This window comes from Pogona vitticeps, chromosome 8 (genome assembly GCF_051106095.1).
Source record: "Pogona vitticeps strain Pit_001003342236 chromosome 8, PviZW2.1, whole genome shotgun sequence".
Taxonomy (NCBI): Eukaryota; Metazoa; Chordata; class Lepidosauria; order Squamata; family Agamidae; genus Pogona; species Pogona vitticeps.
The window spans coordinates 24,935,994-26,089,426 of NC_135790.1; the positions used below are offsets into that span (position 1 = coordinate 24,935,994).

The window sequence follows — 1,153,433 nt, forward strand, 5'->3', positions numbered from 1 at the left end:
CTTTTAGGATGTATTGACAGTATTCATGATCTTAAATATAACTGACACCGCTCTACTAACTTGTCAGGATCTGGCCCTTACTGCCCTGGCAGCTGCAGGATTGGGGCCAGCCTGACTCAGGGATGGCCTGGTGTTTGCAGGATCAAGCCCTGGCCTGGGTAGCAGCTGCTGGGCCACTCATGAGGCTCACCTGGAAAGCTGGAGGGAAGGCCTATTTAAGGAGCGGCTCTCCCTCCCAGAACTGGCCTCAGCAACAAAGGTCTTTTGACTGTGTTTACAGTCTTGCTGCTCTTGAGTGTCAGCATCCTGGTGTTCAGTATTCCTGCTCCTGCCTTGGTCCCTGCTTGGCTCCAGCATCTCTGTGTCTTGACTCCAGTGTTCCTGCCCCTGTTCCTGCCCCTGCTGTGATCCCTGCTCTTGCTTCTGCTGGCCTCCTGTATCTCGGTACCTTGTTCTAGCTCCGTCCTCCCAGCCCGGTGCTCCTGCTTGGTCATGACCAACTGCTCAGTGAGTGCCTTTGGACTTGATATTCTGCATGGTAGATGTGGGTCCTGTTGCCTTTGCCCCTGGTGAGAGGCTGCCGGGGATATCTTGGACTGTGACAATACCTAATCAGGTGACAAATTATCCAAGTGACTTCAAAGGCAAGGGTGTGTGAAATGACTGTGAATCTCCATCTACGGAGGGCAGTGTTGTAGAGATCAGTCTGGAAGCCCAGGTGTCCATGGTGGCCGTTCTTCTAAGCCACCCCCTCCAAGGGGGATCCAAAATATGGAGGCAACAAGCATGATGGGTTCATATCAATCAAAACATTCTAGTGGCTCTTGCGTCCACTAGGGGTGCGTCTTTTGTAAACCTATCAGTGCCTAATTGTCTATTGAAGACCAAGCAATTCTCAGACACATTTCATTTACAAGGGTAGCTTACAACATTTTCTCCTAATTTTTTCTTTATTTCTCTCCCAGCTGCTATGAGGATTGTCATTAAGCTCAAAGGAAAGAGCCAAGGAGAGGGAAATATTGGATTATGCTCTTCACGAAGTTCTGGGGCTGTCACTCGGTTCCTCATTTCCCCCAATCTCTCAGTTCATCTGCCCGCTTCTCCAAACAATTTCTTCCTTTTAAAACGATTCTTGCTTTTCCCATCAAGCACTTTCCCCCATGGACACCCTCTACTCTTATACACCTTCCTCCCCTCGCTCTCTTTTGTTTTTACCCGATTTGCAAATCAGTGGGATGGGCCAACCCTCCTCCCCCTCCTCCCGATTCTTCTAGGGTGACTAAATGAATGACAGGTAAAGTATAAATTATAGAAGATGAGGAGGATGCCTTTGTGAATAGACTGCTGCCAAAAGAACTGTCACATCGCCTTAAACAACCATTCATTTGAACAGAAGCTGTTCACACATTCAGCTGCCAGTCATCAAGGGGATAATATCTGTGTAAGCGAAAATAAGTGACGTAAGGCCTTATTAAGCTTTGTTCCTATAAGCAGCAAAGGAGATGGTATCGCTTCATACTCCTGATGGGTGATAGCATGATCTACTTACAGGACCCCCCCCCCTGCTATTAGAAATCTAGGTGTCAAGCAGAAGAGTTCTACGCCAGCATTTTTCCTGGTTCATTAGACCTGCTGAATTATACCAGCCATCTATTGTAGTTTTAGGTGCATCTGTTCCTGAAAGAGTGGGCAAAACCCTGCTATATAAAGTTGAAACCAGTGTCAACTGAATTTGGCTCTGGGAATAATTAGTTTCAATGAATTGAACTTGCTGGCCTTTTTGCTCTCAATAAATTGCTCATGGCAAGTGTCCTCTTCTCCACCTCACAAGGTGTCTCTTTGTGTTGGGGCACCTGTTGTTGTCACGGGCGAGAACCTTTGCAAATATTTGTTCCATTTTTTTAACTTCAACATGCTTTTCGAGGTTCAAGGGTCTTATTTGGAGCCTGTAATATACAACTGTGGCCACAAGGGGTCACTGTTGCACCACACTTCTGATTTGTCCTCCAACCCTCTTTGAATCCAGAACTTTTTTTGTAAGTCCTCTAAACCTTCCCTCTTGGGATTTGTGCATGCTTGTGTGTACCCTTGTCACTTTTATCTAGATAGCCTGTGAATAGAATCTAGGAGGCACGCCTTCCAGAAAATTTGGAGTGAAGTGCTTCCCTGGCTTGTTCCATGAACCAACCTTCAGAGCTACGGCACTGCGGTGTTATGGGACAACATAGTCAGTCAGCTTTGACTTCCTGTTGACATTTCTGAGGGATCTCTCCCCCCTCTTCTTCTCATTTTAAGTGCGGCCAAGAGGGTCCATGCACCACAAGTTGTTCCTACTGCCCTACTAGATGTTTATTAGAAGAAACAGATGTTTAGATGTTTTGATCTCTTTTGAGGGTCTGCGTTAAACTCGTATCAGACCAAGTTAATTTGTCTTAGGATTCAAGTCTGGAGTCTGTTTCCAGTATCGAGACTCGATCTGAGAATTTATGAGACACCTTGTAGGCATCCTTCAGTCTCGAGAGACTAGGGTAACATGCTCTGAATAGAGGTCTTGGAACAGCATCTAGTGTGGCTGAGAAGGCCAATTCGAGAGTGACAATCCCTTCCACAAATCCAATCTGTCCCCTGTCCAGCTCCTTGATTTTGCTGCTTTTGTGACTTCCTCTTTGCCTCGGCCTGCTGGACAAGGGTCTCTTCAAATTGGGAGAGGCTGTGATGCAACGCCTGCCTCCAGGCTGAACGCTCAGATGTCAGGGTTTCCCATCTGTTGAGGTCCATTCCTAAGGCCTTCAGATCCCGCTGGCAGATATCCTTCTATCGCAGCTGTGGTCTCCCTCCGGGGCGCTTTCCCTGCATGAGTTGGAAAAAGAGAGAAGTCTTGCTTAAGGCCACTTATTGAATCGAGTTGTTTAAGTGTTTAAAGTCTCTTATTAAACTGAAAATAAATGCAAATTTAGACCCACATCAGTTGTACATAGTCTTTTGATCCCTCCCCAGTTGTCATTGCTGGGAAAGGTGGAAGGCAGCAGGGAAAGAGGAAGGCCAAATACAAGATGGACTGGTTTCTTAAAGGAAGCCACAGGATTGGGTTTGCAAGGGAAGAGCAGAGCAGTTGAGTACAGGGAATTTTGGAGATTGCTCATTCATAAGGCTGCCATCAGTCAGAGGCAACTTGGTGGACAGAACATTTTTTTTTAAAATTTAAACAAAACTTACATAAACATTTGCAGTTAAAAATTTAAAAAATGGCTTTTCTGTCCATCAGGGTCTGCAAAGGGGTGCATATTTCAAAGAGCAGGGCAACAAAAGGACTCTCAATTACGGAATCAAAGTAGAGATGAAACTTTAAAAAAAAAAGTGGCCACAGCAGCAGCATCCCTATTTATTGAGATTTTGAGGCCAAAACCTGAAAAAGAGAAGGGAGGTCCTTCTGATGTTACAGGCGAGGGGCTTGTCATGTTAAAGAGGGAGCTGTGACATCATATGGATATTTATTACATCTGATATGTCCAACAGCACTAAAGCACGGCACTGGGGCTAGATCCACCTTCAGGATACAGATGTTTTTACTCTTTGGATACGTAGAGTTGCAGAATTCAAAAAGGCTTTTGTCTGATATGCATTTTAACCAACATGAAGCCCAAGGATGGACATTCTCCACATCACCTGGCAGGGATTGAGACTTGAGTTGTGAGACTTGCTGTCAAGTTGGACTTAAGTTACATCGGTGACTCACCTCGGATGCAACTCAGTTCCCCCCCCATGACTTGGACTCAACTCAGAATCCACCCATCACTCCCCTTTTTTACCCCTGGAGGGAAAAAGCTTGTTTTTCATAGGGACTCGGACTTGGGACTTGGTACCAGAGACTTGAACTCAGACTTGGTACCAATGACTCAGACTTGGGACTTGGAACCAAAAACTTGGACTTGGTACAGTGGGGGCTTGACTTGAGAACTTAATCCGTATTGGAAGGTGGTTCTCAAGTCAAAAAGTCTTTAAGTCAAGTCTCCATTGACCTACAGTGCATTGAAAACCGATTAATCCTGTAACAGGCCGTTTTTGTTCCATTTTGGTTTTTTTCTGGTCTGTAAGTCAAATCTCAGTCTGCAAGTCAAACCTAAATTTTGAGGCCAAGAAGTCTGTAACTCAAAAAGTCTGTAAGTCAAGGGTCCACTGTACTTGGTACCAGAGACTTGAACTCAGACTTGGGACTTGGAACCAAAGACTTGGACTTGGGACTTGGAACCAAAGACTTAGACTTGGTACCAGAGACTTGAACTCAGACTTGGGACTTGGAACCAAAGACTTGGACTTGGGACTTGGTACCAGAGACTTGGACTTGGGACTTGGAACCAAAGACTTGGACTTGGGACTTGGAACCAAAGACTTGGACTTGGGACTTGGTACCAGAGACTTGGACTTGGGACTTGGAACCAAAGACTTGGACTTGGGACTTGGAACCAAAGACTTGGACTTGGGACTTGGTACCAGAGACTTGAACTCAGACTTGGGACTTGGAACCAAAGACTTGCCAACACCCTATCACCTAGTGGCTAGGACAAATGTGAGACTTCAGAAGTAACCTGTGGAGGGAACATCTTAATGCACAATTATTACTCCTTCCCGTTGAGTTCTGTAGCAAAAAAAGAAATCAGTTCAGTTTTCTTTTCTTCTTAAAAAAAAAAAAAGGAAGAACGACAACAGAAAAACCTCCTGCCAGATGTTAGAATAAGCGACTCGTTAGTTTCCGGAATATTCTTCCGACTGGTGCACTGAGCCGTTGCTGACGGTTAACATAATTGGGCTCTGCATATTCTGACCTGATAAGGCGCAAGAATCTTGGCAGATTTTTCAAAAGGCTGGGGTTGTGGGCAAGGAGGTGGTACGGGGAACGTTTCCCTGAACAAAGGAGGGGGAAAATCAGTATGCACCAGCTTGCTTCCGACACAGTGTTGAAAGGGAAAGATTCGGCTGCAGAAACCGGGCCTTCAGGAAGAAGGGGAGGCAAAATCTGTGGCACCCCCATCCTCTTCCATCATCCTCTTGAAGAGCATTGTTGCATTCATGGGTGAGATGCTTCCCTCCCTTGCAGAGAAAAAGCTCTCCCTAAATGTTTTAAACTGGAAGAGACGGAAGGGGAAGCAAAACACCCCCCCAGGGCCAATAAGGGTGATGGAGGGCCCCCCTCTCTCATGTGGGTCCACCCCCAAAAAAGGCATAATTCTATTAGAATACAAATAGCTCCCCCTGTTGGGAATGGAGATGGTATAGATTCCACACTTGTGGGTGGTTTTCTTTCTCTCTCTCTCTCTCTCAGCCTCCTTTGTCACATTGATCAAACCCAATGAATTGTATCGCCTCTGTTTTTGCCCTGTCTTTTGGTGCTCCTCGGTGGGACCTCATTAAGCTTGGAGGGATTGCGCTCGGGGAATAACAAGTCTAGGGCTTTCGCTTTGATCTGAAGGAGCTCCAGAAGAAAAGGACGGAAATGGTAGCAGACGGCGTGGAGTGGCTTGATTAGCTGGCCCAAACTGATAAACTTTTCTGCTTGGTTTGGGGGAATCGGCCGTTCGGAAGAGCTCGGAGACAAAACAAAAGAGGAGAGCGGGCTTTGTAACCGTGCTTGTGTGTTCCCATCGCTTCTCATTATTGTCTTGCTTGTGCAGCTGACGTGAACCTTGAACCCTGAACTGTGGCAGAAATATTTCTGAGGTGAAGATAGATGACTGGCTCCAAGACACTAAGCCATTATTTCCTAATTTTCCCCCATTTTTTCTTTTAATACTACCCTTTTAGCTCCAGACATTCCATTGTAGCCTTCTGCTATTTTATCACTTTGATGGAAAAAGCATGGGAAAGACCTTGTTCTAGTTGCCAAGTAGTGGCAGAGTATAGAAATTTAGTGTCCTAAAAACCTCTAACTATGCAGCAGAAATAGTTCAGGGGCATACAGAACAGAGTTAGCTTGAAGTCTCCTTCAAAACAGGTCACCCCTTATTTGATTAATTCTCCTCACCTGGCACTTACTGTCTCAATAATTCACTCAGGCCTCCCTTTTCTGCGCTCCCCCTGCACCTTGTTTTGTGACTACCAGCTTTCCCCAACCTGTACCTTGTTAATGACTACCATCTGCACGATCATTTCTCTTTATGTGGTTTGAAGGCTGTCGTTCCTTTGCAGGTTGCTTTCTACAGAGTGCACTGCAGCAGCTGGAAAGGAAGAGAGAGAGCCACTTTGGGTGGGCATACAGTTCACTCTTTGGATCCCTTTGGATGCAGTTGAGTTTGAATCCAATTACAGTATCCATACACATTTTGACTTAGCATGACCCATCCTGCTGCCTTTTACATCTGCCCGGCTCCTTTTTGGCTCAGTGCTGGGATGCGAAGACCTGTCTGGGGCCCGTCTCATGGGAGACAAAAAGTCAATCCATGTGGAACGGAAGGATCGCTGAAGTGGGATTTGCACCAGAGATAAGAACCTTTTAAGTACAAACTCGAGCACTCTGTCTCCCTCCATCTGGACATGCTCAGGATCAAACTGAATGTTTGTTTTTTGTTTGTTTTTTTTTTGAAAACATGGATCTGTCCTGTCACCCCTGGAGAAAACATGACCATAATCAATGATATGTAGCCATGCAGCCTTAAACTGCACAGCCCTTCTCCACTGAGGCTGTAGAGGGGCGGGGTGCAAATTTTGCGACCACGTTTGCCAGGCTCCACACAAAAGAAAGCTGAATTGAACCAGATTTTGCTCCACTTCGAAGGAAGTGGAGCAGTCAAGGCAGCTATATATAGCAAATGGGGGGAAAAAGCAGGGCATTGTGAAGCTCTGAAAGTAGGCCAGTGGGTGGCTGAAAATCACATTTATTTATTTAAAAAGCAGAGTGTTATGTGATCTAGGCTCCACAAGGAGGATACCCAATCCCACAAACACTCTTCTTTTCATTTCAGAATAGAGCATCCTGACAAAAACGTTAGCCATTGATTCGGTCTCGTTGCTCTGAGAGCAAAGCCATGGAAATGGGTGGCTTGTTACACAGTGCTAGGTAACTGTTCCTTGCACGGCGAGCTTTACTCCAACAACTGGTGCAATAAACAAATTGATGCTTTCGCTGCAGATTGAGAAGCATCACCAACAAATCTGGAAAGCTTTTTGTATGTGTGCTCTGAAAAGACTCCTGAATGTGTGCATCTGATGCTCCACTTCCAGTGTTAGGAACACTTACTCAGGAGGAAGCCCACTCCCACATGCACATATTCACTTATTCTCTGAACTAGACAAAATGCAAAATGTAATGCTGTTCGTCATCGTCTCTTTGCCAATGATATGGTTCAGGCATGGACGAATGCACAAATTTTGGTTTCACCAAATTTTGTATTTTCTCAACTGCAAGTTTGTTCTAGCCCATCTGTTTGGGAGTATGGCAAAATCTGACAAAAAGAAGGTTAACAAAGGAACTGGTACGTGCTTTGTGTACACATTTTCCTAATATACTTTTGTACATGCTTTCTCCCAACATGCACATTTTTATTCACATTCTTTTCGAGTTGCGAACTGGATCACAGATTTCTGAAAAGTGGCAATTTTAGCACACAAAGATGCTCTTGTTTGTTTACAAAACTAGGGAAATGAAATTTGGAAACTGACAGTAAAAAAATGCAAACCCAATAAAATTCTCCTGCACCCGGAATGTAGACATTACATAATGTTAATGCTATGGAATAGACACTGTTTATTTATTGAAAATATTGGACTTTGGAGTGGGAGGGCTGGTTCTGAGCCCCATTGTTTCTTAGTGCCTTTGTTGTTTCATTTAAGAGAGAAGGTGCAGTATAATGACTAACAGCAATTAGGAAATCCTGGGTTCAAATCCCAACCACCTTAGACAGTTAGTGGATCGTCTTGATTTTGTCAGTGTGTCTCACAGAGCAATTAGATGTGAAAATGGAAATGTGTTCATGAGTAAATAGATTTTTGTTTTAAATGCAATGAGTGCCAAATCCTGGATAATGGATTTAATTATGGTTATTGCTCTCTGGGTCTTGTCAAGCAAAAGACTGGGTGTGTATCTAGAAGCAGTGTATTTTAAAGAAGACATTAGTGTACATTTATCCTAGCATGAGCTTGGCCTCAACTTCCATTTGGCTAATTAGCTTGCTTGTATTTTGGAGCTGATTATTTGGGAGATAATATGACTTTGGTTGTATGTTTGATGCCTCTGTCATGTAGCACTGAAAGATGTGTGTGCCTGGAAGGATAACGTTCTCAGAAATGGACATCGGCACTTGGCTTAATGCATTACCTAAACCGCCGTTTCTCATCCACCCCTATGTCAACTCAGATTGTGTCAAATATTCTTTGAGAACTTTTCAGACTTAAATTCAGATGATTATATATATCAGCAGATTACATAAATTCAGCAGGCTGAGGCAAAGAAGCAGTCCCGGAAGCAGCAAAACCAGGGAGCTGGACAGGGGACAGACTGTATTTGTCTTCAGTGTGGAAAGGACGGTCACTCTCGAATTGGCCTTCTCAGCCACACTAGACGCTGTTCCAAGTCCTCCATACTTACCATAGTCTTTCGAGACTGAAGGATGCCTAACATACATATTATACAGTATGTATATTATATATTCTTATAATAGATTCTAATTATTATAAACTGTATACAGTATATAAAATATTTTTATCCCACCATTTTCCTTAAAAAGAATTCAAGAGTACAAATTTTAGAATCTGTAACCTCTTCCCCTTCAGGCAAAATCCAAAGAAAAGAAACAACACAAGGACAAAAAATGTGGCACCTCAAAGACTTTTATATTTCAATGTGAGCTTTTGTGGACACATCCACTTCATCAGACGTATGGAAACAGAATGAAATGTTGAATGAAATACTAGATTCATAACTGAAACATTCTAGATATTCATTGACTGTAGTAGTCTTCGGTGTGTGGTACATTTCACATGCAGTGGTTAGTGGCCCTTCACGTAGGCACGAGATTTCATATGCCTTTTTGTGCACATTGCTGCAAAAACATGTTGTTTGCAAGCAATTTTGCCCACTATACATTGTTTTGCCTTCAGTTTTCTGAATATAATGGATTTTAGAATATTGTTTACAGTAAGAGGTAAATTGTTGTGTGCATTACTTTGTAGGCATTCGTTGGCAGAAATAATTCTGATGCAGAAGACAAGTGTGAATCTTGAAGGCTAACCATGTTTTTGTTTAGATAGATCCATTCAAAAGCACAAAAGGAGGTCAGTTTGCATTAAGATGCAAATTAGAAGAATTTCTGCCTCATCCCTAATTGGGATCATGGTACAGGGAACGAGAGTATCTGCCAAAGTTCATTCAGGATCGAATTAAAGCACTTTTTGTTATTGCATTATTTTCTTTGTGTGCCATTTTTTTAAAAAAAAAATCTAAAGGGATAGGAATTATGCCCATCCCTGGACCTCAGAGGGCCAGAGACCCTCTCACGAACTCTTTCCTCATATGTTCCTTGTAAAAATGAGATTTTATGTACTGAAAGGGCCCCCTTGTACCCTCTAATACCCCCAAATATGTTTTTTAACATTAACATTTTTAAGGATGGGAGCAGGGAGGGCAGGAGATACCATAAACATGTCAAAAGTGCCCCCTGTGCCTTTAAAAAGGCACAAAGGTTGGTTACCACCTTGGTCAGCCACCAAAATAAGGGCTACTGAATTAACACACCTTGGTAATATTGTTGTCTTTTATTATTATTATTTCCCCTGATTTTATTATACTTCAGTGTATATTTTGCTTTCTACCTACAATCACCACATGTAGGCCACTGAGAGGTGCTGAACACACCCATTTCCATTGCTTCTTTCATTTGTCCTAGGTAAAGGTAAAGGTTCCCCTTGACAATTTTTGTCCAGTTGTGTCCAGCTCTAGGGCGCGGTGCTCATCCCTGTTTCTAGGCCATAGAGCCAGCGTTTTGTCCGTAGACAATCTTCCGTGGTCACATGGCCAGCACAACTAGACACAGAACGCCATGACCTTCCCACTGTGATGGTACCTATTTATCTACTCGCATTTTTACATGCTTTCGAACGGCTAGGTTGGCAGGAACTGGGACAAGCCACGGGAGCTCACTCCGTCGCGTGGATTCAATCTTACGACGGCTGGTCTTCTGACCTTGCAGCACAGAGGCTTCTGCGGTTTAACCTGCAGCACCACCTCATCCCTTCATTTGTCCTACTTGTTGAATTAGTTTCACTGATGAGCCAATCGTTAGTAGTAGTAGTAGTAACTGGGACTCTTGGAACAATGTCAAGAAATTTCACACAGTACTATAAGCAATTGGAGATTTCAAAAATAGCACCATCAGAGCTACAAAAAATGGCAATATTAGGGACAGCATACGTACCGCGTCGATATTTAACAGATACTTAGGTTTTGGGTATAAACTTGTATCTGTTATATAATATGTCAATGTTTTAATAATTTTGACTGTGCCTGATATTTTTTACTACTACTCCTACTATTACTGTGGCGTTGTCAATTCTGATTTATGGCAACTCTGGTTTACAGAGTTTTCCAGGTAGAGGATGTTCAGAAGTGGTTCCCCATTCCCTTCTTCCGTGCCTGTCTTGGGATTGCACAGCTTTTGCCCAAGGCCCTCCGGGCTGTGTCTACTTCACAGGACGCCCAGCGGGGAGCTGAACACCCAGCCTCCGGCTCTGCAGACAAGATCTCAATATTGAAATTCATGCCTCCTGTTTATCTCCCTGCCACCTCTTCCTGCTGTCCCTAGTGAGAAGGTTACTAGATCTTTATATAATATATTTGCTTTTGGAAGAGTAAAAAGACTTAATAGATTTGGTTCAGGCTTTAGAACCATTGACTGTTTCCTAAGTTACCTAATTTCTATCTGGACCTGTTTCCGAGGTGACTCACTACGGGGCGTAGCCACCACATGTGGAAGTTTGGACCCTCTTGTCCACAGCCTCTCCAACTCTCAGCCAATGATAGTTTTGTCAACTAGCCTAATATAAGTAAGGCCAGATCCCACAGAAAGATGAAGTGTATGTTTCTCACCACTGAAACTGTTACCACTGGTTTCCTATGCAAAAGTCCAGAACATTTTTAATTAAGTATTGCACCTTCCACATCTTTATCCTGGAGGTATCCGGAGACCATTCTTTTAGGATGTATTGATAGCATTCATGATCTTAAATACAATTAACACCAGTCTACTAACTTGTCAGGATCTGGCCCATACTGCCCTGGAAGCTGCAGGGTCAAAACCAGCCTGACCCAGGAATGGCCTGGTGTTTGCAGGATCAAGCCCTGGCCTGGGTAGCAGCTGCTGGGCCACTCATGAGGCTCACCTGGAAAGCTGGAGGGAAGGGCTATTTAAGGAGCGGCTCTCCCTCCCAGAACTGGCTTCAGCAACAAAGGTCTTTGGTGGTGCTGCTCCTGAGCAATGGAGTCCCTGCATTCCAGCATCTACTTCTGTTCCTGCTTTGGTCTCTGCCATCTTTGCATCCGGACTCCAGTGTTCCTATTCTTGCTCCTGCCTTGCTCTCTGCTTACTTCTGCTGGCCTCCTGTATCTCGGCACCTTGTTCTAGTTCCATCCTCCCAGCCCAGTGCTCCCACCTCTGCTTGCTCATGACAACTGCACAGTGAGTGCTTTTGGACTTGATACTCTGTGTGGTGGATGGGGTCCTGGTGCCCTTGTCCCTGGTGAGGAGGGGCTGTCTGGACTGTGACATAACTTTTCTCACATTGCTTATCACCATATGATTGGGGGAAAGAAAGAAAAAGGTGAACAACTTAACTGCCTGTGGTCTAGAGCAGGGGTTCCCAACCTTGGGTCCCCAGATGTTCTTGGACTATGACTCCCAGAAGCCTTCACCACTACCTATACTGGCCAGGATTTCTGGGAGTTGCAGTCCAAGAACATCTGGAGACTCAAGGTTGGGAACCACTGGTCTAGAGCAGTGGTCCCCAAGATGTTCTTGGACTGCAACTCCCAGCAATCCTGGCCAGCACAGCTAGTGGTGAAGGCTTCTGGGAATTGTAGTCCAGGAACATGTTAGGGACCCAAGTTTAAGAACCACTGGTGTAGTACCATTGTTCATAATTAGTTGTGTGATACTGTTTGGATGGAAAACGGAGGTGTGACTCCATGGATGATACAGGAAAACCTTCCTGAAATTATCACTTTTCCACAAGCTAAATGATGGCATGGGGCTATGTTTAATAGTCCATTCATGTAATAGGAATCAGGTCTATGGTCTGATTTGGAGAAGTACACAATTTAGCTTACTTGTGAATGCTGGGTATTTGGTTTTCTAATCCATTCATGAATAAAAACACACACCCAAGGAATTTCAGCTAGAGATCCCTGGAACTAAAGTTTGTCACTGACTGAAGGAACCTTTGGGCTGTGGTACTATTAAAGCTTCAGTGTTGCACTTGTGGCTAAGATGAGTAGAGATCCACAGTCGTGTTGTATTGCTACTCTAAAACAATGCTATTTTTCATTTGTGCCAATATAGTGATAGGTGGAGGTTCATGGAGGCCCTCACCCTGCTCTGTACCTTAAAAAATGTGCATACAGGTCTGGATTTACCTGCCCTGTATCCTTCAGAAGTTTTTTTTTTTTACTTTTCTGCATCCTCAGGCCCCTGACACTATCTATAGACTTCCAGGTCTTGGGGGGGAAAATCTCACAAGGGGGATCTATGCAAATGGATGTGACCTTGAGATGTGTGTGTGTTACACAGCACCCTTATTGTGTAGCCTATCCTCTCAAAGCCCATGTAATAACTGTCCTTGCACAATCATGCATACACTTGATTTTTAGAGCAAAGTACAATACACTAAGCTAAATGAGAAAACAAAAGTAAAATAAGAGTATTTCTGAACGCAACAAGGATTGCAAAACATGTCTTTCTCTTCGCCCTTGGAAAATGGCCGGCAAAGTGGCTGCCAAGGGACGTATGCATACCGTGTGGTGATGTCAGTCTGAGCCCTCGTAGGACTTGAAGACTTGCAGTGTCTAGGGGAAAACTTAGGCTTCATTGGGAGGTTCAGCTATCAGCCACCACTTCCTCAGGGATCAGCAGGTCGGCGTGCTGTATCACTTTTGATTTCACCAGTTCAAATCCTGAGCCATCTTGTTAACTCTGCGAAGACCAGCTGGGATTCGTTGAGATGTTGCTTCACAATGAGGGCGAACAGTGACACCTCTTCCGCTCTGTAGTTGCTCTGGGATGAAACAGTTGTCTCTGATTTTGGCCTGTTTCTGCATATTCACCCAAAAATGGGTTTAATCTGGCTCACCTATGGGCCACACCCACCCGCCTTGGAGGAGGGGGGAAAGCATGGTGAAAGAAAGACCCCCATCTCTTGCCCTACAAGAATGATTGGTTAGGCCCCGACAGCACAAGAGCCGGAGTAAAGAGAAGAGGGGGCCAGGGCGGTGGGTGGACCTTGGAAGGGACTCAAGAATGACGGATGGTCTTGGCTGGAAGTTGCCCCCACTGGGAGGAGGGAGAAAGAGGAGGGGGCTTGGCTGCTCTAGCGGCATTTGTGCTTTTTATATTTTCCACCCTTGAATACAAAATCGATTGTCGATAGATAATGTAATAAAGCGAATGGAGCGTGCATTGCTTTCTCTCTCTCTCTCTTTCGGGCCCAAACAAAGGTATGTGGGATTTATACAGGAGAACACTGAATGATCCTCCCCACCCCCTAGTTGAAGCATCCATCTTTTATTAGAGAGAGCGAGTGAGCAAGAGAGAGAGAGAGAAATCAGGGCAATGGAAATGAATTAAAATAATGACCTCACACAGGGACTGTTGCCTCCCTTGAGGAGACACCGATTCAAGTTCAGATGATCAGTCTGTAGAGGCGGTTGGGATTCCAGGCTTGCTTTTTGGCTTCTCCTTGGAAAGAATATCACAATTAATCCATCCATTCAGCTTGTCTTCCTCCACCTTCTTCCTTTCCTTCATGGATTCTCTCCAACACCAACCTGCTCCCCAAAGGCCCCCCCTCCCCGCGCCCGTGAGCATCCCACCTCCTCCTCTCAGCAGCTCAGGCTCTTTCACATACTTTAGCCCTTCCTTTCATCTCCGGAATGACCCGAAATGACCTTTTGCCTGGCTTTAGACGTGACTCAACTGATAATGGCGAATACTTAGGGGGCCCAAGTCTTGGCAAGTCTGAGCACGTAGTGGGGGGAGAAGAGAAGCAAAGCTCTCTGTGTGTATGCACACTTCTAAAGTTGCTGGGGGGTTTTTAAAGTCCCAACAACACACCACAAACCATTGGCAAAGGATTTCCTGCAGAGGAGTGGTGTGAACAGCCCATCGCATTGCTTGTATGAAATGCTCCTTAAAGAATTTTGCATTTGAGTTACTTATTAATGGCAGAAATTTATTACGAAGAGAGGGCGGGGAGACAAACTTTTGCATAAACTATTCCCTGGACAAATTCAAGATTTTTACTGGAATAATCAGCTGCTATGGGGGTGGGGAAAGGTGGATTAATTTATGTAACTGTACACGGTACATAGAGATGTCACTTTTTTGGCAATTGCTTTTTAAAACTGTAAGTTAGTAGTTCTAATTAATTAATCTCTTTCATCTCCTATTCTGCTTTCACGAAAGCACCGGGATTTTCAGAGACGGAAATGAAAGTTGGCCCCTCCCAATTTGAGAACAGAAGCAAGGATGGGAAAGTGTAACCCTTCCAATATGGTTGGACCTTGTGCAGCCATTGTCAAAGTTAAACAGGGAAGATGGGAGTTGTGATCCAACAACATCTAGATTCCTCCACTTTTCCCCACCCCAGATTCCTGGCCCATCAGTTTCACCAGTAGATGTTACTTTAGTCCTCTGTGTTATGGATCTTGTCCATTCTAAGGAGACGCATCAGGCACAGCTTATGGATCAAGGGGACCACATCTGGGAGGTACTCTCAATCTTACGTTGGCCATGACGTGTGGATGTGGATAGATGAAGGCTTGGCTAGCAAAACGCCTATCATTCAGTTTGGGACAGTGGAGATGTGGAAACCCTTGGTCTCAGTTTGTTCCTGGTGGGAAACTAGCCTCAAATTCAAGAAGGCAATGGAATACATCATTGAGGATTGTCACATTGGTCCAACATGTTAACCCAGTTCATAGCTTGGACTGCTAGATTTAAAACCTAATTGGTTGATCTTTATCATTGGAAAGGAAGATTGAACCACTGTTGTTCTCACTAGAAGAGGGAATATTTGACTCATCACAATAATCACTAACTAATTCATTAATTAGATGGCTCTTAAAGAAACAATTAAGTTGAAATGCTCTACCTATTTAGTTGCCACTCATGCATTTTGTTACTGGTTTCTTCTAGTGTTCTCTTTTTATAATTTTTATATTACCTTTCCTTGCCTGGCAATTTCCAGGCACAGCAAATCCTACCGTCTTATGGGGATGGTGGAACTTGTTGTCCAGTGCATCTGGAAGCTTCAGAGTTGAGGAAGACTGCCCTAAAGCAGGAGAGCAAACAGTCGGTTCAATTACGTTTGCCCACTCATATGTATCTTTTCATTTATTTTTCAAACATTGCCACTTGTTTGCCAGAACTGGAGAGGGTGAATAAGGAAGGGGGGCTTTCCATCTTGTGTGTATTGCTTGTTTTCTGTTAAGGCCCAGTCAGTCTTTGAGATCCATTTTCTACCTCTTCCATGTTGACTCTCAGTCTTCCCTTCATCAGTGTACTGCAGTATACATTATATTTATCATGACAAACGGTATGTTTGGAATGAGCAGAGAGATGCTTCCAGGAAACTCCGGGCATCTTTATTTTTTTAGAAATGGAAAACTGGGGTGTTCTCCTGGCAAAACCTTGTTTAATGGGCTCAATGAGTTTCTAGTTGGCTAGAACAGTTTGTCGGACTTCCTGATGTCAGTTTTTGAACTGAACCTTCTGTAATTCCTATGTCCCCGAGAAATGATGTTTGTAGACCATTGGCCCAATCCAGATGTTTCAGTGGAGGCCAGTGGCTCAGAGGTCAGTGGACAGTGAATCGGATGGTGTCCAAACTTTATGGGAGCTATCCATGGTGCTGGACCCTTTCTTCACAATAGGCTCAAAGCCTTGCATAGCTCCTTGAAAGTTCAAATTAAAACCCAGAGCAGATCAGCTGTCCCAGTGATATCAAAGCCACTAGCCTTTATGGCACTAGGTCTTGCTTCTTCCAGTAAAAAGGCCACCCCTTCATCCTTCATGTGGCCCCTCTTGAAGATCTAAAGCCTTCCTCTGGAGAGGAGACTCTCTGAAACAATTTTAGCACCATGAGTTGCTGCGGTGGGGGAGAGAAGGAAGCAGAACTTCTTGTGCTGCTAGATAATGAAGTACCCTGGTTAACTCTTAGGCTATGCCACATGGTAGAGTCCCACATCATATTTCTGTAGAAGCACTTTATTACTCAGATGGCTGCTGGTGTGATAGGCTTCAGGGGGCCAGTCCCAAACTGATGGCACAAACATTGGAGCACTATGTACAATTGCTCATGCAGGGAGGGGGACCCCTTCAGTGTGACTCATTCACTTGCACAGGAAGGTGGTGCCATTGATACTAGCTTAAAGTGCCCCCTCTGGTACTTCAGTCTTTCACCCCGCTACAGCTGATAGCCGTATCCTTATCAATTGACAGGCCCCTAGGCTTCAGCCTAGTTAGCCTTATGAATAATATGGCCCACATTTAATTCCTACATTTCACCCACCTTTGTGGTAGTTGAGTTTTCATGTGATTCCAACAGAAGCACATGGACAGTTTTGTTAATTTCAGCTTTCCAGAGAGGCAAGTGCTAAAGCTGAAAGTTTAAAAAAGGAAGTTTAATTTGTAAGTCTGATTGCTGAGGCACATTTTGTTGTTTAGTCGTTAAGTCGTGTCCAACTCTTCGTGACCCCATGGACCAGAGCACGCCAGGCCCTCCTGTCTTCCACTGCCTCCCAGGGTTTGGTCAAAGTCTATGGAGTTTTCTTGGCCAAGATACTGGAGTGACTTGCCAGTTCCTGCTCCAGGTGGATCACGTTTAGTCAGAACTCTCCACCATGACTGGTGTGTCTTGGGTGTCCCTGCATGGCATAGCCCATAGCTTCTCTGGATTACTCAAGCCCCTTAGCCATGACAAGGCAGCAATCCATGAAGGGGGCTGAGGTATATATCTCCCATCAAATCCCACCATTTATTTAAAAACAGGTTAATTCTAGGGAACAGCTCGATATTAAATTACTTGTTCAATCTGGGACCGCAATTCCCATGATCCCTTGGGTCCTGATTCTTTAGTGAAGCAATGTTTTCCACTAAGTGGCTGAAACATATGGGTCTGCCTCCTAAGTGATGTATAATCTGCCTCAGTGGTTCCCAACATTGGGTAATCCAGGTGTTCTTGGACTGCAGTTCCCAGAAGCCTTGACCACCAGCTGTGATGGCCTGGGATTCTGGGAGCTGTAGTCTGAAATATACCTGGATTACCCAAGGTTGGGAACCACTATCTACATGATAAGTAAATTATTTAGCACATTCTTTTAAATATATATACAGTATATATCGCACAGCTCTCTGGATTTTCAACTATTAACATGTCTGAAATGGTAATGTGGGCAAAGCTTTTGCAGGGGTGGCCATCCTATGACCTTCATGATGTAACTGGACTCTAGCCCCCCTCTGCCCCAATTCTGCATGATTAATGGTCAAGGATGATGGGAATGGTAATCCATGAGCATCCGGAGGGATGCAGGTTGCCCCCCTCTCGCAAGAGCCACGATCCTTCTAGACCTGTTTTCAAAACAGTTTTTAACGAATGACAGACATATTTTTATAGGTGCTGCTACTTACCTTTCTGAAGGCATGGGAAGGTCCCTGGATCTTTTCCTCAGCCTTCCTTTCAAAGACGCAAAATGTGGCAACACTATCTCATTCCTTCAGCTCCTCAAATAATATTTAGAGAGAAAATAAAAGGGTTAGGGTCTCAATGTTCCAGCCCACTTGAAATATGTTTCTTTATCCCCCAGGTCATTTCTCATACGTGATTTATATATGGGGGTGAAAAATTCCCCCAAATATGGCTAGTCCTCTGCCATATATCCTTTTCTTGTCCCGTGGGAGAAGCAACTGAAACCAAACTTTGTGTGTGTGTGTGGAACTCTATTAAAATATACATCACACCCCTATTTTTCCTTCTTCTTTTTTTGGACAAAGCGACTCATAGGTGGGAAACATGCACTTATGGGTGATTTTGGGGGCCTTGGTTTTCAAATTTCAGTTGCATTCTTGGCTTCAAATGGAGCAGGGGCCGGGTAGACACCCCCCTAGGACAGGAGCCGCTGAGAAAGAAGCAACATTCAATGAGCATCTCTCTCTCTCTGTGTGTGTGCGCGCTAAATGCAACCCGTTCAGAAACTCAGCCTGGCCACTGGGAAGAGACTATCACAGCTCTGCCTGTCAAAACCCCAGCCTCTGAACCCGTTCCAAATAGTGGATTTACTTTTCAAAGTGGGGAAGAATCGGGGGGGGTGGTGTGCGCTTGCTTTTTCTTCAAGAAGAAACCTGGGACCTATATACAGCCGAACAGATACCGAGAGAGATTTCCTGAGCACTTCTGTGGGGAAATGTGCTGGAAGGCAAATCCGAAACCCATCCCAACGGGTTAGCACCGTCTGAATCAAGACAACGCAGGTTAGTGTTCACAGCGCTTCTGAACTGCAAGCATACCCTGTACAAGTTTTGTCTTCTGTTTTCATTGGGGAAGACTTCCAGGCATGATAACAGAACAGCATCGAAGTTTCTAGCCATTTGCTTCTCAGCTTAAAAGATCGGCACTTATTCCTCAGGTTCCAGTTTTTCTCAATGAGAGAAAGAGCAGAGGCTAGGGGGAAAAAAGCCTTTCTCGTGGTTATCTGATGAGAGAGCTTGTAGGGTTGCGGATTTTATTTTTATTTTTGTGTGTGTGTGGTTTCCAGAGAAAATGTATCCAGAAAGATGTTGCTTGTTTGTCCCACTCCTTCCATCTTTCTTTAGCAAAGAATAAAGATTTTCTTCATTGGACCTAGAAACTTTTGAAAAGTTTTGCTGAGAAATGTAACCCAGGAGTTCCTGCTGTGAATGATGATGGTCTCGGACCTGGCGTCTCAGTAGTTCCCCCATCCCCATATCATTTGTTGTGCTGCCGGGATAAAAGAAAGAGAAAACTCATTTTTGGCCATTCTTTCCAGTTCCGAAGCAGTGAAGGACTAAGTTAGGGGTATATATTTCGAGGCATGTTGTGTAAGTGAAAAAGGGAGCAGTATTGGTGGGGATGTGTGTGTGTGTTGTGAATCGAGTTGTGCAAAGAAACAGTTTAAATAACAGAGGAAAAAAAAGAAGTTCATTTTGCAATTGTTCATTTCGTCATGTTACCCCTGCTGAATTTTTAAGAAGGAAACCCAACCTGCAAAGAATAATGTGCTGAGATAATAAATGTAGTCCTCCTTTATTGTCAAATTGTGTTCGTGGTATATGCTAATACTGGAGTAGTAAGAAGAACCAAACCAATAACATTGATTTTAAAATTTAAATTTAGCTTTGAGGCTGTGAAAGCTAGGCTGTTTTGTAAAAATGTTTTAAGGGGCAGGCATGGTGTGGCGGGGGGGTCCTGCACCATAATTGCCTGTTCTGGAAGCTTTGTTGATCAACAGCTCTTAACAAGTGATAGGATTATTTGGTTTGATTTCTCCCCTGCACTTCTCACAAGAGCCCAGGAAAGCTCATGATGGGTGCTACATCCTTAGTTCTTGCTGATCCTATCACAACCCAGACGGTAACCATTCGCATTAACTTCAGCCTCCGGGCTGTAGTCAAGGGAAGCCCCACACAAAGCACCTTGCAGCAGTCCAGCCAGGAAGTTATCCAGATCCTGTAGATTATCCTGATCCTGAAAGAAGGGCACAGGAAAAACAGGTTAGAGGCTGTATGTAGTTTACAGGCCAGCCGTTGCCATCCTATATCTACTACTCATTGCTCTCAATCCCCCCCATACCCGCAGTGGTGAAACCCAGCCCTGACACATTTCACAGCCTCATTTGTAGCCCATGAAAGCTGGAAGAATTTTGACCATTTCTGGCATGGATTGAGTTGAATTTGGAGGTCCAGCTGAATTTGCAGCCATTGGTCCAGATTTCCGCTGTCTCTCTCCAACATTTTACTTCCCAGAATGCCCTGAAATGAGGCTGCATTGGAACAGAATGTTGATAAGGGCACCCACTCGGGGCTAAGGCGGAACACCCATAAAATTTGCTCAAGACATTTTGCTATCTGAGGTGGAGCAGCGAATGCCGGATACCCTTACATACCCCGGGGAGGTTGTAGAACAGCCAAAGGCTGGTCAGCTTATTTTGACACAGGAGGTAGAAGGTTCTACAACCCCCTCTCTCCCCCCCCCCAAAAAAGCTGGAAGTATAAATGTAATGAAAACAGATTAAATAATTAACAATTTTCTGTCCTTCTTCCAGGTGAGCTAAACGTAGGAGTAAGGTGTATAAATCAGGGAGTGTCCCTAGAATGGGAAATTATGGGATGTGCAGACCAAGAAATCCAAAAATCCCGTGCCTCTTTCCACCTACCCCAGTCCTTATGGTTGCTTGGTCAGCAGTGTCCTACTGTATTCCTTGGGATTTGAGGGTTAAACTGGAGATAAGAGGAAGCCCTTAGTGATATCACCGATTCAGGGCAGGCAAGGATGACATCTTCTTAGTTCCAGGCTCTGCACTTTGCCTACCTGGTCCAATGGAAGAAGAAGGCTCCTGAGTCGTGATGCCGGTGGTCCACTGCTTACTTTTCTCAAAATGACACAGTAGGCCTTATCAAAAACCCGGGAACAGGAGAAGGGGGACAGCCCCACTGTCCCATCTGGACTCACATATGAACAGCTTAGTCCTCAGGAAGTGCCACCTAGGAATGCATAGAAACAGCCCTTAAAGACAACCTCATCTAGAAAAGTTAGATTATCTGCTTCACCAACCCCATTACCCTGAGATTTGTCTCCCATGCCTGGAAACATGGAGGACCATACCAGTGTCCGAATACTTCAGTTGGTGCTCAGAGGCAGGGCAACCCCAAACACTCCTTCCAGGGCTGAACAAGACTTGCACGAGCTTTGCAATTAGAAGGTGAGAAAACCTTTTTCTTCCTTAACGCTGCCATGTTGGACGCAACAAACCTGCAGATGAAGGCCATGCCTACCTCTCAGTGACCCAGCATCACCCAAAGGCAAGCTATATTTGCAAGGCTGAGAAACACTAGGAACAAACAAACACAGGCAACACACTTAATTACCTGCACTTTGAAGGACAGGTGCACAATAACATGTATTTTGATGTCCAGTGTGGTAGAAAGTTTTGACTGGAAAACCTCTGAGTTACGCCATTGGGATAGGGGTTTTCCTGTGACATAAGCCATCTTTGGCTCTGGCTTTGTCTATTGATTCTAGACTGAAAGTTTACAGCCCTCAAAGGTGTGACCTGCACCTCTAGCTAATTTATTTCTGTCATGGCAGTATGGCTGGGAGAGGAGGCCGGCAGTGAGGAGGTGGGGGAGAGGGCATCGAGTTCAAGATGCGGAGAGCAGGTTCTAAATCTTAGTAGGCATTCCAACAATGCCTCTCTCTCTCTCTCTCTCTCTCTGAATCTAAGTCGGACTTCTATTAATATAGAAGTTGCAGCTATCCTTGGACAAATGTTGACTCCAAGGGAGTGTGCAGTCAAAACAGGAAAAGCAATAAATCCTAGCTTGTTGATTGCTCTTAACGCTAAACAAGAGAATATGACCTGTCGCCCAGACTTTTTGGGAGAAAGCATTCTACTGAGTCCATGCCCAGTGGTGGCCCAGACTGGTAGCCCATGCTTAAATAATATAAAATGGTAACAAAACTTTCATAGCAATAATCGTACCAGAGAGACCTTGTCAACCATCTCTGTAGCATATACTGATCATTATACAGTAGTTATGGTACGGCTAATATATAGTTTATGAGAGACCTCAGTCTTTCACGATGAACACTTTGTGTAAACAGCTCACAGGTTTCCAGTTGTGTCAGTCCATGTTTATTGTTAAAATAGCCCAAACTTTTGATGGCAATATCCTGCACCATCTTTGTCAGTGAAAGCGAGGTGTCAACTCAAACAAAACTAACCTTAAATACCCTTATATAATGCTGGCCAATGCAGGAGACCGGATCTTTAATGTTAATCTGCCTGGGTTTCGTATCAATATCCTCCCAGCCGGTTTGGATCGTATCTGGAGGTATTTAAGGTTAGCTTTGGTTGAGTTGATACCTTGCCTTCCCTGATGAAGATGGTGCAGGATATTGCCAATGAAAGCTTGGACTGTTTTCACAACAAACATCAATTGATACAACTGGAAACCCTTGAACTGTGTCTACACATATAGATTATACTTTATACAGGAACCTCAAGCCCTATAACACACCACCATTGCATGGTTTTTTCTGCTTTTATCTAAGTTTTGTTCACAGTACGTTTTCTTGGGCTGTACGTTTTCATAGTGGTCCAAGACGACTCTTCAGATGCCTGTGAAGATAACAAGCGAGCTTCAACTCTGAAGAATCAAGAATCCTCCTGGATCATTCTTGGCTCACCCTTCCTCCCAGTCATTAAGAGAATACTCAAAACTACGTAGGTTGTTCAAAGAGGCATTTAAGGCCTTCCTTTTCCTCTTTTAACGTTTGTCATACTTATGCTCTTGTCCCACCATCGTCTGGATTTTATTTAGTCTTCGGCTTAGATTCATTGATTCTTTTTCTTGTTTAATTTGAATATTGGTTTTTGGTTTTCTTGATTTGTTCAACCTTAACTACTCACTCCTTTTTCCTTTTCCTCCTAAATGTTGAATCTGATGGAAATAGTCTTCTTGGAAAATGAAGGACAAACTCTATCATCAGGTTTGATATTCTCTGCCTTGATTGACAACAGCTCTTCCAATTTCTAGACAATGGTTTTGCAAGCTCTGTTTACAACTGACGCTAGGACCCTCTGCCTAGCTAGCATGTGGTCCACCAAGGAGGTGTGGACACAGTGATCTTGGCAGGTAATGTTCTGCAGGCAGTCCTTTTAAACTGGGGGTTCAGTGAGAAACCAGCTGGATGGACTATGCAGTTGACCAATCAGACAGTGTATCAAAGACACACAATTATAATCACGCGCATACTTTCAGTTCCCATGGCTCTCTCCTATAGAACCCTGAAAGACACCTTTGGGTGAGATTCTTGGAAATTTCAACCAATGAAATGAAGTACCCTGAGCTATCATGCCAGAGTTCTCTAGCAGAGAATTTTGTGGCCAAAATATCATTTTGCAGGAACATAGTGTGGCAGTGCGATCATGTAAGTGTCTCTCCTGCTTTGGTTGACTCTCTGTTGCGTGACTGGTTGTGTGACTGATCTCACAAACCAGTGTAAGAACGGGCTTGCTACCGGGAGCCTGCCAATGCTCAAGGAAGGAAGAAGTGCATGACTGTTCCTCCATTCCGTGTTGAGCAGTAAAATGCTGGCGTGATTCTAGATACAACCAAAAGGTGTTTCCCGCAAATGATGATATATCATCTGACACATGATGGGTTATGTTAATAAGCAGGCGAGTGCAGGTGATGTTCTGGGTAGCCTACTTTTTTTCTAAGATGGTGCCTTTTGGGTGGCAGCTCCCATTATCCACAAGACTACTAGCTATGTTGTCTGGGGCTGATAGGAGTTGTAGTCCAAGACATCTAGTGGGTACAATAAGGTTTTAATGGAAAACTTTTTAGGAAAACCCCCCACCTCTTGGGCTTTTTGAGCTGATAAACATATGTAAGGCATCCCAACCCAGAGACCACTTGTTGTTGTTGTTGTTTAGCCGTGTCTGACTCTTCGTGACCCCATGGACCAGAGCATGCCAGGCCCTCCTGTCTTCCACTGCCTCCAGGAGTTGGGTCAAATTCGTGTTGGTTGCTTCGATGACACTGTCCAACCATCTCGCCCTCTGTCATCCCCTTCTCCTCTTTCCTTCACACTTTCCCAACATCAGCATCTTTTCCAGGGAGTCTTGTCTTCTCATGAGATGGCCAAAGTAGGGTTGATTTCCTTCAAAGAGACAACTTGTACAGAGTAGTCAAACAGAGGAACTCTGGTGATTAACTTGTGGAAATGCAGATGGCAATTGCTTAATATTTTATCAACCTTGAAATTTTGATTTCAGCAGATGTATTTGTCTAGAAAGCATCATGATAGACGTTCCTTGCTGCCTTGCACAGCTTTCCAGCTTGGCCCAGGAGATGCTGCGTGACAGCACTTCTTTTCTAGGAGAAAATATTCCTCACATGCTTCACAGATGTATAATTTCAAGTCTGGATGGAGGGTGTGTGTAAAGAAACTAAAGGCATGGAAAACATTGCCCTGTTCTTCAACTGGAAAATGGGGAAGCCACCATTCAAGTTTCTGCTTTTTTCTTGCCACTGCTTTAATTTTTTTTTTAAGTATCTAACAGCTGGAACATAAAATTCAAGTTCTCAAGTTTGAAGGTTACCATTCATCACACATGACTCATGATCTATTCAGTTCCTAAATGCTAGGAACTTACAGGGCTCGCCCTACTATTAGGCGGAGTGAGGTCACTACCATGAGCTACGGGGTCTTGGGTATCACGCATGTGCAGCAAATTGTTATTTAATTTATAATCGTTATTATTTTTAACACTGAGGGAGGTGGAAATCTGTGAGTGAGATTTTCTGCCTACATTGCCAAGATAAATCAACAGAACTCACACTCACACCTCATAATGTAGGGTGGAGCTGAGCACCATCCCTGGTGATGTTCTCCATACAACATAATGTTAGGATGCTTTTAGCGACAGGTCAGCATGTCCCATTTGGGCTATGATTTGTGAGAATTGTACGTCATTTCCTCATTTTTCCTTCTTATTGGTTTCTTTGTGGTGGCCTCTGCCAGGGATTCCAGATCGTTGGTTCTCTACATGTTTTTGGACTTCAAGGAACCCCCACAAGCACACACAACACTCTGGAATTCTGGGATATGATATCTAAAAGATCTGTTTCCTTGTTGGCCTAAGCAATAAATAAGGCATAGAAGGGAAAAAGAGACAAGGGGGTGGGGCCAGAGATTTAAGCAGAAAGTCAGTTTGGTTGAATTACCAAATTTTCTAGCTGGGACTCAGGATCTGGCTTCTAAGTAGGGACAGCTCTATTTAGAACGAAATCTACAAATGTTCCAGTTCATTTCTTGGAGAACATCAATGTGAGCCTGTAACAGCCTTGTACTGTAATCTGCTCGGGATTACACAGGGAAGATTTAGGTTTCTCCAACCGACTGGAGCTTTTATTTTCAAATAACGTTTATTTATTTATTTTATTTTATAAACCCCAGCCATATTTCTCAGTTCACCCTCCTGGTTTCTTTAAACCACTCAATCAAAGGCGACTAATTTTCCTGGCAGAAAAAACATGATGAAGTTAAATACGCGGTAAATGAAAGAGGAGTGTAGTTCAAACACTGGGCTTGCCAATTACGCAGATATTTTAAAACAAGCCGTAAAAATTAACTTTGCTTTCATTCAGAGTTTGAAGCAAGCTGGTGTCCTGGACTGGCCGGTCAGACACTGCCGACGTTCATGTCTGATGGCAGAAAAGTGCATGTAAAGAGCCAGTGTGATGGCCTGGGAAACTCTCCGTTCAATGCAGACGAGTCATTTAATGTGTTATATAAAATACCGGTAGCCACCCTGAGGGTCCTCAGCAGGACTGGGACCACAGTGGGCCATGAGTAGGAGTTTTAACCTTTTCCTTCTCTGCCTCAGTCCTTCCCCCCCTTCCCCCCTTTTAAAAAAATATATCTTTTCCCTTGTTTGGGGCCAAGGGGGACCTTCCTTGCCAGTGGAAAGGAAGGGAGATTTTAGTCAGTCTTTGCAATGCTAATTGATGTCCAGTGGAGATGGCCATGAGGTTTTTGCCGGTTTGTATGCACGGCACCACAGGTTCGTGTATTCATTTCCCTGGCTGGATCCCCCACTCGCCAGCCAGGGTGTGCTCCTTTCCTTTTCGGCTGTTTGACCAGTCTCCAGCAGGATCAGGGGCTTCCCTGCCCCACTTCCTTGGCTGATGGCCCACTCAGACAAGGAGACGGGGACAGGCAAACCCCATGCTCCTGCCGGGGACTGGTTGGACAGCCAAGGAGGAGAAGGAGAGGAGCATGCACTGCCTGGGGAGTGGAGCATTGGCTGGGGAGATGGGGGAAGGGAACATTTGGTGCCACAGGTACGAACTTGGACGAACCTCCGAACTGAGGTTCGTGCCCACCTCTCATGACCAGCTTCTAGTCATGGGCTATTTGCAAGATATTGTTTGTCCATCTGATCTCCATCTTCAGGGAGAATCTCCAAACTTCTTGAGGATTGTTTGTTGGGTCTGATGTTGAACTCTGTATCATAATGCCACCTCATTTATTGAGAGTGGAATGTGACACAACTAGTGATGATTTAGTCTTGATAAAATGCACTGAGGGTGCAACTCCTTGTTGTGCTGGTGAGCCTTCCATAACTGCCAGGGACCTCGTGGTGCAGTGGTAAAACTGCAGTACTGCAGGTAAAGACTCTGCTTACAACCTGAGTTTGATCCCAATGGGACTGAGGTCAGCTCAACCCTCCATCCTTCCAAGGTTGGTAAACTGAACACCCAGGTTGCTGGAGGATGGCATTATGTTCTTTGGTCAAACAAACATCACATGGTTCATAAAATTCCAGAAATCTGCAAAGCTTATTTGATCAACATGGAAGAAAAGGAGAAGTGGTAACCTCCCTTTGCCTCATTGACTCAATGCTGTGATCCAAGTGAATCTAATGGCAATGATGTTTGGTGCACCCACCTATTGAGCAACCATTTGCTAACTTAGATGATGGTGCCAGTTGGAAAGTTGAACATAAATACATTCTTGGGGGAGGGACAGAGATATGACCTAGTATTGTCTTTCTCTTCAGCCACTTTTAGTTCCAAACATAAGCGTCTGATGAGGAATATCTGGGAAATGCATAGTGATTATTTAAAACCTGATTTGTGTCTTTCAGCTTTTGAAAGCTTCAGCTCGCATCTTAAGGGAACGAGTTAAAACATTTGAAGTTTTTCTTTATATACAATTTGCCCTATAGCAGCCAGACTGTACAGATCAAACAAGCAGTAAGCAGATTTATTCACCAAAAAAAATGTGTTCAAATTATCCCGATAGACGAGGCATGCATATTTAATTCATGGCCTTGTATGTGACTCTAAAATGTTCCTGAGAAATGAAGGTGTCAAATCTTAAAAATGAAGCGTTCTGCTTGAAAGATTCTGACCTTTTTCTCCCTTTGGTGGCATACAGCGTATACAAGAACACTCAAGGGAGTTCTGCTAGAAAGCCACAAAAATCATTTAAGAGGATAGATGAACTGACAGACACAAAAAGATTAAAAGTGCTACAAATCTGGGGTTTGATTAAATGACAACTTACGTGAAATCAGTGAAAGATTTGCCAGAATAAGGAATTTAAGACTTGCATCCTCAGCCCAGTTTTGCATTCAAACGGTGTCAACGAGACGTCAATCTTCATGCAATATTTGCATGGGATGTTCCCTTTTTATTAGAATATTTGTCTCAAGGAATCACTGAGCCCAAACGTGCCCGTTTTCTCACATCTTGAAGAAGTTACTTTTTTGGGATTTCAGAAAGTTTTTGGAATCCCCGAAGGGAACTTTTCCAAGGTGGGGGTTATCTTGGGTTGATTTTCACACATATATGTTGTCATCTAAGAGGGCAGCCTCAGGTGTCATGGAACGGATGGCCTGTCCTTTCACACATTATAGCTGGAGAGGTATATTTTGAACTGCTGGAACAATGACCTCTTGTAGGACAATGTCTACTTTTCTAGTGTGGTTTCACCCAAGGGACAAACACCACCTGGCTCATTCAAGCACCAGAAGGACAGAGTTTCCTTCATCTATATGATCAACTCCCCAGGACTGGGGAAGAGGTTCCATGGAGCCACCCCTTTGCCTTTAGTCTGTTTGGCTAGGGGAGGAGCTGGGGGACCCCTGGACCCATTGTCACTGTTTGGTGTGAGTTCTGCACCACCTCAGCCTTTCAGTCCACCATGTGTGATGGGAGTTGCTGCACCCACCTTGAGCTAACTGCAGTGCTGGAGGCATAAGGCACCAGTGGGAACAGTGGAAGAAACCCCAGGAGGAGCAGCTCGGCAGTCCCTGGTCCCTCTCACCTAACTCTGCCCACCAGAGTCTGGGACTTGTAGGGACACCAGTAGAGTCAACAGGGGCCACACTGGACATTCAGCACCCAAGAGGTTAGTGCCAGAAACACAACCTCCCGGGGAAGCCAGGCTAGGGAGAATGGACAGTGGATGCCAATAACTGTTGAATAGTGATACAGAAATGAAATCTGTTGTGGTCCAGATGTCCATGCCAGAACCCGTGGAGTTGTTTTCTGGGGATCCACTGGCCACTAGGTTCTCAGGAGATGAGGCCAGCGGCACTCAAACATATGTACAGGCTGTATATTGCCTTCAGAAATGAGGGCAAAACGTCTCTCAGAACTCGTTCCTGAAGAACACAGATAGGAGAGTGTACGGTTTTATTCCAGTGCAATTTGCGGACTTGGTGCAGACATCTGTTTGAACACAGTGGAAAGCGAACACTAAACTAGATAGATCCTTGGTCCTGGTTCTCCCCAACCTTCTTAGAACGTTGTGGGAAGAGCTGCACAAAGCCAGGAATTCAACAAACCTGGGCTTCTTTCGGTAAACAAAATACAAACTCCTGAGTCAGTAGATGAAAACAGAAACCACTCTTTCCTTCAAACCCGGCAATTACGGGATGAGAGGAGCAGCATGTGTGAGTCGCTCTTGGCCCAGAGCATCCCAGTTTGGGAACAGACATATACCTTTCCTTTCTGACATCGTCAGTCTGGCACCTTTTCCTTGCCCTAATTAATGATGATTAATTAAATATGCTGGTTCTGAATGTAAAATGGAAACCTTCTAGAAGGTCTATTCAAGGGAGGATTTGAAAGGAGGGGATTTCTGTCTCTCAGGGTGTATGTGGCATGTGAGGAGCAGACAGAGTGTAAGACAGAATGTGTGTCTGAGGGTATCTAGGATGGATTTGTCATGGGAACAAAAAGACCAGAGGTTGTGGGTGGGGGGGCTCCTCAGACCCGATATTGTCCACCGAAACAGCAAATGTAATGGGAAGGAAGGAGAGGAAGAAAATGGAGGGTGTGAGTGGCTAGGTAGAGCAACCTGTGCTGGGGAATGCATGCCTTGATCATTCTAGATATTTTCATTTACTTTAACATTTAAGCATTTCTGACCTTCGGTAATGTTCTGTCAGTCAATAAAAGCCATTAACAGAACAAATGGGGTTCAGCAGCAGAAACACAGCTGACACAGCATAAGAATCAAAACAAAACAAAATAGGAGTGAAGCCAGCTGCACCTAATGCTGGTAAAAGCTGAAGAAAATGGAAGGTCTCTCCCCCCCCCCAAATTCAAAGAGGACATATAGGTAGGTGGCAAGGAAGCCATATTGGAAAGAGCCAACCAGACACCTAAATGTGGCTCGCCTGAAACAGGAAGTCTTGGGGGTTTAGCTAGGCCTTGCTCCACCTAAGCTTCCTGTTCCTGCCCCGAAGTTAACTTGGAGCTTCCTTTCTAAACAGGAAGCTAGATGGAGCTAGACCTTTCTCCCAGGCGAGCCACATTTAGGTGTCTGTAAGTTGTTGGTCTGTCAGGCTGAAATCTCAGAATGGAGATTTATGGGATTTGTAGTCTTCAAAATCTAAAAGTAAACTGCATTATGTCAGGTCGAGATACTACTCTATCTAGACCACTATGGTCTGGTTTGGACTCTGTAATTCTTCAGGGTCTGAGACTCTCTGATCATCTCTTGCTTAACCCTTTTAATTGTGTTGGAACAAAGCACAAGTGTATGGAGCAAATTATCTGAACTATTGGAGGAAGTGATAGGGAGATAGGGTGAGGTTCTCCCTCTCTTTTCTAAGTCTACATGCTAACTGGTACTCTTTGGCTTCCTTTCTTCGTGGCAACTTCCTGCTTCTTCCTCTTTTCAGCCAGAGAAAGCTAGGGTTTCACGCACTCCTCCAGAATTTCTGAGCAGCCCTACATATATGGAAAGCTACCTCTAAGATTTTCTGCATTTAAGTTTGAGGTCTTTTTCTTCTCTCTTCCACAACCCAAATGAGTTTTCTGAAACAATATGGATTTAGGGGGTTTTTGAAACTAAGTTTAGGCTTCTTTCTCCTACACTATCCAAATGAATCTCCTGGATCCGTAAGCAAGTCTAGTCTACACTGGGCAGGAAGTTACAAGTTCATGAACTACTGGAGCCAGGTTATGCGCATTTGATGCCCTCTTATGTAGAAGACCTCCTGGGAATAGAAAACCAGCATTTTGCTCACTGAGCTGATTCTCCATTTATAGGATATTTTTAGTGTAGAGGAATTTTGAATCCCCGTGTGTGTCCCCCCCCAGTCTAAAATGGTGCAGCTCGTTCTGCTGAATGTTTACACTCAGTTTTAGCTCCTCTGTTCATCAGCAAAGTACAATAGTACTAACTTTGCATAATAGTAAGATAGCGTTCAAAACCTGTTTTTCATGCATTAGATGCAGCTATAACCTGATTTTTTTAAAAAAAAATCACCTGAAGATTCTGCCTTACTTACTCAGCTGTCTCCGCTTAATGTCAGCAAATCTAATTGACAAATTCCCACTTTTCTGACTAATTTCCAAATCCATTTCATTTGCCTGTGTTGATGTTCTTGCTCTCTCTTTCCTCATCTCTCTCCCTTTTATTTTATTATTAATTATCTCTAGATTCCACCCCCCCTCCTCTTGGATCCACTGATAATGCTTTATTTAAACCAATTTGCCTGCTCTCTGGTGGCTCTAATTCTAGACAGTACATCTGTAAAGTTTTAAAACTGTGCATTAGATATCACATGCTGGATCAGCGAAGCGAGGAATCATTGACAATTCATTTCTGCCTTGGCTTTGACCTGAGATATTTGCAATATAAGCCCCTAGCATGCCTTTTAAGAACCTATAAATATTTTTTTTATCCTGCATTTAAATGTTGCTTTGGAATGAAAATACATATAAACAAAACTGTCTTTCAAGCTCCCCTCTGCCAGAAAAGATTGGAGAGATAGTTTCCATATTGCTCTGAGGTGTGTTGTTTCACTTTGCTTCGTTTCCAAAGCTGTTTCAGGACAGTGTGCATGGTGTATACCTTTGTGTCTGTGTTTGGTGTGAAAAGCAATCTGTTGAATGCTGCATTTAAACCAAAACTTTGAGAAGTGAATTGGACGGCAGTGGCTACGCCGGTTGAGTAATTTTGTAAATTACAATCCCCAAAAAGGGATTCATTGAGATTAATGTTAGCTGGGTAGATAGCTTGGTGAGTCAGAAAGAGCTGGACGTTTCGAGTTTGATTCTCTACTGTGAGGATCTTTACCTGGGAGTAAAGTCAGCCTGTGTAGCCTTGAGCAAGCTGCACAGTCCTAGGATGCCCCCAGAAGCAGGGAAGAGTACTGTAAACCACTTCTGATTATTTCCTACATGGAAAACACCGAAAAGGGTTGCCATAAGTCAGAAATGACTCTTCTTCATCTTTGTCTTCTTCTTCTTCATCATCTTCTTCTTCATCATCATCTTCTTCTTCTTCATCATCATCATCATCATCATCATCTTCTTCTTCTTCATCATCATCATCATCATTATCATCATCATCATCATCATCATCATCATCTTCTTCTTCTTCTTCTTCATCTTCTTCTTCTTCTTCTTCTTTTTCTTCTTCTTCTTCTGTTACTTTTAAAACATTATTTAAAGTAATTTGCCCAGTGCTCTTGTTTAGTGGAGAAATAACCATTTTAGCATAGATGAGTTAAACTTTGTGCGTCATTTCCAAGCTCTGTCTGGACGAGCTGTCAATGGGGTAACAAGGCCGAGGCTTCACCCACCAGGAGGACCCAGTGGGACCCTTCTTCTGCCTGTGAAGGTTCCAGTCTGACTGTCATAACGAACAGCCATTGACCAAAAACAGACCCACTCATTTTGCTGCCTGAAGCATATTGATTGTTCTTTCGCACTGAAAGTTTAAAATTGGGGGGGGGAAGGGGCTATTTTGTTAGTTTCATTCTATCACTGTACAAACTCCTTTAGGGAATATTGAACAGTAGCTTCCTATAAAGTGAGTGTAGCTGTTGGACCCTACTGTTGCTCATTCAAGGAGGGGGGAGCAAACATTTGCATGTTTCATGCATCCAGTACTTCCTTGATGAGAAGCAAGGTCCATTTTTCACTTCATTTACAGTTTCAACGTTTTCAGATTTCTTCCTGTTTCGAATTGCAAAACTTTGAAAAACATTTGAACAATGTGCTGAAATTCGCAACCACAGTTTTTGCACAGAGAAATCCCTTAGGTTCAAATAAACCATTCTAATGGACGAGGAAGCCGAACAGATGGGCTTCTCACCCCATTAGGGGGAAAAAATCTTAGAGAAGCTACAGTGGCATAAGACTAACGTTAGGAGTAAGATGGTGCGACAAGAGTATGCTTCTGAATTTTTTAAAAGTTTTTTTCAAAGGCTTTGTGGAAACAAGTCCAAAAAAGGAATTTTTATAGTTTTCCAGCTATCCAGTCACTGATGACAATAAGGTATATCTCTGTTATAATGTTGTGCATCCCTCCAGTCTATGAAGCATGCTACCTTTTGTATACTGTTCATTACAATGCCATCTCATGCCTCTTTCTCTGAAAGTGAGCCATATTGCTTTCAAGGGGGCTTCCCTTTTGCCCGTATGCACACGCTTCCAACCTGCTGGACATACAAAATTCCCAGAGGGACTTAGCGCTATAAAGTAAAGGAACCCAGGTCCCCAAGTGGCTGAACCGTTTGGGTTTTCCCTTCAAACGGCATTTCTCTACTGAAATACTTTCTGTCTCCTCCTTTCTCTCTGTGATTTCCAGCCCCCCTCCATCTGTGTTCCCAGAAGATTCTTCTCCTCCTTTTGAGTTCTGAATTTTATCAGCAATTCTTATGCTAACAGGGGTCAGGAGATGAGAAGTTTCTCACGTTATACGCGAAGCTCCTCATGCATAATGGCCCATATCACCTCCATTGTCTGCCCCCCCCCAAACATAAGCAGCTAGACATAAGGGCCAGAGGAGATGTTTAAAAGCCCTGAATGCACCCGAAGGGTTCAGGAAAAAGTCCAGCGGGGAAACAAATGCAAGGTGCAGCAGATGGTAACTCGGGGAAGAAAGGGGTGACGGGCTGAGCAGATTAAACTGTTGAGCGGCTAGAGAATGAAATGCATTATCTACTTTAAAAGTACCTTGAAGTCTTCAGAGAAGGATTAAAAAGTCGCAAAAGACGATCACTGTAGCCAAAATGAGCTACAGAATCTTATTCCCCTGAGATTTCTGTTTCTCCCCCTCTCCCCTGCTAATAATTAAGTAGATCACATTGGACTTTTAATGGAACTGTGATGAGAACAGGTGCCTGTGTAAGACAATGCGTTGCAAGATTACTTATTGTGCCACAAAAATTTGCCTGTTTAAAGTAGGATTGATGCAGACAGAAGTACCTGCTGGAATTTGTCGGCGTTGAAAAACGCTTTCTTCAACCGATTTTTCAACCGTATGTGGAAATTGCAAAAGTATTTGTCTAGACATGACCCTCTCTCTGTCTCTGTCTCTCTCTTGGTTCCAAATGGCTTTGGTTGTTTTCGGTGAGGTCCTCCTGCAACCAGGTCCCACGGGCTCCGCCTTTATCAGCACTTGATCCTTGATTGCTTAGGACTGCCCATATGTCCAAATCGCAAGAAACGGAATGAACTCCTAGATAGCGCAGGGGTTTAGATCTCTGGCTGTGGAGTTAGAGGTTAGGAGTTGGATTCCACGCTGTGCCTCCTTGACCAGGGCTGGACTTGTTGATCTAAAGGGTCCCTTCCAGCTTCTGCAGTTCTAAGATTATTATAATAAAATGTTATGAAGTTTTCAACTGCCTCTCTGTTCTCTGTCATCACTGTTGAAATCCTATGTAAATTGTGTTGCCTCCCTTTGCTTTCTTGGAAATCTTCCTCTCTCCTTAATGTTCCAGATGTGGTGGACATAGCTTGTTCTAGAGGCACCCATTAAGGGGAGACCGTCCAGCATCAAACAATCATGTGCATCTACACTGGCTTTTGCGGACCCGCTTTCTGATGCAAGGGTCGTACTCTAGAGGGGCAATATTATGAGATTTCGGGTACATCCAGTCCTATTCAGAATCTGGCTGTCAGAGGACCTCAGGTTCCTGTTGCTTTCCCCAAGAAAAGAGTTAAGATTTCATTATAGAAATACTTCCCACCAGTATTCATAACATGCAAACCCCAGGGATGGTATTAATATTCTGTAAGGAAGCAGAGCAAATGTATTGACAGTTTTAGCTCAGCAAATGTAGCTATCTTATAGAGACCATCCCATTCACAACTTTCAACTAGTCTCCGTTTTAAAGAAAAATTGCCCAAATATTCACTTTCTGGACCAAAGAATCCACACAAACAGAGTTATCATTTGGATTGTGGGTTTCTCCAAAATTTGCAAGGCAATTCTTAACCAAAACAAAACAAAAAGTGTGTAAAAATGTTTGTATTTTGTGGGAGAATCATACAAAGATGGCAAATAGTATTCCCAGACAACTCAGGAGTGTGGAACGTGCGACTCAAAAGCTGTTTTGAGGTACTCTGGCCTTACTCAGCTCTTAAATTGCCTTCTTTAGAAACAGAAGTAGCTGGAACATTATTTCCGGTTGCTAAAAAGTGTTATTTCAGACCTAAAATAAGTTGGAGGCCATGAACTTTTATATGGCAGTTGGGGGGTACTGCCTGCTATTGTTGCAGCAAGGGGCCTAACTAAGTCTCCTGATTTAGAAGATGTTTAGATAGTGGACAGTAAGCCAGTGCAAGATTTCTCATGGAAGACCCACACTTGCTCATCAGTTGTAGCACTAGCAAAAAACGTAGGGCAAAAGATTGCATTTTTCAGAAAGAAAAGCTTTGACTTACGGTGTCATAAAAAAGGGTTGTTTTGTATGATTAACCCCATGTTCTGCACAAAATACAAGCAGTTTGGCACAAATCTCAAGTTTTCTTGTACAAAATATGCTTGTGCGAATTTTTTTTAAGAAAATGACCCAGAATACAAAAAATGCAAAAAACAAACACTGATATTCATGCCCTGTAGGGAGAAACAAATTTTTGTTGTTGTTGTTGTCACCAGTGAGAATAAAATCAACAAAGATTTCCATTCCAAACTGACTGAGCCTCTTTCCAGTCATTGATTCTGTGTCTTGCTCTTGTGTTCTTCAAATGAAACGACAATTTGTTTTCCCATTCCTACCCCTAAGATGCCAATCCTTGGGAGAAATTCGGGAATGTGCATATACACCAACTCGTAAGAGAAGGGATGATATGCCAGAGAATTTTGCAGGTACCGCAGACCACCAGGTGGGCAAACAAGTGAGTTGTAGATCAAATCAAGCCTGAACTCCCTTCCGGAAGCAAAAAAATTAAGAAACTAGGGCTCTTTTACTTTTGGGACACTATGAGAAGACAAGACTTCTTCTGGAAAGACAATAACGCTAGGAAAAATTGAAAGCAGCAGGAAAAGAGGAAGAACAGGCACAATGTGGATTGACTCCATAAAGGAAGTCAGTATCTTGGCTAATAATGATGGACATTTTAGAGGTTGCTGATTTGAAGAATCACCATAAATCAGAGGAGATTTAATGACACATAACAACAACATATGTGAGTGCAAATATGTGTCATCTCCCACCCAACCTCAGTTACCTGTTTCTGGGTGCTCTGTGAAATGCAACACTATTGAGATGCTTTTTGGCTAATGATGTGATTCCTCCTCCTGGTTTTATCCCAGAGCATCCTGCCCTCTCAGCTATTGCTCAAACTGCTGCATGTCCCCAACTACCTGTGTCTTTGGGGTGTGTGTGTATGTGTCTGACAAATCCAAGGAGAAAGAAATGCCATATTCTAAGTCTGCAGACCTTATGCAAATAGGGCAGATTTTTCATAACTTATAGGCCTTCCTCCTGGGAACCACATATTGTATGAGGAATCTTAATCTGCTCCTCCTTCTCATTTTGGGTATTTTGCCCTGTAGAACATTGCTTGCACTTGAGGAAGCCCTTCTTTGCAATAATCGGGGGCCGGAAACATTTTTGTTGTCGTCGTTAAGGGAGAAAGCCAAGCCCCTTTTTACATGTTGTGTTTTTGCAAAATGCCAGCCTATACAAGGTGGTGGGTTTGCGATTCCCCCCCCCTTCCACATACAGAAAATCTGGACATAGATGAGTTGGAGATTAAGGCGGAGCTGATGCTGCTCCAAATAACGCCCCCTCCCCTCCACCAAGTCTCCTTCACCCCCTTTCCCAACAATTAATGGGCTGATATCTCCCGTTATCTCTTTTCTAGTCACGTTTTGCCATTGGAGCTACTCAGCGAATTAATAGGTACCGAAATGCAAAGCTCTGTTCTTATTACACGCTATCGATCTGATTGCAGTGTCATTAATTGAAAGACTGGGATAGGTGATGGATGGTGCAGATCTGAGTTTCTGCGTTCTCGTCCTGGTGAAGCCCTGCAGGAGGAAAGCGGCATGAAACAGATTGAAACACCCCCCCTTCCCTTTTTTTTTTGGGTCTCCAACATAAATTATTTGTTCATTGTCAGACCTTGTAGCTGCCTTCAAAAAACAGGGAGATTTAACCATGTGAGATCTTAAATAACTGTCTGTCTAAAATATTCTGTGCATTTAATATATATATAAATACAAATATATGTACGGGGTTGGGACATTGATATCAGCTAGCTGAAACACACAAATAAGCTTATTTCTAAATGTCAACACTTTTAAAAAAGCAAAACAAAGCTTGTTCTATGCGCTGATTTTCTTTCTTTTTCTATCTCACTTGACTTAGTCGGCTTCAGTGGAAGCTGAGATAAAAATTGGTTGCTCTGATCAAGAAATATTTGTTATCATTTTAAAAATACCTAGATTCTCTCCCTCCCTCCCTCCTTCCTCTCTCTGACCCACCCACCACATGAATGTGGCAAGGCTATTTAATAGTACCATCCTCCCATAATTTTTCTTTGCCATTTCTATAACGATGTCCCTAGCAAATCCACGTATATAGGTTTGCTTTTGCTTTTAACATAAGGAAAGCAAGTGCCTCCAGAAGCATCTTTTCTAAAGCATGGTTCTTATTTCCTTTTAATTGTTGCAGTTTGCTTTAAGAATCTCCTTATAGATTGTGTATTTGAGGACAGGATATAACTTTAAAAAAATTGTCATTCATGATCATTGGGGTTTGCATTCAAATGGAATCTCATTTCTCAAATATGTTCAATGTTTCCCACCTGATGCCCAAAATAAAAGGTGATGATAGAGAATTCTAAGGCCAAGTTTGTTCTGGCTTTGTTGTCATTTGAAATGACAACAAAGCAGGGTAGTTAGAGCGCATTGAGCGGCATCTTGTGACTGGAACAGGGAGCTCCGTGATTCCGACCGGGATTTGTTCCTCCATTGGGGTGAATCTGTATTGTGGCATGGATGTTAACTGTCCCACAATGCTTCAGATGCAAAACTAGCATCCGGCTGTGTTGTGGGGGAGAATAATTTGAATAAACAACATCCCCAAATGGCAAGTAACCTGTCGGGGGGGGGTGTTACTCCCAGGATATTGTGTAATAAGATTACAGTCTAAAATAGTAAAACATATTATTCACATTGTCAAGATTAGGTTGTGATCTGCCATAGCCTATTTTGCTTTGAAACCTAAAAATAGAAGAGGAGTGTTGTGGAGTTTGTTTGATTGGAGTCTAAAATGTGCACAAATAAGATTGGTGGTCAAAGGGAGAGAAAAATAGTTATAAGCCTAAGCTCTTTGATGTGTATTTTTGTTCCAGTCCAGATAACTCTAACATACCTGTTTTAGAGATGCATGTACGGCAGGGCTGTTTCCACATACTTTCCACCTTAAAAAGCTGTGTCTTAAGGGCTGGTTTTTAAACCTTCCCATTGGAATGAGAAAGAGTTTCCTTCTTGAAAGCCCAGTTTCTTATAGGCTTCCGTCCAACTTTAAATATCGAATTGATTTTTTTTTGAGACAAAGGGTCAAATGGGGAACAATGGCCACCTTTTAAATCCACCCTTCTTTTGCAAGACACGGGCATGGCTTTCAAAGAAGACTCTTGAAAAGCCCAAGGTTTCAGCCTTGCATCAGAGCAACTTCTGTCTATGACGAGAAAGATGGTTGGGTTTTGCCACTGGGTTCTGCCTCTCCCTCTTCCTTCAGGGGCAAACTCACCTCCTCCTGCATGGATATTTTAACATGTCTTTGTTTAGCAAAGGGCTAGAGGGTTTTGTGGTTTCGGCAGTGTTTTGTTGGCGGTGCTGTTAGGTGGCAGAAGGTTTTTGGCATGATGGGGTTGGTCGCCAAGCACACGTGTGTGTGTGTGTGTGTGTGTGTGTGTGTCTATGCACCAATTTATTTATTTTTTTTGCCCAGAAGGATAGAAAGCTCTGCCCCTCGTGCATGGTCTTTCTCTCCTCCCTCTGCATTTTGACATAGATGTAAAAAAAATTATGAGCAGGGAAAAAACCAAACAATAACAATGCAAAATGGAATGCTTTCTACATTGTCAGAAATTTGTAGATGCAAATTTGAACCAGTATGGCTGCGCAAATCCTAGAAATACTTATTGGGGAGAAAGTGTGATTGGATGCAAAAGATGTTCTTCTAAGCAGACCTGAGTATAATTTTAGCCCTGTTAGATTATAGCGGTTGGGTCCTTTCACATAGAGAAACTTAACTGTTTCTTTCTTTCTTTCTTTCTTTCTTTCTTTCTTTCTTTCTTTCTTTCTTTCTTTCTTTCTTTCTTTCTTTCTTTCTTTCTTTCTTTCTTTCTTTCTTTCTTTCTTTCTGACAAAGAGCCTCCTTCTCACATCACCCTCAGACAATTTCCTTACAGTCTCCCCTCTGCTCGGAGACCCAAGATGACATTCACCAGCCTTCCTGTATTTTGTTAATGCCATTTTACAGTTTGCCGTAATTTCTCGGGATTGTAAAACCTCTGAGACGAGGAGAGAATGGAGTAGGTATCGGGGTGACGGGAGGCGAGAGGAAAAGCTTCCGTTTATTTTCACTGCTCAGCCGTTCAGTGGATGAGCTGGAAAGACGCCAACGTAAGCCCTTATGCTATCATAAAGCACACTGTCTATACGTTACATCTATCCCTAAAGCTGGCATTTGGTAGGAATAAAATCATTTGTCTCCAAATTTCACAAAACATTTGAATGCATCTGGGGGAAAAAAGCTCTCAATGCTGGGCATGAATGCTCCTTGGATAGAAAATCAGAAGTGAGATGTGGCATGCACAAAAAAATAAGGCGAGCTAATGTTTGTCTCCCCCATCACTTAACTGCTTCAGTTTTAGTCTCAAGATTTTTGCCTTTTTTTGCCGTTTCACCATGAGAGGACCAAGATTCTGGTTGAGTTTTGCGTTTGGAGGCTGTTGGTGTTAGGCTTGTGTTTGTGCTCTGAGAATGCACACATACAGACTCACATGTATGTGTTTGCATGTGTTTTCATTTAAGGGTACCTATTCAAGCTAAAGTACATCAAAAAAATAAAACAGACAACATTACTCAAAGCGAATGTGGAGAAGTTCTCTCCACACCTCCTTAAAGTAATGTTAATGCAACTAATGCCTTTCAATGAAAGAAAACATGATTTTTTTGCTATTAAAAAGTAGTAAACTCATGGAATAAATTCTCCCCTCTATGGCACAGCCACCCCCTTGTCTTCAGTCCTGTTTTCAGATTATTATATTTCACTTCTTCCTTCTCCCTTTCAACAATATATGTTTAGTAAATTATGAAAACTTCTGTGCCTTCGGAATCTATGTTACCCTCCCTTGGGGGAGGAAGAAAAAGCTTTTAAAAATAAGAGTGGATCACCTTCTAAGGCTTGAGAAAGTTATTTCCAGTTTACCCCAAAAAAGTGAGATTATAATATAATATAATATAATATAATATAATATAATATAATATAATATAATATAATATAATATAATATAATATAATATAATATAATATAAAGAAGAACATCGCTGCTGCTGGGAGTCAGATATGAAATTGAATGAAAATGCTATTATTTGTACTGAAAAAAAGAGACAGAGCAGAGAACAGAAAAGGTAGAAAGGAAGCATTATTTATTGGAAGCCAAGTTACTGTACGTGACCCAGGTGTTACAGCTTATTTGCATATTTCCCACCTTTGGTACACCCCAGCGCATGGGGATCTCATGCAATTGCTGACTAATTGATAGTTGAAGAAACTGCTATAGGGCTACCCTTTGCTTACAAATGCATGCAGATGTGTTATCTTGAATCAAACATTTAAGGGACATACACACTCTCACTTACTTACATGGACAGAAAGTCTTCATACTAATAGAGGTGTGTGATGCAGATAGAAGGACATAAAACAGGAGAGAGAGGGAGACACACACACACACACATGCACGCACGCATACACACTTCCACACACAGATGGCATCCAGAGTGTATCTACCCCTAGAAAGAGTTCTAAAATTGCATTCTGAAGTGCCGAAGTCTTCCGGATTGTCCACCTGTTCCGAATATCCGCGCGACCTCCTCTCGGCGGGACGGCTCCATCCAGATTGTCCGAAAAAGGAGAGCGGAAAAGGTGAGAACTCTGCCATCTTAGCTCTGAATTCGTCTGATTTCCTCCCACTCCCCCCTTCCTTTCCACCCGGGGTCTCCTCGTATTCCTTGAGCCATTGTGCTTTCTTACGATGGCAGTTTGGTTTGCCGTTGAATGGAAGTGTCACAGCAGGAGGAAGGGGGAAAAAGGGGTGGGTGGGGGTGGGGGGCCGCATTGTCAATGCCACGGTTGCTCAGCCTTTCTCTTTGCCGCTTTCCTGAACCTCTTTCCCTGTCTGTGGCCCCTGTTAAGGGGTGGCGGTGGAGTATCTCTGAGCAAGTTAGTTCTTTCTCTTCCCCCCCTCCACCTTCCTTCCCATTTTCTGCCCTCTTCTGATCAACGGCTCTGCCACCCATTCTGCAAAATTAGGAATTATAACAACGGGATGGGTGGCAGTGGGCGCTTCGTACCTTTGCTGGTTTCATAGCTTGCTTCCCATATGTCAAATAACGTGGTTTCTGGAGAGACTTTTTGTGTCGGTGGTTTTGGAGAGAGAGGATGTGTCTTGCTTGTTGTTTTTTTTTTGGGGGGGGGGAAATGATCCCAAAGAACTAAAAATTTAAAAAAAAATGCAGCTTTCACTGTTCAGTGGTGAGGTTAACCACACACACATACACACAGAGAGAGATCTGTACTGTTTTAGGTCTGGTGCTCTCAAGTTTGGAGTGTCAGAAAAGGCAAAACAGGAGATATTGCTTTTATTGTCCATCCTTATGCCTGTATTTTTCACCTGATTATCATGCAGCGGTGATATGTAAAGAAGCCGAAGCCGAAGGTAACTTCCACTTTGCTTGAACAATAGCTAGATGCAAAGATTAGTCTGTGCGTGTTTTTCAGGCAGTTAGATTTTATACTGACAAATTACTAGAATTCGGTTGCACAAAAATCCGGGATTTGTTGGGACATCTGCGAATAAAACCCATCTCATTTTGGGCTTCCTTCTGCCTGCGAAGAACATGCCAGATTCTTCCATTATTTCTTATAGGGGACTCCCTGTCATCTACACTTTGCTCACAAACAGGCCAGTGTCCACAATTTTACAGGGCTTCTAACTCTGGGCCTTATAGCTTTCTACATAACAGCACTCAGGTATTCTCAATGTTCTTTCTAAAATCATAGCTACTATAAATGTTTGGGAGTTTCCAATATACAGACCCAGTAGTTTTGATTGTTATTGTCGTAATTGTCCTCCTCTTCATTATTTAAAATCTAAGGAAAGTCTGAAGAATAGGAGACGGGACAGACTGTCTTTACACTTTTTTAAAATACTTCAAGAAAAAAAACACAACAGCATTGTTCCAGTCTCCTCTCACTTGGAGGCATGCGCTTAAGATTAAAAATACACCCTTTGTCAGCCCCTATTTTTAGAAGTCTCTCTGGTTACGTGAACACTGACAAAAGTATTTTGATCTCTATAATTATCCGGTGGAACGTTTCGAATCATTCTGAGTATTTACTCCTCGAGCTTTTGAGTGTCTAAAGTGGTGAGGAGTGTCTAACCATGGATTTAAACAATTTTATTGGCCTAGTGTATTCCTTGAAATAAATGTGGTATAAAGGATATGGCTAAGGGGTGTACCCCTCCCCTAGGAAAGAAACACACCCTTGCCTTCAGGAGTGGCATCGTTATATGTTACGAAAGTTTCGCACAAATCTTTGGAAAGAATGCTTAGATTATTTTCCAAATAAGCATTTGAGATGTTTATGGAAGAAAGCTGGTTTGCTCACATCTTGTGTCATCATCAGCTCCCAAAATTACAGATTTGTTGATCCAGGAACTGTGCAGATTGCATGAAGTAATATGGCATTGTAAATACCTCATAGCAGTTGTTTGCAGTGTTAAGCTGCCGGAAAAAGTATTCCTTGTTTTTCTCCCCTCTTTTTTTTTAATAAATTGTTGGCTGGCGGTGGGGTCTATGTCTGGCCTTCTCTGGAGGGAAGATGAAATAGATTCAAAGTCAGACTGTGATTTCAGTAGACCGGTTCCTTTGCTGACCTCCATTATTCTATTCATCATCTCAGCCCTTCTGGTCCTTGCTGAGAGATGATAAAACTGAATGCTTCCTCTTCTTCTTTTTTTAAAAATTTTATTCCAACCAACGGCTTGCATGCTTGCTCAACTGAGCAAAGCTAGATTTTAATAAAATAAATAAATTAAATTAAATTGGCTGAGGTGACCAGGGTGTAGGCAAACCCCTGGCTGGTGTTCCTCAAGTAAAAAAACAGATATATTGCAGGGAGTAGGATTCTGCTGTACAGAAAAAGGCTACACAGAGTGATTACGATCTTCACGTAAATAGGATTATTGCAGGAATTTCTGTTTCAACGCCATCACTTTCATGACCAAGGAAAGTTCTTTTTTACATTTATTTATTGGATTTTAGTGTTTTGGTTCTTGCCACTGGGAACTGTGGCTGAAATATTTCTCTTCTGCCCACATCGTTGGGAGCATGTGGTTCAGCCACTTTGGTTGACCTAAGTGTGAAGCCCTGGTTTGTGTAGAGTTGTTCCACTTGTGCAGAGGAAGAGGAAGTTTGGGATGCCTCATGTTGACTAGAAACTTGGCCAGTATCGGGACACATTTGAATTTGTCCTATGAATTAATAAGCGGAATTTATATTTCCAGAATATTGCCCTTATCTTCTGAAGGGCGAGATTGAAACTTTGAGTGCTGCTTTGGTACAAAAAGGGGTGCAGGATTTAATAAGAGACACAATGACATTATGGATGGGGCCACCGCCTTAGTAAATGCAAAGATTGTGTTAATACAAGTGGCTTAAGAGGCAAGAGAAATTGGAGACAGCCCTAACATAAGGCTGACTAGGGTAACAGATAAAAAGGTATCATTCAAGGGATAGCAAATGTATCAATAATTTAATTTATTATTATCATTAAAAAAAAGCAGGGCAGGAAGAAGCTACTCGGACACATCAGAATGTTTTGTTAAATGAATTTGTTTATCAAAGTTTGACTTTTGCCATCAGATAGACCCATGGTGGCTTGCAGTACTAAGACACAGAAATTCAAAATCGCGGACGGCCAGAATAGAGAATGTGGCTAAAGAAGAAAGGACTGATTATCAGAATAAGAACTTCCCTCAGTCTGCATCTGGCATGTTAGCCTGACTTTGTTTTGCAGTTGGTCATTTGGTAGATAACACAGCTGTGTTTGCCAGTCTGATATCTCAGGCATGTAGCAGTGAAAGATTTATGTGCCTGGAGGGATAAAGCTGTAAGTGGAGGAAATAAGCCTTTGTTTTCACCTGTGGTCAGACCTGTAGTTACCCACAACTAGTCACTTTTGGGGGTAAAAAGGATGTAACAAGTCTTTCAAAAGTAAGACAAGCAGTAACAGAATTCCTTTATTGGTGCAACATGTAATATTACATTTATTTATTTCTAGTTACTTTTGGTTTCCTGGGTTACTTTTTGAAAACATTCCTAATGCATTTGGACATGATTTTCCCCTCCCCCCCCCATTTGATGGTATTCTCTAACTAATCCTGAATTTCATTTTCAAATCAAAGTAACAGAAAGGAATTAAAAATCAGCCAGCGGCATAACGTGTAATATAACAAGTTAAATTTTTGTAATAAGTAATGATAGCAGATCACTTTTTGATTCCATCATGTCTAATGAGAACAAATTGTGGTGGTGTTGGTTTTTGTTAATTTCCTAAACTCTGCAAACTTAGTAAACACTTTAAGAGTAGTATAGGTAAAGATAAAGGTTCCCCTTGACATTTAGTCCAGTCGTGTCCAACTCTAGGGGGCGGTGCTCATTCCCGTCTCCAAGCCATAGAGCCAGCATTTGTCCGAAGACAGTTTTCATGGTCATGTGGCCACCGTGACTAGACGTGGAATGCTGCTACCTTCCCATCATGGTGGTACTTATTTATCTACTCGCATTTACATGCTTTCAAACTGCTAGGTTGGCAGGAGCTGGGACAAGCGAGGGGAGCTCCCTCCATTGCGTGGATTCGATCTTCCGATTGCCGGTCTTCTGACCTTGCACAGAGGCTTCTGCGGTTTAACCCGCAGTGCCACCATGTCCCTAAGAGTAGTATAGCACCAGGTAAAAAGATCTAAATGGAGTTTCATACTTGGGGTTCAAGCCTAGGAGAATTTTTCCTCCTCAGCATTCTGAATTCCGAAGGAGAGGCCATCTAGAAGGACTTTTGAGGAACCTCTGAAGAATTGGTGGGTCGATCTTTGTGAAGGAATGTCAAAGAGTAGCTTGAATAGCATGAATATTATTCTCAGGAGGTCAACTATCCTGTACCTAGGCAACCCTAAGCTCCTATCAGAGTTTCTCCACCAGTTAGGAAGAAGAACAGAGCAGCTGATAGTCTTGTCTATCCATGGTTTCCATTGATGAAGGAGTTCAGAAAGTATGCTTGGCTGAACATGAGTAGAGGAATTTTTCATGCTTTTCCTTGGTAAGACAGGGAGGTCAGAGGGGCAATGAGTGGAGGGGTGGGGCACGCATCCTCCTCATTTACAGAAATTAATATCTGAATATAGTCATGCCTTGCGCTGTAGCTGCTGAAGGCTTGGGATCCGGGTGACCCCTGTTCCTTCTTGTACAAAGCAGTGTCCTCTTCCTGAAGGTCTAGCAGAGTACAGCCTTTCGGGCAGAAGAGAACTTTAAATCCTCTCCTTCTGTGAAGGGACAGTCCTCTGTTTAAAGTCATCTTGTATCTCAACAGTGACCCGAGACTATTCCAATTCTGGTTTGAAGGGAGAAAACTTTCCATGAACTTTAACACCAGGAAAGTAAGTTGAGCAGTGGGGGCACAAACTGGGTTGCCATTCAATCTTAGATGTCCTTTACACCCCCCCCCCCAATAGATTCTTAGTCATAAGCAGGAGTGTATATTCCAAATTGCCTCATGGAGAAGACCTAATAAATTTGTATTTAATGCTCCTGAATTTGTATGGTTGCTTCAAAACCCCCAAATAATCTTTCTGGATCAAGTCTGTCCTTCCACACCCAACGTTATCTGCAAATATCAGAACTAGAGATGGCCATGAACCCCTGGTTCAGGATTTGTGCTGGTTTGGTGAATGGCCAAATGGGTGTTCCGTGGTTCAGTGACCTGCCTCCTCCAGCAGCTGCCCACTCAGAAGCAGCAATCTGCCCAAGCTCCTCTGGGTGTGATCTCTAAGTAGAGGCATCCCACAGGGGGCAGAGTACCGAACCATGGGACACCTGCTCAGCCGTCTGCCAAACTGGCGGTTTGTGCCCATCTCTAACCAGAACGCTCAAGAATTGCTTCTTGGTCCTCCAGGAACTGACCAGTGATCCATTAATGAACCTCCATGTACACCCTGTCCCCCCCGATGCCTCTAGACATGTCTCCTGGGCAGAATATATTGAGCCTCCAGGATGCAGACAAATAATGCTTTCCCAATGTGTGGAATTTGGGTTTTCCCCAAACCAAACTCCTGGTGTACAAGTCAAACACATACTTCTGTTTCCAGTAGAGTTCCAGCTTGTTCCAAAGAAGGTAAGGGGAGCCACCCTCATGCAGTTCCATAGTATATGTGCGTCTTCTTAATGCAGGATATTAAGACAAGAACCGGGGGTAGGGGTGGAACACGGGACCAACATACACAGGAGACTTGTATTCCTAATTTCTGCAGAGGTATGTGTGTTCCCAAGGTCCAGGCTCAGCCGGGAGTTTCAGTGTCAGCTGCTCTTTCTTTTCGATGCCTTTCTTTATAAGAGTCAATTTAAAAACCAAACATTCGTAAGATGATCTTGTGGGCCATCTGGTTCTTGCTTGTTTGGAAAGCGACATTCATCCGGGTGGAAGGCTTGAGAACATCGGCTACAGACCTTCATTGTGACCATGTTTAAAATAAACTTAGCGTGCAGTGTTGGTTTTCCATAATACCTGGTGTTGTCTGTACTTTGTTAGTCAGTCTGTGATTAGCTGTAGCAGAGGGAAGGAAGGCAAGGTTAATTTTCAGGCTGGTCCTACCATTAGAGCAGAGTTTGGAAAGTTAATGAGTCTCAGTTCCTTTTGGGCGAGAGGTCTAAAAAGAGATGTTAGCTCTTATCAAGAAACTTGACACTGAGATTGTTATGAAAAGCATGCGCCTGATAATTGTTGGGACAAAAAAAAAAGTCCAAATTATTGCAAAATGCTTTTCTGCCTGTGGTACCTAGTTGGTTACTGTTAGGGATAAAGTAACAGCAGTCACAAAACTGAGTGTTGGTTCTGTCCGACAACTCATATTTTTTTCTTACAGAAATTACAGGTTCCATAAGGACCACTTTTATGTACACTGCTACCCTGTTTCCCCGAAAATAAGACCTAACCTGAAAATAATCCCTAGTAGGATTTTTCAGGATGCTTGTAATATAAGCTCTACCCTAAAAATAAGCCCTAGCTAAGTGAAACCCTGCCCTCCACCATTGTGCAGCAACCAGAAGAAGATGACATGATGGTATTTGAATAAATGTAGATTTTTTTTTTAAAAAAAAATTAAAACATCCCCTGAAAATATGCCCTAAAGTGTGTTTTTTTGGAGCAAAAATTAATATAAGACCCTGCCTTATTTTCGGGGAAACACAGTATTTATGGGATGCTTTTGAATCATCCATCACATTTATTACTCCAGTTACAATATTCCTATAAAGTAGGTTGATATCTGCTACTATTATGGGCTGTTGAGTCACTTCCAAAGTGCCCCAGTAGGTGGTTTTTTTTTTTTTAGGCAGTGATTTTCCACTGCTGCCCTCTACTGAACTTCCATGGTTACGCAGGGAAATGGACCCCAGTCTCTTGAGTCCTTGTCTGGCAATCTGTTCTCCACACTGCACTGTTTCTCAGATGGTATTCTTTCCTCAGCCTGCAAATGTAGAGATAAATCTGAGGAGAAAAGGCCTTGCCTACCCCCTGGTCACGCTGGGGTTGGTCTTCAGGAGCTACTCCTGGACTTTGTTTGCAAGTTTGATTTCTCAGACCCAAGGATTTGCCTGAATATTGTGATTGGAATGCCAATGTGATTTCTACTCTAACAACGGGTTATCTCTGATGTCATCATTTGGCTCTCGGTTTCATCTCTGTGATCCTCTGTCTGAAATTAGGGAATAATAAATCTGATCTACCCGGAAGGGCTGTTGTAGTTAATTTTTTACCTAGTACACCTGGAACTATGTCCATGTTTAATATTATGGATTGTATTACAATTCCTGAATAATTAACAATCTTAGATCGCACAACATAGCACTTGTTCTCTATTGATTTTGGCCTTGATTTAGGGATGGGAATATGCCCGATTACAAACCCCGATCTTTGCATATATTCGGTCAAAGGTAGATGAAAGAAAAAAAAAGGGACTAGTTTCCTCCATTTAGATATGTCTCATGCTTTAGATTGCAGCACATTACAGGCCTGGTGGAATGGTGCTTCAATATTATGGCACAGAAATGGAAAAACACAAAACACCCTGTGAACGTATTATAGTCTAATGGGATAAGTGTGCAAAAATGAGGGAAACAGCAGGCTCTAATGGATGCTTAGTCTCTCCAGTAATATGTACAGGTAAGCTCACACATAAACCGTTATATGGGGTGGAGGGGAGACAGGGAAAAGGCGGGGTTAATCATCAATGCCAGAGCTTGGGAACCAAGGTATAATTACAAAAGATCTTTTTGTACCAGGATGGGCAGTAATGTACCTAAGAAGCTCTGTGAACTTCAAAGAGAAATGGTATGCTTTGATTCCACCCCCTTACTCTCTTTGAGGTCAATTTTCTACCTCCTCCTCCTCGCCTTTCTCCTGATTTCTGCAACACGTGGTTTGGCTCACTGGCTTGAGTCACCTGACATGTTCTGCTTGATCCAAACCTCTTTGCCGTCTACTGGGGATCTCCAGGCTTCAGGAGGCAGCTGGATGATGGGGCACGTCACATGGCAAAGCATTCAACAGCTGCATGGAGCACAAGCTAGTGCAGAAAGTCAGAGCCATGAAGGTAGTGGGCAATGTGAGGATGCTGGCGGGGGGGGGAGGATGGAGGCTGACTTCAGAGCTTTGGAAAATGCTTTTGACCTTTCCTCCTATTTGCTGAGACAACAGGTCCAGTTTTTGCAGCTTTTTGCAAGCGCCTCTCTCTCCCAAAGAAAGCAGTCCAGGTTGGATGGACAGACAAAGCTCCCGATGGGTTGGAGAATATTGGAAAAGACAGTGGTGTCCACACTTGGAAACCTATCACCTGTTTCTCCCTGGGAGGTGCTCCGGTCACTGTAATACCTTAAGAACTGGAGTCCTCCCTGCCTCCAGGTCCCCTGCCTCTTCATGGGTGAGCCTGTGTTTTGGTCGTCTAATGCCTTTCATCTCTCTTGCTCCCTTGGGTCACAAAAGCAATAGCTCAGCCAGTTTTCCTGAACACGATGATGAGTCATGCCTTTGTCCGTCCCCATAGAAGGGTGTGTGTGTCATTTTTTGTCTTCGTCACAGATAGTTAGGAATGGAGCGTAACAGTGTGATGAGTCGGATGGGCAGAAGAGGTTGTTGCAATGTCATCAGTGGTTTCTTGTCATCAGTGGCTACCTCGTGTTTCCAACTGACAGCAGGAATTCCTGGTTTTCTATAGTTTGTTGGCAACATTTGTTGTTGCTGTTGTTGTCAGTACCACGTCTGGAATGGACCCTCTTTTAGGGACTGAGTTCAGCTCTTGAAGAGCTCCTGTAGAGTTCAGAGCGAAATCTGGAACGGACTCACCCCCCCCCCACTATCCTTGGAGCCCCCAGCATGCTCAGGTTCTAACCCCAGTCAAGACTCTAACCCCATCTCCTCGCTCCATGGAAGCAGCAAGAAAGCCCATTGGCAGCTTGCTTTATTAGAAGCCCATTTCTCCTCTTCATCTGTTGTCTCTTCTTTCCGCTGGGCTTCTACAGATGGGTTCACCCGCTAGTTAAGAGGGTTCTCTCAGATTCAAATCCCAGCATTTCCAAGTACTGCCGGGAAAATATTCTACCTGGTATCTTGAAAAAATCACTGCCAGTCTATGCAGGATAGACTGAGGTAAATCAGTGATGAGGAACAAAGTAAGGCATATTATAATGTTTGCACATGCACACAAGCGCCCATGCTCCCACATAAGCGTGGCACCGCCATTCGCGCATGTGCACGAACACACATGCAGGTGCAAACATCCTTTGCGGGGGTGAGTGCTTGAAGGGGGTGGTCGTACCAGGTACAAACAAGACCTAAACTTGCTTATCTTCTGCAATCAGAGGACATGAACATGTTCAAGATGCCATGGTGGCTTTCAAGCTGTGGTCTAAGGACCCCTGGTGGTCCATGTGGGTACTGCGGTTTGTCTGTAGAGGATTGCCTTGGTGTAAGTCGACAAAGCCCTAAACTGAAGTGGAAGTGAAATTAGTGGATCAACTTTAGGGACAGAGAGCAGGGAAAAGGTCACAGTGGGTCTCCTACCCTGCACTCCCCACAAGGTATTGTGTATTAAATGTCAGGTGCAACCTCTATCACAAAACATCTTCTCAATGGTAATAGGCACCATGGAATGTGATGGAGCCAGCCAAGTATCCCTGGTGGAATAAAGTAGTGGGACTAGGGTTTGCAGGATTGAAGGCGCAGCTCATTCTTATTAGCAAGGACTAAGGCACCATCTGCCACTCCCTCACATATCACTCTGATCTTGGTTGCAAAGCTCACAGTAGACAAGAGAGCAGTGCGTGTCCTCAAGAACATTATCTTCTTCCAAGTGATCATGGCTGTAAAGCAAAATATTTGAGATGTCTTTGGGTTTTCAATGCACAATTAAGAGCCATTAACTCTGCAAAAGACCTATTCCTCATTTCTGAGTGGGGCTGACCCAGCTTCTTGCATTTTTGGATTCTCCTTTGAGGGGGAACGCTGGCTATGGGAGAATCATGATGAGCACCGGTATTTCCAAATCAACTCCTCTGCCACTGCCTCAGTACCCTCTATGCCCTACTGCATGTACTCAAAAAGTTCAAAATGAGTACACAGGAGTACACCTGGGAACACATCTAGAAGAACAAGATGGTTTAAGAGCCTGACTTACTATAAGGCAACACCCTATATTTCCAGTTTAATCACCTAATAGTCCAGTCTGTGGCATTTCTACACAGAAGAAAACCCTGTTGTATTCAATGAAGCATCATTTCAGGAAGAGTGTTCATGGATTGAGTTTGGTCAATCTACCAGACTCAGTTAAAAAAAATCTTAAGGTTTTTTAAAGTCTTGTTGAAGAAATTCGCGAATTTGCTGAAATATTGTATAAAAGATTAAATCGAATAAAATAAGTCACCCAAGCTTAATTCGGCTTGGGTGAATTAATCACAAGCTTAATTCAGTATTATCAGCAGAGAGAGAACTGTATCAAGACAGCTGCCAACCACAAGGGTAATAAAGATCAGGAGCCTGTCAGAGAAAAAAGGATGGCAACTGGATTCGCTCCAGAATAAAAAAAACATTGAGAGTCAGATCTTTTTTTCAGATCTAAGCATTCACGTCTGAATCAGTATGTTCTGATTTTATTACCCCTGTTTAAAAAAAAAATGAAACTTTTTCCATCCTGTTTTTCCTGAAAAGTCTGAATTTTGGCCAATTCTAATCAAACAATGAAGCGAGCAAAAATGTCCGCTTGTTCCAATTCCTAGCCTTTCAGAAACCTCAGTTATTATTATTATTTTAAACAGACCTCACGGAAGCAGGCCTACATGTCAAAATGCGCTTGGGCTTTTTAAAAAGAGTGTGTGCTCCGCGTTTCAAAGCTTTTTCTACTCTGGCTTGTCCTCAGGAGAAATCAAAACGTCCCGAATGCTGTGTTGAAAATGGAAGAGAAATTCTAGACTGGTGTACCTTAATTCCATTCAGAGAGGAAATGGGAGCTTATTAAGACTCATACATTGCGGTGGGTAGTTTAAATCTGTTGTGTGGCAGATATCACACACACACACACACACACACACACACACACACACACACACACACACACACACACACACACACACACACACACACACACACACACACACACACACACAGAGCCTGGGGAAATATAGAGGGAGCCTGCATTAGTCAGAGTGGGAGCATCACCTGCCAGCCAGACTTCAATAAGGATTTATAGCCACAGAGAAGCCGAGCTGGTTTCCAACTGCATTTGCGCTGATTTGCTTTCCCGGAGACAGGCCTTGTTTAGCATTATTGATTCCTTTTGACTTATCTGGTCCAGCCGGTGGTGTTGACCCTGGCACGTTGTCGGTACAGCCGGGCTTTTCTCCTGCAGTGTCCTTGGGCGAAGTCGTGGGCTGTCCCTCCCCGATAGACATCTTTTGTTCTTCCCAGTGATCATTCATCCGGTGCCTTGAAGAATTGGCCGGTGTGTCCCATCAATCGGGCTTGCATTCTTGGTCTCGTGGTTTTCTTTAAGAAGGTGGTGCTTGAAAGACAATCTCCAGCTCCCTCTTCCATACAAACCTCAACAAACGGACCTCCACTTTCCTAACCCTCTCCTGCCCCCCTGAGGGAGGTTGCTTTATCCAAATGGGGGGCGGCTCAATGTGCTTTCTCAACTCCCCCATTGCACGGGTTGGGAATTAAGCTGGTGAAGAGCAAACGGTGTGCTGGTGGTTCTTTTTATATGGGAGGACCATTCTCAGAGGTAGCATGAGAGAAATGCTGGGCTGCAAGGTGAGCGGCAGCACAGTGGTAGACAATGGCTTCCACCTTGAGGGAGCAGAAAGCAGTGATGACAGTCTTTTGGGCTGAAATTTTTTTGCCTTGGGCAGAAACCAAATGAGAAATGAGGATTTGCAAGAGAAATCTGTTTGTCGGCGAACTCCAAGGAGATTCGCATGGTGGCTTTTGCAGCAGCAAAATTCACCCTCGGTAGAATTTCTTCTGTAAACTCAGCAAGGAGAAAGTCTGGTGAACTCTGGACTGACCGCATTCTGGACACTGGTGGTAGTGATCATGGGGAGTAACGGGCATTGAGTGACCATCACCACCTCTGTGCCACGGAGAGCTGTTTCTGTGTGATTAAGACCTTTCACGAATAGGGGTTTAGCTTGGCTTAGCTTGGCAAAGGAGACAATGGGAATAAACAAAAAACAAGAGGGGGGATCTTGAGGGAGGTTGTTTCTCCTCCACCCCATGTTTGGTATAGCCCGTTGCTGAAGAGACAGTCCATTTCCAAACCACTCTATGAAGTAATTCATTCGCTTCAAGTCATTCTAGCTCAGCCTCAGTCATTGTGTCCTTCATCTGAAAAATGGGGGTAATCAAATGACCGCCTCACAAGGCTGTTGTAAAGAGGGGATGGTTTGGGATCTCCATCATCCCCGGCCATAGGAATTGCAGTGTATCATATCTGAACAGCAGCTGGTGGGGGAGATCTGTCCTCAATAGACATTGTTGTTGGGAGAGGGGTGTGTGCGAGAGAGACAGATATATACTGTTGGGTATATTTTGGATGCCAGATCCCTGAATTCTCTGTCCTTGGAGGTCCACCTGCCAGACCCACCTTGAAACACCGAGCAATCACCAGAGGAACCTTCTTATCCAACCAGCGGCTAGGCCAGAGCTTGACCACACAATCTTACAGTTCATCCTTTCCCCAGGAAAGTGCAGTTTAGATGTGGGTCTGGCAGATGGAACCCTGCAATGGAGAATTCTAGGATTTTCTAGTCTTCCCTGGTGAGACAAGTGGCAAGTCCAGTATCACTGTTTTACCTTTTATAACTTTCCACTTTGCATCCTCTGTTTTCAATGTTCACTAGGGAAAATGGGTGAGGGAGGCCCCCTCGAAACAGCAGACAGGGTTTATTTTCGATCTGATGGGCTTAATTTTTTTTTTTCTGGAGAAAATGCTCAATCTTCTAATTCATAGAAGATACTCACCATTAACACAGGCTGTGATAACTTTTCCGTTTTATGCCATGTTATTGCATCTGCTCAGCAAAATAACTTTCCTTTAATCTCGTTTAAGCCAACATTGGTTCTGTTAAATGAAACGGAAAAAAAGCTGGCAAGAAATTGTTCTTGTGAGTGGAGGTTGAAAAATAAACATTTGGAGGGGAACACAAAATTTGCGAAAGTGTGTGTGAGAGAGATCGAAAGGAGGGGTGGCAATGACTGTCTTCTTCATGGCATAGCTAGGGTCCCCCTACTTGTAGTATGCAGACATGGTCACAATTGAAAAGTTTCAGTTCCAGCACAAATGCAAGAATATTCGGGTGAAATGTTTGCTGGATTGTCTCACTTTAGATGGGAAGGGGAGTCTTGCTTTCTTTAAACACATTTCCTTAAAAAAGAAAATTCAGATGCTTTCCATCTCAAAATCTAGGGCCTGTTTTGCTGCAAAAACTCAACAGATTTAACCCCCTTCTCCCAATAAAGTTGACTAAACTTTATATAATTCCAATCTTCAGGAGAAGGTTGCTTATGCAATCAGAACCCGTCCCACCCATGGTGTGCCCACTAGTTTGCATAAGTAGGAAAATAAATCAAAAGGGAATGGGTTGCGGGGGAGGCTTCTTTGGGGGAGAGTGAGCAAGCTCTGGGCCCACAGAATGCTAAGTAACTGTTGGGGGAAGATGTGGGTGGAAACGGAGCGACAGACCCTTGAGCAACAGACATGCCAAGCTGCAACATTTTGTTGAAGGCCTCAAGTGGTTGGTGCCTAGTGTATAATTATCGCTTATGAATACTGAGCATCAAGACTTGAAGAGTGAAAATTGGTTTTGAACAAGGTGTGGTCTTCTAATTTTTGCATCCGCTAGATTTCCTAAATCTAGGACCAAGCTCTTTTTCCGTGGGTTGTTTCACTGTCGAAGGGAGAGGCGGAGAATGGCTTTTGGGGGGCGGCCACACTTCCCTGTTCATTCAACCTTGTACCCCATCAAAAGGATTCTGTCAAAGCCACCAGTCAAAGGTTTCAAAGCCCCCCGGAACCTGCTGGAGTCCCTGAAGGATCAATCGATGCTCGGCGCATCTCCTTAATGCTTGTCTGGTCCCCTCCGAAGGACAGACAGTCCCGCCCTCTTGCGCCACGGGGGTGTGTGCATGCAGAAAGGACCATGCCTGGTCAGTGAAAGGAAAAGGCCTCCGTCTGGTACCATGGCAATGAAACAAGGATTACATGGCAGTGGAAAATAGGTCCCTTTTGATGATTATTCCGGGATGTTCTTTGCAGGCAATAACGAAGAGATGCGGCCACTGATTCTGATGAGAGGCCCCCGTATGGTAGTGGGGGGAGGGGGGAGGGAAGTGACTCGGAGAAGGGTGGGGAGTCACCGTTTGCCCAGCGGTTGCCTGTGGTGTCCAAACTGCTCTGGACGTGTTTTGTGGGGGGCAGCATTTCTGTGTTTAATTATCAAAATGAGTTGGGAGGGGGGGGGAAGTAGCTGATTTTTGGAAGAAGGAGTGTTAATTTTTACAGGTGCTTAGGACAGGTGATTTGTGGATTACAGGGGTTTCCTGCTTCAGTTGCAACCTACCTATGGTGTGTAGCTTCCATAGGAATAAGTGGTAGGTGTACGTTTTCTCATGGAGGGACAGAGGAAGACTTCTGTATGGTCTTCTATATAGGGTGAGGGAGCTTGGTGGTATTTAATGATGCAACACACAGCCTCAGGTGAACTCTTTTTCCTTTACTCTAGTTAGGCTGGTCACCCCTTTGATGGATGGTATGGCTTTCTTGGAAGGAGGCTCTTTTTCCGTTCCAGCCAGCCATTTACACCCTGGCCCTTTCGTTCCATTCCTCCCTGTGTAAATATGTGTCCCACTGCAGTCTTCAGGAATGCAGCCTCATGAAGAGTTCTCAGGCAGGCCTACGGTCCAGCATAGTCAACCATGGTGAGCAATGGCTTGGCAGGCTTTTCTGGTTCGATTCTTTCCCATCTTCATCTGAAGATCTTTGGCAAGGCATCTGGGTACCTTGGCATCTGGGCTACACCTTCACCAGCTCTGGGGCGCTCCCACATTTACCGATGGGCCAAGCCAACTGGAGGAGAGCCGTGCAGAAGAACCCCTACAAAGACTGCCCAAATACTAAGTACACTTGAGCCATTTGTTTGGCACAGGTGCCAGCCTGCCCTCCCTGGTTAGCATCCTTTTCTCATTGAGGAAACAGACTTTTGGAAACAGCCTTTGCCAAGTCCGATCCAGATTGACAAAAGAACAGTGCATGGCGTTAAGACATGCAGCCGGCTCAGCTGTTGTTCTCGAGCAGAGCAGGTATGACCGGGGCATAGACGTAAAACCACAGGTGAAGTGTGCACAATCTTAAAACAGTGTCCGCACCCTTGAATCTAAAACACCCCCATCCACGTGACTGCTGTTTGGCTTTCCAAGGGCATGTCTGTTGAGGAAGAACCGGGCCTCATGTCAGCCCCATACGAGACAACCTGTTGACTCACGAGTTTACTTATTGTTGACTTTACAGAACGATAATGACAGAACGAAGGGGACTGCTAACTCACCTAACAGCTGGTTTGATTCACTGCATACTCGGTATACATGCAGACTATAGACATTTCGGATGATGAGGTCACTGTAACCGAATTTAGACCGGCTATAGAGCTCCCTGTCAACGAACCTTTGGTAAGGAAGAGAGATGCCCTTGCTTCGGATCTCGGAGGCATGACTTGGATTTCAGCAGTTCCATCAGGGAGTAATGCTGTATGTTGGAGAAGTAATTAACCCTCTTAAACTCCGTCCTTATTCCAAGCAAAGGTTATTGGGACAACCTGCCATTCTCTGGAGCATCAGCCCTGCTTCTTGGTTGAGGAGGAAATCCTGAAACATGTATGGATGAAAAGGCAGGGTGCCGATCTGGGTTTTTAAGAGTCAATGCCAGTACACGTTCTTCTACTACCGCCCTCCTTCCCAGCATTTTGTTTTTCTTATGGACTTGGGCAATTTGGAATGACAGTGCTGGATCAGACCTTATGGGTGTGTGTGTGTGTGTAATATTTTGGGGATTATACCTCATGGTATTCCTGAACCAGAGATGAAGCTGCTCCAGCAATTTCGTGAGTTGTAGCTCCCTCAAATGCCTTCTTCCTGCCAGCTCTGGGGATTGTGAACTATGTTGTATAATTGGTCTCATCCAGCAAAGTCTTTCTTCAGTTCTTATGCTCAAAAGTCACCCATTTCTTAAACATGCAAGCCAAATGTTTATGAGGTTCCTTTATTGAACCCTTAGCTGCTATTTTTGGGAATGATGGTGGTGGTTTCTCCCTCAAGCTACCTTCCTGAAGGAGAGCACATTGGCTGAAATCCTCTCGCACAGTTACGCAAAGGGCATAACTTTCAGAGGTGAATTGTCCCATGTTAAGAAAACTCCGTAGGCATTATCTGTTGCATGCCGAATGATGTGGCTCATGTGACTCTGTGGGCGATAGATACTGTCTATGGAAATGTCTTAACCCGAAGCAATTCATCTCTAATAGTTACGCCTTTTGTGCAGCAGCACAATAGGACTTCGGCATCCCTGTCTGATCCTGGTCTATTGTCCTTCCTTGCCTGAACAATCAATGTCCTTTGCCCCACTTTTTAGGAGGGAAGGGAAGCACCACATTTGTAAGAAGCTGAACCTTGTTTTAAGGGCAGCCCTGTTAGACTGTTTGAGTCAAGAAGGGAATGGGAGGTGTCGTGACTCAGGACACACAAAGCTACATTTCAGGTGGCCCAAGCTGTGAAAGCAAATGCACAGATGCTCCGATTTTCATCCAAGGAATGATTTTTGGTTGCCATGGCAACTGCACAGCAGCTGTGCATTTTTGGATTTCCATTTTGACTGACTTTTAATGTGTTTTTATCAATTTGCAAAGAAGAAGAAAGCAGGAATTCAATGAATTCGTATTAGGGCAACACAGCCCTGTGGAATGCAACTGAAGTTGTGAACAGGAGAAGGGAGCGGTGTGCTCACTTTGCCATGATCCTGCTCCGTTTTATAAGTGCATAAGTTAACGAGAGAAGAGCTGGATTTAAACACTTTGCAGGGAAGAAATCTCCCAGTAACTAGTGGAGACAAACTGGTCAAAGTTATAATGGGCCCTCTTTGGTTCTTGTGGTTTCCATTTTTCAATCAAAATGTGCTCCCCTTTTAGAAAAGTCTCCAATGTTTGTTTTTGTTTTAATGAGGGCTACTAATTTTCTGCAGGAAGGAATCCATCTGCATGCCTTTCTTGGTCACTCAAGGGCCATTCCTGAGTCCTTTCAGAGTGAGGCATCAGGTCAACACCCATTCTAGAAAGGTGGCAGCTGCGGTAAAGGAGCAACTCAGAAGGAGAAGAAATAGGTGGCCTTCCTTGTGGCCGTGCTGGGAGATAACAATGATTATTGGTTGCATGATCGTCCCACCTTTCTTCCGATGAGGTGAAGGTGGTGTCCGTGGCACTCCTTCACCTCCTTTGTCCTCAGAGCTGTCTCCTCGGGCGGGTCAGCCTTAAGAGAGGATGCGTGTTTCATGGATGAGCGGTGGTTTTGAACCTCGCTTCCTGACGTTCTAGTCTGCTGCTGTCATCACTAGACCATGCCAAGCTTTCATTTGCTGCTCCTTCTCACCTGCCACCCGAGGCAAGGGGTTCACCCTACCTCATGTAACAGCCAGCCCTGTTGGCAATATTAGCTATGCTGGACACATCCTGTGCTCCCTCTTTTAGTATTTACATTTTGTTTTTCACTTCAAGAGGAGAGCTGACCATTATAAAGACAACAGCATTGAAAGGAGATACACAAATTTTTGCTTTTTTTTTTTCATTCCCTCCGATCAGAATGAAAATTTTCAAACATATTCTCCCCAGTGGGTATAATGCCGGGGTTTTCTGCATTATTTGCTCTCTCATTCACTTACTTCTATTTTCACACATTTTGATCTTTTGGAGGAGCAAAAATGTGCTGAAGCAGGTTTTATGCTCTATGCACATTTTTTTTTTGGTGGGGGAAAATATAAAGCTTTTCTTTGCTAACATGGCTGACGACAAATGCAAAACAAACACAAAGGAAAACACGTGTTTTTGAGGCCTAAATGCCTCACAGCAGTTGACAAGCTTTTTTCAACAGGCATCTTCATCAAGAATGAGGAACTCTGTAGGTGTTGCTTGCAATTTTAGTGATAAGAGGTTCACCTCAAAATGGAGGGGGGAAACTGTATGTGTATTTTTTTTTCAGCTGGGCAAATTAATAGGTTCGTGTCCGCGATTAATATTAGGAAAGTATGATGTTGGACTTTTGGCACGTTTTTCGTTGGGCACCTATGATCTGACTGTTTCCTTCAAACCTGTTAAATATACAAACATTTGGCCATAAAATTGCATCTACTGTATTACCATGTTTGTTCCAGAAGATGCAGTTCTCACAAACCCATTAAGCGAACAAACAGATGGCTCATACTTCCCTAGCTCAGTGCACCTAGTCAGTGGAAGCACTGGATTATATGGCCAATAATGTGTTGAACCCTACCATGTCGTGTTGATACTTGTGAAAAGAGAATGGTGCAGAAAAATAGTGAAGTAAGTGAGCTACTGCCCTCTGCTGGATGGAAGTAGTGTTGGATGTGAAATTAAATGCACTGCACAGATTTCAGGATTTGGCTTCCAAATGACCCTATGATATTTTATTTTTTTATTTACTTCTTTATGTACTGACTCCAGATAGTAGTCCATCTTTACCTTTTAAATTTTCAAGCAAGCTTACCAGCCATATTAAAAACAATGCAAACCAAGACATTAGATAGAGGACCAAATGAGTCATCATGAACATTCCTGCACATTGTTTCCATCCAAACGTTTAAGCAAACTTCACTAACCTTAAAGATCACCTTGATCTGATAACTCAAAAGCAGCAAAATGAGAAGAAAATGAGGTTTCCTCAGGGGACTTTTAACAGTTTTGGTGCCACTACATCTTTTGGGATACATAACTAACTGCAGAGTAGTGACGGGCCTGGAAGAGGAAGAGGACAGTTTGTGATGATTCGTGGTTCATCATTATTCGCGAACCACGAACTTTCACAAATAGAGATGAGCACAAAGCATTTTGTTCTCTCCCCCCCCCCAAGCCAGTTGCCCTACTCACAACTCTCACTGTGTTCCCCAGGTCATTCTCTGTTCCTGGCTTCCAGTCCAGGCAGGAGCCCGAGCTTCCTTTCCCCACCTCCTCCGGCAGTGGACCATTCAGATGAGGAGGCAGGATGGGGATTCTCACTGTTCATCCAGTGATTGGTTGGCTGCCAGAGGAGGCAGGGAAGAGAAGCCCAGGCTTCTGCCTGGACTAGAAGCCAGCAACAGAGGACAACCAGGTGATACACTAAGGCTTGTGAGTGGGGAGCTTGCCAGGGTGGAGGGGGGAAGAGAACATGTGGCACCTGTGGTGAAATTGGGGTGAAGCACTACGAAGCCCATCTCTATTTGCAAATTTTCCAATGAAACAAACCATTTCGTGGGTTGTGTGATTTGGGAATTCCAGGAGTGATAGAATAGCCTCTGGCCATGTTGGAGATGCCAACATTGCAGCAAGTCTTCACCCGACTCTTCTCCCATGCCCTCCAAGATCGGATATGGGACATCTGAGTTATAGCCCCTCAGAGCAGGTCTCCCCAGGAGAGGACTCTTTAGCAGCTGGCTTAAGAACACATTCCTAGGGGGACCAGCTGTGAGGGGGCAAAGGCTCAGATGCCTCAAACCCAATATTCGCCAGCTGAAGATTCACTGTGAGTTTAGTAACTCTTACCAATGTGGGGTTTGTTCTAGCACTCCTGGAAGTCCCAGATGGCAAAAACCCACAAACTGTACAAATTGCGAACACCTATAATAGTTTGGTGTTTCATTCTGGGAAGGCAGATTTCAAAAGCACCCCAAAATGAACTGTGAAATGGCCCGATTCATGGGTTGGTTTGGTTGCTTGCTTGCTTGCTTTTGTGCCCATCTCTCCTGCCGAGTTGTCTTTCTCGTCTCTCTCAAGACACTTTTGCTCTGTCTCGCATGCGACAGACACCCAAGCAGTGGTAGCCGTGGCAGACAGAAACGGGCTGATCTCTCCCATTTGTTCATTTAAAGCCCCTATAATTAGCAAGGACCTTGGCTACCACGGCAAGCAGAGTGACAATGATTCAGCCCAATCTGTCTTGGCAACGCACAGATCAGAACGTTCGGTGTGCCAGGAAGTGTGTTTTTAAACACATGTGCAATGCTCCTGGTTCTCATTATTCAGTTATGACAGACTTCTCTCTCTCTCTCTCTCTCTCTCTCAACATTTTAATTAGCATCCATTTACTAAGCATCACTTTAAAATAAAATTAAACAAAAAGATCAACTTTGGGAGCATCTAGTCCAAGAGATAATTGCATCTTTTAGTTCTGGTGCCATTCCAACTGGTGTGATAGCGCGAGTGCAGTCAGTGTGAACCAATGCACAAAGCTTAAATGACCTTCTAAAATCTTTCAGCTATATAATGGTTGGCCTGCAAGCTCTAATATATACAGCAGATCCCCATGAATATCTACTGTGACAGGGTTAGATTCACTTGCATGCTAGCGGTACTGCCATGTGGATTCTGAATTAATTCAAATGATTGATGTTGTCATGGGTTATCGAGTTTCTTCGGACTTGTGGTGACCTATCAATTAACAACCCAAGGTCCTAATGTTAACATCCTTTCCTCTGAGATGCACATCTCCAAGTGGTGAAGCGGGCTTAGTGGTTCGGGAAGCTGAGAACAATCAGGAGGCTAGGGTCCATTATGAGTCTGGTCTCCAAGAAGATTACCCAAGGCAGACAGACTCAAGACTAGACATGGGGGCAAACTGCTGAACCAACAGTTCATGCCAGTTCATTTCTTGGCTGAACAGGTGTTTGACGGTTTCCAATCCTGCCTCCTCTGGCAGCCGCCCATTCAGAGGCAAGTTTCCTTGCTCCTCCTCTGAGTGCTGCCTCTGAGTGGGTACCTTCTGGAAGAGGTGGGCCTGGGAACCATCAGACACCTGTTTGTCTGATAAATGAACCCGTACAAACTCCCAGTGTTGCAAGCTCCCAGGGTATCTTCACTACACGATACTAAGATGTACCTGCCTCCTTCAGGAATTTGTGTTTTGCATGGACAGAATTGATGGTTATGGAGGTGGAAGAACTCCTGAAAGGCAGATACTGGATAGCATTAGCAGTGCAAAGAAACACTGGTGCACAATATTTGACAGATGACAGACCTACAGGATAACTCTGATGAAGTGGATTGTCCACAAAAGCCCACATTAAAATATAGCAGTTAGTCTTTAAGGTTCCACAATGTTTTTGTCTGCTTTGATTTTTTAGTATTTTGTTGTTGTTGTTTTCGCCTGACAGGCTAACTCTTGGTGTGGCACAAAAGAAGGCAAAGCTAAACCTTTTTTTGGGGGGGGGGGAATTTTATACCTCAGAAACTTTATGATGAGACAATCCAAAATGAACTGGAGCTTATGCACAATCCCGAAGCTGAATAAATTATGAATCAGAACCTGAAGGTTCCATGGGTGTTTAAAGGCATCATTGAATTATGTCAATTAGGAAAATGTGAGCTATTCAGAGAGAGAGAGAAAAAATTCATTTTCAGGATGTGGTTTGAACATGCAGAATGTTGTAGAGGTCACTGGACAGAAATTATCTAAGATTTTCTTTTAGCTCCAACAAAATAAAATTTAATTGCTGCTCTCCACATGAGGAGAGTGAGTTAAAATGCTCCGAATGTCAGTTTTTGAAGAGAATCTTTCAGTGCTTAGGAAAGGTATCTGAAAAAAATCATTACCCGAACCTCATATGTTTAGTCATAAATAGCATTGCTACAGAATGTGGTTTATTAAGGAACGTGTCTCGAAATGTATAATTAGTTAAAGTGGAACAAAGGCAGATTGATCAGTATCTTAATTTCTCCTCAAGAATCCACAGTGCTCCAATATTCATGGTCCAGCAGTTAGTTTTCTGTTGTGTCTGATATTTTTATTCTTATTTAACTGTTTCCTCCCATGTCTAAGAATGTCACACATCTAGCAGCAGGTCCCAAAGACCACAAAATCCATAACGCAGTGCAACTGTTGTTGAAAGTACATTTTCCAACCAGCCGTAACAGGACACAGATTAGAGCAGTGCTCCCCAGCCTTGAGTCTTGGGTTTGCCTTTTGGTTGTAGAGGTTGAACCTTTGGTTCAGAGGCAGCACCCTGGCTTCTCTGCCTTGCCTCTACCAGGTACTGCTTCTAAGTGGGAAACAAAGAACAGCTGCTCAGCCAAAAAACGAACTGGAAGAAACCACCAGTTTGTGCCCATCTTGGTCCCCAGATGTTCTTGGACTACAATTCCCAGAAATCCTGGCCAGGACAGCTAATGGTGAAGGCTTCCGGGAGTTTTATTCAAAGAACATCTGTGGATCCAAGACTAGGAACCATTGGACTAGAGATACACGGAAGGAACGGTTGTGCAAATAGAATCACATAGAACCTGACTTTATAGAGGGCTTACCATAGATATTTAGAGAGCAAGGTCATAAAAATAAAGACAGGCTCCTAGTCTCAACAACAGTGTGCACGCTATGTGTTTAGATTCTGCTTTTCCAATTTTGGGCAATAAGCACAGCCCTGATCATAACCTTCGGTGATTGTCTTCTGGATGCCTGCCGTCTGTTTTTCTGGGCAAGTGAGTAGCCAAGGTTGTCCTTTACGGCTCATTATCCTCCATCAGCCTAGCCAGAGGAGAAGTCTACATGCATATACAAGAGTTATCCCTGTTTTCTATTACTTTGTGCAACAAAATGGCCCTTTGGGAGACTGACAACATGCCTGCTGCCATACTATAATGTTTTGGCAGGCTCCAGAACTGGCAAGTGCCAATCTTCCCTTGGATTTGGGAAGTTTTTGCCATTTCTTTCTGGCACATTTGCCAGTGTTACGGAGAACAGAAGTGAGAGGTCATGCCAAGGTTTCATGCAGAGTGGATAATGTCCCTGTTGTTACCCACTTGATCTTGACATGACATTCACATGCCCCAGGCAAGTTTTCTTAGGCATTGGGCCCTCGGAAGGGAGTGAGCATATTTAAGGCACAGTATGGGCATGGAGTCAGGGGCGTTGAAATAATAATCTGCTTCTGCCCCACCTTGAGGGAAGCAGACCTAAAAGCTGTTGCATCCGGATGTCTAATGCCCGTGGCTGAAATGAATGCTGCCACCATGAAGAAGGATCTGGTCTGACTTGGATTAGATTCGCAAACTCTGAGAAACTGAATCATTCATGCCAACTAATCCATGGTCCAGTGCATGTGGAAAAGTGTGGACTGTGTAGACATAAAGTACACCTTGTGGGATGGGCTGAAAAGGACACAAGCGGTGCCTTCAGGGGCCAAGCGGATCGAGCCATGCCAACACTTTCAATGAGTCACAGTCTGGGAAAGCTCCTTTCCTGGACTACATCCTACAAAATCCCCCAGTCAGGAGGACTGGTGATCATGCTGGCTGGAGAGGGTTCCAGGATTTTAGGGGTCGGTAAAATCAGGACTAGTGCACACTGCCAAGTTCTTCACTGAGTCCACGCAGATAGGACCATGTGCATATCTCTGGTAGAGGTTTGACTTCATTTGGGAACAAAGGAGCCACTGAACTAAAATTAGAGATGACAAGCAAATGCATGAAACATCCTAACTGGTTCATGGCAAGAAGGCTGGGAATAACACAGCTCTAATGATAACCTAAGCCTCAAGCTCATCCTGATCCTTAGACTCATCCAGACCCATCTCAAGACATTTTGCTTCCCGAGGTAAAAGATCCAGGTGGTGTCGCATTTCTAGTCCAGCTGGGCTGGTAGTTGAATCCTACAACTCCATTGCACATGGGACTTGGTCTGCTATCAAACCTGACAGCAGTGGGCTGGTTTAGAGGGTTCAAGACAAGCCATGTACCCAGTGGTTAATAGTGGCTTTGATATTTGAGGTTAATAAGGCAGTGCCTTCACTCTGGAGTCTGGACTTTAATACACAGCTGTCCATGGTGCTGAACCCACAGGGCCGGACCTCAGGCTCCACACTTCCGAGACTTCCTGCAAAATTCGGATTAAAACCCAGAGTGGCTTTACTACCTCACTGACATGGAAGCTGCCAATCTCTTGTAGCTCTGCCCTCCAACAGAAGCGGGGTGGCTAAAGAATCTGGGAAGGAGCATCTGCTGGAGGGGGTGACTGCTACTGCTTCCATCATTTGCTGCTAAAGGCAATTGCTTCACTCGGCCCAGTAGCAGAGCTGGTCTTTTCTTTCTCTTATGTCAGGCAGACGTAAAGCAAAGTGTGCTGCATATATACCACCCCATAGGGCTTAAAGCACTCCTGGTTTACAATTTGATTATGCAGACTACACATTGCCACCCCGTACCCACCCCAGTTTCCCAGGTAGCTGGGAACTCAGTTTACTGACTTCAGGAGGATGGAAGACTGAGTCAGCACTGAGCCAGCTACCTCCAACCACTCAGGATTGAACTGAAATCATGAGCGGAGTCTGGACTGCAGTAATGCAGTTTAATCACTGCACCATAAGATGTAGTGAGGTTGGTGGATAATGCTCTATGTGTTAGCAGTTCTTGGGGTAAGATAACAGGGACATAGTTATACTAACAACATAGCAGGAAAAAGATGGTCTATAAGTGAGAAAAATAAATAAGACAAACTAACTAACTAATAATCTAGACAAATGATGACTTCTTCCTCTTCCTCCTCACCCTCCTATTCCTTGTATTTTTTTAAAAAAATAAACCCAGCAGTTGAGCTGTGGTTCTCCACAGTCTCCTGGTCACATTTCCCAAGTAACAAAGTTCATAGGAACAGTACAAGGTGATGCTGTAGCCTATTTTCCTCAGTGGAGCATTAGGATTCAGATACCATGCCTTGGTTAACAGCTTGGTTAAAACCTTCTGTAATTTACCTGAAGACTTAAGAGTTAGTGGTAATAGATAATGCTTCCAGATTTTCCCCTCCCCGCCAATAGATGGACCCTCAGAGAGCATATTGGAGTAGTCCAAATATGTTGGCAGATAGCAGAGATGGGCATGAACCGCTGATTCAGCAGTTTTGGGTGAGTTTGTTTAGTTGGGTGCAAGCGCCCACTAGTAGGATCCTGCCTCTAAGCGGGCACCTACTGGAGGAGACAGGGCGGGAAAGCACCTGACACCCATTCATCAGAGAAACGAACCAGCACGAACTGCCGAACAGTAGTTTGTGCCCATCCCCAGTGGAAAGCATGCTAGCTGTGCCCACTTACCCAGGTTACCGCATTTGGGGACATCACAGATCCTTTCCTCGAAAGAGTAATCTCCACAACTTACATGAAGAGACATTATGTTATGCAGTCCCCCACCTCTGCCCAGACCACAGGCCATTTGAAGCCAGACTTTAAGTAGAGTCTTGTTTTCTTCTTCTTCCTTTTAAAGAAAGGAACCACCTTCCCCCCCCCACTTCCTTGCTTCCTACGTGAGCTTCTTCATCTACCCAGCCAGTCCAGAGAGAGTTTGTACAGAGCCTAAAGGAATCCCATTCCACTCTCTTACAAAATGGTTTCCTTTGGTAAGGCTTAGATAGAGCCACAGTTGTTTAGCGCGGCACCGTGGCTGGCCCAATCGCTTATTTTGGTTGGGGAGTTATGAAAAGTCTGTGTTTTGTCAGCCTTTCGCTCTGGAGAAACAAGTCTAGAAACGGGTGAACTGGGCTTATTTTTGTTTGGTTTCATTGAAGAGCCCACATTCATCCCAGCCCAGGCATCGCAGCCTTAGCCGTAAAATCATGCCTGTCACAGTTTATTTAGACGTGTCTGGCCCATTAATTGCCAAAAAAAGAGAGGCACGTTTGAGTTTGTGGAGTGGGGGACATTGATCTGTGTCAATGCGGGATCCAGGTTTGGAAAAGTAGAAATGAGGAATACATGGGAAAGGAAACACAAATTATGAACAGGTAACAAGGCAGCCCGGAAAGGGGCCTGTCTGGATGAAATATGTGAGCAAGCAAAGGTGTTTCTAACCCAAGAACAACTTAACACTAGGACTGTACAGAGAGCTGTTTAATTTGAGTTTTCACTTTAAAAGTAGTGCATTTGGCTATTAACGTGCCATCTCCTTGCAGACAGACTATCTGCTTTCTTTCAGACGTATTTGCTGCCCTCTGGTTCACCTGCTTGTTGCTTTCTCCTGGTGCTGTTTTCTTCCTTATTTCCCTTGCCTTCGTTCTCCTCACCTTCATTCTCTTCACCTTCCTTTACCCAAACTGCTTCCCGTTTGCTTTGGTTTATAAGCACCTAACAGTGATCCCCAACCTTGGGTCCCCCAGATGCTCCTGGTCTACAAATCCCAGCAATGTTGCCCAGTGGTGGTGCTGTGGGTTAAACCACAGAAGCCTCTGTGCTGCAAGGTCAGAAGACCAGCCGTCGTAAGATCGAATCCACGTGACGGAGTGAGCTCCCATCGCTTGACCCAGCTCCCGCCAACCTAGCAGTTCGAAAGCATGCAAAATGCAAAATGCGAGTAGATAAATAGGTACCACTACAGTGGGAAGGTAACGGCGTTCCGTGTCTAGTCACTTCATGCAGCACAGTATCTAAGGTCCTCTTAGGTGAAAACTAGATATTGTATGGAATCTGAGGCTAACATGTCATTTTCAGTAACTCATTTCCTCTGCAGCGTAGCAAAATGCATTGAGTGTTCCAATTCAAGTTCATTGGGTGTCCCTCTTAGAGAAGTGGAGAATACTCACATGTCTTATTCATGGCAATTTTCTGAGTTGTACTATGTTGAGGCTGCTTGCCAGGACTTCCCACTGCATCAGCAAACTTGTCTTAGTTTCTCAGAAAAAAACAAAACAAAAAACAAGAACCTGATCTCATCTCCCCCTCCCCATTGTTCTTTACAGCAAACTGCCAAGGTTTGCCCAGTCTAATACCCTGTCCTACTCAGGAGAGATGTCATTCTGTGCAGTAGTTGGTACCCTCCTGTGCAGGTCACGGAATCCTGTGCAGGAAAGATGCCATTCTGTGCAGGAATGACAATAATCAGGCAGAGCATCTCATTTCTTCCAAGGGGATGAAAAATATCACAACCGGAAAATGTTTGAGCAATTCTTTTCAGAGGGAGATCCTGAGCAGAGGAATCTTGCTGCAAGGGGAAAAAAAAAGTCTGATTCCCCCCCTCTGATTTTTATCCATGAATCTGTGCTATTTCCATTCCTAGTCCTTCCATTTCTACTCCATATCTTTGACTGGTTCTGGAAACAGTGCCACAATTACATAATGACAGGGTGTACGTTTTGCTACCCACTATGGGTGTGTACGGAATACAACACACTGCATTCCCTCTCCAATTGGGTGTCATGTTTCTTTTAAAGTGTGCCCCTGTCTAGAGTGTTGCTGTGGCCATACTATCCTTTGGGGGGGGGTCATTTTCCTAAGGGGTCCAGGGACAGACTCTTCCAAAGACATTGCAGCAAAGTGTATGGTGACCTCTACTGGCTATGAAATATACTACACCAAGCCTACACCATGGCAGGCTTTAATTTTGTCAAATAAAGCAAGATGCTCATTGCCAGTAAAAGTCCAACAAGCTTTCTCCAAATTCCTCTCCTTAATCTTTTTCTGTGGAGAGAAAGAAGTTCTCTGCATGACATCCTGGTCTCTTGATATATCATGTCACTGTCTACCTATTTGATCTCATTGGGTCTTGGAAGTTAGCAGGGTTTGGCTTGCTTAGTAGAGCATAATGGGAGAGCATGAAGGGTCTGCAGGTAAGGCTTAGGAGAGGATGCTGCCTGAATCTCAGTACAGCCAGTCAATGTTGACAATGCTGAGCAAGATGGGCCAGTGATCTGACTCACTATAGGGCAGCTTCCCAGGCTCTTATGCCATCTACCGTACCTTGGAAGCACACTTTTGCAGTAGGAAGAGGGTGCTCTGGATGGGTCAAATGCCAACCATTCAATTCTTTTCTTCTTCAAACAGGCCACTGCAGCTGAAAATTGACTGTGAAAAAGAAGACGCCTCTTTACTGTGCTGGAAAGACCAAGGACACCTGCACCAGGTAGGACTCAAGCTTCTTCCCCATTTGGGTAGGAACAGAGCTTGATGTCTGAAATTATGTGGGAACATAATTGATATAGCATATCCAACTTGTTGAATTCTCATAACAGTTGCTAAAAGGGTTCTCTCTCTCCCCTACCCACCCACCCTCTCTCGCACACACAGATTATGAGAACTAGGAGATGTAGTGGCACTCTAAATGAAGCATGGAAAAGTTGGAAAATATGCCCCACAATGTTACTGACCTAAAGATATCTTGAGTTCCTCCAAAGCAGTATCCAGAAATTGTGAAATTTGTGGCGGGGGGGAGTGAATACCCAGGGACTTAGGTCTAACTCTCAACAGCTAGGACAAATGAGTTTGTGATTTGACTCTTTTGGAAAATTTAATTCAAGAAGTGGGGAGAGTCAATGGTGAAAGTATCTCAGATGCCTCTGACATGGTCTGTTTGCCATATACTGCATTTATTCAACTGGAGGGAGGGAGCCTCATGGTCAATGTGCACATATGCTTGGGACAGTGTGTCGGGATAACATTGGCCGATATTTGTGGGTCCATTTAGGGAGAAGTTTGTAGAATTGTGATTTGTTTGCCTCTATTGTATGGTAAGGCAGGCGGAGGTTCCTTTTTTATCATATTCCCTTGGGTGCATAAGATTAGGAGGCAGGATAGTTGACTCTCGGGGTTGTTTGCTCATTTGTTTTTGTTTGTTTGTTTGTTGCATTAAATGTAATTCTTAAAATTGGGGAAAAACAGTGACAATGATAACAGCATTTTCTGTAGTTGGATTGGGTTAAGAGTGAGGTTCAAGTTAAATCTATGTTGGAGATGGGGAATTGTGGAATTTGCTGTCAAGATAGACTTAAGTTGCACCAGTGACTTAATTCGGACTCAACTCAGTTGTTGTTGCTGTTGTTGCTGTTGCTGTTGCTGTTGCTGTTGCTGTTGCTGTTGTTGTTGTTGTTGTTGTTGTTGTTGTTGTTGTTGTTGTTTTACAATGACTCCCGAATTGGAACCCATCCACTCCCTCCCTTTCTTCTGGGAAAAGTAGATTGTTTTCGATCGGGACTTGGGATTCGGGACTTGGTTACAAAGATTTGGGATTTGGGACTCAGTCCCAAACACTTGCCAATCTCCCTGATCTACATCCACAGCTCAGCGGTAGTGGACATGCCTTCCACACAGAAGGTCCCAGATTCAATTCCTTTCAGAGAAGCAGCCCTGTTGATTTTGGATTGCATAGACAAACAATCAGATTCCTTGTGTATCTGCTTCCTTTGTGTTGGTTCAATATCAGGGTTGAGTAATAGCTACATTGGATCATTAAAATATCATTGAAAAGGGAAGCTTTTGAGTCTTCTGCAACACTTCATTTAGCTGGATGTTACAGAGCTTAAGAGGAGGAAGATGCTCAGAAGTCCAAAACTGATCCTTTTCCAAATGTTAAATCCATAGCACATGTAGCTAGGCTAAAGGTCTAAGATGGAGATGGCAATATTGGGTTGGTTTTTTGATGTTCCAATGAGTTTTTGAATTGTCTCTGCCGTGGTCCCAAGCCTAGATTTTGTAACTCCTAACCTCATGAAGAATCTTGGAGAACTAGGAAGGCCACCTTTTAGGTTATTTTGCAATGGCGCTCAAAAGGCATCACCTCCTCCAAGATGCCTTCCGAATGAAAACCAGTGATTCATCAAAGGTATCATCCAACCCTGGGCCCTTGGACTGCGTGGCTGAGTCAATTATCATTGTTGCCGGGCTATTGTCCTTTTTGTGGTCTGGTAGCTCTAATGGTAGAGAAACACCAGCTTTTGATTAAAGTAGTGACATTTCCTAAGACGGTGCATCACACATTGCAATATTGCTATGAAAGTCTGCCTAAAGGAAGGCAGCTGGTTGGCTCCTTTGATCGCCACTCCTTTCTCATTCTCCCATTGCTATGTCAGAACTAGATGGCATGTCCCTCCCTCTACAGCTGGAACGGCATCCAGGAGGTGCTCTATCTTGTCACAGACAAATGCAATACTTGTCTTGAATGCAGATGCCCAGACAGTGTGAGGTTTAATGCAAATGTAGCAGCCCTCAGCCGTTGCCAACTATTGATTAGGTGTCTGATTTGCTTCCCCTGATAATAGGCCATAAGTCTTGGCCAATACGATAGGAGGAACCAAGCCCTGTCATGATCATTCGACAACGGTGGAGCCAATGGATGGGCTGCATGGTGAAGTGAGCAGAATAGATGGAGGGGGCAATTTCTGTCTTAGCAACAGCAGAAAACTACCTTGTCCGTTCTCAAACATTGTCACCTCGTTGTGTCTCCAACCCAGCATCGCTGGAAGATCCCTTGTCTGGAGTTCGGAACATTTTGAGCTGGCCAGGAGCTGAAATGGAAAGTGTGTGTTTGTGATTGTGTGTGTGTGATTGTGTGATTGTGTGTGTGTGTGTGTGTGTGTGTGTAGGGGAAGATAAATGAAGGCTGTCTTACCTGTGCAACTCTTTGATGAAGGTTGTGTTTGTGCAATTCAAGATTCCTTTTCCCCACCCCTACTTTTCAAGTCATTTGATCTTTGGTCTGGTAGTCCAGATAGGTGGGGTATAAATCAAATAAATAAATAAGTAAGTAAATAAGTAAATAAGTAAATAAATAAATAAATTAACTAATTAATTAATTAATTAATTAATTAATTTCAAGTAGAAACAATGGCTATTGTCTTGGGTTTTCTAATCACTCTCCATAGGCAAGACTGACTGCAAATTTATATCAGCCTCCTTTAGTTCTGCCTTTAATAAGTTCCCGGTGCTGATAAAAGACGTGGCTTAAATCCTGTTGTTTAGCATAGAAATTGGCAACTAAAGTAGGCCCATGTTGAATGAATGGAACTTACAGAGATGAGTCCCCCAATTCTTATCGATTCACTGAATCTACTGTAGTTGAGACTTCCTCTGCTGAGCAACAGGATTTCAGCCGTTGCATGAAACACAACTGATTTCTTTTTCTTTTTTTCAAATAGTGGTATTTATTTCCCTCCTGGACATGGTCATGAAAAGGTCAACATGGTAGGAAAGGGTGAACATTTTTGGCATCTTTCTTTGGCATTGTTCCACCTCTCTTTATGTGTATCCACGCTACCTAGTTAGGGCAGATTTATACCCCTTTACCTGTCATGGTTCCATCCTATGGATTTCTGGGATTAGTAGTTTGTTGACGTAGCTGGATTTCTCATTGGCAGTTCAGGGGAATTCCCCAGAACTCTCTGTTCTATGCTCCATATTCACACTCCAAAATGCATGCATCTCCAAATTTTGCAAGAGAAACCTCCAGTCAAAGGATGCACAAAAACATATATTTTAGGGGAAAGTATGCACAAGAATGCATGTATTAGTGTGAATAGCATTCAATAACACATGCATAATATAAGATATAGGCAGCAAAACTATATTGTGACTTTACTGTGGTGGTTTATAGTGTGTCTACCATTTTTGTTCTGTTTGCGTTATGATTTTTGTTTGCAAATTCAATTCAATTTTGTTTTTTTTATGTTAAATCTGAAAAATTTTAAAAGTGCAAAAATATACACATGGTGTTAGGAAAATTCCCTGTTAAATGGGTGTATATGAAATTACTCAGTGTTGAAGAAAAAATTGAATACAACACTGGGAAAATAAAAAACTAAAATAGTATTTTCTATATCTACTTGGACTTTGTGCATATTAAATTATAGTTTTCCGAGTGATATGGGTTCTTATGTATCTATTCTAGGATATTCATTCTGCTTGCTGTCTGGATAAAAATATACACAGATGTCCCATTGTTATGTCCTCCCATTCAACACAGCTTCTCAGAATACAGTCAGTTTCAGCTTTGGGAATGATACAGAAGTTATCTGGCCATATTGACGTCTCTGACTCAGCTGGTTGGCAAATCCCAAATATTGCTAAACAATAAACAATAATTCTCTTATATACACCTTATATTCATCTTGTCTTCCTTGCCCTCTTTGGCTCCTTCCTCTTTTGGAACGATCAGGGCTAGTTTTATTGGTATGGAGAGGACAGACGACAAATAGGCTTAGCTGCAGCCATTGAACGCAAGTGAATCTCTGCTATTTTTAATTAAGAAGTGATGACAGCTGACTTAATTCTATGAGTTTGCAGTTAAAGGCTTCTTGACCTAGACATTATTGGCCATGGCCCTAACACCAATAGATATTCATACCGGTGCTGCTGTTGTTGCAATCTCTGTCTAGACAGATGCAGAGTGGATGAAATCTATGCCGGTGATCAGTATGCAAACCAGGAGGGAAATGTAAAATGTTTCTGAGTTCAGGAACTAGAAAGAGGGAGGGAGAGGAGATTTCCAGCAAAGCTGCAGAAAGTCACTGTGGCAGCTTTGCATTGTTGGATCTTATTGAAAGATGGTTTAAAACCTGTTCTTTGGAATTCCTTGGCTTTATTAACAATTTTCGGCTTGATAGGATGTTGTATGCACTGTGGATGGGTTAAGGTCTTTTCTTTTCCAGGATGAATTGAGGGCTCACAGGACAGCCAGGATTATGTCAGGACGGAGAGAATTCAGCCAGACAAATTCACCGGTTGGTCTTGGACAACCCAATCACTCGGAAAACTATAATTTAATATGCATAACGAGTCCACCATTTAATGACGAATCCTCATAGCGACACGTTTTTTGCGATCACTAATGCGATCACATTGCGATGTTTTAGGTGGCAAAACATTGCATTGTGATGATCGGTAAGCATTTCGCTTACCAATCTTCGCATTGCGATGTTCTAAAAACAGCTGATCGGTGGTTCCAAAATGGCCGCCGGGTGCAGAAAATGGCCATCCACAGCATTTTCGCGCCCTGCCCTCGCTTACCGAGGTGACAAAAATGGCGGCCGGATGGGGAATCTTCGCTTACTGGTGAGTTTGGGCCCCATAGGAACACATTAAACGGAGTTTAATGTGTTCCTATGGGGTTTTTCTTTCTGTTTAGCAATGTTTCCGGATAGCGATGTTAATCCTGGAACGGATTAATGTCGCTATGCGGGGCACCACTGTATGTAGAGTTGAGAGCAGTTCATAATGAAGAAATGGCATGCTTTCTCCCCTCAGCATATTAGAGTGAGGCAACCTCTAGTCCTGGCCCATGAACCATCCCAGCTTAGACTCTCATATTTATTAGGAAGGGGGAGGTCTAAATTAAACAAAGTTTACTACATTTCAAGTTGTACACATTTTAGATCAATGCATGCAAGCAAGGAGCCTAAGAAATACAGTGAAATATTGTAGATGACACCAAGCAGTGTCCTTAAGAAGAGTGGAAAAGGCAACTGAAATTTAAAATTGGCTTTAAGGATTTTCATTGTACTGTTCTGTGTATTCTTGGTTCTACTCCCCAGCGTGGAATGTTGGACTTCAACACAGGCAATTATAAAATAGATAGAAGCATTTTATTGTAGGGTGCTAAGAATGTCTTGAATCAAAAGGGTAAATAAAAGGAGTGAGTCGTAAGAAAAGCAAAGAAAGACCAGGAAATCACAATACACTCTAGAAAACTAGAAAACTTTGGTCGTGTTGTGAGAAAGGAGAAAAACAGATTGTTAGAGCTGATTATTCAAGTCAGATAAAGGAGAAAAGAAGTGCATAAACAAAGAAGAACGTATTGGCTGAAGAAACCACTTTCAATATAACACAGTTTCATTGTTTAGGAGGTACTGCATTGGGAGTCAAAGTGGCTGTGAAGACACCCAACATCTGGTCAAGGAAGAACAACAGGGAGGAAAGCACACATCTTTTGGGAATCCTATGGGCTTCCTGGTTGTCTGGATGCCACAGTGGTTTAGTTATCTGGTTGTGAAACTGGAAGTTGAGAGTTCGATTCCCCACTGGGCCTCTTGTGAATAGAGCCAGTCTGTATGGCTGCGGGCAAGCTGCAAGATCTCAGACTTGCCTCCGGAAGAAAGGAACAATAAACAATTTCTGAGTATTCTCTACCTTGAAAACCCTGAAAAAGGTCGCCGGAAGTCAGAATGGACTTGACAGCACATCATCATCATCATCATCATCATCATCATCATCATCATCATCATCATCATCATCATCATCATCATTATTATTATTATTATTATTATTATTATTATTATTATTATTATTATTATTATTATTATTATTATTATTATTATTATTATGGACTTCCTAAACTTGTTGTAGCTTAAGGGCACAGTGCGTTTTAGCATGGCCCCCTCTTAGATGAATCTCTGCCATCCTCTCTTTATCTAGTCATTGAGAAGATATGTGGAACAGGTTTGTGTATTATAATCTCCATGGCTATTGAAATCTCTAGAAAGAAAGGGGAAACCCGTGAAATCGAGGCAGAATGCAAAATTCATAGATAGACAGAGAGACAGACAAAACAAATAGGCTCATTTGTCCATATTTTTCAAAACTGATATTCTCACAATTCTTCTCTCTTTGTTTTTGGCTAAAGATTCATAGGAAAGTTGAGATAGGATTCAGAACGCGCGCAGTGCATATGGCTGCAACTTTCGTAGGGTTCGCTGTGTTAGTCTGTTGGGACTTCACCTCCATCCGCCGGCAAAGAGTCTTGTGGCCACCCAGATACTAACACATTGATTACGGCACACGCCTTCGTGTGCCAGGATTCCTTTTGGCAGATGCAGAAGTGTTATCTCAGTTGTCACACAGACGCAGGCACACATACACAGACGCACGTGGGTGGGTGTTATGGCAAACAGAGGCCAAAAGAATCAGCTGTGTGTGCGAGAGAGGTGTGTCCTCATTGTTAGGATGAAGATCAAAACAAATGAGACCTAGTCAGAAGAGTAGGGGTTCCACTCAGTCTGGGCGTGACCCACTTCCAGATGATTATCAATTGGCAAAGCAGATGTATATCATTGTGTATAATAAATAGTAGCTGGTTGGATGGCTCAGCAAGGTAGGTATCTTAGGAGTCAGAGGTTGGGAGTCTGATTCCTCACTGTGCCTTCTGGAGCAAGAGCCAGTCTGCGTAGCCTTGGGCAAGCTACACCATCCCAGTTCCCACAGAAAAAAAGGGAATGGGAAATCATTTATCAATATTCCATACGTGGAAACCCCTGGAAAGCATTGTCATAAATCAAAATGGACTTGATGATGATGATGATGACACGAAATTGTGAACTCAGATGCTGAGTTGTGATGGTTGCGTAGCCAGAATAGTGTTAATGAGAAAGAATTAACTCGAGGAAGTAAGGATACAATGAAAGTTCATCAATTTTCCCCATCCTAAAAGACAAGAGTGTCTCCACACACTTTGAGATCCATTTTTTTTAGAAAAGGAAAGTCAACTACTGTGAGAATTTTTGTTCCCATGTGAGACTGAAAAGACCAGCAAAAGCCCGTGGTTGGTATTTTGTGCAAAATTCCTGGCGTTTTCTGCAAAACGTGGAGTTCCTGCACAAAATATATGGATTTCTGAGCAGAAGATTTTTCTGAGGAAGTGGACTTATCTACGAAGGCTCACCTTACAATCCAGCAGTTAGTCTTTAAGATGCCACAACGTTTTTGTCTTCTTTATTTTTTTTATTTTGACATGATTTTTGCCCGACAAGCCAGCAGAGACACCGCTACCTCTTCTAAAATGAGCAAAAGATAAGTATTTGGGGTGGGGGGTGGGGAACACTTGTGCAAATGAATTGTCAAAAAAGGGAGAGAAATGATGAAAAAAAGGACACAAAAATTCTAGCCATCTCCCCCAGTGGAGAGAACAATTTTGAGATTTACCACTTGGACCTGTAAGAATGAAGGGAGCAAAGCTGTTGAAGGGGGGGGGGGAATCACATCTAGAAATTTTTCACCTCTAGTAGGCGCTGTTGAGAAGCCAGGGACGGAGCCATTAATATGCAAATTATACAGCGGTGCACTCTTCCTGAAACAGAGACACAAAAGCTACCAAATAGCAGTCACACTGAGTGGAGGGTTCTGGGAATTGTAGTCCCCACAGTTATATTTCTGAAGTCTACTACTAAGTGGTGACCCCAGCTGCTCTCTCATCCAAAAGCGGTATTAAAATGTAAATACAATGAGAAATGTGAGTTTCCCCCCCCATAACTTCAGTTCTGCACAGCCAGACAAATCAAATTTAAAATACACACACACACACCATCCTCTGCAGTTCATCATGCTGAATTTTTTGTTGCTACTCTACAGTAAAAACACTGCGGGCTTTTCACCTCTGTGTCAGTGGAGTGTTTAGAGCTTGGAGAAAACTTTGTTTTCTAGCCTAATTAAGCTTTGATGACTTCAGCTATATTTGCCACCCCTGGTTAAGGCCATGGTATACCTCAAATTCATGGATGATTGAAAATGCAAATTGTTAGGTCTCTGTTCTGCAGCAGGTCTTCGCAATCATGCTTCAGGATGGGAGAAGGAATATTTGGTAGTGTTGCCTGTGGGAATGAGAGTCCTTTTTCTTTAAAAACATGTTTGCATTCCCTTCCTCTTTCTTTGCTGTGCGATGAGGATGGCAGCATTTGTGAGCAGATTGTGTCTCATCTCCTGCAGTTAGAAAGTTGAATTTAATTAAAAGAAGTATGTGTATGGGTATGTTTATCTGGGTGTGAGTGTTATCTCCTTGGGAATGACTATGAGTATATGGTGTGTATCTATTTAGAACAAGGAATCCGGTAAGTTTCTTCCAGTGTTATTCTACTTGTTTGAAAAACCACGTCATGACAAAATGAATGAACAAGTCATTATTGAATACACCAGTTGCTCAGATCAGGGCTAGAATGACTGTAGACCAGAAGGTACATTTTCCAAACCAGAACACAGAGTATGTTCTTGGTATCAAGGAATCCACAGATTTCTTCATTATGATCTGCCAGGTTTCAGCACTCTGGACAGCTCTTGTAAAATTCAGGCTGAAACCCAGGGCACAATCTTAGCAGCCTTCATTCATTCATTCAAAATATTTTTACATCAACTTTCTTTTTAAAAAGACAGTTTACATCATTAAAAGATAATATTAGAAGCTAAAAACAGTAACTATACAAATACTAAAAAGGATCAGGGTAAAGTAACGGTAAAGGTTCCCCTTGACATTTAGTCTAGTCGTGTCTGACTCTAGGGGGCAGTGCTCATCCCCGTCTCCAAGCTGTAGAGCCAGCATTTGTCCGTAGACAGCTTCCGTGGTCACGTGGCCAGCGCGACTAGACATGGAATGCCGTTACCTTCGCACCAAGGTGGTACCTATTTATCTACTTGCATTTTTACATGCTTTAGAACTGCTAGGTTGGCAGGAGCTGGGACAAGCGACCAGAGCTCACGCTGCCACGTGGATTCAATCTTACGACTGCTGGTCTTCTGACCTTACAGCACAGAGGCTTCTGCGGTTTAATCCACAGTGCCACCATGTCCCAAAAAGGATCAAACACCACACTAAAGAATGGTGAACAAAAGCTACACTGAAACACATTCAAAGCAGCAAAGTAAAACCATCCATTGAAAAAACCCGCTCAGGCAGCCAGTCACTCAGGGAAGGCTTGCCTGAAGAGAAAGGTCATTGTCTGCTTGCGGAAGGATAGCAGAGATGGGGCCAGTCTGGCTTCTAGTGGGGAGGAGTTCCATAGTCTGGGAGCAGCAACAGAGAAGGTCCTCTCCTGTGTTCCCATCAGATGCACCTGTGAAGGTGGTGGGACCAAGAGAAAGGCCTCTCCTGATGGTATTACCACCGAAGCAGGCTCATAAAGGGAGACACAGTCCATGAGATAGCTTGGACTCAAGCTGCTGAGAACTTCATAGGCTGGAACCAGCACTTTGAATTGGGCTGGAAACAGGTTGGCAGCCAGTGGAGCTGGTCACGGGGAGTGGGAGTTTATGTGACCCCTGTAACCAGCCCCAGTCAGCAATCTGGCTGCTGCATTTGGGACCCACTGAAGTTTCCATACATTATTCAGAGGCAGCCCCATGTAGAGGACATTACAGTAATCTATCGGGGACGTAACTAAGGCATATGTCTCCACGGCCAGATCTGGCCGGTATAATGATTATGCTAGCAGCACCTCCAACCAGCATTGGGTAGTTTTTTCTGTTCTTAGTTCTTAGCTAATATCCTTCATTTAAACTCATTCAGTCCCAAAGAAATTTCTGAAAAGCACTGTGGAAGGACTGCACTTTTTGCATGTCTGCTCTTACTTAGCATCTTACTATGTCTGTTGGCCAATCAATATTGTTGGAGACAGGACTCGAAACGGGAGCTTGAACTGCAGCAGGCAGAATGTTTTGCTGTAGTAAAGGAGCAAAGGAGGAAGGTAACATGGCTGGTATTCAGTGATACCAGGTGTGCTTTGCTGTGTAAAAGGTTTGCATTGTCTACCGATGGAGGAGAACAATGTTACACAACCATACTCCCTTCTAAACTTGAAGACAACTGTAAAGTCACATGTTTTTTACACCAAAGTGCATGCTAGATGCCATAAGACTCTGAGTTCAAACTGTTATCTCCCTTGTGTAATATTATATGCTCAGAAAGAAGAATAGTTACAGTGACCAGCATGGATATTTTAGTGTCCAGTAAAGAGACTTGGAGAAAGGCAATTTATTCTACATCCTCAAGAGGGGAAAACTGATCTCTCTACACCTGAAGCTGGTTGTTTGCATTTGTTAGTTGCCCATTTCAGAATTTTAACTACAGATCCTGTAACTCTGACGTTTAGTGAGGGTGATTTTTTGACTTTTCCATTCCTTCCCCTTCAACCCAAGCTTTGGCAGTACTCAGCCTGACAATGACTCCCTTGGGACTCAATAGCTGCTGTTCTCCTGATGTTTTAGTGGCCCAAGAATGGGATAATTCAACGCTAGTTTGGGATTCTGCAGGAGTCTACATGGCAACAATTCCTGTTTTGAAGGAGCCATAGATACCCAGACAAAGAGATAGGAAGACAGGAAGACAGAGTATTTAACAGCCGCCATAATTGCGACCGGCTGATATGAGGCCCTTCCCCCTTCTAAGCCAAAGAATCACAAATGGCCACACAATCATGGCGGCTCATGGACTCCTGCCAGATCTGGCTCACTGTGTGTCTTTCGCCTGATTGGCTGGCGGTTGTGGGCCAACTGTGCTCCATTGTCCTACCTCTGTGTTTAAAATGTAACAAAAGACGAAACAGGGACTCATTGTCCTGACCGGCGGCAGCGTTGCCTTCCCCTCCTTCCCCTGTCCTCCCCTTCTCACACTCGCACAAAGAGCTGCAGGTGTTTCCACTGGCGACACAAAAGTTAACAAGGGTAGAGGTGTTGGCCAGTAGCCAGGAGGATAAAATTGCCCAGAAGAGAAAGATGAGAAATGACAAGAGTTGTCCCATGCTGAGTTTTTGTATCTTTGTGGCTCCTGAAGCCAACGCATAGGTCAATAATCAAAGGTTTCGAAAGTCATTTGGCTCCTACCGCTTGGCCTCCGAATCAGAAAGCAAAGGCCATCTGCTGTGATGGAGTTGTCTTTTGAGGGCTATCAACCATATCCCGATCTCAGTTACGCCGCCATCAGCCCATCAACTCTCTGCCCTGGAGAAAGTTAAAAGGAGTTACTTTTGGCCGTGCATCAATGCAATTGACCGGCAATAATCTGATTTTCCCCCTCCCCCTTCCCAGCCTTCCCGTGTGTTTCTTTCGGCAAGGATAATATTTGCGCCCTGGCCTCCTTTTTAACTATGTTGTCATGGCGATGGGCTTCTCTTCTCCGGAGATGGTGTGGAATCTCTGGATTAAGGTCTCCCAACATTTATCTACCCACCTCAATCAAAGGAGGAGTTCAATGAAAGTCGAAAAGCTCAAAGGAGAAGCGGCCTCGGTTGCTGTTCCACAGCCTCCTGGTTTCATCTCCTTTGGAGGTCAAGGTTCTTAGTTGCCAAGCTTATCCCCAGATGTCCCATTAAAGCCCATGTTTTGTCTAACACTTGAAATATTAATGACGATTGTGGTGGGAAGAAGTGTTTGCCAAGTGGGCAATGCAATGTTTGGATAGTTTTACAGATGATTTCCAAGTGGGGTCTGTTTTGTTTGCAAGGGTTGAGGAGGACCTGTGTTGTCAACAATAAAGGCAGCAGATGCACAGAAGGCAAGCTGGAGCTTTTGTGATGGTCCGGATGCCCAAGGAGCAAAACACACTCCTTGCAGCTGCCCCTCTGAGGGTCATCCGACCTGTCCAACTGAAGCAGAGGCTCAATGCTGATGAAAGCTAAGTGAAGCTTGCATACGAGTAGACCTCTTTCATCCCTTATCCAGCCTGGCGTCTAACAGCAAGGATTCCTAGGTGCTGCCCCTTAGCATGTTTCCTTTGAGATCTTCAAGGTTATTATTCTGAGTTAGAATAAATGGACAGTGATTCCTTCTAGTTGATGAATTCAATAGATCAGTGGTCCCCAAGCTTGGGCCTCCAGATGTTCTTAGACTACAACTCCCAGAAGCCTTCACCACCACCTGTGCTGGCCAGGATTTCTGGGAGTTGAAGTCCAAGAACATCTGGAGGCCCACGCTTGGGGACCACTGCAATAGATCACTCATTGTTGTGGGTCACTCATCTCGGCTGAACCTGAGCCTGCTACTGTTTTGTGCTGTTTGCTGAAAAATACCAGGTTAGAGTTAGGGTTAACCGGCAGCCCATAAATCCTCTGCTTTCAAAGCCCAGAAGCCAAGTGGTACAGCAGACACCTAGCATGGAGAGGTTCTCCTGTTCACTCCCCAGTATCACTAAGCATCATCTCTGAATCCCCGGAGCCTGCTGTTAGTCCATCTAGATCTAGGAACTCAAAGTAGCCTCCTGCCATACGCCTTGGCTTTTTTACTTAAAAGTCTCCTGTCATTCTTGGTCACTTCCCATTTTCAACATGGCATTCTGTTGCCCTTCAACAGGTTGGAAGGTGGTGAAATTAGATAGCGTCACCCGCCGTCTGAGTGAGTGTAAGAAAGCCAAATAATATAAAGCTTAAAAAGAAAGAGAAGAAAAAGAGGTAAGCTTGAAACAGGTATGGAAAGAACAATATGCATTGGATGTCAATAGAAGGCTGGAAACGCTTAAATGTATTTTGGCTGAGGCCAAGAATTCAATCAGGTAGGAGATTTCCAGAAAGGATGTGAAGCCTATCTCTACTTCTCAAAGTCCCTGAGGATTTTGGTGTTGGGTCACTCTGACGGGGTGCATGTGTTTCTGGTTGAATTTCTTCCTGGGTCTCAGAAAATGTGGCATTTTTCTGTTCATTGCTCCAAGAAATCTTCCTTTGGAGGATTTCACTCCTCTGAGTTGCCTAACAGGAATGGGAAGGGTATTCGCCCACAACATCTATTCCACCTTAAAAAGCCAGAAAGGTTTCGCCCTCTGCTGTGTTTGTGTCTCTGTGACAGGGAGGGAGAAGGGCCTCTCAGTTCTTTCCAACAACAGAAATGTAAGCTAATCTTGGCCCAAAGTGCTTTGCTCAGCAATTTTGGGCTTGTTTTCGTTGGCCAGCCTTGAAAGTGTTCTGGAAGCGGTGCCTTTGCCAACAAAAACGCTGGGCTGAAGCTCACCAAGTCTTGAATCTGAGAGTGGGTGCAGGACATCAAAGCCGGGACATACAATTGGGAGATGAGGAAAGCTGGGTTCAACTATTGTTAAAACCATTCATTGGAGCTTGGATGTGGGAGGAATACTGTAGTCTTTTGGACAGTCTCTAACATTGCAAACACTTAGCTGTTGATTTTGCAGGGGCTTGAGTCATTCAGAGAAGCTATGGGCTATGCCGTGCAGGGACACCCAAGACGGACAGGTCATAGTGGAGAGATCTGACAAAACACGATCCACCTGGAGCAGGAACTGGAGTTTTCTTTGCCAAGAAAACTCCACGGACTTTGACCAAACTCCGGGAGGCAATGGAAGACAGGAGGGCCTGGCATGCTCTGGTCCATGGGGTCACGAAGAGTCGGACATGACTTAACAACTAAACAACAATAACAACTATTTGCCATGCTATATCTCCTTCTCTTATGTCTGATGAAGTGGTCTTGTCCACGAAAACTCACATTAAAAAAATATATAAATGTTAGTCTTTAAGGTACCACCATGTCTATGTATTTTTTTCTTTTTCTTTTGTTTTCACCTAAAAGATATTTTGGAGCACTCTCCACAAGAGAAGAAAAAGAACAAAAAAGTTTTCTCCCCTTATGTATTATGCAACAAATAATGCTTAAATGCAAACGATACCTTAGTAGTGCAACTTGTGCCAAATAATAAGGGCTGCTGCTTTGTTGCATGGACTTTAATTATTATAAACATCTGATCGGGTGTTTGTGTCTTTTTCACTAATAAGACACTCATTCTGTGCTCTCTCTCTCTCTCTCTCTGCTTTGCTTCTCAAAGGGAAAGGATGCTGTTTTTGCAAAGATGGTTTCTGCAAGTCTGGGATACTCCAATGGGCGATGATGGGGGGGGAAATAGTGCTCCTTGTTTCACACTTCCTGGAGGAATCTCATGCGGTTTCAAAATTCTGCATAGAGATGCCTCTATGTCGCTTCTGCTGAAGTCTGTGAGAATGAAGAATTTGGTGAGTATTCTTTATATCCCAGGTTGAAATAGCTTAAATCAATACATTTAGAGAATATTCTTTACCTCCATATACACCATGGTGGAGGAAGTCAACTGGCCTTGTAGACCAGCCTCATGTGAATGTGGTCATAGTTTCTTGCTGTTACGTTCAGCTCCAAGGAGGTGTCTCCTGGTCCTGCCAAAGTTCATTGAACACATGGTGGGCTTATGAGTCTGTCTACCTAGTGGAATAAATCCATCTGATAGGCAACCAATTGGAAGTGAGTTATGTTTATTTGCTGGTTTGATAGCTGGAGCATGACTCAGAAATCCACTTAGCCTTTTTGGAGAAGAACAAATTTGGTGCAGCCCTGGGAAAGTTCCACAGACCCAGGAACGTCCTCAGAAGAAGGGAATGTAGACCCACTTCTGAAGATCCTCTACCTAGAAAACCCTGGAAGGGGTTGTTACAGGTCATGATAGAATCAGCTTGGTGGCACATAATTAATTTGCACTCATTTCGTCTAGAACCTACAGATAGAAAAATGCTCACTTTCACACTTTCATTATAACAGCATATAATCTTCAAAACAAAACAAAAAACACACACCAAACAACAATATGAGATAAAACTCTAAAGCCACCATGATCTTTTGTGGCTAATGAATCATATTACTGAAGTAAACCTAAGTAATGACTTTGGTAAAGAAAACAACCGCCCCCCCCCCCCAAAAAAAATCTCACATATAATAAATTCCTGATGATAAGCTTTTCTGTCTTTTGAACCAGCAAAACTGTAACAAACATCCATGCGGTGCATTCTCTAAATATAACTCCAGGTTTACCCAGGGCATTTAAGCTTAGATTTGTATACAAGCTTTTTGAAGTTTGTAATGATTCTGGAGCCTCGTCTGAAGCTATTAAAAAAGGAACTTTGACATTTTATATATTATTCTCCTCCATCATTAAACAATTATAAATAATAGCAATAATTAACAAATTTGTGCTATTTATTTGCCGCTGAAGTGAACCTTTCAGGTTAATAATTGGACTTATTAACATTCACCTTTTAATCAAAGAATTGCCTCTTTCAAAGAAAACTAGACCAACCTTTTCTGCCCAAGGACAATTGATAATCACTAAAGTCTGGACCGACCCAAAGACAAATGGACCGTCAAAAGGATTTAGATGTTAGGCAGGGTGAACTTTTTCCCATAGCCTGTAATGTTTTTCTTTCATCAACCTAGATGTCCAGATTGCCACATGTGACTTCGTTTTTTAGTGCAGAATATAGATGGTCCAACTCCAGGCATTGGCTCCTTTCCAAAAAAAATTTGGCTGCCCTAAGCGCCTATTGAAATCAGTGTGACTTAAATGAGTTGTGATTAATATGCCCCATTCATTTGGGAGGATTAACTTTTGTCTAAAGCTCTACCTTTGTTTGCTTGCTTGTTCTTTAACTCTCAGGTTTCTAGTCCTTAGGGTTCGGGGACTCTTCCACATCCACGCCACCCAAGATGTTTTCTCCAGGAAGTGAAATTAGTTAGGGGATGGGGTTGAATTTTCAAGGAAATGAGGACTGGGGGCTGGAAGCATTCACAATACATTGCTTATAACTAGGGCAGAGGAGAGACTTCACCCCCAAATATGGAGCTAATGAGCCTCCCATCAGATTATGAGCGACCGTGGTCTTTTGCTTCTTTGGAATGTGCATTCACGCTGTATGCATCGCAGTTAATCAACAAAAAGATGTGTGTGGAATTACCACAATTTCATTAGATTGCTCTTGTTTGATTACAGTGAGGTATGCTTATATCCTTCTCGCAATGTAATCAAGCTGTGTTAGTGAACTTTGATTGTTCTTAGTTACTATTATTACTGCCCTCCCTTATTTCTGTTGTTGCCTTCAAAAGCAAGGGTCCTACTGGTGTTTGTGTCAGGTTTGTGTAACTTGTTGTGGCTAATCAACAAGGCATTGGCAAGCATCTCCGTCACATCCCTGGTCAAGCACCAGACTGCACAAACTAGACATGCTTCAGGTCCTTGTGAATTAGCCACAACAAGTTACACAATCTTGACATGGACACCGGTAGGAGTTTGCCAGCCCATTTGAAAAGTACCAGCCTGAGCAAAATGGAATGATTGGTTTCTTTGCATCACCAGCTCGATTCCTTTCCGAGCATGTCGACAAGAGATGGGCACGGACTGCCAGTTCGGCAGTTCTGTGGAGTTCGTTTACCGGCCAAACGGTTCAGAGCCTCGCCCCCTCTGTAGGCACCCACTCAGTGGCAGTGCTGCACCCCGCCTCCTCCAGCTGCTGTTCCTGAGTGGGTAGCTGCCAGAGGGGGCGGGTTGCTAAATCACAGATCAGATGTTCAGCCAGTGAATGAAATGCACTAAACCACCAAACCAGCGGTTTATGCCTGTCTCTAATCACAACTAATCATATTTGGTATTAACCAGAAAGTTCCTAAAAAAAGTCTAACTAAGTTATTCATTCTGGTGAGCTCCTGTGTTTGATGGACCAGAACATTTCTCAGTGTGTCCTGGCAGGGCAGAGCAGGTCAGGGTGGGTGGGTGGTGGATTCTTATTCTCACGTGACAGAACAAAACAAAACAAAAGGATATATTCCATGTGATTGAAGCTAAATTTCAACTTCAATTCTAGGAAATACACCACTGAAATTAGGGTTTCTCTCTCCATATAGAAAATAGCAACATGCATCCAGAGTTTGAAAGCAAACAAAGAGGTAACACGACCAGTTTTGGTTTTATCTAATGTTCATGCCTGTGTTTTCAGAGAAGGAAATTCAGCAATTAATGGTTTGGAATAAGCTGCTAACGATGCAAGAGGAGAAAAATGTCAGTCCTCTGAATGCACCCATATTCTGTTGTTTCTTTCTCCTTGTTTTCTTTTCAACCTTGTTTGTCCGTGATTTCAAGACACTAACCAGCGCAGTGTTTTACATCAGGAAGAAATGTTCTCAGGGTTGAATGAATATAATAGGTTTTCTGGCGGAGGTGCTGTCGTGTTTCAGACCAACCAAGAGTTCTCTTGGGAACAAAGTTTCTCAGGAAATGGAGCTATTTCCGGCCTGAGCTGAAAATCGGGAAAGGAGGGAAAGAGTCATAAAAATATAAGAGCTCACCAGATCATTCCTTCTCTCTGCACTGTACCCTTGTGACGATCCACAACCATTTCACAGTTTGCTTTGTAAAGCATCTACCGTTGAACCAATGACTCCATGAGGATTTGTTTCATTTGTTAAATTTAGGGCTTATTTGTTCCAGGGCCCCAATGTGTGCTTGGTCAGGTTGGAAGAACCATATTTGTGGAAATTAAGAAGGGATTTTCTGAGCTCTGTCATCAGAACTTCTCTGAGATGCAGCTGGGCATTGACATGGGAATACTAGCTTCTATGATTGGACAACAGGATGCAGGCTCTGGATTGGCCGGATCTTGTATAAATTCAAGGAACTTGACCAAGGCTTACTCCAGCTTGTAGAATACTTGGCATGATCCAGAAGGCATTGGAGGTCCTTTTCTCCGATCCTGGATGGGAGCAAAGTTCTCCATCTTATGGAGGAAGAGAGGTGATGATGATGGCTGTTTTTCTCCTTAGTTGTGGTGGGTCAGTGAGGGTGAAAATTTATTTTATTTTGTTATTTAAACGTTTACAGCCCACCATATATATCACAGAATCTCAGGACTGGTTGCAATGCTTTATGAAAACATTTTAAAACATAAAACTTGTAAACCGCCCAGAGAGTGCTTGAAGCGCTATGGGGCGGTATATGAGCAGCATGCTTTGCTTTTTGCTTTTGCTTTGCTTTAAACAATTTAAAACCAAACAGCAAAAATGCTTCTTTATTTTCTCTGAAAGGATCCTCATATTTAATTCCTGTACTGTGCTGGGAATAGCTGTTTTGTTAAATCTGGCTATGTAGATGGGTGAAATGTTTGTTTTGGCTCATTTTTGCCAAATTTGCAAATTTTTGCAAGAGACGTAGTTGGCACAACAAAAACTTGAAATTAAAACACATTGAATGCAAGAGAAAGTGAGACTGAGAGAGATCCCCATTTTGATCAAAACATAAAGCTTTCTGTGGCAAGGAGATCCATGTTACAATCAGTTGATGCCTGCAGATTGAGCTGTTATTAAACGTGTAACTTCGGTGGCCAGGTGAAATTTGGCAATCCTGTGCTTAACTAGGCCCTCCACTTGCCTCCCACATCATTAATTGCGCCTTCACTTGATCCAGTTCCATTTCTGAATGTGATGTCTATCACAGATTCTGCTTTTCCAATATTTTGATTCTTGCAGTCTTAGTTGATTGTGGGAATTCTGGCCAGTCACCCCCCTCCATTTCAATGCATCCCCTCTTTTCACCACTAGGTGGCAGTGTGATGGCACTGACTTGCACTCTCCCTAGCATTGAAAGGCTGCACACAACCACACCTTTGTGCAGAAAATGGGAATGAGATGTCCACTCGTTCGGATTCTGTTTCCTTTCTCCTGCCACCCACTCTTCCTGCAGTGTCTCATCTCCTCACATGACGGTTATGGCCGTGCCCATTTCCGATGATACACTAAAAAACTATTTATGGGTGAGGATTTGCATAGTCTCAGATCTGGGATACGCAAGGTCTGAACAATACTTTAGAACACTGCATGCAAATAATGTGCATCTGGGCAAACATCAAGAGAAAAGATTTTGTCAACAATCCAAAAGCAACCCGTGAGTTATTAAAAGTTCTGGAGACTGGGGAAGCGGAAAGAAGGATTTTTTCCCCCTTCCCACTTATTTTGCTCCTTCACCTTAAAGAAGAACCCGGACCATATTAGATGTCTTTCCAAATATTGATGAACTATAACTCCCATCAGCCTTAGCCATCAGAATTGATACTGGGGCATGCTGCAGTCCAGCAGCTTTTCTACAGCTGCATAGTCCTTAATAGACGACCACCCATTTTAGCACTTTTCCACTGTGACTTTTTGTGGTGCTGGCCGAAACCCTGTCGTTTGGCAGACTGACCCACAACTAGCATAGTCAACTGCCTCAATGAAACTGCTGGAGTTTACTCACTGGATCCCCGCTGATTCCAGAAACCTAACTCTAGTTCTTACTTACTTCATTAAGAAACAGATTTTCAGGCCCCGTCTTTCAAGAACCGGTCAGTACATTGTGTAATATGCAATGTATATATGCAGTGATAGATGAGGAACAATGACAGATGAAGGATTAAGGAATGCCTCAGGTTAGTGTCTGTAGCGCATGCTTTATGGCTGAAAAATACATTTGAGCCTGAAATTTCATTTTCTACCCTAACTTTGTAGTCCAGGGATCCATATTGGCCGCAAGTAGACACGAATAAGAGGCCCATGGGCCAAAAGGCCTTTCTGCATTCTGTGGTGCGTTGAGTGGATACCTGTTTATATCCTGCCCTCCTTTAAGAATGCTTGAGAAGTTGACTCAAAGTTCTCTAACCACCTCCCGTCTGGGCACTGCCCAGGTTTAGACCTGCTTTAGTTTGAACTGAAAAAAAAATGTCATCTGTCTTCTGGTTTATTCTTTGGATTTAGTAAGCATCTCCCAGTGTATTTTAGGATGTATTTCATTCCAGGTGTGTTTCAGGGCAATGTTAGGATGGTTTGCGTGACACTTGAGCTGAAGCGGTTTGCAGGGTGAAGTGGAAGAATTTCGGTTGTGCCAGCAGACCCCTCTGTGGGACAGGGTAGTCCTAGAAAAGCACAGGAATATTTGTGTGTATTTGTGTGTCTGTCTGTCTGTGTGTTTTATATAGGATGGATTAGCTTCCATTATTTGCAAAGAAGATTATAACAAGGTGAGGAAATGTCACAATGCAAATGAATGGACATGTCAATATTTGGTAGCCAGAATGGAAAGAGTAGAAAAGTGAGTTTTTTTGAGGAAATGGAGGTTGGCTCTTTTTTTGCAAATCTCAGATGCTGCCATTGAGAATAATTTAAGTTCTGGAGAGGGAACAAGGTTGCTAAGCCCCCTCTCCCCCGGATAGTGAATTTTGCCTTCTATTTTAAAACCAATCAGGTTACTCCTAGATAAGGTCCACTTCAAGCAAATGAAGGAAAGCCCATCTGAGCTCATTTGGCTTGAATCGGAGGCCCTCAATAAATACTTAAGGTACACATGGCAGATGTTGGCTTTTGAGCCTTAATATGCTTCCTATTTGAGCCTCCATGACTGCGATATTACGCTACCTTTGGGACGAGTTATTAACTTTGTAGTAGTTTGCAGTCCTTTCACACACTCCGTAGTTTTGTAAGAGAGTGGGGATGTAAAACAAGGAACCTTTGATTGACCGGATGACTATCGCGGGATGATGGGCAGGGTGGCACGTTTGCCGAAACAGCACAAACCCTTCGAATATTTTGCAAATTTATTCATGGTCTTCTTGTTTGTCTGTTTGTCCAGGAATCTTAAAGATTATTGTCTTATAACTCTTTCAAAGGACATTTTAGGGTTGGGGTGAATTATATATAGAGTGTGTTGTTAGAAACAGGAATTCGTTAAATCTGGGAGCCTTAGCACAGGTTTGTCTACCCTTCTGTAGCTTGTAAATAACCTTGCTTTATTTTGAATGGACCAAGGACACTTATGTATATATTTCCTACTCCCCTAGTTTTTCACCACCCAGTACCATTGTACATATGTCTTTCTGGGGGACTCCTGACGAATGCCAGTAGCAGCTACGTAAGGCAGAGGGACGAATCCTACTGTACCCTTCCACTTTAAGGGTGCCAATTCGCCCTTCCTCTTTAACCATCTAAGTAAGTGCTTTGACATTTCCCCCCTTTTATTTTACAAAACAGGGTTACCAATCCCACTGACTGTGTAATCTCATCAGGAGGGAATCATGGAACCAGGATGATGATGTTACTGAACCATCACCTTATCTGCAGAATTTCACTGTGATGATGCAATGAGGTCCTCCATCTGTTCTCACTATTTATGTGAAAATATTTCAATCTCTTTTGCAGTCATCACCCTCTAATCCCCAAATTATTGTCAAAATCAGAATTGTGGGGGGAGTTTCAAAAGATATATTTTTTAAAAAAATACCCCCATTGTTTTGCTCAGAAACTGTCATGGATCTCGCTTAGGGAGGTAAATCTTTGATTATTTTGTTCCTGCAGGTGAGAACAAAAGTTTAAGATTACGAATTTTTGGTGCCCTTTTTTGAATCTTAATCTCAAAAAAAAAAAAAATCATGGAAATGATGGAAGGGGGTGCTCAAAAAAAACTTGTTCTTTGTGTTGCAGGGTTTTTAATTTCTGGTTAAATTCAATTGTGCATCAGAAGCCCACAGATTGACAGAGCAGAATTAGCTTCAGGTTCTCCAGAGTAGTCCACCCCTTTATCTTATCAACTGGCATTTACAGTCTCAGTAACCCACCCACTCTGAGAAACAGCAAAACTGGGAAAGAATGACTGCTTTGAACAACAGACTCAACAGATTCTCAACTTTCAACAGACTGGGGATCTCTCCCAGCCAAACTTATTAAAAGCAGCATGCAAGGTTGCATAAAAAAACATTTCCTGCATAAAAGTTTTTATCTCACACAAAGCACAAGATTCTTGCACACAATGCAAAGTGTGTGTGTGTTAACTTTCCACTCCATGGATTATTGCATTGCATTTTTAAAAATCCTTCCAGACAAGGATTCAAGGATAAAAATTTGCCATGGCATTCTGTTCTTCTGTAGGCGGGGATGAAATATTGGCACCTGCTCACCTCTTCAGGGAGAGAGAGACTGCTAGGAAGGTTTTTGAGAAGAAAATGATTTTTGATGGGATTCCTGGAGTTACCTTAGCACAGGGTAGAACTGATCCAGCCCTTCTGATATCTTCTCCCTACCCTCTGCCAGTCCTGTCTAATCCCCGATCATTCCCTTGAGGTAATTGAACTGGTGAAATAAACGCTGGTCATTTTACCTGGAGGGAAACAATGGCCCCGCTGTCGTCTGTGCCAGAGATGGAGCCGTTCAAAAGTATCCTTGAAAGCCTGCTTTGAGCGCCGTTGCCAGACTGGGGTGGGCCAGGTGCTGTCTCTCTGGGTGGGGGGGGGGGTGCAACCCTGTGGAATGTGACGGATCAGTAATCTGGCTGCCTTAAATCCTCTGTCAGAAGTGCAGAATTTCAGAACAAATGGAGGGCATGGCAGACAAGGGGAAAAAGACATTTGCATGACTTTACTCTGGGTGTCTTGCCCATTTGGGGTGCGGAAAAAACATCTACTTCTTTTTCATTGACTTTGCAAAAACCTTTCACTGTGTGGACCACAACAAACTATGGCAAGTCCTCAAAGAAATGGGAGTGCCTGACCACCTTATCTGTCTCCTGAGAAATCTATATGAGGGACAGGAAGCAACAGTTAGAACTGGATATAGTAGGCGTCCTTCAGTCTCGAGAGACTATGGTAACGTGTTCTGTATGGAAGACCTGGAACAGCATCTAGTGTGGCTGAGAAGGCCAATTCGAGAGTTACAGTCCCTTCCACACTGAAGACAAATACAATCTGTCCGTTGGATATGGAACAACATATTGGTTCAAAATTGGGAAAGGAGCATGACAAGGCTGTGTATTGTCTCCCTGCTCATTTAACTTGTATGCAGAATACATCATGTGAAAGGCAGGACAGGATGAATCCCAAACCGAAATTAAGATTGCTGGAAGAAATCTCAACAACCTCAGATATGTAGATGACACCACTCTGATGGCAGAAAGTGAGACGGAATTAAAGAACCTCGTAATGAGGGTGAAAGAAGAGAGCGCAAAAATGGTCTGAAGATCAACATAAAAAAAAAACTAAGATCATGGCCACTGGTCCGATCACCTCCTGGCAAATAGAAGGGGAAGATATGGAGGCAGTGACAGATTTTACTTTCTTGGGCTCCATGATCACTGCAGATGGTGACAGCAGCCACAAAATTAAAAGACGTCTGCTTCTTGGGAGGAAAGTGATGACAAACCTCGACAGCATCTTAAAAAGCAGAGACATCACCTTGCCAACAAAGGTCCACATAGTCAAAGCTATGGTTTTTCCTGTAATGATGTATGGAAGTGAGAGCTGGACCATAAAGAAGGCTGACCACCGAAGAACTGATGCTTTTGAATTGTGGTGCTGGAGGAGACTCTTGGGAGTCCCCTGGACTGCAAAGAGAACAAACCTATCCATTCTGAAGGAAATCAACCCTGAGTGATCACTAGAAGGACAGATCCTGAAGCTGAGGCGCCAATACTTTGGCCATCTCATGAGAAGAGAAGACTCCTTGGAAAAGACCCTGATGTTGGAAAAGTGTGAGGGCAAGAGGAAAAGGGGATGTCAGAGGACGAGATGGTTGGACAGTGTCACCGAAGCAACCAACATGCATTTGACCCAACTCCGGGAGGCAGTGGAAGACGGGAGGGCCTGGCGTGCTCTGGTCCATGGGGTCACGAAGAGTCAGACACGACTTAACAACTAAACAACAACAACAATGTAACAAATTACTTGCATAATTGGAACATAATGATAATGGCAGCATCAATGCATAGAAATAATGAATAGTGCACCAAGTTCCTTATAAAATGTAATGTTCTGATCTCTCGAAAATAATATAATATATAATAATATAATATAATTTATTGTCATTGTAAGTATATACACAGTATACCATACAACGAAATTCACTTAAATGCCTGTTAAGTCTGCACTGCATTCCTTATGATTCCCAGTGAAAGCAGATGAGTTTCCCTTTTCACTTTCCAGCTGATGCTGGTTCAGGAATCTTCATAATTCTTCTTGATTTGCTTCTTCATCAACCTCTGCCTTTAATCATCTCTACTCATTTAAAAAAAGAAAAGAAAAGCTCCCTGGGCTTTAAAATCCCCTTCTACATATTTGGCAACAGGTTGTTTTTTCTAAATAACTAATTGCATGCTGAATTTTTTTTTTTTTGGCTTAATCACTCGCCTCATTCTTCCAGTATGTGTCAAGCACATCTTCTATATTAATCACTGGGTTGCTATTGTACGCCATTCATCTCTCCAGGAAATGAATCAGAGGAGAGGAACCGGTAAGTCATCTTCCCACCCCCTTTAGCCGGTGAAGATGGCAAGAAAGTTTTGGCTTGATGCCACTGCCACTAGCCAATGCCCTCCTCTTTCTGGCTCTCTAAGCCTCTGCCAATGAACTTGGTTTTACAAATGCGTCTTTTGCGGCTTGAGTCATAAGCCATGATCACTTTGCAAAAATTCCAGACACGACGGGTGAATACCAGCCAGAGGGGGGAGGGAGAGAGAGAGAGTTTTGACCAACAAGTCTGACTGTCAGAATCTGAATTCCTCCAGGATCTGTTCCTCTCTTTCATCATCATTTTTTTTTAAGGAGCAAAGTTAAAGAGAGAAGTTCATTACTTCCCTTCTTTCTAAACCTTGTGTTTTAACCTGGCGTTTCCGACTGTACTGCCCACTTCACAAGCCCGTGTGGTGACCTGTTTAGCATGCTAGATGGAGATTCGAGAGTAGAGATGGGCATGGACCATCGGACCAGCGGTTTGTCCTGGTTCGTTTATTGCCAAAACAGGAGTTTAGCTCTTCAAAATCCTACTTCCTCCACTGGTGCCTGCTCAGAGGCAGCAGTGTGGCTTCCCTGTCCTATGATTGACCAGGAGCATCTCCTCCATCTTGTCTGGATTAAGCTTCAGTCTGTGAGCTCTCATCCACTCATTGGTCTAGGCACAGAACAGGTTGCTTGGAATCAAATGGGAAGGAGGGCCAGGCTTGGGTGACATCAGCATACCAGTGGCACTGAACACCAGAACTCAAGGCAACCTCTCCCAGCAGCTTCATGTGGGCGTTGAGTAATATGGTGGACAGAACTGAATCCTGAGGGACACCAGAGGCCCAAAGGCCAGGGGGTGGAACCAGATTTTCCTGACTCCAACGTCTGAGTTTGTCTGCCTAGGAAGGACTGAAATCACTGTTAGATGCTTTTGCACTAATGGGGTGGTATATTAAACAGACAGACAAACAAATACCTCCCAAGACCCATCCCTGAAAGGCACATTGGGTGTGGAAGTTTGGTAGCGTTCCTGGTAGCCACTCTTCAGGGGAAGGCATGACAGCAATGTGGGGAAAGTACCTCAGCTTCTTGCCTCAAGGGGTAGAAGCACTTGAGCCACTTGTATTTTAATTGCATATTAATTGTTTTATATTTTATTGTATTTTAATTGTATTTTAATTGTTCTAAGCCGCCCAGAGACCTTTGGGTAGAGTGGGCGGCTAGATAGATAGATAGATAGATAGATAGATAGATAGATAGATAGATAGATAGATAGATAGATAGATAGATAGATGGGCGGACAGGCGGACGGGCGGACGGGCGGACGGGCGGACGGGCAGATGATAGATACAGACAGACAGACAGACAGAGAGGACAGACAGACAGACAGAGACAGAGACAGAGACAGAGACAGAGACAGACAGACAGACAGACAGACAGACAGACAGACAGACAGACAGACAGACAGATAGATAGATAGATAGATAGATAGATAGATAGATAGATAGATAGATAGATAGATAGATAGATAGATAGATAGATAGATAGATAGATAGATAGATGGACGGGCGGACGGACGGGCGGACGGACAGATGATAGATACAGACAGACAGACAGACAGACAGACAGACAGACAGACAGACAGAGAGGACAGACAGACAGACAGACAGACAGAGACAGAGACAGAGACAGACAGACAGACAGACAGACAGACAGACAGACAGACAGATAGATAGATAGATAGATAGATAGATAGATAGATAGATAGATAGATAGATAGATAGATAGATAGATAGATAGATAGTAGTTAAGGCTGACGATGAGGTTAAGATGGGGACGTGGTGGCGCTGCGGGTTAAACCGCAGAAGCCTCTGTGCTGCAAGGTCAGAAGACCTCTAGTCGTAAGATCGAATCCACGCGACGGAGTGAGCCCCCGTCGCTTGTCCCAGTTCCCACCAACCTAGCGGTTCGAAGGCATGCAAAATGCAAAAAATGTGAGTAGATAAATAGGTACCACCTTGGTGGGAAGGTAAACGCCGTTCCATGTCTAGTCACACTGGCCACGTGACCACGGAAGATTGTCTTCAGACAAACACTGGCTCTATGGGTTGGAAACGGGGATAAGCATCGTGCCCTAGAGTTGAACACGACTGGACAAAAATTGTCAAGGGGAACCTTTGCCTTTACCTTATGAGGTTAAGACTACCACACCACCCTGTTACTCCATATCATACCATCTTAAACTGGGCAATCTCATCTAAGTTTTTGGAAGCTACACAGCATCAAACCTGGTTTGTGTTGAGACTGGAGCCTAACAAGAAATACACTGTGTCTCCACGTACGCCTAGGAGCGAATCTCACATGAACCCCCGATAGACCCATTTTCAGAGGGAGTTGACAATAGAAAGCTGGATGCATCAAGGGTGTGACTCACAAGGAGATGGCTTTAAGACTTAGAAGCTAAGGGTGTTATTTTTTTTAAGTGTTTCTCTTCCATCCTTCCATCAGAGATTATAAGGAGCTTGACAACATAGTTATAAAAGATGATAACATCAAAAGATTCAAGTGACAAATGCACTGAGATGAGACTGAAATAGCTGGAAAACGGCAGCACGCAAATTCACAAAAGCTATATAAGCAACCAATTAGGAAGAGAGAAGGAAAATGAGAAATACAGAAAGAGAGAGATGCTAGAAAATGGCTTTAAAGGCATCTATGGTGTGGGAGAATAACAGGGTCTTTGCTTGGAGAAGTGAAAATACTGTATCGTATTTTCTTTCTCTGCATCTTACCTGCATTTTCTTCCTATTCTTGAGACTTGGTGAGGTTTCCCACATCAAAATGCATGCAATATTTTTATCTGTCTCCCCTTGTCTGGTCACCTACTTGCCCATTTATTTGACATACATCTCTCTCCATTGACTAACATATGTTTGTGCACTTAAAAAACAAAAGCCTGTACTGTATACTTTGTTGACTGCTGCCTTGTACAACAGGTGTATTCTTTTGTGCATGCTGGATTTCTCTGGAACACCCCATAAGAAAACATGCACCCCTTCTTGTAAAGTTGGTCAGCACATGCAGAAAGGTGGAAGTGGTCAAATCCAGGAAACTCCTTTCCTGTCCTTACCTGGCACTGAAAGCAAGATAGAAGCATCATAAGAGATTTCCCAGAACAGGATTTGACAGAGGGAGAAGCTAAAAAAGGAAGCATTCTGTGTTGGCTGTGCACCTGACAATTCACAACAGGGCGGGTCTGCCTGAGACGTTTTGATGCCTGAGAACAAAGCATCCTCGCCCATCGCTCCATGTGCAGAAACTCTTTGCACTGCTGGTTGAACCAGATTTGAAAAAATAGGGCTTTTGACACCTGCTATGGTAGCAGGCCACGTTAAGGGAACTGGGAGGGTGTGTGACTCCCAGTTTTTGCCACTTTGCAGTATATGCTGCTCAAGGCAGTTGGATCACTCTGACTAATGATGGTGCTGGCATTATCTGCAGGATGCATGGACATCCTTGCTTATGCTCATGTATGAGGATGAGAAGCCCCTCCAGTTTTTCTCCTCTTCTTCAAGGAAGCAAGAACTTTTCCCTCCGTCTCCATTTCTGAGGTGAATTTTTGTATAAATAACGCACATTTCCTGAAGTGTCGAGAGCTGCTGGTTTGTTTTATTTGCACTCAAGAGTTAGCATCTTTGAATGGGCCATTTGTGTCCTCTTGAGTCCCTCAACATCTGCTGTGGATATGTCTGCTTTGCTTCTCGAAGGACAAGGCCCGCCAGTCCCATAATTCTCTCTTATGGGAGTTCCACCTGACATCCAGACCCCTAAATGTAGCTCACTCAAGGAGAAAAGCCTCAACTGGAAAGCTTTAAGGTTGAGCTAGGCCTAGCTCTGGTGAGCTTCCTGTTCAGAATGAAATTTCTCAGCCATCAATGGCACAGGAGCAGGAAGTTTGGGCTGAGCTAGATTTAGCTTGGCCTCAAAGTCTTCCCCTTGAGGCTCTTCTCCTGGGTGACCTCCCAGATGAGCCACTAATGGGGTGGAATATTTAACCAACCAACCAACCAACCAACCAACCAACCAACCAACCAACCAACCAACCAACCAACCAACCAACCAACCAACCAAACAAACAAACAACCAACCAAACAAACAAACAAACAAACAAACAAACAAACAAATACCTCCCAAGACCCATTTCGGTAAGGTGCATCAGGTGTGGCAGTTTGCTAGCTTTCCTGGTGGCCACTCTTCAGGGGAAGGCATGACAGCAATGTGGGGGAAGTACTACAGCTTCTTGCCTCAAGGGGTAGAAGCACTTGAGCTGCTTGCAGTCAAGACTGACTATGGCGAATTATTGTCCAAAGCACCCAAAAATCCCAGCCCTACATGTGATCACCCTGGAACACCAGGGATCTTCCCGGATGAGGACAAAAAAAAATCCTGCTTAAAACCCTGGAGAGCTGCTGCCGATCAGAACCAGAAATATTAAAGGAGATGGTTTAAGGATTTGACCCAATAATGGGTGCTTCCTCTCCTCTTAGGGTGCAGATGAGCAAAAGGACTGAAGCATCTATTGCACTGGCAGACCAAAGGATCCAAAATTCCCCTCTCCAGTCACCGATCCCCGTATTAACCAGGACTGATCCTGCTTAGGAGCAAAAAAATAAAAAATAAAAAAAATGGAGAAGATCAGTCATTTTCAGGATGGGGTGGCGCTCCCTCAACAAAACTTCAGTGACAAACTTTTTCAGGCATAGCCCAGCCTGGTCTTGGCATAGAAACACAACACCTTTCACTTATACCTGTGATCTGCGTTCTTTGCTATGAGAGCTGTGTTGCGGTAGCGTTGCTTTGACAGGTCTCCGGAGGATTTTGAGGAAGTTACACACCCACTTCATTCACGCTAATCGGCTGTTTAATGCCGAAGAGTTCAGTATTATGAATGAGCGAGTGCATGTTTTGGCTTGCCGATCAACTTGCAGCTATAACGCTCGCTTGTCAAATCAGCAGAGGTTTCCCCCCCCTTTTTTTTTTATTAAATCCAGCAATGTGCATGGAAACGGGAATTGATTGAAACAATATTCTTTGAGAGTGAAAGTGTGTTGTGATGGGGAGGGGCAGGGAGGCATCGCGTCTGCTGCTCCTTTAAAGTCCCAGCAAAGTTTTCTCGGCCTTTGCTGTGGATCTCTGAGTCACCGCTGTCGGCGAATGTGGGAGGAAGTGAAACCACAGCCTGTTCTGGAACAAATTTGATGCAGCTGGATTGAGGTCTCCATCGGTCTTTCGGCATGCCATTCTCTTGGGTTTCATTTATAACTGGGGGAAAAGGTTAGGGTGCCATTAGAGAGGCTGTACTAGGATGAATGAGATGTGCATTGCCATTGACAAAGTGCTGCTCCAGGTCGGTTTTCATTAGAACACTCTTTCCAAGAGGGGGACCTCCAAGCACATGATTTACATCCGTACCCCACTGGTTTAACCCCCAGCATCTTCAGGTACAGGTTGGAAAGATCTCTGTCTGAACTCCTGGAGACATTTTTTCTCGTTTGTGTGGATGATATTCAGAGCTGGGTGGATCAATGTTTGGAGTCTTATGTTTCTCCATTGAGAACGTAAATGGTCGGTTTCTCCCATACCCATGTTTCTAGTTCTCATGACTGCCCAGTTAAGGTTGAACCTGTGAAATATAAAAAAACATATCTGGGTTTCAAGAGAGGTAGGAGTGACAGCAGGGTCCTGTCTGTCATTCGCTGAATAGTAGATAATTATCTAGTGGATTCTGCATGGGTATTTTCAGCATCAGGTGATTGAAAACAAACTAGCCCATAGTTATTGTCATTTTTTGCACACAGTGTGCATGGCAAGCTTGCTTCATGACTGTGCTGCCACACTTAAGGTCAGGCTCTGAATTTAGAATTGCTGCCACTAATATCCGCAAGTGACTTCTTCCTGGATGTGCCAGGACCAGAGGGAATGAAAACCCCGTGATAGAGCATTGGAGGGGTGTCCAGAAAATGGACCTCTGATTTAGTGATTTTAATCTTTGCTTCTTTTGTTTACAGAAGCAAGGATGAGAAGCTGCAAGATTGTTCTTCCCACCAGTGAGAGACTAAGGTAAGAATTAGCCAGAAAATTGTATTTGCACAAATTGCACATAAGTGTGGTTTCTGCTTTGTTCTAGGGTTTTTGGAGAAATAGAAGCATCAGATGAGTTGTTTGAGACCAATCATTCAGTTATTTTGTATGTGAGAGTTTTGCTCCTCAGAGGGAAAGGTGGCTAGTTTTGCACAGGGACCTCTTGTGGAAATATCTTGATGAGCTCCTTGTCTTGCTCTTGAGATGGAGGTGAGAAATCATGGACTTTTTGAAAATTCCTGATTTGAGTTGCCTCATCATATAGAGAAAGGATGAATCGGGAATTTAGAGAGTCTCTTCACATCCTTCCTCCGATTTCACAACATTATCCCAAGCTTTAGAAATCTGTGTTTACAAAATAGAACATCTACATCAACATAAGCACTAAGGCTACAAATAGAGAAGTTAAGGCCTTTGCATCTGAATATACACTGAATCCGACATCAGTAAAAGCACTGCAATAAAAACATGCAAAACTGTTAGGGCACCTAAAAAACCCACAAGGTATGTTTGGCCTAAGCTTCTGGAGATTCCAGCCTCCATCTTCGGGTGGAGCTTTATGCCAGAAGAAGCTTGTTCATCTGTAGGACTGCACAATGCTCTGTGCCGTTTTTTTTTAAAAGAAAAAAAAAGACCCCAATCAAGACAAACAAACAAACAAGGTTGGGAGGTTTTGTGGGCTTCCATCTCTGTGTAACATAAATGTTGGAATGTGGGTGCCAAGATTTGCAGGTAGAGTGAGGCTTAATTTAGACCTTTGGGAGCTGCTCCAGAGCCTGCCTTCTGATGCGACAGTCTGTGCCAAGCAGACCCAAATTCTGTGCCAAGAAGCCATGCAATGAATGCAAATTATGTAAATCAAGCCATTGGCATGTATTTTCTTAGCATAATTTATCCTGATCCCAGAGAGGTGAGATGCAAGGCACTGGTGCCCCCCTCCAGTTTTGCAGATTTCTTGAACCCACACTTTCACACCCGTCCTCCTAGGTGTGAGGGTGAGACGCTTGTTTTCTTGTGGTTGTTTATCATTAGTATATTTTAAAGGGGGGAGTCTTTAAAATGCTAACCGTGCAGCTGGTACCACTCTCTGCACCTTTTTTGTGCACTCAGGGAGAAATTAGACCATGTGCCCCGTGCCCTCCTCATTTCCCCCTCGTCTTTCCTTTTAGCAGACAGCAACGAAATCAATACCCCCTCCCTCCTGATTGCCAGTTCAAAGCATAGTCTCTCTGGAGCAATTCTCTGATTGCCAGTAATGGACAACTGGTGCTCCCCATTCTCTCTGCTCCATCTGTAGGCAGCTTGGGAGCTACCTTGCCAGAAGCAGCCAGCCAGCCAGCCAGCCACCTCCCTCCTTGTTCCAGACGCATCTCCTCTGGAAGTGTCTGTGCCAGCCCAACCCCACAGCATACAAGCTTTAGCAAGGCTATTTCTGAGTCATTGCCATCCCAGCGCTGGTGCATGAGGTGCCGGCAGGAGGTCTCATTTAAGAAAACGCAAGCAGGCACACATTCAGGTGACCTAGATTTTATTTTATGCTTTTATTTTTTTGCAAGCGGGGCTGAGACACTGTCTGGTGCAAGAGGACATAGAGCCAAAAGCTACACTGCGGCGAAGCAGTGGCTGCGGCCCCTTGGAGAAGAGAGGGTGGTGGAGGAGGGAAGAGTGAGAGAAACCTTGTGTCTGTCTATTGCTGACTTCTTGACTTGATTCCGGCTGCCTTCCTGGACCTCCTTCTGGAGAAAGGGAGGGGGCGGTTTTAAGGGCATTGATCATTTGCATATCTAAACCCTTTAGATGTGTGCAATTCTGGATTGCTCTCTCCCTGTGAAAAAAAGCTTAAATCCCACTGATTGGCTGTAATCAGTCACACGGGCCATTTTGATTTTTTTTTTCAAAAAAGATTATGACTTCTTTGTAAACACGCTGAGTCTCAAGACAACCTTGCCCGTTTCAGGGGCAAATCAATGTAGGAGAATACACATCGAATAAATTCAGGAGACGGATGGGTTGGGTTTGCCGTTGATTGAATGAAAATTCAGCTAATGGGAAATGAGATGCTGGAAGCGTCTCTTCATGCCCACCAGTTCTGATATTTCCTGGAAATAGACCTCCAAGGATTGGGGGAGAGTCCCAAGCCTTCCCAAGCTGTGTAGAAGGTGGAATGTGCAAGAGGAGCAGATGATCACAAAAATTCAACCCCCCACAAAATTTGCCCACACCGCTCTGGATCCAGGTCTCTTTCACAGACGAAAAGACTGCTTCTGTTTATGAAAGTGCGCCCTCAATCCCAGTCCATCACATAGAGAGCAGACCCTCATGGCTTGCAACTCAGCAGTCCAAAACCAGCTGCTAGCTATTTGTAGTTGTCTATCGGGGGCCTGACTATTTTCCTGTTTGTTCCAGCCTGGAACTGCAAAATCAGTTGGGCAAGCAAGGGGGGGAAAGAGGTACGATTCTCAAATATTCAGCAATCCACAGAGGATGTTCAGCTCTCAAATTTTACAAAATGCTTCTGAAACCTCAGAAGTTTAATATGGGGTTGGTTTCCCCTATCTTCTCATCTTTCTGCTTGGTCCTCCATCACCATGTATAGGCAGAAAGAACTATGAACACTGCCTGTCATTGTACTGCTGCAGTTAATCCTGTTTCCTTCCTAGCTGTCATAAACTTGGCTATTGTTTTGGTCAAGAAGGAGGTGAGATCCTTCAGAAGAACGTCAGGAGAGGCCTGCTGATTCAGACCAGATGTTCATTTGGAGTAGTAGTTCCCAATATTCGGTCCCCAGATGTTCTTGGACTACAACTCCCAGAAATCCTGGCCAGCACAACTAGTGGTGAAGGCTTCTGGAAGTTGTAGTCCAAGAACATCTGGGTTTTCCATGGTTGGGAACCACTGGCATAAGTGGGTCTTGTCCTACTTTTCAAAGCAGCTGAACAGTTGGCTTTCAGATGTCCACAACAGGGCAGAAAGCCTAGAGTGCTCTTTTCATGTTCATCACAGCAACCCATACAAGGGAGAGCTTCAGTGTTGTGTTCCTTTCCTTGCAACTCTTGGACAGCACTGTCCAGGTTAGAAAACAAGCTAGTGCCTTTTGAATGTGGCCCGCCCCTTCCTGGATTTCTTTCGTAGACTTAAATGGTTGTAGGAATTCATTACATGTGTTGTTTTTTACAGGGCGTGGACTCCAAAATCAGATGGCAAAAGAAGGAGTAAGTAGAACACCTTTTATCGCTTGGCAGATCCATCATAGGGATAAATCATAAGTGGAGCACAAGGGAGATTTATTGTGCAGTCAGAGCTGCCATATGCAAAAGAGGTTGAGGTCTCTTCTCCCTTTAAGAGTTATACAGAGGGGAGGAAGTTCACCAGGCGTGGCTTCTCATACAGTTTCTACCTTCTGAAATTCTCCTTTCCATGAAACTATCAAAGCAAGGATGGGCAACTTCTGGAGGACCAGATGTGCATTTGCACCCAGGGGCCCTCAGAAGGCCCTCCAATTAATTCCCTCATGACCCACATTTGGCCAAGGCACCTTACAGTGGCATGATGGCTCCCCCTTCCCTTTGCATACAACCCAGCATTTAAGGGCATTTGTTTCTCTACCAGAGGCAGGGCCTTCTCCATGGTGGCACCAGCCTTATGGAATCATTTTCCAGAGGAGTTATACCTGGCTCCCTCCCTTATGTCATTTAGAAGACAACTCAAAACATTCCTTTTCAGGGAGGCCTTTCATACTGAGCATGTTTGACAGTCTATTTACCTCCTATCCTCCTGTTATTGGGAAATTGGTTTTTATGCTGTTAGTGTTTTTGAACTTTCTGTTTTTTTTTCATGGAATAGATGTTTTAACTTGTTGTCAAACTGCCCAGAAGCATGCTTTTGCTCTAATGGTGTGGTGTATAAATAAAATAAAATAAAATTTAAACCAATCAGCCAATCAGCCAATCAGCCAATCAGCCAGCCAGCCAGCCAGCCAGCCAGCCAGCCAGCCAGCCAGCCAGCCAGCCAGCCAACCAGCCAACCAACCAACCAACCAACCAACCAACCAACCAACCAACCAACCAACCAACCAACCAACCAACCAACCAACCAACCAACCAACCAACCAACCAACCAACCAACCAACCAACCAACCAACCAACCAACCAACCAACCAACCAACCAACCAACCAACCAACCAACCAACCAACCAACCAACCAACCAACCAACAATAGTATGGTGGGCAGGAATGGTGGATTTATGCCTGTAGAGCTCTCTACAAGCCACACAGGGGACTTTGCATTAGATGTGTGCCTTCCAAAACCTCACAACAACTCCCCTGCCAGTGGAGGGGCATGAAGAGCGGATGCATGTCCTCTTTAAGGAGGGACAGTCCTCTGTTTGAAGGGCTGCTGGATGACAGGCCATGCTTCATTTGAATGGCTGTCCTGCTCCAAATCCCCCCCTCCCCTAGTGTGCTTTGGGGTTTAGCTTGAAGTTGGTCAAAATCCCAGAGCCTCAGGAAAGATGCCAACACTGAATGGTTAAGTACAGCAGTCTCTGCTTGTTCATGTCAGTTCATCTGTTTCTCTCCAGTTTCTGTCCACTTTTCCACGAGTATTTCTTTACTGTTTGATTCTCCTTCCTTAAAAATTTTTTTTCCTGAAAATCCATAATGGTAGGAAAACATTGAGGATTAGCCAAAATACTACAAGCAAATTGATACAGTTTGGATACTTGTGGTGAATGTTTAAACCCTCCGGCTGCTTCTCCTTAAGGTCTGGATAACAACACGCCTGAAAGTACATGTGTTATTTCAGCCATACTTCACAGAGGCAATGCATGTACTGCAAACTCTTATATCATTCAATTTTGGGCAGGAGCAGGTCCCTATAAGAATGTGCATGTGGGGAACAATATATGTTTTCCTTGCCTTTCCTCTAAGGTGCCCCAAACAGCCTACATCTGGTCTGCAGGTGGTCCCCCATCTGAAGAACCACCCTGACCTAGACTGGTTAGCATCAAAATTTAGAACAGCCTCCTGCTCCTTCAGTGCATTATCTGGCCATTTCCTCAATCCCGCCATTAAACTTTATGATCGCATGTGTGCAGGATATTTACAGATGTTGGACATCTTCAGATCATTTCCTGATCCTGTTAATACTTGTGATGGCGTAGTAACAGTAGGAGTGGCTCAGTTTCAAGCTGGAGGTCCAAGATGATGAAGGCTGCTGCTAGTTTCATTTCTTTTCCCCTGACTATTTACAGATGTCTCTTTCCATCTAACCTAGATGGGAGCGCTTGGCTTGGTCAAGTGAAAGAACTCCTATATTTTCTATGATCATATGACATTGCTTTGTCTGCCTATCAGGTCAAGGTTATATTTTAAAACCTCTACCCTGACTAGAGATGGGCACAAGCTTCTGGTTTAGCAGTCCTGACATTTAAAGCCCTATGTTCTTCCTGTCCTAATTATTTAGGAGAGTTCGTGGCATGGCATATTCCTCTTAAGAGGACTTGGTTTGCAAATTCTGGACTTTTGTTGGTCCCTTGGACTAAGGTGGCAAATTCCAGGCTTTGGGCATTTTTGAACTTGACTCCAGAGCTGTGGAATTATCTCCTCCAGCACCTCTGCATGGAGCTAAAGTTGGACAGATTTAGACATGACTTGAAAACCTATCTGTTCACTTTGGAGCCATAGGTGTTGGGTGTGTGTCTGGTGTAAAGCACAATATAAATCATTGATGTTGTTGTTTCTGGCACATCAACACCTATTTCTCCAGGAGACAATCATAAGAATGCATCATCATAAAGATGAACAGGCAAACAAACGAAAAAACGACCCTGTGATTGCAACAGGAGGAGGATGCAGGCATGGAAATTTGCCACTGGATAGTGAAGGCCAAAGGTTTGACAAGGATATTGTTTCTGGAAACACCGTGATATTCTTTTGATGTGTTAAGATATTTGGTGGTAAAGCCATTGTGCAAGGCCATAACTGCTTCCTTCTGGAATGATCTGGGGGAACTGTGCTCAACTAAACTTCAGAGGTTATCATGTTATCAAAACATTGCCCTTGAAAGTGGTTTTAATCAAGTGAATTTGAACCCCTAGCATCTTGGAAAAGTATGTAGAGTTGCCTGGAGGGAGATGCTGAGGAGGTAGGAAAAGGAGACATTCACTATATTTTTTTTTTAAAAAGTGAAATCTTTCCTGTGTTGTTACCCCAGGAGCAGACTCATGTCCAGTCCCTATTTGACTGCAATTGAAAGGGAAAAATTAAGAATTCCTGACACATAAGAAAGAGAAAGAGGGGAGGGGAGAGGAAGGCTGGAAGAAAGGAAAGAGAAGCTGGCTGTGACTGTGGGTTGAAAGAAAATGTTAATTTGATCCCGGACGTACTTATTAAAAAAAAGAAAAGAAAGAGAATCCAAGTATTTATCTCCCCCCCCCCCCAAGCATTGATATTCCTATTGCTTGGAGGTGCTTGACAAGGATTGCAAAGGGTTTTCAGAGAAGGCACCCACGGCCTTCCTCCGGAGCGTCCACCCTTCAGTTTTCAGCCTCTGCGCTCTCTGATTATTATTTTTTTTTTACAGTAAATGCTCCCCTGTGTCCCTCTCTTCCCCACACCCCCGGTAAACTTCTCCATCTCAAGGGCCAACGTGGCTGGCTTACGATCGAAAAGGATCAAGATGTTAGAAGTTGGCGGGAGGTGAGGATTGTTCTGGGTTGGATAAACCCAGTTTTACTACACTGGGGGGGGTGGGGGTGGGGGCGGGAAGGAGATGCGTTTTGCAGTTGGGAAAACACTGGCGATAGAAGCTGAGCCGTTCTACATTGTTAGATTTGGCACCGATTCAGATGCTCTCAACATCTGCCACGGAATGTGAGATCTTTTATAAGAAGAGAGAGAAAGAGAGAGAGAGAAATGGAACCTTATGCCCATCTAACATGTTCTTGTTATTCCCTTATTAAGCTTGGCTGCTTAAATAATAATAATAATAATAATTAATAATGATAGTAATAATAATAGTAATAACAAAATAGTAATAACGACGACAACAACGATGATGACGATGATGACAATGACGATAATAATAATAATAATAATAATAATAATAATAATAATAATAATAATAATAATAATAATAATAATAATAATAATAATAATAATAATAATAATATCCAGAATTAAGGCAGTCTTCTCTATTGCTTCCACCTCTTGCCCCTCCTCCCCCCTGCCACTGCAACGGCTTCCGTCTTCCTGCACATGCCTCTCTCTTAACTTGTTAAGTTTGAAAGATGATATATACACACAGTTTGCTTTGCCAGTCAGCACGTTAAAGGCCAAGATTAATGCAATGGATTGGTGCTGTGGTGTCGCAGTGGAGCGTGATCAGAATACAAGATGGAATATAGGGGGGAAAGGGCAGGAGAATATGCTGCTGTTCGGAGTTTGTACAAGTCTCCTTAGCAACTTGTCTGACATCTTTTTTAAAATGTTAGTGGGGAGGTGTGTGTGTGTGTCTCTCTCTCTGTGTGTGTGTGTACATGTGCACACATGGGGGTGTCCGTGGATCTCCCCTGCCCTTACAAACCGCCCTTTAATAAAACATTCCTTTAATTTCAAAACATCACCCTTTTCCAATGAGTCTCCTGTTCTTTGGTTCAATTACTGGATTAAATGAATTGCTTAAGAAGTATGCATCCTTCTCATCTCCTGCCTCCTGGAAAAATGGATGCGGGTGTATTGGGGATCAATACTTTTTCATGATAAGAAATCACAACAGAGTTAATTTTTTTTCCTGGTGGTTTTTCATTTGAAATAGCTGTCTCACCTCCCACCCATCCCCAACCCTGATATGCTACCACATCCGAAGCAGCTTGCCATGTGTTAAATAATTCGGAATATATTTGAGTACAAAGGATTCAAAAACAATTATTATTTTTAGAACAGAGTTTGTAAAATAAAGGAGATTTGCCAAGATCCTCTTTTCATCTCTCTTTTCCCTCTCTACCCAAACCTTCCCATTTTTTACCCTCCCTACCCCTCCTAAATTTTTACAATGTGACAACTGAAGATTAAAATCCCTAGACGAGGGAGTGGCTTGATAGCAGAGAAGGTGTAGGTTTTAGTAGAAGGTATTTGGTGCAAAAAACACAAAAAGTTCCATTTTAACCATGAGGGATAAATTTGCATTTGGCTTAAGCAGTGCTCTGCCCTCGGAAATGTTGTATCTCGAAATGACTGGAGGGAAAACCGTTTACCGCTTCGTGGGAGAGGCTCTCCGAATCTTGCGCTGCGTTGGAAATAATTAAATAAATGAATGAATGAACGAATAAATAAATAAATAAAGCAGAATGCTCTCAGCAGAGAGAGTTTGAGGGAGAAAAATATAAAGAACCCAATCCCTGCCTCCCTCCCTCTCTCTTTTCCTTTCCCTTCCAGGACTAGAGGTTGGCTTCCATACAAACAGATGTTGCTTGTCATTCTGTAGTTAAGAAGGCTCCACATTTTGGAGCAGGAAGCAGTTTAAAAGGAACTGCAGCGGAGTTTAGAAAGGTGGGTGAGGGATTATGCGGGATTATATAAATATATATATATATATGTCTTGAATTGGCATCTGTGCCCTGCGAAAACCATACCTTATTATATTTATTTTTTAAAATTCCTTCTCTTTTTTTTCCCTAAATGACAATATGTCTACCACATTTTGGTTTGCTTTTCTTTTTCTCTTTCTTTCTTTCTTTTGCTTCTTTCTATTAAAAAAGAAAGTTTGCTGAAAATATTTATTAAAAGAGAGAGACAGAGAGGGGGTGCTTTTCGGTTCGAAACACTATTATGATATTCTCGGTAAGTGAATGTTTGCAATGAATTAGATGAAAGTTTATTTCGCTCGCCTTCCCCCCCCTTTTTTTTTGGTCTTATTTTGTTTTCCTGCTGAAAAGCTGCTCCCAATGGGTTGGCCACTGAATGTCTTCTCTTCTCCAGAGGCTAAGACCTTTTGGGCTGCCCCTCCAAGTGACCTGCAAATGTGTTAAGAACAAGAATCACCACCGTTATACAGTAGACGTCCAAATGAAATGTGAATCCTCTGAATTTTCCTGCTCGTTTGTGTCTCTTTTGTGTTCACTGGATTACTCTTCTCCACCCCTCCAGTTGTTTTATTTTTAAGATCTGTTTTATTTTATAAATGGACTTTGTTTGCTGTGTCCACCCTCTCTAAAGTAATACAGCTGTGAAGTTAGAAAAGAATTCAGCTAGTCTTCCCCTACCGAACCCACAAGAGTTAAAAGATTTTTTGGCACAAGAAATATAATGTTTATTTGGTGTCCCAAAGCAGGTAGAAAAATATGAAATTCTCATCAAGGATCGTCCACTGCTATCGTTCTTCTATGGAAGTATCACGAAACATCCAAACGACAACAATAACACCACCAGAATTTGTTCACTTGAGCAAATATACTTCTCCAACTTCAGCCTTTTCGATTTTACTACTGTGTGTTCCTTAAATTGAATTTATTTATTTTTATACATTTTCAGGAAAAAAAAAAAGTATATTGCCTTACTTACAGTCGCCAGTGAGGTTTGGACCACTTTCCATCTCCAATTCGCATTTTAAGAATCCCTTCCCTATTTCAGCTAATTTGGGAGGCGTATCATCGGCAGAGGCAAACTCAGGGGTGGCGGAACGACATAATACTGTAAGCAGCCATTAAAGACAACAGAAAAAGACTTCTTTCTCATCTCCACTTTTGTTTCGGTTTTATACTACATCCTTTTAAGGAAGACGGAAGGAAGGAAGAGAACACACAAAAATGGACATATAAGAAGCCGCCCCCCACCATCATTGCATCCTTACGTAACTATGGTGGCAAACCCATTTGGACATGTTGGGTGCAACATCTCTGGTCATTTTGCAAGGGGGGGGGGGGAAATAAATCCCAGGATCTCCAGTGTGAGAAATCCCATGCCCCAAATGTCTTTTTTTTTAAGGTGCCAATTGATTTCGGTCCCATGGGTGGTCTAAAGAAGCAAAATTCAATTTTTCCCCTTTATTTCCCCCCCCCCCCCCCCCCGTTAGCAGCTGCGTGGTTTTAAGTGCTTGAGAAAGGAACAATAAAATGAAAGGCAAAACCGGCATTTTGAAAACTTGGCAAGAGAAAAGAGGTTGGACTGGCAGCCAAGAATCCTGCTGGGGCGCAGAGAGAGAATAGCGCTCGCAAAAGCACCTCAATGGAAGATTTTTCTCCTTGCACTCGTTGTTTTTTTTGTTTTTTTTTTTAAACCATCTTGGCAGCTGGAGCAATTATTCCTCCATCAGTATTAGGAGTCAAAAACTTGCAGTGGAGAATTGATGAGCCAATATGGAGACAGGTAATGTTCTTTGATTTTATTACCTTTCCTCGAATGTGTCTGTGTCTTAATTCTCCACCATCCTAGTTATAAGAGATGGGGTGGACCGTTACTCCTCCTCTCTAATGTCTATTGATGGCAGCTATGCGCCTCTGGATGCTTAATTGGGTAGTGTTCAAATTTGCATGATTTTCCCAGTCTTGTCAATCCTGTTTTGTTGTGTATTTTAAAAAAGGAAACACCTTATCCTGGAGGCGAACCTTGTCAAGGCTGTACGTTTGTGTTTCCGTGTGGCTGTAGAATGGACTTCAGATCTGAAATGTTATCTGTTCCATTCAGATTGCTTGTTACATGTTTAGACAATGATAATGAGCAACGAATATGCCTTTCCAAAACCTGACCTATCTGTTTAGATAAAACTGACATTTAAAAAAAAAAAAAAAATCAACAGATTTTTGCTGTTTTCCAAATATATTCGTCAAAGGTTTGGGCCTAGCAAGATGGCGGCCTACGTTCAACAAGAATTTTCCTTTATGTTTAATAAAGTCCTCTGTTTCTGGGGTGGTGTTTTTTTTTTTTAAATTGTGCCTCATAGCAATTAAATTTTTCAAGTTTGACTTTTAAAAACAACAGATAGGCATTTTTATGAAATTTGTGTACGGCGGTGTTGTGGAGGATTACGTTTCAAAATCAATTTTCAACTACGTTTCAGAACGAGTATCTTAGGAGGGAAAATGTTGTGACTGCCAAAACACAGAATCGTTGCAGGCAGCTTCCATTTAGATACACAACGCACAACCTATTGTTTGAATTTCTGCAAATAGCACGTGGATCTAAACTTGTGTCACACTTTGAGATGAAGCAAGTGTAGTAAATAAGGGCATCCTTCTCCACAATCTCCTTTCTAAAAAATCAGTCTGTCCTTCCTCATTGTTCCGCGCTTAAATTGGCACCAAAAATGTTAAGACCCTGTTATGGTAATGTTCTCGTTCACAGGGCACATGATTTTTAGCCTTTAGATGGGAGGAAATTGAATGTTAAGCAATCTAATATGCAAACGCTTTTAAAATGGCTACTTTGTGAATGAACGCTACATTTCAAAGTATGATGAACTTAGCTTATTCTTGTTGCTTTTCTCACAATTTTTTAGGCATAGTTTCTTTGTTCTCAAGCTTCAGAGATAATTGGGGTTGTAGAGGTCATCATTTGGAGATAGCAAAGAGACATTTGCAGACTCTTATGACTTCTGTATTTTCACATTTCGATCCAGGAATGAGTGCAACTTAGTGAAAAGCTGAAACTCAACTGCTAATCTGAATCAGAGTGGGTGTGTTGAAGTAGTGGGATTGACATAAGTGTCCAGCAGATAATTTGGTAGCTCTGCTCTAGTTAGGAATAGCTGTTGGGTTGAGCTTGATATTTCCTTCCTCAGCATGCCGGTATGTTTGAGCGTTTTTTCCAAGTATTTTGTGAAATCCTTCAGAAGCGTTATTTGTTCTGGAGAATGAAGATGACACATGTAGACATACTTGAGTTTTCCTGCCCACCCCCCACTCCACCTCAAGCAGGGACATTTTTTTTAAAAAAAATTAAAATCCTGTAGATTAATATACTTCTGATAAAGGCAAGGGAAGATTAGCTTTCTTTGTGATATGCAGACAATGTGATTTGTTTCCATAACATGAGCATCATATCGTTTTACTCCGCCTTCTGCTTTTCACGTCCTTGCCAGATGGCATTAATCTGGTGCTTTCCAGATATGTAGGACTACAATCCCCATCAACTTAAGCCATGATGGTTAGAGATGATGGGACGTTTCCCTCAACAAATATGCAGGCTGCCAGCTTGCAGGGCATAATGCTAAAATTTCAAAAATGCTTTGTAAAAATACATTCTCCAGAGCAAGGACTAGCTACAGCATTTTTTCCCTTGTGAAAATGCTATGAAATAGCAGGTAAAGTTGGTGACAGTATTTATATCCTAACTGTCTCACAATGTTTTCCTGTCATATTATTGGCAGAAATCCTGTTGGGGGTTTTTACACTCATGGAAAAGAAATCGTGTAACTTCACAAATCTTCCCAATGAGGTGCTGGTTATGTGCCTACTCACCCTCCCAGTCACACGCCCATCACAGGCCTAGCGTGTATCCTGCACCATATCAGTTATCCAACATGCTTTGGTGCCATTCATATTAAGCTTCATCCACAAATATAGAAGTCCAACAGGATTCTGGCCCCTGTGTTTCTTTTTTAAAGCAAAAGAATTCCCTAACTTTTGGTGAGCAGGGGCTTTTTTGAAGTGGCCCCTTGTTAAATTATTCTCCATCATTCACTGCATGGAGGGAACAGGCCTGTTACAGATCATAGACTTTTCAAGAAACAATAAAAAAAAAAGTGTGGAAAAAATCATATATTGATCAGCATAGTTTCTAAATTCCCTATAAAATTTTTACCAGTGGCCTACTTTGCAACCTGCAGTCCTCTGTTAAGAAGCATCCTCTGAAGGATGTCTATTCTGTCTCTGATGAAACAAATATAAGAAAACATAAACAGTAGGGACATGGTGTGTGTGTTTGTGCTTGTGATTTGGACTCCAGAGCCAAGAATTCTCCATTCTGGGAGTTCCACCTGCCTGACTGCCACCTAAATTGTGTTCACCTGGAGAAAATCTGAACTGGAAGGCTTCATGGCCACTGGAAAGACTAAGCTCTGGTCTAACGGCTTGTTAAAAAAAGGGAAGTTGCCCCGTGGCATGCTGGAAACCCAACACTGCCCATCAACTAAAGTTGGGTAGTAAGCATCTGGGTAGCAGCTGAAGCAGCCCGTAGATTGCCCATTCATAGTCTTGGTGAGAAGTATCACACTCCTATTTAAGTTACAGTAATTCGTTCTAAATTTGCATCTGGGTGTAAAAATTGCATGGGCACCCCACCTGCCTTCCATTGTTGTCTTCTCTTTGCAGCAAAGTATTTCCTCTTTCTTGGCAGCAGGTTCTAAGCCGACCTGCTGGGTTTCCCGGTTCAGTCCTCCAAGCTGCTCTTCATCCGGCAGGGCAAACCACAACCTTATCTGCCTGCTGTGCCCCCACCCTGATACAAATCCTAGCGCTTGGCCTTTTCTCCCATAGTTTGCTGTGTTCTCCTGTTGCTTGGGAGAAGGCGGAATCACTGTCCAAAAATGCAGTGTGCAGACAGATTCTATTGGTCCTTCGTAAGCTTCCACCAGCAGTTCACAAATGGATTCACAAGGACTGTAGTCTGAGTCCCGCCTCCCACCCCCCCACCCCCGCAAACTCTCAGTTTAACCGGCAAAGGCCAGGGCAATGCAGATCTATCTTGCTTTGTTTGTCTTGGCTGTTCAACTATATCCTTCTTCTTCTGCAATGTGGTGTTGCGTGCCTGCCGTGTCTTACTCTAGAGCATTAGGTCATCGTATCTCAAATCCTAATAGGGCGTGTCTCATTTATGTGGCGAGAGAGGAAGACTTAATGGGGAAACCCCATCGCCTACTCTGATGATACAAGAACTTGTGTAGAGGGCTGGTGGAGAAAAAGGATCCAGGACGGCACCTCAAACTATGTTACAGATAGCATGTTATTAGAAGAAATAATTTGAGTGCCAAACGATGTCTACTTGTCACACCTCCTGTAATTTGCAAATGGTTTGTTTTGTGATTGGTGGGCAGGGGGTAAGCATAGGCTTTGTTAGCAAGTATGATTGCTCAGAATTGAACGTCTATCAGAATCACATCTCTGGAACACATATGTTGATGTCAGCTTTAACGATCAGCTCTCTCTAATGACCCATACCACTCCCACACCAGTTTACAATAGGAAGATAATTTTTCTCCAGTTAGCACTCCCACTGCAATGAGGCAGAGCAGCTGATTCAGGAAGGATCTGTTGGGGAACAGCAGTAAAAGCTTTTCCTAGCCATTTCCTTGGCTAGCGCCACCACCATTTTCCTAGGGCTATATATGAAGCCTTTACAGAGACATGAGGTGTACATAGAGAGGTGTGAATGCCACATGGCCTGGCCAGCATCCCCTTAGATTAAGCTGTAGCTGTCGGGTGCAGTGATGGGCACTATCCGATCATCAAGTACAATTCAATTGCCCGTCCAGTTTTGCTTCTGTAGATGGGAAGATGGGGGATGGAGGTAAGGTGGAGGTAGTACATTATCAGGTAGTACATTATCTCTAGCCAGCCCTGGCTGAAACTTACAGGAGCATTAAAAGGCACACAAACAGCACACATGTGTGGCTGGGGCAAAACTCAGGGCCAGGCTAGCTTGGATGGTGACTTGCCAAACAGAATGTTGTCCATTGGCCCTGCTTTGTGGCTGCAGGTCTACAAGGACTGGAGGTTTGGCCACCTAGCAGGCCACATAATCTTGAGTGCTAGACTATATTTGTCTTTTCTCTGTGTCCCTACCTTGCTGCATGAGAAATGGGGGACCACTCAAGAGAGAGTCCTTCCAATGGTGGCTCTCCATCCTGGTAGCTCCCTGATATCTGGGGTGGTGAATGGCCCTGGACGTGGATCTGAACTTTACAGAAGCTGTCCATGGTACGGAACTCAATCCCTATTATCATTTCAGCACTTTGGAGAGCTCCTGTAAAGTTAAGACTCAAACCTGGAGTAGCCATACCACCTCATTGTCATTGGAAGTTTTCAGCCTCCTGGGACACCATAGAACACAATGCCCTCTCTAAGAAAGCTCACCTGGAACCAACAGGGACCTCACTTTTACAAAAAATGAACTTTCGCTATTCTCATGGGCTTTTAACATTATAGGCACATAACATAAAGCTTTTCCGCACTGGGTTTGCAAACACATTCAGCTATAAGCTATCAAGCAGGGGATAACTGAGCAGAACTATGTGTGTGTGAGAGAGGACCAGGGCAACGTTAGACTTTGCAATTAGATGCTTGTTATATGTAGGCATTGATTTATGTGTTTGGCTACATTTTAGAGTCTTGTTACATCTTCAGGATTTTTCTTGAGTGGAAGCAATCTGTCATTTTCCCCTTATGGAAATCAAAATGAACATCAGTTGGGTACCTTTGTTTCCGACATGCCCTGAAAATGTCACAGGTTTGGTGGGGGGGGGAACCATTTCTAACAGATCTGTATTTTCACTTCCAGAAGTGGGTTATTTCTTTTTATTAGAAAAAGAAGATCTTTCTGCCGGTTGCCACAAACCCGTAGATCCGAACTTGTGCTCCTATCCTACACAAGCTTGTGTCTATAGGTATGTGTCTGCTTGGCCAATGCACAAAATATGGATTTTTTAAAATGCTTTTTAAGAATGGCAAATCTCAGCTTTGCCACTACCATCATGTTGCTGTTCTTCACACGGTTGTATTGAAATAAGTGTGGGGAAATACTGTTGCACAATCAGAATGCTACTTAGATTATGCTTCTTCCAATGTAATGAAACTAGCTTTAATCAAAGAAAGAAGATGCCAGTAACAGAACCCTTTGGGGTCAGCATATCTCAGATCAATATTATTGGTTCATCAAGGTTGATACGATCTATAATCTCCCTCCTGGACCTTTGGAGGACAGCAGCTGCTCCCGTGCCCCACCTCCAAAAATATTTTTCTTCAAAATATTTTTTTAAAAGTATTTTTCTTAAAAACAAATGTTTTAACTGAAAAGTCCCACTTGTGCCATCTAGTGGTTCTGGGGGTTCGCAAACAATATACAAGTGCTCTCATGCCCCTCTAGAAGGCACAAAGGGACTTTAAATATTTTTTATTGTAGTGTGGGTGTGCTGGAGGGCTTGGGTTCTAGAGTTGGGCCCCTGGGGGCCACATGTGCCAAAAAGGCTGAATTTGGACCACTCTTCTGCTCTACGCTGACCATTCTTGAGGCGGGACCTTCACTCACACTTCACAAATTTCATTTGTATGAATGGAAAAAAAATTTAGAAGTAATACCCATTTTGGTTTTCCAATGTGTTTGAGTCATCCAGAAACAGATCAAACAGGGTGGGATTAAAATCACTCTGGAGACCAAACTGGAATACATTCCAAAATCATTGTTATCCATACTGAACCATGTGATCAATGCACAGTAAAGCAAGGATCCTACCACTGAGCTGTGGCTGCTCCCTCTGTCATGTCTGTTTCCCTTGAGACAACAAAGAAAACCAGGTGTTTCTTTCCTAGAAGCAAGCCCATTCTGCTAGGTCTCTGTTGTGTTCGGGTTGTGAGGATCAACTGGGATGTGTTAAAAGAAATCACATAGGAGGATGGATTTTGAGTAGTATGTTGTAATGAGTTGGGGGGAAGCTAGACTCTCAATCTCATACTCTCAATCTCCTTCCCTCTATTATCTTAAGCCTTGATGATTTTTTGCTTTAGTTGTTGTCTATGGATAACAGTGGTAGTGAAGGTCCTGTTTCACTTGGCTTAAGACTGCAACATGAAGACTAGCATCTTCCCACATAATGCAAACTCAAACGTGGCTGCTTTTTGGGAAAATGAGATGATTCCACCTCGTTGCCATGTTGTTCAATGCATGTCACTCCCAGGTGTCTGTAGGTTGGCCCTTGCATGTAGACAGTGGTGGTTTATGACCCTTAGTTAGATTTGAGAGAGCTACTTGGAATCTGGGAGAACTCTGGATGAGAGAAGGATGAACCCTTTAGATGGCATGGCAGGTGGTCTCAGAAGCAAGACAAGAGGTGTACAGGTGATGCTTACAAGAACTGAATGTGTGTATGAGCAATATAGCGAGGACGCTGAGCATTAGGCTGGACACAATTTACACAATGGTCTGCTTTATACTGTGACAGACCATTCGCTCATTTAGTCAGCATGTCTCTTTTGACTGGCAGTAAAGCTGTAAGAGGATTCCTGGTGGATCCAACACAGTATTCCGTTCATACAGTGGCCAATCATTTACATGGCTGAATACAGGGCTGAATACAACTGCTTAATCTTTTAATTTTCTTAAATAGTGTATTCTCTGGTGGTTGTAAAACTATGGTTTTGTAAAACCATCTCAAAAATGGCTCAACAGCCTCAGCAAGGTGTGTATGCTTTGACATACAGGAGGAGAGCAGGTATGATCTCTCTTATCTGGACATCTTTAATAGCTGGGAGCTTGCAAGAAAAGGTTTATAAACTTATGAAAGAACAACCAAGAGAAGCAGAGGTTACACACTGTTTCTTGTTCATGGAGAGGTCTCTCCCATGATCATCATAGAATGGGATATAGGATGTATCTTACATCTGTTGGAGACCATCTGGTAGAGAATAAGAAAGAACAATGATGAATAATTTGTGGATGGAACACATGGATCCGTATTATAGGTCCTGGCCTCTCCCGTGGTTTGCTTGTCAACAGCATCTCTCCCTTCCTGAGTGGCTAGGAACATAGGAAGCTGCTATATAATGGGCCACAACACTGGCCCATCTCAGCCAGTTTTGTCAACTCTGACGGGCAGAGCATCTCCAGTATTTCAGATAGGACATTCTTCCCCGCAGCCATCAATGAGATCCCTGATTTTCCCCTGGTGGTCTCCTACCCAAAAATTAACCAAGCCGACTCAGTTTAGCTTCCCAAAATGAGATGAGATGTGGCATGGTCAGGGGTGGGGTGGTGATCTATGGATCCTAAACCCTCATTCCAATGAGGACTGTGTGTCCTCTTGAAGGCATCCTGCATTGTGAGACCTTTCCTTTCTTGCTTTTTAGACTGCAGATATGCTCGGTGGGGACTTCCAATAGCAGAACTGTGTTACCTATGTCAGCAGAGGCCTTACAGTGAGGATACTTCAGAGTCATTGTGGTGTCATGATACAGAAATGTGAGCTCCAGGCTCATCTCTGTCCTACGTTTCTTGGCTCCGTTTGTGTAGGGTTCCATAGCTGGAACAAACCTTCCTTAGTGGGCACTGGTGGAGTCTCCAAGGTTGCTGTGAGTAGTGTGCCATCTTGGTGCCAGTTATATATTTTACGGTTGTGTGATTTCCACACACACCCATCCTCCAGCTAAGCGTATAGTGGATACGGCTGCAGTTCTGCTTACAGGACAGAATTTTCCTAGCAAAATCTGAATACATGGTTATACCTCTAGTTTACCAGTTCCTAATATGTCAAAATAGTCATTTCTGTTGGGCCGAGAGGCTCTCAGAATGAAGGGAAACCCCTAAATAGGTGAATGGAGTAGTTGCTTCTCACTCTTGATGCCCTTGTACAGCTCTTTTGCTACTCCCATCGTTACTTACGAACGCGTTCTTGATATCATTGTTACATTGTTATTAAATGACTGCACATATTCATTTTAGCTTCGTAATTATCTATAATAGCACTAATTTGGTTAAAATGAACTAAAAGCAGCTTAAAATCAACAAGGGGATCTGCCAAATGAGGGGGTTGAGTACGTTAGGTGAATCTTGTGTGTGTTTAAAAAACAGGTTTCCAAAAGCATAAACATTCATGTGCATTTATAATAAATTCTTAAAGGTATGGGGTGCCCGATTTGCAAACAGGTGGGAAAACATCTGGAGGACCTAATCATGTATGTGAGTTGTGCATTGATCCATGGGTTTTTCAAATAGGCCCTACACTGGAAATATCAGGCAACATGTGGGGGCTTAAATATAGAGTGTGCAACCTCTTGGAAGGCCAACAGTTTCATAGTAAACATCTACAGATGATACATTCCCGCCTATGTAAAATGTTTGCACCATCTAGAAGCTTAGAATCCATTTGTAGGTTGTCAGTTTCCCCACGGATGAAGGAAAGGGTGCCTTACATCATCACACAGGTGTGATACTTCCAACTTATAGTCATTTATTCTAACATTGGAAGTTCAAGATCCACCAAAAGTAGAAATGGCCATGTTAACTAAAGAGAAATAGAATTTCAAAGTCCATAATGCTTTCATTAGTCCAGCTGAATGGATACCAAAAAAAAGTTGTATAAGCAATTGCGATCTCAAGATCTCTCCTCTGTTCTGTCCTGGGATAGCATGCCAAATCTGTGACTTCAGCATCATGTCATGGTTTTCTAACCCTCTTCTTGTCCCATGAAAATCTGGTCTTGTAACATCTTGTCTGGAATCTGGAAACCTGAAAAGCTTATCCTCATTTTGGTGCCCTTCCAGCTTTTTATCCATTCAGGATGTCACAATGGTGTTGTTGTAAATGACGGAGTGCAAGAAATTGTTGTACCCAGCTGTGAGCCTAGGCTGAAATATTGGAACACCCTTCCTAAATTGGGGGCTCCAGATGCCTGACTGTTGTTGATGTTCTGCTTTGCTTTGCTGTTGCACTTGCTTTGTGCAGGTTTGGTGTTCACTCAAGAATTACAGCAGCGACTCTATAATTATTGGCAAGGAATGGACTGAATGTTGTACATTTTGTTATGCTAAGCAATAGGATATCTGCTGTTATGTTTTACTGTTCCCGATATTATTATTTTTTTAAATGAATATGAGATGTCTGCTGAGCTAAATGGGAGAGTAAGGTGGGGTAAAATTAGAACATGCAAACAATTAGATTAATGTCAGGAACTCTACTTTTTGCATTTTAGCTCCCACTGCTAGAACTAGGCTCTGGAGGCATCAAAATCCTGGGTGACAAAACCATTGGGGATCCATCCTGCTGTCCCTGTGACTGAAGTGCTCTCAACTGGCCAGATTCAAGATTCTGAACTGGCCACCACACAATGAAATAAAGCCTGGCCAGCAGAACAAAAGTGATGGTTTTCTCTTGTCTGGGCACCGTATTCCTAATTACTGATTTTTGGCTCTCTTCTCTTTACCACCTGGCTCTTTTCCTCTCTGGATAAATCCTTCATGCATGATTTCAGTTGCCTCCTGCATGCTTTCTGTTGATCTAATATTCGGTGGCATGAGTCCATCTAGTACTTTCCTTCCTTGATCTGTTTCTGGAGGTCAGTCATGTTCCCAGTCCAAACCTGCTGGTCTTGTTGGTTCTGGAAGGGCAGAGTTGTTTCCCCTTCAACATCTTTGACTTCTTGCATGTATCCAGGTTGAGGTAGTAGGTTGTATGGTTTAGAATTACATCACGGGAGATAACTGTACAACCTCCTAGCTTTCCCTGGGTCTTGCACAAAACAGCGAACATGGTGTAAAGTCTGTAAATCCTTCAAGAATGTTTTGCTCTGCAGGCACAGATTGAGCCATGACAGGTAAGGTTCGTTTTGTGAATCTTTTTGTTTTTTAAGCCCAGGTGGGATTTTCTTCCACAAGATCTGCATCCCAGTTCACAAAGACAAATTATAGCATTGTGAGCAGGATCCAACCAAGTGATGACTTGCTGTTAGAGTGCATTGCAGGAAAAATCCTGGAAATTCCACTTCCTCTTTTTAAAAAAAGAATCTAGTTCTTATGATACCACAAAAAGCCACAATATATTCCAGGATATATCACAATGACATCAAATATAATATCCTCCAGCTTTACATTTTTCAAAATCTTGAATCAGGTTTTCACATTTCTCACAGTGACTGAAGAGTTAAAGACCGTTTATGCCACCAGCAGAATTAAGTGGCCCATGACATTTTACCTGGATTGCAGGTTAAGTTGAAAGATCGCAGCTCTAGGTTTGCTCAGTTCCTGCAAGGAGTTAAGGTCATAGAAGTAGTTTTAGAAAGAGAAGAGGAAGTGGGCCATGAAAATAATCCTCAGGAAGGCACAGAAAGTGAGCAGGCAGAATTCTAGAGTAAGTGGCAAGACATGCATCTTCATTTTCTCTTTTCTTTTGCACTGGAAGTAAAAGGTAAAGGATTCATGGCTGCTAAATATAGAGCAGAACATGTGGACAATGGGTAGCTCCCATGCTTGCTAAGACTAACTTTGCGCCAGGAAGGATAGACATACAAGGGTTTGAGGGAGGATGTTTATTGAGGGTATGCTCTAACTTTGAGAAACCTTTTGACTAATGATTGGAATTTATCTTCCATAACTCCAATACTATGTATGTCTAAAAGAAGGTTCTTTATGTTATTACACTGTATAGCTGCTAATAACTCAGAAATCAGTATATATTTTTTCTATCCCCTTTTTGGACTGGGATGTTTTCTGTGTTCAGAGGAAGAAAATTTGTGTGCATGGCAGAGAATGGCACATTCAACTACTGGGGATACTGAGTTACAGTTTAGTTCAGCAACCAACGATGCTATCGCTTTAGGGAAGTGGGGTAGAGTTTGGGAGACATTTTGCAAGGGGGCTGGGAATCCTGATCTTCTCTCTGAGTTCTATGAGTTTCTGGTAGCGACCTGCCAAAGGGGAGACAGGATTAGCTCCTTCAGAAAAAGTTAAACCTGGCATCCCTTGTAGAAGATTGGAAAGGTTACTGCAGTCCTCACTTGCCGCACCCTGAGTGTGAGGTAGAGAAATAGCTTTGAAAATCATTCTGCCAATTACTCTTCTGCAAGAGGAAAACTAGCATGTTGTTCATAAGAATTTAGCCTAGCCTAATTTTCTGATACCAGAAAATTGAAGGAAAGCTTTCTTCATGGTCCACGTGGTCAATCTTCATCCTGTGCCTACAGTGGAACACTCTAAAACAGTTGTTCCCAAGTTAGTTTGGGTCAACCGAGTGTTTTTGAGCTGGAATTCCCAGAAACCTTTACCACTAGCTGTGTTGGCTGTTTCGGTTGGGGCAAGAACACCTGGGTGATCCAAGATCGTGAGCCACTGGTCTAGAAGAAACAGCTTCCCTATCGATTCATGCATTAACAGGCCCTTGGTCTACCAGGTGAGAAAGGACACTTTCTCAGCCTGATGCTGATAAAAGTTCTCAGAACTTCTCGATCTATAATGTGCTGGAACTGAGAATGAATAATCCTTTCGTCACATCACAGTTCAGAGAGACCAATGCATCTACTGCGTGGTAGAGGACATGTTTTGTCCTCATGCTTCCGATCATATCACCTGCAGATAATTCAATAGAACTGAAAATAACCTATTCTTCGCTTTCACAATACCTTCCCAAGGTGTCTCTCTAAGCCAAATGCCCTGTCGCCCTTGTTTAGCAGACTTGGCAGTCCAGTCACGCCCATTTCCCTTCACTTACAGTTTGACCAGCTTAAAAGCTACACAGTCAATAAAGCGGCCACATATTGACCGTTCTAATTACGGCCACAGTCAAGAAATTACCTAGGAGCTCCGATGTCCTGCATTAGCAGGCAGGGATGGAGGGAATGTTTTATTGCTACTGCTTTTGTCCTCTATCTTCTCAAAACCAGAAGGACTCTGAAAATAATTTGTTGAAAAAATCTGGCACAGGAAGGAGGAATTCATTCATTCATTCATTCACTCATTCACTCACTCACTCACTCACTCATTCATTCATTCACTCACTCATTCATTCAATTTGTATCCTGCTCTCATTAGTGCTAAGGTACTACTCAAAGCAGAATTGAGATCAAACTTTTAATACATTGGTCCAGGCACTTCTCACCATTGAAAAAAGTCTGTCTCATTCAGGTAGAGAAGTAGATATTCCAAGCTGGAATTGTTCTTGCTGCTAGTTATCTGTGATGTTTTTAACATGATTCGGCCACATAATCTCAATTCACTGGGATTGTGGAGCTCAGTTCCTGGGGAGCTGCATTGACGGCTTATCCTGAGTGTGCTTTTTTGGACTCTTTAACATTCCAGACAAAGTAAGTAATACACTTCATGCATTCTGTCCCTGAAGGAGCCTCAGGATCTAGTTTGGATCTTGAAGTTCAAGGGTACAACCTGGGGGATAAAGCCCACAGTTCTGACACCTCCAGTTTAGATGTGCCTGATGCTTCCACGTCATTACCCTCTCTTGCCAATGCAAGTGGTATAGTTTGGCAAGGGAATATGTGTCAAGTGTTCATAAACTATGAAGGGGATGCTGATGCCTCCATGCTCCATGAGCAGTTAAGGTGCTCCAGTTTTAGTGCAAATTCTACAGGACATATCCAATGTGCTGAATCTTATCTCAAAAGAGGTTCAGTTCCTTGAATAGCTACTATAAAGTTCAGACTAAGATTGGTATGGATTTACCAGCTCAATGACGTTGGGGCTACAAGCCTTCACTGGTTATGTAGTCATCACCCCATAGCCTTTTTGTACTGAAAACTCACTCTGGAGGGATAAGGAGACATACCTTTTTTTCCCTGCTGGGCATGTGCCATGCAAAGGAAAGCTCTACTCTGGTTTTCCCTTCCTGGTGGCTGGGTCGAATATGTGAGCAGGGAATATCTAGCTGTTCCCTTCTCCATCATTGCTCTCTCCATATGAAGAGCACTTCGTGTGCAGAGTTGCAGTTCTTGCTTGTGTTTAGGCTCTCCGCCTGACGAACAGGTTCTTGCTCAGGCGGAAGAGTTTCACGTGAGCAGGAATGTCTCCCCACATTGTACTCCATGTGAAGAAAGCAACACCTTGCTCATGTGTTGGACAGAACAGAATAAGTCGACTGGATGCCTCTGGAAAGCCCAAGAGAAAGAGAACAGTTGTTTCTGACTCTCTCATCGGCTTGAAACTGGCATTCAGAAGCATGGCGTCTCTGATCGTCTAGACTGTACATTGCCGTCATCACTTGGAGATACTGAGAGCCGTGTCTTCCAAAACTGGTTTAATCAACCTCTTAGGCCATCTGCATTCCAGAAGCATATACCTCATATTTGTTTCAGATGTTTAAATTTTATTTGAAGAACACTGTGACACTGCAAGTGTCTTTTCAGTGGCATCAGTAGCTGGAAACCCCAAAGTGTATGGGGTGAGCTTTGAATCATTTACATCTTGTGATGGAATATAGATATTATAAGAACTGCAACATCACTTGTCGAAAATTTGCTTTTTATCAGAGCTGGGAGTCGGACATATATTTTATTCACATTTGTGTGGCTGATGGACGTTTAAAGGAACTGGACTTAAAAACATGCAAATAGGCTTTCTCCAGGCCAGCCTTAAGATATTTACTGAAAATTAAGAAGCTTTTTTTTTTCAGATAGTTACGTTGGGAGAGCCTTCTCTGTCTGCGCCAGTTACCGGAATGAAAGATATACTTCCCCCCCCCTTTTTCCCCCCAGGTATCTTGATACATTTTCCTACATGCAGGTTAGTTGAAAGCCAATTGAACCTCTTGCTTGTTTTCCTCTTGTGAATGGTGAGCAATTCCTTCATTTACATACCTGAGCAGGTAATGAAAGACACAAAATACTTCTTCTTTTAAAGATGGCTTCGTTATTGCAAAATGGTGTTTGTGGGCATTTCAAGAGTTAAGCTGCCATTCGTAATTCAAGGTGGGCATTTGGCGATTCCGGAAAAGAGCATTCCTGATAAGAATATTAGACTGTTGATTAATTAAGGCGTTCCTAATATGTCCTCATGTGCCCTTGTATCCTATGTCTTCCACATGTCCTTCTGTCGTATGTTCTCCATATGTCTCATTGGTAATTAGGCTTCCATCATATGGCTCCTATCACCATTAATTAGACTTCCTGAAGAATGTGGCAGAGCTACAAGCATGGACCTTTTACAGCGGGCACAGAAACCGGATCAATTCTGTACTTTTCATCCTTCAAGCACAGGAAGAAAAAAAGAGTGGCAGGAAGGTAGTAATGTCCAGCCATCTGTGTACGTCTCCCAGTCTTTCTTATACCTTAGATAAATGCTGGGCTTGAGATGTTTAACATTGGAGTTGAAATTTTCTGCCGGTTCATTTGCCTTTCCAGAACTGCAGGGGCAGTCTTTTGACTCTTTCTCCTTCTTCGGTGGGTGAACATTTTTCCAGGTTTCCTGCCACAAAATGGGAGTTCTTTCTCTCTTTGTGCTCTTTGTTCCTCACTGGGAAACGGCGACTCTTCCTTTGTGTTCTTTAATTTCCTAATTTGTTTTCCGCAGCACTCTTGGCTGCCTTGAGCGGAGAGGTGAGCTACGAATGTCATAAATAATTAAGGAAATCAAATGTTAATGCCTTGTTCGAAAACCATATATATAAAATATTATTTTTTATTTAAAAAAGGGAGGGGAAATTCTGTTAGTGCTACCTTATTATTATTTTTTTTACCCTGTGAAAGAGGGAGCCCAAACCCTTTCAAACCAAGATGAAGCTGCTGTCCGAAGTATGCTCGCTGGAATGTGAACTCGACCAAAATCAATAGGACTTAACTCAAAGAAATGTTTAGTATGGCAGAATAACTGTGAAATACATAGTTCTCCGCCTTCTGTTTCTCTCTCTTGAGAAAGCGAATGCACAGGGAAAAAAATCTATCTTTCTCCCTCACCCCTTTCTCTGCCCCCCTGCCCCAATATATCTTTGGGTGCAGTCACTGAGCATTACAACCTAAATCTTCTTATTCTCCCACCAATTAAACCCATTAAAATTTGCAGCTCTACAAATGACATAGACATGTGCTTCAATGTCCATTGCAAATTTCATATTACTTTTTTTTCCCCAGGCAGATAATTCAAAGCAAAAGCAGTCGTTGGCTTTCTCCCTATTGATTTGTGCTTTTGTTTCCTTCCTTGGATGTCAAGGTCTCAAACTTCTGGAATGGATTTAATTAAAAAACAAAAACAAACAAACACAAACAAAACTATATCTATATATAAAACTATATACTGTATATATACAGTATACAAAGCATTTCCATCAAAGTTATTGACAGGTTTCTCATAAAACACACACCTGCCATGCACTTGAGAAAACAAAGCCTGCCACTTAAACTTCCTTCTAGTGGGTTAATGCATGGTTATTATTATATCATGTTCTTGTACTTTCAGAGCCAGCCCTGCTATTACATTGCATGAGACCATCATCTTAGGCAACAAAAGCTGGGGATAGTGGGAAAGGAAATCTGAAGGTAACTCAGTGGCTAAAATGTCATATTAAATCAGTGTAGACTCTGCCTCAAACCTCAACTTGGCCACTAGGTCATCAGGTTAGCTTTGGCCACCTCTCGTCCAAATCTTACTAATTTGCAAATTTGTTGTGATGGTCAAAGGGTGTCAGTGAAGGCTGGCTGTTTGTGAGCAGTGTTTCCAAATTTGGATGTCACAGGAAACTGTGGTTTAACAGACCAGGATCATTGGCAAAACCTGGGTATGCTGAGGAAAACGGCCAGTAGAATCCTCATCCTTCCTCTGACTCAGATAGAATGATTTTAGACTAAAAACATTCTGATAAAATATAGGTTTTGGTCTAAAATAATTCTATCTGAATCAGACTACGGTGTGTGTAGAGCTTTTTGAATTCTTCATCTCCTTCTCCTTCCTTCTCTTGTCTTTTTCATCATAACAGCCCCCCCCCCAAATCAAGGATGAGAAAGTCATGTGACACTCAATAATCCAATGAAGAGATATCCCAGAAAATTAAATGTCTGCAGGTTTTCCAGGAGCGGACAACTTGTGATCTTCCAGATGTTGCTCAAGTGCAACTCTCATTAGCCCTAGCCAGCTCAGGCCATGAAGGTCAATGAGAGTTCCAGCAACATCTGGAGCACTGCCGTTGGCTCATTTCTGACGTACTTCTCTAGTCTAAAGAGGAGTTAGGGATGCTGTTGTGATCCTTGCCCCTTTCGGTCTTACTGAAGACCGGAAAAATTCTTCCAAGAATACCTACAGCTTCCAGGGTTTCACAATGGCCTCTGTCACATCTTAGCTCCAAGTCACAATGGAACCATTTCTAATTAACAGTAGCTCCTCATCCTAGGTGTCAGATCTAACAATAAATATAATGGACTGTGGACAAAAGGGGATAAATGGCATGGAACTGAACCAGGTTTCTGTCTGGCGAATGAGATTCTTGACTGCTGTTTTTTGGGTCCCACCAACAACTGACAGAATAAAGGCTGCTAAAAATTACTCAGGACGTGATGAGGGTTGTCAGTGTCAGGATGATGGAGAATGAAAGCTAATCTCACTCCTGCTTCCCTGTTTTAAAGGGTCAAATGTTCATATTTTGGGATTCTCTGCATTCACTTAGAGAACTTGCATTCTTTTATTTAAACGTAGCAAAGGAAATATTGAAATAGAAGTTCATTCAGGTCTGGTATATTGTTCTCTCTCTCTCTCACACACACACACACACACACACACACACCTCCTCTGCAAGAGCTTCTTTTAACAGAATCAAGATCTGGAGGATGATCTTACTTTGAGTATGGAAGAGTTAGTCTGGTAGCACTCCTAATTCTCCAGATAACATGGCCGTCACCTGCTGGCAGAGGAGCTGCGGTGCAATAACAGTAACAGCAACATCTTCAAATTCAGGCCAGGTATGACCCCAGTTTACAGGAGCAACCATCCAGGTGTGATTTGCCTCAAATCTGAGCCATTCACGCCTCCCTTCAGAGTTGTCGCAGTCTCCCGTTGATCTTGTAAAAGTACCTGTTTCTGCAGTGGGCATTTTGGAATTTTTCACACCAGGCAGAGAAGGCAAACTTCGATCCCATACATTCAGTCCCTTTTCCCCTGCCTTTTCCCCTGGCTTTTCCATGCACAGGAATGGAAGGCACCACACAACCTGTAAATGTGCCACTCCTTCAGTCCATCTTCAGATTTATTCTCCTTCACCCAAACATCAGGAGGAGTGGGGAAGGGCGATCATTGATGAACACATCAAGGAACAAATTAAGAAAGTTCACTTATTTTGTCTTAGAAATGCATTTTCTCCCAGATTCTCAGAATACGGAATCAATCCTCTTTTTCCTCCGCTTTCCTCTTCTTTCTAGTGTGGCCGTGTGTCTCGGGACAACCCTCTGGTTGAAGATGGTTGGAAGGCAAGCTAATATTAAAAGCACGCTTTGTTGGAAGGACAATCTGCTCCAAATGCAGCTTAGAGCTCAGAAAGCAAACAAGAACAAAGAAGGGCTTGGAATTTGCAACCTGCCAGTTAACATCTGTGCAACAAGTAGGCAATCAGGTAACCTCATCCCAGTCTTTCCCCTTACGCCAAACTGTATTGTATTTCTATTAAAATCTGTTGTTGTTTAGTCGTTTAGTCATGTCAGATTCTTTGTGACCCCATGGATCAGAGCACGCCAGCCCCTCCTGTCCTCCACTGCCTCCCGGAGTTGGGTCAAATTCATGTTGGTCGCTTCGATGACACTGTCCAACCATCTCGTCCTCTGTCGTCCCCTTCTCCTCTTGCCTTCACACTTTCCCAACATCAGGGTCTTTTCCAGGGAGTCTTCTCTTCTCATGAGAATCTAGTATTAAAATCTACTATTTAGTAAAGTTACGCCTGTACATAGAAGTAATCAAGTGCAACTTTCATGCAAATCTGTGCCTTTTTAAAAAAAATCTCTTTTCCAGCAAGATATTTGCCTCCTTTTGCTATGCCATAAAGAAACATTTCTGGGTTTGCAGAGTAGCTTGTTCCTCCCAATTAGCTGTCACTTTAGCCTACATTTAGTTAATGTATTGAGTGCAGTTGGGGTGGGGGGCAAGGAAGGGTTTTATTTCATTTTATATTCGTGCCTTGATTTGGGGAATGTCCACCTTTTTCCTGGGTTTCTGCCCAAAACTAAGATCTCTGCATAGCTGCCATCCATTAAATGGACAAGCATAAACTCCACTCTGGGTAGTTGAGTTCCTTTATAGATTTCAAGAGGCTTGTTGAGACTCCTGAATATAGTTCAAGAGACTACGGTCATTTCAGAAATGATAAAACACAGATGAATGTTAGCAAATATTTGAGGCTGTAATTTCCACAACCATGCCGTTTTGTTTTTTAAAAATGGCCTTAATTCAAACCTTTTCATCTCTAAAGATTTCCGCCCCATAGACTTGGGATTAAAATCTTTTGTATAATTTCATTGACTTCTGTGGAATTGCCCCAAGGCTTATTTATAAAGTGTGTATGCCCGCACATACACACTCACACAAATGTTTTAAGAATTTAGTTAAGACACATTTGGCTGGATTAGATTTTAGTGTCTCTTTCATTGTTCTGACAGGAATAACATCTGTAGTATCGGGAAGCACACATACATTTTTTCCTATAAATGGTTTATGTGGTCTGTTAGACACCCAAGCTTCCCTTTCGATATTTCACTTTCATTTTATTAAAGAAAGTAAGGGAGAATGGTTGAGGTCACCAAAGCCAACATTTGCTAGATTTTCATCCTGATGGGGTGAGTTGATAGCCTAAGTCCATATTACTGCAAATAGAGTGACAGGAATGATGTCCAGTATTTGAGCCTCAGATGTTCTATATCTGATGTAGCAGGTTTCTAAATATTGGGTAGCTTAGAGGTTTAGGCATCTAGTCGGGAGTTTGATTCTCCACTGTGCCTCCTTGACAAGGATTGGTCTTGATGAACTGTTGGGTCCCTTCCAGCTTTGCAGTTCTAAGACTATTAGATGACTGGAAACAACATGTTTTCATCGTAAGCCAGTAAGAAGAATTTTCAAAGGGAACAGCACAAGAGGTCCTAACAATGAGATCAGCCTTGGCAGACAAATTTCCTCTAAAGACCAGAGCATCTACCTTCTTGACCCCATTTGTCTCTATCCCACTACCTTACCAACTCAATTGTCCATCCCGTCTCTTACTTTCTAAGTGACCCTTCAAACACTTCCTGGATATTTCGGGTCGCTCGATCTAGCTCTTCCCCATCTGCAAAATTTGAAGCCTGCTTCTTCCGCAAAGTTTGGATTTTCCCACTTTAACATCTCAGGCCTTATCGTCTGAAGGTTTTCCTCTGTGCCAGGGATGTAATGAACATTCACATATTTTCTTGCCCTCCATGAAAGAGGAGATCTGAGGACATTGAGAGATCCCATTGGAGAAAAAAAAAACCTGTCAAGACTTTTTGCTCCTGCAAAAAAGCAAAGCAAAATAAGATGATGATGATGATGATGATGATGATGATGATGATGATGATGATGATGATGATGATGACGACGACCAATTATTATTCTGACCCCTGAGAGATTGAGAGGGTGAAGTCTTTTGCCGCACTTGGCATGAGAGAGAAAGATGGGAGCAGGAAGGCTTTCTAGCTTGAATTCGGTGAAACTATACAAAAATAACAATTTAATGCAAATCGAGCAACTTACACAAAAAGGTCCATAGCTATTGCCTTGTTTGAGGAAGAAACATTGGTGAGGGTTGCATGGTAGAATGTTCCTCAGAGAGCCAGTGTTGTGTAAGAGACATGAGCACCTGTTGCATAAACTGTTTTGCAGATGGAGGTTCTCATGAATGCAAACGAAGTCCATTGGTGATCCTGGAGAGGAATGGCCAGGGATGTTGTCTTCACCTCTGGCACTCAGGATATGGGCTATCTTCATGCCTTGCATGGAAGCAAGACATGGTCCCTTACCTGTTGAAGAACATTTTCTGAAGAACAGAGGGAGACAGAAGGAGCAGTGACAAGAATCAAACATGTCATTGCTAAACCTGAATGTACAATGGATTTGAGAGTCGAATCTTGCCTTAAGGTAACGGTAAAGGTTCACCTTGACATTTAGTCCAGTCGTGTCCGACTCTAGGGTCCGTCTCCAAGCCATAGAGCCAGCGTTTGTCCAAAGACAATTTCTGTGGTCACGTGGCCAGCGCAACTAGACACGGAATGCCGTGACCTTCCCACCGAGGTGGTACCTATTTATCTACTCACATTTTTATATGCTTTTGAACGACTAGGTTGGCAGGAGCAAGGACAAGTGATGGGAGCTCACTCCGTTGTGTGGATTCGATCTTACGACGGCAGGTCCTCCAACCTTACAGCACAGAGGCTTCTGCGGTTTAACCCATAGCACCACCATGTCCCTATTTTGCCTTAAAGGGATTGCCTATTTCCTTCTTTATCACACCTTCCCTCGAGGTACGCAAGTCCATAGTACATCCAGCTGTACGACATCTCTTGGAAACTACATACAAATCTATTCTGTTTTTCTTTCCCAGTGACCAATCTGAAAAGAAGAGGAAGCTAATTCACAAAATGCAAATTGAGGTAAGCTTATGTTGGGATAAGTAGACATATTTTGTTTGTTAAGGGAGATGTGCTTTACCGATTAGCTCACTTCATTAACTAATTTTGCCCTTTGGTGTTTGTAAATTAATCTATGAATGCCCCCTAACCCAAATGCTCATCCAATTTCTTGGCCTCCTACCCCATGCCTATGCCATGAAATCACGCTGGGTAAATGTTGGGACTTTGCTCTGATGGAGTCCAGAATTTTCCTGCAACAACTAATCAAAAATTGCACGCTGGGACAAGCAGAAGTCAGAACTTGGGAAAGTTGTGGAATAAAACTGCCAGAATCCCTAACCACTAGGTTTTCTCTAAGAGACAGCCACCAATGTCACTGGTGCTAAGATTCTTGCCCTAATTTCCCATTTTGTACCTCCTGGGACCTCAGCTTGAAAATTTGCCCGTTAGTGTGGGTTTCGGTGCATTTCAGAGTCCTGACGCACACACAAAACCAGATGTTTGCTGACAATTTGAGAAAGTGCTGATAAGGTGCACAGTTTTTTAAAAGGCAAATATTTCAGGGTACAACCTCTGGCACTTGCCTCATCATGTAGAATGTTTTGCAACTCATATTGCAACCATACCCTCAAGTGCTACACCTTGCGATCTCTTTTAAACATCCCTAATCATTTATGTTTTAAAGTCGTCTTATTAATAGGAAGTCTGCCATTTTAGGCTGGCTTCTTCATTCATTCCAAGGGGAAAAGAGGATACTTCTAGTCCTGCCGAGATATTTTTTTTAATTATTTTTATTTGCAAAACACACACATCTAGAAGTTGGCAATGACTTTCTGAAACACTTGAAGTCTCATTTTTCTTTCTTCCCCATTTCTTAAGGATATGTCTTCAGTGTGGAAAAGACGTGTCAGAAACAACCATGGGTAGCCTGGCAATCCTCCCTGTTAGCGGATATCATAGTCTAAAGAGGAAGTCTCAACTGGAAGGTCTTTGGTCAAAAAAACCAAATTTTGCCATTAATCTCTTGGCTAGACTTTGACAAACCTCAGTATGTTTTTTTCTCTCTGAGTGAACAGGATGACAGTAGTAGCCTATCCTTTGAATTAGACCAAAGGTGGGGAAAATCGTGGGATTTCTCCAGTTGTCCACATTCTGGAGAATCAGATGATTAGTACTGATGGATTTTAGTGTGCAATGGCACTTAAGAGACAGTGGCGTGGGGGCAAAACGTGGACATTCTCATGACAGTCCTCATAATCAGCCCACCTCTTAAGGAGAATCCAAAACTGCAGGCAGCAGGAGCATTCCATTTAATAAAATGAGGAGCAGCTGTTTTGTAAAGCCAATGTCTCTTGATTGCCCACTCTAGATCAAACACAAAAGATGTTGCATTGCAACCAGGATAGCTTGCAATGGCTTTGTTTTCCTGGGAAAATTCATTTCTCCCTTATCTAGTGTGAGGACTGCAGCTAGAATCCGAGGGAATAGGAAAGCTTGAGGATAGGATGATGGTGGATGGTCTCATATTCCCTTCTACTTGGAGTCACAGGATTTTGTCCCAGTGACCTCTGGCTCCATTGTCAGGAAGACTAAATATATGCCCATACAAAGGGAGAATACATCACAGACTGTCTTTGTTTGTTTGTTTGTTTGTTTGTTTGTTTGTTTGTTTATTGCTTATACTTTTATGCCATCTTTTCTCAGGCAGCTCACAAACCAGGAAAAGCAAACAAACAAGAATTTAAAACAACACACAGAGAAAGCAATTAAAATGATTAAACAAAGTAATATTAAAATCATCAATTACGAGCTACAAAAGCATTTAAAAACACATTTAAAAGGATATGTTGGCAGCAAACCTAGGGCAACTAGTTAGGTCAGCATTACCTTTTGACCCTACCCTTATCTTCTTGGGTTGAAATAAAAAAAAAATATTTTATTACCCAGTGTTCAAGTGATACACTTTGAAATTAAAGCCATGCTCGGCGTGCTGGACTAGTCCGTGATTCTTCAGAGCAAATCTGATGCAAAGAAGTGTGGCATAGGCAGAAGAACTAGGGAATTTTTTGTGTTTTGGATGAACACTCTGAGAATACTCCAGCCAATACAACTCGTTGCCTGTGCTGGCTGAATTCTGATGAGAACTGCAGTCCAACAAAGTAACTTTTCATCCTTCCCAAGATCTTTTCATTTGGGCCTTAAACCAGATTTGGCCTAAAGAGTCTCCCTTTCCCCATTTGACAAGAGCAAAAGCTGACAAGTCCTTTATAATGATAATGCATGTTTAAATATACTCTCCAACAGCTCAGATATAAGTAGACATGGCCCAGTTGTTGTGACAGGCGAAGCCTCCCCCTGAATATTCTCTGAATATTCCATATTTTCCTGGAACTGTCAGGCTCCGTCTGCCAAACAGTTTTGGCAAGATTCCTACATGCCCGGCCAACTTTGAGGCAACTTTAAAGACCCCGCCGGCTTATGTAACCTCTCTTTCCAATCTCATGCTTACATAGAAAGCATATACACTTGCTTAAGTAATCTTGCCACATGGAGGAGTAGAAGATCGTGCTTCGTTTCATTCTCTGTGCTCTACGCAACATGAAATTTTCACAAAGGCTTAGCTTTAGTTTCATGGAATTCTGTCCTTTTTACTCAGAGGGAAAGAGTATGTTAGAAATAATTTGTCATTAAAAGAGGAAAAGCCGTATGTATTGAAAGTGTGGTGGTCACCCTAAGAAGTTTACCTGCCCTACAGAGTTTACAAATTAGCTTGCATGTTTAGCAGTTGGTCTCCAGGAATGAAGAACGTTGTTTTGTTGTCAAATCTGATTTCTCAGAAAATGTCTTAGAACCACTGCCGAAATCATGAATCTCAGAAACAGGCATGATGTCGGCTCTCATGACGACTTACGTGTAATGTGTCCATTTTGGCCTTCAGAGAAGGATGACCCATTGAACTCAAGAGTGCTTTAACGGCCTGGAAAGAGGATTGTAGAGACCTTCCCAGTGCAGTGGGAGAAAGAATGGCTTTTCAAGTTTAATTGGGGTTCAAAATACTCAGAAAAAAAGGTTCTCCGTTTATATGCTGCTAAGCTAGCCAAGGCACCAGGAGGCTAAGAAATGGTTAGCCAAAGGCATCTAGAAAGTTGTGTTTGGGCTTGGAAGAGGCACCTGTGATCCCTTGAGGAGAGCCCACGGATGCTGGGAACTAGGCTGGACCACGACCCCTTTCCTGACAGTCACTAGTGTTGTGACTGAGCTGGGAATATAAATCTCCTTTTGGAAGATGTTGGAAGATTTTTAATGGATGTTTTAGAGATTCTAGTTCAACATCCACTGATGAGCCCTGGTTGGTGTTTCGTTAATGTGGAGCCTATAAAGCAGGTGGAAAGTATGAAAGCGGTGAGATCAAGAGGGCTCTCTGCTATCAGGAATGAAATCTCTTACTGATCTGTGTGTGTGTGTGTGTGTGTGTGTGTGTGTGTGTGTGTGTGTGTGTGTGTGTGAGAGAGAGAGAGAGAGAGAGAGAGAGAGAGAGAGAGAGAGAGAAAGAAAGAAGGTTAATTCTCCATTATAATTTAGAAGAAAGTTCTGTTTGAAATGGGTTCCCTTCCATCACTGGGTGTAACCTGTTCTGGGCTATATTACCATCATGATTCAGAAATCTAGACAGGCTCTAGGCAAACTGGCTGAAGCACTGCGCCCTGTCCTGTTGCTATTTGCAGCTTTACATGGAGCGAAAGCAGACTACATCTAGGGAAGTATGTAATGGGGCCAAAGGCATACTCTGGCTGCTTTCAGCCTTGCTCATTTTATCTTGCCCCCTTGATCTTAATTTGTACCTCGGTGTGACAGAATCAGAGGTGAAGAAATTGTTTTGCTAGGCCCAACTCCCAGAATATCCCAGCCAGCACAAACAGATATAAATAATGAACTGCTGGATGGTTCAGTGGTTTAGGCATCTGATTGCAGACCCAGAAGTTGGGGGTTCAGTTCCTCACTTGACAGGGGCTAGACTCAATGATCCATAGAGTCCCTTCCAGCTCTGCCATTCTAAGATGGATGGATGGATGGATGGATGGATGGATGGATGGATGGATGGATGGATGGATGGATGGATGGATGGATGGATGGATGGATGGATGGATGGATGGGAGGGTGGACGGACGGACGGACGGACGGACGGATGGGAGGACGGACGGACGGACGGACGGGAGGGAGGATGGATGGATGGATGGATGGATGGATGGATGGATGGATGGATGGATGGATGGATGGATGGATGGATGGATGGATGGATGGATGGATGGATGGATGGCTGGGTGGGTGGGTCTGTCCACCCACACATCTATCCATCCACACATCCATACACACACACACATACACACACACACACACACACACACACACACACGTGGACACATACACCCCTTCTGGATAGAAAGAGGCACTTCTGTCAGCTACATGTTAATGAGGACACGTCACAGGACATGTATATTTATTTACCTTGAAAGGGGAAAAGAGGGGAAGGAGGAAAGTGAAAGTAAGGAAATCTAGGTAACAAGAGTTTCATATGTGCTGAAATCAGATGATGACCAACCGGAATGGCTGCCTACAGAAGCAGTTGGAATTAATTGGCCTCGGCTGTCTCGCCTGCCCCTCTGATCCAGCCACATGGGATAGAAGCAGGTGGGACTCGTTCTGGGGACGACCCAGCTGAGTGGCCATGGGAGACAGAGCCGGGGGGTGGTGGTCAATCCAGGCAGCCACTGGGTGTTTATTTGTTTGTTTGTTAAATGTAAGCTTGTATGTACTTTGTTTCAAGCACGGAGACTTTTCCAAGGGCTTTACAACCTTTGAAGCAGTGCAGCCCCTGGAAAGATCCAGAGGAAACAAGAAAGGAGATCCACAGCAGGCAAGTCTTCCTAAAAGCAAGATAAACCTGTCAGGACCTGCTAGAGAAATAAAAGAACCTGGGCATTTTGAGGAGAGGAGAGGAGAAGAGAAGAGAAGCTCCTTGACATGATGTCTGAAAGAGAACTATGATGAGACCAGGTGAGTGTCTTAATTATCTATCTATCTATCTATCTATCTATCTATCTATCTATCTATCTATCTATCTATCTATCTATCTATCTATCTATCTATCTATCTATCTATCTATCTATCTATCCATCCATCCATCCATCCATCCATCCATCCATCCATCCATCCATCCATCCATCCATCCATCCATCCATCCATCCATCCATCCATCCATCCATCCATCCATCCATCCATCCATCCATCCATCCATCCATCCATCCATCCATCCATCCTGGCCTTTCTGCCAATACAAGGAAAACAGGAACACCATCACTATTCCGAGCTGTATGAAAAGAAACACCGTACCTCAGACTTTGGAAAAACACAAAGGGAAGCCCGTTCTGTACCGCACCTCAAACAAACTTTGGAAACCAATAGGAAGGGTGGCACAATGAGAACTATCTAGATGACGCTTCTTAAAATCCTGGTGGTAATGCTTTAGGGAGCGGGCAGGGAGAGATGGTAGATAGACTGTACATATCCCTGTAGAAAAGACTGATAATTTGAATAACCTTTGTTTTGATGCAGGCCTGCCTCCACGATAGGAGGCACAGCAGGGGAATTGAACTCCCAACTTCTGGCTCCACATCCAGAGACCTACTTCACTGAGCTATCTACCCCAGTTAAATTTAGGCAAATGAAATTAGAAGGTTTGGAGCGTATTGGAATTATAGAATTCTCATTGCTTTGAAAGGTTACCAGTTTGGACTGTGTCAGAATTGAAGGGTGGTATTCTGAGAACTGGATTTGTTGGGTTTTTTTTTTTCTTTAATCCCTTTTCCCAAGATCTGGCACTCCTTATTTAAAAGAGACCATTGGACGAGCCTCTTGATTTGCCATCCAAAGACAGCACTTTGTAGGCAAGGAACCCCCTTCCTTTGAGCCTCCCCGCCCCCATTTCGCTAGCCACTTTGGCAACCTTATAGGGATCTGTTTGCTGTTTTCCGTTAAAATGGCAAGACAGCTTCCCAGACTCAGCAGCTGGGAAACCTGCAGGTGAAACTCTGGCCTGGGGGGGAAATGCTGACCTGAGGTGGATCATGAATGATGGGAGACACCAGAAAGCACTTCACCAACCACACTGACATTCTGAGTGGGCCTTGCTGACAAGTCTCAGGAAACTTTGGGAATTTTTTCCCAGGGATTTAATAAGCAACCTCCTCCTCCTCTTCTACATCCTTCTATTTCCATTGGCATCTTTCTTTCCTTTGGTGGCGTACGTGGCTTTCCTCCTTCCCACTTGATCTTCAGAACACCCCTGTTGGGTAGGCCGGGCTGCCTGGGTCAGGGTCAGCCAGTGCATTGCACAGCTGAATGGGAATTTGACTCTTCACCTCCGGAGTCCTAAACCAACGTTGTAACCCCAATACAACATTACGATAATTATGTTGGTGATGCTGTATTGTTGTTGCTGCCGTCACTGAGTTGTTGTCTCTTGTGGTTCAGAGGTTTTTTTAAAATAATCTTCTCGATATGTATTTTACTGCCTCTTCCATTTTTCGTCTGCGTAGTTTGCTAACTGCTACAAGAGTTCTTTCACAAGCTGCGAGGCAGGGTAGAAATTCTAGAATAAATAAATATTACATTTCATGCCCTATGAATCACTTCCTAGATCCAAACGAGACCTTGTTAAGCAAGACTAAGAAATAACCACCAATCTAGAGCAAGGAGGTATTTTTTAGAAGCCATTACCCCTTAAATGGATATTCAGTTGGAAGGCCTGCATCTGGAAGGCAAGAGGCTAACTTACCATGCCCCTGAATTATCACACTGACACTGCAGCCTCCTCAACCAGAATGAAGTCAACAACACGATGCCCACCTAGGATTATTAACATCATGCTATCGACACGTGTTTCTTCCTTCATATCATGGATAGCTAAAAACGCACCCTCCTTGTGCTTTGATGTAGTCCCGGTGTCCCCGAACAGAACCTCAGTGGCAAAGTGAGTTCAAGAAGTTCACCAGAAGTTCGGGACGGACATGTTCTAATTCAGGTAAAGGCAAATTGGCAGTGGCATTCACCAAATGTTTTAGATGGCTTCCATAAATCCCAGCCAACAGAAACAAAGGCCAGGGAATATGGGTGTTGTAGTCTGAAGCAACGGGTTTGCCTTTCTGGGCTAAATCTAACTCTTATTTATCCATATTTTTTGTCAGTTTCCATATATTTATAGAAGATGGATCTGGGGATATCAAAGTGGAGGTTTGTCAATGAGACTTACGTAGGTGTTAACTTAGTGTGCTGTTTTCAGACTTTGGCTGAAATCTTATTGCACCTGGCATAAGAAAAAGGCATGCCTATGGATGGTCACAGGGAGTCACTCCCCACTGTGTGTTTGTGCGGTTGATCGCACCATGGATTGTGCAGCCAGTTGCACAACTGCTCCTGTGCAACAGCTTACTGGATATGACTTCCACTTTGGCATGAAATTCACAGCTGCAGGCATAACTACACAACAGGATGTTGGCCAGTGAGTCTAACTAAACTGGGACCAAAAGCAAAAGAAAACAAAACAAAGTTGGATTTAGCTCTTAAATTGCACTTTCCCAGCAAGATTTTTTAGGAGAAAGGGAATTCATTTGAGTTCAGGTTGATTTTCTCAGACTGCCAAAAAAAGGGTCTGATCATCCTCACTGTGCCATGACAAAAAGAGATGTCTTAAGTATGAGTCACTTTTTTATCACAACCCTTGTCTTCATTTTCCTCAGTTTACTAATGAAAGTGTGGCATTTCCTCCCAATGAACATGTTATCCTGCTTGGGTTCAACAGAGAACATTTGGAAGGTCCATCATCTCACTTTCTGCTTTTTAAATGTGTGCCAAAGAGTTATTTTCAGCCTCTACTCCAGAATGGGATAGAAATTATGCTTCGGTATGCGAGTCACTTCCTGCCAACCTAGCAGTTCCAAAGCATGTAAAAATGTGAGTAGATAAATAGGTACCACCTCGGTGGGAAGGTAACGGTGTTCCGTGTCTAGTTGTGCTGGCCGTATGACCATGGAAACTCTTCAGACAAATGCTGGCTCTACAGCTTGGAAACGGGGATGAGCACTGCACCCTAGAGTCAGACACGACTGGACTAAATGTCAAGGGGAACCTTATGTGACTCATTCACTCACTCATTTCACATGCTAGGCAAGGTTATGCTCAAAATCCTACAAGGCAAGTTTCAACAGTATGTGGATCAACAACTCCCAGAAATACAAGTTAGATTTTGAGGGGGCAGAGGAACTAGAGACCAAATTGCTAACATGCACTGGATTATGGAGAAAGCCAGAGAGTTCCAGAAAAACATCTACTTCTGCTTCATTGACTATGCAAAAGCTTTTGACTGTGTGAACCACAACAAACTATGGTAAGTCCTCAAAGAAATGGGAGTGCCTGACCACCTTATCTGTCTCCTGAGAAATCTATATGTGGGACAGGAAGCAAAAGTTAGAACTGGATATGGAACAACTGCTTGGTTCAAAATTGGGAAAGGAGTACGACAAGACTGTATATTGTCCCCCTGCTTATTTAACTTGTATGCAGAATACATCATGCAAAAGGCTGGACTGGATGAATCCCAAGCCGGAATGAAGATTGCAGAAAGAAATATCAACAGCCTCGGATATGCAGATGATACCACTCTGATGGTAGAAAGTGAGGAGGAATTAAGGAACCTTGTAATGAGGGTGAAAGAGGAGAGTGCAAAAAACTGTCTGAAGCTCAACATAAAAAAACTAAGATCATGGCCCCTGGTCCCATTACCTCCTGGCAAACAGTAGGGGAAGATATGGCAGCAGAGACAGATTTTACTTTCTTGGGCTCTATGATCACTGTAGATGGTGAGATCAGTCATGAAATTAAAAGACGCCTGCTTATTGGGAGGAAAGTGATGACAAACCTAGACAGCATCTTAAAAAGCAGAGACATCACCTTGCCGACAAAGGTCCGCATAGTCAAAGTTATGATCTTTCCAGTAGCGATGTATGGAAGTGAGAGCTGGACCACAAAGAAGGCTGACCGCTGAAGAATTGATGCTTTTGAATTGTGGTGCTGGAGGAGGCTCTTGAGAGTCCCCTGGACTACAAGGAGAACAAACCTATCTATTCTAAAGGAAATCAACCCTGAGTGCTCATTGGAAGGACAGATCCTGAAGCTGAGGCTCCAATACTTTGGCCATCTCATGAGAAGAGAAGACTCCCTGGAACAGACCCTGATGTTGGGAAAGTGTGAAGGAAGGAGGAGAAGGGGACGACAGAGGATGAGATGGTTGGACAGTATCATCAAAGCTACCAACATGAATTTGAACAAACTCCAGGAGGCAGTGGAAGATGGGAGGGCCTGGCGTGCTCTGGTCCATGAGGTCACGAAGAGTCGGACATGACTTAACGACTAGACAACAACAACAATGTGACTCATAAAGGTAGTACACCCCAGACCAATGTAGTGACATGCAAGGTGCAACTTTTCTGCCCTCTGCCCTACACAATATAGTTCATATTGGCTACTGATTGTCAAATTGGGGTTGTAGTGTATATGGAATATGGAACCTTGATTTTCTGTAATTGAATCTGGCACTCAACAGTGTAGGCACTCACCCTGAGAGCTTGGCCTTTCACAGCTGCCATAAAAAGTGGCCAAACCATTTCCAATAGATGAGAAATAATCTCCACAATGGTATCTGTGCTAATCTGTTTGAACAGCAACAAAAACCAAGGCACTATAGCACGGTCTGAGTCTTAACAGTTTTATTTCAGGCTGAGTTTTTATGGCTCTCAATCCACATCATCAGATACAAGAGTGGATTATAGTCTATGAACGCTCACACCAAAGTAGAAGTCTTAAAGGTGCTACAGAGAAGGAATACCTCTCTTCCCCTCCCCGCCACCCCCCATCGCCATCACTTCCTTCCTTGGTCTCAGTTACCTTGCTCTCAGGAAGTCCCTGCAATTTCAGCTTTCCCAAATCCTTAAAATAACCAGCACATAACTCAGAAGAAGACAGATCAAGTCCCACTGATATCAGTTGGACTGAAGCAGGACTGATTCGGTTGTGACATAAAGGCTGATGGTCCTGGCAGATTCAGGAGCAGCCCACGGGCTGTTGCATTTATGTACCTATATGTGTGCGCATGCCACAGAACTTGCAAGCCCACCTGTGGGGCTCGGTGGTGCATCCTGGCGCTTGGTGGTGCATTCCAGTGTTCTGCTGGAACTTGTGCACAACGTTTGAATGTCCAACATTTTCATAGCTTTGGTACGGTTGCCGTCATCCGAACCCAAGAGGCTCTACAAGGTAAGCGTCTTCCCTTCTCTTTTCCCGTCTTGCCTGCTTTCAATGTGTGTGACAGGGGAGTGACAATTGAGCTGATTTATCACACATCATTAGGGGAAAGGGACTGTGTGTGTAACAATGGCCAGCACAAATATTTAATAATTCGGAATGTGTTTTTGTTAACATTGCCAGCCACTACCCATTCGGATGGCACCCTTGGGTACTAAATAATTACCCCCTTTTGTGTGGTTATCTAGTTCACTAATTACCCACAGAAATTGGGGTCAGGTGTTAACTGCTTGAAATAAGTATCCTCTGAAGACTTGTCTGGGCTGTATAAAGAAAGGATGCATTTTTAGCAAAACTCAGAGAGAGAGAAAAAAATCAGTATTTGTCGGTTTCTATTTCTCTGGAGTCTGTTGTGCACAGACACGGAAGATAAGGTCGTGTAACTCCTAATGCTGCAATTGTTTCTGTTCAAGGGGCCCTCCCGTGCAATCTCCGAATCAAATTTGCAAGATAGGTAGCATCTCCTGCAAAATAGCTCTGCTGTATGGTTTATGCGGAGATTGCTTGCAAAACGCTTCATCTACCCAAACCCAGCAAATTCTGTGTTGCATGGAAGCTGCATTATTGCAGGGAGATACATATATATTGACCTTTCTTTAGGCTGTCCAGCTTCCCAATAGATCTCACACTTGATTCTTTCACAGTTCCCTTGGATGGTTAGTAGCCATGTTTTCAGGCGGTTGGTCTTTGCATGTGGCCCCCCATTTGTCCCTTGGCTTTGGTGCCAAGCAGGTGGTTTATTACTATGAATCAAGTGGACCTCTTGCAGCTTTTTGGATTGCTGGACAGGTGGTGTGAGATTGGAGGCCTATCTCAAAAGTGGGGCAAGAAGGCAATCGGGGAGACCTTAATTCTGACCGGGCAAAGACATGCCTGATAATGGGGTAGAAAAAGATGGGACACATTCACCCATCCTTGGGAGCATGTCAAATTTAGCATGCCACTCTCCATTCCGTGTGTACACCAACAGGCTGATTCACACGCAAAGATGAAAAAGCTTGTCTCTCTGATACGTTCAAAGTTTTACAGTCCACAGTCACAGGAGGGTTCTTCAATTTGGGGGCTTAAAGGAATCTGTTAAAAATGCCTTCCCAAGGGAGACACACACACCCCTTGGTGGCAAGGAGGAGCAAAGGAAAACACACCTGGAGCCAAAGAAGGAGGGAAAGGAACTTCGTTTGGGTGCTTTTTGGTGATAATGCTGATAGATTTTATTCTCTTTTGCAAATGTCTTTCTCTGGGACAAAGAACTAGGCTTTTTTGGATGGGGGGAGAATGTGAGGAGAAGCAGAATTGCAGATTTTTCTATGTGCACAAAACTTTGGGTGCTCAGTTGATAAAGTCCTATCTTTTGGGTGAAACAACATGTTACAGAGAACACATCATAAGAAAAGAGAATTCCTTAATTGCTGAAAGCATCTGATTGTCACAAGAGGGAGCTTTCACACTTCCTGTACTTTGCAAACTAGGGGTGTGTGTGTTGTTGTTGTTTGTTTGTTTTTTTGTATTTGGCCTTTGCCTGAGTTTTCTTTCCAAATCTGATTTCTCATAATCACTTCTTTAGAACACTAACATGATTTTAGCTCATGTTAGTTGTAACACAGTTTTGCTCTCTGAATCTTTATGTCTTCAGCTACTTTTCCAAATTTAAGATGCTGCCACTTTTTTCTGGCAGAGTCCTCATCTTTGACAGCTAAATGGCAAACCGGTACTGCAGAGATCGTATCCCTGTTGGAAACAGGTTACCTGTTGGATTTAACCAATGCACATTATGAACATTTTGTCGGGCTCATTTCCCCATAAGAACTTCCGAATATTTGCAAATTTCTTCCTAATTCTGGCGACAAACTTGTGTTTTAAAACCCTGAATGTGGAAGAAAGTGAAATTGACAAATTGGCCTATTCTAAGGTCAGCCTTGCTTTCTTTACTAGTATTAAAAATTATTTAACCTTTCTTTCTTTCTTTCTTTCTTTCTTTCTTTCTTTCTTTCTTTCTTTCTTTCTTTCTTTCTTTCTTTCTTTCTTTCTTTCTTTCTTTCTTTCTTTCTTTCTTTCTTTCTTTCTTTCTTGTTGATTTGTTTCCTGGTTTTATGTTTTGATTCTTATATAAAATTATATAAAATTGTAAAACTGCTGTTTGTTTTTAGATGTTATCTGCAAGGAGTAACTTGTGAGCCAAGACTGATTTCAAAAAGGAAGAAATGAAAATAATATAGCAATTATTATGCTAAATAGTTAAGGACATTCTGCACAACAACCATGAGCGATGCCTGTGACCGTTTGAGTGAGGTTGAATGTGTGGGATGGAAGTTTCCCCTAGAGTTTTCAATTCACAATTAGAACGTGATCTCTGGCTGTGGCATTCCATTCTTGATGCAGCAAAAAGGGCTAATACGATACATGTATCGCTGGCCTGTTCCACTTTGCACGGTTGGTAGAAAAGTGGAATGCTTGAGTGGCTGTGCATATTCAAAAAGAAGAAAGAAGAAGAAGAAGGGGAAGGGGGGAAAAAAGAAAAAACCCAAACATTTCTCTGCAAAGTCAAAAAGGAATAAGTTAGGAAGGAAAAAGGCTTCATACGTCAATCAAACGTTTCAGTGGAATCGCCACGCAACACGTTTATCCCATGGATCTACTCGTCACATACTTTGGCTCAAAGGAACAGGTGATTTGCAAACAGGGCCTGAGTATTTTAAAAGTTGTTCCATCTCAATAGAGTGTGTGGGGCTATTTATAATCAAAGGAGCCGCTGACCTAATCTGACCCTGGCCTCCTAAGAAACCAACCGACCAACCCACAAACATTCACCAGAAATAATGACAAACAGCCCTGTGCCCCCTTCTAGCCCAGCAGTTGCCAGCCTTGCGTCCCCAGATATTCTTGGACTAACGCACACACCCCGAAGCCTTCACCACTAGCTGTGCTGGCCAGGATGTCGTCCAGGGACCTTAGGCTGGGAACCACTGTTCTAGGCTAAGAAATTGATCATGGTGGAAACATCTGTAAACCCAGTCTAGTTCATGAGGTACAAGAATCAGGATTGGCTGTGAGCAAGAATGTTGTCCATGTGGGTTTAGGTGATGCTGCTGTAAAGAGTAAGATGAGAAGAAACTTAAATGCACCAAAAACCAGGCAGTGGTAATTACTTTAGTAATGTCCAATAATGAAACAACTGGTGGGTAGTGGACTACCTTGCCTGAACACGTGGAAGCCAGAATCCTGTGGCACAGTTACGCAAAAGGCATAACTCTTGGGAGGAAAGTGTTGTAAGTTAAAAGAAATCTTCATCAGCTTTATCTGTTGCACTCTGGATTGTGCAACTTAACACGGAAGATAAAATGGTTTACAGACATTTCTTAACTTACGGCAATTTGCTTCCAAAAGTTACGGCATTTGCGTAACTGCCACAGGATTCCAGCCATAGGGTGATAAAACCCTTTGTCCTTATTCAAGCCACAGGAGATCGATCTATGGTGAGATAGTACTCTCTCTCTCTGTGTATTTCCATCACATTGATTTTCTTCTGATTTTCACGGCCCTTTGTGCTGCAGTAGAACCTTTTAACCTTTTCTTCGCCTTCCCTCTCGTGACATGTTTCTGTATTCAGGACAGGGACGAGCAGATTCCAATCTGTGGTTTGTAATGCTTTTGAGTAATCACCACTTCTTGTGTCCAAGGGACACACCCCAGTGACTCAAAAGTCTCTTGAGGGACTCGCCCTCTCTAACCTTTTACTGCAAAGCCTTTGGCTTAACCCCTCTTATCCTCTCCTCTAACACAGGGGAAGCTTCTGTATCATCGGTCCTCCTCTAGCCTTCCTTGACTCGAGCATCCTCCAGAGGGAGGAGATGCCAACTCTCCTCACCCCCCAACCAGGTCAATACATCTGGAAGGCACCCAACTGGGAATAGCAAACTCTGTGTCTTTGTTATTTGTTACATTGGTGTCTTCCGCATACCTTATTGTCAAATACAGAGTACACTGCACGCTGGTTCCATTGATTACGTTGCTCTGTATAGAACACAATGTATGTTGATAGTGAGCTGATTATATTCATTATTGTTTAGGAATGCCTTGTTGAAGTGTTTCTTTGAGTGCATCCCCTCATATAGAGATTATTTTAAAAAAAAAATTGGTGGAGGTAATGAATCAATTTGGTCCCAGAGGGCCTTAATTTATGGTCAGCAGCTTACTCTTGTATGGATCTAAAAAGATAACAACTTCCCTGCCCTGAATTAAATTCTCACCTTCCTCTTACTGTAACAATAGCTTCTTTCTGCAAACATAAAACCCACCTGGAACCTGGCAGACACAAGAAGCTGGCTTTGGAAAAAGCATCCCCTTGTTTTCTACATATATTCATTATGTGACCCTATATGCAAAGAGAGTCTGCCTGTAAGAAGGGCGACCTGCACCCTAGGAACCCCACAGAAGGGGTTAAGCCCCCGAATCATTGTGCATGTATTATGTCTCGGTCTACCTACACACAGACACACCACAGAAGTGTCATCTTCCTGAAAGACAACATGTGTTGCTTGCTCTCTTTTTTTTGCTCTTATTACTGGTTTGTCCTCTAATGTTGTTTACTATTTGGGGAAAGGGGAAGTGATGAGTGAAGAATACATGTGCCGGATGGGCAGAGGAGGCGAGGAAGGCAATGGAAATGGGCAACATGTCTGCACCCAGATGCTCTGTGTGTGTGTGTGTGTGTAAGTGTAAGCATCCCTTCCTAGAAACACTGACGGATGAGTTCATCTTTCAAAGCCAAGGGCATATAGCTGGTAAATTACTACATATTGCAAATATAGTCTGTTCAGTGGTGAGCGAGGCGCTGGGGAAGAGGTGTGTGTGTGTGTGGGGGGAGACACACAGCTCTGCCACTGTGTGGCGGATGGGCTATTTTGAAGGGGAAGGGGAGAGGGAGGGAGGACGAGAGAGCCAGTGCGCGGGCGGGCGGCCGGGCGACTGCGAGCTTTGAAGCCATCCTCACCGTGAGACAGTAGGTCTGCCTTCCTTAATGCCTTCTTAATGTAGTTGTTTCTAACAATATACTGCAATAAAGGAGGGGAGGGGTAGGTGGGTGGGGTTCTTGGAGCAAAAGCGGGGGGTGGGGGGGAAAGGAGGAAACCAAGATCACAAGTGCGGTGTTGTTTCTTGCAATGAGGAGAGGTAGTCTTGGGGAACTACCCTCCTCAATTTTAACGCCCTCCCTTTTTTTGTTTGTTCATGATGGTGTTTGTGTGTGGTTATTTTTTTTGGGGGGGGAAGAGTCCTTTTGTGTTTCATGGGCGATGCTTGATGTGTTTCGCTCTCCGCAAAGGTGGGAGAGAGAGCATCCGTATCCTCACCCTCGTCATCCCATCATCATCATCATCATCATGATCATCATTTGTTGAAGAAGCCAGCGGTGTCTGGTCTCACCCGAGCCCCGCTGGTGTATATTCTGGGTCTCATTAGCAGTCAGGGGGATCGTCTGGATGGCAGGAGCCGGTGTCGGGCTGGCAAATGACAGATGTAGTCGGGAAGCTGGCGGGGCGAGCGAGCGAGCGAGCGAGCCAGCCAGCCAGAGCGAGGAAGGCAGAGAGAGAGAGAGAGAGAGAGAGAAAGAGCGAAGGGAGAGGAAGGGTTCATTGCAGCCAAGCGGAGAGGAAGTCAGACGTGATGGGCAGATGATGGTGACACCGCCGAGATGTGAGCAGTGTGTGTGTGTGTGTGTGGAAAGGCTGGCGGGGTGGGTGAGTGGGAGGGAAGGTAGGAAGGAAGGAAAGGTGGGGGGGCACTGGGAGGAAGGATCGGGGAAAGGATACCCCCGGAGAGGAGAGGCGCGCCTGCGTGCGCGCAGATCCATCAAGAGACGGGCGCGGAGGTGGGGGCGGGGGGCGCGGCGGCGGCGGCAGATCGTAACCAGTATAGGGGCAAGGTATAGGATGACTGGCAGGGAACGTGTGTGTGTGTGTGTGTGTGTGAGTGAGTGAGTGAGTGTGTGTGTGAGAGAGATCTTCTCTTTCTGGCTTCATGTCGGTGCCTGCGTGAGTGCCAGAAGAGTCCAAGACCAGGAAGGAAGGAAGGGGGCAGTGTCGGCCGCCTCGTCCCATTTCATCTGGTCGTTGATTCCAGCCTCTTGCAGGCTGTCCTTCACAAGCCTCCTTTCCCTCTCTCGTGTGTGTGTATATATATGTGTGAATATATATATGTATACACACACAGACGCACGCACGCATATATATGAGATTTATATATGTCTACACGCGCGCGCGCGCACCCCCATCCTTACCGGTCCAGACCCCTCTCTCTCTCCCCCCCCCTCTTGGTCCCTCTGCCTCTTCCCGCTTCCTCCCCCCCCCAGCCGCTTTCTGCGGGAGCCCCTTCGTGCTTCTGGACGTCTCATCATTTCCCTCCCCCTTCTTAAAAAAAAGAGAGGGGGGGAGGACGGCCGGCCGGAGTTGGAGGGGGGGGGGGAGTGACGCGGTGGTGGGAGCTTAGAAAGAAAGAAGACTTGTAGCTCAACCATGCCGGTAACTCGCTGATCGGGGGAGAAAGGTGATTTGGGGGGGGGGGGAAGAAAGAAAGAAAGAAAGAAAGAAAAGTTGAGCAGGCGGATCAGGAAGCGGGGTGGGGTGGTGGTGGAAGAAGGACGGGGTCCCTGGTGGCGACCTGCAAAGGTGAGCAAAAGGCCCACCCAGTCTTCTCCCTCCCCTCCCTCTCTCTTCCCCCCTCTTTTTTTCTCCCCCCCCCCGCTTTGTCGCGGATTAGGAACGCCGCCGGTTCGCGTCCGGGCAGTGAAAGTGAGAGCGCGCGGGAGGCGGGGAGGGGGCTTGCGTCGAGGTGGCTGGGGGGGGGGAGGCGGCGGGGGGGGGGGGGAGAGAGAGAGAGGGAGGGAGGAAGGGCAGGCGAGCGGGTGGAGCGATCCGGATGCAAAGTTAGGGCTCTTGGCAGTTGCTGCTGCTCTTGTCTGCTTGTAAACGAAACCGGGGTGGGAAGGTGGGGGGGGAAGAGAGATTTCCGGGGGTGGGGTGGCCTTGGGGGTGGCGGCCGGGGGGGGGGGAGGGTCAGTGGGGAGAGACCAGGAAAAAAAATCGCAAGCGGGGTGGGGCGAGAAAAAAAAAGGAGGAAGAAAATTTCCCCGTCTCTGAGATTCTGGGGTGTATATTTATTTGGCCCCCCTTTTTTCCCCATCGGATCTCCTCCCGATCTTTTCCGATCCACGTAAAAAACTCGACGGCGGATCTTCTTCTTTTTGCCCCCCCCCCCAGTGCAAGGGGAGAGAGGGGGCGTCTGGACCCGGGGATGGAGGGATCGGGGGACCGCGCGCGTTTCTCTCTCTCTGTGTGTGTGACAGAAAAGGGAAAGGCCTCTATTTTAGGCTGGGGAGGAATTGGGGGTGGGCAGGAAAGAGATGTGAGATCCAAGCAATATCTTGGGGGGGGCGTGCGTGCGTCCCCCTGGATTCTCAACCCCCCCCAGCTGTGCCGAGGAACCCGATGTGGGGAGAAGAGAGTCTGTCTGGAGTGTGATTGCGGGCGACATTTATATCAATTAGGGGCGATCTTCCCGGGGGGAGGGGCATCACCTCCCCCCTCTCTCTCTCCCCCCCCCACCAGCCTGTTGCCAGCGCGGTCCTGCAGACTGTTGCAAGGTGATTATTCCGCTCAGGTTCCCTCCTCTCCCCCTGCCTCCTTTCTCTCTCTCCCCCCACGGAGATTTGCCAGGGGGATGCGACAGCCTTGCTGGAGGGAGTCTTTCGGCTCCATCCCCGTGTTTTCTTTCCCCCCCCCCGCTCCACCCGCCCCCCCTCCCCACCCGTCCGCCCCATCCACTGGCAACCTGGCGCTGGCGGCTCTTAAAACTGGCCTGGATTCCGGGAGCGCCGGGGGCCGCCCCTCGGGTGCCAGCCTGGTGGGTGGGGAAAAAAGAGAGAGAACCATCCCCAATACCTCATTTTAAAGGCCCATAATTTTTTTTTTAAAAAAAATGAAAGCCCCCCCAAAAGGGAGAAAGAAATAGCTAAGTTTGAACTCACAAAAACCCCCATCGCCACCTACTAATAGTGGTGTTTTTGTCTTGACGGAGAGGTAGAGATGGTGGGGTTTGGGGGTTCTTCCCCTTTTCCCTTCTCATTTTTTTAAATATGGGTTGTTTCCCTTCCTGACTTCACTTCCTAACCCTCAAAACCCCACTTCTTCCTTCCCTGCATAAACTCTCTCTTTCTTTCTCTCCCCCCCCCACAACTCTCCCCTCCCCGGCTTTTAAATTTTTATTTTATTTTTTGCTCTCTTTTCCCCCTTTTGTCGGAAGACCGGAGCGCATCGCCACCTCCAGAGGGTGAGTTTCGAACTGCTTTTCCGCCCACTCCTGAGTATTTTATGATGCCTTTAAATTTCCCTCAAGATGCCTTTTCCTCGAGGCGGATGATGGGGGTGGTGGTGGAAATATGATGCTTGCATGTTTTAGTTTCTGTCAGGTGAATAAATTTCTTCCCCCCCCCCTTTTGCTGTAGGATGTCTGTTTAGCTGCTGATATGTGGCTGAAGAAATGCCTCATGTTGATAAATACCTTGTGCAGTTTAGTGTGTGTGTGTGTGTGTTTGTGTGTGTGTGTGTGTGTGTGTGTGTGTGTGTGTGTGTGTGTGTGTGTGTAATGCCATTTATTGTTGGAAATAATCCGGCTTTTTAAAACTCAACTTGAATGCCTACTTTGTCCCTGCCACGCTGGAAATCTTGGTTTTCACCTAGATGTTTTTGGATCAGAGGCTTCTAAATTTCTCAATCCCATTCTTTTTTCCTCTCTGTTCTTTTATTTTTGAATACTGCCTGATGTTTTCCCCTCCACCTCCCTCTCCTCAAATGTTGGATGGATGGAGTTAGGATGCGTGGACGGACATAAATAATATTGACCTTGGTGGCGTGTGAGAAACCGTGGATCGCGCCCCTCTCTGTCCCTGAGACCCTAACTTGTGACGTTTAGTTTTTAAGTCCACAGGTTAGGCTCTCGGGAGCTGTGAGTTGTGCCCCTTCATCTTTCTCGAGCCAATTATGCGTTAGTGAAACTTGGGAATAAGAAAGAAAAACAAAACAGGTTTTTAAGTTCAAGTTAACTCTGGCCATTGTGTTAGGGTGGGCTCTCATTCCCACCCTCCCGCCCTCTCCCCAGGAAAGAATAAATAAATCAGGAGGTTTATGACGTTGTCATAGATAGCTTGCTTTGAAAAAAAGAGAAAAGACAAGAAAAAAATGGGAGAAAAAAAACAACCATAAACATCTACACTTGATCCATCTTTTTTGCTACAGTATCTAGATGGACTTTCATACCAAGAGCGGAGATGGCTCATTCTTTTGTATGTGCGGAAGACAACCAAGAAGTTGACACCTTCTCCAAATTTTAGGGACTTAAGTGCATTTAGAGGCTCCAGACATCTGTAGGAATGTTGGCAAATTTAGAAAACCGGGGAATATTCGCATTTCAGATTTGAAACAAAATTCTGTCCATCCATGCACAACTTAATTAGTTTCTTCTTTATGATGGACACACACACATACACACAGAGAGAGACATTTAGAGAGGAAATGCACCTTATCATAAGACATTAGTCTTTTCTTCTTCTTCTTCCCCATGTTAAGCTGTGCCCGTCTGTGGCTTAAAACCCTGCCCTGACATATTTCAACATCCCACTTGATGACTGAGTAGAAGAACTGTAAATGATGCTCTATGAGCAAAGTGCAGTGAGAAATGTTTCTGATTGTTCAGGGTGATAAAGGTTGCGCTGCTTATGGGCCCGTCAATAAAATCATCTGCTCCCCCCCCTTTACACCCACCCACCCACCCACTTTCTTGAGAGCAGCACACAATACCTCAGAGCGTAATAGAAACAGCTCAGTATCTTGGTGACTGACCTCAGTGTATCTCTCAGCTGAAATCCCAGCATATCACTCCTTTCCAAGTTTAAAACTGGACTGTATCTCTTTAGGTTCCCTGTAGACAGAGATATAGTGACTGTGTATGTGCTCCCCTGCTGTGTTTGTCTGTTTATTTTTGCATTTCAGCATTCCGCATACAGTTGTTGGAGAAGATCTGGCTAGCTTTTCCGCCCTGCATGGGTGTCGTCTTCTCCCACCCTCTCTGCCTTGATACCTAAATCCGTGCAGATCTAATTTTTATTTCCTCTCCCATGAAGAGGTTCACTATATATGAAATCAACAAAATGTATGTTTTATAAACATGAAATTATTCTTCAGGGCGTCTTGCAGGGACTGGCCTCCTGTTCCTAGCTGCGGCATTCCATGATGTTTTCTTTGCTAAGCAATGTATAAAGAGGCTATTACTGTATGGTCTGATGATGTTCCATTTGGGTTTAGCTCGGCGCACCGTGCCACAAATAGAGTAGAGGAGGGTGAGAAACACATTGCAAGCTAGAGAAGTGATCCTGTGCATATGGGTTGTTGAATTCCATGGGTGCTCTTTTTGAGAAGAATTAATGCAGGATCGGGCTGCATGGATGCATGTTTTGCTGGAAGGAAAGGTTCTTAATCTCTGATAATTTCAGGGACTAAGAACTGAGCTAAATAGTAGCAGTTACAGCCATATCACTGGGAGAGGTATTTACAGAATAACAATATCTTTGATTAATTTCACTTCATTAGCTCCTCCCTCAAATTAAAGGCACAGCATTTTATCAGTTATATGGCAAACATTATCTTCAGTCTATTATTCCAGGTTGACCAGATCCCCTTTGGGTGACATCAGAATGCACAGGTCACTCAGGTGATGTGATTTCGGAATTGCCGTTCTGTTATTTTAAACCCAATGCACACAACATATGCTGAGGTCTCCCATATCTTTAATTACACACCTAAGAATAATACGGGATGTATTATGTACAGTATTTGTGTGATGCATCGGTATCTGTCTGTCTGTCTGTCTGTCTGTCTGTCTGTCTGTCTGTCTGTCTATCTATCTATCTATCTATCTATCTATCTATCTATCTATCTATCTATCTATCTATCTATCTATCTATCTATCTGCATGTGTATTGCATGTATATATACAGTTGAGGATAGGTTATGATATTTAAAAAGGAGGATTTAAAATAAAGCGACAGTTGTTCTTTTAATTCAGCAATGCTGCCTCGGTGCTGTTGCACGGTATCTGTAAAGCAAATTGCGCGGAATAATGTGGTCTAGCAATCTGGGTGCTGTGGAAATGGTTGCCTTCCTTACCCTTGGACCCGAGTAACAGTAGATTTGTCGATTGGCTTTGACGACTGCCGGCTAATAGATCCCGTAGGGAAACCAGGTATAGGGCGACAGGGCGTAAGAATGCAGCTTTTCTCCCTCCTCCTGTAGCGCAGACAGTGCTCCCTCCTTCTCGCCCTCCCTCCTTCCAGGAGCACATCACTGAAGTTCAGTGAAATGAATAACATAATTGGGACTTCGTTCAATCACTACCAGTCTAGACTAGTCCAGACACATCAATTAGAGGGGGCTGTCTTTTTTTTTTAAAGAGAAAGCACACTCAAAACAAGGAGGCCCTTATCAATATTGATCCCCTTTTCTTATCCCTCTCTTCTCTCTAAACTGCAACATGGCAGCTTGAACATACATAAGGAGGGGGTGGGCGGCGAAAGAAAGAAGGAGAGGTATTTGGAGTGGTTCAAGAAATGAGAACCTGGAAAGAAAAGAGGGAACGGTAGCAGTGATACGAAGCACTGTCTTCTCTCTTCTGCCCCCTCCTCTTTTCTGCCTGTTACAGTCTCCCCCTTTTTTGACATATGTGCAAACCTATAAGAACAAGGTGGCGATGGGTGGGTGTTTCTCAGCTAGCTTGGCATTTGTGCCATCGGAGAAGTAAAGGTGGCACTGGAATTTTAACTGCGCTATAAATGTATCCAGTTGGAAGAATTTCTGGGTAATCAAATAGGAATCCATCTGAATAATCAGAAGCAGGTTTTCTGTTGCTCCTTGTAACAAATCATTCTGCCTCTCTTCTACAGAGCACCCCCCTCATTCCGTACACCCTCCCTTTTCCCTCTCCTCTCTCCGTAATGCATTAGATTACAAACTTCTGATAGGAACCTCAGCCTTATAAAAATCAAGAACAAGACTGAAGCGGCTTTGTAATTTCTCCGGTCTTTCTCTAACACTGAACCACTGTTTTTAAGAAAATGTCTTAAGGGCGGGACAACTTAATTTACAGAAGCCATGTTTGGTTTCTTCTTCATAATAATAATAATAAAAAATAAAGCTTCTATGTTCATTCTTCTCAGAATGAAACAGGTAGCATGCTGGTTGAGTTCTGGCTTAGTTGGAATTTCAGTTTTTCGGATCTCCCGTGATGAAATGTATCTTCACAGATTCTTCTGTTGACCTGTTTAAAATTGGTCATTCTCTTCCAAACCTTGCATTGTTCTTTTATTTGTGTGTGTGTGTGCATGCGTGCGTGCGCGTGCACACACACACACACACACACACATTCATTTAAGAAAATGTCATGTGCTGCTGAAAATCTGTAGGATTTATTTACTTCTCTTTTAATAGGCGAAGGCTGAGCTGTTTCATATTTTCAGAGTTTTGGCTTCTCCTTCTTAAGACTGTCCAAGGCTATTCTCTCAAAGTTCTTTGTTCCACTTGTATTTCAAGAGCTTTTGAATGCAGGTGGAACAGAGTCCTTGGAAGCTAAAATGGAGTCTCTCTTTCTTTCCTCTGTCTTTTGCTTTCTAATTCCAGGGTGTTTAAAGTGTTTCCTTGTGCCTGTTACCAGTTAGGTGGCTGACGTACAATTAAAGGCCTGGTGCTGATGAGATGATTGATTCGTTCCTAATTGATTTCTAATTTTAAGCGGCGTTCACGTTATAAAACCATGCCAAATGTGAAACCAAACAGCATGCTGCTTGGGTAGAAGGTCTATTTGGGATCGGTATGTTTGTTTTCTACAAGAGGGTCACAAAGTTTCAAGTTTTAGTCCTTGTGGAGATTTAAAATTCATAGTTTGAAGGCAGCCTCTCATCTTGGCTTTTGAGGTTGGTCACGATTGAGTCTTCTAATGGCTCGTGTATAGACGTACTTGACTGTGATATACCACACTGCAAAGGGTTAAGACTTTTTCTTAAATTGCTGTTGTTATCCCTGTGTGGTCTTGATTCATAGATTCTGGCTTCCATCTGCAATGGCTACTATAAAGATAGTAGGTGCAGAAACTAAGATGGAATACAGAGAGCAAGAAGAGGCAGGACTTTTAAATCTATTTATCTTGTATCTTTCCCAAAGTGGCCACAAGGCTTAGAGGCATAGTCTGTCCGTTCTCCTTTCGGGATTCTCCTTTCTGCTGGCCTTTTAACCCATGTCTCACAGAGGAAAAACCAACCTGGGTCTTTTACTCTAGAGAACACACACATTGTTTCAATAATCCAGGCAATAAATGCTAATTAGTAATGCTCAAGGACCCTATCAGTCAGAGTAATTATCATAATTTACCTCTTTCTTGTTAAATGCATTCCTTGCTAATTTACATTTTTAGAGAAACAGTTGGACGGTGGCTTCTTCCTTCGCGAAGGGGCTGACAGGGGTCTCGCCTGCCTGGCACTTCCAAATCTTTAAACCCAGATTTCCGAATGCAGGGGGCTTTTTTTTTCTCTTCCTAATCCCATTTATGTTTTTTTTTTTTTTAAAAAAAGAAGAAGATGGATTTTCTCATTTTGCATGCCCCCCCACCCCACCCCCAGCAAAAGAAATTCTTGCTGAGACGAACAAAGGAAGGTACTCAGTATAAAGGCATCATTAGGAAGGAACAGTAACAACAGATAAAAGTGTGTGATATGACGACATATTTCGCTGCACAAAAGTAGAGATAATTAAATAATTCATTAGTATTCATAGATAATTAGCACACACACACACACACACACACACACACACACACACACACACACACACACACACACATCTCGGTCTTTGGAAGCCATGAGGAGAACAGACCTCATAAACCTGAACACTAGAAGCTCTGAAATGATCTAGTCTTAATACTCTCCAGTTTGTTCCTATGGATATACATCAGGTTGAACTTAATTATGATTTGTGCATCTTTCAGTCTCTTTCTCTTCGCTCTTTCTTCTCCACAAAGAGAAGAACTGTTTGCCAAGAGAGTATGTGTGTGTCTAGATCTGAACAGCATCTCCATTGCGATTTCTCAGGATCCCTGAAAGATGTGATGGATTATGAAAAATATGGAAGGGTCAGCAACCAACAGAAGCTAAAATGATGATGATGATGATGATGATTCAGCTTCTGCTTTCCTTAGTTCCTCTGGTGTATCTGTACCTGGTTCATGTATACAGTGGGCAAGGCCCCTGGTGATAGTCAGGGATGTTGGCAAACAAAGCATAGATGGAAAAAAAATTGGGTCTCGTCTCATTTTTATTAAGAAAAAGGGGGGAAAGAAACAAGAAACCAGAAGAGAAAAAAAGAGATATATTAATTTGCAAGGGATTCACAAATGGGACCACTTTGCTTTATAGTTTGTGCATGCCTTCGGGTGTTTGCTTCCAATCTTCTGTCAAGGTTCAATGGTAAACTGCTCCTTCTCGCCCTCATTTGCTGTCCCCTGCCCCCACTCTCCATTTTTTGATTTTTTTTTAAACAAAAAACCCCACATGTCTGTCAACTTCTAGGCACTGTCTGGGACACCCCCAACCCCCTTTTTTTTCCGGCTTGCGTCTTTAATTTGGAATCCAATTATAGCCATGGATTCCCACCTCATTGTCGGAGATGTAATTCAAGAGGACCTTTGGCATTGGACATCTCTTAAAGTTGCTGGTCATCTTCCAGTGGAGTAAACAAGATCAGAGTGGGGCTCACAGTCATGGGGGATGGAGGGGTAGGGGGCGGAGGTGGGGGGTGAGCTCTCTTTCTCCTTCAAGGGCATGGGTCTTTAAGCAGGCGCCACGGTCTACGCATCACAGACAGGAACACAATAGGGGCAGTCTGCCTTTGGTTGCTCTTGCAAATGAGCAGACACCGCAAAGATGCACCTGGAAAAGGGATGCTGAGACCGGAAAGCGCTCTTTCAAAAGCCACCAGCTATATCAGCCCCCACACTGTTCAGCCGATCTGTAATTCTCCCGCAAGACTCTCAGCATCCAGGCTGCTTTACGTACAGAAGTGTGCATTACCTATGCTGACTCATCCTCAAGAATATACTGATTGTGTTTAAGGTAATTAAAAGTGACTCATTCGGACATGATGCCCGGCAACATTGGAAACGGTGTTCTTACTTGTAGACGGGCCACCTTCTCCTGTTATCCAAAGATGGGTAGACCAAATTTGGCCAGAGACCAAAAGGGAGCCATGGCAACCTTTTGGACAATTAGATTTTGTTTGTCTCAATAATACAGTGGTGCCTCGCTAGACGATGATAATCCGTTCCACTGAAATCGCTGTTTAGCGAAATCATTGTCTAGCGAAAAGCATTTCCCCATTGGAATGCATTGAAACCTCTTTACTGTGTTCCAATGGGGAAGAATCGTTGTTGTCTAGCAAAGATTGGCCATAGGAAAGCCGCTTTGCGAACCGCTGATCAGCTGTTTAAATTGCTGTCTTGCGAAGCTTCGGTCCTGAAAACGCCCATTTTGCGAGTGCGGAGGGAGCCGTCAAAATTGTTGTCTAGCGAAAATCGGTTTGCGAAGCAGGGACCAAACACTGTCCAGCGAAATTCCCCCATAGGAATCACTGTTTTGCGAATCGCTAGCGATCGCAAAAAGTCAATGCCTAGCGAAAAAACTGTCATGCAGGGTAACTGTCTAGCGAGGCACCACTGTAGTTGTTGCCAAAGACTGCCTGACTCCATCTATTGGGTACCTGTCCATGGTACTTTCTGTCAGAGTGCCCCACTCTGTGTTTTACAAGAATGCCCATTTTGTGGCAGTGGTCCTGAGTGTTCAAAACCACCTTTGAACACTGTACAAAGAACACAATGCTGGACACTGTACAAAGAGCCTTTAGAGAAGAAATGTTGAAGAAGTAACACTGAAAAATGGTGGAGAAGGAGTGCCCCAAAGACAGAGGTGAGGTCCACCCATCTGCACCATTTCATGGACTCAGAGAGCAGAGGATTAAAAGAGAGGGGTGCCAAGGTCCATTAGAAAAAAACAACTTGTATGACTGGCATAATCAAGAGGAATGGCTTTGTGTCTGCTCTTTTCTTTCTGCGAAGTGGTGGCCAGCCGGTTTCTCTGTCCTTTGCTCAGATCTGAAAGGTGCTTATCTGAAAGGCTAGTGGGAATACAGAGAATATGCAGATAAATGGGACATCTACCAGTTTTATAGAGAACTCAGTGGCTTTGGAATTGGATGCTGAAAAGAAACAGCAACCACAGGTTTAGAGGGGTGGGGCAGGTTGGAAACTCTCCTCATTTGGCTGGCATAAAAACTTGTAGATGAACAAGTAGGGCCTCTGATGAAGATTGGAGACCCATAACCAGATGTCAGACAAAAGCTTCAACCATTCATAAATGAGCAAAGGAGTATGTGTTCAGTGTAATGTGCCAAAGAAACATTTCGGAAGAACAGGGTGCGTAACTGATTGGCCCTTAAAGTATACTTTCTACACATTCTGTCTTTGTAAAGAACCTCAAGGAGATAAACTGGTCTATCTGCATTTAATCATGGTCAAGAATGGTAGAGTTCTTGGGCAGATATTCAAGCATTGACACCATACTCGTTGAAATGCTTTTTTTCCTTTTCTTTATGTCATTGTGATATTCATGGTGAAATGCCTGTTTCTTGCTATAGGTTGGTACAATTTTATGGTTTTTTAAAATAACCCTTTGTTCTGTAATCTTGCTTCCATGTGAGTGGTGCCCAATGTAAAGAACGTGGATGCAGTCTAGACCTCTCTTCCCTACCTTTGACAAAATGAAACTCCGGTGCAAATTCCAGTCACCTTGCTCATTTTATTTTATTTCATTGCTTTGCTTTGAATGCATGTACTGTACATGGAGGGTCTAATGCAAACACGTCTATGCATTTGGATGCATTTAAGAATGTTGATGGTGAGGATGACTCTTTCCCTCTTGGTTGGTGAATGGAAAAGGGAAAGTAAAGGTTGTCAGAAGCAGTCATAGTCTTTGGGCATGGAAGAATTCAGCAGACCCTTCCCCAAAAAGCAGGGCATTCAATCAGATGAAAGATTGGTGTCTTTGTGAACACCTTAGGAAACAAAGTTGAGCAGAGCTAGTCAACTACAAGGAAGGAAGACATTTCCATACAAAGAGGGTGGCCATAAGGAATATAGAGAATAATACTGAGTTTATCAGAAAGTCTGTTTGCAGATGGACTAATGCTGATGTTGCCAAATCAACTATGCTAGATTTACATAGAGTTTTATGTTCATTTCTTGTTTGCCATGTTTTTGCAGGAAGGTCCCTGTTGATAAACCATCCCTTGCCCCTTTCAAAGAGAGGAGCATTTTCACCTCTACACCTTTGTACCCCAAAAGATTGCAAAGGCAGAAGTGTCTACATTTGTTGAGGATGAAAGGTTTTTGTTTGGGGGGGGAAATGGCTCCCCATGTGCAGAGATGTTGTCTGGAAGTGAACTCTTCACCTATAATTTTATTCATACTGGGCCAAACCTGACTTTTATTGGCTTCGGGATCCAGACCTTGTTGAAAGTCTGTGTAGGCTTGGTTTAAAAATCCAGAAGTGAGAGGAAACTCTGCCATTTTTGTCCTGCTTTAGTTTGTCATTTAAAAACCCATGCAAGTATTTTTAAATATATGGTGACAAAAGAACTGAAACTTGTTTCCCAGACCCATAGTCTCCCATCAGAAGCCAAACCTTCTTAGCTCCGGTGCTGGAATGGCATAGTATACCATCTTAATTCTGCAAGACCCTGGCACTCTGCACACAGAATCAAGAGCTGTTTAGGAGTATAATCTGCTGGGAAATTTTCCGGATCAAGCAAGCACCCATTGGCTCCAAAAAGCATCTCAGAGGACGGTGGCCCTTGGTCTTCCAGAAGAATTGAATTGGGTACCTATTTTGTATGGTTCCCTATGTCAGATTCTCAGAGTGTTTTCCTGTGTGAGAGGCAAATTAAATGAAACCCACAAGGATAAGTCCAGCATTCAAAAAGTGATGCCCCAACCTTGAATCAGATCAAGAGTTTAAAGAAGGGCGTGGAGACAAGATTCTGGATCGAGGGCACACCAACAGAGAGAGGTTCAGGGTTTGATTAGCCAGAAATTCATTCCTTTCTCAAGTGGTTCCTTTCATTGGGGGGGGTTAGGGAAGAAGCAGGTTATGAGTCCCATTGTAAATTTCTGAATCAGGGGACACTCCAATTTGAATGTTTGGAAATAGGATCAACTGAGCCGTAACTACAGACTTGCCTGTTTTACTTCTCTCTCTCCATATTCCAAGGGTAGGTGACAAAACTAGCAGCAGTGGTTACTCTTGGCCAGTCCAGCAGCACCTCTTGGCCTGTTGGAATAACCGAGGGCATTATTTTCCCCCTACCTCTCCCTTGATGAGTGGCCAGTTATGGCTCTGCCTCTTTGCAGACGAAGCCTGAGATGTTCAGCTGTTATGGAAGTCGGTGCCACCAGAGTTTTAAAAAGACAATTAGGAGAAGCCAAGAATTCTTAAGCGATGTTTGTTTTTGGCACAAATCTTGGGTTCCTCTTTAGAAATCACACTTGGAGCACATACTGCTATTGTGCCAAAGCACTTTTCAAAATGTGAGATTTCTTGCACTGTTTTTGAGCACTTCGTGATAGTGTTTGCATGAGAAATTTCAGGTTTTAATGCAGATGTATTTACGGGTCTCAGCTGTTTTTGAAAAGGACCTCTTTATCGTGCCAAGGCCAATTCATCTTTCTTTAAACTGTGGGATTGAACTAAGTTACCTTTTCTTCAGCTTGATTTAAGCAAGCAAGGAAGGAAGGAAAGAGCTAATGATGGGCAGAAGGAAGGAAGGAAAATCCTCAGTTCAGTCCACTCTCACACATGTACAGTTTTGTTTGTAGCAACAAGAGTGGTTTAATCCCTTACTGCAGCTATAACTTCCTGCATCACCAAAACAGCAATTTCTCACCAAATACATGAATGATCATCCTGTTATCACTAGCGAAGGAATTGTGACAAAATCAGAAATGTGGAAAATGTTAGCCACTTAAAGATTAATCACCCCAACACCTGAAGGATGAAACACCATTACCTTCTCTTAGCCTTTTTTGTTAGGCCACTCAAAGAGAAATAAATATCTTCTTAGGTTCTAAAATAATGTTAGGGCCAGTTAGTTCCTTTCCTTCTTTCCTTTAACTCGGCCAGTTTTTTTGGAATGTTTGAGTTCAGTCATAATCTAGCCTTGTCTCAGGACTTATTTTAGGCTGAAGAGGACAGGAAGAACTGAGAATCTAGTTCTTATTCCTGTATTCTAGAAAAGAACCTAGCAATTACACTCTACATTTCTAAGCCATTGTCTGCTACAGGCCAGTTCCGTGTAATTCTTAGAATGCAATAGAATGGAATGCTTAGCCTTGTGGATGGGACTGCTTTAATTTATTTTTTTTGCTTTCTTTGTGTTACATGTAAGATGCTCCTCCTTGTGGAGGAAGGGAATCTTACGTTTAGAGATGTATATGCATGCCTCTGTGTGTGTGTGTGTGTATGTGTATGTGTATGTACAGTATTATGAAAAGCGAAAAAGTGTTTGCAGTTTCATTCTGCTTGTTATAATATGAAGTGTTTGCAAGCTCAGATATAGGAAGGAGCAGATCCTTGATGAAGACCTCCTTAGGATGCCCTGCATACCCTAAATCCATTTGATCTTCCTGTATCTCTTTTCTACTAAATTCCTATATTGAATTCATGGGAAAATGAGTGAGCTTGGCTATTTCTGTGAGTGTCATCCATACACAATCTTCTCCACTCCTTTGACCATAAAGACTGTTGTTAGCTGTTGGCAAGCACAACAGCTTTTGTCAACCACACCTCTTTGCCTCTTCATTGTCTGCTCTATTGTAACTTGGTCTTCCACTGAAACTCCGTTGGATTCAACTAGCAATCTTGCTATCATTGGGTGTTGGATTATAGCTTCTACACCTGATCTTCTCTGTGTCTCTTCAGTTTCTTCTCTTTGCCACATTTGGGTCTAGCTACCTGATTCCCATTCTGTTGACCTGGCCTTCTTTCTTGTTTCCAGTGGATTCCTCTTTGTCAGCCTGCTTTTTTGTGCATCTTTTCATCCTCTGTTGTTGGTTCTTAATTCTCATATTTAAAATCTTGCCTGCTTGGCTGGAGTTCCAGATCTGTTCCTTTGAAGGGCTAAATCCCACTGGAGTAGACCCATTGAATCAGTGTGATTTACATCTGTGCTGACTTCACAAGTCCCATTTAATTAATGGGTTTTGTCTAGTTGGGATACCAAATATATTTAATACAAAGTTCTTCTATGCTTGTTTTGAACTCTCCAGTTTAGGGTTGACTATGAACCTACAGTTTCTTCCAGAGTAGCAGTTCCCAGCCTTGGTTCCCCAAAAGTTTTTGGACTACAACTCCCAGAAAGCCTGGCTAGCACAGCTAGTGGTGAAGGCATGTGGGAGTTTTAGTCCAAGTACATCTGGGTACCAAAGGTTGGGAACCACTGATCTAGAAGCTCTGCTCTCCTCCTCTGGCACATTAAAAAAATCAGTGGATTCTGAATGACCTAGCCAAATTTCATTTGAATTATGTTGCTTTCCTTGTCCCACCCTTCAGGTTTCTTTCTAAGTATTTTTATGTGCCTTGACACAGTACTTGGTTTACCTATTATTGAAAGAGAATGCAAGAGGCATGCGAACACAAGGAGAACCATTCTTGAATAGATCAAAGATCCATCTAGCCCATTGACCTGCTTCCCAGAAGCTCGTTGGCGAAGCGTAAAGGCATCAGACCTGCCCCACCCCATGTTAGCAACTGTTCTTCAATCAAATACAGTGGACCCTCGACTTACAGATGGCTCGACTTACAGACTTTTCGAGTTACAGACTTCTTTGACCGCAAAATTTAGATTCGACTTGCAGACGGAGAATCGACTTACAGACCAGAAAAAAACCAAAATTGAACAAAAATAGAATAAAAACTGCCAGTTATGGGATTAATCAGTTTTCAATGCATTGTAGGTCAATGGAGATTCGACCTACAGACTTTTCGACTTTATTTATTTATTTATTTTATTTATTTAATTTATATGCCGCCCACACTACCCAAAGGTCTCTTGCAGCCACCGTTCCAATACGGATTAATTCTGTACGTAGAGGGTCCACTGTATGACTTCTGAAGGTGAGGTTTATATTCCCCTGCCATGCCCAGACCAAAAAGACAGACCAAAGCATCATTCAGAAAATTCTGGCATCTAGAATTGTTGTATTTGTTAAGACAAACACCAAAGGACGCTTCTCACCTTTTTGCCCTACTTCCAAACATTCTGAGGTCTAGGCTTTCTGTAGAGTACCTAGCAAATAGTGGTTGAGCTGTAGCATCATTCAGGCAATGTTGCTGTGAAATCCATCTATGCAACTAAGCTGCTCATGTGTGTGTGTGCGTGTGCGCATGCATAGAGTCTCTGAACAGTTTCTGACTTCTCTCAAGGAAGCACAGGGGATTATAGAACACTATAAGTGGAAGGAAGCATCCATTCCATGGTGGAATAGCCTGCACTTTCCCTGCAGTTGATGCTTCCCTGTAGAAAAAAATGGACCTTAAACTTTGCATAAAAGATAAAAGAAGGAGCCTGTGAATGGTGGTTTATGCATCCTGACACTACAGGTGGATGGACAGTAGCTCTCCAGTGTCTCAAGGCCTTTACCAGCGCTAGTTTCTGAAATCCTTTAATGGGAGATAGCAGGATTGGAGTTATTTGGCCGCTATGGGAAAACAGGAGACCAGTGGTCTAATCTAGGAAAGCTCTCCTGATATTCTGCCAAACGTCTGGCCCACCTGTGGCATGGGGAGTCCAGGAATGTGCCAGGTGCACCCGCACGCTTTCAAGGAATCTCTCTAGGAACTGCCCACTTTGGCATGCATGCCCTTTGAAAACAGGGTACTCATTCCCAAATAGATATTCTTGGCAATTGGACTTGCCACCCAACCCAATAACTCATTCTGTGTCGGTAGTACTAATAGCCTGCATGTGTGTGCATAGATGTAACTTAGCTCTTCTCATCCTTAAATCCTTCTCCCTTTCTGGTTTTCTCCTTTCTCCCAGCCAGCTCCCTCACCTTCCCTCTCCACCCCTTGCCTGTATGAGTTAATCTGTTGGCCGCACTCTCTGCTTTCTCTCTCTTTCTTTCTCTCTCTCTCTCCCTCCCAACTCCCTTTAGCTTCTGGTTTCATTTCAGATGACAAAATTCAAGGCACACAGCTCGGCTGTCTGGTTGCTATGGAAACCACAGCCCTATTATCGTACCTTGTCATTCATCAAGAGAGAATTGTGTTTGACAGAGACTAAAAAATGCCTGCAGTCTGGAGTGTGTGTATGTGCGTGTGTATATAACTCATATCTGTATCTATACATCTATAAGTTAAATGTTTTCCTGCCAATACATAAAAATGAAGCCTTTGACATGGGCTTTAGTATATGCATAATACTGGCATGTTTGTTCATCAGTACCTCATACTTTCAACTCCACTGTGTAGATTAAGCACGCTTGTTTTCTTCTCATGTGTTTTTTCTCCATCTCCATTCCTGAAATTTAAGATCCATAATCCAGAGGAAGTAGAGAATAATCTTCTCCCACTCATCCCTCCAGCCCTCTGGTATTAAATTCTGAAAGCAACCTCGCGGAATGCTACCTGTATCTCGCATCGTCTTCGACAGCAATTCCTGAGCCCTGGCGGGAGCAATAGTAATTAATTTAAAAAAATTATGAATTTTGGATAGTTAGGGTAGTAAATAAGAATGAGAGCTTTCCGGTGCATTTTATTCTTCCATGCAGATTGTGCCTCTGGACTGCCACAGACAAAGATGTTGGAAATGTGGAGATGAGAAAGAAACGCAGAGTACAAAAAGAATCGACATTATTCAACCAATCTCTCTCTCTCTCTCTCTCTCTCTCTCTCTCTCTCTCACACACACACACACACACACACACACACACACACACACACACACACACACACACACACACACACACACACACACACACACACACACACACACACACTTTGGACCAGACCCAGGTTTATTGTTCCTGAAAGGCAGGAGAGATGTAATTGCTTGTCATTATGCATGTCCCTGTGTGGAAAAAAAAAGTCCACATTAATTCCTGAAATGTGCCGCCTAAAACCATTTGTAATGCTGCACAGACAGATCTTTCAGCCTCACTGTGGCTGATGATCCTTTCCACTGGATGAAGGAACAAAGGCGACTCTGCCTTACTGTACACCGGGTCGCTCGGCATTGTCTAGTCTGGCAAGTAGGAGATTTCCAGACCCTCGGGATTTTCCCATCATTTGGCCACTAGACTTCTTTGGATACTTTGAACCAGTGGACTGAGAAACTTCTATAGGTCATGCATGAGTCATAAGTCCTAAGGTTTCTCCCTCTGTCAGAACTTCACTGATATCAAGGCTGTCGAGACAGACAATCACACCTAAGTTGTTCTAGCTTGCCCTGCAGTGATCTTTCTCTTCACCTGCTAGAAGGGCGGCCACATGTCGTCTCTCTTCCCTTGGATGAGATTCCTGCTTCAGAAGGTGTTGCTGTTTGGATGGTGATCTAGTTTAAGCCTGATTTAAAGATAAAGGGCCATAAGGAGGGAGACGATGAGGAATTTTCCAAGTCAGTCTTGCCTTAGAAGTATCTTTAATTTAAATTTTTGGGCTCTAACCTCTGCGCTCCATGTCCGCGGCCTAAATGTTCTGAACAAAAGCTCTTCTAAAACAAAGCCTCCTTCTCAAAGTGCTGGGGGCAATTGGACCTTGAGGTGGCCCATCATCCACAGGGGAGCCACCCTAGGACTGCAAACTCAGCAGGTGCACAGGTAACTTGATTGTTGCCTGGTCATTCTTTTTGAAACAGAAGTACCTTTTCTCATTTTGCACTCGTACATGTAAATTAGCATATCCAGTTTCACGCAAACCCGTGTTCTCCTTTGTCCTCTTTTTGGTGTATGTGTGTGTGTGATACAGAAACGGCCAGCCTAACTTATCCTATTTCGCTGGGGATGATGGAAACTGCATCTGGAGTTTTCAGCATAAAAAGGCCTAAATCCGACAGCAGAGGCACTGCAGCGCCAATATGACAGAGCTTCCTTCTTTCCCCTCTCCACCCTTTTTTTTTCACTGTCTGAAAACCAGCTCCTGATGGGTTTGGGGTGCAGGGTGAGCTCCAGTGGGGTGGGAAAAAAAATCTCCTTTCTCACTTCCCCTGGACTCAGTAGAAATCCAGCCTTGGATCGCGCCCAAAGCATGTGCCTCGTCTCTGAATAATGATCCTTTCTTTTGTCGTGGTAGACATGCAAATAAGCTGCCTACATTGCAATTTTCTCTGATTTATGTAGTGTCATCAGTATATATGAAAGTATACAGAGGAATACAGGCAAGGAAAAGAGGTTTTGTTTTATAAGAGCTTTTGTTGAGTGCCATGCCCACTGGGCACAAAATTTTAGGTTCACATGGTGTTGGCGCTGCAGCACTCAACTCTAAAACCTTTTCCTTTTTTCCAGAATAGACACATTCCTGTGATAAGTCTAACTTGGTGCAAATGTAATTTGCAGATGTTGTACAATAGCTTGGAACCTCTGGGAAGAGGAGCTTTGGCTAAATGGCAGAGTAAACGGTTTACCTGTGAGATGGTTCTCTGGGAAGGGAGTAGGAAGAACCGTGCAGGGATGTTTGGAGAGCTTTGCCTACTTATTGCAAGCAAGCTAGACTCAATATAACTCAACTTTTTATGCCAGTTGGTTCTCAACCTTGAGCTTCCAGATTTTCTTGGACGACAATACCAGCATGACTAGTGGTGAAGGCTTCTGGGAGTTTTAGTCCAAGAACATCTGGGGCCCTAAGGTTGGGAACCACTGTCTTGTGTCATAATGGAAGGCTGTAGCTCAGCAGATGAACGTGTGCATTTCATGCCTAGGTAAAGGTTCCCCTTGGCATTTAGTCCAGGTGTGTCCAACTCTAGGGCGCAGTGCTCATCCCCGTTTCCAAGTCATAGAGCCAGCGTTTGTCCGAAGACAGTTTCCGTGGTCACGTGGCGAGCACAGCTAGACACGGAACGCTGTTACCTTCCCACCGAGGTGGTCCCTATTTATCTACTCACATTTACATGCTTTCGAACTGCTAGGTTGGCAGGAGCTGGGAAAAGCGATGGGAGCTCATTCCGTCACATGGATTCGATCTTACGACTGCTGGTCTTCTGACCCTGCAGCACAGAGGCTTCTGTGGTTTAACCCGCAGAGCCACCACGTCTCTATTGCATTTCATGCCTAGGTGAGATCTAAGGTCCAATATCATGCACCTCCAGCGAATCCTTAGAAAGAAAGGTAGCATAGAAAGAAGCAATAACACAACCATGGATTCTACCCCACTTTTAATTTAGGGCATGGTGGGGTGATTTGGGTTGTCCTGTTGGACAACAAAATATCTTGCATCGGGTTGCCATGCTATGCAAGGATCACCTCTGTCTGTATCCCACTTTGCTTTCTCCTGCACATGATCGCGTACCATACACTGAGCATCTTCTGGGGCAGAGACCAGTGTCTGTGGTCCATGTCATGTACTCTACGGCATCATGGGTGTCGAGGGCAAACAGTGGAGCCATAGTTGTCCCGGTTGTGGGAGCGGTTAGCTTCCCAGTCTCTGTTGTGGTTGGCAAGAAATAAAACGAAGGCAAAAGAGAGGATGATGTTTCAGCCAGTCATTATGACTCATTCCCACTCTGATTTTAATATTCCTGCAATAGCAAGGTTAATTTCCTGTTTAAAGTCCAGACCTACCTTTCGGTTCCTCTCTTCCCCTTAAAATTCCCTCCAGGCTTGTAGTTTCAGAAATGAACAGGCAGAAACAATTAAAGTAGCAGATACGGTGGAAACCAATACGGTTACCCCTCTGCAGGAATCGTAACATGGGAATGGGTCGTGTGTCATGTATCTATCGGCAGTCGGTTTTTACCTTTGCAAAGTTTTCAGTCCCTCCTGTGGGCCGGAGGCATTTTTTCCCTCCCTAGGGACCTCATAAATACATGCCTGTACTGAAAATATTTTCTCTGCATATTAATATTACATGCGGATCATCTTGGAGAAAGAAAGTGCCACGCCTCCCTTCTCTTCCTCTTTTGCCTGATTCCAGCTCTTGCCTACAAAATGGCTCCTAAGGAGTGTGCACATGTGCGCGCACACACACACACACACACACACACACACACACACAGAGAAAGAGAAAGAGAGAGAGAGAGACCCCTCTTTCGGCGTTCACATCTGTGTAGAATAAAATTGGAATTTTGAGGGCTTTCGGCAGCTCAGCCTGGCTGGAGTGGGATTGTGAGACGTATTGGTGTTTCTGTGCGTTTGCCGAATAGTGCGTTGTGAAAAAGTTGGGGGGGGAGGGGGAAAAAAGCAACCAACACGAGTCACAAGTATTATTATCGCCATTTAGGAAAGCAATCAGATTTCTGCTTGGTGTCATTCCCTGTCTGAGGCTCCATGCCATTAGACAGAACGGCAGCCAGCAAGCTGGTTATAAAAGCACTTTCACGAGGGATGGGTTTATTGAACATTGCAGAAATATTTAACTCCCTCGGAGCCTGCTCGACAACCCCACAGCAGAAAAGTCTGTGAATTTCAGATTATTTTCTTCCATTTGACTTCATATTGGAAGTACAGTGGCCTTAAATCACAGCATGCTGACTTAGAGTAGCAATAGATTGTCTGGAAACTATCCTGTATTGATGATTACCTTATATAAACTAATTTATCTAAATAGTTAAGCTTCTCTTTTCACTCAAGATCTCTCTGCTTGGACATATTTGATATTTCCTGCTTTACAAAGCGTCAGCTCCTTTTTAGCATTCCTATTGTCTACATTTTCTGTGTCTTTTAAGATTTTTTTTTCCTATTGCCATATGATTAAGGATTCTGCAAAATCTTACAAATTTCAAAACCTAAAAGCTATAGGGATTTTCCCAGCCCTAACCCTATGGCATCAAGTAAGCTTGGTGGGGAGGGGGGAGATTAGAGTCTTTTTTCTTTCTCCTGCATTCCAGTTGTTTAAACCTGAAGTTCTTCCTATTTGTAGTTAAAATCTGAAGAAAATAGCTGAAGCAAAATTCGGGGGGGGGGGGGCTCTGCACCAGCCAAATTTCACAGGTAAAATGGTTCCCAACATGGAGAGGATCATGTTATATAGTACTGCAGTCAAGCCTCTGCTCATGGCTGAGTTCAATCCTAACAAGTTCAGGTTCAAGCTTAAGGCTGACACAACCATCCATCATTCCAAGGTTGGTAAAATTAATACTTAGCTTCCGAGGGGCAGGGGGCAAAGTGTTGTTTGCATAATTATGTTATAAAGAACCCAGAGAGTATTCCAAACACTATGGGGTGGTATATAAATAAGTCAAAACAATAAATAAATAAAGCAATGGATGGATGGATGGATGGATGGATGGATGGATGGATGGATGGATGGATGGATGGATGGATGGATGGATGGATGGATGGATGGATGGATGGATGGATGGATGGATGGATGGATGGATGGATGGGTGGGTGGATGGGTGGATGGGTGGATGGGTGGATGGGTGGATGGGTGGATGGATGTTAAAGGTGAGGAGCTTCTGTGGAAAAAAAAAAGAAGTTTGCCATCCTAATACAGGACTAACAGGAATTCAAACCCGAACTGTTAAGCCCTGAGGAGACAAAGCCCAAGGCATGGATTGATCAATCCATCAGGTTTGGTTTCTCCCACATTTGATTAAAAAAAAGATTTCAGATTCTTCCCATTCCCCATAAGAAGAGCTGTCCAGATGTTCTGCTTGGGATATCTGAGAAGCTCAGAAGTTATATATGCATCACTCAGTTTCACTACAATTTACAACTGCACGGGTGATGAACAATCTGTTCCTATGGGTTGGGCACCACTTGATAATACCATCTTCCGTTTGATAATGAGGCATTAGAGGGAGGCAGAAGTGTGGTCCAAAGATGGAACTGTGCAGATCAGAAGATAGAAATCTGCAAAGTTTGGAGATAGGGATATTTGGGGGGGAAAATCATTTTGCACGTTCAGCAGTGAATTGTCAAAGAGCATTGTAAGGTGCAACACACATGAGCTGTGTAGCAAAATGCTTTGCAAAGTGCAACATATCTGAGGAAAGAGTTTTGTTCTGATCCAATATCACACAACCATTATCATTACATACAATTTCCAATTCAATTCCCTATTTAAGACATTATTTAATGCATGTGATCCGGGCTAGGGGGGAAAAGATCATGGGGATGGTCTTCTTTAAATGAGATGCATTGGGTGCGAGACAATTAGCAACTCACACCTTCGTCTGCAGAATCGCCTCAGTTGCAACACCTCCCATTTGGCAAAACCCTCCCTCCAGTACTTGTGAGTAGAACAGTCAGAAAATGAACCTTCCACACAGACTCTCAGAACTGAGTTCTGAAGGGTGGATTACATGGGAATTGGGAGTCATGTAGCAGCGGGAACCCGGCCCCACTTTTACCAAATCCAGCCTTGAGTAAATTTTGCTCATCGAACCAACTCATATTAAGACGATAAACTTGTTTTGAGCATTTCTGTGGTGCAGTTTTTAGCTGCATTGCATGTACTAGCTGCTGCTTTCTCATTTTTTAAAATTCATTTTCATCCACCACTGCAAAGTGAAATCTTCCAGATAGCTGTTAGTACATGTAAAACACTGTCCATAACAACAGCATGTATTTGAGCCTGGATGCTGACAGGTGGCCTGATGGAAGTGTTAGGAAAAGAGCTCCTCATTGCATCAGGACAGGTAATAATTGCAGATGCCGAAAGATTCCAGTGAAAGTTTTCCTCTCTTAATCTCTAACGTGCTCTTTAATCTGGGTCTCCTTCTAACTTTTACCCATCATATTTCCGAGCAATGTGTAGTTAGGGTAGCCTTGTGTCCTCTTTTATAAAGAACAGTCCTCTGTTTGAAAGGCTGTCGAAAGACTGTCCTTCTTTTGAACATTCCTCCCCTACATTGGTAACGGGAAAGGGGGAAATACCGTAACTTGCAATCACTTACAATCAATTAAGTTGCAATCAGAAGTTGATGAAGTCCTGCCTCCATGATAGGGAAAAAGAATTAATAAGAAATACCTCATGCCATTCCTTCTGGATGTTGGATGTTAGAGGAGGGGTGGGATCTGTTCTTGATCATCCCAGAGAGCAATAATGGGCTCAAGTTTCAAGAAGCCAGATTTAGACTGAATATCAGGGGAAATGTCCTAACTGTTAGAGCAGTACAACAACAGAACCCATGACTTCAGGAGGTGCTGAGTGCTCCAACGCTGGAGGCATTCAAAAGAAAATTGGCCATCCATTTGTCAGACATGCTTAGATTTGGATTCCCTCATTGATCAGGGAGTTGGACTCGATGGACTTATAGACCCCTTCCAATTTTATGATTCTGTGATGGTATCATGCTTATTTTGGCCATGGATGTACAAGTCATGATGTCAGATTACTTTCGAACTAGTCTTCTAGGTTCTTCTCTGAATTCAAGAAGTTCTTGACATCCTGTTGTAAATACACATCTGAAATGCTTCCATCTTTTTTTTACAGTTACCTGTGCTGAAGTCCACCATTCCATGCTACACTGATCAGAACCAGATCAGATGGATAGCACGGAGATTATAAATTAAATATATAAGCATTGGGGTAAATTTTTTTTAAAAAAAAAACAAACCTCAGAATTATATCTTATTTAAGGAAGAGAATAAAAATTGCAATAATTGTGTGTGTCTCCATGCATTAGCCTGAGAATTATTACTCTTGTTCACCTGCTTTAAAATGTAGACTAAACAAAATCCATAGCCTTTCCATCTTTCAAGCAGGCACCTACTTTTTCGGATGCTAGATGGGAAAGCGCATGCCAGATTCAAGGACTGGATTCAAGAACATGTGTTTTTAAAGTGAAAGGTATGAATCCTCCTGATTTTGGGATCCTGTAATCAGGATGATGGAGCTGTTTGGGAATCTCTTTGCTCAAGGGGTACCTCCCCAAGCTATTGTGTGCTTAGAAATGGCCATGTGCATCTAAGCTTGAGCTGGATCTGAACAAGCAGAAGACCAAGACGATAAAGGAAAAAAGACTTCTCAGTGGGCAAAGCCATTGTTGGGGATGCATAGGAAGTAACGGCAGTCTAATTCAGGAGAGACGTTTTCCTGCTTCTCTGGCTTGCTGGCCTCAGGTGCAATAGAGAACGTTGTCTCACCTTCCATGGTTTTTGAAGCAAGTCTTAACTTTCTCTCCAGTTGGCACTGTATGAAGCATTGCCAAAGGATGTGGAGACAATATGTCCTTCATCTAAGGTAGCAACATGTCTTGAGGAAAGCTTTGCCTGCAATTGCAAGAGAGACCAGTTCTGTTGAGACGGGCCAGGAAATGGGGGTTGTATTTTGAACCCGAAGCATTGCAAGTTAAAAAACAAATAAATGAGCACAGACAGAAATGAAACCTTTTCTTGGTTGTGTGTCCAGTCGATGGTGTGCACACTTTTCACTATGCCTGAACTTACTGAATGCCAGCTTTGGAGGGTGGCCAAAGTGGTCAGTATTAGAAATGCTTAGCATTCCAAATAACTTTGATCCCTGCTGTGTTCATGACTTTGAACCCCTCTACTTTATTTGCCTTCAGATCTTAACAATCTGATCTAAGCTTGTTTACTGAGAGGCCAATGGGACTTCTTTCTCCTTAAGTTTGCCGTTCATTGCGATTTCTTGTGGAGGGGGAGGAACAGCTTCTCCACAGGAAGGCCACAGAAATTCAATGATTGCAAATCCCTTTACGGGCTTACTCATTGAGAGACCCCAGTAAGTCCATCTTGCCACCCTCAACCCACCTGATCTTGTCTGATTTTGGACACTCCGCCTGGTTAGTACTGGTGTGGGGGACTACAATGGAATTCCAGATATCTTCAAATAGGCTCAGAAAAGGATCCTGCCGAAACCCTGGGAAATTGCCATCAGTCGGAGTTGATTGTACTGGGCTAGGTGGACTGAGGGTTAGAATAAGGCAGCTTCTTATGTCTCCAGCTTTAGAACTATAAACCACTGAGAACTATATCACACTTTCTAGAGGTGCTGAACCTAACAGATAGCCCATTATGATTTTCAGAGAAATATACACTGTTGCATATAATATGGAATTCCCCATGGTACTTTTGCATGCTATTGGTGAACTTATTTGACTAAGGAGGCCACATATGGGATGCTCAATGGATATGTCTTCCCACCAGTTTGTATGGCCATCCTAATGTTAAAGAGGAACAAGGCTTCTGTAATGGAGATGTCTCTGCATTTCCCCCCCCCCTTGAAAAATCTGTCATAGTACAAAAGAGGTGGCTGTTATGTTGAACTTCACCATGGAAATAAGTGGGCACCAATTGTTTTTAATTTATCCTTGTTTGTGTCCTTATTTCAGAATGTACCCCATTAAAATCCATGGAATAAATGCATCATGGATCTTTCTATGTGTTTGCTTAGCATTTTTGGTTTTTAAAAGCCATCATTTGGGGTTCACTCAGGGCCCACTTGCCAGGATTGAACCCAGAAACTTTTAATTCCAGCAAACCTAACAAATTCTCGAGATTCGGCTTGCTTGTCCTAATGTAAATGCAGAGCAACACTGTCAATTTCCCTAGCATTATAGTGATGCAAAGCACCATTTGGAGGTGGCCTCAATAGCAAAGCAGCCTTCAACTATTCAAAGTTTTGTCCAACTGTTCACATCTGTGAATAGACCTAAGATTGCACCTAATTATTGCAGTTCCCTCCCTCCTGAAAAAAGGTTCAGTTCTTTCTTTTCCTTTCCCCCCCGCAGGATACTTATGTATATGTAAGACATTCAAAGAATTCAGAAGGACAAAGCCCTTCCCTATTCGAAATCCCACATGGAAAACCCAATCAGACAAATTATTTGTTTCCTGTATATGGTGCACCACCCTATTATCTGCTTACACCCATCTATTTTCCATTTCCCTGCAAAAATTGCTAAGTAAAGAAGTTGTAGCTGTTGGACTGTGAGACCTAAAAGGGGAGAGCAGGAGAGACCCATTTCAGAAACGCTCTTAAACAGAAGCTTCAGAGATAATGAAAAAACGGCTCGCAGGATAAGCATATATTTATTGGGTTTGTTATGTATCAAATGTAACAAAAGTCGGACGGCTGAAGAACTTCATGTGTGGCTCTTTCACACTCTTTGATCACACAATTCCCCTTTTAATTCAGATGCAGCAGAGCTTAAGTGGATTCATTGATGTGTTAAGTGTGGAATGATTTTTTGTATCAAATAAAAAAGAGAGAGACGAAGTTGGGGGGGGGAGAGAAAGAGAGACCCCATTATGCATCCAAAAAAAAGGCTTGCCATACACTTGTTTATTCAGACAGGAAGTGGGTTTCCCACACGGAACAAATGGCACCAAGATGCCAGAGAATTGTGTAGGGGAAGAAAAGTGAGAAAACTTAATTTTCTACCTGGCATAAAATCTGTCTTCCAAAGGAAGAAGGAGACAATAAGAATGGGCTTAGGCTGAACAATAGCATCTGATTGATTTTACAAAAAGAAAAGAGGGGCGAACCCCCCCCTCGCAGCACCATTTATAGAGGGGAGGGTGTTCATGAACTGCTTTTGTTAGTAAAATGCAAAGCTTGTGCAATAAGTCGGCGTTGTAGGTTTGTTGGTGCTTGAGGGCTCCATCAACTGCTGTGAACCCTAAAACAGAAACAAACAAAGGAAGGAAGAAATATCTAGCAAGATGAATTTCAGGTGGGGATATGCAGGAGACGGTGTTTAAAAATAATGTATTTTGTTACAATGATATCCAGGTTTAAAAAAAAAACACCCGGAAAACTAATAATAATTGGATCAGTTTAGCATACCAAGGGATCAGCAGGAGGCCAGAGCAGACAATGTGACTCGTGACCCGATGGATGTAAATCCTCATAGCACCATTCACTTGAGCCAATGTAGCTACACCCAGCTGCAGCACCAGGACTGTTGCGTGGTTTGGAGAGGTATGTCACAAAAAAGGAAGACAGATATTGTCTGTGATAATTTATTCACAAAAAGACCCACACACACATACAATTGTACAATGAGATTTTTTTGCACCATGAGTTCGGGTTCTAGAACTGTCAACATTCTGGATTGTGGGGAACCGACCCAAGGAAGCCCACCAGATTTCTGTGATACCTTTCTCTCTAGACCTACGTTTACCGTATTTTTCACACCATAAGACGCACTCTTTTCCCTACAAAACAGGGGGGTGGAAAGTCTGTGCGTCTTATGGAGCGAAGAAAACAGATAATATTTTCCTGTTTTCTTCTCCTAAAAAATTGGTGCGTCTTATGGAAAGGTGCGTCTTATGGAGCGAAAAATACGGTAAATCCCAAGAAAGCTTTAGCTGAGCAGACAACCTCTGAAGTTTGTTTTGGAATTTGTTGTTGAAATGGAGGGCAAATGATCAGTATAAGGCCCGCCGTTGCTAAGGAATTGCTTTAGCTTTCTCAAACTACTCCACATTTCTTTGAGTGCTGGACCTGAGCAGAAGCCATCCAAACTCTGCTTTGTGGAACTATATTTTGGATGTGACCACAGAGATGGGCAACTGATGATTAGAACAAAGCAGCATCGATACATTAAGGGCACCTCCAGATTATCAATTTGCGTTATAAGAAATGAGCAATCTAGACCAGTGGTTCCCAGCCTTGGGTCCCCAGGTGCTCTTGGACTACAGCTCCCAGAGATCCTGGCCGGCGGTGAAGGCTTCTGGGAGTTGTAGTCCAAGTGGTCTTGAAATCTTCCCTTAAAGAAACTGTGCTGCTCCATTCTTGTAGTGCTCACACAAATGTAGTTGGAAACCTCAGTGCACGAGGATGAAAAGCACCTATTGGACAGTGCCTGTGCGTCACTAATTGCCAGAGCAGTAGTCTACACATTGAAAAACATACAGCAGGAAGCAAACCTGGAAAAAAACAGTGGTATCACTGAAGTCCAGTCAGAATGCTCCGTTGGAAGGAGGGTGTCAGATGAACAGTAGAGCATATCACACATGTGCAGTTATTCCTCAGAATGAATTTCCAAGAATAGACCTTCAGGAGAGTCTTTCTCAGAGGCTTTAGAGCAAAGACAGAAGATCCATGTGCTTCCAGATGTTGCTGCTCTCATTTCTGCCACCACTGGCTATATTGAGCAGGGTGATGGGATGAGTTCCCAACAAAATCTGGAAGCCCACAGGTTCTCCTTTCCTGCCTTACAGAGAGACTGATGTCTAGAGTACACTACAGTGGACACAATCATGTTGCTTAGTGTAATAAATCACACTAGGAAAAGCCCACTGAATTAAGTTGCACATGATGAGTCAACTGTTGCATGCATTCCATTGATTCAAAGGGTCCCAGTCTTAGTTGTTACTTTCTTTAGCATCGTAAATCACTAAAGATGGCCTTGGATTGCTGGTTTGCCAGTTCGTGCTGGTTTCTTCCTTTCTTTTGGAACAGCTCTATGGCACTTCCTGCCCAGCCTTCTCCAAAGGGTGCCCAGTCAGAGGCAGTGTCTGGAGGAGGCAAGGCAGGGAAGCTGGGTCACTGCCTTTGAGCAGGTGTCCCCTGGAGGAGGTGAGGCTGGGAAACCCCAAACACCTGTTCAGTCAAAAAAACGAACTGGCACAATCCTTGGTTCGTGCCCATCTGTATAAATCACAGTTACAGTAGAGCGATTTGAATCAATGGAACTTATGGAGCAAGTTGACTCACCATGTGCACCTTGATTCAATGGGCTTTTCCTACTGTGATTTAGTACACTCAGCAAAAGGATTTTGACCACTGAGTCAGGTGAACCAGCAGGCCGATTCAGTATAACATAGCTGCATGTGTTTGCTTCTTGATCCAAAGTAAGGAAATAAGAACAAAGGGAAAGTGTTTGCTGAAGAGGGAGAAATCATTTTGGCAAGCCTAGAGTCGAGGAAACAAGGAATAACTTTGGAAGGAACATGACCATTTATACTTGTTTCTGACTTTAAGGGGAGGAACAGATTCTGCATCTCCTGGTTCTTATTCCAATGGATGTTAATCTGAAGTGTCAGTGAATATGGCCAGATCAGGATGACAGGCATTAGTAATTCCATCTCAGTTGGCAAATCCTCAGACCAAGTTTGGGATTTGATGAACATGACCATGTGCTTTCAATTAATTTTAGGAAAAATGGAAGGAGGGAAATGAGGAAATTCAGTGCTGCAAAATAATACTGGAACGTGTCAGGAGGATTCCTCAAGGTGAGCAGCTGTTCAGTTTTGTTTTGTTGGAGGCCATGTTTACAAATATAAACTCTCAAAAACTGACATACCACTCCATAGAGTACTGGACAGTTTACAACATAATTATGCAAACAGCTACTTGCGCCCACCCCCAGGGAGCTGTCATTTTACCAATATGAGAAGGATGGAAGGCTAAGTAAACCTTGAGTTGGCCATTTGAACCTGTCAAGATTGAACTCGGGTCATCAGCAGAGTCCTGACTTCAGTACTGCAGTTTAACTACTTCGCCACGGGCGGCAGAACATATCATACCTTGGAATTGGATTGAACAAACAGTAGAATCACAGCCGTGCAAGTAGACATTAGAACAGAGAGGGCTCAAAGCAGTTTATGTAGGATGAAAAAATGTAGCATGCAACATAAACGTAGAAGCTGCTTCGAGAACATGCATTGCACACTGCTGTGTATTCTTAGTCGTCCTGTATGGTGTGAGATTGAAGACTTCCTTTGAGGCTACTGAAAAAGAAAAGACAAGCATTTGAAATGTAGATTTATTACAGGAGGCTGAGGATTTCTTGGATCAAGGGGGTGGCCAAAAAGAAGTATGAAATCAGATGAATAAAAATGAAGAAACCTTAAAACATATACAATACAGCAGGGGTCTCAAACTCAATTTACCTGGGGGCCGCTGGAGGCAGAGTCTGGGTGAGGCTGGGCTGTATCAGATTTTCCGCCAAGCAGAGCAAGAGCCCAAGGAAGCCGCCCAGGAGTTTCCTTAGCCTGGCTAGGGCTCGGAGGAGGAGGAGGGGCGCATGAGCCCTCGTCACCGGCCACAACCCCCTCCGGCTCCTTCTTCACTACCACCATCACCATCAGCAGCAGGACGAAGAAGCGGAGAAGGGAGGGAGCGCTGGCGACCGCCTAGCCAGGAGGGGACACAACATAAAATTTTAAAACCCCTCACAGAATCGCCTTGCTAAAGGAGAAAAGCCCCCACTGGTACCCACAAAATTAAACAGAACAGGGTGGCCCCCCCACAGATGTGTGCGCATGCACAAAAACATGCATGCACACATGGAAGTCCGGCAACCTTCCTCTGAGGGCCCCCCCTCAAAGAAGGGTGCACTCCACCATGACAGAGGAGCAAACTTTGCAAGGCGAGCCTAGGCAGCCTCCAGAGCTGAGGTGGCTGAAGCAGGATGAAGAGGAGGAGGAGGAGGAGGAGGAGGAAGCACCACCAGGTGTTGAGGCAGCCACTGGCCAGGCTGGTGCTGGGGGTGCCGGGAGAGAAAGAGAGCCAGAGAGCCACTTCCCCGGAAGAGGCTGCTGTGGCTGCTGTTGGCGGGCCGGCTGACAGGCTGTAGTTCCGGATGGAGGGTGCAAGAGGCGCTGTCTTGGGAGAGAGCTGGCGAGCAAGGTGAGGCTTATTTTTGACTCTTGACAGCAGAGGACGCGTCGGTGCTTCAAGGGGGGCAGGCAAGGCGGGGGCCACAAACTATCATTCGGCGGGCTGCTAATGGCCCCCGGGCCGCATGTTTGAGACCCCTGCAATACAGCAAGCTGGAATATTTGGCTTACATAGGCAAAGATTTGCCTTGGCAGTCATGTCCGACTCTAGGGGTCAGTGCTTATCCCCATTTGTAAGCCAAAGAGCTGGCGTTTGTCCGTATAAACTTTCTGTTGTCATGTGGCCAGCCGCTACCTTCCCACCGAGGTGGTACCTATTCGTCTACTCGCATGTACATGCTTTCGAACTGCCAGCTTGGCAGGAGCTGGGACAAGGAATGGGAGCTCACCCCATTGCATGGATCTGAACTGCCAACCTTTTGATCGACAGCCCAGTGCCTTAGTGGTTTAACCCACAGTGCCACCCGCGTTCACATGAGAAGAAACAAAAACGATTACTGAATACTGCCTCAGTCGAAGCTGAGATAGTGGCGCTCATGTCTAGCCTACAACAGAGGAGGAAAAACAAGAAGAACACAAATATTTCCCAGAATTGGCACCTAGGGTTGATGCCCATGGAAAACCCACCAGTAGTAGTGAGTTTCTTCCTTAGCCTATCTATGTACGGCCATCCAGAGGAGACCATGTTGTGCTCAATGGATTAAGTATCCCACTGAAGATAAAGCAACCTCTTCTGCTCACCAGTCATGAATTTCCCACTGCTCATCTTCACCAGTCTCTCTGGGACAGGAAAGTGGGAGAAGATCTTCTTGACTGATCCACTTTCTCTGCGCTGTAGATCATTGTATCTCCCTTGATCATGCTAGCCCTTCATTCCTTCTTTCAGAAGACCTTAAGAAAGGACTTTACTGAGTATGCTTGTTAGTGATCAGACAGTATGTTCTGTGTACGTTTGTGCAAGAGGCTGACAGACAGATATGTTTAGCTAGGGAAACTTTTGCTAGTCCCTCGCCTGATCAGAGTCTGTTGAGGGCTAAATCAATGTGTGCTAAAATAAGCTAGGCTTTCCGTTCCATAGCCTATCCCCAGTGGTATTGTTGATTGTATAGCATCAGTGTCACCTATTTCAGATGGAAGTGTTAGCAACTGTAATGCTGCTGCTGATGTTTCGAAATGATTCTAATCTCATTTCAATAATAGCTTCTGTCTCTTTTAGTGACATGCATACCATAACATTCAGGGCTAAATTGACAGCACTAATAACACATTCTCTTACCTCTTTCTCATTTCTCTCTCTCTCTCAATCTCTCTGTCTCCCCCTTTCTCTCTTTTTTTTTTAAAAAAAGAAAATAATTTGGACCACTCTGCATTATTATTTTGATTTTATTTTATTTTTTTACCGTCCTGTTTATGGCAGAAGTGAAGGGTTTTCAAGCCATCTTCTTTAAAAGCATCAGATAATTGAATGCCACAAGCTGTCATTGACCTACGAAAGCGTTTCTTAGAATAGAATATATACACTTACTTAACCCTCACTCGAGCAGCTGGGACATTTTAGTACCCCAGAGTGACTTTTTAATATATAGAATAGACGCAAAGTTAGACTTAAAAGGTAGGCATTCTATGACATTTCATTTGAAGGTTCTGAACCATGTCCCCAGCCACTGGCCATATACATTTGTGTGTGCATGTCGTTTTGTGTGTGCAAAACTCAGCTTGCACCAAAATTGTCTCAGCAAAACCCCTGCATTGTGCCACTGGGGTACCTTTTTCCAATGTAAGGCGTTGAGGAAGAAGAACGTCCCGTGTTACTGTTAAAGTGTGCACTTATATACCGCTCCATAGCACTTAAAACAGTCTTAGGGTTATTTACACTTTAATTATGTAGGCTATACATTGCCCCCCCCCTTCAGCAAGCTGGGGTCTAGGTTTACCAACCTCAGAAGGATGGAAGGCTGAGTCAAACTTGAACCGATTCCCTGAGTCTGTTGGGATTGAACTCAGGTTTGACCAGAGTCTTGACTGCAGTTATCCCACTGTGTCATGAGTCTGCAGAAGTGGCATGTTCTGGTTGTCGATAGGCTGGCCCCTGTTTGAGAGGCCATGGGGATTCTCAGAGGGCTCACAATTGATCCACTAATCCTAACTCTCACCTTCACGGGAAACCTAACCCTCCTCCCAGTTTTCCATGCATTGGAATTCCTGTGCAGTCAGAAAATACCTCACGAGTCATTTCATGCAAGTTCTTTTTATATATGCTGGAACCACAATTTTTATAGGACTATGAAAGGACAAACCATGAAAAAAATATATATCTGGAGATCACAGAAATTGAGTGGAAACTATTTCTGGAAGAGGTCCTTCACATAATACACAAATCTTTTGGTGGATGGATCTTTTTTTAGCTTGCGTACCTGGGCATCAGTGAACACACTCAGCCAACTTGTACCAATAACTTGGGTGGGGCAGAAGACTTCCAGACCGCAGCTTTAGATGGTAAGCACCTCAGTCTGACCCCAGTTAAAGTGCTGTTCTGCCAGTTCCTCGTCGTATTACAGCCTCACTGATGAGAATGAGATTCTGGGATGTTGTGCTGAGGTTCACACCTGAAATACTAAGGTGCCACCCAATGGAAACAGTCTGGATTGGACACCCTTAGTCTACCTCTTGCAGACTACAGACAGCAACCACTTCTGCCTAAGAAGATAAACCTGGGCCCTACGCAAGCCCTGAGACTTTGGGACTTAAACAAAAGCACATCATTTTGGAACTACCCACAAGAACTTGGTGCACAGTCTGAAGCAGATAAGTTATCATCAAAAGCTTGCTGTTTGTTTTTTTGTTTTATTAATGTTCCGATAGAAGTACCACCTGTTCCTTCATTTGTATTATTCCCTGATTTCAAAATGTTCCAGAAAAACCTATACTATTTCAAAGCTGCTAGGTTCAAGATTGAAATATGTTATTTTGATGGTCTTCAGATGAAGTCTCAGGACCCAGCAACGCTAGCAGATGTACTTCATTGCTCCAAAATGCTTAGATATGGGAGTCTTCCGCATCGTAGTTACATTGGCCCTGTGGGAGAAGGGAAGGCTGTGTGGCATCATAAATATAGATGGCCTCTGTTTTCCCCGTTTGTGGAAATATACAACTTTTCACCAAAACCTTTTCCAATCTTTTTCCACACATAAGGGAGGAGCCCTGTGTAAACAGACTTCCTGCAGCGATCTGTGCATCATGCCGCCATGATTCATCAGGATGTGTGTGTACAGAAACAAAGGTATATTCCATTCCAGCTCGGCTCAAATAATATTGAACTCCCCAAACATCCATCTTCAGGGAAAGACAACAGAACTGGGTGTAACGTAAAGAAATGACCAGGTTTGTTGCGATAAAATTCTGTGGCCCCCATCTCTTTGTAAATCCTATCTCCTCAGCCAAAATTTTCTCCTTCTACATCATCTCCTAGAAAGCTGGTTTCGGTAGTTGAAAGCAATGGGCATCTTCCTCGTGGGTTAAACACCACAGCTAAATCAATGGCCCCTTTCTGGTGCCTGCACTTGCTGCTGTTTTATTAGGAAGAACAGAAGTCAAGAGAGATTCTCTGAGACAACCCGCATGAAGGTCACAGCGTATTTACTATTGTCTGAGCCACGTTGTCTCTAAGAAACCAATTACAATGTGTTGAACTGAAGGTTTAAGAGCACTGGGAATGAATGCTTAATCTAAAATGAAATCCTTTTGTGTTGCATCCAGGGCCAACGCAAGGGCAAGGTGTAACTGAGAGTATACATCAGAGCTCCTAAAGAAAAGGCAGAAAAATCTGGAGTATCCTCAGTCCGCAGGGGAAATTGACTAGATGGGAAGTAGCATAAGAGCCTAGGCATGGCTATCTTCGACCCTCCGGGAATGGTACCAGCCAGATTGCCAGTTGTGTCATTTGGCACAGGTGGTTACCAAGTGGCATGGCCTGATGACCATAGATGTTTTTTCTCTGATTTTCTGTCTTTCCTTAGGCACTGCTCAGGTTCCTGTGCATGCAAGTTGGGTGACCAACTGGATCAGTTTTATTGCACCTGAAATCAGAGAGGAAGAAAATTTATTTTGCAGACAATGACTCACAGAATCTACAGCCAGCATGGCCGCTGTGTGTGTGTGTGTGTGTGTGTTTTGTTTGTTGTTGTTGTTTTACATTTGCAGGCAGGTTTTGCTCTAGGGTCGTTGAAGTGCCCTTTAACTGTATAATTCTTTTAAGTGGTGGTATGATGAATAATTTCCAGTCGATGGGACTCAGGGATAAATAAAGATGTGTTTCTCACTGGTCTGCTTGGACTTGATTGAAGAGTGCCCATGCGACAATCATGTACGGTTTGGACGAGGGGCACTTCTGAGATCGAGTTTATGTGCAAGAAAGAAACACCAGGCACCTGGAATTACATAAATGAGCCTTGGGCTTCAACTGAGCCTTGTATATGTTGACTCAGAAGCAAGCTCTCCCAGGTGGCTAGGGCTGAGCCAGGGATTCAACCTAGAATGTTTTGCTGCAAAACGAAACACACAGGCATTTAATTGTGGGCCTTTCCCGATACTTCATGGAATCCATCAAATGATATACAGTAGTCTGTCAGTCAATTCATGGGCGGTACCAGCTAATACTCTATGTGAAGACATCCACTTTGCATACAAAACTGCCCACTTTTAACCCCCTTTATTGCATCTAGTGTGGCATAGGGCTTGGCAGAATTTGGGAAGCCTAGATTCAAATAGGTCCTTTGCCATGAAGCCCATTAGGTGACAGCGGTTTATGAGCTTTCCAAATGTATGATTTTTCAGGGAGTAAAGGCTATCTATCATACCATGCTCTCCTAAAGACCGCAGCTCACCTGATCCGACAATACGGATTGAGATGGACCGAGGGGGGTAACCAGTTGAAGACAGAAGAACAATGACTCAACACTATACTGCCAATTAGCTGCACCGGTGTCATGAAGCTTCCTAATGCAAGCAAAGGCCATTTATATGAACTCAAAAAACATCTTTGCAAGAAATGGGAAAATACTAGGAGAGGAACAGATTGCTTTACGTTGTCAAAACTGATTGCAGAGAAACGTGTGTTGTTTTGGCTCAGTCTAATCTTGCCCTGTCTTGCTTCTTCTTTTCTCCCTTTGACAAGGAAAATCTCCATTAGATGCCATCCACCCGATACTAAGCATGTTGCATTCAGCAGTGAAAGATTCTGCTTCATTTCTGCTGGAAAGTACCATCTTTGAGATGGGGAGAGGCAGGTTGCTGTCAGAAAAAAAAGCAAGTCTTGTGTTTAGAACGGCGGGAGCTGAAAAGTCTGAAGGTGTGGTGCTTATCTTCTAAAGAGCTTTGAGTCCATCAGTTTTTATGGCAGCTTCCTGAAATAGGTGACCTTAATAGATATAGCTGCATACGGGCTCATTGTACCGTGAAACTAAAATTTTAATCTGAATTGATGAACAAAAGCAATGGATTTTTTTTTCCTGTTAAAACTCTTCTGTTTCTTGCCACAGAAGAGTTTAATAACTGTTTCAGTTCCGGAAGATCATGGGATCATGCTGGCATTGTTGCCCTACAATGGCTGTCGCTGTCAATGAAGTCATTGTGTACTTATGCGTATATTCATAAGCATGATCATGCATTTGTTTTGACTGATTATTTTCACAGGTATAACAAGGATTGGATGACAGCGCAGTTGTGCAAGTAGAGCAAGGGCAGGACAATAGGAATCAAAGTTCACTGTACTGGTGCAGCTAACCCTGTTTCCCCCAAAATAAGACCTAACCTGAAAATAAGCCCTAGTAGGATTTTTCAGGATCCTTGTAATATAAGCCCTACCCCCGAAATAAGTCCCAGTTAAGGGAAACCCTTCCCTCCACCCTTGTGCAGCAACCAGAAGATAACATGACTGTATTTGAATAAATGTAGATTGTTGTACATGAAAAAAAAATAATACATCCCCTGAAAATAAGCCCTAATGAGTTTTTTTGGAGCAAAAATTGATATAAGACCCTGTCTTGCTTTCGGGGAAGTACGGTATTAAATCAGAATGCACCTTTTCTATTGGCTATAATCCTGTTGCACAGCTCTGCATGTGTAATGGGGATGACATCATCACCAGTGGCAAATTGCTGCTGATTAAAGGCAAATCACTGTCAATTAAAGGCAATTTGGGGATATCTGACTCACCTATAATGTGAAACAGTCATGTGCACCCTGAAATTTCCAAAGTAAGCCGTTATTCGGGGGGCAATTTTCCACTGCGGATGACATTATAACCACACACAGAGCTGTGCAACAGGATTCAAGCCGTTGTTTCTTACATTTACAGGTGGGGTTAAATGAGGAAGTAGAATGGTCAAAAATGACAGATTGCAGCTATTGATTGCCTTGGGGGAGCACATCATAGGACATAGGTACTACAGAGTCAGACTACTGATTCATCTAGCCCCCAATATTGTCAACGTTGACTTCCTCTCCACATTTATTAGCTCCCTAGCTGTTCTCCAGAGCTGACCTTGTGAACCTCTTAGCTGCTCATAACCCTCAAGGAGAGATTGAACCCTATCCTCTAAGGCCAATATAACTTTGGTTTTCTTACATCAGTCAGAGGGCTGGCCTGAAAGGTTTCCAAGCCACCCTGTCCTCAGCACTACAATTTTAAAGAAAAAGATATGCTGAAATCTTCCCCCTGAGCTCTTGGTTTGGCATGTACACATTTTTTTTTCTTTTCGAACTAGGAACCATTTAGACCTTCCACTGAATCGTCCTTTTGGAACAGCGCAGACTTACAATACATACATGACATGTTCTAATCCCATTACCGAGCTACCTCCATCCTTGTTTACCATTTATATCTCCTCCTTTCGCGGAGGAAAGATCTGAAGAGCAGTCGGCTTGCTAAAAATATAAACGGCTTTCAAAAATGGCCCCAGTTCTATTTATACGCAGGCGTTGACTTCTAAAAATATCAAGGGGGCTTAGTTCCTGTCTAAATGTCTACAGAAATCCGGTACTTAGAACTCTTCTTTCGTGCTATTCATGTTCGAGCTCGTATCTTTGTGAATCAGACACATTCTGGCAATATAACAGGAGGGGCGCTTGTAATTGAGATGAGAGCTAGCCAAGAAATTCTATGGGAGGCCACCAAGATTTGCTCACTGTCTTAGGCTTTAAGGTGTGTAACTCCTTAGGCTGCATGCGCAGGGTGGACGCCGGTCCTCAAGGGCTAGCAAAAGAAAATCCTCTTTGAGGGTATCCTCCACTGACAGAGGTGCCCAGTCTAAGTCTTAGTGGAAGATAAAGAATCAGAAGGAGGGAGATCAAAGTCCTTGGAACTGACCACTGGACTCAGTAGCTGGTCCACCACCTGGTCACTTCCCTTGAGTGATATGCACAGTGACTCTGTTTAAATTATATATTTTAAACATTGTTTCTAAATTTACATATAACGTAGCATATGCAGCTTCATGGAGCTCAAAGCCCTCTTTTGTCCCGGTGATGCACGTGCACCTTTGGGGGAATGCGTGAGTGGCTCGCCGGGTCAGGCCTGTTGTGGCTGTTCCATTCATGTCTATGAGTCATCCGATAGGAATCTATGACACAGAAGTGGACTTGTCCAGAAAAGCTCACATTAAAATACAGCAGTCTTTAAGGTGCCACAACGTTTTTGTTGCCTCTGTTTTTTTTTAATTTGGGGTGTGTGTTTTTGGTTTTTGCCTGACATCTCTGCGAAGGTGACTGAGCCACCTTCTTCTCCACTCTGCAAAGGTGAAGAGAAACAATCTCAGAGAAAAGGAGCTTGTGTCAGAGCTACCAGAGGCCACCTTACTGGCTGGACTGCCTGAAGGCAAGATGTCTCCAGTTCACCGCCTCCCCCTTGCCAGATACACGGCTGCCTTGGATCAATGCTGTCTGTTTTGACTGGCAGTAGCTTTTCAATGAGGATTAAAAGAATACTCGCTGATTTCCATGGTCTCATTGATTTAGTGTGTCAGTAAGGAATTCCAAAGTCCTGTGAGGTTCTTCACCCCCAGCCAGAAGTAAGAAAAGAGTTATTTCCCTCCTCAAAGCATTTTTGATTTGCATAAAAAATGTTTCGAGAACCGTTTCCTTTTCAGAAGCAAAGCATCTACACATATGTGCACATTAAGCACAGAAGAACTACCTAATTGTTTTTTTAAAAAAGGATAAGAACAACCCATTTAGTGCTTTGTGTTCTTTGAAAAAGGCACTAGATATCCTCTTTTGGGACAATTTGTACAATTCGTGCAATTAAATGAATTGTGCAGCTTCCAAACGAACCGGCAAATTTGTGTTTGTGCAAGAGTTGAAGAATGTTTGTGTGTTTGGGTGTATGTGTGAAAAATACCATTCCTATCAATGAAGAACTTTGCATTGAGAGCACCAGGAAATTCCTTGCCATTGTTGCCAGTGAGGAGAACAACATCACACGCTTGTATCTGCAAGGATGAAAAGTGAAGCTTTACATCCTGAATTTACAGAATTTTAGGCAAAATTCTTTCACATGAGATAAATTCAGTACAGGAATATTCTAAGACTTGATCTATGTAAAGATACTTAGGATGCATAAGAGATGTGTAGGATGATAGTTCATTAAATATTTCAACCCTGGATAGAAAAGAACTACATTGATACTCTTTCACCTTCCTTTTGTTTCCCTGAATTTCTCCTCATGGTTTTCCCCTCCAACTTTTCTTCCTCTTCTCTTTCTCCTCCCTATTCTTTCTGCTTTTCCCCCTTTTCCTGGATATTCTGTGCCTGAAAATTATTCACAGTACAGTTCAATGAAACTAGACTGCATCACAAAGTAACAATTCAAGTTTTGCCTTTTTTATGACAAACTGACAGTCGTACATAAAACAGGACTGTCTGGTAATGTGTGAGCTGAGCAGCCACCCTTAGGATAGAGCTCCCTATTCATTTTTAAAATGGAAAAAATGCTGTATTAGCTGCAAATTCCACCCATTATTAAAAACTCAGCATTTTAATCATTAAACACCAATAAAATTATCTTCTGAAAACCAATTAACATTATGTGTGTTATTTTACTTCACTGCTGGATATTTTTAGTAACTTAAGTGATTTTTTTTAAAAGCCCTTTAACAAAGTAATTTACAAGATGTTATGAAAAGTTCTTTAATATTTTTAATGTCAATGAATCAATATTTTTTCTTTAACAAACTGATCTGGTTTGACGTCTTAGAATCAACAAACACTTCCGTGCCCTGGTTCACCATTTTTAATGAAACATGCCAGAAATTAAAAATTGAAATCAAAATCTGAATTTCAAATGGTATAATGAAATATGGAATATAGCTCTAAATGATAAATTAACTTGTAATATAAAGGAGAGTTGAAAAAGAATAGTTTTCATGAAATATGGGGCAGATTCTTGGAATATGTATTAACAAGAGGAAAGGGGAAAGCTCCAAATGAAGAATCAATGCAGTTCTGGAGAACAGAACAATAAAAGAAGGGGAAGAATATAAATGGAGGAATAAGATTATAGCAAGAGGTCCCGTCTACGGTGGTGGGGAACACAGTTATATTGTATTTTGATTTGTGTATTTTATATTTATGTTTACATTTTAGATAAATAAAAATTTAAACAAAGGAAAAAAAGAAATTAAGCATGAAAATTTCAGTGTGGAACTTTGCCCATGAAATTCCTATGTTCCTATGACTCCATTAAAGCACCTTGTCATTCATGCACACTGTTTTTCTTTATACAGTGGTGCCTCGCTTGGCGATTGCCTCGTTTAACGATGTATTTGCTTAGCGATGAGGTTTTAGGAGCGATCTTCTGCTCTGTTTAGCGATGTTTCCAATGGGGGAATTTTGCATAGCGATGTTCAGGACCTTGCTTCGCTCAGCGATGATAGTTTAGGTCCCCCTGTTTTGCTTAGCGATGTTTTTGACAGCTCCGTTTTCAATATTTTTAAAAGGTGTTAAATTGTTTTAAAAGGGTTTAGAGTGCTTGAAATCGTCAGTGCACTTAATAAACCCTTTGTTATCCAAATCTGGCTTCATTCTGACTCTTTTTGAATTTTTGGTGATTTTTTTCTCCCCCATTGAAATGCATTGAAAAGGTTTCAATGCATTCCAATGGGGGAACCGCGTTTCGCTTAGCGATGTTTCCTAAGGAGATTTTCGCTTAAGGATGGCAATCCATTCCCATTGGAATGGATTATCCGGTTTTCAATGCATCTCTATGGGAAAACGCGTTTTGCTTAGCGATGTTTTCCCATAGTGATGATTTTTTTGGAACCAATTAAAATCATTAAGCGAGGCACCACTGTATATAGATATATGCCGTAACTCTGTCTCCTACCCACAAAGGTCAGGTAATGGATTGTTTTCCTATGGGTTCCTAACTAACTGAACCAGTTAGTTAGGAACCCTGCCTCGTCTGGCAGGCAGCCACTGAGAGGCAGTGCCTGGAGGAGGCGGGGCAGGGAAACCTGGGCACGTGCTCTGAGTGGCCTCCTACCTGAGGAGGTGGGACCAGGAAGTGCTAAACACCTGTTTGGATGAAAAATGAACTGACATGGACTGCTGAAGAGGTCCATCTCTGGTCCTAACTTTAAAGCCTGCCTCAAGAGGAAGGGCTTTGCCTGATGACAGAAGGACAAGAGGAAGGCAGCCATTCCACAGCCTGGGAGCAACCACAGAGAAGGCCCTCATTTTGACCAGGCCAGTGAAATTTTGGCTCATGAGCCATCCTAGATGTAAGGCATTGGTGAGTAAGCTTCAGCAGCTGTTCTTCCTGAAGACCTTGAGTGGGAGGAGGGAAGAAGGGAAGCAGAGGGAAAGGACAAATAGTACAGGAGGAGATTTGAATTATCACTTTGCTATCAAGCGACCACAAAGTGGAGGATGAAGTAAAATGCTCCCAATTAGTAAAGGCAGAAAATGCAAAATTAAGGGGGGAAATGCAGCTATCAACTTAGTATGTTCAGTTAAACAAAAATTAAGTTGTTTTACGTAAGCACACTATAATTTAATAATTACATACAATTATATCAAGAGGAGATAGGAACATGTTGTTTCTCTCTTCAGTGCAGACTCGGGAGCTGTTGGAGAACCATAAATTCTCTTCCATGCTATTGCTATTATTGTTTCAGGATATATAAATGATAGCTATTAGCATAATATCATATCATAGACAAGCTCCTTCCTCTTGGGGAGGGGGTTGTTTAAATGATTAAATCACTGGTTGACATTCTCATGCATGTGCATTGTGGAAAGCTGTCATTCTCCAGCATTCAGCTCCCTCCTCTGGGCGCCCAGAAGTCAACTCTCAGAGAAACAAGGAGACGTCTCTTTGGTTCTGATGTGCATGTGTGCAAATATGAGCAGCAAGATAATCTTATGGCTGGTGGAAGAGGGAGCCCAAAGGCGGTGAAATCACCAGACCTGAAGCCGTACCAGCAAGAAGCAGGCAAGGCAGGTAGCCAGATGAAAGCAAGGATTTCAGTTCCAAGGCCTGTGACCAAAATCTATTATTATATAAAAGAAGGACAGAAAGGCAGAGCGAGGAGGAGAAAGGGCAGAGGTGAGATATGTAGGGCTTTCTGCACTACATCTCCCAGGATTCTTTAGCCAGTATGTGCTCTGGAGTAGTAGATTGAACAACCCCCCCCCCATCTCGTGACAGTGGTGGAGAGAATCAAAGGACATTTTTCCCATCTTCACCCCAAAAAGACAGATATGGCTTCATGAACACAGAGCAAGGAAGGGGAGTGGAGGAGTTCCAGCAGAGCAGAAGCTGGGAGAAATAGATCATATGAGCCTCCAAGAATTTAGGACAGGAGAACGCACAGAAGTCCATTGAACCAGCCATGGAAAAGCTCTCCATATTATTCTGAGCAGGTAAGTTGTGCACCAGGCTACCCGGAAGATGTCAAGCTGTATAGTAATCATCATTATTTCATCTTAGCTGATGCAAGCAAGCTGGTTTCTCCAGCAACAGGCCTCTGATTCATCAGAAAGGAAAGGCAGAAGGCAGGTGATATTTTGCCATAGTTCTTTCTCATTCAAGATCCAGTGGAACTATTCCTGATCAATGGCATTATAATTCTAGCAATAGAGTGAATGAGGTAAGTTTAGTTTTTAAACATGGTATCTAAGTGGGTTTGTTTAGGGATTTCAGGTTAGGACACTGACTTATTCCTTTTATATACCACCAAATTAGTAATACCCTCAAAGCCTTTGCAACTGTAAAACACAAAGCAAAAAAGTCAATAAAGGACAAGCGTTTTTAACAAAAATAAACAATTGGAATGATGGGAAAGCATTTAAAAAAACAGGCTGTTAAAGGCTAGCAATACAGTTTAAATAATAGAGATGAAGATGAAAAGATATGAATCAGGAACTGTATGCTTACTCAAAGAAGATGCTCTTAGTCTGGCATCAAAATGGTACATGCAAGGATGTTGGTTGGGTTTCTCTTGGGAGCTTGTTCTAGAAAAGGGGGGCACCACTGAGGAGGCTTCTTTTCTGCATAACTATGGCTCACAAATTCAGGGGATGAATCCCAGAGAAGGCTTTCTTAAGACAAGCTAAGTAAGTGGGCAGAAATGCAGGGGACCACATAGTCTGGCCTTAGGCAATCAGTCGTTTCATGATTAGTGCTCACTCTGTCTAAATGCCTTTCTGTCATCGCTCATATAGTCTCAGTCTATCAGCTTGAGAAACCAACCATATCAGTAACCAGTGCAATTGATACTGTGATCAAAATAATCTCAGTTAGCATCTCCTTTGCACTACACAAACTTTCGGAACTGTCTTCAGAGCAAACTCCCCTCCCCTTGCGCAACACATTGCAATAATCCAGGTGGGAGATTACTTGTGGATGGATAACTCCAATGAGACTATCTCTGACCAGGTAGGGGAACACCTGGTGTATCAGCTGAAAGCTGATAAAAAAGGCATCCTGTGCTCTGGAGCCATCTGGACAGTTACGGACGAAGTGGAACGGAGGAACAACTCTGCAATATGAACCTGCTCCATCCAGGGAATTGCAACCACATCTAGTACTAACTCAGTGGAAGCTAGTGACTCTGGGGATGCAGACCCATGAATCTGTTCCGGTTTTTAGCTAGAATTTTAAAAGAGCTATTGAACACACTGAAGCTATTATGGACATAAAGTTCAGCACCTTGGATAGATCCATTGAAGGTGAGAATAAAACCTGGAGCAGCTTCACTGCACTCACAACACTGAACTCTCCACCCACCTACACCTACAAACAGCATCTCCAACATTCTCGGTGGTTGTTCAGATGGCTAAGAGTATTGCACCAAATGAGTAGAGGTAGACACAGTTTGCCCGGATGCAGGCCGAGACTTACCAGTATCGGTGTCTGCTCTACACGAAAGGCCAAGCCCTTGAAATTCACTTCCCTAGGTTTTCTGGCTGTGACTGTGTCAAGATAAGTTCCTTCCTTGCTACAGTCTTCTGTCTGGTGACCCATCCCCATTACTGGAGTGAATAAAGAATTACTAAAAGCTTCTTAAATGGGAGTCTCTGACTTGGAAATGAACTTTACACGTGAGGTGCTGTAGCACTAAGTTCCACCACCACCATCATCACAACCCAGTCTAAAATAATACATTCCTTTCAGGGATGGGGGGGGGGAGTCTTTAACCACAGGAAAAGGCACATATCACATCAAATCCACCTTTGCACTGTCTGGTCAGCAAGAACAAATAACAGAAAGGAACAGAGCTGAACCAGGTACTTTGGTCTTCATATGGATGTGGCCTCTGTTCATCAGTTCCTATGCAGGTCAGTGGTGTCATAAGATTCAGGTTCTTCCAGAGCCATTTCCGCTGTACTGAACATGGAAAGGAAAGGTAGCAGTCCAATATCCTGGCATTTCATTTGTGTGAATTGGGAAGAACGTCCTTTTGACAGGAGCTCTTCGATGATGGGGCAGACTGCTTTGGAAGATGATGTACTCTACATCCTGTGGAATTCCTGCATCAATAAGGGATTGGATTAGATGATCCTCGGAGACCCATTCCAATTTAGCTCTGAGACTTCATACTGTTCTGTGGGTAATCTTTTCAAGAAAGCAGCTGTGCTGTTCTGGGTCAAGGTAGTGTACCAGATGACCCCACCACTGGTTTCATTGACTTATGAAGAAATGGAAGGGGATTCTTGGGCAGCTAAGATCTCCATAATCATATTGAAACCTGGTTACTCCACGGGCCTACCTTCACAATAGGGGATCTCAGGATGCCTGTGAAGATATTATTTAAAAGTTATACAATATTGATATCCAGACTACCCATGAATCCTGAGTCCTAGTTCAACACTCTAGCCCCTACACCACACTGGTCTGCGCAGGGCTTGGGCCTTGGATACCTGAAGGACCATCTCCTTCCATATGGCAATTATGATCCAGCCAGGGGGGCCTTCCTGAAAGAGCCATCTCTCAAGGAGGGAAGAGGGATGGCTTGTAGACAAAGGGCCTTTTCGGCAGCTGCCCCCAGACTATGGAACGCCATCCCGAGGGAGATTTGTCTGGTGCTGACGCTGATGACATTTCGGTGCCAGGTCAAAACCTTCCTGTTCCAGGAGGTTTTTAATTGAAATAATATCAACTGTGGGTCCTGATGGCAATTTTTAGAGTATTGTATTTCTAATTGTATTTTGTATTTTAATTGTTTTTATCTTTTTTAATCTTTTTATTGAATTCAAAATGTTGTAAGCCACCCAGAGACCTTTGGGTATTGTGGGCAGCATATAAGTTAAACAAACAAGCAAGCAAGCAAGCAAGCACGCACGCACGCACGCACGCACGCACGCACACATACATCATAGGCATCCTTCAGTCTCGAGAGACTATGGTAATGTGCTCTGTATGGAGAATTTGGAACAGCGTCTAGTGTGGCTGAGAAGGCCAATTCGAGAGTGACAGTCCCTTCCACACTGAAGACAAATCCAATCTGTCCCCTGTCTGGCTCCCTGCTTTTGCTGCTTTTGTGACTTCCTCTTTGCCTCGGCCTGCTGGGCAAGAGTCTCTTCGAATTGGGAGAGGCCGTGATGCAGTGCCTGCCTCCAGGCTGAACGCTCAGATGTCAGGTTTTCCCATCTGTTGAGGTCTATTCCTAAGGCCTTCAGATCTCGCTTGCAGATGTCCTTGTATCGCAGTTGTGGTCTCCCTCTGGGGCGCTTTCCCTGCACTAATTCTCCATACAGGAGATCCTTTGGAATCCGACCATCAGTCATTCTCACGACGTGCCCCAGCCAACGTAGACGTCGCTGCTTCAGTAATGTATTCATGCTGAAAATTCCAGCTCGTTCTAGGACTACACTGTTTGGAACTTTGTCCTGCCAGGTGATACCAAGAATCCGTCGGAGGCAACGCATATGGAAGGTGTTCAGCTTCCTCTCCTGCCGTGCACAAAGGGTCCAGGACTCACTGCAGTACAGGAGTGTGCTTAGGACACATGCTCTATAGACCTGGATCTTCGTACGTGTCGTCAGCTTCTTATTGAGCCATACTCTCTTTGTGAGTCTAGAGAACATGGTGGCTGCTTTGCCAATGCGTTTATCCAACTCGACATCTAGAGAGAGGGTGTCAGAGATGGTTGAGCCGAGGTACACAAAGTCATGAACAACTTCCAATTCTTTTGTGGAGATGGTAATAGAAGGAGGTGAGTCCACCCCCTGGCCCATGACTTGTGTTTTCTTCAGGCTGATTGTTAGTCCAAAGTCTTGGCAGGCCTTGCTGAAACGATTCATGAGTTGTTGGAGGTCTTCGGTAGAGTGGGCAACAATGGCTGCATCATCTGCGAAGAGGAAGTCCCGCATGCATTTCAGTTGTACTTTGGTCTTTGCTCTCAATCTAGAAAGATTAAAGAGCTTTCCGTCTGATCTAGTCCGGAGATAGACGCCCTCGGTTGCAGTTCCAAAGGCATGCTTCAGCATGACAGCAAAAAATATCCCAAAAAGTGTTGGTGCGAGGACACAGCCCTGTTTCACTCCGCTTCGAATGTCAAAGGGGTCTGATGTTGAGCCGTCGAAAACTACAGTGCCTTTCATTCCCTGATGGAAAGATCTGATGATGTTGAGGAGATGAGGTGGACAACCAATCTTGGGAAGTATTTTAAAAAGGCCGTCCCTGCTAACCAGATCAAATGCTTTTGTAAGGTCTATGAAGGCCACAAGGAGTGGCTGTTGTTGTTCCCTGCATTTCTCCTGCAGCTGTCGGAGGGAAAATACCATGTCAGTGGTGGATCTATTGGCTCGAAATCCACACTGTGATTCTGGATAGACTCTGTCTGCAAGCACCTGGAGCCTCTTCAGCACAACGCGGGCAAGCAGCTTCCCTACCACGCTAAGAAGAGAGATGCCACGGTAGTTATTGCAGTCGCCCCTGTCTCCTTTGTTCTTGTACAATGTGACAATGTTTGCATCCTTCATGTCCTGTGGTACTCCACCTTCCCTCCAGCAGAGACGAAAGACTTCATACAGTTCGGTGGTGATGATCTCCTTACAGCATTTCAGCACTTCAACAGGGATGTTGTCCCTTCCAGGTGCCTTGCCGGAGGCGAGGGAATCCAAGGCCGCATTTATTTCTGCTAGGGTTGGTTCGCTGTCTAGCTCTTCCAAGACAGGCAGGCACTCAATGTTATTTAATGCTTCTTCGGTTACTACATTCTCTCTGGAATATAGCTCGGAGTAGTGCTGTACCCAGCGTTCCATCTGCTGTACTCGGTCCTGGATGAGCACACCTGTAGCAGACTTCAAGGGAGCAGATTTCTTCTGTATTGGACCTAAGGCTTGCTTGATACCGTCATACATTCCTTTGATGTTACCTGTGTCCGCTGCTAACTGTATCTGAGAGCAGAGCTGGAGCCAATAATCGTTGGAGCATCTCCTGGCTGCCTGTTGCACTTGGCCGCGAGCAGCTCGAAGAGCTTGCAGGTTGTACTTGCTAGGACAGGCTTTGTATGCTGCTAGAGCTCTTCTCTTATCCTCGATGGCTGGCATTAACTCCTCTGAATGGGCTTCGAACCAGTCAGCCATCTTTTTGGTCTTCTTGCCAAAGGTGGATAAGGCGGTGTTATAGACAGTGTTCTTGAAGTGTTCCCATCGTTCAGGTGCATTTGCATTAGCCGGACCTGGAAGGGCTTCCTCAAGTGCTTGGGCAAAATCCCTCACTTTTCTTTGATCGCAAGTCTTGCTGATGTCAATACGTGGTCTTCCTTCCTTTTTCGTGTGATATACTCTCTTTGTTCGCAGTTTTACTCTACTACCTACCAGGGAATGATCAGTATCACAATCAGCACTCTGGTAACTGCGTGTGATCGTAATACTAGGAAGGCTGGAACGTCTAGTGAGGATTAGATCGAGCTGATGCCAATGCTTTGATCTTGGATGTCTCCAGGAAACTCTGTGTTGCAGCTTCGTGTTAAAGAATGTGTTGCTGACACAAAGACCATAATAGCAGCAAAACTCCAGCAAGCGCTGGCCATTTTCATTCATCTTTCCGATGCCAAAACGGCCTAGACAAGTGGGCCAGGAGTTGTGATCAGCCCCAACTCTAGCGTTAAAGTCTCCAAGAATGAACAGTGCCTCTCTTTCAGGGACTTTTTTGATGGTAGCTGCCAGATCATCATAGAATTTGTCTTTCACTTCTGGAGTGGATGACAGTGTTGGTGCATATGCACTAATGAGGGTTACTGGTCCTGCTGATGAGTGGAGCTGCAGAGACAGGATTCTTTCACTCCCCACAGTAGGTGGAACAATGTATCTCAGAAGAGTATTTCTGACTGCAAAGCCAACACCATATTCCCTGGTCTCATTCGATGGTTTTCCCTGCCAGAAGAATGAGAAGTCTTTTTCCTTGACAGATCCCGAGTCTGGCAGTCTTGTCTCTTGGAGGGCAACAATGTCCATCTGCAGTCTACTCAGTTCCATGTCAATGACAGCTGTCTTGCGCACATCGTCTATTTCTTGCAGGTCGTTAGGAAAGCCGTAGTCATGGAAGCCAGGGGTCATTGTCCGTACATTCCAGGTGCCCAGCTTTAGGGCAGAAGTTTTCTTACGATTGTTGCATGGTGCACGGTTATCGATCTGCTTGTCGGGTTTGACCCTAAACCCCACGCACCCCGTGAAGTTAACAGACCGTGGCGAGGTAGCACCTTACTGGCTGGGGGCTGCCCAGCTTAAGGCGGGCGGTATCTACCTAGTGAGGTGCAATGACCTCTCCCACCGTCAGAAGTAGCCCCTGGCGTCCTGCTCTACGCCAATTGAGCAAAGACTTATAACCGGTAACTGCTACTTCCCGTGTTGTTTCGACGCTGTATGCGAAGCTGGAGTGTCCTCTCCAGAGCACGAAGCCTGGGTAAAATAATATGGAGGATAGGCTGTTACCCAAGCAGAAAATCCCCCCTCTCCACGTCGCTGAAATGGTCCAGTGGAAAGGCAAGAGCCAATACAACTGGCTCCAGCAACGTCGCAGGAGTTGGCAGAATGACACAAAGTGCCTCCGGGACTCCGGCTCCGGATTTTTCCTCGAGGTTATCTCCTGAAGCCCTTTCCATAAGTGGATATAGCCACAAGGCAGTGGAGGTTTAAAGTCGGAGTTTTCCTTCTCCTAGATGGGCTGCCTTCCATGGCTGACGAGCCCCACCTACCCGGCCTGCTCTCTAATAGTGTGGAAGTATGCAATGTTGATTGGCTCTCTAATTTCTCAGGTTAGGGTAAGAAATAGGATTAGAGAGTTTCATGCGCCATTAAACATGCTCTCTTGCTCATACACCATTAAAGGTAAGAACTCTGCCCTCCCTCAGGCCACTCATATTTACCATATTAGGATTTGAGAATTTCGCGCGCCGTTAGGCGCGCGGTCCAGGAAAATCACATGGGCCTAGAGGGGGGGAGCCTGGTGCCTTGATTTTGTGATTTTCCTGGAAACTGTGCCCATTCCTCTTGGAGGCTTCGGGGAAGAAAGCCGGGTAGGCCTCCATGAACATTTTGCTAAGGAATGTGCTGTTTTTGTTTCAATCATCACATGGGCCTAGAGGGGGGGAGCCTGGTGCCTTGATTTTGTGATTTTCCTGGAAACTGTGCCCATTCCTCTTGGAGGCTTCGGGGAAGAAAGCCGGGTAGGCCTCCATGAACATTTTGCTAAGGAATGTGCTGTTTTTGTTTCAATCATCACATGGGCCTAGAGGGGGGGAGCCTGGTGCCTTGATTTTGTGATTTTCCTGGAAACTGTGCCCATTCCTCTTGGAGGCTTCGGGGAAGAAAGCCGGGTAGGCCTCCATGAATATTTTGCTAAGGAATGTGCTGTTTTTGTTTCAATCATCACATGGGCCTAGAGGGGGGGAGCCTGGTGCCTTGATTTTGTGATTTTCCTGGAAACTGTGCCCATTCCTCTTGGAGGCTTCGGGGAAGAAAGCCGGGTAGGCCTCCATGAATATTTTGCTAAGGAATGTGCTGTTTTTGTTTCAATCATCACATGGGCCTAGAGGGGGGGAGCCTGGTGCCTTGATTTTGTGATTTTCCTGGAAACTGTGCCCATTCCTCTTGGAGGCTTCGGGGAAGAAAGCCGGGTAGGCCTCCATGAATATTTTGCTAAGGAATGTGCTGTTTTTGTTTCAATCATCACATGGGCCTAGAGGGGGGGAGCCTGGTGCCTTGATTTTGTGATTTTCCTGGAAACTGTGCCCATTCCTCTTGGAGGCTTCGGGGAAGAAAGCCGGGTAGGCCTCCATGAACATTTTGCTAAGGAATGTGCTGTTTTTGTTTCAATCATCACATGGGCCTAGAGGGGGGGAGCCTGGTGCCTTGATTTTGTGATTTTCCTGGAAACTGTGCCCATTCCTCTTGGAGGCTTCGGGGAAGAAAGCCGGGTAGGCCTCCATGAACATTTTGCTAAGGAATGTGCTGTTTTTGTTTCAATCATCACATGGGCCTAGAGGGGGGGAGCCTGGTGCCTTGATTTTGTGATTTTCCTGGAAACTGTGCCCATTCCTCTTGGAGGCTTCGGGGAAGAAAGCCGGGTAGGCCTCCATGAATATTTTGCTAAGGAATGTGCTGTTTTTGTTTCAATCATCACATGGGCCTAGAGGGGGGGAGCCTGGTGCCTTGATTTTGTGATTTTCCTGGAAACTGTGCCCATTCCTCTTGGAGGCTTCGGGGAAGAAAGCCGGGTAGGCCTCCATGAATATTTTGCTAAGGAATGTGCTGTTTTTGTTTCAATCATCACATGGGCCTAGAGGGGGGGAGCCTGGTGCCTTGATTTTGTGATTTTCCTGGAAACTGTGCCCATTCCTCTTGGAGGCTTCGGGGAAGAAAGCCGGGTAGGCCTCCATGAATATTTTGCTAAGGAATGTGCTGTTTTTGTTTCAATCATCACATGGGCCTAGAGGGGGGGAGCCTGGTGCCTTGATTTTGTGATTTTCCTGGAAACTGTGCCCATTCCTCTTGGAGGCTTCGGGGAAGAAAGCCGGGTAGGCCTCCATGAACATTTTGCTAAGGAATGTGCTGTTTTTGTTTCAATCATCACATGGGCCTAGAGGGGGGGAGCCTGGTGCCTTGATTTTGTGATTTTCCTGGAAACTGTGCCCATTCCTCTTGGAGGCTTCGGGGAAGAAAGCCGGGTAGGCCTCCATGAACATTTTGCTAAGGAATGTGCTGTTTTTGTTTCAATCATCACATGGGCCTAGAGGGGGGGAGCCTGGTGCCTTGATTTTGTGATTTTCCTGGAAACTGTGCCCATTCCTCTTGGAGGCTTCGGGGAAGAAAGCCGGGTAGGCCTCCATGAATATTTTGCTAAGGAATGTGCTGTTTTTGTTTCAATCATCACATGGGCCTAGAGGGGGGGAGCCTGGTGCCTTGATTTTGTGATTTTCCTGGACCGCACACATACATACATACATACATACATACATACATACATACATACATACATACATACATACATACATACATACATACATACATACATACATACATACATACATACATACATACATACAGTGCACTTCACAAGTCTATGATTCTACTGTGGAAGTGGCAGAGAGTTTGAACAATCTATCTGTGATCAATAATAGTATGTTTAGAGGCATGGAAGCTCACTGTGAATATTTATCACTTTTTTCAGGTGTTTCCCCCATTTCCTCCTTTCCTCTCCTGCTTCTCAAGTCATTCTGAAGCATACGGGCAGAATCAAATCAAGACAGAATGCGGCCACTGATGAGAACTCTTGCTGACAGTCGATGATTAACTCTCCATTTTTTGAGGCTCACTTTCATCTTTATTCTTACAAGGAAAAAAGAGAGAGAGAATAATGAGACCAGCATGAGGTGAGGGATTGTCAGAGCAGAGACAAAGGAACAGCTTACGCCATCACAGGTCTAACACATCTCTTTAAAATGGCCACTTCATCTGGAAGGATGGGTACAAACCCAGTTTGTTCTTGCTTGTAAGGACAGGAAACCAGAGGGTGAATCCCCTTGTCTGCAAAAGGGTAGGATATTGATGAGGGAGATAGTTCTCCTCACCTGCAAGGGAATCAGAGATCAATAAGCACTGTCAATGAAAATGGCTGCCTTAGTGAGAATGAGTTTTGTGTCAGTTGTGCAACATGTGCAAAACGATGGTGGCCCTGCCTCATTGCATGGGATTTTAAAAGTTAGAAACTCAGAATGGGTTGCTTGTGTAACTCAAAACAATCAGACCATCCACCTATGCTTGCTCTGTAGGTAACGAGTCTCTTTAATCTACCAAGCCAGGTTGAAAAAGAAAGTGTAAAATCCAGATCACAGAGAAATATTAAGACAAAAATAATGTTTACTTTGGGGGGCTGAAGCCTCCTTCATCAGCTGGGGTTGGATTGCTGTCTACATATACTGTTGCCAAATAAAACTTGTTAAGTCTTCAAGGCGCGTCAAGAATCAATGGGTCAGCATCCCATTGGGATATTATATTGGTTCAACCAGATGTAGTTGTTTGAAGCTTGCACAGGGAAGCACCAGAAAGTTCTTTATGCAAGGAGTTCTCTATTTATCTGCTTGGGAGTGTATCTCAACACACACACACACACACACACACACACACAGAGAGAGAGAGAGAGAGAGAGAGAGAACCAAGATGGCCACCTATTGACCAAGCTTATAGCAGGCTGTGCACATGCCAGAATACAGTGGTGCCTCGCTAGACTATGATAATCCATTCCACTGAAATCTCTGTTTAGCAAAATCATTGTCTAGCGAAAAGCATTTCCCCATTGGAATGAATTGAAACCTGTTTAATGTGTTCCAATGGGGAAGAATCGTCGTTGTCTAGCGAAGATCGGCCATAGGAAAGCTGCTTTGCGAACCACCGATCAGCTGTTTAAATCACTGTCTTGCGAAGCTTAGGTCCCGAAAACACCCGTTTTGCGAGCGCGGAGGAAGCTGTCAAAATCATTGTCTAGAAAAAATCGGTTTGCGAAGCAGGGACCAAACATTGTCCAGTGAAATTCCCCCATAGGAATCACTGTTTTGTGAATCACTATAGCGATCGCAAAAAGCCAATGTCTAGCAAAAAAAAAAAAAAAACTGTCATGCGGGCTAACTGTCTAGTGAGGCACCACTGTAGTCCTCTACTAACCCCCCCTACCCTTTCATGATCCCAGGGTCCCATGGAAGTATGCTGGTGGGACTTTCCATACTACCAGCATTATATGGGATCTCAGCATTCCATACATGTTCTGTTTGAGGATTACTCTATCTGTAGTCACATTGACAGACAGGTGGGAGCCGGCGCTTCTGTGAACGCAACTGCCTGAGCTCCATTCTTTCAAGCGAGTAGCTCTGTCAGTCAGTTTTTCTCATGCACTGGTACACCGAGCATGCATCTCCACAAATCTTTGTCCCCAAGGCCATCCCAGGAACCGTCGGCTGATATCGACTTTGCAGTGTGAAACTAATTAACAAGCCTCCAAAAAGCTTGTCTAATGGTTTGAGGGTGACTTTTAATGAGGGGTAATGATAACAAGCATGGAAGATATCTCCTTAACTTGGGCTAATGATGCAAATGTGGGAGAGGTCAATAAGTATTAGCAGATTCATTGATGACCATTTCATTTCTACCCACTCTCTGTTTTGGCTTTTAAGAGTTCTTTTCTGAGTCTGCTCTAAGGTGAATGCACTTCAAAACCCTACTTGCTGATTTGGAGCAGCTTCTTCTTTCTTTAGAAAGTGAGTCCCAAGCTTTCAAACCATTTACTCTTTCAGAGAAATGTGCAAACTAATCTGGAGATAATTCCCTATAGACATTCAATCTGTGTTGCGAATAGGGATTGTAAAACAGCATATATGATGAGAACCTACAGAAGGGTCTGGAGGTTCTTTTTTAAAGAGGATTCCTTTTACTTATTTATTTCATTGTCAACCTGCAAATTCCTTTTGCCAAATTTAAAAAATGCCATATTTTATTTAGATTTGCCAGTCCAAATCTGTGGGTGTTCTGAATTTTCTCCCTTTGAATTATCCATCCATCCATCCATCCATCCATCCATCCATCCATCCATCCATCCATCCATCCATCCATCCATTCATCCATCCATCCATCCATCCATCCATCCATCCATCCATCCATCCATCCATCCATCCATCCATCCTCCATCCATCCATCCATCCATCCATCCATCCATCCATCCATCCATCCATCTATCTATCTATCTATCTATCTATCTATCTATCTATCTATCTATCTATCTATCTATCTATCTATCTATCTATCTATCTATCTATCTATCTATCTATCTATCTATCTATCTATCTATCTATCTATCTATCTATCTATCTATCTATCTAGTGATTTCCCACTAAAATAGAATGCTCAAGGCAGATTCTAAACCTTTTAAAAGAATAAAAACAAATAAAACCACATTTAGCTAAAAAAAATTAATATAATCACATAAATCTGCTCCACTGTACAACTATCAGAATCAAGAAAAAATTATTGAAAAATATTAAAACCAACAGTTAAAACAATACTGCAGGGCCAGCCAAACATAATATGCCAGTCTGAAAAGGAAAGAATGTGGAGGAACCGAAGGACACTCATGCTTTTCCCATTCCCATGCTTGCCCCAATGGATCTATTCTAAGCATTACTGCGCTTTTCTGTCATGCTCAGTAATGCTTAGAATAGACCCATTGAAATCAGTAGGTCTTGAGTTCGTTCTGGATAATTTTTCTCCACTGAATCAAACTACTGTAAGTATGTGGAAGTCTGGATCCAACAGAAGTGTGTGTGTATCATAAAATATAGTGTGTATATTGATAAAACAAACTCAGTGCAGAATACATTAAGACTGTAGGGCTGAATAATCCTCAGCATTGGACATTACAGTGCAATTCTCTGAATGTTAGCCTTACCCATAAATGTGTTGCTGTTGCTGTTTCAATTTATAAACTGCCCCATCGTGCTAAAGTACTCTTTAGGTGGTTTGTAACATAATTATGGAAGCAACACTTTGCCCCCCAACAAGCTGGGTACGCATTTTGCAAGACCTTGGAAGAAGGGATGGCTGCATCAACCTTGAGCTAGCAACTTGAGCCCATTGGGGTTGTGACCAAAGGCTTTGACTGCATTAGTGTAGTTTAGCCACTGTGCCACAGGGCCCTTTTTCACAATTATAACCATATCTCACATTGAAAACAAAAAGGTTAAATTACTTAAAGCCAATCCATGTCAAGGCTGCTTAATAGGGGCTACTTTATTCTAGATCTGCTCTCCATGTGGCAGAGCAATGAATGCAACATGGTTTGCTTGTGAGTTAACATTCTTGCAATTGCGCTTTTGATTCTTCCATTACAAAGTTACAGCCCTTATTTTTCAGCCTTCTCAATGAAATTTCTGGTCTCAGCTCTGCTGATTTGTCATGTGGACTAGTTGAATTTCTTCTTACCTTGATTCTTTCATCTGTAGCCAACATTTTTCTACCTCTTGGCCATAACCAGGATCGCTGACTATGTACCAGGTAAATAGATGGTTGTTGCGGAAATGCAAATAGATTGATTCAGAAACTGGTTTGTTTTTTTGATTCTTCATATGGAGTTCTACTAACAGGAAGTGACTTTTGTCTACGCTCTAGGACTGTAATGAAAACTATTTTTAGTATATGTAGGTTGAAAACCAATAGGAAATAGCAACTAGAAAAGGCCTGCTTATTCAGTGGTGATTTGGTGAGTCAACACCTATGTCAGTTCCATTTACTCAATGGGTCTGGTATAGCTGTGATTTACTACTGGATTTCAGCCACAGTCAGCGCAAAAGCCTTAGTCTTTATTCAAACTTTTATACACACACTAGAATTTATAGATATTTCAGCTGTCTCATTTTCACCCCTTTCAATTCTTTTTCCACAACAGTCACTTTGAGATCTGTAACAGACTATCCTGGGAACCTGAAGTGTTCTAAAACTGGCTTTTTTCTACCCACTGCTATCTTTAACATTAGTTTTGTGGCCCTTTCTTCTCTTGTGTAGGAATTGTTCCAGCTGCCCTCGGTAGAACGCACTGGCAAAGGATGGCACATATCAACTTGGATTTCTCAGTATACCCATATGAAAGGAAATGGATTACACCCGTCGTTTCTCTCTGCAACCCCATCTCCCACCTTGTATTTTCTAACAAAAGAGCAAATCGCCTCCAACTCTTAGTTCAACGGAATTCATGATCACCCTTTGCTAAATAAACGATTCATATTTTGCAAAGTCTGCAATGAAACAGTGTCTAGATAGGTAGAAAGGAAGAGATTGGTTTGTTATCTTCCTCAATTTATTTTATTTTCACTGCATAAATTTCAGCTTACTATGAAAAAGAGACTAAAAGGCCTCTTTTAGAGCCTTAAAAAAATCTAATAAGATATTCCCAGCAGTAAACTACCTTGTTCCCCCCCCCATTTCACCCATGTTGTGCCCCCACCATGCCTCCCCGTGCTCTCTTTCCCCCACCTCCCCTTTCTTAAGAAGACTTTCCCAGGTCTTCTTCCCCCCCCCTTTTTTTTTTTTTGGCTGCGGTTGAACAGTGTTGGCTTCTAGCCATGTTGCAACAAAGACTTGGCATTCCAGCTGTCTGCTTCTAATCTCCAGTGTCAGCTCTTGTTAATGTTTCAGCGTGAAATCAGAGGGGGCAGAGCTGCATGGAATATATATATATATATATTTTAAAAACCACACCATGATCAGAATTCCAGGGAAACGCTGGTCGTTCTGTGGGTGTGGGGCGAGGAGCCCTCCCCTTCCAGTCAAATCTACCATCTTGAATGAAGCAAAAAAAAATAATCCAGGTTTCCGAACAGCAAAGGGAGAAAAGATTGCTGCCACCAAAGGCCCATCGGAAGTGCAGCAGTGTGCACCCATGGACAAAATTAGCATTTCATTTTTCAATTGAAGATCCAAGTTGATTTCTTGGCCGTACGTGCATTCATGACAATGGGGTGTTCCTCAACCTGTTTGAAGCTCCTAATTTTTTTTTTACTGAAATGACATATTTCCTGGAGCATAAGGAACATCTGCCGCTACATTTTAACTTTATAAAGAGAACACCCACCCTCCTCAATATGTTATACATAGTCAACATTGCTTGCGCGCAATCCTCACTTTTGTTTTCTCTCCCAGGCCCACCCATCGGACCTGTCCCAACTTTGGACACTCTCCCATTAGTGGATTGGGCCCTCCTTGCCGCCACCCCCGCAGTCCCAGGAAGGCCCAAGTTCAGTGGCTATAGGAATCCAACCCTCTACCCTATCAGACTGGGAGGGATTTTTCCACTCTGTACAACAGAAAGTGTAAGGGGAATTAGGGTTGGCCAAGTACCCTGCTCTTTCCCCCTAGTGGAGGAAGAGGAGGAGGAAGAGGAGGAGGAAGAGGAGGAGGAAATCAGGGCTGCTTCCCCACTCTTGGACAGAGATAGGGAGAAAGAGGAGAAGATATTGATGAATGGCACTAGGGGAGCAGATAATGGTGGCCCATGGCATGCACACCCCTGGAGAAGGTTGCATACCACTAATGAACCTTGCTGGAGCCAGCTGTCCTTTCAAATGCCTGTCTCATAGAGTCCTTGCAGCCAAGGCATTATGGGATTCTTCTTCTGCAGGCCACCCCTTCCATTGCAGATTTTAAAAATATAGGGGGCAGCACTTTGCTTCCTTCCTTAGGTAGCAGGAGAGTTCAGGCTACCTTTCTCCATCTGATATTCAAACAATGGAATGCAAGTCTAGGCATTCTTTCCAGAGAGTGAGCCCTGATGAGCGCAGTGGGGCTTACTTTTGAGTAAGCATGTACGGAAAGGTGCCACCCTTTTTGTGCATGCTTATTCCACACGTTTCTCTGGATGTCGGGGTTTGCTCTGAATCCTACAGCTGGAAAGTACAGTTCCTTCAACCAGGATGTTGAGAACATTGCTTTTAGGGACTAAATGTTCCAGAATCCCCCTGTCCTTAGCCAGTAGCTACACAGGTTGGGGGATTGTTGGTATTGTAGTCCAAAATGTAACCTTCCAAAGTTCTGGTATGAATGACATAGTACAAGAAGAGGAGGGCAGGTCACCTCTTTTCAAGATAACCGGGATGGTAGGAAAATGTCCCCGGCTGTATAAGTGGCACGCAAAGCCCCTCATGTTGTCTTGAATGTATGAAGACAACACCAAGTTGGGATTTACATCCTAGGTGGAGCCGCTTCACTTTGGTGGCCAGCACAGTACAAAATGTTTGTGCGTATTCCGTTGCACCCAAACTTTGGAGTGGATTAAATAGGAAACTGTTTTCCCCATCAAATGGGAAAAGATTCAGATGATATGAGGTCTAGTAGTTGTAGGCCTTCTTTGAAAATGGGCTGCAAGAGGAAAGGTGCCAAAGAACACAATGGAGAAAACAGTAGTTTCGGGTTGGCTCTGAATTGTGTCTAAACAAGCTCCAGGTTGAGGCAATGGTATCACTGCAGCATGTCCGGCATTTCCTGCTGCTTGGAACCTTCCTACAAAATTCACACCACAAATCCTGCTCCTGGCGCTTACCCTAAAACTCTCTGACCCTTATAAAACCCTACCCACCCGAGCGACTAAGGGATGGCGCTCCTGCCAGCTGTGGATTGTCTTTGCCTCCGACTTGACAGAAGACCAAGCTTGGCGGAAACCCAGTGATATCCTTCAGGCTTCTCAAATCCCTGATCTGTTCCCCACCTGCTCTGGGCCTGCTACTGCTGCAGTGGGGGTGGGGGGTCACAGACTCAGTTTCCCAGGCTTCACAACAGGGCCATGGGGGGTGGGAAGAGGAGAGAACACATGGGTATCCCTGCCCCAACCTTTGCCATATGACTAGGATTTGCATGAGCGCAGTTTAATGCTGCCAAATACAGTGGTGCCTCGCTTAACGATTGCCTAGCTTAACCAGGAAATCGCTGTACGATGTTTTAAATGGTTTTTTTTCATTTAACGATGATCGGTTCCCTGCTTCGGGAACCGATTTTCACTTTACGACAATCAACAAACTGCTGATTGTCGTAAGGGACACTGTGTGGGACACTACAAACAAGGGTGTGGTGGGTACTGCCCTCTGGGTTGTTACATTAGGATTTCAACCCACCATCCATAAAGAGATCGTTGGCATCATCCCATCCAATAAGGTGGCATAGATCATTGCAACAGCTACTTCTGTGTATTGGAGTTTTGCACATCAGCCAGCTCCATAGGGAAGGAAACAGCCTAGAACCTAAGAATGATGGGAAATCATCCTCCACTACATTGAAGGCAATTGACTAGGTAAGAGGCACAGAGCACGATCTCCTTCAACACTTTTGTTTGCCTCCCAGCATCTGCTACTGCCTGAGGAAACAACTCTTGCTCTGCCTAATGGGAGGGCCAGTTCTGCATTTAATCCTTCACCAAAGTCTAGAGAAGACTGCCATAGGAACACGTCCACAAAGTGCTAACTTGTTGTACTTCTTTGTAGCTTTTAAAGCAGACCTTTAGGAGCCAATCTTTGCTGAAAAGCAGGATATAAAACAAATAAATGCCTCAATATGACCCTTGAAATGCAGGATAACGGAACAAGGACCAAGCACTGCTTTTTAAGCTGTGCCTAGTGAAGGGGCTACTTAAAGAGTTCCGCTGAAATGTGATGGCTCATCCCTGACTTTATTTGACCTCCAAAGCTTCAGGTAAAGTTTCCTCTTAACATCCGTTCATTTGCCTTCCCTCAGAATAACTTCCATGAAGAAAACAAAGAAGCAAACCAGAGAGCCAGTGGCTTAGTCACTTTCTCCTGGTTTGTCGTAGAAGGTGGGTGATGAAGGTCCATCATGTTAGATCTCCAGCAGGCAGGAAGAACCAGCCCACCTCTGATCTTCTCCTCACAGGAGAACAGAGATGCTTCAGAAGTAAACTGACATGCCAGGAACTTTGAAGTCCTCCAAAGTGATCCTACACACATGGGCACATATTCCCTCCTCCCTATGAATGAGGTCCATAAATAACAGCTGATTATTGTGGGGGTCAGGCTAGAACCTCAGACACCTTCAACCGCAAGATCTTTTTAGCATCCTGATCTCTAAGAACAGACTTAAATATGAGGTGAAAGGACATGGCATACCTCTCTCCTCAGAGAAAACTTCATTTGGGAAAAGTCACATATGAATGCCTGAGTATTAAATCCATGCATGTGGAAAGTCAGTGTGTCAAGCTGTGATGAACTCCATCTCTCTGACATACTTGATGTCCGGGTTACGGGGAGGTGTGGGTTTCCCCCAACCACCCACTTTCATATGCAGAATTCCCCCATCTGTAGTCTGAAGTGGTACAGTCTGAAAATCCTGTACAATTTAGGTTTAAATAGGCCTTCCATTTTTTTCTTTCAAAGGTAGGATGTAAGCCAAAGCCCACCCTATAGTTGCGGCTTTGTGGCTTGACATGCAGCCTGGGAAAAGCCTTCACCAATTTGACATTTTTCCAAACGACAATATGCGAACACCCAGCGCCACCACTTGCCTACCAAGTGGAGGTAATATACATTTCCAATTAGCCGTACACATTCTAGACATGTTCTCTTTTACCGCCTAACTATCTTTGTTTGGCTAAAAAGCGAGTCTGTTGTTAACGAAACCCTGCCATTTGGGCTAATCCCGGACACAATGCCCCTTTTCTCTCCCAGGCTATCCCTGACATAACGACTACAGTTTTGCAAAACTCACCACCCCACCGTAAGATCACTTCTCATTGGCTCTTCATGACGTACCCAATGGAGGACTGTCATGGTCAAAGGGAGCCCTTCATCTCCGGAGCAACGCGTCCAATGACGTCTTGCAGGGCTGTTGTACGAGTCTTTCTCACCATCGCCTTTGGTGGCTAAGGCTTATAGTGTTTTGCGTACAGTTTTCAAAGAAATGGTTTTACAACTATATCAGTTGCTTTGTATTGTCCAAACTGGTTCCAATTGTTTTAGATTTCCATTTGTTCTGGTTTGTCCTAGGTCTTATGATATAACTGCGGTATAGCTGTTGCTGCAGCAGCACCTATGAAACAGATGTCATTTCTTCAAAAGCCACCTGTGTCTGTTATTCTGCACACAAGGAGAAGGTGTGTGGCAGCCCTCCTGTCCATCTTCTGCTCCATCACCCTGCTATGTTTCTGCAGGAGGACAAATCCGAAGCCGAGGTTCTCTGCCATCTGAACATGAGTCGGAACTGAGATTTTCCAGCGTTCTAACTTAGATGGAAGGCATCCATGCATCACATGGATTGTCTGCTTCAGACACCTTGTAGGAGGATAGCAGAAGGGATGATGGAAGGGGCAAGTGGGACGAAGGCACTGTTCTCCTCATATCTGAACGTAAGCACCACAGGGCTAGAGACAGTTTAAAAAACCACACAAACTGTTTAAAGTGTAACCAGGGAATATGGTCTAAGACAGCTCAGAGCTTTGGACTACAGTTCCCAGAATCCTTGACCATTGTCAGCTAGGGCTGGTAGAAGGTAAAGTCCAAAACAGTCAGCAGGTGCCAAGTTTGTGGGCATAAAGTTGATCCAATGCATAAGGAGGTCTGTTATGTTTCCTTTCATTCTCTCGAATTTTGAACTTCTTGTCTATTAGATGTTCAGAAGCTGCTCTTCACAAAGGTCATCCCTTGCCTCCAAATGTCAGGTTTCAGCAGCATGGGAATTCTAGGAGAAGCAGTTAATTTCTGAAAATATCTCTTGCCCATATGCCATCCTTCCATCTCTCTTTTGACCCCTCCCTCCCTCTGTCTCTCTCTCTCTCACACACAAACACCAGCTTCTCACTTTGATTCTGACCACAGCCAAATCACATACACAAGGCACCCTCAATCTTGCCAGTCTACATCGCTGCATCTCCTCCTTCACTGTTGCCTCCCTTCCTGGTCACAGAGGACTTAAACACTGGGACTGGAGGCATAGCTGATGCAGGAGCATGTAAAGTGACAGTCATGACTATGCTAGCCCTCTTCACTCATTCAGCAAGTTAACTTTCCAGCCCTCAAGATGTGTCAATGTTTGGTGTATTTTCTGATTACTGCTGCCGTCCATTGCACTGAGGAATCCAGAGGTACCTGAACAGATTTCCAGATCTTATGTTGGACAGTCTTGTGGTAAACATTCAGAGAAACCCAGTCTTGTTTTTCTTCCAGATTACTACCGGATGCTGAAACTGGGGCATTCTTACTCCTCCCTCTCCAAACTTGGGATGCAAAGTCTGATTTAGAAAAGCAGCTGAAGTTGCAGCCTGAATCAAAGCAAAGACAAGAAGCAATGTTTGCCCTGGGGAAGTTCTATGGGCCCTTCTGAGAACTTTGCATGGGGGAAGAGGGAGAAGGAGAGGAAGCATTGTACATGGGTACGGTCATGGATGCAAGGAAGCTTGGGCTAGGAGGGTGAGCAGCAGTTTGTTTGTTCATTCATTTGTTCGTTCATTTGTTTGTTCGTTCATTCGTTGGTTCAATTTTTATCCAGCTCCCATTAGTGCCAAGGCACAACTCTGGGCGGTTACACCCCGTATAATAGAGAACAAAAATAAAGAGAAAAATATTAAAAGCAGCAACAATGGCAGCAAAATAGAAAAGTTGGCCACAGCGGCATTGGCCACATGGTGGGACTTAGTATTTCTCAACTCATGGGCTGGGAGAAGAGAGATTGGCTGTCATGGCAGTCAAAATCATGTATCTCCATGAGCATGATGTACATCATCATTTTAAATATAGTTCACAGTAGGGATGTGCACTGTCTTTGGACAAATGTGCGAACAGAAAAGTTAACCAGGGATATTTCTACAATTCTGATGTGAGTAGCTGGCAGGGCAAACGGTTGTTCTTGGATACCAAGATGGACCCACATTGCAACAGATCCTTTACACCAGTGGTCCCCAGCCTTGGGCCTCCAGATGTTCTTGGACTTCAACTTCCAGAAATCCTGGCCAGCAGAGGTGGTGGTGAAGGCTTCTGGGAGTTGTAGTCCAAGAACATCTGGAGGCCCAAGGTTGGGGACCACTGCTTTACACCTCTTTGAACATTTGTAGGGTTCGAAAGATGATCAGTGAGTCGAGTTGTGGGAAAATTTAAACTAATGTGATAGACTTAGCTGCTCATGTTACTTCTGAAATGTGACTTCACCATATCCTCATTAGCTAAAAAAGTAACGCATGAGAGGCAATCAAATTGGACCAAATTCATTGCTTCTAAGTTCTGGCCTTTTCTAATCAATGCCGCTTTCCATTGAAGATGCTAAGGATCACCACCAATGCCATGCACATGTGTGATATGTACTTATGTGCTCTAGCGCTTCCCCTTTTGCAGCTTATCCTGCTCTTATGGCTGCCCCATCTCCACCCTGATTTTCTGCTCCCCTTGCAACCGGACATTAGTTTGAAAGTGGGAAGGGCCACCTGCTTTACCCATCCAACAATGTTCAGAAAAAGAATTACCCACTCAACGTGTCTCATCCAATATATTTGTTTGTAGCCAGTTGGCAACTGGTGGCCACCCAATAGTGAGTTAGCATGCAGTCCATTTTCCATAGAACTGAAATACAGGGAAGAGAGAGGCAGAAGGAACTGAGTTTGGTGCAACTTGTAATGACCACAGCTGAAGCATCCAGTTGTTTAGGCTTTCTAAGCAAAAGGTTTCTGAGGAAAGAACATACCCCCACATCTCAGTATCAGAACAATGTTGGTTCATTTATCCTCTTCACATGGGTAACTGTTGAAGTGAAGGAATGGGAGCTGGCCCATGAACTAGCTGCAGATTTTTGATATCAACTCATTTCCGTTACACTCACCAAATTTGCCCCTACCCAGTTGAGGAGAGACAGTAGAAACAGAGGACTGGAATTGTATCCTGTTGGTGAACGAGTCCTTCCAACAGTATTTGAGAGTCCAGGTAGAGAAGAAAGCTGTGAACTTGATTAATGTTCTACATTAGGAAATTATCTATTGCTCCTGTAGTCAGCTCTGCCCAACACTGGCTATCCAGGGTTGCAGGTAAATCTCTCCCACTCCCTTCTGCTACCTGATTTCCCAAAGGGAAATGGTCAGGGTCAAACCTGAGCTGTTCTAGATGCAAAAAGAGGTTTTCTCCCATTGAGGTATGGCTCCAGCCATGAGAATATGAAGAGATTTGTCCTATACACTTTTCTGGGCAGAGAGTTTCACAGGCAGGTCCAGCATTATACAGAAACACCTCCTCTTTAGAAGGAAAATCTTGCCGTTTTTGAGGAGCATGAGCTTTGTAAATCCCAACGTCTGAGCTCAGTGAGATCATGTTGAGGCACTTACAAAGCTGTCAGGAGGGCGGGAAAGATGGAGGGAGGGAGGGAGAAGAGAACTCATCTAAAGCTAAAAGGCATTTCTTTCCAAGCAAGGGAGAGATGACACAGCTTGATGGCCCTCAGTTCACACACCCTCTTCCTAGTGCAGACATGCATGGGTTGGGATTTTAAAAACAATTTTCGAAGATAATGACAACATGACGGGGGAGAAAAATCAGCTGTCGAAACAATAACACAGTCATTAACTTTCAGTGCCATTTGCATCAGCTGACAATTGGGCAAAGATCCTTCCATCGCTTGCTCCGATGCCATCAAGGCAACGGGCATCAAACATCCACCCATCATAACATGTTCCAAGTCACTTGTCCTTGGGAAAAAAGAGAGGGGAGAATAACATCTCTTCTTCCATTAGCGTTTTAATTAATCCTTTTTAGTTATGAAATGTAACTTAACATTACATAGGGGGGAAAAAATTACATGCAGCCCCCTTAATCTGCTAATCCTTTCTCCAGACAAACTGGTTCTTTTTAAATCAACTGCCATTTTACCCAACCAATGGAGCAGAGATCCGGACTCAACTTCGCACAACAATGCATTCTTTTCACAAGAGGCTGGCCGAGCTAATATGACACCACAAAGAGGCTGAGGATCTCCAAACACAGCAGCTCTTTGGATTAAAAGCGTAATAATCCCATGCCAGTTTTTGTTCTGCACTGATAAAATGGTTGTCTACTGAGTCACACTTGTTTGAACTTATCAAAGCAACAATATATCAAGGCGAAGGCTTCAGATGATTAGATTCCTTCTCTGGAGTTAAGCTGGTGTCTTTAATTTTCTCTCCCCCCCCCCCATTTTTCCCCTTTCCAGTGTGCATTTCATCTCACATTACCAAATTGCCAGGAAGTCAGAGAATTAACATGTCCAACTAAATATCTGATTGCTTTAATGCCTCCGGGCATTTCCTCCCACCCCACTCCCAGTATGATCAAGCCCCCAGCCCCAGATTTAGCGGGGATATTCTGAAGCTGCATTTAAATGGATACTTCCCCCACCCCTTGGCAGAAATTCTCACAACTGGTTTACTTTCCCCTGTGCCTTGTGGTGTAGGACATTGTTGATAAAACCTCACCTGGATTTTAGTGTTAGGGAAACTTACCTGGTCAGACATCATGGTTTGTTTGTCAAGTTACAAATCTAATATTAAAATCTCAAGAAGTTTTCTGTTTTGAGGCCCCAGACGATCTAGGAATGTTTTCGCATGCGCATTTGCTAATTGTACCTCAAGAACGTAGGTTGTCTAATATAGTGTGAAACTCCTCCATACCCATGGACTCTTCCAATATCTATCCTTCTACCACTTAGAAATCACAAGAAAGACCAATGCCAAGGTAATCCATACTATGATATTCCCAATTGTGTACAGATGTGATAGCTGGTAATGAAGAAAACTGGCGTGTTTGGAAGATAGCGTTCAAAGAGAACTTTGTGTATATTGTGAGCTGTCAGAAAGACAAAGAAGTGGGTGCTAGATCAGACCAAGAAGATTCCACTAGAATTAAGGATTAAATAAAGCTATTGTATTTTGGGCACACCAAGAGAAGACAAGTCTCATTGGAAAAGACAATAATGCTAGCCGCCTAGAGTGACCTTTTAGGCCAGATGGGCGGGGTACAAATCAAATAAATAATAATAATGCTGGGAAAAGTTGAAGGCAGCGGGAAAAGGAAAAGATTAGCTCAATAAAGAAAGTTGGGGCCTTGAGTTTGGATGATTTTGGCAGGGATGTTAATGATTGCAAACATGTCATTAATTTACAGTGTCATCGTAAGTTGGAAGGAACTTGACAGACATGACACCATCACCTACACATTGTCCAAAACTGGCACCATCTCAAAAAAGCCATTTTCCCCTTTTTTGACACATAGGAAAGAAGGCCTCTTTTAAGCTAGGCAATACCATTAACACAAATTTAGCACCTTGTTAGAAGCTAAGTTCCTAGTAAAATACAGTCTGTTTATTCTGCTACCAGCTTGCCTCTATCTGTAGATTTGTTTTGGTTTTGCTACTGTCCATTAGGAGAGAAGCACAGTTTCATTTATATACCTGAATTATCAGGCACCAGCTTTGAAAGATTTGCATGCCTGAAAGGACAACATTGTGAATGGAAAAAGTATCCATTCCCTTTCTTGTATGATCTCCCCTTCAGATCAAGCCTACTATGACGCATATGTACATCATTTAAAAAGAAATCATGCTCTAGAAATAATGGTTTTCTTTGTGCAAACATGTGCAAATTTGACAGATCAATTGATCAACTGAAAAGCATATGTTCCATTGATCAAAATTTGTATAATAGATTCATGGTCCTAATAACATTTACACTCCAGTCCTATGGAATCTAGCCCTGTGAACCTATAGAGGGTTGAGTTAGCATAGATTTCTTGAACTGCCTTCCCCATACAAGGTGGCAAACTTTGTAAAACTGAAGGAAGTTTTGCAACTTGTTTGTGATATGGTGTGTGGATAGGATTTTACTGAAAAGAAGAAAAGTGAAAAGTCTCAGATTACACTTTGGAAAAAAAAAAAAGGCATCTAGGCCTTTCAGATTGTGCTGGGAGCAGTAGGAAACAATTTAATCAGTTATGCTCAGAACTGAAATCTGAGTTTGCTGGCTTATAGAAAACTCCTGCCTAAAAAAATCTTTTGTTCCTTGATAAACCACAGCCTGGGAGACAAGGCAGAAGGAGTGATTCATGAGCTGCAGAAGAACAGTAGAACTTTTGCTTCTTCTTTGCTTGAGGATGGCAATAAACAGCCAGACTTGATTTGTAGTCCTGAGAGATCTCAGACCCTTTTCTCTCTCCAGCAGAAGCACCGGGACATCACCATGACTTGAAAGGATGATTAGACCTTAAAGAACATGTGCTGAGATACACAGTGGGTAAGATCAGCAGTGCTGGCGTTGTGATCTAAAAAATGCTCAGAGTACAGTGGCCGCACTTTGTGTTTTGGAATGTAACCAGACAAGGCGGGCAATGCTGGGTACCAGCAAATGATGCAGACATATCTGAGTGGGAGCAGAGGCCTGGTAGAAGAAAGCAAGACACCTACATGCTGGCAACATGGTTGGGAAAAGACTGATGTTAACAAGCATGTGATGAAGTAAAAAGATAGACTAAGCTAACAGCCATATTTAGCTCCATATTCTGGCATCTATCTCCTGCTGTTCTCCTCTTAATCGTCTAGGTAATATTAACAGGGTAATTCCTGCCTGCAAATGTTCATCATTAGTTGGGCAAAAAGGTGTTTTTCTATGGAAGGCAACAGATGACACTTTTCATTTGCTTGCAGCTTGAAGAAAAGCCAATAATAGTTTTGGAGGGAAGTACAGCTTGAAATCTGCATAACCCATTTTTCCCTCTTCTTAATACTGCTGGATAGCTCAGGAGTTTAGGCATCCGGCTGTGGAGCCAGAGGTTGGGAGTTTGATTTCCCCACTGTCAATGGTCCCTTCCCTCCCCAAGGGTCAGTGATCCATAGGGTCCCTTCCAGCTCTGCAGTTCTAGAATTATTACAGTGGTGCCTCGCTTAACGATTGCTTCGTATAACGAAAAATTCGCTTAACGATTTTTTCGGAGCGATCTTGCACTTCATTTAACGATTTTCCCTATGGGCGATTTTTGCTTAACAATTTTGGGACCATGCTTCGCTTAACGTTTTTGGTTTTAGGCCCCCTTGTTTCGCTTAACGCTTTTTTTTTTGACAGCCGCGTTTTTGCTATTTTTAAAATATTCCAAAATGTTTAAAAATGTTTTAAACGCTTGGAATCATTAGTGCACCTAATAAAACCTTCGTTAACTTAATTTGGCTTTGTTCTGAGTCTTTTTGAATAGAGAGAGAATGAGAGAGAGAGAGAGAGAGAAAGAAAGAAAGAGAGAGAGAGGTTCATTACATCCTTAAAATTCAGAACAGCTTTTCTGGAAAGATCAAGGCCCACTGCAAGCCCAGAGGGGCTGGTTTCCATTTTCTTACTGAGAAGTTTCACATTCTTTCGACATGAAATCAGGTGAAGCTTGGGTGGTTTATGTGGCGTTTTATTCCAGGACCCCCCCTTGAATCTGCCCCATCGTAGCCGAACACCTTTGTCCCACTGCTTATGTTCAAGATTAAAGTTCCAGTTCAACGCATGCCTGCAGCTGGTATGCATCAATGAAGCAACGTGAAGGGCCCAAAAAGTCTTGAATGGTCAAGGGAGAACAGGTCGGTAGTAGAACTGGCACTTCAATATCAATAGGAAATTTTAAAATTAAAAAAGAGAACTTGGAGAAAAAATTTAGATTTTCAAAGGGTAGTCACAGCGAAGATTTGAGTGAAAGACTTCCTCCTTTGGTGAAGAATTTGGGGGGTGTAAATCTTTGCTTATCTTGTTCTTGCATGCAAGCACGGGGGACCATTGCAATATTCTACTCACCTGATGGGAAAAGTGAGGCATTTTGTGGCACCTTTGACATGAGAAAAGTATTTCTGTGTGAAACAAAATTTTGCAAAGGGTCCGAATTGTGCAAAACGACAATGATATGTGCAACCTTGGGTTCTCAGAGGAAAAGACACTGGTTTTGCACACAGAGACCATGAGTGCAAATTATAGAGTCACTGATGAGGGGGAAAATGTGTTACTTACTTTGTTCTTGCCTGAGGCGAGGTATCTCACCGGGGCTGAAACTTCCTTATCGGGACATCTTGAGTCAAGAAGGCCTAAATGGATCAGAATGGAAGTATTTTTAACTTTTCTAGTCAAGATGTACATTGCATAGGCTGGGTGTGACTCTCTGGTGTATTTGAATTATGTGTTGTAGAAAGTTTTACATTTGAGAAAAACACCAGTCCTTATTCATGCTCCCCAAACTCAATGAGACCTCTATCGCTACCACAATCCTAGCCCTAACCCTAACCTAACTATTCTTGAATTTTAGTAGACAATACTGGCTATTGTCTGGTCCATGGGGTCACGAAGAGTCGGACACGACTTAATGACTAAACAACAACAACAACAACAACTGGCTATTGTAGACAATACAGTATCTGACACAGGTCTGTACTTATTCTGTCTGTTTATCTGCCTGCCTGTCTACTTGTCTGTCTGTCTGTCTGTCTATCATCTGTCAGATCTCAACCTTATGCATCATAAGGCATCATCTCAAAGGGCTGCTCTGTGATGGATGTAGCCTTTGGAAGTTTCTTAGAACCAGAGACCAGAAGGTCAGAGAGCCCCTGGACTTTCAGAGTAGAAGGGACAGACAAGCAGACAGACAGATACACACACACACACAGAGAAAGAGAAATACAGACCTGTGTCAGATGCCATATTGTCTACAATATCCAGTACTGACAACTGAAATTCTCAGACTCCTGTTCTCTTTGAGCCTAACTGCTAGATCCTCACAATAGCTGGGAAACAAATGGGTTTTCTCCAGGAACAGTAGGCTGTTGCCAACTTTCCCTATAATTATGCAAAGTATTTGAGGATGAGGTTCCTGAATATGTAAGTAGGAGTCATTACCTTTACCAAAAACTTGTTCGACATTTGTTAAGGACCCACCCAGCTGTCTGCATTGGGTGGCTATGGTAATGACCTTGATGACTTCTCCCACTTTACCATTACAGTATTGGCAAACCTATATGGGGATCTGCCACTTCCAGACAGTCCATATAGTTTGGAAGGAGACAATTCCAATGAATTAGGAAGGGCCTATATCTTGCTGCATTCCACTTCTTTACTGAAAAGGCGACATCCAGATACTTGTTTCCATATTACACTGCTAGAAAATGTGTAAGCTGGCTGGTGCTTCAAAGCCAGGGATGTCTTAGCATTTCTGTTCTTGTTGGATGCTATAAAACTGGGTTTCTGAGAAGCAAATGCTATGAGGCCCCAATGGACCTTCCTAATTGGTTTGGGATTGAGAATTTTCTCTTGGGACTTGGTTCAGAATAGGTGACAGGGAGTTGTTGCAGCCATCCCTCCCCCCACACAAAGCAAATCCAATGTCTGAGCTTGATGCCAATGCCCCCCAATTGCTTCTCATGAATGGGAGGATGATGCATTAACACCAAAACAGTGACGAGACTCATGGTACGTACTTGAGCAGTAGGCAGGAGTCTGGTTGTCATTGTGGAGGGAGGGAGGGAGGAAGACACTGACAGAACTTCCTATAGCTTCAGGTGTACCATACGACTATTCTTTGGAAATTCGGTAGAATTAAACAACGCGGCTACCAACGTGGGAGATTTTGGGTTGGCAAAGTGCTTCCAACCCAAACTCAGACAAGAAGACTGGGAGTTGATTCCAACCTGCTTCTAAGAAGCACTAGGCTTTAGAACATCTGACGTCCTTTGACCAATCTTCCCTGCTAATGGTCCCTCCATTATATTCAAGAGAGGAGAATGAATGCATGACAGGAACCAAGATAAGGGGGAGGAGAAACAAGTGGAAGCCCTCTAGAAGGTGAGCTTCATTCCCCTAGCTTGAGCTTCTACCCCCCCCCTACTTCTTTCAGCCAACACTATTCAAAGGACTTCTTCCAAAGGGCATGGACCTTACCCATACCCTCCCTCTTTTTTTGCCCTTATCCCATATAATCTAATGGTGTACCTTTGCTCCATTAGGCTGGCAGAGTGGTGGTGGTGGTAATGGGCTTGGAAATGCTGCAAAGATGGAAGGATAGTGGTAATCTTCCCAGACTCCCAGGAAAAAAAAAATCAGAAAAAGACACTTAAAAAAATAGTACTTTTTGACTTAATTTAATGGGAGTTTCTTAGACCTTGCTTCCACCTTAATTTTTCTTCTTCTTCAAACTGCTCTTGTGTCTTTAGCTGCAGCCCGGTACAAAGAAATTAAGCAACCGGAGGTTTTCTGTGCAGGAAGATAAAACAAAGGAAGCAGCTTTCTCCTCCTTAATGTATGCAAGGCAAGCTATTATAACACACTGAAGCACAGAACCAGATGAGGAAAATGGTGGCGGACTTGTTTGTATGTGTGATCTTCAAAATTATCAATTTCAAAGCCTTTTGTTCCTCCCCACAATAGTGCTGTACATTAAAAGGCGCTTTCCCTCTGGATTGTCTCAGGAGGTGGTCGAGAGTGAAAACACTTTACAAGACTTTAAAGAGGGCTTTAAATCAACAATTGGTGTAAATGCTCACTGGCTTTATAACCCTTTAAAGAGATTATAGTGTTATATTGGCTAGTAAGCGAGGCTGCAGAGGCCTCCAGGAAGGGCTCCCACCCTGGCTAAGCAAATTCCACAATGTGGTCTAGAGTCATCAGAAGCCCACATGTATACAAGGAAAGGCAGTGATTGTGCCAGCTTTGAGATTGTGACACCCAAGGTTTGCCCCCTGTCTCCAGCTAGCATGGCATGGCTGTCTGGAAGAATCTAGGAGTTTTCATTTTAAAAAAATGATCATCTTTCTGAATTTTGGGTGGACCACTGAATTAAGCAGGCCAGCAGAGCTTTTCTTATGCACTACTATTCGTTGGCTAGTAATAGCCACTAAAGGAGTTGAATTTGTCTAAATCCCCTTTTAACATCATCTAAACCAGTGGTCCCCAACCTTGGGCCTCCAGATGTTCTTGGACTTCAACTCCCAGAAATCCTGGGCAGCAGAGGTGGTGGTGAAGGCTTCTGGGAGGTGTAGTTCAATAACATCTGGAGGCCCAAGGTTGGGGACCACTGATCTAAACCAAGGGCTATTATCATATCTAACAGAATGTGTAATTTATTGACGACTGGAACCCTCCCGGTGATGGCATAAGGTTTCTGGAACTTGCAGTGGCTCATTAAAGGGTACCAGGGAGTGTCTTGGTCACTGCATCAGGCGCATGATACTGTATGTGACCGAGCTTCACCTTGACATCTTGACTACAGGCCACAATGATGGCTTCTCTCAGATCTTGGAAATGAGACTGCGAGAAGAGAGATGACGGGACTCTCTAGCCAGCCCTGAACTGGGGAGTTGCTGTGTAAGAAAAGTAACTTTTTCAAGCGCTGGATATTTTTCTGATTGATGAACTAGAGTCCAAATTTGTTGGGCATTCAAAAATAGCCACAAACCTTCTTGGATCTTGTGCTATGAGAGTTACTTTCTTATTCTGGAGAGCAGCAAAATCTCCTTCCTGGGCTGTTTTCGAGAAGAGCTTGGACAAACATGTAGATGGGGAGCCTGGGGGGTAAATAACAATTTGCAAAACTTCCTTAAGAACCCCTGAAGGGCGTTTGCTTTGCCTCGGTTCCTCTGATGTTTTGCCTGAGGAGGAAACTCTATGTTAACTTGAAGAACCCCAGTTCAGAAGGATGCAGGACTCTCCCGGGAACCATTGCGAGTGTCGCTGAAATTCTCTTTTTCTTTCCATCAAAATTCCTCCGAAATGGTGTCCACGGAAGAGTCACCAAGTTCCTTTAACAGAGGGCATGATTGGATCAGGAAAACCCGTGCCGTTCAGACTGCTTGTGACCAGGGATGGAGACCTATGTGCTACAATTCACTGTCAAGTCCAACTTAAGTTGACTCAACTTGGGGGAGAAAGGGTTTGGAAAAACTCAGACCTGGCTCGTGACTTGGACCCATTTGTCCAAGTTGTGTTGTCAAGTCTCTATTAGGGAGGGACCTCTCTACCTGCTCCTGCCACTACTGCCACCACTGCCACTACCACCATCATCCTCAGAGGCAGCAGGCCCAACTTCCCTTCCAGACACCAGCTGCTGCCTTCACCCATGCACCCAGTGTCCAGCCAAAAGGCTGGCGCATATGCAGAGGCAGGGGCTGGCTCCAAGAAATGAAATCTTCCAAATCCACTGTCTCTGTGCATGCACGGGCCTATCAGCCGGGTGGTGAATGTGCAGTTTGAGTCTTCGGGTCCAGATCCCAAGCCTTGGGGGGCAGGGCAAATGACTCAAAACTCAGTCTCAAGGCTGGGGACTTGGGACTCACACCTCAAGACTTGCCAGCTTCCCCATTTACGGCACAGTTCAACGTGAGCTATTTCCCAGCGATCGCACGACGTATGTGATATTGCGAACTAGCCCAACTTTTATCTGGGCCCAAGCTGGACCGTTTTGGTCTAGCAACAGGGATACTATCTTTGGGGGAGAAGAAGGGCAGAGCGATTCCTGCATGGACCGAAGGAAGATCACTCCCAGGAAGGAGACTCTTTCTGGTGCAATTAGATGCAATAATTTCTTTTCCTTTGATCGCACCACGAGGGAAAACTCTTCTGAATCTGGATTCCCTAGCAGGCTGGAGGTTTGGTCAGCATGATTCATTGGGTACCTACCAGATCTGATTTGGTGAAAAAGAAACTGGCACAAGTGCTGCGATATTTTCTGATAAATTGGATGCGGAGCGCCATCTAATAATACATTATGTATGGCAGAAGGAGGATAAGGGAAGAAGGATGTGAGAGCGCCAGGGCTATGTACGCTATGAATAGATTAGAGTCGTCTGTTATAAGTCCATTAAAAATTGAGTGCATGGTAATGCTGAGCTATTCTGAGTGCAGATAAATTTTAGAAAAGGTTAAGTGCAATACATATGATTGCTGACAACGGAGCTCCTAATTCGAACATGGAATGGAGGCGATGACTTCAATGAGATGTTGCAAGTGATTGGAAATGGGAAGATTGTAATTCTTGGAACTTTTTAAATTATTGATTGGTTAAGTAAATCATCCGTTAAATGGCAATCTAATTTGAAAGGTATACATTGAATCAAACGAATCAGTGAACCTAATTAGGCTCAGGAGTTAAGGTAACTAAACATCCCGTGATTAGCTTATCCATACAGAGATTTGGAGACAGGAGGAGGCGCAAATGGGTTAATCAGGGCAATATTCTGTATTAAAAGAATTGAAATGCTCATGTTAGAAAAGGACTGTCACAAATCACAGAAAATGAGCTAAACCTAATTAATTTGGAAAGGTTGTCAACTTACCATAATCTCTGGTAGTTTGGTGGCAAATGGAGAGCATACATTGACTGGGGCACATGGTATGATCCAGGCTTGGCCATGTTTTCTGTAGAGCAGTGGGTCCCATTCTTGGGTAACCCCAGTGTTCTGGGACTGCAACTCCCAGGATCCTTCAGCACTAGCACTGCTGGCTGGGGTTCCTGGGAGTTACAGTCCAAGGACACTTGGGTTACCGAAAGATGGGAACCACCTGATACTTTTAAATCAAGAAGAAATGTGTGAGTGGGTTTGTGGATGTGGGTAGAGCCCTCCCATTTCAGGGATGGATGTGTATGGCCCCCCTAGATAAGTTTCCCATTGCACTATGGACCTATTGAAACCTGTTGGTTATTATTAGCCTTGTTGATTTCAGTGGGTATGCTCTAAATATGACTGGGATTGCAATCCTAACTCAAAGTTGCACAGCTGTAGTGGGTTTTGGATGGGCAGAAACCCCTTGGAGTGGATGAACTTCCCAGTTTCTGTTGGCAGAAATCTCTTGAGCAGTCTGATCTCATAAATCAAAGGATTTGTTGGTGCAATTGTTAGGCTGGCTAAAATCAGCTGGCCGAAGAGCCAAATGAAGGGCAGAGAAGCAATGGGGTGAGGAAGGAGTTGAGTTCTACCAGATCCATACCTCATCCAGCCCAAAGAAACAGCCACAATGCTACGGTAACAGAACCTAAGCAACTGTGAGCATCTCTAGCCCACAGGAATTTGGGTTCACCGGAACTTCAGCAGGCCTAGAGTCAGCTTCGCTGGCCCCCAACCCTTTTGGCTATAAATCACTGCAATAGATATTTATATCAGGCAAAATCCAAAGAAACAAGACAGTGTGTGTGTGTGTGTGTTTTTTTAAAGAGATAAAAATGGGGCACCTTTAAGACTAACTATTATATTTTAATGTGAGTTTTCGTGGACAAATCCACTTCATCAGACATATCGGGCAGAAATGAATTGCTGGATGAAATATTTAAGGTGCACATGTTTCCGTCTTTCTTTAAAATTTGGTTTTGCTTCTTTGGATTTTGCCTGATATGCTTGCACAGGCGAACATGGCTATCTCTTGTAAAACTACAAGTTAAAACTACTGGTAGGATGATAACAGCCACCGCCACCTTTGTCTTTCCCCGAATTTTGCTACATTGTGCTATAGTAATTTTGTCATATAGTATTTGTTAGATTGCATTAAGATGAAAAATTGTTTCTTTGCGCCTGCATTGGGCTTTTGTATTAGAGGCAGGTGAGGCAGAAGAAAAATAGACAGGGATATTTCTTTTAAACAGAGATACTCACGTATGCTGGGACAGAGAGAAGAAAGAAGTTGCGGGAAGTAGGAAGAGTGAGAAACAGAAAAAAAAACCCACTACCATTTTTTTTTTGGCACAGCAGGAGGAGGCAGGATGAAAGACCCACAAATGAATTCATTGTGACAACCTTTGTGAAGAGTCTTAACATTTGATCTTAAAAGATTTCATAATTCTTTTGATAGATTGAAGATTAACTGTGCAGGGAGGCCACAGAATCTGACTTCTCTTTCTCCCCGGTCCCAGCAAAAATGGTAAATAAAATTAAAGCAAGCAGGAATTTGATCACAACGGACCTCTCCCCGCCCCTCTTAAACTACAAACACACCCAACAGGGTTTCCGTGGCGGCTATTGAGTTACGTTGAGCACAAGAAACAAGCATTAGCTGATAGAGGGGGACCCTTTTGAGAACAAAAGTTTCAGAGTAGCTATCTCGACACGACTTCCCAGTCTGTCCCTTCTCCTCCAGACCAAATCAACTGCCAAACCAAATTCACTTAAGCCTATTGGGACCCTGGGTGTTCATGAACCCAATGTGTTGGCTCTTAGTAGAGCCATGTATTTAGTGGCAGGAAAACTGCCATAAAAACATGGCAAGGATGAGAGCAAAGTAGGTTTTCTTTGCATTTGAATGCCATTTCAACAATAATGGCACACTTCTAAAGCAATATACGAAACAATTAAACTAAGTTGTCCTTCAATGTGTCTGTACTTCTCATTTTGCAATAGAGGTATGGTAATGGAACAGATACAAAAATTTGGAGATGGGGTCACTAAAATACATATTATAGCGAAAATTTAGAGAATATGCCTCTTCTGATATTGGTTGTTTCTTGTTCTGTTTGAGTCAATGAGCTGATTTTAATTATTTTAGATATTTTATTTCTGTACTGTAAACTGCCCAGGTGAAGGAAGGAAGGAAGGAAGGAAGGAAGGAAGGAAGGAAGGAAGGAAGGAAGGAAGGAAGGAAGGAAGGAAGGAAGGAAGGAAGGAAGGAAGGAAGGAAGGAAGGAAAGTACCAAAAGGCATTGCATTATTAATGATGTTTGCAGAAATGTATGTTTTAGGTACAGTTGCAAAAATGAAACAAATTTTCACACACACACACACTTCTAATTTCTTGCATTATATATATAGCTACTAATTTTCATGCAAACCTAATAAATTCTTAAAATTTAATTGAAATCCTTCAAAGTCTGCAGTCACAAAATTTGAGAGGAATGTATAGCTAGAAAAATAAAAAACGAAGGGAAAGAATTGATAGCTTCACCCACCTCTGCAAGGATGTGTTGGAAGCAAGTTTGAGGAAAACTTATTTAAAATATATATTGAAATGCCATAAGACACAGGAAGACGCCAGTGAGATAGCTTTTGCCTTGATGCCTAAACATGTACATGGCAGAAGAAGGCCTTGAGGTCACTGTAGAATTGTGTCTTCTGTGTAGATTTGCTGGAGCCTCCAAATCTCCAGATGTGTTAGCCTTTAAGACACCATGAGTGCTTTGTTGTTTTAAATAACTAGCAGTTCATTATTCTTTCAAGGTGCCCCTAAACAACGGCCTCATCTAGTTCCTTCACTCTACCTAAGGGTAGGGGTGGCCAGACACATGGAAGCTCATGACGTTTTTGTCTCATCTGAGAGCTTAATAGAACCAGAACAATTGTTTGCAACTTTTTGAAACTGGCTCTTCAGAATTTCAAATGTTCTACTTCAGTGTTTAAATGGTGGATTTGTTGTCTTTTGATTGTTGTGCCTCGCATCAGGTGTAAGCTCCTACAAGGGGTAAAATACTAAACACCACTGTGTGCCACCCATCAGTGTTGTCAGAATATGCATATATATGGACATATGTCTGAAATCATGGAGGACTAAGGAAGGCATCCATTTGAGTATCCAGATAACATCTGATAACGGTCATCATCAAAATGCACATTGATAAGGCAACTCAGCCTTAGAAATTAACCGGATAATCCTAAATCGAAGATACGCTGGATGGAGGAGGATTGGGATGGGTAGAAGCCTTGTCAGCTGCCCTGATGCTGGGTGAATTTAGAGATCCTCTAGCAGATAATCTCTCAGCACATCTTCTTTGCTGGTTTAGATCAGATAGGACTGAAAAGGGGGCTGGAGCAAGGGTGGAGCAAAAAGGAGCTAAATTGTGCTAGAGCTGAACCTTCTCCATCATATTGAATCCATTCTGTAGAATTATAGAAGAGTGAAGTTGGAAGGGATCTATAAGGCCATCAAATCTAACCCCCTGCTTGATGCAGGAATACAAATCAAAGGATATTTGCCAGGTCGCTGTCTAAATTTGAATGCCTCCAGTGTTGGAGCTATCAACACTTCTCGAGGTCATGGGTTCCAATTAGTTAACAATTGGGAAGATTTTCCCGATATTCAACCGAAATCTGGCTTCCTGTAATTTGAGCTCATTGTTCTGTGTCCTGCACTCTGGGATGATTGAGAAAAAGACTCTGCCTCTTCTCTGTACGTCTATCTTTGAAGTATTTGAAAAGTGCTGTCCTATCACCCCTCTGTCTTCTTTTCTCAAGGCTAAACATGCCCAGTTCTTTCCGTCTTTCCTCCTAGGGCTTGGTTTTCAGCCCCCTGATCCTCCTTGTTGCCCTCCTTTGAACTTGTCCATTGAACTTCCATAGTCTATGATTCTATGCTGGCACGAAGTTCAGTCCAAGGTGTGAGAATACTCTGAAGCAATTTTAGCACCAACAGACAGGAAGATGTTTGGATTCAGCACAGGTTCAGCTAGCCTCGTGTCAACTTGGCTGGCCTTCATCCCTCTTGGCTAGTTAGAATTGTGCCTCTTGCCATGTGAAGTCTACATCTGAAAGATGCTACGTAGCTCACAATAAGGAAATGGGCAAGTGCTGGGTGAATCAGAATGAGCAGCCATAGAGAAAGAAATGAAGTCATTGGCATTCTTCACGCTGCACACCTCTGTACTTTCACGGTTGTAGGCAATTGTCTTCAGCTAAATCTTCAAAAGATCTTGAAAGTACATTTAAGATGAAGCTGGATACAATGTGCCACGACCTTGAAGGGATGGAAAGATAACCACAGCATGCAATCAACAGCTGGTTTCTTTTCTCATGGGAGTGCAAAGGCTAGAAGGGCTGAGAAGATGCTCTTGGAGAGCAGTTCTAAGCAGGTACATTACATTATCCTTTCTACTCCAAGAGAAACCTGAGAAAAGTGAAAATGAAGCAAAGGGCAGGTGATGAGCACCCGGGAATCATGGAGCAGGCAGCAAGCAGGACCAGTGGGTTAAATGGAGTGTGCCTTTGTGCTTCAAAAATGGTAAGTTTGAACAATCACAATGTAAAACACAACATACTTGGTCAAGGAGGGGAATTCAGAGAGTGCAACGGAGTGAAATACAGTAAGAATCGAAGGCCTGCTTGGAAAGATGGCATATTGGCATGCTCTGAACTGCGGGGAAAAAGAAGCGAAGGAGTCTCATGTAGTATTGCATCCAAAACTCTGCTCGCGATCCAGGTTCAGTCCCAGATAGTTGGTTTGAGGTTCAAGCTGCCTTCCATCCCTCCAGCTTGCTCTGGTGGTGGAGGCTGCAAGGTGTAGCCTACATAATAAAATTGCAAACTGCCCAGAGAGTGCTTTAAGCACTATGGCACACATATAAGTGGCACACTCTGATTTTTTTGCTTTGAAATGTCACTAGGAGAAGACGCCAACACACCCAGAGTTGGAAATGCCTCACCCATTTGTTAATTATATTTAGTTGATTCGATCTTATTGTATCCTATCATTTTTTTTTTTGCCTCGTAGCAAATTGCCCTTCCCGAAACAAGTCGGGAAACTTTTCTGCACACATCTCAAGCTCTGTTATGAAACCAGAAGAGGCTAGGCTAAACCTATGGGGAGCAAAAACAGCACACCCGAATGGTTAAACACTGAAGACTGTTTCCCACCAGGGCAAGACTCTAGCTGGACCATCTGGAAGTCACTTTAAAGACTTCCAAGCAAAGTTGGAAGATCAAAACATAGTCAAGTAAAATGGGCCTACTTGGGTATAGGACAAATTTTCTGCGACCGTGGAGAAAGTCGATCCATGCAGCACTCACGTGCATGCAATTAATGCCCCACCATGTGTACAAAAGAATATCTAGCAAATGGCTGAGATAACACTATAAAAATAGCTTCCTTCTGGTCAAAAGAGTCTAATTATGTTAACATTTTCATTTGTTTTTCATTTTGCCTATATATTATATCTGTCCATATACTCATATTTTTAAATTGTGCAATGTTCTGATAAAGAAAGAAATCCTAGCCCAAGGGTTTTGGATGTGTGCATTAAAAGTCGCTGTTGTTGGAGGAAAACGTCCAGGGGCAGACCAGGAGCAGGTAGCCTTCTAGAGTTACGCTTTGGGGCTGGCGGTGCCCTTCATTTTGTGCCCTTCATCCGCCATCCCAAAGCAAATCAAGGCGGCGAGGATTTTAGGTTTCCCTTTAGCAGGGTGTGAAATGTTTCAGCCCCAGCTTTCTAGGAAGCCATAAATCAAACATGAACAGTATCGAGTAATGTTAATAGATGTTGGCTGCGACCCAATGCCACATAACACCATTAGCAGTGATATTACCTTCTGCAGGGCTCATTTACCGGATAGGGGAGGCAAGTGTGCAATGCAGAGATGTGAAATCATTTCCCCATGCTTGTAAACACAGGGCTGGCAGGTATTTATGAGCACAGGAAGCATTGTGTGGTGCAACATGGCAACCCCCCCCCCCCAAATCAAGGCAGAACCTGATAATGGAAACTTTTTAAAGACTTGGTGTGACAAAACATATGGTAAATTTTATTTGGGTGGAAAATAATCTGGTGTGTTTCTCAAACGCAATCCCGCGTTAAAGGACTATCGACGGGTGAAGCCTTGAGATGAGGGTGTGCTAGTCACTTGAAATAAAAGGTTCAGAGGCTTCGCAGCATCACCTGTGTTCAGTGGTAAAGGTAAAGGTTCCCCTTGACAATTTTTGTCCAGTCGTGTTCGACTCCCTGTTTCCAAGCCATAGAGCCAGCGTTTGTCCGAAGACAATCTTCCGTGGTCACATGGCCAGTGCGACTTAGACATGGAACGCTGTTACCTTCCCACCAAAGTGGTCCCTATTTATCTACTTACATTTGCATGCTTTTGAACCGCTAGGTTGGCGGGAGCTGAGACAAGCGATGGGAGCTCCCTCTGTCACGTGGATTCGATCTTACGACTGCTTGGTCTTCTGACCCTGCAGCACAGGCTTCTGCGGTTTAGCCCACAGCGCCACCACATCCTTTCAATGTTCAATGTGTTCAGTGAGTCAAGCACAAAGTGAGATGTGGCCCTACCATTAGACAGACTGAGGAAGCTACCTCAGGCAACATACACCTGAAGGAATATTTTTGTTGTTGTTGTTTAGTTGTTTAGTCGTGTCTGACTCTGACGTCTTCTGTCTACTAATGCATCAGCAAAGTGGCTTCATGCCCTTTTTGTAACCTGTGACAAGTAATTTTGTTATACCACTGTTGAGAGACAGAGAGAGAGAGGTTAACTAAGTATAGTACTTGCAAATTATTATTTCCAAATGTATAACTCATCACTATGATCAAATTCCTCTCTGAAGCATCCAGTCTTCCTGATTTTTCAAAGTTTTTGTTTTTAATTGCAATTTAGGTTGAGACTTGGGTCCTCCATTTTCCACGTCATATGTATGGTTTCTCGAAGATCATGTCAAAAGCTTAAAATACAAGTAAATCAACCATGAAATCACTCAGACACACATGCGGCCCCATAAAAGTTAATGGAAATAAATCCACATGCTTGAAGTCACACACTTTCTTAAGAGCTTTTCTGGATCTTGGCCATTTCTAAGAAGGGAAATACAAAGCATCTCATCCTAGTTCTTCCTTTCACCTGTGCAATGATTTTAGGTAAGGAAAGGTAAAACATGTGGGGCAGGAAAGAGAGAGGGTTCTCGTTTCTTTAACGGACTACTTTTACACACTATATGAAGCCTTGCTTCTCCCTCTTAGTAGGATCATAGCTAGAATGTTAGGGCCAAACTAGGTTACTTAAGAAGATGGAGTCCCTTAAGTGCTAGAAAAATCTGATTGCCACAGGAGCAGCTTTTCACACTTTCTGTAGTTTGCAAAATTACCTTGCTCTGTTTTGTGATTGGTCACTGGGAGGTAAACACAGGCTTTGTTTGGGGGTACGAACAACTGTCTGAATCATATCTCTAAAATATGAACAGATTTGGGCTGCAATGGTGGGATGTCCATAATGTATAGTCCAACTATAAGCTCTGGAGTTACCTGCAAAGCTTCTGTGTGCCTCGGGTGAGGGTTCGGCTGACTCATGACATGGTACTGTCTGAGGAACAAGAGCAATTCCTTGTCAAGATGCATAAGACTCCTGTCCATCCAAAGTATTTTGCCACTTGAGGCAGAGAAACCTTCAAAAGCACAGTGCTCCCCTCTCATGGGGAGTAAATAAAATATATAAAATCATAATAAATTAAATTACTTACTCATTTTCTACCCTTTCACAATCAGCCTGGGATGGCTACCTCACTCTTCCTAATGGGAGGGTCAGGTCTACATTTCCTTCTTGTTGCTGCTTCACCACCCACCCTCTGAAAGAACAAGGCAAAAAACAAGAACAAGGAGTGACACGCCCCATGCCATTGCGGGGTGGATTGGGCCCAGAGGGACAGGACAAGCAAATGGCAGGAGGAGGAGGAGGAGGAGGAGGGCATGGAACTCAGGGGCACAGGGAGGAAGCCATCCCGCTGAAGAAACCTTGGCCAACTCCACCACCACCATCTCAAGTCCGCTTGAGTAGCTGGGCAACTCAGAAGCCACTGGCAATGGTGCGGCTAAAAAATATTGTAAATAATAAATAAATAAATAAACTGTTAAGGAAAGTTTCAGAGGGAATCCTTGGATGCCACGGATAGCACGGAAGGGATGCCGAAAGGTCTGATGGGTAAATTCTTTTTGCAGCACCGGGTTTGGGCAGTTGCTGGTGCCTTTGTACGCAAGCAAACAAAAATAAACAAAAAAGCAACAGCATTGCCTGGAGTCCTTCATTTGTCTGCCAGTGCATTTATTAGACGACTCAGTTCTCATATCCTAATAATAACCCTGTGTCAATTCTGGCTTATAGGGACCCTTTTCAGGATTTTCCAGGTAGAGAATACTCAGAAATGGTTTACTATCCCCTTCGTCTGGGGATGCCCTGGGACTGTGCAGCTTGCCCAAGGCCACCCAGGCTGGATCTTTTCCCAGGATGCTCAGTGGAGAATTGAACACCCAACCTCGGGCTCTGCTGCTAGATCTCTAAACCGCTGAGCTACTCAGCCAGCGCTCATATCTTGAAAGGAAAGGAAATCATTCACCCTCTTTCCCCTCTCTCTCCCCGCCATGCCACTGACTGCAGTCATTCTGGATTGCACCCCTCTGGCCCTGATAGGCAGAAGGCGGGGCCATATTTAACTATCCCCTATTGATCTTTGTTTTACAAAACCAGGCTACCAATAAAAAGTACATTTTTCTAAACAAGCTTCTTTCTTAGAGACAGAAAGAGAGTTGTGGGGATGGGGGAGGAGAGAAAGTGACACAGTGCTTTTATGGACTGCTTTAAAGAAATCTCTCGAGGTTCCACTTAAAACAATGTGTTAACAGGGGCCAAATGACTTTGTTTTACTAGCAAACAAAATGTTAAACATGCCCTAAGTCAGGTTTCCAGCAAGTTTTGTAGAAAGATGAAAGCAGTGGGCCTCTAAGCACGCAGGACAAATAAATTAATTCCCAGACATAAACCCTTTTGGTGCTGCCTCTTGCTGCATTTAGTGTCCTGCTTGCTTGCTTGTTTGCTTTTTAACTCCTTTCCTCCATTTCACAGTTTGCTTTTTTTCACTTGCTCTTTTCTTGATTCAGTAGACTCAATCATCTCATTCTGGGTTTCTTCAACCCAGTTTCCTAACAGATGAATGGAGGTGTCATGAAGGTAGCAAATGCTTATTATCCAGTTTAACATTTTGATTTTATTAATCTTAGGGCTTTCAATGAATCACTTGGCCAAATACATATAAAATGTATACCTTGCAAAACCTCACTGAAGTTGTCCTCTGGAGAGAGAGAGAGCTTTACAGGAAAATGATACGAGCAAAATCATCAGTTTTTTTTAAAGCTATCAGCAATTGGTTTCCACCAAAGACGGTCATTTGGGCTAGTCTGTACTACTGAATTGCGTTTATGAGTGTTCCAACTAAACAGCCATCCTGATACACCCCATACCGGGGAGAAAAGTCTGAGTTCTTGGAAAAGGCCTATCTAATCTTCTCAAGTGGCTGATTTATTTAAACTGTCTGCTAGACCTGCAGGAGAATTCATATAAGACTTCATAGAAGTGCCCCGGTCTGGTCTAAAAGCGAACAAGTTCAAGATATAGATACTCAGCAATACACAAGAGATGAGTCATCATCGTCTCTTTCACCATGTACTTCAGGTATGCCTAGTTCTTCCAGTCAGAAAGGAAGTTATAAGGCCATGCCTTGTTAGTCTCAGCTGCAGCATTTCACTGAATAAATGGAACTTGTTAATTCAACACTTAGGTATGTTTCACTCCTTCAGTTGATCTACTCTAGTTGGGAATTAACAGCTGGATTTAAGCCTAATTTCTTTCCCTCCAACCAATGTGTATACTAGTTTTTGAAAACAATTCTACTTCCTTTCTCAACAAGTCTGATGAGGAGAGGAGTCAATACGGTAGTAGAGAGGGCAAAATATTTCTGCACTTTTGAGATTCTCACTATGAAATTACTGCTTTTCGAGCTCAGAGTGCCTCTTGTCTCAAAACATTTGTACTTCCATGAGTTTCACAGAACGCTCTGCAAGCCCTAAGCCATGCATGCACAAACATTTGAAAACACGTGTGCAAGTAAAACAGAGATGGTGATCTATCTCTCTGCACCATCACACCCCAAGGTAGCACTCAGTAGGGGAGAGAGAGAATTAGTTGACGAGTCTCCTTAAGTTGTCCTTGGTTACAGTACATGGCAGTTATGGTCTTTTCCTCTGTAGAGTTACTTTCAACCTTGTTATATTTTTCTTCTTTTTCTGCAACCTCCTTGGGAAAAAAAGCCATTTCAAAAATCAGAATTAAAATAAGTTCCCATGATGCCACAAACTGTGGCAAGAATGATCTTTAAGGAAAGGAAGGAAGGAAGGAAGTCCTAAACTATCTTTTGTCAATCAGCAACCAAACCCCATCAGCCACTAAAAAAGCCCCAGGTTTACCTCTGTTCAGCATTACTCCCTGAAAGGTGACAGGTAATCTGAGTTTACTGGGAGACTGGGAGGCCTGTTGTTTGTCGTTACGCAAGCAGAGAACTATTTTGCTAAACAACTACCTTTTTAAATCCGCTAGGCTGTTTGTGCATGCCGGTTATTGGAATAACAGGGCTTTTTTTTAAGTTGAAAACTTCTCTAAGCATGAGTGATGTTTGTGTAAATAAATTATATCTGTGTGTGCACGCACATATGCATATGTACACACAGTTTTTAAAAAGAAAAAGCAAGGGAGAATTCCAGTTTTTTTAATGGAGGCACGATTAATCTGGTAAGCATTTTCCCGCAGTGCCCCTCTAGAGACATGGTTACAGTATATTCAGGGTGAGTCTAATAAATCAAGAGAATTGTTGGAATATTCTGGAGGCTTGCCAGGGCTAAGAGCCCATCAAGGAAAAAAATTCTTTCTTTGTTCAAAAGAAAGAGAGAGAGAGAGAGAGAGAGAGAGAGAGAGAGAGAGAGTTAAAAGGACAGAATGGAACAGACTATGGTTCTCTACTAATTTAGATTTAAGCTTCCTTTTGTTACATGGAGTGTTTGAAGAAGGTGGCCACTGGCTCATACAGAAGCAAAAACTGTACTTTTTCTCCACGGAACAACCCTTTTTGGGCCTCCTTCCATCTGCCTGCCAGATTCTGTTTCAGTACCAGCGCCGCAGCTGTCCACAGCTGTATCCCTTCCAGCTTCACACAACTGGCTTTTTCACACAGAAATAGTGTGTTTTTGGTTTGGTTTGGTTTGCTTGCTTTTTTTTAAAAAAAAGTTTTCTTTCAGAAAGATTGCTCCAGTCCAAGAATGTGTAAAACCTGTTACTTCAGGCAGGATTAACATTTTCTTGCTTGGTCATGGGGCTTTTCCTTCTTTTTAAACCCCCCATATCATTTTTTCCACCCTTTAAAGTAGAAAACTGTCTGAGGCAACTTTTCCCCTCAGTATTTCCCAAAGCTTCCCTTTTCACTTGCCGCTCAGTTTCTCATGAATGTCAAATGAAACTTTTACCTCAGTATTTCCTCGAGAAGAGTTCCTTTACCACACACATGCATCCCAGTATATTTTTCCAAGAAATGCCTTCCTTATGTCTTTCAACTTAAACACACTATCGTCCTGTGTCCTTTATATTTTTGAAATCAAAACATCCTAGCTCCCAGTTTGTTTGAGACAACATTTCTCATCAACCTTTCCCCTCACTTCCCTTGCCTCAGCCAACATATTTTGCTGGTTTTCAAACATATTCTATACACATATTTCTATACAGAAATCCACAAAGTTTTATAAACATATCCCAAGATCTTTCTATCCAGAAAATTGCGAACAAAAGCAGTGATCGTTGTATTGGCAAAACAAAAAGACAAACAAACAAATTATAAATTCCATCTACAAGCTAGCAAAAAAAACAAGAACTGTGCAGACACTAACAAAAATATTCAGAGAATTTGAAATATGTTTATTTGTTTAACTATATCCATTATAGATACTCCACACACTGCCAAAAAAAAAAAAGCTAGTTTAGAAAGAAATCATGGTCTAAAACTTTAATGCCACCAGAGTGAAAATCCCTGCTAGCACAGTTGTCATGCTGTGTAAGCAATTGAACAACTGGTTTGTTAGTTAGAAGTTAGTGTGAGTTGTAACAAGTAAATACATAAGTTGGTTAAATTGCAAATAAGTATACAAAAGATAACATTTCAGTGATTGTGATTCTGAGTGACTAAATAAAGGACATCTGTAACTTTAATAAAAACTTCCAATTGTTGGCAAAAAAACCCCAACTGGTTTTACAATCTCTTGTGCAATCAATTGTACAACTGCTCGTTGAATCTTTTGCACACACACAAAATGTTGGAAATCACCATTAGGCTCCTTCTGAAAACCTCTAGAGCAGCCCTTCTTAACCCTTTGTTTGGTCATAAACGCAATATGAAAGAAATAGAGGCCGTAGCAAGACTGCATAAGTTGTATAACGAACCTCTGAAGGTAATGTGTGAATAATTGTTTCCAGTATTCTGTGACATCACAGAAGCAGGACAGGGTTAGGGTTGGGATGATATAGCTAATTGTGAAAATGAGTACAAAAATGGGTAGATGGGCATAGATTCACACAAAACCTAACTTATTAGGTAATATGAGACTGGCAATGCAGAATTGGGGGGATCAAAACCTTTTTTGGGTGGCCCGCTAGGCAACCCAACGCATACAGTAGTGGCAGCCATAGTTACCAATCCAGCGAGGGCCCCACACTGTGGTCTCTACAGCAGTGGTCCCCAACCTCGGGCCTCCAGATGTTCTTGGACTACAACTCCCAGAAGCCTTCACCACCACCTCTGCTGGCCAGGATTTCTGGGAGTTGAAGCCCAAGAACATCTGGAGGCCCAAGGTTGGGGACCACTGCTCCACAGCACACATGATGTGGGTAGATCTTTTCTAGGCCGTATTCTGCAAACAGGTTTGTGAGGAACTCATCATCATCCCATTGAAGAGATGTTTTTTCCCCCCTTATCACCAGATCTGTGCACGAAGGCAGCTCGGGGGTATGTGAGAGATGCTGTTGCTCCCCTCCTGACTGCAATAAAAGAAATACACCATTTCCCTTTTTCTACTACCCCACCATCTTGTACCTAGCTCAGACTCTGGTGCCTCAGTGTCGTTGGCTTCTTCTCTTATAATACGGGCTACAGCTTGATCACTCTCTGTTCGTCCCAGTGGAGAGTGTGTGTAGGACATTGGCAGGGTGCATGCTTGTCATACAGAACATCAATGCTTTGCATCTGCAGTAAGACGAATAAAGAATCTGGCTTGAAGCCTGGGGTGGATCTGGCAATTTAGTGCCAAGAGCAACAGCAGGGTCAAGCAGTGGGTGAGCATTGCTTACGAGAATCATTTGTTTGAAATTACACCTCTCTTAATCCCCCCCCCCAGCCAACACTGCCATTGCTAGCTGGATATCTCTGGGGGCTGTAGTCCCAAAAATAATTTTTTTCCTCAGTTCTGGGTGTGAATCACTGCAGAGCAGCCTTCTAACACTCTAGAAAAAAACACCCTCTGGTGTTGTTCTAAAATATGCAAAAAGTTAACAGCCATCATTCTAAACACAGTAGTTAGACCAAATATGTAAGAATCTGTATTTTGTAATATTTAAGTTATATACGCCACCATAAAGCCATTATTTAACTGTGTTGTTTTAAAAAAACAACAAAAAAACATCTGCAAGTGCTGGAGGCTCCACAAGGCAACAAATGCATAATTAATACAGCTTCTGTTTCCCTGGATCCAAATAGTTGGGGAACAATTTTTCATGAACAAGGAAGACCAGACGTTGACTCCCGAAATGGTCCACCTGTTACCAATTACGTTTATTCAATTAAGGCTGCTGATATATAACATGCATACCATCCTGAAACATTCCAGAAAATGGCTTTAAAAGGTAGGGGAGTTGAAAGAGAGAGTTCTGAATTTTAGAAGGTCACATTATGACTGAATGGCTCATTTCCTCAACAGACTCGTCTGAAAAGGTTCTTAGTGGTCTAAGAATGCAGGTGGTGGGTTGTTGTTGTTTTTTTGCCCCATACATTTAGACTCCACCTATTCTACTCCCCCACCAACATATTCTCCATCTATTTCACTTCCACACTGAACAGGATTCTTCTCCCGAACCCCGGATGCCCAATGTTAGGCACCCCATATGTTTTTCGTCTCACTCTCCCCTCACTTTTGCTCTGAACACACAAAAAGGGCAGAGTAGAGTGTATGAAAATGCACACAAGGAGGACTGGTGGGAAAATATAGCATGTATGGTCCAATTCCTTATCCTGTTTTGGTGCCCAAACTAAAGGATTTTCCTATTATGAGGTCATGTCACTCAGAAGATTGCGAGTTAGCTCATGTTTGTTCTGTGATTGGCCATTGGGAGGCAAACAGAGGCTTCATCTGCAAATCTAGTGGCGTTTTTCAAGGCGTTGAGTATCTGGAAGGAAAACGTTGTCATAGAAGGAAATAGGCATCTCCCATCACACGCGACTTAACACTTCTGACCTCTAGATTTCTATACATCTTACTTCAAAATTTTAGCATCTCAGTAATTCAATTCAATTAAAAGATATCCAAATCTCATAGTATAAGCATTTCCTTCCAATGACGTAAGAGGATAATAATAATAATAATAATAATAATAATAATAATAATAATAATAATAATAATAATAATAATAATAATAATAATAATAATAATAATAATAATAATAATAATAAATGAAATGAGCATTCTGGTTTTCTCAAAGTGTACTAATAACTTGAATACCATAAGGATCCATAACATTAGTAGTACAGGAAGCCCCACTAACAATTCGGATCATAACACGACATGTAAACACGACACCTTTGTCGTGTTTATAGTAGCTGGGCTGACCTTCAAACTCTTGTATATATCACCAGTGAGATTCAAATGGGTAATAAAACTCTTCACCTTCTTCCTATTTTGTCTACCTTCCAAAATCTAATTAAGTGATTTAGTCATAAACAACGTCTTCCACATTCTTTCAGCCTTGCCATCAATTAAGGGACTATTGTAGGCCTTCCATTTACGTGCAAGTATGGTCAAATTAATAACCAATCCTTGGCAATCCTTCTCTGCTATATCTTTCATATAGCCAAACAAAGTGATTAAAGGATCAAAAGGTGACAAGCATGCTGAGAGAGCTCAAATTATTATTGCCACTTCTCTCCAATATGTATCTGCATGGCGCCACCAATGTGCTTCATTGACCCTCATTCCTCTTCTCTGACAGCTCCACCCTGTCATGTAGGAACAGCATTGGAAAATTAGTGGTCCACTAACCCAGGAGCAAAACATCTTTTTTCCCCCCTCTCAAGCAAAACTCACAAAGAAGGTATAGTTTTCACTAATATAGCAAACACCATAACCATTCATTTGAAAATAATAATTTTAGAACTGCAGAGCTGGAAGGGATCCTATAGATTATTGAGTCCAGCCCCTAGGAGTTCCAGTGGGGAATTGAACTCCCAACTTCTGGCTCCACAGTCAGATGCCAGAGCCACTGAGCTATTCCAGCAGTGTACACAGTGGTGCCTTGCATGACGACGTTAATTTGTTCTGAAAAAATCGCTGTTGAACGAAAACGTCATCATGCGATTTTTAAAAGCCCATAGAAACACATTAAAACCCAATTAATGCGTTCCTAGGGGCTTAAAACTCACCGTCCAGCAAAGATTCTCCATAGCGTGGCCATTTTCGCTGCCCGTGCAGCGAGGAAACCGTGCAAGAAAACAGCGGGTGGCCATGTTTTTCACCTGGTGGCCGTTTTGAAACCGCCAATCAGCTGGCCAAAAATCATCGCTTTGCGATAATCGGTTAGCAAAACGGGACTGATCACCGCAAAGCGAAATTCCCCCATAGGGAACATCATTTTGCGATTGCTTTTGCGATCGCAAAATCTTCATCGTGATGCGATCTTGTCGTCAAACCGAGCGCTTGTAATGCAAGGCGCCACTGTACAGTTTTATTAAATCAGCTGTGACGCAGACAGGTTGGACATGATAAACAGGGAACTGCAAGAGCAGAATATGGCATGTGAAATGTACTGAGATTCGTAAAAGAGAAAAGGAAAATTTATTATGATGTTTCAAAATGGAGGATCCCATGGTTTTCTGATCCATTGACTCTTTGTGGAGGGGGGGAGGACTGAGAGAGAGAGAGAAATGAAAGGCCCATCACATCCTGCTGTTTTAACACTTATTAACACCTGATTAAATTAAAGATTCAGTTTGATCTTTCGCATGATGCACACTCTGTGTTTTTCCTCCCTCTGCATCACAGGAAAAGAAAGCTGTTATCCAGGATTACAGGGCAGACTGTTTAAAGATTAAAGGACATTTCCAGGTAACCAAAGATGAACCAAAGCAAGAAGGAAAACTGGTTCATATTTTTGGGTCAGTTATATTCAGAGCTGGCTCAAGACATTTTACTCAGGAAGAGACTAAAACAGTTCCCTGGCTCACCTCTGGAATTTCCTCTTCAGAAGCTGATCAGTCTGGTAACTGAATTAGATCTTGGGAGCAACTAGTTAAAAAGCAATGAAGTTACATGTAACTAGTTATTTTGAGGTGATGATGGTATAACTAAACTGCATGTCAAATGCAGTATGACAATAGTCATGACGTTTCTGACAAATAAAGTTTCCTACTTTGCACTAAAATTACTTTTAAAGGGCATGTTAAGCAAATTTTAGAAACATTTGATTTATTCCAGGTTCATGGCATTCTCTTATCAGTCTTTAGTAGCAAATGTTGTTTCATTCAATTTTGTATCGCTTGATGCCGTAACAGTAAAGTATGTATGTATGTATCTAAATGTTGTTCCACACTGCATTTTGTGTTTCTGTATTTTCAAGGTGCAGTATCAAAAGTGGCCACTAGAGAGAACCAAAGATCATTTCTCTGTTATGCTGTGAATGATCAAGCAACACACTAACAGCACACAATGCATGTGACTACTGTTGGGGACATTTTAATGTCTTGTGGAAGGATATATTTTTCTCTCATTGGACATTAGGGTATATCAACCTATTAGAAGATGTGTTTCCCAGTTAATGTTTCCCAGATAATGCCTTTTCAGTCAATCAGTTGTTTTCAATCCTGGTTGGTCAACAAAAGGCTTCCAACCTTAGAAAGATGTCCACACCTTGCCTTAATTTCATCTATAACAGCACTCAACCCGCTTACAAGAGCAGTGATAATTTAAGTTGCCCCTCTTAATTTTTTTGCTCTGCTCTTGTTGGCTCTTGTTAAGTAGTTATCTTCCAAAAAAAAAAGAAAGAAAAAGAAAAAAGCTGCCCAGAAGCGTATGTATTAAGGCGACAAATCAAATCTCTCAAAACCATGTTTAAACAACACACTACAGCTCTCGCACTTCCTGTCAGAGAAAATATTTTATATCTCCCTTTTTATTTACACAAGGTAGTAGAGGGAGCTGAAATAAATCTTGTTCCCTTCTCGCCCTTTCGTCACTGTGTGAGAGATGCAGAAACAAGATGAAACGCTGAGCAAATAAACTGTAAATTTAACACACACACACCCTGTCTGACAGAACGCTACAGGGCATGAGGTGAGGGATAAACACATAGGGGAATGCATGCGCTTAAGAAGGAGAGATGGGGAAGATGTCGGATGTAAGCCAAATCTAATTCAAACAATATTCAGAGCTGGGATGAAGGTCTCCAGTTCGTCCAGAAGAGCAGGCACCAAGGCAGGGGATAGAACATGGATGCTGACGCATGGAGCCTGGAGACAATGTCTAAGATTCCGTGGTGGAGCTTGGAAGCAACTGTAGAAGAGAGAAAGCTGTGGCCTGGAGGACAGTGGATGATCATCTGTCAGGAAAAGTGGAATGCTCCACTTCCTGCCTCCTAACCGATTAGAAAAGGTGGTAGGAACCAGATATTTTTCTCCAACAGAGGAATAAAGGATCTGCCCCTGACAAGAAGTTCCAAGGTGATCCTCCAGCATCTTTCACTGAAAGAATCAGATCATTGATAGCTCTTGGAAAAACATTCCCCCCATTCATTTTATTCATATCTTGTTTAAGCACATTTCTTAAAAAGTAGTTGTCATTACTTGATCCAATGATTAAGTAACCCACTGCATGTCTCGTTGTTGCTTTTCTCTTAAGGGTTGGGGAGAACCAGCTTAAGATTTGCTTGAGAATAGCACAGAACTTGGAATAAAAAAAAAAAACACCTTCAAAATCTTTCCGGAAATGCCCCAAAGATAATTTTTGAAAGTAACTAGAAATGGTGATTCATTGAGGCCAACTCAGTAACTTAATACTTTCTTGAAGCATTACTTCTGAAATGTAATTCTTATTGACACAAGAGTAACTCAGTACAAGTAGCTGTTCCTTGTGATTCCTACTTTCCAAGTTCTGATAACAGGTCTTCTCTCTCTGTCTGGAATGATTTTGCTGTGCTACTTTATTCCTCATTCACCCCTTCCAGGATTGTTTTTAGACATTTTAAGAGCAAAGCCCAGTAGCCAGCATCTTCACATCCTAAAGTAGCCAACTGGGCCATCTTTCTCAGCATTTACACAGCCTGATTCACTGCGTGTGTGTGTTTAGTCGTTTAGTCGTGTCCGACTCTTCGTGACCCCATGGACCAGAGCACGCCAGGCCCTCCTGTCTTCTACTGCCTCCCGGAGTTCACTGCAACTTCACATAAAAGTAGTTCACTGCAACTTCACATAAAAGTAGTCCCCACTAAATCCAAGTAAGTGATTAGTTCTTTTGACTTTACTATGTCAGTGTTCCTGAACAGAGATGGGCATGAACCAGGAAAACAGTGGTTTGTGAAGGTTTGTGGTTTGTCACTATTCACAAAACACAAACTTTTAGAAACTTTCCCAATGAAACAAAGCATTTTGTGGTTCGTGGAATTTGGGATTTCCGGGAGGAGAATGGCCATCATGTGAGTTAGAGATGCCAAACTCACAGTGAGTCTTCATCTCAGTCTTCTCCCCACTCCTTTCAAGTTTGGTGATGATTGGATTAGAGATGTCTGAGTTATGACCCCCCCTCCCAACTGCTGGCTGAAGTGGCACAGGTTTGATAGAGCTGCACCATCTCCATGAGAATAATAACCACTGCTGTGCTATTGTTATTACCTTAATGCCCCTGATCATGTCTGACTGTGGAAGCTAAGCAGGGTCAGCCCTGATCTGAACTTGGATGAGAGGTAGTAAGGCAATGCCCAGAATCTCTAGTAGGGCCCAGAGAGAATATAGCCTGAAATGCTGGAGAGGAATTGTTCTTTATAGGGTGATGGCTTGACTCAATAGGAGAAAGCAAACACAGTCCATTTCCAGCTAGAATTTCAGTTTCACAAGCAACCACTGAAACTCTGGATGAATAATCACACACAAAATACTCCATGTGTTCAGTACTCCCACTCTATAGGCAAACAAGCTTTAATTGTATTAGCTATTCTGCTCATTTATTAGTTGAGAGCGGTTGGAAGGGAATCAATGTAAGTGGGTTCATCGAGGTGCAGAATGTAGGCATCAATGGTATTTATTTTGGTTTCATTCTTTTTTTGTTTGATTTTTTTTTTTGTTCTGTGGGACGTTAATTGTGCCGGCAGTTCTCAGTTTGATAAAGGAATACTCTTTGGTCCCAGCTATTAAAGAAATTAACTAAGATGTGTGAGAAGACAGGGAGAGAACAGCCTCATTGCAAAACCAGCGATGGAGTGCAACAGAAAATCCTGATGGAAACTTCTGAGGGTGGAAGGTCCAGGTGCCCCAGAAGAGATCTGACTTCCCTCTGATGATGCACAAAGAAGTGTCTCCCCCTGATGGCAGCTGCAAAATGGCAGCGCCTATGATACAGTATGACCTCCATATCTGCAGGATCAGTACATCTGCTGATCCACTTATCTACAGTCTGAAAGGATCAAAAATATTAAAAGAAAAATCCTAGAAATATGTATTTCTAAAGATGAAGCTACCAGAACTGGCCACTAGGGGGAGACAGAAACCATGCTGTGCATAGCATTCATTCAGTCTCAAGAGACTCGGCAACATGCTCTGAATGGAGGACTTGGAACAGCGTCTAGTGTGGCTGAGAAGGCCAATTCGAGAGAGACAATCCCTTCCACACTGAAGACAAATACAGTCTGTCCCCTGTCCAGCTCCCTAATTTGTCCGGTTTTGCAACTGCCTCTTTGCCTCAGCCTGCTGGACAAGGGTCTCTTCAAATTGGGAGAGGCTGTGATGCACCGCCTGCCTCCAGGCTGAACGTTCAGAGGTCCATTCTTCCTAAGGCCTTCAGATCCCACTTGCAGATATCCTTGTATTGCAGCTGTGGTCTCCCTCTGGGGTGTTTGCTATAATCCATGTTTTTCAGCATCCATGGGGGCTTGGATGCAATCCTCCATGGATATGTGGGTCCTACTGTATTTAGGAGCTTGGGAAGCTGCCTTATACGGGATCAGACTCTTGATCTGTCTAGCCCAATCAACTTTGACTAGCAGCCTGCCCAAGACTAAAGAGATTGATTCTTTTCCAGGGAGGCGTGGTGGAGAATCAAACTCTCCAAACCACTCCAACTCACTGAGCTATCCAACCCAACTTTGCTCTTACCTAGCACTTGCCTACTGTTTGCAGTAGTACATTTTTTTATTTTTATTTTTTTAAAAAACTATATGTGACTTATTTTATTCAGGAAGTCTTCAGTCAGACTGAGCACTTCTTGGTTAACCGACTGCATCCATTTGAAGAAGTTTTGAATCAATCAAGACAGTTAAATCAAAATACTTCAGTTTTACCAACAAAGTGTCACAGAAAACAGTATTATGCCACCCAATGAGTTTAAGCAAAGTGGTTTAAGCGTTTCAAAAACTGCAGAAAAGCCAGAAAAATTGCCAGGAACTGCACTGTGAGTATTTTTCAGTGGTGGATATGGCACCACAGGTTTTCTTTTTCAGTTTGGTGGGTGGGGTGTGTGCTTTTGGGGTGGTGGAAGAGTTTACAGTGCTGGAGCACTGAACTGCCAAGCCAGAACCCAGCAGTCCACATCCCTGCTGTGCCTCCTAGGACCACGCATGTGGGCTCTGCCCCCTGTGCCGCCTTAGCTGAATTGGACAGTCCAAGAGTGCCACCAAAAGGTGGGATTGGGGTACTGCTTCTGAGCACTTTACACCTACAAAATTCTATGGGTTGGAAACTGCTTGACTTAGTGTCTACTGCATTTTTCCATGTATAAGACGCATCCCACCTTTATAACCCAAAATTAAGAAATCTAAGTGAGGCTCAGCAAGTGTAGGGGGAAAGGGATCAAAGCACTGCAGGATCGCTTTGATTCCTGCTTTCCCCTCCACTTGTTTTTTTTCCTCTCCTCAGCTTAATTCCATGTATTAGATGACCCTCAATTTTTAGTCTAAAGATTTTACACAAAAGTATAGTCTTATACATGGAAATATATGTAATTATTTTTTCCAGGGGAAGGTCAGTGGGAGTACAGCCCAAAGCTCGGCCAAATGGCACTTTAGCTCCAGGGCAACCTTTGCCATAGACTGAGGGAAGCCAGGTGGTAGACAGTAGACTCCTGCTGTATCTTTTAGAACAACAGCTTGCCAGTCCCCACAGCCTTGATGCTTCAGACTGTGTTGATGTGTGTGTCCACGGGCCTCCACATGCATATTCTCATGCACCCTCAATATCACAATGAATAGAACAGAAACTGGATTTTTATGGTGAGGGACATGGAGTACAAGACATCAAGATGGTGAAAGGTGATTTTCAGTTCTCCTTCACTGATTGTGAATCGACCCTGGAATTTGAACCCAAGACCCAGTCCTGGGAGACGTACTGCTTTTTGCTTTTGTCCAGCCTGACGGCCATCCTTGGCATGCCATTTGCGTGTCTGATCTCCCTTTGCCACTTTAAGTGGTGCCTCACAACTAATCCATCCCAGTCTTCTCCCCTTTCCCACTAGTTCCAAAATAATGCCCTGAAAGAGATCAGTGGAAGAAGGAATGTTGGTGGGAAAGCACAGGCCGCGGCTCAAATATTTGTATCAAAACACCATCACACCAAGTTCAACATCAGCTCGCGCTCTTAGAAGTTAAGAGGTGATGTTGTGATCATTTCAAATCATTTAATCCTCCTCTCAGGAGACCTTTCACCTCTGCTTCTCTCAAACAAGATGCGAGAAGATGAGGTGAGCACCCTTTATTAGCCTGCCAGAGCATGTGCTGAGTATTATCTCTTATTTCAAAGGATTTTTCTTTCCATTGCTGCTTCTAGTTTGTGGGGCACAGGGGGGAGGGTGTGTGTGGAATAGGAACAGACTCCCAACTGTGTGTTTTGCCAGTGTACGGAAGAAGATGAAAACTGAGTTGGAAGCTGGGGGTCTAGACCAGAAGCCAGTAAGGATGGTCACCTGGATGTTGAAGAACTACAAATCCCATGGCATCCAGCCAGCAGAGGCAGTGGTGACAGATTATGGAAGTATGACATCTGGAGCTTTATAGTGGCCCAATCCATCTCTAGAGATGGAAGGCTTTCCTTTCATGGACAACACCTACTTCACATGCAGAAGTCTCCAATGGCAATCCCTAGCATCTCCACCCCTAAGGATCTTAGGTGACGGGATTGAAAAATACTAGACACTGGTTTGATGGTTTGTTTCTCGGTTGAGCGGGTGTTTGGGGCTTCATGCTGGTTTGTTTTTCAGTTAAATGGGTGCTTGGTGCTTTCCTGCCCTGCCTCCTCTGGTAGATGCCTCTGAGTGGGTACCTGCAGGAGGAGGCAGGGCCAAGAAGTGCCAAACACTTGTTTGACCAAGAAATGAACCAGTATGAACCGCTAAGCTGGTGGTTCCTGCTCATCTCTAGAAAATAGAAAGCTACTGTCTAAAGTCTGCTCCATTTGTATGTGTGTGTGTGTGTGTGTGTATGTGTGTGTACCTACCTACCTACCTACCTACCTACCTACCTACCTACCTACCTACCTACCTACCTACCTACCTACCTACCTACCTACCTACCTACCTACCTACCTACCTATCTATCTATCTATCTATCTATCTATCTATCTATCTATCTATCTATCTATCTATCTATCTATCTATCTGATTTGGGGAAAGACGTACTTCCTAAGGTCTTGACTTGAAAAAAAAAAGAATTGCTGGTACATAGGAAACTCTAGAGCAATGATAAATTTGTCTTTGGAGAGAGGATCATTTATCTCCATGCCAGCTGTTTAGCCTGGTTTCCCATGCTTGAAAATTTAGATTTATTGGATGCCACAAATAGAAACGGACGCCATTTAATCGTCTCATGTTCCATGAAGGGGAGACAGTGGTTAAGCGAGGCAAACCTGAAGGCAGCTCAGAAACAAGGCAACTGGGGAGTCAGAGAAGAGGGTCTAGTTTGTAGCTCCCAGGCTCGGTATGGGACAGGACTGCTTGCGCAAGAGAACCATTGTCGTGTGCTCCACTATGCTTGGGTAACCCATCTCTCTTACCATTTAATTCACAGTAGATACAGAATTGCCACCCTGTCATAACTCCTGTGAGTTTTTCCGAGTGCTAGGTTAGGACCATGGACAGCACCGTCCAACTTCCTACTCAGACAGGAAGTTTGGAAAGCGACGACCAGTCATCACCTCTTGAGTCAGCCTCACGGTTTTGTTGGAAGGGAGCATTAAAAGAGAAGTGTATCATAAAATTATCTGGTTTGAAGATACATTAGAAATCATCTAGAGCAGTAGCTCCCAAACGTGGGTCCCCAGATGGTCTTAGACTACAACTCACAGAAATCCAGGCCAGCACAGCTAGTGGTGAAGGTTTCTGGGAGATTTAGTCCAAAAACTCCGGGGGGCTCAAGGCTGGGACAAAGGTGTGATAAAAACTGAATAAGGTAAAATAAATCTAGTTCAATCTCTGCAGTGTATTCAACACAAGATGGCTATTCCAGCTTCTGCATAGATACCTTGAGCATCCTGGTGAGGAAGAATTAGATACAAATATGATCTATGCCACCTGTACATATTTCAGGAGCTTAAAGGGTAGAAAACCTGATTGATTGACTTACTGGCTGATTACACATCTCTTCATCACAAAAATTCACCTGGTTGAGACTAGAAGTAATGAATCCTCTGTAACATAGTATCTGTAATTATGAGTTAATTGTTATAGTCAAAATGGCATCATTTTGAAGCAACTAGTAATGTAATATACCACGAGACAAAGCATTAAAACACTAATGGCCATGAATCACTTTCATGGAATTAACACTAATGGTAACGAATCACATTCAAGGAATTACTTCTGCAACAGGCTGCATAATATGACTTTAAGAACAAACTCTGAGAAAAAGCTGCTGACAAATATAAAATATAAAATCCTAACAAGTCTTGAAAGTATGAGCCCGTAAAATAGGGTACCAACAGCAATAATATGTTCAAAGCAGAACTGAACATCAGCATCTTTGAATGCTCTCTAAAGGTGGTCAGTGTGACCATGCTGACTTGATGGGGGGTGCAGCTTATATAAGGGGGCACCAAATAAAATGCCTGCCTCTTAATTACTGTGTATATCTCTTCAAAAGCCAGTCTTCTTAGGGTGTTTTGTCCTACTTGGAATAAAGATCTTATGAACAATAAGACTGCCTTATTCTGATTAGGGTTCTGCTTCTGAAGGTCTTGAAGAATCTGCCATGCTTAGGGGTAGATTTCGCACAGACCTGTCTTAACGTTAGATCTGGCCTATGTTCCATCTAGTTCAACTCATATTGTCTGTGCTGGCTGGCAGTGACTCCAATGTTTCAGTCCTATGAGAAGACACCAGAGGCCGAACTACGGAGTGGATGTTACTCCATCCCCTTAAAGAAAATTGTACAAGATTGTGCATCCAGACAAATTTCGATCAGGCTTAGTTTCATTTCTAGGGGTTATGTCTGAGAAGCAATGGCCTCTGGAGATCATAAAGGACATGAGTTCATTTTCCAAAAATGAAGCACAAAGTGGTCATCTTGTTTTTGTAGAAACAGAATGGAGAACACTTCATTTTCACTGAACAGCGATTTTTTTCAGGCTCCATAGAATTCCTGGATATGCAATAAACCACAGGTTGATTACTCAAAGGAAATGCATTGGTCTAATTAACTCCAGCTAATTACAAGCAATAGGTGAGGAATGGATAAGTGCATTGCTCTTTTTTTGCCTTGTTGCTAAACTCATGGAGTTGCTTAACTTGTATATATGTCTTAGGCTATTTTACTTATCATTTTTCTCTAGGGCTGAGATCCTTGGCCTTTGGGGTTGATCCTTTTATTCTATGAGCCCAGTATTTCTCGCACCAAATATGATTATCCTGATTATGCCTTTGGTTCTCTTTGGATAAAGCAAACATACCCAGTTTTCCAGTCAATGAATACAAATCAGTGACCAGATGTCAGCTTAACACCAGCTTTTTTGCTTCTCCTGGAACCTTCTTCTGCATCACAACATAGGATCTTGCACAGGCAAAGCTATCGGTGTTTGAGGTGTGTTTAGGCGGCAGTTGACAATTCCTGGAATCTCTAACCACAAAAAAAAGCAATGTTCTCACACTCCAGTCTTAGCTGAAGGTGAAGAACAGAGCACTATTTGGCTGCCTTTTGACCGTGTTGCTAAAAGAAAGGAAAGCAAAGCCATCCGTAAGGCTGGTGGGTTTCTTGAAACATGAAAACATTACAGCAGAAATCAAGGGAATGTAAATGATTTCATGTCAACTCTTTTGGATTGTGTAGCAAGGTATAAAATAAACACTCCGGCAAATCTTTGAGGTTTTGGAGCTCAATCATGTGAGGCCTGCAAGAAATAATAAACAGCCTATTTGGAAAAAAAGAAGAGAGATAAAAGAAGAGACTAGCTTTTTCAAAAGATCCTTTCAGTGATTCAGTTTGTTTTAACAATATCCTGTTCCAGTGTGATAATTTTATTAGTGTTAGAATGGATGTAGGGCAAAGTCTCACAAAGCATTTGAACCAAAAAATGGAGTTGTTTGTTACAAAAGTGAAAGGGAAAGAACCAGGATAACAACCAATGGCTAGATCTATCTATCTATCTATCTATCTATCTATCTATCTATCTATCTATCTATCTATCTATCTATCTATCTATCTATCTATCTATCTATCTATCTATCTATCTATCTATCTATCTATCTATCTATCTATCTATCTATAACTGGCTTATCAAATTATTTTTAAAAGAAACAGCTAACAGGAAAGTAATTGGCCACATAAAAACACTGTTAAACTAATTATCGCACAACCACTACCAATGAATGAAAACAATTTAAAAGCAAATCAGAAGAACAGAAAAGTTTTTAGAAGTAGAGTATACTCACTCCTCCCTATTTGAAATTTCCTGCTCCAGCAACTTGTTTCTGGGATAAGAGCAGAGAAATATGAGGATTTTCTTTGACTTTTTAAAATAAAAATTTGCCCAAATTTGCTGACAAGGTGAAAAATAGTTCTCGGTGTTGGTTTAGGAAGATTCTATACCACCACACTTAAGAGTGTGGCCGTCTTTCTGATTCACAAGGAGGCAGAGGGCAATGCCTCTCTTGACCTAATGGACTGACCTTTGCTGGTTCGGTTCTCCAGGGTGGCTTTGTGGTATGATTAGGAATTCAGCATTAGAGAGGAGCAAAGTTATTATGGCATGGGTCTATGAGAAACATTAAATTAACAATGTGAGTTATCTCGAACGATGTTCAATAGCTCCACTAAGGTTTACTAACACTTTATCTGTCACTTCTGATATATGTATATATTTTTAATGGTGCTTTTTTTGACCCCAACGTATTTTGCAAAACTTTGCTTGGGAGTGATAATAAAGTGAAATTGTTTGATGTGATCCAGGTTGAGACCATCCGTTAATGTACACCAGACTGTGGGGAAGCTAATGTTCCTTACTAGCTGAACCTTCTCCACCCTAACTTTTGTTATCTCTAGCTCCATTGTTTTCATTCCTGGGATTTCTTCCATCAGCACTTTCTCTTTCTCCAACTAATGTTCTTTTATCAGGCTGTTTGCAAACAAATTTGTCACACTCAATCCCTTTTCTCCAGACAAACCTTTTCTGGGCCACCCTCACCATGGAGCGAGAGAGAGACTGTTTACATTATTCCCCATCTGTAAAGTGAATCTTTTCAGTCATCCCCTGACAGTTGTATCTGTTTTCTCTTACACATTCAGCAGACAGTGGCCAAGTAGAACATAAAGGCAAGCTGTCTCTTTAAATATGTGTGTGTGTGTGTGTGTGTGTATGTGTGTGTGTATTTATGTATTTATGTATTTATGTATTTATGTATTTACTTACTTACTTACTTACTTACTTACTTACTTACTTACTTACTTACTTACTTACTTACTTACTTACTTACTTACTTACTTACTTACTTACTTATTTTGTTGCCAGCTATGCGGGCTCCATCCAATACGATTTATGCCCTGCGTCCAAACTGACCTATAAATTTGCTCCACCTTGCATCAGAAAGACAAAATGGCTTTTTTTTTTTTGAAGTTTTCCAATGATGTACATGAAAAGGTTGAGATGCTGGAGACCCTAAACTGGAAAGGAAGCCTTCTCAATGTCAAACAGCGAAATTCAGGGCTCTGCAAATTAATTACCTTGGTTGTTGTTATGTACACTCAAGTCACCTCCAACTGATGGCTATCCTATAAAACAGTGGTCCCCAACCTTGGGCCTCCAGATGTTCCTGGACTACAACTCCCAGAAGCCTTCACCACCACCTCTGCTGGCCAGGATTTCTGGGAGTAGTAGTCCATGAACATCTGGAGGTCCAAGGTTGGGGACCACTGCTATAAAGGAGTGATCGCCGAAATGCCCTGTCCTCAGCCGCCCTGGCTCAGCTCTTCCAGACTCAAGCCTGTGGCTTCCTTTAAGGAATCGGTCCATGGGGTGGTATATAAGTAGCACGCTTTGCTTTTGCTTCTTGCTTTTAAAATATTCCATTCCAAAACTGAAATGGAATGGAATGCCCTGCCCCAAGAAACCAGGTTTGCCCCCCCCTCCCTCTTTGTCTTCTGTCATCAGGCAAGAACCTGCCTTAGGTCCTCTATAGAGAAAAAGATGACATATAAATAAATAAATAAATAAATAAATAAATAAATAAATAAATAAATAAATAAATAAATAAATAAATAAATAAAACCTCATATTTCATTTTCCTTTAGATTTGCTTTAAAAGCAAACAAAGGTAATAGACTAAAGCAAGGCACTCATCTGATCCTGTTTCTGCTCCAGACGTCAATCGATTTGTAAATTCGTTTCGCTTTGCCTCTCTCTGATGGTAATCTGGCCATTCTACATCATATCATACAAATTGGTCCAGATGGGGATGATTCAGTCTGGAATTTAGCGTGTGTCTGGATCCCCATCACAGCAATTACCATTTTAGCTGTAACTTTTGAAAAGATCTAGATAAGTCATGATTTGGTTGAAATTTGAAGAGATCAGGGCCCAGGATGTGTGGATTTCATGAACAATCCTCCTATGTTTTGCCATCATAGTTGAAAAAGGGTGAGGAGGTTCAAAAGCAGTCCTTCAAGGCTACCCCGGATGGCCATGCTAACCTTTCTGTGGCGCCATTGTTTCCGTGCTTTCACAGCTTTTGAACACATTTCTCCTATTCTAAAAGATGAAACTCATCAGTTACCGGCATAAAAGAATTTTAAGCTAAAAATATTCTGGTATTCTTTCTTTTCTTTCCTTTATTTGGCTCCATCCATAATTGGAATGTGGCATGCAGGAACATCTCTGATACTGAATTTCAGCCTCAGACTGACAGAATTTCCCCACTTTTGTTTTAAACCCTGGTGCGCTCCTTGAGGAGTATTATTGGGGCAGGAAGGTCTCAGAAAAGGACCTCAAAAGTAGATCGTGGTGCCCTGGCAGTTCTGAACGCAGTGAGAGGAAAATAATTATTAGGACTGAACAGTATTTGGGGGCCCAACAAAGAATAAGATACTGCTATTTCTTCTCCCCTACTCTAGTCGCTAGTACTTTCAATAACCAGACCAGACTTTTCCAAAATTAACAGATTTCGGAGGTCCAGGGATGCCTCTACAATTAAAACATAAGACTTTATCTGTTTTGATGCCACAACTGATGGAGAGCCAATGAAATGAACAGACTTCTGAAACTTGCAGAAATTAAACTAAAAAAGGAAACAGGTGAATTGAACTTCATGGAACAACACGGGGCGAAGATACCTCTAGTCCCCACTTCCATGTGTCTCTAGGAAGGCTCTCTCTATCCGAGCTTATGGGCATATCACTCTAGAGAGACTGCCCATTTCTCAGGTTCACAAAAAGCAGGATGGCAGTCTTCCATCAGGTGCTGGCAGCTCAAAGTGACTTTGGCAAGTGAGCCCAGCCAGACTGGCCCGAGGGTGCTTCTCATCCCAGGTCTTGGTTAGCAAGGCACATGGCTCCACCATATAGGCCAGACACACCTTCATAACATGCTCCTCTAATGAGCGGTGGCGACAGCTAATCTTGGCATGTTTATTGCTTGGCTCTGTTCTTAGGTGATAATCCTCTTGTCCTGGCCTTCTCTGTCCAGCATCCCAGAGGAAGAGTCAAGAGACTTGTCTCATTGATCTCCAATCTGACAAATGTCAGCAGCTGCAGATCATATCGGCTCTCCTGCTTTAGGGGAAACCGTCTCCGATGTCCTCCATTCCCATGCTTTAGGGAAAATAGGAACATACAGGAATCTATTTCTCCTTGCCGTCTCTCTCTTCCTACTGAATCCATCTATAGCTCATCATCATCACAGGCATCATTCAGTCTCGAGAGACTATGATAATGTGCTCTGAATGGAGGGCTTGGAAGCAAGCAAACATGCATCTTCTGATCAGGATACGGTCGTTACAGGATCTGAAAAGCACTTGTGGCTAATGCATAACAGCAGACTCCTCCATTCTTCTTGCCAAAATCCAGTAAACATTTTCCCAGCACCATTGCCTTTTCCAGTGAGTTTTGTCTTCTCACGATGTGTCCAAAGTACAACAGCCTCAGTTTCATGCTTGATAGTTCAACGGTTTAGGTTTTTGGCTGTGGAGCCAGAAGTGGGGAGTTTCAATTCCCATCTAAGCTAGACTTGATGGTCCATGGTATCCCTTCTAGCCCCGCTGTTCTAAGATTATTATTGTATCATTATTTTTGCTTTTAGAGAGAGTTTGGTCTTGCCTTGATCTAGAACCCACTTGCTGGTCTTCTGGCAGTCCTTGGGAAGGAGTAGCTCCCAACATTATGTTTATTGCTGCTGCTGTTGTTATGTGCTGTCATGTCACTCTCAATGTATGGCAGCAGTATGAATTAGTGCCTGTTATTAATGGCTCTGCTCAGGTGTCACAAACTTGAGAGTATGGCTTCCTCCATTGACTAAATCCATCTCAACGCTATATTTAACCCATATTAATGGTCAAATATCTAGGAAAGTTGTGGCATCTTCTTTCCCTGAGACTTTTGAGGTCTGATTCACAGGAGATATACTAATTTCCAACAGTCCTTGAATTAAACATTTAAGTTGGAATGCTTATGAACATTCCGTGACACCATAGGAAGCTAGGATTGATGGAATTCAAAGCAGAATATTTTCAGCTAGTGGTGAGATTTGCTTTATTCAGAAGGGAGATTATGTTACAGATGTAGAGATATGCATGAGATGTAGGTATACTTTCATATCTTCTCAAGAAACCGGCAATGCCAGAGTTTCTCTGACAAAAATCTTACTCTGATCCAGTTGATCAAGAACATGTGTGCCGCCTGGATGGTGAAGGAAATCATCTACTGTATAAAGAAAAAGATATTGTTTTTAATAGCTTCTCACCAGGGATTTATCCTTCAAATTCCTGAAGTGGGAGGCAAAGTCCAACCCCCACCACTCCCAAACGGCATGCATCCCAAGGTCAACATAGCACATGACTGGAGATTTGGAAAATGATAACAAAAGACTGTATGAGAATATAGAATCCATTGCCCCAGAACGCTGAGTGTTTCACACAATAAACTGGAATTAAATCCATCTGGGTCAAATATAGAGATTGCCTACTTCTTATGATGCGCTGACATTCTACTATTGTCCAAAATGGCCACTGTAATGATGGGAAGGAAAACAGGATGTCCTTCTACCGGGTTAGCTCACTGACCCACCCAGCTAATTGTTGCCTATACAGGCTGACCAGTTTTCTACAACTTCCAGCTGAAATCTTTCCTGCTCATAACTGAAGGCATAATAGATTCCATGAAGGATCTTCTACATATATCTATAGATAGATGGATAGATAGACCAAGTATATACACATACGTACACTCCGAATAGTGTTAAACAGGTCATAGAAATCAACTGTTTTGAATAGAAGTGTGTTGTTCACAAGGTGGCCATTCTAGATCCAGGAGACCTAGACAGAGTCTTCCAAAGTTGGAGATAGATGCCCGATGTTGCCTTCAAAGTTGAGGCCAGGAGATGCTGTTACTATGTATTGTCAAGTCTGAATCAACACATAGAAACCTTAATAGGACTTCCATAGTGAGAGATCTAAGAAATGCCTTTACTAGTTCCAAACTCCCTATGAGTTTCCATGGCTGGGTGAGGATTCCAACCCAGTCCTCCTGAGTCCATCACTTTGCCCACTACACTACACCAGGTACTACACCAGGTATCCCCATGAGATGCAATGCTGGGCCATGCCTTGGCATTTCTGAGCAATCGCACTTGCTGTGTGCGGCTTACATTTGTTTTGAGTTTCATTCCCTGTGGCACATGTTGAGAGACAGACAAAGCAAGTCAAGGTATGTCTACCCATCAGCAAACTCCACTGAGTTTAGAAAGATTCACTTTCACTTAAATGAGTACAGAGTTGGAAGTCTAAACTTTACATTTTCCCTCATGTTTTGTTTGAAGAAAAACTGCAAAATTCTCTTTCAAATTCCCTTTCACTTATCCATTTGAAAGCCAGGTTTTAGGAAGCTGGAGATACTCTGATTATCATAAACATTGGCTGAAATCCAGTCGTTAGTTGCAACTGCAGGAGGTAGGTAGGTATACTTTATTACGGTCAAAGACCAGTAAAAACTGCAGGAGGCTCATTGAATTAGTGAGGATTTGGCGAATCAAATCTTTGGTAAATTCCATTGATTCAATAGGCCTACTCTAGTGGTGACTTACTACTGGATTTCGGCCATTGTGGAAGACGGTTTTGTACTACTGCATAGATGCAACCATTTTGCAATTTATATTTGCGATACGGTGAATGCTTAGAATCATTATTAGAAAGTAGGAACTTAATCGTTAGGCCTTCTTTCCCTCCCTCCCTCCCTCTTCTTTCATATGGTCTACCAAGAAACATTTCTTTCAAAATCTGCCGGACCTGACCTAGTAATTGCATTGACTTGTCATAAGCAGACTGATCCATCACACACTGCAAGATGACATATCAGCCAGAGAAATTCAAAAAGAAGCAGTTTTCTGTCTGCTCTGATTTGCCAAGAGGAGGAGAGCTATCCTCTTCCTATGGGGCAGTGAAGGGGGGAAATGTCCATAGCGTGAAGTCTTTTGGTAGCATGGAGCCAACCTACTGTATTTGCCTTCTAGAGGAATCAATTGGAGCAGATAAGGATAAGGATGTGTTCTCCTGTCTGAAACTTTGCTCAGAATGAAACTTAAAATTTGGTTCTGCAAATAATTGGTTGGAGTCAGATTAATTATACAACCCTTGGCTGATCTTTCAGAGTGGACCCTTAGAGGCTGTACCCATGGGCACATTAATAATGAATTAATGTGAGGTTGCTTTGAGGGAAACCGCCACCTTCTGCTATCATAGACTGAGTCTAACCAAGCATCCAGATTTTCATTTCCTCTATTGCACTGCATGTTTGTGTGTGCAAACATGTATGTGTGTGTGTGTATGCACCACGGCTCTATCGTTTAAGGCAGAACAGTCTTATGACTACAAAACCAGGAGAAAATTAATCATGAGCAACAGTGACACTGATCTTTAAAATGACTAGTGTTGTTGTTTTACCTACTTGTATGCCACCATGTAAAGGCGCTAGATAGCTTAAATTAATTTAATAATCACTCATTAAATTTTTTAAAAAACTATTAAAATAGTGTCCTCTTTCATCATCTTTCTGGTGAGTTACCCCTCCTTTTCTGGTCACACATAAGGGACCACTCTCATGTTGGGAGGGTCTCCTGATTCTACCATATGTTTTACCCATTGTTGACGTGTCACCCAAGAACCGATGAGAGATATTAGGTCCTAAAACTCTTCATCTTTGCAGATGGAATAGGAGTGTGGGACAGACAGCAAACAAAGGCATGTTTCCTCATCTTACATCATTATCCTTCCAGGCATGCATGTCTTTCAGCACTGCATGCCTAAGGAACTCCGACATGCAAAATAAGCCACACTATCCCCCATTGGATCCATGACAAAACCAAAGCTAGCTAGCATGCCCAATGTCCACTGAGGCAGATTTTTATTAAAATTAACAGTCTTTTCATCTTTGTGCCTAATGAGGAGTTCACTATATTGTCTAGCCTCACCCTGGGAAGGAGATAACACAGGCAAGAACCTGGGGTGGTAGGGTGAGGATTGAGGGTGATATCACCCCCTTTCCTCCCAAGTGTGAAGCCGGAAAGGGTCTTGAGCCATAGAGGAAGTCAGCTAGCCCCTTCCCATTCATTACACATCATAATTTTTGTTTCACCCCAGAGAGGTTTCAATGTCTTGCGCGCATCTTTAATGCCAAGCTGTTGCGGTTAGCAAAATATCCTGGGGAATGAAGAGCGGACATCTTCTTAACAGAAGACAGGAGATAATTTGATTCCCCAGCAGTTCTTCCTCTTGGAAAGCACCATCTCTACATTTGTGAGAAAAGGTTTGCCAGAGTCAACTTCTTAACCACAGCTAACCCTATTGTGTTACCCTGGCCGTGGTTATTCAGCAACACAAACCACCAGAGGTATTTGGGACCGGTCTGCAGGAATGCAAGCTCCCTCCTTACCGTGCTAAGGGACCCACAGATGCCTCCTTTGGATCGAGGAGACATTTCTACCACCAGATTCAAGGATTGTACTTCATTGTGTGCTCTTTTGCTTTGAGCTTTCCTTCAGCTGCACAGAGGGCGGGGGGGGGGGAAGAACAGCCATGTGCCCCTCCTCCACCCCCTAAGCCAGAGCAACCACTCTGAATTTTTATTGGGAAAGTATAAAAGAACTCGGGCATTCTTACCTTCATTTCAAGACCTCCTACGTGAAACAGGAAAGGGTAAACATAAAAGCTTCGCTTCTTTTAAATTAGTTGGAATGGGTGGGCTATTTTTTTCCCTCCTCCTCCCACTTTACTGTAATGAAAGGAAGAAGAAAAAAAACTTTTCCCTCTCTGCTAGAAACCACAAAGACTTTTGAATTTCAATGCACTTGAATAACAGACACATGGTTTTAATTTACAGCTGTGGGTCCCCTTCGCCACCAGCAGCCACCCCTTCCCGCCCCTTCCCCCCCCCCAGCAGGCGAATCCTAAAAGCAAGAGGTGTTGCTAAAACAAATCCTACTGGGAGTGTCTGGACCCAATGAACAGCTGGAGAGCCACAGTCCACGAATGCCAGCTTCTGATACCGATAGGAATTATTAGTTTAGTCTGAGAAATGCTGTGTTGTTTTCTCCCCCAACAGGGAGTCACACACAGCATTGAGCACGCTCACTTCATTGTTAGCTAGGAGTGAAGACTTGTATATATTTCATTCCCCTCTAAGCGCTTCTTTTCTTCTGTTCCCTCTCTCTAATTTCCTCCGGTGAATCCCTGTTTTAATTTCCCTTTGAAAGCAAATATGAGCATCACCACCGGCTTGAAGTGCTTCTCTGTTGCCATCACTCTTTGCTACAAGGATTCCAGGAGAAGCAAGGAGGGGAGAACATTGTTTGATGTACCTGGTGCTCCCACAGCCTGGGAGCACCAGGTACAGCCGGAGTTGCAGCTGACCAATTTTATAATGAGGGCTAAGAAGGCTGTTTACTATCCCTGGGTTCTTCTAAGACAAAAGCTCAGGCCCGGTGTGATCTCTATACTGGAAGCCGCCTAGAGTGGTCCATCGGTCCAGATAGGCGGGGTATATATCAAATCAATAATAATATTTATTTATTTATTTATTTATTTATTGGACTTATATACCGCCCCATAGCGCTACAAGCACTCTCCGGGAGGTTTACAATTTTTAATTATACAGGCTACACATTGCTTGCCCCCCCCCCCCAGCAAGCTGGGTACTCATTTTACCGACCTCGGAAGGATGGAAGGCTGAGTCAACCTTGAGCCGGCTACCTGGGATTTGAACCCCAGGTCGCGAGCACAGTTTTAGCTGCAGTACAGCGTTTTAACCACTGCGCCACGACCTGTTTTAGATTTCCTTGAAGAAGAACTGCTAGGTTCTGAAATGCATTGAGCCAACAATGAAGATACAATACCCTTCTGGCCAAGAAGTAATGGACAGAATGGTATTATTTATGTACACCAGCAAAAGTCAAACGGGATAAACGGCGCGATAAATTGCTGGAAGGGACCCTATGGATCATCGTGCCCAGCCCCTGTCAAGGATGTACAATGGGGAATCGGACACCCAACCTCTGAATCCACAGTCAAGAGACCTAAATCGCTGAGCAATACAGCCCATAGGGTCACATGACCTTCTTCCTAAAGGTGCGTTTGATGCTCTTCGGATGTACATCAACCTTGCATTCATCCCTCTCAGAAGTACAAACAACTGGGAAATTGCATGGGAAGAATTCCATCGCTCGGCGAGAGGGACAAGAGAATTTTGTTTTCCTTCCTCGTTCCATAAAACAGGAAAGGGACATGATCCACCCAAGAGCTTCACAAGGTCCATTTGGTCTTTCCATTTCCATCTACTTCAAGGCTTTCAGAAAATCTGGGACCTGCAGCTTGCTGGTCTGTCTCATTATCTCCTGTTTTGCATTTTAATGTGTCTCACTCTAAAAAGGCCTCATTGATATTCCACACCAGCATGTGTTTGTTTGTATCTCTTGGGGAAATTTGCTACAGTTATTACCAAGTCAAAAGCACACGCTGCTTTCTTAGCTTCTTTGTAATTTCGCTCTCCTATGGAAAACAATCCAATATTTCACACTTTGTGGGGCTGTGTGGGAGCTTTCCTCCGGGCATAGATGGAGCGTTTGCCTCAGGATATCTTATCTATTGATCTTTCATGGCTTCAGGCTCCAATAAAGATTGTCACATTCGAGATGAGCAGAAAGCAGGTAGTCCTATGTAGAAACGGGACCTGTGTGGGGGAAGTCCGTTTAATTCATACGGTTTGGTTTTGGGGACATTCTTGTGATAGGGTTTGGATGGCGCAACAAGCTTTAATCCGTCATGGGATACATTAAAATGAAATGCCATTAGTCATACTATGATTTGAATGTGTGATGTGCTTCTCGTGAGGACCAGCTGTCGGAATACTGGATGGCTAGAGTGGACCTCAAGTTTCAGGAACAACCAAATTTTGGGGCAAATTAAGACATTTCTACATAAAATCAAGACCTGTATGATTTCAAAGGGAGGAGAAAGCAGAAAGTGTTTGGACTGGGGCAGCTGTCCAACTAAAGAAATCTTAACCAGCCATATAATTTTTGGTCCTATGTTTTTGAAGATGACCATCTCTGTCAGATTCATCATCTAAGGGGGAAAGAGAAGTGGTTCAGGTTGAACAGTAGTACATGGATGGACACACAGATGGCTAACTAGCCCAGTACAAGACCAGAAGATAAGGAAGCAGTGGAGGCAGCTTACCTGATTCTGTTGGGATGTTGAAATGTTACATCCACTTCTCTCTTCCATTGTGCACCCTTGATTAATTAGTCATATAGGTTTTACCTGATTGACTGATGAACAGATAGAGCCATGGCAGTCCCAGAGATGGATGAGCATAGAATCTGAGACAGAAGAACTACTGTCTCCTCAATGGAATGGAGCAAGTGATCTGCATTAAGGAAGAAAGCGGCAATTGGCACATTGATAGTTAGGTGGGCCTAAGAGTGCTTGTCCCCCTCTTCACTAGAGACGAATACTAGTCTATAGAAATCTATGTTATCAATGTATCAATGTTAGATTGATATTCTTAGGCTCACTTCTTTCACTCTTCTTCTCCTCCTACTTAGAGAGAGAGAGAGGCAGTCTGAACTGGCTTCTCCATCTCCACTTCCAGTAAATGTGCACCTATGGCAGCTAGATTTAATCTTAGCAATCTTTTGGTCCTGAAAGACTTCTGAATGGGTTACTGTAAAATAAATAAATAAATATATAAATAAAAGTATGTGTGTTGCTTTGGGGGACTATTCTCCACAGTGAGGATTTCTCGATAGTCAGCAGGTCATGGAATTCTGCAGCCCAAATCACCAAATTCTAAGGTTCCTGAGCCAGATGGCTTGATATGGTTTGGGTTGGGGAAAGGGGACCATTTTTCCACCCACTGCATGAAAATATTTTCCCACTTCTTTTCCATTACAACCATTCCATCTCTCCCATCCTTAACAGATTTCCAGTGGTTAAGGAAACAAAATGTGCACATATGGGTGGAAAAACACCAAAGAGTAACAAATGGATGGTATCCGGCCCCCGCCCATGACACTCTGGAACGTCCCATGAAGTTCTGTGAACAAGATCCGGTAATTTCACAATAAAAGCCCCTGGATTTCATAAAAACAGATTCTTGCCAGAGTAGTGTTTGGAAATGACTGAAAATGTAGCCCAAGTTTATTTGGAACAGTGGCTCCCAACCTTAGGTTCCCAGATGTTTTTGTACTACAACTCCCAGAAATCCTGGTTAAATTGAGTACCCAGCTAGCTGGAGGGGAGCAATATGTATTCTGCAGAATTAAATTGTAAACTGTCCAAAGAATATATAAAGAGCTATGGGGTGGTATATGATCAGTAAGCAGTATACTTTTTGCTTTTATTATTATTTCTACTATTCCAGCAGATAATTCTCACCATTACCCCACCCACCACCCCTTTCCTCCCCCTTTGGCTTTGGTATGATAGAGAAACAGAGAAAAAGAAATAGGCAGGCAGCCTTAAAAGCTTTTTCTGCCAGTGATTACCTTGATTGTCTTAAGCAAACTTCAAATCCCTCTGATTACCTGGCTTAAGAAAATGTAAATATATGCCATGCATGCTTAGACATGTTTAAAAAAATTAAATTAGAAACACATTGGAGTTGTGTTTTTTCTGTTTGTAATAGGTAAAGCATTCACTCTATTCTAGAATACTGTACACATTTTGACACTCATATGGATTTCTTATACGTAAGTCTGTTTTGACCTTTACAGAAGTCTGTTTTGTCCTTTAGACCAAGATTTCTTTAGCTTCTTTTTCTCAAAATTTCATTAGGAGAATTTAAGAAAGCAAAACAAACAAACAAAAAAGAAGTGAGTAGAAAATAAAATAAAACTAGACACATACTATTTTCCAAAGGTGGAGAAAAAATATATATGTAAAGTTCTGTTAAAAAACACTTCCAAATGTCTATTTCCATTGTTGTTGATCCTGGTGCATTATCAATGATTTCAACCTTCTCTTTCCCATTTGTTTTCAATAATGTGTAGCACTTCTTCAATCTTCAGGAATCCTTTGGAATGCATGCATTTCTCTCTTTTAAAAAATAATTTCAAGTGCCATAGCGCTACAGTGATGCAAAGTTTTTTAAATATATATATATATATTGAATGGAAAGCAGTGTCCCTGCCATCTGAAACCAACAACTCCCCACAAAGACAATATTTAATATGACAGAGGTGTTAGTATTTAATATGACAGAGGTGTTCACAATTGCCCAAAGCAATTTATGAAGAATCAGTTTCACAAGCATGTTAAATTAAAAAGTTCCTGCTGGTCGTACAAAAATGTGCTACGCGGCAAGAAAAAGAAAGTGGGGTTCACTGTGTGTCATATAGTCAGGATTTTTCAAATCAAATTTAAATAAGCAAAATCTACTTCCAATCCGGTTCTTACTGTTGGTGTAACTTCACCCTTACACACAATCAAATGCATGCATGCTTGTATGGATTTTGGAGTGGGTTTTTTGTTTGTTTGTTTGTTTGTTTGTTTTTACTAACATGGCTGCCTTGCATATACAATAGCGTCCATCCATAATGATCTAATAAGAACAGCTCTGAGGGAGCAGGCCAAAGATTTATGTAGTCCAATCAGTTAGGAAGAGCTACCTGTTGAACTTCAGGGTAAGTATTGTTTATTTATTTCTTTATTTTTACCCCATAATTCCACTTTCTAAAAGCCCTCAAAGTGGCCAACATCACTACCAAAAAACCCCACAACACAATACAAAACATACCCTACAGAACCATTACAATAATCAATTGACATCCATATCAATAAACACACACAGGCCTAGTGTTTCAATCATCCTCTACACCGAAAGAAACTGAAGCCATACAAAGAAGTATGTAATCACATGTAATTGTTCCCAAATTGTTGCTGGTGTTGTCTTCAATCTCATATTGTCCAACACGGGCCTCCTGTACCATATTGTCCAGATTTAATTCTTGGGAGCAAGGAATTATATTCCTCACCTGTGGTACTCTGGAAAGAATCACCAGCCCTGTATAATAATAATCATGTGCCACCAAGTCAATTCTGACTTATGGCAACCCGCTTTCAGGATTTTCCAGGTAGAAAATACCCAGAAGTGGTTTACCTTTCCTTTCTTCCAGAGGCATCCTGGGACTGTGCAAGATTGTAGACCACGGCTACACAGGCTGGCTCTGCTCTCTGGAGGCATAGTGGGGTATAGAAGCCCCCATCTATGGCTCTGCAGCCAGATATCTAAATACCTGAGCTGTCCAGCTCTGTATAAAAGAGAACAGTCCAAATTGTCCTGAAGTGTTGTTTTCCTTCCTTCCTTCCATCATCAGCTCCTTCCTTCCTTCCTTCCTTCCTTCCTTCCTTCCTTCCTTCCTTCCTTCATCAGCTCCTTCCTTCCTTCCTTCCTTCCTTCCTTCCTTCCTCCTTCCTTCCTTCCTTCCTTCCTTCCTTCCTTCCTTCCGTCCTTCCATCCGTCCTTCCTTCCTTCCTTCCTTCCTTCCTTTTCCTTCCTTCCTTTTCCTTCCTTCCTTCCTTCCTTCCTTCCTTCCTTCCTTCCTTCCTTCCTTCCTTCCTTCCTTCCTTCCTTCCTTCCTTCCTTCCTTCCTTCCTTCCTTCCTTCCTTCCTTCCTTCCTTCCTTCCTTCCTGTTGTTTGTTTTCACCTCCACTGAGGAGCACACTCTTTAATCTGCACAGCTTTTCTCACTCTACGTTGATGGCTGGTCAAGAGTGAAAGGAGGGTGGTGGTATCTTCAAGGTCAGGAGAAGAGATCCAGAAGCTTACTCTTCTGGATCCTGTCAAGCTGGCAGGTATTTGCTCTCGAGCAGGCCAGCCAAGCTTTGCAAGAGAGACACCCACCGCCATTAACCCAGTTGCAGAGCCCAAGCTTCAGCCAGCCTGTGACCTCCTGCAACCGTATTCCCCTGGAGCGCTGTTAGAAAAGGGCCATGCCAGGAGAAGGAGCCTGCCTTGCTGCCTTCCTTCCTCCCTTTCTTTTTAACATACCCTGTGGTGCCAAAGTAACACTGCAGCCAGGGTCTATTTTCAGAGGCCTCTCTGAGGGAATGTGTTTTTTATCTGGAGATACAATGAGTCCCGCTCTGTAGCCTCAAGTTCCCAGGCTGGTGCTGCCAGGATCTTATGAATGCAAGCTTTATGAGACCAGCTTGCAGGTGTCTGCAGGAGGGGGCTGTGTGTGTGTGTGTGAGAGTGTGTGTGTGTGAGTGAGTGACAGAGCGAGCATGTAATCAGTAACGAATGGTAGGACAGCAACATCTTGTGCCTGTGAGGAACACTGGTCTTCTCCCTCACCTCACTTCCTCTGCCTATATTGCTTGTAGCTGTGGGTTTGTGCTGGCTAGTTTACCACCTTTGCTAGAATGAGCAGCGTGAACAGAAAGGGAGGTGAAAAAAAAACGCTGAGGCCTGAAAGGATGGCTTCCTTTGGGATTCTGAATTCAGGGCTCTAGAAGATCCCAAGACACTATGGTTTAGGGATGGCTAGGGTTGCTGAACCCCAAGAGAGAGGAAAGCCAATCGACAGTTATCAGCAGCTCTCCTGCTTGTTCTATAGGGGCAACTGACAGCCGATCCTACTTTCAAATAGAAAGGAATAAGTGGACTAGTTTCTACTCTCATTTATTATGGAGCAAAAGATGGCCGGAGCCCTTGATTCAGGGACTGGATTAAGTTCTGGAGAATTGTCCATCAGGAGAAGTAGAAAGAGCACCCCTTAGTGGCAGGTGCAAATTTTAGGTAGTCAGGTGAGGTTCAGTAGGACTTGGCAAGGTTCCTAGGATCTTTGTCTCTCCGAGGAAGAGCAGATGGCTGTCAAAGCCCTCCTCTGAGATAAATATGCATCCTAGCAATAGTATCTCAAAGTATCAGCCATGACTAAGACTCTTTGAGGAACTCCAAACTTGACTAAAGAAAAAAAATGGGTTCAAACCCCTGTTAACCCCTGAAACTCATTTAATCTGGATATCATCCTGACCTGCGTAGTTCAGAGAATTGTTGCGAGGATAATGTTGGAAGGGAAGAGAGAATCTTGAATTCATTGGAGGACCAACATTCACAAATACATCATCTGATGCACCCAAAAACTACAGCAGATTTTGGAACAGCCACACAGAATATGTGCAGGAAAACCATTGAGGACATGAACAAGAAAAAGTGAAGAGAAGATATGTCAAAATAAAGGGCTTAGTTGGTAGGTCTAAGAAATCCTGGCTAGCACAGCTAGTGGTGAAGGTTTCTGGAGTTGCATTCCAAGAGCATCTGAGGACCCAAGGTTGGGAACACCAGATCTAGAAGCACATATCTAGAAGCACAGCTCATAATTATTGAGGAAAAGGGACAATGAAGCAAGAGGAGATAAAATTGTATTCAAAACCAGGTCTTGATGAGCTTTGCCAGCATCCCTGCTTCCAAGGCAAGGGTACAATCCACCTGATCTTGCACAATCCTCCACTGCCTTGGAATTGCACCCCACAGCCCTCATTGATTTTGGAAGTAACCATCTGGCACTCCTCTAAGGTTGCCCATAACTTCCTTCATTGCCCCTCAAAACAGCACCTCTCTCCTAGCAAGTGATACACAATTGGGCAAGTCCAGCATCCAGGGCGTAAGCAATAATTTCCTGTCCGCAATCTTGTTGGCAATCTCTTCTTTTTTTCAATGCCGTTCTTCTGTCAAACAAATAAACTGAGCATCACATCTTTTTATTTAATAATGAACTTTATTGAAGCCAGATGGTGGAAAGAGAAGAATCTCAGTGTATCACTGGGGTAACTTTCACAGAAGTGGTTGAAGGATAATGTATCTTTCTCAGCCTCTTGATTCAAAGATATTTCTTCCCTCACAGCTACCAGGCTATTTGGCTGTGTTCTGTCCATTCCTTTTTCTACACAGAGTCTTCTTATGGAAGAACACACCTCTAGTGTTTAAAACTGCCAACTGGGAAACGCGTCTAGTCTTGTTCAAGGCAAAATCCACAGCTTTAGCACTGTATGGGAAAAGAGAAAATAGGCAGATGATATGTTGATTTTTTTTTAATTTTTATTTTATCCTTGGAGTGTTAGCTCCTTGAGTAGTGCATAGCTGATGCATACAGAAATATCCACAAGGAAACAAAGTGTTTGATCAATCCATTTGGGTAGAGATAAAAATTTACAAGCTGCTTCCAAATCAGGGTACAAACTGCTCTGGGTTTTTATATTTCTTAAACAAAAGGGCAAATATTAAAGGACTCAAAACCCCATCTGAAATCTACAAGATTTACTCCACTCTTGCTCCCAGATTCTATGTGCATCAGTGGAAAAACCCAAAAGTTTCACCAATATTGGATTCCAGTGCCGGTCAACAAGAGGCAGGTGCTGATTCAGATCCAGGCACAAACTAAATTGGGGAAGTCAAAAAGCATATGGAGCAAATTAGGACTCCTTCTGATACCTCAAAGTGGCCTCTAAAGTGATGTAGGGGACGTGTACAGAGCCCTAATGGTAACGAATCAGAGGAGGATGTTCTGCAGTGTTAGGAGTTGTCACTTAATAAGTTCATTTACCTGTAAACAGTTGTACTAGCTTTCCTACTAACTATTTTACAAGCTCAACAAATGTACCTGTTAAAGAAAATGTGTATTTCCTGCCATTACCTTTTCCCCCTTGGCAGGCAGTTCCTTCAAACCTTGTACCTGCGCAATCAGACTGGCAAATGAAGCCCATATTTAGCTCCCATAATGACCAATCACAAAATAAGAACAAGGCAATTTGCAGCATGCTGAGATGTGGAAAATTCAAGGGAACTCTGACTCTAACAATGCATTGCCTACATCATCTCTTTAGGCTTTTAAATCATGTGAAGTAAGCACAACTTGTGGTTCTTTTTCTTAAGGGCCCATCTCCGTGCACCGGACACATGTTCAAAGTCTTTAGGCTGCACAAGTAAACTAAATAATATATTGGATCTTTTTGGTGAAACCTGGAACATAACTGAAAAACCTGGCAATTCATCAATGACTTCTGTGTATAGGATTTTCAGAGTTTTTGTTTGTTTTGAGTTTTCTGCTGTGTTTTGTTTTGTTTTGACTACATATGCCATAATTCTTCATTCTGGGAGTTCCACCTGATAGTCAGATACTTACAGATACCTAAATATGGCTCACCTGGTCGAAAGACCTAAGCTGGAAGGCTCTGTGTCCTAGCTAGGCCAAGCTTCCTGTTCAGAAAGGAAGTCCCAAGTAGTAATGTCAAGAATCTCAACCAGCACGGTGAATAGCCAAGAAGGGCTTTGTAAGTAAGCATCAGTACTACAGCCAAGATACAAGTTCGAAGAAACAAGCACGCCACTTCAGGTGGCCTGGTTATGCAAATCACCCCTTTGGACTTCATGATCATCTTTATTTATCACCTTGGCTAAATGTCCCAACAGTCCAATAGGTTGGACAACGTGGCTCAGTTACACCTTTCCTTTGTCTACGGTTCAGGGTAGAAGCAGGTAAGTGATGTCGCTCAACGTCCCTCTCTCCGGCATGTTCACATTGGTAGCTCTCCTCATCCCACTGCATGTGCCTTACCTCTGCTCTCTTTCCTTCACGACCCATATATAGTAATGGACTGTAATTTATCAAGGTGCAAAAGCAGCTTGCCAGACCTTACCCCCATCTGCCAGGGCCGATTGCAATCAGAAGCTCTAAATGAAGTCAGAACTCAGATACAGAAACACGTCTCTTTCGCTGCATCATGAGATGTGGCTAATGCAAACGAATGAACGAATGAACAAACAAATGAACGAACAAACAAACAAACAAATAAATAAGGGGGCATGGTGGAGACCCTGGTGCATAATCGAGATTCCATGGCGTGGAACTGTAACTCAGTCAACTGCATTAGACAGTCCATAAGGGCAACTTTCTTGATCAAGGGGTGTGGGTGTGCGTGCTTTCCCTCCACCCTTACTTCTCAAGATCAGAGTGATGTTATAGACCCTCCAGAGGTCAAACTGGGTATTCACATCTTTTCCAGTGCAAACCAACAGTCCTTTGTATCATGCCATGCCCACCCCTTTGTCTCTTTTTTTCTTTCCCCTTATTCAGAAAACCCCAGACATCGAATACAATTGAAATTACAAAAAGGGGTTATTTGAGGCTTCTGATTGTGTTGCCATCCCTGAAAAAAAAAACCTGATCCCAATAACTTGCCCTCCTTTCATTGACATCACTGGTCTTTATAATGCACCATGTTTAAAGCTCAACCCATTTTGCTACATGTTCTTTGTCCCACCTCATGCTCCTCTGCAACCCGCTTGCAACCCCTACCTGGCAATAGCTTATTAATTCCACGCTCTGAAAACAGCTCCTGGGACTCCAACCCCGACCCTAACAGCGCCTTCCTTTACTCCGGGAACAAGCTGACCCTTCAAATATGGACCGGCCAACAGAGGGCATATGCAATTATTATTTTTGTTGCTGTGAGCCATGAAATCTTGGGTGATCACCATCCTTTCTTCCCCCTGGCTTGAAGCAACAATGCGAAAAAGGGTGGGAGATGATTCCCCACCATGCTCTCTCTGCCGGCCGGCAGTTCAGCCTTTATTAATGAAACCCAGGAAAGAAAGAGGAATAGTTTGATCTGAGCATTGAGAGAAACAGTATGGAGCCTATGTTGAAACCTGCCAGGGAGTGAGTTAAGACTAGGGTGCAACCATAAGTGTGTGTGTGTGTGTGTGTGTGTGTGTGTGTGTGTGTGTGTGTGTGTGTGTGTGTGTGTGTGTGTGTGTGTGTGTGTGTGTGTGTTCTTCAGAAAGCACTTCAACCATAACTGCTTGGTGTATGTATACACACAAAGAGAGACATGCACCAAATTTTCTCTCTCCTCACTCGCATGCAATGCAGTGTGCTTCAACCTCTCTTCAAATTGTTTAACTCGTTTTATCTCTGATTAGCCAAGCTACCTGCCTGCTCTGCACTCGAGGAATATGTTTACAACCTAAAACAGATTCAGAAGAGACCTTGGATTTTGCCACAGGTAAAGGCTGCCGAGGCCAGCAACCCATTTGGGAGCTATGTAGCTTTAAGAATCTAGACTGAAAACACCTTAAATGAACTCTGCAGCAGACAGATTTTTTTTTTAATGTCTTGGCCCTATGCTATTATTCGTGATGTAATTTTTCAGGTGTCAGTTTGCTGGCGAAGGATTGGAAGAAAGCTTGTTGCTAGGACATGAATGGCAAAGCCTGTCTTCATTGGTTCCCGGGGATTTCTTGCAAGCCAATCGCCAGGCAGACGTTGGAATAGAAATGAGACGAAGAGAAACTCCCCAGATCTTGCAATTAATGCTTTTGCAGTGTCAAAGGAAATCGTAGAGCAAAGTGATGTATATTAATATATTTTTTTTGGTGGGGGAAAAAAAACCCTTTCCCAATGTCAACGGAGAAAAGTAATTAAACGATGTACAGTCATATGTTGAAGTACATGATCTGAGTCAAAGACAAGTGTAGGAAAAGCATATACACTGCAGAGTATTATATAACATTTTTATTACCTCTTTTTTGCCTAGCAGCATGATTTACTTTATGCAAGCAGTCCAATAATTTTATTCCTGTTCTGCTTTTCAGAGACTTTTAAGGCGGCCATTGAGCGGATAATGAAAAAAACAATGGCCAATAAGGTGTCGGAAATTTCCCCCTGCGTTTTGTAAAAGCTGGGTCTACAAAAGCGTTTATTCAACACATGTAGTTTGGTTTTCTGTCCCTTTGTTTCTGGCAGGTTGGAAAAGGGTGTGGGAGAAATGCTGCAGAAGAGACAGAGGACGACGGAGAAGAGAGGAGGGCTGAGAGCAAAACCTTTCTCGGCAAAGATAAAATATTTGACATATAACATGTCACGCTTTATAAAGTGACACTGGGCCAGTTTATGTTATTTCTATCCCAGCTGAGCTATAAAAAGCTTCCTTGCTTAAGCTGTTATAAAAGAAGGGGGAGCTGAGAGAGGAACAGCCGATGAAGCAGTATTGTCTGCTCATCACCTTTAACCGTTTGATATTATGGAGTTTTTCCAACATGCAAAAGAAAATGGTGGGCTTTTGGTGTGTGCAGTTGTTAGGCATCCTTCAGTCTCAAAAGACAAAGGTAATGTGCTCTGTGTGGAGGACTTGGAGCAGTGTCTAATGTGGCTGAGGAGGCCAATTCGAGAGTAACAATCCCTTCCACACTGAAGACAAATACAGTCTGTCCCCTGTCCATCTCCCTGATTTTGCTGCTTTCATGACTTCCTCTTTGCCTCGGCCTGCTGGACAAGGTTCTCTTCAAATTGGGAGAGGCCGTGATGCAATGCCTGCCTCCAGGCTGAACGCTCAGATATCAGGGTTTCCCATCTGTTGAGGTCCATTCCTAAGGCCTTCAGATCCCGCTTGCAGATCTCCTTGTATTGCAGCTCTGGTCTACCTCTGGGGCGATTTCCCTACACTAATTCTCCATACAGGAGATCCTTTGGAATCCAACCATCGGCCGTTCTCATGACATGCCCAAGCCAAAGTAGACGTTGCTGTTTCAGTAATGTATATATACTAAAAATTCCAGCTCATTCTAGTACTACTCGATTTGGAACTTTGTCCTGCCAGGTGATACCAAAAATCCGTCGGAGGCAACGCATATGGAAGGTGTTCAGCTTCCTCTCCTGCCTTGCACAAAGAGTCCAGGGCTCACTGCAGTACAGGAGTGTGCTCAGGACACAGGCTATATAGACCTGGATCTTGGTATATGGCACCAGCTTCTTACTGAGCCATACTCTCTTTGTGAGTCTAGAGAACATGGTAGCTGCTTTGCCAATGCAGTAGACTGAGAACAAATATGGATGGCTGATTAGCACCTGATGCTGTGGACAGCGAGGGGGAGCCAGCCTGGTGTTCTGAGGATGCGTTAGACATGGGTCCAAATGCTCACTCCGCCATGCAGCCCATGGGGTGAAATCAGTCTGCTTGTTTTCTCTCAGCCTGGTTTATTTCATGGGTGTGTGTGTGTGGGAATAATATGGGTTGGGTAGAAAATTGCATTGTACTGTTGCATATGTTTGGGTTACAGCAAAGATCCCATGTGGGCTACTAAACTACTTTGATGGTGGCCATCTCTATCATAATATAATATCATAATACAGTATCATAATATAACATCATAATATCAACCATAAAGAAGGGATAGGATTTTTTTTTTAAAAAAAAATGACCTGTTAATGGTAAACAATTTGTGTGGGGAATTAAGTGTTAAAGTAGCCCCTCACAAACTATTTGTAAGATAGGTCATGTGGTTAAATTAAAAAAAAAAAACTCCTTATATTAGAGATCAGTGACCAAAACCATTTTATTTATGTCGTAAATGTGGTAAAATGGCAGCCGGAGGCCACCTTTTCTGTGACAAACCATATTAAAATGATTATTTTGTTTGTTTGTTTGTTTGTTTTGGGGTGAGAACCATCTTCAGACAAACGTGTGGCTACAAACCGAATCAAGGATATTTGCCCATTTCCAGGATAACCTCAGGGTGTTTTGGCAAAAGAAACAAAATAATGTAACACTTTAAATACATTTTTTATTCCAGTGTGAGCTTTCATGGATGGAAGTCCGCTTCTTGGGCACCCAATTAGAAATACGCAGCCTGTATATTCATATATATCTTCATGACTCACTGAGGGGACAGATAATAGCAAAGTGACAATGGTTCTTAATGCAAGAACTGGTTTCCCGAGCTGTTAATTACTTCAATTAGTAGGTTCCAGCCAGGCCATCACTATAGGCTAGTTGCACTTGGCTGCCATAGGAATGCTAAGTGGTTTTTTCTGGGACAGAGGTCAGAGTTGGTCAAGAGAGGCAGTTGTTTTATATCCGTAAGATATTACAGAAAGCTGAGTTATCAATACGTGTAGTACATTAAGAAGCCGTGATCCCTGTTGAGGCCCTGGAGATCCACCAGAACATATTTATATAGCAAATTCCTCCTGTCTCTCCTTTGACTCTCTCTTTGTAATTCCTCTTATTTCCCTCCAAGAGCCACTTTGAGATCCCTAACAGAATGTCCTGAGATGTTCTTAACCCACTTTCTCTGATGGCATTCCAGAAGTTGGATTTGTTGCCATATATATGTATATATGTAACTGGTGATTCTTTAGAGATGGTAAGACTTTTTCTTGTAGATGGTCCAGTGTGACTTGCGAGTAAGGGAAAGTAACCACCATCATTTTGCTCACTGTTCCATCAGGTCCCACCAGGTGTGAATTCACTCTAGCAGGTAAGCCGCCTGATAAGAGAGCTTGGTAGCTCCCTGTCCCCTGTCTGCTTGCTTCCCAGCGCTGTAAATCTTCTTTATTTTATTAATTTTTTTAAAAAAAACAGCCTCTGCAAATGTTGATTTTGATTTTCTTTGCTTTAAACTGAAACAGTCAATAGTGTCCTTTATCCCACTTATAAAAACCACCCTTTATAGTCGCCGCAGGGGCCCTCCACTTACCCAAATCCAAGATTCGGATTACCTGGTTGGCTGGCGTTGAGCCAAAGGAATTCCTCCCTTCATGTAACCAGAGCCTCTCCTCAAAAGCACAAGCAAGGGAATCATTTTACAAACCACCTGCCCCCCCCCCCGCCACCCTGGCAACACTTTCCCTACTGACAGAAGAGGCATGGCACTGTCAAGGCATTTCGGTAACGATGGATCCCAAATGAACCTGAAGCATTCGGAAAGCATCTTGATCATTTTCTTGGGAACCGAACAGGACGGGCTGTCAATTTTAAGTCCATCTGGATGCTGGATGAGAAGTTGCTGTGATCTTTCTATAATTTCTATAATATGATGGTTCCACCTGCTAGTGCTGGAAGAGAAGCATTAGCCACACAATGCGCTCCAGTGTCATGCAGCTGATTCCACTTGGAGATGCTTTTAAATAAAATTTGGAGATGCTGCAAGAAGGTGAATATGAGAAGGGTCTTTGCATGGGAAGAGCATGCCTCTTCCAGCAGCAGAGATTCTTTGGGACATCTGCAGAGACTTTTGAAGGCATCTGCAGGGACTTTTGAAGGCATTGCCTTCTGCCCATCTAAGCCTATTGTAATCCTAGTTTACAAGACCCGGTAAGGAACATAGACAGTGGCCTTAGACAGAGGCAGACTGTTGCTCTGTGTAGTCCGCTGTTGTTGACTGAATGGCAGCATTGGGTCTCCTAAATTTCAGGCAGGATTATTCCTTTCCCCCTATCTGGAGATGCTGGGGGCTGAGCATGACATTTACTGCGTGTACAACCAGGGCTCTCCCACTAAGCCATAGGCTGCCACTGGCTTCAAAAGCTGCAGCTCAAGAACCATAAATGAAATTCAAACTCAACCAGAGTCATCCCAGATAGCAAAATGTCTTCCTTCTCTGATCAAGCTCCCAGCCCCAATCACTCCTAAACACTGAAGACAGGATGGCTTTTTTAAAAAGTTCATCTGGCCATGTGGAATTTCTGGAAAGCGTTTGTCTACCTGGGCAAATCCCATAATATCCTAACAGTTATCAAGCCACAAGATACCATGACCTCCATCACTCCCACTCAAGAAGATGCTTCCTATGGATGTGTTTTTGCAAACCTTTGGAAAGTTCTGATGATTTGTTGTGCAGAACATACAAGAAGTGGGATGATAGTTACAGCAACCATCTTGGAGGTCTTTGGTGTTTTGGTTTGTTTGTCTAAATAACTAATTAGGTTATCCTGAAATACAAAACGGAATGGGAAACCAACAGCAGAATGACTCCTATATTAGGGACAAATGAAGGCATAGTCACCTTCGCCATACTGCATAAAAGAGGAGACAAGTTTGCACCTTTTGCTTAAAATATGATTTACAGGTGTTTTAAGTGAATGTCACACTTTGGAACTGCTGTTGTAGTAGGTGAGGAAAAAAGGCGAGGGAATATTCCAGCGTTTTCTAAAACACGAAGTGGCCTCATTCACTGTAGCAGCAAACTCAGATTAAGAACCAGTCGTAAGCTGTTGGACAATTAATTCACTGATTTCATCATGGGCAGGATTCAGGCTTGTGATGTCTACCTACTTTTCCCATCCATATCCACTTTTCAGGATCTGGTGTGAAAGACATACGGTGGCCAGAATCCTACTGGTGTTCATAGAAAGTTTCTGAAACTTGCTGTTGCTCATTTTGACTGATGAATTGTCAATTAATGGGGAGAAAGGTGGCTGACGACCTAAATAAATAAGTGAATAAATGAACTGTGCAATGGGTATGCACCTCATACCTCTACCTATTAGCTGCAATTAGCCATGCCGATCCTATGCAGTCACCACTAGGATTCTACTCATTAAGGCTTACATCCAATTGAAACTCTCAACTCAAAACAGACCCATTGAATCAACTGATGATCCATTGTTAAGTCAACAATGGGTAAACATGCATTGATTTGATGAGTCTCACAATTTCATTTCGGCTTTCAAATAAAGGAATGCTAAACCCAGATTTTTTTAAAAAATAATATCAACACTGAACACATGGCTCTTTCACAGAAACACCCACTCATCCTTATCTCAAGTCTGTTCTATTTCAGCCATAGAGCTGGAGTAATGGGGTCATTAGGCTTGACTGCAAATTCAACAAAACTCTACCAGTAGATTCAGAACGATTGTCTGCCCTTAACCAGTGGGAATGACTAGTGGAAAACTTTTTTGATAGAGGAACAAAGTAGCCTTAATTCATTAAGTCAGCACACTGTATAAAAAGGGTCCTGACTTTTAAAAAAGCAAATGCCCCAGATGGTGTCTGCCATTTTGATTTCAAAACAACACAACACCTTCTCCTGTGTAACAGAGGACGAGGAGCATTTAAGATGACATCTGCTGAGACACATCGAAAACTGAAGCACGTTGGTGGACTTCAAGATAACTGCTTTGGTCTTTTTGCCTCATTGTGGAGCAATATTTTCATATCAGGTGACTTAGAGGCTAAAAATAATTTTTGTTTGGTGCAAATGGCTGTGGACTCCAGCCCACTTCTTCAGAAGACCCCTTGGGACTGCGTCGGAAGAAGTGAGCTGCAACCTGTGAAAGCTTCTGCCAGGCAAAGCTGCATACAAATGTGTATCTGTGTTAGGAAAAGTTGCACATCAAAATAAAAGCCATTCCATGTGATTTCTTTGTGCATGTGTGCATGCAACTATGCATGTGTTTGTGTGTTCTGTCTTGTCAGTTCTGACTTACGGCAATTCTTTTTAGGGTTTTCAAGGTAAAGGGTACTCAGAAGTGGTTTACCCTTCTCTTCCTCTAGGGGGAGCCCTGGGACCATGCGGCTGGCCCAAGGCCACCCAGGCTGGTTCTACTCACAGGAGACCCAGTAGGGAATCAAACTCTCCACCTTTGGCTCCACAGCCCTAAACCATGGAGCTATCCAGTCTTTGCAACACAATATTCTCAGAGACATATAGAGACTAGACAAAACAGAGTTTTGACCGAACCCATGTGGAACTGCCATGGTCCCTCACAAGTTACTTCTTGGATTTTAATTGGCTCTGGTCTGTCTATAGACGGATTCATGGAACAGGGTGTCAGCCGCCTTTTCCCCCCTTTAGCAGCTAGGAAAGGAGAGACACCCTTGAGCACACCTGGTTTTGTAACCAAATGCAAAAGTCTAGGCAACCTGGGATTTCTCTTTTCCAGCGTGGCAGATTCCACCTTGTGCCCACCTGGATTTGTCTAGCAAAGGAAGCAGGCAATTAGCAGATCCGTTTGCCAGCCTTTACCCTTAGAGAAAAAATGCCACCAATGCTTGTCTGGGACAAGGCGGTCTCCCACCACAGTGACTGGCAAGAGTTTGCCCTGGGGTGCTGCATGGAAGCCACGCCTGATGGAAACCACACCAACATATTTCCCCAGAGCTCAAAACCTGGATGAGGACGTTCCAGTCGGCTGCGTTTTGCCTGCATGTTGTCAGGGGTAGCCCAAAGGCCATGTTACTCGCTGATAGAAAATCGATGCTGCTGAAAACTTTTGGAACAAAGGCTGTCTCAGAAAACGAGGTGGCAGCACAAGGAAGACGGAGAGATGGAAACCAGAGGCTAAAACCATGTTGGGGGAAAGATGCAGAAAACAAGCACTGTACATATATTGACATCGGCTTCCTTGATTGTCTTCCTAGCATGGATGAAAAGAGGCCTGGCAGAGGATTATGGAGGAAAGAGTAGCAACCGGTTCCTGCAAGCTCGGTGAGGTAAAGGAAGCAGAAGGAGCCACACATATGGAATCTGTTTGTCTGGCTGTAAATGTTGCGCCAAACGACACCTGAGGGTGATGACAAGTGTTCTCCATTTTATTGAAGGGTCTGGAGGTTTTCTTTCAGATACTAGAGTTGCAGGGTGGGGGAAAAATCTGGAGTGCCGAGGGTGCCCCCAACTACATACCTAGTCCTCAGCAAAAGGGCAAAGGACGAGCCTGTAATTTGCATTGCAAATAGGAATAAAAATTAAAATCCTGTTAAAATGATCTTCCGCAGTCTGTGTAGGACCCACAAATTTATGGGTGGAGAGGACAAGCTGCACTCAAAGTTCTTTTGCAATCCTGGTCTTTCCTCACTAGAAGGTTGTTTATTGACCATTTCCCTAACTGTTCTAACCGTTAAAAGGTTCTGAAGTGTCTGGCTTAATAAATATTTGAAAGGGACACCAACAGCCAAACTGGATCCAAGAGACCGCATGGCATGAGATGCTGAAATTGTTATACCAGTCTACCAGCAAGTACCCAGGCTAGGCATCTTAGATAAGACCTTATTCACAGTGCAGGAGGTCAGGGCTGTTCTGTAATCAAGCAATTAGGCCAACCCAAAGAGATAAGTCTTTTTCCCAATAGGGAGCGGGCTGGGGTAAGCTCATTGGATTTCTGTGCATCAAAGGTTCTAGAATTCTGGACAGGCAACACAGAATAGCTGGCAAGAGGTGAAGTTTCATGCTGCCTCCTTCAAAATCTCTGCTGGCAGCACACACAGAATGTATAGCTCCCAACCTGCCTCTCACTGGTATTTAACCTTGAAATGCTGGCTGCACTTTTGCTCTAATCTCTTCAACCTGTACCTCTCCCTGGGACAAGTGAGCCTCACATCTGTTGCACTCTGTCCTCTGATGCGTCTCTGCTGACTGTGCTAGTTCTGGAAGTCTGTAGGACAACCCTGATCACTGGCGCACTAAACCTCCCTTCCACACTGGCCTCCCCTAGCTGCATGAGATCTTCCTCCTCTTCCGATGCTGACTCTGCAAGATGAGGTACGACAGAAATCCATTACTGTGCCAGAGACCTAATAAGAGCCAAGTCATTATACCTGCAAATGAGCTTACTTCCCGATAACTAATAGCAAAGCAAGTTAATTCGCAAATTACAAGATGTGTGGAAGATGTTTACTGTGGCAGTTACATTTTCAACATTTAAGGAATGTCTTCTGCTAAGGGGCTATCTTTAACATAGTTTAGCTCTGTGCCAAGTTCTGGGTAAGGCAGAATCCTGAATCCATATGCCCGCCTGCTTTCCTGCACTCAACAAACGAGTGAGAAAGATGGATTAAAGGCTCTTGTAGCTGGTGGACCACAGATGAGAGAGTGACATGCTGGAGGATTGCTGCTGGCCTCTTTTCTCTTTTCATTGTTGCTTTCTCAAAATTTTGCCTTTGAATCTGTTGCTAACCCCAGAGATGGGGTAAAACCCTAGCTAAAGGGAAGTTCCTTTGTTTTCAGGAAGGGAATACATGTTTCCTTGACAGGGTGGAGATGATTCATGTTGGCTGGAGTCCACGTAGTATTGTAGCAAAGGCAAACATGTGCTCTTCCATGTTCCTGGACCATGGCACCCATCATCCCTTATTAACACAGCTAGTGGTGAAGCATGATAAGAACTGCTGCTTAATAGCACCCTGGAAAGCCACATGTTTCCTGTTGTGCTGTATTAGTTAAAAGATGGTGAAATCTACTGAGTGTAAGAACTGCTGGATAGCTCAGTGGCTTAGGCATCTCGCTGTGGAGCCACAGGTCGAAAGTTTGATTCCCCACTGGCCCTCCTTGACAGGGGCTGGAATCAATGATCTATAGGGTCCCAGTTCTAAGATTATGATGATGGATTCCTCATTTTGGAGAAAGCTGACTTTTTCTCCTCTTTGGACACAGTAGAAAGAAGGCCAGGAAGTACGTCCACGTCCACTCTGGCGATATTCCTTCCACCCAAATGCCATTGTTAGCATCAGTTATGGGTTCTTTAAACCGCAAACCAGCTGCTGAAATAAGAAGCAGGTTTGGTCTATTAAGAACTGCGTTTCTAATGTCTGCTAGTATATGGATTTTTATTTTATTTTTTGCTCTTTTTTTTTTAAAAAAAGATCCTTGTGCAAAGTTCGCTCGGAGCGGGTTGAGTTAAACAAAATATTACAATAGCGAGAACTCATCTGGAACAAATAATGTTTGGAGGCCACCAGAAGTATTAAACCAAAAGGGGAAGAAAGAAAAGACACTCCCCCTGTCTCCGTTTGGTTGGGGGTGATGAAAAGTCTACACTGCCACCTGGTGTACCACGGCAGTGGGCAAGAAACTTCAGTTTAATGGTGCATTTTATTTGGTCTGCCACAAAGGTGTATGTTATACAAAACAAAACCAAAAAAATGAGCAAATGAAAAAATGCCAGGAAAACATTAATAACTGGGTTTGGTTTAATGCAGTACATTGCATCCTGCAGAACCAGATGCAATGTTTCAAGATCCCTCCATCTTGTGTGTTCCAACCCTTTTGTTCACTTAAGGCTAACTTTCCAGCAGAAAAGGTGTTTTAAAAGATTGCATTTTTCTTTCCTCCTGGCTATTTTAAATTTGCAATCGCTACGTATTAGGATCATACTCTTCTTTTGTGTGCTTGGTTGGTTGTGATTTTAACCTGAGTTTCCATTCCCTCAATGTATTGCTTTGTTTTGTTAGATACTAGGCATATACATTTCTGCTTTGTTTTGTTTCCAAAAATTTGCCATGATTCATTTTCTTCCTGTCGGTGGCTCTGTAGTCAGCTGTTGATTTATTGCATATCGGGATTTCTTTTAAGAAAAAAAAGTGTCATATTTCTGTTGATAATTTTCCAGAAATTATTTTGGATCTGGATCTATTTTATTACGTAAGCCGCTTTTGGAGGCAGAGTTGTAACCTTAGCCTGAGTGGGAAGGCAATAAAATAATAACGATATGGCTTGTTTTAGGACTGTGTGTTTAATCAACAGAAATCAGGAGAAGGTGTTTACATTGATCGAAGTGCATTACCAACACATATGGCATTTTGCAGAATAATGCTCCAGAAACTACGTTCCTGCCTTTTTGCTATTTTGCGCATATAATTTCATTTTTGACAAGGACAGACGGTAACGTAGGAAGAAGCAAGGAAACAAACAACAGAGAAAGGAAAAGGAATGAAGGGTAGGCAAATTCATGGAAGTCAGCAAAGAGTTAAGGTGAAGTACATCTGTTTTTTGTCATTCACAGGCGAAGCCGGGTTTTGTTTTTGCTTGCTCCGGAGCGCCGCCTGCTGGAATTGTCTCTCGGTTTCGACAGCCAGTCTATCAGATAATGAACTTGACTTAGAAGGGTTCTTTCTGATCACCCAGTTATTTGTGTGTGTGTGTGACAGAGAGAAAGAGAGAGATAGATGGACAGAGAGTCAGAGAGAGTTTTAGGACCCAACCACTACAAAGCAGATTCCCACAAGCTTTGCATTCAATAGGCTACGCGATACCCACTTTCAGCACATACCACTGCTTTTATTATCCATCCCAATAAAGTGGGTCCTCCCTTTCTGCTTGTTTCAAAACCTTCTTTCTCATATAATGATCACAATTGTGTTATGTACTTCAGAGCTGTCTTTTCATCTCACCAAAGGCCAAAACAGCAGAATTGGGAAGATCAGCACGCATGCCAAAATAAAAATGGGGTCCCTGAGCGTGCTGGGACAGCCGAATTCAGCAGCATCTTTGGTTGCAACAAAGACAATAAAGAGCGTTGTCCCACCTTTGAGACCACCATGTTTCATTTGCTTTTGTCGTCTCCAGCCCACTTCCAGGAGCTGCAGCTGAAGCAATGAGATGGAGTTCTTGACGGCAAATCAAACTTGTTCATCACCAAAGTGCCATAAGACTCTTTGTTGAAGTGATGACCAGTAGACCCAACCTCTTCATTTCAGCTTCTGGCCCAGACATCTACAACCCAATTTTCCATTCCAGACATCCTTCTTCAGAGCTCGGAGACAATGCTGTCGCATGTACAAGTGAAAAACAAGAACATAGGTTTCCTTGGTAGCCATTTAGACCGGTGGTTCTGAACCTTGGGTCCCTAAATGTTCTCAGACTAAAATTTCCAGAAGCTGTGCTGGCCAGGATTTCTGGGTGATGAACTCCAAGAACATCTGGGGGCCCAAGGATGGGAACCACCAATCTTAAGGAAAAGTACATTGGGACTAGTGCAATGTTTGACCCACCACTGTGTGATCCAGAAGACATTTTCACATCTTCAATAGGCCCAAGATCTCCAAACGAACATTTCTGAGCTCTTCTGACTTCAGAAGCTAAGCAGGGTATGACCACGTAAGCACTTGGATGGGAGGCCTCTGAGGAATCTCCAGGAAGGCGTGCTTGAGACCCTAGATTGTCATTGCTGCCAGTCAGAGCTGGCCTTAGCAGGCTAGGTGGAAGAAAGATTCTGGTTCAGGATATGGCTGCTTCCTTTATCTTCTTTCCACCCACCCTTTTCTGAATGGGCTTTCACCGCAATCTTCTGCCTGCGTTCTGCCTCTTCCCTAAGCTGACAACCTTGTTGTCGGTGCTTTGAAATGTAATTTACTACATGCAAATGTTCTGGACACCTACAAGGCTGGGAAGAAGACAAGCAAGGTATTCCCCTGTGGATCAAGATAATGAGAAAGGAGCAAACTCCACAAATGTGTGTTTGCAGCAAATTTAATTGGGAAGGCAAAACCAGAGTTTGGTGCATGCATGCGATTCCGCGGATCAGGCATCTTTTAAGTGCAATGCTGCAGTTCATTAATGTTTTACTCGGGGCTGAAATTTTTAAAGGAGACTTTCAAAAATAAAGAGCCCACACACAATTTTTTCCTGAGCCAAGACTTTATTTGTGCCACCAGGATTGTGAAAACCCTACAACCTCAACAGCAAAAAGAAAAAAAAAACCCATAGCAGGAAACTGTTATCAAGGAGATGTTTCCACCTTGTTATTGTACAATAACAACTGTCTTAACTCTGTGCCATCTTGCATTCATTTGCAGGATGTTTTTGGCCAACGTGTGCGGTTTGACTCCTGGCTAGCTCAATGGTTTGGTTTCTGTGGAGCCAGAGGTTGGGAGTTCAGTTCTCCTCTGTACCTTCTTGACAGGGGCTGGATTTTTGTGCAATTCCACAAAAGTAGAACAATTGTCAAGGTGTTGCAAAGAGGCTCTTTTTGATCAAATCCACTGGTACACGCCAGTCCATTTCTCAGAAACTGGAAACAGTCAAGGAAGCTGTTGGGTCTCTACAGAAAGAGATGCCAAAGACACTGGTAGTGACCCAAAAATACACAAGGAGGCAAAGAACAGAATTTGGGATCAACTGGGCTTTCAGGTAGGGATGAGGAAGAGATGGTCCTTCTGATGTTGGTGGACAAGAACTCCAATCGTCTCTCATCACTGACTATTTTAGTGATGGAGCTGCTGTCCTGAACCATCAGGAGGGCCACCTTTTGACCACTGCAAGGCTGGAAGCCATTGTTGCAACATTCATTCATTTCAAATATTTTCATCCTACTTTTCTTCTTAAAAAGAACCCACATGTTTTCACTTTCTAGATTCAGAAGACTGAAACAAAACCAAGTGCATCGTGCAATGTTTACATAAACATGTTCTCTCTCTTTGTTAAGAATCCCAAACTGCTAATTTTATACGGGATGCACAGACACGCCCCTCGATGGCCCTGATCCAAAGGAAATCCATGAAGGCTGGAAGGGCTAGCTCGTGCGCTCTAGGGTGCAGGTGGAGAGCCCAGTCAGGCTGTCTTGAGCACTTGCTCATTGCCATCTCTTTCCTGCAACAAAGGGTTGAATCCTGCCCTCCCCCCTCTGCTAAATGAATATTCCACAAATATTCGCAACCAGCTGATTGAGCATAATCAAGTATTTTCCAGCAACATCTGTTGATTCCTATCTTTCTGCCTCCTTGGGGTGAGATTTCTCAGTATGAAGTGGGTGGTAAACTAGGTAATGATTTTATTCCTTTTGTTTGTTTGTTTTTCTATTTCCGCAATCTTGCCCCTTCTCTGTCTGCCTTGCTTGGCTCTTTGTTCTCCTCCTTAATCCCTTGGCTCATCTACCACTAATCTTATTAAAGATACACTCCTTTGCTGCTCTCTCTTTAGCAGCCCTTTTCTATAATAATGATCTTAGAGCTGGAAGGGACCCGATAGAGCATCAAGTCCAGTTCGTATTCAAGAAGGCTCAGTGGGGAATCGAACTCCCCACCTCTGGCTCCACAGCCACATACCTAAACCACTGAGCTATCTAGCAGTTCTGCAGTTTTTGTTCCTTTAATTATTTGGTTAATGTTCCCCTTTGTGCAACATACATGCTTAATTTTTGGGGGAGAAAAAACCTAATTTCCTCCTCCTGTATTCTTGATGTATAAAAAGGCTTTCCCGTTCCTTAATTACACTGTGAATTCTTTAATTTTCTTTGACTCTTCCAGATTTTCCTACCTGGTGCAAATTTTCCACTTTGCCCTGGAGACCTCTCTAGTTTGGTCTCAGATATATATATATATATATTTTTGTGAGCTTGTAAAATTGGGGGCATACTCCTTCCATGCCAGCCTGAGTTGGTCCAAAGCAGCTTTCTACTTAAAATAACTGCCTTTTATGAATTATGGAGCCTGGGATCTTAGTTTATTTTAAATCAAGTGCTATAATTCAGTGGTACCGTACATGCTTTGTTGCATAGTATATCCAGGACCAGATGTTTAAAATTCTCGAAAACTGCTACCGGTTGGCACCCATCATTTGGAGTAGGGGCTGGAAGGTTGGACTGGAGTTGGAGAAATCAAAGTTCTAGTCCCCACCCGACCATGATGGCCATGGATTGATCCTGGCACAGTCTGACCTACCTCAGAGGCTCTTGTGAGGACACACCATGCCTTGAGCTCCCTGGAGGAAAGGCAGGAGGTAAGCGATCAAATAAATGAGTAAATAACTAATTTTATCAAACGTTCGCTGAATCTTTCAAATGGAGGTCCCACAATTTTATTGGGAATTACATCTTGTAGAGCCCACTCTGAGATTGCCGTTCTTTCATTTTGCATGGGAAAAAAAGAGAGAATTCCCACAAGAGGTCCTGAAGTTTCTCACCGTGAGGCTCCAGTACTTCCAAGTAAAGTTGTGCGCTCTAATGTGTGATTCATGGGACTCTACACTTCTGTCATTGATGGGACAACAGACAATAACTTCATTTCAGCAGAATTCCTCCCTAAAATATTCATTGAAAATGAAAGTGTGTTCTCCGCATTCTAGTTTTTCCATGGTTTCTTCTAGGCTCAAATTGAATGAAGGTCATCAAAGCAGTCTTTTTTTAAAAAAACACAAAAAACAAACAAACAGCAGCAGCAACAAGCAGTGTCCACTTCTTTTATACTGGAGGAAGAAGCAAGTGATCTGTTTTGGGATTCTTTTCTTCCAATTTGGGAAACAAAGCACGGTATCCAAGAAAGACTTTCAAAATGACCCTCCCTAATGCATCTTTCTGAAACAAAGTTTGGATGTTGAGTTTCATGATGTGCCCCTGGAATAAAATCATGATAACGTGAATCTGTACAGTCCTGAAGCCTTAGCTCTGTGGATCCTAACATTTTGGGGATTGTAAGGTGGGTTGCAAAGTGAAAAGAAGTTCATCTTTTGGACGACAGTTCCCAGAATCCACCATGAAGCTAAGAAAAGGACTGATCTCAATACACAGACTATTTCATCCACAACACACCATACTGGGAAACTGGTTTGGGAGGACTTTCTGTCCCTTTATGCTAATGTTGACATTCATCACTCTGTGTTTGTAAGTGTGTGTGGATGACAGAGAGAGAGAGAGAGAGAGAGAGAGAGAGAGAGAGAGACTATTCCATTGTCAATGAAGCCATCATCAATAACTGGAACTCTGGCTCATGGATGGTCTACATCCTGTTCATGGAAGGTCAGGGAAACCAACCCCTCTCCAGAGCCTTATCTGCTTCCAATTCAGAAGGCAAACAGAGAGAGAACAACCAGGTTATATCCCATTGGTGACCGCAGGTAACACAGGTCTTTCTGCGAGCCCTTGCTTTTACTGCTTAACTGTTTTGCATTGTCGAAGTTCCACTGTTGCTTATGCAAACATAAAGGCAGAGGGTTACCTGACACTGACTTTGGAGCCAAACTCTGCATAGCTGAATTTGCAGCATCAAGAAACCAGGTAACATGGCGCATACAAACACAGAGGTTCCATCAACAGCTGCCACTGAGGAATGTTTGGAATGAATGAGAGCTCTTTCTCAAAAAAACAAACAAAAATCAGCCAAGAATGATCAACCAGGCGAGGGGAAAATGTCACCAGGGCATCAGGAAGGAAAGGTAATGGGAAATCTGCAATTAATCTAATGGCATTTAAAGTAAGCTGAAGGAAGCTGTTATAAACACCTAACAGCTAGCTGCATATTTTATATATGAATTTTGTGTTGACGATAATGAGTCAAAGGCTGGGAGGGGAAAGCCTGAGGCACAATCCAATAGTTGGTGCTTCTGCATCTAAGACTGCATTGCACTCAGGCCCCCCTCCCAAACCTCAGAGCTGAGAACCATTCTGGCGCCGTGGCTAGCAATTCAGTGCTCTACCCCTGCAGCCATCTCCTGATCCACTGTGGGTTTTTTAGTGTCTTTACAAGAGGGAGAACAGACCACCCAATACCCAGTAGAAAGAGACTGAAGGTCAAGCTAGGCTGTTGGGGGTGGCTTCTCTCAAAGTGCCTCCCCAACTCTCCCACAGAGCCCTAAATAGATCATCAGACCAGATCTTCTGTGAGATCACCAAGAGTTCCATTCAACGCCCCAGGCTTCATTCACTGTGTCCTGGCATCCTTTAGCATGCAGCCTCTTGGATCTTCCCAACGACGCACAGCCGTGCTAAACGTATTGAAATCCATTCTCTCCTCCTCCTTAGTTTATAAACATTTTGATGCGTTGTTGTTTACACCATTTTAGACAAAATGAGGGGGAGTTGAATAAGAGATTTTTATGTGCATCGACAAGGTAGACGGGTTTTGAAAGGTTGAGAAATCTCAGTGGAGACAGCAGCGTGTTCACGAACGTTCTGAGCACCGAAACACACATCTTACTCTTATCCAAAAATTCTACCAGAAAAGCAAACAAAAAACCCACAATAAACTTGGTGCGTCATATACCATTGTTTGCTTTCATGAACGCATGCTAAGTGATACGGAGAATATATTTCATTCTCATTTGGTTCTGTCACTCTACTTCCCCCTTTTTTTTTTTGCTTTCTCATAAAGTGTGACAAACTAATCGAAGAAGAAAAAAATAAAATGTGTTTTGGTGCTTTTTTTTTTTTTTTACTATGGCATTAATACCTGATTCAACCACAGGACACAAAATAACGAACGATCTTTGCAAAAGATTAAAGTGGCACATTCTTTCACACAATAAAGTGTGCACATGACTGAGAAATTCTGGAACTCTGACTCAAAGCAGATTTCCTAATAAATTAAGAAAACAAAACAAAACAAAAATATACCCTCATACAAAACAAAATCCAAACCATTGTTTAAAAGTCAATGTAAAACTTTCAGGAATTATTATCTCTCTTCATAGCTATATATAGATATATATTTGTATTTCCTGAATATTTGTCTTAAAATAAAATCTCTTGTAGGAAAAACAAAACAAAAACAAAAAAACAGCTAATTTGAGACTCTGATCCTGAGAGAACTGGTTCTCTTAGTTCATCGGTTCATGAACCAGAAACTAGACTTAGTTAAGGAATTTTAAAAAGTCCTCCAGAAATCTGTGGAGGTTATTTGTAGCAGCATTTGAAGGAATGTATCCTCATGAAGTCCATGGAGAAGCCATCTATATTACACCGCCTTATCTGTTTTCAGAAATGAAGGTCACAAACGGACTGCTCAGAAGGGTGGCCGCATGTCCTCTTAAGACGTAGGAGAGTTCTCCACTTGAAGGATGGCTATCAAGCCATCTTCCTTCTGAAGGTGTCCCCCATTCAACAAGCTGTCCAGGCCGAATCAGATTTAAAGACAAAGAACCCCAGGAAGGGAGATCATGGACCTCAGCCCCCCTGTGAGCAGCACCCAAGCACGTCACTTGGTCACTGAGCATCATCATCATCATTCTGTTTAAAATTTGCAAGTCATCTCGAATTTTTGGAATCGATTCGCACATGGAATGTTATGCAAATCAGGATAAGCTTCTGTCTTCCATTTTACTGATGCTTACTTTGGCATGAAACGGCCATCCTGCTTTTCAGCCCTTCACCTTGTCTCCAATTTAGAGGCAGACAAAGAACAGACAGGCCAACCTCTAAAAACAGGCCCATCCCAATTTCTCTCTCTCTCGTAACGTATTGTAATGGAAGTGGCATGTCACTGTAGCTTTACAGGATTCCCTGCTCTCTGCTCCTTCTGTGGGTCTTGGATATTGAAAAGAGCCAGGTGCTCAGACCATGGGGTAGGGGACTATCTGGTGGATTAGGCCCGAAGCAAGTGTGGGATCCAAGAAGGGATGGGTGGGGAGAGAATGGAGGGAAAGATCCATAATGCCACCTAAGAGTCCAGAAGCAGAAGATAAGGCCAGACACACAAGATACAAGCAGTGCAGGAAAAATATATTTGGGTTTTGGACCACCTCTCCCTGATTTCTGCAGCTAACACAGAAGTCATGCTGGGGGATTTGGGGGGTCTGGTTTAAAATCAAACCCTTTCAATCTCTGGTTTAGAAGGGAGGGTGAGCCTCGAAGCTAAGGATCATCCTTTGCAGATGGGGGTTGTCGCTGAATGAGTGAGCTCTGCCCCCTGTGGCACTGGTAAAAGCAAGAAATCTGGGGTCTCCATTCTTAGACCCCCTTCCATGACCCTCCTCTTTCGCCTTATAGCAGAAGCTGAACAAAGGCTGGGAAATGCCTAATAGGCTCACATGACACCACTTTCCATTAGTATACATTACAACAGGGAGTTCAAGACAGATCGGCTGTTGGCCCTCCATCCTTCATCATGTCTACGTAGCTCCACCCTGTGACATCAAAGACAGAGCGAGCATCAAGGGGTTTCTCCCTGGCCGCAGAAGTTCTCTGAGGATGAGAGTCAGCCAACAGAAAAGAAACAGTCTCTCTCACACACCGACTTTAAAAACATGCCCAGCAAGCACAGCCTCGTAAGACTAAATCAAAAGTATGAAAATTTTGAAAGTTAAAACAACATCAACAGATACTCATTGCTAAATCAACCTGGTTTGGAAGTTCACAGCTGTGTACTACAAAGTGTAATAATTATTTCTTCTTCATCATCATCTTCTTCATTTTTTTTCAGCCCATACAAAAATAACATATTGCAACTCAAAAGTGCATTTTTTTGTTGTAAAATAAACAGTTGACTGTTTTTTGCTTTTTTTATCAAACAAAATATTTACACCATTTTGGTTTCCCCGAGTCCGAAGCACACTTCACGCTATCACCATGGGGACGTCATCTGAAAAGCCCGTGATCATTGGCGCTTCATCGTCCTCATCCCCTGGAACGCAAAGGTACAAAGATACTGAAACATAACAACAGCAGAGCCGATCCTTCTCCGTGTATGCCAGGAACTGTTCCGTAACCAAAGCATTACCATTCATTTCAATGCATGAAAATAAATACACAGGTCATAAAACTGGGGTGGTGGGAGTTAGATAATCTCCTTATTAATGATCCCTCAACTATCCACCATTTGGGAGTGTTCGATGTGGGTCAACCTGTCATTTCCACCCACATAACCTGCCCTCCACAAGACAACACTTCAATGGAAACAAAAAAGACAGATTCCCTAAAAACTGCAAGCCAACTATGGGCTAATCCATACAGACACAGAGAGCATGTCATTAGAAGTGGGAATTCCTTAACTGATGAACGCTGTCTGACTGTCATAGCATGAGCTTTTCATACTTTCTATAGTATGCAAATGAGCTTTGTTTTGCATTTGGGCATTGGCAGGAAAACAAAGGCTCTGTTTGCTGGTGTGACCACTCCGGCACAAAGTCCTGCCAGAATCGTGTCATTACAACACTTAAGGAACTTAAAGACTCTAACGATGTGCCATCTATAATGTCCAATTTGGCCCTACACCAGTGTGGACTTCTGCAGCTGAATGTGGTTCAGACCAGTTTCAGCCGTAGGTGTTCTGTCTAACTGAGACCTCATCGAAAAATGGCGAGGCTTACCTAAATCATCACCCGAAGAGAAGATGGCTGACCCCAGTCGAGAGCTGTAGTGGCTGTTGGCAAAGGCGGTGAAGCTGTTCTGAAGTCTTCGGTGCCGCATGTACAGGATGACGAAACCTACGCCCATGGTCACCAGTAAGAAGAACAATATCGGTACCACAATGGCGGCCACATCTGTAGATCTCCCCATCGTAGAGGCCGCAGGATTTTCGCCTGAAGAGTGGAAGGAAGGTTATTAGAACAACACATAAAGGACTCTCATTTGTTCTGAGAACTCTTTGGTATGCTTTAAAGGACCTCAATCAAATGGGAACTGGAAGGATCGATCAATGCGTTTGGTATCTGGCTGTGGAGGTAGAGGTTGGGAGTTTGAGTCTTCCCCAGGCATCCCAGGAGAAAAGCCAGCCTCTGAAACTCTGGGCTGAGGGCTTACCCGTTGCTAGTTCATTGTAGAGCAGCGTCGCTGGCTCTCCGCACATCTGCCCATTGTAGAGGCACCGCGCTTGCACCGCGAAAGAGTAATTGTGGCCTGGCTTCAAGTTGGACACTTTGAAGACATTCTCTGTGGTATTTCCAAGATAGGACGTGCTATTGGTTGCACTGTCAAACATGTGGATCTCGTAGCCCTGAGAAGAAACATGCACACAACAATGTGAGACAAGTTGAGTTACAGAATAATAGTACACATGATTATACGTGTGTGTGTGTGTGTGTGTGTGTGTGTGTGTGTGTGTGTGTGTGTGTGTGTGTGTGTGTGTGTGTGTGTGTGTGTGTGTGTGTGTGTGTGTGTGTGTTTACAGTATATATAGAGAGATAGGCCAGAATCCTCGTGGAATCGTGCAGCATGAACCAACGATCACATGTGTTGTGTGAGGGATCGACCTAGCTTTCTGCTGGGCACACAGACATTCCTAAGCCACACACTTAGTCCTGCATCCAGGCGCATGAAAGATGACCATAAAAATTACAATTCCTCATACGTGCACTATCTTGAATTGTAGGATTCTGGCCATAAAGGAGAACGATTAACAAAAGCAGACGAATTTGGATATTGTGGCAAATTTTTCCAGCCTCTGCCTTTTGTGGCTGCTCTGAATAAAAGCATATAGCATTCAAAGCACCAGGTTGCATGAACAGGAGCTGTCCAGTGATTTACAAATTGCTTGCTCATAACACACATATATAAAGGGAATGTATACACACTATCTCCCCACCTCCCTCTGTGTGTGAGATAGAGGGAGATAGAGAGAGGGGGGGATTGAGAGGGAAGGAGGGAGAAGATTCAATTTTGGGCCCAGCTAGTCTAAATTCTCCAAAATGAATTTTTTTCGTAGTCAACATATAAGTAATTTTCATCCATGTCGATGGGCCTACTCCTTCTGCAACTTGGTTTTAGCCAATCAGCACAAAACATCCTCAAATAAGTAAAACAATGGGGGCTGGAATGTCACCGTTGTGTGGTTATAACTTACCCGGCTTTCACTGAACTGGCTTTCTTTTAAGGCTAAACTCTTCCAAAACAACAAGATATGGTCATTTTCTGCGATAATCTTTAAGGCCTCAGGGGCAGCGAGAGATACTGTAAAAAAGAAGCAAGAGGAAGTAATGGAAACACTAAGACAACGTTTGATCATTGGCCTTGATCAGTTCTTCAAAATACCAGCACAGTGCATGTACAACTCTGTGCAAATTTACTCTGAAATAAACCCTGCTGAATCCACTGGGACTTTTCTTTAGGATGAGTGTGCCCTGAATTCCAGCCAGGAGCAGGAAGACAAAGATTCCCTGGGACACGTTTCCGAATAAGCCATGGCTCACCTGTGCTAATTTTCAAACTGGCTTCTTTGCTCATGTTTCCCAGTTGAACGACAATATGGTATTTCCCACCAGGCTCCAATTTTCTGATGGTATACTCCACCGTGCTGTTACGAGTCTTCACCTTGTAATTTCTATCCGTCTTTCGAACTAAATCTTTCACAGACACAGCATACAACTGAAGGGAGCAAAGAGGGAGCACAGTGAATGCTGAGAATCCCAGCCTTTGAGAGGTCTTATCCCGTCTCTGAAATGCTAAATATTTGCGGAAGCATCAGTGTTGGAAGGGAAAGGCTCTGCTGGGTGTCAAACAGATCTCTCTGCCTTCAACCGCTTCACCCTTTTACAACTGCAACCTTTGCAGTCAGCAGTGAAATGCTTGTTCCTCAACTCTGTGCAAAGACAGCATTGGGCAACCTCCAACCGCCCAACCATCTTACCATATCCTGATCAGGTGAATCGTACGGCGACTCCCACTTAATGACCGCAAATGTTTTCGCCAGGTGTATGACATGGAGGTGCCGAGGAGGAAGGCGATTGTCCGGGATCATCTTCACCACAATGTAATCGGAAGGTGGTCCTTGGTACGGAGAAACCACACGTACCTTAGGAAGGTCAGTAGTTGTTAGTTATTCACACTGCTAATCTACTGCAGCTTTGCCTCCTGACACAACGCAAGACTCAAGGGAACAACAGTATCATTTAATTAACACCCGTACGCTAGGAACGGACAGTCCAGTCTTCATGAATCACATTTTGTTGCAGAATTCATAGAGAACTCTGGATCTACGATGAAAACATTCTACAACATTTGTACGCAAGCTAAATATTGTCAGGGGAGACGGGCGCTCCACAGCTCAATGAGGGTTCCCCTTAAGGGGCTTCCCAAACCTGGCTGGGACTCCGAGACTGTCGTCTTGAGCATGGATTTGGCAACAATTGTTTGAGCAGCGCTTGTTTTCAGGGTGGGATGGAGTGAGAATAATTCCTTACCAGAAATAAGTATTGCTCATCTCTGTTGACGATGACCGTGATGTTGTGGAGGGCGGTGGTAGCGTTGTTGGGGTTTCGGTACAGCTCCAGGAAAGAGGTGGCATAAAATACACCATATATCTGCCCAACAAGAGAGAGACAGAGAGAAATATGGTACCTCTTTCAACAGCCTTGGCAATTTGCACTTTTTTTCTTGGCCATAGAAATATTTTAGGTTTTCCAACCTGCCTGCATTTATAGTCATCTCCGTGACAAGGTGAACAGAGAGTTCGGAGTTAACAGGACAGCGACTTCTAACAAATGTATAAAACTTTTCTATCTGTTCGCCAGTTATAAGGTCATCACTCAGGCAACCCACTAAAGGGATTTAATGGTGAATAAATAATTCTTGAAAATGTTGCATGATCCAGCCAATTTCTGTGACCAGGATCATTTAGGGCATGGACAGCCCAGGTTCAGAGCTTGTCTCAACTCACTGGGTAGCGCTGAGCACATCATCCACATGGCCCAGCTCACAGGATTGTTATGAGAGCAAAATACAGGTATAATTGTAAAAGAAATCCTTAGAAAAGAATAAATAACTATTTTCTAGATAAGTTGTATTTTAAACAGTTGGAATTAAAGAAGATTATTTTACTGTTCTGCTTTATCTTTTAATGTGTGTGTGTGTGTGTGTGTGTGTGTGTGTGTGTGTGTGTGTGTGTGTGTGTGTGTGTGTGAGCGAGTGAGAGAGAGAGAAAGAGTTTTGTTGGAAGTTGTAAATTGAGACAAATGTTTAGAAGAGGTTCCTTTGCTGACAGACTCTTTTCACTGAAGGAAACCTTCATATTCTCTTTATATTCGAGCCCCAAATAGTATTTGAGTGAATCATTCAGAGGCCACAAAAGGGCAGAAACCCAAAAAATACAGCCCACATCTAAGCAGATGACTCTGGTGACCAACAGCTAGTCTGACCTGACTTCAAGACAGAAGGTTTCCTACCCCAGCCTTACCACGTTCTTTGGGCCAGTCCAGTTACACTCCACGGCAGTCTGGTTGACAGCTTTGGCTTTCAGACTGGGAGGGGATGGTCTCGAGCCAGCGGTCACCACATGGGCAAAGGAGAGAGGGCTGTCACCCAGCTCCGTCTTGGCCCAGGCAGAAATCTCATAGGGGGTCTGTGCCGTCAAATTACCCACTGAGGAAGAAGGGAGATAAGACAAGGGCTAAGCAAAGATGTACGGACATCTCTTCCCCAGAAGGAAGGTTTACAAAGTCTTCAATGAAGCTGAGACAAAAGGACAGCGAATCACCCAAAGCGTACAGTTGCCACCTGCGAAACAAGCTATGAAGCCTGAAAGGATGGAAGAAAATCTAGTGATTTTCCACAGGCGGGGTGCTCCTGCTCTAGCTTCTAGAAGTTCATGTGGAATAATTTCCTGAAGGTTCTATGACCAAGAACCCAGAAATGTTGAAAAAGCCTTCCCCATATTTTTTGGTGCTTCTCTGATTTCACAGCCACAACACATGCAATCAATTTCAGTTTGATCTGGTTCTGAATTGGGGAATCTCTCTTCGATTATTTCAGGGTGAAAAGGTCTTACCGGTCTGTGCCGACTTTCCACCATCGATGAACAAGGATATTTTTTCTTGTCTGTGGGTATCGAAAGCCCAGAAGATTTTCACTACATATCCATTCACCTATTGGCCAACGGTACAGAATGGGTGGGGGGAAGAGGGGGGAAAGAAAAGAAATAAACCAGTGAATTTTCAATTCTTGAGACTCCCCCCATCCCACCCCACAGTTTTTGACCAGCATAGTTAAACATTTACTGAGATAAATCATATTGTAAATTAGATCAGATTCTTCTCCTTGTTGTCGAATTTGAAAGATGGCTGCCAGCAGGATTCAGGGGCTTTAAGAGGGAACTGTAGAGAAAGTCCACTTGTCTAAAGTGTGGGCTGGCCCCACAGTGTGTATAAATCTCTAGCAAACAGGTGCAATATTAAAACTGCAACACAAAAATACATTCTTTTACCCTTGTCACCCCGGTAAAAGACGATCAGAGAAACTAGATTCTAGTACCTGGGATTATTACCTGAATGTTACCTTCCATCTTGAGGGTGAAGCTTATGGAGTTTTCATTGTAACCATCAATATGAATCGTAGGTGCTGGAATAACTGAGACAGGGAGAAAAGGATCAGACAGAAGCAAGGTGAAAACTGAAATTTAATGCATTGAGATTTGCAACCTTTCCAAGGAAAACATTTCTTTCCCCATTTATTCTGCCAGCTGAACACATTAATCCTAATGAACCTATCTTGAACTGATGGTTTGTGACCCACAAATAGGGCTTACCTGCACCTCAAACATCTTTTTAAAAGTGTTCTGCATGTTCTTCTTTAAAAAAACAAAGGCATTATAAATGCACGCCAACTAGTACAAATCTCATGCCCGTTCCTCTCTCATGGATAAATCCAAAGGCAAACCATGGTTAGGAGCACAGAATGCCTCTTCCAAGATTCTACCACAGCCAGTTTTTCTAAACTGGAAGTTGAATCCAGATTCTGAAAGATGGCTGCCTGCAGCATTCAGTGATTTAAGAAGCAGCTGTGGTTCTACCTCATGCACAGGGCACGGGGGTACATAACCTAACCCCAAATCTTACAGGGCAGCTTGACCACAAAACTGAACTTGGCAGTAGAGGACCTAATTTTCCTTTGAAAACAAGGTATGTGGTGAGCGCAGTTCTTGTTTTAAAGGTGAATCACATTTGTAAAAAGGTTGGATTCTGAGATATAAAGTGCTCCTGGCTACTGGATCTAGCTAACTCCTAGGACAAGAAGTCTCAACATTAGTGCTTGGGGAATTTGTGCAGACAAAACTGGTTAAGTGTATTTTTCATCATCTAGTCAATGTGTAGAGCTGGCTTCAAATTACTGGGGCTGGCACTGAAAAAACCACAAAGAGCTCATATACCTTGGAAACCCTATTAGGGTCACTATCAGATGCAACTTGAAGGCACATAACAGCTTCAGTAAGATGCTGAAAGCAATAGTATGCCTAACTGAAATTCCATTTTCTAACGTATTTCCAATACGAGCGCAGAGGCATCAATCGGCAGGAGCAGCAGCTCATGTAAGTTTGGGCAAGGAACCCATAGATGTTTAATGTAGCAAATGATTAATATTTACAATATGCACAGGCCTTTAGCTGTAGATGGCTTCATAATTGGCACATTGAATAGTCGAGGGAGGTGAGCGAGTGGGATATAATGAACCTCCCAAGGCTGCCAGGAATACATTAATATTAAAATAACACAATGTAAGAGGTAAGTGATATTGTTATTAATGCTCAGATTTATTTATGGATGTAGGGTTTGGGCTCCGTCGGTTGTCTGTTGCAGGGAAATAAAAGGAAAAGCAGTAAAAATAATTGCATTGCTGAGCAGTTTACCTTTTCCTTTCACCGTGCGGATGGCTTTGGAATCGCTCCAGTTTCCCACTCCACGGCTAGTTACCGCGGCAACCTTTTCAAACCAGAAGGCTCGTTAATATGCAAGAAGGCACGCTGGCAAAAAAAAATTGCTTTTTAATGAAAACAAAGCAGGTTTACAAGGAGACCGGGCTGACGGGGAAAGGGAGCTCAGAGCAAGACATGGCTTGTTCTGTTGCTCGGCAGGAAAGCAACGTGTGATCAGAGTCAGATTCCTGGTTCCTCCCGGGATCTGTGAACAAGATTCCGAGGGGCAGGAAGCTTCAGGGTGTCTGTGGCAGCCGCTGATTCCAAGGGCTGCTACAGACACCTGTGGAGTCATTGCTTCTAGCCATCACTTGGCACCCGTAGGCTTCCCTCCCCATCTGACAGTGGCTGCCTTTTTCTTCAACTCAGAAGAAAAGAGAAAAAAAACTGAGATTTCAGGGATTCAAAGCAGGGGCTCACTTGTCATGCAGATTTCCATTACCCAGTCACCAGATGTCAAAGAGGATGGGCAAGCAGCACACAGGGAAACCAGGAGACTGGTGAGGAAGAGGCAGAACGTGCCCTCTCTCCCTGCCCCATGGCTGCCCTCAAGGTAATACGTTGCCCAGATGGAAAGAACGGAACAGATATAGGGACAGGCTGCAGCTTGGGTTATGAATCCAAGCTCAACCTCCACAGCATCTCCAGGAAAAGCTTTGGAAAAACCCCTGCCTCAAATTTTAGAACAGCCACTGCCAGACCATGTGAAACACACCAAGCAAGGAAAACCATTTCTGGATTTGCGGCATCAGAGGGTTGGATTCAGTAGTTTATAAGGGTTCCCTCCTCCAAGTCTAGGACTGCTACTAGTCCATCATCACCTTGGACAGCTCTTCCCATCCCCTGATCCATGAATTTGAGGCAGGACCATGGCTTACGTTTTCTATCAGCCAGTAACACCGGATGGGCTCTCTGGTGCCACCCAATTTTCCAAACCAAGAGAAAGAGGGGAGAGGTGTAACGAGTCCTCTTGGGGCTGTCTATGGCCCCTCCTTCTAACCAACAGCCTTACAGGCATTGCAGCCCCATCAAGCCCCCTGGTGTTGAACAGTCATGGCACCTTCTAAGATCAGGAGGCTGTTTCCATGCTCTGTGGGGACCTTCTAGCCATCCAGAGAGTCTCCTTTCAACCAACGTTCAGCTGTAGGCCTGCAAAGGGTTGGAGAAGCCTTCTCTGATTATGTCAAGGGTGGGCAGCTGTGGCTCTCCAAACATTTCAGCACTACAAGACAACCCCCTAGCTAGGATCGCCAATGGTGAAGGACGACAGAACCTCTGGGCCCAAAGCAAGCAGGAAGCAAGCTTACTGGCCCTACATCAGCAGCCTCTCTACAAAGGAACAACAGTTTCATGGAAGAATACACACATAGTCTGCATACAGAAGGCCATCCTTTCCATCGTTAGCCTCTCCAGTTAAAGAATGCAATGATTAGGTGGTGGGAAGAGCTTCTACTGGAGATGATGGACAGTCAGTGGCAGTCACTGAATCAGAGGGGGGTTCCCCCTAAGACACCCCTTTTGATCCTCTCCTTGATGCAGCAAACCCAGAACTGCGAGATCATCAGAAATTCATGTTCTGCAGGAAGACTTCCAAAGAGAGAAACATGCATAACTGTTTCCACTACTGACCAGCCCTTGGCAGCTGAAATCTGCCTGATGATGTTTTACATCTATTAGATCTAGCCTTGCTTTGCAAAGAACAATCCCCTGTCCTCTTCTCTGAGTGGCAGAGAAGACAATATTAGAGTACACAGGTTCATTTCCCCCCCCATTGGAAATCGGTGTAGGGTTATAATCAAACAAATGCAAAATATATACTCACTCGGAATGTGTACAGAGAGTTGACCTGCAGGCTCTCAATTTCTGAGTAATTGCTGGAGGCTCTCACAGACGACCACTCCTTGGAGCCGCTCCTGCTGTACTCTACCTAAGGGGAAAAGAAAACCCCAAACTGGTGGGCCCATCTTATAGGCTAGTGTCAAGCTTCTGAAGATGTGAAGACTCCCTACTGTGCAGAAGGAGTTTTCAGAAATCATAGAATTGGATTGGAAACAATGCCAAAAGTCATCTAGTTGAACCCTACCATGCAGGAAAGCTACAGCTAAAATATCCCTGGCACAGGGCTGCCTAAAAACGTCCAATGGGCCTACCACGGTCCAAGGCAAATGATCCCAGTGTCAAACAGTTCTTACTGTCAGGAAGTTCTATGTTATGTTTGGTCACTATCTCCTTACTTGCAATTTGAATCCACCAGTTCATACTTTCTGGAGCAGGGAAAAACAAGCTTGCCCAATCTAACGTGGTCAACCTTCCAACATCTTGAGGTGGCCATCATAGCACCTCTCAATCTACTCTTCTGCTGGTTAAAGAGGCTCCATTCCTTCAACTGTTCTTCATAAGGCTTGGCTTCCAGATATATTAAACAATTAGGTCACCCTCTTCTGGACATGTTTCAGCTTCTCAATATCCTTCTTAACGTGATGGGGTTCAAAACTGGACACAGTACTCTAGCCCTGCAGTACGATAATTTCCTTTGATCTGTCCAGCTGAGTCTGATATCTATACTTACACCTCATCCACCCACAAAGGTTACCCTAAATCCGTAAAGGATGATGTGCCTTTTCTGGTACTGGCAATGCTACCTACAATTTCATCTGCATTTGTGCAGGTCTCTCACTTTGAAGGACCCTCAGAAAGATGACCCAGCAATACTTACCACGTATTCTCTGATCAAGCCATGGGCGTTGGCTGGTGGCGCCCAATGGCAAATCACAACACCTTCGGCTTCTTTCTTCAGCACCAGTTGAAGATGGCGGGGAGGGTCTGGCACTGGTAAGAAGAGGGTAGAGATGGGAAAGAGACAGGATCACTGGAAAGCCAGCCATAATAATAATAATCATAATGTGCTGTCAAGTCAATTCTGACTTCCGGCAACACCTTTTCAGGGTTTTCCAGGTAGAGCATACTCAGAAGTGGTTTCCTGTTCCCTTCTTCTGGGGGAGACGTGGGATTGTGCAGCTTGCCCAAGGCTACCCAGGCTGGCTCTTCTCCCTGACAGCACAGTGGGGAATCAAACTCCCAAACTCGGGCTTCACAATCAGATACCTAAACCACTGAGCTGTCCAGCCAGCCATAGATTCTCTTTGTGTCAATGGTGAAAAAATGCAAACATCACTAACAGCAAGAATGACATGGCTGCAGCATGCTGTGTTGTGAGTATACACTGAGACAGGAAGCAAGAAAATGTAGGTTGCATAAAAAAAGTTGCACCCAGCTAGAAATTCTGCTGGGTGTCTGCACTGGACGTGACTGGACAATCCACTGCAACCTGTATAGCAAACTGCAAACATGCAGGCAAGATTAAGAACAGCAGATTGTGTCAAATGGGGTGGACCCCTTTGGCAGGCCTACACACCAATTCTCTGTCCCAAATGATCTTCCAGGACAATACAGAACCCACAACAAAAAAGAAATTAGACATGGCCAGAAGTCTAACTTGAAAAACATGTGGCTTATTTTGGTGTTAAATAATGACAAGGGGGCCCTTGAAACTTACTCAAAAGGTGCAATTGCTGCAGCTGACTTTTTTTTTTAGAACCGTAGGACCACCTGTTTTTGATGGGGAAAGACATTCTTTAGGGGCAAGAGAGCCTAATGGGGCCAGAGCACTCAAAAAAAAAAAAAACAGTCTAGGGCCAGGACTGGGGAATTTTTGGTGCTCCATATATTGCGGACACAACTCTCTTAGTCCATCACTGGCAAAACAGGCTGGGGATTCTGGATGTTGTAGTTCTATTGTGATCAACAGTTGTATAGAGACATAGAAAACCATCTTCAGTGTAACATAGAGACATAGTAAGACTGGAAGCTGCTTTATCCTGGGTCAGTTGATAGATCCAGCTAGCTTAGTACTGTCAGCACTGACCGGCAGCAGCTCTCTGAGGCTGCAAGCGAGATTCTTTCCTAGCTTTATCTGGGGGGGGGGGTGGAGATGGATCCTTGGACCTTCTTCACACAATGCAGATGTCCTGCCACTGAGCTTAGCACCTCTGATGCATCTGTCAAGACATCCGACGCCATGCTACCAACCAGTAGCCCAACTTACATCCTTCCGGGGTACGCAAGGTGATGAAGTCATTGGTGTTGTAGGTTTTCGTCAAGCACTGGACCTGAACTTTGATGTGGTACGTGCAGTCGGGCTTCAGCACCTTCAAGACACTGCTGGTTTTATTGCTGTGAGTTTCTAAGGATTTCCACACACTTTCTCCAACCATCCTGGATTTGGGAACACAAAGGAAAGGAGCAACATCACGCTGAAACCCTGGGTAGCTCAGGAGGATGTTTAAGAAGCTCAGAAAATTGGAACTGGCTTGGTGCCTTCTGGATGTATGGGACTACAATGCCTATCATCCTTTGCATCCCATCACAGCTTGCTATCTTTGCCTCCCCCTATCCTGTCCCTTTTCTCCATCGTCTCCATTTAGTGTGTCATTTCCTGGGAACAGGAATTTAGTTTTGTCCTTTAGATCTGTTCTTCCCTGATTTACTGTATACCTTGATTCGACAACAACTATCGTAACAGGGAAAGGATGCAAAAAGGAATTCTAATTTTCAACGGTTGGTATAAACGTGTTTGGAACTTGGCCCTCTCGGGGAAGTTGATGCAAGAAATGCAGAGAGCAAAAGCTCAAATGATCCTGAATGCCTATGACGTGGCGTGGTTGGCAGCTATTCTGCGTATTTGACAAAATAGTGGAGCTTTGGAGCTGATGAGCGCTCATGATGCTGCTTGGAATGGAATGCTGGGTGGACATGGATCAATAAATATGGGCCCTTTTAGGGACAAGTTGGCAGATATTGTGATTGGTTTGGATCCAATTCAAAAGGCCCAGCTTGGCTAGATATTGGAGTCAGGCTGATGTGCAATTCCCCGTACGTTGTGAGATTGCCAGGGAACAGATCGTACCAAACTGCTCCACAAGTAAGACAAACTGCAATCTATTCCCCCACCTGATCACATCTTTGCTACATGTTCTAAAACTGGGTTCCATTTAAAGATGAGCACAAGCTGCCAGTTTGGTGGTTCATAATGGTTCGTTCGTCGGATGCACAGGGGTTCTGCAGGCATCCTGGCTTCCCTCTCCTGCCTCCTCCAGCAGGCGCCCACTGAGAGGCAGCATTCTAGACTTCCTTGCCCCACCTCCTCCTCTGAGTGGGCGCCTGCTGGAGGAGGCAGGGGAGGGAAGCCAGGGTGCCTGTGGAACCCCTGTGCATCCGAACGAAGCATTATGAACCATCGAACTGGCAATTCGTGCTCATCGCTAGTCTCATTACCTGTAATGGATCGTGTAGACACAGGAAGCAAGAGGCATCTTTTTGGGGCGGGCCCAGGTCAGAGTGATGTTGCCTGAAAAATCTGCCGTCCACTGGAGGTTCTGGACTTTATAGACAAGGTTCTCATCTGTGAAAAAGCAATTTAGTGAGGCTTTAGAAGGGACAAGGCAACAAAACAAGAAATCATCCGTCACTACGCTAAAGGAGAACTTGACAGTGGTGGTAGTGAGGACAATTGCCCATCCTCACTGTTTATCTCAGTGGTTCCTAATCTCCAGTCCCCAGATGTTCTTAGACTACGACTCCCAAAAGCCTTTGCCACTAGCTGTGCTGGCCAGGATTGCTGGGAGTTGTAGTCCAAAAAAACATATGGGGACCTGAGATTAGGAATCACTGGCTTATCTTGATAACCTCAAACCCAAGCTACGATGTTCTCCTGCCTTGTCCCTGAGAAAAGTGAGCCAACATTTTAAATCAGTAATACCAAAGGCAGATAAACACACACAAAACATGTGTATCCGTTCCCTGAGCCATCCGGTTTTCCACAAGCAGGGAGATTTTGATACAGAAGAAACACCAAAATGGGCACTCCAGCTTCAAAAAGCTCAGCCCTATATATTCTGCACCAGGGATGGTGTGAACTGATCAGACCAGCCCTCCAGTGAACATTGAAGGACGGTCGCTTCTAGCTCTGCAGTTCTCTAAGATGATGATGAGGAGGAGGGGGCCAAAGCCTCTCACACCCACTAGGATGATGCAAACCTGCTGATGTGCATCTCTTTAGAATTCTGGCCCAGCAGAAATTTTCATGGCTTGGTGGGTGAGCTAAGATCTTGGCAACCCCTTGGAATCAATATTTAATTAAAGAACTAAGGACGGATTGATGCTCAGCGGCCCTCTTCTGCTGTGGGAAGAAAATGGTTGAATCCCGAGGTGGGAGATGGGAAGAAGAAGCACTGGGGAAGAGAGACAGCAATCGACTGCTGTTTGCCTGGCCATCATCTAAACTGTAATGAATTGAGGATCAGGGATTTATTTATTTTTTAATGGAACAGAAATACTGACACATTGGAGACTGGAAAATCAGAAAAACCTGGAAAGGAAGCTAGTCTTTGCACTTTAGTTGATGTATGTTGCTGTTGTTTTTTAGTCGTTTAGTCATGTCCAACTTTTTGTGACCCCATGGAACAGAGCACACCAGGCCCTCCTGTCTTCCACTGCCTCCCGGAGTTGGGTCAAATTCATATTGGTTACTTCGATGACCTTGTCCATCCATCTCATCCTCTGTCATCCCCTTCTCCTCTTCCCTTCACCCTTTCCCAACATCAGCGTCTTTTCCAGGGAGTCTTCTCTTCTCATGAGATGGCCAAAGTATTGGAGCCTCAGCTTCAGGATCTGTCCTTCCAGTGAGCACTCTGGGTTGATTTCCTTCAGAACGGATAGCTTTGTTCTCCTTGCATTGCAGGGGACTCTCAAGAGCCTCCTCCAGCACCACAATTCAAAAGCATCAATTCTTCGGCAGTCAGCCTTCTTTATGGTCCAGCTCTCACTTCCATACATCACTACTGGAAAAACAATAGCTTTGACTATCATATCGCATTCATTTGAATGTGTATTGTTTTACTTTTATTGTGTTTTGATGTTGTGTTGTTTATCTTGTTGTTAGCTGCCCAGTCTGGCCTGGTTGCCAGATGGTGCGGGGTATAAACAAACAAACAAACAAACAAACAACCAGTGCTACCTCATTATACAGGTAATGTTCCAATACTGATTAATTGCCCCCATGAAAGAAGATAACTTTATGTTGGTGGGGAGGGAACAGGCATGTAATGGAGAAAACTGGACTGCAGTCTACCACCTGGATTTGTTAGCTTTCTGCTTGCAAAGGTTTGTGCATGTGAAGGAGCCTTAAACATTGCCATTTCCCTTTCTGTCACTCTGAAGGAAATCAACCAAGGACCATATTTAGAGCTTCTGGGCTACATTCGCTCATCCTCACTTTGTTATAAGCAAGAGATCCGTTTGATGAGGAATAAAGAGGTGGAAAGAGATGGGGCCATAGAGACTCTTTATCAGCTCTACTGAAAGATCAGTTGCTTTTTGGCTTCTCTCTTTGAACTGTTTCCATTCCAGGTGGTCATGACCTGAAGAAGCGTTCCCTGAGCCTGAGATATTCTTTCTCCCTCCGCATTGCTTCTTCCTCTTGTGTTGCATCTTTCAGAGCATATATTCGTAGGAAGAGATAGAGTTTCCTTTCTTTTTCTTTTTAATGATCCCTGTAAACTTCTCTGCTCTCACAGGAAGGACAGAATAAAAATGCTCTTGAAATTTTGTGTGCACAGAAAGAGAAACGAGAAGCTTGCTATCTGTCTATTATGGTCTACTAAGAGTCTAAAGAACTGTGGACCAATTCTTGGTAGCCACAATAGGTGCCTGATGAACTTAAGAAAGCTACTTCACTGAACTACAACGACCAGCACTCCCAAACCAGTTAGCTTGGGGATTCTGGCAGCTGTGATCACAAAAATCAATTCTCCCATGCTGTGTCTGGTGGGCTGCACAGTGCTTAGGATCATCAATCCAGGCAGGGGCGTGCTGTTCTGTGATAGCCTTGGCCGCCCGTAGCACTAGCCATCGGCGTTCTGGAGGTTTGAAAGACAATGCAGAGAACCTGCCCTTTATGGGGACCTTGAGCACGAAAAGGCCATGACAATTTATAGCAGTCCTACTCCATGTGCCAAAACAACCTGGAAAGATCAGTGATGTTCCCTTGGCTGCCCTACAAGATTCCTGGCTCAGCGGATGGAGGGTTGCTTCTCTCTGAACCCAGTTCGAAATGCTTAAGTCAGGTAAAGAGCTGAAAATATTTGCATCCCAGATTTCCATCCACAGCAGTCCATCAGGCAGTGAAAGAGGTCAAACCCTAATGCTAATCCCATGAGTGGCAGGCAATAAACAGTGAGCCACGAAATCACAGAAAAGAAATCCACAACAAGGCCTGGAAAAGGATGAGGAGATCCGGAATGGCTCATTGCTGAGCTGGCACCATGAAAGAGTATCGTCTTCTCTTGGCCCCCAAAGATCGATCAGGAGAAAGGCTTAAGTGGGAATTCCATGGATTGGAGCCATTGCTGAACAGACCCTGTCATCTGGAAACAGCTGCCCCCCTACCCGGCCAGGCCTCGGATGAAAGAATTGAGTGGATCAGGGCGACCTAAGAAGGTCCGTGCAGGGAAAGTTGACATCCAGTGTGGTGCACCGGGACCTACCAGTGCAGTTTCTTTCATCGCTGCTATCAAAACAATCCAGGAACCCATCACATCGCTCGGCCAACATGATGCACACGTCTCCATCTTCACATTTGAACCCACTGGGACACAGTAAGGTACTGTGAGTAGCTGGAGGAGAAAAGGAACACACAAAGCTGCTTTAGGACATCAAACCGAATCCTCTCCTCATTGGCTACTTGTCTGGTTATTTAATTGCTTTGCAACCACACAGTACATCTTTTTCTCCAATAATCAAAGCAGCACACACGGCTCAGCCCCCACCCACCCCCATTAATCTCACAACCACCCAATAAGGTCAACAAGACTGAGACGATCTGATGACGATCTGGCCCTAGATTTTCCCAGTGAGTTTCAATGCTGAGGATTTGAACCAAGCCATAGAAGTTCTCCTGGATATCGTGTTGCAAGGGTAACTCTTCCAGCAACCTGAAAATCCAAGATTGCAACCACAAAGGGAAGGTTTATAGGTTTCTCCACTACACCCTGGGCTCTTCCTTTAAATATTTCAAAGAACAGAATTGACTTAAGGGGTGGGTGGATTTAAATCCTTAATCACATAAGGTTTACATGGACCCATTCAAAGCTGGAGTGTCACGCAAGCCATGCTTTACTGCAGGGATTCTCAGCCTTGGGTCCCCAGATGTTCATGGACTACAACTCCCAGAAATCCTGGCCAGAACAGGTAGTAGTGAAGGCTTCTGGGGGTTTCAGTCCATGAACATCTGGGGAATCCAAGGTTGGGAAGCATGGCTTCACAGGATATAAAGAAAAGAAGCTCAGGGAGCCCAGAAACTCTGTTTTTTTTCCTTTTCAACAGGGAAGGAGCAGTGGCTCTGATTTGTTTAAAAGAAGAATCACTGCCTCTGGAGGTTTCCAGGAGCAGAAGCTGTCCTTTGGAGATGGGAGAAGAGACCATTAGCCACAGGGCGGCTGAATCACAGAATATTCCACAGACACTCACGGCAGTTGAGCTCGTCCGTCCCATCCTGGCAGTCTTTCAAGCCGTCGCAGCGCTTCCAGTTTGGGATGCACTTCTTCACGTGCTGGCATTCGAACTCAAAGCGGCTGCAGCGTCCAGGGGCACCGGCGGACGTCGGCAGGACCCCGACAGCTGGGCCGAAAGAAAAGAGGTTTTCAAAACGGTCCAGATCAGAATCAAAACTGGAGGCACCATCCTCAGGTCTGCACGGGACAGAGCCATAAAAAAAATGGAGCATCCCGTTTCCATAAAGACAGTGCCTCCTGTTTTGAGTTTCATACAGAGTCTACACACTCGCTTGTTTCAATTCAAATCTCGCCAACCCAGAACTACTGTTTCCTCACTTTCCAGGCCACCAGATGGCGGTCTCAGACCAGTTAAGAGATGAGAAAAATTTGACTATTTGGCTCGTAAAAGCATCACACAGAATAGCTGCCTGCTTGACTAGTCCAGCGGAAACTCTGCCTCCACGGCTACCTCACGGTGCCTTCTCCTTCAACGGCTTTTAAGCCTTTTCTTTCCAGCCCATTTTTCTTCCCTTCCCGCTTTCTTTTTAAACCTTTATTGGCATAAAGAGAATAAAACGAAGAGAACCAAACTGGTTCATTAAATGCCCCATGCATACAAAATCCACGAGGTAGGAAAGCAGAAGACCAAACCCTTCAAAGCCATTTAATTGAAGGCGAGGCTTCGCTTCCTCACGATCGAGCTGATGCAATCTGCAACTCTTTCCAGAATGTCAAGGCACTTCCACAGATAACATAAAATGGATTTTGTCCGCATCAGATTTTTCCCTCCAATTTTAACAGGACCGGTGCCACAAATTTGGAACAATCACTTGTGATTGTGATTACCTGAAACTAATTTTTAAATAATCAACTCCACTTCAGAGCATCTTGAGATGAATTGCTCCCACACATGACCTCCATTTGTATAACTCTAGTTTCTGTATGCTTCCCCCCCCCTTACTTTCACATAAACAAAACTGAATAATTTAGTTAAGTGCAATAAATATTTTAACAGCTTCCAAACTAAGTGGGAGCATGAAGTACGTTTTTTATTGGATGCCTCTAGTTATAATTTTAAAATGTGTAAAGTATCTTGTTCAAATGCACAAAACCAAGGATGACCAATGACAGAAAGTCCAAGACCAATAAAACAGCAGCTCAATGAGTTTCCAATTCAACCAAACCTGGATTGCCATACGATGAGTCCCTGCACCACCTTTCTTCATCCTTCCCACCCCTGAACCTTCCGCATGTCCTCTTACATCTTTTCTAACTAATGTAGACCTTGAGTCTGATAACACTTAAACGGTTGCAGCCCTATTCTATGGGATCTGGAATGTATAGTTTGGGTAGGTGCTAGAATTCTCTAGTTCAGTGGATGGTTCTATATCTCTCTGGTACAGAATTCTAAGTCGCTCACCAAACCACAAGCCACAAAAATGCATAAACAGAGCCATGGAAATGAACGAACAAACCACTGTAACTGCACAGCTGGGATCTACTGTAAGTTGGGCGGAGCTGAGGCTTTTAGGATCTAGAATGTAAGATTCCCCTTGTAGAACCTCTTGCAATAGATTCCGTGCTCTGAATTCTCATCCAGAAATGTGTCTGGAGTACCAAAGCCAAGTGGATTGCACAATGCATGGTACTTTCCCACACATAAAAATTACTTCTCATCCACCTAAGCTTTTTTTTTCTCCATTGCAGTGGTGCAGTTCTAAATGTGGACCTCTTCAGGATGAATAAGCCCTCTAAGATCACAAGTGAATACATGGAGCTACATTTAAAAAACAAAGGAGCAACGTCCCCTTGTCTTACGCGAAGTGGGGCAAGCGTCTTCATCAGAGCCATCGGCGCAATCTCGGTATCCGTCACAAACCCAACTGTTCATGATGCAGGCACCACTGTTACACCGGAAGTGGTTGGGGGAACATGTGGTAGGGGCCATCGTCGTCACGGGAACAACAGCCGAACCTGAAATTAAACCAGCCGTTCAGACATTTGAACCGACACAGCACTGCCATTTACCTGTCAGGGCATAGAAGCAAGGGTGGTCAACTTTAGCGGGTCTCTGGGCCACCTTCCCACCCCCAGGACTTACAATGGCCCACACCAGGTCTGGAAAATGTTTTTAAAAGGTAAGACGAAGACAAAGGTGAGTGATTATTTTCTTAGACCACTAAAAATCACCAATGCAAGCCAGCTTTTGACTCTGCCAGGATGTTCATCAAGATGGGCACCGAAGGAAAAAAAACCCACATGGGGTTGAAAGCTAGTATATATTTGTGATTTCGGTTTTTTAGTAATAAAGATATCGCCCATCGTTGCCTCTAGATTGTGTGTAAGTTCTATAAAGCTTTTTAGTCCTCTTTTTTTAAAAAAAGTTATTTCTGGTGCTCAGAATTTTACTTTTTCTGTGGATCATTTTTCCCTGGTGGGCTTTTTTTTGGCAGGAGAAGCAATGCATCTTATTTAACAGCAGAAATCTAACTCCTGGTTGCGGAGTGACCCTGTGGTCTTCAGCTTGTGGGGGATGAGTTGGTCTGGGGGGGGGGAGGGGAGGTCCCAGAAGTCTCAAACATGGCCCGAGAACAGGCTGCCCCTTTGCCATCCTTGTCATAGACCCAGAGCCATCTGCCTCCTTTCCTTCTATTTAACCATTTGTTCACCAGTGCTAGTATTTAGATGGCCCCATCGGCCACTCCCAAAAGATATATGCCATTCTGCCACCCTCTATCTAGATTCACTGCTGAGGTGGCAGAAGAGTTTTGTTAGTGGCCTTCGGCTTAACCTTCATCGGCAGACCCACTGTGTCTTCTTCAAGGCCATCTTGGACAACTTCCTCAACCATCAATTAATCACAATATAAAAATAATCTTAGAACTGCAGAGCTGGGTCATGGAGTCCAGCCGCTGCCAAAGAGGGACAGCGGGGAATCGAACTCCCCACCCAGAGACCTGAACCGCTGAGCGATCCAGCAGTTTGGTGGCCAAGCAGTTTCAGCGGCCTCTCTCCTAGGGTCCAAAACCAAATTGGGCCAAGTTGCCCAACTTGAAGAAAAACAAAACACTCCTTACCTCCACACACCTTCTCGTCTGACCAGTCCCCACAATCGTTCTCCTCATCGCACTTCCACCGGTTGGGGATGCAATGCCCGTTGTCACACTGGAACTGGTAGTACCGAGAGCAATTGGGGGCTTCCGTTGGGTTTTCTAGTGACAGCAAAAGGTTCTGGTCAGCTCTTGGCTACTTGATGCCACAAGAGGTTGGTGGGTTTGAGCTCAATGCCTTTTCCACCCTGCCTTCTTCCCTCCTCAAAAAAGACAGACCTCGAACTGGTTGACAAGAATCACAAAACCAGTTTAAAAGCAAATGAGATCCCAAAACCATCAGCATCGCCATAATGAAAGCCATTAACTCATTCCACCTTCCCTGGACAGAGACTCCCTGAATGGGCTGAATTAAGATTCTCATCATCCTCTGACAAAACCCACTTCTTTTCTCTTTTTTTTTTCTTCCAGTTTGATGAAGTGGGAAACACTCGCTATGTACTCACCACAGTTTGCCTCATCGGAATAGTCCCCACAGTCATCCGTGCCATCGCACTTCCACACCAGGCTGATGCACACGCCATTCTGGCACTGGAAACTGAACTGGTCACAAGTGTGGTGGAACTCTGGGTCTTGGGCTGCAAAGAAGAAAAATGTATTTTTTAAAAAAACAATACCAACAACAACTCAAAATGGAACGACTGAAGTGTTAGTCTTCTTGCTATCACGCAAGGCGCTTCGCGGTGAAGCGGTTAAACTGCAGTATTGCAGTCAAAACTCTACTCAGAGGGACCTGCTGTTACTTTCAGCTTTTTAGACCTGCGCCTTGTCCTGTCCGGCCCTGGTTTCTAAAAAAATCGGATTTTTACAACACTGTTCTCGACCGCTAAGCTTACAGCATCCGGCATACGCAGGGTCTTCATCCGAGCCGTCTTGACAGTGCACGGTGCCGTCACACACCATGGGACGAAGCAAGCACTGTTGTCGGTTTCGGCACACAAAATCCATGTAATGCGTACAGAGGGGCTCTGCAGAACGTTGAACAAAGAAGAGCAAAATGGATCACTCAGTCAATCAATGGCACATGGCATCTCTCTATTTTATACTTTAGATTTCATTGTCCACAATTCCATCTGCCTGCCATCTGGAGTAACAATCCTTGAGCTGCTGCTGGCAGCCTGCGCTGAGCCCCTTCCCAGGTGCCACTCACCACAGTGATGCTCATCCGAGCCGTCAGAACAGTCCCGTGCTCCATTACACCGCTTACTGGATGGGATGCAGGTGCCGTTTGGACACTGGAAGCCATTGCATTTCGTCTCTGCAACACAGCGGGATGAAAAATAAAATGAAACCAAAGGAGGCCAACTTTCAGCACTATGGAAATATGAACAGAGCAAGGTGGGTTGGAGAATGAGGGAGAAGGTTTTTAAGGAAAAGGATGGCTCCGTGGTTTAGGTTTCTGGTTGCATGGGGCGTTCGATTTTCTCACTGTCCCTTCCTTGACAAAGGCTGGACTCAAAGGATCCAGAGGGTCCCTTCCAGCTCTGAAGATCTAAGATAATGGAGACTTAAAGTGTGATCATATGAGAATGAATCGTGTCTGATCGTTTCGGAAAGGATAGCTTTGTAAGGAGCAATCACCCTCAAAGTAACTCTCCTGTCCGGGAATCACTCTAGCCTGGCCCTAAAACATAGTCCGTCCGTCCGTCCGTCCGTCCGTCCGTCCGTCCGTCCGTCCGTCCGTCCGTCCGTCCTTCCTTCCTTCCTTTCCTTCCTTCCTTCCTTCCTTCCTTCCTTCCTTCCTTCCTTCCTTCCCTCCCTCCCTCCCTCCCTCCCTCCCTCCTTCCTTCCTTCCTTCCTTCCTTCCTTCCTTCCTTCCTTCCTTCCTTCCTTCCTTCCTTCCTTCCTTCCTTCCTTCCTCCCTCCCTCACTTACTTACTTACTTACTTAAAATATTTTTATCCTTCCTTTCTCCTTAAAAAAGGACCCGTTGGCTGACATCATCAAAAAAAACACTACAGCTAAAAACAATACAGTATACAAGTATTTTAAAATTTTAAAAGAATTAAATAAACATTCCATTTAAAATATTAGCTAAAGACATTACGAGAACAGGTTTAAAAACACAGCGGCCACCCTTGACTGCTGGATCAAAAAAGGCCACAGCTTGGGCATGGATCGGGGCGGGCTGGTTGCGGTTCTCAAAGAGATCTCCAGGAAAGAGCTCACACAGGACCATGACACAAAGGGTCTGAAGTGTGAGCTCTTCCCCTGTTGAATGCCCCCCTGAGCCAGAAAGGAAGAGTGGGAAGACACAAATACTCCAGGGGACTTCCAGAGAGAGAGAGAGAAAGAAAGAGAGAGAGAGAGAGGACTTGCTTAAGGGAAGAGATATTTTTCGCAGGATTCGTTGGGGTCTCCTCCCCCCCATTCCAACACAAATAAGGAACCACTTTCTTTCCTCACCCAAACGATGAGGTTCTAACAAATTATATAAGGCAGAAGATGAATATGTATAGCTGAAGTTCTCAAGATATATCAGTCCTGTTTCGGCATTCAGCCTGCAGCTATTTAGGGCTCAAAGGCTGGTCGTGATGTTGGGCAGCAGGGAAGTCCCACCTTCCCTATCCCCACCCAGAGGACCTGCAAACCTTCGTGTATTCAATGGGAAGATACACATAGGATCTACACACACATTCCACTGAGCACACGTACAGCCATTCCTCATCAGGACTGCTAATCATAAAAACACTGTTAAGTGATCATGCTGGACCTTCTGGGAAATGTGGGCCTGTGGAAGGCAGGGCTTACCTGCATCACCACATCCACACAACACATTGAGCTGTACATGCTTTCAGGATCAGAAAAGGCCCACATTCCCAGAGAACCTTCCAAAAAACATACTAATATCCATGACAATAGAGGTCATTGTCAGAACCCTAGAAAATTATTATTCTGGATGACAACTCGTTAGAAGACATCCTGACTCGTGGACATGTTGGGGGGTGGTGGTTCTGGGTTCTACAAAAGGAACTTCTTCAAGCCCCAAAAGGAACTTTGTCAAGTTATGGTCAACACACTCTTTTCAACTGTCCACTCAGGTGGAGAGAAGCCCATTTTAACTTCCTCACGCCAGCTGAGAGCCCCTTCCATACATACCACAGTTGGTGGGGTCCTCGTCAGATCCATCTTGGCAGTCAGCATCTCCATCACAGGCCCACCTCTGAGGGATGCAGTGGCCGTTGTGACACTGGAAACTGGAGGCTTCACAGGTATGATAGACAGCTAAAAGCAACCATGGGGCGAAAAAAAGAGAGAGAAAGAAATGAGAAATCACCCAGAGCGATATGTAAATGAAGGTCTAGAAAAGAGCACAAGGAAGCCGTTTTGAGATCTATTGTATATGAAAAGGCTGAGAAAGTAAAGCAAAGTGTGCTGCTCATATACTGTCCTCAGAGCTCTCTCTGGGAGGTTTACAATGAAATTATGCAGGTTACACATTGCTCCCCACAACCCTGGGAACTCATTTTATTGACCCTGGAAGGATGGAAGGTTGAGTTAACCCTGAACCACCTATCTGAGCCTGTGATTAAACTCAGGTTGTGAGCAGAGTCTTCACTGCAGAACTGCAGTTTAACCACTGCACCACAAGGCTCAGGCTGACATTTATCTCTCCCTGCTCCAAAAATTTCTTACTCTAATTCTCAAACCAAGCACCTTCACCCTACTTACTTACTTACTTACTTACTTACTTACTTACCTAACTTACTTACTTACTTTGCTTACTTAACTTACTTAGAGAAACAGAAGGGCCTTTTATTAGGAAGGCAGGACATGCTCCAGTAAATTGAATTCATGCCGTTTCCTGCCAACAAACGGCTGATGTGCTTCCTGATATTTTAAACTCCCGTACTGTGCCAGCTGTATTATTCTATTAAATATTCACTGTGAAATGTAATTACACTTGATAAGAGGTATAATTTCAGCCTGCAGAGCTGCCAGATGAGTGGTTTCTAAATAACTGTTATGCTCAGATAATTTTAAGCCAAGGCTTAACAAAATAAAACTTTTAAAAATCCCCCCCCCCAAAAAAAAACACCCACAAACAGCAGGCTTTTCAGAAGAGGTTTCCTGTCATATAATCATTCACTGCTGGAAAAATCACAGAGAGAGAAGCCACCCTAGTGTGTCCACCCCATAAGAATAACCAGCTGTTTCGTCTTTATAGCTGTTAGGGACCACAAGGTTATGAAGTCAAACCAAATGGAAACAGAAGATGCAGTGGTGGAGAAATGAAGCCGAGACATGGAGAAGGGCTTTGGTAGAAGAGAATCATGGAGTAACGGAGTTGGAAGGGGCCTCTAAGGCTATCAAGTCCAACCCCCTGCTCAAGGCAGGAATCCAAGTCAGAGCAGATCGGACAGAGGGATGTCCCATTTTCTCTTGAAGGCCTCCAGCACTGGAGCGCTCTCCACCTCTTGAGGTTCCATTGTCATGCTGCTCTAATAGTTAAGAAGATTTTTTTCCTGATCATCAGTCTAAACCTGGCTTCCTGTAGCCTGAGCTCATGATGATGTTTCCTGCATTCTAGGATGACCGAGAACAGATCCTGTCCTTTTTCTGTAGTAGAATATATGTGGTTCCTCCAGAAAATTTCCCGGTTTAGTACTAATCCTCTCCATGGACAGCAGAGTGAAGCCAAAATTTGCCTGTTTGTTTATATACCACTCCATTAGTGCACAAATTATTCTGGATGACAAGCTGAAACTTTGAACTCCAATCGGCTTCACATAAATTTCCCCAAAGATATTTTTGCAAATTTCTATATTCTGCCCCTTTTGTGTGTGTGTGTGTGGGGGGCAAACATAGCAGCACCTAAATTGTGCTGCCTACTTTGTGATATTTCTTCTGTGCAATCCCCCTCCCCTGCATAATCATCATCATCTGTCTTTTCATCTAACTCGGCAAAGGAATGAATGATTCCCTTGCTGGTAAAAGGGTGAAACATCCACCTTACTGAACAACAACTCCACTACTAGCATTTATGTTCTTTTCAAAACAGCACAACTCAACATCAAGGACACTACATGCGTTCCCAAGAGGTGGCATTTAATCATCAGAAAATCCCATCATGGGTGGATTGAGCTTGTCGGTTTTTGCAACATTGCTCACTGGTGCAGTTGGCTTCGTCGGACCAGTCCCGGCAGTCGTTGTCTCCATCGCACTTCCACGAGAGACGAATGCACATCCCTGAATTGCAGCTGAACTCATCATTCCGGCATTGGTGGGCTTCTGCAAAAAAGAGTTTTCCAGAGAAGCAAAGCACATAAGTCTGGTTACCATCCACACGGCACTTCCAACGGGTTGTTCCTTTCTATCTGCTTTATCCCCACTCAACGGGGCTTCTCGGTTCTACTTTGGGGTGGCCATCTGCAACCCTCCCGTACACTGATTTTGCAGGCCCCTCCAACTCTTCTGCACCCACCAGTTACTTGTTATACACTAGGAACCCCTTATCCACGGGCTCAGTATCCACTGGTTCACTTGCTTGCTGGCTGAAAGTACTGAATAAAAAAACCCAGAAGAATTTATTTATATGTATTTCCAGGTGTATTTACCAGAACTGGTCACTAGACAGAGACCATGAAATGTATTGTGTTCAATCTAGAAGTTGAATCGTGGCAACTGGACTTCTTTCTTGTTAGACTGAAACCTTTCGCTACTCAAACCAATCCTTCTGCAGATCTCGTGACCCTACTGTACTATAAAGTAATTTGGTTCCTGTTCATTACTCCACTTTTGGAATGGAACTTCACTACATCCTCATTACCCAGAAGGTAACCAGTTCCACAGAGCCATGCTACTTGGAATTCCTTACTTCTAAGCTCTGTTTCTCACTGTACCCAGTTTGCTCACTTCTTCCAGTTGGGAAATGGCTTACGGGCCGTGAAATTACACTGCTGGTGTGCAAGCAGCAAAAGAAGGTATGCATGCGCTGTTCCTTGTGTGATCATGCGCACACGTGTTTGGCAAAGCATTCACAGAGCAAACGAGACCCTCCAAGTAAGCCACACTTACCGCAGTGGCTCTCATCGCTGTTGTCCCCACAATCATCTTCCAGGTCACACTTGTAGGACAGTGGGACACAGGTCCCAGATTCATGGCACCGGAACTGAGTATCAGGATCACACACGGTTGTCGCTGTTGGGCGGGGAGGAAAAAAGGGAAATTTCAGGTCATAAGCAAATGGTCCTGAGATGCTGGCAGCTTTATTTAAACCACCCCACAGAATGAGAACATTGCTCCTCTTGGCTCACTGGGCCTTTTGAAGCTTTGCCAACGGACATCCTGAAAGATGACTCAGTGAAATTAAACCTTGAGTAGGCCGATAATTCAGCGGATCAACCTCTCCCCAATCTTAGGGGATAAGACAAACCCGGCTACCATTTTGGAAGCTCAAATCCAGTTATGAGCATCTGCACTTAAAGGGTCTCTACTGATAGGGTTGAGAAAAACTTTGGCCTGTCTTAAAAGCATGGAAGGGCGCTCCTGATTTCCTAGCATCTCCCCCTTCTCTGCCTCCTATTTTGGGCCCTGTTTTGCATGCGAAACACGGTGCACCCTCCAGATGGGCCATCTCAGCCGGGTCACTTACGGCAGTTCTTCTCATCACTCATGTCGCCACAGTCATTGTCGTTGTCACATTGCCAGATGCTGTTGATGCAGTTCCCGTTGAAGCATCTGTACTGGTTGAAGAGGCAGACGTTTTCTAGGGCCCGGCAACAACGCGCAGGGGAGTAAAGAAGCCAGCACAGGTAAGGACAGAAGGATTAAAGGATGAACGAGGCAGCACCGGTCGGCTATTCATTCCATGGTTGCAAGGCGCTACTCAACCAGGAACCAACATCTCTGAGAAACAGGCTCCCTCCCGCATAGGACAGAATCGGAAGGTTTGAAATGCAGCAAACCTTCCAATGCTGGGCTCATGGGGAGCAGGGGGTGGAGAGCAACCCCCTTCAGCAGAGGTCGCTCCAATATACAGACCCCTCCACTGACCCCGCAAATACACGAACCAAAGGGACATACAAAAAATGCCCCAAAAGGATCAAATGTACCCATCGTGTATAGATTGCTAACCAACTATTGGCAAAGGGAGTGGGGAGAATGGAATCATTAATGGGTTTGTAGATTCTGAAGGAGGGTACAGATGTCTGGATGGGCGCTCTATGCTGCAACATTCTGTTGCAGGCCCCATGAGAGAGACCGTTTGAATCAGGATCGCCAAGTTCGGAGAGTTGAGCCCTTTCTTCTTGTCACCAAACCTAAACATCCACCCACTTGCAGAAGCCATAGCTTGGGACTGTGAAGGCTTTGGACTCAAAGTCCCATAATCCCCCACCCAACGTGGCTCATGGCCATGTGGGTGGGGCATTCTAGCATGATCAGTCCAAAAAGTTAATGTTCCCAAGTTCTGGGAACAAGGAGCTGTTTTAGCTCCCAGCTGAAACGTGTCCTGCTCATGCACTCTTTACATGTAAGATCATGGATATATCTAGGCCTTAACTTTATATATATATATATAAAGGGCACTCCTGATTTCCTGGTATCTCCCCCTTCTTCTCCGCCTCCTATTTTGGGCCCTATTTTGCATGCAACCCTAACTTTATATATATATGAGTTTTTGCTTCATTTTAGGCTCCCTGGCTCCACCTCCAGACAAAGAATCCTGGTTACTTGAGTTTAGTAAGGCTTCCCCCCTCCCCCACAAACTATACTCTCCAGAGAGAATTATTAGGAACCCTGCAAGTGTAGATTGGTCCTTGAGATATGGCATACACAGTGTCTCCAAGCCAACAAACACAGTGCAAAGGTGCGTTTCTTACCTTCCTTCACACAGGTGTTGTTCTTCAGACCATACCTGGCAGGGCAGTTACACCTCACCTCCCCTGAAGGGAGCACATGGCTGGAGACTCCCTCTGGGCACTTGCAGCTCCAGGTGTTGTTAGACTTTGGCAGGCAGAGGAGGCTACAAGGGTTGGCCACGCAGGCGTTCTCCCCTATCCAAAGGAGGAGGGAGAGGAAGGGCACCTTTCAAAACACAGGAGCTGAAAACATCTGGGCTGCCAAACAGGTGTGTTTTGACCTGCCTGTTTAGAGACACACCTGGCACAAGCCTTTGAGGTGCAGCCGGAGAGAATGCCAATTAGTTGAAACTTGCAAGCTGGCATCATTCAAAACGTTCCTCCTCAACTAGAATGACCCGTCGTAGCCATCTCTAAACTATGTTATGCAAGCAACCAAACTGATTGGAATTCATGTAATTTATCCTAGTTCTCAATTTTTAAACATGAATAGTAGAATGATGTCCAGATTATGTTCACCAATGTTCTACTTCTTGTCTCTAAGGACTGAAGTATGTGATGAATAAAACTAAAACAAAACCCTCTTCAGTGTCCCAGAAGTACCTGCCGTCTTCCCACGGTAGAAGATTTTCATATCCATCACCCCGTTAAGATGATCAACCAGAGTTTCCATTCTAGATCCACTGTATTTGGAGGCTCTGAAAATGCTCAGCTGCGACCAATCATTCCAATAGATCTCATTCTACAAAAAGAAAGAAGAGAAATATTTTCTCTTTCAAGATTAGGTGGAGAACTTCAGGTGCAAACAAACGTTGGAATAAAAGCCTGGAAAACATTGAAATCGGCCAAATGGGTATGCTCAATAAGCGATGGTGGCCAAAATCCTGGAAGGAAAAACGGTGCAACTCACGGTGACTGATTGTCACTCACAACCAAGCCACTGCTTTTGTTCCTCACCGTGGCTTGGCATGCAGCCAGGAATCCTAATGGGAGGCTCTAATTTACTGGCAATTTGCCACTGCAAGTTACATTTCCCATCAGCAGTCACACCTACCCACCAGGATTTTGGCCACATCAATAACCTGCTTGCTTATGCATGTCAACTGTTCATTCCTTCTCCAAGGAAAAAGAACAAAGGGTCAGCCATCCAGAAAAATCTTACAGCAAACAAAACTTTTGAGTCTTTAAAGTGCCACAAGTGGCTCTTGTTAGAATATTGAGAGTTTTGCAGGCCTGAACAGGTCAAGACAGTAATGGCAATAAGCTGCCATAATGATCACCTGTGCAAGACTCTGAAGTGCTGAGTCACAGTGACTGTGAAGAAGATGACGCAACATCTGTGTATGATGCAACACCCATGTATGAAGATGATGCAACACCTGTCTTGATTGGACAGAGGCATCTGCTTGAATGTATATAAGTGAACAATGTGTATGTGATGTATCTCCTTCCTCTATATTCTGTTCTACTATACTCTATGCACTACTTTGCCTCTATATTGCTGCCACGCTGAAGGACTGCTGCTTTGTATATTTGTATATTTTTGTAAATACACGTGTCTTGAAGAAGAAGAGCGTGTGTTTTTTTCCTTCATCAAAACTCTGCAAATTACCAGCAAGAAGCTGACAGCTCTTTCCTATTTTTTTACTAAAACACACACACACACACACAAACACACACACACACACCCTCTCCAGATGTTTCAAGGCAAGAATTCATACTTTAGTGTTGCATCCAAACCTGGCTAAGGGCAACAAAATAAGCCAAGATCATAGGCCAAACAAATACAAGATTTTCAATGTGCTTATAAAAACTTTTTTGGCTGCACCTAGCCATAATCCTGAGCTTTGACAGAACACCCATCTATTCGTCTCTAATGCAATCGCTAACTTCCATAGTCTAAATGCCTCGTCGATTTGCAGGTTATTCGTACACATCCTATTTCCTATTTCCGCTTTAGCGTGATGAAATGGGTCACTTTCATTTATTTTTGCATTAGGTCTTTGAGTTCACAGTATGATCCCCAAGTTCCACATACAGGCCACTGCAGCTTGCCTGTGGACCCTTTAATGCACTTGTGGCTGAGATGACCTCTGAAGAACAGGTGCTGTGATCTATTGCTCATAGTTTTACCAGCGACCTCAGCCTTTTCCCCCCATCTGGTGATCTCCAGATCTTTCAGCAACATCACCCAGTATCCCTGATCACTCACCAGGGTGGGATCTGAACTCGAAAACATCTAGAGGACATGTGGTTAAGGAAGGCTGCTTAAAAGACATGCTCCGAAGTCAAAGTGGAGCATATTTGAGCCAACAGCCTTAAGGCATCTTTCTGTTAAGAAGCAAATGGAGAAAGCATTTCCCTTGTTGCCATTACAGAAGCAGAGAGGGGAAGAGGCTTTCCCTCCAGGCAATGGATGAAACTGGACTTAATCTGTACAGCCCTGATCATGCAAAACGCCCTCCCCCATGGATGGGGGAAAATCAAGATTTTGAGGCTTTCAGCAGCCACTAAAAATACAAAACAAAAATCCAGTTTAATAAGAACACTTTGAAGTTCTGAAAAACTAGCCCATCTCTTCCTGGTTATGTTCCCAATCGACCTTCAAGGACATCCTGTCCAGAAGGAGATCTCCTCCATCTTAGGTTGCTAGGGGCAACCCTGTAACCTGGATTTAGATGTAAAATGGCCAGAGGGGGATTGGAAACCGGCTGACTCGGGGGGAAAAAAGGCTTTCTGGCTGACTGACAAAAACACCGAGTTCTCTCCATGTGAAACAAACCACCTCGCCCTGATTTCATCCATCCTGGAAAAGATTTGCAAACAAGTTGGTCCAGGCGAGAAGGACGTGGGATTCATCTGGGAAGGTCAAACTCTGAATTTGGAAAAGGGACTTTCGTGGACAACCCCGGCTAGAATTTCTTTCCAAAGGATTCACCAATATTTCCCTGTCAGGACTAGCCTGGACAAGCAATGCCATTTCCTCTTTCTGCTCAGTAAACAGAAAAAATATCTCATCGCTGCTGGTTTTAGTGTGCACACATGGGAGGGGTTTTGCATTCAAAATCCACCCCAATCTTTCAAGCCCCTCCCCTCATTCTGAAAGGTATGTTCCCTGGGGCGTCTGCAAAATTCGGAGCCCTACGCCAACTCAAGAGGTCATGCAGCCCAGATCCAGAATATTCAAAATAACCCCCAGGAGCAGAAGGCAAAATCAGGGATGACAGAACACTCATGTAAGATTGCAGTATCACCAGGAAGAGGCTGATGGTTGAGAACATCAGAACACACATTGGGGGGGGGGGGGGACAGCTTAACTCTTTCCTCCACAAAGCAGTCTTAACAAAGATTCTGCTTGGGATGGGAGGCGACCCCCTATTAAACATCCGCAGAAGATTTCCAACTATAACTGGCTTACCTTCCAGGGGGAATCAACCTTTCCTCCTTCTAAACCAGAGCTAGAAAAAGTTGTTTAGATCAATGGTTCTCAACCTTGAGTAACCCAGAAGTTCTTGGACTGCATTTCCCAGAAGGCTTCACCACCAGCTGTGCTGGCTGAGGATTTTGGGAGTTGTCGTCCAAGAATGCCTGGCTTACCCAAGGTTGGGGACCATTGCTTTAGAGCAGTGGTCCCCAACCTTGGGCCTCCAGATGTTCTTGGACTACAATTCCCAGAAGCCTTCACCACCACCTCTGCTGGCCAGGATTTCTGGGGGTTGAGGTCCAGGAACATCTGGAGGCCCAAGGTTGGGGACCACTGCTTTAGAGGACAACTACGAGTCAGTGTAATGCTGTATTTTGAATTTGGACCAACACTTCCCCAAGCTGATGCTGCATGCCCTTTTTTAAAAGGCTGGTATGTTACAGGTTAATATACATTTCCAAGCATTTATAGTTTGGCAAAGAAGCAGCAATGAATTTAAACTGACACCCAGGTTACCATAGGGTTTTCCATTGCCAAGTCCCTCTGCAGAAACCACAAAAGGACACAGTTTCTAGGTAAACGGTTGCTTTGAACTTCAGGAAGTGACAGAGCAGGGACAGCTGGACGGGGAGCTATAAAACTGCTCAGCTATTGCACCATGTCCTCCTGCTCAAGTCCTTGATTTAGTGTGCCTTCCTAACCTAGGCGCTGACATACATACATGCGCAAACACAGCTTCTTTGCCAGCCGCACCACATGCTCACTCCGTGACTTGATAAACAGCTCTTAGACCTTGCCAAGGAAGGCAGAGTCCAAGCTCCAGAGCAACAGGCTTGGAAACAAGAAAGGAGGTTCTGTGAAGTGTGTACTGAACATCTGTCCCTGTATTGCAACAGCAAGTACACTGGGACCTTCTTAGTTATTGCCAAGGACATCACTTTGGCAATAAGGTGGAGAAAGACCAATGGGCTTTCTTCAGAGCAGACCCAATGAATCGATAGGATTTACACAAGAGCTGACTCACCACGCAGCAGTTGACTCAGTGGGTCTAGTGTACCTGGGACAAGCCTTTGACTTCAGAGAGAAACATCTCTGGTGGACAGAGACATACTGGTATTATCCCCCAAGTACCTTAAAAACAGCAATGGCGTAGGGGTGGGGCAGACTGTCCAGGATCACCGATCTCTGCAGGCCATTGAAGTCAACGCGCTCAATCCTGTCCATGTAGGCCTCTGTCCAGTAGATCCAGTGATCGTCCACAGAAATGCCATTGGGCCACCTCACCCCCTCAGCGACAATGCATGCTGGGGAAGAGCCATCCATTTCGCTGCGGTAGATCCCAGGCCTGGAATCTCCCCAGTCGGTCCAAAACATTAACCTGGGAAGGGAAAATCCAGAGACAGCCCTTGCATCATGAGCCACCTGTTCATTACACCAGTAACCTCAGTATTGAGTGGGCTACTTGAAAGAGTGAACACAGAGACAGACCAAGAAAGGGCATAAATGTATTGCCTGTCACCCAAAGCATCAGGTATGAGGCAACTCTTAGAAGTCAAGCAATGCTAGTGTCCTTGCTGATGACAAGGCAAGAGAGCCAATGATGTGTTGAAGCAGCCAAGTGGGCAAATATGATTTCCTTGTCTTCCCAGATATCAACAGAATTAGACCTAAAGTTATTAGCATTCCCCACTTACCCTTCTTTGGGGACCAATGTCAAGGCTCGGGGCCGCTCAAGCACAGAAGAATTCAAAACTGTAAGTCGCAAGTCTCCATCTGGGTTGGCAACCTAGTGGGAAGATCACAAAAGGGAGGACTGTGAAGGTATCTCTTGCTATTCTGAGCAGCAAACAGGGCTGCTGAACTCCACATTTTGCAATCGAAGAACTCAGCGCTTACAATTTTTGCAATGGGTACAGGAGGAAGTTTGATGTTGTTCTCCCAAGCAGAAAAGGCACTTAGCGTGTCCGTTGAAAAGTGGGATCTTATTATCACAGACAACACAGTGCTTAAACGGGCCCAAAGGGGCCATGAATAGGAGAAAATAATTGAGGAGAAAAACCGATGATTGGAGGGCGGGGGGTTGCTGTGGCCAGAGGCCGAGCGAGGGGAAAGGAAAAATCTCTGACGATAAAGAGTTTGATCTAGTAGTTTAAAAGAAAAAGATTGATAACAGGAAGGAATTGAGAATAAGCTCTCTTTCTCTTTTACTCACAGAAGCAGAATTATGAGGCTCTCAATGCAGCGGTTGAAAGAAACTGAAAGGGGATGCTAGGCGCCAAGGTACTTATACGGGTGGTGAGGGGCACATTCTAATGTGTTCATTGCTACCACAGAAGCGCTAGAATCTTCCAATGAGGCTCTGAGCAGGTGCGAAGTGCCCAGGGTGTAATTCACAGAGGCCACAAAGAAGAAGTGTTGTGTGTTTGTGAGCTGAAGCTTCCAGAATTCTGCTTGAGGAATTATTGAAGAATTCTGGAAGCTGGAATCCAAAAAAAACCCAAACCTCAAATAGCACACCCTTATTACCTTCCACATTTCCACATCCCCTCATTCTTCTGAATGATACTTACTTCTATGCCCAAATTTCTAGGCACTCCGATTTCTAACGTTTCTTGTCCATACTCATTCTCCAGATCAGTGGCTCCCAACTTTAAGTCCCCAGATGTTCTTGGACTACGATTCCCAGAAATCCAGGCCAACACAGCTAGTGGTGAAGGCTACTGGGAGCTGCAGCCCAAGAACATCTGGGGACCTAAGGTTTGGGAAACCACTGCTCTAGATAATCCCAGTTGCTCTTAATCTACTGGCTCACGTCAGCTCAACCCAACGGCTAGCAGAGAAATGTTTGTGACATCAGGAGAATTCAAGGAGTTGTGTTCAGAGCTTTTGTGCCCTGTAATCCCCTCCATTCACTGCAATGCAAGCAGTTAGAAGCAGCCAAATGTGTACATGTGTGATCCACAAGTGACAAAAGCACCATCTGTTGCTTGGTGTGAGTTTGCCACTTCCTCTGATGAGATTTGCTCATCGGAAGAGGCTCTGCTCTCATATGCCACGAGGAAAACATTGTGTGTGTGTGTGTGTGTGTGTGTGTGTGTGTGTGTGTGTGTGTGCGCGCGCGTGTGTGTGTGTGTGTGTGTGTGTGTGTGTGTGTGTGTGTGTGAGAGAGAGAGAGAGAGAGAGAGAGAGAGAGAGAGAGAGAGAGAGAGAGAAGCTCGACCAGCTATTTCCTGAAGGCAACTCTGATATATCGGTTCCATTTGCCAGTCACCCCCACACCAAATGCTATTAGAGCAAATGGAGTTTTATGGCCAGGATATAGCTGGACTCGGTGGATGCACAGTAAGACCAGCTCATGGAGCAGTACCCAAAATATGCCAAGCCTGACTGACTGCTACAAGGCATAACATGTTTCTGGATTGTTTCTGCTCTGTAATTAAATGAGTTATGCTTTCCATAACTTTCATGCCCTTGTAGGAGGGGGGGAGGAACATCTGGCTCCCATAGTAGATCAACCTGAGACCTATCGGTCCAACCTTCTATTTTTAATGTCTTTGAGCATTCGTAATCTGGGCTCAAAGACTTGCCCAAAGCAGTTAGTATTCAGAGGTAGACTATATTTATCCATCTCCTCGTTATTGTTCTTCTTCCCATCTGTCTTCCACGCTTTCAGTTTTATTGATGCATCTAGCAGATGTCAAGGCAGTTTTATTCTCCAAAAATTGCCTTTTTACACACACAGCAAAGCTCGTGGTAACCCAAGTGCAAACCTCCACTGTGTTCTACTTCCCATTGCCCTCAACTGCCCCAACTCCACCCCTTCTGATATCACTTATAAAACAAATCTTTTTGTGCAAACTTTCAGAATATTTGTATGTGCCTGATTTCTCTTCCTGCACTGCTTGTTTGCATGGCTTGCGTTGCATTTTGGAACACATTTGCTGCTTTAGATAGAGAAGATCTTTGATTTTAACTCTTGTGCTTTTATGCCCATGGTTACCTGTTCCGAGCTCTTATGAGTCAAAACCAGGCACCAACTGACATTCACGGTAAATAATATGAGGGTTCTTTGTCAGCAGGAGCAAATAAATGAATAAAAATCAAAACTGCCTACCACCGGTATCCGATTCCAAATGTTCTCTCACCTTTAGCTGTGTGCAGGAGGGGAAAAACATGAGTAAACATAATGCACCCTGTCTTTCCTGCCCTCCAAATGTGTTGAACCAGAATCAACATTCTCCTGAAGGGGAATGATGGGAGTTATAGTGTAGCTTCTTTGGGGAAGCATTGGGTTATGGAAGGCTATGTATAGAGAACAAGATATAAATCACTTGTTCATGGACAAGTTTGAGTATTTTATTAGTTATTCTCAAGACAGAAGTGTTTAAGCTTGAAAGCATCATCAAAAGGAAAGAAGACAGGTAGGAAATAATTCTTTATTGTGCCTTCTACACTCTTCCCACTGTTGCTGTCCTCTAAGCCACTCTGTGATGACCTGCGCCATCAAACAAAGCTACATGGCTTTCAAAACACTTGAACAGAATGCGCAGAGAGGTGTACCTCAATTTTGGGAATGCCGGCATTCACCCAGTAGAGCAGCTGACTGATGGGTTCAAAGGCCAAGGCCTCTACTGTCTCCAGACCGATGCTGATGATGACTTCCTGTCCAGAGCTCCCGTTTAGACACAGCCGCTGAAAAGAAGCACAAGGCACTAGAAAAAGCCTGAGTGAATTCCATTACTGTAGAATGGAATATAATCAATAAGTCATGAAGAAGGGAACTTATAGGAGGTTCATCCCCTTATGCCCTAAATCAGATGGGAAAAACTTCAATCTTCTAGGTGTCTGAGGATATTACCTATAAAACATGGCCAGTCAGAAAGGATGGTGGGAATTGTGATTAAAACCATCAGGAGCATTGGTTCTCAACTTTGGGTCCCCAGATGGTCTTGGACTAAAACTCCCAGAAGCCTTCACCACTAGCGCTGCTGGCCAGGAATTCTGGGACCTGTAGTCCAAGAACATCTGAGGACCCAAGGTTGGAAAGCCCCGATCTGGAGCCTCAAAGGTTCACCAATAACTATATTAAATATAGTACAAGACAGCACAGGTAAAGAACAGAATAGACACACAGGAGTCTTGATAGAGGGTCATAAGCAGGTCAGATGTAAGAAACAATGGGTCATCTTATTATTTGTTTCATATATTTCCTATCATACTTTTTTTCTGCCACTGAACCAAAGGGGTCAGTCAGGTGACCTCCCTTCCAGACCAAGTTGCCTCTCACCAGACAACTTAGTTTTTGGCTTGGGAAAATCCCTTGATTGACCTTTTTTTAATGAGTGTAAGGGAGAAACCGCTAATTTTTCATACCAATATTTTCCTGCCCTTACATCACTGGATTGAGCTCTGTCTTTGGGGGAATTAGACCCAGAATTTGAGGCCATCTCAGAATAGGAGAAGGGTTTGCCTCTAATACCCCAAATGCCATGGCAGACTAAGAAGAAGATAGACAAAATTCTTCTAGATTACAGTTTCGAAAATAATCTGGCGTATGCCAAGAAAATAAGGTTGCCTATCGCTAAGATGAACTGCAAAAAACACTCTCCAGCATGAGAAAGGGTTCCTGCCACCCACACCCCAAGCAGATCTTTGGCTTGCCCTGTCCATAAGAAGCAAATTACTACAGAAGCAGGTGAGACTTTCTTCAAGAGAAGAGTCTCAATTTCTCAGATATAGAGTCGCCTAATTAAAGCTCTGCTCAAGGCCTAGTCTTGTTGCAGAAGAACAATAGAAGTCTTCAGCATGGGCTTCCAGTGGAGCTGTCCAGGGTGCTACTGGTTTGGCTTTGCATTGTTCTTACTGGAGCCCAGCCTCTCCTCTGTTCAACTAGGTCTTGCATCTCCTGCAGGGACCCACCTATTTCTCATTATCACATGGGATGAGAACTCCATTGACATGAGACCATTACCTTCAACAGAACACTTTCTTTCCTCCATGCATCATTTACTATGATTCTTGATCCTTTAGCTTCCTCTAAGGCGCCCATGGGGTCACGAAGAGTTGGACATGACTTAACAACTAAACAACAGACAACAAAGTTGCCCTAAGACTCTCCTGCTCTCTGCTGAGGTTGCCCTTGCAATATCCTTGCTAAATACCTACATGGGACCACCTACCTCTCTTCTTCCCAAAAAACAGTAGCAAAGGAAGCATCGCCCCACACTGGAGAAGCTCAGAAGGACAGACTCACCTGGATAATGTCGAGTGTCACATCCGCCCAGTACAAGCAGTTGCGGTCGTAATCAAAGTCCAGAGCCACTGCCCCACGCAATCCTGTTACAGGCAACTCTTCGCTGACCCCCGATGACAGGTCATACCGGTGGATGGAGTATCTTGTAGTGTACAGAATGAATTCATTCTCCTCTGAAAGCAGCAAGAAAGGTTTTTGAAGGAATGTTTGAGTCTAGGGCAGCCATTCTCAATGGGGGGCGATGTGGCTCCCTGGGGGGTCCCTGGGCACATTGGAAGGGGGCCACAAGCTGAAAAAATGTGAAATGTTTCCACAAGATTCATGTGGTATTCTTGTTTGACAGGAGCCTCCTGGAACCTGAGAAGAGCACCTGAAAGGGTTGTGCCCCCCCCCCAAAAAAAATTGAGAATGGCTGGTCTAGGGAATCATAATTAAGATAACATAAAAACAAGTAGTGAGTGTGAATTATTTAAAAACAACAACAACAAACAGGAACACCTCACTAAGTGGTGATATGCCCTATTATTCTTTTAAAATGGAGGAATCAAGATATATTTCCATCTATAAATATGGCATAAAGAATGTCATCGTGCAGGGATAATACTTCTCAATTATATAGATATAGTTTGGGAAGATGTATTCTGTTCATCTCATCTTTGTCAAGCAACAAACCTCAGAATGGACTAGGTGTTTCCTAGCATTTCAAGGTGAAAAAAACTCCAAGTATTCTCTGCTCTTGTCTTTTTGCATATTGTTGCTCCGAATGCTAGACAGGTTGGATCACGGCGCTGATCAAGACAGACGTGGAACACAAAAAGCATTTGGCGGATACAATCAAAGCAGAAGTCCAACATCGAATTGGGGCTTTACAAGAGAAAGGATGAGCTTGTTTACCTGCTAAGGGACATGGGACTAATTCTCCTTCCAGCCGAGCTTCAACGTCACCCCCCGAACAAGTGTCTCCAGATATCTTGCGATAACTGAAACAGATTTTGAAGAGAGGGATGTTTTCAAGGAGACTGAGGCTATAACCTTAGTCCAGAAAACCATAGATAGTGGCACTCCGGACAAGAAAATAAGTAGATACTTAAGAATGGTTGTAATTCCAGGCCCAAAGCATTTTTATGTGCTCCTTTTCTCAAGAGTTGAACTAAAATATACAAAATCACATTGTTGTAGCTTTTCAACTAGATGTTACCTCAGGAACTGCACGTTTCCATCAGTACATTAGAGAAGGAACAGGAATGCAGGACACAAGAATTTGTAAGGAAACCTTAGTTGGGGGTGAAAGCAGGGGAAGGCTTCTCTCTCCACCGACCTTCAAGCCTTCCTGGAAACATTCCTATATACAGCCCTGCATCTATAACACTACTCTCCACCTGAACATTAGCACCCTGAGACACATGGTTTGGGAATGTTGTGTTTGCTGTACAGTCTGCAGTGCCACCAAGAACCCCACAAAGGATAAATCAGAGCTTTGGAATGTCTCAATGGAGAGGTCGCCAGGACTGGAGACTTAGGAAGTGGCCCTGCAGAGCCTAAAACAGGCAGCTGCTTCCTCCATTTGGCCATTTTGTGGGTTCATCTCTCCTGGAGGGACAGAATTCTCAGGGAAAATGAGACAAATCTGATGGGGTCCTAGAGGGGAAAGCCTCCGTCAGCCACAGGGGTCAGCATGCCCCAAGCAACTCAGTTCAGGTCCAGTGACTTGTTCCAAAAAAAATGGGGAAGAGGAGGATGTGATGTTGTGTATGAAACTTCAGACATTTATTTATTATTATAAAGGCACATCTCCAAAATCATTTGTATGTGACTGTTTTAGGTCACAGGCCACGGACAGTTACCTACCCTTTAGTCTTCTTGTAAGATGAGCCGACAGGACAAGGCACAGGAGGAGAATATGCCTTGCCAGCAAATTCTGGATCAGGAACACAAACTTCTAATGACAGGTCTTCACTTAGCTTGAAGCCAAAATCACTGAGCAAGACAGAAAGGGAAAGACATGGGAAAAGGTAAAATATTGCCTTCACATGCCATTGTAGGCTTGTGCAAGAAATTGGAAAAGAAGTGTGTGTGTGTTTTACCACAATTTCCAAAATTTCATAGCCATGCTGGCTGAAGGATCCTGCAGTAAAAAAATTATTTATAGTAAAAAAAATAATTAACTTTTCTGATCTCTGCTATGTATATATTAAGTGCAATGTTTCTAACGAGAAATAAAAAGAGAATGGATACCAAGTAGGGATAATTTTATTCCAGAAAGGACTAGGAACTAGAAGTTAACAGGCCAAATGCCAAAGATTTATTTCATCCATGTAGCACTGCTCGGTTTTAATCTGGGTGTCCCAGAAAGCTTGCCCAGTTTCTTTTGTGAGGGGAAAAACTGGCAACACCGTTCAAGTTGAACTCCTCTTCAAACTGGTATTCTGAAATATTGTGTTTATGTGGCACAGCTTAAACCCACCCTTCCTCCACATGGTTTGGGGTCCTTCCCAATCCTCAAGGACCAGGGAGTTTATGATACATGACTGTTCTCTTCCCCCTCTCCTCACATACATCATTTTATCCTCAAAACAACTTTTTAAACTGGAGTTCAGGAAATAGGGTTAGGGTAGGGAGAGGTAAGCCAGCATTTATGGCCGAGTCAGGATTTGAACCTGGGCCTCACTTGTCCCAGTCCAGTCCTCTAACCACTGCCCCTTACTGATCTTCTAGGGTCCTGCAACAGGAAGTCCCTGATGAATTCTGTAATACAACCACAAAGGATAGCTATGGAAGAGTCAGTCTATGACAATAACCACACTCACCGGGCACACAGAGACCAGTGTCAACAGAACTAGACGGATCCAGAAAACACTACAGTTGTCAACCTCCATGTTACAAAAATCCATGGATAGCTCTTTATTAGGCTAACCAAAAAGGCCCAAAAATCTGTGCTAGCTTTCAAGATCTCCAGGTTAACTTCATCAGGCTAAGGTGTTTACAAATGGGGAGTATCTGCCTGCAGAGCCAGAGGTTGGGGGCCTCCTTGAGAGGGGCTGGACTTGATGGTCCAGAGGGTCTCTTCAATTCTAAGGTTATTATTATTATTATTAAGTAAAAATATTTCAGGGACAGATGTGTTTTTAAAGTCAGGGAAGTTTTATCATCTGAAGAGCTTATGGGAGAAAGGAACTGCAGAGTCTCAAACAGGCCGTGCATCTACTTTGGCCAAGCACGCCTAGAATGACCGCAACTTAATCATCCATTTTTGTCTTAACAGCATCCATGCAATGAGAAATTCTGCCAACTCACCACTCATAATCTTCTCGGGTGCAGGAGCAGTTGGAGACCATGACTGGCCGATCAAAATCCTCCCCATTGAAACACGTCGCGTGGGGAGTTCGCCTTTTATAGACGGTCTTATGCCCCAAGAGACACTCGTTGCCTCGCTCATCCGAGGGGGACCACAGCTTGTAATCATTTTCCGTGCAGGGCACCCCTGTCCGATCAACAGAAAACCTGGATCTTAAAGCCGGGAATCAAGGATAACCGAAAACTTGCAAGTTCTGACCTACAGGACACAGGGTTGCCACTGCTGTGTATAAATCCTACTAGGTGCTTTTTTTTTTTTTCAGAATTACTGGCAGGAAATGAAATTGCTTAAATACAGAAGGCTACGGTGGTTATTTGGCCATGTGGTCCCAATGCAAAGAAAGACCGGGAGGAGGGAATTAGGAAGAGAAGGAGAATTTGCTCTTGGCAGAAAATGGCTTGCGCCACCAGGACCCCTTTCTGATCTCAGAGATCTGCCAGCAGAACTCCTCTGCCGGCTAAGATCTGCTGACAGATCATCCAAAAGAAAAGGGGCAGAGAAGGGATGAGGAAAAAGAGAGGCTGAGTTAAGCCAGATCCAAAGCCTCTCCAGTTTCCTTGGCAACATATGTACTCAGTGCTTCCCTGAGCCCTTGTTTCCGTCCATCCTATGCTTCTATTCAGATCCTATTCTCCTACACCAGTGTTCCCCAACATTGGGTAACCCAAGCATTCTTGGACTGCAATTCCCAGAAGCCATTGCCACTAGCTGTGCTGGCCAGGGTTTCTGGGAGTTGCAGTCCAAGAAGACTTGGGTTACCCAAGGTTGGGAGCCAGTGTCCTACACTATGACTATGCAGCTTCTTTCCCTACCTTTTCTTCCTTTGCCTGCCCTCGTGAGATCTGCCCCGGTGCTCCACCCCATCTTTTCTACCAATCCAGCCAGGACTTCTACCTCCTATCCCCTGTGTCATGGATGGCCTGCATCTGAACACCAACCAAAGCCATCCAACTAGGGGTTAACCTGCTAAGGAACCTTACTCCCACTTTTATTAAACATTCAGTGGACAAAATGTTTAGGCACTGATATGACAGCAAAATTATTCTGAAGAGCAGTAACAGCGTTAATCAGAGTGCCCTGCTTATCATTTTAAAAAGCCATTTCTGCCGTCAAGTGGCGTTGCTTATAAAAAAAAAACCTAAAGAAATATCGGTTATACATTCTAGTCAAGTTTACTCTTCTGCTGAGCTTAAACACCTCTTTGATTTGGATGTGTGAGCACAGGACAGCATTTGAATCACTACTATTGCATTTAATCAAGGTCTAAACAACAGGATTCTTTAGAGTTGCCCCTTCTTTAAAGATTGGGTAACCAAGGTGATGTCTGACCTCCAGCAGAAGAGTAACAATAATAATGATAATAATGCATTTTGCAAAAATAAATAAATAAAATTGTTCAGGAATATAAATTTGGCAGCAAGGAGGATGCAGCCCCTCCTTAGTTGGGTGAGCTAAAGCAGTGGTCCCCAACCTTGGGCCTCCAGATGTTCTTGGACTACAACTCCCAGAAGCCTTCACCACCACCTCTGCTGGCCAGGATTTCTGGGAGTTGAAGTCCAAGAACATCTGGAGGCCCAAGGTTGGGGGGCACTGAGCTAAAGTACCTACCCATGCCTGGAAATTGTGTATTCCTGGACTAGATAGGCTAATGGCCTAGGTCGCTGTACAGCAACTTCTTAAGGTCACACATCAACAACAAGAGACTTACTTGATCGGTCCTCCCCTCCCCTCAAGTAACCACAAGAACTATTTTTACAGGAGGCATCTTGCCTCCAAACCCCAGTTTCCAGGATTCTACTGAGATCTAGGTAGGACGTTAGAATTTGTAATACTCAGATGCCGCATCTTGCAGTGGGGCTGCCTCTCTCTATATGCTGAATCCTCCACTCACCAAGTACGTCAGTTGTGTTGATCTGCAGGATAAGCCAACTGTGCCCATTCTCTTTGTAAGACCCAAAGATGGTGAAGATGGTGCTTTTTTCTCCAGGTTCTGTCAAGAGTCCATAGATGAAGACTGGCTTATCTGAGAAGGTGAATGTCTTCCAGGTCTCCCCTTCATTTGTGCTGTACCTAGAGAGATGCAGGCAAAAAGCATGGCAAGGCAGTTTTATCCCAGTGGCTCAACTAGATTATGGAAATAATCTTAGAACTGCAGAGCCAGAAGGGACCTTATGGATCATCAAGTCCAGCGCTTGTCAAAGAAGTGGGGAATCAAAGTCCCAATTGTGAATGAATGAATGAATGAACGAACGAATTAACGAACAAATGAATGAACGAACGGACAAACAAATGTCCATTAAACAAATTAATGGACAGACAGACAGACAGATGGATGGATAGACTTCAGCCTTCCTTCTACATTTGCTTTGTAGTTCAAAATTAATTGCGTGTAGGATGGTGACTAGTCATGTCGTTTTATTGGCCTATTTTACTCACTTGAGCTGGTTTGTCTCTGTGCCCTGGGTCACTGCCATGAGGATCCCTCCATGGTCACCCCAAGAATAATAATGGGGTCCAGACAGGACCTGAAGAAAGAAGGAAACAGGGAACATGATGGACGAATGTTGAGTCAATTCAGGCACTTTGTACATAGGATCTCTGTATCACACAGGAAAAGGCTTGTTTGCTGGACCCACCTTTTCCTCCAGCAGCTGTGGTTGCCCTCTTACCAGCCTGGAAGCTGCCCCACTTTCTAAGGGGCAAAGTAGGCAGGATTCAAACACTTAGCAGATGTCTGAATCACAACCAGAGACCGGAAGCCTACCACAAAACCCTGCTGCAGGTCAGACCACCAAATCAGCCAAAAGCCCTTGCAAAATTGGACCCACAGCCCCCTTGCTTGGATGGAAGGCAGCCAAAAACGGTCTTGGTCTGCTCTTACAGCACCCCAGCTTCCAACCCAAAAGAGGGAGAACTCCTTTGTGCTTTGGCTGTGTTTTTAAAGGCAAACATGGCATGCAAGATTTATACATGAAAGCAAATCTTGTTGGAAAAACAACATCCATTTTGTTGAGATAAGGCAGTGTTCTAAATCTCTGCCCCCCCCAAAAAAATGTGTGAAATGACATCTCCTAAAACCCCCGATGATCAGCTGGTCTGGGTGGGGCTGCTGGGAGTTGAAGTCCAAAGGCCAGAAGGCGTAAAAGAAGAAAGAAGACTGCCTCCTCCTCCTCCTCTCCAGAAACCGTGTTTTTTTATGGACTCCTCAGCCAGAGGAAAACTTGTTTGGAAGCTTAGAAGATATCATTACCTCTTTCCATCGGACACCAGCGCTGCTGGAGACATACACATTCATTTTGCTAGCCATGTTCTTCCCCACAGAGCCTAAGAAATAAAAAACAACAGATATTCATAGTTTGGTTCAGTTTTCGAATGGCTGATTTCTTCAATGAGATGTCAATGATCGCCAGGCAAGAGTGCAATCTTTTGAGAATTCTAATGGTTCACAATTACTAGTTCTTTTATAAATCTAAAGATCCTACACAGACAGATGTAGAGCATGGACACAGTAGAACAAGTGATGAATAACCTCTTCATTTCTTTACATCCATGGCTTCCCACCCCAAGCTTGTACATGAATTCTGACCGGGATGTTACAAAGAAGGTTATTACACCAACATGCCTGTGACAGCGCTGATTTTCCTGATGGTCCTCCAACCTCAATTGAAGTTCCAGGAGATGACCCATGATAATCACCAATCACATGCAGCTGATGGTCCATGGGGTCACCAGCCCTTGACTGTAAATGTTTCAGGTCAAGAAAAGCCAAAGGCCTGCCTACTTCCCCCATTCCATCTTCCAGGTCAAACACACCCATCTCAATGCCAAACCAATTCAGAAAGAACTCATAGAGGAACACTCAAAATTGTATGGAAAAGTCCACAGAGACTCACCAAGGCCTCTGGGTCTTCCGGAACAGGCCTAAAACCATTCAATTCAAACCTTGATTTTGGGAGCCATGGAGGTTTCTTCATTCATATACAGCGGGCTAACCTGGACAGGGGCTGAAAGGAGGTCACAACCTATAAATCAAAGCCAGGATAGAAATTATACCTGTGGCGATGATGAGTCCAGGGGCAGATTCTTTAGACAGGATGGGCATCCTGCGCAACTGGAAGCTGAGAAGCTGACTCAGACGCTGGGCCAGGTGGAGAGAACAGCCGTGAGAAAGCTGGAAGAAAGAACCATAGGAGCATCATCACCTTGTCCTGCAGAAAGCATGTCCTTCTGGGCATAGACTGTGAAGATGCATGCAGGAGTAAGTGAGGAGCTTGGGGGATTTTTCAAGACTCTTTGAGTTGCACCTTGCATCGCTTAAGACTATTGTTGACTCTGCATAATCCTGACAGATGTAGTAAGGAAAAATACATAGGATCCCAGCAAGAATCCTGGGTCATCTTAAGGAGCAACCAGTGTCTTAGAGAATAGCCGTTGTGGGCTAGAGTTGACCAGTCATGTTCGAACACGTCTGTAGGGTTAATGTCAACACTAGAGATCCCTAATGGTGCAGACTTCCAAGAAGTGCAACAAGGAAAGGAAGAAGCTTTCCTCTTTGTTTGGACTATCACTCCCATTGTCCCCTTGGCCAGCATGGCCACTGGTGCTGCAGTGCAGAAAAGTCATTTTTACATGCTTGGAGTGCCCTTTTCTAGCTTCTGTGAACCCAAACCATTAGGCAGGACTGTACAAATGCTCTTGAAAGTCCGGGAAGGGGGCAGAGAGGTTTCTTAGTGGCCTTTCAGTCTCGTTACCTCGCAACGTATCTTCTCCCCATAGCGCGTATACTCCGGAGGCTGGAGGAATTCCCAAGTCCCCCCCTTGTCAAAGGTAATCACTGAGCGCATGTTCTCTTCACTGAAGGAGCCATTGATCAGGGTGGCGATGTAGACCCCGGGCACCCCTTCGACGCGGTGGAAATCAGCAAATGGCTCGTTTGCAAAGTACCTGCCCAGCAAAAAAAAGGAAACGAGAGACCCAACAGAGAAAACATTGATCTGTTTTCAACTCAGGAATGTGGAACGAGTCTCCTTAAGGGGAGAATGGTGGCCTATAGAAGAGGCAAATCAATCAATCAATCAATCAATCAATCAATCAATCAATCAATCAATCAATCAATCAATCAATCAATCAATCATATAAATAATTAAATGTCTTACAGCGCTTAGCTAATAAGACTAGGACATGAACCAGAAAAGAATATTCTGGATTGTGAATAACATCCCAACAAAAAGAGGCTTTGAGTCAGCTGACACCATTTTCTTTCTATATAGCCATTTTTTACATTCTGGGCTTTGTGGCCCTCAGCGCCAACACTTATTTGTTGCTTTTCTGCTCAGCAGGACCCTTGCAGAGATTTAAAAATGAGTTTAAAAGCGAGTTTTAGAAACCAAACCATTCTTTATAGAAAAAGATTGGAACAACTTATTGAAATCTTTCAGCAACTTATATTAATATGCTAAATAATATGCTAAACCATTATTTCTCACAACAAGAGGGAGTCACTATTAGACACGGTGAAAACCCCAAAGGTTTGTAGAAGTACAGAAACATTCTTTAGGAGGGGAAAGCTAAAGATGGTAGCCCATAAATATACTAATAATGATTAAATATCCTCTGTGGGTACAGAACACAACTGAGTGTAGGAGGTGCGACAGAAAATGAGGAGGAAGGAGAGCATGGAATGGTGACAGGTGGCTGGAAGGCACCTTGAGGCCGTCATTCATACTGCAACATTTTATTGCAGTGTCACTCGTAAAGGTGCTGATTGTCCAGCTTTTCACTTTCCAAAGGGCTCTTCATTAGACTCCTTAAGGTCTTTTGGGATAAAACGAACCAAAGTCCATCTTTCCTCCACTGGGCTACTCAATGCTCTTGGGAAGATTATGAGACCATAGGCCATAGCCCTCTTCTGTTGTCATTCCTAGCATCTGGTACTTAAAGATAAACTATTCCTGAACCTGAAGGCTTGAGTCACCACTGGACAGACTTTGTCCAAAAAAAAAAAAAAAAGGACACTAAGCTTTGTTGAAGCCACTTAAGCTGGTGACCAACAACAACCACTTTCTGGGTAATCAGTTCAGTCAATGAATTAACTATTTTGTGCACTATGTTTTTTTATATGTGTCAACTGTCCATCCATGGCAGAAACCAACTCTGGCTTTAACTATTATGAAAAGAGACGGCAGCTTTTTCCCTGGAAGGAAAAAAAAACCCCAAAAACATTGTCCTATGTAAACTGTCCCAAGCTTCCTACTGCCTAACATCTGGAAAAGTTGCTTTTTTTGGACTACATCTCCCAAAATCCCCCCAAGAGCAAGGCCACTGGGATATATTGCCCCCTAAAAGTAATTTGTTTTTTCCAAGCTAGTCTGCCACCACCTGCCAAAAAAAGAAGAAGGTGAAGGTCTATTAGAAAGGTGGTTTGGAAAAGAACCCATTGTTCTCCTATTATTCCAGGTCATCGCAGTTTAAACAGGAATGATGGGTTCCCACTTAAAGGGCTTTGGCAAGACCTCTGGGGCAAAGGGAACTGGGGGGGGGGTGTTTCGGCAGCTTTCCAAGTTAAGGACAGGACATAGAAACTCCCTTCTCCCTTGGAGACTTACCTGACCAAGGTGTCACTCCCAACTCCTCCGGGGCTGTAGTAGAGAATATTCTCCAAAGTCAGCGAAAACCTCAGGCCTTCCGCTTCGGAGATGTAGAGGTTGGTGCTGTTGTTGCTGTGACTAACACACACAAACACCTGGTCTTCAGATGTGTCCGCAATATAATATTCCTTCAAGACAAAGATCAAGACAAGCTTTTTCCTTCTTCTTCTTCCTCGTTAACCCCTTCCGTGCACTGGACAGTTGGCGGCTCAAAACGTGGATTGCGAACTGAGAAATAATCCCACTTCAAATCTCATACTTCTCCTATCTATTCACCTTGTGGCTTTATGCAAGTGGTTCTTTCTTAGGGTCACCTTCCTTTATAGGTAACATGGGGTAAAAGTACTGCCTTTCAGGGCTGTGGCAAGGGTTATGGGGGGATATATGGAGCTTCCTCTTTTGGAAAAAAAAGGATGTTTTCAGTTAGGGGACATGAGGTTGTTTCACAGAACAGCCCTGTGAGAAATGTACATGCACGGTGAGTATGGAAAGGCTACGGAGTGTTAAAATGGAAATCTAAGAGGAAATGGGAGTAGAATGGAGCATCCTCTGAGAAAGCATGGCTGGCTCAAATCCTGAGGTGCACATGCACACCATGTGGAGACAGGTTACTGAATCTATCTGCATTTGCTGAAAAGCAACAAGCGGACCTCCTATTTCCTCAGACCTTCCCTTTGAACTTTCAGCCCTCCCTTACACATGGATCCGTACCTTAATAGGGTGCCGGGTCACAAACTGGGCAGCTTGCATTGGTTTGCGGTTGAAGGACACCCAAAGCTGAACGGACGTCTGCTGCTTGGCCCCCAGAAGAGGCTGTGGAAAGACAAAGGGCCAAGAGAAATGCAATCCTAAATGTGTAGTTGTAATAAGAAGATTTCTGGAGAAGAGCTGAGGTAAGTCACCAGACACACCATTTGGAGCCATGGGTACAAAATGTCTCCCACAGCACTACTATTCAAGTGATTTAATTCTGAATAAGCCTCTAAACAATTCCTGCTGGATGTTTGACAATAGCATAAGGGTGGAGGGTGGTCAGGCTTCTAACCCATAGGTCTTCAATTGGATATTTTTTTTCAAATCCAAGCATTTATTTCTTGCTAAATGCCATTTGCCTACTCACCTATGGTGAGCTAACAGTCATCGTTGGGTGACAGCACAGGGAAACCCATGTACATTGGGAGAGTATTAACCTTTTCCAATCTTTCTCTCTTTCAGACTTTGAGGACTTTACATGGAATTAATACAAGCCCATGATTTCCAGTGTAAAGCAGTGGATACAGTGACAGGATAGGACTCTGGAGAGCAGGGTTTAAATCGCCAGTTGGCCATGGATACTCATTGGGGTGTGTGGAACTGGTCAAACCACTCCTTAAATATCTCACTTACCTTAAAAGCCCTGTATTGACAGCACAGAATATAATGCAAGCACAGCAAGTCAAGTGGAATAATAAGAAATCAGCTCTTTGCTGGGTTGCATCCACCCAAATTACCATTATAGGTATAAATCCACCACAGTTTGGGAAATTGCCTTTGTTTTAAAAAAATCACTCCTTGACAAGTCTGCCAGAAACCACTTAACCTCTCCCAAAGGTGGCCCCGACCCAAAATGAATGCAGCTGTTCCAGTGGGATCGCTTATGTTACAGTGGTTTTGGGTTGGCAGCCCAAACCGGTACTCCTTCATGGGTTGGTAACCATCCAAGCAATTAAGAGATGCTGCAAACGGTATATAACTCCATTGTGGGGCTGCCAATTTTGCTGGCTTTGTAAAAAAAAAAAAAAAGAAACGCTGGGAGAGTTTCACCCCTGAGAATATTACTGCCCATTACACATCATCACAAAATCATAGAATAAACAGGTTGGAAAGGGGCCTATAAGGCATCGAGTCCTACCCCCTTGCTCAAGGCAGGAATCTAAATCAAAGTAAATCTGACAGAGGATGGTCCAGTTTTCTCTTGAAGGCCTCCAGTGTTGGAGCGCTCACCACCTCCTCCTGAGGGTCCATCGCTGTACTGCTCTAACAGTTAAGTTTTTCCTGATATTCAGTCTGGCTTTCTGTAACTTGAGCTCATGAGGATGTGTCCCACGCTCTGAGATGATTGAGAATAGATTCCCGTCCCTTCTCTGTAGGACTACCTTTCAAGTATTTCAAAAGTGCTATCATCATCCTCTTAGAACTGCCAAGCTGGAAGGGACTCTATAGCTCATCACGCGAATCTCAAAATTACCCTGGATTGAAATTAGAAGCCTTCTCGTCCGGTCTGATCAGCCGCAGGTCTCTTGGCGTCCCCCAGCACACCAAGGCCTTTTCCAAACATCCTTTGTCTAATCTTTTTAAATCCACACTGGAGATTCTCGTGCAACTGGGGGAGGGCAGAACTCGGTTTCAAATATGTTTTTAAAGGCCACTTTCCAGCAGCAATAGATGCTTTCAAAGGGCAAGAAAGAAAGATGGGCCCCAAAAGGCCAGAATATTTGAGGTCAAAGCTCTCACTGTCATTAACTAAAAGTTAGGAGGTACCTTTAGGTCTTCTGGAGTGGGAAGAGATCCACAAAACACCAAGCGAGGCTGTTACTGGGAAAGAAGGCATGGCCCATCTGGGAAAACCCACAGCACTGCAACGGGGGCTTCTGTGGGGCCAGCTTTGGTTCCCCATTCCAGCTTTCACTGGAGATGTTAGGGAGCGGAATGGGAACTTACAGGCCAGGTGGTCAGGAAATTAAGCTATAAGCAGCCACTCTCCCAAGGGCAAAACCTAACTTAGATCATGACAGACTACTGGCCCATCTAGTCCTATCCTGTTGTTTCCACCACATCTGGGCATAAAATAGCTCTCACTTCCATGAGATGCTTCTCAAACAACAACAACAGCAACAACAACAACAACAACAGCAACAACAACAACAAGTCCAAACCTACAACCTTGGGTTCACCCCCATCCAGTGTCAGCCCTGAGCAAGAGATGAACCCCACAAATGATCTGGGGTGAAGGCTTGTTCCACTTGGCCAACAACCTTTTGCTTGAAATCCAGAAGATCCTCTCCCTCTCTCTGGACAGCCATCTCTTCCACTTCCCTGCCTCGTCCTACCATCATCTTCAACTGCCTATGACTTACAGGCATCTCAGCTTTCCTGTCAACACTCCCAGCATTTCAGACTGACCTAGATCTGCCTAGAGTACTAAAATCAGACGCACCAAGGATGACATTTTAACTTCGGCTCTCGCAGGCTTGTGCATCATATGCAATTACTTAGGTTCTTTTCCCTATCTATCACATTTTTTCAGACTGCCTTTCTATCAAAGAACCCGGGGCACTGTGCAGCACCCCCTTCTTTGTATCCTCACCACAGCCCTGCGAGGTAGCTTGGAAGCTCATCCAGCAATCTTTGTGGCTAGGATTTCGGCCACGGTCTCAGACCAGCTGTGTCAGTCAAGAAGCCCAATTAACAGAATTTCCTGATTATAAAGTTATAGTCAGAATTATGGCTGTAATGAAACGCAAACATTTCCACAGGCCCACTCTGAAGGCATCAAAGTTGCTATTTGCATATTGTATCCTTGTAAATCTTGTTGAGATGAGAAAGCGATTCCCCGGGGGGGTCATGCCGTTGATTCATTTTTTTGCAGCCAACAATTATTTTTTTCATTCTGGGGACATTTCGTTTGATTCGGAGACCACACTGGCAGCGCCACAACAGCAGCGTAAAAAGGCCCACTGGATTAAATTGGCAAGAACACCCCTAATTTGGCCAGTGAAAATATTGCCGGGCAAATGTCTTGGCCAACAGAATTAAAAGCTCAAGGTTTTGCTTTTCCAGGGTTAAGGAAGGACAATAACTTCCCAAGTAGCTGTGGAGTTCTCAGAATTATAGTTCAAGAAAATTAACTTTCCCCACCATAGCAGCACTGTGATTGGATGCAATGCAGGGCTGGGATCCTAGTGCCAATTTACACTTGTGTAAGAAAAACCGCATAAGCCTTGGTGGCAAATTGCTGCTCATTAAGAAAGTGCTGGTCGTGCTCCTGGCCATGAAACCCACTCACAGGTGTGTCTAGGAGCAGGAGCAGGACCGTGTTAATGATGGCACCTTGGCACAAAGACATAATGCAATTTCCCTTATGCGAGCATGGATTGGGAGAGGATGCTAACCAACAGCATCATGTTTTTGTTGGCTAATATTGCCAAGCAAGCTGCCCATGGGCACACCTGTCAGACTTCTGTGTGATTGCAAATCCCTCCTCTAATTGGAGATGCATTGCACCAATGCCCTCCTGCCTGTCTGCCAGAGCCTTAGAAAGAGATAAAAACAATGCCAGCTCAAGCCACTTCCACTGATCTTTCCTTTGAAACTCACAAAACCTTCCCCTCTTTTTTTCTTTTTTACTTCTATGTCTACAAGAGCAAGCCTGTCAGCTCCTATCCGGTAGGACACTGGACACTCCACAATTCGAATTCATTCCCTTGAAGCCGGGGGTGGGTGGGTCTGTGGACACACTTTCCATCTGTGGAAATGTTTGTGCGTGTCTCTTTAAAGTTGGACCTTTCCCAGCCTGTTCCTTACCACGGCCTTTGTCGCAAACAGATATTTGTCCCTGAGTTGGAAGTCTTCCACCTCCTCCAGGAGAATCTCTTTGTTTTCCCGGGTCTGGAAGAAATCGGTGCTGCGAAGGATCGTAGAGGAGTGCGTTGGTTCGTGCCGTTCTATGTAAACTGTGTTTGGCTTGTCGTACGGCTCGATGCCCCTGATCGGGAAGGGAAAAACAGGAGACTCTTTGAAATCCATAGGTACTAAAAACCTCAAAGTCATCTTATTTCCAAGAAGCCCTTAACAATAATCCTGCAAAGCAGATTGCAATGATCCTTCCAGGATTAACAGGCATGGGTAGATCACAGAAACCAAGGGGGCACTATGAGTTTGCAGCTGCAATGAACATTAGGAGCTTCCCTGCTCAAAACTAAAGTAAGATTTAGATTTTCCCTTCCTGGAAATTACAGGAAACCAAAAAGGAAGGGGGACAGAACACAGATTCCCGAGAGGAGGGCATGGATGACCGAGTGAGACAGCGAACAAAAACTTACAGTGCTGTAAAGAAAATTCAGTACATGTCCCATCTCTATAACCTGTCGCCATCCATCTGGAAAGGCAGATTCAACCGCCTCGTTAGGAATGGGCGTAGCAGGAGGGAAAAGAAGTGAGCGTCTGCCCCAACAGTGAAGAGGCTCTGTCGCTGCTTACCAGGAAAACGATTTCACATGTTCATGGATCATTATCCACGTCTGTCCAAAATCATCAGACTTCCACAGCTGCAAAATTAAGAGCACAGAGAAACAGACTGGGAATGCTGGTAGATCAGTGAACTCGGGAGAAGCTGAGGAATCTGGGCAGGATCCTGAATCCACTGTCCAAGATGCTGCACGGGACTGATCCAAAGAAGGGCCCTACATCAAAGATCATTGCCTTGGGAAGCAAGGGGTTCTTCCTTCATTCCCTGAAACCTACTTTCAAGTAATCCTGTTCCAGGTCAGTCCTCTAAAACAGTGGTCCCCAACCTTGGGCCTCCAGATGTTCTTGGACTACAACTCCCAGAAGCCTTCACCACCACCTCTGCTGGCCAGGATTTCTGGGAGTTGAAGTCCAAGAACATCTGGAGGCCCAAGGTTGGGGACCACTGCTCTAAAAGGTTCCTTTTCTTTCTGATGTTTGAAGGCAGGCATCCTTGCATAGGCTGCTGAAGCACCATCAAACATGACAAAGACACATCAGCACACGCTGAAGGAAAATCTCAAAGACTACAGAAATACTACAAAACAGAGGTATACAGATGTGCATTTCTGGACGACAATCCCCAGCAAGGTCCAAAAAAACGTCTAGAAATAAATAGCAGGAGATGGAACCTATGGAGAACCATAAGGAATCAGCTTATTCAATGTGCCTCAAAATTGCTCACTCACTCCCTGTTCATGCCCTTTCATGGACGCCGAAGGCAAGCCTTTCCAGTGCTAGATCAGAGCAAAGCAACATACATTGAAACAGGGAACTTGTCATCAAACAGACAGAAGAAAACCAGGGAAAGCTTGCAAGAAATTTTTCTTGCAACCACTTGCTCAGAGCAGCTGGATAATTTCTTTATTTCTTGGTTGATTCCAGAGCAGGAAACCGTTCTGGCTAAGGGGAAGGAGGGAAATGGCAGTCTTCAGGGTCTTAGCACCGCCACCGGGAGCAGAAACCACCCATCAATTATGGTGAAGCTGAGATCCAAACACTGGAGCGGACAGAGGGGGTGGTGGAAAACCACACAAACGCTGGTATGCGACCGCCAAAGACAAACAGGGCTCTGTCGGCCAGCTACCAAGGCAGCACAGGAGGCTGGCTGGCTGGCATGGCGCCACCTCCCAGCTCCTGCCCATCCGTCCCAAGCACCAGTGTGAGAACAAGGCGAGCCATCCCAAGAGAGGAACAAAGGCAGGCTTCTTGTTGGGAAAGCAGGCAAAAACGTTGGCCTATTTTTCTCCTTTTCAACCGGCCTCGCTCGCAACGAGGTTGGACAACATCGCCGGAGGCCTTGTTTCCAGAAAGCAGCCAAACAAAGACAACGTCCGGGATGCAAAGGCATCACAGTTGAAGCCCAGACCGTTGGCTTTTCTGGGCCCGGGGTCAGAGGGGCATTGCAAGAGGCTGGGAAGGGGTGTCTGTCCACTGCACATTCCTAGAGGGATCTAAAGGGCACCCAAAATGCACAGGGCCAGTAAAAATGCACCTAAAGGTATCCTCCTCCACTCATAGCTGAGTGAGTGGGGAATCGTGGCCCTTTTTACCCCATGTACCAAAATGCTTAGTTTTAACTCTGCAATCTACTTCAGGCACCAACATCATGAAGTGGTGCATTTTCCAGCCCCTATCTCCCTCCCTCCACATTGTTCAGCCCCTACAGAAGAACACTTTTATTTCATAACAAGAGGATCTTGAACAAAGTGACTTTAAAAGTTTTAGGGAAGGTGAAAAGAACTAGCTATACCCCTGTCTTATTTACAGAGGAGAAGAGAGGGTAGCAATATGGCACTGTGTAGTTCTTTCCACCATATACAGAGTAGAGGAGTTAAGCTATGTATTGTCTGAAGCTTCAGAATTTCCAGCAGAGACTTGTCAATTGCCAGCTAGAAGCAACTGACGGGGGAGTTAATTTTCCGAATTGCAGATCAATGAATAAAGCTATTGGTTACATTCGCTGAGGAATCCTGGGAGATGCAGGGGAAAAAAAACATTCCCAAGCTGAGCTGGAATAAAATAGCCTTTTTTTTGCCAACAGGTGGTGGACACATTTTTCCACAAAAAGACACAGAACAATTTTATAACAGATGATATCCTGTTGGCTTTGTTACACAGAGAACATTCAGTTGCTTCAATTAATGAGTCCCTGCTGAGATTCTGGAGCTCATGCCACGCCGGCAGCACACATATCCCTGAGAATCCCAGCAGCGACTCATTCATCGCCAGCTGGAAACTACCCATTTTTGTACCGTTTGCCCTCCACATGTGACAAAGCTACAAGATTTTAGCCCATGGGCCATAATTGCAGGACACGGGGGGGGGGGAGTAAGCATGGCAGACATGAGTGGAAGGGAAACTCTTCATCGCATTCCTTACTCACCTGTTTGTTGGGATGGGACTTATCAAAACCTAACACGAGGTTTGGTAGCCGGCTGTGCAAAAGCAGGTCTGCAGCTTTGAATGGAATTGAGAAGCCTTGAATGGTCCTGCAAAAATCCATCGTGAGCCAGAGGTACTGACTGAAGGCGTCAACAAAAATATACTGCAGAAGGAAAAAAGAGGAAGATCCAGAAAAAATAAGAGGGAGTTACTCAAAGATGAAATGGTATCATGGGTGAAAGGTGTGGGGAAGGAAGGAAGGAAAAGCTCTAAATATTAGTTTGGAATACATTTTTGTCGTTTTATGGATACATATCTCCTTTTAGTGCAACAAACTCCCCAAGCCAAGCTTCACCAACTGGATGCACTCTGGATATATACAAGACCCATCACCCTCAGCTAGCATAACCTTTGGCCATGCTGGTTGTTGGGTGCTGGAGCCCAGAATATGTGGGAGGTGCCTGGTTGTGAAACACTGCTCCAGTCCATAACTTTGGCTGCCATGGGAACTCTGCAAAAGTCTGCTGGGCCTCATCCTTACTGCACGTTATCCACCATGCCTCCTTCTGGACATCTCTGGACACACAGGAGTCTTTTAAAAGCATGCTCAACCATCCCAGTCCCTCAGATTTAAGTTATATGCAGAGGATACTCAGTTATATGTAGAAAACAAAACCACAGAATGAGGCAGACAAAGGGCAGTCATCCAGATATGATTGGGCTGCAGATCCTAGCCTTCATAACCGTCAGCTCCATCAGCTAGCGTGAGGGTTTATGAGGCAACAACATCCACCCTGTGGCCATCCCAATTTAGCAGTTTAGCAGGTACAGCTCACACACTGGCAGACCCATGTGTCTTATTATACCAAGTGACACAGAGTATTAGAGATAAAGACGGTTGCTTGATTTTTGCAACGGGGCATCTGAGCTTTGCTTGTGCCCCAGCAAATGCCAGCTTGGGAACCCCAGTCGCGTGCTTTACATCTGCCACAGCATATAGTCATCCTGCCCGATTCGTCTTCCTTTTATCTGAGAGAAAATTAACCATCACCAGATGGGAAGCTTTTGTTCTCTATACCGCTCCCCCCACCCTTAGAAATGACTCGTTCATTTTTCCTGAACAAATGTCATTTATGATCCTTAGGAGACACATATTTTCCCACTGGCTGTACGGCTCTTTTAATATTTGTCCCATGCCTGTTTTGTTCCTATGATTTGTTTTGTCTTGCCTGCATGAGCCCATCCCACTGTTTGTTTTTGGATATGTAGCAGAGACCGTTCGCTACAAAGACCAAACGGCCAAGACGGAACAAAGATCTACAAAGAAGAAAAATTTCCGGTAACAGATTAAACAAGAAGCAAAACAAAACAAAAGCCAAAAGAGGAGGAAGAGGAAGAGGAAGAGGAAGAGGAAGAGGAAGGCGAAGAAGAAGAAGAAGAAGAAGAAGAAGAAGAAGAAGAAGAAGAAGAAGAAGAAGAAGAAGAAGAAGAAGAAGAAGAAGAAGAAGAAGAAGAAGAAGAAGAAGAAGAAGAAGAAGAAGAAGAAGAAGACACTGTGTCACCTTAAAGTGTAACTGCTATGGTTTAACTTGAGCTTTCATGGATTGAGTCCACTTCCTCAGACATACCAGTGAGAGAAACATGGCAAACATTTATACATTTACACATGGCTCCAAGGTAGACAGTGGTTGGTTAGTAAATAGAAGCTGCAAAATGTGTGAGTCAATGTAGCAATGGCTTAAGGTGCCGCTTGGATAGCTCAGTGAGTTCGGTGTCCGGCTGCAGCGTTGAAGTTGGTAGTTCGATTCCCCACCACGGCTCCAGAGAGAAAAGCCAGCCTGGGTGGCCTTGGGCAAACTGCACAGTCCCAGGACACCCCTGGAAGATGGGAAGGGGAAGAAGACCCTTCTGAGTTTTCTCTACCCCAAAAACCCTGAAAAGAGTCAGAATTTACTTGACAGCACACGGTTATGTTTAATAATAATGTTCAATAATCTTAGATCTGCAGCACTAGAAGGGACCTTATGGATCACGGAGTCCAGATCCTGTCAAGGAAGCCCAGAGGGGGAATCGAACTCCCCACCTCTGCAGTCAGAGGTCCAAACCCTTCAGCTATCCAGCAACTTTTATTTGTTTTTCATACTGAATTGACAGGACATGATGACAACGATCCACCTGATGGAACATAATTCATAAGTTCTTTGTAAAAGGAAAAAAGAAAAGGTCTTCCATGACAAAGCCGGGCCAATCTGACGATGAGTTTATTCATTTATTTGTGCATATTGGCATTGTATCCTTTCTGTCTTCACTTAAGACAGCTGACAAAACAAACTCAAAAAACAGCTCATTATGTGGGAAAAACCACTAATTAAATTAGTGACTCATAAGCCATTAACAATCCGAAAAAAGAGCCAAAAGCAGCCCAAGACCATTCACTTGCGTTTGGTTGCATCGTTATTGCACTGAATGCTGAGTCATGATGCAAGAGGCTTCACCTCTGTTCATGATGTCATTCCCCAACGGAGCAAATTCGCTGAGTCATACAGCTCGGAAAAGAAGGAGCCACAACAGGCAAGAGGGAGGAAATGGCCCCATGTGGGAAATGGGAAGACCAATATTTACAACATCTAAATCTTCTTTAGGAAAACTCACCCAAGTTTTAATCTTTCCATGGAGCTGGCAAATATTCAGCATTCCCCTTGTTAAAAGTCAGAAATGGGTGCATAAATATTTTATTTGCCCATTCATGGGGTTTCCCCCCCACTCCTTACCCTCTTGTTGTCAGCTGGACTGTGGTAGAACTGGGCAATCACAGCTTGGCTGGCGTTCCCTGGGCCAAAATTGAACTTCCCCGAGATCTTTTTAAAGGTTTTTCCATAGTCATAAGACACGTACACCTAGTAAGGAAAAGACACCACTGTTAGAAGCTGTGAAGGAAGTATGAAGACAGTTAGTGTCTTAAGCTGTCATCATCTTCTTAGAATTAAAAACACACATACAGGAAAGTCAAGAGAATCCTTCTTCTTGAAGGGTCATAAGGCAGGAAAGGATCTGTGTTAGGACTGGACAATGGAAGCCACCTCAGCCTTGTCAGGAGGAACAAAAAGTCTTCCTTGTTGTTATCATTTATTGTTATTGCTGTTATTCGGGGCAATAGTTAATAGAAAGCAGGAAGGAGAAGGAAGAGGTTTTACAGGTCCAGGTAAGCAACTACAACAGCACACTACTAGATTCTGCCTCCTGAGGGACCATTCCAGAGACAATAATAGCAGTACATAGACACAGATATCTATTTGTGGCAGTTTACAGAATAAAGTAAGCAAAAGTCTTAAGAATCTAAAGAAATAGGAGGGAAAACATTGCTCAGAATTCAACCGGGGAGGTTATTTTCTTTCCTCGAAATAAAAGCAAAACAACAAACAAAAAGTGCATGGACTCACATCACTTAATTTGGGACCCATCAGGGCTAAACTATCCCGAGCCAGAGCGATGATCACGTTACTTTTTTCTCCAGCCCAGTGGACCACCATCTGGTTGTGTGAATCGTTCAGGCTAACCTGGAGGAGAAGGAAGGAAGAGGAGAAGGGAGCATGTTTTTAAAGGTGTATATTTAAATATTCAGTATGTCAGCAATGTACTGCTGAGGGGATCCACAGTTGACTTGCTAAATATATGTGACACATCTACAGTGGAGGCAAAGCTTCGATGTCCTTCAAACCCAATACATCCTGCACTATCACTACCATCATCCCCCACTGTGGTCTATGCTGACTAGATCAGATGCGAACTGCAACCTGCCAGCATCTGGAGACCCACAGATTCCCCCTATGTAAATTAATGGCAGCATACCCAGATTCCACCCACCCACCAGACCTTTGGCTACCCAAGCACTGTCATCATCTGTTCTCCATGGAATATCTTGCCTCCCATTGATTTTCCACAGAGCTCAGAGCAGTGTTTTGACCTCACGGCCCTGCCCAGTGAGCCAGGCCAAGAATGAAGAGGCACTGTGTGCCAAAACCACCCATGGAGCGCTAACAACTGAACACAGACTTGGATTTGCAATTCGCACACACAAACGCAGATTTTTTTTTCCTAGCCACTGTCCCGTCTTCTACCATGCTGGCTCTCTTTGAGCGATGGCAGACAGAAACGGCTTAATCAGAGCACAGTTTAAAACAAAACAACAACAAACAGAAGAGGAAGGCCACAGAAGGAAACAAACTGGTAGCTTCAAGGACACATAAAACTAGATGCAATGTTTGGGAACAAAGGAGAGATATTTTGAGAACACAAGGAGGGTGGGACGGCATGCCACCCTTTTGCCGTTCTTAGCGGGGGCTGCTTTCGAAAAGAAAAGTTGAACACAGTTGCTGATACGGCAATTTTGAAACAGAACGCTTGCATGGGAAAAAGAGGCTGCGTTGTAATCGCTCCACTTTCCTATAATGTTTTAAACCTCCTTTCCCAGACAAGAAGATGAATACCTGTCTCTTTTCCCTAACAAAAGGGAACAGGGAGTTAAACAGGATTTGCTGTAATCTTTTTGTGCCCACCTCCACTGCAAAAAAAGGGGGTGGGAGGAAGGAAGGAGCTGAACCTTTTCCAATTGGCAGCCAATATTTGCTTCATTAGAATCATGAGATCCAGCAAAATTGTGTGTTCTGTGCTGTCAAGTTGGAACTGACTTATAGTAACCCCAATAGCGCTTTCAAAGTAAGTGAGTTATTTAAGGTTTTAAAGGTTACACTCCCCCTGTTGAATTTCCATGGCCAAGTAGAGATTCAAACCCTATTCTCCGGAGTCCTAGTCCATCACTCTATCCCACTGCAGCCCTCAAATCTTGGCTCTTACATCAGCATTACAACCACTTGGGAAACATGGCGGCCCCATGCCGACTCTTGCAGAGCAAACCGTCCTCTTGCGAAAGGCTGCCGGGCAGCAGTTCTGTCTCGGAAGGCGCCCCCTGTTAGAAAGGCTGTTTAGTCAAAGTTTGATGGAAAGCAAAAGACTTGGAAGGAGTGAAATCAAGGACCCTGACATTGCCCATCATCCTGGAGGGCAGACTCAGCAGCTGGCACTCAGCTCACTTGGTCACCTGTCTCCACCTCTCCTAACCCAATGAGATACATTTTTAAATTACTAAAATCATTTCTAACTTTGCATCTGTACACACTAATCAGCATATGCCATTTTATGGAGGAGATGTGCCTGGTTTCATCCTCTTCCAGTGATAAGTCCTTGGTTCAACTCCTAGCAGGACGCCTGGTACATGACTCGGCACGAGGCAAGGACTTCGACTGAGGATTTGTTAATTAGAGGCCATTCACCACTCCTGCCTAGGCCATTGCACTTCCATAGGCACAAATATTCTGTCAGATTCTGGTCTGGCCCTAGTTGAACTATGTTCCATGTGAAAATGCATTTCTTTTCAATTGTGTTGATCTTCTCACCAGTTCAGTTTCACTGGATGATCCCACTGGATTTAGGTATTTAGAGATAACGTTTCTTCTCCTTGTTTACCTCCTCCATACTTTGTATAATTATATACATCGCTATCATTTCACCACTTGTGTGATTCCAAAACCATGCACTCTTACAGCCCTGAGGCTCATCTCTACCCAGACTGTGCAAAGATCCCACCATTACAGAAAGCTTGGTTTCTCCTTACACAAACATACACACTCCATCTTTGCTCAGTCTTACACACCATTCAAACCCATTTACTAGACCTCAAAGTACCGACAGGAAGCACTTCTGTTATCCTGGCTCTTGTTAGGGTTGTTAAGAAGAAGCAAACACCCAGCATCACGATGCTTCCATTATTGCAAAGTCTTTGCCCCACTTCAGGTGTCTTCCACTTCAATGATCCTCCCTTCCCCGTGATTTATTTATGAAGAGAAAGCCTCTCCATTAAATAACAAAAGAGTTGACATTCAGAGCACTCTTAACACTGTGTTTGCCTTTCCGCCGTGGAGGGCGAATTGGAATCTGCATGCCTCAGATCCGAGGGCACTCATTCTGCTTGCTGTTTATGTCCATCCACGATCCTTCTGTACCAGCTGCTTGGCTGTTGTCACGTCCGGTCAACACAGAGTTAGAGGCTCAAGGGATTCCTTGCATCCAGACTAAGAAAATGAGAGAACTGACAGGTGAGCAGGCTGCCGTTCAACCAGAAAGAAAAGCTGAAGAGCACTTGACCGGGGAAGGATGATCAGAGTGTTGAAACCATGCAAATTATTAATAACATAGGCCTGCGGAATTTTCTGTCAATGAATTAAACCGTATCTTTTAGAAGGTAAAATATTTGCTTTGGGAAATCAGCCAGTGGGAAAAGTGTAACGAAATCCACTTAAATATCATTGAGTGGACCAGGGTAGGATTAAAGGGCAACACTGGAAATCGGAAGCCCTATACAGATGTTCAGCCTGCACGTAAGTTACATGCAGTCAAGTCTTAGGGTGGCCCTAATATAGCTTTCAAGGTGTCCGATATTAAAGAAGGGCTGTTTAGCAGTTTCACATACAACACCACCCCCCCACTTGAGTATCCATAGCTAAGCAGGAATTTTAACCCAGGTCACTCAAATCTTAATCCCTCATTTTCCCCATGACACCACACTGGGTACCCACATGGGAGGCAAAACCAAGGAAGCTCTAGGGATTTCTTTACTTGCTAGTAAAGGAGGGTTTTCAATGTTGCTTTTCAAGGGTCTTCCCCCCTCCACTCATTTCTACTTGGATCCACATTTATATGTTCTTTCCATACTGAATCATAGAATCCTACAATAATTGAGTTGGAAGGGGCCTATAAGGCCATTAAGTGCAACGCCTTGCTCAGTGCAAGAATCCAAATTGAAGCACATCTGACAGACGGCTGTCCATTTTTCTCTTCAATGCCTCTAGCACTGGAGCGCTCACCACCTCCCAAGGTAATTGGTTCCATTGTTGTACTGTTCTAAGAGTTATTTTCCCTGATCTTCAGCCTAATTCTGACTTGCTGTAGCTTAAGCCCAATATTACGTGTCTTGCACCCTATGACGATCGAGAACAGATCCTGTCCCTCCTCTGTAGGACTACCTTTCAAGGATTTGAAAAGTGTGATCCTATCTCCCCCTTTTCTTCTATTCTCAAGGCTAAACGTGCCAGCATAAGGCTCAAGTCTTTTTTTCCCTACCAGTGTCAACAAATATCTGACTCTCTCATCAAGTTCCTGGCCATGCCCGTCCCTGAGTCACTGCCTTTGGGAAAAAGAAATCTTATGACATGCCTGCATCAAGCCAATAGGACGTGCCAGAAAACAGAGAAGAAACTGAAGTCAGGAAACAGCAGCAGAAAGAAGCAATGTTTGGAAAATGTCTTGCAAAGATGAAAACCAACCAGAGAGCTAATGGGGTCTCGCAGCAAAACACGAAGGAAAGGATTAAGATGGGAAAACCTAGAAGGGTGTTTGTTCCTTTGCTGGTGAGTCAGCTTACTGTGTATGAACTACTGTATTCATTTAGGTCCTCTTCAATTAAAAAGAAAACTTCAAAGGCAGCTTGCATTAATAATAATGATACACCAAAGCAATAATCCCACAAGACAAGAGCAGAACAACAACAAAAGGACAGATGAGCAGAGCAGATAATAAGACTCAAAGAACATCCAATAGATCCAAATCGAGAAATCAACAGAATTCAACATTTATAAAAGGCCATAACAAATAATTCAACACCCTGAAGGTCATTATTCCAATTACTGTACTTTGATTCACTTTCACTAGGACGTTTATAGAGCTCATCTGCACCAAGAGCTCTCAGGGTGGCTTACAAGGAATCAACACACCAAAGTCAAAGCAATAAAGCCTGGACGTATTATTGAACACAGCACAGTGCAGAAGAGGAAAAGACAATACCAGGACAAAGCCACAAGGCCATGCAATGTTCTAAAAGGCATGGGGAAATAGGTCACAACAATCGTTAATGAACAATCATGCAAATGGTTAGGTTTTAGTGAAAAATGAGAATCTCCTAGGACATGTCTCTTAAAAGTGATGAAACTTCAGAAAACGCACATTCCCCAAATACTACACACCTGGCATCTGGAGATAGCCATGATACAACTGCCTAAATCGTCAAGGGGGGTCCATGTGAAATAATTTCAAGCCATGTTTCCCAAGTCCTCTGAGTGATCTTGAAATGGTAGCTTTAAAGAGGATTGGATCAACCTATGCCTATCAGTGGGAACCCTCACAATGGACAGATACTCCATTCCATAGAAGAGGCAGCACAGCTCTGAAGATCAATGACCAAGAACGTAAATGGGAAGATGCTACTGCATGCATGTTCATCGCTACAGTTGGCCAACTGCAACAATGGGCTATTGGGCTAGCTCAGTGGTTGCCCACCTTGAGTCCCCAGATGTTTTTGGACTGCAACTTCCAGATGTCTTCACCACTAGCTGTGCTGGATGGGAGTTTCTGGGAGCAGCAGTCCAAGAACACTTGGGTTACACAAGGTTGGAAACTGTCAGACTAAATGGCCCTCTACAGCGCTTCTAATTTTCTTTTCAGGTCACCTCAACTGTAAATCAAAGCAAACCCCTGAATGGGCAAAATCAGAACGTCAAAGAACTGGCAGTGAAAAGTTCATCAACAGAAAAAACTCTGTTGTTATATTTGAGAAGATAGAAGAGAGATGTGTTGCAGATTGATGTAGGGTTGAAAAGAAGGAGAAATCAGAGAGAATCGCTCTGGATAATTATATGAGTGAACACTCCAAACCAATGTTTCTGATGTTCATCTATGAGACAAACATTCCATGAAAGAGCTCAATTGTCTCTACCAATTGGAAATATCTCAGCTAGGGGACAACATACATCTTCCTTGAGAGAATGATAGACAAGCTTTCATTTCAACAGTTATCTATCTGTGCCTCCTGGGAGAAGAGCCAGCCTATGTAGCCTTGGGCAAGTTGCACACTCCCACGATGCCCCCAAAAGAAAAAGGAATGGTAAATCACTTCAGAGCCTTCTCTACCTGGAAAACCCTGACTATGGTCACCATAAGTCATTGCTGGTTTTTGTAGCTCTGATGGTATTATTTCTGAGACCTGCAACTGCTTATAATATTGTGTGAAATTTCTTGATATGGTTCTCAAAGCCCCAATGATGATGGGGACCACTGAAGTGTGTTTCATCCAGAAACGAGATGTTTGGATTATCAGATCTCCGCATTTTGTTAGTTTTTCCATCATCATTATAGCAAATACGGGCAGTATGGGCTCTTTTTACTTCTTGTACTCACACACACATGAATCTGGTTAGTGTCTTTTCAGAGCAAGGTTAAGAAAAATAAAATAAATTTGACAACTCAACCACTTCTGGTTTGGCACATTGTCAACAGTAAGAGAAACTAAATCAACATAACAGTGAGTACTAAAAATAAATCCATCTGGAGTGCAAATATTGTTACAAGACTAACATCTCTGTAGGCCTTAAACTAGAGACATGGGTAAGAAGAACCTTTTTTAAAAAAAAACACAAAACCCTAGGGAAAGTTCTCTGAAACCATGGATTCTGGCCACTATCCAATAAAAAGCACGTAATTAGGAAGAGAAAAGGGAAACAGCAAAACCGAATTGCCAGCTTTACTCATGTAATATTATCATCTCTGCACAATCCCATTCATGGTTTTTAGTTACCGTGCAGTGTGAAACCTCTTTCCAAATGCAGACAGAATGTCACTGATCTGTGTGCACGCACACAGATGCACAGCACATGTGAATTTGGATGGGAAAAGTCAGAATATTCCTGATTTGGGGGGAATCCAGCATGTTCTCCATCATTACAGCCAACACTCCCCCCTTTTTAACCTTCAGGTTTCCAGTCTGTTGCCATTCTGCTGGGTTATAATCTTGCAAAACACAGATTTTGCTGGACCCTGGAAACTCAATACAATTTACAGAGCAAAAAAACACAAAAAACCCTCATCTCAGCTGCTGGCCGAATGGAGCCCACATAATTGGCATCTTGGTTGGTGATGCAATTTTTTTGAAATGGTTCAGTATCTCTCTATTTAGCCAGATGGGTGTGAGGCGTTGGTCCTCTGTTTCTCAGCACAGAGATTATTAAAAAAAACACAAGCTGCCATCCTGCCCTTTGGAAACATAGCAATATGAGTGTTGGATCACCAGAAGGAATGTCCACCATGCCTAGCAAACCTCCGCCCTGTTCTTCATGAGGTTACACCGGCTGCCGGCTAGGAGCATCACTCTGCATCAGACCATGCCTTGATGCTTCACCTGCAACAAAATGGTGCAGTGAGCAGTGGTGGCCAGTGTTCCTTCCAGCCAGCTATCCAGCCATCTTGAAGGTGATCCATTCTTTCTCCACACTCCCTTCTATTACTCTCTGCTGCTCCTCTCAGCATGCACACAGCCACCCTTCCGAGTTCACTAAACGTCCTCAGTCCTGAATTAGTTGCTTAGACTCTTCCAATTTTTCTCAAGATTCATCTGTACTTTTACAAACCTTGGATTGTCCTAGCTCCACAACCCTTCCCTCTTGTATCCCTTTCAGGCTCCAAACTTGGAAAAATGAGTTTGCTATTTGAATACAAGAGGTCTGTAAATAAATCTTATATGCATGTCTTAAAACTTAATAAACTCCTATTCAGGGACTGGGTTGCTGTCCACTCAAGCTATCCTTGTCTACCGCTGTGATCTCAAATACCCACACGAGCCTCAAACACCAGTGTACTCACAGTTCTCTCTCAACCTCCACTATCATAGCCCGTTGTCTTCATTCTGATTGCTCAGAGGTATACAGGAGCAGCCGTCCTCTTGGTTGGTGCTAATAGACCCCATGGCTTGGTAGATATCCACCTTCTCCTGCACACCTCTGATCAATCAGAATGTCTTTAATCATTGAAAAGCCTTGAATTCCTTCTGCAGTTTCCAGGGTTATGTTATGAGTCATCTTCTGGTACCACGCTGATGCTTACCTGAGCATCACCATATAGAGAGACTGCTGGACAGCTCAGTAGTTTAGGCCGCCGAACCAGAGGCTAGGAGTTCAATTCCCCATTGTGCCTCCTTGATAGAGGCTGGACCCAATCCATAGGGTTCCTTCCACCTCTGCAGTTCTAACAACATAGCCAGTATACAATAGCAAAATCCTTGGTACGATTTCTCAGATGCACTGGTTCCCTTTATCAAAGCAATATCTATCTATGTTCTCCATAAATATGTGTAACATCAAACACAGCAGCTTATTACGAGCCATCTCATGAAGCCCATTCAATCTCATCTGCCACTCTCTCCTCCTCCTTATGTCTTTGTGAGCCACATGGTTTCCATTAATGCTTCAATTTGTTGTCATACATTTTGAGGTACTTCTTAGCATTACTTCTATGCCACTTTTGGTTTGCAAAAATGCCAGAGTAGTTCACAACACAACCAAAATACAGGAAGGAAGGAAGGAAGGAAGGAAGGAAGGAAGGAAGGAAGGAAGGAAGGAAGGAAGGAAGGAAGGAAGGAAGGAAGGAAGGAAGGAAGGAAGGAAGGAAGGAAGGAAGGAAGGAAGGAAGGAAGGAAGGAAGGCAGGCAGGCAGGCAGGCAGGCAGGCAGGCAGGCAGGCAGGCAGGCAGGCAGGCAGGCAGGCAGGCAGGCAGGCAGGCAGGCAGGCAACAGATGAGTAAAGATAAAAGGAAGTGTGTTCAGTAAATGCCTGAAATGCAGTAGGGTTGAGGCTTGATGTACAGCAGAGGGTGCATCATATAGCACGGGTGGGCAGCTGCGCAGCAAAAACCACACTCCTTGTTGCTTGTCAAATGGAAATCCACAGGCAGGAGAATGAACAACAGTGCCTCTCCTAAAGATCATATCAGCTTAAGAGGTTGGTACAAGATAAAGGTGAGGAACCTCTTCGGCCTGTGGAAGGAATTCCATTTCAGAGAAGCTCTTAATGGCCTTGTTCTGGTGATGGGCAGAGGGAAAGGGTAGGATGAAAATCTCCTGCCTATTTTATCTGTCAATAAGAAGACCTCAGGAAAATTATCTGCCTTTCAGAATAATAAGAATACAATCATAATACTGTAAGAGCTAGAAGGGACCCTATGGATCATCAAGTCCAGCCCGTCAAGCAGGCCCAGTGGGGGAATCGAACTGCCAACCTCTGGTTCCAAAGCCAGAGGCCTAAACCACTGAACTATCTGGCAGTTCAGAATCCACACGTATTACATCACTAGGATAGCTCATGTTTGAAACCTTGCCAGGGCTGCATAACTTCAACACTCCCTCCAACATGTCTAGTTTTCTCCCCAAGGAATTCAGCATGAGCGAACAGCCTTCCGGCATTCATCCTGCTGTTAATTAATCACTGGGCATGTGGCTCCAGCAAAGCTGCTGCACTCGGGGTCCCCCGGGGACAACTTTCTTAAAGGCACCGCCCTTGAGAAGCAAATTCAAGTGGGCAGCAGGTGTTTGGCTCCAGGTGATGTCAACAGGGCATTGAACCAAGCAGGGCGAAGAAACTGTTGCTCTGCTCTCACCCGCCCCACCTTTTTCTAAGGAGCATGAAATTTCAGTTATGGAACCCACCTCCTTAGCAGAGTACTTTTTATAGTTTTGCAACACCTCTCCACTGACAGATACACGGGTGGAGTAGGTGAAAAGCAAGGGGTTACATAAGAGACCAAGGATATCCGCAGCCTCGGTTACACCCAGCCATCTGCTCCAGAGCACACCTATAGCTCCTCAAGGAGGCACCTTGCCAGCTTTCTCCTCAATGCTGTCTTCAGTCAAGCAACAAAAATGGATTCTTGCCATCTCAGCGAAGTCTAGCCCAGTAGCAACCCAACTGCCGCTACAGCACAAGCGCTCCCTAGTAATGTGTGCGCCCTATCAGAGCAGCCTCTATCAAAACCCTATAAAGTAGACCAGCCTGGTGATCTTCAGATTATTGGTGGGTTAGGGGTTAAGGTCAAGACAGGGAGGTAAACAGTGAGCTCCAGACAACGACCTGGTTCACAGGTAAATAATACCAATATCATGCTGTAAATTCCAGTTTATGACAATCCTCTCCAGGGTATCCTAGAGAAAGAGTATTCAAACATGGTATACCACTCCCTTCTTCTGGGGGTGTGCTGGGACTATGGAGTTTGCCAAGGATCACCTAGGCTAGTTATTCTTTCACAAGGCATAGTGGGTGATCGAACTTTCAAACTTTGGCTCACTGAGCTATCCAACCAGCACCTTAGCCAAAAACATGACACTCTTTTCAACTTATAACATACATTGAGAATAAAAAAAAACAGTGATCTGCAATGTGTAGGAACCTCAGCTGGCACAGCTAATCATGAAAGCTGCCGTCTAGCTACTTCTTGGGAGCCACATGTCCCCCACACTCAGCAGCTTTGATGCAACAATGCAAACATATCTTACTACCCGCAAAGGGGCACAGCCACCATGCAGCCGTCTTAAAGGGCTAGCAATTATTTCAAGATGCAGACGCTGGAAGATCACGCAGGATGTGGGCAGGGGCTCCTTGCCTATCATAAAACCCAGCAGTGAAGATGCATTGCAACAGAGGAAGAAAATGCAAGTGAGCCAAACTCAGAAATAACAAGCCACCAATTAACTGAGGATCTACTTGCTGTTGCTATGGGCTGTCAAGTCAGAACCAACTTAAAGCAACCCTAATTGCGCTTTCAAGGTAAGTGAGATATTTAAGGGCTGGTTTTACCAGTTCTGCTCCCACAGTGAGTTTCCATGGTCAAGTGGGGATTTGAACCCTGGTCACCGGAGTCCAAGTCCGTCATTCTGTACACTAAACCAGACTAGGGGGATCCACTTACCCAGTCTTAAAACAATGAAAACAATAAAGAGCTTCCCTGGAATTCTCGTCTTCTTCTTGAATGCATCAAGAAAAATCTGGCTTCATTATTTCCCTCTGCCTTCCCTGCTCTGGCAAACTCTGATGGCCAAATTAATGTCTTAATCCTTAGCATGTCAAAGAGATCTGGTTCATCTCTGTAATAAAAAGCTTGTAAATGGCTGTGAGCCTATAACGAAGCAGCTTGTGTCTACCGAGTTGAATGAGGTCACAGAGCCCTGGGATGCTACCTTTTACCACTCTAGGTGTAGGAGCTACTCATCTTTAAGTGCTTTCCTGTGAGATGCTAACGCTTTTCCTTTTATTATTTTTAATGCATGCAACAGAAAGGAGCTGTCTCAAGCTGCTGGTTTCCAATCAGAAATTCCTGGGGAGGCGGCTGCATTAGCCTGCAGTCTGTTGCAGCAATGGCACAACTAATAAGTCCCATTTGGCACAAATCAGCTTTCGTGGACTGTGATTCACTTCCCTGGATGCAAGGAGCACCACAAGCAAGAAATGGGCCCATGCGCATGTGTGGAGAGAAATGTGTACAGCAAGAGAAATGAAAAAGACACCATGTAATAGTGATCTTAATACTGGATTTTAAGGGTCACTTCAGAGGTGACCATTACAGATCTTAATGGTGGTCTGTAAGAATAACCCAAAGGTCAGCAGTGGGTGAAATCCATCATCAGTCACTGTTGGTGACACTGATTTCCAGGGCAGTGAACCTACTCTAGATTGTAGCCTGCGGTTGAGCTATCCAAGGTGCTGAAGCCTAGCCTCAAAATAGCTTAAGCACCTTCAATAGTTCCTGTAAAGTCCAAACTAAAATCTGGAATGGATTCACTGCTCCTATGGAATTGCAGCCACCAGACAGATGGTTCAGAGGAGACCATTAAACAAACTGGCACACTGTGTGTATGTAGTCTGCAACGATGCCGTCTATTCAATCACCTCAGGATTCTGTTTGCTCTGCATGTGCCCCACAACTTGAGGTGACCAAGGACAATTCCCTCTCCCCTGCTGATGGATGGTAATTCGGGCAGACAGCAGCTGCTTCAGGTGAACAGTTCTAGCCCAGTAGGAGGACGCATGCTCGCCAAGCAGCAAGTCCCAGATTTGATTCCAAGTATCACCCACAGAAAAAGCATCAGAGGAGGGGAAAAAAGAGGTGCTTGAGACATTAGAGAACTAGTACCAGTAGATGAGTCAATGGTTTGACTCATGTTGGGAGAAAGCATGGGCTAGATCCACCTGACGTTCCCTAAATTAAGGAGGTAAACATCACAGGACTATCATAGAAACATTCTCTCTTCTTTTTTTGGTCTACAACTTCAAGAATCTGAGGCTGGGGGTTTCTGGGAGTTACAGACCGAAACAAGTCAATTTTCTGCACTCGCCTTCAAAACAATGGGTGTAAGAAAAATGTTTTTGAGCAAGTTTCTTCCAGATTAACAGAAACAGAATTATTCCATACGCTGCTAAATACTGAGACAAATATGTGATTGTGTAGCAAGTCCATCCAGGCTCCTAATGGCCACATTGGAACTACATTCTGCTTATTCCAACCCATGTTGATATGAGTTGAAAATTTCAGGGCTACAGGTTTGCCATTGAAAAGAAAACTAGCTGGAAGACCTCAGAGAATTCCAGGCTGCAATGTGGTTTTTCAGTGTGGAATAGCCACATTTCAACAGAGCAGGAAGTGGATATGAAAAGCTCTCTTGATGAACACCTCAATGGTGATTGCACAGTGCATACCTGTCCATGTCAGGGTGGTGACTGAAAACGGTAAGGGATATGCTACCAAGGGACCCTGTTATGACCTGACCCACTTCGCTAACGCCAGACCAATAGCTAAGTGAAATCCAGGAGGTTTTTTTTTTTTTGGCTGCACCCTGTAAGTAAATAAAAGTTACAGACATTTATTACTCATTCTCGACAAGGCAGGGTGTCTCAGCCTGTCAAGAGTTTGCTAACCCCCTTGAGATTTTTCGCATGCAAGAATGATAACAAGATTTTTTTTAAAAAAAATTCAAATGTTTCCATGCATAGCCAGGGTCTTCTTCCTCTGTCAAGTCCAGCAGACACACAGCAGGCACAGAACAAATGGCTTATCGATCAAAATGGCGCAAACAGCCACCTGGTGCCACAAAATCAGGCAGCTGCTATCATAGTTTTGCAGCCTGTGTACAAATTATTCTCACAAATGCAAAAACTGAAGTCGAGACTGACAGAAAACACCTCGTCCTGTCACAGCTTTATAGCTTCTTGCTCTCATGCACAACACTGAGGCAGGCAAGAATTCCTTCCAGGTCTCTGCTGTTCGAAGATTATTATTCAAGAGTGGGTGATACCTTTTACTGGACCGCAAAAAAAAAAAAAAAAAGCAAATAAATAGCAAACTTTGGAGGAGAAAATCCACTTCTTCAGGCTAAGCAAACCTCCTTGATGGATAGTGGAAAAAGATTGTAAACAGAAGTCCAAAAATGGATGCTACATGTCTGTGAGAGACGATCCAGCACTTCTTAAGGTTGGGCCTGGAGTTTCTCTGCAGCAAAGGCTTGGAATTTTTACACCCCTCCGGGTGGGTTGTTCTTTCAAGATTTTTATGGTCATTGTTAAGAATTACCGTCCTAAATGAAAGCACATTCCCTGAATCCTATCACATTCTCCCCTCACAAGAACAATCGGAATCCAGATATGCAGATGGTTTATTTCTCAAACCTCCCAATGCAACAGCGTACGCATGAACATCGACCATTTAATTTGCTAAATTGTCTTCAACGTCAGACCACACCCAAGCTTTTAATCAATCTACTAACCCTGTTTTTGCTCTAGCCATTCTCTCTGCTGAAGCATGCATTGCTCTTCTCTGCAGTTTCATTTGTCAAATGGTTTTGAACAATTGTTGTTGTTTTAGTTTGTCCTTATTGTCACATTATATCTGCTGTAAGCCATCCGGGCAGTTTGAGGCTCACAAGGCCAAGCAAAGATTTCCCAGTGAAATAGGTTCCCAATTCTGGTTTGGATCCAAAGCAAGATTTCTAAGACTTTAACCCTTAATTAATGTTCACACCAGGCTAAACTGTCAGGCTTGAACAATAGCACAGGAGCTCAGGCAGGTGAAGAACATATGTACTACAGAAAGTAGACCTACAGCAGCTTCTTAAACTACAAAAAACATGTAATCTTACCACAGGAAACATAGTCAGAAAGAGGGTATTCTACTTTTTTGGACTAGAACTCCCTGGCCCAAATCCTGGGGCTCATCAGAGTCAATCACACTAGAGTAGGTCCACTGGATCTATGGGGATTACCGCCTTCACATGCTCCACTCATTCAAATGGGCCAAATGTGACATAGTATGCTAAAGTAAGTGACAACTAGAGTAGGCCTATCTGAACCAAAGGAGCACCTGGAGGAGCTGATTCGCCAAATCCTGACTGATTCCATTAGCTTATTCTAGTGCAATTTTCTACCCTGCGCAACAGGATTTTGGCCCCAGGGTGACACTGCTAGTCACCCAATGCAATTGGATTTGGGTCTTGGCTTTTCAGCTTTGGATTTAGCAATTCTGCTTCTGGTTGAGCTCAAGCGTTATTGGAACTCAACCATTATCTGCTGAATAAAACTGTCATGGGGCAAAGAGGTTGACATGTGTGAGTGAAATCAAAGAGACAGTGACCCCAGCCAGTCACCATGGTGATAGAAGAATCCTGTCTGTCTTAGGCAACTTTTCCCATCTCTGGAACATTATCGCTCTACAAGGCCACAGTTTTAAGCACCTGGAGAAATCAAGTCTAAGGTCTCCTTTGATCAGAGAAGAACCTGCTCTGTATCCAACAGACTCCCCAGATTGTAAGAACATGTTAAGACTGCACCCAAAGCAACCACCCAGACCTCTCTCTCTCTCTCTTACACACACACACACACACACACACAGAGAGAGAGAGAGAGAGAGAGAGAGAGAGAGACTCAAGGACACGCAGGTGGCTGGGCATACACGCTCCAGGTGATCATGGCTAGCTCTTCTCCAGGGAGACACACTGGCATCCAAACATGTGGCCCACCACTCTGCAGACTAATCCACTGAGTTATATCACCTTAGTTACAGGACCAGAGGCGGACACGGAGGTGGCACCTCCGTGGAGAAGAGAGGAAAAAGAACAAGGTGAGATTTTTTTTTCCAGGACAGATGGATTTTCTGCCACTTGAACAAAACCGCATTATCGTTACATTATCCTCCACCTGTTCTGTGGCTGGCAGGAAGGGCTTGGAATGCCAAACTGCTCAGAGAGCTACATACAGAGGGGGAATCAAATGCTTAGCGGTTTTAAAAGTCAGGTGTGCAGATATGAAAGCAAAAGAGGCTTCCGTCCTGCTTCCTGTGGCCAACAGACCAAAACATGGTCTGTCCAGCCTCAGTTTCTCCAAATGGGGTCACTTAATATAACGTTGAACAAATAGCCACCCTATTGTGACCCAATAATTTGCTGATTCTGCGCAATAACTGATTTTTGAAGAGCTGTAAGGCTACATTCTCTGAAGCACCTGAGGCATTAGGTAAAGCAGAACTGGGACACTCTGTGGCCATGCTGACTGGAGGATTCTGGGAAATGTAGTCCAAAAAACCTAATGCATCCTACCTTGAATCTAAACTTAGCAAAGAAAAAAATCTAATGTCTAAAACCTTTCCTCTGAAATCAAGCCATTCATAGGAGATGCAAAATGGAACATGTTGTGCAGAAAATGAAGTTGTAGGAGGGCAAAGCTTGATTGTTTTGGTGTGGAAAACTCTTAGTTGAAAGGCAGAGGAAATTGGATTAAAATGAACTCTGGTCCACTGCAAATACTGAAGTCAATTCTCCAGGAGGAGGAAGCTGGCTTCAGAAACAACCTTTTAGGAAATTGCTCAGCAAATCATTAAATAAAACAGAAGCAACCTGTTTTATTTCATTCAGTCTAAACACAGAATCTCCTTCCATCTCAAACTCTCCAGCCACGTGGTCTACGACGACCCCATGCAAGACAGGTTTATAGAAATAAAGTCACATGCCAAAACAATTAATAAACACAAATACATACGAGAACATCCATACATATATCCATGACAAAATGATTTTCCCCTCCCCCAGGAAGCTTATCCCTACATCCTTCTGGGGGAAAAGCAATGAGGGTAGACCAGTTGTTGGTCACTCTAACCAAGTAACTCACAATAAATTCATTGCTGAGAAGAGAAAATAATAACAAATGCATAAGCGTTCCAAGTTCTTGGAATATATACATCTAACCAAGCTAGAAAGGTGGGCCAGATAAGGTATCCAAAAGAAATCATTTGTCAGATATACTGTGATTTCGAGTCCTGCATTGTGCAGGGGGTTGGACTTGATGGCCTTTTAGAGACCCTCCCAACTCAATTATACTATGATCCTATGATTCTGTGTTAAGAGAAACAATGATGGGTACATGACTTTCACAGGTACGAAGCCCTCCTTGACAACATCATTTTTCTCCATGGATTCTCCGTTAGCATAATCTGAAGGACTGGCTCAAGACACATCCCTCATCTGGGCAAGGAGGGGAATGTGTACGAATCCATCTCCGATGTCTGCTGCTGATCTTGGAAAATGATTTGCATTTCATTGCGACACGAAGTCCCTTCACCCAAACAGCCCGGGGCACAGCCAAACAGATGGATCACCAGACGGGTGATGTAACCGTCCCCCTTGTTGACACAGGATTACAATGACATATCCACAGGCTGATCGTGAACTCAGATAACCAGAAGGTTTCCCGGGGAAAAAAGAGGAGAAAACAAGAGATATCCATCAAGGTGGTATAATAACATGTGCAGTATAGGAAACCGTTGTTGACATTCATTTTTATGCTGCTTCTCGAGGCAGCGCATCCTTATCTCTCTTTTCTGAATTTTGCCTTTATTTTTAAATCCACTTCTGTTCTAAGCAAAAACCTGACTATGAGACATTTTCTGTTTGCAAACACCCCCTGGCTGATACAGAAGTTTTCCCATTCTGCTTCCATCATGGGCATAGAGGTCAGTTCCGGTTCTAAGCAAAACAAACAAAGAAACTGGCTCTCCAAGGCAAAGCCTGTCATTTAAAATGAGATGCATTCGGCAAAGAGAGTGGGAAAGCAGGCGCATTTACCTATTCATTACGCTTATGTGCTGCTTTTCCTCCAGAGAGCTCAGTGCGCACCTCTCCCCTCCTCCCCTCACTATCTTCTCAACAACCTTGTGAGGTAGACAGGGCTGGCTATGATAGCGACCCAGGGTCACCCAGCAGTTTCTCAGCTGAGCCAGCATTTACCCTTCGGTCTCCCGAGTTCTAGTGCAAGATGATGACCGCACAGACCGATCAGATTCCTCAGCAGGATTCAAAAGCTGACCCCAAATTCCCAGCAATGGCGCAGATAAAGACGGACAAAGAAAGTCAGGTGCATGCATAACATATACACACAGGAAGATGAATGAGAGATAGACGAACTGATTTGGGGGCATCTCTAAAGCTTATTCCACTGGTATCTACTCCTTTATTAAGACTTCTCATACAGTTCTGTGTTGTGCAAGGAACTCGGGACCTTTGTGGGATTCATAGCAAAGATACGGAAATAAGGCACGACTCAAGAAGTTGCTCGTCTGTGATCGCAGCCTTAACATTAGTAAGACTTTCCTCCCATCTTCCCCCAGTGCCGGTCCTATCATTAAGCAGGCTGGTGAGGCTGCTTCAAGCAGTGCTCCTTCAGAGCTATGGAAGGGCAACAGATAGTTACGCATTTGTTCCCCTGTTCTCACTTTTCGTGCCTGAGACAGGGAGAGGAACCTGTGGGACTCCCTGCACCATGAGCCAGAATAACAATTGGTCTTAACTTCAAGGCACCAAGACCTGGGTGACTGAGGGGACGACCATCTGTTGTTCTGCCTTACACAACAAGACACTGTGGGTTCTGCATTCCTCAAATAAGTTCCTCTTTGGTCAGCTCCAATAAACAATATCATTGCTTCAGAATTTGTGTTTTTTTTCTAATGTAATCTGTACTTTCCATATTGAAAGCTAAGAAACATGTAACTACATTTCCCAGGGCAGAAGAGAAGAACAAACACTGTTTCACTGTTACACCTTATTCTAAGAAACAGAGTTCTATAACTGGCCAACCAATTCAAGGAAGCAAACTTGATGATAATACAAGTATTCAATCTGTTGTGACCTCAGATTTCCAAACATGTAAGAAGCGAACAATAAAACAGCAACAATGCATGGCCACTTTAAAAATCCTTCATGTCTCATTTCCACCAACAATTAGGATAGTAGGTAAAGAGTTCTAGGACTGCTCAGACAGTGGAACTCCCTGCCTCAGGAAATTTCATTCAGTATTGTCTAAATAGCAAATGAAAATGCAGCTGGTCCGGGAGTCTTCTCTGCCCCACTTGTTTCTCAAAATCCATTGCTGCTTTGTCAATCTGATGCACTCTCTGTGTTCTTCCTGATTTAAGATTTATAAGAGCAATATCAATACAGCCGGGTCTGGTTTTGTGTTTTTTTACATAATTCTTTGCTGCCTCAAGCACTTCAGAAATGAGCCAGAAAGGCAGAGCATAACTATTTCAAATAAAGCCGTGCTGAAGTAGCCGCTCACGCGCTTTGGATACAAGGCTGCCTTTCAAATTTATGTAATGGGATGAAGAGGCAAAGAATCACCATTTGGATTATCCGGCTGGAAATCCTGGAACCCCTTTATAATGAGGCAGAGAGCATGACCATGTTCCAAATGCTCCGTTCTACTAAAAATAGGGGTTGCCATTCTGGAAAGTGGATCTGGCAGCCTGTTAAAGACAGGCAAATAGATCTTTTATTCCCCACGATGCTGTGCCCTCTCTTCATCTCCCGATCGCCTCTACAAGGATAAGTCGACACCCTTTCCTCTTCTCCATCTCGGTTAAAATTAGCTTGGCAGAGGTGAAGAATGGTCAGCCCCAAAATCAAAGATGTAGAGGCAGAGTGGGGGTGGTGGTATTCCTTCCACCCAGAGTGGACCATTTCCTGGATCTCAACTCACAACTCTTGAGAGTGAAAATGTTACATTTTTAGACAACAACCTGCAGATGCCCCTAGCCATGCTGGCCATGCAGATTGAAGGATTTTGTGAGTCGCAACCCCCCACAAAAACTTTTCATGCTTTCCTCAGGGGCAGGGCAGAAGATGAATGTTACTTGACATCGAGTTGCTTCAGACTCGTGGTGACCTTAATAGGCTTTCCAAGGTACGTGAGATTCACTGAGTTTCTAAGAGCTGAGCAGTGATTTGAACCCAGATCTCCTGGGTCTTAGTTTGGCACTCCACCGCACTGGCCCCCAGAAAAATCTCTGGAGAGACTAGATGGGGTTCGCTGGCCTGCAAACTAATTGTCTGCTATTCCCCTGAGTAAAAGAGTGAGCATCCAAAAAAATGAGCTTCTTCATCAAGTGCATAACTGGATGCGCCTGAAAGAGTTAAAAGTTCAGAAGGCGCAAGAAATAACAGCGGTTCTGTCCCTTTCCTGAACGCGCAACCCTTCAGAAACAACCTGATCTCCCCCAAGGGCTCGGACGATGTCCCAAGTTTGCAAACAAACAGAATAGCAACACATCCCAGTGACAAGATCTAGGGTTCTTCTCCTGCTATAGCAAACCCCTGCCTACAGGCAGAAGGAATTCCAGGGTACCGCAGCTACACACAAGTCTTTGTGTGTTCCTCTTTTTTCCTCACAGATTAAAGCCAAAAGCTATGCCCAGATGTAGGACTGGGTGGAAGAGTTCTCCCAATAAATCAGCACTGCGTTTGATGGCCTTAAGAAGCCAGGGACTCGGTGGGACTGAAACATGGCCAGCTGAGAACAGTCTTCCGGATAGCCGCCTCGCCTATGGCGAGGAAGGATCGCCTCTTGGTAAAGGAGCAAATAACGCCCTGGAGAAGTTGGAAGTTCTCTTTCTTTCCACAGGCCAAGACCTCTGTTCCTCAACAAGTAACTTATTTACAAACCACAGATTTCTCACCCTTGTCGCTAAGCAAAACAGAATCAGGCTAGGACTCCCCATGTAAGCACATTCAGAACTTATTTGGAGAAGACTTGAAGCTGAATGACTCTTTGGGATTGACCCTGGTGTATGTGCCAAGGTGGCCCATCCGGACGGATCCTTTCCCAAGTGGTCCCCGGAAAACTATAGGGTTCCCTTGCATGCCCCTTTGGCACTGAGGGATGGCGGAGGAAAGAGTTTTCTCACCCCCTCCCCAGTTCCTAAGACATTTCTGCATCTCAAGTGCCTCCTGCGCCCCGCAACCGAACCCGGGAGTCGCCTCCGCTACTTTTCCTCCCCGTCAAGCAAGGAGGGGCAAATAGGTGGTTTTCAGCACTGGAAAAAAACAGACAGATGTGGTTCTCTGGGGGTGAGTGAGAAGAGGAGGAGGAGGAGGAGGCCGGGCTAACTGAAAAACGCCCACTCCCCAATTTTAAAGGAATCTAAAAGGAGCCGGAAAAGGGGGGGCTCGTACGGGGGGAGGAGGATGGCGAACCGTTCCTCGGGTTGCATTCACACGAGCAGTTGGACGCCGGCCAGCGAGGCCACCACAAAAGCTCCAGCGGGGCGGGGGAGAGGGCTCGAGAAGCCGGCGGTGGCGGCCAGCGCAGCGCGGGCGACGCGGATCGGGGCTCCCCGGAGATGCGCGCCCGCACCCTAGCCGGCGCGCGGGCGAAGGGGTGGGTGGGTTGCGCCCCTTGCCTGCCCAATCCCGATGCCCCGGGGATGCCCCGGGCATGGCCAAGCTCACCTGTCCGTACACCTTGATGGGCTCCGCGCCGGTTGCGCTGCGGCGGCGGCGGCGATGCGGCGGCGGCTGCCCGGGGCCATCATCCTCGGGCCAGCTGCGCCTCGCCTGCAGCACCGCAAAGCCGCGATCCTGAGGCCGGGAGGTCAGCGCGGCGGGCAGCGCCAGGCGGCGGCCAGAGCCTTCGGCCGGCCGGGCGACCGCGACCAGGAGGAGGACGAGGCCGGCCAGCAGGAGCCCTCGGGCGCCCGGCGCGGGGGCAGCAGCGGCGGATGCCGCCCCGGGAGGAGAGCCGGGCTGGCCGGCGCAGCGGCTGCGCCCCGGCGCCATGTTCCCCGCTTGCCTGGCGGCTTGGCCCGGGTGGCGGCGGCGGCGGCGGCGGCGGGGCGAGAGAGGAGCGCGGGGCGCCGCCGCCAGGAAGGAATGCGCAAGGAAGCGCGCCGAGGCCGGCCGAGCCGAGTCCGGGGCCGCGGAGCCAGCCAGCCAGGGATGGAGGGAGGGAGGGAGGGAGGGAAGAAGGAAGGGGGGGGAGAGAGATCCCGGCGCAGCAGCAGCAGCAGCAGCCACGAAAGCCCGGCCAGAGTCAGGCCCGGCTGCGCGCAGCTCTCGCTCGCCTCTCTTGCGCGCGCTGGCCGCGGCCCCCTTGCCCGGCGCGCGGGGGCGGCGCGCTCCCGGCCGGCCTTGGCCCGAAGCGCGCAGGCAAAGCGCGAGGAGGAGGCGGCGGGGAGGGAGGGGGGAGAGAGAGAGGGTGCCAGTCACGTGTGGAGCCCGCACACGCGTCGCTCCTTCATCCGCTTGGCTGCCCGTCCTGGACCTCTGACACCGTGCCTCGGTGCGCGCTTGGCTCTCCCTTCTGCCTCTTCTTGGCGATCCCCAAAAGGGCACCTTGGCTAGGATTTCAGGAAAGGACGGAGATGCCTTCCGGGCTGGGAACGTGGGAACGGCGCCGCGAGGAACCCTGGAAGAGGACACGGATCTGTTCCTTTGATGCGAGATTCCACCCCCCCATCCCCCGGTGTGTTTGTCACCTCGGTAGCTCTGCGGGCGCCCACGCGATAAAGCAAGACCCTCGCGGCGCCTTTCCGAGCTGCAAATTATATTTCCTGGACCGCGTCCCACTTCTGCGGATCCAAGAAGCGGATGGTCCGTTTCTGGTGGATCTGCTCCGACCCGAGAGGAAACAGACCTGCTTCGACCTGAAGAGACACGCGTTGATGCCCTCCGAAGTTCAGCGGGGCTAATTCTGAACAGGGCTTTTAAAAAGGGAGAAGACGGGGGAACCACCGCTATCTCTCCCCTCTCGAAGAAAAACGGTGGGGCATAAATTGACCAATACTGCATAATAAAGGGGAGGTGAGGAGGAGGGCTACAGATTGGGAGTGATCAATATTCTAAATATTAGATGCAGTTTGGACCCCGAAGTTCCCTCTCCTTGGCTCTCTGTTACCCACCTTTGGAATTTAATGGGTTGTCACCAGGAAAGGGGTGGGTGGGCAAAAGAACAATATCACCCACAATCTAGACTTCTGTTCTACCTCCTCAGAACTTCTAGAGCTGGTTCACACCTCATCACACGAGTGCATATGCGAAAGAGCCTCTGGAGATTGTACACTACAGAGCGAAACTTTATTGTGCCACCTTCTTTAGTCACCTTTTCCACAGGCCCCTTATTCCAACCATCCTGCTGTGCCTTGCTGGTCTGCCTGTCTCTGATCCTACTCTGTTTCAGCAGACCTTCAGCTGAAGGGTTCTCCTGCCTAATAGATAAAGCCCATGGATTTCCCTGCATGCTGTGGCTGACAGCTTTCCCTCTGGGCAGCTAGACTATTTGGTGAACATTCCGTGATATCAGTGCAGTTCAGCCAATGAGGAGCCAGGCAAGAAGGGAAGGCAAAAATCAACAGCTTTTGTCATGGCAAAACACTCTTTCTGTAGGAAAAAATGAGAGAGAGAGTTTTGTGACATCTTAACAACTCATATATTGAGCATAAGCTTCATCTATGTCAACTTGGATGCATGAAGCATATGAATCTTTATGGTTCCATGATGTTTCTGTTGCTACAGTGTGACACAGCTACCTCCACCCAGAACTCCTCCTTCTGTAGGTTCCCCCCCTTTTTTTCCAAGGGGGGGTACAACAAAAATCTATCCTGCAAAGAGGCCTGGCTTTCTTTCAGCATCCAGCTTCGTCCAAAGCCCCTGTGAAGCCTCAAAGCCCAACTGAATCTAATGAGGATCTTTGCTCTGATGTCATCAGCCACCGAGTCAGCCCCTCAATGCAAATGACATATAGGATGATGTATGATCCTATCCAGCCCATTCTCTGATGGCAACGAGGAAATGGATAGCTTGCCCTTTGAAGTCTCTCTTTCTATCCTGGCTTTCTGTGATAAATGGATGGGGCAAAGCCCACCTCTTCTCTTAGAGAAGGGGAAGCTGGTTGACCCCCTGCCTGCATGTTAGGATGGCTCACTATAGAATATTAAAGCTATGTTAAATGTTTAGCATAGGCTAATTATTCCAGTCCCCGTTTCTTCCTGTTTCAGGTTGCAGTTTCAGTAATGAATCACACAGGTTGAAGCAGCACAATTGGGGTTGTACCCAGATTTTTGTTCAATGAATAAATAAATATTTAAATCAACCAATCCATATTCTATAACTATTATGCGTCCCCACCATTGTGCGTCTCCGCTATTGTGCGTCTATTTGCCTCCAGGAAATGGCTTGTGAAAGGTGGATCTCAGAGTCACCGAGGCCCCTGGTGCCAGTGGTGTGATAGCCCCCAGTCCGATGGTGGCAGCCCGGCCACCCCCTGCCTCTCCTGGCATGGTAGCGCAAAGGGGCATCTGGGAGGCTGATATAGGTCAGAGGAAGAGTGTGTACGTACATGTATTGATCAACTGTTTATGCTTTGTAGTTATGTCGTGGGGGTGGGTGACACAAGAATTCTACACAGATTTTGAACTACACGGGGGTCCAATGTCCCTAACCATAGCATTAAGAGCCAATTATGTCTAGTAAGTCTTCAATAATATCACTAAGAAGCTAACTCTGTAAAAAGATGGAACTCTGCTACTTGGGAAGGGAGAAAACTCCCTGTGATTTATTTTATTTTATTTTTTTGTAAAAATTGGACTGATATTTGCCACCAGCAGAAGGTGCCTGATTTCTATATACCTTTGTGTCAGCTATTTTAAATTTGGACCAGCCTTGCTCTGGGGCTGATGTTAATCACAGTCATCTCATCAAAATGCTGTTCCCTGGGGTACACGTTACGTTTCCAATTCCTGTTAGTATATTTTAAAAAACACCACCCCTGATTAAATGCAATTATGCCACTTTTGGCTGCCCTAACTCAATCAGTAGAAAACATTTCCTCTTGAGTATTACGCACAAGGGTGTTGAAGAGGGTATGGAATTGCTGCTGCTTATGAGATTTTGTTTGGCACAAGCATCAGTGGGAGGACAAGGGATGGGAGAAAGCAAGAAGTTCTGATTGTGGCAATCATTTTTCATTTGGATAATTTCCTGTGTATAAAGATTCGCCTCCTTGTGCAAATATTCGACCCAAGGCTTTGTGGAAGATATCCAAAGATCTTTTCAGGTGCCTTCTACAGACTGCAGAAAATGAAAAAAGGGGGATTCTGGAGAGTTGCACTCTTGGATTTCCACAAGAGTCGGGAATCACTGTAAATGTATATATCGTACACTTATATATATTCTCTCTCTTTTTTGAGCAATATTCGACATGTTCTTTGTGCATACTAAATACTAAAAAACTTAGCCATCCCATAGATGTGCTAATGTGTTAGGTACAGGGGATTTCTCATCCAGATGAAAATTGATGAATATTCAACCAGCATTGGTTGGATGGTTAGTCCCACCAAAATACTGTAGAGCTGCGGGTGGTGTTATCTGAGGTGACAACCCACTGATGTGTTTGGGAGGTTGTGGCATTGAAAGGAATGACGAAAAAAAGCCCTCCTGTATTTTCATCTACTGTACTGTTTTAATTTTTAAAAATATCTTTTTCTATTGATGCAGCACTATTCTAGATAAACAAGATACATTGATGATAATATGTGTACAATGCTAGATAGATGCATTGCTGTTGCGCTATGTCACTTGCTTTCATTTTTTTTTTGTAAGGAAAGTCACCAGAGCCCACTGAATGGCAGCCGTGGGAAAAAGCAAAGAAAAAGGGTTGGAAGAGGAGTGTCATTAATTGAAAGTGAGACAAATGGAAGTAATCCAAAGATTTGTCTGGATCTTTCTCAGAGGAAAAGAAAAATGTCCGTCAGTGCGAACAGAAGGATCACTCACATGAGAGACAAAATAGATTGCACTAAAAATGCAAACTTTCTAAGCACAAGCCAGTCTGCTCCAACGTCCACCATCTGCATGCGCCTTAACCTCAAATTCGTGCTTTTAATTGCTTTGCTACACCGGCACTGGATAACTGCAACGGGTGATGCTATCAGCAAGCGGAAAGGGAACAGATAAGAGGGTTTTTAATGAGCATTGTTTCCGATTCTGCCTTTAGGTCTGAGCAGCCTAGTAGGCTAATTTTCTTTCTGTGAAAGAAATATGAAATGCGATTCCACCAGCTTCTCCGTCCTATAGAGAAAAGGGCAAGGAGATGCATGCGATAGAGTTTATTTTAAGGCACATCTGGATCTCATCAGCAAGCAACAGAGTGAATGCAGAGGACTTAGGTAAGGAGCCTTTAAAAGGGGGGTGGGAGTAAATCACTGCCTGGTTATTTTAGTTTTTTTTTCCTAAAGAGGGGGTGGGGCTTGGAAGCTTGAGAAGTGTTTAGCTGTGGGATCCAGCTGCTGCACACAAAATTAAAATGCTGTTAGCATCCCTGAACTATGGGATGCATTTCAATTTTGATGTGCAGAAAGAGAAGAACTTACTTTGTTAAAGCTATCTTTTTAAAACCTTATTTAGAGAATAGCCAGTGCTATTTGCCTTGAGGCTTATGCAGGGTCAGCATTTTGTTTAAACAAGATAAAAGGATCAACAGGGCTCACATAGCAAACATGCTAAGAGTTGTTTCCTGCTTTGGCAGAAATAAATCTGAGGAGTGGAAGGAAGGAAGGAAGGAAGGAAGGAAGGAAGGAAGGAGTAGAATGAGAAGACTATCAGGAGAGAAAAAATAGACAAAGATAGCCTAAGAAATTTTGCAAAATTGGGATTGGAGAATTCTTTATTAAGAACCAGGTGTTGTGGGTAGAGTAACAAATCAGGACTCCAAGATCTGGGTTCAAATTCTGGCTCAGCTATAGAAAACTCAGGAGTAACACTGGTAAAACCACTTCTTAAATATCTCACAACATTTGTTTAGGATTGCCACTAGTGATGGACATGCACCTGAAAATGATGGTTTGTGTGGGTTCATGTTTTGAGGTTGGCCACAAACCACCATGAACCAACCAGTAAACCAAACCATGGTTAGTTGGCGGTGGTGGTTTCGTGAATATCCATAGTTTGTGGGGAGCCACGGATCATGAACCATCACAAACCACTGCTTCTCCTATTTGTGTCGTCTCTAACAGTGACCCTTTCCAGGGTTTTCCAGGCGGAGAATACTCGGGAATGGTTGACCATTCCCTTCTTTCTGAGGGTGCCCCGGGACTGTGTAGCTTTTGCCCAAGGCTACACAGGCTGGCTGTATCTGTAGCGGGGAATCGAACTCCCAACTTCTGGCTCCATAGCCAGACACCTAAACCACTGAGACCATGGTTGGAAAAATAACTTATTAATATTAGTTGATGTTACTCTTGGTTTTTAAAATTGCATTTTAAAAACCAAGGATTGACATAAGAAGGCCATGACACTTGAGATCACAATGTCAAAATGCTTTAGAAATGCCTCAAATAATTGCTTTTAAAACTTAACCAGTAGGTATTTGTTACACCGTTAGAATTTCATTTTCAAAAGTAACTTCGTAGGACTCTCCTTGCTCCAATTGGGTGTGTTTGTGTGTGTGTGTGTGTGTGTTTGTGTGTGTGTGTGTGTGTGTGTGACCACATCACCTGTGATTCATGCTTCCGAGCTACGAAAGGAATCAGGCTCCAGCATCCTTCCACCTTTGGATCAGCCCACATGTTCTTAGGGGAGCAATTAGCAGGCCCTTTCTTAAAGTGACAAATCTCATAAAGCGGGCACACAATGAGCCACACAGGTCACCGTTTAATCCCCTCCAATTTCTCCACAGTCTGGCCAAGTTTTCTTGGCTTATAACATGTAGGCAGAATGGCTTCCTACAGGTCTTGGATCTCATTGTCAGGAACACCGCAGAGCGGTGGGAAAGCGGCTTCCAGTGTCAAGCAAGGGGAAGTAATCTTTTAGAGAGAGCAAAGTGCAGGATTACACTATGCAGAATTAAGCAAAGGGCTCGGGCCAGGAAGAGGAGGCAGATCTTAAAGAGTCCTGATAAATGGCTTTCGTTTTGAGCAGAGCATAAAAACTTGCTAGATTCAGATCTAGCAGGAAGAAAGATGTCATTTAAAAACTATTTACGGAGGACTGATCCACTGTCACGTGCTGATGACCTTCTGGTACTGCTTTGGAGAATAAATATTGTTGCTACAGACTCTGTCCATGGGTTGGGTCAATGTTTCCGGGAACAGAAACAAGCACCGAGCAATTGGCAGGCGGTGCCCATTGTGGTGGAAGGGGGGTGGAAGGCAGAGCAATCAGTCATGGCGGGTGGGGCAGGATTGGGCAAATGTTGATGCACTAACAAACTGGACAACCAACACACATAGGGAGGGAGGGAGCCAAGCGCTTCTCAGACCTTGCCTCATTGCCATCAACCTCATTCATTCACTCTACAGTTCAGCTAAGCAGCAGGAAACCACTTCCCCAACCCAAATTCAAAATGTTGCTAGCCTTTTGTTGCACAGTTTTGATTTTTGGTTAAATTCTTCTTGCTGTGCAAGAGAAGTGCAGGGATTTCCAGAGCAGAATAGCTTCCAGTTCCCCTAGATTAGTCCACTCCTTTCCATCAGCCAACACAGACCGTCTCGATAACTTACTTTGAGACGTTAGTACAAGAAATAATAAAAAGGTCTCATTGCTTACAATTGAACAGATCAAACAGCAAACTGACAAACACGACTGCTTAGAGCAACGGGCCTCAACAAATTCACTACTTTCAACAGACAAAAGAGAGAGAGAAAGCACTGAGGAGAGAGGGAGGAAGGAAAAATTGGTTAGTGCTGCATAGATTGACCATCACCCCAGGCCAGAAACGTCCCTCCCAGTCAAACTTACTAAATGCAGCATGCAAGGTTGCAAAACCTCCAACACATTTCTGGTTGATTGTAATGTGAGTCTGAGATGAGGCAGTGTCCCATTTGCCTTAACGGACAATTCCCACCAGCATACGGGTGATTGGAGATTCCCAGGATCTAGATACACTTTCAATTCTCAACATCCAAAATTCAAACTTCCTGTTTCCCGATTCTCTTTGGACTTCAGTGGCCTTTTCCCTGCTCTCTTTCCGCCCCCAAAGTGGAAGGATCTCTGGATTGTCACACCCTGTTTTCTCTGGACATGCATTTGCCTGACTTTTGCTTCTTTTGAGGCATATTTTGAAAATGTCACTCTGGCTGGCGCATTGTGGCAGGAGAGAGTCCAGATTTACTTTCCCGAGGCTCATGCTGCAGAATGCCAGAGGTGGAAAGAAAGAGCTCCTTGCTTGGTTAGCTCTCTGCGGTGTGATTTATGAGAGCTCTCCGGACCGACCAGGGAAGCAGGAAGATATTTCTTGGCCTGCCTCCTGGAATCTCCTCCCACATTTCTCCTGCATGGTTCACAAAAGATAGAGCGAAGGACAGGACACGTCCCCCTTCCAACCTCACGTTTCTGAACGACATTTTGACCTGCGCTGGACATGGCTTAATGCACTGCATCCGCAGGCAGAGTCTTAGGAGCGTGTCCCTTGGACTTTCTGTGAGGCTGGGTGGCTGACATTTGATCCTGTTCCATCAGCACCAAGGGACTAATCCTGGGTAAGGCTGCGGTTTCTGGTCTCTGTGGTCTCTCTGTGGAAGTGCTCGCCTCTAATTGAAGAAAGCATACCTTTTCCAAAAGAGACGCAGAGGAAGCAAATGTATTTCAGAGCCCGGAAGGAACATGTTACTAATGACCCATTACAGACTTGTAATGAATTCCTTTCTTTTTGCAGTTACTGAGATAGAAAAAAAAGTGATAGGATGATTGTAACATAACCATCATCGTAGAACTGCAGTGCCGGAAGGAACCCTATGGATCATCGGGTCCGGCCCCTGTCAAGGAGACACAGTGAGGATTCGAATTCCCAACCAGACCTAAAACAATGAGCCATCCAGCAGCTCACAATGAGACAGAAGACCTTTTCCCAGGTTCTGATGCCCACTGAATGATAAAACTCACAGAGTGATATTTGGCCTGTCATTCCCTCTCAGTGTGACCTACACCACAGGATTGTTGTGTAATGATTGTTGTGTAGAGATGAAAGGAATAGGTTACGCTAGCTTGAACTCCACTGAAGGAAAGACAGAGTAAAAATGTAACTAATAATGAAAGTATTTGGTAGCATAATTGTAATTTTTACTTAATTTTATAGCTACTAGCAGTGAGAAGCTCCACTACTTAGGTACTATTTATATCAGGGGCCGGCACCTTTTAACAGTCTGATGTTTTTAAGAAGCAAGACAACTGAAGAGTAATTATTTAGTTATTTTTGAAAAATCAAAAGTAGCAAGTTATTTTCAAACTGTAACTACTACCATGTTTCCTTGAAAATAAGACAGGGTCTTATATTAATTTTTGCTCAAAAAAAAAGAGTTAGGGCTTATTTTCAGGGAATGTTTTATTTTACAATTATGTCATCTTCTGGTTGCTGCACAAGGGTGCACAAAGGTGGAGGACAGGGTTTCACTTAACTGGGGCTTATTTTTGGGGTAGGGTTTATATGACGAGCATCCTGAAAAATCATACTAGGGCTTATTTTCAGATTAACATCAGCAACGAAGCGAATTGGGAGGCCTGGGACCCAATCAAATTGTTGGCCTCTACAAAGTACTGTAGACTCATTTGATCAATGGAATTTACATACATGTTGACTTAACAGATTTCATGTGCTGAGCGGGCCCACCCTACTGGTGGCAGGCGGTTGGATTTAGACCTGTAACTAGTTACCTACTGAAAACAACTTCTGAAACTTTGATTCTAATGCAGCCCCATCCTTTCCTTTCTCCACAGTATGTGATGGAAACTGCTTGGATTCCATCCTTCTTCAAGGAAACACAGCTTTCCGTCTCACACCGATTTCAGACTTTATTTTTCTATGGCTGATCATAACAAGAGGGCTTTTCCCTGCCTGCTTTCCCTCCTTTTCCATCAGAGGTGAGAAGTTCCAAGGGCAGCCTGACACAGCTTTGACTTTCTCTAGAGCAGTGGTCCCCAACCTTGGGCCTCCAGATGTTCTTAGACTTCAACTCCCAGTAATCCTGGCCAGCAGAGGGGGTGCTGAAGGCTTCTGGGAGTTGTAGTCCAAGAACATCTGGAGGCCCAAGGTTGGGGACCACTGCTCTAGAGGACAGAGCACTGCAGCATTATCACGTGCGTGTTGCTTCATTCGCAAAAAGTCCAAGCCAATGGGGAGTGCATTAGGATTGCCCCACATCAGATATTGAAGGACTGCTTCTCCCATCCATATCCCAATGGGGTTTCCCACCCTCAGCAAGCTCATAATTCTCTTCTTTCTTTCTCTCTGTTTCTCAGACAGTAAAAACACTTTTCCTTCATATATCTGCCTGTCTCTTTCTCTCTCGCTCTCTCACACACACCGTACACCAGACCCTGTCCCCTAAATGCGTAAAGGTGGATTTGGCTTCATTAAACAACATTTGGTTCCCTCAAAATACACAAAATTTTCTCCTACAGGGGTCTCCTAGGAATCTCTCCAGCAAAACACCAGCTAACCATTCTGTGCAATTCACGAAAAATAATATCTCAAGCAAATGGATGGCCAGTCACCTATTATAACAGAAACTTCAGACATTTGGATTGTTCTGCTTGCACTGCCAGCCCAGTCTCCATATACAAAGAGTAACTTTTTATGTGATGCATTAGGCTCAGATTATGCATCAAGAGAACTGGGCATTTCTTGCTGTTATGTTGTTTTCCCTCCGGACACACAGTTCCTTCAGAGCTCTGTGCCATCACTATCAGAGCTAATGTGCAACATGCCGTGAAGCTCCTAGACTGCAAGAGGCTGGTAAGATGTGATTTTCTAAAATTATTCTATATCAAAATCTCTTATAGGCAGTTGTCAACTTGCCCATTCTCTACTTAGAGAAAGGGACATGGTGACACTGTCACCTCTGTGCTGCAGGGTCAGAAAACCAGCCATTGTAAGATTGAATCCATGTGACAGAGTGAGCTCCCGTCACTTGTCCCAGCTCCTGCCAACCTAGCAGTTCGAAAGCATGTAAAAATGCGAGTAGATAAATAGGTACCACCTGGATGGGGAGGTAACAACATTCTGTGTCTAATCGCACCAGCCACATGACCACAGAAACTGTCTACGGACAAACGCTGGCTCTACATCTTGGAAATGGAGACGAGCACCGCGCCCTAAAGTAGGACACAACCGGACTAAATGTCAAGGTGAACCTTTACCTTTACCTGCTTAGAGAATATACTTTGCTCTGTTGTCAGTCTCATGACACATCTGCCACTACCATGTGAGTTCATCCTTTACTGGAACACTCTCTGCCTCTCGGGAGAAGGTGCAGAAAAACACAGCCACCAATTTGCAAAAACACACATAATGACTCCCTACCTTGATTTTCCACTTTAGAGGCAAACCACTTGATTGTAAGACGTCTCAAGAGGCAGAATGAGATCACTTTTTAAAACAGTTAACTCTATTCCCACAGCCCTTTGCCGAAGGGATGAAACAAGTTATTGACAAACGCAATGAAATTTTTGAAAGCTAGAAATCAACAAAATCATTCTTTTAAAAAAATAGGACTCATATTTGGAAATAAAATCCGTCAGTCTCAAATATCTTCTTTGCCCCATCATAAAAGGCAACTAGCAAGAGAGATATCTGGCAACCCTCTCTGGGATGAGCTTTCTACTGGGAGAGTGCCACCTCTGATGCTGCCCTTTGTGTGGCTACATCAAGATTTTATCCCTGATACAACATTTGCAACAAAATAGTATAGATGCCTAAAACATACCCATAGGCATAAGCCCAGCCCTACCATTAGGCAGATTGAGGCGGTCAGCTCCGGCCGCAGATGCTGAGAGATGGCTGGAAAGGTTTGTGCAGAAAGTTTTTGGTCCACTCAGGCCTGCTCAATGCTTGGTGCTGAACGTTCAGTCTCCGGTTCATTCATTCCTGCCCAGAACAGGATGGTCAGGTCCCTCATTCTTTTCCTTAGGTGGTGATGTGACTTGCAAAACTTTCGTCGGGATCCCAAACCCTGGGTTGGGAAGGATAGCAAAGACGGAGCAACCTTGCCTTGGGGTAAACTAGATAATAAATTAAAGCATAATACAGTGGTGCCTCGCATTACGATGTTAATTCGTTCCAGCGAAATCGCTGTAGAACGAAAACATCGTAAAGCGAAATTAAAAAGCCCATAGAAACGCATTAAAACCTGATTAATGCGTTCCTATGGGCTTGAAACTCACCGTCCAGCGAAGATCCTCTATAGTGCGGCCATTTTCGCTGCCTGTGCAGCGAGGAATCCGTCCCAGAAAAGAGTGGGGAGACTTTTTTTTTTAACCCGGCGGCCATTTTGAAACTGCTGATCAGCTGGCCAAAAATCGTTGTTTTGCGAGAATCGGTTCCTGAAGCAGGGAACTGATCATCGCAAAGCAAAATTCCCCCATAGGAAACATCATTTTGCGATCGCAAAAACTTTGTCGTAATGCGATTTTCTCGTAAAACGGGGCACTAGTCTTGCGAGGCACCACTGTAAATAGGTGCCATCAAGTGTATTCTGCCTTTCAGTGTTTTTAGATATTGGGCACTATTTCCTTCTCTTGGAGCCCCCTGGTTTTGTGCACTGTGCTCAAGGCATCATTAAAAGCAGAGCTTCGTTAAGAAGTAAGAAAATGTCTGCATATTCTAGCACAAGCTTTCTTCACTCCATATATTGCCAAATGAGCTTGCTTTTCTTTCATTATTGCTCTTTAGGAGGACTTTGTTTGGAAGTGTAATTGTGCAGGCACTGAGCTTTGAAGGAATTGTGTGCCCAGTGGGAAAAGATGGAATAATGCAGGGAAGACACCTTTCCTTTAACATGTAACTTGACCCTCAGTCTCATAGTCTTTTCAAGGCAGGGCATGGCAGGTTTTGATCCATGGAACACTAAGAGTTCCGAAATTTATCTCTGGTTTTCATATAAAACTCTCCCACGGGACCTCCTGCCAAGATCAGGAAGGAAAAACTGCCCAGGGATGGGACAGACAATGTTTTCAAACCGTGTCCTTGTCCTGTCATTTTCGGAGAAGAATATGCAAGGTGGAATCCGGCGCTTTCTCTTCTCCTTTTGCAGAGAATGAAGTGGCAGCTGCTGACGAGCAGTTGGCATACAGAGAAAAGATATTGGTTTTGCCATAATCACGAACGGTCGTGTCATCCCTCTCCTGCGGAGAGAGGTTGCGCCGGTGTCTCCTGAGTCTTTAAACGGCTTCCATCAATTCTGCTGGCGGGTGATTTGAAGGGCACCGAGCTCCTTGGCGCGCGCTTGAGAGAGAGCGTGACAGAGAAGGTTGGGGCACGCTGGAGAGACAGCTCTGTAAAAGGAAGCAGCAGGGCCCAGCGGGCATCATCATCATGCAAAGTCACACGTCAAGGTCTCTTGCTTCTGCCATCACCGCGCAATCGGCTGTGCTTCATAAACCGTGCGGACCAGATCCACCCCATCAACAGCAGCTGGCTGTCTCTCCTATGGAGCCGCAAGAACCTGTTCCTGCTGAAATATGGGGCGCTTAGAATGGCATATGTGCCCTGAGGAGCAGCACAGGGGAAGAATCCTGATGCCTCTGTGCACCGTCGAGGAGCCACCTCTGGGGACACCAGAAAAGGCCTTGCAGTGAATAAGGTCCGCCTAGCCTGGAATGACTGGCTCTCTTTGCCCAGGGAAACAGGGACGTATTTCTTGGCCTTCCTCCTGGAAGCCCACGAGTAACCCAGGTTTCCTGGAATATTTTTCTAACCCCAAGGCCACTCCGTAGGCACCCAAATTCAGCAAACCCAAAGAAAGGTGCTTGATCTATTTACTTAGGCCCCCAAAAGCATTTCAGTACTTCCTTCTTCTTTTTTCCTTTCTTCTTTTTAAATGGCCAGTTTTGGCCATTTTAAGACCTGCAGGGACCCCCCCCCCCCAGGTTAGCCCCGAGATCTAGCTAACCTGACCCTGACCTGGAGGTTCTGGGAATCAAAGCCGGGACCTTCTGGACAACAAACTGATGTTCAACCTCCGAGCTATGTTCCTGTTTGAAGATGTGACCCTTTCACACCGAATCTAGCAGTGAAGCGGAAATCTGTCACAGGGGAAGTCTACTGTTTTTTGCTGGCTGAAGCAAAGAACAACTGTAGTGTTTTCTCAACCAGATGGAGTCAACCTTGACTTCCATCTTAAGTCCTCCACTACAGCAGACTGCAGTCAGCTAGTTCATGGGTGCAGTCCATATCACATGGACCATGTAGCATTATTCTAATCATTAGTTCCATCCTAGCACTGCCAGCATTTACTTTTTTCCAAATACAGCTCCTATGTTGGTCCGAGAGTTCTGATCGTTGGAGTTCAAAAAGTAACATTTTTCCAAGATGTGTTCTTTCGCCATCCTTCCTCCAAGGTGGCCTCCTCATTCCATTTAACGGTTGAGCTGACCCCAAATCCCACACCGAGCCAAGGTCGCAACAGAAATAATTGCACAAACAGAAATAATTGCAAATCCATTGTAATCATTTCTGTTTGTCCTGAAACCGCATTTCTAGGCTCTGCGTTCTGACAAATACAAATAATGGCTCTGAATTTCACTGAAGGATAAGCAGAAGATGGTACACTAAGATGTTTCCAGTTTGTGCAAACCAGAACTTGAAAAAGCCAGTGGGGTGGAGATGATGATGGCTGGCTAAGGAACTTCTGGGAGTCATTGTTTCCCAGCTCTCGTTTAGACCTCATGAACATACTGACGTCTCCCCGGTTGTTTGTTTCATTGATGCAATCAAGAAAGGATGCTCAGGAGTTCCCCTACAGTCACCCACCTGCTCTCCATACCTACTGGACTTCATCAAGGTGGCTGCACCACCCACTTAAAGTAGACCCTTGGATGACAAAGTGGAAGCCTTTATTCTCACATAGACAGAGTTCCAACTTAAAGTACTGGGATTATCCTATGGGCCTAACTTGCAGGAATGTTGCAGTGACTGCAGAAATTATGTCTCCGACATATTTGAGCTCTTCAAAAAGGACAACATTACCATATGCTTCAGCCTCACAACACCCAGCTCCCTCTGTTTTTCCCTCCCGAATCCCATTTGACAAATCTGAGGAAGAGAACAATATGAATTTATATCCATTGCTGATCAGCTGATAGACTCCTCCTGCTGTCTCCTGACTTCCAGTCTTTAAAGAGCGCACAAGCTGCAAAATATTGCCTCTTCATGTCAGGAGGTCTTGAGGACCAACGAAATATACAACATACCCGCCTTCCTTTTTGCCACTGTCTAAAGATCCACGTCTTTGAGACCATGATGTGTTGGTTGATTTTCTCAGGCAGTGCCGGCCGCTCCGCCGCTTCCAAACCATAATAAACTGGCTTGTTTTTAAGAATTCCATTTTCTCTCTCCAAATAACCCAGGGCACTCGTGTGTGTGAAGCACTGAATTGATTAGCTGCGGTAGTACCTGCCTGGAGAATCAAATGGTGTTGTTTAGTTATTAAGGTTCCACAATATATCACACAGCCCTAGCCACCTAGGTGGTTACGTGGCTTAATGTTGGCAGGAAGTCTTAGGCAAGCCACGGGAAAGGCTTTTGCTGCTGTTGTTTTTGTTTTGTGCCTGCCAGGAGACCCTACCCAGCTAGCAGATCCCGGGAACTGTAGCCCAGAACAAGCAGCTTGGCTCGTGGAGTCACATGCCCAAGCCAGCCTGCCTTGAGTCCTGTTGAGAGAGCATCGAACTGAACAAGCCTGTCCACCCTGGACAGCCTCAAAGGACACCAGGAATTATATATGCTTTGCCATTTCCACACCTGGCCTGCCTTTCCTGGCATCTGCTCGTGTAGGAGATGACTAGATAGCTCAACGTGGCAACTCGTGTAAGAGCGAGTTTTGAAAAAAACAAAACAAAACAAAGGGCACTAAGAGAGAATCCCACAAATTACAGGTTTGGTGGTTTTAACAACTGCTCCCAGGGCATTGGTGGAAAGTATTGTTAATGATAATAGGATGAAGCCTGCAAAGGTGCAAGTCTTGCTAAAGTGGAAGGCAGCAGCTTCCAAAGTTAAGTCTAACCTTTTAGAGTATCTCAGCATGTAGATAGAGTCCATGTAGATAGAGTCCATTTCCTTTTAAATTATTACAGGTACATGATGGCATGCAAAATATCAAACATGAAGCATATGAAACCCAGCTGGGCATTATTCTACTGTAGAGATGGGCATGAACCACCAGTTTGTCCCGGTTCATTTACCGCCCAAGAGGTGTTCTGTGGTTTGGTGCTCTGCCTCCCCTGGTGGGTGCCCACTAAGAAGCCTGTTTCTCTGCCCTGCCTCCTCTGGGCGCTAGCTCTGTGTGGGTGGCTGCCGGAGGACGCGGGGCACCGAACCACAGAACATCTGTTGGGGCGGTTAATGAACTGGGATTTTACACCAAGCATCAGGAACGGTCAGAAATCAGACTTTTTGCCTGGTCTGTGGGGAAAAAAACCTGCAATATGTTAACACGAGGAACTAGTAGCTTCTCTCTCTTTGGTGGTTTGGCTTGAGACAGCCTTACACTGGAAAAATATATTTTGTTTCTGTCTCAACAAGAAACTGGAAAAATAGGGTATTGTTGATAGCCTTAATGGGAAAATTAACTTATCTTATTATTTACACAGAGAAGAATAAAGAATGTGCTGGGACATAATGGTTTTATAAACCTATGGTTTCCATTTATTGATTTTATTCCACAGAATGAATTGACTGTTTCCTGTGTGAGACTCAAATGATTTTATGGCACGATGTTCTATCTTAGCATGGTACATTCTCTTATTACAATTTCTTGGTAGAATTCCTCCTTGAATGAGTTTGCAAATTAAATCTGTTGTGGTAATACTTTGTGATCAATATTGACAGTATGTAAAGGGAGGGGGAATGAAATACTGTTGCTCAATATTCATTGAATAGTAGCTGCCAAACATTAGGCAAGGGAATCAACTGTCAAAAGACATCAGCCCTCCCTATCAAATATTCATGGCACATTTGGCCGTGGGATTTGAAAAGTGTCTGGAGAATCTTCAAGATCAAGTATTCACAGTGGAGAATTCTTGGCTTCATCTTTGGTGACCTACAAGCTTCTGACGGAACATGGTTAATGTTCCAACCTGAGTTGTTTGCATCTCATTTTAAATCTTTCATGTTCAAATCATTGGTTCAAATCTTTTGCTAGACCATCAGGCTCCAGTTGCACAGAGAGTAAGGCTCTTTGCAAAGAAGATCCTACAGGCGATATAAATTTGCACATATCAGTTAGGAGGAACAAGGAGGAAAGGAGATCTCACTATGTGAGCATGCATCTGCTGTAGAGTTTGGAATTTCTGATATAATTCCTTTTGCGATGTACAGAGACTCACAGATGAGAATAGCCTCAAGTTCCCCAGCTAGTCCACCCCTTTCTCATTAACCGACAAGTAAGGTCTCAATAACTCACTCTGAGACTTCTGTAGGAGAAAGAATTTTAAAAAAATGTTTCATGACTTGTAGATCAACATCTAACAGACAAAGTCTGTGTTCAAGAGACCAAAGAGAGAGGGCAAGAGAAACAATCAACAGAGAGGTGGGGCTCTCTTTGAATCCAGAGGTGGGAGGGAATGATTGGTTAATGCTGGATAGATTGACAATCACCAAAATGTCCCCACCCCCAGTCACTCAAACCACAGGCAGCATGCGAGGTTGTAAAAACTCCAACAGCCAGTTCTCTCGCGAGGGGAAAGTGAAGAATAGGGACAGCCTGCATATATACCTGTGTGTACTCAACCACTGGCACAGGGCAAACTTTTAGGAGTTTCACAAATTATTTGTGCTGTTTGGTGCTGTCAATGCACAACTGAAAGGAATTTGCCTTGGCACCCGACAAGTTCTTAACTTGGCTGAAGTATCTATTTGCTTGATCTTGTGCCGCCTGATCCTACCAGAGCTATGAAAAGTTTCTTCTGGGACTACAACTCCCATGACGCCACAGCAGGGGGGAGAAGGAAGGATTCTCGGGAGTTGTGATCTTCACCTTACGATTTCCCGAGGACCAGGAAGCCCTCCTGCACTGGGTTCACACCATGAACACCCATGTCCCTTGAGCTTCGGCGGGCAGCCTTCCTAAAAGAACAGCGCCTGAGTGTCTCTCTGTGGTTTAACTACGCGGCCCATGGGGGGCACAGATGTGACCTGGTCTGTGTGAAGTTGCAGGCAACACGGTGAACGATCAAGCATTTTGCTCCTGCCAGGAGATGGCCTTCCTGTGGCTTCCCTTGTGCTGAACAGGGAAGTGGTTTAATCATTAAATGGGTCTACCGATCTCGCGGCAGCTCCGACGACACACAGACAAGGCCGACTGCCAACAGCAGGCAACGCGGAAAACCTCCTGAGGACTCCCTTAAGGCTCTCAGGTTACCCAGTCAGCTTGGCTCAGATTCTCTCTCTGACTGTCAAGGGAGGTCCTGGATACAGCGATCTTCCCCATGACCAGATCGCCTCTCCTGTTTTTTTTCCCCTCTCCGAAGGGCAGTTGCTCCGGAGTGCCTGCGTGGCGCTGCCATGTACAACCAACTCTGTGTTGGAACTTATGGGGAAATCTCGTTGGAAGAGAAAGATCATTCTGCACATGCTCAGAGGCACACTGCCTCTTCAATTTAAAATCTCCCTGTGTTTTTCCATGGCTGAGTTTGTCCTTTTTCTTACCAGTGATGGTTTTACGGACTATATTTTTTTAAAAGGAATCTTTCAGTTGCCCGTGGTAATTCTGTAAGAAACCGTCTGCAGTTAAATTAGATGTCCTGCCCTCGAAACCTTGTAAGTGTTCACACAACCCTCAAAGAGATACTATGTCGGGGGTGACAGCTCGTAGCCACCAGCCATCAGAGCTGGTCAAGGAAGACATGTTTGGCCCTTAACTTCTGCAAAAGAGTAGCAGCCCAGCTTGGAAACAGAAATTTGGCAAAACTGAGTTTGTGGACTACAAATCCCCATTGCTAGCTGGGGGATTCTGGGAGTTGTATTCCAGAAACAGCAGGTTTCCAAGTTCTGGGTAGCCGTCAAGGCCTTTCCTCCCATTTCATAACTAGACAACAACATTGATTATTTGTTAAGTACCAAAGACCTGCTGGGATTTGATCCAGAGGGTGCGCTGGATATTGAGGTTGCCAGATTCTAGTTTGAATTGCTCTTGTTTATGTCACAGCCAAGGTGGAGACAGAGCGGTTACAATCCTCACCTTTCATGCATTTGCTTTTCGGAATGCCCGCGGCTTCCTTTGTCAACATGGACTGCACTAACCCTCATGGCCACAGTCAGCCAAGGGGGAGGAAAGAGCTTCTCCGTCCTTCCGTGTGTGACTGGGGAGGCCCAAAGGAATATTCTGGTGGACTGGGCTGGATAGAATTAAGAATTCCTTAAGTAGAGCCACTCCATCAATGCTGTGTCCTTTGGCCACCATCTGCACACACTCTGTTTTGCACCATTTCCCAGATGGACGGAAAAGTCCAGTTAGAAACATTCATTGCTGCGGGCAAGTGGAAAGTGGAGAACTGGAGGAGAAGACGCCCTTGGTTTAAAGCTTTCCTCTCCTCTCTGTGGTTCAAGTTGCTCAGACAAGAAAAACAGGGTCTTGTGAAGGAAGGACCCATTTGTGTGGCTTTTCCACACACACCCCATTGGTTGGGACCATGTCATTCTGTTCCTGGGTTTCCAAATATCTTCTTGCAAACATCCCCATCACTGTTTACAGGGGAAACACTGGTCTGATCCCAGGTTTGCTATTGAAAACAAAGGAAACATTGTGAAACATTACATTCTCCTTCTCCCCTCGCCGTCTCACTTGGCCTGCCTGGTGTCAGCCGGAGATGGCCATCCATAACAAGCTGTCTACTCCAATCCCTGCATCAGTCTGGCAGCCTCTTTCCTCACCAACCCCCAGCCCATAAATAAAGAGAGTGCTTGTTTTATTTACTGCCTGAGTTTCTATATTGGTTTTCTGCCTGGGCTCCCCACAGCGGTTCATGCTTTTAAAATCATGGCTGGCAGTTTGCATCAAACGACCCCAGGGATTATGGTTGGCAAGTCTCTCTGGGGGTGTTTCAGGGAATCGCTATGCCATTTTTGATCATCAGGCAGGAGGATAAATCTTAAGAGGCATAGCAGGGGAGGAGGAGACGTTTTGGTTTTTGAGTGTGAGGTGGCTATAAAGCCCAGTCACCTTTCTGCAGCCAGCACCTTTTATCACTTCTTTCTCCACAGGAAATGATGAGCCCAAGGGCAAGCATCCATCATCTCTCTCTCTCTCTCTTTATCCAGTTCTCTCCCTTTGCACCTGTCTTTTTGATATATAAAAACTGGGCCAATGAAAGCAAGACAGGGAATGGAGCACCATCACCGTGACTCATGAGACTTCTTTTAAACAAACTGTAGCACAAGCAGCACAAAACCGGGAGGCAGAAGAGGGATGACCCATTTAAATCCTTGCCTGATCTGCCCATCAGAAGGACTACAAAAGGTCTTGGGTTTCTCTCTGAAATCTCAGGTTATGGGATGCATTTAATCCAGCAAGGGTGACAGAATGCATCTGAGGACACAGACTACTTGGTGGTTCCTGCTCTTGTATGTTTTTGAGATCCTCGTTTTAAAGTTGGAAGTGATTCTTCTTACTGGCAGTGAGACCTTCTGCTAAAATATACTAACATATTTGGTGCTACCATTGTGTACTACTGCTCCACTGTCTTCTCATGTGCTACCACTCTACCACCAGAATGCAGCTCTTGAGGTCTTCTCTGAACTTCAGTTAATGGTCCGTAGATTCAAACAGGTTCCTCTCCTTAGCGGTTTCATTTTATCTTTGATTTTTTAAAAACTGCAATATCAGACCTGGTCACTAGAGGGAACCGAAGAGAATTTCCATTTCTTTTTATTAGAAGCAGATAAGGACAACACAAGCAGTTAAAAAATGCACACTATAACAAGCTCCTTTACAGAAATAGTGTTTGCAGTTCTGGAGTTTGCTTCACTCCCTATTGTGATTTATCAGGTTTATAAGCTGGCAGATGCCATCTGCTTTTACTGGCTAGGCTGCCATCAGCCAAGCTGAGCAAGAATGTTGAGTTAAAAGTTTATTTAACGTTAAATGCGGCTGCAATTTGAAAGCTGTGAGGAAGGATTAGTGCATTTAATACAAGATCCCAAGGCAAAGCTTAGGTCTATGACAGAACGCAGATTAAGCCCACAGGCGGAAGGAAAATGTATCCTTTCCCTATTTTGTATTAACACGTCACAAAATCAAACAATAAGAATATATCCCCAAACCATACTTGGAACCCGGTACGGATTTTCTGCAGCTCCAGAGAAACAATAATTGGAAACGATAATCTTTTGATGCTTGACTCCCCACCCCCACCCCTCCGAATTCAATCCAAGACTTTAATGGATATCAGAGCATGAACAATTCACATGTAACACTGGGGGAAAATAAACCCAGTTAATCACAGCCTTCTTAATCCTCTGCCTTGTGCTAAAACAAGCTAAAATTAGAAATGAGGAACTAAATCCACACCCCCTTGCTTCTTCCAAGACCCCCTCTCCCCTTGGGATACAGAAATGTGACTCCAGCAATAGTATTAGAACATCTGGACTGAGCCATGGAGAAATTTCATTTTTCGGTACGTCTCTGAAAATCCCCACCCCCTTCTCTTCTGTGTGGCCGGTGATCCCACAGGCTGGGAGCTGGAGGGAAGGAGCCTTGGCAATGTGCTCTCTAGAAAAGAGACCTTACTAGGGACAGCTCTGGGCACACTCTTATTTCCTCTGGGGGAAACAAAGTTCCCTTCCTACCTTTCTCAGCCCTGCAAGCATTTATGAGCGAAACGATACACAAGAATCCCTCTACAGTGGTGCCTCGCTTAACGATTGCCACGCATTACGACGAATCCGCTTTACGACGATCTTTTTGCGATCGCAATTGGGATCACAAAACGATGGTCTAAATGGGGGAATTTCGCTTTGCGATGATCAGTTCCCTGCTTCAGGAACCAATTCTTCGCAAAATGATGTTTTTTAAACAGCTGATCGGTGGCTTCAAAATGGCCACCGGCTTTCAAAATGGCCCCCCGCTGTTTTCTAGGGATGGATTCCTTGCTATACAGGCAGCGAAAATGGCCGCCGTATGGAGGATCTTCACTGGACTGTGAGTTTTTACCCCATTGGAATGCATTGAACGGGTTTCAATGCGTTTCAATGTGTTTTTTTTCGCTTTACGATGTTTTCGCTTAACAGCGATTTTCCTGGAATGGATTATCGTTGTTAAGCGAGGCACCACTGTACTTTGTCATCTCTATAGCTCTGTTGTGCAGGATCGGTTCTCCGCATCTTTGGGTACAGCAAGGAAGGCATCCTGGCTGGACTCCTAGATGCCTGCTGGCAAACAGTGTTGACCATACCTGATTAGACCAATGATCGGACTCTGAGGACATGAAGTGTCTGTGTTTCCGATGTCCATGTGCACAAGGCTGCAGGTGCAGGAGTAGATTCCCATAAATCATCATTCAGTTCTTCCCACGTCGCTGGACAATAACAATGGCTACATTCTTTTATGGGGAGTGCACACAGGCTTCTCTGTGCGGTAATGATTGGACACAATGCCTTATGTCTGGATGGAGGCAGATTGGCAAGGAAGGATTGGAAGACTCGGAATATGCCTTCTAGGTAGGGTGGATCCAAAACATTTTGCTGTCTGAGGTAAAGGATAAAACAGTATCCCCTGCAATGCGAGATCCCAAGACAAAGCTTGGATCTATGGCAGAGCACATGCTGAACCCACCAGCAGAAGGAAAACGTAGCATTTCCCTATTTTGTATTAACACACTGGAAAATTAAACACCAATAATAAAGTATTTCCAAACCATATTTAAAACCTTCATTGAAAAGGTGGTGCTGGAGGAGAGCTTTCCAGAATGACAAACAAGTGGGTCCCGGATCAAATCAAGCCCGATCAGTCTCTGCAGGCAAAAATGATGAAACTGAGGCTGTCCTACTTTGGGCACATCATGAAAAGGAAAGATGCTTTGGAAAAGGCAATAATAAAGGTGGATGGCAGTAGGAAAAGAGGAAAACTAAATATGAGGTGGATTAATGCTCTAAAAGAGACCACAGGCATAAAAATCTGAAAAAAAATTATGCAAATAGGCCTTTTAAAAGATCCTTCTTTTGAAAGTAACCAGGTGTCATTTTTTTAAGCCTACCTAACTTATGTGTTACTGGTCACACCCAAACCCGGTATTTATTAGGCACCCCGAAAGTCACAAATTACACGTAAACCGTGTTATTTGTAGCCAGTTACATCCACATTCTGGGAACATGGTAGATTTTTAGCCTCCTGATAGCCAAGAATGGTGAATGGCAAAGGACTGAAGAAGAATGGTTGGGTGGCTGCCCCTGCTGACACCCGGAAACTGCCACCCAAGGCAGGTACTTCACTTTGCCCAACAATACGGCCAATTATGGAGTATTCATAGAAACCTTGAGTTGGTTGGCACCAAAAGGCCATTGAGTCCAACTCTCTGCTTGATGCAAATGAAAGCAGATCTGACAGGTGGTTGTCCAATTTTCTCTTGAATGCCTCCACAGCGTTGTAGCGCTCAACACCTCCTGAGGTCACTGGATCCATTGTCGTACTGCTCTAACAGTTAAGAAATCTTTCCTAATATTCAGCCTAAATCTGGCATCCAATAGCTTGAGCGCATTATGATGTGTCCTGCACTCTGGGATGATTGAGAACGGATCCTGCCCTTCCTCTGTAGGACTACCTTTCAAATGTTTGAAAAGTGATGTATCCTATCTCCCTTCAGTCTTCTTTTCTCAAAGCTGAACAGTTCTCCCAGTCTTTCCTCCTAGGGCTTCGTTTCCAGTCCCTTAATCATCCCTGTTGCCCTCCTCTGAACCCGCTCCAGTTTGTTGGCATCCTTCTTAAAGTGTGGCGTCCACAATTGCTCTCTGCGCCTACACAGTATACTCCAAATTGCTCCAAAATAGTGAACAGTACAAGAAGATCTTTTTCCTTCCCCGACTTCATGCAAACAAAGTCCTTCTTTGCTCAACGATGGTAGACCCATGAATTAAGCCAAAGAGGTCACCCTTTCGGTGAATAAATCAGAAAGCTCTTGATTGATTTGCTCCATGTTGATTATTTATTCTTCCCCGGCCTTTGACTCTGCTATTGATCCTGAGTTAATCTGCAAACAGCCGCCCAAGTTCATGCACGTGCTGAAGAATATGGGGAGTTGGACAAAGAGGCTGTGTCCGTGGAAGCCATGGGTCACCAGCAGGGCACGGGTAAATAAATCGTGTCTGCTGCTTCAGAGAGTCTCCTAGGCAGCAAATCACCCTCTTGCTCCCCCTCCAAAGGTTGTATGTTTTTCTTTCGCTGAAATGGAGAAAATGATAGCCCAAGACACGTCATAAATACCAACAAGGGCTTTGTTATTAGGGATTCTGGTTGCTGGAAAGACCTCACAAAAGGTTGTGCAAAAATATCAATTCCAAACCCCTCTTTTCATGGAGCTACTTCATAAACAAGGTTGCAGATCCAAACTCGAAATATCAGTAACTCTTTAAATACGAGTATGGAGGGAGGAAGAATTCCTTCTTACATGCCCCCCCTTTTTTCAAACAGAAAGAGCCATCTTCTACACCACAGTTTCAGTCTACCCAGCCCAGGGCCGGCTCTGTTGTTTGAGAATCCGTGCTTTCAAATAAATATTTAAAAACCACATTGTGAATATTTTTCTCCCTTGGAAAAAGCTGAAGGTGTTACCAGCCCTAGGAGTCTTTTGAGTCTATTATTTCTGGCTAGACTCACGAGCGACTCCTTGTGGTCATCTCGTGACCATTGTTTTGGCGTTGCATTGAACACCCTACCCATTAAAACCACACCTAGAATGAGTAATTCAGCCTGATTCTAGGCTGTCTGGTGAGAACCAGAACGGATCCCATCCTGCCTGTGGTCATTCTATTTGCCAGCTGCTGGAAGAGACAGATCCTGTCTGTCAGTCTCACTGGAGCCAGACAAACTCAGCTCTAGAAAGAAGTGGCCATCCTAACAAATCATTAAACACAAACGCCTGCAGCCTATATTTATGTTTCTTCGCCTTCCTGCTATCCCTTTCTCTTCTTTTTGGTACGGTCTCCAGGAGACCGGATTTGGAAGCTGTTCTGATAGGAGACAGCCTATGTCTCCCTTTTTATTCTGCTCCCTAGAATTTTAAGCACTTGATACAAACAAACAGGAGTTTGCTTCCAGGAAAGGGGAGCATGGCTCGTGTACTCCTCAACATGCCTTGATATGCTTTGCTGCCATCTCTATAACCACTAGACCCAAGTCCACAGACGGCTTTCACACTGCTGCTGGTGAGAGCAGAAGACCAATCTGTATGAGATCTGGAAGAGGCCATGGGAAAAAAAATCTTTCTACTTCTTCCTTACCAGAACAGACAAAAGCATGGGTATATAGTCCTATTGTCCTACCATGTTTTCCCCAAAACAAGACAGGGTCTGATATCAATTTTTGCTCCAAAAAATGCATTAGGGCTTATTTTCAGGGGATTTCATTTTATAGTCATGTCATCTTCTGGTTGCTGCACAAGGGTGGAGAGTGGGGTTTCACTTAACTGGGGCTTATTTTTCAGGTAGGGGTTATATGATCATCGTGAAAAACCCTACTAGGGCTTATTTGCAGGTTAGGCCTTATTTTTCAGGGAAACCAGGTTATCATATGAAGGTGGGTGCGTTTATTTACAAACAGAATCCTTTGGTTCAGTTTTTCAAGTCCCGGAAGCTGGGAAGGCAGACCCTGTTTCAAACAATCACGGTTTTAAGTTTGAGAAGGGTCTTCTGTTTTGCACATTTAGCATCAAACATGCCATGCTAACGAAGCATTCTTGCTTTTAAATGCAAACGCCGCATTTTGATAGAGAGGAAGGTGATAAAGTCCAAAGCACAACCGTTTACTTCCAACAGGACCACAAATCTCCAAGGCATAGTTCAAGCATAAATTCAACGCCACCTCTGGACTCAAGCCATTGTTTTTACAGTAGCAAAGCTGCAATCCTGCATCTGGTTTCAGAGTAAGCCTGCCTCGGATCCGGCCTTCTGTACAAGCAAGCAATTGTGAACAATTATTGTTCTAAACCTCTTATGCTCCAAGAACAGCCCCACACTGTGCTTTGCCTTCACTCCCTAGTTCTGATACTCCTTGAAAGGACTTCAGAACCGTTGCTATGGGCGATGGAAGCTTCTCCTTAATTAAGCAATACCTGTTTGTGTACTTTTTGACAGACTCTGGAACTAGGGCACTGCTTGTTCCCACCTGCAGCCGATCCCTTGGAGGCCAGCCAAGACATTTTCGGACAGCGACTGGTCAGTGGCAGGTCCTTCTGCTCAAGAGTTTGGGGTGGGGGGAGGCATCATCTGGTTTTCTTCCCCCTCTCATCTTTTGTTAGCTTTTAGGCTGTATTTATAAGGCTTTGAAAGCTACATCCAGAAACAGAGAGGTGGAGTGGCCTCGTTAATAAATTTAGATTTGTTTAAATAGATACATTTATCTCATGTATGCAACTCCCAAGGCAATTTCAGGCTTAATGGCCCACCAATCCGAGTGACAACCGAATGGCTATGTTAGGGGTTTCCTTGTGCCCATAAACACACACACACACACACACTGCAGATAACAGAGCAGGCCGACAATCTACAAATTCCAAGTGATCAAGACAAAAACCTTTATTTCCCGCTGCCTACAGGACTCTTGTGCAAGGTGCAATTTTCCAAAATAAACACCACCCAGCAGTAATTCATTAAGACTCGTGTATGCTTCCCGCATGCCTAGTCTGCAAAAAATTAAGGGCTATGATCTACGGGGAGAAAGGACACCATTTTGTGGGGCTCACAGTAGTGAGCTGCATAGGACTGGAACATCAATAAGTGGTGCAAATTTTCACTATGAATCTAACAAGCAAATCAAGATATATTTTTTTGCTTGTAAAATACTATGCACTCTGGCATCATACATTATTAAAAGTTTTTCGAGGAACACAAAATCTTGCTACAGCAGTCTTTCAAATTGGCCTATTTTGTTACACTGACATACCACTCCTTTCTCCAGTGGGCTTAACAGTCGACATGATTCTCCTCCTCTTTCCATTTTATCTTCCCAGCAACCTTGTGAGGTAGATCAGAATGAGATGGCGCAAGTGACCCAAGATCACCAAGCAAGTTTGGCAGCAAAATGGGAATGTGAAACCATTTAATCCAACACATTTAGTATTGCATTGCCCCTTTCCCTAAAGGATGCTGTGTTTTCTTAAAGGGTCCCTCTTCCATGAGCACATGCACTGAGTTAATTGCGACGGCACCCAGCAGAAGCATCATTCAAATCTCTTCAGAGACAACTCATCGGAAAAGTCACCTTTTATTATCTGTCAGCCAGAAAACATTAGTATAAATGACTGACAAGTAGATTGACAATGTCATTCAACAAGCATTACAAAATTACCTTCATTTTTCATTTACGAGCAACACACAATTTTGTTTTTTCTTTCTGTTTCCAAGTTTAACACAAGAAGCAAATGACTGCACAAATTGCTCAGAGGCTTGGGTGTGGGGAAGTTCCTTCATTATTTTCCTCTTGATTCTTGTCCTGCTAGTTTCCAATCAGGGCTGTCTGACATCCCTATGGCAATAGTTAGCAACAACTGATTTTCAAATAATTACTAAAGGCATGAGCAGCAGCCCTTCTCCAGCAGTCAATTTCAAGGATCCCTACTCTTAGCTACATATTGCACACGTTTAGCTTCAGTTGACGATGAGCACGGGAGCATTTAAAGAGGAAAAGCATTCATGATTCTAGCAACAACCATAATTAAGAGCAGAAGAGCTAGCTTGAAACATTAAAAACCTGAATTCAGGGTTTTTTTGCTGAGTTTTTTTTATAAGGGCTTGGATGGTAGAAGGTAAAGGGATGAATGAAGGAGATATATAACCATGCTGGGGACACTGGCAATGAACATAAAGAAGGCATTTTGCAGGCCTATCCAATCTTTCAACTCATACATTTTCATGACAATGCAGGAAGCCCAGGCTGTGATGAAAAACAACAACAACCTTGTAGTAATAAACAGTGTATTTTACAGATGTTAAATACTTCCCATACAGATTTTTGGGGGGTGGGTGGGGGAATGAGAACAGAAATCTTCTTGGCACAGTTAACCAGTGCTTTGGAGCAGTTGCTAAAACAAGTACCCGAAAACCGTGCAAACATCAAAAATAAATCACGTAATATTCAGAACAATCTTAATCACAAATAAATCACTTAATATTCAGAACTATCTCCAGTAGGAAGTGAGAAAGGAGATACTTTCTGCCTTGCCACTTTCCTTGGGCTCTACACACCAGAGAGGCTTGACCTCAAAACCAAAATTGTATGGATAGTTTGTTTCTTTACCAAGGACTGGTTCTAAAGGAACCAGCTCATGCTCAACTTCACTCCTCCTTTCAAAAAGCACTCAGGTTCATACACACAAAAAGCACAATCTCTTCTCATTGGCTGCAGGTGATTTGGTAAGCCTACGTAACAAAAATAGCAGTCATGCTTTCATCTCCTAAAATTATTTTTCAACAAAAGACAGCTTCTACAGCCTAGTGGGTTGAATAAGAGGAGAAAAAATGCTTTAGAAGATAATTATCAAACAGAACTCCTTTTTGCATTGTCTCTAGGATTCTAGGTAATGCATTTGTCCTTATCAAAGCAATAAAAACACTGTACAGGGAACATCTGCTTGTTTAAAGCAGCTTTCCCGTGTTAAGACTTCAAAGTGATGGGAGAGAATGCAGAGAGCCAAGGAGACAGCTTAGAAAAATCTGCTGAACAAAATAGGCTGGCAGGTTCTCCTACGCAAGCCCTGCTGAAATTAATGTGCTAATAAACTGAACCCAGTAAACAGGGCAGCGCTGTATTAAAAAAGCAGGCACTAGCCATCTGTAAAGGCTGGGTGGATTTTAGGGGAAGGCCAAGCCATCCAGTCCTCCTATACATTCTGAGCCTAAACCACTACATACTGGGCTGCCTACCTGCCCAAACAATGGTGTAGTGCACTCCATGTTCTTGGAAATGGCTAATAATTCCTTGCTTGTTGCTCTAAACTTAAGAGCAATCTAAGGAAAATTAGCAGTATCATCCCCTTTACTCTGCAACATACAGGACACAGTAAATAAGCCTTTTTTCTTCTGAAAGGACAGGGGCTCCCTAAAAATACCTCAGAGCTCCTCGTATACAGCGCTTCTGCTGTAATGCTTCTGGCCAATGGATATTAGGATATCATTCAAGCATCCATTCTACAATGCCACTGACATACAAGCCAGACAAACCATCGTGTTGTAAGCATTTGGACCATTGAGGGGGGAAAAAACCCAGCACATTTCAACTTCATTTCATTCATATGATACTTCATATTAAAATATTCCTTGCATCTTACATCTCAAGAGAGTAAGAAAACAGGTACACCATCTAGTAGACAATTTCTGCGGCATGTTTCGGGTGTATTCCGCAAGAAAGCTACTACCTTATCCCATCTCCAAGCTAAGCCTCCCTTTACATCTTAGTAAATGCAGCTACCGAAGCCATTATAGCCTGTTCACTGCACAACAGGGTCTTGTAGCCTCTTGCTGGAATGACTACTGCAGATGTCATTCAGATTCCTAGCATTAACTTCACACACAGAAGCAGACAGCTTCTGGCTTTGTTTCAATGGCAACAGTGGAATATCAGGATGCAGTTCTTATGGGTTGCACAACAGCAAGTTTCAGCTCCAAATTAACATGCCAGCATGGAAATCAAAAACCACAGACAACCTTGCCATTACTTAACATCAAAGGTATTGTTCTGCAACTGGATCTTCCTTCCTTCTGCTTTTCTATGCATGATCCTCATGACAGAACTTCACGGTTCCACTACCAAGCGATGTTACAGGATAGGGGAGTTCTGTTTAGATTCAGTTCTCAAGGCATACATGGCAGTCCATCCTATGATAGAAAGAGGGGTCTATTTATTTTTAAAACTGTCTCCTTCTTGCACTTTTTCCTTCTTGTGGCCGTTACTCAAACTGCTCAATTTGTTTTCTTTCAGCTTTTTCAAACAATCATGGGGCCCCTTCCCTTCAAAAGAGGAAGGGTTTTTGTAAGAGCCTCCAATCCTATCCCAGAGTGTGAAATATTGTCCGTAATTGTAATCGAAGTATAAATGGTGATCGGTATGATGAGCAGCCCCATTGATAATATCCTTCATTACATTAGGAACGCGGTAGTCCCCGTCGTGGATGGAGATGGTCCAGATATTGACAAACACGTAGAGACCCAAATAGGTCACCTTGTGCAGTGGAAAAAAGAAAGGGTAGATGTGGTAAGGGGTGCTCTGAAGAAATCCATCCACGGGGTGGAAAGCGTGGCTGGCAAATGGAGTTGGAACCTTCCATAAATGATGAGGCTTGTGGAAATGCTGTGGAAGAAATGACAGGAAATAAAACCTTATTCTGAAGCAAGAAACATAACAAAATCATGCTACACTAATGCGTTTTTTTTCCCTGGGCCTCCAGCAGGCATAGGCCAAATCCAATTGCTTAGCATAGTAATTTGCATGAAAGTAGGGCCAATTCATCAAAGGGGAGTGAGTTCCATTGAATGAAATGGGCCTCTCTAATTGCAACTTTCTTTAGCACAGTAAGTCACACCTAGAGTAGGTTCATTTGAATCAATAGAACTGACAGAGGAGTTGACTCTTCAAATATTCAGTGAGCCAACTCTAGAGCAATTTACGACACTAATCAGCAGGAATTTAGCCACAGAAATGCTGACCCGTCTGATCACCTATACTAAGGAAAAAAAACTTCCAAGGTGAACTGCTAGAGCAGGAGTAGACAAACTCCAGGAGTCAATTTCCTACTACTGGCACTCACTGAAACCCAGAAAGACGGTGGGAAAAGACTAATGTATTGGGTTTTTTCCTTCTGGAGTGGGAAGGCAACTATCGTATTTGAAGTGGCAGAAAGAGTGAAGTTATTGTATTAATTACAGGGTAAATGATAAAATGATTTTGCAGGGCTTGATTCCATACCACTTTATTATCATGCAAATATATCTATTGTTTACCTCCAAGCTTTAGTCCTCACTAAAATGCACTGCTTTTTCAACTTTTATTTATGGGGGTGTCCCACCACTCCCACTGCCCTGATTTCTTTAATGTTTTTTTTTTCTTGTCTAGTCATTCCTCTTCTGCAGTACCAGATTCAAATTCTAGCAGAGCTGAAGATGCACCCCTTGAGCAGTTGGACAAATACAACACAACAGGGGTCTCCCTTTGCTGTACCACTCATTGCACCTATGATGCTTGTAGGCATAATCTGACTTGCCAGCTAGCAAGAAGAAAATGCAGAAAGCCCTCAGAGCTCGTAGCCATAAACGTACCACTCCAAAGTATGCAGCACACACTTTAAAAAAACTTTTTACTCTTCTGATTACAATGTATTAACAGAATCTCTGTTGTGTCTTTATGCAAACAACATTACTTTGCAGCCAAGTTAAAACATTTCCATAAATATTATCACACTGAGTTGTGTGATTTGACATGCAAAGATGCCGCCTACAAAGATTTCTTAACTTACAGGAAATAAATAAATGTTACGCTATTTGCATAATCAGGATTTCAACCCGTTAACCAGCCGGCAAGCTTTCTCACCCTCTTTTACAAGCTAATACATACCTTGTACAAAAGTTTATGATGGAGAAATCGATGAATCCAGTAAATACACATATCAGTGAAAAAGAGAAAAGATATCATGCTGAAGAAAACACCAAACCAACCTAGACAGGGCAGAAGGAAAGCAAGTAAGACAGTTCAAAACATTATTAGCAATAAGAATAAGCATTTTTTCAGCCACCTGAACAATTTCTCAACATTCATTTTAAAAAAAGCAGCCTCAGTGAGCTTTCGGCAATAATGAATATGTACACATGACTGACTGAAAAGTAAGCTGGTGGGAGGAGAGGCGGCTCTTAGTCCTTCTTATACTTCAAAGGCTTCTGCACTCACAGAAGGCGGGTGATGTGGTTTTAGTCCTTTTTTTTAACCTTTTGCATCTATTTGCTAATCTTGCATGTTTTCTCCCCACTGTTCCTAATGGGGGAGAAATAAATAAGGTGTGTCAGCTGTACAGCTGCTGTACCTTCCTCCATTCTGGGGCACATTGAGGAATGGGAGTGTTTTTGATCTACAGATTTCATCCCTCCCTTATTTTCTCGTGAAATGCCTCCTCTTTGCCCTTTTCACCAAAATACTGATGGCCACCAAACAAAGGTGTTACACATTCTCACTGCCACAAAGAGGCTTAAGAGTAGCCATTCTTGTCTGTCCATGCACTTTTTTCGTACATGCACAGAGGGGAAGCTCTGCTATGTCCTCAAAAGACTCTCCTAAGGACAGTGGGACTAGACCGTTATATATTTTTAAAAATGGGTAATGTACATCATTCAGGTGGCATCGATAAATGAATTGACCACTATTTTATTTTTTTCTTGCTTTGTCAACTGAGGGAAAACCCTTGGATTCCCTGTGGTTTGGAGACAAGAAATCTGGAGTTTTAAGAAAAATGTGTGAGGTGGAAGAACGAAGCACAGTTGGCTCTTCCTTCATCACTTTTGCACATTCAACCCAGTCTTCTTCTCCAAAACTGGGGGAGGGGGAGAACACCACGGTGCTAAAGTTTTAATATACATATCCCATGTAGTTAGGCCTTAAGAGATAGAAGAAACAGAGGATTGACCTGGTACAATAAATGAAAGCTACACTGAAAAAAGGATACACAACTGTTGAGATAAAGGCAAACACTACAGGTTAAATCCCATACAGTGGACATATTCTGTAGCTTTCTTACCATAAGGAGAGTCTTCAATGTTATCATAGAGCTTGCTGTAGCCTCTAACTTCAGCAAAGAAGATGCCAACAGTGGGGATGCTGATCCATGGCAAGGATTTGAGAGTGTGTGTTATTTCACGCTGCACCTGATTCTGAACACAAAGACAGGCACTCTCTTTAAACAACCCCCCTACTTATTTACATACTAAAAGAGTACAGGTATATGCAAAACACATTATCTCACTAGTTCTTTCAACAGCCCTATAGCTTCCTTCACATTGCAATTGACAAGTCATGGCTGAGAGAGAGCTTATGTAACAAATTACTCCATGAGTTCATGGCAAGGGTGACAGTTCAATTCCAGCCAGTTCACAAAACTATCTTCAATGTGTGTTTATTTCAAAAGCTTATCAGTCTTATCTTTTGCAAGGCAGCAAGAGAAAATGAACTACATTTCTCATCCTGAAGCACTGATAAGCAGGGCTTCTCAAGGACAGATGAAGCTTAGGAGGCCTGAGCTAAAGTTCATGCTAGTTGTAAAGGGGCCGAAATTCAATCCTGGGTATCTTTGGTTTAATCTGTAGTTCAGAAGTAAAATTTATGCTTACATGCTTCAAGTTTCAAGTCGAGTCATTTGGCTCAGACAGGCCAACGGTCTGACTCAGTATGTGGGCTGTTTTGCCTGTTCATATTCTAATAAAAATCAAAAGCAAAGCAAAGTGTGCTGTTTAAAAACCAACCTATAGTGCTTAAAGCACTCTGTACAAGGTTTACAGTTTAATTATGCGAGCTACACACTGCTCCTTCCCCAACATGTTGGGTACTCAGTTTACAAACCTTGGAAGGATGGAAGGCTGAGTTAACCTCCAGTTGGCTACCTGAGCCCAAGATCGAACTTAGGTCATGACCAGAGGCTTGACTGCAGTACTGCAGTTTGACCACGGGCCACAATGCTCTTCTAAATGTTACATAATTTGTTGTCACCTGCAGTTAAATCCACTCAGACCATCAACAGAAGAACCAAACCCAGTATAAATCTGTCCAAAGGCAGAAATTCTAGAGGGAAATGCAACTGAATTCTCCATATCCTGGCAACAGGCCACACACAACTAAAAACTTAATAATAAGTGTTATATTTAATATAAACACCAGATGAGAGCAAATGCTTTTCTTCTTCACGGTATTTCTGTTCTATCTCAGAAAACATACAGGAGCTCTAGCAAACTCCTGGTGTGAGAAATCAGAAGAGGAATGAGTCCTAATGAGCTGCATTACTCACCTCCAGAAACTGGGGGTGCTTTTTTAGAGAGTGATCAAATATGAAATAGTAGCTGAAACTCCCAAACAGCAAATAAATGACAAGGGCCCCCAGGTTTGTGATGACAAAGAGGCTGAGAAGCTGTCGAAAAGGGTCATCTTCTGCCCAGCTTGTGGGATAAATATATGGCGTCAGAACTCCAGCATCTGCGTATTTCAAAACGAGATCCATTGTTTTGCCTGCATGAAATTTCCAAGGAGAAAAGAAACAGGATAAATCAAAAACACAGTGGAAAAAAGTGCAAATGAATTGTTTTCAGACAAATAATAATAATTAAAAACAGTAAGAACAGCTACAGTAAACGTGAGGCTAGGAAGAAACAAAAATTGGGATCCCATATAGTGGGCATACTAAGTTACTATCTTACCAAACGGGTATCAGGCAAAACCAGAAGAAAAATAAAAAAGACAAAAATGTTATGACACCTTGGGTGTGTGTTTGGGTGATCAGCTGTCAAGTCAAAACGACCCTAACAGTGTTTTCATGTTAAGTGAGATATTCAAGGAGTGGTTTTACTAGTTCCACTGCCCCAGCCAGTTTCCATGGCGGAGTGGGGATTCGAACCCTGTCCTCCAGATTCCTAGCCTGTCACTCCACCTATTCCCCACCCCCAACACTGGGAATCCATAAAGGCCGTTGTATCTGAACACAGGCAGCCATGGACCTCCTTCACCCATGGGCCAGCTCCCTCTTCTAAAGCTGCAAGGGGCCAAAAGGAGAGCCTTCAAAGCAAAAAAGATGCAAATGCACCAGAATCAGGAAACCCCCTCAGTTCAAACCCATGAGGATCCCCCACCCCAACCCCCCCCAGGAACTGGCCACCCACAAACTGGGCTACTGTTGCTTCCCCATATCACTTTCCAGTTTCCATACTGGGCGTTTTATTTATTGGCTTGGTTTCTCTACCACCCCGTCGCTCGGGGTGATTCTGGAGGAACCACACGCCCTAAAAACAACACAATCAACGTGCCATGAATTCATTAGTTTAAATTAAATAAATGTTTCTACTGTTTTATGCCCCCTGGGGCCCTCTTGAGGAAAAAAGGTGTGTGTGTGCGGGGGGGGGGGTTACCAACAGTTTATATTATTAAATATTCAATTAAATTAACCATTTACATTAAACTATTTAAATTATTAACTATTAAGCCACCTGGTGAAGACCTCACCCATCCCTTCCATAAATATAACTTGGAATTAAATATATATATATATTTAAATTTAAAAAAGGGGAAGGCCCAGTGGAAGATTGGAGGGGAGGGCTTTCAAGGGTCCCATTTTGCCCCCACACCCACCTATTTTAATTATTTATTCATTTATTTTTGCAGGGAACAAGGAAGGGCAGGAAAAGCAGCCACTGCCTTTAAACCCAGCCACCCCCCACCTCCCGTAGAAGAACCTGGATTGCGGTCCTCAGGCGTCCCCTGTGAAGGGGACGACCCCGGCCAGGTGAGGAGATGGGCCAGGAAGGGCCCTGCCCCGTTGCATCTTGGGAAACTCAGAGAGAACCCCCCCCTCCGCTCCCCTCCCCCGCTCACCTGGGCTCGGGCGGCCTCACTCTCACCTTCGACGCGGCTCCCAAATCCCAGGCCTTTAAAACGGAGAGGTCGCCGGGAGGCAGGTGAGGGCCGGAGGGCGGGGCTTCGCACCACCGCCACCAATGATGTCCCCCGTTCTCTTCCTCCGGGTTGGCCCGCCCCCTCTTCTCTCCGCCAATGGCTGCGCAGGAAACGGCGGTTTCTTTTCTTTTTTGTTTGTTTGCTTTTTTTCCTCCTGCCGCCTGACGGAGCCGCCGCGAGGAGGTGGCGCGACGGTGGGCTGGTCCCCGGAACACCAGCGCCGAGAGACGGGATTGGACGGAGTCCCTTCGTGACGCGAAGAGGCGGGCGTGGTCTCCCGAGGGAGAGCCAGTCAGGGAGGCAGCTTCTTCTGAAGAGCGGGGAGAGGGGGCGGGGCCAAGGGTGGCGCGAGCTGTTCTGAGGGAAAAGGGATTGAGGGCGAATGTGGGCGAAAGGCGCGGCGGGGGGGGGGAGGGGAGGAAGCGGATTCCTGAGGGAAACGTGATTCCTGCGATATAGCCTCTGTTCGTGATATTGAGGGCTTTTAATTATTTTAATTTATTTAAATGGACGACGGCTTCTCCAATGGCTTCAAGGGAAAGGGCTTCCTGACGTTCCTCCTGCCGTTACCTTTACGACAACCCTGTGAGGGAGGCCAGCCGTCGCCCACGGGTCGAGTCGGAGCTGTCTGTCTACGGGCTGTAAAAGGCTACATGCATGTCGTTGAATCTTGGGAGTGAAAAATAGGCCAAAAAAGGGAACACTTCATTGCAGAAAAAAAAAATGAAGAAGCGCAAAGGTGAACACTTGGTGGAAAAAAAATGTGGAAAAAGGAACACTTCATTGCAAAAAAATGCGAAAAGTGAAAAGTTGTTGCAAAAAATGGTGCTAAAAAGAACACTGCATTAAAAAAAGATTTAAAAACACTCCGTTGTAAAAAAAAAGTGGTTCAAAAAAGGAACACCTTGCGACAAGGAGATGATGCAAAAAGTGAATAGTTTGTTGGGGGAAATGGTGTAAATATGAACACTTCATTGCCAAAGAAATGCAAAAAGTGAACATTGGTGCAAAAAAGGAGCACTGAGTTGCAAAATATGTCACAAAAGTGAACACTTCATTACACCTATTTTCCAGGTACTTCAGTTTCATCGTTATCCTTCAGAATACTGGTTTGCTATTGCATGCAAGCCTGACAGATCTTTGTCATCATCTTCTCATTCGTCCCTCTCTTGTATGGAAAGTACTCATGTTTTTTTACCAGAATTCTGAAGTCCAAAGAAGTCTACATTCCCTGCCCCCCCCAAAAAATCCTAAGGTAATGGTACCACCACAATCACCAGCAAGAAAAGAAAGTATTTGTACAGGTTTGAGCTTGCCCTTTAGCCCACAATTAGCTGTTTTCCGGTTCCCCTAATCTCACCCTGCAGAAAGCATTTGGGATCCTGGTGATGAAGAAGTGAAATGCCTTGCTTGGAGGAAATCACCCCCTATGGCCCTGATTACAACGGCAGCGATCTGGTGGCAATTTTTGATAATTAAAGTTCCATCACAAGGGAAGGGGATGGAAAGCTTTCATTTGGGTTAAATTAATTATTTCCAGCACTGGATCAGTTTACTCACATTTTTATGCAACACACACTGTCATAGCTTTATTCAACAGGCTTTTGCCCAGTGATTGCACAATTAGTTAATATGTTGGACTCATCATTAGACAAATTATTTTATTCTAAAAACCTCTGGGATACTTCATGTGTCAGGCATCTTTCAGTCTCAAGAGACTATGGTAACGTGTTCTGTATGGAGGACTTGGAACAGCATCTAGCGTGGCTGAGGAGGCCGATTCAAGAGTGGCGATCCCTTTCCGTGTTGTTTTGACGCTGTATGCGAAGCTGGAGTGTCCTCTCCAGAGCACGAAGCCTGGGTAAAATAATATGGAGGATAGGCTGTTACCCAAGCAGCAAATCCCCCCTCTCCAAGTTGCTGAAATAGTCCAATGGAAAGGCAAGAGCCAATACTGTACAATTGGTACCAGCAACATCACAGGAGTTGGCAAAATGACACGAACTGCCTCCGGGACTCCGGCTCTGAATTTTGCCTCGAGGTTAACTCCTGAAGCCTTTTCCATGAGTGGCTATAGCCACAAGGCAGTGGAGGTTTGAAATCGGAGTTTTCCTTTTCCTAGATGGGCTGCCTTCCAAGGCTGACGAGCCTGTTGGCTCGTCAGCCTACACTATACCTCATGATAGAGTGATGAATCAGAGCTCAGGAGGCCTGAGTTCAGATCCCTGCTCAGCTCATGGAAATTCACTGGAGGTGTGGAAGTGTATAACCACTCCTTAAATATTTCTGTTACCTTGAAGACCCTATTAGGGTTCTTACTTGATGGCACATAATAAGAACAGTTCTAAGGTTCTGAGATAAGGACACCTAGTACCTGGCATTATCAGAATGGAGAAAGTCGTTTATCAGTGCTTTCAAACTCATCCTGTTTTGAGAACACTACAAGCAAAATGATCTGTTACCATATTGCCATACACAAGTGGGTGATGCAGCTTACCTTGAAGAAATGCCTTGTGGTTTTATTTCTAATAAACCTGTGTCTGGGCAAAGCTGCTTCAGTACCATAACGGCAAAACATTGTGCCTAGCAACATAAGGCAGTGCAAACAACCTTACACGTTTTACAACAAACAGCTTACCAGAAAAATATTGCGATCTTTCTGTTTTTCTTGAAAGAAACTGCAGTTGACTTGATCTTCTAATTCCTAATTTGCTTACAGATAAGCTGGTCTTTGAATTCTTGAAGAAGTAATTAGGAGACCTGTCCCTACAGTGCTCATGGAAACCTTCACAACATTTCTCAAGGTATGACATGCATTTATTCTGTTTTCCCATCCCTGTCAACTCCCTCCCCATTGCTAAGTTCTTCTAGTGACAATTAGTTCTATTCATTTTGATGGCACATGTGCCGGAGTTTCTAAATAAGGAGGTGTTTCAGTCTGTCTCAACCTGTTGGCAAAATTAAAGGGAAAGCTATTTTAATTGAGGAAAAAATATTGGTATTGCTGTAAACTAAATACATTTATTTCAGTGTGAGTTTCTGTGGATCAAAATCCACTTCTGCAATCTTAAAAGACCACAAAAGCTTTCACTGAAACAAATTTGTTAGTCATTAAAGTGTCACAATATTTTGTCATAGTTCTTTTCTTGCCCCCCCCCCACCCTTAAGTTTATGCTTCCAGTATCTAACTTCTAATTTGCTACCACAGCAAATTTAGTTTGGCTTCTCAATGCTTTCCTGGAAATGAAGACTCTCTGTCACCTGCCATTTAAGCCTTGCCTTCCCACTGTGGCATTCAAACTCCATATTAATTGCCATCAATAACAATAAAATAATTGCCTGCAATCACTCCCCAGGAGTAGTGTGAGCTTCACTGCCACTTGCTACACTGAATGAGTTTCTCTGTCTTGCCACTTTCTGATGTATCTTTGGCACCATTTCTCTTTTAGATTCATCTTGCTATTAAAGCACATCATTTAGCCAGGGCTGTGTCCTTCATGTTCTTAATTACTTGAAATTAAGACTGACGAAATGCTGTGATAGTCAGGTACAATGCAGAGTCCTACCTTCATCGATGTATATCATACAAGATGAAGTCAGTTCCCCCTCCTTTGTCAAGGTAATCTCTAAAAGCAAGCATCTCAGCATGTACATCACTGAGGACCTACACTAAATCACAACACACTCTTCCTTGTTAGAAACCAAATCCATTACGACGCATGCCAAATTTCTCATGCACAACAGGGTATAATTTATAAATCATACGCCATGAGTATTTACTCTTCTTGTCAATTCTTTTTCCTACTGCCGAAGCAAACCATTTGCCCCCTTTAAACAGAAGGCATTGGAGCAGCATTTAAGGTTTTCTTATGAAAAAGAAAAAACAACTACACACAGCTATGAAGCAAGGCAGACTCTGACCAGCTGGACAGGCTGATGTGGGAAGACTGGACATCTGTTACAACACACAGTCAGCAGGGAGCCTCTTATTCCGTAGGGGTTTTGCTTTTGGTTTTGTTGTTGTTGATTGTTTGGTTTTGTATACAATCACCCAGATTAATGGATTTTCACTAAGAAGGGTGGTACAAATATGCATTAAACAAACAAACATGGGGTGGGCAAAGTGCCATCCATTATAGCAGAACATTTTTTCAACAAAAATATGTATGTCTAGTCCTGGAGGTGCCTACAAGAAGCGGTTTTTGCATTGGGGGAAATCACAGCTGATTCGGAGAAGACCCCAAGCTCACAAAAATTAAAACTGGAAGCAGATTGGGGACTTTTGGTTTTGAGTATTTATCATTTTTTAAAAATTTGTCACCATTTCCTGTTGATTTTGTAGACTAAAATAAACATGACTTAAAACATTTGAAACACACTCAGATGGCCTAGTGAAGCTTTGCTTCAAAAAAGAACAATAAAAATAGTTTCACCAGTTTTTAGGTTTGGTGCTATATAGCATAATCCTTAGCAAGTTAATTTTGAAGCTTGTGATCCAGGTTGCTTTACAGAGTGCTCCTCAGTCTTTTGATCCTTATTGTAAAAAGGAAAGCTCACAACATAACTACCATAAACTCAATGTGGTTATGTTCCAAAATAAACCCTATAAACATCTTTGTTTATGGGATGAGGTTAGAACAGAGATGCTTAATGGTCTCAAGGTGGTATTCTTACACAGAGAAGGCTTGTCACCACACATTGAGTATATACTGGAGAAAACAGTAAAAAAGCTTCCCAACTGTATCCTGGAAAGTACAGTGGTGCCTTGCAAGATGATGTTAATTCGTTCCGCGAAAATCACTGTCTTGCAAAAACATCATCTTGCGAAACGCGGTTCCCCATTGGAATGCATTGAAATCTACTTAATGCGTTCCAATGGAAAAATCATCATCTTGCGAAAATTGTCCATAGAAAACATTGTCTTTAGAAGCGCAACAGCGATCGCAAAAACTAATCGTCCTGCAGATTAATCGTCTTGCCAGGCACCACTGTATATCTTCTTCTAGCTGTTCTCAGCAAATTCACAGAGTTCCCTTCATACTTTATTTCAAAGCTTGTGAACCAGCTGCTTCGCATCAAAGTGAATGGCTTGGCTTTTTTTTTTTTTTTGTACACAAATAGCTATAGCATTAGACACGTAGCAGCTACTGATTCTGGTTTCTTTTTTCTTTAGAAATATAATGGTGGTAGGCAGATATGTCTTTCTATCTCTACTCTCCCAGGTTGCTGAGTTTGCCACTAAACAACTTATTGACATATTTCTCCTGGAGTGTGCAATAGGAAAGATGACCTCGCAGGGTTTGAACTTTTCTGAGGCGGCACATTCAAGCATGGTTTTACAAAGTGAGTATTTAATGGCTGTGAAGGTGTGGTAGGGAGAGGCGGAGTGGGGCAATGGAAGCCTGTATCTTTGGGAAAACTATATCTGATGCTTAGGGGGTCTGAGAACGCTCATGCAAACACTTAAGTGTTGGTGGATAATGTGAGCTTTGATGACATTTCTGAGGAGCTTTATGGAGGCATGAATGTTCCTTCCATGAGCAGAATAGGAAACATACCTCACATAACAGTAAGAGAGACTTCAAGTAGCTTAATAGCTATACGATTGAATACATTTGTCACCAACTGGCTTTAACTTTGCTGTTGCCACTAATCACCATATATCTTAGCAAAAGCAGAATCGTATGATGAGTATTTGCCCCCCCTTTTTTGCATGTGCCAGATGTTCAAACAGGACAGGGAGTAAGCCTCCACTTTCTGGCTCTGAATTTGGAAAGAGAGGAGGGGGAAAAGTTGCTACTATCATTTTTCCTAAAATGAAATGTGAAGAGAATTGGAGTGTTCTTACGTAAAACGTTCTCTGAAATTATTTAGGGGAGCGAAAGTCATTTCAGTAAGGTCAAGAGAAATTCTCAAGGCATTCCTATGTTTTAGATCAAGTAACATTGGGTTCTCAGTGAGAGGCAAGATCCAATGAGAGCTTTGCTCCCTTTTGAATGGTGGGCATGACCAGATGGGATGATGGCAGTTCCAGTTGGAGTCACAGTAGAAGGAAAGGGTAAACGTTCCTTTTGCTATAGTTCTGATCTGCCTCATTGATCACCTTATGTGTCAGCCATTATTAAAGTAAATAAATTAATAAAGCATGTAGAGCAAACAACACAGTAGCCCTCAATTCTTCCTGGGTCCCTTCTTCTTTTTTCAAGGTTTGATATTCGATATTCTGCTCACCCAATTCTTTAGCCTTGAGAAGGAACAGCAAGTTACCTCTGTAAACATTCCCATGGGAGAGTTCCATCTGAAAACTTTTACAGAGGTGGTAAGCAGAGAAATGTTTTTATGACGTGGATACAGACCTGACTGCCTTGTGTCTTCTCTCTTCTGCAATATCAAAAAAAGTTACACTCATACTTTTCTCTATGCTAGGGCAGAGACAGACTTATTTTGGAGAAGGGCGGACACATGAATAAGAAGTTACCTGGCAGGACCATGTTGCAATTATGGGCCATTGATCTTAAACTCATCAGAATCCATAACTCCTTCTGATGCAATAATACACGCCTGTGAATTATTCTGTTTTCTTTCACACTTTGCTTCAATAAGTAATTTGACCTACTGTGAAATTATTCTTCTAGCCTTAGGAATTTTCCCTCAACATTGGGTTTCTCTTTATATTGGTTCCTCCACAGTACTATAGACCAAGAAAAGACGATGGTTCTCATTCGTCCTTGAAGTAACCTTTCAAAAGTTCTCTTTGCAACCTCTTCAGACGGAATTTTTAGTTGAGATATTTTGTTCATTTAAGGCTGAAAAAAGGACTTGTTCCCCCCCCCAGAGGTCCCTGCTGTTTACTTCTGCAGGCTTTCCAGAGCAGGTGGCATGTTGGCATTCAAGGGCTGGATATGATTATGAGAAGGGGGAAGAGTGATGGGAAATTGTTGCATGTGTAATCCAAATCTGCCCGAAGATGGCAGCAGAGTAAGCATTTTTCAGATTTGCTTCCCACTGCCTGGCATATTTAGAAACAGAAAATAGCACATGAATGATTGGCAGGAGACATAGCTTTCAATGTAATCTAATGGGGTATTGTTATGTTTTGGTTTAGTCAGTTAGCTGTCACCGCTTTTTGTTATGCAGATGAGAACGTACTTCATGCTGTATTATATTTCTTTCCATTTTAAAAAAACCACCAAATGTTAAGTGATTTAACTATGTTTGGTAAAAGGCCTCAACTTAAAGAAATACTAAGTTCTTCCCTCAGTTCTCCTTTTTCATCTAAATTTTGGGAGGACTCTTTTATGTGTCTTTCAGACATTAGATGTAATCCTGACGGAACTGAATAAAGTGGTAGAAGAGAACATGGAAGATCTGTTGATATATGAAAGAGCAACTGAGGAAGAAAGGGTATGTGTGCATGCAGCTGGTTTCCATAGAGGCATTTTGAGCGACATACTTTCATTAGTGTTCAGAATGTTATTAACGTGATAAGTATCCACATAGATAAAACCATAGGTCCATCTTGTTCAGCATCAGCCAATTTCCCCATGGAGGTTAGCCAAGTACAGATAGAGGCTCTTGGCCAAGGTGGAGATGCTGACAGCAGCAAGCAAAGTGTTAGAGAAAGTAGTTGTGGGCCAAAAGCACGTTGCTTGATGCTCCCCAAGCTAGCCTGCTGCCTTATTTGTTTTCACTGAAGATATAACACCCTCTGAAGATAATATTTCATATCTGGTCACCAACCACAGGTGCTGGCTTGACGGCTGGATAAAAGGTAAAGGTAAAGGTTCCCCTTGACAATTTTTGTCCAGTCGTGTTCGACTCAAGGGAGCAGTGCTCATCCCCGTTTCCAAGCCGTAGAGCCAGCGTTTTGTCCGAAGACAATCTTCCGTGGTCACATGGCCAGTGCGACTTAGACACGGAACGCTGTTACCTTCCCACTGAGGTGGTCCCTATTTATCTACTCGCATTTGCATGCTTTCGAACCGCTAGGTTGGCGGGAGCTGGGACAAGTAACGGGCGCTCACTCCGTCACTTGGATTACGACTGCTTGGTCTTCTGACCCTGCAGCACAGGCTTCTGATGGCTGGATAGTTGGATAGATATCTGGCTGTGGAGCCAGAGACCGAGAGTTCAATTCCCCACTGTGCCTCCCAGAACAACTGGTCTGCGTGGCCTTGGGCAAGCTGCAGAACCCCAGGATACCCACAATGAATTATCCTCTGTTCCCACAGAAAAGGTTTAACTTTACACAGCTGATGGACTTGAGTTAAAGTCTGACTCATTATCTCTCTGATATGCTTCATTTACAGAAACTGAAGTATGTTAACAGAAGCTCCTAGAAACTGAAAAGGGAATGGTTAATACTGTATAAGGTAATGATCCTTCAGAATGGAATTGTTAATGAAGTGGCTCCCCAGGTTTATCTGTATTGTATTTTTTGAATGTGATGGACTTAATTCATTATATATCTTTCCTGTACTTATTGATGTAAACCTGCACTTAAATTTGTACTATATTATAATGCAATATTTGAAAGAATAGAGCGCAAAAGAGCTACTGATTAATGTATTGTTTTCGCGATGTCTATGCTTCTTCTGTGGATACTTACATATTTGTGTGTGTGATGGATATTATTTTATGTTTATTTCAATTCCCCCTGTGATTCAAGAACAAACAGGATACAAAATGTTTGAACATGACATTTTAATTAAGAATAAACATGTTTAAATTATTTGGCTGCACGTATAATAGAGAGGGATAGACGGCTCATCAAAATTGGATAAAGGCCATGATGACAGAGATGAGGTGGTGAGAAGACAGCCAAGCTATGCAGAGCTCCCTTGCTGAGCTGCTTATTGAGTTCAGGGCTACCAAGTGAGCACAACAAACCCCGAAAGTAGTTCACACTGAAACATATGCTCTAGCTATACTAGAAGCCTATAATCAGTCCCAAACTTCATGGCTTCTTCATAAAGAAATTTGGAGATGGCTAATGGGTGAGATGTTGGCTGTTATTTCCTACAGATCCTCAGGCACATTCCTTTTTCAGGACTACTACTACCAGGATTTCCCAGGAAGAAGAATATATACATTAAACCAATGTCAGTCTATAGTCTGGATAGTCCATAGGACATCAAAGCTTTATGGCATGCAGCACCTGAGGCAGTTCTTTTGATGGGCATACAGTATTTCTGAATATACTAGACTGTGTTTCTCCAAGCCCCTCAACTGGAGCAGAGTCAAAGTGAATTTGCTTATTTTGCTGATCCCTTTAGCTCAGGGCAGGGGAGAGTGGAGGAATCAAAGTATCAGTTGGTCATTCTGTGAAGAAATTGGCCATTGGCACGGCCATCAAGTAAGAAAACAAACAAGGTGCAAGAGCCACAATCAAAAGGATGGGGGTGGGTGGGGAAAAACTTCAGAGAAGTTAATGCAGAAGGATCAGTTCTTACACTTTAGGACACCTGATCCATGATTACTAAGTGCACCTCATCCTTTTACTTTTTTTTCCTTCCTAGAACAAGTTATTAAGCAGGCAAGATTGTTTTCCTCCTTAAGCATCAAGAGCAAATGGAGACTCTGCTAAAACATTAAGACCAAGGAGCATACCCAAAGGGGAAGAAACTTAATTGACTATTTGCTATCTATCCTACTGGTGATATCCCTGATGGTTTAGGAGAGTCTGGTGCCCTGTTAAATTTTTTGCAGCTTTATTAAGACCATTTAACACAGGCTGACAACTCCAGCGCAGCAACAGACATAATTGTTGTCGTCGACGGCGATGATCGACACGTGCAGGTTTGCATGTGTTTATACTATGGGGGTTCAGAAGGACTGGAAGAAATGACTGTACTTAAAAGAGAAGCCATGAATTAATTATGAGGTTGGGTTTGACTTATAGAGAAGACGCCATAATAATAATAGCTGGATGCAAATAAGTGGGAGGTGCCTGGCTTGAAGCCCGTCTGAAGAGCTGGTTGCTAGAGGAGGAGAAGAAAATATGAATGAACACATGAGTCACATTTTAAGGAAGCAAAATCCACTCTTCTGATATCAGCTACTCAGCTTTGTTACATATTGCCCTAAGCTGCCAGTAAGATATCAGTAGGAAAATAAACGTGTGCCATAGCTGTGATATTTAATTAATTAAGGCTGCAATCCTAGACTTTCTGTCTTGGAAGTACTCTCCTCCATTCAGTGGGACTTATATCTTAGCAGATAAATAGATATCGCAGTAGATTTTCTTTTTAACTAAAATACTGATTAAAAATTGCAGTTAGCATACACATCTTAAATGAGGCTCCCCCCTCTTCCACCTTTCTCACATAAGTAGGCTGATCCTACACCTATTAGGACAAGTGTGTAAGTTATCCAATTCAGTCTGAACTTCAGCATTCTTCACCCTAACTGGGAAGCCACTGACAGATCACACAACACTGGGAAGATGTCTGATATGGCCACTTAATATGATCATAAGAACATGTTGAGAAGGAGAGGAGGAGGTATACTGGTAAAATATACTGAAGGGAGAGAACATTTAAAAATATTTATGGACATTTGCTGATAATGATGGTACTAAGAATGCCTTAATGTTCTTAAGGGAATCCATCACCTCTACAACTCCTTCCATCTTCTTGCAAAGTCCCTGTCACACAGCTGCATAGTGGGCCATCCACCTGGCTTGTGCATATCTGCTCACAGCCTCCATTGTCTTCACACCAGTCCAGGTCTAAGATACAAGAATTTGAGGAGGGGGAGTAAAACAAAAACCTGTTGCAATAACGAGGATTTAGCTTTGGATGGAAACAACACAATAAGGAAATAAATGAACAAAGAAGTTTACAAATGCTTCATATTAAGCACTTGGTTGAAAAACAACAGCATGCTGATGTATGACAATAATGCTCGTGTTAATTCTGTCTTGTCACTAAAAAGTTTTTCTTTGCTGCATTAAGGACTAGAGAAAAACTTATTAAAGCAAACAAAGGTGGGACTTTACGTTACATCCTGGATTCCACAGCCATTTTCAGATTTTATGATGTAGCTATGCAGTGAAGTGAACCCAATATCTACAGTAAAGCTGGGATGGGTAGGGGTGGAAATGCACTTACGCTTTCTCCTGATCGGGCCCACAGAGATGATCTGCTCATTTAACTCTTTGGTATAGTCGCCGGCCCTTCGGGTATTCTGAGGACAGTTCTGAGAAAGCCAAAACAGAGAGAGAGGATTAGTCTTGTCGTTTAGTCATTTAGTCGTGTGTGACTCTTCGTGACCCCATGAACCAGAGCGCGCCAGGATTAGTCTAAGTGCCTGTATTTTAGACCTCTGGGTAGTTTGGGCGGCATATAAATTGAATTGAATAAATAAATAAATAAAATCAACTCAAGAATCCTAAAGGTTTCACAAAGCCAAACCTAATGGAGCAAAGCTTTTCAGAGTTTGGGGACTACAACTAAGAAGTCTGTGCCATCTCATCAGGCCTCCTCAGAATACAATTTCTATGTAAACCCTTTAAACCTACAGAGTCTGGAATAGTGTAAAGCTCCATGCTACCTACTATTTTGCATGAGTATCTTTCTGAGTCGCAGAGTGAGACTGCACAGTGAAGGTGAACCTCATCATAATCTCCAATGAACTTGAAAACAGTGACATGGAAGCGGCAAGTCAACGACACCCCGTTCTCTTCGATCCCAATGGTGTTGTCCTTTATATTCTGACAACTGAAACACAGAGGTTCATTAGCACAGCTGACAGACATGTCAAAGTCATCTTTTAGAATTTCAGGGAGAGAAGGCGGAAGAAGAAAGAGGCCACTCACCCTTCTTCTATGATGAAATATCTGAGCTTGTCATTGCTGTCTCTTGAAGGTGTTGCATAACATTTGTTCAACATTAGGATGAGATGAGTTGAATCTGCCCCAAGTACAAAGATACCAACATACAGGATATCACGAGTGGTTAACACCACCTCTCCTTGACGATAGGGATGCTTATAGGATGAGTTTTTATACAACGCCATTTTGGTTGTGAAACTGCCTTCCTGTGTGGGCACTGTCAAATTAATTACACTGGAAGAAGGGGAGAGAGAAAAACATACTTGAGAATAAATAGAAAAGACAGAAGGGTCTTTGTTTTATTTAAAACATTTACAACCCATCCTATATTACAAGATTGAAAAAAAAATAGACACAAACTTGCTGATCTTGAAATGGAAGTCTAAATTTCTCTCAGTTTATTTATTTACTTAAGCTGTGTATGCTTCCCTTCAAATACATTATCAGAATGACATATGCAATGCTAGAACAAAAAGAAAATAAAATGCCACAAAATAACTAGCACATTAAAATGAATTAAAATAACACCTCTGCAGAAGCAGCATTCATGCAAAGCTAGATAAGTTGAAAATCGACTGGTATAAAACTCATTTTGGGGGTTAATTTGGATCTGGCCCATTTTTGTAAATGGGTTGAGATACAAAGATCAAGTTGTTATTGTTACTAATAATAAACAGGGTTTTTCAAACAACTGAATTAAGTTTCTTGAATAAAGAATTTAAAAATACTATAAACCATGTGGATTATATTTCTCAAACAGCGAAGTGACCTGTTCTTCCTTCTTCAAGCAAGTATCATGGGCCAAGTTGCTCTCTGTCACCCCCTTTCCCAATATTATAAAGTTCCCAAATCAGTGAAATTTCTTTTGTATGAACATCAATGATCTTCACATATTTTGCAGGCATGTATGCAAATATATGAGAACTCAGGATACTTTATAGCAGTCGCAATTGGACAGTTATAGGGCTATTACATGTCTGTACTGAGAAAGGATGTGGAAAACACAAGCCGGTGAGATGAGGTTCCTCTAACCAACCCTCCACTGACCGCACAAAGCACACACAGGAACAAGGAGTTACTCTTTACCTGAGCATTGGCCTCACTACAGAATCCAAAGAAATTTTGATGTCAAGTTCATAAGCACATGAGAATTCAACATTGATGGTTCGGTCACGGGTAATTATGTTCCCTGTGTTGTTGGCGCTTTCAATCCAGACAGTGTTTTTATACATTATGTGGGTACTGTTCGACTGAGAGAAAAAACATTGGGAAGAGGTAAATTTGCTAGAAATAAAGACAGAAGCCTTGACAGTGTGTACGTGAAGGATAAGATAATTTGGAAAAAGAAATAGAGCTTCAAGCTTCCATCAGTGGTAAATTAATTAACTGAAACTGTAGTGACTATTCTTTATGCCTGGAACTGCCTCTGGAAAACTCTGATGACAGAATTTCTTACTTCCTCCAAAACTTGTCTTGCCAAGCATCACAGTTATTCCTCCTACCCTGCTCTAACAAAGTTTAAATACACATAACTGAGATATATTATTGCCCATATATATATAGTCCATAACTGTATGGAGGAAACACAACTCTATGATTCTTTCTTAGCAGACACCAAGGAGACTGTGGAACTCCTGAATCACTGTCTGGATGTAAAGGGGGATTAGATGTGGGTGAATAATATAAAACCTCATCCAGACTAGACAGAGGTTCTGTAGGTCAACTAAGAAGCCAACCTGGGTGTGTGTTTACAACCTGTTCTGGATTAGTTACACTGAACCTGAGGATTGTAGTTTGACTTCTTCATTAAACTACTGTAATGCACAGTAGGTGGAAACAACCTTGAAATGTTTTTGGAACTCTCAGCTAGTGCAAAAGGCCAACTGGTAGAGCAACTGGAGCTGTAGTTGACAAATGTTTGGAGAGACACAAGTTACCTAACCTAAATATGGTTAGGTAACACAATTGTTAGGAATACATTGTTTTGACTGCAGTTTATGGTGTTTAATGATGTCAATGAGTCAACCCCAGAAGATTTGATGAACTGAAGAATACCAATGATATTAGAAGTAAACCTGAGGTCCCCAACCATTCTGACCTGCACAATGTTTCCACAGTTGCCTTTGGTATTATTGATCTGGAAGGAGATAAAATCCTCGCCTTCAATGCCAGGACACTGGCGGTCATTGATACGCACTCCCTCTCTTTCAAAGCCCAGCTGGAACAGTTTGCACTTTGAGATTGAAACTTCCATTTGTGCAGCTTTGCAGGTCACTTCAGCATCCAGGATATCATGTGTATCTGCAAAGAACATCATGATTGTTAAGAAGGCAGGCAGGAAGGAAACTACATATAATTGTGTTAGGTGGCTGGGAAAAGTCCTTAGTACTACATTTTCAGAGTGTTAAAAAAACACAATATGGCCAAAAATGGAACACAGAGATGTAAATATTCACAATTCATTTCGATTAAAGCCTCACTTCTGATTGCTCCACTGTTTTTCTGTGATTCAGGAGAGACTAGGATGGTCTGCTTAGCTGTAACTTAATGCATTAAAATGGAAGTGACTGGCACCTGGAAATGGCTGGTTGCATATATTAATGGCTAATCTGCTTTAAAACTGACTTATGTTTAAATCCAAGTACTGGCTGCTATTTTCTCAAACTGCAAAGCGTGCTGTTAACCAGACAAAGGGAACAACTAGTTCAGTTTTCTTTTTTCATCAGCTTCAAGTACAGCACTGAATATTTTAGACGAGCCTCCAGACTATATTTCTGAACACAGGCCATGCCAGTAGGGGTTGATGGTCATTATAGTACCAAAAAAAAAAAAAAAAAAATCTAGAAGGGCACTCGTAGAGAAAGGCTGCTTTAGATAGTACAAACTGATGCTAAAACCTTAATAACGATGTTTTGATGGACCAGAGCCAAATGCAAGGAGATGTAATCTAATGGAAGCAGCAGCTATACAGCTTGGAGGGCTGTCTTCTTGTGTTTGAGGTGATGGCCATCCTGAGCAAAGTTTTCTACCAGCTTAATTAGGGCCAGATGTGGCCCTTCAGATGTTGAAGTGATATCATCTGATCTGTGTGTGGTAATGGCTTTAATATTTGGCAGTAGTGTTTGGTTTGTCACAAAAACAGTCTCTAGCTCATTCTTGGTGATGGTCTGCCACAACTAGATGTCCCAAGCAAGGTTCTCTAATATCCCCTTAATGAAATAAGTTAACTCCCCTTTTCATTCCAGGTTTGTTGGATAGATCCAAGCTTCACTTTCCAGTGCTCTTGGACTGAAGCCACAGTGGGCTGACATTCGCCAAGGAAGAAAGGTGCAAAATTAATTTTTTTAAAAAATATATATTTATCCCCTTAAAAAAAGAGATGTCTATGCCTTTGTATGGTATTAAGATGAAGCCTCAGAGCTAAAAGTAAGCTGAAAATAAGGCTGGATAAAGCAACAGAAATTCCACTACGGGAAACAATCTGGGGTTGAGACCCAGGGGAGAAACACAGATGAATTAATGGGCCTTTTTCAAGTTGCAAGGGACTGATTAACCACTGAGTTAACTGAAGCATAAGCTTCAGTTATTGGAGGTAGACCAAAATGTATCTCAATTGAAGATTTAAAATCTCTATGACTGCATGTAACTTCATCCCCCAACTATTTAAATTAGGAATTTCTGTCATATTGTTGGATCTCATTATAATACCATGATCTAATAATATCAACACTCACTCATAAACAAGAATAAATTTACTATCCCAACATGCCTACAAACTGACATGCCTACGTCTACATTGGCTTGGGAGTGTCATGAGAATGGCTGATGGTTGGATTCCAAAAGATCTCCTATATGGAGAATTAGTGCAGGGACATCACCCCAGAGGGAGACCACAGCTGCGATACAAGGATATCTGCAAGCGGGATCTGAAGGCCTTAGGAATGGACCTCAACAGATGGGAAACCTTGACACCTGAGCGTTCAGCCTGGAGGCAGGCGGTGCATCACGGCCTCTCCCAATTTGAAGAGACCCTTGTCCAGCAGGCCGAGGCAAAGAGGCAGTCACGAAAGCAGCAAAATCAGGGAGCAGGAAAGGGGACAGATTGAATTTGTCTTCAGTGTGGAAGGGATTGTCACTCTCAAATTGGCCTTCTCAGCCACACTAGACGCTATTCCAAGTCTAGCACGTTACCATGGTTTCTTGAAACTGAAGGGTGCCTAATCTAAAAATCTACAAATTGATGCCTGATTATTTGTAAACTAATAGGTGAAAGATATAGAATAAAAAGCTTTCCCTAGCATGTAGAACTGATAGCTCTCGCAAAGAATAAAACTTAAGTTAACACGAAAATCATTTCTGCAATACTTGAAATTAAGAACACTCAAGGGGAGGAATGAGTGTGTTGAGTTCTTGTAGTCCAGCTGGTTTTCTCACAGAACAGTGGTTCCCAACCTTTCGTCCCCAGACGTTCTTGGACAAGAACTCCCAGAAATCATGACCAGAACAGCTAGTGGTGAAGACTTCTTTGAGTTTTAGTCCAGAAACATCTGGGGACCCAAGATTGGGAACCACTGCTCTAGAATAGGAGATGAGAAAGAAAGGAGGGAACAAGCTGTACTTGAGGGCATGATGCCAGTTGCAACACATTAAGGACGTTGTGCCATACACAGTGGACTTGCTGCTGCTTGTGACGTCTTGTACATCCACTGCCATCTTTGCCTCATATCCATGCTGACACAATGGCTGTGTGAAGGTGACAGTGAGCATACATGATGCATTAGGCTGCAAGTTTCTGACAAAGGAGAAAGGCATGGGATTTTATTATTATTTCTTGGGCTGCAGATCCCATACTTTTCCATTCTGGGATTCTACCTAACACGCACATATCTCCAAACACTAAAATGTGGCTCACATGAAGAAAAGGCTTAGCCAGGCTTCATGACTTAGCATCTATCCTAGCTTCCTGTTCGGAAAGGAAACTCCAAGCTAGCAGTGGGGCAGCCTCATTCCTGAACAGGAAGCTAGGGTAGAACTAGGCTATGCTAAGCCACAAAGGCTTCCCAGCTAGGCCTTTTCTCAAGATGAACCACAGTTAGGTGTCTGCAGCTGTGGGCCTGTCAGGTGGAATTCCCAGAATGGATAGTTATGGGTTCTGTAGTACAGGGGACGTAAAAATCCTATACCTAGTACAGAGTGTAATGACTAGTGATACAGCCTGGATCATCTCTGAATGTATACATACTCCTGTATAAAGTAAAATAGGTTAACAAGAAAGCATTAAGGAGTGGCATTCCCCATTACATAGTCACTATAGGATTTTCATAATGAGCACTCACTGTTTCCATAGGGGGGAGGTTCAATACAGCCACATAAGTCTCCACCGTTGTCTACCTCACAAGTTCTGTTGGGACAATCTGCCCCCACACAGGGGTCTTCAACCACTCCTGCTAAAAAGGAAATGGGAGAAAAAACAGCCAAGGACAACCTATTTATTTTAAGACCTGTTGCATGCGCTGCTGTTTGTTACTTTCTGCAGAAGATGCCCACCATAAACACTATCATTATTTTTTTTAAAAAAAAACACACACACATTTGCTGAATTTTTCTACTCCTGGAAGTAATGAAAAGGAAATAGTCACAAATCAGGACTGGTGAGAGGTTTACCTTAGCAGATACTGAGGTTCTTAAGCACTAAGAAGTTCTCGGGAGCTAAAGAAATCACCTGCCGACATTTGCAGTAACCTCTTAAAATTCTGCACAAAGGATGTGCACAACTGGAATAAACTTGAACCAATAGAAATGGCACTGGTTCCTGTGTTTACCAGCCTTTGATTCGTAGGGTTGAATAAATTCATGGGGCAGAATCCTGTTCTGTCCTTGCATAAGTGGTTTGATATTTGAAGAGTCTGAATTAGAAGGTGTCTATTACCATCTCACACAAGTGGAATCCCTGTTGGTTTGAACAGACGTTCCTCTGAATCTCTGCTTGTGCAGCTTAAGATAAGCAGATGTACATTGATGGAGCATTATGCTCTGCTGGCATTCAGCAGGATTTTGTCCATAGAGATCTAGTTGTGTTAGATCTTCATTTTGAGCCCTAGGCAGTCTTTACCTACCTGGTTGTTAGCAACACATGTAGAGAGGAATGAGCCTTTTCCTTCTGTGTTGTTGTTTCCCCCATATGGAGGGTTATGTGTCTGAAGAGGAGAAGCTCCTAATCGTGTTTGACCATACTTGCAAGCAAGAACCTAGAAGACCTGCGAAGCATATATGTGTAAGCAGCAGTTTCCTCTCTCCAGACACATCGGACTCCAAGTGGAGAAAGCAATGGTGGAAAAGGAAAGAACAAGTTGCTCATCTGAAATCTTGTTGATAACAACCAGGCAGGCAATGATTGAACAGGGTTGCTGCCCTCATGGATTAAGAGAATGAAGAACGGCAACCCAAAGTAAGAAACAAAGTGGGTGACTCAAGTGGCTATGATAGACACTGATAAACAGCTATTGATATTGGTTCAGTCAACTAAATTCCAAAATCTTAAAGAGTGGAAAACTGTGCTCAATTTGGATTTTCCCTTCATCCTCTAAATCATGTGCAGGCAATTTTGTTTTGGGAGAATAGCAATCTTGCATGCACTAACACTGGGTAACAATGGAAGGGGGTTCCACAACATTTATTGTGCTTGGGGGTCAGGAATGAATAGTTGGTGAAGTGGTTGGTTGAGAGCAGCTGTGTCTCCTGTTGGTTTAGCAGAATGCTTGAAAAATTATTTTCCTGGCAAAGAAAAACTGATTGACAAAGACTGAGAATCCCTCAGAGGAGGGCAAAACTCAGCTTGGTTCACTTACAGCAGTTTTCCTTCTCAATCCATTCTGTGCTGAGGATCCCAAGGGAACGGCAGGCTTCCCCATAGGCTGCCAGAGAGCCACAGAGCTGGTACTTCCTCTGATTGTAACACCCATCAAGAAAACACGAATCATAGAAGGGCAGTGGGTCCAGCAGTCCATAACAAGGCTGGAAGAAACCTTTCATGTCGGTCAGTTTGAGGCAGTAGCTCTCGCTTTGCAGGCCCTGGATCTGCACGTTGTCACAGGCAGCGGCATACTGCGAGTACTGGAGCTCATTGCAGCTGGAAAGACAAAGACAGAACATTTTAGGACCCACAAGCTGTGCTAGAAACCATGCAAAGGAACACGGTATCAGCAGTTGTTGGGACGAGAACCAGACACTGTGCATGGCTACCATCCGGGAGACCTCCATTTTGGAGTATATTTCTGTTCAGTGAATAATCTCTAAGAACTCGAACAGTTCCAGCAGTTCAATCTAGGGACTGACTCTCTTTTACAGGACAGGCTACAAATACTTCCTGTTTCAGCTGGAACTTTAGTGACATAACCTTAGTTGGGATCCTGCTATTTCCATTTCAATCCCTAGCTTTTTGCAACAGATCCCAGTGGGGGCTCTTTTTCCCCCTTCCCCTTCACTATTACAGGGGTTAGCCATATTTGGTCTTTTAATTATTTTGGAATTCAACTCTCAGAAGCCCCAGACAGCACATCTAAAGATCTGAGATTCTTAGAGGTGAGGTCAAAAACATCCAAAAGGCCACTAACCTGGAAGAACATCTGGAGACCCATTAACCCAGATGAAGAGAGAATAAAATCAACCTCATCTGTTGGATGTGTGAGGATAAGAGGCTTGGGAGCAACTTCAGCCTCCAGCATGAATCCTTCTCTCACCTTTTCTGCATGCCATTGGTTTTCCAGCTCTGTGCAAGGAAGACACTGCTGACAACCGACTTCCCTCTCAGGGTGACATAATCATCTGTACGGTCACCATTGAAATTCCCGCAAAGACCACACACTTTATTCTGCAGGCGTTCACTGATGGCAATTTTGATAATGTTGAAACCATTGTAATGGATCTGGATATCTGGGCTTGTGTCAATCACCAGGAAACCCTCCATGCTGTAGATTTTGGTTGATAAACCGGTCACAAAGGGGACATTCACCTCTGTCCCATTCACCTATTTGTAGAAATAAATTTGGCTAATTGATCAGCTTCTTGGCTCCCTTTTCCCCACCACTAAATTCAAATTATACAATTGAATTATAATGTAACTTTTGGAAAATGTCACTTTTTTACAATCTGTAGTTTAGATCACATGTCATTGGACGCTTATGCTACTCCTATCCCACAACCCAGCTCAGCCTTAGATCAGCTGAGAGATTTAGCGTTTCCCTCAAAATCTGGGAATTACGTAACCTGGATTTTAGAGTTCACTGTTCCAATTTCCGAAGCATTTCATGTGTTCTGTAATTTTCGAATTTGCAAGAGGAATAAGAGCGTTCCATGAGAATCTTGGTCTCCAGTTCACACAGCAGAGACCTATGCTTCTAATTCTACAGGCTACAGATTCAGATCCTAGTTAAGAGTCAAGAGCAACAGCTAGCATTAACTCTAGCATATCATTTCCCTAGAGTTGAGCTTCATATGCTTGAGGAATCAGATTACAGGCTCTGAGCAGAGAAGTGATTCATCTTCACTACAGATGCCAGATGAACCCCACTTTTCTCAGTGCAAAGTAATGCAAGGAACTCCCAGACCGTATCCTTTCATTATGTTTCTAATTGGAGGAGGACACATGGCCACCATCCATAGATTCCAAGAGCTCAACCCCAGAAGTAGCTGTTGATTGTCCATTAGCACTCTCAAAGCCAATGCTTACTGAGTCAAGCAAGTATCTTTTAAATACAGGATGTCTTTATTGGTGAGAATGGAGACAGCAACCTAGACTGAGCTGTAACTGACATAAAACCTCAGTGAACTCCCAGTGTCTGCTGAAACATAATCCATGGACCTCCCCTCAGCAATACTTGAAGCTGTGAAAGACCCTGTTTGTGCCTGATTTCCTGAATAATCCGCACTCGTCTGCTCCCTATCCCAGCTGTGTTTGTCTTCAGGAACACTAGAATCAGCTTCTGGTGGGACCACAAGATGCTAGTAGATTAGATAACTGGTCCTCAACCAAATATTTTGTACTTCAGATCCCTGATCCCCTGGCCATAGACCATGCTGGCTGGGCTTCTGGGAGCTAGCGGGTGTCTAGAACATTTGGAGGACCACAGATTGAGAACCACTGGATTTAGGTCACCTCCTAAAGCCCCGTGAAGGTAGCACCATCAGTCAACACTGTACCTTGACAGTATTGCGATCAGTGATAAGAATCTGCTCCTCATTAATATAGAAGTAAACTGGTGAGATGATCGTCAGGTTGGGAGAAGACCACTTATCAAAGTTTATGATGAGCTGAAAAGAAACATCAGGCAGTTTCTGGCAGATGGTGGAGAGGACAAAGGCGCAGTTGGCTGGGAATCGGAGGAAAGCACCGTCAAATGTGCGGAAGACTCCTCCACCAGCCGCCATGCAGTAGGAACTCTTTCTACTGAAGCAGCCACGGACTCCATTTTGGAGGGCGCATTCCTCGTCTGACTTGCACTGCCGTGGATCGCACTGGATGAGGTTGCGGCGAAAGCAACGGCAGCGTCGGGTGCAGTCACTGTTCCAGAAGAGTTGCTTGGGCTGCAAATGACAAGCAAAAGAGAGGAGGAGAAAAATGTAATTTGAATGGTTTTCCCCCAAGGTTAAAGCCCATGGTGGATCTCAGGCATTGCAGAGCGCTTTCCTGGATATTTAAGGAACTGTTTTCAGATGGCCACATCTTTGCATTTCTGCTCTGTTGGTGATTTTATCTTGGTTTTATAGTATTTGGGTTTTTTAGTCATTCTTTTATTAACATTGTTGAGACATTTTTAACAAACTGCATGTTACCCAGAAAACTCTGGCTAGAGCATAGTATAAAAATTAAACCGCTCACCCTCAAGGAGTTCATTAAGGACTAGAACTAGAATCAAAAGCTTGTGTGCTTTGTTCGGCATTCTAGGTCGTCCTCCATTTATGTGCATTGACAACTATGATAGGTGGCTAACATAAGCAGAGCCATTTTAGTTGTAATACCAAGCTGATGGAATAACTAACCACTGGACCCTGCTTGGCTCCATCCTTTTCAATAATACAATTCTTGGGTAAGGTTTGACCTTTCCAAAAGGTTGTGAGGATCATTGATTGCCAGACTTATTTCCCTTTTCTACTGAAGTTAGTGAGATTTCTGCTTTGGCATTGGTTTCACTACGTTGCTTACTGCTTTGATGATGTTGCCCCTGCTCAGTTCATTCCCTTGGTATTTGCTGCCATTTCATCTTTGTGCACTGTTTTGATGTCTTAAATTATTATCTTGTTGTTATTATATGCTTTTTATTTGAAAGAGAAAGTGAGTGTAGAAATTGTAAAGTAAGGGTACAAACATTGTATCTTAACTGAATAGCTGTAGAAATAAAATAACCCCTTGCATCATCATGCATGTGTTTCAGTGCACACACTTTCCCCAAACCCAGTTTATTGATATACTTGCATCAGAACACAAAATGTAAAAAGATGATTGTAGGAGCAGTGATGCAAAGTTGTTTGTTTGTCTGTTCAAATAGCCTGTGGCCCACTCACAAATTTTGTTTAGTTGCAGAATGATTTGCTGAAGGGCACAGCAAATTAGAATACCAGTTTTCATTTTAACCAGGAGATGGCAGGCATGTGATATCTGTTTAAACTGATACACTGCAGACTGACTATTGGAGTATCTGATAATCCATCTTGCTAGTGGTTTTGGACATTTAATGTGCCAAAATCTGTCATGGCTGGATGTTCATTCTCCCCTCCCTGCTGTTAGCATACAGACATCCATCCTGAACAGTAATTTCCTTGACTGTGGCTGCATTTTCAATGGTGTGTTGCCTGTGCATTTTGCCAAAAGTGGTTAGACAGTCAATACAAATATAGACTTGTACGCATGATTGGGAGCATCATTCGTGCGAAAATTCATATCCTGAATTTTCAGCATGGTATGGGCACATCTGAGGCATCTGTCAGGCTCATTCAATGATGCATATTATACTTGATTGCTGCAGCATATGTGAAAGACCTGTAACAGATTAGAACTTGTATATTACCCCATCTCACACATAAACCAAAGGGTGTATTTGATATTTGATACCAAAGCATCATTTAGAGTGTCTAAATTTATTCCTGAATTCTCCACATACCAGCCTTCTGCTACATCTCATGGTAAACTATTTTGTGCAAACCATAGTTTTCTCTTTAAACTGTCGTATTCCAAGAAAGGCAGGTTCCAGACAGCCCATAACCACAGGCAACAATGTCCAAATAGAAATAAAATGGCAGAACAATGCAAGATAGAGGGTGGAAGGAAAACCAAGATCAAGCATGAAGGGTTCAGCTGGACAGCAAGTAAGGGCTAAATCACATATTAAGGCAAGCACATATTTCCTCTTGCATTTTCCCTTTCTGCAAAGGAAATCTTTTTAGTGTCTGAGACATCAGATAGGCAAGCAAAGTGGTTCTATCCCAGTTTACGAATTACAAAACAAAAGCAAGCAGATTTGCCATGAGCAAACTGAGGGAAGCTCACAGATACATTTTTTTCTCTCTTTGGTGTACTCCTTCCAGACATAGAATAAGCAGCTCATTTAATGAATCTAAAGTCAACCAAAGTTCGAGACCAAGCGTGCAGGGTAGTCCTTTGGAGCAGGAGCCAGGGAGTCAGGAAGGAGCTGACAGGTACAGCAGTTTGTAGATGATTTTAATATTATCTTTCCTTGGCCAGAAGTTTGGCTTAAAAAGCTAGGCACCCAGGGCTTCACACAGGGCTCAAATGTAGACATCTTGGTCAAAAGTCTTACAGAGGAGGAGGCTGACACTCTTGAGGAGTCCATCTTTGCAAAGAGACATTCCTCCACATTTAGCCACAAGTCTTGCTCATGTTATTAAACTACTGGTGCCATCTTGGGCTGGCAGAGAGTACTGCTTTATCTTCTTATTGTTGGGCAAAGCTCTCCACTCTTAGGGTGAGAGTCTAGATCAGTTGGAATTGATGGCTGTCTGATACCCTCTGGCCACAAGTCTTGGGGTCACCTTTGAACATTACCTCCTATGGAGGTGTGGCAAAGAACAGGATCCCGAAGGAGCCCAGGGCTTGGGATCTGTCAAATCATGGCTTATGCAAACCTTAGTTCAATGCCGCAGAGAACTATAACTTACTATGATCCTAGCAGTAGAAAGAGAAATGGTACTATGCAATGGGAAGATGAAGTAGTACCTCATTGCAAATCTTGGTTTGGTGTTGTGTTTGAATGCTGTAAGATGGAGATCATTCACACATTTGTTTGAGCGTCACCCATAACTTAATAATCAAATGACAGTTGTATACATAAATCTAACCTTCATCTAACAGAAGAGAGAAGGAAACAAAGCAAGCAAGAAAGCAAGCAAGCAAGCAAAAACCCCATTAATGCTATTTTTAAAAATGTTGAGACTGGAGACAGAGAATGGGGAAGTCATGAAACAAGACTTTAGATCAGCCTTTCTAAACCTCAGGTACTCCAGTAGGATTGGATTACAATTCTCATCATCTCCAGGGAGCAGCTGGTTGGGATAGATGGGAGTTGTAGTTCAACGTGGTGGGAGAACGTCACACTGGGGAGGGATATTCTAGGTCAGGGGTGTCCAACCTTTCATCTTCCCTGGGCCACATTAGAAGATGAAAATTTGGTTTGGGCCGCACATACATTTGGTTTGGGCCGCATGGGGGGGGGCAGCCCTAGCCATCCTCTGCAGCCCTGCTCCAAGCGCGCTTACCGGCAGCTGCAATCTCAGACAGCAGAGGCTGCCAGTTTTGACTCCGGTGGCTTTATGGGGCCAGGAGGGGGTCCACCTATTGACGGGGATGGCGCAATGCAGTCACACAGCCCCCTTCTCCCCTCCCACTCCTTCCTTTCTTCCCTCTCCCCCCCCCAACCGTTGTGACATTCCCCAGCCGCATTCCGGCTGCAAGCGCCGGCAGTGTAACTTGAAACTTTGGAATTTCTTTAAATGTAAAAATTGCACTGGGCCACATTATGAGCTAACCTGGGCCACATGCGGCCCTCGGGCCGCAGGTTGGACAAGCCTGTTCTAGGTCATCTGCCTCCAAACTAGTCGACAACACAGCAAGGTCATAAAGTTATATATTGCTGCTCTCACTCCAAGGTTTTCTTTATACACATCCAGACTGGGGTTTTTAATTCTGGCAACCCAAAAAGAGTGAAAAATTCAAGATCATTCTGACACCTTCATCACTTACAAAAGCCAAGAAATTCAGAATTCCAGTTTCCACAGCAACCTCTTATCCACTCTTCCTACCAAAGAGAAAACTAACAAACATCTTGTTGACCACCAATGTGTACTTGTGCAGAGGAGCACAAATTACATTCCAGCCTCTTGTTATCAGATTAATAGAATAATTGAGCGTATGAGCTTGTTTCTGTGCTGATAAGGGGCTCTGTGGTGCCACATTTTTTAAAGACCGAAGAAAAGCAAGTACAGGAAAGTGAAAGACAAAGGTGGTAACACAAGCCATTCTTCTTGGCAGCCATCCTGCAGTTTGGACAGGTGGAAATGACCTGCCAAAATGTTTTCTGTTGTAAAACTGAAGTAGGTGCAAAGGCCCCTTTTAAAAATAGCCAACGTGGTGCATCATTTCCAGAGTGTTGATATTCTCCAAACACTGAAAAGTAAAACCAAGAATACATCTGCAGCACCCGTCTGTTTAAAACAGCTAGCAAGCTGCCTTGTTCCAGATGAGATCCTTTGTACATCTGTCCATAATTATTTATTCTGATTGTTGGTGGCTCTCTTCAGTCTCAAGCAGGGGTCCTTCCTATCAGCTTATGCCAGTGAGGTGACTGGAATTTCTGCATACAAAGTTTGTCCCTTCCCAACACGACACATCACAGAAGCATCTACCTCTCTGTCTTTCATACGTTGTAATATTTATGCAGTCATTCCATCCTTGATTTAAGTTGATATTGTGTTTGCTATTTACACTGTGTGGAACAAATATATTATTATAGTGTGAAACATAACCACAATACATTAAGAATCAGGCTGCCTTGCTGTTTTTGCTTACCCATTGATATGCATATGCAATTGCAACATTTATTAAATGGCTGAAATCCAGTAGTAAGCCTCAACTAGAGTAGGCCCACTGAATCACTGGGGATTGAGCAAGCCTCCAATAGGCCTCCATAAGGCCTATTGCTTCAGTGGGTCTACTCTAATTGCCACTTACTACTGGATTTCAGTCATTATTTCCCTATCAGAAAAAAAGAGGTACTTTCCAAAGTTTCACCTTACCCTCCTTCCTTGATGAAATTACTGTTTCTTCCATTTATTATTCTAGCTCAGTGAACTCAACAGCCTGAAATATCTTTTCTCTTGAATTTATGTCTTTCATTGATATACACTGGGAGTAAATCTCTGGGATTCAGCAGGGATGCTGGTGCAACTAACAGGGAAGGATCTTTCTCTCTTTCTCTCTGGGTTCAGGCAAATAATGCCACCAAATTATTAAAATTTAATTTTATCGCCCTTTCCTCTGAAAGCAAGGCTGAAAGCGCGGCCTCATTACTGGAAATCTGTGCCATCTCATTGTGTGGATTAAACTGATTAATATTACATAATGCAGAGAAGTCTACCAGTAAATACATTGCTTTTCTTCATTATTTGGGGATCGTGCTCCAAGGTAACAGCAAAGAAAGCCAAGGCCTGGCAGCAATGTGAACTAGGCAAGGAGAGGGAGGAGGAGGCCACCTGTGGCACCCGCAAATTATCCACAGGAAAATTTCACCCTTTTGAAGAAGCGCCGGCACATTTCCCAAGGGCATTGTGTTTACATCCTCCAAAATCAACCTATTAAGGCAGCAACCTTGTGACAGGCAGATAGAGAGCATTCCATCTCCCTCCACTGGTTTCTTCTTATTTGGAAACTATTTACTATCCAATCCCATAGGCAGCTTAGAGGAGAAAAACACCATAATTTGCACAGTATGCTCTCAAATTCTGGCAATTGTTTTTTTGGTGGCTGTTGCTCTTGCTGCTGCTTAAACAAATGTGGAAGAGCTTTATGGGAATGCAGTGCTTCCTATAGCATATAAGGCATAGGCTGAGAACCTCAACATTGTCTTAAAACAGATGGGCCTTTATTTCTTCTGAGCGAAACATCAAGAACTAGGAAAGCTGCTACCAACCTATACTTTAGATTTGGTGGTGCCGATTGAAATACTCCTCTTTGTTAATATCAAGAAGCTTTAAAATGGGGATTCTTGGCACTTAAAAACAAAACAAAACAAATACACCTTTCGTGTGCTTTCGTTTCCGTCTTTGTGAAAAAGTCACCCACGCCACAGAATATGTGCTTGTTTTTAAGTTAATTAAAAACAGACTTTGAAAATGTAAGCTAAGAAACCCTCAAGTCACCATTCGGATTCCAGTTTACCAGAAGCTCCTAAATGCTTTCAACTTGAATTGAGTTTTGCATTTTTAGACTTCACAACAGACAAAAGCACAAAAATGGGCATTTCTGATGGAAGGGTTCATGTGACATGGATCCCATTATTTCTCTTTCTAAAATTTAACATGAGATGAAGCCTTCCCTCTCTCTGAAATGAACACTGCATCTTATATGCCAGTTTCCTCCTTCCTTGCCTCTTAGTGCTGGCTTTTGAGTCTGCTTGAGCAGTTGGTGGGTACAGGGAAACACTCCATGTTGGACGAAGTCCATCCATGCTGGTTCGTGTAAAGAAGCCTAGAGAAATAAATTCACACAAGCTACCCCCTTTCAGCATAGCACATCCATTCTGGAGGAAAGAGGAGGAGAGTTTCGATTTACCTCTGGCACTAAGCTTTAGTTATCACTGGCTTCTTTCTGCAATTCCTGTCCATGCTCACCACTGGCAGCCTTTTCCCCTGGCCTCCTTACCTCATAATACTTGCCATCGGAGTAGCAGCCGCAGTTTTGAGGCAGGATGCAGTTCTTGCCATTGAGGACGTAGCCTGGGTCACACTGGCATCCTTCCACACAGTAATGGTTGCAGTCACTTTTCAGCCGGATAGCAGCACAACGGGGTTGGCACACACTCACACAGCTCTCATAGTGACTGTTTGGAGGGCAACTGACAGCTAGAAGAGAAAGGACAAAGCTTCACAACATGGCCACACAACCCTACTTGTGGGTCACACTTGTACTTCCTCAAAGTGTAGGTTTCATGTTTTCTAGAGAGAACAGGGATTGAGAACATTCCTTTTTGCTACAATAACTTGGGACTGCTGGAATAGCTCAGTGGTTTAGCTATCTAGTTGCGGAGCCAAAAGCCGGGAGTCCAGTTCTCCACTGGGCTTCCTTGATAAGGGCTGGACTCGGTGATCCATAGGATCCCTTCCAGTTCTGCAGGTGTATGATGATGGGTTGTAATCCAAAAAGGAACTTTTCCAAGTTCTAGCTCTGACCAACCATTTGCAGAGGCAATACAGTATGCCTCTTTCTTGTCCGCAGTCTCATTGCTTGCCTCCAGGGTCTTTATGAGAAGCAAGGCTGTCCTTGAACCAAGCAACTGAGCAGGAATAACAGGACTTACTCCTCCTTGCTCAGCATGGTTGCCACGAACAAGAAAGAACAACTGCCAACATCTTCGGCATGCTTCCTGTAAGCTCCAGTCCTGCTGTTGCCACAAAGGGCAGATCTGAGGCACCCGGAGTGCCCTTGTCTCTGCTCCTTTCCAGCTATTCCCAGGGAGGGAAATCCTGGTGAAAGACTGGTCTCAGCACATTATGGGGACTGCAGTGTTATATAAGGAAGGAGGGAAACATAAACGGTATATTTAAGATCAAATGGTCCTACAGAAATATAAACATGGCCATATAATAGGCTCTAATGGTACTCCAAACAGGAGGGCAAGGGATCAGCTTTGTTGTGGGTGATGCACTAAAGCAGCCTTCCATGGATTAGTACTTTCAAGATATTTCAAACTATACTAGCCAAGCTGGCTGCAGTAATGGCAGTGCACCAGGATTGGGAAAAGATGTGTGAAAGGTACAAGTTCCGGAAAGATGGAAAGAAGAGGCAGGTATCCTAAAGTGTATGTGTGTGAATGAACAGTGTTTGTGGCAATGGGATTTGGAAGCACACTGTTAATCATGTGTGTGTGTTTGTGTGTGAGGGAGGGAGGGAGGGAGGGAGGGAAAGGATATGTGTTGTGCCCTTGACTGTGTCCTCCCTTTTGAAAAAGTCCCTCTAGCAAAACTGGCAGCCTTGTTACCTCTAAACAAATAGATTTTTGTAATGCATTAAAAATAAGCAAACACCAATATAACAAAAGAAAATCTGTGTGCCCATCAAGGTCAAGATGCCTCTTTCAAACTTCTCTTAAGTCCTTGAAAAAGTGTCCACCTGCCCCCAGTCAACGGGAAGGTTCAAGAAGCGCTTCTGCCTCACCACTTACAATCATCCAAAAGTTTAAATAGACACAAACAGATAAAACCCATAAAGCCTTTGCTCCCACCCCCACCCCAAACAGCCCAGTTCCTCCTTCTACGGACTGCCACCAAGTCCTTCAATTTCAGGTTGCATGACAGATTCAAGCCATCAATTTGTGGATAGAAAATGGTCCAAATTTAATTCTCAAATCTTATTAGTGATTAAAATTACTTTTCAATTGATTTGCTAGACGATCAGCCTGCCGGAGAAGCTTTGCATCTTCATTTATAAGGAGAGTAATTGAACGATACATTGTATGCCTATTGACCGCCAAGGCAAGGTTGCTTCGGAGTGGGGGGGGGGGGAGAGAAAGAGAGATGCATACTCTTTCCCTCATGTGTATAAGCTAATAACATTTGCATTTGACAAATGAAGAGTGACCGCCTTAGTGATTGGAGTCATTTTTGCAAAACTGTACTGCAGTGTGTAAGAAAGAGTAACTTTTATTAATTTCATTATTTCTCCCTTTTAAGCAGAGAAGTATTGGACCTCTGGAGTAGAGTACATAGAACAGCTGTTGTTATGAGTGCAACGGATAGGCAAAATCAAATGCGATCTTCCTTACTAATTAAAAAAGAATAATAGAGTTGTAAATTTGGAAGGTTCTCCAAGGATAATTAAATTCTGCCTCCTGATAATGCGGGAAATTCAAAGCAAAAGTGTCCCTGATAGATGACCATCTAACCTCTGTTGGAAAACCTGCCCATGAAGGAGAGTCCGCCCCTTTCCTAATGCTGTTTGTTGCACTGTTCACTCTTACCCTGTTCAGATCAACTGTAGATGACCTCACACCACTCCACATAATGCAAAGATAACTGTGTTCGAGTAAAGGCAGGCAACTCTGACCTTCCAGCAGCCCTTGGTCTGCCTCTCTCATCATTCCCCACCATTGACCATACTGGCTAAGGCTGATGAGAATTGTAGACCGTTCTGCCCACCCCTGTCCTAGATCAGCCAGGCCAAGGGCATCATGCTAAGAAATGTCATGATAGGTTCGGAGCGACAAATTGAAGTCATTGCCTAAGCCAGACTGAGCTTTTGTGCAGAGTGGTTAAATATCTGTCAGGTTTAGGCAGCAACCCATAATTCATTCCCTCGCAGCTCAGTTTCCTTTGTGAAACTGGTGACATGAGAGATAATCTTCCGTGACTCCAATACACGTCTCTTTCATGTTGAGGTATTTGTTGAGCTATTATTTTCTGCTGTCTCCTCTTATCTGTGTCATTTTTATCCAATACTTTCCGTTTTGTCATTAGGTGCCCTGATCTCAGCATCTCTGTCTTGCTCTGGGAATATGTATCGCAGAAGTGCGTACATGCTCCCTCTCTCATTCTTGCGCTCTTATGTCCCCAACCCCAATACTTGGCCTGTCATCTCCTTGAAATGTTCAGCAGGGCAACACTGTTCTCCATCTCTGAAAAAAAGCCGAACTCTTCCTCCACAATCCTCAGAAGGTAAAATGACAACACTATCTTCATTCCAAGGCCAATCATTAAATGACGCAAGCAAAATGAAACAGAAGCCCAACACAGCGAAGGTCAGAGATGCAGAGCTGGATATACTTCTGATGCCTCCCTCAGCTGTTAATTAAATGGAATCTGCCATTGCAGAGTGGACCACAAAGGGACTGGAAATGGGCTGAAGTACTGTTTCCTCAGGCTAGCTATACAAAGCAGCTGATCGTTTGGTAGCCTCTGCAGAGACAACGCCCCAAAGGCAAAAGCCTCACCAGACCCATGGGTTCACCAGCTTTGCACACACAGATCAAGTCAGGGATCAGGGACCACCATGTCTCTGAAAACTAGGACTTAGAAGATATACTATGGTGGTCCAGTAGTGTAGCAGCCCTGGGGCTTGAAGGATTGAAACACCAGGACTTTTTGATTAACAGGGATGATTATGTCATTTGGACACACTCCACCTAAGATTCCTCCCATTCCCTCTCCATTACAATTATCACAGCCAGGATCTCCTCTGTAAACACACCATCGTGAGTTATCCCTCTTGTAATGCAAACTATCTGTATCTTGATTTTGACTCAAGGAAGATAGCTTTATCAAAGACCTGTTCTTGGTGGGGCTGAAACAAGTAGAATGGTTTGTTGATATGGATTCAACTGAGATGCTGCATGTTTCAGCCACCAAAACCTGAGATCCAGAGATCTGGGACTTATTTAGAATGATACCAGGTCAACAAATCCAGGTTTCTTTCAGACACTCATAGGCATACAGAAACCTGTCTTATACCAGGTATGAATGTTTACCCATCTAGCTCCATAACATGTGCTAAAAATAGGAATGGCTCTCTAAAGTCTTAGGCAAAGCTTTCCTTCCACATAACTTAATATTTTGAATTCAAGATGCCAGGAATTGAGTTTGGAGGATTCTGCATGCAAGGAACACAATTTATCATTGCTTTGGCACTCTTCTGTATATTAGCACTAAGCAAAGAGATTCCTTCAAAATAAATGTACTCTCAATTAAAAACAGTGGAGATCCTGCAGATGGATGGAAGGGTTGGATTTCATGCCTAATTACAAAGACTATAATCATCATCATCAAACTTATTTTTCAGCATTGCTGGTGCAAGTGGGCAGACAAAAGGGTTAAGCCAGAAAATTATAAATCAAGTCCTCAAATTTTGCAGGTGAGATTACATGTTTGCAAAATCTCTATTTTTTTTTTAAAAAAAAAATCAGGAATGAAATTAGCAGCTATTGGCCATTTTTAAAATTGGTAATCAAAGATTTAGGAATGACTCTGGTTGTTGAAATTAGTATGGGGAGGAGGAAGAGTTGTGCTGTTATCATTATCATGATTTTTAAAAGTATCTGCTTACAACACAGTGTGAAGTTTCTCCACCCCATGATGGCAATTCCCTGTGTTTGGCAAGTACTGGCATAATTCTGCAGCCAGCTGCATGCAGTTTGCACGGCTCCCCCATCAATGCAGGTGTCAAACAAGCAGTTCTTGTAGAAGAAGGTGGGGTTGACCTTGCTGTGACACCTGGAGAAGACACCGCTCTTGGTAGGGATCAAGCTGCATAGCTGCTGGGGTTTCCAGAAACCTTCCACCTTACGGCAGGCTGGGCACCTGTCTCCACAGCCCACCTGACAAAAGGGGTCCCTCTTGGCCCAGCTATGGCCAAACTCATTAATGCTGGAGGCCAAATGGCCACTGAGGGTCTGGAGGTCATCGCCAGGGTTGCCATTATATTGTCCACAAAGTCCAGAGGTTGCATTCTGGAGGCCCCGCGGAACAGTGACGGAGAGGAAGGTCTTCCAGTCATATACCACTTTCAGGCCAAAGTCGGTCTCCACCACGATGTGGAAACCGAAGGCAAAAATATTCACTTTCCCTTGACCCAGCTTCAAGGGCAGGTAAAGACGTTCATTGTTAATCTGCGAAGAGAGGCAAAGAAGTTTGTTACAGAGCATGACAAATTCTGAAGGTGGACTTCAAAGAAAGAAACCAAGATTCACATCTGCACACAAGCTGTGATGCTAGCAGTGTGGCTTTGGGGCAGTCGTCATCGTGCTGTCTGTCTTGTTCATAGGGCTGTTATCAAGCTGAAACTCTGCTCTGATCTTCTTGGAAGAAAGGGTGGGTTACAAATGTAATTAATGGATCAGTTTTTTAAAAGGGCTTTAATTTTAAGATGAAAGACACACTCCACCAAGTTGTAATTCCAAAACATTGAAATTACAGTCTATCTCAAAGTTTGGTGAATTGAAGCGCAGGGAAATCAGCACGAAACACATCCATCTCAGGCATTCTTGGTCATCTGAAAAATCTGGTGGTTCTGTTGCCCTCTTATAACCCCACCTTATGTAAAAGATTCAGTCTGAATGAGCTCCAACTATCTTTGATTTCAAAACAAGTAATGTATTCTTGTGCAGATGGATGGACTATAGGCCTGTTCTGACCTGTTCTTCCCATGAATTCACAAGGAAAAACACATTGTGAATCAGATTATATGTTGAGGGAAATCCATATTGGCTTCTCTTTCTTGGCCAGTTTCTTAAGACATGCAGATGTTACACTGTTAACTGTCCAAGAGATAGACATGCAGCAATATGCTAGCTCTCAGGGGACAGATTACTCCCACCCACTCAGCAGTTGGAAGAATTGTACAGGAGAGTCAGTAGAAGCTTCTCTATAATTTTAGTGTCTCTGCATACCTAAGAGGAACTTTCCTGGGGAGGGGGTACTCCCTGTTAGTTTATAACTTAGGTGGCCGAAACCCAAATTTCACCAACCTTGAAGGGCTTGTAGAGAAGAATAGGGGAAGGTTTCCTGAAAATCTGGTGTCTCTAGGTGCTTGGGGGCTGTTTTATAGGGTTTTAAAGTCAAAATTGAATTGATGAATCAATCCATCAGAAAAAAATGTAAATTCATAATGTGTGATTTGTTGACCTTGATGAATCACGAATCACCATTTTTCTGATTTATGCCCACCTCTAATCTGGTACAGTGATTCCCAGCCTTGGGTCCCCAGATGTTTTTGGATTAAAACTCCCAGAAACCTTCACCACTAGCTGTGCTAGCCAGGATTCCTGGGAGTTATAGCCCAAGAATATCCGGGAACCCCCGATTAGAAAAGGAGGAGGAGGAAGTTTGTGTCTGTGCAGTTGACTTACTAGCACGGTGTGTTTGTAGGCTCTGTGGATAATAATGTTGTAACTGAAGACTTCTACCTGCACCTGCTTCACCCACAAAGCCAGAGATGGATCCCGATCCTCATTCTTGGCAGTGACTGTGAACTCAGGGAAGAAGTCTGACCTCTCAAAATGCTGCCGAGTGATGGTTGTGCAGAGAATCAGAGGACAGCTGCTTTGAAAGTCAAAAGTAAACCCATCAAAAGTCAAGTAATGGCCATAGCCAGATACGATGCAGGAGGCGTCAGTCCGGACATGGCAGTAACGCAGCCCACTTTCCTCCAGGCAGTACTCATCTTCCTTACAGGGGATGTTTTCACAGTGCACGCTGTTGTCAGAGCCATTGCAGTAGCAAAAATACTGGCAGTCGATATCCATCCAGAAGGTCTGGTTAGTGGAAAGCTGGTGGCCCTCAAAGCTGCACCCGCATTCAGTCCTGGGAATGCAGTGGGCACCCCGGAAAGCAAAACCTTCATCGCATTGGCAGCCCTCCACACAGGTGTCTAGGCATACGGGCCCAGTCAACAAATTTTCACAGGACTCGGAGCAAGTCATGCATTCCTCAAAGTGGCTGTTCTCTGGACAGGTGAGGGCTAGAACACAAGGAGGAAAACACAAGGTCAGCAATATATTGGGTGTTTCCCCTTACACCCTACCAAGCTGGTTCCTCTGTGTTAGTAACACAAATCCTCACTTCTCTAGGATGTGGAACCACAGTTTTCCCCTCCTCACCAATGAGCCAGAAAGATACGTATTTTCTATTGACATCAACAAGGATAAATCTTCTTTTTTTAAAAAATCATGCAAAATTATGATGGCTTCTGCTTTGTTGTATGGACTTCTTGAGAATGAAAAGAACCCTGTGGGTTGTTTGTACCTACCTGAAGAGTCAGGTAGCCTCTCTTTGCTGGTTGTGTGTGTGCCTGCGTGCATGTCTGTGTGCTAGGTTTATGCAGAGATATTTTGTGGAAATGGTGGAAACCCTAATTGGGGAAGCAAGAAGTCTGCCTCACTCTCACACTGGAGATGAGAAATCTCATGCCGCTTGAAAATCCTTGGCTAGTTTACTCGCACTGTGTTGATGCAGCCTGAACTAATGACAATAAGGAGTTCAGCACATATTCTTTACATCTCTAATGTGCACACAACTTCAAAACAATGAAAAAGCAACTCAAGTCAGAATTTCAAATCTTGAATTATTTTTTTCTGCTTCTCCACCTTAATTGGTGGGCAGGTGAGATAAGTCAGTTGGCAATGGAGATACAATACAGTATCACTGGTATGCTTCAGAAGAAAAAGCAAAAGTTACTTTTTTTAGAATATAGCTCCCAGAATCCCAAGTTGACACATACTGGCTGGAACATTCTAGGAGTAAGGGTTTAAAAAAGTAACTTTCTGCATCTCTTTTTTCCTATAATGCGGATCATTTGGGACTGCCATCTTGCTGAGTCCCTTCTCTCTATGTTACTATAATCAGTGTCTCATTGTCATCCATTTATGACATGCTTGTAGTATAAGGGCACCAGAAGCTGTATGCGAGTTTCTTCTCTGTAGCAGACACTGTGGAATCAAATTAGGAAAATAGGTGCATGGAACTTGTCTCTATGCACAGCTTCCCGCACCTGGAGTGAGCAGGAAAGAAGACATTGCTATCAGACTCTTTGAATGAAACAGACTGGCAGGAGATGCAGGAGAGATGAAAGGAAGCCAAGTTCATACAGTACCCAATCAACTTACAGAATTCTCCACCGTGAAAGAGAAGGTGTTGGTTGCTCATCTGTATAGATTTAAAAGGGAGTCGAAACCAATTCGTGGGTCTCTTCCATGCTCATGAAATGCAGAGCTTGAGAAAGAGCTTTTGTGTGCAGTCATTTGGAGACTCTTCTGGCCAACCTGGCCAGGGGTTGGGGAATTCTGGGAAATGTATGCTGAATGGAGCCATCCTGGTCAAAGGCAGGCTACCTCTTACTGAAGTGCATTTTTTCCAAGTTGAGGAAGGAGTTACTGGCTTAAGCAGGTCCGGGAGCCAACACTGAACAATATCCTGTTGCTTAGTATACTAAATTGCACTAAAGTAGGCTCACTCAGTCAGTGGGGATTTGGTGAGTCAACTCTTTTGTAAGTTCTACTGATTCAATGGGCCTGTTCTAGTGCCATTTTGTATTGTAAGTGATCAGCCTACTATAATGTGATTTACTATGCTAAGCAACAGGATTTGGCCATTGTATAGTATCTTGGAGACAAGCGCTATCAGCCCTGTACAATAGGATCCCAGGAAAACCCACAGTTCTTCAGAGAGTTTAAAACTATACACAGAGCCCAGTAAGGACTGATTAGGCTCAGTGAGAACAGACTGCTGAGCATTGGGTGGAAGAAGAGACGGGGTATCCCACACAGAAGCACTGTACAGTGAAAGAGTTGGTTGAGGTTCACCTTGTGATGGACCAAATTGGAATGACATCACTGGGAAATGCCCAGGCTTTGTAAAATTTCTGAAGAAGGCAGAAAAGAAGTAACCCATGGGCCAAAGGAACATTTTGCTGACTGCCATTGTTGGTAACAACACTACTTTGATGAATAACATCAATGGATGTTGGAACCTTAATTAGGCCTGTAGAAGATGATAAGTGAAAGGAAGGGAAACATAGGTGGGACCTTGGATGCTTTCTTCTAGAAAAAAAATGGATGCACATTGGAAACCTCCCTCTCTTCTGGGCCTAGTAAAAATCTGGTTGCAGCTCTGATCACACCTACCCACCCACCCCCCGGCAACTTCTGTCAGCTTAGCTAAGCCTTCTGTGCTGATGCATGCTTCCGCAAGGCAGAGCTTCTGTGTTTTCCTTTAGATTATGATAATCATATCACTGGCAGCAAGACTATTACCATAGCTAAACAAAGCAGAACTCACGCACATTGCAACCATCTCTCTCATTCCAATGAGCCTGTGTTGTTACAACGTAAGCCAGGGCCTCTTCTGCATTCCGTTCCACACACACACAAAACGTCTCCTGATGTTTTTTGGAAAATTCATTCTGTTAAATTACTTAATTAGGAAAGTACATCTGGAGGCAAAATCCAACCTGCTAGGGAAAGAAGGAACACCTCCCCCGCCCCTGAGGCAGACACGTAATGCTTCTGAAATACCTCCTTAAATGTGTATATTATATGAATCCATGAGATGCTCATCGTTCTGATGGGACCGATGATGAAAGGGATAGATTTTGCAGGAGAGATCCCTGAGTCTTTTGGGAAGTACATCAAAAGATGAGATTCCAAGGGTGTTTGCTCATCATTCTTTCTCTGTAATCTCTACCCCATCACTTTTTTTAAAAAAATGCCCTGGAAAATATATAGGTCTCCAAACAATTAGAAGAATTATAGTTCGTAAGCATACACAGAAACTCTTCTTCATCGTCATCATCTTAGAAGTGCAGAGCTGGAAGGGACCCTATGGATCATCAAGTCCAGCCCATCGAGGAAGCATAATGGGGAATTCAACTCCTAACCTCTGGTTCTGTAGCCAGATGCTTATACCACTGTGCTACCCAGCAGTTCTCTTTAGGCTGTTTAGATCATGGCCTGTATAAAAGCAATATTCCATGCGGTCTAGAAACTTAACAATTTTTTTGAAAAAAAGAACAAAAGACTTGAGCTGCTTGGGACCCAAGGACCGCATGATGCTGGGCTCTGCTAGAGTGTATCTATGTCCCTTAAAAACAACAATGCCACTGAAAGGGATGTTTCCCCTCCCTCCCCTGCACAGCCCAACTTACGACAAAAGTTCATGCTTCTCCAGTGGCCAATGTCTATTTCAGCGTTCTTGCAGGCGCTAGCATAGCGAGCCACAGAGTCACAGAGCTCGGACTGGTTTCCTCCGCTCTGGCACAAGCGGAAGAGGCAGGTCCGGTAATAGGCAGACACATTCACCACGGAGTGACATTCCAGGAAAGAGCTGTTGGTGGGATCATTGATAACGCCACATTTGGAACGGCTCCGATACTCCTTCAGAAGCTCTGAATCATTGTTGCAGGCCTTCAGCAGGTCCCCGCACTCTCCGTTACAAATCTCATTAAACGTCGTCCAGCTGTCCAGAAAGACCACCAGGTTGTCTGTACACTTCCTATTTGGGAAGCAGAATTCGTCGCTGCTGTTCCCATTGAAGAAACCACAGAGGCCGCCAGTGCAGTTGAAGTAGATTGTTGACAGACGTATCTCCAACAGACCATAGTCTGAGTACTGGATATGGACGAGCCCTTCTGACTCAACAGCAGTCCCATTTTTGCTCCGGTAGATTTCCAGTTGGCCAGAAGGATGGAAATACGGAAGCTCTGTTTCATATCCGTTGACCTTCAAATGAAAGAAGGGGGAGAGGAGATGAATTAATGAGTAAGTGCAGAAAAAGGTTGATGAGTCAAGCCAAAGAAGCCTCCAACATCCTCTTTTCCTCCTTTTTGCTTGCAAGGGAGACACAGAACAGTCCAATGGTGGGCAGAAAAGGAAGTAACACAGATACAGCTTGTTTGATATACTCTGAGATTCAAGATGCCTGTTGTCCAATGACCAATTCAAAGGCACTTAGGACTTTGCTACATAGAACGCTGGATTAGAAGAGTTGAGGGGAAGATTCCCATTGGGTCTGACAAAAGGCTCATGTGATCTAAAAAACCAGCTACAGCATGGGAAAGTAGCTTTCAATGACTATATCTGGATCTTGTATACAAAACCTAGAGTTCAAGGCAGCCACCTTGCCTTGCAGTCTTTGGGAACTTCTCATTCTAATCCCCAAATACAGGACTCAAGTCTATGAAACAAGAGTCTTTAAGGATGCTCTGTCACAAAGAAGCCACACCACATGCTCATTGATTTTTTCCAACTCTGCTTTGAACTTTGAGAAGCAATTTCTGCAGCTGTTCCAGGTCAACAGCCCTAGACCTTTATGCGTCTGATATTCAAAAACCCTCAAGACTGCCAGAGCAGAAGTGTGACAGGTCACAGGCACTTGACTTGAGAGATTTGTATGTGAAGGAAGAAGAACATTTAGCTAAGTGTATGCAGGAAGGAAGAATCAGAGCTCCCTATTAGGAGTGAGTTTATACAGTCGGTACTTACAATGAAATGTCACCACCAAATGTCACCACAAGACTGAGTACAAGGAAAATCTGATTGTGAAATGTCTCTCCCCTGATGCTCGTCACACATTAGCAATGCTCGTGCACACACAGAAACAGCAGGATAGGGGTTCAAAGGTGCCGTTCAAATTGATATAAACTGTCCTCATTGCTAACTTTTCTTAGAGCATTCCCACCTATCAGACAGCAGTGTTGCCTATGTGAATGAGCCAGAGGGGAAAGGAAAATGTCAACAAGGCAGATCACAGAAGATATAGGAAGGGTTAAGAGCCTTGTGCCACAGAAGAGCCTCGTGGTGCAGTGGTTAAACCACAGTACTGCAGTCAAGACTCTGCTCACAAACGGAATTCAGTCCCAATGGGCTCAGGTAGCTGGCTGAGTCTGAGTTAGCCTTCCACCTTTTCACGGCTGGTAAACTGAGTATCCAGCTCCTTGGAGGATAGCAATGTGTAGCCTGCATATTTAAATTGTAAACTTGCCAGAGAGCGCTTTAAGTGCTATGGGGTGGTATATTAGCATCCGACTTTTTTTTCCTCTTGTCCACGCACACATATGAAGAGTGTGCGATTTACTCTTCTCGCAATGTAAAAGTCTGGCAGGCTTTCAGAGGACTTCAGAAACCTACTGAACCTACTTGATGGAAGCCAGACAAAAAGACATGAACGTGGATCACCATAGATCAGATCTCATGCTAAGAGGAATTCAGATTTCCCCCTCTTACAGTGTTTTCCTCTCAGGCATAAAAATCTTTCACAGCTGTGTGCCAGACAAATCAGATATGCAAACAATGGACAAAATCCAGTAATGAGTCGCAACTAGAGTAGGCCCATTGAATCAATGGAGATTTGATGAGGTAGCTCCACCAGAAGTTTTACTGATTCCGTGGGTCTACTCTAGTTGTGACTTACTTCTGGATTTCAGCCAATGAGTACTTGACTGCTGATTACCAATTATAAAAAAAGGTTCCACATCACCTCTCTTGGTCATATAATGTAAGTGGTTTTAAACTAACAATGAATAAAGGTCAAACATGAGTGCAAGTGCATGTTTTTTGCTTGTTGGGTAGGTTGGGTAGAACTATTGCTACAATTGTAGAACTAACCGCAGAGCTGAAAGGGGCCCTATGGATCATCAAATCCAGCCCCTGTCAAGGAGGCCCAGTGGGGAATTGAACTCCCAACCTCTGGGCTCCATATCCAGAGACCCAAATCACTGTGCTATCCAGCACTGATAAGTAAATCACAGCTGCAAGGAAGCTTGGGTGGTCTTCTGAGAATGGATAGTGGGATGTTAACCATTTTCCCTTTGCTGCAGTCCATACAGATGGACAATCTCTAAAATTCTGTCTCCCTGCCAACATCACTCTGTCCTGTGGTCTTGAGAATTCAGACTCCATCATGGCTACAGTATTTATAATAAGAATAGACTCTAATGGCACCCAGACAACTCAGATCACATCTAATATAGCCTAAGGCTTCACGGGTGGGCAGCAACATTGCCCATATGTAAGTAATGCTGTAGCAGAAGTTCTCTCACTGCTCAAGCATCTGGATATTTTCTTGAAGGCAATCAGCCCTTCTCTCTGAAACAGACAGCTATTTTAACTGCCAGCAACACAAATTCAAAATGAGGTTTGTTTGATCATTCATCTAAACTCTTCCTGTCTCTTCCATCATTAGCATTAATGTTGCCTGTTAAAAATGTGCATTGGGAAAAGAATGTCAGCCATGGGTCTGTAGCTAATGAGATGCTATGCTTTTCCTATCACAGATGATCCCAAGTCTCAACAGGATTAAGAAGAGAACTAAAACTTACTTTCATCCAGCACCGAGGACTTAAAAGATACTTGGTAAACAGACAACACTTCCAGGAAGGGTATGTTTTATTATTAATATGTTGTGCATCATTTTGGTGGGTAAGATGTGTGCTGGAACTACTGATGCAGCAGGCAAGGGAGTTGTGGTTAAGAACTACAGATTGGCCGTAAGCAAATAACATTGGATTTAGTTCCAGCAGAATCGTTCACATCAAGAATCTAAGGGGACACATGCTGTGTCAGAATAAAGATGCATTTAGTCTAGTAGCTTGTTTCCCATTACAGTCAAGCTGCTCCTGGGTGCCACAATGCAGCATGAGCTCTGAAAAGTTACTTTTGGGGAAGACAGCTCCCAACAATCGAAAGGAAGTCATCATCTTGAAAAATCAACTTTATCCAAGTTCTGGCAATACCTCCCTCCCCTGTGCCTCAAAAGGAGGAGACCTAACCTAGCCACAATATGACTAAGTGGGTATTTACTAGCTTTCTTTAACCATTTCTATGCTGTCCTTCAACATTAAGATTGCCCAAGTGGCTCACAACAATAAGCATAATGGTTCCATTTAGGTGGGTAAAGAATTATGTGCAACTCATCTGTGTTTGTGCCACAGTGGCCGTTGTGGGATCCTACATATAGGGTTGGACTATGCATTCCCATCATCCATCATTCTTAACTATGCTGGCTTATAACACAAGACTGATGAGAGCTGTATTCTTACAATATCTTGAAGGCTACACATTGCTTACCTGTGCTCCATACCAAGATGGCTGACCCAATAAAATCTATCAGTCCCTCCTTTTTTTAAAAAAAGTCACTAATAGCAAGAGGTAGCCCTCAAAGCCACCTCCCATTGGGATTCCTACCTTGATTTCAGAGTTGTCTATGCCTCCTATCTTGACCTCTTGGCTGGCAACCAGGACCCTCAAAGTCCGTAGCCAGTCAAGACTGGCTTCCGGTTTCTTCTTGCTGATGTCCACTTCTAAGTAGTTGGGCCTGTCCGGGCAGGTTTTGACTAATGTGTAGGAGTTGTCCGGAGGGTAGTCGAAAACAGCGCCATCAAAAGTCTGCAGCACTTGATCTTGAGACACCAAACATAATGTTTCTCGCTTGGGGTAGCAGCCTTGGTAGCCGTTCTCCACAGCACAAACCTCCCCTTCTTGGCAGGTGGAGTTAAAGCAGGCAACATCTCCTCCATCCTCACACCAGCATTGTATGGTACAGTCCACAGAGGCCCAAAACGATTCCCCGATAGCGTGGTATCGCCCATCCACATCACAGCCACACTGATGGACCGGGACGCAGAGGTCCGTGCTGAGGACATAACCTACATTACATTCACAGCCCTCGGTGCATGGAGAGGTGCAAGCGAAGGGTGCCGTGAGGTCAGAGCAAGTAGCTGGGCAGCTGCTGGTACAGATGGAGTAGTGGCTGAATTCAGGACACTGCACGGCAGTAGCTGAAAAAGGCAACAGCAAGGGGATAAGAGGAGAGGTTTGTCTGCCACAGGACAACCTAGAAAGGGGGTGGGCCATGGTCCTTACATCGGTTGGATCACAATTCCCATCATTCCCCTCCATTGGCTATGCTGGCTAGGGTTGATGGGAGTTCCGGTCCAGCCACTTGGCACTCCCCATTTTATATTAACTTAAAGGCCATACCAGAGGAATTATGTTTCTGTCCACATACTTCATCTCCAGGTGAGGGATGTTGCAGAATTTCATTTGCATTTTAAATGAACCAACCTGATTTGCATTTTCCAGACTTCTCTGCCACTCAGAACAGAACTAGCCTTTGGATTATAGACTTCTCCAAAGGGGGCGATGCAGATTTGATCTCAAAAAGTACATGCATAAAAATATTTATCATGAAGAAGCTACCTACCTAGTCTTCCTTAAGAGAATACAGCATAGATTTTTTTTCCTACGTTAGGGAATTGTATAGAAAAATAGCATGCACATTTTTTGCAGAGGTTTTATGAAATTATTTGCAGGATGATGAAAAAAAAAAGGAGGAGGAGGAGGAAAGGTTGTACACTGGATGTATGCAGAACTAACATGAAGTAGATACAGACTGATCTGCATGGCCCTATTTTAGTAGCAATTAACCTGTATCTGTGGAGGAAGGTAGACTGAATAGATGGTCTTTGCAGCACCTTCCAAATCTGATTCTAAGAATTTATAAAATGATATCTTGCATTCTTAGGAGACGAAACTGCCCTAGGAAGTCTTAACTGCATGAGGAATTGTGGATGCATAATAATATAATACAATAAAAAGATAATGGGAAGTTGTGATGCTCTTAAGATTACTAAGAGTCACCCGAGTCAGGTATCTACAAGGTAACAACACAGAAGGCCTTGTCCTTCAGTTGCTCGGGTGCAAATCAAGGGCTGTGCCATTGTAGTCTGTGTTGGTATGTGATCAGACAGTCGGGTGATGTGGATAAGGAATGAGAAAGCAACAAAAGAGTGGGGGGGAACAGCCTGAATGCACCTGATTTATTGTAGCCCTAAATGTCAGCTGTAAATCATATCGTATCTTGCTTAGATTCAAACAGAGCACTTACATGGCTCTCGCCCAGCAGTGAATTCTATCCAAGAGCAAAAAGCAAGCCAAGGTTTTGCCTCTCCTGGTTAGGTTTTTTTCTGGCTGCCCCATAGGCACTTCAAGTGTCCCTTTGTCCTTCTCAGATTGCCAGCTGCTAGAGAGGTGGAGATCAGGTTTCGCAGCAACAATGCCTATTTGAATACCTGTGCCTTCCAGTGCTTTCGACTAATCTTGTTGAAGGTTTTATTTTTAAAACAAAACCCTGGTAGTGCTCAGGTGGGAGCTTCTTGAAGGCAGCTGAAAATATCTCAGAAAAGATATTGACATTAAAACCAGCCAAAGCCAGCCCTTCAAAGTCCTCACTTTGGGGCTTGTGTGTGTGTAACTGCATTTGTGCACGCCCCTCTCCTTTTCCCGTACGTGCATAATATCCCTGTTGCATAGGAGAGATCAAAGGTCCTGTTTGGCTGGCATCCACTTCCCAACCAGCGAGGTATCTTTGGAAAGCTGACAATGATGGAATGGAAACAACAGTCAGCAGCTTTTAGTAACAGATACCAAAGCCCGTTGGATACTATGGTGATTTCTGGGAGTTTCTCAGATTTAGCCATCAGCAATTTGAGTACCTCTACATAGGCAGTCTTTTAGATATACTTTTAGTTATCCTCTTACAGAACAGAATCAAAACACAGGAAGGTGCAATTACACTGATTTAAGTCCTTGTTCCATCAGCACTAACTGGAAGCTACTGCTCTGCAGGATTTTGAGTAGGAGATATTTCTAGCCTGATGGTCTCCCATCCAAGATCTAACCAGACCCATGCCTGCTTAGCTTCCAAAACCAGATGCAACTGGGTGTATTCAGGCTGGTATGGTTGTTACTGAAAGGCAATGTGGTGTGGTGGATACAGGGATGAACTGGGACTCAAGAGACATGGGTTCAAATCCCTGCTTCACCAGGGGTAGCATTTATAAAACCACTCCTTCAAGTTCTCATGTATCTTGAAAACCCTATAAGGGTGGCTACAAGTCAGATGTGATTTGACGGAACATAACAAACATGGTTATTTTAATGCCCATTTTAATGTACTGTATGTTATCTCCCAAAAGGAGAGTATCTCAGTGATTGTGATATAAACATATATTCTAAAATGAGAACAGATTTAATGATAAGGGGCTGAACAAGAGGCATTCTTTCAGTTTACCCAATATCTGTCATTTCCCTGCCCCTCTTTTAAGCAACAAAATCTTCTTATTGTGTGGTGACTGTTTCTAGCAGTTGTCCTAGTCATACTGGCTGTTTCCTACCTTTTTCTCACATTCTTGAGAGAGGTTGGAGAGCAGGTTGAAAGCTGCCCTGCTAGATCCTGCTTTCGTTTCTCCCCACCCCATAGCATCCTTGAAGGTGGGGGCAGGTGAGAATGGAGTGTGTCTTTTATAAGGTTTCTGGCTCTCCAACCTGAGAGTTGGAGAGTCTCCAGGATTGCAAGGAGATCAAACCTATCCATTTTGAAGGAAATCAACCCTGAGTGCTCCCTGGAAGGACAGATCCTGAAGCTGAGGCTCCAATACTTTGGTCATCTCATGAGAAGAGAAGACTCCCTGGAAAATACCCTGATGTTGGGAAAGTGTGAAGGCAAGAGGAGAAGGGGACGACAGAGGACGAGATCGCTGGACAGTGTCATCGAAGCGGCCAACATGAATTTGACCCAATTCCAGGAGGCCGTGGAAGATAGGAGGGCCTGGTGGCTCTGGTCCATGGGGTCACGAAGAATCGGACATGACTTAACGACTAAACAACAGAAAGCTCTCCAACATCCCAATGGCTGTCCACTTACCACATCCCACTTGCACTCTCCAGTCTCCAATCGAGATCCCAAGAGCTTGGCACACCAAAGCGTACGCCTGGATAGCCTGGCACAGCCCCCCTGTGCCGTTATCTCGGATGCTACACAGGTCATAAACACAGCTGTGGATAAAGGCCACGGGGTCGACGATGGCCCCGCATTCCCACAGAGGGCCTCCAGTTTTATTAATGAAGCCACAGTGCTCGGGGTCAAAGTAAAGAGACTCCATGGCTGCATCGCAAAGGCTGCAGTTGTCCAAACAACCGGGGGAACACTTCCATTCGGGGTGGTAGACTCTCCAGCTGTCCCCCAAATCCAGCACAGAGGTGGCCAGTTTCCCATCCGAGCGAAGGACATCGTCCTCCGGGTTCTTGTTGTAGTTTCCGCAGAGGCCACAGGTGGCATTGATGTAGGAGCCTGGGACTGAAATAGCTGCATAATGGTCTCCATCGTATGTTACCAAAAGCCCAAAATCTGTTTCTATCGCTGTCGACAGTCCACTCTGATAGATCTTTATTGCTCCCAGTTCCAGGAAGACAGGTAGAGACATGACCAGGTCATCAATCTGTAGGATGGATACAAAACGCTGGTTGTTTTAAAAACAAGAAAAAGGCAAAATAGAAGGGTTTATGCATTTACTCTAGTTATATATTAGCCTTTGGCAATCTTACTAGCAGCAACAATAACATTAATTATGCAGGCCCAAAACGGACGTAATGCTAACAGAGTGAAAATCCCTGCAAATGGAATTGTAGTAGATTAAATTTTGAATGAGAAATTGTACAACCACTTGCATGATCTCACACGCAGCTGTCTTGCAATCTTTTGGTCAATTGCCTTACAAAGGTACCGGTAATCTTGGATATCACTCCCATACTGATTTTGAAATGGCAAAACCTCTATCGTAACTGCTTTGTGCTAATGCAATAACAGTGTGGTATACAGGTCTTTAAATTTAGAATAAAAAACAGAAAGATTTTAACAATTCAGCATTCAACCCCAAAGTTGTTTTAATCCCAATATCCAAAATAAACAAGACTATATAATTAGCTATATAATTATCTGATGGTGCCACTGTGTTCTCCAGTTTGTTCTCCTTTACCGGGAGGCTTTTGTTTTATCATCCAGATCAGTGCTTTCCAACCTCAGGTCCCCAAGATGTTCTTGGACTACAACTCCCAGAAATTCTGGCCAGCACAGCTAGTGGTGAAGGGTTCTGGGAGTTTTAGTCCAAGAACATCTGGGGAACCCAAAGATGGGTACCATTGATATATATAGCTGACACCACCTAGCTGCTAGATTCCAGCAGGAAGCTGTGGATTGCATATGGTTCCACATTGTTTTATATATAAATGCACACTTTCCCTTGAATCCAATTGGTCTTCAACTAGAGCAGACCGACTGAATCAGTGGGATTTACATAAATATTGCCTAGTAAGTAGCAAGTCAACAACCAATTCAGTCAGTCCACTCTAACTGGGATTAGCAACTGGATTTAGCCAACTATGTGCAAAAGACGTTAACAATGTTAACAGTGAAGTAGTACTGGATTTGTTTGCCTCACAACTCGAAAACTGTTTTCTGTAAACCCAAGTGGGCAAGGAAAACAGTGTCTGCAATGGACCTATGAGTCTACCAGGTCAGCCTGAAGGGCATATATGACTTGCAGCTGCACATACTCATGGAGATAAGCTGGCTGGATAGTTCAGTGGTTTAGCTAACTGCCTGTGGAGCCAGAGTCTGGCAGTTCGATCCCCCACTGGGCCTTCTGGAAGAAGAACCAGACTGGGTGGCCTTGGGCAAGCTGCACAATCCCAGAATGTCCTCAGAAGAAGGGAATGGTAAGCCACTTCTGACTATTCTCTACTTGGAAAACCTTGATAAGGGCCTCCATAGAATTCACTTAACAGCACATGATTATTATTAAGATTCCTGGCAATGGAAAGATAGCATGAGTTCTGTTTTAAGGTCATTATAATAATCTAGAAAGGATATTCACAGCAACGTATGAGGAATGTTACCAAAAATTCTGCAAATTCTAATACATTATTAAAATATCCTTGTATTCCTGTACCTACATAAAATTTGTATTGCTATTTGCTCCCTTCTTGACTTCTCTTTTAACACTGTTTTTGTTTTTCAAATTTCTCCTTCCATTATATATCCAACCAATGAACTTCCCAGCAGCCATAGGGCAGCTTCCTTTTAAAACAGGAACTTAGGCCTATCCAAGGCCTAAAGGCTGCCAGCTGGGACTTCTCTTCAAGTGAGCATCTTTGAGTGTCTGTAAGGTCTGATTCTGGCAGATGGGACTCCCAGTAAAGAGAATTATGGAATTATAGTCCAAAATAATTCAAGAAGAACATTGCTAGTAACTAACCCCAATGGGATTGACATCTCTGGAACCACTGTTCTCCATTTAAATTTGGAAACATGTTTGACCCCTTTCATTTTCCTTTGACCATGAAAAAAATGTGTACAGAAGTTAGAACTGCTTGCTTTTCACTGCTGTTAAACTTGATTGTCACAGACAAACGTTTCAGCTCAGCACTATTGTTGAAAGAGTGCCCAAAGGCCCCTTAGGATGAATCTGGAAGGCCCTCAAAACAAAGGGAGGAATTGAGTCTCACCATAATTTTCCCAAAGCTGCCTTTAGGGATGATTATCTTGTGTGAATAAACCTCCACAGAGATATCTTTCAGCCAGGAGACAGAAGAACCCCCTCGATTCTCATTCTTAGCTTCCACACTGAAGAAAGGAAGGCTGGACCCTGGCCAGCACTGCCTTGCTAGAAGGTAAGAGCAGGAACCCTGAAAATGGAAGAGGAAGCCGTCGAAAGTGTGGTAATGTGGATCTCCAAACACCACACAAGTGCTGCTTTCCACTGGCACACACTGGTGGAAATTCTCCTTAGGCTCACAGATCTCATATGGTCCACAGGACACCTCCTGGCAGAAGAGTTCATTGTTGAAATCCAGGCAGCGACATTTAGTGGAACAATTTGCATTTTCCCAGAATATCTCCCCTTGACGGAGAAACTGGCCTAAAAATAAAATTTGAAACAAAGCAAAACAAAGCATACCATGTTAACTCACTTTGGGAATGCCAAAGCAAAGTCAAGGCAAAAGCACTACATGCAGAAGGAAGAGAGAAACAGGACCTTGGACAGCACCCAATCGGTTGTGCTTGCTGAAGCTCTTTCCTGCCAAGATAGGAAGGTGCTTTCTCAAAACAGGAGCAAGGCTTATCTGAGCACGAGGAAGGCGGACAAGCCATCTGTCGATGCGCTGCCTCCACCCTCTTCCCCAGCTGCCCATGGAAAGCTAACTGAACATTGCCTTATTTCCGTGGGGACCATCCTTTATTTACCCATCCTCCACCTTGTAAAGTAGACATATTCTCCCATAACCATATTATACATGGATATCATGGTTCACTTAATGTAGTTGAGTGTCTTCTTGTGTGAGCCAAAAGCTCTGTCAGGGGCTTTGTGTTTATAGCGTAGGCTATTAATGGCTCTCTACTACAGCCCTCAGAAGGCAGCCTTGACAGAAGCGCTTTCTCAGAATTTTATTATCTGTTGGCATCTAATGTTTATCACTTCTTTAAACTACTTTCAGACTTCAGGAATAATAATTCTATGAACGAGCAGCCGGGGTCTGTTTTGCTCATGGGATGTCTATGCTAGAAACCTGTGTGTGTCTATGACAATATCAGTAGATACCAGTGGTGATAGCATTATATACATTTGTCAGGTGATCTTAGTAGAATACATTACGTCCTAAAAAATGTCATGCTGCCGCACCATGATCATAATATAGCATTTAGCAAGCCCCATGTCTCTGATAACCATCACAGAAGGTGAAAATGTGAGACATGTTTGTTCAAATCACAGTTCGTTGTCCAAAATTAAGTAAAAGTGGCTGGCACCTGCACATTGCAAAATCTATGCAGTGTGAATTACATCTCAAACATGCCGTCTCTGCTGTAACTAGATTTTAACAGCAGGTGAGTTATGTTTGCAACTTGAGGGACATTAATTCTGCAATTGCTTCGTTAGGCTCATTTTTGTACAGTATGAATTAACAGTAATCAAACATCTGTAGAGCAACAGCAATTTATGATAGCTGCAGAGCTACTGAACGCAACCCATGCTTTATGTTGTGGGTGGGTGGGTTCGTGGATATTATATTTGCTATATGGATATTCAGCTTGAGCAAACCCATAGAGTAGATTTTGTCCACTCTGCAGTTGTATGCCACACTTACATACAAAGGAAGACCATGTGTGTGAGAAGCTCAAGTGTCATGGGTTTTGCACTAAGCTATAGTGCTATGGAATTACTGCCTCATGGATAGTGGAGAAATGTCCTGTTTGTGATGTGAAACCAGCAACATGGGCAGAGATTGTAGGATTCTTGCTTCAGAAGTCCTATTTGCAGGAAAAGGTCTTGGCCAGTTCTGCTGATTCCTTGCTTCCCCAGTTCCGCACTGCCTTGCTTGCAGGTCAAACTGGACATTAAGATATACACCTGGTATAGCCTCCCCAAGTGTGATAAGTCTCAGTAATCAGACTTGTAAATCAAGTCTGTGTTTACCTTCCAGTGACCAAACAGAAAACAAAGGAGGTTGGCATGCAAAATACAGAAGCAAGGAAAGTACATGCTGCGTCAGAAAAGCATTTTTTGTAGTTTGAGGGAGCACCACTTCTAAATACAAGCTGAGTTATCTCATCTAAATCTGAACTTACTCCACCCACACTCACATCCTGCTCATCTAATGGCTTGCTATGCCTCTACCTCCAGACTTACCTTCCCACCTATCATCACACACCCGTGTGCTACTGACAGATTTACCCAGACATACCTAAATAAAGCATGTTCCGACCCCTAATCCTGCATGCATCAAGAAGAGAAAAGGTATTCCCACAAAGCAGGAAAATTCCAGGAGCAGAGATATCTCCTTAAATCTCTTAATGGCTACTGTTCTATTCCTTATGCAACCCTATGAGATCACAGAAATAATTGTCCTGCTGTTACACCCAGGCTCACACCAACATTGTACCAGAATTGGAATGGAGAGGCCCGGAAGATGCTGATATCCATAATTCAGGAGTTGGGAAACTTTGGATAATCTGTAGGGCCTTTATTACTGTGATGGCATTTCCTACAGAGCAGGCAGAGAAAACCTCACCCATTAAATCAGCTAAACGTTGCTTTTGTAAAAATGAAATCTGTGGGTTCCTTATCACTGCTGGTGATTTGGAAGCCTAACCCATGAGGCTCCTAACTTCACAGAAGGACGGCGGTAATTGAAGAAGTGGCCTTGTTTTCTTGCAAAGTGACACAATTAGTTGCACACTCCATGAGCATAGCCTATGTGCTGAAAACCACAAGACCACTTCCAGCTCCCAGGAGGATGTTCTGTGACAGACATTAAAGTCTCCATATTTCAACAAAATGGGTTCCCAAAGAAACTTCTTCCTACTTGGGCAAGAGAGTTAGATTTCATTAGCAAATCTGATAACTGGGGGCCTGGAACCCAAGAGGAAGGACAGTTTTCTTGTTTTAGAAAGCTATTGCCCCACTTCAGGCATAGGGCGTATCTCTTGGAATGCTAACGGATCAGCAGGGACTCTAACTGAGAATTGTGGGGCATTGGTTAATTAGAACTGGTCAGGATAGGGTTCAAATCCCAACACATCCATGATGCATACTAGGTCACATGCAGTCCACCTCACAGGACTGTTGTTAAGGATAAAAAAAGAGATGAATAAAGAAAAAGAACCATGTGCCCTGGACTGAGCACCTTTAAAGGATGCTTCTGTTGGCAGGGACTGACGTTTCCATTTCTTTCTTTGCCCACAACAGAAGCCACAGTATAATGAATAAATAGATCAGGTAATTTTTGCGTAGTAACGGGCAACGTCAAGAGCATTTGAGCCTTTTCATTGAGTCAGATCTTTGTCCACCAGCTGGAGGTTGAGGAAAGATCATATTTCCTCCCCCCCCCCAATTGGGCTTTTAAACACTTTTTGCTTGCTTTCAGTACAACAACTTTGTTGGGCTGTGTTTTTATATTATAACTTCTTATACTTTTAGCTTGTATCTCTTTTCAGTTCATGGTGTGGAGCCTTTTACATCCTGCACTAGCAGACAGGCAGAAATAACTAAGATAATGAATAAGGAAGGCAAGTGATATAGATGTAATAAATATCTATAGATTTATGAATCTTAATGGCCCAAGTCCTTTCCAAGCTATGATAGTTGATCAAGAGTTAGGGTGGGGTCTCATCCACTTCAACTGTATCATGATTTTCTGTATGTTCCACTTAGAAGTGGGGTCACACCTATTATTATCTCTTGCCTTTTGAGAGCATTTTGGCCTTGCTGTATAAATTTCAATTTCCCTCTCGGCACCAGCTTGTGACTTGGAAGTTCAGGCATCTGCTTATCCATGGAGGTTTCTGCCACAATATATTTATTAAGACACCACAGGGCCCTTTGTTGTTCTCGGTTCAGCAGACGATGGCAGTTACCATGTCAGAATCCGTTAATTGCTACTACTACCACCGCAGATAAGAATGGAAGCCTGAGAACAATGTCGCTTACGAGCCTTAAATGAGATCATTTTTTAATGTGAAAAGCTCTTAACTGTCTCCATTACATTTGTTCTTTTTTTATCAGGCAGGTCAAGATAAGGATTGTAAGGTACTTTGCTTTAATTAATTATTCATGTTCCTCGCAATGAATAACATTAACAAGTTATGATAATACACTGAAAACTGCCATGGTTGTTCATCTTTTCCCTCCCTCCCTCTCTCCAGAATTCCCTCCCCAAAAAATACATTTCCCAGAACAACCTCAAAAAAGATGCCTTAGGTACGTCTCGGTAGCTCAGTGGTAAAGGTTTCTGGTTGCAGAGCCAGCGGTTGAGAATTTGATTCCCCACAGTGCCTCCTTAACAAGGGTTAGACTCAATGGATCCATAGGATCTCTCCCAACTCTGCAGTTCTAAGACGATGACAACATCATTCCCCCAAATATATTCACTATATCTTCGAATGGGCCTTGAAATTCTGTCTGGGTTTTGCCTAAGTGTTGTTGCTATGCAGTTCTGATGTATGTTGACCCTAACAAGGGTTTTTGAGATGTGTGAGATGTTCAAGGAGTAGTTTTAGCAGTGTTCCCTCCTCATGCATTCTTATGACCAAGCTGGGATATGAATCTTGGCTGCCTGAATCCTAGATCAGCACTCTCTCCATTACATATGTGAACCACCACATTCACCTTAAGTTTTGGTTTAGGGTGAATGGCGATAACAATTCTTGTAAATTAGGTTCAAAAAACTCTGACACATCTCTTGCAGATGTGGCCCACTCGTGCCATCTACAGCAATAATAAATAAAAAGCATGTATTCATGAAGGCTTTCATGGCTGGGATCTAATGGTTGTTGTGGGTTTTTCGGGCTCTTTGGCCGTGTTCTGAAAGTTGGTCTTCCTAACGTTTCGCCAGACTCTGTGGCCGCCATCTTCAAGACACACTAGTCACCCATCTACAGAAAAAGACAAAAGCCTATCTCACAGCCATAAATACTGCACTCCCAAGCCAACTACACCAGAGCAAAGAGTGCTGTCCTCTGAAGATGCCGGCCACAGAGACTGGCAAAACGTTAGGAAGAATAACCTTCAGAACACGGCCAAAGAGCTGAAAAACCCACAATAACCAATAAAAAGCATGTTGAATAGGATTCATATGTGTATGAAATCTCATTCTTTCCTTGCACAAGGCTCCAGATGAAATCAGCAGCATTACTCAAGGGTAAGGTTGGTAGGACTTCTCCTGTCTGACTCTCTGGAGAGCCATTGACAGTCAATGTCCAAAATACTCAACTACATGGATCAGTAGTTTGACTTGACTGTGTCTGCTTACCTCTAAAACTGCATCCATTGGCTGGGTCAATTTCCCTCCCATCGATTTTGAATACCCAACGTCCTGGTACGTTGACATTAGTTGTGTCTTCAATGTTGACTATGTCTGGGGTTCTGGAACCAGGAATGCTGAAATAGTTGGTGCTATTCCCACCATTGAAACCTGCCTACAAGACAGAAAAAAAGGTGAGATTCATTTGCAAAAAGTGAGGTATGTGTTAGCCTCATGGTGAACACAAGGAAATGAAAGACAGAAGAAAACTCACAGGAAGCTAGATTTAGGCTGAATATCAGGAATCACTTCCTAACTGTTAGAGCAGTATGAAAAGGGAACCAATTACCCCAGGAGGTGGAGAGTGCTCCAACTCTGGAGGCATTCAAGAAAAAAATAGACAACCATCTGTCAGATATATTTTGATTTGGATTCTTGCATTGAGCAGGTTGTATTCAATGGCCCTTTCAAATACTTTGTACTATGATTTTATGATTCTATGAAAGAAAAGCAGGCTTTGGAGTACTAAGAAGACTAAGAAATGTATTGCAGCTTAAGATTTTGGGGGGGGGGTCTGGAATTTTGTGTGTGTCTGATGTACATCTATGTGCACATATGCATATATAAATTGGCATGCACAAACACCCACATAGATACATGTGAAGAATAACAGTTGTAAAATTAAGTGGAAATGAAATGCAGAAAGTGTGATATGTGACAGTTTAATTGCAAATGAATGCAATTCAGGTGCAAATTTGTGCCAAATAAGCATGAAGACTATTCACAAGAGGAGTGATTTGCATCTGACAAAGCAGGCTCTAGTATACTTATGGTTTATAGGATCAGTTTATCGTGCTGGTATTATGAGCTATGAGATTCTGTTTTGCCACAGACTGACATGATTATTTTTCTGGAACATGTGTAAAAAGGAAACTGTGAACTACAGTTCTCTGAACTGTGGGCAACCAATTACAGACAATGAATCTGTAATTCCATCAATCTCATTATTGCCTATTGCTGTCGGCCACAGAACCATCCATTTGATGGACTGTGGATGGATGGAGGGAACCTTTACGTACCTCTCCCTACCTACTTAGCTTGCTTCCCTCTTCCACCACCAAAGCCCGTATCAAGGACCGAGCAAAGGGCAGGACGGTTTTTAAAGAAATGAGCCCTGTGCCAGATTTCCTGAAATGTGCAGCTGTAAGAAAGAAAGAAAGAAAGAAAGAAAGAAAGAAAGAAAGAAAGAAAGAAAGAAAGAAAGAAAGAAAGAAAGAAAGAAAGAAAGAAAGAAAGAAAGAAAGAAAGAAAGAAAGAAAGAAAGAAAGAAAGAAAGAAAGGGATGGATGGATGGAAGGAAGGAAGGAAGGAAGGAAGGAAGGAAGGAAGGAAGGAAGGAAGGAGTTGCAATTGGAAACTGATAAATATGCAGTTAGAGAGGGATAGGGAAAATTATGTATCTTTGTTTATTAAGAACTTAAATGAGATTCAATGCCATGTAACATAGTTTATATAAGAGCTGGGAAGTCCTAGGTTTCTCTGCTTAAATCAAACAACTGAAACCATATTTTAACAACTTCTTCTTGGCTAGGACCTTATCTTCTTCACCTTTATCCATACTGAAAATCTGCTGCTCCAGCTGTTTACAATGTGAAGTGGGCCAGTTTAGGTGACCAACTGAGTGGTGTGATTCATAAGCAAGCTGGAGGAGGTGGGAGCGGGAGCTTCAGCTGTTCTTGACAGCCATGCAAAGCAAACAATTCATCTTGAAGATTTGTGTTTGGCTTTTGCTGGGCAGAATCTGACAAGGCCTAGCCCTGTCCTATGGAGGGTGAGCTAAAGGTCCTACCTGAGCCATGACACCTCCGAGGCCAGTTAGAGGATCTCCTCCACTTGCAGTGCCAGTAGTCCAGTTGATTTCCTCATAGTTGAACATGGCAAAGGAGTTTGTTCCATCTGTGATCAGAAGAGCTTGGAAAGTATTTACCTGTTCAGAGTAGAAATACTTGTTCAGATAGTGGTGGGGGGGAACACTTTCCTTTTGTCTAGCCCTTTCCTTGCATTTCTTTCCAAGACATCTTGAATTGCACAGGTGGAATGATATGATTTCAAAGCTATCATTTGTATTATTTCTTTCTGTTTATTCCATGGATTTTAAAACCATCCTTTCAGGATAGGTTTTCTAAAAATACCTGTGAATTTACATACCAGGTACTATTTAAATTTCATCCTGAACAATCCAGCAGTAATTTCAGCTGATGATGCTGCAAAAATTGATTAAACTCAAGGGATAATCCTGGATTTTTGGATGCAAAACTGAGCAAAGATCAATGGTTTTTTTGTGGTCCCCCCCCCATTGACTTTGTCTCAGAAATGCACACACCAAATCCCACTGCAGTTCTAGAGCCTATCTCTGTAGATGCTACTTCAGTGAAGACATCTCAATTGAGCTCTTTTATACTGTGTAGGTCCTATAGATGGCAGCACTAGAATAAATAGTGGATGGCATCACTGAAACCTCAGGTTCCCCCCCCCCCCCTTACATGGCTTTTATCTGATCAGTTTCCTTATTCAAATTGTGTCATTATACAAAAAAGTGGCCACTGCAGAAGAAATACTGGCATTTTGCACTGAAAATTACACCTCTAGAAACAGCAAATGACATATCCTGCTAGGAATATTTTGGACATTGTTTCACTTTGGACGTTTTCCCTATTTGGACTGCAAATTGTGTATCTAGAAATTCATCTAACAGGAAATGGATCCCCAAATCTCACTGGGGAGATGTAGTGCTGGTAAGCATCTGTCTTTTTTTTCTTTCATCTGAGACACTAAACTGATTATCAGCTCCAAGCAGTGGTCCACATGTTTTTATACATGACTTTGATTGTTCTGCACAATAAACAAACATGCCCAGGAGAGGATGTTCTAAAAGCAGATTTTCTGGAAGAGAAACGAAATGTCTCTTTAAAAGAGTTGAACTGCATTAAAAAGAGCAATTGGCCTCTGAAAGAACTGTATATCTAAACAGCTCGTCTGCTTTCACCCATATAGCTTCTGTGAATACAGCCTTCACCAAAGGCATTTCGAAGATGAGAAACATTAGGGTTGCTACTCACTCATAACATTTATGGTTTGCAAATATTTCAGGATTTCTGTCCATAGTAAAGCAGGACCACATACCCTGGATGCCCATATTTATCATTGTGAGTTATTTCTCAAATTTAAAAAAAGGAAAAGAAAGAAAATGAAAATAAGACCAGAAGATGAAATTTCAACAGGATGTTTCGAATGAACTGTAGATTCCAGATGTTGTGGCAAATCCAGCGTCAAAATGGTACAATTTACATGATCATCATTATCAATACCAGATACAGTATTAACATTTCCTTTGCACATGAAAGCACAAGGGAAAGACTTACAAGATCTCACCTATCAAATCCATCTTTCTGTATACTGTCTGCATTTTTACAGCATCCCATAACTGCTCAGAAAACAAGCTGGCTAAAGTTAACACCATCCCAATTATTAAAAGAATGCTGGTAGGTAACCATCATGATGATGTAATTTTGTTGTTATGTGCTGTTAAGTTGGCGCTGATCTATAGAGACCCTAATAGGCCTTTTAAGGTTAAGTGAGATATTTAAGGAGTTGTTTTACCACTTCCACCACCCCAGTGGCTGAGCAGGGATTCGAACCCAGGCCTCCTGAGTCCCAGTGCGTCACTCCAACCACTAAACCACACTGAATATCCCATAATTGCAGTAAGTCCTCAGTAAGTCCTTTGATATCTAATTTGCTTAGCCCTGCTAATCTACTAAAGACGAGAGCTGCCCATCATTTGGGAGACAGCAACTCAAAGTGGAGCAAATCTGGATCTCTCCCCTTTGAACTCATCTCTGGGATATACAGCATGGTTTAGGCTAATGAATCAATGCCTGTGCTGCTGTTTTAAAGTCCCCTCATGCAACGGGAAGTTCAAAATATGAATCACAGAATATTAAAATCGTCCAGCAGATGATACATCAAACAGCAGCCGCTCGGAGCTGCCGGCTCAGCCAGAGTTTAAATTGCTCAGCTTCAGAGAATTAAAAAGGCAAGAGATTCCAATTTACATCCAGTCAGGATACTGCCCACCGTCTGGGAAAGGCCCAATTCCAAAGCAATTTCAGTGGTATGTAACTTTCTTTTTTTATAGCTTCTCCATGACAGGTGTTTTATAGACACTCCTATTTCAGCCCCTATAAAAACGAGAGGAACATACCCACTCCCTTCTCCCATTGGACAGCTGTGTTAATTCCCCGGGTGCTAATGGACTGATTAAACCAAGGATCAATTGGGCCCAATAAATCTAAAACTCACACTAGTGAAGCACAAGCACATCTTAACATATAAAGCCATTCTCAGAGATTCATAGTTTGGGGAGGTGGAAATAAGAAAACAGGTCAGTGCCTGGTTTTAACAGACTATCCATGTATATGTTTTTATTGTTTTAATCTATTTTGATTTCCAACTCACTGACACTTGCCCACCTTTTTTCCAGGTGGGAGGCACTAAGAAGGGGCAATATTTGTTTGAAAAGGTCACTGTCCAGCAAGATCTATCAGGTGTGTCAAAAACAAGGAGAGATTTGGACCAGGTTTATAGCTTTTTTTAGCCAGAGTTCTACAGAGCCACACAAACTAACTTAATTCCTGCTGGTTTTAAAGGCGCTGGAGCCTAATGGCAGTCATCTTTCCTTTAATAAGACAGTGTGGTACAGTGGGATTAGAGATCCAGACCCAAGCCCCACACCAGCCATAGGACTTAACAAATGAGCTTGGAACCGGTTACTCTCTCTGAACCTGGCCTACCTTACAGGCTCGTGCTAAGATTAAAGTAGAGCAGAGAAACAGTTAGGTTTCTCACCCTGGCCTCTGAGAATAAGCACATTAGCCTTTCCTTTTCATCCATGTTACGATCAATCTTGAACTACACTGTGATGATGTTATGAGCCGTTGCTTTCCTTTTCACCTCTGTACTTTTAAGAATCCAGTAGGAATTGGTGTACATAGGCGTATGTATTTGGGGTGCAGCCACCACCACCCCTTTATGAAACAGCCCGCCTTGCACACCTGCTCGTATTAACATTGCACTGCGCTAATTTCACAGGTTTGCAATTAGTCCTGAAGCCATGCAGTTCGGGGAATCCGATTAGCTGCTTCGGCCAGAACAGTTTCCGTCCTTTTTATTTATTTATTTAAGAAATGAAAAGGCTCCTTATTTTCTGATTTCATAAGCAGGTTTTTAAGTGGCTGGACGGCAGCCAAAGAGGAATTTATTGTGGTAGGAGGTACACTGAAGTTTTTTTTTCTTTTCTTTTTTTTAAAAAAAAGACACCTTCATTTGCATATCAGGAAGATCAGCCTCGAGTCCATTTAGTCTCCACTGGGGATCAGTTTGGTTCAGTTTACTAGGTCAAATACCATTCCCATTAAGCAAGCACCCCTCAAAATAGCAACGGCAAATTCAATCACACACACACACACACACACACACACGGAGCTTTCATCTTATAGGAATCCTCTGTCCAACGGAAACCCCACCAGCAGATCATATGCACTGGGGGGGGGGGGAAATGCTAATGCTGGTAGGACTGAAATCAGCAGAACCAAGACACTGTGGATCACACTGTGGCAGTGCTTGGAATACAGTGCAGGGCAAAGCATGCAAAAATGACCCGGAGGGAAGGAAACACTGCAGATGGTACTGGAGAATTTAGAAGTGATGACCCATTGACGGTCTCCTGCTGAGAGAGCAGGACAAGATGCATTCGCATTTTAGCAGAGGAGTTTATCTCAGAAGGCTTAATTTCAGGTTTGCTGAAGGTACCCGGAGAGGAAACCTGGAAAATCTATACTGAAATTGATGACACTGAGCAGGATACTCCAGAGGGGTGCAGACCTATCATATATGCATTCTTTTCTCCAGTAGGCTGAAAGCATAGAAAGCTCACTGTGTTAAGGGCACAGTGCAGGCTCCAAGTGGTTAAAAACAGAGCTGGCAAGGAAGGCTGGCAGAGCCCACATGGATGTGAGGAGGGGAACAGTTTGAAGAGACCACACGTCCTTCTCAGGCGCAGACGGTGAGGGTAGAAAGCCAAGCTATGGATTTAGTTTGGATCCTGGAATCTCCTGCTCCCATTGAACATGCTTTTCTACATTGCAGTGATTCACTCCTCTATTATTTAGTACAAAATCAATGGGTGAATCATCGCACCTGAGCCTCTGCCACAGGCTTTCATTGTACGTAAATACAACGGACAAGTGCAGAAAAACAAAGTCAATTAATGTTGCTCCCTGCTGCATACTGATGCCACAAACTCGCTCTCCTCGCGTTTACATTTTGCAAACCGAACTTAAGAATGGGAGCCCCACAGACACTACCAAAAAACGAGGGTGTACATCAAAGAGAAAAAACACGCTAGATGGTACAGATGCAAAATTTGAGATGAGCTTTCTAATTCATCGCAGCACATCTCAGTTGGCTGGCTAAGAATGGTGACTTGTGAGCCTGCTTAAATGTCTCTCCGTCTCGGAGAAGTTCAAGGCCCCTATTTTATTCTTTATGGGCCCATGCCGCTAAATAAGATTTGGACTGGACAGTGATAAGCATAAAAGGCATCATCAAAAGGAGCACCATCCTCCCTAAATGACGACATATGGCTATCCAACCAACCGTGGACATGCAGGGACTACCTAAGGTATTGAGCTGCCTGAGGCAGAGGGACAACCAACGCTCCCAGCTACCCAGGGGAAAGCACATAATATCTAAAGCCAGGCAACTCATTCTGTTACAAGTGGAAGAACACCACACAAATATCTCTTCCCTTCCCTGGCAGTAAATACCTCTTCCCTTCCCAGACCTAAGTAACTAATAATTAGCTGCCTTTTCAAGTCATCCATAATCTGACACCTGATGATGGGGCACTATCTTCACATTGGTATATAAAGTTTGTGCACTGACTGATGCTCTAATACAGTTTGTATAATCATCATCATCTTAGAACTGCAGAGCTGGAAGGGACCCGATAGATCATCAAGTCCAGCCCCGATGAAGGAGGCACAGTGGGGATTTGAACTCCTATTCTGTTACCTAAACCACTGAACTATTCCTTGTATACCAGTCTTGTTGCTTGTGATCAGTTCACCTCTGACCTATGGTGACCCTATGAATGAGCCACGTATGAAATATCCTGTCCTTCACAGCCCCACCTAGCTCTTGTAAACTCAAGGCCATGGCTTCCCTTATTGGGTCAATCCATTTCACATGTGGCCTTCCTCTTTTCCTGTTTCTGTCAACATTTCCTAGCATTACTGTCTTTTCCAATGTCTCTTGTTTTATATGCCCAAAGTATGACAGCCTCAGTCTTGTCGACAGCTTGACAATACGCAGTCCAACAACAGGTTTCTCAAAATGCTCACTCTAACTGTAAGAACTGGGGTACATGATGAAAATAGTTCCAGATTTAGGGGTGTGGTTTTACACTGTACACAACAATGTTTTGCCTTACCGGGGTTGTGCTGCTGCCACCATAAAATGTCACTTCTTCCCAGGTAGCAACAAAAACTGACACAGCGGTGAAGGATGGCAGGTTCTTGAAATACTTCCGGATATCTTTGGATATTTTACTCAGGGAAGCTGGATCTGTGGCCTCTCGGTAATAGATCTCACCCCGGATCCCGTTGTGAACATCGGCCCAAAAAGGAGCAATAAAAGCCCGACCATCGGCCGGGGGGAAGGACTCAGGGGTGAACTGGCTGACAAGCACATTAAAAGAAATCACACCGTTGTTGTTGACCTGCAAGGGGAAGAAGAAGGTTTGATTTAAGCCAGCAGAAACCTTGGCAACTAGAGGCAAAACTGTCAGCTTGAAAATTATACTTATGTCAGACAAGTCTGTGGTAAAGGCCAGGCTATTCAATTATGGGTTGTAAATAGGACCATATATCCAGGTTCCTGTGTGTCACTCATCTCATTCCTGAGGCTGAGATGGAATGAAGATTCAAAACTTGACACAGAAACAAAACACAGAGATCAAAGTTGTGGAAGCGACCATATGATGCATTCCCATAGCGGCTCTCTTTCTGTATTAAGGACACTGAAAGAGTCTGGATTCAAGCAGACCTGTGCCAAAGAAGCCAACCAAAGTCTAAATTAATCTCATTAGTCTACTAGAAAAAGGAAGGAAAGCATGCTCCTCTAAGCGACACACATTTCCTTCTCTGTAAGACACTATTTTTCTGTGCGCAAGTGTTTTCCATAAATGAATAAACAGATGCGTAATGTCTGTGATCTCCAGTGAAACTGCTAATCTGACTATGACATGATTCGGCTGAGCCCAGAATATGTCCCCAAGCTATGTGTTTGGAAATAGTAGGGAGTGTAAGCTCTCTTCGAACTGTACCAAATCAGAGGGCAAGTTGGCGGTCTTATTTTTCGATGTTTCCTTATTATAGGAAAACCTTCACATGCACACAGCAACCTAGTATAGCAAGGAGAAACCTAGACTTACCCTTCCCTCTGATGCCACCACCTTTCTTGCCTAAATCTTACAAACACCCAAGGGGGGAGGGGAGAAAATCATGTGCTCTTTTGCAGGTGTAGAACAGCTCTTAGGTTGTACTTATTAAACATGATGCAGAGAATGAACAATCATTACACTGTGTAAGGATATGAAATAGACCCAGTTGCTACAAGTGACTTGATACAAAGAAAACTTCCTGCAAGTATATAGATCTCATTTGGCACTGACAACATTCTTAAGCTCTTGTCGTCGTTGCTGCAGCTTGGCTTTGAGTATAAAGTCACATACAGTTCAAACATGTTGAATTACTCTATGATCTTCTGGTCTGCAACATGTTTTTAAATGCCATGAGTTTGAAGATGTGAGAACGATTTGACTCCACCACATTTTCAACACATATCTGCATCAGAGCATTGGAAAAATTACTGTTTGAGATTACCTAACTCCTGATCCACATGCTTTTTTTCTCGGAGTTGGAAGGAAGGAAGGAAGGAAGGAAGGAAGGAAGGAAGGAAGGAAGGAAGGCTGGCTCTTCCAGGCTCTGAGATAGACCAGTGGTCTACTTTAGAAAAAGGCACATCCTATGTTCCTTGTCCTTTAAAACCAAACCAAACCAAACCATAGACTTCTGCTCTCCTGGTGATCGTGCCCTGACAAAGTAATTCTGTCTTCTCTAGCATGAACGTGGAAGATTAAGTAAATGGGGCAACCCCTCTGAAACAAATTCCTGAAGCAGGAACAAAATAATTCTTTATTTTCTTACAGCTCCCTCCATACCCTTGTTTCTTGTCATGCAACAAGAATAATGTCTGACGTGTCAAGGCGCGAGCATCGCTTTGGTGTTTAATCACCTGCAAAAGGTAATTTATGGGCTTTTATATTCCTGCCCCACGAACATTTAGCCCATTTAATATACCTTTGACTTTCTTAATCATAAAGCCTATCACTTCATGAAATCTAAGAACTTGTCAGGTGGGATTACATAAATCTTCCTCGTCTGTGCAAGGCTGGAAGAGAACTCAGTTTAAAATGCAGGTTCTAATGGCCAGGAAATGAGTAATAGGGTCCAGCTGGTTGCAACAGACCCCAGTCCATTACTTACAAAAATGGTCCTATATGGGATGCCGAAGAAGATGAAAGGAAGGGAGAGCTTGATCTCCGGGGAGCTGCCATCATCCACTTTGGGGGTTTTGGTGTCATTCTGCCAGTACGGATACAAAATCGCCATCGCCTGAGCTGTAATTGGGACATATGCATTATTCACATGCCAACAATATTATGTGCAGGCATCACCAGCATGCAGTCAGAACCATCTCAAATCCGTCATGCTAGAACTAGCTATCTCAAGCATGTCTGCATTTGAAAGGCATCCTTACTGACCATTAGTGACCCTTCGGAGACCATTAGGAACCACCTGTGCATTCGATGATGTGGGGCATTCAATGACATGATTCATTCAATGATGTGGTGAAGTGGAAGGCATTGTTAGAAGGACCACCTTATCAACTTGCATGTACCAGATCTTGTCCAACCCCCAAAACTAAACAGGGTTTGTTTGTTTGTTCATTCATTTGTTCATTATAAAGACATGTATTCCGACCGATTAGTGCAAAGCACTACTCTGGACAGTTTACATCAAAGAGACAATCAATATACCAGACAAGACATTAAATCATCAGATAGAAACGAAATAAAATTGGGAAATTGGACAAAAAAAGTATACAGCCGTGCATAAATAAACCTAAGCAATAACAGGACAGTGGCAAATCTTGAATACCAATTTTCTGATGATGCCCCCAAAGGATTCTTGAAACAGCCTAACTTTTGACATCCTCTTGAAGGCAGGCAGGGAGGAAGCCTGGTGCAGCTCATTCCATAGAAGACCTGGTTTGTCATGGATGTCTTTCTGGCCTCTCTTAGAGTGGCAACCAGAGGAGCATAGCTTGTGCAGATTGGGTGGGAAGGGCTAATGTCCTTAGGGAAAGGCACTCCAACAAGTAGCGTGGTTAGTACTTGGATGGGTAGACCACCAGGACCTGGAGGTAAAGCTAGGGAGGGATCTTGCTGGAGATCCTGGAGAGATGATGCTGCCAATCATAGCTGGCAATGCTGGGACTGATGGACTAATAGCTTGGCTCATCAGAGAGCAGCTTCCTGTGTTACTGAATCATGCCATTCCCAGCATGGAGAGAACCCTATTGCACTTCTGTGCACTTCTGTTTGTGATGGCCATCACAAACTAATATTAAAATATATCAACACATAGGATTTAGATGTAGATCCAGACTTTTGAGAGTAAATCTTTGCATATTCTAAATTATTTCAATCTCCTGGAGATGCAGAATTTAATTCTAAATTCTGAATATGAAGAAATTTGGGTATTTTAACAGATTGTTATAAAAAATAAATTGAAATTCTTATCCATCTGTACTGTAAAGTAAAATCTGGCAGCTAAAGTTTGGTCTGTTTGTTCCAAATTCCCATTGTGGTTGAGTGGGTTGAGTGACAGACTAGGAACGGGGTTTGAGTCCCTACTTGGCCACAGTAACTCAGTGGGAGAGTGGAACTTGTAAAATCATGCCTTAAATATCCCATTTACCTTATAAGCCCTATTAGGGTTGCTATAGGACGGTTCCAACTTGACAGCACAGAACACACAGAGAGAGACTCGAAATAAAATTCACACATCCACTCAGCTGCCTGAATCTAAATGGAAGTCCCAGCTAGAGCAGACCTACTAAATAAGTGGGATTTACCCAAGTGTTGTGGCCTTGCACATTTGATGCCATCTATTTATTGTGCAGTGGCCCGTCTTCTTATCTTCTATCTCCTCTCTACTTTGATACTTATGCAAACAGCCTGAGCAGTACAAGGAACTGAAATGTTCTGCCTTCTTTGTTTTCTAAACTCTGCAGCTCTGTGCTCATCTTTCCTTCACTGCGGGGAAATCCAGGGGCTCTACATCATGGGGTGGCGGCGGCAGCAAATCGGCTCTGACTTTTATTCTGAACTTTATAGGAACTTTCCAATGTGCTGAGACCCAGCTCCAAAACAGGTTGGACAACTTTCACCCTTTTTTCCTGGCCCACAGATTGCCAACACACACACACACACACACACACACACACACACACACACACACACACACACACACACACACACACACACACACACACACACACACACACACACACACACACACACACACACACACCCTCCGCCAACTGTCCGCCAACTGTCCTTTGTGGCTGTTTCAGAATTTCTCCCAGGCTCTTTTCCCTGCATTGGTCTACTCTGGCCAATAAACCAGACAATTTATAGCCAGAAGCTTAAGAGCACTTTGGAGGTATGGGGTGGGGGGTTGGTGTAGAGATCGTATATCAATGTGAAATGGCATATTTGTCTAATATATTTAGAAATACTTATTTCATTCATTCAAAGTGAGTTAGATTTATAGTAAGTCCCAGGTGCCCAAGTATTTATCTAGGTGTCAATTCAACAGAGATGGATTCCACTCAAAACAGGCATCCAAAATAGCAATATATTTTCGTCTCTCTCTCTCTTTTTTGCAGCCCTGTTGTTAAGAGCTGTGAAATCATTTCTGATTTATGATGACCCTATGAATGAGCAATCTCCAAAATGTCCTGTCCTCAACAGCCCTGCTTGTAGGCTCAAGCTTGTGGTTTCCTTTAGGAAATCAATCCATCTCATATTTGGTCTTCCTCTTTTCCTGCTGCCTTAAACTTTTACTGCATGTATATATGTGTGCAGGCCGTGGGATACATGCTATGAATGGCCTATACACAGAAGACTTGCATAAATTTTTTACATTTTCAACATGCATTGAAAACTACGTCTTATGGAAGCATGCCAGATCTCTGAAGAAAGATCATTCCTTTTAAGAGTCTGGTCTTACATCTTTCTTTATTCAGATTCATGAGTACTGAATTAAATTGCTACTCCCCCCTCTCCAAAAGGTTTTTCATCTGTGAGATCTATATAACAGACTATTATGACATGGTCCTCTTCATGCCTGTAAGAGGTGTACCTGAACTTGGCCAGTACTAATGGGGGGATTTTATTTCAGTCTTTAAACACACACACACACACACATACACACACACACACACAATTCACTGAAGCTTGCAAATAGCATATTCAGGAGGAGAAGGACTTGAGGTTTAACTAATTCAAATGCAGGAGAATATGAAACAAGAAAGCTATCCCGTTTCCTGTTCTGTGCATAAAAGCAGAGACAGAAAGAGACAAAAGAACTGGGTGCACTTTCTCATTCAACTGTGGATCAAAACTCTTTAGAGTCCATAAGTTAGTGGATGCAAATAAGATGGGCCATTGTTGCATTGCTAAAAAGCAGTCTCATTCCCTGTATTGCTGAAGGGAAAGTCAACACATCTGCGAATCTGAGTCTCCCAATCTATTTATTCTAGTAGGTATCAAGAACAGGAAACTGGCCACATTGTGCATGGGTGTGCTTAAAAGAAAGCCAGTTATAAAATTAGAAGCAGTCTGGTGGGAGCAGAAAATCCTATTGGCAGCCATTCCAGTAGATCCTTCTCTGGGCCACCGTGGTGTAATTATTACAGACTAAAGCTAGAATTCAGAAGACCACAGTTCAAATTCCGATTTAGCCATGAAACTGGGTGACAACAGACTAGGCGCCTTCCGTCTCAACCCAATGGATTAGCAGAAGTGCCGTAAAGGTAAAATAAAGGGTGGGAGGGGAAGACCTTCAAAGAAGCTTCATAAAAGAAGGCTAGAATAAGAGTGAGGCCTCTGTCCATTCCTTTTCTACTCTGCTTAATGGGACCACAGATGCATCCCTCAGTCTCAGCTGAGGGCCTCCATAGTGCCCAAGTTGTCCATCCTCTCTTCATCCCATACCATTCTAGGCTTCTATCCTACCAGGTTCATGCACTTGCAATGCAAAACATTCATCTCTTTTCCCCTGCAAATGACAGACGGAGTTAAAAGGTTTTGTTGGTGAGTCGGTGTGTGTATGAGTGTTCGGAAAGTACTGTTCTAAATGCACTCACCTAAGGTTTCAGGTCATCAAAAAGAGAGGACACACAATGCAACCACTTGCAAAGTCAACATACTTCCGCACATGGATGCGGATAGTATGAACTGCTGTAAAAATAGATTTTTTTTGCATTCTTCTGTCTATGAGCAAAATCATTTCATAACTGTTCATCTTTTTTTCCCATTCCAAGCATATTGCATATTTTTCAAGGTTTTTAAAAGTATTTAGAAATGCACGATAGAAGATGCAGTCATTCCTAGCATCCCATAGAGTTGCTACAAACAGTTGACCTGTTGATACCAGCTATTTCTCCTTGTCTGACCAAAGTTATGGGATCACTAAAAATCCAGAGAAGTGTGAACCCTGGGGGAAAGCATTACTTTAAAAGCTTTCTGCTAGAATCAGTAACTTGCTGGAGCAGAGGTTTTCAATCATCGCTTCCTGCTCCAAAATGCCAGGGAAAGAAACAGTTTAACTACTATCATATTGTTTCTACCCTGGTTTATTTTTTCCCCAATCTGTACAAGTCTACAAAATTGCTTAGAAAACGCAAAAACAAAGACATTGCAAATGTAACAATGTCAAAGAATAAAACACCAACATAAATTTGAGAAACCTAACAGAAAAAAAAGGTAGTTGAACACAAACATTGAATTTCATGCGTTCTCCCAGAGCTTTGAATCTATCTTGAGCTGTGCCAGTAGACGAAAGGAGAGTGTCTAGATGTAGCAATGGAAAACAAGTCGGGCAGTTTCAAGATTCTTGCCGACGCTACCAGTTTCTCTTTTCTGTAAACAAAAGTGCACCTTGCTACAGAAATGGATGAATTCCCAAGACCTGAGGTGTGTTTCCCTTGCACAAAATTATGGAGACATTTTGGCAATGCTGAAAACTGAAGTTGCATATAATTGAATAGCATGCAAAGACAAACTTGAGCCAACAGGAAAACATTTGCATAAATATATACCCAACGAAGGAAAGGCCATAAATGCATAAATGATAGGAAACATATGTCCAAAGTTCCATATAGAAAATGTGTGTGTGTGGATTTCACAAACTGATACAAATGAAGGACCCAACAAGAATATAGATGGGATTCTGTGACTTACAACAAAATCCTGAGTGTAGATTTTTTTTTTTTTTTTTTTGCATTAGTATGAATTCACAACTCTAGTTGAGAATTCTTTCCTCTGGGAAAGAATTTGTTGTCCTTGAGGAAAGCATTGAGAAGCCTTGTCCTGCATCATTCCACATTACTTCCCAAGGAGAGAGCATGTGGAGCAATGCTGAATCATGTCTGCAGTCTAGCATCGCCAGGTTCCACATTTTGGCCTTGAGGCTCAGGTTTTAGACTTTGGACCTTAAGTCTCAAGGAGTAGGATATGGCTAGATTTTGGGTGTTCATCCTTATGGCTTCAGGACCTCTTCAGAAGCACCCTTGCCCTTTTGATTACCTTGCATGATCTAGCACTGCTGGTGGGAGGATCCACACCTTAGTCTTCAAATTCATCATAGAGTTATCTACAGTTTTACAACTGTTGCTGAAGGGTCTGCTCGTCCCTTATCACAGCCCACAGATCTCAGCTTTTGGCTGTGAAATTCCAAGGGATGGCTGCTGCTCACTTGGCAACCCTAGGCTGCCATCAGATCCCTATGGGAGGTGGTGGTGGTACCCGGACAGCAAATTGGTTTTGTGAGAACCAAGAAAAAAAAATAAAAGCCTCTTCCTGTTGAACCAGGGAACTTGTGACTGCACCTGGAGGCCCCGTTCTGTGCATTTTGGTAGTCTGGGAATGGGCCGTGTGGGATGCAAACCCACAGGACTACAGGAGGCATCAACTACCAGGAAGAAACTCCTAGCATAAACTTTCCCACCTTCTTCCCCAACTGGAAAACCCACACAACTAAACTTTCCCCTGTGGTATGGCTTCAGTTACACATATTTCTCAGCATACCCAAAGCCCTGCTGCAGGAAACAACCTTCCTTTGGCTGAAGTGGCCTTCTCCACTGACTTCTTACTTCCTCCTGATGTTGTCGGTTGCAACTCCCCTTAGCTGTCACTTGTAGTGTCTATGGCAGAACTCCCAAAAGTAATTTTTTGGGGACTCTAACTCCCACTATCCCTTAAGAAACACATCCGGGAGCCACAGACTGCACCTCTGGACTGTAACATCTAAGCGTCCTCCTTGCTCCTTGTTTTTAAAAGCAGAATACTGTAGTGGTATGCACCTGAATCCGATTTACTGGGAACCTAATTCACCTCCAGCCGGTGGCCTGCAGCTCATGATCTAGAAGAAGTGCTTTATAACTGAGGAGGCAGCGCCTAACCCTACCTGATTTTTATGCAGCATAGTTCTGGATGGCAGGTGCCCCTACTAGGGGCTCAGACAGTATCAATATCGGGCTGCTGAAAAGCCGAAATACTAACCTTGCTGCCGTGCAATTATGAAGGAAAAGGCCACCCAGCTTCTCAAGAATGATGGATAATTCATCCTAGAAGAAGAAAAACAGGCAGTGTAACTAGCAGAGCAATCCATGCAGAACTGAGTTTCCTATGTAAATGCCACACAAAAGGTTACATGAAGATCGTTTTCAAATTATTTGCTTAGCCTAGATCATAGGGGAAAAAATTGGAGTGAAAGCTCTTAGTCTGCGTACACAAACCCAAAGCCTCTTAATGAGGGGAGTGATGAACAGTGCCTTTCAGGCTGTTTTGGGTGAGGGAGGGAGACATAAAAGGCTTAGCTGATGTTATTCAGAAGAATACTGGTCTCTGTCTTGGAATGGGGAAAGGCATTTAGAAAGTGGCTCCAGCGTCATTATTAATAAGGCTTAATATGGAACCAGTTGAGAAGGGACATTCAACCATGTAATGACCCCAAACAAACCCTTCATGATCTGCTATTCACAGCTTTTGGCTGAACCTCTTCTCTTTATATCCCAAAACGGGAGTCAATTATTGGCCATTGGCCCTGGAAGACTTTATATGTTGCTTTAACTAATCCTCCTCTTCCTTTCTCTCTCTGGGATAGCTGGGATACCTTAACATTTCTTGACAGTAGGCTGGAAGTATAAACATTAACATAGCTGTCTATCCTTTGCATTACACACCTATCAATTTGGGAAAATAAGTTTGGTGGAGATGGAATGGATGAGGGGTGGGAAAAGGATCAAGAACGGCACAGGATCAATAATATATTCCTCTTGGGAAGACATTTCCATTCCTTACCTGCCCAATGACATGTGACATGCATTGACATTCTGGATTAATCCAGAACAAAATAATTCTCAAGATAAAGCACTCACAATTTCATTACTTTTTAAAAAATTAAATCAAAATGTGCACTTCTGTCTGAGAAACAAGGGCGAAGCACAGGAACATGGATAGATAAATGAAACTCACAAAGTGTTCCCCATTTAGTTTGATGGGAAAAAACAGCCCTATCCGACTAGACGTTAGCTCAAGTGGGCATAAAAAAGGCTGGATTTTTTTTTTTGCACAAGTGCTTATATACAGAAAAAAGTGTGTGTGTGTGATACTGGTTGGGTGCATCCTTTTAACTAGATCTAAATTTAAATCTTGTTGAAAACTGCCATTCCAAAATCCATGACTGGGCAATACTTTCCGTAGGATCAACTCACATGACAAGGGAAAAACATGCAAACCTTCAAATGTACCATTGATTTACTAGAGTTCAGTGGAGACTTGATTAAACCACCCCACTGAACTTGTTGGGGTGGGATCACCCACATATTTGACTTTCACCGGATCTGAACTATGCATGGATAACTGATTTCAGGAAATGCCCTGGTTCCTCGTGTAATGCCCAGCCATCAGTGATTATTTTCAAAAATTCTTTTAACTATAGAAATGTATTTTCCTATAGTGTTCCCTCCAATTTCATATACATATCACAGCCTCTTTAGCATCTACAATCTCATTCTTCTAGAAGCAGAAGGAAAAGTGATACCGCGAATCATAAAATGTAGAATTACAGCATAAAGAAGAGATATATAATTATTTACAGACACTTTGCATGTTTAATGTATGCAGGATAAGTGTATAAGAGATATTAAGCTGAAATTTCACCATTTATCTATATATAACTAGGAGCAGACAGTGATAATAGCAGATGAGACAGACTATTCAGGTATTCAATAAACTCAACATGCCCATTATACTGATCATAATTCTGCCCTGCTGGAGGAATCGGATTAATTCTGGCTCCTCACACTTTCTCTTGACTTTGGGAAGCATCAGACAAAGAGAAATGTAAAGCTACCTACTCAGCTATTCTACCAAACATCCTTGATATACCCTCATAAAAGCAAGCTACCAAAAGCTGCAAAGCAAGAGTTATGGGAGAGGCTTTGGAGGAAGGGAAGCAGACAGGGAGGAAGAAAATCTATAAAAACAGATAGAAAGAGGGGGAAAATGACCAACCTGGTTTGTGGCAATGTGGAGGAAAATTTAATCTGAAATTCCAAACCAAAATGTGATACACCTTGGGAGAAAATTAGATCATAGAAGGCCGCATGTCAATCATTTGTTGCCAAATACGGATGGTAGATGTCTCACCAAAATCTGTTCAATCTTCCAACTTTTAGAAAAATAAATAAAAGAAATATTTTCCCCTTGTGGTTTTGGGTTTCAGTTAAGAATCATAAATTCAGTTTTTCTTTCTTTCTTATGGATCCTGGCACACACCCCAAAGATGTGGGGTTGCGAACCTGGAGCCGTCTCTTGCTTTTGCTGTCTTTCCAAAAAAGTTAAGCCTTTCTAGAGATCCAGGAGGAAAATATCAAAGCTCTAAGGAACTGGGTATGTGGCTGTTTTGATCAGAGTCACTTTTCACTTAGGAGGAGGGGAAAAACCCTACAAAGAGGGGGGGGGGGAAGACAACCCTTCCTCCTTTGTGCTATTGAGGTAGGGTATATATAGGGTTACAGAATTAGCATTAGACAGCATAGGAATTAAATGTGCACACATACAAGAAAAGGCCTTGGGAAGCAAAGTTAGTTTTAATTTGGTTTGTAGAGTGCTCCAACAGAGGCCCAATAGCCATTTTTCCATTTACCAAATTTACATAATTTATTTATTTAAAAAAGGTTATGTGATGGGGAAAGAAGAGAGAAACTCCTGTGATTTTCAAAGTTGCCCGTTTATGAAAACAACCTCATTTTGGATCTTGTTTTTTTTTTTTAACATCTGCCTGTTCTGTGGTTTTTCACAATGCCCCAAGATCAGCTCATGGTTTTGAGCGATGCGACTTCTATGGAGATTCAACGGTTGTTTAAGCATCAGAGCAACAATGGGAGGTTGAGAACCAGCAACCTTGTTCTTACCAATTATTGGCTCTTCATAGCTTTGGGAAAAAAAAGTTTGGAGCGTTTGGCTGTTCAAAACAGGGAGGAAGCAGGAACTTGTGCCCTTGAAGGATTTAGTTGCAAAGTTAAGATTTAAAGACAACTGTCTTAGAGACGTTTAGCAAAATTCTGCTTGAATTTTCCTGGTGGATGGGGGACCATGGATGGGAGTCTTCTATCTGATCGTTTCTTGGAGAAGAGAGTTGCTCCTGTTGATTTTCTGCCTGCTTTCCCACTGTTGAAGACACAAAGCAGCTTTTGACCTACTGCAGCTCTTGGCTCTACTGGCACTGGTCTGTTTTGCATGCACGCTTGTTGATAGTCTGGCGAATCAGAAACAAGGGGTGGAGCTCGATTAACCGATAACCCCCTCCCATTTTCTAGAAACAATAAACCATTTCAGGGGCACAGAGTGGGTAAACCTGTTGCAGTGGGACATGTCTTGGCCCTAGTAGCAGCTTGTTGTTCACTGGGCTCTGCAGTCCTAAAATCTGGGAGTGATGCTCCCTGTTTTGTCTAGCCGAAGTTCTCCAACTGCAGAGATACGACATACCTACCAGCCTCTAGAAGCCTGGAGGAGGATTTTAGGGTCGGTGCATTGATCTTGAAGGCCTGGCTCTGAGATTACATACTCTTTCATTAACTAAAAAAAGTAAATACAAAACCAGATATTGGAAATTTGTCAGCTCCAAGAATCCATCACAGACTTTTTTTTTGGAGGGGTGAGATCTGTGATCTAAAAGTAACTTTTCCAACTTTGCACAAATCCTATGTGTGTTAAGAGATATAGGTATGTGAAAGTGCCACCGCTTATTACAAGTATGTAGATGGTGAAGCTTTGCGCATAAATGGATGTCCCATTTCCAGACTTTCCTTTCTGCATTCTGAGGCCACTTCGGAGGTTCAAAATGGGCATGGATCCCACACAGGTCAACATTGCTGGTGCATCAGATGTTTGTGCTGAACATGCAGGGCACTTGTGAGGAAGACTTTGTATCATGAGTGTCAGAGAGGTGGATAGGCAATGTGGATCATCTCAGTTTCAGCCCCTTACAACCAGCCTCTGTTTGTACATAAATGTTTGTTGCAGATTAGATACAATAGAGATGGGCATGAACCGGTTCATCCCATATGACAGCAGCACAGATGTTGCTGTTCCCCTCCCTCGCCTCCTCCCTCACCAGGCCCATCTTGCTTGCTTTTTCCACCTCTTTGGCTAATCTCCCAGTCACAAGCAAGAGCACAGACTTCTCTGCCCCACCCTTTTGTCTGAGCAGGAGATCAGCCAAGAGGGCCTGGCAGAGAAACCTGAGCTTCTCCATAGAGGCTGATAAAACAATTAGATTTGTCTCTCTGTTCCTTGTGTCGTGTACTATTAATTCATCTCATGATGCAATGTTCAATATGCCACAATTGCCAAAACCATCACCTTTGGTGCTTTTAATCCATCAAGGAGCATTTGCAAGGATGAAATCTTGGCATTTTCAAATCTTCGAAGAAATACCAAAGCAGAAGCAATAGTTCTCCACCTCCAAATATTTTACGATATCATTTTCAGCTTTTGATGCTTGAAGTGCATCTCATGAAGTTAAATGTCGAGAAATTGATCCCCATCCCTTATAAAAAGGACATCCATGGCAGAATACTTAATTCTTATGCACCCCAGCTAAACGATTCCTTACAAGGTGGCCACAGCTCACCCTTTCAAGCCACCAAGCTTCGAGGGAACAGATGGACCAAATCGATTGGAAATGCAATAAATGAAGACGGGTGATGTCAGTTCCTTTTCTCCGCCACTGCCTTTCAGGCATGACACTTTTGGGGGTGTTGGGGGCAGGGAGAAGGGTTTCTCTTTTGTCTGCCCATCTGCCAATAAGCAGAAGTGGGGAGGCTTAGGAGATACTGTATGTTGAGCCACACTTTTGGTGTATCCAGTCCCGTATTGTTAACTTGGAATTGCAGTGATAGCGGTCCAGTTTCAAGCAAGAGTCTTTCTTAGCCATTTTTGGGTTTAATTTGGGATTGAACCTGTGACTTCCTACATGCAGCGTCAAGTTGAAGCTCCCTTTACTCAGAAGCCAGCTCTAGTGAATTTGGTAGGGCTTATTTCTAGCTTAAGAATGGAAAATGTTAGCAAATGATCCATGGTTCCATGGACTGCTATATTCCCCCCTTTTTTTTCTGAAAAAACAAACAACACCCCCTTCTCTTAAAACCCATATTATCTGTATGTGTGCATCTATCTCCAGAACTTACTGGCTTTGAAGTTTTAAGGGCTGTCTCGTAGGGCAGTGCACTTTCCATACCCCGAGTCACTAAACACTCCCAGTGCCCCTGGCTCAAGGTCCACAGAGTTTGGCCCCTTTGGGAAACGTAAGTCTCAAGACAGTGTTTCTAACCATTTTAGAACATGAAGCTCATGGGTGCACTCCGGAGCCTAAGGCAATCATAGCTAACTCTGAAACTGGCATTGTTGAAGCACACTGTTAAATCGACTCAAGGAATTAATCACTGAGATTTAATGATGGATAAACATCCTTTGAAATGGGCTGTAGATTCCTTTAATTTCAGTAGAGTTACTTATGTTTAACCTCAGACTTTCAAAAGCCATGACTTTGACTTGTGGCTCATGTCTCTTCACTTCCCTCAGCAGCAGGTCAACTCCTTTGTATTTTCTTCACCATGCATACAGGCTATCTAATCCCCAATTCCCAGATTTCCTCCCTCTGTCCCTCCCTCCTTTTGGCATGCCATTTCAAGACGGAAATCTGCATATAAAATTCAGAATGCTTTGCCCAGCTTAATGATGGAAGCAGAATTAGATGCAGGTTTGACAATTTGCATAATTTATTCTGAATGCTAAATTTGGGTCTAGCATGCACAGAATTTGCCCCCTTTCCTCCCCATATTGCAAACCAACAGTCTTTCCTAAGCCAGACGTATTACAGCCAACTGCTGGAATCACATATTTCCATACTCCCCCCCCCAATAACATTATTTCATCATATATATTTTTCTATGGCTTAGACCCAGAGACAAACAGTTCCCTGAGTTCTGCATCTTACACATCCAAACACCACAAGTTCAATATGAGCTGAGGGAAAAAGTGCTGCTGAGAATTACACAAGAATCTGAAGAAATCAGCTTGCATGGGTGGACTTGACAAGGGACATGAATACTTTTGAATGTCACTCACTTATGTCGGAAAAGTGCAGATCCTTGGAGAAGCCAAAGGAGATCACAAACGGGAAAGGAATAGCTCTTTCCAGTGCATAGAATACACCAGCTAACGTACAGTGAGCTTTGTACAGGCAGGGAACACCAATGAGAACTAGACACTTAGTTGCTTGGGAAGGAAGGCTATGGTTTCTAAGACGGCATGAAGCCAATTAATGCATCAACTGCCATGTTGGAAGCCAGAGGCCAGGAGTAAGGAGGCAGCTCCAAAGCAAGCCATTATCTCCAACCATATTGGCTAGCCTACTGGGCATAATTGATCAGGCGACCAATGGATTCAGTGGTAAGAATGATTTTGGTCCTTGTGAACCAAGCCTCATCTTAAGGTCAATTCAAGCAACAGCCAACCAAGGAGAAATGTTTTAAATTTTTTTAGCTTGCCTGGAGCCAGCAAACGTGCCTTTGCTAAGCAATAGCCACCCGTGCTGTTCTCTAAAACAGCACCTCTGAAACTGATCTCCACAGAGAACCTTCAGACGCTTCCTTTAAAAGTTGAGCAAAACCAGTTTCTGTCTAGAACTCAAATCAGAAACAACCCAATATAGCATCAGCACAGGTCATAAACATCTTATACAGCTCCACAGCTTGACAAGGATGCACAACGTTCTCCTTTTTTTAAATGCAATTAGAGATATTCCATCAGTGCCACGTGGAGGTAGAGGAGAGACAGGAAAGGCTGATGCTGCTGGCAGGTTGGGATGACTTACTGGCTGCAACAGGCCATTTTAAGTGGAAAGGAGTCACTCATTTGGACAAGGGGTATGAGCGACATTTAGAGATGCCCAAAGTAAAGGTAAGCGACAGGGCATATTGGGGCACTTTAAGAACTAGCACAATTTTGAGGCAGAGCAAAAAGTCTAGGAAAGCAGAGGGTAGCATAAAATGTATCAGAATTTAAAGTGTCAAAAGACTCAGCTTTTTCCTGTTTTTTTTTTTGTTTGTTTCAACCACTACAGACACACTTGCTGCCCCATTGGAAAATTCAACAACAAAATATTTGAAGTCAGAGAGGTGTCCAAATAAAGTTTCCACCAGCCAACGAGGCAGAAGTGGAGTTGCCTCACGTTGTCTCCTTCCCTTTGCATGGGGATAAACAGAATGCAAACATATGCAAGGTAAGAAGATGATCATTTAAGATGCAGGTTTCTAATTTCCGCACAGAGATCACACAGTTCTGTGTTTCCCACATCCTATACAATCCTTAAGAATTCAACAATGCCTTTCTCTGGAGAACAGAAACACACACACATAAATTTTCAAGGGAACTCCTTCATAGACTTTTAATATGTGGGATATTTCATTCAACGATGCAACTCCCTGTGCAGTGAACACAGCCAATCAGCACTTAATAGTATCTCATTAATATGTTATTATTCTATAATATAGGGGATAAAAATTGAGAAATGCTGTATCGTAGCATCAGACAGCATTCCTTCATACTCTCATCCATCTTCTGACACAAACTGGAGAGCTACTGGTCTTTATACAGTAGGTCCACAGGTAAAATAATAGTCTATTATTACACAATTCTATCTCTCAATAAACCTTTGCTTTATAATAAAATATCTTATTAACAGGACTATTTCCCCCTTATGGGTAAATATTTGTACACACACCCGTGCGCGCGCACACATACACATCATTGTACATAAAGCATTGGTTTAGAACTCAAGTGCTAGGTAGCAAAAAGGCATTTTGCTACCAGAACAGAGTGAAAAGAACTTCAGGTGTACCATTGTTTATAAAACCAAGAGTCTTTCCAACGTGTTTTTCTGGAATCTCTTGGACATACACATAGAATGGGCTACTGTTTCCACATGCAAGTCTTTGTCTATTTGCTTATGTTTAAAGGTCTGCAGGAGAAACAACAGCCTTCAACAGGCATTGAGGAGGCAACAGTTTTATCTTGCCTCAAGCTGTCATCTCTCTACACCTAGTATAGGAACTTAGGTGGAATGTTACTGCCCACAAAAAAAAAAAAAAGTGTTGTGAATGTTAGTGAAAAGAGAAAAATGCCCAAGGATTTGGATGCATGAAACAAAGGAGAAAAAGTACCACCTATGAGAATGGAGAAAGATTGCAAGGAAGAAACCTTACATGTCAAGACAGAGAAGTGAAGCAACCAAGGTCAACGGTTCATAAATAACAAGAACCCAGCCACACTGCCTGGGGAAAATACTTCCTTCGCCACAATTTTTGCTTGTAAACTGTACATGTGTAAAACTGAAGGCTATTTCAGTTTTCAGCTTGTCAGATTGACTGATGAGCAAAGGAGGGCAATACTGATGAACAGTCCCGTCTGATTTACAGTGTAAACATGTTTTGTTTTAAAGAATGGAGCTAGCATAAAAAGGATTTAGCTACATAAAATGGCAATGGGGAGTGGGAGGGCAGGGAAGATGGGTGGAGAGAGGTTCTCCAAGAACAGTAGACAGCGTTTTGTATCTCCTTCGTGATGGTTTCCCACGTTTCTGATAAAAAAAAAATACCCATCCCTCTAGCCACATCACTGTTGGGAGGTTTGCTTTTAGAGCACGCAAGAGAAGCCCGCCTGCCACGCTCTGCTCTATGTAATGCACTGTTTCTGGGAGATCTTCAGACTGGAAGAGTTCAACACCTCATACCCACAAATGGTGAACCATCACCGTGGATGACCAACAGCTCTGGTGAACCCTTGTATCAGCATTAAAAAGTGCAAAGTAGAAGCAAACATCTAGAGTGGCACAGGCCTTGGTTTCCACTGTGCTGCAGCAGTCTTAATATGAAGACTGGAACCAGGGAGGAGACTGGCTCAAATACAATGCAGCTCCTTAAAGGCCCATGAACCCATTCCTACTTCTCAACCAACCCTACCTCGCAAGGTTATTGTAAGATTAAAGCAGGAAAGTGAAAGAAACACATGGTTTTTTTGAGGAAGGAGGAGAGGGAGGAGCCAGTTTTAAAAATGCTACCATACAGAACATATAAGGGGCCTTTGGCAAAGAGCCAGGTTGATGGTCAGGACAGGAGCCATTCACAACTTGAGGGGCTGTTTCCAGCAACTAAGAGCGAACCCTCACAAAGAAGATGAGCCGACTAAGTGACGCCAGATATATTGGCCCATGATCCTAAGTGCTATCCGCTGAATGCCCAAGGGCTTCCTGAAAGCTGGTAAGCGAAGCAAAAGTTAATGAAACCATCACAGCTTAGCAGGGCGCTCTGCTTACTGTACCTGGGAAGCTGCAACGTGGGCGTGCCCTATGTGTTTCGTGCCTCTCATTTTTTTCTGAAAAATAGCTTTCAGCTTAGAGACTGGTCCTGCAGACTCAAGTCTTATGGAACACAGCTGATAGGAGATTTTTTTTTCATCCAGCCTAACCTTGGATAACAACCAGATGACAAGACCACCCAGGTGGAGAGACCGCAAAGTGACCGTGTGTAATCCGAGTCCATCCGTGAACAAAAGCCGCACAAAACGTCTTAAACATGTACCTCGTGTAGGTTCTGAACCTTCCGTTCCCTGACTGAGCACCCACAGTCACCCTTTGGCGCTTTGAAAAAAGCCTTCCTTTGTTTCCTTTTCCTTTTTTTTTTTAATATTGAGTTCACAAGTATAGCAGCGCAGCTGAAGAGGAACCAAAGAGGAAACGCACATGTGCTTGAAGTCCACCCCCTGCTGTTTGAAACCATCGTCCTCATCTGTGCTGGACTGTGGCGTCCATCTCATGGATCGGGGCCTGCTAACCTGGGCTAGGGAAGTTACCTGGGGCTTACCTAAAACTGAACCTCAACCAATGGACCAAAATGAAATCCCTCCCCTCCCCCCCGGACTTGCAGAGGGCTCCTCGGCTGCGTGCATGGGGTGGAGCGCCATTGGGAGCAGACAAAGCTACTTGGTTTTGGGCTCTACGTAGATTTTATCTCCGTCCCGAATGCCGTAAGAGTGCAGGGCCCGCGAGTTGTATTTCATCTCCTCAGGGCCAAAGGGAGCTTCGTGATCCAAGTAGGTGACCAGCATACCACTGGTGGGCAACTGGACCAAAGACTTCAACTGTTTCTTTAATTCGGCCACGGTCTGGTCCAGTCGGATGCTCATTTCCTCCACCTGGTCTTTGAAGTGGACTTCAACTTTTGCGCTGCTTTGGGGCCGTAGGTCTACCACGGCCAGTTTTTCCAGCTTGCCATATTTTGTGACTAGTTCATGATACCTAGAATGGGGGAGGGGGGACAAGGGAAGAAGAGAAAGATAAAGACACTGGAGTGAGACCTGCATTTCTGGCATGGCACAGTGCTGTAACTATTCATTCGTTTTATTAAATGCCTTCAGAATAATGTATCATGAGGTGGTATGAGAGAAGGTACTTCAAGACAGGTGATGACAGAAACTGAAACAAAAACTGAAAGATAAAATCAAAGCAAATAGTGACTAGAAGAGCAAAGCAACTGGTGAAAAATACAAATCTCACCCGCTGAAATCCAGCAATTAGTCACAGTTAGAGAAGGCCCACTAAACCAGTGGGACATCTGGAGTTGACCCACCAAATGCTCACTGAGCCAATGGGCCTACTTCAGTTACAGCTTTCTCCAGAATTCCTGCTAGTAAATGCTTTTATCTCACCACCCAGGGCTGGTCCAAAAGTGGCGGCTTTTCCTTTTGGAAAGCCAGATGCCTACACCCAGAAGAAGCACAGAAGGGCTAGGTGACCAAACAAATTGCACAAATAACCCATCCGATGCTTGTTTCTCAGTGTCCAGACAGCAGCTAGCCCCGTTTGGTGCAACTGCACACATGTTGACTCTCATCTGGACCTGCAGGAAATATCTTGTGGTGAGAAAAAGAAGAAGAAAAAAACCGGGGATGTCCTCCCATCAGTAGGCAGAAAAGAAGAAGAGAAAAAAACTAGAGCCTTGGCCAGTGGCCATGAACCCGTTCAACAAGTTTCTCCGTCCTCCTAGAGATGCTACTTTGTTCTGTGTCAAGATGAGCCTCCCGAGGATTCTGCCTCTTCCCCTCAAATCAGGTATCCCTCCAGTTAATAATAAGGAGGCAGCATCGTTTCTGTCAGGGCTGGGAAAGTGGCAAAAAGTCAACCCAAAGTACAAGGTAACTGAAAAGACAAAGAGTGGCCGAGGGAAGGTAACATTTCAGAGTCTCCCAGCAGTGGCCAAGATTGAATGCTCCTTTTGTCCTGTGCTCCACTCAGGGGCTTGAACGTGATCGCTGCTGTGTCACTGCTCCCATCAGGGGATGATGGAGCCTGGCAACGGGAGAGGGCCCCCACCCCTACCCCGCGGGACTCTTGTTAAATGTAGGAATGTCCCCTCAACAGCGGAGCCTCTGTCTGCCTGGAATATGAGGGAACCGACACAGCACACTACAGCATCTTGGACAAAACCAGCCTTCATCGGGGTGGAGCAGTCGAGCGCACTCTACTCCACCGGCTCTCATGATTAATGCCGAGATACGAATCAGCCCGTTTGGGAAAACGGCTATTTGGTAAAAGAAGAAAACACACGTTTTCAGAAACGCTGTTGCCGCCAACGGCGGTTAAACCAGCAGTGGGAAAGCGATCAGGGGAAAAGCCCCAGCTCGCTGGCCACCAAACGCTCCATAACAGCACGCGTGGCTCACACAGCATGGGTCAGAGAAAAGGTTTCCGCTCTTCCTACGTGAACTGTTGCAAACGTTATTTCGGCAGAGGTATGAGTGACATGTTTGTTCCGAGCAAGAAGCAAAAGCCTGCCTCACACAGAACGTTACAGATGGACAAGAGAGTCGAGGAAGTGTTTCTGTTGACAAGAAGTCAATACAATGTTCTCACTGCTGCACTTCTCCCAAAACTCATGGCACGGCTAAATTTTCTGCACAGGTGAAACAAGCACAGGGCACGAAAAGAACAAGATGAAACTCCAGAAATCAATCACACCTTCAAAGAAATGAATGTTTTTTTTTCAGCAGGACTCCAAACACCTGAATGGCTTTTTGGGGTATACCTGAATTGCGAACCAAGAAAGATAGCAATGTGGGGAATATTGCTTCCTTCCTTTTAGACTTTAGTTCTCCCACACTGGCCTGCTTAATGATTTTATGAGCTAGGGAGTATACATTTTGAGCTCGTGTTTCCAACAAACCTCAGACCCTTTAAAAAGGGTCCATCCCCCGAGAATGCAAAAGGAACGCTCAATATATTTGGTTTCATTCAGTCACTACTTTCTGCAGAGATTATATAAAGTGACAAATGTTCAAAGGCAAGAGTAACAAAAGTTTACCCAAGTTATCTAGTCACAATGGTATCAGAACATAAAAAGAAAACAATTCAGCAACCTCCCTCTGCGCTTGAAGTCAAAGGGCAAGACGTGGAGCAGTGCCTCAGGAGAGGAGGGATCAGGGCCAGGTATGCCTTGGAAACACACTTAGGATATAAGGAGCAGCACCTGCCAATCATTCTTAAACCAGAGGACTTTTGTCAGATTTTTGGCTGCCATGCCCAGTTATCTGTTCTCGCCTCTCAGCATCTTAACCTTCAGCATTTTTGGCAACATGCTCTATATGATAACTGAATGGGTGACATTTTAATTTTACACTTAGAGAAACACAGGATGGGCCAGAGAATTTTTGTTGCCCCTCTGATGATGGAATGACCACATGTCAGGGAAGTAAAGGGGATTAGCTTTGGAGGTCCTCCTAATGTTCTCTTTACTGAGAGCAGTTAAGTGGGCAGGCATGAAAGGGCAGGGGCTTCTTGGTTGTGACCCTGTAAAAGTGTCCCATTCTCTTGCAGTACTTAGGGCTGTATAACTTCTAAAGGACTGTTTGTTTTGAGCTGCTTTCTCTGACATGCTGGGCACTGCTGTTTTAAACTGGTCTTACAGTTTCACTGAAAACGCACGTTATTCTTTGATACTACTAATGTTTTCACGGTGTATTTCACAACATGTCAGATTGGTTTATTTATTTATTTTGAATGTCAGGGGATGTGTTTTGTTTCAGGCTAGAAGGCATGCTTGAAAGCATGGAAGCCACTTTTGAGGGCCACCTCAAAGTTGACCCAGGGGGCTCTAAACTTTAGGGTGTCAACACAGGAATGATGTTGCTGATACAATGGGGGCTGGTCTGGGAGAATCTGAAGGCAGAAAAGAGAGGGGAGGTGCTTTGTAATCCGGATTGGAGAAGGAAATGAAGAATAAAAGAAGTGGGGGGGGAACATACATGGCCTGACCCCCCACACGTTGTGCATCAAGCTTAAGTGAAAGGTTCCAGGATGCAAAAGCTGGTCCCTAAAGACACCATCTCAGTCATATGCAACCTGGTCTAAAGAGATTTCTGAAATGGCACACTAGCTCTGTGAAACGGGGGGGGGGGGGACCACCACCTTTAATGGGTTCAAAAGTCTATTAGAGACCCCGCACAGATGAGGGAATTTGGACAAAGGGGCCATTGAGCAGAGAAGGGTGGGAGAGAGACACCGCATTGCTTAAAGGCTACGAACCACGGAGAGTCCAGGGGTAAGTCCCCGCCCTGTCTACACACAACCTGGGAACAGGCGGGAATAGCTCGTTATCCCACCCTCCGATGCCAAAAACACCCTACGAGGAGCCGGCATTAGTGTCAGGGCTGGAAACCTGTTTCCCAGCTCTGTGGGAACAGGAAACCCATTCTTCCTTTTACAGGAAGAGTATTCAACCTTCAAATAGCACCTCTCTCTGGGTCTGGTACTATATATGTGGCAAAGGGAACATCGAATGAGTTCAATGCAGGAAAAGGCGAAGCAATATTATTTTCCAGCCAGCCTTGCTTTCAATGAAAGCCAATCACAGAGGCAAAGAGACCCCCCTGTCCTTAGCTCAAAAGGTCTTCCTCCGTGTGTGTGTGTCTTAAAACACTCCTAGTCCTTCTGCCATGACTCCTCTCAGCTGAGCTCACTTGGAAATCCTTCCCACCAGACCTTCCAGTCCATTCCTGGCTCCTCAGTAGATCTTGGAAAGCTTCGCTGCCTCCTTGAATCACATAAGCTGCTCTAGGCTGTGCTGTCCTTAAGCCCTTGTGGGGGGCTACTCCCAGACTCTCTCTCTCTCTTCTGAGCTCAACAACAACAACAACAACAACGCTGCAGGTTTCCTCTCCATAGCTTAGCATTTCCCCAACACCATTAGTACCCACTGACAGAGAAGATTCCCACCAGGCTACCAAAACTCAGGCTGCAGGGTTTCTTCCTCGAACCTCATCCTCTTGGCCAACAGCCACCACAATCGGCAAACCTCATCCTGCTACACTGGCAAAGGTGCATCAAAGCATGGCGGCTTCCGTAAGGAAGCGAGCGGCTAAGCTGGACTTCACCAAGCCAGTGCCTTTCAGATGTTCTGGACACCCTCCGCGCTCTCCAGCTGCAGACCATCCTGTTCGGGTCTGATGGGCACTGCAAACAGTTGGAGAGCTTTTCTCTGTGAAAAGCTGGACTAAGGGATTCCCGCTGGAAGCTTGGGCGCCAATCAAATGTTCACTCCGTTCTGGAGGAATGAGGAAAACCATTCCATTTTTGGCCACAACACTTGCAACTTGACAAGGTTTTGCAGGAGAGTTTTAAGCCTTCCTCTTATCCTCTCCACCAGCAGATGGCAAGAGGATAAGGCATTTTACACTGGTGCCAGACAGAGGGATTAGAACTTGTTTCCACTGCATGCCTCAGAGGGCTCGGCTGAGTGAGCGAGGAAGAGCAATCACCTGCACATAAACACCAGGCATAAGCGAGCGGCACTAGGGATGAGTCTAGACTTCTGCCCTACAACATGAGATAGAAAGGCTCATTCATTCATTCCTTTTGCCAGTTGCAAGTTCAGCCCTGGGAACAGCTCATAACAATTCTGAGGTCTCTGGGAAAACACAGTTTATCAAAGTCAGACACATTCAGTGCTTCCTAGATAACCGAGAGATGAATCTGGAAACGATGCTAAGTCCCCAAGGAACTCAGCTTTTTGATTCTCTCCAAGTAAATTCCTTTTGTCTTCATTGCTTTAATGCTTGCCCACCTAATACTGACAGATGTCCTCAGCATTTCTGATTCTGAGGGGCTAGCTAGCTAGCTGCTCCTAGCATTCCCCTAAGAGGTCTGTAGTTTTATCTCGCTGGTCCATTTCTTTTTGCTGGCCACTGACAGCCAAATCTTTCCGAGCTAAATGGCTGTAGAGGAATGCCTAGACTTTGCCGCACTCCGGAAAAATCTTTCAAGTGAGTTAACCCAAAAAGATTTTGATGTGTGACATTCCACTCCCAAGACAAAATCACCATGGTGAAATGAATGCAGCAGCCAAACTCGCTTTTCTATGCCACATTTAAAGAAAAAAAGTGACCACACGCCAATAGTTTATTCCTCTATATTTGCAGTAATGTATTTCAAGCAGTGACTTATGTTCCCTGCTTAGGGCATGCACTGGTCATGCAAAATCTGCCACCTTTACGAAGTCACCAAATGCTTCCCAGGCTTCAATTCCACACAGAGATTATTATTATTATTTTCATATATTTATTTCAATGACTTTTGAAAAATGTTACGACACAGGGGACTGCCAAGGAATCAAAAGGTGTGTTCTTCAGAAGAAGGGTCAGGAAAACAACAGTTAAAAGAAGAGGGTAGGCTAATTTCATATATGTGTAAAGGCCAGTCTGGCAGTATACTGAATTCCACTAGTTTGACACTGCTTCTTACGCATTGTAGACTTTGGCTCATCCTTCTCAACTTGTTTCCTGCTGTAACTCTGCCTAACGCCATGTGCCCAAAATGTTCCTTTTCATTCTCTTTGCCTACTGTCTTAGATCAGTGGTTCTCAAACAGTGGCACATACATTAGCAGTGGATTGCAGAAGACATCAAGGCGGGATGTTAAGTTTATCCTAACAATTCCTAAGGACTCCTTCCCTCTCGGTTCCCATGTCCTCTTAAAAGGGTGACCCATGGAGTCCTACCCAACTTACTTCCTGCTGCGTGCCACCCACCTTGGACCTTCTGGACTCGAGACATTTGATTATCTCTCTCCATCTTCTAATCCAGGTGGCTAGCTAGTGTTCTGCACATTATAAATGTAAGAACAGGCTTCCACTTGGACGTATACTATAAATAGCTTTCTTAGAAAAAAAAATGGGATTCAGCTTCTCTCAAAGAATGATGGCTGGGACAGAACAGACACAACGCCGAGAAGCACTGTTACTGATTTTTAGCTCCTTGGGAACAAGGGGCCGTGTGTGGCCATGCAATAGCTGTAAGGTACTGGGTGCACTGATGAGAGGGTACAGTAAGCAAGACAGACAGCATTTAGCATCTGCTTACCACCTTAGACTTTGACATTTACCATCTAACCCCCTTGCATGACAGGGTCAACTACATCCACTCTAAAGGCAGAGATGGCCCACTAAAGCTCTTGTGTTTGCTAAAGGGCATAGCTGGCCCCCAGATAGTCTTTTAAAAAACTTACAATCCCATCATTCCTAGCCTGCATTGCCAATGATGGTGGATAATGGAAGCTGTAGTCCAAAAGACTTGGTGAGCTCCAACTGGCTCTGGTAAAGGTGAGGTTCAAACTGGGGCACTTCATTTTCAGATTTCTTAGACGTTGTGTAAGCCACACACCCATTCCCGGTATCCCAAATTCTGAGTCCAGGTGATCTCACCTGAAAGGGGCTTCCTCCTGGGGAAAGTCCATGTAATAACGAATGAAAAATCTCTCTGAGTCTTCTCGCTCTCCTTCTACAATGACACTCCCATTCAGCTTATTGATGGATGGTAGCCTGTCATGTCCAAAAGAGAGCAAATGTTAATATCTTAACAAGAGAAGAGGGAGAAAAAAACCCTCCAAACTTAAACCTTAGCTGTCATCAGTAAAAACTGATGAGGTTTTATTCCTGAGCATCAGCAGAATCAGACACCCCAAAAAAGGCATCTTTCAAAGGAATAAAATTCTATGCCAGCTTTCTGCAGACAGCATTTGATTTAAAGCCATGTATTGCAATTTGAATATAAATGTATTCAGGAATCCTCCCAGCGCCCATCTTCTCCTTGGCTTTCAGAAGTGCTTCATAAAATATTGGTAGGCTTTGAAAAAAAAATGGCTGTGGATCAGTTCAAGACGCTGCCTCTAAGCTTCCAGTCATCTGGCACATAAAGCCAACTTCTGACAGTCTCTGGATATCACTAGTCCCCAAAGTCTCGAGAGAAAGAGACAAAGAGGAGGAGGAGGAGAGATGGCAACCAAACCAACTACGTTCTACAGAAAGGACACAAGTCCCACATGGTCAAATTGTTTGTAACAGAAAGGATGAGCAACTTGAGCAGGCTGGGGGCCAATTCAAACCCCTGCCCCCAAATCCTCTAGGTGCTGCAGGGGGTGCCAAAAAAAAACTGAGGAGAAGATCCTGCAACCTGATAAATATATGAAGTGCCACTCCTCAAGGCTGTTGGGTAGTAAGTTTCTTGGCAGTGCTGCACAAAGGCAACAACAGTTACAACGGGAGCTACGGAAACAGTCTTAAAAGGCCGCAAAAGAACGGACAGCAAGTATTCAAGGAAAAAATAAAAGACTCAGGACATTTCTGAAATGTGTTGACAATAAAGGGGAGGCTGGCCACCTGGTTTTACCTGTTTTAACACATGTAATTGCATCCTAGTATATGCAATTACGCACAAATGTATGTAATTAATCTTGCAGTTAAAGTTAATCTTCTCTCCTGTGTATATCCTGATTAGTCATCTTAGCAAGATAGTGAAGCATAAACATTTCGGCTTGGGCCGGCCGCCTCCCGACTGCAGCAAAACCACCAGCGTCCGAACAGACAGGAGAGGAACAGTTAGCCTCAAGAGGGACTGCACAAGATTTAGACACTGGCAGGAACGAGAAAGCTCAAAGCACGCACGGCTGTGATCAGAGATGGCAAAAAGCTCGCCAGGTCTTTGGAAATTGGTAGGTTTCCTTTGCTGACTTGAAGAAAGCAAAGAGCAACAACATCCTGTGGACACTGAAAAGCATGCTTTCAGAAGTAGGAACTTAATTTTGATGTTCATACTATAGAATCATTTCCAATTAAGGTTTTTATATCTTGATTTCAGTTATAAACTTTGCAGTATTAAATACCAAAACTTTGATTTTGGTATTTAACACTGCAGTATGACTCCTGATGGCTCAGGATAGCAAAACAGAATTAAATATTCAGGTGAGTGAAGCATTTGTAAGCAGTTTATGCCCTCTTCATCAACCCCACCCAATAAGGTGTCCCGTATAACTCCAACTCTTGCATAGAACTGAAAGAAAGGCCACGGAAACCTATTTTCCTCCTTTTCTATATCAATTTACTTAACAACAGAGGCTCCCTGCTGACGTTCTCATCTCATACTCCTGCCTTCCTAATCTGGATTCTGTAGGAGCTGAAACCATGCTGTGAAAATTAATTATACACAGAGATATTTAATAAGATCTCCTGCATAATCATACTTATGCCACCATTATCCATGCCTTGAAAGTCCCGAGGTCACAAGAATGTGTAAACAGCAGAGAACTCGGCATCTGGTGACTAAGGCAGGTATGGCGGACTGGCAGATCGAAAACTGTTCTGCTAATGGCCAAGTATTTCCAAAGCATTTATTAGAAGAATGACCAAAAACAAAACAAAAAAGTCTGCCTTACTCACCAAGATCCGACACCTGAGTCACAGTAGGCACTGATCTTGAATTTGTTTAAAAAAGGATTCATTCACCTGAACTGTCTTTTGCCCACGTGAACTCATAAAAAGAAGTTAGCTGTGTTAACTTGCATGATCCAGCAGCAGCCGGGCTGAACTATGCAACAAAGGCTTCGGACATTGCAGGAAATTTTTTATGTTGACCAATAGCTTAATTCCAATAGTCCAGGTAGATCTAAGAAGGTGGTAGTCATGCTGGAGAACTGAGAAACCAAAATAAATCTGAGGGCCATTGCTGTCACTGAGAATGTAAAGCTTTTGGAAGGAGCCAGCAGCCGAATTGAACACCACTTTGTAGAAATCACCACCAGCATTTTGAGCTGTGCCTAGGAACCGACCACAGAATCACAGCATAATGAAGTCGGAAGGGGCCTCTAAGGCCATCATGTCCTACCCCCTGCTCAATATAGAAATAGAAATCAAAGGATATCTGCCAGGTGGCTGGCTAAGCTTCTCTTGAAGGCCTCTAGTATTGGAGCACTTACCACCTCTCGAGGCCACTGGTTCCACTGTCGTACTGCTCTAACAGTTAGGAAATTTTCCAGTGGTCAGGCAAGCTCCTTTAAGTAGCCCCAATCAGGGGTGCTACACATGTTTTGCTAAAATGCCCACAATTTTCTAGTACACAGGACCTCTTGCAAGCTCTTTTCCCTTTACCAACACCCTCAGAAGCATACTTGATGGAGATGCAAGGGAAGGCTTTCATTGTCTCTTCTTCCAGGCTGTGAAATTCCCCATCATGCTAGATTAACTGGTACTCTCCACCTGCAACCCTTGATGTTTTTCCAACAGCAAGCAAATCTCTCTTCAGGCAGGTAACCTTTTGGCAACTGAGAAGGAGCTTTTAAGAGATGTGTGCTCCATTTCCTCAATTGCCATGCTTTCAATTTCTTCCATCCCAATTTGGCTTTCATATTATAATTTGCTCACTTGTGCTCTAATACTATCTTCTTCTAAGCGTTTTCAATCTGCACTTTTAAAAGCTAATTTTGTTGCAAAGTGCCTTGAGTTGGGGAGGAAGACAGGATATAAAACAAACAGGCAAACCGTATAATGAGGGGGAACAGAGCAAGATACACACACGAGTGGGACCTAAATACTCAACAGATATTGACACCATGCCCAATCCAGATACAAACCAGGACTTCAAGCTCTTAAGCACTGCGTTTGACTATAGCTGAAGTCCTGGTTTCTACTCAAGAACCTTATTGTTGGGCTAGCCCTCCACGCCCATGTTCTGCTGGTCCATCAGGATGGACTTCAAGATGACACTTTGAGATGATGCTTAAAGAGAGATGGGCTGTCCAGCTATCTTCCTGGTCTGCCACTTTGCTCTCCCTCAAAAACCATGGGGTTTCTCAACCTGTCAGACCACTCTGCCTGAAGAAGTGTGATCCCACCATTCTAGAAGAACAGAAGCCTACTTCTGTAGAGACAGGCATTAACATTTTTGGTTGCTGTGGGTTTTTCGGGCTCTTTGGCCGTGTTCTGAAGGTTAGGAAGAACAATCTTCAGAACATGGCCAAAGAGTCCGAAAAACCCATAACAACCATTAGATCCCGGCCGTGAAAGCCTTCGTGAATACATTAACATTTTTACCGGGCATCTTCTTACTGTATTTTTCACTGATGGAAAGCTTTATCAAGGGCTCCTGTAAGAGGAGAGGTCTTCTCCAGCTGGACATTTCCTCACACCCCTCCAGCCCCCAAATGAACTAAGTTCCTTGAGCTTAAGATGACGCAGGGCTTGCTCCATTAAGCCAGACCAACAACAAAGATCTCCAGACCTTGCTATTACCAGCTTCCTGCGCTCCTCGTTGGTGTAGGGCTGAAGGAGTGGGATGCCCAAGAGCCTCACTTCCTCCAGTTTGGGCAAAGAATTAAGCTTGTCAATGTCTTCCCAGCAATGCAGACCTGCTTTAAAGAAAGGAAGCATTTAGGCCATGAAAACGGTGGAGGAATCGGGCCAGCAGCCTCCTGAGCTTTTGCCAAGCAGAAAAGTCCACCCACCCGAGTCACGCAAGCTCTTGCTGCTTGCTCGTGCACTGAAAAAGTGTTGCTCCCCACAAGATAAACCGTCCCTCTGCTTCCACGGTAGCAATGGTTGCACAACAGCCACACTCAGATGTAAGCACATTGGTAGGGCTTTCTGCCCAGCAGAAGATCAACAGGATACTGGCCCTTAGAAAGCTAGAACAAGCCACCAAACAAGAATACAGGAGAAGTTTTTAAAATGTAGCCTTTATGCACAAACACACATAGAATTTCGAGGTAGAGGGGCTAGGGAATCTAAGTAGACCCACAACCTCATATAAACACATATTCTCACTGTAAATTTCTGCTTCCCTTCAAGGGTAAGACACTTCTATTACTATTAGGCCTTAATATATGTATTTTTTGTTTATGTTAATTTCACTCTGACGTCTGAGCGTTCAGCCTGGAGGCAGGCGGTGCATCACGGCCTCTCCCAATTTGAAGAGACACTTGTACAGCAGGCCGAGGCAAAGAGGCAGTCCCAAAAGCAGCAAAATCAGGGAGCTGGACAGGGGACAGATTGGATTTGGTCTTCAGTGTGGAAGGGATGGTCACTCTCGAACTGGCCTTCTCAGCCACACTAGACGATGTTCCAAGACCTTCATACAGAGCACGTTACCATAGTCTCTCGAGACTAAAGGATGCCTACTAATTTCACTCTCCCTTTTCTTGCTTTCATCATCTGTTTCCTTGTCAATGTTTTAGCGTTGTTCACTTTAGGGTAATTTGTGTCTATGTTTTTAAGAGCAAAAATAATAAAATGGAAAACAGCATCTGTTTACTAGAGAAACTGAAGAAGGCAGAAGCCAAAACATTTTGCATAAGTACTTCCTGCTTGAAAATCACTCTTACTAGTGCCTGTGCATAAAAAGTCACAATAATTACAATTGTGTCATGCTGTCATTGCCCTCCTCAAAACTATTTGCAAATGTCAATCATTGCATTAGAAACAGGGTTGGTTTGGGGTTGCTTGCATGTGAAGAAGCAGCCAGGTGGGACGCTATTCACCACCAGGATGAGGTCCTGCTTCTGAAGAACATACTCTGTTCAGAGCCTCACCTGACTTATGCAGGCTGATGGATCGCAAATTTGGGAACAGCCTTGCCAGAGAATCTTCTGAGTCTTCAATGGTCGTTAGGTAGTTATTGGCCAGGACGAGCGTGTCGAGAGACGGAAACATGATCCCCAACTTTCGGATTTCAGGCCAGTCTTGGAGATTATTGTCAGTGATGTGGAGTAACTTGAGAGAGTGACAGCAAACTGGAGAACAAGACACTGTTTTATAGTCATTAAGGCACAAGAAGAGTTCCTCCAAGCTGCAAGGAGAAAAATAAAATAAAATATTCTTGCACGTCTCAGCTTCCAGCAAAACTGGGGCAAAGAGCCTCATTTTTACCGGCTGCATTGCTACAGCCAGGAGGGAATATGCTGGATTTCCCAGAGAAAATATTCAATAATGTATACGTTTCAAACAGAAAAGAAGTTAATAAAATTGGAGAAGCAACATAATAATAAGCATAATAATAATCTGTCTGTTTTTATCAAAAGCAGTATCCCTCTCAATCAGAACTTGATAAAGTTACTTTTTTATTTTAATTGCCCCTCTCAGTTTCCTCCAGCTGGCAGGCTGGTTGACTGTCATGCCCAGGGAATTCCAGAAGCTGCATTCAGAAAAAAAAATGCAGACAGTCCTGTGACCCTGAAGGCTACCAAGTTTTACAGGGCAGAAGCTTTTGTGGGTCAGTTGTAAAACAACCCAAAAGAAAATGAAACATCTTTCGAATGCATCCGAATGCCAGAGGCTGGGGGAAAAGCTGATCACTCTGCACTCCTGTCTTTGGGTTTCCAGAAGGCATGTGGTTTACATGGTGTCAGAAGAGAAGGATGGGCTAGCCCACCCAGCAGGCTTTTGATTCGGAGAAGTCTACTTGCCAAGTGGAACCCGCTGCAGAATGCTGCGGGGAAAACATCTGTTTTCTTACGAAAAATTCAAGAAGATCCTTAACGGGAAGCTGTCAGGCAGCCTCTCTCCCATTTCCATCTTGTCTCATTCAAAAGCCAACACCTCCATTAGTCAGATAGTTGACCCTCATAATGGAAAATGGCATAACATGTACATTATGGGCATCCCTTACCAACTTGATAGTCAGTTTTCTGCAAATTGAAAAGATGGGCATGAAGCTTTGAACATAACGATAAGTTCAGAGCTAGCAAGTGATATAAAATTACACTGTCCAAATGTGCTCTAAAACAATTGAAATGAAGGTTGGTCTACAAGAGCAGCAAAATGATGTTACGGGAGCATTATCAATTACGGAATTATGAAATTAGAACTGACACTTTCTATACAACAAGCAGAATTACCCAAACTGAGTTCTAGAAGGAACTATGGAAACCCTAGATTATTTCTGCATCTCAATGGTGGCCTATGTACCATTGGCTAGGAACTATTGACCTAGTGAACTTTGGGGTTTTAACCAGATGTGAACCAGGAACGTCTTGCTTTGTGGTTAACACAGTCACTGCACCCGGAGGGCTTCTGCAGTCTGTTATTCAACCTTCTGTTCTGCATGCCCCCTGCATCAGCTCCCTTCCCCTAGGCTTACTCTGGTAGTTCTTGCAGCAGTGTGTGGACCGTCTCCCAGGAAGCTTTACTGTTGTTGAGCACAAGTTTGCGGACCCCGGCAAAGGACCCGGCACATCCCCTCTCCAAAACTGACAGATTCAAAGGGTTGGAACTCAAGTTGAGAAACTCCAAATGAGGGACATTTGACACAATTTTACTGACCTGGGAGGAATAAGAAAAAAAGAGTGGGTGGGAGACAGACAGAGAAGTGTATCAGGCCGTAACAGAATCTCCAACAATATTCTGTCACAAGCAAGCAAGCAAAGAAAAGAAAGAAAGGCCAGCCTCTGGGCTTTCCAGCACAGCTCACTAAGCCAACGAACGATATAGACTCATACAGCATTCAAGATAGTTATCTGTAATTCATACGGCTGCTATTTGCTGATTTGGATTGATTGGCTAATTGCTTGTTCACTTGAATGGTTCATTTAATTACACCTTTAAGAAAGGGCTTGATGGGGGCTGGGGGGAGCAAATACCTAGCAGCCTTCATAAAATCTTCCTGAATGGTAGCTAGAGAAAAAAAAACTCACAAGAGCCAAGTTTGTCAAAGGGCTATTTCACCAGGCGGCATTCAGCTTTACTACAATCTTACATGCACTAAATTCCATTTCTGGCAAAGATTTTTTTATTTGTGAGTCCCCCTGTTTTTATGACCACCCCCTCCAACTTCTAACTTTCCTGTTGTTCCTGATCTTCACTGGGTTTGAAGCTTTATGGGGTGCCCCTTCCTTGGCTGATGCTCAACTTCTGTGCCCTGTCGTGGCTACCAGTTGTAAGGGATCTCAAGTGGATTACAGACAGGAGGCTTGTGCCCTGTTCTGAGCCTCCATTTTTACTTGACCCTAAAGGATGGAGCTCGTACACCCAAAGACTCCAGATGTTTGTGCTCCTAGTGGCAGCAGAGATACCCACTCCGGCTAGCATTCAGAACTCTAAACGGACTTTCGTGGCATCTCCTGTACCTCGTGCCAGTCTTCCAGTTTATTGTCAGAAAGATCCAGCTCAGACACATGAGCGCAGAAGGCGGCAATCTCATTTTCATCCCCTGCACAGGTTATCCCGCAGCTGTTCAACACAAGCACGCTGGGGAGGTTGAGACGATCTGGAAAAAGAAAATGAAGAATCACTGGGAACGGTTTAGCGTGATTGTCTTGTTTCAAGCAGGTGCACCTGCACAGCCTAGCCAAAGGAACCAACCAACTGGTTAGAGTTCACTATAAGAAACACAGCCTACTGCACAGCTGGGTCATAAGTTGAACATGTTCCTAAGACCTGGTGAGTCTTTAAAAGTTTCATAGCTGGTGAATTATAGTGACGATCTGAAGAAGAAAATTTCCAAAAGTGGCCAGAAAAGGAAAAATTGCTTCATAAGCAATAAGATAAGAGAATAAGATAAAATATGCAAGTATTTTTGTAAGCTCTTATCTTCCCAGGTTAAAGGTACTGTATATACTCGAGTATAAGCTGACCCGAATATAAGCCGAGGCACCCAATTTTACCACAAAAAAACTTGGAAAATATATTGACTCAATTATAAGCCGAGGGTGGAAAATGCAGCAGCTACTGGTAAATTTCAAAAACAAGAATAGATACCAATAAAATTACATTAATGGAGGCATCAGTAGGTTAAATGTTTTTGAAAATACTGCCCTTCTGTGCTGCGAGACACACTTCACTGCCTGAGGAGGGGGGACTCACACTGGATGCTGCGCTTATCTACTCTACTGCTGTGTAACAAGATGGAGGGAGACGGAGGATGGAGGAAGAAGGTGGGTACATAGAATACGCAGGAGGAGGAGGATGGGAGTGTCCTGGAAGTGGAAATGCAGTGCACTTAACCCAGGTCATCAGATCACCCACAGAAGCTGCAGGCACTCATAGATGAGCGGGGGAGTCTGGAGAACACCCGCACTGCAGGGAACATGTAATTTTGACACTGACTCGAGTATAAGCCGAGGGTGTGTGTGTACTTTTTCAGCAAAAAAATTGTGCTGAAAAACTAGGCATACTTGAGTACATACAGTATTCCCACGGGGGTCTTACAACAAAACAAGACTGTGAAAGGGATGGCTACAAATTTCACTGCTCCTTGTGGGAAATGTTGAGACGAGTGGGGCCGCTGAGAGCTGCACATCTAAGAAAGGGCAAGTGATGTGCTGATGCATGCACTGTGCTATTTTGGGCGCACACTTTTAAAGATGCAACAAGGTCTGCCATCACAACGTCCTTTCCATCATTTCTGGGCACTCCTACGGAGACATCAGTGGAACAGCCTGAAAGTTTTTGTTAAGGTGACTGCGTTGCAGTTAATTCTGAGTGACATACTCAAAATTATGTCCTTGACCAACTTAACTTATTTCTGCTCTTTTCTGTCAAACGTAGTTACCGTCATTTCCAGCCAAATAACTTCCTTGTTTTTGCCCCTTCGGGGATAGCTGTGATACAAATCAACTTGACAAAAATGTAAAACGACATGATGTATGTACAGGCAGGGTGTCTGGGGGCAGAATGTGCTTTGGATTTGGAAAGAAAATACCTTAGGGTTTACCTGCTCTCTCCTGCCTTTCTCCCCCACCCACCCCCAACCGGGATAAGAATGGAAAAAGGGAACGGCAGTTTTCAGACCCACCTTTCAACCACAACCCTTGGGAGACTGAACAACAGAACAAAATGCCCGCCTAAGGCAAGCAGCAGTCAGAATCGGTACCTTTCATAGGTGAACCCTGAGGTGTAGCTGGAACATGCACGCCCATCCCAGGACCACGACGGTATGGGAAATTTTCTGGACTGTATTTCTCACAAAGTACTTGCATGAAACTTCTGCCTCTGGGCTGCTCCATGGTCCTTCCTCAAATTCTGTGAATCCACAAGGGAAGGAGAAGAGACAAAGATAGTCCTTATACCACCAAAAGTAAAGTTCATATATTTTTTTTTTTTGCTCAAAAAAACTTTTGGGGACACTTATTTCTAAGCCAAGATCAAGAATCCCAGCTCTGCTGGCCATGTTTTTATGGTCATAAAAACATGGTGAGCAAATCCTTCATGACTTGACAAATTGTGAAGGAATCGTGACTTGGACAATGGACAGAGAAGTCAAGTTTTGCTTGCATAGACAGAGAAGATGCGGCTTCTCAGAGACCCCTGACACAGCCTGGGAGAGCTGCTGCTGCTGCTGGCCATCTGTGTCAACATTACTGGGCTAGATCTGACTGTAAGACTGCTTCCGGGAGCTAGACACTCAGCACAGATAAGCCCTTTTTGCAAAGACAAAGGTGCGTTGGTGCTGAGCACATTATTGAACAGATAATGCCACTTGAATCTGTGATGTTGCATGTATTCTAAAATCTGGGGAAAAAAGGGCACCAATCGGCAGGAGAAGTGGCAAACAAAATAGCACCTACAGGGATGAACTAAGCTGTTGGTATCTCCACTTCTTGTATCAAAGGCACGCAGAAAGTATATTGAGATCTACTGGGAGACGTCTGGGTGATTTGCAGTGGATCAAATAAGGATTTCTGACTCCCAGGGGTCTCACCATAGCAGAAGTGACAGCAGCTCTCATCCTGGCTGTCTGAAATTATACTCCTCGTTACGATGAAAGCTTGGCAATATCAAGAAGACCATTTTATTTGTAAGATCTGCAGCTACTTTTTGCTTTTGTTTTGGACCCAAGGCAAATTCCTGGGCTCAGAATTCTTTTATCCTATGCCCCTGTCTTTCATACCAGGCACCAGCTGATGCCCTGTATACTTACAGCCTAAAATCTCCCCACTTCTGCTCCATGCATATTATTTCAGGACTTTCCCCACTCCCACAAAGTGTTTACTTACTGGTTTCAGCATCAGCTCTTCTTAGGTTAAGAGGTACAACTTTCAGTAGAATCCAACCAGCCCCTTCATTGTTACTGGGGGGGGGGGGGGGGAGGGAGTTCTTGTGTCCACTTAATTTCCTGTACTGGGAAAGAGAGAGCTCAATCAAGAAGGGCAGCTTCAAGAGGGAACGAACAACCTGGCTTCTCTTGTTCCGAGAAATGTGAGAATACCTTTACTGAGTCAGACAAAAGCCGGTCCAATCCAGCATACCCTCTTTAAACCACTGGTTTTCAAACTTGGGTCCCAAGATAGAGTAAAACCCCAAGAAGCCTTTACCACTAGCTGTGTTGGACAGGATTTCTGGGAGTTGTAGTCCAAGAACATCTGGACACCCAAGATTTGGAAGCGGCGATTTAAACAAAATCAGGGAGGTGCCTCTCAGAAATATTCATATTTATTTAATGAATTTTTAAACAAACCAATGAGCTGTTGTGCTATCTGTTAACTATACATGCACAAATCCAATTGCTAGTGTAGGTCTACTCTGGTTGGGAGTAGGAACTGGGTTAAATATGCGCGCACACACACAATGAAGCAATACTTAAGAAAGCACAATATGAAACCAAGATAAAAACCATCATCAGAGAACAGAACCACCCATGAAAATGAATTTGTCTGCAGGATAAAATCATAAAGGCAGCAAAATACTAAAATGGCAAATATCCTGAAGGGCTTTCAAATGGGATTAGATAAATCTGAGGAGGAAACAGAGATCAAGGTCTATCAGCCCTGATAGCAATGTGAGACCCTCCATGTTCAGTAACAGTATACCACTGAATAAGAGGTACTTGGGGGCGACTGTAAGAAAGATTAGTCCCTATGAGCCTTGTTCATGGATGGCCACTGTGGGAAGCAGTATGCTGGCCTAGACAGATATATGACCTGTTTTCTCCTCTCTCTTCTCACAACCAGGATACAAAAACAGGGGTATCCTGCCTTGAAAAAAGTATAGCCATTTAGCTTGCCACAGGTTCCTCCACTAGCTGAGAAGTGATTAACAAATGAAATGAAGCCAATAATTTATTGTTCCCTATGCCAAGTGTTGCTCCCAAGACTTCCTGGAAAGGTCCTTGTGCCCCGTAGTCCTGAGATTCAAGGTTCCTCTGGCAGAAGGGAAGGTGGGCCACTGCCTCAAGATCCACCTGCCACAGACAATATGCTTTTTTTTTTACATGTTCCTGAAATCAGAGCCTTCTTTTTGAGGAAATCAGCATGCAGGGGGTGTCTGACTGTTCTTTGCACACAGATTTCCCTTCAGCCCACTCTAGAAATAAAAGCCAAGACGTTTCATGGAAAAACTATTAAACATGGAAGGGATGTGCAGGTCAACCGCCAGCTTCTATTGCCAAATCTGATGAAGGCACATTGCATCACCTGGCTTACTGAAACAATGTTATCTTGAAACCTCAAACGACAATAAATCTATACACAGGAGCGGTGTAGCCTTCTCAGAGTGCTCTTTCCTCTCTAAAGAGCAAAAAACGCAAACCGAACTCAAAGTCACTTGCACTCAGAGAGGCTGGAAAATCAGCTGCTCTCAGTCTGGAAGAGATGATGAACTCAAGCGAAAAAGTCAGTTTCTACCACCAAAGTACAGCCTGCCACCCACTCAGGAGGCTTTTTTGGTGTTCCCTTTCCTCACAGTCAAATATCTGCTAAAAGAAAAAGAAACACCCCTGAAAACCAGCTACATGGAAGGGAGCGAGCTATTCACCATCACCAGCAACACAGAGAGGTTAATTATTTAGAAGCTCTTCAGAGAAGACCCTGCATCCGTGCAGCCTACAATTAGAGCAAAAGCTTGCTCAACTTGATATACAGTATATGTATAAATTATACATGGCAGATGTACATTTCATTTTATTTGAAGTTTTTTTTACCCTGCCTTTCTCCTTAAAAAGTACCAAAGGCAGCTTGCCTCATTAAAAAGACAGTATTTGAAAGCTAAAAACAAAAAGTATACAAACATTTGAAAATAATTAAAAACATATTCTATGAAAAATGGCAAAGGATTTCAATGCTAAAAACACATTTTAAAGCAACAAAGCACAACATTTAAACACTGGTCTCAGATAGCCAGTCACTAAGAGAAAGCCTGAAGAGAAAAATCTTTGCCTTCTTTTGGAAGGACAGCAAAGATGGGGCCCGCCTGGCCTCCAGTGGGAGGGAGTTCCAGAGTCTGGGAGCAACAACAGACACATTTAAAAAAATATCAATTATTTATGGTCATCTGTCCAGAAGTATGTCAGCCCTGTCCACTGGCTCCGAAAAGAAAGAATTACAGAGTCTGTAACTGATTCTAAACACTGGTGATTTCCAGTAACTGTAGGTATACTCGAATTTTTCTACTATCAAATTTGTGATGATGCTTCTGGGAGTCTCCTGCACAGACGCTGATGATAAGTAGGTCTCCACTCACCCCCTTTGACCTCAAGCTGGAAAACAGGAACAGCGCTGGTGAAGGTGAACATGAGGAGGAGGAGTTATCTGCCTTGGTTGACGAATGCTTTTGTCAAGAAGAGCAATCCGTGATGAAATATGCTTCAAAGGCATCGGGATTCTAGAAGAAGAACCTCAGCCAATGCAGCAGAGAAGCACCAACACATCATCCAAAACGTAAGATGGCATCTATCAATAACTGCCAGGGAACTGCTCTGCTCCTTCTGAGGGGTTTAACTTGCTCTATTAAAGGAGAGGGGCAAGAGGGCCACCTTGGCTATCATAACATGAGCTTTGTGGAAATCTGATACATTAAGCCTGCGTTATTATAACCTTTATCTAGTAAGGTGGGCATCACCAACTTACAAGAGGAACAATTTATTTGTGCAGTGCGGATGAAGCAGGCACTATTCGATGTTTCGTGGTTAGATGAGTTATTACACCTTCTTCTTCCTTCTGCACGTCTAACAGCTGTAACGGAACCAGCAGCTAGATCTAACTAGAGAAGTCATATCTACGCTACCTGCCTCTCCAAGCAGTTAGATTTCTTTCCAACCCAATGTCCTTTTTTAATGAGAAGCTTCTTTACATCAGGCCAGGCTGTCTGCCTGCCAGGGCCATCAGGCAGAGGCTCTCCAGAGTCACAGGCAAGGTATTTCCCATTGCCTGCCATTCCAACCCTTTCTAAGTGTAGGCAGCAGTGGCTGAAGCCAGGCTCTTTCCACATGTGAAAGCATGTGCTCTGTTGCTGAACTGCAACTGTTTCAAATGAAGACCTGGAGAACTCATCTCCTACTTCGTCACACACACATAAAGACCTCTCTTTAGCTTAGACCACGTGAAGTACCAAATACAGATGCTGTGGCTTTAAGTACCAGGCAATAAGAATGTGAACAGATGGAGACAGAATACTAAACTAACAGGATGCAGCAAGTTACAACTCGTAGTTACAACTCCCGATAATTGTAAACAAATAAAATGCCCTGAATAAGCCTGGCTAGAGATGAAGATATTCAACTTCTAACTGCACAAGTATCAGAACTTGGAGCAGTTCTTTTTTTTTTGGATTACAAACACCCTATCATTTGACAGGCATGTGACCGCCATGAAGTATACACACAGAGACACTTAAGTCATTATTAATCTTAAGTCATTACTAGTCTTTATTAGGTTTGTTGTGCTCTGAAATTCCAGAACCAATGTTTTATTTCTAAAATATGCTTCACTGCACTTATGAGATTTTGCTTCTGAACAGTCTAGGGCAGATAGGATGTGGCCTTTGACCAATCACTGTAATTCAAAGTAGCTCAGTGGTTTAGGTCTCTGGCTGAGGAGCCATAGGTTGGGAGTTTGATTTCCCACTATGCCTCCTGTGAAGTAGAGCCAGCCTGTGTAGCCTTGGGCAAACGTTGCACAGTACCAGGACACCCGCACAAGAAGGGAATAGTAAACCACTTCTCAGTATTCTCTACCTAGAAAATCCTGAAAGGGGTTTTTGTAAATCAGAATTGACTAGAGGGTACACAATGAAGACAATGATGATGATGATGATCATCTCCCAGCAAAGAAAGGGATACTGGAGGCTTATTTGACAATACTGATATGAAGCAATGAGTTAGCCACACTAGTGTAGCATCTCTCAGACACATGAAGGTGTCTACAAAAGATGAGAAAAGCTAGTGAACAGTACAGAGGCCTTATATCAAGGGTGAGAATTATGGAGACCTCCAGATGCTTTTGAACTGGAACTGCTATAATTCATTATTTCTGGCTACACAGGAATGGTCATCATAGGAGCTGCAGCCCATTTTGGTAAAACAACAACAACAACAACATGATGAATCTGGTTAGGACATGTTTTACTTACTTGTCTGTGACCTAAAAACCCATTTTGACCCAGTTTTCCCATTACTGTCCTAAAAAGGGAGGGGGGGATTGAATGTTGTCCCCAGTCACTACAGTTGCCCATACAGTCAAAAATTTCCTACTTTATCCAAGTGGGAAGAATCCTGCTCAATCTATCCAAACTGTTTAGCTCAGCATCACTCTTCTGGCTTAGTAACTATTAAGATGCACTCACAAAGTCCATAAATGAGGCACAAGGCCTTGTTTTTGTCTTTGGTTTTTTACCAGTCCCTCATCTATATTTGGACGCCGAGATATTGGGCCCAATAACCTAGTCTTAGGAGTCTTGCTTTGCCAGATCGGACCATGCAGCCCTGAGTGCTGTTTCAAACAGGGCAGACCCATAAACTTTCACATGCCAGTTGTGAAGGAAACAGTCACTTTATGGGCCATGCTTCAATTGGAGAAGTACTGCTTGCCATCAAGAAAATCCAAGTCCTTACTATCTCCAGGTAAGGCTACCTAGTAAATGCTTTCCCCAAACTGTCGTCCAGGGTGGTGGCCCTTTGGCACTCCAGATTTGTTTTGGATTTCAACTCCCAGAATCCTCATCCCGTATTACCAATGAGAAAGGACGGTGGAAGCTGTAGTCTAAAACTGTGGTCCCCAACCTTGGGCCTCCAGATGTTGATGGACTTCCAGAAATCCTGGCCAGCAGAGGTGGTGGTGAAGGCTTCTGGGAGTTGTAGTCCAAGAGCATCTGGAGGCCCAAGGTTGGGGACCACTGGTATAGGAGTCTCTCCAAGCAATGTCTTGAGTTCTGAGCACTTCCGAGCTGCTGCTGGGATTTGCTTAGTGTGAGGTGAAACGTCCTGGTTGATTCAGTGGTTACTGCTGGCCAGGATTTCTGGAATCTGAAGTCCAAGAACATCTGGAGGCCCAAGGTTGGGGGGAGCACTGGTCTAAAACACCTGGTGTGCCAAAGGATCACCACTCCTCCACAGTTGCGGTTAGCCCCTACTAACAACAGCTGGCTAGATGGACCAAAGGCCTGACTCAGTATAAGGCATCTTCCTATATTCTTGCTCCATGTGCAAGCTTACCCCGGGGTGCTTACACAGATTCCTATGTTTCCCTAAATCCGGGGAAACCCCAGAAATCTCCCGACCCCACCTCCTGTTCACATCCATTTCAGAGTCTGGCCACAGATCCTAGAATGCCTCTTGACGAGGCGCCTTCAAAGCAGCATCAGCAGCAGTAACCTCAAGTGAGCGAGCAGCCTCTCATCTCCTGAGGGGTCAGCCCGTCAGGCCCAAAGATGAACCCCGCTGTCCAGGCAGGGCAGCCAAAGGCCTCTCTTGACCCCCCCACCCTGCCCCCAAGTGTGACAGGCCAGGCCTTCTTCCCTCGCTGGCTTGCCCCCCTCCCACCAGCACCAAGTTTTGAGGTCGACTGCTATGGCACATGGAGGCTCTACGGAGCCCCTCCCGTCCCACCCCAGAGACCCCTTTCTTTTAACCCCTAGATGGCCGGAGCCAAGCCAGGCCTGAACAGCGCGAGGCCTGGCGGGAAAGCCTGAGACAAATCCTTCTCCCTTCCCCCCCCCCGGCCACTCCAGGAAGAAAGCAGGCCCCTCTCTTTCCCCCCCCCCGCCCCTCTCCCGGCGCTTCCCCATTCCCCGCCGCCGCCGCCGCCTCCCTTCTCACCAGGCCCCGCCGTCCGAGGCTCCCCCGTCCAACCGCCGCCGCGTCCTGCCTTGACCCGGAAACAGCTGGGCTCAGGGAGGGGGGAAGCGGAGCCGGAGAGACCTGCACAGGCAGCAGCCGCCGCCGCTGCCGGAGCCAAACATCACGTGACCTCCCCCCCCAACGCCGGGTCATGTGAAGGCCCCGCCGGCGAGGCGGAAGAGGCCAGCCGTTACCAGGGAGACGGAAGGAGGGGGCGCGCGTTCGGCGGCCTCCGAGCGCCGCAGCGGCTCTGGATTGGTGGGGGAGGGACTAGGCTCGCGCATGGGCGGGAGCGCGCGCGCGCCTGCCTCGACTGGGGCCCGTGTTTTCTTCTTCCCTTGGCTTGTTCTTTCCTTTTCCCGGCGGGCCTTGCGCGCCCAACGGTCCCTTCCCAGGGCGCCGGCCTTTCCCCTCCCCTCCCCCCCCCGGAGGAGTTGGAGGAGGAGGACTCGATTGGGCACGACGTGTCGTCTCTGAGGGGTGGGAAGGAGTTCGTATTTTCTTTCTCTCCCTCCCTCCACTCCGTCCCCGCGTCCCCACCTGGCGCCACAGAAGGGCTTTGTGAGGCCTCCTCAGGCCCTCCGCTTCCCCTCAGGTCAGGCGGGCCTGCCTGCCCCTCCACCCTCCCCAGGTGGAGGCAGGGAAGGTTCTGGAAGGTTCGGGCCCCGGAGAGGCCGGGTCGGCCGAGGGCCCTCAAGAGACCAGGGAGGAAGGGAAGGCCGGCCGCCCGTTTTGGGGCCCGGTTGGGCGAGGAAGGCCCGGAGGAGTCCGAGGGTGACCTGAGTGACTTGTGAGGGAGGCCGTTAAAACACACGCAGATCCCCCCCCCCCGACACACATAACACACCTTCTTTCTCAGGGTAGATTTAGTTTAAATCACGATTTAAGGTTTTTTTTTCAAAATGGGTTTTTCGACGACCTGAATAGAACATACGATTTTATTTTTAAAGAAATGTTATGTCTTGCTTTATTTTTAAAAGGTAATTTTTATTTAAATTGCTTTTTTTTCTTTTAAAAACTTCATTGATTTCTATCCACCTTGAAGATACACAACCCCTAGCAGTTCTCACTCTTTTAAGAGGGATTTGCGTGAGCAAACAGTTTAGGCTTCTGCTTTCTTCAGTTGCTCTGGTAAAGGGGCTGTTTATTTGGGATACTTGTCTACCCATTTGTCTCTGGTAGGTGTCAGCCATTTGTTTACCAGAGTAATTAATGGATGGCGTAAAATGTAAAATAGAGTTTGGCTTCCACCTGGTCAGCTGCTCTTAATTAAAGGGTGGGTGATGAAAGATGTTTCCTTCTCAGTTTAGGCCATGAGGTTCTGAAGTGCCAAGTTTAAACATCAGGGTGGATAAAAATCAATAGTTTTTTTTGAATCAAGTTGATTTAAATCATGGTTTAATTTTAAAAAAAAAATCAAAAATCTAATCTACCCTGCTATAAATTAAAAAGTTCTCCCCTTTTTTCTTTTATTTCTGGATTTAATGGTACAGTATTTTCTGTCTAATTGTAGACAAGCCAGATAGGCTGTGATATCCAGAGGGTTTTTAAAATTTCTTATTAATTACAAAATATGTTTTTTTAAAAGTGATAGGCCTCATCCTCCTGGAATCCAGATTTATGAATCAGTTGCATGTACAGGTATGGGAGTCTTTGTGCATGTGTGTATAAACACACACATATTTATAAGGGTGACTAAGTACTTTAGCAATATGTTCTGTCTTCAGTTGTAACCAGATTTTTTGTTCCCCGTATGAACGTAATTTGTAACAAATACAGGTTTGTAAAAATACTGCACAATGCTTATTCCAAATCGTATCCCAAATTATAATGCTTGTCCCAAAATGAAATTTGATTCATAATCCACGTTATTCTAAGATTTCAGGGAAAGCCTAAATTCTCTGTTCCATAAAGGCTCTCTTCTTAAAAATCAAACACAACATGAAATAGCAGGCAAAGAAATAGTTGCAGAAAATAAATACATGTAATTTGGCAAATTATGTATTTCTTTTCCCCTGGAGATGATTCTTCAGTTCTTCAAAGATTTTGCCTCCTTTCAAAAGTCTCTTGTCCTTTTACTTAGTTTAAACATTCCCCCAATTTCATGATTTAATAATGAGAAATAAAATTGGAGCTTTAATAAGTGTCAGGAGAAGAACTTTTTCACTTTATCTGAGGATTAAGAGAGAAGTCAGTGTTGTGAAAATTACCCATTAACCATGATGCCCTGACATGGCAATCTTCTGCAATCTCAACATCAGTTGAACTACCTCAGGAGAGCAGCTACAGATATTTGTACATTACAGAATTGGATTTATGGGATTGTCAGGTGCTGAGAGCTAACCTATTAATTTGCTTACCTGTTAGCATTGTTTGAATCCTGTGATTTTAGAGTTTAACCAGTTGATCCTGTCATACTACTTTCCTGATATATCACTAATTTAAATTGCCAGTTTTTGCCATGCTGCTTTTGCTCCCTTTGTCCTCAATATATTATTTGCAACCAGAGTAAATTTAGATAAAAGCAGAAGGAAGTTGTCTTACTGAGTAAGGCCAGTATCCCTATTAAGCTTCTGCCAAACAAAAAGTATCAATAAGCGTAGTAACTGTGTACAATTTTATTTGCACAGGTGTTGCTACTGGGGCAGGGAGTGATCTCCATGAACAAAATTTTCTGTTTGCCCGTTCTGCAATGTGAGAACTGCTAGCAAGGCCTTCAGAATTATGAAAAGTAAGTGCAAAACACAGTGCTCTTGTCATTATGCACATTGTCCCGCAGATATATCAGGTTTTTTTTTAGATTGCTTAGTCTACCTCTGTCAGTTTTAGGGTAGATAGAGTGTACATTTATCTCGTGGATTTTCAGTTTCTGTTTAACAAAGTATAGGTTCCTAATTTGTCACTGTGGAAGCCTACACTCTTGCGTATGCATTTTTAAATCCTTCTGTTCTGAACAGAACAAAAGCTAAGCAGGCAGCCCGGGTTTTGATCTTTTATTACCTTGCTTCACACCTTGATATCTGACAGTCGCATTTACAAGAAGTGCAGGAGACTCTTTGCATTCTGAATCTGGCAGTTGAGACCAAAGCTTCGTGTAGTGAACCCTGAGGGAATAAGATGCCAATACGCAAGGTGGAAAGATCTGCGCCTGCTGTTTAGATGCCAGTGGCACATCATCTTTGTGGGAGAAGCTTTCTGACTGTTGTCAGTTTAATATGTTGCTTATTGTGATTGGGTATCATAGTCAAATACTATAATGGGTGCTGCAGCAGCTTTATTGCACATCCTGTTCTTTTTGGAGAGTTTAAAAATTAAACCTGTCACAGTTGGTAAACTCAGAGATCCAACTATGGACTGTGAGACACAGTAGCTATTTTTTTTTTCAATTTGTTCTTTCATTTTTGTTTTGTTTTTGCCTGTGAAGCATCTATTGTGTATGCATAGTTCTCCCAGTTTAATCTTGCAAATGGGAGCAGGATTTTCTTTTCTGAGTATGCTTATAAATGATACAGGGTGATTGTAGAAATAAGAACAATGTGAACAGACACATCAGCCATTTGAACATTCAGCTGGGAATCAAAAAAAATCTTCCTTTGTGTGCACTTGCATTTCCTTTCAACTTTAAAATAAATTACATCTAACCTTGGCTTGCTTAGAGCCAAGTGTAGAAAAGATGAAGTGCTAAAGTCATGTTACCTGGGAGCACAGATAAGTTTTGATGAGAAATGTTCTCTTTCTTGAAGATACAGCTTGAAGAAGCCAATAGGAAGTTAGGAAAATAAGGTCATAGCTCTCTCTGGGTATATATTTATATTTTTAAAAAACACCTTATTTACATCAGCTGGGGAGCTGGTCTACATTAATTTACTGCCATCTTGCCAGTTTGAATAGCATAGTAGATCTATTATAAAAAAGAGTTAATTCCACTGCGGGGGGATGAGACCTACATAAAATATTAGCAGATTGTAGACTTAAGTGTGACAAATTAAGCATAATTTCATGACTTGGAGTTTAGTTGGCAGACAGGTTTGGGGTGCTTCTACTATAACTAGACAAGCTATATGGCTCAACATGAAGCAGTGGGAAAGATTATGAGTGACTGGGAGTAGAGATGGGCACAAATCGCTTTGTGTGGGTTGTCATGTGCTTCCCTGTTCCTCCTCCTGCAGCTGGCTACTCAGAGGCAGTGCTGCAGGAATCCCTGCCCTGCCACCTCATCTGAGGGGATGGCTACTGGAGGAGGTGGAGAAAGGGAATCATGAGCTCCTGCTATGCTCACACGAAGTGCAGGAGAAGAGCAATGTGCACTAGCTGGCAAATGGGGAAGCCTGCTAATGTGGGTGGGAACGTGTGGCACCTATGGTGCCACGTCTGTGACGTGCAGCAACCCGGCATGAAGCAATTGTGCCCATATCTATCTGGGAGCCTTCCATGGAGATAAAGAAAGGCAATAGAATCTGCATTCCATTACTGCTCAAGCTGCTTCTGCATATTTGAAGCCTCCGTGGGGAACTTTACTTTAAACTTCAACACCCTGCCTTTAGTATCTGGGCAGGAAGGGTTATTTCACTTTCTTTACTCACACTTTTTGAGCAGCCAAGATCAGTCAATTTAGAAAAAGAAAGTGCTTTATTTGCAAAGATTCGAACCCTAGTCAGGCATTTGTTTGACTGAATAGGCTATACTTATGGTGGGGATGCAGGCATGCACACAGAAGCCGTGTCCCAGCAGTTTTCCCCCATCCAGATGGTACTCATTTTTTTCATTGTATGTGAAGATCTGAAGAGGAAACTCTAACCATGTTCATAGCTATAGCCCTATTCTCCAGCAAAGTCCTGAATAAGTCTCCTGTACTTTGTGTCTTCATAGTCATCAGAAAGAATGTAGACTGGAACATGGGCCTATACTAACAAGGATGTGTCTGTAAGGGACAAATGAGTTTGCATGGAGACTTTTTGGAGGGCATCCAAGTGAGAGACTCCCTATGTGTCCCTTGGCCTTAGACCTGTTTTCATGTTCCGGTTGCTCACTATCCACACTTTGCTCCACAAAGAATATATTGCTACTGCAAGAACGCTTTGACAATGGAGCCATTTACCTTGGGAGGTGGTGAGCTCTTCAACATTGGAGGCATTCAAGAGTAAGTTAGATAGCCATCTGCCATATATATTTGGATTCCTGCATTGAGCAACTCCTTTATGTTTCCATGATTGCTTCCTTTTCTAGAGGAAATCAAAGGGATTTTTCCTGCCATTCTCAGTTTTTTCAGTGGTTTTCACTGTCCCAGTAGGAATTACTACATGAAATTACTTGAGTATTTGTTGCTGTTCGTAAAATACCGATGCATTGCTTGGTATTTTAAAAATGATGGTGATGCTTCACCCAACTGACAAGTATATATCACAGTTTCCCCACCTAATCTAATTTATCACATAAGTCAGAAGCTTTGATATCATCAACTTTAAAACACATGTTTAGGCAGAACAGAATAACTTTCTTGCTTAGACGATATCGACCTCTTTTTTTGTACTTTCTCTGCACACCAATAAACAAGTAGCCTCTGTGCATCGCTGAATAGATTCCTGGTGATCTCTAGGAATTTGTCTCTGCTGCTCATGCCTCAGAAGGAGTTCCTTCTGTATATTCTGTCACTTTGTACCCATCAGATTTTAATAGGATTTATGGCTCTTTAGGTTCTCTGTACAGTAATTGGTTTGTGTTTATGTGCATTGATCTCTAGCTTTACAAGCACCAATCTACAAGTGCTTCAGCTCCTCCTTTCTTATAAGAACATTGCTCTGTCAAGTTTCTTTTGCAAGAAATTTGTATAAGCATTTTTGCTCTTTCTGCCATTGTGTGTTTCCTCTTCTTGTGGACAGATTTTCTGTCAAGGACCTTTTAGCATATTATTTGGTACGTCTTTTCATCTTATTGTATTTCTTAAATATGAATTCATCATTGCTTAATGTGCAAAGTGTTTTCTAATCTTAATCTGTCATCTTAATAGTCCTAGTGAAGCTGCTTTTGTTGTCATATCACTAGCATAGGATAATGGGCTTAGAACCTCATATGCTTCAAAGTAAATCCTCTTTACAATGATTATTATTTCTCTACCAGTGTACTCATGGTTGAATCCCAATATCCAATGTTCCAGCAGCAAATTGTCTAAAATCAGTTTTAAGAACCATAACTGTATCTGTGACTGTGAGAAGAGGGAGGAAACCAGCAACAGGAATAACAGCCATGTATTTACCGTACTTAAAACCCACTTTTCCCAAGGGTCTCCCATCAAGATTCCACTTAGATCTACATGTGTAGTGCTTCAGTAATACTAAACCTATAGTCATTTTTGGACTGTCATCATAAAGGCATATGCAGCACACTGTCACAAGTAGTTTCATTGGAAGGCTTTATGAACTTGTTGCAGTCATTGGCAGCATGCATGGAGACACACTGGATTTGGTTTGTTGCTGTGAATAATAACCTCAGTTATACCTAGACCACCTTTTGAACTAAGGAGTGAAAGTTTTCTGAGAACTGAGCCTGAGGTATTCTTCTAATATTTTAAAACTCTAGTTTGCTAATATATGAAAGAGTCTAAGGTTCCTGTAGACCAGGGGTCAGGGGACTTTTTTACTTTTTACCCCCCCCCCCAAAAAAAATTATATAAGCCAACATTACCCCCTTGATTTGAAGGGAAGGAGATGGTACAGTATTTGATGAAGCCACCCTTTCCCCGCCTTAATTCAAGCCTTGCCTGACTTATAGTTTTGTGTCAGTCTCTCTCTCACACACAAACACACTTCCTCCCTCCCTTCTCCCTTTTTCCTGCCTTAATTCAAGCCTTGCCTGTTCCTTTTTTCATACAGTAGTTTTGAGTCAGTTTCTCTCTCTCTCACTCACACACAGACACATGTCCACCCACCCACCCTCCATCCATCCATTTTCTCTCTGCTCATTACCCCCAGGATTTTCACTTTTATCCCATTTGGGGTAATTTACCCCTGTTCCCTGACCACTGCTGTAAACACTCCTACACCCCCTTGTTTCTCCCCATGTATGTTCTGCTTTATTTACTTCCCAGGTTGTGCCAGCAAATAATAGTTCATGGCTACATCTAAGTTATGTTTTGTAATTGATTAGATGTACAAACCTGCTTCAAACAGTGGGTTTCAAACCTATAAAGCCCTAAATAGCTTGGGTCCAAGCTCTCTAAAAGACCGCATCTCGCTTTATTATTTAAGATAATCAGAAGAGTCCTTTCTCTTAGTCCCACCATCCTCACAGGCACATTTGGTGGGGACATAGGAGAGGGGTCTTTGAAGCTCCTTTCCATGGGAACTCCGATTGGCCCCATCTTTGCTATCCTTCCACAAGCAGATGAATACCTTTCTCATCAGGCAGGCTTTCCCTTAAAAGAATGGGTGGCCAAGGGGATTTTTTAAAGGGAACATTTTATTTTGTGTTTTACTTGTGTTTTTAATTTTGTCCTTATGAATTTTAATATATTTGCTTAATACTTTTTAATATTGTTAGTTTATTATTTAATTCTAACTTGGTTTCTTTTAATACTATAAGTTAGCTTTGATACTTCAGGAGAAAGATGGCATATAAATATTTTAGAGAGAGAAAGAGTTTGGAATGCAGCTGTCAGGTCACTTGTTTTAAGCACCAGATGAGAAGTAACAAAGGTTGTGATCCTGTACAGTTTCTTGACAGCAGGTTCCATTGTACATGATGATACTTAACTTCTTTATAAATACCATGTATACTCGAGTGTAAGCCTAGTTTTCCAGCATATTTTTGCTGAAAAAACACACCCCTGGCTTATACTTGAGTCAGTGTCAAAATTACATGTTCTCCCCTGCAGTGCGGGTGTTCTCCGGACTCCCTCGCTCATCTATGGGCACCTGCAGCCTCTGTGGGTGGTCCAATGACCTGGGTTAAGTACACTGCATTTTTGAGACTCTGCAGGCAGAGACCGTGCTGGGAGGATAATAGCAGTATATGTCCAAATGAAGGAGTTGTCGAAAACTTTTTCAAAGACCACTCTGAACAGAGGTCACAGTGAGGGCATCTTTGTTTACAAGCCCAGGGAAGCCCATTCACTCCCCTTCTTCCCTGTCAACTATATCTCTTAAAGATCTTTATGGGAGTGTCCACTTCCAGGACACTCCCATCCTTCTCCTATTTTTATTTTTGAAATTTACCAGTAGCTGCTACATTGTCCACCCTCGGCTTATACTTGAGTCAATACGTTTTCCCAGTTTTTTGTAGCAAAATTGGGTGCCTCAACTTATATTTGGGTCAGCTTATACTCAAGTATATACGGTACGTATAGGGTTGTTGCTGTAGGTTTTTCAGGCAGTTTGGCCGTATTCTGGAGGTTTTTCTTCCTAATGTTTCACCAGTCTCTGTGGCCAGCATCTTCAGAGGACAGGAGTTAGAACTCTGTCTGTGACATTGGATCCCAGCTGTGAAAGCCTTTGAGAATAAATGTAGGATTGCTAAGTAAATAGGTGGCTTTAGTTCTGGGATACTTCATGTAGTGCCAAATATGGTTTGGCCTTATACAGTGATGCCTCGCTTAATGATTTTAATTGGTTCCAAAAAATTCATCGCTATGGGAAAACATCGCTAAGCAAAACGCGTTTTCCCATAGAGATGCATTGAAAACCGGATAATCCGTTTCAATGGGAACGGATTGCCATCCTTTAGCGAAAATCGCCATAGGAAACATCGCTAAGCGAAACACGGTTCCCCCATTGGAATGCATTGAAACCTTTTCAATGCATTTCAATGGGGGAGAAAAAAAATCACCAAAAATTCAAAAAGAGTCAGAACGAAGCCAAATTTGGTTAACAAAGGGTTTATTAAGTGCACTAGCGATTTCAAGCACTCGAAACCCTTTTTAAACAATTTAACACCTTTTAAAAATAAGAGCTGTCAAAAACATTGCTAAGCGAATCAGGGACCTAAACTGTCATCGCTAAGCGAAGCAAGGTCCCGAACATCGCTATGCGAAATTTCGCCATTGGAAACATTGCTAAACGGAGCGCAAGATCGCTCCTAAGACCTCATCACCAAGCCAATACATCGTTAAACGAGGCAATCGCTAAGCAAGGCACCACTGTATGTGAATTGATAAATATTTATTTGCAGATGGCTAGCCAATGGTTTTATGCAAGAAGGGATTTGAATCTAGGAGGTAAGAGATGAATTTTCTCTCTTCGTGACAGCAAGTTGAATAGTCTATCTAATGTTTCCAAATTATATTGGTCTAGTTTTAGAATTGTGTTCTAATTACATAGAATCAGATTCCTGTGGTGCTACAGGAACGAAGGCCTGTTCAAATAACTGGAATTGTTACCAGCTGTATCAAAAGAGAACTGAGTCTGTATTTGCTCTCTAAATCCAAGTAGTCAGTTGATAGGAAAAACAAAGGAATGTACTGTAAAAGGCAGCTAAACAAGATGGAAAAGAATAAAAAGGGACTGGCTATTCTTTTACTGTTTGAAAAGGGCATTGTGCTGTTTCTTTAAGAACTTGCCAAAGAAAGGGTTAAGTAGTCATTCTTACAAGAAATGCTGACCTAAATAGGAGGATCAGTCCCATGTCCGTTGTTATCAGTGTGGGCTTTATCTCTTCACTTAGGCTTTGGAACTGCAAAATGATTCTGGAATGATTTCACAGAACCAGAAATCTCAGTAATTGCATCTGCAGAGTACTGAGACACCCCATGACCCTTGTCAATACATTAATGCATCCAGAAGTCAAGTCCCAGCCTGACCCTAAGGGAAAAATAATATCCCTTCAGAGCTGAGTGCAAATTAACTGGCCTGGAAATCAAAACTCATAAAACATTCATTAAAAAAAGTAGTCCCAGTATTTTAGTTATCATATTAGGAGTCTTACTTAGCTTGCTTAGGAGTCAAACTTGGCAAACCTCCGGTATGAATATTCTAATATGGAACATAGAGACTTAGCCGTAGAGGAATTTAAAATCCTTGTTTCATGTGCCTCTGGGGGTTTTGAAGCTGAAGGCTCATAATGGAAAGCAGGTGTGGTGAAACAATTAAAAGGCCTAAAGCAATTATATTTGAATTGATCTAATCTTCTGTTCCCATTGGGATTTAGACAGATACCTTTCTAGAATTACCACATTTTATCAATAGATAGGCATTCTGGGAAAGTGCATTTCAAATGACAAACCATGAACTTCATTTGCATGTGAGTGGGCCTGGTCAAAGGAAAGAGGCCAAAAAAAGTCTTCCACTGGGGACTGCTTCCAGGAGGCTAATTTTATGCCTAGCAGAGAGCAAAGGGGAGAGAGAGTAGTGTGTGTCCTGTCCTGATACCAAAGAATGTATCCTCACCTAAAACACCTTTATTCATTTGCTTACTTTTCAGAATTCGTATTGTATCGCAAAACTCCGATTCAAGCCAAGACGCACAAAAAGGAAAGAATTGTGCACCAAGAGATCTCCAGTGTACCAAATTGGATGTGAAGTGTATACTGGGAAAGGGAATTTAGTGATTTAATAAGAAGAGAAGAAAAATCAGGTCTGACCTATAAAGCATTTAATTTCCTTCATGCATTGTTTTCAACATCTTATTACTAATTCATTGAAAATGTGAAGTTTTTTAATGCCCAGTTTACTAACTCCTTAGATAGCACTGTTGGCTGCTAGAGTTGCTGACTTTTTGCTGGCCTTGTTTCTGTGCCAACCTGTCGAGGGAGGGGAAGAAGCTTGGTCTGTTTAATGTTTGTGTGTGAGAGAGAGAGTGTGAGTGTATGTGTTATTGTGTTAGACTACTGTTAAAGGGCAAGGGTACACACAAAAATAGGATTATCTTAAAGGTTCCTTCTTATGTAAGAGAATGGTCGTTGTTTCTTTTTAGTGGAAATACTCACCTGCATGCTCCACCAGTGCCATGGAAAGTAAGCAAGCTTAATGATACGTCTAATCTAGCAGTCAGTTTTGCACATGGAAAGCCAGCATACACAGCATCAGGGGAGTGTACCTACCTTGTTGCTGATTAGCAGCAGGTAATATTTAAAGTATATTCACCCCATCAAAGGAAGCTCAGAGTCAGTTATTTGAATCTCTCCCCGCCATTACTCTTTGGGTAACCAGTAAATAAATATTGAAAAGCCCATTTTTAAATTGACTGTTCCCTACTGCTTGTGTAACATGCCAGCCTTAAACAGAATGCAGCCAAGCTCAGAAGAGTTTATCTCTTGCTGTCAGGTGGATATGATAGTTAGTGTTTGTATGACTGAACTACAAGTCACAGTGATGTTTCACAAATATTTAGGGGCGTAACTACTTGACCTGTCTCATATATCATGTTTTGCTGAATTATTCAATTGTGCATGCTGTGTATTCTCGTGGCTTCCTTATCAACTAATTATAATTGATTAGCAAGATATTGTCAATTCAGTGTACTGCCACCAAGATTGTTGTTAATTGGTAAAAAAAAAAAAACTGGAAAAGTTTACCTTTGGGACTCTTAATTTCAAAAGTTCCTAGCTAGCATGGCCACCCAAAGTGATATTTTTATATTTAATCTCACAGAGTTAGAGCAGCTGCTGGAATATGCATAGGGAGCAACAGCGGGAGAGTACCTTTGCCCTCAGGCACTACCTGTAGATCTCCCCGGAGGCATTGGGTTGCTGTCACGTAGAGCAAAAGGCTGTGTCAGGAAGACCTTTTGATTCAATCCAGCGGCATTCTTCTCAACAGTCTTCAATAATTTCAGCCGGTTCTTCTTGGCTGGTAGTTATGGAAGTGTTGGGCGAGGACCAGAGTAATGCTGGTTAGAATCTCCCATCATTTCATGAACCTTGCTGAGTGATCATGGGTACTGTCTTTCATCTGGCCACACCTCAGAGGAAATTGTATGAAAGTCAGTGAGAATGGGACAGAACTATTTATACTGCTTTAATATAATAAGAAGTGGGATGTGAAGATATTAACCAAAATCTTGTTGTGCAACTGCACAAACCTACGCCAAAGTAGAAGGGCTATCTATGAAGCACTTCTGCCAGTTGTACAGTATGTGAACGATTGTGCAATTGCATGGCACAGTGTTGTGCATATTTACCCTGGCATAACTTTATGTTGTGCTGGCGTAAGCAAGACTTTGCCCAGTGTTTAATTCATAATTATTAAAATATATTATGAATAATTGTTTTTATATTAACAGAAAAAGTAAAATGGTTCCAGTTATTAAAGCATAAGCAAAAACAACCAAATTAAAATTTTATCTCACTCTTTTCATTTTGGATTTTGATATTAAGTGCCTGAAAATAGGAAAGGGTTTTATTTTCCCAGCATACTTTGTTGTTAATTTTGAAATTTCCACATTGAGAGCTAAAAACAGAAGGCTAAGATTCTGTTTTTCATATTTAAATACCAACAACAACCCACTCTGATGTGTAGAAAGAATGTAAATAAATAAAGTAGCAACTACACATCTTTTCATCTTATGAATTGGGACTTCACTTTTTGTTTCTCAGGAAAATACAGGGGGTTAAACCCCTATATTTATAGAAGGACAGATTTTATTTCGGTATGTTCAAAAATAAAGTATAAAATAAAAATAAAACCCACAAGAACCCAGGAACAAGATATAGTCTTTCACTTGAGTTTGTCACCATCGTGATTTTCCCATCTTATTTTTACAGTGAGAAATTGCATAGAAGTGTCAATCAGGAAATGGAGCTGTCCCATGAAAAAACGCCATCGGTACAAGGATTTCCTGAATGTTGACTGATTATGCTCACCAAGGCCTTCAGAAAACACCATAGATGTTGCTTCATAGTGACCTTCAGTCAAGGAGATTTCGTAGCCAAGAAACTGTCATGTAGGAGAGGTCAACAGTGAGTACTCAGCCTAGTTATAGTGACTTTCTTTAAAAGAACAGCACACATTACAGATATGTATAATTGTGAGGTCCTATCTCTTCTTAACATAAAGTTAAGACATGACTTTAGAAACAGATAACCTGGGATAGTTAAATTCTACCACCCTCTGCTGATGGGAGAAAACTGACACACACACCCCTCTATTCCAAAGAGGTCTCCTATTGGTAAATGTCCCCAGATCCCACACAGGGAAAGAAAGAAGCAGGCCACCTGAAATTCTAGCCATTTCAAGGCCTCTGTGTGGAATGTTGTGTTGGTTAGTTTTTGGTATTATAACTCTTTGAATGCACTTTTCCTAGGAGGGCTGCACTGATATGGGAGGTAACCCTTTGCCCTAACCTCTGAATGCCCCTACTCAGAATGGCTCCCTGAACTCGGGTGTGCTAGACCACGGCGGCCTTAAAGTATCTAAAGGAAAATGACCCTTCCCCCGTCTTCTGAAAGGAGAGATCCTTGGCCCAATGTGACAAAGTCCATACGATAGTCATTTCTCACTAGAATTTGAACCTGCTCTGGCGGCCTCCTTCAAGTGACTTCCTTTTTTCAAACCCCATATCTCAAGTTTGAAAGGCAAGCAGTTGAGAAAAGGGTTCTCCCAGGCTAGATGGAAAGCTTCCTCCCCGTACTCCAGGAAGTAGGTAGGTTAGATACTTGCACAAGACAGATAACAAAAAAAAATCCCATTGGGTTCATCCCCCAGCTGTAAAGCTTTGATTTGCTCTTGAGAAGCTGGGGAACCACTTTATTAATTTAAAAATAGTTCAACACTGTGTACAAGTCTCATGTTCTGTAAAATGGAACATTTGCTGCTGCTGCTGCTGTTTCATCACCTCCCTGCCACTTTACTCAGGCTCACTGCTGTTTGTCACCTTCTCCCATTCCAAACTCTCATCGCTTTGTCCAGGGGAATCCGGTCCCGGCCGGACTCGGAGACCTTGGAATCTCCGGCATTCCGGACACACCCGGATGTGCGTGCAACCTCGAGCAACGAGGGCGGCCTCCTGTGCGAGTCTCTGTGCTAGCTGCTCGGGATCGCCTCCACCACAGAGCTTGCCATTGCTGAGTGTGGTGGTAGTGCGCACTCTTCGTTCTTCCTGTATAATGGGGCGAGTCCGTATAATTCCCCCTCGCCTCCTGCGGGGTTGGAAACTGTCCTTACAGAGAATGATGCTCCGCAACTCGGTCATCATCTCCTGGCAGACGGACACCTGTCACAGGGCAATAAGCAGAAGATGAGTTTTTTGGAAAGTTCGTTTCCGACCGACAAATGTCTCAGCATCATTCTCTCCCATTGGGTGAGAGACATGGGAAAGCTTGCCAGTTCCTGATGTCACAGGACTTTTCTTTTGGGTTTTGTGTCTCTAGGAAGCCTTCTCCACCTGATCCTGAAAGCCTAACTACCTTATCAGAACCAACAGTGAGCAGCTGAATTTTCCATTGAAACTTTAGCAGTACTTGGAGCTGTATTGCTTCACTTAGAGTGCAATCAGACAGTGACATAAATTGAACATCAGAAAGGGTTGCTTCCAGGGGCCTAGACTTGAAAAGGAGTCTTTAAAGTGATCTTTATGTACAGTCCCAATTGCTCCAGCCCACTCGAAAAGAGGAGCAGCCTGCTGCTGGCTCAAAAAAAAGGTCCAGACAGAGGATAAAGCATGGTCAGGCTGGTCTATGATCTAAATAATCTGACTGCAGTGTTGCTGAGCACTTTGCCATTTAAAAAAAGGTCTCACAAACAGAAAACTGGATGTCAGAAAATAAGAATTAAGTTTTGCTTTCTGTACTTGCTTTCTACATGGAGGAATTTTTCTACTCAGTAAAGAGTTCAGCCACAGTCAGTGAAAACTAGACCTACGAGAGGGTGCTGACAAGCATTGAGCCTTACCCAGAAACAATTGAGCTATGAAGCTGTAAATAGCAGAGAGTATTGGCCAATTTGTCTATATTCATTGGTGCAAACATCAACTACCTATGATTTTCTTATCTTTAATTTTCAGGTCCAAAGTGAACATGGCAGCACCTCCAGAAAAGTTCAGTGTGGAAGAGTACAGTATAGGACCATAATCAAGTTCCTGTTTCTCCAAGGAAAAGGTGCAAAGCAGATCCATTATGAAATGTCACAAACTATGGGTGACAGTGGCCCTTCGTATGCAACAGTTAAACATTGGCTTGTCAATTTTTAACTGGCCATTTCAGTGTTGAAAGTGAGAAACCCAGTGGAAGGCCTGTTTCTCTCTCTGTGCCTGCAAATGTGAAAGCCATTCATTATTACATGATCATGGAGGACTGCCGAATATCAGCCAAAAGTATTGCTGCATATCTGGGAATACCACATGAGAGAGTTGGTGCCGTTATCCACAACGACTTAGAAATGAGAAAGCTGGCAACAAAGTGAATCCCCAAACTTTTGACAATTGAACGAAAGAGGAAATGTGTGGAGTCATCGGTGGCTGTCTTAGAACAGTTCGCAAGAAATGAGTCAGATTTCCTGGACCAACTGGTTAACTGGTGATGAGACTGTTACGACACTGAGACAAAGGAACAGCCTAAGGAATGGAGTCACAGTGGTTCCCCCAGGCCAAAGAAGTTCCGAGTGCAAAGGTTGGTGCAGAAGCAAATGGCAACAGTTTTTTGGGATAAGAAGGAAGTTCTGCTGGTGGACTACCTCCAACAGGGTTCAACCATCAATGCAAAATATTACTGTGCTTTATTGACGAAATTGAGGCAAAACATCAAAGAAAAACGTTGAGAAAAGCTCTACAAAGGTGTCATCCAGTTGCATGACAATGCCTCATCACACACTGCAGGTGAAACAGTGGCGAAACTGACTTCCTTAGGCTTTCAAGTGATGCTTCATCCACCTTATTCTCCTGACCTGACTCCTGACTATCATCTGTTCCCCGAACTCGAAAAACATCTAAAGGGATAAAGATTTGGGAGTGTTCTGGAAGCAACTAATGCTGCAAATGAGTGGTCATACCAGCAGTCGGAAGAATTTTATTTGCGGGGACTTCAGAAGCTGCAGGACAGATGTCGCAAGTGTGTTGACTTCCTGGGGGAATATGTAGATTCGTGTGGCAGTTACAGCTTCCTAGCTCATTTTTTTATGGGTAAGGCTCAACACTGGTCATCATCCCCTAGTAAAATAACTATATGCAGTCATGGCCAAAAATATTGGCACTCTTGCAGTTCTGTCAGAAAATGCAACCCTTCTCTCAGAAAATTGTTACAGTTTCAAATGTTTTGGTACTCACATGTTAATTTCTTTGGTTTGCGTTGGAACAAACCAAAGAAATTAACGTGTAAGTACCAAAACATTTGCGTTGGCTTTGCTGGAGAGGACTGGCGAGAATTACTAGAAGTTGACTACCTCTGATTTAAAGAGATAGAGAGATATCCAAGATCACATAGTCAATCAGTTTACTAATGCTACCTGCCACTAAATGGTAGTGGTTTGGAAATTCAAGTCTAATATGGAGTGAGGGATTATGAATTAGTCACCTCAGCTGGAAGCAGATATGTTCAATATTACACTGCCAACCCCTTTTAAAATTGCATTTCTTTGGTCTGGGACACTTCTAATACCAACTATTAGACTGTACGCCTCTAGCAGAGTCTTACCTCAGAGTGTTCAGAGTGTCGGAGACTCCATAAGAACTCCAGCATTGCCATAAAAATCGCTACGATTAAACCACATATCAGAACCACAAAGATTCCACCTATATTCTCCATTCCAAGACCTATGAAAAGAAACCACCAGCAGAAAGAACAACAGTGTGAAAGGAGCCCTTTGCTGTTAAACCTGAACTGTTAAACTTGAATCAGGCCTCACATCCATCCACCTTTCTAAAAGATGGTTTCTGAACTTTATTGTCTTAAGAATATAAAACTAACATTTAAAAGCACATCATTTTATCGTGTGAAGTATTGGACACACAAAGTCTTTCTGTAAAATAATCCTGATAGGTAACAGGGACGTAAATCCTTATGTACGTATCAGGACAAGGAACTGAAAAATTATTCTCCTTGCCCCACAAAGTTGGTTGGGTATTTTGGGATGTTCTCTTGTAGAGAAAGAAGGAAAAAATTGCACAAATAACACAAAATAGTTTCACACAAGTGTTAGAGTGGCGCAAAACTACCATAGCAGCTGCTTTGTTGCGCAGGCTTGTTAAGTAGAGAATGCTGAAAGTCTAGAATTTATCCCCTTCACCTTTATTGTAATTTAATGATTGTGAGAGTAGACCTTTAGCCACATTCCTTTGCATACACCTAAAGTTTGTATGAAAGCCATGACCTTAATAATCAATATATCACATCAGGGATTAGAAAGATGGCTATGTGCTGCTGGTTGCCCGGCAACAGCAAAGGACGAATTGCCAATACAGATTGGTGAGTGGTTAAAAGAACTGTTCCTTTAAACCATCTGGCAAATAATTTTGCAGTAAAGATATACTTGACCAAAGGGGGTATCTAGATGGAGCAGAAACAAAGAAGAGGCACATTGGCAGTCAGATAAATTCTGCTGAAATACCTTGCCTAGGTCATGTTAGAAAGAGCAAAGAGAAGGAATGTAGCAGTATACCCGTTAAAGACCAGGAATATGTCTGTGGGACCACAGTGTTAGGCCAGATTGGTATCAGAAGCAGAGCATCTCTTTAGCCTGTGCTGAAGAAAGCTGACTATGATTATTATTTCAAGCCCTTACAGAGCTTGTGCCTTGATATAAATAAGGATGAAGATCTCCTTCCCTGAGGTGACTTTAACTGAAATAGGCAACACAAGATGCAAAGGGAAACACAAGCAGAGGAAAAGGCAGCGTGACGTGGACCACAGCTTAGGTTCGTGGCCGAGCCCACCAAGAGTCTTCAGGTTCTTGCAAGCCTCTTTCAGTGCTCTGCCAGCTCTTTCGCTGCCCTGAAGGTTCACATAGTTTCTTCCCATTCCTACGCTTGTCACTCCCGGGGAAGAAAAAGTCGCTTGCCTATAAAAGAGCAGAATGACTTCTTGCTGCTGTTAATTACTTTAGGGGCTCTCTTAATGCAACTTGTCCCAAGCACTGGGAGACCATTCAGCGATCTGTAACAGGGATGGAAAATGCGCTCCTTCCAAATGTAAGACTGCAATTCCCCTCATTCTTGACTACACCCACTCTGGCAGGTGCGCCTCACTGGGTGTAGCCAAGCACAGCTGCTTCCCCTTTCAGCCTTTGAATGCTGACTTATTTTCCTTGAAAAGGCACACTGACGGCACGGTCCCTTTTCCTTGTACACTCCTATTTTCACCCACAATTAAATAATAATAGCTGGTTATAGTTAGGTTGGTACCAAGATAAAATCTACAGGTACCTGAGCCCATCACTCTTGATAGAAGCGCCTCAAGAACAATGCTGTCTCTCTGTTGCTTGTTATTTTTGGGTGGAATTGATAACTGCAAATTATTTCTTGGCTTATGCTAGGGTTACGTACAGCTGTTACTCACCAAGATCCCTATACAATCTTATTTCCCCTCTGGAACAATGAATCAGGTGTGAGAATTGACGGTTTATTGGTGGTCTTCACACATCTTTTAGATATAAAGCTTCACCACAACTAGTTGTAAATCACTGACCTGCTGTTTTGTTTTTAAAAGTTGAGAGTTACATCTCTTTGTTCTCTAACATTCTTTCAGCAGAACCTATGGGATACTCCTACTGCTCAGTAAATCACACCCATTATAAGATGTGCTTCCGCTCAGGTGCAATTGCCTGTCTGGAGAGCCAAAGTCAGAATAAGAGGAGCTGGAGGTAGCAAAACAACTCAGCTGAACATTGTCCAGAGCTCAGTATTTATCAGACTTCGGTTGTTTATGTAGCATCTCTAGTCACTTGGCCAGAAAGCAATATTTGGTGTACTTTTCTGGGTTAAGTGACAGCATTCTACTACAGCAGTAGAATTCACTCCAGGCAAATAATTATGGTATTTGCTTCTATGGATAGATGACAGAATTATTTGTGCTCTTGGAAATACCAGTTACCTGATTTAACTGATTTTTTTAAACTTGTCTGAAATCTTCTGTTTTGCTGCTATAAAGACTGCCCTCTAAGCCAGCAAAGAGATCTTTGTGTTCCCTAAAGCAGCAGACAGATATACTGAGGTCACGGTTAGGCTTTCTCTCTGCACAGAGATGAGACTGTGTTTGTTCCACATTGATTCTGCAAACTCCATCTTTCCTCGGTAGCAATCTGCATGCAAAAACAAGCTATATGTTTGACCCAGTTTGGGGGACTCTTTGCTTCTTCCCTAACCCCCCAAATTTTATACTATTTTTGCCTCACTAAGGTGTCTAGACAACTTATAAGTGTGCCTGTTTACAACGGTTTATAAATAATGATCCAGTAACGTAGTTTCTACAGATGAATGGCTGCATTTTTCCACTTGGAATAGTGATTTGAATGTTGACAACAGGGAGCTCCGTATGTTCTCCTGCCCTCTCAAAGTGGGTCAGCAATGGATCTTCCTCATGTCTTGTTCTCCCAGTCAGCAACAACTGAACATAGTTCTGATTTTGCTGGAGCTGCTGCCTTCCTTGCCAAAGGTCGCCAAACACGATCTGCAGCACAAACACCTTCTTGTCTGCACTGGCATCAGCCCACCTGCTGCTTCTGCTGCCTGAGATTTGTAGGCGTCTGCTCTCTTCCTCTGAGTTTCCCACGGAGTGACAGGTCCCTGTGTGTGCACCATCCTCCTACTTGCGCTCTCTCTTGCTTCCTCCTTCTCTCTAGTAACTGCTTCATAATTTAGCAGTTTATTTTTGTCCCTTTGAAGTTCAGTTATATGTTTGGTATGTCAAGATAAAGCAATTAGCGCTCTCACAAGTCCCCAATGCCTGGTACTGGCCAGTGAGGCACTCAGAAATGCTTCTGTGGTGCAATCCTATGTTTGTAAAAACAGCCTGCCTACCATGCCAAATGGCTGGTAATCTCCTAAAGCATAAAAAGCAAAAGGATTTCGAAGTTCATCAATAGAAGACTTGGTATTCTAATGAGAGAATCAAAGAACTTGAGGAAAATGAAGGGGATACCTCTTTCAGTCCTGTTTCCTTTATCTTTCTTTCCAAATGTTTTGGGGCATCCTGAAGGAAAAACCTTTCAGTGCTCCTTTCCCACAGATGTTCTCATCTATATATTTAAAACTAGATTGTAAAGGCCATACGGTGTATAGATAACCCAGTGCGTTATTTTAAAAAATTTGTCTGATTCAAGGTGAGATCAGGTGGCAAGAAAGGTGCACATCTGGTTACACCGGGAAGGGTAACTTTGCAGACAACAATTTCCCTTAAAACACCCTTTCCATCTGCCAGGGAGTTGTCCCAGCCCAGCCGCCCAAAAGAGCAGCCTTACTGCTGGATCAAAAAAGGTCCAGCTTGGATGTGAATTGGCATTGGACTGGAACGCTGTTTCCTCATGTGTTGTGTGATTGCTGGGAAGTAGCTCACAGTAAACCACACGACAAGCGGTCCACATGCAACCTACATGCCTGTGTGATCACACCCTCAGTGGTTCCCAGACTTATGGTATCCTCTTGTTTGTGTTCCTGTTTCCTACTTGATCTTAGAAAACAGCATATTAGAAAGCACACCAACCTCTTGCCTGTTGCTGCCTGATTTTGGAGAGGCAAAGCTCTTTCGTTAGTCTGCAAAGAAAAGAAATCCCTTCTTCTCAAAGTTAGTGAACGCCTGTTTATAAACGAGAACACCACCACGGCCGTAACGTGGACCACGGTGGTTCTTAGTTCTGAGATCTTGACCTCAATCTCTTTTGGTGGTTTGCATAAACTTCTCAGAAGGTCTTGACTGTCAGCTCCAGAAGTCTTTTCAACTTGCCCTCACACATCTAACGTTACTTTAGATTGGACCATGAGGCAGCAACCTCTTCTGACGCACTTCCATTGCCTTTTAAAGGACCTCAGAATTTGGACAACATCCCTTGAGTGATCTATTTTCTGCTACAACGTGGTGGACATTCATTAGAAGCCCATTTGCCCTCCCTATGACTCCAGTATTTGTCATTTGGTTGTTTTCACTCTCTTTGCCCCAGGCAAGAACACGCAGCATGAGGCGCAGCCGCTACTGCCTTTGCTTTCTCCTCACATTATTAAGAAAGATATCTCGTTGGGCAGACTCTAAAACCCTTGAGCTGGAAAGGTGACACCGTCCTTGCTGTTTTCACCAGTTAGAGAGTTCCCCTCGCAGCACATCTTCATTAACAGACAAATATGGAAGGAAATAAGAGAGGATGCTAAGAAAGCAAGAGTTTCACCTTTGGCACGATGGTCTTCTTCTTTCGGGCACTGCCCTCCTTCCCACCACTTGCGCTTCAAGATTTCCAAGCGGTTGTTCTCCTGCAGCTGGAGAATGGCCAAGTCAAACTCGTCACGAAAAACAGATCCTGCCAAATGAAGAAGGGCATTTCAGAGTTGGAGCAAATATTCTACTTGGGTTTTTTTAAAAGCTGAATTTCAAGGTAGGTATGTAAAATGCTTAAGTTATTGTAGAAATTTCCAAGAGATCCTTTAGCTTTCCTGTACATATACTGAAACTACCTTCTTTGTTCACACTTTTGGTGGTTTGGATTTCTTTTTAAAATATTTTTGGATTTCTTTCTTTTATATATGAAATGAATTTAATATATGAATTATTTTATATATGAATTGAGGAACAGGCTTCTCTATGTTTCTGATTCTTTTCCCGTCTGACTTCAGTATGTAAATCTAGCAATCACTTGTACTACAGAAAGGGGCAAATATATTCATTTATTCCTATCCCACTTTGTATGTATGTTCTCATTCTTGACTCCTTCTCAAGTAGGTAGGGAAGTAAATAATAGATAGATTTATCCAGTTTCTCCCCAAAACCATCAGTATGTGATCCCCCCTCCCCTTTTGTTTTAGGAGGCCGAAAGAGAGTTATACCGTGAGCAATGACAAGAGGCCTGCGGATTTTGTACCATGAATATTAGGATAACACGTCTCTTTCGGTTTGTGAAATCCCAGGTGGTCAGGGGCTCCTGTTCCTTTATGGATTTGTGAGATGCTTCACAGTTAACTAAGTATGACAGCAGCCAGCACAGGCTGGACTATGATTTTGCTGCTGAGCAGATAAGAAACAGTTGGATGAAGGCACAATTTCATTATAATGAAATGATAGCCCCAAGGTGCTTTCTAACCTTCATGCAGCCCCCCCCCCACTCTTGTGACTTTCCCCACCTGTTTTTCCCCTGTGTGGGATCTAAAATAGAGGAATGCCAGAAGCTGTCTCATGCCAAGTCAGATCTCTAGTCCATCTACCCAATGTTAGATTTATGTACAAACTAAGTAGGCTAACAGCTTGGGATACGATGGGCTTTTAAATGCAAAACAAACCAAAAGTTTATGATATGTCAAGCTTTACTCTCTTTTTCCTTCCTTCCTTCCTTCCTTCCTTCCTTCCTACCTACCTACCTACCTACCTTTACCTACCTACCTACCTACCTACCTACGCTGTAGGGCTGTATAAAATTAATGTAGCTCTGGGCCTTGATGTGTTTTACTGGCCAGTACTTATCTCCACTAACTGGCAGTGGCTCTACAGAGTTACTGAAAGAGTACCTGAGGATGCTGGATACTGAATTGGTGACTTTTTCTATGCTAAACTGGAGTCATGCAGCTGTTAGAAAATAACATTTTGTGCTCATCTTTCAACACAACCAATGAGGACTTTCCCAAACTCATTGTATCTATCCAAACTTTTCCAGAGCATTTTTAGTAAATGTAGTCTTTTCCATGGCTCATGACTTGCATCATACAGCATCTTTTGGTGTTCAACTACACTTTCCACAACATCTGTGGAGAAGTCCTACTGAGACAAGGATAAGAAGAGAAACTGTTCCGTATCAGACAGCGCAAACAACATTGGAAGAGGAACATCTCCACGCCACCATGTCCCTGTAATTCACATTCAGTATATTCTGTTCAGAGAGAGAACACGACTGGCTACCTACTTTGTGCCATCAATATGAAAAGTAATACTGGAAGAGTTATGATCCACAGCAAGGAGAATTCAAAGGGAGACTAATTATTCTAGCTACATAGCAGTGTCAACTGATTTGCAGTATACCATATACGTTAATGGTGTTAAACAAAATACTGTCAAATCATTTAAGAATGATGTGGAAGTTAAGAGCGAAAAACGTTCATGAAGTGCAAACTGTTGTATTTGCTCATGAGATTTCTGCAGCACTAGCAACCTATAGCATCCCCTCCAGAATGTTAATTGTTTTTTTACTATGCGGCTTTACATCTTCCATATGTTTGGGCGGGAGGCTGGCACTGCATCACTTTTTGGTGAACGGTGCCTCGTGAGATATTTAAGCTCACAGCCTGTGAAATTTATGAAGTTCTTTCAAGCTCTGGACTGATAGGCAGTCCTTAAATTGTGTGTCTTGCTCCTTGTAAATTTAATTGTTTTAAAACATTAGTTAACTCTGGACATCCCTGCCCTTAACGGTTAGCTAATCTTATACCTGCTTCTTTTACTTTTCACCTTGGAGAAACATAGAAGAGCTATCACCAGGTAGCCTTGTAAAATGCCAAGTGTGGTGCACTTTTAAAAAATGGATCAAAATCTCTATCCTTTTACCCGGATGAAATCTAGTCTGAACAGAGTGAATTCTTTTTTTAAAATAAGGATGATCAATGAAATGTTTTTAAACTGTTCTTCTCAGATGCTATCCAACTGAATTCATCAACCTAGTATCCCTCTGAAGCTCAGCAACATATAAGGTGTCAAAAATATTGTCTGGTATCTGTTCTGAAGCCCTTTCAGCCTGTGAATGCCCTGATCTTCTGCAGACAGCTCAGAATAGCTAGAATTGTGCTTCACTGCCTACCGACTGGCATGCCAATCCCGTAGCCCTTGGTGTCCAGAAGGCCTCCGACCTGCGTGAGGTTGCAATTGCGCTGGCGGTAATACTCGTTCATGGTGGACTCCAGCAGGAAGGCATAGTTAGAGTTGAGCACCCGGGCAATCCCTTCCTCTGTGCTCTTGACAAAGACACTGGGCTGCTTTGAGTACATGTAATTCCACATTCGCTGGTATGTCTGGTACCGAGAATTCTGAAAACGCACCAGAGAGCAGACAAGAGGTTAAAGGAGTGCCCTTGGCCTGAGGTGGCATTTGGGGCTGATCTACATAAAGAGCATGAAATCCCTGCTGAAGCTTATGTGATGGAACATCAAAGGCAAGGTGATAACCCGTCCCCCAAAGTTCATTATTAATCTTACTTGCGGAATTATCTCCTTAGTCTCAATTATTTATGTATATGGTTCATGGCATTTATACACAGCATTCCTGCACAAGAACATTCAAAGTAGCATACAGCTAATCACAGTGCCAAACAAACCGCAATATTACAGTGAAAAGCAATTCATATTAAAAAAAAGGAAGCAACAGAACAATAAAGATGAGAAAGGGGGAAATTTTAAACTCAATTAGAAGAGTACAGAATTGGGTCATGCAGCTACAACTTCCAAATTCACCAGGCACGGATCTAACAAATTGCAGTTTTAGAACAGAAATCTTCCACCTCAAAACACTTGTTTAAATGAACAACAATAGCAACAAAATGACTACATAATCTACCTAGAGATTGGAAGAGAAGGAGTCTGCTGAATTCCCTCTGGGAGTCATTTATCCCAAGAGAGTACTATTGGAAATCCTAAATCTGATGTCTGGCAGTCACACGACTAGTAGACGTAAACCCAAGAACAGTGTTTTTGAAACAAAGGCTCAAGACAGATTCATACAAAGGGAGGCAGTCCTTCCACGAATCGGACCTTGAAGGACACGGTGTTTAAATTGGGTTTAGAAATTGATACATAGCCGTTTTAGAGCTAATCCTAAATTATTTAAACCAGTAAGTATCAGGGAGTGAAGCAAAAGCAAAACAGTGCTTAGTTTCTGAATGGAAACTGAAAGGACATGTCTATTTAAAAGTCATAACATCTGACTGAAGGTCTGCTCAATGTGCTTTATTTGTATGAGCAGATCAATCTGCATGCTCAAAGCATTTTTCAGTGTACAATTGTTCAGATGTTCCAGAATGGATTTGTGGCACTAGAAAGATGTTCCAGAATGTTTTCAAGACATAACGTTGTTTGCTTCCACTCTCTCACCTCTTATCTGTTTCACCTTTAGATGTTTCTGGATCACATCTCCCATCATTCCTCAGCATCAAGCCTTCAAAGCCTCTGTAGCAAGTTTTTAGATTCCTTTCTCCCATTATTACTGTAAAATGTGCTGCTCACCAATGCTTGCCAATATCTTTTTATTCTTTTTTGTACTCCTACCGTTCTGCACGCATTGTGCTATACTGGTAAGAAAGCTGGACTACGGCTGAGAGACCTTGGTTCAGATCCCCATTCAGCCATGAAACTTGCCAGATGATTTTATGGAGAAAGGATGGCATTAAAAATGTGTAAATAAAACAATCCTCTCTACTGCTCATTCCTCCTGGGAAGATGCTGCCGAGTGTTTTATTTTCTAAATATTTGAGTCAGCTCTTGGTGAGACAACAGAGGACTTATAAAGAGCATTTGAGACCTTGTTAAATCGAAGTACCTGTGCATGTAGACACTGTCTAAGATAAGAGGTTAGATAAAAGTTCCCATACAAATCAGATAGGGATCTGTTGTGTTAGAAGCAGAGAGTCTGTCTTCCCCTTTAATCACAGAGCAGAAAGTTTACCTGGAAAAATGTCATGCTGGAACCTCCATGGATTGTGCCGTACTCGATCGCTGTCTGGTCAGCCAAGTCATCTACTGATTCAATGGGCACATCCATGCGTTGCACAGTGAGAAAGGCAGCAAGGTTGGCCGTATAGGATGAGATGATAATCAAGGTAAAGGCCCACCTTGAGGGAAAGAAAAGCAGACAAACGGCAATGGTCCACACTATCTATAGAGCCATTTACCATCCCTTTCTCCTGAAAAATGCACCAACAAGATGCTTGCTTCTAAAAGACAGTGAATTCCCTGTGCTTTCCTTAGTAGGGATTCTTTGGAAAATCAAGTATGGCAAGGAATGTTGTTGGCTTGGAAGAAAATTATGCCCAGTTACTCTCTTCCTTGGCAACAATTAAAAATGGGCCTGCTCTAGCACTAATGGAGACCTAGACTGAGTGCTTGGAGGACCCATCAATGTTTTGAAAATGGACAGAACTTCTTGACAGAGATAAACCTTGAAGGAGATATCACAGAAAAATGGATCCAGAGTGCTAGCAGCGTATCCACTGCCATTACTTGGAATATCTTCAGCTCTGTCTGCTGTTACCAAAATGATCCCTAAGAACAATCCATTTTGGAAGCACTGCCATGTACTTTTAACTGCAGGAAAGATGAGCTGAGTGGTTTCTTACCAGACTCCACTGACACAACGGGTGGATAGCGCTCGAGGAGCAATTGTGGAGCCCTGCTGCATGAACCCACCAACAGGAAACCACAAGCTGTTTCCAAGAGAGTACTGGTTGACCAGTAGATTGCATCTCCCTTGAGAGCAGGGGTGGGGGCTGTACCACTCATACGGGGTCAGTCTGCAGGACAAAAACACAACACATTCAATTATTAATGGCTTAAGACAGCAAAATGGAAGCAACGGGAGCAAAAGACACAGCTCTTCTGGGGGCAGAATTTCTCTGTTTTGTTTTGTTTTTTAACAGTTGGTACAGTACTGGAGGTGTTGCAGTAAAAGTGAATTGATGACAAGTCCTACAACGGTGGTTCTTAACCTTGGACAACCCAGGTGTTCTTGGGCTGCAACCTCCAGACAAGGCTCTTCCTTGTCCCCCAAGTACCCAGCTTGCTGGGGGGGCAATGTGTAGCCTGTATAATTAAAATTGTAAACCGCCCGGAGAGTGCTTGTAGCGCTATGGGGCGGTATATAAGTCCAATAAATAAATAAATAAATTAGCACTCTGTTCATTGTTCGCATCAGGTTCTCAGGTTGTTGCTGTCCTGATAGCATCAAATATTACCTTTCTGGGGGAAGCAGATATATGATGAATACCAGTTCCATCAGATATCCCCCTTACCTGTCAAGTATACAGCTGTGGATTCATGCTAAGATCTGAAAATATCTGGGCATGTAACTGCACATGCAGAGAGCTCTTTCTCCATGTTGAGAAGCCTTGGAAAAGCAGACTTCCTGAATGCGCAGAGCATCAGAAGTCACACTGCAGTAGGCTCACTGAATCAGCGGGGACTGGGCAAATCAATTCCATAAGTTCCATTGATTCAAATGGGCCCTCTTTAGTTGTATCTTACTCCAATGTACTAAGTTGCATTAGAGTAAGCCCGTTTGAATCAAAGGAACTTATTAAGAAGTTGACTCACCACACTGTCACTCATTCATTGGGCCTATTATGCAACTTACTACCCTAAGGAACAGGATTTCAGCTCATGACCACATAATACCTGGGGATGAATAATATAGGCTGTCACAATGCTAGGGTTCCTGCCTGTATCCATGCCCACTGTGTGTGGGACAGAAATGTGTGGAGAACCCACAAATGGAAAGAAGGGAATTCTGAGTGAATAAGTAATGCAAGGGGCTAGTATTGCTCATTGGATTAAAAACAGAGGGCATCCAAGCTGGGTGTTACTAGGTTGCTTGAATATAGAAGAAATGTGTATATGCACATAACACTCTTAAAAATAAACACACATCTGGGTCTAAAATCTAATTGGTATTCCCAGCAAGAGTACATCCAGTGGATGATCAGGATTTATGCAAGTATTGATTTACTATTCAGCAATCGATTCACTTGGTCTGCTCTGGTCGGGACTAGCAATTGGATTTAGGTCCAAGCATTCAATTTTAAAAATGCATTAATTCCCCCATTCCCTGTAGGACCCAGCAGTCGTAATGCAGAAATCATGCGTTACAGCTGCCGTGTCCTACTCTTTTTCCCTGGGTACAAAAAGCACATATGATGAGGTTCTGCTTCAAATAAGGAAAACGGAGAACGTTTTTTATACAAATGATTTTAGCCAGCGCCATTGTTTGAAAAATCCATGGGAATTAATCAGATTAGATTTAAGAAAGGCAAAGTGATGAGAATTGTGATCCTTGGATAGCAGTATTCAAAAATAATTCAGGGACGTCGTAAGAAGTTTTCAAAAGTATGGGATTTTATGCGGCTCCTCTTCTTCACCTGCCTTTGTCACTTGGGAATCTTTCTGTTTGGCAGCTGAGCTTTCCGACTACTTGGAAACAAGGGCAACGTGAACCATGAGCTGATTGAAGTGCTCTAACGGAAACCTGGTGTCAGGGCTCTCAGCTAGAAATACCCGACTCACCTGACACTACGAGGTGTTATTCGAAGCCCTTATCTCCTCCCTAAGACAAATCAGTGCCAACCCCTTTAGAAAATGCAACACCATATCTCAGTGTAGATAGGCTGTGTTATCAAAGGGTCTTAAATGCAGTGTGATGTTCCAAGCCCATGAATTTGACAGCTTCAGCCACACTGAGAGAACCCCAAGGGATGGCACGCTTCTATTTTAGTAATAGTCTTGCAGCTTTGAAGCATTATTACCCCACCTGCAAATGGCGTTGAAATCTCTGGTGCCTTTTTTGCGCACTTAAGGGACACCGTTAAGACTGTGTGAGAGCTCCAATGCTTAGACTAAAAGGAGCCGCAATCATGCTCAAACCACAGAAATTTCTTTTCTAACAGGAGGTGGTAACATACTCAAGATCTTGATAACCTTTGGAGCACCTCAGACTCAAGAAAAGTGATTGTACAAAATTTGTAGTAAGATCGCAAAGGGCCTTAAAGGAACGTATGGCTGTGATCAGCAACCTTCTGATCTCTTAGCAGCCTGGTCTTCAATATAGGGGGTAGTGTTTGCACTAATTTAAAGAATTCCTATTGATTTCAGGAGTAGACATCCTTGTTCTAGAAAGCTCAGACTCTCAGTCCATGATCCACAGCTGAAATAAGTGGGCTCATTTGTATTCCCATTGCTGCAATTCAGTTTAAAATCAAGAAAAGGTAAAATACCAGTTGACCTTCAGGTGGTTTATGCTGGTTTTAGAGCAGTGCTTCCCAACCTTGGATGACTCAGGTGTTCTTTGGACTGCTACTGCCAGAAATCCCAGCCAGCATACCTGGCGGTGAAAGCTTCTGGGAATCGCAGCCCATGAAGACCTGGGTTATCCAAGATTGGGAACCCCTGTTTTAGAGAACTCTATTTGGGGTCATCTTCTTTCACTAATAAAGGGTTGTATCTTGGTCCTGTCATCCTCAAAGGCGCCCCTGGTGAGGATACAATAGATGGTCTGAACGTCCTTCCCAAAGGAAACCAGGGAGGCCCCTCCCTGTTGTCCTTCCCCTGGTAAGCAAAAGACATTTGTGTTCAACAAGGCATTCATAGCAACTGACGGATTGCCAAAGAAAGAGATTTCGTGGGAGATGCTGAGTTTTTTCCCCAGCCTTTTAAAATGTGCTTTTTAGGTTTTTTTTATAATTGTTATTATTTTCTTTTACATAATAGTTGTGTTAAATTGGTTTTTATTTATTGCATTTTAAGCTGTATTTGCTTTTTAAACATTTTGTAAGTTGCCTTGAATCCTTTTATTGGAAGAAAAAGGGAGGATATAAATAAAACAAGTGGCTGAATAAGTAAGTGTTCATTGGAGTCTAATCCCAGCCTGTCAACCTTGACATATACCAGTGTGAATGGCTTCAAGCAGGAGGATCTGATCTACTGCTATAAAGGAAAAACGTGCTGCAGCACATCCAGAAGTACCGTATGTGCCCCAACAGCTCAAGTGCCGTCCTATCCCTTCGACCCTCTGGCTACCGGTGAGGTTGAAGGGCTCTTTGTTTCGGCCAGCGAAAGAAATCCTCTTAAACACTAGGGGTGTTACAGAGTGGGATACAGGATTAGGCAGTTAAAACTGCTGGGCACCAAAGTCTTATTTGCTGCTTCCAGAATGCTTTTTTGGAAGTTCCTGTTGGCATCGCTCCCCTTCTCTCCTATCTCTCATATACCTGAGAATGGATAAATACAGAGTTTCCAAACCCTTAGTTTGTTGATAAGGCAAACATAAATATAAGGGAGTAAATTGGGTGAGTGGCTTATTTTGCTTGCACGACATTCCTGGAGAGAAAGCATGCATGATTATGTCATTCCATTGTTTTCAAGGAGCTGTAACACGGTCGCAAACCAAAGTGGAGCCTGTCCCAAAGAGCACCATTTAAGATTCTAGAAAATGCTTAGTTCCTTCCATATCTTTCTCTCTAGATCCTACTCCAATAAATCTCTCTTTTCTGCAGTGGCACTGTACTGTTATGCTGGGTTTCCCAGTGGCCAGTTTAAAGTCCCAACACCAGTTTCCTGAAAGGGATTTATTAGCCAAATAGAGCAGTCTTTTCACATTGTGTGGATGCTAATCTCCAGCTGTCCACTCTCAAGGTTTTAGAGTTCCATCTGTTTGGCCAGTGCCAATCCAGCCCTAATACAAGCCAATTCTATGGATTTTGTTCAGTTTTTTTGTATGCTTTCAATGGGGATATCTGCCTTTTACAGCAAAGGAGAAGGGTTACATCTTGGATAGAACCATGAATTACTCTGGAGATCAGAGAAGAGAAAGATTATTTCACATATGTGAAGCGATACTTAATATTCAGGATCCCTTACCAATTAAACTGTAACCAGTGTGTTCAGTGACTATGCATTAGTGGTCTTGCTTACGAACATACAAATCGCCTTGCTAGAATTAGACCAAATTGTGTTGGCCTGTCAAACTGGAGCCGACTTACAGCAACCCTAAAAGGGCTTTAAAGGTAAGTGAAGTCCGTAAGGAGTGATTTCACCACTTCTACACCCCCAAGTGAATTTCCATGGCTGAGCAGGAATTCAAACCCGGGCCTCCTGAGTCTAGTCCATCATCCTGCCCACTACACCATACTAGGTATCTAGTTCAGCATTATTTGCAAGAACCCTCAGCCACCATCTTCCTCGTCTCCCCCCCGCCCATAATATTATTATTATTATTATTTGCAAAAACACCTTATCTGGAAGAGTCCCATGTTTGTGAAAATTATGCTGTGCTGGTGGGGGGTGCACCAAAATACACACCCCTTGAAATGCAAATGCTTCAAACATGCATGTTAAAAAAACACAAGCACACTTCTGTCAGTGTGGGGAAATGTGCAAGCTAAAATGCATAGATAAAAATGGGTATCGGGAGATATGGACGAAAAAACCTACAAAAATCTTTCAAGCTGATGTGAAACAATGAGGGACAGAAAATGCAGGCAGAATTCAGGAAAAAATGAAACGGAAACTGAAATATTTTCACATCCCTAAATTGAGCCATTCTATCCATCACTACTACTAGAGGGCTGCCTTATGTCAGGACACGCTGCAACATTCACCTGCTGGTCATTTCCCAATTCAACTGCATATTTTAATTCTTTTATACATGAGAGCAATGCTCCTGGCACCATTTTTCCCCCAACACATCAGCATAAGCATCTCTCCCCTCCCCCAAAGCCCTGCATCTATGATCCACATTCAGCACTTAAGATTTTTTTTTTCTATCCAGTTTTTAGCAATTGACAGTAGATGGCGTGTGAGGATAGGGGGAAAAAGGGAACTGAACGGAAAAGTACACCCTACCGGGCCACCAAGAAGAGGACACAGCTCACAGCGAGGTAGGCGAGTAACATGAAGAGCCAGACACCAGGAGAGAAAGGATCCAGGAAAGAGAAGTAGCCAGGCTTGCGCCCCTGAGACACAGAAAAGGAAAACAACACACGAGTGTTTAAAAATCTCCATTCTAAAAGAGTAACCCATGTTCCTGCAAAATAGACTGGGTGGGGTGGGGGTGGTAGAGAAAAATGGTGGTGGTGAACGAATGTCTTTGGGAAAGAATGCAGGAAGGAGGAAAGAGCAGCAGCTTCTTTGTAAAAAAATTTTCCCATCTGGAAGTACCCCAAGTAAAGGTAAAGGTTCCCCTTGACAATTTGTCCAGTCGTGTGTGACTCTAGGTGGTGGTACTCATCTCCATTTCCAACCCATAGAGCCAGCGTTTTGTCCACAGACAATCCTCCATGGTCACATGGCCAGCATGACTAGACACAGAACACTGTTTACCTTCCCACCGTGGTGGTACCTATTTATCAAATCGCATTTTTGCATTTTGCATGCTTTCGAACTGCTAGGTTGGCGGGAGCTGGGACAAGTGACAGGGGCTCACTCCGTCACATGGATTTGATCTTACGACTGCAGGTCTTCTGACCTTGCAGCACAGACGCTTCTGCGATTTAACCTGCAGCGCCACCACGTCCGTCCTGGTGGCACACAAAAACGGAGGGGGGAACCCTCCACATGCTGGTCGTGAGCAGCTCCTATAGAAAGTGATGGGAACAGTCCCAGCCCTTGAGGGAGATGGACATTCATTCTGCCCCGTACTCCTATTATCCACTGCAAATTCTTCCCTCGCCCACTGAACCCTGTGTCTTTACCTGATTTTTCAGCCTTGGATTCTGGAACTGAACTTTAGTAGCAGTAAACGTCAGTGCCTCGTGGGCTTTTGAAAAAGTAAGGAAAGACGTAGCACCCCCTGGAACGAACAAAACCAGAGGGAGCTTGATGGACATAAATGGCACAGAGGGGCAAAATGTGGATGTCGCGACACCCTCGTCCCCTTCCATAATGCCACTTGGCGTCCATTGTTATCTATGAAAGAAGAATCCAGTACAGGATCTGCGGGCAGATGAATGGTCCTGAAAGTCAACCGTTCTCTTATTTCAAAAGAAAAAGAGAATGGCTTCAAGTTAACCGTGCTTGAAAGTTCAAAACAGCAGCAGTTCTGTATGTTTTCTTTTGACCTACATCAGCTGGAGGATGGCTTATGCCCTGAAGCATGCCAGGCTAATGTTTCCATGGATCATTTTCCTCACTGGCCCAAAGTGCTATGGATTTTGTGTCATGTTAGCCACGCAGACTAATTGGTATGTCATTATCGCACAGTGCCATGGCATTTATGAAACCGAGGAACACTGAAAGCCCATCTTTTGTATGGACCCAATCTTTATATCCGTGGCTAATTGTAATGCAAATGGTCTGAATAAAATAAAAAAAGCATTTTAGGACAGAAGGAAATCAAATGAGTGACAGGAAGGATGCAGCATTATCCACGAAGCTTCATGGCCCTACACTTTCTTAATGTAGGGTTGTGTGTGTGTGGGGGGGGTGTCTTTGGAAATAATGCAAAGCAATTTTACATATGCTAAGATGCACACTGCCAGGCATTTACGTCAGAAATCAATTTGAATAACTTTCATTTTAGATTGAGAACACGAACAGCTGCATGAATGTTTGTTTCAGTTATGTGAAAGTGTTCCAGCTGTTCAATCCAGATGGTTTTGTGTGGGGTTTGCATTGTAGCTGGTCTTACAGCCAGAGGGCATGTGGGGTGCAGGGTTGCAGATCCCAGGAGAGAATCTGTAAGTCTGTACCACTTCCTTGGAAGCAAAATAGGCATCTGTTGGAGTGGTATTGCTGGAATAGTTGGTTGTCTGGGGGCTGAGTAGAATATTTTTACTTGTCAACAAGACTGGTGCTGCGTTATGGCTATTTTCATCTGTTCTGCATATTACTCACCTAGAGGAGCAGGGCAGTTAACAGCAGGTCCTAATGAGTACGTAACCTCATTGGTGCTATGTGATAAACTTACAGTTTAGTACAAATGGTGATGAGTACCATAAACACCTTTAAGGTAAGGGTTGGCTGGCTGTTTTGGGAGACTTGGCACTCATCACTGAGAGACCCAGGGGAGAGGGCTCACCTAATTTAGAAGGGCAAGCCTGGAAGAAAAAACTGACTCTGGAGAGTCTCTCTCAACCCCTGAAAGCTGTTGGTAGATGAGAAGGAGGTGGGATCACTTAATCAGTGTATGGCACGGCAAACCCATTCCAACGTATGACAGGTCACAGATAGGAGAAATTATTTTTTGGACTATAATCCCACCACAATGCTTGCGGTTGGATTCTGAGAACTGCAGAAAGTAAAAGTTCAAGTTACTTTCCCAAAATTACTTCCAAGAAGCTGGCTGGTTGATGTCTCCTATGTTTCCAATAGCATAAACTCAACTAAGTTTCAACTGTTATTAACATCATGATGTGTCTCTTTATTCCAGGTAAGGATGGCAAAGGGTTTTTTTTCTTTTGGAATTGTTGTTGTTGTTTACTCACAACCTTCTCACATGTTTAGAAACACTTTTCAAGAAGGAAAATACCTTATCATGAGAATGTGCATATTTTCAAGAGTTGTGCTTTATATTGGACAAATGAAGTTTGAACAGACAGTGGGCATATTTTAAATGCATAAGATTAAATGGATTGGATTGGGAGACAATATACAGAAGCATGCTTTAGTCAATGTGGGAGGACGACGAGGCATCACTTCAAACATATGGTGGTATGGCTACCAATTTTGCATGGTCTACACTGAAAATAGGTTGCCTTCAGGAGGGAAAAGAATGAAGCTCGGGGGAATAATTTAGTCCAGTTCAGTTTTCTTCCTCATATCTCAGTTTTCTATTCAAAGGAACCTTTTTTGTACAATGATGGGTTGTTAGGGTTGGGGTTTTTTGTTTTGTTTTGGGGTTTTTTTTTGTTTCTTTTTTTAAAACGTTGATTTCTTAACTGGCAGTGTAAAAATACTACAGCTGATCAGAGCCCCTTGGAATCCTTCTGTCTCCTTCTCTTCCTATGGCACCAAGCCTTTGGAAAGTTTGTTAAGCTGAAAACCCCCCACAAAATTTTGGGGCACCAACCTTGGAGATGAAGAAGTCACCTATTTTGTACAAGCTTTTGTGGAATGCATTAAAGTTCATAGGAAACCCACCCACCAACTTATTTGTATTCTGCTCTTCCACCACAGGTGCCTGAAGCAGCTAAAAAAACCAATGCAAACAAACAAGTCAAGATTCAAAAACAATAGAAATCATGTAAACATATCAAACAATGCAGAATACTGAATAAAACCAGTTACAGAGGGCCTTCCCAGGGGTTTGTAGGTATAAAACAAACTACCAACCTGCGACCTGGTATTCCAACCCACTGAGCTATCCAGCCAGCTAACACTGGCTAATTTGATCCAATAAATGAAAGAGGAGGCAAAGTGAAGCACAACACAGAAAGAAACATACACTAGAGACATATTAATACGTCATCACTGTATACAGAGGAAATGTGGGGCCTTCCACAATTTGTCTACAAACTTCTGGCAGTTTTCTAGCTGTCACCTGGGTTTCTTCTCTCCATCTTTCCCCATCATTCACTTGGGTAGGTAATGATCCCTGGCCTCCTTCATACCCTGCATTGGCTCAAACATCAGGTTTTTTTTTTGTCCACACGGACCAAAATCCTGTTGTGTAATGTACTAAACTGCACTACAGTAGTCCTGTTGAATCAATACAACTGATAGAAGAGTCAGCTCACCAAATCCCCATTGTTTCAAAAGACACCGAGCAATAGGGTTTTGGCTAATGGATGGGACAAGCCAGATGAAGAAGGCCAATTCTTGTCCTGTCACCCACCAAAAGCTTTTATTAGTTTCTAACGGATTGACCTTTAGGTTTTTTTTATACTTTTGGTTGGTTTGCGGTGGTAGCCTAACACAAGCTAAACTCCCTGGAAGTTTTTGCAGAAGATAGCTGTGTAAACAAACACAGATAAAAGCTTTGAGACTGCAGTGTTTTGGGGCGGGCTGGGTGGGGTTGGGTTACAAAGGCAGAGGACGCTTGCATTTTGCCACGCGAGAAGCAAACCCATTTTCTCTCCCGTCGCTTCTGTGTCACAGGCCAAACACACGAGCCCTAAGTCCAAATCCATTCATTTTCCTCCATAAAGCTCCATTGGCATGGGATGGGGGGGACCAATCTGGGCACGGCACTCTTGCCATACTTCCAAAGCGAGATACCCCATTAGAGTTCCTGTGCCAGAAATCCATAGTTGATTAAATCACAAGAAGTGAAATTGAGAAAAATGACAGACCCATTTAAACCTGTCATATTTGGTTATTTGTGAAAAGACAGATGTGTGTGCAACAGTGAAAGGGTGGGGAGGGTTGCAAAGCGAGTGGCAGGAAAAGAGATGATGGGGAACCACAGTTACACAGAAAATAAAATAAAAATGTCATTAGAGTTGGGAGGGATGGAGGCAGGGAGACAGAGCCAGGGCAGGAAGAAAATTTATTTGTAGTTATTTTTTTTTAGGAAACATCTGATGGAAACTAGAGACTAACACAACGTCAGCTGCAGTTTTCCCATGCTGAAATATAGAGAGGAAAGGCACATACACAAAAGCAGATGGGGCTTTGGCACCTCCTTCATCTGCTGTTCAAACAAGATTCTTAAAGGAAGACTACAGTAATTAGTTATCATGCCTTTCGTTGTTAAACAAATATTTATTAGCTTGATTAGCTCATTGTCACACCGCTGTCGTGCAGTAGATTAACGCTAAGCAAGAGGATCTTTCCCTGAAACCAGGGAGAGACTACATGAGATGGAAAAGCTGGCCATGGGAAGAAGATGCCAGTCAAGACTATTCCACGCCATTGTTGTGTTCCTAAATCTTGGGACCAGTTCATCATCTGGGGGAAAGTCTTTCCACGTTTTAGCTAAGCCATTCCTTCACAAGCAGGTCTGCACTCTTTTGCCAGAGAGGCACAGAAAGCCTCACTAGCTTGGTAGACCCTCCCGAGAGTTTGGGCCTCTTGGCCTCTGAGAGCCTGGTTGGGGGGGGTCACCTCCATGCTGCAGTGATGTTTCAGGGACGTGCTTTGCAGAGACTGGAGCCAGCCTGAAGTTATATCTTAGTCCCATGGCACCTTCATGGGATGCACGGGAACAACCCTTTCTGCTCTCTTTTTCCCCCCAGGAAACAAGCCAGTAGCTTTGAGATCCAACGGAGCATGTGATCAGAGCGGCAGGCTGCATCCTGAACTCATGTCATGGTCCAGCACAAGCTGTTCTCCTCTGACCAGTCAACGTACAGGACATCATGAACCGGCCCAACCCTCCTCCATGGCCAAGCTGGGCCTTTTTGGTCCAGTGGCAGGGCTACTCTTTTGGGGGGGGGGCTGGACTGGAGCGATTCCTGTATGTGTGGAAGGGTCACTTTAATGGACAGTAAAAGATACCTTTCCAGTGCAATCAGATTCAGTCCTGTATCCCTGTCTGTTTGCAAGCTGGCCTGCACTGGGAAGAGTAAAGCATCAGCTCCCTAAACAGTGATAGCATTCACTGCATGGCCTTAGGCTGTGCAGAAATCTCTCAGCCTAACACAAAGGATAATGTGAGGCTGGGATATCTTAAAACCAGTGCTTCTGAATTCTTGGGATAAAAACAGCAGGACTGGGAAACCTTATTCCACAACGGTCATATTCCTCTCGCTTCTGTGAATTTTAGTCAAAAAAAAAAATACTAATACTAATAATAATTTTCCTAGGCTCTTGACAAATGGGATAAATCATTTATAGCATGGGAAAATGCTAGAACCTTCCAGTGGAGCTCTATGTGTTGATCCATGATTCAACACATAGCAGAGGAAACAGAATTTAAAGTAGATTTTAATTACTTGTTTTTTTTTCTTGGCAGAAAGAGAGACACTGTTGAGGAAAAGAGTAACGCGGAAGTTATGTTTGTGAGGAAAGCGCCATCTTTACCAGACTCGGCTATTACAAAGGCAGAAGCTATGAATCTGCTATAATTGTTTCAGTGATTTATTTATACTGCAGTCCAACTGATGGGGAATTAAAGGGGTGTTCTTATTGCTGACAGAACACATGGAGAACATTGAAATACAGAGCAGGTAGAGACAAGGCTTTGTTCAAAAACCTCTTGTAAATGTTCTGGAGTTGATGACTCCGAACTTTAGAGGTTGGTTAAGTCGGAAGTCAAAAGACAACACCAGGATGGAAGCCCTGAAATGCCAAGCCAGTGTTGCTCCCTGAACCTTCTGCCTTAACATGCCCCCAAAGGGTTTGGGCGATCATGATCTTACTTCCCTGTATGAGCAAGAAATGGATTCCTAGCTTAGCGTTTTGCATGCAACCAAGTCTACGATTTCGATCTCCATAGCATCTTGGTTCTGGATGGTAAGGCTGGACCAACCCTCTCTCCCCACAAGACCAGAGCTGGACAGAGTAGATACGACGTGGATAGAAGTTTCCTGCCTCAATACATGTCAGGGATGGGGACTCACCCTTTTTCTTCTTCTTTCCAGTGACTCAGACTCAAAACTTGCAAATTGCAACCCTCCCACTCCCGATTTTCTGGGGAGGAGGGCTTGTTTTTCATAGGGACTCAGACTTGGGACTCAGTATTGGAGACTTGAACTCAGACTTGAGACTTGGTACCAAAGACTCAGACTTGGACTTGAGAGCCAGACCCAAAGACTTGCCAGCATCTCTGGCACAAATCCCTTTTTATATGGATCAACATGTTCTTCTTGGGGCCGAGGCATGTGTTAAACAAAAGCAGGCAACGAGTTCGCTCCTGCCAGATAGAAGTCTACATCATCAGCAAAAGCATGAGAGGCCTCTGGTTATTTAACTGATGGCCAAGCTTCTGCAAAAATGTGCAATGGGGATGTAAAGAATATTTCCAAAACCCTTTATTCTCATCATCCTTTGGCAGTCTCTACATGACATCTCAATGGGGAATTTTTAAGTGGGATTCCTCACCTCCAGGCAAGAATGAGGCAAGTGGTGATGTTTTTTTCCCCATTAATACAGTGGTGCCCCGCATAGCGAGGTTAATCCATTCCAGATTAACCTTCGCTATGGGAAAACATCGTTAAGCGGAATGGGGAAACCCATTGGAACGTATTAATTCGTTTAATGTGTTCCAAATGGGTCCAAAACTCACCGTTCTCCGATGTTTTCCCATGTTCCGGCGGCCATTTTGGGTGTCCCGACGGCCATTTTTGGTGTTCCGGCAGCCATTTTGGGTGTCTCAGTGGCCATTTTGGGTGTCCCGCCAGCCATTTTGGGTGTCCGGCGGCCATTTTGGAACCGCCGAACAGCTGTTCCCCCATTGTAATGCGAGCATGCCCTTGCATTAGCGATGGGGAAATCCGCATCGCAATGCGGATTCATCATTCAACAGTGCGCTCGTTATGCGAGGCACCACTGTATCTCTAATTTGAGTTCATGGTTTCTGTACAAATTAGTGATTTTTCCCTTAGAGCACACGCAGGTCGCAGAGGTGCAGAACAGCTGGTTGACACGACTCCCTCGGATCCTTCTAATCCTTAGGAGCCCACGCAACCAAGCAGGAGCCATCGCCCTTTCCTTCATTTTGCCTCACATGTGTTAAAATATTCTCATTCAAATTCCCATATTGAAAGCACAACGTCCCCCAAACTAACCTCACAGAGTTGTTGTGAGGAGAAATGGATAAACGAATTATGTACACCATCCCGTGGGGAGGTAAAAATCATCATGCGATAAAATAAATTAATAAAACATCCCCCATTTTAAGGGGATAAAAATAAAATCCCCCCTCTCTCCCTCCCCAGGCATGTGAATACCAACGATCTTTATTCCTCACATTAATGCTATAAAAACACTTGACCATGACTTGACCAGATTTGACCATGACTTGATCAAAAAAACAAAACAAAACAAAACAAAAAAACACCCTCCCCTGGTGAAATCCTTCATTCTTGCAGGCACCTGCGTCTTTGTATGTGCATAAACAGAAGGAATGTATTTTTGCAAGCCACTGTTCCTTATCACCCCCCCTTTTCTCATGTAGGTTTATTTCACACTTTGAATAGTTCCAGAAACGCCTCTTACCATGTGAACCCGGTAAAGGATGCTGATCCCCAGAGTCATGAAGGGCTTGGAGAAATCAATCACCTTCTCCCGCTCGGCGGTAATCGTGAGGCCGGCCACTGCCAAGTCAGCTTTCTGAAAGGAAGGAAGACAGAGAAGATCAATATCTCCTCCCCAAGTGGGACTGGGCTGGGGGAGAAAAGGTCGCAGAGAGAGAGGACACAGCTGGTTCTCCCCCAAAGGCTTCCTCACTCAGTGGGTTGGCTTAGCAAGAAGAGGTTCACGGGTGGGGGAGAAGAGATGGTAAGTATATGAGGTACCCAGTGGCATTGTCAAATATATATATATATTTGGCCTCACGGAATCCCTACAAAGCCATTTAGCCAAGAGATAGTGATTCCTTTGTGAGGATGTAACAAATATTCATAAATGTTCTCAACTCTGACAAGAAAGGATATCTCAGTCCTGCCAACCGCGATGAGATTTATCACCTCTGCATGAAAGTGAAAAGACCGACATATTTTTTTTCCCCTTTGCAAACACAAAAATTGTTGAAAGAAGTGCTTTCTACAGAAAAGCCTTGTCTGTTTCCTAGAAAAGCTCGGGTTATGCTCGGAGCGCCATGTTTTCTGCGCAAAATACTACATTTTCATAAAAGGTTTGCAGAAAGCCCCTCAAGGTGGCAGGTGCGCAAAAATGGACAGAATCTCACCCAAAGGAAGAAAGTTTTCGAAATGTTTCATTCTTGCGTGTGAAAAGGAAACAAAGGAAGGTTGACGTCCCTGCCCACTTGTGCCCCATCACATTCTCCTGATGCAGGATCCTGGCCCGACCCCAACCTTGGATGAAGTTAAATACAGTAGGGACCTGGAAGGTCTCCTGGAGCAAGTCTCCAAACACAAGACCCCAGTAATGGTTCCAGAGGAAGAGTCTCCCTCTTGATTAGGGAGTAGCCCAGGGACATTGGAAAGTGCTTGAGACTCAGCAAGACCACTGGTCCATCTGGCAGCAGCTGCTGGGAGCTTCAGGCCAGATTCTTTCCCAGCCTTGCCCAGATAGGGTGAGGATTGAACCTGGCAAAGCCTGCATGCAAAGCTGATGCTCTGTCACTAAGTCATGACTCTTTTCTGGACTGGAATCTGCTTTTTTAAAAAAAAACATGGTGGGACGTGGTGGCGCTGCGGGCTAAACCGCAGAAGCCTGTGCTGCAGGGTCAGAAGAACAAGCAGTCGTAAGATCGAATCCACGCGACGGAGTAAGTGCCCGTCGCTTGTCCCAGCTCCTGCCAACCTAGCGGTTCGAAAGCATGCAAATGCAAGTAGATCAATAGGGACCACTTCGGTGGGAAGGTAACAGCATTACGTGTCTAAGTCGCACCGGCCATGTGACCACAGAAGATTGTCTTCGGACAAACACTGGCTCTATGGCTTGGAAACAGGGATGAGCACCGCCCCCTAGAGTCGAACACAACTGGACAAAAATTGTCAAGGGGAACCTTTACCTTTTCCCAAAAAGCACTGGCAGCAGAAGACTAACAAACTGACAGAACATCCATCAGTAGTAGAACTGATTCCCCCTTTAAGCGCCTAGCGAAGGAGATTCATTTCAGAAGAATAGCACAGCCGTCCCTGTGACTTCAAGCAAACCTCTCTTGGCCAGACGGGCTGGTTTCAATGGGTGGCATAGTCCAAATCACAGAGTTGGCAGCATCACCCGATCACATCCAAAGGTCTGTGATCAAAGTAAAGGCCAGCTTTTTTCTTTTATTGCTGCCCTCTGTTTGCCGTGGGAGAGCTTGTTTTACCCAAGCATAACTTGTCATAGTGGGGAGGATAGGTCGTTGATACCCTTGTCCCGTGCACGTTTTGCAAAAGGAGGCCTCCGCTGCATCCCAGCTTAATGCATACCCCACAGACGCAACCGCGAATAAATGAATACACTTGTCCTCAATTCACCCCCCCCCCCAATGGAGGTGGAGATGTTACAGCCTCGATGAGAAATAAGAGCTGTCAATGGCACAATGCAAATTAATGTGTGCGTGTGTGTGTGTTTGTTTTTAAAAAGATTCCAGTCTAAAAGAATTGTGTGACTCAGGTTGGGATTTTAATTTTGCAAATGTTATTTTTATTAGTCTCTTAATGACTTTGAGTTGCCCTTTCCTTCATTATTTTCAAACAGGAGGGCCTGGATATATCCCCAAACTCTTTCCCTCGCAGATTGGTATTACTTTACTGCTTCTGAAAATGGTCCGTGAATCTTCTAACTTGCACTTTATGGCCTCGGGCTGCAAGGGATCCTGCTGCAGAAAAACAATAAATGGGGGATTTATTGCCCAGCATTCACAACCCAAGTTGTAAACATGGCGTGACGGTGACAGGTATGCCATGTGTGCATCTTGCCAGGCTGGATGCCAGATCTGGTTGTCACCGTTGCAAGATTATTATTTCTTCTTCTTTTAAACCCAAAATAAAGCCTACTGAATCAATCTGCTCGTGACAAAAGACTGCGGAAACCCTTCCCTTCCTGATAAAAAGCTGCTCCGTGCAAGACGCCTATAAAAAAGCAGGTGGAATGAAAACAAAAGTGTCAGCCTGTGGGCACATCTCCTTTATTGTTCCCCTAGGAAGGGAAACAAATGGAAACACAAATTGATGAGAAAAAAGAAACTAGCCACAGACGAGGCCAGCCCGTGAGTCAACAAGGTGCCTGAAGGTCATAACACATGGGGGGGGGGGAACAAAACCAACCAACCAACCAACCAACCAACCTTATTGATTTCTGACATTTGTACCAAAGTCAGAGAGGGGGTAAGAAGTCTATTGCACACCTTGAGTTTTGAAACTCTTTGTGATTTGGAGCTTGCTGACTCATGAAGGCCTGTCTCTTCCCACATAATCCTATTAGTTCCTTTTGGTCTCCAGCCTCACCACCATCTTCCGTGTGGTGGGTGGACAGAATTGAGCTTCTTTCGCTATAGCACTAAGTTTTGGGTATTCTCTGCCTCTGAAGATCTCAGGAGGGTTAAAATAGATTTGGAGAACCTGGTTACAATCCTGCCCCCATCTGCTTTCAGTCAGCAGGCAAATGAGAATTTAATTAAGGTTTAATATTAGTAGAATTTATATCCTACTGCCCCTCCAGTGGACTCAACATATATAGGACCGGTCCCTCTCCATTCCTCCCTTTGTCCTCACAACTACGTATCTTGACAGTGAGTTTCATGGACTCTTTCCAGCACCCTAAGCCTTGCATCTCACTGGATCACGCTTCCTGGAAAGGTCTTAGGGGCGAGAAAGTTTCACCGTTCCAGTTTGTTCTCCATTTGAAGGGAGGATTTTCCCCCATCTCAAAATGAAAGCATTTGTAAATGTTTGTAAATTCTTATTTTAAAAAACCACACACACACCTCATTTGCAAAATAAATCCAAAGCAAGATTCTCATACACCTTTCACACACAAATTTGTCTCGTCTGATTCAGGAAGGTACACAGAATCAGGTATAAGTATTTGTATGTGAGGGGATACAAAGGCTCTCCAGGTAGGAATGAGAAATCATCCTTCCTCCAATCCTGGAGAAACATCACTGTCAGTCAAAGGATCATAGTGGTCCATACAGGCCAAAGGTTTGACTAATTTACCTTATTTACTTCCACTGTCCCTAAATGGCTGATAAAGATGCTGCCAGCCAGAGCAAACAATATAGAGCTAGACTGATGACTCTTCTGATCTCACACAAGATACGGTGGGTCTGTGTCTTTCTGTCTCTACATGGGCACACATCCAGCTATCTATATTGAGAACAAGGGCTGGTACTCTCCCCTTAATCTCATTCCTAGTTCTATGTCCGTTCACCCTATACTTTTTCCTCTGGTGTGCAAACAGTACAAATAACATCAAGTTTTCGGGGGTCTCTTGTCAAGGGAACCAGGCTCCAGAAACCTGGGCCAAGTTCCTCCCCGGGACATGGATGGATCATGGACCAAAACTGGTACAAAGCTATACAGCTAAGCCTGCATTCAAAACGGGGCAAGAATGAAGCTGGGGAAATGATAGCAATGCCTCCACCTGGAATGCTGAAAGGCTTTCTCTCTCAAAGTCTTGGTGTCCCATTTAAATCAGGCTATTGAGAAGGCTTATGTGCATTCCAAAAGGCAGACCTTCCTGTGACGATGCAGATAAAAGAAACTATTATTTTTAAGCATCAGCCTCGGTAACAAAGAAACAAGCATCCACGCACTGGGGCCCAAGCGCACAAAGCACGCACAAGCATCCTCTTTCATCCTCTGTCTAAGCTAAAAGAAGCAGATTTTTCTTCTCCTGGTGAGAAATTATTGTTCCGCAGGGTCAAAAATGTCTGTATAAGCATTAAAGACAAAAGGTCACCTGCTCCACTTGTGTGGCTCAGTAAAGTCCCTAAAAATTGCAGGATTTACTACCATTTGCAGCAGCTGAGTGTCTTGCTCAGCGTGTCTTCGGGAAGGCATGAAATTCATTAGCCAAGCACACAGGTGGAATCCAGACACATGAACTGTGACTGGACGGGTTTGTTCTGACTGATTAAATGCCTGCTGCTAATACAGCAAACATCCTGTCTTGTTAGTCCTGCATCTTTCCGGCTGGTGAGATATTTTAAACCTAAGGAGGGACTCCTTTTGGTGTCATGCAAACAGAGGGACAGCAAGGGTTGTTCCTTAATTAATGCCCTGTTTGGATTCCTGATGCCGGCAGCAATGGTAGCAGCTCTGCTCTCATGCTGCACTCGTATCGCGCTCGCTTGTTTCCTTTGCATGGCATTGGGGGCCAACGTACAGCAGCTACGAAATCTCAACATTGTGTGTTTTTATTCCAGACCATGGCCATAGGCACCAAGTAGCAAATTATGCAATGCCAGCTCAGCCATTTTGTCATTGGGATGCAAATGTCATTGGGACTGATTCACAAAGGCCCTTGATGTTCACAGAAAGGCCCTTAATATTAATAGGAAGCTGCCTGAGAAAAAGTAATGGGCAGGGGTCACTGTGGGTTCAAGATGGCATAAAGCAGCAGCTTGTAACACCTGGAGAGCTCCATTAGAAGCAACCCTTCTTGGGAAACCAATTTGCCAAAGAACACGGCAGCAGAAAGAACCTCACCACAAAGGCCGTATGCAATCAGAAATACTCATTGTGCCACTAGTTTTAGTTGCAAGCCGGGTAGGCAGGAAATTGAATTTTCAGGGACACTGCCTCAGGCTGCTGTTCCCCCTCAACTGACTCTTCAGGCCAAGTCGCGTCTGCAACACTCTAGAAGCTCTTGGCTCCAGAGGTGGCTCTTCAGCCTGCGGGAGGACGTGGGGTAAAGCCATTGACCCCCTCGGATCTCCAGTGTGCCTGCTTTCAATTATGGCCAGTCTCCTGAATCCTCTGTTCCTTGTCTTTTGACCGGGTACTTGATCCCTTAAACCGCTTCTCTTCTCAGATCCCATTTAGACTAAGAGTCAACAAATCCAGAGTGGGATACCTTGGAGCCTCATCTTTGATGGGCTGAAACTCAAGCCCTCACCATTGCATATCTCCATCAGGCTCCTTCCAGAGAGGCGGGGTGACGTCTCCATGTATGTCTCACCACTGGCCATGCAGGAGAGGTGGCAGTTGTTGTCCACATCCCTGGCAGGCACCAGTTTGACGTCTCTCGGTTCTGCATATTTAACTCTGAACCGAGATGGAAAGCTGGGGGTGAGATCCCGGGAGCGGCAGGCCAAAGAATTTACAAATGTTCCCCATCTCTGGCTCCGAAGAGCCACAAGGAAGGGTAGCTGAAGACAGAAAGCTAGCTCTTCTCCTTTCACAAGAGATGGGCTGCTTCTCATGTTTGTATTTTTCTTCCAATTACTAGCATTGCAGTTTCTTGCCACAAACTCCCCCCCCCCCAAAAAAAAATCTGAGAGAAAAAGGAAGTCAGGAAATGGGACACACAAAACATATTAAAGTAGCCACAGTATCTCCAGATGCTTCCCAGGCAGACGAGAGCTCAAATTAGAACAAAACACTTCTTGCAACCGAGGGTCCCCCTGACAGACCGCATTCTGAAATGAAAAGCGTGACCTGACATGCCTGTCATTAGACTTGATGCTGTCTCTGGTTGGGGATGATGCCTCCGTGGTGGCGGCAGGGCTGTGATTAACTGAAGAGGCTGACACTGGATCTCATGGTTTGGCAATTAAACACACTGAATGTTAAAAATGCAAGGACTGTATCCCTCCCCTGTGGAAGATCTTGGTAGGTGGCTGATGAAGTTGGTTCTGACTCTGAAGTTGATGAAAGCGGCTTGTGATGGCACGGCTGCAAAGTGGTAAAAGGAGACCCACCAGCAAGACTCCTTTTTGCACTTAACCCCTTCCCGGGTCTAGTGTCGTCTGCCAACCTTCCCTGCTGTTCAGATAACGCCTGCTAAGCGAGACAGATCAAACTAGCCAATAGCACTTACTAGGACGGAAAAGGCAGTTCTTCCAGAGTCCGAAGCTGGTGAAAGGGAACGTCCAAGTCTTGGAGCGAAACCCAATAATCACGCCCAAACAGAGCAGCACCACTGAATCAATGGGATCTGTGGAAGGGCTGATTTAACAAGTCCCATTAATTCAATAGGTGCACTCTAGTTGGGACTAACCTTTGACTTTGCCATTTATCTTTAATTCCAAAGACTTGGGACGTCCTGTCACAACCATGCTTGAAAAACAACAGAGAAAGAGCTAAGATTATTCCATGATGGCAACCATTCAGAGCTATGTACTACGTAGATGTTTGCCACATAATTTGGGTGGATATTTTATGCCCCAGGCACTTGTGCCTTCAAAAGAGAAGAAAGGCTTCACCCCTTCAGTACAGAGAAAAGCAAGGGCTTCCTCACACAGGGCATCATGCATTGATTACATCCACTGCCACAAGATGACAGTGATGGGTTGTTTAGATAATTTGAAAGGAAAGAAGACAAATGCATGGTAGAGTTGATGTCTACCAACAACCGTTAACTATGATGGCTGCCCCAAACCATCCCCTCTAGAGGCTACGGAATATTATTTGCTGGCAACAACAGTGGAATGAGACTGTCACATTCATTCCTCAGTTGTGGAGTTCCCATAGGAAAATAATCGTTATTTAAAACAGAACAATTTTAAAATCCTATTTTCAAATATTAGTCATTATGGGGGGGGGGAGGGAGATGATTGGATAAAACCAATTGAAGATACTGCAGGAGAGCAAACAGAATCATGTTTTTCCTTCTTGTGTTTATTTCACAGTGGAATAGGTGGCAGCGAAGAAGCAGGAGCATTACTAAAGCCTCAGGTGTGCAGGACAGAAAACCATTAAACCATCTGAAGCTGCAAAATGGGAAACCTTTGATTAAAGATGCAGTAGCCCCTCCAAAGCCCCCTCTAAGTGCTTTCCTTGTCTGCAAAGTTGCCAACAGCGGTGGGGACCAACTAGAGTTTGACAATGATACCATTTTACTGCTCCATAAAGAATGAACAAGGAATGGCAATTCCAGACAATGGAAGAAGGAACCACATTCAGATAACTCTACGCTACCTGATGCTTGGCAGCTGTTCCTTTAAAGTGGTAATTCTTGTACCCATTTCCCATAGTCTGTGGAGTAACTCCACTTATTAGATTCCATAACATGGGTTTTAGATTTTTGAAGTTCCATCAAAGAAACGAAACGGCAGCACAATCCAACATTAGTCTCGAAGCAAATTTATTTGGGTTTTAAAACAGTGCTATTTTATGACAGCAGTCTTTCATGTAGCTCTAATTTCCCACAGGGCCATGCATCTTGCTTTGTGTGGTTTTTTGTTTTTTTAATCCTGTGTCCTGCAACACACTGATTTATCTCATTTTATCAGATGGTTCAGTTCAGCTGCAAATGAATGATCAGGACGGCTTCCAAATGGCAGTGGAGTTTCCCTCCCAAACATGGGCAAATTTACCTGCGGTGGCCAAGGCTGAGAAAATACTTGCCCAAATGCAGGCCACTACTCATAACAAGCAACCTTTTTAGGTTTTCTGAATTTTCTGACCCCAAAGAAATCTGAATTTGATAGCTTAGCAGATGACTATAAAGAGCGCATGACAAGAAACGGTGGCGTCACCATTGGGAAATATATCGATTACCTCGCTTATATCTCATCATTTCTCTGATCAGCCCTAGAGTTTATGCGTCTCTCCCCACCTGATCCTCACAACAAACCGGAGAAAAGTCAGGTGGACGAGGAGTCACTGGCCCAAAGTTACCTGGTGAACTATTCTTGTGAGGCTGGTCAGGGTAAGACGGACTGAGTTTATCTGGTGAGTTTGACACAGTTCAAACGAGACTAGATCTAGGATGCCCCAGGGCCCCTCCCACTATCCTAACTGTTCCAACCCACTGACTTACTTGTCAGCAGGAGGTACATATCAATTAGGAACTGAGCTACAAACGTTCTCACCGCCAAGAGCTTTATCAGCAGCCAGGCGAGCTGCGATTTTTCATGGAGGATCTTTTCCCCATTTAACACGAACCACCGACCTTTTGGAATCAATGTCATTTGCAAAAAGATGTCAACGCAGATGAAAAATGCTTATTATTCTCCAGCAAATATTAGTGTAAAAGGACATTTTGTTGTACAGTAGGGGTGCATGCCAACTTTTTTTTTGGGGGGGGGAAGAGGGATTTAAAAAATCCCCCAGATTTGAACATTGTTTTTGCTGTGGCAAAAGAATGAAGCACTGATGCAGCAGAAATCCCAGTGGAAGACCAAACATCTCCTGGAAACTCCAGTTGCTGAGGCCGGGTTGGGGGGGGGGGAGAGCCTCAGATCGATCTCAGAAGATTCTGATTATTCCTCATCCATCTAACTCTAGCTTTTTTTGGCATTTCCCTGTTTCTTCTTTTTTTTAAGGTGCCTCTATTGAGTTTTCACTACACATTAGGACTGTGTTTGTGCGCATATGAATGTGGGATAGATTCTTTCATGTGGGCTTTGACTGGATAGGGCCAAATACCACTAAGGATGATGTTATGCTCCCCCTCCCACTGCAGTTTTCTCTCACACACTGCATTTCTCTACTTTCTTTTAATTTAATGCCTGCTGTTGCTTGAGGCAAGGCGGATACATGGAAGGGCAGGAGCTGGCCTAGAGAACATAGCTGCTACGGTGGTGCTCCTCATCTGGAAACACGCAAGTATCTACAGAAGCCTGTGAACAAACTGGTTCAGCCCACCTCCAGATCAGCTCAGGTAGGCCAATTCATTTTGTATGGCAAATATCGGACTCTTTGATACAAGAACTGCTGGCTGGCTCAGTGGTTTAGAGCAGTGATCCCCCGCCTTGGGCCTCCAGATGTTCTTGGACTTCAACTCCCAGAAATCCTGGCCAACAGAGGTGGTGGTGAAGGCTTCTGGGAGTTGTAGTCCAAGAACATCTGGAGGGCCAAGGTTGAGGATCACTGGTTTAGGGCAACTGGCTGTGGAGCCAGAGGTTGGGAGTTCAATTCCCCACTTAAGGACCTCCTTGACAAGGTCTGGATCCCATGAGCCATAGGATCCCTTCCAGCTCTGTAGTTCTAAGATGATGATGATGATTTCAAGCATATTTTTAGAATTTTAATTTGCCTGTTCCAACTATTTACGAAAACCCATCATATGTTCTGCAACATTTACCGGCCACTCTATTTTCTGATTCCCGACTAACAGCTACCACCCACACCCAGAAATATCTTGCAAATTCTTGAAGGGATAACACAGAGGTCACCGGTTTCTCAGCCTCAGAAATATTTGCTTTTCATCAAGATTTAACATTCACATTTAGGACTGAATTAAATTGAGGAGGCCAGACAGATGGACCAAAAGCCCGTGGTTCACAAGCCTCAGACTTTTACACACTCCGCACAGAACCCACCAACCCACTCCCATTTTTTCTGATAAAAATAGCTTGTTTCTGATAGGGACTCGCGACTCGGCACCAAAGTCTCGGGCCCAAAGACTTGCCAACATCCCTGTGGCAGAGCTAGCTTGGCACAGCACAGGCCAGACTGGAAGTGCTTGGATGGGCCAAGGAAACCTCTCCAGAAAGCAAAACCGGCACCCCAAGCAGAGGCTGAGTGCGGAAGAGCTTTGCGCTTTGCCTAGAGCGCTGCAGCGCCTACAGCGCTCTTCAGGTCCTGGCCCTTATCCGCTTGGTTTATAAAAATTCATATGGTTTCTATTTTCTGCTTTACTGTGAATTTTAAGCAGATCAGCAGACAGGCGGCACCGGGGGAGGAAGGGTTCGACACGCCGTACCCAGCTGAGGATAATTAGGCAAATGGCAAAGTACACCCTTCACTTACACAAGAACACACTTGCACGGTTTCTACCTTGTCCTCCCCTCATCCCTTCCCTTTCTTGGCTCCTCCTTTGTACCTTTTCATTAGCCGAGATGGCCATTCCTATTGCAAAGATCCTCTCCAAATAGTGTCCGCCACCGCCATAATGTCTCTGTCTCTGTGTGTGTGTGTGTGTGTGTGTGTGTGTGTGTGTGTGGATGCTTTTCGGTTCTCATTTGTAGCCAAAGCAGCAGCTTGTGCTCTGGCTAATTAAGTTACATGGCACTTGACAAAGCGGGTTTCTTAGCCAGGCTTCCTCTTTTTCTTTCTTTCTTTTTTTTTGGGGGGGGGAATGACTAATGGGGGACGGGTAGCAGCTTTCTGATAAATCTCTTCCAAAGTGTGTTTTTGCTTCCTCCAGGGCCGGAGCGGCAAGGAGACCCAACCGCAGCTGACGTCGTCATCGCCTCACAAGGTGATGCGGGAAAAGAGACATTGTCAAGAATGTCTAGAAGCTCAACCTCAAAGGCAGATAATAGGAATAAGAATGAATGGGGGGGGGAGCATGGATCCTGTCACACAACCTTGGACATGCATTGACTGGCAATTTCACTTTGGGAAAAACCCTGAGATTAAAAACATACAGATATCTGTGCGCAACCAAGAACCATTAAGGATTTAATGAAAAATGCATTTCTCTCAAGCTGGACTTATCGTCCCTGAAGGCCGACAAACAAACAAACACCCTGCCTGACACAAAAAAAATTGCCAGTTTTTCCCAGAGATGTAAAAACAGCCCAGTTTGAGAGGGGCAAAGGTTCATTTGAGGAAACACCCTGCTTCCCAGGAACCAAACATAAATCTACTGGGGGAGGGGGCAATGATTTGCAACATAAATCATACAAATGGAAAGGAACCTCAAAGATCATCTAGCCCAACCTCTAGGGAGCATCTGGCCTGGGTTGCATTGGGACAGTTTGGAATGATGGGGCTTGTTTAGATTGTTCCTCTGTAGCTGCGATCTAGTCAAACCCATACTGGTGTTAGATTGCTCTGTTTTCGTCTGTTTAGTTGCACACTGTGCCCCTCCCCTTCTCATTTCCCACCTCCTCCTTTGCAATAGCTGTCAGCTGGTTGGGAAAGAGCATACTTCCATTATCTTGGAAATGGACATAAATGCTGTGATTTTATACTCAGGCAGAGGGGAAGGTAAAGAACACCACGTTTCTGCCCTACATATGTCCACCAAATCGAGTTCCTTAAATCTGTTCTTCACTTCCAGTGTGCATTCATAAGGGATTTGGTTTAGATTTTACCTGACTAGCCCAGTGGTTTTTCCTACTTTCTTCAGTTTAAGCTTGAGTTTTGCTATGAGAAGCGTATGATCAGAGCCACAATCAGCTCCAGGTCTTGTTTCTGCTGACTGCATAGAACTTCTCCATCTTTGACTGCAGAGAATATAATCAATCCGATTTCAGTGTTGCCCATCTGGTGATGTCCATGTGTAGAGTCGCCTCTTGTGTTGTTGGAAAAGAGTGTTTGTGATGACCAGCTTGTTCTCTTCACAAAACTCTATTAGCCTTTGCCCTGCTTCGTTCTGAACTCCAAGGCCAAACTTACCTGTTGTTCCTTTTAGCTCTTGACTCCCTACTTTAGCATTAAAGTAGGGATCTCTATAAAGCTCGTAATGGGGCAAAATTCATTCCTTTGGTTCCTCCCCTCTCCTACTTGCTAGGCTGTGACATCTGGATGTACATGAAATACAGGTAAAGTTGAAAAATAAATTAAAATATTAAGATAATTGGAGTCTATTTTTGTAATTTTTTTTAACCAGAAGCCATCTACTTGAATAGTTTTCATCTCAAACCATTTGTGAGATTTTCTTTTGCACTCGTGGTGGGGCTTAAACTTCAGGCACATCAACTGTGTGCCTCTTCCCTTTAAAGGAGGGTGCCAAGGTCGAAACGAAACCATTGCAATAAATGGGAGAAAGTGTTGCTGATGGTTAGCTGCAAATAGGCACGATGTCATTTGTAATACCCCGCTCCCCAAACATGTAACACTTTTTCTATGGTTTTCTTCATAGTGAGGCACAGAACAGGAACTACTATGGGCTGGGGTGGGGTGGACACGGTCAGTCGCCGTGGTGTCTATTCCCACCTCCCCCCTGTATTTTTGTTATCACCTAACTCAGAGAAGGCGGCCGATGAACTCCGGAAGCCTGCCTCTCCTTTTTGCATTCTAACTGCTCCTAATAAGGAGACCGCCTGCCTGTGGGTTTTAGATTTTATTTTGTCATGTACCGACATGGTTCCTTTTGTTTTTTCAGTTCCCTCCTGGATTGTTATTGAATCGGAGAGCCCTGGGGGGCTGACACATATCAAAGTGGATCTGTTTTGCCTATCATCCTGACACCGATGTTCCCATAATGTTGACAGCAGCTCCTTCCTGCTTCCCCCTCCTTAATGTTATCTAGCGAGGCAAGACAAGACAGAAGAAAGGTATTGTGGTGAATCATAGGCTGTCGGAATTGTGGGCCTGGATGCTGCCACAAACACTTTGCTGGGTGCAGAAATTCCGCAGGTTGTGTTTCTCTAAATCTCAGCTGTGTATTCTTCTCTGCGTGTTCTTGTTTCATATCTGGTTGCAAGACTCCCCCCCCCCCCCCCGAGAGATGAGTGTGCCATTTTAATGCTTTTCCTTAATGAGAATGTTCGCATTGTGTTTAACTGACACCTTTTTTTTTTCACTGACTGCGGTGTGTTTTTGTGTATTTTCTTTCTATTGTGTACATTTTGCGTATTAAATGGTGCATATTGTTCCATGCATTCTCCAGAACAACCAATAAGCTTTGCAAATGTGTGAATCCTCGGGGCGAGGTCTGTTTCTTCTCACAAAAAGCTATTTTCCTTGAGACTTCCAAGTCTAATGACATTCCTATCCTGCTTCCACCACTTCCTTTCTATTTATTTTGTATTTTTCATATACGTTTGTACATGTTTACCTACCAACATCTGTCAATCCCTCAATGTGAAATCATTTGGCGTCATACAGATTATAGTTGACCAGGTGCTGTTAAATTGTGTCTGGTTTGTGGTATAACCCTAGTAGAGCTTTTGCAGGGATGGGATTTGAGTCGTGGGACTCGCTGTCAAGTCGGACCTAAACCAGACGAAAGAGTGTGCAGGCCTTTACGGATGCCAGGATCCCCTGACTAGGGTGGCATGTTTAGATTCTGCTGGCATGCATGCACAGAAACTCTGATCCACACACCGTGGATTCATGCAGAGCAAGCAGGGTTCATTTTTAAATAGACTTGGCAAGAGTTTGTTTCAAAACAACAAAACAAACCCACACATAGGAATGATGAAGTCTGCTTCTCCAAGAAACTGGAGCTCGGATGTTGCTCCCGAAATACTAATGAGCGGGAAAGCTCCCAAGTGACTGTGAGCCCAGATTCTTCAGATTTGCTGATCTGTTCTTTCTCGTTCTCTTTGCAGCTGGGAATCAATTGGTACCCTTGGTGAAATCTGGAGCTCCCTTTCAGCCGGCCCTCCTTCTTGGAAGGAACTCTACACCTAACAATGCTACCCTGCAGGGGAAGGTCCGGCACTAAATCTTGCGCGCCCTGTTCTCTTCCAGCCAAGAGGCCTTACTTATCTTCTCTCGCCATTGATTGTTGGAAGAGAGAGAGAGAGAGAGAGAGAGAGAGAGAGAGAGAGAGAGAGTGTGTGTGTGTGTGTGTATGGAGATAGCATGATGCGGGTTACTGCCTTGATGTCTGCTTCGTCAGCTTGCTAGAGGTGCCTTGTTGATCATTGTGGCAAGGAGGCTGATCACCACTCACACCCAGCAGGGCTCCGGTGCTTATTCCAGTCTGCTTTTTCAGCCCAAAAGGAAAGGGGTGGGTGGGTGGAAATGAGTTATCTTTCTTCACACTGAACTTCTGAGACCAGCTGGGTGCACCACTTGAAGTCCTTCATTCTATTCTAATTAGCACACCATTTGATTCTCTCCTTCTCTTTTTTTTAGTATACTAGCTCTCCCTCTCCCTCTCAAAAAAGGAGCCCTATGAAGTAGAACATTGTTTATCATTACGGTGACAGCCTGCCTTGGTTGTGTCCTCTTGATTTTCATGGTTTGGAATTTCTATTTTAGGAGGGGGGAAAATAGCAATGTTTTGGGTTTTCCTCTCAATATCTAGACTAAGGTAAAGGTTCCCCTTGACAATTTGTCCAGTTGTGTCCGACTCTAGGGGGTGGTGCTCATCCCCATCTCTGAGCCGTAGAGTCAGCGTTTGTCTGGAGTTAATCTTCCATGTTCATGTGGCCAGCGCGACTAGACACGGAACGCCGTGACCTTCCCACCGAGGTGGTACCTATTTATCTACTCGCATTTTTACATGCTTTCGAACGGCTAGGTTGGCAGGAGCTGGGACAAGCGACGGCAGCTCATTTTGTCACGTGGATTCGATCTTACGACTGCAGGTCTTCTGACCTTGCAGTACAGAGGCTTCTGCGGTTTCACCCGCAGCGCCACCACGTCCTACCAATAAGATAAAACTAGAAACAGATTTCAATTTGCAAAGTGAATAAGAGCTGCAGAGCCAGAAGGGACCCTCAGAATCACTGAGTCCTGCCCGTATCCAGGAGGCCCAGTGGGGGAAGAGATCTCAACCACTGAACTATCCATGAAAAATTACTCCAAATAATTGTGTCACAAGAATTTCTCCATGACACAATGAAGAACGGGCAACTAGATACAGCATGGGACTTGTGTCCAGGAGTGGATTGGTCTTTTCCACCTTTCTTTTGCTTTCTGTAACATTCACATTTTCCACGCACAAGTTTGCTGCATCCTAGTTTGCTTGTCACTTGCCAAATTCACATCAAAGTCAGCGCAAAATTTTGTACGCATATTCACATTCGCTGTTATCTTGCAAAACCATAACCCACTTTGTACAGAGTTTTCCCAAATATAAACACCTTTTTTGCAACGAATTCCCACAATACATGCCTCTTTGTATGTAGTTTCCCCCTGCGGGTTTGCTTTTTTATATGCGTTTTAAAATGTGAAGCGATACATCACACCATTCGAAGAAGTATGAAGACTAGAGAATAATTATGTTCCCGCCTGGGTTGTTACTTTGAGAAATGTGAATTAGATTCCATGTGAAGCAAACAAATTTTGACCCCTGTCCCTAGGAGAGATGCTCTATATTTTTCAGAAGAACCACCCACACCTCTCTTTCAAGTACGCAAAGTGAACTGTGTGGAGGAGTAAGTAAACACGCCTCCTGCAATAACTCTGATTCGTTTGATGCAAAGTTTAGGACAGACTAGAGAAAGACCTCCCCCCCCCCCCCCAAATGCAGCATCAATGTAGAGTTTTAGTCCAAGAACATCTGGAGACCCAAGGTTGAGAATCATTGCCCTCCACAAATTCCATAGTGCTCTGCTTTGCCTGCCAGAGAAAGACAGGATGATGGAACCACTCTATTTTGCTAACAGCTGAAAAGACATCCCTTAAACGGTTTGGGAGGCAAGACACATTTGCCTCTCTGCAAAGCCAGGTCTCTGCTCCCACTTGGAGAACTGAAGCACAGCTACCATGCCTCTAGGTGTTATTGCTTGTTATTCTTGGTCTTGTTCATTCCTGTCCTGCCTTCTAGCAAGGTACCCAAAGCAGCTAACAGAACCAACAACAACACTAAACGTCTCAAACACAACATAAAATGGGCCATAAACCAGAAACATGAGAAGCAAGTGCCCCTTTCCATGGTACAGATGGGAGATTTCATGTCTGAATGCTCTCTCCTGATCAAAACTATTTCAGTGCACAAAGGGAACCAGTAAGAGGGGATGACAACTAAGCCTAGAGGCTTGTGTCTGGGAGGTCCTCCTTCTAGAAGAAGGGAAGATTTCTTTGTAAGGGATGCTTTCAGGCAGGAAAGATCACCTGCCTGCAGCCTAGACATAATATACGGCCCAGGAAAAGTTTTTTGCAACACCCTGACATATGTCTTAGTCTTTAAGGCACAGAAACTGGAATGTTGATTGGAAAAGCTTGACCGATCAACATTCCAGTTTCAAAAAGTGAATTCGAAAAGCAAATCCAGTTCCACTGGGTGCTATTTGTGGCCCTTCTGCAGTCTTCCACTGTGGATGAGCGAGTATCCCCTGAACCTGCTATGAGGAGGAAATCTGGTGAATCCCGGACTCTCGGGGCCCCAGGAGATTAAATCCCCAGAAGGAGGTGGCGCAGTTCCTGGGTACGAAGTGTCTGGGCTGTCCCCCAGCCCATGGGGATGCTGCAGAGTGAAAGGACTAGCCCCCCCCCCCCCCGGGGAAGAACTCAGCTGATGGGGAAGACTACTCAGGAGACGAAGGCTCCTCAGGCATAGGAGGCCTCCTTGCGACTAAACTCCCTCTCCCTCTCCCACCGCTGCCGATACAGCCGGAGAGACTTGACACTGGATTGCTCCTGGACGTGCTTCCCCAACCTGGTACAAATCAGACCATCTGAATGCTGACTAGTGATGGTGGGATCGGTAACACAGCCTGTCTTAAACAACGGCATCTAACAACTTGTGCAATTCAGCTTTGTCACGGATGTGCTGCCTGCCATTCCTTCTTTCCAACCTCACCAAAGCCCCCGACAACCTATATGCTGCTCGCTCACTCACCTGTGCGACATGATGAGCTGTTTCAGAGAGAATGGCACAAAGCTGGAAAAAAATGCCTTAAAAATAACGAGAATAAGCAATTCATGGCACCCAAACCAAGTAACTTGTTACAGGTTGCGGTGTTCTTTTCGTGACCCGTTACGGCGTGAGCCCGGTTTTACTCACCCGGGCGATCAGCTCTCCGACCATGCCGGTCCAGGTCCCGTTCGCCTCGGGGACGCCATACACTCCGTCACCAACCAGATGGATCTTGTAGTTGAAGTGCAGGATCTCTGCCAGTTCCTTCAGCATGTCCACGCAGAAGCCTTCATAGCGCTCATTCCCCTCCAGCTCTTGATGGTTGCCCTTGAGCATTAAGTAGGGGTTTTCCTGCATCGAAACTGGGCAGCTGTCATTCCCATCTTAGCCATGGAGTCCCAACAGCGCTAGATTCAGCACAAATTGGAAAGCAGGGGCGGGTGATGTGATGGACTTGCTGGGAATCACCAGGAATGGGTGACATCAATCTCTGGGACAGAGTTTCCGGGGTTCTCTCATCTCTTGTTCAACTGGAATGCCGTTAGGCCTAATCAGAGCCAAGCCGGCAGAGGCCCATGAGGCCTGGCGGGCTGAAAGCTACCTCCTTCTGTTTAAGTGGCATTCATATTGGACAAAACAGCATTCCCTAATCAGTTTAATCTGGCCGAAATAAGTGGAGGATCATGTTTGGGGTGGTGGAACTACGGAAGAGAGGCCCAACACTGTCAGACTGAGTGGGTGGAGCTGCTGCCAATCTTGATGAGTATTAGAGATTGAGCTACTAGTGCCCACTGGTAAGAGCTGGGAGCTGCAACTGGTGATATAGCTAGGGGGAAATGATAGGTTGGGCTGGGTCCATGATGGTTCAACCTGAGTTCTATATGGAAATAATGAAGCAGTTGATCAGAGCACAACACCGCCTGCAAGTGTTCAGATCCATGTTATACCCTTCCCATCAAGCCATTTGGTAAGGGAATCTTTTTGCCTTTCACTTCCACTAAAAAAACCCCTGTCAAATACAGGGTGGAGGCCAGCTTTAGGTTTCTGCCAGTTCCCCAGGCATCGTCAGCTGAGCAGATAATAGCATCACTAATGGAAGGTTTGAATTCCTGCACACTGTAATTGCATCCCAGGAGTCTCCCAGTCAGGAAAGAGGGCACAGAATACAAAATTGTGTTGAGTTGGGGACTGAATGGAACATGGCCTATGCAGATCCATGGATGAAGCACCTGAGCATGTCTTGTGAAAAACCCGCAGTTCAGCATAACCAAAGAAAACCTGAAAGCAGCAGGCTATGTTGGGAGATGAGTGATACGAAACCAGAAATCCAATAAGTTGCAACTAGAGCAGGGAAATTAAATTGGTGGAACCTACGTACGTGTTGATTCCTCAAGTCCCCATTGATTCAATGGGCCTACTCTACTTGCAATGTACTACTAGATTTCAGATGCGTTCCTAAACTCAAGAGTTTCTGGCTTCAGTCCTGGCTGATTCTGATCATATCCATCTTACATCACAACAGGAGATTTTGTGCACACTCAAAATGTGCTCTACCATTCCTCTATAGTCTAGCTGTTTCTGTACCAAAAATGGCATTTGCAAGAGGAGGTAGGGATGTATCCCCATTTTAAACCTTCTTCTCTCCATTTCTGAACTCGTGATATTGTTTCCATATGGCATCCCAAGGTGTGCTTTGCTGCATCATCACAAATAGTTGCAGGTACAGTCACTAGCAGGGTGATTGTCTGCTCCTTAAATATCTTACCATGCAATGCAATGCATGGTAAAGATGGGGAAATGGTAAGAACACCAGATTCTCCACCTTTCACCACTCCAGATGTTTTGGATTTCATATCCCTCACTATTGGTCATGCTGGCTGAGTCCTCTAGGAACTTAAGCCCCAACACTTTGGAGAACCTAAGGGTGAGAACCATTGATATGGATGACAGGACTAACATCTGGAGCAGTGGTTCCCAACCTTGGGTCCCCAGCTGTTCTTGGACTATATCGCCAAGAAATCCTGGCCAGCAAAGCTAGAGTTGAAGGCTTCTGGGAGCTGTAGTCCAAGAACATTTGGGACCTGCGCTTAGGAATCACTGACCTAAAGCAGCCATTCTCAACATTTTTTTTGCCATAGTCATAAACATAAGGTTGAATCAGGATTGTATAAGTCACATTACCAAACTTATAAGGTGGTGTGTGAACGATAGGTTACCTACCTGTAATTGTAGTTCTTTGAGTGGATCTCTTGGTTCACACTATGGGATAATCCACACATGCGTGGAGCCTTGTTGGAATACTCTAGAATATTCTGACGAGGCTCAGTGCATGTGCGGATTACCCCATAGTGTGATTCACAGAGGCCATGAAGAAGAAGAATGGTTTATAGTCTGTGGCCCCCTTAAAATGAACCAGCCCCTCTCCCCGGGACCATAGAGCCCCTGTTGAGAATGGGTGGTATATAGGCTGCCTTGGAGATGCCAAGACAGAAAAGCTGTTTGGCGTGACTCCCCATGCTTACCAGGATAGTGGTGACAATGAGCGTGGTGTTGAAGAGGCTCTCTGATGCATTAGAAGAAAAGATCTGGTCATCCATGGTAAGTCCTTTGGTAACGTGCCAGTGACCAATCTGCAAAAAGGAAGGAAGGAAGATCAGGACCCATGACATTGACCATGTGAATTACTATCTGCTTCTGCCATATGGCTGCTCTGAAGGACTGCAATTAGGCTGCCAAAGATGGTTGTTGATGCTTCATTAGCTGTACGATGGAGCCCACCAGCAACGCTCTTGTCAGTCAGGCAGAGAAATGGACTGCCATTTGGTTTTGGCAAAGCCAGACAGGCACAAAAATGGAGGGATACAAAAATCTGGCCTTACTAGAGGTGGACAAAAACAGGAGTCAATGCTAAAAAAAAAACACCTTGGTGAGTGGAAAGCTGAGTGGACTACCCAAGAAGGTGGTGGGTTTTTCTTTGTGGGGGTTTGTCCATCTGTAAGGAATACATCAGCTGTGGATCCCTTAACTGTCCGCAGGTTGAACTATGGTGACCACCCGGGGCCCTTCGAGCTCTACAAATCTATGATTCTGTGCCCAGTTCCTGATGATCTTGATCCTGTTATGGCTGGAAGATCAATTAACCCTTTCCAAATGACATCATCCAAGCTAATCAACCCCAACCATTGAACACATTCTAATGCCTGCTCTCTAACCTTACAGGCTATTCTTAATAAAACTAATTTATACTCTCCAGTGGCAGTGGAATGAAGCCATAAATCCTTCCTGACACCCTGGAAGTGTCTAACTTTCCCGTCTGTGTGCTAGAATTATTACAAGATCAAGGAGGCAGTCCTTGGACAGTTGAGTTCCCCAACTCTCCCACTTTTAGTCGCTTCAAAACGGATCTTTATCTTCTTGTGAAAGGTGATCCTGCTTTACTTCTGACCCCGATTTCTCCTTTTCCAGTGAGATATCAAAAGTTTACAGTCAGTTCAGGTGCACTGCTGTGGGGCTAAGCTTGCTTGATCAGAACAAAGCTCTTTGAACTGCAATTCAACTCTGCCACAAGCTTCGTTGATGGTTGCAAGTCGTGACAACTTTATTGTATTGGATCTCCTAGACAGCTCAGATCTGAGGTTTTCCATGGCCTTGGAACTGAGCAAACTAGATACTCAAGTTTGTAATGATAATAATGTCAACGTTTATAAACTTCAAGTGTATAAAGTGCTTTGTATGCATTATCTAAGTATAATACCCAGAATAAACCTACAAAGTAAGCCAACGTATCTGTATATTCAGAAGTCGGAAAGACTAGAACTGATCATGAATAGCTTGCTGAAGGTGAACTCACAGAAGAGATTCAATGCAGGGACTCAGTCTCTGAGCCACTCTGCTACAGCAGCCCTCCTTCAACATTTATGTGAGGTAGCTAGCTAGTAAATAGAGCTAAATATAAGCAGAAAAACATGTCTACAGATAGCACAGTTGAAAATGTGTCACTATTAAGCATTATCTAATAATACACATCTCCTCCCCAAGTGTGGCACAGTGGCCAAGAGGCCGGGCTATAAAATCAGGACCTTGGCTTCAGATTCCCAAATGACACTCAGTAAGCCAGCCTTTTGCAGCCTCCATCTACAACAGTGCTTCCTCATCTTGGGTGCCCAGATGTTCTTGGGCTACAACTCCCAGAAATCCTGGCCAGCAAGGCAAGTGGTGAAGGCTTCCTGGAGTTTCAGTCTCAGAACATCTAGGGACCCCAGGTTGAGAATCATTGGTCCACAAGCTGAGCATAATAAGAGGTACTGACATGCCATACAGAGTTCTCATGAGGTGCGTGGAAGTGTTTTGAACACTGAGCAAGCACTAAGCAAAGGGCAATGGCTCTTTTTATTATCATTATTAAGAACCATCCTTTTAATATCTATTTAAGAGTACTGTATTGTGAATGAATACTGTACAGATATTTCAATACTAGCAGATTCAGCTTGTGTGCTGCGCGGATAGGGCATGCCCCCCAGGTATTCACAGGTGCATGTTTTGGGAAGAGGAGAGACAGAATTGTCAAAGCCTAAAGGCTTTTATTATTGACAGGTGCTATTCACTTGCATCTTATCCACTCACTGCCAAGTTTCTTAATGCTCTTGTTCATCAAACATACAGGCAGGCACAAAAGGGCTATTTCCATTCCGTCTGCGTACGGTGTGTTATAGCTCATGCAATAATGCTCAGATATTGTTCAAACTGGAGCCTTCGTAGCACTGCCCGGGCCTCTGCAACAGATGGTTGAGAAGATGCCTTAATTCAGGCTGAGAAATGAGGCAAATCCATCATCTTACAGGGACTGGAAGTTGTCAGCGAGGCTCAATAAAGCTTCCAAACACCAGACCCAAATGACTCCCGTTTTGGTCCTGTGGTTGCCAATGCCTTACACCCTTCTTCCCACCCCCAGGCCCAGCAAAACAGAGGCACAACCCAGGCCATATGTTTTCTAGATCTCTTGCATCCTCATGATTGCAACAAGTGTTCAGGCTAGTACAGAAGAGAAACTTAACCTTGCTTTCAGTTCCAATATCATCACTTACCCTGGAGCACTTTTCTAATAGCACGCTAATTCATTACGCCATAGAAACCCCTTGTAAGAGGAGGGAAGGATGTTGTTCCCTGGCAGATGGAGAGAGGACTCATCTCAGGGTCATGATTTCTGAACAACAGTCAAAGAAAAGATTGCAACCAGCCTCTCTCAGCACTAGAGAGTATGCCCTGGAATCGACAGAACAGCCACTCGGTTTGGCCGGTGCATATCTCCCAACATACACCCTCTTCAGCCACTTAAAATCCCACTTCAGTTTAATGCAATAATCACTTTAAGTGGAATTCTAACTGGTTTAAGTGAGCATGTAATAATACAGCGGTCTGGTGTAACTAGACTGGTGTTAACTACACTGGAGGAAAGTTTCCTGAAGAGGTCAAAAGAAATGTCTTTTCAGATGTGAATTGAGGGCTAAAAAGATCCCTTCTCATACCTTTCCTTAGAACCATGACTCCCAACCTCGGGTTCCACAGATATTCTTAAACGAAAACTCCCAGAAATCCTGCCCAGCACAGCTCGTGGTGAAGACTTCTGGGAGTTTTAGTCCAAGAACATCTGGAGGACCCATGGTTGGGAACCACTGCCCTCAGATGAGAAATGTATGTACTCCGACACAGAACATCATACGCAGTGTGGAACCCAAGTCCTAAAGGATCTCCTGCTTTCATATGAACACACAGCCATTCCCCTCATGGAACTAAGAAACTGCTCCAGATTTCTCTGCTAGAAGTCCATCAGCTGTACTGGAGACACGGACTAAGCCCTATGAGGAAAGACTGAAAGCACTGAGTATGTTTAGCCTTGAGAAAAGAAGACTGAGGAGAGAGAGGATAGCACAACCTGTTCTCGATCATCCCAAAGTGCAGGATATGTCATCATGGGCTCAAGCGACAGGAGGCCGGATTTGGGCTGGATATCATGAAAACTTCTGAACTGTTAAACGATGGGACCCATGACCTTGGAAGGAGGTAAGTGCTCCAGCGCTGGAAGCATTCAAGAGGAAATTAGACAACCACCATCTGTGTGATCTGCTTTGATTTGGATTCCTGCCTTGAATAGGGGGCTAGACTAAATGACCTCATAGGCCCCTTCCAACTCCATTATTCAATATTCTGTGATTCAGTGGTGGCATCCTGGCTTTCGATTGTGACCTCTTGACCACACCTTCTGTTGAGCTGAATCAGCCCTTATGATTTTGCAGCCGCATCTGAAGGAGAATGTGTCACTACATGGATTGAAAGGAGTGGATGGAATAGGTAACAGTGCAAGCAGATTTATTGTGGACTGACCTGGCATGAGCAGATCAGAAAGTTGGCTGGCAAGGTTACCTCTGAAAGGTGAGCACATCATGAGAAGTTTAATATCTATTAAACTTCAGGAGTATGCTGAAGTGGTGCTTTGCCATTTCAGAGCTTGAAGATCCATTCTCTCTCTCTCTCTCTCTCTCTCTCTCTCTCTCTCTAAATTAAAACTCCAGGAATCTTACAACCAGTGTAAAGTTTTGGGGACTGTGTCCCAGTGTCCCAGTAGAGTAACTCTTGCAAGCTTCAATAACTTGGCAGAAGAGAAAGCCAGACAAATCTACCTGTGCTGACTACATTATACAGCCAGCTGTTAGCGAACCATGGAGGAGGTTATTGGGAGCAATTCTGTATCAGTAATAATGAATAGAGGGAGGGATTATTTTGGAAGGAGGACAGGTTATTACAGGATCCTTTCACTCTTGGACCACCACTGAAGAAAGTACTGTACTAAATTTATCTTTTATGTATTTCAATGCATTTAGACAAAACAAAACAAAACACAAAATAAAACAGAACCAGGCCACAAATACTCCATCAAAACCTCTCAGCAATCCTGGCACCTACTCCATATGTCAGACCACCTCTGTCACCCCTTTACTAAAGATGGAAAGAGGCTCACAATCATTTGTATGCCCCAAAACCACCCACAAATGTGACTGTTTCTCCAGGGAGCTTTCTTGGTTATCTTGCAACTGCCACGTGCTATAACCGGGCACTTCCCTTGTCTAGCAATAACCAGTCCTCCACGATCCATTATTCACTTGAACAAATCCTCTCCCAGACCCCATCCAGCTGTTTAGTGATAGATTAACTTTAATTCTGACAACTCTATAATCTCTTCTTTCCCTGCTGGTTTCCTGAAATTAATTGGCTACCACAGCTGCCTCCTCTGACATGAGAGTGGATGGGTCCCTTGCTTCTGAGGCAGGGCCAAGACAAAATACGTCAAGGCATCAAGGTTGATCCACCTCATGCTGTGCTCAGAGCTGACCCTCTCGATGGCATGATAACGGTACTAATCATCTCCAACCGTTCCCCTGTGTCTGATGTCAAATACTTCAGAGGAGACCAGAGTAGCAGACCTTCTCTCAGCTGGTGAAGAAAGCAGGAAAGCTAGACATTATATTCAGCACACAAGTTGCTCATTCACTCACCTGAAACTTCTAAAGCTTCCACCTGCCCGAAGGCCAAGAAAGCTGAGAAGGATAAAATACACACAAACGCACAAGGGGAAGAGTCTGAATTTTCCCTGGAATCAAAAACGGCAAAAATGAGGTCATCGTACTTTCGCCACATTGTGAGAAGGTGAGACTCACTGGAAGAGACAATAATGCTAGAAGTAGTTGAAGGCAGCGGGAAGAGCAGAAGACCCAAGATGAGACGGATTGATTTTCTACAGGAACCACAGCCTTGGGTTTACAAGAACAGAACAGAACTGTTAAGCCAGGACAGCTCTGGAGGTCACTCATTCGTATCAGAAACCACTGTTCAGGTTGTTGCTTGAGTGCCATGCATTTGACCTTGACAGCAACACAACTTTGAGATGACTTGACAGCAGGTAACAAGAACAAGGGGAAAGAGAAGATTCAGCTTGCATTTTCCATCAGTTGTTTCTCTCATCTGGCCAAGTTTCTCATTTTCTTCCTCCTTCCAAACTCTTGGTGACAATTAAGAGCATCAGGAGTTCAATGGGACTTGGGAGAGTTTGGAAACATAGCACAGCAGAGATCACACATGTATGTTATGTGCTGTCAAATCACATCTGACTTATGGTCACCCTTAAAAGGGTTCTTAAGGTATGTGAGATATTTAAGGAGTAGTTTTACCAGTGCCACACACACCCCATGAGTTTCCATGGCTGAGTGGGGATTCAAACCCAAGTCTCCTGAGTCCTAGCCTGTTACTCCTTCCAAAACATCACTTTGTTCCTAAGACTTCACACAGGAGGATGGATGTCCCACAAAGGAAGTGTCCTGGGGTGGGGTTTTCTTATCAGAGATCCTAATCTGTTTATTATTTAAATACACACAGGCAGGAACACTGGATTGTACTATGTCGGTAAATGATGCTAAAACATCACTATGCAACTTTGTCCCACCACCTCTTCCTTGGCAAAAAAAAAAACTGTGCAGGTGACAAAGCCGTGGAAGAGAGAGGAAGATGTTTACTCCTCTCCATGCCTTTTTCTTACTTGAAATTTCGCTCCCTGCTCAGCTGCTGTCTTTCCCAAGTATCTGCCCATGGGACAAATCATAACTCTGGAGGGATGTGCAGCTTGAAAATTGGGAGACAGGATGAATAATTTCCGTCTTTTCCAGTTTGAGGGTGCTGATAAGACGCGGCCCCCTCTATACTTGTTTTAAAAGTATAACAAGATACCTGATCATGGATCTTGTGCGGTCACACATCTTTTTCCACTGGGAAGATATGCAGGGAGAGAGAAAAGAGAGAAGGGAGAGAAATCACTGATGGAGAAAGTCATCAAATAACTCCTCCTTCAGGGTGCCTGGGATTTCTCTCCCTCCTGGTCGTCTGTGCCTGATAGCGCAGACACCTGCAGAATGCTTAAGAGACAGCCCATTGATATGGAGAGAGAGTGATGCACAGCCTAGCTACAAGTTCATCCTTTCCCCGTTGCCTCTTTCTTTTTCAAGATAAATCTTGGCCATGGTGGAACCTTGGAGTATTGTGTACAGTTCTGGTTGCTGCACCACAAAAAAGGCATTGTGGAACTGGAAAAGGTGCAGAAGAGAGCACCTCCCTGATAAGGAATGGCTACAGAGTTTGGGGCTCTTTAGTCTAAAGAAAAGGCACCTAAGGGGGGATATGATTGAGATGTATCAAATGATGCATGGGATGGATCAAGGGGATAGAGGGAAGCTCTTTCCCCTCTCACGCAAGACCAGAACCAGGGAGTGTCCAATTGAGTGTTGGGAGAGGGAGAACAGACAAAAGACAATTATTTCTTTACCCAGTGTGTTGTTATTATGTGGAACTCCTTGCCACAGGATGTGGTGATGGCATCTAGCCTAGATACCTTTAAAAGGGGATTGGAGAGATTCCTGGAGGAGAAGTCCATTGCAGGTGACAAGCCATGATGGGGATGTATAATCTCCAGGCATAAAAGGAAGGAACCTCAAGATGCCAGATGCAGGGGAAGGGGGGGGGGGTCAGGAGACTGTTATATCTAGTGGTCTCGTAGGCTCCCAGAGGCATCTGGTGGGGCCACTGTGAGATACAGGGAGCTGGACTAGAGGGGCCCTTGGCCTGATCCAGCACATGACTCTTCTTGTGTTCTTTACTAGGCCCCAGATGTGGATCCAACAAACTCTTCTACCAAAGATGGAGCTTTGTCAGGGTCTTTGGAAAGGCTGGGCCAGACCTCGCTTCCACAGCTGCTGCCAGTTAGAGATGGCAGTCCTGGGCTTCAAGGGTCTGAATCAGGAGGGCAGCAGCTTTTGATGGCGCAATTCGAGGCAGGCAACAGATTACAGCAGAGTATGATGAGGGACAAGCTGTCATGGCTGCCAGCCTCTCTCTGGGCCCAAATCCAAGTGCTGGCTCTAACCTATAAAGCCCTAAACAGCTTGGGCCCAAACGATCTCGAGGACCACATCTCCCTTTATGAACCTGTTCGAGTGATCAGAGCCTCAGGGGTGGCCTCTCTCTTGGCCCCATCACCTGCACAGGTGACTTTGATGGAGACACAGGAGACGGCCTTCTCTGGCGCTGCCCCCAGACTTTGGAACTCCCTTCCACTGGAGGACCAGTCTTTGCTGTCCTCCCACAAGCAGGCAAAGACCTTTCTCTTCAGGCAAGCTCCTTCTTGAGTGACCGGCTACCTGAGTGGCATTTTTTAATGGATGGTCACACCTTCCTGCTTTGGATGTGTTCATGGTGTTCCTTTTGTTGGCTGTCTTTTAGTGGGGTATTTCTTTGATCCTTGTCAGTATTCGTACACTTACTGTTTTTAGCTTTAAATATTGTCTTCTAATGACGTCAGCTGCCTTGGGTCCTTCTTAAGGAGAACGGTGGGGTAAACGTATTTTAAATAAATAAATCATCAGTGGTTGTTACATGGATCCTGCAGCATCAAAGGCAGTAGGCGGACGGATGCCAAATCCCTGGAGGGGACAGGCAAGAATCCACAGAGGCTCCTGCCCTGAAATCCTGCTTATAGGTTTCTCAAAGGCATCTGGCTGGCCACTATGGAAACCAGACGACATTCTTAGAAGTTCACCCTGCTGGCTTTCATCCTTCAGCTAATGGCAGGGACCCAATTAGCCAAAGGCTCTCAATTGGGCAGAAAGCCTGCGAGGGGAGCATTCCAGCAGACATGACATGCTTGAGTGGGTTAATAAGTGCCTAAGCAAATCCTGAATCTCAGCTGAGCAAGCAAACTCTCGACATCCTTCTCCACAAAGAGGCACTAATGCCTGTCTTCCCTAACGGGTCTCCCAGGCACTGTAAAGCACAAGTCTTGTTATAAATATCTCTCTATCTCCTGACTAATGATTTGGCATTCCACAGCACCCTGCATCCCCAAAGTTGCAATGGGTACCGAGGAGAGATGACCCTGCAGCTTCTGTGCCTTCTAGACACCAAAACCCCATCTCCCATCTCTCTTGCCCGCAAGCCACGCTGTGCAGAGGCAGCCTTGAATATGCATACATGGGAGGATTTGCAGGAGGACGGCCGATGCCGCCTGAAATGAAGGTAAATTTATTTTGTGCTCCCGGCACATTTATCACGGCAGCTTCTCCCTCCTCCAAATTGGGGGGAAAGGGAAAAAAAGCAATTATCACTTGCTTTTGAAGATCTTTGTCATTGGCAACAGAAAAAAAAGAGAGAGAGAGAGAGCGCGGGGAGGGAAACTATTCTGGCGCAAGATACAGGCAGGCAATCAAGGAAGCAGCTCCTTATCAGTTCAAAGAGAAGGGAATAGAATCTAGTGCAAAAAATACTAATACAGATGTGGCAGCAGAAATCCTGGCCGGGAACCTGCAGAAAAGATACTGGAACCTCTTCAAATGTCATGGTTTTGGGGGGGGGAGGTGGAAAATGCAATTTTTAACCTCCAAAAAGCTTCAGGACAGCCCTCTACTTTGAGCCACTGCCAAGTGTGCTTGCCTGTAACTCCCTCAATTGGCCAGGCTTGCTGGTGGGGCGGGTGGGTGATGGGGTTTGTAAGCCACTAGGAAACTATCAGTGGGGATGATAAAATCTGTAGTTAGGAAGGTTCCCATCTGTGAAGGCTGTGGCAGTAACGTCATTTGGGACTGCTCAATAGAAACCAGAAATCAATACGACAAATCTTAAATGGTTCTGATGCCAGGCTTCTGGTCTCCTGGGCCACTGCAGCGGTTGGTTTGTACCGTAACACAAACATGCAGCTTATCACAAAGTTCAGGTCAATAATGGAAACCTTATTTTTTGGACTTCTTCTTTGGAAGTGTAGTCTTCTTTCTGGCTCTGGGTGGATTCTGTCCATCCACATGCAGGAAAAAAAATCACACCTTATTCTGTTGTTCAGGGGGATCCTTGTACAGGAGATGTACGGCTCCATAAGGGCAGGACCATACATGACACCCCAGCTAAGATGGCACAGACTTTGAAGAGCTTAGCACTGGGATTCGGAAAGGAATGGATGTCCTCTGCCTCTTCCCTATCAAAGTTAAGGTAAGTAGTTTCCACCTTGCCAAGGAGAGAGAGAAGGGCTGCTTTTTGTGTGGCCCGAGAATCCCCTTCCCCCAAATGCAGAGGAGACTAAATAAAAATGACTAAATAAAAAGCCACGCTGGGACCTGCTATGTAAATATATTAAATATTAAATCACTTAATGCTGTAGGCTTCTCTGGCCAGCAGCACCAAGAACGGGAATGAACAGCCTTAAGCAGCGCTGATTCGCTTGCTGCTTCCCATTTGGATCAGCTTCAAGATCTGCTAAATTTCCTATCAGAGCTGATAAATGAGAAGCCCTGGCAACTGAGGGAGAGGCAACCAGAGAGAGCAAGAACGAGCGAGCGAGAATACGAGAGCCCATCAGGGAACAAGCAGATTGAAAAGTGTAACAAACAATGCGTTGAACCGTCTCGGGTAGCAGTTGGTTAATTTGACTCTTGGGGAATGGGTGGTCTCTGGGCCATAAGATGTCAAGATTCCCCAGAGATAAGCTGCAGTGGGTTGAGCCAAACAATTTTTAATTACATCAGTTTTAAAGTAATAACACTGAAATTTCACCCAGGATTGACTAGGAAGGAAAAAGAAACAAAAGGAATGGATCAATCATGTCCCCTAAATTAAGACTGCCATTCAGTTTTGACTCAATGAAAAGAGAAAGGGTGCTTTCACGCCTCCTGAATTTTCGGGTGCTTTTGTGCCGGATTATCAATGGAGCATCTGTATACTAGAGGGAGGGACATTTCCATTCAGACAACATATTTAAAGATGTTCCTTTTGTGCTTTTTTCTTCTTCTTTTTGTCCAGGGCCCTTCTCTCAATTTTAGAGACAGATCTCATGTTATGTAAAGTTTTCAGTCTGCCAGATCACACCATTCTTTCCCCTGTTGTCTAGACAGCTTTCCCACTCTCCACACAAACCATCAACACCTTCAGCCTGACATGGCAGGTCAGAAAGACATACAAAGATCACCTTGCTCACATTTGTTTCTGCTAATTCACTCAGAACTGACAGATTCCTAAGTTAGAATAAGACTGTATTTGCGAAGGCTTTCACGGCCAGGATCTAATGGTTGTTGTGGGTTGTCCTCTGAAGATGCCCATGGCCACAGACACTGGTGAAACGTTAGGAAGAACAACCTTCAGAACATGGCCAAAGAGCCTGAAAAACCCACAACAACCATTATAATAAGACTACTCTTCTGTCCTGCACCATGCCACACTGAAGGATTTGATGGCATGATTGAATGGTATCCCACCCATGTTTGTGTGGATGGAAGCATGTTCACATAGAAGATGGCTGGATTGAAACCTTACATCTACCATGCAGTTTTCGTGGGCTGTCTCGTTCAAGATTTCTGTCCACCACCCCATTTAATGAGACCTTCTGCAGAGCAGGGGTGGAGATGTTGACTTGGGACTTGTTTTCTATCCTCTTGCTCAGGCACTGGCTCAGAAGCCATATGTCTCTCCAAGTGGTTTTCATCCAGTGAGAAATAGGATGAAGGATGAGATCAACATCTGTTCTTAATGTGTGCATGAAACCCAGTCTTCCATGTGAAGGTGAGAAGTACTCAACCGGGCTGCGGGAACTATCCCATGAAGATTTCTTTCATAGGTAGCCTCATATGACACCACTGAACAGAGCAAATAAGCAGAAATTTGGCCCATGCCATCCTGCATGGGCACACAGACACACATTATCAAAGCTCCTGAAACAGAGCTTCCAGTACTGCTTTCAGTACCATGGACAGCTTCCTTATGCAACCCAAGGTCAAGGTGGGCTGAGAATGGGTGTTGTTTCCATTATTCTCATTGCAGTTTGCAATAAAAAATAACAAAATACAAAATAAATTGCAAATTCAAAGAAGAAAAGATAAAGGCTTCTGCTTACAAAGAAACTGAATCAATCAGAACTGATACGACCCATTCAAAAACAAAAAAACAAAAAAGACATTTCCACTCGCTGCCTGACAGTCAGTCAAGAAAGCACCGAGCAAGCATCCCAAGGGAATAAGTTCCATAGTTAGGATGCCACCTCTAACATTGGGTCTTGTATTCACTTCTTCGCATGGTTTAGATGGTGACGCACAAGCAAAAGAGCTTACTCATATTACCTTAACATTTGGGGTGCATGGGGGAGAACACTCAATGCACAGGAAGAAAGCACTGCATCCTTGCTGCTCCCTGTCCCTGTAACACCTTCATGCTATTTTACATCTTGACCTAAAGCCTGTTTCTTCTCTTCCTCCCTCCCTGTATTCTCCCTTCTCTATTACTTATGAGCTCAACTGCATTATTTAAGTCACACTAACACCTAACTGCACAGCTCAGAGCTCGTGTTTATTCAGCAGTTTGAATATGTAAAGCAATAGAACGTCGTTATTAATAATTTGAAAGGCTCTGAAGGCATGGAGGCAACGGTTTGAACACAAAATGAGAGGCTGCGTCTCGCTGACTGACAGGCCACCAGGGAAGAAGACAGACAGGAAGGCAGACGGAAGGCGGTTGCTGAAAGGCATGGCTACCAGCCACGTGGCCCCTTTATCAAAAGCCTCCCTGAGTGTTGGTATGATTTGGCCCAGGGATGTTCAGTAACGGTTAATCAAGGCATCAGGTTGATTGTGGGGCAGGGGGGTGACCCATTCTGTGTCTGGAGTTGCCTGGCAAAGAGATACCTCGGGAGTTGCAACCGCTTCAGATGGATCTTGCTATGAAGCTCGGGGCAGGCACCTGGAGGGGCCAAGGAGGGCCCTTCTTCCTGTCAAGGCCTGCAATCCCTCTGGGATGAACTGCACCAAGAGGGCAGGCAGCTGGGGTGAAGCAGAAAGAGGTGCCTTCTCTCCGTCCATGCCCTGAAGCTGCCTGGGGAGGCAACCAAATCTTCCTGCAGCATTATCACGAGAACAGAGTTCTCTGCCAGAAACGAGGCAGCAAATCCATTTGTGGGTGAGTGCAAGGCAGACTGAGTGGCACCCCCTTTGCCTCGCATCTTGCAGTCACTTGTTGCTTCACTGACCTCTGAAAGGATTGCCTCACTTCACCTGTCCCTGATGTGGCGGGAGGTACATGAGGTGGGGTGTGGGGAATCAAAACCACGGATGGACTCATTAACGATCAAACCTAGATGGGCCTCAGCTCTCTTCTCTCCTATCAATACCAGTTTCTCCCCCTCCATTTTCTTCTCTCCTCTTTCTCCTCACTCAGTTGGGACAGAGGCCTGAGCTGAGAGCAGGCAGGGGGCTTTTAAAATTAATCCAGAGGGTGCACAGGACCATGAAGCGGGGGCAGCAGGCACCTCATGGTCCCCAGATGGCTCTCTCCTGCTGCTGGGCATGCCCAGGTGCCTCCACCGCTCTTCCACCACTGCCGCTGTGCTGTATCTCAAGCCGCCCTTGCACAGGGGCTCCCAAAGTGGTCCAGCCCACAAAAGTCTCCCTAGGGGCCCATTCTTCCTTCTCTGTTTTTCATACAAAAGGAAGTGTGTCATTGGACAATTTACATATATAGCATGTTTTTCCCTCCACGCAGGAAAAAAAAATTGACTGGTCAAGAGGTGAACATCTTGCCATTTAGGGAAAAAAACCCAGTATGGTTTGACCATTTTATATTGAGGCAAACGCTTGGCCCTTGATCTATCTGGCAGCAATGGTTGCCCAGGGTTTCAGGTAGGAAACACTACTCAGTCCCTATCTATATGGGCCAGGGACTGAACCTGGAAGTGTTTGCATGCAAAGCCAGCCTGGTCACTCAGATACAGCCCCTCCCAAGGATGTTTGTCACAAACCTTCCATGCAACAGATCATTGGACCATCTACCCCTACAATGCTAACGATGATGGGGAAATGCTACCTTGAGCTTTTTGCCCATTAAGGAAGGGGAGGGCAAGACATTTTTTTTGCATTGGGTCCTTTCACATGCAAAGCATGTACTCCGCAGTCCTGGAGCTGCAGCATCTTCCCCTTGCAATGAGCAATTGGTTTTCAAGGCATTTGGTGCTTCGTTGCAAGTGTAGGAAAGCCATAAATCCCAATCCTGACTGCAGAATTCAGCATTCTGAAGATTGCCGCTATTTTCACATCTTTTAAAGGTGAGCTGCCAATTTTTTATGGTTTTGAAGGCAGGGTAGAAAGTCCAGGCAATGAAAAGTGGACTCTTGGAAGCGAAAAGTCATTCAGGGACATTTCTGGTGGTCAAAGAATTAAAGCCCTACCTGGCTCATTGCTTGTTCTGATTATTCACAGATGCAGGAGAAAGTAACACAACTTAAGGAAATGTCACGTTCTTTTCCATAGCCTGCACAGATTGCACACTCCAGGTCTTCTTGACACATAATTTTTCATCTTTCTTTCGGCGTAGAGAGTAACCATTCCATCAAACACCAACACACGTTTTTGCTAAATCCAGAGAAACTTCTGCTGTCTTTACTGACAAAGATATCTCAGTGATCTGAGAGGAACCACCGAGGCCATATGGCCACCCAGGTCTTGTTTTCTCTCCCTGTTTTTCCTCTCCTGGCTCTTGAGTCTGAATATAAACAAGAAGCATCTTTCTCTCTATAAACCCAGAAGGCTAGAAGATTGCTCTTGGTTATAAAAATGAAAGCTAGAGCTTAAATGTGCAGCAAACTGACAGACATGAAGATTTCTAGGGAAGTGTAAGCTCAGTGGCGTAGGAAAAGACAAGAGGGGAAGGGGTTTTCCTAAGAACGAGCCACTTTGACTACATTCTGCTTAAAGGATGATGAGAACGGCAGTGGAATCTTGTGTAATGGAGCCCATTGTACAATTCCATCCCAAAGCCACTCTCTGAAAGACGGTGCTTGTTAAATTGGAAGGATAAAGAGATTCTTGAATAAAAGGAAAGGAAGATGGATCGACGCTGCGGGCCATCATATATTGCTAATTTCACAGATGCACAAGCTGCTATTGCTACTGCTGCTGCTTAATTTATCTCCAGCGGGAAGATTTCTGAGGAGGCCACCCATTTTTTTGTTGGGGTGGAGAAGGAAGGATAAGACCAAGAGAGAAAGAAAAAAGAAATCAAAACAGCCAGCACCCTAGCATTGCTTGTTCATTCCGGGTTGCCGCTACAGAATTCAACTTTGCAAGGAGGGGCATCCCTTCCCTAGGAAAAGTCTTATGCGATGGTTCAGAGAGCACCCCTGTGCTTTACTACAACTGCTAATTGCCTCGTAAGTGCCAGCTTGCCTTTGAGTGCCAGAATCTATCACTGCTCAGTTATGGGATCTCATCACCTGCTGAGGATTTGTACACCCTGGCCTTTCCGACATTCACCTTCCAGTTTGCTTGCAGTAAAGCCATTTGTTTCTCCGAAAAGATAAAACGGGCAGTAAGTGTCGAGTTCAAATGTCGCCTCTGAGATGATCTAATTCTATGGCTGTTGGTACAGCCTTTGTTCTTTTAAATCTGGTCATGCACCCCTCTTCCCTATTAGACATTCCTGGCCTGTCCATACATTCCCTTCACCCTTTATGCTGTTTCCACTACTCGTTCCCCATCTCTTGGCTGCACAGATACTTATCATCCGATACCATACAAACATCTCAAGACTCTCATATTCTCACATTTATTGCAGGAAGATTTTAACTGCAGCTTTTACTGGCTTTCGCTTCCTATCACAGAAAAAAACATATACAGTAGCTCTCTAAGGGAAGGATGGGTAATTTGTAAATGGCTGGGGTTTAATTTTTCACCCCTGGCACAGGAGACAGTAGCTGAACAAAGGGTCAAAAAGAAAATATATATAATTTATTTTTTTAAATCAAAACAGGACACCTATGGGCTTTTTATGTTGCTTGTTTGTTGGGGTGGTTTAAAAACTGAAGGTGCTGAGACTCAATGCCCTCCCACCCATGAAAAAGTTTTGGATCCCTCCAGGAGGAGAGAAGGCAGACGACAGGGTGGGGAGGGGGCTTTCCCAAGTGAGTTGGAGGGGGCTGAAGGAAAAATGCCCCAAGGGCCACACCTAAAAAGCACAAACCACATTTTGCTCATCTCTGTTCTAAGACATCCGTACAAAGTAACACAAATAGGAAGTGTCGAGAGAAATGGAAGAAATTACAGCCTGTTCAACAGCCAACTCCCTCAAGTTCTTCAGAGACTTCTCTGCTCTATGAGAAACAGCCAAAGTGGAGAAAATGGGATTCTCCCCCAGGAAAGCATTCTAAACTCTGAGCATTAGTACCAAAAAGGCTTTTTTTCCCCTCTTGTTGGCACCTCCTCCTCCTTGAACTGCTCCCAGAATATAGAATAGAACCACCAGTACATATGTGTACCCAGATTTGGAGGGAGGAAGGTGAGAAAACCCAATCCTGGAGATTAAAGAACTGACCACCATCTGTAGAGAAGGAAGAAAATTGTCTGGGAAATGTCACAGGATCAACACTGCAATGCTGTGAAGGAAACCAACCTGGACCCAAAGATGAAGCTCAGCAATTAAGAGGTGGGCTGGGCTGGAGTGGAGTTGACATTTCCTTACCTGCCTGAAGCCGTTCTTCGTGTACTGCAGAATTTTCAAGGCGTAATTCGATCGTTGGCCTTTGCTGTTGAATTCTATGTGGCCGGTGAGACCTTCCAATTCTACCTGTCCAAGAGAGGGTGAGTTGCAGCGCCAAATAGGGTCCTGATCCCCTTACAGCCTGGAGCCCAGACAGTTGCACCCTTCCCCCAGTCACCAGAATAAAGAGGATGTTCCAATAATGTGCAGAAAATGCCATTTGTTCCCAATGCGGGACTGAATGCTCCTTTACGCCATACTATACACAGAAAGCTAGCATGTTCTGGGACAAAGACAGGGGAATTTTGACATGAATCAACACTTGTTCATCTGGTCTCTGCTCCCCACTCTCCGATTAAGAACTGGTAAAGACCAACCAAGTGCTTCATGCTATCCTAGCTGTTGACCTGCTTTTCTTCTGCATTTCTGCTGGGACCTTTGTTTCTGTTGTACTGTTATAAACGAGGGGCTAATTGTGTCACATTCAGTCGTGTTGCCTGGGATCTGTGGGGAAGCTGTTACAGGGCTGTGTACTAAAAAGAGTCACACTGTGCCATGTTAAAATGAAGCGCTGTCGTGTAAAAGCCTGGTAAGGTAAGCAAAGCAAAGGACAGTGCTAATTGCTGCCAAATGTGTGAGGCCATTGACAACCAACCTGTGATAAGACTTTTCGCCCAGGAAAATGAGTCCTCCTTTTGAGGAATTCAAAGCAGGCTCATGCCTAAACAAAGTGCATTGTGCAACAGCGCATAAAGTGTACACTGTTCACAAGGAAAAGAAGTAAGTAGGAGAAAGATGCCAGAGATGGACATCAGAGCTATGGAGAGGTGATGGTAAGCAAGGCAAGGAGATATGAAGTCAAGCCATTGCTGGATAGAACTTATGGGTAGAAATTGCAAGGTTTTGGCCGAACATTAGGCATTTTCTCCAGCCAAGGTCCCCTTGAGCTGTTTGACAATGGGGCAGCCTGCCTTTCACTGAAGCCATTCAAACATAGTCTGGACAACCATCCAGAAAAAGGGCTTAATTGCATGATTCCTAAACTGAGTAAGGGTTTGCTTAGAGCAGTGGTTCCCAACCTTGAGTCCCCAGATGTTCTTGGACTATAACTCCCAGAAACCCTGGCCAATACAGCTAGTGGGGAAAGCTTCTGGGAGTTTTAGTCCAGGAACATCTGGAAACCCAAAGGTTGGGAACCACTGGTCTACAGAGTCTCCGACGACTCTTTCAACACTGTAATTGTATGATTATAGAAAACCTGCTTTATCGTAAGCAGATTTCTCATTTCAAACAGCAAACATGAAGTAGGATGCATAGAGCCTAGAGACATGATGGGTTTGGATTACAGCTCCAAGAATCCCCTAGCCAGCAAAACCACCCATATCGAATCCTTTCTCACCATTCTTAGATAGTTCATCAGGCTGGTACCATGCTGCCAGATCTGGGGGGAACCACAGGATAGGGGCTTCACGCCAATCTCCTGGCTTCGGTTCAGCTCTTGCACTGCGCTCACCACGGCATAGACAGCGTCAAACAACAAGGCAGAAGACAGCTGGAAAAAAGGGTCAAAAGAGAGGCAACCAGGAAAGGAAGTGTTATGAGGGCTAGAAACCATGCAAGAGTAATCGAGTATCATATTTTAATACATGCTGGCTGGATAACTCAGTGGTTTAGATCTCTGGCTGTGGAGACAAAGGTTGAGAGTTTGATTCCACAAGGTGCTTCCTGTGGAGTCGATCCAGCCTGGGTGGCCTTGGGCAAGCTGCACAGTCCCAGGACACTCACAGGTGAAAGGAACGGTAAACCACTTCTGACTATTCACTACCTGGAAAACCCTGAAAAGGGTCATCATAAATCAGAATTGACTTGATGACACACCATTACTATTATTATAATAATAATAATACATGATGGACTCCAATTGCACTGAAGACCAAAACAAAACTTAATTTTACAAGTCGGGCAGTTGTTAAAAAGTGCATTAGAGTCTAATCCTTAATGTATTAATGAAAATACTCTGGGCACCAAATGGAAGGTGTTATTCACAGTGTTAAAATAGGGCAGCAGAGGAAAACATCTGTCAGCCAGTTAAAGTCTTTTTCCCAGCTGTGTGAATGTCTAGGTTTGGGAAACCAATGGATCAATGAAATGTAAATCAATGTCTCTTCTGCAAAGTCTCTGTGAAGTCATCTTTTTGATGATCCTGGAATGGGGAGACACGCTTCTCTTACTTTGCATCATTTATGTTTCTGTTTTTACTAATTTGCATATTTTATGCTTTTTCTGCTACTTATGGGGGGGGGGAGAGAATGCTATTCTGGACATCAAAGGCTTGGAGTCTTGAGTTTGCAACAGCAACAATAATAACGTGCAACATGGGCATGGCTAAAACAGGGAACCATTAAGAATAAACCAAATGCTTGATTTTTGCTGCACAAGAACAAGCACCCCAAACCAATGGGAAGAATGTTAGGATCCAAGGAATAAGTGCTAACAGCAAATGTCAACTCTGCCAAGAAAAAGACAAAACTGTGTCACACCTCATCTGTGAATGTCCAAAGACTACAAACACAGATTACAAAATGAGACATGATAGAATGGCAATATTACTGCACTGACCATGATGCAAAAAATATAACTTGCCAGCCTCCAAAAACCTGTGGGAAAATCAGGTAGAGAAGATGTCAGAAAATGACAAAGTCAAGATCTTGTGGGATTGCCAGATCCAAACTGACAGATACTTCTAACATAACACACCAGATATAGTAGTAATAAAATGAAGAAATGTCTGGATAATTGACATTGCAATTCCAGGAGATGCCAGAGTTGAAAATAAAGAACTGGAAAAACTAACGAAGTGCAGAGACTTGGCAATTGAAACATCTCGCCTGTGGATGAAAAAACACTTTGATGGTCCCCATAGTCATTGGGGCTTTGGCAACAATATCAAGAAATTTCACACAGTATTACAAGCAGTTACAGATTCCAGAAATAACACAATCGGAGCTACAAAAAGGACAATATTAGGAAGAGCATACAATATATACTATGTTGATATTTAACCGATACTTAGGTTTTTTGTTAAAACTTGTATCTACTATAAAATACTAGTGAATGGTTTTATAATTTTCATTCACTGTGCCTGGTATTTTTTGATGATGATGATGAAGAAGAAGAAGAACAAGAAGAACAAGAAGAAGAACGACAACGACAACGACAACAACAACAACAAGAAAGCTGGCAATAGAAATAATTTGCTTGCGGATGAAACAGATTTCAACAGTCCACATAGAGGGAAGTTTTCATTGACCCCTGGGCTAAATCCAATCATAAGTGCCAACTGGAGGGGCCCACTGAAGGAATGGAACATATTAATTCAAGATGCGTGTTGGTCTAGTTTATGCTACCAACAAATGGATCTTGCCCTGTCTGTATATTCATTTGCTGAAACAACATACAGCAGGAATAACTCCCCAAAAGTGCAAGTAGAAAAGTAGAAGAGTTTATTGAAATTTTTGTTTTCTTTCAAGGGAACTGATTTTTCCTTTGTTCGATGTGGAACTGAGGTTAGGCAACTCATATGAAGAAGACATTGGGGGCCTCTGGCCTCTTTATCTGCTCCAAAAAGATCCAGATGCAAGGTAATGATGCACCTTTTCAGCAATCAGCAAATGAAACTATAACTATGCTTTGATCAGGACTGGAGTCTCCATTTCAGATTCCTTGACTGACAGAATTAAGCTGTGTGTTCCAAAGCACCAGGGCCTGTGGAGTTGAGGCAACAACCTTGTGGAAAACCTTATCATGGCAAACCCATTTGATGTCAACATGTATAGCAAATGTTCTGCCTGTAATTTCTGCTCTTTCCTGCTCTCCCACCTCCCATGTTTTGCTGTCCCATTGTATCTACTAGATGCTTGTTTATTTTTCTTGTTAAATGCCGTCACTCCAGTCTTATTATTGCCTGCAATTTGATTTTATCATTTCAAACTGCTTTTAATCAATGTTGCAAGATGCAACATTGACTTCTTGAAGAACGGCCATATCAAGTTTATACAATTAAAAAATTCATCATAATTTCCTCTCCCTCTTCACCTTTCCCTCCCTCTCATTTTCTTTGGGAGCAGGGGTGTCAGATGAGAGGTTTTGCAACAATATTTTAAGGGCCCTTTAAAGTTGTCTTCCCAGTGATTTGAAAGGAAAAGTTGATACATCAAATTTTAGTGTTAACCAGCTATTTGAAAAATGATACATGCAACTTCTGTCAATAAACCTGAATGCAAAGACAATTTCATTGCATATAATAAATCAGCCTACTTTTTGCAATGTCTGGAACAGCTAAAAGCGTTTGACAAATTTTATTTAACCCTATGTGGGTTACATTCCTCCAGCAGACTAACTTGACTGACTGAGTCATACTTAGAGGAAAACATGGTCAAACTGATATCTGGATCTTTCCCTAAATCCTGCCTCTTGTGCCTTCTCCCCAAGTCTCAAAGAAACTTGTAAGAATTCATCTTCCTCTTTCAAACTGATATTATTTCACAAGGCTGTAACAACGGTTCTTTATCTCTGTCTCTTTTTATCTATTATCTCTTTCCACTACGTTACATTTCTCAGTTGACTTACCACATCTTAATTTGAAATACTGGACTTGAAGGCCTTGATGCAAAAGAGCTACTCATCCTGGTGAATTAACATGCATCTCTTTATGAGTAATGTATCCATTACGCATTGCTAAATCCCTAAATTATGTGATATACACAAAGGTGGGGTTAAAATGTTATGAATGAATGAATGAATGAATGAATGAATGAATGAATGAATGAATGAATGAATGCTCAAGTACACACAATGGTCCCAAACATACCCCCCTCCAAACATACCCAACAACACAACTTTCCTTTTTTTTAAATTTCAGGGTATGAACAATTCACATGCAAGGAGATTTGCATGTGAGCTGTTCACACTCTGAAATCGAAACAGGAACTCGTTCATCCATGACCACCTGCCACAGATGATGGTGTCATTCCCCTTGCAGCTGCACAACAGGATACCATCTCCCCCCCCCCCAAGTGAAACACATAGGCTGTGGATACTACTGGGTTAGAACTGCTGGATAGCTCAGTGATTTAGCTTACTGACTGGTGAGCCAGAGGTTGGGAGTTCAATTCCCCCATCGAGTCCAGTCTCCTTGTAAGGTAATGGACTCGATGAACTATAGGGTCCCTTCCAGCTCTCCAGTTCTAAGATGATGAACCAACAGTTCAACAGGGAAAGCTAGCTTCCAATCTTCCTCACGAGAACCTTGGGACTGGTTCTCTGTTTCTCTGACTGTACTTCCTGCACTCTTTTCCAGCTTTGCCCATTCCCTCCCACTGCCATGATCTCATTCAGGGGACAAAAATCTGAATCCCTGTTGCATTAAAATTTCTCATCTTTTCCAATGAATGGCTCTTTCATCTGACACTCCTATTTTTCCAACACAGTTCTCGATCTGTGTTGAAGGCCTGGCTTAGACTCATTTGCTTCTAATCACTTCTATTTATTCTTCCAGTCTCGCAGGCTACTTTTTCATTCTCCCTTATCCACAAGCCCCCTCACACACCCCCACCCCGGCTTTAAAAATCAAGTCATCAGCTGGTCATTTTCTCTTCTCTTCTCCTTGCAGTTATGACTAAGATTTCACCTTTAATTAGCGTCACTTCCTGCTTTACGGTTGTTGTCAGTTTCTTATTATTATCAAAGCGCCGCTTCTTCTCACTATCCTCCCTCCACACAGTGCCTTCCTTCAATTATGATTGTGGAGGTTGCGAAATCCTGTCTTCTTTTCAGAATCCCTTGTATTGTCTCACCTCTCCTAGCAGGTGAACACTATTACCTTAGAGAACACTTACTAATAGTGTCAGTTCCCTCCTCCAGCTGTTTTGTACAAACAACGGCACAAATTGTTATTTTGCAAAACGCCTTCTTCTTTGTGTTTGAACCCATCTAGAAACCTTCCATGCTCTGGTTCCCTTGAACGCTCTCTTGCAAGGGCTCGAAAAAACACTCTACACAAGTTCAGAGGCTTTCTTTGTGGAAACAGAACATTTTGGAAGAAATATTCTATGGCAAGGTTGCTACTTCAGGTCTGAAACTACACATTGGAATTTAAGTGGGAAGTCTCCACAGAAGTTTAACTGTCTCTAAACTCTAGATTCTGAGGTTCTTTTTAAAAAGTCTCTCCTCATCCTGCATACCAAGCCATGAAAAAAAGCATGTGGGCACCAGCAAAACCATTAGGGGAAGCCTTTCTCTCGGTCCTGCCACTCTCCGAGTTGCATTTGGTGGGGACAGGACCTTCTCTGTGGCTGCTCCCAGACTCTGGAACTCCCTCCCACTGGAGGCCAGGCTGATTCAATCTTTCCTATCCTTCCACAAGCGGATGAAGACGCTATATTTTTACCTTGATTTTTTTTTCTACATTGCATTTTTAACTTGTTTTCAAATCTTTTGATTTGGTAGTGACGTTAACAGAATAGATTTAGCTGACTGTTAATATTATAATTTGTGGCGTGCTTAGCCAGAAACAGAAATAAAATTTGTTAGTCTTGGTGCCTTTAAGACTACAAAATTAGTTCAGTGCGAATTTTCAGGGACTGCCACCCATATGTTTTCAGCTATATATCTTTTTTTTAACCATTTGTAAGCCACCTTTGGCTCATATGATTGGGGAAAAGGGATGTGTATAGCATATATATATATAAGGTCTCTCTCCTCTGCCCTCCCTCCCTAGGAGTGCAAACTCCCAGACTCCTGACTTCTGACCAATGCAGAAATTTGGGTTTCCTTTTTGTTACTGATGCATCGACAGTTTCTGATTTTCTTTCTATAACAGGCACATCCTGGGGGTATACTTAGAGAACTTCCACAACAACACAGAGTCAGACATTTTCTAAATTTCCCCTTAAGAAAGTTCCATCACAACGCTTACAATTATGTAAATTTTACAAATTTGCATGCAGTTGCCGATGTGCGAGACGTGAAATGGGGATTTGTACGTTTGGCAAAATTTTGGAGTTTTCCTGCAGGCTGCTCGGGGAAAAGAAAATTCAGACAACAAAGAACATGCCTTCATCCTTGAAATCAAACTGGATGAACAGAATGAAAACTCTGATACGCAGTTCTCAATTTTCCTTCCAGCTTAAGATCCCTGAAGTTTAGCTGACTCAGAACGACAAGATTATGAACTCCACGATCGAGCCCACCAGCAGTGGGTGAAAAAAACTATTTATCTCAAAGGGCCTCCATTTGTTACCTCAGTGTCAGAAGTCTGGCTCATCATCTTAAATTGTCCCTTGTCCAGTTTTCTTTTCTTCCTCCCTTCTCCGTCTGGTTAACGATCTCTTATTAGCAACAACAAATGATGCTTGTAGATCTTAACGAAGCATATGACGCTATTGACTGGAATCTTTGACTTTGCAGCCTCCAGATCTTTGCTTCAATGAGTGCAGTGTTTTGTTTTTTTAAAAAAAATGTTTATTCAATGTCTCTTTTTGTTTCATTTTACTATAGAAAATAAACAAGAGAGAGTTTTCTAGCTGGTTCTGATTTACAACACCTTAAAAGTATTCAGCCTAGGTTATCTGAAAGACCATAATGGGAATCTGAGCTCTTAAACGGAGACCTCATTTCCTGTAATCATCCTCCTAAGAGGCTACGTTGGTGAATTCACGAAACATGGTTTTGTCTGTAGCAGTAACTCAGTTGTAGGTCTCCTTCCCAAGGAACTAAAATTCCATTATTCTGAAAAGTGTCTGGTTTTTGCTATGGCATTTAAGATACTATTTAATCTGGTTTGGGAAGGAAGGAAGGAAGGAAGGAAGGAAGGAAGGAAGGTCAGTACATGGTGAACATACTAATAGTTCATCCTCCCTTTTCAAAGATGAGCATCTCCATCAGATCCACCATTTAGGGGAAAAGAGAAGAAATGAGAGATTAAGGAAGAGTAGCATATTAATCGATGTGCAGGTGATTCATTAGTCCAAAATGAGCCCAGATGATATGGAAGTGGGAGGCCAGGTTAGCTGATCTTCAGCTTGTTGGGCTGTTGAGAAGTTACATCCTTGCTTTCTTCTCTTCCTTCCTTCCTGCATCAATTATTCTTTTTATTTTGAACTCTTTGGTCCCTTGTTTAACATATATGACAAACATAAATCACAACAGTCAACACAGTTCTTTGACTTTGGATCCTTGTGTAGTCCAACCAACACCCTCCATTCACAAGCTGTTTGGAGGGAACCCCAAGGTTTGCAGAAGTATAAAAAAACTTATGGGGGAAAAAACCCTAGAAGAAGCATAAAACAGGAATGGGAATTGGCCAAAGGATTCTAAGTATTTGTTAGAGGAAATAGCAGAAAGCTAGACGGGCAAGTGCGGCTGGCAGGAACTCTGATTAGCAGTGCTGCAACATTTTGTTGTACATCCCACTTGTATTCAATATTCAGGAACAAGACGGCAGTATTGAGGGAAGGCATTTGGTTCTAATCTCAAAAGGACTCTATTTCACTGATTTCATGTTTATCTTTCTCTTTTCCCAAGGGAATCAATGGAGATACAAAAAGGTTCTCTCCCTGCTCAGTTACGGACTCCTGAGCCACTGTTTACGTTTGCCTCTCCCCTAGAAGGCTTTGTTTGTTTTTTGGTTCCTTGCCACTCTTCTGTTTTATTGTTGTTTGACCAATTTATACTGTTGTGTGTATTTTTAAACACTGCCCTTGTTATTCAATTGCACGCTGCCTCAAGGCGCTCTTTTATAAAATGGGTAAGGTATAACATTCATTTGAATAAACAAACATGCAAATGAACTGATTCTTATGCACTTTTGGAATGACTTCTTTTCTTTGTTTTCCCCACTAGCGCTTTTCCTCTGCTTCCTGTTGGAGGTGGGAGATAAACTTCTTCTTAGCCTCAGTCCTTTCTACTTGCTGCCTGAAATTTATCCTGTATCAGTTGTGCTTTTATCTCAACATTCCCACTGCTCAGCTCAATTTTCCAGTACTCTTCTTCTTCTTCTTCTTCTACATCATCATCATCATCAACATCATTGGTATCATTAAACTGGAAGGGACCCAATAGATCCTGGGCCAGCCCCTATCAAGGAGGCCCAGTAGGGATTCAAACTCTCATCCTCTGGCTCCATAGCCAGAGACCTCAACCACTGAGATATCCAGCAACCAGTGCTTTACTTTCAGATACATTTCGCTAGGATGGTCCAAAGCTCATTTTAAGAGCAAGCACTTTGCATGTAGAAGGTCCAAGGTTCAAATCATGACATATTCAGGATCTGGACTTGCATAGCCAAGAGTGCCTGCCAGAGTTGACAATATTGGATTAGATGGATTGAGGGTCTGGCTCAATGCATCTAACCCAATGGCATAGGCCAACTTTCTGTGCCCCGTCTGCCTATGTCCGCCTGCTGAATCTCAATGGGAGGAATGTCATCCCGTCAGAGAAGTCTCATCATCTGGAAAAGGCTCTCCCATTTTTTCCTGGCTCATCAGTTTTCTAGCTTGTTTCAAAGTCTTGCTTGAAAACAATATTTCCTACTTCATCTGGGTCTCTTAATTGCCATCTCCCTCTGCCGCTATTTATCCGTTAGCCTTATTTAATGCAATAAAGCAATTTAGGATTCTGCTCATATGGCAGACGCCGTACACAATTAAGTTGTGTTCCTCCATCAGAGAGCTGTTTGTGCAAATTCTCTGGGCTTTCCTGTCACCCAACTGGCAAGGAATCTTTTTCCTCCATCTCTATCCACTCAGCCTTAGACAAAATCTCCACCCTTTTAAAAATTCCCATCCTTTTCTTATTGACACGAACAGCCCCTCAGCAAATAGCCCCTCATTGGCTCATTAATACACATTGTTTCAGTACTGCTCATTTTCATTTGTCTCTGTGTGTATGTGTGCTGCTCTTTCCCTACTGTAAACACTGCTGTTGACTTTCGCAGCATTCCATGTATTAGGGAAGGGAGTTTCTGAAACAGCAGCTCCTTATTCTTCTGGTCAATGTGCTCAGAAGGAAGCAAGTAAATATTTCAAAAGCTGGATTGTAGTAAATCAATGCTTCTTCCTCCCTCGTAAAGGATGAAAGTCACAAGCAACCCACGAAGGCTAGGGGACTTGGGAGGGAGAAACCAAAGGACTCCTTACCCACCATGCATAATTCATTGACAATACTCACTGCTATATGGCATTATAACAGCTTGGAAAGCTTAGGCCATGAGATCTCAGGATCAAAACCTGGGATCAGGAGACAGGCCCTTATGATGGTCACAAAACATGGCATTCAACCCTCCACTGCTTTTGTCTCTTGTTCCAGGCCCAGAAACTTCTTGGAAGGGCAGAAAAAGACAGCATTCAGGATGATCTCATGCCTTAATAGGTCAGATTTCCCTAGAAATTGCCAGGACTTGTCTGTCCTAGAATGTAATGCCATTCCCTCCCATCAACAGAGCTATCTACCAGCATCACTTGTATTTTAGCTGGGTTCTATTTCAGCCTCCTTACTTTCCCACAGAAATTATATTTGTACAGCACGACTCCATAGGACTCACATATCCACTGGATCCCGTGGATATTGAAAACTATGGATAATAGTTAATATATATGTAGCATGATACAAGGGGAAAAAACCCCAAGGAAGACATTATTTTCACATGCATTACCAAAACTGGTCACTAGATGGCACCAGGGACCATGCAATGTATTCATCACTAACAAGTATTCATAGCACAGTCTTTGGCTCCATCTAGTGGCATGTGATGGCAATACATGTGAAAATAGTTTTTTTCTGCATATTTTCCTTTTAATATTTTCAGACTGGATAAGTGAAACTGAGGATACTGATCCTGTGGTATATGGGGGTTTTACTGTATCTTGTTTTTTCTCCAAGACCCTCAGGATCCAGAGCACACAGGCTTTCCTAACAGGCTCCCATCCAGACAAAAAGGCCTTCTCCTCTGAAGGTTTGCTTCATGCTATCACTTGATCAATGGAAAACAATCCCATTCAGACTTCTTATTTGGGAAAATGACTTTTAAAAGCAGATATTTACTATAGGAAATACCTTGTGGTAGAAGTAACGGTAGGTGCCCCTGTTCTAACCATCTAAGTTGGGGCATGTAGAGAACCATGGCTGCCCCCCGCCTTCTTGGAATCAAAGCTAAGATGTTTCAGCTATAGGACTGAAGATCAAGAGAGAATGGGAGCTGAAGCAAGAGAGAATGACCCTCAGGAGCCCTCAGAGTATCACTTTAGATTGATGTCATGTTTCATTGTGGTGCTATAGTCTAGAACCATAGTTCCCAACCTTCAGTACCCCAGGTGTTCCTGGACTGCACAGCTGGTAGTGAAGGCTTTGTGGAACATGAGGGTGGAAATCACTGGTCTAGAAAAGGGACAGAAATGGTCTTGTTCTCTTTCTCCTGTAACTTCCCTGCTTCTTTAGCATAGGTTGGGTGCTAGCTTATCACAACTGACTGATATGGCAGTGTGGAATATCTACAATGGAAAGAGTTGCGTCTTATGTGCATGCTTGTCACGCATAGACTGTTGCACCATGCTGACTTACAGGCATGAATGAAGTAGGACATGTTACCTATCACACCACAGCGAGAACTTCTGTATCTCCTCAACATCGATGTTTTTCAACACTGATGTGATGAGTTACCCTCAACCCTGACCTCAACTAACTACACGAGCAGACGGACAAAACAATCTCATCCCCCATGATCTAGGGAACACATCAATGAGTCAAGTACTCTTTGAACAAGCACACGTAGGTTGCATGTGTCAGGTGCAGTTACGATTAAAAGAAAAAAGTACAGGTTTCAAGAATTAGGCCCCAAAGTGATAAAATCCTCCAGCATTAATTCTGCATTTCCTAGGAAACCATGCATGAAGAGCAGTGAAGCGTAGATCATTTGAAAATATTATTTTCTACTGCATGGAGGAGAAAATAATGTCCTCTATACTTATGCCCCCAAACTTAACACAGGGGAGGTACATGCACCCCAGTTCAGTGATACGATCAGGTTTCCTCTCAATGAAATAAACAGTTAATTACAAACATCTGTTTTAGCCTACATTCTAATTACCTAATCTAGCCATCTGTAATTTTAATGATTTCCCTTGATTTCCTTTCTTTGCATTTGATTAATGGGGACTATGATTTGAGCAAATAGCTCCCCTCCTCCTTTTGCAAACAGCCGCCACCACCTCTCATCAGGAAAAGCTTTGGGATTTCTGTGGCTGGCACAAACGTCCTGGCAGTCCCAGCTGCAAGGCTTTAGTGCTTGGAGCCATTCCGGGGAAGTTTACTTCCCTTGAGGTTAAATGAGTAAACATGCAAATTCCCAGGAAGAGAGACACCCCCCTCTCTCTTTTACATCTTCTAAAGAGTTTGCAAGCATCAAGTACTTAACATGAGAAGAAGAAAACATTGAACCCTGTGTGATTATAATGGTCCCTTCATCAGAGGTAATGCATGGCTTTTCCAAACACAGACAAATATTCCCTCTATGTCTCCAGAAACATGCTGCCGAGTGCGCACAACACTCTGTGAACCAGCTACCACATGTTTTGAGCCCTCCGGGTGACTGCAATAAGCAAAAACTCTCAGAACAATCCTCGCATGTTTCCTGGTGACTGGAGCAGCAGCTATCAAAATGGTTACATAGGAATACTCAAGGAAGTCTCGTCTCCTTAATGCTGTGTTTCACTTTATTCCGTCATCCTCTGGCAACCCCTCAGTTCTCTTAGTTGGAGAGAGAAACAGACTTTTAGAATTCTGTTCTAAGAATACAGCAAAGAGCTCAGAGGTCAAAAGGTATTCATGGAAACCTTTTTTTGCTCCATTTTGCAAGACGTCGGATACTACTGGAAGATGAGGGTGCTATTGAACAAAATCACAGAGGGTGCTAGATTCCCCATCCCCAAGTGCTTTAGTTATCCTTTCTTAACCTGCCATGGTTGTCTGGAGGCTTCAGATATATGCCCACTGCTTCCCAGGCTCTTGTTTGAGCAGCAACACTGAGTGATAGTGTTAACACACAGGATCTCGATGCCGGGAAAAGCAACAGAGGTAACACGGAGGAAGAAGTGCCCTACACTCCATCGCTCAGAGGATGTATTTCTACTAGAAATGTAATCCCAGTTAATTATTGGACGTTCACCCAAATGATTATTTGGAAGGGACATCTTTAACAGGAAATATCCAGCCCCCCCAAAAAACAAGACTTGGCTGAAGACTAATCAGGAAAGTTACTTTTTTAAAAAGACATAGTATTGGTGAGGTATTTTCTGCATGCTCGACAATCATGCATGAAACAAGGATTCACATTAAAAATATTTGCCAAGCAAAGAGTCTGAAGAATAGCAGATGGACCAGAAGGGCTTCCAGCGAGCGCTTTGCAGAGAGGCTCACAGTAGATTGTGCCTCGTAACAACAGAGCAAGAGGCTCAGGGGTCAAAACAAAACATCTGTAAGAGTACCATGAACGCAGAACCGTGAGAGGGCCAAAATCAGGGTGCCCCTTCTGCCATTGTTTTCCCCCTGGCTTTATTAGCAAGCTTCATTTGCAACACTTCTCAGCCAGCCTCTGAGGCAGCCTGCAAGAGAGACATCACACAAGGTACACGGCAAGACTGAGAGGTAAATCAGCTGCCGTGCGTTCCCAGATTAGAGGAGTGGGTGGACAGTGATGGAGGGGTTGGGCTAGTGTGGAAGCTCTGCTGAAGATCACAAGAGGTTCAGCCTAGAAGCTAACAAGTAGCAGTTCTCGTGGAATTGAAAGCATCCGCTAGACATCAGCCTCCCCCACTACTGTAAGGTAAAGGGACAGCCATGTGATGGAAGCAACTGTCATTTTCCGACTGGAGGTCCCTTTGACCTTTCACGTGAGCAGGAGGTAGAGAGAACCTGGTGCCTTATAGCAGTTGCCTATTGACGTGTTGACATTTCCAGTTCTGGGTAAGAGCCAACACCTTGGCTTTTCACACATTTCTTTCATGCACACCTCCCACTAGGTGGAGGATGGCTGCCAGACAGAGTCATACGGGAACAGCATCCCAGAATTCTCCTCTGCTCTGCTTCTTAGCGAGAAAGCCGTCGGGCACTCCGTGGCGCACATAAATATTTCAGTGAAGGGGTGAAGAAGGAGCTACTCTCACAGCACACTCAGTAACAAACAACTTGAGAGGAAGGTAAATATACACTTAGACAAGGCACAGATTCCTAGTTTTGCTTGCTTAACTGGGGAAGAGCGTATGGAGACACTCCCTTAGCTGGTAAACCACGTGTTAGGATACTGTCTCTGGATGGGGGCTATAAAATATGAACTGGCCAAGAATAAAAATGTACGTACGTGTGTGTGTGTGTGTGTGTGTGTGTGTGTGTGTGTGTGTGTGTGTGTGTGTGTGTGTGTGTGTGTGTGTGTGTGTGTGTGTGTGTGTGTGTGTGTGTGTGTGTGTGTGTGTGTGTGTGTGTGTGTGTGTGTGTGTGTGTGTGTGTGTGTCTTGAAGATGGGAGTTCATGCATAGGCATAGGACTCATCACCTCCTAATGACCTCTACCCATGTATTTATCCATCTAGAGCAGTGGTTCCCAACCTGGTAACCCAAACGTTCTTGGACTGCAACTCCCAGACACCCTTGCCAGCACAGCTAATGGTGAAATCTTCTGGGAATTGTAGCCCAAGAACATCTGAGTTAGCCAGGGTTGGTAACCACGGATCTAGGTAGAAACAAGAATTGGGGGAGGGATCTTTCAGAAGTCTCCAATAGTGTGATTCTTCTCTAAAACAAAGCATGTCCCTCCTTCGGGAGGGGGCTTTGAAAAATCAGAAATACCCACAGCAGGCCCAGGTGTGAAATGTCCCCCAGGCCACATGAAGCTGCCTGCACCAGTGTGAAACACACACAACCTCTCCACTCATCGCAACTCTTCTAGGAACTCCACAGCAGACAATAAGCCTGTTTTAAGCATCCCAGAACAAGAGAAGGGCCTTGCAGGTGAGCCCAGCATCCTCCTTCCCCCAGTGACCAACCAGAGGGTTTCGGGATGCTCCCGAGTAGGATGACGAAGGTGAGAACATTCACGCAGTGTGAAAAGACTCAGGTCACCCAGGTAGAAGTTACAGCCGTGGGAGCTGTACAGCCATTAGACATGTCCTTCCCATGAAGAGCTCCACAGAACTGAGAAATCTTGACCTCTGGAATGCTAAGCTGAAATAAAACATTGCCTCGGGTTGGAAATTCACAACAGGAGTCCCATCATTAAAAAAAAAAGAGAGAGAGAGAGAGAGAGATCACAAATTCATTGCCACCTTCAGTGCCTCCTTGGAAAAGAGTGTTTGATTTTCTTATTTTTGCCTCATTTAACTGAAATCATACCTATTTTTGCAACACTGCCCTACATAACTATATAATAAATTTTGTTTATTGCGTATATCGAATGTTTTACTGTTGTTGAGCATTGCTGCAATATCTCCAGATCTAAATGGTTCATAAATAGCAAATAGTTTCTTTGAAATGCAGGAGGCAGCTGAGAGATACCTGGGACCTTCAAATTCTCAATATTTTGGTGCCTTGTTTTAAAGATGCTCCAACCTGCCCATCCCCAACAGGCCCTCCTTAGGTTGTGAGTTAAGGAACAGACGCATCTCCTTACTTACTGCTGGCCCAGTGAAAGGAATGTGGTCACAATTCTCCAGCCAAGACTGGTTGAGGCTCTCCGCGAACTCTTGGAAGAACGCATGGGACTGGTTGAAAATCGAAAAGCCCATAATGTTCACTCGATCATCCAGAAGGCTGTCCAATCGCTGGAGGGAGAATTCCTACAGGAAAACCCCAAAAAAACAAAACACAGAAGGCAGAATTATGAGGTGTGAAAAAGCAGCATGTTCTTCTTTTGAAATTTCCAGAAGGGCATCCATGTTAGTTTGCGCTCTGTTGGAAACACAATGCAAACACAAGGCCATCATTCCTAAAGGTCTTGAAGTGAAAAAAACCCATTATATTTCCCCATAGTGTACTGATTATTGTGAAAGGCTGCCTGGCACTCTCTCCAGGAACTATTGGACCATCTACGGGGGCCACATGTCCATCATTTAGAGCAGTGCTCCCCAACCTTGGGCCTCCAGATGTTCTTGGACTACAACTCCCAGAAGCCTTCACAACCACCTTTGCTGGCTAGGATGTATGGGAGTTGAAGCCCAAGAACATCTGGAGGCCCAAGGTTGAGGACCACTGATTTAGAGAGCTCCCGGAGAATAGCCCTCTGTCAGAAGGTGCCCTCCAGATAACATGCTATCTACTCCATGTCTGATTTAAAGATAAAGAGCCATAAGAAGCGAGATGAAGGTTAGCCATCCAGTTAGCAGGCTCAACAGGAACACAGATTATTGTTGCAGTCTTCCTCACTTCAAGGAGACCTTTTATAATGAAAGCTGACTGGATAGTTCAGTGGGATAGGCCTCTGGCTGCAGAACCAGAGGTTGGGAGTTTGATTCCCCACTCTGCCTTCTTGACAGGGGCTGGACTTGATGACCCATAGGGTCCCTATCAGCTCTGCAATTCTAAGATCTAAATTGCTCAAATTATAAAATCCATTTCCAGTTTTACACCTAAATAAATACATGTCATTTTATGGAAACCTGGTCCTCTTTTATTGTCCTTTTTTTTTTTTTGGTGATACATGTTGTACTTCTTGGTGACGTGTAAGTGGACACCTCAGGACCAGTTCATCAGCATTCTTGACAGCAAAGAGGAGAAAATTACGAAAGAAATCCCAAACCTGTAACCCTACACGAAGACTCAAGCTGTCACACAGCCCAACACTTGGTAAAGATTCTCAAAAACAAGGCAGACAACTTACTACAGAACTCTTCATTGTTCCTGCTAGATTATTTTCCTCAGTGGTTTATAAGAAAACGGGAAGAGAGAAGGTCTAAAATAATATGGAGACTGGAAGGAAAGGGTCATACCTTTCCATATAGACCTCCCTGGACTCTAAGACCATATTCGTGTCTGAATCCAGGTTCCTTTGCTAAATGACTTGAAACATGTAACTACTAAGGAGGATCATTTCCAGTTATAACACTTCCAATATACAATGTCATATCCAGCAAAACAGACCTGATGGTGTCTTTTTTTGCACTTGTGAAGAACTTTTAATGAACCTTTTAGTTCTACTTAAAAACTGTGTTGGCACTTTTTAGATCTTTGCACTGTTGTGTCTTTTATGAAGTTTTTATTTAACCTCTGTTTTATAAATTAGGGTTTGTTTTTTTGCTTTTTTTGTTATGTGCTGTTATGCTTCTATTTTGACGATGCACAGAGTTTCAGCTCTCGGGCCGCCTGCAGATTGAATCAGAAGTTGGTGACGTTACTTTTTGTTTTGCACTTGCCCTGCTGGCTGGAGGATTCTGTGAATTCTCATCCATAACGGGAACTTTGCCAAGCTGCAAATGCAATAAATGAACCAAGACAAGAAATGACACAAGACAGATCCAACGGCATATTTGGCGAGCCAATGCTAATGAAATTGAGACCTTCTCTATCCTGCAGTGGCTCTCTGCAGTGCAAAGACCGGCTCCAGAGAGCTTCTTCACCCACTGGAGCAGATCTTTAAGGTGCACAGGAAGAAGGGTGAAGAAAGAAAGGGAGTGGGGAACTAATTCTGGTAAAAAATAACAGGAAACAGTGGTTTATACAAGTGGTTCCCAACCTTGGGTGACCCAGGCGTTAGACTGCCACTCCCAGAAACACTGGCCAACACAGCTAGTGATTAAGGCTTCTGGGAGTTGCAATCCAAGAACACCTGGGTTACTCAACATTGGGAACCACTGGCATACACTATTTGATCCTCCTGACCATGTGGGGGCGCTAAAACTTGTTTAATTCCATTTTTTTAAAAAAAAAACATGAGAGCAGAAGGAAGTCTTCAGATGGAACCATAAGATCAGGAGGAGGCCAATGAGAGGATTCTGGGAGTTCAGATGGATCGTTATGCATTACTGCTTTGACTGGGTTTTTAGTGCTACTTGTGTTTACCATTTCTCAGAGCGGCATTTGCTTGTTCTTTTTTAATACATGCATACTTATTTTTTTAGCTTTAAATAGTATCTCTTAATGTTCTAAGCTGCCTCTTTATACACATTGTTCTTAGCTTTAAATATTGTCTTTTAATGGTGCAAATCACTGTTGCACACCCATTGTTTTCATCTTTAAGTATGATGTAAGCCACCTTGGGTCCTTTTTAAGGAGAAAGGTGGGGTAAAAATATTTTAAATAAATACAGTAATGGTTCCACTTTGTGCTCTCCCTGCTTCATCTTACAGAAGGATAATCTCAAATCCACAAGGCATGATCAGATCCATTTTGTTAAGCAACAGCAGCCCTGAAGCAAATTAGTATCTTGAGGTGCAGATGTAAATTTCACTCACATAATGAGAAACTTAATTTACATTTTATCGTTCCTTTTCTTTCTTTCTTTTTTTTTTTTGGTTGCTACTATTTTTTTGGCTGACACAACAGATCTTGAAGGCCTCGGGAACAGCAGAGCAAAAGTGCAATTTCTCCGGCTTAGGAAGCTCCGAGGAGAACAAGATGAGACAGGGGATTAAGTGGTATTTTGGACACAACTGCATTATCATGGGGTAATGCAAAAGAAAGAGGAGGGGAAAAAAAAACCCTACTGTATCGATTCATTTGAATGCTATTATCCTCCTGTCTCCCTGACAGGACATCCATTTCCGCTCAGTATTCTGTCAACCTGTGGAACAAAGGGCAAACCGCTAATGAGAACTGGGAGCTGAGGAAATTTCAGATGCAAAAAGGTATGGCAGTCGTTGTGTTGAACATCTCCCATTACAGGTGCTGAGAGATCATTAAAAAGACAAAACCTGAGGGCAGCAGGGATGTGTCGACAGCCACTTTGCTACCCATAGTGGAAAAACAAGATGGCGGTCTCCTCCAGTTCCATGTCTAAGGGTTGACTGGACAAATAGAGAAATCTCTCTTTGATATGGGTGATGGAAGTGTGGGTGTTTTCGCAACGTCGCATGCCGCCTCTAGGAGGGAGGTGTGGCTGGGGGGGCACCTTTTTGGGACAGGATGAGTGTCGTCCTATCCAGAGAGCCTTTCTGAAAGACGGACGTAGACTGAAAGGTAGAGGGGCCTGAAGATGATTCAAATGCTGGGAACCTAGATGTCTCTTTCACAATCTCTGTTTCTACAGAAGGAAATAAAGACTTTTCTGCTTTGGTTTCTGAAAGGCAAAGAAAAAAAAAAGCCCCTTTGGCTAAATCTGGAGAAAGAAAATGACAAATCTCAGCTTTCTTGACCTGGGCTTTCAGCATGCAGTAAGTGTGTGCTTTAAATAATCCCCCCCGCCCCTGGTATTGATATCATCCATGATGATTATTTCCAAAGAGCTAGCCTGGCATTATTAAATAAGACAGCAGAACTGTGTTCCCTGGGAGACTGCATGCTAGGAGATATTAGAGGCCAAAAGGCTCTCTTCGGCAACTACTGCTATCTTTGGGAAAGGAAGAGACTGACCTAAGACACACAGATTTTACAGCATCAGGAAAAACTTCTTGGAGCTACTTAAACCTTTGGCTCGGAGAGGGATTCTTCATTAATCAAAGCAGGATGGAAGGATTTTGCAAGACTCTGGCAGCCCTGGCATCATCGCCGCCCCCATGGTGCTGTGACTCAGCAGATGAGATGTTTTTGATAATGTTTAACATATGAAAGTGTCACATTTCACTTTATTGCTCAGTGCAAGGATGCAACAGGCAGGCAGCAGTTGAAAGCCGAATGCACAGTTGTGCCGAATTCTCATGACTCCAGCCGTGTCCAGGCCAAGAATGTATCCCTTTAATAGTTCAAACATGACTTGTTGCTAAGATGGGCACAGGTGCATTGCCCAAGAGGAGAACGAAAGAGGGCGTCTGTTTGCATAAATCTGCATATGCAAATGTATATATACAGATGCTAAATGAGAAATGGTTTTATACACTTCCCCCATGTCGGTGCATATATAAGGCATATAAGTTCTTAACATCAGTACAGAGAAGACCCAGGAACTCTTATGGGGTGATGAATAGGACAGAAAAATGTCTGTTGGAGGTCAAGAGAAGTTGATTTGGCATTTTTATTTACCTCCTGCACATTGCACTGCATGAACTTTCCTCCCAAGGATGAATAAAAAATTGTGTCGCTAATCCTTACAACCATCCCATAAAGTAGGATTCAATCATCAGCCTAGGAGGCATTTTCGGGGTCATCACTACCAGCAGTTATGCTCACTTTTGTTAGTGATTGTCATGACTTATATCATTGCTTTGTCATTGCGGTGTAGCTTGAAACCACTTTGGGACTTGGGGAATGAAAAGTGGTATAGAAATGTTTTGAATGAATGAATGAATGAATGAATGAATGAATGAATGAATGAATGAATGAATGAATGAATGAATAGTGCAGATGGAGGGCTGAATTTGTGATATATGGATTGCCTAAAGTTACAAGGTGTGTTCTTGGCCCTAGAGAAAGATTCAAACCAGACGCTTCTCAGCTACTACATTACAATTCCCATTAAATGAACAGATGCTCCTAAGGCCCAGTAGCACATCTGCCTAAAGTATATAGGGATGCAGAGAGGATCATAGAATAAAGCTGGATGCATAAAATCAAGGAAGGAACACAGGTTGACATATCAATGACTTTTTTGATGGATAAATTGGCCTTATCAATGGAAAAGGAATAAAAGGGCTACTTGTATCCATGATATCACAATCAGGGCACTCGTTGCATTATTCATAAGACCAGCTCAGTCCCTTAATCATGAGCAACTACGCTGGAACAGCTGAACTGATGTTGATGTGAACTTGGAATAGGTGGGTGCAAGATAGAAGGAAAGTAGTGGGACTCGGCCATAAAGAACTCTCATTTCATCCAAGATCTGTGAATGTTACAAGAAGCAACAAACCACACCGCATGTTTCTGTGCTACCCTTTAAACCTTGACTACTGCAATAAGGACTGTTTACAGAAATGTCAATAACTCAAAGAACTTCCTTTGCAAGGTTATATACTGCTCTCTGCCAGATTCCCTCAAGCAAGCCTGTGGCTGGACTTTTCTCTAGTCCCAGGGAAGACAGGGCAGAGGTTGGCTTGTCCCAAGGGGAAATTATACCATTAATTTTCTGTGCTTGAGTCCTATGCATGCCCCCATGAGTTCTGAATCTAGTTGTTTTTCACAAAAGCTTCAACAGATGTGTGGAAAGGCTGCAGGAGTCTTGGAGGAAAGGAAGCCAGGAGGAAGAGCTGTACACTGATTGCCATATCCCAGTGATGAGCAGATGCATTTCAGAAAGCTCCTTAGGAGAATCTATCTGTATTGTCAAAAGGCAGGTGGCTTCACATGAGCAATCGGTGCCTGCTAATTACTTATCTCTGAAAGCCAAGAAAGGCTCCATTGTTATCAGTAGGCTACTTGCGTTAATCAGAGAGACTTTTCATTTCTGTCGATTCACCTGGCAAAATTACCTGCATCATCACCTCCTGCTTTCTGAGATCCTTATCGTGGCTTTAATAACCCCAGATTATCGACAGAGCCAAAAGCCAGAAGAAACTCCTCCTCCTCAAGGGGAAGTGGAAGTAGATGCAAGGACAGGATTTTGCTCATTTTGCTTTCTTTTGAGACAATGATTCTCTCTCTCCCAACCCCTCTTCCCCCCCCCCAGACATACTCTTGGGCATGTGTGTGCATATCTTCCTCTATTAATTACTGCAACAGCATTATTGGATTTTCAGATCTACTGCTGATTAACACCTTTCCAGTTGTTCCCTAAATGCTGCTGATGCTGCTGAAAGAAGATTTTAGGATTTGATAAGATCAGGATCACCCCTTCTGATTCAAGGAGTGCGTTAGAGAACCAAGAGAGAATAAATTAGCTCCAAGGAAGTGCCTTATACTATTTTGTTCCTCTGAGTCCCATTCTATCTTTGTTTTGAATTTCTTGGTATCCATTTGAAAGAGGAAGGCAAGAGGGTGCCTTGAAGCTTAGCGCTGGAATCCTGTTCTATCCACACACCTCTAACAAAGACAACTTCCATTAATCTCGGGGTCACATTAGACGTTAAGAGGAAGTTTCCAATCTTTCTTTCAAAACCATTAGTAGCTGCAAAGGGGGCAGTAAGGACTGAGACAGCAGCAGGAAGAGGGGATTTTAAAACTACTGCTATTGGAAAGCAAAGCCTGCTGCTTATATACTGCCCCATAGTGCTTAAAGCACTCTCTAGGAAGTTTACAAGTTAATTCTGCAGACTGTACATTGTGTGTGCGCACACACACACAAGCTAGGTACTCATTTTACTGACCTTGGAAGGATGGAAGGCTGAGTGAACTTTGTGCTGGCTACCTGGGATAGAACCCCAGGTTGTGAGCAGAGTTTTGGCTGCAGGACTGCAGTTTAACCACTGCCACCACGAGGCTCTCTACAGCTAACTCCACCCCAGCATCTCGCTCCTCACTATCAACATCATTTTCACATAGCCATTCATACATTTAGATAGCATCACTTCCAGCCTAGCCCTCATGAGACACCAGTGTGTCCAAGACACAGTTGTTGAATGTATTCTCAAAGGCTTTCACGGCCGGGATCCGATGGTTGTCGTAAGTTTTCTGGGCTGTTTGGCTGTGTTCTCAAGGTTCTTCTTCCTAACGTTTCGCCAGTCTCTGTGGCTGGCATCTTCAGAGGACAGGATTTCAAAGGAGTCAGAACACAAGAGCACAGACAGAGTTCTGACTTCTGTCCTCTGAAGCTGCCGGCCACAGAGACTGGCGAAACATTAGGAAGAAAAACCTTAAGAACATGGTCAAACAGCCCGGAAAACTCACAACAACCATACAGTTGTTGCTTTAAGAAATATGTATGTAATGCCCAGCATGATCTTGCAAGGACCTCATTCATTGCTCGAGTCTCACAATTAGTTTTTTTTAAAAAAATAAACGTTAAAACAAAATGTTCCTCTATCAGGCAGTTTCTTAGGGACATTAAGATAAAATGTGCCTCCTTCCAGATCAGCTATCTAATATAGCTGATCCCTGGCAAACGTACTTATCAATAATCCTTGAAAAATAGGCTTGGTGTGTCGATGAAAGGGTAATAGGTTAGTCTGAGCTCAGCAAAGAGTGCCTTATATAGAAAACCTGAATCCAAAAATTGGAAGTGGCATGAAAGAAGAGGACAGTCGTCACATAAGCGGGAAGGATACAAAAACGCTCAGCAGGAAGACACGGTACGCAATCAGCAGTCCCATGGGATTCAACCATTAAGGGAATTGTCCCCCTTCAGATTTCAGGTAGGGAAAAACCACATGCTTCCATTCCCTCCTGAGACACTAGAACGTGGCCTGCACTTATCTCTGTATTAATCTGTTCCACCAAAATAATCATGCAGCGCCTGTAAGATGAACAGATTTCTTATGGAATGAGGTTTCACAAAGAGCTGACCTCTCCAGATGCAAGGAAGTGGGCTGCGTTTCTACAAAAGCTCACAGTATGATAAATCTGATGAGTTTTAACTTGGCACAAGTTTTGGTAGACTGCAGCCCACTTCTTCTGGCACATCTGAAGTCCTGGGCAGCAGTCCACCCAAACTAGCACCTCTGCCAAATAATAGCTGTTCATCCAGAAGATGACACAAGAATCTTTTGCTTTGCTGCATCAGCTTGCAGAGTAACACAGCTACCCCTCTATAATAAATCTATTAAAAGTGTCCTATACGTATTTTGCTATTTTCCCCCCCAAAGAGAATTAACTAATTAGTTTAATTAAACTTGTATACCACAGTGATTAATGATGAACACTGCTCTGGGTGGTTTACATCCAGAGATGAGTAGACATAAATTAAAACAAATCATAAAAGGAGTGAAAAAACAAACGTAACATATAACCAATACACCAACCATGCAAAAAAATCGTTGAGAACGAGATGATGCCAACAGGCAGTCTAAACACAGTCAGTCGTATTGCAATAAGAGAGGATGCTGTCACCGGCTTCAGTAAACAGCCTTGTTTTGAGCATTTTCTTGAAGTCAATAAGGGAGGAGACCAGGCGTAGCTCCACCGGGAGCCTATTCCAAAGGGATGGGGTCATAACTGAGAAGGTCCTGTTTCCAGCTGATTACTTCCTGCCCTTCCTTGGAGGGGCAATCTGAAGGAGCATGGCTCACGAGCAATGGATGGCACAGGTGGAATTTTTTTTAGGGCTAGACACTCTGAAAAGCACTGAGGTCCTAAACCACAAAGGGCTTTATAGGTAAAAAGAACCAGCAACTGCCAGAATATTGCAGACTGACCCTCTCCTTAAGAGGCTAGTCTTAGGTGTCCAGGAAATGATATTTCCCTAGGGGATACTGAAATGCTTTGCACTCCTAGTGCAGCCTAGCAGTACTGTATGCGGGAGGTTCTTGGTCACCCGTTGCCAACACTGCTGCCATCAATGGCTTCAGAGTCAGGGCTGCTACAAAGGGGACACTTGGAGGAACAGCCCACTGTGATATCCTGAGCATTGCTCCCCCTGAGGCACACCATCCTTTCCATTGGGAATGTGTCTTCTCTCTGCGAGTCTAGCAGCTGTCAGGACCTACAAATGTTGCTAAGTCCATTTATCATTCTAAATCTGCCTGGAAAACATTTCCATTTATTCACTAAATGACATTCACATAATTTCCCTAAGTGCTTTATGGCTTTTTTTAAATGAGGGGGGGAAGAAAGAAAATGGTTTGTTTGTAATATATTGACTGAGTCAATGATTACATAATAAACCACATGCAGACATCAATTTTCCCTTTCAAGTGGAAGCCTGTCTGGCCACTCTAACCATTCCAGATTTGTCTGGATCATCTAGAAGGAGGCTCACTCAAAAGCTGGTTGCACATACATGAGAAATGTCTCATTTCCAGTAATTCCCTTGGTTTGGTTTTCAGTTTCTGGTTTCTTTGGACAGTGGATCAACCCCCAAAGTTCCAGAAGTTGTAAAAAATCAGACGTCTTTCCCATATTTGCAACAAGTAAGCATTTGTTGAGGGGCACTGCTATCCAACTCAGCTGCACCAATGGATCCAACTGCTGAAGGATAATGAAACGCTTGTCTTAAACCCATTAATTCAACAGGTCTACTCTGATTAGGATTACTAGTTGGTCTGAGGGCATCAGGATAGTTACTGTTCCATGCATGGGTCACTTAAGTAGACATCTCCTCCTTCTCTAAGGAAGCCCCACCTCAGAATGAACAACTGCTGAATGATAAGTCAACACCTAGGCAAATCCAACTGGGGACAGTGGGCTTGCTCTAGTCTCACCCAGCAATCACATTTAGGATTTAAACTCCTCAAGTGTGCAGACACAGGTGAGGACCTAAAAGTCCACTTTTCAACAACAAGAGCTTTCTTGCCAAAGAGCCCGAAAAACCCACAACAACCAAGAGCTTTCTTAGTTATTCACATCTTGCCTATAACGTAGGGAAGTCATTTTCAGTCCCCACAGAAGCAATGGTTATTTTCCCTCCCACCAACAAAAGCATACAATTCTACATACAGAACTTAAGAATTACACTGATTTAATGTCTGGGAACACAGCTGCACCAGCTGAATACAACGGCTTGAGTCTAGCCGCTATTCAACCCACCTCGCCTTTTTAATAACTTCCCTGCAATAGTAATAACTTTTAATAGCTTCAGTGGTTACCTCCTAAATGCCATGCTAAATGTTTCAACATTTAAAATCCCAGCTTAGAGTCCATACAAATGCACACAGACACACAAATGTGTGTATCTCAATCACCATCTCTTTAGATGCATAAATGTATATTATACACCATGAATTCGTCGGCTGGACAGCTCAGCTGTTTAGGTATTTGAGTGTGTAGCCAGAAATTGCGAGTTCGATTCCCCTACTGGGCTTCTTGGGAAAAGAGCCAGCCTGGGTGGCCTTGGGCCAGCTGCACAGTAGTCCCAGGGCACCCCTTGAAGAAGGGAATGGTCAACTTACTTCTGAGTAGCGTTGCCATAAGTCAGAATTGATTCGATGGCACATGAAGATGATGATGATGATGATGATGATGATGATGATGATGATGATGATGATGATGATGATGATGATGATGATGATGATGATACTACATGGGGGTGGAGGAGGGAGCAGCATTCTCCAGAAATAATTACATGGAAATCATGAACTACGATGGAATTAATTCCTCTGTATTCTTTGGAGACATCCCAAATCATGTACTGTAGTATCTTTCAGCATGCCTATTTTCCGACATCCATGACTCTTCTTGGGGGGGGGGGGAAGCACTTCTTTTCTTTGGAGTTCATAGCGGCCTGTTAGTAATTTTTTTTCTGAGACTTTCCTTCTTCCAGTTATTATGACTGTTATTATCATTATTATTACAAATTAAGCTTCGACGTGGCTACAGGTTATTTTTTTTTCTAATGGATTTCTAGGCAGTTTTCCCCCTGTGAACAAATTGTTTTAATTAAAACTTTCAGTCAAATGTATTAACTAAGAGCGGCGGTGCACTGGCTGCTATACTGCTTTCCCGTTTATAGGCAAAGTCGAGTCGCAAGAAATACAACCCGAGTTAAGTTGGGGGACGGACCATAGCTTTCCCAAGAAGTTTAGATTTAGGTAGGTTAATGAAACTTCTTTATTTGTTCACGTCACTTTCCTCCCTTGGCTCATGACAAAATGAACCTTGCGGGGTTCCTTTTCAACTCTGCACTCCTGTCCCGGGAGCATTTGGGGAAATAATATAGTATGTTGCAAACAGATAACAGATGGTGCTGATGATGGCACCGCACCGCACAGACAATAAGACCAGATGACCAGGCAGGCTTCGTTTCTGAAACAGGTTCGAAGAGAAAAGATATATATAATTGAGTGAAATGACTCCCATATAGCAGCTAGCAGAAATATTCTCAAATGGTGGAGGAATTGGTCTGATGATGGATAGGTGTTATGTATATTTAAAGGGGAGGATATGAAGCTAGCAGGAGATGGAGAAAGTGAATTACGGTCACAAAGGTTGAAAGACAGAAGTCTAAAGAGCTGAACAAATCGCACGTTGGTGATGGCCCAATTCTCGGAGAGTTGGACAGAACACAAATGCACATTACGGCTTATCCAGATGTGCTCCATTTTCTGCCAACCCTTTTCTTATCTTGGCTCCAACACAAACTCAATCATAGGTTACTCCATGGAAGAAAATGATAGGCCATCATCACCCACTCTTGTGAGAGTCTCAGGTGTGTCTGATCAGCCATGAAGACCTGCTGGGGTTGATGATTCTCAGTTTAGGCCATCCACTGCGTTGTTACATTTGGGTTTCATGAGAGGCTTGACATGCTACCTCTTGGGCTGCCATTACCTCCCAGGAGGGAGAAGAATAGAAAGAAGGGCATTGTAGTGCCTAAGCAGTGGAAGGAAGCCTGCATACGAAGTGGCTGGCAGTCCACAAAAAGCTTATGCAAAATATTACTTCAGATGCCACAAAACTCATCTGGAAACTCAACCCGGATGCATCAAACAGGCTGGTGGCTGCTGTGCCTCCACCTCACAACTCTTAGGGTTAAGTCTGTCACCCGCTGCAATGCAGATCCATCAACCTGACCTTGTGCCTTCTTGCTCAAGTCATGGCCTTGCGAGGAGGTGGAATTCCAGATCAAATGGGGAAGCTTTTCTTCTAGAGAGATCGGACGGCTCAGCTTAGAAAGTGTGAATGGACTCTTAAAACAAAAACACAACCACCACCACTGCATTTTGGGTGACAGGCCACAAAAAATTCTTCTCGAACTTTTTATCTATGAGATCTCACTCACATAGGCAATTCACTGATCGTTTTTCTTTTGAAATGCATTCAGAGCATGTCTAGGGTAACATCCTCCGGTATGGATGACAATCGTAGAAAAATAAGCACATTATAAATATTAAAAAGTTCAGTGGTTTCATAAAGGCAATGGTGACTGATGAAGGCAGCGGGTGGAATGTTGATATAAAACACCCTTCTCCCCCCCCCCATCCCTTAGACATTCTTATGCTGCTGCTACCGCTGAAATGGCTGTTGTTTCAAGACTGAACTTGTTGATGGGGAAGAATTTCCACTCCATTCCTACAGAGCACTTGAACGGCAATTATTTATTTATTTATTTATTGAAAATATTTTTTTGCCCCACCTTTCTCCTTGAAAAGGACCCAGGGCAGCTTCTAACCATGAAAGATGTGATTTAAAAGTTGAAAATGAGGAGTATTTTAAAAAAGGTAGTTAACATAATTAAAAGATGAGATTTAAAACTGCACCAGAGCACAGACAGAGTTCTGACTCTTGTCCTCTGAAGTTGCTGGCCACAGAGAATGGCGAAACGTTAGGAAGAAAAACCTCAAGAACACGGCCAGACAGCCCGAAAAACCCACAACAACCATCGGATCCCAGCTGTAAAAGCCTTCGAGAATACAATAAGGAGGCATCTTAGAACTCCTAGAAATCCTGGCCAGCACAGCTAGTGGCGAAGGCTTCTGGGAGTTTTAGTCCAAAAACATCTGGGGACCCAAGGTTAGAAACCACTCAAGTCATGGGATGCACTATCATGTCGGGCTTAAGTTGCACCTGTGATTCGACACCGACTCAACTCTGTTGTTGTTTTTCAAAGACTCAGGCTCATGACTCAGAACCCACCTAGATCCCCATCCTGGGTGGGGAGACTTGTTTTTGGTAGCAGGCCTTTGGTAGCAAGGCCTTGGGCCTTGCTACCAAAGACTCACACTTGGAACCTGGACCCAAAGGCTTCCTAACATCCCTGGTTATAATTGCATGATCATTACTTATATTTCGACCCAGCAACCATGGGCCATGCGGAGGCCAGTGGGCACTAGAGTCTACAGCGCTGTGAAACCATGAGTTGGGGATGGCTGGTGGACCATGTCTACTTTGCATTGTTAGATGTTACTGCTGGTCCTGCACTGAGATTTCAATGATTCAAACTCTGGACATAATTCTTTGGTCTGGGGAACTATAGGGTGGGTGAGAATGCCTACAGGTTCACAGGGCGACTTTACTATGACAGTAACTTTAGCAACTTTAACAAAATATTTTTGCCACTGCTTCTCATGAAAGTACCACCACCAGCAGCATTTTATTGGAGAACATTTGCTAAGAGAAGATTTCAGTCTACAGAAGACACCATTCCACACTCATTGGGGACCACCTTGCCTCTCTCTACAGTCCCACTTCTGCCAATCCAAAGTGGCGGTGTTGTGTGTTGTTTCGATTTATGTACTACCTCATATTGCTAAAGCACTCTCTGGGCAGTTTACAACATAATTATGCAACCGATGCTTTGCTCCCCAGCAAGCTGGGTGCTCATTTAACTGTCCTGGGAAGGATGGAAGGCTGAAAATTTCTGAGACGTGTCAATGAAGATGGATCCAGTGACCTCCAGCCAGCGTGTAGGGCATTCTTTAGAGCATGCAATACTAAAATTTGATATCCCTCTTCCCCCTCATGGAAACCATTTAAATATTCTATGTCATCACCTATGCCCCAGCAACAAAATTGGAGTTATTCAATGGAACAGAGCAATAGGGTGCAACCTTTCCTTTTAGCCCTAATTACTGCTGCTGATATTTACTTATTGGTTATGTGACAATCAAGTCCCGGATGCGCACGTGTATTGCTTTTGCACCATGAAATCAGCTGGTGTGCCTGACTGAGGCGTGAAATGTTTCACTTGTGAGTTCCAGGGCAGCTCAGACCTTGTGCTCCACCTAAATGCGTCAGCAGATGGCAAGGGAGCCATTGCCCGAGTCCTAACCTTCCGCCAGAGGTTTCCTATCTGTTTTCACATGCTGTGTTTTTCTCTCTGCTGAACTGTCTAATTAGTAGGATTTAAAGTCACAATGAGTCACCAGTCTTGATGGAAGTCAGCCAGCAACATCACATTGCTGTACAGCACCTCACGGCTCCCTAAATCCACAATGATTTACGGAAGGAAACGAATTTCAATCAAGTGCATGGAGGAGAAGTAGGAGCAGAGGGTGTTTTACAAGAAAAGTTCTCACCTGACCCTTCTTTTCAACAGTAATAAATTTTACCTTTCCAAAGAGCCAACCTTTGGAACATTCCTCCATGCAGGAGGGGGCCTATGTCTTGCCCTCTTTCATGCTTGATGACTTTCTCCAACTCCTATTAGCATAATATCCTTGCTTTAAAATACACCTTCCTTTTGACAGTCATATTCCACCCTCCTCACCCTTGATTTAGCTGGCCCTTCCGTTTGCCATCCCATAGACTCAGTCAAGCTGAACATTATAACAGAAGGCTGAATATTATAATAACTCCACCCTTAGTTAGAATATGATAGGAAAAGCTCAGTGGGTTCATTAGTAGCTTGATAATCCCTCTAGATTTATTAGTTTAAACGACTCCTCTCTCTCCTCTCTCTCCTTCATTTAAATATTACTAATTTCCTTAAATTTCTCTTCCATCTGCTCAGGTTTTCAGCTGGCTTCTCTTTCCTTCTTAATTAACCCTGTCAGAACATGGTCAGAGGCGACGTTTCCCCCCCCCCCAATAAGTTAATCAATAAATGAGAGTAAACAGAGACTGCTCTTCATATCAGACTGACTGAGCTTTAGAATGGTGCTCGAAAAGACGTCATACATTTGATCAGGTTTCAAAAGCTTTACATAATGAAGTTAGTAGCAGACATAATTAAGTCAATGCTACGCTCACCATAAGTTAGTCTGCCTCGAGCCAGGCAGACACCACTGTCAATATAGAAGCACAGTGCGCACATCTTGTCTTGTGAGAGAACTGAACCAGGAAGAGGGTTTAATTTATTTTCTTTACTGAACCATTCTCTCTCTCTCTCTCTTTCCCCTCCCGGTCTCAGTCCTTCAGTCTCTCTCTCTCTCTCTCCCTCCATGTTCTATATCCAACTGGAAGTAGCTTGCTTCAATACAAGGATGCCTATTATGGCTGTAGAAACTGTGTATGTCCGTAACAGATCCTTGGCTGCTATGGTTCATTAGGACACCTTGTTTCATCTTTTGGCTTTTACTTTTTAATCATCATCATGTCCCATCAAGTCAATGCTGACTTATGACAACCTTTTGCCAGAGTTTTCCAGGTAGAGAATACTCAGAAAAAGTTTAACATTTCTTTCTTCTGGAAACGCTCTGGGACCGTGCTGCTTGCCCATGGCTGCACAGGTTGGCTCTTCCCCTAGGAGGCACAGTGGGGAATTGAACTCCCAATTTCTGGCTCTTCAGCCAGACACCTATACTCCTGAGCTGTTCCCACCAGCTTCTTAGTCTTCGGTCCTCTAGATATGCTTGATTTCTGCTCCCCAAAGCCCATGACAGGATACCCAATGGCCATGAATTCTGGAATCAAAGTGTCTATAGAAGGCCAAAGGTTGAGAACCAATGGCCTAGGCAATGACCTAGAGTGGTCACAAGACCAGATAGGTGGGATATAAATAAAATAAATAAAATATATAATAAACAAGAACTGCAGTGTGCTCTCCTATCCTCTTCTTTCTCCACTACCACTTTGAGTATAAAGATAAGGGACAGGGTCAGAATGGCTATTTCTGGAATCTCCCCATTCAAACCAATGTTGTCTGCATCACCAGTTTCATGATTGTGGGATGCAGGATCCCTGACTGTTTAGATACATGACATGCAGCAACATCTCAGACACAAGCATCAGAAAATCAAAAAGGCAGGTTCACCTGGAAGAATGTATGGCCAGTTTAGAAGAACAAGACAAACTGCCATATGTATATGAAGCCATGCAGGGACTTGGGAGAAATGACACAGGCCTCCAATCTGCAGCCTTAAGCTGTGAGTTCTTCTCACACTCCTAGTCTTAACCTCTGGCCTGGGAGAAGATTGCTACATGTGTAATACTCCAAATAAGTGACGTTTCTTTAACCATCCCTTTTCTCTATCCCTGGATGTCCTTCCTTTGCTGGCAGGCAGCATTCCTGCCTTTCCTTGCCATTCCCTTAAGTTTAGCTGACTCTTCCTTCCTGCTTGCTTCCATCTGTTTCTGCTGTTCTCCCACCCAAATACACAGCATGCTTCCTTTGCCTCCTGGCGTACACGCTCACATGCTCGCACACACGCAGCATCAATATTCATTGAAATTATAGAAACAGAGCACCATCAAGGTTGGAAGGCATCTCCAGTTAATCACCCTATCAGTCCCCTTGCATCCAAAGGTGACAGCGATTTCATTAGCCCCAAAACAGTCTTAGTTTAAAAAAAAAAGGTGTCTGATCTCATCTCTGTGATCTCAGGAGATGGCCATTTTTTTGCCTGGCCTCCTCCCCAGCTTTTCCAGTTCCTCCAGATAGGATACAGAAATCTACCTGGTGTTTACAGAGGGCTATGTTTGGACAGTGTCACCAAAGCTACCAACATAGATTTGACCCAACTCCGTGAGGCAGTGGAAGACAGGAGGGCCTGGTGTGCTCTGGTCCATGGGGTCACGAAGAGTCTGACACAACTGAATGACTACACAACAACAACAATGTCCTACTGCTGCTACCAAGCCCACGTTTTAACATAACATAGCATGACATGGGCAGCATGAAGAGGAGGAGGATTTAGCTGTAAGGTTCCCCATTAGGAACCCTGAAAGGAGAGTCCTAAGGCTCAATGACCACCTATTATGAGCTGAACTGGGGCAGAAAAGCATTAAACAATGCTTGGAAATCATATACAAGACATTCCGTCCCAAAGTATTTCACGGAGACACACTCAGTCCCTCTTCCACTAACACAACTTGCCTGTTGCCCCCGAGGGCAATGGAAAGGACACAGGGAATCCAACGTTTTTAAGTGGAAACTGGGCAAGAAAACTGAGTGACTGGGACAAAGACTCTACCACACACTGGCCATTTGTGCAAGCATGCCAAAAATATTACAGCCAAGACACCATGATAGGTGTGTCGTGTAGCACTCCTGTTTTCTTGCACACCCTGCATCTCCATGGAAATCAAGCAAGTAGCCAGTTGCAAGCTCACTAACAGAGTCTATAAAACACCTGGTTAGCACTAGACCAGGAGTAGATAAACGGATTACAGCCAGACCAGAACCTCCGGCAGATTCGGAAACTGGAGGCAGACGTACAGAAAGCTACATTGAAAGATTGGGTCACTGTTGCAATGCAGCTGGGCCGGAGGGATCTCTCACAAAACTTCAAGAGAAGAAAATTCATTCAACCATCCATTCCTCTTCCAACATGTCTGTGGGAACATAATGGAAGGCATATCAAGAGGCAGGATTGTTTTCAGAAGCCAGGAATACAGGGCTGCCGAGAACTGGCAAGCTTCATGTGGTGCCAAAGCTCGGGGTGGAGAGAAGCAGCATGAAGAAAATAAAACCAACCCATGTATACTTTGTTTTTTAAAAAAATGTGTTTGTGTGTGAGTGAGTCTGCTGTGTTATTTTGTTGTAGCTAAAACAACAAGACATTTGTGGCATTTTAATGAGTCACATGTTTTATTTGGCACACACTTTCACCAACGGTTAACCTACTTCATCCGATTATGTAGCTTACAGTCCATGAAAGCTTATGATGGCAATTAAAACTTGTTAGTCTATAAGGTAACATAAAACACTTTACTGTTCTGGTATTTTTAAAAAGTAATCTCTTAAAAACTCTTCAGTTTTCACCCCCTCACCTGAAAACTACAAAATATCTCCTCTACACCCTCAGGGAGGAACATTCAGGGAGAGGAGGGTTTTATGTATATCTAGCTCCATGCTCCTATTTGTTCAGGGGTATCTATGGATCTCCAGAGATGTTCCTAAGGTCTGTCACCAGTTGCTTCTAAATGGAGATGCCAGGGAGTGAAGCTGGAAACCTCTCCGTGTTCTACCACTGAACAACCCCAAAGCCATTTATCAAATACTGGTGACCGATCCAGGATGTTATGCCTGGAAAATACAGCCTCTCTCATTCGCTTCCGGCTGTGCCTCCCTATACTGCTGTCTTGCCTTTACTTATATTTCATCATCGCTGTACAACTGCAGAGCTAAAAGGGACTGCATTGATCCTAGCCCTTGTCAAGGAAGCCCATGGGGGAATCAAACTCCCAACGTCTGGCTCCGCAGCCAGAGACCTGAGCCACTCAGCTCTCCAGCCAGCTCTTGACATTATACTGCTCTACATTTAACGTCCAGCACAACTACCGAATGGTCTCTTGTGTTGGCTCAGTAGACCACCACCCGTATCATACTTGACTCTTAGCCTGGAGGGAATGTGGTCTCTATCCACCTACCCCTTTCTAGCTGTGGGGGGGGGGGGGCAGGGCTCTTGCACACCAATGCGGCTTTGGTAACAAATGAAAGGAACAAACTCAACTGTTCTGGTGCCTAGGAGAGAGGGAGAGAGAGAGAGGGAGAGAGAGAGAGGGAGAGAGAGAGAAAGAATGGGGGAACATACATGCTGGTTTTGGATGAAAACAGTTTTCTGTGTGACGATTGTTTGTGATTTACTAATCTACTTGTTCACTGAGATCATCCTGATACCTTTTTATGTAGCCAATCACAACCTTATGATGGTGGTGGTGGTGGTGATGATTATGATGGTGATGATGATCTTGGAATTGTAGAGCTGGAAAGGACTCCAGGGAACATCAAGTTCAGCCTCTGTCAAGAAGGCACAAGTGGGGAATTGAACTCAACCCCTGGCTCTCCAGCCAGATAGATACCTATCCCACCGAGCTATCCAGCAGTTCACATAGAGGGCTACGGTTTACCCCCCCCCCCCAGTGAAAAACAACCCTTCTTATAACCTGGAGGGACATGAACCTTTTTAGGCCCACTTGGAAAGCTGTCTCTGGTGGCCAGGAAAGTTTGTTTTACAGCTTTGAAGTACGACAGATAAAACTGCCAAAGAAAGGGCCTTTAAAATATCATTTTTTATGGCATAATAGTGCTGTTGAGAAATGATCATGAGGGACCCATGGTGTGCAAATGAGGAAGATTTGCTAATGGCAGGAGGAATCTCTCACAAAACTTAATTTCAAGAGAAGAAAACTCATTCAGCATCTTCTCAAGCCTGCCTTGAATTATGGCATTAGAAAGCTGATATCCATTTTTTAAAAGCCAGACAGGAAAAGAGAGCTAATTCTCCTTATTAACTGCCTCCCCTGCCATACAACATAGATCAACCCCTTCATAAAATAAGAGCAAGAAGCCCCCACCTGCACAGATACAAGCATGCTAAAAAAGGAGAGCCAGCTTTGTCAAGGTAAAAATCAGGCTCAGGACATATTTTAACTGTGTACATGAAAGAGGATTCCACACTTTTAGGCAAATTTGCACGTTATCCTGGCGAAAGGAAGGAAGGAAGGAAGGAAGGAAGGAATTAGGAAATTAAGGAAGGAATTAAGGAATTGAGGAATTAAGGAAGGAAGGAATTAAGGAAGGAAGGGAGGGAGGGATGGATGGATGGAAAGGAAAGGATTCCACACCAAAAGCCATCTTTTAAGCAAGTTCGCACATTATTCTGGTGAAAGGAAGGAAGGAAGGCAGAAATTAAGGAAGGAAGGAATTAATAAATTAACAAGAAATTAAGAAAGGAAGGAAGAAATTAAGGAAGGAAGGAATTAAGAAATTAAGGAAGGAATTAAGAAATTAAGGAAGGAAGGGAAGAAGGGAGGGAGAGGAAAGGAAAGGAAGGGTAGGAAAGGAAGATCAATAATTGCACCCTTGCTGTATCTCTGCCATCATCTTGGAATAATTGTTCTCTTACAGAATGTACTGGACTCTGTCAAGTCATCCTGACAGCTGATCTTTCACAAGACCAGCCATACCTTATTTACCATCAAATGAATGCCCTTGGCGAAACAGAGGGAGCAGCCGAGAAAATGACAAGACACATTAACAGTTTTCTATATAACTGAAACGGATCTGTCACAAAATTGCTGAAATGCTTGTCCGGCTGCCTTGGTGACAATCCTAAGCATTTCCTTATCTGTCTCCCAACATCAGACAGCCAGATTCTCCTGAAATTTCTGAACAAGGGCATAAAGGTTGCAGACTTTCCTTATCGTTCATCTCCCACAAATCGGACAAACAGATCAATCCCACAGGTGTCTGCTCACAACCAAAAGCCATTTATTTCTGTTGAGCAAAGTCCAGAATACATATAGGATTGTAGCTTCTATCTTTTACTTGGACACCAAAATCATAATGTAAAGATTGGCTTTGCACAACATAACTATATCGAAAAAGAAAGACAACTGTGTAGCATTGTTGCAATGCCTTAGGAATTCCTGTGAGAGGTTCTGAATCAGATTTTATGTGGAAAATGCTGCCCCCAGATGACACGTTTCATGAGCAACCACATCTCTCTCTCTTTTTCTTCCAAAAAAGAGGGGGAGGGGAGGGGAGGGGAGGGGAGGGAGAGGGAGAGGGAGAGAGAGAGAGATGCCAATCTCATCTTAGTTGTACTTCTTTGGCCTCCCTCCCTTTGCTATGTCAGAGATGCTCAATTCAAACAGATACAGCTTTCATCAGTGAGGCTCTTACGCACCAAGGGGAGGAGGGAATGAAGTCAAGAAAGCTGTCTTACCAGATTAGTGAAGATATATGTGTAATAAGCTGACACCATTCCCAGTTCAGCTGCCTGCAAAGGAGAAAAGATCAGAAATTAGATAGAACAAAGCAACAGTTCTTTACTGCAGTGTAAACAGCTGGTCCAAGCTTGTTCTAAGTTAATTTTTACACTCATCAATACAGTCTAGTCTGAAGCATCTTCCCTTGATGCAGCTAGCTTTTAGCCCAGAAAACAATGCAAGGGTGACTGTTATATTCTTCTGGTTTTGTCTATTAAATAAGTAAAGCCTTTATTTTCTCAAAAATCCACTCCAATCCCACAAATATGAATGTAGCAGTCTCATTTTGCCAAGTGTGATTTATTCCCTGGTAAGTAAGCACAGAAATAGCACAGTTCATGCTGGGCCTACCCAAGGCTACAGATGTAGTTATTTAATTATTTCTGTAATTAAATGCTGTCCTGCCTCTATCTCCCTGCCGGGACCCAAGGCAGCCTCTGGAATTTCCAGATAGAAGTATCTTATGCAGCAGATTCTTGGAAAGTACCCCCCCCCTCATGTGTCAGTGCTGGTGGGTGGGAGGGTGGGTTGATAATTTGCCTTATGACTTAGCCAACTGGCACAGAGAGATGGAAAGTGTTGTATCACGGCTGGCATTAAGACCAACCAATTAGCATCCTGTACATTTGACTTCTCTCCCAAAGGGGGAGTACCAAGCACTCCTGTGTTGTTGTTGTTGTTTTTAAGCTTGTGTGTCTGTTGTAGAAGAGGTGACTGGATTTGCAAGGGGCTTACCTCTTGATGTATACATAACTATGCTGGGTACACATTTTCAAACAATACAGAAGCCGCGAGTGCCTGCCTCAAGCAAAGAACAGGATAGTACCTTTCTCCACCACAGGTTCAAAAACCAATTAGATTGGCTGCTTGATCAGTGATCATTCTCTATAAAAAATTAGAACTGCAGAGCTGGATCGCTCCTGTCAAGGTGGCACAGTGGGGAATTGAACTCCCAACCTCTGGGTCTGTTAGGTAAGGGTGATATAACTATTAAAACCTTGCAGCCTTTATGTCATTGCCTTGCTCGATATTATACCTGTGTGACTTTTCCTGTCCTTGTTTTGTACTGATGCACAAGACACAGTTTTCAGTTCCTGCACAGAATTTTTAAACACATTTTATGCCTTATTGCAAACATTCACATTTATTTAAGCATTCTGCTGAATGTATGTCTTGTACCCTTTATTTAAAATATGTCTGTGTGCATTTTTTGGTACACATTTTAGCTATTCATGCCAATTGTACACATGCCTTAGGTGTGCCTTTTTTACTTCTCTCTCTTCCCCCCCACAAAAATGTTCCATAAACCTTGTAAATGTTTGAATTCATGAGGAGAAGAGGAAAAATGGTAGAATCCCCTGAAATTCTCTGGTGTGTGACAGGGTAGTGACTGGAATATTATTACTAGTACATCTATCACAAAAAAGATTTTCCTTCCTACAGAAATAACTTCTATTTGTGTTGTTCTAAGTAGTCCAGGTTGGGGGGGGGAATGGGTTTTGAAACTAGAAGGGATCACAGACTTTAAGAATCCTTGATTGACAGCTATGGGTTTTCTTACAACTTGTTCTTCTGGGAGATAATAGCAGGTTTGCCAGCTAGGAGCGATAAGATGCCACAGAATCAATCCTAAAGCAAGTGACTAATTGTAATTGAGGAGCACATGTATATATATTTTTTTCTATTTGACACCTGGATGGCTTTTTTTAGTTCTTCCGCTACCCTGGGCAACAGTTTTTAAATGTACTATGAGTAAATTAATTTGCATATGCAAATAAACAGTGCCTTCCCAAAACGCTGTATGGGGAAGGTGGCAATTCTTAAAATTATGTTCAATTTCACTTCGGCAGCTTTGTGTATTAAGGGGGAATGGCAGGGAAAGGAGAAGAAGCAATAAAACAGTGTGTTGGGTAAGTCCTACATGTCTGCATCCATCCAGCATCATCTGGGATGGGGAAGCTCATAAGCAGAGCATGAAGGCCACAATCAGGCTTGGCTACTATAATGCAGTCTATATGGGGTGACCGCCCAGGATTGTTTAGAAAGTCCAATTGGTGCTGAATTCAGCTGCTTATAGCTAGTTAGGTAGCGAGGTCTCTGGCTGCAGAGCCAAAGGTTGGGAGCTTAATTCCCCATTGCGCCTCCTTGACAGGGTCTGGCCTTGATGATCCATAGGGTCCTTTCCCACTCTGCAGTCCTTAGATCTTTCTAACGCCCACCCTATAATGGTGGTGGTACTAGTTGCCAGTGTACTTCCAAGACGAAGTCAAAATGCTGACTGGTCTCTTTAAAGACACAAAAGAGGTTGAGACCAGATTATGTGAAGGACTGACTGTCTGCTCCAATGGGAACCTATGTGTTATTTAGGATAGACGAGAGACTGCTATCAGTTGCCGAATCAGCAAGCAGAAGAGGGAAGTAAGGGCTTCCCCACAGCAGATTCCTAAATCTATGGGTAAAGCCTGGAAAGAGTGCTTTCTGCTTCTCCCTTCCTTTAGGGCAAGTTGGAAACATCAGAAACTGGATGCTCAGAGCATGATGTGCCAAACAAACAGACAGCTCAAAAACCACATACACACAGTCCAGCCGGCAACCCAGTTCAGAAAGCAGACTACAAACAGCATCTTCTTACAAAGAAGCAAACTCCGTTGCATATCCTATTATCCGATTTAATCAGGCTAAAAATGGGCTCTAGTGCATGGGTTCTTCCAAGCTCCCAAGCCGGCTCCTGCGATGTCAGGGAAGAATACTTCTGAACAGTCTAAATGCAAAGAGTGGAGGCCCGTTCATTAACCTACTGCTGATCAGCTTCCGTTTCCATTCTAACCAGCCCACCAGTTGGTTTACTCCCTGCTCCATTTTTTAAAAACTCATCATAACAACTTTGAAAGGTAGGGAAGGATAAAGGATAGGGTGACTGGTCCAAGGTTACCGAGTGAGCTTCATCGCTAAACATGGGATTTGAGCCACGACCTCCCTATTTGTATTCGAACACCATAACCACACAAGATTTCAGAGCCAGCTTTAATGGCAAACGAAGAGGACGAGCAATGTTTCCCAGCAACTGAGTCGGCTTTCCTTCTCTCCATGCTGCCACCTCTCATCTCCACGGCACTTGATATTTAGCTGGGACAGGTGGGTGCCCCCGTTCTCCCTGCCACCAGGAAGACATAGGTTTGTTTGCACATTCACCTTTGGTCCATGAACAGCTCGAGTGGGTGTGTTAGTACAGGGAGCATCCGTGCTAGACCAGACCATGTGAGGGAATTATATGAAGTGAGAGGCGAGGGTGGATTCATTGTTTGAAGTGGGCAGACACAGAAAACAGAGTCTAGTCAGAGCACCATAAATCAGAGGAAAAATGGCCTTTTTAATGCATCTGCAAAGCAGTTTGGAGAGGTGACAGTGTGGGAGCATCCTGAGATGAAACATAGGTAATTTGTTTGGCTCTGTGTCCATCAAGGGATGACAATAGAGTGACCGATAGAGTTACAGCGCTGACAACTTTCTAGCCAAATGTGACTGAATTTCTTTCCATCGTGGGCTTGGCTCTGGCAACTGGACTGGCCATTGAGTTTAAAGACCAAATTATCATTTGGGGGAGGGACTGGTGGAAAAAAAAAGCAAAAGAAAACCAACAAAGGCCAGAGTAGATCTTGAATAGGTCTAGATAAGGGATCCTTATGCCCCACGTTCATTTCTCAACAGAACAGGGAAGTTTTGGGGAGGTGAGCATTGGTTCAAATCTCCCAGAACTCCTCAGTCAGCTGTGGATGAGATTACTGAGAAAACAAAAAATATTTCAGAAATACTGGCATTTCTTCCTTATGGAGGAAAGGGTAGGGATGTAAGCAACCTACCCAGACATTGTGCTGGTAATGCACGGAAGAAACAGCTTCCACAGGCTTCCTTTGTGCCCAAGTCTGAGTGCTGAACTTGCAAAGAGAGAAAGCGAGCTTGTTTGTGTGTGGCGGAAGTGGGAGGGGGTGGCATATGCCCCCCGAGTTGTGTTCCAGGCATGGGTGCCTGCAAAGGGGAGGGGAGAATAGGGATCGACCCCTTCCAGAATTCAAAATTTATCACTATGATGAAAAGAGAGAGATGTGTTTCATTGTAGGGCTGTGCATGATTGTTGCCAACCTATTCCTGCAGATGCTCTTGGCTCCAAACTGTCCCAAGCCGTTGAAGAAACAAACTCTAGGGAACAACAAGAGGCTGCTTAGTTGATCCTTATGTGGGCACTCCGGCCAGGTTAACCGTTTGTAGCATTGATCTTCGGCTTTAAGAACCAGGCAACTGGGTGTTAATTTCTGGCCCATGCTTCCCACACTAGCTTCACACTTCTGCAAACCCTGGGCCCCAAAAGGCAATTTTTAATGATAATCACAACTCATCTTTACCACGTTTGCCCTCCTTGTGCATGTCCTATAACAATGCTAAGCTTTATGACCTGCACGTTTAAAGAGCAGAAGAGGCACAAGGCCATAGACCCATATTGGTTTTCTCTCTCATACACACACACACACACACTTTCCCTACACTTTTTTCTGGGAGAGTCTCCGGCATCAAGCTCTACTCTGAATGCTTTTTAAAATTTAATTTTAAGAAAAGCAACACTTTCCCATCTTTGACATCTTTATGTCAGTCGTGGCAAGACAGTACCCCAGAGAAAAGAAGGGAGAGAAGAGAAGAGGGCCAGCCAAAGAGAAGGGACGGTTCTATAGCTGTGCAACATTACTATGGCAACGGGCTGAAGGGGTAGCCCTCAGCACCGAGAGAAATCATTGAAATCCTTTATTAACTCGGCAGAAAAAGAGAGTGTGTGTGAGAGAAGGAACATTTGGCTCTAGTTTCCAGCAGAAAACACAACAGGTTGAGATGGGAAGACCAGCAAAACACAGAAGGTCAGAAATGCAACTTGTCCTTGGGTTTAAATGTGTACATACATACACACAGAGAGAGAGTGAGAGGGAGTCTACTATTTGGCTGCTGTATAATTACAATGATACAGTGCTATGTTGATGAGATGCATTAAGTTGCTACTGATCTCACTGATCTTGTCTTAGAGCCAGCCTGTTATTAGCAAGTTGGTTTTCACCTTCGTCTGTGGACAAAAGACAATCACATCTGAAACTGGACCCACAGATGAGTAATCATAGCAGCAACTTGGCATAGAGACAAAACCCTGCCATTCCTGATCTGCATGCCCGGGTGATGGGCTGTTTCTAAACACAGACCCATTTTTACATTCCTGCCCAATACATGCTCCATTTTTCTGTTTGGTGACATTAATTCGCCATCTCAGAAGTGGACCTTCACAGATGCAGAGTTTTCTTGGGAAACTTTCCTTGATGTAAGATAAGTTAGAAGAGGTTTCATTTTTTGTGCCACATCAGTGTAAAGTGGACTCTGTAAGCTGGAGGCTAAGGACTAGAGGAGGGCAACATTTGGGGTTTTTTTTTCAGGGGGGGAAAGTTTATAACTTCTATATACCCACATGTCTTCCTGTGGGGTATCTAGACAAGCATTTCCTCTCTCTGCGAACAAATTATTTAACTACGTAAATGCACACAGAAGCCTCTGCTGCTTCATAGTTTATCTAAAGTTAAACCCACCTGGAAGCCCTCACTTTTAGCCTTTAATTCCAATTGTACCTTGATTGCGATGGCCACAGACAGGTCCAGCTCCTCTCCATCATATGCCACCTCCCAACAGCTAAGGACCAGGGTCTCCTTATCATCTTCCTCCCACTCAGCCTTTCTAAGGCAGGTCTCAGATTTTAGACTGTAAACTTGCGAGAAAGGACATATTACCTATATTGTAAATGATGGAGCTGTTACAACCTCGCTTGCTGCCTCTAGTAGGTGTGGCTTGGTTGGACCTTTCTGGGCTGGGATGACTGTCACTCTGTCCAGCACTAACCAATCATTCCTTCCCATATTTGTATTTAAAGAGAGCCCCGCCTCTCACTCAGTTTTCCCCTTTCCCCCTCTCTTTAATTTGGAAGCAGTGTTTATTTGCTTTGCTGTTGATCTGTTCACAAATGCAACTAATGGTACACTTTTATTCTTTCTCCTACAAATGTCTCAGAATGAGGGACTGAGACTTTAACTCAACTTCCAGGTAATGAAAAAGAGGTGGACATTGGGGAACTTATAAGAATTCTCTTCTGTCAGTCTCTGTACTTCTGTGACAAAAAGCAAAAGGAATTATAACCACAAATTCAAAACTCTACAACAATAAGCTGCTCCAGAATCCTTTTTTGGACTGATGGGTGAGGAAAGGGAGGATGGTAGAGATCGAAACAGCAAGAGGGGAACCAGGAAGTCTCAAGCTTGGATTATAAACAGAATTTAATGGTCTGAAGTCTTCCTGGCTGTTCTTTCAAAACACCACTGCTCTGCAAATAGGCTGCCTATGCAGCCAAAAACTGTTCCGTTTCCCAAGGCTCTGGGGCTGTAAAACAAAAACAGCCAAAAAAAGAGAAACAATCACATGCTTGGTAAACTATACTTCTGTGCTCGCTACTGTGTGTTGATGAGGCTGCAGATCCGAACGGTTGTTTATAAATTGTTAATATTGTTTCCTCATCTAATGGACAGATCAGGAATGCTGCCAAAAGTTTAAGGCCAAAGGGGGGTTTGGAGGGTTCCAACTCACACAGCAAATCTTAGGGAAAAAAGGGGGGGGGAGTGATCAATTTTTAAAGAAAACTGTTCAAGCACAGAGAAAGACAGGAAAGGAAAATATAAAAACACTGGCCAAAGATGCTAAAAAAAAGACTGGAAGCATTGTTGTGTACCATCCACTCTAAAAATCAGTTTCCCAAGATGGTAAGGCATGACTATTTTTGTGTGGGTGGGAAATCACAAAACCATATATTGATTTTCTTTTTAGTTACTGTGGCTACTAGCTCATGACAGACTTATCCTCTACAGCCTAAATCCAGCTTGTGACCAACCCAGCTTAAGTAGACCCACTGAATTTATGAGATTTATGTAAGCATAGACATACTAGCCAGCAACTCATTCATGGGTCTACTCTAATTGTAATGAGCAAATGGTCCATGAACCTCTGAAGTCTATCAAAAGATGGTGACCTGATCATTATCTCGGTCTTGTAGCTGTGATTTCTTGAATTTCATTAAATGTTGCCTGAAAATGTGTTTCCTTTCAGTGGTCCGTAACTTACTTTCCTAATCAGCTTTACTGGAGAAGCTGAGCGCTACATTTTAACATAATAAGCCCTGTCTGAAAGCTGGGTAGGTTAGGCGATAAAAATCATATTTGCCACTTACCTTCTTAAGAATGATGTGGGACATTGAAGCATTGGCATGTACAATAATTGTGGCCGTCTTGTCATCCCTGATCTCTTTTAGCAACGGTGTAGGATCCCGGCTATCATCCAGCATCCGGACTGAGAGCGTTTCTTTAGAGATAAGGAACTGACGGAGCAACTTCTCCAGGTTTAGAAGGCCTGCATAGAGGAGAAAAAGAAAACTCTTCTGAAGTTGGATCCAAAGTCCAAGTTCCTCTTTTCCCATAACCAGAATGATCAGACTGGGAAAAAAATTTGGTTAAAGAAGAAGAAGAAAAAGAGGAGGACCACCGAGGAGAAGAGGTCTGGAAACAACTGCAATACTCTGTTTCCCCGAAAATAAGACCTAACCTGAATATAAGCCCTAGTATGATTTTTCAAGATGCTCGTAATATAAGCCCGACCTTCAAAATCAGCCCTAGTTAAGTGAAAGCCTACCCTTCACCATTGTACAGCAACCAGAAGATGACATGACTGTATTTGAATAAACGTAGATTGTTGTACATGGAAAAAAAATGTCCCCTGAAAATAAGCCCTACTGCTTTATTAGGAGCAAAAATTAATATAAGACCCTGTCTTATTTTCGGGGAAACATGTTATTTGTGCCTGTTGGCTCAGCTTTTCAAGAGAATCAGAAGAAGAAAAAAGGGAGCCCATTGCCTGGCATAAGAATATGGCTGCTGTGTTTTCTTTTTTTCTTCTGTAGCGTGACTGCTGATGGTTTATCAGCATAATGTGAAGATATGCATCAGGCACAGTATTCCTTGGCATGGTGATGTTTAACATTTTGAAGAACATTACATTCTAGGATTACAGAAATTCAGAAGGACCTTGCGCGAAGTCCAGCTGTTAATTCTAACTGAAGAAGGCTCCTTCCACAAAGAGATTTTGCTATGGTGACGTTCATGTAAATCTTGTGGATTCAAGGGCTCTGGTCTGAATTGAAAATAAAAATTGGATTGAGCCCCATTGTATCAGTCAGTAGCAGCATACCTGCACTTTGTATTTCTTTCACTATTACTTTGGTTCAAAGTCTCTCTCTCTCTTTTCTTTTCTTCCTGGAATAGTTAGCTAGCAAGAAGTAACAGGTGAGGACAAAACATCCTTGACAATTCTGAGAGAGACAACAGAATGTTCCATCATTTTCTTATTCATTTAATGTAACACTGTACCAACTGGCTTTTGAGAGGTTGATGTTTCAAGCATCCTTCAAGGAATATTGCAAAATACCAGACGCCAAGTATACACCCACATGAGTTTGTTAAATGGGAAGAGAGATCACCTTCTGGTTCATTTGGAAAACATTTACACCAGGATGGCCACCTTGTGAGTCTTTCTGTTCAAAATTATAACCAGATTACCTAACAATTACATGCACATCTAGAGATGTATGGAAGTGAGAGCTGGACCACAAAGAAGGCCGACCGCCAAATAATTGATGCTTTTGAATTGTGGTGCTGGAGGAGACTCTTGAGAGTCCCCTGGATTGCAAGGAGAACAAAGCTATCCATTCTGAAGGAAATCAACCCTGAGTGCTCACTGGAAGGACAGATCCTGAAGCTGAGGCTCCAATACTTCGGCCACCTCATGAGAAGAGAAGACTCCTTGGAAAAGACCCTGATGCTGGGAAAGTGTGAGGGTAAGAGGAGAAGGGAACGTCAAAGGGCGAGATGGTTGGACAGGGTCATCGAAGTGACCAACATGAATTTGACCAAACTCTGGGAGGCTGTGGAAGACAGGAGGGCCCGGTGTGCTCTGGTCCATGAGGTCACAAACAGTGAGACATGACTTAACGACTAAACAATAACAACATGCACATCAAGGTATGTTGGCAAATAGCCCTAGGAAACCAGTGATTCTCAGCCTCTGCATCTCCAGATGTTTTTCCATGACGACTCCCAGAATCTCTCACCAGGGATCATGTTGGTTGAAGCTACTCAGAGAAATAATCCACGAACATCTTGGATGTCGCATGAGACTACTAGTTTGTCTAGTCTCAACTCTGTATTAGGCAGGTCTACCTGAACAGGCTACAGCACCTCCGAATGGACTTTAGTTCTCCAAACTACAACTCCCAAGATTCCTTAGATGAAATCTTGGCAGCTAAAGTGGTATCAAATTGGTATTTCTAAGATTGTTTTCTAAATGGGGGAAGCTGAGGCCTTCTGTCATTGAACTGTGACGCTTCTAGGTCTTTAGACAATGGGCATGCAGGCATGTAAGTGAGCTGAATCAATAATGTTCTAGCAAGTGTTCTAAGATTAAATCTATTTCTATCTTCTCTAGTGCATTAGTCTATAGATGGCTTCTGACTCGGGATGGGACGGTCTGTCCCGAAATGTTGTGGTGAGCTGTTCCTCTATATGATCCACAGGGAGATCCTTCCTTGGTCTTTAACTGGTGGATCACAATCCACAAGCCATCTAAAATTGGTTACATCCATTCATCTGTCCATTCTTCCGTCCTTCCTTCCTTTGTAATTGTTTATAATTTTTCAAGTAATGGCTGGGCAATTCTGGGAAATTGCATCTCCAACTTCTGGCACTGATAGATTGACTCACTCAGCAAAAAGCATGAAGGTGGTAAGCAGCAAATGCAGTCTGCCATCTCATATATTATGCCGACTTACAACTTAGCCGTTACAGTTCTTTTTATCTTTCTGCAAAGCAAGGTACCTATTACTGCTATAACAGTATGTCCTCTGATCTACCTGCAGAGAAGAAAGATCTGGGGACTTCAAAAATACTTCCCAGGTATACTGTCGGTTCAAAACTTCATACAGTTTTCACAATTTGACTTTTAGAAAATGGTGAATAGAAGGTTTGACTATTCTTATAGCAGAATATTATTTGAGCCGTACACCTGGATTATAGAGAGAATTCCATGCACATTTATTTAATATAACTTAGTACGACAGCAACTTATTGTACAAATGTCGAAGGCAAGTATAAACTTGTGTATATTTATTCAATCGTAAGAAACATAAAAAACCCAACTTTAGTAATGTCTGTGTTCCTGACACTCTAAAAATTCTCGCAGAAAGGTGCTGTATGAATAATAATCAAATACTGGTCTCTGTACGACCAATCTTTTTGAATACACTACTTCTGAAATCAATGGGTTTTGTTGATTAACTGCCACTCTTTCTACTGATTAAAGTAACAATTACAATAATTTGCTACAGGTGACATTTGGAGGATATTTAATGAGGGTAATAATGTCTCTCAAATGAAGGACTTTGGCAAACGATCCGATGTTCGGACGATCTTCTTACTGGACCCCCCCCCTTCCTCACCCCTGAGATGACACTTTTCATGGCACAACTGGAATCAGAATTTTATGGTCTCAACAGTTTTATTCTGTAATAAATGAATTCATGATTAATGGCATTATTAATCAATAGATTTAAAGCTTTCGGTGGTGAAAGAAAACTCCAGAGCTTGTGAAGTAGTCCCTCCTCCCCCATCCGCCCCCTTGATGAACAGCCGGAGAATGATTTTTAAAAAGATGCAAACACCACCTTTCATGGCAGGAGGTAGATTTCATTAAGAGGAAGCCAAACCACGATTCCTTTTAGGGCAGAAGGAGCCACTCTCTTCTGTCAGGAGACTTTAACAAGCTACTGATATGCACACTACTAACCCATCTGCGAAGAAATACAACACTCCTGTAAAGCACACGGCAAGTCAATTCTCCAAGAACATTTTCCACATCCAGGGCCTGAACAAACTGAGAGGTTGTCCATGATAACTGGACTGGAAAGCGTCCAGGTTGCATCCATAAGCAAAGCTGCCATAACGCAGCAACTTTATGTGCGAAATGCAAATTAAATGGATCACAGCAGGCCACCAGAAGCGCCAGTGGTTGTAGGCTTCTTACTACGGAGAAGAGCTTCAGTAGGCTGTGCCTTGCAGGAAGCCACCTTCACCATCCTGATCAGTAAGGCCTGTAAATGGGGTCCAGCCTGTGTTTGTTACATTTTCTGCCACTTTCCTGTCTATGCGTCAATGCAACTGTTTCATGACCCTCTGGAGACTATGATCCTTGAGAGTGAACCTGGTTGGTAGGATGACTGGCCTTATCTGTGGGGAAATCACCCAGACATAAGAAAGCTGGCTGGATCCAGCAGTCTACCAATGTGGTCCTCCACCTTTGCAGAGGTATATGTTGTTGTTGCTTAGTCGTGTCAGACTCTTCATGACCCCATGGACCAGAGCATGCCAGGCCCTCCTGTCTTCCACTGCCTCCCGGAGATGGGTCAAATTCATGTTGGTAGCAGAGGTATATAATCCAAACCTAATCCCATAGTGATCACTACAAAGTCATTCACAATTCCCCTATTCACAGTGGGGATGTGGATCTTGCAGCCTCCTGCTCTTGCTAAGAAACTGGAGGGAAGGAATTTCTTCTTATCGTCTTTCTCTGTGCGAATTTTCTTCTGAGAAATCTTATGGGAAATCCCGCAGGAATTTTGCAGAAGCTTTATGGCCTCCTCCTCTGGAGGAAGCCTAAAACTTCACAGGAGTATTACAACTGTGGACAACCCTCTGTCAGATCTGCTTTGATTTGGATTCCTGCCTTGAGCAGGGCGTTGCACTTGACAGCCCGATTGGCCCCTTCCAAATCAATTACTCCATGATTTTGTACAATTAATTGCACAAAATAGAATCTTTGCAACACAGGATCTGCCCAGCAAGGAAAAGAGAAAGACAAAGCTGCAGAAGATAACTACCATTCCTGCTCAGAAATGCATCCTTCTTATGCAGGATTCCAAAGCATGTCATGCTACAGATGTGGGGCCAGAGGGACTTCTCTTGGCCTTGTCCCACTTGTTTGGACTTTTCTGACTTGGTCTCACCTTGGTCATCTACCAGTCCTATCTCTTGAGTAGATGACTCTGCTTGACTCCTTCACTTCAGAAGTATCCTAAATCCTACACAAGATTTCTACACCTCTTCAAATTATGACGGAATGACAGAATAGAAGCACAAGAACAGAGGGCTGATGACAGTGATACAGATGGGGATTCTTAATTTGAAATTCTACTTTCCACCCTGGATCCTCAGTTCACAAAACTCCCTTGGGAGGGAGAGAACAACAGTTAGAAATTAATTATAATTAGAAATGTAATTATAATTATATGTAGCCTTAACATGTAACTGTATTATCACCGAAGACTGCAGAATCAATGTTCAACAGAGAGACAGAGCCACCCAGATGCATGGCATTTAACAAAGGTCTCCAGGAGTTTGGGACTAGTGGTTCCCAACCCTGGGTATCCCAGGTATCCTTGGGCTGCAACTCCCAGACACCTTCATCACAAGCTGTACCGGCTAGGTTTTTGGGAGTTGCAGTCCAAGGACATCTGCATTACCCAAGATTGGGAACCACTGCTCTAGACTTGATAGCACAAAGGAAACAGAGGAAGGGAACGAAAAGAGAACCAGGCCTAGACTTTGCTGCAAGTACATGCTGTAATTAGATTTCTACATATATGCCTTAAATATCACATCTGTCTATACAATCAATATTCAGCAGTCCTACAATAGACAAGTCAAGGTGCAGCCTTCCACCCCCTCAAGAAAACTGTGCAACTTGCAAAAGGTAACCAGGTCTAAGTGATGCATTAAAGGACTGAAAATCTGAGATAAGGCGTTTCTACCTAATGAACATTTATTTATTCTCTTTCCTGGGGCACTGGCTTGCCTGTATGAGTCTATTTATGTTGTATTTACCCTCTTTCCTTCTCTCCTCTTTTGCCTAGGTAGGGAACTCATTTGGGGATTAATCTCACAGCTTTAGAATTTCGTTTGCTAACGGTGGGATTTAACACGAAGCAGGAAGCCACCTTGTCACTTAAGCATCACTTAAGCTGTCAAAACAGTGTTTAGCTTTCTTTCACAATTGTGTAGCTCTAAAACCACCCACCGCTCATGTCCCTCCCCTCTGGCCTCGGATAAAAAGAAATAAATGTTTATTTTAGGGACCGTTTTGCTGCCGGCAATCTTTTGAGATTCCCTCCGTGAGCTTTTTGAAGCATTTGAGTAACTTGGAAGCTAGCACGCACAGAGACTGCAAATGACTCCATTTTGCTCCAGACTAAAAGGAAGGTTGCTGTCAAAGGAGGAAATTCTGGCTCCTGTTGTAAAAAGAAACAAACTAGCATTCATAAGCAATCCAGATTCATCCCTCTGTTTCGAGCTGGAAGGAAGAACACAGTAGCTTGTGATTGCTTACTGAAGTCAAAGGTTGCCTCACTCTTTGCCACGTGGATATCTGACTTTGCTTGCATTTCACCCCTTCCACTATCTGGTAAGTTTCCAAAACAATGTTATGACAACTGAAACACAAAGGAACCAAAACAGAACAAAACAAAGAACCCCAAGAGATCTTTCAAAGCCTTGCATCTGCTTTCCTCAACCCTCTGTGCTCTAATTTGCCTCCAGCATCTAGTTATCTCTTTATCCTTCTGCTTCTAACTCTTTGAAAGTTGGCTTCTGGCCTCCCGCAATTAGCTGCTCCTGGGCCCTTCCACAATCTGCTGGTCAACAGCACATTAAAGAGGCAAAGAGCTATGTGTGTTGAGACTCATGCAAGATCTAAATAGCTAAAAGGCAACAATTTCTTCTGGTCTTATGTCCAATTTCAATTCCCCCCCCCCCAAATAAAATTAGATCCTGCTTCTTAATTCTATAGCCCAGCATTTATGAGGCTGGTAGGAAAGCATCAGCTACCTACCTCCATGGTTAAATGGCCTCCTGCATTGCTTCTCTCTCTTGATGAGACCAGCTTTATTCCTATTATCTAGGGAAGCAGTTTTAACATACTGTCCTAAGAGTATGTCTTGATGACCAAGATGTACTCATTTTAGACCAAGAAGATAGAGGGTGTCAAAATCCAAGATATTACACAGGCAGCCTCTCACCATGTACTAGGGCACCAGAACCCAGTCCACCATGCAGGGTATCAAGTCCAAAGACACTCCCTGCACAGCTGACCATGACCAAACAGAGGTCGGAGCAAAAGGCTGGGAGCCAGGTCACAGGACCAGGAACACAGAGCCAGAACAAGGCACTGAGATGCAGAAGCAAGCCAGGACCAAGCCAGGGGCAGGAACAGGTGCAGAAACACTGGAATGCAGGTTCTCCAAAGCTCAGGAGCAGCAAGGTAGTAAACAAAGCACCTCCAAAAACCTTTTTTGCTGAGGCTAGCGCTGGGAGGGAGAACCACCCCTTAAATAGGCCTTCCCTCCAGCTTTCCAGGTGAGCCTCATGAGTGGCCCAGCAGCTGCTACACAGGTCAGGGCCTGAGCCTGCAAACACCAAGCCATTCCTGGGTCAGGCTGGCCCCAATCCTGCAGCTGCCAGGGCCGTGTGGGCCAGATCCTGACAGATGGTTGAGAGAGGGGTCAGGGAGACCATACATGTGCACATAGAAAATCCCTTACTCAACAGGGGTGGAGAATTTAGATACAATCTGTCTCCTGTTTATCATGCTGCCCTTTCATCCTTTCCCAGAAGGATTAGGGGCACACACACAAGAAAGATCATTGTTAATGACCTTCAACAACCCATGACAATGGGTGGAGAAGGACTGCATAAGTGGGATTATCTCTCACCCCCAAATCCTTTGTCCTTCTGACAAGCCTATTCAGACCAGGGGGAAGTGAAATCAACATGGAGGATCTATCATGGGTCTCCTACCAACTCTCCTCAAACTGAAGAAACTACCTGGATGAGTAGCAAAATGTTTCAAACTAACAAGAAAGAAGTCCAGTTGCTACAACTCAACTTCCAGACCATCTTAAGAGCTATCATAAACAATCCTGTTCCACTGAGTGGTCAGCTCAATGCGTCAGGAGGTTCACAACCTGGACTTGACGTCTGACGGTCCTTTCCTCTTGGTATTCAGACCAAAATTTGGAAAAGACAGCCATGCTATCTGGGGAATTCTGGAAGTTGTGGTCCAAAAAACTAGCTATCCCAAGCTTTGGTGGGAAAGCATAGTGCCTCTATGTGTGGAGATTTTGCCAACTCTGATAGTCCTATCTGAAGCAAATGTGTCAAATCTTGTTTTAAAGATTTCTAAATCCATGGCCAACACCATGATTGTGCATTTTGTAACTCAGGTGTGTGTGTGCGTGTGTGTGCGTGTTTGTGTATGTGTGTGTGTGTGTGTGTGTGTGTGTGTGTGCACGCCAAATCTATTGAGTATCCATCAGTTATATTATGATGGAAGGCAGGGGGAAAAAATCATTCTCGCTCTCAAAATTGAAACCATATTTCCCTTCTGTACACTCAAGCAGGCCTAAAGATTAGGCTTTTTCTTGTAAGGAAGTTGTTCTAGCTCCAACTGGGAACTGGGAAAGCTAGTTACAGGCATACAGAAACTCCACTCTGCCCCCCCCCCGGTTTAATTTCTTCAACCCACTTGAGGAGAAGAATGGTGGCTTTCAGTCCATAGACGTCCAAACTTAATTCAACCACTTAATACAGCTAAGGAAAGAGCCCTATTTCTATCCAAAGAAATTGCAATTTGTATTAAGGTTCTGAACTGCTTCCCCCCCAATTAGCAAGATGCTCTTTTAAGGGGATTATTTTGCAGGCAGGAGACAATTAAGGACTTGTAGGCATCTCTCTGGATCTTTGAATGGGCTAGATGCAAAACTAGCTGTGTCTCGGTTGTGAGTGACAGCCTGTTTTGATACCTGCTGGATGCCCCTTGGGCAGAAAACTAGGCTAGGCTATGGCCGTGCACAGACTCCATGTCATAGGAGGCTAAATCCTGCACTGGGAAAATGCTACCATCTGCCACAATCATCTGCTATGCAAATATAGGCAACGTTATAGGCATATATAATAAAGTTCCAAATTGCATTGAAATGCAGCTATAATAACTTACACAGAAACTGTCTATGCATGTGTGTTTCACTTTTGATTCTGATAGTCATGTGCAGAAGGTCATTCAAGGCTCTGCCTTCAGCCACTGGAAGACTTAAGCTATCGCCTTGGGGCTTCTGAAGGTTCAGCAGATGCATCTACCCGCTTACAAGTTTATCTATCTGAATAATAAGTTAGAAATTTGCTGGGGTTATTTTAAATAAGACTCAAATACCTGGAACACATGTTAATGTTGTCTGCCATTAATAAGAGCTTGAGAAAAATCACTTCTCTGGAGTAGACGACTCCAGAGAAGTCACTCCAGAGAAGTCACTGGCTGCGCTGGTTGAGGGATTATGAGCCTGTCCACACTGGCATATAGTTTATGGAATATGGTTCCTTGACAGCACCGTTTGTCATGGGAAAAAAGACCTCATCTGCTTATGTTTCTTCTTAAAATGATCCGTCCTTCCCCTTTAAGAGCTGACCCATATCCTTCTGGCACAGGGTTAGGGCATGCAATCTTTTTTTGGGGTGTGTGTGTGTGATTCATTGAGATGAAAAATATCTCTTTGTTCAGCCTTCCCAGATTTGTACCAAGAGTTAAAACAGATTGCACTGAACAGAAAGACCTTTTAAGCACCAACAGGATTGCACCAAATTTCACAGTGTGGACAGGCCCTTCGTGACATACAATAATAATTTTAAAAACATCCTTTGCCAGCCTGGGTCATTAACACAAGGTTTTTCATGATAGCTTTTAAAGTCCAGAGAATGGTGAGCCATGATCTCCATCTCATCCGTGGAAGCACTCAGATATGGTGTCTACAAGGCCAAAACTGCCAGGCTGAGTTCTTGAGAGGCATCTTCAATTAGCAGAAAAGTTACATTTATGCTTCCCAGGAGAAGGGGATAAGTAGAAAAAAGCAAGCTGACGCACCAGCCTCTCAACAGATAGAACCTCCCCAATACGGCCCATCATTTTGGACAAATACCATGGTTCACTGCTAAGCCACCTCTCTCTCAACACAGTTGCAGATCCCCCCCCCCTTAAGTGATAGAATTGCACATTTTATGCTTGATGACAAAGCAGGTGTATTACGGCCCTGAAGAGTAGTAAGCAAACATTTTGGGGCTCATGAACAATCTGTTCATCCAGTCGTACCTGAGTAAACAATCAAACCTGACTCAGCAAGCCATGTTATTTTAAAAGCCATTCATTCCTGAGCTTTTCTATCCAGTTAAATAATGAATCAAATTAACAGATATGGAATTAACAGGCAAGAATCTGCATGTGTTTTCTAGCAAATACATTTCCCTCTTCAGTGTGTAAGATTTGCACAAGGTCATGTGTGCGTGTGTGTGTGTGCATAGAACTTTATGTGGTGCTAACCCTGCATTGCAAACTTCATTACCGTGAGAGTAAAAATAGCTATAATGAACACACTACCTTGATATTATTGACCTCTCCACATAAAAAACATTTACTTATCCTGGAGCTGTTCTGCCATTAACGGCTCCAGGTTTAAAAGAATTTATAAAGCACATTTTAATGCTATTGAACCAAATGCATGTTTATGAAACTGAAGAATATACTTATCCTCTACAGATGAGGTAGCACAGAACTGCATCTTTGTACAATAATCCATTTGAATTTTTAACATCAACATCTTTTTCGTAACATGCACATTTATTGATGCATTCTTTGGCTCTACTAACAAGGTAATCAAAATAATGGTAATGGCTACATGTAGCCATGAAAACCCAAACATGTCTGTCTGTGGGCTGTTGAGTATGCATGTTGGCGCAGAACATCATATTTCCTTGCTGAGACAAAGAATCTGTAACAGCTCAGATCCTGCCCGAAGTACCGCTGAAAAGACGGCCAGAGTCTGCAGCACCCTGGACAGCTCCCAGTGACTAGACTGCACCACTGGAGGTGAACAGAAATGTCACAAATAGCATCCTTCAGTCTAGGGATTGCTGTCCTCTGGCCTACCAAGAATCACTGATAGTTGGTGCTTCTTCACCTTTGATCCCCTGCTTGAAGTCAAGGACAACCAGCAGATCAAAGGCCAAGAAGCACTGCCTTATTCTAACTCTTCCCAAGGCCCATTCCCCACCTGCAGGCATTAAGAGCTAAATCTCACCTTAAAGACAACTGCTTCTTTGCTTTGTAATATCCTGACCATCATCCTTGAGCCCAGGGCCTCAGCCTCTTGCTCAACCAGTGATCCATCAGCACCACACTCCCCTGGCTCAATGGATTTGGCTCTGAGCTCAAAATTGCAGACATGACAGAAATCATTATCTATATGAAACCTGTGTGTATAGGAATGCATGCGCACTGTACTTAATTTACACACTGTTGCAAATGCACAGTGAGAAGGAGGAGGCTACTGGCAAGTGGTGTCCTGCTGTTGCAGCCTGGCTACCGTGGGATGAGCCCTCATAATTTCGCCCAGAAGATGAAAAATCAAAGGCAAAGGAAAGACTAACTCTGCTCCAATAATTCCGTATTGAAAAATTAAGAGGATTAATTAGGAAGTGAGAAATCTCTCTATTTCAATTTGTGATGCTCCTGCAAATCTCATAGGCATTTTCTTCCCCCTGCTTTTTAAATATCAGGTTGCAGAACCTGAGAGTCAATCCCATTCCCTGGCATGGTAATCAGTCTGAATTTTTAACACTTTCCCCCTTACATTTCCTACAACAAATACATTTATTTAAGCATTCTACCAATGCAGACATTTTCCTGTTGATTAAAGTATGCTTTGTGCATTATTTTTTCCAACTAAGATTGTTGTTGTTACATACAATTTGCTCCAAAATAAAGTATAAATGTAAAAATTCTTGAGGCAAGGCTTGTTGCTTTTCATAACAAGTCTCAGGATGTATGAAATGTGTCCTTTGTCAAGACAGTTAAATCCAACAAAATACTCTTCCAGACCTAGGATTAAAACGGCATAGATGCGTAGGTCCATTCCCATCAGAATTCCCTGAATTCCCAGCAAAACCACCTTGAGTCAACATAATTTTCATCCTCTAACTTTCCTTCAGCCACCTACTCTCGCCACCAAGCAAGTTCAAATACTGACCCCTGACAGCTTGCACCAAATCCACAGGATAAATATTTCGCTCCAAGCAGGCAACAGGAAGATACTTACATTCTGCTTTGGCACAGATGAGGCAGGCAGTGGTGCAGTTAAAGAAATGTAGAATCCCAGCAACGGCCACGCTGATGTCGGTGTTGCTGGGGTGGAGGTTCAAGGTGGTGAATCTCTGCAGCTGCAGTTTAAGGAATTCTTCTGGAGCAACCTTGAAATGGGGAACCTGACAAAGGAAGGGAGATCATTTGAAGAAGAGAGGCAGGACTTTATTAGTTACCCTGTGGAGATGCCTTCATTGCAGCACCAAAAACATAATCAAATCCATCAATTTCTCATTCCAGGCCCTAGAACCCTTATCAGGCTGGGCCTTACATAACGTAGGCAAAGGAAAAGCAGAACATGTCCCAATATATCCTGGCCAAATGTTATAGCCATGGGGAACTCCTGCTACTTAGGATCCAAATCGGAGATCATGAGCTTCATGAACCAGCATCAGGTGTGGCATCACCAGGTTATACCTCAAAAATATATAGAATCAATAGTCAATCACCTTTACAGACAAAGGTGTTCCTGGCATTCAGCAAACTGCCCTTTCATTGCCTTTTAGTCAATGGCCGCTATACCAGCGTGGAGCTGAAACCCTGAATAGTAAATCAGTTCCTCTACCAACCAAGCTGTGGTTTAAATGCACATTGTTTCCTGTAAATTGAATAGGTTTCCTTAATTGCCTGCAAAAGCATCATGGACGCACAATGCAGAACCAGCCGCTGGGTTTGGCCTGCACCACGCAGGGCCTCTTGGGTGCAAAATCTGGGGTGCGTGGTTGCAACACATTCACAAAGGTGCCCCAGTTCTCATCCTCAATATTTGATCATGTGCAGTGCAGCTGGCCAGCGGAGTTTACACAGTGTTGCGTTTGCAAAGAGGAAACAGCTACGGTAAGACCAGTTCTCCAGAGGGTTCGTAAAGCATGAGTCCTAATAATAGCTCATTTGCTAGTAATAAATCAAAGCAGAAGCAGGGGAGCCTAGATTTCTCTCTGCCAAGCATAGCAACACCAAGCCCGGACCTGGGGGACTTGAGCGGTTTCTTCAAAGCGTTATTCCCTGTGCTCAGCTTGGGGAAGCTGATAGCAGGGCAACAGTGCAGACGGCACATTCAAGAGGATGACATGGTTCAGGGGCTTTGTGAAACGGGGAGGGGGTGAGCAAAAACATTCCCTGCTTCTTCCCACCCCAAACTGAATTATTTGGAAGAAGCATAAAATGTGGCAAAGGGAAACATCTGGTTATGCTACATTATGGGAAACGTCAAGTTCTCTTTGCTTCCATTACTGGAGCTTCTAAAAAGTTATAACGCCGTGCCTGCAATCACACTTCTCTTGGGGCAAGGCTGTTAACCAGCTGCACAAGCAGTTTGGTTGGTAATAGAAAAGTTAAAGAGCAATAATCTAAAGTCTGCCTTGATTTCACTCCACAGCCCTCCGCCCAGGCTCAATTAAGAGGGAGGAAAGCAGCCGGCGTTCCTCCAGGCAGCTCCCCTTAACTGAAGCAGACAGGGCACCCCCAGGATGTGCTTGTTGAACGTTAAAGGATGCCAGATGGAATCTGACCCTGGCAGCAAATGCCACGGACTGGGTGAAAGGCCCCAACAACCAAGGGCTTGGCCAAGATCAAATTAGTAGCTCAGCCATGGACCTTCAAATGACCTTGAGTGGTGCTTGCTATAGATCTCTGCCTGGATCTTTGACCCTGGCTAACCTTCTTCAACCTTCTGCCTTCTTGATGAAGAACCACTGACCCAAAGGGGACAGCGTAAAGTGCCTTTAGATTAATAAAAACACACATCAATTCAAGCCCTGTAATGCAAATTGCACAATCTGTGTTGCAAAAAACAACAGTGAACCAACCTTGTGGCATTTTATAGACGAATATGTCTATTACTTCATCATGCTTTGTGGCCAAGGGTTCACTGCATAAAGTCTGGTACTCAGTGGCTGAAATCTTCTTGCTTAGCACAGTAAGTCTCAAGAAGAGTAGTCCCATTGAATCAGTGGGGATTTGGTTGACTCATCACTGAATATTTACTGTTTCCTTTGGCCAGCTCTACCTGGGATTTACTGCACTCAGCATCAGGATTTCAGCCAGTGTATACATACACACACATACGCATGTAGAGAAAAGAAATTACAAACAATGTGATTTTCTTGTCTATCCATTTGAAAAGTAGATGACAGATACCACAACGTCTCTAGCTTTGCCTTGTTAATTAACACCTGGAATGGTAGAGGAAATCGTTGCCTCTTTTCAAGCCTGAACAGATTATAAAATTCCTCAATAAGAAGTTGTGTCGCACTTTCACAGACAATGAAACACGGATCTCCCTGCGACCCTCCCATTTGCAAACAAGGCAGCTCCTGGGATTTTGTTGCGAAATGCAGTACGGATCGCAACACAGCGATCAAGTGATAGAGGAAACAGTCGATCAGTCAGCCACCCACCGAGATGCCAGGCTTGTTGTTACGTGCCATCAAGTCAGAACTGACCTAGAACAACCCAATATGTCAGTTCTGACTTGATGGCTGAGATATTTAAGGAGTGGTTTTACTACTTCCACACACACACCCCACTGAGTTTTGATGTCTAAGTAGGGATTCAGACCTAGACCTCCTGAGTTTTAGTCTGTCACTCTATCCACTGCAGCACATTGGGTATCCCAGGCGTCAGGCAGGGCCACCGTTTCCATGTGCTAGATTCTTTTCTGCACCGGAACCCTTGAGGCCAGCCACTCTGGAGGCTCTGCTTACTCTTTGTGGTTCCTTCCATGCCCTGGTGGGGAGAATGACCTTGGTACCCACAAAACGCTGCCCGACACTCACTGCAGAAAACAACCAGCTCTGCAGCCAGTCCAGCTTGAATTGTTAGTGAGTGGGTGGAAACAGTACCATGGGCATTACTTAATGTGTCCAGAGAATGGGTAATCAGAACTTCAGAAACACTCCAGCCAGCCATCCCACTACCCTGAAATTTGAGTTACCTGGACATTTCTTTGGGAAGGCAGAAAGAGCTGGGAGTCGCCTTGTTGGCAGAAGAATGGGAATGTTTGAGGCGGAAACAATGAAAAAAATAACTAAGATCAATGGACTGCAAGGAAAGTAAATGAGGATGGATATACAGAAGGGTTTCTAATGATTGGTGATCTGACACTGAAGGATGTTCTCAATCTGAACTCAGGCAGGCAAGCAAACACATCAGAGCAAGAAGAGAGAAATCTAGAACTGGCTGGGGGACAAGCACGCCCCTCTCCAAAAATTCCGGCAGTAGGTGGGATGTGGTGGAAGGCATGTGTAGTCAACAGGCTGGTTGCTGCAGGTCTTAAAAATAACCTTCCCTTTCAAAGGCTTGTATGATGACTCTGTTACTCTGAACACACACTGGAAGCCAAGTGTTAGCTCAGTGGAAATCAGAGAGGGAGAGGCAGTGTTCCTCTGCTCAATGAACTCTCTCACCCACCCTAAGGGTCCTATAATATAATTTTGCAGAAATGGCAATATGTCCAATAGAACCTAGGTATTCTGTTATATGTACAGTGTATTAAACATGGTAAAATACTAAATGGATAGTAGAATTGCATCACAAGAAATATACATGTAATGGAAGAGAAGATGAATAAAACATTACAATAGATGAGAAAGATGATGCTATCACAGATTTCAGTGAAGACACAAAGAAAAATCATTAAATCTTAAAACTTTAATGCATTTTCAATTTCATGGACTTCAAATAAATATATCCTGCTCAACACGAGATTGCTACGAAACAAATCATATTAACAGCTTGTGCTTAAATCCAACCAGTAGTTCCAACTGAAGTAGACCTAGAGAATTAGCAGTTGAATGAAAAATCAACACTTTTGTAAATGAGTCCCAGTGATTTAAATGGTCTTCTGGAATTGGGACTGCCAATTACGGTACATTTAAACCCCAGAAAGCATGGAGTAGATTTGTCTCTCAAATCTCAACAAAGTCCAGGTATTATTTGAAAAAGATGTACAGATATCATGCTAGCAGACACAGGAATGTAAAACCAGTCCTGATTTGCTGTGAGTGTAATATTTTTAAAGGCCCAACCTGAAGACTCTTTTCATCATGACATTTTGGAAATCCTTTTCTAGGCTGGGGGCTGCAACACATTCCTAACAAATGACGTGCTTGAAAACAGCTGCTTTGGTCCTGACCTCTCTGTAGCAAGGAATGTGGGTTAGGAGCAGCACTCATACAGGTAAAACCTATGACAATAGCTGAAATCCAGTATTAAGTTGCAAGTAGAGTAGAACCACTCAATCAGTGGGGATTCAGTGAGTCAACACTTTTGCAAGTTCCAGTGATTCAATGGGCCTATTCTACTTATAGATTAATACTGGATTTTCAAGTCAGACCTTAGGTCTGTTTAGCTCAGTTGTGTCAATTACATCTTGGGTAGGAGCAACTCCTTGAACTCCTAGACTGCTATTGGAAATCTTACTACCTGCAATACCAAATGCTGAATGAGGGCTCAATCCCTGATCTGGCTGGTCACCAAAAGATCTTCTCCAGGACCTTGTTTGCCCACTTAAAGGACAGGGATTTTCTTAGAAGCCAGCTGTCTGGATAGCTCCGTGGTTTAGATCTCTGGCTGCAGAGCTAGAGGCTGGGAGTTCAATTCCCCACTCTGCCTCCATGGGGGAGAGTCAGCCTGTATGGCCTTGGGCCAGCTGCACAATGGCCCCAGGGAAACCCCGTGAAGAAATGAATGGTCAACCACGTCTGAGTATTCTCTACCTGGAAAATCCTGAAAATGGTTGCCATAAGTCAGAATTGATTTGGTAGCACATGATGATGATGATGATGACGACGATGACGATGACGACGACGACGACGACGACGACGACGATGATGATGATGATGATGATGATGATGATGATGATGATTAAAGCAGCCAAGAGTAACACTGGGTGTGGATAGGGCTGGGGACTACAGAGGTAAACTGGTAAAGCAGGCAAAACCTAGGGTATTCTTTGAAAAGACAGTGAAGGAGATGCAAATGTGAATGAAGTGGCTGCATTAGAAACCAAGAAAGAAATAGAAAGCAAATCCTCTAGGGTAGAGAGCAGTAAGACTAGGGCTGGGAGAAGTGATTTTTTTTGAAGGGGGGAAGTGAAAGCTCTGAGAATCTATCAATCAGCAAAGTTGAAGTCAAAGTCAAAAGTTCTGAGATAAGTTAAAGTCTTGAAAACAGTAACTGTCCCAAGCACTGGGGAAGACTTCAGACATTTATTTAGGAACAGAAATCAAAGTTGCCACATCCTACAGACAGACAGACAGACAGACAGACAGACAGACAGACAGACAGACAGACAGACAGACAGACAGACAGACAGACAGACAGACAGAAATTTGTAGGCTGCCTTTCTCCCATGGAGAGGACTCTCATTCTATTCTCTTCCTCCGCCTTCGTGGCAGTGACATTGCACTGTTTCATTTTGGCCAAAATTTTATTTGAACCCCAGTTCCCAAACTTTTGAAAAAGGTTTTGGCCATGAAAATACCTGGAAGCAATTTGGAACCAGTGAACAGCTTCAATTTATTTGTGAATGCCTCCCATTGACTTGTTGACTTTCAATCCGTCCAAAAGCTGGTGGAAAAGAACAGGCTAGAGAGGCGACTAAATGGCAGAAAGATGTATAAGGGTTTAAGCGGATGAATAACAAGTGCTCTCTTCTTGGTGCCCTGGGAATGGAGGTGGATCGACACAAAGCAGCAAAGGGCTTATAAAATATTACATCAGGTCCATTGTTTGGAAACGTTATCATGCGTTTTGTATTAAAACATTCCAAACAAAAAAGGAGACCTGAAGTTTTCCTGAAGATGGATGTCAAGGGCAGGCTCAGAAGCTTGTCAGGGGGATCAGCCACAGATTTATTTCTACCACACACTGGAAATGTACTTCTTGGCTGACCTTTTTTAAAAAACTTTTTTGGCAAATATTTTCACCAGGGTTGTGCACCAGTTTTGGACAGATCCTGCATGACTAAATGAACCTGCTTAATTTGGTCAGATTTGTATGCGGTCCAGACTGGAGTGGAGTGGGCAAGACCTGGTTCTGAAGTGAAGTGAAACCAATTTATAAACTGATGCATGTTCAAATCAGATGGCCCACAAACTGTTTCAGTCTTTTTCCTTCTTCATGAAAACTTGCATACATATATTTTTGTTATTTTCATAACATGTGCGGTTATTTACATTTTTAACCCAATTTGCATGATTCCTCATCAAATAGTAATTTCCAAAAGTGTGCTGCTTAAATGTGCTGTTTATATATCACCCCATATTTCTCAAGACACTCTCTGGGTGATTTACAATTCAAGTATGTAGGCTATACATTGCCCTCATCCCCAGCAAGCTGGGTACTCAATTTACCAACCATGGAAGAACAGAAGACTGAGTCAACCTTGAACTGGCTACCTGAATCCGCTGGGATCAAAATCAGGTTGTGAATTGAGTTTTTGACTGCAGTACTGCAGTTTAACCACAGGACCACAAAGCTCCTACTAAATGTTAAAGGTGCACCTGGCTTGGTTTGCCCTCCATCTCTTCTGAAAAAAAGGCTGTAAGTTTCAGAAATGCATGAATTCTTGGGGTGAGATAAGTCTTTTCTTGCAACCAACTGTGAGACGTGAAAAGTCTATCGTCACTGAAAATGTTGAGTTACTGAAATTCTTTCCCATGTCATTCCTCAATCACACGAATATCAAAGCTCTGGTCTTGGATGGGAAAACTTCTCAACTGTTAGAGCAATACAACAATGGAACGATTATCTCAAGAGGCAGTCAGTGCTCTAACTCTGGAGGCATTCAAGAGAAAATTGGACAAGCATCTGTCAGATAGTTGTCCAATTTGATTTGGATGCTGGCATTGAGCAGGGGGTTGGCCTCCATGGCCTTATAGGCCCCTTCCAACTCAATTATTCTATGGTTGCAAACAAGGTATTTATTCCACTCACCTCTTTCTCCCCACAGATATTGCTGATGATAGAGCTGGAAGCAGGACTTGACGATGGTCCCAGGACAGCAACCACTCCTTTGGGAAGGATCTGGCACACTGGTAATGCCCATAGAGAGAGTCAACCAGCAGGAGAAGAAAGAAGAGTTACTGAGGTGCCCACCTAAATGGATAAATACAGACTTTTAAGAATGGCATTGCTAGATCCAAAGCTCTCTCTTCCAATGGGGGGGGCAACCAGATACTTCCAGGAAGCCCATGAGCAAGGCATTAGGAAGATCCGCTCTCCTTGTTTGCTAATACCACAACTTGATCAAAATGTGTGTTTCATATTGGCTGGGGAGATTCTGGAATTTAAAGTTAAAAAAACACACACACACACACAAAGTTTCCAAGTTGCGGTCCACAGTGCCTGTTAAAATATACACTTTACTCCATCCTCCTCCAAGGAGTTCAAAGCAGGATACTTTGAGACTCCCTCTCCATGTTATCTGCTCAGCAATCTTGGAAGAAAGGTCAGAATGGGGGGGGGGGGGACAGAGACTACTCAGGGTCACTTCTAAGGAGGTTCATGGCTGGGCCTGGGTCTCTGCCGTTCCAGCTTAGCTCTCCAACCGCTGCACAACACTCGTCCTCAACTTGATCAACTTCATATCGCTACCTTATATTGATGTCAAATTTCTGGCCCATCTTCCTAGGTACCATCTACCCAAATGGTAGCAGCCTCAGGTAGGGCCTCGCCGGGCCCTACCACTTAGGGCAACTTACTTAACTAGAGGTGGAACCAGGATACACTCCATTACCAAACAAGAGCGTCTCCCTTATTCTTACAACCTGCCTGACAGGTAGGCTAAGCAGTGAGACCACACCACGCTTACAAGTGAGTGAAGATTTGAACCAGTGTTTCTCTTTTCCAAGCCCTGAAGTAGGAGGAGACCTTGCTATTTCCTTCTGCCAGTTAAATTAATTAACATACATGGAGCCCACTGCTCTTGTTTTCATCTCTCTTCTCTTCTTATCCCTACCAAACCTACACTGGGCTTTCTTGGAGCACTTTAGGACTATTTTAATTGGTGTTCATGGGAGACATTAAGCGAGGAAATGACCCAGATTAAAGCAATGTACTGAGATGACTAATGCATGCACATTTCCTGTGCCTTCATTCACAGAAGCAAATTATAAGAATAAGAGAACAGAAATATTTTGGTCTTTGCTTCTCTTTAATCCACATTCTTTTCCCCAAGAGCCCAGAGGTAGACAGTGGCAAGAATATGATATTATGTTAGCTGGTTTGGGTCCCTTTATTGGAAGAAAAGTGGGGCATAAATAGAAAGAACCGAAGATGGTTGGGTCAGTAGGTCAAAATCATTCTGTGGTTCAATAGGGTTGTACAGGGAAGGTCTATGAAAAGGAGAAGACCTGACTCCAACGTATAGCTGCAACTAAAGGAGACCCATCGAAACACTGGGATTTACCTAAATGTTGACTCACCACTCCATAGCTGGTTCACTGGCTCTCCTCTAACTGGGTGTACCAACCAACCAACTGGATTTAGGTCACAAAAACATTCCTGAAACAGTTACATAGATTGACTTTGCATTCTGATGTTCACCATGCAAGCATCTCTCCAAACCTCACCTCCCCCAGTGGACTACATGCTGTAGTTGATTCCAACCTATGGTGTGTACTCTAGATTTGCTGTGTGTGTGTGTGTGTGTGCGTGCGTGTGTGCGTGCGTGCGTGCGTGCGTGCGTGTGTGTGTATGTGTGTGTGTGTGTAACTGTCTATGCTAGAAGCAAGTGGAATGGATATCAGGAGAAAAAAAGAGGAAAGTTGAAACAGCCACAAAGAGTGTAAGGTATTGTGTAAGGCACAACCCTAAACTAGGGAGGGTACACGGTTTGTGGGAAGATGCAGAGAGCCTCTGTACAATCCAACTGACACCAATGCATATTTGCAGTTTTGTATGTATGTCTCAGAATCAACCACATCTTGTCAAAAGGAAAGAAACCCAGATCAGAAACTGAATAATAAAGTTGGAATACTTTATTCAGGGATGTGTTGACTTCTGTGTCATTTCAAATCCTTCCGAAAAGGGGAAAAAGAAAGTTACTGCAGTCTCAACATACATTATTGAGAGATCACTGAAGAGAAAGCCAAGGTCTGTGTTGTCAAGAGACTTGGACATTATCATAATGGTTACTTTCAGCCCTTTTTCTTTAAAAAAAAGAGTCATGAATGTGTAATGCAGTGCTGGAAGGATGGTGGAAGGAGGCAAGACTCAGGAGAGTTATTCTCAATTCTGCCTATTAAGTCATTCTGCTTTCTCTGTCCTTCCTCGTAATTGGGATAGAACACCTCTCTAATGGAAGGAAATCATAGAATTTGCAGAAATGTCGAACCAATGCCTTTCCTTTATGAAGACAAAGATACTGAGATTGTGAGATGACGGCTGTTTAAAAAATCATTCACACATTCCTGCACTCCTCTCCCTGCCTCTCTTCCTCCATCTCTAGAGGGGCAATTTTCTAAGTATGGTACAGTGGAATCCCCCGTCATGGCTCTCACCTCTGGAAAAGCAAAAATGAAGCAAAAATTGTCAGGTCTGAGTGTGAATGTCACGGGTGTATCAAGGGGGGCGGGGGGGTCTTGTGCTATCCCATTGAATCTTGACGATTACATTCATACTCCATTCTTTAGGTATGCTGGCATAGTTGATTTAGGTAGGGGCTTAAAGGTCTTGTAAAAGCCCGCCCCAAAAGGAAACATAAACTTTACAAGCCCCAAGTTCCATGGCTCAGATTGATCCAGAAAAAGCTCCTGATTTATCCTGCAGACTTGAAAACTCTCCCCCTCAGCAAGTCTTCTAATTCCCTGCCATACAACTTAGGATGTGAAAATCTCTCTTTTCCAATTCTGTTCTATTTCTCCCCCCAAACCCAACTGTATTCTCATCCTTATTCATACTGAGAACTGTGAGAATTTACTGCCTCACTCACCGAAATCTGCATATATATTTTTCTTATTTATGTGTTTCAATTATTGGGTACAGGTCTTTACATATGAAGCCTAATTTCATTTCTCCATTTTTTTTGGCTAAAGTACACTTGTGGGCATCTTTTAAATACTGTATTCTCAGCTCTTTGCATTTTTTAAAACGTGCACATGGTTTTGTCTTCAAAACACACATAAACCTTGCAATAGTGTGAATGCTCAAAGAAAGGTGTGTTGCTTCTCTTAACACGTATGGAGAAGTGCAAAAATGCTACTTCATTCAAGACCACCAAATAGATACATATAATTTTACCATTCCTAAATGGAGGCGACATTAACAGGGAGATCTAATATTATTTATTTTTGCATTAACAAGAGACAGAACAAAATTAGTCTTGGGATCTTTTCCAACTCAACAATTCTATGATTTCTCGCCACTGCTGGAGCCCATATGAGCACACGGTGCCAAAAGGGACAAGAATGCATTGAAAGGGAAAGGACCACTCCTACAACAGTTAAATGGGTTGACTTTGCACTACACCAGGATCTTTCTGTACAGATATGGGCAACACACTCCACTCCTGTGCAAATTTACCTAGTGGGAACTGGAAGCCCAGAAAAATTGAGTCCTGGGAAGAAAACCACTCAATGCAGAAGTGTCATAAGGGCTGCCCAAACAAGATGTGAAAAAGGAGGAGGAGCACAATTAATTGTATATCTCAAAAGTGAAGCTACTGAGTGACACACACACACACAGCCTTCCTTGACATCCTGGCAGAAAGGGTGGAAGGGGTTGGGTGGCTGTGTGTGTGATTCTTACAATCCATCTTGAGTGAGTGGAAGTGGGTTTGCCTGGGCACAACCTAAGTCAAACCGACTAGCCGAGTCCTATACAGTGGACCCTCTACTTACGGAATTAATCCATATTGGAATGGTGGCTGTAGGTCAAAAAGTCTGTAGGTCAAGTCTCCATTGTCCTACAATGCATTGGAAACAGATTAATCCTGTAACCGGCCGTTTTTGTTCCATTTTTATTCCATTTTGGCTTTTTTTCTGGTCTGTAGGTCAATTCTCTGGCTGCAAGTCGAACCTAAATTTTGCAGCCAGAGAAGTCTGTAACTCGAAAAGTCTGTAAGTCGAGCTATCTGTAAGTTGAGGGTCCACTGTACTGCTTCCCCGTAGGAAACCTAATACAGGCCTGCAGTGTGGTTTCTCCAAGCCCAGCGAGGGCAGGATTTTCTGTTGTCTTTCAGAGGCAGTGCACACACTGCTAATTCACTGTGTGTGAACCTAACACCAGCAACCTTCTCAGAGGTTCTTCCTCATGTTCAGCAAACATCCAAAGAAGGGAAGGGCTTCAGATCTGCACCTCTGAAGTCATCAGTCTTGTCCTCTCCTTGCCTCGGGAATCCAAAGGGAACCACTTTTTTTTGTAAACTGCCGGATAGCTCCGCGGCTTAGGTCTCTGTCTGCAGAGCCAGAGGTTGGGCGTTCGATTCCCCCACTGGGCCTCCTTGAGAGGGAAGTGTCAATGATCCACAGGGTCCCTTCTGGCTCTGCAGTTCCAAGGTGGTTGTTATAGGTGCTGTCCGAGTGAGTAGAACCCTCTTTTGCATTTTAAAAGAAAGCATGCCAGGACTGGAGCTGAAACCGCATGTGTCTTGATGTTGCATTTAATGACTGCTTTGGGGTCGGTGAGAGGTGTTTGTATGGGGCAGCCTCAGTTGCTGGGAGAGAATTCAGTGCAGCGCTTTAGCACCGACCCAACATTTCCTCTGTAGAATACCTTTTAAGCCAGTGGTACAGATGCTCCTGCACGGTTACTGTGAATGTTGTCTGTCTATACCTCCGGGTACATTCCTCCCACTGCTTAACACAAGGAAAACGACTCTTTGAGCCTCTTATTCTATGGATCCAAGGTTTTAAAACTGACTCCTGCAACCTTATTTTTAGTCCATTTAGCTCCTCTCTTGTCCCCACGCCCTGCGTCATCAATCTGCTTTTACACTTCTTCTCTCTCTTCTGTGCAAAAAAAATGTAGTCAGGTACTTGCCTTGGTGCTTTGAATGGCTCTTTAAAAGAAAGAATATATGCAATTTGCAGGAAGTGCCTTCTGTTTGAGAAGACTTTCCGCAGCCCCTCCTGAAATCTGAGGGCTTTCAATTATTCTTCACAGTAGCCAGATATATTTTTTTTTCAAGAGGGAATGTTTATTTGTGCCCAGGCAGGCGTGATGTGAAGGAGTCCAAAGTCATAAAAAGGAGGAGGGGGAATTTTTTCCCCCCTCAAACAGGTTGAGAAGAAAACTTAGGTGAGTGTTTTGTCATCCTTTTGTCTTGCAGGTAGGAAAAGATATATATGTGTGGGGGGGGGAGAAAGGGGCTACGTTGTCATGGCGACTATGTTCTAACAACTGATTGCCAGAGGGGAAAAAATGAAGAGGAGGGAAAGGAAAGAGAGAAAGCTTATCACTTGCAGGGTGAAAACATCCAGTGGAATTAGAGAAAAGGAATCTGGAAACAAAGCCAAGATGCCTCTGGCAAAGAAATATTCCATGTAGAGAGAATTTCTGTTGTGATTAAGTAAATTCCCTTATAGTTGAGCAGGATGTTGATTCCCCGCCTAAGCACCCAGCAGCAGGGAGGCTGGTCCTCATGAACAAGCACATATGCCTACACACAAATGTCTTCTCCAAGAAAACCATGTTTAGTCAACTTGTGGTCCCTTCCCAGGTGGTGTCCCCCCTCCCCTCTATTAGATGCAGCGCAAAGCGGGGCTAGAAGTGGAGGATTCTGGGCGCATGCGTCTATGACTCATAAATGACTGGCGAGCCACGAAGGATTCATTTATCATATTCTAGCCTGCCAAAATGGGGATGCTCAAAAGCAGGCAACAAGTGTTTTATGTAGTCATAAAAGAAGGAGTCCTAAGCAGTTAGCAGTTTGTTCAGCCTCACCGACAGCATTTAATGCTCCCACCCACCCCCACCCCACCCACTGTGATCATGACCTCCAGCAGAAATGTTTCCTCAATGGGATCAAGGGATTTGCAAGGATCCACAAAAAGATCTCAGCTTGTGCAAGAGTTTCCTCCTACTGCTTCTTGGGCTCTTGTTTCATCATCACAGATCTTCCTACCTCATGGGGCACCAAAAACATGTTTCAAGAGGTTCCCTCTGGCTGCTCCACAAGAAGCAGCCATTAAAGAAGGAATCCAAGAGGGAGAGAAGAGAAGGGCAGAGAAGCCGAGCAGGACAGCAGGAATACCTGACAGGGGGAAGGAACCATGGTAGAACCACTACACGCTGGCAGCTGATGGGCTTAGCTAACCATATTAAAACATGGACCATTATTTTAAAATGCAAAAGACGTTTTCAGTTGGGTGTGGTTGCTTTCCAGCCATCGTGACTTTGAACCCATCATCGGCCACAACCCTGGAAGCAAATTTAATACTTAGTGAATGATTGGGCAGAGGACTCTTCGCTTGTTTTGTTTGCTTGTTTAAATTATTTTTTTTTACTCCGCCTTTCTCCTTAAAAGGACCCAAGGTAGCTTACATCATGGAAAAAGGTCTTTGCCTGCTCGTTGAAGGACAGCAAAGATGGGGCTGGCCTGGCTTCCTGTGGGAGGGTGTTCTTTATGTCTATCTACAAATAAAAGTGCTAGAGACATTGAGACCAGTACAAAATGGACCAGCTGAGTCAATGCTAGCCCTGCTGAAGCACTGCCCAATTGAGTCTTCTGCCAGTCTAGGCACGTTGGAAATTACTGCTGCTCTTGACTGACTCGGAACCAGCATTATGGTGCCATATGTGCCTGGGGTGGATGGGGGAGGATTGGATGTGCTATTTGTTGGCTCCTCTTTTGGCTGATCCGCCACTCCGTACTTTTATTTATTTATTTCGGCTCATCTGTCAGCAGACCAGGGAACAGAAGAGCACTCCAGCTACAGATGACTCTCTTGGCCAATCCTTTCAGAGAAGCTAGCAGAAGAAGCTTTTGCTGGCAGAAAGATGGTGGTTCTTTCTTTCTCTTTTCTTTCTTTTTGAATATAGTTTTCAACAACACACATTGCCTACACAGCTTTCCTGAACACAGGCACTCGTCAATGCAATTTCTGAGCTAAGAACTGCGTCACGAAATTTGGTGAAGTGCCCAAAGCACAGAAAAAAACTGTTATTTCATTCTGCACCTTGGTCTGGGACGCACGAATGAGTTTGTTTTCAAATCTGCACACGCCCCCATGAAAAAAAAATCTTCCCTGTCCTTATTTAGTCTGGCATTTTTGACACATCCCCCTCAATTGGTTCCAATGGGCAGAGAAAAGAATTAAATAGCAATTGCAGAATTAACTCTTCCAGGCTGGAACAGTTACTTATTCTGAGGCCTCTTAGGGGGAGTGCAGGGTTGTGCCCCTGTCCACAGAAGGTCTTCTAGGTCAGACATATTTCCCCACCACTGGCAGATGGGTGCTTCTGTCATGTGCAATGGCCAGGATTACTCTATTAGTGTGTGTGTGGGGAGAGAGTTTCTAATGGAAGTTGAAAATAAAGTTTAAATTAATTTCCATCTTAATCAAGTTCAAATTACTTTCTCTTAAGTTAAAAATCAATGACTGCATTTGCAAGATCTTGCAAATCTGTAGATGCAGCCCTGCTGTCATCTGAATGGGGCAGAAATTACACCCACATGTATTTGGACCCAGAGTGTTACAGTATATTTTTTTCAAAGACAGTACATAACACAGCAGATAAGCTTTTCCAGTTTCCCCCGTATGCTAGGTGTGGAAGTGGATCATTTCAGTTGAAATTCTACTCTGTTTTTTTTTTCTTTTCCTACTTTTAAAATTGCCTTTTCATTCTGATGACCCATCCTCTCCCCCATCCCAACTCCACACCATTCTCAACCAGAGGTTTGCTGATTCACATAATCCATCTGTGTCCTCAGCTACTCATCCCTCCCCGCCCAAGCACACTTCAGCCTACCCAGGAGATCATCATCTGTCAATCATGGTAGCATCTCTGAGCATCAGTATTTCTGCCCCCTCCAAAGGTCTCTCCCTCCCCCCCCCGGCACTAAAGTTAGAGCGGGCCCAGTTCATCCTTTTGAAATATTATTTCTCTGCCTTAAATTAAAGCCAGAAATCCTTCAAGTCATTCTGTCAGATGAAGTGAGGCCAGGTTCTTAGAATGGGGAGAGGCTCTGCAAAGTGTCACCATGCTGGAGCCCACAGGAGACGGGCTGGGGGGGGACAGCTCCCTTTTGGACCAGCTGAGGAAACGGGCTATTACATCAAAATCTGCCCAAAGAGGATACACTGACTTCTATAAATGGGATTTAGAAACACCAGCAATGCGTTTCAATTGCAAAGACTGCCCCCTTCAACAACCTTAAAAAAAACACCAACCAATAACCTGTTACTGTATAACCTGTTTAGATAATCTCAGAGCAGTACAAGTTACAGAAGTGTTTCTACAAGGTTACGACAATATCTTTTCACACATCAAAACATGGTTTGAACTCACTCATGCACCTAATTAAGAAGTTTTTGGTTTTGCCCTGGCTTGGAAAGAAATCTCTTTTTTTTCCACCAGCAAATAAATATATTTATATTTATATTTACTACATATATAAGCTCTAAATGCATAATAAAATATTCAATAAATTCCCTGTTTTTTTCTCCTCTAAAAGATTGTTTCCATTTATTGATATATATAATAAATTTCCATCAGCCCACCCATAAATATATATAGAAATTTATTATATATATCAATAAATGGAAACAATCTTTTAGAGGAGAAAAATAAAAGACAGGGAATTTATTGAATATTTTATTATGCATTTAGAGCTTAGCCAACTCCAGACTGGAAATGAATGAGGCTTTACAGAATATTTAGATTGTACAATATGATGCTTTGTTTGTTTACCTACTTCTTTTTAAAATGCAGCCAGTAAGCTGGTCAAACAATAGCCATGCGTTCAACAGATTAATCTATTGGAATAATGACAAAAGGAGAGATGTGCATGCTAACTGCAAAAATCTGGAGAGCCTTCTAGAATAACTACTCACAGCGCTGTCTCTCCTGTAGGATGACCCACAGACGTCTATGTCAGTCTGCAGAGAAGGTCCTAATAAATTCTAAATTCCAGGGCAACTGTAATCCACATCTCTTTGGGGAGAGATGCCTACAGCGGTGCAGCACGTAATCAGGAAGAGAAGTTTAGACTCATCACCTAAAAGGCCATGGAGATGAGAAATGAAGGTCTTTGGGAAAGACCAGTAGGAAATGGCTTGTGGGTGCCTATAAGATGATGCCAGTGTTTGGATGCAGGAACCCCCTGCTATCAGACGATCTAATAGCTGAAGATAACTCTCCACTATGAAAACATTCCACCTTGGCCACAGCTATTGCATGATTAAATAGAAAAAAAAAGTAACTTTCCAGTAGCACTTTAGAAAGCTTCCTTTTTGGGCAGCTGTTCTCATAGCTCCCAGCCACATGGACCTAGCTATGCTGTTGAGGAAAACTGGGAACTGTAGCCTGAAAAGTAACTTTCCAAAGGATTACTCCAAATATACACAATATTTAGATCAGCTGTCTATATCAGCCCGCCCATAAATATCGCAGTCAGCTGATGAGAACTACAGTTCGTTTTGGATGTTAAATAAACCTCTTAGCTGTGGAAGCTGAAAGAAGGGGTATTTTTTGGGGTGTGTGTGTGTCAAAATCTGCAATGTAAGCATGAAAATATTTAACTATTTGTTAAGCACACAAGATCATGTTTTCTGATCTTCAGTTTTTTATACTTGCATACTTTATTTATTTGGCTTTTAGCTGAGGGATGCATTTCTTGGGACTTCTAGGTGGAAACATGGTTTTATAAAGAGAAGAGGAGAAAAGAAAATAGATGGAAGAAGGAAGAAGGATGAGATGAATAAGTACATAACAGGAACCTCTTTAAAATGCTAATAACATAGAAGACACTTGGGATGCATGTAATTTGGGGAAATATGACATTTGGCTGCTTAACAGTGATACTCAGACATAATTCAAAATGCCTGAAATTCAACAATGGCATTAAAGACACGTCTAAAAGCCCTGCAGGCATGGGTTATGGTATCTAAATGGTTTTTATTAATACGATATGCCATAACAAGCAATTGCACAGAGCCAAAGGTGAAAAGTCGGCTGAATTTAGAGAACTAGAAGGCTCTTAAAGTTAAGGAGTCTAGTTATTGGGTGATATAAGAAAAGAAAGGTAAGCAGAAAGACAGAGGGTTGAAGGGCCTCTCATATACCCATTTTTTGTCTCCCGAGTGGTCTTCCACTCAGTGAGTGGAAATATTAAATACAGTGTTGCCCCACAAGACGAATGTAATTCGTCCCGCGAGAACAGCTGTCTTGCGAAAAAATCGTCTTGTGAGGTTCCCTATGGGAACCTCGCAAGACGAATGAAATTTATTTGTCTTGGAAGGCATCGGTCTTTGGGGAAAAAAAACCCGTCTTGCGAAGCATGGTCATAGAATAAACCGTCTTGCGAAGCACCATAGCGATCTCAAAAACCAATCGTCTTGCGGGTTTTTCATCCCGTGAGGCAATTGTCTTGTGAGGCACCACTGTACTACTTCTCCAACATCTGATGAGGTACAACAATCCTGACTGGGTAAGCTTTCAGCCTTAAGAAACGGACAGGGAGGATAGCAGTAAGAAGCTTGGGTTTCGGAATTCCTGAACATCACTTTTTTCAGGATATGGCCTTTTGGCCTTCAGTCCAGTATGAGCACTCAGCCTGTTATATACTGGTTTCGTTCAACTTCTCATTCATGCAATTCCAAATTTTAGCGCAAGTCAGTTTCACAATGAGAGAAATTTATGCCCCATTAACCATGGTTGGTTGCTATTTTTCTGAACTGTTTGCAATCAAGAGTGACTCTGACTGAGTCCCTACATGAGAGGACTGAGGAGAGAACACCTGCGATCGAGGTTAAGAGGACCATTCAAGGCAACAATCCAGACACAACAGTCATCTGCCACTGGGCCAGTCACAAGCCAGAAATAAAATTTACAGCCAGAGCTCAAGACGATTCCACTTTAAAAGGTACTCATTGTGTTACACATTAATTCCCAGTATCTGTGTTGCCGCGGTTGTTATCGACACTTCAGGGAAGTGAGTAATTCATTCTGCTGTGTTTTACAAATGTGTTGCCTCATTGTTACCCATTGGACAGGAAAACACAGTGAAATACTCCCTCATTGCTTCTAATAGGAACTGGTATAGTTCAGACAGAGCTAGTACAGCTCAGTGGGTTGGAACACCTGGCAGAAGAACTAGGGGTCAGAAGTTTGGCAGCACATATGCTAAAATTAGGATGATACTGAGAAAATTAGAAGTTCAAATCACCACTGCCGCTCATTTGGAACGTGTGTTGCTGATGGGTTACATCACTGGTCCTCAACCTTGGGCCTCCAGATGTTCTTGGGCTACAACTCCCAGAAGCCTTCACCACCACCTCTGCTAACCAAGATTTCTGGGAGTTGAAGTCCAAGAACATCTGGAGGGCCAAGGTTGGGGACCACTGGGTTACGTGCCAGGCCACCTGTGCAGCTTTCGACCTGCAGTCCAATTCCTGAGTGCTTTCAGAAGGAGGAACCAGTCAATCGCATATGAGTACCTTATAGGTAGAAAAACCCTGCCAGGGTTGTCACATGCGATAACCACCCTGACAGCAGATACTAGTTATTATTATTCTATCTAGAAAACATTTTTTTTCAGACAGGATTTAAATATTTAATGTCTAATTAAATATTTAATGATAACTAATGGCTAGTTATCTGATGGTGTATTGCTATTTATATCATTTTTGATGTGCTTTTAAAAAATGCATATTTTTAACTTGCTTTGATACGGTCACTTTAATATTGTTATGGTTAATAAAGTCTTAATGCTTCTTGTATATTTCTAAACTCCTTTTGTTGTTGCTGTTTCAATGATCTGTGAGTCTCATTGAGATCCATCATGGAAACCTAAGAATATTTTGCTCTTATTTTAGATTTTTTTCCAGTTTCTGGTTATGGCTTACTCAAACTGGCTGATCAGCATCTGGTACTCCCTAAAATGCAACTTTTCTATCTATGGAGGTGAATCATTGGGGACATTTTCCTAAAGGCTTTTTATCAGCTGCTCCAATTTCCTCCATGGCAGTTTTATTCCTGTGTGCTGGAAGTGCAAAAAGGGGTATGAAACATCCTATCCGATTGGAGAAGTTGTTCTGATTGCCTATGGACCACTGAAGCATCATTACACTCCTAAATGGCCAGACCTTTGGAGAAAGAAAGATAAGCCGAGGAGTGGAAGGGGGTGCCGAAGTTTCATCAGAGAAGCAAAATAAAATTCAGCACTGCAGCAACCAAGGAGGTACAGTATAAAAGGGTATTTTTTTTCTTTGCTTTTTGCTTGTGTGCAGGGAGATATATTCTTGAGCTCCATAGCAAACCCCCTTTCCCAACAAACATTTACAGGTAGATATTCAGTTTAGTTCAATTCATTTAGCACTAAGATCAACAGCTGTTGATAAATCCTTCCGTGAATTTATTTCTTCCTTTCAGGATTCACAGCGGACCGAATATTCTCCCAGCAATATTCAAAGTTTGTTTTTCGGAAGCAAAATGCAAGGGGTTGTTCATGTATTTTAAATGTGCTAAAAGTTGGAAAGAGAAAAAAAAAAACACCCTGCTTTTTGGTTTATAAAAGGAGGAAAAAGCAGGGAGGGCAGATCTAAAGTGAAACTCATCAAGACTTAAAATGTCAGATCAATGAACTATTATTTTCAAATGTTCTCTGTTTCTGCATCCAAGGCACAAAGCAGTGTTTATAGCATATTAATTGACAAATGCTAGCTAACATGTTCTTAAATCACGACCTCCATTCCCGCCCCAGACACGCCTGAGGTAGCAACACAGCACCGCGATGAAAATTTTCCGGTCCTTACTCATGCGTGAAAATAAATTAAAATAAAATTAAAATAAATTGGAAGAGAGACTCAACTTTAACAGCACGACCATCCTGCTAGGCCATTATCAAACCCCATTACACACTTAGGTAATTATCACAGACCAGTGTCTTGAGGGCACTCCGCTAACTAAAGAGACACTTGGTGTTACTAATGTGAACCCTGATCTTCCAGAGCTTACAACCAAGGGTTATGCTTTACTATTGTGAGTAATCCCATTGGTTCCAACTGGATCTCTTTGGTTATGAAATATGCATAGGATCATCTTTATGAAAGCATGGGAGGGATGATAAAAACATTTAATTGGTACAAGAAGAAGAGGAGGAGAGAATGGGCCTGTCAGGTGCCCAGCTTGAATAGAAAATCTCGTGGGACAAATACTCTGGGTTGTTTTTTGTTTTTTTTTTAATGTTCTGGAACCAGAACACAATACAGCCTTGCTCTTCTAATCTGGATTACACATGTATTTGGTCCTTGGCAATGCTTGGAAATGTTACTTATTCTGGGCTTCATTAGGCATCCTTCAGTCTCGAAAGACTATGGCAACGTGCTGTGTATAGAGAACTTGGAACATCATCTAGTGTGGCTGAGAAGGCCAGTTCAAGAGTGACCATCCCTTCCACACTGAAGACCAAATACAATCTGTCCCCTGTCCAGCTCCCTAATTTTGCTGCTTTCAGGACTGTCTCTTTGCCTCAGCCTGCTGGACAAGGGTCTCTTCAAATTGGGAGAGGCCGTGATGCACCGCCTGCCTCCAGGCTGAACGCTCAGATGTCAGGGTTTCCCATCTGTTGAGGTCCATTCCTAAGGCCTTCAGATCCCACTTGCAGATGTCCTTGTATCGATTCTGTGTTACAACTTCCAGAATCCTCAAACTCAGAGGTCTTTGACTTTCAATTATGCTTCAATTGCCCGGATACAGAACTTGTAAGCTATGGGGCTAGCTAAGTAGAGGTGGTTGCCCCAGGCAGTGGGGCAGTGACAGTGCCACCAAACACGTACATTAGTAATAGTAATAATCTTAGAACTGTAGAGCTGGAAGGCACCCTGTGGATCACTGGATCCATCCCATTAAGGAGGCACAGTAGAGAACCGAACTGCCAACCTCTGGCTCGGCAGCCAGATGCCTAAAACAATGAGCTATCCCAACACTTGCCACTGCCTGAACAGGTTGGTGCCAACATCTTGCTTTGACTTGCCCCCAAAACCGTTGCAGATTACAATGGACTCCTTAGAGCAGTGGTCCCCAACCTTGGGCCTCCAGATGTTCTTGGACTACAACTCCCAGAAGTCTTCACCCCCACCTTTGCTGGCTAGGATTTCTGGGAGCTGAAATCCAAGAACATCTGGAGGCCCAAGGTTGGGGACCACTGCCTTAGAGGATGAATTGATAAACCCAAAATATAGTAAATGTAATAGCAACAACAGGATTTATGCATATAGCTAAAGGATCTTCAGTATACAATAGGTGCTAGGCAAAACATTTTTTAAATTAGAAGCTGGTGATCCACTACCTGAGTACCATTATTATTATTTGTTAATGTTGTTTTATCATTCTTAGAAACGAAGCCTTGCTCACACAACCAACCCCCAGAGATGTACGTACTGGTCTCAGCGGTCTCGTATTCGCTGTCTCTCAGCAGCTCGAAAATGTCCACCTCCACTTTGGCTTTCCCCACCCGCTCTGGGGCTCGATTAATCCGATTCTTGGCCAGCGTGATGGACAGCCTTTCGCCTCTGCTGCACTCCATTGGATCGTCCAAAATGGCAGCTGTGGGAAGAGAGTGGAAGGTGAGCTGGGCATGGAAGGAAAGCAATATAACAGAATCCTTAATGGCAATTCTCAAGCTGCACGCTTAGGGGTTATTTAGCTTTCCAGCCCCTTTCACTGGCCTAAGCAAGAAAGCGGCTTTTAAAACAGAGCATAAGCAACAAATGTAATCTGCTCCCCAAAATGTGTGCATTTCAGCAGAGGAGAAAGGAGCGCTGTGCTCTGTTTCCTTGTGGAAAGGTTTAAAAAACAGAGGACATTTAACATTAATCTCAATATTCAGCGATGCACCAGAAAGAAATCTGCAGAATCGTTTGTCAGGGCTTGTTAATAAAATATGTTGCTCTTGACTATTCAATTTTAGTCAGAAAAGAGGGTCAGGAAAGGAAATTTGTATTATTATTATTGGTGCATGAATTATTCTCAGTACATCTATCTATTTAGTGCACTCAATACCCCCCATGAATCTAGTAGTGACTAGAAGAAACACTGCACTAATCTACACACATCCAACCTCATCTGATTTCAGAAAATAAGCAGGTTTAGTTTGGCTAGTACTGTACTTGGGTTGAAGACTATCAGGGAATATCACGGATCTCCACATTAGGCTGGGAAAGAATCCTGGTAATAATGGGTGAGACAGAACAAGAATCTGAGTTGTATAAGGCAGTTTCTTGTGCTTTGATGCAATGCCGTCAAGACGTTATGAGCCAAACAGACAAGGCACTGCTAGCCAAGTTTCTCAGCTCCTAGGGAAAGATGCAGATACCACAAAGAGCCTAGGGAAGACATACAGAATGGAGGAAGCGGGGGGGGGGGGTTGGAAAGGACAAGACAGCTTGAAGATAGCAGGTTAAGCAGGGGTTCCTGGGAAGAAGAAATGGTTTGGAGGAATAGAGCCCGGAGAAGACAAGGGGAAAATGGGAGAGAGGAAGACTTCCTAAGAGCAGGAGCTGTACAGGTAGGGGCTCATGACTTGAGCAGCAAGGAAGAGCAGCCCCATCCTTGAGTTAGGCTATCGGTCCACCTTGCTCAGTTTTGTCTGCATTAGCTGTCAGCAGCTCCCTGGGGTTTCAGACAAAGGTCTTTCCCAGCCACACCAGGAGAGGGTAAGGATTAAAACTGGGACCTTTGGCATGCACGTGTTTTCACCCCTAAGCTACAGCCCTCTCACTCCACCTTCCCAACAGTATGAAAACTCCTTTCCCCGGCAAGCAACTGCTGAATGCTTCTTATGTATGAATACAGCAATCATGATGGCCAAGGCAAAAGGATTCATCGCAACACGAGCTTTTGTGCATTGAAACCCACCTTCACAGAGTGTACACAGAGCATACACTTAGAGATGGGCACGAACCGGGAAAACGGTGGTTCGTGAGAGTTCGTCGCTGTCACGAACTACAAACTTGCCAAGAGAATGAACCATTTTGTGGTTCATGCAATTTGGGACCTTGAGGAGTGTTAGAATGGCCCCTGAACCCCAACTTTCAACTGCACCCAGTCTTCAGCTGATTCTCCTCCCCATCCCTTCCATGCTTGGCAAAGAACACTCTCCTGAGGGGACTTGCTTTGTGTGTGTGTGTGTTTTACAAGTTATAGCCCAACACCGATTAGAGATTGGTATTTCATTTCCTTTTGAGCAGGTGCGTTTCCCCAAAGTGCCCCGAAACAAACCACAAAATGGCCCAATTCATGGATTTTATTTTTAAAAAATGTTTGCTTCATGGGTCATCTGGTGACCATAATCTTAGGACTTTAGATATATAGGGATCTTGAACATGGTTTATGGTGGGATCGGAGCAAAACAGGGTGGAGGAAGCAACAATCATCTTAATAACAGAAGCACTGGTGAGAGTTAAGTTAGGCAGTTAATACATATGGAGCAATGAATATATGTTATCCAGTACAAACAACTTGAGAACTATTTACCTCTGGGATTCTAAGGCAACAAGATTTATTCTGTTTTGCTGAAGCTGCAAAGTGTACTCCTGCATGCTTGAAGCGGCATAATACGGCCCATGCACGAAGTTGTTGTGTTGAACAACTATTACTACATGTAACCTGCTAAGAAACCATTAATCTGATTCACACTCCCAGGGACAGAATGAAACTTGCTTACCAACCTACACGTAATTCTTCTGACCCCTGCTCTCAGCTGGCTATGCAACATTCAAGGCTAGGTCTAGCCAGTATAAAGACTGAATAGCACAGACTCTCACGGTGAATATTTTTCACTATCCCCCTCACTTCCTCAAGCTTTTCGTCAGAGGGTATTTGAATTTAGTATCTCTCTAAAAAGCCTTGCTCTTCTAATAATGGTCTTTAGTACTCTTTCATTCTTCCAAACTAACAAGGATGGCGTTCCTCAAATGTGGGTAAAAGAGGGTGACAAAATACAATCATGGAAAGGTTCACGAAAAATTCAAACAGGTTTCAAATATCGTCAAACCACCTTAAAAAGCTTAACAGCTCTCAGAAACTTTCCTAGCATCTCAAACTATTTGCTGAGAGATAATCAGAGGGAGGGAAAAATATTTACGCATACCAGAGAGACTTTGGTCATTATTATTGTCAACAACTACAAGGCAACAGTAGTTTTGCATGCAGAAGAGTTTTGGTTCAATTCCTTGCATTAAGTGCTGGGCAATAAAATGCTTATGCTTTCTTTTGGCTATAGAACCATCTTTGGCTACTCTAACTAGGAGCTGGTCTTCTGTAAAATGCAGCAGAATGCAGTGGAGGGATGAGGTGGCCGGGTCCAAATAGATGCAACCATGATTAATGACAAAGTGGAAAATAAGGGAGACACACACACAGAGATTTTTAGAAGAAAATCTGGAGCTGGTCCTGATTAGGATTAAGGCTTCATCAAAGACCACTCCCTCTCAACTTCCTTACTAAGAAGATCCTGCTCTGAGTCTTCATGATTCTCATCTTTAGAAAGAAGCAAGTGCAGGACACTACGCTGACAGACAAGTCGATTGCCAAACAGAAGCATACACATATGTAGATCAGGCAATTCCAACATTTCCCAAATATATCTCCATTTGATAGTTGTTGTGGGTTTTTCAGGCTCTTTGGCTGTGTTCTGAAGGTTGTTCTTCCTGACGTTTCACCAGTCTCTGTGGCTGGCATCTTCAGAGGACTGGAGTAGGAACTCTGTCCATGCTCTGTTGCTGTTTGTTGTATAAATCAGTATTTATAGCTGTGGAAACAGCTTTTGTCCTTTTCAGGAGATAGGGTGATGATGGTGATCAGCGTGTTTTTGTTGTGAATGTATTGTTGTGAAAAGGAGGAGAGATTATCTGTCACTGTGATTGATGGGTGTCTTTAGCTGGTCTTTTTTGTACAATAATCCCTGGTCCTTGTGGCTGGGTAGAGTTCACTGACCTTTTGCACGCTGTATTTTTCAGTGCTGGGAGCCAGGCCTTGTTAAGTTTTAGACTTTCCTCTTTTTTGTTGAAGCTCTGCTGGTGCTTATGGATTTCAATGGCTTCCTTGTGCAGTCTAACATAATGATTGCTGGTGTTGTCTAGTACTTCAGTATTTTGAAATAGAATTTCATGTCCAGCTATTTTTAGGGCATGTTCAGCTACTGCTGATTTTTCTGGTTGTTTTAGTCTGCAGTGAAACGTCAGGAAGAACAATGGCCAAAGAGCCCGAAAAACCCACAACAACCATCAGATCCCGGCCATGAAAGCCTTTGAGAATACATATCTGCATTTGTTCATTCCTTGACCAGAATCAAATAAGCAAATAAAAGGAGTGGTTCCACCCCCAGGGAGATGCCTCGGAAAGTGTCTTTCATCCTTGAGGCAACACCGTTCTTTCTGCTCAGCTTACACGCAAGTGACACCGTGATGTGCAACACACATTAAGTGAATCTTTGGCTCATTATGAAGCTGAAAAAGGCTGAGCTTTCCTCAAAGGCCAGGAATAGAGATCTCTGGATTTTAAAAAGTTAACAAGCATGGAAATGATGGTGAATAAGAAAAGAAGAAGAAAAAAAGGTGATGGAAGGCTAAAATAGACCTGCCACCTTTTTTTCTTAATTGGCAGAGGATCTGTATATTTAACAGCACCAAAAATCAAGAGGCTTCTTAAGATGTGATGATTATCATTCCCCGAATCGCCATCTGGTTTCTACTGTGAAAGTTTATATGCCTCAACCAGCAGAAAGATAGTAGCCAAATTATCTATGAAAAATGCACATTTTATTGCAATGTTTTCCCTTCAGATACACAATTTCTTCAAATGTTCATGCCTTAGAAATAAAACTTGCAATTGAGACTACTGCTTATGTCCCAAAGATTAATTACAAAACAGAAGCAAAATAATTTGCAACACACACACACACACACACACACGCACACACACACACACACACACACACACACACACAAAATATGACAAGCTCCTGCTAAGGTAAACATTTGTCTTTTATCTTTAAAAGAGCTCTCCTTCTAAAGACATGATTAAAAAACATCATAGGTTGACTATGGGTGACTGTCCTACTATGATTGCTTCAAATTTTATGGCCCCTGCCTTGTGACTTTAACAGAGTCTTTAACTTGCAAGCACAGCTCATGTTTAGCTCCTGATGATCCACCACAAGACAAGGGTAAGGTAATTGCAAGATACAGAGATGAAGAAAAGCTCATAGAATGACAAACATCCTACATTCTTGCTTAAATCCTATGCTCTTCCTTCTTAGCACCCCATTATTTTTATGGACTCTGTGCTTCTTTATCATTATACAGTAGACCTTTAAGCAGAAAATACTTTCAAATAGAGGAGTTGTCAAAAGCACTTCAAATGGAGGCATGACCTCTATAATGTACAAGACATGACCACTGTACCTAGAACATATTCCAGAGTCCAGCAAATAAACAGAAAGATAAGGCCAGATATGGTGAAGAGGGAAAGTGAACACCACCAGGCTATATTTTTCAAACCACAGCAGACACCTGCCATTCCACCCAGTCGGTAGCAGTTACATCTCCATAAAATAATAACTCTTCCATTTCTTTCCCCCTAATTATGCAGAAAACCAATTCCCGGCAGATATATTTTGTAATTTTGTGCCATTAATATTTTCTTGCATATCCACAGTATTATAGTGAGGGGTAGTTAGTTTTTACCAAATATTAATCCAGCCCATGAATCAGAGTGGGTAATGAGATTGAACTGAGCTGTATTTATCATTATCGCTGGCAGACTAAAAGGGTAATTTAACGTTTTAAAGGGCTGATTTTTTTTTTTTTAAAAAAAACTTCACGTCTGGGGAATACTTTGCCAAAACTGGCATAATAACAGCATAATTAAGAAGCAACTAAAATCTTTATTTAAATTCACTTTCATCTATTCTTGTCGGCGAAGTACGGAGACATACATAAAATAAGTCTTTAATCCATTCAAATTTATGGGAAATCCTTTGAACTGTGGTAGCCATGAAATGACTTCACAGTCTTGTTCCTCTTTGGGTGCTTTTTCTTCCTGTCCTTTCAACCTCCCTTGATTTAGCAGGTTTCTCTCTTGTGGAACATCAGTGAGGCAACTGTTCATTTGACTGGAATTTCTTACATGATACAAGCAGGCCTGCACAAGGATCATGCTTTTATCCATCGGGGGGAGGGGAGATTAAAATTCAGCCATCTTTCTCTTCTCTATCTTGCCAGTTCTCTCTAACTTGATAAATTTGTCTCTTATTTGCATCTCTATATGACTAAAATTCCATTGGTCCAGGACATGTGATAGGGCCTTCTCTGTGACTGCCTCTAGAACTTCCATCATGTGTCCTCTGACCTACATCAGCAGTTCTCAAGCTTCGTTGCTGTGGATGCTCTTGACCTTTGTCAATGTTAACTGAGGCTTCTGGGAGATGAAGTCCAAAATCAATCAATCAATCAATCAATCAATCAATCAATCAATCAATCAATCAACCAACCAACCAACCAACCAACCAACCAACCAACCAACCAACCAATACAACTTCAAAAACACCCTAGTTTCTACATCCACGTGATTAGGATTTTTAACAGCAGCAAGGGAAGTTAAAGGGGGTAGACTGAAACCAATAAGAAAAGTAACTTCTAAGGATTAGAAAATGTAACTTTCAAGAGCTCTATCTCCTAGGCTCTCCCTACTGCTTTCCTGCCCTTTCCAGCTTAACCTGAATATACATAAATTTGTTATCTTTCTATGGGTCTCTCCCACATATTACTCATACATACAAACATCTGCACCTACAGCCTTCTCCGGATGTCTGCCTGATCACACTTAGAACTAAAGCTGAGAATGGCATCCCCATCTACAAATTTTCCAAACATCTGCAAGCACTTAAAGTCTCTGTGTTCAACCTGCAAAGATTTGTGACACTTTTGGGTGCCCAGAAACATCTGGAAGTAAGATGCATCTTCACGATTATATCTCCATTGAGAATTTTGGAAGCATCTCTGTTTCTCTATAGATTTTAGAATCCCGGCTTATCTGATCCGGTCTGAACTGTAACTAATACATTCAGAATCCTGGATTGTACTTTTTTTATACAGAACACTGGCCATGCAGACATTTTCACCTCTTTCAAATCCTTCATTTCTTTCATGACTTTCCCACTGGCTGTGTTACCAACGTTCATGTATGTAACAATAAAATACTGCAGATGTGACTAGGCATGCTGCATACAGGTTTGTGTGTGTGTGTGTCTGTCTGTGTGTCTGTCTGTCTGTGTTTCACCAATCCATGCTACACAGAAGCACATATGATAACAACCTGCAGTGCATTAAGAGCACTGGTTTACAGACTCAATTACAGGTTAAGCCAATGTGTTTCCTCTTGCTTGTGTTATTTTCTTGTTCCATGGCTTTTACACTGCCTTGCTTCTCATTTCTCTCAAGTTTGGTTTAACTGGGTGAATTTCTGAAATGCATTCAAGACCCAGTATACAAAATGTTTGTGCTGCCTTCACACAACTGACAGCTCCAAATGAGGGAGAGGGAGCTAAATATTAAGTACAACACATTTGTACTAAATTCCTGCTTTAGAAGCTACCTCCCAGCCCACACATACAACTTCTAAATCTTTTCCCTTTCTCCCCATTCAAGAACAGCTGCAATTTGGCCACTTGATCACAAACCAGCCATGCTTCCATCATCACCAGAAGATGACCAGACTAAATGAAAGCTAATGGGTATTTAATGCATTTTATATGTACTCATGCCTTGTCTTTTGGCCTCGGCTAAAGATGTTTGTAAAATTTGCTTGTTTTTTGTGCTTTCCCCCTCTGTTGGAAACTGTCTCAGCTTTTAAGGCTGTCAATTCAGTAAACTGTGAGGAATTTCCATACACTCTCATTAAGGGGCTGTCAAGCAGAACTCCTGTAGGGGAGCAGACAAGGATTTTGTTTCTGTGTTGTGATAGCCCCAGCTCCTGGTTGATTTAAAATATACCTCCTGTTACTTCAGGAAGGAGAGGATGGGGACCCTGGAGGAGAGAAAGCCACTCTGAAGGAAATAAAAGAGGGGAAAAGGATGGCTGAAATTTTAACCTTTTCTTTTCCCCTGCATAAACCAAAGGAACTCAATAATGCTTGGCTGATTACGGCATCACTCTTCATGTTGCTTTGGGAAGGAAGCAAGGAGCTGCATTTAAATGGACTTGGGCTTTTTTCCCCCTGCCTTCTTTTCTTTAGAAGCAGAGGCAGAATGAATTCAGGTGCGAAAGGTGGGGTGGGAGTGGGAAAAAGGAATAACAAAATAGGCTGCAGCTTTGCCATTCTTCTGCTTAATAATAGGGTCCATTTTCCATCCTCTTAATCATTGTTTTGTGTGCCTCGGCTATATATACACATAGTTTCAAATTGCCTTGGAGTGAAGACAATAGATCGCAGCTTCCTCTTGATACCCAGGGATGTATTGAAGGAGGCTGGGCTATAGAAAGGGACGGTTAATGCTCCAAATGTCATTTACCTGCCAAAAGCTTATCTTTCTGTCCAGGTAAAAATGCTCCATCTGGTGCACACAAGGAAGGAGGTTGCTGGGTTACTAGCTGCTCCTTCCCTTCTCCAGGCCTTTTGTGATCCTCCAGTGGAATGACTCTTTCCAGCAGAGGTACAGCTATCTTTCTCCTCAAAGCACCATCGGTGCAACCTTCATGGGCTACCACACCTTAACAGCGGATGGTTCGATTCTGCAGACACAGGGAAAAACCCTACTAGCGACCTCATTTCGGAGGCAGTCAAGGGAAGTGCGGGAACAGGTTTAGCCCGCGGTGCCTTGTCCAACTGAACAAAGGATCAGCACCACCCAAAAGAGGGGGCTCTGGTGTTGCAGAGAGAGGAGGGTGGCCCAGCTGGCATTTTGACACTAGGCGTCTGGAGGAGGCAGCCGCCATACTCAAACCCTCTAGTCTTTCAGCTGAGTGCCTCCCTTGCCAATAGGGTTGCAAAGGTTGGTCAACAGATGGAGTTAATGCCTTTTGAAGCAAAGCCCCCCCATGGATGGGTGGGGAGCGCTTGTGCGCAGGATGTGGCTGCAGCCGGAAAGCCTCTAGCAACAGCACTGATCTCGGCACGGATTCGGGGCAGACACAAGTGCTGGATGCATCCCTACATTGTGCGCTACTCCCAAATGTTGCTTAAAAACTACAATAAGAGGAAGGATTGTTTCCAAATATCAGTGCTTGAGGGGGAGGGGAGGTAAAAATAGGAAGGGTCTAGTTTTTCTTGCTTGTTCTCTCTTTTTCTCATTATAACAAACCAGTTCTTTCCTGCAAGATTGGGGAATGGTAGAGTTTAACCCCATATAATCAACTGTCAAGATGCAACAGGGCCTGTAGACAGAGAGACGGAGGGGAAAAAATGTTATGAGCATACTCACTTCACATGAGTATCGGAGGCACAAGAGATTTCATTAACTCTGTGGAGAATTTTAACACAAGGTGCTGGGAATAGTAATAAAAATTAATCAGCCAACCAACATCAGGAAGAAGGGGAAAAAAAGATGGGTAGAAATATCAACCACTGGACGTCAGGCTGAAAAAATACCCATCAGGATTTATAGTGGCAATGGCAGAGTGGAGAAACATGAGGTACGGTGGGCTTTGGATCCCAAAATTTGATAGACAGCAAGCAGTAAGCAGTTTTTATGAAATGACCATGGGCAGAAAAACAAAGGAAAACAAATGGAACTAATGTAAACAGGTCAAGTTGTCACCCGGTATACACAATTGGAAACCCTACAATCTCTAACGATGAGGCCGGCTAAATAGAGATGGGGAAGATATCAAAGGGGGCTCACAACCTTCTATTTGCAAATGCTTAATTATGTCATCGCCAGAATCCTAATGCTGTTCACATAAAGTTTGTGTAACCCGCCACAGTCACTTGAAGCTAATTGATGAGGTGTGGCTTAGTCATTTGCCCAGTTGTGCAACAGAGATGTATTCTGGTACCGCATCAATTAGCTGCCATTACCTGGGGCAAGTTGTACAAACACCAAGAGGATTCCAGCCATTATATCTATAAGATGTCTAGGAAACAAACATTTTCTTATCAGAGGCTTCTAACCTATGACTGAATTGTTGTGATATTGCTCGATAATCAGCAATGAAATACTTCCACCGTTTTTCATTCAGTTTGCTTACCTTATGTCATTGGATTGGCTTCTAAGCAACCAGAATGACTCTCCTCGGGCTGCTTTTTAAATAACAGTCTTCACATCCAGTTTCTTCCAAAAGTAAACAATCTCAGTCTTGCATCTTCCAAAGAATTTTAACTCTACCTTAATCATTTCATTAAATCACATAATTACACTCCTGGTTTTCTAGGTGCCCTTGAATTTTGCAGCATTATATGGTATAGATATTTTTCTCTCCTTCTTCCAGAAACTGCCTCACACTATCTCAGTTCTGAGAGAATTTCAAGAAGATTGCAGTAATTTCATGGCAAATCCAGCAAACCCTTGGCATCTGGATTGACCGAGATGCTATCTAAGCCACAGTACAGAACAATGGTAGACAACTGTTGAGTTTTTACAAGCTCACATGCTGCCTGTAATAGATGTGGCTGCAAGGGACTTTTCCAGGCTGGGGTGAATGTCAATTTATCTAGCACTAACCAATTGCTTGTCCCATGCTTCTGAATTCAAAGAGAGTTCTGCCTCTGCGCTCTTTTCCTCTGTTTTGTCTGTTGTGCACAATATATTGCGCACAAAATGGATTTAAAAACAACAATTAAAATCTACAATAATAATGTAATCAAGATGGGAAGATAACAACAAAAAACCAAGAAAAGTGGAAATCAAGTATTGGCAGGAGGGAAGGGCCTGCCTGAAAAGCCAAGTTTTATTTCCCGCAGACCATTAAACGCTCACCCTCTCTGCCACCTCTCTTATTACGGAGTTATGCTTGAACTTCTTTTATGTGGTTGTTCTTTGTGCAGGTGTTAAGCACAAGTGTTTCAAACAGAAACCTTCGTTTGCTGTTTTAACTAATGAATCAAGACAGAAAGAAGAGAACAGCCGAGCCCGAAACAGGTAATTTTTGTAAAGTCTCCAACTAAACTCTTAGTGACACCGTGGATATTAAGTAGGGCCCTATTCAAAGCATTAGCAGAGAAGATGAAAGGAATGTGATGGCTCATGAAGCTGGAAACAGAACAATCCAGGAATTATGTGCGGGCAAGCAGAGAAGAGATAACTGCATTGTAATGCAGAGTAGGATAGTGGGATTAGACAAGGAGATGGAACTCTGTTTAGGTCAGGAGTAGGGAAAAACCGCATGGCTCCCACCCACCCGGTCCTACTTGTCTCATAAAGTGGAGGTTGAGTAGAAATTCTTACAGTGAATTACATCCTGTGGCATTTATTGTGATGCCTCTGAAGAGAGGATATTGAATTAGTTACATTAATCCATTGGGGAACTGGATCAGGTTTGCAGCGATAAGCTTAATTAAGCAAGATCCACGCAGCTGTGCTTTATGTTGTAAATAATCCCACATTTACATTGCTCAGTAGAATAAAGGCATGACCCAGATCATTAAATCCCTCTCTCACTCTTTGACAAGACCACCCATCCATTCCCTAGGGCGCCATCCCAACCTCCAGGTGGAAAAGGTGAGGGTGGCATAAGGACAAGAGATAGAACTAGAATCTCGGGCACATAGCTTCCCTTATTGATTATATTCATACATAGTCTTCCTTCCATGATAAGAGTGCGCAATGTGCAGGCTTTTCCAGGTGGCAACCTCTCCAAGCACTGATTTTGCTTGGCTTCAGAAACAGAATCTATATACGTGTCTTCAGTGCTACGGGCCTCGTAAATTCTAACTTCGTTATCATGGACCATCAAAGAAGTTCTGAACTTATGGCAACCCTTTTCAAGGGTTTCCACAAAAGAAATTCCCTTACTCTATAGGGTGCCCTGAGGCTGTGCAACTTGCTAGCTGTACAAATCCCTTTCATGATCTAAAAACTGGAAGTCACAGGTTTTTATTTTGGGGGAGTTTTGAAGGTACATCAGAGCTTAGAAGATAGCTCCGGGTCTCCCAAAAGTAAAGACCAGCTAAGAATAGAGTCCAACCTTTTAGAGCAGGAGTTTGGTCACTAACAGATTGGTAAGGAAGTATCTTTTAATGGCGAGTGGGTGTTGAACACTTTCCCCCCCTCTAGCGCTTTGAAATGGTTGCTACACTGTTTTAACTCAGTGCTTAAGCTTATTTAATTGTGGTTTAAGGCTACACAACTAACTGCCTTTTTAAACGTCATCTCTTTTCATTCATCTTGTGAGCCCCTTTGCACTGGAAGAAAGCAGAGGTGGGGGAGGGGAGAAAGAAAGGTTATTAAACGCATCTTTTAAGCTCATTTTTTGTTTGGGGCAAATGACAGTCTGCTCATGGCCCTGTCCCCGGGGCATCATCTGTTCTACTGCCCTGTTGGCATCACCGAGGGTGGAAATGAAAGATCCATGAACGGTGTCAGGAGATGGAACGATGACTCCGGGAAGGAAAAGAACAGGCCTTGAGCTCCCCCTGAAAGCCATCATCACCATTTCTCATCAATTGCTCCCATGACAATTATCGGCTTCTCTCTCTCCTCTCAGACGAGCCTTTTGTGTACATTTAATGCAATCAGATTAGGCAATGAGTAATAAGCAGAAGGCATGAATTTTATTTACTGCCTGCCTGCTGTTTTCTCCCCGTATTCACCATCCTAGAAATTGCCCTTCAACCGGGCAATGATGATTGTGAGCGTCCAGTTATTACTTTGAGAACTCGCATTTTGCAATACCCAGTGCCACTTTCTGATACAAATAACAGTTATTACTGCAAAGTGATATCCCCTCCTTGCAACTCACATACACCTCCCATCTTCTGTTTGGTACTTCCAAGTGCTTCGGCCGAAGATGACAAAGGAAATAGATGTCATCAATATCACACTTAAGCCTGGTCGCTGTAGACTTTTAACTCCTGTCATCCATCTTCCAATGTGCCTTTAAACAAATGACATTTGTTTCTAATTTCTGGGCGCGCTATTGGTTCTTTCGCCTCCATTCCCCCAAGGCCCCACGGCCCCTGGGGCCAAGGTTTGGGAGAGCCTGGTTCTGTCTCATAATGAATCAGCTCCTGTCAGCATAGGTGGCTTGGGGACAGCTGGGAAAGAACCCAGGAAAAAAGCAAAGCAAAAAGCAAAAAAAAAGCAAAAACAAAATAAAACATCACTGGTCGTTTACGGAGCTGTTTGCTCGTAATTAAATGAAGGAATGGAACGTCTGGAATTTGGGAGGTCCTGGGCTTTATTACTGTTTGTCTTGCATTTAACTTGCCTTTAAATTTTTATTCACCACTTTGAGGCATGCTAAAGCAAAGAGCAGCTTACATATATTTTATCATCACTGTTCCCAACTACACTGTCTCTATCTGCTAACAGACCCATTTCTATGAGTAGAGAGATGAAACGGGCTCGTCATTCCAAAAGGCATTTCAGCCTATTCCACCTCACCAAATATGCAAATAATAATAACAATAACAACGACAACAATTTGTATGTTGAGAACTAGCGCTTGGAAAGTTACTTTTAAAAGGCAATTTGTCCCTGTTACACATGGCATTGTTCGAAAAGTGATATGCTGTGAGGATTGGTTGAATTTTATTGTCTTTAAATTTGCTTGGGAAAGCCATTTGTTTCATTACTTGGTGCATTGCTCATCATGTTTTTCATTAGTTCTTTCAGTTGAAAAAAAAATATTGGTAAGAGAAGTGGGTAACGCTTGAAAATTCCTGTCGATAGTTTCAGGCTCAAATGGCTTCTACAACTGCCTCAAAATGGCCATTAGAAGTAACTTTAGAAGTGATGCCAAACTGCTACCAATGTGGAGGGAATATGCCCTCTCAGGATGGTAAGCAAATCATCCAACACAGGAAGAGTGAGATAGACTTGGTGCTCATAGGCACCATCCCCCTTCTCCCTTCCGGGGTCTCTCTCTCTCTCTCTCTCTCATCACTCAATGATTTAGACTCTGGATTGCTCATGAACTCTCTCCAGCATGTTATAAATTATTTGGACGTTCGGCTTGATGGCTCAGCTTTTGGGCTTTGACCCAAGCCCATGAGCTAGGAACTCTGGACAGTGTTTCCTGTCCTATAGTGCTGGCATGATGGTTTAATGACTGCCCTTCAAAATCAGCTGCAAAATGTCTACAAAAATAAATAAATAAAAAATCTTGCCAAGAGACTACGATTCCTGTATTCTTATGTCACAAAACCTAGGAAGCAAATGGACATTCTCTCCCCCTCTTTCTCTCTGTTGTGACCGAATAGTGAGCTGACAGAAAGACAACACTTTTAGCAGAAATGCCTAATCAGACAACAGCCCTCCAGCATCCTCCTTGCCGACGTCCAAGGACTCTATTGAGCATATCAGCTAAAAAGCCATCCTTGAGAACTCCAATTAATAGCTCTTTGGGGAATGGCCAATAATTACAAGGAAAATAATTAGTTACAAGTGGCCTGGCACTGCTTTAATAAATCAAACAAATAAAGCTGGACTTTTAGTAGACAGATTGCATCTTCACAATTTCTGCAAAAGAGAAGGGTTCCTGCCCCCATCAAGTTTAAAAACAGCAACAACAAAACCCATGGTTGGGGGGGGGGGCTTTTTGCACAATGATTTGCATGTTCAAACAGTCCAGAGCTTGGAGATGTTATTGTACTGGAGTACTGGTCCCAGAATCCCCTTAGCCAACACAGCCACTGGAGGATTTTGCCCCCTCCAGCCACTGACCAGTTCCAGAGATCGGGAAAATAACTCCTTGTTTAGTATTCTCATCCCAACAGGAGCAGCCTTGTTGAATTAACAGCATGACCATACACATAGAACGTGGTACTAGGGAAGGCGACAGAAGCCACGGGACTCATTGTCAAATCAGACTTAAGTCGCACCCAGGACCTGACTTAGAGGCTTCCCCCCCCCCCCATGGACTTGACTTGCAAATTTGAAGCCTTTCCCTGTTTTTCTGGGGGTGGGGTGGGGGAAGCTTGTTTTTAATAGGGACTCAGACTTGCTTCTTTGTACCAAAGGCCTGGACTCAGACTTGAGACTCAGATCCAAATACTTGCCTGCTTAGTATTCAGCCACTGATTCACTGGGTGTGCTTTAATGGGGTTTAGCACTTGAGTTTAGGTCTGGGAGAAAGGAATTTCAAGTTATTCACTCACAAAGTGAGTTCCCCCCCAGGAAAGCACCCTTCAGCAGCTGGCTTGGGGAAACCCAGTCTTCTCCAATCTTGGAGGAATTGTAGAGGAGAGTCAGAGGATGCTTTCCTGCAATTCTGGTCATCTCTAGGTGCCTGAAGGGGGCGTTTTATGGCCGAACAAATAAACAAACCAAAAATCGCTAAATGTTCATTGATTCATATTCGTTGGGGCATTGATTAATAGAAATACGAATCGATGAATTGGAGATTTTTAAATGAATTTGATTATTCATTTTTTTAAATTCATGCCCATCTCTAGTTCAGATGGCTGGACAGAAAGCTTAAACCAATCCCAGCAAGCAATTGTGCTTTGCTCCAGTCCCATTTTCTGTGTCGTTCCCAAATGCCTAGATTGCAAACTCAAGGACATTAGCTCCTTGTTAACATGCTCATTTTGCATCAGCTTCTTCTTCTTTATTTATTTTTAAGTCCAAAGGTTGCCAGCTTCATTATTTGATCTTTGGAAAGCATTTGCGCTAAGCTGTTCTTCTCTATCAAAATCCAACTGGCAAATGAAAAATGTTTGGCCACTGTGGTTGTTGTTCCTGATTAAATATCTAATGAGGAAATAGAATCATTGCCGTCAATGGAAATTAATGTGCCAGGTGGTGGTGCTCACCTAATGGATAGCCAGATTCCTCTGCCTTGCAGTCCTACAGTAGCTGTAGGGCTTCCGAAGCTAGACCCGTCTCTCCTACAGAATTAATGTGATTTCACAGTTGTTTCTTTTCCTCAAGCAATCCAGGACCTGGTGCTCAGAGATCAAGAGCAGAATGCTTCTGAGGCTAAACTCTTTGGGGTTAACTTTGGGAATAGATTAACCTCCACAGTTACAAAATGAGTGAAGGGTGGCAGTATCATCACCCCTCCATCCCTCCATCCCTCCATCCCTCCATCCCTCCATCCTTCCTTCCTTCCTTCCTTCCTTCCTTCCTTCCTTCCTTCCTTCCTTCCTTCCTTCCTTCCTTCCTTCCTTCCTTCCTTCCTCCTTCCCTACCTACCTACCTACCTTCCTTCCTCCCTCCTTCCCTACCTACCTACCTACCTACCTACCTACCTACCTACCTACCTACCTACCTACCTACCTACCTACCTACCTACCTACCTACCTACCTACCTACCTACCTACCTACCTACCTACCTACCTACCTACTAGTTTTAAATCCTGCCTTTCTCTTTAAAAAGGAGCCATGGCACCTTACCTCATTAAAAACACAATATTAAAAGATAAAAACCATAAATTATTCAAATATTAAAGAATTAGTAACATTATATTATGTAAAAGCATTGCGAAAACAACAGATTTAGAAGCAACTAAATCTTAAACCATCATGTATAGTGTCTCCTAGCCTGCCCGTCCACAACAGAAAGTTTGCCTGAAGAGAAAGGTCTTTGCTTGCTTGTGGAAGAACAGCAAAGACGGGGCCAGTATGGCCTCCAGTGGGAGGGACATCCAAAGTCTGGGAGCAGTGCGAGAGAAGGCCTTCTTCCGTGCCTTCTCTGAAAGTGGTTTAGAGGGTGGTGATCAGGAAGAGGGCCTCTTTAGTTCTATCTTTCCCTTCTCCTGGAATTCTCTTCACAGGAAGGCTTGCCTGGCCCCTAAGACATCATGTCATGTCTTAACCTATCTTAATTCTAATGTATAGCTGGGCTACATTAACATTCTCTGTGTTATGTACTTAAAGAAATGCATTATATTCATGTATATTATCACTTGCCATTTCATTATTTCCTTTACCATCTTCATAGAAGGCCAAATTCTGTTGGATGAGGTCCACCTGTGGCCCAGGAATAATGTCGTAGGCACCTTGAGATCACAGGCTCCCTTCTGTGGTCTCAGGATGCACATGGCCTGGCTGCTTTTTGGTACAAACTGTGGACACTTTATATTATAGTGTATTTATAAGCATTCATTTTATATAATTGCTTCATTGTTTTACACTTGTGTATATTGCAATTTGTAAGTTTTCTAGAGCCTTTAATCTTTAGGAGACATTAAATCATAATTATGTCCATAACCATAACCATAATCATAACCACATAAATGGGCCCAAAGAGTAACATAGATGATAATGTTCTATCATCATGTTTGGCATCATCGTGGTTGCTTCCAGAGCAGAAAAAGATCCCACTAGATCAGGGTTTTTCTCTACGCATCTCTTGAAGCTACTAGTTATATGGAACTGCCTATCTTACCTAATGCCAAAATAGATGTTCAGAGAATTGTCTATTGCCAACTTCCTAGTAATGAGATTTCATAAAATACAAGGGTTTTCCATGACATTAAAAAAAAGTTATTTCAAACAAAAATCATTTTCTATTTTTTTACCAGAGAAAATCCTGAAATGTAAAAAAAATGCAGAAAACGTCTCAACCAGCAGAGAGAACACTTTAGAATATGTTTTTGTTGTTGTTGTTGTTGTTGTTGTTGTTGTTCTTGCCATTGAGAACTAAATAAAAGTTTTGCACTTCAAGCTTTTTGTTGTTTGGGTTACAGCAGATTAATATGGTTACCCCTCTGGGTCCAACACATTCCCTCTCCATCGTTAACTTCTGAAATAGTCTGAAGCTTACCTAACTTTATAGAGAACAGTATGAATCAATTAGTATTCTGTTTAGCACCAAATGGCTCATTTTCTAAAAGGAAAATTGCTTTGAGGGTCCAGATGGACAATGTCATAATTGCCATTCCTGAACTGCCATTATGCCTGCTTATCTCTGGGGACTTCATGTACTTACATTGCCAGCCAAAACCAACAGGGAAAGGCTCGTCTCATTATCTGCCTTACATTTGTGGAAATAACATGAATTTGCCCTATTTATACTGGTTCTTTATGAAGGAAAATAAAAACCCAGAATGAAGGCCAACCAGAGTAACTTGATAGCCATTTGGGGAAAGGACCGCAGCTCGCAGTCATAAAGCAGATACTATACATACAGGATATCCCACTTGGAAAACCCTAGCAGGGGAACTGAATAACCCCAGGGAGCTGCTGTCCATCAGCATGGATGGTAGTAAGCTAGCAAAAGCAATGCCCTGACTTGAGATAAGGGACTATGGTCCCCAAAAAGGAGACAAACACAGTTATTTTGCACCTCGTGATAAGCCTCTAGACTTCATTCAGAAAGCCAGCTCTCCTCTCTGTCTCTGACCATGGCTGAGTTCACCCCAAACCTAGTGGCAATAAAAAGCTGAAGACTTAGGCAGACCAACTGCATCGGCCATGAAAAAAGGTCCAGGGCTACTAGGAGAACACATGGGGTCATAGTGGGAACGAGGGCATCAGCTCCTCACCTGATACTGGAAGGCTCCCCTTTTCTGTACTGTAACATCCTCTCCGGGGAATTCCGGGAATGATGAAGATGATGGTGTATCTCTTTTAAACTCTGGAAGCAACATTTAGTTGCTTCTCTTTATGCTGCAGTCATAAGAGAACTCTGAATTTCCCTGTGGCCGCATCAGCATCTCAGGTTGCAATTCTACAGGGATTTTTTTTTACCGGAGCATGGTCCACTCATGGTTCACTCCTATTCCCAAACAGTTCAGTGTCTGGGGCTTCTGTGTGTAAAGATGGAGGCTGGCAGTTCGATTTCCCCCTGTGCCTCCTTGAGAGGGGCTGGGCTCAATGAACCACCAGGGTCCCTTCCAGCTGTGCACTTCTAAGATGACGATTCTGACATCAACACCTGCACAGCCCAGGCTGTTCTCAGAGCATCCCTACAGACACCTTTTCTGCTTCCTGTCTGGAGCTACCCTGCTTTAGATACAGGTAGGATTGCCCCATTTTAGTTAGGCTCCGGAGCGTGTGAGCTCTGAGACTGAACCAGGCAGCTGGCTGGCTTGTCCCTTTGCTGAGGACACTCAGCGATCTTACCAGTTGCCCCTTATAGGGCAAGGAAGAGGAAGTTTGCATTTCTTTTTTATTGCTGCTAATGCACCAGCAATGTTTTGAAAGGTCTCTTTTTAAAAAGTCCTCTCACTGATGTGCTGGGTCGGTTTGCAACAACCAGCAGGAAATGCCGCACTTCCTCTCCCTCTCCCTCTCAAGGCGAATGGTAAGGAAGATTTCCATCTCTCAATATCTTTAAGTGGCTTATTCCTCCATGCTTTACCTAAAACACTTGGCAATCTTGAGAAATAGGAAGCTTTCCCTTTAAAAGGAAAGAAGTCTTGAAGTGCTGTGTCCCCGATTCTTGCAAGTAGTTGCAAGGGTCCCTTCAAATTACATACTGTATCTCAAACCAACCCTGTTTAGCACAATCTAGATTGAGCCAGGCTGGGATAATTTCGTCATCTTGTGGCACCTGATGGGGATCAAGGTTCTAGCCCTCACTGGGTCAAGAAGCTCCCCATGTTACCCTGAACTGGTCACTTTTTCTCATCTTGGGCTACCTCACAAGGCTGTCGTGAGTATAACGTGGCAAGAAAAAGAATTCTGCATTTTCCTGAGCTCACTGTAGAAAAGATGGGGTACAAATGTAGCACACACACACATATATGTACATTTCATATATACAAACACACAGACGTACATATATGTACCTTATTCAGTTGGACATTTAACCTTTCATGCACATATTCCGGACAACGGGTGTATGAGCAGCCTGTGCAAACCCCCTTGTAGAGCAACGATGCCTCAGCAATTTTCATAGAAATCACCTGCTGGCTTTTGCCTATGTAATGCCTGCAATTTTATTTCTTGCATGTATTTAATTATAGCCTTGAATATATATTGCTTATTTAAGAAGACAGTGACCCTCTGAACTGCCGTAGTGGATGCTACTCGGTCATGGACTGCAGAATGATTCTGCGTGATTTCTTTTGTGCTCATTAATTTTTCTTTTTTCTTTTCTTAAGGTAGCCCTGAGAAACAGGGGTGAGATGAAAACAACCTGTAGGACAAACATTTCAAAGGTCTCTCCCTGCTCTAAGAGAACTGCACCAGATTAGATTTTTTTTAATGAACCGAAGGAACAAAAATAGTGAATGTACACCATCCCATTTTGAGAGGGAGACACCTACTTAATTTCCTGTTTCAGCAGAAAGTTGGGATTCAATGGACAGAATTATGTTGGTGGACATTTCTATCAGCGCGACCACTAGAGATACTGAATTTAAACAAATTGAATCCAAAGTTACCACCAGATCGTGGTTAGAGATCCTGTTACCAGCAGCGGTGATCTGGTGGAATTTACTTTATTATTATTAAAAGTCTCTTCCCTCCACACTGTCCCAAGCCTCTCAAAAGTTTCTTGAGGTTAAAAAAAAGTGTGTGTGGGGGGGGGGGGAAGAAGGAACCTTCTCATTAATTTAAATACTTTTGGCATCTGATCCAGGTTATGACATTATACACTGATGCAACTGAATTTTATTCTATGAACCATAGGGTCTCTTCCACAGCTCTGCAACTATAGGGGATTCTATGATTCTATAAGCCTTCTTGCTTAGCGGTAAAATTCCTCCCCACTCCGCCACATCGTACACCTAAAAATAACAACAGTGGATGTACTAAAATTCCTTGGTAAACAAATAAATGTGGAAAAGATTCCCTAAGGAGGAAGGAGGCTTTGCAGTATGGCAAAATTCTTGGCACTTGAAGATTCAAAACGCACCGCTGAAAAATCAATGGCTCCCAATGTTGTGATACCAACAATCGACAAGACGAGGCTACAACGTGAGTCACAGCATCTGAAGTATCTTTTATTACCACATTTAAAAGAAAGGAAGGAAGGAAGAAATATCCCCAAACAAAATAAACAAAGAGCAGAAAATAAATAGCATCTGTTCCTCATTGCAGGCTTCAGCAGCTATGTCTAGACAGATACGCAAACTGTTAAAATATATATAAAAAATATCACATTCATTCATTCAGATTGCATCACACACTGTTCTAAAAGCAGATAACATGATGCTAGTCTCAGGTTGGTTTGATGAATGAACTTTCTGGAGAAAAATGTAAGATTTTTGTCTTTTATATGGTGCTTCCAGTTCAGTATTCTGCCTTTAAATAGCCCCCTTAAATTCAGTGCCATGGTGTATTTTATTTATAAATGATAAATAACACAAGTAGTAGTTCTATAGAACATCTCCTAGGATCTTAATCAGATTCTTCTCTCTTTTAGAACCACACAATCCAGATTTATGCAATTATTAACTTTTTTTTTCCTATAAGGAACACAAACCCTCACTTATCTTGTGCTCAGGTGCAGTGATGGGGGAACTGCAAAATTATTCTTCTTGCACTCAAGAAAGCGAGATATTTTGTTAACACCCTCGAGAGGAGAAGAGAGTGAGAGCCGGAACAATTTTTTTATTTTTTATTTTTTGCAAAAAGTCAAGCAAACATCTGCTTTGATGCAGACCAAGTAGCTTCTGCAAAACGATGGTGGTACATGCTTGGCTGCATGGAGTTATAAGGGTCAGAAGGATGTTAGGGCTTGTTTGCAACAGGGCTGCCTGCCTCATTCTTGTCCAGAAATGAGGAATCTTGCGGGGCTTGAAAATTCCCCATTAACATATCTCATGGGGTCTAAACTAATGAAAACAATTTTAGCTAGTAATTTTTAATCTATAGTTTCTATCCTTTTTGTTTTTGCAAAGCACTGCAAATGATGGAGAGTTACAAAGGCTTGTTTGCCCTCCCCTTGTTCATGTTACTGGGCAAATAAAAATATTACCAACTTTGTTTTTTAATTTATTTCTGGAACATACAGTTATCCTTGTTCTTCTAAAATCCTCAGTGAGAAATGTCATAAGCAATCACCCAGGGCCGGACCTTCTACTGACAAGAGTGGATTTTTCGAAAGGGCTACACTTGAAACCTGCATCTCAGGGCACCTAACCCCTACACACTCACTAGAAACACATAATATGGCCGCTAATGACCATTTTAACCAGTGCACCCCTGAAATACGTCCTCCACCTTGGTTGACATGGGGATTGCCATGTAGTTCCATGCTTGCGCTCCAACACACGGGCCATGCAATTCAGTGGAAGTGCAATGAATGAATAAAAGGGATGGGATTTTTAAAAAAGGTTTTCTAAACTATAAATCCAATAATGCTCCATTCTGGGGATTCTGCCTGTCTTATCAACACTTAAATGCGACTCATCTGGGAGAAAGGCCTTAATGGGAAAGCTTTGAGGCTTAGCTAGGCCTAGCTCCTCTCAAGATTCCTGTTCCTGCCCTACTGCTAGTTGGGATATTTCTTTCTAAGCAGGAAGCTTGGGCAAAGCTAGGCCTAGCTAAGCCTCAGAGTTTTCCGATTTAGGCCTTTCTCCCAGATGAGTCACATTTAGGTGTCTGTAGGGTGCCTGTCGATCAGGGAAAACTCCCAGAATGGAGAACTACGGTATACGGTGGTGCCTCGTTTAACGACGAATCCACATAGTGATTAAGTTTTTGCGAACGCTTTTGCGATCACATTGCGATGATTTAGATAGGAAAAAATCGCTTTGTGATTATCGGTAAGCTGTTTCGCTTACTGATTTTCGCATAGCAATGTTTTCCTAACAGCTGATTGGCGCTTCCAAAATGGCCGCTGGGTTAAAAAAATGGCCACCCGCTGTGTTTTCGCGCTGATTCCTCGCTTACCAGGCAGCGAAAATAGCGGCTGTATGGAGGATTTTCACATAACGGTGAGTTTTTTGCCCACAGGAACGCATTAAACGGGTTTTAATGCATTCCTATAGGCTTTTTTATTTCGCATAACGACAAATCCACATGGCGACGATTTTTCCAGAATGGATTATTGTTGCTATGCGCGGCACCACTGTATGTGGTCCAGGAAATCCAATGATCCCACCCCTAATGAAGAGTTTACTGATTCTACATCCCTCTGCTGCCAGATCTATCATATATTTATACCTAAACTTAATCCATATGCACAGTCCCAGTCTTACATCTTTATAACATGAGCCCACCTATCGAGCAATTCTGTATGCAGACGAAGTAGAGGATGAAATTACAGAAGACGGAGGCTGGCCCCACCTGCTCCAAGACTCGGAGCCATGCAGTTTTAAGTTTCCATTTGCTGGTGGACAGCCCTCGGCTGTTTCTCCATATGCTCTGCATTTCTTTTGCGTCGGTAACAATCCGTTGGTTTGCACAAGGCCTATCGTGCCATCATGGTTCTTTGATAAAGCACTCTCTCTATCTTGCAAAAACCTTAGTGGACAAACTGCTCTGTATTCTCTGCTCCTGGCACCATTTTGTCGGCCCAAGTCCGCTCGTGTGAGTGTCAGAACACTCGGGATGTCAAAAGCCACAGTGCTATGCGGCGCATCTGCCTCCTGCCATAAAGATCCCCACCAGCTGCATTGCCACCATGCTCGAGGCCTTAATGCTCACTTTGATCACAGGAAGCTTGAGAAGACATCACCGTAAATGTATGGACAGCCTGTTCTTTCCAGGCAAGAGAAGTTCAGGACTGTCATCTGTAATTTTTAGGGCATTTGCTAAGAAAAGCATCCTCACCAACCTTTTAAAGCCCAAGCATGTCTCGTAAGGGATAGACTTCTCTGCTCTCCATAGTTCTGCCTGGTCACACAAGTGCGTGATGAAATGACCATGCGAATACACATGCACACATATATACGCACATGTATATGTATCTTTATTTATATATATAAAGATACATAGGCATATAGCATTTGCTACACATATATTCTGCCTTTCTCACAGTGGGCACATGGCTTTCCTCCTTTACCTTTCTGTGAGGAAGGTCAGGTTCCTGCGCATGACTGGCCCATGTTCACCCAGTGACTTTCATCAATCATAATCAAACCCTCCAAACATTACATCACACTGTGTCTCACTGAAGAGAGAAAGACAGAGATGCCTTTTTGATGATGTTATTCTCAGAAACGTGACAGCGTACAATTGTTCATTCATTCATTCATTCATTCATTCATTCATTCATTCATTCATTCATTCATTCATTCATTCATTCCATTTATATCCTGGCTATCTGGTCAATTCCGACCACTCTAAATATGTATGCGACCAGTGGGTGAGTTACCCTCGTCCTGCAAAAGGTTGCAGGGTGGTTTGCTCTTTGTGAGGAAGACCAGCAAAATGGGTTTCTTGGTAGGGCTCAATGCAGTTGCCTGGGTTTCTGGCCTCTCCTTAGGGACATGGTGAAAAGGGCTACCCTGTTTCCCCTATAATAAGTCCTAACCTGAAAATAAGCCCTAGTATGATTTTTCAGGATGATCATAATATAAGTCCTACTCCAAAAATAAGCCCCAGTTAAGTGAAACCCCGCCCTCCACCATTGTGCTGCCACCAGATGTCATAACTGTATTTGAATAAATGTAGATGGTTGTAAAGGTAAAGGTTCCCCTTGACATTTAGTCCAGTCGTGTCTGACTCTAGAGCACGGTGCTCATCCCTGTTTCCAAGCCCACAGAGCCAGCATTTGTCCGAAAACAGTTTCTGTGGTCACGTGGCCAGTGCAACTAGACACGGAACGCTGGTACCTATTTATCTACTCACATTTTTTCATGCTTTCAAACTGCTAGGTTGGCAGGAGCTGGGACAAGCGATGGAAGCTCCCTCCATTGTGTGGATTCGATCTTACAATGGCTGGTCTTCCGACCTTGCAGCACAGAGGCTTCTGCGGTTTAACCTGCAGCAGCACCACGTCCCGCATAGTAGATGGTTGTACATGACAAAAATAAAATATGGCCTAAAAAATAAGTCTTAATGGGGATTTTTTGAGCAAAAATTAATGTAAGACCCTGTCTTATTTTCGGGGAAACAGGGTATCTTTACGGGTGTTTCAATTTCAAAACTTTCCACTTTGTGAGCTGTGTTTTGCAGAGTTTAATAAACCAAAGGGAGAAGTCCCCCCCCAAAAAAAGAACTTATTCTAAGAAATTATTATTACGGGTGCCCCAAGTCTTGGAAGAAATAGCAAAAGTACCCTACTAATCTAAAATGTCTGAAAAGTGCCTGGGAGTTCTTCCAGACTTTAAAAGCTTCTGTTCCCCAATTCAGCTGCTTTTCTAGACAACCCTTATGATCCTTTCAGACCGAGCTCCATGCCCCGTTATATATTTTACAATAAACAAGACAAATGATAATGTAGCATTTTGCACTCCCGGCACAGCTCCCACTAATGAGCGCCTGTTTACAATGAAAGTGGGACATTCTGACAGTAATTTTTAAGAGGCTGCTTTACTGCTTGATGGAGTCCTTCCATATGCTGCCCTTTGGAGAGTAGGGATGGAAAGAAAAGAAAAGAAAAGGGAAAGGAGATGTAAAAGACAGAATTGCTGGTGCAGCTTTCTCTCTAGAATGCTCCTACAGATACATAGATTATTCCAACACAAAGCAAAACAAAACAAAATCTCCTAAACAATTGGGAGTATTTAGTCTCCACAATCTAATTTCTCCGCCAATTTGCCCTGCTTAAAAATTCTCACCCTAGGTGTTTTTTTTTTTTATTTTTGTTTTTTATTTTGCTTTTGCTTTCTCTGCAAGTCCTATTTCCCCGCTCCCTCGGGCAACATAACACCAATGTAAATTACATGCTACTTTTATTTAACCATTTTCCTTAGCGTTTCTCATTCCCGCTCATGCATACAAGTGGCAAAAAGAACCTATACCAAGGATAAGAATGAGTTTCAGGAAGAGAAGGGGGGAGCTCTTGCAGGCCACACAGTTTGGGAAGGAAGGCTGGCTTTTCTGATGCTGGTGCAGAAATCTGCGCATGGTCTAAAGCAGAGAAAGACATGGTTTTGCAGGCTCATGTCCAAGGATATGGACAGCCTGCGAGAGCAGTCAAGGCTACAAGTAAGATAGGAAGGGTGAACTGTCCAGTCTATGGGCAAGCACTGGAAATCTCTAAAAGAGCAACTTATGGCCAAGCAGATGGAAAAGCACAGGGTGTGGGGAGAGGGAAGGCATGGCTATGATAAGAAAAGTTACTGTTTTGGACTGTAACTTCCACAAACCATAGCCAGTGACCATGCAAGTTGTGTGATTCTTGGAGTTATGATCTAAAAAAAAGACCCTAACCTTTTTTAGGCAAAGCACTATTGAATGGGTTAAGAGACAAAAATGTAAGTAGCTATCCTACACTTGAGTCACACCATTGATTCTTCTAGTGCCTGGACAATCATCATATTTCCTAGTGCCTATCTTGTTTTGACTGCTAGCTCTGATCCTTGATTTGAACGATCCAGCATTTGTCTCTAATCAGCCATTAGATTTAAACTTTGGCCCAAGTCGAGAGTTTTCTGAAACATGAACCAAAGTTGGGAGTTACCAAAGGAAGGAGCAAAATTATGTGAGCCAACAGTTCTAAAAAAGAAAGATCCCTGCTGTGTGGATTTCCAAAGGTGATTTAGTTTCCCCCCCCCCCACCATATCCATCAGCCTTATAAATTTCTTGACTCCAGTTGCTGGAGCACATGAAACAATCTGTCAAGTCGACTGTTAGAGAAAGCAACCAAGAATACCACATCTCATGGGAATTGAGAGAAACACAGTGAATGGCAACCTCTGATCACCTCCGTTGGCACCAGGGGTGATGGAAAATGGGTCAGCTTGTTCCTACCGAGTCCTAATTCTATCATTCTCGCTCGTAACCCACATATTCCTCCCTACAATTTCATTTTACTGCTGAAACTGTTTCGGCTAAGTATCATGCCCGTAAATCCTGGTAAGAAAAATCACAAAAATGCCAGCGATGACTTTGTAAACTATACAATATCATTGCACAGTCAGTCAAAACTTTATTGTTTATAGCCATAGGCCTTTACCATATCCAATGTACGATAGAAAAAAGAAAATCCAAGTTTTAAAAACATATATTTTAGAACTACATACGATGGTCAATGAAAAATGGAAGAACCTTTCTCCTTTCACCCATAAACACACATATCTAGATAAACCTCATTGTGGTAGAACAGGAGGAGGACAAGGTGGTGGAGGGAGACAGTGTCTTAATGACTTCTAAGGGAAATGGTAGAGAGGTCTGGAATAGCAAGGGAAACACAGTGGACCCTCGACTTACAGACGGCTCGACTTACAGACTTTTCGAGTTACAGACTTCTCTGGCCGCAAAATTTAGATTCGATTTGCAGATGGAGAATCGACTTACAGACCAGAAAAAAACCAAAATGGAACAAAAATAGAATAAAAACTGCCAGTTATGGGATTAACCGGTCTTCAATGCATTGTAGGTCAATGGAGATTCGACCTACAGACTTTTCGACTTGCAGCCACCGTTCCAATACGGATTAATTCCATAAGTAGAGGGTCCACTGCACTAGGGTGGCACTGGAAACCTCTAAAAGAGCAACCTATGGCAAAGCAGATGGAAAAACACAGGGTGCGGGCAGGGAGGAGTGCAGAGAGGGAAGGCATGGCTAAGATAAAAAGTTACTTTTTTGGGCTGTAACTTCCAGAATCCATAGCCAGTGACCATGCAAGTTGTGCAATAATAATGATGATGATGATGATGATGATGATGATGATGATGATGATGATGATGATGATGATGATGATGATGATGATGATGATGATGATGCAGCACATAAGACCTCCTTGGGAATATTAGATAAAGTGTTTCTTCTTTATAGAAAGAGACTTGATCATACCTAGAGACTATAGTCTAAATGCCGTCCAATAAATCCAAATCAAACTATGGCCTACATCTACTAGAGCAGACTCACTGACATAGCAGGATTTGTGTTACTTGAGGACTTGCCTGTCAGCCACTCATTCAACTGGTCTACTCAAGTTGAGACCTGAACTTGGGTTTAGGGTACAAAGTTTCCTCAAGTTCTTAGCCCACGTTCATAATACAGACAGACTATGTCTTCAAGGGGTCTACGAAACAAAGGGCCGAGCTCTAGAACAACCACAAGTTCTGTTAGAGAAGGTTTTTATTCCTCTTGAGCTAGGAAGGTCTTAGGAATCCCAGCAATGCAACCTGGCTTTGCTCGGGGCCATGGATTAAAGCAGTGGTCTCCAACCTTGGGCCTCCAGATGTTCTTGGACTTCACCTCCCAGAAATCCTTGGCCAGCAGAGGTGGTGGTGAAGGCTTCTGGGAGTTGTAGTCCAAGAACATCTGGAGGCCCAAGATTGGGGATCACTGGATTAAAGGACGGGGCACTCAAAAGAGGTCAGAGAATCCTGCAACATCTTAGCCATGGATATCTAAGAGACTGAAAATTTCCTTCCGCCTGTTCTATACACATCAATTTATCCATATGCTTTTTTTTTTTAAATTAACATTATGATTTTGAATTAATCCTCTTCTGTGCCTCGTATTATTCACATAAAACAACTTTCACAGGCATATCATATCACTGGCTCTCATTTATTTACAAAGATAAATTTATGCCAAAGGATGTATTTTTCCTCTTGCTGCCTTAAACGCTATTTAATTTAGCTCTCCTCGTACATATAAAGAAATCTGTTTCCTTTTACGAGTATAATTTGACTTTAAGTCTTTGCACTGGTGGTATGCTCCTTCTTGCTTTAAAATGTTTTATTAAGCTGGACATGTTTAAAGCTCTGCTCATCAGCACTAGTTTGAAAATGTAACATCCATTTCACAGCAGAGCTGTTGATTTTTTTTTTAAACCCTTGCTTATAATTATTGGGCTTTCACACTTTGCTCCACCATAGTGGGCAATAGCTTTGTACTGAAGGTGTTTTTCCCCTCCCTCTGAGTAACCCAGAATGACGTCAACACACCTTGAAGCAAATGTTCCTCCTTCAGCTGAGGGGTCATTGTCTTGATGCCCGTTCGTGCCAAGGTGCTAGAAGCAGAGGCGTTATCTTAAAGCACATACGTCTCTGACTGAATGCATAAACCAGATCCTATAAATCCTCATTTTAATCACCTGGACTCCTCCGTCTGTTAGGAGAAAGGCAGGATACAAATAATGATCTATACGGTCCCTTCCAGCTGTGCAGTTCTAAAATTATTAAATTGCTGGATAGCTCAGGGTTTTAGGTATCTGGTTATGAAGCCAGAGGTTTGGAGGCCCATTTGCCACTATCCCTCCTTGACAGAAGCTGGATGGCCCACAGGATCCCTTCCAGCCCTGTCATTCTATGATGATGAAAAAGAATGAATGACTGCATTAAAAGGTAGACCCTGGATGGGACCTTGAGGCCCAACCCTGGCCAGTGCAGGAAATAACCAGCTAAAGCACCCCCAACAGCCACTCAACATCTGTTTAAAACCCACCAGGGATGGAGAGTCCCCCACCTTCTCTGGCCATACAAAGATTACATCACCCAATCCAACAATGAATTTTTCCATGGGATCTTCTCTTCTGCTGCACCGTGGATACGATTTGCTACCATTTGGGGTCAACCCACATTTCTTCCAATGCAAATTCATTGCACAAGTGACTGGTCTCAGTTTTTTTTTTCCTGCTCCACTGCCACTCTGGTTATTTCGCATCCCATTGGAAAGGCACAATAGATATTACATTATCCCCACTGGGACGCCAACATCTGGTACATGAGTCTTATGAAAAAGCTCACTGCTTAAATCTGAGATTTATGAGGAAGTGGTGATGACACACAGATTTACCAAACTTTGTACCCATTTATGCACTTTGTAAACTCACAGGAAAAGGAATGCCTCTTGCATTATGCATGAATGTTGATAACAATGAGAAGCACTAAAAACAGATTGGACATATGAGGGGGAGAGAGAGATTACTTCTTGTTCTCCTTGTTCCCCTCATAGATCAATCAGTGAGAAACACCAATACCCAGAAGAGCTAGAATAGAAGCAATGAGGAATTTCTGGGCATCTATAGGCGGAAGCTTACTGAAATATAAGTGCCATGGCATGCACCTTACTGACTTATCTGCGAGATTTTCTCATTTACTTCTTCTCCTCTTGGGAGATGCCTGAACATTGATGCTCATTTTTATGTGGCCAACCAACAACACCAGTGACTCAAAGAACTTCTGATGGGAAACAGCAAAGGCAGCTTCCTCTTCCCCAGACTGTGAAGGTGATGACAGATTCAAACGTACTCTAGAAAGGACGGCTAATACTTGGGAAGTTGGCAGTCAACACCATCACGTTCAAGCACTATGAAATGTGTAACAAAGCAAGCCAAAAACTGAACTGGGAGTCATAGGATCTTAAAAGTCTCATGTCTAGTGTGGGAATTCAACCTTGGGCTCCATTGAAAAAGTAGGGCATTAAATATAAACAAGCCACCTTTGGTGCCTGCATTGGGGGAAAGGCAGGATCTTAAACTATCTTGCAAATTAAAATGCACCTCGAGCTGAGCACCTTGCTGGAAAATACGGCATAAAATGCAATGTGTAACATTTTAAAACTGTTCTGGTACAGTAGTGCACCAACTAAGCAGACATGCTAACAGGGTTGCAGCTGCTCTTTCAAATTCAGACCCCAAAACATGTCTTCAAAGAAGTTGCTGCAGTGAATTAAAAAAGGGCAGAAATTCGGCTGAGATATGCATTGCATGTCAGTGGGTGGGTGGGAAGTGCACCACATCAAGGATCACATGCACCCCGGCTCCTGACTCCATAACAGCGTTACCCACCGCAACAGCCACAGGGCCCATCTCCGGAAGCTTGTACAGATTAGGTGCGATCAAAGCACAAGGCTGTCTGTTCAGATTTCGAAAGGAATGCTCCTGCTCGTTGCAAAATGGATCAGACAGCCAGACTGTTAGATACGCTCCCAGACAGGCCATATATATCCAGGAACTCAGAGGCAGAAAGGAAGGGAGAGAACAAAACTAGCCACCGATGTCAGCCACCGGATAAAGCCAGCCCAAGCATGAATACACCTGTCATAAAGATGTTTGTTCCAGCACCCCAGTGGAGTAACTGCAGGGAGCAAAAGAACGGTCGCAAAGAGTACCCAGAAAGCTAAACCTGCCTTTGGCTTGTGACTGAATGCAGTGGCCCAAGTGAGCCCATCTGAATGGCTGAGCACCCTCCAAATGAACATTTTATCTCTCCCTCTTTTATTTATCCGGTATTTCTATTGCAGCTCTTAATATTTAATGCTGGCCGAGCAAAGGTGCTCTTGCCGACACAGAGGGCATTGCTGCAGTATTAATCTGGGCATCCTAGAATCACGGAGCTGGAAGGGGTCTAGAAGGCCATCCAGTCCAACCCCCTTGCTCAAAGCGGCAGCCCTTCAACTCAACCGAGCGGCAGCCAAGGGCCAAGATTCAGTCTCCATAATTCAGCCAAAGACTAAAAGGAAACATCTTCATGGCTGAAAATAAAATTGCCTTCCACCTTGAAAGAGGCTTGAGAGAGCTGTTGCAGAATTTATGGATGGATTCTTATGTGTGGTCAGCCGTCTACAAAACCACAACAAGAGGAAGGGCGTAATGGTTGGGCCAAAGCGTTCAAAGATGGAGGGAGACCTGGCATGAGTGACAATGTTGTAGTATAGTGATTTGGATCTCACAGCAGGGCCAGGAAGACGTGGTCACATCCCCAATCCGTTATGAATGAACTTGTGTGGGTCATCATCGCTCAGCTTGGCTTACCTCGCAGGGTTGTACTGGGGATTAGAAAGGAAAAGGAAGGAAGAGGAAGAATGTATGTTGCCCTGAGTTTTTTCAAGGAACAGAAAGAGGAGAGTGCGATTAAACGGCAAATTGCATGAACTAAGTGCTATGGAGCTACAAACCAGGAGAAGCTAGGAGTCCTTGAGGGAGAGAAGCGTCTTACCATGGAATGGTGGGGGAAGCTTGCTCAGATACTTGAGGTTTTCCACACTGACTATGTGTGTACACTGGCACTATTTGCTGTGTCCTGGAGCCCCTTGAAGCTGCATAGGCGTGTATGCATAATTCAAGGGGGGGGAGAGAAATGCAGAATGCTACAATATTCAGATTCTTAAGAGAGAGAGAGAGAGAGAGAGAGAGAGAGAGAGAGAGAGAGAGAGAAAGAAAGAAAGAAAGAAAGAAAGAAAGAAAGAAAGAAAGAAAGAAAGAAAGAAAGAGAGAAAGAGATCACAGAAGGCTTGTACGATTGTTCCAAAATATGAAAAACACCCTTCTGATGCTTCTGATTTTCAAAAAGTCCACACAAAAGGACAACAGTTTGACAGTATTGTGCCATTTGTTCCAGTCCCACAATTTACACCGTTTTGTGCAATAGCTCGTTTGTGCAAATCTAGGGATCTTTTGCCAGGAAGCAAGAGAATACTGTGCTCCCTTGCAGGCATGAGCCAAATTCGTTGCTGTCCTACAAGGATTTACATCCCTTGCATCCACTGACTGCTGAAGCACTAAATCTATTCCATTTCTCGGAGGCTCTACTCTGTTCCTTATTAAGCCTCTAGTGCATTTATCATGGCAGTTGGCCTCTGCTCGCTGTGAATGAACGACCCAGGGTCCTGATGCATCTGCTAGCCACAGCCTCCCTTCCTGCTCAGATGGCGAAGAGAGCGTCTCATTTCTCAGCATGTTCCATCACCTCTGTTAATCAGCGTCCCTGGAGCTCCGTCTACTTTTGAAGGATTAATGATGTGGAACTGAGCGGGCTGAAGACAAAGAGGATCCACTGGGGTTGTGAGCCTGGGGGGGGGTGTTGACGTGTGTTAACAGAGGAGCTACTCCCCGCCCTGCAACTCACATTAATGGACCAAGCCTTGGGTAGAGGAGGGTCAGACCCCACACCAGCTCTCCGTTTTCTTCTCCAGTGAGATAATTAAGAGCTTGAGTGGAATGGCTTGAGGCTACAGTTGTCAGATTCTATCATTTGAGTCTCTGGAATTCAAAGAGTGATAAGCAACAACAAAAACAACCACAATTGAACCATAAAAGGTGAGCGGTGGTTGACCAGAAAGGGGGGAAAAAAATGATGCGGAAGAAGCTACAGGGAAAGTACAGAGGGCACTGGAAGTTACTACTTCCAGGCTCAAAGTGCCATCAAGCCATGCCATAAAAAAGCAGAAGAAAACACATTTGGTTGTTTTGCAGCTTTGAGTAAAAGGGGAGGAACTGTTGGTGACGGCACTGTCCAGAGCTTAGAAAAGTGTCTTCTTGAACTACAACTCCCAGAATCCCCAGCTAGCTTGCCTACAAGGGATTTTGGGGGCGGCAATCCCAAAATTTTAAAAACAATGGTATTTTCTGGGTTAGCTTTTAAATTCTTTCCACCCGCCTGACACACCACACTGCAGTACCAACACAAAAATGCTTCTAATAACTGTCTGCACTTCAGAGGTTCCAGATTATAACTAATTTATTATATATGGGATATATATATATATAATTGTTTAAAGAACAAATTTCTTTAAAAAAATTACCTCACAAATGCATACAAACATTGTGAAAATAGTTATTACTGCAAAACTCACACACAAGTAAATTTATAGTACATTATTGAAAGTTTATAAATGTGTCAGAATAATTCAGGAAAGCCCCCCTCTCCTTTAGTTTTCTTGTTCTCCTTCTGATTTTAAATCTTTTAATAACAGCCTAAAATTTTACAGCCTAGCAATTGAAAGTTTCAACGTTTCTTAGAATCAGAGAATAAGCAATCAAAACCGGAGACATTTCAGAACTTAATAAACTGACTGGTATTTTTGAAAAAGAACTCAGTTGGTTAATTTGGTATTAATAGCAGACATGCATACAATTTTGCTAATTACTAAAATTCATATTTTTATTTCATTGTACCGCAAATCATTTATTTATTTATTTATTTAAAATACTGTTTAGTTCAAAATCAATCATAATAACAAGATCAATGAGTTGCATCTGGATCTAGTCACAACCAATGTACAGAATTGCTTTCTGAGGATGAAACAATTCATTCACTAGGTAAAGGTTGCCCTTGACAATTTATTTATTTTTTGGTTAAGTCGTGTCCGACTCTAGGGGCTGGTGTTCATTCCCGTTTCCAAGCCGCAGAGCTAGCATTTGTCCGAAGACAGTTTTGGTGGTTACATGGCAAGCGCGACTAGACACGGAATGTTGCTACCTTCCCATCGTGGTGGTACCTATTTATCTACTTGCATTTTCAACTGCTAGGTTGGCAGGAGTCATTCACTAGAAAGAGTAGAAGTAATGACTTTTCAAAGTCCCACTGATCTACTCTGTTTGGAACTAACAATTAGCTCAGTAAGAATGATCTAAGTATCACTAAGTTAAGCCCCCAGTTATTTCACTGTGTCTATTTTGGCTGCGGAGACAGACTTTGGGCGTTCAGTTCCCCACTGTGAGTAGTGCCAGGCTTGGAGGCCTTGGGCAAGCTGCACTGTCCTAAGGCAGACACCCGCCCCCACCCCAAAAAAAGGAGTAAACCACTTCTGAATATTGTCTACTTGGAAAACCCTGAAAAGTGTTGCCACAAGTCAAAATTGACTTAACGGTACATGATGAAGAAGATGATGGTTATATTAAATATAAGTAAATTGCCTCTACAGACTTAACATATGCAGAAGTTTTCTCTTGAGGAAATCTACAGTTCTGATTGTTTGCAGCTTTCTAGTCGAAAAGGACCTGCATGTACAATCAGCGAATTTTACACGTCCACCTGCAGGAATCTGGGGTGCAAAAGGCAGTTCTCATATCTGCTCAGTGATGCTCGCACATTCAGGCGCTGGGCTCTATGGCTGCAAGAGAAAACCGCCAGACACCAACTGGATGCAATTAACCTTTGGAAAGATCTCATTCCTTACGGCCACAGCAAGTGGATTCTGCCGTCAGGAATCTTTCGGAGATTTCCCCAGAGGTGCTAGTAGGGGCCTTGCAGGGGAAAGAGGGAGCTTGAGAGAAAATAAAAGGTGCAAGGAGCAATCTGTTTGCTGGTAAAAGCTTCTGCCAGATCCTGCTGCGCTTGAATCTGAGCTCATTTTCCTTCAGTGATCTCTGAACTGCAGTAACGGTTGCCTTGGACAAAGCTTTTGAACTACTGTATTTGTACGGGGGGAGGCAGCATCATTTATGGACTGAACCCCTTCTGATACCTCCCTGGTTTATTCAATATATTTACTGTTTACCCCTTAGGGCAGGGATGTGGGGTTTCAGGGCCTGGGCCTGAATCCAGCCTTCTGGAGATCAGTCTTCTGGTGGAAGTCCCCAAAGGGCCACATGTATTTGGTGATCAACCAGAATCATCTGGCGGTTTCCTAGTTTTCTTACAGGTTTCTTACTCCCATTATAAAAGGTTGTGATGGCTTTTCTAGAGGATAGATACTGGCCGTGGAACAAACCTATCCATTTTAAAGGAAATCAACCCCGAGTGCTCACTGGAAGGACAGATCCTGAAGCTGAGGCTCCAAACCTTTGGCCATCTCATGAGAAGACTCCCTGGAAAAGACCCTGATGTTGGGAAAGTGTGAAGGCAAGAAGAGAAGGGGATGACAGAGAACGAGATGGATGGACAGTGTCACTGAAGCGACCAACATGAATTTGACCAAACTCCGGGAAGGAGTGGAAGACCGGAGGACCTGGCGTGCTCTGGTCCATGAGGTCACAAAGAGTCGGACACAACTTAATGACTAAACAACAACAACAACATGCTATTTTTGGTCGTCCCTTTTTGTCTTTGGACCCACTCACTGCTAGAATGCAGACCCCCGGAACAACCATGAAATGTCTATGTGGGGGAAGAGACTGCCTCTCCTTGTACTGTGTCAGCAGCTTGGTTGACTGGTGCAACTGTCTCAAAATGCAAGAAACCACAGGGGGAAAAAAACTGCTCTAGCTAGCTTGCTCAACTTGCATTTGGCCCTCAGGCAGTAAAGGCTCCCTCACCTTCCACCAAACTAGGCACAGTGGTGTATATACCTTTGCAAATTTTGTCCAGTTGTAAACAGCAGTCAAAGAAGGTGATTACTTGTCAGGATCACACCAGGCAAGAATGTGAACCTTCTCCTTCTGTGCTGCAGTTCTAATGTGAATTTCTGTTCAGAAAGTATTCCTCAGGAGCTGGTACTTTTGCACCAGGAAGGACGTTCTCGGTGGTACCACCGTGTGCCTCTTCTCAGTACAGGTAGCAGCTCCTGAAACGAGATTTTCTTCTGCGTTGCAATAAGGCTCGGTGTTAACCCTATCACTTGCTCTTCACCAGCTTTAACTGTGTGTTATTTGGATCAGATGTGCACGGTCCAGATAATACAACACGTGCCCTTCTGACAATTCAAGGTGGCTGTCAAATGCTCAGCGACAGCTGTAAAGCTACTGCCAGGGTCTCAAACTTGATTAGGGCGCTGAACACCCCCTTGCTCTGAGCCACTGCTCCTCTAGCCTTGGTTCAAACAGGCAAAAGGCATGCCATCCTCCGATGCACTGATTCAGTCTGTCAGATCAACCAGTCTCCATTCTCAGTAGACCGAAAGCATATATGGTAAAGTCATGTCTCTGCCCCAAGAGCATCATCATTCCCTCCAAGCGAGACGCTGTACTTTGTGCTGAAAGTATACCAGTTAAGAACAGTGTGTTCAAAGCCCCTTAAGATTGTCTGGAGACATTTGGATTTATCGTCACTCTCGAAGGGCTGCATTTTGCTCCTCCCTGCTGTCGAAGTAGCCAGAGATTGCAAAATAGCAAGATAGGATGAGGAACCAGCGTTGCTCAAAGACGGATAGCACCCCAACCCGATCCTAGATGGACGTATTTATGAGCAAAACTTTTTTTTTTGCCTTCAAAGTGGAAATCGGCAAACTTTCCCTCAGAGACTGACTGCCTGAGTGGGATTTTCAGATGAATTGTTATGCATTACTACTTCGACTGTGTTTTTAGTATTGCTTTTGTTCCTTTTTAATATCTGCATGCTGATAGATTTTAGCTTTAAATATTGTCTCTTAATGTTCCAAGCTTCCTTTTTATGCTCATTGTTTTAAGCTCGAAATATTGCATTTTAATGATTTAAGCCACCTGTGTATAATCATTGTTTTTTTTTTTTTTTAGCTTTCAGTACTGTCTTTCAATGATGCAAGCTGCCTTGAGTCCTTTTTAAGGAGAAAGGTGGGGAAAAAAAATCTTAAATAAATAAATAATAAATTGCTTGGCTCGCATTTAAATTTGTTATATTTGTGTAAGAGCTCATAATCATAAAGTACAAGTTGGGGGGGAGGGTAAAAGCCTAATGACTCTCTCTCATGGCGGCTACTTTTTACCACAAGTCCTTCATGGACTGAGAAACCCATTATCCCTAAGAGCAGCAGAAACAGACAAATCTGCCAGTTTCATTTTTTTGGCCCAGCTTCACTTAAAACAACAACAACAACAACAACAACAACAACAACAACCCCTCACGTTGTTCTTTCAACGAATGAATCAAAAGAACCAAACTTTAGGAACGTCTCATTAGAAAAAGAACATTAAATGATCACCCATTTCTATTTAAAGCAAACCCTCCTTTCTCCGTTGTTTTCCTGAGGGGTCAAGCTTTGAAGAGATGAATCGGAAACAAATTTGAAAGAGAAGACAAGCCCCTGTGGGTGTGTCTGGGTCCAAACCCTAAGCTTCCATTCTGCTTTCATGGACAGAGATGCAATATGTTGTAGTGGCATTCACTAGGCTGGCAGATTCTGCTAACTTGCTGGTTTGCATCTTTGGGAACGTCCCCTTCTCAAACTCCAAGCAGACACAAGCGCAACCCCATGACTTTTAGGCAGAGGGTCTTCCATAGGTGGGTGAAGCAGGCTTTTGTTGAGTAACCCCATTTCAGATAAAGTCACAAAAATGACTCAGGATTTCTGATGCTCACCTTCGCTTTGACGTGAGATATTACCATACCGTAAAGCTTGTTCATGGGCCGCAGTCTGGCAAATGTTGTAATATCTTGGAGCAAGAACTGCGAGGAAAGGCAATGGAAGATAATTTTCAGTGGTGTGGAGGGTTTAGAGGCTTTCATTACCCATGTCTTGCCGCAGAAATTCATTCACTTGCAAGGTCCTGCACTTGGACCCAGAAATTCAAACAACTGGGGTGGATTTCATATGTGCAAAACCATCCCCATATTTTAAAAAGTTTTGACAGGGAAAACATATGCAGTTAAAAAATACCTAAAAGTACATTCTGTCCATAAAGGTAAAGGTAAAGATTCCCCTTGACAATTTTTGTCCAGTCGTGTTCGACTCTAGGGGGCGGTGCTCATCCCCGTTTCCAAGCCATAGAGCCAGCATTTTGTCCGAAGACAATCTTCCATGGTCACATGGCCAGTGCGACTTAGACACAGAACGCTGTTACCTTCCCACCGAGGTGGTCCCTATTTATCTACTTGCATTTGCATGCTTTCGAACTGCTAGGTTGGCAGAAGCTGGGACAAGCAACAGGAGCTCACTCCGTCGCGTGGATTTGATCTTATGACTGCTTGTTCTTCTGACTCTGCAGCACAGGCTTCTGCGGTTTAGCCCGCAGTGCCACCACATCCCTACATTCTGTCCATAAGGGGAGAAAATATGCAAGAACACACACACATTAGAAAGAATGCATAAATTGAATGTGTTTGTTGTGGGAAATATGTATTATAAATGTGTATGGATTCCCATATGGGGATGAGGAATAAGGGGAATCTCGCAATCTGTTATGAAAAAAGGGTAACAGAACTGCCTTGGGATTCACTTGGATACAACAACAACACGCTAATCAAGAGCAGAGAGAGGACAGATTCATCAAGCCCCAAGTATACAGGGATTAATTGCTCCAGAGAACTAGCGTTTAGGAGTAAAGGTGGGCATGAACTTCGAATTTGGTGGTTTGGTACAGTTTGTTTCCCAGCTACACAGCAGATACGCAGTTTGGTGCCCTGCACTCTCGAGAAGCACCCCACCCCCCGGTGGGTGCCCCCTGAAAAGGGTTGCAAAGCCGTGGATCACCTGTTTGGCCAGGAGACGAGCCATGTCAAACCACCGAATTGGAAGTTCATGCCCATCTCTACTCAGGAGCATTTAAACTGTTGGCGCCAGGTCAGATTCATGGTCCATCCAGATGCATATTCTCAACTCTGATTGGCAGCAATGGGCTTCCCAATTCAAGTGGGTTTTCATCCTAGCTGTCCAAGGAGTGGCTGAGGCTTGAATGTGGGACCCCCTGCATGCCACCCAAGTATTCTACTATGGAGTAATAGAGACTTTGCTACTTTAGCAATAGAGGAACTTGTCCCTTCCGGCCTCTACTAAGAACAGTCCTTTCCAACCTTCCCTCCAGAAGGGGCAAGGGTAGAAAGGTATAATTTCTGAAAATTTCCAACTTTTCCAGGAGGAAAATACATTTCCCTGGGGTTTTTTTCCTGGAAAGAATAGACATTTTCAGAAATTTTACATCTTTAGCCAGGGATGAAAGAAAGGGGCAAAGTGAAAGAGGATGACAGAAACAAAGAGGAAGAGTGGCCCCCACACTCTTTGTGTTCCAACCCTTACACCAGCAACACCTGTACCTTGCAGAGGATGTGGCCATTGACTGAGAAGAGCTCCATTACCCTTGTTTTAAGTTAATGCCTTTCATTGGAGCCTTGTGGTGCAATGGTTAGTACTGCGGTCAAAACTCTGGTCATGATCCAGGTTCAATCTTAGGTAGCTGGCTCAAGGTTCACTCAACCTTTCCAAGATTGGCAAACTGAGTACCCACCTTGGGGTGGGATGTCAATGTGTAGCCTGCATAATTGAATTATAAACCACTCAGAGTGTGCTTTAAGTGTTATGGGGCAGTATATAAGCAACACACTTTTTTTCCAAGTAGGATATGGGTTGGAGATCAGAGAGATTTTAGTTATTTAGTTATTTAGTTATTTAGTTATTTAGTTATTTAGTTATTTAGTTATTTAGTTAGTTAGTTAGTTAGTTAGTTGTATATTTATTTATTTGAATGTTTCACAGAGCCATATCCCCCCCGACAGTTTCTTATCTGGAGACAGCTGCATTTTTCCTGCAGCAGTTTCAAATTAGCTATCTTGTCTATTTCACCTCTTCCAGAAGGGGAGATTAGCCGGAAGGAAGTGACACCTCGGCAGCAGATTAACCATGTCCATTTGGCCCAGTGAGGATAGCCACGTGAAGCTTAAATACCTCTAAAGGCTTTAAAAGACCAGCTTTAGTATTGATGGGGGGAGGAAAGCGCTGATGCGAACACACACCTGCACACACAAAGGTGAAAGTTATTACCAGAAGCATGACAAGTTATTAACCAGAGAAGGTAAGAACAGAGTTTATTCCCTTCTGTCGGCAGCTTGAAGGATGAGAGGATAACGGCTGCCAAGAAGATGCTTATTTTATTACATTATTTACCTGATCTTCCATTTCAGAATATCAAAGCAGCTTAGATGGGCTTTATGGTAAATTCCTATCCAAGCACCAATAAGTCTACTTGGAATGAAGAGAGAGTTAGCTCACATATGCACACCAATCTCTTCATTTATCTGCCCTGGTTTAATTGGCATTTGTTCTATAATTCCTCCTACAACACCAGCCATGGGCAGTAGTTCAGAATCCAATCTCTCTTCTAAGGGCCAGCTGTCGGAGAAGGACCAGTAAGATGGACTGCAAAAGGACAAGACCAGGACACAACTCAACCCTGTTCACCAAGAAAACTCGGGGAGGAATTGTTAAGAGACTAGAGAGGTGATAAATTGTTGCAAAATTATACATTCTTGACAAGCCAAGCTGTCTCCACTTACTGAGACAATCTGTTCATAAATCATTGGCCCCTGCAAGATTTCTCTTTTGATCAGTGGAAGAACAAGACAAGGGGCATCTTCCCCCCTCTTTTTCCACAATTTGTACAAAATGCCTCTGTTCAAAAGAAGTGCATTTTCCCTTTGTGATGCACAAATATACACATTCCGTAACAGCAGATTGCAAGACTAGCCAAAAACACACTATTTTAAAAGATTGTTCGGCAAGACAGATAATTTTGCACATTTGCACAAGTTTTCGCAAAAAGCATTCTTACATGCATATGATGGGAGAAAACATCTCACTTTCTCACAGGCAGGAAGAAAAATGTGTCCATGTCTCCCTCATGAGGAAAAGATGAGCAGGATCCAGAAAGAGCTAGGCATTCTCAATAGGAATCATATGCCTTCTCCCGGGGGGGCACATTTGAAGGGGGCCACAGACTGGAAACAGTACTTCTCACACTACCTTATAAGGTTCATTATGCAACTTATACAATCCTGATTCAGCTTATGTTTCTTTCATATTGTGTTTATGGCTGGGGTAAAAAAAAAAAGATGGGAGAATGGCGGATGTGGATCCTCACTAAAGACTGCAACTTTGGGTCTTTTGATTTCCACAAACCACATCACCCTGCCTGGGGCCCCCCTTCTCATTACTGAGTCATCTGCAGAGGCAATGAAAAAAATAAGGAAAGAATGGAAAGATAGGAGGCGGTTGCAGGCCCCAAGATTGGTCCTGAAAGCAAGACGAGGAGGAAGGAGAAACGTCCGGAGCTTCAAACAATACCCCAGTTCTGGTAAGTGACCGTGATGGACCCATGCAAGCCATTCCAGGATGCAGCATGCTTGAAGTGATGAAAATACATACAAACCAGACAGACATCATCATCATCATCATCTTTTTCCCTTCAGACTGCTCTCAGAACTCATTAAAGCTATGTGGTTTCCCGCATCGTTGGAACGCACCCCATTAAAACCAGCCACACTGCGAGGTTATTTATTTTCTTTGGCTTATACATATTTCATGTTTTAATCAGATTTGCTTTCTCCACTCCCTTTGAAAGTACTAAATGCAGCCATAACCAAATATGGAAACAATACAGGAAGGACTCATGCTAAATCCCAATCATAGACTCCTCAGCACTCAGTTAGTGCAAGGTCTGGGTGGAAGCGGCTGGAATGGAGCACAACGTTGGCAGAACTGGCTGCTCTGTTCGGCCTCCGTCTTTGCCAGGGATTTTGGGGCTCTGAGCCCTTGGTTCTCTGACAGGAAACCAGGCAGATGGGGAGATAAGAAGATGGGAAAGGCAAAGCAAATGCCATTGTGAGGACTTTCAGCCCTGGTGGAATGGTTTCCTTGTGACGGCTTAATGCCTTCTTCCTGTCCTAACGAGGAACCTTCATCTGTTACCTGGCCCACCATTCTTACTGAAATCTCAAGTGTTGCCAAAGAAACAGAACTGCATGAATTGAGGTAGAACTGGTCTGGAGAAACCCTTGGAGTGATTAGCCACTTTCTTTCATCCAGGTCTGTCTCTGGTGTATGTGTGTCTGGTGTGTGTGGCAAGACCCCCCCCCCCCTTGCATCCAGATGCAGGTTTCCAGTTGCCGGTACAATAAATATCAGCTGATTTACAGGCCAATTCAGTGATTATGTTATAGATATTCCAAAATACTGCTACAGCCTTGAGTAAGACATTACGTGGAGGGGGAGCTCTGTAAATTCACCATTGGTGGTGACAGGTGGGGAGAGAGTGGTTTAGCCACATCCTTCCTCTGTTTTTGCTGCTGTAGAAAAGGTTATGGGGTATGGAGTGTGAAAACAACAGCAGGGAAATGGTTTTGACTTAGCAAACCGCTGACAAGGAGGCTTTCTATGGAAATCCTTGGAAACTGTCTACGGACAAACGCTGGCTCTACAGTTTGGAGACAGGGATGAGCACCCATTGGACACGACTGGTCTAAATGTCAAGGGGAACCTTTACCTGCTTTCATCCACTGATTTAGCATTCTTTCTTTCTTTTCCTTCTCTCTCTCTCTCTCTCTCTTTTGAAACAAGGTGATGGTGGTGGTGGAGCCCCACAACAAAATTAGATGAAATGTGTCGCTTTGTAAGACTGAATGAAAATGGTCCTGCCCATTTATCATCACATTGGCAGGTGGGGAAAATGTGAAAACTGGAACATTTCTAACTCCATTAACAGCTAACAGAGAAAACCCTGCAGTCAAACTCATCATTCATTCACCCAGGCTGGACATCGGCTACTTTCAGCAAGGTTATGAATTCAGGTACACAGACCGGCCTCCACTGCCTGGTCAAGATGCCATCGATGGGCACCCTTCTGACATAAAATAAAGCACAGATTACCTTAATAGCGAAGAAACTGAACCCTAGTTATAATCCTGAAGTGCACGCAAGTTTAGAAGAGAGCGTGAAATAACTCCTACAGGTAAGGAAAATTGAATCACAGAGCTTGCTGTGCTGGGATTTCCACTGCATCAGAGCTGATTTAGAATTTGGATGGCTCGGTTCCAACTTCATTATTAATTACAGTGTCAATAATTCAAAAGTACTGGGGCTGCATAAACACAGCCATTTGTGTGTCCCAGAGAAAGGGGGGGAGGGAGAGACAGCAAAAGAGGCTGCATTTAAACAAACTCTCAGTATATTAGTATTTTTAAAGGGGAGTTTGGACGTGACTCCTAGTAACCCCCACATCCCTTTGCAACCAAGACAAAGTGGTAGAACTTTTGCTGCATCTGGGAATTTTCTAGCATTCCCCACCAGCACTTAAGAAACTAGGAATAGCTATTTCTGCTTAACTTCCATTTGAGCAAACACTTGGGGCAGGAAAAGGAAGCTTGGGTGGAACTAGGTTTATCTCAGCTTTAAAGCCTTCCGGCTGAAGTTTTTCCTCCCAAGTGAGACGCATTTGTCTGTCAGACAGAATTCCCAGAATGGAGAACGATGGAATTTGTAGTCCAAGGGATCAGAAAATCCCATCCCTAGCAAGGATTGAATGTGCAACATGTAGGCTTTAACTGCTGAGCTAGAGACTCCCCCGAACATCATCTAAATATACTGGAGAAAGAAAGGACACCTGTTGAAAAGGGATCATGAAGAACCTGGATTTGAAAACTCGCAAGAAAACAGGCTGAATTGAATGCAGGTGACCGCAGACACAAGACTGCAAATGCACTGGGGTCAATTTTGCATCAATATTAAATCATAAATGAAAGAAAGGGTTTTGCTCGTAATGGTGATGCAGGGCAGTGGCCAGGATGAGAGACAACAGAGGGCTTTGGTAAGGAATAATCACAGCCACAGAAAAGCTTGCCATTTTTTGTTTCTCTTTTTAATCTGATGGCAGCTTCCCCATGAAAAAACCCCAAGGCTTTTAAATAAAAAATTAGTAGAAGCAACAGTGCTTTAGGCTATTCAAAGCATGTCACATACATTATCTTTACAAATCCCTACAATGGATTTGCCAAGTAGACTGGGCCAGTGTTAATACGTGTGACTGATTCTGTAAGCTGAGGAAAAGGAATATACCTGCATTTTTTTTTAAAAAAAGATCACCATCTCTTCTGTTGCGGAGGCAGGAGAGAATGCCAGGAAATATGCATTTGCAAATACTCAACAGCAAGGAAAGAAACTGGACTAATTTAAAAGGCATAAAAGCGATTTGCTTGGATATAGTATAAAAGAATTTGGAGGGCACTATTGAAAAGAATCTGTGCCCCTGCTTTAAACATTTTCAGAAAGAACGTTTACATTGCGGGAGAAAGAATGGCTGAATGAAATGAGCACCTCGTTTTAGTATATCCATTTCATCTGAAAATTTCACAATAAGAAAAAAGGAGAGAAAGGGGAATAAGAGAAAACTACCCCCACATGCAATCAAATTGAAAACAAACAAAAATTAAAACCACCCAGCTTCATTCACTGATATATGAGCAGCCAGCTTTTGATATGCCCGGCATAGCAAACCAATAAATCCAGCAGCTGTCCCTTCACCTTCCCTCTCTCCCTTCCGTCTTTGTTTGCTCAAACAAACTCCTTCAATTTCAATTTATTTACTCAGCCTTACTAAAACAAAACTCTCACCTTGTATCAACAAAAGCAAGTTACCAAATTATTGTAATTGGCTGATCATTCCAAAACTATTTAATTCACTTCCATTGTTGTTCAAACCTAATAACAAGATTGACATCGCTGACTACCTCTTGTAATCCATGTTGATTTTATTTAGGGGGGGTCTCATGGCTGGATAGCTCTGTGGTTGAGGTCTTTAGCTGTGGAGCCAGAGGTTGGGAGTTCAATTCCCCCCACTGGCTCTCCTGGGAGTGCAGCCAACCTGGGTGGCCTTGGGCCAGCTGCACCGTCCCAGGGATACCCCCTGATGAAAGGAAAGGAAAACCACTTCTGAGTATTCTCAGTATACCTAGGGAACTTTGAAAAGGATCACTGTAAGTCAGAATTGACTTGACGGAACACAAGTACAGAGGTGCCCCACTTAACAATTACCCCGCTTGACGACGAATCCGCTTCGCGATGATGTTTTTGCGATCGCAAAACGATGTTTTAATGGGCAAAACCCGCTTTGTGATGATCGGTTCCCTGCTTCGGGAACCAATTCTTTGCATTACAACCATCAAAACAGCTGATCGTCGAATTTTCAAAATGGCCACAGGCTGCTCAAAATGGCTCCCCTATGTTTTTAGGAGACATTTTTCGCTGCACAGGCATCGGAAAATGGCCGCCCTATGGAGAATCTTTGCTGGACGAGCAGGTATTTCGCCCATTTCACCATTCCTCTACACTTGAGAGAAAACACTGCCCATCCTGTAGACAGGTCTTGGGCTCCAATACTGCGTGCGTGGAGCAGTTCCTTAATTCCAAGCAAGGACACTGAGAAATTGAAGGAGAGGCCCTGATGAAGGCAACTACATCAGAATGCTCTGAGCTATGGGGTTGCTGGTTGGAGGGGATGCAAAAAGCATGACATGGTCACAGAAAGGACCTGACTGTCCTCTGGGAGAAATTATTTCCTTCTCCAAAAGCTGATGTCATCAGCAAACACACATTCGCAGCCTTTCGATTCAGGGCTTTGAGCTTTGTTTGCACAGCACGCGTCTGGCAGAGAGAGATTAAGAAATCAGCTTTCTTCCCAGTATTAAACACTCACCTCTTTGATGAAGTAAAAGACACCAGTGTGAACAAAGGAAAAAAGAACAAAACCTGGGCTTTTTTTCTTCCCTCTTGCTGAGGTTCACAACAAAAACAGCTTTTTGCGTCTTCTATGCATGTGGGAAATCCAGAGATCTACAGTTTACCTCTTTGGATGCAGGGATAGCTCAGGTGAATCACAGCTCCACCAGATGTTCCTTTTGAGGCATGGCTCTGGGTCTCAAACAACAATACCCCCCCCCCAGCAGGTACTGCTCTTTACTATATGCTCCTTGGCTCTGGACTGGCAAAGGCAGGCTACTTCTCTCCTGCCAGAGGGACCATATTTGGCTTAGGAAGCCCCAGTTCTGCTTCAAAGTCTGCTGGATACACAACAGGAGCAACCAACTGGAAAGAGCCTCTTCAATAAATCAACTTCCTTATTCCAACCCCTCATGGAAGTAGACTTAGTCTGGGCATTTATTACACAATTAAGGACATTTCACAGCTGTTTCTTTCCCTGTCAACCCACAGAAAGATTAGCCCTGATGGCCGTTCAACATGTCTTGCCAAGACACGAGGCTCAACTAGGATTATAATGTAATATCTTCTTTTGCTGATGCAGAAAACAGAACTACTCTGCTTCTCACAGTGGATACCCAGATGCATATCCTGGGAGCCCCCAAGCAGTCCAGTCAGGCGAAGACATAGCCATCTCTTTGGCCATATGGAAAGAGAGTGTATGGTCACATAGGGGAATAGATCACAATGAGTGGTCCAGAGCCATCGACTTCCCAACAATCCAGTGATCTATAGGGAATTGCTCTCCAGCCGGACCCTGATCCATGCCCAAGCTGAGCCTTTTGGTCTTGCTGTCGGGCTATAATGTTTGGGGGCGGGCTGGAGCGCAATATCCCAGCAGGTGAAAATCTCCTTCAGGAAGATCACACACATATCCCCAATTAAAGCTACCCTTTCCAGGATGACCAGGAGCACGACTTCCCAGTTGTCGGATTGCACACTCGATTTCTGAAGACAAACCTTCTCTACATATGTGCGCAATTCAATCTGCAGATTTTATCCAGGGTTCTGGATCATATGGAGGGCAACCAGGCCCTCCTCTTCAAGAAACACAACACAAACGCACACAAACAAACATGCACACCTCTCCAGATGAGGAGAACAACAGAAATAGAGCATGGTTAAACCTTTCCCCTCTCTTTGCTTATGGAACTGGCTCCATTGTGCCTGAATAGGATGAGAGAAGGTATTGAAGGCAACCATCGCCCCTCACTGGCCCAAATAAAGTGTCACTGGTGAACAAGTCCTCTCCAGCTTCTGATGGGCCACAAACTCTCCTCAGCCCTAGACAGCACTGCCAATGGTGTGGGAAGATGGGGTGCAGGCTGTAGTTCACTAACCTTGGGAGGGCCACATTGGGGGGGGGGCAAAAGTGGCCACCTGTTATTAATAGTTCCTTCTGGTTTTTAAAATAAAGAGAGTCCTGACTTTCAGCCGGGTGACTTCCCCCCCTCTTTAGTTTATTGGTGGCACTTGGGGTTTTTTTAGCTATTGATCTGCTCAGTTGGTTGCCAGTATATGTGCAGTAAAGAAAGCAGCATGCACAAGTCTGTAATTTCAAGTAACTGTAGCTAAATAAACGTTTTGTATTCTTTTGCCTATAAATGTCTCAGAGTCAGTTACTGAGACTTTACGTGCCAGTTAATGAAAAAGGGGTGGACTCTCTGGGGAACTTGTAGCTAATTCTCCTCTGTAGTCTTCTAGACTTCTACTGCATAGCGAAAAGGGATTTTACCAGAAATAATAATAAAAAAAATCTGCAACAGTTATTTGTCTGCAACGCTCCATGCAACCTCACACGGTCCCTTGCCTCTCTCAATCTCTCTCTCTCACACACACACAGAGGGCTCTAGTACATCGCTCACTGCACAGAGAGATGGGGTTACACAACCTGCTCCTGAGGTTAATTGGCCCTCAGCGTCTCCAGAGCTACTTTTTCTTCTGCTAACAGGCAATTTGGTCTTGTTAGCTGCACTGTCGTTTAGATCCCCAGAATCCCAGCAGACAACTTCCTGGGGGCAAACGGAAGGGTCAGCCAAAGCGCCGTCCAGGAGCGCCTACTGCCGTTGCTGTCTTAGCACTGCTAATGGCTACCTGCGCAGGAATTCGAGGAGGCAAAGCAAAAGACGAAGGGAGATCTAATAGGGTTGTGGTTACAGCAGAGCATCCAGGTCCAAGTCTCCAGGGAACCATGAAACTCACTGGGATGTCTTGGCCCAGTCGTCCTCTCACCTTGACTTACTTCACAGGGAAGGGTAAAGCAGGGAGGACAAGAGCCAGTTATACCAGTGGTTCCCCATCTTGGGTCCCCAGGTGTACTTGGACTACAACTCCCAGAAGCCTTCACTACTAGCTGTGCTGGGCAGGACTTCCAGGTGCTGTAGTCCAAGAACATCTGGGGATCCAAGGTTAGGAACCACTGGCATTTACTATTTTAAGATTATTGGACAGCATGCGGATATAAAGGTAACAAACAAATAAATACTATAAATGCCGCTGAATCATTCATCTAGGACTGACCTGTCATCACTCTCCCTGCCACTCAATAAATTTTTAAAGGGTTCGGTTTATATCTTTCAGTTTGCAAAGGGAGAGGGGAAATCCTTCACATCTGCAATCCCAAGTTAAGTGTTCCCTTGGCTTTGATCATTATTAGGGGCAAGATTGTCTGGTGCTTCCATGGAAATAAAAAAAGAAAATGACTGTATTGTTTGACTGTCAACTTTACAGAATGGGAAGAAGGAGGCACAGCAGCTTTTCAAGCAACAGCTGCCTGGCCTGGTTAAAAAAAAATAAACTGTTCAGCAGAGAGAAAATAAGGAAAAACAACAGAAACCAGCAAATAAACAGAGAATAATGAAGCACTGGTCAGAAACCGGGATTCAAAGTATGTAAAAATATACACTCTGTTTAGGATGAAAAGGGTTTAGGATGAAGAGGGGTGACTTGATGACAGATGAGTAGGTAGGTAAAAAGAAAGCAAGCTCTTTGCAGATTGGTGGATAAATGTCACTTTTTAATGTGTCCCCAAAACTTTTGGGCAAGGTAGGAGGACCAGGAGATATCTTTCACACAAGTTTAGACTGCAAATGTTAAAATCCATCTTCCTGTCGTTTCCACTCTTCTGCTATCTTGGGTCCACTTACAGTCTCTCTCTTTTTATTATTATTAAGAACATATTCTTTTGAAGGCATAGCGGCCAACCATCCGTACTGCCATGTCTAATGTGCTTTCAGAACATTACAAAATAATAAATGGCTATACACAATGAGCTCACAGCAATATGTTTAGCTATAACTGTGAACCTCCGTCCTTTCGGGGGAGAGGGGAGAGGAGATGCTGGTACAAACAGGCAGGGTGGAAATGTCTTCGGAAATCCAACTGATCCTATTGATGTCAATTTCTTTTTACTGGTTGCTGCAGCTTCCTCTGTGCTGGATTAAGGGGCTCTCTCCCTACCAGAAATCCTACACGGTGTCACAACCCTACGCGGCTAGTTGCATTTGAGAGCACCGTAGCATCTTCTGCCTTGTGGCAGAATTGATTTTTCAAGGGTGGCCGGGGGGGGGGGGGGAGGTAGGAAAAATATTTAAACAAAAATAAAGGAGAGGCGGAAATACTGACACAGCCTTGCCCAACAAGGAAAAAAAATGTTTGAAACATTTCGTTCTCACCTGCAAGAATAAAATACTTACATCTCTGCTCTTACATGTAGTTCAGATTTGGCTTTACTTAGATTACATTCTTAGAACTGCCTGTTAAGGAGGAGAATTGAACTTCCAACCTCTGGCTTCACAGTCAAAGACCTAAACCACTGAGCTATACAGGTCTCTCCTGTTTTGTTGCAAAGCATCTCACTGTTAATACAAGCTGCTGGAAAAAAATTATATAACCCTACAGCTAGAGCCAGAAGATAGTTTGTAAGTCATTTGGTTCAACTTCTTTTCCGGGGAAGGAAATTCCTCACTGATGGGTGGGTGTGAAGCTAATGTTCTTGAACATTAACCAGCCTACTGGCATGGTTCACACTCATCTAAGCTTTCAAAGTGTTTTAAATGGACAGATAATTGGTTGAAAAGCTAAATCATACACTGTAGGACATTACACCTTGCATTTAGGGTGGCTGTCCTGCTGCTGTGGTTAAACTGTCTGCAGTTCCATGTCTTAGCGGAAAATTCATTATAGAAAGAAACGATGCTATAACGACTGTTACAGGAAAGGGAAGGCAATGAGGACTGGAAACAAAGCAAACAAGTATGCAGACATGAATAATAATAACCTCCGAACTGCAAAGCTGGAAGGGACCCTGTGGATGATGGAATCCAGCTCCTGGCAAGGAGGCCCAATGGGGGAATTGAACTCCCAACCTAGAGACCTAAGCCACTGAGCTATCCAACAGTTCATAATTCTGCACCGAGGATCATAAAAGATCATGATAAAGAGGAGAAGGATCTGGGCCACCTCAAAAGGAACTGATAGCTCAGTGGCTTAAATCTATGACTTTGGAACCAGAGGTTGGGAGTTCGATTCTCCACTGGCCCTCCTGGACTCCATGATCCATGGGGTCTCTTCTAGTTCTGCAGTCCTAAGAGTATATCTCATACTATAAAAACATTTGTACAAAATTATTGAAGATTATATTGTTTTTGTTTTGCTGTTCTTTCTTTCTTTTCTTTTCTTTCTCCTGGTCTTGGTTTGCCTCCATTATATACACTTGGTAATATAAGAGTTTCCAGTTCAGCTCCAAGCTAGAGTCTTCCGGTTGCATTCGACAAAAATGTGCAAAGAAAACCTAACCAGCATCCTTATTAGTGTTTCTATGCCCCTGTGTTGTCTCCTTCTAGTACAGCTTCTGGGACTTTGGGGTGTGCCTCACTGACCCCTTCTTGACATACAGCAAAGGATGATTCATGAATCCCTGTCACAAATGACCTCCAAATCTGAAAAGCTGGCATTTTGGCCTGCCTGCTGAAGCCTTCCTAATGAGCCTCTCCTGTGTTGCCCATCCATGCAAGAGCCCGACTTTTCAAAGCAACAACGATACTGAAAAACTTTTGCCTCCCAGGGATCTGTGCATGCAGAAGGGGGAAAAATGATAGGCAGAGATTTTGGGGGAGGGCAGGGGAGAGGGGGCGAAGACCAGCAGTACTGCAGATGTTTTTATAACTCAGAGCAGGCACGCCAACGTGTCACCAGGGGATGCAGAAGAAAGAGCGTGAAGGGCTTTCAGGAAGGGAAGAGAGAAACAAAGAGGGAGGTGGATCAGTTCACAGAGTTCTTCCTTTTTAAAACGTAGAGCACATTCAGGTTTGCATGTCAGCCTCAGGTTTTGTTGATCTCAGGAAGTTATTTCCTCGCTTTGTGAAAATAAGGTAGAAGTGCGTAAGTCGGGGGGGGGGCTCGCCTACAGAACTGAGGAGCTTGTGTTGTCTCGTAAACTGTGCCTCCCTCCCTCCCACACATGCTTTACTCAGAGATACGTGGCCCGACTTTTACATTGAACACATGTTTACTTTCTAAGAACCAATCTCAAAACAACAGACTCCAAATGCAAAATGCAAAGGGGAGGAAAGCCGGTAAAGGTGGCATCTTTCATGACTCAAAGGAATACCTCAAGGGTTCCCAAACTTTTTCAACTTGCATCTCCCTTGACTTTTCTGGACACTGGACGAAGCTCCCTCAATACAATATTTTGGCAGGGATGGGGGAGAGAGAAGGGAAGGGGAAGCCTGGCCTGAGGGGTACTTCTGAGAATTCCATGGTGCCCCCCACCTGGGTTTGGCAGTGCCCCACAGCACCATTTGAGAACTACTGGAGTAACTCATCTAAACGCCATCCAGATATGTATCCCTTATGATCATGTAGTTTGATGTTAGAGAGTGAACCAGAGACCTTCGCGTTCAAAGATGTGCTCTCCCGGTAGAGTCGCAACCCTTTCCAACCTGGAAGCTTCCTTGCATCAGGTAAAACCAGCAGTCCTTCAATCTCTGCCCTGCCTCTCTGGGGTCTCTCCATGGCTTCCTAACCCTACCTGGAGATACTAGCAATTATATCTGGGATTTTCTGGCAGTGAGCTATAATCCTTGAAGGGGAGGTAAATTAACCAAACAAACAACTTGGTTCTTCTTTCTTATCAGAGGTTGGGTGTCATCGTGGCCTTGGGCAGTACGACTCCAAACAATTGTGTTTCACTCAAACCAGTCTCCCAGGTTCTTTTGCCAAAAGGATCTTCTCCTTCCTGCACTTCTTGATCCTGAATGATCAACTGTAACAATACTGTATGTACCTTTCATTTGCCATTATATGACCATATTATTCTGGCTTTTTGCATTCTATAAGTATTGGGATTCCTTGGTCTTAATTCATTCTTGTTGGCCACCTTCTGATTCAACAAATTCATACAAACTTTTATAAATCCATATTTCAAATGCAGCTTTTTATTTGTTTTTATTTTTTTTAAACACATGTCTGTGTTAAAAGTCCATGATTCCATGCCCTACCTTGGGATCAAGGATGCAATGCACTGTAGAATGCACATTCTCAGCGTCAACTTCAAGTTATAGCTCCATATGATCTTATACATTCTGCCATTTTAAAGAAGTTGCTCTGGAACATGTGTATTAGATTTTGTTATCTTATGGCTATGCTTTCAGCTATCTGTTCAAACAAAATTCTAACACTCTCAAGAAGACTACGAAGAACAATATTGTAATACAAAAACTGGTGGAATTTCAGAAGAGAGTGGAAGTACTAAACAAGATTTCTGTCTAGCTCTCTGCCCCATCGTAAAGTAAATAGTGCCAAACAGTAAAGAAAAAACATTCAAAATTTCTCCCAAAAAATAGAAATCTGGTCAATTTACTTTATTTGAAAACCAGAGGATGCAACCTCGGCACTTCCCCCTCCAAAACCTGGATTACTTTAGTACAGTTTCTTCGGGATGGGGGGAAGGTGGCTGCTTTTTTTACTGTGCACTGCAAACATTCTGACTTATTGCTTAAAACAGCAAGGAAAGCTGCAGCTTATGACAACAGTTAGTGGGGAAATTTAGAAGCAAAAAGCACTTGTTTTAGCTGTGATTTGTGCAGCAGTACCACTGGGAAAGCCCTGAAGCTGTCATCTCTTCAGATCCGAAGATGATGACAAAGAGTTCCTTTTAACACCCTCGGAAGGGCGTCTGCTTTGAACACCACCTCTGCCTCAACGGGCATGCGAAGAGGCCCAGCTCAAATCACGCTGGCAAGCTGGAGTTGTCACTGACACTGTCAGGCAGGTAGTTCAAAAATCTGACATATTCTTTGCAGGTTCCTCTGACCTGTCTTGACCTTGGGTGGCATTTGAGACTGGCCCATATCACAGGGTGATGTGCAGTAGCTTAAGGCAAAACTGAATCCATACGAAGAAAAGGAGAGTGTTGGTTTTACATCTGGCCTTTTATATTATGTCTCTAGCCAGAGAGAAAGAAATATCTATGTGCAAGTACATGCACACACAGAGAGAAAGAGCACAAAATATCAGATCCAAGATCATCTTTTGGTGGTAGCAAAATAGCTCTTGGAATCAGTCCCAAATAGAGGCATCACATGGAAAATGCAGCGGTCTTGCATCTTTTATAATAGTGCAATGGAGAAGATCTTTCCCTGTGGCTAACAAAACAAGCTATGCCTTGCTTAACTTTCCACAGAAGTATTAGAAGCGCAGGAGCCCTGTCCTCCTTTTTATGTGGTCACCTGAGTCCTGAATACATTTTGGGCTCCAGTAGGATATAAATCTACACTGATTTTTTCTTGCAAGTCAAAATAACAATAACAAAGCAACAACAATAACAACAACAATTTAAAACATTTCTAAAGATGCCCAAAAACCCTGTTGTAGTCTTTCCCAACAAGTAGAAAACATTGTGGTTGTTATTGTTGTTGCTTTGTTATTGTTATTTTGACTTGCAAGGAAAAAATCAGTGTAGATTTATATCCTACTGGAGCCCAAAAACCCTGTTGTAGTCTTTGTGCAAAAATATTGCACAAAGCTTGTATTCTGCTTTTGCAGTGGACAAGGCTCTGTTTAATATAAAATAGCAGATTTTTTGGGGGGGGGAGGAATACCTTTTGGGTGGGTGGGTGCTAAAACTACAAGTTTTTTTAAAAGGGCCCTAGTCTTTTCACTCTGATGCAGGAGAGAAAGATCTCATAACAGCTGAAAAAAAATTCATAGGATGTCTAATGTGTCAAAACACCCTTATTTAACAAGAAGATTTGTGGGTATTCATTGCATCCTTAGGCTATGGGTTTAGGATGTGCGAAATGACAGCATAAAGGCTGGAAGTTTGTGTCACCACATTGTCTGCCCTGCCTTGTTCCCCTCTAGCATGGAACGAAGGGTGTGCTTGTTACATGCCATCAAGATGGACACAACATACAGTATCCCTAACAGGGCTTTCAAAGTAAATGAGGTATTTATGGAGGGTTGTTTTGTTTGTTTGTTTTTTTACCAGTTTGAACCCTCTCCTCCCTCAACTGGCCGAACAGAGATTTGAACCCAGTCATTAGAGTCCTAGTCTGTTGCTCCATGCTTTATGCCACCTAGGTTATTCTGTAGAACGGAAAGGGGAAGCCATTTTGCTGCTCCCTTTAGTAACAGCCCTGGGTGGGGCCCTAGGCTGTTCTTTTTAAAGGAAAAAGAAAATGCATTAACAGAAGAGATTCATCATTCCTCACGCTGGTGTTTCTTGCAGTTGCGCGGTGGCTCTAGGTACATTTCTGAATTTTTGTCCCCAGGATCAGAAATAAGCCAAAGAAAATGCATTGTGATCAAACAGGCAAGGACATGGATGTTACATTTTTTTCTTTAATGAACCACCTAACTACCCATCCACCCTGCTTCCTGCGCCTTACACACGGCCAGGCAGACATATGATAAACTGTGTCTGCTCTGCTCTCGTCGGATCTTGTTCGGCCCCCCAACTGCTTAATCAAAACAAGATAAAGAAATATGCCTCATTATGTGTGACAGTAGCGCAGAGCTCTCTGGAATACATATCAAGGGTCATGATGGTGTGCTTCCCCTGTTTGTTTAAAACAGAAAACTAGAATATTACGGAGAAGAGGTTCACATTCTCCTTGGACAGGTTTGCTCTTGCTTAGGCAGTGAGCCACTGAGAATGTATAAACATGTTTTAAACTTAAAAAGGAAGGAAGGAAGGAAGGAAGGAAGGAAGGAAGGAAGGAAGGAAGGAAGGAAGGAAGGAAGGGACTCCCACCAAGGAAAATGCAAGGGGCTTGACATTTTACATAGCTGATTATTGCTTGTGATGAAAACTGCAGAACTGCACTGGCCCTATGATCCTGTCTAGTAGATAACATTTGCAGTGGAGAGCAATCTTAGAAGATGTAGCAGAATCTGTTTATCCATCACTTTCTTATGAAGTAGATGGCGGTGGGGGCAGAAGAAGAGCACTGCGTTGACTCTCCTGAACACAAATTTCACACCGAGGCAAGCTGATAGGTGAGAGGGGATCCAAAAGAGGGCCATAAAAATGATCCAAAGAATTAGATGTTCTGATCTATAGGCAGCAGTAAAAGGGACATGAGGCATAGCGCTTAGGGGGGCCATAAAGAAAGGCAAAAGAGGTAAACGATCACTCTCTGTAGGGCAAACATGAGAAAGGTGCCTCCATTAAAGAGAGGCGAGGGTTATTTAAAGAGATTAAGGGTGGCATTATAAGGAGAAATGGACCAAATCACTGGAGAATGGGTTATGAAGTAGGGTCTGAGGTGACTGAAGTAGGGTTTTGCACTTGCTAGGGTGCTAATTCATCTGTCGCTAAACCATGAGCATTAATGTGGATTTGAGTGTGAGAATGGTTAGCCAGGAAGATAAGTTCTGATATTCAGAGGTTAACATGGCTGATTGGTATGCCAGCAAAGGGAGGAAAACTTCTCATCCCCTAAGGAAAGAAGGGAGCTGTTTTTGCAGGCATAAACTCTACAGTGCAGCAACCTTTCCACATTGGCATTTTGATTGGCACGTCGGGGAAAAAGCTGCGGGTGCACGCCAGCCGACGAGGCACAGGGAAATGATGAGGGGACTCGCAAAGCGGTCCTTCATTAAGGCGGCCGATGGGGGAGCTTAAGAGTTCAAGATCTCAAAAACCCTTGGAGGCCACAGAGCAACGTCGAGGCAGTGATTTAATGGGAGAGGACAAAAAGGAAATCGAAACTTGTACACCAGCTGTGACTATCCGTACAGCTCGTCAGTATTAATGGTCGTACCACACATTTGGTTTCTGAGCCTTGGGAATAAAGGACCAGCTCTGTCGTTGAGCTGGTTTGGGAAGATTACGTTCCACAGTGTGCTGTTTATAAGAACATGTTCTGATTTCTTATCCAGAATTACGGAGCATTAAAAAAAAGGACGATAATGTGGATCGATGTGGGATATTCGTAAATCTGGTGGGGTTTTTTTTTGTTTTGTTTTTTAAAAATATTCTTCCTTTTCTAGGATGGTCTGTGGAGGCAGAAACTCCCACAAAGAAATGGGAGTTTCTTTTTCCCTACAAAAGCAGTACTGGTCTTGTACTGGGAATTATCCAAAATGGCCCTCCTCATCTCCTTCCATCTTTTCACCAAAGGAGAAAAATTGGTCTCGGAGAGGCTCCCTAGATTTTAAAACATGGATTACAGTTAACCTTCAGATAAAGAGGGTGACAAGCATGGAAAGGAGGTAGTGGGGTCTTCACAGAAGACAAGAGAAGCAAAGAATACTTACTACATTCTAACACTCTAATTTGTGGTTAGTTTAGGTTGCTTTTAGTAACAAGGCACCTCCAAGAGGAATATTTAAAGCTCCACATCCTCCTTCTAGGTAAGAACATGAGAAAAGGCCATTTTTTTTAAACACTGGAGGATTCCATAATTTTCATAAGCCAACTCTGTGCAAAACAGTAGTTTTCGCTGTGAGAAGCATGAACGTGCATGCATACAACGTGCAACACATACAAAAGCGCTGACTGACTGTGTAAAAAAATATATGAAAACATCATGGGACATCTTTATAAAAGTCCATGCACAATGAAGCAGCAATGATTTTTGTATTTGTGTGCAATACAAATTATTTGCATTAAAATTCATTTGCACGATTTTTGTAATTTTTTTGCAATTTGTGCAGAAATAGTTCTCCTTATCATCTTGTCAACAACTTTCCAAAATAACTCATCCAGAAAATAGTTTTCTGCTTCCTCATCCTCATCTACATGGGGGAGGCAAGCAAAAATTTACATCCCTGATAACCAGCCAACATCCTGAACTGTTCTGGCAATAAAATATGTCATCTCTCTTCATTTAGCCACTGGTGGACTTCCCCTGTCCCCCAACACTTTCCCAGTGCTGTTGTCTCGCAATTTAGATATATAGGCTAAGAACTAAAGAACTATTACATAAAAAGAGGCCATACGTGACTGATATCTCTGGATCCCATTTAAAAACTGATGGATTGTTTTCTACGGTCATGCATAGCTACACACAATTTGTTTGTTGGAGATCAACAAGTGGCTGTTTAATCCCTCGGGGACTGACGCTCTGACAAAATCATTAAAGATGTGATGGGGTATTGGAGACCCCCTGAATTTGATGTACTTCTCAATCTAATGAATGTCTACCTTCCAGGCAGACTTTCACCCCTCCATCTGTTCTGTAGGTTGCACGCTAACTGTTCATCCACCGAGAAATCTCCTGTGGGAATGGCCTGTCCACTGGAAAAACTTAAGGAACACTTATGATCTGAAATTCAGAAATACATATTCTCCTATTCATGCTCACCACCATTGTGCGTATTCCCATTTTATTATCAGGGAATACACTCAAGTCTTTCTTGTGCCTCATAAGAGGTTCTGGGAGGAAATTCTAGTGAAAGCGGATTTAGACCAACCTCCACAATGTTTTAAAAATAACATGGGTGTCATGGTTTGCCCTTCCACTGCAAACTAGAACATTTTAAAAACAGCTTTGGAGAAGTTTTGTACATTTCAAAGATTGGCTTTTGGGCATTTCTCCTAATTATATGGCTTGGGAGAATGCAATGATTGTGCTTTTTACACGAAGTGGCACAAGCGGTAGCTTTGAATGAGTTGATTGTGTCTTTCTAATCAATCACCCTGCCTTTTCTAATTCAACAGACCAGGAGATAAATGCTCCCATCAATGACAGCTTCCGGAGAGGTTGGTGGGATTTGTACCAAATCATTAAAGAGGTACACCCCTCCGCCCACATCTAGAGAGTTCTGAATTACGGGAGACTGATGCATATTCCAGATATTTTTCCCCCTAAAGAAGAAAGAGACCCCATTTCAAAAATACAGCTTCATTGCCAAGCAATATTATTATCACCATGAAGGAAATTGTTCCTAATTTTTATAAATTATCTCATCAGCTGCAGCTAATTAGCAGCTGCCAAATGATGGCAAATCATTCTGTGCCCAGGGGGAGGGAGGGTTGGCTCAGAGCGAAGTAACATTTCTAACGCAACTTTCTGAGGTTTTTTAATATATATATATATATATATAATTACGTACAACTTTCCAAATCAAGGATAGTTTCTATAGCTGTTGACTCTGCTGCATGTTCCCGATCAGAGGGGTCCCCAAATATAATTCAAACCACAGAGTCACACAAGCATGTTTGCTGCTGAATTCCAACACAGTTCACGTAAATAAATGTGTGAATGGGTTCCAGAAGGAATCAACTTGACACAACCAAACACTGCTTGTCACTTTTGGAGAAAATCATAAGGGATCTCCAGACTAGAAATGTTTCTTGCATAATTTATTGTATGTATCTAATTGCACATCTAGGACGGTCAAATAACAGGACTGCAGAATAAGAATTGCTGTGCTGTGTAAGGCCAATGGTTTACTAGGTCCAGTCCTCTGCTCTTGCAATAGCTGCTAGCAAGACATGGAAAGAGGGACCACACACGCACCTGCATTCCCCAGAAACTGGTATTCAGAGGCAGACTGCATTCAGTATTGGAGAAATATCATCATAATCATAACCTTTGCATGGATGTAGGATATAACCATCTGCTTTACACTGAACAACATTATGGGTTGATCACATAATAGAACCTATGGAAGTTATTAGTCTGCAAAAAGTGTTACTAGCCTCCTGGGGGCTAGCAAAGAACGGGCAGAAAGTGGAATAGCTTCCTTCCTCTAAATGCCAGCTTGGTTTCTGTGCCAGCGTCAAAGGATGTATGTTACATTACTTGTAACATGTCGTTTTGTTACATCCTTGCCACCCAATACATAATTGGCTGCTCATATGCTACAGTTTATGGACCAAATAATAATAAACATAATAATCTTAGAACTGCAGAGCTAGAAGGGACCCTATGGATCACTGAGTTCAGCCTCTGACAAGGAAGCCCAGTGGGGGATTCAAACTCCCAATCTCTGGCTCTACAATCAGAGACTAAGCCACCGAACTATCCAGCAGCAATGTATGGATACACTCTGTCAGGAAACTTATTAAATCCCCTCCTGATCTGTGGTTTCCCTTCTTCCTCTTAATTCCTCCATTTCTCTCCTTCGTTCAAACTCTTGGTGTGTTCTTGGGCACAAGATTCTATAAAAATCAAATGAGCAAACAGACTAACAGCTAAATGACTCTTAATTAGAGGAGAACGTAATCCCTTGTGGGATGTCAATGACTACTGGAGTTGGCATCAGCCAGGAGGGTGATGGAAAAAGTTCACACCAGGGGGTAGGATAAAGGCCTGGTACCTGGAGAGCTAAATAAATTGATTGTCCCTCCAAGCCTGACATATCTGTTGAGTTGTCACTTACCTTGAGCCGTGAGCAAGACATTGGTCACATCGCTGACCTGCTTGTGAGCACCTGTCAGGAAAGGTGGAAGTGGAGAAGGAGGTCTGGGGGAGTGAAGAAACTCTTCCAGGGGAAAAGAAATGATTAGAGCTAAACACAGGTGATATTGCTCCTTCTACCTCTTTCCACTCCCTCTCCAAAGGAATATCAAAAGGTGAGATTCTGGCCTTTCCGGATGTAACAAAATCCATTTGGAAACGCCTGACCTTTAAAAGGCTAGGTTCTTATAGGCTCCACACAATTACATACTGGTCAGAAGGGGTGACCATCACTCTGCATTCAGTTCGGAATGGTGCAGAGTGCGGGAGAACTGAGATGGTACAGTAAGGGGATACTGGGAACCAGTTTAGCATCAGTGACACTGGTGCAGCTGAGATGGAAGGAATCTGACCACTGCCTGGATGGGAAGACAGTGTGACATGCTCTCAGCTCTCTAAAAAAATACAGTCTATAATTCGTTGATGATAAGAGTAAAAAAACAAAAACAACAACAACAACAACAACAACAACGGCCTCTATTCACACCAGGGATACAGATGCACGGAGCATGTCATGTGTGATTCCCACAGCTTCCCTGACCAACGTGTCCTCCTGTTATCACACTCAGAGTATCTCCTTGTCCAAAGAGACACCAGATTAATTCCTAGAAGGTTGTATGTTGGCATTTGAAAGTAGGCCATGGTTTCGAAGAACATGGTCTTCTCAAGAGCTTTCAAAACTCACATACATCCTCCTCCAGACCATAACAATGATTAACAGAACCATGACTGCAACATTAGTAGAAAAGGGCTAGCATGAACCCACTGAGCATTAACACGTGTGTGTGTGTGTGTGTGTGTGTGTGTTTTGGCAAGTCAAGTTGCTGTTAGCATTAACCATTGATGAAGAATGTGCTACTTTATGCTACAGCAAAGGGGATATTCTGTGGTTGTTTCCTCCAAAAAGAGAGGGAGAGTTTTCAGAAGTTTTAACTGCCTTAAGCTGGCATTTCTTTCCAGAGGAGTCCAAATCCCATAGTCTGACAGCTGGCTGGGAATGCTGGGCTTGGCAGTCCAACACATCTGGGTTTAGGAAGGCTGTCCTTAAAGACCAGTATCTAACAATGTGTGAGCCATAACATGTGGATTACACACTAAGAATGCTTCCCAAAACTTTTGCAGAACATAGCAATGTATCTGATAGATAATGCTGCAAGTTTACAAAGGCAAGTGTTCAATTCTATTATCAATTCTATAATTGTATTACTGATTTCTCAGGATGACTGCATTAATTTTTTTTAAAAAAATCTATATCTCTTGGGGTGTTGGGGGGAATCTATATTTCCTTAGGTGAGCAGTTAGCCCGCAGTGACCTTAGCCATGGTTCATGTTTTCTGGAGTTCATTCCTAAATCAGGAACGTGCCAAAAACATTGTGCTTACATGAATCAGTGAAGACACAGTGAGGGGCTATAGTTAAAACAGGAGCAGGAGTGCCCCGGGGGAAGCAGGGAATGAGCCCAGACCCGATCTTCTTATCATGGCTAAAAGGAAGGCAGAGTTTGGAAAATCCGTACTTGCCGTATTCTGGAATATGGGCTGGGGTCAGCATCACGAGGCACCCAACATGTCTCAAGAGGGAGCCCAGTGTCAACCCTGAGGGCCTCCTTCCTGTCCCTGTTACTGCTAAAGGAAGATAACAGGCTGCCTGATCTGCAGTCAGACTATTGGGTGCGGATGAGGCCCCTGAGAAGCAAACGAAGGAGCAGCAGCAGAAGATCTGGAACCAAGCTGGCGTCTCCCGTTGCTGCCAGTGCATCTCTAGACTGCCAAACACTGAAAGACACTGCAAGTGGCTAAGAGGTAACTGCTTGCACCATCGAGCAAATGAGAGGCGATATATTTATAATTTAATAAGACCTGTATTTACACAACAGCTGGTAATGACTCCATCCATTCTGTCAGCTCTGCGTGCACGGCAGGCTCAGAAGCGGCCAGCTTTATTCTCCTGCCTTCCCTTTTTATGGCCCTTTATAAAGCAAATCGCAGAGGGTAAGGGACCAAGCATGCCTGTGATATTTCTTCCTCCTCACTTTGACTACAGACTCAACATCACTCACACAAAGAGGTGAAGCTGAGGTTACCTGCAAACAGCTCTATAAATATCTCCTATATTGAGAGCCTACCAGCGGATTTGAAAGCCGCTCTGAGGGCCATTCCAACCCACCGGAGCGCAATCGTCCTTTCCGAAGCCCTGGGACCACCAGACATTTTTCCCTCTTTTACCACTGAAGTCAGAAAACTAAATAACTATCAAGAAGGATCCTTTCCAGATGTGCTTTGCACCAACTGTCCTTCTGCTCAGTGAATCTAAAACCTGGTCTCCTCTTCTGTCTCCATTTCTGACATTAGCTGCACTAACTCAGACTGGAAAATGAGCATTGGTCCTGAGCCATGCACTTCTGCTTACATGGAAGAGGGGCAGCCAGTTGGAAGTACCAAAAGCCTTGTACACCTCTCCCACAATGACCATTTTTTTCCCCATTTGCCTTAGCACTGGGTTTGTTCAATGAGGCAAGGCAAAGATCTGAGATTTGTAGGCCAACAATCCTGTGGGGTGAGTTACCTGAATAACAGGAATGATGTCATCTGCAACAGCAGATCACCGGTGATTAAAGCCTTCCTTTTGCAATGTTGGGGTGTAGGCATTTTGTGCAAGTCTTAGTAAAGGTAAAAGTTCCCCTTGACATTTAGTCCAGTCATATCCGACTTTGGACGCGGTGCTCATCCCCGTCTCCAAGCCGTAGAGTCAGCGTTTGTCCGAAGACAGTTTCCGTGGTCACGTGGCCAGTGTGACTAGACATGGAACACCGTTACCTTCCCACCGAGGTGGTACCTATTTATTGACTCGCATTTTTACATGCTTTCGAACTGCTAGGTTGGCAGAAGCTGGGACAAGCAACGGGAGCTCACTCCATTGCGTGGATTTGATCTTACGATGGCTGGTCTTCTGACCTTGCAGCACAGAGGCTTGTGCGGTTTAACCCACAGTACCACCTACGTCCCTGCAAGTCATGCACAGCAGAAAATCGCAAAAGCTAGCTTTCAGTCATTGGCAATCTTCTGCCACTGATGATGTCACTCTTACTGCACAGGCAGAGCCATCCCACAAGATTTCAGCCATCATGAATTATGCCCAATGTGTCAACCTTGACAACCTAGATTTATCACTACTATCCTTATACACAACTCATAGACATATACAACTTCGTCACTAGCTAGGAATGTTTTTTAAAAATACATATAGGAAATATATTTCTGTATTGACATTACGTAGGAGAATACAATGTCTGCTTTTATCCATGGGCTAGCAACAATGGTTAATTTGGGTGAGAGACGTCCACAGAGCTATCCAGTCCATTATCTGACCATTCACTCCGAATGCTCACAGTTTCAGTACAGGATCAAGCAGAAGGATGTTCATGCACACCAACAATATAACCCTAGTTGCAAAGATTTTTCCTTCCTCCTTACGAGAATGTTGACTTGCTTATTCTTGTTCGCTACGAGAAATGCTATAAGGCTACAGTCAATGTTGCTACTAAGAATAAATCCCACTGGGAAATCTCTTGTTCACAGTGTTGTATCAAGTAAGAAGGAGTGATGGAATTCCAATACCTGTAGCTCTTGGATTCAGCTGGGAAGTCACCGTGGAGTTTGCACCTGGTTCCTTAACCGCAAGTGACTGGCTGCCAAATGCAGTAATGGAAATAAATGTTATAAAGCTCTAACACACCTGGGTTCGCTCTTATGTGTGGATTCAGCTTAGCATAGATATGATGCTAGAAGTCTCAGGAAATGCAATGCATTTCTGCATTGCTTATTGCAAACTAACCGAAGCTGGAGGAAGTAAATCACCAACCTCCATGGTCCAGTTGTTTCAAGATTCCCTAGAGGGGGAGGTTTGTGTTGGTAGACTAACCAGAAATTCACAGAAGTAAGAGTATGTGGGCTTTTAAAAAACTCTTTATGCTTAGGTACAGCAAGAACAAATACATCAATACCCAATATTGATACATCAATACCCAATAAAGGAGCTAGGCTTCAGAATACGACTCTGTACATGCTTACTTGTGAGTCTCATTGAGAATGCTATGTGATTTAATTGGTAAAACATCAAGTAATCTACTAAATATTTTATTGGCAAAAGGCTGTAACAGCATACATCTTTTCCTGCTGTGCTACTACAATCAGGGTTGAAAGAGGGAAGTTGAAAGATAGCATGACCTCCTAGCAATAAACACTGAGTCTTGTTTTTAACTGGTCCATTAAATTGTAAACCAGCTCTAGAAGACATCTGACGGTTTTGCTAATCTGCAAATTTATCTGAATGCACATAATGAATGAGTTTGGACAAACACCTCCTTATCTCATGTCAGTGGTGTGACATTTACTAAAACAAAATGCATGTGGTTTTACAAAAATATTTTGGAAATGAAATGGCTTTGCTGACAGACAATCCTGTAAGAGGGCATCTTGAAAAGCACTGGAGAAAGTTCCATGGGGAGAGATTTAGAAAAGTCCAAAGATGGTACATGGAAAAGGAGGCGACAGAGCTGAAATCAGCAGAGTTTTGTGCAAAAGAAAAGGCAGTGTAATAGACGGGTATGGCAAAAGACAGAAGAATGGAAGTATTCTAATAATGAAGACTAGAAGCTTGAAGAAACCTTTCATATTGGATGGTGACTAAAAAGTCCCGATTTCTGGAAATAATCTTGCAGAGCTGGTTGCCCAAACAAAAACTGGATTTAATGGAAACTCAGGTTTGCATCAGAAAGTAACACTACGGGATTTTCTTTCACCCCATATTTAGGTTGGCCATATTTAATCCTCGAAGTCATAGCAGCCCCACAGCTTCATGCAGAGATACCAAACGCAAGATGTAGAAGAGGGGAGGAAGGCAAAACTACGCAATCATTTTTCAACCTGGCTTTTTCACCAGGCATTTAATTTTGCAAGGCCGAGAGAGGAAAGAGAGCGTTGACAGGCTGCAGATGCCACTTCACACATGAACAAATCTGGAAGGAGATCACAGAGGTGAGAAGGAGCAGGATGCTGAAATTTACTGTTTTACCCACGAAGTTCCTGCCAGCAGAAGCCTGGGAAGAAGCAGGAACATCTGTAGCGCTCGGCACCGCCTGTCTCTCACCTGCTGATTATGCATCACTCCAACCAACAGACCAGCAGAGTGGCTGACAACCAGGCATATAGTTTTGCAAGGAGGGAAAACGGGACTTTGTCCCTGAAACAGCATGAGGGTATAGTTTTTTTTAAGGGCAGGGAAGGAAGGAGAAGAGAGAAGCTAAACTCTCCCCCCCCCCCAAAAAAAAGTGACGCATTTCTAGCCTTTCGCTCACTCATGGCACAGTGCATGAATCTATGAATTCTCCCACCAAGGTGGCCTCCGTCCCTCAACAAGTATGGAGAGGTGAAAGAAGGGTGCCCCTTTTCTTTGATGGACGAATCCTGCAGTTTTCCATGCCTATTCCCAGCAACTCTCCTTATTAACTAAGGATACAGCCTGCCCAGCGCTGCAATTCTAAGATTAGAGATTATAAAATGCTCACAAATTTTCTCACTCGCAGTTAAAGGCTTGTTGACCTTAGGTGACTTCTTTTCCTGCCCAGGTGGTTGCAAAGACTGTTAGCAGGCTCTGACTAGTATCAAAGCAAAGGGCTCCTTCGCCCTTCCTGGAGAGGCTAAGGGCTGGACCCAGAAGATGCCATAGAGACATGGCTTATCTTCAATGTTTTTCTGCAGAGGAGGAAAAACCTTTAGCAGAGCAAGCTTTAAACTTTTCCTTCTTCCTCTTCCTGCTCCTTTTTTTGGCAAGCTTTGTGATTCTTGGTGCTAGCCACTGAGATGACATTATGCTGGAAAATGACTAGAAATCTTAGCTTGGTTTGGAGAAGAAAACAAAGGACAAATTAATACAAAATGACAAGTGGGGAGCAATTACATAAAGGAAGGACTTGACTGGTTGTATCAAAGTCAGGGTTCGTCTCCTTTAGCATTGGGTTAATTTGCTCCAAGCAGTGGCCACCCACTCAGAAATCAGGTCTACCTCTAAACATCCAGGCCTGGTTCAAGGCTCAAGAGAGAGCAAATGGAAAACAACCCTCTCTTGGGTGCACCGCCATGGATGTACATGGCAAACAAGCAGGAACCCAGCGCTGGGCGGGAGTTGCCATTTTAATTGTATCGCCCCCTCCATGGTATTGTGGGAAATTACTTCAGAAGCTTACAGACCCAGCCACCCAGCATACACACAAGCAGCAGCCTTGCTTGGATGGGATCCATGAGTGGCTTACAGAGACCAGTCCCCTGACCATCGGATCATCAGAGTTGCTGCATGAAGGTTTCATTGGGCAGCAGTGGAGATTCCATTTAACAGCGAGGGGCAGAAACACTACATTTTTAGAAAACATGCTGGGGGGGGGGAAGGACGTTTTCTGTGAAAAATAATAGAGAGTGGTTGGAAATATTCCTCGTTGCACTACTGCATACAGGACAATAGCAGCCAGAAAAGTATATTTGGCTTGCATTCACTCTTGAGTGCTAATTTAATGCAAAACCTGGACTTTGATTCTCAGAGACAGTATGGCACAGTGATTAGAGTGTCTGACCAGGTCTTTGGAGACCCGTGTTCAAATCCCTACCTTGAACAGAGTTGGGAGTTCCAGAAGCCTAAGTAGGCTTCTCTGGAAGCCTAAACACTCCGTTCTATTTTTCACATTGTTTTCACCTTCTGTTTTGTATGCATTAACATAAAAGAATTTTTGCATCTCTTGAATTTTGACCTATACAAATGTTGTTTTCGGAATTGTAAGCTTCATGCATAAGAAAAGCTCTGATAGTTTAAGAGAAAGGGCTCGGTGTGCATCTGCTATGCATAGTATAATAAACAAAGAAACAAACAAATTTAAGGAGGAGGAACACCTCCCTTGATTTCCCCCCTGTGGTGCAGATGTACATCAAATGTGTGGGTCTGAAATTAATGAATCTTTCACATGTCCCTTTACTTTGTGTTGTGTATCTTAACTACTCCACAGCAGATCTGAAACACTCAGCTTTAACCAAACAGAGTAATAAATACTTCACTGCTCGCTGTCAGTGGCCTCGAGGCCCAGACGGAGAGGCGGAGAATGACAACTTCACTGTAGCTAGATCCACGCTCCACAAAAAAGGGGGGGGGGCAGGCGCTAAGCATGGAGACGGCTAAATCAATTTGATAAAGTATCGCTCATTACACATTCTCTTTGCGGGATCCACTTCCCTGCTCCCTGCCATGTCAGCTAGTTTTAAATATCGGGAACATAACATAATTCCACCTGGTGTGACTAAGCTACCAAAAAAAGTAATTGGCCTTTTATTGTCTGTATGTCTGGTTTTTGTGCCAAGAAGAAAGAAAGAGTGAAATATACACATACACAGAAGGGCAGAAATCTGGGGAATGATTTTTAAAGAATGGATTTGTCCCTTGAGCACAAGATAGCTCATAGCTAGGAAATCAACAACACGGACGGCAAGACTAAGGAAGACAGACACAAATTTTTAATCCATAATACTAAAAATGCCAGTTTTGGTTAGAAGAGTTGTTTTTTTTTCCTTCACTACAACTCCCAGAATCCCCCAGGGAATACACACACAGAGTGAGTCCAGAATCCCCCAGCACAGAAAAGTAACTCTTCTAAGGCCCTGGACATATATAGCCAGATTCACCATGACTCACCAGAAGGCACTGAGGTCGTACCACTACCCATCTTGCTACTGTAAGGGGGCACAGTGGCTCAGTGGTTAAACTACAGCACTGTAGTCAAGATCCTATTTGCAACCCGAGTTCAGTCCCAACGGAAGGTTGACTTTACCTTCCAGTCTTCCAAGGTCAGTCAACTGAGTGGCCTGCTCACTGGGGTGGGGTGACAGCAATGTGTACCTTACGTAATTAAATTGTAAACCACCCCAAGATTGTGTTCAGTGGTATTGGAGATATATAAGCTTTGCTTTGCTTTTATGGACCATGATATCTATTTCTACAGGGCTGTTGTTTTTTTGTCCTTGACATGAACCAAAAATACCTGAAAACATGGAACTTTTGACCATATATAAGCAGCTCTGGCTGCTTCTAGAGCTGCAGAAACTATTTCGCAGTTAGGTCTCCTGCTAGAGAGCCAGAGGTTGGGAGTTCAATTCCCCACTGTAGTTCGCAAGAGCTAGCCTGTGCAGCCTTGGGCAAACTGCACGGTCCCAGGGCGCCCCCTAGAGGAAGAGAAAACCCTGGAAACGTGAAATGGACCTGACAGTACATAGTACTGTAATTCATGATTAATTTTCAGTTTGTGGGTTGAAACTAGTAATTTCACTGAATGTATTCTTTACCAATCCGTCCTCCAAGGATATTTAGTTGAGTAGTGAAAATATTTTGCTTCCCATGATTCTGCTCTCCAGTCTTGTTCGCTATTACTGGTTTCTCTGGATATTTATCTGGCATCCTTTCCCTCTCCTATGTGAAAATAAACCACAAGTCTAGTCTCTCCCAGAGGCTTCCCAGGGAAGGGAGGCAGGCCATCCAAATGTTACATAACTGCTAATGAGGATAAGCAACGACATTATAAACCACAGTGGACCAATCCTGTTCATAGTAGAGCATGGCATAATTTAAAACGATGGACATATTTGAAAGATAGTAAAATACAGTATATTAAAATTGAGCTCAAATCATTATGATAATTAAGACTCCCTTTGACCGGAAGTGGGTTACTTCCATAGCGTTATCTCGGTTTTTCGTTTGTACATGTGGTGGGGACACAAGTTTGCAAGCATGTAGCTATTGCATTGATTGAATTTCTCCACAGTCACAGAAAACTACTCCGCTTATCTAACAGTGGCAGGAGGCAGAGAGGCAATAATTCAGATTTAATTTTTTTTCCAGTGAGCCTATAGCTCAACAGTGGGGTAAAGTAACCTGAAAAGTAGGGTCCTGCACCATATGACTTCTGTACTGGCATGCAAAATGAGCGAGTGTGCAATGTAAACATGCTTTTTATTTTTGACACAGCATGCCTAAAAACATCACCAAAGAAGGCTCCCAGGCTGCAGCCTCACCACTGCCAAAGAAAAAATATTCATAAATACAGAAGCCATTTCAGCTCAGCTCTAGGGCATTCATTCCATCTGGGATTTATGGCTTTCTACTTTTCCCCGGCGTCTCTGGTTGTGTGGAGATCAAGACTGTCCCTGCTGATCCCTTCCCCAACTGTGGAAAAGCTTCTGCTTGTTGTCGGCACTCAGCTTTCCAGCTGTTCATTTTTTTTGTCAGGGCAGGATTTCCATTTTCTCTGGCACAAAATGGTTGCTTTTTTCCTTTATTGCTAAGTATACCCATCTTTCAAGGCAAGCTTTAACAAATGACGTTTGCCCTAAATCTGTCAGTTACTGGGAAATCTTAGGTTATTTCACTTAACACTCTTGAAGTGTTCACTAAACACAAACAGTTCATCAGAAATGATCATTATAAGAAGTTTTCTTAAGGGTCTTGATAATGAAAAATTGCCATCTGTTGCCCAAGTACGCTCCAGCTGAATATGCCACCCACCATGAAACTGGCCTGTACTTAGCCCCCAACCAGAAACACACCATGCGCGTATTTTTCACATGTTCGACCTCTGTATATCCGTTGTGAAATGCCCACCCCACGGGCAATGCTAGCAGGATTCAGGGTCCAGCAGCACATGGAAATCTGCCAGGATTGAGTCAGTACCAGAGTTACACCCAAGATCAATAAGGTACTTGTGGGGTTTCTAAATAAAACATAAAGATAAAAATGTAGCTTTTTTTTTTTGGCAATGCTGCATGGCTTCATAAACAAAGACTCAGAGAATTACTGAGTTTGAAGGAGCCTATAATGCCATCAAGGGATGTGGTGGCACTGCGGGTTAAACTGCAGAAGCCTCTGTGCTTCAAGGTCAGAAGACCTGCCATCGTAAGATCAAATCCATGAGATGGAGTGAGCCCCCATTGCTTGTCCCAGCTCCCGCTAACCTAGCAGTTTGAAAGCATGCAAAATGCAAAAATGCGAGTAGATAAATGGGTACCACCTCGGTGGGAAGGTAAACGCCTTTCTGTGTCTAGTAACGCTGGCCACGTGACCATGGAAGATTGTCTTTGGACAAACGCTGGCTCTATGGGTTGGAAACGGAGATGAGCACCGCCGCCTAGAGTCGGACACGACTGGACAAATTATCAAGGGGAATCTTTACCTTTTTATAACGCCATCAAATCCAACTCCCAGGTCATTGCAGGAATCCAAATCAAAGCAGATTTGACAAATGGTGGTCCAATTTTCTCTTGAATGCCTCCAGCATTGGAATGCTTAGCCCCCCCCCCGGGATCATTAGTTCCATTGTCGTACTGCTCTAACAGTTAAGAAGCTATTCCTGATACTCAGCCTAAAATTGTCTTCTTGTAGTTTGAGCCCATTATTACGTCTCCTGCACTCTGGCATGATGGAGAACAGATCCTGCCCCTCCTCTGTAGGACTACCTTTCAAGTATTTGAAAAGTGCTATCCTCTCTCCCCTCAAGTCTTGTTTTCTCAAGGCTAAACATGCCCAATTCTTTCAGTCTTTCCTCATGCCACAGCTTAGGGTCACAGCATGTCTTAATTTGCTCCTGACTTGGGTTGCATGAGCACTGATGATACAGGTCAGAGTAGCAAAAGCCATTTAGAGGAGATCAAACACAAGCATTCTAGTAGGTGGGCTCCATACTTCAAAACATTTGCTTCTGGCAAAGAACGCAGCTGGAACTCCAGCCTTTCCTCCTTGCTGCTTCATAGGATCCCAACTCCCTTTTTGCATCATAGGTTTTCTTAAGTTCCACTCTGACCGAAAGCCAGCTTTGGAATTCAACATCCTGTCATCCCAAACAATGAGCCAGTGGTAGGCAGATGGCAGGTGATCAGAGAACACAAATACCATAAACAGATAACCCCCTTCATAGCTTGGAAAAGTTATATATTTTTAAGTCTACAACTCCTAGACTTCCACTCCTCTGGAGCTTGCATGGGGCACCGATTCCTGGTCAGGAATTTCCAGAAGCTGAAATTTTTTTAAAAAGTAACTTTTTTTTCCAAGCAACATTCTCCCTTAAAAATAATGTCAGGCAATTAAAAAAAAAATAAAGATGACAAAAACATTATGACACCTTAAAGACTAATGGTTATATTTTAATATGAGCTTTTGAGGACAAGTCCACTTCTTCAAACATGGTAGAAATAAGTTGCCCATGTTAAGCAGAGTTGGCCAAACTGAGAGATTTCTAGTAAACAGTGACTCCAGACTGACACTCTGGTATCACCTGACTTTGTAGGTCATGGTGATTCAGCTTAAACTGGCTGCACTTCCTTCTTCTGATCAGAAGGCTGAGTGAAGACCAAGGAAACAACTGGTGATCCATACAGCTGATGGTTTTAAGCATGATAGTGCTTTGATAGCAATACTTGGTTAGGTGCACAGTCTAGGACTACCCATAATTACCACAATGGATGACAAGCAGATTACACCAGTAATGGGTAATCAACATGTTTCTTTGGCTGTTGCCCTCCAGTGAGAACATGTAGCCAGGTACGCATAGAGAAAGGGGATGAAAATTAATGATTTAAATCTGGGTGTTCTCACTGGCTGGTTAGACACCATGATTTAAATATGTGTGGTTCTTCTTCTTTCATTTCAATCCAATCCATTTTGCCTCCTCTAGAGTGAAAAAGCCGACAACGAATACAAGGGAAAATAACTTTTTTTCTTCTTTTTTTTTAAGCAACTCTTTCTTGCTGTTTCTGACAGTAAGTTCTGCCTAGCAGGCTCTTGCTATATTTACTAATCGGCCAGGGAGAAAAACAGCAACAACAGCTTTCTCTTTAAGAGAACCTTGAACGCAACAGGGAGATAAACAAGAGCATCTGGTCAGCCCCCCCCCCATTACACATTCCCCCCAAAAAACAATCACTTCCACTCTCTCTCTCTTTTCAAAAGGCTGCCTGGAAAGCTAGCAACCTTGAAGTGCCATCCTAAACATATTCTCCAACCTCAGTAGGATTAAACTCACCTAACACAGCATATTGGATGGTAACCCTCTTTCTTTCCCAGCCTGCTTTTATATAGTCTAACATTTAATATGTGAACACTGAAGTACCCTGGAATGAAGCAGAGCTTGTTTGCATGACTCTTTTGTACCACAACACCCAGACTCTGCTACCATTATGGTTCAAAAAGAAACTACTGCAAAGTCAGCTATTGAACAGTTAGGCTTCTATGTATTTGCAAAGGCTTTCACAGCCGGGATCTAATGGTTGTTGTGGGTTTTTTGAACTCTTTGGCCATGTTCTTATCACAACAATACACCCACAACAAAAAAAAACACTGATCACCATAATCACCCATCTCCTGAAAAGGACAAAAGCTGATCCAACAGCTATAAATACTCAACTGCCAAACAAACTGCACCAGAGCACAGAGTGCTACTCCAGTCCTCTGAAGATGCCGGCCACAGAGACTGGCGAAACGTTAGGAAGAAAAACCTTCAGAACATGGCCAAAGAGCTCAAAAACTCCACAACAACCAGTTAGACATCTTTTACCCCACCAAAAGGAACTCAGTACAGGCAACTGCCTAATTCATTACTTCCAAACGCTGCTTTGAGTTTTAACTTTGTAACTCTTAGCACAAGCCATACCATATGCCTCGGTTCATTTAAGCTAGCAAGAGGAGGCCAGTCTCCCATCATCACCAAGGGTCTAGTTTTGCTAAGGCATGCTAATTACATGCAAATAGTGTATGCAAATTCCTTCTGCCCCTCTGACTCTCCAGGCACTTATAAACGGAGCTCAAGCCCCAAAGAAATATGGGAGAGTGGTGCCCCAGCTGGTCCTGGGTCTCTTTTCCTGCAAAAACGCTCCCCCATAATTTCCTCTTGCCAATCACGCCACGCGACCCGGGAAGATGAGCCCAGCACTTTCCCCCCTTCAGGAATGCTTGCAGCAGATTAAGCCTCAAGTTTATTAAATAAAGCAGTGCTCTAACAAGGGTAATCCACAGATAATTTCACTCATTTAAACCCTATTTCATCTCCACCGAGTAGACTTCTTTCCATTTAACTATCTTAATTCTTTTAGCACTTTCTGCTTCCCAAATTGGCTTCGATAGAGGAATTGACATTCAGCCATCATTTCCAGATAAAGTTCAATTTAGCCCTCTGAAGACCCCACAGCTTCAGGGGAGGGCAGGCAGGGGGAGCGCAAGGAGAATTCATTAGCCGTGTGTCCTTGGAAGGCTTCCCCACTCTGCCCTGAACAGGCTCCAACTTACAAGAAGCCAACCGCTGGTAGAAGGCAGGGTGGCGCAACTGGCCCTCTACTTCTTTCAGTTCACCCTTGAATGGCTCTTCCTTGGAGTCGTGGACGTCAGCTCATCCATCCCCATTCAAAAGTCACCCACTACATCTAAAAGCCAGCAGTTGAGCCCAAGTCTGGGGGATCACTGCAGAGTTGCTGCACGGCTAGATTTTTAAGCATGTGGCTTCAAACTCACCTAGCACAACAGTGTAGAAAACAGTGCACTGATGAATCTATGCGCTCACAAGATAGGCATATATAGCTTGCTTCTGCCCCTAAACGGGACATGGTGGCGCTGCGGGCTAAACCGCAGAAGCCTCTGTGCTGCAAGGTCAGAAGACCTGCAGTCGTAAAATCGAATCCATGTGACGGAGTGAGCCCCTGTCGCTGCTCTCAGCTCCCGCCAACCTAGCAGTTCGAAAGCATGCAAAATGCAAAATGCGAGTAGATAAATAGGTACAGTACCACCACGGTGGGAAGGTAATGGCATTCTGTGTCTAGTCATGCTGGCCACGTGACCACGGAAGATTGTCTTTGGACAAACACTAGCTCTACAGCTTGGAAACGGGGATGAGCACCGCCCCCTAGAGTTGAACATGACTGGACAAAAATTGTCAAGGGAAACCTTTACCTTTACCTTCTGCCCCTAAAAGGTAAGACAATATGCCAGTGCTGGGGAATTAATTTGGTGCCTTGTGCAAAATATCTGTAGCTGTTCTGTGTCATTGGGTCTCTTTCAAGGATTATTATTTTTTTCAGTGATTCTTGTCTTCTCATGATCTGGCCAAAATATCTAGGCTACCTCAGCGTACAACAGGAATTATTGTGATGGAGAAAGATTCTAATGTGGTGGTTCCCAACCTTGGGCCCGTAGTTGTTCTTGGACTAAAACACCATTAGCTGTGCTGGTCAGGATTTCTAGGAGTTGAAGTCCAAGAACATCTAGAGAGCCAAGTTTGGGAACCACTGCACTAATGTGATAGAAAAAGTCCTGTAAACTTTCTGTTCCTTCTCCATAAGGGGAAAAAAAGAAACATAAAATTGTATGGTGAGATTTTGCTTACCATGGCTTATTATAACAATGGCTTTCCAAACATCATCTTGTTTGGTTTTATTCCAACTAAACATGCTGCTTCATTCTCCTGATAGAGGCTTGGAATGTTTAAAAGTTGCATGAGTAAGAAATCCAAGGGATACAGTTATTGTATTCGCGATACAGTTATTCTCCCTATGAAACAAAAGAGGGATGTTCAAACCTGCTGGGGGGCGCACAGTGGTTTGCACCTCAACATACACGTGAACATTTCTGAGAAAAGGTGTTAGGAGAATCAGCTTGCGTTTTGAGTCTTATTCCCCAAATCTGTTGTAAGCTAAAAACGATGAGAGATATGGCGACAAGGAAGCCAAAATGATATGCTGCCATTTCAAGGGGCTGGGACATCTACGGAGAGCATCCTTGTGCATTTTGATGTCTTTTTCCTGCCTGTGGGGGGAAAAAACCATCTGCTAAAGGAAAAAGCCAATTAAAAGGGTGTCTTGTAATGGGAAGAAAGCGTTCGGCTAAAGAGCTCTTCGGCTTTGCTGCCAGCGTCGCCTACAGCTCCAGCACAGCTGCCTGGTTCCCTCTGCCCCAATACATTAGTTGCCTCTGCATTATTCAAAGGGTACCATTGGCTTGGAAGCATTCACAAGCCCTTTGGGACAGGAGATGTTACATGAAAGCCATCTTTCCACTGGCTTTGGCTGGAAAGTCCTCATTTTTAGAATATCAAATTCATTTACATTGAATTAAGGGTGTAGGGAATTCTCCAAAAGTTTCTCATCCTTGACGAAAAAGGTTTGCCCCAACAGTGAGTCACTCTCTTGAAAAACCTCTGTTCTGAGATATACCGTATTTTTCCATGTATAAGAATATACTTTTGTCTAAAATCTTTAGACAAAATTGAGGGTCCTCTTACACACCGAAATAAGCTGAGGAGAGAACAAAAACAACTAGAAGGGAAAGCAGGGATCAAAGCGATCCTGCAGCGCTCTGATCCCTTTCCCCCTACACTTGCTGAGCCCCACTTAGATTTCTTTATGGATTAGAAAAGTGGGGGTGTCTTATACATGGGGGCATCTTATACATGGAAAAATATGGTATTTTTTTTGCATCTGCCTGAGAGTGAAAAGACCAGTACTTTTTCCCATTGTCAGCAGGACTAGTAAAAAGTAGGATTTTCAGCCTTGTTAGCACATGCAACTTGTAATTTGCATGATCACATGTACATAAGGTATGTATAATCATCATCATCATGTGCCGTCAAGTCAATCCCGACTTATGGTGACCCTTTTCAGAGTTTTTCAGCTAGAGAATACACAGAAGTGGTTTACCATTCCTTTCTTCAAGGGGGAGCCCTGGGACTCCTGCGCAGCTGCTCCCAAGGCCACCCAGGCTGGCTCTTCTCCCAGTGAAGGAATCGAACTGCCAACCTCCGGCTCCACAGCCAGAGACCTCAACCACTGAACCATACAGCCAGTGTATACACCATACGTACTAACTATATAAAGCAATTGGCCATATTCACGTAAGTTTTTATACTTCACATTTCAGATGCCATCACCAGCACAAATGTTTATCTCCTGGATGAAAAGGGCAATGACCATGTCAGAGCTGAGCTGGGTCCCATCGTTTTCTTCAGAGGCGCTTCTGTGGATACCTTCTTATTCTCCATCCTGTCTAGACAGCAGGTATTTCTTTCACAAGGTGAAGCCCTCACCAGCATGTGGGTGGCTGCTCACTCTTCCTTTGCAGCAGACAATCTCTAAAGCCTTCACAAAGAGAGGATTATCTTTATCGCAGCCTCCATGATTACAATAGTTATTAACTGTTGTAAAAATTATCCCAACACCTCTTAGAAAATCCGGCTTCATCAGCTGAAATCAATGACCTTTGGGAGCAGTCAATCTCTCAGTCTGACAATGGGAAAGAGACGGCTCTGGGGTAATGAACGCCAAGTTTGGTGGCCAAAAAAAAAGGCTTAATGAAAGAACTGTGTCTAGCATCCATTTCTGAGGCCAAATATACATGGCCAGGTAGCACTGTGGTTTTGTATTCCCAGAACCACCATCATTCAAAAGAGAGCAGTCATCCAGTTAAATCATTCATTATAAAATGATATATGCATATCTGTTGTACTGAAAAAAGAAATGTTCCTTGTTTATATATGATGCACATATATACATTGCAGTAGCTACTGTCTTGAAGAGCATCCACATTGTACAGAGCATTCTGATCTAACTTTATCTGCCATGGCATCTCCTATCCAATTCTGAGGTTAGTAGTTTTCTGGAGTCCTTAACATTTTCTGCAGTAAGTCGTCTAATGCTCCTCCTTTCAAGAACAGTAAAGAATTGTAAGTTGTCTGTTGAAAACGTAAGCCCCAGAACACCATGAGGTAGAACCACTGTGGTTAAAGTGCCATCAAACGATTGCAACCAAATTGTACAGACACATTTTTAGGAGGGGCATTTTCCCTGCACTCAAACATTGCTTCTTGTGGCCCCGAGTTGGGCCAAGACATTGTGCCAGTTGGGGTAAAAGATAAGTGGATGACCTCACTCTCACACATACAGGTGAGCAAGGAGTTAAAACTTATTTCATTATCGCCAATGGGATAACATCTTCCATGGTGCGCAAGAACAGCAATCTAGCTTAGGCGGCACAGAGCAGGTTACATGACACTGAGGTTGCAGGCGCACCGTGCCTCCCAGTATCTGCTTTATGAGGCTATCGCATCACCTTGCCTAATAGAAGGACCGGGCATGTTTAAACATACTTATATTGCAAATTGTCCGGTATGGTGTAGTGCAGTGGTTCTTAACCTTTGTTACTCGGATGCTTTTGAACTGCAACTCCCAGAAACCCCAGTCAGGACAGCTGGTGGTGACAGGTTCTGGGAGTTGCAGTCCAAAACTCCTGAGTAACCCAAGGTTAAGAACCAGTGGTGTAGTGGATAGTGATGGACTAGGACTCTGGAGACCAAGGTTTGAATCCCTGCTCGGTCATGGAAACTGACTTGTAACTTGTAAAACCACTTCTTAAATATCTCATTTTTCTTGGAAGCCCTGTTAGGGTTGTGAGTTGGTTCTGACTTATTAACATAGAACAACAACAACAAATTAAAAATAATTAATCTTTGAAGAGGGAAAAAGAAAACACAGGTTGCCTTAATAACTGGAATCCCCTTTTAGCTCATTTAAAAAAGAGAGAGGCTTCTATCAATTCATCTAAATGATTAACTTATGAAGGGATTAAAGTCCCTTTGCCCATGCTTATCAAGAGTCCTCAATAACAGTAAATCTGGCAGACTTTGTTCTTGGTTGTTTATAATATAGTCCTGTCCACTGCTGTTAATCCTTTCCTGAAATCACTTCTTTTTTTAAAATTGCTCTGCTTTTAAACTGAAATTTCCAGAGGGGCTTAGAGGCAAATAAACAAAATCACCCACAAGAAATAGCAACGAAATGCAAGCAAAACAAACAGGAAATGTTAAACGGGAGCAGAGCAACCCTAAAAGCGATAGTCTTGTCACTGAGCTGCATCCCATCTTCTGCCATCCCATAATCCCACGGCTGAATGATCTGTTTGGATGTTTACTGAACAGGATGGAGAGCGGAGGGCTTTGGCGTCATCCTTTCCCATTCCTTCCTCAAAAGAGTTATTCATCAAAGATACAGATCAGCAATGCAAGATGCAGAAAACAGGCAAGAAGGCATTTCTGGATGACGGAAAGGAGAGCTGAAAAGGGGGGGGACGGTACATTGGTGGGAGTCTTTAAATGTTGATCCGTGTGTCACACAGCGCGCAAGCGAAAGATCATTTTCTTGGCATCCCCTCAAAAGAAAATTAAGAAGGAAAAAGAGCTTACTCACAAAGGCTGCAAGTGTGCTGTGTGCCTCCTTATTCATACGGTGTGAAGGTGACCAAAAAACCCCGGGGGGTTATTCTACACTAATAGGTCTGACTTGTATAATGGGTTTATACAAAGGGGAAATGGAAACATTTATAATGCCACCATTGGATAAATTTACCACTGCATGCATCAGCAAGCCTCTTTATTTACTGGGGGTGAGGGAGTCACCCCCAGCTGCTTCCTCTCATTTATTTGTTCTTTTCCCACTTCAAGCTGATTGTGCTACTGAACTTAGATTTTCAAGAAAAAGGCACAGGAGATGTCTAGCTGTGTGCAGGAATATATACTGGGTCCTAGTTCTGCTGTTTAATTGTCATGGTGTGCTGTCTTCAGAGGACAGCACTCTGTGCTCTGGTGTAGTTTGCTTGGGAGTGGAGTAAAAGCCTGTCTCACAGCCATAAATACTCCACTCCCAAAGCCAACTACACCAGAGCACAGAGTGCTGTCCTCTGACGATGCCCATGGCCACAGAGACTGGTAAAATGTTAGGAAGAACAACCTTCAGAACACGGCCAAAGAGCCCGATAAACCCACAACGACCATTAGATCCCGGCCGTGAAAGCCTTTGCGAATACATATCTGAAATAATTCAGGTTTCACAGCTTAGCTGCAGTGGATCACCACTTCTCTTGACAAGAATCAGGATACTTTTCAATACTCAGAATGCTCCCCGTTTTCACATCAGTATCATTGGCTCAACGTAAGCAGGGAGACAGGCACAGTGGGAATGCACCCAATCTCAGTCCCCAGCACCCAAACAAACATCAGGGATGTTGGCCAATCTTTGGGTCTGAATCCTCAGTCCAGGTCCAAGTTTTTGGACTTTCCCAAGTCTTTGGTACCAAGTCCAGAGTCCCAAGTCCAAGTCTCTATTAAAAACAAGGGTTTCTTTTTCCCTCTCAGAAAAAAAAAGTAAAACGGTGGGTGGGTTTCGGTCATGAGTCAAGTCACTGAAACAACAACAACAACAAACCCAAACGGAGTCCAAGTCAAGTCACCAGTGAGTCCAATTTGACAGCAAGTTCCCATTACTGCCAAACATATTATTCACCTATGGAGATCAACTATGGGAACAAGAGGAAATGTAGGTAGCAGGACATTTGCACATGAAGGTTCCAGGCTCAATGCTAGACAACTCCAGTTGCAAGATGTAGAAGACAGTAATAATCTCTGCCACAGACCCAGCTACGTCACTACTACTGGATGGAATGGACAGGCCAACCAAGGACCAACTTCCAGAGTTGGAAGCAAACTAACGTTCACATTTGCGCATTGCAAATATTTTAAAGATACTCCAAACAGCAAAACAAGTGTCCCACTACAATGGGAACCATTCCTAGTAAACAGTGACGGATCATATATTAATCTCATTGGTAAGAAGACATTTTCTCCTAAGGGAGGCAAATGAACGAGGAAACTGTCACAGACTAGCTGGAATATAAATACTATAAACATGCTTAAAGCTATTGAATTATGTTGCTTTTAGAGCCATTGGGGTATAATATTGCTTGCCATTTTGTTCTTTATTTGTTTTTGTCATGCAGCTGATCAGACAAAAGGTTGTCTTTTGAGAAGAGATCTGGAACACATCACGTCCTGACTTCTTCTACTTTCAGAGATACAGTCCTGGGCAGGAGTCAACTTTCTCCAGCTGCAACCTCAACCAAAATGAGCTGTTGGGCACCACAAATCTCCGGAATAGAGTAACTGTGCATAGAGCAATGGATTTAGGCTCCCTACAGAAATGCAACTAGTCCATTCACTGAGCTTCACCATTATGGTTTAACACGGGCTTGCAAAAGGTAGCAACGTAGATTTGAAAGAGGCTTAATCCTAGATGAAGGAAAGAGCATCAAGAAATGGAGGAGGTACAACTTTAGATGTTAAATTCAGTGTACAGTTATCTAATTGTGCCTATAAATAAGGCATATCAGCCAGACTCCATTAGAAAACTAAAAAGGTGGTGGAACTCACAATATATGTGGTTGAGGCCACAGAGAAATACCACCAAATGTGGTGGTTTCTATGGAATCATGACCACCATGAAAATATTCCCCTACCATATGCTGTAATACCAATAACTCCTTAAAACCTTTGCTACTCCAGCTTTCTCCGCCTCCTCTTCCTCAACATATTTGTCTACAAAGAGGAAGAAGGGGGGGAGAAGTCTGTGATGAGTGTTTACAACTGAAAATATCTTAAGTTTTCCTATTTTGTTCCTCAACTTCCCTGTGTGTTTAGGCTCTCTGCAAAAAGGGACTGCCCTTTCCAAAGCATGTGTGAGTGGGTTTTCAAAAGCAATTAAGCAATTTATGAACACAAATCCCACAGAGTTCCAAGGGGGATAGGGTGTTTTAGAAGCTATTATCTAAGAATAGTTTATGCACTGGCAGAATTAAGCCTGCCTCCATCGTTTCTAGCAGCTGAGACAGTAAAGGCATGGAGGAGGGTGAAAATAAAGGACATCGGAAACTACCTTGCAATGAATTATACCACTCATTTGTCTAGCACAAGATGCCCCAACCTGGTGCCCTCTACAAGTCTCCTTATCCACAGCCAGCCGACCTCCTCTGACCTGCCTCCAGTCTCCAGAGTTTACAGGCAGAACACATCTTTTGCATCATGGGCCTTTCCAGAGCACCGTGCCATAGTTTCTAATACAACTGCATTTACTTCCATGAGAGAGTTTGAGTACAGGAATAACCACAAGAGACCTCTGCCAAGGCACTGTCTCTGAGTCTCAGTGCCCCACTTAAAATATGGGGAAGCCTAGTCTTAACAGTCTTGCTGAATTGATACACGTGTAACTTTAAAACTCCTTCCCACAGGAGGCCCGGCTGGCCCCATCTTTGCTTTCCTTCCACAAGCAGCCCAAGACCTTCCCCGTCAGGCAAGATTTCCCTGAACTGCCTGAGTGGGGTTTTAAATGGAGGGTTGCGCCTTACTGCTCTGAATGCATTTTTAGTGTCGCTTTTGTTTACCTTTTCTCAAACTGGTACCTTCTACTGTAAATGGCAGCAACAGCTTTCCAGTGTTTTTATGTGGAGTTTCTCCGCAGCCTAACCCAGAGTCTGATGGTATTTCTTGATGGTTTTCCATTCAAGAATGAACCAGGCCTGCTCCTTCTCCTTAGTTTCCAAAAGTGGATGAGATGAGGGTTTTGTTTGGGGTGGTATGGAGATACACAGCGTAGTCTCTGCATGGCACCCTACTCTGTGATGATGCGCTCGTCAGTTCCACACAGAAGGCGTGAGCCATATTTTTAACGAGGGTGTTCTTGACATACAAAACTCCACAACAGCAGGTAACTGGGCACAGCTTTGTAAGTTTTGGCCTACCGCCGCTTGGATGTTCTAAAGGGACCATTTGCAATCCTTTAATTGTTCCTAGACAGCTCTCCAGGTTTCCATACAGACAGCTAATCACATTCTGATGTGTCTGATTGACCTACTTCTCTTCTTCTTCTTGGATTTCCCCCCCTCAGGCTAGGAATAATTAGCTCCTCTCCCTCTGGAGCAGGCAGACTTTTGATCGTACCTTTCCCAAAATAGGTATGATCAGTAGCCAAAAGGTGCACTAATTACTGCTAGCCAGAAGGGGGAAAGCACATCCAGACACCCTCAAGAGAGGACTGTTTGCTTAAATGGCAGTCATGTTTCTGAAAGGAAAAGGTTTTGTTGAGGGTAAACAGGAGGGATGGGTGGTGTATTGGGTAGAGGGATGGACAACGCATCAGAAGGCCTGGGTTCGATTCCCTACTCAGCCACGGGAGCTCACTGTGTATGTGGAACTGGTAAAACCACTTCTTAAATATATCACTTACCTTGAGAGATCTATTAGGGTCCATATAATTTGGTTCCGACTTGACAGCATAGAGCAACAACAACAACAGCTATAGCAACACAGCAATGAAGGTAGGGTGCATGGTTTCCTTGTATCCACAAAGAGGGGCTCAGCCTGGCCTCGTTTGGGAAGGGGTTTCAAAGTTAGCACCCTTTCTTTCCATGGCAGAGACAAGGAAACCCTTCTATGTAAGTCTTCATAGAATTGGTCAATTTCAGCCTCTTCAGCATCGGTGGTTGGTGCATAAACTTGGATTACTGTGATGTTGAAAAGTCTGCCTTGGATTCATGTTGAAATCATTCTATCATTTTTGAGATTTGTATCCCACTAATGATTTTCTCACTCTTTTGTTGACTATGAAGGCTACTCCATTCTGTCTACAGGATTCTTGCCCACAATAATAGATATGATAATTGTCTGAATTGAATTCGCCCATTCCTATCCATTTTAGTTCACTGACACCCAGGATGTCAATGTTTATTCTTGCCCTCTCCTGTTTGACCACATCCAGCTTACCAAGGTTCATAGATCTTACATTCCAGGTTCCTATGCTGTACTTTTCTTTGCAGCATCGGACTTTCCTTTCACTTCCACACACATCTGCAGCTGAGCATCCTTTCAGCTTTGGCCCAACCACTTCATTAGCTCTGGACCTACTTGTCCTTGTCCTCCGCTCTTCTTCAGTAGCATGTTGGATGCCTTCTGACTTGAGGGGCTCATCTTCCAATGTCGTATCTTTTAGCCTTTTGTTTCTGTTCATGGAGTTTTCTTGGCAAAGATACTGGAGTGGCTTGCCAGTTCCTGCTCCAGGTGGATCATGTTTAGTCAGGACTCTCCACTATGATCTGTCTGTCTTGGGTGTCCCTGCATGGCATAGCCCATAGCTTCTCTGAATTACTCAAGCCCCTTCTCTACGACAAGGCAGCAGTCCATGAAGTGAATGTACACTGGAACAAATTGGGGAAAATCTTTATTTTCTCAAAAGTTCCTGACATTTTCCAGAATTATTTGGAGGGGTTACCTCTCTTTCTTTACTCTCATGCACTTGATATGACTTTCCTCCCTCTCCTTTGGAGAAACAAACCCCTGAATTTTCTTCTCTTGAGGGGTTTGTAATTCTACTCATCTGTATTACTGGTGAAGGTAAAATAATGTCCAGAAATCAGTGTTCCATCCTACCCAAAAAGCATCACCTTTGGGTGTTCTACAGAAAGGGGGAGGAAAAATTAGCCTCTTGTTGGGGCAAAGAGTTAATAGCTTCCAAGAGGAGTCAGCAGGAAGTTGCTTCTTTTCCTAACAATAATGCAAAGTGTCAATGTGATGAGATGGATTTCACGGCAGGCATTTCTAACTGTATTCCCAGCCTCGCATCTGCACAAGCAGAGAATAAATGCCGACAGCATAGCTCCCTGACTCCTTTGAATAAAAAGCCACCCCAGCTACACAAATCTGCATCCCCTCATAAATGAGGCACCGCAGAGATTATGAACAGTTTGGCAGCATCTCTAAATGGCATTAAAGACAATTTAAAAGAAACAAGAAGAGAAAGGGTAGAGGGGGAGGTTGCTCCCAGCAACAAAAAGCAAGGCCACCAGAAAGCAGCTTTTCCCAGGTAATGTCAGGGAAGCCTCCCACTCAAAGTTACCCAAAGCCATTGCACCTCACTAGGTGTCCCCAAGAGATTGTGACTGAACTTTCAGATACAAAAGACTCCTGTTAGGTGGCATCGTGATGAGGAAAATGAACCAAAGGCACATTTTTGCTTCTAGTTTATGTTCTGGAAACATGTTCGGAGCATGCAGTGAAAGCTCAACACAGTTACAATGGCGCATACACACACACACACACACACACACAACACAAATCAGGACATTTTGTGCCCTTCATTTGGGGGCACTTTGGGGAAACGTACCTGCCCAGAATTCAATGAAACGCCAAATTATTATCAGCATACAACCCAGATGTATCAAACCCAACCTTCGCCAAACTTGGACTGACGGTTGGGCTAACTCTCCTCCCCCATAATCTCCATGTTTGGGAAAGATTGGATTTGGGGTGTCTGAGTTGTAGCTCCCTAAAACAGGTCACCCCCCCCCGGAAAGTGTTGTTTAGCCAGCTGAGGTCTGAACCTGTTGGAAGGGCAGCAGCCTCTTACCAAGGACAGTGGGAGTTGCCCACTGGTGGAAGATGCTGATCATTCTGTGGAAGAGATTATCAGAGAGAGCCACATGTACTGATTTTATGTTTATAACCTTGGAAGATGATTTCCCCCCCCCTTGTTCCTTTGTTCTCAGTCAGTACAGGGTTATGCACTGTTGCATCCTAACTCTACCAGCGTGTTCCTCGAGAGAAACATCTCACCTGGGGAAGGGGGTCCATAGATCCCAAAAGCTTTTGTATATATTTTTGTGTCTCCCCCCCCCACAAACACCTTTCTCTTTGCAGTTGGCCTAATAAAGTTATCACTTTTAAATATTGTCTTTTAATCCTGTACGCCTCCTTAGTTTCCTTTTGAAGGAGAAAGGCCGGGTAAAAATATTTTAAATAAACAAATAAAAATAAATGGTCTTAGGTTTGTCACATTGGCCTTTGTAGAATAATTCATGCCAGGGTCCTTGAGAAAAAGGAACACATAAATATCCTTTCTTTCATACAACACAAATTTTGTAAACAGGAGTTAACCCCAGATCGAAATGACAACAGATAGGTTGTCAGGCCAGTCTGAGCCAACAAATCATTACGGGGCATGTTCCATCTGATGTCTCAGAGCCAACTATACATTACAGATGGTGTTTCATTACAAGAGAGAATTCCTCAACTGCTTTGATGCATCTGATTTTAAAAGCAGGGGGGCTTTCACGACTCCTTTATTTTGCAGATTAACTTGCTCTGTTTTGCAAATGCTCTTTGGGAGGTAAAGACAGGCTTCACTTGCAAGTATGATTGCTCAATCAATCATGAAGGCCTGCCTGAATCGTATCTATGGAATACTGATAGATCTCATCGTTTAATGATGTTGCGGCTGTAACATATAATTTGGTTTTCGCTCTCCCCCATCCCACCCCTTAGTTCTCATCAGTCAATCTTTTCAATTCATTTTCACATCCACATTCATCTCCGAAAAAAAATTTCATTAATGTTCTATTCATTAGAACTGAATGAATTCAATGGTTCGTTCTCTCCCCCAACTTTATTCTAACGGAAGAAATGGCCATTCTTCCGTAGCCTTTCACATTTGTATTCCAACCCCACCCCCCAAACTGTATGACAACCACTGGCATTCTACAAACTCAGCTCCCGCTCCCCACATATCTCCAGCCTGGGTATCAGACCTTCCAAACTTGAGACAGACAGGAGAAAGTTTTCCCATTTTGCAAGCAATTTTAGAGCCATCTATACAGGCACGCCCTCTTATCTAAACAGGAGCTTTTTGCACTGTTAATTTCAGTGCTCACCCACTCATCACGGTGACCTTTCTGTACACTGTGCACAAGGCGCCCTAGACTGCTTCTGCTATGGAAAGCAGCACCTCCCAATGCAAAGCTGTTAAAATCTAATGAAATAACGAATTGAATGTTCATTCAGATGCACAGTAATTGATTCCTGCAACGAAGAATGGGCAAAAGCGGACTGTTCTTTCATTTCTTTTTCCATTCATAAACAAAACAAAAATCCAAAGTTGATCTCTGACTTATCTCTGATCCTATTTATACACAAGTTCTTCTATCTGGGTACATTTTCTAGATCACATTCTACCTTCTTAGGGGGGGGCACCCTACATTAGAGCAGTATAGCTTGGTTATCTAACTGGTTATTAGAGCTCCTCATTTCTGGTGTCCATGTATTGCTCTACAGCTAGGACGTAATATGCACGCTTTGGTCTTCAAAAACTGGTAGAGCCACTTAGAGGAAAGGTGACATGGGGGCTGGAGACCTGCCTTTTGTTAGTAGACTGATCAAAGTGGACTAAGAGTCATTAAATGATTGTGAGCCACAGGTGCAAAATGGCCTTCTCATTTGTATAAAAACGAGAAATGAAAAACCGAGTTTGAGCCTAGCATATCTCTGTAGAGAAACCATGTTTTGTTTCCTGGCCCCAACATGACTCGCAAGGAGACCTCTGCATGTCATGTCTCAAGCTGTGCCATGGAGTGCTTGGGATGCCCTCCAAATTTACTCCATCTCTCTGCTTAAGCATAAGCTAGATAGGGTAAATTAGAGTTCATTATTTTGGTGTGTTTCAGCTTTTGAATGCTGTAATCCTGTAATCACATTTGCTCCTAATTTTTGAGTAATTTGTTCTTGTGACCATGCAAAACTTTTATTCTTTAAAATTGTTCTTTAATCCCCCTTTTCTTCTCCCTTTAATAAAATGTTTTAAAAAAATCCTTTCAGGCCACTGTCTGGATGGCGCCTGGGAGGGAACTGTGGTACTAAAGTCCATGCCTCACCCAAACTGCAGCATTTCATATTTCGTATGGGCGTAGTGGCAGCATGCTGACTGTTGTGCATTAACCCCACCTCCACCCCTTGTAACACACATAGTTTTGCAGTCAACAAGTGTGTTGGGGGAGTGAAACATTTTCCATCAAGACTTGTAGCATCTCCCCATACCTGTTCACCCTGAGGGCTCTCTCATCTCAGGATTAGCGAGAGGCACGTGGCTGAGTGACTGCCAAAGGAGTCTTGTTGGGGGTACTGTGAGAAGGACGCACAGAGTCCTCCAGTTCCATCATGCTCAGGATGTCAACAATGGTTATTTTGCTACTCACCAATCCTCAGAGAATGGGGGCTGGCAGTGATCTTCATTAGCCACACCAAAAGGAGCACCAGAGGCGCCAAGATCCGGGGCATCTTCTATAAATCTTCATGGAGCTCTGTGGTGGTCTGGGCATGACATAACTCTGCAAGAGAAAGAAAGGAAAAAAAGCTGTCTAACAACCCATCTCTGGCACATTTTCTTGTGCGATCCCCCCATGAAGGCAGGCTCTTCTTTCTCTCTCTCCTGCTCTCTCAAATAGACACACAATGTGATGAGGCTGAGAGTCTGGCAGGAAAAGGCCTGATATCCTGCTGTGGGAAGGGAAGCCGGCCAGCGTGAGCTGGCTTGAAGGAGCCTGAGATGCGCCAGCACCCCGTTTGCTGCTAGTGGGACAGCCTCCCACAGCAGAACCAAAAGAAGAGATGGATGGAAGTGTTTTTCCCATACAGTAGCACTCAGGGACACCCAGCGGAAGGGAACGGCCGTAGCATGGGGAGAGACAAGAGAAAGTCCTTCACACAACACAACTTTGCATCTGTTGAGTTCGCTGTCACATGATATGGTGCTGATCACAGGCTTACCAGACTTCAACATGAGATGAAACCAATTCATGGAAGAATTCATGGCCTACCAGCCTCTACCTATGTCCACAGGCAGTATATCTCTGAATACCCATTGCTGGGGGAGAAGCAATAGGTGAGGGCTCTTGTGGGCTCCATACCATATTTGAGAACATTCCACATGCATCTATTGATCTCTATGGAAGGAGAAGTTTCAAATGAATTTGGTTAAGTCTGTGGGTCAAACTCTCATCCCCAGGAATTGTTGTGGGCTGCACTGTATCCAACAGTGCCAGAAAATGTAAACAAAATTTAAAAATAGAAGCATCCGGATGTCTACTTTATTTTGATTTGGGACAACTGGACATGGGGAGCAAAACTATATACGTGGGTGGGGCGGGCCATAAAATAGCTGTGGGAATGGCATGAAATCCACAAACTGTACTGTGTTCACCCCGGAACTAGGTGGATCTTATATATATATTACTACATATATATTACTACAATTAAACATCTAATAAACAATCCAATAAAATAAAGAATCTTCAAGGAAAAAAAAATAGAGAGGTGTACCCCACCCACTCTGGGATCATTGGAGAATCCATTTCTACCTTTTGCTTTCATGGCGCCCCACTTCCCTTCCAAAACTGTATAGATTCCTGTGTTATACTTTGACTCTTCCCTTCCACCAGCACAAAGTTAATAAACATTTTGCCTAATCTCTCCCCTTTTCATTTTTAAATTGCATGTAAGTTTATCATTAATTGCTATATCCCGAAGTTCCTTCTACTGCGCTCTTAACACAATATTATGTACTATTTTCCAGTTCTTGGCAATAAGTAATCTCGCTGCTATTAACAAATTAGACAGAGATTCTCTAATTGCCCAATTACTTATCTTGTCTTCAGATATGGACAAAAGTGCTATTTTAGGACATGCCATTAAATTTAAATTACTTATTTCATTTATCTCCTTAAACACCAATTGCCAAAACTTCATCACATACTCACATTCCCACCACATGTGAAAATAAGTACCTTTTTTTGGCCCTTTTCAACACATCTTAGAATATTTACCATCTATCTTACTAAGTCAAATACCATTTTCTACCACATACTGAAGCTTACTTCTTTTTCTCATATCTGATTCCCATAATACTTTAACTGGGTCTTCTTGTTCTTCACCTTCCACCAAGATCTTATAAGTTTTACCTTACTGTACCTTTTGATACAGTGGACCCTCAACTTACAGACGGCTCAATTTACAGACTTTTCGAGTTACAGACTTCTCTGGCTGCAAAATTTAGGTTCGACTTGCAGCCGGAGAAACGACTTACAGACCAGGAAAAAAACCAAAATGGAACAAAAATGAAACAAAAACGGCCGGTTACGGGATTAATTGGTTTTCAATGCATTGTAGGTCAATGGAGACTCGACCTACAGACTTTTCGACCTGCAGCCACCGTTCCAATACGGATTAATTCCGTAATTAGAGGGTCTACTGTACCACATTCATTCTGATCTTCACTTTCATTCTGAACTACAATTCCTCCATATTTTGTAAGCTATTTACTATGAAGCTGCTCACAAGCTTTACATTGTTCACTCCTAGACTAAGTGGGCCACCTATCTGAGTCAACACAGACCTAATTCCATTTATAACCTGGAATGCTCAGTATTTAAATCATCTCAGTCATGGCTCTTTGGTCCCATCCTTTAAATGCTCTTAATGATGCTGCTTATTCTTATCTATATTCAAGACTTGCTTGGCCTTTTCCAGCTTTGCTGAGAAGCTCTATGCCCTTGGCCCTTGGGAGTTCAGCTATTGGCATTTGTGAGAAAGCAACAACCAAACCAGCCCCAGAGGCTGCAGCCCTTAACCAAGCAGGTGGTTATTCTGTCTGTCTTTGCAAGAATGATGGGCACATGGAAAGAGGCACAAATGATCTCTAACAGTCTATCGGCAATTATCAGCTTGATCTATAGCAGGAGCGGCACTTAACACAATTATTAGGAGCGTTTTTCTTCCATTTCGGAGATGCAGCTGCAAAACTGAATAAAAGATCAAGAGACAAAGGTTGGAGGATGTAAATCCAGAAAGGAGCTTAAAATTAAACCTAGCATCAGCTATGCAAAGCCTGATGGGTGGCTGACTCCCCTTTTAAGCACTGATCAAGGAGCCCATATACCCAAGCAGGATGGATCCAACTCTGAGTTCACTTACATTGTCTAAGACGGAGGATGAGGAGTGTCTAGCATTCCAACTCTCATTGAGTCAAGAACAACAAGAAAATCTGCTTCCTTTTATCACTGGAGGACCATTTCTCAAATGCCCAAATAGACCCAAATGCTATTTTGGGCTGCATTAACAGAAGTATAGTCTCCAAATGAGGTATTAGTCCACCTCTATTCAGCACTAGTTAGGCTTCATCTTGAGTACTGTGTCCAATTCTGGACACAACACTTTTAAGAAGGATGCCAACAAACTAGAGCAAGTTCGGAGGAGGGCAATAAGGATGATCAGGGGACTAAGAAACCAAGCCCTCGGAGGAAAGACTGAAAGCACTGGGCACGTTTGGCTTTGAGAAAAGAAGACGGAGGGGAAATTGGATATCATTCTTCAAATATTTGAAACGTAGTCATACAGAGGATGTGTTCTTGTTCGATCATCCCAGAGTGCAGGACACACAACAATGGGCTCGAGTTACAGGAAGCCAGATTTCGGTTGAATATCAGGAAAAAATGGCCTAATGGTTAGAGCAGGACAACAACAGAACCCATGGTCTCAGGAGGTGGTGAGCGCTCCAACGCTGGAGGCATTCAAGAGAAAATTGAGACCACCGTCTGTCAGGTCTGCTTTGATTTGGCACAAGGTTGGACTCGATCGTCTAGTAGGCCCTTTCCAACTCTCTGAGTCTATGATTCCACGATCCCTTGTCTGCCAGCTTCTCCCTCACCCTTTACATGGCAAAACAAAATGCGGGCAGCAACGATTTGAGATCCAGCTCCTGCTTCCTTTTGCTATTTTGCTCGAGAAAGAGATAAAATCCTCAGAAGCTTGTGCATTTTTGCTGTGCCTTTCTTGTTTGGGGCGGGGAGCGCTAATGCAAGTATCACCCCAGTTTGTAGTCAGGCATTTGGGTTTGTGGTAAATCAAGAAAAGCTGTCGCTCTTCACTGAATAATAAAAAATTTGTCATATATCCAGGAAACGGCAACAGACCAGGGATGAATTATTTTTCCTATATTGCCCCCTTGGGTATCATACAGAATTTATCATCTCTTCCCTGCTCTTTAAAGTCATGTAAACAAATTAAGCCTAATTCACACATTCCAAATATGTGAAAGCCTGCCAATAGAAAATGGACTTCAGACTCCACTCCTCTTATTTTATATGCCTTTTCCACCATTTAATGAGCCTGATTAGTACTATTTTTTAAAGCACGTTATTCTATGTTTCTTTGTTTATAAGACTGAGAGTTACTTGGGTTGTGCAAAATGTCCTTAATTTGCCACAAAATTCAATGATCGAGGAGAGGTTGGGAATGTGTTGTCCTCCAGATGATCCCAGACTACAGTTCCCACTGTCTTTTGCCATTGACAAGGCTGGCTGGGACTGATGGGAGTCGTAATCCAACCAACTCTGGAGGACCCTAACCCATTTCAAGCACTTTTAAAGCTGCAATCCTAAATACAAGGACTAGAGAGGAAGTCACTTGAAACCTCAGTGTTATTCCCATGCAAACATTCATAAATTTGCATTGCATATGCATCTTGATCAAAAAATAGTTCTGCTTTGCGTTCTGACAATTTGCTTGGAAGGTGAGCCCCTCCCAAATTAACCATCACATTTCCATTTCTGAATTTCAGGTGATCCCTTCCTATGCTCCAACACCCTCCATCAAAGGATGATCTCCTGCCCACTCAAACAATAACACCCATCTTACTTTCCTGTATCTTTTTGTGCATAACTTCCTGTCTTTGTACTCATGTTGTCAATTTTTCATGCTGCCTCTGTTGTTTTTTTTAATGTGCCATCAAGTCAGTTCAGGCTTTACAAGGTTTCCCAGATAGAAAGGACTCAGAGGTGGTTTACATTCATTTCTTCAGGGGGTTATCCCTGGGACTCCTGTGCAGCTGGCCCAAGGCCACCCCAGCTGGCTCTTCTCCCGGAAGGCAAAGTGGGGAATTGAACTTCTCAACCAACCTCTGGCTCTGCAGCCAGAGACCCAAACCTCTGAGCTATCCAAGCAGCTGCTGCCTTCATGACCTCTTTCAAAACCAAGGCCTAGAATTAAAGAGTTCCAAACAATGTCATTACCTGCAACAGGTTGTGCAGCTAGGAGGGGGTGTCGCTACCTCTGGTTTAATTATGTTACATTTCAAAAGCAATATTAGGGGAAATAAAGTTACTTTATTAATGCAATGAATAATTCTTCTAGTTTTTATGTGCTAATCCATCCTATGGACTTTTTAAAAGCCATGTGAATTAATAAAAACCGAAAGATTAATGCAATACATTCCTTGTTAACCCTCCTAAAGCCTAACAGGTATGTATTTCCCACTCACACACACACTTTAAAAAAAATTGCTATAATGAATCAAGAGAGCAAATTATGTTTAAACAATACTTTTTGGAGTTCTGCTTAAAACTCCCAGAGCCTTTGTTTTAATGTTTTAATATGACAGCTCAAGGGAAGGATAGTGGCAGGCTTTACATCCAGGAAGTCCCAGGTCCGGCCTCTCACACCTCAGTTTCCTCATGATGGAGAAATGACTGCCACTTTGCACAGGAGAAATGACAGGGCAACCCAGGCGCAATATACTCCTGAACCTTTAATGATCGGCCCATTACATTTCTGACAAATGCAGTTTTGAAGGGATGACTTCATATAACAGCAGGACGGTGGGAGCGTCCATGTATTGTGACTAGCCAGGATGTAAATGTCAGTAATCGTCTTCCCTGTTTCCCCGAAAACAAGACCTAACCTGGAAATAGTATGATTTTTCAGGATGCTCGTAATAGAACCCCTACCTCAAAATTAAGCTCCAGTTAAGTGAAAGCCCACCCTCCACCCGTGTGCAGCAACCAGAAGATGACATGACTGTATTTTAATAAACGTGGATTGTTGTACATGAAAAAAAAATCCCCTGAAAATAAGCTCTAATGCTTTTTTTCGGAACAAAAATTAACATAAGACCCTGTCTTATTTTGGGGGAAACATGGTATTGAAACACTGCACCGTTTCTGAGAGAGAAGAGAAACACACATCACACTGCAATAACCTTCCCAGAGGTGCCGGGGAGAGGACGGGCGTCAGGAAAAAGGAATAAATTAATACAGAGGGAGAAAGATCCCCAAAGCAAAAAAAAAAAAAAATGAAAGCCAAAATAGGCTTTTTCCAAAGAAAAGGGAAGAGGATTGCTCTGGGGGAGAAGGCAGGGGGTTAGTCCAGAGAAGGAAGAAGCAGATCCTCTGCTGAATTAGATCCCAGAGGAAAAGGTCAGGGATGGAAAAGCTGAGGCCATGTTCACATCCAGGTGAGACCGTGTGAGGTGGAGGAGAACCTTTGGTGCAGTAGAAGAAGCTGGTCCTTTAGGCTCTTCCTCAGCTTTAAGCTGCCTCTAAGCGTCCCACTCCTGCCTGCTTCAGGGGCTAGGGTCAGCCATTGTAGACGCTTACTAGTGGCAAGGGACCCGCTTGTGATCTCCTCCTGCAGAATCCATGGGCGCTTTCCTGCTCACTGGCCTGCGTGAGGGGCTCATGTGTGAACCCCCCCATTTTGCCTTCAGCTCAGCGCCACCTTCCACCTCACCCACCTCTACTAAGAAGAGCTAAGGAGGCCTCAGAGACGACTGCCTTGGGAAACGGCTCTACATTCCACTAACAAAATCCTTCTTCAATCACCAGTTTCTAGCAAGACATTCTGTAAATAAATGTACCCTTCAGCCACCTTTCATGAGGAGTTTTATAAATGGAAGGCGCTGTTCACCCTGGTCAGACAAATCAGGGATGGGGGGGAACTGAATTAAGGAAGGAAAAAGAGAAGATGGATTGCTTGGAAGAGGGAAGTGAGGAAGGAGAGCAAGCTGACAGGTGGAAAACCCCCTGGGGGGCTGCTCACTTCGGCTAACTTTAGCTACCAAGAGCACGAGAACCGCTTTCCCTGCCCTGGGGAGACAGCAATGATGGATGAGAGAGAACCCAGGGGCACCCTGGAAAGTGTCAGTATTGGGAGCTGAGCAGCCAGCCAACGCACAAGGAGCGACCTGAGAAGCAGGACGAGATTTCCAATCCGGCAGTCGACTCCTACCGCATCTATTCGGGGCTAAAGCTATATCTGCCCGATAATATTTGGTTTTCTGGCCACCATTCACCATGGGAAAGGCACAAGGGCTTAATATTTCAAGAGAAGCGGCTGATGCTTCTACGGGATTCGGGGCTCTCTGGCCAGCAAGCGGGTTTCTTTTGATTCAAGGAGCATTTCTGCTAATTGTAGCTCATGGATGGCCACTCTGGTACTGAGCTTTGATGACTACAGTCTGGGAACTGCTGATCCACTTGGTTCGCCATGGGTCAGAAGAGACTTGATGGCACATAACGAGAAGTTTCTGACAGCGGCTACAAGTCTGATGCCCCTGGCAAGATTGTGAGTTATAGAACGACCCCATAAAGAAGCCTTTATCCAACCATTCCCTGATCTGCCTTCCTAGAAATTAAAATTCTTTGATCCTGGAGGTTCCCTACAACTATCACAAAGATGGTGGTTGGCTATACCAAATAACCTTTTCATTGTTGTTTAGTCATTTAGTCATGTCCGACTCTTCGTGACCCTATGGACCAGAGTACGCCAGGCCCTCCTGTCTTCCACTGCCTTCTGGAGTTGGGTCAAATGCATGTTTGGTGACCCTGTCCGACCATCTCATCCTCTGTCATCCCCTTCTCCTCTTGCCTTCACACTTTCCTGACATCAGGGTCTTTTCCAGGGAGTCTTCTCTTCTCATGAGATGGCCAAAGTCTTGGAGCCTCAGCTTCAGGATCTGTCCTTCCAGTGAGCACTCAGGGTTAATTTCCTTCAGAATGGATAGGTTTGTTCTCTTTGCAGTCCAGGGCTCTCTCAAGAGTCTCCTCCAGCACCATAGTTCAAAGACATCAATTCTTCGGTGTTCAGCTTTCTTTATGGTCTAGCTCTCACTCCCATACATCACTACAGGGAAAACCATAGCTTTGACTATGCGTACTTTTGTCCGCGAGGTGATGTCTCTGCTTTTTAAGATGCTGTCAAGGTTTGTCATCGTTTTCATCTTCTTTTAGTTTCGTGGCTGCTGTCTCCATCTGCAGTGATCATGGAGCCCAAGATAGTAAAATCTGTCACTGCCTTCACATTTTCTTTGCATACCTTTCTGTAATTCTTCGGCAAGAATTTAATTGACACGGCCAGCATTTCTGTGGCATTCAATTTTTTGCTGATCTCAGCCCCGACCACTGTCCATAGACTGAAACAGGGATACAAATCCTCCTTTGACTGCATGACAAGGAACTGAAAATTTATTCTCCTCCTGACCTGAAATATTTTTTGGCACTCTTGTTGAGAATTCTTACCTTGTCCAGAATGATTTTTTTTTTAATGCCAGGTGGATAACTGTACAAAACTGCTATTGCTACTGCTTTGTTGCATGGACTTGTAAGGCTCAAAAGGGACGTTTTGGTCTTTTTGAACAGTCTGCCAACTTGTTCTGTATTTACTATGTGTTTATGTGTGCACAGTAAATACAGAACAATACGGAACAAAATAATGCACGGGTGTTATGTTTCCACTGATGGATTAATCTTGGATACGATGACTGATTCTTTATCATTCTGTATGGTGTTTATGGGATTCCAGTCTAATTCTCAGAGTCTGACTTTAGGCAACTGTTGAAGACAAATACATCTGGGGTTCAATGCAGACTTTTGGATTCAGCTTCGGGTCACACATTCACTGTTCTTTCAGTGAAACCAGTTAGTAGAAAAGGGTTAACTGAGTGAATGTATTTGCTCCATATTTTCCGCTAAGTTGAAATTACTCGGGTTGGTTCTTCTTCCTGAACTTACAGTGGAAGAAATGCCCAGGTCTTATTACAATGGGCTCAACACAAGAGAAACACACAGCTAAATTGTCTACAGAACCATGCAGTCTCTCTATTTTTTTTTAAATCTAATGAAAAACTGTCTTTACTGGAGCTATGAGTTATTCCAAAACACTGCATCGTTTTATTTTTTATTTTTTTATTTTTGGTCAAGTCTTGTGAGATTTCTCTGGCAGATATGTGTTCTAAGCAAAGTAATTTATTCCTGCTTTTTTCCTCTCTAAACATCAAGTCCTGACAATTTATTGCATAGTTGGAAAGCTGCCTACATGAATTGATTCAATAAAAGAGACACATTTTCTTCCCTTCTACGTGGTCACTGTTCCACTGTTAGTCAAATTTGTCAAACCCACCACCACCACCACCACCATAAGGCTTAATTAAGGGGTAGATAAATTCTTAAGCACAGAGTAAAACGTGCTGTGCATTGGGAGGGGCTGCTCTGCTAATTTGCATGTTTTAATTCCATATAATTAATGTAATATGCATATAATTTTCATGACGGCAGTAGATGCCAAACCACAGCTGGTTATTGCTCTGTGCTTATCCTTAAATTGTGGAGTCCATGGATGAAAGTCTTTGTAATTCATGCTTGGGGGCAAAAATATGATGCTTCTTGATTTTTGCTCGGATCTTAGAGTTTAAAGTAAAAGAATAATTCTGACATCTGGATTCACCAGAGCCACTTGGAATTCCGATATTTGAATTGAAATGGATGGTTAAGTCCAGAGATAGGGTTTTCTTGTGCCCTACTTCTGAAATTCTTCTCCAGGGATGATGTTTAGGAAGATTTGCGCCTGGGTTGTCTTCTCCACTGTCCTAGTTCCTTCAGTCCATTCCGTGCAGAATAAAAGTGTGATGAAGAGTTGCTGAAGGCCACCTTCTCATCTATTAAGGAAACCTCACCATTAGGGATGGCACCTGGGAGGGCGGGTTCCAATACAGGCTGCTTCCGCCCAGATGTAGCCCCCACTGGAGGTGGCCACCCTGCCACGAACCTTTCTGAGTCAAAGGGAATCCTCGGGGTCCGAACCTCCCAATAGGTTGCTTTTCCTGTGGAGGGAGGTGAGAGAGGTGGACCTGCTCTGTCTCCTGCCCGTCAGAGTGCTTTTATTCTGCTCATTCAGCCAGGGGAGCGGGGTTTCTTGCCAAATTACAGGAGACATTCTTTAATTTAAAAAAAAATCCATCCTCAGCATAACAAGACCCTTTAACAAGGAATTTTCAAAACTTATACGATCCCTTGCTAGTAGCAAAAGACACATCTCCCTTGAATTGTGCTTCTCCTGCCTCAATTCGGCCAAGTTCCCTGCACTTTGTTTAAAATAACTCTGTACAAAACTAGTGTCCTTTCCCTTTGAGAAACAAAGTGAAGAGAGATGCACAAGCACCAACACACACCTCAAGCGATACAGGACTTGGCAGTTTTTGTAAAATATGCTTCATGTTTCTGGTTTTTAAACATCTCTGTGACAAGACTTGAGCTACTACAGTTCTTGTGTAAGTCATTCTTGCAAATGCAAACATTCCTATTGAGGCCAAGGGAAAATAGGCCGCCATCCACCAAAAGAAGAGAACCGTCGGAATGCGCTCTGAATCAGGGCAGTTCCAACACTCTTGGAAATGGTGGGGTGGCTATAAAGGTCCTCAGGTGCTGACCAGACACCACTGAGGGAACAGCTCTAGTTGCTGTCCATGCAGTGATTTCTCAGATAGAGTGTTCCTCTTTGACAATGAGTATTTCTGACTCAGTACAGAGAACAGCTCCCTGACAGCACAGATAAGAAGTGACTTTTCAAGAGTGGTGGCAGAAATGGGAAATCTGCCCATAGCTTTGTGGTTTAGGTTGCTGACTGCAGAGCCAGTGACCAGGATTTCAATTCTTCCCCTGTGTCTCCTTGACAGAGGATGGACTCGATGATCCACAGGGTCCCTTCTAGCTTGGCAGTTCCAACATTCTTCTTGTTGTTTTGTTGTTGTTTAGTCATTTAGTCGTGTCTGACTCTTTGTAACCCCATGGACCAGAGCACACCAGGCCCTCCTGTCTTCCACTGCCTCCCGGAGTTGTGTCAATTTCATGTTGGTTGCTTCGCAGACACTGTCCAGCCATCTCGTCCTCTGTCGTCCCCTTCTCCTCTTGCCTTCACACTTTCCCAACATCAGGGTCTTTTCCAGGGAGTCTTCTCTTCTCATGAGATGGCCAAAATATTAGAGCTGTCATTCCAATGAGCACTCAGGGTTGATTTCCTTCAGAATGGATAGGTTTGTTCTCCTTGCAGTCCAGGGGACTCTCAAGAGCCTCCTCCAGCACCACAATTCAAAAGCATCAATTCTTCGGCAGTGAGCCTTCTTTACGGTCCAGCTCTCACTTCCATACATCGCTATTAGAAAAACCATAGCTTTGACTATGCAGACCTTTGTGGGCAAGGTGATGTCTCTGCTTTTTAAAATGCTGTCTAGGTTTGTCATTGCTTTCCTCCCAAGAAGCAGGCATCTTTTAATTTCGTGGCTGCTCTCACCATCTGCACCTTCTTGTTGTCAGAATCATAGAATGATAGAATAATGGAGTTGGAAGGGACCTATAATGCTACAGAGTCCGATCCTCTACTCAGTGCAGGAATCCAAGTCAAAGCAGCTTGGACGGATAGTTATCTAATTTTCTCTTGATTGCCTTCAGCACTGGCATGCTCCCAACGTCATGGATTCCATTGTCATACTGCTCTGGCAGTTAAGAGGTTTTTCCTGATATTCAACCTGAATCTGGCTTCCTGTAACTTGAGCTCATTCTTAAGTGTCCTGCACACTGGGATGACTGGGAACAGATCCCGCCCCTCCTCTGTAGAACTACCTTTCAAATACTTGAAAAGCGCTCCCACATCTCCCCTCAGTCTTCTTTTCTCACAGCTAAACATGCCCAGTTCTTTCAGTTGTTGTTCTTTCCACCCTCTCCGTCTGCCTTTGTAATCTATTATCTCACTGGCCCTTCCCTGCGCTGTGTATCAGTTAGAAACAAAGCATTCTGATTTCTCCAATGAATGAGATATTTTAAAAAGCAACTCCACAAGAAGGCGCAAAAAATAGCAGAACTAATTGTGGAAAAGTAAAGCTATCCAAGCATGCCTGGTGGCTTAAATAATTAGTTTTAATTGCAGCTCTTCAATTTATTTGGTTTATGAATGCAGTGTATAGTACAAACACACACACACACATACACACACAGGCTAACAGCAAACTCCTTCAGAAGACATAACAGGCACTGAAAAGTTAACCATATGGGAAATTGGTTACTGCCAACTGCTTGCAACAGCAGAATCAGGTTATGGAACAACATATGATTTGAAAGCTTAGAGGAGGTTATTGCAAAACTTTTTTCAGGTTATTGACAAAACAGCAGGACGGAGTTGAAATTTACTCATGCCGGTATTATGGCAAGAGACACGCAGAGTCAGCTATCGCTGTATGTAGGTGTGCACATATAGATTCAATTTCTCACACCCCTTCTTTTTTTTAACAGCAATTTTATCAGCTCTGATACCCACTAACAGTCAGGCATTACCTGTCTCTGATTTCCTTAGGTGCCCTGTGTGCCTACCTGGAGAGAGACAATCAGTTGAAACTGGGCAGAACTTCACTGTTCATGAATGTGTTGAACACATGAATTACCAGGTTACGGAGAGGAGCAACGTGGTCTCCCTGCCTTCTGAGGCAGCCCTCTTAGCTACGCTTTTATCTTGAAAAAGAAAGACTATAGGAGCTGAGCAGGGCTGTTGAGGACTGGACATTCTGGAAATCTTTCATCCCTAGGGCCGCCATAGATCAGATTCCCATTGATGATCCTATGATTCCAATTGGGGAATCATAGGATCATAGAATAACTGAGTTGGCAGGGGATTATAAAGGATTGGACAGTGCATAACAGCAGCAAGAGATGCAAGGTATGGATAGAATTGGAGAGTGTGTGTCCCACCTGTTCTAAATATTGCCCCAGTCAGATCCAGTTCCCAAAGAGGGAGGGAAAAACTACTCAAGGTAAAATCAGACAGCACAACAGGATCGTGTCAGATTGTATCAGAAAGGGTCACTTTAATGGGAGCATCTCCTTTTAAGTGACTCTTCGGTCCATTGGGGAATCATAGGATCGTAGAATAACTGAGTTGGCAAGGGTCCTATAAAGCCAACCCCCCTGTTCAAGGCAGGGATCTAAATCAAAGCAGATCTGGCAGATAGGTGTCCAATTCTCTCTTGAATACCTCTAGCACTGGAGTGCTCACCACCTCCTGAGGTCATGTGCTCCATTGGCATACTGCTCTAACAGTTAAGACGTTTTTCCTGATCTTCAGTCTAACTCTGGCTTCCCGTGGCTTGAGCCCATTATGACGTGTCTCCTGCTCTCCTGCCTCCCCTCAGTCTTCTTTTCTCACCCCAGTCCAGCCCATAAAAGGCATTACCCTGACGCTGGACCAAAAAGGTCCAGCTGGAGCATGGATAGAGGTCAGGCTGGAGTGCTTATTGCCTGTATGTCATGCGTTTACCAGGATCATATCTTCAAGTGGTCTAAAATGTGAGATATGTACCCTCAGTGGAGGCATATGGCATACACGTAGCCCTACGAAGTCCCAACAGCCTGAATGTAACTTAATAATCAACTTAAAAACATGGCAGTCTTTAAGAGTGGAAATTTAAGAGCTAAAATTTCTTCCCAACTTTATTTTCAACATTACTGCCATTATCAGCCAGATATATAGCAGCTTTCGGGGACTATTTATTCATGTATAAAGCTTATTAAGCACTTCTCCATAAAAGACCCAAGGAGGCACTCAATAAAACCAAGAATTAAAATGATGTATCTATTTAAAAACAAAAAATGACAACATTTAGCAACAGGAATTGTGAAAAAATGATGTTTAAAATCATGTGTACACCAACCATCTGGAAGGATTGGTTTTAAAACTCAGCCTAAAGCAGGACTAGAAAGATCCATACTATTTTGGTGGGACTTCTCTGCTTCTTCCGTTCTCTATTTTTCTGTGCCAGTCAACCAAAGGAACAACTCGGGAGAAATCAAAAGCTTGCCCCTTTTAATGAAACATTTATGTCAGTTTCCTGTTTGATCTGCTCAGCTTCAAGTAATGCAACCCTTGTATTCTTTCTACTATTAATGTCTCAAAATGAGTTACTGAGATGGTAAGTGCCAGTTGATGAGAAAAACAGGTGGAGTATTCGGGGGAGCTTGACGCTCTTCTGTGAATCCCTGCATTTCTGCTGTGCAACTGGAGGAATTTAACCAGAAATTCAAAACTCTGCAACTCCTCTAACTCTCTCTTTGTTCTTCACAACCTGACTTTCTCTCCTTTCTGGTTGTAGCCACCTATTTGCCACAAAACCCCAGGCAACGCGTCTTACTTTCTGGTATTCGTTAAGTGATTTATAAAAGACTAACACAGAAGGTGAAATAATCAGCAAGAAGAAGAAAAATGGCCTTGCCAAAATGAGACAATGAAAAATGCAGAGACAAATCCCTCTGTCCCCACAGCATCTGATGGAAAGAAGTGGAAAAGCTGAATTCAACACCCTGGTGACTCCTGAACTCCCCAATGCCCACCTCTTTTAATATCTTTCTTTGCCAGTGCAAAGAGACCCTATGGATCATCAAATCCAGCCCCTGTCAAAGAGGCACAGCGGAGAATCAAACTCCCAGCCTCTGACTCTGCAGCCAGATGCCTCAACCACGGAGCTATTCCCATCATATCTTGTCGACTTTCACGAGAAGACATAGCAAAGCTGCTTCTTCCAGCCAGAGGTGTCCCCCTCAACCAACAAAAGGCACCTTTCTTAGCCTATGGAGGAAAGAGACAGCCGCGGCTAAATATTTTTGCCTACGCTTTTGCCACATGGCCAGTCAAAATGGTCCCAGAGGTATTGGAGGCATCTATCATTTTTACAGGAGTCAAAGCAGATAAGAGACATTATTTCCTAGGAAGGAGAAATATTCATTTCTTTTATCCCATCTTTGGGGATGCTGGTCTTGATTTCAAAAGCCACCCACCCACCCCTTTTTTAAACTACAACAGGAACAATTTCCAGGGCAGTTTCACAAAAACACACAGAGTCATTAATTTTGAAAAGGGAAGATAAACAAGTACAGGTCCCAAATCAGACGAGCTCAGATATGTTCATGGTAGAATGAACAAAGGCAGGCAATAAGAAAAAGAGTTTGAACTGAATGGATCCTGACAGCTAAGAGTACCCCATCATATCAACACAACTACACAACTGTACTGATGCAGATACGTACTTGGGAATCATGAATGACAAGGAAGTATCAGCAAGGAAGTGAGCTGGCTAGGGAAAGAGGAAGGTGGATGGGACCCTCCTTGTCTGCCCCTTCTGACTCCAGCAAAGGGACTAGTGGGGATGGGAAGGTTTCCCCTCAGCACAAATTTGTGACACACTTCCTACAGAGAGATTGAACCCTTGGTCCTTCTGCCTTCTTACTGTCACCAGCAGGCTGCAGGACGGGTTGAAGGACTCTGGCTCCCTGGTCTCAAAAACAAGAGAGGAGCTCCTTGCTTAGAAACAGCATTAACTATGTGAACCAGACGCCTGGAGACAGATGAGAGAGGAAGGTTTTTACCTTAATTTTTGTGAAAATCCCAGGAAACATCTAGGTCTCCACTGTTGGACGTAACTAGTTAAGAGCTGGGTCTTATCTTAAAACTGCAGAGCTGGAAGGGACCCTATGAATCATCTAGTCCAGCCCCTGTCAAAGAAGCACCGTGGGGGAATCGAACTCCCAACCTGTAGTTCCGCAGCCAGGGACCTAAACCATTGAGCTGTCCAGCAGCATCTCTGTTCAGAACTAGGGTTTACAGGGAGAGGAGAGAATTTTCAGCTCAAAGGTTAGAAGTACTGTGCAGTCTATTCATACGGAGTGACAAAGTGCAACATGGTCGGAAGGAACTTCCTATTAAGTTCAGAGGGGATCCCATTTAGGAGCAACCATCTGGTATTCCAGCAAGCATCTGATCCTCAAAAAAAATCAGATAAGGAGCTGATCTCACTCTGGAGATCGATAACTGGCCTAAGGTGGATTACTTCATGCTGGGATAACGGAATCAATCGCGGCAAATGTATCAGGGTGAGAATTAGAGGCACTGACCTGTTGAGAGGGTACAGTTGCAGTTGGGCAATTAAGGCTGACTCGGAGAGGGGCGCAAGCGGAAGAGGTCATAAATACTGTTCAGGACGTTCGTGCAGCAGCAGATGAGAAAGAGAGGCCGAGAGCAGGTGGTGCTTCGATGCTGTCAGACCATAGTTAATGGTAATGCAAAAGGGATGGAACATCACCCTCCCATAGAGAAACAGCAGGTTTACGATTAGCCAGAACATGGAGCACAGAGGGAAGCTACATTCATCTAATGCATTCATCCCCTTGCATGGCATAAAACACACACACACACACACACAGTCACTTGCCTTCAACTATGTACTGTAGAATATAGAAGGCGGTGTGCATTTTCTCCCACACATTGGTCTTTAGATGAAGAGCACCCTTAAAATCAGGTACTTCTGTGCCCCATTGTTTTCTCCCTTCTATTATTTTTTCTTAAGAGTAGGAGCAAGCCAAAGCCCTCAAGCAATGCCAAGCCCACAATATTGCCATGGGTTAAATTGAAACTCCATGTTTAGTGCAGTAGCATTGAGCCTCCATTTAGTACACAACTGGGTGTTCAAGGTATCTCACATATGTTCTCTTCTTGCAAGGCAGGTCAATGCGATTGTCTTCATTTTTGCCAATGGGAGATAAGTAAGGATAATATCATAATAATCATTGAATGGCAGAGCTGGAACAGATGCTAGGGATCATTGAGTTGAGGACCTGCTAAGGAGGCTTGGTGGGGAATCAAACTTCCAGAAACCTAAGCCACTGAGCTCTTTCCATTGTATCCTGTAGATGTCCACGTGACTGCAAAGCACTTTTTCCCCAGCAAAAACAATGCACAGGGCCCCCAGCAAAAATAATGCACAGGGCCCCTTTAGGGGAAGGAGACAGCCCATACTATTCAGGATCTCCTGTGCATCAGAGAATTATCTATTCTTCCTTAGAGCACCCACTAGTAAATCACAGCAGAATGAGATTCAGAGCAGAGATTCCCCGTTTCGTACTGCAGTTTTTCCTTCATGGCCGTTCATCACGAGTTGTGTTACAAAAGGCGTGGGCACTGGGGAGGAACAAAAAAGTGAAAATGAATTGGATCTTCAAGTATTTATGTCCGTACTCTGACCCAGTTGGGATGGGCTGAGAGAGAAATGACAGACAGTCAGATATGGATCTCCCAGATGATGTAACGGCTGGTGTTGCATCGCAGCAGGAAGCATCCGCAGGAAGCAGCCATTCTTTCGGCCGAGAATAAAGAAGGGAAGAAAGTTTGATTTTTATGCTGTTGTAAAAAAAATGTCCCTCTGTGAATTTCAGCCTGTCAGATTTAGCTTGTTTCTGTCCTGGTTGAAGCTCATGCCTCCTTCTCAGGTGGAGACCGCAGATCTCATTAAGCAAATTCTTCATTAACAGAGATTATTAGGATGTTGTAACTAAGTAGGGAAAAATTAAACATGGCTGAATTAATACTACCCAGTTTGACTCAGCTTCTGGCTACACAGCTAGACTTGGTATCCTTCAAAGCACAACACAGAGGCAGCCATCCAAAATCTGTATTGGGATACCCCTTTCACAGACTAACTAAAATCAAAATTAGAATTGTGAACGTTTTCATTTTTAGAAGACTTTTTCATCATACAGAGTATGGAAAGAGGTGAAAAAAACAAAAGCAGAGCAGATTTTAAAATCTGTCAAAGGTATCACATCATGGATTTTGCAGACAGCCTTTGCCAAAAGCTTTCTGGAAATCCAGGTAAATCATGTTTACTGGATCCTCATCCTTTTGGAAACCCTCAAAGATAAAACACTTAGTGAATTTAGGCTCATCTTAGCTGCTGCTGATCCTTCAGCAAGCCTCGTCCTTGTGTGCAGCTGGTAATTTTGTCTTTAATAAGGCTTTTGAGCGATTTGCCCAAAACAAGACAATAAGTGCAGGGTGAGCAAAGTATAGCCGCCTGGAAGTATACTGGCTGCAATTCCAATAATTCTTCAACTTCTGGCTCTACTGACTAGTGGGGATGAAAATTGCAGACCAGCAACATTGGCCAATACTGCATAGAGCTAACTCACTTGTAATTTCCTAGATCTGTTTTTCATAGGATTCTGGAGCAAGCAAAATGGTTTTGTTTAAATGAAAAAAAGGGGTGATTTTTCCATGGTTTTTCACTTTACAGGTTTGATATTCTGCAGTAATAATCAACATAAACTGTAGGGTCCCAGTCAATGATTAGCTTTCCCAGAGTTCTGATTATCAAGTACACACATAGATATCTCTTGACTGTAGCCGTTTCCATCTCTCTATGCTAACGGCTTCTGACCTGGGGTCCCCAGATGCTCTTGGATTAAAACTCCCAGAAGCCTTCACCACTAGCTGTGCCGGCCAGGATTTCTGGGAGCCGTAGTCCAAGAACATCTGGCCACCCAAGGTGGGGAACCACTGCTCTATACTAAGGATGAAGGCCCTTGAGTCCTCCACAGATGAACACCCCACCATACGTCGCCCTAGGCCAGGCTGGCTAGACCTGACAAGCTGTTCACCAATATCTGGAGTGTTTGAGGCTCCCAAGCCTTGCTGTTTACTTTTATAGTTCCCTAGGTTGGCAACTTGGCAGCCATATGCTTGAGTAAAGGCCACCATGTTGCTCATCCATGAGCAGAAAAAGCCTTCTCAACTACACTGAAGCAAAGTTGCTGGTCTGATTTCTACCTCAATTAAGATAAACAAGAAGATGGTGCCTCTACCCATGCCCAGCCCAGTAATCATCAGTAGGGCAGCTTTGAGCACATGATTGGGTAATTTGTAGCATAGAAAGTTTGCCAGATATTTCTCACATCAAGAGAAGCGTTCACCGTTAAAAAGCTTTTCATGTGCTTAGCTGTGGAAAATGCAAAGCACCAGAGCAGATAAAAAGAGACAGCAGCGGATCTTTCCTTACTTTGTACCGTGAAATAATTCTGACGGCATGTTTAGATTTATTTATTTTTTTAAAAAAGAGCAAGATTTGCTTTCTCAAGAGGGAGTGCTTGCTTCAGGGGGGGAAATGCTTATGCATATTTTAACGTCATCTGCTTTGTTGTGCAACAGAACGTTCTTCCCAATTTATGTTATAGCAACTTTGTGGGATCTTGAGATATTTGCGGCAAACTTGTTATTCATGGTGGCAGGAGCGAAAGACAGAAGATGTTGTTCAGGCAGGGAAATCATGCATACACAAACGCTGATCCTTCTGTCTGTGGTCCTGAAAGCACCTTTGAACACCAGATACATCTTCTGCTCTGCTTAACTTGCCCTTTGCAACATAAATGTCCCTAGATAACAAGTCTCTTGCTCACACAATTAGCTGGGCTGTGTAAACAAGCATGCATTTTCCCGTATCCTTATGGGGAAGAGTTCAAGATGCTGGCTTTATTTGGAGAAGCCCTCTAGGGTTTAGGGACAGGATGGGCTACAGTGGCCCTCTCCAAATGTTTCAAATAATTGAAACACAGCTCCTATAAGTCTAGCCAGCATAACCAAGGTTGAGGAATCATGGAGGTGTCCGTCCTATATATATAACCCTAATCCTAATCATTGACCATTGAATCAGATTTCAAAATGCTGTCAAACCTTCCCCAAGTTTTCTCATTTCTAGCCCTATATGGAAATCACAAGGGTATAACCTTCTAAAGCATTCATGCCTCCACTGTTATTGACCACAACATCTCCAGGTTTAATTTCCTTCATGCAAACCTGCCTGAAAACATCCTTCTACTGGTTTGCCTTTTTTTATTATTATAGCTAGAGCAACCAACCAGCTGTCTGGATATTTCTGGACGACAGCTCCCATCAACCCTAAGGATTGGCTGTACTGACTAGGGCTGATGGGAACTGTAGGGTCCAAGTGTCTGGAGGAGCCCAACTCCCCATCCCTTTTCTAAATGTAGAATCTACATCTTCCAGTTTGAACGTTATGAGCAGGACATTCCCCCCTGGCCTATGGAGAAGATAGGACTTTTTCTTTCCTGCTAAGCACCTGCTGCTCTGTGTTTCCATTCTTGCCTGTTTTGTGTGCACATCTCTGTAGCCTGCCTTTTAATGCTGTTATTTATGAGCTGCCTTGAACTCTGACAAAAAAAAAGAGAGAGAGAGAGAGAGAAAGAGGCTTTCCTTTGGCATATACGCCATCAGAGGTTGAGCAGGTGGGTACAACAACAAAAAAAGAGTTCTTCTGATGTGTTACTCAAATTGTGGAATATTCTTCTGGGGAAAACAAGAAAAACATCATGTTTACAGAAGCCTCCATTAAGGTAAGATCTCAGAGTCAAATCCACCTACTTCCATTTCTGTTATCACTTTCACCTATAATTTCTGATGCTCTCGTGGTGTCCTGTTGTGTTTATACGGCATATTATATGTTCTGTTTATCAAGTTTAACTTATAAATCATCTTGGAGTACATGTTAATCCAGTGGGATGTAAAGCATAAAATACAGAAGCAAATCAATACCATGTCAGAGGTAAGTCATCATTCTCCAACATCTGGTTAACTTCAACATTTATCTAAGAAATTCTCTGTAATCGCAATTGTTCACCAAGTTCGGAGGAAAAGGTAAGGATGAAAGATTATTTTCGGATGATTTTGCATGCCTGCGTTTGCAACACCCTTGCAAACCTAAGGTCAGAAGGGACTGGTGATACAATATATTCCAAGCACCTCCAATTTGCATAGCATGCAGTAGAAATCTTAACCATTGTTGTAAATATTACAATGTGTTTAATCTTATACAGCTTCAGTCTAGATATATCCAACCATCCCTCCTCCAAAAACTTCAATTCCGCCATCTCATCACCATTCTGGGGTTTCAAAAGCTATGCCAGCAAAGCAACTTTCAGGCTACCTATCTGCTATTCAAGAACTAGGCTGCCTAAACAGGAAGAGGCTTATCCTCAGAAGCCTGACCCCCACATGATGACCTGGCCACAGAAACCTGGAATTCATTGATGCAGTAGGATTACCAGTGCCCCACAGATCTTCAAGGTATATTTGCCTGCCTCAAAGGCCATTCTACCAGAAAAAGATGGGAGGGTTCACCACTGTATCAGCAAGGACCAATGGCTTTCTTCTTCTTCTTCTTCTGCACTGTTCTCTCTACAAACTGGCTCAAGCAGCAGCCGTGGCAGCTACATTCATTTTCCTCTCCTTTCCCTGTGCCTTTTGTGTTCAGGTTATTAAGTTTCAAGCCATTATTTTCAATCATGAATTGCTCTGGACACACTGGGCAAAACACATTCTATAAATGTATAAATAAACACCCCCGAGGGACTAGGAAGGTTCTGTTTACTAACATAATCATCAAGAACTAATAATGAAGTCCCTGGCCCCCAAAACATACTCAGTTCTAGGTAACCAGCCTTCGTTGATACCATGATGGTCCTAGAAACAGCAAGAGAGAGAGACCAGTCTAAGTCTACAAAGAAATAGTTATTTTAATTCAGGGCTCATCCCATCATCATTATCTCACTCTATTAAGGTTGTGACTAAGACCCATTGAGGACTCACAGCCCAGAGCAGCAGAATTACCAATGGCTATAGAACAAGAATCTAGAGAGAGACAGCGGAGATAAAATACACACATATGCTTAAAATCCAATTGACTCAATATTAGCCAAGGCTTCTTAGGCCATTATCAAATGTAAAACACTACAATAATTGTATTCAATCTGCTGTATCTTTCATACCCTAATTCCTTCCTCACTAACCAGAACCACCTTACAAACTTCAAAGATAGAGATTCTTAACTCATTACCATAAGTTGCTTCTTCTGTGTTATCTAATGACTGGGGTTAATTTAGCCACCAACCATTGTCACTATTTATAGACCAAAACTTCTAAGGAGAGGAACTGAATATCAAATAGGGGACTTAAAATCATTACCAGGTGTGAAATGCCACACAGTCAACAACTTAATGCTTCTTTATTTTGGAAGGCATGTATAAATGTATACATTTTTGCCATGTAATCTCACTCTTACGTCTGAGGAAGTGGACCTGATCCACAAAAGCTCACATTAAAATATAAGATGCCAGAATGTTTTTCGTCTCCTTTTTTTAAAAATATATTTGTTGTTTGCTTCTCTCTTTTGTTCCTTGCCTATGGCTATAGAGAAGATGACCATGCAATGTGAACCTGAGTTCAGGACCTCAGACAGCGCACTGTGAGACCTGGAAGGAAGGTTAGGGCTAACTAACCAGCAAGTATTTCCCAACCTTGGGTCCCCAGATGTTCCTGGAGTAAAACTCCCAGAAGCCTTCACCACCAGCCGTTCTGGCCAATATTGTTTCCAAACAATGTTAGGTGGTGCATCCTCCAGGAGCCAACTGGACACATCTGGGCACCTCAACAAGACTTCAGTCATCTCACATTTTTGCAACAATGGGATCCCCATAAATTCCTCACATTTCATTGAAGGGAGAATCTAGTCACTTGTGAAGCCCTGCTTTTAAAAAAACTGTACCTTCGCTAAAGCTTTCCTAGGTTTTTCTTGGAATTCTTCCAGTGACTCATGAGAGGAAAACAGCCGCCTACATTATCTTCGATTTTTTTTTTACATTAGGCAAAATGGCAACAGCAACTGTAGCTACGTGCCATGAAGGTCATGCTAGAAATCAAAGTACTTCAGTACATTAGGCACGTCTCTCCCAAAGGCATATTCACGGCTACGCCATGTTTACCCTGTGTAGCAAATTCTTTCTGCATCAGACTGAAAACTCTGTTGGCTTTGTCAAATATCAAACAATTCGTATCCGTTCTCTGAAAACGGAAGAAATCTGAATCTGCTCCAGCAATTGCTGGATAACTCGTGATTTAAGGCTTCTGGTTGTAGAGGAGCCAGTGACTGGGAGTTCAGTTCCCCGTTCTACCTTATTGTCAGGGGCTGGAATTGATGGCCTTCTAACTCTGCAGTTCTAAGATTATCATCCTTTTTTGCGGCTGGGGTCAGACCAATGTCTCTGTGTGCTCCCAGCAGAGCATAAAGGCAATGATTCCCTTACCTATCTTATTCAGCTTTAGCTTCCACTACTCAAAGCTACAGTGCCTCTAAGCATGGGGTTTTTATTTAAGTCTCTCTTTTTTGACATCTGCATATTCTGTCTGTTCTCCAGTGAGCTCAAAACAATGCACATAGTTCTCCTTCACAACCACCATATTGCAAAATGCAATTCCATTAGCTCGCCACTGAGATCAGCTGTTCAAGACCTAAAGTTCACCGTTTCGAGTCCCAGCAGCTTCTGAAAGGTGGAGAACAGCCATCAACAGATGTGTTGCCCATGACTTTGCGTAACCCCTGTTTTAAACAATCTCAGCTAATGGCCATGACTGCATGCCATGACAGCAAATTCTCTGTTAGTTATGCATATATTGAAAGACACTTTTACATACTTTTCTATCTTCCGATCACTGTCTCTCTCCCCCACCACCACCTCCAAGCAAAGCAGAACTTTTCTCACTGATATTTTGATGAGCCTGCCGGCCACCTATTAAAATTCAGTAGAAAATACCCAATCCAGCCATTTGATTTTGATGGATTGCAGGAGGAAATGTTAAGCAAGAAAATGCTGTTCAAGCAAAGACGGTAACTCTCCCTCAGCTGAAACAACAAATTTAACAACCCAGTGTGGAAAGGATTCCAGGGAAACTGTCAAGAAAAATCAGTAAATACTTTTTAAAGAGCTCCTTAAGCTCACCCTCCCTGTAGATAAAGTTAATAGCTGCTCTATGCAAAAATCCTGATTCGAGATAGGCCCAGATTTAAGGGAAGTGATAAATAAAACACAACATCAGAGTCGTTGCAAAACTAGGGGTATTTCTATGGATGGGCAATAGAATTAGTCTGAAATGGGACAAATTACGTACATTGCAGGGTTATTTTTTGGAAGCAGCAAAATCACGTAGTCGTCAGGAGGAGGCAAAAGGCACAATTAGCTTATCTTCCCAATCCTGGTGCCTTCAGGTGTGTTGGACTGCCATTCCCATCATCCTTCATCATAGGTTTGTTGTCTAAAGCACCTGAAAGGCATGAGTGGGTCAAGCAAGAATACATGTTTGTGCATGTCTGAGTATTCCCTTATGTTCTCTAACACGGAAATCCAGAACTGTTGGACTCCAGTTCCCATCAGTCTTAGTTCACGATAAGGCATGTTGACAGTTGCAACCCCACAACATCTGAAGGGCTGTATTTATTTATTTATTTATTATTTAATTATGTTACTGGATGCATTTCGAGGCCAACTTTCCCCCAGTGTAGGGACTCCAGGCGGCTCACCCCATGGTTAAAACAGGTAGGAATTAAAATAAAACATGTAGACCATTCATTAAAAAGCAATTAAACATGGGGATATTAGAACACTCGTCTACTGACAATTTTAAAATTGGGCGGGGGGACATTAAAAAGCCATTAAAAAGGATATGATATTATAAACTACGGGGTATCTTCCCTGCTCTTCTCTAGGGTAATGAAGCAATAGATTCTAGAGGTGAAAGGGACCGAGCTATGCCAATAGGGTTAAGTCTTGCAGTTCAATATTTCCCAAGATTTGGATCATCTGGTATCTATACTAACAGTGTGAAACAGCCTAGTGCTGAGCCTTTGACTGCTAAAGACCGTTGGTGATTTGAGACTGGCAGTTAGTTTATTTTCCTTTTCTTGTGATAGCAAATTAAAATATAGCACAGGATAGAGCTCCTAAACTGAAATTCAAACAAAATCAAATTCAGAGAGGGAGAGAGAGAGGGAGTGTTTGTTAAAGTCTCTCTTTGGAACCTCTCACAACAAATATGCTCATTTTTCTAGAGGAGGAACTAAAAGGCAGTGACCTCAGAGAAAGAAGGATAATGGAAGTGAACCTAAGAATACCAATCTACCTGTAGACTTCAAAAAGACAATAGGAGGAATACATACTTGGACTCATCTGATTATTTGCATTTTTCCCACTATACACACTTGTTCAAATTATTTGCTACATGCACTGGTATTCAATTTTCAAAAACCCGTTTTGTAAATGCACACCATTAACTAAGTCAGCTGCAAATTAACAAAACTGCTAGAGGACAAAATCTCATGCAAGAAACAGTGACACTTTCTCCTTACTACTGGAAAAAAAACATGAAGGTCAATCATGATTTATATCTACAGACATAACCTCCCTGTGATTCCCCCAAGAGAAGCCAGTGCAATCTGTGTCTGAGTACGATGCAGAATAGGTCCACTCTTCATCCTGTTTATCTAAACAGTGTGAATTTGCAAGCATCAAAACCCCATATTAAAATCTACACAGCAGTTAGAAACTGGACTTCTGTTGTCACTCACCATCATTGAAGGATATTTATATAACACTTATAATTGTATCATTACAATTGGTGGAGGATTCATGCTTTCTCCTATAGCCACTTCTAGGCATGGTACCTTCAGACCTCTGCAGCAGGGAAGTCCAATGACAGCCATTGACTAGAGAAAGCTCCCTACTGTTGTGAAGGGTGGCTTTTATATAAGCAGCTCCCAACGGAGCAGAGGGCCTTGAGGGAGTCTCCTCTCATAAAGCACCAGCTTTGCTAGAGATCTGCGGGCTTTCCGTGTATCAAAATCTGATGATGGTGGCAGATAATAGCAATTTAACAGTGAGCAGGCCTACTTCTACTGTGAAACATGGGTCCCTTGGTGAATGGCAATGCCCCAATGACCTGCTTTGGGTTGTCAGACATGGAGACTCTTTTGAACAATTTTTCCAGAATTTTGTTTGGTTTCTCTAAATAAACCCTAGGTTCCTGTCTCACTTACTGGACTGGTCTTCCTATTATGCATTATCTCTCCCCCCCCCCCTTTGTCATTTGGAGAAAAATAAAATTTGGGGAAAGGTTAAAAATTATTTGACCCTCACAAAGGTAATACCCGCCTGTGGATTATGGAACTCATGGCTTAACATGGCTACCTCTGTCTTTTACTCCCACTTGCGTCATTCCTGCTGCATAAAACAGTGGTTTAAGTCTCTGATTGCCAGAGGTTGAGAGTTCAATTCTCCATCGTGTCTCCTTGACAGGGGATGGTCTTGATGATTCACAGGGTCCCTACCACCTCTGAAGTACTAAGATGATTTTTTATTATTATTATTATTATTATTATTATTATTATTATTATTATTATTATTATTATTATTATTATTATTATTATTATTATTATTATTATTATTATCATTATCATTATCATTATCATTATCATCATCATCATCATCATCATCATCATCATCATCATCATCATCATCATCATATCCATTCAAGTTCCCAGGTTTCTTCAATTTTTTCCCCTCATAATAGGAATGCTGTCAAATTTGAACAACCACCTGGGATCGGCGGTTTGGGATTATGCCATCTTTCTTTTCCATGGGGATCAAACCCACCACAAACAGACAGACACTAGAGATTTTTTTTAAAAAAAGTCTTACTGTGAAGAATTAGTCCTGCTTTGCTTAACAGCTTTCTCCCTCCAGAATGAGACATTCCTTTAAAAAAATTCTAAGAAACAGGGTGGGAGAAGGAAGGTAAAGAGTCCAAACAGCAGACAGACGAGGCAGGAGTAATCTGTTTCATGCTAACAGATTTTACCTCTATTATCACCTTCACTTGCTCAAGTTTGGAGCAGTTCCAACTGAATGACCCCTTCCTGCAGCTATGCTTTCGCCACCCTGGCATGAAAAAATAAAGCAGCAGCAAAGACATCTTTTCATTCCCAGGATCTCCTGGAGAAGTGAGATATTGCCAGCTTGTGTCTCCCCTTCACTCTGGAAAAAGGACTTATAACCAAGGAAGGATACCGATGGCGTTGGTGGATGTGACCAGGAGAAAAGGCAGGTTTCAATTTGTAGCCTAGTTGCACAGCAATAGAGGGAGAGGCAATGACTGAGAACAAACACAGGTCACTTTGGGGAATTTAAGGAATTTTCCAGATTAGATTTAAATGGGAAGCATTCAACGCGAAGACTTTTGTAGGAATTTATAAGACTGCATTAAGGACTGTTCCACTCTAGTTTCAGGCTCTACAAGAGACTGAACTCTCCCACAATCCCAGTATTTTATACACACAAAATAGAACACATGTGTAACCTTCTTATTCTGATAATAAATTCCGTTGCTCGTCCTTCCTCCATTCAAGGAAATATGCAGATTTGTGTTCGTTTACTCTGTAAAAAAAAATCAAAATCCTTCTCTCCGCTAAATGCCAAGACAGTGTTTGTTCTCTTGGTTAACGATATATGAGAAAAACATAATTGGTTCCTACTATGCTACCTTGTCACAGTTGATAATTATATTTCAGCATAATTAGTAGCATGAGCAATGGCAGTGTACATTCACAACATCTTAGTGCTTTTCTGCATGAATGTTTTATGGGTGTATGCATTATGGGAAGATGCATCCACCCATGGAGAAATGGAGCAGAGGGCTCCCGCAGGAGGCACTTAATCTGGAAGACTGGCAATCCTAAAAACTCACAGTAATACAATGTTTACAGGACATTCACAAAAGAGAGAGTTAGTTCCATCAAAAAAGAGCAAAAGGTCTGTAGGCACAAGCAGGTGGCATATGTTTTAACCACGGGTGGCATGAATTTATTTTGAAGACCCACCTTTGTACACATATTCCTTAATCACCTATTCAAGGGGAGGCCAATGTTCATTGCTTTCTTGCAGCAATGAGTTCCACAGCTTAGTTTTCAATCCATTCGTGGTATGTCATGGATCACATTCAGAGCCAACTTATCATGCACTGAATGATAATATTGGGATGGAGGAAGGGCGAGGGGAAAGCTTTTTGTGTTCTTCTTTGAAGGTTTTTCAATCAGTAACACAACAAACTTGCATGAACCCATACACCCGATCATTTCTACAAACGGAACCCGCTGGTGTGTGCTTATGACACTACCATTATGAAAACCACATGAATTGGAGGCAAGGATTTAAAATCTGGCTCACAAACTTGACTTGCAACATGGCTATCAAACCCCCTTCTAGCAATAGCATCCACCCCAGCTGTCTAAGAAGATTACTTTAGATCCGGGCTTTGTTGTTCCAAACGAACTTGTCAACAACAATTAAAACACCAAAGACATATCTGAGAGTATCTCTGCAAAGCCTTAATCATTATGTCACATTAATATTCACTAATAGCAACTTCTAAACTTAAACAAAGGAAAATCTCTTGATGTCTAAATTTCTCACTCCTCTGCCTGCCTGTTCTTTAAACGTTTATCCTTCTATCTTTACAGACTCTTCCAAATGAGAAAAAGTCTCTTGCAGCCAAATTAGAACTGAGTTTGGAATTCCAGGAGCGTAAACTGAAGGTATAACTGAAAGAAGTCTCGTCTGGAGAGTCTCTTCTAGGTTGGGACTGTGGTTATGTGTGGGTAAAGGGGAGTAAGTTAACCAGGTGTAGGGACAATGTTAGCTGAGGTGGTCACCTCAAGAGGCAGGGCAACCACCCACTGACTTATCTCCCCTCCGCTGCCAAAACCATCCACCTTTGTCATCTTTCTTCCCTACTGCCTGCTGGCAAAAGTGTAGCTGTGTCTTGGTTGTCTATATGAATATCCCCTGAGTCCTCAAGACTAGGGTGTTGTTAGGAAGGATGACTCCCCCAAATGGCCTGCATGACACATGGCACCCTCTTCTCCCCACACTTCCTTGCCCCTAAAGACCCTCAGAGATCCAGTGGGGGAAGCTTGCACTCCTCATGCTACCGTGGGCCGTGGGAGAGCTTGCCACAGCTTGGTGAATTGCTCTCTCCTCTTCCCATGCTGGTTACCCCAGCTAAACTATGCCTCCAAAAGGAACAAGGAACCCACATTTTCGCACCCATGCGATTACACTGGTGCGACAGCAATTTGGACAGCAGCCATTACACTGTGTAACAGCCATTACATCAGTACAACACCATGAAGATTTGCGAAGGCTTTCATGGCTGGGATCTAATGGTTGTTGTGAGTTTTTCAGGCTCTTTGGCCATGTTCAGAACACGGCCAAAGAGCCCGAAAAACCCACAACAACCACCATCAAGATTTTTTCAGTCTCCAACTTATAACCTCCTTCAGCCTTCTTTTCTGCTCAGACCTGAACTCTGCAGTTGAGACTATCAGTCTTTAAAAAGTATTGCTTTTCACACTTCTGGGGACCCAATGCAAGACAAATGAGTCTCACCTAAAAAATACATATGTCTATTCCTATCGGGTGTTCTGAACAACGTGTGCACAACACAATGTGAAGATTATATCATGCAAACGGCTCTATTTACCTTTTTTTTTTTTAAAAAAAAGTGCACCAACATTCTCAATAGGAGAACATGCATAAATTAAGTAAGATGTAGGAATGAACACAAACCATAGGAAAGGATTTTTTAAAATGTACAGAAACCTGCTCCTCTCCACATAAAGGCCAGTTATAAAACGGGGTGGGTGGGGTTTGCTTGTTTTTTGTGGGGAGTGGTAGACAAAATGCACTAAAAGGGAGACCAGGAACCCTCTGTATCACTAGAAGTCAACCACTCAAAAGTCCCACCCCACTCCATCTCTTCTTAGGTGTACAGACTTAAACACTGAATAAAGAAATCAGAGGAAGACACAGCAGGAGTCATCAGGATGAGAGGTAATGTCAGAGGACCAAAAAAAAAAGATATAAAAGGCCTCTCCTCTTAAGTGTGAAGGGCAATGAGTGGCTTACTAAATGCTTCTCTTATTTAGAGAGCTATAAAACTCAACACCCGCTTTGAATATTTAACCACTATAAATATGCTGGTAATGATAATTACCAGGATGATGGCTGCGCCGCAGATAAATCCTGTCTGATTCTATATAAATTTCCCCCCTTACCCGTAAACACATGGCCTCTCGATTATTGCCTTAATCCTGTCTTCTGCTGCTACTCATCCCTTTACAATTTTCCCCTTATCCCCTTGCCAAACCGGTTCTTTCCTCATATTTTTCCCCTCCAGCACAGCAAAGCTCCTGCTGTCATTTTAATAAGGCCTTTGACATCCTTTATTAAAAACAGTCCCGTGATGCTACACAGGTCACCACTTCAAGGTAACCACCTAGGGAGGGAGAGGGGAGGCAGCTCTGTTAAAACCCCAGGATGACACCTAAGTCTAGAATGCAATCAAAATGAGACAGGATGACAAATCTGAGTCCTGTTTGAAAGCCCCAGATCAGGTTGAAGGGGGTGAAATGTAATTATATAGTTGTGTGTGTGTACATTCATTAGAGTCAAAACAAGGCACAAAAGCTAGACTCTTGTTCCTATGTGGTAGCGGTCACGTTCTACGGAGTCAAAACACCAAGCAGGTTGGCATCTCATCCTAAGGCATTCACCCCCCAAAAACAAAGCATCCATCCGCAGCAGGCTTGCAGGTTTTCTGACAACCAAAATTTATAAGGCCAGTTCACCAGCTACCTGGACAAACATTGCTGCAGAAGGTGCCATGCTAGACAATTTTGTTGTTATTGTTATTTATTGATATGATTCTCATCCCGACTTATTCCCAGAATGCATGCAACACGAAAAAAGATCAACTAAATTGTACAGACAGGAACAAGAATTTGTGATACGAATGCAAATTAAATAAATATTTAACATGGATGTATAAAAGCAATTAAAAGTACAGCAGTAAAGTATAGCATCCAGCCAGTAAAAAAACATGTTCCTCAGTGAACTTTCCATTGCCAAAAGGCTGCCTGAATTAAAAATTAAAAAAAGGATTTCAACCACCGGCAGAAGGACAGACAATAAGCACTGTGGCCAGTTCTGCCTCCCATGGAAAATAGCTGGACAGGCTGAGAATAGTGGCCTGAGAGAAATAGGCAGCCCTGTCCATCGTGCCTACAAGATAACATGTGGCAGAGTACATGGTAAAATTTTGTATATCTTGATTTTCACAACGGCTGCTTTGTAACTATCTTCAATAGGGATTAGAGATGAGCACAAATTTTAAAAAGAATCACCAAATTCATTCAAAAACTGCTAATTCGTCCATTCCTATTCGTACAAATCAACGCCGATGACAAATACAAATCAATGAATTTTTAGCAATTTTTGATTTGTCAATTTGTTTGACTATAAAACGGCTCTCCATGCACCTAGAGACACCAACATGAGAAGCAAAGTAAAGTGTGCTGTTTTTATGCTGCCCTATAGGACCTAATAGGGACATGGTGGCGCTGCGGGCTAAACCACAGAAGCCTGTGCTGCAGGGTCAGAAGACCAGCAGTCGTAAGATCGAATCCACGCAACCGAGTGAGCGCCTGTCGCTTGTCCCAGCTCCCGCCAACCTAGCAGTTCGAAAGCATTCAAAATGCAAGTAGATAAATAGGTACCACTTCTTTGGGAAGGTAACGGCGTTCTGTGTCTAAGTCGCACTGGCCATGTGACCACGGAAGATTGTCTTCGGAGAAACGCTGGCTCTATGGCTTGAAAACGGGGATGAGCACTGCCCCCTAGAGTTGAACACGACTGGACAAAAATTGTCAAGGGGAACCTTTACCTTCACCTTTATAGGACCTAATGCACTCTCTTGGTACTTTACAACATAATTATGTTGTAAACTTGTTAGTTTACAACATAATTATGCCAACTACACATTGCCTCACCGCCAGTGATACTCAATTTACTGACTTTGAAAGGAAGGAAAGCTGAATCAACCTCAAGCCAGCTACCTGAATCGATCAGGATCAAACTCTTGGCGTGAGCAGAGTCTTGGCTGCTTTACTGCAGTTTAACTGCGGTGCCACGAGGCTCCAGAAGTGGAGATGCTGAACCGACATCTGTAATGGGCCAGATGAGGGCCAATAAACTGAAGGGGAACTCTCACAAGGCAGAAACCCTGGGACTTGTGGCTCCTGGGGGTAGAAAGCTAGTATGCCATCTGCTCTGAATGGGGTCATACTTCCCTAACCCCTCACATACAGGGGGTGGAGGCAGATGGCACAGAACCTCAGGTTTTCAATATAGAACAAACAAACAAACAAACAAACAAACACACACACACACACACACACACACACAGACGTAGACTTTAAAGTTCCCAAGTGGGTTTTTTGTTTGTTTGTTTTGGCTTTCAAAAGGTAAGAGTCAGCATCTTGGGAAGAACCAAAGTGGACTGGGCATATGCTTTTTTTTAAAAAGCCAAAGCAAACCAAAAGGGATTCTTCTGTTACAATTGTTGTCGGAAGATTGGCTTCTACTTGAAGACCTCTGTGGTTTCAGAGGTGGGCAAGCAACATCCCTCCAGCCGAAGACTTCCATCCAGAGTCTTCAGCTTGCCTACCAACCTCTCCCACCCCATCACTGCACTCCTGGGCTACTTCAAGAACGTTTATCCTGCCCCACATATGGTGGGGCATAAATTGCACGCTCAGGAGTGTAATTCACTGACTGTATTTCTTCACAGAAAATAAGTCCTGTATCCATGTCATCTCATCTACAGGCATTATGAATATATACATATTTTCCTTTATTTTTATTTTTAGTGTGATATGATCCTCCTCCTTTTTTTTGGCAACAAAGAATCAGCACCTTGGGGTCAACAAATATAAAATACGCTGAGCAATGATTTTACACGAGCTGAGTTGCACAATATCTCGAATACTAAGAAAGGGCATTAGGGTGTCTACACATGGTTTCACATCAGCAGTACCAAGCGTGATAAACGCAGGCTTCGAGGGCAGCACCAAGCCCGGATGAGACAGTAAATATTACATCTGGAGAATGATAATTCAACAAAAACCTCTTTTGTGTGTATATCTCTCCTTGGGCTTGACACATCACAAAGCAGTTTCAAAAACTTTCTTTCTCCCCTCATTAAAGGACTTAGAACTCCTTTACTTTAGGGTTTACTTTGTACAAAGAGATTCGGGGTGGGGTGGGGGAGTGAGAACACACACACACACACAAAACTGCAGTAGAAATGAATCAAAAAGTTCTCTGGGCAAAAAAAGGTAAAAGAGATAGATGGGGGGTGGAGATTAATGTATTTATTTCACTTACATCTCTGGCACAGCTAAAGAGAGAGGGGAAAAAAGACACACACACATACAAAGAAAGTGTGTGTGCGGGACGACAAGTAACTTTTCCAAAGGCAAACTAGAACATGGCCATTTATGTCTAAAAAGCTGCTTTTGCATCTTTTTTTTCTAGCCCGTCAAGAGAAGAGAGGCAAGGGAAATAAATAGATTAATCTAATGCTGGGAGCATTTTGATGTACGTGAAGAGCAGTTTTTCTTTTGAGTTTCTCAAATCCTTGCAAGCTATTCAAGACAGGAAGGTCCTCCCCACTCCTTGGCTTAGTCAACGTTCATACCGGCTTTGAATAGAAACCCCTGTGATGTGGTGATGAACGGCACCGGCTGCTTCTGTACTGACTTGTCTCCATCTAATGTATTTATTTTATTTATTAGTTTAATATTTATATCCGGTCTTTCTTCCAAAAACTTCAAGGCAGCTCAAAGGCTGCTCCGGTTTATCCACGTCGCAAATTTCAATTGGGTCAATCAGGCTGAGAGACGGAACAGTTTAGTAGTGATCAGGGATGTTGGGTCCAAGTCCCAAGTCTCTGTTACCAAGTTTGGAGTCCAAGTCTTTGGTAACAAGTCCTGTGTCCCAAGTTCGAGTCCCCCCCCCAAGAAAAAGGTAGGGGTGGGTGGGTTCCAAGCTGTGAGTCAAGTCCTAGTCACTGAGGGGGGGAAAACCCAAGTTGAGCGCCACTTGAGTTACCGGTGTGACCTAAATCCAACTTGACAGGGAGTCCCACAACTTGAGACCCCATCTTATGTGTTGATTGTGGCTAGAAACTGTCATTCAATAACATTGGGAAGACCCAGGCAAAGGGTAGGCTTGTCCACCACCCTATTCTCTAGATCTGATTCTCTCCTTGAGTGTCATCTTCCCACCCCAGTTCTACCACTTTCATAAGCACTTATGGAAGTAGTTCCCAACCATGGGTCCCCAGATGTTCTTGGACTAAAACTCCCAGAATCCTTCACCACTAGCTGAGCTGGCCAAGATTTGTGGGACTTGAGAACATCTGGACACCCAAGGTGGGGAACCATTTATTTATAGCCATGGTGACTCTGACTTTGATGCTTGAATTCCCAGCACTATAAACAGCAAATTTAAATCTTCAGGACTCAACTAATCCAAATTACTAACTTTGAAGTATGGATCAAAACAATACTCTCCTAACAAACAATTCCAAAATACACATGCTAACAAGAATTTGTTAGCATGTGTATTTTGCTCCACCTCCCCTTTTTTCTGGTACAGGGTTTGCCTTTCTCTCTCAAACAGTGCATGTACAGTATTTGCTTCTGGAAGGTGAACACCAAATAAAAGAGTCATTTTTTTCAAAGTCATGCTCAGAATGTGGTGCCAGTTTCTTCCCCTGCCACCTGCCAGCCAGGATTCGGGTTGATCCCCTTAAAAAGCAGGTTGATGGTTGCTCTTGAAGGGAAAAAGGTGCCCCACTCTTTTCAAAAGGTTTTAGAGGTTCAACCAAATTGCCAGAGTTTTCTAATTTTCACTGCAAACTGAGAACCAGACTTCTGTGACTGTTCACTAGCTGGCTTATTGGATAGGACTGGGGAAAGGCTCTCCATTTCTCTTCCTCTACAAACCTAAGGCTTGCCCACTTTGGCATCTCCCTCTTGTTCATCAGGCTGTAATTCCACTTTAGCTGCTGGCATGAGAACAAAGGCTGGCATATGATGGGTTTTAGGCTCCCAAGGAAGGGCAGACAGTGGTGCATTTGGCCTACAATTCCCATCAGCTGTATCCATTATAGCTAATTGTGAGGAATAATGGGAGTTGTAGTTAAAAAAAATTGGAGGGCTACTGTTGTGCCACTAATGGTGTACTTGTATTCCCTATTGACTGTATGCTTCAGTTGCCTTAGAGCTTACTCTTACTGGAGAAGAACTAATATTTTTGCTGCTTCTGTCCATTCACACCAACTACATAATTCACATATAGTTCATACATAGCAGGGGTGTGGGCAGATCTTTGGTATCAAGTCCCAACCCACTGTTAAAAACAAGATCCCCCCCCCCCGGGAAAAAAGGAGGGGTAGCTGGTTCCAAGTTGAGTCATTGGGGGAGGGGAGAACAAGTTGAGTCACTGGTGCAACTCGAGTACGAATTGATAGCAATACACAGTTCACACTAACTACAATTAGGAAAGATTGAGCGGGGTTAAAATACTTTAAAAAAACAATCTAGGAATTGCACACCAAATTCTATGGAAGAAAGGTCACGGGTGAGTTTTTAAGAGTTTACGTGCATGCATATGTGAAAATGAACGTAACAGTAACAGTAGGTGACATACAGTTACAGCAACTATATTTAAAGGATGCATGTAGGGAAACAGAGACAGGCCATTTTCCCAAACATGAGCACTACGCCTTAATGGTCGCTCTATCTAAGAGATCATTATTTTCTCCTCACTAAGCTTTTCATGTTAGGTATGGCAAAAAGCCTCTCTCCCCCACACAGAAAGAAAGAGAAGTAAGATTTCAAAACTAGAAACCTGCCCTTGATTAAAAGCTGAACACCAGGCAGCATTCAATTAACACCCCTAGACTGAAGCACTGCTAGAAGAAAATAGCAAAATCTTAAAGGAAAGGGGAGAAAAAACAAACAGCAGGAACACCCATCCCTTTTGTTTGCAGACAAAGGACACCTGGCTGGAGCAGAAGCTTGGATTCAAGAGCCAACATGACCTTCAGCCAACAAAAAAAAGAAAGAAAAAGAAAAAAACAGAAACTACAAAACGTAACTTTGGAGGAGTGAGAATGTGGAAAACACTGAAATGTTTCTAACTAGGGTAAAAAAAAAACCCATGCACCCATTCTTCAAAAATTGAGAGGAAGAAAGCTCATGGGGACGGAACTCTCACCTCCTTGAGCGCTGGCCTTTCCATGCCATTGGACTCCTTCCTCCTTCAGCCATCTGCTTCCCTGCTTGACAGACTCTGTGCAAACGGGCGCCCTCTGCTCCAACATCTTCCAACAGCTATTTGGAAGAAAAAGCTGTGTGGTGCCTTAAATTCTCCCAGATGCCCCAAGAGCCTTGTGTTGACTCTGTTGCAGAAGACTAGCACAGGTGCCCCTTTGGAAAAGTTTGCTCTTGAGAAGGTCATGCCACCGAGAATGGGCATAGTTTGGCTGGAGTTTGTCCTTTCACTGCCACCACCAACCAATTACATTCTTTTACCTCACTTTTGCCAGAAAGGGGAGAAGGATTCCTATTAGCTTTCATAAAGAAGGTGTGTGTGTGTGTGTGGTTTTCTGTGTTGTTTTCTTTGCTTTCAATTCCACTCCTCAGCTCCAGCACTGAATGCTCAGCTGTTTCCACTTATCTGCCATTATCACACTAAGGAGAGCCTCAGGCTAAAAAGCCCTTTGTTTCAGGGAGCCTGTTTCACAGCACACCTGGATCTTGTCTGAATATCTGAGAAGCTCTTAAGGTGTTCCAGTGCCAAGTATTATTTTTTTTCCAAGCCCTCTCCCCACCCCACCCCACCCACCCTGCACAGTTTCAGCAAGCCTGCATCACAACACAGAGGAGAGGTGGTGTTTGCCTTTTCTGGGGCCTAGGAGAGTTTAGCCTTCTGCATCTTATTTACAGAAATGTTAGATGTATAAAGCTCAGTGGTTCTCAAACTGGGGTCCCCAGATGTTCCTGGACTACAGTTCCCAGAAGCCTTCACCACTGGCTGTGCTGGCTAGGATTTCTGGGAGTTTGAGAACTACTGCTCTAAACAAGTTGTCTATTTGTGAGATCCACAGTCTGCAGCCTTCCATAACATGGATGAAGCTCTTTTTCTAACGAGGTGTCACTTGCTTAACTTCTTATAACAGAGTCCCTCTTCCACGTCTACAGTACTAATTGTAGAACTGTTGTTCTGGGGTTATATGGGCATTGTAGTCTAATGCTAGGCCTCCTGTGAGCAGAGTCAATCTGTGTGGCCTTGAGCAAGCTACCCAGTCCCAGAAATGCCCCCAGAAGAAGGGAATAGTAAACCACTTCTGAGTATTCTCTACCCAGAAAACCCTATGAAGGGTTATTGTAAGTCAGAATTGACTTGATGGAACATTATTATTATTATTATATTAGTCTAACATGCTTGGAAGTCATCGGGTTAAGGGAGGTTTTCAGAACATGCCAAAAGGGGCAAAAATTGCAAAATAGAAGCAACGGGGTCTAGAAGCAAATGTATTCATAGAAACAAAGAACAGTGGAGTTGGAAGAAACCATCCAACTCCCTACCAGTCCATAGCTAAAACATTTGCTGACTGATGGTCATCCAACCTCACTAAGAAATTTCCAACTAAGGAAATTGGGACACTCAAACCATTTCCCAAAATTCTTCCTAACTTTGATTTGGAACCTCCTTTCTCTTAACTCCAATCCACTGGTTCAGGTCTCACACTCCGGAGCAAACTTGTTCATCTTCCCTGGGGAAGCCCTTCAGATAAACAAAGAGGGCTACCACACCATCTCTTCCTCTTCTCCTCTCCAGGCTAAACTGGTCTTCAGAGGGCTTTGGCTTGCAGACCTTTCACCACCTCTGTCGCCCTTCTTTGGACAAAAATCCAGTTCATTGATCCACACAATATAAATCAGAGTGTGTTTCAAGCAATATGTTCTTCGTCCTGGGACTGTAAGAAGATGAAAAATGCTCCACCTCAACTGCTAAAGTTACCCTGCCTGTTTATTTAATAATACAAATATGTATCCTGATTTTCTACCAAATGGTGCCCAGTAGGGTCAAGTTGGATTCAGTGGCTTCTTCAGAAATTAATCACAAAGCAAAATAATGGCAATAGTTGAGGGAGGGGTGTATTTCTTCCTCCAGAGTCCTTGGATAAAGTGCTCCCTGTGTGAAATGTGGTGGGATTTATGCTGTATGGGTCAATACATTGTTTTTCTCCTACATCTGCTGGATTGCTTCCATCTGTTGAGTGAGAGTAACTTTGGCATCCAGCTATTAATTGCACAGAAAATCTGCCTTCTATCACATCCTTCCCATACATTTGGCAAGAAAAATGCATGCCCACTGTCCCATCATAAGACAAATACTCCATTGCACATACATAATTCCAAAGACAGGTGAGAACCCATCACACTAAAACTGGTCAAGCCACTATGGAGAGAGCCTTTGCGAAAGCAGGCAAGGAAATAGCTATTGTCCGGTTTCCAATCCACAGGAAGAGCACATGCTTTGTATGCAGAAAATAGAGATGTTGGTTGGATAAAAAGACAGTGTCCGGACCATGGGTTTTATAATGGTTTTCCACACATCTTGAGATTTGTAATGATGAAAAGGGCTTGTCCCATGATTCTTTAATCAAATCTAGCATAGCAGGTATGAAGGTAAGGCTAAGTGGAAGTGTCTTCTCTTGATTAATATAATCACAAACTAAGTCATGTTTAGGAGGTGGTGGTTCCTCTATTTCTAATTGTAAGGACTTAGCCATCCTCATCACTAGCTGGGAGTACAAAGTAGAATCTTCCTAAGGTGAAGGCAGATGATTTTCTGCTACATCAGATGTTGGAGTGGGTAAATTGGAGGGTGATTCTGGAGAAATATCAGAGGCCAAATCCTGGGTCGATATGGACGATTCAGAGCATGGTGATTTATGGTGAGATTTTGATGTGAAGAAGTGTGTCAAAGAAGGCTGTTGTGAAGCAGGGGGTACTTGCGTTGTAGAGTACCTTTCCATATCAGCAGGAGGAGGAGGAGAACCCTTATAGGTGGTTGTAACATCTAGAGATGTGTTTTGAAGGGGAGGGTGTTTAGAAGGATGCTTGGAACACTTCGACTGTGGTTGTTCCAATGATGAAGTAGTGCGCTTGAGGGCCAGCTTGGTAGCAAGTGGGATCTGGTGAGTCAATGTCAAGTGTGATGAGTGGGAATGGTGTCAGTATCGAGGTGGTGATGGAGAGTCAGAAGGTGAATATCGAGGTGGAAACAGCAAATCATTTTCGACTCTCTTGGGTTCGGTGCAGTAAATTTGTTTTGGTACATCTTTGGGGAATATACGGATCATATTGTTGGTAGTATCAATCTCTGAGATCTTCTCATGGTTGATACCGAGAAGATTCTGGGTAGTAATAGTAATCTCTTTGCCCAATGTTTTCGAGGGGAGTGATTCTCTGAGCCTGAGATTTGAATTGGTATCACCCACCCTGATGATGCAGGGCTCAAATGGGCCAAGGCCTGGCTGGAGTGTACACCAGATGGAGAGAGGCCAATACTTGGCGACAAGCTACCAGTGGAAGCTGGAGCCTGGGGCCAGAGGCAGGGGTGGTTCATCTCTGTCCGACATTGATCCCAAGGCATCTCTAGACCTTTCCTCCAAAATTGGGGATGGAAGTGTCGATTGGGATGGTTGAATCTGAGTAGATTTTGATGATTTCTTAGGCTTTTTTTGAAGTAGTCTTATCTTTTTTCTTTTTAGATGATTCAGTTGATGGAGCTGAGGTCCTCGATGTCGACTTTGGTCTCAAGGTAGACTTCGACTTCTCCGCTTGGTGAGGAGAAGGAGTCATTGGCCTAGAGGCCGATCTAGGAGGCTCTTGGTGATCAGGTCGATAATCTGGAGACAGTGCAGCGTCAGTGGTGACCGAAGGTGGATTGAGGGACTTCTCCCAAAGGTAAGATTGCTGCCTCTGAAGTCACAGCTTAAGTGCAGGCTTCGTGAGCCTTTTACACTTGGGACAAGAGTGTGTTTGGTGTTGTTCCCCAAGACAGAAAAGGCAACGGTTGTGGCCGTCAGTGAGCGGGATCTTGATATTACAAAGTATGCACCACTTGAAAGGCGGGGGGCATAAAAGACCAGGGAAAATTTGGAGGGAAGATGGGGGGAAATCAGCAAAAATGGGGGAAAGAGAAAAAAACTGAATCAAATTAAAGGTAGAACAAATCAATTTAGAGGAGAAAAATCCAACCAAAAAAGTGATGGAAATAACAGAAGAAGCAACTACCGATCGCAGCAAATGCTCAATCGCTCTAGCTCTCTCTGAAATATTTCTAACCTAAGCGGCAGCTAAAAGGAACTGAGGGGACTTCTGGCAGGCGGAGCATGCGCTCCATGGGCGAACTTCCCACTAATCACATGTCTTTAAGCTCTAGAAATTTCCGAGAGGTCCTGCACAGATGCAGAACAACCCAACTGTGTGCATTCACAGAGGCCACAAAGAAGAAGGGACAGGTTCTGAAACCTAAAAGACATGCCTCCCTCCAGGGTCAATAGGGGCTAGATGGACAGCATAAGGCAGTTTTCTGTGAGGTTATATGAGCCTTACATCCCTACAGTACGTGTTTATTTCCCTGGGATTCAGCAGCAGATGCTTCTGGTGGGGCCAAATGCTACCTACGCTGTTGTTCGCGAAGGAGAGATAAAACGCAACATATTGTTAAAGTTGGTGGAATTGTAATTGCCAGTCCATCTGCCACCTGCGGCCGAGATGTTGCCAAGTCTGGAATTCTAGCAGGGTGCAAGAGGAGAAGAAATCAAATTTTCGCTCCCCAGCACAACATTTTAGAAAAACTCAGCATGCTAGGATCATCCTTTGGGTAAAGTTATGTTAAGCGGATGGAAATTAAGAGTGTTTCAAGGATGGGGAGGGAAAGAAACTTCAGTGTAATTTGATGGAAGACTTTAATTAATTCAAAAGTGCCCAAGAAAAAGAGAGAGAGAGAGCATTTAGGAGGATTGCATTTTGAGGGGAATCTCATCAAAGTGAATTTTCTCTTTGCCGGAGCCTTTGGAGCTTTGACACACTCAGGATCTCAGCTTGAGGAAGAAAAAAGGGAATGCATAACTTATTGGCCCCAGACTCCCCAAAAAGATCCATATTTTGCTTAAAAGGCAGCCAAGCAGCTTCTTTTCTTCCTATCCCACCCAGGCCCACTCCTGTTAGTAAAGCGGAGGGCGGTGGGGAATTCAACTGAAGAATCGTTTTCATCGAGGAAATGGCTTTAGTTTAAAGGAGAAAAGGAATGGAGCACTCAGCTGCCCACCTAGTAGACTTGGCACATCTGTAAGAGGAACAGCCAAACTCAGTGTGAGAAACTAACCCTCTTAAAGAGGCTCAGATTTGATTTCCATGTTCACAGATTTAGGGGACATGTATGGTGTGTGATCAGAGGAGGAATTCACGAAGTTCTGAAGATGTGCAGTTGTCATCGTGTGAGTTTTCCACACCTCTTGGAGTATGCACAAGTAGCTTGTCTGTTTTGCTGCAGTTCATCAGAGGGTGGACAGAGGGTTTAGTTACAAGGACAACTGCTCAGATACAGAGGTTTGGTGGAATCAGGTCTCTCCAAACACTTTTTTGTTTCTACCTCTCTGTTCCACACAGTGTGACCCTCACTCTCTGGATCAGTGGTTCTTAACCTTTGTTACTCGGATGCTTTTGAACTGCAACTCCCAGAAACCCCAGTCAGGACAGCTGGTGGTGAAGGCTTCTGGGAGTTGCAGTCCAAAACTCCTGAGTAACCAAAGGTTAAGAACCAGTGCTCTGGATGACTTGAGGTTTTAAGCCTGAGTTTGGGGTATCTAAGGGGATCAGGGCCAGCCCAAGAAATTTTGGTAGGCAATGTCCCCTTATCCATGTCAAGATACACAGTACCCCAACCCGCTCACATTTCTTGGGCACATCAGGAGGGTAAAACAAAGTGACAGAAAAAGAATCAAGATGTTTGAAATATGGTGCTGCCCTAGAGTTTTGCAAATACTGTGTGGAACACCAGATACAACAAACAAGTAGGTCCCAAGATCCGTTCAAGCCTGAACTTTCTCTGGAAGCAAAAAAATGACAAAGCTGAGGCATTTGTACATTGGCTGCCTCGTGGGAAGCTAAGAGATGCTGGAGGCAACAACAATGCTGGGAAAACTTGAAAGCAGCAGCAGAAGAGGAAGACCAAATATGAGATGCTTTGACTCCAGACACGAGGTCAGGGCTTCAAACTGGGCTATTAATGACAGAATCTGTTGGAAATCATTAATTCATAGGGTCACCATAAGCTGGAAGTGACTTGACGGTATGGAGCAGCAACAACACTGATTTTATGCCTTTCTCCTGATGTTTTTTATAGTCTTTTTTTTATCTTGTCCTTGATCTTTCACTGAGTTTTCTTTAAATGTCGTTTTGCTATGCATTTTGGGTTTTGTACAAAGTGAGCTGTAGGGATTGTTGTTGTTCTTCCACCTCCAACATATGGCAACCCTACAAATAAGAGATTCCCCCAAATGTCCTGTCTTCCACTGACCTGCTCAGCCCTTCTCAAGGGTGCAGCTTCTTTTATGGAATCAAACCATCTCCTATTTGGTCTTTCCCCCTTTCCATCTGTCTTGGCAGGCACAAATGCCCTAAATAAACTACACAACAAAACATTGCATTGGTGTTTTCTTTGTTATGTGCTTGACCTGCAGTGGCCCGTTCACACATGCATATCATTGCTTGATGTGTCGGATACCAAGTGGCAAACGACTCGGATGAGAACAAGGAGGTGCAACGGTGGAAAACCTCACATAACTGGACAGCAAAACTCATTCCATGTAGAGGCTTTCGTGAAGGACGAAGAGCCAACTTTTCTATGGATGTAGGAGGATGCCACTGATGTTTCTTTCTGCACATGCAGTGGAAGGTTTTTAGCCTCAGAGTCCCGAGTGTGCAGATAATAGAGTTTGATCAGAAAACTAGACAAAGTTAATCTCTCACTGCTTCCTGTTTGTCCATCTTTGTCAACGAGAACCTGGCAACCTGAAAGCAAGGAGGAAATGTTTGAAAACCTAAGAGACACTGAGTTAAATGCCCAATTTTGCTATCCAGAAAATTTAATGCTCTCTACAGAGCGCTGAAGTGATTGTAGTATATTGCTGTCTACTTGAGCATCGACATTGGAGGACATGCCTTCAGCAGGAAGATTATTCCTGAAGGGGTGGATGGATAAGAAAGACTCTCTTTCCCCTCCCTTAACTTCAGACACACAGATGCTGTTTTGAATCAGGGTCACACTAGCGCCTCTCCAGCCTGTTATTTACCCCACCCGACTGGCTGTCTGAGACATTTCAGAGTCACACGTGGTGAAAGGTCTTCCCTACTTTCTCCTTCCTGATGCTCTTATAATGGGAAATGTTGGGGATTTGTCCCTTGAACCTTCTCCACATAAAGCCTCTGCAATCTCTCTCTCTTTCTTCCTTTCTCCTGTATATCCAAACACATACCATTGTTTATTTTTTGCCCCGGCTGTGCTTCCCTGCCCTGAGATACGTATCAGCCTTGTTTCCACTCCATCTATATTTTGAATCTATCCTTCCACTTTTGACTTGTTCACAGTTTTGTTTTGATACACAAAGGCTGTGGCCTTTATTCTTCTCTTGCATCTTCCCTGTGCCCACATCAGGCCAAGTTATATAGTGGCCCCTGCCAGCCTTTGCTGTTTCCGTGGCCACTGAAACTGCAAAACTGGTCTCAATGAAATCTCTCTCTCTGTCTCTCTCTAATAATTAATGCTTCCGATTCAGGATGCTGGGGACTAGCATCAGCTCTGCTACTCAGCTGTGGTCCCCTGTCTGGCAGGGATTCACAATCCTCCATGATAGGATTAGACTGGGCAAGACCTCTTACAAACCAGAAAGGCAGCCAGCTTTTTGAGAAGTTAAGGAACTCAGCAAATGGGTTTTAGTGTCATCTGCATCTCGAAATATCGTTTTGACTGCCTCAGGCCACTTTGGGATCCCTTGCATTAAAAAATGACAACAACCACTGAATAAAAATCTTGAGGCCAATTTTTCCTATTGGGAAATATCTTTAGGATGAAATCGGGGAACTGCGGTGATGCAAGTGGCTTTGCATTCAATTCGTCCCATATTCAGCCTAGGCCATCTCCAGCCAGACCTGGAAAATAGGTATTCCTGAAGTGCTGGACAGCGGCTGCCAGTCAGTGTTGACAAATACTAGATTGAGCGAAGCATCTGACTCTGTATAAGGCAGGTTCTTCCACTCACCTATTCTGGACAAGTCAACAGCAGCATTTCCACCACCTCTAAGAACAAGGCAAATGCAAAATATCTATGGGATTTTCATCATGAAACAAAAGAACCTCTGTGAGAAATGTTAGCAGCCGTTGTTGTTCTCCCCAGCAATGCCACAAAGCGACTGTTTGCGTTCCTTAGAAGACATCTGGATTTATTTGTTATTACTGCGATTGTACTTTAGCCACTTAAAAGACTATTTCACATCACAGAAATGAAGAGGAAGTCTGCTCCCCAGCCTGCTCAGGCCATCTGTGCTTGGCTGCATGCATTAAACAATCTTCTGAAAGGGCAGAATCAATGATGCTGAAGACGACAGGACGCAGATCTTAAGCGAAGTAGTGTAGTGATCTCTCTCTCTCTCTCTCTCTCTCTCTCTCACTCACTCACTCTCTCTCTCTCTCTCTCTCTCTCTCTCTCACACACACACACACACACACACACACACACACACACACACACACACACACACACACACACACACACACACACACACACACATACACACACACACCCCTAAACACAGAGATATGAGTTTAGAGGCCATAATTTCAAACCAAGCAAGCGACTGAGAATTGGACTTTAACAAAATGCATGGAGAGGCTGTTGTTTAGTGGATTTTGCACACAAAAAATCCTATTATCTTTGCCAAGTGATGCAAAACTGTTTCACACGATCTCTCCCAACAGTCCCCCATGGCACACCTGCTGCATACTTGAGGGCCAAAGTAGGATTAATCCCAACTGAAACACACTCCCACATTGCACTGACCATGTATTGGCTGAAATTGGCCTGCATGAGCAACTCTCACCTTTCAAAGAAGTGCTACAAAGAACAACTCCAGGCTCCTTCTTGAGTCCTGGGTATTAGTTAGTCCTGTTCCACAGAACTATGGGATGGGCAAGGAGTCTTCACCCACTTTTGCCTCTAACAGACTCAAACATCTGGTTAAAGAAAAAAAATCTGTCTTCACTTTACAAACATCCTACGCTTGTTGATTCCCCCTGTACAAAACATTATTAGGTTTGGAGAATTATTTTGTGAATCTAACCTCAAGTCCTTTAAGAACAGCATTCACAACTTTGCATTTTCAGTGTGTGCCATCAGCCATTTTTGAAGGGAGATATGATCATATTCTATTTCATCAAAGACTCTGTATCTGTGGATCAGGAAAGGTTGAAGATTCTTTCCATTATTTCATAAGTTGCCCTCCATTTGAGCACTCCAAAAGTTTGTAGGTAAAGATGTAACTACTACCAAATAGCAAAATATGCTTTATCAGCAAAGAAAATACAAGCCAAGCATCAAAGGTCTTAAAAAAGAAGCAAAGCTAAGTCATCTTACGTTTATGTATACATATGTTATGTCAGTGCTATGTATGTTGTGTGTTGCTATTGACATATTGTGACAACCTACAGTTTTAAGCAATACAGCTTGTCCCGAATGACTTTCTTAGCCAACATTTCCACCTAATAAAGGACCGTTCCCATTCCTTCAGGGGCTCTGTTTACAGATCATTGAACTGGAGCTCATGGGAGATTTCAGCTATGTCACCTCCAGCTGAAAGCTACCTGTTGGCTATCCTCAAGGCAAATATATATATATATATCTCATGTAGCATCATCCTCAGGGATTTCAGAGAGAAGGAAATTGCCAGCGACAAAGCTGTGTGAAGAAGCAATGGGTTTCACATGAACAATTCAGTTCTGAAACCCACCGTCCCTGCTCAGACTTGATGGGGGAGCAGACTTGCCCTCATTTCAAATTCTGTGCCCTCTTCCCCACAGAATCAAAGAGCTGACACTATTTGCCTGGAAACCTATGACTCCGCACTCTTAAAAAAGAATCTGGGATGAAAACTTTAAAAAGGATTTCACCAAAAGCTGGTTGACACCTGCACCTCAGGGCGTCTGGTGTTGAATATATGCATAGATCCGTGAGCTCACACAAATAAATAAATATATAAATAAACATCCAAAAATTGGTTTCTGGAAGCAACCAGGAATGCGCATCTATGGTTGCAGAAGGCAACCTGAAATTACCATATTTTATACATGTTTTTCTCTGACATCTCTTGTGTAATTTTCCATAGGTTTTAAATTTCAAGTCAAGTCACTTTAATGTTTGCAGCTTTCCTTTCCCGGCTATTTGAAGTGGAGATTGGATGGCAGCCCCGCCTCTGTGTCAATCATACAAGTAATTCATCCTAAATGTAAGCCTAATGGATTATCTGGGACCATGTTTTTTTCTTTGCTAGAGAGCTTGTCTTTTGCACACAGACCACACTAAGAGCACAATAACCCATGATCAGCAGTACAAAATGATTCCAATATTTCTTCTCTTGACAGCTTCGGGATGAGGAAGTTAGCACACTCATCATGAGAACAATGCTCTGTTTTGAAGCATCAGCGAGGAGGGCGGTTTAGGAGGAATGTAATTAACTGGCCAACAACCAACCCATTCTGCGACTTCTGGTCAATTGTTTTTCTAAGGGTAAAATAAGGTTCAGGAAAAAGGTCAACGATAACACTGAGAGCCATCGTGCAGACGCCCAGTGGTTCTTAACCACAAGAGTACTGCACAGTAGGCTGCGGGGGGAAAAAAAATACATGCATAAAACAAACCTTTTGTACTTTGCACGTGCTTTGCATACAAAAGTTTTAATCCATAAAGAGAAGTTTTAATCCCAGCTCCGTGTGAAGAGCTGCAGGAGGAAAAAAAGCACTCATGTGAGACCTTAGAGAGCTGATGCCCGTCAAGGCAGAAAAATACTGCGGCAGTTGGACAAACCGCTGGACTTTGAATAAGGCTGATTTCTACTGGTGTACATGCTCTGATTTCATGTGTCCCAGTGAACAACACTGGACAAAATCCACCTGCAAACCGTAACTACAGCAACTTCCATGGAATCTATGGGATTTACATATGTGTAGACTTACCATTCGACAGTTGATTCAACGGGATACTCTATCTGGGGCAAACTAGCTGGAATTAGTGCACACATTGCAACAGGGACGGAGAAACAGGTGCCATCCTTATGTTGCTGAATTGCACCTCCCACCCTTCATTATTGCTAACCAATGTGTCTAGGACCAACAGCAGCTGGAGCCCAGCAACATCTGGAGGCCAAAAGTTCTCCCTTGCTAAAATACAGCAAGTCTTTCAAGATTCCAGGTATGAAGTAGGAGAAAAACACTTCTTACCGGGACAAGTTCACTCATTCTGGAAGGCCATGACTAACCCACTCATCATTCATTCATCTATTTCCACCAAGAATCTTAGGTGTGTGTATAGTTTTCTTGCTTGCCCAACCATTTAATCCACTCAACAGTTCCACGAGTTAGGCTAGGGTGAGAGAAAGCGATTGAACACCCAGTGAATTTTTAGCATCCATTGAGTGGGGATTTAAATGGGGTCCCTCCAGTTCACTGTGCTGTACCACTGCACTTTAAAACCACCAACCTTGATTCCACCCCACACTGAGTACTGCTATAACAGGATAGTTCAATGAGTCAGGAATCTAGTTTCAGAGCCAGAGGTTGGGAGTTCGATTCCCCAATGAGCCTCCTTGGGGAAGAGCCCGCCGGTGTGGCCTTGGGCATGCTGAACAGTCCCAGGACACATGAACACAGACCACCACCACAGAAGAAGGGAATGGGAAATGACCTCCAAGTATTCTTTACCTAGAAGACCCTGAGAACAGGGTACCATAAGTCAGAAATTGACTTGATGGCATTTAATTATTATTAATAAGAAATAACGGCTTTCCAGAACCTAAAATGTAAATATGTCATAAGAATAAAGGAAGTTGCCTTATAAATGACTCAGTTCCACCAGGGAGAGACAATTATTAACAGCTTCATTTACCCGCAGATAATGGCCGTGAGCCAAAAGATTAAAAGAGCTAGAGCGTTCTGCAATGTGACCGGTAGTAAAAATTCAGTGTCCTGGAGTCCTTCTCAGTCCCAGGTCAGGAGGCCAGGGGTTGGACCCAAGACTTTCTGCATGAAGAGCTGATGCTTCAACCCTCGCTCTCTTCCACTCTCATATAACCTCACATGATCGTGTTAAATCTCTCCTGCAAGTTGAGGGGCAGACCTGTGAAAGGGACCACAGCCGTAATAAACATGAAAACATACTAAGGAATTAACAGTTGCAAGATTTGATATTTGAAAGGAATTGGAAGAAGAAGAATCCATTTAATATGGAGGATTGATATAGAGAAATGTGGGATATGGTTATCAATGATAAATTAACATGGGAATTGAAAGTCAAAAAAGGCATATTGAAAGTAAATTATTTTAAGGAGATATTGAATTGTGGTTTCCACTTGCAAAATGGAAAGGACATAACCCAGGACAATAATCATAATATTTTGGAGAGAAACAGGCCATGCAAATTAAAAAGGGAGGGTGAATCCCGAGGGTGGTGGGGAACATTGCATGTATTATGCATTTCGCCTGTTGATTTGAATTTGAGGTTACGTTTTTGTCGTTAGGTATTTTTAATTTTTTATCTGATTATTTGTTGTATTATTGTTTACTATTAAAATAAAGAAAATACTTAAAAAAAAATTAAGACATTCAGAACCCAAACAAACGGGAGGATTGCAAAAAAAAAAGTTCCTTGCCTGAACCTAAAGCCAATACTGGTCATATATTAAAACATCTTAAAGTTGAAGACATGGCTTTTAAAGCAGTAGAAAAATGGGGCTGCCAGGTTTGTGCTGGATAATGATATTGGGAACATGGACAATAGCGCACAGGAATTGCTGCCACGCCAGGACTAGACAGTCTGGAGGCTCTTTCGATTACTTTTCCAATGACAATCCCAAAGATATTTTGACCCCAGGTCATTAATACCCTCCACTAGGCTAGTCAGGTATAATCTAAACCAAATCCCTTATGAATAAGGGATTTGGTTTAGAAGAAGTAGTGGAAGCAAAGAACAGATTTAAGGAACTAGATTGGTGGATAGAGTGCCCAAAGAACAATGGATGGAGGCTCCTGACGTTGTACAGGAGGCAGCAACAAAAACCATCCCAAAGAAAAGGAAATGCAAGAAAGCAAAGTGGCTGTCCAACGAGGCCTTACAAATAGCAGAAAAGAGAAGGGAAACAAAACACAAGGGAGATAGGGAAAGTTACAGAAAATTGAATGTTGACTTCCAAAGGATAGCAAGGAGAGACAAAAAGGCCCTCTTAAATGAACAGTGCAAAGATATGGAGGAAAATAATAGAAAAGGAAAAACCAGAGATCTGTTCAAGAAAATTGGAGATATTAAAGAACATTTTGTGCAAAGATGAACATGATAGAGGACAAAAATGGGAGGGACCTCACAGAAGCAGAAGACATCAAGAAGAGTTGGCAAGAATATACAAAGGAATTATGCCAGAAAGATCTACATGTCCCGGGCAACCCAGATAGTGTGGTTGCTGACCTTGAGCCAGACATCCTGGAGAGCGAAGTCAAGTGGGCCTTAGAAAGCATGGCTAACAACAAGGCCAGTGGAGGTGATGGCATTCCAATTGAACTATTTAAAATCTTAAAAGATGGCTCTGTAAAGATGCTACACTAAATATGCCAGCAGGTTTGGAAAACTCAGCAGTGGCCAGAGGATTGGAAAAGATCAGTCTACATCCCAATCCCAAAGAAAGGCAGTGCCAAAGAATGCTCCAACTACCGTACAATTGCACTCGTTTCACACGCTAGCAAGGTTATGCTCAAAATCCTACAAGGTAGGCTTCAGCAGTATGTGGACCGAGAACTCCCAGAAGTACAAGCTGGATTTCGAAGGGGCAGAGGAACTAGAGACCAAATTGCTAACATGCACTGGATTATGGAGAAAGCCAGTTCCAGAAAAACATCTACTTCTCCTTTATTGACTATGCAAAAGCCTTTGACTGTGTGGCAAGTTCTTAAAGAAATGGAAGTGCCTGACCACCTTATCTATCTCCTGAGGAATCTATACATGCGACAGGAAGCAACAGTTAGAACTGGATATGGAACAACTGACTGGTTCAAAATTGGGAAAGGAATATGACGCTGTATATTGTCTCCCTGCTTATTTAACATGTATGCAGAATACATCCTTCAAAAGGCAGGACTGGAAGAATCCCTAGCCAGAATTGAGATTGCCAGAAGAAATACCAACAACCTACAATATGCAGATGATACCACTCTGATGGCAGAAAGTGAGGAGGAATTAAAGAACCTCTTAATAAGGGTAAAAGAGGAAAGCACAAAAAATGGTCTGAAGCTCAACATGAAAAAAACACTAAGTTCATAGCCACTGGCCCCATCACGTCCTGGCAAATAGGGGAAGATATGAAGGCGGTGACAGATTTTACTTTCTTGGGCTCCATGATCACTGCAGATGGTGACAGCAGCCACAAAATTAAAAAACGCCTGCTTCTAGGGAGGAAAGTGATGACAAACCTAGACAGCATCTTAAAAAACAGTGACATCACCTTGCCGATAAAGTTCCGCAGAGCCAAAGCTATGGTTTTTCCTGTAGCGATGTATGGAAGTGAGAGCTGGACCATAAAGAAGGCTGACTGCTGAAGAATTGATGCTTTTGAATTGTGGTGCTGGAGGAGACTCCTGAGAGTCCCCTGGACTGCAAGGAGAACAAACCTATCCATTTTGAAAGAAATAAACCCTGAGTGCTCACTGGAAGGACATATTCTGAAGCTGAGGCTCCAATACTTTGGCCATCTCATGAAAAGAGAAGACTCCCTGGAAAAGACCCTGATATTGGGAAAGTGTGAAGGCAGGAGGAGAAGGGGACAACAGAGGACGAGATGGTTGGACAGTGTCACATGAATTTGACCCAACTCCAGGAGCATTGATGCTTTTGAATTGTGGTGCTGGAGGAGGCTCTTGAGAGTCCCCTGGACTGCAAGGAGAACAAACCTATCCGTTCTAAAGGAAATCAACCCTGACTGCTCACTGGAAGGACAGATCCTGAAGCTGAGGCTCCAATATTTTGGCCATCTCGGGAGAAGAGAAGACTCCCTGGAAAAGACCCTGATGTTGGGAAAGTGTGAAGGCAAGAGGAGAAGGGGACGACCGAGGATGAGATGGCTGGACAGTGTCTGCGAAGCAACCAACATGAAATTGACACAACTCCGGGAGGCAGTGGAAGACAGGAGGGCCTGGTGTGCTCTGGTCCATGGGGTCACAAATTGTCGGACACGACTTAACGACTAAACAACAACAAATTAATACCCTGTCATTTTTTGTTTCCAAACATGTACCAGATTAGCAAAATGTCAGCTACCGTTGGACAGATTCTTTGTTCCACTGAGGCAGTATAACAAAAAGAAAATGCAGTCCAGGGAATTTACTGGTCTGCGTGGGTCATGTTCAGACTCCCTCTGTTGTTTTATGAATATTATTTGTGGTTTAATTTCCTTTTTCTTTTACAATGCTAAGAAAAAAGAAGAGGAACGTTTAAATAAAAATTCCATGAAAATATTTGGGAGCAAATGGAAGGTAAGGCTGCAAAAAAACATCATAGAAAGTTGCTCAGCTTTTGGCAAAAGGTGGGCCTAAAAGAGCACCATTCATATATGGTCCTACTCCTGCACTTGTATTGTTTCCACAATCATGCGGCCTTACCCTGATTTTCCCTGGGATCCCTGTAGCTCACTACTAAATGACCCTTTTGCTATAAGGCTATTTATTGTGGAACAGTTAAAACCTTAAATCTTGTCAAGTGCTCTGCTTAAAGAGTCAACACCGGTGGCATTGTGACATTGTGGTCTACGGCAGCAGAAGCCTAACAGAGAAACAGCTACATGGAAAAGATCATAAGGTTGGGAGTTATGGTTTGTTTGTGGACACCAGAAGTTCATTAGTGATGCTAATATGTTTTATGAATTGCATGGCCTGGTCGCATCGGAGTAACCAAGCAACATCCCCTTGCCAACCTGCTAGAAACAATCCATATTACAAAAAAATTAGAAAGGAAACGGGTGTGGGGGGGAGGAGAGGCATCAATTATCATGCTCTGAAATTCATGGGTATCAGATATAAAAGCGGTTTGCTTGCATTTAATTGTTTCCCCACCCCAAATAATTATTCCTGGTCATAGCTACTTTGTTTCTCTATTGCACACATCTTGTCATTACTACTGATGTAATTATTACTTCCTCTTTGTATCACATTTTAAAACCATAGCACCAATTTGCGCTAGGAATAGCTATGCCATATGCTGAACCAGCTGGCTGTTGTATGTTGCATTTTATTAGAAGACTATAGCCGACTACATAAGCACTGCCCAGATGGGAAAGTTCAAGATCCATCTAGCTGAAAATTCTTGAGTGCATCTACACTAAATAGTTACACGACATTGATTCCACTTCAACTTCCTTGGCTCCATCTTATGGACTCTTGGTATTTGTTGGGTAACTGGAATACTCTGCTGTAGTTCTCAGGATGTATGGAAATGTGTGGAGTGTAGTCTTGGAGGTTCAGATATGCACACGATCCACATAGTTGGTGTGATAAACAGTCTATGAGTTCACAGAAAATAAAATAAAGTTATTAGCACTGTCCATGAACAAAAGTATTGGTGATATAAGAGAAATGTCATTGCAAAAAAAAAAAAAATAAGACAAGGCATATAGGGCTGATAAGCACTTGTCACCTAATATAAACTTCTGCTCAGCTGCCTATCATGGTGATCGGCTTTTGAAGGTTTAAAGCAACCAACAGCCCTGTTTTTAAAACGGACTTCTGTGAAGTTGTTTTCTGCTCAAACCACACAGAGCCTGCCCCACCAAGATGGCATATTAACGATGGCCGTACACAAAACCATTGCAATAACTGTTCTGATAATTTGTGTAATGGAATAAGTGATCATTATCTGACTTACTCCTTGCTGATAGAATGGAACCTTGTGAATCTGTGATTTCACTGATTTGCGCTCTGATTTTCATTTGCAGGTCCCTTGCTCCACAACACCTACAGTACTTTGAGCTGAGTGACAGAACATCTAGGGAGGGTTGAAACATTCTGTCCTCATCCTCCGTGTGTGTGTGTGAGTGTGTGTGTGTGTGTGCGTGCGCACACACACACACACACACACATGCGCGTGCATGCTGCCATTTCTGATGTCATGTTTGTCTCCATTTATTCTTTTTGTAGAAGTAGTCTTGTTTGCCCTTTGCAGAATCCAGAAGGGCACTGCTGAGGGCAGACAACATAGATCACATTAGAAGTGGCCTCTGGTGAACAGGGCTCCTCCTTTGAAAACTAGCTCAGTCTCGGATATCCTGGTTACCCACAGAGCCAGTTCTGTGGCAAAGTTCTGAGCTGCTTCTCCAAAGCCTCTTGGCCTCCTTAAGATAAACAGCGTAACCCTTCAGATTTCTACTTCAAGGAATGCTTCACTCCCAGGCAAGACCTAAAGGGCTAAACCTTGCATAACATAAATGTGCAATTGTGTATCACTAGCAGTGACAATTTATTATCCCAAAGGGCCTAAGGAGGAGCCTGGCACTTGTGATGGCTTGCTTTGCAGACCCCACCCACCCAATGCTACCTGAAGCTTCCTTCGAAATATACAGCTAGTGTATATTTACACTTCCAAGTGCAACAGTGGCTTGTTTTCCATGATCTTAGAGCTGCAGAACTGGAAAGGACTCTCTGGATCATCAAGACCAGCCCCTGCCAAGGAGGCACAGTCAGGAATTGAACTCCCAACTTCTGGCTCTACAGACAGAGACCTAAGCCACTGTGCTATCCAAAAGTTATTTATAATAGCCAGCAGAACGAGATTTGTGGAGGAGAAGAAAAAAAAGAGTGGAGATCAGAGTGGAGAGGAGAGGAGAGGAGAGAGAGAGAGAGAGAGAGAGAGAGAGAGAGAGCAGAGCCTGGAGAGAACATTATTTCCTCATTCTGACATGATCCCCACACACCCATACACAAGTTCAACCTCCAACAGCTCTCTCTTTGAGACGGTCTTCAGGGAACCAATTAGATTAGAAGTGTGGAAGTCTGCTATATGTTTTCTAATCCATTGGGAGCAGGGAAACGGAAGAGGAAGTAGAGGCAGGAAGGTGGAAGGTTCGAGAGGCTCGCCTCCCGATGATTGCTTGGCTACAGGCTTGGTCGCTGTCAAATATTCCTGAGCCACAGAACTCTTCTTTGCCACTTTATGAAGAGCTATCATTTTCAAAAATAGAAGTTGTAATTAGAGCCAGCAGCGCCAGCAGCGTCAAGCCGCTCGAAACGCGCCAGGCTCAGCCAGTTTGGGCGGTCATGAGACACTGGAGCCAAAAAAATAATAATAAAAGGATAAAAAGGCCAAAGAGACCCGAAGCGTAAAGCAGGTAGCGTGCGTGCTTGAGTCTAGCAGTTCCTAGGGGGGGGGCTTCATTTGAGGCTATTATCACTGCAGACAAAAAACGGGAATAAAGAGGAGTGCTTGGCATCCCTTTCCCGCATGCAAATCCGAGTCCAAGTGGGAAGGAAGCTGCAGGTTGCCAAGTTTGGATCAATCCGTCACGGTTCCAAGGGGGGAGAAATGCTGCAGGTATTTTATTAATAAAGAGAGCTCCTATTCATCAACATTCAAGCAGTCAATAAACGCCTTTTTTTAAAAAAAAATCAACTGGTAGTCATTAATTATCTCATGCTTACACCTCCGCTTCTTTTTCTTTCTGAAAAATGTGTGATTAAAAATAGGCTACTTAAAGAAAGACGGAGGAAGTAGTCATATCAGCGCTGGGCGGAATTTGCTAATGAGAGGTCAAGGGCAGGCAGAGAAACCAACAGGCGTAGCAGAAGCCTCTGAGGCAGAGTGACCTGTGGGATTTTTTAGTTTATTTCCTTGCTATTTCTAGAATAAAGTTTGGTAAAGAGAAATCTCCCCTGTTGCTCAACAAGCACAGCTCTTTTAACATGGCTGGGCATGTTCATGTATGTGTCTGTTTATAAAAACGTACTGCATATCCTATTTATCTGAAGAAAAGTGTCACTTGTGTTGCAAGCACGTGAAACAAATGCAATGAGAACACTGAAATATTTGGAAATATAATTTTTTAAAAAAACTAACATCAATAAAGAGAAAAGCAGCACCTATAGGGTCAAAGGTCCCTTCCTAAAATGGCAGCTTAATGTCTAAAGGTCTGGATTTTTTTTTTTTAAAGGTCTTTGAGTGTTGGCTGAAGGGTGAGAAGCCAGGTACAAGATGAGTCTTTCTTAGGGAATTCCGGGTATGTCATTTGAGTTTCCCCTTCAAACTCTCCTTGCCTATGGAGGGGTAGGAAGACAAAGCTTGCCCTTTCTTTTCCATGGTTCATAACTGATACAGCAAATCAGCGAACCTTTCAAAGCATCCCTGATACCTTACCAACCATTAAAAAGAAATTCAAAACACCGCCTATGCCCTGCCCTCCAAAGGAGAGTCCACATGAAATTTCCACTCAAGTGGCTTCTCCAAAGAGACAGCTGGCTTTGGTTTGATCCCAGCAATCACATATGTTGGAATCGAACCAAACTGGAGCAATCCCAACCTCACCTAAAAAAAAAAAAAAGAATCGCCAGGGAGCCAGAAAAATGTGGGTAGGAACGCTGCAGTAATGGGCTGGTTTTTTCAAGCAATTATGTTGTGTGATCATCCGTCTGTCCCCACAACGGACCAAACAGTGGCCCAAATGCCCAATTAGTTGCCCCATGTGAATGATAGATGGGTTTGAAGGCATGACCAATGAAAAACTTTCTTTAGCTATCTTTTGTTGAATCTTTGAGAGAACTGCTTCAAGAACAGCTAAGCCACACATTATTTTTTTTCACCCAGATCTGTATAATGATTACCTGAGTACAATCAACTGGGATTCCCTCTCTCCCTCCCTCTTCCCCTCTCTCACACACTTATTTAATGGCTAGGTTTCCCTGTAATAAACAAGAGAGCGAAGTTCGGGAAAGTTATCAGCCTCCACTTCAGGGAAATCTTGTGCACTTAAAGGGTTAGTGCAATCACAAATATACTGTGCCAACCACATCATTACTGTCAATATCAAAGTGAAGTAGGTTGCAGCTCCATTTAGAATTTACATCCCCGGGTCTCCACCATTAGCCGTCATGCTTAGGATTTCCGTGGCTTGTTTTTTCTTCAGACTGCTGTTTCTGCCTCTAACAGCATCATGACATCACATATGCATGCTCTGGAAGAAGAATGTGGGCTTTTAAGTGGTGTGTTCTCTCAGGAATGCTGGTTATGAACGTAACCATTTTTAAATGTTTTAAAATTGTTTTTAATCTTGGTTTTTAATTTTAAAATAGGTTTAATTGTTTTTATGTGATATTTATATAGTACTTTAAACTGTATTAGTTTTATAATTTTATCTTTTGTGAAGTGCCTTGAGTTCCCTATAGGGAGAAAGGTGGCATACATACACACACACACACACACACACACACACACACACACACACACATATCACTCACTCACTCACTCACTCACTCACTCACTCACTCACTCAATCAATCAATCAATCAATCAATCAATCAATCAATCAATTAATCAATCAATCAACCAGTGTGCCGAATTAGAGATGAGCATGAATCGGGAAAACTGCAGTTTGTGATGGTTTGTGATTCGTCACTATCCACAAACTGTGAAACACAAACTTTCACAAACTTTTCAATGAAATGAACGAGGACCTCCAGGAGTGTTAAAATGATTCCCTTATGAGTTAGAGACACCAAACCCACAATGAGTCTTCAGCTGACTCTTCCCCCTCCTTCCAAATTTGGCCAGTTGCTAAAGAGTGTGTTCCTGGAGGGGACATGCTTTGGGGGTTATAACTGTGATGTCCCAAGTCCAATCACCATCAAACTTGGAAGAGATGGGGAGAAGAGTCTTCTGAAGATTTGCTGTGAATTTAGCATCTCTAACTCACACAGGGGGCATTCTACTGCCCCCAGAAATCCCCAATTGCATAAACCATGAAGCATACAAATCACCAATGCCAATAATATTTTGCCGTTTCATTTCATTCTGGGCAGGTAGGTTTTCCCAAAGTACCCTGAAATGAACCACAAAAACACCCCAATTCATGGTTTTGATTTTTTTGGGCTTTGTTTTGTTTTTGCTTTGTAGGGTGTTTTTTTTTCTCGTGCCCATCTATTTCTAGGCAGAATGTTACAAATAAGAACTTGCTTGATGGTTTGTAGTCAATTGGCAAACAATGCATTCTATCCCATGTACTACAGACAAAAGCAAGAGCCAAAGGCTTTCCTCTCAAACAGTCAAACCCTAAGCACATTTCCTCGGAAGTAAATCCTTCTGTGTTTAATGGAGCTGACTCAAAGAGGGCTCATCATCAGAGCAAGGAGATGGTCCCTCTAAAAGAAAGGGAGGGTGAGACACAACCTGTGCTCAATCCTTGAGTTGCACATATTTTTTCCTCCAGCTAAATATGCATAGGATTGCGTTGTTAACTAGGCTGAGTCAGAGAGATTTGAAAGGAAATGAGAAGTGTGTTTTTAAGCCATTAGACTGGGTTTATTTCTGCTACAGAAAACAATTTTCTAAACATAGGAGATGCTCAAAGCCACCCTGCCTCTGAATTCTGAGGTTATGTTGCCCCTTCTCCCGAGCCACAGTTTTGCACCAGCTTCTGGTCCAAAGACTGTGGAACACTAGTGAAAAACACAGCAGATATCACAAGTCTGCCACCTTCGTATCACTAGATTAGGATTTCAAGATATTTATGGTGCATGCCATCTCCTCCACTTTTTGCCTCTGTCGTTGACCGGTGGGATGAGCGAGGCAAATCAGAGATCTGAACCCTAGTTGCATATCTAAGAGGACGAGCAGCACACTGCAGGAGAAAAACAGCACCTGTTGAACTTTGGCCTGCCATCCGGTAGTTTGAAAGCACAAAACCCATAAGAAGAAGAGAAAGACAGAAGGCAACCGTCCTAAATTTGGACACTGGAAATATGTGGGCCTCGTCCATCTCCTGTTCTCTTTAGCGAGCCAAAGAAAATGGCTGCCACCCACATGTCAGAATGCGTGCCAGGCCATAAACAGAAAATATACTGCCACAATTTGCTAGAACACAGCATAGGGACTGAGCAGGGAACACGCTGTCCCCGTGGAAACACAGTCCAGTACCTTTTCTTGGCTGGGAGAAGTTTATTTCCCTTCTCTCTTTCCATGCGTCCCTCAAACAGCGAGAGGCATTTCCCCAAAGGATCTTTTCTAAAGCAAACAACAACAGCAACACTGCAATCCCTTGACAAGAAGGGTTGCCACCCACCCCTCCGGCGTCTTGCCAGGACACGAGTACAGCGCACGGCGCAAAACTGGGGAGAACACAGGCTTGGTTTTCTACGTTCTGGCAGGGGTTCTCCTCTCTTGCGTCTCTCCAGGGACACGGCACAAGGTGTGCCTTTTTGCAGAACTTGTTGTGAAAGTCCTGCTCTGTATAAACTGTGAGCATCTCTTAGAACTGTTCATAAAGACTTGGGAGACATGAAAAAAAATCAACACCCAGCAGAGACTTCCATTGACACAAAAGCCAGTGAAATAAAATGTTTCTCTATCCAAATTATTTTTTTCCTACCAACCAAGAAAACCCATTTTTGCCCCAACCGTTGCCTGGAATCTTAAAAGAAGTTTATGCCTCAATGCAATCTTCCTTTCAATTATTCAGAAACTGGATTTGCAGTGAAAGAACTGGCCAAGGCAAACATTTTCCAAATGTAATCCACCTTTTTTTGGGGTGGGGAGAGGGAGGAACTAAGAAGGAGTTATCAAGGCAGGATATATTTCCTAAAACCTTTTCCAGATAAAAATACGGACATTCCTGTAACAGTTCATTGTAAGAATATTGGAGCTATTGCCATTACTTTAGAAACAAACAAACGTATAAAGCAGCTGCAGTTTTCGAGAACCTTTTCAAAAGGTTCAGCATAACAAGTAACAACATAATCTTCACACATAGTATACCATATCCAACAGAGACAAAACATAAAAATGAAAAGAAATGCGGGGAAAATAAATAGATTCTGGCACTAATTGCTGCTAAATATGCTTTCCTCCCCTCATTATTATCCACTGCAGAATTCCCTTTATTGCCTATCAGATGATGAATTAGTGTACTCAGAAGTAGCCTGTCCAGGAATGATTTAAAAGCACAGATGATAACTAGTTTGGGGGGATTTAAAGAATACAATAAAACATTAAACATTCCTGTCTCAAAGAGGGAAAACTCTTTTTGACTCTCAGTTGTACTGCACTGCTGGAATAAAGAAAGATGTCGTTAGTGGTTAAACTGCGGTTCTGCAAACAAGACTCTGCTCACAACTGGGTTTGATCCCAACAGGTAAAGGGCATTCACTAAGCAATGCACACATGCGCATGCATGAGCACACACAGCAAGCCCAGAGAAGTTGTTTAAAAATCCACAAATAATGATCCAACAATATTTCTATTTTTAAAAAAGTCAGTGCAACAAAAGCAGCAACTATTTTGTGCAGAAGGCGTCATTTTTGTGTATGTTTATTCAAACAAAAGGTCCTTCATTGTAAATGCAAAAAGAAAAAGAAAAATGGAGTTCAACAAGAAGATATGTCACCCTCTGGCAGGGTTTTGCATGCTTTATCTGCTGAGGCAGAAACACTGTACAGTTTTTTGTTCTTATTTAAAATCAGCCTCAGCAGATAAAGCATGCAAAACAATTGTCTATATGCTCATTGTGACTCTGTTAGCATTTGGGCGCATACATAAGCTTACACTCTTTCCATAAGTGAGATGCAGCCCCTTCCCTCCTTTTCAAACACTCCCCCTTAGGAATGTATCTTTCAGAGACAGTGAGCATGCACGCTGAAACAGGTCAAATGCACCTTGCTACACAAGGACAATATTGCCACTAATTTACCAAGGATGTGTGGCAGAAAATAGGAACTAGACCTTGGAGATTTCGCCGGCAAGCGAAATCTTGCCGGAACCCCGGCAAGCTGGTTGGCTGGCGGACAGGTCCTGGCAAGCAGGAAGAGAGTACTTCACCTGCCAAAGTTGTGCACAACATCCAAAATGTTCGACGCTGAGCCAGGGCAGAACCTGGAAGGGCTATTTAGCTAAATTATTTACAGCACCTCTTTGTACAGATATAGGCCTCGAGGTGGCTTTCTACAAATGGATTAAAAATCCCACCCATGATAAGAATGAAGCTGCATAACAAACAGCACAGAAACGGAACATGCTTCCAGAAATGCAACCTTTGTAGAGCCTGACATTTATTGCTCATTCAGGTTGCAGTGCTGGTTATATGTCAGAACATAACTTTATTAGTAAAAGTAGTGACTGGACGCTTCTAAATCACTCTAGGGCTTGCCTACCTGAACAACACAGAGGGCCTGGCAAAAACAATCATGACTCCCCCAGCTTTGGAGCTTCGGAAGGGCAGTTGACAGCTGCCACAAGAGCTGGGAGCAGACGTGGACTAAAAACTGGGCATTAAATATTGTCCATTAGTTTGAAACTAGGATGTAGTATTTTCTGTTTTCAGACTTTACCAAATTAGACAATGAGACATGCAACAAACTGCAGTCCTCTTTTTATATAACATTGTCGGCCTGCAGGAATCATTTACAAGAGTATCAAAAGCAAGGGAAATAATGGTGCTGATCCGAGACATTTTATTGTATCCGTGCTGCTTTCTGCAGGTCAAACTGAAAATTACCGAATCACCTCTCACCAGCCCTTGCTGCAAAAATACAGTGAATGCCAACCATTGAAATAATGAACAATTCAGGGTCTTTTCACACACCCCAAAACTATAAAGGTCTGAAGGAATGACATTAGACATGGGCTATTCGTATTCATATCCCGGGGAATATGAACAGGGATAGCAGCACCACAGATGCCATGGCGGTCCATTCCCTACCCTCAGAACCGGCTGGTCCACTCACTGCTTGCTACGTGGAGCACACATCCATCATTCTCAACGTTGCCCCAATCACAGAAGTAGTCTGACCAGCACTTCCCTGCCTCCCCACGCAGCCAACTACTCCAGTGAGGAGTTGAGATGGAGAGTCTCCCCACTCAACTGTTGAGTGGTTAGCTGCGCAGGGAGGCAGGGAAGTGCCGGCCAGGCTACTTCCATGAATGTACCTCAGGGATACAAATATGAATAGCCCATATCTAAATGACATAACTGGAACACTAAAGCACTTTCAGCATCGAAAACTGTGTTCTCAGGATCACCTAGTCTTGAGTTATAGGCAGCTTCTCTTCATTTCTCCTGGGAGTGAAAATTATTTACCATCAGCTTCCTCTACACAAGACTGGTACAAATACCTTCGTTCTGACCTCTTTATCCATAATTTGGAATTGCTGGGTGAGGCAAGGATATTTTGAATGGGGAGAAAAATAAATTCTTCTCTTTTTGCAAGCTAATTGGGGAGGGCCAGGAATATTGTCCCTCTCACAATCTTTTCTAGTTCTGATGCAGATGGGGAAGCAAATTTGAGGCTCTCAGCCAGGCAGTCCGTTTGTTTTGTCTTAAAGCTAGCAGGGCTTGCCGCTTGCCATGCTTTTCCTTCTGGACTTCTTGCAAATTAAGAGACTTTCCCCAGAAAACCCCCCTAACACATCCTCTCTACTCTTTATTCAGAAAGAAACTGACTTGACTATTGAAAGGCTACCTAAAGTGTCTAGGAGAAGCAAGAAGAGGGATAAGAATTCACTAGAGGTAGAAAAGCATGCAGGGATCCTTAAATCAAAGAACAGTGCCATTAAAATTGGCGGTGGGATGCAGGAATGGTGTTTCAGACTTAAAGCACCAGGGCCTCAAGGCAAAAGGAAGCTGTGTACTCAAAGCTCTTCAATCCATCAGGGAACGCTTGGAGGGATAGGCTGTCAACCTCCCTTCTCCCCCATGCATTCTCTCGCACAGACCTGAAAGGGCGGTCTGAAAGACACAAACAGGGACAGCACAATTAAACTAAATGATACTTTATTGGCAAGCTACACAAGAGTTGCAGAAAGTATGTGACAAAGACAGATCCTACAGCTCATGGGGAATGAATAATTCCAAGTCAAGTCTGCAGTGCATCTCCTCTCTCCTCTCTCTCAATCCCTCCCTCCCTCCCTCCCTCCCTCCCTCTCTCTCTCTCTCTCTCTCTCTCTCTCTCTCTCTCTCTCTCTCTCACACACACACACACACACACACACACACACACACACACACACACACACACACACACACACACACACACACACACACACACACACACACACACACACACACACACAAGATGTGACATAAATGGTCTTGAAACCCTGAATCATCACTACCGGTCAGAATTGAGCATCCTGGGCTCTATGGATTAATGGTCTGCCTCAGTAGAAGGCAAATTCCTACACTCCTTTGGAAGTTCAGGAAAAGAGAAGAGGAGAAAAACCTGAGTTCAATGGTGGAGTACCTGTTTCACATGCAAAACATGTCTAGTTCAACACTGGGCACCTCCAGGTAGAACAAGAAAGACTGCTAGGCAAAACCCTGGAGACTCGCAGGCAATCACTGTAAACAATATGCAGCCAGATGAGCCAATAGACTGACTTGTTAAGAGGCAGCTTTTTAATATTCCTACAGAGTCATGCAAACATGAAAGATGTTAGGGCATTCTTCCACGTGGTTCAACATCCACTGATATGTGCCGGGAAATATAGCAATTGGAAAACCTGGAAAACTGCAGCTGGAAATTATAGACCAGAGAAGGGCAACTTTGGTGAGTCCAGGGAGCTATCTTCTGCACTTCCAGACCCACAAAGAGCACAAAATAAATGTCTACTTGTTGTTACGTGCCTTCAAGTCAAAACTGACTTACAGCAACCCTAATAGGGTTTTCAAGGTAAGTGAAATATGGGTTTTTGTTGGTGTGAAATGGTGCAAGGGAGAGGCTGCACCTCATTTGAAGGGTGAATCACCAGGGAGGAGCCCTGAATCATTTCACACATCCTCAAACACCAGTTCTCCCAAACGGGACGTAGACTTCTAGCAGCTTTCTATTGCTTTCTTTTTCATTGGGGTGTGTGTGCCATTTTTTGCGATCTATGCAGGGCCCTGGATGCCCTGAGGAGCAAAGGACAGCTCTCTAGACCCACCAACATTATCCACCCCAACACTAGTAGATAAAGTGCTGCTGGGTTTGGTCCAGGGAGGGGTGAGTTTGAATTCCCAACCAACTATGACGTTCACTGTATGATGCAGCTAGGTCCATTATTCTTTCTCCCCGCCACCAACTTCTACTTTGAAAGATTAGTATAAGATTAAAAATGGGCAATCCTTCCGTTCTGTTTTCTTTGCACTAGAACTCAACCTGATTTTGATGAAAGGGACCAAGAAAGTATAATACCTACATCCTTAAAGGGATTCCGCCACAGAACAAACCTTTTCTAAGGCAGAACTGATTCAAACAACATTGTAATTCACTTGCCAATACGGTACATTGCTTCTTAATTCTGACTGCATGGGTTTTTTTTTTCCAAAGAAATAAGACATAATCTAGTATTGATTGATTCAAAATTGTACTTTAAATCAAAGCCCTATGAAACTGAAGCCTTGCGTTTTCAAGACATACCGGGATGGGAGAACGAGAGCTATGGAGAGGGAGAATAAATAACCTAATCACACAGCATATATTTTGTCTACATAATGCTGCGGAGAAGGTGTTAATATACAATGTACAACATATTAATCACCTCTCTCTAACTTCCAAACACGAAATGCATCATTAACATTCATGTTGTTTTCAATTAGTTTATTACATAGGAAGGAGGAGAGAGAGAAGGCAAACTCATTACATTACACACTCACGTACACACATACACGTACAGGCATTCGAACACACATACCTTTTTTTTTAAAGAAAACAGCTCCAAGTCCTGAAATTATATATGACCTTATCAAATGCATTTCCCATCCCAAATTCATTTACGCACTGTAACCTTCAAGTACTAAACAGGGTTTCTTCATGTACCCTGATCGACACCTTATTAGGAGATGTGTGCAAATTTAGTAGGGATTTGCAGATTTGTATGCTGCCTGGGAGTTGGGAGTCCAAAAACATAAATCTCACACCTTTAATTTTTTTTTTAAATCATTATGCACACGATAGAGTTTAGCAGCCTTTGTAGAGTCCATGGCTATAACCTCACAACAGAGAGTTTGCATTCTCTGGAGAATTCTCCAAATTATCTGATTTCATGAAGCAAATTTGGAGATACAGTACAAGGAAAGCCACATGGCTGGTAATTCTGCCCCCTACTGGCGTCCCACAACTCTCCAATTTGGTCATTCTACACACACAGCCCGCGTGCCCCTCAGCAGTTTGCTTTGGTGAGAAAAAAAGGGTTCTAATCTGAAGAGGGGAAAGGACGCCCCCCGTGCTAGCAGGAAAGGGCAAAGGGGGGGCTGAAGGACTGCAACCGGACAACTCCCGTAAGTGCCCACAAATGAAGCTGAGTGGTTGCCCCCCTCAAGGCGACCAAGGCCCTCTGGATCTGAGTCATGGCGGCTCGTGGCCCCAAGGTGGGCACGCTTCCCCGGCCTTCCCCGTTTACCCTGTCCTCATGGGGTAAGCAAACCTGTTCTTCCATTTTCAGCAGGTGAGGGGGAGTCCCTGGACTTTCTGAAATAATATTCGTGATGTAAGGGAGGGTGGTCAAGAGACTAGCTGCCTGTACTTGCCACATGCCCTTATAAGTGCTCAATGTGAAGAACGTTGTGCCCATAGAAAGCTGGTGTGGGTGGGTGGGAAGGGAGGTCCAGTCTGCTAAGCAACCAGACACAAAATGCCGAGATACGCAGTGGCTCCTGGCGTGGCCTTTAGCGGGGGGTGGGTGGCGGCTCAGTGGACTTGCGTTCCAGTTTCTAGTGAATGAATGGAAAGACATTCAGTTCATCAATAAAGCATTTTTTTTCAATAACTAACATAACTTAAATCACTCTGAACATGTCAGGCCACTTGCATTTACTGTTCAGCACCATTACATTTCCATAATATAGACTTTGCTTCCTCCAACTCAACCTTTGAGACTATGAGGTGAAGAAGGGTAGGGATATGAAAAACATTCATTACGTTATTAAGTCTTGACATTTTAAGATGTCTTAGTTTGATAAGAGGCATTTTGAAGCCCTGTGAGAATTCCTTAACTTCAAATAAAGCAAAGAGTGTGGGTTTTGGGGGGGGGGGATTTTGCAAACTCTCTCTGCATTTGTATCTTTTCTCTTTGAGATGTGAGCGCAGAAGAATTGACAAGATTTTTTTAAGTGATGCTGAAATGTTCATCCTGTTCCTTGAAGGTGGATACAACAAAATGGTAGAATCTGTCCTCCCCTTCCCACTTTTTTTGGCATGGAATTATTATTCACACAATTTGCTTAATTTGAAACCACAAAACCCACCACCTCATTACCTTCCTGGGCTGACAGTGCCACAAAACACATCGCCCTCTCCCAGGGCAAGGAGAATAATTTTCCAGTTCCTCATCCTTGTATGTAAGGGCAAAGCAAGCGAGGATTTTTATATCTTTAGGGAAGAAATGCTAAGATACGTCATCAAATGCCCATTCAGTAGTAATAGCATCCCCTCAAGGTCACCTCTGCTCATTGAGAGCTGATTAAACCTCCGAAACAAACAAAATGTGAACACAGTTCTAGGTGGTGGTGGTTGCTTTTTCCAAATTAGAGAATAACTCATTTCCTCCTCAAACCGCCCGGCAGTTTGCAAGGAGACAACACAGTGCCTTTTTGCTAATTAAAAGGAAATGTGTGAATATGCCCTTACCCTTGAATGAAAATCCCAGCCTAATCCTCTCATTAGACAAAAAGAGCTGTTGAACAAATCAGTTGGCTTGGAGAGGAAAGTAAGGATGATGGCAGGAGAGCAGGGTGGTCTGCTTGAACACCAGGCGCGTTCAAAAATAGAAAACTTAACAGGTTCACTTCTCTCCATCCCATATCAATAGTTTGTTTTCTAGAAATAACTGGGTGTTCAACACTTGTGGAAGCAGGTTGCTATGGTTGCAAAGACTTAGTACCAACAGAAATACAGGTTAAAAAAAGGGAGCTGACATAAAACAATAGCATTTTCTTTCAAAGTACTTACATCTTGGTTCTGTGCTGTGAGGAAATGTGATGTTGTCCTTGACTTCAGTGCCAAATGAGGTGTGAAATATATCAAAAAATGTGAGAGTCAATATATGGATTCATTTAACATTTTATGAGATTGGAGACCCCGTATGCAAAAGGTCTGGATCATAAATCAAACTATGAAAACCTTGTTTTGTGCGGGTGGGAGAATGTGTGTGTGTTTTTTTTGGGGGGGGGATTGCGAACAATACTTGGAGAAACAGTGACTTTCTAGTGGTTTGTCAGAGAGAAATGCAAGCAGGCATTTCGAAAGAGATGAAGAAATATAGATATGGTTATCTTTCTGTATTGAACGGGGGAACTGGTGCCCTCTGGATTTTTATACCCAAGATTCCCATCAGTTTTAACCAACACGACCAATGAAGGGGAAGAATCATGGGATATGCCATTGAACAAGTCCTCATGCTTGTTCAAAACAAGGGAAGGGAAACATTTCAGAGAAAGGTTAGGTTCTGCTGCACCTTTGATGATGAGGCTAAACAAAGTGGACTCGTGCTTTGCCTTAGAGTTTCACGGCTCCTTATCAAGTGGGGAGGGGGGAAAGGAGGAAACAAGGAAAGGAAAGGAAATGACACAGAAGATGGGGAAAGTGATTGTGAATGGAATTTCTCATTAAGAGGATTATGGGTAACAAAGATTAGCTTTGTCTTGACAGCCTATAAATATTGTGCGTGGTTTCGCATTCTTCGAAGAAATGTTAATCTGTTTGGTGCCTCTGAAAGGCTGTAATTGCCTCTAGTGTTTTTCTTACCGAACTGTAATGCTGATTAGTCCATAATGTTATTTTGTTATTGATTAATAAAGCAGACTAAGCCTGCCTGTCTTGAGGTTGTTGTTTGCCATTAATACCTTTTACAGAAAACAGGCACGCCAACATGGAAGCTTCCCAAAGTTCAAAACCGATGAATCGTTTATTTTCTCTCAAATTGTGCGTTTTTTTGGCCGAAAGCATTCTACTGTTTTCTCTGACTGGGCTTCTGATGTTTAACTTCATCCCCCCGGGACAGCTGTAGAAGGAAAGAAGTTGCTCTCAGTCATGGCTCCAAGGTTTTTGGATGCTTTGTAAGAGGTGGAAAGTCAATGCACCCATCCTTGTTAGTTTTCAGAAAATGAGATACAGCAAAGCCTGTTCATGCCAGCAAGCATCTTGAATGTATAACAACTGCTCTGCCGTCTTTAGGATCCTTGTTTGCAGAACTGCAGGGATGAAATAACTTCTTTCAACCTGTTTACAGGCTGTGAAGTGGTCAGGCTGTGTTAGCAACCTAGGGGCATACAAATGGAGCACCTTCTCACTGCCAGCCAGAGATATTTATCTGTCTAATGTTATTCAATGCCATTTCTTTATGGTTCCCTAGTCTTTTAAAAATTGCTGCCAAATCAAAATTAGGAAGCATCATCTCTGTTTCCAGTTCCATGATGCCATCCCAAAGCCAGTTCTGAGTAAGAGTAAGAGTAAGGGAGATTCCTTCAAGAGACATCTTTTGGTCCAGAAGGGTGAGGAGAGGGCTCTAGAGAGTAGCAAAACTTGTGAAAGATTCAGAGAATATCCCACCAACAAGCAATGGGTGGGGGAAAGATGAAAAATGGGTTCTGTGTGTGGAAGCAATCTAGGTTTCCGAATGCATAGCTACAAGATGGGCAAATATCTTGCTGGCCATTGGTTCTGCCCTACGATACAAATAGTGCCATACAGCATTATCTCTAGGCACCCTCTATTCCTGTTTTTGGTATTGAATAGAACTGATAGGAAAATTATTGGGCTGAATCGAGACATCTGCAAGTGAACAGTAATCTGGCCAATGAAGCAAGTTCTTGTAAGGTGCTGTCAAGTCGTTTCCAACTCATGACAGCCTTACTCATTAATGACTTTGATAAGGTTGCACGAGCAACATCTATGGAGTCCATCCATCTCGTACTCTTCCTCTCTTCTTACGGCATTGCGGCATGTTAGGCATGATCCATGGGTGTCCCATTGAACCCCATGGGCCTACTCTGGACACAGCTAACTCTGACTGCAACATATGGTTGGTTTTGTCATTGCCAATCTCATCCAAAAATGTTCTGACTTAGATGTGATCCAAAACAAAGGCGGAGATAGCTTTTCTCTCTCAATTAGGAGAATACAGGGAGGGGATAAGAAATGAATGCTCAGATTCGGCACCTAACTCACAAAGCAAAAGGATTGTTTCATATTCAATGGGCTGGGGGAGAATCAACAAGGTAGAATTCAAATCCAGGACTAGAACTCCAGTTATGATATTCATCTCTCTAAACCAGTGGTTCCCAACCCTTTTTTGAATCACTATCCTTTTCTAAAATAACCAAATAACCTGTGATTCCCCACAGCCACATTTAAGCATTTTTAACGGGGTAAAGTCAACCCGTCTCAGAGAGTAGAGGCTTCTTTCTCCCCCAAATACCTTGTTTCTCACACATCCACATTACCTTTACTATCCTGCTCTGAAAGGCCAAGGAAGAATTTATTTAACGAGGGCTATGACACCTATAAGGTGACCTGCGATACACACGCACACCCCAGAAAACACCTGATGACCCCAGGGTTGGGAAATACTACTCTAAGCCTTCTCTTTAAAAGATTTAGAAGACCTCATATTTCCATTTTCCAGATGAGGAAAGGAAATTAAATCTAAGTCGAGGGAGAAAGAAACATACCTATGTGTACCCCCCCCACACACACACACACATTTTACAGCTTGGACAATTTGCTTCATGAAACACTGCCAAATTACTTTGTATGCCATTCTAGGAAACTCAGCCTCTTAATTTTATTTGTTAGTGCTTTCTTAGCAAAAGCAGAGGGAGAACATGGAGAGAGAGAGAGAGAGAGAGATGAATTGCTTTTGGTAGAGTTCCAACCAACCAAGAAGACTTAGTTAAAGCATGTGAAGTAGATCACTGGCAATACGCCCTGCGTAGTTAGGATTGTTTTTCCTTCTGAGAAAGTAGTGACGGCTCTGTGATACAGAAGACTGGTTTTTACATGGTTTTCACAGCCTCTTTTTCTATGGCTTCAGGCAGACCGAGCCCCTTTCCAGATGGACCAGGAGATTCACCAAATACAGGACTGCTTCTTACGTACCACCCAGAGCTTGGAAAAGTTCCAAAAACTCGAACTTTCCCAATCTCTGGTCCCAACAGGATGCACACCTCCTTTTCCATCCTTAGATCTTAACGGGAATGTTTTTCTTCCTCCTGGATCAGGAGCAGCCAGACTATAAAGCAGAATCTGGATCCTGAATGATCAGTAACAGATCTCCCCATGGCTACTTGTGTAAGACTCATGATCAAGGAATAGGTTGGCTATCAGGGTCTCGCCCCTGCTTCTCTGCTACTTGATACTAATCTCAATATACTTTACTAAAAATAAAAACATCAGAACATTTTTCCAAAAAAAAAAAAAAATCAGAAGAAAGGCAGATCTGGCACAGTGGTCCAACTGACCTTGACTACTGTAGCAAACCTGTACATGGGGCTGCCCTTGTGTTTGGAATCTACAGCTTGCACAAAATATGACACACACAGTATGTATTGCCTGTCTTGGAACAACAGTACGGGCTGCATATTTGCATTTAAGCCCCAATTCGGTGGCTAGCATAATGGTTCCCAACATTGGGTAATCCAGGTGTTTTTGGACATGTGCACAGTGAGAGGGGAGTGTATTTTAGCTGGTTTGGGGTTCATTTGGTTCTGCGCCATCATGAAAAGAGGATAGAAGCTGGTTTGGGAGGCTGGAGAAAATGTGGGTGTTTTGTGTGTGTGTGTGTGTGTGTGTCCAAAGATGCACTGCCTCAGCAACTTTGCAAATTAAAAAAGAAATCACATACCGCACAAAGGCCTTTATTCATTTCATCAAGAAGCAATTAGGTGCGCAAACACAGAATCTGAAAGTATAGATGTTGTCCTTCTTTAAAAGAAGTCAGATTTTCTAATTACAAAAAGGGAGCTTTTGTAAGTTCAAGCTGCTATTGAAGCAGGAGCCATGGTTTATGTAATTCCTCCCTTCCCCATCACAATTGATGTGCATTAATTTTTTTTAAAAGGGTGTGTGTGTTGGGGTGGAAAAAATAGAGGTTATTAAAGAGAAGACAGTGAAGGAACAAATAAACAAAGCAATATGGATGCAAAAAAAGTAGCTCTACATTATTCTTAAAGCAGAAGGTTGGATGTGTGAACCTATATACTTGTGCACGAAGGAGATCTTTCTTCTAATCTACAAAGGCAGCCAAGTAAAACTGGCTGGCAATTTTATTTTATTTTACCTTCCTTTCTCATTTTGCAGATAAAAGAGATGGCAGAGAAATTGACTTTTGTCATCCAGGTTCAGTTTCATCCTGATACTGATGATACAGCCCTCTCACTATCAGGCTTTCAAACAAATAACACTAAAAGCTTTGTAGCAAATAAAATTTAAGTGGGGTGGGAGACGCTGATGTAGAACTGGGTTCCTCTGTGACTTCGAAACAGGGCATTTTTAAAATTCAGCCCAAACATACTATTTTTTTTTTTAAAAAAGAAGCATCCAAGCTTCTTTGTCGTCTCTGAAAATCTAATCTAGAGAACATAAAGGGGGGGGGATTTGAGGGGTGAAAATATGAGACCCAGACCTCCTAGGGAGTGCTGGAGAAGTTTCCTTTTTGTACAGGAAGTAGGGCCCAGACAACCTGGAAGATAGGTTCTGTGCCAGGTGAGTGAAATTTAGCTGCGTCTGCGGGTATAAACTCCCAGATTTCCGTCTGGGACATCGTCAGAGAATTCTGGGATTTGGGGTCTGATGATCAGGGAATTGCATTAAATTTTTAAAATCAAAACAGCCAAAGTGCAGCCTGGCTTTATATGTTTTCACAGGATAGACAGCATGGTGTGAAGGAGGTGAATACAAATGCATGCAAAATGCAGACAGAGGAAGAAGAAAAAAAACTTTAGGAATGCAAAATTGATAGGTGATCATCTTCATGGCAGTGTGTCTCTGTTTTAATCCATAAAGACCTTCTATAATGTTCTGTTGGTCCCATTTATGCACTAGAAGTTTGGCTCAATGGTTTAGGTAACCGGCTATGGAGCCAGAGGTTAGGAGTTCAATCCCCCACTGTTCCTCTTTGACAGAGGCTCCCGGTCCCTTCCAGCACTGCAGTTCTAAGGTAGTTATTATTAGATGATTATACAAATGGCCTCTACAACTTAACCAACCCCTTTATGGAGCAGCATATTCTAGTGAAGGAAGCAGGTGGGGAAGATAATTTTCATTGGGGGACTATCCTAGGGGACCCTGAAGTTTTTCCTGAATGCAAAAGAAAAATCATCATCCTTCCAGATGATATTCGACATCAAATACCACCAGAAAGCATAGATAATGGGAACTGTCATTCCATAACACCAAAAATAAATCCAGGACTTGCAGCTCCTAACAGGTGATAGGTGCTTTCCATGTAACTTGTTTATCACTAGTGACATGACAGAAGCCGCCGCTATCTCACAATACTTGCCTATTCTAAAGATTACTGAAATAATAACGATGAGGTTTAGTGCTTTAAGGGGATTTTTTATCGAAATAGCAGTTATGCCTTTGCATTCTGTTCTGTTACGGTCATTTTCGCGGTTTGTATGTTTTTGCAATGGGTTTTAGTATAGCTCAGTGAACGTTTGCATAGCTCAGTGGTTTGACATCTGGCTGTAGAACCGGAGGTTGGGAGTTTGATTCTCCCACTGGGCCTCCTTGACAAGGGGCTGGACTCCATGATCCACAGGGTCCCTCTCATCTCTGCAGTTCTAAGATGATGGTGATTATCCTTAATGAACTACTGGATAGCTCACTGGTTTAGTCCTCCAGCTGCAGAGCCAGAGGTTGGGAGTTTGATTCCCTAACAGTGCTTCTTTGACGAGAGCTGGATTTGATGATCCAGAGCAGTGATCTCCAACCTTGGGCCTCCAGATGTTCTTGGACTACAACTCCCAGAAGCCTTCACCACCACCTCTGCTAGCCAGGATTTCTGGGAGTTGAAGTTCAAGAACATCTGGAGGCCCAAGGTTGGGGACCACTGATCCAGAGGGTCCCTTCCAGCTCTGAGATTCTAAGATGATGATATTGCTTAGAACGTTTATGAGTGATTCAGAAATACTGGCTAGTGAATAATAAATACAAGCAAGTACTGTTAAACACTCGAAGGGCACCATTATGATTATTATTAAGCATGATTTCATCTGTTTGCTTGTTTGTCTAGCGAATTATAAGCCACGACTTGAAAATACTGCATTTTTCTGATTTTTTTTTTTTAAAAGCGGAATGAATCATCAGCCTTAAAAATTATAACCAAGGACAGTCAGAAATAAAAGAGCATTGAAGGTACCATTTAAAGCCGGCCATTTTAATAAGGCATGTAAAAAAGAAAGAGGCACTAACAATAAAAACGACCACTCCTTTAATTAAAAGCAATTTGAAATCCAGCCATTTGAAATCAGCATCTGGCTGGAAGAAAGAAATGTATTGAACATTACCTCTGTGCTATGTTTTGAAGTTTATACGAATCCCATTTCTTGAGGTTATAAGGAATAATTGGCACTTTTCAATACTAATATTACCAGTTCTCTCCCCGGCTCGCTTTCTCTCTGTGTAATTTGAAGAAATCAATGTAAAAGGTAGGAAGCAGAGAATGAAAGGATAGGGCACCCATCCACCTCCAAAGTGAAAAATTAATGTAAGTTACTTGATAAGAGCACTTTTGAAAATGGAACACATTATGAACTAACCAGTGATCCACCTTTCTCTTTTCCTTGCTGGTCTGGCAGAGAGGAACGATGCAAAACCAGGACTCCTCCAATTCTAATACGTACAGCCACAGATTCACAGCCTTTTCTAAAAAAAAGTCTCTATTCACTTCCCAGATCAAAAGCAAAGTCTCAAAGAACTCCAGTTCAGAGCCAAGCCATCAGACCAACAAGACAGGTGGCCTGCCTGAAATATTTGATCGCTTTGTTGTTCACAAAGGATGCTCCAGGGGTCAGTTTAAAACATTCAGATTGAAAAAAAAAAAAAAAAAACCTTTTCCAGTTCCAAAACACAGGGAGGTAACTTTTTTAACTGACTTCAAAAACATTTATCACCAAAAAGGGGGGAGAGGGGGAGGTGGTTTAAAGGAGACCTGGATGAATCTGTCTGGCTTGTCCTTCCATTCTTTGTGAACTGGAGAAGGGGAAGGGGGGGGAGATGATGGGCTAAAAAGGATATGTGTCGTTCTTCCCTAGGGAGAAAGGGATCTACCTGGGGGGGAGGGGGGATAAAAAGGGGATAAAAAGAGATAAGATCAAAAAAAGAACTGAAATAAAGTACAGTGGTGCCTCGACTTATGAACTTCATTGGTTCCAGAAATCCGGTTGTAACTCAAAATGGCCGTAAGTCGAAGCGCCATTTCCCATAGGAATGCACTGAAATACAATTAATCTCCTCCAGCCAAAGGGAAAAAAATCACAACCCCCCCCACACACACACACACTGCAAGACCAATCAGAAAAGCGATTAATCCGTTCCAGCCTGGGGGAGGGGGAGAAAAGCAAACAACCCTGCAAGACCCATTGTAAATGAGAAAAAAACCCAAAAAACAAAGACTGCAAGACCCACCACAGCACAGAAACATAACCCCCCAGCCCAAAACCACACTGCAAAACCCACCCAGAACAGTTTTTAAAAAGCAGAAAGCAGCACCTTACTTTACCAGGCAGTCCAAAGCCCCCTCCAATTGCACACTCTCTAACTGCTGGGTCGAAATAGCTACAAAGAAGCAGCCTCTTTTCCACCAGTGGTTAGCAATTTTAATTCCCTGCCTTTTTTCCCTGCCTTTTTTCTGTTCATAACTCGAAGCTCGGATCGCAAGTAGAAGCAAAATTTTGCTGCCGGAGCTGGTCGTAACTTGAAATGGTATGTCGGGACGTTCATAAGCTGAAGCACTACTGTAGTAATAATAGAGACCTACTTCTACTAGTAGGAGAGCTGGCTGGATAGCTCAGTAGTTTAGGTAGGGATTGGGAATTCAATTTCCCACTTTGTCTCCTGGGAGAAGAGCCAACCTGGGTGGCCTTGGGCAAGCTGCACAGTCCCAGGGCACCCCCTAGAGGAAGGGAAGGGGAAACCACTTCTCCGTATTCTCTACCTAGAAAATCCTGGAAAACCTCACCCTAACTTGGAATTAACTTGATGGCACATAAAGAGTAATATTAGTCATAGTGATCATAGTGGAAACAGCAGCAGCAGCAGCAGCAGCAGCAGCAGCAGCAGCAGCAACAACAACAACAACAACAACAACAACAACAACAACAATGGGAGAAGATGATGATAAAGCTCTCTCTGGAAAGGAGACAGCCAGACCTGAGCTTTCCAATACTGCCCCCAAAGGAATGGTGTAAATTAAACAAGGAAACCTTCAAACCACAACACTGCTATCTCACTGCCATGGCTCTGTATCCCAGTTTGCGAAAATGCATCCTTCCAAAGCCTGATCCGGATCTGAAAAAAAGGGATGGCCTCTGCCAAAACTTGATTTTGGGGAAAAGTCCAGAGGACATCATGACATTTTCTTTTTTTCTTTTTTCTTTTTTTCTAATACATGTCAGCCACCTTTGGCGATGGCTTCCTTGTTTAACCTTAACACTTCTTGGCTGAGGATGGAGCATTTGCAATTACTTGTTTTTCTAACCTTCATAGCAAAGTCTTTGCTGCCCAGGAAGTGCTGTGGGGGGGGGGGAAGCGGGGAAGGGTTTAGAGCCAAGCTGTACATGAGTCCAGTTTATTTCACTTTTGTATTGAACAGTCAAAACAACAAATGGGTCAAGATGAGGTTCGTTTTTTGCAAGAGGGAGTGCCCCATTTATGTTCAGTGAGGGTGGCTAGCCTAGTTTTCCCAGTGCTAAATGCTACATTTCTTAATTACCTTCTAAAATCACTCTGGGTTTGCATGTGGACTGTTATTCCACCCCACTGATTGTTTCTCCTCTGTACCTGGCTGGCTCAATCTTTCCATTCTAGTGCTTGGTTATTTTATATATTTACATGGGTATGCATCCCCCCCTTCCCCCCCCCCCTTTTTAATACACTCCAGTTCTTTCCCTGTCATCAAGAGCCAACGTGACAGATCAGGCCATCATAAACACCAACTTGATTACAAGGGCTGTTGGTTCTAATGAATGAAAAGCGAGAATGCAGATGTAGGAAGCGCGGAGACACCTCAATGGGGTTTATGTGGTTCTGTAAAGACAAATGGCCTCAATTGTTTAATCAATATAAATGCCTCTCCAACTCCTCATGTTATTACACAGCAATTCCAGACAGAGTGAAAAAGAGCCACCGTTGTATCTATATTCCTGTCAGCTGAGACGCTGTCTGATATGGATGACGAATAAACCAGCCAGCCAGGTCTCTCTCTCTCCGTGCGGGATGTACAGCCTACGGCTCCTGACATGTACAAAGAAGCTCTAGGACCTCTGGTTTTTCATTGCCTTCCTTGGACGGACTGAAGGTCCATTTCCTCCAACTACCTGATACTGTGTCAGACCAACCATCAACCCATTTAGTCCAGAACAGCCTACTCTCAAGTGGTGGTAGGTCCCATAGAGGAAGGTGGAATATAGCCTGCCGTAGCTGTTTCTGGGAGGGGAAACCTGCCCCAGGCCTTTTGCATGTCGCCCAAATAAAATTATTTCATGCTCCTAGAGGCTTTTGGATTTTGTGCTGTTTATGCTGTAAAAAGTTCAATCACCCCAGAGTGTCAAGTGTGCTGTAGTGTGTAATATGTTGAACTAGGATGCAGAAAATCTGGGTTCGAATGACTGATTAATTGCAATTTGGGGCCTTTTGAAGCTTGTAGTGGGTCCTTTGGGTGAACAAGAGGGGCTTCTGGAACCATAAAATTAGCCCTTTCCTGCTCTCCAGATGCTTCTGGATGACAGTTTCCATAATCACTGGCCATCGACCATATTAACTGGGGCTAATGGGAGCTAGAGTTGACTAACATCTTGGTGTCTGTGAGGTTCCTTCCACTCCCTTAAATTCTCAGATATTCCTGCACTGAGCAGGGGGTTGGACTTGATGGCCTTATAGGCCCTTCCAACTTCACTTTCCTATGATTCTATAACAGAAACTCTACCGCTACCCAAATCTCTACATGAAAAGGAATGGCAGGAACTGAACTCAGAATGGGATGCATGCCAAGCACTCACTCTGCCACTCAGCCATGCCTCTTTCAAAGCCATCTCTCATGAGCTTGAAACCCCAAAGCTGCTCACAGGTGAGACATAATAGTAGGCCCAAGTCCACCCCATTGTTTGTTTGTAGTGTTTTGATATTTGGGAAATATCTGTCTCTGAACATTCATTTTATTTGTTTACTTGTAGGTTACACGTATAGCTTGCTTTGTTGCAATGAACCCCTGGTAGTCAACATGGCTCACTTCCTCCCCCTCTTTACTCTCATAATAAGAAGCCTGTGAGGTAGGTCAAACTGCAAGACAGCGAACAATTCAAGGTCACCTGGTGAGTTAGATGGCTGAGCGGGGATTTGAACCTGGCGTCTCCGAAATCCCAGTTCAGCATTCTCCCCACTGTGCCACACTGGTGCTTAACAGCAGAGACTATTCTTACCTTCTGCCGCTAATGATAACAAATCCTCCTCTTCAAGTTTGTCTATCCCCTTTTCAAAGCCATCTAAGCTGGCTGCTATCGCTCTACCTTGCGGTTGCGGTTTCCAGAAATGAATTGTGCTTTGTGTGAATGAGGGCTCCCTTTTGTCTGTTTCTGAATCTGCCGCTAAATCAGCCACATCTGATGACCTTGAATCCCAGCATTCTGAGAGAGAACAGCATAATGAAATAGATCAAATATTTTATTACTTATAGGCCTGAAACCTCTGAAATGAATAGTGTCTATTTACCAGGTCTGTACAGGTTTTTTTTTAAATTGAGGGAGAATAGTAGCTAGAATTTCTATATAGATTGTTTATATATATATATATAAAGTGGAATCATGATAACTTGTCTGAACATCGTCTTCCTGGGAAAAAAAACCCCTCATTTTTAGTTTGAAGTAAAAACCAAGAAATAAAAATCACAGCTGTTATTTCAAAATGCTCCCAGGACTATCCCTAGATCCCTTTAGATTATGCCATTCCTTTAAAAATTGAAAGCACTACATGTATTCACAAGAAGCCTGTAATATATACTAGGCCAAATGTTAAGACTCTAGCCGATAGCCACCAGCTTGAGACTTTTTGGTCTCCAACACTGTTGCAAAAAAGATTCTGATAGATCTAGACAAGCTTGTTCTAGGCTAGAGGACCAAATAATAATAATAATAATAATAATAATAATAATAATAATAATAATAATAATAATAATAATAATAATAATAATAATAATAATAATAATAATAATAATAATGTGATTACACAAGTTTCTTCTGTATCTGGTGCAGCATTAAGCAGGTGCTCACTCAAATGCATCAGAGATGCAGTTCAGGCTGTTACTCCGAGCACTGATGCTGCAAATGAAGGAAGCTATCCTTGAACAAATGATGCTGAAACAGATGTGGAAACAGCAGGCTACCCAGGGGACCAGAGCAGTTAAGAAACCCTGGTGCCCCCTCCCCCCAAAAAAAGCAAGCAGCAGGAGGCAATGAACCCATCACGTATTATAAAGAGATGCTCAGGCCCTTTTTATGACATGCAAATGAATGGTGGCAACAAGTTTCTCAAAGTTCAAAGGACAAGAGTCTAAGAACAGGGTGCATGGGCATTTGGAACGTACAGTTGGTTTAAGGAAGGCTAATCATACCAAGGCACCACATACACACACACACACACACACACACACACAACTGGATCTCAAGAGACATTGTAAGTATACAGATGTATGTACAATTACCTACAGCCTAGAATATGGGTTATTCTTTTAGGAGTGATGAGAAACAGACAGGGTTCTTGGACACTAGAGAGGTTTTGTCCAGCTTGTTTTTTTTTCCCAGCAGTCCCATGGCCATATGAAGTTGAGAAAACAGAGGACAAATGGCTAATTTATCAGCAGTAACCTTCTTCTTAAAGAACAGTGAAAGGACGCTTCCCTCTCTCCTTCCCGCTGTCTTCTCTCCATTCCTACAGGCTACAAATTGACTATCGGTTTCAGAGATTCTGCTGTTATGATTCTTCCTGGCTTTTAGGGTCTCACTGTGGTTCATCTCCCTTCTGCTGCCTCTTTTCTTCACATTTCTCTCTCCCTAGAACATCTTTCATTTCCACTCCTACTAGGTTAAGGACTCCATCTTCAACCTAACCTCCAGCAATGCTGAATAAACACAATCTTCCAGGAGTGTAAACTTTAAGTTCACCTCACCGGCCACATCCTAAACTTTTAAGTGCCCAATTGATCACCATGAACAAGTATAGCAACAGTTTTCTAACCATCCAAGTCAAGGGCCATGATCCAGTCATGTCATGCAGAAGACTTCTGGTGAGAATCAGGAGGAAGTTCCTAATATGAACATTGCTTCACTGTGGAACAGATTTATTGTGAAGCAATGGGGCCTTCTTCACTGAAGACATTCAAACAAAGGTTAGACAATCATTTCCCAGTGGTATTGGGTTTTAAGGTCCTGCAACTGAGCAGGGGGTGGACTAGATGATCTTCCAGGTCCAAAATATCATCGAAATCTATTTGAATAACTTACTCTTTCAGTTCTAGTTTTAAATTGTGATCGGGATGTAAATCAATGAACGGAATTGACGGATGGACAGATGGATGGACAGACTTTGTAGACACCATTGCTTTTATATCGGCCTTTCTTTCATCTCCACTTCCTCCTGGTCATGTTTTCCTCTTTTTCCACGCTGGTAGAGGGAGTCCATCCTTCCTCCCTCTTTACCATACAGAGCATGTCCACAGTCTGACAACGATAATTGTTAACAACAGGAGCTGGGCTCATGACCACAAAATATTACAAAAAAACCCACACACCCTGGTTCCAAATCTGTTCTCTTTGCAGTAAATCATTGCTGAGGGAAAAGAATAAAAAGGGCTGCTCTAGTCCACAGTTGAAGAGTAATAAATAAAAGGATAGAAGGCCCCATCTCTGTTCCATCAATTCTCCCCTTCCTACTCATCAGTCTGCGGTTTAAATCCAATTTCACTCAGGGAGAATTTGCATCTTATCAATCTGTCAAGTGAGCGACAGGCAGGGCATGGAGACCTTTTTTAAAGGAAGGGATTCTTTTTCAAGCCTGCCTAGCAACTGATCCATTTGTAAGCCACAGGTTCAAAAAGCACAAGGGGTCCACCTAATGCATGAAAATCAGTTCTCCAGTATTCCTTCTCTCCATACCTGTAGCATCTGCAGCTCAGCTCCATTTCTGACATCATCTTCGGCAGATCCACCTTCTTCTTTATTCCACAGTCAACCTCTCTCTTCTCCAGCCAAAACCTCCCAGAGGTGGCAGAGCTTTGCTACACCACAGGTGTGAGGTCTAGTAAAACTTTGCTTAACAGCTCAAATATGAACTTATGTTGAGCTGATATACCAACAAGCCAGGGTGGCAATTCTCAGAGGGTACCAAAGTGAAGAAGTCCACAGTTCGACCTTCCGAAAACCCGGTGTGAACAATAATATGTTTAGGAACAGGAATCCCACAGCAAATACTGAAAATCTAGCCTCATATTCTTGGAGTCCCTTATATTACAGTTGAAAAAGCGAGGGGAAAGAGGTACAAACCTCAAGGCAAATTGCATGAAAGACTAAACTGTGCTATGATCTGGCTTCCAACATACTGGTTAGACACCATTTGTCCTCCACAATGGAAACCCTGAATGTCTCATATGTACACTAAGAACAATGCGGGATCAAATTAAATGTCTACCCAGTTCAGCATTCAGTCTCTAGACTGAGAAATTAGAATTTATGAATTACTTCTCAAAAACCAGAAGCTTGCCTACTACAGTAAGATACCATTGTATGCTTCTGATGGAGAGCACTCTTGTTCCTAAACTTTGGCCAGAATCTTGTTAGTTAGTCATGCCAGTGTTAAATGCAATATTGTAAACTGCTGCTGCTGCAGACTGGCCCCAGTGAACAAGTCACTGCTTGTAGCTCTCACTGGGCACTAGCCGCCTGAGTTGGTGCATGACGAAGGGTAGAAGCTGCAACTGGTCAACTAGTTCACCACTGTACTTATGTTCTCATAACTAACCAACAGGATTCTACCATTTGTTGTTGTTTTGTTGTTTAGTCATTAAGTCGTGTCCAACTCTTCGTGACCCCATGGACCAGAGTTCGTGACCCCATGTTGCTTCCTGTCCCGCATACAGATTTCTCAGGAGATAGATAAGGTGTCAGGCACTCCTGTTTCTTTAAGAACTTGCCATAGTTTGCTGTGGTCCACACAGTCAAAGGCTTTTGTGTAGTCAATGAAGCAGAAGTAGATGTTTTTCTGGAACTCTCTGGCTGTCTCCCTAATCCAGTGCAGGTTAGCAATTTGGTCTCTAGTTCCTCTGCCCCTTCAAAATCCAGCTTGTACTTCTGGGAGTTCTCGGTCCACATACTGCTGAAGCCTGCCTTGGAGGATTTTGAGCATAATCTTGCTAGCGTGTGAAATGAGTGCAATTGTACGGTAGTTGGAGCATTCTTTGGCCCTGCCCTTCTTTGGGATTGGGACATAGACCAATCTTTTCCAATCCTTCAGACCTGAGGGGCTCATCTTCCAGCATCATATCTTTTAGCCTTTTGTTTCTGTCCATGGAGTTTTCTTGGTAAGGACACTGAGAGTGGCTTGCCAGATCCTGCTCCAGGTGGATCGCATTTAGTCAGAACTCTCCACTATGGCACGTCCATCTTGGGTGACCCTCACGGCATAGCCCATAGCTTCTCTGAATTACTCAAGCCCCTTCACCACGACAAGGCAGCAATCTGTGAAGGTTTCTAGCATTTATGCTGGCAAATCATTTCCAAAGGAATTGCACTGGCTACCCAAAAGCTTCTGGTCTGAATTCAAGGTGTCAGTGATGACATTTAAAGCTATCGACATTCTCAGAACTACATTATTTGAAGGAAAACCTCCTTCTATGCATATCTGCCCTGGCACTGAGATCTGCCAGGTAAGCCATCCTCTCTGTTCCACCAATGGGAAGCATATGTTATGTGGAGCATAACATCCTTCTCTGCTGTGACAACCATACCTGTGGAACACCCTCCCTGGAGAGACCCAACTGGCACCAACGTTGGCCTCATTTCCATTTCTAGTTAAAAATTAATGCTTCATCAAACCTTTGGGGGACTAATAATCACAGTTTGATGTGAAGTTGCACACAGTGTACATGGCTCTAGATTATTCTGAATTTCTAACTCTGTTTCCATTATTGCACATGGTTCCCCTCTCCCCTGTTGTCTATAAGCCACCCTGAGATCTTCCAATACATGAATGAATTGAAAACCAATTTAAACGATAATGATTATTAACATAATTCAATTTAATTACGTATAAATGATTGTTAATGATGACCGTCTTTAATCATAATAAGGAATGGTAAATAAATCAATAATTCATCTCTAAAATGCTGCAACAAGTTAACATGCATGTGACTTTGGAAATTATCACTTAGGATGTAATTCTGTCAGGAGGGTAACTGGAAACTGAATGGATCAAATTCCATCAGGATAGATTGGACAACATTATGTGACATACCAACATTCTACATCCCAGGAACATTGACACACAGCTGCCAGAAAAACAGATAGAAAGGAATCCAGAGGAGACATAATAACCAGCTGTTGTTGTTTTTAAAAGACCTCTATATTGCTTCTAGCTGCAGGTGAAATAGTCATGGTTTTCCTAAAACAGAAGAGTGTAATTACAAAATAAACTACCAACAGCCCCTCAGAAAGATCTGTGTAACAATGTGGTGGAAAGCTGCAATTGCATTGTGCCGTATTCAACATTTTGAAAGCCGTTTTAGCATGAGGCAGAACTCCATCCCCATACAACTCTGGATCCTGGCTGAGAGCCTCAGGCCTTTCTGACTCCCCTCGGAAGCATTTCCAGGATAAAACTACAACCAGCTGCTTTGCTTTGTTTTGTTTTCCTACTCCAGGAACACAATGTATTGAGTAGACGAAGGGCGTAAAATTTATTAGATTGCCATGTCTTGTCCAAGAATAAGGAATTTTCAAAAAATCTTTCTCCTGATCTGTGAAGTGGCAAGATATTTTCAGATACTGTTGGCAAGAATTTGTGGTGATAACAATTTTTGCTCAATTTGTATGAACGACGCCATTCAGCAAATTGCTCAAAACTACAACAGCTGATTCCATGTTGTGTGGGATGAGCTGTTTCCATATTTGTGATCAAAGGCCAATCCTTATATGTTTTGTGTGTATGTAGTATTGTTTTACAAATGAGAAATACAGCAATCTTACACACACCAAAATTTTAAAAATTACAGAAATCTGGAAAAGAGGAAAAATCCTTGAACATGAGACATTCTGTAGACAAAAATGTGATCTACCTCTGAGATATGATCCTTCCCCCATAACTTGAAACTTCCTTAACCAACTCGCTGTATTCTTTTAACATATGAAAAAAAATCACATTCTTATTTTTTTTGTTGTTGTTTAGTCATTATGTAGTGCATTATGTAGTGTCCAACTCTTCGTGACCTCATGGACCAGAGCACGCCAGGCCCTCCTGTCTTCCACTGCTCCCGCAGTTGGGTCAAATTCATGTTGGTCGCTTCGGTGACACTGTCCAGCCATCTCATCCTCTGTCGTCCCCTTCTCCTCTTGCCTTCACACTTTCCCAACATTAAGGGCTTTTCCAGGGAGTCTTCTCTTCTCATGAGACATGCTTAATTAGATTCACAATAATGTATTTAACTAATTTGAAGTAACATGAAGCCATTACAACAGAGACTAGGATTAGAAAATGACTAAGGATATGATGAAGGATGTAAAGAAAACACACATCCACATTGGTTTAGGCTGCCTCTGTTTGATTCAGTGAGGATTTTGAATGTCCAAGAGATTTCTTGACTCCAGCTGAGAGTGAGAGGAACAGTTGCATTTCTTTTCTCAAGCTCCCCTTGAAGATAAAACATGCATCTAGAAAATAAGTGCAAAAGGACAGGCAGATGGTCAAGAATGATCCAAATAACCCATTCAAGGCATTGCATGGTTCCATGACTCTTAAATTATTGTCAAAACTTTGTGCACATTTTGCGCACTTTTGCACAAAATATTGTCCTCACAAAGGTGGAGAGCTGCAAAAAAAAATCTGACCAAATCATTGAAGGAAGAAAAATAATGCTGGAATTCCTTGTCTTCACCTATGACTAAGAAAAAGAGACTAAAGTAAAGGCGAATCAGGGATTTGTAGGTGTCTTTGACATTTTTAAGCTGAAGACTCCAAAACTAGGCTTCCAGGCTGGGAGTTCTTTCTTAGAACAACAGCTTCCTTTCAACAGGAGTTCAAGCATGTCCTCAAAGGCCATGTTAGCATCCTATTCTTTTTTTAAAAGAGGAACTGATATGTGCAAAGTTGCCATTTTAGAATGGAGAGAAGATTTTGTTGGAAAGATTAGCACATTATGTTTTGATATCCCCCTAATGACTACTGAGAAGATCTGTTTTGCGTTCTTAGCTGTAGTTGCACTGCAATATCCTGGCAAATTCACAGTCAGCTGCTATAAAAGCCACATCACAATAAACCACCCCCAAAGGCTGTTAAAATGGAATAGTTTCCAATAGAGGAGCGGGGGTGGGGAGGAGAGAAACGAAAAAGAATAAAGGCAGCAATTTTTTCCCCCTTAGAAAACTCAGCCTCTCCTTTACATTCACCTTCCTTGCATTCTTCTGCCATTCCAACTTCCTTTCTGATGTGAAGGATATTCATTTACACAAGATCAATAGACTTTTGAGGAAGCTACCATATTATTATGTTGTATCCAAACATTGGGTTATTGATTTCACAACAGATCAGTAGTCCAGAGGCATCCCGGAAGAGCAGAACCGGCCATGGCTGCTTTCAGGCTTCCCAACGCAAATTGTGTTATCCCTATCCCAGAATGCTGGAGCCATGGAATTCCAGATTTATTTGGGGGGGGGCAGATTTCTAATTTATTTTATGGGCTTTTTTAAACGGTTGAAATAGCCTTCCGTTGTAGTCTACAAAAGGATTGTTCCATAGCTTATAGCACTTTGTTTGGGGGACCCAAGATTCTAGGGTAAGCAATGTGAGCAGGCTCGTCATTGTCGTTTAGTCATTCAGTTGTGTCCGACTCTTCGTGACCCCATGGACCAGAGCACACCAGGCCCTCCTGTCTTCCACTGCCTCCCGGAATTGTGTCAAATTCATATTGGTTGTTTCGATGACACTGTCTTACTACAAACAGTTCATTGGGTTTAAAGACAGAGAGTAGCAGCAAAGAAGGAAATAGCAAGTGGAAGCATTCAAGAGCAGTATGGATGAATCGCTTGTGTTATTTGGGACCACGAGGCTATTATTTATTCATTTGTTTGTGTTTTTTTTTTAATCCAATCTTTCTTCTCATGCAGTAGTTCCCAATCTTGCACCCCTAGTTATTCTAGGACTACAATTCCCAGAAATCCTGGTCAGTATAGCTAGTGGTGAATCCTTCTTGGGGTTTTAGTTCAAGAACATCTGGGGAATCAAGATTAGGAACCACTGCTCTAGTGAGTTCAAGATAGGGTTGTGTGGCTCTTCTTCCCCTCAGAACAAACCTCTAAGGTAAGGATAGGGTGAGGAGAGAATGATTAGCCCAAGATCACCAAGTGAGTATCATGGCTTGATGCAATCTCAAGGCTGCTGACTCACAACCTGACACTCTAACCTCTACAGCAGACTAACAGGGCTTTAAAGTGGGGGGTGGGTTCTGCAAAGACTGGTTCAACCGATGATTGTTAGTCATGACGGCTCCATGGAATGTGCTAGTTGACCATCCTAGCAATGCCATAGTCCGCTAGGAATTGAACTGGCAGAGAGAGAGCATTGTTAAGCCTTGTATAGCCTCCATTCAACCCAGATGGTCATTAAATCCTCTGGACATGAAGTACTAGAAGAAGGATTCTTGATCCAGTTAAGCTTATTTGATCAACCACATCTGCCCACGCTCTGCTGTGTTCCTGCTTCTCCGGATGTCCTTGACATGAGGTTTCCTCCACGGCCCTGCTTTCTGTTTGGATCTGCTCCTTGTCTTCATCAGACAGCTTGCCTATTTCCTTCAGTCTGTAGCCCAAGGCCCAGCTCTGATAGCCGCTGAACAGGAGTTGCTAGGGAGTGACTCCCACCCCAGGTGGAATTTTTTTTTTTTACCCAGCAGTCTCAGTGAAAGCAGCCTATTCATGCCTGCCAAGACTCATTGTCAAAAGAAGCATGCATTGCCCCAAGAACCTGCACATCTGCAAGGCTTCTGTGATCACCTGCTTCGTGGGCAACATACAAGTATAGAAGGTCACAAGGTGACAACAGAATTCTCCTTGCCCATTTGCAAACTTTTTCTCTCTCCATCGCACCTGCTTTTAAAGGCTGCATTCATTTTCCAAAGAAATGTTATAAAATATGCACCAATACAGTGTTAATTCTCTCTTTTCTTCCACTGCATTCTGCTACTGCCCTATGTAATCAGTCCAGATATTTCCATCAAAAATATTCTGCTTGTTTGTGCAGGGATGTTTAAACTACAAAGCATGGAAGAACAGAAGCCCATCGTGGCTGTGTCACATTCCTTCAATTTCAAAGTTATTGTTGCAAGCTCTTAAGTGGCTGCAATGAGTGAACCTATTGTCCTCCAAATTAATTTGGCAATCTCCCTGAAATAGGCTGTATGATTACATTTCTGAACTCACCCCTAGACCACTGGAAGCAACTAATTAAATAACAATCAGCAATTGCTGTCCGCATTTAGAAGATGGGTTATTCTTTTTCTTGCCTTCTATATCACTGCAATTAAGGAACACACTCAACAATCAGGGTGAAATACACATTTCCCAGTGTGCCCCAGTAAATTATCACCCGTCATATACTTTGTTTTCTGCACATTCCAGCCTTAAAAAGAAAAGGGGAATTAAGAAAATGGCCATTTTGCTTCTCTGGGAATGGAAATGCATTCAAGAGGAGAGCTCACTCCAGCCTCGTCTTTCTGGGCAGTGCTGTTTCCATCTGGGAGCAGATAACCTCCATGCTTTTGATCAAGGTCTCTTGCAACATCTGTGAGCATAATGCTCTGGTAAAAGCCATTTCATGAGCTGAAAAATATGTGCCCGTATCACAACATCCACCACTGGTGCACAAATGATGAATATGCTGTTTTTATAGATCTTTATCCCAAGAGAATTTTGACATCCTGGGGTTTTCAAGGTTCTGGGTTGTGTGATGTGTCTTGTGCCAGGATTCAAACTGTGGGACACTTGGGAAGGGCTTCTAGACCTGTCAGTAAGTCTTGAACAAGCAGCATTTAGTCTGTGTTATCCCCTTCTAGTTAGCCAAAAGAAAGACCCTGTGGATGTAAGGAGCCACATCAGTTTTGAACAATTCTTTTAGCTAATTCACTGCACAAGTCATATAATACTTCCAGACCTCTATAAAGGCTTCTTGGACAGGTTTTCTTGACCTGTTGAACCAGAAGGCAAGCTCTATCCATGTAGAGTTCACCTGTGTCTTTTGAAAGTGATACAGTTCCACTTTCACCCATACTGGAGCAATTTTAGTGATGGTGAGGGGCTTAACAGGCAGACAGACAGCTGGGCAGTTTTCTCCTCTTGTCTTTCTAAACCCACAAAAATATTGCTACTCTCGGGCTCATTCTCCTCCACCACAACCTTCTTTGAGGTTATTTCCTGCTTCTTCTCCTCCTTAGAGGAATGGCTACCCACAGATCTAGTGTCCATAGAAGCTTCTATTAGAGTCTTCTCTGCCTATGGTTAGGATTGTTTATCCTCCTGCAATAGCCACAAATGAAAACAATAAAAAGTAACATGCATCCCATTCTTGCTTTACTACCAGTCTCTTAAGTCCTAGGTTCTTAACCTTTGTTACTCGGATGTTTTTGAACTGCAACTCCCAGAAACCCCAGCCAGCACAGTTGGTGGTGAAGGCTTCTGGGAGTTGCAGTCCAAAACTCCTGAGTAACCCAAGGTTAAGAACCAGTGACTTAAGTGATTCATTCTCTTCAATAACCACAGGCTCTGCACAGCTTCTACCTTACCAAGTCTCTCTCTCTGAGCAACATTCAACATGGATAATTACAAATGAAGGCAGAAGGTAATGCTACTAATCTACCAGGCAAATGTCATTTAATGCTCAACTGGAACCGCAGGCTCTACTCACCATAGTCAATACCTGTTCTAGGACCCATATAGAGCCAAAACATTTCTGTAGAGCTTAGACCTTCCAATATACACATTTACTAAATTTATCCATTTACTTGCTTTATCTTATCTGCTCAAATATCACTTTTGGAAGTTCTCAGAAATATGTTTGGCAGGGAACATGATTTCTGAAACAAACCTGCAAGAAACGTACAAAATCAAGATGAAACATCTTTCATACATGAGAACACATTTTGCACTGCTGTCTTTGCTCAAACACGGCGCTCAAAACTTGAACGTAACCTTATAAAACACACAAGAAAGCTGCAACTCTGAACAAGGATGGTATCGACAAGCACACAGTTTCTCGGTGCACAAATGAGATCAAAGAGGTGATAGGAAAACAGAAGGCAGAAACATGTTTCAGCGTGAATGCCCTGAGCAAACAATCTGTCTATGAGTGTGTGGAGAAACGGAGAAACCCAAGAAATATGGCAACAACAACATCAATGATCAAAGTTGCCCCAAAGAATCTAAATTTCTTTTATATGGGAGAGGGGCACTACCTACAGAGCTTTCTCTACATGATTGGCTCTTAACATTTTGGCTCTTAACATTTTCTACGTTTTGAGCAAAGCTTTGGAAAATTCAGCCACACCATCAAAAAGTGGTTAGAAAAGAATGAAATGACTACTGCAGTGCTGGTGCTGATTTTTGAAGTTAAGGAGGAGGCAAACTCTACTGAAAAGCAATGGGTTGGTCTTGGACTTCCACCATCTAGTAACAGGCTGTACTGGGAACTTGGTGAACCTATGGCCCTCACTAAGGCTGAACCCCTAACTTCCTATTTCTTTAATCACAAGAATCTTCTTTCTCTTAGAAAGGGTATTGACACATCAAGATTAAAGGTTCCAGATGTCTCTTTCCTTTTTCCTTTTTTTAATTTTAAAAACATGGAAGAGCACAAGCAGAGCATCAGCCAAGAAGCAAAGCTGAACCCCCTGCTGCAAGGTTTGGACATGGAAAAACAACATAGACAAAACATGGCCTGGAGGATCATGACAAAAGTATGAAATTAAATCAGGTAAAAAAAAGACAGCTTTGTAAAGAGGAAGGGGCAAAAGACAGGAGAGTAAAAGGCAAAGCTATGAGCTAAAAAGGCAGTCATGGCTATTTTGCAGCTCAACACAATGCTTTATGGCATTTGTAAACCACTCATGTCTGTCTGCTTCAACTAGAAAAAGGCAAAAGGAGGTTTACGCTCCATAATCAAATCACCAGCCACTGGTCTTTGGGAAAGACCATCGTGCCTTCAAAGTAAATGAGACCAGCTCTGTTCTTACAGGCCAGATAATGAGATACCACTACCCTGGAAGGCAGAAGGTTAGACTAGCAGGACGATAATCAGGCCTGGCTCCTCATCCATTATAACAGCGGTGGAAATAAGGTCAGAATTTCACAGCAGTCATAACTCCTTTTTGCTGAAGGATCTTAAGACAGTAGCGGGTTGGAAAACAGCAGTAAGACACTGGACAGTATTTAGAAAGTTCGCTGGTTTCCTAAATTTTCTGTTTTTGCTTAAGGAAGTCAGAATAAATGTTCCATTCAGAATTTCTGGATGACAAATTCTGTAGTGCCTTAATTCTGGAAGTTCCACCTGAAAGACGGACACCTACAGACACCTCAATGTGGCTCACCTGGGAGAAAAAGGTCAGCTCCATCCAAGCTATCTGGGGGCTTCATTTCTAAACAGAAAGCTTGGGTGTGGCTAGGACATAAAACCTTTATACTTTGGCCTTTCTCCCAGGTGAGCCATATTTAGGTGTCCATAGGCATCTGTCTCTCCGGTGCAACTCCCAGAATGGAGAATTATGGGATTTGTAACCCAAACATTCTGAGTGGCACACCCCTAGCCATCACATGGCTGAATTTATCCCCACCTTCCTGCTAAAGGGTGTCTGTCTTTGTTTCCAAAGCAAGCAAGAAGGCTGCAGCTAGCAACACCAAGAAGCAGTTCAGAAACATTTGCATGGACGGAAGGCCTTTCAGAAAGTCCCACATAATTTAGAATACAATGTGCCCAAACTTCACAGCTGCTCCATCTCTTAAGAGGCATGGAATGCTATTTTGGAGCTTATTAGACCACTGTCAACAAAAACCTTCCTTGAGAGCTGTCCAGGGTTCTGAAGTTCCTGTATATCCTATTCATCTACAGCAGCGGTGGTGAACCTTTGGCATTCCAGATGTTTTTGACATCAACTCCAAGAATCTCCAACCTGTCTTGCTAGCAATAAAGGACTGTGGGAGTGGTACTCAGAAACATCTGGAGTGCCAGAGGTTCACTGCCCTGATGTAGATAGAGTGCCAGAAGTTTGCCACTCCTGGTCTATATCAACCTTCTCTCAACCTAATGCTGTCAGATTTTCCCCAGGCGTAATAGCTGATGGGAGTTGTAGTACAAAAAAACCTGGAGAGTACTACATCTGCACTTTCAACATGTCTTCTCAGGGGAAATATTTGTACTGTAGTGAACTTTAAGTGTAGCTTATATTCTGTTCTCTATCAATATGGTTGATATTCTGGTCCTCAAGCTTAATCTTATCCCCTGCCTGATTACACTATTTATATATTACAGATATAAACTTTTATTGCTTTGCAGTGCACTAAACAGCAGGAAGCACACACTTTTAACGCCATATCCCAAGCCTTCTCCTTCCTGACCGGCATATAGTAGTGCTGTGCATATTCTTAAAACTAAGATCTTTTTATTTCTAGGTAGAAAAGAATTTCCAAACAGATATAGGTCTCCAGCTGGGAGAAGGGGACTCCTGTTGTTCACCTTATGAAAGTTAAATCTGAATGATTTAAACCATTCAAATTTTCTTCTGGGTCCCATACACACAGATCAACTTTTCAGATACTATTTGTAACTTCTCTGTACAAGAGCCATTTAAAGAATTGCAGTCCACCATTTCATAAAATCAACCCTGAGTGTTCACTGGATGGAGAGATCCTGAAGCTGAGGCTCCAATACTTTGGCCATCTCATGAGAAGAGAAGACTCCCTGGAAAAGACCCTGATGTTGGGAAAGTGTGAAGGCAAGAGGAGAAGGGGACGACAGAGGACGAGATGGCTGGACAGTATCATCGAAGCTACCAACATGAATTTGACCCAACTCCGGGAGGCAGTGGAAGATAGGAGGGCCTGGCGTGCTCTGGTCCATGGGGTCATGAAGAGTTGGACATGACTTAATGACTAAACAACAAAACAACAAATTTCATAAAACAGTATCTCTAGTTTTCGCTATGCATATTCTGAGCAAAGAATTTAGCTGAGGTTTACACTGCCTTAAAGTTGTACCTGGCCCTGATTCTGAGAGCCCTCTATAAATGATCAGTCCTTAACAATGGTAGGACAGGTCTCTCCTTTCTCCTGTAGTCCTCTAGGTAGAGAGGTACAAGGGGAGAGAAGGAGAATGGAGAGAGAGAGAGAGAGAGAGGAAGAGGAATAGAAAGAGAAAGAAGAAGGAGGAGGAGGAGGAGGTGCCAAAAAGTGAGATAGATAGCAGTAAGGGAAAAGACAGAAAGATAGAAGAAAGGGGCCATGTTCTAGCAACTCCCTTCCTTCCAAAAGAAACAGATCAGCTTCTGTCTGCCCCTCTTATGAGTTAAGTCACCCCATACTTTGCACCAATAGTCAGAATTCCTGAATTCAACTGGAGATTAACTTCAGTTAGGGCTGCAATTGTGGCCTTTTGAATATATTAGTCAACCTTTTATGTGGTTTTTCCAATGATAGTCCTTCATCCTTGCCCCTCTACCACAAACAACCACCCAATTTAGTAACAAGACTAAATTGGATTCCAGATTGCACCCTTTGTTCAATCACCAGTTGAACACTTGCCATGGGGGTGACTGGGGAGATGTTTTGAAATAATGGGGGAGGGGAAGATCCAGAGTCATTTAGCAGAACATTACTAAATTGTGGTAAAATTCCCTTCATTTGGGGGGGGAATATTGCCATTTTATGGCTGTTTTCATCGCACCATTCCTCCAGATAGTGTGAGACTGACAAATTAATGCAAAGGGGATACATGGGTGAATACTCCTCCATTTTACTCTTTGAGAATAAAGGTTAGGTTGAGCGCAAGTAATAGTCTCAAGTTCACCCGGTTAGCTGTGTAGCTGACTTGAGGAAATGAGCCTGTTTTTCCCTGCTCTGAAGTCCAAAACCCTAACCGCTCCATCATGCTATCTCATGTAGCATCCCACAACAGTCTTTCTACCACTCTGATGCTGTCCCCAATGTAATGCAAAATATCTAGGACTACAACTCCCATTGTCCCCATTGCTGGCTCGGTACTAATGGAGCTGTCAGTCCAAAAGATCTAGACAGAGCAGTATCCATTCATCCATATGGAGTGATGCAAGTACAAGAGAACTTAACCCTAAAATCTCATTCTTAATCAGTAGAAATGATTCTCAGCCTCTTGGATTTCAGGAGAAGGTGCATGCAGTTTGGGGGAAAAAAGCATATTTAGTATTATACTGTAATGATTGGCTGGGAAAATAAGTGGAAAAAACTATTATCCTTGTTTTCTTGGTGTCTGTCATGATCCTATAACATACACCTATAGTCTTCTTTACCTCTCAGTTGCCTTTCAGTATAGAGTTTGTTGTATGTGGATGATATTACTGTGTAGCTCCTTTTCAATGTTCCTCCTCAAAATTAACCATTCTGTAGCACCAAATAGGAACCTTTTGTTTCCAGAGTTAATACTAGATGAAGTGTAGGAAAGATGATAACCACCTGCTACTCTCCCTTCCTCTTCCAATCTTAGCCATAATGTTTCAAATTTCAAATAAAATCATTAAGGGAGGCAAGCTCGAAGGGAGACATGAGGTGTTTATGTTTATCTTAACTTAAACAATGTTTTGTTTAAATTAACAAAACATTTCCTAGTAAATAACTCCATCTCTTTCCCAGCTTCCAAGCATTCTGACCTCCATTTTTGATTTGCCAGCAGTACAGCTGAGTAACCCTGAACGCTCCAGGTGCCAAAATTTCTGCCCCAAAAACCTTCTGGAGAACCACACCGTTTGCTAAAAAAATGAAACCTTCCCCTCCCCGCAAAAATAGCAATAGAGAAAGTGGTTGGAAAATCATGTTTTGAAAAATAGTGGGCTTTTGTTCTTATTAAAAGACCTATTTCACCTATAGCATAGAAATCTTACAAAACAGCTTAGAAGCAATTGTGCTGTTTACCCAGCCACATCTGTACTGCGATGAAGGGCTTCAGTTTATTATGCTAAGAATTGGAACTTCATTTCTTTTTTCTCTCCTACCTAACGGATCATTGACCTTATTGACTAGAACATCTTGGTCTAAGCCATTATAATCCAGCAAGTCCACCACTGGGCCTTTCAGGCAGAAGCCATAAGCCAGCCTGTGCATCTGCCTATCCAAGTGCTTTAGGAAAACAGCCAGTAACTACTGTAGTTGTTCTGTCCATCCCCACAATCTGAACAGAAGTGCTCAGTGATGGCTGTAGGATTTTTCTCTGTGAACAGGAGGAGAGAGAGGACTGCATCAGGGTTGAGCTTCTGAAAAAGTCTTATTTTTGTAACTTCACAAAACAAATAATTCACGAACTGTTTCTGGCTTTGCTTCCCTTTGTAGATTTCTCAAAGGAAACGATCGTTCCGGGTTGGCATTTGAACTGTAGAAGTCCAAAAACTCACAATTCCTTCTCAATTACAGAGAATGGCATGCTCAAACCAGGAGGTTAGACAAGGTCATCTACATTGCTCCATTTTGACTTTTGATTAAATCACCTTAAGCTAACCTTGTTTCCAGTCAAGCTAAGTGACTGGGGGCACCCTACAAAAAGGAAATTATCACAAACAGAGCACGTAGGGCAACAGTGTTTGGGCCAATAGGGGCTTTGATCCAGGGTGTCAAGATGTGGAGGGTGTAAGCATCTGAAACTGAAATGGTGTGGTCTCTACAGACATCCATCTGCTCCTTGCCAGGCAGAAGGAAACATAAAAGAGATGGGCTCAAGACAGAACTGATATGGGTATGAATCACTCAAACATCCCTCTTCTCTCCTGCATTGTATCCCCATGTACACCAATGTCACATGATTCGAGCTTAATAAAATAGGGCACCAAAGCCAAATTAATGCAGTCCAGTTGCATTGTATGCATCAAGTGCAGAAACAGTGACACAATGGATTGTACAACGAAACTGGCATTAAATACCACTCTTGTTCTAAATCTTGAAGTGCACTCTCTCCAACAGAATGGGCCTGGAGTTTGCATTGTACAAAAGCCCTATCATTGAATCTGAGTTCACACAAATATCATCTACGTTAACTTGTTTTAAAATAAGGATTTCTTTATTAGAGCATGTAAGCAAAACAACAGTCGGCTTGCATGCACACTTTTAGAATCATATGTCTTCTATCTTGACAAGAAAATTAGGAAAGCCAGTGACCAGCCATATTTATTCACAATGTCATGAACTATCTGATTTGTCAGTCATTAGAAAAGAAAGACCACCAGCTCTAAAGAGAACTGGGTTGGTGGGGGGTAGAGCGTGAATATCAGGATTTATATACTGACGCCTTAACAGTTCTTGGCCTCATACAAAGCCTGATTTCACCCACTCACAACATATTAGCTTCTGTGTTCTGCAACTTTTGCCTTGGGTCTGTTGCTGTCATGTGCCACTGACTTATAGATACTCCACCAGGGTATTTTAGGTATCAGAAATGTATAAGGTGTGGTTTTGCCATTGCCCCATCTCTGAGTTTCCATATAGGAGTGGAGATTTTAACCCAGGTCTCCTGAGTCCTACACTCACTCTGGTTGGCCATCTTAGACACAGCTCACTTTACTTAAAGCGCATGAAGAAACATGGAAACAAAAGCACCTTAAGACTGTAGCTGAATGTTTCTGTTTCATAGTAAGTATACATTTTAAGTGAACAAACTTAAAATCCTGGATCCTCTGCTTCTGGAATCCAGAAGAGACTTGTCTGAGTGTTGTTTGATGCTCTAAAAATTCTCCCTCCTTCCCTCCCTCTCTCTTTCTGCACTCCAATTGTGTCAATTTTATTTATGTTTATGTGTTTCTAACAACATGTAGTTCCCTTGAAAAACTGGTGCTATGCGATGGCGCAATTACTGGATACAAATAAACAAAACAGAATCTTAAACCAATCACTGTACTAATCTCTCTTTCTGTTGTCAAACTCAGTTGCGACATAAGCTCTATCTATTAAGGGATACTACAATATCACTACATTTTGCAAGGCACGAGGTGTTCTCTTAATGAGGAAGGACTCCATGTTGCATCAGTCATGTGGCTTGCCCAAATTGCCCATTCTCTGAATCAGGTATTCCAGCCTTCTCCAAACTGCTCCCTTCCAAATGTGTGGGTTTACAGCATGACCCACCAACTTGGCCATAATGGCAAAGACATGTGAGAGTTGGGAAATGCCAAAATACCCCACCGCAGGTAGATATTTTTCCCTTGTGTGAAGGAGGGGTGAGAAATCAAGTTTATACCTTTGTTACTTTCAAACAAGTCAATTATCTTTAAGTATCTGGCTGTGGAGCCAGAGGGTTGGAGTTCAATTCCCCACCGGGCCTCCTTGACAGGGGCTGGATTTGATAATCCATAGGGTCCCTTTCAGCTTTGCAACTCTAAGATGCCGATGATTATTACTATTATATATAAAAATTTACATTCCAGCTTCTTGCCTTAAGGCAGAGAGCAATTAGAACAAGTTTATCATGACAACGAACAGAACTGTTTTTAAATCCAAGAATAAAAAAGAAACACAGAGAGAAGACAGCAGTAAAAACAATCCTGCGAAATTAAAGCTAAGCAGCTTGCAGGGGTGAAATGCCTTTCTGAACAGCCATATTTTCATCAGAAGATGGAAATATAAAACAGTGGGAGGTTAAGTGGATCTCTCCTGAGGCAAGAAGTTCCACAGAGTAGATATTTGCAAAGAAACAAAGGGGAAGAGACTCTGTTTGTGCAGTTATTAATGACTTTTTAAAAGAAAGCAGTAAGAAGTGTGTTTATGTATGCAGGGCATCTAAATTGGGATCCTGGTAGGCAGGAAAATTGATTGCTCCAATTTCACGGGGGCAGTGAATCCATTCCATTTTTAGTCTGAATTTTCTAGGAGCTCTCCAACGTGCTGAACTTATTTTGGGGATAAGGTTCAACACCTGGGGTAGCTCTTGTAAAATTCAGAGGGAACTCCCCATCACACACAAAAAAACCCAAAACATACACCTATGAAACTGAAGTGATCCCCTTCACTGGTAGGGGGTACTTTAATGCTTTTGTCTCTCCTGTAGTCCTTAACACCTACTATTTCCAAAACCGTTCCTTTTGCACCAATCAAAGCTTTTATTGCAAAATCATCAGGTGGGTGCCATGTGTATGGAGTGGAGTGAGGGTTGTTTTAGAATCCAGGCTGAGACTATGCCACGGGGCTTGAAAATCTCTACCGTCATCACCAAGGCCCCTGTCCAAATCAAGCTGGCTCGTAGGAAGAACTGAAAAGGAACAACCAGGCAAGCCCACCACCTACTGGCCAGCACAGCAAATATGAACAGGCCCTCACAGTTTATCTAGACCAGGGGTTCTCAAACTTGGGTCCCCAGATGTTCTTGGACTGAAACTCCCAGACATCCTGGACAGCACAGCAAGCAGTGAAGGCTTTTGGGAATTGAAGTCCAGGAACATCTGGAGACTCCAGTTTGAGAACCACCGATCTAGACCATTGCATCTACAAACGTTCACATTATCCAAATCAGAGCACTTACATTCTCTTAAAATGATTTAAAAGTTACTTTTAATGATACACAAATATTACTATATTCTTGATTCTTTTGGTGAGGTAATAAGCATACATATTATTATATGCTTGATTGTCCCTATCTTGTTTTTAATGTTGATTATTACTGTGTAGTTTTAGCTGGCTGTGAGCTGCCTTCAGCCCACTTCAGAAGGAAGGTGGCACATTAAACAAATAAACATGTTTCTAGAGAACATGCCCCTCTCCAAAGCATTAAGCAACGTACATGTCTTGGCATAGCTCTTCACAGAGCATAAGAGAAGAAACCTCTGTCCCATGTCTCTTACAGTCAGAAATCTGGCACAGGGGAAACAACAGACGAAGGAGGGGGCCAGCCAGGAAAGCCATTCATTTGGTTTTATTCCCAGGGAATGTAACATCTGGGGATAGGTAACTTGTGATCCTTCAAATGTTTGTGGGACCTCAGATCTCATCAGCCACTGCCCACACAGCCAGTGATGAGAGATAATGGGAGTTGTAGTCTGACACCTGGAAAGGCTGCCGTTTGCCCACTGTTGGGTTACAAGCTTAGCCGCAGGCAGGTGGGGGAACCTGGATATGTGGTCTTCCAGATGTGTTTGAATGGCAATTCCCATCATTCCTTACTCTCAGCTAATTCCAGCTAGGAACTGCAGCTCAACAGTTTCTGAGGGCAACCTGGTTCCCTGCTGCTGGAATACAGCAGAACAGCGCGAGTGTTAATCAAAGAACATGCACAAATTGCCAATCATTGCCCGACAGGTCAAGCCAGCTTTTTCCCCCTCTCTGCTTTGGACTATTTTGCAATGAACGATGGTCTCCTTCATGCCCATCTTCCCCCACTCTGCTATTCTGCTGCTCCCGCTCCAATATTTGATCTGTTAAGGTGGGCTGTGTTCTGTTTGCCAATGAAAGGGTGGTGATTCAGATGGAGTGGGGATTATGATGCATTCAGAAGGTGTACCGTGCCAGTTGCTTGTCATCTTTCATTCATCTTGCTTTCTTTTAGGTATCTATCTGCCTGCCTGCCTGTCGGTCTGTCAGTCTTTCTCTGTCTCTGTCTCTGTCTATCTCTATTACAGTTGTTATGTGCCATTAAGTTGTTCCCAACTTATGGTAACCTTATGAATGAGAGATCTCCAAAATGCCATGTCCTCAGCTCTTGCAAACCTGTATCTATGTCTATCCATTCATAAATGCACACAATACAGAGAAGAATTCTTTCTCCTTGCCACAGTTCTTACAAGCTTGCTATGATCCCCACCCGCTAATCGGAGCCCGAGGAGAATCCTATCATTTAAGGGTGATATTTTCTTTCGGGATGACAATCAAAATGATAACAGCTCCCTCCTGTCTTTCTTGAAACATTTTTGCCATAATTAGAAAATTCTGAGTGTCCATTGTGGAATCCATTTCACACATTTACATACCTCTGAAAATGCAGCTTCAGTGATGGTTGGCTCTTTAAAAGAACAGGTTTCTAGCCCTTAAGGATCCAGAGGCAATGCTATGAGGCTGAGCAATGCAAGGTAAAAATTCAGTAAGCAAACAGGGTTCTGTTTTCAGTTCTCCGTCAGAAAAAGAAAAGGAGCTCAGAATAATTCATTTTCTCACTCATAAAAATGCAGGTAACAGTATGAAAAGTCAGCCAACATATTAACATTTGCTTAACGAACATCATTTAGCCTGGAAACAGAATGTGGACTTTCTCAGCATGAATTCTAAGGCACTTTGATGCAGAATTGGAATGAAAGGTATACTACTATGACGATTGCTTAGATTTCAGCAAGATCAGGGATTTACACCATGTTCGCACCACAGTCTCCATGCCAGCAATTCTCCATGGCATAAAGCGACAAAACGAAATGTTGTCTGAATTTTTGTATTCAGACAAAACATACCAGAGTTTTTGTACCGTCTTTAAGACTAACTAGTTTTTATTTTTCATAAGTTTTTGTGTGTCCAAACTCACTTCCTCAGATGAATAGAGTGGCTGTGTCTCTGGGGGGACTTCAAAACTGTTGGCAGGAAAAGTATGTTGGAGAGGACAGCAGTAAGGTATATGCTTTTATCAGGAATAAATATTGACTTAACAGCAGCTGTATCTCTCCAGGTGTGATTGCTGCTCAGAAATGGGTTTGACGTAAGAATATCCAGCATGAACACTTCCCATTCATACAACTGGCTGAACCTCAGCCTCCACTTTTCAAAAGAATGGCACGCAGTGGTGAGTTGCAAAGTTGACTGAGGAGACCCCACTGGGTGCAAACAATGGTGATCCATAGTCAGCACCCATAACAGACAAACCAATGAAAGTAGCAACAACCTATTAATTGATATAGAGCCATGAAAACAAAGCAAATCCAACATCCCCAAGTGTGCAATGCTTTTGTTGCAACCAATTGCAATTCCACAAAAACCTCCTCTCCAACCGTGAAGAGATTTAGCAAGTATCACTTGATAGCTGCACATCTGCCTTGGAACTCAAATCCGTCAGAAATCTCTATGGTGGGGAAGATAACTCTCCAGTAAGCACAAGGTGGTGTAATGTATTCTCTTTTAATATATTTGCAAAGGCTTTCACTGCCGGGATCTAATGGTTTTTGTGGGTTTTTCGGGCCCTTTGGCCATGTTCTGAAGGTTGTTCTTCCTAATGTTTCACCAGTCTCTGTGGCCAGCATCTTCAGAGGACAGCAACCTGTGCTCCGGTGTAGTTGGCAGGAGTGCTGTCCTCTGAAGATGCCGGCCACAGAGACTGGCGAAACGTTAGGAAGAACAACCTTCAGAATATGGCCAAAGAGCCCGAAAAACCCACAACAACCATATTCTCTTTTACTTCCTTATGTCTATCCACACCAACCCTCAGAGGTAGGATAGCACGAGAAAAGGATGCTTGTATAAGGTCACCAAGTAAGTTTCATGGCTTGCTGGGCTGAGACATCAGGTCTCGTGAGTCCCAGGCAAGCATTCTAACTGCACGAACGCACCCAAAGTAGTTTCTCAAACAAAACAAGCCCAACAAATAAAACCTCTTAATTAAGTTCATGAACTCAGAAGTAACTCCAAAGACCATCTAGTCCAATCGCTGCCTGCGGCCGTACATCATCACAGACCTACCTTTCCAGGGTGGTCAGTTGCACTGACAATCGTTTCCCACTCTCAGATGTTCCTCCTAATGAAATGTTAGCTGAAACCCCCTTTCTCATCATTTGAACTTATTGCTTTGGGTCTTAACCTTTGGAGAAACAGAAGAACCATCCTCATTAATTAACTGCTGCTGTCAACTGGTTCAAGAATTGTTGGATGATTAATCCCTTGCTTTTTAAATTTCAGTCAATTCCTGTATAACCAGCATCTCAAGACGGTTATCTTGTACGTCTAAAAAGTCGCATAACTATCTAAATGAAAAAAACAAAACAAAACAACTGCTCATTATTAAGAAAAAGAGCCAATTTCAATTGCTGTTTTTTTTTTTTTAAAAAAAAAATCTCTATTATGGCAATCAACCCAAAATCAAACAACTACAGGGGGAAAAAAAGCAACCAACTCTGTTCTCCACTGAGTCTTAATGATTAACTTTTGTCCTTGCACCCCACTGGCTTAATCTATGAAGACAGAGATGCCAATTTGCGAAATTAAAAAAAAATTCCAATCAGAAAACAGAACTGAGATTGGTTTTGATTAGCCTGGGTTGGGATGCGGCAAGTTTGAGATGGACCACAGAATGGTAACTGGCAGAACAAGATATGTGGTCAATTAAAAGACAAATCAATCCTTTATCTAGTACAAACCTAGCTTATTGAACAAACTGCAACCAATGGAAGCTAAGCCAGGTATATTAATGAAAGCAGATAGACAGCAACTGCATTTATTTGCTTGAGAACAACAGCAATAACAACAAACATGAATCTTGGGTGCGCCTCTTGACACAAGAAAACATCCCACGTCATGGATGGTGTGGATATTTTAAACCATTTCTGTTTGTTTTTAAAAAGGTGGATGTTAAAAAAGCTAAAAAGATCTTCAGCTGAAGCCAACACCTAAACACTTTTTTGCACTGTCACCCCAATTTACAGATGTTCTTGCCTCCCTCTGTCCAGTTATTTAACTTCATTTTTAAAAAAATGAATGAACTAAGAAGGAACATAGAAAAGAGAGAAAGAGGGGAATGTCCTTATCATTCTTGACAGTCCGATCTTAATCCTATAGCTGCACCAGTGCATCCCAAATGCCATGCAGACCTTACTTGGCAATTTCAGCTGAGAAAGTGGAGAGACACACAACCCCCCCCCCCCCAAAAAAAAACACCTGCCAGTTTCAGGGAAGGCAGAGTTGTATCTTCTGAAGACCTTCGAGGGTCTCCAGATTTCAATTTTTGCATCTGTCACATTTCAGAAAAACAATTTATGCAAACTGTATTTACTTGTTGTGTTTCACGGATATGCATTTTGTTCTTCCCATTTTATTGACATTCTGAACCTTTCCAGAGGTGTTCACACACCATGCAACAACATGCTTGGCCATGAACAGAATAATAATAATAATAAAGTATGGACATTCAGATCTAACTAAATTTTGCACTACCTGTACCTCCAAATCTCAAGTGCAAAAAAGGAGTCAACAGAAGCGTAGTGGAGAGAACAGATGCGCCATGAAATGCCAGCTTATTCAGCTAAACCTATGTATGCAATGCCATTTTTGTTTACTTTTTATATCAGTCATTTATCTAGGTTGCCCTAATTCATACAAAAAGATTCGAAAGTGAAATAAACAAACAAGTAATTTTATATCAGCTATAATTTCTTCAATTCTGTCAAGGCTGAGCCACAGGTGACCATCAAGAAAGATCCACGAGTTAGGTACTCAGCTTTGAGACCAGCGGTCAGAAACAGAAAACACCTAAAAATACACCAGTTGCCAAAGAAAGCTATGATGACTGACGTGTTCCATTCCAAAGTGCAAGGACGAAATAAGATTAACGGCTCTACTCTGTCAGTAGCTCCTTTATTCTTGTTTATAATTTTCTTGGTGTTACGTTCTTCCTTTTTTGTTTCAATTTGTTATAATTGCTTTCCATCCTTTGTTTATTCTTCTTTTTTAATTGTATGTTAACTTGGCTTCACCTTCTTCCTTTTTGATGTATATTCTGTATTTGGATGTTTGTGTGTGCTGTCAAGCCAATTCTGACTGACAGTGACTTTTTTCCCCAGGCTTTTCAAAGTAAAGGATACTCAGAAGTGCACTACCATTCTCTTCCTCTGGGGGCACCCTGGGACTACTGTGTGGCTGGCCCAAGGCCGCCCAGGCTGGCTCTTCTCCCAGAAGGCCAAGTGAGGAACGATGTCTAGAGGGGCGGGGTAAAAATTGAATAAATACATAAATAAATAAATAAATAAATAAACAAACAAACAAACAAACAAACAAACAAACAAACAAACAAACTCCCAACCAACTCACTGAGCTATCCAGCCAACTCTATTTATACATATGTTCATGTGTTTGTTCTCTGTATTTTGTATTTGCACATATTTTGCACAAACCTACATTTATTGGCTACTGGAGCATATCAAATAATTCAAGAAGGAAGTCAGAAACCTTTGACTACATGGATCACGGAAAACTGAAGGAGAGTTCTAAAAGAAATGGGTGAGCCATCATGTTTGGTTATTGTGATTCATAACCTCTATTCTGGACAAGAAACTACTGTTGAGACAAAAACTGGAAAACAAGACAGTTTCCAACTGGTAAAGGTTTTAGATGGGGTCATTTTGTTTACCTCCCTATTCCCTCTAATACGCGGAACATACTATCATAAAAGTGGGATTAGATTTAGATAATATTTCTGGTAGAAGAGAGCAATGACTCAAAACATACATTTATTAAGAAAGTAAGTGCAAAAGCAGGATTACAGTTGAATATTGAGGAGACAAAAATCATGTCTAAAGAAGTATTAAATTACTTTGACACTGACAGTGGATATATTAAAATATCTTTTTTCCCCTCCAGTCAATGATAAATCAGGATGCAAACTGAAGTCAAGGAATCAGAAGCCTGACAGAAAGAGTAGTTGGATAGTATATATATCTCAACTCATTCAAAACCTGAAATTGGGGGAGAACATATCTTTAGAGACACCGTGGACCACCAGAAATCCAATAAAATGTGTTCTAGACCCAACCATATCTGAATTCTCATTAAATTCACTAAACTGAGGCCATCAACACTCTGGAAAAACAGCAGTGAAGAAGGTATGAGGCAAAGAGCAAGACCCAAAATGAGATGGATTTGCCCCATAAAGGAAGTGACAGCCTTGGGTTTACAACACCAGGACAAGCCTGTTAAGGATAGCTCTTTTGGAAATCATTAATTCATACAGTTTCCATACGTCAGAAATGACTTGATACCACATAGCAACAGGAAGATTAGATTTCTTCATAGGGACAAGGCTAAGAACTAGGAGAGGATTTGGTGACATTGAGCTAAGTTGGTATCCAGTAGGCAGAACTTGAACAGAATATGGTGAAACTTGGCAGAATCTAGAGTCCACTATCTTTTTACCTTTAAGGATTCGTTCTCAGGCTGCCTGAACTATGTCTCCATAGTTCAGGTAAAAAAGGTAAAGGTAAAGGTTCCCCTTGACAATTTTTGTCCAGTTGTGTTCGACTCTAGGGGGCGGTGCTCATCCCCATTTCCAAGCCATAGAGTCAGCATTTGTCTGAAGACAATTTTCCGTGGTCACATGGCCAGTGCGACTTAGACACAGAACGCTGTGACCTTCCCACCGAGGTGGTCCCTATTGATCTACTTGCATTTGCATGCTTTCGAACCGCTAGGTTGGCGGGAGCTGGGACAAGCGATGAGAGCTCACTCCGTCGCGTGGATTCGATCTTACAACTGCTTGGTCTTCTGACCCTGCAGCACAGGCTTCTGCGGTTTAGCCCGCAGTGCCACCACGTCCCTAGTTCAGGCAGGATTCTTTTCTTGCCCCACCTGGAAACCTATTACCTTACAGGTTCCCATCCAGCTTTTCTGACCGTACTTGGCTTACAAAATCTCATGAGATTGGACAGGTAGAGGCAAGGCTTGATGTAAGCAAGCTTTACCCTTGGATACCTATCGGCAAGCCTGGCTGACTCAGGCCAGAGGAGGACCAGCCATGGAGATGCTCTGCTGCGCCCCCCCGCCTTGATTAGCATGCACCAAGGCACGTCCCTCCCTTTCATCCGCAGCTCGCCTAGCCCCTCACTCCTTTCCTTCACTCCCACTAATAAGTGTACAAATGGATGTTGGTGTCATTCAGAGGAATAAAGGCAGAAGGCTTCCCTTAGCATCCGCTTCAATGACAGCATTTTCCTGGGAACAAGGAGCTGAATTCAGTGGCTTGGGGCTGTCTGATCTCAGGCTGTTGCTAGAGTAACGAGGCCAACCGGTGTTTCTGGGGTCATTCTTGCAAGAAGGAAGGGCCATCTGCTTCCAGAAAAAATCTTTGTGGGGAGAAGGGAAGCTGTAGCATCCAGAGATATACACATGACATTTGTTGTATGTACAGTATCTTCCCTCCATGACATGCAAAATCTTGGATATTGCAAAAAGATCTAATTTCTGCTACTTTCTGCTGATATTTGAAGATGAAGGACTCTAGAAAGCTTATAAGCTCTTAGTCCACCTAGCCTAGCATTGCAAACTCTACTGGCAGCAACATGTCCCCATGGTTCAGGCAGGATTCTTTTCTTGCCCCACCTGGAAACCTATTACCTTACAGGTTCTCATCCAGCTTTTCTGACCTTATTTAGCTTACAGAATTGGATGAGACGGGAAAGGCAGAGGCTGGGCTTGATGTAAGTAAGTTGAACCTTAGTACTTTCACTGCAATAGTTGACGGACCTTAAAAAATCAAGAGCTGTGTGGTTTTTTTCACCAAAAAGCCAAAACTGATTTTAGTGGCTTGGAGCTGTCTGATTACAGGCTGTTGTTAGAGTAATAAAGCCAGTACCGTGGTCATGACACCATACTAGCTATACAGACATTAACATGAGAATGTGGCTTACACTGAATCAGGATGGAATTGGTCCATCTAGCTTAGTTATGTCAGCACTGACTGGCAGCCACTCTCCTAGGTTTCATTCATTCATTCATTCATTCATTCATTCATTCATTCATTCATTCAATTTTTATACCACCCATCCGGCAGAGACCACTCTGGGAGGTTTACAACATGCAAATACCTTCAAATACAATTTAACATAACAAAGGAAGACATGGCCCTTTTCATCTTTTCCATCCTTACCTGGACACACCAATGACTGAACATATGGATAACATGTGCTCTGTTCTGGAGTGGATTTTAAGGATTTGCACGATTGAATTACTTATGGAATTTGATTGTGACTCATTATGAGAACCTGATCCTGCTGTTTCAATCAGCATGTAAGGAGTGGCTCCAGGGAGTCTCTTCACTGCCTTTGTTCCCCCAAAATTCCATTTGCTCCCACTTCAGCAATGAATAGAATTTCTACTTTTATCCCCTGCTCATTTGCTAAGAAGATTGCAACGTGCCTTCCACCTCAGTTCACCTCCTTGCTCCATTCAGGGTTTTAACAGATTACGCTCAGATGTTCTGTAAAGTGCAAAGAAGCCAAAAACCAAAATACTCCCATTGTGCCATGGAAATGGTACAATAAATAGGAGCCTGAACTTCCATGGACAGGGCTCTGGGCCACCCCCCTTTCTACTGCATTAGACTCCACCACCACCTGCCCCCCATCGTTCCTGCCTACTGGAAAAGCTGTCTATGCATCCCGTTCTCTCTTCAAGTGTCAAACTGGAAGCTCAGTAAGACCCAGCCAACCCAGCCCACAGACTTTGGCTCAATCCCATGCTCGCTGTTTTGCAATTTTAATTTCTCACCTTCCTAAAGAGCCAAGATTTATCGTGCACTTGACAGAAATATTTAACTTTCCAAATGTCTCTTATTGGTAGACTGTAGCCAAGAGGGAAAAATCTGGAGCTGCTACATTTCTGCCTCAATAACCTTCTGGTTTGGCAGCTAAAAGAAGCCCTCTCTTTGGAAAAAGAATGCCCTCTCCCACATTTTCCAAACATGGTCTTCTTATCAGCCCCACTTTGTAAGTTTTGGAAACCAGCTCTTGTGACAAAAAAAGGTCTGGAGCAGTGCATTGGTTTAAGATGAAGAATGGGCCATCAAGGCAACTTCTGACTTATGGTGACCCTTTTTGGGATTTTCCAGATAGAGAAGACTCAGAAGTGGTTTGCCATAAGCATTTGCTCCAGCCTGGCTCTTTCTCCAGGAGGCACAGTGGGGGATTGAACTCCCAACCTCTGTTTCCACAACCAGAGGCCTAAGCCACTGAGCTATTCAGCCAACACACTGGCTTGGAGGAATGGGGATTATTTTGCTTAAATGCATCAGAAGGAGAAGCATGGCTTGCCTTTGACCAAGCACCCTCCAACTCTTCCTCATCCTGACTCTCATCCATGGTGTGGACAGTGAACTGCGGGGAAAGAAAGCATCTTGTGGAAGCAAGAAGAGAAAGAGATCTGACCAGCATGGAACCTGAGAGCCAACCTGAGTGCTTCCACTTTGCTGAAGGGCAAGAAGTGGCTTGTTTAGGGTTCTGTCCTCCAACAGAAGGATGTGGGCAGGAAAAATGGTTGGGGAGCCACTGCTGCCACCCAGCACCTACTACATAAGATGGTTGCTTCATTTTTGCCTCAAGGGAGAGCAGGTCATACATACATCAGGTGTAACTCAGCTCACAAGCCAAAGCAAGTGGCTCTAGTACCTGTCCAAGGTGCTGAAAGACCATCTCTGACCTCCTCCTGCATTTATATTGGAACCACTCTCTCTGTTGTTTGGGGGGGGGGGTTGGAACGTTTGAGGATACCAGGAAAAGCTGCCCCCCCAGCACCAAGGATGAGACTGAATGGACTCCTGACATCAACCAAGCAGGACTACAAACAGAGAATAGCATCTGCCTACACACTTACTTTGACTTATTCTATCTGGTGAGTAAACCAAACTTTATCCCAGCTTTCTGATGGAGATAGCTTCATTTCCATGTCCCCTCTTTCCCCACCCCCAGTCAGTGCAAACAACAACAACAACAACATGTGTGTGTGTGTGTGTTTGTGTGTCTGTGTCTGTGTCTGTGTGTGTGTGTGTGTGTGTGTGTGTTTGTGTGTGTGTGTGTGTGTGTGTGTGTGTGTGTGTTCTGCACTGTCGAGTCAGAACCAACATAGTAACCCTAACAGAACTTTCAAGGTAATAATAATAATATGACATTATTAACAAACTGATTAAGAGACATATTGAATATCTAGAGTTACATTGATGAGCAGCCTACATTTTAGAAATAAAAACATTTTAGATAACAACAGACTCCTGGCCTTTACAAATGACCTTGAGAAAGAGAGGAAAGAGAAGAATAGAGAGAGAAAGGAAGAGATGATTCCACAGCCAGGTAGATGGGACTTAGCAACAGCTAATCCATCCTTGAAGCAATCAGAGCTGCACAAGGAGGAGAAAAAAGAAAGAAATAATGTACAAAAATGTGAGACATTCCTGAAGAGGAGAAAAAATGGAACCATTAGCATTAAAAAGTTGCCTAAAAGCACAATTCTAGGAATAATCAGAGTACATGTTAGAGACAAACAAACCCACACCTGTTGCCGTTCCGTGTACAATCTGGTCTCCTTCCCCCACATAACTCTTCTATGAATTTTTATTAACCTTGATAGCTAAATCCAACTTGCATTTAAAGACACACTGCATCTCTCTCTGTGCAGTGTGATGTTGTGCATAGAAGGATGGAATAAAATTCAGGAAACCTGGCTTCAAACCTCTCCTTAGCCATGGAAAGTCATGGGTAGGGGTGGTAAACCTTTTGTCTGAACACCTCACATGACTCAAACTCCTTCTTAAGGTTGCCATAAGTCATAGGTGACACTGACAGGGCATGACAACAAGTAAATAGGGGGAAAATATGTTAATCTTAGCTCTGTTAGTGAGTGGCCAGATGGTCATTCCTCAGTAGAGTTGCCAAGAGGTTTTTTTTTAAATTATTGCTCTTCCAGTAAGGGCATATGTAAGGGCATAGTAGCTCTTGTCTCCTGCGAACATTCGTGCTGGCTTCTGAAAGGCACACCACCAGACCCAGATTCAGTCCTACGAATCATGTGGCCATCATACACAATGACCTGACTGGAATAAAAAAAAAATTCAGTCTGATTTACCTAAGCCGTTCTAAATTATCATTTTAATTCCATCACCTGGAGGCACAGCTTCCTTTACTTTTGACACAATTTCCCCTTAATTCCTGCAGGCTGTAAGGTGGGCTTGGAAAAGTTCCTTTTTTGGGCAGAAGCTCCCAGGATCCAAGGAGCCCCAAAAGTAGCGTTTGCAAGTTACTTTGAAAGAGAGCTGCTAAAAAGAAACAAGGAACTCTAGGATTTTAAGCAGCGGCATGCCCTGCCCCTCTGCCAGGTCAGAACAGACTGCCTGTGAGAAATATCAATTTGCAATGCCATTTTGCCTTCAGACAGCATAAAAATGATGCCCCCTTGTCAAACCAGAAAGCCCTGACATGTGCATGAATTTTTCTCCGACTTTATGGCTGCAATGAGTGATTCAAGGCAAAGCCGACAGATGCGGGAAGGAGGGAGCTCAGAGAATTTCTCCCAAACAGCCCCTCCCAGGATTCTAACGGCACATCCTTCTTCCAGAAACACTAAAAGAAAGCTAAAACCTTGAGACCTGGTGAGGCAATCTGTGATGCCAAGGCGCAATCTGTACCAGTTCCCCCATCTGTTTACACCGAAGATGAGGGAGAATAGCTGGGTCGGCACAGCTGGAAGAACTCACCACAGAGGAAGGTGCATGAAACCCATCTGGACAGAATGCTTTGCTTTAAACTATAGACTGACACTCTCTTCCCCTCACCTTGAAGCCATACAAAATATGCAAAGCACGTTGGTTGGCTCCAAAGGGAGGGGTGGCAAGTGGAAGTGAGTGGGAGCAAGCCTTGCCTTTCCCCTTGCAGAATATTTGCATCTTATTATTACAATTTAGATACACTTCTCTTCCGCTGAAGATCGAGTCTTGAGACCTGGTGCTTTGCAAGGAAAGGAAGGAACAAAGCAGAAGGAGACATGCCAACATTCTTGACTGTTGCATTACCCCTCATCTTTGGTTTGTTCTAGACGGCTGTTTAAAGCAAAGCGAACAAAGTGCAACGGAGGCTGGCCGGCACGCAAAGGGCCCCCAGAGACCCAAATACAAAGGAAGGGCCCCCAAAGTTACTTTTTCCCCCTCAAGGGCGTATAGGAACATGGTGGTGATGTGGGTTAAACTGCAGAAGCCTCTGTGCTGCAGGGTCAGAAGACCAAGCAGTCGTAAGAGCGAATTCACACGATGGAGTGATCCCCCGTCACTTGTCCCAGCTCCCGCCAACCTAGCGGTTCGAAAGCATGCAAAATGCAAAAATGCGAGTCGATGAATAGGTACCACCTCAATGGGAAGTTAAACAGTGTTCCATGTCTAGTCATGCTGGCCACGTGACCACGGAGGATTGTCTTCAGACAAAACACTAGCTCTGTGGGTTGAAACGGGGATGAGCACCGCCCCTTTGAGTCAGACACGACTGAACAAATTGTCAAGGGAAACCTTTACCTTTTTAGAAAGTATGACAAGCATTTCTTCTGTGTTAAATCCTCAGCATTCTGGGCTCCTGACCACTGCCCTTCACTGCCAGGTTCAGGGGTGAACATGGTTAGCCTTCAGACCTCTAGAGGTTCTGCCTCCCTGATTTACACTGTTTTCATGGCTTCTAATTTTTATGTTTTAATGTTATATTTTCATGTTTCTGCTTCTTCTGGTCCCTCTGATTATAATCTTTAACCCACAAGCATTATGATGGCTTAAGGCTCTTCACTGTTTTTACTGCAAAAGACTCACATCGTCTACTCTGGATATATTTGTCTTCAGGTTGTGCAGCAAAATCTTCAGTAGAAAAGCCTTGATGGGTTAGACACATGGTTCCCAACCTTGGGTAAACCAGGTGTTCTTGGACTGTAACTCCCAGAAATCCTGGCCCACACAGGGAATGGTGAAGGTTTCTGGAAGTTGCAGTCAAAAAACAGCTGGGTTACCCAAGGTTGGAAGCCAATGGATTAGACCAAAGGTCCAAGCAGTTCAGCATTCCTGGGGCTCACATAAGCAAACCTGAAATGTCTCAGGATTCACAGGCAAAGTATGTATTGCTCTTGCTTCCTGGAAACTGGAATTATTTAGTGGCATACTATTTCTGAACATGGAGGCTCTATCTAGCCACCATGCATGCTTTTATTCATTTAAGCCTGGGAACATGAGTGCATAAAGCAACCAACCAACAAGAAACATGCCCTAAAATTTTAATATTTATATTGCAAACACAATAACAAAGAAGAAACAAATAATTCCAAGATTCTATTCAATTAACATCATACATCAAGGTTCAAATGCCTAAACAAATGTTTAGAAGTATTCTGTCTCTGTTCAAATAATTGAATAATTGGATCTGGGGAACAGATGTCACGTAATGTCTAAGGACTTTCCGAAAACAGGATGGCCACCATAAGGACTGGCCTGTCTTATGTTATCATCTTTCTAGTCAACTAATTGATCTCTCCTCCATGAACTCAATAAATGAGAAAGAGAGAAATCAAAATGCTTCTGTACTATCAGAAGCTATTTTGGATGAAAGAGAACTCTTTAAAAAACAAAGGACCACCTATGGCTGAAATTTCTCCAGATGTTTCTAGCTGAATTGTGATATTTCCCTCTTGGCTTAATGAAAACAAACAAAAGACCATCGTCATCTTTTTTTCAGGTTCACAGAGAGAAATTGGGGAGGAGACACCAGCATGAGTAGGTGGATAAAGCTGGGAGAAACTTGGATTCAAATTCTTCCTTCAGTAGGAAGCTCATTGCATAGACTACACTAGTAGTTCTCAATCTTGGGTCTCCAGATGTCCTTGGACTAAAACTCCCAGAAGCCTTCACCACTAATTCTGCTGACCAACATTTCTGGGAGTTGTAGTCCAATAACATCTTGCCTTGCCCAAGAATTTCACACCTTGTCACCTGAACAGCATTGTTGAGAGAATCAGACCAAGCCATATACATTGAAGTTTTTGTAGAAGAACAATAGAACATGAGTGTGATGAATTTATTTGATGGAACACGTGTTTCTCCAGTGTTGACACTCATGTGTGAATGGACTATTAAAGACAATACACCACCAAAAGAACCTCTGTGTCTACTGAAAACACGTTGTTTTGTCCTGGAAGAAGACAATCCACACATTCAACTGCCACCCGAGGAGCATTAAAAAGAGAAAGAGAGAAAGAAGTCCAAAGAGATGTAAACCAGTTTTCTTGCCTGGGAAAAGGGCCAAGAGCTCAGCTCAGACTTCTCAGAGTTGCCGCTTGTGAAGTAACAACTTCCTTCACAAGATGATTTCTCCCTTTCCCTTCTCTTGGTATTAATTCTACCCCAAGCACAAATAAACATTGTGCATCCTGGTAGATTTGTGCTGAGAATTTAAGTACATATTTTAACCACCAATCAATTCCCAAACTCATCGGTCAAACAGGAAGGGAACACAAGTCTCCAAATAGCAGTAGGAAACAAGAACAAACCATCTATAAACTGGATTCATTCCTCCTCCCTGGAAATTCTCACAGGATTGCATTTTGTTATCTGCATGCGTCCTTGTGCTGCACTGAATCTATTTTCTGCTTTCCTCTCGGCTCACAATTCTGATAAAGAACTTCCTTCTGCCACCATTAAGGGCTCCTGTCCTTTCATATTCATTGACTAAGTGTTCCCCACGGCTCCATGTTCTTTCATTCCTTCCAATATGTACCGTCCTAGTTCACATCCAAGATAAAATCAGCAGTATCCCCAAAAAGAGAGTCTGTTTCCCTCTGCGTGTTTTATAAACCCAATATTGTGTTGTGGCAGGGAAGGGGAAGAGAGATGCCCACTGCAAACATACACAAGTACTTCCTTGCTTTTAAGTTTCTCCACCTGAAATACTTAATAGTGAATGGCAAGTCTACCAAAATAAGTGCCAACCATTGCTAACAGTGTTCATATTAAAGGGGAGGGAATCTTGCAAATGTTACTTTCAAAATGTTGTTTTAAAAGATTAGATGCATCAGTTACTTGTCCTCCTGTTTAACATATCAGTGACAGCTTTAAAATCAATGAATTCATTCTAATGTGTTATTTCCAGTTATATCTTTTCCTTACCATTCCACCCACCTAGGTTTCCCTGGCTTTCCATAACAAGGAAGCGAACTGGCCATTTACATGTTGGCAAAAAGATGGGCCATCCAGATGCTATGCCCTGTGGATGGTGATGAACTCTGAGACCCCTGATCTCCCTTCCTTAATGTTCTTTATTGTTAAGTTGAGCTTGGATTGAACATCACTGGAGCCAGAAAACTGCCTTCTATAAAGTAGACAAAAAAAAAATCCACCCTAAAAACCTCTCAAAAGCTGGTCCTTATACCTGGGAAGCGATCCATGGGTGACACCATCCCAAATTGTTTGCACATGCTCTGCACATGCCTCTAGCCAAGAGCCAGTTTGCAAATAAGGTGGACGTGTGTTCAAATCAAGCCACCAGGATCCATGCACTCAGACATGCTCTCAATCAACTGGGTGGTAGTGTCTTGTGTTCTGAAGATGACCGTGGAATGAAAGTGTTGGCTCCATTCTGGAAGTTCTAAATAGTGTCACTTGGGACTTACAATCAGAGCAACTAGGAAAAAGAATAATTTGAGAGTCTCACACCAAAGGGAAACAGTAGTATAGGGCCACCACAAGCTAAATTACCATCACCCTCTCTTGCCAGCTGCATTTAACACACACACCCAATCGGAAACAAACACAGATGAAACACACACATACATGTCAGGTCTGCTTGATTATTCTCTTCCACTTGAGTGCATTTCTTCCGCTAATGAGGGAGTTCTGGCTGCTCTAACAAGGCCAATTCTGGTTCTACCCACAGAGCCAAACATGATAAAGGAATCTAGGGATAAAACAACGGCACATTCAATCAAGATCCAGGGCATCAACTGACTTCCTGAGAACACCTGAATTTCCAGTCTTATATACATGCTCTTTTAATTAAGGAAGCAGCTACTCAAAAACCTTCTCAGTAATAGATAGTTTGTTTTGCTTTTTCAAAAAGAAAATAGAGAGAAAGGTTGACTTCTTTCATATCCTGGTTAAGTGCCAGCCCATCAAAAGACAAGTCGGGGAGAGTGGGCATGCTGCTAAAACAAAGCAAGGTTGTGCAAGATTTGTCACAATAAGTCAAGGGTGGAAACCGTGTGGCTTTACAGATGGTGCTTTCATCACCTTTCATCCATTGCCAGCATTGGCTGAGACTGATGGGAACTGGAGTTTAAGCAACATCTGGAAGTATACAGATCCCCCACCCCTGCAATATGCCATGAAAGAAGGGAGGAAGCATTGCCCCAAGGATGGTGGTTGGTGGCAAGAGACGACTCATACAGAGTTGCAAATCCAAACCAGATCGTAGTCTTTAGAGGCAACACCACAGTGGCTCACCTGAGCAGAAAACAAGGGCCCCATGGACTAAACTTTGCAACTACAATAGCTGGCACAAATACACATCCTCGGCTGAACAGAGCTCAGTGTGTAGAAAGGCATACTGTTGTCTAAGACATGGACACCAGAGGGGCACGAGGAAGGCTGGCAGAGTGGCTGGCTGCTCAGAATCCATGTTTTTGCATACTAATGTAAGCAGGTTTAAGTCCAGGGATCTACAGGTATGGCTGAGAAAGACTACTGCCCAGACGCTCAAGAGTCACGGCCCCTTGGTGTGCAGATAGTCTAGAGGTAAACAGAGCAGGTCTCTGACTCATTCCCAGACAGCTTCACGCATTCACAGCAACTAAATCAACAGCAGCTGTTCATCTCACCCACGTTTCTGAACACTTGAAGTTCCGAGGGTGCAGTGCTTCCCCATGCTCAGCTGCTTTTGGAAGGAGGTCACTGGAGGCTTATGGTGTTTTGTTAATATTTGAGTTTGTTTATATGCATACAGGTTTTGCATAGGTGGAGGTGCCACATTAGATCTCCAAGAAAAGGCAGCCAACAATCCCGCTTGGCTGATACAGGAACAGCACAAAACCTAGCCAGTGTTTCTCTTCGTCCCATTCGAAAATTACAGTCTATTGATTTTTTCCCCATACAGACCTCCATTGCGCCCTCGTTATCTAAGAACAGAATGGGGGGATGTTAGTCATGTATCTCTGGCCCCTAGCTATTAAGACAACTGGAAGAAGATGATGACAGCAACTAGTTAGTCACCAAACAAAAGCAGGGCCATGGTAACTGGCAGGAATATTAGGAGAGCTTTCATCAGTGCTTGAAGAGGAAGAAGAAATAAGACATAACAGAGCTAAAAGTACTGATGAAAACTCTCCTAATAGCCCTGACAAAGTTATCAAGTCCTTCTTTTGTTTGGTGACTAATTCTTTTTAAACTTTCCTGGTCTTACGGTATAGCCAGCCATTTGGAAATCACACCACTGGTTGCGTCTAATGGGTCAGTTCATTGCACAGAGCTTTTTAATGTGCCACAGAATATTGGCCTACAGACACTAGTGTGGCATTACTTCTTCAAGTCTATGGAGTCAATACCAGCAGCTCAGTGGAGACAGGCAGGATTCTGGACATGGCCATGGTGTAGGCTGCCCCCCTATAGGTGTTCTCTACAGGCACCCCACGCACAACAACAGAAAGGGGTGACTGTGAATTCATGCAGAGGAATGAATCCAGCCTGGATTTTAAGATGAGCTTTAAATGAGCAACCTAAGGTGCTGAAACCTATTAAGAGGGATATGTTTCAGAACCTTGGAGAGCTCCTATATAAGAACCATGGTATTGTTGGCTGCTACTGCACTGCCACCCCCAAAGCAAGAAACCTTCCTGCCTATTTGCCAGGTTAGCACTCCTGGGACTTAAGGGGTAGGAGAGGAGACAGAACAACCAGAAGGAGGGCAGTTTTAGTGTCTAAATGAACTGAGCTGCAGCAACACCAACAAAAGACTTGGGAAAGGAAAGCACAGTAAACACTAAAATGGGAAAGGATCAAGTGGCAAGCTCCTTGCATGGCTGGAGCCACAGGAACAACATTGACAAAGGGCTGGAGTGAACTCAAAATCCCAAATCAAACATTCAGAGCTGGCAGAAAAGGACATCACACTCTTAGCTATGGGATCTCACAAAAACCCAGTCATGCTCCTGAATGAAAACTCATGACAGAGGAAACCTAAAGGGACCAAGAGCTCCCACGGGAGTGCTTACTTGCCGGTTTTAAAGTCTGTTTATCAGCTTTCTGCCCACGAGGGCCCTCAGTGCAATCCACAACAACAACAACACAAAAATAATTCTTTTTTTTTTTTAAAGAGAAATTAAAAGAGATGTTTTAAAAGCTGGCATTTTTGAAAAACAGATCAAGGACAACTGCAAAAAGCCAGCCTCAAAACCAGTTTTATACACCAAAGGCTATATGAAACAATTATGTCTTGGCCCCTGGAATACAGATGGAAAGAAAGAGCTAGAGATTGGACAGGAGAGCATGGAAAGCTATAAAGATGCATGTGGAATTAATGTGAGGAGCAGAATACAATACCATATAATAGATCAGATTAATTTATACTATGCCCCAATATTGTCACATGGGTCTGAATGACAACACTTCCAGGGTATCAAGAAAAACAATCTCTCACTAGATGGTGCTTCTAACTGGAGATGATGGGCACTACCCTTGGTGTTTTCAAAATGAGAAGCAGGTGATCCATGGCTAACCTAAGGTCCTGCCCCTCCCCTATGTATATCTGCTAGGAATGTTCTCAGGGCTGACTCACCACAGCCTCCTTCTGTACCTCTAAGGCAACAATAGAAGCAAAAGAAAGAGCAGGCTTGGGTGAACTTTCTTTCATATAGGAAAAAGTTTCACCTCATCTCCTGTCCTGAATTAAAAAAAAAAAAAGCCATTTAACAAAGTTGGTAGTTGTATTGGCTCTTGCCTTTCCATTGGACCATTTCAGCAATGTGGAGAGGGGGGATTTGCTGCTTGGGTAACAGCCTATCCTCCATATTACTCTACCCAGGCTTCATGCTCTGGAGAGGACACTTCTCGATACAGAGCATGTTACCATAGTCTCTCAAGACTGAAGGATGCCTATGATGATGAATCTTAATGTCCCTATTAAGTAAACAGAAGCTTTGCTACTTTCTCCAGCAAGCACAACAATGCAGCAGCCACCTCACTTAATTATTGCCATTAGTGCTTGATACAGCTATTTCAGTAGGTATGAATTCATTAGTGAATAAAGGAACAACACACACACACACAAAGAGAGATGCAGAGAATAAAACATATACAAGGAAGCAGGAGACTTTGACTCTTTTGCTCATCTATTAAATGGCTCTTTTCTCTAAGCTGAGACCAGAAGGCTCACAGTTACACCTGGCAGCTTCTTTTCAGTAGAAAGAACTTTTTTTAAAAAAAGTAGACATCTTATCCCCATTACACCCAGGCAGCATTCTGGCATTGGTGCCAAGATCCCTGATCACTGACACTGTATCCCGCCTTCATTTTGCTGCCTTCCTGCCTGTCAACACCTGGCTGGAGAAATTTAAACTTGACACAGACCTTTAATTAAAAGTAAAATCTGAAGAAGAGGAAGGGGAGGAAAGCCCAACCATAACAGCTGTGCCGAGGGCTGTCTTGGGAGAGCTGACGACAGATAACTGAGAAACCATCAGAACCATGCCAAGTGAGGTTTATCACTTTGCCCTTATGGGGTGCCAGCAGACTTACTACCGGTTGCTAGAGCTCTCACATGAACTATGGGTGAGGACAAATCACAAATTAAGCACAACCTGGAGCGTCTGTTCTCCGGTGTACAAAGCCCTTCTCTACTATGTTCTGTAAGCTCTTAGACTCCCATCATTAGCAACCTATTATGGCAGAGTCTTTTCTGCTGAGATTAGAGAGGGCAAAGATAAAAATCAAAGCACGAAGGGCATATAAAAGGTGTTGGAGGATAGCTAGCACACAACTAGAAAACAGTCAAGTAAAAAAAAGGATATTAGATGTGTCTGTTTAAGAAAAGGGATGGGTTTAAATATGACCTTGTGGTTTAATTTCAAGAACTAATTTTTGGCAGGTCCAATTAGCTGGATGTGAAATCCTGCTCTCTTGTTTGCTGGGGTTATTTGAAAGAAGCTCTGATAAGATGTGTGTAACTTTCTGTCAAAGACAAGTGAAAGCTTTTGTTAATGGGCCAGCTTGTTGTTAACAAGCAAAGCCAACTTGATAAGGAGACTGGGAAGAGTGTTAATGTTAGTCCTTGCAAGAGAGGAAGAGCCTCATCTGAAGAAAGAATATAATAAGGAGCGCAAGATGGGGAAGCAGATGTGAGCTGATGAGGCAATGGAGAACGTGAGAAGAGGGTTGCTTGAGCCATTAAAAGGGAAGAAGATGCCATTCTTTAACTACATTGCAATAGAAAACCAGTCAAGGGGGAGGTCAGAGTGTTGGATGGCAAGGAATTACTCCAGAAGGGCAAAGAACCAGCAGAGAAGCTGTAATAACTGTTTGCATTTGTCTTCAGTACCAAAAGATGCCTCTGGAAGGTAGGAAGTGAAGCTGATGAAGTCAGATGAGGTTAACTGAAGTTCTGCTGCAGCTTTCCTCAAACTAGTTTCTTTCAGATGTGTTGGGTTATATCTCAGAGCTTGGAAAAGATACATCTTGTAGGCTACTGTTCACTAATCAATCAGTCAGTAACATCTCCAACGTCTTCTATATTCCGTAACCTCCATGATGTTACCAGCTGGGCAGCGGTGCCTTAAAAAGATGAAATGACCATACCGGTTTTTGCCGGTGGCCATGTCCTTGGAGCACAGAAACAGGGTCTGCCTCAGAGATGATGCAACAGAGATGATGAGACAAAATGAGAGGGCAACTATTCTTCTGAAAGACCATCTGCCTGGGATTCTTATTCTGCCCGACATTTGAATACATGGTTTAAGCAGATATGCCCCATTTTCCTCTTCCCTCCTCATCTCCTTTTCCTTTTGTGTCATGTCTTTTGTGTCCTAAAGCTAAGGCCAAGGATTCCCCTAGGTTTTTTTGTTTTTTGTTACAAAAGCTGATGTAGATAGTTTTGGTTTTGCTGAAGAAGAGGCAAATAAACTTGAATAAAGAAAGGGGATCCCAGAGGCTCTCTGTGCTTACCAGAGCATGGGGACTGTGCAACAACAATGTTGTGGTATAGTCGATGGGACAAGCAATTGGACTATAATCCACGAATGCTCATAATGAAATAATGAAATCTTGAAGTTGCCATATACTTCTGTTTTAGTTTGGCTTGTGTTGTTGCTGAGACAGATTAACACAACTACGTTTATGAGAAGTCCCGCTTTCAGTGATGAGAGCAGTAGTTACTAAACAGGCCTGAAACTAGCTTTGCATCCATGTCCCCCAGTCCAATATGTGATTTCACCACTTCTTCTTCCCCACAATGCCAAGCAGCAAAACTAACCAAAAAGAAACATTCTTCTTCGAAAGATGTGTGTGTGTGTTTTTTTAAATTAAAATCCCTCTCTTTAACTTCCTACTATTTCCTCACTAGAGTTTCATCTGAGGTTGGTTAAACTGTGAAGATGGATGGACCTTTTCCAGCACTCACGTTGCATGCAATACCCAACAGCCGTGATAATTCGTCTGGCAAAAGCAGAGAGAAGGCAAGGATGATTGGACAAAGCTCACTAGCAGCAGATGGCATTAAAGCAAAGTGTTGTTTATTTGTTGAGCTTCTCAGTGTGGACAACAAAGATCTATAGCAGGAGAGACAGATTCTGCCACTACAGAAAAAAAATGTAGAAATGGAGACAGGTAGAGATGAGATGGTAGGAAGACTTCATCAGCACCATAGCGTGACTCTGCCCTTTCCTGCCAGATTTTACTTAATCTTTGCTTCTGCCTCACTCATGTGGCCATTTTTAAACATCAAAATCCTGCAAAACAGACTGCAACATTTTCTCCACCTACTTCCCTTCCCAGTTGTATACAACACCTTCTCAGTAACAGCTTTTTGGTTTTCAAAGTGTTTATCAGCAGTTATCTCCGATCACCGATCAGAGACAATGATAAAAGACATTTGCAGGCCAAACGACGGTGGTTAACTACACATGACCAAAAAGGAGGACAGAACATGATAACAATTTGCACAAAACTGGATATTTCCATTTATACATAGAGGTACAAGATTAGAAATGGTTTTTCTACTTCAAGCAGAGTTACAGTGCATCTCACTTAAGGGAAGCAGGCAGTAACCAGTTGGCTGGTGTACCTGCTGAGTCTGTGATCCAGGTGCTGCTTATTGTGGATGGTGGGCAGATTAGAGGTTCCTGATCTTCCTTCCTTTTTTATTTTTATTTAAATCAGAGAGAGAAAAATCTTTGAATGGAGGACTCTTGAAAAGGAATTCTGCTCTCTGGTATCCCTTCAAATGGAGGACTGTTCTTCCTTCAAGAGAACATGTGGCCACCTAAATGGGAATTCAGGTTAGAGCTGTCCCTGAAGGAATGATGAAGCTTTGGAATTCCCTTCCCTTCATTCTTTAAACAGAGGACTGTACACCCTAAATATTGATCTTTTAGGAGACACAGAGTAGGTCAAATCTGGTCCATAGGATTGCGCTTCTCATCCTTGGTGCACACCTGTAGCTCTAATATGTAATCAGTTACCATAAAAAACACAAGCTTCCATATTGGAAGGACCTCGTGTGTACACAGTGTAAGTATAAGGTACTGTATACACTTAGTTGCAAGCTGAGCCTGCCATACTGTGAAGATCAGTAGCTGGGTGAGGGAAAAGAGGTAAATTCCAGATGCACTTTGATCCCTGATCCATGTCTTGAAATTCAGGCCAAGAGAATAGTCTATATGATAATCAACCCTTTAAAAGGGGAAGGGAAGGTTGGGGGGAAAAATTAGCCTCAGCTGAGAAGTGTCCAATCAAATCTTATTAATGGTGTGTGTGTCTGCATACGTGCATGTGTGTGTGTGTGTGTGTGTTTGTGCAGGCTATGGACACCTTCCCCAGTGGGGACATAACACACCTACAAAATTCTATCTATGGTTTATTTTATGCAAAAGAGGCAAATAGTTTTGTGTCTGTTTCAGGAACTCCCTAATGACCACAGGTGAAGAAGATCCGGACTAAAGGGCTCTCCATTCACAAATGAGGCTGACAATACACCTCTAAAGAAGATTACATTGATGTACAGGATTGGACCATGGGTTATAATAAGCATGGGAACTCAGTCCTCTTTCAGATTAACCTCCTACCTCCAGGTAAGACATCACATGAGATACAGCCTCTAAGCATGAAATCAAGACAAGCAAGTGTCCTGAATAACAAGAATGGGGCCGAGGCAGGCAATGTAGACTTTACTGGGGAACTTAGATCCCTTTAAAGATGGTCCATTTATTCTGGATACTGAGACAGAATAATTTAAGTGCCATGCTCCAGGCACATCAGCTTCAGAAGAAATATCATTCCAGGTCTGGGTGGTTTCTGCCGGTACTAATGAAATTGGATTGTTATCCATTTAGATTCATTGCCTGCTCTGTCTCAAGACTCCTGGTGGGTGACTTGCTTCTTTATCAGGTCCATCCACACAACTGAACTGGGATTCAAAATAGTGTTTTCACTAGGTTACTTGAATCAAGACGGGAATGGAAGTAATCAAGATGGCCTGGCAGATTTGGGGGCAGCTTGCAAAAGAACAGCATGGGTTCTGGAGTCCCGACAGCTAAAATAGTACCAATGGCATTTTCAATGTTTATTTTAACTCTGCCACAGTTAGCTTTATGCTCATCCTACTCAGTGTTCTCACCTGGAAAACTGGGGTATTAAATTGCGGCTTTTAACCAACCCTTCATGTAGCTCTGTTGTTCAGCGATAGTGTTGTATTGCAATATACAGCAACTCAGGTTTAACGTTGTACTTGTATATCGGGTTGTTGAGTGTCCCTACAGTGTAGAACACCAGGGTAAGCAGATTTCAAATATTCTGGATCAACGCTTGGGGTTTCTTTTATTAGAATCCTAAAATCCACCAGATGAAACTGGGAATAAAAAGCATTAAGATGCAACATTAAAGACTTCAAAGCAAGAAATCCGTTTTAAATACCAAAGCTGAATGGAATGCACAGAGACCTTCCATATGAAAAAAATTACTTATTTGCAAAGTTTTCTGTCTTTCAGAAAAAAAGAAAGCTAAGAAGTGATTTTTATTGCAATTATTGACCTAAGTCCGCTGCTATATTGGCTGAGTGAGAATCTCTGCTACCGTACCTGCATTACATTGGACTAGGAGTAGTATTAGCAGCACTGTAAGCGTATGGTCTACATCACACCAACATCTGCATGATGAAAACAACTGGATTAGCTCACTATTGTTCCCCACACTTTGTAACTGGTGTGCCACAACGTGCACTGGCAGAACACCACATTTGGATACAAGCCATTGTGGAGTCAGAAATTCTCGCCCTCATACCATGAATCACACAGAGAACCACTTGAAGATCCAGAGCAACCTTCTATCCCCCTGATAGTCTGGGTTTTCACCTACCTCCACTTGGTGACTCCAGAATCCTTGCAAACAATGCAAATGATCAAGCCCCCAAGCTAAAATCTCTCCATGTACATCAGAGGGAGGACACGGTCACTGTGCAATACATTTTCACATTCCTGTTTATCATTCAAGAACTGCAAGATGGAGATTCAGCATATCCTTAGCCGAGGCATAACTCTGTGAACAATGTCCCAGCCAAAGACTCCCAAGACCATAATACCAAGCAATCTTCAGGAAGTGGTACATCGGACATCTGTCCAGGTTCCTTTGTAAGTACAATTTTAAACATTTCGAGGCTGTATTTTAACAGTCCAAATGTTTTATCCTTTTATTTCAATTTTTTTCTCCCTGCCTTAATTATTCCATGCTTTATTAAATAGCTGTGCCTAGAGGCCTTTAGTCACTGGGTGGATTTTAGAAATAAATAGCAATAATAAATAAGAGAGAAGCTGAAGGAAAGCCTTCTTGCAGAAATAGTTCTATTTGTTATTCCTGGCAGTCTTGAAAGGTGTAGCAGGACTAATGACTAACACACTGGTAGATATTTATAATGGAACATAGAATGGAGAAATTAAAGGGGGCATTCTGATAAAAGCAAAGTCCCAACATACGATTTGGGGTAAGGGAAGGAGGGAGAGAATGAATACTAAATGTACCTATGTAGAAAGGAATTGTGAAGAGGAACAGAAGCGTAACAGTTACCAGATCAATGAATATGACTCCATGAGCCGGGCACTTGTCTGGATCAAATGGAGGTAGAGGACCCAAGAATGCTCACCTCCATGCTCCACTGAAATGGGCAGAAGGGAGGTCCCCAAAATAGGCTCCCCTTCTGTGTATAAAATGGTGCCCAGACACAAGGAAGTTCTCATCCTGCTAGGAGCTTCTTCTTAGCTTTTGTAAATTTTGCAAACAAATGGCCCAAAAGAGAGAGAGAGAGAGAGAGAGAGAGAGAGAGAGAGAAATGACACTCCCACAAATATTGTAATATGCTCATAAGAAAGACTCCACGCTACAAAGTGATTCTTTATACAGTAAGATAATTGCCTCAGCCTCTTAAGGATAAACATGTCAAGACAGGAAAATCATTTACAGTATTTATTTATTTATTTATTTCCTTTCTAGCCAAGGCATGGATGTGAATGAAAATGCCCTGCTCCGGTTACAAGAATTCTTGTAAGGCGAAGAACCAAAATAAATTGCTCCATCGTTTGTACCATTTAGAAGTAATTCTCCAAAATCAGACAAGCTTGTGAGGGGGGGGAATGATTTAAAAAAGAAAACCCCACACACATACCATACCAAGCCTTGGTCGTAGTCTTAGACCTGGCTTGTGTTCAGGGGTTCGTTTCTCTGCTCCTTGGTGCCAAGGGCTGAAATGTGCAGGGCAGCTTCTTTGCAAAAGTATCACCACCCTCTGAAATCTTTCCGTCTATCAATCTGAAGCTCGCATTGTATGTGGGAGAGGAAAACCTCTCTCTACCCCACCAGGGAGGATTTTATTAACACATTCAATTGAAGGGCAATGGAAAAGGCCACTCAAAATCCATCCACAGCCATATGTAACTAGAGCCATACAGGCAACGGTGTGGAGCTGCCTACGTTTACAAAACCCTGCTTGCCATCTCCAGGATAAAACCTTCAGCAAAGAAAAAGAAAAAAAAGGAAAAGTGGTGCAGAGAGAGCAGCTGTAATGATGGGCCAATTTCTGGGAAAGCAAACCACCTAAATCTACTCAGACAAGAAGTGTTGGACCAAATTCAAACATTCCCCCTTGGTGAAATTCTTGTCTTCATCTACTTAAAACCTCTGAAGCATTAGCCATTTTTAAAAGGGTACTTTGAGAGGGAGAAGAAGGACACAGCAAGGACTGATTTCACAGGGGGAGGAAGGGAGGAGGAACCCCCACATGAAGGTTGGGAAATGCCTTCTAATTATAAATCTACCAAACAAAATCCTTCAGGGGAAACTATAGGGGTGAGGGAAGCATGAAAGCTTGATAGAAGCCGCATTCTTTCCACAACAATGCTTACATTGGGAAGGTAAGTGTTGAGGCAGATGCCTGGAGTTGAAAAATGTACCACCCATAAACATGTTCAAGGAATACAGACTTGCACATGTATATATAGGTGTGCAAATGTGTGTGTGTATACCTAGAAAGCCAACATGTTCTCATTGTTCCCATAGGCAATAAAGAAGGATTGTGGCAAAAAAAAATTCTAGGAAGACTGGATAAGATATTCTATCAGCATAAGAAGCTCTAAGATGTGGGGACCATGGGGCCCAACCCCACTGGGTTTACACAATTACAACATATTGGCTAATATCCTGCTACTTTAGTGTAGTAAGTCCCATGCATGGAATTACAGAGTCAGAAGGGGCCTATAAGGCTGTTGAATTGAAACCTCTGCTCAGTCACACTAGAGTAAGCCCACTGAATCACAAAGGATTTGGTAAGTCAACTCCTCCATAAGTTGATTCAAATGGGCCTACTCTAATTGCATCTTGCTATTGTAAAGTAACTAGAGCAGGCCCATTTGAATCAAATGAAATTTAAGGAGGAGCTACCATCCCAAATGCCCACTGACTCAATGAGTCTACTTTAATTCAACTTATTGTGCTAAGCAACAAGATTTCAGCCTTTCTTTCTCACTGCATTTCTCTTTAAAGGGTAGCTCTCCAGCCTCATGCAGTCACACTGCATAAGTCATGGTTTTTGGGCTGCCTGCTTCAGTCACCGGGTGTTATGCCCTCGTTGCATGATGAAGAGTTTTGTACAAATCAAAACTGACGACCTCATTTGGAACTTGAGTGATCCAATAAGCTACTGCCTAACCCAAAAGGCTGCCTCCCCGGCCAAGTTGTTCATAGCTACATTTACTCCTTGCAAACAAAATAATTTGAGAAAACCCCATACACACACACTATCCATTCTGACTGAAGCAAACACAAAGGGATCATCATCATCATCACCATTGAACTGCAGACCTGGAAGGGACCCGATGGATGATCAAGTCCAGCCCTGTTAAGGAAGCACGTTGGGAATTGAACTCCCAACCTCTGGCTTTACAGCCAGATGCCTGAACCATTGAGCAATTGGAGAAGAGACACCTGCTTTCAGCTTAAGACATCTACCAGACAAGTTGGCTTCACACATGGAAAGGTTTCTTACAGGATGACCATCCAATGGAAACAGGATGATGGACCTTGGATAATTCTTATGTTCACGTCTTTGTAGGTCTATCCTTTCCATGAAGAACAACTCATGTTTTGGATCAGCTTAAGTGTGGATGATTTCTGATGCCAGAAACACAGGGAGCTACCTTATACTTAGCCACACCGTCAGTCCATCTAGATCAATATTGCCGAGACTGACTGATACTGGTCTTTCTAGTGTCTCAGGCTGGATTCTGCCCATCCTTACATGAAGGTGCTGGAAATTGAACCAAGGTCCTTCTGTATGCAAGGCATGTGCTCTCTCGCGGAGCTACGGCAGGTAGCCTGACTGTAGATTTAAGCTGCAAAAGAAATTATTCCGCGGCAGGTTTAAAACAGATATCTGTCTCTTTGCTTTTTGGATTACCCACCCATTTCCAACCTCATCATTACTAATTGAAAGCAAACACTTCTAAGTTTTCCACCTATTGTAAGGAATAATCCATCCCAGAAAATGTGTGAACACTGACATCTTAAGAAGACAAAAGATGCAGATTTAGCGGGGTTATTTGCAGTACACATTATGAACATACCCATTCAGGGACAATAAAATCTGCAGATTATCAACTGGCTAAGCATCAGCTCAACGGGTTGGCTTAAAAATATATCCTTAGGAAACATTCAAAAATGCAGATTAATGAGCTAACACAGAGGAACAGCTCCCCCTCGCTTAAGTTTCTAAACGATCTATCGCCTAAAACAAACAATCCAGGGAGTTTTGTCTGAGTTTTTATTTGAGTGTCCATCTGCTGAAATTCAGAACTCCACATTTCAGATCAGTTCCTCAACACTAGTGTTCATCCTTTGAATCTCTTGTAAATTAGCTTAACGGGTTTTTATCGTAATAAAGGAACACCATTTTTTTAAGGAAAGACTGGAGCATGGCAGTGTCACCCTCTGGACATCTAGCGTTAAAAGCTTGGCCTTGTATTATAACAGCATGAAATTGACAAGCCCGACATGTTAATTAAACAATCTTTGAAAAGATGGGGAAGATAGACTAGGAGCGTCATCTTTCAGCAAATAATGGTTACACTTCTAAGGTTTTGAAAAGCTTTTAACCTCCTTCCACACTGACCCCGGCAAATTTGTGAGCACAAAGAAAACGGAGATTTTTAACTGCAAAGGTAGCAAACATCCAAACCCGCGTTTCTTTCATAAAAAATACTAAGCATTCAGAGTAACAATGGCCATACAGACTAGGCTGCTTCTAGGCTCTCATTTAGATGTATTACTGTTGCAACCAGGGACGTGATCCCAGCCAATATTGATTACACCAGGCAGTGAAGAAACTGCACCTAGAAATTTTGCAGGGGATTTTCAGTTTATGTGAAGTTCAGCTCTGATGGCCACTTTGTACTCTCCCCATTTCTTTAACAGGCATTCTAGTGATTGTTTCCACTTATGGTACTCAAATCAAGTATTTTTCACAGTTTACAGGATCTTATCTGTGTCTACGGAAGTTCGTGCTTTGAGGCACAAAGTGATTCTGCTATTTTATCTCAACATGGCTTAAAGAAATAATCAATTAGATTAATAACCATAATAGACAGTGGTAAATAAACCGGGGGTGGGGGGTTAGTTGTTCTGTCCATGTGCCTCTCCCACATGTCTACAATGTCCTACCCCATTTGCCTAGATGCCTGCACACCACAGCCAGTCTCCCATGATGCATGTGTGAATCTATACCATTCTCTCCCACACACACATCATCTCTGTGAAGCAAGAGCTTTATCCAGTTGACGTTTTGTGGTCTTTTGCCTTTATTCCAATAATAGCAGTTGCCAACATACCATCACTGATGCACACACGCACACACGCACACACACACACACACACACACACACACACACACACACACACACACACTCTTACTTCTGATGCTGGTGGACCTTCTGTGACCTCCCAACTGATCCAACAATGGCAGCTTAGAGACAGGTAAGAGGTACTGCATCGCAGCTATAAAAACAGGTGCATATAACTTCTATATTCTTTGTATATTCTTTGCTTCGGGAAACTGCCAGAAGGGCTCATATGTTTCCTGAGGGTATTTCCTTACTCCTAGAAAGAAGTCTACGGGGGTCAATGACGGCACCTACTGGCGCTCGTTTTTCAGATAAGGGATTGTAAGTGGGGAAGTTCAAAGAGAGAAAGTCTCCAGCAACAACCTCATCAACAAAGTTACTGCTATTGTACATCCTGCTCAAATACTTCTGCAAAGGAGAATAAATGTTTAATCTAGTAATATATATACACCTCCTGCCTTTCAGACAGTTAAGTGTTCAGGGTGGCAAACAGCGAGGTTAAAACCCATCAAACAGAGGTTAGGATGACCTGTTAATACCGGGTATTTGAAATATCCCTAAATATTAACAGATGCTTTAAAATCTCATGCAGAGATGAAATCCATCACAGTGAAAACAAATAAAGGCCTTAAATTATAAAACCTGCCAATTAAAAGCTTGGAAGAAAAATATTTGTTTTAGGGCTTAAAAGGTAAACAAGGGAAAGTAGAAGGCGACCAAGCATTCCTCATCAACCATATAGTGACTGAAATCTCGTTGCTCAGCAAAGGATGTTGCACTAAAGTAGGACTAGAGTAGGTCCATTGGATCAGTGGGGATCTGGTGAGTCAAATCCTCCATAAGTCCCATTGATTCAAATGGGCCGGCTCTAGTTGCGACTTAGTATAGTAAGTTACAACTTTTGAATTAATGGGACATACAGAGGACCTAGCTAACTCACTAAATCCCCACTGATTCAATGGGCCTGCTCTAGGGAGGACTTACCATGTTAAGCAACAGGATTTCAGCCAGGTCTTGCTACCACACACACACACACACACACACACACCCTCTATGGAAATCCATTAGGACCACCTAAGGGCAAGCACAGTTTGTTGTTCATTCCTTTGTCATATTGCTTGTTTTCTTCACTTCTCCCCTCTATTTAATTGGATTGGATCCAGACACAGTCATGCTTTCATGAAATTCCTCGAAGCAAGGAGATCACGTTCTCCGTGACGACTCTGCATTTGATTGAGTTCAGTGGCCTAGCTTTATTATGGAACCAATCCATAATATTTCTTTTATTCTCATGATTTCCATCCACGGCAACCTGAGTTTACTTGGAGTGAAAGAGGTCCCAATCCTGCCGACCTGTCACAGAAGCCGAGTATGATTTACGATGGCTCGTCCCAACCAGTTGTTGCTTCACAGTTTTTTTAGCTGTCCTGCCCTGCCATTACCAATTCTGCCACATAGATAGTCCATTCCCACAAAGCTGCAATGGCCCAAGGCTTGGGCAAGTCCCTGTTGCAAGTAGACTACGTACAACCACTAGTAAATTTTGTGTGTTTTCCTTAAACTGGAACGAAATTTTGGCTACTCATTCACGATATGAGAAAATGACAGAAACCAGGAATTTGAAAGTTTCCGATTCAAAACCTAGTTTCTAAAAACTTACACATCAAACTTGGTTGACAAACTTTAAATTTGTGTTCAAAATATTTTCACAGTGTTAAATATTCATCAGCAAAGTTCATAAGTGGGGAGCCTGATGTGTTAAGTATTATTATCTCATTCTTTCTTTAAAATCTCCAAGGTCAAGCAGAATCCACAGCTAGGATGGAGTTGCTTCCCATCTTTATTCAGAAAACCGAACTTTGAAAAATTTACAAGTCGCAATTCAAAGTAGAAGCAATTCAAAGTCTTCTCTCCTTACCCTAAATATATACACATGTTCCTCTCAGATCCAGCCTTGCCAGGATGCTAAATTTTCCCTGTGAGTTCAGATCATAAATATGAAACGAATACCAAGACAACACATACGTTCACTTTCCTTTCCTGAATCTGCATTTGGTGCTGAGCTAATCAAATACACAAGGGGGATGGGAAGAATACAAGCATGTATGTGTGTGTGTGTATGGGTGGGTGGGGGAGTTGACTTTCCCACACCCATTCTCCCCGTCAAAAGACACGGAGGAGGCTTTGAAGAAGATGAGATTTTGGTACATACACAGATTTTCTCAACCCTCCTGCCCCCTCCCATTTTCATCCTAACTCAGCCTGCAGCACTCACTGACTCTTGCATGAAAACACAAGCTGTGAATTACATTATGCATCTCCTTTCATGCAAGAGGAGGGTCAGAATAAATATTATGATTCACTGTTATCACCTGGACAAGATGCGATAGGGGGATTTTCAAATGAGCAGGGGGAAAAAAAGGCCTGTTGTTTCATCTCTCTGATCTTTCTCTCCCATTCATAATATCGCAGACTTTCCTGCCTGCTGCTTATCTTTGCCCCCTCTGTAGTTCTCCCCACCCCTGTCCACCCTTCCTCTACTGAGCAGGTTTTGGAGTAGCTTTGATCTTCAGCAAGCACTTACGGCAGGAAGTTTGTATGTTGCTTGTTGGTTTTGTTTAGGGATACTGGACTATTTTTGTTTGGTTTATCTGCAGGCAACGATATTGTTCCGAAAAATGACCCATTCTTCCCAACGACTCATTTTTGGATCTCCTGTCCTTGTGAATCCACAATGGCTACCACAAGGCCAAACAAAATGGAAGAGAGTCTACAGTCAGATCCCTTGCTTTGCCTTCTTGCAACTCCCAAGTTAAAAACAGACAGAAGACCAACTAGATCAAGCTGATCCTTTTCGCAGTATTCCAGAAGTTGGTCAGGGAGGGAAATGTAATGCTCATTTGACCAGGATGCATTATTTGGCACTTCGATAACACTTACAAATGTTCTACACAGTCCTGTACCACCCAATTCTCTAGCATGATTATATCCATCTGCTGGGTCACACCTTTTTTCTCTTCACCATGAAAGATCGACTGGAACAATCATGGTCCCGGGGTGGAGAAGAAAAGGCACATTTTCATCAAGGAAGCTTTGACTCCCTCATCTGCTCGGTGAACAAGCAAACTGCGGCCCATTTCTGTGCTCAAGGAAGGAAGGAAGGAAGGAAGGAAGGAAGGAAGGAAGGAAGGAAGGAAGGGCCAATTTTGATCCCTATTTATGAAAACACAGACTTCAGCTATGTTTGTCACGAGGTTTAAAAAAATCAGTTAATCTATATCTTTTTATTAGATATAGCATATGCACATTGGACATACCATTACTGATGACAACAGAGGCCAATGTCATTGTTCCTATGTGGCTGATGTGTGGTCTTTGTGTGTTGTGGGGAAGGGACTGAAATAGCCGTCTAATACCATCTCATAGAATTGTGCCTCAGCTGAAGTTTGAACTGCAGCACTCCCCATAATTAGCCATGGCATCCCTTAAGATCCAAGCCTGCCTCAGGCTCCTTTAACTCCTTTAACATTTCATAAACAAAAACAAAGAAGGCCAGGCCTCAGTCATGTCGGCAATCATAACACGGGCCATTGCCCAGCACACACAAAAAATGATTGCACATTGCAGAAGACTTTTCTCCACCTCCGGGGTGCTGCCTTTGTTTACTTTGCAGTTGTCTATCTTCTTGCTGATTCATTAAGCCGGGAGAGTGTTTGTTCTTCAGGTTAAAGATATGCTAGCAAAACAAGCATGCCCTACAATCTGTTCTCAGCAGATCAAAATGCACATCAGCAGCTGCGGTGTGTAGAAGCAGCAGGCTGTGCACCACAAGTCACCTTGGTGCCTGCCTGCCTGCCTGCCTTTGCACACACGAGTTGTTGCAGGGCTTCCTCTGAGCATTTGGTCCCCTGTGATGATCAAATACCTCAGGAAGGGGCGCTGGTGGCCACTAGACATTGCTGGATCAGCAACTCCCAACTGCTCTAGATAGACAAGAACGTGGTGGGAAATGCAATCCAAGTAACATTTGGGCAGATGCAGGGGGGCATAGTTTGTCAGCTCCTGAGCTAGAGGGGGTTACATGTTCTCTTTCCCTGCCCCATCCTCATACTCAAGTTGAATAGGGTAGCAGTTTAGCGTAGGATACCATGCTCAGCTGCTCCTGAGAGCAGTTCATCTTATAGGAGAGGAGTTGTGTAGTAAGCCACTTGGAACCCATGCTTCTCTCCTCCTCCGCCACCGCCATTGTGACTTTCTCCTTGCTATGTGTCATTTGGCATCTCACTGCAGGGACAGATCCATTGAGAAAACATTCTTTTCCAATGACCCTGCAGAGGGGACTCCGGCAAGGGTGCCAGCTAACAGGAAGAAGGCATTTAACAGGGCCAGTCTGAAAGGGCAAAGAAGGGGAAAGTAATGGACTAGGACAGGAATCCAAAAGTAGGGTCTCTGACTCCAAAACAGGCACAGCTGGAACAGTCATGGCTAAAGCAAAAAAGCAAAGTGTGCTGCTTACATACTGCCCCATAGCACTCTCTGGGCAGCTTATCAATTAATTATGCAGGCTGCACATTCCCCCCCCCCCCGCTGCCACCAGCAGCATGCTGGGTATTCAATTTACCAACCACAGAAGAACAGAAAGTGGACTCAACCTCGAGCCAGCTACCTGAGCCTGTCAGGATTGAACTCACGTCATGAGCAGAGTCTTCACTGCAGTGCTGCAGTTCAACCACTGTGCCACAAAGCTTTTGTTGCATATTTTTCAGCATGTTTGTTACCTTCCCAAGTCCCTTAGACTTTGCCATGGTCCTACAGCTAGCACCATTTTTTTCCACCGCTCATCAAGTTTCTGTCATCCAGTACCCTTCAGGTATGCTAGATTGCAGCACCTATCATTCAGCATGAAAGCTCACATTCATCGGGTGGTCCAATCTATCCAGAGCTCTGGACTGGGATGATCCAGAATCAATCAGAATCTCCCAGTCCCAGTGTCTGGTAAAGGAATCTATCACCTGAATCTCTCCCTCAGAGTCCTACAAACTTTATAGACATCCAGAGGAGAGAGAAAAATATAGAAGCCTGTGTTTGTCACAGCTGGCATTTATCGCCAAAGGATTACGTCTATGATTGACCCAGGGGACTATTTTGCAATACTCTCGTCTTCTGAATATTCTTTAATTTATTTGCCCCATGCAGGACAGACAAACTGAATGTTCAAGAATATCTCTGCTTTTCTTCTTTTTTACTTAACAGGCACATGCAAGCAGATATACATGTGTTATACGGTTGTCTATCTATTGAATATCAAAATAAACCACTATAAAAACTTAATAAATTGTTCTATGAATTTAACTATGAAAAGTTAATGAACTGAATGAAAAATATAAGTAACTACTCTAAGAAAACTTTAAAATGCTCTAACAAAAATTAATACGGTGCTTCAGAATGAAATAATGGCTCTCTCTCTAAAGTCTTACAAAACATTTTATAATAAAAAAGTATTACATAGGCATATTCTCAGAGTTATAAAAATTAATTCTCAATTAAGTCACATCTATGCAAATATCTCAATAGGCTATGTAGTTAATAGACTAAACTAGAACATAAGTAGTTATAAAATCGCATTTGCTTATAGAAAAACTCTTTAACCGCCACCACCCCCAAGCAGAGTTCTCTCCTCTCTTACCATGCTCTCCGAGCATCCTTTGCTCCTTGCTCTGGCTATCTTTTCTAGTCATTATTTACATCCTTATTTTTCATGTATTGATTATAACCTATCCTTTCTCTAGGGCTTGAAGGTCAAGGGACCAAGAGTACCAAGAAAACGTTTCAACGGTTTCAATATACTATTGTGGTTGCGCATATTGTAATTCCAAGGTCTGGAGCGTAGAATCGTGATGATAACGGCATTGGTTTGACTCAACTTTTGCAGAGCTCAGAGGACTAAGGCTTTGCACTAAAAAGCATTTGGTGCTCCAGGATATTATATCTCCAAGATCCTGGAATGCCGAAATATGTAGCTATAGGACCTGCAAACGCCACCTCCATCTTTACACATTGCAACATGAATGTGTTCAAATGTTAAGATCTTTATGGTATAATGACCTTGCTTGGCTGGAGGGTCAAATAATTGTTTTGCAATGACTATACTAAACAAGATACCCAGTCTACTATAGTGGATAGAGTGACAGACTAGTTCTGGGAAGTACAGGGTTCGAATCCCCGCTCAACGGTGGAAACTCACTGGGGAAGTGGAATTGGTAAAACCACTCCTTAAATATCTCACTTACCTTGAAAACCTTTTTAAGGTCACTATAAGTTGGTTCCAACTTGACAACCCCTAACAAAAACATAGTAAACTATTGTTGAAACCTCCATTTTTAAAGTACTGTACTTTCATATTGCAAGTTACTTTTTCTGCATTCTAATTAATTATTTTAACACACTATATGCACAAAGTTTCACATCCTGACACCAGTATCATCCAGTCAGCATGATCAGTGTCCATGCTGGCTAAGGGAATATGAGAGTCAGTACTGTAATTCAAAAAATAACTTTTCCAAGACCTGGATGCATCTGATAGATTCCAGGCCAGTGAAAGCTATCTTCAGGCCAGTGAAAGCTATCTTAAGACAAGTTTGCAACATGGTGTTGGCAACAACACAAAAGAGGTCAAGAACCATCAGCAGAATCAAAAGAATTATCTGTAGATAAATCCAGATGCATAAAACTAGTTTTTCCAAGCAGACATGCCATCTGAATTTTCTGGATTGTATGCAAATATGGAATATTCCTTCTTCCGCACCTAATTAACCTTTCCATTTGAGACAATGTGACTAATAAGGCTGAAAACATTAACCAATTCCCAGGCACCATTGATCCATCCGTTCATTAATCAGGCTCCCAAAATGCAGCTTTTTCATCAAACTTTAATTGGAGCCATTTCCCACCAAAGAGTATTCAGTGTCATCCGGGTGGTTTTAAACCATCCATGGATGTCTCCTGACTCGGGTAATGCATTTTAAGGTGACATTCCAGACTGCACACAATTCATCTCCATTGTTGAGTCAAGGGGTGGAGGGACCCCAGTTTTCTTAATGAAATATTTTCATCAGACCACCCAGAACTGGTAAGGATGCATCAGTAAATCAATGGCTTAGAAAACAAAACAAAAAAAATTGATACAGAGATTAGATTGGATTCAACTGGACTGACTAAATCGCAGTGGCTTTACCAAAGTCAGACCTCAGCATGTTGGTGTGATCATCCCAGAGACACAAACTCATAGGGAAAAACCATTTGACGGCTGGAAGACCTGGAGGAGAACACTTGTTTTCTGTCTATAATGTCCCAAGTGCAATTCCCACCACCACCACTCAACATTTCCACAGTAGGTTAGCAAAGACCTCAGTGGGAAACTCTCGAGAGCTGCTGTCAAATGTAAGTGATATTAAGTCATATGCAAAGCTTGGAAGTCACTAGTCATGAACAACATAGCTGCCTGAAATTACCTCCTTCTGGGTAATGAGGATGCAAATAAGTTATGTTTCAGAAGTAACACTTCAAGCAGAACCATTCTTTTATGTTTCAAGTACTATATTGCTCTTGGACACTTAAGAAAATCAGAGAGTATTATCCCTTTATGTTTTTTCCATTTGTGTTGGTAATGGCCACACAATGTGCTAATAATGCCCAATGCAGCATACTGATGTGGTGAAGAAAGGCCATAGTAATGGTAAAGCTAGCCAAGGCAATAATGCAACAAGTTCCTTTTAAAAACAGAGCCGGTTAGATATATCAAGAGTCGACTCTAAGCTACGCTTTTCGTTATCTAACCAACTCCTCCGGCTTAGGAATCACAAGGGGTTCAGTTCTCGGACATTTACTGTTGAAAATAAAGGGGTATGAAGAGGTAAGTGACCCATGCCGAGGAGTGGTATAGAAAAGATGCCACCCAACCAACATTCAGGCAATGCTCCCCTTACATGCACCTTGGGAGCTCCGCTGCAGTTTTTGTTGTCTCTTGCAAGTCTGTGGCTGCCTATAGGTTGCTTTCAACTGACAGATTCAGTCTGTTGAACCCTGTCTTACAGCAGCCCTCAGATCCAGCAGCCATTCCAAGCCAGCGCCAATGCACGGAAACATCACTGTTTGAATCTACGACTAGGAAAAACAACAACATGATTTCCAAACTCTGCCTAGCACTTCCGCCCAGCGTGCATGCTTATCCCTTTTCTCTCAGCCAACGAAATCTAGAGTTACCAACTGCTCTGTAGGCATCAAAGCAAGCCATCCTTTAGAAGGAAGCTCTTATTAACCTCATAAATCGCTCCTCCAATCCGCGCTCAGCACACTATACAGGAAGTTAATATCAAGGCAGTTAAAAGAGCTCATTATAAAGAAGCAGATTTTGCAACTCCTCTAATAACTCGTAATGCACCGTCTTCCTAAGGCATGGTCCAGAGCGCCTTGCTGTGCTCCCACAATTAGGATAATATTTTCATTAGCCAGGATTTATAACCAAATAAACTGGGCTCTGTGGTCTCTTCTATTGCACCAGAGAAGCCTTATGAGGCATATGTTAAGTTTTGCTTTTTTTTTTTTAAATCAAATGCTGGTGTTTTGAAAGTCATAGTAAGAAAGTTCCATGGGATAAGCTATCCTTTATTGCAGTGGTCCCCAATCTTGGGCCTCCAGATGTTCTTGGACACCAACTCCCAGTCAGCAGAGATGGTGGTGAAGGCTTCTTGGAGTTGTAGTCCAAGAACATCTGGAGGCCCAAGTTTGGGGACCACTGCTTTACTGGGTCAAGTACAACTGGGTCAAGGCCAGCATTCTTTCGAACAGGTATTCCATCATTGAGAGTATATACCGCATCTACAATTAGGGTATCTGGATGAAAGCAACCCTCTTGTCCAATTTTGGACAATGAACAAGGTCAGGTCCAAGTTAGGATTTGAACAGGAGGCCCCCTGGGTAATGCAAGGAGAAACTTCACCTGAACTAGGACAGACTCCTGCCTACAACTCTGAAGAGCTAAAGCTGTCAGTCGGGGTTGATAAAACTGGGCTAGACCGGCCAGTCGGTAACTCAGCAAGGCGGCTGGTTTCCTATGCACTTATGTAGCAATGCAGTTTTCATGGGCAAGCCACAACAGTGTAATGGGCAACAGAGTCATAAAAGTGAGATATTTTGGTTAAGAGGGATGGCGTTAATCTCTCACCTAATCGGTCACTTCACCCAAGCTCCCTTATTCCCCCTCAGCTTTCCCTAGAGCAGGTAGCCATACACATTCGCAGCTTTGCACAATTGCTGATCCACACCAATGGAGGGTGCAAACAAGGTAACGCAGAGCGCCTGAATGTGTGTAGCATGCCAATACAAAACCAGCTATTTAAGCTGCTCTCTTTCTTTCCTTTCCTCCCTTTGAAGCTCATGAAAAACTCTTGAGCAGCAATATATATATACATATATATATTTAAATAACACGAGGTTTGATTGTCTTGGAGGACTGAATAGCAGCAACAAATTTAGCAACTGCGACAGAGAAATAAGGATTTTTATCTTCTAATAGCGAAGGGACAAAGTCTCCGGAGAATGGTATTTCTAATAAATCAAATAAAGGTTTAATAAAATGGTCTCTCACAGTTGCATAAAGACAGCAAGAACACAGGATATGGGAAAGAGTATCTAGGCTAGTTCTGTCACGTGGACAAACTCTCTTGGAGAAAGGACGCCCTGACAATACTCCTTGCATCAAACTTCTCTCTGATATGGAGGTCTTGGACACACACAGGGATCTCCCCCCGAAACAGAAAGGAGGAAGAGTCAATGTTTGCCACGTGAAAGGGTACAGCCCAACTTCAAAGACATCACAGGTGATGTTGCTGGTCATGGGCTCCGGCTCTTCCACGAACCTTTTGCCAGGCGCAGCTCAAAAGTCTTGGTGGCTTCTCTCCATCCAACCAGCACTCAAAGTTTCCCTCCCTTGTTCATTTCTTCTCTCCATATGCAAGGCAGCAATACCAGAACCAGGCGCCCAGGAACTCAGCGCAAGCTTCTCACTCAATAGCCAGTCCAATTATTTAAACTCACTTATTAGCTAAGTGCCTGGTGGAGGCTTCCCTTAAATTTTAAACTGCCCACCCTCCATTATTGATTTCCCCTCCTATTAAATTCTCCTCTTTGCTTAAGCCATTAGTGTTAACTAATTCCAAACATGTATTTACTCCTTTCCAATATTCATCCACCCTCCACCACATTCCACTCGCTCAGCTGTTCTGTGCTGTCAGGTTCACGCTTTGTTTCTCTAAGCTTTATCAACAGAGGGAATGCCCTACCGGGTCGCTTCTGAGACCCCCAGCTTGGTATTAGACTCTACACGTTGCAGAGAGCTGGAGAAAGATTTGAGAAAATCTTGGTGCCAAGTGATGGGGTTCACTGGGTGTCACTGGGCAAGCCCCCAACTCTCAATGATACCTACTTCACAAGGCACTGGAGGACGACCCTTGACTCTGTGCTCCTTGAAGAAAAGGTGAAATATAGTAACAAATAAATGTGCAAGTACAAAATGAAGAATTCTGAAAACTACACAAGTTTAAATCCAGTTCCTAGTCCAACTAGAGCCACATTCCCCAATCTCAAGTCCCCAGATGTTCTTGGATTGAAATTCCTAGAAGCCTCCACCACTAGCTATGCTAGCCAGGATTTCTGGGAGTTGTAGTCCAAGAACAGCTGGGGACCCAAGGTTGGGATTCCACTGACCTAGAGCAGGCTCAATAAATCAGTGGCTGAATGGGGAGCCAACATTTATGTAAATCCGACTGATTCGGTGGGTTCACTTTGGTTGGTACTACGAACTAGATTCTTGCCATCATATCTGTGTTTTGAAGACTTTCATGAAGGCAAAAGAGGAACCAGGACAGGATGGTCATTTCTGTGTTGGCAACAAAGAGGGTGAAAAGGGGGCACACGTTTGCACAAAAATTATGTGTGCTGATTAACATGTGCCTAAATGCAGATGTAGAATGAACTATCAACATCTTTCTAGCAGAATTACAGTGTCCCATCATATAAGGGGAAATCTGTGACCAGAATTCAGCCCCCATCCTGGACTTTCCTTTTCTGGTTCTCTGTCTTTTTTAAAATGCACAACACAAATCTTTGGATACAGGATTGGTCATGCTTGAGGGAGTACTGTAATGGGCTTTGTAGTCCAACACACCTGGAAAGCATACAGTTACGGAAGGTTTCTTTAGCATATGGTTGAGGGAACCTCTGGCCAATGGTAAGGGACTGTGAGAGTTGTCATTCAAAACACCTGGAGGGCTGAAGGTACCCCAACTTTGCATTTTTAAGCAGACTGAATGCATGTCAACTTCTTTCCATGTCACCTTCTTTGCTTAGAGAGTAACGGGAGTGGAACAGATGAAGCTGCCTGATATTGTACCAGATTATTTTTTTCTTTCAGCCCAGTATTGTCAACCCTGACTGGTAGCAACAAGTTCCCAAGAGAGCAAGAGTCTTTCAGCTGAAGATCTCCTTGGGGTCTCCCCTCCAAATACCAACCTGACCAAACCCTGCTTAGCTTCCAAAATCAGACAAAGCCACGTGCATTCAGGACATCATGGGCAAACGCTGATTCCTTTCCTCTTAACATTAAGCAGGACACAGGGCTAAAAGCTAGAGCCACAAAATCTCCTCCCAACCATGGAGTTTGCTGATAGGTGCTATAGGAAAAGAAAGATGTGCATGTAAATTCCCTCCCTCCTCCAAGCTCCTCTCCTGGGAAAGGAAATGTGAATCACCGTCAGCCCAATTCCAGCCGGTGGCTTGTTATTTTAAGAGGAGCTCTCAGTCTTCTTTAAGGCTTGTCTCTAAATCCTTTGAAAGGGGATGCAGAGGGGGGTGATGCAATGCAGGAAGAGGGGTGACGACAGGCAAAGAGCGAATGAGGAATTTTGAATATGGGCTGGAAAAGAAGAAGCCCTTCTTTTGTAACAACTGTGCATTGATTGTTTGGATTTCATGAAATCCCTTTGAGATTTTCTTCCCGTGGGACTTCTGTGCCTGTAACAGCTTCAGCTGAAGAATACAGCCTTGGGATAGATGAGTCACTGGTCCTCGTCATGAATCGATAGGAAACATGGGGGCCTATTTCACACACCTCTCGGAAATAAACTCAGGTCTGCAAACCGACGGGGAGATGCAGACAAGTATTGCACTAAAAGCGAACTTCAGTGCCTCCATCCTATGTGGCCATGGTGCCTGATAGATTCGGGGGGTGGGACTCCAAAAATGGGTGTTTTATGAATACTAGACTTTTCCCGCCAGAGTGTTGGACCAAACTATGTATTCCCTTTCAAAAGGCAGGGTCCCTTTTCAGCAGGAGATTTAGCTGAGCTTCTCAACTTTCTTAAAAAATAAAAGAACCAGAATAACTTTCCAGTTATTATGAATGAGAGCAGAGGTTGAAAGAATGGCTTTTTAAAGACTCCTTCACATTGACTTCCTGTGCTGGCTAGCAGGGTTTGTAAGTCGGAGTCCAAAACAGGCAATTTCCAGGCTCTGCAACTAGCAAACTCATTGTCTCATCCATGCATTTTATAACTCGAAGAATCCTTCGAAGAAGAGCAACCTTGCCGAAGTGATCCCAAACCCATTTACTTTTGAGCTAGCCTCAGTGAACCCCGGGGGGACTGGATGTCTGAATACATGCACATCCATCACAAACTCACCAGCTCAGCACAGATCAGTACCCTGAGAGCAACAGAAAGAAATTTTGCATTTTTATATGCCTCCAAAATGTTTCGTGTCTGCGGTCTCAATGTCTCTGCAAAAGCACCGGTGTACAAGGTTGGCCAGCATCCTCCCCCATCTGCGGTCAGAGGACACCGCTGCAAAAGGGGCCTGATCTAAGAACTCCTGATAGAGACAAAATATTACCCTTCACCTCCTCTCGTGGTGGGGCCCACAGCCAGACACCCCACCTTTCTTTTGATCTGGCAAAGACACCTACCAGCAAAAGGTCAACCTTGTGTTAATGGCGCTTCCACATGTGCCAGCAAGATGACCAACGTACTGTAATATAGTTTGATGGTCTGAATCAGTGACTCGGGGAGGGAAGTTACAAAGTGCAAGATCCAGTGATACAACATGCCATCTGATTTGGGTCAAAACAAAGCTTCTTACAGACCAGTTTTTAAACAGCAAGTTTGACATAACATAAGCCATTGTCTACAACCAGTGTGTTGCTTTTGATGCAGATAGGAAGAGGCTGAGATCACTAAGAAGAACCTGCATATCTTGCAGGAGTCACCTGGCCCATATTTGTCCCTACCCCCGACAGATTGCAGAAGAGGGCTCTGGACATTTCGGAATCCATGCTGGCAACATTGAGGTTTTGTTGCCCTCCACCTTCAGTGGTGCCAAAAACAGGCTCCGGGCAGTTTTTTGGGGTCAGAGGAAGGATCCAGAAACCTACCACTGGAACCTGACCATTTTTTTTTAAAGTCTTGAAACTAATCCAGACTAATTTCCCCTTCCCGCATCCCAAAATAATCTGGGAATATCTCCCAGCTCCCATTTTCCCTTGGTTCCATTGTTTTGCCTTGTCTTTCTTTCTTTCTTTTTTTTCCCCAGTGCCTGATAATCATAGAAGCAACAGAAATAAGACTAATTAAAGAAATGCAAATATGTGCGTCTTCACCAAATTTATTCTTTTTTAAAAAAAAAAATACATGGTTTGAGTCAAGTTTATATGATACAGGGAGGAAAAACATGGTCTGTTTTTTTTTCCTCCCCACATTTTCCTTGCCTCCTAAGACTGAACGAGCAAATCTTCTTATAAAATCAGGAGCCACACTTAGAAAGATGTATTCAGGGCTTATTTAGCCCAGGTGACAGTGAAATTCCTTCCAACACTGAAAAGGATGACACAACACTTAACATTTAATCTATATTCATTCATTTTTGACAATGAATCTGAAATGTAGAGGATGAGTAATAGAGAGAACAGCAGCAGAGACAGACATATTTATTCCAAATTATGCCATCTGAGGTGATTTCAAATTTTGATAATAGAAAAGAGTCACTGCCGTGCAATTACCGAATGGAAAATATAATTCTTCTGTTCCACTGAAAGCTCCTCTCTCTTCCCATGAGCTCAATGGGACAGACATGGCTCGGATGCTTTGCCCACAACGACCCTGCGAGGTTGATCCGTCTGAGATTAAAAAAAGGGAGGCTGCAAGGTCATCCGCTGAGCTTCATCAAGGGACCTGTACCCCAACTTCCACAACCCCAGCCCAAAACTCTACCCATCACATCACAGTGGCTCCTGAAACGAATCACAGTCACAGAATTACAGAGTCGGAAAGGATATTGGGTGAGGGAGTGGTGAGGGTTTTGTGTTGTTTTTTTTAAAGTCCAGCCATCTGTGAAATAGGAGATCTGCAGTGCAAGATGTAACTATACCAGCAGCATCCCTAATACATGGCTGACCAATCCCTGATTAAACACCACCGGCCATTCAAGACCCCCCTTCCCCTCCCCTCCCCATCGGTGGCAGCCTGTTCCATAGTCAACAGATATTATCAATAAGAAGTTTTCTCTCAGGGTTCAGCTGAAATCTGCCTTCCTGCCATGCCTACACAGTAGTTCTAGTCCTGCCTTCTGGCTCAGAACAGAACAAGGAACACACTGTGCGTTTGCACTTGTACAGCTCAATAAATACAGGCATTTTCCCCCCAGAAAGAGAGAGAAGAGAGGAGTTCTCTCTAGAGCTCGGAAAAGGTATTCTTTCGGCTTACAGCTTCCAAAACCAGCAGCAGCCCTCTCCAAGCACAGGGAACAGGGACTAATTGAAAGGGATTTTAAGAGCGATCACCTAAAAATGTTAACTTTCCCAGTCTTCCGTTTTCTCAGATACACACAGAGAGGCAGAAAGTTTACTTGTGTTGGAGAGACGGGACTAAGGCGGTCTTCGAAGGAATTCGGCTTCCAGGCAATTCCTTGCTTAATAGAAGCTCCAGTTGTGACACTCACACAAAACCAGACCTTAAGAATTCCCCTCTTCCAATGACCCACAGCCTATAATGCCAGTTTTCTGTCTTCAGCTATACAATTACAACAACCCCCCAAGGTCAGCGAGTTTTATGATTACTGTGTGCAGCAATGATGGGAGGTGCCTGAAAGCACCCCAGGGGTGAGCTCAAGCCACTCACTCAGTTTGTGGCTGTGCCAGGCTTTGAACAGAGGAATAGTTGTCTCACATGAGGACTTAATTAGGACAGCTGTCCTACGGCCCATTATTGATTTTCCAGGTCAATCTTCCTGCCCTACAAGATTCTGATTTTATGTGTGCATGTTAAAATGACATGCATTTTTCATTATCTTTGCCCCGTCTGGGCACGGCATGCAGTAATTAATCCCAGATACTCCTTGCTAGGGTTTCACCCTAGAAGGCTGTGTTCGTCTGTTGTGCCACAGCTGCAAAAGGAGGTGGGTGACTGGGAGACACATCTCCTGCCTGTTGCCCAAGGTTGGGGGACACCGCTCGTAGACTTCCCTAGCAACCTAGCATCTGAGCTTCTCCACAGGAAAAGTGGAGAAAACAGTGGACATTAAACAAAAACCTTTGCAGGATAATTGGGGCAGAACAGATTTAACTTTCTGCAGGGTCATGGCCTTGAAGGACAAATCCTGATGCCCAGTTGGGAAAAGATAAGAGGTCTGATTAATGATGAGGAAATGCAATGTACAGCAGAGACTGTGGCAGAAAATGATGGTTTCCTGGCCTGTCCTTATCATTCATGGGGGGCATGAATGTTCGTTGCAAGAGTCCCAGGGCAAGATAAGAGAGCAAAGCATGAACTCAAGACCCCAAAAACCCAGTTCAAATCTTAGCATACTAGGTGACCACAGGGAAAAAAAAAAACTCTTCTGTGCCCTCAATCCAATTTTGCTTTTCATCGCCCACAATAAGATGGAACTATGGCACTGATCTACCATACAAGATTGTTGTTAAGGATTTGCAGGTCTAAGACAGACCAAGGGTTTGAATGCTGAAAACATGTCCAAGAGAAGATGGATCCATTCGCCCTGTTGGCGAATCCTGTCTGCTTTGTTCGGAGGTCGTGTGCTGCGACAGGGGAGTAGGATTTTGCTTGCACCGGTGGCTTGCGTTGGTGCTTCGGGAGATATCTGATTAGCCACTGTGGGAAGCAGGATGCTGGGCTTTGATGGAGCTTTGGCCTTCTCCAGTGAGACAAGTGAGAGATCCATCATCATCTTTGCACATTATACACCCAGGTTCCTAGAACGTATTATTCATATGCACAACACAGGTCTCCTAAATCAAGTATTAGTTATGCCAAATGCACCTCAAATACATAGTTTTGCTTCCTATCTGGGTAAAAAGGTGCCACCAGGGCCGCTAGCAAGCGTCTAGTCTTGATACTATCATCATTACACAATGAAAGACTGGACTGATCCTTTCGGATGGCAGTGAGTTGCACCACCTTGTGCCTCTGATTCCTTTTTCCCTCCCCATCAGATATGCTCCATTCCTAAATGTGCTTTACAGTGTTAGGCCACATGGCCAAGAGAAACTCCCTCACTCTGTCTCATCTACAAAGTCTCTCAACAACATGCTACTTGGAATGTCCCCCATCACCCTGAAAACACGTCGAAATTGTTCCAAATGGAAAAGGAGACCGTGCACCATTTGAAGGCATTAAAACCCGACTAATTTCTAGAGCCTTGATACCTGTTTTGCAGATTCTGTTCAGGTTATACCTTAGCCCGGTGCCTCCATCGCTCTTCTCTGTTTATGCTGCTGGCAGATAACTTCAGGGAAAACTTTGCGGTAAAACCCCAGTATTTGAAACATCCTAGCAGCTAAAATCCCTCTTCAATGAGTTTTGAGCCAGTGAAAAAGCCGGTGAAGAGACCCTATTAATTCGCAGCTCCTAAAAGACAACAACGCACCCAAGCATACGGTATCCTCTCAAAACACTGTAAAGGAGACACCAAAAGGAGGAGACAATGCCACAATATTTTGCAAGCGTGCACGTGCCTACGTTGCACGCACACAAACCTCTCCATAAATTAAGAAGCACAACATAGCAACACAGCCTCAGCATTGTCCAAATTACGAGCACCATAACCGCACAACGGGAAGCAACACTGGCTCTGTAAGCAAGATGCCCCATCCGCACCCTCTGCTTCTCCTCGCAAGTCGGGGCTCAGGGCAAGGTGACATTTCCAAAAGGCCTGCAAAGGAAGGAAGGAAGGGAAAATAGCTTCCTGCCAGCCTGGTCAAGAGATGCTGATCAGCCCCAAGAAGGAACAGTTCTAGAGGCACCGAAGGAATGTTTGGGAAATCAGACATAACTTATCCCAGCCAGCCAGCCAGCCCTCCCTCCCTTCCTCTTCCCCTAAGCTGTCCATCCATCTCTCTTGCTGTCAGTCTCTTCTCCACCCACCTGCCACTATCCTGTTCCTTTAAGGCGTCTATCATTCACTCCCCTCGGATCCCACCCCCTCTCCACCTCCCGGTGCCAACACTCCATCCTCCCCCATCAGCCATCACTCCCAAACACCCACCCACCCCCTATCTCCTGGAATCCATCAGCACTCCCCTTCCTTCCTCTACCACCTCGACCCTCTCTCTCTCTCTCTCTCTCTCTCTCTCACACTCACACACACACACACACACACACATACACACATCTCGACTACTTGTTCCCTCTTAGCCTGGTCTCTCCCTGTTCCAGGACAATGTCCCAAGAACCCACAGCAACCCTTTTTAACCAACAGGTATATTATCTTGCTTTTAACACAGACCAACCCAACAGCTGTGAACCTGAGCCATTTCACACTCTTCGGGGAGACCCGCCCTGATTCTCCCCAGGCTTTTCAAAACAGAGGAATTGCCCCAAACTCCATGCAAGGTCTCTGGATTCCCTCCAAGCCTGTGGATCTGGACTCTTGTGGCTCAGTTTCCTCTCTTCCTACCGCCACCAAAGCCACCACGCCAGCAGCTGCACAGATTGAGCTGCCCTGTCTTGTCTGGAAAGCTCTCTCTCTCTCTCTCTCTCTCTCTCTCTGTCTCTCTCTCTCTCTCTAACACACACACACACACACAAAAGCCTTGATAATTAACATGCAGAGCTCCGGAAACACAGGGATATAAAGGGGGAGGGGGTCTCAGAGTGATGGGAGAAATTAAAGAAAAAAGGTTGGGGGGGGGTTGACAGTGTCGCCATGCACGCAATAGTGTATCGACCTGGATATTATGACCCAGGTGAGAGAAGTGAGGTAGGGGAACTTTGAAATGGGGAGGGGGGGTAAGGAGAGAAGGTGTCACCTATATCCACTGGATCAGACCGGAGATGTAAAGAATCAACCATTCAACCGGGGCGCAGGAGCCCGACAAGAGAAAGGACACCCCAAGATGGGTAAGAAGAGTTTTGGAAGCACAAGACCAGCTGGCCTCCTTTTCTAGAGGGCGGGGGTGGCCACGGAGCCCTGGCTGGCAGAAGCCCCCTGAAGGAGAGGAGGCTCTCCAGCCCCCACCCCCTCAAGTCCGGACCCGGCAGAGGACACCCACCCAGCCCTTCTTGGTAGGGGCGCCGTTTGCAACGGCAAGAACAGAAAAGCGCCTTTCCCCCCCACACACACACACAACGGCGCCCCGAGTTCCGAGAGAAGACCCCCAACCCCGGCGAAAGGGCGAAGCTGCGCCCTCGCCTTCTTGGCAGGGGCCCGCGGAGACCTTGACGCCGGGGGCAGGTGGAACGTATTCTCCCCCCCCCCCCGTTGGAGACCCGAGGATGGCTCGCCCGTCCTGGAAGGGTCGGGGGGGGGGGGCGGCTGGCGCGGTCTGTGTGGGGGGTGGCCAAACAGCGGCCCCTTCTCTTTACCCGCCCCCCCCCGCCCTCTTCTTCTCCTCCTGGCTGGGAGGTGCAGGCTCAGAGGGAGGCATCCGCAAGCTCTCCCAGAAGGGCTGGTCCCTTCTGAAAGGCAGGAGGAGGCTTGCCACGGCTCCGCTGGGCTGCGGCGTCCAGGGGGTCCGGGAGATGGGAGCCGGCGGGCGGGCGGACATTTGGGGAGGCGGGTGCGCGGTGCCGGCGGCATCAGCATCTCCTACCTGAAGAGCTCGCTCGGCGGGGCTGAGATGCAGGGCTGGCCGGCTGGCTGGGCGCTCCTCTCCTGCTTGCCTCCCCCTGCAGCAGCAGCAGCAGCAGGAGCAGGAGCAGGAGCAGCAAAGGCGAGTCGGAGGAGGGAGGCGAGCCGGCGGCTGCCGCGATCCGCGAAAGGAGGAGCGCGGAGGGGAGAGAAAGTGCGACGTGCTGCGAGCTGCCGGCGGCCGAAACCCGCGTCCGGAGACGGCGAGGAGGAAGCAGAAGGGCGCCCCCCGGTGGGCAGTCGGAGCCCCGCACCGGTGCAAGGAAAGCCGTGCGGGGCGGGTACGCCGGCCTCCCAAAGTGAGAGAGAGAGGTTAGGATGATGGAGGGGGGGAGGGGAGGGAAGAGAGGAGGTTTGTGCCATTAGAAAGAGGACGCAGCAGGGGATGGGGCGTCATTTAAAATACAGCCGCCCTCTCTTCCCCCCCCCAAAGGAAACGAATGATGACATCATAAATCGGGTTGCCAAAAATTTGGGGAAGGGTCGGGGTTCCAGTGTGGGAGGTTAGAATACTGTAATGGCGATAAAGATGCCATGGGAAACACGGTGCCCATGAGATAAATAATAAAGTTCGAACCGTTTTTTCCCCAGCATCGGCACCCCAGGGAAGTGTGTATTAAAATGATGACATCATAAATCGGGTTGCAAAGAATAATAATAATAAGAAAAGAACAACGATGTGAAAGAAAGCGCAGGAGGCGGGGAAAAACAGAATAAACGGACAGGTAGACATACTAATTGTTTTGGTCTTGTTTTAGTGGGCCTCTCGCTAGGCTTAGAGTTCAGGGTGGGCGAGAGGGCTCAGGCAGAGGAAGGGAAAGGGACGGGGATCTTTTGGGGGTGCCATGGGGGATCCTGCGCGAACGGAGTGGGGTGCACCGTCTGGGGTGCAGGAAAAGCCCAGACAGCAGGAAAGCGATGGGTGAGTCGTGGGTCTGCGCTGGATACAAAAGAAGGAAGGGGATTAAAAACTAAAACTTTGGCGATGTCGTGATGTAGATGCTGAGTTGGGGGGGGTCCTTTGGGGGGGGCGATGCCTAAGGGTAAGAGCCTTGGGGTGTGGGAAACGAGAAATATTTGCGAAATATCTGCTTTTCAAAACAGACGAGTCTCTCTAAGACGCGCACCCGGGCACCCGGAGAGCGCGCGAGAGAAAGGGCCGCGTTGGGGCCGCCAAGCAGCCGAGGGGCAGAGGAAGGGGCCAAGACCAGGAGGGGGGGGAGGCTTCCTGGGGGAAAAGGCCGAGCACTGCAAGGGAGAAGGAGCCGCTCCTCTCCGAGAAACAAGGCGGGGGTGGGTGGGGGTGGTTCGGGCAGGGCTTCTCGTTCTGCGCCTTTCTTAACTGCGCATCACGAAGAAAAGCGCTGGGCAAGGGGCCCGGCTTTTTACGCAGCATAAAAAGTGGCAAACTTCCCTGTTGAATATCTGCCTGTTGCACGGTTCTGAAAGGCGCAGAGCGGAGGGAGCAGAAACGTTTCTTAAGAAACAGGGCTCTGTCCAGGAAAGGGGCAGAGAGGGGAAGGGCTTTGGAAGAGGCCAGCCGCAAAAACCAAGGAGGTGGGTTGGGGGCGCGTGTGTCGGGAGTTTCCCTCTTTAGCAATTCTCCTCTTGAAGCAGGGGAGTTAGGGAGGGTTCCGAGGCCCAGAAGGTGGGGGTCCCCAAAGCGAGGGTCGGGCACGAAGTAGCAGAGACCTTCCCGCGGGCTGGCTCTCCCGTCCAAGCGCCGCGAACTACGAGGGGGACCGAGCAAGAGAGAGAGAGATGCTGGGAAGAGGACGGCGGCTGCCCCCTGTTGGGGAAGGACGGAAGGACGCCGAGAGGCTTCCCCCCCCCCTTGGTTGCAGTCCTGCCCATGGCAGAGGGTGCCGGGTTGTCTGGGCGGTGGGGGGGGGGGGGCTGCAGAGGGCGAAATGCTGGTTTATGGTAAATGAGAAGGTATTCAAAATCATAAGAGGCCCTTCTTCGGGGTCCTAAAATCACATCCCAAATCCCTTTCTCGGCCCAATTAGGGCAAAGCAAGCAGGGACCTTATTCCCTGTTCCAAATCTGGGAGCGGATGAACTTTTTTTTAACAATTGAAGATGGCCTACAAGCCCTCAGTTTGGCCAGCTCCTGCAGAAAGGGTGCTACGTAGTAGCCTAGGAGCATCATCCACAACCTATCTGTCTGCCAGGATCCTGTGGCACCAAAACAGCTTAAAGATGGTAACTCACCAAGTTCTTCTCTGCCGCCTTCTCCCTCCACCCTTGGAAGCCTGCAGGCCTCCAGCCATTTAGAAAATGAATTCCATAATCATTATTGCTTTAAGATATGCATTGTTTTAATGTGGCACAGCATCTTTTTTTTTAAAAGCGATAAGCTCAGTGTTGGCAAGAGGATAGTGCTGTTTCTATGAAAGGTCCGAGGTTAAATGTGTAACATCTCCAGGAAGGACCGAGAAAGCATTTTGTCTGAATCCTAAGAGAGAGCCAAAGCTGGGGATGAAGAAGAGCGACCGGCCAGATGTTGTTGGGCTGAATTTCCCAGCATGTCTTATCCTTGCCTATGCTGGTTAGGGCTCATGGGAACTACTTATGAGTAGCAAAAACAAACTGGTGATCCCAAGAGCAAGCTAGTAAAATAAAGGAAAAGTTCGAAAGGAGGATACAGTGAGAAGCCTGTGGTGTTTATTTAAAAGACTCTGCTATAAAACAATCCCCAACGTTGTCTACATAATTCGATATGAAAAGAAAAACGCAAGCAGGCAACTCAAGTCAATAAAAGTAGATCAGCTGTTTCCTGGGTCTAAAAAAAAAGCACAAGGAAACAAAGGATGCAGACAGTGAGGAACACATGCAGAAAGAGAGTCCACTAATTCGTAGACGAGGAGAGAAATGCAGGAGAACTGCATATATAACCAATCTGTGGAATCAGCAAGTTTGTCGTTCCATTAAAGCTCCGTGTACCAATCTGTAAACATCCTAAATCTGGCCAGCGCCACTAAAGCAGCCGCACACAATCTAATAAAGAACAACTTCAATATTTTCCAATTAAGGAATGTTATGGTATAATAGAATCTGCATGATAATTGTTGTTGCTGCTGCCACATTCTGACATTAATGTCCACTTCCTCTTTGCTGAAATACAAATTAAATGGGGGAGGGGGGTGAATATGACTTCGTGGCCCCGCTTCTTGACTCTCTGCCCTTCAGCTTTCATATCAGTTGTCTATCGCTTACTAAGAGGTGACAAACACATGTCAACTGCAGTTAGCCTGCTGCTTCCGTGACACCTTATCCGACGGCCAGTGTATGTGTGCCAGTTTTCAGTTCCAATCTACACATCTACTGCATCTTCACCAAGAGGGTGTCGATCCAGGAGAAATGCAGCTCACACGACAATCATGTCCCGGCTTATGCATCCGTTGAAGCTCACTTGTCATCTGCATACATCATACGAATAGGTGCATCTTTTTCATCTGCTTTGATCCCCCTCCGCCCGACCCATCCGAGGAGTACAATGGATGAGAAAAGGAGGAACCAGCATGATTCCTCCCTTTGCAGCTGTCAAAAATCTATCAGAGCTTGAATGGGTGCAAGTTGCTTTCCAACTGAATGTACAGGTGGTATGGGGTGGGTGATAACTGCCACTGAAAAGCAGTGGAACCCCACAATAGGAGTGTGTGTGTGTGTGGGGGGTGATAGCAAGCTTAATTAGAAATAATCAGCTTCCCTCCAGTAAATTATATATTACTGAGATAATAACTTAGAGAATGGCAATCACTCACTCAGATGGGGAGGGCCTTTCCTTAAGATATTCCCCCCCAATCTCTGCTCTCACTTACATTAAGTCCAACTTTCAACCCACCTTTGTGAGTTATCACACTTTGGAAGACTGCCACTAGCTATTGTAAGTCTGATTCTCTCTCTCTCTCTCTTTCTCTCACTCCTTCAACAGCAAGAAAAGTAAAGCTTTTAAACCTTCAATTAACTGGACTCCTGCATTAACAAAAATGAGCTATTACGTGAGCTCCCTCCTGCCAAGAAGATGTAGCCTCCTCAAGAGAGACAAGGGAGGGGGAGAAAGGGGGTGGGTGGGAAAGTACGTCTGTGGCAAGGAGAAACTGCTTGGAAAAATCCACATGAATTAGACAAAGGTGGCTCGATGGTGCTTGTATCCTTCCTCTCTTCCTTTCCTTACAACAGCATCTCCATGCACATGCATTGATTATCTGAAACCCAATGTCTGTACCAAAAAGAAGGAAGGAAGGAAGGAAGGAAGGAAGGAAGGAAGGAAGGAAGGAAGGAAGGAAGGAAGGAAGGATGCTGTTAATATACTGTCCTCACAGTGCTTATAGTGGTCTGTGGATGGTTTACAATTTAATTATGCAGGTTACACATCACCCCTGTCCCGGCAGCAAGCTGGGCACTCAATTTACTGACCTTGGAAGGCTGGAAGGCTAAGTGAACCTCCAGATGGCTACCTCTGGGACTGAACCCAGCTTGTGAGCAGAATCTTCACTGCAGTACTGCAGTTTAACCACGGTGCCATGAGGTTGCAGAGGTAATCCTTTATTATAAAATGTTGGCTCCAGCAGCTTGGCGTGTGCCTCTTCATTTTGCTGAACTCACAGCAGCAATCTCTGGAGGTCCCTCTAAATGGCCAGATGTTTCATCCAGCCCCATCACTGCCACCAGAAAGAAAGAAAAAGGTGTGGCATGAGGCTTGTATTTTAGCATAAAGGAGGAAGGATGGGCAGCAAAAGGGATAGAGTTATTAAAGTGAGCCAAAGACCACTGGAAAGCTGGACTTAGTAGGGGTGGAAGAGCAAAAGGTTTGGCTAGCAAAGGTAGGTTAGCTGAATAGCTCAGTAAGCGAGATGCTAGCTGCAGAGCCAGAGACTGGGTGTTCGATTCCCTACTGTGCCTTTTAGGAGAAGACCTGATTTGTGTAACCTTGGACACGCTGCATAATTCTGGGGCACCCTGAGAAAAAAAAGGACTGATCAGCCACTTCTGTGTATTCTCTGCCTAGAACGCCCCAGAAAGGGTCATCAATAAGTTGGTTTGATGACTTAAGAAGGGCATCAAGCAAGAGTACTTTGCTTAAATATATCCATATTAATGGATCTATCATAGCCTCCCTGTTGCTTTGGTGAGGCTTCACTAAAGCAAGTGAGCTAAAATGACATATAATTTAAATAACATGGATTGTGTACTAGTCAAAAATTTGTTTTTTTGAAATATTTTTTTGCCTTGTAATGTTCATAGCCACCTCTTTCTAGCCTCATTGAAATGACAAGCTTTTATAGGCAGGAACAGATTTGAGGAAACGGGGGGGGGGGGGGCAGAGCCGTGAAGTACATAATGGGGATTGTAAACTCTCCTCTCTCGTTTCTTCCTTCCACCCATTTAATTATGTGCATTTCTCAGAATGGAGCTTGCCTGCTTGGATTCATTGTGGAAGAGCAGAACGCCTGGACTTGAGTGGCTTTTGTAAAGAGCGGTGGAGTTTCATCCAAACCAGGGGAATGGAAGCAAAAGGAAAGATTTTTCCAAGGCCCAGAGAGGTAGCTCTGGGGGTGGTCATATGGGCACATGGTTCACCTTTTGGACCACTTGTGGCACAGACCAGCACAAGCGATTTCCTGGCGATCAGACCACGTCCAGGGAATTGCGCTCCAGACGGATCCTGATCTGTAGAAGCTCAACAGCTGTTTGGTCCATCTGTAGGGCTTCTACTTTTTTTAGGCTGGGCTAGACAGATTCCCTGGCAAAAAAAAAAATGGTCGCTTTAACGGAAATCACTCCCATGAAAGTGACTCCTTCTGGTGCAATGAGAGGCACATCTTTCTCACCATCTAATCACAGCCTCAATCTGAAAAATAACAAAGAGCTGTATGACACTTGGAAGACGGTGGACATACCTACCCTGGCCCTTTCTTTTGGTGTGGACTTGTATGGTCTGAGGTCAGAAGGAGGAGTGATATGTCATTTCAACCAATCCTCACATACAAATGGCCTATTGACCTCAAGCGACCTTCCTGCTCCTTTCTCGGTCAATTGAACACTTCCCTTGCTCCTCTGCAGGGTCAGGGTAGGCGAAATTATTATTTTTTTACCTGTGCTAGACCATCACTGATGCATTGAATCACTCAGATTATTTTTTTTCAATAAAATGAAATAAAATTCTTTATCTTCTATGTAGTACCAGTCGAGAAACTGGCCACAGCACGATTTGGATCAGCACTTCACACACATAAAAATATTGTTGTTGTTGTTGTTTTAAAAAAATTAAATGTTTTAGCACATCAGTGATAGTCTAGCAGATGCAAAAAATATATATACCATTTCTCCTGCCCCTCTGCAGAGGAGCAGAGGAAGTTTTCAACTTGTTTATATCCTGAAGCAGCTTGTTTATTAAGCCACTTCGTGATATATTGGAAACTCAACATGGAAGGAGCCTTGGCAGCTGAAAGGCTCAATGTGAGTCCATTCCCAGTGACTGCACATACTGGGAATGGAGGAAAGAACAGCTCACCTACCTGCACCAAAAAAAAGTAGATGTCCCTGACAGGGGCTCAAAAAGATGCAGGTTGGGGTCCCTTGGGCACCAATTGATCTCCTCATTGTGTGGTCTGGGGGAGGGGGGAGGGAGCAGCAAAACAATCCACTCCTGCAATGCACCAAATAGCAGGATGAGTGCCCATCCGAATGAGTCCTCATCCATTCCTTTTGGAATGGTCTTCTACAAACAGAAATCATTTTCATTTCAAGGAGCAGAGATACAAGTCATGGAAGTTTAAGTGAAAGAAAACGTGTTAATCTCTAAGGTGCAAGCAAAAACCCCTTTGTTTTTCTCAAGGTCTACCAAATTAGGGTTAGAAATTGCATCAGACATACATAATACAAAGGACTACAGTGAGCGGTATGCTCTCTCTTGCTCTCTTCCTCTCTGCCGGGGAAATGTATAGAGATTGACAAAGCGGCCTGCTTAATTTTCCAAATTCACTTTTGTTTGGAATCTTTGCCCAGTTTCTTTGGCTAGAAGCCCAGAAACTTATTTCTATTACTGTAGTGTTAACTGATGAAACGATCACAGAAATAGATTTTTAGAAACACACGTGCACGCACTTTTAATTGACTAAGAACTTGCTTTTGATTAATCAGGCAGATTTTTTAAAATAGACCTTTGGGTAGTGTGGGTGGCATATTAAATAAATAAATAAATAAATAAATAAATAAATAAATAAATAAATAAATAAATAAATAAATAAATAAATAAATAAATAAATAAATAAATAAATAAATAAAAAATAAATAAATAAAATTTAATTTTAAAAACCTACGATATAAGTGACAAATACTATCGGAACACTCTTTTTAATGTAGTGCCTACTATGTCCATGCGAACGCTGCTTTTATCCACCGCACTGAATTCATTTATTTAGGACTGGGGAACTTCAAATGCTATCATCCCCAGCTACCATTAACAATGACAGCAGATGTGATCCACCAGTATGTAGAGAAACAGATTGGATGGCCACAAGAAATGTTCAATAGGGTTCTGTCACCTTTAAATATACAGTATATGGAAACAGAACTCAGAACAGGTGATGCCTCACAGCCTCTGGTTCCCCTGCCAGATGCTTTAAGCCAGTGGTCCCCAACCTTGGGCCTCCAGATGTTCTTGGACTACAACTCCCAGAAGCCTTCACAGCCACCTCTGCTGGCCAGGATTTCTGGGAATTGAAGTCCAAGAACATCTGGAGGCCCAAGGTTGGGGACCACTGCTTTAAGCCACTGAGCTATCCAGCAGTACATTAAGGATCATCATTATCATCTTAGAATTGCAGAGCTGAGAGGGACCCTAGGGGTCATCCAGTCCAGCCCCTGTCAAGAAGGCCCAGTGGGGAATCGAAGTCCCAACCTCTGGCTCTGCAACTAGATGCCTTAAACCATTGAGCTATCTGGCAGTTCTTTGTACAACGCAGGTAGGCGACAGTATTCTTCTGGACGTTCCTGGACTATAGTTCCCATTAACAAACAGCATTGCCTATTCTGGCTGGGGATCGTAGGCCAAACAATGGCTGAAGGTCAACATTTGCCCATCAGCCACCATGAAGAAAATAGCAGGGAGGTATTGTGGAAACTGGGCATGGGGGTACCAGGCTCCAAAGAAGAAGTAAAAACAGGCTCATTTTTTGTTCAAACGGCTGGCTTCCAAACTGACATCTGCACAAATCCTTCCTATTCTGGGGAGGCAAAGCCTTGTAATTACCCCATCAAAAGATGTTTACTTCTCTCTGCTTCATTGGTAAAATAAAGAAATAAAAGCTGTCATTTTTTTTAAAAAAAGCCTCTCTGAAATCAGCAGCAAGAATCAAAACTCGCAAAGTGAAAAAAAAAAAAAAGGAATCACAGATAAGAAGAGAAAGAAGGCGGCAGAGTTAAGTTCATGCACAAGAGTTCTCTCTCACCCCCCCCCCGTGGAGTGTGCAATTAAGCATGCTGCCGATTCCAAGCAAGCATGGATGCGGGTTGCAAACAGAATTCAGCACCACCTTTCAGGATGTTAAGCTTCTAGTTCGTATGTCTGTGAAACCAGGAAAGGTGTAAATAACGCCTAAGGAAATCTCAGCCAGAGAGGGGTGGCGTGGGGTTGATTAAAATCACCATTAAGGTCTCAGTAGCAGAGAGAAATGTTTTCATGCTTTGAAGCCCTCAAATGGGCCCTTAGAAGGACTTCAGGAACACCTTACTCCAGTCATTCAAGGAATTATCTTTTGGTTAAAATATTCTGAATATTTGTTGGATCTAGTCCAAAATAACTTTTCCAGGGGCTCTCCGCAGATTTAGCGGAAGCCAAACAATGAACTAGATGCAAACTTGCATAATTTGTGCCGTTCACAAAATTTAAGTTTCCCTATGGCAGATGCGATGGATTTATTTCTTTTAAGTGTGCAATCATTCTCACCTGTGGTTGCTAGCGACTGCTTCAGCCTATTTATATACCACGGAACAAATGATGCATTTACACATAGCATTTATATAGCATTATTTAGGTAGCACCACCTGTGTGCAGTTCTCTACCCTGAGTTTACAGCGTGAATATTGGAAAACAACAGAGCAAGGGGAAAGGAAAGCAAGAAATCATGAGGAAAGAAAAACATAAGCACTTGCTTCAGCCTTTGGTGAAGGAAGGGAAGACACTTGGATAAAAGGCTTTTGTGTAAAGATTTCAAAGAAATAACGCAGAATCTTTAACGAAGGAGTGGAATGAATAAAATATGCTTCAACCTTCTCTTTGGTCAAACATTAGCCATCTTTTAGCGGATGGGCTGAATCTCCTGCCCTGAACTAAATAGCATTCATTAGGCATTTTCAGATGGAGAAGATGGATCTTGGAGAAGACAAGAGGTTCAAGCACCATGTATTCCACGTAACTCACATCTCATAGCATATGTATGTTCCTGTTAGGGGTTAATAATCTCAGTCTGAGGTCTTAAACTACCCTGAATCATGTGTGTGCCCCTAATTTTTTTTTTAAATGACCCATGCCTTCTCTCCTGCTGCTCTTTAAGCATGGCACTCCACCCTAGAATTTCTGAGTTGCCATTTCTTTCATTCTGCAAATCCCTTTTTTCCAATCCTACCTTTGGTATAAAGCTTTTGGCTTTACCACCAGCTAAATGGAACTGCGCTGCGGGCTAAACCGCAGAAGCCTGTGCTGCAGGGTCAGAAGACCAAGCAATCGTAAGATCGAATCCACGCGGCGGAGTGAGCGCCCGTCGCTTGTCCCAGCTCCCGCCAACCTAGCGGTTCGAAAGCATGCAAATGCAAGTAGATAAATAGGGACCACTTCGGTGGGAAGGTAACGGTGTTCCGTGTCTAAATCACACTGGCCATGTGACCACAGAAGATTGTCTTCGGACAAAATGCTGGCTCTGTGGCTTGGAAACGGGGATGAGCACCACCCCCTAGAGTCGAACACGACTGGACAAAAATTGTCAAGGGGAACCTTTACCTCTACCTTAAATGGAACTGAGGACAAGTAACTTTCTAGGCTTACAGTCTCCACAGTTGTCTCCCCTGCCATGCTGATCATTCTGGCCCCCTGGACCTCTCTCTCTCTCTTTCTCTCTGGTTGTCTTCCCCTTCTGTCTCTAAGCTTTGCAAGGTCCTTGGGGCAGAGACCTGCACGTGGTTATTCTGTTTTACTTCTCAGATTATAAAATAAGCCAGTATGGCACTACACATAGATGATTCTGTCACAAAGGAGGTCCTCAAAGCCGCCTAGGGAAATCTTTCATTCTTCAGTTGTATGTTTCATAACGACTTCAAGGATTAGATAGATCAATATTCAAATAAAACTTTCTTGCTTTTTTAAAATTCCTGTCAGAGTGTTGCACTATTTAAAATTATGGAGATCTATGAAATATAGGTAAAATTAAAAAGAAAATTTAAATTAAATTAAACTGAAAGAAAGCTCACTTCCATTATTATCTTCTCTCAGATAATGGATAGCTGAGGGGTTTAGTCCTCTGGTTGCTGAGCCAGAGGTTGGGAGTTTGATTCCCCCACGGTGCCTCTTTGACAGAACCTGGACTTGATGATCTATACGATCCCTTCCAACTCTGCAGTTCTAAAATGGTGAAGATGAAGATGATGATTACTCTCAAATACTATGAATCGCTCTCCCAGAAACAGACAGAAATGTAGCAGTTGGCAGTTCCAACTGGGGACAATAGATCTGGTACCCAAATATGTATGAAGGACAGCACAGCGGAAAGAGATTAGTTCATTAAGATCTACTTCAACAAACAGCAGGGTTGAGATATTATTGGGTATTATCACCCGTGCAAGGGAAATTAGGCAAAAGGGTCCCCCCCTTCTATTTATCAGGTTGTTGGTTATGTGGTGGATTGCAGAACCAGGGCAGGGCTGAGCACATTCCTTATGAAACCACCTTTCTGCACTTCATGAATCCAAAAGGATTCCAGCCATGATGGTCAAAATAGCGATCATGATCGGGTGGCTGGATGAGGAGATGTTTTATGTTGAATAAACAGCAGGGACTAAGCGTGGGGCGGACAGTAAACCAACTAGAGAAGACCTTTGGAGAGGTTTCAGAGTGTTTTATATCCTGGAAAGCATGACGGATGGTTTGCAGCTGCATAACCACAGCTGTTTGGGGTTGAAGAGACAAGAAACCAAAGAGGAGCTCTCGGGCTGGAGAGGAATTGTTGAGGGAAACCAAATGTCCCTGGCTTTGTTTTATGAAGCCGTACAAGAGGCGGCAGACACACCGTGTCGTACTTCGTGGGCTGGCAAGAAGGGCTTTCCAGGCATTTCAAGGTAATCTGAGGCGGAAAAAAAAGGGATGATGGCAGGAACGTGAGCTAGCCCTGCAGCTGCAGGGACTTCTTTTTTAGGAGTGACTCAAGCGTGTTTCTGAGGTGACACCACGTATGCAAGCCTCCTAAGTAGCACTTTTTTGTTGCAAGTAGAAATCCACCTCCCTAGTGTGGCCCTACTGACAGGGAAATGAGCAGAACAAAACAACAACAAGCTCCCACACATAGACACACCGCACAATCTAATAATTAGCTCGCTGGAGTGCTAGGCCAGCTTTTTTCTCCATAGCACATCATTGCTTTTGTTCTACCTCTGCGTGGAGAGGGGTATTTTGACCTGCAAAGCCCACTCTGCACAGGTACATCCTAGGCCGTGCAAGTGTGTGTCTCTGTGTGTGTTCACCTGAGTGATAACAGAACCAAAACAAGCTGAGGTGTTCTTCGGAAACAGAATGCCCTGTGCTAGGTTATTTCGTGAGCTAGGACGGGCTAACATTTTAGTGCTGCCCGTTGATTAATGATGTTTTAGTCGGCCATCCATCACTCGAGCAAATTAATTTCTCGTTGGAATTAAAAATTTGAGAACAGAAGTAGCATACTGATCTTGGACTGGGGAGGACTGCTTTTGCATCTCAGCTCTGCCTTGAAATGCACGAGACGGGCCTTTGCCTAAAAAGACGTGCCTTCAATCCGTCTTTCTTATTTATATGCCAACTTTCTTCCCACAGGGGACCCAGCCATTAAAACCCTACGATAATGACAAGCTTGGAAGGACTATCCAAAAATGATGTGAAAAATATATATATATATTAATCAAGATTTAGAAACAAGGTTAAAACATTTTGGTTGTTGTGGGTTTTTCGGGCTCTTTGGCCGTGTTCTGAAGGTTGTTCTTCCTAATGTTTCGCCAGTCTTTGTGGCCGGCATCTTCAGAGGACAGCACTTTAATGGAGCCACAGCGTCATTGTAAAGGTAAGAGAAAGGTGGTAAGGGCTAACACCTGTACCCCAGACATGTACAGGTAGCTTGTTTGCCTGGGTCTTCTCTGTCATATTGGTTAAGTGTGGGTCAGGTTGTAAATTGCTTCTTGGCCCATTCCCCCAGACTCCCCTCCTGTCTATTTCCATACTCAGCTGATCCAGAAGCAGTTTTATCCTCTGGAACTGCCAACATCAGAATGAAGAGAGTATGGGTATCTGTCCTACACTGCCATTTTTTAAAAATCCATTTGGGCATCATCCTGTACTTAAACATTTAACAGTGTTTAAAAATTGGGAGATGTTCAAAGCTCTGTCTGTTTCTTTGGCGATGTTTCTGCTTAGGAAAAATGGAATCGAGTGAAACCTTCTGAGCAGCTGGCAAAATCCCTGATCGAGAGCCAGCCGGCTTTCATTGTGGAGCCCTCATTAATATTTGAGAAAAGTCCTTTGTCATTCTGCACAACTGTGGACAGGAGCTAACCATTTAAAAGCAGCAACAGCAGCAGCAGCGACCTTCTTTTAAAGGGAAAAGCAACAACAACAGGCAGGCATAAGGAAATCCACCAGCAGATGTGAAATGTTAGACTGTTTGGAATTTACCCACGCACGCTGCCCAGAGGGTTCCTGTACCTCCAGGGGAAGCACTATTTCTTTCCATCTGGACCTTAATGGAAGAGACTTGTCTTCAGAATAGAGCGATGAAAAAAAGAAAAGGAGAGAAAGAGAGAAGAGGAACTAAAAAAGAAAAAAAAAAGAAAAAGAAAAGGAGAGAAAGAGAGAAGAGGAACTGCATGAGGGGGAAGGGGATAGATTTGCACAAGATCTGAATGTGCTAATTTGATGTGTTTAGAAATAATCGCTCTAGAAAGAGAAATACATCACCCCTTAGTAGAGAAGATCATAGGCACCTGATTTGTGAGTTTTCTCTGTGCCCGAGCCTAGCAGGAGCTCAGCAGCATCCAGGCTAGCCGCCTTCTGCCTCTCCTCCGTGCTGGGAGGGATCCTATGGATCATCAGGTCCAGGAGGCCCCCGTGGGGGAATTGAACTCCCAACCTCTGGCTCTGCAGCCAGAGATCTGAGGCCCTGAGCTCTTTAAAGCCAAGCTGGCCGGGGCAGCCCTTGAGAGGAGCCATGGCTCCCCGGATGTCTTCCTGCAGAGGCAGCTGCACAAATCCCTTCTCGGGATGATGGGAGGTTTAGGAGGAAAAACATCTGGAGGGCTGCCATTGCACACCCTCCCTTGCTTCTTGATGGCTCTTTCCGAGAGAGGACGCTCCACTGGTCTGGTGCCCCCCCTCCCACGAAGGCAGGGCTCAGCTGTGCGGTCTGAGACGAAACAGCTCCAAGGTGCAGGAGCTGTGGCCTCTGGCTCAAGTGGCCACTGTCTTGAGTTCACGGCAGCCGTTTGCCCTCCTTCACACACCAGGTTGGCACCTCAGGAGGGAAACTGAAGTGTGGCTTCCTCAGGACCCAGAGCTGCCCCACTCCCCCCCCACACACACATACACTTCTGGTCTTACCTGGACCACTGCCCCTCCGCGTGGTGGGCTTTCGCCGTGCTCCCTGCCTGCAGCTCTCTGACGTGTGAAGGTGGCCGGGGTGTCCCAGAGGTTTCCCGGAAGGCAAAGGGTGTCTTCCTTTTATTCTGGATGGAGGCCCACAGCCTTGTCGCCGTCGCCTCCAGCATCCTCCAGAAGCCCCCTTGCAAGGGGTGGAGGCTGGGGCTTCCCACCGTCCCTGATGAGGGGAAAGTGGTCCTGTTCAGCCAAAAGGCCCTCAGTTCACCAAAAAGCCATTTGCACGGGTTCAAGGACCCCGTTAGGCCTCAGAAGTTCACTTAGGTTCTTGGCTTTTCTCCCCGCCCCCACAGAGGAGAGTGGCAGTGGGGAGGCAGCAGGCGGCTTCAGGAGAGGTGCTGAGGAGAAAAGGAGTCTTGCCTCGATTCAGAGGCGCTGGGGGGGGGGGAACAGGAGGCTCCTCTTCCTGAGGCCAGAAATCATGCAGGGGAAACAAAACAGGAGGAACAGCCCAGGGAACTATTGGGGGTTGTGGCCGACAGCCTCTTGGTGGCTCTTTTTTTGCATCCACGGACTCTGCCCCCAGGCAGCCCCCACATGCCAAGGCTCCAGGGTCGGTGTGCCAACCTCAGCACCCTTTCCTCGAGGAGGGTGGACCGCCGGAGAGCTCCCCCGGGTGCCCAGGGAGCAAAGAGGGAGGGTGGCCGCTCAGTCTTTGTCTCAGCCTCTTCCAGCTCCGGCTTTAGAAAACGAAGCTTCTTCTGCAAAGGAACGGGTGCCTGGTGGGACGCCAGCCCTTCGGCCCCTTCTGCCTGCCTGGACAGCCTGCTGGCCTCCCCGCTTTTTGAGGGGCAACATGGTGTGTTGGCACCCAGGGAGGAAAGCAGCTTTCCCTCAGGCCCAGTGGATTGTGAGGGAGAGAAATGGGGGGGGGGGCGAGGCCAGCAGCAGGTGTGGCTGACGGGACGAGGCACACCTGCTGCAGAAACACCCTCTCCCAACCAAGGTGGGAAAGATGGCCACCTTTGAGGCCACACAGCGGCTGAAGCCAAGTCTCCTCATGAGGCGGCCTCCTACTTCCTTAGCCGGGGCTTGGAAGGAAGAAGTTCCAAATTCTACCTTCACAGAAGCAACACTTCTAATAAAGCGTGCTAAAATTCAAGTAAAATGGGGCTCTCTTTGGAGACAGGACAACTTTTTTGTTGACTGTGGAGAAATTTAATCAATGCAGCAGTTATGTGCATGCAATTTATCTCCCATCACAGGTACAAAAAGCCTCCCCACAAATGGCTAACACAATGGATGTAGCCAACGTCTGGTCAAAAACAATCTTAGTATTTTATTTCTGATTTTACCTATGTATGCTCCTAATTTTCAATTGTGCAACCCTCTGAAGGAAAGAAAGAAAGAAAGAAAGAAAGAAAGAAAGAAAGAAAGAAAGAAAGAAAGAAAGAAAGAAAACACCTTTATATGTAAGGTAATGCAATGAGCAGATACAAATTTTCTTCTTGAATATATTTCTAAGGACCTTCTTAAACAAAATGTTCAAGTTTCATACCGTTCTTTAATCTGCCCTAAGTTGTCAGTCAGGAACTGTGGTGGAAAATAATGGAAAAAATAACAAGGTACTTTTCACACACTCTAAAAGATAACGTGAACAAATTACTTTCTTTCTTTTTTTTTTAAGGAACTTTTCAAGTTGTGGTCTTAACAACTTGGATATGAGCCATGCCAGAAGGTGCTCTGCTTGACCAACCAAACAGGGCTGGAAGTGGAGGTGAAGGCGCTGCCGTTTGTGTTGATTTTGTTGAGCGACATTTATTTATTGATTTGATATATAGACCACCCATCTGGCAGCCAAGGCCACTCTAGCCTGTTTACAACAAATAACAAAAAACAACGGAGTAAGAAAATAGCACATTTGTTAATTTATACAAACCTCCTCCCTAAAATAAGGTCTTCCCCAACCCAGAACCACTGGGGAGCGAAGCAGGAAAGAATGAGTCCTCACAAGGAGACTGGCATATGACAATGTTAGGAGTTTCTCTGAATCATTCCTCCCACCTTTGTTTCGGCAAAATCCAGTAAACAACAATCTCTTTGTAGTTTTCTCTAACACCATGTAGCCAAAAGAGAGAGAGAAAAACACACAGTACACAATGCTCAAGACAGTAGAACAAAGAAAAATACATCACTAGGACAGCATAACAAAGCTCAAATTAGCAATTACAACTCAAGTCAATTGCACAGTTTTCCATGAACATTGCAAGGTGGGGTGAAAGACAAGGAGGAATAATTCAAATGCTTCCACAGTTGCAGAGATCTGGGTGTTCATGAGCCAGGAATTCACTGAGCGGATGCATATAAACCAGCGTTTTTCCAAGGGATGAGAGAAAGGAAAAGCGAGTGCTTTCTAGGTCCTCCTGCCCAAGAAGGGTGGCCCAGGGTGGTGCCTGGCACAGAAACCCAACGGCAGATAGATGCTGGCCATGCAAACACGTGCAACTTGACACCACAGGATTTGAAGTCACTCACAGCAGTTGGAGGATGAAGAAAAAGCTTAAAATGAGCAGCTATAAGTGGAAATTAAATACCCAGGCACTTCAGCCAGGTTCCTCTCATGCGGTTTTCACTGTGGGTACTTCCGATGTCGTCGCAATGCCCCCCCTCTTGAACCAAGGAGAAAACTGTTTATCCCTGAAGTGGTGTCGTGTCTTCTTAAGAGCAAAGAGTTGCACAAATACTTCTTCATTCCATGCCTGTTCCATGAGAACATTGGACCGGTTTGTCCTCACCTGTGTTGCAAAGGATAATGGACATTTCCCCACCTGTTCATAAAGTCATTCCACCCCACTCTACCATTTGATATAAGAGCATATGCTATAAAAAAATTGAAGGATGGTGATGATTAATAGATGTGTTTCAAACCCATCGGGCACTATGCCAGCACATTCACAAACACAAGATTGGGGCAATTCCATGCTGAACTGGCACACTGCCAACTATGGAACTGTATCTGTTTTTACCTGCTCTTTTTATTAATTATAATATTTCTTAATTGTTTGGGTGATCGTTTTATGCCATCTTCCCAGAGCAATGTGCCCTGCCAGTAAGTACCCAGAATGGTCCTTAGATAGAACTCCACTGCTCTCTGTGGGTTGGGTTCCTAGGCACACAATTTTGGTGGGCATTGTTTTCAAAAGCGCTTTCAAGAGGGGTGAAGAACAAGCAGCCTGTATGGGTGTTCTGTTCTTTCGTACAGCCCATACGCAGCATTTTTAAAATCCTATTGAGCATCTACAGATAGATATAGATGAAGCCCTTTGGAGACCAAGTAGAACAGATGGAGGAAATATGTGTTAACAGACTAAAGCCTGATGTGATAGCGCAAGATCCACTCTTTCTCCAGTTGAAGGATTAACACTGAATGCAACAGAAATGGCAGAAAAGTCTTTCGGTTTTCAGGAGGAAGAAAATGTCTCTAAGAGCATGGAGATAATTTGTTCTTTCTGTTTCCTGCTCCTGTATGTTGTCCAGGGAAACTTGGGAGATACTGGATCCCAAGCAACAGATGATCTCTCCGTATCTCACTAACCTAAATGTATCCACTTGATCTAACCCCCATTACTGCAACACTGAATGAGAACTGGCTGTGTTGAGCAAGAAGCTAAAGATCTTACAAGGTGCTCCTGCCAACAACTGGGGTTACCTCAAAAGACACCACAATCAAGCGGCGTGTTTCTTTTAAGCTTATTTACTGGCATCTGATTGTATTAATCTTCTGTTTCCCAGATTCCAAAAACAAACAAAAACTCTCCACAAAATTCAGATATTTTTTAATGACCAATATTTTGTTCCAAAAACATACAACCTTATCAGCTAAATTAATAAGAGCTATTTTACAAACATACATACATCTGGATAATTAGAACAATAAATTCTTTTTTTATTTCCTTAGACATTCAAACATGATCAGTTAAAAATACAGGATAATTAATAAGAGGACATTTATCCCCCATTTTGCTTTTTTGAAGAATATTTCCATAATGGGCTGCTTTTATTTTGCTCAAAATTAAATCCTGTTAAAAGGAGTAAATGACTGTATGGTGAACAAATAAAATACATTTCTACAAGTTAGAAAGTTTCACACAGCTCCTTTTCTTTCCTTTCTTTAAAGAGCAAAGTAGTGTTCTGGCTGCTGTATTCCTTTGGGAGAACACTTGCTTATCTGTGTCACCTGTGGGCAGGTGGGGGAAGGAAGGTGGCCAGAAGGGAAAATGAAGCAGCTCTTTGGAATGGAGCAGAGGAATCAAAATTCACCCATGAAATGGAAGCGTCAGTGAGACACCAGGGGGGAAAACACAAGTAAATCACAGACAGCTTGTACTTAAAGAGGAGAATATATTTCAAACATGTTGGCCATTTTACCATTATGCACAACTGGAAGAGTTCAAGATGAAATCTCTGAAATCAAGCCACTTTCCCCAAGCTTACCTTGGGAGCTACACAAGCTCTTTTGCAGAAACAAGGCCAAATAATCCAGTATACTCAATATTCACCACTAACCCCATTTCTTGCTCATTCGAAAGGTAAACTGTGGAGAACAGATTAGCAGGGGGTGGCCCAGTTACATGCAACTGGCCCAAGACTATTACACAAAGAAACTCTGTACAGAAAACTTAAATCTTATTCTTTCCCAGTCTCTTTACTGTTTTTTTCTCAGCTCACTGAGATCTGATCTAGACAAACAGCAAAAAAAGAAGTGGGGGAATAAGGCGCAGGGTCCAAAAGGGGGAGAACTGCTTTAACTGCAGCCAAGAGGACTGCAAGATGAGGGAAGGCTCATACGTTTGAATACCTCCATGCAAAACACCATTTTCCTTTTAAGGACACTACCATGTCAACAAGGTGCAAGGATCAGGCATTTCCTTGGGCAAAACAAATATTAACAATATGATCTCCCTTACCCTGCAGTCTGCCAGGCCCCGAGATGTGGCGGCTGAGAATTATTTTACTCGCTAGTGGAAAACAGAGCTGATGAAAGAAACCATGCAGAACTGCAGGTAAAAGCAACAGTGCTACAGACAGAGAAACGCGCTTTGGTCTCATGTTGACACTGAGAGATGGGAGTTCCACTATAAAAGAAAAGCACATTGGATTCAAGCAACCTTCTCCACCCAACCTGGTGTCTTTCAGACGTGTTCAACTCTCAGAAGCCCCCAGCATGCTCCAGAACTGCACTGTTTATGGTCCCAAGACAGCTCTGGAACTGAAACTGGAAATACACCACCTTCTCTACAGATGCCCCCCCCCAAACTCCCCGGATTCAGTCATCTCATTCTGCCTTGCCTGTAACACAAAACATATGAATGGGCTTCTTAGGAAGCTGCCATCTAGATCCAGGTCTTGTCTTTTGAATCCAAATCCTAATCAACTGATTCTATAATCCAGGTTATTAAAAAAAAAACACCAAAAGTATGATTTCCTCAATACAACTGTAGCACAGACACTGTAATATTCTCCTGTCAATTGAGTCTTTTACTGCTTATATTTTTGAGCTGGGAGGAGAAAGAAAAGATTGTTCCATACTACTGTCCGCTCCAAAGAAAGAAATGTTCACAGCCAGTAATACAGAGTAGCAAAGGTCTCTTTGGCTGGAATTCCTCATGGCTATTCTACTATTTCTTATTCTTCTTTTTAAAACAACCCCCCAATGGGAATCCTACAAAGTGCATTTTAGTGTTGACCCTCTTCACAAAAATGGTTCTGTGCCTGGGGCCTGTACAGTAGACACATCAGGGAGTGTAATACATCCCCAGGGATTTCAGGTAATGATATTGGGAGCATTCAATGATACTCATTACTCACTATCTTCTCCTTCTTACAGAAGAATAATGCCCTTAACAGGAGATTGCATAATAGAGACAGGCCTGAAACAAACACACCAAGCCAAACACCCCCCCCCCCCAAACACCTCCACCAAGAGGACAAGAACACACAGCACACTGTTTCATATCTCAGAGCAGAAATAAAATGATGGTCACATCTACTATGGAGGACACCCTGGGTTATTTTTTTGTTTGTTTTAAGAGGCTGATCCCCAAGGATCTTTTAACAACGCCAAAGAAACATTTCTGCTAACATCCTATGCTGCTGGCCTAGTAGCAAAGTTTATACAAGAAGTCCTAGAGCAACAAAGATCTTGAAGCTCCTGGCCAAAAAGGAAGCAAAGAATAATTTGCAAAGGAAATCTAGCCTCTTGACTCCCCTTAAATCTACTCATGCTAGGGAGAGGCCCAAGATATGAATGTGGTTCCTGATAAGATCTAGGCATAAATGTCTAAGGTATGGGAGAGGAAGTTTTAAAGAAAACCACAGCACTACATACATGCCAATCCAGTTCAAAGGCCAGAAAAATGCCACTTAAAATTGGAGGAGGGGGGGGTATTCCTTAAAAGCCCACATTCATTTTATCAGTGGAGGCATACTTTCTATAAAGCCAGGAGATAGTAAAATAAAGAGACATGTCAAAAACTATAGGTTTCATTACTTGGGAAAAGTCTGTAGGACAACCTCGTGGCTCTTGGATCGGCACAGGAAACTTGTACAGGTGTGGAAGGAAACCCTTTGGCTTCGGGGAACCTCCTGCCAGTGAAGTGAGACAGTTAACCACACAACCGGCTTCCAGAAAATCTTCCTGCCATCTCAATAAGCATCAGGTTCATAGCTCTGAAGTGTATCTGGGGGAAGGGGATAAAAATAATCCCTGTACAACTGGCTCAAGCGAGTTGTACTATTTTTCCTGCAGAAGGAAAGAAAGGTTTTCTGTTTTGCATGATTGGAAAACAGCGATTCTGATTCTTGGCCATCACAGCTACAGGGAAAATGTGTCTGTGTAGTAATGGAGCAGGCAGCGTGACCTTCGCACTGGAAGGAGGAAAGAAAAAAGAAAGAAAGAAAAGGTTCTCCCTATTAAACGGCACATACAGCATAACTGAGGAGGGGAATATGACACTGTGGGGGTTTCTCGCATTTGGCACTTTTGGAGCTGGCTTGTTGAAAAAAAAGACACCCAATGTTTTGGGTAGCTGGTGCTGGAAAAGCATCACCAGCATCCGACAGCTGCCTGTAGTGAGTTTTTCAAAGGAAGATACTGTATCCTTAACTGGCCGCCCTACCTACCCCAGTATCAATTCTGACAACCAGTCTGCATTCTCCAGTGTTTTTGCATCTGCACTGGGAGCCTTCGATTTCCATCCTCAGGCAGGGGTTCAGTTTCTGAATGTCATGATTTGGCTAGAAAAATACTATAGTGCTGCTTTCATTTATTTTGCCCCACCTCCGTGGATGTTTCTGAGCATCCAACGTGACTTCAGAGCACTTTGGCACAAAGAGTGCAATACAACACCATCACCCCGAACCATGCCTTGTCCTCCCTTCCCACAGAAAGATCAACAAAGGCCTATTTCTGGATAGGAAAGAATCCTAATCTTAGAAGCAGCTCTGGCTTTCTCCAGGAGCAGCTACTTGCAAGAGGAATGGTTCGGCAGGCACATGGCAGCAGCTCTGAAAGGTTTCTAATACCTTTGCCCTGCTCTGGGACGCAACCCCCTCCCCCTCGCCACATCTCCCCAAAAGATATACACATGGGGATGGGGAGGGGATGGGGAGGGGGGGAAGAGAGAAGAAATAGAAGTCAAATCCCACCCTATTCCTCATCTGACCATGTGTCTCTGAAGAAAACCAGACTTCCAACTTTCAAGTGCCTCGCTGCATAGTGCATGGTGAACTGCCGTTGCACGAAAAGGCCTGCCCATGTATTCTGTTACACGTGTAACTCTTTTGAGAGGCAGGCAGGTTGCTGGCAGAATCCAATCCAGTGGAAAATCAAGACTCATACATACCTCTGCCCTGAATTCAGGAGTAGAGGATGCTGGGGGCCTATAAACTGGCACTATCCTTTTTTTTCTTTTTTAAAAAAGCAAAATAAAATACAAATTAAAGTGTGCTTTCAGTACACGGAATGAAGTCAAATAAATACATTGATTTTCTTTTCTTTTTGCAATGTCTAAATACATTTGTATATCCTACACCCAAAGCTTTATACATTTGGTTTATTTTTCCTGATCCTCTTTTTTCCTCTGTTTGGAATCAAAATGGTTTTCTGGTAGTAAGAGGAGGAGAACAAAAATCACCATCCCTCCCTGCCGAGCTAGTGCAGAGGTGTAAAAGGAAACTGCCCACCCCGCTGTTCTGCTGGAGCACCGCTCGTGTGCTCAGATGGTCCACGGAAAGCGGCCTCGCATCCTAGAAGTCCAGGCAGAAAACCAGCAGGCATGGGGGCAAGGCTATTGCTTCCATCCAACCTTCAGCCACATCTAGGAAGTGGAGCACGACTAACTGGTATCTGAGGAGCAGAAGAAAAAAAGAGAGAAAGGAATGGAGAACAGGCTGGCAAGGAGGCAAGGAACACAGATCATAAAACACAGGACCCTTCAGCTATGTGCTGCAGCCAAACGGCATTGGGCGATGTGCTTCCATCCCGCTGAGGTTATTTTGCCCTAGTACCATACTTGTCTCAGACAATGAGACACTAGGTTTACATACTCGTCTCCATACAGGTAATATGCCTCATCTTGTTACAGTGACCAAAAGAAAATGCCCTCTTTAATACTGAGAGATTTGTCTGTACTGAAAAGTTAAAAGTCAGCACAGAAGGAGAAGAGAAACACGTTCTGTTCCCTGCAGTCACAAAAAGGAGAATGCAAGCAGACGGGAAAGGCCCTTTATCAACAGCAACTGCAAACTAACCACCGACCATACAGGGGAAAGAGCAACACAGACACACAAGGCTAACCTTTCTACAGGGGTCTGCATAGGAAGAACAGCCAAGGATGCAAATTACAAGGAAAAGGCAAGTGCAAATTTGGATACAGAGAGTAATGGATTGCCTTTCCCTTTTTCAAAGTAACAAAGATGACTCCCAACCATTTTCTAACCCAGGTCTATGCTTGTCTCTTAAATCAAAAGTTAGGGAGACACAACTTTGGAAAAGTGTTTTTGGTCAATCTTCCATCAACTCCTTAGAACCATAAGTCCACTTAGAGCTATATAATAGTTCACATATGAAAGGTGCTTGAGGGATAAGTGGAAAGGAGGATACCACCATACCACAAAAACCACGGACACGAAAGAATGCGTTGTCAGAAAACCTCAGCGTTGATTTACAATGATCTGCAGCTACACAGAAAGTTCTGAGACTTTCATTAGAAAGATTAACAACTGGAAGCCAAGGTCCTGCGATTATGAGCCGATTAAATTACTGGTTTAAAAAGTGCCTTGAGAAGTGGGGGATACATACCTGAGTGCTCCTCTGTAGGGACTGATCCAGCCAGCTTTTGCTGGAGAAGAACAGCATAGTTCTCTTCTACTTCCTGAAAGATACAACCCAAAAGACATGTTCATCTGCAGCCCATTCCAAGAGGCAGCTGACTTAAGCACACCGTCACTGTAACTGACAAGGCTCTGAAGCAATTTCACTCCTCTCAAGACATTGCTGGCAACCGCAGCTCTGTGTGTGTGTGTGTGTGTGTGTGTGTGTGTGTGTGTGTGTGTGTGTGTGTGTGTGTGTGTGTGTGTGTGTGTGTGTGTGTGTGTGTGTGTGTGTGTGTGTGTGTGTGAGAGAGAGATAGAGAGAGAGAGAGAGAGAGAGTGTGTGTGTGTGTGTGTGTGTGTGTGTGTGTGTGTGTGTGTGAGAGAGAGAGAGAGAGAGAGAGAGAGAGAGAGAGAGAGAGATTTCCAGTTCCTTTCAGCCATTATTATTCTCTGGATGTAGCAACAGTCTTGCAGGCACAGCAGCAGTGATACAGTGGCTCTCCAAAACAGCAAGTTCTCTGTAGTGAGTGACATCATTTTGAGACTGTATGGGAATATTCCCCCCCCCCCCGCCCCAGCCATTTCTTCCGATACACCCATATTACAAGAGTGGTCGCTAAACAACGGCTATGCAACCATGGCTGGAAGACAGAAACCCGGCGCTTCCCATTATCTTCTGGACCCAGACTCATCGAGCTTATTTTTCAAAGGGAGAAGAGATGGAGTGACTATGGGGCAAATGCCGCGTCACACTTTCATGAAGTAGGTTCTACTCGTATTCACAAAAATCGATTCCCGTGCCTGAAAAGGTGCAGCTGATGAATGGCCCTGTCAGACTGTTCTACGGCACAGCAAAAAGCCAAACCCACGTCTGATGGAACCAAGGTTGATTTCCTCAGCACTGAACTAGCGATGTCTAGCCTTTATCCAACTTAATCATCACGGCTGCAAGGGCTGGTGCTATTGGGAGGCAGCAAAGGTAGGTTCACCACCTGAACTAGCAAGAATTAACGCTTTGCTACATGCCTCATGTTTGGCTGACCTGTGCCTCTCCAAACTCTTGGGATTCTCATGAATGTTATACAACAGCAATAACCATCCAACTAGCTAGGAGGCACACTGGGCTGCCTCTCATCCTGTTTTCACAGCCCTCGTTTTGCCAGGCCATGTAGTAACCATCACTTCTCTTAGGACACATTATCCTCATATCCTTTGTATTTGACTCCTACAGTCATCTTTGGACTCACAATTACGGAATGACCACCTTGTCAAATCTGGGTCCAGATTCCCTCCCACGTTGCCTAAACCAAACATTAACTCCAGCCTCTTTGGGCCTTTAGCAAACATACAGGTCTTTAATCACATTGGCTTCAGTAAATCCTGACTGATCTTAGCTTCTAGATTTCTTCCCTGGGGTGTTAAAATTACCCATTCCAATAAAGCTGTATTTGGCCCTAATGTCATTCCTGACATTCTTTCTTGGCCATGAGGTTGTCTCCCCACATCCTACTCCAATTTTACTCCAGGATTTTTGTTTTTAAAACATTTTGCCTTTAAAAAAACGGACACAATACTTAAATCCCGAGCAATTAGATACCTAAAGGGACACATACTGTTATATATTCAACAGACCATCTGCTTCTTCTTGTTTGGAATTTACAGCAGAGAGTTCAACAGCGGTTTCAAAAGTTTCTGTGATTACCATTTAGTTCAATTGATAACCATACTCAGACCCCGAGTAAAACTTGTTCCCAAGTACAGTAGTGCCTTGCTTAGCGATCGCTCCGTTGAGCGATGAAATCGCTTTGCGATGAACTTTTGGCCATCGCTGGAGTGATTGCTTAGCGATGGCCCCTATGGCTAAAATTCGCTTTGCGATGTTCGCGGGGAAGCGATCATGGCAAAGTGAACTTTTTTAAACAGCTGATTAGTGGTTCCAAAATGGCCGCCGCAAAAACAAAATGGCCACCGCTGTTTTGCCTCGCTGTAGAGGCACCCAAAATGGCTGCCACTATGGAGAAATTTTGCTTTAAGGTAAGTTTTTAGCCCATAGGAACGTATTAAACACGTTTTAATACGTTCCTATGGGCTTTTTAATATCGCTTAGCGATTAAATCACTTAGCAATGTTTTTTCCGGAACGGATTAACATCGCTAAGTGAGGCACCACTGTATGTCTCTGGATTTCCCACCACTCACCCTCTGTACGCTTTTAAAAGAAAACGTTATGTTGGGATATCGATGTATAAAAGAACACCAGGTACCTTTAAGTGTTCCAGGTTGGCTTCTATCTTCTGGATGTAATGCATTATGAGAGTACGTGATTCTACAGAGAAGGAAGGCCTCAGTACACCGGAGGAAGATTCTGTTGCTGCTTCCCAGTGGGGGGCCATTAACTCCTCTGGAAACGGCGAGCTGGCTCCGCCTGTCTGTGTGTCCTGCAGAGAGTCTGGCTCCTGGTGGGCAGAGTCCATTGTGCTGTTGCCTGCAGTGCATTGTAGAACCAGCGAAGTTACCTCCTCATCAGTAGAGCTCTCCTGTACTGTGCCATATCCCTCAAGGATCAAATAATTTCCTGTGAAGAAAACAACACAAATGCTCCCGTATAATAGACGCTCCCCTACAGCAAGGCAGCAGTTTAGGACATAGGGATCTCCTCGTTATGTCCATGACCTGCCATGCAAAGCTGGTGTCACCTTTAAACGAAGCTCTCTTCTCCGGCAATTTTGCTCCTACCTCCTCCTGAGAGCATTCCATCTCACTGGGACAGCACCCACTTCATCCAAACCCGTAGAGAACACACATGGCCTAATCATACAGTTCTTCTCCAGGTAGAGAGACTACCTTGCTCTTCCAGAGGCAGGTGGGTGAATAACAAAGACTGTCTTTTCAAGGGAAAAACAGTATCTACAGTGAAGACATTGTAGATACTGTTTTCCCTTGAAAAGGGAACGTACAGGATAGCAAAGACCTCAGGAAAAGTTCCCATGATCAGCTCGGGACACTGGAGACAGAGAGGGTTTGGAATTTTTCTCCTATAGCTTCCAGAGGGCATTCCAGACCTTTGGGCTATGTTAACAAGAGTATCCCTCCAGAACAGTCCTTTGCATGGATCAAAATTAGCAAGTAAAAATTCTCAGCGGAATCTGTCTGGCAAAAACAGAGCCCCCAAAGCTCAGTGTCCTATGTTTCAATTTTGCTCACATGGCCCCTCACACACCCCTCGATGCGCTCCCCCTATAAGCTGCTGAGGTGACTCTAGCTGGTGGGCTGAGCTGGGAGAGGCCCTCCCCAAAACACCTGCCACCTTTGATGCTCTGTCCCTCAAGCCCTGTAGCTGAGCCTGATGCAGATGGACAGCTTGATCCTGACTGCACTCCCCCCCTCCCTCTTCACGTCTCTCTCTTCGAGCAGCAGGGGAAAAAGTCAGGAGAGAATAAGGCAGCTGCAGAGCACGGAGAAGAAAGACGCTGCATCACAGAAAAAGCCCTCTCCAACTACTAGTACCTGCCAAGTGACAGCAGTGGCTATGAAAAATATCCTATGAAAAATATCCCCTCTCAAGGTAGTCATGAGCGTCCAAGTGCTCACCTGAACTCTGGGGAAATACCACCTCAAAAGAGAGCCCCTTGCTCGTGCAGAAGCCACGTGAAATGCTCAAGAGGTGTATGCTGTTTGAAATATCTGCCTCCCCTTGCTCTGGGAGCCAAGAGAAAACACAGGTATCCTGCATGCCTTCAGAGCCAGTCCCCTTTACTAGTTAATACACATGCCTGTAACCGCCATACAGAGTAAGCGGTTGCTGATTCGTGGCTATAAAGAAATCCTTTCTGTGCCCTCAGAGCCCACCATGTAAGCCGTCATGCTAACTGCCGTAATACTTTATGTCACCTCTACGTGGATGAGTGGAATTTACTCACCTGAGATCCGCAACTGCATCTCTTCCTCTTCCTTCCTGTCTGCTATTTCACTCTCGGACTGGTTCTCATCGCTGTGCGCTTCCCGAGCATCGAAGAAATGCTCTCCACCGTCCTCAGGGCCCACCCCTTCCAGTTCAGCAGTTGGGGTGTCAGGGTTTGTGCTCAAGGGATCAGTTAGCTGACGGCTACTTGACGTCACGTCCCCTGGTGGCACAAATTCTCCTGAAGTCCGGTGATCTGAGCAAGGTCCGACAGGACTTGTTCCTGTGCCAGAGGGGTCCCTACGTGTCCCAGAACTGTCGTCCTCTGAGTGCTGCCGTCCTCGCTGGACACCACTTCCGATCTGGTTCCCCTGCTGAACTGTCCTATGTCTGGAAAAATGCTGCCAGTCTTCAAGGGACTCCTGTTCGGACAAGCCAAGCTGCTGCATCAGCAACTTCTTCAATAAGCTCACTGAAAGGGAACACAGCATGGTCACGGGCCTTGGTAATTTGTCTCCTGAAAATTAAGCTGCCTCTTCTTGGACGTATCAATGTTACAAGGTCAGAGCTTGATTCTCTGAGAAGGCACAGATTGGGAAGGGACTCTCATTGTCCTGCTCAAGAAGGTAAAACAGAAATGACCCAGGCTCCCTGGAAAGCTTCAGAGTAACAAGGCAGGCAGGGCTGAAGCCAGAAGCAGAAGACACGGTCTTCTAGGCTGGCACTAGGATTGGTATACATCAATATTGTCTTCTATAGCAAGGAACGGAAGACGTAGCTGTCTTCTCCTCCTTAAAAGACGACACTCCTCCATTACCCCGTGGAGATTTAGGAAATTCCCTACCTGACGATGCACTCACAGCCACCCATTTGGGCAGTTTTTAAAAGGGATTAGACAAAATTTACACAGTATGAAGCTATCACTGGATACCAGCCATGATGGCTGTGTATCAGTCTCAGAGCCAGTATTCCTTGAAAGTGGGTTGCTATGGCACATAAGCCCAGGAGGTTGCTTCTGCACTCATGTCCTGTTTTCAGGCCTCCCACAGACAACTGGTGGGTCAGTGTGAGAACAGAATGCTGGACTGGACAGGACTTCCCTCAAATGCTGCCTGGCTCCTCTTTTATTCCTTTGAGGCTGGGCTGCGAGTACCTGGAGTATGGGTACCACGTGGCAACTGGAAAAGGGAAGCTGTGGTTCCATTTTTCTCTAGACCTATAGCAATTTTAACTGGAAAGAAGGTTCTGATGGCCAGCTCTCATCTTTCTAACACCTCTCTAAGGCAGAAAAGCCATGACTAGCCGGAGGAAAGACTTCATAAACATGTTTCTTTTCTTCTTCAAACTATATACATTCTGCTTGACTGGGTTTTTAGGGGGAGGACAGAGTCTACCTGATTCCTTTAAGAATGGTATCCCCTTTTAACACTGCCTGTTCTGTTCTGATAGTAGCACATTCCATTGACTAAGGGTGTGCTAACGCACCTTTTTCCAGTAACATAATACCTACCCCTCAGAGAACAACATTGCATCCATTTTTGCTGGCAAACCACTTCAGGGGGCTGGGCAACCTGAACATCTGCGGATTTTATGACACCAGCCAGTGCCTTGTCCTTTGCTGTCCTGCCTGCACTTTTTTGGACTATGCTTCTACTGAGAAGTGTAGGTGAAGTTCATTTGAGCCAAGGGGAAAAGGATGGGGAAAAGGATTAGGTCCCTCCACACGGATCCTGCTCCTGGACTTCTCGTGCTCACATATCTTAAGATACTCACAGTTCCTTAGGGCATCCAATGCCCATCGGTCTTCTGAGAGTTGGAATGAAAGCTCTGGGCTTGAGTGGCTGTAATTCTCGGGGGACTCTTTGATCAGCAAGTCTGTTGGGGCTTTTTCTCCGAACTGTCTTCCAGCTGCCAGAAGCCCCTCCTCTTCCACTTTCTCTGAGACGGCTGTGGAGGGACAGGAAGCCTTCAGCATCAGGGGAGACTCCAGCCCTAGATCTTTCTCTAAAAGCAAATACACACACAAACACAAAAATCGGTGCAGAATCAACACTGCGTTAAGTGCCTCACCAAGTTCAATTTCTCTACCTGTTCTTTTAGCTCATAGGTTTGGGAAAGGCATCGTAAAATGTTTAAAAATGCTACCAAATTTTTTAAAAGTATCTGTATTTTTTAAAATAGATTATCCATCCCTTGAAGGCTCCCAATGGATGCTAGAAAGTGTTAAATAATTTTCATCAGTTAATCAGTGAATACATCCACCCTTCTAAACCAGGGTGGGAAGAGAAGACAAAATGCCATTAACTAGCTACTGGCTATAAAATTGCACCAAACTTTGAACAATTTAAGTTCCAAAAAACAAGCTTGGAGAATTGTATACCACCACATAGCCTTGTTAAGTTTTGCCCCAGAGGCTCTTCTATATCCAGAAACCACCTGATTAACAAGAAGCCGTACTAGCACAGAAAAAATACGCATGGCATCAATGGGACCCAATAGGAAATACTGGCAATTAACCTTTACCTGGGCTCTGCATGCTGTTGTCAGAAGTGGCCTGTTCTTCCTTCAATTTCTGCTGGTCTTCCTCTTCATGGTCCTCTCTGGAAACAAGGAGGGAGAACACGTCAACTGCATGCGGCTGTATGATCACACAACATTCATTTCAGTTTTAAAGGGATCTTGCATTGTTAAAATGTCTGCAGCCTGAAAAGCAGTATCACTACCACCATACTTTACTTTACTTTAACTGGATTTCTACCCTGCCCCTCTAGACCATATTAGTGATAGGGGTTAATAGGAGGGATGGAAAGGGAATACAATGATGTGGGAAATGATTCAAGAGACAACAACGTACTCGCACGGCCCCGACTGAGGTAATGGAATGACCCTTCTGCCTCTTCCAACTTTCACTGTTCCAGCCATCCGTGCAATAAGGTCCTGCCACCTGTAGTTAGAAGAGAAGAATAAATATCATTTTACTGCAAAGAGAGACAGAGTAGATACTAGGCTTACATGCTTTTTAAGTGTGTGTTTTAACATTTTTAAATACTTAGGAAACCTTTGTGATTATTATTATTATTATATGTTTAATTGATTTTAACTTTGTAATTCATTGTGTTTTCAGTCCCACTTGTTTTAAGCATTATGAGCTTCCCTGGGTACCCTAACCAGAAAAAAAGGTGGCCTGGAATTAAAATAAACAAACAAACAATAACTCAGTATTAACAGCAGCCAATTACGGCAAGAAATTTAAGTATCATTCCAAGAAGCACAACACAGCTCGGTGCTCTCCACGTCATTACTGTTCAATTACATATGCGACCAGGTAGAATCCTGGTTCCTCATCTTTAGGGCTCTCCCTGCTGATCTGACTTAAGGTCTATGGGCCATTCTAGAGAGAATGATGAATGTAAAGCATTAACACAGATGCTATGAAGTATCAAAACCTTAAAGGAATTTTACATGCAAACCTATTACTCGGGAACATAAGGTTTATCTCCCTCCTTAGTGGATGATAATAAACAGCGCTGGCCCAGTCTGCCAAGCTCACTTACAGAGTCTTTTCTGAAACCGTCTGTGCCACCAGTTCATAAATATGAGCTCCGTTTTCTGACATGGAGATGACGAAGAATGCTTTGTTATCTGGGGAAAACACAGGGCAAGTTAAAGCCAGTTGCACTTCATCTTATTTTGTTTTACCTAGAATGCAGCCTCAACTCTGGAGTCCCAAAGAAGAGAGAGCAAACATGGCTATTGCTGCTGAACAGACTTTCTGAGCAGTCAGTGAACTTCTGCAGCCTCCTAACAGCCAGAGCAAATTTGTACTGAGTCCATTTTTCCTCATAAGGAAGGAGTGGACACAGTGTCAATTCCAGTGAGGAGCAATCAGTATACTGTACTGGTTTTCACAAAGTCTGAGCTAATTTTTATCAACTCAACTTAATGTAGTTAAAGTATATCAAAGAAATAATAGGGTCAGCCAAACATTGTGCTACTTTCAGGATCCGGTCCAGTAGACAGCTAACTAAAACTCACCAAAAACAGGGTACAAAATATAGTGAAAGTATCCTGGCTACTTAGCCAGCGGCCTGTTTCAATTTTGAGAATCCAGGTCTGACAAACCATGGCTTATCAGAATCTTAAGGAATGTTGTGCCTCAGTGTACTCATCCCCTTTCATGTGCACTTCCTAATTTCATATCCCGCAGCACAATGCGCTCTTAATAAGTTTCCCAGTCTGCATGAATGGTACTGCGTTAAGCCTTAATTATTATGATTTTGAAAGGAGGGAGGGGAACAGGGAGGTCATGGAATAAATGCACAAACCCTCAGCCCTCTCCCAGTCAGATATGACAATATTTTACCAGATCAGAATCTATAAGGATGAAACGGGTCATGGAATTATTTGAGAAGAAATTCTAAATTATTGCCCATGCTATTTGAATCCACAGGATGGCTAACGACTGAATGCAGACTAACATGCAACTTGGCGTTGTTATTTCCCCCAAAGACTTTATGACCCTGGTGGTGGTTGTATATTTTATATAGAGAGAGTTACAAATTTTGCTAGAAATAGTACCAGTACCAACTTATCCCCACTACACTACTACCCGTGGAAGAGGCATAGTTTGTCCTGAGGCGATTTTTCCTCATAAGGAAAGTGCAGACAAGTTCAATTCCAGAGAGAAGCAATTAAGTGTACTGATGCTCAGAAAGCCATGCATCTAAATGAATGAGGCAAACTAGTCAAAAGTAGCAACTCCAGATCTTGAGTTTCAATGCTGGATTCCTAGTAAGCATAGGAGATTGGAGAAAATGTTGGACTGGCACGGAAATCCACAGTTCACAACTAATCTCTGGTGTGGGCTCCTTGGACATGTCCCTCTGAGCCTCCATTGATTTAAGCAGGGTTACCGGTGGCCCTTTCAAACAGCCATTTGGATAAACTAAAAGAGTACTTCCAGAATGTGAAAGGCTACCTTCATGACACACTGCAACAGGTATTTACTCAACAGTAACCTGATAACGTTTTTCAAAGTTTAGGCAGGTCTGCCTTGGCAGTGTTCCAGAAAGAGGATGATATAACCAGGCTCCTCCTAAATAAATCTCTGTGTCATGAGGCTAGTTGTGGAACAGAAAGAAATAGTTCTAACGTCCATGCTTCACTCAGGATTTATCTGGTTTCAAGCATGTATAAGTTAACTAGCACAAGACCTGGAACTACAAACTGGTGTGAACTCTTTTTTTTTTCCTATTGGTACAATGGCTCCATCCAAGAAAATCATCTTTCTCAACTCCATGTTTTTTCTGTGACTTACGGGCCTTCTCAGCTCTACTAACCTGTGGCCACCTGGCGAACCAACACAGTGTTTAGTTTGATCACAGGACTGAATGTGTGCTTGCTGTCTGCAGCATTAGATAGAATCTTGCTGTGACATCTCAGCACCAATCTGTCATCTTGTTTCTGCAGCAGCACTAGGATATCCTCCAACAGCAGCGTGTAGAGATCTGAAACGGACAATAGGGCGGCAGGAATGGGTTACAGATGACTCTATATAGTAACACATGGAAGGCCACAGAGTACTCAGCAGCACGCTCGCTCTGAATGGCATGCAAACCATTCATCTCAGAACTACAGATGAATCATCTTACAACATTCTGCTATGTCCCTGAACACTTAACAATCCTTTGGTCCATTTCAAACTGAACAAAAAATAGCTTAATCAGCTCCAAGAAATGTACCTACACGATCAGTAGCAGCAGGGAAAACTTGACAAGTAGATGCACTTGCTAATTCCCTCCCCACCCACCCCCGCCTCTGCTACAAAGCACCTTACAAAACCTACCAATTGTCTTGTCCCGATTCACCTTCCAGGTCAGAGGCCCTTCATGAATCATCTTCTTCTTGGTTAAATCCAAATTCTGTCAATGGATTAGAGAGCAAAAAGCACTAGAATCATCACGGCAAACTAGAGGGACTTACAGCAGAAAAGATTTATAAACTACGATGGCCAAAAAGGGCCAAAAAAAAAAAAAAAAGAGTAAACCACATTTATGCCTTCCAAAAGTAAAGTAATAGCTGGAGGAGCCTGAAGTGGGGAGATGAGCCCTAAGGTGGATTGACTTTGAGTTACGGGCCTCTTTTTTGTTTAACTTGTTCCCTTCTCTTCTCCTTTGCATCTTCCTTCAAATCTGCACTATTGGAAGACCCAGCAAACAACCTGATTCTGAACACAGGACCAAAACCTGGCCTTTGGGAGGAAGAAGAAGCTCACCCTTTGCCTAGCAGTGGACATTAACTATCTTCAGATCTTGCCTTCTACTGAGAGGAGTGGAAAACACCCCAACCACTTGGATCAGGTAAAATGTCAGGTTCTGCCTCCTATTCTAAGCCAATAAAGTACACAGTGGGGCTAATGTAACTGCTAGATTGTATTACAAGTCATAATTAGCTCAGAACTTCAGCATCAACCGATATCAACCAACATTTTGTTAAATGTTTCCGCTCCTCTTCATGAGAGCTTCCACACCAGTCAGGCAACCAACTGCAAAGGCCAATCCCTTCCCACCTAACAAAATAAAATTGAAGACCCATCTGTTCCTAGTTGCCTCTGAAGCTAAGGAAGTAGTCTAAGTAAATCCTACAGAGGAAGAGATTCCAAGTCTAAAGATTCTTCAGGAGGAGTGGGAGGAAAGAGGGATGACCAACATGACCAAGGAACACTTAAATTTGATCCAGAATTAAAACATAACCACAGCTGCTATCACATACACCATAGGTTGCGAACACTGTATGGAAAAAGCAATCTAGATGGAAATAAGTAGCAGAAAGATCTATAAAATAGGATTCTTTTATTTACAAAAAAGCTCACAAATCCAGAGGTTACTTTGTTGTTAGTATTTTTAGCAAAATTCCATTTTGGGAGTTTACTTGACTTTGGTGAATGTACTAACAACAGTACTTGAGGACCAAGTCAGGGAGCTACAGCACGTGGTTGCACAGCCAGACACTAGGTGTTCAATTTGCACCATGCCTTCTGTGAGAAGAGTCAGGCTGTAGGGCTTTGGACAGGCTGCCAGATCCTACAGCACCACAAGAAATAGGGATTGATGAATTACTTTGGAGTACTTTATACTTAACAGTCCCGAGAAGTGTCACTGTTAAGTCTGAATCAACTGGATGGGACGTAGTTGATTAATGAACCTGTAAATCTACCGAGCTTTTCTCACAGCTCTGCCACTCACCCTAAATTCCTCCAGCATTGGGCCCTCTAACTGCTTCAGATATGACAAATCAAGCCGACGCTGGTAATCTTCCAAATGCTGCATGTGAATGAGAAAAATCAAGCGAAAATCAAGGTCAGCAGGCTTCAGTCAGGCAACAACACTGAAGAATGGTACCCCTTTCCTTGCATGGATGTTTCACCCCACTGTCTTTCATCCCTGAGTTTTGCAAACTCAGGTCCCTTTGTTTCTTCTCACCTGCTTGTTCTCTGCTTCTTTGACTGCCTGGTTCACAAAGTTGAGAATCTGCCGACAATGATCTGCTGCCTTCTTCACTTTTTCTTTCTCCTCAGGGTGTTCTAAAAATGAAAGAATCCAGGCAGAGGTCTTCAGAATACAGGCCACACATGGAAAATACTATATTCCACCTAATTGCATCATCAAATCTTAAATAATTCTATATCTTCTGTTATTTACTGTGGCTCCTTTCTCCTGTCAAAATCTGAAGTTGTGAAGTATGGTAAGAAGTCATTCCTGTGTTTGCTAATTTCCAGTCTGCGCACTTCTTGCATATGCTTCTAGAATTGCATGGTGATGTTGGACAGGAATGAAGACATGTAGGTTTAATGGTACTGGTAGGTCTCTGGGTGATCCACAGAGGATCAGCAACCGGCTCTAACTGCCGATTATTTAATAATAATGTCATCAAAAGGGCTACTTTGGCTTAACATGTCAAAGTGTAGAAAGAGCAGGACAGCTACGAGTGGAATTTGTGTTGAAACATTATGACTTCCATACAATTCTCTAACTCAGAAAAAATTACAGGACATAAAATTCTGGACATTAAATTTCAGCTGGGCTTCTGTTTTTGTGTATCAGGCTCTGATTTGAGGGCTCTTAGGAGGAAAAAAGCAAGTGGATCATGCAAACTAAAGACTGCTAACTCTTTACGTTGGAAGCAACCCTCCTGCCCCTGGCTGAGATGAGACCCATTATAATGCAAGAAACTGAAAGGAGCAGGTAGTTCATTTATTCTTCCCCCCTCTTTTCTTTATTTATTTTTTCTTTTTGTTTCACGATCGCCTATTGAAAGCCATCCTGAAATAACACTGTACACTGTCAACCATTAACACTATAAATATTTCTAGCCACAGAAGAACCCTTAGAGAAAGCTTCAAAACTGTACTTTCAGGAAGAAAATCACCAAGGTTCTGTTTTGTGGAATCATATACATTACAGCCATGAGGAATGTAAAAAGACAGCAAGAGCCAGGACAATGTTGAATACACGCCGTTCTTCCTGCCTCAGTTAACTCACTGGCATGCTTTACAATTCTTTGAAAGCAAGCTCTGATTTTTCTATTATGTCTCACTGACCAAAAGGAAAGTGGCTTCTCTTCCTCAGAGAAGACACGGGAGTATTTCCAAGAGATGAAGCAGGAATGAGACAGAGGCACCAACTGACGCTACGCAACGAGTCACAGGAACCGGGGTCCTTTGGAAGCCCCAGTTGTTCCTTTTCTACTGCCAAAGCCTCAGTGGAAAGCGCTATGCGATACCTGAGTACTTGGCAATATTATCCAGCAGAAGGGGATATTTGGTCAGCCTTTGCATCTCGGTAGGAATTATGTCTTTCAGTTGCAGTCGGCGACAGAGCGGATTGCTCTCAGCATCCTAAATTTAAACAGCATAATAACGGCGTTTGTCATTTTTATTAAGACCATAATTACCTGAATGTGCACCACCCATTCATCACAGAAATGTCCTGCTGGTTCACATTTTTAGCAATTAAATACAAGTCAAGGAACGCCAAGATTTATCAGGCAGGCAACACAGCTTTGTCATACTGGGCAACTAATCAGAGGAGACTCATCACAAAAACTGGTGTTGGCCTCCTTCCTTCGTACAGACGGGATATCATCAGCAATCAGTCAGTCACTGATCTAAGAGGAGGCATCCTCCTGGTCTTTTGCGCCGTGCAGAAAGTGTGCTTCATTTCAGAATCCAAACCATTGCCAAAGGTCCAAATTTTTTAAAAAAACCTTCCTTGGTAGAGTAGGGTTTACACCTAGTTCCAGGTGGTCCCTCCTCCGCCAGCAAGAAGTGTTGTGCTCACTCTGGTTTAGGCCAATTGTTAAAAGAAGTTTTTAAAGAGCCCTAGTTTGAGGCATGAGTACCTTGGTGCTGGCAGGCTGAAACTCAAGGGTCCTTCCAGCCTATAAAGGCGCCTTCTGCCAGCCATGTAGTTGCCATAAATCCATGTGGGATGAATAACCCATTCTGCATCTTACTGAGCTCAAAGCAGGGCTAACTTGAAAGAAAACCTATCAGCCAGTTTGCATTACTGTACAGGCAAGCTCCTCTTTGGTCAAGCATCACAGCTTGGGGCATTCCTCACAATTTTGGGATTAAGATTCTTCCTTTAAAGATGGCAGACAAAGATACTCTCCAGCCAAATGAACATATTAATCACTGTCTATTACCTTATCTTCGCCTACGACCTCCTCTGACTCTCTAACAACTGTAAGCCTGATCAAAGACCCAGAAAGAATTACCTGGACAAACGTCTGGAAGCGAGAGTCCTTCTTCTGCCGGGATTTGATCACCTCCAGGGCAAAGGGCTGGTTGCTACAAAAGGTGGCAGTGGCTTGCTTCAATTTGTCCTCCCCTGCTCCACTGAACTGAGACAAGAATCCATGGGAAGCAAATGTGAAAAAGGAATACAGAACAAGTGAAGTCAAGCACTGACACAAGCAGTGGTTTATAAAATCATTCTGACAACAAAAGAACAGTTGAAGTCAAAGAAGGATCCATCGAAAACACTCTCTCCTCTGGCCCTTATTGCAACTTCTCACCTTTCCATCCCTCTCTCCCTTCAGCAAGATTTAGAAACAGGGATTCATGTTGTTGTTCATGTTGCTGTTTTGACTTATAGACTGCCCCACAGAGCTAAAGCATTTTCTGAGAGGGTTTACAGCATAATTATTCAAACAAGGCTTTGTGTACTACATTCCTGACCCTTGTAAAGAATTATCAACACAGACATTCAATGATTTGAAATGTATTTATTCCTAGTAGGAATGGGCGTGACTCTTGTTTAGAGTAACTTAGAGCAACTTTAGCACATGGAATGTCATTACTAATACATGTACACCCAGAACCATTTCCTATTAGAAATATCCAAAGGATTCGTTTTCTTGAAGTAAGAGGGAATTAATGCATGAAATTAAGCACAGACGTTAAACCTTTACAACATTCCAATTGGTTCATTCCTTTGTCCATCTAAGTTTTACTTTCTCTCAACTTCACTGACAACTTTCAGAGAGATAAACAAGTCCTTCTCCCCTCCGCTATTTTGGCAGGTCACCTTTAAGCTAAATGACTCGTTCATTTATTGTTAATTGAAGTTTTTTTTTTAAACCACTCAGCTAGAGAGCTGCTCTGTGAGAGAAGTGGAACACGTACACCATGCTGAGCTCCCTTCATCTTCCACAGTTCTGACTCCCCCGTCCAAGGTAATTTTTTTAAAAAATGAAGCATTTCAGATAATAGGCTTCCAGACAAGACATACTGCCAAGGATGACCCATGGCACAGTTAGCTATTTCATTACCCATCTTCTGTTTCTTGAAACATTTCACTTTTCAGAAGAAGAAAAAAACAGAAGCAAAATTCTGTTTACCCAAGTCAACAAGTCCTCTCCAATCTGATCAATCACAGATGTCTCATTCCTCTTCCTCACTGCTTTCATCTGCTCATTCAGTCCAGCTAAGCAAGAAAATGAGACAAGAAGGAGGGAAGAAATTACTGGTGCTCTGGAACTACAGGCCCACATGTGCACAAGAACTCTGTTGTGCAAGAGCATCCATATTTGTCCGCGTGTCAGCCACACACCCCCGAGTTCACCTTCACTTTGTGCCTAAAGCCACCCCTCTCTTATGTGAACAGTAAGTCTTTGCATGGGCTGGAGATCCATCTGCTTATTTATCAGAGATTCCACTCAGATTATCTTTAGATTAGGCTGAAGCTTGCAAAAGGCTCTGTAAATTCTACAGATACCTTTCCTTCTGCCAGTCACCTTCCTGTGCTACTTCTTTTGGACATTATGTTAGCCCTCCGCGAAGGGAGGGAGAGAGAGAGGCACTGATGATGCAAGCAAGGAAGGAAAGCCCCAACTCCCAGTCTACTCAGAAAGGAAAAAGAGAAACCACAAATTAACCATAAATTCTGCACATTCTCAAGAATCCATTTCAAAATAAAATGAGGGAATTTATAAGTAACTGGGATTTTACAAAAGCTGTTTCTGATAAAGTTTATTCTGACAGTAGTCCTAGTATTTTGTTTCGCTACAGAGCCAAGAAGGAAAAACAGAAATGTTTCTACTGCCCCTTGGAGGATATTATCCAAAAACCATTAAGGCTCTGTATCCCACTTTATTTCAAAGAGAAGACCATCTTAAATGGGGAACCAGCATTGAACATAGTAGGAAAGACTGGCTTTCAGAGATTAAATTCAGATTACTTTTGAATCCTCTATATTATTTCCACTATTAGCAATTGGAGGGTAGTTTCCTATCGAAGTTGCAAATCCAGTGCCTATGCATAGACAAGCTGGAGGAAACCAGAGATGTGGTAAGAGCAACCGGGTAGACTGGAAGTCTCAGAATGGAATCCTGCAGGAAATATGTACCCAAGAGGTGTTTCCGTAACCCTCTTTGTTTCAAGAATGATGTGTGGCTGTCTGTTGTCTGCAGAGTTCTCCTCCATTCTGTCTGGCCACAGAACAACGTCGGGCGTTTATCACTGTGGTTCCAGTAGAAATGAAAGTGGCCTCAAGGTGCCCTCACTCACCATGAAGCTGAAGGATGTCTTCCAGATTTGAAAATATTCTCTTCAGGTCAGAGGGAGGCAAAATCCCCTCACGAGATACCCGCTGATAGAAGACCTGATCCAGAACCTTCAGTGTCCGAACATGAGCACGCTCAGTGTAAAATAACTCTAGAAACACAGAAGAGAAATTGGATAGTTCTACCAAAAAGCCAGAAAAAGGATGGAAAGAAATCAAACAATTAAATATCTGGATGTCACAGCATGCTAGAAGCTTGTCAGTGAGAGAGCTTAAATAACTGCAGGGGAAGATGGTCACCTTGTGAGAGCTGCAAATTAAGCCTGTGAAAAATCCCCATTTTATGATGCACATGCACCTCAGGAATCCTGGGGTGGATGGGTGGGATTTTTACACTGCTACTGAATAAAAAAGAAAGGAGGCATGTGAATGATTACATTTGATCTTCCTGGAGTGTGCTAGCTCTCTCTTGAAAAAACAGACAACGCCTTGAAATTAAGTTGTGTTCAAAAAACCACTGGGGCTATTTTAAAACCAGGGTTAATTTAAAATTGTATCTTTCTGGGGAACCTATGCTGCCTTTTATTTTTCCCAGTTGGGAAAGACTTCAGGCTGCCTTCTGGGTCCTTCTACCAAAAATCTACCACTGTTTCATCCTGACCCGAGAACTCATATTCTATCTCTCCTTCAACATCTGTGCACAAACATTTCTGATCCTGACACTTGTGAGAATTCACAATCCCTGCTCAGAGCAATCTAAATAAAGACAAAGCCAGTCCAGAAGGGTTGACAGGTTTCTAACCAACACATAGCAACCAGAACAAAGGATGCCCCCAACTAACCTACCATTAATTACTTCCTGACGTTTAATCTCAGAGGGTTTCAGACCAAGCAGCACCTCACGGCTCACCAGCTGCTGCCAGTTGGGTGGGTCTGTCTCCAGGTCAAAATCGAATAGCTCATCTTCGCTCTGAATATCCCCAGCACCTATGGTATCCATCCTGGAAGGAGAGACGCTTTAGTGAAACCTTTCTTTAGTGGAGAAACAGAGTTGGTAAATATACATAAGAATTTTTTTAAAAACCAAGATAGTAGCCTCATAAAATGCCTTATAGACTCAATGAAGTTGACTTTTTTTGGTAGAAATGGAATTTGATGAATGACCTCTATAAAGAAAGGCCACTGCCAGCAGCTCATCAATTATGGCTGCAATCTTCCAGTACTCTTTGTTTTACCTTCTGGATGAAGAGAAATGCAATATATATCAGAGTTACTACATATATCGTAATATATGGTATATATACAGTAACTCTGTATAATAACAAAAATGGGTAGAAGCTTATCTTTACAGCATCACAGAACAAAAGAAATTAAGCATTTAAAAACAGTTAATGTTAATGATATCATCAATTCAAGTTGCACCCACCCTGTATCATACTTGGGTATCAAAATAAAACCTTACACTAAAGCATTTGAATTCATAGCTGTCCTTATCCACAGGGCACAGAGACATTTAAGTGTAAACACATGAGTTTTTTCACCACACACAGTTCAATTCATGCACACCCAGAGAAGCATACTGGAGACGCCTTTGTATACTCACTTGCGGAAAGCTTTTGGTGTTCCTGACTCTGGCAACCTGGAAGGGAAATAATATTCTTATTTCAGCACAGAATGATGGGGTAAGGCACACAATCACATTTCTGATCCCATATTCTAGAACAGATCTTAAGCTGTGACTAAAGATGTGGGTTTCCTGTCAATACACCAAAACAGCTAAATAGAGAAGGATCAGAGTACAACCAAAAAGTTTAGAAGACCACAAACTTTCTAGGCTTATAAAAAAGACACAGACTCTGCTGAACTCTAGCCCCCCCCCCACCGCAACAAAGCTGGTGATGCCCAAGTCTAACCATAAGGCTCAGCCTTGCCTTTCAGACTCTCCTTCCTCTTCTTGCAAATGGTCCAGTGGAGGAGATGGGAAATCAAAAATGGTGTTTGCTGTACGAGGTGTTCCATCCACAGAGTCACCAGAGGGAGGGGTTTCTCCAACTTGCTTTGGACCTTAAACATATAAAAAGGTAAGTGTGTTACAACAATTTCTCAAATTCTGAAAACTCACACTTCTTTTCTAAAATCCCAGATCTTCCCAAACCTCCCCATGTCATTTTTCTGCAGCATTTCAGGAGGCATCTGGGTCTCCAGGGTTCAGCAATTCCAAAGAGATTGCAATCCACACATTAGGAAACACTGACGGTCTGACATTTTGCTTTGTATATGAGAAGCTCACAGCAAGCACATTCAGGCTGGTGGAGGCATTTTTAACGATAAACTATATTTTTACCCATTTCGCTGTCCTTGCTCCCATCCTGGGATGGAGATGTTCCAACTGCCAGTGGAGACATAAGATTTGCAGGGGGTAGGGTTGCATCGGCGCCATCGCTGGACCCACTCTGGCGCATCTTGCCAGAGTCTGCTGGCTCCGGACTGATAGAGGAAGACGTGGATAAGTGCTTCAGATGGCGCTGCTTTTGTATTTCCATGGCTCTGCCTACTGGAGAGACAAGGGAGCAATCAGCTACAGGGAAAATCCTTCTCACTCACATCATGGGCCCCTGATAAAAAGGAATGTGCCACACATTTCAAATTAAAGATGGCAGTACAGGTAGTAAGAATTCATTTTAAGGAATATTTCCAAAATAATGAAGCACAAGTATTCAACAAGGTGTGTGCAGATTTATGTTTTTTTGGAATTCTGGGAGTTGCAGTGCAAAATCCACTGCATTTGCCCACCTCTGTTCAACACTCAGATTTGGAAGAATACGGTTCTGTTGCTAGAAGAGAAATATCTATTTCTTTAACTGACGTACTTGCATAGCTGTCATGGCGGCTTGGCCTCCTTGGGGGTCCCAGGATATTAGGAAAGACTCTCCTCTTTTTTTCATCTCCTTCTTTCTCTTTCTTTATACTTTGCTATAGAAGAAAAGCAGTCAAGGAGAGTTATGGCAAACAGACTTGCAACATATTTCCACCAATATTAGGAATACTTCCCTTTTAGGTGTGAAGGAAAGAGGACACCAGGACAAGCAGAAGCAATGCCTAGCCACAACTTTTGCTGCCCAAGGCGGAACATGTAAAAAGCGTTTATCAGTCACACGGCACAACCCACTGAAATGAAGGAAGATGGAGCAGAGCACGAGATAGATGCTATGAACCAGGCTCTCAGATCTGCCTCTTTCCACAACTTGGAGGCAAAATTGGGGAAGCACAAAGAGGGCAGTGCAGATCCTAAGAGTGGCTGCATGTTTCCTAAGGTAAGGGAAATGTTATTTTGTTCTCAGTGCTCCCAATCCATGCAACAGTTATTGCTTATTTACTATTTACCTTTATACCTGACTTTTCCTCCAGGCAGCATAGATGGCACATCTCCTGCCTATGACCATCCTAAGAGGCAGGTTAGGCTGAGAGACAGGGATTTGCCCAAGGTGAGTCGCATGGAACCATGGGCGTCTGAACCTGGGCCACCCAAGCCCCAGCCCAACCATTCAGTTCCGGTACAACATGGATCCTCTGTACAGAGGGAGCAGGGCACTCAGGGGTCCAAGAGTCTGTCTCCCACACAGCCAGAGGGAGTCACGGAGCACGGGAGGTGTCACCGCAGTCACTCCGGTCAGCCTCATGGAAGTGGTTCTCTACTGAGAAAAGGCGCTGCACAACCCGCAATGAGGCCTTTGTGCAGCCTATGGGGAAACATCAGCAGCTTTTACAGACAGTGGGCGATGGCACCGGTCGGGTGGAGGTCAGCTTTTGCCTTGTGTTAGCTCGCATAATTTAACCTTTCTGAACCATCTGGACAGGAACTCTAACTAAACACGTGCCACCGTTTACCTTGATCTTTGGCAGGAATCCGATCCGTCCCCGCTTCTGATCCAGACTCCGGGGCTCTTTGACTCTCACACCGAGATGTTTCATATAGGTAAGAATGACATACTGTATTGCTGAACTACACATGAGGACAAAGAGAAAGATGAGGGATATTTAAATGGCAGTTAAAACAGCTGCTTTATTATTATTATTATTATTATTATTATTATTATTATTATTATTATTATTATTATTATTATTATTATTATTATTATTATTATTATTATTATTATTATTATTATTATTATTATTATTATTATTATAGCACTGCTTTGGCATTGGGGCAGCACTTTTCATTTCTATTAGCCACAGAAGATTGACAGGACCTATCTCAACAAAGATTATACCTCTCTTCATTTCCAGAATTTCGACTGCCCTCTCTACACAAATCAGTTAGCATCACTATCAGTTCATTCAATAGAGAACTGAAAGAAAGGTTATGCAGTCATGTAGAAAGGGATTCCAATGCGAGACAAATCAAGCCTATTTCAAAGGCATCTTTACTGAACAGCAGTAACTTTAAAAAAACCATACACACAAAATATTATTCCAAGCTGGAGGCACCAATAATAAAGCCCAGGATTTTCATGCAGAAACTCTCAAATTCAAACTGTATCTTCTCATTAAATAAAAGAATGTAACGCAACAAGATGAGGAAAGCCTTCCATCTTATATTCCACAGAGAGGTGCACTGTAAGTCTTGAGTAGGTATCACTGGACTACTACTGTATAGAGAAAGAGTTGGGCATATCAAGATGGTGATTTTGTTTTGTTTTGAAAAACCAGCAGAGGGCACTCTCGCAAGACACCCATCCACAAACAGAAACACACTACTGGTGGATTTAGCAGGATTGTGAGACAACAGGTGCTACAAACAGCCCACATATTTACCTCTTCTCCTCTTCTATGGGTTGAGAGGTCATCCTGCAAAGGAAAACAGCAGAACAAGTGAATCAGAATACTTTGTGTCAATATATTCTCCTATTCTCCCTGGTTGATTTAGAAAAACAGGGGACCACCCATTCAATTCATTATAATCTGACATTTTTTAAAGTTTTCAGGAATGTTTTTTTTTTTTAAAAAAGATTGAAACACTGGTAAGAAGTACCAAGTCTACAGGGCACCCATTTATGTGTTTGTGCGCAGAGTGGTATAGCAGCATAACTTGCGCGCACACACAGTGTGTACCACTACAACCCGTTGCGTCTGTCTTGGTACATTAAAATAATAAATTAAGTTATGATTGCAGGGAGCAAGCACTCCCTCGGTCCTGCCATGGATACACCCAGGCATCTAGCCCCTCAATTCCACCCCTAACATTATTAAGGAAGGTATGAGAAATAAATTCACAAGCAAGTCATGATGTCAAAATAGTGAGCACTTGACAAAAGTATGCATTTGAGCTTAAAAGCACTATCCTTAGCTCCTGCCACTGCTGGTGTCTCACAGGTCCATTTCTCATCACAATCCACTCTATTTCCTCTCCTGCCCTTCCTCCCTGAACACAAACCTCTCATGGCTGTTGCCTGTAGCAATCTGAAGTCAAAAGAGGATAAATACTACCAGACCACAGACTCTCTTTCAATTCAAGGAGGCCTGACAATGGCTATAACTCAACTGAGCAATGGACAACATGCAGCCCAGAGAGGCATTCGCCAACGGAACCCCATCCCAGTAGAATGCACTGGTGATTTGCTTCACCATCAAGTTACTTTCTCTGCTTATGAGAGCCCAAGAAAGACTGTGCACTTACAGCACTTCTTCAATTTTGGTAATGATCTGCTCTGCACACGCTCTCTCCTTCTCCAGGGTGGCCCGATCACGAACACGTTCTGCATCCAGCCGGGTCAGCTCTCCTTCTGCCAGGGTCAGCCCCATGCTGCGTTTCTGTCTAAATATGAAAGAGGAAAGAAGACAGAGACGAACTGAAGCAGCACGGATCCAACACCAAAGGGGTACCAATCTGTACCAACAGGACAGCCTGTCCAGCCATGGTACCCTCAAAGCTCACAACGCTTTGGCCAAGCAGTTTCCAATATACTCCTCTTCATGCTGCTGAAGGTAAAGCGGCATGGAATTGAAATGTGCAACTTCGCACATACTGTCAACATCACGTACCCTTCTCAGTCTTGGCAGATTCAGCAAACAGAAACCACTACACTATAAACCATCTTTGATGGGAAGAAGTAGCAAAACGTCAGAGGAAAAGGAAAGCTGGTTACTATTATTGACATCTATGCCAAAATCTGCCATTGTCCCTGAGTTGGTGAAGGGACTGTCCAAAAGCCACAGTAATTATATGATTTTTAACAACCCAAAAGTGAATAACTGGATTCTTAAGGCTAAAGGGGCAACCACAACAACTTTTTGGTGTAAAAATGTGTACAAAATCTGAATTTTGAATATGAGAAAGAAAAAAAATTGAAGAAATTTACCTTGGATAGTTTTAGTAGTAACTACAGACAAGGCTTTCTCTTACCAAAATGACTGTCTCTGTGTGGACAGCTGCTTAACAGGGTAGCTGAAAACAGCTGAATAGAAAAGTGTGAGGTCACATCACTTCCTATTGCTGCTTCTATCACTATTAAAGGGGAAATCTGCACTATCTAACTGATGGTGGAATGTTTCTCTGCTATGGCATATATTGGAGCAGTTTTATATTGGAACTGTCATAGAAGGCCATAAAGTCATACTTTGAAGCCAGCTGAAATGCTCAACCAGAGAGCAAGTCATACCTAAAATCTTCAAGGTGCCTCTGGACTTCAGAAAATACTTTATCTTGCATAGTTTGAATGTAATGGCGGTGCAATTCTTCAGGAATTAAGTCTAATCTTCTTTTTTCTGCAAATAAAAGAATAAAATTGTTTTGTTTTATTTAAAATAAAGTATTCAGTTTTTGCAGCCAAGAAGTTCCCTTCCTAAGGAATGAAGGATTTAGCAGTCCTCTAATGCCAATATCAGAAAGACGCAGTGGAAGACAGGAGGGCCTGGCGTGCTCTGGTCCATGGGGTCACGAAGACTCAGACACGACTTAACAACAACAAATGGCAATATATGTGATGCCTGCCTCCTAAAATAAATTGTGATATGGAAGAGTCTTGTCTGGATATAAAACCCCTTTAAGGGACAAGAATGCCAAGACCCTCCACCACCACCAATACAATAGTGTGGAATAAAAACAACAACACATGTTTGTCTACGTAAGACGTAAACTTACCTAGATCTACAGAAATTTCATCTGGAACAGCAACCTTCAGATTCTGTGGAAATAAAGGACATAAGCAGAGAAACAACAGTGTTTTCTGGCTTTAACTTCAATGTAGACCCTCTCCCCGCCTCCATTTCTCTAGAAAGCTATGAAGACATGTTGGATTCTGCATTCTACAGAACTTGGTAGGCAAGGCAAATGGTGTCCCTATGAGACAGCTTATGGCCTCTCCTCTCTCTGCAGACCAAAGCCTCTCTTGGACCCCTGAAGTAGCGCTACAGAGCAATCTGGACACATCTGGCTCAATTTCTGGATTGTTTCCCTTAACCCCAAATTCATCACTTCCTGTATCTTGTTAGTTTTACGTTCAGACTACATATTATGTCAAGATTTAGGCATGGATATGGCAGAGGTATGCACGTACATACATGCTCATCCACCACACATATAACCTTTTGCTGTTTTCACTTGGTTGGATCAGGTCCACTATGTCTACAACCACACCTAAAAACTAAACTAAAAAATTTAAGAATTAGGGCCATGCTCAAAATGCAATCACTGGGTTACAGAACCTTTATTGTGCTGTACTTTAGTGGTGAAGACATTTCCTCTGAAACATCAAACCAACTAGAGCAAAATAAGTTGCAATTAAACGTATGTATACAGGAAGATAAATCACATGTGCACTTCAGAACTTACTGCAGCTCTATCCAAAAAGAACTGATTAAATTCAGTGAAGACACGCCGTGTCTCTTTGGAGTTTGTTTGTTTGTACAGATCCGCAAAAAGATAGCAAAGCTACACAGAAAGAAAGAAAAAATGTAAGAAAAAGGAACAAAGGGAGTTAATTCTACCTACGAATCATTCTTCAAAATTTTCAAGAAATGTTTCTTTGTAGAAATACAGTTAAGAGGAAGACCACAGGATGAGGTGAGGTGCTCATCTATCTACATTGCTTTCCGATTTGCTAATTTATGTCTGTCACTGAAGTTCTGAACAAATACAATAAATTTAAAAACAAACTCGTGCTTTTCTTCATTGCAGATCAAAAGGCTACTGCCAAACCGTCCCCACATGGACCCGTGCTATAACAGTTTCAGAATCCCCTAGACTCAGAACACAGAACTGTTTGCAAACTGACACCTTACCAATGAAGCTGGGTCAAACTGGGACACAACATGATGCAGAAAGACAGCCAAGTGGGCTGGCCGACATTTCAGCAGCTCTATATTCTGGAAACAGCTGCACTGCCCATTGATCTGTGCAGACAGGGGGAAAAAAATCAGAGTCAACACCTCCATCCTCTATTTTGGAAAAGACCAATCCATGCTTTGCTTTTTATTTGTTTCAATCCAGCCTGTGCAATTACACTGTTTCCATGCACGTCCCATTACAGCCCCCTAGATGGTGAAAATCCCTTTGAAGAACTGGGCTGGAATATGACTGTATTAGTGCAATAAGTTAAATAAAGTAGAAAACTGAACGAGGCCGAGAATATCTGCCTGATTACAAAGTTATATATGAAGGAAATGGCTGCCAGTCCGGACATTTTTGGTGGATAAAAAGGCACTTACTGACAGTTAAAAGTCAACCATATCAATGAATTATGAAACAAACCTAAACAAGATTTTTTTCCCCTAGGGGATTTCTTACACCAAAAGGTCATAGCCATACAAGAGCAGGCCTATAGTCAGTAGTGTATATTTACAATTTTACCTGCTCCTGTTCACCATCAAAATCATCATCTTCTGCTCCTATGATCGGAGGTGCAAGACGAGAGGAAGGGCTTCCAATACTAGACTGAGAGTCCTGGGATTGTGGAGTGAATTAAAAACAAGAATTAAAACAATTATTATTTTTCTGAAAGCAGATAAAACATGACAACAATAATTTTAGAAAGGACTGATATGTATGTTTGTTCATTATGTTCCTTGGCTTATCTAATCTTATGCATGCTTTCTACCCATTGGACACACACCTTATCATGTGAGAGGGTTCGAGTGTATCAGGGACGCGAACAGCAAAGTCATCAGAATACTGGACTCTGTTCCCAGTCTAGACTCCCAAGCTGAGTCACCCAAGGTGAAATGGTCAAAGCTGAGACACCGAACTAAGATGCTCCCACCCTTTCCAGGAATTAACAATTACGTCAGCTAAAGAAAATTTATAGTTCCAATTTTTATTTAAAATATTTTTACCCCACTTTTTGCCTTGAAAGGACCCAAGATGGCTTACGTCATTAAAAAGAGATACTTAAAAGCTAATAACAGTAAGTATACAAATATTAAAAAAGAATAAAACAAGTATTATATTGAAACGTAATTAAAACCAATACTAAATACAGTGGTGCCTCGCTTAGCGAGGTTAATCCATTCCGGATTAACCCTCGCTCAGCAAATCCATCGTTAAGTGAAATGAAAAAGCCCATAGGAACGTATTAAAACTGATTTAATACGTTCCTATGGGCTTAAAACTCACCGTTCTGCGAGTTTCCTCCATTGCAGTGGCCATTTTGGATGCCTCGTTAGCGAGGCAAAACAGCGGTCGCCATTTTGTTTTAGCGGCGGCCATTTTGGAACCGCCGATCAGATGTTCGCTATGCTTTGATCGCGTCCGCGCGATCATCGCATAGCAAAAAAAGCCCATAGGGGCCATCGCTGAGCGAACGCTCCAGCGATGGCCCGGGACCCCTCGTTGTGCGGTTTCATCGCATAGTGAAGCGCTCGCTATGCGAGGCACCACTGTACACATTTAAAAGCAAAAGAGCACAACAATCTATACAGTCTCCCACCCCTCCGATAGCCAGTCACTGAAGGAAAGCCTGCCTGAGGCGAAAGAGTTTTGCCTGCTGGCCAAAGGATGGCAAAGATGGGGTCAGTCTGGTGTTGGGAAAAAGAAATTCTTGAAGGGCAGCTACTAGGTAGCAGCAGTAGGAGAAGGTGGCACAGAGGAAGACTATGGTAGAGTCACTCAAGCTAACTCTTGGTAAACCACTCTTAAGCAATCCACAAATGATACCACAGATATGGCTCAAAAGTGAGACTCCCTCCCTCCCTGGTCAGAAGACACCTGAACAGCTACTGGGAAGGAGCAAACCAATCATCGCTCAAAACTATGATCCAGCTATAGATGCTGAAGTAGAAATTGAATGCTTTTCTGTGCATGTCCCTAGGATGAAAATGATCACATGCCAAGAGTCAGCAGAATTTCAATGAATTCAAGATCCAATGAATGAACAGTGGCTCAGAGTTCTGTTACACCAATAATGTGTTTACTGCAAATGCATGTTGAAGGCAACCTAATGAATTACTGTATATACCGATATCACTGGATGGCCAATATAATAATTTAAGAAGTAATATAACAGAAGCAGGCAGAAGACAGAGGATCTCTATTCTTTCTGAAAAACTAACATTAGAAGCAGACAACGTATAATTTTGGCCAGCAGGCACAGATTATGCATAATTAATATAGGAAGTTAGGATAAAGTTGAAGAACACCAGAATAATCATAGTGCCAAAATGACATTACTATAATTATACCAGTGCCAGTTTAAATAACATTACTTAAGAATTTACAGAGCATGTAGAGAACGTGTAAAGATTTGAATTTCTGCATTCAATTAGGATGAGCCAGAAGAACTGTGGATTAAACCAGAGATATTATTACTTAAGAATGCAAAATGACTATTCTTGTAGCCAAAAGAAAAGAACAGCCTCAGTGGATGAGTGATGAAACACCTAAAATTGTTACCAAGAGATGACAAAGAAATAAATCACCAGGAATAGACTGTTATCCAACAGAGCTATTTCAAGCTACACAGACCAAAATCTGAAGAAATAAAAATTCTAATAAGAATTTGCAACAAATATATTGAAAAGAAAACAAGTGGCCTCCACATTGGAAATGTCTACTATATGTTTCAGTCCCACAGACAGGAGATGACGAAGATTGCCATTAGCTATACAACCACTTTAATATTTGTCATGCAAATGACCTGATGCTCAAAATTGTACAATAAAGACTTTTACCCAGCATGGAGGGATGAATGCTATATATTTAAAAGAGATGTAGAAAAGTAAGAGGCACTGTGCGCTGCCCTGCACTCCCATGGTTTATTTACCAATATACAGTACATGGTCTCAAGTATTATACAGCTTCATAAGGAAAAATAGGATCTAAATCAAATATAATCCAGTAAAACATTAAACTGCCTTAACTATTGTTTCAAAATTGAGTTTTAAGGGAAAAATTCCAGAAGCTCAGAAATCCATCCTCATGACAATAAGGCTACTGTAGAGCTGCAAGCAGGGTGTCTATAGTACACTCACCGTATCTTGACTCTCACTCTTCTCTGGGCTCTCATCCAGATAGATCCGTTCCCTTAAGCCACTTCGGGGACTCTACCAAAAAAAAAGGGGGGGAAAAGAAAAGGAAAAAAAAAGGATAGGAAAAATTAAGACATGTTCTGCTCAGTGCTTACTATGTTAAAAAGCAGGAACCAACATTAAAAGACTGTCATCTGAATTTCAAAACCAGAAATTTTTGGATTATACAAGAAGTTTTTCCCCAACATTTAGAATCCTGGGTACCAGCACCCATGCGAAACTAACCAATTATCTATTTTGATGTTTACAATCCTACATATTACACAAAACTTACTTAAAACAGCTAAACGAAAATGCTTAACATACATATCATACTTCTCTGTTAGTGTATTTTTATCTCTTGTCATTCAAGAAGACAAAAGGGGAAAAAAGATTAACCTAGTCTTCATTAAAAAAGGAACATCTCCATGATTTCTAGTTGACCTTTCTGTTTCTCATTTTGTTTTCACAAAAATCATATTGATGACATTCCATGCTGTTTTAGGCCCACTGAACTCAGCTGAATTGCTCCCTGTTAAACAGGTACCAGAAAGACAAATAAGTAGGCGCTAAGTCATATCAGACTAAAATAAAAAGAATCTCAATTCCTGGTAAATTCCAAATCGTCTCCAAAGCCATTTTTAAAAAGCATCCAGATGTGAAGGCTAAACAAAATCCACTGATAAGCATCACTGTTTTGAAAAGGACAAAGACAAAAAATTTAGAAATTATTTAGCTTTCAGAAATAATTACTGTAATGAATTGCCCGTTTCAGTAAACAGCTTCTGAATGCTTGCTTCTAAGAAGGTCTGTGGGGGACCTCAAACTGAAAGCACAGGCTGATACTAATTGACACTTATGTAGCCACTTTCATACACAAGTGAATAACTGTTTTAAAAACAATCGGATTTCATAATGGTGCAATCGATAAATGCAATTGTGAAAATTATACAGGAAATGATACAAAAGCCACCAGCCCAGGAAGTATAATTTTGGGTCACAATGTTCATGCTTCAATTAGAAACAAGTTACATTTGAATGGATTTACAACACTTTAGGGCAGGGGTAGGCAAAATCTGGCATCCCAAGCCTCGGTCCCCAGCAGTCTCATATTCATTTATCTATTTAAATAAATATGTAGCAACTCCCTTATGTGCACTAGCGGTGATAGGATGCTACTTTGCTATGTTCTGAGCACCCTCCATGTTCCTGGGGTCCCATACCTCTCCACTGTTATTTTTAAAAAGTAACCGCTAGAGGGCACAAGGAGATTTTTCAATCTAAAAACCCACTTGTTTAGTGGAAATCATTTTTTTTTCTGTTAGCAACACCCCATAATAACAAACATTAAGAGTATATAACATCTGCATTAGCATTTTCTTAAAATAATCTAAACATCCAATATGCATATTAGGGATTGTAATCCATAAGATGCCTGCAAAACAGAAAAAAAAATGGATCTCTGCTCTGTTGAGGCTGCTGGCCCCTCCTTTAGGGGTACAAATTCCCTGAATGCTACACTCTTGATCTGAAAAGCCCTCTCAGTAGCTCTCTCAACAGGTTAATAAACAAAACTGTGACTATCAGAAAAAAGGCAGAGATCCTTGTGGCAGGAGAGATCAAGCTTCTCTACTCCCCCACTTTCATGGCAAATTGCCCCTACTAGTTTCGATTCATTCAAACTACAAATAGACAGTTAATTTTATCTGTTTTCTAGAAGAGGCTGTGTTGCTCTTCCTTGCCCAGCCACTGTATCTGTCCTAGGAAAATTCCCGATTTGAAAAAAGACGACATTTGTTTCCCAACCTACTACTAGTAATTAATCAAATGACATCAAGTGGCTTCTGAACTTATGGCTGAACAGGAATTTTCAGGGTTTCCTACATATAGCGTATTCAAAAGTGGATTACTATTCCCTTCCTCTAAGGGGATGCACTGCGACTGTGCAGCTTGCCCAAGGCTACACAGCCTGGCTCTTCTCCCAGAAGGTACAGCCGTGAACCAAATTCCCTGCCTCTGGCTCTGTTATTTACTGAGCTCTTGCAGCCTGCTAGAGAAGACATAAAACTATGCAGGCAATCAAGTGATGCATTTGAAAGGTGATCACAACAGTGGAAGGTGTGGATATAAAGAAAACTTAGTGGGATCTAACTGAAGAACTCGTGGAGAATAAGAGAAATCTGTAAGCACTATACTTTTCCCTTGAATTTCATGGATCTAAACAGCATAGTTTGGGTTTTAGACTTTTTTTAAAAAGAAAAATTCAATCAATCAATATTCAATAAATACCATGCTGCTATTCACTTCCAGGGCCTCAGAAAGGTGGGTCTCGAGCTTACCTAAGGTCATGTCGTTGGCAGTGTGGTGGCCCCTACTCTGATGGTGGTGGCCCGGCCAGCCCCCTCTCTTGTCATGGCTGCTCTATGCGGAGGCCCAGGAGGGTGCTGGGGAATGCCAGAAGGCTGAAGAAGGTCAGGGGAGGTGTGTGTGTGTGTGTGTGTGTGTGTGTGTGTGTGTGTGTGTGTGTGTGTGTGTGTGTGTGTGTGTGTGTGTGTGTGTGTGTGTGTGTGTGTGTGTGTGTGTGTGTGTGTGTGTGTGTGTGTGTGTGTGTGTGTGTGTGTGTGTGTGTGTGTGTGTGTGTGTGTGTGTGTGTGTGTGTGTGTGTGTGTGTGTGTGTGTGTGTGTGAGAGAGAGAGAATCAACTGTTTATGCTCTGTAATTACTTTTTGTGTGCATAAGAGTTATACATGGATTTTGAACTACACGGGGACCCGATGCCCCTAACCCCACCGTTATTGATGGAGAAGAGTAGCTGGACTAGGGACAAATTTCTGTTCAGCATTCACTGAGGGTTCTTGATCAGTTCCTTCTCTCACCAATCTCATAAGGTTTTAAATTGAACACAAGTCCATTGGACTTGGGCAGCAACAGGATAACATGGATAATGACCATAGCATGTAAGCAGCTGTCAAGTGACAGTAGAAAACACACACACACACACACACACAAACCCTCCAAACTGCTTCAAAGTAGATGAGAATAAAGGGGAAAACTGGTGATCCTATCCCTCTTACTGTCTCCTCTCGAGTGACAGGAGACGGGTCGGTGCAAATCTCAAGCAAAACGCTTACCTCTGCTGTGTCACTATTTGCCTGAGAGCTATCCCCAAAGCTGCTATCTCCTCTGGCGAGTCCATCTCCCTTCTCAACTTCTACCTCACTGATTTGCAAAGACTCTGTCACAGATTTGGAAGAAAAAACACCATCCTGAAAGCAAATAAAGCTAGGTAAGAAGCAGCAAGCACCACATACTATGGTGTTTTTTAACAAACTGAAAAAGAAATGAGTTGCTTTTTACAGTCATTTCATATATTCCTGTTTCTACAACTAGTTGCAAAAAATCACCTCAGGCTTTTATTTTAAGGGATACATAAAACATGAAAAAAAGTTTCAAGGCCAAGACATCTGTGTGCAGCTCTTCATGTCCCCTCAAATAAAAAGAGGATGTGTAAATCCTCAGTACAGGGCTTTAATTTCTCTCCAACCTGGTTCCTTCTATCAATCATGTTCCTCTGAGCACCATTAGAAATTAAACCAAGCTGTTACTTGTGCATCCCTTAATTTACTGCACTTGGACAGCTGTGTAGGCTTGCACAAACTGGCACAGACACAGCTGGGAACAGCTTGTTCCCACACAACATTCCCAACCATAGCCTGACCAGGTCTGCAAACATTTGCATTACCTGAATGGAACCGGTTGCTTTGGACAACTGCTCCTGCAGCTGAGGGATGTGCTTCTTGGCTTCCTGGATCTCCTTGAGCAGCCGGGAAGCAGGAGCACGGCTGTAATCTTCTTGCAAGGACTGAAAGGATAGAAAGAGTGGGAAAACCAGCAGTCATGACAGCCCTTGACAACATTTGCAGAGCAATCTTTACACACAAAAACCAGCATCACACTTGGAGCCAAAGCAATGGAGAGAATATAAGACATATATTTAGGAAATAAAAAGGTCATAAAGCCACTAGAAGGCCCAGGGCAAGGACTGTGTTCATTCTTGTAAAAGTGTTTCGTTTACAGAAAAGCATACCAGAGATTATTTTTTTTTTTTTTTACAAATGACTGTGTATGCATGAAATGGCCTATATTCAACTGCTAGTCCCAGCTAGAATGCATTCACCAAATCAATTGCTGAACAGGGAATTTATACATAAGTTAACCCCACTGAGTCAACTGGTCTACTCTAAGTGGGACAACCAACTGGATTTAGGCAATTGTGCCAGCAATTAAACAGAGTCTTGTACCTGTTATTATAGGTCGCTACTCCCTTCCGTCCCATTTTAGCAACAATTGTTATTAAAATGGGCCGTGTTTATGCAATAGTTAAGCATTTTCTTGTGGCCCAGGTGTTATACATACTCTGAAACGCCTTGCATTACACACAGTCCCCAGCAGAGAGCAAAGCCGCTCCCATATAGTGTTTAGGGTTCTCTCCTCAGCAATTTCTGCCCTGGCTGGTAGAGGTCAAGAGAAGCTGAAATACACAATGGTGGGCCTGCCACTCTGGTACATCCTGCTAAAGCTCTGGATTGCTCTACCTTTGTTTTACATTGTGAATTTATAGCATATTAAGCCTCACGTTGTGGCAGGCAACCCTGAAAGGTGGTTTATAAATACTGAAATAAATGTATCAGTGGTCAACTCTCGGAAGTAGTAGCATGTTTACAAAACGTTGGTTCCAGAAAAGTTTCATTTTGTACCTGCAGCCGTTCCTGCTCTTTCTGAAGCATCTTCCTCAAAATCTCCACTTTCTGACTGTGGACAATGTTATTTTCCTCCTGTTAACAAGATATAGCCAATTTTTACTTATGAGGAACATGTGGTTCTTCTTTTTACAGGTATCTTCCAAACTAGTCAAATTGTGTTCAAATAGCTTTTGAGTTGTCTACACCCAGCAATCTTGTAATTACAAAGACATATTCACTAGCGTAACTGTATTCATTGAAAGTGAACCCTTCCTTCTGTCAATATCTGTGCTCCACTTCTAATTTCTGCAGAAAATCAAATTTAACAAATACTATGCAAACCAGCAACTGAATAGGTCAGCTGCAATATGCTTCAGCAGCATCCCAGCCCTGCCCCTTCACACACATACTTTGAATACACTGCCTGAATTCTGTAGCAATTTGACAGGGTTTTAAATGGGTAGCGAAATGGGACACACAGACAAACAGAGAGACAGAGTTGAAATGTAATATATGACAAGAGTTATAAACAATAAAGCGGCTGGGGCAGGAAAACCTGCCATTCCCTATCCTATAGACTAGCTTATGCTCACTCCCAGCCTTTCGGATCTTCTTACCCCCATCAGCACAGGGCTGGTAATCCTCTCTGTGTTTCCAGATGCTCCAGGTGAGTGAGGAGATGTCATGATCGGAGACATATGCCCAAAGGCTGCTGGATCCACCTCAGAATCGGCCAGAGGAATCTGGGGCGACCCAGGTGGGCGCCCTTGCACAGTGAGTGCTACATAGGAACCCGCTGAAGTAAAAGCACAAAAGCCAATTGATTATTCAGTCATGTGCCTAGATGAGAAAAAAATTCACCCCTCCCATGCTCAATCGGTTAAAAAAAAAACTACTTCTGCACAAAAAATGAACCTGCAGGGTCACATGGAAGCCAAATAAAACAAATTTTTTTACAAAACCTATTAAGGATTACTGAAATGTGATGTTTGTCAGGTGTGCGGATATTGTGTCCTATGTATCTGTCATGGAACATGAGCAGGCAGTAACATCCTTTTTGTGACATGAAAAATAAGCGAAAACTAATATTCTGAAGGTAGGCTTAAGTGCCTGAACTTCCTCTTATAGACACATTTGTCATCTGGCAGTCCAGATGATGTCTAAGTAGCAAGATTCCAACTGTGTTAAGCAATCATCCCGCTAACCAACATGACATTGAGCCCATAATATTCTAAGAGCAGTGCAAGAAGAGGGATGTCATGGTCTGTTCTCATTTAAAGAACAAATTAGAGTACATCATTCCACCTACAGCATACTGTATTAAGGTATGTATACAAAATCGAGCCAAGATGTGGTCAGAAAAACGAAAACAAGAGAAAACTGGGAGATTAATGTCTTCTCCTTTCTTTGGTTAACAGAACAACCACCAGAGACTACCCATGTGGGAAAAAAAAGGCTCAATTATCGCTGAGATCATGAGTAGTTTTCCAAATAGTATCACAATCCACTTCATACAGTATTCTAGACCCACATCCCAAGGTCTTCCAAGAGGTAACATCAATATCATGGCTATATCCCAATTACTAAACACCTCCTGGCCACAACAGGAAAATCTCTCTCATACACATTTCAAGGAGGTTGTAAAGAATAAAACTAATGTGCTTGGTTGACTCACACTTTATCAGCTTCACCACCTCTAAATGGTTTGAGTGTGTGACCAGGGTCCCATTCACCTACAAGGAAGAGAACAGCTGTGTCAATTTTTGTTCTGGTTTTAGAAAAAAGACATGCAAGGCTTCCTACAATATGAAGGTAAACTGATATAACCACTTCTATAGCATTTAATATGCTTTCTTTGTCATTTTAGGCCAGAGTGTCCTGCAAGATTTAGCCAACCCTCTAAAACACGGCTTGCCGGAGCTAGACCGCGGATACGGATCTCCGCGCCGAACCCCAACACGCACACATGGTGGTCATGCCATGCTCATGTGGGGAGCCCACACCCCCTGCGCGGGAGCTCGCTCCACCCAACTGGTTTACGGCCCCAGAAAGGTTGGAGACCTCTGCTCTAAAAGACTATCATCACAGTGATTGGATACATAGTGTAGCAACACTGAAAGGTTTTCACTTTATTCTCTATGTGCTTTTTCACAGCCAATATCTTAGATACTTGCAGATGTTTCACAGCTGGGCAGAGGTTCTGTCCTTGCCTTTCTAGGCAGACACACTTATATATGTGCACACAAACACAAGCAAGCAAGCAAACAGAGAGAGAGAGAGAGAGAGAGAGAGAGAGAGAGAGAGAGCACTTAAAGATTACAAAGGAGGGTTATGAAACCAGAGAGCTTTCCATGAAAAACACAAGCATCTGGCAACAGACACCTCTTGCTTACTGCCAGTTCTAAATATAAGAAAATATATAGTAACTCAAATGTTTCTGGGAGGCAGGTTTTGTCAAAACACTGATACAGAGATGAACACCACTGAAGCATTTCTGTCTCTTTCCAGTAGCAATTTATTCTTCTGAGGACATTAAGCATTCCTACCTTAATTATTCGGTCACCAGTTTGAACCCCGGCCCGCATGGCTGCTCCATCTAAAGGGAAGAATCAGCTACTTAGAATTAAATGCATTATTTCTAGCAGTTTTCTCCTCTGCTGCTCAAGTAAAGTCTCTTCTCTTTTGGGCAATGATGGCCACATTCCATCAAGAGCGTGTGTGCTGTAGGACTGTGGCTCTAAATGCACTAGTTCCTTCAAAGGCCACAATTTCCCCAATTGTCTCTGCCTAGTTACACCACAAATTGGCAACTTCAGAACCAGCATGGACCACAAAGAGCACCCTGCTGGTTTCTCCTAAATTACACTCTGCTTAGTTTTTTTTTTTTTTTTAATGGAAGCATGGTAAGTGAACACAGGCACTAAGGCCAGGCTCCAATGGTGTACATAGGCTGAATTTCCATGAGAAATCTCCCTTCTATATTGCAGCTCTCCCTTCACCTCAAAAGCCTGCTCTGGTGGGCTTAGGAACTCATTAGAGCCAGTTTACAGCCTCCAGAAGACCCTAGTGTGAGAGGAGAGGAGAAAAAGGTCCCAATTCAACTGTTGCCAAATAAAGGCACGATATATCTAAACTGTGATTTTTCTGCTTTCCTTCTGGCGTACAAAAATGAGTCCTCTGCAATCCACTATTTCAAGATTCTAAAACTCTGGCTAAGCTGATACTGCAAATGGATGATAACGTGTTACGGAAATATCTTTTAACTTCTTCCAAAGCATAGATGACTAGTGCGTTTCCCCCCCCCCCCCGTTCAATTCAGTATCTGGAATGAACTGAAAGAAATAAGCTATGTGATCTAGCCAGGTTTTATGCTTCAGCTGGATTTTTCTTTCTTTGATAAGCTACCTGAGGCTACTTCGCAAATAAATTTTTATACAAAATTCTACATCAAATGTATAAAGCATTTTTTTTTTAAAAAGCTTGCCCTATTATATGTACTTCCTATCCAATACAGTGATATTTTATACCCAGGAATTATACCTCAAGCAGAAAGAAATATAACAGTGTGTGTGTGTGTGTGTGTGTGTGTGTGTGTGTGTGTGCGTGCGTGCGCATGTGTGTACATGCATGTGTGCGTGCATGCGTGCATGTCAAAGACTTTGCATGCCAGAACTTTAGTGAATACAAATTAGTGTGTGACATGTCTACCAACCTATTTATGCCATAAAGTGTTTGTGTTCATTTTGCCACTTATATATGCAAAACATGCTGCTAAGTGTGCTCCATGACGTTTTTATAGCAAAAACATGTATAAAACATACTTATGTCTCATCTATTATAACTATACATGCAGTATGCACAATATGTCTGTTGAAGTCGTCACATGAAGAGACAATAGAACAAGTTTACTTACCTTCTTTGACAGACTGCACAAAGACTGGATTGTCTCCACTGACGGTCAACCCAAATCCATTTTCATCCCGCTGGATGATCACACAACGCTGAACAAGACCTGTACAGTGACAAGAAAGAGAGACAAAGCAATATAAATGTAGGCAGGAGATCAGAAACTTGACAATCTACAGAATAGAACCTGTGCATAAAGGGAAACAAACGGTAAGGCTCAAGAGAGAGGGGAATTAACAAAGAGCATCAGGTCAAAAGCAAGGAATACTCTTGTAACACCAAGGACATGACACAGGAAGCTAACACAGGGAGATTCCTTAGGTATATTTGTCACATTTTGAACCAGTGCAAACCTTTAAAAAAACAAACTTTTTAATCCATTCTGCACAAATGTTTTCCTCCCAGTATTTTTTTTCTCTACACAACATGTGCATTTGCTATAGAACTTCTCTTCCTTGCCCAAATTCTGCAAAATTTCACCATTCTCAGGTTTGTTTCAAAAAGAGTGTATGCACACTTTTAGCAACCCCGTGTTTTCTTCCTGGCTGCAAAGCAGAGATCTCCCACTTCTCCACGTCAACATAGGAAATAAAAGTTACTAAACTCTCAGCAGGTTAGTTTTCAAAACCAGCTTCTACCAAACAAGCTGGCAGAGGAGAGCTCAAGAGTCCATCTCTCTTCCATAGGAACACAAAGATCTTTTATCTTTCTAAATCATACTAACTCGCTGGTGACAGCAACATCAGGACTTTATTTTCATCTTGCAATCCCTTTAAAATAATGTTGTCATAAAACGTATTATCCCTTGGACATTTCTTGTTTTTCTTTTAAATACTGCTGATTATCTAAGAAGCTGGTGCAACTGTTCATTTCCTTTTATGAAGAAGAGGAATAAAAGATCAAATTGTTTAATGTAATCAGCCAAGTGGCTTGAAGTACAAATTATGCAACAGTAAAGTAGAACTAAGACATTCATTTAAACATCACACACGGTATTTCTATCAATTTAAGTGGCTATTTATAAAACAGCACCTAAAATAGGTGAACAAACTTCAGATGTTTCCATTTTAGTTTTGTTTATAAGCAAAAACAATACTTGATCCAGTGTAGCAGAAACTCTTTGCCATGACTGACACATTCTAAACTCATTATCGCGTTAGTAATAGCTCACACAGTCTCTGTAGCACTAAAGCAATTCCTTTAAAAATCAGTGTCATGCAGCAATCTGATCAAACAGGTACATGAGTTGTTTCACATATTTATTAGGAACATGTTATTGTCTCAGGAATCAAATGGCTATGAATCTTTCACTATTCTCGTTAATGAAGCAGCTGTTGTGGGTTTTGATTCAATTTTAATTATGTCAAAGCAGAGAGAAACTTTTTTAAAAACCACATACACATTTTACAAAATAAGACTGACTGCATGGAGACAGGTCACATTCTTCAGTTGGATAATAAGATCATCAGGAGAGATCTTTCCGTGGGGCACAGGAGAGGGGCTTATCTGCTGATGCTCCAAGACTTTGGAAGTCCCTCCCACAGAAGGCCAGGCTGGCCTCTTCATTGCTGTCCTTCTGCAAGCAGGCAAAGACCTTTCTCTTCAGGCAAGCTTTCCCTTAGTGATTGGCTGCCTGAGTGGCATGTTTTGACGGACTGTTATGACTGACTGTCCGAATAGTTTTTAAATAGATTGTTAGGCCTTACTGTTTTGAACGTGTTTTTGGTGATGCTTTTGTTTATACTTCTTTAGTATCATATCTGATTGGCTCTTTTAAATATTTGTATAGTTTTGTTATCTTTAAATATTGTCTCTGAATGATGTAAGCTGCCTTAGGTCTTTTTAAAGTAAGAATAAAGGTACAGTAAAAATCTTTTAAATAAAATAAAATAAACATCCACCATTTATGCCAGAGAAACACCACTTTTGCTCTCCTTTTCCCATCTCTGGTTCCTTTAATGGAAGTAAACATCTCTATGACTGGTCTCAACACATTATGATGAAAGGGAAGATGTGGGGAAAGGAATAAAAACCATGTTTAAAAGAATTATACTTCCTTTTAAACCTGACCAACAGACATTGCAAGTTTGGAGATCCCATTCTTTTGTTTATACCAGGGCCTTAGTTAAAGGTAATAGAAAATCCATTTTGGATTCCCAAGCCATAACACTCTGTTGCAGATGTTACGACATCTTCATTACCTTGGCATACATGTTCTATATGCCGTATTGAACACATATACTGGGTATTTTATCTTCCACAGTGCAGCAGTTCTTTTATAGTACCTGGTACAAAATTCACAGGCAGCGTTTAAGAACTCATCAGAAGACAGATATTTAAATGGAAAAAAAGTAAGTATCACCCTGAGATCTAAGATGAGAGTCTACAGTTAGGCAAAAATGTTAGGGAGTGGGGTCGTATGTTTGAAGTAAATACAAGCAAGTCGCTTTCAACTCCAAAATAACCTGCTCCTAACCTGAAGCAGGTTAGTCTTCCTGATACAGATAGACGTTTTTTAAACTGAATAATCTGATTTCTACATTTCTTACCAGAATTATTTAAATGTCTAAAAATTACAAGCTTCTGACAAAGAGTCCATGAGAATGGTATCCAAAAGACTCAAAATAAACACAATGAATTATACTATACTATTACCTATAAGGCCCTAAACGGTTTAGGACCTTGATATCTGGCGGAACGCCTGCTCCCACCAAGATCTACCCGGAGCACCCACACAAGTCAGGAGGTGAGGCTAAGGAGCCTAACGCTGAGGGAGGCCCGGAAGGAAAAGACACGAAATCAGGCCTTCTCGGTGGTGGCTCCTTCCCCCTGACCAAGCATATTTTTACTGGATGTAAAATAAGCACTGCAAAGTCCTTAGATATGAGAGAGAATTTATTATTTATTTATTTATTTATTTGTTTGTTTGTTTTTTGTTTGTTTTTACCCCACCTTTCTCCTTGAAAAGGACCCAAGGCCACTTACAATCATGAAAGACAGTATTTAAAGTTGAAATCAATGGATAGGCAACTGTGGTTAACATCATTAAAAGACAATATATAAAACCATGGAAGCAAGAAAAGAATGCAAATATAATATCGTCATTTCGGAGCTAAACCAGCATCCCCTGCCTACCTTCACATTTCCCTTCATGAACAACCAAGACTGGTGAAATACTTCTCATTGAAAAAAGGAATTTCAACAACTCTCATCTAAAAAACATAACAACTCCACCTCAAATCACTTTTGCCACTTCAAGATACTTTCTGCCTAGTCTCCAAAGGCATGCCAAATGACTGCAGCCATCAGCAGCATAAAGTACAGAATTCTTTACTTGCAGGCTCTTAAACCAGCTTGGCCCACCCAAAACAAATACTTCTAAACTTTTCCACTTTTCCACACTTTTTCAGCACTAGTAAGAAAAGGAGGGGAGGGCGACAGCAAGAGAGCCAGCACACAAAAAGACTACTGGAAAGGAAGGAAGACGGGAACCTGCACAACTAAATCCTAACAGCAGACAGAACTCCTGCAGGAAGTCTGAGAGGAAGCAAAAAGGGATGTCATGTTCCATTACACATACATGAAAAGTCAGGGCACAGGAGAGGAAGAGGAAATGAACTATAGATAAATTCTAGCAGACAAACAGCACATTTCCAGTAGTCAAGACAGATTTATCATTTTATAGAACATTTTGTGGCAGTGGGTATCCCCTGCAGCAGACTAGGAAAGAATTTCTACCACTGATATTATGACAGATATATACAGCAATGTTCAATACATCAAGCTCTTTCTTAAAACACGATGTGATTTTCCTTCTGTATATAACAGAAGAATATGTGAATAATTACAAAGGAAGGTCCATTATGCAAATGGGACGAGAGTCAATAAAGCCAGTTTGAAAAAGAGAAATTTCTTGGTTTGAAAAAGAGAAATTTCACTCCTTCAAAGTAAGCAACCCTTTTTTAGGGGAAATGTGCAGTCACTGTTGCAACTGATATTTCACTTTCCTTGGGAATCGTTCCATAAACACTGTACCTAGCTTGGATCTGCACTGAATGTTTTGCATAAGCCTTGTTCTGAATGGGTAACAAGCAAATCCTAACAAGTCTTGGTACCAATTGACATCAAACTCAGTTCCACCAAAATACACATTCTGCCCGGCAAAGCACTTCAGAATGACAAAAACAGGAAAGACAAGTGTGAATCAGGGAAAATTAATTCAGTAAGCCAGTGCACAATTCTGAGCAAAGAGACAAAACCCTCCCCCTCTTTCATCTCAATTTTCTAACAGTTTTCCAAGCACTGCATAAGACTTCTTTGTAAAGTGCATTGGAAGCTAGGAAGTACAGGAATATATCTGCCACATACCTATTTATGAAGAAAGTTTGACAAAAAGACTGTGTAGCAAGAGAATCAGGGAAACCTATGTAAATGCACTTTAATAGGCTGAAAGAATATGGAGAGCCAAACCAAGACAGGTATCTGTCCTATAGGATGTTCTGTCTTCCTTGAAAAGAGATATTTATTGCTTAAAAAGAAAAGAAATCCAGGGAAACTATGAGATACTTTGATATGCAACAATCATTGTTTTGGACTATCCAGGTAAACCCAATTATTCACAGGTCAAGGAAATGCAGACAAAAATTCAGGGGAAGTCAACTTAGCAGACCGAAGCACGGAAAATGTGTATTAGTTTTATGCAATTTTAAAGAAAGACCCCTGCAGAAAACCCACAAAGTGATGGACAAGGAATAGGAAAATCAAGTGATCCACTATTTTCAAAAATAAATAAATAAATAAATCTGTTTCTGTCCTATATACTACAAGTATATGGTCCATTCACACACATATTTAAAACTTATAAAGCCACAGTCCTAGTTAGTTTGTGCCAACTCCTCAAATGTTCAGCTGAAGGAAAGATTTCATTAGGAAATGGAAGACAACACAGAAGACACCAATGTTTGCAATACATAGGTTAGTACTGATCAGCAAGCTTGCACATATAAGCCACATTAGAAGCTCAATCTTTTCCCCTGCTGCAAAAGAAGCCATGCATGGCAGGTAAAAGGCAGAGGCCTTGGGCACACAGAACAACTGCACAAAGCACACTGAACAAAGGCACAAGGCTGCAGTGGCTGCGTGAGCTTACCATACGTCTCGGATCTAGCCTCCTCCGAGCTACACTTTGTCTTCCTGGAGGAGCTATCTGCACGAAAGCAGGAGAGAAGGAGAAAAAGATATAGGAAATATGGAGACCAACATGGAAAAAATTCATTAAAAAAAAACACAGAATGATTTGAATAATCGGGTTAATTCATGCAAAACACAAACAAGATATGGGCAAGAGGTGGTAACGTTTGAAATCAGAATGTGAATATCAGAGCTTTGAGCTATAGAGGTAACACCTCACAGCAAGTGTCTAGTAAGAAAGAAAATGATACCATAGTCACGCTCCCTCTTTTCTATATGAGAAAGTAAACTGAGGAAAAAGTTCTCCACATAAGCAACATGCACACCATAGTTTCTAAACACCAATGACAGTGTTATATTACGTGACCTCCTCCAGCTACAGAACAGCAGCAAGTCTTGAAGCTAGATGTCAAGGATTATCACTACCCAAACTGCACTGGCCATGAGTCCTAGAGATGCTTGAGATCACATGTCACCTCATGGCTGTTCAGAACACAGCACTATCACTACTCAATATACAAAGATCAAAGGACCTGAACATCCATTATCAGGATGTACAGGATTTATATGTTGTGCTTTCAAAAATAAGACTACAAATATTTTTTATTACTATAATGGCTCCCACATAAGAGATCTGTTTTTAACATTCCTTTAAAACTCAAGGATTGCAAATTGGTGTTTTTGGAGTACAACTGCCTGGGGAATTCTGACACTTGTAATCAAAAAACACAAATTTGCACACCTCTATTTAAAACGTATTTATTCCCATCTTAACGTCTCTACCTCTGCTCTCCCATCCTACTGTTAAAATTGCCACTTCTCACTCACCCTTCTAATTCAGTCATACAGCAAGTGCACTTTCCATTTTATAGTTAGTAAACAAAAGAGTGCTTGCATAGGCCATGGGCAAGCCTTCTAATTCGAATAATCTATGCCACTATTCTCACCTGGCAGTATTAATAAAGAGATGTATAAACACCTGGTCTAAATACAGCAATTAGACTTCTCTCTGTGGTGATATATTGTATCCCTGTACATCACATTCTGCAGTCAGCTCTCACTGCTGCACAAAATACAAAACTCAACAGTAAAGTGCCCAGACAAAAAGCAACACACCACCTGGGGCCAAGAGGCTCACCCGCAAGCCAGTCACACAGTTAGGAGCACACAGCAGTCACTGGGTTAGTAGGTTGGGGTGGGTGGAACCTTCACATGCAGACTAATTTCCAAGACAGCATTAGACTCTGAATGCAACACAGAATGCAGGGTTCTACAAGCACAGGGAAAAAGAAAGAAAATGATAATCCATGACCAATCAAAGTTTATATAAACACACATCAGAGGTACTTCACTCAGAAGATTAAAAATTACTTTCTTCTGAATTATAGATATTTATGTACCACTTTATTATTTTCTCCACAGGCAAGAATGCCTTTAGGTGAAAACAGTTTATGTATACTGTGAGCAGTCAGCATCAGAAACTAAGAAAGGAATGGAACTAGGAGCACACCCTTAAAAGAGCTTCCCAAATACTGGAGGTTGTGCTAAAGGAAAAATAAAAGGAAAACAGGTAGGTACCTAGGAGCAGCAAGAACGATCAGATAAAAGAGAAAGAAAGATGCAAGTGTATGCAGGGTTCTCTATTTGAAACTCCTCAGCATCTGTTCATCTGCACTATGCAGTCTGTGTTGACCGCTCGCTAGTCATAAAATCTGCTCTTTACCGTACAGAAAATATGTAGACAGAGCAAAATAATCCCTACACAGTGTACAGTTGATGGGTCTGCTGAATCAGCAAGCCAAGCACAACAGTAATAGAGAACTTCACAGCCTTTTCCACAGCTGTCTTCTAAAGCCTTAGGGTCAAACTACAAATGATCTGTGACTGGACTTTCCAGTGTTTCCAATAATCAGACACAAAGACATTCAAATCTTGAGCAGAGTAACAGCGTTGAGGAGAGAACAATCATCTGGTGCCCTTGCTTGAAAAAAAGGCATCCACAGTGAATCCTAATTAAATAAAAATAATATTGTTGAAACTTTAAAAAAAAAACACAACTTGTGTAGTTTGGCCCTAAGGCTTCAATACAGCCCAGTCATCAGAAAGTGTACTCTCTCTCCAGCTGATGACTTCTGCCTTCTATGTAAGATTAAAACAAGATGCACTCTGTACTTGAGTTCAGATGTACACAAGAGAATCATACATCTCTAGTACAGCATAGCAACTTCACATATGAAAAAAAATACTTACAATATTATGTAATCAGTGTGACTAACAAAGCTAGCAATAGTTTCTGGATATTATGCCAGTGAAACATGAATTTTTAAGTTTGTTTTTGAAAAGCAGATCTGTCGTATGAGAGGCTATGAAGATTCTACCTGTAGGGTCAAAGTCGTGGGCACTGATGCAGCGTTCAACCTTCTGCTTCTTATCTGCTGGAGACTCTCTGCTCAGAATGCTGCCATGCCTGAAGTCAAACAGAAAGAAGCACAGACTGAATGAATCACAAGAATTATTGACTCAGATTCTAAAAACAATGTAATGACACATCGCCAAAACATTTTGGAACCAAGAAACCTATACAAGACTTTGCTCATAAACTCAGTAAACTTCCATTTTTATTCTAACACAAGGTGCCTAACACCTTGCTAAAGCTGCTGTGAATATTGCACACATTTTTAAAAAGAGCAATATAAATAAGAAATGAAACTATCTTATTGTGTTTATCTTGTTAGCAGACTGCAACATCTGTCATGTTAAAGCTTTGGAAAAGGGAATGAAGTTCATTTGTCCCACTTCCTGAGACCATTCTCTTCTCTCATTATTTTCATGTTTTTGTATTCTTTCACTATTTATAGCCAAGCTAATCTAAGCCATATTGTTCTTCATGACTAGATGACAGAAAAAAGTTATCTCTACACTCTCCCCTCTATTGATGGGAAGACTGGGAAAATGTTGACTATATAACAGAGCAACTGTATTCCACCGCTGTAACAAAATGGCTGTGATGATTATAAGTACAAATACTCAGAGAAGACACAAACTTGAAGATGAATCTGGGAGTGGCATTCTTTTGAAGGGGTAAAGTTCCTACTCATAATTTGCCTCCAAATATCCTTATTTTGCCTCCAAATTTTCTATTGGACAATGCTTTCTCTGTCCTAGCTTCACACTAGCATATGCTGATCTCTTATTATTTCTACCAAAGATAACAAAGATATGCATTCTCCAACCCACAATGCATCCTAGTCAGTGCAGTGTGTGTATATATGTGTGTGCACACATAGAATTATCTTTAAACGAAGGTAGTAGTCATAGCAGTTAAGAACTTACCTTGTAGGTTTTTTGAGGGGAAACCTGAAAAGCAAAATTACAAAGTTTATTGTAGCATAAATTGTTTATTGTTGAATAGAAGGGAACATGTCAGGTGGCACAGGTACTATTGGTTAATGCATTTTTTTTAAAAAAAGATCCACACATTTTGCTTTCAGCTATTTAAAACACCAATCATAAAGGCACTTTTGTATTTTTTGCCCATACAATCATTTCAGGGCTTGGCGTCTCATTTTATTCTGTATATCTACCTTCATACAACTGCTTATATTTTATAGAGTGTTCCAATCAAGCAATTTCATTTTAAAACTGAAAAGATCTGTTTAGCAAGCATCAGCATTTATACCATTCTCCTGAATGCTGCATTAGAACATCTCCCAGAAATGAACACAGATTTCTTCTGAAGCCTGCAGAGGTAAACGCTCAGTAATGTAGTTCTCGGAGAATCAACTCCAAGCTGATCCATCCCCCACACCTTTCGTCTTTCTTACATGAAAATGCCAGTCTGCAAACAATGCCGCATGCGTCAAGGGGAGAAATGTTCCAAAGGGATTCTGGGATAGATTTCCGGAAGCTGCAGGGCTGCAAGCCAGCTTCTCCAGTCTCTCTCTCTCTCCACAACATATAAACATTCACCACAAAGGGAAAGAAGAGTAACAGAAGCAGGGCAAGCAGTAAGTAACCATCACAGAAGAACTACTCATAGCCCTACATACAGTTAAGATTGTATATAGTGTTACAACGTATTCATTTTGTTTACTGAAGGGAAGAATGTAATAATCTGCTTCTTTCATCTAGTGTAAAAATTCTTTTAATACTTAGTCAAAAGATAAAAAAGTAAAACTGACTGCATGTCTTGCTTTTGTTACAATCCTTATCATCTCCCCTAAAGCAATTATTTCCAAGGGTATGTGAAATATTCTTCAAGACAAAAACTATAATTAAGCTAATTAAGTCTTTAATATATGTATACTAATTAGCATAGAAAGCATACCATTTTAACAGCATTTATGTTTGCTGAAAACTTTCTTTAATATCAAAATACCACTTGAATAAGATGATAACAGCATCCTGAAAAAATATGATAAACTATATAAAACATGGGCCAAAACATATACAGAGAGATTTAGACATATACATTTGAGGAAAAAACTATTATTTTGTCAGTTACCTTTAGTGGCTTTTCTTGAAAATGAATTATTACTCTTCATCAACTAAAATAATAAGCTGTACAGTATGCCTTGTATACTACACCCTAATAGAACAGCCACAGTTTTATCCATTTGATCTCATTAGATCATGGATTTGTTTTTATCAACATAAGCCACTGTATTCTCGAAGGCTTTCACAACTGGGATCCAATGGTTGTTGTGGATTTTCAGGCTGTTTGGCCGTGTTCTTAAGGTTTTTCTTCCTAACGTTTTGCCAGTCTTTGTGGCTGGCATCTTCAAAGAACAGGAGTCAGAACTCTGTGCTCTGTTGCAGTTTGTTGGATAGTTCAGGATTTATGGCTGTGGGAACAGCTTTTGTTCTTTTCAGGAGATTGGGTGATTATGGTGATCAGTGTGTTTGTGTTGTGGGTATACTGTTGTGATAAAATCAGACTAGGGCAACAGACCAAAAAAATAATAATATTGCATGGCATTATTTTCTTTAGATTTACAACAGTTCTGCAAATAGATCTTGCTTCTCCTTTCAGGATATCAACATTCAACCTCCACAATTTAAGGAAGCCAAAACCCTCATGGTTCTGAGCTGTCCGTGACGGATCAGGAAAGAGATCTTGGTGTGCTAGTGGACAGCTTGATGAATGTGTCACCCCAGTGTGCGGCAGCAGTGAAGAAGACCAATTCCATGCTAGGTATCGTTAAAAGGGGGATTGAAAACAAAACAGCCAGCATTATAATGCCATTGCACAAAACGATGGTAAGGCCACACCTGGAGTATTGTATACAGTTCTGGTCACTGCAACTCAAAAAAGACATAGTGGAACTGGAAAAGGTGCAGAATAAAGTGACTCAAATGACGACTGGGCTGGGGCACCTCCCTTATGAGGAAAGGGACTCTTTAGTCTAGAGAAAAGGCACCTGAGGGGGAACATGACTGAGATGTACAAAATTATGCAGGGGATGGATAAAGTGGATAGAGGGAAGCTATTTCCCCTCTCACACAATACCAGAACCAGGGGATCTCCGCTCCAATTGAGTGTTGGAGAAGACAACATTTCTTTATCCAGCATTTTGTTAGTCTGTGGAACTCCTTGCCACACGATGTGGTGATGGCATCTGGCCTAGGTACCTTTAAAAGGGGACTGGAGGGATTCCTGGAGAAGTCCATTGCAGGTTACAAGCCATGACGGGGATGTATAATCTCCAGGCTTAAAAGGAAGGAACCCCAAAATGCCAGATGCAGGGCAATGGTGTCTGGAGACAGGTATCCAGTTGTCTCCTGTGCTCCCAGAGGCATCTGGTGGAGCCATTGTGAGATACAGGGAGCTGGACTAGATGGGCCCTTGGGCTCTTCTTACGTTATGAAGCAAGATGTGACTTTTAATTCCACTTTCAGAGAATAATCAAATTAGTGGTGGACACATATGTGTACTACTGATATTAAGAACTACTACCAATATAGAGGTAATATGAGACAGGGTGGCTGAGAGACCTTTGGCCAGTGCTGCTAAGTTTTGAAAATAAGCAGCTAGATACTATAGCAACAGCCAGATAACCAGCTAGTTCTCTCTCTCTCTCTCTCTCTCTCTCTCTCTCTCTCTCTCTCTCTCTCTCTCTCTCACACACACACACACACACACACACACACACACACACACACACACACACACACACACACTTTTCACACAATATAGTGAAAGTTAAGAATTATGATTGTCTGCTCTTATCACATCCATGAACCACAACGCCAGGGCTGTCAAGCCCAATAGGAAAAACAAACAAAATTAATTCCAACTTGTAAAAACCTCCTACACAGAAATCCTAGAAACCAATACCAAGTATTAGTCACTAAATACTGTAACAAATTTGCACCTAGGCCAATACAGACTGGAGAGGAATGAGGTGGACTATAAGATTAGCACTGCCACCAAATTTGGAAATCACTGCACGAGACAACTGTCAGTCTACAGTTGATCCAAGATGAGATGACAAAACCGGATGGTACAGGAAAGTGAAGAGAAAGGGTATAGAAGTGGCTCCAATTCCAGATAAAACTCCAACAAAAAATACGAAACAAAACAAAAACACAACCCAGCAATAATGGTGCCTGTACCTTTTAATTCTCAGCTTGACTAGTTTGGCTCTAAGTTTGATTCTAAGAATAACGCCCTCAGTTTTTGACCTGTAAATGAATGACATATATTAACTGTATTTGTCTCTTCAGGCAAAGATTTGGCTGTTTTTGTTCAGACTCCACATCAACTTCTTCTGTAATTCACTGAAACTCCAGACTTCACTGAAGAGATACTAAAGCACCTCAGTGCTCAAAAACAGCACAGATGCTTTCTTTTATTTGTGTTTATTATATATACATTGCTAGTGACAAAGTACAGTACAGCTTCTGTTCGAAGCCAGCTTTTCAGCATACAGATTATAACAGAGTGCATCACAGAATAACATCTGTTTCAGCCGTAGGGTTAGAGAAAGGCTGGAGACAGGGTGGGAGTGGAAGTGTAAAAGCCTTGTTATGAAGTTTCAGCCACAGTCGGCCATTCAGTCTTTGCCCAAGCCAGTTCCTCAGCCCTGTTCCATGACACAAGTCCTTGGATTTTTCCAAGAGCTGATGTCAGGGCTTTTCACAGAGAAAGAACTGCATTTACAAGGCCAGTGAGGAAGGAGGGCTTCCCCAGCAAGCAATGCTCAATGTGCCCATTGTGCTACTCTGTAGCTGGAGCCAGAGCCTTGCAAGTGGTTTTAGTCGTTGCAGAAATTCTGCCTTCTTAAGAAGAAGGATGTTTTATAGCCAAATGTTCCTAGCAGCAAACACTGAACTTACCCCAAATGGGATCAATTTGTATCATGGGTACAGTTCATTCTACAACCAGAGGCATTTTCTATTTTAATCCCACAGAACCTGTCACTCTACAGACAGTCCAGAATCCTGTCTGCCTTTGCATAACATAAAGTTATATCATCATACATTTACCACATTATATATCTAAACTATTATGTCATTCGATTGCCCAACCAACTGCACAATGCACGTGTAGAAGTGCTTTTTGAACAGCACATCCATCATGGCACAATTAGAGCTATTGCTTGCATAATGTCACTAGTGCAAGAGTATCTGCTCAATAAGACTTAAGCTGCTAAGTACCCTAAGATATGAACTGTTGTAATGCAAGTAAAGGTTTCTCATCTCAGAAGTTACTACACTTGATCTTAGCCAAAAGGCTGAGAAGTTGGAGACTTATGTTTTTGTTTCATAAAATACTACTGCACCAGTGGCACAAAATAACTGAACTAGAATTAATATTTTCAGTGTCTTGAATATACTGCATAACAGTGTTAGATTTTGTTTAGAAAAAACCTTGTGATCTGAATTAAAAGCAATCAAAAAATTCTTATCAGAATCGCATGACGAAAGACAAATAGGACTAAATGCAAATGACACAAAGAAACAAAACTTACTATTTCACTTTTAGGACATTTAGTTTTCATATAAAAACATTTATTTTCACAGTTATTGATTGTAAAAAATAAAAATAATAAAGAATTATAGTGGCATATTCACTCTATTCTGCAGCTGGTTTTTGGGCATTTCTGTTCTAATCTACAGTTTCCATAAGCCCTATACTTTATTCATGGTCCAAAGGAGTGTGATTTGTCATACAAAACTCCTTGAAGATTCCAGTTTACCTGCTTCAAATTAAAGGGTGGCTGGCTAGCCACAGTGATATCCATTGCAGGGTATCATAATGAATTTATCATCTTCATCAGCAGAAGAGGTAAATTAAAAAGCCTGCTGTGGGTGGAAAATGGATTAGATCTTTCAGTCTTACGACAATTTTTTCCTCCATTATAACAGCAAATTCTCAAGAGAATCTCTTGAGATTTTAACTAATATTTGCAATTATATTCAATATACCCAGTACCGGCACTTTCATATGGTCATAGATACAACAGTTATGGGTAGAAACTGTGGGTTTCAGGAGCATGCAAAAACTCCAGTTTCATAACTAGCATTATCTGTTTGGGGCATCTATGCTGTGAAATGTAATGGGGAGACCATTAGTAATTCATTCCTTTTAGTGCATTTTCCTCATTTTGGATGTCTAGTAGCCATGCTAAATCCCACAACGTTGTACAAGATGCAGTCTCTCCTGCTTTCACTACAGTTGCTGAGCATATGGAGAAAGGGATACTGCATTTTCATGGTTCAGAAAAGTTCAGAGCATGCATGACAATTTATAGAGTGTGGAGGTCATGCTAGGTATAGAGAACCAAACTTTAAATTTCCTCCCAAAAAATCTTTTAAGTGAAGGCAAAGTAGACTTTTGTGGATTCTGCTTGAAAGTGGGAAGGAAGGAAGGAAGGAAGGAATGACAATGTACGAAAAGATAAAACATATTTTCATGGGAAGAGGATAGGTAGAAACTTAGAGGAAAAAAGTATGTTTTCTCCTCATTTTAAGGCACAGGACTTCCTTTGTAGGTTTCCAGGTTTAGTGGAGCAATCCTAAACAGCTTTTTTGCTCATCAAATTTTTACTAGTTGCTAGAACTTGGAAACAGCTTTTTACCTCTGTCATGTGAAACTACTTTCTTCTATGTCTCATCAACTGAGAAATTAGTAAATATTCATCCTTGCTTATACTGAACATCTTCTCCTAGTAAGCAAACTGTCCATGAGCACAATTCCACACTGGTAGATATTTCCTACTAGGAAATATATTCTTTTTCATTTTCTCCTGGTCCTAAATGCAAATCTAATCTTGTATAATCTGATTTTTGTAAACTGTCATTTAATGTAATGAGTCAAACATTTTGTAACTTTTCTTTGTTCTCATTCCACTGCTGAGTTTAAAAAAGTATATAAATTTTCCTTTTTAGGAAGGAAAATAGGAAATTTCAGAATCAAACACGGATGGAACTTGATATGCATATAGTGACTAAATATGCCACAAAATCTTGCTAACTGGAACTTGCTAACACCAACATAGTGATATTCAAGCTGGCTATGTATGTATGTCCACACAATAAAAGAGTAATCTTGCTTTAGACGGGACCACAATTAATGGGAAGGGAACACAGTGCAGTTTGCATCTACAGTTCCTCAGTAAGCTTTGCATCTAACTTCTGCAGGAATTTTGGCTTGAAGTAACACCTACAGAAACAAGAGTGATTTCAAACCTAAGATGCAGTAAAGTTAGAGGGGAGAACATGTTTATTACTGAAGCCTTCCTATAACGTATTCTGTACAACTGGTGGGTATCAATTCAGCCATTTTTAAAGGCCCATCTTAGTAGAATCCCCACAGAAATCTTGTCTATTCAAAAGAAAGGTGGCAGATATAATAAACCCAGCCAATACTGCTGTATAAATAATATGCATTACGCAAAAAATCTGTGTGCATGTTTTCTTTCAAATAAAATACTGACCTCAAGAGAGTAATAGATACTAAGGGGAAAGACATGCTTAGAAAACCAAGTAACACTGCATTGATACTGGCTAAAACCCCATAGTAAGTAGCAGTAAGTTGCAACTTGAGTGACTCCATCAGTGAGTCCACACTTACCTATGTTTCATTGATTCAGTGGATCTACTCTAGTTGGAACTTGTCACTGGATTTCAGTCATTACTGACACAGTGCTACAAGGCATATACCTTAGGATTGCTGGTTTACTTAGAAAACATACAGCCACGTCAATATAGCTTGCAAAATAAGAGAACAAAAATAAGACCAAAATACAGTAAATGCATCAAAAATATTCCTCAACATGAAAGTAAACTAGCAGAAAAAAGGCACCTAATATCAGCACAAGCAAAATAAGCAATGTAGCCCTCTGTCCAAACAAATGAGAGTTTGAATGCTTGGTCACTATGACCTAGGTTCCAAATCTGAGGCAGTGGTTACAACAGTGAAATGCCCCCCCTGTGGTTATGCGACTTTTAAACGCATTCAGGTCATACTTTGAAGTCACGTGACATTTATTGCAGGGCGTGTATCCTAATGCGTTTTTGGGTTACGGAGTCATTTCCTTACAAATCAATAAGTGCCTAAAGTTCCTTGTTGATACTATTTGATAGAAGTTAACCAACATATTGAAATACACACCATAGGAAAAGTTTTTTTTTTTTTTTTAAAAAAATAATAATTAAAGGACATGCACAGTGACAGTGGTTCAAAAAAGTGTGATAAGATCATTCACACATGCAGCAATGCAACATTTTTTTTAAAGATCTGCAACAACAAAAAGTAGAAGCCTCTGGTCAAGTGAGAAATGATCTGCAGTTTGCACGTTTGCCAGGCAAATGATTCGCTAATTGCTGTGCATCATGTAAGCACAAATTTAAATGGTAAAATCAAAGGGGGAGAACTGAAAAACATTTTGTTGGTGTGACCACAGCCTGACGGAGTTCAGTGGGTACTTGTTTCCACACTCTGTAGAGTATCAATGGAAACCCACTATGAACAGTGGCATCCGACCTGACAGAAAACAGAAGAAGATTATATATGATAGTTTTGGAAGGACACTTTTTCACAAGAATCCAAGACTCAGAGTATAAAATGCTTTTCTAAGAAGCAAGAGCCAGCCTTATTTTAGCCTGGAAACCAACGGACAATAAGCAAAGCTTGCACAGAACTAATGCTCTATGATCAATGAGAATAACAACAGAAAAATAAAGCTGCTTACTGAATGCAAGAACTAGTTGCATTTTCTGTGTTACCTTCAGGGTAGACCCATAAAGAGCATACTGCAGTACAGTACTCTACTTGGAAATTTAACAGATCATGCACCACAGTGCCAAAATCTTGTTCATGTCTCCTATTTTTACTTTAACATAACTATCAATCAATCAATTAACATCCAGGCACAAAGTACACAAAAGGGATTATACTAACAAAACAGACACATATATTTTAAAAAACTTAATTTAAAAATCAAATAATTTCCCAAAGATTCTCAAAATGCTTAAGTACATTTTTGTTGGAATATAAACTGAGTTCTTATGTTTTAGTATCAGAATTACTTTCTTTTTGTATTAAGTATCGTATTTTAGTATTTTATTTCCTATCATCAACAGTATTTTATTACCTTTAATCACAACTGATAGGTAAGCAAACTATGTAAAAGAGTAGGAATTTTTAACATTAGAAAATCAAATGAAGTGGAAAAGAAGATGGAGACATACTTCATTGAGCAATGATGCCCGAAGTGTGCTACCAAATGGAAGCATAGTATTAACAACAGCACTGTACTTCATCTGTATAATATCTGGGAAGACATGAAGTTATCATATACTGAGCCAGGCCATTAGTACCTTGAGCTATTGCAATGCCTGTATTGACGGGCACCAACTCTGCAGATTTGGAGGCAGAAATCCAAACTTGAAATGCTGAAGACTACACCTGTACTCTTCTGCATACAAAGCACATACCTTAGTCCTAACTTACAATCTTTCCCTCCTGGTTCTTGTTCACACAATTCACTTCCTTAAAGAAATATACTGTCTTTATAGAGATTGGAGAAACGTAATATTTGCTTCAGAGAACACTGTTGTCAGAATGCAGATAAGCAAATAACCCAACCTTTGCTTCCAGAGATTTCTGCTAAATTACTTGTGACAAAAGCAGCTCTGAAAATTAAAAAGCCCAGTCCTGTTCTACACAAAGAGTCTACAGCTTGCATCAAGTTCAGAAAAAGGTGAAGGCTCATAATGCCTTGTCTAGTCAAGCATAATACTTGCTACACAGCTGCACCCTAACACAAGAGTAGCTAGAACACTGTCTTCCTCTGAAAAATACTGCTTTCTTTGTAGCGGTTTTGCCTCAAGGAAATTGTTTCAAAGCATCCCCCATCCATCACATCTCATATAACATCCATGCATTAACAGATATGATTGTAAATGGATATAGACACTCCCCATGCTGTCACAAAGCCTCACAGTGGCTTCGTCCACAAGTGTCATAATAACAATGATAAGACAGGGGCTGAGTCTTCCAAATTAGTTGTCCATATTTGAACCAGGAATGTTATTCAGAGCAAACTGCCAGCCCAACTCTCCCATCCTGTTTTTTTGTTTTTAAAAAGGAACAGTGATCCTGCACAGCATCTTAGGGCTAGGCTGTATCTGGTTTTAAAGCATGTATCAATTTTAATTAAGACACCAAAGGTAAAGATAAAAGGAAAAGAAAGATACAGCTCCTCCATCTATTCCTATTGCTTTAATTATCTTGATTGTAAGCAAAATCTTTTATTTTCTTTTTACAATGCAGGGGGAAAGCAGAAAATGTACTACAGCAAAAAAAATTACAAATTTGCAATGATCTAGCAAGAAAAGAACAATTACTTAAAAATAGTAGCCAGTATCACCTATAAGTAAATTACAAAAGCTGTCCAGGTGGTTCTCACAAAGCAGGATGATTTGTATTTAGCTCAAAATCAAGAGTAATGTCATTGCCTGTCTCCTCTATGCAAGACATCTTTTCTGGCTGTCAGAACCTTTGTTCTCAAACCAAGGCTAGGCACAGATATATATATTTGAAATATGCTTTTAAAAAATCACATACTACACCACAAAAAAAGCAGAAGTACAATTTCAACACACATTAGTTGATGCTCTCCTCTCATTTAAATATACTGTTTGGTTTCTTTATATCTTCTATTACCCGGCACCCATAGAAGCTATTTTCTATTCTTCTCGCTACATTAATATATTAGAACAAGGAAACAAAGACTGTCAGAGATTACCTGGCTGAAAGGAGGCTGGGGAAATTAGCAAGCAGATACTATTTCTAATAAAGGCCAAATCATCTAAGAAAGCCAGCTACCTCATCTGGTTTTGGCAGCTCCTTAAAATGTCTTCTAATATTCTTGAATAGGCATTTGGAGGGTTCACTTGGGAGACTGGAGAAAAAGAGGTGGAGTTTCATTATACCTCCCTCCCAGCCATTATTGCAGTGACGCCTGAACACTGTGCTGTTTAGTGAGAGAGAACATAGCATATGCATCCTTTCCATGGCAAGTATTCTTATCCGATTTAGTAAGGAGGTTTTAATAGTGAACATTCTTAGCAGTCAAGTGAATAGAAACAAAATTAAGAAGCCTTCTTACAAACTGCAGTCACCCAGCCAGTCAGCCAAACATTGCATTCACTGGCATGAATCCTGTTTCTCTTCAATGCGACATCATCCCTGCATACATTTGCTGAGTGTTGCACCCTGGCAATGCAGACTGCATAATTCGAATGTGCAATCAGTCATGTGATGTTATTGCAAACAGTCAGAAGTGCTTTGGGAAAAGCACTTGTGCCTTGGCACAATTACAGTTATGCAAGCATAGCTGCTCAATAGGATCCTGGGAACTGATACCAACGCTAGGGAATGGCTTAGGTGTTCTAATATGTACTAATTTTTGTCCCATTCATGTTTCAGAACATGCTTAGGCATTTTCATCTCCAACATCTTAGACAAAGCAATTACACTAATATGTTATAACTCGTGAAAATTTCACCACATCTCCAAATCTGCCATTTCGCTACTTCTCCTCTCCCAGGAGCTGTTTATCAGACTGTTGTCACTTTTTCCATCAATCAAGTGCTGTGTTTTGTTTTACATGTCCTTCTGACTAGCTGCATGGGTGCTGTTGAATTTTCTAACTTGCCTCTCAGTACAGTGTTGCTCTTTACTGTTCCATTCTCAATAAACCTGGCTAAAGCTCCTCTTCTATTTTGCTATCAACCAGCCTTCTTTTCTTATTCCCAATCTTGTCCTCTCCTCCATCTAGTCTTGCAAGTTTCCTTTAGGTGGCTTATTTGTTTAGAAATCTTCTATTTGCAGGCTTTGCTTATCCACTGGAGCCCTGAACATGTAAGGTCTTCCAGATGCATACACCTGGCAACTATAAACCAAATTGGTAACAAAGAATCCTGTCCCTTCCTCCCACAAGGGAGGATGGAGGTCAGCAGGTCAGTACAGAGAACAGCCAGCTCACTGCTTTTCCGGCGACGCAACTGATTCAGCTCGGGGGAAGGAGGGCAGCAGTTGAGGGGCTGTTTTCTTTTTCTGCCCCAATAAACCTAATTAGGATTGTGAGCAGTGCTGGCGGGAGAGAAATTTCTTCACGCTACAATGTCTGTTTGTGTTTGATTAATGTAAATCTTCCCAAGGCTCTAACCATGCCCCAGGAAACATGAAGGCTGGAACTCCATGAACAAGCATGCATGCAGCTGAATACTACAGGAAAAAAACTACAGAAAAAATGAGTGCTACTCACTCCAGAGATTTTTCTCCTCAAATAATCTACTGTCTGTGATATGTCTTCAACCGTTTGCACCGAATACTGCTCAACTGAACAATACTCTCTTCTTGCATTATTGGAGTCAGAAACAAAATAGGGTAGAATATAAGATCAATCAACAGGAAATACAGAAAAGAGATCAAATTGCCTTCTCCCAATTTTAGCGTAAGCCTGTATCATGTCACCTATACTCTAGTTTAGTTTAAGATAAAGGCAAATATAGTGATAATAATATTAGTACTGCAGAGCTGGAAGGGACCATATGGATCATAGATGCCAGCTTGGCAAGGAGGCAGAGCAGGGAATCGAACTCCCAGCCTCTGATGCTCTGCAGCCAGATGTTTAAACTACTGAGCTATCTAATGATTAATAGAACAAAACCACTAATGCCTCTATTCCAGACATGTTTATAAGTCCAAACCATGTTAAAGATTCTGTTATTAAACATAATCTTTAAGAAACAACCAAAGAATATGACTGCAAAATGAAATTGGAACATCTACTATACTGTGGAAATATGAAAAACGTATTTGACTCCAGGGTTCTAACAAAAACAGCAAGGGTTAATGCATACTAAATCAAATTATTGCTCCATGTCACTGCAAATGAACACATATCTGTGTTAATCAGCATGGAAGATCCTTTATAATATGCTGAATTTAAATACAGGATACATGGTTTAAAATTTCAGCCCAGTGGTAAAACAGCTGGGCATTATCACAGGTGGGAAAGTCTGCTTTTCTTGAATCACAGCCTTTGCCATGCTGGCATGAGAGCTGTAGTTCAAAAAAAGCAAAATTTCCCAATTCTAAGCAATGTCTCTCAGACTACCTAATATTCTAAAATATTCAATTTGTCTGTATTTTATGCAAGTCTTCTGTGGGATGTTTTCTGTGAATCCTTTTCACATGAATTATGTGACAAGGAACAAAAATTTAAACCAATTCTACAAGATCTGATCCTCAGTCTTTAAATTTCTCTCATGCACTGAGTAAACAGATCACTGCAGTTTCCCTAGATTTAAACAGGTATGTGCCATATACTTTTCTTGAAAACTTAAATATAACCCTTGCTGTGTTAATATTTCTGACTTAAGAAATGTGAAATATTACTATTTATTATTCAGGTAGCTGGGACTGTGAACAGTATCCCCAAATTAAACAGAAGTGATCAAACAATTGAAAATCAGAAAGACTAGCAGTATGGCAGATAATTTAAACCAAATTAGCATTAACAGTCAGCACTAATAAAAGGCTTAAAGCTCATTATTATCAATTCCTGTTTTTATATTACTGCTATTACCTGCTTTTAGTCATCTGATACCATTATTAGTTTATTTTTGTGGCTGTAGTTATTTTATTGTTATGGGTGTATAAATTGTTATTCTTGCAGCGTGCTTTGAATATTATAAAGAAAGATGGGCCATATGAATAGAAGGGAAGCAATGCTTCCAGTAGTTCAGAATGCCAAAGCTAAGATAGGTCTCAACGCAGGTACCATACTGCTGAATAGCTTGGTGGTTTAGATATCTGGCTATGGAGCCAGAGGTTGGGAGTTCAATTTCCCACTATGCCTCCTTGACAGGGTTTGGACTCGATGATCTATAGGGTCCCTTCCAGTTCTCCAGTTCTAAGATTTCCTAAATCGTAATTAACTGGGGAGTAAAACATTTAGTGTTAAGATCAGAAAAAAAAAAGTTTTACAATTCAGCAGTTACTGCTTTGCTACAGCACCTTCTTATCCTATGAGACAAAACGTACATATTGATAACATGATGTAACTGAAATATGTCAGAAGGACATCTCAGTGGTGACAGACACTATACTCCACTTGTACAGGTTCCCAAGTACAATCCCAGGCATCTGCAGACAGGTCTGGGAAAGATTCCTCACTGAAACCTTGCAGCTCTGTTGCCTGTCTGTGTGAACAGTACTGAGCTAGATGGGTTAATTGTCTCACTTCACGGAAAGTAGCTTCCTAACATCCCACTATGCTAGTGCACAATGAATTTTTAACTCTGCAAGATACTGTACCATGTGATTAATATTTATAACCATGTTTTCTTAAACTAAACAGATGGAGAAATCTATTTAACAAATTCAGCTTAATGGCATTCCTTGGGGAAAAGATCCAGGTTATACTCTGTTTCCCTGAAAATAGGACAGGGTCTTATATTAATTTTTTGCTCCAAAAAACGCATTAGGGCTTATTTTCCAGGGGATGTTTAATTTTTTTCATGCACACCAATCTATGTTTATTCAAATACAATCATGTCATCTTCTTCTAGTTGCTGCACAATGGTGGAGGACGGGGTTTCACTTAACTAGGGCTTATTTTTTGGGGTAGGGCTTATATGACAAGCATCCTGCAAAATCATACTAGGGCTTATTTTCAGGTTATGTCTTACTTTAGGGGAAACAGGATAGTTATTTACTTGCATGCAGAATTTAGATGAACAACACAGGAATCTGTGAGCAGTACAGGGCAAAGGGATGTGTATTTTCAAAGGTTATATATTCTCCCATCTTACCATCAAAAACGTTTTGAACACTTTGAAAAGAACATAATGCAGTAATCTAAACATAATGGGTTCACTGTGCCAAGCCAAGGGAGAATATGGCACTCCAAATTGGTAAGTACTAGCAATGGGAAAAGCATGTATGATGAAGAAAAATCATCATAATTTTTATTATATGGAAGAATGGTATTTTATTAAACATACACTTTAACAACAGAAGATGAATTTGCTAAAAACAGATGTTATACAGGATAGTCTAAATCAGCAGAAATGTGCAGGACACTTCAATTCTTTGTAAGCCCTATGTCTTCTATGCACTGTCAGCTCTCTTCCTTTCTGCCCCTTTCCTTCCCACCAACTGAGTGTGGTGGGGAAAGGACAGAATGCTCTTGCAGAACGTTTTTAAAATTAGGCCAAGGACAGCATGAGATAAGCCTAAGGGCTGTCCACCTCGGCTTTTAAGTAGATTGCTTCATATCTCAGGAAACAATGCTTAGAAATTAGCAAAGGAGGCAATGCATTTCCAAAATCATGTATGTTCCTACAGGATCCTTACTCTTGGATATTTTCATTTCCAGTTTGGTCTTTGATTTTCTTCATTCTCTCTGAACACAAATCAACTCTTTCCTGTTTTAACTTACTGGAGGCATGATCTCTTGCTAGAACAAACCGAGTAAACTAGAGCTTCTTGAAATGACAACAAAAGCAGCTCTCCTGCTGGTTAGAATGAGATGTGGTAAATATTTATGTGGAATTCACAGACCTTTACCCCAAATAAGGAGACAGGCATGGGAAATAAACAGTTTCCCAGAGATCTATACTGCGGAAATGGAGAAGTCCCCATGGAAAACAAGCCTCATCACCAATGGAAGTTAAAGGGCGGTGATTAGCTACAGTTCTGGGTCATATTAAAACACTCAGATTCTTTTCTGCAAAGCTTTTATTGCTGCCACTGTGTCAGTAGTTTGAATCAGCCAAACAGTCTTAGAAAGGCTGTTCAGTGTAGCAAGTCAAGGCATTAGATGTAACATGATAATAAGAATTCCAAAGCCTGTATTAGGGGAATACTTTTATCAGGTCAACTGAAAAAAATGTTAGCGTGTACAAGCTTTAAAGTCTTCCACAACTCTTTACTGTGTGAGCTAGTAAACCATGGCTGGGGGACCCTGCCTCCTTACAGATGGTGTTCCTTACCTTGGCCAGGTAATTTGGAGGGGAATGTAGTCCAATAACATTGGGAGGGTCAAAAGTTTCCCACTCATACAAAACAGAAAAAAGAGAGGCAAGAAAAAACAGTTGATGTCAAAGCTGCTGAGCCTGCATTCAGTCAGCCTTCAGAAATGAAAACAAAATAAAACAAAACAAAGAAGACAAAAATGTTGTGACGCAATAAAGACTAACTGCTATATTTTAATGTGAGCTTTCATGGACAAGTCCACTTCATGCTGCAGATACCAGATCAGGCTCAGGTGAGCACCACTGTCTATCGTAGCAAGCTCCTAGGATTCCAAAAATGAAGAAATGAACCAAAAGATGGATTCAGCATATTTTCAAACCTCAAAGGTAGGTCTGAGTCAGACTATCCAAGAAAATGTTTTCCTTCCAATGTGTAACAGTATTCATATTTTTAGTAAATACCTTCTGAATAAAAGTCCTTTTATAAAGCACAAAAATTACAACTGGCTTCAAAGTCACTCTCATTCCAGAATAGGAAACAGAGAGTTCTGCAGTTGTTTGAACTCCAAATCCTACCATACCTGATCAGTGACTGATGCTGAGAGAATCCAACACCATCTAGAAGGAACTGGGGTGGCTAATGATGCATAACTTCAATGTCAGTTATAGGCTGAGATAATTTTCTCTCTTGCAAAGATATGTAACCAAATTCTGAAAATAATCAGTAAGCGAACCACAGTCCATACATATGACAGGAACAGGTCCTTCCTTGAGATGCTATGTTCTTGCAGGCACAGCATCCTTCACTGAGTGTACTATTTATGAGAGTTAAGAGATATGTTTGAATAAAAGGAATATAGTTCAAAGTACAAAAGTAATCTTTGTGGCAGCTTGAAGTCCCACCTGTAAGCACCTCTTGGAATCTACAACATTTTAGCCAATCAACAACAGCTATTAAAATGCAAATACTTGTGTTAAAATAATAATAAAGATCAAAGCCAGTGGGCACTGAGGAAAGGAACAGCTGCAGCATCAACCAACTTTCTCTTCACTCTCACAGATAGGCAAGTCTGGAGCTGATGTTAACTTATGCATACTTCCCTGAACTTGCTGGAAAAAAAACACAATATAACAACAACAAAATATGAGTAATGCAAATTTTTCATGTAATCAACATCATGTCATGCTGGAATTGTTTAATTCAATCCTACTTACAAAGAGGCATTCTCAACTATAGAAGTATCAAGTCAGCAACCAAAAGAACTTTCAGAAGCCACAAGGGATAAAATAGCCAACTGTCAATACTACAGCTTCTCCTTTTCAATGATAACAGATACAAATTTGAAACAAAACAAGAAAATTAAAAATGGCAAAATGTAAGCATCTATTGCTTTTTAACAGAATAAACCACCAAAAAAATAGTAAGCCATTTAGTATCAAGGGTTTGGACACACCCATTATCAGAAAATAGCAAGACCAGTTCAGAATAAAAGTAACAATACCTATTTTCATTTTCCCAGCCTCTGAAAACACAAAGATCCATTTCCTAAAGTAGCTTCAAGTGCTCATTCTCCTCATTACTGAAGAAATACAGACCAATACCCAAATTTTCATATGATAGTCTATGGGAATCACAACAAAGATTCCACCCTAGAGTAATTATTGTCACTGATGAAATTATTGATTTTTTCTACACTAATAATTCTGCATTGTTTCAGCCAACAAATAATCAATATTTTCCAGTCTTTCTAGTCTCCCTTTGCAAAGTGAATACACCACAGTAGTTTACTTTTTTAAATCACTCTTTTTGTTGTTTTAAATAAGTTTAGAAAATCCCTTCCAATAATTTTCCCTATCCATTTTAAAACATACAGAACATACTAAAAAGTAGTTCATGAACCCCCAACACACATGTCCATGGAAGAAATTGACTCTTCAAGAGTCTGTTGTTTATTTTTTGGGACTGTGTAGGGTCTCCGTTCCATTATTTATTAGGCAGAGGACATCCAACAGTTCTCTGCACTGAAGAAACAGAAGTAAGCTGGTTACTATTTGATAATTAAATATTAGCCTTTTCAGTTCTCTCAGACACAGTAGTTCCATAATGCAAGAGGCTAAGAATTGTGAATTACATAGTACAGATACAGTAAATACAAACTTCTCAGTGTACAATATTTTCAACTGAAAAAGACACCATGGTGCTGATCTGCAAGCCAGCATCCATTTCTTAAATTTCTGAATAAATGTTTTTCTGCATTCCTCAGAGACTTCCAATACAGAATATACCATGTTTTTCTGTGAATGAGATACCTCCGTGTATAAAACGACCCCTACTTTTCTAACACAACATTTAGAAATCAATATTTTAAACATAAAACAAAACATATTTGATTTTTTTAAATATTAGTATATTAGTATTCAAATACTAAAGGCATATTTAGTACCGGGGGGGGGGAGATGAAGTCATGCACACATGCAAGGGTGAAGAGGCAAAACAGAGAGCTAAAACTCCACCCAGTGGGGCTGAAAATTAGAGGGTACATTGGGCAGAAGCCTGTTTGCAGAGACAAGGTACTGGCAGATTTGCCATTTTTGGTCTACAATTTTTAGAATAAAGTATTGTCTTATACATGGAAAAATATGGTATACTAGTATCATCAGGAGAAAGGCAAATGACATTAAACAGTAGAAACACAAGTTTGGCATCAGTACTACTGTTGGCAATAGTAGCAGTCTGAGTCCTTAGTGCATCAGTATCACTCCAGGCAACAGTAGCAGCCAAAGCCTTTATCAAAGAACTGACTGAGAAATGTGCATCATTACAGGTATAAAGTTATGCACACTCACATACATTTTAAACATACACTAGGGGAGTGAGTGCACAGGGCTTCCCTGTGTGCTCTCTGCCTGAATAAAGGGAATACAGACTGCAACCAACTTGTTCTGCACCCATTTGGAGATGTTCTGACCCAGTCCTCGTGTGTTTCCAATTCTTTGTGAAAACCCATTTATAGGAATGAAAACATCAAGGCCAGATGATAGGCTTAATAATAATAATAATAATAATAATAATAATAATAATAATAATAATAATAATAATAATAATAATAATAATAATAATAATAATAATAATAATAATAATAATAATAATAATAATAATAATAATAATAATAATAATAATAATAATAATAATAATAATAATAATAGGGCACCAGTGGCTTTCTACACAACTAGGTGCTCTGTTTTATTTGTGGGGTTCTTTCTTCTTTTAGCTGGCAAGAGACAGTCCCAGTTGGCTTCCCAACACAAGACACTGGGAAGAGAGAGTGAGAGGAGGGTTTTAAAAGGGCAACAGACATAGCTGTCTTCTATTCCTTCTTAAAAAGGCAATGAAGGATTCATGGAAATCTATTTTTTGCACTATCTCTCCCCTACACTTTCTCTTCTGCCCATCCACCCACTCGTCCCTGCTATCTGAATCTGAAATTAATGGTACTGCCATCACAAGACTTTGCAGACTTGAGATTTGAGAACTTGATTTGAGCAGCAAAGGCAAGAAAAGGTCCATTTCTATGGTTGAAAATACATTCTCCATCTTCTTTTTTCTTTCCCCACTTCTGCCCAAGTAGGACACATGAATGACAGATTTAACACAAAGTACCCATGGGGTTCTGCTTCATTCTACAACTTCCTCTGGACTATCTGTTCTGCATTGTGGCTACCCTGGAAATATACAATGTCTCCCATTCACTAAATTTGTACATATTTGTACACAGATGGTGCATATATCTAATACTCAGCTACAGAGGAGTATCAACAATGCAACAGTTGAATAAGGAGGTCTGCAATACTGTTGCAGATCTCAGCGAAAGAATAGTTCTCAAAAATAATCCCATTAGCAACAAAAGATTCCAACATTATCTAGTTTTCACTGGAAGTATATTACATAACAATTATGGAAAATACATATAATAAAACACATCCACTTTTTCTAGGACTAATTCCCATTACTGTCAACTTGCTGGAACAGAACCTTATAAGCTGAAAAGTCCTTCTCAGAAAGAAAGGTCCTTCTCAGCCACACTAGACGCTGTTCCAAGACCTCTATACAGAGCACGTTACCATAGTCTCTTGAGACTGAAGGATGCCTACAAAAGTTGAAAGGCTTCATAACATTCACCTCAAAAGCTGACCATTACCAGGCCTCTGAATTTTCTTAGGGATCTCTAGTAGAAATTTGTACTATACAGTGGTGCCTTGCTAGACGGTTACCCGGCATGATGGATTTTTCACTGTATGATGGTTTAGCGATCGCAAAACAATGTTTACATAGGGAAAAAATGCTTTGCGATAACTGGTTCCCTGCTTCGGGAACCGGTTTTTCACTTAATGACGATCAAAACAGCTGACTGGGTCTTCAAAATGGCCGCCTGCTGTGTAAAATGGCTCCCTGCTGTGTTTTGGGATGGATTCCTCGCTATACGGGGAGCAGAAAATGGCCGCCCTATGGAGGATCTTCGCTGGACGCTGAGGTATTTCGCCCATTGGAACGCATTGAACGGTTTTCAATGCATGTCAATGGGCTTTTTTATTTCGCTTGACGAGGATTTCGCTCTACAACGATTTCGCTGGAATGGATTATCCTCGTCAAGCGAGGCACCACTGTATTAGAAATCCCAGTTTGCCTACCTACTTCTCAATTTCAAATACGGTGGTGCCCCGCTTAACGATTACAAACGATGTTTTAATAAGAAAAAATCACTTGACGATGATCGGTTCCCTGCTTCAGGAACCTATTTTTTGCTTTACGACAATCTAAAAACAGCTGATTGTCGGGTTTCAAAATGACCACCCGCTGTGCAAAATGGCTCCCCACTGTTTTCAAGGACTGCTTTTTCGCTTTACAGGCACTGGAAAATTGCCACCCTATGGGCGGATCTTCGCTGGACGATCAGGTATTTCGCCCAATGGAACGCATTAATTGGTTTCTAATGCATTCTAATGGGCTTTTTACTTTTGATTGATGACAATTTCATTCTACAGCGATTTTGCTGGAATGAATTATCATCGTCAAGCGGAGCACCACTGTACTTCTTCTCCCCACCAACCTTGAGTTGCACGAAGACAAAATGTTATCTTTGCCACCTGCAATGTCACAACAGAAAGGCAAATCCTGACAGATCTTGAGAAAGGTAACTTTTCTAAAGGCTACTGCCATTGCATATTACAAGGGCTGCAAGGACTTGCCACATGACCAATGTGTTGGGGAAAAGAGAAAGGACTGATTTCTCTTTCCCTTTCCCACAGCCTGAGTACTAACATTCATTGCCCCCACAAGGTAATTTGTTGTTGTTATCTTCTCCTACTACTACTTTAAAAACCGGGATGAAGAAATGTCAGAGGCAAACTAGCTTCTAAAGATACTGTAATGCAGAATTCAGTACAATTTAATGTCACTACCTCAGTCTGCCTTCCTGCTCAATCAACATGAGCCAGGAAAGTCACTCATCTTCTCTAATGATGACCAGATCACCTTGATATACTGCTTATCTTACTGTTGTTATGTGCTGTCAAAATCACTTTTGACTTATGGTGACCCCCATGAATTAGTATCTTTAACACTAACTGGGTTAACAAAATATGTTATCTTTTTCCAAAGGCTATAGTGGGCCAAATTTTCTCAAACACGTTTTGCAACCCACTCAATAATGCACTTTTGCCAAAACCTTACATCAGGGTATTTTCTGTTTCAGTGAATCCAGGTAAGGGGAAATACTTTGAAAAACTGATGAGGCATTTCTCTGAATTTGAACAGACATGGATTTTTAAATATTTTTACTGCAATGCCATTTGTGAATTACTTTCTAAATGAGGGATGTAGAATTATGAGGAAGTCCACAGTTACCACACTCTGTATCACAGGAAAACCTCAACATTAAAAAAAAGCAAGAATGATTTTTGCAAAAGATATCTAGCTTACTATGTCAGAGATGTCAGACAAAGGCAATAGTTTTTCATTGATGTAAGTGTCTGCAAACTTTCCATTTGAGTTGTTCGGCAGCTAATCCAAAGACCGAGATCTGTTTGAATATCTCAGGAAGCATTGTGTAGTTCTGAAAGAACTTCCTTGCAATGCAAAGAAGTGAAGGTAGGAAGGAATTTTTAAAACTGCTTCTCAGGAACCCTGATGCTCTTGTCAGTGTAGTAAATAAACACCGCTGATGAAAACCTTCCAGCAGCTATGGAAGAACTGATGACAGAAATGGGATTCTTGTCAAATGGCCACCTTCCAGATAATGAGACCAAAGAGAACAGCCAACTGCCTGTGACTCACAACTTACTGCAATTATTTTTCAGCCAAGTTTAACTACTGGCTATTTTACTAATGAGTGAGGAACACTTTGGAAGAGGCTCCTATGACCTTTCTACCATGTATCAGTTCTTTACATTGACTTGCAATCACAAGAGCAAAAGATACAACTGATAAAGGATGTCAGCCTTTAAAAGGATTTTGAATAATAAGTATTATTACATATTATCAACCTAATTCCTACTTATAGTTACCCTATCCAGGTCTTTCTAGGTACAGAGGGCTCGGAAACAGTTTATCAGTACTTTTTTCTGCAGGTACTCTGGGACCTTGTACCTTGCCCATGACCACACAGGTTGGCTTTTCTCCTACAAGGCACAGCTGGGGGTCAAATTTCTCAACCAAGGCTCTGCACTCAGGTGCTCTGTCTCACTGAGCTATCCCACCAATCACCCTCAAGAAGTTTTTCACACTTCATGAGTCACTATAACTGGGTGCTTCATCTTTCGATCATGTTCCCATGCCCAGCAATGAAGACGTTGTCTTGATTTCTTACAAACAGCACACAGAACTTTAGGTAAAATGAAATCATCCGTAAGAAAACTAAGTAGCAACATTTCCTTAACAACCAAGAAACCCAAATAAATGAAAAAATTAACTACTTTATATTTATTATGTATATCTGATAACTGGATATATTCTTTCCAGCAGACTGCTATTTAACTATACATATTATAACAGCAGCAAGAATAGTGTTTGCAAAACACTGGAAGGAACCCAGAATACCGCAAATAGATGAAGTGATAGATAAAATACTTGAAACCGCAGAGATGGACATACTATCAGACTGGCGAGATGCAAAAAAGAAAAAAGACCATAGGAAAATTTGGTCACATATACATGGTTACAAGATAAATAGTGGACTGATACATAGTTATCTGTATGGCTGCAGAAGAGACAGAATAAATGATGGATAAAGACTATCAGCTACATAATCAATAATTAGAATAACAATATATCTGTCTGAATCTGATTTTTCCCTCTCGCTTACTGTCTATATTTCTTTATGATATGTGGAACTATTTTTAGAGGAGAATGTATAGAATTATTATGAAAAATATTGATTTGTAAGGTATCCACATCCATCGCCTCTGAGGGTACCCGTCCCAGCTGCCCCTTACCTTACCCTACCTTTATAAGGAAAATAAAAAATAAAAATTGAAAAAAAAATTCAAAGCACGCAGATGACAATTCTGAATTTCGAAGTTTAGCTGCCACAATGTTTCTGTCATCATGGCTTAAATATCTGCTGCACTGATGAAAAACTATCAACTCAAAATGGGCTGAAAAATTATCTTGCCAAGTCCGTACATGTCAGCTCAAGATGATACCTTCCTCAAGCAGCCAAAGAAGTGGAAATAGTAACACCACATTTGGTAAAATCATCACCCACAAGAGCCACTTCCGTTCTTAAAACCACAAAGACTGCATAAAGCAAACCACAGTGCATTATCTTGATTTTTGTTCAAGAAATTGCATAAGAAAATCATCACTTTCAGATCTGCAGTCACTTGTCATGACATTCAGAGGCGCTTTCTTCATTCTGAATTTCAGATTTACTTCCAGGTCCTCAGAAAGTTCTGTTTCCTTAGTTTTCCTTTATGTCTCAATCCAGCAACCTGTATTGTTTATTTTATGTCAGCCATTCAATAATTCAAAATGTTACCAACCACTTTCCAATATATGTCTTATTTGTTTCCTTTCCAGCCTGTAAATGTTTCTGCAATATAATCAGTAGATTTACTATCCTATGCTTCACCTACTGTTCTCAGGAATGATTATATTCCCAGATAAGATAACCCTTAAATATTGTTCAACGGAAACCACCTTTCTTGACTATTAGTAGATGCTACAAACTTGTCTATATTATTCAACCTTGTTGAATTCATATGTCAGGGAAAAGAATTATTTCTGGAATGCTATTTCTCTAAGGGATGGAATCGCTATCTGGTCCTAAGAGCGACAATCAAGAGCCTCAAAAAGCATGCACTTAAGACTTACTGCTCAGTTTACTTTTGTCAACTTGAAATCTTGCAATTCCATCCCTTTTCTTCATATGCAGTATTTTATATGCTACTTTTCTTCCATTTCTATAGGAGATCTGCTGCTCTCGGTAAGGTCAAATGACCCTTTTCTATCTCCTTCATTCCAAGATCAGTCAACTTCTGAAGCATTATCTCATACAAAATCCCAGAAAAACATGCCTAAACTTTTCAGCAATTACAGAAGTGCCCTTGCAAAGCCATCACCTTTAATTTTTCAGAACTATAAACCATGCATGTAATCTGCTGCACGATAGGATAAACTGAGTGTCCCAACACAGCATCTCTGAGATAATTTCCCTACATGAAGAACGGCAGCAAAAACAGAGTACATAGCAGCAATGAAAATTGCAGTTTTCTTTGCAGCACATATCTTGCTAAGGATTGGATTATATTATTCTAAGTGTACTGCCCTTGCAAAGCCACACCTCATTCATGTGTGTACAGGCATACAACTAGGAAGTTCTCCCTTTTGCAGTTTGTGCATGCTATTTCTTTATCTACAGGGAGAGGGCTTTTTGGTAAATTTCTGTGTTGCACTTCACACCAGATCTCCCAATCAGATCATTACAGAAGCCATAATTTCACTAGGCTCTTTAAACAAATTCAGTGGCTTAAAGTAGATCTCTTGAGTCAGCACATCCTGTTGCAATCCTAAAGAGGACAACATGTTTCTAGTACACAGCTACCAGCAATACTTTACTCACATGTTTCTAGTACACAGCTACCAGCAATACTTTACTCATCAATAGATAAACAATGAAAAGCAAACATTATGATAACACAGACAAATTAATGTACCCTGAAGTGAGACAGAAACTTCAATGAGCTGCACAGACAAGGTACTTGAGCTTTTTACACAATGGCTGCATTGTATAGGCAATATTCCTATGTTTATTTACTATTTGAGAGAAGTGTAGAAGTTACAGGAAGCAAAAGTCATTTCACGCACAAGGATGGGAATTATGCAACTATCTGTCAATAAAAAGAAGCTGCCTATTTTTCTAACTTTAGTACACGGTTTATTTATACTAACCAATAATTGGGCTAGTCCTAGCAAGATTATTCCTTTTTTTCCCTACAAAATCTTGAGGATATGGAAGACTGAAAATAATAATAATAAAAAAAACAGAAACAGAAACCACTCTAGCATTGAACCAAAGACTTAAGAATTATAAGACTAAGTCCTGAAAATGGCAGCATATGATTAAGGATAGATACATGTGGCTTGAAAGCAGTATCAAAGTGTACTTAGACAAACTCGTGAGATTTATTGACATGGTGCCAGAAACTTGATACATGTTCCCTGTAGATGCAAAATAGAAAACAAAAGAACCAAGCCTGAAGATCAGACAGTCCACTTCTGTTTCCTGTCTTCTTTTGTTACACCTCTTTTTAAATAACATATTCTAAGTAAACACTGTTATTGCTTGTTTATGTATTTTAAACAGGATGCCTTTGTTTGTATTTTACTCCTTCAAATATAACAGCTATGGATAACTTGTGGCTCTCCAGGTGTTGCTGGACTGCAGCTCATATCACTCTTTACTATGTCAGCTTGGGCTGCTGAAAGTGTAAATCCTATGTGCAACCAGCAATATTTGGAGAACCCACCTGTTGCCCAACACAGAATTTTATGCTTTCACTGTCAGGACTCACTTTGGAGTCACCCCCTTACAAGCCAACCTAGACAGGCTTACTGGGCAAACCACAGACACCTATTATTTTGTTTCTAGCTGACAAGTTTTCTATATTCATCATAGCTGATAACACCCCAATAAAAGGAAATCAGACAATCCTTGACAAGCATGTCCAAACTTCATCTGGGTATTTTAAGTACAAGTATTTTCATTGTTGCAATAACTCCAGAAACTTACATTTTCTAAACTTTATCTATAGTATATTCTAAGTTCCATAATATGAATTCCAAAAAAATATTTAAAACAAGTAACTTTTGAGAAGTCACAAGTATGTTATTTTGAAATAATTCTTACAGCTGTGAACAAAACTATAAGTAAAACTGCAGAAATATATGAAAATAGAACTTAAGTTGTAGGCAAGCTCTTAAGTCAAAAATACTGGAACATAATATTGTTTTTTAAAGCAAAACCCTTCTGAGAGGAAAAAAAAGAACAATGAGGATGTTTCAAATACACTATTAAAATGATCTTTTTTCAGTTTTGTTTTAAACTGTATACTGCTTTGTTGGGGCTAGTTACTTCAAAACAAAAAGAGCTGTTCCTGATCTAATAACAACAACACACAGGTTGTTCCATATAAAACAGAAAAAAGAAAAGAAAACATTACCTATCAAGATTCTCAAAAGAACACAAAATAACTCTTTAAATGACTAGTAAACAAAGATTATATAAAAAGATTTTCTACACTTCGGTTCAGTCATTAATCCAAATGGAGACTGCAGCAAATAAATTAGAAAACGGAGACTGGGCAACAATGAAGGAGTTAGAAAAGATTATCAAGTTTAAGGATGTGTCACTTGAGACCAAGACCAACATCATCCACTCTTGTTTTTCCAATCAGCATGTATAGATGTGGAAATTGGGCAATTAAGAAAGTTGACAAGAAAAAAAATCACTTGAAATGTGGTGCTGGAGGAGAGCTTTGTGGATGTCCTGGACTGCAAGAAAGACAAACCACTGGGGTATCATATCAAACCAAGTCTGAACCATCTCTGGAAGCAAAAATATTGAAACAAAGGCTGTTCTACTTTGGGAACATCATGAGAAGGCAGGATTCTTTGGAAAAGAAAACAATGCTTGGAAAGATTGAAGGCAGCAAGAAAAGAGGAAGAGCAAATATGAGATGGATTGACTCACTAAAAGAACCATAGGGTTGAGTTTGCAAGAGATGAACAGGACAGTTAAAGACAGAACATTTTGGAGATCATTCTTTCACAGGTCACTATAAAGTCAGAGGCAACTTGATGGCACATAACAAAAACAAACACACAAAAACAACTCTTCTATTTTTAATTAGAATGATACACATGTCAATATTTTAAAAAAAGAAAAATCAGGTGAATGAAACATCCCTGCTAAATGCATAACACTTTTATTTCAGAGAGGCATAGCACCTTTTTGGCAGAATTCTCAAAGCTTCATAATTTCACTATACAGTATCTGCAATACCATTATCACAATCTTTATCCAAGGAACTCAGAGTGGCATATGTACTTCTCCATCATACCAACCTTGCAAGAAAGATTAGGCTGAGGATGTGACTAGACTGGGATCAACTATTGATTTTCATGGATGAAGATGGATTAAAATCTCTAGTCTACTACATTCAGTTATAAAAACACTTCAAAAATTCAACAAACCCCAAGATCAAAATCATAGTTAACACCAAAACAACAGGCAGAAGACAAAAATATTTAAAGATTAAAGGTGTGTATCTTTTATAAGATATTGTGACATTCTTAAGAGAATATACAAAGCAGAAGTGCTATACAGTATTTACTGGTTGCCAGTATAGCTAGTACTAGCAAAGGCACTTCAGCTTTTTCTCTGCCTGCCTGCCTATATATGTTACCTTTATCCATTTATTCATAAATGTCAGATAGGTACTGCAAACTAAATTCTGAGCAATAGGAATATATGAAAAAAAAATACATAAAACTACACAGGTTTTAACAAAACTTTGAAGGAGCTTTCACATAAAAGGGAGGTAGGAAAAAAATATCTCCAGTCATTTGGCAGCCATTGCCAAGGTCTCCATTCTTTCTCTTCAGATTATTAGCCCATCTGAAATATGAGGCCTGCCTAATTTGTTTCCTTCTGGTTTAGGTACACCCGAAGTTAATGTTCTGGATGGAATGGAAATAACTCAGTATCTATTACTGCCTCGTACCTTTCAGATCTCTGCAAGCATAACAAATATATGTCATCATAAGTTCATCACAACCAAAGGATTACATATATTTGGCTAGCACAATCCTGCCTCCACCCAAGTAATTACCTCGGCACCCACAGCTTTCTTCAAAACCAGAAAATCAAGCTCTAACATCTGCTTGCAACAGAATAAAAGTATGGAACATAATAAAAGTATGGAAATAACTGACTAGCTTTGATCAATAGGAATAACCAAAACAAAGGTAAGGGGGCATAAAAGATATGTTCTAGTAGGCTAGAGAAATTTGTAGAATATTATTGATAAGAGAGGTTGATTGCTTCCATTCTATGTTCTGTTGTGAAAAATTAGCCCCTCATTAGAGAAACAATCACTTTTCTGTAACATTTGATACAATGTTGGGCAGGTTTTGCAAGACGACTGGCTACAATCTTTGGCTAAAGAACACAACAGTTGGAAAAGTAAATTGAAAGCCTGAGACCTCCTCTAGCCCATGAAGCAAACACTCAACTTGCTTCTTCACATAATATGCTTTAAAAGCAGAATAACTGTGTTCTTTTTGCAAGGGAGACTGATCTCATTAAGACTACCTGAGTTATCACTGCTCACTAAGCCTAGAGGGATCTCCCCCTCCCAAAACTGCCATCACAACCTACTTAAGGAAACAACTTGCTTTTAAAAAAATTTCAATTTCAGTACACAGTTTTTACTAATGCATATTTTTTTGTAATTTTAAAATGTAAATTGCTTTGGAGGGTCACCTAAAATATGAATAAAACAGAAGGACAAATGTAGAGTAATATATACAGAAAAGAGAAACCAGAGCCTGGAATCATCCAGTAAAACAGGATGAATGATGCCATCAGTCCCAGCTGCTTTAAAAGGGAACTAGACCAATTAATGGATAATTCTACTTGTCACAGTGGTTATATGCCTATAAACACAGACTGCTACAGAACACAGGAAGTAGCTTTTTCACTCATGTGCTACTTCTGTCCTTTCCATAAGAATCTAGTTGCTCACTGCAAGAACAGAATTCTAGCCTAGAAAAGTCTTTGACCTGACCCAGCACATCTGTTCTTACATTCTGTTAAACTATGGCACAGAACTGTGATGCAATAGGCACAAATGAAAATACAGTAGTCTCTGAAACACTGCAAAACACCAAAAAGAACAGATTAAATGTTACCCACAAATAGAGAGGGAGAAAGAATAAAAGTGATTCCCTATTTTTAATTTAGACCACTTCTGCTCTCCCATTTTCATCCTGCGAAGTGGCTTTTTAAAAGTCCTTAAAGTGACTCACAACATTAAAAAAAAGCTTGAAATCAAGTAGGAATTTGCTTGTTAAATCAATAGAACTTATGGACCAGTTGACTTACCTAATCCTCACTGATTCAATGGGCCACTTTAAACCTCCTACTGGATTTCAGGCACAGACTTATCAACAATAAGACAGTTAAACAAAACAGATCTATTAATAGTATTTTAATTCCAGAAAAAGGAGCCTACTCTTGAGAAACTCTGCTCCTTACCCAAACAATCTAATATCTAAGACTCTGGAAGATCCTGCTATATAGGGAGGGATCTTCCAAAGTTATTTTAATACAAAATTCATGACTATAAGCAAGGCCTTTCAGAAAAACAAAAATCAATAGAATGGGTAGTGTTAGTGCTGGACACAAAACCTTCACTCTGCCATCTATCAAAAAGTCAACACGAAATAAAGATGCTCCTAGATTCCATAAACTCAAATGTAAACACAGAGCTTGAAACGGCAACCTGTAAGTTTAAAAAAAAACTGAACTTTTTTAAACCAAGAAGAAAAGTTATGTCCAGCTCAATTCAATAAGGAACTTTAAAAAAAAGCACCACAAGTAGCAGCTAGAATTTCAAGGAAGACTCAAAGTTCATAACTGTTTGAACTTCACAGACCATCACTGGTAAGATATCCAGCAGAGATCTCAGTATGAACGTCAGGAATATACAGTACCAAGGCCACCTAGGCTCAAAAGAAAAGAGCATCCTTTATTTATCTCCCATCAAAATAAATTAACCTAAAGTAATTGTTGATTCTTGGATGAAGGAAACAGTTGACCCTGTGCCACCATACTGTATATATAGCATTATGTTCACAGTCAAGAGAAACAATTTCCTGAGGACCACTGGAAAAGGAACTCCTCTAGGGCAGATAGAGGTCAAGCACAGTAGCATGGAAAGTAGGTTCCTCCTGCCATACCATCAGTCAGCTTACCTACCCATGCTCTAGCCAGAAAATAACCATCCTTAGCCAATATTTAAGGCCAGTTGATGCAGCACATCAAAACACAAAGAATATACAGTAAAGAACCGGAAGAGGAAACTTATGTTCCCCCCCCCCATTGGCAGTTTAACATAATGGCCAAAATCCTGTTGCTTAGCATAGGAAAATGTGTAACATTCAGTCTTTTCCCAACTAGAGAAATAGTCCCTACCACTATTCTTGGGGGTATGCAGAAATGCCAATGTGGCCACATGAAAGTGTGCCACTGCATCTGGTGCGCACAGCTGAGTGAGTGTATCCACCCATTTGCTTCCATTTCTGGCTGGAACTTTGAGCAGAAGGGACAGAGCCTCCACACAGAGCTTTGGAGAATTGGTGCACCTATATCCAAAAATCCGGGCGTAGAGTGGGGTTTTTTTGGGAGGGGGGTTGTTTTGTTTGTTTATTTTGCTGTCTAGGAACAGAATGAATGTTATAAATTTTCTTACACTAAGCAACAGAATTAGCATAGTAAATCTTCCTAGGTAGGCCCAACAAATCAGTGGGGATTTGGTGAGTCAATTCTTCCATAGGTTTCACTGATTCAAAAGGGCCTACTTTAATTAAAGGATTGGACTAGTCAAATCCCCATTGATATAATGGGCCTACACTAGTGAAACTTACTACACTAAGCAACAGAGGTTCAGTGAATAATGAGAAATATTCTTTATTCCAGCAACCAAGCAACTCCACTATCATTAGTTATCAACCTCCTATTCTGTCATACTCCATTATGTTAGCTACTTACTAATTTGAGTTAATATTTGGCAAAACTATTGGAATCAACACACATACTTTAATGTTAAATTCCATCAACCCGGCCAAAGTTATCACAGAGAAAACCACAGCTTCAGCAAAATCTCTAGAAGAAAAATGAATATTACCTCACATCATACTTCCTGGAACTAAACCCAACAAGAAAATGGATTCACATCTCTCAGTATCCAAAAACCAATAATTATAAATAGATTACAATATGTCCAATTTTCATTTAAATCGAGGCATAAAGAAAACAGGCTCAGCACTTTAGAAGTTTAACTGAAGTGCCACATTTACAGTGTAATCTACGCATCAGAAGTTTATTGAGTTCAACAGTATGCATTCCTGGATAAACATGTATAGGATTGCAGCAAAAAATCAAGAAAACTATCTCTCTGATGATCAAGGGACATGGGATATGTTCCTGGACTCTATGACTCATCTGTAAAATAAACTCATAGGACTGTTATGTGATCACAAGATTAAAACATTTAGATCAACCTTCACTGTAGTTCTTGGGTGGTAAAATGCAAAATAACATTCTCCCTATTTGGACATGTAATAGATATTTGCCAAAGAATAAGGAGTTGTCTGGTACATTTTTCCCATCCCCTTCAACTTATGAAACTATAATGTATTACCAGACTTTGAAAATACAAGCACGACAACACCTGTTATTCAAGGAAAACATGCCTTACATTCTAACAAACCAGAGGATATCATATACTGTGTAGAAGATGGTGGGCAATCTATAATACTCCAAATGTTTTGAACCATAACACCCATCAACCCCAGCTTGTGTGGCTAATAAGATATTTTGATAAAAGCTGCAGTCCAACACCTGGAAGGCCAAAGACTGCCTTCTTATGCAACAAATATCTCCACACTTTACCGACTGTTGCTATCACTTGTACAATAAGTATTTTCTAACCTACAGAACCGTTGGTATCACTGAGTCACCAAGTACTGGGCAGGGAAGCAGGGGAGGAGCTCTGCAAAGGAAGCCCAAAATAATGACACCAGACCTCTCTTCCACTATTTAAAAGAAACCAGTAAATTCAGCATCCTATTCCGGAGAACAAAACCAAAATGTCCAGACCACAACCAGAGACACAATGACACTAAAGCATATATCACTGTGCCATTTTTCACTAGTATTGGGTATCTTGCAGCATCTCAGAATAATCTTTACTCCATGCTTTTGCACCTAAAGTGTGGAAATCTTCTACAAAGCCCATACTTTCCCTGAAGGAAAGGTAAAGACACACTTCCAGCAGGAACTTCCATCACCATGGCAGTGCTAAATATACATTTTTACCCACACACTGATGGCCTTGAAAACCCTCTTAGGCTAGAGCATTTTTCAAACTGAATCCATATGATTTGATTGTTGGCAGATAAAAACTGGGTTTGCCAGTTCCAAAAGTGCATTCCAAACTCATTTGCTCAGAACGATCAATCTTTGTGCCACGAGATTAAAACTTTAATTCAACCCAATTCCAAGCAGTCCAATCAGGGTAAAGGGTAAACAAAAACTCTCTTCATACTGACCTGTCCGTGATTGCGGACTGTGTGCCACTCATTGGAGCCCTTGGCAAGAAGACGTCTTTTTAGTCAATCTGCATTGTACTCGTTACTTCAGGTACGTCACTGTCACTTCCCATACACAAAAGTTCAAGGTCCAGCTTTAATCCAGAGAAGGGGCACAAACGATTTCTGTTAAAAACGCTGTTCTTCCCAATCGTCCATAAGATCCATATCAGAGCACGCTGAGGAAGACCCACAAGGAGCCCTTGGTGGCCAAAATCCGCCAAGCAGAAAGGGAGAAGGCCTTCAGCGTCATGATTCAGCCCTCCGAAAATTCTGCTCTTGCCTCAGTTCTGAAGGAACACCACATTTCAACTTTGAGCAGTGGCTGGGTCCAGGCGGTTATCAGCCGGGCACAGACAACATCGGCGGCAAGTTTTCTCCAACCTGGCACACTCACAAGTCCTCACAACTCCCAAACTCTTTTCAAGTCATGAGGACACCCCAAACCCACAGGAGGGCAAACAAGGTAACAATTCTCCTCCAGAGAAACGAGAAAAACAAACTGCGGATTGGAAGGGGGGGGGGAGCCTTTTGACCACTTCCCTCCCTTCCTTCCTACCCCAAAGGATGCCAAGAAAGCCTGCTCCAAAACTCCTTGGGGGGCCAACTTCCTCCCCTTCAGACTTGCCTTTCAGGGCCCGGCCACTTGTTACCCCAATAAGACCTGGCAGGCTGTAGCAGAAAGGAGGTTATGTGGGGTAAAACAGCACCCCACCCAAAGCTTGATTCCTTCCCCACAACACACACACACACACACTCAAAAACACACCCTTTTCAGAGGGCCCTGCACAGCCTTCCCAGCGGAAGAGAAGCAGATCTCTTCCCCCCCCCCCACTATTGGGCTGTCATTAAAAGAGAGAGAGAGAGAGCAGCCCCCCACCTTTTTCAATCCCTTCCCTTCCTCAGGCTGCTTTAAAGAGGGGAACCCCCCCAAAAAAAACCCTCTTTAGAGCAGGAGGGGTGGTGGTTGTTGTGAAAACAAAGGCAAAAACAGTACGATAAAACACCCCCCCCTTCCCAAATAAAGACTTAGGCAACTTTCTTCACTTTCCCTAGGAAAATAGGGGGGGGAGAGAGAAAGGAACCCCAGAACTAATTAAACCCTGGGGTAAGTTTGCCCCTCGGAGCCCCCCCTCCAGGCAGGGCCCATTTGGCTTCCCCTCCCTTTCTCGTCCTGGAGGTAATTATTTTTTTTTCGTGGGGGGGCAATTAGGAGGACGACTCCGCAGCCGAGGAGCAGAGCTGCTGGGGAGGAGGGGGAGGGTCTTTCCCTTCCTGAGCGGCCCCCCCACCCCACCGGGTCCTTCCTTCCGACCCTCCCCTTCCGCTCGCCCCCTCCCCTCAGCCCAAAGTCCTGTCAGGAGCCAAGTTTTTTTTGGGGGGGGGCAGTTTAGAGAAAGAGAGGGAGGAGGAGGAAGAAGGGTCCTTCTCCCCCAAAACCCGGGTCCGGGGTAAAAGGGGGGGTGTCTTTTCCTCGCTCGCTCTCCACACACACCTCAAGCTCCCCCCACCCTAAAAAGTCTCCCGGCAAGCCGTAAACGGAGGGGGGGGGAAGGTGTCCCTTCTTCTTCTTCGACGGCGGCGGCGGCTGAGGCGGCCCTTCTCCTGGGAGGCCCCGGGCTCGACCCCTGAGGGAAACCGAGGGGGGGCCCTCTTAGCTCGGGGTGGGGGGGCGACGGGAGAGAAGAAGCGGCCTCTTCTTCAACCCCCCCCCTCCTCTCTCCTCCGACGCCTCCCGGAGCGGCTCCTTTCCCCGCGACGACGCCGGAATGTGAGGGGAGGAGAAGGCGGCCGTCGAGCGGGTCCTTCGCGCCCCTCTCTTAAAACCCCCCTCCTTTATTCCTCCTCCTCCTCGTCGTCGTCGTCTCTGCAGGCCTCGAACCGGTTTGACTCCGCTTCGCCTTCGCACCCCTCCTCCTCCTCCTCCTCCCGCCCGCCTGCGATCCTGAGGAGATTCTCCTTAGGCCGAGATGGTCCCCGCCGGCAGGCCCGGCTTCGGCTCCGCTCGGTTCTTTTCGGCTCCTTCCGCCGGTCCCGGGACTACTTTCCTCCCTCCCTCCTTCGCCTCGCGCATTCGCGCCACGCCTCCTCCACTCCGCCGCCCCCTCCCTCCTCCCATCCCGTCTCGCTCATTCTCTCTCTCTTTCTCCACGCCTCCTCCTTGCCTTTCCCGGAGGATCCCTCCGCCGGGACGCGGTCACGTCGCTTCGCGGCTTCGCTTCGACTTTCTCTCTTTTTTTTCTTCCTCCGCCTCTGGGAAGGAGGAGAGAAAAAAAAAAGGCCTGGAAGGGAAAGAGTCCCTCTCCGAGGAAAGTTGGCCAAAGGGAGGGGGAGGGTTAGGGTGTCTCGAGTGGAGTGAAGGGGGGGGGAAGGGCTTGCGATCCACGGCTCGTTTGGGAAAAGGGCTGCCAAAAAAAAAACACAACTCTTGGTTTGTTGGCCCCAATGATGCCAACAAAGCGGGGGGGGGGAGAGAGAAAGAGAGAGGAAGGGGGGAGAGAAGAAAAATTAAAATCTGCTCCTGCAGCCACGGGGGGTGCAAGGTTCGCGGTGGTTTTTGCCTCCCCCGGAACCCGAATGAGCCCTCCTGGCGATGGAGACAAAAGCCACCCCACTCCGCCCTGAAGCCCTGGGCAGGAGCCCCCCAAGCAAGGGAAGGGAAGGGAAGGGAGGGGGTGGATCATCCCCACCCCTCCAAAGGAGAAGGACAAGAGCCTTCGGAATGGGGAGCGTTCAGGGATGAGAGATGGTGTGGTTTGCCTATTGTTTGCACACCTAGGTGTTTTTTCTTGCCGCCCACTAAATACTGACGTCCGAGGCAACTGGGTGGTGGGTTTGGCTGCAACGGAGGTAACAAATAGCTGCCCCCTCCCGCCCTAGTTTGGGGAGAAGTGGCATGGCGTTGCCCCATCAAGGCAAGAGAATTGTTGTCGTTTAGTCGTTTATTCGTGTCCGACTCTTCGTGACCCCACGGACCAGAGCACTCCAGGCCCTCCTGTCTTCCACTGCCTCCTGGAGTTGGGTCAAATTCATCTTGGTGGCTTCGATGACACTGTCCAGCCACTTCATCCTCTGTTGTCCTCTTCTCCTCTTGCCCTCACACTTTCCCTACATCAGGGTCTTTTTCCAGGGAGTCTTCTCATGAAACCAGGAGAGAATACGTCTGTGCAAAGGTATTTTCACACCAAATGGTAACACACCTACAAGGCACCCTGTGGGATTTTGCAAACTGCGGCACCTGCTTCCCTGGGTGCGTTTCCTGGATGCAAGCCCACCCTCAATCATCTCCACTGTAGAGGGACCACCTATGCCCGATGAGCCCTCCTTGCATCTAAGAAAGGAAGGGCAGAAAGCTCGCACTGTAACAATGTTGTTAGTCTATCTATAGACAATGCAGTGTGATTTTTCGGGGGGGGGGGTTCATTCCAAGTAGCTATGTGATTCATGTGAGGGGGTGACTCCTTTTCGAGCTCACTGAAAGTTGTCAACAAAGCATCCTTTTAAGCCACGCAGAACTCTTCCAAATAATAAGTAATATACAGTATTAAGAAACAATAAAATTAGCAAAAAAGGGGGGGAGGTGGAGGGACAAAGATAGCAGCAAATATGAATGAACAAAACATTGCAAACCATTTTGACATTCGTTCTCTGAAGTTTGATAGGCGTCTTGGGGAGAAAGAAATGCCCATGCATGCATGTTTGGTGCATAGAGTACATACAGAGACACAAACACAGGTTTGAAGTTCCTCGGACCAATGCCAAAGATGATATTTCTTTTGGGCTATCAAACCATTTTAAAGAAGAAAAGAACTGCATATAGTCAGAGACATGTTTTAGGTGTCTTATAATAAGTGTTGCCTTTAAAATGATTTGTGCATATTTATTATTGTCATGTCAATAAATTCTTCAGAACTGTGAAGAGTAAAAAGAGAAAGGCAAAACATAGAAACGGGCACACAAAAAACTTGTAACTATCAAGTAAAAAAGTGCAGAAACAACTACATTTATACGCTAAGAGTGTTTTTTTTCCCCTGTTCTTCCTTTGTATATATTGATGCAGCACAAGAGGAAGGAGAGCAGACACATAGGCCTGAAATACTAGCATAAAAACATGAAGAAGTGTCACTGTTTCATATCAACTGAATCAATATTCAGCAATGTATTGTGCAATATTTATGTGACAAATAAATGTGGTGTGTAAGAATTGCTGCCAACTGGGACCTGAAAATATAAGAGGTTCTGGTCTCCAGTGAATAGCCACCGTTATTTACACCGGCTTACTTTACAGGACGGTGTTGAAGATAAAGGCAGATGGTGGCTAGAAACCCCACTTTGAGCTTCTCAAAGCAAAGGCAGGGTATAAATGTAAAAGACAGATTATACTACAGTGTAGCATTGGTTGAAATCTACTAGAAAGCCACAACTAAAGTTGGTCCACTGAATCAGTGGAATATGCAGATGAATTGGCTCACATACACCCCACTGATTCAGTGCGCCTATTCTACTTGTAACTTACTAATGGATTTCATCTAGTGTAAATGTCCCAGCTAGGGAGCTACACTAGGATTCAGAAGGTCTGGGTTCAAACCACCGTGCAACCATGAAATCTAATAAGTGGACTTTGACCAGTCATGCTTTCTCTGCAAGGGAAGCTAGAAGGGATCCTGTATGTGTGTGTTTAGTCGTTTAGTCGTGTCCGACTCTTCGTGACCCCATGGACCAGAGCACGCCAGGCCCTCCTGTCTTTTACTGCCTCCCGGAGTTGTGTCAGGTTCATGTTGGTTGCTTCACAGACACTGTCCAGCCATCTCATCCTCAGTCGTCCCCTTCTCCTCTTGCCGTCACACCTTCCTAACATCAGGGTTTTTTCCAAGGACTCTTTTCTTCTCATGAGATGGCCAAAGTACTGGAGCCTCAGCTTCAGGATCTATCCTTCCAGTGAGCACTCAGGGTTGATTTCCTTTAGAACGGATAGGTTTGTTCTCCTTGCAGTCCAGGGGACTCTCAAGAGCCTCCTCCAGCACCACAATTCAAAGGCATCAATTCTTCGGCGGTCTGCTTTCTTTATGGTCCAGCTCTCACTTCCATACATCACGACAGGAAAAACCATAGCTTGGACTATTCGGACTTTTGTTGGCAAGGTGATGTCTCTGCTTTTCAAGATGCTGTCAAGATTTGTCATTGCTTTCCTCCCAAGAAGAAGGCGTCTTTTAAGTTCAGGGCTGCTGTCTCCATCTGCAGGGATCCTATAGATCATCAAGTCCAGCTTCTGTCAAGAAGGCACAGTAGGGAATAAAACTCCCATACCTAAACCACTGAGCTTCCCAGAGTGAATCGTCTCATGCTGAGAAGATAGCTTAGACACTCCGTACAGAGGTGATCATTCCATGTCAGATTTGGGGGCTTACCTCTGGTGCATCTTGCAAAAGTCCCATTTCCCTTAGTGGGATCACATATCTGCATGCTTGGAACTGGACTAACAGATTCAATTTCCTCAAGAGCTTAGAAACAAATCATCCTGACCCCGGCTGTTCCAGTTTTAATTACTGTTTATTGCTGCTGCTTTATCTCCCAACGCTTTTAGGTTGCTGGGTTACATTTTTCTGCTTTGATATGTTATCGTTTTAAAAATAAACACAGGACACTTAGGAAGCCTATCTGTAGAAATGCGTTTTTTTTAGAGAATAATAGGAGAAGTAAAAGAAGCAAGCTCTTAGCAGCAAGGTATGAGCCAGGGGAATCGAAACTGGAACATTAATTCAAGGCAGGCTTTCCTTCCGATAACTAGTTGACCGGGGTGATTTTTGTGTGCGAAAGGAGCATTTTATTCTGTGTTTTATTTCTGTATTCAATATTGTTCTTACTGTGGGTTTTAATGTGATATTTGTTCAATTATATATTTTTATTTTATTTTAAATATTTCTATCCTGCCTTTCTCCTTAAAAAGGACTCAAGGCAGTTTACATAGTTAAAAGGTCAATATTTAAAAGCTAAAATATTAAGCATACAAATATTTAAAAGTTTAAGAAAGAATTAAACAAATATTACAGTATATTAAAAACAGTAAGCAAAATTCAAACAAAAACACATTTCAAATAACAGTTTTAACAGAGCACAGTCCATTTAAAAAAAATGCTCTCGGACCACCTGTCAATAAGGAAAAGCCTACCTGAAGAGACAGGTCCTTACCTGCTTGTGGAGGGACAAGAAAGGTGGGGCCAGCCTAGTTTCAATCCTTTTAAGTATCTTCACAATAGTATTTGGTTTTTAACTTTCTTATGGATGGATGGATGGATAGATGGATGGATAGATGAGTGGGTGGGTGGGTGGTTGGGAGTGTGGACGGACAGACGGACAGGAGGACGGACGGACGGACGGACGGACGGGAGGGAGGATGGATGGATGGATGGATGGATGGATGGATGGATGGATGGATGGATGGATGGATGGGAGGGTGGATGGACGGATGGGAGGACGGACGGACGGACGGGAGGGAGGGAGGATGGATGGATGGATGGATGGATGGATGGATGGATGGATGGATGGATGGATGGATGGATGGATGGATGGATGGATGGATGGATGGATGGTTGGATGGTTGGATGGTTGGATGGGAGGGTGGATGGATGGATGGATGGATGGATGGATGGATGGATGGATGGATGCCAGACAGGAAAGGGGATTACAGTTGGGTGTTGGGCCCTAATCCTATTCACCAGTGGCAACTGATGACCACTGGGGCAGCTGGTGAAATAGAGAGGGGCCAGCACAGATAGACCTTTCATCAAGCCACTTCTCTTTGTATGAGCAAGTTCCACCTTATTCCATGGCATTGATGGTTGGGAGGAGCAGGGGGGTCATGAACCTACGTCCCCAAACACTAGGAGCACTCCTGCAAGCCATGTTTTCCTATATGTAAACCCCAATGCACATGGTACCGCTTCTTTTTAAGTTTTGCGCTGCACACCCCACTCCAATTTCTCTGCCTCTGACTAATTTCTCTACTAATATTAGGTCCTTGAGGTGCTCTTCCCATCTCACAAGACCTGATCTACATTTGTGATCACAAGAGATTGGTCCAGACACAACTTCCTGCCAGAGTTTGGGAAAGTTACAGTACTTTTCTAATTACTCCTCTCGGAACCTTCCGAGCAATATTCCCGGGAGAGCATTCTAAGTTCTGTTTCCTGACAAGCACCGATTTCAGCCCATCAGAAATGGACAGTTTTTCTTTTCTTTCTTAGTTATTATCAATAAATCACTGACAATTCATCCCAGTACGTCATCTGTTGATTTTCAACCCAGCGTTTCAAGTAGGAAATTTTGACAGGCATCAGTTTCCCCTAGTCGTCATGATTGGGGATAGGGTGGAGATGTAAAGTTGTCCATATGACATCTCCTTTCGCTTTTCCATCTCCCCCTTTCGGTCTTTGATTGATTGATTGATTGATTGATTGATTGATTGATTGATTGATTGATTGATTGATTGATTGATTTGCCACATATAGCTTGATGAAAAGGTTTGGTAATCCTGAAAGCTTGAACATGGTTTATTGCTTTTTTGGAGGATCGTCTTAATTACAATCTTAACTTCAAATGGAGATAATATTTTGAAATGCTTCCAGATAAAGTTTAAAACACACACACACACAAAATACCACTATCTTATTTTGTTATACATATGTACAAAACATTTATTTATTTAATTTAATTAATTTTTTTTTATGCATGGGATCACAAAAGATAAGTTTTAAGGAACATTTGGCTTAAAATTTATTCATCTCTGAAAACAACAAGGCACAACGAACAGCGCAATCCTGCACACATTTACTCAAGAGTAAGTATCATTGAGTAGAATGGGTTTATTCCTGGGTGTGTGTAGGATTGCAGCCTTTAAAGGCATTCTGCAGTACATCGCCATCTGTTGCAAGGTCTTAGTACTGCAATTTCCACTGAATAAATTCTCTTTATTCAGTGCCATTATGAGAATCAGGCCAGTACACGTAGAATAGTTGCTTAAGGATAGACTCCCTAAAGAAATCCACAGACATTTCCTTTCCGGTATTTGAAGACAGGGCATTTTGGAGATCAGCCACTCATAGGGTTGCCATGATTCGGAAACGAAGGCATGTAACAACAACAGAGGTTGGAAATGTTGATTTTCTGGAGAACGACAGCTCTGACCTGGGGGTGGGTAGGATTCTGGCAACTGTAGTCCAAAAAGGAAATGTTTCAAGCCCTGCTCACCATCACCACTGGGACAGTATTAAAAGAAGATTAGAGAAATTTGTGAAGGATGAGTCTACCCATAGTTACTAGGTAAGATGGCTATGTATTACCTCTATTTCCAGAAGCAAGGTGTCTCCCAATACACGTTGCTGGAAAATGTGAAGGGAGCGCTATTGTGCTGATGGCCGGCTTGTGGATCTCTGAGCATCTAGCCGCCCACCCCAGATAGACCATCTACCAGTCTAGCCATTCTCAACAGGGGGCCAAATAGCCCCCAGGGAGGGCCTAGCCCATGGGAAGAACTGGAAACAATTCTTTCATGCACCACCTTGTAAGGTTTCGTTATCAGACCTATACAATCCTGATTTGGCCTATATTTCTTTCATATTGTGTTTATGGCCATGCCAAAACAAACAACAACAAAAGGACAGAATGGCTGTGCTAGTCCTGACCAGCTCTTTTCCTTTTTTAAAAAAGGGGCTAATCATGAGGTCTAGATACTTGTTCTTTAACAACAGGGGAAAGAGAGATTCTGTGGCAGCCACAAGGCGTGCGCTATTCATCTTTCCTACTGGCTCACTGACTCCATATATCAGGATTTAGAAATTCTTTGGACTGTAGGTTGCTTTCTTGACAGACTAAACAACATTTTAAGTGGAGGGAAGCCATTCCTTTTGTGTGTGTGTGTGTGTGTGTGTGTGTGTGTGTGTGTGTGTGTGTGTGTGTGTGTGTGTGTGTGTGTGTGTGTGAGAGAGAGAGAGAGAGAGAGAGAGAGAGAGAATATTTGGTTGCTTTTCTCCTGTGTCATTAAAATATTAAGAAAGCTTTTAAAAATAAAAGTGCATGCCAAAATAACCAACTCAGGAAATAGTTTAGACTTTAAAACAGCGAACAGTTTTGGGCACAAAAGGAGAGCAAAGAAGAGTGTGGTATGTATGTTTTTCTTTTTAAAGTTCTCATGGAAATGACTCCTATCCGCTTAACAAAATGGAACAAAACTCCGTTTATTGATTTGGGAACGAGAAATGGTTGAGCTGAAAATGCAGGATCCCAAATGTCTCTGATCAACTAATTGGAAACCACTTAGGATTTTAAAAAACCTACAAACGTTTTATTGAATTTTCCAGCATCTCTCTAGATCCGATTCCTCTAGAGAAAAGGAACTTGATACGCTAAAGCAAGAAGAGAGCCTGGTCCATTTATTTCAGCTTGCCAGGGAATCTATTGGTTTTTTTATTCTCTGCTGCAGTAATCTATCACTGTTAAATCATACTTGCCAAAGAATTGGTTTTTCCTTAATTCACGGTGCTGGGTGGAACTGGTTGCCTGCCTATGTATGCTATCCTCATAAATATCAAAGGAGGCTCTGCCTTTCTCCTAATTCCAGAAAAAAAAGGATGTTTGGGACACACAAAAGAAAGTACTTCTTTATGCAGTCCATAGTTAGCCTGTGGAACCCACTGGCACAAGTTCTGGTGACTGCCACAAAGGGTTTCATAATAAGGATTAGACTAGGGGTGGCCAACCTCAGTGTATCCAGGGGCCCATTTTCTGCCACTGGAAATCCTCCTGCCACTTTTAATCGACTCCTAAATTCTGTTCTGTCCCCAAATTCCCCCAAATGAAAAGAATCAGCCAAGAAATGGACAGAAATCCAGTTTTCAAGAATGCCACTTCTTTTTGTGTAAAGCATATTGGAGTAGCCACAGCTTGTTTAAACAGTGAATTGCAGCTTCGGGAGTGGAAATATGCCTTGCTTTGTTTTGTTGTCTGGAAAATATTTTAGGGGCCTGGGGGGCTTCTGGACTGAAAAAGCCCCCTGATGGGGTAGCTCACCTACGCCATCAGGAAGGCTGATGACATGTTAAGAGTTTGGAAAAGCCCTACCTCCTTCTGAGAGCTGTCCTGCATGCCCTTCCATTCATGCCCTTCCATTCATGCCATGTCCATTCAATGGGACATGGAACAAATCCCTTAAGCTTTCTGGATCCAAAGTCTAGCGATCGTATCAGGCAACTTTTGGCAAAGGCTGGGATTCTGGAATCTCTGCGTGATTCTTGGAAGAAAAATATCCTGTGATGTATGTAGTGTGCAAGAATGAGCACTGAACTAAATGGGTCCAAGAATGAACTTTGTTGTGTGCACAGGGCTTGTATGCAGTCTAAGAGTGCCACTCATATATATTTCCCCATTTCACAAGCAAGACCTTTTATACAGAGCAATATATCTTGGACCCATTTAGTTCAGCGTTCATTCTTGCACCTCTGTGCGCATGCTTTCCCTCTTTCCCTGTCTCCCACACATCCATTCCAAGTCTAAACCGAAAAGATCAAAGCAGGATGTTTTGAAGACATGAAAGGTAGCTACCGAAGATTGCTTTGGCCTCCAAATTAGGAGTAGCAACGGTCTGCGCACAACCCCCACCCCCCTTTTTTCCCCAGTCCTCCCCTGCCAACACAGGACTTCTGTGTTCAGGCAAGGAATGGCATAAGCATGCTTCGGAGCTTTCATGAGACTTTTAAAACGGCCTCTCATCTTTGGATGTAAGGCAAAGACTTGCTGACAGAGCAGCTCTTTCTCTGAACTTGCCAAACTTTTTAAACAGGGCTCCCTTCGTCCATGGAGATCTGAGCCGCTTCAGAAGGGAAGGAGAGAAGGCTCTGATCTTCACAGAAGATCGGCCTGTGTTTTAAAAATAAAATAAAATATGCAAAACACTTAGGGAGGAGGGCACGGACGGCTTAATGGAAAAGGAAAGTTTCTTGAAAGTTGAATTGTGGCCATTTCTGGGGGAAGAACAGCTGTAAACTATGTCCTGCTGAGGATGCCACCCGGGGCACTGAGGACAGTAGCAAGATTGTGTCCATTCGTTCTGTGCACTGGTTCTCACCATTGGCTTTGGGGACTCTGGATTCGGTGGCCCAAAAGCCCAAAATCTTCCAAGCTCAGGTTGTGTGAGCAGAGCCCCCAGTTTATACCCAAGGAAGCTTAAGGACAGTCCTGTATGGGCAGCCCAAATCAGGTGGGCTCCCCCCCCCTTGTTGCTAGGAGGACCTGTCCTTGGCTCATTGGTTTTGACAATGAGAACAGGCAAACAGATGCAACAAAGTTGGGTCTCCGGATGGTCTGCCCTAGCACCCTCGTTTTGAAGACCGGGAAGCAGGACTTTAAAGAAGCCGTGGCCAAGTGACCAGAAAGACTGGAAGGGAAGGAGGAAAGGGAATAAAAGCAGGATTAGAGTGGCTCCATCTTATGCACATTGCTTAGAAGCCCTAGTGGATCCTGTAGCAGTTACTCCCAAGCCTTGCACCTGTGAGACTGCAGTCCTTTGGCCCATAGAGCAGGAGCTGTCAACCAGCCAGACTCATGCCACCAGGTTCTTGGTAGGATTTGAGGGGTTTGTAAAAATTGTTAGGAAGTTACTGTCAGGTCATCTCCCTAAGAACCCTAAATAATTTTATAGACTTCTAGGGAAATATCAGAAGCCTGTGTTCGTCATTGCTGGCATTTATCCTACTTAAGGGTTATTTCCACGATGACACCAGACAACCATTTCCAATCATATCAAAATTCATCTGGGTATCAAGGTGTAAGTCTTTCCATGGTTGCAATAATTCCAGACAACACCAGCTTGTCTGATTCTACAAGCTTTATTTATCTACACTGCTTTTGTCACTTCATCCGCCTGGAGGCGTGACATGCTTTCTCTCCTACTGGCCTTTTCTTCTTCTTTTTTGGCCACAGATTATTCATCTGTGACATTTTCGGTCCCGACTAGTGATATCTTTTGGAATCCTGCTACTTTAGTAACTTTGGACACCTGACGATTCCCCTAACCTTCCGCGAGCCCCACCCACCCTCTTTGCCTTTTCAAACGGCAGCCACATTAAAATTCACAATGAACAGCACAGTTTTAATTCTCAATTATTAACCGAAGCCTTACCCGTATTTTCTGGGTGTGTCTCCTCTCTAAAATACAACTGTGTGGATTGGTGCCCTGATACAAATGATGAAAAATAATTACAGAAGGGTTTGACAGCAACAGTGCCCCATTCTAAACATGCATGTGTCCATCTTGGAAAAACGGGAGGGTTTTTTGGGGGGTCCCTGATGGGTCTCACATTCTTTGCCAGGGTGAATGGTGGGAGGCAACATGTATTTATTTATTTCAATATGAAGCACTGAAATCCTTGGACTTTGTATGAAGCCCATCAATGACTTCCAGTCAGCACAACACAGAACAATGCGCAGCTGCTGTTTTCCCTGACTTGATGGGTAATTTCATATAAATCTGTGATGCCCTTTGGAAACGGCTCAGCACATCTGGACACACCATCTTTAAAAAAAAGAATACAGCAAAACTAGGAAAGGCATGACGAAGGATGATCACATTGGAGAGAAGTGAGAATGCTTCTTTTCTGTTGGGCTTTATACTTTCCACACCCTCCCTCTCTCCTGTTTTCTTTCTTTCCACAAAAATGTATAAAGCCCACAGTCATGATTGCGTAGTGTGTCACTAAAGCAGAGAAAAGATACATACACTCTGAACATTCTTGCATACATAAAAACTTTTTAAGAAAAAGCTTATATAAAATACAGTACTAGTACACCCACCACGGGTGGCACATATAAGCATTATTACACAGTAATTCAAGAGGCAGTATATTTTTTACACTAAACTCATAGTGTCCTTTTCTGCATTTGATTTTGACACTCTTGGGTTAACCCTGGTGGAGAGTAGAACGGTGAACGTTTTCAGATCTCTCTTTAAAAGGAGTGTCTCTAGATGTGGACTGCGCTGTTTCAGATTACAAATCGTGGCAGGAGTGGGAATCGAATATCCATCTAAAAAGTAGCAGCTACTCACCTGTAGAAATCTAGCATGTCATAGATATATTTTGTTTTACCTTTCTCCCTAATCAACTAGTTTGCTAGGCACAGTTGAGATGAATCTAATCCCTTATGGCGGCTTGGATGTAAGTTCCATTCAGTTAAGCAGCACTTGCTTCTGAGTAAGCCTGTCTAAGGTTGTCATTTAAGTCAACTGCAGAAAATGGTTATTTTTAAAAGCAGAATAACTGGCCAACTCTATTAGTTAAATATAGCATTACCTGCAAGTCTGGCAATGTAAAATATGTTGCCGAATGTATACACCCAGGACGCCACATCCTGTGGATTGGAAAAACAATTGGCCTTTGTACAGTATATGACTTTACAGAAACCGGACACCTGCAACTCTGACAAAGAAGCTTGAGCAACCTGTTTCAAAACATTTTAATTCTGTAACCACAGCCTCTCTGGCTCAGAGACATTCCCTCTGGAGCTGTTTTCAAATCTAGGTGAGGAAGGAAGGAAGGAAGGAAGGAAGGAAGGAAGGAAGGAAGGAAGGAAGGAAGGAAGGAAGGAAGGAAGGAAGGAAGGAAGGAAGGAAGGAAGGAAGGAAAGAAGGAAAGAAGGAGCTGATGCTGGAAGGAAGGAAGGAAGGAAGGAACGAAGGAAGGAAGGAAGGAAGGAAGGAAGGAAGGAAGGAAGGAAGGAAGGGAGGGAGGGAGGGAGGGAGGAAGGAAGGAAGGAAGGAAGGAAGGAAGGAAGGAAGGAAGGAAGGAAGGAAGGAAGGAAGGAAGGAAGGAAGGAAGGAAGGAAGGAAGGAAGGAAGGAAGGAAGGAAGGAAGGGTTTTCAAAACTGTCTCTTTGCTCTCAGTGTGAATCTGCAATTCCTAGTGTGTTACTGAAGGAGTCAGTTTGTGCCTGTGAGCGTGGTGGGAAGTGTTAAAAGTCAGTGTTGGGCAGTCTCATTCTTCAGATCCAGTCCGATATTTGCTCACTTGTGGGGCCGTTAAGTTCTCTGCTCTATATATGGATATGCAAAGGCAGAAGAAAAGCAGCCCACAAGCCTGGACTCTTGGAACCTGTTCATGCTGGCCCTGTGGTTTTTTCTTTTTTCTCATGGGGGGTGGCTGTTGCTACATGTCACGGATCAAGCTGGCCACTGAGAGAGCATCAGGGTGGCTCAAATGACCTCCCTTATCCTACGGATTAGTCAATTATGCCAAGTTAAGTACTCGGCTCAGCTTTCTCCCAAGGCAGAGGCAGCCTTCCCTCCTGCAGGCCTGTAAGGGACACAGATTCCCCTGAAACAGGGTGTGTGGTGATAGTGGCTGCAAGGAGAATTTTATGGGAAGGAAGGAAGGAAGGAAGGAAGGAAGGAAGGAAGGAAGGAAGGAAGGAAGGAAGGAAGGAAGGAAGGAAGGAAGGAGGGAGGGAGGGAGGGAGGGAGGGAGGGAGGGAGGGAGGGAGGAAGGAAGCCTTTAAATATTTTTTATAATGGATCTTTTGATTGAAATTTTACATCGTGATTTAAATCAACGTGATTTTGAAAAAAAAAATCCTCATTGGGAGTTCTCCCGGGCTCTTCTCACAACAACCTCGTGAGGTAGGTCTAGTCCAAAAGAACGCAGCTGGCTCTAGGTCAGCTGGTGAGTTTCACAGCTTAGCGGAGAACTGAATCTGGGTCTCCTCAGTTGTCAAATGGCAGTCTAATTGCTGGATAGCTCAGTGGCTTAGATCTCTGGCTGTGGAGCTAGAGGCTGGGAGTTCGATTCCCCACAGTGTCTTCTTGAGAGAGGCTGGCCTCGATGAGCCATGGTTTCCCTTTCAACTCTGCAGTTCAACCATTATTGTTGTTATTATTATTATATTAACCACTAGGCTGAGCTTGCTCTTCCCTCTGATAGGGTTCCTCTCCCAAACACGGACTTGTGGAGCCACGTCTTGAGAGAACTTTCCTTGCCCAATTGTGAACAGGGACCCAGCCCAATGGGGGGGGTCAATGCTCCTTCAGGTATCCGTTGGTGTTCAAGTTCATCTCTTTCCTCCACCAGCTCCTCCACGCGTGGTACTTCTTTATGCTTTTCCGGCGTGCAAACCGGCATATGCTGACCATGAAAACCCACGACACAGCGTACATGACGACTCCCCCCATCTTGATGAACCACTTCGGCTTGGGCGACCGCAACACGCAGTACATCAGCCAAGCCCCGACCCCGATCCTCACCCCTCCGAAGAGGACCACGAAGAAGAAATCCACCACGTCCCCCGCCAACGTGTGGTAGAGTCCCTTCTCCCGGAGAAACCAGCGGGCCTGCAGGAGCGGGTTGGTGATTTCGCTGCCAAAGATGACGCCGTTGACTTCGGCCGCCGACTCGCCCAAGGCGAGGGAGACGGTGATCCCCAGGATGCTGACGGTGTGGTGGGCCAACATCAGGGCACCTTCTGCCTTGAAATAGACACACCAGCCAAGGTCAAAGAGGAAGTAGCCCAGGCTCATACACAAGGCATGTACCTGGAGAGGGGTGTTTGGTGACCCTGAAAGGAAAGGCGCAGGTCATGTCAGCCAGTGCACTGCCCACAAGATCAGCTACAAAACTTTTCAGTGGAGGTCCAGTGTAGGAGACCAGGGTCACAGCCCGTCACCAAAGAGCCAGGCTACACAGTCTGTAGACTCTCCTAATACTGTATAGCTCATGTGAAGGAGCCCCATGGATTGATTAAGTCCTATTAGGGCAACACATGGATTATCTGACCCTTCAAAGACAGCCTAATTTCATCCAAAGCATGCACTGCCTCATCTGATTCCATTTGTGCCCTGAGTCCAGATCAATCTATACATCCCCACTGATACGCATTTTTTGGGATGGGGGGGCATGGTGATAATTTCTTTCTTTTTCTTTTTGCTATGGTGTACATGAAATATTGGGTGGGACGTGGTGGTGCTGCGGGTTAAACCAGAAGACCAGCAGTCGGAAGATCGAATCCACGCGACGGAGTGAGCTCCCGTCGTTTGTCCCAGCTCCTGGCAACCTAGCAGTTTGAAAGCATGTAAAAATGCGAGTAGATAAATAGGTGCCACCTATTAAAATAAGAACAGGGTGGGTATGGAGGTAGGGGAGGTGGCGTTCCATTTATTCTCAATCCGAACTCTTTAGAGTTTATACATCAAAACCAGCCCCTTGCTTGAAAACCAGTTCTGTCCATTCAAGACTGGCGTTGTACAATCTCTAAAGCAGTGGTCCTCAACCTTGGGCCTCCAGATCTTCTTGGACTGCAATTCCCAGAAGCCTTCACCACCACCTCTGCTGGCCAGGATTTCTGGGAGCTGATGTCTAAGAACACCTGGAGGCCCAAGGTTGGGGACCACTGCTCTAAAGGACATCTGAAAACAATCCAGCCCCTGCATTTTGCACTAGCTTGAGCTGGCTTCGGGGAGATAGACTGACCCCAGAACCCCCCTTGCCTTCCTCAGGGACTCCCCTCCACTTGAAATGCATACCATACCTGGGTAGGACATCGGCCACGGGCCATCAATGAAGCCGATGTAGCCAGAGAGGCAGGTGGCCAGGACTCCGTGAGTGAGCGTGACCAGCCGGCAGCTCCACTCGTACGTCCGGTTTTTGTACCAGTGTCGTGACCAGCTGTAGAGCGAGAGCCAGCCGAACAGACTGAGAGCGACGCGAAGGACCATACTGGCAGCCATCCTGCGATGGGACAAAAGAAGAGTTCAGACCCTCCTCAAATTTTTTTTTACAAGCAGCCCCACGACCCACATGGGGGAAGGACCCTCTTGCCCCACACATCATGTAGCAACAAAGCATCTTTTCTTCTTTTTTGATCGGTGGAGGATGGGGAGAGAGGCTGCCTCCTAGCCCCATCTAGAGGACCAGCCCATCTGGAGTGAAGCTAAACCCTTTCACCCTAGCGATGTGGCTGGAAAGAGGAAGGACAGGTAGGGGTGTGTGTGTGAGAGAGAAGACTCTAAAGAAAGTCTGGGAAATCTGATGGAACAAAGTCTAAAATCTACAGGTGGGGGACATCTTTATTAGGACTGACTTGACATGGATAATATACACCATTTCCCCCCTTCCCATTTTACCATCTACCCTGATGGAAAGCACCGGAGGGAAAACTTTGGAAGTCCAGGAGTAGAAATAGCTGTGTTTTTTTTTTAATTATGCTGAGGACCATGGAGGGGTTCTGGGGTAGCCCAGGAGATGAAAAAAAATCCTCCTCCCCCCCCCCGGCCTGCACATTATCCACCTCTCACCTAGCTTGAGGGTGATGACGGCGAAGAGTTCCGGCGAAGGAGAAAGCCTGCCTTATTTTCTGGTTTTGGAGCCCCTCTAAACCGGTGCTGTGCACGTGCGGACGCCGGCTCGCCTCCTCGGAGTGAGCGAGGCCTCCTCCTTGTCTTCGGAGGAGGAGGAGGGGAGGGGACGGGAAGGAAGAGTCTCCCGGGTAAACCACGGCTAAGACGCGGGAGGTGGGGGGACGACGAGAAGGCAGAGCTGGGAAGTCAGATCCCGGTGCGCTGGTGGGAGTCTTGTGGCTCCGCAGGGGGAGAAGAAGGGGGGGGGTTTACACTCCGCACGTGCTCAGAGACTCTTCTCTCTCCCAGGTGCCAAAAGCCGGGTGGCACCGGAGGCAAGAAGCGAGCGCGAGAGGAAACCCCGCCGGAGGGGCGCCCCATTCGCGCCGGGGATGCCGATGCCCCGCGCTGGGCGGCCCCCGTGCCCACCTGTTTCCCGACCCAGCGAAGTCCCACGGAGCCGGTCCCTCTCTCCTCCCGCTCCAGAAATCCACGGCCGGGGCCCCGCTCCATCCCACAGACCCCGCTTTCCTCCCGGGGCCCCCCGCGCGCCCAGCCGCCCCGTGCGCCCTGCGCGCCAAGGCGCACGGCTGATGGAGAGCCCCGCGGCGCTCCTTTTGGAGAGCTTACCTGGCCCGCAGCGCCAGGCCGCGGAGGCGCGCTCGTCCCCTCCTTGGCCTCGCCTCGCCTCGCCTCCCTCCCTCGCTCGCTCGCTCGCGGAGATCGCCGAGCTCCAAAGATGGTTGGCAGCCGAGCGGAGGAGACCCGATCGAGGGTCACCTGCTGGAGCGGAGGACGGATCGCAGCGCAGTGGCGCTCGCCTCGGGCCCCCGGGGATGGCGAGGGAGCCGGAGCCGTGGGGGAGAGCGGCCGGCCAGCTCAGCACCTCTGCCATATGGAGGGAGAGGAGAAGGAAGGAAAAGCGACACCACCGCCGCCGCCGCCACCCCCGACCGAAAAGAGAGAAAGGAAGGAAAGGGCACAAATATCAAGGGGAAACAAGAATACGCAGGAGCGCAAAACTCCGTGCCAAGGCCCCACTTGCTATGGCTAAATTCCCTCGTACCTTTTGAACGGGTCACTCAAAAAACTGCTTCCTTTCCCCAGGCAGGGCGCGACAGAAGGCAAGGAATGAAGAGGCAACAAGGAAAACCGATTAACCCATCCAGAGCAGATCTTAAAGTCTTTGGCTGACATTTTATTGCCTAGGAGGTCTCAAAGAGTCGGTGGGAATTGGGTGAGTCAACAGCTCCCTCCGCCCCCTAGATTCAAATGGGCCTACTCTGGTTACAGCTCACTACACTAAGAAACAGGCTTTCAGCCCAGGTATCTCCACCCTGTCTAGCCAGCATGGAAGAGGGCAGAGGCTCACATGTTGTTCTTTTGGCTGATTTAGGGCTGGTTTTGAATTGCTGTCGGAATCTGACACTCCCTTGGCTGGATGAAAACGGCGATGTCTGGCAAGCAAGCTCTGTGCGCTGGCCAGCATCGTAAATTATTGGACAGAAGCAGCGAGTGTGGAATGGAAGGTTTAAGGGGATTCCCTTCCTCGCTGTAGATTTCCCAGGAAGGAAACATTATTCTCTTAGGAGAGGAGCCGTTTGGGAAAGAAGTGAAATTCACGCTACTCTCTTAAAAAGTCGACAATTCTTTCGTTTGTTTGTTTGTTTCATTTACAGCTGGCCTTTCTCCCAGAGTTGGGACTGAAGGTGGCTTACCGAAGAATTTAAAACAACAGAAAGTTAAAACGCAGTAAAATCCCAAACCTTAAATCAGAATTAAATTCAAGTCCCTAAAGAAGATGCAATTAAAATTAAAATGCTTTAAAATCCATTCGCATCGTAATAATGCATTTATGTATAGAGACCACTACAAAATCATGAAATAAAGTGGTGATTCCCAGCCTTTGTTGAGTCATGACCCCCTTGTATAATAGCCAAGAAACCTGCAAGCCTGCCGACATTTTATTAGTTCTAACCTAACCTAAGGTGGCGCCTGTTTCTTTTCCACTCCAGTACTACCTATTGGTGGAGGCAGAAGACCCACATGTGTTGAAGGCCGTGGGCGAAATTCTGAGAGCTGTCATCTAAGAATGGAAGTTTTTCAAGCTGTGGAAGGGGTTGTAGAGGCCCGTCTGGATGGATCATCCCAGTGTTGCATCAATAGGATTTCTGTTGCTTTGGAATTACAGTATTCAAGGTCCTTGTTCATGATGCACTATATTAAAAGGCTGATTTCCATTTAATTGTTGTTGTTTAGAGATTAAGTCATGTCCAACTCTTCGTGACCCCATGGACCAGAGCACACCAGGCCCTCCTGTCTTCCACTGCCTCTCGGAGTTTAGCCATATTCATGTTGGTCGCTTCGGTGACCCTGTCCAGCCATCTCATCCTCTGTCGTCCCCTTCTCCTCTTGCCTTCACACTTTCCCAACATCAGGGTCTTTTCCAGGGAGTCTTCTCTTCTCGTGAGATGGCCAAAGTATTGGAGCCTCAACTTCAGGATCTGTCCTTCCGGTGAGCACTCAGGGTTGATTTCCTTCAAAACGGATAGGTTTCCATTTAATACTTGTGTATTATTAAACTGGAAAGCCGGCCTTGTCTAGAATAACTAGTCATTAGGACACCATGACTCATGTTCTGTGATTCAGTTCTCAGTCTGATCATTGGAAGTATGCCTTCACCAGTTGCCCGAGTAGATACAAACACATTATATAATTAGCATTTGCTTGTTCTGTTTATTGAGATACGTGAGCTCTGGATGAAGTGGAAATCGCGCCTGCCAGTTGTTAGGCAAAGTTCACCACTACATCCTGCACTTTTCGTTTCTCCGCTTTGAGAAAGATCTAGAGTGCCACGCAGCATATGGAAAAGAATGAAGGGACCCTAAGATGGTAAGATCCACGTGTTATATAAAAGACAGAGATGTAAACTGTAATGTGGTTTGTCTTAAATAACAGTGACAACAAAAACAATAGTGCTGTATAATTTGGTCAGTTGTGTAGAAATCTGTGCATTTCAGAGAATGTGTTTTTTGGGTGGGAGGGCTGCACAAAAACTTAAAGCAATGCTGCCTTGCTGTGGTTCATACTTCAAAAAAGCGGAAGCATGGAATGGGTTGTGTGCATCTTAGTGAGACATATTTTTAAAAAGTGTGCTGCTCCTATACTGCCGCATTGCAGTGATGGGGCCAACTTTGGGAAAGTAGCAACCTCTGCTCCCTCTCGGGGTGGCTGTCGATCCTGGCAAAGTTTATTTTCGAGGCTATGAAGCTTAAGACCCTTCAGCTGATGGCAATGCTGGCTCGGGGGATTTTTGCTTTAAAGGATAATTTCCAAAAGTTGAGGAAGAAAGTGGCTTTTGTGCATTTGTTTTTGTTGTTTAGTCATTAACTTGCATCTGACTCTTCGTGACCCCATGAACCAGAGCAGGCCAGGCCCTCCTGTCTTCCACTGCCTCCCCTGTGCATTACAGCTTCCTAAATACTCCAGCCAGCATAGTCCGTGGGTAATTTCTACATTTTGCCTATGCCGAAGCTGTGTTCTAGACCAGTTCGACTATTCCTGACTGCGCTTTATGCCAGTTAAAGTGGTGTTACTCCAGCTTAACTGTCTTGGGTTCCATTCTCCTCTGGAAGAAGGCAGGGCTTTATACTGATTTGAGGATGTGCTAGAAATCTTGTGCTAAAGACCACCAGGGACCCTCCCCTCTCCTTGTAGCCCTGGAATTTAGGGCCCAGTTATACATTCCAGATAGCATGTTAAAGCTGAAATCACACTAAGGTTCAAGAGCCAGGATTGAGGTGTTACAAGAACAAACCCCCACTACACCTCGGTGTAAAGAGAATCAGAGTTGTAAATCAGGTTGGACCACTGGGGTTTGGGTCAAAATCTGGAGGCTGCAAGCATGCAAACCCACCTGTCGGTGTTTGCTTTTGGAAGGATGCAGACTGTCCTGCCCTGAGGTCATGTTCGGCCTCCAGGCACTTCTTTACAGCAGAAGGAGAAACACAACCATCACATCTGTTGCACAACCCACACGGTTGACGTGCTTTCCTCCCCAGGCATGTAACCCCGTTCCTCCCTCCTGTTCCCCCCATAGGCCATTCTCATGGGACTCAAGCTTAACCAACAAAGCTGGGAAGCCCCTGGTGTCAACATTACTTGTAGCTCAGTTAGCAAAGGAGGAACGGCCCGACGGCCTGAAGACCAATCACAAAATAAGGCCAGCGGATCTGAAAACTCCAGGAGGTGAGGAACGCTCCTGCTGTGATCATCAGACACAACCCCGGCATTTAAAGAATTGATCGCTGCTGCTAGAGACATTGATGATGGCCCCCAACTTCCCGTGGAGAAGCAGTGATTCAGTTTTCCCTTGGCTTCCCCCCTGCGGTTGCGCCAGTCCTTCCCTTCCATCGCCCTGCAGAGAGGAGGAGAGTGGCTGTCAAGCACATTTGTAAAGACACCAGCTTGGGGGAAGGTGGCGAGATTGTGTGACTCTTCTGAAGATGTATTTCCTAAAATGGAATTTTGGCTGCTGGTGGTTGGAAACAGGGCCAACAGACATAACAGGTGTTTTCAGGAGTAAAGTTAAGACCTGGCTATTTAGGCAGGCTTTCCCTCCTACTGTCATCTTAAATTTTGTCATTTTTTCCCATCTTGGATTTATGCTGCCCAGAGTAGACCTTTGGTCTAGATGGGCAGGGTAGAAGTCTAATAAAATAAAATAAAATAATTAAATTCTCTACAGTGGCACCCTGTCTTTCTCAGAGGTGGGAAACTTTGCTCTCTCAGAATACAGCTCGCAGAATGCTCCAGACAGTGTGGTCTAGAACTGTGTATAATGGTAGTTGTAGCTAAAAGGGGGGGGGGGAATAGCAGCATTTTGCACCTCCAGTCTTTCTGGTGGAAATTATTTTCTCAGACCATTAAAAAAAATTGCATAGAATCTAATCAGTTTCAGGGCTATCCTTTCTGTTGTATTGTTGCTGCTTGTATTTCAGATAATCACCCTGCACCGTTTGTTATGGAAAGGCAAGACATACAGTACCTTTATTAATAAACGTACAAATAAATAAATAAATAAATAGAAATGATGAAGGCACACTTCCTTAAGAGTAAGCCCCATGAAGCTCCTGGGAATGGACAGACAAAGATAGTTTTGAACTGGAAGTCAGCGTGGCAGAGAGCACAGAGTCCAATATCCTTCAGTCTTCTCTGTCTGTACGCCTGGCGATGGCTCTAACCATTAGGCGGAGTAAAGAACACGAACCCAGGCCGTGGTTCTGGGGAGGAAAAAGACGGGAAGCACTGTTCCTTCTGAGCTGACTAGCTGTTCCCCTCTCTTGGAGTAAAGCCTCTTTGGTCATCTAAAACCTGAAACAATCAGCTAGTATCAAAAATGCCACCTTACGGCCAGAAGAAGGAATCAACAGCTTGGAATCCAGTGGCGTTTCTCTGTTTTGCCATAGGATGAACCCAACATCATTCTTAGGAGCCCTTTTTCTTCAGGCAGCAAATTTTCCGAGGTGGCAGCCAGCGGTCCCCCATTGGAGGGTTCCTGGGCGGATGTACAGAGGTAGATGCGCACCTTCTTTGGCAGACTCAAAAGTGAAAAACACAGTGGCGTGGAGGGGTCTGATCACCCAGCTGTCTTAAGGTAAAGAACGGGGTGACTTCTGGCAGAGACAGCTGGCTTTGCAGCCACGTTAAAATCCCCTGGCAGTTCCCAGCATCATCCGCGAGATCCCATTCCTAGGAGATCAAGGGCAGCTTTCTGGAGCATGGCATGATTAGCACAGATTTAACCGCCCCCCCCCCCCCCCCTGAGCACAAAGGAGAGTGTTCTGGATGACAGATCCAGATCAGCCCATGATGTGATGCCAAACAAAACAAAAACAACACGAAACAAAAATAACACACAACCTCCTGTAAAAGATAGTGTGCTGAGATCAACTGAGTAGCCTGCAACTTTTTTTTTATAATGGCTTAAGAGATGGGACCCATTTTCTGCTCTGCTAGGATAGAGAAAGGATGTGTCGCTTTCGGCCACAATGCCAAGCTGACCCTTGTGGCAATCTGGCCCATTTGAAATGCCTGGACCAGACCAGCGCCGGACACAGCTGGCTCTAATATTAGCCTTGTGCAATGCAGGGAAAGTTGCTTTTGCTGACCTCTGCTCCCAACCAACATGGCCAGCAGCAGCTGCAACCCAGAAAAGTCATTCCCCCCCCCCAAAGAACTGGATGAGGCTATAAGGTCAAGATCCAAATCCTGCATGATGGGATTTCCAGTGCAGCTTTTCGGGAAGTGTTCAGCACCAAGGCTGGGGAGACTGCAGTGGCTCATCAAGGCTGACAATCCGGGAGAAAGCAAATGAGGCTGGAAAGTGGCCCGAGGCAAAAAGAACCCGTCATTACCTTTCGGCTTCTTTCAAGCGGGAAATGTGGACCGTCCAGCTAGGCAGGTCCTGCCCATGGTGGAATCAGAAGACGCCTGCCCTTCCTTGCCGAAGGTTACTGGGCCAACTCCCTGCCTTTCTAAAGGCCAAAAGTGGCTGACCAAACTTCCTTAGTTTTTGAGTGTCCATTTGCTTCAGTCTTTTTTAGCTGGCTATGAGATCAGTCTCAGTTTCCTACCTTGGGAGAGCCCTCAGCCCGAGACGTTTCCTCGGGCTCCTCTTGCTATGCCGACACCTATTTTGCTTGCCTCCACGTGTGCTTCATTGCTCCTGTAAAGTGATGAGTGCTGAAACCACCAATTTTGGGATAGAAAGCATGGAGCTGCCCTCGAGAGCATCAGGGCATTGCACCCTCTTCAGGCGTGATGTGGAATACAGCCATCCAAGATGACCTCCCGTGATTGGCATGAGGAGCCTGTGACGTTGGCTTGATCAGAAAGAAGGGTCAGGGGGTCTGGCTTCACAGATATGCCAAGCAAAGAGAGCGGAAACCCTTCCTAGCAGTGGGAATGGCTTTCTGGGCCAGCCATCCTGCATCCTATTCTGCCCCCAGCAAGACCACCAGAACTGGCTGCCCCAAGCCAGTCCTCAAGTCCAGTCCATCTGTCCTTGGTAATCATTCTTAGTGGACCCTGTCTGCCCCCAAATGTTGTCCAGTCTACCTGCTCCTCTGCTGGTTTTCTGGGCTGCTTGACCTCCCAGCTCAAGTGTTCCTCCTGTGTTGACACTTTTCTACAGCCCCCTTCCATCTTCTTGGCCAAGCTCCCTTTCAGAAGAACACCCACCCATCGTTCAAGCCACGACTCAAAGTAGCTTGGTTTTGGAAGATGCCTCATCTTTTGGAATGAGCTGGGAAGGCCAAGGATTCCATTTGGGTGCCACTAGCTTGGGCACCATGGTCTCCTTCATGTCCACATTGACGAGCAGGGATGTGTCCATTGCTCTTGAGATCCTCTCCCCCAGTTCTTCTATTTCTCCAAGCATAATATTTCTTGATTAGCTTCCTCTTGACGAAATTGAAGATGTCCACCAAAAACAGGAAGGACACAAGGTACATCGCCATCACTCCAGCCTTGAGGATCAAAATGGTCTTGGGTGATGTCAAGACCGCACGCACGATCCAAGCTCCTCCAATGATCCGGAAGCCCAGGAAGAGAGTCACAAAGAGGCCGTCCACCACTTCTCCGATGACGTTGTAGTAATGCCCCATACTCCGCAGAAACCAGCGCACCTGCAGCAAAGGGTTGGTGATCTCGCTCACGAAAAGGACGGCATTGATCTCGGTAGCGGACTCGCCGTGCGCCAGCACGATCACCATGCCCCAGATGCTCAGCATATGGTGAGAAAGCATTAGCTCATCCTCACTGCTGAAATAGATGCACCAGCCAAGGTCAAAGATGAAGTATCCCAGCGTCAAGCACATGAGGAAGACTTGGAGAGCTGTGTTCGGGGATCCTAGAAGGAAGAGCAAAGAGAAACCCAGGTTGTGTTTGTTGTTGCTTTGTTTTTGTCACTTTTCTCCAAACACCACCATCATCATACTATTTTACACTATGTTAACAACCCTTAATTTATATGATATTATATCATTAAATGTCCACTTTGTGCTTTTTCCCTGGGAAAATTTATCTATAAAATCCAAACAAAGTGACTTCTGGAAGTCAGGGAAACAACTGGCAGTCCTGTGGTGTCCGTGGCTTCCGTGGCACTTGGCCAATCAGCTTACAGCCAGATCCCGCTCCCAAGAATTTTTAGACACACCCACACTGGGTGACAGGTGCCTTGACAAATAATTAAAGGCCTAATCCTGCTGAACTAAATGCCAGAGAGGGCTTGCAAGGACACGGCAAAGGAATCCGTGGTGGTGCTGATCATCTTTCTGGTCTGTTTCAAGCAAAGAATCAAAATGAGATGCAGTGGCAAAGAAAGGAGAGTGGTAAAAATTAGGATTGGAGAGATTGATGTTCATGTTCAGAAAGGTGCTCCAATAACAATCGGCTGGATAGCTCAGCGGTTTAGGTCTCTAGCTTCAGAGTCAGAAGTTGGGAGTTTGATTCTCCACGTTGCCTCTTGGAAGAAGAGCCAACCTGTGTAGCCTTAGGTAAAAGCGGCACAGTCCCAGGACGCCCCCTAGAGGAAGGGAATGGCAAGCCACTTCTGAGTATTCTTTACCTCAGTGGTCCCCAACGTTGGGCCTCCAGATGTTCTTGGAATTCAACTCCCAGAAGTCCTGGCCAGCAGAGGTGGTGGTGAAGGCTTCTGGGAGTTGTAGCCCAAGAACATCTGGAGGCCCAACTTTGGGGACCACTGCTTTACCTGGAAAACCTTGAGTAGGGTTGCCACAATTCAGAACAGAATTGACAGTGCAAGATCGTTATTAGTCCTACAATGCTACCCTTATGGGTCCTGTGCATAGCCCATAAGCCTTTGGATTGTGGGGGAAAGTTCTGAAGCCGCGTTACTGGGGTGTGCTAATAAGAACCCGATAAAGATGTTCTATCACTTCCTTCTTTTGGAGCATCATTCTCTCTCTCTCTCTCTCTCTCTCTCTCTCTCTCTCTCTCTTTTCTTTTGGCCACCAAACCTGAAGCAGGAGACCTCAAATAACAGCTGGTCTTCTTTGAAACCTTTAAGGAACTGCTGTTGGAAACCAGGCTGCCAAAAATGGCAGAGATATCATTACTGGTCCAGTCCAGCTTGTGTCCTGTTGCACCTCCCTTGTACGGAGATATTTAGGGAACTGTTCTTAAATTGTATCACCGTTGCCTCTGGGGTGCAGCCAAGTTGTGGGAGGGGAATGATGTATCTCCCAAAATTAGATGCAGAAAGGATGCTTATCTGAATAAAAGTTGGAAATGCTAATGAATAGGTACAGCTGCAGATTGAGCAAGAGCTATGACTTAAATAGAAAAATTGTTTCATCCCAGTGATGGGGTGGGCCTGCTAAGTCTGCAGTTCTTGGGTTAATACCTATCCATGGTCCATTTCAAGGTCCCCTTTGCTCCTTTCTTGAGATTTTTAATTTTTGAATCATTAAATGCTGGAAGGAAAGGAAATACACGAAATCTTTGCTGGACACATTTTGCACTGATTATGCAATCTGCAGTCGGTGAAAAGAAAAAAAAATAAACCTGGATTCTGTGACCCTATAAACGATGCAATTGCATAATCTCTTGCATAATTCTGCAATAAAAATAACCCTTGTGCATTAAAACAAAAAACGATTGAGCGCTATTTTTGTGGCTTCTGGTAGCAATAGAGAGAGACAGAGAGACAAAGAGCTAAGCTAAGGCTTTGATTAAAACCCCAGTCAATCCCCTTTTTCTGAATCTTCTTGTCCAGTTAGGATTTTGACATTTCAGGCATAGGTCATAAGGACTAGAATCTTTGTTCGAAAAAGGCCGTCTATGGTATAACACATTCCTACTTTCTTTCGTATGGTTTGATTTTGCTTTCAGAGCTGCTAATCCTGAGGGAAGGCAAAAGTGGAAAGTTCGTGAGTACCAGAGCAAATGTTTATGGCTGGCTCGAGGAAAGCAGGAGCGCTCAAGTGAGCTGCGTGGAAACTGCCAGGTTGGTGAAGAAGCCGGAAGCAGCGGATAAAGTGCAGGAGTAAGACATCAGGTGGAGGTCAGAATGGCGAGCACCTGGGTGGAAGGGCAAGCAGGTGGCAAATGAGTATCAGGGCTAGTGCCAGGGCTAAGAGATGGAGCAACCCATCAGAAAGCCCATAATTTGAACTTCACCTCTGTCTTAAGCATGCCAAAGCTCCTCAGCCTCAACTTCTCCCATCTGTGAAATGGGTATAATCGTACTGACCTACGTTCCAGGCTCATGGCAAGGTAATACGGAGGCCCAATGGGCATGCTAGCTTGCGCCAGCCTTAGAGATCTTCAAGGGAGGTCCTTCTCTCTGTTCTCCCAACTGCTGAGGTGCCCTGGGTGAGGACCCAAGAGAAGACTTCTTCCCCCTAGGCTGTGCGATTCCCATTCCAGAAAGACTAGCTGGGCCTCCCACCCAGTTGCTCTGCTGCTGACGGGTTAAATATCTTTTTATTCAGGCAGGCTTTTGGGAAACTGACCGGTTCCTGAGGAGGGCCATTGCTGTACTTAATTCAGCCATGCTTGTTTTTAATTCATCTGTATTCTATTGCTACGGTTTTAAAATTGCCTTCTAATGTTGTAAATCTTTATTGTTTTACTTCCTCTTGTTGCGAGCTACCTGGAATCCCCGTGTTCAGGGGAAACAAAAGCAAAAATAAAGGACATAAATCAAATAAATAAAGAACTAGGTGTATTGAGTTAGCAATCAGGGCTCTGAGTCTGATTTAGCCAAAGCTGTGTAAGCCAAGAGTCAAGCTAGGGGTTAAGTAAGAAAAATTCTTCTACCCTGCAGTTTGCCCATTTCCCTGTCTACAGCATACTTTCTCCAGAGGTAGGAGCCTCTGTAAACAGACTTGCGTTTACTTGCCAATGTCTGGTCACAAAACAAAGCATCTTGGAATGCAAGCGCCAGAGGAGAGGAGATAAGCACATGCCATGGCCCATGATCAATATATGCCTTTCACACCCAAGGGAGGGCTCTTTTAAACACAAGCTGAGTGTGTCATCTCGTTCAACCTCAAGTCTTAGCTGCGGTCCCTGCATGGACCGTGTGTGTGTGTGTGTGTGTGTGTGTGTGTGTGTGTGTGTGTGTGTGTGTGTGTGTGTGTGTGTGTGTGTTTTGAAAATCCTGTTGGGTCTGAACCATCTCTACATACCTGCATGGGTCAAGGGCCAAGGTCCGTCAATAAGGGCGATGTAGCCAGAGAGGAAGGTGACGATCAACCCGTGCACCAAAGTGACCAGCCGGCAGCTCCATTCTGGGGTGCGGTGTTTGTTCCGACACCAGAAGCCAGTATAGAGGGAGACCCAAACCAGAAGGCTCAAGAATGCTTGAAGTGCGATAGAGACCATCCTGCCTGGAAAAGAGAGTAAGAAAGAAGGAAGAATGGATGTGCGAACAGATCAGGTCCAGTGAGCCAAGCTGCGCATTCCAAAGGCTCACATGGTATGATACGGACATGCCAGGTTTGGTCTACTACAGGATGTGGGGGTGCTCAATTTGATGCTCCTTAGTTAAAATAATGACCCTCCAAGCAACAGTCACAATCACCTTGCTAGTAGACAGAGAAAGTACGATGACGGTGGTGAAAGATCAAGGAGTTCTCGAGGGTGTAGCTACGTTGTTCCCTGGGCTATAAGATATTTCAACCCAACGAGCTCAGATAATTTTCAGCAGGCATTGTTCATACAATTTCTAGGTCAGTGGTTCCCAACTTTTTTTCAAGTTGTGACCCCCTTTTAGGAAACTTTGATCTCCCACTGCCATATTTGCATAAAAAGGCATTTTTAATGTGGTAAAGCCATCCCTTCTCAGAAAGCAGAGGCTACTTTCTCCCCCAAAGGGCCTGTTTCTCATACATACACATACATGCTAACTTTTGTATCCTGCTTTGAAAGGTCAAGGAAGAAATTATCCCACAAGGGCTGCAACGAATGTACGGCTACCCGAGACCCCCCTGAAAACACTTTAAGACTTCCTTTAGGGTCATAATGATTCCCGGGTTGAGAAACACTGATCTAGATCCTAATATTTAGACTATTTTCTCATCCAGAGAGATGGAGGTCATGCTTTGGGTCCATCATCCCCAGATATCTGGGGGATTCTGGTAGTTGTACACCAAAGAAGCAACTTTGAAAAGCAGTGTTTTCAAGCCTAGTGGTTAGGGTTCACTCCTTATTTGCCTGTCATTCAGGACAATTGAAAAGATGGCTTCCTTTTCCTTTAATCCAGGAATGGCAGCCTTTGTCCTTTCACGGATTTGCGATGCTCTTTGGCTCAAGAGAGACTCGCCATTCAGGTTCCTCAACAGAACGGATGGCCCTCTGATGCAACATAACTGTTGCAGGTGCCACTCAGAACATCTTGCAGTCATTTGATCAGCAGCCAAATGATCTTTAGTCAGCTGAAAAAAGAGACTGGAATCTGGATGAGACAGAGAATGCATTCTTGATGCATATGTTGTGAACCTAGCCATGGGTGCATGATTTGACAGCCGCAGACAGACAACTGGGAGGGACACCACGTGGGCCGGCAAAACCCAGCGTTTGTCTTATTTCCTGGATAGCTAGTTGATCATTCACACACACAGCAGGGTTATATATTTGCATATCCAGCTGTTCAGTTAGTCTAATGGAATTGCAAATTGTAGCCAACCACAGGACCCATTGATGCACAGGAGTCTTTCACCTCACAGGGAAGTGAATTTAGAACCTTTCTTCCTTGTTGCTTTTCCTGTTATGGGATGGAGTTGATGAATGGTCACACGTTGGCAATTTTCAAACAGCTGATGAATCCCAATAAGGAAGGGGACCCTGTCTCTGCAAACAAGCAAGCAAGCAAGCAAACAAACAAAACAAAAACAAAACAAAACCAAAAAACCCCCACCAAACCCACCATATTTGCTACAGAACACTTCTGTTTTTTGTTTTTTTTATGGCAGGGCTGATAACTGCATTGCCCAGTAAAGGCCTCTTGAGTGGTACTGCCTCCAAATGAAGTTTTAGGAGCAATATTGCCAGACACACCTAAGGTGTACTCCTCTGTGTGCACCCATTGTTGCCTTGGGGAAATAAAAACCACCGTTTTGGGAAACTGGAAAAGTTCCTTCAGACAGTGCAGGTGTTATAAAAAGTTGGTTCAGACCTACAGAGCTCTAGGGAAGCCGAGGGAGTGGCAACCTGAATTGCCGACCATTGCCAATACATTTGCTGGTTAGGTTATAAATCAGTGGTCAAAACCCTGTTGCTGAGTGCCGGAAGTCACCAACCAACCAACCAACCAACCAACCAACCAACCAACCAACCAACCAACCAACCAACCAACCAACCAACCAACCAACCAACCAACCAACCAACCAACCAACCAACCAACCAACCAACCAACCAACCAACCAACCAACCAACCAACCAACCAACCAACCAACCAACCACACATTTCTAACACTGTCAGGGGGCGAGAGATGTACTATCTTGTGGCTTCTCCCTGTAAATGAATCTCCTAGACCCAGAAGTGCTATCTGTTTTCAATTCTAAATAAGATATATCAATCTTTTCCTTCTCTCTTCCTCTTTCCCCCTCTCTCTCCACCCTTGCCTTTTCTTTCCATTTTCCTCTTTCAGTCCCTCTCCCACCCACCCCACTCCTAGCCATCCCATCATTTTGTCTCCTTCTCTTTCTCCTATTCTTCGTGTAAAGGAGGTCTAGCAATATCAAGCCAGGAGAGACATCAACATCATCATGATGTGCCATCAAGTCAACTCTGACTTATGGCAACCTTTTCCAGGGTTTTCTAGGTAGAGCATATTCAGAAGTGGTTTTCCATTCACTTCTTCCAGGGGATGGCCCTGGAACTACTGTCCAGCTTGCCCAAGGCCACCCAGGCAGGCTCTTCTCCTGGGAGGCCCAGCGATGAATCAAACGCCCAACAGATCCCTAAACCACGGAGCTACCCAGCCAGCAGCTAGAGATCAACAAACTGGGAGACAGTGCTCAACATCTGCCTTGGGTTCTAACGGCAGGGTAGAAATATTTTAAGTAAAACAAATGAGTAAATAAACATCACTTGTATCCTTCTTAGGGTTTAATTTGTTTCCTCCTTTCCTCCTTTCCTATCCTGTGGATTTCCTGCTTAATTCAAGCGATTCTTAGATTTAGAATAGAAAAGATGGGTCGCCTTCCCTCAAGTACTCACCTGCAAAAACTCCCCCCAGTTCCTTGGCAGGTAGAACGGCTGAGAAGTCAAATTTCCAGCCGTCTACCCGTGGCCTTTTCAGCTGCTTCCTTCCCGAGTGACCAGTTTGTACCAGCCGGGCAGGCAATTCGGCTTCCTCGAGTTGTCTTCCTAGAGAGGTGGCTCAGGCAGCCTTTTAATCTCCAAAACCGAGCCGCATGGAAGCAAATATCTCCTGATGAAGGATCCCGGGAAGGTCAGGGAGCTCCCACAGATGTCTGGAGGAGGAGGACAAGGAGCTGTTGTGGCCACAACGCCTCCACAGTTCCTTTTATAACGGCAGCCTACGCTCCGGTCACCCGTCCAGTAAGACGAGATTCTTGGTTGATTACATTACTCCAGTCACATCAGAGGCAAGAACAGCAGATGGCCTAGGAGGAAGGGCTCTCTCCAGGAATCCTCCCACCTCTGTAGTGGGGCTCCGAGGGCCACGGTTCTGTCATCATGCGCTCACGAGCCCTTGGATCTCTTTCGCCACCCAAATGCTGGTTTAGGGGATGTCCAGATAATCTCAGCATCTGTGGCGCAGGACAGGTAGGTTTGTGTGATGTAAAACATCCTAATGGGACCTGGGAGGATTGGACCAGAGGATGTTGCCAGTGGTTCGGGATCAATCCAGGATGTTTACTATTGACTCTCAGCCTTTCAGTCTCCCCAGGAAGGACAGTTTTCCCTCTTGCTTGCTACCTGCAATTTTTTTTTTCCAATTAGAAATCTTGGGAGTCAATTCAAAACATGCTGCATTCGAAGCCAGTGGTGGTCAGCATCTTCTGTGTCTCCTGGAAGGCAATGGCATGTAGATCTGAGGGGAATTTACATTCCTCCCAAAGCCCATGCACACAAACACAGGCTGAGAAGCACACCAGCGTTTCTATATAGTGGTGCAGTGCATTTGAGGGTGCAGATGCGCGTCACAAAGGTCCCCACTGCCAGCCTTTCCACCCCATAGAAAGGGTCCAGATATGCCAGCAGTTGGACCCGTGTGTCTCAACCACTGAGGAGCAGGTGTTTTGTAAGGTTAAGGGATTTACATTCTCAATTCAAGACCAAACCGCCCTGAAATAATTTTCATCACATTAGAGATCGTATGCAACAATATACTGTGCTTGGGACAATTGCTTTCTTTCCCATCTACTGCAGCAGCTGCCTTTAAGCTCAGAAGAGACAGGGAAGCCTAAAGGTTAGGGCAGGTGATGCCGTATTCCCTGCTACTCAGAAAGTCCCAGACCTTTGATGCTGCCAACATGGGCTTCATTGCGCTGCCATCCACACACAGAAGCAGCAGGATTTGGGTGTTCCGAGTCCGGCAGGGCTTTGTCCCACCTCATCTGCTCACTCGGAATGAGATGCCTTGCTCCAAATCTGAAATCTTCTCATCGGCTGCCGGGTGGTGCTGCTGCCTCCTCCCTCCCCGCAGAGCCTGGATCCTCGCCGTTCATGCAGAAGGAGGGTGAGGGGGATGTGTTCTGGCCTGTTGTGGTATGAAGGCAGGCAGGTGTGGGCTGGGAGTCACCTGGCCTTATGGTGGGGAGTATCCAGGGCCATGAGTAGCAATTTGGGTCTTTGTTGGCTAAGCTTGGATCTCGCCAGATGGGCTTGGGGTGGGGGGAGAGAAGGAAGGAAGTAGAAATGAAAGGATGGAATGACAACATCAGATCTGCCTGTTTTGGGTCTTTGTCTGCCTGGGAAGGTGTGGCTGGAGGCTGGATTCGCATTCAGGGCAGAGCCCATTCGGAAGCAATACCCATGGATGGGGTTGCAGCCTCCCACCAGCAAACCTATCACCCTCTAAGTTTCGGCCCCCTACCTCCCACCCTAGTGTGGGCAGCTTCCCCATCTCCCTAAGAGTGTCCAAGGCCTTTGCTCAGTTACTGAGTTATCATCATCACCCCTTTCCCGATCATCTTGCATTACCTTTTCAACAAGGGAAAACCCATGCGGGGGGTGAGGGGGTGGCAGGATGGTCTCCCCAGTCCCCTAGCCCGTGTGTTCAGAGGTTGGACCCGGCCGCGGCAGACACGGGCGGGCTGTTTGGATCTTGCCCTGTCACCTGCCACCTCGCGGGGGGGGGGGGGATCCTGGAAGCGGTGGACTAAAAATATGACTTTTCCAAGCTCAGGTACTGATTGGTTGGGCAAAAGGGGAGGACGGCAGGCTGCCAAGGGATATGAACCAAGGAACGTGTCTGCCGGTTGATGGAGAAATACATGGGGTGACAGCCTGACCATTCATGCCTTCCCAGGGTGTGATGGTTGATTGATGTTTCCTCAATAACAGAGACTCGTTTCTGGCTCCCAGTAATTAGAAACCATTCTCTGTGCTTTCCCCCTGCCCAGGGGAAAAAAAAGGAGTTTTGTGGTATCTTAAAAACCACCAGGATTTGTTTGGTATAAGCGACAAGCCTGATCGCACTTCTTGACTACCTAACAGGGTTTCCGCAATGGAATGAAATATTTCAAGATCTCTGTATGTTTCCTCTGGTTGCAAGACAAGCGACCAGATCCATCTCGTGTACCGCCCCCCTCCCAGGCAAACAAGGATCGACCTCTTTTTCCCCCTTTCCTCTCCTCGATCTGGTCGAGAGAAGCAAAGCAAAGCAATGCATTTTCTCTCGGGTTAGAACTTGGGCATGAAGTTGACTCACAGTCTGGCAGCAGAGGAAGGCTTCACGTGTACACAACACACCGAGGCTTGGATGAGTGCAATGTTAGCAGTGTGTGTGTGTGTGTGTGTGTGTGTGTGTGTGTGTGTGTGTGTGTGTGTGTGTGTGTGTGTGTGTGTGTGCGCGCGCGTTTGCTGAACATGCTTCCTGAAGATCTCAGGGAGGTAGAGGGACAGGACATCCTTTCACCCCTTCACCGTCCAGACCACAAAGGAGATGAGACTCTTAGACTAATTGTCTAGGAGACAATAAAGAGGGTGTTTTATATTTTGTTGCTTCTAAATCTGTTTTCATCATGCTTTTACCTAACATTTTTAATATAGTGTTATTACTTTTCTAATATTTGAATCGTTTGCTGTTTTTAGCTTTGAATATTGTGCTTTTATTGATATAAGCTGCCTTGAGTCCTTTTTCTTAGGAGAAAGGTAGAGTTTAGATAAGTAAATAAAATATGAGATAGAATCATACAGTCATGAAGTTGGAAGGGGCCTATAAGGCCATGGAGTCTACTTCCCTGCTCAAGGCAGGAATATAAATCAAAGGATATCTGCCAGGTGGTTGTCTAAGTTTCTCTTGAAGGCTGCAGCACTCACCACCTCTCAAAATAATGGGTTCCATTGTTGTACTGCTCTAATAGTTAGGAAGTTTTTTCCTGATATTCAATTGAAATCAGGAACTTGGGCCCATTGAGACCAAGAACATCTGGGGACCCAAGGTTGGCAAGCACTTGTCTACAGGGAGAGTGAATGTTCAACACAACTCATGGGCATTGACTGACTTTTCAACCCAGGGAGAAGGTGCATCAATCAATGTCTTCTTATTTTCCCATCCGTCTCCTCCTTGATGATCCCCCCCAGCAGCAGAAATGGCCATGGGGAGGCATGAAGAGCTACACAGGTTGCTGTGCCATCATCCAACACAAATTAGCCCCTGCTTCCCACCTGGACACTTCGCCATTTTAAAAAGACATAGCCTCAAGAACTAGACTCCTGAAACTCACACAGACAAGTGAAAGAGAAAAGGGAGATTGCCAAGATGCTGAATTTGCATTCGATATTAGTGTTGGTGTTTGTGTGGCATTCGTCTTAGACACCCACGTTTCCCAGGTTATAGAGAGTTGAAATGCTTGTGTGGATTAGAATTTCAGTGAAAATCAACACAACCTCTGTACTCTGTTTTGCAATTAAGTTCCATTGCTTTAATTGGCTCTTAGACAGGAGTAATTTGCCCTCTATTGCACACAGCCACGCTGGCTGTCGGAGATCTTCCAAGAGATTGGTACCCACTCATTTCCATGGGATCTGCATATCTAAGGGGTTCATCTGTTGGTGGATTACTCATGCTAACAACATAGCAAGGCCGCTTGGTATCTTTCTAAGGAAGCCTTGGATTCCACTGCAAAGCATCAGGATATCCTTCGTCATAATGGCTGTTAAATTACACCTAATCAGTTGAGAGTAATTGGAGCTTAAGGTGCCACTTGCCTCTCTAGAGGATAAACTCCACCCTCCCCTCCTTTCAGTGACACAAAACATCATCACCACATTACCATGAGCCATCAGTGTGATGCAGATGTAAAAAAAAGGCAAATCTCATTTCAGATGGCATTATTAGGATCGTTGTTTCCCTATCATGAGAAGCAACTGTGATGCCATGTTTGCTACAAGGTCTATCTCACCTGGAATGTTGCCTCTGGGACTTAAGGAAGACACAAGTACATTGGAATTATTTCAGTGGATAAAACTCCAATGAAAGATGGTCAGTGACGTGAAAGAATGTTAATGAGATGACCTGGATTGATTGGCCTGGAAAACAGGAGGCTGATCTCTGACATGGCAGAGAGACTTGGCAAAGTTATGCTTTTGGACTACACTTCCCAGAAACATCCAACCAGCATGAACACTCAAGCTGGGAGATTCTAGGAAGTATCATCCAGAATCATAGCTTCCAAGTTATGTCTGGAACCATCTGAAGGACCATTGCATAGATGAAAGCAAATCCAGGTTCTCTGTGGTCCCAAGTTCCACAGGCTTTAGATTTGGGTGGATGGATTTTGGTTGAATATTAGACCTCTTGACAGTAAGGGAAGTTCACAAATGGGACAATAAATATCGAAGGGAATGGGTAGGTGGGGGGCTCATTCTCCTTGGGAGTCTTCAAGAAGAAGAAAGAAAGTTGATGGGATTTCCACCACCAAGCACAGGGGGGGGGGAGAGAGAGAGAGAGAGAGAGAGAGAGAGAGAGAGAGAGAGGAATTATTTCCATCTGGGCTAGATATCCTCCTACATCTTTATGATCTATGATGAAGGGCAACCTCCATATGTAAGAGGAATTGCATGCAAGAGAGAAGGATCTGTAGGGGTATGAGTATACTGTGTTTGGCAGGTGGTTGTGAAATAAAACTCAATTAAGTCATGCTATTATTGGAAAATTACATAGCAAAATGGTATGTGGTTGGGCTGTTGATACTTTTCTAGTTCATGGTGCTAGTTATTATTAAGATCCATACAACTAGACCAATAAAAACATATATATTTAAAAACAACATATAGATAGTTTTTTAAAAAAAATATAAGTGCATAAAGAGTTGATACTTGGCATCAGAAAGATAGCCCATGGGCAGTAAGGCAAAGTGAAAAAGTGGCATCTGTTTGAATGTCCATTTACACCAGAAATGGAGAATCTATGGCCCATCACCTATTGTTAGTTTTCAGATTTTTGGGTCCTATCTGGCACAGTCCATGGTAGGGCATGATGCTGTCATTCAGCATCATCTGCAAAACCATAGATTTCCCATACCTGGTTTATACTGTGTTGCATAAATGGTCCATCTGGTAGTTCCAATATGGCTGAAGATGGGCATGGAAGTTGTCCAGTAAATTGAAACAGGGTATTTCAGGCAAAGAGGAAGACCGAATATGAGATGGGGTGACTCTCTAAAGAAAGCTGTGGGCTTGTGCTTGAGCAGGGCTGTTGAGCAAAGGACATTTTAGAGATCTCACTTTCATTAAAGTTGGAAGCGACTTCATGATACTAACAACAACGTGCGGCCAAACTCAGCTTCCTCAGGACCTTGGAGAGCTCCTACTGAGAGACAATGGCCAGTGGGGTATCAGTGTTTGGAAACGTTACACCTTCTGGACTACCCATCCTGGAATCTCCAGTCAACATGGCCAGTGGCGTGGTGGCCCAGAGAATTAACTTTGGCCAAGCTTTGGATAGCAGGCATAATATCCTTCCGTTTTACCCTCATAACAATCCTGTGAAGTAGGTTAAACTAAGTGATAAAGCCAGCCCCCCCCCCCCAAGTAACCTTTGTGATAGAGCTGGAGGTTTGAAACCTAGGTTTTATCAGTCTCAGGGGTAGATCTGCATTACGGATAACCTGTCATTACAGCTGAAATCTCATCAGTGTTCAAAAGATGTGATTTGCCTTTTTTTTTTTTTGTCAGACAAATCGGACTCACCAAAAAAAGCACACTTGTGGCTTGACAACCAATCACAGAACAAAGCAAGCTAATTGGCAAATTACAGGAGGTTAGGAAAAGCTCCTGTTGCGACAACCACACCCAATCAGCACTTAAGCAATTCCCTCTTCCAGCAACAAGTATCTATCATGCACTTCTGAGCTGTATATCCACATGCTAATCACTAAACACCCTAGCTTTCAGACTTACCCAAGTCTGAGTCTGAGCATCTTTCTGTGATTGTGGTGTTGATGGTTAGCTCAACACATCCGCCTCTCCAAGACTCAGCCTCATCAGCCTTCTCTTGGCTGAAACATTTTGGAGATGTGCCTACTTTGACTTTTTGTGTGTGGAAGATCTACGTGGAAGACCTTACCACTACCCTTCATGCAGGGGGAAAAAAGAATAAGTACACCTACCGTATGACCCCTTTTGATCCCGTTAAAAGAAGCTGCTGAGCTTCTTTTGACAGAGCCATTTGGCACCTCATTGCCTGCAACATGATGCTTGCATTCATTCATAAAATAGTGTGCCTCAGTGTCTCTCTCAGATGGGTCAGACCCTGGCTTTTCACGCCATCTGTCAGCAGAAGAAGCAACGAAGCAGCATAACAACTTGCCCATTTGGTGGTTGACTCAACAATGCTATTGACTTAGAAATCCTAATGCTTCTTGTTTTCCACTTTCCAAGCCACTTCACACCTCACACAGTGACAAACATGGGCGTGTCACCAAGTCAATAACTGTCACCAGGTGGGTCTGCATTATACAGTTACAACAGTCCAATTCCAGTTTAGCACAGCATAGCTCCATCCTACGGACTCCCGGGATGTGTAATTTCATGATTTCCCTGCTGTAGGCAGGGGAAATGAGCAAAGACCTTCTCTCATCATCTGAGAACTGCAGAGCAGGAAGGGACTCTATGGATCATCAAGTCCAGCCCCTGTCAGGAAGACACAGTGGGGAATCAAAACCCCAACCTCGTTGTGCCCAGATGCTATTCCTGCTATTGGTATCTTGCACCCAGCGATGTGGGCTGCCATCTGCAAAAGCTTATGCCTCGTTAAACTTGTTCATTATTAAGTCACCAAAGACTTGTTTTTCTGCCAACAGACTAAGACATTAGCACACAGCTATCTGCTCCCAGAAATTATAGTTTCATGCATGCATGTAAAGATTTAGCTTCCCTCAAAAGTGTCATAGAGGCCGGTGACAGACAGAGGAATGATCCTGCGGACTCCATTAGGGGCAGGGGTAATGGGAAGATAAGCCGGGTAAGAGCTGATCTTAACCTGCTGCTATGGACTGAAAGGAGAACAAACCTATCAATTCTAAAGGAAATCAACCCTGAGTGCTCACTGGAAGGACAGATCCTGAAGCTGAGGCTCCAATACTTTGGCCATTTCATGAGAAGAGAAGACTCCCTGTAAAAGACCTTGATGTTAGGAAAGTGTGATGGCAAGAGGAGAAGGGGACGACCGAGGATGAGATGGCTGGACAGAGTCTGCGAAGCAACCAACATGAATTTGACACAACTCTGGGAGGCGGTGGAAGACAGGAGAGCCTGGCGTGCTCTGGTCCATGGGGTCACGAAGAGTCGGACACGACTAAACGACTAAACGACAATGGACAGCTCATGATGGCAACCCTTTCTTTGCCCATCACCTGCTCAAGAGCTCACTGCTTGAGGTCAAGGCCTCCCACACACTCCTCAATGGCTAGACAGTCACTGGAGGATCAGGTGTCGCAATGAGATCAGCTTGTACCAATTTAAATTCCTCCTGAGCCACCCTTCTGGAACCTTAGCCTTCACATCCAGTGAGCAGGGAACTCCATCCTGATTACCCAAAGAGATGTACTGTAACCTCTGCTAAAATAGGATGGAGTTCATGAAACACAGCCCAACTTTCTTCACCTGAATTGGGATCTGGGGTGTGCAATTAATACAGATTATCTCACCTTGGAGAAGAACTTTGCCGAAACTTTGCTCTTTGGTAGAGTTTTATAGCTGGAAATACTAGAGATACAGTACTGGGTAGACATTAATGCTACCCAGGCCTATGTCTCATTTCAGCTCTTTCCTGCGTACTTTGTACTCTATAGGGAGTGGGATGGCTAATAGAATGATGTTTTAGTGTGCTTACACGGGGTACAAGTTAAGGCACAAAGAAGGCTGCATTTCGAGTCTTGGGTGGCACAAACTGCTTTGCTCTGTTGGTTATTGTTTCAACCCCAACATTTTGCTTTAAACCAAACATTTTTCCTTCTTCAAGAATATTCTTTGTTTGCCTAAGTAAGTTTGGAAAACAGTGTATATGTGCATGTGCACATGCATGCGTATGCCCATGTGCATGGTCATGTACATGCCTTTACAGAATTTAGATTATGAGCAAGGATATAGCAGTGGAGAAAAGAAGATTTGTATGGTGTTTTGGTCTAGGCCAGTGGTTTCCAACCTTAGGTCCCCAGGCATTCTTCAACAAAGACTGCCAGAAGCCCCCCACCAGCTGTGCTGGCCAGGACTTCTGGGAGCTGTGGTCCAAGAACATCTGGGGATGCATGGTTTGGGAACTACCATTCTAGCCACATGCAGGTTGCCTCCTACCAAGTTGAATGCTGGATCCAACGAGATCTGTATTGTCTTCACCAACTTGTGTAGGCGCTCACCTTTTCTGACCCAGAGGTTTCTGAAGCGGCAGCGCTGGAGAACAGGCCTTGTCGGTAAAGATTGATCCGAGATGACATCGCCAGACTTTTAAAATGATTTTAATGAAATCAAAACAATGCACGCATACACAAACCTTCAAAATTCACACCTGAGTTATTCGAACTGTTCTCCCAAAGAGAGAAAAGTAGAGGTTACAGGAGAGGGGAGGGGAGGGAGAGAGAAGCTATTTACAATGCAGCAAATGTCTCCCCCACATAAACAGCACAAACGCAGCCACCGATAGACAGGGACAAAATTTCCTTTTGCTTGGTGGTGCATGCAAAAACCCAACTGGCCAGCACAAAACAATGAGAGAGAAAGAGAGAGAGAGTGGTATATATTGAGAGAGAACATTGTAAGTGTTTCTAATTTTGTTGACAATGATGACTACTTCATAGTTTCTTCTATTTAAACCCCTGTTAGGGTCCTGCCTTTTCCAGGCCAACTCCACGGTTACGAAAACATGAGCAAGTTTTGAGATCTCTCAATCAGGCAAGACAAATGGACCAGGTGAGTTTGGGCAGGACATTTTGTAAGAAGCAATACACCTTAATGAAAGGAGGAGGAGGAGAAGGAGGAGGAGGAGATGAAGACAATGAAGAAGAAACTTTCAACCTAAGAGGTCAGCTTATTTCAGGTGTGCTTCGGCAAATGCTTCTTCCAGCCAAACATGACAGGACAGGTAGGCCCTCACGTCTGACGGCGTCCCAATGTGCTTTGTTATACCCTCATTTGCGGGAGGGAGGGGAAAGGCTGCTTACATCTTTTCTCTCCAGCTATCTCACCTCCCCCCAACCATTTCCCCCCCCACACACACACTCAGCAGCTTTCCCACCCGAGCTCTTAGTCTGGAATTCTAGGCAACACACCTCGTTCTAAAGCAAAAGATACCTTCTCCTAAGAAAATAACTGGAGCCTTTCCTCTCCTCCAAACCTCCCGCTACACAATTATTTATCTGGAGCAAAAATCCTAAATAACAATAGCGATAATATTCCTTTCCAATATTTGGCCAGAAGTTCTGAGTCAGCATCAGCCGACTGGGAAATGCACGAGCATGAAGGGAGCGGCAGGGTGCAAATGGGGGTGACACACACACCAGAGTCTGGAGGATAAGAGCCGGTGGATTCATCTTCCCATTCTCTAACTGCAGCCATTTCTTCTCATTGGATTCAGAGCAAGGCAGGTGAGAAGCAGATCTCGTGCAATGCAGAGCTCAGAGGCACCCTTTGTGATCACCTCTCCATAAAATGCCCCCCCCAGCTAGGAAAATTCTGGGCACCGTAACCCCAAAAAGAGCTCCCCCCAAGCTGTGATGCAAACACTCATCACAAGGGTCACTGGGAAGCAAAGGTGCTGAACCTTTGCTTTACCTGAAATTCCTGAACCAGATATACCTGAACCAGGTGTTTAAGGTTTCCACTCCTAGAAACCTCAGCCACCAATGCAGGTGGTCAGAAATTCAGAAGTTTGAAGTCCAAGACCTAAGAGGACAGAACGTTGAGAAACACCAGGCGAGGCGCTCCTTGGGACTATTCCAGATACAGCTTGAAATGTTATGTGTGAAGCAGGGCCTGGCTGGCCAGACCGGAAACCACAGTGACTAAAAAAAGAATACAACCTGTACCGCTGGTTATGGTGAGTTGAAAAGGCCACCTCCCAAATATATGCTAAAAGTCAGCCTCTGCACAGCTTCAGGGCTTAAAGGCCTGGACGTCACGGGGTGGACTGAGAATCCACAGCCAGTATGGTCTCAGAGAAATGAGTCCACAGCACAATGGGGAAGGGCATCTCTCTTTTTCCTAAGAGAGATGGAGCTTAGATGGAAATAAGTAGGCTGGTTCCATTCACATCGCATATGCTTCCTCCAGGATTCTGAGATTTCAGGAGACCTGGGTTCAAATCCCCACTCAGCCATGGAAACACACAGGGAATGGTGGGGAGTGGTGAAATCACCCCTAAAATATCTCAAATAGCTTGGAAACACGAAAGAAGTGGCCATAAGTTGGAGGCAACTTGATGGCACCTTACAAAGTCCAAAAAAAAAAAAAAAAAAAGAAAAAAAAAGAAAAGAAAAAAAAAGGAAAAAAAGGTGACTTTCTCATGTTATAGGTGTATCTATTACTGTCTTTTGAGTGGTTTGGTTGCAGGTTCATACCGTGTGTATCTTCTTCTCCAAATAGCCATGGTAGGTTTCTGCCCTGAAGGATCCATGTCACCCAATCAAGATGACAAGTGGACATGAAGGCAGACCACCCTGGAAACGTTCATCATTTTGAACAGGCCTCCCTTTCCGACAAATGAAGGCACTACCTCTTGGTTACTGTACACCATCTGCCGGATGCTAAAACAACCGTCCAGCTTTACACCTAGAGCGAAACTAATTTGCCAGCTTTGGCTCAGTTTAGGGGAACCCTCAGGGGGGTGGCCCCCATGTGTGTTTAGATTTGTGAGCAGATGCATCCCTGTGGTTGGCAGCTAGGAAAAAACACATTTCTGGGCGAAAGGGAGCACATCACAAATGTGGTCCACAGCATCTGAGAGTGAAGAGACCTTTTAGGCACCGGAAAGAGAAAGTCTTGAGACTTGGCAAGCAACGGTAATGGTGTGGCGAACACATGCGCCCAGGCAGCCCTGAGCAAATGGAGGATCCATCACAGTCTTTGCAGGAGCAGCGGATGGTTGGGAGGGTAGAAGGCACAGCAGCTGATCGGGGAGCAGAGTAAGAGGGGCAGCCACCTATGACTAGGTACCGATGGCCTCTCCCTCACCCCATCCCATGGATAAGGCACACTCAGAGAGTGAGGGGTTGGGTTATGCGATAGGGGAACATAGGGGTGACCCTCTGGTATGAAGGCAGACAGGACCCTCCAGTGCCTGCGGTGGAGCAGCAGCCCATCTGCCCTAAGGAACCAGCGGCCACTGGGTTTTTAGTCTCTTTCAACAGTTCTTTTGGTATCCAGTGAGGCTAGGATTTGAGGAGACATCAACCGCTTGTTGAAGGCTACCTCTATCCTTGCGTCAGACAGTCGCCTGAGCCACCATCTCCAGAGAAGTAGGTTCCTAAGAAGTCGTTCAGGCTCCCTTTTGTTTTCTTTTCTTTTTCTTAGCAGGAAACAGTGAACCTGCTTGCTCTTTGGGGGGAAGCGTTTCAGTGGTGGAGGTAGGTGGGCTGGTTCCAGCGATACCACGATCTGCTCGGAGAAAGGACAACAAGAACAGAGGCCGTTGGTTAAATTAGATCCTCTGGAGGATCTCTCAATATCCATCTAAGACACTACGCCGATCGTATGTTATAGATAACCCCCCAACCCACCCCCCACCGCACTCTGTTAGATGACCAAGGAGGTGCACCAGGTTTGGATAAATGCCCAATTACTGATGATATCAAATTGATTAGAGCTGATTCGTATGAAATCATGTCTGAGGCAGAATGCCGTGAGATGTGCAAGTACATCGACTATTGAACAGTAATGTAACGTACTAATGTTAGGAAAGAAACCACTAATAGGAACGATTAAATACCATTCTTTCCCTGGAGAAGGCCAATGGACTAAAGGAGGGACAATGAATTATTTGCTCATCGAGATGCACTACAAAAGGTCAAAAGGCCAGGCGGCACAGTCGGACACAAGAAGTGTTGAATTAAAGGTACCCCAGTGCTAAAGTTCCCAATGGCCCATTGGATGCAAGTCCACATTGAACCAGCTATACCTTAAGTACAGTGAAAATGCAATTGCAGTTTTAATCACCTAATCGCCATAGCCAAGAAACAGCTCCAGACAAACTTAGATACAGAACCACTGTTCTGTTTTGAAAGAGTCTTAAAAAGATGCCTAAATTAAATAAAGAAACAAATAAAGAAACATACTGGAATGCTATGGACTATTGTCCTCATCTGAATTTTCTGCATAATGGCCAAAGGATGTCAATCTCCAAGAAAAGGGCCTGTAGGGAAGCAGCCTGCCCCCCAAGATTGCTTGTTGCCTCTTTTTATGTCAAATGTTGCAATGGTAATCTATCCCAGTATAATACCGTACTGATTGCTTTCCAGCAAGCCTCAAATTTGAAAGAATACTAATTTAACGGGACTGCACATTTCAGAACTCAGAAAAATTACAATTTTCTTGCATTTCCAATTCTAGAACTCCTGAACCACCAGGGGTTGAAGCCCTAAAAAGAAAATGTTCAAGCTCTGGAAAAGTTGGCATCACAAAGCACCCATATATTCCTGATCTGGAGATTTCCGTGGTGCTGAGACACCCTCTTATCTCCTGCCCTTTGTCTGGTGAACTCTCTGGCTCAGCTCCTTTTCCTCTCTATCCCTCTCTGTTCCCTCCCAGTTGGAGGCTACTTGCTTCCATCAAGCCTTACCCAGAAGAGTTGAAACTTGATGTATTGAAGGCTGCTTTGGAGTTGTTTTGGGACATTCCTGGGCTGCTGGCATGGAGTCCTGTGCTGGGGGATGAGGGTCTGCTGGAGCTGCCAGGGGAGCAGGAGGATGTTACTGTGCAGAGGGGAAAAAGGACAGAGAAGAACTCAGTGAAACACTCCGGTTTTCTACTACAGGCCAATAGCAACCTTGGGGGACTTTTGCACACAAAAAGAGGATTTGTTTCCCCTTTGCCATTTATTTATCATAACAAATTTATTTATTATCACTTGAGGTATGGTATGCCATTTGGGGAGATCTTTCCATTCACAGGCAAGGTTCAACCCACACCATACTTCAAGTGACTCCGTCTAACATGATCTAGGCTGATTTTCTTTCTCTTTCTCCAGTCTCCTCCTCTGTGCTTTGTCTAAGCCACTTGATGATCTTGAGAAATGGAAAGCTTCCTTACCACCTGCCTCTGAAGGGAAGAGTGGGAGGAAGTTTTCCTTTTCTTATTCTTTCAAAAATGTTGCTTACCGACACAACCCATCACTGATGCTTTGAAAGGGCTTTGAAAACAAAGCCCTATCAAAGCATTGCTGATGTGTTAGCAACAACTGAAGAGACATCAAAAGCTTCCTCTCTCTTCCCCTCCACAGGTGGGCAGGCAGGAAGTTTTCTATTGCTCAAGATTGTTAAGCAGCTTATGCAAAGGGACAGTTTAAGGCAGCAGCTTTGGTTCAATCCCAGCAATCACATGAGGTGGATCTGAACCAAGATGGAGTGATCCTACCCCACCCCCCACACACAAATAGGAACCCCTGACAGGGACTCCAAAAGCTCCAGATAGGCAGAGATCAGGTGTGGGCTGCTTCACTCTGGCACATCGTGATTGCAAGAGAAAGTAGAAAACTGTCCATGACACAGATCAAACCATGGGACAATCTGATTACACCCTTAGTCTATCCATTTAGCAGTAGCTGGGGGCAGACAGACAGATTGAGACTGTCCCTTTTGTGCTTCGGTGGCCACAAATGCTATGGCTGCTGTTTAACTCAACGAGATCCAATGAGCTGAGTACCACCATAGGGGGCTAGCTGGCTCCAATTATTTAACCATCCCAGCCATGTCCCCATTGTGAAGTCTGAGGCCAGGCGTTTGATCCCCAGTGCGACTTCCAGGAAAAGAGTCCACAGAGATCACCCAGAACATGTCTGGCACCTGGGATTCTATGATTTGCCACCTGCACAGAGTTGGGCCAGGTGCACAGTCCCACAGCACCACCTGGAGGAGGAACCGGCAAAGCACTTCTGAGAACTTTTATCAAAAAACCCCCAGGAGGTTTCTTGATAAATCAGAATCAGTCTTATGACACATACGGTAATTATTCTTATTTATGCATAAGACTGCTGTCACGACCCATCCGGGTAATCCTTGTCAGATTTTATTAGCTGCATATGCTTGTTTGCTTTGCACAATCGCCTTTAGTGATGCGATTTGAAACTTGGGTTGGCCAATCTGAAAAGCAGAACTGCATCTATTGACTTCAATGGCTATGGCTGTAGATTCTCCTCCAGAGCACCAGAGGTGGTGGTGGGGCAGTCATGAAGACCTCCTACATCTCAAAATTTGCCACTACAACAGGGGTGCTTTCGAAGTTGATTCTTGGTGCCTCTTCAGACGCAAGATCTGCCGAGGCCGGCTCATCTCCAAATCTGGAAGCACATGGCACCCAAGGAGAAACATGAAACCGGAAGGAGCGAGACGGACCTAGCCAGACCTACCTGCCCCATGCATCGTGCTGTGGACAGGTGTGACAGAGAGCGGACCCAAAGATCCTGAGGTAGAGACCTGGGAGAGGAGAAGAAACACACACACACACCAGGTGAGGAGCGCTTGAGGAGTGAATCCAAGGATTGGCTTGGTGTTTACACCACCAGGCGCATGGCTAGCTTTGGAGAATAACAAGGTCAGTCCCAGAAGCCATGGAGAAAAATCCTTTTTTTTTTTTTGCATGCCTCCTCAGATGTAAGTCCCATTGATCCAAGAAGATCCAAGGTTTGACGGATGGAAAATCCCCCCTAAGGAAGCAGGCAATGGATAGTGAAAGGCAAGTGCCAGTGGGAAACTGCAGATGGACAAGTGTTGCTCGAAAGCAGGGGTGCAGAAGGAAAAATATAAGATGTACACAAGGAAACAAACGTTGGCAAACAAGAAAAATTATACAAGGCACACACATAAATAGTCCGTAAATCCTGTGTGATTTAATATATGTATTAAAAATCACCCAGCACTATGTCTTATGGGCTGACCTCACTCTGATCTTCCCTTAGTGTCTTGGTGGTTGAAGAATACAGGGGAGACCTTGAGTTTTATTGGCAAGTTGCAGTGACCTCTCTCTCTTTCTCATTTGGCACCAGCAATTCTCTGCTTCTCAGGGCAAATCACTGAGAGTTGTTCAATCCTATGATGGCTAAATCCAGTACAAAGGATCAGTTGTGGGGTTGCTCTGCCCTGGTGGAGAGCCACGACTCCTTGCTGATCCCGATAGTGGGTCCCGGAGGACTCGGACACCCCCAGTTCTGTTCTTTTTTTGTGCACTTTGTTTGAAAAGGTTTAGGGACTGTTCAGCAGCTAGATACAGAGAGCCCAGAGTATGCCTTTGCAGGGAGAAAGGGGAAGGTTGAGTCACTAGAGGGTGCTCTCTTCATTTATTCAGGATCAGGACCCATGAGTCAGAAAGAAGGTGCTCTCCCCATTCTGACTCAGTTCCATACTGGAGCCTGCATGGCGGGGGGGGGGGCTATTCATTGGGAAAAGGCAACAGTATCGCCCCTGAAGCATACTGGGAAATTGCATCATCTTCTGTTGAGTGATGCTCTGTCACAGTTTCAGTTGGATACCAGACTTTAAAAAACAACAACAACAGGGTTGTCATCAACTTAATACAGCATTTCTGTAGGATTTGTATTTTTCTTGCGGAAGGAGGTGGCCGAAACCTAGCTCCCAACCTTGTTGGGACAGGGCTGAGAGGCTTTCTGTATGTTTTTGGACTACAATTCCCATGCACCACAACTAGCTTGTAGTTGAAAGATGTCACTTAGGCCCCTCCTTATTTGTTCCATCTTTGGCGATGGCCCAACACAGGGAGAAAGAGCCATGGCCAATGAGCCCCTTCTGGATGTTCACCTCTTACCAGTCTGGAGTTGTAGAGGGGTGTTTTGATGGGCGAGGGTACTGGGCAGCTGATGCGCTTCTCTTTCTGGCGTCGGTTGCAGAACCAAACCCGGACCACTTCCTTCTCCATGGACAGCTGTTCTGCAATCATGGAGATCTCCTCCGAGCTGGGCTTGGGGTTCTGCAAAAGGGGAAGAGTCGAGAGGAGTAAAACCGAGCTCAACAGCAAGGCCAGCTGGAAGGCTGCAAGGAGCGGATGGGGATCTTCAACTTCCCCATAACATGTGGGGCTCATGAGAATGGATCAGGAAGTCAGGCTAGGAGGACAGATGCAGGGTGCCCATCATTGCCTGCTGTTTACTTGACACCCCCACATTTTGACTCTCCACGTGGATTGTTTTCCTTACTTCTTGGAACCGTTTCTCCAACGTGGAGCGAATGTTGGTCTCGATGCTGGTGCGTTTCTTCCTCTTACGCCCGAACATCTCATTCACCACCGGGTAGGATTGGGGGCTGCTTACAGACGAGTCCAAAGGAGAAGATTCTGTGGGGTAAGAAGAAAGCCAGTGGAGGGGGAAACATGAATTCAAGGAGGGTGCTTTGATTTGGGCAAGGATTAGGGTAGCATTGTATGGATGGTGAGAACCGCCACACAGAAACCATCAGCGCAAAGTTTGGCACATTTATGGGAACAAATATTGTATAAGCCCAAGTTGAAAAAGACAGAAAGAGAGACAAGTACAGAGGGAATCTTTTATTCTGAAAACCCAACTCTTACCTGCATCACCTAGCCATTTTTCCAGCAGTGGTTTCAGCTTGCACATGTTTTTGAAGCTGAGATTGAGGGCTTCAAAGCGAGAGATTGTGGTCTGGCTGAAGTCATTTCCGTAGAGTTTTCCCATAGCGAGACCCACATCACCCTACGGGAGGCAGAAAGGGTCACCAAATTTTGAAGAGGAAAGGGAAGACCTCCTCTGATCTCTTGAGAAAAAAAAAACCCTACTGTTACCTAACCCAGATTCCAACCCCACCCACAAAAGTAGCTCTCCGTACCTGTGTAAACCCAAGTTTGATCCTCCTCTGCTTGAATGTCTTGGCAAATTTTTCTAACTCCTCAAGGTCATTGGCTTCATCTGTGGCCATGGAGGACGGCAAGTGTTTGGCAACCTGTAAATGCTGGGGTACCTCCAAGTGGGGATCTAGTGGTGCACTGGGGTGCCCAGGACGTCCCACTGCCTGTTAAAAGAAGAGCAACCTCCATAGAGTAAGAAGCAACAGCAGCATCTCAACTCCTCACTCGAGTTGTAAGGAACCAAAAGCTAGCATTCAGCAGACATTCTCAACAGTCTGCATGAATGACTCCATAAAGGCTGTCTTCTCCCACACAGCTTGCCCTAAATTTTGTGGGGTTTTTTTGGGGGGGAGGGGACAGAGTCTCTGTCTCATCCATCCATCCATCCATCCATCCATCCATCCATCCATCCATCCATCCATCCATCCATCCATCCATCCATCCATCCATCCATCCATCCATCCATCCATCCATCCATCCATTTACTTACTTACTTACAGTACATCCATCCATCCATCCATCCATCCATCCATCCATCCATCCATCCATCCATCCATCCATCCATCCATCCATCCATCCATCCATCCATCCATCCATCTATTTACTTACTTACTTACTTACATACATACATACATACATACATACATACATACATACATACATACATACATACATACACACATACATACATACATACATACATACCATCTTTCAACTTACAATCATCAAAGACAATATTTAAAGTTGAAAACAATTAGTACAGTAATAACTGGTGTTATCATTAAAAGATGCCAATAAACTCCCAAGTGCTTGCCTTCTGGAGGCGAGAATGACATGTTCAACCTCCAACAACTATGCTGAGCATTTTGAATATTGGCTTCTGCTCCAGAGTAGGCTTGGATCTGCTGTGTTTGAGCACAATGGTCCAACTGAGAGACCGAGCAAGTGGTAATTACCTGAGATGCTAACCCGTGTCCATGCTGGGGAAGGAGGAGCCCATTCTGCTGCTGAGGGAAGGACAGGAGATTTGACTGCAGGGCTGAAAAACCAAGAAAGAGAAAGAGAGAGAGAGAGAGTCAAGGATGGTGTGGTGGAGAGACATCCATAAAGCCTTGCACACGATATAATAATAATCATATGACTTAGGGTGGACATCCTTTTCAGGGTCTTCCAGGTAGAGAGTACACAGAAGTGATTTACCTTTCCCTTCCTCTAGGGGTGCCCTAGGACCATGCTGCTTTTGCCCAAGGCTACACAGGCTGGCTCTTCTTGCAGGAGGCATGGTGGGGAATCGAACACACAACTGCTGACTATAATAGTACCCAATGACTTACTCACGGAATTAATTCATTTTACGAAACTGTAGCACAACCGGAGGGCAAGCTTCCATAATCAACTGATCCCATAAATCACAACCATGTCTGTTGCTAGTACTGGTTTCCTACTTGGTGCACATTCACCCAGTCCCTAAGGCCGCTTTCCTCCCTGATGTCCTCCGGACTTGTGAGGTCACAACTCTCTAGGTGACCAGGAAGGATAAGAACCATCGCTCTCCTGGTTGGGCAAAGCTGCTGCAAGGTAACTTCAGGTAAGCCCCATTATCAGCCATCTTCCTGATGTTTTGCTGAGACAGTGGAGCAGGAGTTGGCCTGGAGCGAAGAACCGCCAGAGAATTTCGCCTTTCCAAAACAGGATGGTGCAACAGCACCAGAAACTATATGCACATTAGCTTTATTAGATGACACCACCAAACAGACAACTTGGCTGCTATCCTTTTTTTTTTTTTTTCATTAGGCATTTCCAAACCGAGACACGGATTGCCTCCACCAGATAGGGAAGGATCGTCGCAACGCAAGGATATGCTGCGCAACAAGCCAAAGGCAAAGTGGGGTGACTTAAAATTAGCAGTCGTTACTGCCAGGTCTTCAGAAGCGGAGCGAACATGATGCCGCCCATGTTCCCGATTTGCATGACAAAAGTGCGAAACCAAAAACCAAACCCCATTTAAATCACACGGCTTTTGAAAATAACCCCCCTCATACACAAACCTTTGTCTTATCCTTTCGTACCCTCCTCCCCTCCCCTTCGCCATCACTACAGCAACAGTGATGGTTGCTGCTGATGTTACAGTGATTGTCTCTGCAAACATTTGAAAAGAAGGTTTTAAAACGCCTCTGCTGCCGTTCATGACCTCAAAGCACCAGGCAGTACGGCAGACCTGGGCAAAGTGTGGCCCGAGGGCCACATACGGCCCGTGAGGCACTCCTGTCCAGCCCGCGAACAGTTTTAAACATCAAAACATTTATAGCTTTTTATCTAAAGTTGATCAGTTGCTTATCTTTAACATACCGCAAAAAAAAAAACCAAACTCTTTAGTATTTGTGAAGATTAACAAGTTTAAAATAAAAACAATCATAACATCACTCTTTCATTTTATTTTTAAGTAAAGTTGGTTCGGCCCCCCGAACACAGTTCAGATTTTTCATGTGCCCCCCCATAGAAATTAATTGCCCATCCCTGCAGTACGGTGACATTTAATTATGTACTGTCTGGCGTATGTATGCCATCCCTGTGAATGGAAGTTATTGTGCAGCTTGCAAGGCACTTAAAATACAATTATTTTATTTTATTTTATTTGCTACAGGCAATGCCATGTAGCAGACAGAGCAGATGGGCCTAGGAGATCGTGGGTCAAGCCTTTGTTGAGCCATGGCAGTCACTGGGGGACCTTGAGCTAGTTCCTCTTGCAGCCTGCCATAGGGATTGATCCTGTGACGGTCAAGGGGCAAGGATGAGCCCCATCAATGCCTTCTTTCTTTCATTTATTTATTTATTTATTTAATTTCTTGAACTTGTATGCCACCCATCTAGATATGGTCTACTCTGGGCGGCTCACAGAACACAAAGTGAAACAATAGAAACAAATTAGCAGTTAACAACACATAGATAGTAATTCAAGATGGAGAGAATAAAAAGAAAGTCAAATAATGCCCGGAGGGAAGGCCTGTCTGAACAACCAGGTCTTAAGTTGGTTTTCAAAAATGCCCAGCGAGGGAGCCAAATGGATCTCGGAGGGGAGTTTGTTCCAGAGATAGGGAGCCACAGCCGAGAAGCCCGGTGTCTCGTTCTTTCTTTCTGGACCTCCATCGGCATTAAGCTCCTCAGTTGCCCCTCCTGACTAGAGCGGGTGATATGAGCAGATCTAGGTGGGAGGAGGCGTTCCACCAAGTATCGAGGTCCTAAACCGTTTAGGGCTTTGTATGTAATCATTAATACTTTGAAATCAACGCGGAACCGAACGGGCAGCCAATGCAAAGCAGCCAGGGTGGGAGCGATGTGTTGGTGTTTCCTCACCCCGCTAAGGAGTCTGGTTGCCGTATTCTGCACCATTTGGAGTTTCCGCATCAATCTCAAAGGTAGCCCCACACAGAGCACATTGCAGTGGTCTAATCTCGAGATTACGAGCGCATGGACCAGAGTGGTGAGCGACCCAACATCAAGATAGGGATGCAGCTGGGCAATCCGCCAACGTTGGAAATAGGTGGAGCGGACCACTGACGCCACCTTTCTGACAGCAGGAAAGATGGATTACACACATCACTAGAACATAAATGATAATGAATTATCCAGCAAGAGGTATTGCACATGGACAAAGGTATATGAACATTCCCACCCAGATCTCAGAGGTTCAAGGGGCTGGTTTGAATATGCACTACAGAGTTAAAGCAGTTCGGCACCACTTTTAATTTCCATGGCTCCCTGCTAAGGGGTCCGGGGTTTTGTAGTTTGGGGAAGGTGTCCCTGATCTTTTGCTAGAGTTCAAGGACCACACGAGAGCTCTTGAACAGAGAATACTAATTCCTTCAGCAAGCTATGAACCTCAGGATTCACTAGGATGGAATCATGATAATTGAAGCAGCCTCAGACTGCTAGAACTCTGTTGTTTGATTATGTTCTGGGTCTCATGTCCAGGGCAGATTCCAGGACAGGTGGCTCTAGCTAATGCCAAATACAGAGATGGGGAAAGCTTGGATATTTTTTTTTGACGGCCACTTCCAGCATAAGGAGTTGAAAGTTGGGAGTCCCCCAAGATAGTATTTGGCATGCTAAGAATCTCCCCCAAGGCTGTCGTTTTTTGCAATTTTGGCTCTTGTTGGCAGTGGCATGAAACACTGGGTGACCAAACATGGTGACAATCTCCACCTACTTCTTCCAGATGTTCTAGTCTTCCTTCTGGTTCCCAACTTTTGGGCCAGAGCAAAGCTTTGAAGCAGAACAACCTCAGTCTAGAGATGGCTGCTGGGCCATCCAGATGTGCACCCCCAAATCGGGCAACAGGTGGCCCTCCAGATGTGACTAGACTGCAACTCCCATCCTCTCTCGCAGCCTAAGGACTGGTGGGAGTTTCTGGAGGAATATAAGCTGCCCGTCCCTGAGCCGATTTCTCATAGCATGGGGCTTCTTTCTCCAAATTGACACAGACGTGAAGATACACATCTGGTTGGGAGAGCATCTCTTCATTCAAGGAATCAGGAGCTCTGGATCGGGAGAGGGAGCCAAGAGGAAGGTTCCTCGGTTCAAACATTGCTGAGAGCGCCAACAGAGACAAAGGTGTGGCCTAGTCCTGTCATTGAGGAGATTGAGTCACTACCCTGTCATCTTTGTGCAGCCTTCTTGATTTCCTGATGCTACACATCAGCTGTGTAACCCCGATTCTCTCCGACTACCTCAGCAATACCCTAGTATCACCCCTTAAGTCATGTCTCCGGAGGAAGCAAAACAAAACAAAACTGATGAAACCACAGGGCCTGGGTTGGCTATTGTCTCATCAACTAGGCACCTTGCAAATGAGTGCCGTGTATGTCAAGTGTAATTAAAACGCGCAAGCCAGGAGTGTAGTCTTGCAGAACCCAGAGACGGTTTAATATCTTAACGAGGCTGTGCAAGATAAGATCTAAATGAGCCAGACAAATTAGGCAAATGGCTTTGTGATGTAGCTGCAAAGTTGGTGGTGCTGATGGTGGGGATGCTGGATTTGAGCACGGGAGCATCTCCTGTGGGAGGCAGCAGTGGAGAGAAGTATGTGTGCACGCATGAATATATTCATGTTGCCCAAATTAATTCTGAAAGGAATGGCTTGACAAGAGGAGGCTTAAGGAAACCACATGGATGTGGCCCCGGGAATAACAGACACTGGAATCTAAACCTTGAGTCTGCAGCCATTCACTTCCCCAAAGTCATATGAAATACAAATGGGGGTGGGGGGAAGGAGAGACAGTTTGTGCTGCAGTAAAGATGTAGTAACCCTATTTAAAAGACAGGAACTGTTTCAGAAGCTGGAACAGCACAAGGGTGTGAGCAGCTAGTTGCAGAGCCCAGGGGTGGCTGTTTCAATCCCTGCTGTGACTTTTGGGAGAACAGCTAGCCAAGATGACCTGGAGCATGCATGGCGGATGGAATTAAAGGCCTAAGAATGAATACAGTGGACCCTTGACTTATGGAATAAATCAGTATTGGAACAGTGGCTGCAGGTTGAAAAGACAGTCTGTAGGTCGAGGCTCCATTGACCTACAATGCATTGAAAACCGATTAATCCCGTAACCGGCCATTTTTGTTCCATTTTGGTTTTTTTTGCCCGGTTTGTAGGTCTATTCTCCGGCTGCTGCAAGTTGAACCAAAATTTTGCAGCTAAAAAAGTCTGTAACTCGAAAAGTCTATAAGTCGAGCTGTCTGTAAGTCCACTGTAGTTGGTAAACCACTTCGCCATAAGTCAATGGGATAGCATATACTGTACTGTAATTATTATGGACTATTTCAGATACTGCATTTGTACATATAAATTGGCCATGGAAATTTTATGCATGTCTCTTCCTTCCTTTCTCTCTTTCTTTTCAGTTTTTGATGAAGCACTCCTTTTTTTGTAGCATTATACAAAAGGCCAACTTACTGTAGCATCAGATTCAACCATTATATCGGAAGTGGTTGGAAACCTTGTATATGATTTTATATAGTACCTCTTGATTGCACTGAGTTCCCATATTGGATGTGAATGATTGAGGAATGAAACGAAAAAAAAAGAGTAGCTAGCAATACTTTGAGAGACACTCATCCTTGGTTCCTTCTGCCCACCAGAAATCCATCCTATTTCCTCACTGGAGTTATATGCATTGCGATTCTACACTATCTTCATTTCTCAACATCTCTGGATTTTTGACATGCAGACAATGTACCATAAATAATAAATATGATAAACGGATGCTTGCGGGCATATAGGTGTGCTTCTAGGACAGTGGTTCTCAAATTTGGCCTCCCGGATGTTCTTGGACTACAACTCCCAGAATTCCTGGCCAGCACAGCAAGTGGCAAAGGCTTTTGGGAATTGTAGTCCAAGAACATCTGGGCGCCCAAGGTTGTTGATAGCCATGTTGGAAGTTGTTTTTCTCAAGTGAGGAGAGCAGGACACAAGTTTCTAAAGTTACTAAAAATTGAGGATGTAGACTTTGGAAGGCTGCAGCCACTTCAGGTAGACAATGCTACTCATTGGTCAGACTTCAGGAGATCTGCATAAGCTTACACACAGCAATGGACATCAATATATAGGTATGGATGGATGTTTACCCTACCTTGCTGCCCAGCTGGGCCCTGAGAAAGCAGGAAGAGAGGGACGGATTGCATATGACCCGGAACCTGTACAAGCTGTTGCAAAGTGTGAAGGGAATTCATGTCCTGGAGAAAGAGAAGAAAGCAAGTCAGATACAATAGAAGATCTCCAGACAGTTTTGCACTCACTCCACCTCTGCTGTAGACCTCCCCCAAAGTGATTTCTCTAAGTTTTGGCTCGATTTCTTGAGGGTTGGTGGTTTAAGGCAGGGGGGGTCCAAAATGGTGCCTCCTGCTGGCCCAACCCAGTTCAGGCTGCATTTGGGAAGCCCATCAAGCCAGCTGAGTCTTCACAGAAACTCTGAACCCATAGAATGTCCCCCAGAGAGTCAACACCTCCCTTCATATAGAAAGCCCTTCATATATCATATACTCGTGTGGAACCTTCCCTTGACAGGCTAGCTTTGTATGCCTAGGTAGGGAGAGCTTTCTTATAATGTGAGGGATCAATCAAAGAAGGGCAGGTCCATAGCTCAGATGAAGGTAAATTAATCTACCTATAAAATTGCAATTAACTAGAGAGTAAACATGTCAGTGCCCAGGTCTGGAAAAATATTCTGCCAGCTCAGCACTGTTGCTGCAGATTTACTGCTATTAATTTCAGACAGCATGAAATAACACACACACACACATGCACGCACACACACACACCTATGTTGCTACAGCTGAAATTAACAGACTTCAGAAGGGCTCTGGCTCAATGGTGGGAATCCGTTTTTGGAACACACAGAACGTAACACAGTCTTTAGCCTATCTAGGTACAGCTGAAGAAGTGTCCTGTCTCAGCCTTTGGAGAGGAAGACCCAGTAAGGAGACAACCCTCCACGAAATGGGTCAGTAAATTGACCTCTATAGGACAATCACCTCTTGTCCTTCACTCCCAAATGCTCTGCCCTTGGCTTATAACCTGCAACACCATAGTCCTGGAAACAGAGGCATTACATGCAGGTCTCCAGTTATGTAGCCTAGCTCACAACAACGTTCTCCTAATTGTGTAAAGCCCCTCTATTGAAAATGTTTTTGTGACATGCAAGCCACGGCTTAACGCAGCAACAACAGAACACTTGTGAACACACCACACTTTGAAGGAATGATTTGGTCCATGAAGAATGACAATTTTAGGGGAGCGGGAGGACACTTTGATGAGATCTGGGTTCCATGTGGGATTTACTACATATGTATATCACTGTTTGGAATTGCATCTTCCAGCCAATGGAAGTGACGACCGGTATTTTCCGGTGGTTTCCCACTGACAAAACCTAAATCTGCTGAAATGTTGTTAAGGTGGCTGCACAGAGCACCTTCAGCTTGTACCTCTAGACCAGTGGTTCCCAACCTTGGGTAAACCAGGTGTTCTTGGACTACAACCACCAGATGCCTTCACCACTATCTGTGATGGCCAGGGTCTCGGGGAGATGTTGTCCAAGAACATCTGGGGACCCACGTTTGGGTCATACAAATTTTGATCAGCATGTGCCTGTATGGAGTGTCAAATTCCTTACCCCTGCAATTTGCCCTCCTGGCATCATAGATGGCCCTTGCGCTAAATGGCTCAGTCGAGAAGGGTTGGCTGCCTGTAAAGAGTCACTGAGGTCTTCTGTTTTAATCTGCAAGGAAAGGCAGAACAAGTAACCACATTGCAGCCACAAAGGAGGAATTGGCAATCAAAACCCATGGGAATAACTATTATGCACACCCCCAATAGGTATATGTATGTCCCTCTCCAACTTGAGAACCCTCCATGTATCTGGACTAATGGCTTCCAGTTCAAGAAGTCTCTGCTGAATAATGATGCTTAATTTTTTGAGGTGCTATAAGATTCCTCGTTGTCTTTGCCACAGTAGACAAACACACCCCTCTGGAAACTGGGGGCTGGGGGAGACATATTTTGGACAGAGAACCTGGATTTTCCCCAAACATCTGGAAGGCACCAGCTTATGGAAGGCTCATCCAAGTTATTTTGATTTAGGTTGCTCGACATTGACAACCACATCCAACCCAGTTGTTCCTTTAGGTTTGGCTGTGAGCCTGCCCATCGTGCCAACTGGCACAGAGACCCTACACGTGAGTAGGCCAGCACACATTCTAAAAAGCTTTCCATGTTTTGCCTAGCACTGAAATTGGTGCCACACAAAAGTGCCTGCTTTCTCCACCTCTGGCTCCCTCAGGTGGTTGAAGGAAGTGATCAAATAAAGTTGAAGATATTAGAAGATGTTTCAAAACCAGCCAGCAGTTCCGCTGCCAAAGATAAACTGGGCTGACCTAACCTGGCAAAGACCATCTAAGAGCCACACTAATGCACCATGAACTTCTTGGTGGTAGAATGTATTCAGAGAAAGAATAAGAGAAAAGCTGGAATAAACAACAAAATCACTGAATTTGGAGAAGGACTGAGAGTAGCTAGATTGAAGCTCATGAGCAAGAAACTCCCAGCCAGCCAGCCAGCCAGCCAACCAACCAACGAACCAACGAACGAAATGAACGAACGAATGAATGAACGAACCAACGAACCAACCAACCAAACCAACCAACCAACCAACCAACCAACCAACCAACCAACCAACCAACCAACCAACCAACCAACCAACCAACCAACCAACCAACCAACCAACCAACCAACCAACCAACCAACCAACCAACCAACCAACCAGCCAGCCAGCCAGCCAGCCAGCCAGCCAGCCAGCCAGCCAGCCAGCCAGCCAACCAGCCAGCCACAGAATCCTGAAAAATACAGCTCATGAAGGAATTATATAATGAACATCTCCGACATCTTACGTCTTTGACGGTAATAGTGACTAATGATCATTTACTCTCTTGGCAAGAGAACAGAGCCGAACTGAAATCTGCAAATCGCTTGCTTGGGGCAAGAAGATCAGTGGTGTTTCTCAAGCCCTTCCCCCACCTCAAACTTTCATTCATTTGCCAAAAATCACAATTTTGTTGGGAGAATTAAAAAAATAAATAAAACAGCTCTGCACTCTCAAGAACCCACCATGACTAACTTTGCATTTCAAAACTTTCTCTAGAAGGAAGACATTGTTCGGAGACTCTACCTGGACAGCCACATGACCTTGCTTGCAGGAAAGGACGAGTGCAACATCACTCCGCCACAAGGTCTTTAGTTTAGGTGTGTGTATATGTGTGTGTGTAAGGGAGACTTGCATGTGACCAACAGCCTGCTAGAGGTGTGTAAAATTATACTGTACATGATGTGGAGGAGACAAGAGTGGTTGCATTGTTCTTAGCAGATAAAATTGGCATCTGAGTTCATACGCAGAGGTGGAGAGGAAAAAAAAGGATGGATTTCTTCACGCTAAGGGTGCAACTTCACTGGCCCTATTGGTGCAGGCTGGTGTGGTCTAAAAAGGATCACCTGAAGTTGTGGGAGAATCAATATGCCCTCACCTCCAAATGGGATATCAGCCACAAGAGACCATCCAGCTCCTTCCACTGTCCATCAAACACTTTCCCTGCTCCATCACTGATGCACTGAATCACTTAGATTAAATTGATTATTTAATTACCGTATTTTTCGCACCATAAGACACACTTTTTTCCCAAAAAAACATTGGGGAAAAAGTGTATGCGTCTTATGGAGCGAAATTCCCAGATTATTTTTTCCTGTTTTCTTCGCCTAAAAATTTGGTGCGTCTTATGGAGAGGTGCGTCTTATGGAGCGAAAAATACAGTATTTTCAGGAGAAGAAACTCCCAATCATCATGGTCAATGCTGTATTCTACAAAAGATAACTTTTCCAAGCTTCTCACGGCAGACAGCTGTTGCTAAACTCTGCTCTTCCAATTTGTCTATGTTCTTAAAAAAGAAAAGCCAACCGTTGTGTATGCATGTTTGCTCTAGATGCAATGAACTAAATAAATGAGAAAGCTTCTCCCTTTATTTATTTAACCAAAATTCTACAATAAGTTAAACCACAAATATTGGTGGTAACATTTAGGTAAAAGCCTGGTGTATTCATGACAGGTGACAGAGGTATTACATGTGAAGTTATGTCGGCCTCTCCCACAACATCATTTCACTAAGTGGGCTAAAGTTCCAGTACGGAACCAAGACTGAGTTTTTTCAAGTTACTAGACCTTAATGTCTTTGGTTTCAAGACCCAGATAATCATTCACGGGGGGCTCTTCGGCTGGTTTCTGATATATTCACTTTAGGCAGCCGGTTCCTAATAACTCTGTACAGAAACGCTACACAATTGTAAAGAGGTGCATTTTGCAAAATAGCTAAAAGGGAAATGAAGGAAGGAAGGAAACTGTTTAAGCAAGCTTTGAATCGTTCTATTAAATTAATCAGTTTTAGAAGAGTAGGTGTTGAAAGATGTTTCTTACTGTAATTTTTATGTTATGTGTGAACACAACACATTTTTTTTAAAAAAACCACTTTCTCCAGCTGCCTCTCTCTGTTAATTATTTCTTTCATTTTTATGCTATTAGCCTTTAAACCCCCCCACCCCCACATGTCTATTTTAATGATTATGTTTTAAGGTAGTTCTGCTCTAACTGGGCTTCCTACAAATTTAGGTGACCATAACAGAGCTACCTTAAAACGTCCTCCTCTTTCTCTGATTCTTGCTTTAAGAAAGAAAGAATGCAGTTCTAAGGTTTGAAAGAAAGAAAGGAAGGAAGGAAGGAAGGAAGGAAGGAAGGAAGGAAGGAAGGAAGGAAGGAAGGAAGGAAGGAAGGAAGGAAGGAAGGAAGGAAGGAAGGAAGGAAGGAAGGAAGGAAGGAAGGAAGGAAGGAAGGAAGAAAGAAAGAAAGAAAGAAAGAAAGAAAGAAAGAAAGAAAGAAAGAAAGAAAGAAAGAAAGAAAGAAAGAAAGAAAGAAAGAAAGAAAGAAAGAAAGAAGGAGGGAGGGAGGGAGGGAGGGAGGGAAGCAAACCCTGTCACTAGGTATGGAGAGGAAGGGATTCAGTTAACAAGCTGCAAACAAGGTTGATTTCCTTCCCTCTCTCTGCTGAATCCTGTGCAGTTGGCTGAAGTCAATTAACCTTGGGAAACCTGGCCTCTCAAGTGCAACTTCATAGCAGATACAGTACTTTGTATTTTCCTGCTGTGTAGCCTCACTGATTGTAAGTCACAAGAACCACGAAAACAAGAATAGGAATGTATTTACAATCCAATAAATGACAATCTCATACATCATCTTGGTGGAATTTAACACATTGTCGTTTACGCAAAACAAGCAACATTTTTTTTCTGTTCTCTGTAAAAGTAGATTTTTTTTTTAAAAAGGGAAACAAATGTTGAAGACAAATGTGAAAAAGATTTTAAAAAGAGGGTCATTGAAGACCAGATTTTATGGGTGGACATTGGCGCTGTTACTCAAGAGAGTGATCATCCTGCAGAAAACTCCCCAAATGCAATTAGTTGCACGCCATTTTGATTGAAATTGCTTGATCTGTAATACTGTATTTTCTTGACCTTGGTTAGCTTCCATGGAGAAGGTGTATGCATCTTTTAAATTAAAAGAATGATTTTATCTCAGAAGCTGAATCAGTCAAGTATATCTCCAAACTTCTTAATCATTTAGGGTTTTCCCCCACTTCATTCCAAATTAGATTTAAAAAATCAATGGTCCAGAATAAATGTGCTATGCCAAATCCAGACCACTAGATTCACAAATAAGTGAATAGTTTATCCTTATTCATCGAGTCTTGGTTGGCAAATGTATGCATGATTTGGAAAAATAATATCAAAAGGAGCAAAGATATTTGTATTTTAGGCAAAATGCACACATGTTTGCTCCTTTTGATGGTCATTTACCTTTGCATCTCGGAAACAGGATTTCTGGAAACAACCCTTCAAGCAATGGACCCTACTTGCTCTCATGAGTATTTATATACTGTTCCAGTAATCCCTTTACATCTTCCTGAAACAGAGCTCTATAGAACCTGGAAGCTTACACTCTCAAACTAAACTGAACTGAACTGAACTAAACTACATTGGCTTGAACGACCTCCAAAACTTTTAATACATCTTCTTACCAGAAGAGGGAGACAAGAAGTGTTAAATGTTTTACAACAGACAACATTAAGCATATTAATTATATAAAAGATCTTGGATGTAGAATTGAGCACATGGAAATATGTTGAAATGCAGAGAAAGCTACCTACCCACCTGGAAAATACTGTACAAGTGGCTCAAGAACATTTGGAACAACCATATCAGAAGACTGTCAGGTTTATAAAAAGGAACAATTTTAAAACTGAACACCATCATTTCCATTCCTAATTCCTGTGGCTCACTGCTCCCTCTTTTTTCCATTTTGAAAATGGAAAAGTTCCACTCTTGTCCTGCCTGCCACCAGCCTTTCAATCTAGCACTTTTAACCAACTAAGGGACAAATTAAAAAGTTCTCCCTTTCGAGCTTCTCACCTCCCAGAACCAATGTAATGAACAAGAACCTGGCCTGTCTTGGTAGCCAAATTCATGACGATCCCCCACAAAAAAAGCGCCCCATGATGCATAAATCCTTGCCTGAACCAACGCCACAAAGCCAATCCAAAAGCAGCCACCGGTGGAAGGAGAAAGAGGTCCTCTCGGGGAGTAAGATACCTTTTTGCCTGCGAACGGCAGGATCCCAACCAGCCCCAAGTGTGGAAGGCAGGCAAGCCATTTCCAAACTGAAATCAATTTTTTCCGCTGCCAGAACAGAACGGGTTGAAAACAAGCCAAACCGAATGGGGTGTGTTGCTTGCCTCTCGTCTTTGAACCACCTGAGAAGAGGAGGCAAAGCTGGCATGACGAAGGGGTGCCAGCTGGGGCTCTTTGAACCTTCCTTCAAGCAGAGCATTTCTACCTCCGATTGAAAACTCAGGGTCCCCACATTTTCATGGAGAACTAGAAATGAAGAAGCTGACCAAAAACCGGAGAATGTTCTGGTTTCAAGGTGTTCTCCTTCCCTATTTTCAACTCTTGCTGCTCACCTTCATGCATTATCAACTATATAAATGCAACCCAAGCACAAAAAGCAGGATTCTGGAGCCAAATCTTCTTCTTCTTCTTTTAAACCCATTGCATATGCAGATCGGAAAGAAAAATCCATATGCAGATAAACGGAACAAAGCCTTAAAATCTTGTTAAGCTCCCTGGGGTTTTGTCTGAAGACAAATTAGCCTAGGCACCAGGACATAGTAAATTCCCTTCCCTGCCAGTCTTAAGTTCCAAGATTTTCTGTGGGGAGATGAACATTTTGCCGATAAGGCCGCTGCCTCCTTGGCCAGAAACGACTCCTGTACTTTCAATAACTGGGTGTCTCTAAAGGTGTGAAAGTTGGCAGCTGAAGTATACTTTGACCATCTCCACAAGCTGCAGCATGAGGCAAGCTGCAGATGCAGAATGTCTTGCTGTCAGCCAGCAGCTAAGTATTCAAAATTCACCCCCCCCAAAGGTCAGTCACCCAGGCCATGAAAAGCATGGAGACTTGGTCACAGATGCAAAGTATGTAGTTCTGAATCTGCGCTAGGTTCTAGGGCAGACCTTGGGGTGTGGGTTGAATGCATCACAGAATGAAAGGAGGGCCCCCTCGAGGTTATAGAGCTGGGTTAGAGAAAAGCCACTGACACAGGATCAGAAAATAATTTTTCTTTTGAGAAATGGTATTCTTTAAGCATTGGGAAAGTAGGTCTCAGTGGATGAAGGGGGTGAGCAGGAGGAGAGGAACGGTGAGGAGCAGCTCAGCCTGTGGTCGAAGTTCTACCTTCGGAAAGGCCACCACAAAGCAGCAGCTGCTCTTCCTTCTTCCAGTGATAGGACGGGGATCCAGTTGGGAAAAACCATGGGCCCAACGGTGAGCGGAGCAAGCTGTCCCCTCCTTTGGTGGAGAGCTTCTACATGGCTGGTCAAGCGCTGGTCACAAAATCAGTTACAAAAGGGATAAAGTGACAGAAGGGGTAAGGATGACTGCTGTACACAGTTTTCTCTCTGATAGAATCCTGTCTTTTACATTTAACTTGGAGTTGGACTGTGCTGCCCTTCAGTTAGGTAAAGGTTCCCCTTGACATTGAGTCCAGTCGTGTCCGATTCTAGGGTGCGGTGCTCATCCCCGTCTCCAAGCCGTAGAGCCACCGTTTGTCCGAAGACCATTTCCATGGTCACATGGCCAGTGTGACTAGACACGTGACACCGTTACCTTCCCACCGTGGTGGTACCTATTTATCTACTCGCATTTACATGCTTTCGAACTGCTAGGTTGGCGACGGGAGCTCCCTCCGTTGGGTGGATTTGATCTTACGACGGCTGGTCTTCCGACCTTGCAGCACAGAGGCTTCTATGGTTTAACCCACAGCGCCACCACGTCCCACCATGTGCCCTTCAGTTAGAGGACTGTACATCAGGATTTTATGAGACCCTGCTGCTTTGCCATGTCTTGAAGTGTGAAATGGAACTCATATCATCATCTGATGAAAACCCTGTCAAAAATTTTCTGCCTCCTTAAGATTTGATAGATATTTTGAAATGGAGAAACTAACCCATGAGAAGTTGATGGTTTTGGTTAACTCATGATGATTTTAAAACGGTGAATTTGAACTAAGTCAAATGCATTTACATGAATTGGCTTTCAATCTATTGCTCACATAGAACCACACCAGATTAATAAACACCATGTTACTATTACTATCAACCCTAGTCAATTTTAAAATAATTGGGGTTTGATATAAAATGAATGGCATCTCTTTAATTTTCCCATTTGGTAACAACTGTGATGAATGGCCAGTGTTAATTTTGGAAAATGTCTGCCTTGTTTTTGTTATCCTTCATCTTAGATGCAATTTGATAGGATGTCTTCTGCTCTCTTTTAACACTGCTACTGTGCTCATGTTTGAAAATCTGAAGGCTAATTGATGATGCCACAGCTGGTGAGAGAGCTGAAGAAACGACTAATCAGATGGGTGGAAAAGGAACTCTTTTTGTAGCTCTTCCGACTAAAGATCAAGGCTATAGTCATCGGCTTAATAACGGCAAATGGGACCTTATCAGTGCCTCATGCTTCCTGATTCTTACTAAGCTGTTGTATCCACCTCCAGCCATCTCCTATAGCCCAGCCAACATCAGCACCACTCCTTGTAGGGAACAAGGAATATTGACTTGCTTGGCATCCTTTGTTACAACGACTAGATCAGAGCAAAAGATCACTGAGGGAGATCAGGTCTGATGCCTTTCTTCCAGAACTGATGCTAGAAAAAGGAGGCCCAGACAATGTCTTGAGGTTGTTGTTGTTGTTTAGTCATTAAGTCGTGTCCGACTCTTCATGACCCCATGGACCAGAGCACGCCAGGCCCTCCTGTTCTCCACTGCCTCCCAGAGTTTGGTCAAAGTTTTGTCAAAAACCATAGCTTTGACTATGTGGACCTTTTTTGGCAAGGTGATGTCTCTGCTTTTTAAGATGCTGTCAAGGTTTGTCATCGCTTTCCTCCCAAGAAGCAGGGTTTTTTTAAATTTTGTCACCATGTGCAGTGATCATGGAGCCCAAGAAAGTAAAATCTGTCACTGCCTCCATATCTTCCCCTTCTATTTGCCAGGAGGTCGTGGGACCAGTGGCCATGATTTTAGTTGTTTCGATGTTGAGCTTCAGACTATTTTTTGCGCTCTCCTCTTTCACCCTCATTAAGAGGTTCTTTAACTCCTCCTCACTTTCTGCCATCAGAGTGGTATCATCTGCATATCAGAGGTTGTTGTTATTTCTTCCAGCAATCTCAATTCTGGCTTGGGATTCATCCAGTCCTGCCTTTTGCAGGATGTATTCTGCATATAAGTTAAATAAGCAGGGAGACAATATACAGCGTCATACTCCTTTCCCAATTTTGAACCAATCAGTTGTTCCATATCCAGTTCTAACTGTTGCATCCTGTCCTACATATAGATTTCTCAGGAGTTAGATAAGGTGGTCAGGCACTCCCATTTCTTTAAGAACTTGCCATAGTTTGCTGTGGTCCACACAGTCAAAGGCTTTTGTGTAGTCAATGAAGCAGACGTAGATGCTTTTCTGGAACTCTCTGGCTTTCTCCATAATCCAGCACATGTTAGTAATTTGGCGTCTAGTTTCTCTGCCCCTTCGAAATCCAGCTTTTACTTCTGGGAGTTCTCGGTCCACATACTGCTGAAGCCTATCTTGTAGGATTTTAAGTATAGCCTTGCTAACATGCAAAATGAGTGCAATTGTACAGTAGCTGGAGCATTCTTTGGCACTGCCCTTCTTTGGGATTGGGATGTAACCTTTTGCAATCCTCTGACCACTGCTGAGTTTTCCAAACTCACTGCCATATTGAGTGTAGCACCTTAACAGCCTCATGTTTTAAAATTTTAAACAATTCAACTGGAATGCCATCACCTCCACTGGCCTTGTTGTTAGCCATGCTTTCTAAGGCCCACTTGACTTCGCTCTCCAGGATGTCTGGCTCAAGGTCAGCAACCACACTATCTGGGCTGTCCGGTATAATTCCTCTGTGTATTCTTGCCAACTCTTCTTGATGTCTTCTGCTTCTGTGAGGTCCCTACCATTTTTGTCCTTTATCATGTTCATCTTTGCACAAAATGTTCCTTTAATATCTCCAGTTTTTCTGAACAGATCTCTGTTTTTTTCCTTCTCTATTATTTTTCTCTATTTCTTTGCATTGTTCATTTAAGAAGTCCTTCTTTCTCTCCTTGCTATTCTTTGGAAGTCAGGATTCAATTTTTTCTAACTTTCCCTATCTCCCTTGCGTTTTGTTTCCCTTCTCTTTTCTGCTATTTGTAAGGCCTCGTTGGACAGCCACTTTGCTTTCTTGCCTTTCCTTTTCTTTGTGATGGTTTTTGTTGCTGCCTCCTGTACAATGCTACGAGCCTCCATCCATAGTTCATCAGGCACTCTATCCACCAAATCTAGTTCCTTAAATCTGTTCTTCACTTCCACTGTGTATTCATAAGGGATTTGGTTTAGATTACACCTGACTAGCCCAGTGGATTTTCCTACTCTCTTCAGTTTAAGCTTGAGTTTTGCTATAAGAAGCTGATGATCAGAGCCGCAATCAGCTCCAGGTCTTGTTTCTGCTGACTGTATAGTGCTTCTGATTTCAATATTGCCCCATCTGGTGATGTCCATGTGTAGAGTCATCTCTTGTGTTGTTGGAAAAGTGGTTTGTGATGACCAGCTTGTTCTCTTGACAAAACTCTATTAGCCTTTGCCCTGTTTCGTTTTGAACTCCAAGGACAAACTTTCCTTTTGTTCCTTTTATCTCTTGACTCCCTACTTTAGCATTCCAATCCCCTTTAATGAGAAGAACATCTTTCTTTGGTGTCAGTTCCAGAAGGTGTTGTAAGTCTTCATAGAACTGGTCAATTTCAGCCTCTTCAGCGTCGGTGGTTGGTGCATAAACTTGGATTACTGTGATGTTGAAAGGTTTCTGCTCCAGGTGGATTGTGTTTAATCAGAACTCTCCACTATGACCTGTCCATCTTGGGTGTCCCTGCACGGTATAGCCCATAGCTTCTCTGAATTACTCAAGCCCCTTCGCCATGACAAGGCAGCAATCCGTGAAGGGGATCTTCTTGAAGTAATCCATGGGGACTCTAGCTTCACCTACCCCACTTAGGTCTCAGCTACCTGGATCATCTAGAGTGACCTACTGCATCTTAGATGATCCCACCTATGGATTATATACCTAATAAATAAATGCAATGAGATAGTAAAATCTGTACTGGACATTTTTGCATTAAAAAAAATCTTGACTGCAGAAAGCCAGTACAGAGCTGGGATAGGTTTTCTTTCTCCCCCTTCTGGTGCTAGATTTCCTCCTGAAGGGGGATTCCCCACCATAGAGTAGCATTTGAAGCTAGAATTGAATACTTCAAACCAAAATGGTGCTATGCATTCTACCATCTTATAACTTCTGATTATGTTCCAGGATATGTTGACCAGTTTTCTGAAACCAAAGACATCAGAAAATCTAATCTCGAATCTTTCAAATCAAAAAGGAAGAGGGGGGCAACCAGGTAGCAGATTCTGTTCCTCTACAAAATACCAGCATGGATTCTTCTGGTCATTTTGACATATATGATTGATGGGTACTTCACCTCAGGCTGATGGGAAAAATATATACTTGAACAACAAACGGTGGGTAATGGAAAAGGATCAAAGCTCACTTGCATAACTTGTTTGAGGAAGGTGTTTCATAAACATTTCACAAGACAGGAGAATGATGAAGAGAGAACATCTCCCAACCTGCCTGTAATTACTGCTCCAGCTCTTCCTTACCAATAGAGGGAAAGTCGAAATAGGAAGAATGTGACCAATAATAATAATGGTGGTAATAATGGTAAGAAAAAAAAACTTGTTTTGTAAGTGATCCATCAAGATCTGACATCCAACTGGCTCATGAAGATATCCCCCAGAAATAGCAACACCAGCTGTGTTGAGGCTCAATCTCAAGGGATTAATAGGGAAGTCATGGCAAAGCATTGTTGGCAGCCCGGAACCAGGGGGTGGCATGAATTGCACAGAGGGAACCGGAGAAGGATGTATGATGGAGTGGGATGTCTCATTTATTTCTCCTTCTCGCCAATCTTCAGCTAACGCTCAAGACCTGACAACATTCTCTTTCTGAAGAACTTGGGGAAGATGATGTCCTAGGCTAATGCGCAGTGAGGCAGTATCTACAACACTGCACAGTCAGTGTCGTTTGAGCCTTCTTTAACCGCCATGCTCCACATTACTGAATTCTGGACTTGGTCATCTAGTATGGTATTCAGCATTATTTGCCATAGTTCAGATTAATACACAAGAGCTATTTAACACAGAATGCTGAATCCCTTGCCAAGGTACAAATCTCAGAATTAGGTAGGCTGGAACTGTGGCCATTCAGTTAGTTTCAAACGGCTCTGCAAAATGAACACACCTTTCAGGTTACCTAAAATGACACCTCTTTTCATTTGCTGTCTCTTATATCCCACCAATCATGGTTTCAAAGAACTTGGGCCCACCATGATGGAACCGAGAAGTCCACTGCTCTGCTTCAACAAGTATTTTTATCTTGACAGGCCCTCTGTTATTCTGTTTATCATTTGCAGTCCATGTTACATGGATTCTGAAAAAATGCAGTAGTATTGGTGAAAGCTGACGGAAATCAAGAAGCATAAGTGTTCCATTAGTAGTTTAAAATTGTAGCAATACTGTTGACTGCAAATACTGTTCCTACAGTAAAACAAGTCACATTTCTCGTAGCTATTTACGCTGGCATAACGCTAAGTGGTGTAACTTTCAGCAACAAGTTGAAGAGTCATGACTTGTTTTTCTCGTTGCACACCAAGTCACTGTTACTTGCGTTGGTTTTGTGCTGTGCTTTTCACCCTGACCCCTCCTACACAATGGATAGCTAATACTCCAAGGAAGTCGTCAGAATTAGCACGAGAGGGGAATCAACACTTCCCCTGGCCCTTAATTGTCGTATCTGTAAAATTCATACAGCTGCCCCACCATGTCCATTGATTAACATGGTTCTAAAACTACAGAAAATCTTGGAATCAGAGATAATTGGTACCCAGATATCACCCCGAGGCTAGAAAGATCATGTCCCTCTTACCTCCATGGTTCCCAACCTTGAGTCCCCAGATGTTCTTGGACTACAGCTCCTAGAAGCCTTCAACGTTAGCTCTGCTGGCCAGGATTTCTGGGAGCTGTAGCCCAAGAACAACTGAGCACCCAAGGTTGGGAACCACTGCTCTACCCTCTCAGTTCACACACTTCAAGAATAAATGAAAATAGCTAGCATTTTGTGGAGAGGAAAGAAACGAAGAAAAGCTAGAGGTCACTCATGTTATTAGCTGAGGCACAGGTTGGGCCCTAGGTCATCATGGAATCATTCCATTCTGTGCTGGGGTCCATCTCTCCCCCCCATTGGACTTAATTTGTGACTTGGAACCCACAGAGCTTGTTTTTAATAGGGACACAGGATTTGGACCCAAAGATTTGCTAGCAACGGCTACAAAGAAGGACTATTTGATGTATCAAAAGCAATACAGGTCTGAGAGACTTGAACGTGGTCACAGGGGGAAATGTTGGTATGGCAGAGAGCTCAGATTCTTTCCCATAAATGCACCCTTTCCCCAAATCCTTTCCACTAGACATATCTCTCCCTCCAAAGCCACCCCTCGTGCAGACATCATAAAATAAAACAGCGATTGCTCATGAATAATAGCAGCTTTCTAATTACCATCATGACGTGTGTTAACTTGCACAATCAATGAGGTGCCAAAAAATAAAAATAAAAGGAACATCATGAGTAAGAAATGCAGCATGTTACTCCTGTAGCCCAGCCGTTGATAAAAACTAGGGCAGTCCTGAAGTGGAAAGGCAACAATTAACCTTCTGATTTTTTCCCCTCCTCCCCATAAAACTGCCCTAGTGTATTCCTGTGATGATAAGTCAAATGGACCTGCAAAATAGGTATAAAATGGTGGTGGTGGGGGACTTCCCTTCAGAATAATAGGTGAAAACAAATTAAAAAAAAAGTAAAAAAAGAGACAAAAACATGATGGCACCCTAAAGACTAACTTTAACATTTTTTTAAAAAAAATGTGAGTTTCTATGGACAAGTTCCACTGCCTCAGACCTAATAAAAGGCGCTATAAAATGACAAATAAGTAAGTCCATGAAATGGGTCATGAAACTGCCCTCACTCTGATCTGGCTTTGTGATGCTACATAAACAAATTTGATTAGATGGCGCAATTCTATCTTCTGCCTTTGCAATCCCTGATTTGCCTTGATCACATTGCCAGCAGAAGCACAAATGTCTTTCTACGGGAGAATTACAGCAGCTGCTAAGAGGCACAGAAAGCAGGAGGGAAACTGAGGACTCAGCATGCTAATTACGTTGCTTCGCTTTGTGGTGGCTCACCTTCAGTACATAAGCATATTCTCTATTTATATATTCTGATCCGTATTGCTCAGATGAAAAAAAATCTTTTTGAATTGCATCTGTGGAACACTTGCATAATCGGAGGCCACCCTGAGAAGAAGGGAAGGAGGGTCAACCACTTCTGAGCATTCTCTACCTGGAGATACAAGGACACCTTCTCAGGGTATAAGCCATCAGGAATGTAATTTTGCGCATGGTTCCTGTGGAAGTGTTGACTGCGTGCTCTAATTAGAGCAGGACAGTAGCAGGAGTAAACCACAGCTGAGTGCTGCACCGAGGGCTATGGCGCAATATTGCACCAACTTCCCACACTCTTTACTTTGCACATCGCCAAAGCGCTGAGAAAAGGCACCCTCCAAAAGGCCTCTTTTCCTTAGGCCATTCCCACGCATATGTTCCTGCCCTGGAGCATGCTGGTTGGCCTCTATCTGGAAGTTTTTCAAGGTCCAGGAACTAGAATTCACAGGGAAGTTTTTCCACTCAGCCCAAGATCTTTGCTGCACAGGCATCATGACTGTTTCGTCTTCCCAAAACCACAGTGGACACTGGGGTCTGATGATACAGAAGATGCTGAGAGTGAGACTGGCAAATTCCTAAAGCCATCTAGAGGACTCATTGGTGGTGGGACATCAAGAGGATGAAATCTGAGACCAAACGAGCCAATTCAACTGATACAAGGAGCTACTAACCCACCCTCAATGTACAGCTCAACCTCATGGCCCACAACGTGATGTCATCTAAAGGTTGACTTCGGTCAATGAGACTTTGAAAAGTGGTTAATGCTGGTGAGATCCTGCCCCCAGTTAGTTTCTAAGTGATGTGTGAAAAGCCCACCTATGAAAGTTCCTATGCTTTTCTTGTCCCAACTTCATTTTTGAATGAAATTCTGGGGCAACTTGAGAGTCACAACTCTTTCCTGAAATCTGGCTGGTCTTGCTTCTATGGCGACTCTTTCTTTGGTCAGTCCAATATTTTCAAGTCAGTCGGTCACCCTGAAGACACTGGATGCTTGTCAATGGGATTTCCTTTCTCTGCCAGCCTCTGCCCACCTGTCAGCCCTGCCTGTCCCTCTGCCTAAGCCACTAAATTCAGGTTTCTCCTCTTCACCTTCAAAGGTTGACAGGACCGCACCCATTCCCATCTCGGAGCTCTTATCTCTTGCATCCCCTCCCTATCCCGCCTCCTTCCTTATCACTTTGCGTCTTCCAACATGGCTCTTCTCCAGCACAGAAGATGGTCTCATTCTCAGAATCCTTCCCTTTCCCTTCAAGACCCAGAAGCACAGAACATGCTCCAAAAAGAAAAGCTAGAGAGCTAAGGAGAACTGTCTGAAGTCACCTTGGGCCAAGGGCGCAGGTTGCCTGCTGCCATGCCCCACCTTGGATGGGAATTCATCTTGGCAAGAACTGCCAAGGAACAAGAACGGGTTCAATGATTCCTTTTTGGATTGATTAGTAGCAGGTTCTTCACACATTTATGGGAGTGGAGCTCCGCTGTGTTTGTCTGTTGCAGCAAAACCAACAAAGGATGTTATCGTGGCCTAAAGGTGATCAAGGTTTATTTGGCCCAAACCTTCATAGACTGCATCCCATTCGAAGAACTGGGATAACATCTAAGAAGGCTAATGCCAAATAAGACTGATTGGTCATGAAAGGATGACAAAACTCTTTGCCACTGACATGTATCAATGCAAATTTAGTATTTATTATTACTATTTTTTTGGTATAGAAATGTCCACATGTCTCACTCTTAGTGGGGAAGATGCTGTCAGGGAACATCTGCTTAATCTTTTGTCCAGGAACGGGCGATGAATCGGGAAGCTCAAGGTCTCTACCTTGCCCTCCATTTCATGGGTTCTTTATCTTGATTTGGAAATGCATTGTATCAGATGTTGTCAGATCGCAGCTCCCGACAAGGCTGGATAGCACTGCCAGGGGTGTGGAATGATGGCTGTTGTAGTCCAGCACTGTCTGGTGGACCACAATTTGACTCTCCCTGGAACCGAGGATTCTTTTGCACGGAAATCTACCCCATGGCAGGGTGCCTCAAAGAGAGGACCGTCTGCTCGGATGCAGGACTCATGGCTAGCCCACCCACCAAACAGACTGGTACTTGTAATGCAAAGGGTTCTACGCCTGCATTCTAAGGGGAAAGAGGGCTACAGGGTAAAGGATAGAAAGAGGTGGAACAGAAGGGTCAGCACCAGGAAGGAAGAGAGTGAACATGGAGCCAAGAGATGGGTAGGAGGAACGCAAGAGGCAGATTTATTTATTTATTTATTTATTTTATTTATATCCCGCCTATCTAGTCGATAGACCACTCTAGGCGGCTTACAACATGGGGTGACACTATAAAAACAAAAGAGTTACATAATAAAAACTTTCAACCGTTGGGTTAAAACATTAGGAAAGAAAAGAGAAGGGGATCGGAATTAATTAGGAGGGAAGGCCTGCCGAAACATCAATGTTTTTAATTGCTTTTTGAAAATACCGAGCGAGGGGGCCGCGCGAATATCGGGGGGAAGGTTGTTCCAGAGGCGAGGAGCCACCGCCGAGAAGGCCCGATTTCTTGTCTTTTCTTTCCGGGCCTCCCTCGGCGTTAGGCTCCTCAGCCTCACCTCCTGGCTCGCGCGAGTGACACGGGTAGATCTTGGTGGTAGAAGGCGTTCCGCCAAGTATCGAGGCCCTAAACCGTTTAGGGCTTTGTACGTAAGCGTCAACACTTTGAAGTCGATGCGGAATCTGATGGGCAGCCAATGCAATGCGGCCAGAGTGGGTGAGATGTGTTGGAATTTTTTCACCCCGCTGAGGAGTCTGGCCGCCGCATTCTGCACCACCTGAAGTTTCCGCAACAGCCTCAAAGGCAGCCCCACGTAGAGCGCATTACAGTAGTCTAATCTTGAGATTACGAGCGCATGCACCAGAGTGGTGAGCGCCCCAACATCGAGATAGGGCCGCAGCTGGGCTACCCGCCTAAGATGGTAGAAGGCGGTTCGGACCACCGACGCCACCTGGGATTCCATAGTGAGCGCGGGGTCCAGATGGATCCCCAAGCTGCGGACCCCATCCTTAGCAGGAAGGGTCACCCCCCCAAAAGAGAGGGAGTTTCCCAAGCCCCCGACTGTGGGGGCGCCCACCCTTAGTACCTCCGTCTTGTCCGGGTTCAGCCTCAGCCCGTTCTCCTGCATCCATTGCAGTACGGTCCCCAGGCAGCACTGGAGGGACAGAACGGCATCTCCTGCGGAAGGTGGAAATGAGATGTAGAGCTGAGTATCATCAGCATACTGATGACACCGAGCTCCACACCCCCTGATGACCCCACCCAGCGGCCTCATATAGATGTTAAACAACATTGGGGAGATGATCGACCCCTGTGGAACCCCGCAATTGAGATTCCACGGGGCCGAGACACTCTCCCCAAGCTGAACTCTCTGGGGACGGTCCTCCAAGAAGGAACGGAGCCAGGCCAGAGCAAGGCCCCCAATTCCCAACTCGGAGAGCCTCCCCAGGAGGATACCATGGTCGATGGTATCAAAGGCCGCTGAGATGTCGAGGAGGACCAGCAGGGACACGTTGCCCCCGTCGGCCTCTCTCAGTAGGTCATCACACAGGGCGACCAATGCCGTTTCTGTGCCGTGGCGCGGCCTGAAGCCCGACTGAAACGGATCCAGGGCATCTGTTTCGTCCAGGTGCGCCTGAAGCTGGTCGGCCACCACCCTCTCCACCACCTTACTTAGGAAAGAAACATTGGCGACGGGCCTATAATTGCCAATTGTGTCCGCCGCCAAACTTGGTTTCTTCCTAATGGGCCTAATGAGTGTCTCCTTGAGGGCAGATGGAAATCGGCCCTCCAGGAAAGACCCATTAATTATTGCAGTGGCCCATTCCGTTGTTGTAGGCCTGGCTGCTTTGATTAGCCAGGCCGGACAGGGGTCAAGGGAGGAGGTGGTGGCACGACAGCGATCAAGCACCCTGGCGACAGTATCAGGCGTGACAGGCTGAAATGTGTCAAAAATTACCGGGCAAGACGGAGCGCTGGACATCTCAGCTCGACTCACTGTATTCAAAAAAGGAGACAGGTCCCGGCGGATGGCCTCCACTTTAAATTTAAAAAATGCTGCAAATTGGTCCGGAGTAAGACTAGGGGGAGGCCCATCACCCGGGCCAATTCCGGATAGGTCGCGCACTATACGGAATAATTCCGCCTGCTGGTTAGACGCTTCGCTTATCCGGTTAGCGAAGTACGCTCGACTGGCAGCCTTTACCTTAGCCAGGTAAAGGTTAGTGGCGACCTTAACAGCTATCCAATTATAATCCGTCGGGTCCTTTCTCCATTTGCGCTCTAGCCGTCTCCTGACCCGCTTCAGCGCCCGGAGGTCCTGGTTAAACCAGGGTGCCGGGCGGGCTCTGCGTCGGAGAGGGCGTTTAGGTGCGATCATGTCTACAGCCCTGACCGCAGCGGCGAACCAACTGTCAGCCAGAACCTCGACAGGAGCGCCCGCCAGGTCTGCCATAGCACCTCTCATGGCATCCTGGAATCCAATCGGATCCAGTAGCCTTCGAGGGCGGACCATAACAATAGGTCCCTGCTCCCTGCAAGGGGGGAGGGCCATGTTGAGGTTACATTTTATTAGGTGATGATCCGACCATGGCAGAGGGACCGACTCAAGGTCAGTCACCATCGGACCACTCTCGCTCCAACTGGAGGAAAAAACCAGGTCAAGTGTGTGGCCGCCCACGTGGGTGGGGCCGATGACATGTTGGGACATGTTCAAGAAGGCCATGGTCTCCAAGAACTCAAGAGCTGGTCCGGAAGTCTCTGCCTCCGCATGCACGTTAAAGTCCCCCAAAACCAACAGCTTCGGGGAGACCAGTAGTGCCGCAGAGACAAAGTCCACCAGCTCCGGTAGGGAAGTGGCTGGGTCGCGGGGAGCACGGTAGCCCAGCAAGATCCCAATACCGTCCCTAGCCCCTATCGACACGTGGAGGGCCTCCAGACCTGGTTTTACCACCGAGGAGCGCCTAGTAACCTCCAAGATGGATTTGTAAACAATGGCGACTCCCCCCCCCCGTCCTTCCAGTCTACCCTGGTGTTGGACAGCATAACCGGGCGGACAGATGAGTGCTAAGGGGGGACCCCCCTCTCCGCCGATCCATGTTTCGGTTATGCATGCCAGGTCTGCATCCTCCTCCAGGATAAGATCGTAAATCACCAGATGGTGTGAGGACGCGACCCAACCAACGGAAACCAACGCAACCCTGCAAGGGCAGCCAGTGCACTTCTCATAAAATTGAAATCAACTGGTGCACAGCCACTTTGCATTGCAAAGAATTAATTGAGTATGTGCATTTAATTACACAGGCATACACACACTCTCTCTCTCTCTCTTAGTACTTTATGCCTTCAAAAGGGCTGAAAGGAGCATATCCAGCCTGAAGGCTGACAGCCAGGGGAATATGGGTCAGGAGGCAGAAATTCCATCATGCCCCAATGAGGCCCATACTCCTTGGGCTGGTTTTCCAAGAACGCACAATGTTGTTCCCCATAGGGGATTTCCCTGGACTTCCAGCTCAGCCAGAGTGAGAACCACAAACCCTGGAGGCAAAGCCCACTGACCTCTGTGCTAAATGTGTGACTATATAATGTAACTACTTCCTTGCACTGTGTGTTGTTGAACATTGGAACTCGCTGCCACAAGATGTAGTGACATTTGCCAGAAACAGGTGGGGACTAAAGGAATCCCTGAATAATGGTGTTCCCTTGCCACAGGTGTACAGAGGTATGTTGCCTATGTTACAAGAGGTGACCCATAGCCAGTGGCATAGACTATACATAGGCATAGACTGGCATCCATGGATGGCCCTCCATCATCTCCCCTATTTTTTTTTTCCTTTGGCGTTGACTCCCAGTTTCATAATTCCCAGCAAACCACAGAGCCCTGTCCAGGGTTCTGCCGTGGCCATCCCACTCCAGATGTAGGTCTCTGACTGGGAAGCGCCATTGGAGGAAACTTTTAGCGCAATGCAAGAGGCCTCTGAATTGAGCTTGAACCAAGCCTTTCTGTGCTGCGTGCCAGGTCCCTACCGATGCAACACAACCGAAGGCATCGGGAGCCAGTCCCTGGGAGGTTTCAGTAAAAGAGAGAGAGAGAGAGAGACGTTCGCAGAGGCTCTTCGTTCCCTCGCTTAACCAACTGTTCCCACACTCCAGTAATGTCTTCCCATCCACGCCACCCGCACGCATCAGAAGAAATGCACTGCTCTTTGTTTACATCGGCTGATGGGAACAAGCAGGAACTAGCAGCAGACAGCAGCTGGGCAGGCCAAACCAGGAGTACACGCGCAGTGGCCTCTGAACATTCCCTCTTTCTCCTGGGCCTCCCGCCACACCTTGATCCTGGCTCTGTTGTTGTTGTTCTTAATCAAGTCGGAACTGACTTATAACGACCCTAAGAGGGCTTTCAAGGTAAGTCAGATAATTAAGGAGTGGTTTTACCAGTTCTACACCCCAGGCAATTTCCATGGAAGAGTGGGGATTCAAACCCAGCCATCCTGCGTCCTAGTCCTTCACTCTACCCATGACACCACACTAGCGATTTTGACTCTGCAGCACACATATAGTTCTGGACTTCTGGGGAGACCGGTCCAGAAATGAGAACAATTTCCGTTTTGACATCAGCTATTAGGGTTATGCACAGATCCACTGATTTGACCTGGAGGCCATTTCAGGATTTTGGAATGTATCCTGACTTAGCCCAGAATGATTTAGGCTCTATCTGATTTGATTTGAACCCTGGAGGTGAACTGATTTGTACACCTCCCGTGGACTTGCCCCAGGAAACCAAAACGGCTCTCATTTTTCGGTTTTTGCACCAATGGATGTGAAATCCAGAAACACGACTGGCTCTGATAAGAATAAAACTGCCAGATTTCCAACTGATATTTTCAGGGCTTGCAGATCAAGTACCTTTAAATTCCAATTTTTTTAAAAAAGTGTGTTGCCATTTATGTCACACCCAATTTGATCTATGCTTCAGATATACATGAATTTTCAAATCCATATTCACTCCAGAGTTGACTTAGGTCATCCATCTTCAGGCCAGACCTTACACAAACTGGTACGAATTGGTCCAATTCATTTAGTTATTAGGGACTTGTCGAAATCAGTGCACAGTCCTACCTATGACATGAACCATCTCTTAAGAAATAATTATGTGCCATCAGATCAGTTCCAAATTATGGTGACCCTTCCAGGGTTTTCTAGGCATACTCAGAAATAGATTACTGTTCCCTTCTTCTGGGGCTGTGCAGCTTGCCCAAGGCTACCCAGTCTGGCTCTTCCTGGGAGGCATGGCAGGAACTGAACTCCCAACTTCTAGCTCTGCAGCCAAGATAGTCAACTCACTGAACCATCCAGACAACCACTTGCTCCACAGAAAATGCCAGGGGTGAAAAGACTTCCAATGATAAGTTATTTCACAGAAGAGCAAACTTGCTGGATCAGACCTTCTTGTAGGCATCCTTCAGTCTCGAGAGACTAGGGTAACGTGCTCTGAATAAAGGTCTTGGAACAGCATCTAGTGTGGCTGAGAAGGCCAATTCGAGAGTGACCATCCCTTCCACACTGAAGACAAACACAATGTGTCCCCTGTCCAGCTCCCTGATTTTGCTGCTTTCAGGACTGCCTCTTGGCCTCGGCCTGCTGAACAAGTGTCTCTTCAAATTGGGAGAGGCCATGCTGCACCACCTGCCTCCAGGCTGAACGCTCAGATGTCAAAGTTTCCCATCTACTGAGGTCCATTCCTAACGCCTTCATATCCTGCTTGCAGATATCCTTGTATCACAGCTGTGGTCTCCCTCTGGGGCGCTTTCCCTGCACTAATTCTCCATACAGGAGATCCTTTGGAATCCAACTGTCAGCCATTGTTTCAGCCATTGGATCAGACCAAAAGCTGTTATAATCCAACATTTGGAGAACATAACACCTCCAGGAAGCTAACCCCCATGGGAGATTCAAAGCAAGCAGCGCTCTTGGGGCGGATGGCAAGCTGGATCATGGCCAGGTATTTGCCAACAGCCCCAAAACTGGAATATACCCACTAAAAAGAGTTCCAGCACTTCTCCTTCCCTGTCCGTTTTAGACCTGTATGCTGATCCAGGCACAGCATTTGCTCCTGAGAAAGTACAGGGTCCTGCTATCTTGACTGCAGTATTCCTCCCACCATCCATGCGACGTTTGACTCAGTATGTTCAGTATTTATTCCCGTGCTTTACTGTGCTTGGATTTGGGAAGAGAAGAGTCCCTTTGAAGAGACAGGATGTGGGGACTGTCACGATGAGTACCCAAAGTCCGAGATGGTTCATCACCCCACTGGTCAGAAAGCGGACTCACCAAAGAAGGGGTCCCATTGCACATCCTCAAAAACCTGGAATGTGGAGCTTAGTGATCTTGTCACCTCAGCTTGAGGGGGGGGGGAAGGGCAAGGTAGGAAAACCCACCCTCTTTTTTGGGTCCAAAAATCTTCCAACCACCTAGGGAGTTACAATCCAAAAATGAATTCCAAACTCTACTCCTGGCACACTCCGGAAGACCAGAAGAAAGCCAGTATGGAAATATTTTCCTGACATACTGGTTGTATGTATTGGGAATAAAAGTGTGGGAGCATGCAAGTATTCCACCACCTCCACTCCACCCACCCCCATCTGCCTCAGATGGTCTAGCCCGTCAACAGATACATCATACGGGTGTCTCTCTGAACAAACAGTTGCTTATCTCTAAGACAAGCGTGAGTCAACATATTGATACATGTTGAGAGGAAACCACCAAGGGGGAAAAAGTAGAATAAGAACAAAAGCTTCACTGAGGATGAATCCCAGCCCGACTGCTTGCTGATGAACTCACACCTTGGACCACGCTCAAGGGTGACAGCTAAGACTGGAATCGATTTTCCGTTTCCCCTCCAGACAGAGTGAAGAAAACCTGAGCCAGCTTTGACTCTCGGTGGGCAAGGAGCCCATCTGGATTCGGTAGAATTTTGGAGCTGGAAGGAATCTTAGAGATCTACTCCAACTCTCCTGAGCGATGCCAGCGGAAGGCCTGCTGGGATTTGAGAACTTGGGGTGGTGGGTGGGAAAATGTCACCCGTTCACCAGGAGAAGAGTAAGCTACTGAAGAATTGAATGATGGACTTGTGGGTGCAGAAGGATCCCACATCGAATTATAGAATCATGAAGTTATGGAGTTGGAAGGGGCCTCTAAAGCCATTGAGTCCAACATCTTGCTCAAGGCAGGAATACAAACCAAAGGAGATCTGACAGAGGTCTTCTCTTGAAGGCCTTCAGTGTTGGGGTGCTCATGACCTCTCAAGGTCATCGATTCCATTGTCGTACTGCTCTAGCAGTTAGGAAGTTTTTTCCTGATTTTCAGCCTAAATCTGGCTTCCTGTAGTTTAAGCCCTTCATTACATGTCCTGCACTCTGGGATGATCAACAACAGATCCTGACCCTCCTCTGCATGACAGCCTTTCAAGTTTTTGGGAAGTGCTATTATTCAGATAGCTCAGCAAGAAAAAGGCTTGTCCCTTTATTCTGCAGCTTCAACATCTCTTTGGAATATATGAAAACAACAACAAGGGGGAAACAAAAATATTTGAAATCAGCTTGATGGATATTACCTGCCTGCTGAAGTCCAGGCCATTCCGTTCATTTCCTGTATGTGGGATGGAAAAGAAAAACCATTAAGAATACTTGGGAGTACAGTTATTATTAGTTTATTTTATATTTTTGCAACAAAGAGAGAAAGGTTTATAAGATCAATGCTTCCCAACCTTGTGTCCCCAGATGTTCTTGAATTCCAACTCCCAGAAATCCTGGCCAGCACAGCTGGTGGTGAAGGCTTCTGGGAGTTTTAGTCCAAGAACGTTTGGGGACTCAAGGTTTGATATCACTGAATTTTAGAGATGCAAAATGTCCAAAAATTCCCATTTTTTTTCTGAATAAAACATTTTTCTCTGTTTCTTTTTCCTTGAAATAAAAAAAAAGATTATTTTGGATATTTTACAACTCTAAATTAGATGCTCAAATAAGCGCTGACGTAACCTTCAAAATCCTTATGACTTGGAAACCTGGGCATTTAAATGCATTTATTTATTTAAATTCTATCATGTCTTTCTCCCAGAGCTGGGGCCACCCCCGTCACTCACAACAAAATTAAAACACATAAAAGTAAAATTTAAATTTAATTAAGCCAGCTACAGATTTTTTTAAAAAAAGTTATGTTAAAAGGCAAAGAAACAAACTGTAACATTATTAAAACTCCAACAGTTAAAAAGCCATGTAAACCTGTTAAAACCTCTATTTCTTTAACAAGCTCCCTGAACACTCACTCTTGAATATACTGTTTGTTCATTCATCTGTTTAATAATGTTTCTAGCCATTGTGCCAAAATATATGTATAAGTGTATATGTATAACACATATTATATATATCTATATGTATGTGTGTGTGTATGCATATACACATGTACACACACATATATACATATACATACACATATACATATACATATACAGTATATGCATATATATACAAATCCCGCCCCTCCTCTGCATGACAGCAGAGGAAGATTGTCTTCAAATAAAATGCTGGCTCTATGGCTTGGAAACGGGGATGAGCACCGCCCCCTAGAGTCGATGGAGGCGGTGGATGGCGACCTTAGAGAAGACCTATTTTCCCAATGTAGAATAATTTTAGACTATGTTTTTGGTATTTATGTTGTATTTAGCTCTGTGTCGTTTGTTTTAACTGTTCGTAAACCACCCAGAAAAGTACTCCTGCACTCTAAGGGGCCAGGAAATAAATAAATAAATAAATAAATAAATAAATAAATAAATAAATAAATAAATAAATAAATAAATAAATTTCCCTGCCTCTAGCTTGTCTATCATTTCAGAGACAAACTACACTGGAAGCAGCTTTTACAATTAGAAGCCAAGATTCTTTGAGCAGTTAAAGATGTTCCAAGAGCCAAAGCTTCCGCAGCTCCAAAAGTTGCAAAGGAGTTTGCTTTTGTTTGGAGGTAATTGGTCAACAGGAAGGGAGTAACAGCCTTCGCTGACCGGTCAGGTAGGGCAGTTCTGAAGGAATGTGCCACTGGAGGGATAATGTTTTGTTAACTTCTAACTGGGAGCCTCCTATAATTTGGCCCTTCGACTGATGGCATTTTGCTCAGACCTCAATGAATGAGAAGTGGGTTTTAGCAGTCCTTGCATTCCCAAGTTTGTTGTTTTATAAAGTACTTTGTGCTTTACTGGTTCTAAGTTTGCATTTAGGCTGAGAGCTTTAGGCATCTCTGCCACGGAGTAATTCTCACCAAACTTAGGAGGACTTAGAATTCTGTTTTTTCCTGATCTAAATACTGGTCTTTATTTTAATTTGTAATTGACTAATTAAAAGATCGGGTATAGATATCTAAAGAAACTACGAGTGTGATCAGAAAGCCAAAACAAAAAACAAACAAACAAACAAAACACATTTGATTGCACAAGAAAGGCTCATTTTTCTGGGAGAGATCCCCCTTCAAGTAACTCTTCAATTGCAGGATTCACTCTGACCCAGCCCCCCCCCAAAAAACAAGAGGTGTCCTGTCTTTGGAAACAAAAATGCCCAGTTTAGGCACAGAGCCAATTCAGGCTGGATTACGATTGTCCCCAGATGTTCTTCAGCTACAACTCCCAGAAATCCTGACTTGCAAAGCTAGTGGCAAAGGCTTCTGGGAGTTTTAGTCCAAGAATATGGGGGGAACCACAGAGGTAAAAAAAGACTCAGAAGTGGGTTACTTTTTTCTGGGGGAGCCCTGGGACTGTGCAGCTGCCCCAAGGCTACCCAGGCTGGCTCTTCTTCCAGGAGGCACGCTGGGGAATCGAACTGTCGGCCTCTACCTCAAACCCCTGAGCTATCTTACACCTGCTAAAATTCCAACTTCCATTCAACTGTTAACACGTTCTCTTTTCCCACCAAGCCACCGCCATTAACAAATAAAAAGTTCTAAGTGAGCCACGGAACTTCCTCTAAATATTCTTTGGAATTCCCTTCCTTCTTTGCCATCTCTGACAGGAACCCAATTCTCACAGATGAAATCAGCCATCCTCTGCGGAGAGAGGGCAAAATAATTACTATTTATCTCGTCTGCAAAACACTTTAGGGAACAAAATACTCCACAGCCCTTATCTCGCCGGTTGTCGCAACAAACCTGCAAGGTAAGTTTGAGCGAGAGAGAGGCGGTTGCTCGCCCAAGTGAGGTTTGTGGCCAGGGAGAAATTTGCACCTGGGTCCCTGCAAGCACGTAGCCAACAGATGAGCTAATGCTTTGGCGACGGTGGGCCAAGAAGAGAAATCTATTTAAATTTACTGGCTGTTGCTCCCCTTCCAAAGCAGTGCTATTTCTTACTTAGGATAAGAAGGACGGCAATAAAAGTGCTGTTGTTACTGCAAACACCTAATCTGTGAATTTATTATTTTCTTTACAGCCCAAACTGGTGTCATTCCATTGTGGCACTCTAGGTTTTGAGCTGCCTATAAGTCCCATCAGCCCCAGCTGTTGTAGCCAAGGGTGAGGGATTATGGGAGCTGGGTGCATTCAAAACTTTGGTTCCCTTCCCCCCATGCCTCGTCATCCAACCTGCTCAGAGTCCAGAATAAAATGCCCTTTCCCCCTTGCATAATAGGTGCAGCTGCTTCAAGCATGCATCGAATTTTAATGCCCATTCAATAATTCGTAGCCCACTTTTTAAACAAAATTTTTTTCCATTAAATTCCACAAAAATGTACATTTCTACTAAGGACACAATGGGGCTATTTTTCTAGCATCTTCTCCCATCCTTTGGCAATCAATGTCATTGTACAGGATTTTCCCTAGAAAGCGGGTGAGTGGGTTGGGAGAATATGAACCTGGCCCCTGGGTTAATTAGTGCTCCAGATGTCAACCCCTGGCCTCGACCAGTGGCTCTTTTGCTCACCAGGTCCTCCCAGGTGTTTGTTCAGGTGCTTCCTGGTATGGTACAAATGCATGCATACCACGTACGTACCCATTCCTTCTTCCAGGTGTTTGTTCAGGTACCAATACAGTAACAATACTTGCACACCAAAACCCAGCACAGCTGCCCACCCAGTGGATCGGGGACAAGATGTGACAGGTGGAACCCAACCAACCAGGTAATGCAGGGGAGGAAGAAAGAGAAAGGTGGGGAAAGAGGACAGGTGTCCGACCACAATCAGGTGCTGCTACAGAAGCCACCGACACAATGAGTCTTGTCAAGGAGTGTTCGGGCCGCTTGGTTGCCTGCTTTTTTTTTTTAAAGGCAACTCAGTAAACAAAATGTAAATGGAGAAAACCACATCATCAGGAAGGTGATATGGAATATAGGGAGCAGAGCTTGGATGAAAAGTGCTCTTTTCTACTACAACTTCCAGAATTTCCTTGCCTCTACATCAGCTTTGACCAGCCATGTCTCTCCTGGGTCTCAGGCAGATTGGCTGTTTATTTATTTTTTTTAACCACCCTTGTTACCTGATCCTTGTAAGTGGAAACTGAACTCGGTACCTCTGGCATGCAAATCCAGTGCCTTGCCAGGGAGCTTCCATCAGACACATGCAACAGCTCATCATGTGGCCAGTTGACTAAACAAATAATCTACATGGTTGCTAGGTAGTCTCCATCCAGATACTGAAACGAATGGGGTGGGTCAAGAATATCCCATAATCTCAGGGGATTTCTTTTTTTTTTTTTACCGAAGAGTTTACAGCAGTGGTCCTCAACCTTGGGCCTCCAGATGTTCTTGGACTTCAACTCCCATACATCCTAGCCAGCAGAGGTGGTTGTGAAGGCTTCTGGGAGTTGTAGTCCAAGAACATCTGGAGGCCCAAGGTTGGGGACCACTGGTTTACAGGACATCATGCCTTCACTGGCTGATTGTGGTACACACTGTTGCTGTAGTCAGTGAAATGGGGATCTGCTAAAGACGATAACACAACATATCACTTGCAACTGGAGCGGGGAGCCCATGAATATGCCGCTTCTAATGCTTGGGTGTGGAGCAATGCAATGACAGCCTGTCTCCAGGGTGGATCAGGGCGCTCAAATAACAGTGGCTACTGCTGCCTCCAACCCCCAAGAGCGAAGCTCCTGCACACCCAAAAAGGTGCACACCTGTTCACCTTTTCAAATGCAAAAGAGGCAGGCATTGTTGCTGAAGCCTCCTAGACCTGATTTTATCAATACAACAGGGTACAAACAAATAGAATAAATGCATATATGCATCCAATATAAGTCTGCCACACTCTTGCTCCATTGGGAACGTCATTTAATTCCGCATGAGTGATGCCTGCCCCATCAGGTAACAATGGGTCCTGTGACAATGTGCAGATTAATGAGTTTTATTTGGCATAAACTGCCATGGATTACACCTGATGAAGTGGGCTGAAGTCAATGAAAATTCATGCCAAATTAGACTTAATCTTGAAGCTGCCACATGCCTTTCTTTCTTTCTTTCTTTCTTTCTTTCTTTCTTTCTTTCTTTCTTTCTTTCTTTCTTTCTTTCTTTCTTTCTTTCTTTCTTTCTTTCTTTCTTTCTTTCTTTCTTTCTTCATCCCTTCCTTCCTTCCTTCACTAAAAGAACGAAGACAGATTTTTCAAGGAGGGAGGAATCACTGCAACAAACAAAGAATTAATAAAATCTCAACCCCAGATTAAAAACGAGGTTGAGTCTTGTGCCATCTCAAAGATGAGCAGATTTTATCTGGAGCTAGCTTTGGACAATTGCAACTGGACTTCCGGTACAACTATATAAAGACAGGAACCAAACAAAAGCTATTTGGCTGCAGATCTGGATGTTGGGAGTTTGATTCCCCATTGGGCCTCCAATGACCCGTAGGGTCCCTTTCATCTCTGCAGTTCTAAGATTACTATAAAAGATTACTATAAATGTTGCTACCAACATCTTTGCTGGATTCTTCCTCCTGAACCCCCACCATGAATCATCACAGCTAACCACCCGGCAATCCCAAATAGTACATGTTCAAGAGCCAAGATGACAAAACTCTGAGGAATTGTCCATCCACGTTCACTAGAGAGAACACGGGCTCAGCAAGAGCACAATTTTCACGAATTGCAACACCAAGCTAAATTCAGAAACCATAAGGGGGACCTGTGGTTGCATCAACTATTAGATTTATCATCTTTCACATCTTACATTTCCCAGTGGTCACTGAGATTCCTTCCTAGTGCAAGAGCCACCTCATCCGATCTAATTTGCATCCTGGATCTAAATCAATCCAAAAATTTGCTGGGAACAAATCTGGCTGTTCAGCCTCAATGCAGAACTCAAACAAATTGATCCAGTTCAGTTCAGAATTTGTGATTTGCCCAAATCCAGTGCGTCGCTTCGCTAAGCCATCATCCTGCTCAACAACAACTGTGCAGGAGAACTTCCTAGAAGATTGTGCCTGCGGCCATTAAGATCTTTTATACTGTCACAAATCACAACTGCAGCAGTGCTCATATCCTGTTTGTAGAAAAAAGAAAAAAAAGGAAGAGCCTAATCCAGCAACCCTTTTCCCGTAATCATCGATGCAATCAGATGCCTCTGGGAAGCTATGAAAGAGGCAGGACATGGAAAAAATAGTTCTCTCCAACTGTTGCTCTCCAGTGCTTTCTGTTTAGTGGCCAAGTGCCTCTGTGCGTGGAGGGTGTGGGCCGGTGTTATGATGATTAGTCACTGACAGATGTTTCCTCCGTGAAGTTGCCTAAGCCTCATTCCCTCAACTCTGCAGGAAGATCAGCTCTGCTGGGCTTTCCACTCCCTGACATGCGTCCAGCTGGCCATGATAAGACCTGCTCTTTAGTGGCAGGAAAGGGTTGCCCAAGTTGCCAATTTTTGCTCTCCACCCACCCTTCCCTTTCTCCTTTTCATCGGATCATAGAACTGTAGAACTGGAAGGGACCCCTGAAGGGCTTTGAGTCAGCATCCCTAAAAGAAGACCAACTGACCACTGGGAACTGGGCTGGAGAGATAATATAAATAGCCAAAGGATCAGGAGGACCTTCTGCCTAGTGCACTTCAAAATGCCACACTCTCACTGAGACGCCGGGAAACATGCACTCAACATCAGTCACATGAGGTGGACAATAAGCCAAGATTTATTCATATACTTAAAGACATTCCTTACAACAGTGTGCATGTAGGAGGGTTTGGGATGCTTGCGTTCCATGAACATATCTCCCGTAATCCTCCAGTCAACATGGCTACCTTGCCGATGTTGCAGCTTGTCTTTTTCTGCACCCATGGACTGGGTTGTTTTCTGCAACTTCACAGAAGCTGATTAGAGTGCTTTTCCAGAAGAAAAGCAGAGCAAGATGTTAACAAGAACTCCTAGAGGTAGTGGCCATCATCACATCTTGGGGGATAGGCCAGAATACCCAGTGACCCAGGAGAAAGGACATTCGCAGTGGGTTTTGGCAACTAGTAGCATCTCTTGACAAAACCAGCCCTCCGTGGATTGTGGTGGTGGCCTGCCATTTCTCATTCTTGGTTTTTTTCTCAAAGTTGTCCTCCAGGAATTCTGATAGCCAGGGTCTTCTACAGTGGTCCCCAACCTTGGGTCCCCAGATGTTCTTGGATTAAAACTCCCAGAAGCCTTTGCTGTTGAGTGTGCTTGCCAGGATTTCTGGGAGTTGGGGACTCAAGATCAGGAACCATTGCAGAAGCAATACCTAAGGAGTAGAGGATGGAAGGAGGTAAAACCAACTAAATATAGTCCAGGGCATGATTGCTTTTCTTCTTCCTGCTGACAGCTGCCTTGGAAGTTTAGATCTACCTTGGCTTTTTTGAAACCATCCCTTGCCAAAAATTATATTTAGCCTAGGACGGAGTTCCTTTGAAAAGGACTTTGAGGGCTTGGTAAAAACATTAGTCTCCTTTTGAAGCCCAGCTGCAGTTTCCCATGGGAAATGTGCATAACTGTGTACTAACAAGGAATGCCTCTATCGTTTTGAACCCACACCTGCCGCTATAACTATTTATTGCCTTTTTCGCGAGATGAGAGAAGAACGGTATTTCATGAAAAGTCCAGGCTTGTTTGATTGCGGGCATCACTGGGATAATTCTGGGATGTTGGGGAGATGCTCTATCATGCTAGCCTACAGAAACCTTCCAGGGCACAGCAAGTGGTTTACTGCCCGCAAAAACGTGTGCCAAACAAAAGTGGTCCATCTTTATAGCGTCCAAATCTTTCAAGGAAGTCAAGCCAGGCTTGGACCCGAAGGCTTCTTGGCATTGCCGGAGGCAGAGACATAATCCACCCCCTTTGGTTTTGTCTGTAAACACAGAAGCCAAGCTATGTGTGCACAACACAAGCTGATGGGTCATTAAACAATAAATCAACCAAACTAACTGTGCCAACATCCCCGAGGGGGAAATGGGGCTGTTACTTGGCCAAAAGCAAAGAACTACATCCACACCTTGATTGTTTGGGGATGGACAGGTGTGTTGGGCCCTTGGTGAGATGAGATCCTCTGAATTCAAGAGCAGTATAGCTGTCTATATAGGATACCATGTGTGGTGCAGTGCAGTGGTCCCCAACCTTGGGCCTCCAGATGTTCTTGGACTTCAACTCCCAGAAATCCTGGCCAGCAGAGGTGGTGGTGAAGGCTTCTGGGAGTTGTAGTTCAAGAAAATCTGGAAGCCCAAGGTTGGGGACCACTAGTGTAGTGGATACTAGGACTGATAGAAACTGATAAAACCACTCCTCAAATACCTCTCTTACCTTGAAAGCCCAGTAGGGTCTCTATAAGTCAGAGCTATATCTATATCTAGAAAGATGGATAGATGGATGGATAGCACCATAGAATCATTGAGTTGAAAAGGGTCTATAAGGCCATTGATTGAGCAATCTCTATTTATTTTAAATATTTTTACCCCACCTTTCTCCTCAAAAGGACCCTAGGTCTGACAATCCCCCAGGCAGTACAGGTTTGCAATCTGAGTCAACGTCACCAGTGGCAATGCTAGATGGGAATGTTAAGAAGCCATTATCGCTGGGGGATTCTGGGAGTTTTGTGGTTCCCTGTAGTTTTTGCAGGGTCTGAGCAAAATCCCAGAATGCCCTTCCTTTGTCTGAGTTTTCCCAAATATGCGTTTCCTTCCATCAGGTTTGTGCAGGAGAAGATCCTGTACCCCGTTGCTGTTATCTTTTTTAAAACAGGGAGGCAGAAGGAATCAGCTAAAGATTTTCCACCCGAACCAAATTCCGCTCCCTCCTTAACTTTGCCGAAAGTCCTGTGAGCCAGGAGAATGGCCATGAGTCCCAGCTGGGAGAGAAGAGGTTGCTTCCTCCCTGCTACCCCATCTCCGTGGTCTTGGCACCATTGGCAAGCAGAGTCTACTTTGCATACAGTTGGCACCAACTCTGTGACTTCGCCCGGGGAAGTTTCCCTGGAGAGGGAGAGAAAAAAAAGCTCAACAGTTCCGGGTAGACTCTTTTTTCGCTGTCGTCGTTCTTTAGATTTTCTTTTTCTTTGTTATAAGCCGATTTATTTTGGGTTGTTTATCACTCCAGAGAAAATAGCAGATAAGATCGCAAATCAATCAGCTCTCTTTTCGGCAGAAAGCATGCGTCACCTTCATGGAGTCGTTGATGGCATCACTCCAATAGCTTCCAGAGGTATAATATTGACGAACTCCAAAACCGCAAGAGGACAGTGGCACTAAAAATCCTCCTTCTCCCCCTAGTGATACCAGCAAGAACAACTTTAACTTTTTTTAAAAAGAAGGTTTTTCAAGTCCGCAGCATGGCAGAGGACAAGCTGAAATCTCTTGATGTGGGAGGAAACCAAGATGCTACCGTGCCAAAGGTGATATAAACATGCTTCCCTCCTTCCAACTAATTCACTTCTGGAAATCTTCCTACGGAAAGATATTTGAAAATATCAGGTACTGCAGATAAGGCAAAAGGTTCTGGCAGATTGTGTTCCATGAGTTAAGAGATGTTCACTGCCATTTTGTTGTTGTTGTTTAGTCGTTAAGTGGTGTCCGACTCTTCGTGACCCCATGGAGCAGAGCACACCAGGCCCTCCTGTCCTCCACTGCCTCCTGGAGTTGGGTCAAATTCATGTTGGTCGCTTCAATGACGCTGTCCAACCATCTCATCCTCTGTCGTCCCCTTCTCTTCCTGCCTTCACATGTTCCCAACATCAGGGTCTTTTCCAGGGAGTCTTCTCTGCCGTTACCGCTACTCAAAACACTAACAAGTCATGAAATGCTGATGGTGATCTTTGGCTCCTTGTGGCCTCTCTGGCCTCGTGGTTGTGTGGACGGTATGGTAAGGATGAGACCCACAAGAAATGCCATGATCTCCTTCCAGGAAAGGCAGGATAGAAGCATGAGAAGAAAACGAAGAAAGCTGATAGGGAAAATAAAGTGATTTCTTGAAATATGGAGGTGGAGTAGGCCATTGCAGATGCCTTGGACTGTCAGAAAGATGAGCAAGTGAGATTATAATCAGATGTTGATTATAATGCAACACCAGAGGAAGGTACCAGTTACAGGAAAAATCAATTAGACCTACAGTATCTGTAAATGTATGGAAAGGTAGGATATAAATTTATTACAAAATCAATAGTCCGCTTTTTCAGAGTGGTCTGTCATTTGTCTCTGGAAAGGGTATAATGGAAGTCGTCTCTGCACTTCGCCTGGCCTCACCATCTTGTGCTCAGTGGTACAGTGCCTTTGAGACTGGAGGTTCCATTGAGCATGGCTACCACATGTGCAAGGTGCTGGTGGCACCAGCGTTATTGGAAATTCCTTTTATCGAAGATGGCATTATCGCTGTTGGCTCCATGTCTATCAGTCAAGTGCCATTGAAAAGCACACCTGCTTGGATAAGGGAACAAGCAAGTGTCCAGCTGAGTGTTTTGATGTTGCTTCTTCATACTGCTTTTATTGCATCGTTTTTCGCAGAGACATGTAACCTCTGCTTCCGATGTACCATTTTAGATGTATCACATTTGTGATTCCAGATTTGTGATTTTATGTGTGTGTAGTATAAGATTCCAGGTTTTAGAAATGTTTGGCTTTGATTTTAATTGTGTATGTGTATGGGTTTTTAATGCAAACGTTTAGCTGCCCTGGGCTTTCATTGAGGAAAGGCAGGTTATAAACTGAATAAATAATAATTTAGAAATTATAACTAGCACAGTCTAAGTAATTACCTTATCTTCCTCTGTGAATTTTTTCTAATACCCTTTGAAAGCCATTTAATGTTGCAGCTATTACCATATCTTGAGGCTGTGGAACCTGAAATTCATTTAAGAATCCCATACCATCATTTCAGGTTAGAGAATTGGCTGCCAATTCCAACCTCGCTGGAGGCAGTAAATCCATCCAGAGAGGTTTGCCTTAATTTTCAAGGACATCTCCAAGGTACTGAATTTTTTGGGTATCCATCTTGGATCATTTCTTTAAAGTTCGGCCTAAAACCCACATGGGATTGACTAGAGCACCACCTCTGCCACTGTCATATCCAACGTCTGGCGGAAAGTCCAATGCACCATGTTGCCAATGAAGACAAAGTTGGAGGGGGCAATGCTCCAAAAGGGGAGCAGTCATAGATTCAGGTGGCATTGTTGATGGGAGGTGACATTTACAGTGATGTATTTAGCTCACCCAGTTAAGTTCCCTGCCAGTAGACTCTCATATGACATGGCTTATGCACACAAACCAGCATCTAATGAGAACTAGATACTACATTGCTATATACATTTGTAAAAAAAGAGCAATTTCTGGGCAAATTCAGAAAGGAGGCAGAAAAGTCCCTCCTGGAGCTGTGTGTATGTGCTCACCTGGACTCTGCCCCATCAGCCTAACAAATAAGGTCTCCCCTTTTTTACTCAACTTTCACCCAACCACAGACACAAACACACACAAAAATGACAAAAAGGCCCACAGTGGTGAAACTGCATCCACACCAAAGCCATAATAAATGAGTAATGCTTCTTAATTGCATCGGCGGCAAAGATTGAGGTTCTTTAAAGTGGAAGATAAAAGTCTTGTAATATTATTTTCCCTTGCTATAAAATCATGGATCAAAAGATGGTGGGCATCTGTGAGAGAGAGTAGAAAGGGAGGCTCAGCACGCTTTCTCATCAGCATTGCCCAGGTTGGTAAGGCACATCCGTGCGGACGACGCAACCCTATTGAGCACGGTCCAGAGAAGCAGTATTTTAGCCCTCCAGTGAATCTAAATCCACTGCTGGTTCAGGAAATAATGCAGCTGCAACACAGTCAGATAATCAGCCAGCCAGCCAGACAGACAGATAGCCGCTGGTCTTGCACAATGAATGAGCCCTCGATTTTGCAGCTAGAACCGTTCACCTTTGCTCATCAGACGCCCATGTCTGGAGGATGTTGGAAGTCACAGTCCAAGAGAATCAACATATTTAGCTTTTAGAACAAGCACACTAGCCTATGGAGCCTCCATTATGTTGATTCAGCCTCTTTTTCCTTTTTGTTGTTGTTTTCTTTCTTTCTTTCTTTTTCAGGTGTGCTATTTCTTTGGATGGAGGAACTGTAAACTATTTGAGAGCCAGCGTGGAGCAATCGTTAAAGCACCCAACTAGGAGTCAGGAGTCCTGGGTGCAAATCTCGCTCAGTCATGGAAACTCACCAGGGTGTGTATGTGACAATGGTGAAGCCACACCTTGCAGGTCTTACATACCTTTTTTTTTAAAAAAAACAACCCTACGGGGTCACTATAATTTGGAAGCAACTTGATGACACATAAAGACAATGCCAGCTATTTGTTCATAGTTGCCTGGCTAGGGGATGCTGGGATCTGTAGTCCCCCCAAATGCCGATTCCAAGCTCTGAACCCACCATAACATTGTGTGTGTGTGTGTGTGTGTGTGTGTGTGTGTGTGTGTGTGTGTGTGTGTGTGTGTGTGTGTGTGTGTGTGTGTGTGTGTGTGTGTGTGTGTGTGTGTGTGTGTGTGTGTGTGAAGTCTTTGCCATCTTAGCTTTCCACTGCTGCTCCCTTGCCCCCACCCTTTGGCCTTTTGCCCTTTTTCCATCCCAGGATGTTTTAAAGATCCCTCATCACACTCATTTGAAATGCAAATATTCTCCCCCTTCATTCTTCCACCCCAACGGACTTCAAGGGGAGCTGGGCATATGGAAATTTCCTCTTGCCTTACTCTGGGCCCAATTATGGAAATCAGCAACTTTATGCAAATCCACTGCAGGCCTCCATCGCCATAGCAACCGGCTGCTCCTAAAGTTGGCTGCTCTAGACCTTGACTTACTTATTTATTTTATTTTATTATCCTCAAGTTCTTGCTTGCCTGTTTGTATCAATTTATTCAGAAGCATGGAAACCTGGAGAGTGTTTCCCTGAACATTTGTCCACCTTCATAAGTTATTTGCCAAACATATCTGGAAATTACAGTATGATGTTTTCCCTTTCATTTTTCTTAATTGTCCACTTTAACACTAAGAATAAACAAACAAACAAAGATGGAGGCATTTAAAATGTGGCTTCAGTGCAAGATGCTAAAACAATTCTTGGATCGAGAGGGTAATCAATGAAGCGGTACTAAAGTCAATGGATGATGGCATCTTTTGGAGTTACCATAATAACTCTTACATAGAGTTGCCCCTTCAGGGGACTGATATAGCACATGGCAGCAACAAATAATTAAAAAAAATACAGCATACAGAAACCTAGAAGATTTGGGTCACAGAATGCAATATGGAAAAGTGCTGATTGTTATAGCTGATAATTCAAGGTAAAAATAAACAGGAGAGAAAGGCAAGAAGAGCTGAGGATTCAGCCATACCTCCCTCCCCCACACAGTCCAAAACGGCTTAGTTTGGGTTCAGTCCTACCAACCTTATCTATAGGAAGAAGGCCTCCCTTTCCAAATAAAATGGGCTAAGGATTTCCGCTTAATTCTGTCCAGATCTGTCTGTCTGTCTGTCTGTCTGTCTGTCTGTCTGTCTGTCTGTCTGCCCGCCCGCCCGCCCGCCCGCCCGCCCGCCCGCCCGCCCGTCCGTCCGTCCGTCCGTCCGTCCGTCCGTCCGTCCGTCCGTCCGTCCGTCCGTCCGTCCGTCTATCTATCTATCTATCTATCTATCTATCTATCTATCTATCTATCTATCTATCTATCTATCTATCTATCTATCTATCTATCTATCTATCTATCTATCTATCTATCTATCTATCTAAACTAAACATGGGTAAGATTATGAAAAGCCTGAGTAAAGAACCAGGTCTTTATGTTTTTCCTGACGCCAAGGAGAGTTGGGGCCTTATGAACTTCCACAGGAAGAGAGGTCCATAACATGGTGGCCACCACTAGTAGTGGATTTCTGAGCCCCCCTTGGAGTGCCTCCCCATTGCATCATTGCTTGGGGGAAGAGGGTGGAGACCGACTAGGTTTCCAGGGCTGTTGAAGGGCTGCCCCATTGCCTGCACATATGACAAGCCTTGCCTTCCCCTTCCTCCTCCATCAGGTCCCTATCAAAGGGGAGTCACACGTCGTGGTGCAACCTTGTTGTTGTGATTGGAGGCAGATAGGGGTTGAGTTTGCCCGCAAACAAACAGAGATAGGAGTTTGCAGCCTACTCACGATGGCATATCAGATAGGGGATGGGCCGCAGCATCAGGGTCTCCCTAAGGGTTGGAAAATAATAACGAAAAAAAAGAGAGGGGAGCAAATCAAGGTTCAGCCTTGCCTCGTGGAAGGAGAGGTTATGTGGATCTCTCAGGCTTTCTCCCCCAAGATGAAGCCAGAAATAATTTCTCTCTTTCTCATCCTGTGGGAATCTGGGTTTCAGGTTACACCAGGCTGATAAAGAAATGGGAGGCAGATAAGAGAGGCCAACACCCTTGGGAGTTCCACTCCCTGTTGTTGTCCTTGGGGAGAAGAGGTGGGGAGGAAGCAGAAAGGCACCCCAGCACTCTGTGTGTGTGTGTCCCCCCCCCTCCAACCAGGGACAGCAAGAAAGCCCAGGCTGCTGCTCTGCCTTCTAAAGACACATGGTGCTTATTTTCCAGAATTGATCTCCTCCTCTGGCTGCACTGGAATGGTGAGGTTTGCTGCTTGTGTGGCCACTTAAAAAGAGGACGTGTGCCCTTCAGAAAGGGGACACTCACCTGTGTAAGACTACACACACTCATTTACAAGGAGAAAGGCTAAAAATGGGTGGGTGAGTGGGTGGTGTTCTTGCCAATTTAAAGGCAGTCCCAGGCACAGTCCATTTATGGAAGGCTGGTCAAGGTGGGCGATGGGAACCGGACTCCACAGTGCTGTGCTTTCCAGAGCCCCCTGGAGTGTTGCCACTTCTGCCTCCAGTGGGGAAGCCGGGTTGAGGTTAGGTTCCATGGCTCACATTGTGTGGGGAGGATGCCGAAGCTGGGGAAAAGCTGGGTCAGTTGGGGGCGGCATTGCTAGACCACCAGGTCCCTGACCCCTTCCACAGATGGGTAGGAGGAGATGCTCCCTTCATCCTTTACCCCTGTTGCACCTCTGTGGAGGCACATTGGATGGGGTCCCAGTGCTTGACTGCCTCCTTGCATATGTAAAAAGCAAAGCGTGCTGCTTATATACCGCCCCATGGTGCTTAAAGCACTCTCTGGGTGATTGACAATTAATTATGCAGGCTAGACATCTCCCTTTCATCTTGGTTGATGGCTACCACCCTGATCTCCCCAATTCCCTATCGCTTATTCCCAGCATCATGTCTTCCTCCAGCTGTCCCGCATCAGACGGTGACTCTCTCTCCAGCTATGTTGGTGTATGGCTAGGGGCCCAGGAAACTCGCTTCCCCTCCAACAAATCTGGGCTTGTGCAGTGGGGCCAGACAGCCTGCTGGATGCTCAAGGAGACCCCTTCACAATTCTCCACAAGGACCTCCTCAGCCACTCCACATTTTAGGAGTAATGAGTGAATAGTACTTATTGCACCAAAAATGCAATGGTCTTCCAAGTCAACATATTACTCAGTAAATGTAAAAAAAAATACTGACAATCTCAAGGACTCATGTGGTATCTTTAACTGGAATGGATATATGACAGCATGAGCTTTCACCATGAGTCCATTGTTTTCCTCCAACAGCTTTAACATGGCTACCCCTTAGAATGCTGGTATTTACTCAAAAGCTATGCCTTCTCGGTAAAGTTGCTACTCATCACCTGTTCATTTCCAACCTTTGGCCATGGTATTCCCCCTCGCCGCAGCATGTATAGTTTGTGCCACTTCATAGCTATAGCTCGGGTAACATGTTTTAATTCTGGAGATGCTGAATTGTTTCCCACATCCCCAGTCACTCCTTCACTATGTGGTTCTGAGGATTTTACCCCGAACTCAAGAGAACTGGTCTTTTTGTGCATGATTTACTCTTTAAAAAAAAAAACAGCAACCACAAAACCCAACACAGGCCTGGTAGGAGCCAGCTGCATGCCAAGGCACATCTCAACAGAAATTTTTGGATCAATTAAACAGCCAACTAGATTAGCACAATCGCTGCCTCCCAGCCCCTCAAGCACCTATCCTGCGGAATTGGCATCTATAGATCTCCTTGGCTGTCTTTCCACATGTTGAAATAACTCTGGAAGTGGCTAGTATTTTAAAACTATCGTGACATTCATTTAGGAGGGCATCCAGGCTTTTAGATTTAATTAAACCAGAGAGTTTGATTCAGTGCTATGACGTTGCTGCAAAAGATGGTCTACGAGGAACCTTACGCTCATTGCTTGCTCATGTGCCGTGCCACAGGCGGAAAGAGCAGAAGGGTGAATCACAGCATCCCCCCCCCCAAAAAAAAGGAGCAGGAGGATCTGAGTAGCCTGCGTAGCCTTGGGTCTCCACTAGGAACCTAAGCACATAGACTGAGCGTTTCATTGGGGTGAAGGTGATCCATAAGAAATCCACATCTCAGTTTGTTCAGAGCTTTATAAATAAAAGCCAGCAACACTGAAGTGGGCTTGGAAAGAAATCAACATAGGAATCTGGCCCATTTAGCCTGATATAGTTCACTCTGACTGGCAGCATCTCTCAAGTCTTGCAGGCATAATTGTTTCCTAGGCCTACCCAAACCTGTGGGGGATTGAATTTGGGACTTCCTACCTCTAGAGTTTATGCTCAAACACGGGGCTACATTGCATGGCTTGGAGGGATCAGATACCATCATTATGACATTAAAAAAAGCTGCAAACTATAGTTAGCAAGAGAGTCAAAACTGCAGTGGACTCAAGCCTCTTAGACAAAGCTCAGACTGCAGCATGGGCTGTGTTGCTCCTAGTGTTGGATCATGGGCTCGTTAAGCTGCTACGGACGTACACATTTCGACATTGTAAAACAAACAAACAAAAAAACACCAGGTGTCCTAAGAATGAAGTCATTGTGGTTGTAGTTCATGGGAACACTGACACTGAGCAACCTATTTAGCAAAAAGCCCTGCAGATTTTATCAAGGCTGATAAAGCCTTTGAAGTGATATCAAGGATTGAAGCAAGAAAGACGGGTAGGTCCCAAACGCAGAATGGTGACCTGGAAGGGAGACCCCCCACCCCAAAGGGGTCCCTCGAGTGGTGTATTTGTCCAAATTGTTTTGAATCTGCTGACTCTTTTTATCTCTTTCGAAAAGGTGGAGGAGACCCAGATGTATCCTCCAGACCATCTCAAAGTAATTTTGCTTAGACATATACCTTTTGGCTCTTGAGAGAAGAATACTAAGCCTGTTACTACGAGGAAGCATCTCCTGTTAGATGTTCTCATAACTGCTCATAGCTCGTTCTTCAGTGTCAACTCTTGATACAGTGGCGCCTCGCTAGACAGTTGCCCTGCATGACAGTTTTTTCGCTAGACATTGGCTTTTTGTGATCGCTACAGTGATTCGCAAAACAGTGATTCCTTTGGGGGAATTTTGCTGGACAATGTTTGGTCCCTGCTTCACAAACCAATTTTCGCTAGATGACGATTTTGACAGTTTCCTCCGCGCTCGCAAAAAAGGTGTTTTCGGGACCTAAGCTTCGCAAGACGGCGATTTAAACAGCTGATCGGTGGTTCGCAAAGCGGCTTTCCTATGGCCGATCTTCGCTAGACGACGATTCTTTCCCATTGGAACGCATTAAACAGGTTTCAATGCATTCCAATGGGGAAATGCTTTTCGCTAGAGAATGATTTCGCTAAACAGCGATTTCAGTGGAATGGATTATCATCGTCTAGCGAGGCACCACTGTATTCTAAATTTTAATCCCAGCACGAATGAAGAGCATATATGGGGAAACCTCTCTTTATGTGAGCAGCGAGACGGAATTCCCCCATGTTGGAAAGACAGATTAACTCAAGGACAGTGTGATGTTTTGGGAGAGCACTCGAGCCCACAATTTCCGAAACACAAAGCTACCATGACAGAAGGAAAATAATTGCTTGGAGGTGCAGTGAAGTGAATGAAGCTGAACGGACAGTGGCTCCTCTTGCAAAAATAAGTGTAAGATTAGTGGGGTGTGACACCAGATGTTAAATGTTTGAGCCCCCAAGCACTTTAGGAAATATAACTTATTCATACTTTCTTTTGAACTTAGAAAACCCACAATGCTTTTCCCGGTTCTTGTTTACTCAGCTCAACAGAGAGACCGATTCGAAGTTTATTAACACATGTTTCATGTTTTGAAATGAGCCCACCTTGCCTGGGTCTCAGATCATTAAGGTAATAACAGGGCAACAGCAGAACCATGTGAAAAAGGGGGAAAAGCATAGAGATATTTTTGGCCCAGGCCAACAGAAAACTGGAGAAAAAGCCCATCTTTCTTGGGAAGCTGTAGCTCGGGCAACTTCTTTACAAACCTGCCAAATTTCCCCTTATAATAAGAACTATCATTATTTTCTATGATGTAATTAGAAGGCAGGATGCATAGCCTCTCACTTCAGTAGAACTGGTCTGACATCTGCAAAACCATTTTTTAAAGTTGGCAGCCAATGTTCAAATGATTTGTGCCCAATGTTCAGTGGATGAATCGGGGACAGACCGCATAACAACGGTAATAAGTATCCATTTCCATATTGGACAAACGCTTATAGCTCTGTCAAACTCGTGCCTGTTGTTCTGAATTCGAGGAAGGAAGGATGAACACTTGCTCATGTTGCAAATCATAATCAAAGGCACTTTCTGTTTGCCCAGAATTCACAGTCGTTCCTTGGAATCTCCCCTCAAAACAGAAACAAACCCACTGAGGCTTTGGTGACCATTTTTTTTGGCTGGCTTCCTTTCCTTGCAGTTCCAAGCCCAGAGGATCAGGGATTTAATAAAAAGAGAGAGAGGTTCTCTTACCGGGATCTAGGTGGCTGCCTTCGTTCCGCGCTTCCGTGGAATCTGCCACATCACCGCTCATTTTGATATCTGGAAATGCAACCCAAGCTGATTTTAATAGCAGGGCACCGGGCTGCTCAGCCTCTTCTCCTACCGCTACGCAGCATCAATGAGTGTGTCATGACCAAAATATGTCACCAGACTTTCCAATCCCGGATTCCTACCTGTCCAGCCACTGGAATATTCATAAGTTTGGGCATCAGTGTGCCAACGCTCCTCCTGCAGTTCCTCTTTCTCCTGCTCTCATTCATCTCAGAGTCTTTGAATTCATTCATTTTGACAGATCATCGCTCAAAGTGAGGATAAGGCAAAGGCCAGAGAAGAAATAGGGCCAGCCATCCCTCTTGGGGCGAGAGAAAGCCAGGAGGGGAAAGAAAGAAAAAATCCCCATTGTTGCCCTTTGATCCTAACCACCCGCCATACTATTTCTCCTTTAGACAGGTTGGCCTGTGAATCCTTTCTATACTGTATTCTGAAGGTGGTGTGAAAACATTTTAAATAAATAAATAGGCAGAAAACCTGGTTTGACTCCTGAAAAAAATCTTTCTACCTCCATCATACAGAAACATATACGTATGCAGAAAAGTTGTATCAGGATACTGTCATCATCGTTGACACCTCAGTAATCTTTACAGTAAAACTTAGCATAACACACATGCACCAGTATTATCCTGGGATGAGATTTTCCTCTCTCTGTTTCTCTGTCGTAAACATACTTTAAAGTTTCTTATCAGGCCATAGATTCTAAAATGACAATCATCTCAAACAACATGCTTCAAAACAAAGTGGCAATTAAGTGAACGTGGCAATCCCTGAATCATGTCTTAGCGAGTCTTCTTAAAGACACAAAGACATGCTTCTCATTCTTTTAAAAATGTTCTTATGACAAACCACTACGGTTGGCCACGATTATTTCTGCATAGGCAGAAGCATCCTTCAGTCTCGAGAGACTATGGTAACATGCTCTGAATCGAGGAGTGTCCTCTCCAGAGCATGAAGCCTGGGTAAAGTAATATGGAGGATAGGCTGTTACCCAAGTAGCAGGTCCCCCCTCTCCACATTGCTGAAATGGTCCAATGGAAAGGCAAGAGCCAATACAACTGGTTCCAGCAATGTCACAGGAGTTGGCAGAACGACATGAACTGCCTTTGGGACTCCAGCTCTGGATTTTGCCTTGAGGTTAACTCCTGAAGCCTTTTTCGTGAGTGGCTATAGCCACAAGGCAGTGGAGGTTTGAAATCGGAGTTTTCCTTCTCCTAGATGGGCTGCCTTCCATGGCTGACGAGCCCCACCTACCCGGCCTGCTCTTGAATAGTGCGGAAGTATGATCCGACCCTTAAAACTTTCCTGCCTCCCGGGTGTATGCAAATCTAATTGACTTTCCTATTTACCATATTAGGGCCAGAGATAGAATCAGAGAATTTGAGAATTTTGTGCGCTGCTAGGCTCAGCCCAGCTTCTGCAATATTACAGGTTAAAGGCTGATGCTACCAAGGAAGAGTTTGCCATCTCATGCCCCCTGGGTTGAGGAGCGATTGGCATGCCATTCATGCCCTATTGCTGGAACAATGGAGGACAACCCAAACCCAGTTCTTGGGTCTTGTCTTGAGCCATCCATCCCTCTCCTCTCATTCTTCCTCCTTCATACTTTTATAACACTGGATAGCAGGGGCCACCCCTATATCAAACGAAATAGAACAGAACGCTGCTTTGGAAACACATTTTGTGGATCCTTGGATTGTCGCTATTAATTTGAGTTTCGAGTTGCCTTAGAAATGACTGGCGCTGTTGCCATGGATGCCCCCATGAGAAATTCACCAGAGTCCAATGAGAAAGAATTCAGAAGTCAGAGAGTAAGGCCCACGATCAAACAGAGACAAACCACCTATAGAACCAGGTGTGGCAAGAACGATCTGGCTTTTAGATACGCCCATCGGCCTTTGCAGGAGTAGCTTTAACTCTTGATAATTCCAGTAGAAGGGATCACTTTTCTTTTTAAAAAAGGAATTTGCATATGCTTCCACTAGCCGGTTCTCATTTTGAGAGCTGGCTGATGATTTGCATAGATTCATAACACTTTTTTTTTGGGGGGGGGGGTGACACGCCATGTCTGTTCCCTTTGGTTTTGCCAGGTGAGATTCCCTTTCAAGAGACCGCACAATGGGGGAAAAAAAACAAAAAGAAAAACAAAACAGTCCTCTGTGAAATTTAATTCTTCTTTTCAAGTGGGCAGAAGAGATCATTGCCAGTCTTTCTGGATCATGGGGCACAACAAGGCCGCAGAGAAACCAGGGATAACGGAAGGCAATTTGAGAGTTTAGCCAACATGAAGACTGGGGATAAAAATGCGAAAGAAGATGGCAAATTTAATCCCAGAAGTCCACCATTGGGTCAAAGAGGAAATAAATGAGATGACATTCCGTCCCTGCCCCTCTATGGCAGCCATTCTCAATGGAGGCCACATGGTTCCTTGAAGGGGGGGGCTGGCACATTTGAAGGTGGTGGCACAAATGGAAAAAAAATGTGAAAAGTTTCTGAAATCTATCTGTTTGTGTTGTATCCTTGTTTGACCGAGAGCCCTGGGACCCAAGAAGAGCACCTGACAGGGCCGTGGCAAAAACAAAAAAGTTAAGAATGGCTCAACAAGGGAAAAGGGTACCTACGGACTCAGCCATTGGGGTCTCTGGTAGCCCCCCATTTTCGCTTGTTTTTTTTTAACCCACTTCAGCAAAATTAGGAGAACTGTACTTTCAGGAAGGGTGACCTTCTACTAAAACAAGGTATGCCACTCCTGGCTTGGCTCAGTAACTAAGCAGGCAAGCACCATGGACAGAGTCCTTTTAGTGGCGGTAGAAAAATGGAGGTGGGGAATTTGCCCTTATCTCTGTTGTCCTTAAAGAACGCCATAAAGACTTTAAAATAAATAAATAAATAAATCATAGCCTTTGAATCCTTTCCATTGTTGCGATGTGCTGTCGGGGTCCCCCGTGGCTTAGGGTGACCCTATGGATGACTGATCTCCAAATCATCCTGTCCTCTACAGCCTTGCTCAGCTCTTGTAAACACAAACCCTGTGGCTTCGTTTAGGGAATCAATCCATGCCGTATTTAGTCTTTTCCTGCTGCTGTCCAGCCTTTCCCAGCATGATCATCCTTTCCAGAGAATCTTGCCTTCTCACCATCTGCCCGAAAGGAGGACAACCTCAGTTTTGTCATTTTTGCCTCTAGAGATACCTTGTTTCCCCGAAAATAAGACAGGGTCTTATATTAATTTTTTTGCTCCAAAAATGCATTAGGGTTTATTTTCAGGAGGTGTTTTTTTTTTATGTAAAACAATCTACATTGATTGAAATACAGCCCTGTCATCTTCTTTTGGTTGCTGCACAAGGGTGGAGGGTGGGGTTTCACTTCACTGGGGCTTATTTTGGGGGTAGGGCTTCTATGACGAGCATCCTGAAAAATCATGGTAGACCTAATCATGGTTAGGTCTTATTTTCATGGAAACAGGGTAGTTCTGGCTGGATTTCAACTAGGACCCACTTGCTCATCTTTCTGGCAGTCCAGGGCATCTGCCAAGCTCTCCTCCAGCACCACATTTCAAATGAAGCCATTTGTTTTTTTTTTTTCAGCTTTCTTCACTGTCCAGCTTTCACACCCATACACGGTGATTAGGAACACAAGAGTGTGGATGATCCTGGCCTTGGTCTCCAGGGACACATCCTGACACTTGGTGATCTTTTCTAATCCCTTCATTGCTGTCCTTCTGAGTCTCAGCCTTCTTCTGATTTCTTCTTGGCTGCAGTTTCCATTTGGGCTGATGACTGAACCAAGGTGTACAAAATCTTTCACTACTATATGTAATGGAGTCCTTGGCTCTCTGGGTCCACTAGATGTCCTCTGAGTTCTACCAACATCCCTTTAGTCCAACATTTTCTTCTTCATTGACAGCCACAAGATCCTTTCCAAGAGAAATACAGTGAAGGAGTGAGGCTTCCACCCTTCCGTGGCTCAAATGCAATGGTATAGAGGAACCAGGATGGACAAAATGGAAGCCCTAAGGTTTTTTTTTTTTTTTTTAATAGCAGAGACTTCAACATTATCCACCACTCCACTAAAGATTCCTTCTTCCCTCCCAGCGTAGCTGCAATATGCAGAGTAGCTGGAGGAGAGAAATGGATTTATAACATTGCAAGCTATCCCTTTTGAAATGCTTGGTTTTCACGGAGTAATGAAGAGCCATTAGCTTTACAAAAGAGCCACTCTGGGCAATCATAAAAACTACTAGCATTCCTCAAATTGGAAAGATTCTTAAATGTCAAAGGTTGCTTTGTACATATACTGGAGTTAAAGAGGATGCTTGGAAGCTGCCTTTCTAGGCTAGATTGTTTTGCTTATCTAGTGCAGTATTTCCCACTCTACAACGATTTCTAGGATCTAACAAGAGAAGGAATTTTTTATATCACACACAACTTGATTGCTGTAACTGGAGACACTAGGCTATTACCTTAACGAATCTAATGCAAACCAGGCACTCTGCTATGGAGACCTGGCTCATCCCCAAAGCTATTAAGCAGGGATTGCAAATGGAGTGAACAAAGAGAAGAAGGAGGGGAAGAAAGTCACTGTGCTCACCTGAATACCACTGATTTGCCTGCCCTTGTGTGGTTTTAGAAGCTAAGCAGGACTAGACCTGGTGAGTATTTGGATGGGAGACCACCAAGAGGTATTGGGTGTCAATCTTGCCAATTCTGTGCTGGGTGAATCAAACATCCAATCTAGTACAAGGCAACCTTGGTCAGTTCCTATGTGCCTATAAAGATAACTTGCATCTCTCAACGCCTGGGGTTTGAGAAGAAAGAGAAACCAGACGGGCCCCAACTGAATAAGGCTCAGGTCCTCCATCATCACTCCTTTTGAATCTCATCATAATGATCTCTTGAGGATTGGTGCAAACACCGAGAAGGCAATTTGCCCATTTTAAAAAAAGCATCGATTCCCCTACCCCCCCCAAGTGCCTCAGATGGAATGCCAGCCTTAGGAGCCTTGTCTTGGAGCCCATCTGCCTGCGGCCGAGGGCGGTTGGCTCTGGTACAGAGGAAGGCAAGGCAGGATCCCCGTTGGGAAGCCCGAGGCTCTTGCTGTCTTGCCAGGCGAGCATGAATTGAACTTCACATCAAAGAACCCCGAGGACGGCAAGGAGACCTCATCCAATGGCATTTCATCAGCCGGCTGCCGTTGGAACACCTAGCGCGAAAAGACCTTCGGAGGCAAAGCTAAAAGGCAAATGGACCGCTGCCCAATTATTTAGGAAACATATTTGGCCCAGGGAGAGTTTTCCTGAGCTGAAACCATGTAGGTCGATCCATCTCATTTATTCAACCCCTTGGCCATAAATCTTTCGGTCAATGGGAAGGTGTTCCTCTCCCTTCCTCCCTTCCTCCTATCATCCGCATTTTGGGGGTCCGACTCCCAGGTTCACGGAGGGCAGTGTCCCAGACCCCCTGATGGACCGATGGCTGCCGTAAACCTTGCTACATTCTGGGACCTGCCGTTGAAAAAGGGAAGCTTTCCTTTGCATGAAAGGGGTTAACCAGAAGCAATACGCTGATCCCTGCTGAGGCAACTCCAGGACTGCCAATAGTTAACACCAATAAAAAGCCCGAGAGACAGGACTCGGCCTCTTGCACAACCCAGCCAGACTAGTGAGTTTCACTACCACGCGGGAGCAAGTTTCGCCCATCAGCTTTCCCACACAACTCGGCTGTTTTATCTGAACTCCACAAGAGAATGTTATTGCCCGCTATTCAGAGACAGTGCCACGTTGTGGAAGGGTGCCACGCAAGTGCCTGTTCTTACTCCCCTCCCCTGTCCTTCTCTCATCTCATCTCAAAGGCCTCTACGTTGGTGGCCATCCCCAGTCATGTACCAGGGAGTTCCACAGTCAAACTCCTCCCTGTGCAAAGAAGCAGGAGCCTTCTTCTGCTCTCAGAGGGGTGCCAGGGGGTCAAGTGGCCCCCGGGGAGGCATGCCTCGTCTGAACAAAAATAGATAGTTTGCTGGCTCCGTTGGAAACTTCCAACTGGAGCACCAGAGGTTCAACAAATGGTTGAGCTGGGCACACCATGTTCTAGCCCCAGTGGCTTCCAAAAGCCCCCTTCCCACATGGTTGTCAGGCAAGCTTCACAAGAAAAAAAACTGCCATGCATCCCTTCTATTGTGCTTTCACTTCAGTGGCCAAAGTAGCACACCCATACACAAAAACAAGCAGAGCTAGAGAACTTTAAAAAGTTTGCAGTATCAACCCCAATATATTCAGAAGGGGAATAAAAAAATCCTATAGGCTGGGGAAATTCTCAGAATGATCCAGTTAAGATTGAAGATGCCCAGGACCCCTGCTGGATGAAGAATACATCTAGTCTTAATTTTTTATTATTATTATTATTTTCATGGATCTGAACTATACAATTTTGGTGTCTTTGGGGGGGGGGTGCTCAGAATCAGGATGACAAAGCTAAGCGGTGCATCTGGAGAATAACATTTTAAAAATTCTGTTGCAACATTTGAACACTACTCTCAAAAATGATGTTTTCTTAAAAAAATAAATAAATGTATATTCTTCCCGTTGAATGCAAGGGGGGATGATTGGAACATCAGTGCATTCAGTCTAAGGAAGCATTGAAAGAGCACCTTGCACTTAATGCACTGATGTTCAAATCATCCCTCTTGCATTAAACACGAAGAATGTACCTAAGTAATATTCAAATGTCGCAACAGAATTTCTAAAATGCTATTCTCCAAATGCACTGCTTGGCTTGTCATCCTGGAGAAAGCAAGCCATTTTAACACCACTGCATTAAATTAGCTTGTCATTTCCAAGGTCTGCTTAGATGCTTCTGCCAGCTCTGATCTCCTACTGGAAATACATCAAAGAATTATAAAGTCTTCAGCAAGCTGTGAGTCTTAGGATCCCTTAGGAAATAAGCCAAGGCTGTGTCAACGTGACAGCAAACTGCTACAACTTTCTTGTGTAGATTTCAGATCTGAAGAAGAAGGAAACAAACAACCCTGGAGAACCACATGGATAGATGGCCGGCCAAAACAGTAACCAGAAACACACAACACAGCAACCATTCAATCACCATTCCACGTATTTCGATGTGCATAACTTCTCTTTCCATCCAGAGAGACTGAGTGCTTCTGGAAGCTGAGTTTTTCTCTCTCATTCAATTGCATTGTCTCAGCCAATGACTTTTATGGTATCAACTGTCAGCTTCCTTTTCTAATTCTCCTGTATTTTCCCATCACATCCTCCATCTTTTCTGTTGGCCACACATAGAAACATATCCATGAGACCTTCCATGTGTCAAAACTAGGAGTTTCCTATATGGAAACTCATTGACAGCCTTGTCCAAGAAGGCCTAATTATACATTATAGATAACCCGCCATTAGAGCTAAAGTCATATTGGTGTTTCAGAGATGAGGTTCAGAATTTGTTCTGAGAAATCAGACTTCAAAGCAAAGCCTGTTCTTTAGATCCTGATTAGCAACGCACAGCAAACAAAGCTAATGTGCAAACTATTGGAGGGGGGTGGTTGATCAAAGTTTCTGCTGTGACAGTCACAAGTTCTTTGCAGTTAGTTAAGGAATATTCTCTTTCAATGACTAGTCAGCTGTAACTAATTATTTAGATCCAAGATCTTTACGGATGAGAACGTTCCTCTGGCTTTGTGTTGGCCTATATTCTACTCCTACAAGTTCCGGTTTAACAAAGATTCTAACTTGTGTCTTTAAATTGTGTTTATAAATGTTTTCAATTTTGTTTTTGATTGGATTCTGCTTTAACAGCTGTTATAGCTTTGGATTTAGATTGACTTTAGTCTTTTTGTTGAGCGTTCAGCTGTTTCAGACCCAGTTTTGGGCGGAAGGTAGAGTATACCTCAAAAAATGAATTAATGCATATTGATTGCTGCGGGTTGTCCGATCCAACTGGGACACCAACGTATTCAGGTGTCCCCCCCCCCATGACCATGTTTATGTAACACTGCTATCGTTTTCCAAGGAAGTAACCAAATTAGTACGTCCGAGGGAAAAAAACAAGGAGAAAAAATAAGGGGGAAAAACTCAAAGAAAAAAAATATTGTGACACTTTAAAGACTAGCAAATTAGTTTCAATGTGAACTTTCATGGGTCAAAATCCACTTCTGATGATGAAAATCATCCATATTTATACCTATCCGCATGAGTGTTCAAGACCAGGTAACGGTACAGGTGATAGACAGGAATGCTTGGGAACAGGGCTACCCAGCAGTTGAATTATTTGAAAATGCAGGCCATCATATTTCTTTTATTAAAAACAAACCGAATAAACCCCAAATTTAGCAAACACCGTTTCTTGTATTTGGCACTCAGAAGGCCCCTCCGTTCTATAAAAAAAGGAGGTCCAATTTCTGGAACTTTGCTCTCACCTTTGGAAACAGGACAAAGGAATTCCGCAATCCAAAAAAAGGTGAGAGAATAAAATGTGACAAATTTCAGAAGCATCTCTGCAAATCAGATACTGAGATTTGTGAAGGGGGTGAAATAAGGGTCCAGAAGGTACCACTGACTTCCCAGCTGACATCTCACCTTTTTACCCATGAAATGACATAAGTTTTCAGAATTTTTTTTCTCAGCTTACACCTACGTTTCCAAGCAAAGCACCCATCATTATCAAGTGTGTGTTTCCAGAGAGCACTATCTTACCATCCTGATGATTCCTGTCCTTAGATTAAAAAGTAACTGGGTTTCAAATCCTCATGGTTTTTTTAAATTCCCAATCCAAAAGAAAAAAAAAAGACTTTCCCCAGCAAAAACAAAGTCAAAAGCCATCTCTGTGCAGTCACTGAGCGAATGGTTTCAACAAATATACCTTTGCTAGGGTCTGCCATTTCTAACATCATGTAATTGCAGTCTCCTTTCCCCCCCACTACATTTGGGACAAAGACAAGAAAATTAGGCTCAACGCAAAACTTGAAAATTGGTCAAGGAGCTGGCGATACTAGGATTCATGCCACATTGTCTTTTGTACTTAAATAAACTGCCCATCCTTCCTCTGATCTTGGCAAAGCTCACCCTCTCAGTCCTTCTCAATCTCTTTCCCACACACAAATAAATACCACTGAGAGAGTGATTGAAATCTCCCAGGAAATTAAAAAAATAAATAACCGCAAGCAGAGAAAAATAGGCTGAGGGTTTTGGTTACACTAGATGAGATCCCCATATACAGTATATATACATTCATGAAAGACGTATGTACATATGTGATGAAAGCTGAGTATAAGAGGTAGATCTGGAGATAGTCCTTGCCACCCAGCTCATTTTGACAGACAAATCTATTAAAGAAAGGCAGAATAAATGAAAATAACCACAACTACTATTGTTGCTATTACATTGTCAACTGACAATATATATATCTGTGGTTGGATGTGACTCAGATTTTTCCCTTGAAAAGTTAGGGAGCCTGCTCGGATCTGCAATTTTAGACTTCTAGCTCAGTGGTTTAGGAATCTGGCTGCAGAGCCGGAGGTTCGGAGTTTGATTCTCCGGAAGAAGAGCCAGCCTGCGTAGCCTTGGGCAAGCTGCGCCATCCCAGGGGATCCCCAGAGTAAGGAAGAGGGTAAGCCCAATTCTGAGGATTCTCTACCAAGAAAACTCTGGAAAGGGTCATCATGAGTCGGAATCAACTTGACGGCATGCCATTATTATCATCAATGGGGAGAAAATGCTTCTGATTGAAGCAGACAGAGGTCTTTAAAAGCTTACACAAATCCGACTTGTCTTTAAAAAGTGTGCAATTATCCTTTGTTGGCTTTGTGGGTGTTTTTCTGCTTTAGAGATGAGTGTCCTGAACAGACCCAAAAAATAAATAAATGCTGGCAAATATTTTCGGAAGAAAATAATCACAAAGTAGTAATAGTAAAACAAATAGCCACCAGAAGCTAGTTTCACCCATGTCTTGGGGAAAGCCCTGGCTGCAGGTCTCGAGACAGGAATGATGGGGAAGGAAGACCACGTCAAATCATAATTGGTACCAAGAAGCACTGAAATGACACCGAAAAGCCTCCGAGGTAGCTTTTTCCAAATCGGGGACGGCCAAGGAGTGTAAACATCACAACCCTTCCTGTCCTTTCAGACGGTGTCTTTTTCTTTACTCACGCCTTCATCATTCGGGGCGCTGGATTCCCAAAATGAGAAGGGCCTTCCCAGAAGCCACCGGCTCTTCCTGCTACACTCAGATCCCTTAAGGGAAGGGAAACTGCTCAGAAATTTTTAAGAGCGAGGGAGGAAAGCACCCGACACATGCTCAGGAGGAACAGTCCACATTCCCAATATTTTCCGGTGATTAAAAAAAAAAAAGGTACGTATAAAAACTGAAGCCTGAGTCACATTTCTTTTGGGTTGGGATTAAGTCAACCTGCTTCCCTTTTCTGTTGCCCCAGCTTGCCCGCCTTCCCAGGTATTTGATTCATCGGATGAAACAGAATAGAGCACGGAGAAGATTCCCACTACTCTCAGTCCCACCACGGTGTCCGCAGAATCACGTATAGGGCAGGGGGGGATCGAAACCCAGGCAGGAGACCGGGTTTCTTTTGTAAAGGCAGGAAATCAGGAGAGAGAGAGAGAAATCATTCCTATGAGCGTGCAGTGAGATACAGCCGATTGTCCACAGATACGCTCGCCCGTACACCCATGCAGAGTTCAAAGGAAAACAAGCCAGACTGTATTGGGACATGCCATGATGCCAGTGGCGCTTTATCGCTCTGTCTGTATATCACTCTATCTGAATGTTGCACTCTTCTGCCAGAGTACTTTTTCATCCAATGCCCAAACTCAGCCTTAAGGAGAGAAGACAGCATTCTTGGCCATGCGCAGAGCGCGTTTTTTCCTTTCATTACAGCCATGCCCTCAGCCCTTGGATGCCTGAGAATGGACGGATTACAACAAACCCAAACATCCTTCTCCAGATCAGGATCGTTTAAGCGTCCTCTAACCAAAGATGTCCCCCCTCTCCCTTCATTTTATAGGTCATGGGAAGAGATCTCTCCCTGAGCCACCCTCGCCCGCCCATCTCATCCGATCCGGCGGCGTTTCTCCCTTTTCTCCTCTGGAGCACCTCACGTGTGCTTCCAAAGAGAGAGAGTGCAACACAACAAACCCAGAGTCTGCCAAGATGGAACAACTGACAGCTCTCATAAGAGGCACCCCCCATGCCTTGGGGCTTTTCCAAGGAGGGGGAAGGAAAAAATAAAGATTTGGAAAAGGGCCCACCTCATCCAGTCCCCAGTGTTCCTCCCAGGTCAACACCCAAAGGATACCAAGAGAGAGAGAGAGAGAAAGGCCCCATACCTGTGTGTACTGTGTCCAGATTCACCATCCTGCTGGAGGAGAAGTATCTGCCACAAACTGGCCAGCTCCCAGCCAAAGTGGTGGCCCGTGGGGCTGCCAGCTTCTCCCCCCACCCACCCACCCACTGGCCCTGATCCCTGTCTGTTGCTCTTGCTGCGGCTGCCACCACTGCCAACTCCCTCGCTCACACACACACTCTCTCTCTTGCTCTCCCTCCCGCCAGCTGCTGTTAGCACCTCTGGCTCTGCAATGCCAGTTGCCACACCGAGGCAGGTGAGAACATTGCCGGAGCTGCTCGCTGGAGCCACACCCCCTTTTGCACCTCTCATGCCATGATTTATTTATTTTATTTTATTTATCATTGCTTTTTTTGGAAAGAAAGAAAAGGGAGAGAGAGAAAAAAAAACACAACAACACCCAACCAACCATCCCAGGAACCTGGCAGAGGTCCCATGCAAAGTGGGCCATTTGCATAATTAGCAGCAACTTGGGGCCTGGTGGAAGCAGCACCAAGAGGAGGGAGGTGTGGCGGAAGAGGCGGGAGGGAGGAAAGGAGGCAACCCAGCCAGCAGAAGAAGGGGTTCTCTCCCTTTGAGATTGAGGGGGTGCCCTGGGTCTGAACGGATTGTCCCATTTGAGGGAGCCCCGGGTGGGTTTTCTCCCAACCTGGAAAGGCAGAGAGCTGCCAGAGCCAAAAAGGGCACTTGTCTGGGCACGTTGGAGAAAGCAATCAAAAGCGCTCGAAAGGAACGCTTCTTCTGGCTTCTGCTTCATCTGCTTCTTCTTCTTCTACTGCTGAGCGCCAGGAAAAGAGAGATGGCTTTTGATCTTCAAAGAGCCCAAGCAGGCAATAATTTGCAGGATCCTGACCTGATCTCCCCCAACCCCACTCACCCCCCAAAAAATCTCAAGCAGAACTGCGAGAGAGAGAGAGCGGGTGGACGCCTGCCTGCCTGCCTCTGCGTGGGCACAGGAGCAGACTGGGAGGGGGGCGCGCAGGGTTTGGCTTGCAACATCTGGGTGACTAAGCGCTGGCTTGCGATACTGATCTGTAGAAATGGGGAAACGTGGGGCCCAGAGAGACGGCGAGGGAGGAGATGCGGCTTGCCTGAGGAGCCAGGGAGACTCAGGGGCAGAGGAAGGAGGAGAGACGGGCCTGGCTGGCAGGACTCCTTCTCCACCAGCTTGGCCAAAGGATGTCCTCCTCCCTTGAGGTCTGGGGGCATTCGCTAAGCCTGAAAACAAGGGAGACACTCGCTCTGGGTCTTTGACACTGGGCTTCCTACCAGCGGGTGGGGAAACTTTGTTTGGAGTTCATGAACGGACACGAGGAGTAGAGTCATGGTAGAACCAAGATGGAAACCCACTTCAGATCCCTTAAGCCAGCTCTACTAGCTAGGCACAATGGGAGCTGTAGTTCAGACCCGGAAGGCCTCAGGTCAGGGAATCCTGGATGAATCCATCATCTTGATGTCAAGAATGGCTTCTGGAAGCTCACAAAGCAGCTCATTTGCTTTTGGCCCCATTTTTTAAGCTGGACTGTACCTACAGAGAGAGCAGAGGTGGGCAATGGTAGCCTTCCAAGCATTGTTGGACTACACCTTTCATCAGCCCCGAGCAGCAGAAGAGCCCCAGCTGAAGGATTTTGCAGTCCAGCAACATCAAGCTGGTCCGGATAATACCCTTTAGCTCTTATGGTGAGCTTGTTCTTCCTAGGTTCCTCCTCCATGAGGTCATCTCAGTGGCTCCCCTCCCCTCTAGTGATGATGATACTGATGATGATGATGATGTGCTGTCAAGTCAACTCTGACTTATAGCAACCCTTTTCAGCCTTTCCCAGGCGGCTTCTGGGGGGGATCCCCGGGACTCCTGTGCAGCTGCTCCCAAGGCCACCCAGGCTGGCTCTTCTTCTGGGAGGCCCAGTGGGGGAATCAAACTCCCAACCTCTGGCTCCACATCCAGATGCCTAAACTGCTCAGCTACCCAATCCGTTAGGGCCACAGAAAACAGTTGAAGACAGTTTCTCAGTCCATTTAGCCCAGTCCTGTCGACCGTGATCGGGAGCCTCTTTCTGGGATTTGAGAAAGGGTTTCTCCCCCCTCCCATCCGTAAGACCAGCACCAGGAGTCAAAAATGCAGGAAGGTCCGGGATAAGAGCCCTTAACCCCTGGCCTGTCCTTCAGTGTTGTCCTCTCTGCTGCTGTTAGGCTCCTCTGGAGAAGAGAAAAAGGGAATCAGCTGAGCTGGGTGAGAAGACTCTCCTTCCCCAAATGGCATTTAAGCTAGACTGCAGTGGCTGCTTGAGGTTCCACAAGCCCAGAAGTTGGGAATGGGGCAGGGGGAGGTTCCATATTCTTACTTCTCCTGTCCGGCTCTTCTTGGTTTGGTTTTGCTTACTGTTCCTGAGAACTTTACCTATTCATTCTGTACTTGCTGCATTTTTTTCCCTGAATGATTGACATTACACAAAAATTCCATTTTTTGGCCCCATCCTCTCTTCTGAAATCTGAGGTGTTTTAATAAGGAATATTTGCAGTGAACTGCTTGCCATTATTTATGTTTGAAAAGCAGCTTTAAAAAAAATGTAATTGGTTTTGTACTGTTCTTCTCATAACCTGCCTTGAAATCCACTGATACAATGTAGGTTATAAATACTTTGAATCAAGCAACTGAAACGAAGTTCACTAACGAAAAATAAACACACATTCATAGGATTGTGCAGGAAGTAAGGTGGGAGGAGGAGAATTGGTTGTGTGATCAGGCATGCCAGTTATTCCTTTGAAGGGCTAGCTGGTGGATATGGGTGAATCCTTGCGGGGAGGGCCCTGAGAGGCTGGCTTTCTGGGTGACACCCCCCACACACTCTGGCCCCCAAACCACACGTGCCCCATGTACCATGGTGACTGATTCTCCAAGGCACCCTATTCCCAAATGATTTTGCGGATATTGAAAGGGGTTAGCCCGGCGGGCGGAGCAACCGGCAATGCAAGGGTTGGGGGGTATGGGCAAGAATACACGGCCTATGTTTTATGCAAATTATGCAAATCTGGCAACCTGCAGGACCCTTATGCAAATCTGCCAACTTTCATGCTGAAATATGAAACACGTTTCGTTCCACTCTGGACTTTAAAACACAATTGTGCCTGGAAGATCCGGAGGGGAGGAAAATTAAATGGTGCTGTGCTCCCTGGTGGCACATAAGCCTATGATGAGAGGGTGCAAAAATAATAATAATAATAATAGAGAAAGGGACAGGTAAAAGTCTCCAGAATGCCAACATCCCCCCCCCCGTGCCTCTTGCAAAAGGAAAAGGAAGGAGCAGATTCAAATCTCGACCCTTTCCAACCAATCCTTTTTTCTGCCTTGTAGATGGGATCCGATTGTCCTGCCGTTTAGACAGTTCAAAAGGCGCGCAGAGAAGCCCTGATTCACTAAAGCTTGGAACAAGGACATTCCGGACTTCCAAACCCAGAGCCTTCTGGCTGGCATGGTGAGGGATGTTTTGAGGCAAAACCCACCAAATAAAATAAAATAAAAGGGCTGCATGATATCTTTGTTAAACCACTGAACCTCACTGCCCCAAGTGCTGTGATTCGCATGTGGATCTGAAGTCCGGGGTGGTGGTGGTTTGCCTTGGAGTAACAGGTTTCTCTCCACAAGGCTGGACTGCTCACAGCTTCAGCAACACATTCTGGGTTGCAGCTCAGGAGAGCTTGTGTACAAGGATGTGTGTTGTGTGGTTGCCTCCCCCACCCCCACAACACACTAACACAAAAGTGATATGTTTACTTGTATTTGAAATGCATCAGTATTTTACTCTACCTTTGGAATCTAAAATCACTCCTCTACTGGGCAAAATCCACATTAGAACACACTGTGTCTGATCATCATCATCATCATCATCATCATCATCATCATCACCACCACCACCACCACCACCACCACAGCACGCCATCTATTGTGATTTATTGCAACCCTTTCCAAGGTTTTCTAGTTAGAGAATACAAAGAAGTGCTTTGCCTTTCCCTTCCTCTAGGGGCGCTCTGGGACTGTGCAGCTTGCCCAAGGCCACACGGGCTGGCTTTTCTCTCCATGCACAGTGAGGGGAATCGAACTCCCAACCTTTGACTCCACAGCCAGATACCCATAGCATGTGCTCTTGCACTCACATCCCATTCTGGGTAATTGTGGTGAGATCTGATTGGCCACTGCAGGGAAAACATGGCCACTGTGAACTTCCTTGTGTGCCACCTTAGCCGAAAGATGCTTAACCTGTCTCAATATTCGCCATGAAGCCGCTTCTGGTTCCACTCGATGCTACAGCAGTTGAATAGATGGGTGCAGAGCGACGCCTGGTGGCCATGTATGGGAATTATGCAAACGCACACAATTCCAATCCTGTTCTTTAACATGGACTTCCTGGTCCCTCTATAGTTTTATCTTACCTGCATCCATCAAGGCTAAATACGTCAGTGCTTATTTTGGGTAAGAAACTTGCAAATTCCACAATGCACACACACCCCCATGTGCAAAGATGTATAGGTAAGAAACAGATTAGACTGAACTTTTTCTTTTCTTTTCAAAAAAAGCCATTTATTTGCTTTCCGTAGGATAAATAATTTGTTTTAAAAATATTTTCAAATTTTCTATTTCTTTCACTTCGTATGGCAAGTCTTTAAAAATAAGAAAAACGACAGCTCAAACTCTGTCTTCCTACCCCCCCCCTTCTCCCCACTCCCTGGATACTACAAACAAAATAAATCCGAGAGAGAGAGAGAGAGAGAAAGAGAGATTAAATTAACAATGGTTTCAAAGTGAAACACTGCTGGCTTTGGCCACAATGGTTGTGCAAAGTCCAGCATTAAGAAAGAAGGCACACTGCGGTGGAGGGGCATGGAGGCATGGCACAGAAGGATGTCAGCCCATGTAGGAGAGCTATGCAAGCTAGGATTGCACAGTCAAAAGGAAAGCCCTTTTGACTTTCTGTCTGAACCACAGGCAGACATCAAACAGGTAATGCTTCCCTCACTGCGGGCTGTTTTTTAAAAAAATGCAAACCCTGCCCAGGCAGTAGGGAAAAAATATGGCAGCCATTACCTATTATGGCTATAAAGAGCCTCCGTGCCCAGTAGCAGTTTACCTGGCAATGTCAATTCCTTGAGAGTCACAGTGGCTGAGGGTTGTACAAGGTTGCCTACTTGTACTGGCATTTTTTTTTCATTTCTGCCAAAGACCCGAGCAAGCCAGAGCTTGTTTAATCAGCTACAGACATCTCCTTGTTCCTTTGGTCTTGTTAAAACATGGATACAGTAGGACCCTTTTATCCGCGGGATCAGTATCCGCTGATTCACTTATCCGTGGTCAGAAAATATTAAAAGAAATGTCCTAGAAATATATATATCTAAGATGAAGTCACTAGAACTCGCCACTGGAGGGAGCCAGAGACCATGTTATATAGAGTGTTTGCTCTTAAATTAGCAAATGATAAAATTATTTATAATTATAATCCACATTTTTCAGCATCTGCATTGGGGAGCTTGGAACTGACCCTCTGCAGATATGGGTGTCCTGTTCTATAAAGGATATAGTTATTATTTCACATCATTAGGTTTTGGGAGATCACAGAGAGAAATGTCGCAATACATTAGTTTCTGTTAAAAGGAGAAAGGAAAGAAGGCACTGGGGTATTGATCTCAAAGCAGAGGCACTGTTTAGACCCCGTCAAGGCTCAGGGACATCCTGGAGCTCGTGACTGGTCTTCAATCCTGGGATGATCAATGTCAACAAGACTGGAGAAGGTAAAGGTAAAGGTTCCCCTTGACCTTTAGTCCAATTGTGTCCGACTTTAGGGCGCGGAGCTCATCCCCGTCTCCAAGCCATAGAGCCAGCATTTGTCCATATACAGTTTCTGTAATCACGTGGCCAGCGCAACTAGACAAGGAACGCCATTACCTTCCCACCGTGGTGGTCTCTATTTATCTACTCGCATTTTTATATGCTTTCGAACAGCTAGGTTGGCAGGAGCTGGGACAAACAATGGGAGCTCCCTCCATTGTGAGGATTCGATCTTAGGACGGCTAGTCTTCTGACCTTGCAGCACAGAGGCTTCTGTGGTTTAACTCACAGCGCCACCATGAGACTGGAGAACAAGTCACTGAAAACTAGAAGACGGTTGCTGCATTCTCCTATTAAGGTGGCCCAGTGGATGTGAAAAGCAGGGCTCTGTAATGCCCTTTCAGTCCAGAGAGCCAAGGAAGGGGAAGCAGGGGGGGCTCAGCAAGCAATGCCCCTCCCCTCCTTGTTCCACCTTGCTGATCACGGATGGCTTGCGCTGGCCACATCCTACTAAATCATGGTCTTTCTCAGCGAATCCTGGAGGAACCCCAAAATGCAGTGAATAAAATGAGGAAGGATTGTATTTTTTTTTTTTTTGGCTTGGTGTTATCAAAACAGCTGGCTACATGCAGGAGGGGATCCCTGGGGGTTCTGATGCCTTCCTGCAAATTTTTATGCAAGCTGAAAGATAGCTTCAGATCATTTCTCCTCACTTCCGCCTTGTGTGATGACTTTCACAAGAGCCTGACAATTCTGGTATCGGACCAGCCATCTTGTGCCGTTCTTTGGTCTCCCTTTATGGGTGAATCCAAGCAGCCATTTCAGATCGTGGTTCCAGGTCATGCTTTTAGATCCAGATGTCACAGGGTCTTGCGCTTAATGATCTGATGGAACGTCCAGACATCAAGTCCCCGGAGGAATCCTGAAACTCATGAGACATCCAATCCATTCTCTCCCTCTCTCTTTTTGAGGTTTCCAAGGAAGAACGTCCACCACCACCCCTTCCTCAGCCTTCTTTCTTCCGTGCAGCAGAAACAGGTCACTGTTAGCTTTGGGTTGTCAAAAAGTTCAGACAGTCACAATGGCTGATGATTTGGGGCAGCCCCCAAGATTTCGAAAACACTCTTTCAGCCAAAAGCTAAAAAATATAATGGAACACATCCCTCACATTAACTAGTCTCTCAGAAGCACAAGAAGCTGTCTTAACTTGAGACAGACCCTTGGTCCTCCTAGCCTTATATAATCCACTCTGACTGGAAGCAGGAGCTCTCCATAGTTCCAGGTAGGGAGCATCTCTAGCCTTCCCTTGGAGGTGCCAGACTTTCCCTGGCGGTCTCCCATCCAATTACTAGACAGGCCTGACCCTGCTTAGCTTCTGAAATCAGAAGAGGCCTCTGCCTTCAGGACGATCCATTGGTTCTTAGTCTCCGATTCATGAGACCAAAGAGATTTTGTTGCCCATAAGTCAACGCAGGGGGAGTCAACTTGTTGGGTTGCCAAGGAGAAGGGCAGACCCAGGCAAAGCCAACACAAAATGGAATCCTGGATGGTGTTTCCTCTCTAAGGCCTGCCCCTTCCTTCCTTTTCCGGGCAGCCATATTGGAAACGCAACTCAGAGAGACGTGAAGGGAAGTGGAAGGGAAGCGCCGTTAGTTCCAAAACGGGGGGCGCCCTGCTAGGTCTCTTCATCCCACAGGCAGAGCTGCTTCTGAGGCACATAGTAGTCAAAGCTGTAGCCCTTCTGGCAGCTACGGATGCCGCACTTGTAGGACGACACTTTCCCGGCCGCATCCCGGCTCTTGCAGTACTTGAGCATGCAGGGGTACCACTCGATGCTCAGGGCGTAGCTGCAGATGCAGGGCTTCCAGCGATCCGCGCACAGCCGGCAACGCTGCAGGTCGGGCAGGTCGGCCGACTGAGGCAAGACCTCAAACATGGAGCCGTCCACCCCTGGAAAAGAGATGGGAAAAGCTGAGAGAGCCGGAGGGTCCTTCTGGGGCACCCACCCCTCCGGCTTGGAAAGCTTCTGAAACCGAAAAGCATCCTGACAACCCGCAAGCATGGACGACACTGTGGGGGTTCTGGGAGTGCCAGCCTAAAATATCTGGGAAGCAGGAAAGGTGTCCCAAAGCTTCCCATAGCCCATGGGCAGAGAAGCAATCGGCAATTTTGGCAGTCAGGCCTAGCGGCACCTTTTCTCACCCACTCCACCCCAGGGCACAGGTGCAAGTGAGAAAGCAGAAGGAAGAATGCAGTGCCTCCTTTAAAAACCCTCATATTTTTGGAAGGAAACATAACCTGACTGTATTCAGTGGAACAACAGCAGGCAAATAATTCATTAAGTCAACCTTCCACAGTCTGGTGCTAACCAGCGGCCCTTGAGGTCCACCCTTATCTTGATTCTCAGATAGATCCGCCATCCCAACGGACCAACCAATTTGGCAGGGACTAGATTAGGGAAAGCTGGCCTTTGCTGGCATGGAAGCCCACCAGGAGACAAGCAGCCATGGAGGTTTCCATCCGCCTACCTTTCTCCAGCCAGAACTTCACGTCTTCTTCCCGGGTGTAGATGGCCTCCTTGGCCTCCGAGCAGACGTTGTGGATGTGGGAGCTCAGCTGGGCCCCTTTGCTGAAGTTGACCGCCACGTCCATGCTGAGGTGCTCGAGGGCCCGCACCTCCTCGGCCTGGCGCACGGTCCGCGGGTTTTTCTAGCGAGGAGGGAAAAGGGGGAAGAACCTGTCATGAGCCCCGTGGGTTTCTCCAACACTCATCTCATCCTTGAACCCCCCCATCAATACGTTAATGATCAGAAATGTATTTATTTACGAAAATTTGTATCCCACCCTACATCCGAAGATCTGGGATTCCAGTGGAGAAGCAACCTGGAACCACTGAATGGCTATAAAGCCGTTGCCTTAGTTTGGAACGGTGGAAAATTCTTGTCCGGTGGATAACTGGTTTTTTATCAGGTCTCGCCTCTTCCTCACCTGCCTGAGTTTGGCCATGGACTCGCTGGGGATGATCTCGTTGCGGTGGAGCCTCGTGACGAAGCACAGGGCTTGAAACTGGCTCTGACCTCTTTCCAGCTCCCCAAGGATCAAGGCCCGGAATATCTTCACTTCCTGAGAGAAAAGAGACCAAAAAAAAAAGGGGGCTTGTCACTTTCAGGGTTCCAAGGATTAATGCTGCTCTGCCACTTCTCTCCCACATTTTCTCAGCATGGAAAGGAACATGGAGAGGTTATTACATTTGGGATCCCCTCCCTCGCCTCCAGCCTGCCTGGATGGGCCATTCAGTTGACCTGAGGTCAAGCAACCCTAACAGAACCTTCAAGGTATGGGAGAGACATACGGAGTGGTTTTCCCAATGCCATTCCCAGTGAATTCCCATGACTGATCAGGGACTGGAAGCCAAGGTTTCTCCATGTCAAGAACAACCTCACCCTGTGCATTCTAGGGTTTCATATTAAAACTAGCAGGTCAATGTGGTCTGAGATGTATTTATTGTGAATAGGAAGGAAGGAAGGAAGGAAGGAAGGAAGGAAGGAAGGAAGGAAGGAAGGAAGGAAGGAAGGAAGGAAGGAAGGAAGGAAGGAAGGAAGGAGAGAGAGAGAGGGAGGGAGGCAGGGAAGGAAGGAAGGAAGGAAGGAAGGAAGGAAGGAAGGAAGGAAGGAAGGAAGGAAGGAAGGAAGGAAGGAAGGACGGACGGACGGACGGACGGAAGGACAGACGGACGGACGGACGGACGGACGGACGGACGGACGGACGGACGGACAGAAACAAGGAAAGAAGGCTCTTCCTTCTGGTCATTGTGGGTTTTTCGGGCTTTTTGGCCGTGTTCTGAAGGTTGTTCTTCCTGACATTTCGCGTCTCTGTGGCCGGCATCTTCAGAGGACTGGAGTAGGAACTCCAGGTGCTCAGAGCATGGACAGAGTTCCTACTCCAGTCCTCTGAAGATGCCGGCCACAGAGACTGGCGAAACGTTAGGAAGAACAACCTTCAGAACACGCCCAAAGAGCCCGAAAAACCCACAATAACCATTAGATCCCGGCCACGAAAGCCTTCGCTCTTCGTTCTGCTTTTCTTTTGGTCTACCACAAGAGAAGCCCAGTTTGTCAGCCCAACTAAGGCAATTAAAAAATAAGTTTTTTTAAAAAATCCAGACAATGTCACACAAGTACAGTCTAACAACTGAGGCAGGTCCCCTCTGGAGATAACAGACCCCAGCTGTTTTCTGCCCTGAAAGACCTGGCTGAAGACATGCCTCCTACTAAGTCCAAGCCTCCCAGAGTCTAATGAGCCATCAATGGGGCTAAAAGGGCTTTCCTGCCATTGAAACGCAATCACCATCCCAGATGAACTGTGAGCAGAGGAAGGGAGACGGCGACAGCGATGCAGATGAATAAGCCATTCCATTCTTCTGCCTCGCTTCCTTCTGACTCCTCACCTACCAAGGCAAGTTCCTTCTTTAGTTGTTGGAATGCTTCCCCGTCACAGCCGTCCTCCCCACAAGATCTGTGCAACATTCCAGGGAGCCAATGTATAAGATGCAGGAGGGAAGCGGCCGCCACCCTGAATGGCGAGGTTTCCGATGAAATCTCTCCCTGGGATGACCCCTGGGTGGACGGGAAGACATTCCAAGCCTGACTCAGCAGCTCCCCACCCAGCAGTGCAGAAGGCCAGCCTTAAAACAGAGGAAACCACTGGACAGCTGGCAGCACAGCTGCACACCAGACCTGGGGCTTGAGTGGGGATGTTGCAGAAGGCATGAACTCCACTGACGCAGAAGAGCCTGAATGGGGGAAAGCCGACGGATTCCAAGCACGCTGGCTTTCCTTTGTCTTCCAGGTGCAAAGCTGGGGCCTTCGGCGCCCGGCGATCACCGCCCGTCTAACCAGAGCAATTCCAGGGAACCTATTCTGTAGAGATCAGCCGGCTGCAGAGTCCGGACTGCGTCAAAACCTTCACATACTCAAGGAAAAAAAGGGGGGGATATAGGAGTGCTCTTTCATTTCCTCTGCAGAAATGCACTGGCCTAGTGGGTGGATGAATCTGCAGCGTGATGGTGGGACAGGGTCATTGATCACACCAGACGGCAGCAGGCATACACGAGGGGCACAGAGCGGGCTGCGTGGGACAAAGAACACTTCTTCCCTACGCTTTGGCCTTTAAATATGTTTTGAAATATGATTATTATTTTCATTGGAAAAGAATGAATTAAGGAAAAGAAAGGCAAGGAAAGGAGAGAGAGAGAGAGAGAGAAGAACAGGGAGAATACTTAAGATATAGCCATGATCTGCAGTTCTAAAATGATGATGATGATGATTACCTAGGCAAAATCTGGATCTGTTCCTTCTAAGCCTTGTTGCTGATCTGAAACCCCTCCCGCCTGGGGCAACTGCCACACTCTGACCAAAGTCCAGTGCAGCCACACCACCTTGTTTCCCACCGCTGGCCAGCCAGATGCCCCCCAAGGATGAAGGCAGTGTCCACTATTCTACTGTTGCCTCCCTCAAAACTCTTTGCAGAACCGGGTCAGGTTCTTTTAACATCAGAATAACAGACAATCTCTTTCCACCAGTTTCAAAAGCTCTTGCAGCAGATCCAGAGGCGCCCTGGAGATCACACACCCTGGCTCTGGAGCTCCCAAGTGCATTTATTTGCCTTTGCTTCGGCCCTGGCTGCTTGCCATGCAACTCTTTCCTCTCAATCCAAAGCCCCCCGTAGCTTCCACCTCGAACTCGTTCCCATCGGGTCAGGGAACGAGCGGCCAATGGATTGAGCAGGGCCACTGAGTCAGGTTAAATATTTGCCTACTCTCTCTCTCTCTCTCTCTCTCTGTGTGTGTGTGTGTGTGTGTGTGTGAGCTTGCAAAGTGATTTATAGGCTGCCGGCTTGCCCTCCCCGCCTCACTGGCTTGATGTCCAAAGGAACAGTAGAAGGGAAGCCTACAGGTATGCAGAGAGAGAGAGAGGAGAGAGAGAGAGAGAGATTGTACAAGATGAGAAATATCCAAAGGACATCCAAGGAAAAAGCACAGGAACAGACAGGAAAGGAAAAGCTACTAGGCGACATCTGAGAAGCATAATAGCAACCTAGAACAACTGGCACAAAGGAAGCATTAATGCAAACTTTAGTGTATTTTCGGATCCAATGCATACGTGGGCCCAGGTCTTAAGAATAGAGGGAGCCCCCTTCCACAGAACCAGATCCTTGGCCCTTTCGCGCTTCCATGGGGCACCCATGGCCAAGCCTCAACCCCCTACCTCTGGGCATTTCCTCTCCATCACTCTCGGGATGACATCTCTCACAGGGCAGAGGAACTCTATTCTGGAATCCTTGGGAAGACGGCCAAGGGGGGCTTTCGCGACAATCCTCCCAGCCGGCTGGATTCTGTGGTTGCAGCTGATGGACAGGGAGGAGCATTCAGCCCCCTGCGGGTGACGTCAGGCTGCCCGGAGGGCCATTTTCTTCCCCGGGTACCACGCTTGGGGTGGGGTCATGCAGAGAAGGTGCAAAATGGCCCTCCGGACAAATACGGGCAAGTGGCCAGAAGCCCCCTTCTGATTTGGAACCGATTTTTTTGTCATGTTGGGGGGAGCCATGGAGGGAGACGGCTTCCGACTTAAAAAGGTGGTTCCTGCTCCTCAAGACTTGCAGGAGGGGAAATTTTCTCAGGCCAAGGGGGTCTAGGGACAGGCCCTCCGGGGGGGGCCAGGCCTGCTCTCGGCCGACCCCTGCCAAGCTCTCCTGTTCAGGAGGCGGAAGGATGTGGGAAAGAGGGGCAGGCAGAGGTTTAGACGCCCGGAAGCCGTGGGGATTACGCAGGGCATTCACAGCTGGTTGGATCTCAATGTTTGCAAAAACAGAACAGCGCAAAGCCACCACGGCGGGTCTCCTGCTTTCTGACAACTCCAGCCTGCATTTTCTCTTCTGCGAAATCCAAACGTCCACCTGAGTGAGGCCTTGGGGTGGTTCAGAGAACCTTCCCCTCGCCTGCCTCGAAACGGGCCCCGTCAGCTAAGCCTCAATTTCTTCCCCGGACCGGCCATGTTCAAGCCCTACGCTCTTTAGTCAAACCAAGTGACCTCCGATGCGTCAGTTATTACAGAGGACAGCCCTTTGCTCTTGATGCTCAAGCGTTTCACGCAAGCACACAAAGGCTGCTTCCAATGTACACAAGCCGCCACCAGCACTTTAGCTCCTGCCTCCTACTGCACGCCCGATTGTTGCATTTTGGGTTTGAAGCTTTACATGCCGTCTGTAGTCTGAGTGACTGGGAGGGACTTTCCTAAGCTGGGCTGATTGTCTGTCTGTCCAGTACTAAACAATCATTTCCTTCCAGCCCTTGAATTCAAAGAGAGCCCCACCTCTCTGATGATTGCTTTCCCCCTCTCTTTACTTTGTTGGTGGCAGTTGCTTGTTTGCTGTTGATCTGTTCAGTTTGTTGTTCAGTTTTGGGGAACTTCTGTTATTCTCCCCTGTAGATCTTCTGCTGTCTAGATAATGTTACCAGAAATTCAAAATTCTACAACACAAACCCTATTTAGCCTGATAAATAGTTAGTTGGGTTTATGGCACCTTGTCAAGACTTCAGCCAACAGACCTTAGGAATTTCTAGTTCATAGAGCCACTATGAAGGTGAGATCTGAAAGTCTGTTCTGTAACTGGTCCAGAATTCTAGCCCTGGTTCATTGCAGTCAGGCTTAATTCCAGCCAGAAAGATAAATTTAGAAATGCCAGTGATGAGATATTGCAGAGTGCTGCCAACTCTGTAGCATCCCGCACCTTGAGACTTCAGGGCCAACCAGGTTGTGGGTCTTTACTATGTCAGCTAACAATGGGGAGCAACAAGCACCCAAGCTTTAAAGACCTACATCCCTTTCTGCTCCTCCAGTGCTGCTGAAAAAAGCAGAGACATCCCCTAAGATTTTGCAAACTGCAAACTGGCAACACAAATTCTGTTTTCTGCACATACCTCTCTTGTGCGAAATCAGAAATGCGTCCACGTATGTTTCCAAACCTATTCTTCAATGGCTCAGGAAACCACTGGAGCTGTTTAAGACCTCCCAGCACGATAGACTATCTGAGTCCAGTGAATTGTGCTTTTTAAAAAATTGTTAATAATTGAGCACAGTAATTTGTCCGTAAGGCCTGAAATGTCATATCCCATCAGCAGGATATTCACAAGATAAAAATCTCTTTTGGAAACCTACCTTTTCTCAGTTTTTTTTTTAAAAATCTGTTTAGCTGAGACAGTACAGTGTAGTGGGTAGAGTGTCAGACTGGGACTCGGAAGATCTGGGTTCAAATCTGTGCTCAGCCAGATAAATTCAAAGGGGAGGGGAGAAACAATGGTAAACCATACCTTGAACAGTCCACATGCTTCAAAAGCTTTATTAGCATTGTCATAAATGAGAAGTGCCAAAAATGTCACAACACACAGGATTTCTAAAATATATGTAACCTTTTCTTTTTTACCGAATTGTGCATTTTAGGTTATTTATTCATTTGTGTTAGATTATTACCCACCCACCTTGGCATTCGCTGTCTAGCATTTTCGATGACATACTCCTTGGGGAGAGTTTTCTTGTTCTAGTTTGAACTTTTTCGGAGAGACAGGCTGTTCATGGCAGTACTTTGGGAGTTCACTAATTTGTTGGAAGTGCTTGGGACAGTGCACAAACAGCTACAGAACCACATAGGTTGATGGCACTCAATAAATGAAGGGTAAAAATAGCCATAATGGCATGCTGTCAAATCAGTCCTGAGTCTTAAGACAACCCTTTCTAAGGGTTTCAATTGGACCCCAAAGTGGTTTCCCCTTCCCTTCTTCTGGGGCGCATCTTGTGGCCGCTGTGCAGCTTGGACACAAGGCTACCCAGGCTGGCTCTTCTCCCGGGAGACCCAGAAGACTATTTGACTTGTAGGCATCCTTCCGTCTTGAGAGACTAGGGTAACGTGCTCTGTATGGAGGACTTGGAACAATGTCTAGTATGGCTGAGAAGTCCAATTCGAGAGTGACCATCCCTTCCACACTGAAGACAAATACAGTCTGTACCCCATCTAGCTCCCTGATTTTGCTGCTTTTGTGATTTCCTTTTTGCCTCGGCCTGCTGGACAAGGGTCTCCTCAAATTGGGAGAAGCCATGCTGCACCGCCTGCCTCCAGGCTGAATGCTCAGATGTCAGGGTTTCCCGGTCCATTCCTAAGGACTTCAGATCCCGCTTGCAGATCTCCTTATATAGCAGCTGTGGTCTCCTTCTATCACAGCAACTATCAGATTATCCAGCCAATAAATGAATGAATAAATAAATGACTGTGGGGATGGTGATAATAACCACTGATTGCCTTAACTCTTCAGACTTCCTTCCCAAAAATATCAATGTAAGATCCAAAAAGGGGGGGGGCGGGAGTGGATACCTGTGGCCCCACCCTCTTGCTAAGCTCACCTGAACTTTCCTGTTTGTTTAACTGTCTACCTTGATCCCTTTGTCATCAGGGCTGAGTCAGTAAGTCAGCTGGGTCTCTCTTTTGTATTTCACAGGGCTGGGCTGATTTCTCACATCCTTCTCTTATTTCACACTGCTGGCCAGCTTTCCCCAAAAGTCCTGCTGTGGCCAATTAGATCAGGATGAATTCTTTTGAAAAATAACTGTTGGTGAATCAACCACGAGGCTGTGCCAGGTTTTTAGAACAACCCCGTAATGCTGATTCCTGGTGGGGGTTGGGCAGGTAGTCATACAGAGGAGGGCAAGATCTGTTCTAAATCATCCCAGAGTGCAAGGTATGTAATAATGGGCTCCGGTTACAAGAAGCCAGATTTTGGAGGAATGTCAGGAAAAACTTCCTAACTGTTAGAGCAGTACAACAACAGAACCCATGACCTCGGGAGATGCAGAGTGCTCCAACACTGGAGGCATTCAAGAGAAAATTGGACCACCGTCGGTCAGATCTGCTTTGATTTAGATTCCTGCATTGAGCAGGGGGTCGGACGCGATGGCCTTAGAGGCCCCTTCCAACTCCATGATTCTATGATTCCAGGTTAAACTTCTTCTGAGCCCCAGAGTTTAGCAAAATAATTTTTGGGGAAGCCATGGCTTTCGGGAGTCCAGCAGCCAAAAGAACCATCAGTGGATTCTGGTAGTTGCAGCCTGATAAAATAACTTTTCCAGGCTCTGCTAAGCTTCCTGATGTATGGAGCTCCCGCTTGATTGATTAACAATGATGATTTCTCCTTCAGAAGCAAATACAGGAAGCTGACTGCTGAGCCATTTAGTCCAGGGAGCACCACCTCGAAGTATTCTTTACCTGAAAAACCCTGAAAAGATCCATCGTAAGTCAGAACTCACTAATTTTTTTCGACGTGGAGAGGGGGGATTTGCTGTTTGGGTAACAGCCTATCCTCCATAGTTATTCTACCCAGGCTTTGTGCTCTGGAGAGGACACTCATACAGAGCACGTTATCATGGTCTTTCAAGACTGAAGGGTGCCTAAGAAGAAGTTCTACCCAGCATTCCCCAACGGTCTCCCTTCCAGGTACCAGCCATGCCTGATCATGCTTAGCTTTCAAAATCAGGCCATGTTTTGGTGCATATGGCAGCACAAAATGGGAATATTAAAAAGGAGAAGCATCCTGTGTTTTTCTTTCAATGTCCCCATTGCCAAAAGGAAAAAAAAAAAGCTCCTTCCTTCAACCCTTCTCTTGTGAATCCTGGCACAACGAACCAGGTGAGCGAGCCCTGATAGACATCTTGGCCAAGCCATGAAGGACGCATTTCACAGTCCACAGATTTCCGTGAAATGTCCCAGCTTAGCAACAAGTTCCAGCGTGACATCAGCACCTCTGGCCAGCAGGGTTTCCCTCCCCCGCTTGGTTCAAGGACTCTTTGCATTATCACAGGTTGGGAAATCCTGCTGTGATCCAGGGACACCTGTGATGTAACAGAGGTGGTGACGGTGGTGCGGGAAAGGCCCGTCTCATGGTTCCAGACTTGGTGACAAATTATGCTGCCTTTAAAAACAAGGCCAGTTCCAGAGATCCCCTACACGAATCGCCCTGCCATCCGCTCGTTTAGCAATGCCCAGACGCAACTTAGGCAAACCCAACTCCTCAACATTTAGCACCGTAGACGTCCAGGTTCTGAAGTCAAGGAGAACAATTTTGGCAGCGAAAGAATGAATTTTGCACACAAAGAACGTCACCTTTGCCATCACCCCCCGAGGCTGCTTACCTTGGCATGGCATGTGTGGGGTGTGGAGGGCTGGAGGCTGCTCAGTTCCTTGAGCAAGAGCCCAAAGTGGAAGAAGACAGGGGAAAAAGGAGTCGGAGATCAAGATAACAGAATTAGATCTCTCACTTTCAAGTTGCGTTTATACTCCTTTAAAAAACAGCTGCACCCATCCAAAGAAAAAGAAGAAATCATCCATGCAGTGGGGGATGGGGAAAAGTCTTTAATAGCCACTGTTGGGCAATAGTATTTGCCTAATAAAGGTATTACCCAACTGTGGATACTGGATTTTCTTTTTTCTCATGGATATATTCTTTTCTTGGCTTTGTCCATACACTGATCACCTCTACTCTTTTCTTGCAGCAAGATAATTTCTATTCCCATTTTGCAGATGTAGAACTCAGGCTGAGAGCTATCCAGCAGTTCTTACTACTGTATTAAACAGATCAAACAGCAAACCTGACGAACATGACTGCTTTCAGCCACAGACTTCAGTAGACCCTTGAGAGGGAAAAAAGCACTGAGCAGAGAGGTGGAGCTCCCTTTGAATTTAGAGGCAGGGGAGCTACTGGTTAGTGCAGGATAGGTTGGCAATCACTCCAGCCCAGAAAGGTTGCTCGCAGTCCCAACTCCTCCAGGCATCACGCGAGGTTGTAAAAACTCCAAAAGCAACAGCGTACAGTTGTGCCTCGCTAGACAGTTACCCCGCATGACAGTTTTTTCGCTAGACATTGGCTTTTTGCGATTGCTATAGCGATTCGCAAAACAGTGATTCCTATGGGGGAATCTCGCTGGACAATGTTTGGTCCCTGCTCCGCAAGCTGATTTTCGCTAGACGACGATTTTGACAGCTCCCTCCGCGCTCGCAAAACAGGTGTTTTGGGGACCTAAGCTTCACAAGACAGTGATTTAAACAGCTGATCGGCGGTTCGTAAAGCGGCTTTCCTATGGCCGATCTTCGCTAGACAACGACGATTCTTCCCCACTGGAACGCATTAAACAGGTTTCAATGCATTCCAATGGGGAAATGCTTTTCTCTCGACAATGATTTTGCTAAACAGCGATTTCAGTGGAACGGATTATCATTGTCTAGCGAGGCACCCCTGTAGTGAGAAACCAAATAGTAAAGGTCTTTGAATGTGTGTTACTACAGAATCAGCTTCTGTCTCATCTGTGCTCTGCTCTCTCTCACACACTCACAAATAAACATAGGTGTGTATGTGTGTGTGTGTGTGTGAGAGAGAGAGAGAGAGAGAGGGTGAGGGTGAGGGTGAGGTGCATGCCCAGTCGATGTCAGCCTTTCCAGGGGCCATGTCTTCTGAGCAAAAAATAATCCTACTGCCTCTTTAAGAGATGTGATTAATTAAAACACAGCCCAGTGTCGATCCGCACAGCTGCACCACAGGATAACAAAAGCAATATTCTGAGAAATGGCGCCCCCAGGCCCGCCCTTGAACGCAGCCTGCTGGAAAACATATACTTTAATAACCATGTGATAAATTCACTAATGTTTAACGTTGCTAAGTTATTCCTGCAGTGCGCTTTATTCTGGCAATTTCAAGACCAACTTCCTGTGTTTTCTATATTGTTCCTTTCCCTCCTGGGGCTGGTGTTTAAAAACCTCCCCTTTATCTCTCAGGAACTGACAACAAAAGGGTAACGGGCTCCAAAATGACATCTTTGAACTGAAGCCTCTGCAAACTCCCTGCTGGGATCCGGCCACCTCCTTGTTTTGGAGATTGCCGTTCAAAACAAATGGTGCAGTCAGGTAGCTCTGAAATGGAACTGCCTTGGTGTAGGGGGGGTGTGGGGAAAAAAAGGCAATTTAGCCCCACATCCTGGTCAGCCAAATACCTCTGGAAAGCTCACCAACAGAGCATGGAGGGTGAAATGTTCTCAGCTCCAGACACTCAAGAGATATACTGCCCCTGGAAATGCAAGTTCTGCATGTAGTCATCTATCCAGCAGCGATCACATCTTGTCTGGAAAACAGCTTCCAGAGCTGGAAGAGATCTAGAAAATGTGCCCGATGAAGAACAGTTGAAGGCATCGGGCAGGATTTGTCTGGAGAAGAGAGGGCCAAGAGCTCAAGGACTGTCTTGTGGGAATATGGAGCGAGCTTGTTTTCTTGCTGCTTCAGAGGAAAGAAAAAAGAAAAAAACACACCAATGGGTTCAAATGAGAGAAAAAAAAGAAAATTTCACCTTTAGGAAAAACTTCCTGAGGATAAAAGCTGCTAAATGATGGAAGAGAGTAACCTGGAAGGTGGCGGGTTCTCTTTCTTCGACAGTCTTTAAATGGTGTTTGGATGAATATCTGTCAGAGATGTTCCAGCTACTGTTAGTAACAGCAGCCAGATTAATAATAGCTAGGAACTGGAAATCAAAACTGGAATTTTGAGTGGAAGAATGGTATAATGAAATACGGAACGTGGCTGTAAATGATAAGCTAACTTGTAATTTAAAGGTTAAGAAAGGAGAGATGAAAAATAATAAATTTTATGATATATGGGGCAGATTTCTTGAATATGTGCTAACAAGAGGAAAAGGGAAAGTTCCAAATCAGGAATCGATGCAGTCCTGGAGAAGAGGACAATATAGGAAGAAGAAGAAGAAAGATAGAGGCCCCGACTAGGGTGGTGGGGAACACAGTCGATTTGTATTTTGGTTTATGTATTTTATGTTTATGTTGTAGTTAAAAAATTAAAAATAAAAATAAAATAAAAAGGAACTAAACAATAATAATAAAAAAGGAGATGTTCCAGCTGTGGATTTCATGCCTCAACAGAGGGTTGAACCAAGGCACCCCCCCCCCCCGGGCATTCTGGATATATAATTTGGCAGTTCTAACCCGGTTTCTGCTGATGTTGTCTAAGATGCCTTGTTTTGTCTCAGACATTCCCAGTTAAAGCAGAGGGCCGGCCCAGCTTGGTGCCACCTCCCTTCCTCCCCAATATTTGGGATTACAACCTCTCTAAACCTGATCCTCGTTGAGGGCCAGGATGATGTAACCTTAATAAGCAGAGATTGTCAGGTTGCCTTCCTACTTAGGAGGTGCCTGGGAGGGAACTGGGGGACTTTTATTCATCTCTGCCTCTCAGCTATAAACCCCCCTCCATGGAAAACCCAATGTAGCAATCATGGTTCACAGGCGGCCACTGTCAAATCTCTCTCCCACAAAGTTCAGCCATCCTCTCCTTAGTGCCATTATCCTCTAAATGCCATTAGATACACCAAGCAGTTACATGTAATCACTTAAACGCATCATCACGGTCACCAGGGAGTTGCCTTGCCTCCAAGCCCCAAGCCCGTGGTGCCTTGATGGCTACTGGGAGTTAGAACGATGCTCCGCCACAGAGACCCAGCGTGGCTGTATCCCTCCACAGGCGTGCATAGGGAACCATTCTCAGAGTATGTAATTGAGCCATCCATTAATCAGTGCACGGCCACTGTGATTGAAATCAACAATGGCTTGCAGGTATGCTATTAGCATCTTCGCTGGAAGATGCTATTATAATGCAATGAGAATATACTCACAATAATGTCATTGCATATATAATGTACCGTATTTTTTGCTCCATAAGACGCACCAATTTTTTTAGGAGAAGAAAACAGGAAAATATAATCTGTTTTCTTCGCTCCATAAGACGCACAGACTTTCCACCCCCCTGTTTTGTGGGGAAAAAGTGCATCTTATGGTGCGAAAAATACGTATATATTGTATCTTGAGAGGGTTTTGTTTTGTTTTGTTTTGTTTTTTGTAAAGAACACAGGGACTGCACAGAGCTGGACATGCTAAGTTTTTTTTTTCGGACAGTACACACGATTTAGCTCCGAACTCTCCAAATCCCTAACTGGCAAGGGATCCGTCCCAGATTGGCGTGCAGCCACTTTACCCTAAAAGGTGCCGGGAAGTCTGGCCCACACCTAAGGATTTTAAACACTGCGGGAGATACCAGCCCCCCCTTTTTCCAGGCACTTGAGCTGCTCCCGCCACCCCGCTCAGAAATGAATGAAGTAAAGAGCTGCAGAGTCAACCCACTGTAAACAGAAGTCAGAAAGAGTGGGAGGCCAGGCAGATGGCAAGAATTCTTTGGCTTCTCATCCTCGAGATCAGATGCAACAAGGTTGCAGGGTTTCACTTCGTCCCTCCGCTTGCCACCCTTAGAAAGAGCAAAGCACCCTTTTAACATTGATCCTAGATCTGCCGGGAGCATTGCTGTTCATGCAGAGCTGGAAAATGCAGATGTCCTGGTGTTAAGACTCCTAACACATTGAGGGGTGTGTGTGGATGTGACCCAGATCTCCCAGTGTCTTGAGTCACTTGGATTTGGAACAGACAGGGTCGCCAAGGGGGCACGGCACAGTCAGGATCAACACCATCTGCTTCACTTTGACTCCCGATTCCAAACTGATTCGTGATCTCCCACAACAACGGTCATTTTTTTTGGGGGGGGAGGAAGGATTTGCACTGACCTACATGAAACTTAGAAGCACCATATACTCTAAAGAGGGTGGAATAAACTTGCCAAATTCCAGGCAGCTCAAAGTTTGCATAGTAAATGTAAAGGTTCCCCTTGACATTTAGTCCAGTCGTGTCCAACTCTAGGGCACGGTGCTTATCCCCGTCTCCAAGCCGCAGAGCCAGCGTTTGTCCGTAGACAGTTTCCGTGGTCACGTGGCCAGCGCGACTAGACACGGAATGCCGTGACCTTCCCACTGAGGTGGTACCTATTTATCGACTTTCCTTTTTTTACATGCTTTTGAACTGCTAGGTTGGCATGAACTGGGACAAGTGACGGGAGCTCCCTCCGTTGCCTGGATCTGATCTTACGACGGCTGGTCTTCCGACCTTGCAGCACAGAGGCTTCTGCGGTTTTTAAAACATACTTTTTGAAAGAAAAATAGAAAAAAAGGGGGGGATCTAAAGTGATCAGTGTATCACTCAATTTTTTCTGGGCTCTGGATGCAAATCCGTCTGTAAATTCATTTGTCTTTGTCCCAGAACTGAATTTGGCCTTTCGGCTTCAATCCAGACCTCAAAGAAACAGGTCTGAGTCAGGCTGATTTGCTAAGCAGCTTGGGATTTGTCTGCGCAGCCTTACCAGAGGCCATCAGCTTAGCACATTTAGGACAGGATGGAGCATAAGCAGGGCATGTCGGTAGCCTACAGAGGTTCACAGGTTCAATTCCTGCAGTCTCCAGATAAGGGTAGGAAAAAGAATGCCACTGTGAGACGCAGAATGCTGTGGCCTCTCCAGTCAACCGTGGACCAAAAACCTAACTCTGCATTTGGCCGCAGCCTGTTTTCACGCCCATCTATTTAAGTACGACTTCCTTTGACTGACAGCGACTCTGCTGATTGCAAGCAAAGAGGAGGGTCCCCGCTTTCCTTCCCAAAAACCTTTAACCAGAGAATGCATTCAGGATATTTTATGAGCAAAACTCTCTCCATTGAAACACGGCTCCTCCATTTATCTCGTCAGAGCTCAGTGGATAATATAAACTCAGGCCCAAGAGCTTCCATTAGTTTGGCTGGGAAGGGGTGGGTGGGAATCATAAAACATCATCTGTAGTCCTGGCAGAAAGCATGTGGTGAGTCAATGGCATGGAGTTAGAGGCAGGGGAGCAGGCAAAATACTAACCTATTCCTACAGAAAAAAAGGGGGAGGGCTCCTGTGTTTGAAACATCCACGCAAAAGCTGAAGCTACTCAAATACAGACGCTTCCTCCGATTAAATGTCTAGAACACCAGCTACCCTGTTTAAATGCCAGCTTTGCTAGCAAAGAAAAGGGAGCGATTAAACCATAAATCCAGTTGATCATTAACTAAGGGCCAGATTCAGCCCATGATCTGCCAGCTGCTACGTAGTGTTAGACCTGAGACACCCCCCTCAAATCTCAAGGTGGCCCAAGATCTCAGAATCAACATTTCTGATACCTAGAACCTTTGTCTTCCCGCTGATTTTCACACCCCTTGATCATCTCTCCCTCCGAGATCTTTTTTCCAAGTCTGTCGGTTGCTTCATCAGCACTGGGGACTCCCAGTTGAAAATCAAAGTGGGCTTTAGAGCAACGGCTCAATGTGATGGAATTCAGTTCAGTTTCTCAGTGTGGGAGGGAAAGATGGGTGGGGGAGAAATGAGTAACATCTGGAAACAGTAGAACTCACTCACGTGCCTTTTTTGCTTGGCTTTTCCCAGAAAGCCTGTCCCTTTATCTCTGCCCAAGAACAGAGAGCTGTTGTTTTCCTTTCTGGCTTGGGCAAATCTTTATGGACCCCATGCAATAATGCAATGAGACAGTGTCGGCTTTAAGAAGGAGCTCAACCACGGCTGATGCTTGGATCCAGCCTGCTGTGCTAACAGCGACAGGGCTCCTGAACCTGCACAGACTGCCTTTTCTCGACTGCTGAATCCAAGGCCACATTAAGTGCCCCACGGGTGATTTGTGACGGAGATGCCTTGTGACTTTAGTTTTAAAGAAAAGGTCTGCGTGGGGAATAGTATAGCAGCCCTCTCTAGGGTTACAGGGGTCAAACTATTAAACAGAATTGGCCGTTCGCCTGAAAGAGGTCGCAGAAGGCTTAAGATCTTCAAAGATACACCCAGAAGTCCCATTTAGCATGATAACCCTTTGAATGAATGACCTCCAAGAGAACTTATCTTGAATAGCCCTGCACAGGTCCAAAGCCATGCTGAAGCAAAACGGTGGCTTCCTTTACTGAGTCAATGCGTCTCATTTTAGACCTTCTTTTCCTCCTGCCTTTCACTCCCTGAAACATTACCATCTTCCCAAGGGAGTCCTGTGTTCTCCCCCACCCCCAAAGCACAACAGCCTCTTTACACCACATCCAAAGTGCCACTTCTGAGCAGAGCCCCAAGCTGGACAGCAGAGCTTGGCTTTCGAGGTGGCTGAAGTTTCTAGTCCTGATTACAAAACTTCCACAGATTGATCTTTGTGCCTGCCCTGGACTTAGCAGCCGCCACAGGGAAGTTTTATCTTCTGTGTGTCATCCCCCAGGCCGTGGGTTTAGAACCACTAGCAGCTCTGTGGAGAGCATGAAACGTTGGTGGCATTCATCCCTTTCTCCATCTGGGGGGGGGGTCCCCATTTCTGAGGAGCCCCACCCGTCTTTTGGAATCTGTGATGACGCAAGGAATGTCCCAGTCCCTTTGTGGAAAGGAAAGAGAAACTGAGCACTTCCAGATGATCTCCTCCAGACTGGAAGGTGGTCTCTCTAAAGAGAAACCCTAATTAAACCAGCCAGCCTTTCCCCATCCTCACATCTCTCTCTAGTCCTCGATAGCAGAGCCTGTGTTTGGGGCACAAGACTTGACAAGGCTGTTCCAATCATGCCCACGTAAGCCTTGGAAACAACAGCCAAAAGTGGGTACCCCAAAACTGATGCTGGTGGTTATCTGGTGCCCTCAGACATTTTGGAATACAACTCCCATCAGCCCCAGCTATTGAGGACTACGGGATCTTAAGAATTCACATCCTAGTCTTAGCACTGAGAAAACAGGGCAGCTTTGCCCCAAACTGTCCAACAAGCCCCTGCCCTGTGATCCATGCTGAGGTTGGTGGATGCAGAGTCCGTACCACTTGGGGGATTCTGGGAGTTTTAGTCCAAAGGAGCCCTCTTCCTAAATTCTGACCAGATCTTCCATGCTTGCTAAAAGAACTTTCCAGGCACGGTTTCTATTCTCCAGCTGGACTTTAAACAAACAGAGCCCAGTGGAATATGAGAATTATTTCCTCCAGAACTAAAGGGAGGGGTTCTTGCATATTGTGCTGTCCAGCCCCCCCTCCCTCCATAGCTTTGTGGGGTTGGCAGGGATCTGACAAAACTGCTTCCTCCCTGCTGGCCTTTCTCATCGGCGAGTCTCATTCCAGGAATCACAAGTTAAAAATCCTCTGTAAACACTGGCCTTTCCTCCCGCCTCTTCCCCCATGAGAAGCTATCAGTGTCCGAGATTCCCAGGCCGGAGATGCTTTGAAATGCTCCATTTCTCTCCCCCGCCTCCAATAATTAGGCCATGCAAAACACACCGGGGACTATTCCAGACGGGCGAGATGTACAGCCAGCAGCCAGTGGAGGAAACCTACAGCTCCCGCTCAATCAAGGCAGAACAATGCTTTGGCACAGGGAAGGCCCGTCGGCTTTCCACACCCCTCTGCAAACAGAAGGGCCAGTTGTTTGGCGCGGCATGAATAACCCCACTGGCAGTGTGATGCCCCTTCGCGGGAAGGCTTTGAGGCGGGGTCTGCTGGTCTGTGTTTTCCAGCGGCCTCAATGTGTCAGAAGCAGCCTGGCCACCCACAAGACAGAGTGTCCATTCAGGCTTCCACAGACATCCTTTCGCAGCCATCTATATTGGTAGAATCGGAAGAATCCCTAGCGGTCATCTAGTCTGACCCCACCAAAAGAGAAATTCATGGCCATACCATGTGCAGCTTTCCACCCAACCTATGTTTAGAAATGTCTATCCTGACAAACGAGAGTCTACTGCCTGTTCTACTCCCAAAACAGCCCCCAACATTGATAAGTTCTTCTTGGAGAAGTTCTTCTTGGACTTCTTGGAAATCTCTTTCCTTATATTTTTTAACACTTAATTTGATCCTTTCCTGAAAGGTCTGCATAGTCAAAGCTATGGTTTTTCCAGTAGTGATGTATGGAAGTGAGAACTGGACCATAAAGAAGGCTGACCACCGAAGAATTGATGTTTTTGAATTGTGGTGCTGGAGGAGACTCTTGAGAGTCCCCTGGTCTGCAAAGAGAACAAACCTATCCATTTTGAAGTAAATCAACCCTGAGTGCTCATTGGAAGGACACCTCTAATATTTTGGCCATCTCATGAGAAGAGAAGACTCCCTGGAAAAGACCCTGATGTTGGGAAAGTGTGAAGGCAAGAGGAGAAAGGGACGACAGATGATGAGATGGATGGACAGGGTCACCGAAGCGACCAACATGAATTTGACCCAACTCCAGGAGGCAGTGGAAGACAGGAGGGCCTGGTGTGCTCCAGTCCATGGGTTCACAAAGAGTCAGACACGACTTAAGGACTAAACAACAACAAATTCCTGCTGACCAAAGCAGAAAAGTGTAGTGATCTTGATGTCAGTTTCTTACTCCTGGAGTTGGGTTAACATTCTAGGGACAGCCCACAATGGAAGCAGGTCTTTCTAACACAGTGATGTTCTGCAGGTGGGCGACTGATATTTCTAGATATACTGCACTGGAATATAGAAGTTCCATTTTCTCCTTCTACAATCAACAAGACAGGTCTCCTCCTCCTCTCCCTCTTTCTCCTCCTCCATGAATTGGGTCCAATATCCCATTTAAAAGTATTTCCACTAATTGCTCTCAGATCATGTAGCTGTGAGTTCCACATATTTCACTGTGTGTGGTGGGGAAGCCCTTTTGTTTCTCTGCCATTAATCTCTTGCAAAGCAATGCCGGAACCATCTGATCTTTACACAGGTACCTTTTCTCCTAATTGCCAAGCATAAACAGGCATGAGAAGATAAAACGGAACCAGGTGTGCCCTGTAAACTTCCCGTACTGCACTTAAGAAAAATGGGATCTAAATGTCATAAAGTTATTGGTTTTTCTTCCTCCAAGGAAAAGCAGCCACATATTATTCAGACATTGAAAAGAAAACACTTCTCCGTGTGATTTAATTGACGGAAGCCCATCACATACTGACAATATAACGTCACACGTCCACCAGCAATGCTCCCAAAATGCTCAGGAATCAGATCATAACCTTCTTGGTGTCTCCCCTCACTTAGGAAGGCTGATGGAAGTACATCACGCGGGAAACGGTGTTTGGTGTTGTGTTTCCCTTTATGAATGTCTTGAACCAGGCTTTCACGGCTGAGAGCTAAGAGTAGGAGCTGACTCGACTGAAACACCACCTTGATCTCCGCCAACAGGAAATGTCCTACCTGTGGCTCGGGGTGAACAGTCAGAGATGTGGCGTGCGCCTGATTCTTGGAAAACTCCCTGAACTTGCAAATCTATGCGTTCTTTCTGGGAAACGAGGGTGTTCCCTGTGGGTGCCCGGTTCAGTCAATCAAAAGGCCTTGTGCAGAGTTACACCTTTCTCCTCTGTAATAAAATGTGTGTGTGTGGGGGGGAAAATTAGAAAGAAGGCAGAGGTTGTAGGAAAACTACAGATTGCTATAAACGGAGGGCGGCTGGACCTGTGGGATGATCTGTAAACAAGGCAAGGTGACTCCACGATAAAAGTCTCACCTGGGAGCATCTTAAGCCAGGGGCTTTCCTTCTGAGAATATGTGCCTACAACCCCGACCCCTCCCAGGCCTTGTTATCTCTCCCTGTGCAGTGCAGTTATTTCCCACCTCTCAACTTTCTCTTAAGGGGATTAATGATGCTTTTCTGAGCTGTCATTCCGCAATGGAGAAATGGGAGGCACGAGTTCGAATCCTCCCAGTGCAGAGCACTCTTTTTTTCTTCCTGTGGGACCTACCTCAGAAGGCAGTTGCCGAACCAAAGGGGGCAGAGCATAGGGGACAGAGTCCCCCTCCATGCTTGCTGGAAGGAAAGGGGAAGTTAAAAGGTGAAGGCAGTGGCCAGTCTGGGGAAAGGCTGTGTGATGTGGGGCCACACGGAGCCAGCACCCTGGGAGGATGATGGTGGGGGCAGCTCCTCTCCCTCTCACACCTTGGGCTCCCTCGCTAGGCCGTTGCACAGGGGAGGAAAGCGACGCTAAGGCTCCCCAGAGCTCAGTGGAAGCAAGCGGCATATAAATCTAAACATCCTGAAGAACTTTCTCTTCACCACGACCGGGCGAGGTCGATAAGATGGCCAGAAAGAGCCGCATCTTTCCATGTCCCGGCTTATCCTTCCGCCCGGGGTCGGGTCCGTCTTTCCGAGCCGCTTTCCCCGCCCGCTCTCCCTCCCTTTACCCGGGAGTAAACCCCCCTCCTCTTCCCCTCACCTGTCTGAAGTCGGCCACGAGGGTCACCAGCGTGCCGTCGCCCTTCCGCAGCTCCAGGCTGACGCAGTCGGACCCGCTGTCCGCCTGCAGGCTCTCCTCCGTCACCTGCCCGTCGGGGAGCCGGACGCGCACCCGCAGCTCCGAGGGCGCCCCCGCCTGGCCGGGCAGAGGCCGCCGCGCCAGGCAGAGCAGCAGCCACAGCCAGCGGAGCCCCGCGGGGGACCGGCCTCTGCGCCTGCCCCCTCCTCCTGCTTTTCCTCCCCGGCAGGAGGGCATCTTCTCCCCCCTCGACCTGCAACTCGGGGGTGTGTGTGTGTGGACGGCCAGGGGGGGGACACACAGGCAGGGCAAAGAGGGATCCCCCCGTTTCTTCTTCTTCTTGCGCCTCTGTTTCCCACCCGCTTCGGAGGAAATTCAAACGCACGCTAAACTTTTTCCCCCGAAGTTGAGCACCGGCTCGCCGGCGTCCGGCAAAGGCTCCCGACGCTTCTGGCTCCGATCCGATCCGATCCTCGGGGCTCTCGCCTCCGGAGCCGCTCCCTCGCGGCTCCGTCCTGCCTCCGCGCCCCGCGTGGGCTGCGCGCAAAGAGAGGCTCCTCCGCCCGCGACCCGCCCCCGTCGGGGCTGGAGCAGCGGCGGCCGGAGAGGGTCCGGCGAGGAAGGGGCGGGGGCGGGGGGAGCCGGGCTCCGATCCTGCCCAGCGGCTCCCCTTTCGCTCGCCTTCGCCTCTTTTCTGGGCGCTTTTTCATTCCATCGCCCCGTCACTTCCTTCACTCTCGGGCGCACCGGCCTTAAAGGGACAGGCGGCGGCCCCCCGCGCGCCCTTCCTCCTTTCGCCTCTCCCTCCTCTTCCTCCTCCTTCCTCGAAAGAGACGGCGGCGCCCGCCTGCAGATGAAGAAGGTCTGAAGTTGGAGAGATTGCCGGGGGGGGGGGAGAGGGAGGAAGGGGAGAAGGGGGCTGGGAGAGAGAGAGAGAGAGAAATACAAAGACAGACGGAAAAGTTGGACACGCTCGGGTTTTTTGGCACGGACCGACACATGCAACGGTGGTCTTCCTCGCCGTTGTGCCGCCTTGAGTTCTGAGGAGTGGGAGCGCTCCTTCCCCCACCGTTGTCCATCAGGCCCATCGGAGCCAAACTCCCTTCTTTGGACAGAAATCGGATTTTCTTTTTCTGCAGGGTGGAATGCGTTGCTCACAAGATGAGATGAAAATCAGAAGCTCAAGCAGCTGCAAAAGTCTACAAAAACAGACCTGACTTTCCTTCCTTCCTTCCTTCCTTCCTTCCTTCCTTCCTTCCTTCCTTCCTTCCTTCCTTTAAAAGCCATACAATCCCTCCTGGGGAACGGACCAAATTAGCCTGTGTCCATTGGAGTTTCGCAGGGGGTTGTGGAAAGACTCTCTGGAAGGGTGATATTGTTCCTGACCTGGGACGTCAGGTCTCAGACTCTTCCAACTCCTGGGACAAGAAGATCCATTCAGGGCCAAACCCAATTCTTTTGCAGTCTGACCTGACGGTGCCATCAGTGGGGACTGCCCCACTGCGCCTAACGATAAGGCCCTGCATGGCTTCAGTGCCTTCTGATAACTCTGTTCAAACTTTCCACAGAAGCACCGAATGCGGGTTCTTTGCTCCTGAGTCACACAGCCGAAGAACCAACCAATTTATTCAGGGAGGGTTGTGGTCTGAGCAGAGGGAAGGGGTGCTGCTGCCCCACTAGAGCGAGGAGATCCCACCTGGGATGGTCTGATCCCTCTCATACTTGGGCCAGGACAAAACTTTAGTAATCCTTCTGATCCCACCCAGGTGTGGCCATCCGAGCCCTCACCTCCCGCCGACTTTTGTTTCCTGTTTATGTCCATCCCACGGATACGTTTTTTTTAAAGGTGAAGAGCAAGAACCGAAAGCAGCTGGAGACCCTCAGAGCCAGCAGTGCCCTTGGCAAGGGACCGATTTCTCACTCAAGGAAGGAAGCTGCCTCTGGAAAATCTGCTGGGGCTTCAACTCATCAGCACGACACGTGTTGTTGGCCAAGCATCCCACGTTGAGTCTGGTTGAAGGATCTCAAAGTTCTTTAGAGCCAGGGTGTGGGTGTGGGGAGTGTAAGGGAATTGGACTAGAACTTGGGAGATCAAGATTCTAGCCCTCACTAAGCTAGGAAACCTCGGATTATTTTGGGCCAGTCATTCTGTCTCGTAGCCTGTCCTACCTCACAGCATTGTTGCGAAGATAAAAGAGGGAATAAAGCTCAACATTTACAGCTTTTCTTTGACTTTTTCTCCTCCTCCTTCTACTGTGCTATGGACTTTCTGGCGTCCAGCTGCGAGAATTCTTTTTGTGTTGCTATAAGGTTTGTGTAGCCTACCGTGGCTAATTGCAACTAATGGATGAGGTGCTGGAGTGCATCTTGGCTGAGTGCATGACTAGGCATGCAGCCAACCCTCCCACTCCAGCACCTCATCAAGTAGCTACAATTAGCTGCAAGAGATCACACGGACAAGTTGCTGTCCAGGGTCAGGGCCAAATGGATGACCCTTGTAACTGAAGATGTGATCAGATGAGGAAATAGCTCACATTTTGGATCACTTGTGAGCTATTTCCTGGTGGTCATACAACACACAGGAGGTTGCAAACCAGCCCATCTCTGATCTGTGGAGCTTTTTGGTCCAGCAGCAGTTGATCAAGTGAAGGGAGATCACTCCCAACAAAACAACCCTTTCTGGTGAAATCTGGCCAGATCCTCTCCTGCCATTGGGTCACATCCTGAGTTCTTCTTCTGAGTAGACACCCATGAGACTTGTGTCTCGCCTCTCACCTCAAAGTAGCAAAGTCCAGGAACAGCTTCACCACTTATCTGCTGTTGAGTGAGTGGTGTGCAGAACGGAAAAGTTTGCAGAGCTGTCAGTCTTAGTTATTTTCCAGACTATGAATCCCAGTATCCCCCCCAGCCAGCATACCTGAAGGAATTCTGGGACACATAGTCTAATCCCCCAAGCTTTCAAGTGAAATAATGAAGTGCAAACCTACGTTTGTGTGTGTTTTTTTTGGTGCTTCTACCCTCTTGTCTCCGTGCATTTCTCCTCCTTCAGATGGGCCACCTATACAGATTGCAAGCTGCCCTCTGAGAATCCCATGGTCTTTACACCAAGGAAAATGGTTCATGTCCTTTTTTGCTTAGTCTGCTCCACTTGAGGCTGTGTTGTAGTTTGGAACATTCTCTCTCCACATCTGGATCCAACTAACAGCAGGCTTTCCGTTGCCATGAAGCATGGGCTCCCCCCCCCAATCTTCTCGCTCCCACTCCCCCACCAAAGCTAAGTTCTTCAAAGAACTTGTCTCAAGTCAAGGTAAAAATCTGCTTTCCCTCCCTCCCTCCCTTACCCAGGCTGGTATCCGTTTATTGGATGGCAAATACTTGCAACATTCCAAAGAAATGTGCAGTTAAACCCTGAAAGAAAGAAAAATAAAAGAGTCCAAAGTCCTCTGAAGCAGCAGCAGCAACAGCAGCAGCAGCATATGTACAGTGTATAAATAGCAGCTTTTTATTTGCATACAATATGGCCAAATTCCAACTGCATTCTAGAAAATCCAGGAAGGCCAAGCTTTGCACTTGTATAACTTGTCTGATGGTGGTAAGAGTCAGCTCCATGGTTTGGCTCAAGGGTAGAATTACTCCTTCCATGATTAAAACAATAAACAGTCCTGCAACACCATAAGCTTTTCCTGGATGCCCCCCAAAAGAAGGGAAAGATAGACCATTTCAGTGTATTCTCTACATAGAAAATCCTGGAAAGGGTGGCCATAGGTCAGAAACAACTTGATGGCATGCAAGTATTCTTATTTCCTGGACTGTGGCCCAATTCTGATACTGTATAATGCAACAGATGAATCTGACTATCCGATTCCTGACCCCACTCTGTTTCCACGTAGGGTCATCAAATCGGCCACTTTTAAACTCATCCCTACTCCCATGTTTCCAAGTGAAGATATTGAACGGGTAAATCATTCCTCCTGCCTATCAGCTAAAGGCCCAGAAAAGCTTCAGCTGCTCCATTCCTACTGGCGGAAAGCAGCAGATCCATTTAAAAAAAAAAGTTGGCAACAGGACCTTTTCCATTTTGGAGACTAGTTGTTCATTCTTAGCATTTTGTTTGCTTGTTTGTTTAAACAGTCACATCCTGCCTTGCGTCCTGAGTTCACACTGAGATGTCCAGGGCTACGAAGTTTATTTTACTCTTTTTTTAAATTGTGAATGTCACAGCTCCACAAGGGATTGGTGCCAGTTAGTTTCACAACAACACACCACAGGTCCATTGTTTTCAATAGGTGTGTTCTGGACATGACAAGAACAAGCTCACCGCTTGGATCGGCAAATAAAATGGATAAGGATAAGGAAAGTTGTGCTCGTGATTCTTGGGGGAGTCAAATGCCAATCACCTTGAACTCCTCAATTAGCAGATTTTGGAACCCCATCAGGATGCAGCCAGATGGAAGGATTTCATGAGTCAGGGAGTCCCATAGGTCAGGTGCTCCAACTAAGAAGCCTCTTTAGTCATTCTCATATTCAGTATTTCAGCTCTCCTCTGCCCTCAAGTTGGAAAAGTTCCTTTTTTGGAGTACAGTCCACAGAATTGCTCAGCCACTAAGGCCACGGAGATTGCTCTCAGCACTTTGTACTTTGTCGGACAGCACCCCTGCTTCTGATTTTGGGACAGTTATTTTTTTCAACCCACAGAAACCAAAATCCCCATCAAGAAGGAAGCAGAGTCTGCTGATTTAATAAGCAGCAAGGCTTCTAATTAGCCAAAACGTATGCATTTGGAATCCCACCAAACACCACAAATATCTTTGAAAAATCAACGCTTCTCCTCCTGATCTCATGACCAGTAGGGAAGGGCCCTCAGAACGACCCAGTCAAATTAGGTCCACCCCAAATATCCCTAAAGAAGGAGACCCCCTGATGCAAGATTGGACCTACAAAACCCAGTTTACAAAACCCAGATTCCAGAAAGAGCCCATTGTATGGCACTGGGAAAGTAAGGCTCCCAGGACTTTATCGTGTTTCTTCTGCTGCTGCTGGCCCATTTGGTCAACAGGAGATTCATGCAGCCTCTTATGACTTGTTTTCTCCCAGACTGTCTTTAAAGGATGAGTTTTCCCTCCAGCACCACATTTCAAACGAATCAGGTTTTCTCCTGTCAGCTTTTTTTCACTGTCCAGCTTTCACACCCATACATGGCGATTGGAAATACAAACGTATGGATGATCTCCGCGAAAACATCCTGACACTTGATGATCTTTTCTAATTCCTTCATGGCTGCCCTTTTGAGTCTCAGTCTCCTGATTTCTTCTTGGCTGACATCTCCACTTTGGATTCATGAATGAACCAACGTATACAGCAATTTCCACTCTTTCAGTTTCCTCATTGTCAATGTGGAAGTTGTGTAGTCATGATTTTCGTCTTTGTAGTCTTGATTCGGCCCTTTCTTCTTTCACTTTCGCCAAAAGTCATTTCGAGTCACTTCTGCAGGAATCCACTTTCCACCAAAGATAAGAGAGACAGAAGGAGGATGGGATGAGAGAATTCTGCTAGAGGCCGGGAATGTTTTAATTCCTTTTGTTTTGAACTCTGAGGCTGAAATCCTGTCAGGCAACTTCACACATTACAATGAGGATGACATCAGAGGCCATTGATGGAAATCTCTAATTTCATTTAATTTAAAACTTCCTACTCCCCTTTCAGGTTCTGGGGCTCCTTAGAGACCCCTTTTCTTCTGGGGAAGTCCTGAGGAGCAGCGGGGTCTGGCTGGGTTTTTATATCGGAAAATTATCGCTTTGTGTCTCCATATAAACAGCTAATTAAAAACTGCTTTTTTTAAAATCTAAGCAAAGCCAAAGGCAGTACCATCCTGTAAAAATTATATCCAAACAAAGGAGAAGCGATGTCACAGCATTCATAAATACAATCTGAGGACTGGATAGATATAATGGAAGCAATCTGGAGCCATGTAGATGTATCAAAAGAGCAATATAAAGCCAATTAAAGTGATTTATAAAACAGACATGCTGAAAAGGAAGCGGGAATGGAAAATGACGCGCAGGAAAAACGATGCAAGGACTACATTAATTGACGGCTATAAAACCCTCTTGGAAAAGGGAGATGGAAGCAATATGGTTACACTACAGGTGCCCTTTGGTGTATGAGCGGGTGTTGAACGCACACATGCAACGGTGTGCAGGAAACAATCACAGCCTGTCAGGGAGGCTCAGTGGGGGAATCGAACTCCCAACCTCTGGCTTCACGGCCAGATGCCTTAAACCACTGAGCTATCACTGGAGCCTGAACCATGTTTATTTTTAAAGTGGGGCTGCCTCTAGATTTTGTTAAATCTTGGATTCCAAACAGAACCAGTCTGATTCAGATCCATTTGTAGGAGGCTCAGACTGAAGTAGAATGGCCAGATTTAGTTCTGGAGAAAAGTGAATTTACAAACTTACAGGCATCCAGAGCCTATATGGAGCTAAACTGGGAGAGGTGGGCGGGAGACAGGGACTGCTTCAGAAGTAATCTTTAAAGATGCTCCGTACAGAAACCTCTGGAGCGCTTTCTCTGAAATAAGGGAGGTTTACCTTTCATCTATGGCAGCTCCAAATTTTGAATATGTAAATGCAAAAAAAAAAAAAAAAAGAAAGAAAGAAAAAGAAAAAGAGTAATCCTTTTGGTCCTTTTGGTTATCCCAATGTATGGACTTGAACCGAATGAGATAGACCAAACCAGCTTTCTTTTCTTCAGCCACTTGACCGCCAGTCCCGCTACTCGAGTCTCGATCCCTGGAGATAGCTGCCAAGCCTTCCCAACCAATTGGTTTTCTCCCCAACCCAAAGAGGAGTGGAGTCAGCGCCAAAGCTATTTCCCTGGATCTGTACAAAGCCTGTTGCGTTCTCTGACATTTGGGGGGAAAGAAGTGGGCAATCAGCACCTGTAAACAGTCACCGAGGAGCACTGTTTCTGTCCAAGGGCTTCTTGTGCAAGCCACTGCAGGGTTAACACATGGTGAGTTGGGGGGGGGGAATGTGGATTCAATTCCAAGCTAAAGCATTTGTTTACTGACTGATCCCAGATCTAGGTTCGTAGATAGATATATTCCTCTTGCAATTACACATTCTGCTGAGGGCTATCGTGACTCCAGCCAGCCAGCCATCGTCTTCAGACAGGTTCTGTACAATCACTCATCTCACGGACGCCTTGAGATGCGTTCTTCTACCTCTGCCGGAAAGCTGCCTGGGGTCCCATTTTTGACTTGACATCTGTCTCTCTCCTCTCAGCCTCAGACAACGACACGCCTCGCCCCCACTGCTCTGCCCCCAATTTCTTCCCTTTCTAGGCCCAAGGACTTTGCTTCCCGGGGGGCTCGGGGGGAGCTCTGGCGAGCAGCCAAGAGACAATCTGTACTTCGTTACAAGCCACCACGTGGGCCCCGGAGGCTCACGGCTGGGGCTGCCGCTGCTGCTGCTGATGTGGCGTTTCTCGAGCCAGAGCGCAAAAAAAAAAAAAAAAAAAAGCCCTTCCTCACGGTTTGGACGGCCTTGGTGCCAACGCTCCCCATCGAGGGACTGATAAAAAACACACAAATGCCCTGAACAGGAAACCGGCTTCTGCCAGGTGACCCTCTCCCTGTGGATCCCCCCGCCCTCCCCAGGCTCCTTGGCAGACAGCCAGGAACGGCAACACGATCCGCAATAATATTTTCCACTTCCAGTCATTTTTTCCATAGCCTTTTATTAAAAGGGGGGGGGGAATGCATCCTCTCCTGCTTCTTTTACTTCTCCGCCATAGCTTCCCAGAGGTTGGAAAAAAAGTTCCTTCTTTGGGGCATGACACGGATCCTCAGGATGACACGTTGGTGGGACGTGTGTTCGCGCCACGCTTCTCCATCCATTGTGAGAGAAGGATGACACAGACTAGTTCAGGCCGATAACTATGTCAACAATGTCCGAATCGTCCATGCAACGTGCTTCCTCTGAGTTGCAACCTGCTTCCTCGGCATGAAGAATGTTCAACCTGGAGAAAAGAACGATAGGATCGCCATCTTCAGATATCTGAGGAGCATCCAACGTGGAAGATAGAGCAAGCCTCTGCTGCTCCGGAGGGAAGGGCCGAAGCTGATGGGTGCAAACGAGGAGATGCAGGCAAGGAAAGAAGATCCAGACTGAACATTAGGATTAACATACTCTCATGGTATGAGCAGTTTGGGAGAGGAACAGACTCCCCGAGAATGTGGGTCCCTGTCCTTCACTGGAGGTCTTTCAACAGAGGTTGGATCGCCATCTGGCAGCATCCTTTTTTTGGCTACATCAGCAAACAGACAGGATGTTCCTAGGGGGTTTCCTTCTAGCCCGGCATCTAGCTCTGGTTCTCTGCTATGCATGTCATGACTGAGCTATGCCCCTCCACCTTTGGTGCTTCCATTTTTCATTTTGCATTTATAGCTCAGTTAAGGTCTCTGGCTGTGGAGATGGAGGTTGGGAGTTGAGTTCCCCCTTGGTGCCTCCCGGACAGGGGCTGGACTTGATGATCCACAAGGCCCCTTTCAGCTCTGCAGTTCTGAGATGAAGATGAAGATTCATCTTCAGCACAAAGAGGGGAAAAAGCATAGTCAATCCCATGGTTTAGGAAATGTTATTTTTCTCTTTTTTTACCTATAGCTAGTTTTCTTTCTTTCTTTCTTTCTTTCTTTCTTTCTTTCTTTCTTTCTTTCTTTCTTTCTTTCTTTCTTCCTTCCTTCCTTCCTTCCTTCCTTCCTTCCTTCCTTCCTTCCTTCCTTCCTTCCTTCCTTCCTTCCTTCCTTCCTTCCTTCCTTCCTTCCTTCCTTCCACCTGCCCCATTTCAGTACCCCCCCCAAAAATGACATTTTCCTCCCCAGTAATCGCAGATGCTGGGTGCCAGTTCCCCTGAGGAAATGGATCCCCCCCCCCATCCGCTTTTATGAGTCAAGAATGGCCTGCTCGGAGACAAGGGATCCCTTAACAGCCTTGCTTTATGGGATGCAGCTGTCCGATTGAGGGGTAGGTTTCATCCATTCCCATAAACCTTTCCTCGGTGGACTCGGTTGCTGCTTGCCTCACCCCTTTCCACCATCCTGCATTGATAAGGAAGAGAAGAAAGCCTGCAATGGCCAAGACAGTCTTCCAATGATTTAAGGCGCCCCTCCTGCCTCCAGTTGTCAACCTGCTTGGCTCTTCAATGGCTCACAAAGCAATTGTTTAAATAAATCTACCAGCCCCAAAGGCAAATGAAGGTTTGATAGGAAAACAGGAAGGCTACATTAAACTAGCAAAGCCTTGTTGTGCCAACTCCGGCTGGCAGCCTCTTTCTAACAGGTCACATACAGGTCTCGTTCCCATTCCTCTCTACCTGGAGATGCTGAAGTTTGAACCAGGGTCCTTCTCCATCCTAAAGAGGGGTCCGCCTGCACCCACCGCCTTGCTCAAAACTATGCTCCCTCCCTTTAGGACAAGGAGATGTGATGAGCTGCCACCCCATTTTTGAATGGCCATCACCCCCAATGCCTGAAAACAGCCCCCGGTCATTGTTTCTCTGTTTCATTTTGAGAGTGACCAGGAGAAAGGACAGCGGGAACTGCTTGTGATATCATAGCAGAGAACAGGACCTTACTTTTTAAAAGTGCTCCATCCCTGTTAGCCACTGCAGTGTTCAAGAAGTAACACATTACTGTTACTTCTTGCCATGCTGGAAAAGTAAGTAGTTGCATTTCTTGGCATGCTGCACATTACTTTTTCCATTCCTTTCTTTCCTTCCTTAAAGTTTTTCAAATTGATAACAGAGTGGCATAAAACTTGAAAAGTTTTTTTTTTAAAAAAAGCCTCTAAAAAGTCTTGGAAAAGTTGCTTGGGGAAGTCACAAAACCATTAGTCATTGCTCCAGTTGAGTAATTTCATTCCTGTTCACTCTGTTAATTCTGAAACGTAACTTCATTCCACCCTTATCATCCCGAAGGCAGCTAGCTGCAAGTAACAACATTATTATTTTACACATGACTTCCAAGCTCTCTGTTATGGCGATATTTTGGGGCCAAACTTTGACCCTGAAGATGCCAGAAATGCCACATTATGGGGCCAAGTCCTAACTAACAAGGTTTGGTTTCTCTCTTCTCCCTCTGGCCCTCTTTCTCCATCTCTCTTCCGCAGCCCCACCGTGGAGTCACATGCGGGCTGTTGCTGACGGTTGCTCCAATTCAGGGGACGGAGTGCTGGAGTTTCTCATTAACCAGGAATGAGAAGGACTTGCTTTAATCCAGCTGCAGAGGCGCTGAGGGAACAGGAAGGGGGGCAGGGGGAGGAGGAGGAGAGAGGCTGCCCCAAAACAAAGCCAAAGCAGCTGCTTCACAAGGCAATCAGGTAAAAAGTTAGCCTCATGACTGGAAAGGAGATATGGGGAAAAGATTCCACACATACACCCCTGGTAGTTGCCAGTTTATTGTAATTTTATTCACAGTTCTAGGCCCGTTCATCAGAAATCCAGCTGGTGCATATGGTTTTTCTTTGGAAACATGAAGGGACCTCGAAGATTAGAAAAAGGGCTGGTGAACTTATGCGAAGGATGGCTGATGAGTCAAACAAAACTCCTGATTTTACTCTTTCTTATCTTTTTGTTGTTGCTGTTGTTTTGTCATTAAGTCGTGTCTGACTCTTCGTGACCCCATGGACAAAAGCACGCCAGGTCCTCCTGTCTTCCACTGCCTCCCCGAGTTGGGTCAAATTCATGTTGGTCACTTCAATGACCCTGTCCAACCCTCTCGTCCTCCGTCGTCCCCTTCTTCTCTTGCCCTCACACTCTCCCAGCATCAGGGTCTTTTCCAGGGAGTCTTCTCATCTCATGAGATGGCCAAAGTATTGGAGCCTCAGCTTCAGGAGCTGTCCTTCCATTGAAGGACAGATCCTTAAGTCTTTTTTTAAAAAAAGTATAATTAACCCCCCCCCCCCCGACTAGAGACTTCTCTGATGCTACAACCCGCGTTTGTATTCCATCAAGATGTCTGTCTTTTAGCCGTTGGTTCACGGCTGCCTTTCCTTTGCATCTGCTTAATCGTGGTCGTCTTGCAACTCCTGTGGCAAGGTGTGAGGATCAGGATTGTAGGAAGGGTTAGAGCTGAGGGAAGGAATCACCTTCACAGCAACTGCCTTTCAAGTCCCACATCATATGGGAAGAAACGAAAAGGGATGCAATTTTGGATTTTCTGGACTGCAAACCCTGTGGTCCTCCATTCCGGGAATCTTTGCAAGCATCTTACAAATCCCTGAGTGTGGCTCGCCTGGCAGAAAGGCCTACATTTAAAGGCTTTAAGGCCGAGCTAGGCCTAACTCCACCCAAGCTTCCTGTTCCTGCCCCAGTGATAGCTGGGAGCTTTCTTTGAAAGCACGGAGAGGGATTAACTGTTTTCACTGCCAAGGTTTTCTTAGTACTTAGACATTTCTCCTAATGTTCCACCAAAGTCTATATCCATTAAAAGAAACAGACTTTGGTAGAACATTAGGAGACATGCCTAAGTACTAAGAAAACCTTGGCAGTGAAAACGGTTAATCCGTCTCTGTCATTTCGCAGGAAAGATGTTTAGCAAGAAGCTGAAAGCATTGGGTTTCATGTAGCAGAAGATTAGATAATATTTAAGGCTCGTTCAACTGTATGACTCAGCAACCAAACTGAAACTCATTTATTTCAGTACCACTGGCTACTGGCTACTACAGGATTTTTGCACCTGTGGCCCTGCCAGTAGATACTTTTCTTCGTTAAGTCCTTGGTGTATAGAACTTAGCAGGCTAGATAGCTCTGTGAGTTTAAGTATCCAACTGCAGGGCCAGAGGTTGGGAGTTTGGTGCCCCCCAGTAGAAGATCCAACCTGTGTAGCTTTGGGCAAGTTGCACAGTCCCAGGGCAACCCAGATGAAGGGAATGATAACCCACTTTGGAGTACTTTTATACCGAGCAATCCTTGAAAAAAACCTTGCGATTAGTCAGAATTGACATGACAGCATGGCATTATTGTTATATAAAACTACTGTTGTTGTATAGAGGAAGAGCGCTAGAAAAGAATAGAACTTTCCAGGGGGGAAGGGGAGTAAAGTGAAAAGCCTTAGGTTTGAAGCTTTTCATCCTCCCCTAAGAGGCTAAGGATAGTGGCCGGACTGTGCAAAATTAGCCAGCATGCCAAGCCAGAGAGCCTCGGTTTCTCCCCTCCTCCACTCAACCACCACCTTGAGGTCTGGTTACAAAGACGTTTCTCCGGTCTAGAAAGAAAAGCATATTGTCGCCATATGGTTGAAACGCGCAGCCCCAAAATGGGAGTGGGAGAAATCTATGGAACAGAATGAAACGGGCCTTTATCCTAAGATTGTTTCCTCCAGGGGCGAAGGCAGTGCCGGCATTTTCCAGAAAGGTTGCCGTGAATAGCAGAAGGCGTGGTAGAGACTGGACTGTTGTAGGAGAAACCTCAGAAGCTCATCTGGAAAGTCCCACGGTCTGGTGGTGAGAAACACAATGCAGGGAAATAACCTATTACTCAGAGAAGAGTATATGCCTGGCTTTGAGTTGTGCTGCGGGACAGTTTTGGTCCAAACCTCCGTGGCACAGAGATATATGGACACCCACACGTCCTTCTTTATCACACCCCGACTGTGTACAACTGAGATAAACACATACCCTTCCTCAAGCACTTCTCTTCCTTTTTATCTTTTCAGCTAGGAGAATTCTGGCAATAATCCAATGAAATGATAAGTGAAATGATTTATAAGAAAAGGAAGGAAGGAAGGAAGGAAGGAAGGAAGGAAGGAAGGAAGGAAGGAAGGAAGGAAGGAAGGAAGGAAAAGGAAGGGAAGGGAAGGGAAGGGAAGGGAAGGAAGGAAAGAATTAAAGATAGATAAGGAAAAGGAAGGAAGGAATTAAAGATGGAGAAGGAAGGAAGGAAATGATTAGGTGTGTAATCACTTGCGGAAGTGGATAGCATTCTGGACCTCCTGTGAAGCAATCCGGTGTGATCGATTTTCCAGCAATCACAAAACCCTTCTGGTCCAGCTGTAGGGCTCCTTCTATCTTTGAGGGCTAGGCTGGAGTGCAGTTCCCCATCAGACGGAAACATCATCACCCCTATTAAAGTGACCGTTTCCAATTTGACCAGACATGCACCTTTCCAGTTGTCTGATCACACCCTAGGTAGATTTAATATACAATGATCTGGTAAAAGTTTTACCCAACATAGACCATTATGTCTACTTATGCAACTCTCAGCTACTTTGTTTTGTGTGGTTTTTTTAAAAAAAAATGTGAGTGTGCATTTTTGTGTGTGTGTGTGCATGCACACACACACAAACACCAGTGCAACAAACAAGTAATGAATTCTGTCACTAGTACTCCTCACTGTGTCCTGCTCTGAATAAGACATAGTAGCCCAAATGCATGCACCTACCAGCTTGCTCTCCCCCCTTCTTAGTCCCTTTGCCTCATGCCTCACTTCTGGGCATGCCATTCTACAACTGCAAAACACACACACACAGGAAGCTTCTTTGCACTGAAGCAGGGACACCTGGTGCCTCTTGGGAAAGCTTGAAAAGGCTTTCAAGCCACTTCCCGTCCCGAAATTGAGCTTTCTCCTCCACCGATACCCCTCACCTTGAACCCCCTGCCTGGAAAATGGGGGGACCGCGACAGTTCCTTGGGACGTCAGCCAGTGCCTTGAGACCTGAAAATGCTACCTGTGACTAGCCCATCGTGTCCATCTCTCTGGTCAACAGTTGTAGGCCACCAGCTGTGAAGAGCCCTGCCACTGGCCTGACCAATTCATGTGAATATAGTCATTGCAAAGAATGCTCCACTTGGGCAAGCCATCATTTGGATAAATGTAGTCAGGAGGGACCTTTCTCTCAGTCCCACCACCTTCACAGGTGTGTTTGGTGGGGACACGGGAAAGGACCTTCTCTGTGGCTGCTCCCAGACTTTGGAACTCCCTCCCACTGGAGGCCCGGTTGGCCCCGTCTTTGCTTTCCTTCTGTAAGCAGACAAAAACCTTTCTTTTCAGGCAAGCTTTCCCTGAGTGATGGACACTTGGACTGCGTTCATCTATTCCTGTTTCTCAGAGTGGCATTTGTTCCTTTTTCATATTTCTGCACTTAGTGTTTTTAGCTTTCAATATTGCCTTTTCGTGATGCACGGCCACCTTTGTATCCTCATTGTTTGGTTCCTAAATACTGTATTGTCTTTCAATCATGTAAGATGCCTTGGGTCTAATGATTGTTGTGGGTTTTTTGTGCTCTTTGGCCGTGTTCTGACTGTTGTTCTTCCTAACATTTTGCCAGTCTCTGTGGCCGGCATCTTCAGAGGACAGCACTCTGTGCTCTGGTGTAGTTGGCTTGGGAGTGGAGTATTTATGGCTGTGAAATAGGCTTTTACTCCACTCCCAAGCAAACTACACAACAGAGCACAGAGTGCTGTCCTCTGAAGATGCCGGCCACAGAGACTGGTGAAACGTTAGGAAGAACAACCTTCTGAACATGGCCAAAGAGCCCAAAAAACCCACAACAACCATTAGATCCCAGCTGTAAAAGCCTTCACAAATACATGCCTTGTGTCCTTTTCTAACAGAAAGGTGGGATGAAAATATTGCAAATAAATAAAAGAAACAGGAGGGGCTGCAGACTTCTCCCCCCTCTTACATTTTCTGGATTCTGGGTCAAATTTGGAAAAGGGCATGGCCCTATCTCTTCCTCTGTGTTTTCTTTCTTTTTTTTTTTTAAATCTTCCTTACTTTCTGCACCCCCCCCCCAAAAAAAAACCCCTTGCGAAGGGGCGAAGGGCAAGCCAGGAGAGACAAAGCCGGTGCCCCTATTGCCATGGAGACATGAATTCAAGGAGAGTTCAAAGGAAAACCCGTTCCAGTTAAAGCTAACAAGCTGGGGTTGGAGCTTGGCCTGACAGGAAAGCAATTCAGCGTGCATAAAGAAAGGACCAGCTTTTTGGGATGGGGAGGGAAGAAGGAAAGCATGCCGTAACGGGTGGGTGTGTTGGGTGGGAGCAGAGGCGGGTGGTGGTGGTGGTGGGGAGAGACCCATGGTTCAAAAGAAAGCTTCCCTTCCCAGCCATCTGACCAAGCCTGTTAGGAGAGCCATCCATCAATCACTTTCCAAAACTTAAAACAACAACAACACAGCAGCACAAACGCCGGAACCTTTAAATGACAGACAGAAAGAAGCGTGTCAGATTCTGCTGAGTAGATTCGAGGAGACATCCTCTGCCTCTTTTTTAAATTCTGGATGCCAGCCTGCTATTCCCAGTTTTACAACACAGGTGCTGGACAGGAATAAGAATGGATGGGAGTCGTAGTACGTGTTGATTCCTGTTGTTGTGCGGCTGCGGCGGGTGGGACAGGAGGGCCGGTCGGAAAGGACGCCGTGCCTATTTGAGAACAGCTTGGAAGGACATTATCTCCTCCTTTGTGACAACTGCAGACAAGTGAGGTCGCCTGAAGAGCCTCTAAATTCACCCCAAACCTGTAATGAACAGCCTCAATTATCTCAAGGAGAACCTCTACTGTTATGAACCTTCCTGGGTGTTTATAATAATCAGGAGAGGCCTTTTCATGCTCCCACCACCTTCACAGGTGTGTCTGGTGTGGGATACTGGAGAGAGCCTTATCTGCTGATGCTCCCAGACTTTGGAACTCCCTCCCACAGGAAACCAGGGTGGTCCTCTGTTTGCTGTCCTTCCACCAGCAAGCAAAGACCTTTCTCTCCAGGCACGCTTTCCCTCAATAACTGGTTGCTTGAGTGGGTTTTCTTTTTTTAAAACAGATCGTTGTGCCCTACTGCTTTGAATGTGTTCCATCTCTGCTCATGCTTTTTAACCATATTTCCCCGAAAATAAGACAGGGTCTTATATTAATTTTTGCTCCAAAAAACGCATTAGGGCTTATTTTCAGGGGATGTTTTATTTTACAGTCATGTCATCTTCTTCTGGTTGCTGCACAATGATGGAGAGTGGGGCTTAACTTCACTGGGGCTTATTTTTGGAGTAGGGCTTATATTACGAGCATCCTGAAAAATCATACTAGGGGTTATTTTCAGGTTAGGTCTTATTTTCAGGGAAACAGGGTAATACGTTTGATCCGTTTTTGTACAAAGGGGTACACATAAAGAAAGAAACGAACGGATGGACGGACCGACGAATGAACAAACAAACAAACAAATGTTTGTGTCATGGAAAAAGTCCATGGTCAGCTGTTTGGCAAGCAGTAAAATACAGAGCAGCAGATGGCGCACAAGAGCCTGAAGTGTAGCAATCCCCCCTCGTTTGCAAACCTCTAACATATTGTCAAGACTGGCAAAAAAGGGGAAAAAAACACCTCACTCCAGTGCTATCTCCAGAATCTTTGCAAAAACTGTCATGCAGAACGGTATTATTCTCCCCAGAATAATACAGAAGCAGGGCTTGGAAAAATGCCTTTTGCAGACATTGGGCTTGCAGAATTATCATCCTGCATGGTGGTGGCAACCTCAGGGGACGTGGTGGAGGCATGTCGCCGAAACCTCTTTCCGTGTCCACTCTAGACTGGGGGGAAAAATGGGGAAAGGAGCTCTAAGCAACTCTAGCTTCCTCTTGCAGATGAGATCTTGCAAACCTCCCCTTGATTTGCAACGGCTCTGATTCAAGAAGGCTGCCTGGAGAAATACACTACAGTCCTTTCCTCACTGAGGGACCTTAAATGAGCGAGAGGAAACTCAGCGGGCCCTTTGGATCCATCCTGTCCCGAAGAGGAAAATACAGGGGAAATCTTGGGCAGCTGTTCGGCTTGTGGCAGTAGGAACGCTCCCTTCTGCCTGGTTCGCCCTCCGTTCAGTCGGCTGTAAGCAGGATGCGTCAGGTGGAGTGTGACTCCATCCAAGCTGTGAGAGAATAATCTTCTTCACCCTTATAAGGAATCAAAAGGATCCCAAGCACCTCGAAGGCCCGGAGGCAAATGTAGGGTGCCTGGGAAACAGCTGCCAGGCGTTTCTCTCACTCACTCTCACACACACACACACAGAGCACACAGAATTTCTGAGCTTATAGGCACCGTATTTAGAAAACACTTTAGCTTGCCTCTTAATCCATACCTCCAGTGATCAACCATCATCTTTCTACTCTCGTGTTCTGATGCACCCTTGTCTGTGGGCGTCTCCGTTCATTCAGCTCCACCACCTCCAACCAACCGATTATCTTCCGTCTGCGGGAAAAAAAAACCTCCCTCTTGCCTTGCAGCTGAGGTCTTGCAAAGCTCATCCCTCCTTTTTTTTTTCAAGATTCGCCTTGCTGCCCTTTGTTTTTGGAAGGGCCCACCAGGGCATGCCAGGATATCATAGGCTTTAAGGGTTGGACACTGAAGCGACGTGGACGGCTCCAGATTTTCCCCCGCATTACTTTCCTAAGCGATACATTCAGGGACAACTCTGCTGAAGTTACTGTTATGATGAACCACCTAGATCTGAGGTCTTTGAGTGGCATGCAAAAATAATACAAAAATAATAATAAGGGCTGGCCCTGTTGATGATGGAATGATTATTTGACTTGGTACGAGGCCATTACATATGTCTGTATGATTGTCAACAATGCGAAGAAGCAGTCTGGGACAGTGCGAGAAATTCTCTGATTCCTGACTAAAGTGGACCCATTGAATCAATGGGGATAAGCCTCTGATCCCATGCGTCTCCTCTAGTGAGGACTGGCACTTAGATTTAGGAAGTTGCTTTACACAGAAGTAGACCACTGGTCCGTCTAGCCCAGGCTCATCAACTCTAGCTGGCCACAATGTTTTTCACGTGAGATGATTTCCTTACTTTATCTGGAAGCTCCTGGTGGATTCTCATCCATATCCTAACCAAGCATGACTTCATTTAGCTTCTGAAGTCAGGTGAGGTTGAGTACAGTATGTTGTGGGTGGTGAGAGGGTGGACCATGTTGACCTTCTGAAGTCCTGCCTGAAGCAAAAGTCTCACAAAAACTAAGAGAGAGAAGATGAAATCCTGTTGTGTAGTGTAGCGCGTTGCACTAGAATATACTCATTAAATCAGTGGGCATTTGGTGATACAACTACGTAAGTCCCATTGATTCAAGCCAGCCTGCTGTAGTGCAACTCACTATGGTAAGCAATGGGATTTCATCCTGTGACGCTGCAGAGTTTCGAATTTTTTGGTAAAATTTCATTTGCTAGTAGAAGTATAGAGACTTACCAGAGGAGAATACCTACACGTTTTTCAAATAGTCCACCCCCTTTCTCATTAACTGGCTCTTAAAGTCCCAATAACTCACTCTGAGACATTTGTAGGAGAAAGAATAAAAAAAAGTCATTACTTACAATTGTGAGCAAATCAACAGCACACAAACAACCTTCCCTAACTTATTAAAAAGAAGGGGGGGGGAATTCACAGAGCAGAGAGGTGGGGCTGTCTTTGAATTCAGAGGTGGGAAAGGAATGATTGGTTAGTGCTGAACAGATTGACAGTCACCCCAGCCCATAAAGGGCCCTCTTCAGCCAAACCTACTAAAGGCAGCATGCGAGGTTTCGAAAACTCCAACAGTCTCAGCACCTGAGCCCATTCAGTCCCTGTGACTCACTCCAGCCTGCTTTCTTGAATCCCATTTGCTTTGGTGCCTGTGCTAAGAGAGGTTGGTTGGAATGCCAAGCTCTCTTACCAGAATGGCTGAGTGCCAGGTGGGGAAAAAAGCATGCTTGGCTCAGCATTTATCCGTGTTGCGGAAGGGTGGGAGAACGTACAGTATAGTTCCCATAGGGTGGAGAAGCAGCACCTTGCCTCTATGGGAAGGAGGATTAAGTGACTTACACAAAGGAGACCAGAGTGTGCAATAAAAGATCAGCGTCAAATGGCACCCCTCTTTTCTCTTTCATCTCACCTTGGACATGTTAATCCTTCCAGCTGAAAGGGTGGCTCTCCTTGCTTCTCATGCAGGGATTGCAGGAAACAAAGAAGGCCGAAAGCAATTTAGCGAAGGTTAAATATTAACTGATCGGTGGCGGAGGGAAAATTTAAGGCCCTAGTTTCCATATTTCAGCACTCACTCTCAAAGAAATAATTGGCCAACACCCATCGCCCTTTGTTCAGCAGCCCAAACCCTTATCAGGCCCTGAGCACTTTTCAGGTGACCATGAGGATCACAGGAATCCTAATGAGGAAAAAATACCCCACCCCTCAGCTCTCTCGATTTTCATAGAGCGGTGGACCTTTGCAGCATGACACAGGAACTGTCTAAAAATTTGACTAACATTGTTCTCAGTAGAGCTGGGAATATAGTCCAGCATCAACATTTACAGCCTCCAGGGAGAGGACTTTTGGCCCTCCAGATGTTGGACAAGAACGCCTATCCTAGATGCCAAGGAATATTGCCTGGAGCTGATTGGATCTGTTGGACCACCAACATTCCCCATCTCTCTGATAATCCAAGGGAAGTAAGTGTGTGTGTGTGTGTGTGTGTGTGTGTGTGTGTGTGTGTGTGTGTGTGTGTGTGTGTGTGTGTGTGTGTGTGTGTGTGAGAGAGAGAGAGAGAGAGAGAGAGAGAGAGAGAGAGAGAGAGAGAGAGAGAGAGAGAGAGAGAGAGAGAGAGAGAGGAGGGAGAGAGAGAGAGAGAGAGAGAGAGAGAATGAGAGAATGAGAGAATGAGAAGGTTGTGGTGGAGAAGACAGCCTGGAATTATAAAACTTCGCATGCCCAAATATAACACATGATAAAGTCATTTCCTTGCATTTCCAATTTCTTGCACCCACATTCCTCTTTCACAGTTTCCACTGCATTCAATAGCATCCAAAAGGAACTTGATGTGCAGATGTCCCAGATGTGCTGGCGCAGAGATTCAAGCTGGATCCAACCTATGGAACAAAGTACTGCTCGTTCAAGCCAGTCCAGACCCAGCGATCGGGGGTCCTTGGGAGGATGGGTAGCTGACCCATCTGGCAAAACAATTTAGGGCAGACTGCAGAATCCCTCATTGTTCTAGAGGAGAACTGTTTGTGGATTTTTGCTTGGAGTAGATTTTGAGAACAGCTGACTCTTTGGGGCGGGGGAATCCAGAGAAAGTTGTCAGATAGATAGACAGACAGACAGACAGACAGACAGACAGACAGACAGACAGATAGATAGATAGATAGATAGATAGATAGATAGATAGATAGATAGATAGATAGATAGATAGATAGATAGATAGATAGATAGATAGATAGATAGATAGATAGATAGATAGATAGATAGATAGATAGATAGATAAAGGTCTTTCTTAACTATAAGAACAGAAAAACAGCCAAGTTCCAGAGAACAGTCGTTCTCCACTGAATGGGTTCCCAGCAGCTGGAGTCCAATTTATTTATTTGTACTCAGCTTCTTAGTTCACAAAGGAACTTTTGTGGAAGCTTCACAAACACACACAGAGAGAGAGAGAGACTGGACCAAGTTAAGGGGGTAGAAAGCTAGCCACTCCCCCCCCCCCCATGTACTGCAATTTAAACATTCAGTCCAATGTCACTGAGGACTCACTGGTCAAATAAGACCCTTTCTTGAGGGTCTTAAATGAGGGTGGAGGGGGGAAAAATCCACCTCCGGATGCGTCCACTCCCCCTGCCAGCTCAACGGACAGGGACCTATGTAGCACAGAATGAGGGTCAGCAAAGGAAGCTTCATCAGGCTGTTTCAAAGTAGTAGGTGGTCCTTCCCCTTCCTCCTTTCCAATCCGGAATCTTGTCCGCTGTCACCTGAAGGCTCCCGTCCTTTAACTAGAGCAACCAATAAATCTAAGGAAATCATGTCTTGTTTTATCTACTTAGGCAGAGCCAGCCTACGGGCAAGGCTTCATTCTGGAGCAGCTGCAGACCCATCTCTGGAAGACCCTGAGATCTGTTCATTCGATTCACCACCCCCATCTCCACCCCCTGGCACACATGGTCAAATGTTCCATAAAGAAATAATATATATGCTGACTGGTGGGGCGTGGGTCCTGGGTGTTGTACTTCAAAAACAGAGAGGAGCTTTTGCATCCTGAGTTGCTAGTAGACATCCACCTGGCAGCATCCTGCACAGAATCACAGAATCATGGAGTTGGAAGGGGCCTCTAAGGCCATCAAGTCCAACCCCCTGCTCAAGGCAGGAACCTAAATTGAAGTATATCTGACAGACGGTGGTCCAATTTTCTCTTGAAGGCCTCCAGAGTTGGAGTGCTGAAAACTGGCTTTTTTGTTATGCACCCATTTCATTTTTCAGCCCGGAGGGCACAGGAGAACTGTGGACGCCCAGTGGCCACCGCCTGATCTGTGCTGGCCACATTGTTCCCTCCTCTGCTTGAAAGCGTGGAAGATGAACCTGCGTGAGCAAAGGAGTTGAAGTTAGCTTGAGCCTGTGTGCCTCAGAAGACAGTACACAGGGTGTATTATGCCTAGAATAGGAAAGAAACAAAACTATGGGTTTCAGTTCTTCCTTTTGTTTGGACATTTCATAATATTTGCACATTTTCAAAGAAAATATTTCCATGCTTCAAAGTGAGTTGTTTAGAGGAAAAGTAACATAGCATGGTGATTTTTTTTTTCCCAAAAAGCAGAGCTTCTGAAAAAGCAACAGAAGAAAGCTTGCGGGTCTGGATGCAGAACGCTTGTGGGCAGTTGAACAGTTTTCAGCACAGCCTTCTTCTGTGTACTTCACAGCATCTGGAAAACATCTGGAGGTTGAGATCTGATTCTTTTAACCCTCTGGGATGAAGTAGGAGGTGCAAGGAACACACACACACACACATACAGAGAGAAAGAGAGAGAGAGAGAGAATATACCCTTTAGATAGTGTTTCCTAAGTGGAGGAAGAGGAAGAGGACAGAAAACTGATGGTGGGTGGTTCATGGGACCCTCCAGAGCAAACAGTGATCCCACCTCTGTCAGATGGTCCTCCAACTTTCATGTCACACAGTTCTATTGGAGAAGAGTCCACCAAAGTCACCCGTTCCACAAAAGAGCTGTCTTATCATCAGGAAGTTCTCCTCAAACCTCCTTTCATGTAATTTAAATCTATAGGTTTCCTCCCTACCTCCCAGAGTGTCAGAAAACAAGCTTGTTCTCTGTTCTCTGACACAGCCTTTCAAGTCTTTGATGATGGCTACCACATCCACGCAGTGACAGATTTTACTTTCTTGGGCTCCACGATCACTGCAAATGGGGATAGCAGCCACGAAATTAAAAGACGGCTGCTTCTTGGGAGGAAAGCAATGGCAAATCTAGACAGCATCTTAAAAAGCAAAGACATCACCTTGCTGACAAGGGTTCACATAGTCAAAGCTATGGCTTTTCCTGTCGTGATGTATGGAAGTGAGAGCTGAACCATAAAGAAGGCTGACCGCCGAAGAATTGATGCTTTTGAATTGTGGTGCTGGAGGAGGATCTTGAGAGTCCCCTGGACTGCAAAGAGAACAAACCTATCCATTTTGAAGGAAATCAACCCTGAGTGCTCCCTGGAAGGACAGATCCTGAAACTGAGGCTCCGATACTTTGGCCATCTCATGAGAAGAGAAGACTCCCTGGAAAAGCCCCTGATTTGGGGAAAGTGTGAAGGCAAGAGGAGAAGGGGATGACAGAGGATGAGATGGATGGACAGGGTCACCTAAGCGACCAACATGAATTGGACCAAACTCCGGGAGGCAGTGGAAGAAAGGAGGGCCTGGCATGCTCTGGTTCATGGGGTCACGAAGAGTGGGACATGACTCAACGACTAAACAAACAACAACAACCACACCCACTCTCAGTTTTCTCTTCAGGGTAAGCATGCCCAATGATTTCAAGCATTCCTGATGCTGCTTGGCATCTAGACAGTTTGTCCCATCCTTTTCCCCCACTCAGCAGTTTCTTGAGATCTTCTCCTCCTCCATCTTGCATCGCCTGCTTCCTTCGACTCCTGAGGGTTCAGGAGACAGGATTGGAAGACCTCTCCATGCAGGAGGAAGATAATACTAGGACGAACTGGGACCTTATTCCAGCTTTGGGAAACAAGGTTAGGGCATTTGTAGAAACAGTTCCAAAACCATGAGAAAGCAAGCAGTCCATGCAGGCTCGTTGACTCTTTGGGGCGGTGGCCCGACAGAGAGAACATATGCACAGGAGGAGATGATCATGCACGGCTATGGAAAGTTGCATCTGCTGAATGTCCTTCTTTGACTTAAAGACAGAAGAACGCCTTCTTTTTCTCCATCTGACAGTCCTGTTTTACCACCCAGGAATTAGCAAATGAGCTTCACTGGCACTGTTTCCTTTTCCACGTAGCTGCCTTAAGCAGGATCTTTATAGTTGGTGATTGGAACTCAAGGGCCTCTTGGTCCAGAGATACCCAAACTCTTGACATCCTTTCTGTACGAAATTTGACAGGCATCGCTTTGAGATTTCCTAGCTTTCCCCTAAATGGATCACTCTTGGCCTTTTATGTGCTCCAAGGGGGACACCTAGCGACCATTATGAGAACTATCTACTGGTGAGTAGATATTTAGCATTTCCAGTTGCTCACCAGCATAAAAGGCTGACTATGTTTTTAATGTAGTGTTTTTCAGAATATCCGTCTAAGTTTATGTCTTTCATGTGGTGTTGATTCCTCATTAGTTTTAGATGCAGAACCCGAAGTGCATCGTTTGTTCAACTTGGACTGCTGGAAGGAGAGTTCAAGGACCTGGGTTGTTACCTGGGTTTATACAACTGGTCTGTAGCAGGTGAGTTTCTTCCGCAAACGGGTGAGCAATTTCTTGCAGAGTTTCGAATTTCTGTCAAAATTCCTTCTTACCGTATAAGAGAAGTACAGAGACACACAGAGGGAAATAGCTACAAATTCCCGAGTCTACCCCTTTCCCGTTAGCTGGCACTTAAAATCTCAGCAACTCACACTGAGACATTTGTAGGAGAAATAATATTTTTTTTACTTACAGTTGCTTGAAGTTACAGATTTGTATATGATGGTTTCTTTACTGTACACAAACTTAGCAATCAAGCGACTGTTAATCAATCCAGCAGCAACCAATTGTTCCCTCTCTGCCTCAGATTTTGAAGAGACTGCATCTCTCTGCGCAAGAGTTCTTTTTTCCCCCCTGCTCTTTTTTCAGTCCAGGGTCAGTTAGAGTTGGCTATGTAGTTGGTTAGAGTAATGTAGTCAGTCAGTCATGTAGTCAGTATGAGGTTATGACTCCACTAAGTTCTGTTCCTGCAGCCAGTCATTATTTTTCTACAATCTGCTGTTTTCGATCAATCCAGAACTGTCAATAAATGGAACTTTTTATTCTTTCTCTTACCTGTATCTCCAAGTGAGTCATTGAAATAGTAAGTGCCAAACAACATGAGATAGTCTACTGAGGATCGATTTAAGGCTGGTTCTGTTCTGTAGGTCCCTGAACTGCACAGCTAGAGGTTTTTAAGCCAAAAATTTCACACTCTGCCAAGTGTCATAGTCTGCTACTCAGAAAATCCCAGGGCTTTGACATTAAGAGCCACAGCTGTGCTACACCAGTGTTAAGGAGCCAAGGTTAGCAGAAGCAGCAGGCGAGATAAAGAGCTAAGAGATTGTCTTGTATGATGGAACACTCCCAGTCAAAATGTCACTTCATTCTTCAACCCACGGAACGAATTAGAGCAAACTACCATGTTGTCGCCTCTCCATCTCGATAGAATTAAGACACTCATGATCACACTGGCCTACTTTATAAGGGTAATGTAATAACTACTGGGAAGTGATTTGGAATCGTAGGTTCTGTTTTTTTAAAAAAATAAGTTAAGAGTTCCCATTGTTCCTATGAGAACAGCCGAATTTTCGATTTCAGATCGCTGTGAATGACAATCGCCCAAACTAGTCTGTACCCAAATAAGGACACACCGATGGGGGCATTGAGTTCCTTTAAAAAAGATCTGGGAACTGCTGATCTAAACAGTTTCTGGATTTTCCCCACCTGTTTTCTCTCCCCGTGGAGCTGTGGGTGTGATTTCCGTTGCTAGCTATTGCTTAACACCCCTTAACTTTCTGGAAGAAGGGCAGCATTTAATGTTATAAACCAGTGTCTTGCCAACCAAAGGCATGTCTGAGTAGCAGGGCTGTGCCACCTGGGCTTTATTTGGGCAGAAGCTGGCACATGTCAAGAAGGGAGCGAATGCCAACGCCCGGCAAGTAGGTGGTGCAACAGGAGCATTAGAGACGAGCAGCGCGCCCAGTGCTCATTAAAACTCATCACTCCCTCATGCAGCTAAGATTTCCAGCACGCGCTAATAAAATGGGTTTTAAAAGCTTCATGTTCCCAGCAAGGCTCCTCCTGATGTTTATGGAAAACTGTCAAAGGTAGGCAGAGAAGCTTTCTCCCTTATAGATTTTTTAACACCTCTTGGCATGTTTGCCTTGTGTTGGCTTGTTCTCACTCAAGACTGACTTTCTATGCCCTGCATGACATCATCAGAGCAGATGGGTTATGTGGCTGTGTAACCTTGTCCCATTCGTGGTGGGATCTCTGAAGGCTACCTCATTCATGCACAACATCAGAAATTTCCCCCTAATATATATATGGGACACATGCATAGCCAAATGATTATTGTACCTTTCAACATCAATATATATCGCGACGCCAGATGCTGAGAACTTCTTGTCCTTTTATGGAGGACATGGTGGTTCTCAATGTGGCTCTTGCATGATCAAACCTGCACATATTTGCGCTATATAGATATACTGCAAATTGCACATAGCACAAATATGTGCAGGTTTGATCATGCAAGAGCCACACTGAGAACCACGTCCTCCATAAAAGGACAAGAAGTTCTCGGCGTCTGGCATCTTGGGTGCAAAAGAGTGTTACATGAAGGAGGCATCCTTTGTCAGACGCCAGTGTATCAAAGATAGCGTAGAGCCAAGGAAGAGGGGAGGAAAGAGAGATGCGGATCCAGTGTGACAGACCTCTTTATAACCCCGATGCCTCCATGAGACCTCTCAGGAAAAGAATGCCAAAATCCTAGCATGGTTTGGGCACAGCAGCTCCTGCAGTTCGCATACACGGAACACAAAAATCATGTCCACAAGCCAGGCAGGAAATATCTCCTCTTCTCCCGGACAAGGTTTCATTGCTGTCATCGCTGCTGCGGCTTCTCATTCTCCCACGGGAGAGATGAGGATTGCCACCCGTCAGTCGTATCCTTAACCAAGGAGGCAGGAGAGGGCGAACTCTGTGCAGGCGAGAGGGAGGGGGTTCGGGGTGGGGTGGCGAGGGCTCAGATCACACGCTCCGCCTTGCCTTCATGTAGGCCATCTGCACCCTGGGGCTCACCCGGGGTG

General features: G+C 43.7%; 11 protein-coding genes and 12 long non-coding RNA genes across 54 annotated transcripts; 11 read left to right on the forward strand and 12 right to left on the reverse strand.

Moving 5' to 3' along the window:
- The first annotated feature begins 18,441 nt into the window (after window positions 1-18,441).
- LOC140701904 (uncharacterized) lies at window positions 18,442-103,755 on the forward strand. Of its 2 annotated transcripts, none has more exons than XR_013538227.1 (4): window positions 18,442-18,725; window positions 68,933-69,011; window positions 99,720-99,771; window positions 102,970-103,755. It is a non-coding gene; the product is annotated as an uncharacterized LOC140701904 (long non-coding RNA). The 2 variants fall into 2 exon arrangements; XR_013538226.1 differs by lacking the exon at window positions 18,442-18,725 and adding an exon at window positions 40,399-40,926.
- A 5,005-nt stretch (window positions 103,756-108,760) lies between these two features.
- Window positions 108,761-137,883, forward strand: LOC110078401 (uncharacterized). 3 transcript variants are annotated; one of them, XR_013538225.1, is made up of 7 exons: window positions 109,323-110,156; window positions 125,885-125,964; window positions 127,834-128,024; window positions 130,295-130,549; window positions 131,013-131,061; window positions 135,866-136,095; window positions 136,654-137,883. It is a non-coding gene; the product is annotated as an uncharacterized LOC110078401 (long non-coding RNA). The 3 variants fall into 3 exon arrangements; XR_013538222.1 differs by lacking the exon at window positions 125,885-125,964 and having other exon boundaries at window positions 108,761-110,156; window positions 130,295-130,932; XR_013538224.1 differs by lacking the exons at window positions 125,885-125,964; window positions 130,295-130,549 and having other exon boundaries at window positions 108,761-110,156.
- A 9,130-nt stretch (window positions 137,884-147,013) lies between these two features.
- On the forward strand, window positions 147,014-204,123 carry LOC144584146 (uncharacterized). The gene is made up of 4 exons (XR_013538221.1): window positions 147,014-147,147; window positions 149,752-149,778; window positions 199,517-199,718; window positions 203,893-204,123. It is a non-coding gene; the product is annotated as an uncharacterized LOC144584146 (long non-coding RNA).
- Window positions 204,124-248,967: 44,844 nt separating this feature from the next.
- On the reverse strand, window positions 248,968-256,554 carry LOC144584147 (uncharacterized). Its single transcript, XR_013538228.1, has 2 exons — window positions 256,450-256,554; window positions 248,968-253,227 (listed from the first exon to the last, which is right to left on the reverse strand). It is a non-coding gene; the product is annotated as an uncharacterized LOC144584147 (long non-coding RNA).
- Window positions 256,555-284,696: 28,142 nt separating this feature from the next.
- On the reverse strand, window positions 284,697-365,936 carry SORL1 (sortilin related receptor 1). Of its 2 annotated transcripts, none has more exons than XM_020792508.3 (48): window positions 365,440-365,931; window positions 345,194-345,310; window positions 344,525-344,650; window positions 341,755-341,916; window positions 339,342-339,409; window positions 338,667-338,847; window positions 334,815-334,916; window positions 334,062-334,231; window positions 332,208-332,400; window positions 331,510-331,627; window positions 330,707-330,780; window positions 329,893-329,981; window positions 329,348-329,526; window positions 327,396-327,582; window positions 325,950-326,078; window positions 324,996-325,081; window positions 324,102-324,274; window positions 322,409-322,540; window positions 319,543-319,634; window positions 318,980-319,226; window positions 315,028-315,166; window positions 314,446-314,619; window positions 313,218-313,331; window positions 312,641-312,763; window positions 311,735-311,854; window positions 309,722-309,847; window positions 307,773-307,880; window positions 307,459-307,590; window positions 307,069-307,200; window positions 306,590-306,724; window positions 305,331-305,486; window positions 303,487-303,636; window positions 302,505-302,633; window positions 299,236-299,362; window positions 298,007-298,176; window positions 296,618-296,730; window positions 295,724-295,828; window positions 293,836-293,908; window positions 292,477-292,559; window positions 291,982-292,078; window positions 291,391-291,575; window positions 290,399-290,518; window positions 289,846-290,010; window positions 289,409-289,583; window positions 289,063-289,169; window positions 288,024-288,216; window positions 287,591-287,803; window positions 284,697-286,905 (listed from the first exon to the last, which is right to left on the reverse strand). In XM_020792508.3, the coding sequence occupies exons 1-48, from the start codon at window positions 365,764-365,766 to the stop codon at window positions 286,838-286,840; spliced, it is 6,684 nt and encodes a 2,227-aa protein (XP_020648167.3). In that variant the 5' UTR covers window positions 365,767-365,931; the 3' UTR covers window positions 284,697-286,837. The 2 variants fall into 2 exon arrangements, 1 of the variants encoding a protein (XP_020648167.3); XR_012080906.2 differs by having other exon boundaries at window positions 285,842-286,905; window positions 289,846-289,985; window positions 365,440-365,936.
- A 26,432-nt stretch (window positions 365,937-392,368) lies between these two features.
- On the reverse strand, window positions 392,369-400,870 carry SC5D (sterol-C5-desaturase). 2 transcript variants are annotated; one of them, XM_020792536.3, is made up of 5 exons: window positions 400,731-400,870; window positions 399,157-399,374; window positions 397,897-398,029; window positions 396,726-396,826; window positions 392,369-395,465 (listed from the first exon to the last, which is right to left on the reverse strand). In XM_020792536.3, the coding sequence occupies exons 2-5, from the start codon at window positions 399,364-399,366 to the stop codon at window positions 395,013-395,015; spliced, it is 897 nt and encodes a 298-aa protein (XP_020648195.3). In that variant the 5' UTR covers window positions 399,367-399,374; window positions 400,731-400,870; the 3' UTR covers window positions 392,369-395,012. The 2 variants fall into 2 exon arrangements, with proteins under 2 accessions (XP_020648195.3, XP_078235770.1); XM_078379644.1 differs by having other exon boundaries at window positions 400,757-400,866.
- A 550-nt stretch (window positions 400,871-401,420) lies between these two features.
- Window positions 401,421-441,783, forward strand: LOC144584149 (uncharacterized). Of its 6 annotated transcripts, XR_013538231.1 has the most exons (7): window positions 403,450-403,615; window positions 406,034-406,154; window positions 407,018-407,130; window positions 408,123-408,215; window positions 409,121-409,183; window positions 415,890-415,971; window positions 441,683-441,783. XR_013538231.1 is itself a non-coding variant. In XM_078379645.1 (6 exons), the coding sequence occupies exons 2-6, from the start codon at window positions 403,589-403,591 to the stop codon at window positions 409,148-409,150; spliced, it is 384 nt and encodes a 127-aa protein (XP_078235771.1). In that variant the 5' UTR covers window positions 401,421-401,550; window positions 403,531-403,588; the 3' UTR covers window positions 409,151-409,542. The 6 variants fall into 6 exon arrangements, 5 of the variants coding, with proteins under 5 accessions (XP_078235771.1, XP_078235774.1, XP_078235775.1 ...); XM_078379645.1 differs by lacking the exons at window positions 415,890-415,971; window positions 441,683-441,783 and adding an exon at window positions 401,421-401,550 and having other exon boundaries at window positions 403,531-403,615; window positions 409,121-409,542; XM_078379648.1 differs by lacking the exons at window positions 415,890-415,971; window positions 441,683-441,783 and adding an exon at window positions 401,421-401,550 and having other exon boundaries at window positions 403,531-403,615; window positions 406,082-406,154; window positions 409,121-409,542.
- TECTA (tectorin alpha) lies at window positions 410,058-470,882 on the reverse strand. Its single transcript, XM_078379650.1, has 23 exons — window positions 470,080-470,882; window positions 463,712-463,845; window positions 461,596-461,883; window positions 455,893-456,030; window positions 454,053-454,218; window positions 448,752-449,164; window positions 446,113-446,686; window positions 442,593-443,185; window positions 438,557-439,130; window positions 434,766-435,376; window positions 432,965-433,526; window positions 428,573-428,772; window positions 421,843-422,226; window positions 420,384-420,670; window positions 419,493-419,773; window positions 417,981-418,091; window positions 414,743-414,945; window positions 413,731-413,894; window positions 412,630-412,878; window positions 412,369-412,531; window positions 411,923-412,010; window positions 411,424-411,540; window positions 410,058-410,791 (listed from the first exon to the last, which is right to left on the reverse strand). Exons 1-23 carry the CDS (start codon window positions 470,186-470,188, stop codon window positions 410,688-410,690), a joined length of 6,513 nt encoding a protein of 2,170 aa, XP_078235776.1. The 5' UTR covers window positions 470,189-470,882; the 3' UTR covers window positions 410,058-410,687.
- Window positions 470,883-477,508: 6,626 nt separating this feature from the next.
- TBCEL (tubulin folding cofactor E like) lies at window positions 477,509-503,620 on the reverse strand. Of its 8 annotated transcripts, none has more exons than XM_072979225.2 (9): window positions 503,482-503,620; window positions 497,450-497,573; window positions 496,327-496,475; window positions 494,582-494,721; window positions 493,597-493,778; window positions 492,050-492,306; window positions 490,744-490,870; window positions 486,897-487,013; window positions 477,509-480,442 (listed from the first exon to the last, which is right to left on the reverse strand). In XM_072979225.2, exons 3-9 carry the CDS (start codon window positions 496,457-496,459, stop codon window positions 480,124-480,126), a joined length of 1,275 nt encoding a protein of 424 aa, XP_072835326.1. In that variant the 5' UTR covers window positions 496,460-496,475; window positions 497,450-497,573; window positions 503,482-503,620; the 3' UTR covers window positions 477,509-480,123. The 8 variants fall into 8 exon arrangements, with proteins under 8 accessions (XP_072835326.1, XP_078235763.1, XP_078235768.1 ...); XM_078379637.1 differs by having other exon boundaries at window positions 490,744-490,873; XM_078379642.1 differs by having other exon boundaries at window positions 497,450-497,568; window positions 503,482-503,612.
- Window positions 503,621-503,844: 224 nt separating this feature from the next.
- On the forward strand, window positions 503,845-520,338 carry LOC110078446 (uncharacterized). Of its 8 annotated transcripts, none has more exons than XR_013538234.1 (6): window positions 503,845-503,982; window positions 506,133-506,233; window positions 513,913-514,065; window positions 516,194-516,388; window positions 517,799-517,850; window positions 518,431-520,338. It is a non-coding gene; the product is annotated as an uncharacterized LOC110078446 (long non-coding RNA). The 8 variants fall into 8 exon arrangements; XR_013538233.1 differs by lacking the exon at window positions 517,799-517,850 and adding an exon at window positions 505,091-505,143 and having other exon boundaries at window positions 503,890-503,982; XR_013538235.1 differs by lacking the exon at window positions 503,845-503,982 and adding an exon at window positions 504,266-504,482.
- On the reverse strand, window positions 517,117-888,698 carry GRIK4 (glutamate ionotropic receptor kainate type subunit 4). 6 transcript variants are annotated; one of them, XM_020792582.3, is made up of 20 exons: window positions 888,567-888,698; window positions 743,280-743,411; window positions 656,631-656,795; window positions 642,021-642,118; window positions 635,038-635,203; window positions 622,972-623,150; window positions 615,632-615,685; window positions 594,644-594,805; window positions 580,325-580,477; window positions 578,908-579,012; window positions 562,854-562,961; window positions 560,479-560,682; window positions 543,331-543,444; window positions 535,138-535,247; window positions 529,866-530,039; window positions 529,196-529,361; window positions 527,340-527,565; window positions 524,733-524,861; window positions 520,055-520,173; window positions 517,117-517,641 (listed from the first exon to the last, which is right to left on the reverse strand). In XM_020792582.3, the coding sequence occupies exons 2-20, from the start codon at window positions 743,359-743,361 to the stop codon at window positions 517,276-517,278; spliced, it is 2,880 nt and encodes a 959-aa protein (XP_020648241.3). In that variant the 5' UTR covers window positions 743,362-743,411; window positions 888,567-888,698; the 3' UTR covers window positions 517,117-517,275. The 6 variants fall into 6 exon arrangements, 5 of the variants coding, with proteins under 5 accessions (XP_020648241.3, XP_072835322.2, XP_078235760.1 ...); XM_072979221.2 differs by lacking the exon at window positions 888,567-888,698 and adding an exon at window positions 779,076-779,212; XM_078379634.1 differs by lacking the exons at window positions 517,117-517,641; window positions 520,055-520,173; window positions 524,733-524,861; ... (1 more) ...; window positions 529,196-529,361; window positions 535,138-535,247 and having other exon boundaries at window positions 529,876-530,039.
- LOC144584152 (uncharacterized) lies at window positions 521,309-521,815 on the forward strand. The gene is made up of 2 exons (XR_013538237.1): window positions 521,309-521,448; window positions 521,765-521,815. It is a non-coding gene; the product is annotated as an uncharacterized LOC144584152 (long non-coding RNA).
- Window positions 524,794-528,968, forward strand: LOC144584151 (uncharacterized). The gene is made up of 2 exons (XR_013538236.1): window positions 524,794-524,936; window positions 528,647-528,968. It is a non-coding gene; the product is annotated as an uncharacterized LOC144584151 (long non-coding RNA).
- An 82-nt stretch (window positions 888,699-888,780) lies between the features above and the next one.
- LOC140701908 (uncharacterized) lies at window positions 888,781-889,338 on the forward strand. Its single transcript, XR_012080914.2, has 2 exons — window positions 888,781-888,916; window positions 889,196-889,338. It is a non-coding gene; the product is annotated as an uncharacterized LOC140701908 (long non-coding RNA).
- Window positions 889,339-906,264: 16,926 nt separating this feature from the next.
- On the reverse strand, window positions 906,265-989,827 carry ARHGEF12 (Rho guanine nucleotide exchange factor 12). The gene is made up of 41 exons (XM_020792661.3): window positions 988,507-989,827; window positions 956,448-956,471; window positions 955,493-955,581; window positions 953,074-953,130; window positions 947,932-948,030; window positions 946,565-946,614; window positions 945,694-945,751; window positions 944,636-944,814; window positions 944,034-944,111; window positions 943,019-943,138; window positions 942,408-942,542; window positions 939,241-939,312; window positions 936,626-936,718; window positions 936,058-936,168; window positions 935,609-935,707; window positions 934,919-934,961; window positions 934,437-934,542; window positions 933,455-933,592; window positions 932,593-932,625; window positions 931,666-931,780; window positions 930,648-930,750; window positions 930,122-930,331; window positions 929,709-929,841; window positions 929,381-929,416; window positions 928,624-928,778; window positions 927,783-927,929; window positions 926,615-926,700; window positions 925,490-925,615; window positions 924,494-924,608; window positions 923,194-923,294; window positions 922,957-923,034; window positions 921,558-921,633; window positions 921,052-921,219; window positions 919,267-919,354; window positions 918,567-918,656; window positions 918,236-918,312; window positions 917,486-917,716; window positions 915,732-916,184; window positions 914,076-914,386; window positions 911,799-911,871; window positions 906,265-910,844 (listed from the first exon to the last, which is right to left on the reverse strand). Exons 1-41 carry the CDS (start codon window positions 988,536-988,538, stop codon window positions 910,834-910,836), a joined length of 4,599 nt encoding a protein of 1,532 aa, XP_020648320.3. The 5' UTR covers window positions 988,539-989,827; the 3' UTR covers window positions 906,265-910,833.
- Window positions 989,828-1,003,009: 13,182 nt separating this feature from the next.
- Window positions 1,003,010-1,006,648, reverse strand: TLCD5 (TLC domain containing 5). 3 transcript variants are annotated; one of them, XM_020792724.3, is made up of 3 exons: window positions 1,006,547-1,006,648; window positions 1,005,109-1,005,308; window positions 1,003,010-1,004,139 (listed from the first exon to the last, which is right to left on the reverse strand). In XM_020792724.3, exons 2-3 carry the CDS (start codon window positions 1,005,305-1,005,307, stop codon window positions 1,003,601-1,003,603), a joined length of 738 nt encoding a protein of 245 aa, XP_020648383.3. In that variant the 5' UTR covers window position 1,005,308; window positions 1,006,547-1,006,648; the 3' UTR covers window positions 1,003,010-1,003,600. The 3 variants fall into 3 exon arrangements, with proteins under 3 accessions (XP_020648383.3, XP_072835331.2, XP_072835330.2); XM_072979230.2 differs by lacking the exon at window positions 1,006,547-1,006,648 and adding an exon at window positions 1,006,346-1,006,463; XM_072979229.2 differs by lacking the exon at window positions 1,006,547-1,006,648 and adding an exon at window positions 1,005,875-1,005,999.
- A 129-nt stretch (window positions 1,006,649-1,006,777) lies between these two features.
- Window positions 1,006,778-1,008,161, forward strand: LOC140701909 (uncharacterized). Its single transcript, XR_013538239.1, has 2 exons — window positions 1,006,778-1,007,153; window positions 1,007,932-1,008,161. It is a non-coding gene; the product is annotated as an uncharacterized LOC140701909 (long non-coding RNA).
- Window positions 1,008,162-1,011,463: 3,302 nt separating this feature from the next.
- On the reverse strand, window positions 1,011,464-1,017,599 carry LOC110079331 (TLC domain-containing protein 5-like). The gene is made up of 2 exons (XM_020794294.3): window positions 1,017,133-1,017,599; window positions 1,011,464-1,013,828 (listed from the first exon to the last, which is right to left on the reverse strand). The coding sequence occupies exons 1-2, from the start codon at window positions 1,017,326-1,017,328 to the stop codon at window positions 1,013,206-1,013,208; spliced, it is 819 nt and encodes a 272-aa protein (XP_020649953.3). The 5' UTR covers window positions 1,017,329-1,017,599; the 3' UTR covers window positions 1,011,464-1,013,205.
- Window positions 1,017,600-1,032,047: 14,448 nt separating this feature from the next.
- POU2F3 (POU class 2 homeobox 3) lies at window positions 1,032,048-1,087,773 on the reverse strand. Its single transcript, XM_078379651.1, is given in 13 exon segments — window positions 1,032,048-1,032,233; window positions 1,033,414-1,033,546; window positions 1,035,199-1,035,265; window positions 1,036,611-1,036,772; window positions 1,036,999-1,037,135; window positions 1,037,370-1,037,511; window positions 1,037,645-1,037,827; window positions 1,038,620-1,038,702; window positions 1,044,287-1,044,389; window positions 1,045,826-1,045,930; window positions 1,068,906-1,068,940; window positions 1,087,613-1,087,689; window positions 1,087,691-1,087,773. Coding segments are annotated over 13 exon segments (1,353 nt in total). The 3' UTR covers window positions 1,032,048-1,032,190.
- Window positions 1,087,774-1,103,601: 15,828 nt separating this feature from the next.
- OAF (out at first homolog) lies at window positions 1,103,602-1,128,848 on the reverse strand. Its single transcript, XM_020794316.3, has 4 exons — window positions 1,127,069-1,128,848; window positions 1,107,860-1,107,994; window positions 1,107,400-1,107,580; window positions 1,103,602-1,106,821 (listed from the first exon to the last, which is right to left on the reverse strand). Exons 1-4 carry the CDS (start codon window positions 1,127,342-1,127,344, stop codon window positions 1,106,547-1,106,549), a joined length of 867 nt encoding a protein of 288 aa, XP_020649975.2. The 5' UTR covers window positions 1,127,345-1,128,848; the 3' UTR covers window positions 1,103,602-1,106,546.
- On the reverse strand, window positions 1,110,049-1,117,333 carry LOC144584154 (uncharacterized). The gene is made up of 2 exons (XR_013538241.1): window positions 1,115,192-1,117,333; window positions 1,110,049-1,115,130 (listed from the first exon to the last, which is right to left on the reverse strand). It is a non-coding gene; the product is annotated as an uncharacterized LOC144584154 (long non-coding RNA).
- Window positions 1,116,741-1,125,765, forward strand: LOC144584153 (uncharacterized). Its single transcript, XR_013538240.1, has 2 exons — window positions 1,116,741-1,116,976; window positions 1,117,372-1,125,765. It is a non-coding gene; the product is annotated as an uncharacterized LOC144584153 (long non-coding RNA).
- A 6,276-nt stretch (window positions 1,128,849-1,135,124) lies between the features above and the next one.
- Window positions 1,135,125-1,137,792, forward strand: LOC144584105 (uncharacterized). The gene is made up of 2 exons (XR_013538162.1): window positions 1,135,125-1,136,133; window positions 1,137,277-1,137,792. It is a non-coding gene; the product is annotated as an uncharacterized LOC144584105 (long non-coding RNA).
- Window positions 1,137,793-1,153,433: the final 15,641 nt, after the last annotated feature.

Excerpts from the sequence above, each read along its gene's own strand:
- TECTA (XM_078379650.1), bottom strand. The coding sequence starts at position 470,188 with ATGGATTGCTCTGCTAGTTACACTGCCTGTTTTTCTTCTTCTAGGATG. Across the intron at positions 428,773-432,964 it reads GAGAAACTTCACACTGTGTT|CTGTCAGTTGCCCTCCAAAC; the intron begins GTAAGCAGATAC and ends TTTCTCTTCTAG. Across the intron at positions 412,011-412,368 it reads AAAGATACTCATGCAAAATA|AACTGTCCTCAGAATACCCG; the intron begins GTAGGTAGCATG and ends TGGCTTTCTCAG.
- SC5D (XM_020792536.3), bottom strand. The coding sequence starts at position 399,366 with ATGGATCTCGTTTTGAAATACGCAGATGCTGGAGTTCTGACGCCATAT. Across the intron at positions 398,030-399,156 it reads AGCACCCCCAGTTTCTGGAG|AATCAGGTGCAGCGTGAAAT; the intron begins GTGAGTAATGCA and ends CTTTGTGTTCAG. Across the intron at positions 395,466-396,725 it reads ATCATAAACTTTTGTACAAG|CATTTCCACAAGCCTCATCA; the intron begins GTATGTATTAGC and ends TTTCTTCCACAG.
- GRIK4 (XM_020792582.3), bottom strand. The coding sequence starts at position 743,361 with ATGCCCCGGATCTTGGCGCCTCTGGTGCTCCTTTTGGTGTGGCTAATG. Across the intron at positions 580,478-594,643 it reads TTCCTTTCACTGGGCCAGCA|CTGTCTTCTGCCTTGTTGTT; the intron begins GTAAGTAAGGAG and ends CCTTTTTTCCAG. Across the intron at positions 535,248-543,330 it reads TCCTTTACCGGGTTCACATG|GGGCGCAAGCCTGGCTACTT; the intron begins GTAAGAGGCGTT and ends TCTGTGTCTCAG.
- SORL1 (XM_020792508.3), bottom strand. The coding sequence starts at position 365,766 with ATGGCGCCGGGGCGCAGCCGCTGCGCCGGCCAGCCCGGCTCTCCTCCC. Across the intron at positions 319,227-319,542 it reads ACATTGGTCCCCAAAGAAGG|GTTAATGTTTTGGACCGACT; the intron begins GTAAGTGGGGAA and ends TTCCCTTCCCAG. Across the intron at positions 295,829-296,617 it reads GCTTGATCAGAGAATACGTG|GTAGAGTACAGCAGGAGCGG; the intron begins GTAAGTATTGCT and ends TTTTCCCCTTAG.
- TBCEL (XM_078379637.1), bottom strand. The coding sequence starts at position 496,459 with ATGGAGCAGCCCAGAGGCAGAAGTTTCATGCAAGTACTTTGTGAGAAA. Across the intron at positions 492,307-493,596 it reads CTGCTGCAAGAACTACCAGA|CTTGGAGGAACTCTTCTTGT; the intron begins GTAAGCCTAGGG and ends TTCTCCTTGCAG. Across the intron at positions 490,874-492,049 it reads CATCAGCCTGCATAAGTCAG|CAGGTCTGCATTGCTGGGAA; the intron begins GTGAGGCTCTGA and ends CTTTCTTTAAAG.
- OAF (XM_020794316.3), bottom strand. The coding sequence starts at position 1,127,344 with ATGCCCTCCTGCCGGGGAGGAAAAGCAGGAGGAGGGGGCAGGCGCAGA. Across the intron at positions 1,107,995-1,127,068 it reads TCGTGGCCGACTTCAGACAG|GAAGTGAAGATATTCCGGGC; the intron begins GTGAGGGGAAGA and ends CTTTTCTCTCAG. Across the intron at positions 1,106,822-1,107,399 it reads GAAGTTCTGGCTGGAGAAAG|GGGTGGACGGCTCCATGTTT; the intron begins GTAGGCGGATGG and ends TCTCTTTTCCAG.
- LOC110079331 (XM_020794294.3), bottom strand. The coding sequence starts at position 1,017,328 with ATGGTCTCTATCGCACTTCAAGCATTCTTGAGCCTTCTGGTTTGGGTC. Across the intron at positions 1,013,829-1,017,132 it reads TTGGCCCTTGACCCATGCAG|GATCCCCGAACACAGCTCTC; the intron begins GTATGTAGAGAT and ends TCTTCCTTCTAG.
- TLCD5 (XM_020792724.3), bottom strand. The coding sequence starts at position 1,005,307 with ATGGCTGCCAGTATGGTCCTTCGCGTCGCTCTCAGTCTGTTCGGCTGG. Across the intron at positions 1,004,140-1,005,108 it reads GTGGCCGATGTCCTACCCAG|GGTCACCAAACACCCCTCTC; the intron begins GTATGGTATGCA and ends CTTTCCTTTCAG.
- LOC144584149 (XM_078379645.1), top strand. The coding sequence starts at position 403,589 with ATGGAAACCTTCACAACATTTCTCAAG. Across the intron at positions 407,131-408,122 it reads TGAAAACTTTTACAGAGGTG|ACATTAGATGTAATCCTGAC; the intron begins GTAAGCAGAGAA and ends TGTGTCTTTCAG. Across the intron at positions 408,216-409,120 it reads GAGCAACTGAGGAAGAAAGG|AAACTGAAGTATGTTAACAG; the intron begins GTATGTGTGCAT and ends CTTCATTTACAG.
- ARHGEF12 (XM_020792661.3), bottom strand. The coding sequence starts at position 988,538 with ATGAGTGGCACACAGTCCGCAATCACGGACAG. Across the intron at positions 923,035-923,193 it reads AAGAAGCAGAGAACAAGCAG|CATTTGGAAGATTACCAGCG; the intron begins GTGAGAAGAAAC and ends ATTCACATGCAG. Across the intron at positions 911,872-914,075 it reads CCAACCTGGAACACTTAAAG|GAAGTAGAAGAGAACTATGC; the intron begins GTACCTGGTGTT and ends TGTATCTTTCAG.